This window comes from Ischnura elegans, chromosome 13, assembly GCF_921293095.1.
Source record: "Ischnura elegans chromosome 13, ioIscEleg1.1, whole genome shotgun sequence".
In the NCBI taxonomy this organism is placed as follows: domain Eukaryota; kingdom Metazoa; phylum Arthropoda; class Insecta; order Odonata; family Coenagrionidae; genus Ischnura; species Ischnura elegans.
In genome coordinates, this window is record NC_060258.1 from 10,964,643 (window position 1) to 12,118,075 (window position 1,153,433).

Here is a 1,153,433-nt window from a genome sequence, read left to right on the forward strand (position 1 = left end):
AAAACGTCGTGATTCTCCTCGATTGCGTCTATATTTTGTTTAAATTACAATTATTAAACTATTTTTCATGATTTGAGCGCTAAAGTTTCGGGTGAAAGTCCCAATTGATGACACAATCTCTGTTTATTCGATGAACATATTCCAGCCAAAACGAGCCGCTACGTTATCTTGGCTCACCTATGAGATCACAATATTTCCTATCTCTCATCATTCCAGGAACTCACCCGAATGAAATTTCGAGCAATTCGAGAATATCTTTGCAGCCCCTCGAAAGAGTTATTAAATTTACAATTATTATGCCACCTCCCATTCTGTAGCTCATTGGCAATCAATCTGCGTCTTGAGATGCTCTTTTGTCATTTTATGTTATGTGGCGTTCTCTAGTGGGGTATTAGAACACTATAACGGCCAATATTGGTGTAAATATTGGTACGTGTCATACGATGCGTAAAGCCCAATATTTTTACCAATATTGGGCCAATTTATTGGCCAATAAATTGGCAAGTGTCATACGGGCTTAATGGATGTTACACAAAGGGGAACAGCCTACTTTAGTTCATGGATATCTAACTAAAATTCAGCCCACCTAAGATACCAGTGGAAATATTAAATATTTGTTAGCTTTATATAATGTATATACTTTACTTTGAGCTACAAATTACAACTCTTAAAATATTAGAAATAACTAATAAAAATTATTTTCCTTTGTAACGGATGTTACATCGATTTTGTAACGGATGTTACACAATTTTCCCCCTTGGTAAAATAGCCTATAAAATGAACCCCTTTGAAAATTTTCAGATTTAAAACACAAATTAAGGTATATAATAAAGAATGCAGATGATTTTTATGAAATAAATTATTTATTTATTGATTTGTCATCATATAAAATTCACTTACTCTTACATAAATAAAGTTAAATCATACGTTGAACCACATTAGGCTTATTATTTTTTTATACAAACTGAATAACTCAAGTATAGCCTATATAACATCTCATAAACTTAAATTACTTACTTTTACAAACATTAAACCAAAATATCAAAGCAATATTATAAAATAACATCAATGAAATCTAGACTTAAATTATTTTTCTTTAGGCTTTACGCTATTTATTTATAGTCTTCTTATACAAATTGTATAAGTTAGGTATATAGCCTATAATTCCTCTCCTGAAATTTCATTAGTTAATTGACAAACTTAAATCAAAATATCAAAGCAATACTATAATGCAACTCCATTTAAAACTGTTCCTCTAAAGAATTATCGTTCTAGCTCATGTTTTAACATACCTACGATAAGTTACTTATTTACAAGGATTGGGTATGGATACTTATAATGTACCCTGTCCTGTCCTGCACACGTTATATCAGGGTTTGGTAGAATTTTTACTATTTGTTCAAAATCAACATACTTTTCACCATCTTCATTGATTTTAAAAAGACAGCCTTCGTTACCAACTGCAGTAAGAAACAAAACACCAACTTCTCCATCATCACAAACCGGAGTTTGACACACTGCCGCATATGTAAAACTGTTTCTACTCGTATTGTACTTCACCAGCACATGTGTGTCAGGGACGATTTGACTTTCTTCAATTACTTGTTCTTCTGCACACTCATCTCCAACAAGTTCTGCACACTCATCTCTATCAAGTTCATTCTCCAGTTGCCAAAGAGCCCCAACTCCGCTGATACAAGAACTGACTGATTCGCTGGATTCCGAGTCACCGGAATATACATCGGAATATCGAAGGGGGGTTTGCTTCGTCGTCTTCTTTTTTTTCTCCCCAGGACTGACAACAACTTGATGTTTATTCATCGAAGATCGGTTGGTGAAAGCAGCAAGAATATGCTTTTCATCAAACTTTTTAAAGTGATGATACTTTTGGATTCCTATAACTTCTGCTGCGTTCTCCCATCATTGTTGTAGCATTTTTCCAGTCTCGACTACATCTTGTTTTGGAACGAACAATACTTGGACAGATTCACAGGTTTTCTCACAGACATCAAAAAACTCCTGTGCTGTGTTTATTATCACAGAGTGGGATTTGATCTTAATCCAGATCTGTCGCTTGAGTTGGCCTCCGATTGCATCGACAGCACCTTTCCCATGACCAGGTGCAAATGAGCTCCATTCAACATTCTCTACATTCAAATCGTTAGCAAGGAAACAGATATTTGAAGTAGTGAATTTGCTCTTAAATTGAGCAGAACAGTTGTCTGAGAATATTAGCAGGTTTGTCAAATCCTCATAACAAAATGCCTTGAAATGGCTGATAGTAGTTTTCAAGAAAACCCAGCTTGATTCTTTAGAATGAGTTAAATCATCACTTACTACAACATAGGACTTAACTCCATTCTCATACCAAATACAAGCTGTAAATAAAGTTACTTGTCTGTGGCCCCAGTGTCCACTCTGTATCTCATCTTGAGGCGTAAGAGAAACGTTTTCAGCATAGTCGATTTGTATGATAGCTGTACCCTTGTTGATCTTACTCTTTACATGATCAAAGTATGCTGATTGCACCTTCTGGACAAAACAATTGAATTTAAAACTTGGTAGCATTTCATTAATTTCTTTAACAACTGTTTGTAATGCAGTTGTTTTTTCAACTACTTGGTATTTACCTTCAATTTTCTGCCAAGTTTTCCATTTTGTAATTGCTGACAAATCAATGTTTTCCTTCAACACAGTTTTGATATCTTGAGTACAAGTTTTGCATTTATTAGTCATGCAACTTTCGCTCATAGTGTTGCAGCACACTAAGTCCAACAAGCTGCGATGGTTAAAATTTGATCCTAAACCAGCAGCAGTCTTTAACCCCTCTACCAAGAAAGCAAAATTTGCATGTTTCACACACACACAAACATTGTGTGGTGTGTTAGCCACTGGTAGAACATGTTTAGGTCTCAAATCAAAAAACTTGGATCTGGATACAGAAACATTGTATTTTTCCTGAAACAATTCTCTTGCTTCGTCTATAGTCATGACTAAAAATCTTTTTTGTTTTTGAATTTTCTTCTGTGTTTCAGGATCATATATTTTTACACAGTCCCTTTTCCCCGGGGCTTGCCAGCTGATATCATCGGTTTCGTACCATTTTATAACTTGTTCGTTCATTTCCTCACAAAACTTTTTTCTAGGTATGGTGTTTTGTTTTAGTTGGACTAAGTCTGAATCAGTTAACTTCTCAACTTTCAATAATTGCCGGATGACAGCTTTTTTCTTTTTAGGGCTGAAAGGCAGCGACTTCCGCACTTTAAACACCGCCTTCTTAAGAGTGCTTTCTTTCTTGTAAGAGCCTAAAACTTTAGTAGGAGTAGACTCACTATGGTGCGTTTGAGCAGGTCTTTGCTTTGCCCGCCAAGCTTTTACTCTTAAGCGGGTCTCTTCTTTTTTCTTTAATTTTTGTTCGTCATTTCTTCTTTTGCTTTATTCCGGTTATCTTTGTTCCTTTTTGCGTCCTTTTCGAGATGTTCTTTCCATTTCTGTTCATTTTTTTTCTTGTTATACCGATATTTTGCCATCCTATTCTTAAACACAGGTGGGTTTTCAGAAGCATCTTCGTGACTTGCCATTGACAGGTCCTGTAACAAAACCACTCTTTGTAGCCAAACAAACTAAGACTAAAATTGGTTGTACAAAGTTATACAAATTAATGGCAAATTTGTATCAACTTAAATCTTTACTTTTATTTGTTAATCAGGCCTAGGCCTAATTAAAATAATAGGCACAAACAATTTAGGCCAACATTTCTTTTGAAATTTGTATAAATAAAAACGGTCGGGATGTAGGCTAAAATAAAGCTATTTATATTAATTAATAGGTATTAATGATTAAATACCATTCAGAAGTATTTGGTAACTTGTTCAAATCCTAAACAGTGAAAATAGTGATAGTAAAGATAAAAATATGTGTGGTAAATGTTGTAAATAAGGTTATAACTAATAGGTTGATGCTTGTAACATCCGTTACGTAACGGATGTTACAAGATTTAAAACTGTTATAAAAGTGTAATTTGACATTAATATGTAAATTTAAAGGGATATACCAACAGATGCATACCTTAACCTTACTTTTGGAAACTTTCATTGTTTTCCTTAAAACCATTCATATAAATAAATAACTTTTTCATGTTTTCGTGTAACGGATGTTACATGCAACCTTCTTTTGTATAACATTTAAAAAATGCATAAAGAATCTTACCTGATCTTTCATTTTTGTGATGTCACTTGAACATAACCTCTTCTTCAATCTAATCACAGTTTAGTGAACTAGTGAATTGTGCCTCCACCACAGAGCTCAAAACTTAAACATTTTTACACACTAGCAATCCAGACCTTGAATGATGCAACTTCAAATCTTCAAAAAAGTGGGAAAAAATAAAAATATTAAAATTTACTCTTTTGATTCATTAAATTAAACTTATACTTTACAGTTGAACATAAATTATTTATTTCTCGTATTAAATCTAATTTTTTTCTCAAATTCCCCTTTTATGTGGATTGGCTGATGGGTAGTTTCATAGCATTTTTATTTGGAGGAAAGAGCCATCAAGGCCTCAGGGCAGTAGGTTTTTATCTTAGGTTATTGCACATAAATTAAAATCGAATATAAAAAAGACAAAATAATATTAATTGCCAATAAGTACATTATTCATGAGAATAACAAACTTAGCAGATTAGTTCTGTGCTACATAATTTTTTCATGATGAAGTTCTGAAGAATGATTCGTGAACTCCTGGATAAGGAAAGAATAGCAAGAAACACAATCACAGTACATCACTTGTAATGTTTCAGAAATTATAGGAGAATTACACCTCCCTATGAAAAACACAAGAAAGTTATGAGAAATGCTAGGACTTTCAAACAAAATTAGCTAAGTGAATTGGCCATAACTGAGTATTGCACTTTTAAACAATTTTTAGACGATATCCACAAAAATCAGTTCTGTACGTAAGACAAAAATGGAAGTAGACGTGTAACTATAGGGGGGGAAGGGGTGTCGCAAATGCTTGCGGAAAAATTTCCCCTATCCTTGAACTTCCCTGGTAACAATGGTCGAAACAAGTTTTAACAAACTAGTAAATACGGCTCGAATGCCCATGCATACATATTTGTGATCTCGCGGCCAGAAGAAAGTGTCGCCGCATCATAGTTGGAGGAACTGGGTCAACTCCCATCCCATCGGTGTGAAAGTAATCCTGCAAGGGGCCTACGTTGCATGAAATCGGATGCTATTTTGTGGGTTTATTCGAATGATATTTACAGGCCACCGAAATTGACGTGGAAACATCAATTTCATTTTCCGCAATGAAGTGAATATTTTCGTTCCGGTGCTGATGCTGGTTTTCGATGCTGGTCACTTTTTCAAGGGAATTTGATGGTGTTCTTGAAGAACCCACAACAGTGGGTAGGGGAGCGGGAGGTTGAAGGGGTGTATTTTTTTTTTGGAAGTGAAAAATTGACGCGGCGACATAGCCCAAAAGACTTTAATGTTCTTTTGCATCTTGCGATTACATCATCAAAACCGCCAAATCTATTACTCATGCCCTGGCATAGATACCGATTTATAAATATCCATTCATATAAAAAATGGCAATAGACCCAAATACGTACATAAAAACAATCTTCTCAAATGTTTTCCAATTGGACTTTTTTCTTTTGGAAAAAACGGTCCTTCGTGGAAAACCTATGAAACGAGTTATTAAGAACTATTTATTCGGCGTAGCCATACTCTTCAGATAAAGTCTCTGAAGCAGCTCTCAAATATGCTTAAATTTTCATAACTGCTTGGGAGGGTAGAAGAATGGAATTGTTTACCCGAGGAAATATATGGGAGCCCTTCAAAGTTAAATACTCGGATTTTTATGACGAGGCTAAAAAATTGAAATGTGAGGTTTTTGTATTTTTTTAAATATTAATAATATTTATTTATCAAGGTTTGGAATTTATATTTTTGTGCTGCATGCTACCATATCCTATGTTACCTTATATTATCTGTCTGTATATCTCATGTTATCTTGTAGTTAGTGGAGAGTGGGCCACAGTGAGAAAAAAACCACTATCATTTTTCATATTTTCTCCAATTTATATAATGTATTACTATCTTGTCGGCAGGTAACTTCTCTATTTACCACACTTCCTTCTCTACTTACGACGATGTAAGGTAAATTTGAAAGGATCCGAAGTTATTTAACTTCAAATATCCCTGCAAGCGTGGCCCAATGTCGGCCCACAATGAGATATTTATTTATTTATTTCAATCGCCCCGAAAACAGCTCACAAGGCCTTTTACATCGGAGGGTATAACATGAAACAACAACTATCACACACAACCATGCCCTGGATAGGGGCAACCTACCCAGGCGGGACTCGAACCCGCGACCTTCGGTTTGGCAGGCGAGGACTTTACCCCGCCGCCACCGAGGCCGGTGAATATGGTAAAAAAGATATGGTAATTAACGCAACAATAATAAATTATGATAGACATTTTGTTTGTAAATTTTACAGATAAAGGAAGTTCACTTTATAAACAAACCTCTTTTAAAATACTTATGATGAGGTTATAGCACTTAAAGTTAAATTTAACACTAAACTTTTAAAAAGAATGGAGGCTTGCTGTATTGGTAAAGTTTTTGGCACAATCATCATATCTAAAAGTCTAATAAATTAAATAACTAAGATAAGAGGAAAATACAAAAACCATAACTTTTTATTTTATTATTTCCTTCATTTCTTTCAAGCCAGCCTAAATGTTAACAGGAGTCATAGCTTTTCCATATGCAATTCCAACACTATGGGTAACTAAATAAATTTGCATTGGTTATCCTGGACTGTGTATGAGTTACCTTTAAGAAGATGATCGATTTTTTTTTCAGGCAGGAAAAGATTAGATACTTACAACTTCGTTAGATCTTTTTGATGTAGACTTTCACGGGTGGTGCAGCAAGCGTAGCAATTTGTTTTCAGGTTGACCTCCGCATCCATTTATCTCAATGACGACAGTTTCACCGGCGAATCGCATTACTTTCCCTGACTCATACGAGAGGCTATTGAAATGGCGAAAAACATCCACCTTCAACAGGGAGGACAGCTATTCACTATCAAACACCTGGAAGACACTCTTGCCCAAACGGACGAGTCAGAATTACGCACATAGCCCCAGCCAGGGGCTACATAATGCGGGCAATAACCTGCATCAAACACTTTGAACTTTCCATGTAAAGTATGTCAGCGGGTGTATTCTAAATGGCTCTTATGATGAGTTCATGACGTCACTGGCTCTTACCGCGTAGCTCACCCCTGCTCCGATACTTGTGGACCTCGCACATTCCTCTCAAACGTGGCTCGCTGTAACACTCCGCTGAACGATTCTACCCATGAGGAATCGATTCTCCCTGAACGACTTGAACCAGAGCTCAAATGACGTCACAAACTCAGGAATAGTGGGACTCGTACATTTTTTCATTTTAAAGCAATAAGAAAAATGACTTAATGGGAAAAACTTTTTTGTAATAACTTTTCTTTCCCATCCACTGATGGAATGATCTCACAATATTTGAGATTTCGAGTCAAAGTGAATACATAGCCACATTGGGTGTTTTACAACACACACGACGCAAGTCGACTTGCGCGGTTTTCTTGTTCCCTTCTGTGTGTGTCACCGACTGTTGTGACACAAGTCAAACAAACGATTACGCGCAAGAATGGGAGAGTTGTAAACAGTTACCGCGAGTCGACACTAGTCGACGTGTGAGTCGCATGAAAGGAAAGCACCCATTAGAGTGCACATTGCATTGAATTGGGTTGCCAACGCGAGGAAGTGATTGTTGAAGGCTGGTAAGTAATCTCCAATGCACTCAAGTGAACCAAATTCATCGTTTTGGTTTGAATACTGGCTTCCATTTTTACTTTCAATGACGTTTGCCTGCATTACGCCAATCCAAATTACTCAACTGTATTTCTGTCCTCCTTATATCATCGACTTGTTTCATCAATTGTATTGAATCGGCAACACCGATCTGTTCATAAAAAGAGTCACTCATTCATTAAATTGTTTTCGGAGAAAATATGCATCATTAATAGAATATAAATTTCTTTCAATGAGTTCAAGAACCGGGAAAAATTTACGAACAGACTCAACCTTAATTATTATTATTTTGTAACACTCGTGGTCATGCTTTTAGGTCAATATGTGAATCATAACAGTCTCTAGGTGGCAAGATTTATTTGTAACCTAAATTAATGCTTCACATAAAACTAAAACAAACTATCAATTTACAAAATTACCACAATATACAAAATAATCACACATATTTTGGAGTAAAGATTATGAAAATTACACAACTAGAATTAAACAACACAAAACAATCATAAAAACATGGTAAGCTGTCGGCAAATACACCATTTTTTTTACACATTTAAAACTTCAATTAATTTCATTGGATCTAAACATTACTATTGAAGCAAATGAGTAAAATACATTTTTATAGTTGAAAAAGATAATCGGAGGCCCATATAAATATTCGGACAGGACAATGTAATGTTACAGTTTAAATCGAAGCTATTGCAAAAATTTAATTGACTCCAGAAATATACCGAGGACAATGACTTAATATGTAGCATAACATGGTGCTGTGAATGGCCCTTCACATTAAACCCAGTTTTGAAGGACAAAATACCATTAACATGGATTAATTTCAGTCAAATATTGCAGTGCATCAATTGTGACTATTATTTTTTACAAAAAAAAAGATGGCTTAAAAATGGAATGAAGCATGGATTTGGGAGAGACACTTATACTTGAAAAGAAATTGTTTTCTTAGTAATCTTTCATAGAATATATATTTAAAACATGGATTCCTTAAATTGTCCAGCGCTCACGTGATAAACTTACGTAAAATCCTTGACCAGAACATTGGTAATGTGACGCATCTCCTAAATAAAAACGATTTCAATTCATATTGGCACCAATCCTAAAAATCCTGCTGGTACCAATGCCTTCAATATTACGGAAATTATAATTTTAGCAACAAACATTTTTGGTATACGTTTCAATGCATTAAACGCTTCATTTGTCTTTTCATATTTAATGTACACATTATATATATTTATATAGATTCAATATATTAAACAGCAGCATTATAAGTTTCAAGAGAGATTTTCATCAGGGGTCCCACTCTAACTACATTACAAAATTCACTGTTTTTTACTCCACGTTTTCACTGTCTACATGTCATCAAATCCACGTTCTGTCAAAGAGCCATTTTAGGCGGAAATATTGATCACGTAACAATCACCTGCCCCACGTTAACTAAAAATTTAACAAATGCAACAGATGCAGTGAATGCAAACGCAGCAATGAAAGTGCTATAATCTCTCATGACGTCACCCCAGACGGCACAGAATCCTCCGTATCTAATTCATATGCAGATAGTATCCATTGACTACCACTCCGTCGCTCTTCGTCAATGGATACTATCTGCATACGAATTAGATACGGAGGATTCTGTGCTGTCTGGGACATATCGTTTGTAAAATACAGCTCCGGCTTAAGGTTGTGAGTGGTAAAATGGAGGGACTACACTGCCAGGGAAATGAAGGAGAGTCTGAATTTTTGCAACTGTCAATGAACACTTGGGTTACTGGTCTTCCAATCACAGGCTCAAGATCACTGTGTCGTCATGGCGCACGGACCAATAATTGCGCTCCGAACATAGGATACGTGTTGAGATAAATGCGTGGACAGAGTGCGCTTGACTGACCTTGAAATATGATCGACGTATCCATTTTTCTTTTGATCTGTCAATCGTAGTAATAAAATCAAGTATGAGAGATTTTCAACGTTTATAGACGAAATTCACGGCTTTTTCACGGTTTAGTGGGAACCCCCTTGTACGCAGTGCGTAGCCCGATGCATTCACCCGTTACATCCATGCATAGAGTGTTAAATACAGGAGTAACACTTTTATTTATTCCACTTAAGTTGTGAAAATTGCCCTAAATGAACCTCTAAACCTTGTTCCAACTTTGTCCCTCCAACTCCAATATATATATATTTCTGCTCAAAGATGGCACCTGCATCCCTCCGACAGTCTTTTCTCTTGGATTTTTTTTCGCTTCCCCACGATGACCACAGCACCAATTCACTCAGCCACGCCGCGGCACGCCACCTGCACTCCTCCCGACTCTGACGCTGGCAATTCACACACAAACCACACCCCATCCAACACGCTCACCTGAAAAGGCAACCAGCATCAATTAATACAAACACTTTTTTACACATTCAAAGCAGCATTGAATGCATTCAATGTATTCAATGCCCGATTTTCATTATACTGCTGACCCCCGATTATGGGGCTGCGGTTTATCCGTGTTGCAGAATACACAGGCCAACAAAAAAATTTTGTTTGAAAACTTTTTCTATTTTAACAGCTGATCTTTACAGATTTTTATGTGCCGAATCCAAACCTGGCCTTAGATTTTTTGTATCACCCATAGTTTTCAAGCAATACGTATCTAATATTTAGTCTAATACCCCTATAAGGTATATAGGGAAATCTATGAAACACTGTCACATCGTAAAATTGTTCGTATTAACTGTTCCCTACATCGTGATAAAATTGTTTCCATTTACTACTGCATGATAATACAGGGTTCCCCTGTCAACTGGAATTGATCTACATTTTCTTTCCCTTTTTTCCTTGAAGCTTCTTGCGTAGCTTTTTCTGCGATGAATCGCTTGCTGAACTTCTCGGTGAAGTACCAACAGTAATCCCCATTATCTTCCTTCATTAGACCTACTTTTTCAATGTTATTATAACTATAAAAAAGCAGTTAAATTCTTAAAAATATTGCTTGATTTCATACACTTTTTTACACATTAAATGCATTCAATGCCCGATTTTCACAATCCCGCCTGGGTGGATTGCCCACCACCCAGGGCATGGATGTTTGTGATCGCCAATCAAGTCAATAGTAAGAGAGGACAATGTTGTCCTAAATTCGCTTGTATAATAAAGACAAAGTTATTATCAAGTAGACGAAGTTAATTTCCTGAAACCACAACCTTTGTTCTTACCACGTCGAATTTTAACAGTGTATTAAAGCAAACCTTAGGAACACCATGTCACTTTACAACATAAACGTCCTTTTCAAAAGCCTCACACCACCTTCAAACTGGTGGCATGATATATGGAGGAGGCGACGGACAACTTAAGTCATTTGCACCATGAGGGAAGGGTATGGAAGGAATGGTGGAGAGAAACCCGGCGTCGACATTAGGCTGCTCTTAACAAGGGGCGCCAAGGGGATCATGGCTTGATGTCCCATCCGACGAACGGAGTGTTGCGCTTGAAATGTCCTCCACACAACACTCGAGCAGGGATCGGGCAGTCTCCGAAAATTCTCCGCTGCTGCCAGGATTAGAACCTGGACCTGCCGGTAGGGAAGCCAACACTCTAGCCACCACACCAAACCGATCCCCACCTTGGAACTAAGGCTTGCATTCCTGTTCCGTAAAACTCTTTTGACTATGCACGCCCAACAATGAGAGGTGTTTAAGTGCAGTATGGGGTCTACCGCTGCATCCACGTTATATAATATAGTGGAACTTGGTTATAATGGCATCGGCTGTAATTTCAACTCGGGTTTAGCGTCACATTTTATACAGACAAGCCAAAATTGAACATTTTATGTTGTACGAAAACCCGTTTATATCGTCAACAAATATTGCGATGCTCGGGTATAGCGTCAAACATTTTGCGGTTCTTAGGTTGCAAAAGTGCTTCACTGCTGCACTGCTTCAACACTCAGCGCGCTTTCTAGACGTTTGTTGCGCAACGGAGAGAATTTATATTTCTGAAAGGACCGTGCAAAAGAAGATCACAGATTTTTTTCGACAGTAAAGTAAGGTTTTTATTAGGCTATAAAATATTTAATTGTGAATATAATTTTTTTATTTAAGTTTTTTATTATGCATATTCCAATGTACGAGTAGATTTCAATAAACAGTGTTGTAAATATAGCACAAAATTTACGTTTTTACTTTGTCCTTCCACTCAGATTTTAAGGCTGCTTTTTTATAACGTCACTCGGATATAACGTTAAAAATCTTCTGGTCCCTTTGATGACGTTATAACCAAGTTCCACTGTATTGGCGTGCCCATTTCTCACCGGATACTCGCCGTGCCCACTGTACTTCGATCGACATCATCATCTCCATACACCCCCTTCAACCTTTCGTGAATGTTTCCTACTGTCTCATTCTCACAACAAAAAGGAACTCAATGACAATGCGTTGCTTTTGACGGACATCGAGTTCAACCGCCTTCTTAAAGTAGAAAGATTTCGTGTTTTCCCTGCGAATACACTCACTCGAGAGCTCTCGGGATCGCCACCGGGTCAGGAAATGCACAACTGCCGACGTTTCGACGCCCAACTCGGCCATTGTCCTCAGGGATAGGAGTGTCGAGGGAGAATTTTTAGATTTAATATTTTTTGCAGATACTAGATCACAAAGTGAGAATGCACAGTTTACTTTTCAGACTTATTTGTGTTTCAGACTTTCATGACAGCTTATGTGATTCAACATATTCCCTTGAAAAAAGCAACAGGCATCGTTTGGGGAAACGTTGAGACCACCCAAAAATTGATGCTTTGAAATATGTTTTCATTGAACATAACGAGCACATTGCAAAATTTTAAACGAAGTCAGCATTCTTCCGCGAATTCAGTGCCAGGACCTTCGACTCACAAGCTTATCGTAATATTTTGCTTCCCCATATCTGATAACAACACCGGACACATTTTGTATTTCGATTTCATGGTACTAAGCCATTCCTAAGTTTAAAGGGACTGCCTTATCACTCACGTCTTGAATTTGACTTCAATGATTACATGACGATTGACGATGCGAGTTATTCTCCGAGGGCATAAACTCCCGTTCCGTTAAAAATAAACGCTTGCCACCAAGCAGAGTTAAGCTAATAGCTATTCAAGTTCAAACCGTGTTTAATTTAAACCCACTGACAATGAGGTACAAGTTGAGTCGGTTCTAATAAGCAGATGTGGGGTAGCCCGCGGAATGAGACAATGCATGCTGCTTTTACCATCGTGTTGAATCACCATCAACTTACGTCCATACTAGAAGAATGACTATCTTTTTTGGATCAACTTGGAAGCCAAAATTTTGGCACGGGAAGAATTTTAACGACTCATTTCGCCGCTATATTTCACTGGGGTGACGGAAAATATAGCGTTGGAAAAATTCTAGAAAAACTTCCGTCAGGGATAGATATTCCGTAGTTCAATATTCCGGGTTAACGACCATCTACTGTAATTACAATAAATATGTTATAAACAGCGTCGATCAATAAGTCGAATAATAAACGACAGGTGATACTATTAATATCTCCGGCGATCATCTGTCTTAATCAAAAGTAGTTACGCATACGATTGTCGTGTGTTTTAGGTTTCAATATCCTTTTACTGCTTTTTTTACTTTACCTAATTTGAAATAAGAGCAACATTCGTGTTCCTAAGGTGCCTGGAATATTACTGAGAGGGGCCACGGGAAAGCAATAATTAGATTCGCGAAGTTTTTAGTTTCACGCTCAACAGCGTGACGTCATTTCAACCATTCCTGTATTCATTTTTGCAACTAATTGAGACGAAATAATAACCTAACTCCATATTGCTCCAGTCGGATTTTGTAAAACAAGCTGAAAGACAACTGCATAAAATCAAGATTAGCGGCCTCTTTGGGGCTGGGGTTATGCTGTGCAAAATCGAAGAACTGCGTAAAATCAAGAAAAGATGTAAAATCGAAGTTTCACCATTGCAATTCACTGTGCTTTCCGGTCGGACTTGAGTGTCGCTGTGTAAAAACGAGACTTGGTGTAAAATCAAAGTGCTTAAAATCGAAGTTTTACTGTACTCCATTAATCAGCAAAATTCCTGTTTAAATCCTTTAAAGGAAATCACAAATACTCGCCAAAATCCTGACGAAACATTTACTTTGATGTATCTTTAAAACACTCGTGTGTTATTTACTTTCTTTTAATGGCATACATTTTTGTTTTTTGATGGTGGCTCAAATTCTAGTCCTATGACCTCGGAGACCACCTAAAGCTCCTCCTCTTTGTTATCTTTGTTATTCAGCAGTAAAATCAAAGTGTAGAAGTAAATAAAATTATTATTATCAATTTAATTATCATTATTACTCACCGCGTTGAACTTACACTTATTAGCGATCTTCTGCTGACCCTTTATTTCACTCATCTTTATTGATGCAATGACGATTTTTCGAGTGCCTACTTACACCTTTTCTTATTATATTAGAAATGCTATAGTCACCTACACGTCACTTTTACAGAAAAAAATTTCAAAATTTCATCGAGACCGCTGAAATGTGCGTAAAAATGGAATCACTAATGTCCATAAAAATATTCCATGAGGGAATGCTTCTAAGTTGATGCATATTATGATTTTCTTAAAATATTTCATTAAAACAATTGTCATCCTCTAATTACCAATTTTTACAATGCATTTATTTCAGGTGATCCCTGAAAAGTATTATCCAACCTTCATTGGGCAGAGAACACTTATTCAATGAATTTTTTGCTGCATGCAGCACCTTTAAGTTACTTGAAATAATATTTTTTATTCATAAAAAGCCATAACAATCACTACAGACCCCTAAAACCTGAAAAAAATGGCAGGTTCTCATTTAGTGTTTTTCCTCATTTGGTGTTTTAAATTTTGTCCCCCCTGAAAAACTTTAAATCAGGATTCTACTGCATTATTATTCACCGTGTTGAACTTACACGGGAGAGTCCCGTCCTTGGCTCCCAGAGCGCCCGCCCCTCGCCTCCCCTTCCCTCTTTATGTAGACGGTGGTGGTGCATCGTCACTGCTCCCGGCAACGGCAGGGGCGGAAGCGCCAGCAGGGGGAGTCACGGGCTCCTGCCGAGATGGACTTGCAGCGGGAGAGGCCGGAACTGCCCTCTCCTGGGAGACAGTGGAATGCGGCACTGCAAACAGAAGACAACAATAACAACAGCGTAAGGATTGCTGCAGAAAAATTTAACCATCTGTCAGTCGCTTCACGTTTGGGAACACTATATGTAAAATTTGAAGACATAATGTACAAACATATTTACGTTAAAATATTTCTTGGAGTGTATGCCAACGTACAGTTGAGTCCTCGTTTAACGTCACTTACCGTTCCTGAAAAATGTGACGATAAACAAAATGACGTTAATCGAAGCATAATATCCCTTAAGAAACAATGTAAAAAGTGAATATCGGCTCCTAGACCTCACAATTCTTACGTGAAAAAAATATTAGCGTATCATAACTGGGGTATTTTTTACTGTGGGAATGCCAAACTATCGCATAAATATGAGTTCCTGTCTTCATTGACGACAATAGCTGCAGTGACGTAAATCCTTCTCCATTTTTGTATCTTCCTGCATTTGCTTTTCGGCTTCGCTATGGTGGTCGCCCGGGCGAGCGTTGCCTGTGCATCATCATCGCTGAAACATCGTCGCAGTTACAGGAACCAAAATTATTGTGAACACGGCGAACGTTATCGCGAAGCGTAGGTGCGATAAACGAATGACGGTCTCCAAATTGTCCTGACGTTATCGCGAAATGACGTTAAACGGGGTGACGTAGAACGAGGACTCACTGTACGTGTGGTTCCTCGTCCCCTTGCCGATCCCCAACAACACTCTCTTGAAGCAATATTTTCTCTCTTGGACTCACTGTATACGAGGTCAAGATAAGGCAAAAAAAGAAAAAAAGTAAATAATAAACATATTTACATGAGAATAAACACAATGTCGATATGATAGCACCTTGAGTTTTAAGGTGAAAACTGGTAGCCGATATATATCGGCACCATGCAAAAAATGGTCATCCATCCAAATATGAAAAAGCAGTGATGATGTCAGGAGATAAAACATTATTAGGTAATAACACCTCTTAAAATTGTATCAATCTCATCAAATCTACAACTACATACTATGCCACAAGCCGCTTAAAAGGCGTGTGGCATAGTATGGGTTTTAGGGTCATTCCATGACAACAAAAAAGTTTACATTTCTTTTTATAAATACCAGAATGTTATACATGTACAGTAGACTCTCGTTATTACGAAGTTCACGGGACCGAAAAATCGAATGTTCGTAATAACGAAGTTCGTAAGAACGTTTCTTTTAGGAATCGTCGAAAGGAATAGTGTATTATAAACGCGATTAAATTACGCGGAAATATATATAAACAGGAAAATGCGTTTCAGTTTTTCAACAGAAGAATGCGGCAGGATGCAATCGAGGGTTGATATCTTTCCGAATACGTTAAGTCCGATATTCAAACTAGATGCATTCCAAGACCTTGTTCCTAGGTTGATAAAATTACAGTCCGGCCACCGAGAGTTGTCCAATTACAGACAAAATGGTCTAGGTCCGGGGAGGGGGCAAGGCTGCCAGATAAGAAAGGGAAACGCTTACAAAGTGTTCCGTGAAGAAAAGAACCGGAAGGGACGACGAGCGTGAAGGACCCAGAGGAATAATCACTTGTTCTGTGATTCGAAGAATGGGCTTATTTTGGTAGATCAGGCTTATTTCGGTGCTCGTTTATGCATTTGACAACGTTGTATGGCTAGGCGAGGGTGTGAGGTGCGTTTGGGGGACAGCGATTGGCTTTAAACCGTGCTGGCGCAGGATTATCCGCCCCTCCTATTGTGCCGTAATCGGACAACCCTCGCCAGCCGGACTGTATGTAATTTATCGCAGAGTAAGGTTATCCTGCGGGATGCAACACTGCATTACACGTATGCGCTTACTTACGCTTGTGGCGAACTGATCTAGCGGGGCCTGCGATGCATTCGGAGCCAAAAAAATAGCTCCCCGCGGTGACGAAGAAAGGGCGAAGCGTTGAACAGTTCCTAAATTCACACCATTTTCATTGATTTTTTCACGTTTCTTTTACTATAGCTTGGGTAGGCCTTTTCGACGGGACCAACGGTTTTCTTCGTAATAACGAGAACTTCGTAACAACGTTGTTCGTATTAACGAGAGTATACTGTATAAAGAAGGCAGTGTTAAGATTTTTCTGGTTTTTAAAGCGAATTCTGCGTGATCTTCTGTGTGGTAAGTGTAAAGATGTAAGTAATGACTACGACAATTGCAACAATACACAAAATCAACCGGGTCATTCCACGTCAACTCAACCAGGGTCCCACGCCCACCATCTCAGATTTTTATCATTTTTTCCCTGTTGTTAGCCTCAACCTTAGTTAAGAAAAATCCAAAATATTAAAGACCCTTGCGAGTATTTTCCAAGATATGAGTGTTTGAAGTCAATGAGGCATATACAGAAATTCTGCACACCGGTCAAATTATTCAAAACTATCATATTTGTGCCCCTGTAAAACCTAAACCAAAGGAGTGAAGCTAGTAAAACTTTTAGAGGCTATAAACATGCTGCTATAGTTTTCAAAAATGTTATCAAAACGATTTTCACTTGAACACTTTTTTTCTATAACTGTTCAAAAATTGCACTTTTGAAAAAGTTCGAGAAATAAGTGACATTTTCAAATACATGTAACAATCACATACATCAAATGAAAGCCATAAAAATCTCTGTAAGCGTGGTAAAGACCAACAACTTTAATATAGATCGAGGTTTTGGGCATTTTTGAATTTATTTGTTAATAAATCGTATGAAAATGATCATTCTGCTAGTGTTTTTTGTTGTAAAATGCCACTTTTTCAAATTCTAATTACAAAAAAGGGACACCAATTAGGTGACTGAGTATTTTGACATAACTTGCAGTATCCTTCCTATTTCAGGAAAAGTGAACCTGAAGTTGCTCCCATGGTATATAGTGCTTCTATGATTTATTTTAGTGATGGTTGTAAAATGGTGGGCTACAGCACTTATGTTTCAGGGCTTCCCTCAAAAGGGGAGTTGTATTTGAGTATTGAGGTGCCTGTAAACTCATATCATTCTTTCAATTTAGCAGCCAAGCTATTTTTAATTTCCAAATAGTATAAAATGGCAACATTTTAACAAATAATTGGATTTACTAGATACTTGCAATTAGGCAAAAACTGGTTGAATATGTACCTATTTGAAGGATAAGTACATACCTCTGACTTCTAAGCCTGATATTAAGCACCCCCCCAGGCCTTCTCACTTGCAGTGACTGTGGAATCTGGCAAGGTACACTGCCTTCCTGTGATGCTCTGGTACATGCATTAACACCCAATGTCATCATTGAATGTGGAAACCTTATCTAGTACTACTAGGATAGTAGTACTAATAGTACTAGATAAGCAGATTTGATTCGGTGGGGGATTATTGAGCGCTTTTGCAGTGGAGGTATCAATGTCTGGGCCGACTTTGTCCGAATTCATTACATTTTGTGCGAATTTATTCAACAAATTCCTCCGATGAGGAGATATAATTTGAACAGTATGTACTTGCATGTTTATAAGTTTATGAAATATTTAGGAATCACATATTCTTAAATAACTACCCGTGAATTTTTCTATAATAGGACTTAGTAAAAGGCATTCATCCAGCGTCACCTGAAGGTGTGAAAAATATTTTCAACTAAGGTTAACAGAATTCTTGAAATTTTTTTATTATTTAACTATTCCTGCTGACTCATTAAATATATTAAAAGTTTAATAAACATTGTTTGCATGATAAAAATTATTTAGTCTTCTTTCTATCACTTCAACGTTTGTTTATGCCCATATATGGGACAGTTCGCCGAAATGGCGCAGCCGCTTAATTGGAGCAAAGTGTGCCTGTTCTGATATGTCCCAATTAACCGGAATCTACTGTATTTTGAACAATTGCTCTTGAAAGACCATCTTGAATGGTCTTGAACCTCAGTTTAGCATTCAAGATGACTTGTTACACGTTCCTTGTTCAAGACATCTCGAGTAGCGTGAAAAATGCTTCAGTGTGTGCAACTTCAATGTTTATTTCTCTGAGCTACGACATGCATTGTTGTCTTGGGTTGAATTATGATTTCAAAGTTAAGTGCGAGAATCTTCACAGCGGAGAATACACGTTCTTTTAAGCTTCAAGTAACTTATCCCTTTAACATACAGAAAAACCTCTTTTATTCGTAATGGAGGGGAACAAAATTTGGACAACTGCAACCAATCACTGCGACGGTGACATCAGTTGTTTGAGGCATAACACGCACATTTCTCTCGTAAATACGTGTACTTGAAATGGCATTTGATGGATTAGAATTTTTACATCGGACAGAAATGCACAATAGCAGTGAAAATTCCGAGTGGAGTAAAACTTTTTTTTTAGCAAGGCGGCGTGTTCCTTCAGGATATTTGAAAGAGATATAATCCGAATCAACAATATGACCTTAGTGTTTCGATACAGGAATAATATTCCTGTAATAAGCTAATATCTTTTTTGAATCCATTAATGAATGTCATGATTCGAAAAAATCCAGCGTTTCCTGGGACATAGGCAACCTGGACAAACTTTCCCGCATTGATCGTTTTCCCGCATTCATCATTTTTTTCATCCATCCCCTTGAAAAACGATAAATCGAGGTTCCACTGTATATATATTTTCTTTTATTTATATTCTTGACGGGTCCTACAAATGTATTACATACCTTGTGGTACCAATAAATATATTATTACCATTATTTATCAAACGACAATTTTACAACATGAATTTGAGACTGAGCACTCCATGTTAACTGGTGGTTAGACAAAGGGCATGGCAGGTGAACTCACCGCTCTCAGCCTTGTCGGGAACCACCTGGTTGGCCTCCTGCATGACGTAGGAGTAGGCGGGAGGCGGGGCCATCAGGACAAGCGGATCAAAGCCAACGGCCGCCTCTCCTCCTCCACCTTCCTCAGCCTTCTTCCCTGCAGCCTTCTTCACGGTGGGCACGGCATAGCGAGGGTCACTGATGGCCGTCTCGTAGTCGGGCAGAAGCAGCAGAGCCTCCTGGTGGGAGAACGCAGAGTCGGGAGCCACAGGCATAGCCTCGTGGGGAGAGTCGATGACGTGGACCGTCCTCAACTGAGCAATGCGACGCAGCGAAAGGTACTTGTAGCAACGCCACACCACATTGATCAAGTAGGCCTGGAAGACAAGAAAACCATCCCATTATACTCTCTCCATTTCATCTTTGGGGGTGAGCTGGTGCGGCTGAATCAGGTGGAGGTGAGGGGAGGGAGAGTTTCTCGACGCGTGACTTTATCATAACCAATCAGCAGACAGTGGGCGTGGCCTCAGTCAGTCGCTCTTCGACCTCTGTCGAGTTAACCTTTTCCCTACTGTACACGTATATATACGTGTGGATAATTCCTGACCTGGGAGACAACGGGCATATATATACGTGTGAGATTTTCCCGGCCAGGAGATTGAAAGCCGTACATATACGCTATCCAGCTCCCCCCCTTTTAGGACGGTCGTGGGTTTACGACGTCTTTGTCTGGGGACCCAACCCTAAGGGGTTTAGGATTCACCCTCAGAATCTAGAAGCATGTACCTGGACCCCTCGTCTTTTATAACCCCTCTTAGCGGTAAAGGACAGCGGTCATACAATTGTTTATCCAGTCAGTTTTCGAAATAAATATTTGTTCATTTCTCAAGAAATATAAACTAAGAATTGAATTCTTCGTCTTTTGAGCAGTGTTTACAATTTTTAAATGAAATTGTGCAACAAATATTAACTTATATGTCGAGTTCTGTATAAACATCAACATGGAAATTGTTGCTGCATTAAATGCGTAAATATTGACCTTAGAACTTTGCTTAAAATTTGACAATGCTCAGAAAAAAATTAGGAATTCAATTCATAGTCTGCAATTAACGTGCAAGCAACAATTATCTATTTGCTAAATACTTATAACCAATACATAAGTTGACCGCAAACCAATGCTGCAGGTATGGTTGTAAACCCGGAAAGGAGGGAGCACAACTTCTCTCGGAGCCCGAGATAATGCGAAGTCCCTGTGTGGAGGGGTCGAAAAAGGTTCAGTGAGACCCTTCTTAACGAATGTCCTCCAAAACTGCTCCGTACCACAAGAAAGAAGAGTCTCTTGGGGCGAAGTGAAGCAGTCGTGCCAAGACGAAAACTCCGCTGTCTCGAAAGGGTTAACATAGCGAATCTGTTTGTGGAGCAGTGTTGCCAAAACCTCACCCGTTCTCCTCGTATTTCGTCTAAGTATTCCTTCCACCAACAGTGCCGCATTCAGCGTGGTAGCTGACGATGCCATGGGCTTCTGTTAAAAGGATTAATTAGTAGGTGAATTGTCTTGGTGCCACCCTTAGCACAGAAACTGTTAAAAAAAACTGTTGAAAATTTCATGTAGTTTTTTTTTTTACAGTAACCGTTGAATCCAACAGTAACTGTCAAAATCCAATAGTAACTGTTAAAATCCAACAGTAACTGTAGACAATCCCACAGTAACTGTAAACAATCCCACAGTAATTGTTGAAGTCCAACAGTAACTGTTAAAATCCAACAGTAAATTGGGACCAACCTTTAGAAAAAAAAAACTGTTGGATTTTAACAGTTACTGTTGAATTTTAACTGTTACTGTAGGTGGTGGTTTTCGGGAATTGCTGCGTAGGTAACATTTTCACACTCAACGTTTCACTCCTCCTACTAGGAGCGTTATCAAGAGAGAATGTGAGGGAAACCGTTCTCGTCCCGAGCTTATGTTATAGGTTTTGTTCACCCGTTGTTGACCCGATTTTGAATTTTTGCGGAAGGCAATTGCCGTTGGTCATTATATTGGGCCAGTAACCCTCTCCATATACGACTGAGGTTATACATCCATCCTCCCTATTAAAGTTATTAGGCCTTTTGGCTATCTCCGCGGATTCACGTATGAGACGCGGATGATATTCTTCAGTCTTGGCCAATACCCATGTAGTGTTAAACGTTATTTTTTTCATCAATTTCTTATTTTAAAACACAAAAATACACTCTGAGTCTATTCTATATATATGTCCTAGGGGCTGACTTCAGCACTCAAAAAATTCCACAAATAACCAATTATACAGGTCAACATACTTCACCAGCTCCCTTGACTTGAATTAACACTTCTTGCATTACTTAACAAGTTACAAACGTACAGCAAAACCTCTTTACATCGTAATGGAGGGGACCAAAATTTGGACAATTTGATGTATGCAGGTCCACTACTCGTATTTTTCCATAGCTAAGGGTGCACATGTAATCACCTATGCCACCTCTACGTAGATGCTTGTGTAGCAAAGAGAGCTGTGAGCTGTTTCAGATTTCTGGTTTTCCTGGTTTCCGGATTTGAGTTCCTCAACTGTACTTCATATGCATTTGACAACGTCGTATGAATAGGGGATGGTGTAAGGTGCGTTTGGAGGACAGAAATTGCTATTTTTTATTAACTTTTATCCAGGTTTTTTAGAGCCTGAATATTGACAACATCCATTTCTGGGCCTGCAATTTCCTAAAATTTTCTGGCGAAGGACCCTTGAATCCCCTATTAAACCTTTCCTGCCAGCGCTTACTATCGGAAAACGTTTTCCGTGCTACGAGTAGCATAAGAATATCTGAAACCTCTCTGTACTGAGCTCTTTTTTGTGGTGGAGTTACCCTGGTATTCTAGTCCCTCTGATCTGGAACCCAACTCAACGGGATGCCCGTCCCTTACCCCAGCAAGTGGACTAGACACTTTAACCCTATCTTAGCCCACATCACATGTAAACAAAAGGGTTCCGTAAAGAAAGCAGCCAGAAGGGACGACAAGCGTGAAGGATCCAAAGGAAGAATCCATTGTTTTGGCGATTCGAATAAAAGGATTGTTGTGGTGGCTCAGGATTATTTCAGTACTCCATATGCATGTGACAATGTCGTATGACTAGGGGATGGTGTAAGGTGCGTTAGGGGGACAGCGATTTGTTGCAAACAATGTTGGTGCAGGATTCTCCTCTGGCCCCTCCTCTTTAAGTGTCATCGGACAACTGTCGCCGGGTGGACTGTGGGCCGGATTGCACGCACACCGGTGACTCATTCACGTTTCCAGGCTGTAGGCCGTCCATCCGGAGAGAACAGAACAGGACAGAACTGGACTCACCTTGAGCGCAATGGAGATGGTTGTGATGAGCACCAGGAGGAATGCGCACGATTGCGGGCTCACGTGGTCCAATGGCACGGGAATGAAGTGACAGTCGATCTGCTTGTCCTGCACACGACACAGGAAGCTCAGGATTGACAAACTGCAAACAAGGCATTTTGATTAGCGTCTCCACCCTTCAGTGACTGTAAACTGCAAACAAGGCATTTTTAATTGGTCTCTGTAAGCTGGAAAGCTTACACTAACAAAAGCCTATGTGGTGAATTCAATCGATTCGGCTTTTCATTTGTGAAAATCCATGTTGAAATGAAAACACACAACCTTGGTAACTTTTCACTGGAAACAACAACACTAAAATTATAACCAGGAGCACATAGGCAGTGGGCAAACACGCCATCCAGTCGCCCAGAAGACTGTGGATGAAGAAGGAACTGCAATTATGGTATTCCAGGAGGGATAGCATCGCACAATGCAAATTCCAGCTACACTCAGAACCATGTCATATTCTACATTGGACTGAATGGACTTGGTTCGACGACTATGTACGACAATGAAGTGATGACATCGCTCGGAGAAAAAGGTTAGTCATTTTACGGAAATTGAGAAGCTCCGTAAAACGCAGTTAAGGCCTTTCCTGTGAAAAGTTACCAAGGTTGTGTGTTTTCATTTCCTACGTGGGGTATCGTAAGTACCCCATTCATAATTCATAAATTATATGTTGTATTTTAGTATTTCCTGTGATTCAACACCATGGCTCTCTTTTCTTAATCATACAATATGTTAAAGCACTGAAGGAACAACTCAGAGAAAAATTTTTGCTTTGCAACAGCTTTGGAACCCTTTTGAAACTGCTTTGGAACACCAAAATCTGCATTGGAACTGCTGTGAAACTCATTTCCACTCATTTGTACAAAAAATTAGAAAATTGAAGACGTTTGTCACTCATTTGTGATCCCCTTTCGAACTCCTTTGTAATTCTTTTCTTAATCGTATAATATCTTAAAGCACTGAAGGAACAAGTGACTTTGTACACTGTCATGCGCACAGGTGCCAAGTTAAATATGTACTCCAATGGATGAAGTTCAACATGAAAAAATATTTGAATTACAATTAGTTGAGATTCGAACTCGAATCTCCTGGTTAACAGTAAGTTGTGTTAACCAGTTACACCACCAAGACATTTTCTCAGAGCGAACTTCGGGATGGGTTTTACTGAACAAGATGTTGACGTGACAAGTCCACACTGTGGTACATTTGGCGAAGGGTCGTGCTTACTAAGCCACTGTCGGGGTGAAAAACCCTTATTTTGTCACGAATATTGCCTTTTTCGAATCCCGGCTAAGTCAAATATCTTTTCATGGCAAACTTCATCCGTTGGTGAATTTCATATAATAACTTGTTTTGTATTATTTACAAATACATTCTATGCTATATTTAGATTTTTACATTGATTTTGTGGAAAATGGCAGTAATCTTACGTAATTAGCTATTGTAACTGAACACTGACTAATAAGCTATGAAAAAACAAGTGCATTAGGAGCCTTCATATAGAATATTGACATTATTGAAGTTATACAGTAGACTCCCGATTATCCTAATGGCTAATGATGGGGAGAGACGGCACGAATAATCGGTAAACACGGATAACACAAACTTTCACTTAAATGTCTTGTAATGTTCATAATTTACATAAAACAAACAATATATTATTATTTCTGAAGTCATTCCGTTATTTTAGAGTGCTTCCTGGACTCATTGAGATCTTCGTTTGCCAGACCGCGATCTTTTTAGCAGCGATAACACGGTTTTACTCATATTAGAATGAAAAAACTTTGTAAATTTCACATTAATTTTATTAACACGACCAGTTTCATCGCTGCGCGACCTCATCAGGTGCATATATAGGAAATGATGGTCTTAAATACCCTGGGATACATGGGGGTGGATGCTGGACAAGAGGGGGTGGTCGAGTGAGAGCGAGGGAAGGTGGGGGGAAAAAACCCAGGAAGAGGAAGGCTAGGAAAGGCAGTGCGGTGTGTCACACTAAGTCGTTAGGTGGGGGGGTGGGGTAAAGGTTAGGATTGTGGTCAGTAATGATTGGTGTGAGAGGTAGGTTGAGTAATGGGGAGTGGGAAAGGAAAATTACATCGTTACGTAGCAAAACTACTCGACAGGAACACGGAAATTCCCGCTTGTCAACAATTGCTTGGAGATTTGTTTACAAACACGGTAGTGAAGTGTCAACTCGAGCTGGGCCTACAATTAGATTTATTAGATCGAATTAAATTTTTTGAATGCAATTTCAATATTTTGAATATATTTAGTAATTAAAATGTTATATTGTCACCAATTTCAGTTACTAAATTGGTGAAAACAAAACAATTTAATTTGTAGTTTTGACCGACTTATCAATTGTTGTGTTACTATAACTCCTAAAAACATATCCCTAAGAAAGAGATGAATTTTTATGTGAAATTAACCTTATTTTAATGGCCTATATGTTTTCCGGGGCTGAGACGAATCCAAAAAAGAACCTAATATCATTGAAATCGGTGCAGCCGTTCTCGAGTTATAAGTGTTCTAACTAACACGATTTTAGACTTTCTTTTATATATATATATATATAGATGTGGCAATTTCACGAAGTTACACCGCAAACCATTCAATTGACGGTTTTACTCGTATTATTAATGCTCCGTGTAAGGCCTGGCGTCGAAAACCACGCATCTGCGGCTGCGTGAACACGCATACCGAAAAGTGGTTTGCACGAGTGCTTCAAAACCACAGCGCGATGTCGGAAACAACACTTTCAGGCACCACGCCACGCAGTCGCATCTTGCTCAAGTTGCCCTGGTTGCAACTAATGCGGGACGTGTATCCGTGATCAAGGAGTGTGGTCGCGCTCGGCGAGGCTTGGACAACAAGAGCACGGAGTGAATGCAGCTAGCATGTGATTGCTTTCGTTTTACGGTGGTGATTCTAATAGAAATAATAAGCCCAGTGCATCCAAACATTCAAATGCAGTAAATCCGGTAATTTACGTCATCCTTTTTAACAAAGATTGCGGAAAATATTGAGCGAGAGTGAAAATCACGCATGGATAATCCGCAACACTGATGCAACGCAGCCGGATAAGACCCAGCGCACACGGAGCGACTATTTTGTAACCACAGTTGGGAATCAGTTGCATCTGCAACCAGTTTGCAACCAAAACAAAACTTCTGTCCGCACACGCGAGTAATGACAAAGGGCTGTTGTAAATCAGTTTCGTCTATTTTACAATCAGTGGAGTGTTTATTTAGTGCGGTACGTGTTGCTTTTTTAGCCCTTGCATCGGCCGTCAGCGCTTACTATCGCTGAGTCACGCGAAGAAGACGCTGTGAGCTATTATCAATACCAAAGACGTTAGATAGTTTGTGTTTGTTCAGGACTTCATGCTTCTGTATTGCTCCAACGAGCTTCATGTTGAGTTCTTGATCATTCATTTTGAGATCGACACTACACGGCCGTCAAAATACCACCTAAACACCACGTGGTCCCGTGCAACAGAAGTCTGCAACGCAACTGCAACCACGGGCCCACGGTTGCATGTGACTGGTTTCAGACTGTTTTGAGATCGTCAAAAACCAGTCGCGTAGTGTGCGCCTCCCCACTCAAATACATTGTCGAGGTCACAAAACAGTTGCGCGCGCAACTGGTTTGCAACGGTAGTTGTAAAACAGTCACACCGTGTGCGCTGGGCCTAATAGTGAGTCTGCTGTATTAGAATAAAATTTATTGAATACAACTTTTATTCCTGCACTCTCATAGCAAACAAGGTTTTTTTTCTTCCCACCAAGAGCTGTGTGGGGTAACTCAGTAACTCCACACAGCAGTTGGCCTAAGTAGAGACTAATAATATAGTGGTTGAGCTCAAATACAAAAAACATCAAAGAGACGAAATAAAAAAATCAAATAAAATCAACGGTATTTGGGATTACTGAGTTACCCCGCACAGTCACCAAAGTCACAGTTTTGATGTGGTTTATAGAACCATGTTTTTGACGCAAAATTTTCTAAAATCTTATGAAACATATGAGTTTAGAGAATTTCCAATATTTCCCTTAGGACAGTTTTCAATTAGTTTTTGGAATCCCCATGACTTCTTTAGTAAACCTGCAAATTTTCATAAGAATCGGATGAAAACTATGGCTGAGACAAATTATTTCCCTCTGGAGGTACAAGTGCCTCTGGAGACCGCATTCATTGAAAAACTGCAGTTTCACCCAAACTTCAAATGGTCGTGAAAAAAAAACTATTAGAGATAGCCAAGAAATACAGTGGAACCTCGATCTGTCGTTTTTCAGGGGGATGGATGAAAAGAACGATGAATGCGGGAAAACGATCAATGCGGGAATGTTCGTGCGGGTTGCCTATGTCACAGGATACGCTGGATTTTTGCAAATTATGACATTCATTAATGGATTCAAACGAGATTTCAGTTGATTACAGAAATATTATTACTTTATCGAAACACTTAGGTCATATTGTTGATTCGACTTATCTCTCTTTCTAAAATCCTAAAGGAACAAAGCCGACTTGCTAAAAAATGTTTGCACTCCACTCGGAATTTTCACGGCTATTATGAATTTCTGTCTGATGTAAAAATTCTTATCTATCAAATGCCATTTCAAGTACACGTATTTACGAGAGAAATGTGCGTGTTATGCCTCAAACAACTGATTTCGCCGTCGCAGTGATTGGTTATGAAATGGATCAAGAAGGCCAAAAATAGTTTATTATTTGAGATGTTCCTTTCTAGCAATTTAATTTTTGATATGATTGAGGCAATGTGGCGTTAATCGTCAGCGGCACGCCCACCTGATCCTCGGCTTCATCCCACTAATTGTTTTCACCAGGGATCTCGCTCTACCCCCACCCCTGCCGCCATGTGCTACCGGACATACCGAGACGTTCTTCAATATTCACGTATTTCTAGCCCGGATTCTTTTCTCCATCATCAATTATTTTCAGTCCATCTTTTAAAGTTCTCACCTGTGTCTTCGGAAGGGCCACGGTCCGAAGACGAATAAGAATAAAACTAATAAAAATGAAACCGGACTCCATTGAACCCACGCGGAAAAAACTCGTTAGTTTTAAGTCAACCCACCCCGGAAAGTATGGAACCACTCGTACGAGGTGAAGTTCGGCACTAATTTGGGTTGCTATCCCATACGGCGTAGGCAGAGCTTACTGCAGAGGGTGAAGCATGACCATATGACTGCGCAATGAAATTTTTTATCCTATAGAGAAGGCAACTTACCCACTCATTTCTAACAATAAGTAGCGTAGCCCTAGATGAGCAGATGAATTCAGATTGCTAGTAGAGAGAAACAAAATATCCTGAGAAGACATCGCTTCGTTAACAACTCAGACAAGTGAGACTTGTAGCATAACTCGTAAATTGTAACCAGACGAAAAACAATTGCATCAACTGCCGTGAAGCTCACTATCAGCTACGAGGATATCGTTATTCGCCAGAAATCACCATCGTATTATTCCAAATATTTCCTTGCTTAAAATGCTTAAATAACGTCAGAAATATGTCGTGTTTGGTATCAATCTTTACTAAATTACGTGCACATCACTAATATCTCAAAATAATAAAAGTATAATACCAATTGCCGAAATTCATTTTTAAATACCTTTTGGGCTAATAGGTGATTCATGCAGCAGTTGACCTCCACCTTTGAAGCGAGTCGGCTAAAAAAAGTCAGCGGTCGAGGGAGGGGGTGGCGTGAAAAAGGTTTCTTTTGTTCTCGAGTAACTTTATATTTTCTTTCGAAGCTAAGGTCGTCGTAATACGATCCCTGCTTGAGCTGGGACCTTTTTTTTTTATTTCGGAGAAGAAGAAAGCTTCAACCGGGGGGGAGGCGATCGCCTCGAGTGCTGAATGGAGGGGGTTACCGGATCTTGGGAAATCGCTAATGTAACCATCCCACGGCACTCTGCTTCTCCCTATCGCATTTCAATCTCCTGGGGAAGATTCAAACTATGTCTGTCATTATTAGCCATAAATAACACGTTGTAAACACTTCGTCTCATTTACGTCAAACGATAGATGCGGGAAAATTATACGCCGGGACCGCGATCTTCAAACGGTAAATGCGGGAGAACGATACTTCGGGGAACGATAGATGCGGGAAAAAATTACATTGTCTTTATGGAACATAATTTGGGACCAGGAGCGGCGAACGATGAATGCGGGAAAACGATGAATGCGGGAACGATAAATCGGGGTTCCACTGTATTTTACACTGTTTTATTCCAACATGGAAGGACGAAAATTGGCAAGTTTCATCAAAATCCGAGTCGGTGGGTGTCATGCCTGGATGAACTGACATGGAATGACACCCCTATCAAACAAAGGAAAGTTTCCAACCTTAGCCAGTTTTAATAGGTGATTATTAAGACATGTTTCCCTGAGCTCAGTGCCTCATGCATGCATTGGTAATCTCAGACGATGTACAACTCCTATCTACTTGTATAGAAACTAGGTCCCTGTGACGTCTCGTGGAGTGGAATCGCATGGGCGCCAATCTTGCCTTTTTCAAATGAGGATAAAATTGACCGTGGCCATTCGTCTAAACCGGTATTTCAAAAACCAAATAATTTGAATATCATGAATACACTAACGGAGAGTAACAATAGCAATCAATGCCTTTCATTTTCTTTGATGAAGGAAACTTCCCTATTTAGGTAAGGTATGTTTTTCTACAATACCTAAAAGAAACGATCATACTAACTTCGTTATTACAAACCTTTGAGTTTTGGTCCTGTGAAATTCGTAATAACGAGAGTTTACCGTACCATGCTCAGTTTTAAAACTTGGTTCCCACTCTAACTAAATTATAAAATTCACATTTTTTTTCCAGGTTTTCACGGTCTAAATTGTATCAAATTCACGGTCTGCTGACGGGCCATTTTAGAAATAAATATTGATCACATAAAAAACACAGACCGCACATTAACTAAATACAATAGAATCCTGATTCAAGGTTTTTCAGGGGGGACAAAATATAAAACACTAAATGCGGAAAAACACTAAATGAGGACCTGCCATTTTTTTCAGTTTTTAGGGTCTGTAATGATTGGAATGGCTTTTTATGAATAAAAAATATTATTTTAAGTAACTAAAAGTTGCTGCATGCAGCAACAAATTCATTGATTAAATATTATTTGCCGAATTAAGGTTGGATAATACTTTTCAGGAATCAGCTAAAAAAATGGGTAGTAAAAATAAGTAATGAGAAGATGACAATTGTTTCAATGAAATATTTTAAGAAAATTATAATATTCATCAACTTAAAAGCATTCCCACACAGATTATTATTATGGACATTAGTGATTCCATTTTACGAATATTTCAGAGGCCCCGAAGAAAATTTAAAATTTTTTCTGTAAAAGTGACATGTAGGTGACTATAGCATTTCTAATATAATAAAAAAGGCGTAAATAGGTACTCGAAAAAATTGTCATAGCATCAATGAAGATGAGTGAAATAAAGGGACAGCAGAAGATCGCTAATCCCGAATTCTAAACTACCGAATATCTACGAAAAGGGAGATTTACTGGAATTTTGCCAATTTAACGTTTTCTGTTGCCTCGGCAAAACGAGCGATTTATGAGCCTCCTGTGTGCACATTTTGGATTTCGAGGTCATCCAAAAATGGAGAATCTTTTTTCTAGTATGTGTACAAGTCGATGGTGATTCAACTCGATGATAACACCAGATTCGTTGTCATATCCGCGGCCTCATACAGTACGAATGGAGCCGGGAGAAGTTGCTTAGGTACGCGGCGCGCTGATCACCTTGACTCCGACTCACCGTTTCTCGGCAGCTTTTAATAAAATTTGGTTGGATCTTGAATAACGATTAGCTAAACTCTGTTAAGTGAAAAGTTTTAATCTTCAATAGAACTGGATTTCATCTGAAAAATTTTCAGTGCCTCCGGAGTTTGGCAAGTTATGATGTCGAAGTCAACCACCAAGGGATTCCTGCTGGATTTTCGTATTTTTATGCACTCATCTATTTTACCTTGATTATGCGGTGATTTTTTTCCAGCATGAGCGATTTATTTAGAGTCATGGACCGTGAAAGTTCGTCAAAACTCCGATTGTCATTCTCTTTTGACATTAATTAGCACCAGATAAATATCTTTGAATCGGCAGCGATATCAACCAGCCGCATGTCGGTATATGCATATAGCCCATGGGCTCCGGGATATCTAAATTACGATGTAAAATAATGTTGTTCCGTTAGGAAAGAATGCTTTTACTCACGATCATGACAGAGGAAACACTTCCTCGGTTCTTTCGCTGTTCCTCCGTGGAAACTGACCTTGGAATGGATTATAAAAAGAATCTTCTGGTGAACTGCGCAAATGATATTGGGCCTCTTTTGAAAAGAGAAAGTAGCCGACTGGAAAAATATTGGGCTAAAAATGGACTACCCGTAGAGAGTAGAGTTTAAAGGGGCATAAGCCGTCAATTGAAAACATTTCGAGGAAACCATCATTGTAGCGGCCCTCGGAGTATAACTCGTGTCATCAGACGTCACGTATCATCGAAGTTCACGAAGTGAAGGATAAGGTAGTTAGAGGTTATTAAGGGATGAATTTGCTCCATTAGATTGGATCTGATACAAAAAGTGTCTGGTGTTTGGATCAGAAGGAGAGCGAAACATTACGAGAAGACAAATCACCTAGCTTGCGAGTTGAAGGTCGACCCAGCGCTGCATTCGCGGAAGAAAGCAGTTGAAGAAGCGTTCCCCAGTAGATTCTATTGACTCTTGGTAAACTTTCATGAGACTCTTCTTGTTGATGAGCAGAAATTCGAAGATTTGGATAATCATTTGCATGAGTCGTCATGAAAAAACGTTAAATCGGGCAAAAACATCTTGTGCGGGAAAAATTTTTACGACCATAAATGCGGAAACACTAAATACGGATAATTTTTACATTGCCCTAATAGGGAATGAATAGGGACCCTAAAAAATAAACGCTAAATGCGGAAAAACGTTAAATGCGAAGACGTTAAATCCGGATCCGACTGTATATATCAAACGCAATAAACGCCAGGAATACAAACGCAGCAACGATAGTGCTCTCATGACGTCGCCTATCGTTAGCAAAATTCAGGTCTGGCTAAAGGTTGTGAGTGGGAAAATGGAAGGCAGGCAGGGAAGTGAAGAGGCGTTTGATTTCTCGCCAGGGTTAATGATCACTTTGGTCAAAGGTCTCCCAATCACAGCCTTAAGGTCTGTGCGTCGTCATGGCACAAGGACCAATAATTGCGCTTCGAATATATGTGTGCAGATAATACAATCATAACAACATATAATAGAAATTGAAACAAAGAGATAGAAACATAAATGCAGGACGATGACACACTGTGGCGTGGAGATGGAATGAAGGCCGAAAACACATGGAAAAAAGTTCACCTGAACCGGGAATCGAACCACGGACCTTCTGCTTTCCGGGCAGATGCTCAGACCACCGAGCTATCCAGGCTAATCTAATCTCCAGTGTTTTCGGCGGGGGTTTATACAACCAAATCCCCCGAGGTCTAGCTCTATGATTTGGCCAAGAGATGGCTCTGGGCGTAGGTCCCGCCACGAACGAAGAATTCAATGCGGACAGAAGAAGAAATGGAATTAAAGATGGTCACAATCACACACACAGTAGGATAGATGTAGCACATGCGTTTCGGGGAACGCTGATCCCAAGAAGAGGAAACGAACCATCGAGGTCATGAACATTTCAAATTCACATTCACACAAGTCGATAATAAATGTGTGGACAGTGTATGCGCGTGACTGGCCTTGAAATACGATCGACACATCAATTTTTATTTTGTTCCATCAATCGTAGACCTAAAATCAAGTATGAGAGGTTTTTACACAACTGCTGTAGGAAAATAAGGAACATTGAGACATGAAACAGGCTTGACTGAAAGCAACATACACTCTTCACTTACCATGCAATGCAGAAGTCAAATACTTGGAGACAGAAGTACGGCATGAGGTACGACGGCTTATTCCTCACGGCACCGTAGACCATCAGCACCGTGATGATGAAAGTGCAGAAGGTGACCACTATGCGAACATTGTGAACATCTGTGGAAAGACACAAACTTCAATCCTCTGAATTCAACTAGTGGCTACAACCCCATTCACAACGACTCAACCCTTTTGGAGATGGTGGACTGCAGAAATGGAAGATTTCTATCTCCCAAAATATGCATAAATATTTTTGTGTAGACTTTCGCGGTGTGGTCAGTATAGAGCGTGGAGGTTATTGGGGTTACTACCGCATGGATTCATCTCTGCAGACGACAGTTCCCTCGGATCATTAGGGAAGCTATAGGGATAATGAAGACACCGAATAACCTCAATAGGAAGGACGGATACCAGCACATCCCTAACACATGGGGATGAGTCCTCAAGAGTAAGCCAGGAGAGACAGGAGCCGGGAGATGCGGACCAATGAGAAGCCACCCGGGCCTCCTGAACCAGCCAATGAGAAAACACCGGCCTCCGACGGGGTGTATAAGAGACCGGCTATCTCCACTTCATTGACCTGAATAAGCCTGCTGCAATGCTGACGAAACTGTCGTCTGCAGAGGTGAATCTACGCGGTAGTAACCCTGAAAACCTTCATGCTCTATGCATATTATATGTATGTCGTTGTGTGACCTCTCAGGCTAAGTATCTCTCGGGATTTGTACCTGTCACTTTTAAAAACGACTACACCTTCCTCTTTGTTGAAAACATCCTTGTTTCTCCTTCCAATTTATAATGGCACAGTGGAGATGCTATCGTCAAGTTATTGACTTAGGCTCAGAATAAAGGAGAGTTTGAGCTGGGGAAGAAGGTAGCAGAGAGGCAAGATCATCAATGTACAAGTTAAACAGGTAAGGACCAAGGACACTCCCCAGAGGAACCCCAGATGTCAGAGGAGACCAAGGAGAAGATAAACAAGAAAGAATAACCCTTTGAGTTCAGTTGCTAAGGAAGCTAGTCAGGAGACTTTTGAGACTACCAGAAACATTAAATAGTTCAACTAATTTGTGGGGGAAGAGGAGGAGGATTGATAGAGTCAATAGCTTTGGAAAAATCCAGGAAAATGGTGTCTAACTGTGATTTATTATTAATTGAGTTTATGGCATTATGCTGAAAAACGGATAAGTTGGTCATGCATGAGCGGCCCGGAAGAATACCATGTTGATTGACAGAGAGATGAGGGGAGGTGAAGAAGTAGTCGATATAAGATTATTCTTTCACAAACAGAAGAGAGAACTGGAAGTAAGGAGATAGGTTTGATGCCTTCCCTATATAACAGCTTGGTGGATATGCTATTGGCAATAAGTTACTGACTTAAGCACTTAATCATCAGACGAGACTGGTCTCTCATCTTTCGTCAGTGGTGAGTCACAATGCAGCCATCAGTGGGAGTCAAAGTGCCCGTGCCACCAAAGCGCATCGCTATCCACCCATGCTGTCACCAGCGGCTCCTACCCTTCCCGAGCCTTTGGTAATATCCAAAAATTATGGCTATTCTAGACAGATTCATTACTTGATATTTGTTCTTTGGATTGATTTGCAATTGGGATATTAACCCTTAGCCAGTGACGTGCAATTCTTGTTACACTACCAGTGACGTGCGGTCTGGGAGACCGCAATAGATCAAAAATTCACAAAATATTGCTACGCCATTTTTATTGTTTTGTTTAATTTTTATTTGAATGCTTAACTATTTTAAAACTTTTATTAAAATGTTTACACTCCCAATAAGAACCAATTTGTCATAAAAAATTGCGATCTGAAGCAGGATAAAATAAAATGATGCCAAAAACACTCGAGTTATAATATTATATTTATGTATCAATATTTTTGCCAGATTCAAAAAAGGCCTTAAATGTTAAAGTTGGAAGGCGAAGTAGTAAGTGGCCATGAAATATATCCTGCTTATTCCTTCTCTCGATGCATTCTTAGTAAGTGACGTGCGGTCTCACAGACCGCTAATCGAGTTCAATTGCAAATTTACAGAAATTAATAAAAGGAACGTTAAATTTTAAGAGTGGGATGTCCTTGTTATGCAAAAATATGAAGCTAACGAGAATTATAGATATTTTGAAATCTTAATTTTGGAAATATTCACAATTTTAGAAACACAGCGGTCTCTCAGACGCTAAGAGTAAAATCACCGGTTAAGAGTAAAATGGAAATAAACTTTGTTAATACATAGAGTGCAACCTCGATAAAATGAGACCCCACGGTGCTCAAATAAACACTCGCTATAGCGAATAGTCTCTTTACCTGAGGTGGAACAAATAACAGCCAATATAACTATTGTGAACACTTACACGGGAACAGGATTGGTGCAGGGACAGAGAAATTTCTATCCGATAAACGTAAGCATAAATCCAGACGAGAGGCGAAGTTGTTTTGCATCACTTCCTTCCTCACTTTAATGAAAACTATTCAAACAATTTATAAGCGCCGTACTGAAAAAAAATCATGCAAGGCATTGATTTGTCAATCATTATGCCAATGCACAACCGAGGAAGCCAATTTTCTAAGTACTTAATCAGTGCATTGACGTGATCATTCTCTTATTTTGATATTTTCCACTGAAAATGTTTTTTGTGAGACTTTTGTTATACAGTGGAACTTGGTTAGTACATTACTCATTTGGACGACGATTTCTTGCGGTCCCGGTACCATCCAAGTGAAATGCAGGTAAAACTATTCGGTAGGTACGCTTGAAATAGTAGTGCTTTCCTGGGTAGCATGCACAATTGCTGGCCATGAAGCAACCTGCAAGTCGTTTCCAAGTGTTTTCAGAGCGTGTAAACCTTCAAATTCATTAGTTACTAAGTTATTCTCATTCCCAATTGACCTTCTTACATTCACCCCACATCTCTCTTTCTAAGACCCCAATGCATCCAAATGCATTTCTCAACGCGAAGAGCACGCACGTCGTTACTTGACATGTATTGCGGGAGCAGACGATGCTTTGGATTGCCATGCTAAACTTAACGCAAAGATACTCTATCTCGGTTTAAGAAATAGAAAGCAGGCTACATTGAACAATTTTATAAAGAGACTTTCAACTGTAGAATTCACAAATTTGCTTATAATGATCTTTAAATGCTTATTAATCATCACATTAATATCGATGTATCTATCAACATATTCATTGATATGGGTTCATTTCAAGCACAAATGGGTACGGCTGTTGCCGGAATTGATGGTATAGAAAATGTGGCACAATTTTTATGATTTTTTCTATTGGTATTCACATCATTTTCTATGAGTAATCTCTGAGAAAGAAGAAATGTCCCAACTAAACTTGTCCTATTAAAACATATACGACAGATCACGGGAGGAGGATGACTTTTTTAGCAGTTGCTTCTGGGAAATCTATGAAGAAATTGTTATTTTCGTTCACATGGTTTTAATTTGGCAGTTTAGCACTAATTTTCTTGATTTTAAACGTGAAAAGAGTTCAGGAAGGTGATCCTACGAGAATTTCAGGCATAAATTGTAGTTGAAAAAAAATCAATGATACTGATCATAATTTCCTATTACTGATCATGGTAGCTTAGGCTCTTTGGGGTCTTCCTATTTTGTAAATATTCAAATTTGCATTATTTCTGACGTTTGGAAACATTTTTAGTTGGTTATTCAACCGGAACAAATAAGGTAAACATGTATGCCTGCGGAGAATCTTAGTAATTATCATATGTAATCTTGGTATACATAAAAGGTCATGTCACACTTAGACTCTAAATAGTCAGATTTTAGACTTATATCATTTTTAGTGCTCCTAGGGTACCTTTAAGTCACTTGATTTACAGAAATAACCGCTGATTATGAATATAATGTGACGGCTCAGACAGGGGTTGATAAGGTAGTGGTTTAATGTAGTTGAGAGGTTGTGATCTTGTCATGTGTGCATGGCGTCACGGTGAATGGTGGCGTGTATGGCATCCTACCTCTTTCTGTACTCTATCTCTGTTTAAGAAATAGAAAGCAGGCTACATTGAACAATTTTTTTTAAGAGAATTTCAACTGTGGAATATAAAAATCTCCTTATAATAATCTTTAACCCGCTAACGCCTGAATTAAAAAGTTTTTGCAAGTTTTGTGGCAATCGTTTACCTAAATGTCAATGAAACTCATTAGTGCCAAATTCAAAGTCATTAGGTGCAAAATTTATTCTTTCACCCCTAAGAGTTACACCTAGCGGTACCATATGGTACCACCAACATATTGTGCATCATAAAATCCCAGATATAAGGCTCATATCAAATAATCATACTTTATACTAGATATACAGGCTACAAAAATCATAATTACATAATAAAACCTTTGCATTAGCAATACATAGGGTGTAACTAAATAAAATAAAAAAATGCTTGCTCTAAAAAATTCTGTTTATTTTTTGGGCTAGTTGATAATTCTCAAATTTCAAACTGCTCTAAATGCGTTAAATACAGTTTTAAAATACCAAAATTTTCAGAAAATATCATTTGAAATGTTCTCAGCAATTTAAAACTCTCAAAAACCCAAATAAATTACGATAAAAAATAAGAAAGTTACATTTAACACTGCACTACCAGCTGATACCATTTGGTACCATTAGGCGTGAACGGGTTTAGTGCCTTATTAATCATCATATCAATCAATATATTCATCGATATGGGTTCATTCCGAGCATGAATGTGTATGGCTGTTGCTGGGAATAATGGTAAGAAAATGCAGCACAATTTTTATGATTTTTTAAGACAACCGATTAATATACTGAGGGTCATCGTCATTTTCCACGAGTAACCTCTGAGAAAGAAGGAACTGCACTTGCCCTTTTTGTCCTGTCTGTTGAGGTAGCCGTTGTACCCAGCAGAGTAGGAGTCGTACTTCATGGGAAGCGATTGCCTCTCGCCAGACTCCGTCCAGCGGTTCCCCTCCTCCGAGCTGCCACCCTCTGCCTTCAGCAGCGGCTCCGTCACCGTCTCAACCCCACGAACCACTATTTGCTCCCTGATTATCTGCAGAAGACATTAGAGAATCATGATCTTGTTTTTTCCCGGCGTATGATGCTGGTGAGGTCTTCTTTGGGTTTCCAGCCGAGTGAGTTTAAACCTTTCACTGCCAACGGGTCGATACTGTTTGATACATTTCTTGCGAAATTCGTCCAACTCTAATCTTTTTTATGCAGTGGATGGTATTAACATAAAGGCAACAGACGAAGTGAAGTACCTGGGAATTACGATAACCTCGAACCTCACATGAGGAACACATATAAAGAATATTTGCGGCATAGCCCTGAAGAAATTAGGATTTGTCAAGCGTATTGTGGGAAGATTTTCGGATGAGAAAGTTAAAGAAAGGTGCTATTTCACTCTCGTCCGACCGCACCTTGAATATGCAGCGAGCGTATGTGATCCGGTGCAGAAAGACTTAATCCGCAAACTGAATAAAATACAAAGGAAGGCTGCACGTTTCGTCAAAAACTGTTACGGGCGTACAGTGTTACCCAGATGTTAAGCGAATTAGGTTGGGAGCCATTGGAGACTCGGAGGCTGCGCGCTAGGCTTAGATTGCTTGAACAATTGAGAATGGATATCTTTAAGAGAGATGCAGAGAACAAAATATTAGAGCCACACCATATTTCCAGGTCCGATAGAAGCGATAAATTAAGAGAGATGTTTTGCCGAACGGATAGATATGCGAATTCGTTTTTCCCCCGAACAATGAAGGACTTTAATAAACGCTAGTCCCAACCTCGTTTGAGCACTTTTTTTTTATTTAGCTGTAACCAGCTGTTGTCCTAACACCCCCTGCCACACGCCTTTTAGGCGGCTTGCAGGGTATTTTGTAGATATGTCGGCATTCACTGTTTGAGCGATAACTGCCACTGGGGGCCAACTAATTTCACTCTTCTTTCATGATTGTGGCCTTTTCAATGGCTGCAATTTATGCAAACCCCCATACTCTATCTATGGTTAGAAGATATAAATACAGTAGATTCCGTTTAATGGGTCCACTTGGGGCAGCCACTTAAAAGGGGCAGATCTTGAAGAGCAGAACCCAATAGAGGAATATCCCAGAGTATTCTCCGCTTAATTGGTACAGCATGCCCCTTTATTGGACCATGAGTCGGCGACATAGACTCTATACTCGCGACGAAATTGAAATTTTTTGTTTTCAGATTACTATTTTTTATATTTTACTCCTTTGATTTGCTCTTATTTTCCACAAATGTTCCTATTCATGCCCTATTTTGAAAGCTCTTGTTTGTTCCATCCGCAAGAGGATAGGACTTTTCTTTAATAGGACTTGGTGAAAGACATTCATTCCGCGTGGTCCGAGGCTGTGAAAAATATTTATAACTAAATTGTTATAATTCTTAAAAATTATAATAAATTAACTAACCTCGCTGACTTATTAGTCACATTAATAGTTTAATGAACTTATGTTGCATTATAAACATTCTTTAGTCTTCTTTCTATCATTTCAACGTTTTTTTTATGCCCATCCACAGGATGGTTTTCGTAATTGGGGCAGCCGCTTGATTGGGGCAAAGTGCTAAAGTCCCGATAAGTACCAATTAACCGGAATCTACTGTATATATCTTAAGAATTGGGAAAAAATCTGCATGTATTAAATAGCTGAAATTTTTTAAATCTGAAATGTTGCGAATTCCGGAAAATATCCTCGGCAGTCTTCGAATATCTCACCTCAAATGAGCTGCCAGTAAAAGAGTTAATTTTTATTTATTTATCTCAATTACTCCCGAAAACAGCACAAGGAGGCCTTTACATCGGGAGCTCAAATAATAAACAACAGAAGATCACTCGTACACCCATGTCCTAGACGGGGCAACCTATCCGGGCATGACTCGAACCCGTGATCTTCGGTATGGTCGGCGTGGACTTATCCCCTCCGCCACAGAGGCCTACATAGTAGGCCAATGTTTCGATGGCTGCCTCTAATAGACATTCTTTGAACCATAGATTTTGTCAAATAAACTTCAAGTTTCATTTTTATTAACTATAAAAACATGTATTCACCCTTTGATATTATCCACTATTACACATTTTCATAAAATTCGTCTCCATAGCAGTTTGATTCTGAAATCAGCCTGATTTTTTGCAAAATTTTTAACTTTAGGGCACGGACGGCAGTGGTTAATATAGTCCAATTTGAAAAAGATATTATGTGCAAGATCCTTACATCATTTCGCAACTTGCCCACATAGGGCAAATTTGATGAGGGAAAAAAACCTATTTTCGGCCCACCCTAATGGAGAGTTTACTAACGTTGCAGTTGTCGTTCTTGTTGCGGTTGTCTGTTGTTGTTGCGATTCCCTGTTCTACACGTCACCAGACAACTCTCGGAGGCCAGACTGTAATTCTATGTCTTGCAGGGAAATTTGACAAAATTTTAATCTCACCTGATTACTACGATACATGAGAAATTTAAAAAACCCAAAAATTACTTCAACGCTTCCAAATAATATTATATTTCTGTTGAGGATGAGTCTGTTCTTAAATTTTTTCGGTTCTCAATACCGGTCCGGTTCTCCCCAATCGGTTCTCAGTTCTCGATACTCCGTTCCAAGCATGAACTCTCCTTACTATCAGAATTAATGGCAAATTTAAACATACAACCACAATAAGTGAATGAAAATAATTTCACTAAATACGTAAATTAACATGAGAGCTCTGTTAAAAAATCCTTAAATCTACTCCGTAATTTTATTTGCCAAGCAAAACATTTTAAATAACACATTGTTAAAGAACACATGATCGACCAATATGTCACATTGCATCAGGCAGCCACCGGTTCTTTCTCCAGGTTTTTATTTTAAAAATTCATCATTTTAACCCCATTCGGGTCTAATCTATTGTTAATAAACTGAAATATTGCCTGCAGTCCTGAAAAAATATGCTTGGAGCGCAGTTTACATACTGCATAGCATCTTGATCAATAGGGAAACTCCTCCAACTTCTGACAACATCATCCGTTAATTTGTTGTAACTTGCGAGTCAGTTCAAAATATATTCTGTATTCTGCAACGTAGGTTAAATAGTAACTGCAATTGACAACTTATTTGCATGCTCCACTGTCACAGTTCTTATAACCTCAACAATAAACTGCTCAACATGCCGGGTAGAGCAATACCATGGATAAACTGGGCAGCCATAAGCTAACGCAAAATTGTGAGGCAGTGTTGCATTCTGCTGGACAACCAAAGTGTTCGATGCCTTGTATAGGTTTATCAACTTACGAACAAGCTAACGGAATGCATCTTGTTTAAAGTATACCGGTACTAGCCGCGGTGATAACTTTTACGGGAGTCACCCGCAATGCACAATCGTGTGAAAGATCCACAGAGAAAAAAATCATTCGCCTTAAGCGGGATTTGAACCCGGATCCCCCGATTTCCGGTCGAGTGTCCAAAAAATATCCACAGGGAAGAATGACGCCTCGGTAGCTTAACAGGCTAAAGCACAATCCGGGTTCGAATCCCGGTCAAGGCGAATGATGTTTTCTCTGTGGATCTTTCGCAGGAATGCATCTTTTTCGTGCATCAACGAATTACATTATGATTCAAATGTGAGACCACTTTCAGACGAAACGATTTTCCGCCGGTCGCCATTCATGGCACGGCACACGGCATTGTAGAGAGTCGTCTCTGGTCGTCTGGTCTGAAAGCCACCTGAATTTCATGAGAATGGCTTCCACCGGAAAAGCGTTTTGCCTTAAAGCGGACTCAATGTAGCATTTCACGGCACACTGCTGGGCCAAATGGGCGAAGTGCCGTCAAAGGCGTGATTTGACTCGTTTGAAGACGTCCATGAAGTCCGATGGTAATTTGAAAGAACGCGCCTTGCCATGGCAGCAAAACGTAGCAAAAAGTCAGCTTGTTTAAAGGGTGGCCATGGCTACAGAAATGTTACAATGTTAGCAAGAGCGACAAACTGATAAACACTTAAATGTGCAAGTTAGCGAGCGACTCTCAAAAGAAAAATAACATGGAAGCCATGCAATCAAAAAGTATTATAAGCGTTTTTTAATCTCTTTTTGGCCTTGAATACGTTGCAGACCATATCGGCTTTGGGTGCCAATTTCAAATCCTCACCACCGTTCCGAGCCGGTTCCCAAGTACTGACTTTAAGCGACCAGTTCTCGATAACGGTTCCACAGGCCAAGAACCCGCAGTACCAAGTACCAACCCATCTCTAATTCCTATACTAAGCGGTTCCAGTATCCATGGGATCAACACTGGAGCTTTGTTTCTTAACCCTTTCGAGATGGCGGAGTTTTCGTCTTAGCATGACTGCTGTACTGAGCCCCAAGAGACTCTTCTTTATCGTGGTACGGAGCTTTTTTGCAGGACATTCATTAGGAAGGATCTCGCAGATAATCACACTCTCAGCTCCAACCTTTTACGACCCCTCCCAGTGAGGACTCCGCATTATCACAGACTCCGAGAGTAGTTGTGCTCCCTCCTTTCTGGGTTTACCGCCATACCTGTGGCATCGGTCAACTTCTGTATTGCTTATATGTATTTACCCATCTCTAATTCCTGCATTATCTTACGTTCCTAATTTAAAGTCTTACACTTACAAGGGGAGACCACGAAACTTGCTCCGCCTTTTTCAATGCTGCATTTTTTTTTGGCCTTCGGAATGGTGAACACATCCTAGAACTAGTAGTGGTTCCGTTGAATGGGCCTTAGTTTGGCTGTGATTAATTAATTTAATGCGGTACTTTTCACAAGCCGCCTATAGTTCCATGATATCACACCATTCAACTGGCGGGTCAGGTGGGGAAGTGGGTAGCATTTACGGCTACCACTCGGGGGACCAGGGTACGAGGCCTCGTGATGGCGGTATATTTTGTTGTCTTCATCGTAATCATACGGCGACAACTTTTTATTGCGACAAGCATAGACATGAGACTATTTTTTTATCATCATAATGGCGTTTAGGTATTTAAGCAGTGTCATTTTCAACGCGGATAAGTGAAGGCTCCACTTTCTACTCTCCTCAAAAACATACCGAAAGGTTAACGGGGGGCTAAAACAGTGGCTTTTTTTTGAAGAAATTACATTTGTTGGTGGGCATCTTGTTATTATATAGGATGGGCTACGGAAGATTTTGGGAAGCGGCGAGCACAAGACACATTTGGTGTAATTGTTGCTTTTAACCCTCTAGTGGGCGCTCCAAATCCAGCTTTTCCTGGGACATAGGCAACCCAGACAAACATTCCCGCATTCATCGTTTTTTTCATCCATCCCCCTGAAAAACAATAAATCGAGGTTCCACTGTAATACAAATTCATGCCTGAAACTGCGTATCGAGATCCAAGGACAGGTGGGAGAGAATGAATGCATTAAGTGCACTGAATGTGTTAAGCCCTGCCCCCCTTATCGCCTATCGTTACAATCTGGATAATGCCAACACAGGGTTTCTATCCCCCCTACCCTCACCTCATGGCGCAAATGACCCCAGCAGTTCGTTACCTCCTTCCAAATACCATACCATAGATAATCCAGAACATAAAGGACCTGGGATATTTCAAAATTAAGATTTTTCTTGTGTTCAGATTTTTTTTTTAAGCTAACAATGTAACTAATCTTGCAACTGCCGCAGCAAAATACTGATGTTTACATGATCTTGCTACCATCTGTAGGTCACTGAGCGAAACTGAAAAAAGAGAGGAGCGTAGACCAGAACTTGCTTGTACTTCACATGGTCTTTACAGTCCAGTTTGACGCACTTAGGTAATCTGAATAGGGTGGTTCCCTATTATTTTTTTATTGCTTAAATTGATAGATTATTACTCCTGGAGTGCACATTTCAAGCTTTTAGATTTTTAAATGACGATATCTATTTTTCACCATTAAATGAAAACTGAAAATATTCAGGAGCGCAAAAATGCAACTGCTAAGCATGAATGCTGGGAAAACCCTGTGTGACGTCATTCTGGTTCCCGCTGTCACCATGTGAGGTGACCTTGGGGCGAGGGCATGTGATTCACTGCAATGCAGGCTGCTAGCAGGTAGTTGAGTGCCCTGCTAGCAAGTAGCGAATGGCTTAAATAAGGATTATTAATACCTAGTCAAACAAAGGAAATTTTCCAAGCTTAAGTAATTTTAATAGGTGATTATTAAGACATGTTTCCCTGAGCTCTGTGCCTCATGCATGCATTGGTAATCTCAGACGATGTAAAACTCATATCTACCTGCATAGAAACTACTTAGATCCCTGTGACATCACGTGGAGTGGCATAGCATGACCACCAATCTGGCCTTTTTCAAATGAGGTTAAAATTGACCACTAACATTCGTCTAAACTGGAATTTAAAAACCAAATAATTTGTATATTATGAATACACTAATGGTGGGTAACAAATAGCAATCAATGCCTTTCATTTTCTTCAATGAAGGAAACTACCCTATTTAGGTGAGGAAATTTTTAAACAAACCCACACAACAGTGTGGGGTTGGGTGGAAAGGGTTATAATGTTTACACAATAAAAAAGATTATTCCCATGAAATTTTATCAATAGTGAAATAACATGAATCTACCCGGTATAGCTTCCCTTCAGACATTCTTCAGCGGGTGTTAATAGTGGCGTTCAGCCATTGAGACCAGTAAACAATTATTTGTGGTAGACTACTCCGTTTTTGAAAATGGCTATTACGGCTTCCAGCCGGGTGGTCTCCCTCCATTCTGCCGAAGTTTCGGAACACGAGTCAGGTTCCATCATGAGGGCTAATAGCCCGGATGATGGAACAAATATAATAAATAATACATTTAGAGTATATTTCCTGGGAAAGCATCAGATTTTACTCTGTACTTGCTTTGCTCTACAATGTATCACACGTCACGACCAATTGGTTCAACTATTTCCTTTTCCTGAGTTTGATATTAAACACAAAATTTGAACCTTGAAGATTGAACCATTTTTATTGAAGAGAAAATTAAGGCCCACATGGCTAAGCTATTACATTATGTAATGGTGATGATAAAATCTGTCGAGTGATTCATTTATTAGCTTAATTATTAGCTGGACTGAGTGGCCACACCCCACTTGTGAACATTCAACTCAACAAATCATAAAATGAATGAGTGACAATCAGTGCTGTTCGAGTCTCTCGTCTCCGCAATCGAGACGAGAATTTCATATCTCGGCATTGTTGGGGACTAGACTCTCGGCGTGGCGAGAGTCTCGGCGTGGCGAGAGTCTCGCCTGGATCGAGAGTCTTGACGAAAGTCGAGAAGTCTTGCCCCTTCGAGATTTCTCGACACCGGTCGAGACTCCCGGGCAAGGTGAGAATTTCCCATGAATACCGCATTCAGTCGATGATAAAGTTTACTAAGGTATTCCTTACGACTTTTATGGATATATTCACTTTGTAAAAATATTTTATTTAATGAATCTGCCCTCTGCGTCCATTTTTTTAAGGAGTGTGCACGATGCTAATAGAGTTCCCGACGAGGGATTTGGAAAAAAAATTATTTCCTTTTCCTGACCTCATCATTTAATATAAAATTTGAATCTTGGAGTGTAGGTGTTTAAATTGAAATGTGAATTTCGCCAACGTTTCCGCTTATTTACAAACCACTATCAAGGCTTGAAATGAAATTGAGCATATAATTTTGATGCATGCTAAAGGGTTATATCAATGTTTCTTATTATAGTAATATAAAAAAAAAACATTCACTTTTAAATTAACTAAAAAGAAGAGATCACAGTCTAATTCCACAGAATTTTACATATCTTTTAGCAATGTTTATTCATGGTAAATAAGGTCCATGGTTACCTGTCAATTTTGGTTAATTAAATAATAAAATATGCTTAAGTTGTCAATGTCAATCTTATATTATAAATATTTTTAGTTTTTGTTTGATTGTTTCTGGCTTTACTTTGTGAAAATCCATTCTCAATAACAAAACGTTATTGTACTTTTCCACACGATTTAATTAATACGACCGGTTTCGTAGCAGAGGCGACATCATCATCAGGTACAGAATCCGTTAAAATAACAGTTACTTTGTTCTTGTTTATCTGGTTGCTATTCAACGGATTCTGTACCTGATGATGTCGCCTCTGCGACGAAACCGGTCGTATTAATTAAATCGTGTGGAAAAGTACAATAACGTTTTATTATTAATATATAGGATGCCTTAACATAATCTTTTTTTTAATTATTTTCAATGTCTAAAATAGAAATAGTTTTAATTTATTCGGGGATCTCGAAAAATCTCGAGGGGGCGAGACTTCTCGACTCTTGTCAAGACTCTCGACCAAGACAAGACTCTCGCCATGCTGAGAGTCTCGTCCCGACAATGCCAAGAAATGAAATTCTCCTCTCGACCGCCGAGACTCTCGGGTAGTCAAAGAGTCTGGCACAGCCCTAATAGTGGCACTAAGCCATTGAGACTAGTAAACAATTATTTGTGGCAGAGTACTCAGTTTTTGCTTTGCTCTACTATGAATCACACATCAAGACCAATTGGTACTCACCGATTCCAACTGCTTCATGCCCATATCAATCCTTCTTCCAACTTCAGCATTCTCGCCAAATTCGCTGCTTAACGGAGTCGGGAGCGCTGGGGCCAGATTCATCCTGTCGATGCAATTATTACAATAATATTTATTCCACACACACATACAATTTTAAGCTGTACATGTATAACCCTTTGCCAGATTTGCCAGTACTACGAAAATATTATATTTTCCTTTATCCGGACTAATGATGGGGAGAGTTTGCACGAAACCAGTGTTAAAGTGTAAGGATCAGATGGACCAATTGGATAGATGTGGAGTACGTACTAGATAGGAGTAGTAGATAGGGTACGTGCAGATGTCATCCTCGTTAATGCTTGTGTGACCGTGGAGTCTTAGTCCGTTACCCTGAATTATGTTAATGTTGAATATCTTTTTTTTTTTGACACTTTGATATTTATTGAATTTGAGCTCAACTCAGGAAGCAGTGGTGCACAGTGACGGACCTCGATGCACTTTCTCTGAAAATGGCTCGTCATTTACCCAAGGGCAAAATCCGCATTGTTTTAAACCTTATGCCACTCTGAGCAGACTGATTGTTAAATCGGTCTGCTCATGCTATTCAATGCTATTCATCGAAACCCGGGTTGAGCTATGTAAAAAAGAAGTGGTATTAGTAATACAGTCGGATCCGGATTTAACGTCTTCACATTTTACGTTTTTCAACATTTAACGTTTACTTTCTGGGGTCCCGATTCATTCCCTACTAGCACAATGTAAAAATAATCCGTATTTAGTGTTTCCGCATTTATGGTCGTGAAAATTTTTCCCACACAAGATTTTTCTGTCCGATTTAACGTTTTTTCACGACGGCTCATGCAAATGATTATCCAAATCTTCGAATTTCTGCTCATCAATAAGAAGTCTCTCATGAAAGTTTACCAAGAGTCAATAGAATCTACCGGGGACCGCTTCTTCAACTGCTTTCTTCCGAGAATGCAGCGCTGGGACCTGCTGGGACCTTCAACTCGCAAGCTGGGTGATCTGTCTTCTTGTTAAGTTTCGCACCCCTTCTGATCCAAACACCAGGCACATTTTGTATCAGATCCGATCTAATGGAGCTAAGTCATCCCTTAATAACCTCAAACTACCTTATCCTTAACTTATTGAACTTGACTTCGATGATACGTGACAACTGATGAGACGATTTATTCTCAGAGGGCCGCTACATTGATGATTTTCCCATAATGTTTTCACTTGATGGCTTATGCCCCTTTCAACTCTACTCCCTGAAATCCAAAATGTGCGCACAGGAGGCTTTTTAAAGGCTCATAAATCCCTCGTTTCACCGAGGCAACAGAAAACGTTAAGTTGGCAGAATTCCAGAAAACCTCACTTTTACTAGATACATATTCGGTAGTTTAGAATTCGGGATTAGCGATTGTCTGCTGTCCCTTTATTTCACTCTTCTTTATTTCATGCAATGACAATTTTTTCGAGTACCTACTTACACCTTTTCTTATTATATTAGAAATGCTATAGTCACCTACATGTCACTTTTATAGAAAAAAAATTAAAATTTCATCGAGACCACAATATATGTATTAATATTATTTTAATATTATTTCTTCTCAGAGGAAGCCCTCAGTTGCCGGCAGATACGAGTCCGATGGGGAGGAGTGGACTCCAAGAAATTTCTGGGGGTCGGACTGGGGGTCGGGTGAGAGCAACTCGGTTGAGGACGACTACGACGACGACTTCTCGCTGTCCTCTAGGAAACGTCCCAGCGTCTTGGCCCGGGAGCGGCAAAAGAGCCGACACAAGCGCCGTAAGGCCGATCGAGGGAGTGACGGCGATGCGTCGCCTCCGTCGCCGAGGCAGGGCGGAGATGCCTCGGACGGCGGGAACGTACTTCTGACCTCGGCATCACCTGGTGTGGACGTGGGGAACCTCATCACTCGACTGCAGAAGTCCTCTTCCGGAGGTTACATCGTCATGGTGAACCCAGGGAGAGCCCCCACACAAAAATTGCGCTTTGTTTCCCAAACCGGTGGCAGCACGGCGGGCACCGTGAACGGCTCCGTGCCTGTGAATCCCGGTAGAAGTTCTCAGGAAGCGGTCCCAAGCCACGGCATGCGGTTGAATGGATACAAGGACCACGGAGGGTCAGCATCCGTGGCTGTCAGCAGGCTGCGCAACCAAGCAGCAGGTGGCACGATTGTTAAAACCTCCGTAAACCTCCCGGAGGTCGCTCGAGTCGACACTTCTCCTGCGGTGGTCGATGACCTCAGCGGAGACCCGGGGGCTGAAATGTCGAACGATGTGGCCAACGTCCCTCTAGCTGTTCCGCCATCGGAATCACCATCTTCCGTCATTAGCAGAGGCCGTCCAGTAGAGGCAAACAATCGCGTTGATGTGGATACTGTTGCGATAAGGTCCGATGGCGGTCCTGAAGTTGAAAAATCGTCGGATAGCCTCTGCAAAGATGTTGTAGGTGCAATTTTTGGGTGGACGTCAACGTCACCGGTGAGGACCAAGAGTGTTATCGAGAGAACGGGCAGGCAAGGCTCTCAGAGTGGCGCCAGTTCAGATTTGGGAGTTGCCTCCATGCTGATGACGAGGGAAACTGCTTCGAAACACTTGTTTAGCGATGATTTGAATGCAAGGGCCAATGATGTTGAAGTGACTGGAGGTGTTGCAGTTTTGAATAGATTTGTTCCAACTAGTGGTAGCTCGGAGGAGAAAACTTCATTAAGCACTAAACCTTCGGAAACGGTGAACGTACCATCTGAATCTTTGAGGAGCGTTGGATGTGTGAACACTCAGGATTGCCATGCATTGAACACCGTAGAACGTTCGACTGCGGTTCCCAGCACAAGCTCAAATCTTTCAAGGCTACCAAGTGCAGTGACTCCTGGAGCAAAAGTATCAACAGACGGCAGTCAAGGGAAGATCCATTCCTTGTCTGCCGTCGAAAAGAATGACCACCGACAACAATATCCGAAGCCTGGGGGTTCCGTCAGGGATTTAGTTCAAATAGCGACCCCGCACAGCGATCTTACCTTGCATAATTTATTGCAGAGCTCTCAAGGGAACCCAACAGGCATAGCCGTGGTGGAGTGCCCCATTTTCACCACAGCCAAACCCGCGAGCAGGACCCCAGCGAAAAACGTAGCGGTAATACGCCCAATTGTTGACCAGACAAAGTCGATGGGGAGAAGCGGGTCAGATTCCAGCACTTTGGTTCACAATGGCACAGGGAGATACAGTACCGCTTTACAGAATGTGGCTCCTGAAGGTGTTTCTGGCGGTGGTAATGTACGTGATCCATCTGCAGTCATGCCGCAAGTTGTGGGCCCTAGCGAAGAGGCTGTCTCCTCTAACGGCACAGCGGTGCCCTCGGAAGGGATGAGGTCGTTGGGTGAAAATGAGGTCGGTTCGCTGCTTGAATCCGCGCACAACTACCAGAGTGATAGCTCCCCTTCAAGCGACCGGGGTAGGGGGATCCCTAACACACCCGTCTTCAAAGGAACCCTTCTCACGGGATACCATCCCGCTGCTGGAAGTTCCGAGAGTCTGGGCAGAGTGGAGGGAGTGAGGCCGTCCGATCAGGAGGCTTTGAAGAGCATCCCGAGGCTGGTTCGGAATATTCCGGGCAGTACTGGTCACAGTTGTGAAGGCACAGTCATTGGCCCCACCATGAATCCACGGAAAGGCCCCGGATTTGTGGATATCAGTTTGGATAGTGAAACCACCAACATACAACGGCAAGGGCAGAAATATCCAGATTCTGTTCGTAACAGCTCTGATGGAGCACCTGTCAGAAAACCACAGGAATGCCAGAGACAACTTTGCTCGGTTGTCAAAAGTTCCGAAGGTACATCCGCGAGGAACAATACGATAATGCTGGAAGGGCAGAATAATTCAGGCTCAGTTAGGCCCAGTTTAGATGCTGCAGCCGTCAGGAATCTGCAGGACGTCCATGGACCATCTTGTTCAGTTGTTATCAATCCCAATGGCACGATTGCAGGGAACAATACAATACCACAGGCAGCCCAGAAGGAGACAGTTCCCATTGGGTGTAGGTCTGATTGCACAGCCTCCTCAACCGTCGCTAAACTCAATTGGGACTCAAGGCAAGAAGAGGCGGTGTTCAAGTGTCTGTGGTGCAGCGATATGCCCCTTGGGGTCACGGCGCTCATCCATCATATTCACTACAACCATCAGGACGTGGTGGCCGAGTTCACGATGGCGCCATTGGGTGCTAAAGGGACTGTGGGTGAGGGGAAACCTCAGCAGATCGTGGTGAACGTGTCGAAGGGCGGGGGGATGGTGGAGGTGGTGGGGAGTGGTGCGTGCCAGCCAGCGATTGTCCAGAGCATCTCGATCAGCGGAGGCGAGGAGGAGGCTTGCGAGAACATGTTGGTGAAGTGTGTTTGGTGTGGGAAGATCGCTCACAGGTTCATGGACCTCACGCAGCACATGAACGAGGAGCATCGGGAGGAGTTGCTGGTGCTCATATCCTCGCAGCAGGTGGGATCGACAGACACGTCGCCCACGGCGAGCCGTCCGACTCCTCTGAGCTACGACTACAAATGCGCTTGGTGCGAGAACGTGTGCCCCACTTTGTCCACACTCGAAATTCACATCAGAGTACAGCACCCGGAACAGTTCAAGCAGAGCAAATGTTTGGGTGAGCTTACAGCCTCGTCTGCGGTGGAGCTCCAAGTGCACAAGAACAAGGTGGGTATGCAAGAGTTATCGGGACGTCAGACGCAAGGAAGCACATCCCTGTCGAGCAATTCTGCCGCGTGTCTAGAATTTAAATGCAGGTGGTGTTTGTTCGTGGCCAGGTCTACGATCATTCTCGAAGAGCACATGGAGAAGAATCATGCGGATCTGATCTGCAGAATGCAGTCGCACCCCAAGAAAGCCCAGGGGTCGATGCCGAAGCTGGAGTCTGTGGAATGCACTCACATCAGTGTTAAGCAGGAAGAGAAGCGGAAACTGGTTCCCATTCCGGAACCCGGCAATTTCAAGTGTCGGTATTGCCCCGAGGAGTTCCTTTACAAGAGTGCGTTGAAGGAACACAAGAAGGTGTTTCATAGCGTGAGGGGCCTCCGCTTGAAGAGGACAAAGTCGAGACAGGAGGGAGGATGGCTGTCCGTCAACGACGCGAAGCAACCAGCAACCAGTACCAAGGTGTACAAGTCACCCCGTGGCATCTTCATTGACTCGGCGGCCAAAGACGAAAAAGTGAAGATCATCCCGTCTCAGTCGAACGCCCTGGGAAATGTTCGCGGTGAGGGTTCTGGTTTGATGGAGGATGGAGGAGCAAAAATCTCTCCTGCTGATGGTTCGTTGGGCTGGCAGCGACAGGTAACGGACGGATCCCGCAGCTCCGCCGCAACGAACACTGGTGGCGAAACGCTCTCTGCGGATGAACAAACGGTAAAAAATCGTGAAAGTGAACCGTCCACTTCAAAGTCTGAAGCTTCGAAAGTCTCGGAAAATCAAGCGGTCAGGTGCTCCATGTGTCCTCTGAGTTTCCCGTCCGTTGTGGAAATGCAGAGTCACGTGGTACGGAGCCACTCGGAGGTGTCAGAAGTGACGGGGACGGTATTGAATGGAGGCGAACTGAAAGCCACGAACGCTGGTGGGGGGGCGGAGAGGGGAGGAGCGGAGGCCAAGACCACCAAATGCCGGATGTGTAACCTCCAATTCGCAATGCACTCTGAGTATGTGAATCACTTTGCGAAGGTGCACATGCCAGAAGTGTACGAGAGGCAGAAGCAGTTGCAGAGGGACAGACTCAACAGAGGCGTGGGGGTGGCCAACAACGCTCACACCTTCTTGTGAATGTTTCTCTTCTCTTCCGCGCGTAGGTAAGAGCTTTGTTGCTAAAGGATGAAGTTATATATTCAGCTCATTGGATGCTAACTAATTTTGCAACAAGTTTGCGACAAGATGTTCTAGCGGCTCCGGCATTTAAGGCATCGACTTGTCACCCATTCTGAAGGCTACTGAATGAATGCTTAACCCTTTCACTGCCACCAGGCTGATATATATGAGCTCTCGCTGGTTGAGTGAAAACTGCCGGTGGCCAATTTATCGGCCCGAATATCGGCGCGATTATCCTTGTAATTCTTGTCAGAGCTCGATTCGAGCCAAGAGCTGATAATTATTCTATATATATTGGCTGTACAACAAAATTCTAGGCAAGCTAGCTTTGTTGCTAAAGGATCAAGTTACATCTTCGGCTCATTGGATGCTAACTAATTTTGCGACAAGTTTGCCCGTTGAAGAAAAGAGTGACTTTCATGTCCAAGAAAGTACGGTAGTGCGGTATCTGCTGTTGCAATCACAATTTTCTCATGTCAATATGAACTTAAGTATTTTCAGAATAATAAAATATGCCGTGTCAGGAAAATGTACAGGAATTGTAATCAGTATGCGATCTATTTTTAAAATTGATGCCAAAAAAATGTGTGTGGTTGAGAGTGGTGGGTGGCGAAGTGAGGGAGGTTTTTTATGGGGTGGTAAACCCCCCCCTTAGAGCCCAGAGTAATTTTTAAGTTTAATCCAAATTACTTAATTTTAAATTTTATGGGAATAGTGTAAGGATTAATAAAAAGGCCTTGGCAAAGCAGTAAAGCTCACCATTTAGAACCATTTATTGTAAAAAAATTTCTGGGGGATTGCCCCCGCACCTTCCGCTTATCCTGGCGCATATTTCATACCCCCACCCACCCACCCCAGTAATAGTTGCACCTAAACCCCCCTCCTAGCCTTAATTCTTAGCTGCGCCCCTAGTTGAGTGTGTTTCATAGGTCTGTTTGAACTTTTTAAGTGAGACTTTGAAAGCGTGACTCAAAAGTGTGGGAGCGATATCCAGGGTGACCCATTTATCTTGACCACCGGAAATAACTTTTTGTCCAGATGCAAATTCCAAAATGTGTCAAGCAAATGTTCATAAGCCATCAGGGGGACATTAATCAGCATGATTGCCTTCCTTGTAGTTTTGTTATTTACAAAGATAGGAACAGCGGTATGTCTTTTTTAAATGGCACCCTAGACGTGGACGCGGTTGTGGTTCCGGGCTCAACGTGACTTTTGTGTTACATTCTGACATGCTTGTCATTTGTTTACTGCTAACTCCAGTAAGGAGACGGTTTTCTTATGTTTTTATAACGTTCTGTTTATGTGAATGGTCCACTGTGCTACATTTTTGGATAAGTCTTTGGGAGAGGAAATGAATTGCCAAATAAAAAATATAGGGTGCCCTTTAAAAGAGGCATTCCGCTACTCATATCTTTGTAAATAACAAAGCTACAAGGCAGGCAATCGTGCTGATTAATGTCCCCCTGACAGATAATGAACATTTGCTTGACTCATTTTTGAATTTGCATCTGGACAAGAAGTTATTTCGGGTGGTCAAGATAGATGGGACACCCTGTATAAGTAATTACAGAGTAAAGAAGGATTGTATTTTTATTTGTAATGTGTGGGTAATAAGGCCACGGTTTCATTTAGGGTGTTTGTTGTGTTGAGAGTCTTAATTAAGTTTGTTTTTTCACCCCATAGCCTCTACCAATCACTGCAATCTATTCAGGTCGATGACCCAGCATTTATTATGTATTTGACAAATTTCGGTCACCAGGAAAGCCAAAGATCATATTTTGTCTCAGTAATTTTTGCCAAAGCCAAGGTTTCGTTAAGGAGGTTAATTGGAACCATGTGATCAGGTCCGGGCGGATAGTTTCTTACACACTTGTGATCAAAGAATCACCATGATATGTGCGTGTAAGGAATTATGTTTATGAATGTGTCTTGGAAAGGTGACCACCAACAATATGATCCTTTATTTGCAGTAAACTCTTTGTAGATTGGTGATTGTTTATCGGGTTATTTCCACGTTGACTCATATTTTGAGGACGACAGATAGATTGATTAGATTGGTAGATTTTTATTTACCCAATTGTAATTAAATAATTTGTAAAGATTATCACGTTTTGAGGAAGTGTGTTTATCAATATGTGTAGGAAGGGTGACGTGATATTTTCTTTGCCGTAAACTCTTAATGATCCATTTTAATGAATGCAAAGTGAAGCGCAAATAATCCCAAGGAAAGAATCTCAAGAATGGAATATATGTGGCCGGAATATGGACGTTTTATTTTGTGGGATGCAATATATTTGTCTGAGTGCACCATTAGTCAAGATGACTTGATTTCGATTTCACTCGACGACGAAGGACTACGACCTGTTATGACAATTTACGTACGACCGCAAACTCCCGATTATCCGTTCTAATGATGGGGAGAGGCGGCGCGATTTATCGGAAAACACGAATAATCAAAATTTCACTTAAAGTTCATGTAATTTTAGGTAAATCAAGCAATATATTATTGTCAGTAATCCATTCAGGGCAGGATGAATTTCATTTACCATGAAAAAGTTAGGAATAGCCATGAATTTCGTCATTAAACCTTAAAAATAACTCAAACTTCATTGTAGAAGTACGACTGACGGATGAAAAGAAAAATCGATGTGTCGATCATGTTTCATGGTCAGTCACTTGCAGACACTGTCCTCGCATGTATCTACACACGTATATTCGAGGCGCATGTATTGGTCCGTTTGTCACGACGACACATTGGCCTTAACCCTGTGATAAGAAGGCCGGTAACCTAAGTGTTCGTTAACCCTGGCGAAAAATCGGGCACTACTTCTTCACTTCCCTGCCACCCTCCATTTTCCCACGCACACACTTCAGCCGGCCCTGGATTTTGCTATCGATAGGTGACGTCATGGGAGATACCACTTTCCTTGCTCCGTTTGCAATCACGGCATCTGTTGCACTTGTTAAGTTCCAAGTTCACATGCGTGATTGTTACGTGATCAGTATTTATGTTAATGGCTTAATAACAGAACTTGAATTTGACCTCGTTAAGATCGTGAAAACCTGAAAAAAAACGTAAATTTTTTAATTAAATTAGGTTTGGGAACCCTGATATAGATGTCTCCTGCGTTGGTGGTAGTTACAGTAGAATACCGATTATCCGGCTACGGTATATACGTGTTTCGGATTATCCGTGCATGACTTTCACTATCGCATAATATTTTCCGCGAAATCTATAAAAAACAAAATGGGACGCAAAATCACCAGAATTACTGCATATGAATGCTAAGATACACCGGGGTTATTATTTTCCATTAGAATCCCCTTCGTAAAACGGATGCGATCGTGTGCTAGCTGCTTTCACGCAAGTGTTACTTCTTACAAGCATCATATTTCCAGGTCTTATATGGACTAGTAAGAGTACAATCATGTTAGTACTGCTAAAAAATGGCGGTCTCGCGAAGAAAGCTCTTAGTGAACCCGGAAGGTAATCTTAAATGACATGAAATTCGTGTAGATGATGATAAATTGTTCGATATACGTAAATTATAATTATTTAAAAAAATGAAAGTCAAAGTTTGGATTATCCGTGTTTTCCGATTATACGTGCCGTCTCTCCCCACCATTAGCCCGGATAATCGGGAGTTGCTGTAGTTAAATGTGATGGAGGTTGGTTTTTCCTCGCCACCATGTCAAATTTCATTCAACTTACTTTGACTATTGAGTGTTTTTGGAAATGCGTTCAGGATCCATGCCTTAACATACCCATGTATTTTTATGCATATAATTGTGATGAATTGAACTTTTTTTAGTTTTATTATTGTTGCTTTTAGAATATTTTTGATATTTTACGCGCAGGGAAGGGAAAATAGCTGTGAAATGAGCAAAGCGGGATAGTTTAGAGTCAACTGCTTTTATATTCCGTAATTCCACCATTGCAGAAAAAAATTTACTCATTAAAAATATATATTTTTTATTGTTTCGAGGAGATTTACCTTGTATTTTTGTCCACCTATGGAGAGAATTTACATGTGTATGTATTTTAGTGACTGTGCTATTGTTCTCTTTTATTCCACATTTTTAAGACTGTTAACATGCATTGAATGTGTGACTTCCAATATATTTGCGATTATTTGTTGCCAAGATATTGTTAAGACCGTGTGTTATTTGTATTATATATATTTTTGAGTGTTGATAATTGGCTGAAATATTTTTCACATTGTCTATGAGCAAAGTACCTATTATGTGCAAATTTGTTAAATTTAACAAAATTGATACCAAGTATCAAATTTATAAATAAAGTCTAAGTGTGTACAATAAACTGTGGCACATTCATTTCTTGTGATAGTTTAGAAGGTGACTGATATTTTTCATCAAGGTAGTAGAAAGTACTCTTTCAAAAATGCTTTAAATTGGAATCGCCCAACAAAATCCTTCAGTGTGTTGGCCTTGAGGAAATAATTACCGTACGGCTTGTACAGCTGAATTATTACAAACTGGGGAAATTTTCAGAGCCATTAAAAATTTCTCTATCGGGAATATTTTTCTGATGACCATTTGAAATCAATTCTTAAAACTCAACTCGCATAATCTGGAGCCTGATTCAAATGAAATTTTGAAGTCAAAACGACAGTGTCAACCGTCACGTTGCTTTGTTTGCAAAAAACTGAAGGCTGGAATTTATTTAGTTTACCTTAATTTTTTCAAAGAAGACATTCTCTTATTTTTCCATGATAATACTCTAATTTTTGAGGGAATTACGTTTCTGGCAATGACTTGCTCTTTATTGTTTTATTATTCATTCGGACCGCATAAACGTGGGAAATATGTAATGTGGCCCTTACATTAGAAAAATTGGAAACCCCCGATCTGCTGTCTGTAAAAAAAGCAGGTCACCGAAAAAGGTGGTTTCCTATCATTTTTTTATTGCCTAAATCGAAAGATTATTACTCCTACAGTAAGTATTTCACGCTTTTAGATTTTTAAATGACGATATCTATTTTTCGCGTTTAAATGAAAAGTGAAAATTTTCAAGCGCGCGAAAAAGCGACGGGTAAGTATGAATGCCGGGAGAACTCCGTGTGACGTCGTTCTGTTTCCCGCTGCAGCAAGTTAGGTGAACTCGGGGCGAGGCTCTGAGCGCTGATACGATGCAGGATGCTAGCAGGTAGCAGAGTACCCTGCTAGCTGGTAGCGCTTGGCAGAAATAAGGATTTATATTCCCCTATCAAATGAAGGAAACTTTGCAACCATAGGCAGTTTTAATAGGTGATTATTAAGAGATGCTTCCCTGAGCTCTGTGCGTCATGCATGCATTGGTAAACTCAGACGATGTGAAACTCGTATGTACTCGTATAGAAACTAGGTCCCTGTGACGTCACGTTGGCGCCAATATGGCCTTTTTCAAATGAGGATAAAATTGGCTATTGACATTCGTCTAAACTAGTATTTCAAAAACCAAATAATTTGTATATTATGAATACACTAATGGTGGGTAACGAATCGCATTCAATCCCTATCGTTTTCTTTGATGAAGGAAACTACCCTATTTGAGGGTATCTATCTGCTAAACATATTAGCAATTTGTTTTCTGAAAACTTTTAATAATGGATCTGGCTCTATTATATGAAAATTCTTTAAACATTGTAACCTAAGGGACTACCAAGTGCTCAAAGTTTGGTATCTTTATTTACGCGCCAAAAACTGTTACTTTTTTTTTAGAAAAAGTAAGTTCAGGAGATACTACGAAGCGGACAAGATTTTTTAAGTAAATGGTCCAGCGTAGAAAAAAATTCTCTATACGGTTTTTGTTGCATTGAAATTGATTACCTCGTTTCGTCCATAGAGCTTCTCAAACTCAGGTGTCTTGGATTTATTATGGGCGGTCGAGTTTCGTACTGTGTATCCTTGGAGATATGCATCCCAAAATGTTTACCTGTCTTATATGGTTGCATCAGCTCCTTGAAGTCTAATGATCTCGGTGGAGGAGTTAGCAGGTTCACATCACTAAACACACTCAAATTACTAGTAACAGTAGATTCCGGTTAATTGGGGCATATCGGGACTTGTGCACTCTGCCCCAATTAGGCGAACTCTCTTGTATATGGGCATAAACAAACGTTGAAATGATGGAAAGAAGTCTAAAGGATGTTTATAATGCAACGTGAGTTCATGTTTTATTTTTATTTTATTTTAAAGGAATATAACCACATACAGCATATGCCATTTTATAGTGGCCAGGTAACAATATATAAATTAGAGGACGAAGACGCAATATAACATGTAGAAAACAATAATTACCTTTACAAAACAAAAGGGCATATAATACTATTAATTTGATTAATTAATCGGCGAGTTTAGTTAATTTATTATGATTTTTTAAGAATTATAACAATTGAGTTGAAAATATTTTTCACAGCCTCGGGCGACGCTGAATGAATGTCTTGTAATAAGTCCTATTAAAGAAAATTCCGATCCTCCTGCGGATAGTATAACAACAAGAGCTTTCAAAATAGGGCATGAATAGGAACATTTGTGAAAAATAAGAGTAAATCACAGGAGGAAAATATAAAATATAGCATTCAGATAACAAAAAATTTTAATTTTGTCGCGAGTATAGAGTCTATGTGACCGACTCATGGCCCAATAAAGCGGCATGCTGTCCCAATTAAGCGGAGAATACTCTGGGATGTTCCTCTCTATTGGGTTCTGTTCTTCAAGACCTGCCCCAATCAAGCGGCTGCCCCGAGTTACCGGTGCACCCATTAAACGGAATCCGCTGAACTTCTCATTTTATTAGAAGGAAGAAATAAGTAAATCAGCAGGTTAACACACTGCGTGCCATGGACGTAATATTACGTCCTGCTAATCCTTCTGAGGATTGCCATGGACGTAATATTACGTCTTTCCATTTTATAGAATCTGTTTGCGTGAAGCTGTAATATTTCGCCCGTGGTACATTTCCAGTTTACTGCTTAGTGGTTCTTTTATTTCAAAAATCAACTGCTCGATAGAAAAAGAGTTCTTTTAATCTTTTGAGGACGAAAAGTCCTCTGCAGCTACCGGCACTCTCATCTTAGGCTACTCAGTGTCAAAATTCTTTGGAGGAAAAAACCGTTCGTTGATGGTGCAGTGATCCTTTTTGTCATCCAGGATTTTGAATGATTTGCTTGGAACAATGCTTTTGTATGATTTCCATGGTTTATATAGCTCAAATTGAGCGTGATATAGCTAAAATAATTATGCATTTTATGGCGGTACATCATTTGTTGCAAATATTTTATTTTTTGAAAACAGCAGGTTTTCATTATAAAAAATATATTTAAAAGTCAATAATAAATGTTACTTAACTCATTCAATAAGAAGAAAAAAGTCCATTTCTATTGAAAAACACATCCATCTTCTATATTATTTCTACGATATAGATATCTATTTCTCAAATTATACGCAACCAAACTCTACAAATGAGGGATCAATAAGCACAGAATTTATCAGAGAACATACGACGGCATACCTTACTTCCTAAATATTGCTATTGTTTCCTAAAATTGGTTTTTAAATGATTGAAAAAAAAACAAAAAAAACAGTAAATATTTCTGACGTTAACGACGCACAAATGGATATTTTTTTCATTTGCAACAATATCTCGCATTCTTTAAATAACTTTTATCAAAATGAGGCTGATTCCACATTCATGTCTCCTGTCGATACGTAAGTATGAGTCATCATGTGCGTTTAACAGAGGATAGTGTAATTGCTTCCAATGTTGTGTTTAAAGAGGCCCTCTGACCCCAATTTGTACGTGAACATTCCAATTAAATTCGTACATAAGACTCTGCTTTTTTTCTACATTTTATAATTAAAAACGCGCTTATCCCTCTGTGGACCTGCACTGAAAAGAGCGGGGGAAGCCCGCCGGGAGCGGGCTCAGCACGCTCGTGTACATAGTAGGATAGAGGCTGCGGCCTCCTATTTTATTCACCTGCCACTCTTCTGTGAGTGGCTAGGAGAGTGGTAGGGGCTTGAAGCGCGTTCAAGGTCACCTACAAGGTAAAGATTATATCTATTGAAAATAATGAATTATAATAAAAAAATGTGGATGAGAATAATTCCTTTGTTTACATGTTTACAGTGGCGGCTTCCCCATAAGGACTCTCGGACGCCGCCCCTTCCAAAAATTTGAAAAAGGAGAAAAAAAATTTATTAACCATTCAATTATAATTATACATCTATTTAACCAAAGTGTTTTTTTTCAATCGCATTTATCGAAAATGTAGGAAAAACACGCAAAATAGCGCGAGAAGTTTGTATTTATAGCCGTGTGGTGCTGGCCAGAACGTCCAGCAGTCAGTCTATAAATGGCGTTGCCCGAGTGATATTCGAGTGCCGACTGCTGCATTACAAAACCAGTTTTGTTGGTTAGTTCGGAAAAATTCCGCTTGGAGCTACTACGTCACACGATCGCTTGAGGCTTTTGTTTATCGACTGCTGTCAGCTGGCGTCGTCAGTCTGTTTACATCAGAGTCCTCTAGATTGCTCTCTCAACACTACTCTCTCATCATGTCGAGTCGTCGCATAGGCTTCCACTATGGCAACCACGGCGTCCGCCATTTTTAGTACAAATACTCCGTTTTCCCATAAGGAGATGTGGTAAAATTTCTTCGTTTTTTTGGTAAGCGAAGAATGTTGGTAATTTTCGGATAGGTGATATTGATTTTCGAAACCTTCAGTAACATAAGTACAAATTTTCTAGGCATGACAACAATGGAAACGGCGAAAATAAAGGTAAAACCAGGGTAAAGGCTAAACGTATTACGACCTGATCGAACCCTTGTTTTAATGGGTTGACACCCAATTGCGCTAAATAATCACTGAAAATACTATTAACGGAAACTTTTACCCTCAATAAAAAGGCTCTTTGCAAAATATGTACTGACACAAGCAATTCCGCCGCGAGTTTAATGACGGAAATCTGGTAGTAGGACAGCGGGTAGATGGGCGTACCCAGCTGGAGACGGCCTTTCAGCGGCGTAGTGCGGTGGGATAGGACCCCCCTGTCCCCGGACAACATGAAAACACAGTTACTTTGATTAATTTAAAAAAAAAAACAAAATATTGAGAAATGACGAGTTTACAAAAGATTTCTTTGACAAATACTGTTTTTTCGATCATTAACCCGAACGAAATTCCTGGCTACGCCCCCCCCCCCCTTAGAAGCGGAAAGAAATTAAGCTCGTAACGAAAATTTTAAAATTATTTTAAAAATTATATTCGCATAAGACATGGAACAAATTTAAGTCATTCTCTTCATTGTATAGACCAATGAAACGCTGTCATAATTTACTTACAATTTTGGCTTCTTCATTCTTTGCAAAAATGTTACTACTTGAAAGACCACGACATGCCCTCCTTGTTTTGATCCTGGGTACCAATGGAGCAGCGATGGGGGTTATGAGGGATAAATTCCTCCCCCAGAGATCAGAGAAATTTTTAAGTTTAATCCATTTTACTAAATTGGATTAATATTACTAATAGAATAGTGTAAGGATTAATAAAATATCCCTCAGAAAGCCTTAAAACTCACCATTTATCTTAAAATCCGCCAATTTACTAATCTCGCACCTACCGCTTATCCTGTAGGGTATTCCGTTCCCCCACACACCCCGGGATTAGTTGCACCTAAACCCACCCCACCCAGCCTTAAGTACTACCTGGGCCCCTGCAGGGTACTCATATGGATGGATGTGCTCAATACCAAACGCCAATGATAGAAACAGACAGAGGGCATATCTGTTCCAATGATGGTAGTATCCAGCGGTCTGGGGTGAATGGGGTCCTGATGGGGGGAATTCGGAGGTCTTCCTTGGAAAATTTTATGGAACTGCATGCCCGAAAATGGATTTTGACAATATTCTCGCTCTTAAATAGTAGATAAAGTTAATAAAAAAATACTATGAAAATTGAGAAAATTAATAATTTATTATGGAGTTGATATCTCTTCAATGAATTTGTCCCAGAAACAGCACTGAAATCTAAAAAAAAGAAACTTAATACAATCTTTCCAAATAACCCTTCCAAATAAGCACTTGCAGTTTTTTTTTAACCTTCTGGACACCTAAATCACTTCATTTACTTTACAATGAGTATACAGTAAAGAAAGCAACCAATGAACACAAAACATTTTATAATTACAAAAAATATTGGTGCAAGTAACCGAAGTAATGAATATCTTTTTTTAATAACACCTTTAATATCCCCTCAAGATGGAACAGGGCCCCCCTAAGCTTAGGTGACTCAGAGATTGCCAACCTGGCCAGTCCGCCCTTGTACCCAAATAACAATGCAAGCCGGAATCAGGCTTGCAGCAACCTAGAAAAAACAAACTTGAATCACGGTTTAACAACTTGCTTATTATCATCCCTATGCAAGCCCTTCCACTGTGTACTGCATTACTAATTGAAATAAAATTTAATAACTACAAGCCTGGGTGAACCACTGGGGTCTTTTCCTGGGAAATAAGTCCTTGGAATAGAGAACACAAAGCAATAGAAAACAATTCTAAAATGAACATCCATACAATTCCTTGAAAAGTAAAAGTAGAACAAAATCTAACAGGGATCATGTCAGACCATTCTCAAAAAACCTAGTACGTACACTAAGACGCACTCTTGCAATTAAATCAACATAAAAAATTTGTGGGATACAATGAATGAACACCTAATAACACAACAGTTAATTGTGATTAATAACAGCAGTAGGTAAAACTTAACTAGACATATAAAATTAACTTCTACAATCTGAGTTGACACAAGGGTACTAACTATCAAACTCCAAGCAGACGCATTTGGTAAAAAATTTATTTATGACTGAAAAAGAGATCATTTCTCCCATAATATCCCAATCCCAGATAATATATTCGTGATTATGAGCAATTCCCATCTCTGCTTAAGGTGAAATGAAGTGAAACATAAGATAAATAAAGAAGAACCAAAGTGCTCAAATTAAGGCCAAAATGCCTAAAATATACCGGGGCACTAATGTAGGAATAAAATTCAATCTATATATGACATGAACTATTTTGCTATTAATCCAAAAAAGATTACTGAAGTCTTTTATGACCAGGACACAACTCCTGTAATGGCATGCCCATGCATTTTGTAACAAAACACTCAAAAGTATATGATAAGATATGGAAATAAGTCTTCCTTCTTAGTTAGCTTCAAGTCAGCTAGATTGATATGACTTTTGTCAACGGCAGGCTCCTCATTTAGTCCACTCTTGTCTCAATTCAATTCCGTGAAAGATTTACAACAGGACATCTCTGTTAGCCTAACTGAAATATGTCATGGAATAAATTTACTATTTCCACACACTTAGGTATCAATATCCTTAAATTGGAGATTAATGTGAATGACATCCATACCTTAGTAGTCATTTTTTACATCCTCATCATATGCTTAGGATAATTAACATAATTATAGAATGATTTCCATACGTCTGCATAATAGTTACAAAAATTTAACATGCATGAATCACCTAAGTTTACTCATGAGTCCTTTGATGTGATCTCATGTGTTCTCTCTAAACAAGTCATCATTAGTAGTAGAACTGTATGGTAATAAATGTGAAAAATGGCTTTTAATCTTGACAATATGTTAAGCAAAGGTAAATAAATTTTTTAAAGACCGAACCATGCACCTTTTAGAAGTGATGTAAGAATATTTTTTAAACATTTTTATGCCATAATTTAATATTTTTATGCCAAAATAATGAAATATCTGATATAACAGTTGATTTTATATCTCTATAGAAGACAACTTAATGCAAACATGTTTCACTAGAATGTGTAAAGCCATCAACAATCCACATTAACCACGACTCAACTGGCAGATAACCAAGTATTCATGGTATAAACATTACACATATTGGTAATGATAAAATGTGTATATGCCAAAGAGGGATATATGCAATAAGAACTAATTAGTCATCGTATCAACACACAACAAACCAAGAGGGAAAACCACTTAACCAGGCCAAATATACCTATGTGAGAGCATTAGAATAAAGGTGCTTCCATGCTATTGAATAGATTGAGAATTCCATATCAGCAACTCATCTTCAAATTTGGTGTAAAGAACTCAAAAATGTAACCACTTATGTGAATTACCAGAGTAAAGCAATGGAATAGGTAGTTCAGAGGTAATCATAAAAAAATTACTCCAATATAAAATACATCAAGGCCAGGTAAACACTGACAGCGGTGACTCTCTAATAACTAGCTATCTGGAGCAACATCAAACACTGACTCATAAATAAATAATACGGATGACACCCAATGGAATCAGTTTTAGCATAATAGAAGTTCAATATCATTTAGTTAGCTTTGAACTTGAATATAGAAAAAACAGACAACAAGCTAGAAAATTAATGAAAAAATACATTTTGCTACTCCAGATATATTCTCTCATTAAGCAAAATACAAGGTGACACCACAAAGCCAATGCAGAAGATGATTGCTGTGAATATAACGCTGCACATGCTTCTTCTGCTTAGGTTATTTGGACATGAAATGCAATAATTGTATCTTATCGTTGTAGAAGTCATTCCATTATATAGCCATCAATTCATAAAAAACATGATGCAACAGGCAGCGTTGAATCTGGAACAAAGGAATAATCTTGGTGACATTAACTGAGTGAACTTGAGTAACATATAAGAATAAAACAAATCACCACTGGTATTCACATAACATGCATTTCAATTTAATGCACAATATATGCACTGCAGAACACCTTGGTAAGAGGACTATCCACTTAGAAAATAATAAAAGCTAATCCATACAATATTACGGGCCAAGTTCAGTGCCAAAATATTCTTAATCACTCAATTTAGGAGGATCTGAATGCAAGATATTGCTCACCCTGTTCCTCTAAATGATGCAACAAGATGATGAGCCCAGATATGAAGAAACTTTTATGCACGTTATTGAATAAGACACTCAAGTTTAATGCAATAGAAGCATAATTATAATGGCATCCAAAGTATATTAATCAAGAAACGATACTGAATATCAAAGTGTCAGAATGACTTAAGCAAACACGACGGTAGTTCGCAAATCCGACACAGCTACCTTATTTGATAGATGATAAGCATTAGCAAAGACTGCATGCTTATTTTACAACAAATGTGCTGATTTCTCAAAATATAATACATGTATGTGAATGTTAACAAATATGTCATTTAAAAATATACACATGTAGTCATATCACAGCAAAATACCAAGTCCAGGTGACATGTATGGAAGATAAGTAAGAAATGACTTAACACCACCTAAAGACACTAAAATAAGGCATAATAGAAACAGACAAACTGTGTACAAGAGATTTTAGAAGTCCATGACTCAGGGTAATAGGTGCTTATGACATGAATAAACACACAAATAAAGACATGCTCAATATCTCCAGCTCCTAAGACTGCATGTAGTCTTCAAAAAATACTAAACCTCTCCAAGAAACGAGACCTTGGATTCATCCAGCCTTCGACTATGCCAAACATGAATTACACACAGGTGATTTTTTCCAAGGAAAACTATCGAGAAACCACTGGTCAATGATTTTGCTTTCAAACAAAAAATTTGCATCATTTCACATTTTAATATAACATTGAAGTACTCTCTCAAAGAGAACAAATAGGACTTTAACAATGAAAATAGCAATTAGGTACTTCTTAATTAATTACTAAAAAGTCCTCTTTCTTTTCTACTTTTAGCCACAGTTAGTTCAAATATGGTATCACAAAATGAAGGTAGTTTCAACATCATTTGAATTGTCAATATCAGCAATGTTTTTGATTTGTAAATTAGTTCACAGACCCAAGAATACAATGAAGCTATGAAGGGAAAGTAGAGATATCACTTGCTTGTGCATGCTTGGCACTTTTTACTTTGTACAAACGTGAACCAATAATTAAAGAGTATGTTTTATTACCACTTCCTTTTAATAATAATACTTCAGGCAGCGCCTGACATTGAGAACCTAAACTATTGAATGGATGATGAGGATACATAAATGCTTTGTTGATGCCATTTCCTAAAAAATGCCCTGGCATCACTTTATCAATCCACCAGTTGTTTGTAAGAAACATTTCCAATTAACCAATTTATAAAGGGATCGATATTACTTGTTCAATCATATTTTTACAGCCTAGATCTAATTGCCTCTCAGGCTGGTTAATAATCTAAACAGGACAGCCGTTAGCGCTACTTTTGAACAATTTCAAAATTTAGTCGTCATAAGAAGAGATAAAACTTGGTAAGGTATGTTGGTGAAAGCAAAGGACGATGGAATTGAAAATGCTACTCAAGATGGACAACAGAAAACAAATCCCAACAACCAGATGACTGATAAACAATAACCCAATTGAACGGTGCCACAATACTTCGTTATCACCAATAATAATACCGTTCATCACAATGCACTGACAGCATCATAAACACACTCTCTCAGCAAATGCTAAGAATAGTATAACAGAACAACCTTAATACGTACGTACCACACTTGATAGCTCTTCAACTTCAGCAAAGGAAAAGACTTTCAATTCAAGACTGGCAATCGAATATTAGAGGTCTCTTCTTTGGTGTAATAGGCTTCGGACAATTCGCGACGCCGAAAATCGTCGGAACATCATTGGGCTTTTAATATTTTCCAGCCTCTCTTCCGAGCGGATTCAAATTTTGATTCGTATAAGTGCACCTGTGGCAAGGAAAACTCGCAGGAAAATGTTTTCATTATGATCAAATGGCTAAATAAATACATGCATGTAATATATGTTGACTATAATATTAATTAAGAAATGTTTCGCGGCTTATAAATCAATCCAACATGGATTCGAATGCAATTACCTACAAACATTCGTTACCAACAACATAGTTCCAAAAAGGACATTCAGAATATTACATGATTTCAGTAAGTCTTTAATAAAAACTGGTATCATTGATTGTATCACACGTAAAGTTCCTCATGATATTTCAAACGTGAAAGCAGTTATATGTTACAGGTATAACTTTCAAGGACACTTACAAGCATAACTTTCACGTAACGAAATAATAACAACTTACCACATTCCATCATGTAAATAAGTTGCGTATTCTAGTTTATTGTTTAAATTAATCAATTGAATGTAGCACGGGTTACTTATATCAGTATTACGGCACTATCAAAGTTTAAAAACCATTGACACAAATAACCTTATACCTATACATGAAAAACTCTCAACAATAGCAGGAATTATTATGCACTTTTTTGTTTACATTACGTACAACGTAAAACTGATTTGCAAAGGTATTAATCTTTGAATTAAATCACAGCCTTTCATCAAATTAAGCCGAAACTAAGTAAGAACTTGATCTTCATATGAATACTTACCCAATACATTGAATAACATCAACTTCTAACTCACCTCACAAATAGTGGAAGACGGATATGGTTGCCACTTATCCATCCCCCACATTTGTAGCCATTTAGCCCTTACCTGAGGATTACAAGGAAAAACAAAAGCACGATACACATCCCTACAACTAACGGAAGACTTTGGTGCAGAAGAACCGCCCATCTCTCTTATTTATCAATTACAAAAATGGAAAAAACTGCACCAACTCGACGTTCCTCCTATGCAACAACACAGACCGCCATTAATGCTATGACTAAACATGGCAGGTTGCGACGACTCAACTTCGTAGTTATTATATGGCAATATAGAGGACTCTGGTTTACATCAAGCATGGTGAGGAACACGTTTCAAGAAACAATGGAAGAGGACGATATTTTAGCTGAATTAGCGTTAGATACGGACTCTGATATTGTTGATGACTCTGATGAAGATCCGGATTTCACCATTGACGACATAGGTAAATAATATATTTATGTTTTCAAACTTTATATTGAGTATAATGTTGTTTGGAATTGTTTACTACAATTGTGTTAGAATTTTTATAAACCGAGTATTGGTGGCCATAATAAGAACTTAGTGTTCATAAATGATATTGTTTGTACTTAGCAAACTGGAAAATAGTATTTTGTTATTCAATATTTGTTTTGAAAACTTATTTTGAGAGGTTTGGTATTCTTATTACTAGGGTATGAATTTACACGTGGTTCTTCAATTCACACATAACATAATATAATTTATAGGCCTACTATGTCATCAGTTACTTTTACATTTCTCAATAATTATAGTAGGGGCCTAAATCCAATAATAACCATATTGTGCTTTCCAGAGAACAGTAGTGCAGAGGAGAATGAGGAAGACATCCCTATAGAAGACACAGCACAACATGAAGCCCCCCTAGATATTGGTAAATAAAATTTCTACCAATACTAAAATATTTTTTATTATAAATTATACTTATGCCTGCATTTATTTTTACATGGATGTGTTAGGTTTGTTTATTTCTAAACCTGCTATGGACATAGAGCCTACTCTATAGATTTGTAATATATATTTTTTGTCCAGATCCTGATCCTGTGCAAGTGAGGCTGATGGTGATGTTGGCTGGTCAGACCAGGACATGGCTGTAGAACTACCAGTCTTTGAAGAGGACGTTGGAGTCAGCGCTACTGTTGATGCCCAGTCAGATGAGTTTGACTGTTTTTCTCTTTTCTTCCCAAAAGAAATGATCAAATTAGTCAAGACTGAAACTAATCGTTATGCCGGCCAGTGTATTGAGAAACTGAGGCGATCTAATAAACTCAAACCAAATTCACTGTGGCATAAGTGGAAGCCAGTCAAACTTTTTGAAATGTACAAATTCTTTGCCATTATTATGCACATGTGTGTGGTTCAAAAACCACAAATAAATGATTATTGGTCAACTGACCCCCTGGTGCATAGCACATTTGCTTCTGGCTTATTTAGTCGTGACCGCTTCAAAGCAATATTTTTCATGTTGCACCTAAATAATAATTCTTTGTATGTGCAAAAGGGACATCCAAATTATGACCCTGTTTTCAAAATAAGACCATTTTTTGATTTCTTTGTCACAAAGTGCAATAGTTTTCTCAAACCAGGAGCATGGCTTACAATTGATGAAGGTATGTGTCCATTACGGGGTCGAATCAATTTTCGAGTATATATGAAAAACAAACCTAATAAGTACGGAATAAAATTTTACATTATTACCGATGCTGAAACTGGATATGTTTTGAATATTGAAATGTATGTTGGTTCATCTGGAGGGAAAAGTACCATTCAGGATATCGTGGACAGACTTTCAACTAACTACTATGGAAAAGGACACACCATTTTTATGGATAGATTCTATTCTAGCCCCTCACTATTCAAATACCTTTTTCAAAAAAAAACTTTAGCAGTTGGAACTGTCATGAAAAATAGGAAAGGTTTGCCACCAGTTTTCAAAACAAAGAAACTGAAAAGTGGTGAAACATTATTTCTAAGACAAAATGAACTTCTGGCGGTGAAATGGCGAGACACTAGGGACGTTCTGGCTTTATCTACTAGGCACCAGTTCAAATCGTCAGCAGTACAAGTAAGAAGCAGAAAAGGTATGGTGCAAAAGGTAAAGCCAGATGTTATATTGGATTATAACAAGGGGAAGACCACATGGACCAGCTTCTGTCCTACTACCCTTTTGCTAGGAAATCTATGAAGTGGTGGAAGAAGGTCTTCTTTCACTTACTTATGATGGCTACAGCTAACAGCTTCATAATTTTCAACAAGATGCATGAAAAGAAGATGCCATTTGACAAGTTTTTGAAGGCTATTGGCAACCGACTAGCAGTAGAAGGGGCAAGTGAAGAGTCTTCTTCCACAGTCCAGCCGTCGACTTCAGCTTCAAGACTCACTGCACGCCACTTCCCGATGAAAATTCCTCCAACAGAGAAGAAAGAAAACCCTACAAGATATTGTAAGGTCTGCTCAGACAAGGGGAAAGCCACCACTGGGAAGAGGAAGAGGAAAGAGAGTAGGTTCTACTGCAAGGACTGTGATGTGGCACTCTGCGTACCTGACTGCTTTCAAGAGTACCATACTAAAAAGGATTTTGTGTGATTTTTTGTAAAAAATTTTTATCAGTTGACATTATTTGTAAATGTGTATATAGTAAATGTTTATTTGAAAAAACATTGAAATGTTTTATTCTATTTATTGAAAAATAGTTTTCAAGTAATACAACACATGCGGGAGTTTTTTATTTTTCTTCAAAACAGGTAAGTTTAGACATTAGTGTAAAATTATATAGATTTTAGAGGTAAAAGGTTTTACATATCAATTTAAAGAAGAAATATTGAACTTTCAAGAAAATATAACATCATATACATTACTTTTAACAAATTTCCAAAAAAAAATCTGAAAACTCGTTAATTTATGCAGACTAGGCTATTAAAACAGCAAATACCGAGTCAGATTCCAATGTGTTAACATGCAGTTATATGATATAGTGGTAGTGGTGGCGGCTGCTGGTTCTATGACGCGTCTAATCTTGCGCCTTATGGGAGTCTTGGGATTCCGCCCGCGCATGCGCAGAGCGACGTATCTAGTGAGTTGACATTGCCGCGCCGCCCGGTGGCCTTAAAATCTTGGTGTAGAATAGGTACCTTGCTTTGGGGACCAATTGACTTATTATGTGTAAATTGTTTTAATGTAAATGGGTCTAGTTGTAGTTGAGTTAATCGAGTTAGTGATTGTTAGCGTTTTAGTGCTATTGGTTGCTTTGTATATTAGAGGTCTCTGGATTGCCTGAACAACTCACTAAAATACACAAAATATTAAAAAATGTTGACCCCCCGGTGGAGTGTGCTCATTTGACTCACGAGCCGCCACTGCATGTGTACTTACCGCTCCGTGAAATATTTTTCATTAACTATTTCTTTATAATTTCACTGTGATGTTATTTTCCCCATTGATTCCTGATTCAGAAAGGAGCCTGAAACAATAATACTATAACTCAGAGACTCATGGGTTTGAAGAAGTTACAGTCCCAGTAGTTCGAGTTTCCTCCGCTTCATGCACATGTCGCAAGATAAGATAAGATGCCTTCTTAGTTTAGCGTTGACGCCGCGGCTCGCGAGCCAATCAGAACCCGTCTTTAAGAATTAATGACGCCACGTCGCACAGTGGGCTGAAATCGAAAATAGCTGGCCAAAAATCTCTGTGGTCTTAAGTACAGCTAAATTAATGAAACTTTTTGCGAATTTGGTATTGTATGAACACAATGAAACTTGTTTACGATGATTTAGTACAGAACAATGTTTTTCGAGGGCAATAAAATTTAAAAATAGGGAAAATTTATGCGGGGACCATGGTTACCAGGGGCAAGTCGAAATTTAGAAATGGTAATGTAAAAGGAAAAACATAATTTCTTCCATCCATTTTTAACTATGTTTAAGCTATTTCGTAGCTTCTCATAATGTATGTGATGATTGAAAATTGCTATTGATCCTTTTAAACCTGAAATTTCGGTCATTGAAGCGTAATAATAAAAATTAATACCATTGACGAATACTTTTATCGCAAAGTTCTCAAAACAAAGGTGTGCCACATTTAATTCTATTCTGACACGTCTACAGCTCACTGCGTCGTCGCGGAAAAATCTGATCTTGTTGGATTTTCTCTTAGTCAAGGCGGCAGTACGCAGGCGATTTCGAATTGGTGTTAGTTTATGGGAAGCTAAGATATGCAAATACCCAAGATTAGCTCTAATGGGAGTGACAAATGCTATTGATTTCACTATTCAATATTATTTTGAAGTTTAAAGGATCGATGTTTCGTATATTTCCGAAAAAGTCGACAAATGTTAACCCTAGATGAGGCTACAATCACAGAGGTGCATAGATTAGCGTAACACACACCCGTCAATTGTATCACAAGCTAAATACAGCGTGATAGCTCCTTGCTGGTGACTACGGCCGTTTAAATTCCAATTGATATCTAATAATTGTTCCGTCATGATCTACTCTGTTGAATCCATTAAGAAAACATGACTATGACAATTTGTTTGAACAACAATTATAATATTATTTCGTCAATAATAATATTATTATTTCGTCAATTGCTTCGTGTGAATCTAAATTGTTTTCTAAATACCACTTTATTGTCTCTTCGTTAATTATTAAGTTAATTGAGCACTTTTTTGATGTTTCCTGACTGATAAAGTACTTTTTTTTATCTGCGAACTGAAGGAATTAAACACAATCGTAGTGTTTTATCAAAAAAATTGTTTTTGTACATTCGAGGTTTTTCGAATGTCGAATTCCTTTTGCATTTTAAAATAGTGTGTGATTTGCTAAAGATGTAGAGAAATATTGCCTGGAGATGGAGAGTTCTTGAAGTGCAGAAGCTGCTCCAGTAATATTCATTTTGAACGCGCTGGTTTAAAAAGTTGAGGTAGGTACCGGGTGATAGCTAAGAGAAACAAAGAGGTTTGGAAGTACCCTGGTTATTGGCATATTTAGTCCGAAGAAGGAGAGGATAACACGAAAATCTGTGATAATTTATGAAAAGTCAACAAAAGCCGGTCTGTCAGTAATAATTATGATTACTTTAACTCTAGATTCAGTAAAAAAATTGTAGACTACGCTTTCGTGGATTAATTGTTAACTGCGAAACTAAAATAAAAGATCGTAACATTGAAAACCCCGGGCTCAACGATTTGGAAATAAAGAAGCTCTAGAAGGATATAGGAGATGTCTAGATAAAGGTCCGAAGTAAAGATAATGTTGAGATCAAATCATAGGTGCTGAACATGGGTGCAGCGTTAAAAATTAAAGAAATTTATGAAAATGAGGTCGATGATTGCTGTATTGTAAACCCAAAGAAAAAAGATAGCCACCACAAATTTATAGCACGCTGTCATTTAAGGTAGTGACAAAAGATTTTATTAGAAAAAAAGGGCAGTACGGTACAGGGAATTAAGCATGGTGTTTAGAAACTGGGAAATATATATAAATAATCATTTAAGATGCTTTTTTTTAGAAAATTTCGGCGGAAAATGTAATGCATAATAAAATAATGAATCGCATTGAACATCCCTCGCGCAACTTCCTCTGGAGCGGAAATCTGTACACGCCAACGACGATTGTCGGTGTTGGTAGCGTGTCCTACCGACCTTCCCGGTCCTAGTATTCTCCGCTTAATTGGGACAGCATGCCGCTTTATTGAGCCATGAGTCGGCGACATAGACTCTATGCTCGCGACCAAATTAATTTTATTTTCAGAATACTATTTTTTTATATTTACCTCCTTTGATTTACTCTTATTTTTCACAAATGTTCCTATTCTTGCCCTATTTTGAAAGCTCTTGTTGTTATACTATCCACAAGAGGATAGGAATTCTCTTTAATAGGACTTAGTAAAAGACATTCATTCAGCGCCGCCCGAGGCTGTGAAAAATATTTTTAACTAAATTGCTATAATTTTTACAAATCATTATTAAAATAAATTAACTAAACCCGCTGATTTATTAATCAAATTAATATTTTAATAACCTTATGTTTGCATTTTAAACATCCTTTAGTCATCTTCCTATCATTTTAACGTTTGTTTATGCCCATACACAGGATAGTTCGACTAATTGTGGCAGCCGCTTAATTGGGGCAAAGTGCACAAGTCCCGTTATGTCCCAATTAACCGGAATCTACTGTTTATTGAAATGTCACATCTGAAGCACTCTTTAATTTTTACTATGAAAACTCAAAATACCCATCTAAAGTGAGTGGTTATTGAAAATGAAATACGGCATTATTTTAACTTTTGCACAATCAGATCTGTGAAAGTACCTCAATCTGCAACAGAGTGATGGATGCCACATATAAAGTAGAAGCCTGGTTAATAATGGGTTTTCTGCTATTTCTAAAAGATTATAGAACATGTCTCACAACTTCCAAGCTAAATATGCTGCCTGTCTCAAAGAGGCCCATGTCGCAATGCGGCTCAATCTCCCATAGTTCTTTCCTATTGACCCAAGTGTTTCATTCAATTACCAGTCTTTAGCCCAATTAGACCCGAAATTTTTATTTAAGTTTTTTTAAGTTTCAAAAGGTTTCTGCTCATACTTGTTGGCATTCTTCACATTCAATGACTGCGCCAAAGTAGTGTGCATAGTTTACAAAACTAATTATTCTCGCTATTTAAGGAACATGGCGCCACGTGACGAAAACTGTCTTCCTACTCAAATTTGCAGAACAAAGTAGATATTGTGCACGTGTTAAATACAACACCTTATTGTTTCGCCTTATGTTTCTGCGAAAGCGCGAAGCCTAAAGTCTGGAATTTCTACAATAGGCAACAGTTTCTCCATTGTAGTGATTCCGGTCTTATTTAATGTAGTTTTTCACAGTTAACACTTAATTTGATAAAGCTTTTGATTGTTGCGCAAACAAATACAAGATCTGATAAGTCATTAAAGTTTAAACCAAAGTGTACCAGATATTTGCGCTTGCAACAAACATACAAATATTCTACTCGGTGAAAATAGATCACAATGCTATGAATAGTATAAATTCTGCCCAACATAAATCTCAACGCAAAGAACTGTACACACCCGTTTAGCAGTTGACACCCTTTCAAGGGATCTGGAAGTATCCCACAAAAGGCAAGGAATCCGCCAACAGGGCTGGTCTATGCTGGGTCGAAAAATGCCTTTTTCTGGATGAAAATATGCAAATATGCCTTATGCGGGAAAGTTGCCAACTTATATCAGGCGCTCAGATCCGAAATTATTCAAAATTGGACATTATTAATCACCACCGCCCGGGCCCTTAACTTAGAGATTACTGAAACATTCAGGTGGAATAGAGTACCTATTCCAAACCCGATTAACGAACCTTTTAGAAAATCTTATTTATGTTTTGCTACTAAGATGTTTAACCTTTGTCCATTGCATATCACCTCAAGTCCTTCACGTTGTTTTCACGTGAATTGAAAATATGGTGGTTCTCCATAGACAATATTGAAGACTTCTTGTAAATATTATCTTTGTACATTATTTTAACATTGTTTATCATTAGTCTGATTTCTGTACTGTGTATGGAATATTTCTATGTGTAATGGTAGCGAATGCATTTGTTTCTATGCTTTATGTTTCAATTCGTCCCTATATTCTCAAAGGAACTCAGGTTAAAGAAAAGCTTACTTTGATTCATTAGTTATGGCATATTCTTTCGTTTTGGCCGCACCAGGCAGCCGTCAGTTGGTTCATTTAAGAGGCGGCAACCCCAACACTGGTCCTTACCACAGGGGTTCCTATATTCCATCTTAAAAAATAAGCTGTTAAAATTTTATTTTTATGTACCATAATGCGCAATAAAAATAGACGAGCGTGCTGCGCCCGCTCCCAGAGGGCTTCCCCCGCTCTTTTCAATGCAGGTCCACAGAGGAATAGGCGCGTTTCTAATTTTAAAATGTAGAAATAAAGGCAGGGTCTTATGTACAAATTTAATTGCAATGTTCATGCACAAATTGAGGTCAGAGGACCTCTTTAAACACAGCATTGGAAGTAATTACACTATCCTCTATTAAACGCACATGATGACTCATACTTACGTATCAACAGGAGACTTGAATCTGGAATCAGCCACATTTTGATAAAAGTTATTTAAAGAAATCGAGATTATTTTGCAAATGAACAAATGTTTCAGTTTATGCGCCGTTAACGTCAGGAATATTTAGTTTTTTTTTGTTTTTTTAATTATTTAAAAACCAATTTAAGGAAACAATAGCAATATTTAGGAAGTAAGATATGCCGTCGCATGTTCTCTGATAAATTTTGTGCATTTTTGAACCTCATTTGCAGAGTTTGGTTGCGTATAAGATGAGAAAAAGGTAGCTATAAAGTAGAAATAATGTAGAGGTATAATTAGATAGAGGCTCACACCTGAGAATAAACCAATGCTACTAAGCCCGATGTGGAATAATTAGTGATAATAATAGCATTTAAGCTTATATTGACGAAGTGTCAAGGTAATCAAAAGAATTTTATGGTGGGTGAGAATGATCAACAAATATTACACACTAACGATCTTCAGGCTTAAACTTCATACACCTGATAGAAGTTTATACATTAGAAGAAACAGTAGTACAATGCTCCTTTTGATAAGACTGAAAATTATTCATTTAAATTGTTTTATAACACAAAACATCAGATGCAGGAAAACTCTCCAAGCCACCAATATTCATTGTAACATTATTAGGTATCCTTGCGAAGCAAATAGTGAGCCAATATGAACCTTGAGCATTATGATCATTACAAACAGCAAAGGTAGACTTAAATCCAAAAAGAGTTCCAATGGTATAAGCAACCATAACATTAACAGCTCCAGCATGATTAGCCTTCAACACAGTACAATCCTTGATGATTTTCTCCACTGGTCTCCGAGGAGCCCATCTTCTTACAGATCGACACTTACACATGTTGTACCACCACTGACGTCACTTGTAACACTCAGCTCTCTCAGAGAGAGAGAGTAGACTCTTATCTAAACCGGATGTAACGAGTAAGCGCCGAGGCAGCCAGTTGGATGGGAACCGGAAACTGACGTCACCATAGGGAATTTACATGGAGTTGTGGACTTTAAAATTTCATTGGACTTAGAAAAATTATCATGAAGGAAATTTGCGGACGCTCATAAGTTATTCTAGTGAGCGTACTTGGAGGGGATTGAGGGGAAGTGTGAGATCCAAGATGCACGTATGCAACCCGCGTGCCACCTCAAATTTCCGACTGGGGTGGCGTGCGTTCATCGTCGGTGGGATGCCTTGGGAAACATAGGGTGGGAATGTAAGGTATTCGAGGTGTGCAAGAAAAATTTCCAATGAGTCGTAAAAAAATAGTGATAGAATAATCCGGGAGTGACATTATCTTCAGTTATGATTAAAAAGCATCCGGAAACACCAACATTTCAAAACTTTAAGTGCGATGCGGCTCATTTTCCCGGTATTCGATGACAATAATAATTTCCAAGGTTTATTTTCTAACCATCCCGTGGCATGGCGGGCAACCTTTACCAAAGATCTTCGTGTGTTTCATTAATGAACTGGAAAGAGAATCCTGCCTAGAACTTAACAGTGTCCACTAACTTGGCACATTCTTTTGTCGCTATAGGTTCAAAAGTCTTAATTACGATCCAAATCGTAGCAGATGAAACATTATTAGCACATTTATTTTATCTAACAATGAAGAGATTTTCATCTTCCAATTTGATAAATGATCATTCATTGCTACATCTTCATGGATGAATTTCTAATATCTCTATGCAATGAAGAGGTGCGATAGAATTTTTTTAACCAACCCGTGAATTAAAGTGTCTGGTTGAATCTTGTGATTGTCTTGGAAAAAAAATATTTATACTAAACCACCGAATGTTAACAAAACTTTTCTCGAGTACGGCAGACACTTTCAAATTCACATTCTTGTGTGGAATATACTTCCGTGATTTTTACATTATTGAAATTTGCATTAAAGTTGGACTCCTGAAGCGGTCTTCGTAAACAAGATAAAAGTAATCGAGTTTAATAGTGGACTTAAGATACTTTTCGCAAAACGACTCGGACGTAATAAACAAAAAGAGAGGTAAATGACTGCACGGCACAGCATTGATTTGTTTAACGTCGACGAGGCGCCAAATAAGGGACAAGTCGTCTCACTACGCATCCTATTTTACCTTCTACCATCTTCCAATTTATGTTATCAAAAATAAACGCCCTCCTAGCAGCACACGCGGTATGAATTTTGCTGCTTTCAAGGCGTGGGAGGGGGAGAAGCGAGCGGGAGGGGGAAGAGATCGGCTTGCTGCTCTTGTATCCTCGACGCTGCGCGGGCGTCGGAATATTTTCTTTGCGGGCGCGGACTCAAATTAGGCATTTATTTGGCTAAACGGTGGCAGATACGTCAAAATACATGAAATATTTGGCCCTAAAGGGCAGTAACTCGACAAAATCTATAGGGAATGACCATAAAATATTACATATTTTTCGAATTTTGACCCTACCCCCCTAAATTGCATTTGAGCTAGGGTCAGGGTTTCATGTGGATGTCTCAAAAATTTCAGGCCTTATTTTTTATCGGTCCCACAAATTGTTTTTCATTGGTCCAGATGGATTTGTAAAAAAAATCGATTTTTGCGATCCGCCCTACTGCTCATCCCTCTGGTTTCCGGTCGCTCCTTTCCCACCAATAGGTACTGCAACATCAGCGACCTACGAGCCTCACACGCCACGGCGATGGCAACGAATCGGAGAGGTGAATGCCGATCACGTGGGGACGCCTAAGATGGACTTGGGAGAGCAAGCAGTTTGGCAGCGATCGCGGAATGTAGACAGAGCAATATCTACTTGGGGATCAATAAAAGAATGGTCTTAACCTCACAAAATCCTTCAATTCCGTTCCCTGTATTTCCTCTGAAGGACCGGTAGCGGTCGTAATTCGTACATAATGTCTTGTAATGTTCATAATTTGCTTTACGTAAATTATGAACACTACAACACACTAGAGTGAAAGTTTAGTTTATCCGTATTTTCCGATTATTCGTGCCGTCTCTCCCCATCATTAGCCCGGATAATCGGGAGTGCACTACACTTGATCTGACGACTAAATCCTAAGTAATTTACGCACTCCAGAATGCATGCAAAAACAGGAATTTTCCTTTCCATTAAAATGAAAGACAATGTACACAGGGTCGGATTCACCCAAAGTTACGCTATAGGCACATCTCAAATTAGCGCCCCTACTCACTTGAGCCCCCACCCCCGATTTTATGATAAGGCATAGCCACTCGATAGAGGTACGATTCGGGAAAAAGGAATAAACAGATACATGGCTGACATCATAAATTTATGCTCGAAGTTTTACACAGGGAAAACATTGACAATTCAATTAAAGAAAAACAGCTTGGAGTAAAACAACATGAAATAGTTTAACTTTTATTCAACTAAAACACTTTTTGTATACCCTTTCCAAAAACAATATCCACCCTTAATTCATACAATAAAAACAGAAGTGCTACTTCAAAAATAAAACATTGGGTACTGCTGTAACTGAATGAACTGCCGCCCCTGAAGGAGCCCCTTGCACTATGGAGCCCCTTTACAAATCTAATGATTCAAATTCAAGTGAACAATTTAATAAATTTATTAAATAAAATTAATGCATAGTTTTAAATAGTTTTGAAACAATAATAACTCCATCAAAATTTTAAAGACTGTCTGAATTACAGCCATGGCTACAACCACAGTTTAAATGTATAAATACTGCTCTAACGACACCAAATATTTCGTTAAGGAAAAATAGCACATCGGAATATTTCTCCTAACAAAAAATTTTTCAGAGTGATTGAGTTGTGAATACATACACATACCATTTTATTTAAAATATCGGAAAATGTATAAAATGTACACCTCAGGGAAACATTTTTGCTTTGCAACTGCCTTGGAACCCTTTTGAAACTGCTTTGGAACACCAAAATCTGCATTGGAACTGCTGTGAAACTCATTTCCACTCATTTGTACCAAAAATTAGAAATATGAAGACGTTTGTAACTCATTTTTGATCCTATTTCTAACTCCTTTGTACAGAGCGTGTTCGTGTGGAACTGCTTTCTACACATTTGGAACTCCTTTTGAACGAATCGGCAGGATTTTCAGACGTCATAATTCGTATTGTAACTACTGTGTACGGAGAAGATTCATTTGGAACTCCTTTTGAACGAGACGACAGGATTTCGGTCGTCATCATTCGTATTGTAACACGTTGTGTACTGAGAAGATTCATGTGTAACGGCTTTCCATACGTTTGCAATTCTCGTTGAACGATTCGAAAGGATTTTCAGACGCCATAATTCGTATTGTAACAGCTGTATACGGAGACGATTCATGTGTTACTGCTTTCCATACGTTTGCAATTCTTTGTGAACAAATCCATGCGATTTATATACGTCATCATTTGTTTTGGAACTGTCTTTTACGCGCCAACGTACCATGGCCAGGTTCAGTGTGATACGTTTGGTCGAGAAAACGAATATTATTAATTAATATATATGAAATAAAAATGCATAAGTGGTTTAATAAGAAATAATCGCAAGTCAGTTAATAGAAATGGAACTCCCAAATATTCACTCGAATGAGTTTAAAAATTATTCTATTTTCCTTGTTGCTTAAATCGTATTTTTGGGTCCGATTTGAAATGCGACAAGATTATTTTCACTGCGTACCGAGAATATTGGTAGCGTATAATAAAGGTATTCCATAACAACTTCATAGCGCTCGCGTTTTTTTGCGTTTCCAAGTATATTATTATCGAAAAAACATAAATTTCTATGCTTTCAAAGTACATATATATACTTCGCAATTATAAATATTGAATTTTACGGCATTTTTGCAACCTTTTTTTCAATGCTTCCGTTCTTTAATATTACCGGAAAAGTAGTATTTTGCATAGATTAATATACATAAAACATACCGATGTATTGTCTTCACGATCCCTAGGAAATGGTTTATTTCCATATTTGGATCCGTATTTTAGAACTGATTTTTTTCGCCATGAATCCCTCCTTCGAAAATATATTTCAGTGTCGCGGTAGACAAGTTCAATTACCCCGAAAGGCCTTTTTTCGCATTTTCCATTGAATTTTCCGATATTTAACATGACTGTCAAGAAAAAATATCCAGAAACGAAGGCATTTCACTCAAAAATGGACACTGAATGATCCACATCAACCACGTAAGATCGGAATTAAGCTCTCGATAAGGAATTTCTTGACGACCAAAGTGAGTTACCCCTCATTCCGCAATATGATAATATGAAACTTGTGTTAAGCTTGTCGAGCTTGAAGATCCTTCGCTTATGACTAATGCTTTGAAAAGCAATGGAATTATTGCGAAATGATGACCATGATGACACTGCCGCACTTCAATTCTCAATATTCATCTTGTCCAAACTTCCGAAGCAGACTAAAATAAAACTTCAAGGAAATTGAATACGCCATCTTGAACTGCTACAAAGCAGGTTGCATGATGTACAAATGAGTTCCAAATGGGTGTCCAACTGGTACAAATCAGTTTCAAAACGGTTGAACGGGTGGTACAAACGAGTTCCAAATTTAAATCCAAATGAGTTCCATAGCAGTTTCCAATGGAAATCCAAAGCAGTTCAAAATGTGTTACAAATGAGTTGATGACATGCTAGGATGCTATAACGTCATGAACTGCTGAGTGCCGTGTTTCAATTCCACAGCAGTTCGAAAGCACATACAAATCAGTGGTACAAAGCAGATAGATGACAGTTCCAAATGACTTACACAGCATAAATTTTTCCCTGAGACCTCTGATTAAGAGTAAACACTCCATATATGAAAGAATCCATAAGTGCATTTCACAAGTAATTCATCTGTGATGATGTCTTAGAATAATTATATTTATCTGAGGCGATAATATAAATTAGAACCATTTTTCACATCCACCAACAACATGATCACAATAAATATTTGGCAGTGAGATTAAATACAAATCTTACTCTAGGAATACTGCAACAACAACAAATGCAGACTTTTTATTTAAGTAACAAATCCGATGAGTCAAATTCAAACGAACAATTTAATAAAGGCATTGTTTTTAAATAATTTTGAAGTAAGAATACCTTCATCAAAATTTTAAAAACCGTCTGATTATTAACTCATGTTTACAATCACAGTTAAAATGTTTGAATACAACTCCAAAGTCACCAAATATTTCGTTAAGTAAAAATGAAGCATCCAAATATATTTGTTAACAAAATATTTTTCTGAGGTATCATCAGTGATGGATGCATACACATATTTTTTCCTTAGAAAAACTGGCAAATGTACAAAATCCAATTCTTAAAAAGAGTAAATACATGAAAAAATCCATTAAGGCATTTCACTGGCCATCCATCTTTGGTGATGTCTTAAAATAATAACATTTATCTGAGGCATTAATGTAAACTAGCACCATTTTTCCCATCCACCCATGATCACAATAAATATTTGGCAGTGATTGGAAATATACATCTTACTTTAGGAATAAGGCTACATCAACAAATGCTCACTTTATAATTAAGTATAAATATGATCATTTTAACTGTGGTTGTAGCTGAGAGTGGATATTTAGACTGTGTTCTTTACATAAACTATATAAAAACTATGCTTTATTAAATTCTGCAATAGAATTTAATCATCGATGAGTAAATTCTATCTCATAATTTAATAAATGCATAGTTTTTATGTAGTTTTGAAGTAGTATTAATTCTATCAAAACTTAGAACACCGTCTAAATATTTACTCATACTTACAATCACAGTTTAAATATATAAATACAACTCCAATGACACCACATTTTTCATTAAGGAAAAAGTAGAATATGCAAATATATGTGTGAGAAAAATATTTTTCAGTTGGATCTTGAGTTATATATATTTACACGTATCTTTCTACTTTAAAGCAATAGAAAAATTAACAAAATGAACCCCTAAGAAAGAGTAAAGGCACCGCGGATGCAGGAATCCATAAAGGTATCCCACTGGCCATTCGTCTGCAGTGATGTCTTTGAATAATAATAATACTCTCTCAGCCGAAAATAGAAGATATCACCATTTTTCACATCCACCAACAACATGATCACAATAAATATTTGGCAATGACTTCAAATAAATATACTGCTCTAGGAACAGTGCCTCTTCAACAGAAGCTCACTTTATGTTTAAGTAACATATGTCATGAGTCAAATTCTAGTGAACAATTTAATAAATGCTCAGTTTTTAATACTTTTGAAAAAATTATAACTCCATCAATACTTTAAATACCATCTGATTATTTACTCATTTTTACAATCACAGTTTAAATGAGTAAATAAAACATTATTGGGACAACAAATATTTAATTTAGGAAAATGGAATATCAAAACAGTAGGGTTAACAAATATTTTTGTAGGATCTTTAGTGTTGGATACTTATACGTATATATTAAGTCACTAAATGCCAGCCATTTCTGTAGATATCTTACGGTCGATATAAAATATTCATTTTTAGTTGTATATGTCGATTCTACTTTTAGTGTGACATTGTCCCTCTAGTTAGTTCTTATTCAAGGTCATCGGACACATTCCATCCTCTCGCCATTGACTCCATTGGCCAATTCTATTGATACCCACTGCCACTCTCCCTGACTGTGGGCATAGGCTATTGCGGCTTCATTCTACCCCCACGGACATCCCTCAAGAGAGAACACGCCGACCTTTCCAGGCATTTCACATCCTACTGCACATTTTATATTGATTCCTTACCACTCTAGACTGCTAATTTGCATACGAAAATAGGTCAAAAGTAGGCCCATTCATAAGAAAGGAGAAAGGGTTGCCCCGGATTATATAAGGGTTCACTCCTTGTGAGACACTCGGAAAGGGTGGTGAGAAGAATATTTCTTAATTCTTCCCCATACGGGGTGGGAGCTAAAATCGTGTATGTATATTATCACGGCAGGGCAAGGGGAATCCTGGAATTTCATATCGTACTGCCCTTTTCATATTGTTTCCTTTTCCTCTCCACGCTGTTTATATGCTAACAAGTGCCCAAAAGTAGGCCCTACCGTAAGAAATAATGCAAATCATGCTAAAATCGTGTATGTATAATATAACGGCAGGGCAAGGGGAATCCTGGAATTTCATATCGTACTGCCCTTTTCATATTGTTTACTTTTACTCTCCACGCTGTTTATATGCTAACAAGTGCCCAAAAGTAGGCTCTGGCTTAAGGAATGATGCAAATTATGCTAAAATCATGTATGTATAATATCACGGATAATTTCCCATCCACTTATTCAAGTATTACGCACAAACATTCTAACTGCAGCCATAAGAACTCTTTTTCTGACGTGATTACGACCAGATAACTCTTTAAATGTTATTTCATTGAATCACACAATGAGATCAAGTAACAGAGCTTTACTCCATGAAACACCCATAATATCACAGAATATGTATTATTCAAAGACAAAAAATAACTTCACTTGCACATATTACGCACACAATCATATAATCTGTATCCGTAAACAAATTTCCACCAGATTTAATATTTGCTCTATTGATAGGACCTATGCCCTAATGTTTAAATGCGGTATACCAGAGACTTAAAATAATCAGGGATTATTTCCCAAGAAATACCAAAACTATGACTAAAAATAGGTTTTTTTAACCTTAACCCTTAAATACTCCATTAGTGATCTGAAATCGATCAGATAATTTGAAAAAACTTGGGCATAACTGAAAAACAAGGAGCTTCTCAGCTTCAATAAATTATATGACCTACTTTCGATAATATCTTATAATAAATAAGCTCGTAAAACTAAAACTTTACATGTGAATATTAGGTCTCCACCCAAAAGACACTATGTAAAAACCGACGTCAAATGCATAACTTCTAAAATGTTTGTTTTATGAAAAAGTCTTATGATGCCAAATTTCCAAATACAATTTTCAAAAGTATCACGGATCATTTACCAAGATCTGACAAGAGTTTACCCAGAAAATATTCAACCGCCATCCATGAAAAATTTAATCTGTCGAACGATGTCGACCATTTAACTTTATCGAGTAACATATTAATGTAGGATACATATAGCTCATATCGTTTAAATATGAGAACATTAAATATGTTTTTAAGGGCCGTATTTTTAAACAATACTCTTATCGCCGGAGTGGGATGAGAAAGAGTTGTATCTCCACCTACTATTCTCAGTCAAGAACGTTCCTACAGCAACACCAAACTCTTCCTCTTCGAAGTAGTGGGTGTTGAGTTGATCGCTGAAATTCTCATATCTTCGTCATGCGTTGTGTGACGTTTGCTGCCCACAGTTCATTGCGGCAAGAACGCATCAACAAAAAGAAGATCGCTTTTATAAATAAAACTGGAGGAAAACAAGATGGACAGGCTTACAAGGGAAGAGACGAAGTTGTTGATTGGCGTCATAACTAGCGTCTGGAGGTGTTGGAAAGCAAGAAGACGGATGCATTATCGAATGCGAAGAGGGCGAGAGCCTGGTTGGATGTGCAGGACGAATTTAATTCAAACGAATTTGTTCGGAAGGTAAGTATGTTTGGAAGTATGATGGTGATAAATGTATTGTCTGATAGTTGAAAAGATTTTTGTTTCAATGAACAATTAATTATGAAAAATGGTTGCTGACTGATCGCTAACTATTTATCAAAGTCATAATTTTAAAACTATCTATAAATTCGGAGACATTTTCATGAAGAGCCATTCTGCGATTGCGACTATCCATGCTCGGCAGTTCGCGAGACAACTTGCTCATTTTCAACAAAAATCTAACATAACTCGTGGAAGTCTGTTGGTAACATCGACGTAGCTTAAGTTGATAGCAATCATTCATTGGTTTTGGGGTTTAAAAACCGGTGAAAAGCTATAACTTCTTTTAAATTCTTTGCTGAAATCGTCATAAAGTGCACTTTGGTGGTAGATTGCAAAAAACCTTCGTGATTATGTCGCGGCCAGAGATTTTCCACGAAACGTATTTCCCTTCATTTCCAATACAAGATGAGACGTGATTCGCGCCATGCAATACAAGTAAATCTTATTTTCCTACGCCGAAATTAAAAGCTTCACAACAATAATTCCAAGTTAATGGAATGTTAATGGAATTATTATTGTGAAGCTTTTGGTTTCGGCTTGTAGCGGCGGGGTAGGGGTAACAATTAAAACGACTCCGTAATGGTGGCGGAGTTGCTGTAATTGTTATTTCGTGGCAAAGTAAATAAATTCGTGTATATTCGTAGTGTACGTGTAGCATTATCAATTGTGGCTGCAGTGATGGATATTTATTTTTGGTTTGGTTACAAATCCAGTGATATATTTTGTCGTAAACCTCAATGTAACGGATAATTTTTCTATCTCACAGTGTACCGCCAAGCAATTGAGGGAGAGTTGGTATAATATTAAGATGAGGAAACGGGAAAAGCTGGCGAATGAAAGGCAGGAGATGATGAAGAGTGGTGGCGGGCCAATGACATCCACCAGTAAGGAAGATTTGACACCAGAGATGGAAATAGCCTTGCCGTCCGTCTCCTACTCTCCGCCGAATGCTGGGGACTCTGATGCGTTGGCGGTCCCTAGCGTTTCCCCGGTGGATAGGGATGGGACCTTGGGTTGTTTGCTTCCTCTCAACATTTCTGAGATATCAGGCAAGTTGATTAAAAAAGCGGGTATATTCCTATCATTATTGAAGGGAATTCCTTAGAGTCACACTGAGGTTATTATCAAGTAAAATATTATCATATTGCATATGTCAGTCAAAAAATATTAAATGTGCACAGTACCATGATTGTGTTTAAAGGAATACAACTTCGTTAAAGAGAAATTGACCTGCATCATACTAGCCTTTGTGTATTATGTGGTTATTTTTCTGCTATCTTTATAAAATGTCATTGCATATAAAATATAATCATCATGATTAAAGTTAAGTTGAGTTACTTGATGCTATTTCCAGGAATTAGATCACATGATTTTCATTAATCAACGGTATACTTTATTTTCCTCTGAGTTAAATGACCAACATCGAGAGGAAGCATACACTCCGAGGATGCAATCTGCAGGGACTTCTTGCAATACAAGAAGGGCATAATTAATCAGGGAAGCGGCCATTGAGAAGGAGATGGAGGCTAGGCTGGGACTCATGGCATTTTACAATGAAAAGTAGGATGCCATCCAGCGGATCCGGAAGAGGGAAGCGGAGATTGCTTGTGCCATCAAGGAGCAGGAACTAGCCAATGCCAAGGCTGCTGGAAACATCATCCAGATGGAGGAGGAATTTAAGAAGTGTATCCAAAGCATACAGCTTCAAACACAGGAGGCGAAGTTGAAGCGTGTGGTACTTGTTATGATATATTTTGCTTGGTGTTGCTTGTGCTTTCATGTTAAAATTCTCCATTATCTTGATGTTTTTAAAGTCATTTGCTAAGGGTTATCTGCCAAAGGTTATTCAGGGAAAATATATTCATTGCAATTACCTAATTTTAGGCATAATGAAAACAAAATTAATTTAGTTAGAAATGTTTAAGTTTGATGCACGTTTCAGTTTGAACCTCTGCAGAATAGGCAAATTAGTGATGGGAATTCAAACTTTAAAATACTGGTACTAGCCTTAGGCTCAGTTTATGGAGGCTTTCAATTTTGAAACCCAGTGTGATAAAATTGAATCCATGCAATGCTCTCTGAAATTAATTACTACAAATGAAGATATTAAAAGCATGTGAATGATCATTGTGTTTGCATATGGATATGAAGGTCTAATGCATGCTTTGAGGGGCCTAATTATGCCTGTATTATTGCATGGAGTTTATAAGTATCATATGCTTATATGCCAACTTCTTTGCAAGCTTTCAGATACTCCTCTATGAATTCCTCCTCCACCTTGGCATTGGTCAGCTCCTGCTCCTGCTTCTCTCTCCTGGACTGCTGGATACTTCGGTGTCATGAAAGATGCCATGACTCCCGCCTGCTTCTATGCCTTAACCTGGACTATTTCCTGTGGTGATGGTGCCCTCTCTGTAACTGGAATGAGAACTTCTGCACCTGCATGGCTATTTCCCTGCCTTCATTACTCCTGCCTTTCATCCAACTCTTCCTTATCTAATTCTGCACATCCAACTAGCAATTTTTCTTTTTTTGCATTAGATTTTGAATTGTCTTCTTGCTCTCAGAAATGTGTTTTGTGCTTTTAATTTCAGTGGCAGCCAACAACTTTGTCCTTTGTAAATTTCTCTTGTTTTTGTTAATGTGTTTAATTTTCATTTAATAAAGCTAAATTCAATTGATCCTGTATAATGTTATTTAGCTGCAGTTCCCAATCCCTATGTATATCTTTCTTTCAATCTTTTCAGGTAAAATGGTGACATAGGTAAAGGCAAGATGTAATGTAATATGTAATTGTTGACAATTGTATGCATTCTTTTCATACAGTGAGTGGTCAACATCAAACGTGCAGTATGAAGTTCAAAATGAAGCAATTTTTTTGGATAATTTTACCATGTTGGTGAAGGTAACACGAACTAATGGTAGGAAAAACTTTCGTTTAGCAAATTAAGTGAGTAATATTTATGTTAACGTGTAAGTTATTACTGTCTCCAGGCCAATAATTGCTGCTTTATCAATTTTATAGTTGCTTTCATGTAAAATTGTAAAAGACGTTTATTAATACCATCCATGAGTGAAAATAATTTAGTACTAATCAAGTAGTATGCTTGAACAATTCCACTAATTAGTAATTTCACTGCTTACTCAAGGCATTACTGCCTTTAAAGGATCAAAGTTTTTAAAAATTAAGTAGTATCAGTCACATATATCAATCGTCAGTGAATATGAAGGTTGATTGAGTATGCCTGCGGACTTGATTCTCCTATGTAAGTACTAGTGTTCCATTGCTGACATAGAATTCCTTATTTGCATTCTTGATTACTTGCTCCATGTTGTAAGATATTAATAGCCAATTCAGAATATGGATAACAGGGGTAGGCCTTCCATTACCTTACTCTGTAATTCCTTCCTTCTATCAGCCCTTCCATCAGACAGTCATGTTTCATTATCTGGCTGATTACCACTCCATTTTTTAATTAAAAGTGATTCTGCTAAGGTTCGTTCAAATATTTATGATTTTAAAATAGAACTATTTAATTTATTTCTTGAAATTACATTGCTAAAATCCAATTTTTTGGCATAATTATTATTATCACCTATGCATTATTAATGATTATTTATGCATACCATTGTATGTATTTCCCTACAAATATGAAATGGGTAATTTGAAAGGGCCTAACATAATGAGATAGGGTATAAAATTAGGAGAATGAAGTACCCGTGACAAGAGATAACTCTACCTATCTTCATTTTGTTAACTGTATTTATACATTGTAAGGGACATGCAAAGGGAGTGGGAGTCTTTGGCAGGAAAGGAAAATGAAGGAACTACCTACATGGATTTTCATTGGAATAATATAATTTTATTCAAGACTAAACAAGACCCATTACGATGGTACAGTACAGTATGGAGGTGTGTTTCGGAAGACCTTTATATATCAGCTAGAGAAATACACTAAAGGGATAAGCAGAATCCCATTTATTCAGAAGTAGAATTACTCAGCAACCACGGTTTGCCTCAGCTTGATATTTTCAAACCATAATATGCCTTGAGATGAAGCTGCCAATTTCAACATAAGATACGTTGTGATAAACTTGGTAAACAAACATTTGCATACATTTACGTTTAATGAAAACCATATGATCTATTGCGGTTTCCGTACAATTACCCTAACTCTCACCCCGAACTCACAGTCGGAACATAGGTGCAGTCGATACCACCCAATACGTATACTCCAGGAAATCGACCTTTGTCATAAAAAGATGTCTTACATCTAGCAGTATCTTCCTCTGAAATTGGCAACTTATGTTTACAATTGTAACGAGGTATCAATGCCACCAGGTCATTACTGATGCTCTGTAACGGTTACCAAATATTTTAAACTCAATACCTTATAACGCTTCCCCTCCAAATGGAAAATTTTCATTCATACAATTTCCAAACTAAGGAGGAATCATACCTTAATTATTTTCAACACCGTCCCCTGAGCAACTCCGGGTAGATCGCCACAAACGAGATTTAATACTGCGTTACATAATCAAAGCGATAATATAAATCTTGCGTAAAAATACCACATACCTGGAATGACCCGGAGGCATAAAACCTTAAGGCAATTAGCAGTTTTAACATATACGGAATCGTCAGAAGACGATTGCTTAAATGTTCGCTCCATTCAGAGGGTAAAATAACGTCTGTTACGGTTCATATTGTGAAGCGATACCTCTGGAGAAATTCCTTTCTGAATAGTAGTACTCAATGATATTCTACCTATCCCTTAAGTGTATTCGTCGAACATAAATATACGACTCTTTCAATACATACCTTGAAAATTCAGCATCCATTTCATAACAACGGTTGTTTACTTACAGACTTAACCGCTTTTTTCGTTCTTTTTATACGTTTCCTCATAACAGGCATATATTATGAAATAAATAAATATCATCACGTTAAAAAAGCGTAATTTTTATGGAATTCTGATCGCATGCTGCAAAATGTGTCCGGAAAAAAATGACAAAATCCGGAGGTTAACAACGCATTCCGCCATATTAGGCCTTGAAACAGTTCCTACAATTTAGTAGGGTAGTCTGATCCATGCTCAAAATAGTAGGGAGAAAATCGGTATGCTTGTAGATGGAGTTGATCCTACAAAGAAGGAGGTACGTTTAAAAAACGTTTGGAGGTTGATTTCCCCCTAGTAACGCGTCACACAGGAAGAGTCGTTCCTCTAGGAACGTCTTAAAATACGGCCCTAAATATCACTGTATTGACATTAATCAATTTTATCGCTTATTTCACCTACTGGGCATAATATTCATACCTTCCTGCTGTGTTCCTCTACCACAAGTCCTCTCTCTGTCATTCAAAAACCACATTAAGCACACCCATTTTCCGCTCATATGATGTTGTGATTAAGTTACCTAAGGGATTTGTTATTTGGACCTCGGCGTCCACTCCTTCACATCGCTGCAACGTTATTTGGCTTTTCCTTAGGATTTTTGACAGAAAACCGTAAATATTTAAATTGATTGACCTGGATATTGTACGGATGTCATACGTTAACGCCGACCACGTTGTGTACATTTGTTGGGATATTGATTGCTGCCTGGGATTTGGCCCGGTTGGTGGAACATAAATTAGACAGCTAAGCTGGGCATTAATTAAAATCTTTTAATGTACAGCCAATCCAGGGAAAACTCCGCCATTTAATGTTGGTGCATGCGTGCGTGAGATGGAGAGAGCGATGCGATATTATCTCTCATTTCAAATTCAAATTCCAATTCACCTAAGTTGGAGGGGATATTATCACTCAAAACATCTTTCATATTGTCTATGGCCGTCAAATGACCAGTTTGGATGTTGTTGACACAGTTCTTTGCCGCATAACTCCCTTTCTTTTATCCATTGACGTTTCCTCTGAAAAATATTTCATTTTTCGCTGCAAACTTGGAGTTTTCCCCTTAACACTAGAACCACGGACGGGACTTTTTTGTCCCATCGCCCCTTGCAAATGTTTGCCATTCGTGCACTAGTGGTTTGATCCCTTTGAAATATATTGACCTTTACTCATTTATTATGTCCTTTTGAATGGTTATATTGAAAAGATTGTACGATGTTTGGTTCGCGAGAAAAATGACGATTTACCTAGAACCGCGGGATGGGACATTTTTGTCCTATGTGGGGAGAACATAAAATTTCAGTTTTTTTGTACACTTCTTTTGTACTTAGCATAATAACAGTTTATTACGAAGGGGATCGATGCACAGATACCGTTATTCTGCCAGTTAGAAGCTCAGAAGGGAATAATCTGTGCACTGCGCCGGCCGCCTACTCACTCAGCGCCAGCCGCGTCACCTCTGCCCGGCGCTACGCCCCTCTTGACAAACAACACTTTTGCTGTCAAAATAAGTTTACTGTATCCCTATTTATACTTAATAAAACGTTTTAAACATTACCTAAACACGTTTTTTGTCCACACAAACCACAAAATAACCGTCAATTATACGTCAACATGACAGGATCAACGTATTTTGTCAATGGGACGAGTAAGTCCCATGCCGTGGTTAAGGTGGGATTGGAAAGTTCAGCGGTTCTAGTGTTAAACACCTAAATTATTCCCTCAAATTTCTATGGATTCTAGCTCTTAATTTTATCTGCATAATATTTCTTCAACGTGACACTAACAGGCAGGATATACATTGCTTTGGAACGAAAGGGTAAACAAAGGAATTAGCGAAGTTATTTAGAGCTTCGCACTTCGTCAATTGTTTCGCGAACGTCAATGATTCTGGGGCTTACTCGGCCACCGTCTGCAGAGAAAAAAACAATTGAACTCATAAGTTCCGTTTTTTAATATTTTGCTTGCAGTCTTCTCGGGATTTTCACCGCGTTAATTTGTTTTATATCTCCAACGTTTCGACGAACGGCTCGTCCGCCATATTAAACCATTAAAACCCAATGTTTCATTTTGTGGTGAAAATTTTAATGTTGAAATATTAAGCTGCATTGATAATAGGGTAGTTTCCTTCATCAAAGAAACCGAAAGGCATTGATTGAGATTTATTACCCACCATTAGTGTATTCATGACATGCAAATTATTTGGTTTTAGAAATACCGGTTTAGACGAATGGCAATGATCCATTTTTATCCTCATTTGAAAAGGGCCAGATTGGCGCCCATGCGATGCCACTCCACGTGACGTCACAGGGACCTAGTTTCTATACGAGTAGATAGGAGTTATGCATCGTCTGAGATTACCAATGCATGCATGAGGCGCAGAGCTCAGGGAAAGATGTCTTAATAATCACCTATTAAAACTAGCTAAGGTCGGAAAGTTTTCTTCGTTTGATAAGGTATTAATAAACCTTTATTAAGCCAAGCGCTACCAGCCAGCAAGGTACTCAGCTACCCGCTAGCATCCTGCATCCTATCAGCGCTCAGAGCTTCGATCAAGGTCACCGCACAAGTCGGGAGGAGGAACCAGAAATACGTCACACGGAGAGATTTCCTTACCCGTCGCGTTTTCGCGCGCTTGAAAATTTTCACTTTTCATTTAATCGTGAAAAATTGATATCGTCATTTAAAAATCTAAAAGCGTGAAATACGTAGTCCAGGAGTAATAATCTTCCGATATAGGCAATAAAAAAATAATAGGAAACCACCCTATTGTGGTTGAGGGCGAAATTCTCAAGTTTTCAAAATGAAAAATGTTGAAATTTGTTTTCTCCCAGCTTTTTTGACGCTCTGGGTTAGAAAGGGTAAAGTATTAGTTATCTAAGTTAGGGTTAACTATTTTTTAATTCGTAAGTTCCGTTTTCTAATAGTTTACTCTAAGTCCTCTGGGTATTGTCATCGGTTTAAATTGTTTTATATCACCTTCGTCTCAACGGACGAATCGTTCACCATATTATGAGTGAAACTGATCACGAATCGTCATCATTCACTCTGATGACCACGGACGAGTTTACATCCATTAAGTATGGCCAAATGCCTTTGTTGAACCTTTGTGCCAACCCCTTGTTCATCCAAAACTGCCACATCAGGGAAAGACCGTGGAAACAAAATTTAAGACTGGTATCCGTGGAAATGTGTTGGTGAGAGAAACACTAGTGTTATACTACGAATTACACAAGTTAAAAGCCCGACAAGACTTCTCTAAAATAACACACTGGGAAAGAATTTCATAATATTTTTCAAACTATTGTTTTTTTAGCTTCGATAGTGGGTCTATGTCCCTTGATGCCTGTCTTAAGTTCCTACATGTATACATTTTTGGACCGCATGGAGTTCATGTGGATACCTTATTGTACGCTTCATTTGGGTTATTTGATCAACCCCTGCCAACCATCCAAAAGGTGGTAGGGTATTATGTAGATGTAGATGTGGATGTACTTCTTCCAAATAAATGTTCCACCCTCGTTTTTCCCGCTTTCAGATCATTCCAGAGTTCCGATCTGATTGGGAAGGGGTCATGGCCCTTACATTGCGGTGCCTCTTTGAATATTCTCTCATTGAGCTTGAGTAGAAGTGGCAAGACGATTAAGTTGAGGATCAATATGGTCGCCGTGATATTCCACCGGTAGTGTGCCAACGGATGACCGCCGTCCAACAGAAATGGCCAACACAGGGCCAACGCAAAGGTCTCCAAATGGAAGACGAGGTCGTCATAAGTATTCATCTTCCAAATTCTCATAAGGTACGGCGTGATAAACAGACGGTAGACCATCCACAGTGTGTTAGTGCTTCTTTTCGTTAACCACCTGTTGGGAGAAAAAGACATGAATTCATATGAAGAACACATGACTTGTGCAACAATGCATACATGGCTCAGCTCAAAATCGATAGGTACTCATTTGTGCCCTGACAAATACCCATGAAAAAATAGAAGTTATTATTAAGAATAATGAGGAAAAATAGTAAATGTTAATGCTGAAATTAGGGAAATCCCAGAGATTATCATTTAAACTTTGTGGCAACTCTGTAGATGTAATTTTTGGCAAAGCACTTGTAAAAACTGGAAAACGAGTATATATTAGTAACCTTTAATATAATATATATTAATAGTAATGATATCCCTGTTAAACAATACCAAAGCAGAAATAATCATGTCAAGAAAATATTTGCCAAAAACTGGCCAATCATTCCATATTAATAGACGCCAAGATCCCATACCAATAGATAAAATATGTTTGATAAATGTTCATATAAACTCTTTTTATCGCAAAGTGTTGATGAAAATGATAATATTGCCAATAATAAACGAAATGAAAATAAAAGATATTTCATGATTGATAATGCAATACCACTCTCCCATAAAAAAGACAGTTCAATACCAGGAAATAATAATAATGTCTTTAGTAGAAATGAATTTCTGTTCGTCAGTCTCACTATAACACAAGAATGGCTGGAACGATTTCGTTCGTTTCGGTTTTCAAAAATTTGCGTAAGTTCAGAATTGGTTAAAATGTGTTTAAATTATTATTCCATAGGGCCCATGAGCCCTTGTAATAGGCCGAGAATCATTTCCATAAGAAACTCACTTAAAGTGCGTTGTCAATGCCTGCAGATCTTATTCTTTTGGATATTTAAATCAGAGATAATTGTTACATATATTGTGCAAAGATATCTGATTAAAAAAATAAATGAACATTATTCTTGCATTCGATTTTCTTTTTCCACGCCATTTACTGTGAGTTTAAAAAAAAACAGTCATAAAAATGGCGGAATATTAGCGTTTTTGGCTAACAATCTCCTTGACAATGAAAACACTTTGTTACTTCCACAAAATACACAGTTTCTATTTATTACCGGTTTCGGCTATTACACAATTTTCAAATACAAAAAATATATGATAGGGGCAGGTATATATATAGTGGTTGTTGATTTGGGGGTGGGGGGAAAAGTTTTGGAATCAAGCTGGGATTGGTAATTCGTGGAAAAGAATAGGGGGGGGGGGACACAGTTTGTCAGGTGGGTTGTTGGGCTGGAGGATTTGGGAGGGTGATGAGTAATAAGGGGGATGGGTTGGGAAAGGTTATGTCGTTGACAAGGTTTTCATTTATAACTATTTCTCGTATTTCGAAGGCATTCCTCCTCCTTCCTTTACAAGTGAAATGGAGTATTTCGGGGTCGAAACTACTTCCGTGCCCAATTTCCAGGATATGCCGGGCGAAAGCTGACGTGTCGTCCTTGTTTTTCCAACATGCCCTGTGTTCATTTGCCCTGGTGTTGAAGTCTCGTCCCGTTTGGCCGATGTAACATGAATCACAATCATTACATTTTAATTTATAAATGCCAGATTTTAATGTTGGTTCAATAACATCTTTAGCATTATTTAACAATCTACACAAGGTGTTATTATTATAGAAAGCAACTTTGTATTTGTTTTTGGGGATAGCTTGGGATACAGCATTAGACAAAGGGCCTATAAAAGGTATTTTACACCATTTAGTTGGAGTTCTGGGTCCAACGGGTAGCAAGGAACTTGACTAGGTGTGAGCAATATGTTTTAATTTCCTATTTAAAATTCTTGTGATCAAAGATTGCTCATATCCTTTATTATGGGCAATTTGTCGTATGGTATTTCATTCCTCTTTAAAATCGGTAGAAAAATAGAAACCGGTAATAAATAGAAACTGTGTATTTTGTGGAAGTAACAAAGTGTTTTCATTGTTAATATGGAACCCTTCCACCACGTAAATGCTTCAAGTTTTGATTTAATCTCCTTGACGACCATCAGTACCGTTTATGTAGTTTGACTCTCTTTCTATGTTTATTCACAGAAAATATCGTAGTATTTAGTGGATAAAATGCTCGCATTTCATAATTTCTTAATAAATTTTGTGCATGTAAATATTTAGTACTTACGTTAAGCTATTTTCGTATGTATCCTCTTTACGCTTAGTAAAGATATTTGAGCTGTGTATGTAGTCTAACATAGTCACACTATTAACTGCTGACTATGCGAGAACTTTCTATTCTTTGATTGTTTACAATGCTAAGGAGATTGATACCAAACTTACGTCGTTGAATTCAATCAAATGTGCGACGAGATAACCGCACTGATGAGCAGCGAGAGACAGATGATAATAAATAGTCGTATTGGTGCGGCAGAATTTCGATATAGAACGACTAGAAATGAAGGTGATAAGCTTAGAATGCAAGGAGTTAGTGAACATGAGACACAGCAACAGCGAGCAGAACGCAATAAAAATAATCGATGAAGACGTAGAGCTACTGCGACCCTTGAACGAGTATCATTCAACTACGATCGGTTTGTGAATTATTGTGCCGATAAATCAGTAGCAATAGGAGAAAGGAAAATCATTTGTCAATTTTACGAGGCGTTAAGATACAGCGGTGAATCTACAAGGTTAAGTTGAGTTGATGAAAAAGTAAAATTTCCACAATTGGTGCCCCCAATACGCTCATTATTCCTGTAATTGGAAATGATTCTGAACCCTAATTGTCAAAGATTCAAATATATAACAGTTGTTTTCAAATGACTCCGTGTTATTTGTATACTTTAACTCCGAAAAAGTAGTCCATCAGAATGAACTTAAGTGATGAAATCTATTGTAACTGTGGTGTATTTTATTCAAATGAAGATATTATATTCATTTGAATTTCAAGGAAGTTTTATTTAATGACCGCATTTAATAGAGATGGACCAAAATTTTTTTCAGTATTTACATATATCATGACATAATTATCTGTAACACCGTGATTAGATAAATGTGGTTTAAATACGGTACGAGAATGAAATGGTTGGACTTCCACAGATATTATATTAACAAAAATGGCCAAATCGGTTCAGCCGTTCCCGAGTTAAACGTAAAGAACTAACTGCAATTATTTAAGCATACATAGATAGATAGGAAGTTTAACGGGTAGTTAGTTATTAGTAATAACGAAATAGTTATATGATTATGTATCAATTTATTATTATTAAAAAATGAAATGCCATTTTATTGAATACTACTGTTTTTACAATATTATTTCGCCAATTCTTCAAGTGAATCTTAAGTGTTTTCTAATTACCATTTTAGTGCCTCTTCAACAATCATCAAGTTAATGGAGCACTTTTTTACGTTTCTTGAATGATGGAGTACTTTTTATCTGTGCTCTGAAGGAATTTCACTCAATCGTAGTGTTTTATCGAGAAGACTGTTTTTGAAAATTTGAGGTTTTTCGAACGTCATTTTTCCTTTTGCATTTTATAATAGTATGTGATATGCTTAAGATGTAGAGAAATATTGCCTGGAGATGGAAAGTTCTTGAAATTCAGAAGCTGCTCCAATGATATTCAGTGTGAACGCGCTGGTTTAAAAAGATGATATAGGTACCGGGTGATATTCAAGAAAAACAAAGAGGTTTGGAAGTACCCCGGTTATTGCCATACTAAGTCTGAAGAAGGAGAGGAGAACCCGAGAATCTGTGATAATTTATGTGAAGTCAGTCTGTATGGTCTCTCTGTGATAAATATGGTTTACTTTAATTCTAGATTCAGTAAAAAATTGTAGATGAAACTTTTGTGACTTAATTGTTAACTGCGAAACTAAAATAAAAGATCTTAACATTGATAACCCCGGGCTCAACGATTTTGAAATAAAGAAGCTCTAGAGGGATATAAGAGATGCCTAGATAAAGGTCCAAAGTAAAGATATTGTTGAGATCAAATCATTAGTGCTGAACATGGGTGCAGCGTTAAAAATGAAAGAAATTTATGAAAATGAGATCCATGAGATGAGATCTATATAGTAAATCCAAAGAAAAAAATAGCCACCACAAATTTATAGTACGCTATCATTTAAGTTAGTGAAAAAAGAATGGATTGGAAAAGAGGGCAGTAAGGTACAGTGAATTGATCATGGTGATTAGAAACTAGGAAATATATATGAATGATCACATAAGATGTTTTTTTTAGAAAATTTCTGTAAAACATATAATGCCAGAAAAAGTAATAAATCTCATTGTATATCCTTCGCGCAACTTTCTCTGGAGCGGAATTCTGTACACGCCAGCGACGATTGTCGGTGTTGGTAGCGTGTCCTACCGACGATTCTCAGTACGAGCGATTCCGCTGACACGTTCTACCGACGATTGTCGGTAATCATACCGATAGTTGTCGGTAAACCCGTCGGTAAACACCGACGATTTCCAAAAGCTCGGTAGGATCTACCGACACTTTTAAGCAAGAATCGGACTTTTTTCTACACTTTTCGGGCCAAGCTGACGGTTTTAAATCATTATCTCGGACGTAAGAGACTTGGGAGCGCTCTAATTGTATGATTTTCATGGTGGAAATAATTGAGTAAACACTTGAAACGTAAAATTTTAGTAGTGGGAGCGGTAATTAACTTTGCCGATATTGCACTTAAATTGAATTATGCTTTTGAATAGTGCCATGTATCGAAAAAAATTATCTATATCTTCACATGTTATGAATGTAACGTATTGCTTCGCTTTTAAATGAGTCAAACAAGAGCCGGGCCATCTATGGTTGATGCGTGAAGTTTGGATCCGAAATCAAGTTATATATATTCTAATTATATTTTTAACGAAAGCTGACGAGCTGCTATTTTGGATTGATGCACTGTTATTGAAATATTTTAAACTTCCATTGTTGTCTTTTCATTTGTTTATTTTCTTATTCATTTCAATACCCTTTGTTAGCAGCAAATGTTGGGATCTACGACGTGTGTTAAAAAAATATCGCGACTTTTGTGTTTTTTCAAAAAATTATTTATTTATTCATGAATATCTATGAAATCTTGCCACAGGGTAGAACGGTCAATAAGGAATATTACCTGCAAGTTATGCGCAATTTGCGCGAAGCAATCCGCCAGAAACGCCCGGATTTGTGGAAGAACAAAAATTGGCTTTTGCACCACGATAACGCCCCTGCTCACACATCGTTGCTTGTGCGCGACTTTTTGGCCAAAAACAACACACTAATGATGCCGCAGCCACCGTATTCCCCAGATTCCTAAACTGAAGAGACCCATGAAAGGACGACGTTACGCTACGATTGACGAGATAAAGACGGCATCGAAGGAGGAGCTGAACAAGATAAAAAAATGATTTTTTGAAGTGCTTCGAAGATTGGAAAAACCGTTGGCACAAGTGTATAATATCTCATGGGGATTACTTTGAAGGGGACAAAATAGATATTCATGAATAAATAAATAATTTTTGAAAAAACACAAAAGTCGCGATATTTTTTGAACACACCTCGTATAGTGAAAATAACTCTCCTACGTTCGTAACTGGTGAGCATTCGTTCATGGGCAAAGACAGTATGGCTTCGATTGAAAATCAATCTTGCCACTTCTTTTCAAAAGAATGTAAATGGCATCAAATAGATCCTCACACTCATTGGTGCCGTTATCGCTGCTCATGAATTTCGTTTCAAATATTTCTGAATTTATTTTACAATACCAACTTCAACTACGGAACTTAAAAATTGGCTTCATTATTATAAGACCTTGAGTATGCATGTTCTTTGTATTCCAGCGGAAGAGAGGAGCAAATAAACAAAGTGATTTACCGAAACAAAGAAACAGTTAATGAATTATTTATCATATAAGTAGATATATTTCATTTCAGCATGGATAAATCTTCATTCCTTCAGCGGTATATCACATATTTAAACTGTTCCAGTATATTTAGTCCGAGTCATATCATCGCAATTTTCGAAGTAACTAGCAAATTTTATCAAAATGGAAAAATTATCACTTCCGTAATTTTTACTCAAGAAATTGACTTTGGAAAACGTACAATAGGTCGCACGAGTTCACAATCACAACGCTCGCGATGATTACTTCCATGAAATTCGTGTATTCCCGGACTATTCTCGAGGAATTTAATTTAAATAACCCTAAATGTGATTTTAAATGACAAAGAAGTTCCCTAATTACATAATTACCCCTGTGGAAGTCGTAAACTTGCTATCAAAAATGAGGCAAACGAATTAAACAAGCAGTGGGTAAAGATTAACGTACGTTGTTACAATGCTAATAAAAATATTAACGCTACTACTTATCACAAGAGCAAAATATTAAAGGCGTAGGAGAACCCTCATGATAACCCTCGGCCCCACACAAGTTCAAGGACTGCTGAACACATGGCAAAATAGGGTTAGACAGTGTTATCCCATCCAGTGTACAGCCCTGAACTGGCTCCCTCGTACTTCCACTTGCTTGGGCCATGACGGGATACAATCATCGAAGATATTTTGAGGGCAACGAGGGTGTGATTCACTCAGTGAAGAAATGGCTCCGTGACCAGAATAGGAATGGAACCAACAGGGCAAGCATGCCCTTGTTTCCCGCTGAAAAAAGGGCCATAAAAATGGACGGAGATTACGTAGAAAAATAAGGTGTTAAGTTGAAACATTATCTTTGGTGTGCGTGATTCTCATAACTTTCAATTAATATATGTCGAAGAAAAAAATATGGTGCGTTACTTTATGGACAACCCTCGTGCATGCCCTCTATGGGATAAATTATTTTCTAACTGCAAATTTATCACTCCGCACCTATTTATGTCGGATCTAATGAATATTTCGAGTGTATTTACTGCATAATTGCACCAGTTTTCACCCCCAGTTGTTATAATACCTATAACGTAATACCGTATAAGCGCGTGTAAGAGGCGCACCTTTTTCCCCAGACATTGCAGCCGAAAATGGGGGTGCGCCTCTTACACAAACTTCTTATCTTCCCCCCTCCCCTTCACCGGTCGCAAGTCCAAGGGGATCTGAGTGGCCTTGGTTTTCAGCGTGAGTCAGTCATCTGAAACCCTGGGTCAAAATCAAGCGGCAGGCAGCGGAGTTTCTCCCTTTGTGACGTATTTTTAAAATGCTCCTGTTTGAAATTCTTGCAATTATCGCGCCGTCACGTCGGTACCCCAGAAGTGAACATTGAAAAGATCGCGCGGGGTGATTCGCTCCGGAGCGCGCGCTAAATTCACTGCCACGAGTGGGCATCCCGCGGCATTTATACTGTATACAGTAATCGCTTATCAAACGTATAGAAACGCATAGTTTTGAAGGACATACCTAGTTAATAGTCAACATTGTCTTGTCGAGCAATTTACATTACGCTGAGCACCTGATATTTCAAAATTCATCTTCAGACGCTAATATTAGGATTTTTGCAACTGAAAATTATATTGGTGTCAAAACCTGCGGTTAAAAAATTCGAACGAGTGTGTTCATTGTTGGACTAAATGGTGGATAGAAGAAATCGGAAATGCTTATAAGTGAAGAGCGCTGAAGGAGAGGTCGAGGGGAAGGAGCGCGCTTCCTCCCCTCCGTATTTCAAGCTACGAGGCTATGAGCGAGGGAGCAAGGGAAGAACACGTCTGATCTTGCATGTGACGTCGTTGCCTTGAAAGGGAAGGGGCGAAGGCGCAGCAATGTGATATACGCAGTATGCGTTGCCTGAAGTTTCCAGTCCGTCTCGTCTTGTTTGAATGCGCTTATGCCACGCTTTTTTCTTCCGAAATTGTGCTGTTTGGACTATGTTGAATATTAGTAGCCTTGTTTTAGCTATAAATCTTTGTGTCAATCAATTAGAGCTCAAAAAACTTAAATGCTGTCAGATATACATCGCGTTAGGTCTAATTCTTTTTAGAACCTCGTGCGTGTCATACAATTGGTGAAAGATATTGAGATATCTTCGAGCTCAGAAGGTGACTCACCTAGCATTTGACCTCCAGAAACTCGGATAATTGAACCTGGTAGACCGAAAAAGGTCAGTTGGTGAGATGGGGTAGGGATGAAACACGTTTACATTGTCCCCCTTTAACTTGATATTTTCCTATTTTCCTGTGGAGTCTCGGAAAGGAAAAAAACGGCAGAGGCATTGGCTGATGGAGGGCCGAGTGTAGTTCCGTTAGGCCCCTTGCACACACACCGATTTTGGACGGCCGGTAAAATATCGGCCGACATTTAACCGGCAAAGCGATGCTTGCACACACGCCGGATTTTTACCGGTCGAACGATAAGTTGCTATCTATGTTTTTGAGCCGGCGCCGGCGATCCACAGTGACAATGGCCGGCAGATAACCGGCATTTTGCCGGTGCCGGCGCGTGGTCAGTATGTGTGCAAGCTCTAATGCTCTCCGATTGTTCGCTATTGGAATGTGGACGGCCGATATTTTACCGGCCGTCAAAAATCGGTGTGTGTGCAAGGGACCTTAAATCTACGACGTGGTTATTATCCTACGGCACTGAGATTGCCCCGATTGTTGTCCAATCTCATGGGAAGGTTCATGCTATGTGCCTGTCGTGTTTTGCCTTAAAATTTTTCACGGATGCAATTCTATTGCAGTACTCCTGCGAGAGCTTTTAAACAAAATTGTTCGTGAGTAGGACAAGGAACGTAGAACGATGGCGTATGCGAAGAGAGGATCGGAACTCTTTCTACTCCCTCTTATGCCGCTATTACCGCCGCAGTTATCAAAATTTCCTCTTTCAAATAGTACTGAAAGAGGAAATTTCGATAACTGTCGAAATTCCGGGCATACGCCTGCCACACCGCACGATAGGATAAAAATTGTCACAAAACTTTTTTCTTTATAATTTCGATGCTCAAAAATAGGGGTGCACCTCTTACACGTGTGCGCCTCTTACACAAGCTTATACGGTACTTTTTATGTGAACGCGGTGGCATATAAAGGCCAACGCTTTGAGCAGAGGTAGTGAAGGTTGAGGGTTCGGGGTTGTTTCTCATAACTTTTTATCAGTTCGTTTTATTACTTATTTATAGGTTTCTATAATCTTAAATTCACTTTTATTGCCATTATAGTTCTACTAATGGTAATGCAGCTTTTTAAAATGAGTGAGAATTGGTGGATAAAATCCTGGCGAGGTTGTTAACGCACAGTTTGAAGTCTAGCAAAAGGAGTCAGACTTTATATTTTATTATTTGATACTTATTCTGTTTCCATTAATGATGGTTCAAAATATTTGCTAGCATTCATTCCTTGCCCACTTGCCTCCGGTTTCTCTGTTTTTTGCAAGACTTGAAAAGTTATCCGCGTTAATTTTTTTATACTATTTTTGCTTCTATTTATCAACCTGGCTGTTCATCCTATTGTAAAATGAGCTTATTTCCGATTTTTGCGAGTATTACGATACCGTTGTATTTACTGGAGTATTTATAAATTTGAGATTATCATTCGTAACTTTCTGCCATTTGAAATTTCATTACATTAGCGTCGAATACCTTTCCGTTGCAGTGGTTGGCTTTCAATGCACAAAATGAAAACAATGAGTGAAAACCGAGGTAAATATGCAGTAAGTTAACACGAAATAATCATTAAATCCAACATAAATTGAAGTAGAATGATATGTTTGTGATTACAAAGGAATTTTTCCCGTTGAGTGCGTATAAATTTAAGCACACAAGAAATATTTTTGATATTTGGCTAAACACAACAAACGGAGTGATGGAAACTAAATTTCTTTGAGAAGCAGGTGTGACTTAAATTAAAATGGTCTTCACATAGTCCATAACAACCTATTTCAGAAGGAATATGTTGATTCCGTGCAGCGTTGTACCACCGCCATCTTCGGTCTTGGTCGTTTGGCACAGCTAGTACTTTTCTGGTGTTTTACGAGAGGTATATTCACATCATTTCGGCACCAAACGGTTTACATGGGTTTCCTTCCACTCATTTACAACTCTCCGTTTTCTCCTTTATTTATACTCAAACTAACGCCTACGACAACGCACTTCTTATGTAATCAATGTAGATATCATGAGATTCACACGTTATCAACGTGGCGTCGCCCGAGAAATTAGTTTTTGGCGCGAAATTCAAGTTGAAACTTCAGACTGCTCTAGGAGCGAAATTATCCAGCGCTCAATGGTAACATTTGGTGAGAGCCTTTCTTACACCCATTGCCTTATAAATCAAACATAATATTTGATAGTTCGCTCCCCTTCGTTCGAATCCCTTCTATTAAAAATGACAATTTCGATAAAATGAGGAACAAAAGTTGCCGATATTCTTCCATTCCCTTCCAGCCAGAAGTTTACTCTTGTATACTAAGTCGAAATTTCGTGTAAGGAGTAAGTCGACAATTCGCCCATTGTTATACGTGTGCTTGGTGTGGAAATTTGGGTTAACTTCCTTGACTCTTATATGCACATAATTTGGAGCAAAATTTAGTACTGCATATGCTGTGTTCAGCAATAACCTAAAAATTATAAAAGTTTCAAGAAAGTTTTATAATTTTTAAAAGAAAGTTTAAAAAAATATCATTTTACGAATCAACATACTATATGTATTATACATGTGTATATTTTCATAGGACTATATATATGTTCCTGTCGAGGTATAAACGAATTAATCATTAATTGCAACTAGAATTATGGTTTTTACAATTAAAAATTCTGAGTAATTTCCAATGGTTTTCCGGGTTTACACCGCGTTGATTCATGTTTTGCGGACGACAGTTTCGGGCGCGTTCCAGCTCCCGTCTTCGGGTCCAAATGATTTGCAGATCAGAATTCCATTGTTGTTTAATTAAAAATCAACATCCGCCTGACTAGCTATAAATAAATAAGGATCACAGATCTGCAAATCATTTGGACCCGAAGACGGGAGCTGGAACGCGCCCGAAACTGTCGTCCGCAAAACATGAATCAACGCGGTGTAAACCCGGAAAACCATCACCAATCAACTAACCGCGGAAGCCTCCGTAATAATTATTCATCAGTTCTTTAAAAGCTTCATTCATCATATCATATTCACTATCATCCTGTCCATTAGGTCATTCACATTCATTTTTCACATCATCACCACTCGTGTTGTGTACTCTAAGTAATTCCTGATGTATCATTGAATCAATGAATTCATGATGAGTAACCTTTTTCTGAGACAATAAATTAAACGTTTGTGTTAAATATGTTTCGTGTGTCTTAGTACGTATTTAGCATAATTTAAATGTGCCGCCGTTTGCGCAATTTCTGCCATTTTCCAATGATTAATTATAATATTTCAAGAAGCCCTATCGCTGGCGGAGAATGGAAGTACTACAACGGTCCCCTTATTGTTTCCTTGAGCATACACGTGTATTATTCGGTTTCTAGCGGACATAACACCATTTATACACCAGGTTTATTTCGTTTTAATCCGTGAAATAACGGTTTCTACGCGAGATAAAACACGTGTAATACACGGCCTATATGCCATTATGTGACGGTTTGTGCTGTGTGGGTTGAATCCTTGAATATAAATGCTTATTTACTTCATCATCATTGGTCAACAAGGATTGGTTTGACGCAGCTCTCCACTCAATTCTCCCATCACCTTATCTTTTCACACCTACGTATTTCTTTTCCTTCACACCTTTTTTCACTTGTTCCATATATTTTGTTCGAGGTCTTCCTTTTCCGTTCTCGCCTTTAACTTGTCCCTCGACGATTGTTTCCGTCAGGCCATCATGTCTCTAGATGTGGCCTATAAGGTTGTACCGTCTAGAAAAATCCGATATATAAATTCAGCAAAATGTCCGCATACAAGCCGCATTGCACCAACGGGAGTAAGGAACTGAGTTTGCAGTGTAATTTAACATGGTAAATATCTCAAAAAGTAGTAATCAACTCCGTTCACCTTCTCACGGGCTGCTATGGCGTTTTTGGGACTCACAGTGGCGGCTTGACCATAAGGACTCTCGGACGCCGCCACTCCCAAAGATTTGAGAATGGAAAAAAAATTAATATCCATTAATTTATAATTATGTATCTAATTAATCAATTTTTTTCAAGCCCCTTTCAAAGTGTACAAAAAAACACGCAAAAATAGCGCGAGAAGTTCGTATTTGTAGCCGTGGGGCGCTGGCCTAAACGTCCCAATCCATATTCACATGCAGTTATATGATATAGTGGTAGTAGTGGGGGCTGCTGGTGCTATGACGCGTCTAAGCTTTTGCCTTGTGGAAGTCTTAGAACGCCGTCGGAGCATGCGCAGAGCGACGTGTATAGTTAGTTGTAGTGTAATCTGGCGTCTACTTGGTGTACCACAGAATAGGGACTTACGGAATCAGAATGGTCACTTTTCTGGGTGCACTTATAAGATTTTAATTTTAAATCACGGGTTGGTACAGAATTGCAACAGAAAATAAACCATGCCTCACAAAAGAGCAGGGTTGGAAAGAATTAGGTCTAAAGCTGGGCTCACCCTGCTACATAGGAAGGAAAGACCATAAATTTAAAATTCAATTGAAAAAACAGAAAACAGACATTTTGAGAAAATCCTTCCTGCATAGAGGAATTAAAGAGTGGAATGACCTACCTGAAGTGATTTTTAAGATCTTCCCTTCAAATGCCAAAATTTTTAGGAAGAAGTGTGAAGCACTGACCTATTGATTTAGTACATAATGGTTCAAAAAGAGAGTTTGAAGTTGGGTCAATGCTTATTTTTTAGTTGTATTATATTAGAATTAATGTATTTAATGGATTGTTTTAAAATTGTTTTATTGGGATATTGTTAAATTCTTAGTTGTATGTGATTAGAATTAGGGTGTCATTTTTATCATGGATATATATTCTGGTTCTATTTCTCTGTATTATGTGCTTCCTGATTTTATGTTACCACCCGACATTATGGTCGACTTTTAACAATTTATGTAATAATAATAACAATAAAATACCATTATGCTTGCGTTTTCGGATGTTTGAATCTCGGAACACATAAAATCCAATAGGTTAAAGGCCATGGTGACGCAGAAAAACTCTTCTTGAGTATTTCCCACAGTTCTGTCATGATTTCGAATTTCAAGAACCTTGAGGAAACTAATATTACATTATTTAGGCCTTTACAATGTAGTCCTATCTTCTAGATGATTAGAAATGCGGTACCTATTCTTCAGACGAATTTATTAAAAGACCTGCAGTATTGGGAAAAATTCGATGACATTCCCCACTGATTTATAATTTTAAAAATAGGTGCATGCTTGATACGGTGAAGGATTGAACATGATTTAACCCGTATAACGTGGCTTTAAATAGAGGCATTCAATGAATGACAAGAAGTGCCGCGTGAAACGTGCCTTTTGTTTACAGATTCATCATTTTTGTAGCCGCCCTTGTTTAATTAGTTAACGTTTACCGAATTCCGCAGCAGCAGAGCGGTAGCAGTCTGACGGTAAATGTCCATTTGGGTCTGATTTAAGTGGCTTCGAAGACTTCATATGAGTGCGGAGATCCTTACAGATCCCATCTGCGGCTCAGTCTCGTTTTCTTTTACGATCGAGAATTTATTTTCTATTTCATCGTGGCAATGAATTCGAAGCCATGGTTATTCCAAGAACGACCCGTTTGCGTTTCGTATGTTTACCACATATGAATCTTAGACTCAAGGAGATGGTACGTGACATCTTTTGCTTGCGTGAATGCCTTTGCTGACCTTAAATTCGTCTCTCAGCTGAATCAGCATTAGTGGACCACGGCTTGTATCTCCCTTGAGTCGTCCTTCAGTTACGTCAAGAGTAACGGCAAGACTCTCGAAAAGAACGGAGTGAAATGAGTTCAGACATCATCTTCAAGGAGGTAACTGTGCGTACTTGCCGATCAAGAAGTTTTTTAGTGTGCTTACATTCAAGAAGACAGTTTTGAAGTAATCAACAGTTTTTTTTTCATTGGAGTGTACAGCGTCCCGTGTGAGTGCGGTCACGTTTACATTGGGGAAACTGGCCGCACTATCGATAAACGTCTGACGGAGCCTGTTTTAATCGCTTAAGTCGGCGGTAGCGGAGCATTGCTTGGACCTCGGTCATAGAATGGACTTTAAAAATACGAAGGTTTTGTGCCGCACCAATATATATTGGGAAGAATTGTACAGGAGGCAATTGCTATTAGCCTTGAGGAGAAGAGCTTAAATAAAGATAAAGGCTTCCAACTGAGCAGTACCTGGAATGCCATAATCAATCGCTACATCCGCACTCAACAATAACGTCAACCAGGGATATCAATGAATAAATAAATAAGTACCACAAGAAGTACCATTACAAGTGAACCGATGAAGACGATCGCAGACTTAGCCATTGAAACTTTGGGAGAATTAACCCAGCACCACACCCGGTGGTAATCCCGAGAAATTTTTCTTCAATCCATGCGCCGGGAAAACCTAAAATTTTGCATTGAAACTGTAGTTTAATGGGGAAAAATTGTCCCAATTCTGTGTCGAGGTGCCTTGTTCTTTTGTTCGTATTTTTCGACGGCCTATATTGTGTCAACCCTTGTTTATTTCACAAGAGTCCTTTTCTTTTCTAAAGGCTATGAGTACTAGTACCTCCTCACTTAGGGAAAAAGTTGGTCCCTATTCTATGGTGTTGCATTGTTGCTGTATACCTTGTTTTGGTGACCAGTTGACGCATTGTGTGTAAATTGTTTCATGGAATGAGTGATTGGTATGAAAATAGGCTTAGTTGCTGCTGAGTTAAACTAAATGGTGATTGTTTGTGTTTTAGTGTAAGTGATTGTTTAGTGTATCAGCGATTCATAATGGCCTCGTCTGTTTCCAACAATGTAAATATTATTATTAGTAATGCAATTAAGGGCATGGAACATACGGTCGAGCTCAAGAATTTAGGCCCCCCCAGGCCTGTGCTAAATATAACTCAACAGCAAAAGGCCTCTATAGCACGAAATAGTTTCGTACGGAAATTTTCCAATAATTTGTGCTACTATTCTGATTGGTTGTGTGGGTAAAAAGTTATACAATATTTTTTTATCCTTTTCTGACAATGGGAGTTGCAGATCGTACATGGACGGTGGATGGTGTCTCTGATTTAAAACGTTTAAAAGATTAAATAAAAAAACATGAATCGAGTGAAAAGCATATTAATGCTTGCATTGAGTATGCCGTATTAGGCAAAGTTGACATAAGAGTCCAATTAGATAGTGCGTACAGATTAAGAATTCAAAAACTAAAAGAAGAAGTGTCAAAACACCGTTTCATATTACGTTAATTGAGAGATGCAATTAAGTTTTGTGGGGCATTTGAAATGGCTTTAAGGGGGCATGACGAAAGGGAAACTTGTGACAATCCTGGCATTTTTCGTGGCTTACTGAATCTAATGGCTGAATTGGATTCAACATTGAAACAGCACATTCACAGGATGAATAACAGAGTTTTTTGGGCTTTTCCAAAACCATTCAAAAGGAGCTTCTTGAATCCATAAATGCCGTATACCTAGAGATTATTCGTGATGAGCTTGCCTAAGCACAGTTCATCGCGATTGAAGCAGACGGAGCAACAGATTGTGGCACATTATCCCAGCTTGTTTTTGCAGTTTGCTATGAACTAAGTGGGTGAGTAAATGAGAGATTTATTAGTTTTGTAATACGAAAAGGTCATTATCCAGCGTCGGTGAGTGAGGCTATTTTTGGCGAACTTAAAAATCTGAAAGTATGTCTGATAAAACGCCTGAAAAAGTGATTGCTCGAAGTTATGACGGCACTTCCGTTATGAGTAGTAAGCACACAGAGGTACGGGCAAGAATGAGAGTCGTATAACAAAATGCATTATTTGTGTACTGTTATGCACACACATTTAATTTCATTATTGAACGAAGTGCAACTCAAAACAAGCAAGTAAAAATATTTTTTAGCAATATTGAAGGTTTTTTTCATTCTTTTCTCAATCTACTAAAAGAATAGCAGTGCTTGATGATGTAGTAAAGAAATGAATACCTGAAAGCTCAAGCACTCGTTGGAACTTTATATCAAGAACTGTTATCTCAATATTGAAATATAAAAATGAAATAAAAGGGTGCTTTAACAAAATAATTGATGATTTGAGCAATTATTACTCCACTGTAAATAAAGCAGTTGGTTTGCATCACTTTATCAAAGACGACGACTTCCATTTTTGGTTAATGTTTTTCAATAAATTTATGCCTCATTTTGACATTTTGTACAATGAACTACAACAATAGAAAATTAATTGCATAAAAGCCTTGAAGTATGTAGAAGAAAATAAGTTTGCGATATAAACTATTAGAAACTCTTCAGAACTTGACTCCTAAAATACCCAAAATACGACTTCAGAGGCCGAGAAGAATTTGAAGATAGAAGAAATGTAGTGGCCAAGGAAGTTTGCGATATAATTATGACGAAATTTGAGGATCGTTTTAATATTTTGGACTATTTGTCTGAAGACAAATTATTCCAGCCAATTTTGTTTCGAGAACGTACCAAGAGTTTTCCAGAACATGAACTTAAACCGCAGCTAAACTATTTAAACTAAACAAGGCGGAACTGAAACAAGAACTTCTAGTTGTATACAGCAGAAGAGATTTTTCAAAGGCAACCAGTTCATTGCGGCTTCTTAATTTTATTTATGACAACAACCTAAAAGAAGTTCTCCCAGAATCAGTTAAACTACTTCAGAATATCTGCACCATATCAATGACAACAGCAGAAAGTAAAGTTGTTTTTCGACATTGAAACGAATGAAGACATTCACAAGAGGCACGACGAAAGAAGATAGAATCAGTGGCCTTGTCAAGTATTCAATCGAAAAGAAATTGTTGTCCAGGGCTGATTTCAACGAATGTGTAATTAATCACTTCGCTAGACGAAAGGAAAGAATGGACTTCTGCTACAAGCTATATAACTAAAGGCATGTAAGTAGAGTGTTTCAGATTTTGTTAAAAATGTAAGAGAATTGCTTAATTATTGATTTTCAAATCATACTGTAGTCAAAAAGCAACGCCTACACAGCAGTTAAAGATTAAATCTGCAATAACAAAGCGCGCGCATTCTAGAAGTGTTTGTTGCCTAGTGGAGGTCATTGACTCTCCCCTCACTCCTCAGGTGTAACAAGTGTCATTGCTACCTAAAGCATTGCAAATATTGTACAGCTTTTGCAAATAACGCATTATGATTGCAAAACGAACAACGGTAGTGTAATGAGGGCATAACCGCGAGAAAAATGTAGACACTAAAACGTAAAGTTACGAATTTTCGTTTGTATTTGCAAAATATAATATAGCAAAAATATTTTTATTTTTCAAGATTATTGATCCGTACAATCCAGAGTCCAGAGTAAGCCCATCCGTATGAACGAGAGTCTACTGCATTTAGTACTTATAAATGAAGCTTTATTAGGAAAACAAGACATTCTGTTGAAAAAAACGGAACATATGGCATCAAAAATTTAATACCTAGATTGCCTTGAGGACTCACTATAATACAAAAAAAAAATATAAAATTTTTCCCCGCTAAAGTGCCCCGTTAATATTTGACTCACGAGCCGCCACTGGGGACTCATTTTTTACTGCGAAGAATTGAGAAATGTGATTGGTCTATGCGCCTAGCCTCGCGTGCGGGTGTCACTTTCCTACCAAAAAACATGACGTAACGAAGTTGCCGGTTGCACCGACGAGTATCGGTAGGGACGTTTCACAAATCGCGTTTCTCTCAGTGAGGTCACCAACGATCGTCGGTAGCCGTGTACAGAATTCCGCCCATGTTATCAAGACTCCGGATGTACAAACCAGTCTGGGGAACCACCTTCATCGAAGTCAGTCAATATTTGCCTCGTGCATTACGCAGTTCTCCCGTATTTTTTCAACGGATTCCAGGCTATTTTGGTAACAATCCTAATTTTATTGTGAGTAAAGATGATTTACTTATAATGGGAAGGTCGAAAGAGGAACATGATCAAGCCCTGCAAAATGTGATCAGCAATGCCAAATTGGTGAATGCAATATTGAATGGAGACAATGCACTTCAAGAAATTTAGGGTGAAATATATGGGACCAATTATTTCTGAACAAGGGATGCCAATTGATTCTCAAAGAGTCGAATTTCTAAACTCAATGAAGAATCCAAAAAATAAAATAGAGTTGCAACGACTTTTATGCTCATATAATTATGTAAAACGGTATGTTCCATTTACGAATCAGGTCATAATACCATCATTTTAATTATATCTCGTATGATGTGAGGCATGATATGGTGGAATTTCTTAATATTAGTACAATTGGGCATAGCAATATTTACACCATTGAATTGGAGGAAAATTTTATCAATTTTCTGGATTTGACAATCAACGGGTGGGGAGGAAACATGGTTTCCCTATTTACAGAAAGTACACATTCACAGGCATAGTGATCCCCGCAGACTCACAACATCTCACAGCACACAAACTTGCAAGCATCAGATCTATGGTACACAGAATAGTGAATATCCTCTTACAGAAGAAAATTTCCTTTCATTTTTGAAAATGAAAAAGGTTTACCTAGGTAATAAAATCATTGTTGATAAATCAAACCTGAAATATGCATTGGATATTGACAACAAGGGACATACAAGAGTAAAAAATGTATTTTCTTAGCGAATCAATTATTTTGATGGCCTGGCATGTCAAGTCAAACTGCTGAGTCCATTCAGAAATGCAGACCCTATGAAAAGTTTAGGCCATATCAAACCAAAGAGCCATGACCCCTCACTCTCACTAAATTTCGATTTGCAAAGGTAGGACCAGATTTATTAAAATTCGGAAACAATCTTTTTTGTCATTGTAGATCATTTTTCACAATGGATAATAGAATCTCGTATCCAGGATAAGTTGGCGTAGTCGTTATTACAGCGTTTTGACGAATATTTAAATGGTCAAGTTTTCCAAATACTATGATTGCTGAAAATGTGCCTTTCACGTCGCAATTGTGTGAAAAGTATTTCCAGGAAATGGATATAGCTCTAAAATCATGTTCTCCTCATTATCATCAAAGCAATGGTAGAGCTAAGCAAGGAATAAGTGTTTGCAAAAAGTAGTTAAAAAAGCGGTTTGAAGGTGGATTTGATTTTCATGAAGTCCTCATTGAATACAATAATAGTCCAATTATAAGTCTAGGAGACTTACCCTCTCAAGTACTAAATAATCGCTTTATGAGATCTAGGTTGCGACTTTCACTATACCAGTTAGAACCAGAAATACAAGTGGATTATTGCGAGAAACTGTGTGCGAGACAAAGTTAGATGGAGGAATGATATTATAAGAAAGCTCTTTGAAAAGAAGAGGATTTTTTTAGGGAGAGAAGGCAGTGGTGAGAAGTGCAAAAGACAAGTATTGGGAGAAAGTGACTATCATGAAGTAGGGAGATTAGCAAAATTCCTATACGAGTAATACAGGTAAAACAAGATCAGTGGTTCGACATAATATTTCGCAATTGAAAAATAAAAAACCGTCTCATCGTCAGAGTTATATATAGACTTTTTTAATGAATGAAATCTTTGTTTTCTTGGTAAATATAGTGCTAAACACTAGAAGGTTGGCAGGGGTTATGTGACCCATTTTTAGAATTCAAATAAATTTTTCTCTTGTTAAAATATTTCATAAAATTTTAAAACGTTTATATTATCTTCATTTTGGTCTGTATTTTGAAAAATTAGCGTATAATTTACAATATAATTGTTTTATAATTTTTATGACACATGGTTACACGTTGAAGGAAAGCTGGGGGCCAATAAACTCACAACTAGTTTTCGTGTTTCCTACTCTTTTTCTTTCCCTTCGGCTCTTTTGTGCTATATATATTTTATTTCCCGAAGAAGGCTTCTGTGGCAGATGATTTGCTTGATTGTGAACCAGCAAGAAACCGGTTCAATAACTGTTTCACCCCATGGGCTCCGCCTGAATGTCAAAATCTAGGCATAGGCCGTTTTCCAATCCACGTAGTATGCACTCATTCCCTTGATCCCTTTCTCCCTTGCACCCTGTTCCCTTACTAATGCTCTACTGGCGCCATAAAGTGTGAACGGAAATAATGCGAACTATTGGCAGTAACGAAATGTGACGCACCGGGTAGTGTTAGAATATCTGGTGGTTGATTTAAGAATCAATTTCACCTTTATACTTATATTTTTGCATGCGAAGAGCAAGAATTCACAATGCCGATATAATATAACGTAGAAGAGCTCACATAATAAACACAAAATTACTTACAACTCTAGTTCAAGATTTCTGAGTTTTCCATTGCCGCCATTTTGACGTCCACTTCCTACGAGGGGAAGGGAGCGAGGGAGCATCCCCGTTCCCTAGTTCACTTACCCTTCGTTCCCTTGCGCCCTCAACCGATTGGATCCACCCTTGCTGTCGTCACATCCGTAAGTTGACGATCGAAAAGTGCACGAAGGGTGAATAATTGCGAATTGGAAAACGGCCATAGTGACTTATTATACTCAGTCTTTCGATATTTCTCAGGAAGCGAAGGGAAATTAAACGTTCTCGATCGTTGCTATGCGTAAAATATATACAGTTATGATATTTTTAATTTTTAATTATTATTGTATTACCCACACCGGAAAATCACACGTATCCAATGTGTGTTGTCCTTGAGCAAAGATTCAGAGGTGTTAGAGAAATTACTATTCTGCAATGCTACATCATGTTTACGAATGACGGTTTCTTTTTATGGTCATATGGCATTATCACTCGATCTTAGCTTTTGCCAGATGTCCCACCGTAGTGCCGCCTGACCCCGTCGGGGTTTGTGGTGGGCGGACTGCACGCTGCGCCCCAGTGCAAAATCCTGTCTCCTTTTGAGGGAGTGGAGGAATTGAATGGATTGTTAAATTCTATTGTATATGTATTCTATGTATTCTTCTCTTCATTCATGTATTCATTTGTTCACTGTTGAATGAACGTTCGTAAGAACATGACATGGCGCAGATAGTACTCATCACATTGTAGTCAGACGACGCGACAATGTGAAAGTTAAGTGCAAGAGAAAGTTTTGAGGATGCAGCAAGCAAGGCATCCTAATCCGTAAGTCTTATAGGCAAGGTGAATGATGATTTCTAGAAGTTTAAACAGAACTTGGAGATATATTTGTTGGCTTCTGGACTTGAAACGAAGCCGAGGGAAGTTAATAATGCCATTTTACTGAATTTAATTGGTGAGGACGGAGTTGAGGTCTTTCATATGTTTCAAATGTGGTCAAAAATACATTATGTGTATTTACTGTAATTTTTGGGAGGTGGATTTGCCTGGCGTCTTGTGAAATGTTCATAAACTATTTTTCCAAAAATAATTACGTTCACGGTAAACACCAGATTTCCTTATTTTAATGATCATTCATCCATTCTAATTCATACCCATACAGCTGAAAAATAAATCATATACTGGTCGATGTGAGCAAGATCAGTGAAGATGGCGGCCATAGTTATGTTAATTTGTAAATACACACGAAATACGGACGTACTTTATGCGTAAATTTCAATTTCCATCCGCGAAATATACACATGGAAAAATGGTTCTCAATACATGAGAATTTAAAAAAAAGTTCTTGCACAGGGCATAAGAAAAAGCGAAGTTAAATTTTTTAAACAATATTGTAATATAACTAAAAACAAAAAATCAAATTCTCAATTTTTACGGCTCCACAGTGGCGATAAGTAAGGGAAGTGAGCGGGAGTGATACAGTAATAGTCTGGTTAAGCTCGGCATCTCATTCGAGACTACGAGGACGTGTTATTGGAGGAACTCTGGCATCCATCCTAATACCAAAATAAAATCCGTACTTGACTAGCTACTGATGTTTAGTTATTTTACGTGGTTATATTTGTTTGTTGTATTATACGTATTGGCAGAATTGACATTGTGTTGTAATCCTCGATGACCGGTACGTTGTGTTTATGCTCAACCCGGAGCTATGTTTTGGAAATCTGCTTCCATCCCGCACGTTATTGCGACTCGTGCAAGCCAACTCCAACGGTTTCCTGTCACTGGATATTTAAGGGAAGGTATGTTTTATCTTTATTTTGGGTGAAATGATTGATATCACTGTAAACCTTGCGCGTAGTTCTCCATTATATTTCATGAGAATATTTTCGTACGCGTATTCTTCAATATTTTGACTAAAGATGTGCTACTACACGATAAAAATATTCTATTTTTAAGTAATTTGGCAAAAATACGTCGCAATTATGTTGCACGCCTGATTAGACTCAATTATGTTATTTGAGTATATTCATGTGTTGATCACATTGCCTTAATAGTTGTATCCAAGGTAATTATTTTATTTATGTTTGGCTATTGTTTTCCTTTCTTGTTGAGTTATGTATATAGGGGACTAGTGGCTGTTGAAGTTATATGATAAAACGTCATAATGTCATTTTTGTACGTAAAAATAATAGATTATGCGCCGTATACTAATTAGAATTCAGAATTAGTACCAAAATTACAAACTTCACAGAATACTGACTGCCTATATGAGTCATGGTCAAATTGAATTGCCAGGAGCTACTACTCAGATCTTACAAAAGGATATATTATTGCTTGAATTTTAAACAGACTACTTCTTTTCTCCTTTCAGGAAGTAGCAGATGATGCAGCCTTGGTTTCCTGAATTTAAGTTTCACCTTTTGCAATTGGTTACAACGCTTGTTATGTGTTAACACTTTTTCTACTTTCCAACTCAAATCATTGTTTGTACTTGATTTATCTTTGTGCCATTTTTAAAACTAAATTTCACCTCCTGTTAGTTGGCCCTTAATGCTTGTTAGCAATTTTCATGGCCACACTTATTCTTTGTGCGAAAGTTTTTTTTTTCTCTTTGAATATATATTTTTTTATCTGTATGTTCTGGTTTCCTTATATTTTTCATCCATTTAATCAATGCTATTGAATACCTCATTTCTATAAGTGTTCATTTAACTTACTTTTTTCACAGCGCCTTTGAACAGAATAAATTTTCTCTGAATTTAAAAAATAAATAGTGTAACTTTTAAATTTTGCAGATGTTCACCTTATTATGAATATGTATATTAAGTGGATGTGGGTCAGAAAATCAATATGCACAATTCATGTACGAGGGTCTACAGATACATATGAATACTACATGTATGGGAATTCAGATTTCCAAATTGTAATACGCGCGTATGCATATATCCTGAGGAATTTTTGAAGCACTTTTACGTAAAATATACAGAAATAATATGGTAATTTTCCATCGTATACATATGTATATTTCATGTATGGGTATTCAGGGTTCCAATTTGTAATACGCACGTATACATACATCCTGAGGGACTTTTGAGCCACTCTTACGTGAAATATTCAGACGTAATACGATCGTATTCCATCTTATACATATGCATTTGGTCACGTATATTTTGTGTATTATTGATGTAATACAGATGTAATACAAATGCTGTGTTATCTGGGGTGATGCCTCCAAAGATGGGCTGGGTTGATGCCATCTAAAGCCCGTAGGACAATTGGATTCGCTGTTTTATTGGTGATATGAGAATTCTGGAAGTAAATCGGAAACATCAGTCCAAAGACCGCCTATTCTATTACCATCTGCGTGTGATGGAAGCGACAATTCCAGTTGCAATGGTCAAAATAATGAATTCGATGGAGACTTCGGCGTAGCAGCCAATGCATAGCTCTATCCAATGAAACGTCGCTGCACTTTTTTGCGGAACATGCCAAATAAACCAGACAGATTGGGAATAAAATACTAGGTTTTGACAGATTTTCAATCAAAGTACTGCCTAAATGCTTTTCCATATTATGGCAAAGATGAAGCTTGGCTATCAAATGAAACGTAGGGGAAATACAAATTTACTAAAGTGACCGAAACATCGAAGAATTCAGTGATAAATGTAACTTTTAACATTCAATTTCCATCAATTCGGCTAGCAGAAAATTTGAAAAAAAATGGAAAATGTTTCTTTTAGAGATGATTAGAAAAAAAGGGGATTACGCACAAATATCTTATACCATTCCATGCAAGTAGACCTTCTCGGTTATCTTGTTACTTAGTTTCATGTCACACACTAGGTATTGGCTAAAGAATTATTGAGGATATTACAGAGATTTAACAGATGAAACTGTATGAATGCACATGCATTTTTTGTGGCATCTCTTGCTTTCCCAGTCAAACATTATAACTAAACGAAGCTTAAACTGGAATGCAGTTACGTCGTACCAAATCGGATCGTGCACAATTAAAAAGCGTTATGTCATTATTGTTGACTCCTCAAGCTTACGTTATTCTAACTTTTTGATAGAGCACTAATTTATAATTTAATAAATGAAAAACTAATGATGATATTACAGTGCCCTGGTGTTGTAGTGAACGCTTATAGAAAAATAAGTATGAAAACCTGGTGAAATAACGGTAAAAATTACCGTAGGGTCGGATAGATTCTATATGCGTGAAATTCCATGGTTGCCATTTGCAGTGCTTTTAATTTTTTTTAATTGACTGAAATCTTTTAACACGGCAGTGGACATCTACGAAACGAAATAACCACGAATATTATGAAATAAAGTGAATATTTTGTAAGGAACAGGTAGCCTGTAGCATTCGATCTCGATTCCTTTATTTTTCATTTATTTTTCGGAAATACCTCTTCTTGCATGTTGATTATAAAATATAATTTCCTACGTAATTTATAAGAACTTATGTATACGGCTTGCCTTAATGAGATTTTTCATAGCATCTTGCGATCAATATTAGCTCATTTCCAGTTTCAGGACCACACCACGCGACGAAAGAAGCGATAATTGTTTCATGTTCTATGAGACAAGAGGCTTTATTTCATTCGTTGGTTTAATCCATTTCAATGGAAATGTAGTACCTGCTCAATCCTGTTGAACCACATCGAATTTGATACCAATGTGTGGACACAAAATAGTTTGCCTAGGTTATTCAAGGTACACAATTCACCGTGGGAAAGGATAGGTTTTCATTTTATCAAGATTTGATTCAAAAAGTTGAATTAAATTTTTTACATCCAATACAAATCTAAATTTTACCATTAATGCCACTAAATGAAGGATTGACCATGGAACAAGAAACAGAAACGAAATGATTCTGACACTTATAATGATTTAAATTTGCAAAAAATACTTTACCAGTATAAAACTCGGTCGGAACTGCAGTAGTAGAGATAAAGGAAGCGGAATACATGGTAGAAAAAAGCAGCCACAGCGAACCACAGTGGATAGAGGGCCATGACCATGGAAAGTACAATGAACCTGCAACCTATGGATACGAAAGAAAACCACAGGTAAATGCAGGAAGAGAACGTGAAAATTCTGTAAATTTGATATTATGACACATTTATTGCTCAACAATATAATTTCTCTTGTTTGCCATAATAAAAAAATAGAGTATAAAAGGCCGTCTTAGCACAAGGTCCGACCGACGAAAATACGTGCGGATTGTTACAACACAACCCAGCCATAGCACATTCCGAGGTAATCTCGTTGCCCGGCCGAAACGCGCGACGATGAAAAACATTAAAATGCCTTTTCCGCATGTCGCTCAATAAAGAAATGCGTAATTGATGTTTGATGCAACACCACCATCCACTTCCAACACAGGTGTGGAGCTCATACTTTGCAACGTGACTAGACTTGCCCAACGACTCAGACGCAATTCGAACCCTTTTCAGGAAGATTGTCAATTTTATTGGTGACAAGATAACCCGGTCAACTTACCTTCTTATCTTTCTATCTGCATTATTTAAGATTAGTTAATCAATTCCTGATACGAACACAGAAGTGAATTTTGACAGATACCAATATGGTATAATACCTTGTGAGTGGATATGGAATGCTTCTTCTTCTTTGATTAAAGGCCACTACTTTCTTCATACTCATAATTTTTCCCACATTCCCAGCGGCAGCGACATCCTTATGGAAACAATTGATGCTGTGTCCCTTTACACATCTATCCCCCACGAGGAAGGCATTCGACTTTCTTCACTATTTTCTTTCGCGGGGATCTACCCCGCATTCCCCATCTACCAGCTACATGAACCAACTGACCGAGATTATCATAAGCAAGATTGACTTTCAGTTCGTAAACAACACTGATTTGCAACGCCCAGGAGTGCCGAAGGGCACATGTATAATAATGGTTAATGCCTTTATTCAGGCGAGGTTGAAATGATGCTCGGGATTTGGTTGCCGATGGTATTTTCTTAAACTAAATAGGTAAGGTAGAAAAAATATCACGGCTCTCTTACACGTAGGCCCGAGGTCGATAGATTTTCGTATGTAAAGATTTCGTACACCATGACTTAGTTTGAGTAATCTTCGCTTACTCGCTTTAAGAGATCAAGGTTCCTATTACCACCAATAACCATACCAGTTAGAACCAGAAATACAAATAGATGTGCATGAGAAACGGTGCGAGAGACAAAGTTAGATGTAGGGATTGTAAAATAAGAAAGCTCATAGGAAAGAGGAAGAGGAATTCGTTTAGATTAATTACCTAGATTTCCATATTTTTACAATTTTCATATTAGTTATGGATTTTAAATGGATAGAATTATGTATGACCACGCGAACTTCAGGACGTTTGTAATTACAAAGTAAAGACATATCGTATTGTGCAAATTAAAACTGCTATGAATGAAAAAAGGGCATGGCTCAATAGAGAGTGCATTAAAATCCGCGGAGATTTTTCAAATGCATACGAAAAATTTAATGACGAAATATAATGCTGATTTCATCATCACTGATCAAACAAGGTGCTCATATAGAGTAGACATGAAGAGAGCGCTAGCCTAAAAAGGGAAAAATTCTGTGCAGATGGTAATTGGGAGTATTAAAAAACTCACCCACTCCTGCACGACGCAGTATGCGATAACTGCGTCCAGAAAAATACTGCCAAAAGTGTTTTTGTGTATGAGAGATCCAGCAAGTAAATTTTGTCTGGTGATATGCTCTAAATCTGAAAAACTCACAGCTCCATTGAGTTTGCTTACCTTGTGTGGCGTGTTTTTTTTTACTTTAAGTAGATTCCCATGGAGGGCAGACAGGCGGTGCAATGTGGACGAATTCTTAGAAAATGACACAAGAGATACAAATTTAGGAATAAAAGTTTTAAAACCCCAGCCATGATGATTACATTACCCGGAGAATCACGTGTAGTTACCCCTATGAAAAAATTGTATAAACCTGTTTCAAAATTTTATACAATTTATACAATTGCCATGGCAATGCATAAGATTGTATAAAATTTTGAAACAGGTTTATACAATTTTTTCATAGGGGTAGTTATATGCGTCCTCAAAATTTTCGTGGTGAGGCACAATTTGGAGTTTCATTTCCAATCCATAAACTTATATGAAAAGAAAAAAAATACGGATTAAACGAATGGGGATGAGTTGTGACACTGATTTCTAAGAGAGAGAAAAATATCAGCCTACACCAACACTATAACCCGGGAGGATGGCATTAAGAGTCCCTGAGAAAGTTCACCTGAGCGCTACACCACAGAGGTGATTGAGATGTATAAAATACTCAAGCGAAGTCACCATGCGCGAAATCTTTACATTCCAACATTTCTCGAACCCTGGCCTATGTGGATGAAAGCCGTGACAACTTTTCTGCCTTACTTATATAGTTTCAGGGAATTTATCGGCATCCAGATCTCATGCATCACTCTCGCGATGTCTCCTTGTAAGAGCGCCGATGTTTCGTGTTCCAACTTGTCACCCATTCTCAAGGCTACTGAATCTATATTAGAAGTGACCTTAGAAACTTAGCATCAAAAGCTGGGGATTTGTTGATTCCCGATTTTTGTGGCGGAGGACCGCGGACCAGCGTAAAAAAGGCTCTGGAAATCAATATTCTTTTTGGAGTTAGATTCCAAGAGCTGATGATCGGATATCCAGTATGTCTGCTGACATTTCTATTTTCCATTCTTATGTCTATAGCCTATTTACTTAAACAATCCTAAAAATTTTTGATCGCCATAAAACTCTAGCGTCGTCTCGCCTTATTTTGTGGAGATTGGTCTGTTGTGATTCTGTTTATATTAACAATTAAGATCTAATAAAATAGTACCACTCTATTTAATTATTGCTGATATAATTGGATTTTCTGCCAGAGTAGTATGGATGTAAGTGAATTTAATTATCGAGTAAATTAGACTATTTGCGCAGACTATAATTGTAAGCTGAAGTTTGTTCGCATGAAACTTGAACGAGTAATTTGGAAAAAAAGTGAAATATGTTGGAATGCATGGCGTAATGACTTACATACATGTAGGTAGTATAATGTATTGGAAACAGGTGCTTAGTTTTGGAAGTATAACAATTTCTGTAGTTTGATATGCGTTGGCCTTCTATACACTCGCCACCGTGGTTCACCGTGGTTCAACGAGACGTGACCTTGCCTGCTATTTGCGGTGGAATGTTCGCGGGCGGCGGAACGGGCACTTTGAGTCGGGAGAGGAACGTGAGGCGTTTCAAGCTACAGGCGACTAAGGAACGATAGGCATTGGAATATACAGGCGTTTAAGACCGTCAACTTTATCAATATGATTTTTTGCGTGACTTGGCTTCGTAGTAACATGGAAATTACCCGTGGTTATGTACTAAAGCAGTGGCGGATACTGATTGGGGGATGGGGGCATGCGTCCCTCCCTTGCGGGCACGCCCGTATTGCCAAACATTGCAGAACCACAATTATAACTTTTTTATATCCTAAGATGACATTGTACTGCATATAAGTGTGATAAATTTAACAAACATTTTCTTATACTAAATACGGTTGATTCCATTGTGTACATCCTAATTACCCGGAATAGCCAGGTCACCTTCACATCATCTTTTCAAGCTTAGTGCACAAATTTCCCCATTGTGACAAGACGCGTTAGTAGCTCATAAGGCTAAAAAACTAGACCGACTTCTTATAGTATCGGGATCAAAATCCGCTCTAGGGGATTTTTTACGTGGAATTTGCGCAAAATGAAGTATTAGATAGAAGATATGTTAATAGATGTAACAATATTAAATGTGCGCCATCGTAGTACATAATAAAATGTTGTTCTAAAAATAACCGATTACGTGCAAAACAAATAAAAATCTAACCACATCGTTTTCCGTTGTGTTAACCTACATAAGTCGAGCCATTGAAAATGATCGACCATTCAACCTAATTTATCACCCTATTTCCTGCCAATGTACTTCATATTTTACAGAAAATTCGTTTGATGTTTATGAAATATCATTAAGGCCATAAGATCATTGGAGAAGGTTAAACATTGAAATGACGTAAGAAGTGCCGCCAATCCGATCAGAATCTGGAAAACCACTCAGCCCCGCTTCAAGGCTGCTAATATATATTAGCTGAATATCATATCCTATGGGCACGCCCAAGTGGAATTTGATCTGTTTGTAAAAAAGTATTCTACTACCTTTAGGCAATTCTCTCGCTCTCTCTCTCCTGGACACCGTAAATATGAAGGCGGTTCTGACGGAATTATTATTCCAGGGCATTCAGACGATCCTTAAAGTTCTCCTACTTTTCCTTCAGCTCTTCCAAGCATTTCAGCGCTCTTTTGTGATGAGTTTCTACCACGTTCTTATAGAACAGGAACTTTTCCTCAAGAGCAGAAACATTTTACGCTTTTTGGGAGAGTCCTCTTTCTTCCCCTCATCTAACTCTTCCTTAACCCTCGAGCGGGTGCGCTCGCGTATAAATTAAGTACCTACGCCAATCTTCAAAAACCAAGAATTTTAGCATTGTGCGTACATTCTGGTCTAGAATGGCCTCGTGTATTCTTACAATGTAGGTTGACTGTCTAAAGTGCGAGTGTTCAAAGGTCGAAGTAATACAGCTAATTTATTTTTAGATCAGCAATAGGAACCGACACCTGTGGCATATAAATTACGCCGCGGGACCGGCCGTATACCACCGCTCTACCTACATATGTGTCTCATATATAAATTTACAACATTGAACTTTTTTCTAAAAATAAAGATAAATTTGAACAAAAATGAAGTGTTATCATATAAAATGTATATATCGTGGTCAAAGTATGCCACGCGCCCGGTCGTGTAAAAAATATCAGGCTTGCCCGCTTGAGGGTTAATTTACGGTCCCTGCATACAACGGCCATGAGTCGATGTATCACACAATATTTATGAAAATTAACGTAATATCATGCGTAAAATAACCTTAACAAAAGGCAGAATTAAGAAACCATAAATAAGGGAAACAAAATAGGAGTATAAAAACGTGAGAGATAAAGATAAGCTGATAGTAGAATTACTGGTGAGGGTTTAATGGTAAGTACGCCGCGCGACCGGCCGTGTAGCTCGTGCTTTGCTTTCCTTGAATGGCCTAGAGTACTCTTAAAACTTCAATGTGACTATTTATAGCGTGAGTTTTTGAAGCTTAAAATATTGTAGAAAAATTTATTAGATCGTCAAGAAGAACTCGACATCCGTGGTGTATAAATTACGCCGCGCGGCTAGCCGTGTACCACCTGTGCTACCAATGTACCTTTATACCTCTATCACCTACAAATGTACAAGTTTGAGCTAATTTCTTCAAATAAAGTAAATTCAACAAATTACGCCACGCGCCCGGTTGTGTAAAAATATCAGACGCGCCCACTCGACGGTTAAATGAGGACTTTTTCCTGATCACATCATTGATAGTCAAGGGAAGATCACTATGACGGGACACCTACTATAGTCCTTCTTGGGCTTGGCAGGCATGGCAGCAGGAAGAGAGGGTGGCTAGCGCGGGATAAGTGAAATGTGGACGGAGCGACCGCTTGGCACGTCGGCCTCCGACGAGCACTACTCAGAGACTGGGAATCATGACAGAAACTGCGAAAAGAGATCATGCACTAATCTTTCCATGGGTCATCTTGAAACAACGTTCCTCAATGCCCAATCATTAAAGCCGTAATTTAGGCTAGATTAATGGAGGACGTAGATGTATGCTGTAACCGTTAATGATGTTTTATTTTAATTGTCCCTTGAATTCAGCAGTGAAATATCGTCAGGGCCTCATGGGTTTATGGTCATGGTATAGCATTACCAGCATCTCTGTTCTGCAAAATAAGGGGAAAAAACTCGGCTACAATTCAGGGTGTTTCTGACTCTCTTTGGGTCGCTGAAACCCAAAATGACCTACTTTTCTTTCTATCGCCCTTCAATTTTACGAGCAACCCCTAAATTGGGGAAACCTACTCCCTATCTTCACTTATTGATTTTAAAGTGACTTTTACAAAAGTCATCATCTTCTGATCAAAAAACTGACTTTTTAGGCTGTCAGCGTCACAAAAGAGACGAACTTGACACTGAGGCTGAAAATATATAGGGAGTGAAAATCGAAAAAAAAAACTTAGAAACCATTGAAATGACCATTTTTATTTGATTTTTTGTATATGTATGCTAGCAAATAGAAAAGTTTTTAAGGAACGAATATAATCTTCACCCCCCTTTTTGTAAAGGATCTATGTTACATAAATATAAAAGGGGAAGAGGTGGTATGAAGAGCTGCCACAAAAATCTGGACACAAATCAGATATGTCAAAATATTATTTTAACAGAATTTGGGGGGTCATGATATAACTTCGTTGTCCTCTTTACTTTTAAAGTAAAAGCTGAGATCTCCTCATCTCAGTGATCTTTTCAGTACCTCACTCTCTTCTGTGCGTATTGCGTGATAATCTTCCAAGTTTCTTCTTCATTTTACTAGTGGTGTGTTAAATTTTGCGTGTTTTCTCGCGATCTTGGAAAAATCATCTCATTTTTATAGCTCAGCTTGTTTGAATGCTATAACAATGAATAATTGAAGTGATGAATAATGACGAAACTTTTATTCTAAATTCTGATGCATTTTTTGTTTTCTGAGAAATTGAAAAATGTAGACACGGCAGGGAAATAATAGACTCCGCGCACCGTAAAATTAGCCGTTTCGTCAACTTCATAAACTGAAGCTCAACCTAGGGAAAACCGCTGCGTCTACAGCGTTCATCTAGCACAATAAGTTGCAAATATATATGTGGATCCATGAAATGGTTTTTTCGTATTTTTAACGCATATTTTGATGTTAGTAAACGAAAATGTTTGAACATCATCTAGTTCTACAGTTTACCCCGAAAGAAAAAATAAAACGCATTGGAACACTTTTTACTTTTCTTGTAATTATTCTATCATCCGAAAATATATTATTTATATGTAGCATAAATTATATTGGGGCATTAAGAAAATAGGAGTGAAAGAATGCTGCGTTGCCATGTCTTGGGCGCGGAACTCAAAAAGAGCATTCGATCGAACTGCGGCTGAAAATTTTCCTTCGGGCTTTAGGATGCTATGTGACGTTCAAAAAAATCAAACTTTACGTAAATCAATCATAAACGGTTAACGTACTAAAGTATACCTGGCTCTTTGTCTACATATATCCCTGTCTGATTCCATGTCAGAGCTGCTGCTGCTGCTAACGTGGGAATCTCTTATCGCACTCTTCTTCAGCAGTTGAACTGCAACTCCCACTAGGTGCTATATCATATAGCTTTGCCAGGCGGAAGAACTTAATATGAGAAGTAGCAGCATCGGCAGAAACTTTAGTTTTTTCTTAACACCAACAGTTCTTGTTTCTGGCTTCAATTGGCAGGACTTTTTCTAACACAGTAGCGAAAAAATTATAGAGGGGGCACAAAAGATATCTTCAGCTACCTTTACTTTAATCGTAATGAAAAATAATCAAGGCACATGCAAAGTTTAAGAAAGATGTATTAATATTGTTTTTACACATATTCAAAGCAGTGCCATCTTATGATATAAAAAATACAATTGTTTTAATTTATTTCAATGTTCGGCAATGCAGGTGGCCCTGAAAGTGAGAGGCGCCGGCTATGTGTATAATAAAGTCACATTTCTACTCAGCGGGGAGGAATATAGGTTAGTGGTATTTTCGTGAGGCCAAAAAAGAGCCAGGTATTCTGTCTCACACGTCTCACACTGTCTATACCTACAAGGTCACTGTCCTGACCTCGGGATCACACTACTTTCTCAGGTGCCTGTGGCACTAAATCAGCCGATTAGAGAGGGTTGTGATGTGAGTTTCTTAGAAATTGTACACACCTATAGAGCAAATATGCTTTTGAGGAAGTTCAGATAGGAATACTACTCATGTGAATCAATTGATTTTGGAGAGAGGGAGGGTAGCCCACTGTATAAAATATTCTTATCATGACAAATCCATGCAAAAATACAAATATTGTAAGACATCGGATTCTGTTTATCTTCAACCTGTGATTGCCTCACTTTTTCATTTTTTGCCATTTAATGTACACCAAAGGCAAGCTCTCAGCTGCAGGTAATTCCAACCTAGCATTCAGAAAATCGCACGAACTCTTCCGGGATGCAAATTTGTGGGGTATTACATCACTCTTCATCCTTAACTTACATCGTACCATGTAGTGATTCGTCAAGTTTTCGGCGTCTTTTTGCATCTGTAATTTTCATAAGAAAGTCATTTTTACAATGGGGATAACGATGCCTACGAAAAGTATTATGCAAGCCAATACTGAGGTGAATCACGACAAAAATAATGCAAAAATTCAATTTTCTACACATAAACATAATTCTCTTGTAATTACTTACGTTAAAGTGATCTTGACAAATAAATCCCGTCGTTTCCGTCGACAGAACGCTCCTCCTCTCCATAGCCTTAACCCACATCTTTTTTCTCACTTCACTATTCGGTACAACGACGAATAATTTATTAGCATTTCGTGATGTATTTGAACACATTATTACCACGCAGTATTTATATTTCGACATAATAAACAGCACTTCACGTGGGTAAACACGCTGTCTTCCTGGCGTAGGTTTACCGCGACGATCTCCAAACCACATGCCTTGGACTCTAGCAACTCCGCTTGGGGATAAATGACGTCACACCTCATGGGCACACTAATTTCGTTCGCACCCCTCTTCTCCACTTTGACCTTAAATATCTCAAAAACTACCGCTCGTATTGAAATTACGCTCGGTAAATATTCTTTCCTAGAGGTTTCCTACATTTTGAAAGTTTAAAAAAAATGTGAAATTTCGTTCACTTCACTTTTTGATTGAGAAAAGAACATTTATTTCCATCTACCTTGGAAGTGGATGGATTTCTATTCACTTTCACTTTTCATTTACCTGACAGTAAAATTAGTGGCATTTTTTATAAATTCTACAATTTTAAGTGGACAGGAGGAATAAAGAGCTAATTTAACAGTTTCATCAAGAGCTATCAAGGTTTCGTAACGGATACTACGTAAAAAGATTATCATGCGCTGTATTTGTTATTATGATAAAATAAATTAAAACACATTGGCCTAAATGCGTAAATATTATAAAATATTCTTATTAAAATTCACCTTGCCTGCCTACCTTGCTCTGATGTTTTGAATACGATGTATTAACACACTGCATTATTATTGTTTTCCTTGCTTTCACTTCACTTTCTTTCATTTCATACTACATTTTGCAATTCAACTATTTTACCTCTTCATTTTTGGACTCATTCATTTTTTGCACTCATGGAGAGTTTCATCGAGAGCCGTCAAGAGTTTCGTGATAGATCCTAACTAAACTGTTCATCTTTCCAACCAACCTTGTCTGATGTCTTAGAATTGATGTCGTAACACATTGTATTATTATATATTTCCTCACTTTCTCCTTTCTTAAAAATTTTACATCTCTGAATTCAATTTGTTAACGTTTTCCTTCAATTTGAAATAGTTTTGTAGCAGACGTTTGTTTATTCAATTGTTGATTGGATCATAGAAACGGTAGAAGTTATGTGCGAAGTCGGAAATTCCCTGGGGCAATGAACAGTCACTATCAAAACTTTTAGGATAAAGTTTGTGGCGTCACTTCTGCTTCTCGAGATATTTTAGTTTCCATTATACTTTTTGTTTTTCTCGGTAAATCACCAAAAATATTTTATTTGCGCGTGAAGAAATATGCTCTCAGAGAGATATATTACTTGCAAATTGATTATTCTCTTTTAAATTACGTAGGATTTAATGATTATTTAGTCCGCCCATACTACATACTTGCCCTGGTTTTCACTGTTGGTTTCCATTTTACGTATTATAAAGCCTTCATAGAAATCAGCTACGATGACCTAGTGGAGTTAAGGGGTGGCAGAGATTGCGATGTATGTTGGGTCTAATTCCGCAGAAGATTTTTTTGTTCATATTCTTTTTAGGTCCTAAATTCGTTTTGTGTTTCTTTATGTATTCAAAATCATTTTTTATTCCCTGTAACTGCTTCATACACTTTTTCTAACGATTATATGTCATACAGTTAGGAATTGGGTAGGAGAAGACGCATAATTTGAATGATTGGCTATGATTTCATAAAGTTAATGGATTTGCAAAAGAGGTTAATCGTAAACAGAGAGTAAAGGGTGAATGACATTCAGCGTCGGTGTAAACATAATTGCTTAAGACTAGCGACAAAAGGTCCCGCATATCAGTGAATTGTTGAAACATTTTCAATTTCTGTTTCCATTGTTTTTGATTGTTGGTTTTTGACGATTTTCCGCAAAGAACACCGCTTCCGCTTCGTGAGGTAGTTATAGAAGCAAATGGTTAGACACCATAAACCTAAATCTCAGTATTCGGAAAAAGGCAGGCCAATGGTAAGGATTGGATAATAACCTGGCCTCGGCGTTGACATACTCATACCAACGGGAAGTGTCACTCTTTTCCTCACGTTATTAACCACACTATGTTCTGAGTAACTTTTATTCAGAAATTATTAAACAGAAAATATAAAAGACTAATTTTATAATTTAAAAGAACAATATTATCAATCTCTTTATGCATTCGTTCACCGATATATTAAATGTTCTCTAATACACGTGTGTCATAATATAAAAAAATGGACAAAATATAACCAATTCACGAAATATAAGAATTTGTTTCAAATTCTCTGCATGTTTGAATTCCTCTTCTTTCACAGTTTTATTCTTCATTATTTTATGTTGCGAATAATTTTCACGTCAAAGAAAGTAGTGAGATTCATAAAAGGATATTCCCTAACTATATTGTTCCCCCTGAATAACAGCATTGAATATTTTTGTCGGTCTGTTAGGAATGGCTTGAGGGCAGGTTTGTGGATTTGAACACTAAGCTCCATCACCCGCCTTCTATCTGTTGCGTAGCTGCATCGAAATTGCTCCTTTCAGGATAAGGCATTCACTCCATGGACACAAATGAATATCCTCGATCAAATGGGGAATCCTGATGTCCTCAAAATTATGGATGGCAAGAGATCATCCGCTCCTTCGCCTGTCTATCAGCGACTCGTCGCCTTCCTTGAAACGCCTTGCCCAGTAATAAACAATATTCTGCGACAAATTCAGCAGCCCATCCATTTAGGCAACTGTATTTCCGCCCTCTACCTATTGTGTCTATTATCTATCCCCGTAACGCTCAACCGCATATTCCTTTGCTCTTCCATAGCTGATGCGTCCGAGTCTGGTTTTGAATTATTGATTAAGTTGTTTGTGAGCCACATGCTTCCTTGATTTTATCTTTCCATTTTTCACGGTTTGCAGTTCCTGGTTACATGATTACTACTTAAAAACTACATCAACCTTCCATTTTTACATACTAGAAATTCGTAACAGAATGAATTGTTATTAGATTTCTGTGATGAAGTTTCAGGTTTTTTTTTGGACATGATAATTTATTGCTTCTATGTATCGATTGTTATAATTATTATTCAGTTCTTTCGCATGGTTGGTAAATATACTTTTTACACCAACAATTAATAAAAGCTAAAGGAAGAACGGTGAATAAGAATACTTTAATGTTCCTTTTCATACGCTTTGCCATGGCTTACAGTTCCACGATTCACGTTTCAACAGATACCACTCCAAAATTATTTTCTAATCATTCATTTGCGTTCAATTGAATTGACGTGGTGAAATGGTATAAGCGTTGATTAACTTCATAGACCCGGGCTCTAATGTCATGGTGCACATATTTTTTTCAAAAAGCATTTCCTCAAGCGAGGAAAAGTTTAGAATTCTAAAAAGAAAATTAAGAATCGTGCTTTCTAATTTGCTCACTGAAAAGAAGAATTGAGGTTATTTTATAAAATTTATGCTAGATCCAATGATTAAAATCTATATAGGACTCGTATAAGAAGTCTTTTAACTGATCAACATTGATAAAGTAAATGTTATGAATTTAAAAATAATGTCAGAAACATGTTATAAAGTACAAAAGAAACGTATATATTAGTTAAAGCTCGTTATAAAAATAGTGATGCTTGAAATACTAAAAATGGGCTCGACCAAACGCAGTTACGATATAAAAGGGTGCCACTACAATAAATGGTTGGATTTTTTGGCCTTCCCGGTTTTGCATTCACAATTGGAAATGATTTAAACGAGTTTCCTTTTTCAGCCGACCGATTAATTGGACGAATCCGTCCTGGGAGATAAGTTGGATGGTTGCATTAATTGAAAACCATAGAACGCATTTAGCACGAAACCCTAGTGAAGTAATATGTGAGAATAATGAAGGCTATTACGCTATTTTACTCAAATAAGACATCACATAATGACGCACAATAAGGTAGGTTAACCAATAGCGATGATTGCAAAATGCACACATTCCATTGAGGTGAAAAAAAGTTTTCAAATCTGATAGTACAATCAAAACAACCGAGGATAATGCGAAGTAAATGAATTATGAGAAATAATCAAGATCAATATTATCAAAAAATATACATATTTCTACTAATGAAACAAAATGTGTGACTCCTCGCGCAAATCTTTGAACTATTCAATAACGCTTACGCCGGGTTTTAATCCGCTCTTAACCACCGGCTGACACTCTTTTTCGAACACCTTCTTTTTAAATGTGACCAATCTCAAAAAGGATAAGGCCACACTAGCCCATAGCTTAACTTGTGTATGGCGCCTTACGGTAAAGAAAAGTATGTATACTCTTACAGGAAATTTAAAATGGCGTTTAATATATATAAAAAAAAACACAAAACAAGTGGAGGACCTGAAAAAAATGACCATAAAATTCTAATTTGGGGATTCAATCCGGCACACATCACAATCTCAGCCGCTCATCTACTCCACTAGGCCACCGTAACTCTTTGCATAGAAGGCATTATAATTCGTAAAAAAGAAACCAACTGAAAACCGGGTCAAGTACGTAGTACATGCACACGAAATAATCATTAAATCCGGCATTAAACGAAACAGAATGATCAATTTTCATGTAAATATCGCTCTAAGAGCATGTTTCTCCACGCGCAAATGAAATATTTCCGTTGAGTTACCACGGAAAACAAAAAGAGTAAAGGAACCTAAAAACTTCTCGAGAAGCAGAATTGTCACCACAATATTTGTCCTAAGACTTTTGAAAGTGATTGCATAATTTTCAGAACAAGCCATTAAAGGAATCGTTGATTGTAACTTTCTGTTCTATGGGCCATGCTTAGAACACCATATGTAATGTTGACTTCGAAATATTACTCGAGGTACTTTTCCAATGGTAGAAAAAGTATAAGAACATTGCATTGTAATCCAATTTTGAGCAATCCCGAAGATTTTAGCTGTTTAGATAATCAAGAATTGGTGGTAAAATGGAGTTGCAAGGTTTTTCCCGGAAGGAAAAACAAATATGAGGGTATAATAAATTGTGATAAAATTGGAAGCTCATTCAGAAAATAATAAGTAAAATATAATGTAAAATGTTTAAAGGCAGCCCTTACCCACGATTAAGAAGTGAGCCAGAAAGTCAGTGGCTCTGTGTAACAGCTTGAAGTTGTTCACGAGTCCATCGTAATGTTGTACGTAGTGGAACAGATGGAGGGTCCAAGCAAAAGATGCTAGTGATGTCAGAATTCCTATGTAGGTCAAGAGCCCTGAAAATGACACAAACGCCACACATTAACAACACTGTAAATCAGCGAAAAAGCCATTTTCACACAAGGCACATATACCTCCTAAATTTAAGAATTAAATGATCGAATCACCCACACTTATGTTGCAAGTCACGTACCCTGCCAATAGGGGAAGCACATATGCTGGGCAATCGCACCTATATGACAATAAATTAATCACGTTGAGAATCAGGGTACGGAAACGTAACTCCCATTCTTCAAAACTTAATGAAACCCATTATGTGACCCAGATTAAAAAAAAATAATGTACGCACATATTTTCATTTCTTTTATATACAGTTTTGAACACAAAATCAGGTTGAAGACATCCCTCCTTCCCCGTACATTGAGTAAACTGATACATGTCGTTTGCGACGACTCTTGCTAGCGTAGCTTAGGTATTTCTGTCAATATCTACAAGGATTTTGGTCTTCAAAGCTCATCACGTCCTTGAATTGTTCTCATTAATATGGGATTGAAAATCGCCTGAGAGAGAAATCACAAGGGGCCCAATCGGGAGAGCAGGCTTGTCCCTACAAATTTTCTCTTATTTGGGTGAGTAAGATGATCTACGATGTGTTCCCTCAAATCAACCATCGATGCTCATGATAGTGAGCCATTAAACCGTCTAGTAGCAACTGAATGTCCTCAAGTCAAACTCATATAGTCTTTGTAAAAAAAAACTCCTGTATCACTTTTACATACCAATGAAATTATAGATTTTCAAACTGATAGGATATGGGAATATACACGTCGGTAACAGATTCATAGTTACGGGAAATTTTGAGCCAAATATTACTGACATGTTGACGCCATGTTTCATATTTATAATTTCTGTTTTCCAGTTATGTGTCGTGTTAGCTCACGGTGAAGCATTCAGTGGGGTAAGTCTGTGACTTTAGACGTTGCGTTTTGGAGAAAGAGTTCTCTTTCAAAGGTTCCTCCTGACCCGAGTCTGTACCTGGGTAGCGCAAGCTGTTTCTCCTGACCGGATGAGAAAAATGTCGTAGTATGAAAATTTTGAAGGGCGACTCTGATCTTTGGACGACGGCCCTTGCCCAAATATTGAGAGCAAATAAAAACACTTGTAGAAACGATATTTCACTAAATATCTATCATTTAATCTGGTGAAATATTTTGTATTTGGAGTACTCAATAATTTTTCTTGTTATATATACGTGGAGCTGGCATATTTCTTTCTTTTAAGGTAACATGGGTGCCTCTCAAATTTACCCTTCATTCAATTACGAAGTATATTTTGTTTTATTGGCAACTCGTTTGCCTGACATGGAACCAGAAGTGATTTGAAAAATGAAACAAAAGTGTTTGGAAACAATAAATAAAATTCCTGGACTCGAGGTTACTCTTCCAATGCTTTGTAAAAATTGTTGAATCCGGAATTCAATCGATCGACGTAAGATGCGATTATTTTGCTGCGGTTGATATTATGCGAATTATATGACAGAAAAATTCACTCATTAGGAAACGTATAAGATAGCAAGGGTCTCAGTTTCATTTTCAAGCGATATTTTATAAAATGTTGATAGCAAAAAAAATTCGAAGCGTCATCAGAAACCATTTGAGAATAACAACCAATTAAGACTTATTTCGAAAGCTCCACCTAATTCGATTCAATTTATATCGAACACCCCAAAGACAATTACAAACAAATCCCGAGGCTTGCAGAATGGACTGATGAACTAAATCTAATTATTAGACTCTTGATCGAACATTCTGCAGCATGGAGTTAGAAGGGACAGTACTAATACCGAATCCAACTCATGCAATTACGTGTGCGGTGTGTCCAACAGCTATCAACCTAACTAATGCTAATCCTTTATTTAAATGGAGAAACAGAGAAAAAAGGCTAAAGTATGTGTCTCCTATTAAGTAAATAATAAAATTAACGAAGTACGCAAAAAGCCTATATGACTTAACGTCGGAAATTGTAAAGTACGCTGCGTCACGGCATTCCATACCATCAGGGAGCTGCCGCGGACTGCGCGCTCGGAAAAAATATCTATTTTTATTTTGCTTTATACTAACGGTCATGGTTGATTTCTTTGGATAGACACTCTAAAACGTTGGATGTAATTTAACGTAAATATCTCGAAGTATCTCGGTAATCCATTTCTTATCTTATAATCTTATAATCCCAAATGAACACAAAATTTCGACGAAAAGCAGGGTCTTCCAATTTCTATCGTAACGACGATAAATACTGAAAGACAGCAAAAAAATTAGGTTATATCCAAAGAAGAATAGCGGAAAGGCCAATTATATCTAATACACAATTCACTAGCTAGAAGATTCACTCTCCAACATCTGTCAAGCACGGTATTCCCCGTGGCCAGCAGCAAGCTCCGAACTGTGCCGCACGTTCAAAAAATCGATCTGAATTTCAGCATCGCAGGTGGTCGATATTCTCCTTTTGGTATCATAATCTAAAGGTTTTGTTGTAAACGTGTAGTTTTACGTGTGTTTTGTTGTAAATATCTCGAGGTATCTCGGTGATCCTTTATTTATACTCCTAAATTAACACAAAATTTCGACGAAAAACAGGGTCCGCCATTTTGTACCGTATCGGCCACAAGCAATACAAATGAGTCGTGAAAGTAACCAATAATTTATAATAATGAACGTCGTAATAATATAGTACATTTTTGTTTCTATTGAATAACTGCAGAAGGTGTGGCATTATTGTTAACATGATGGATTTCGAAAAAAATTCAATGCGGGTAATTTTTTTTAAATTTGATTAATTTTGAGGCCAAGGAAACTGCATAAAAAATAACCTATGAAAAACAGTTTGCGTCAAAAAACGCACAAATGTATTGAAAACAACTGTTTCTGAAAACAAAGTTTCAAATTTCGCATTCAAAAAAATCTATTTTGAGGTTTGGACCAGCTTTTTTCGATTTCTGCCCACGGTGGGCCGTCTGGACGCGAGCCACGTTGGCGCGAAGCCATCTCGGCACGGGACTTCTTATAGCTGGGTTCTTCTAGAACATTCTGGCCGGCAATGAAGCACTGCATTAGCCATCCACCTGCTGTCACTCAACTGCGTAGGCCGGCCCATGGATCCAAACACCCTCCCCTCTCTACAAGAAAGAAAAGTGTTATTCTCTTATCTCTCACAATTACATATTATTTTCCTAGCCAACAGACCACTTTTTTTATCTTATTTCACCCCACTGGAATTCTCCTGCTCCGGACCGGCAGCTCTGCACCGCCGGTTGGGCCGCTACGATGAACGCTCGAATTCGCCGAGTTACGCAGACGTCAATTTCCACGTCGTATGACCTCGGGTAGTTGCGTCTATTAAATTTTTTTCCGTAGTGTCTCCGGCAATTCGCCCAAACTACGTCAGTGGTTTCAGCTCGGGCAGAGCTCGAGTGATATGTCTTTTTATGTGGCCCATTCTTGTTGGCCTTTGCTTTTTTTACTTCTTTTTTCTCCCCGTGCTTCCTCAGGTAGGACCACGATGGCGTCAAGGAGTCCGAGGAAGTAGGAAGATTTGTAATTAATTCCTTTCCATTTACAGCTCTGTTGGCTATATTCGGCTTAGAGGATTATTGAACAGTAGACGAGTAACCCTAAATTTCGGTCCTTCTCCCTCAGTAGAATATTTGTTTCTATTATAACAGCTCATTTTCCTTGGTAAATACTTCTCGATAATAAGGGACTTCTCGTTACTAGACAGAATCTATATTCTTTATTAAATGCCAAAAAAATGTCCTCCACACCGTGGCCCATTGTTGGATCTAACAACTTCTGGAATTCCTAACCTAGAGGAATTTGCATTGTTTTTTTTCAATTAATGTTGCTGCGGGAGTGCTTAACAGCCTCATGAACTACAGCTATCTCGAAAATTAATCTTCCACACCTAAAGTTTTTAATGCGGACGGTTATGACACTTATTCCTACCATCATCCATGGTCTTTCCGAGATTGAAAATGGTTTCTGGGATTTAACGCGCAGTGGACGCCTCTCTAGACAGTCCTTTCATTTTTCTACTGCATTGTGTATGACTGCCGATATCCCCGGCCATCAAAATGAATCTCGCGCTCTTTCACTGCAGTTCCCCATTCATATATGCCCCATAGGTAGAGGTCCGTGAAAGTGGTTTTATTTTTTGCTAAAATTCGTTTTAAAACCATGTGATTTCGGTGTTATAGAAAATCTTGGCGGTGTTATTTTAATGCAACAATTTTCCCATGTTTATGGGCGTTTTCTTATTTTATGCTACATGTTTCATGTATACTTATACTTTTATTAAGCATTTTACATAACCTTTAACACAATTTTAACTGTACAAAATTTCTGACAAAATTAAATGAAAGAAATGGTTCTACTTATACGCGCGGACTGCGCGCGGTTCAAAACATCAATTTTTATTTTGCTTGATGCTAATGGTCGTAGTTAATTTTTTTGGATGAACTTTCTAAAACGTTTAATGTAATTCAACGTAAATATCTTGAGGTAACTCGGTGATCCTTTTTTTATAATCCTACAAGAACACAATATTTCGACGAAAAACAGGGTCCGCCATTTTATATCGTATCCGCCACAAATAATACAACTGAGTTATGAAAGTTGCCAAGAATTAACAATAATAAACGACATAATAATATTGTAAATTTTTGTTTCTATTGAATAACTAAAGAAGGTGTGGCATTAGTTTTAACATGCTGAATTTTGATAAAAATTCAATGAGGGCAATTTTTGCAAAATTTGTTCCACTTTGAGGCCAAGTAATTTGTTTTAAAAAATTGCCAATGAAAAACGGCATGCGTCAAAATTTGCACTAATGTATTGAAAACATTTTTGCAAAGTTTCAATTTCCGCACTCAAAAAATCGATTTTGAGGTTTTGTCCAGCTTTTTTCGATTTCAGCCCACTGTGCGGCGGTACGCCGCCTAAGGCGTGAAATACAGTCAGTGCTACATTGCGGCCGCTTTCTGACGAGACGACTTTTCGCCGCCCGCCGTTCACGCCACGACGCCCTAAAATTCAGGCCGCTTTCAGACGAGACGACTCTCTGCCACGCTGTGGGCCGTGCCGTGAACGGCGGCCCCGTCCCAGCCAGCGGCCGTGTTTAAGTCAACGAAATTGTTACATTAGACCCACACTCAAGGTTTTCCAGCAAAATGTTATCCAATAACGCTGTCTAATGCGGTCTAATGCGTCGCGGTGAGTCACCGGAATTACTGCTCGGCATTGACGCGTAACGGGCGCGTGAGCTTGTATTTCCGCTCTTCCGCGGCCGCGTTAAATTTCTTTCCGCACATTTTTAATTCACAATATCTAATTCTTCAGGTGAGAAAGCGCTTCATTCTAAATATTTCAGGATTGATGCATGGGAATCAAAGAGAGAGGCTGTGATAAATTGAACGGAAAATTCTGGCGGAGAAATCACTACAGTGCGCGATATTACGCGGATGCGTCATGCGCGAGACTAAACGATCCAATTGACCTTGGAATCGTAATGAGATAGAGCAAATGAACGTCGGCAGCGTTAAACAAAGGATTATGACTCATTAGATGTGATTTTTTCGCTAATCCACATTAAATCGCAAATAACGCGAAATTTCGTTTTAATTGACCGATTTCGCGTTATTTCGTGTTATTTCGTGTTATTTCGCGTTATTTCGCGATATCGCGTCTCGCGAAATTCATGGACCTCTACCCATAGGTAACCTGTCAAGAATCAACTTCGTTAAACCCTTCAGAAAAGAGCTCTGTGTTCATGCATAAGTAACCATTCTCCCTCATTGAGACATCCTTTGTCTTTATGTTACTTTCGCAATAGCAGCTTAAGGTTTTCGTTGTGCGCAGGCCAGCCATAACGAACGTATCAGCTTATTTTTTCATACGTCGCTTTAATCTGGCTTTTCTTTGACTTCTTCCAGCCTTTTTTCTGACATTGGGAGAGCTTTTATTAGTTTTTTAACCACAGCTTCATCTTTTTGCGCCATAATTATGTCCTCAACCCGAGTTCTAGATCAGTGGTGCTCTGAAAAAACATCTAGGGTGAAAAAAAAGTTTTCCAGGAACGTACTAAATAGTGTACTGGTAACCTAGATCTCTCATGCGAAATCTTAGCAACCTCGTGAATAAATCACTTAATATTTTCATACTCTATAAGGGCACTAATTATTTATGGTCCATACTTAAAATTAAATGAGATCCTTGGATATATGGGATGAATTTTCACACACGCCGAAGTCAAAGCTAAATATTCTTTCTATTCAATTTGCGCGTACCCCTGTTCCGATTCAGTGAGAGATCGGGATGCTACGTCGAAGACTTTCACATTCCCGTTGTTTTTCTTCTGCTCCAAAACTGCCCTCAAACCATAGGCTTAAACATCTGCTGAGAAACTAAATTTTCTATTTGGGTCAAAAATCACCCAGGTTTGGTGCTTTGGTGAGCCTCTTCTTTATTTTAGCAAACGATTTTTCGTGAACTTTAGCTCAAGCAAGTTCTCATTCGCAAGATATAAATTCTCGTAATAATTGAGCCATGTGAGTGAGGTGATCCAAAAAATTTAAGTGGTAATGAACCATACCCAGGAATCGCCGCATCGCTTCTTTTGCCTTTGGCCTTTCTGTCTCGCGGATGGCTTCTTCGATCTCCGGGTGAGGAAGTATTCCTTCTTCTGTCGAGATTATTTTCCCTAAAAATCGACATAAGCTTGCTCCCCATTGGCTTTTATTCTGATTTAGCGCGATTCATGCTTCCTGAAGGCTCCTTACACGGCTTTGAGGCGTGCATTATGAAGCTCCCTCTTTTCACCAAAACAGAGACATCATCGAGAAAATTCGCATTTACTGACACCACCTATAACTGGATATCGAGGTGCGCACTGTCTCAATGAGAAGAAGAGATACCTACGTCGGGCTCAGGAGTGGGATGAAACTGAGGGGCCCATCTAGGGAACCGGAAGGCGCTTGAGAAGGCTTACACGCATGGATTTGGGTACTACTATACCCCAAGGGGCCTAAGTCTGCAACTTGATATCTCTTTTCTCCGGAGAAACTGTTTACTACCGTAGTTTTCTCTCGACTGAAGTCTGTAACTTGGCGGAGAAAAGATCAGTTCCTGGCCGCTACCGGAGAAAACTCAAATTCTCGGTATCAGATAGGAAGAGCAGATAGATATGAAAAATATTGGATCCGAAGCCGGCGGTAGCGTGAAGGACCAATAAAAATGCTTTGTTTCAAATAAAAAACGAGCTGGAAATCAAACAATTCTCACTTGTAATAAGGGCTATCCATTCATACTTACAGAAAACTTTCAAATAAATGAAATTGATGCATCAAAATTTATACTTGGTAATGGATAATCGATTTAAATCCGTCGCAGAAATATTTGTTCATTATTACAAACAAAAGAGTATATTAAACCATTGAGAAAGGAGAGACTAATGCATAATAACAATGCATTTTTATGTTTGAGATGCAGTTATTCTTGTAAACATACGGCCGTTGTATTCATTGATGATAAATATTGCATATTTTTTGCACTTAGGATACTTATTTTCATTGGTGTTTAAGTGATGAGTATAGAAAAACATAATTAGCAACGTCAGTATTATATACATTCATACTCGAAAAGTAGAAATACACAGTGTTGGAGTGGAAAAGAAAAATTTAAAAAATTTATAATATACTAAAGAATTGTAAAGAAAATAACGTTACGGTAAATGTATTGAATATGGTATTATGAATTGTACGGTATATGTATGAATGGTACACATTTAATACATTGCAAATACCTACTGGCGAGCAATTAGTAACATATGTTTGCAACTCCCAAAATGTTAAGAGTTAAGGAAACACAACAACCTGTATCGCTACATTTAAAATTTTCAAATACTTACGGTGTAGAAGTGCGGAAACATACAAAAAATAGTTTACTAGAGGTATTTATGTAATAAAAACAAGGCAAAATTACCCTTACTTGTACATATTTATTGCTCATAATATTTCAAATAGCACTACAACGCACACATTTCTCGAGCTGCCTTTTTGATACTTAGTATATTCCTAAATATTATATTCCTAATCAACTGATTTAATGAAGAACATGGCTCGCAATAAATTAAAAAAAACACCATAATGTAACACTAATAAAACATGATAATCAGTTTTCCAATCACTTGGCACACACTAAAAGAATTTGTACTTCTTGATGTTCGAAAGGATTTTTCACACCTCACTTCCCCCTCATCACTAACGACTTAGAATCAGATCACGTTATTTCGCATTAGCATTACGAAGACAATGAATTGAATAAGCTGAAACAAATTGCTAAACCAGTTATTGTCACATGAAAAAAACTTCGAATTTCACCATCACTCTTACCGTAACCAAAATATGACCAAAACAAAAAAACAGTGCAACGTATTGCATGAACTGTAAACACTGGCGAAAGCTCACAATGAAATGGCAATAGGTAATAAAATCATACAGAGCTTAGAATCGAACAAACGAATGAAAATTTATCTGCGTTCGATGTATCCCTAAAGTACAACTAGTTCAAATATGAAACATATCCTCTTCGCAATAGTAAGATACCTTTGATCGAAATGTATATGGTTGATTAAACTAGCATGGAAGAAATAAAAACAAATTGTCGAAGATATTACATCTACGACTTACTACACTTATCGCTTCATTATTAACTTCATCGTCTATATGCAATCAATTCACGTAGAGGCACAAATTGTGATCACTGACATTAGAGTCACAATGAAAAATCACAGCACGTAGCTCCCTTGCAATAGATGGGATAACACTACCAAATACTATGTTTGATTTGTAAAGCAATGGATGTTAGAAAGGTTCTCACAAAATTTTACCACTAAGCGCTGAATAATTACGCCCCTAGAGCAGTTTGAAGTTTCAACTTGAATTCCGCTCCAAAAACGTTTTCTCGGGCGACGCCATGTTGATGACGTGTGAATATCAAAATCCCTGCATTGCTTGCTTAAGGAGTGAATTGTCGTTTATGTTATTTCGTGTATAAATAAATAAAGGATAAAAATGAGAATTTTAAATGTGTGTGAGGAAACCTTACGTATATTGTTGTGTACCGATATGTGAATCTACCTCTCGTTGAACGCCAAAAAAGTATTCTTCTATGGTGCCAAACGACCCAGACCGAGGAAGCCGGTGGTACGACGCTGTATGGAGACAGCATATTCCTTCAGAGATAGCCTGTTATAGTTATATAAGTCTTTTCTACTTCTCAAAGACATTTAGTTTCCATTACTCCTTTTGTTGTCTTCGGCCACACGTCGCAAAAATTTCGTATGTATCTAAATATGTACGAACTCAATGGGAAATTTTAATCTTTAATTACAAATATATCATTCTGCTTCAATTTATGTTGGATATAATGATTTACTGCATTTACTGTATAATCATGGGCGTACCCAGCGAGGGGCAGGAGGGGGCAGCTGCCTACCTCTTAACCCCCTCAGAAGCAAAAATCGCAAATATCATTAAGGAAAATAATATTCCTTCAAGCAAATAATTTTAAAAACTAATAAAGAACTGTTACAGTTTCCTTAAAATGTTGGTTTCATTCACCTTTTCCATGCTTAAATCTTATCTGCAACTTCGACAACCATGGCTTGCCCCCCGCCTAGTTTTGATCCTGGGTACGCCCTTGTGCATATTTGTCCTGGTTTCCACTCTTTGTTTCTATCTGGCGCATTAAAAGTCAAACCTATCCAACGGAAAGGGTCTTTGACGCTAACCTCCCACATAGCACAAAATATTTTCTAGACATTAGCTGAAGACATTATAAACATTTTCTAGATACCTAAAAGATATCTTGTAATATCTTCTAGATATTTTTAGATATGTGAATGTCCGCCTTTCCGATATCTACAAGATATCTTTGAGAAGATATTTTCTAGACATCCATATTCAAATTGGATCCATCGGGAAAATTCAGGGTAAATGATTCGCTAATGATCCCAGCCAACATAGGAGGATTTATGGGAGTGAGAGGGGGCACGCGCCCCCCACCCAGATGACTTAAAATTAGGGAAGAATTTCAACACAGTTTGTCATTATGATCGTTTTATTTTGTGTATTACTGAGCCTCAATCAGTGGAATAGCGAATGCGTGGGTCTGGGGGGTCTGGTTCCCCTCCAACCTCCCCAAATTTCAAATTTATTTTGTTTTATTAGGCAAGAAATGTGTTTTTATATTTCGGGGGGAGGGGGGGTCCGAACCCACTGGACCCCCCGAAATATAAAAATTGATGAATTTTTCAATTTTTCCTTTTATGAGGCAAAGTGAATGTGTTTTTATGTTTCGGATTTCGGGGGGAGGGGGTCGAGGGGGGTCCGAACCCCCTCCCCCAACGAAATATAAAAATTGATGATTTTTCCTTTTTTTCTTTTATGAAGCAAAGTAAATATGATTTTATATTTCATGTGGGGTTCGGTCTGCTGGAACCCCCTCAAATTTAAAAATTAATGATTTTTTTCTTTTATGAAGCAAAGTAAACATGTTTTAATATTTCGAGGGGGGTAGGGGAGGTGCGAACTCCCTGGTCACCACTACGATACACAATAATATTCTAGGAATGATAAAGTAGGATATATTAATCGTCTCAAATACTTACTCCAGGAATACTACGATATCGTATTCCTCACAATAAGCAGAAATAAGCACATTTGAATCCCAGTGCCGCCAGATTTATAGATAAAAGCACAAATAGTAAATAATAAACACGGATAACTTTGCTAATCTTACAACAAAACAGAGTAGCCGGAGGCAAATACGTACTGAATGAATTAATAGTTTAGCAAATAGTTTGAACTATCATTAATCGAAGCAGAATAATTGTCAAATAATAAAATAAAATGTGTGACTTCTTTCGTTCAAACTGTACGCTAATGTTAACGCCATAGTTTTATCTACAATTTTTCTTTTAATTTTAACAATTGGCGTCAACATTAATAAAAGAATAATGACAACTACTGCGAAATTACGAAAAAAACTGTAAATATGTAAGAAAACGAGCTGCAAAAATTTTGAGAGGCAGTCCCGACCGTTCAATCTTCACTTCCCGAGCTCAAAGCGTTGCCCAGTACGCCACCGCCGCGGCGAGCCGTTACATGATAAAAATCATATAAAAATTACTTTTACCACTAAGGGTGAAAACCGGTTCAAGTATACAGTAAATGCACACGGAATAATCATTACACTCTACATAAATAGTAGCGAAATGATAAATTTGCAGTATAAATAATTTTTCCTTTGAGTGCATATATATATCCACTCGCAAGCGAAATGTTAGCGGAGTGCAGCAGAAAACTACGAAAGGATTATAGGATACTAAATTTCCTTGAGGAGCAGAAGTGATGCCACAAACTTGTCCCTAAAACTTTTGAATGTTACGGTGCGTGTAACTCTGATATAAATATAAGTGATCTTGCGGATATTTTCATGTAAAAATCCCCATCTCTGAGTTACTCTTTCATTTTCAAGACAATTGTTTACCAATTTTTATAGTACGAAACTGACTTGAAGAATCAACAGGAGCACAGTTGACCAAAGTCAATCCTCTGCTTTGAAAAATGCTCTTCCAACGAAATTTAAACGCTATTTCTAAAAGGAACGGAGAGAACCCCGAATTTCCTCCCTTCAGAGGACAAGAATACAGCTATAGCTATAGCTTATTCCTTTATGTATTTCATAATTTACATGCCGAAACTAAAAGTCATTGCTAAGCAAATATTTTACGACGTTTCATTTCAATGAAGTGATTCGTTTTGAGAAAAAAAATTGTTCAGAGCCTCGGGTGATAATGTCAGTACATTTCGGGAATCAGCCACAGCAAAATAAACGTTTAGTTTCGCCGTGATGATATACTTTTGGCCACTATTTCCACGAACCCAATGCGTTAACCGCTTCTTCAAGCGTTACTCCCGCGACATTCCTGAGGTTCACACGTCACACGGCGTCAGCCAATAGAAATACGTTTCGCGTCGTGGGCGTGGCCGAAGCTGCTAGTGGACTTTTAAAGCTACTTATCTCGGTTAAAAATCGAATTTGAGCTCCGTTATTTGGCGTATGAGTTTTTCATTCATATCTCTTTGGTATTAAATAACAAAAACCGATTTTTAATTTTGAGTGTTCCCTCCCATTGCAGCTACACAAAACTTTCAATTCCTGTGAAAACTTACACTACATACGTTGCCAGCCTAATTTGAAGGAAGGATTTTTGTGTTCTTTTTTGGCACAAATACGTAAAAAATATATAAATGTGTACAAATAGAGTTCGATCATCCACAATGGTCCGCCATTGCTATTTTTCTCGTTTTCTTCCAGGGAGAAAATTAGTCGGCCGGTCCCGGGCGGGTGACTCCGAAGCACCCGTCAAGGGTGCGTAGAGTTTCTCCAATCGCGTTACAGACTTGAGTTGGGGGAAAGGTTTTTTCTAGGAGAAACATTTTCTCCGTTACCAGGAGAATGTTTACTCCATTACCGGGAGAAACGAGTTATAGACTTAGAGTTGGATGAAAGGGTAGCTACACGAGTCTATTTTCTCCCAACTCCGGAGAAAACGAAGTTTCAGACTTAGGCTCCAGGTGAAAGATTGTCTCCTTCCACCGGCAAAAAATCGTTAGAGACATAGGGCGGGAGACAACTCTCGCGCAGGCACTTCACGAATCTCCTATTTCCCGTTTTCGTGAGAAAATGGAGTTACAGACTGGCCCTTCATCTGTAGTCACCGATCATCCATACTGCTCTAGCAGTGCATTTGGACCGGTAGATAGGATCCCAAAAGAGGTACTTTGATAAACTTCTCAATCATTAGCTTACTCCAGTAAGTGTGATGAGATTTAGTTTACTTCAGTATGTGAGTTTCGGAAGATTTCAGAAGCAGCTGCGTTATTTTATTATTGCAGTTCTCCATTCCGATCTTGTGCCGTATTCTGTACTTCTTTGGTACCGCACCGATCGGTTTGCCTTTCAAGCCCACCGACTGGACATCATTCCGTACCGACAACGGTTTCCATACCAACGACGGCAATCAGCAATTCTGTACCGTACCGACTGGCTTGAAACCGACGCGCGCGTCGGTTTCAAGCCAGTCGGTACGGTTCCCCCTCCTTCCTAACCAGGGAAAAACCGAATATATCCTAAGTTAGAAGTCATGTGACGGTCACCACTAATGAAAGAAAGGTAGAAACAAGTGAAAACTTATTGATATGCGGTTTGTTGTCGTTGTTTTATATTTTTATATTTTCGGAAATTATGACTTATTTTTAGATAAAGATAATCGATAATGGGTAACTTGTTAACTATGCTTACATAATGTGTAAAAGTAGTGCTCTGCCTACAAAAGCGAAGAAAACAATATTAAAACTTCGAAATATAGTTTGTATGAGATGGAGATTGTTGATGCCAGAATAATTGCTGAAATTATCCTTGAGATCGTATTTTATAAAGACCGAAAAAGGAAGACCAAAAACAAAATACATAGATCAAGCAAAGAACTATTTGAAAGAAAAGATTACGTTGGTGTGAAAGGATTAGCTGATGAGGAGAGCTGAGTGGAGAGCTGCGTCGAACCAGTCTTAGGAGCGTGAGTGATGAGTCTTGAATGAATTATGATTCGTCAAACGTACTGTGGGAAGATTATCGGATGAGAAAGTAAAAGAAAGGTGCTATTTCGCACTCGTCCGCCTGCACCTTGAATATGCAGCGAGCGCATGGGATCCGGTGCAGAAAGTCTTTATCCGCGAACTAAATAATATACAATAGAAGGCTGCACGGTTCGTCAAAAACTTCTACGGGGTTACAGACAGCGTTACCCAGATATTAAGCAAATTAGACTGGGAGCTGCTGGAGACTCGGAGGCTACGCGCTAGGCTTAGATAGTTTGAACAATTGAGAATAGATATATTTAAGAACGACACGGAGAACATAATATTAGAGCCCCACTCTATTTCCAGGTTCGATAGAAGCGATAAATGAAAAGAGATATCTAGTCGAACAGATAGATATGGGAACTCATTTTTTCCCCAAACCATAAAGGAATTTAATAAAAGCTTATTAGCGTTTCCTTTTATCTTTAAACGGCTGTTGTTCTAACACCCCCTGTTACACGCCTTTAAATCGGCCTGTGGGGTATTATGTGGATGTAGATATGCATAACTCCAGCAGTTAAGCTTCCATTGCTCATATTTTAGGGTACAGAACAACATTTTTAATATGTTGCCCATATACTGCCAGTGAGTAGTCTTTCAGCCTGTGATGCATATGATATTCTGTAGAAAGTGATCATTGGTCGGGAAAAAGTCGGTAAAATGTGGTTTGTGAAGGAAAATGAAAATTTTGTTTGGGTTAAAAGTGAACAATTCCATTAACAAAAAAACATTATCCCTCTTTAACAATCCATCAAGGCTGAGTTTAGTTTATCCACATCCTTCTGATCATTCTCGACCATTATTCTATATCATTGACCCTCTCCATGTCCTTAAATATATTTTTAACATCTAAATTACTTAAAAATGATATTTTTCCAAATAAATTCATTTATGCCACATTTATGTGTTCTCAGGTAGGAAATGGTATTTTTCCATTCAAATCAATCTCTATGTCAATTGACAGCAGCACAAACGACCTCACTATGTCCTATCAGTGGTAGCAATTTTTCCAACTGAATGCTATATTTATGTGTTCTGAGGTAGCATATGGTATTCGTGCATTCAAAATAATATTTCTAGGCACTTAGAAGAAGCAAATCCTATTTCACCATTTTTAAGACGTTGCTATTCGCCCTGCTGAATGAATAATTTGCCATGAAATTTTTATTTGCAGATGAATGTGTTCAAAACAACTTTTATGGCACTTCACAGAAGCACATTCTAGTTTTAACCTAATCTTGCGTATGTATAAGAACATTACTTTTGTATTATGTAATCGTCTAATTCAGCGATGCTGAAAAAGTAGAACTTCGTGAAGGGTATAAAAAATCCAATGATTTTTATGCTCTATCTACCACTAATGCGTAAAATTATTTTACTGAATACAAGGCTTTTGATGAAATTTTCGAGGATTCAAATACATTTGGGAGCAAGTTGCCTCTGTGTAAAGTAGATTTTCCGGTGAAGGCGTTTATCCATTCTAAATAAATATTATTCTTCTCTGAGGTAAGGATATACTGTTGACATCATTTAAATATAAGTATATATGTTGTTATATGAGGGATATCGTCGCCGGATAAATGTCTGTTTACGTATAGTTTGGTTTTCGTACGCATTCCTCGCAAACTGGCGCTCAAAACAGCAGTCTTCGCATCTCCCTCCGTCCACCTGCGATTCGTGACGTCACAACGGAGCGCTCACGCCTTCTCTCTCGGTGATCGTGGAAGGGGAGGAGTTTTCACGGCAACAATGTAGAGTGAGAAGAGCGTGGGGGAATAGCATATCTTTCATTTGGAAGGGGTGGTAATTGAACGACAGGAAACAATTGAAATGGAATCTATGCGAATGGTTACTTGAAAATGCTTTTTTTCTTCATACTCATTTCAAAGCGTGCTTTAGGTTAGATATCATCCTTCATTCTACACAAAACGTCTCCATTGCAAATGTATTACGGTAGAATTTTCGGATTATTGATTTACGCCTTTTTGCTTGGCGCAAAGAGGATCCCTCATTAGTGCCGTGCAAGACGCGAAAAGGAGAGGGATCAGGTTCCTTTTCATGTTTTATCTTCTGTGTTGAGAACATTTTTTCAAACCGTGTAATTATGCTTCAGCAACTAGTTACTCCAGTTTAAACCTTTAACAACTGTTGTGCCGATTTTAGCTCATACCTTCAGAATCATTTTTCCTCTTTAGCCAAGTAGATTTTTCCACTATTTCCCATTGGGACGTTTTCAGCACGTTCGTATCTGCCGATAGTAAAAAGTGTTGACACCGTGCGAAGAAAGGTGGAAATCCGACTTTAATTGAAAAGTAGAGGCTAACGATATTAAACAACGTCTATTTGCTGTGTTATTCTCTTTTCTGCTCTCATAGCTAAGTTTATGTGTTTCTACTATTTTTTTATTCCTTTTGGTTTTCCAAAATTAAACATATAATCGTGACATGACGATATTTCGAATTATTTGAAATTGAAGGAAGAATAGGTATGGGAAGAATTCGTCCCCCTGTACTAATTCGGAAATAATCAATGTATGACAATACATTTCAATCAAAACCAGATGTCTAATATTTCACAAATTTACTTCATGATATACTTCCTCGTCGATATTAGATAATTTTTACTCAGTTTGCATTTCAAAAATGACTCCGTGACTTTTTATGGTGTTCAAAATGTGATTTTGCACCCAAGTAAACTACGGCAATGAAGATTTGAAATCAGAATCACCCGATGACTCCTAGAATGCTTCAGAAAGTTTTTCAAAGTTTTACAAAATGCAATGTTTACTTATGTTTGAATAAGAATTCTAGATATTTCATTACATTTCGTCCAAAATAACTTGGTTTATTGTTATACATAACAACCATCTAAGGAAATTCTTCAAATGTTTCCCCATTGTATTTTATGTTTTGCTGAAAAAATTACAGCGCATAAAGCATCCAGTTTATAATTAGTTCGATTACATTTTTTAACACGTTCCAAAGTTATTTGACAAAGAAGCCTAATTTCCTCAGACACGTTATTATGGATGGATTGTTCTTTGCTTTTAGGAAAATACTTTTTTCTAGCATATTATTTTATGCTGCCTGCTGCAGTTTGATTGTAATAGTATTATTAATGATTTCCCCACTGCGAACTGACATATAATGGAAGAGAAAATTTTAACAGGGATACTCCAACGTTTTGTCAGTATCAATAATTATTGTAAATAGGTAATTAATGATGACCTATTTCTTTTTAATCTAACAATTGTGTGGAAAGTTACCTACCTTCAGGCAAAGCCTAACTGTGACGGAAATGCCCTATGTGCCAAATTCTGCACATACCTTAATTTGAATCAGTTTGAGACAACGATATTAAAATGATAGGGTATGCTTCCTGTAAACTCCCTTGATTGAAATTTTGAAGGAAAACATATTACGGTACACTTTGCAAATGAAGTGAAAAATATTTGCATTCAGGAAGTATCGGCAAATCAGTAAAATGAAAAAATATTCAAATTTACCAAAAATGCCAAATGCCAAAGTGTACCGTAGGATTCCAAACCACATAGTAACCAGTGGTTCTTTCTCTCTAATGGTCATTTGCTTGTTTTTGATGATTGTTTATCACCGTATGCAAGACGATGTCACATCAGCGACGCCTTGGACCACACACTGATGGAGTTCTAGCCTTTACCCCTTCATTTATGCTCGGAAATAATAGGATGTTGGTCCTGGAGGGGATGGTGAAATATCCAACCAATCACGTTGCACGAAGCGATTGAAGTTAACGACCTTGTTCGGATACATAGTAATAGATGGCGTTAGTTTTCACCGATAAATCCAAATCGCCGTCACTGTTAATTCCATTTATTCCAATGATAAGAATGGTATGTGCCTTAGGAGCTTTGTTTATAAAAACTCAAGTTACTACAAGTATAACAAATTGGTTAAAGTGAAAATTTCAATATCAAGGCTCCGTGAAAAAAACATACCCTGCAATTAAACGCTGAAGATAAACTAAGTATTCTTCATAATAAACTTCATTACAGTAATTTGTATTGTAAATTACCTGCATTTCACCGTGATGGAAGATTGTTTTTCTAAGAAATGCTGATCTATTGGAATAAAATATTGTCGCATCCCTACGACGATCAGGACAGGACCCTGAAAATCGGGGTTGTGGACCGTCCGGGCTACAAGCGGAGGAGCTTGGGAGAAATCAGGGTCAAGACGTCAAAGCACTTAACGAATTTATAACCGTCTGAGTTAGTCTCCCTCTCTCTAGTTCACTGGGAGGCTAGTGCTCAGTAGGTTAAGATTCGGCTTTGGACCAAAAACTGACAATTGTGGAGCAGAATACTCGTCCTTTTACACTTGGAACGCATCCTGTTCTCTCACGAGCCGCAACGAGAGCGACTGGGCGTTTACGGACACAACAATATTTACCAAAAAAATTCTAATCACAGAGTATTGCAAAGAAGTTTGGAGATAATTATTTAATTTGATTGAAGAAATGGAAATCAAAGAGTGCAGATATCAACATATGATTCATGACGGCTTGAAATATATAAACCACAAAAAATTATGTTACCTGTTCATTGATTAGATGAATAAAAGTCACTTATGTTTTCCATAGTCAGAATCCTTGATAATTACTCAAATATGTTAATTATTCCTACTCCTATGTCTCTAGGGCATGAGCTTTGAACTTTATTGATATTTTTCCTCCAGTTTGAACCATATTTTTCCGACTATTGGAGATAAATGAGTGGTATCCATCTGTGACTCCATCACTCAAATAAAGCTAACACATTCTAAAAATTTTTTGTTTGAAAGACGCATGACACATCCGGATCACATAAAGGTTAGATCACGGTAAGCTAAGAAATAAAAGCTTTGGGGGGCAAGAGGGGGGGAGGGGCTTGGAGCGCCTCCAGTGGGTAAAATCATCGCTATAAATGAATGTGAAAGATTTTTCTTCCCATAAATTGACGTCTAAAATATATTTGTATGGATTTTTGGGATCATAAGTCATATTAGGAGCTTGTAGACCTGAGTTCTAAAATTTTACATTATAATGATTGAATTCGGAGCAGGAAACAGCTTTGCCTCAATGGAAACTACTCTCACATACAATTTTGATGACGCATAACACTTATATTGCTTGTGGAATTAGCTAAATTAAGCTGGAGATACGTAACAAAAATTGTGATCGAAAATTATCTGTACGAAATATCAGAATAAACAAATCTCATTAGGATGATGCGCATTAAAATACGTTGATTATGGTAGAAGATCGTGCTTACTTTTGCAATGAAAACCATTGAATTTTCGAATAAATAAGTGATTACCAGCATAGTTGTATCCTAATGATAATTGAGAAAATACTTCAATTTTTTGACATAGTTAGCAAAATAAAAATAGAATAGGTGAAAGCATGAGAGCTTAGAGAACAATGAGAAATGAGAGGAAATGGGTATCTCCTGACTGAACCAACGAGTGTGCTTCATGACCAATAAGTTATTTGTAGTGATACGTAAAAATTGCTAATGTGATAAATGCGATACTGATGCGATGCACGTGAATAAATGCGACATAGGCGCGATGACTGGACTTTTATGATGTTTAATCAGCAAATTTGTCTTTTCGATGGTAAAATTCGTAAATTTAGTCACGAGCTCTGTGGAAATGCTCTGCCGACTCTTACTGCTAATTGAATGAGACTCAAACTAGACCATACAGGCTACACCACCGCCCCCGCCAGCCCATTTTCGCATGCTTCCGTCTAAAAGGCGCAAAATCGGTTAGTTCACCAATCGGAATATAGAAGCATTTCTCCCTCTTTACCTTTCTTCCTGAGAATGTTTTTTTCAGACTGTCACCTTGACTACGGTTATTAAAAACGCTACCAAAGATCGTTAGCGATCTATACGACGATGACATTTTGTGTTTTGCCTTGTATATCAGAAGGTGCTTGGCTCAATGGAATAGACCCGAATGTGTAGGGTAGACAGAGGTACGTTTGCACATGGGGTAGATTTACGCGGTGCAATTTACCTAACCGAGTTAAAACTATAGCGCGTCATAAGTCATAACATATTAATGTTCTTCATTAGGGCCTATTCACGAGATTGTTACGTCAATCAAGCATCGGTCTAGCGTTATGTAAGCTTGTCCCATGAGCGGGCAAGTTAAGTCTCCCGTCTACCCAGCGTAGATAGAATAAATAAAAATGTTTTTCTAACAAGCCATTGTAATACTCATTCTTGTAGTTTTCTTGAGTTCTTCTTTCTTAAGATCGTTAGCGATCTATACGACGATGACATTTTGTGTTTTGCCTTGTATATCAGAAGGTGCTTGGCTCAATGGAATAGACCCGAATGTGTAGGGTAGACAGAGGTACGTTTGCACATGGGGTAGATTTACGCGGTGCAATTTACCTAACCGAGTTAAAACTATAGCGCGTCATAAGTCATAACATATTAATGTTCTTCATTAGGGCCTATTCACGAGATTGTTACGTCAATCAAGCATCGGTCTAGCGTTATGTAAGCTTGTCCCATGAGCGGGCAAGTTAAGTCTCCCGTCTACCCAGCGTAGATAGAATAAATAAAAATGTTTTTCTAACAAGCCATTGTAATACTCATTCTTGTAGTTTTCTTGAGTGCACATTTTTTACTAATATTTTTATAATAATTAAAAAAATATTAAAATCAGTACAACCGTTCTTGATTTATAAATGATGTATTGAAACCGTTCATTGATTATCAGGTGGTACGAAGTTCACCGGGGCGATCTAGTTTAGTATATATCTAGTTCCTTAATTATTTTTTTCCAACACATTATTAATAAAACTATTCCGTATTTTTCAAATAACTGTTTCACCGCATTTTGTCGTCATCTACTGATAATGTATAATGAAAAAAGAAAAAGATAGACGCTACTCAATGCTATAAACTATAATTGAAGGTGCTATAAAATTAAAATGAAGGCGCTATTTACACGTATATCTAGTTATTAGTAATGCTTCTATTTTATTTTGAGGTATTGTCAATTTTTTAACATCTTTTCCGACTTTTCGACGCATATTTGTCATCTTCATTAACTTCCCACGTCATAAGTATAAGCACCCGAGTTTGACGCAATATTGTGAAGTGATAGTTCGTCTAATTAAAAAAATATTAATACTCATCTAATATGGAGGACACTTGTATTTCAACAATTAAAGGCATAACTGCATAGATAGTTACGGAGTCATGACCCCAGTGATACCCCCTACCCCTAAATCTCACTAGAAAAAGGTGCAGAAATAAGAAAGGAAAGGAAATGGAAAAAATGTCAACTAGAATACCTAAAATAAATAAGAGGAAATGTACTCTATCGTTTCCACGCGGTGTTTCCTGGAAATGGGTGAAAAGTGTTATTTATGAGTGTTGTAAACGTTGAGATTAAACTTTAAGTTGATTATGAGTGAAATATATGGAATTTCACGAGTTGTGAGGAAGAAAAGTATAATTTATTGCTATAATAATCAATGAAATAATTAATGAGATCTGCTTCTTCAACAAAAAAATAATACAGATAATGGAAGAATGAGTCGGAGTTCTTAAATCTCATTGTTCAATATGATGTTAATTTATTCGCTTCATTTTATTATGGAAGGATGGAAATCCCCTCCACTACCACGACCGGTACCTCTTACACGACCGCCACCCCATACCCTCACCAACACGGCAAGCTTTTCCTACTAATTTAAAAGGGTTTATGTCTTTTTCGTTTTGAAATATATGATAATGTATCTAATTTATCAAATATCTGATATTTTTTCTATCCATTTATTCTGGCAGTGATTATTAAGGAGAAGACTACAAGATGTACTGGAGGCGTTCACCTTCCTCAAGAAGTAAGAGTTGGAGGATGGGTGAAGTATCGGATGGAGAGGGGTTGTTGACCCTAATTAATTACGATGGGGGAGAGAGAAATCTATACTATCCCCGGATGTTCAGGATGACTGAAGGGGGAGTATGTTTTTACAACTAAAACGGGGATGAAAAGTTTTATGTACGCATATTAATAAAACACATTACAAATGGAATGAAAAATGTATTTTTTATTTCTTAATTTATTTACCCAGAACAATAACCCTTACATATGTTAGAAGTTGCATTAGAATGATGGAGATGATGTTTCGATTTTAAAACAGTGAAAAATTCAACATTTATTTGGAATATTAGGATAGAAAGTATTAATGTTAGATAACAGAAATGTTAACACAAAGTATGGTTTCGTTTATTAGCTTTAAGGATGAACATTTTCTGTAACAGATGTCAAAACGATATATCGTGAAATAGGGGTACCCTTGCACCCTGGCAATGGAGCCTCAAGGGTCTGAGAAAATTTAATTGCTTCATCCGAGAGATAATATAATGCTAAGAGCTATGCCGTTTAAAGCATACATTTATCTATTGAAATGTGGAATATTAGAATAAGAAGTTAGATGCTTCTGTGACGTCATATGCCAGCTTCGGCATGCAGCTTTGGAGGCTTACCAGTTGAATACGTAAAAAATAATCAGTGATTCGTATATTACGACAAAGGAGGAACATTTTCTGTAATAACTGTCAAAACGCTAACTCTTCAAATTGGATACCCTAGTACAGTTACTATGGACCCTGAATGAGTATAAGGAAATTTGAAGATTGCATTCGAAGGATAATAAAATGCTAACAGCTATGCAGTTTAAAGCAAAAATTTATCTTTTCAAATGTGGAAGATGTTTGAGGTTGATGATGCAGTGATGTCATGTGTCAGCTTCGGCATTCACTTTTAGAGACTTACGGGTTGAATTCGTAAAAAATAATCAATGATTCGTGTATAACGTTGAAGGGGAAACATTTTTTGTAGTAACTATTAAAACGTTATTTCTTCAAATAAGATACCCTGGTACCCTTACTTTGGACCCTGAATGAGTCTTAGAAAATTTGATGGTTGCATTCGAAGGACAATAAAATGCCAACAGCTTTGCCGTTTAAAGCAAAACTTTATCTATTCAAATGTGGAAGATATTTAAGGTTTTATAAGTTTCCCCCAAACGAGAAAAATTTTCAAAGTCCAAACTCCATTTGAAATCGATTTCTGGGCACTTAAAGAGGGAATTATGAAAAATAAATTAATTTATCGTATATAAAGTTGAAAGACGAACAAGTTCGATACTTATTGTCAAAATGCTAACTCTACAAATTAGGGTACATGGTTACCCTGACCCTGAATCCTTGGGAGTCGGAGAAAGTTTGATTAGTGTATTCGAAGGACAGTTAAACTAAATCACTTTTCGTTTCAGATCAAATCAGTTTTCGTTTATCACTTCAAATAAGAAAGATATTGAGGTTTAAGTTTTATCCTCATGCCCTACCCCCAGAGTGTAGGGGTCACACCCGAAGTGTAAGGTGTTAAACAATAAACGCAATGGATGACCAGTTACTTACTGAACAAATTTCAAATTTAAACTATATTTTTATCTCTTCAAATAAAGGAGTTATTGAGCAAAATTCCCGAAATTTTCGGGTTTTTTGGTTATAGGACCAAAACCGTCGGTCCAATCGGTCTGAAACTTGGGGAAATTAGTCAATACGTAGTAGTGAGTACCCCCCGCCCAGATCGACCCCTTAAGGGGTACATAGGGGGTGTCAGGACAAAATTAAATTTCCCTTACCCTGAATACCCTTAAGTACCCTGAAAAGGGTATTTTCGAGAAAAATATCAGGGATTAATGCTAGTTGACAGAATTTCCCTTGTAAGGTGTTTTGAAGCTCTCAGATCAATTTTATCGGTTTTAATGACCTTACATTTCCATGGACTTCTAAAAAATATAGCCAAAAGAATATGGACTCAGGTTGGCACCCACCAATTCACTCTCTGAGGTGGTCCTCCCAATTTCTATTGACTTCTTATGTCGACGGTAGCTATGTTTGAAAACCAAGTTTTGCAATGCGTATGGTCATGTGTAGGGCGGAGGCGACCTCGGTACGTGCGTCTAATGGGGACTTGTACAGCGAGACGCCTTTCTTTTGCTATTGCTACGCGGAACTGACCTTGGATTGTCCCCGTTTTCTCATAAAAGCATTTATTTTCAAAAATGTTCAATAACAAAGTAGTAAGAGGTGCAATTTCGGTTATTTCCGATGCGTAGACGGGGAAATACGATTCACGTTACCTCCACGAATGGGGAGATCTTGCTATCAATGGGAACATATCCAACTCGAGTGGGAGAAGCTATGGCCTCGGCACGCGTCTGGAATTCCTGGGAGTGAAAGGGAACGCTTAATTTGACCTTGTCCCAGTTTCGGCACATTGATACTCCTCTTAACCCATTTGCGGCCAACGCTGCGTAAAATCAAACTTTATTGAGAAAAATCAAAAAAAATGTTTCAATTGAATTTTATTTATGTAGAATCCACTTTTTTCGATAAAAATAAGTGTAAACTGATTTTAAATGAGATTATAATGACATTTAATAAGTATTTCGATATTTATAAAAATACTCAAAATGTGTCAATTTTCGAGTCTCCTGTTAAGAAAGATAAATAATTTTTCCTAAGAGTAACTATTCCCTTTATTAAGTTTTTTATTCGTCCATGTGGACGTAGAAATTTCAATCAATAGATGGTAAAGCTTATATTTCGTGGGGGGAATAGCACATCTTTCATTTGGAAGGGGAGGTAATTGAACAACAGGAAACAATTGAAATGGAATCTATGCGAATGGTTACTTGAAAAATGCTTTCTTTCTTCATACCCATTTTAAAGCGTGCTTTAGGTTAGATATCTTGCTTCATCCTACACAAAACATCTCCAGTGCAAATGTATTACGGTAGAATTTTCGGAATATTGATCTACGCTTATTTGCTTGGCACAAAGAGGATCCCTCATTACTGCCGCGCAGGACGCGAAAAGGAGAGGGACCAGGTTCCTTTTCATGTTTTATCTTCTGTATTGAGAACATTTTCAAACCGTGTAATTATGCTTCAGTAATTAGTTACTCCAGTTTAAACCTTTAACGACAGATGTGCCGATTTCAGGTCATATCTTCAGAATCATTTTTATCTTTAGTCAAGTACATTTTTCCACTATTTTCTATTGGGACGTTTTCAGCACGTTCGTATCTGCCGACAGTAAAAAGTGTTGACACCATGCGAGGAAAGATGGAAATCCGACTTTGATAGAAAAGTCGAGGCTAACGACGCTGAACAACGTCTATTTGCTGTGTTTTTCCTTTTTATGCTTTCATAGCTAAGTTTATTTGTTTCTAATACGTTCTTATTCCTTTTGGTTTTTCAATATTGAATATGTAATCTTGACATGATGATATTTCAAATCATTTGAAATTGAAGGAAGAATAGGTATGGGAAGAATTTGTCCCCCGGTACTAATACGGCAATAAATCAATGTAGGACAATACATTTCTATCAAAACCAGATGTCTAATATTTCACAAATTTACTTCATGATATCGTCGTATTTATGTTAATGAGTGTAAAAAGCAATTACATGACTAAGTTCTTACAATTATACGTGACAGGGAGAGCAAGGGAGTATTAGATAATTTTTACTCAGCTGGCATTTCAAAAATGACTCCCGTAACTTTTTATAAGAAAAGGAGTAAGGACGTTGTTCAAAATGTGATTTTGCACCCAAGGAACCTTGTGAAATCTACAGCAATGAAGATTTGAAATCAGAATCACCTGATGAGTCCTAGAGTGCTTCAGAAATTTTTTCAAAGTTTTACAAAATGCAATGTTTACTTGTGTTTGAAAAAGAATTGTAGATGTATCATTTCTAGCGCATAAAGCATCCAGTTTATAATTAGTGTTTGATTACAATTTTTAACAGTCTCCAAAGTTATTTGACAAAGAAGCCTAATTTCCTCAGACACGTTATTATGGATGGATTGTTCTTTGCTTTTAGGAAAATACTTTTTTCTAGCATATTATTTTATGCTGCCTGCTGCAGTTTGATTGTAATGGTATTATTAATGATTTCCACATTGCGCACTGACATATATAACGGAAGAGAAAATTTTAACAGGGATGCTCCAATGTTTTGTTAGTATCAATAATTATTGTAAATAGGCAGTTAATGATGACTTAATTCTTTCTAATCTAACAATTGTGTGGCAAGTTGCCTACCTTTTGGCAAAGCCTAACTGTGACGGGAATGCCCAATGAGCCAAAATCTGCACATTCCTCAATTATAATCAGTTTGAGAAAAAGTTATTAAAATGATAGGGTATGCTTCCTATGAACTCCCTTGATTGAGATTTGGAAGGAAAACATTTTTCTCAGGTAAAAAGACGTGTCTTCCAGAAAAAGTTAATAGTTTTAACCAGCTAACACCCCACATTTGAAAAGGAGAAACGTTTGGTACTGGGATCACTAACGTTAAATTTCCTGAAAATTAGCCTTCAATGTGACGAGGAAAATACTAGATGATCGATGCCAAGTTGCAAATATCGTCTGGCATACTTTATTAATGTACCCCAGAATGGGTATACCAGTAATACATGGATCGTGTTCCGATTCAGTGAATGAACAGTGTCTGCGATTGTCATTGTGACCTCAGTGCTATGTCGACTGACATGTTTTTACCCAGGGTGACCAATTCGACCCTACAAACTTCCATCTCTTTGCCCATACCTCCGTCAGAAGCGTGTAATGAGAAATGACTCAATTGCAGCCGACCAGTTATTCCCACATACAGTTTTTCATTTCTCATTTACAGTTGACACAGGGAGAAGAAGCAGAAAAAGTAAATATTACGTAACCATTCCATTTCCATTTCTAACTTTCCATTCTCCATTTTCAGGGTGTTTAGGCTTTCAGGAGAGTTTCTTTCTATTCCATCGACCAGAGCAAACCCTGATCATGCATGCACATCCACTCACCGACTGTCTCGCCGTTGCCAAGTTGCATAATCGCGATCACACATTGGAGGAGGAGCTGAGGCGCCGACTCATTTAGCGCCTCATTCAACTTCCAACTGAGCTGCCACTGTTCGTTTTTCACCATCGCCGCGAAGAAATGCGCGTTTATCAAGGACATATGACTTTGTCTGTGAAAGAGGGACAAGAATAAAAACTGTTATTCTATAAAACATTCACATTAAGGCCTAATGCCCACCTTCAGCAATTTATTTTACTCAAAGTCAAGTTCCTTGCTACCCGTCGAAAAATAATACCTTTTATCGGCTTTTTATCCAATTTTGTAACCCAAGCAATCCCTTAAACTAAAAACAAGGTCACTTGTCATAATGACAAAACCGTGGGAATATTGTTCAATAATACAAAAGATGAAATTGAACACACATTAAAATTTGGTATGTACGAATTATAAGGTAATAATTGTGATTCATGTGAAATCGGCCAAACGGGACCAAACATCAAGACAAGGATGAAGAAACACGAGGCATGCTGGAGGAACACGAATGACAAGTCAGCTTTTGCCGGGAACCTCTTGGAAATGGGGAACCAAAGCAGTTGAGATACAAAACAATGCATTTTACTGGGAATGGAAGGATGGTGGTTGCCTTAGAAATTCAAAAGATAGCAACCGAAGAACACCTAGTTAACGACGCAATCCAATCCATTCCACTTTCAATCCAATCCTTTCCCAATCCACCCCCTTGTTACTCATCACACTCCCAAACCCCCCTTCTTGACAGTAGCACCGTATTTGGCGACTCTGGCACATGACGTCACATCATTACGCACCTTAAATATCTTCCACATTTGAATAGATAAATTTTTCATATAAACAGCATAGCTGTTAGCGTTTTATCATCCTTCGAATACAGCGATCAAATTTTCTATTGGTTATTCGGAATATTCGTTATGAAATGTATTATAATGTATCTAATTTATCAAGCATCTGATATTTTGTCTATCCATTTATTCTGGCAGCGATTATTATGGAGAAGATTCCCAGATGTACTGGAGAAGTTTACCTTCTTTAAGAAGTAAGAGTTGAAGGAGGGGGTTTAATGGATGTTGATGGTAAGGGAAGTATCGAATGGAGATGATTAGTCTCCGATACGGGGAAGGGTTGTTGACCCAAATTAATGATGATGGGGAGAGAGAAAAATGTAATAACCTCGGATGTTCATGATGACTGATGGGGGGATGATGTCTTTACAATTTAAATGAGGATGAAAAGTTTAATGTACATAAATTAATTTAAAAAAATTGAAAATGGACTAAAAATATATTATTTCTTTTTAATTTAGTTGCCCAGATCTATGACCATGAATTATGTTAGAAATTGCATTAGGTGGATGGAGATGATCTTCCTATTTTCAAAAACAGTGAGAATTCAACACTAATTTGGAATATTAAAATATATAAATTGTTGTTAGAGAATATAAATGTTAACATAAATCACGGTTTCTATTATTAGCTTGAATGATGAAAATTTTCTGTAATAGATGTCAAAACGATGTATCGTAAAATAGAGGTACTCTTGCACCCTGGCAATGGACCCTCAAGGGAATTTAACCGTTTCAACCGAGCGATATTAAAATGCAAACGGCTATACCGTATAAAGCATACATTTATCTATTGAAATGTGGAAGATATTTAAGGTAGATGATTCTGTGACGTCATGTACCAGCTTAGGCATGCACTTTCGGAGGCTTAGGAGTTAAATACGTACCCTGGTACCCTTACTAGGGACATTGAATGAGTCTTAGAAAATCTGATGATTGGATTCGAAGGAAAATAAAATGCTAACATCTATACCGTTTCTTTGAAAAATTTATCTATTAAAACGTGGAAGATATTTAAGGCACATGATGTTGTGACTTCATGTAATAATAGTCGCCGTTAAGGTACTACTCTTGACAAACTTTCCTTCGACCCCCTTCCCCTCCAGGAATTACCAATCCCAGCTCGGTACCAACCCCACCTCATCAACAAACATAGTGTATGTCCCCAACATATGTTTTACATTCTCTGTACTTGATAATTATGTAATAGCTGAAAACGGTCATTAAATAGAAATTTTATGTTTTTTGGAAGTAACGAAGTGTCTATTATTGATAGTATGGAGCCCTTGCACCACGTACGACCATCTAGTTTCGATTTAATTCGGCATGGAGTAGAACTAATTTACTTTCGAGTCAAAAGCTAAGGAAACGTCTCTATCGACCAGTACTCCTTTTGTCACTGATGGGCAATAGTATCCTGTCAGCAATTCTTCAACACCTTCATCCTACAAGCAAGCCTTAAAGCCAGTTTTTAGAACATGATAGCAATAAGGTCTCGGTAGGGAACTTTTTCCCGGAGATAGTAAGCAGCTCTACGTCAATGGTGGCGCTAAAAGAAAGAAGCAGTACACGTGGAAAATGCTGAAAGTAATGGGAAACTTTCCGTGAAGGGGTTTTATCGATTTTTACAAACTAGAAATTTTAGGCGAAACATAGTGACACGCAAGCAATCCAATTATTAGCTAAGATCGTTTTTCGAACACATTGTTAAGTAAGTATCTACGGAATTTTGAAATAGCAAAGGTATGAGATAGAATTAATGTGAATTTTTTTGTCGATCCACTGTATACAGAGAAACATTCTATTAGGTCCCTTTAGCCTCTTAATGATTCGAACAACACGTATGTCTCTTTTAGCAGGGACAAACCCATAGTCATTTACTTATACTTATGAGCTTAATGGTTCCATAACCAAAATTAACGTAAGCTCAACTACAACATTTGTATAGGCTCAACTTGATGTGGCATAAATAATGAAACACTAACTTCAAATACTAATTTTAATTTTTTTTATTTTATCAATGCGTCGGACATTCTCTGCCAATAAGTTCCAATGTGGACTTACTCATGAGAATGGAGCATTTTAATAATAATCAGTTTGACAGTCGAACCATTCAATTCCTTAAACCATAGGCTACATAGTTCAAATTTGCTCAATATCTGATTAAGTTTTGCAATACCATACTTAAAGTTATGGATGAAAAAGCTATCCTAGATAAATTAGTTCTAATAATTATTCAATAGCCTATTGAATAACCACATTAATATATATTTCTATCATTAAAATTAACATGAAATATGCCAATGACTACGGTATTTACCTTAGCTTCTCCTCCATTTTCTTGTAATCACCTCCACGAAACATGTTCAGCTCAACGTATATATCTACCAGGTCTGAGTCAAACTCTCTCATTGAGAACACGGCGTACCGCACGCTCCTACATGCTCTAAATGCGAAAGAAAGATATATAAGTACACTTACAACCAATTTATCACAAATACATCTGTTAGTCTGAGTGCTTGTCACTACCTTTTATTCAAATCAATTCTATTCTAAACAGGGCCAAAATATCTTCTAAAAAATAGGCGAAAGAAGCTGCTACACTATTAAAAATATACAATTAAATGGTAGGGGGTGGCCGACGTATTCCATCTTCCATTTCTCTCCCAATAAACTGCAGGGCCCATAACTTTTACTCTCCCAGCCCCCTTGGTTCTCTCTCTCCACCCTCCTCTTTCCCCTAATCTGTCTTTTCCTCTACTCGCTTCCACAACGGCGTTTTGTGCAATGGAAAATTTTCCAGATAAAAATACCTGACGACAATACAAATTGTATTAAGCAGATGAAAAATTTCCCATTATATTACTTACATATTAAAATATAATTGTTAAAAATTAATTTTAAACGTATTTTGAAATCTACGCCAAAATGACCGTCAGCCATCTCATTTACCATGTTTCATACGGTCATCGCTTATAGTTTATAATACTTATTAAAAATTTTTATAGACCCTCATCTGAGCCGATAAACTGAATCATATTTTTTTCAAAAACTATTTGCTTAGGGGTTGCGATTTGTATGGAAGTCCACATGGTAAGTATTGCATAATTTTGTTCGTGGATTTTGCATTAATCTTCTGTGGAGAATGTATGTGTTGAGAAACTGAATTAATGTAAGGACTTTTCCTCTGTTTTCAAGCAAGCATACAAAAACACGAATACTCGCGTTATATTTTAATAAATTATGGTTTTGTAGAAAGTAGGGAATTATTTGCGTAAAAGAATTTCGACTCAAAGTTTGTATATTTATGTACAGTCCACTTGAACAACTGTTAAAATATGTGGTATTTTTAGTTTTCATTTATAGTTGCAAATTTTTTTTGCGAGAAACTGTGTCAGTGAGTAAACAAATATTAGAAAAATTCATGAATAGACTTGTAAGGCTACCCTTAGGTTTTTTCGTCGAACGTAAAATATAACAACAAAATTATAGGTCTAAGCAAATATTAGGGATGTGTGAGTAGCACTTTTTTATCTCGAGTCGAGTTGAAAACTACTCGCGAGTATCGAGTCGATTATGGTAATTTCAGGACCAGGCAATACAACCATGCATGCTCTAATTAATTCTTATTTTTCCGATCCCATTATGAGTTTTTTAATCTAAATACTTAACTTGATGTAAAACGGAAAGGATAATGAGGAACTTTGAGGGTAATTGTATCAGAATTAGGAGATAAATGAACATTAATTTGTCTTAAAGAGTTCCATAGCCACAATTGAAATGAATTTACCTTTAGAAATGAAACATGTAATGTTTGAGCCTTTCAATTCTAACGCTGGAAAAACAAATTTTCTACTTGATCAGGCAGCAGATTTTGACGTCTCCATATTACTGCCTGCTGAAAATTGCCTTTCATGGCAAATTTCTGCCGGCAGTAAAGGCAAGTAGAATTCAAGGCAAGGCAATTTCTGCACAAGTATATACTTTCTATCCATAATTGTAAGATTCGGGAACATTGGAAATACCTATCTAAAATTATATCAATGATTATTATGGGTCTTGAATCTTCATGTAATTTAAGTGGACGAGGTGAACGAACTGTGGAACTTAATTTTAGCTTTGTAAGGAAAAAATATATGCATTTCTCAGGTCGTAAAATCAACCTGAGTGACTCTTGTTTTTTAATTTCTAGAAAAAAACTCGCAGGAAATGAATGAAAAGAAAATTAGTATCGGACGTACCCAGTAATCAAAAAGGCTAAAAGCTTGCGACTTTAAACACTGGAAAAAACTGGCATTGCCCGCTAGAACATTAAAGTTACATATTTATTTCAGAAATCGAAAAAACATTTTACGTATTCTCTCGGCGTTTGAGTGAATGAAAATGGGTAGCGTGCAGAGATATCGCAAAGGAAAGTATGAGCATATTGTTGGCGAAGGTACAGGTGAGAGCGGGTAGCCAATATTCGTGTTACGCGTACAATAATGTTCGCAGAGCGAAACAATATAGCAATGCATATTACGTAAAATACAGCTAACTTTTGAATGGCTTTTCTCAGAAACGGTAAATCTAAGGGGAAAAGTATGATCACAATTTTGTAGATAATTTTTTATGTACAATTTTGCACAGAGCAATTGTTTTCATAAAACTAACGTTTTAGCGAAAAAATTAAAGAAACCCATTTTGTGACCTTTGACCTTGAATAAAATTTTTTGTACAAATGGGATCGATGGAGACTTTTCAGTATTTCATCAAAGTTGTATCCTTAAGGTTCATGCAAAATTTCAGCTTGAAGAGAATTTATGTAAGGGTACTCCTATGTGTTGGGCAAATTTGACCGGGCTATTTCTTTCAGAGATCTCAACAATTTGTTACGAATTCTCTCGGCGTTTGATTAAGAAAAATGCGTAGGTTACAAGGTATCGCAAAAGAAAGTATGAGCGATGCAGTGGTCCACTTCGATTACTCCGAACACGCCGCCGGGTAGGAAGACGATCGGCCGCCGCGGATGACGAAAAGGAAATTTGAGTCCACGGCGACTACTGAAGTGTGCATATCAAGATGAAACTCCCAGGCCAAGGCATAAGGAATTATTAACGACTTTAAAAATTATAGTATTACTTAAGATTAATGATAGCGCTTCCTGTCGGCAGATTTATGGCCGTACTGGCCTCGACAGCTCTGTAACCGAAACTAATGGACTCGACTCGACATTCGTAATGCTACTGAAAACACTCGAGTCGAATACTAACTACTCGACTCGGATTTTCGAGTACTCGCACATCTCTAGCCTATACGAATGAATTGCGGAAACTTTTTGCTAATCGTATTCATTATTTGCATTAATTATTATTGTTAAGTTCTGTTGAAGAGTTTTTAGTTTTTTCTCTACATATTAAAGCTGGAATAATAAATCCTACACAATTTGTTTAATTAGTCAAAAATCAGCACATCTGCAATGATTAGTTCGCTATGATTAGTCGTTACAATATAATTTTTAACAATGACTTCATAGCTAGCAGTTATTTAATTTTCAAGTTCATTATGTGGTAAGTATAACCTATAAAAATTTTACCGTCGCAATGCGCTTGTTTCTGCGGGTCATGATACGGATATTGCAGTCTTGGAAACCGTGGAATTCCGACCCTGCCGGGTGCAATTCTCTGCCCAGAACACTGAAATGCACACGTGCTATAGATCATTTGAGAATTACGACTTCCGGAGGAATTTCCATCATTTAATACACCGTTCAAAATACTGTATTGTAACTTGGTTGGAATACTCATGAATCTTAAGCCAGTGTCCCACGCTCAAAGCTGTATATAGATTTTTGTATCTAATTTTGATACAACACACGCGCACCGTCTCCCACATGTGTCATTAGAACCTGCCTCTTATATTGCTTACGCATTGCACACTTCCATACTCGCCCAAATCCATGGCATTTATTCAAATGATTTTAATGACTAAATTGACAAACAGCAAAAGAATCATTATGTAAAAAAGGCTTGTATTCTTACCGAAATAGTAGTTTCAAAGATTCTAGATCAGAGAATACTGCCTTCCAGGTTTTCATGGCACCACGCCACTTCCTGAAAGAAGAAGGAGGTTTTGTGAGCCAAATTTAAGACTAATTGGTTAAATACCATGGCAATAAGAGTAGAAATCATCTAGAAAAAGGTCAACTTAAGAAAACACAAAGAACCCATGAATAAAATGGTAAAAAACTCAAAAAAAGGATATTGAGTTGTTTTCATGGATTTTTATTCGTGGAAGTAGAAAAAATACATCCCCAAATATGTTAAAGTCAATTTAATTGCCTACTCATACTCACTCATACGATGTTTTAATTCCAATTCTTGTATGAAGGCGCCACAGGCGCATAAAGACTAAAAATCATGGTAGGATTTAAAGGGCATGGTAGGGGGGCCATTATTAATAAAATTTCCCCAGTTATTTATTATTTACAGAAGTTTAATGCTATATACACGAACAACATAATGCCACGTTCATCATTTTAAATATTCATAGGTTACAAAATTTGTCAAACTGAAATATTTTCATAAAAGGAATTCTCTGAGGTCTGGGGGAGGGCTTCATCGCCAAAGTCATCTATAAAGTATCCCCCCCTCGCTGCGCCACTGGTAGGCTCAGTATTACAAAACCTAGAATGAATGGCACCAAACTCGCGGGTCGACTGGTAGTGAGTATTACACGCAATCCAACTTGTAAGTGGTGCATAACAGTTTCGCTACCAGGACGCATAGATTTACTATGTTTTTGGCAGGGAATTATGCTCAGAAAACTCCCTTTGCTTTGGCTCACAAGAGTAACTAAATGATGGCACTGGGACACCTCTCCACTTACCAAAATAAGTAATGGCAAAGGTTAGAAGAAAGAGAAAAATGTTTTTGCGACACGGACTTCACATAATTGAACCTAGGATTCTGTGTGAAAAAATGGAAAAGCATCTGACGCTGCTGTATCGCAGAAAAAGATTTCCACGCAGACAAAATTTAATTTTCTGTGAACATTATGGAAATAATTGTGAATAGTAGGCTTTTTTAAAAATGAAAAGCAGAACTCATTATTTATGCCATTCCTTCATGGTTGAGATCACTCCATTCTATCAGATGTTGGACGACTCTGCGAAAGAATGGGCCGACGCCATACTCCCTTTTCTAGGGGATATAGAAGAGTTGTAAAGGTTATTCTACGATCGGTATGGAGTAAAGAACATCAAGTCAATTACCAATTAAGTCTTTCCTGCAGGCGCCTGCGATTGGAAAACGTTTTCCGTGGTACGAGTAGCATGAGAATATTTTAAGCCTCTCTGTACGAAGGTGTTTCTTGGGGTAGAGTTACACTGGTATTTTCATCTCTAAGATTTGGGACGCAAGTAAATGGGACACCCGTACCTTACCCCGGCCACCAGACTACACCCTCTTACCATCTTATAGCACCAATTGACAGTCAACTTAGTCCTTTGCCAGTGTTTTTTCAAAGAAATGTCGTTTAATTCATATTCAATAATTTACAGCTATCATAGAATTATTAGCATGTTTTAAGCATTGTGGAATTTTAAACGTCTTTCTAGCGTTAATAAAACCAAATTTAATAATTACATGGTAAAGAGGTTTTAGGTCCGGAAGTTCGTTAATGTTAGCGCTAAAATTTCGTTCAAACATTGCTTACGCACAGAACAAAATGAGGAATTCATATAAAATTATAAAAAATGTGATATGCAACAATACATGACCTTAAAAAAAACTATTTACAATATAACACACTTCCCAATGGATTCCGGCGGTGAGGATGTCATAAATGCGTGCGAGGGTCAAGCTTAATTGCCGAGGAGTGGCCATGAGGACTCGCTAAGCTGGTTGTCAGGCCAACCCTAAATGCATCCGACAGTTGCTACCTCAGCAGCCACTTCCCTTCCCTCCCATCGGCCTGAGCCGAAGTCCGTTCGTTTGCGTTGAAAAATCCGCGACGGCCAAGCCCGACGTCAAGTCTTCTGCGTATGAAAATGCCCGTCGGTTCCATCCGACGTCCACTCCGAAAGGGCTAAGGGTGATGACGGGGTAATAAAGACGCGCGCCCGGTAATGGTATGCAAGACAATGCGACTAGGAAAATAGCGGCCATCAGGCTCTGTGAACCAACCGTGGACGAGGAAGAAACGCTGTCTCCCTTATTTCGCCAATTTCCTCCTTATGCCTAAGACTTGTTGTGTGGGGCCGATATCTCATCGTTCGAAAAACTAATGTTATGTTCTTATGATAGGGTAATTAGATCAGTCCCTGGGCCACAGAGGGAAACCAGGCGAGAGGACACCAAATGCAAACGCTGTTCTAACAGGTGCACGCAGTAGGTTCGGTCCGGCGGGACCAGCCCAGAGCAACTCCCGAACCCTGATAATGCCAACCGATGTCGTCCTTATTGTCGCCAGGCGATGGTTTCAAACATAGATGGCAGCACTAAAGCTCGCTCCTGTGCTCCTATTCAATTACCTTGTTATGACTTAGCGGAAAAGGCTCTCAATATGAATTTCTATCTTTTAAATACTGACTTAAGCACTGAAACTTATTTTTACAATTAAAAATCTTTGTTCTATGAAATAAATGCGTGGAGAACCATGAAATAGGCCCCCGAATATGACATTCTCTGCCTCATTGCATTCCGTCCGCCAGGCTTCAAACAGATCAATCATCGGTGTTAATCAAGCACAAACTCTAAAGAATGGGATTATAGCTAATACTTATTGCAACAGCTTATCAGTGTAATTCAACTTCCTGAGTTATAAGCACGTAATTCCGATTCAAGGAGATTGTATCATGCTATGAAACAGTCCCAGACTAGAAGTGATAGTATTTTATCAACGTATGTTATAAAAGAGGTTCGAAACAACAAATTTAAATCCCATAAATGTCGAATCAAGCCCTGAATAGCATTTTTAACACACTTTATTTCTTTCCTGCGATAGAAATGTGGAAAAACCTAAGTGTAGGCCCCCGAACTTCGCATTTTGCGTATCATTGAATATCATCTGCTAGGATTTCATTAGGTCAATCAAGATTGTAAAAATATACACAAACTGCATAGATAAACAGTTAGTACTTATCTCAACAGTTTATCAGTGAAATTCAGCTTCTGAGTGGTGAACAGGTAACTCCGTTTCATTGCATATATGATGGTATGAAAGTGAATGCTAGACTGGAAATAATTGCACGTCATAGTTGTTTTACTAATCGAGGCGGAAGGAACAGGATAAAATGATAAGACCCTATCTAATATGCTAGCTTAAAGTGCCTTATTTCAACAGAAATAGCGGCTTCCAATAAACATTTCCACTGTGTTGTGGCCGAAAAGTTTGAGGCTGAAAATCTTAAAGGATAAATATGGAAATGTCAACTAAGCCAATTCTACTGCAAGGAATTCGTCCTTTCCCTCGAAAGAGTCAAAAAACTTCATCGATAAAAATTTCCTTACACATCGCACTTGGTATCTCAAGAAAATTGATCGTTCTTAAGTAGCTTCTGTATTCGAAAGTTTGCTGAAAAAAGATCACTCCCGTACAATCACCATAAAACTCCCTAGATGTTTCGGGCGAGCTACAGTGCTGCCATCTATGAGAATAATTTCTCGTCAGCGACAATAGCGACGAAAGATGAAGCTTTAAGTGCCCAGTCCTGATTATCCTAGGTCCGTGGGCGGGACGCATGGAGAACGAGACTCGAGATTGTAATCGGATCAGAGAGGTCGCTTTTAATGAAAGAAACGAGGCCATGAACGGGGTAAATACCGTGAATGGGCGACACGCTACATCTCCTACCTTACTACCACCTCTACCTCCGTCAGGAAACGCATGGAGTTTGAGCCAACCGATCTCCCCTGCCCAAACCTATTAAGCATAATAATGGAGGTCCCTTTTTTTCTATCCGTCAAGTGGACGAGCCCTCAGCGTCAGAACCTTACCGGGATGGAGCTCTTGAGTGTATGGTATTTCCCGAGGTTTGCATATCATGCTCTGGGCAAACGACGACCTCTTTGATCGACTCAGGGAGCCTGATATCCATGATTTCTGAGGAAAAACTGATGTCTATGCAGAGTCAAGGAATGGAGATACCCCCGCTTCCTATCAATCGAACCCGTATTACAGGATACGAGCAGAATAGGAGGTCGCCTGTAACGAAATTGTTAAACATTACTGTGGACCATATAATGTGCATGTAGAAATCCTTTTGCATGTCGTATGCTGGTGATTGATCACTCCTGCCAAACACCCTACAGGTGGGTCGCAGGCTCGCATTATGTAGGTGTAGATGTGATCTGGGTACCCGAGAATGTGACGTAGTGTGTTTGGCGATAAAGAAGTTGATATGCCTCATAATATTAGGAATTGATTTTTTGAAATCATTCAAAGCCATTATTTATATACCACTAAATTCCATACAATTATGATAGCATAGTGGTACAGGAAATTGAAGAGGGGGCGATAAATGTATACGTGGGCTTACTAAGAACGAACAGTATTCCCTTGGATATGAAGATTAAGGAGTGTGTTTTACTTACGGGTTTCCGGGAAGAGGAACAAATGAGTTTGGAGAATTGTTTTGGTCTCGTTTCGCACTTTGTGTATACCACCATTAACCGATCCAAAAAAATTCACATTCCGCATAAAGTTGAATTATGGATGCAACGATAACTTTTTCTATCCCTGTAGCGTATGAATAGGCCGCAACAGCAGAGATTGACAGGATGGTGCATCTCAGCATTATTCAGAAGGCCACAAGACCTTTCGTAAACCCCTTAGTAATCATTGTAAAAATTAGAAAACTGGTCCGGTGAGAATATGCCTAGATACAAGATAGCTCAACTCGAACGCAATTACGGAGAACGACCGTCCGCCAGGAGTTGAGGAATTTTTGAGTCCTTTTAACCGAGCTGTTTGGTTCCTTAATATGGGCTTCATATCATCACTTTTGGCAACTTGAATTTCACAGTATGACCAAAAGTACACTGCCTTCCTGCATAAATCCCAGGACCTACGTGTTTCGCAGAGTTCCATTTGGATTATAAAATAATTGGGCGACCTTGACACGGTGAGTAGACGAAAACCTTGGAAGGGACATGTAAAATTATGCCACAACTTATGTACATGATGTTGTGGTATTCTCGTGATCCTTCAATTATCATTTTTCCCATTTAATAAATGCCTTTGGACGTTTGCAAAATGCTAATTTAAGATAAAATTTATCAAAATGGCGTTTCTTTGAAAAAAAATTCAATTTTATGACTTATGTCATTAGTGTCTATGGTACTTTTGCCAGCCCAGGTAAGATTGCAGCGATCGCACAATGCCAACAGCCATAAATCGTGAGGGATGTCTATGGGGTTTCGGGAGTCTGTAATTATTATTCTAGTTTTTGTCGAGGCTATTCCGAGAGAATAGGCCCTGTGCTTAACCTTCTAAAGAAAGTAAATAAACGGCAGCGGATGGAGGAACATGAAAAATCCTTCGGAGCCGAAAAATTATTTTTGAGGACAATTGATGATGCACAAATGATTTTATTCCATTTTCACGTAAGGAAATCTCTCTTTTCCCAGATGGAGAAAGGTACAGTTCTGGTCTTTATAATAAACTGCTTTACCGGTCATTAGAAATATAAATCGCTCGGTTGGCTTACAGATGTGCGCTTCTGTGGTTTAATTTTTATGTTGTGATTTGTTTCTCCTTCATAGTCAATATATAGTTCATTATAAATAACACTATTTGTTTGTCCCCCTATGAATCGACAAGCAATAATTTATATTTCTTAACGTATGGTTTATAAAAACTTGATATACGACCCAGCCGTAAGTTTTCCAAATTTAAAACACACAACAGAAACATTTAAATCTTCAGCCCCCAGTTTCTTAAGTTTCATGCACACGCGGACCAAAATCATCTCCAGGTTCTTGCATGCCCAAAAAATGTAGGAAGCAGCTTTCCTGAATCAATAATAGCATACTTCGTTGTGTATGAATGTGTTACATTGCTCACGTTCCCAAGAGCCAATTAAAAAAATCCTCTCCCTTCTTAGAGAGCGTTCTCTGTGTATCACACCTGTACGCACACCCATTCTGATCTTTTGTATATAGGTATTACGAAATCCCTATTATATTTGGAGATTGAGCTTTTTGTTTGCTTCTGAAACGTCATTCGTGATTGCAGTATTTCTGCGATAATAGTTCGTTATATTGTTCTGCGATATTGTTCTCTTGTTGACACTTATATTGTTTTTTTTTGCTTTTCACAATTTCATGTCTCTTCTTGAAAGATAGAACCCATGAAGCACTTGAAGGAGAATTCAAATCCTGGCGATATTTCCGAAACGACGCTGATATTGCCAATTTTGTAAAGCCCAGGCCATCACCGTCTCATTCCTGCTCCTGAATGTTACGAAGCGATCGAATACCCATCTATAGATCATTTCAAGCCAGTCGAGTTTCGTTCCCCCTGATTTGAAATCTCTCTCTCATATTGTCAGCATTCCCTTATGTTTTAAATGTATCGAACCTAGGTTTCGGAGGGTGGCAATTCTTCGTAGTGATATGGGTAGACAGGTAAAAATATACTCGCCTTAGGCACCTGGGAAGCTCTTCGAAGGCAATGTCTAAAATAATTTTATTTGAAAATGAGTTCCCTTTCACCACTATGGGGGAACAGGAATGGGAGAGAGGTGAGATACCGCGCTGTGGGATCCTCTGTGGAGGAGTTCGAGAGGCTGGAGCAGGAGGGGGAGAAGAGAGATTGAGAAGAAGTGCAAGGCCATGTTTATTGATGCGTAGAGGAGGACTGGCAGACGTAGGATTTGCGGTATATAACGGTAAAGGTATTTCGTGTTTGGAAAAGAAATTGAAGAGGGAGAACCGTTTCTTCAGGGCTTGTTGACGCATCACAGTGAGGGAATTAAGAGCAGAAAGAAGACTTTTGTGGACAATAGATAGCGACTGTGAGAAGCAGAGGTTGATTATATTAAATAGAGATTCAATATGGGATTTGTATTGAGAAACCAGGGTATTGTATTGGAAAAGGACGCAATAGCGCATGTTGATTGATAGTTGGTATCTTAAAGAATGGAAAAAAGGGAAGAATTGGAGATAGGCTGGATAGGGGAATGGTAAGTCCTTTAGGAAGACAAATTGCTCGTGACAAGTGAGGTAGGCAAGGTAGACAGGACTCGTGACAGAGGAAGGCAAGTATTCTAAGATTGAAACACTCATTGAAATCCAGAATGTGGGAAAAAGTGAATAATTGGAAATTTTAGAATGGATGAACAGCGGTAAAAGGAGGGATAGGACGACGCATATTTGCTGGCAGCTAAAGACTCGGGAACTAGATGGCAATCACTGCATTCGTTGAGGTGCTCGAAATCAGAAGTTCATACTGATTGAATGCGTATAGCAGCGATATATATATATATATGAAGCATTTGAAGGACAATGCCAAGAGATGCATAATAAACCGATTGCATACCTCAAAATGCACGTTTTGCCTATTTTTAGACGTTAGTAAAAAAACAAATTTTAACAAAAATTTTAGCAACAATTTTCAATAGATTTATAAAAAGATAATTATTAAGTGTGAATCATAAGAATCAAAGGTTTACTAAAACAGTGAACCATTTTTTATCGACTATTTAAATTTTTACTTTTTAAACAGTTCAAAACTGTGATTGTGATTATACTTACAGATAAATTCTCTGGATTAACTCAGCCAGCATTGGGCCAAAGATAAACACCAGTGTTAGCCCAAAGTATAGATAGTTGGCTTCGTGGCAGTGTTTATAGGCTACGTAACAATCAGAGATTACATCCAGCAGGTAAAGGAAGGGGAACAGCATCAGCAGGAAAACCTAATGGAATAAAAACATCGAAACAATAGAAAGAGCTTTCATACTCTGCACATACAAGCTTATCCATGTCACACATCTATTTCATGCACGTGAGTACTTGGTTCAATATATGCGTGTGGTAGAGTCACAAACATTAAAATATTAACGGAGTTTTCAATTACATTTTTTAAAAATTAAGTTAAAGTGTAGATTATTAAAACATATCATCCTAGCCATTAACAAGGAGTTTAAACTTCTTATAATAACTTCATTGTACATATGTCACGTATGCATTAAAGTTTAAAGTAATACGAAAGATTTGACCACCAATTCTCAAGTTCGCGGCCGTGCCAATTATTGCAGCGGATATGTACTCAGGTTTTTCTTAAATCCTCTTTCACATGGCAGCATTAACATAATACTCTTTGCCCCAATCATTAAAAATGCCATTCAGAGGGTATCATTTGTGTTAAATTTTAAAGTTCTCCATGAAAATAAATTCTTATGGAATTAGTGAGTTCCTTGAGGAATCATTCTTTCAGAGGATTGTTTCAATGTGCATTCAGTGTGTATAAGGCTTGTCCTGTATTTCACAATGCAAAGACCAGAGATGATTAAATGTTATTGTCATAAGTATAATTATTAAATGTGAAAAAATCATGGTTTAAAAATCAGTTGGTTTATTTGTTGGGGTCTGAGGAAAGAGCCGAAGGCTTGATGGCTGAATTGAAATTAATATCTCTAAGTATACTTTTGATGAAAAATTTCCCTAAAAATGGAATAACTCCACTGACGCAAGATATTTTTACAAAAGAAAGCTGCATTCTTCAAAAGCTACTATGAGGGTAAAAAGAAGGCTGGAAGCCGCTATGTACTCGGAGGCTGCACGCTAGTCTAATATTCCTTTACGAATAAGAACAGATATCATACAGAGCGATACAGGGAATATGCATCAGAATCCCACCATATTTCCAGACATCAACTGAATTTATAAATAAAGAGATATATTTTACGGGACAAATAGGTCTGGAAATTTATTTTTCCCTTGCTTTGAGTACTTAAAAAAGTTCTAGGCGGAACTTCGTTCGCGAATTTACTTTTTATATGAAACCGAATGCATTCTTATCACCACAAACAAAGGGCTAACCTTGCTTATGACATATTATACCTACATCTGCGCACTAGATGTAGACGTGAAGCTTCCGGACAAAAGAAGAAATTATCGACTGAAAATTGAATTTGTCACTGAAATTTAATCGATAGCCATTCATGTTTCCCTTGTTATACCCTAATTTATTCTGCATCAAGAAAACATGCCAGTGAATTGGAAAATTTGATGACGGAATGGACAATGAGGCAAGGAAGCTTAATAAGCAAACTGATCCATTGCCATCTATCTAGGTAGCGCTATACTCAACCACAGTAAAAAAAAACAAAAACATATCCTATACTGGGAACGACTAGAATCACATATAAAACAACATATGAAACAAACCGGATATCGATTCAATTAACGTAACAGAAAAATGCGAACATTGTTTATACTGCTGTTCCATTAAGCTAAAAGTATTTCTCATAGTTAATATCTGTAAAAAAAGCAATGCACCCGAATTTGAGGAATTCTAGTGTCTTAATGAAGCAATCCGAGCGCTCGGCAACGAAGCCAGTGGTGATGAGGAGTGGTATCCCGAGTCGAACGGAGATCGGTATGCTTGAGACGAAGTCGGCCGAGTGCGACATAGGTCGCTCGAGTGACAGGAAGGGTGCGTGGCAACGTCGCAGAAACGAGCGCTTGAGAAGTAAACAACAGCTAATTTCAAATAGCAACAGCAAATTTCTGTGACAAATGAGACTCCGAAAACGCCATAGAATGCTCGGCAACCCGGGAAGAAGTTAAAAAGGGTTGATAACAGTTGTGTAAGATATTTACGGTGTTTAATTACACTGCGGACTCAATTTCTTACTCCAGTTGGTGCGATGTGGTTCGTGTTTGGAGATTTTTCCGTTTTTCCATTAGATTTTACCTAGCCTAAGTAAATAAGCGTTTATATTCAAGAGTTCAACAGTCGTCGACGGAGGAATATCGCTAACTTTTGGTACTCAATATATCGGAATGTTAGAGTACAACTGTCTTGAAGAGGATTTTGTGTTCTACCTACTTGTTTTCCTACGCCTACAATGAAATTTACCCTTGTGATTAGTAGTGACAAAATTATTTTTATTAATATTGTAACAATATGCGTCAATCTTCAGCCACGGCTTGTTTACATGGTTTGCCTCATTGTTCGCCGTAAGTCCACGACTTCCAAAAGGATAATTATTTAATTAGGGAACCTTTTTGTCGCTTGAAATCACATTTATGGCCATTTATAATACATTCGTCGACGAAAGCGTAAATTACGTGGATGCCATAGACGGAATCATCGCTAGTGTTGTGATTGTGAACTCGTGTGACATACTTTACGGTTTCTAATATGAATTTCTGGTGCGATGCTCATGGAAGTGTTAATGGTTGCATTTTGTTACCATTTGCATTTAACTTCAAACAACTTAGCGTTGATATGACTCGGACTAAATATACTGGATCAGTGTAAATTTGTCATATACCGCTGAAGGAATGAAGGTTTACCAGTGTTGAAATGAAATGTATGTAGCTTTATGATGAATAATTCATTAAATGTTTCCTTGTTTCGAGCAATCATTCTGTTTATGTACCACTTTCTTCCGTTGGAATACACGGTGCGTACTCAATGGTCTAAAATTAAGAAACCTGTTTTTAAGCCCGGTAAGGTGTTTGGTTAGTATGATGAAGTAAATTCAGCATTGCTTGAAACGAAATTCGTGATCACCGTTACCGGCGTCAATGAGTGTGAGGATATTTGTGATGTCATTTGCATTCTTTTGAAATGTGGTAGAAAGATGCATTTTCAATTGCAGTGGTGCTGTCTGTGCCCACGAACGAACGCTCGAAAGGGCATTTACGAAGGTAGGAAAGTTACTTTCATTACATTTTCTTTTTATCTTTTCTTGACCTCTTTTTACTTTCATAATAAATCCCATTCTCTGCTGCTCACGAAGGGTATTGAAGTTAAGTAGAAAGTGATCAAAATGTCCATGAACATATTTCAATAATAGTGCATCAATCCCACTTAGCATCGCATTCGCTTCTGTTGAAACTTTAATTATATTATAATTTGATTTCGGAACCAAACTTCAAGAGTCAACCGAAGATACCTATCGACTCTTGTAATAGGTACTTTAAAAGCGAAGCTATACGTTACATTAGGAAAAATGATGGAATATAGATAATGTACTATACCCAACACCATTTGAATGCATATCGTAATATTGGCAAAGATAGCACTGCTCCCACTACGTAATTTTTACGTTTCAAGTATTTATTCAATCATTTTAACTATAAAGAACATACAACTAAGTGGCTCCAAAGACTCAAGCGTCTTTGATTATAATTTAAAATTGTCAGTATGGTCCGAAAAGTTCTAAACATTGTCATATATTTCGTGAAAATATTCCTTAAAGGCATTGATTTATAGACTTTCGCTTCACTGAATGAAATTCCCTCTGTCCTTTACTGTAGTTGAATTTAGATCAACTATTTCTCCATTTAAATGTAATCACTTCGCTCTGCCATAGAAATGCCATAAATCGTAGACTCAGGTCGAAAGTGACTCATCGTACCCAGCATTAAATTCAGTATTTTCGTGTTAGCATCACAAGTATACATAAAGATAAATATATGTTAAAATAAATCCACCAACAATAATCACTACTTGAACCGCACCCTTAAATTCGCGTAATGGCATGAGTCACTTCGGTAATGTATCTGCCAGCCGTAGATTGATGCATAGCAGTGTACTCATCCTGTCCAACGAATGACTGGTAAGGTCTTCCAGCAAAAAAACAAAGCGCCGTAAAAACCTTAGGCGTTAAAATGCCTTGGAATTATGTTGACCAAAACTCAGAAATAGTGTTTTATCAATTAAATTATTTGCAGGAGAGTAAAATTATCACATCAAAGTCAGAGCTAATGGCATGTAGACAATCTTCTACAATATATTACGAGCACTCCTTTTGTTTCATACGTCAATGCCGAAGATCTTGGTGATTCCCGCACAAAACCTCGTAAGCCGTCGATTAAGTCCGCTGTAAGTTATTTGTTCAACCGGTATAAACGCACGAATTACTTGTGTTCTAATTGAAATTTATTTTTCCAAAACGGTAATCTAACCTCGTGGAATCCAAAGCATCTAATTTTGCTACATCTAGCTCTCCAATTGCGAGCACATGCAGCAACTATACATTCATTATGATGAGCTCACTCTGCACTCGAAGGGTAAGAGCCGACCAATCGACTGTCCGCGCTCGGCTGGAGTCGTGCACGGGACAGTCGCATTCGTTTCCAAGGAGCTCGAGCATACCAAATGGCCAGAGCGCTCGGCTCCGTACCACGTGACTCGAACACGACAATGAAGTCATGCACGACTATAATTTCGAGCATAGCCCCCTGTATCAAGCGGTTAACACTTTGAGACCGAGTGTCATCTATAAATGACGATCCGGACTCCGATCAGATCCGAGCGTCATCTATAGATGATGGAAGACTGCGCTCGGCAGCCTAGTTCTTAAAAGCTCCGTTCTTCGCTTTCACTTTGCTTAGTGGTCTCGGATCTTCAATGACGTCGGCAGTAGGTTCTCAGGCATCTACGGTTCGTGTTTTATCTGGCTTTTAGCTATCCTCTATCACTGGCGCCCTCCGAAAGTTCGCGCTGTGGTTTACGAAGTAATTTTCTCTTAATTGTGTTGTTAGTTTTGTGAATAATGTCTCTATTTTCTATTTTTCCAATATTTCTCCACTAATTCATTGTTAATCATCCTCTATTTCATTAGGAATTAATTTACCGATGATTTTATTTTACTCTTATTTTTTTGGTCTCCGGAAACTTGGAAAGGAATCCTTTGATATAAGTAAGTTCTATTATATTGAGCTTTAAATTTTTGCTCTAATATTTTTTTAATTGCTCACGAAGATTTTTAATTTTGACCAATTAGAAATAAAACTAACTTAAAATCACGCAATTGAAATTCAGGATTATTTAATTTTAGAAAGAAGTGCTTCCCCATCGCCGCAATCTTTCAACTGCAGATGAGGGAAAGTATCTTCAGCATGTTTTCGGTAATACTTTTTCATTGAAAAGATGAAAAACAAATATTTAATTGTGCAAAGCGCAATAAATCGGATTAAGATCGCCAGGATTGACATTTTACGCAGGCTGCTTACTTTGAAATACGGCAAGAAACCTATCTCGTCACAGATTAGATTCACGTGGGCATTGACCACATAGCATATTCTCCCTGTAATCATAAACCTTTAAAATGGTTCAGGAGATTAGAGATTCATGCAATGCATAAAAGGCTTTTGAATTTCTATCTCCCGGAACAGAAGCTTGGCACGAAAAAACTGAGCTTTGACTCATTCTAATTGCGTATAATAATCACCTTCGCCAAAGGCCAAACCAGGAGAAATTAGCCTATATCACAGGGTCCTTCCTTATTATTAATGCTGAATGATTTCGAAGACAGGAGTAAGAGAACGCCCAAAAACTACCCAGACAGTGCTCAAAGATTGGGAATAAAACACTTGTCACCACCTTCTGCACCGATTGTCCTGAAGAACCTGGCCTCAGCTTGGATTGTTGCTTCCGAGATTATTACCGGTGATCCCTCTCCATTGTCATCGTTAAATTGCAAATTATTGTAAAATAGTTGTATTTATATTTATATTAATTTTTTATTTAAATTGATAACATTTGAATGATTTTAAATATGGAAAATGATTGATAATCTGCTATTAATAAATATTGTAGAGCGTTTCATATTTTAATTTCACGTAATTAATAATTTGATTGGTTCATATTGTAAATGAATTTATATGTCATGATGCTGTAAATTATGCAATATACGTATTTAAAATATCTATTATGTATACTTGAGTTGTAATATAAGTAAATAGAGATAGAATATTCCGTAAAATGCTTGGCTAAATTTTTCCCCTTGCTACACTCGCACCGAATAATTTCTTCTTCAATATACGCAAAAAACATTGAGAAACTACGTCGTGAAGTAGCGAAGCAATTTTGTTCTATTTTATAAATTATTGAAAACATTATCAAATGTATTATAGTATATTTTTGTTTACCGGGGTATACTTCGTCAGCCATGCAATCCTGAATGGAAGAGGAAATGTCCCTTGCTGGAAAAAATGGGTTTTGTGTTTAGATGGCCCTGCACTTCCTTTGCAAACAATATGCTCCCGTCTTCAAAGCTCCAAATGGGTCCGTGATATTATCCTTGGGTCGTAGTCTTTTGAAAATAGTTCACCGACCTTGTTCCACAAGAAAGAAAGCCATTTTCGACGGCTTATATACGCAGCCAAATTCTCAAGTGCGCGTCGGGATACATGTGGATTAGGTTCTCTCTTCGAAAGGTATTGAATTGGTACAAATGGGACACATATTCATAACTAACTATATTTTTCCAATCCCCAATAAAATTTTGCGCGAAAATAGCGCGATCAGCGGCACCATAAGTTAGAAACCGCTCATCCGAGTCACCGCTGACTTGACGCAAACACAGGGAGTTCCCTCTTTGTAAAATATATCATTTATTTACAAAAACTACTAAGAAAAACTGCATATTCTTCTACAGAAAATAGCAAAAAATTAAAGCTGATTTATCTCACCCGAGATTGGTAAAATTAATCATCGGATGCATAACATATATTGTAACCGTCGCCGTCTGGCCGGTGGCATTACGGGTTGAATGGACGCTTTGAGAGAGGGAGAGCTTTACTTCATGGTCAAGCAGAGGTTTATTTTATTGAATATGTGTGTGTGGATTGTTCCAGTGTGCGAGCAAACGATGTGAGCGTGATTCATTCCCCCCCCCACCTTCCATTCCCGCTTTCCCGAGTCCCCTTGTGAAACGAACGAAGACATCCCCCCTCTCCCCCATGGTACACGAAAAAAAAAGATTTGATTAAAACTATCAAACTGGTGCGATAGGGAGTATTTTTGTTAAATATACTTCAACTTTGATGTAAATTATGATGCACTTAATTTATTTTACCAAACGCGCTTGATATATTTCATCACACATTTTGATATTTCATAATTTGGTCAATTGTACGAAATAGTTCGGTAAAAATCACTGAACTAATTTAATACGAATCTGAGTTTGGTAACTTTCATCGAAGTTATGATTAATTTTACGAAGGTGATTGCTTGATTGGTAAAAATTATCAAACTCTACATTGTTATGCAAATTTGGTTTGATAGAATTTACCAAGCGTTTCGTAATCTATCGAACGGTCTGTCGTTCCTCTTTTGTTTATGCAAATACACATTTGCAATTGAAAGATTGTTAAACAGGCCTTACATAAAAGATAGGTTAGTATAAATGATTTTTTTCATTATTTGCGATTGCGATAACGTTTTAATTTTGTTTACGTTCATTTTTCTGTTTGTTCCTGCTTTAATTTGCAATGTTGTCGTAAGCTGGTGCATCAAAGACAGTGATTGAATAGCGTATTATCATGGATATTAAAACTGTAAGGTAATGTTTGTGTATTTCGGCACATTAAAACTTTAATTAGAGGTATTCCTGAGGTAAAACTATTCGCGATCACGTTTAATAACATGTGATTAAAGTCGTCATACTAGACCCAATCTATGGCAAGGATATCACTCAGCACGTTAAAGTTATCTCTACATCGATGTAAAAAGCCTGCAAATAACTTTTTCTTGCATATCTGCGCTAGATATTCATATAGAGTAACTACGTAATGCAGTGGTGTGCATCAAGTAAGCTTACAAAGGGAAACTGTAGTCACACTTTATTCACTTTTCAAAGCAAAGGTTGATTATTTACAATAATAATATATTATGGCGTTTGAGTAACTTATTATTATGGCAACTGATTTAGTTGTTAGAGTCCGTCGCTACCACGCGGGGAACCCAAGTTCAATGCTTCATGCAGGCTTATATTTTTCCACTTTTTGTTTGTATTTCTTTTGCAGAAACTTAAGTTAAACTCCTAATTTTATGATTTTCAATCAAAATAGTGTGTTCTGGGTTGAAAATCTTTCACATTTGCACGCTAAATCGGTTTTATTATCCTTTCGATTTTGATAGTTTTTATCGAACTGCTGTGGACATTTCGGTAACAATGACCAAATCAGTTTGATAGAATTTATCAAACTGGTTTGGTAATTATTACTGAATTTTTCAATGTGCCATATGAACCCAAAATTTTTGATAAATTTCATCAGAAATCGATAGTTCTAACTAAACTTTTTTTTCCGTGTAGTATAACTCGAGAGAGCATCCATTTACGGACCCTCCCACTGCCCCCAACCCAGGTACACCACTGCGATTTTGGCCGCCGGGAGGAGAATGAGTCGGGTCACGTGGTCACGCTGGGCGTAAGATTGCCAAACTAAAGGAAGAAGTCGGCCTGGTTTTTTTAAGTGTTGCTGGCAATATACGCAGCCGGAGGAGGTTTATCGGGATGTGACGTGGGTGGACAGGCTAAATTGAAGCGCGACAGGAGAAAGGAGACTGACCGGTAATTTTCCGTCCCCAAAGGAAAGCCGTCCCGCGCTACCCCATCAAGGAGACACGGCGGAAGGAAACAGCCCTCACCTGGAGCCGCCAAGAAAAGCAGAAACTCAGCCCTCGGCGTTGACGTGACCCGGATCTTATAAGTACTATTTGCTCTGGCCTAAACCTCGAAATAAGACCTTAAAAATTGTTGTTCGTAACGACTTATTTCAATAATTTATGATAAAATATAACACTTTTAAGCCAAAATTACGAAAACAAATTCGTATCTGAGCAAATTTTTTTCCTTCGGGCTATAAGTGTGAGATTTTTTTGAAAGTTTTATGTGGCCTTCCTGTAGGGATGTTATTTTCAGATGGTATGTATTTTATTTTTAGTATCACTCCGCTATTTCCTTCATCTGATCTCAGGTCGGAGCGCACTTCTGATTTGAGAACTTTAATCCATGGGAGAGGTTAATTGGGGAGTGTTTGTGTTTTGAAACCTTATTTCTCTTTATTGGCAGTCTTTTCGGGTATAATTATTTGCCTCCATGTCTAGAAATTTGGTCGATGATTCGATGTTGGCTATTAAGTCCTCAAGGGAAGCTTTTTTGGGAACTTCACTAAAGTTAAGACCGAGAGCTTTAAGGAGACTTAAGAGCGATAGCTCTTTCTCAGAGTACTTAGTGTTGGAGAGGAGGTGGAGAAATGGAAAGGAGGGCTACCACCAGTGGTAGAAGGTTCATTGGATGGTGATAGAGGGAAAATGTTTTGTAAATACAAAATGCTTTTTCCAACGTTTGTGTTGGCTGAAGCGGTGTATTTTGTCTGTCAAAATCCATCCAAAATTGAAACTCGAAGTCATTGAAATTTTTGGTGAGTTTGAGATAGAGATTGTAAACTTCTTGTTAACTTGGCTCTCTATGAATAGAGGTACTGAATTTCTTATTTATAAATATTGGTCCTAGTTTTTTATTTTCGTCCTTTTCTTTAATGTGGTAGTTTTGTTAAGTGTAGGCTAAATTTTACAATTTTCACCTTTTGACCTCACAATGTGGGTCCAAACCAAAAACTTGAATTTTTCTTATGGCGTTTAAATGTCAAAAAAATTGAGATTGAAAAAAATCTGAATTTCATTTACCAATATGTCAATTCTAAGGTTTTTGGACACAAAGAAAACGAAAAGAAGACTTTTATTTACGAAAATTCAACCATTGACTCAAGACATAATGGTGGAAAAAAGGGTAGCATAAAAATGAAGGTGGCCGTGGTGCCCTTGGCGCCTTTCGTTAAGAGCAGGCTAATGCCGACGCCGGGTTTCTATACACCCTTCATCCTCAGTTCCTAATCCCAAACTGATCCATACCTGATTTAAATATTAAAAAAAAAACTTTTAAAAACATGTATTCCATAGTAGTAACGAACATAAGAATACAAACTTTAAAAGTTTAAACAATAAAAATCTTAAAAATTAACACAAAAAAAGTTCCGTGAGCGAGCATCGAACTAGGCCGTATCCACTGGGCTGTCGCCCACTTCGTTTTGTTATCGTTTAAAATGGGTTATATAGCTTCATTTTTTACAATTTTTAATTTGTTTTTTTTTCTCGGAATTTTACGAGAAGTGCGTCTTCTCGCTTCGGCATATTACATTTGTACCCGTAAACTACCGATTCGCAAAATTTGAGCTCGATCGGCGACGCGAAGGTCGTATATTCCCCTTGTAAGAGAGAGATGAATTCTTTTGTGAAATTATCCTTTTTTAAAACTCTTCTATGTTAGAAGGGACTGAGAATAATCCAAAGAACCTGATATCATTAAAATCAGTGCAGCCGTTCTCGAGTTATAAGTGTTCTAACTAACATGATTTTCGACAATCTTTTATATATATATTGATCTGGACACCAGTCACGTTAACGCTTATAAAATTATTGATTCGGAATGAATAAACTCGTAGTTTAAAACCAGGGGCGGTCTGGGGTGAATTGCGGCCCTCGGCTAGAGCTCATGATGGGACCCCCTTAACCGGAGGATTCGCCCGCTCGAAAATTTTAGGATTTCGCATGCCCGGAAAGGGATTTTGACGCTAATCTGGCTCAGAAATACAAGATAGACTTTAAAAAAATAAAATTTGTAAAATATTACAAAGGACATTTTGAGGGCTAATGAAGACTTTTGGATGTTATGCATTAATTATGTCTAATGAATTTTTGCATAGCATATAGATGTAGTCAAAAGTACCTAGATTTTGTCCATACTAGATGGCTATAATTATTTTAAAGTGTAGATAAAATACTTGTGCAAAAATTGAGGTATTAATTTTGTAGAAAAATTTACAAACATATCTCAAACTATTTTCTCTAAGAGTTATGCGTAACAACTTGTTTCGACGATATAAATCAGCTAGCTAATTAAAATTGTTTAGTAGAGAAGAAAATAACAGGAAAAATATTGGGATGCATTTTTGCAAGTCCATTTACATATTATTATCTTCAAACTAGAGAAGCTGTATTTAAAAAATGTATTTTGTCAGTAACTGTAAAATATAATGGACCCAATCAATAATTCAATTATATTTTGTGATTTCCTTTCTAAGTGATTTTGGGTTCAGGGAGTCACAAAAATTGTACACGTTATAAATATATAAAATTGTAGTATTACAACCAAATTCAACACACTTAAGATAAGAAATAAAACAATAGCAATTAAGGTCAATTCTACACTATTGACCTTCTTTAAATATTGCTGATATTTGACTCGATGCCGACCTTGAATTCAAAAGTCTATCCGAGAACTCCCATCAAGTGGCAGTTGTGTTAGGGTTTGGAATATCAACACGGAGAACATGCATACGGGTAATTCCATGTCAGTTCAACCAGGCCATCTCACCCACCATCTCAGATTTTGATGAAACTTGGCTTGTTTATTTTACCCATAAAGATGAGTCACCATGCCAAATTTTAACACTCTACCTCTTACCGTTTCCTTTTTATAGCCTTTTAAAGTTTTGCATTTCCGTAAATTCTAACCTATGGATATCGCAAAATGGAGGACGCTTACGTTTCGAAAATTATTTGTAACTTTTTTATTTACCATTAAATCTCCATGAAAATTTATAGGCTTATTCTTAAAACAATGAAAAATATAGGAAAAAATACCTCAAACCTCTAGGTTAACCTACTAGGGCTGAAAAAAATATTTTGTTTGCATCTTTGTATTTTTTTTTAAACGAAGACAGTTTAGCGTAAAATTAAATATCATCGAAAGGGTATGTAATAATCACAAAAACTTTTTTTTCTAAATAATCCTTACTAAATGGGCTATCAAATGATGAAAAAATATTAATGGGGTTTTGACACCTTTGTTGTGTTTTATTATGTTGAATATAAGTTGTAACATTTCGGTTTTACCGATTTTACCATGTCCTAGAAGTATATATTTTTATACTAGAATTTGATAAATAGCCAGACATTCTATTAAAGTAAGCTTTAACTTTATAACAGTACAAGATTTGATAATAAAAAATTTAATTGGGTTTTTTTATTGTTTTTAATATTCCAAACTATCCATGGGTATCTCAAATATTACAAATTAATTGTAGCCTAGTAACTTAATTTCTCATGCATAGCAACCTTTGAGCCTCCTGAGCAAGTAACAACAGGCTTCAAGTAACAACAGACTTCCCAAGTCAGCTATCTTTGTAGCCTGAGCTTCCTGAGCATGTAGCAACATGCTTTTCAAGTCTTAACAGGCAACTCTACAGCAGCTTGTTATCTCAGCTCTTGGCTCAGTCTGTTTCTGGTGCTCCTTGATGAAACATAGTGTATGTGAATTTACAGTAGGATTACTTATTTTCTCCAAATAGAGTGGTTTATTAACAGTATTACTTTATATTGTGTGTGAAACAGAAGTGTATTTTATTTACAGATACCTTCGTCAAGTGTATGAGGGATGGCTAATTATTATTTTGTAATGGAAGTGACAAACAAGATTTGAACAGTTTCCAGTTACTGTAAATATTTTATATAATAGTGCATAGAAACTTGTAGGAGTTATTTACTAAGTTTAGTGCACATTATTGATCTACCGATTTTTGCTAAGTTTTTTTACATATTTATATATTTTTTTAATTATCGTAATATCTTATTAAATGGAAGCTAAATGCAGCATAGGGGATTTAACATTAACTGACTGCAACCAAACTTGTTTCATAAAATATAAAGGTACCGAAAATGTAATTAATTTATCCGAAGAAGAAATCAATCTAATTAAACTAAGGACTGGGAAAGAGGATGATGGGGGGACAATTTGTTTTCACCATAAATATTATTACTTGAAGAAATATGAATTTTTACAAAAGAAATTCTGTGATCCATACAAGAAACATAAGAAACCAATAACAAAAACACTGAGAGTAGTCACTGTACAGCAAAGCAAAGTATCAATTTCAAAGGGGTTCAAAATAAAACCAGGAGAAAAACTATGTGCCTCCTGTCGTAAAACCTTGTTTAAAACCCAACTCACTGATGATGGAAATGATAGTGACAGTGAACATTGCAAAGAGAATGACAAACCTTATCTTGATTTGCAAAAAGAAGAGGCAATTTCTTCTTTAAATACATCATTAACAGAAGTAGGTTGCTCGCCCTTGAAATTTCATGCACTAAATGAGCACAGTAAACCAAATTACGCCAAAGTCAAACTGGAAAATTTGCAGAAAAATGTGAAGAAGAAAATTGAGTTAGTTCTTGATGTTGAAGTGCCTTTAGATAAAAAAAAATTTAGAAAAGACTGTAAAAGAAAAGGCTGCAGACATGGACAAGCTAATTAATAACATAAAGGACAATCTACATTTAACAACAAAGAAAAAACAGATTCAGCTACTGACTATACCAGCATCACTAGACTGGTCTAGGCAAAAAATTAAAGACACTTTTCAGGTTTCAGATTATTCGGTACGTCAAGCACAGAAACTTTTAAATGAAAAAGGCTTGTTAGCAGAACCAGACTCAAAAAGAGGGAAAAAACTTAAACCTGAAGTTGTTGAGTTGGTAAAACAATATTTTCAAAGTGATGAGCAGTCTAGAGTTTTGCCTGGGATGAAAGATGTTGTGAGCATAGGGAAAAAACAATATGAAAGAAAACGGTTGGTTTCAGGCAACCTACGTGAACTTTATTCAAATTTTAAAATAGAGCATCCAGCAATTAAAGTTGTTTTTTCTAAGTTCTGCTCTCTTCGCCCGAAATGGTGTGTTTTAGCAGGTGCCAGCGGCACCCACTCAGTATGTGTCTGCACTATTCATCAGAACGTAATATTATTAATTCATGCAGCACACTTTGAAGAAAACTACAAAGACCTGACAAAAATGTTGGTATGTGAAAACCCAAGTCGAGAATGTATGTTAAGGCACTGTAGCCTATGCCCACCAAAGGAAAATCTAACAAGTTTTTTACTTACAAAATTTGAAGATTATGACGAAGACGACACAATTGAATTTAATCAGTGGTTTTCAACCGACAGAACTCAAATGATTACTCAAACAGCAATAATTGAAGACTATATTGAAGACCTAACATCCAAATTGGAAAAACTTGTTCCCCACTCCTTCATTGCTAAGTCGCAATCAAAGTTTTTCAAAACACTAAAGGAATCTTCCAATGGAAACATTGCTGTAGTGTCATTGGACTTCAGTGAAAATTACTCGTTCACTATCCAGGATGAAGCCCAGGGATACCACTGGACATCTGACTCCTGCACTGTACACCCTATTATAGTTAACCTAAGCAGTGTTGTAAATGAAAGGTTGGTCTTGTCTCTTTGTATAATATCCGATGACATGAAACATGATGTTTGTATGGTCTACAAAATGCAAGAAATTGTGACAGAGTACGTTAAAGAAAATTATTCACATGTAACAGAGATTCACTACTTCAGTGATGGCTGTGCAGGCCAATATAAAAATAAATTTAATTTTATCAACCTCTGCTTGCATGAACAAGATTTTAAGATCAAGGCACAGTGGTCGTTTTTTGCAACTAGCCATGGGAAGACTGAATGCGATGGAATTGGAGGCACCGTGAAAAGGTTGGCAAGAAAGGAAAGTCTTCAGAGACCTCTTGGAAATCAGATTCTGTCTCCATCACATTTGTACGAGTTTTGTAAATCAAACATTACAAAAGTTAATTTTTATTATATTTCTAAAGATGAAATGCTTAAGACACGTTCTGACTTAGAAAAACGCTTTGAGGACATAGAAACAGTCCCTGGAACCAGAAGCTTCCATAACTTTAAGCCGATAGACAGTTCAGGGAACTTGGAAGCAAGGAGGATCAGTTCCGATGAGAAACCTGCCCTCACGTTTAACTTGAGGAATAAATCAACATCATTCGTGACAGAAGAAAATTTGAATCCATCATGCTACGTGGCTTGTAAATATGATAATCTATGGTACTTTGGAATCATAACTGAAGTGAATAAAGAAGAAGGTGATGTGACTGTTCAATTTATGCATCCTGCAGGGCCATCACCATCATTTATATGGCCAAAGCGAGAGGATATTTGCACCGTGCCGATACCTCATGTACTTGCAATTGTTGATCCTCCTTACACTTCGACCGGAAGGACCTATAGGTTTCCAGAAAAATGTGTCAGCTCAATTGAAGAGAAATTTTCAAAACTCCATTAAATGTTTCCTGTAAAATTTGGAATGTAATTAAGATGTTTGAAATATTAAATAGTTTATATAGGTAAGTTAACACCTATTGTTTATTTTTAATTTTTGAGTTTGTTTGAAATTAAGTTCTTTGAACAAGTAATACAGGTTAAAATATGATGTTATGAATTGAATAATAAAATATACCTTCAGATATCCTTAATAATAGTGCAAGCCTAAAGATCATTATAATCCCTGGAAATCCTTATTGTTCGGTAAAATTGGACGGAAAAAATAAATTGGAAACCTAATATATAATGCAATGAAACTCAGCAAAGGAATCAAAACCCCATGAATTTTTTTAAAGCATTTGATAGCCCATTTAGTAAGGATTATTTAGAAAAAAAAGTTTTTATGATTATTACATACCCTTTCGATGATATTTAATTTTACGCTAAACTATGTCTTCGTTTAAAAAAAATACAAAGATGCAAACAAAATATTTTTTTTCAGCCCTAGTAGGTTAACTTAGAGGTTTGAGGTATTTTTTCCTATATTTTTCATTGTTTTAAGAATAAGCCTATAAATGTTCATGGAGATTTAATGGTAAATAAAAAAGTTACAAATAATTTTCGAAACGTAAGCGTCCTCCATTTTGCGATATCCATAGGTTAGAATTTGCGGAAATGCAAAACTTTAAAAGGCTATAAAAAGGAAACGGTAAGAGGTAGAGTGTTAAAATTTGGCATGGTGACTCATCTTTATGCGTAAAACAAACAAGCCAAGTTTCATCAAAATCTGAGATGGTGGGTGAGAAAGTGATTTTTCTTTGGTTGAATTGATGTGGAATGACCCATACGTCAAAGGAACGGGAAGCAACGCGCCCGCAGAAAATCCAGAAGAATAGTTCAGGAGATCAATTTCCTAACTTTTTCGGATCATTTTATTGCAATGATAGATTTAAAATAGGTGGCAGAGGTTTTCGCGGAATCCGTCCTCTTGAAGCCCTCATTCCCTGCAAACTATCCGGGATTCGGGACTCGTCAAAAACTGCTGCTGCCGTACAGAAATAGTCACACGGATGTTGAACGAATTGAGTTGGGAGCCGCTAGAGACTCGGAGGCTGCACGCTAGACTTAGATTTATTGAGAAATTGAAAATGGATATCTTGAATAGTAAGAGCGGCACAAAGATCATCATATAAGAACCCCACTCCATTTCCAGGTACGACCAAAACGATAAAATAAGTGAGATATTAAGGCGAACGGATGGGTGCGGGATTTCGTTATCTCCCCTGAACGACAAAGGATTTAAATACATGCTAGGTGTAATTTCTTTAGAACATTTCCTTTATAAATGGATACGGCGGGTGCCCTGACATCCCCCGCCACACGGCTATTGAGGCAGCTTGCGGGGTAGTATGCAGATGTAGATGACCACCATAAAACTTTTACTAATGAATCGGCTTACTATGTGTGAATAGTAATCTTTATTTATCAAAGAATAAGCCAAAACCCGCCGTTTTTGAAATCTCCGCCGCCACCTCGAAAATCCCGAATATCCTATATACCCAAACCCCTTCGGCAGACCCCATTTTAACCGGTTCCGGTTAACCACCCTCCCCATTGGTCCAAACTTATATCCGCCTCTGGTATCAGGTATATCACGGCAGATATTGCGTTTCTTTTCTTTGTTTGCGTTACGTATACTTATTGACAATAGAAACCAAGCGCACAAATAATTAAAATGCATGTACAAAACGAACTAAAAAATAAACGCAATTGTTAAGAGAAGAAATAACCCTACGGGAAGGTGACAGGAAGCGCCTCAAAAGACTGTATTTTTCATACTATTAAAATGAAAATACGGATATTACAACGTACCTGAATCTGTATCTAAACTCTCCTTGTGTAGTAAACCGATTCAGGAAACTCAGTTCTTGTTCAGCCAAGCACTGACATTTTTGAGATATTATTAACATAAAAAAGTATTTTTTTTCTTCTCATTTATTTCTGCGCACCGCGTTTGTTAACGCGTTTCATATTAACACTTCAATTGAGCATGAAACCCTCTCACTTGTCAAACCAGCATTCACCACATGCATTCACTGAACTACTAAGGATTCATAAGTATTTCGCGATCTATGTGAGGGAAAAAAGGGAATATATGTGCTGTGCGCGCAACTTTCCCCCTCCAATAACGCTTTCTTCCCTGCTTCCCGACCTGGGAGAACTAATTGGCGCTAATTTCCACGGTAATCGATACCCCTTAGCCAATAAATCAGACAAGTGAGATGTGTAACTTTACACAGACAAATTATCTGATATTTTTTCTGGATGAATGAATTACGGTATCCACTACCTGCGAGGATATCGGGTTCCGCTACGGAACTGAAATTTTGGGAAGAGTAGACGGGGGAAAAAATTGCATGTCATATGATCCGCAGCTGTCCCCAATATATACCGAAATATTCAAGGTCACACTTGTGGTAGCCACCAGGGTCTCGTCTCACAAGGGACATTCACACGAACTCGTCGTCGAATTTGGCCGAAGTGTGGGACAAGGAAGAGAGAGAAGAGATCACTATCAGCGCCTCAAAGCTAGGCGGCCGTTCCATGATATTCAAGAGCGTTGTGAGGGGCCCCGGAGTTCGAACCCCGAAGGGCCGAAACATAAGTCCTCTGAATGGCAGTTCTTAACACAACTCCCTCAAAGCGTTATGAATGTTATGCACTATGTACTCTATTATTGATAATCCAGAAGACTCTGGGGGTCCCCAGAGCTAGGAGCCCTAGGCGATCGCCGACCTGGCCAGACCGCCTTGGCTTAAAACGAAAAATTTCTAAAATGAGAATGTAGACACAAATTTAATACAGATGTATCCAAAGAAGGCTTAAGAAAATAAAAGTAAAAATAATGTTAAACCCTCAAGCGCAAACGGCATTTAATTAAATCCTATCCCAGTGGGCGGATGAGATTTAGATGACTTCGCCCTTTTTGGCATGCTATCATTCAATTGTTTATAATTTCCATGACACATGATTAGTATCGTTGAATTTTTTTGTAAACTTGCTTAATATAATGCGCTTGTTAATAAAGTACCCTACCGATTAAGATAGGTTTCCATTGAGTACTTGAGGAGAATTCCGGGATTCTCCCTCCCCATTAACCACTTCCCTCTTCAATTCACAATAAGGCCCACTCCCTTTCATTCTATCTAAAAATTCTTTTTTTTCCTTCCTATCCCTCATTTACCTAAAATTCTACCCAGTGGCGCCAACTCCATGGGGCCTGAGGGGGCGCGAGCCCCCTCAAAAATTTGTAATTGGTGTGAGGAAAAAATTTGTCCGGCTTGCAAATTTTCTCCGGAGTGTCCAGATATCGAGATTCGAGTTATCAGGGTTCTTATTTTGATCATATGACTCTTCTTAAATGCTAAAAAAAAACTTTAAACTCACTACTTATAAAATTTCTTTGGGCATGATCCCCGGTTTGGCCCCCATAATATTTTTTGTAAGTTAGCATCCCTGATTCTAACCTCTAACATTGTTTTCAACCCCCTTTTCCCCGCTAAGTACTCGCCCCATCCATACCTTCTGTCTCCTCCGTATCTTATCTACAATCTGCCTCTCCGCACCCACCATGTCCAGCACTTCATCGACACTCTACGGCCACTTTACATTCTCCTTTATTCGTCACATCCACATCCTCCCACATGACTCTAGTCTTTTCTCGTCATCCTTCCCAAGTTTCCATAATATTTATAATACGCTACTCTATGATAAGTTCAAGCAATTTTAATAAATATTTATTGTTTTATGTATCTCGTTCTCTAAAGCTAAAATAGCTGACCAATCTTGACGTTTCAAAAGCAGAATGGCCAGCAGTTTTCAAAATAGTACAGTTGAAGAAAGAAGTTGATTTTTAGGACAACTCGCTGGTTTGAAACGGAATATCATCGAAATTTTAAAAAAACCTGAAGGCATAAAATCACTATTAATATTTTATTGGAAAGAAAGAAACATTTATTCAAAAATTAGAGTAATAAGTAACTTGCAAATCCAGAGATCTCAGTTCAAATCCCGGTCAGGGCGAATGATTTTTCCTCTCAGAAATTTCGCAAAAATCTGCAAACAGAGTTTTTCTAGAGGTTTCAAGCCCCTTTTAGAATGGACTGCATGAATAATGATCAGATGATCCAGTATGGACTTTTTGATTAAATGGACTTTTGGCTAGAAAAATATGTCAAAGGAAATCCAATTGTAGTTATCTTTTTAAAAGTGACATCCTCAACACAATTTAGTGATATTATGTTAAATACTCTCACAAACCTCGGAAGGTATATCATACAGGAAGAGGTAAATAGTTATTTAAAATATCATCCATCTTTCTGCCGAGGTAATGTGCTCTGCGCTATTCGAAATGGGCATCGTTTTCCCCTAGCAAGCAAACTATAAGAAGGATTGCAAGTGCCGCTGAGTGATACTTTACACATATGCGAGTATTATCCGAGATAATTTTGTCGTAGGGGTAAGCGCTAAAAGTTTCCTTTTTAGAAAATAATTCAGTTTTGCAGGATAAATTTTCCAAGTTTATTATCGCAGGAAAAAAGGAAAAGTAGACGGCCATTAATAATCCCAAACATGGCTCAGAAGTCACGCTCTTGCATTGAGAAATTGCCTTTTCGGCAAATATTCTTTTTTTATAGTTAGATAATATATCTAAAAGTTATTGTTGAATTCAATTTAGAATGTAATACTTAAGAAAAACGTAATATTTACTTCATCTCAATAGAAGGACATAGTTTGAGGGATAAAGCTATATAAAATACCAATGCTAAACATATGTCTGTATTTCGAGACTTTCGAGAGTCTCGTGGAAGTGGTATCGTCTCGTCTCGTCAAACAGTGGGTCTCGTCTCGAGTCTTGTCTCGAATTCTACCCAATAGTCTCGTCTCGAGTGTTGTCTCGAAAATGAGACGAGACGAGAAATTCTCGAGTCTCGCGGCAACACTAGTGTCGAACCATGGGTTTGAAAGGGAGCTCAAGTGATTGGCATTGTCCAAATACCCGTATTGTTCACTTATTTATAGTTGATTATTTATTACCTAATAATCCTTTAGCCCAGCTCTGTGTCCACAGTCTTTCACTGTCTTCTCTCTTCATAGACGGCCATAAGGAGATGAAGTGTCACAAAGGACTGTCGTGGGCAAAAACTGTTTAAAGAAATGAATAATGAAGTACTACGTGAAACTAAGCGGGAATGGGAAACCTGTCGGAAAAGACAGTGAGAGGACATGGGAAATTTTTGAGAATGAAGGAGAGGCGTAGGTAGGCGCGTTTTATATATGTCCTTAGGGGGTTAGTAATTGACGAGTTGGATTTGTATTACTGAGATAGTTAGATTACTAAATCTCGACCAAAATCCATTTAAAATATCCACGAAAAATTTGAGTTCCCGAGTATTTGGAAAGGTATACCATTTTGGAATTTATACCAGCAAAATCTAACCTTCTGTAATAAATAACTAATGGCCACCGCCTACACCTTTTATATTTTAAGTATGTTCCACACATTTCATCTATAGGATCAACGCCTGCCTTAGATAAATTATACATTGTCATCATTTCTGGCTTCAACATTTCCCCTGACCTGTTATAAATTTTTAAATCAAAATGTATTGACGAAACTTAACTTACATTTTTTTACATTTACTTAAATTACATTTTTATTTTTCTTTGGGGCAAAGGAAGCAAGAGTCATGTCTCCATAAATTCAAAATAGCTAATCTTTCCTTTTCTATTTTAAAATTCAGCTACTGCAAAGGTATCTCCTTTTCATGTTTTCTTAAAGCCCAAAAGAAAGTGGTTTCTTTAGAGCAGGCTACTTGAGTGCTGGAATACCAATTCCTGCAGTCGCATTCAATCCTGTACCTTTCATGTTTCTATCTTGACGCATTACAGGAGTATGTGGCTTATATGACATTTTAAATGGGCCGGTGGTTGAATCTCTATGTGTATTCCATAGTTCTATTGTAAATATTTCTAGCTTCAGTAATTGCACAACTTAAATACCATATTTAGCGGGCTTATTGGGAATGATCTGATGAAATGAACATTTACCTCGGAAATTTAGCAGCTGTTCGTCTATCGATTTGAATATTCCTGTCTGATACCTTTCCTCACAATTTTAAGCTAACAACACAGAAATCTCACGAAAAGGAGCTAATTTGTCCAAATCCCGCCGTTGTTACCTGCTATTTATATTATTAAATCGTATACACCGAAGCAAAAATAAAAATCTTTTAGACTCATTATAGAATAAAATATATCAATGCCAATGCCATTTTGATATCATAGATGTGGGACATTGTCGTATCCTGAGCGGACTTAATATTAGCAACCCATCGAATGATTTAATTTAGCCCTCGCCGGTGAGTTTAGAATAGGGCTGTGCGAGACTCTCGACCACCCGAGAGTCTCGACGGTCGAGACGAGAATTTCATTTCTCGGCATTGTCGGGACGAGACTCTCGGCGCGGCGAGACTCTCGCCTGGGTCGAGAGTCTTGACGATACTCGAGAAGTCTCGCCCCTTCGAGATTTCTCGACACCCGTCGAGACTCCCGGCTCCCCGAAAAAATAACACTATTTCTATTTTAGACATTGAAAATAGTTTAGCAAAAAGATTATTTTAAGACATCATTATATGTGTTTCCAAAGCTAAAAATAGTTGTAATATAATATCGAAATAGACAATTTAAGCATATTTTATTATTTAACCAAGCAAAATTGACTGGTAACCATGAACCTTAGTTACCATAAATAAACATTTCAAAAAATATATAAAATTCTATATAATTAAACGTTGATCTATTCTTTTTTTAATTATCTAGTGAAAGTTTCTTTTCTATTATATTACTATAATATTTAACATTGATGTAACCCTTTAACATGCCTGTGTATCAAAATTAATTGCTCAATTTCATTACAAGCCCTGATAATGGATTGTAAATAAACGGAAACGTCGGCACAATTTACGTTTCAATTTAAACACCTACACTCCATGATTAACATTTTATATTAAATATTTCCAAAACTAAAAACAGTTGTAACATAAGGTGGACATTGACAATTTAAGCATATTTTATTTTTTCTATAGAATTTAATAGAATTTTATGTATCTTTTTGAAATGTTTATTTATGGTAACTAAGGTTCATGGTTACCAGTCAATTTTGGTTGATTAAGTAATAAAGTGTGCTTAAATTGTCAATTAAATAAAATATTTTTATAGTGTGAATAAATCCATAAAAGTAGTAAGGGATACCCCAGTAATCTCTATTAACGACTGATTGCGGTATTCATCGGAAATTCTCGCCTTTCCCGTGAGTCTCGACGGGTGTCGAGAAATCCCGAAGGGGCGAGACTTCTCGACTCTCGTCAAGACTCTCGACCTAGGCGAGACTCTCGCCGCGCCGAGAGTCTCGTCCCGACAATGCCGAGAAATGAATTTCTCGTCTCGACCGTCGAGACGAGACTCTCGCACAGCTCTAGTTTAGAATCGTGTTCTCTCCTAAATGACTGAGACATTCGTGAAATGAATTGATTCTTTGACACTATTACTGTCCGTAAAATGATGTCGTTTACTCACAGCAGAAAGCATTCAATACGAGATTTTGCACTTTTAGAGGAGCCAAGTGATTCCTCAGAACCTATCATAACCAGACTAACTAAACGGGATCTTCCATTTAGTTGAGTTTTTTTTCCACAGCGACTTGCCATGCTTACTCAGTAAAATATTGAGGCAGTGATGATTGATTAGTGGCTGATGACTGCGGAGAACGAAGGATAAAGCTTTCATCTGTTGAGTGACTTTGTCATATGCAGAGTCATTTTCAACAGAGAAAACACAGTTCCGTTAATTAGCAAATTAGATATTAACATGATAAATAAGGTCAAGTGAAAATATGGACCTTAAAAAAAAATTGCTTATGGTACAAAATAAATGTTGCGTTTTCGCAACTTTGGCAGAATCCGGTAGCCATAGGCAGTTACGCAACCCGCATTACCATACTTTGCCGTCTCATAGGAATATGTCGTTTTTACTGCCGGATACAATCCTACCCCTTTTTATGCCACATGTATAACAGATATCGTCATTGTGCAGTATTATAATTTAAAATTTTACTGACTGTGACCAAATATTACTTATTGTAGGTAAAAATGTGAACATAAATTATTTAAGCGTAAAATACAAATATTTTAACTAAAGAAACCGCAAATAAGAATTTTAGCGTATGGAAGTCATGTACAGAAAATGTAACGTTATTGGGCGCGGGGGCTCACTATGACTCCCAGGACGTTGAAACTGTAAATGATATTGAAAATATCAATTACCTACCATTTCGTTTCCGCCCAATGGACGAGAAAAAAACCTGTGAACAGAGTGTCGAGCCTTTGTGATAAGACAAATGGGATTAAAAGGAATGTACTTTCTGGCATCGCCGAAATGAAAGCGATGAATCCAAGTCCGGAAAAATACAAAGGGGAAGGGAAAATAGGGGACTTCTCATAACACAAATGGGCACTTCGCTGTCAAACACACATAGGAATTGGATAAGGTTCTCGCTGGCACATTTTACTATTATAATCCATTCACACTATCTTGCTCAAACTTTCTCACTTCACTAGTGCCGAAACTTTGGGTTAAGGGAGAGAGAGAGGGGGAAGATTATGAGGATGGGCGGTGTTACATAAGTTGGAATGGACCGAGACCGACAAAATATCAAACAACAAATAAAGTAGAAGACATATCACTTTAATAGAAGTGATAAACATTCATATAGTCTCCTGTGTCAAAGTTAAACAATTTCAAAAGATTATGAACATTTTTTACGTGCGATTAAATTTCAGGCCGATATTTCGGCGCATGGAGTATCTATGGGTTGATAATAATCAGACATCCAAATGTGATGTAGCCTTAATGACGGATCCAAAAAGCAAATTCTTCGGTAATTTTCCCTCTTATAATTCTAATGAATTGGTATCATTTACCATGAAATGTAGGAAAACGCAGATGTAGACAATGCGAATGAGGTACGCATAAACTTACCTCAAATTTTCTAGCTTGAAGATCTTTTTTTTTACTTCTCATGTGGGCGTTGATGGCTCTTTCCAATACGTTGTTATCTGCATTATAAGGCATCGCTCCTGAGATCTCCACCTCTTCACCTCCCGGAACGATTAGAGCCACCCGGCTCATGTTCTCGATGATTTGGTCTTGTCCCATGTCCTTCAACATGTCTTTTTCTACATCGAACAAGAGTCCTTCAATGGACATCAGTCTCTTAAATTCCGCCTCGCCAAGCTGCAGTAATCTGTTTTCAGTCTTTTTCTGGAACATCCCGATGTAATCCCCGAAGGTGATATTGGCTTCCCTGGAAAGAAGTAGTATTTGTTTGATAAACCATTCCTTAGAAATCCACAGGTGCAATATGCTCTTTTAGCGTATCATCTGAAGCATTATATTAATAACCTCTGACTTGGGACATACATTGACTGGTATATGTTCCCATCCCTTTCTTTCCTTACCTGTGAATTTATTTGTATGCCTGCGCTTAAGGGGCCGTGTGAATGAGTGAAGTAGTATGTATATTCGGCATGTGATGTTTTTCCAATGTTTCTGTGTGATATATTTTGTTTCCTTGCTGACAACAATGTTTCGAACAGAAAACTCATTTCATTAACTGTTTGATTGTCGAGGGGTTGACTTGGAGCATAGTAGAAATGGAAGACGATTTTCTCCTGATACCTTGTGCCTTCGCAATTAACATTGGAAATATTTTTTTTAATTTTCAAAGCTATGATTTACACAAAATGGTCAATTTCATTGTCTTGTTATGTGTTTAATTATGTCCAATTTCTCCCTTGATCTCTCATTATAATTTTGAGCTAGCCATGAAGTAATAATTTGCTGTCTTTGAATTCTTCCTTAATATCTTACACTTCTGTGAGTTATCAAAGTATGGATTTTTGCGCTCTTGAATCGTCTCAATTATTTCTCTTCTTAACAATTACACTAACGATAATGACAGGTTCTTTGACCTAATAGCTCAATATCGATGCCTTCTTTTTGATGCGAGTGCTCGAAATTCAGAATTATCTCCTGAATCTCTCTCCGCAGTTTTGCTCTATGTTCTGAAAAGAACTATGTTAATAAATCTTATCCGAATTCAAATTTGCCCTAAAGTTTCTCAAAGGAAAACTCTCCATTTTTCCTTCCCTCCTATTCTGTTTCACCAATTCTAGAAATAACGACTGCAGATACAAGAGCCATTTTGACGTTTTGACAAGCAGCAGAGCCTCTCCCAAGCTTTTGTTTTTCCATGTATTTTAAGTAACTGTCTCTAATAGTCTTCCACCTTTATAACGGTGTATTAAGTCAAAGAACCTCTATCAATAATGTTAGAGGTTCTTTGACCTAATAGCTCAACATCAATAACCTTCTCCTAGTGTAAATGCTCGAAAATCAGAATGAGCTCCTGAGTCTCTCTCCGTAGTATTTCCTTGATATCTCTTTTATGATGAAATACAAAAATACCAATTAGTCAACTCATGGGGGAATTATCTTTTCTGGGCATCTTGCTATAGGAGAAACCTTTCGGTTATTAAGTTTTGCTTTTCGTACTTCATGCAATTATATAAGTGTGATACTTAAAGAAACACTAAAAGCGTTGTGTAGCCGTTTAGTGCCTTTGTTCACTACCCCCACCAAATCATAAGACTTTGAAGAAGATTGATTTTGATTTTTCAGAGAGATGGAGCTTTCCAAATTGTGTGTGCCCCATGAACGGAAAATACGTAAGAACATTCTGCCCAATTCTATCTAATGACCCAGCGGATCTTTGTTTTTTAACTACAAGGAATACTTTTCTATTGTGTTGCTAGCCATGGTTGACGCTAGTTATAAATTTGATGCCAGACAGGTCTGATCATGGAAAATAAGGGGACATGGGAATATTCTATAAATCAAATACTTCTATCTAGAAAAAATTTCCTGCCAGATTTCCCTTGTGTCATGAGCTTTAACCCCATGCTATCATTGGAGATGAAGCGTGTAGATTACACAAATACATAATGAAGTCATATAGCAAAGTAACATCTCGGGCGGACAGAGCCAAGATTATATTCAAATACATGTTAACTCTTGCTCGTAGAGTAACGAAAAATGCATTTGGGATGCTAAGTCAAGTTTTTCTTGTGTTAAATCCACCAATATCGATAACCCCTTAAATATGCAAAACATTGATAATAATAGCATGCTCTCTGCATATTTTATTAGAGATTGTTGTTTAGGAAGCAACGGTGGCCACAAAATGAGTTCGATGCTAAAGTAAAAGCACCAGCAAACATTCTCCTTCGGGATAGTGAATGTGAACGAATAGTGTGCGAGTGAGTCAGTTAAAATGTGCGACTCAGCAGATAGAGCTGTGAGGCGAGAGAGTCTTATTGGGTGAGTCGTGACTCCCTCCCCTCCGCAAACCGCACACGACTCCCTCCCCGTATTGGAGTCATGAGCGGTAGAAGTCGGCTCGACAGTGGAGGCACTGGCCGGGCGAACTGTTGACAGCGTGCGACATCAGGGCTTGGCGAGTGTACACCTGAACTAATGCTATGGTTTCGTAATATAATTTTGATTAATAAAATTTATTACGTTAAAAATTATTTTATAACTTGTATAATGTCACTTAGTTGGTGTCTTTGATAACAAATGGGAAATATGAAATATGTGTGCTTCCTCTGTCTCACCCATTGACCAATCATGGATTTTTGCAATCGGCCAATGAAATTTTGTCTCCTCTTTTCGAAAGTTTTGATCGTTATGAAAACATCTACTTACTGTGGACCGATTAGATATAGTGCCCTCGCGATGTACGTTTTTAGGCGTGTTTGTATATAGTTGTTGATTCTTTCTAGTTTGATTCCCTCTACATCAGGTTTTTAAGCTTGCGTGTGGTGTGTGGAGTTGTTGACAACGATATATTTTCGAAAATGTGATCATCTAAAGTAGTCACGTATATTAAGCTCATTAATGCTTGTCTAGTGATCTTGAATTTGCTTACGAATCTGTGTGTTTCAGCAATCAATAATCTCATATTCAGTGCAGTGAGGTGGCCACTGGTGAAAGAATTTCATTTGTGGTGCTCCTATCCCGCAATCTGTGATGGCACTGAGGAATTATAGTTCACTGTGTGTGTGGGTGCGAGAACTTAGCGTCCACAAGTGAGGCATAGAGAGATATTAGTCAGGCTTTCGCCATCCTGTGTTTAGTGTTCATTTACTTACTAATTCAAATCATTGTACTTGGCAGCTGAGTGAATTTTTATGTTAATTTCAATGAAACAAATTGGCATTTGCTTTGCACATTTTGTGATTTTATTTCAATAATATCCCCATAACATCCTTACAGCATGCAACACGCAAAACAAGAAGAAAAGTGGAATGGGGACTAAAGGGTAAGTGGAAGGGGTGGGGAAACGTTTGGGGAGGGTGCTTGTTTTAGGCAAACTTCCGCCGAATGCGCTGCAGTCGCCCCAGCCGCGTCGTCCGCTACGCTATCTACACTTTTTAACATTGAATGTCATAACTATGGTCGGCTCCATGCGCACGCGACTCCTTCCACAAATATTTTCCGCGTGAGGCTCATCGCACGCTTGGCGAGTCAAAGGGAGCACATGGCACTTTTCGCGGGTAGCCCACTGCTGAACTTTTCACGCCGCCTGAATGATTATTCTGATTCATTTTCGGAGTATTACTCTAAAAAATCACATATGACCCTCATCGCAATTCTCCATCCTACATGTATGTGCGTCGTGAAAGAAAAAGGGTTGGAAGTTCTCAAGTAAAACCTTCGGCAACGGCAAATTTATGAAAATAATACGTGACAAAAATGAAAATGTGTTCTAACTCAAACAACAAAGATTAATCGAGGAAATTAATTATGAACTGTTAACATGGTCATGTAGTTTCGGAAAAAATATTTTGTTGCAACAGAATTTTATAAATCGTCGTCATCTCCAAGCACAGGGGATGGAATACATTTCCCATCTTTCATGAAAGATATCGGCAGAAATGGTTCCTCAGTTATATCACCTCTAAAACATTTTGACTATGCAATACGTGATTGATTTGAAATCAATTTTTCAAATTGTGATCTTGGAAATGTTGCACTTTAAAAGTTCGTTCAGAAATATCCCCTTCACCACCTTCCCCTCTTCCCCTTTCTTCGACTCCCCTCCTCCCCCTCCCCTCAACCCAGAAACGCTTTGCTGAGTCGCACTGTGCGAGCGACTCTCTGGAGTGGGCTGTGAGCGGTGAGGCAGCTCCACAAAAAGAGTCGCTTATGTTATCACTACTTCGGAAAGAACTGGGAGCTTTGCTGGATCAGAAGGTTTTGAACTGAGAGACTTTTAAATGAAGTTTTTCAATGAAGAAGGGGCTTTAAATTTTCAGCAGGAACGTGTATTTCGACTCATGAGCATTGACTGACCCCTTTTATGTGCACTAAGAAAGTAAATTATATGTGTGCCAATGATGTTAACTTATTGATAAATATATAAGAAAAAATATTTTTTCGCTTTTGCCCTAATGTCCTTGCAATCACGGTCCATGTATGCTACCTCATTGCGTAATATTTAAAATATTATATTGGTGGCCGTAAAGAGGTGAATATTTCCTTACGTCTATCAGGCACTCGCTGTCTATAGTAGAAAATTTAGTAGCCATCGCTCAGATCAGCTCACGACCAACTCAGCGACTGCCCTGTAGCACATATAATGAGTCAGTGGCGGCTGGCCGCGGCAGTCGGACGCAGCCCCGGGACGCCCCAGCGAAACCAGACCTCAAGCGTGGGTTGGAGATGGGGAGGGAGAGAGAGGAGAGGCGAAGACAGCGCATGTCCGCCACTTCACGAAACACGCAAGCGTTGCGTTGGCCCCCTACGCTCGGGGACCTCGTTGAGCTGCTAGTCTGGTTGGAATTACACCGTGCTATTCGCCAACATAGCGGGAGAAAGCGCAATAATATTGCGTATTCCAACCATAATGCAGAACGTTATCATATAAGGGCGTAATCCAAGGTTAAAATACATGGGATGGAGTAATTCTCAAAGTTTCTGTAGTGCCGCATAGTGAGCTAGAATGGTAAAAAGCTGGCCGAAACCTCAAAACGATTTTTTTGAGCTAAGAAGTTGAAACTTTGCATACATACCTTCATGTAAATTTTGCAATACTTTCCAGATTGTCTTTCCTGTGCTTTCAGATGAACAATATGTTTGAGGTAAAAGGTGAAGAAATTTAGCGAAAAATAACCACCCTCAATTTTTTCTGAAAATTGCGAAATTTATCCTCGTGCAGTATTTTCATGAATCGGTTTATTGACACAGTTGATCAGCCATCACAATAAGCACTTCTTTTTATAGCAATTGGAGGCCTTTGAAATATATTTTTTCAACTATTAATCATAGATATATAACAATGTGGCAACTCCTTTTTTCGGCCTTTTCTATATAAACGTAGAGAAAAGTAGACTCTTCCGCCATGCAACTTATACCATGTCGTTTTACGAAGATTCTAAATTGCGAATCTAAAGTAGATTCTTGCAGCAATAAGCAACCCCGATTTTATATCGTTGTTTCTAGCGTGCCGTCGACTTGGCTTCTGGGCGGCGGCAGCGGCGAGCACGGCGACGCGGCAAGCTTGTGGATGCAATATGGTCAAATTCATTTTCATATCTGGATTATCGTTATAAGAGTAGTAGAAAATAGTCACCGGCAAGTAAAACTAACGAACAATGCTGAGAACTTCTCTTATTATAGAATCGCGGGGCACTACAAAAGGTATACTGAAAGACTTCTTCAATTGGCGTATAGTGCGTAATTATCGAATTTGACGTTAAAAGTGGTCCCCGAAAAAAATCCTCATTTGTAGCCACTCTTGATATTTTCTAGTGAGCCGACGATGGAATTTTTTCAGGTCCTTATTGCGTGCCTCAATCGCTTCTTCCAACAGCTGTCACAAAGGAAGAATGCAGCTCCGTGAGTGATAATTTTACGCACGGTCGGTGGCATACAATACCGAGGGTATAATTTCACATATTGTTTTGCTGTCTCTCTGCAGTATCTTTTCAATTATTTAAATTTAATTGGAGGACCACTTGAAATTGCCTTCAATATACTGGCGAACCTCATAATAAGGTTAGCATTGATTGCTGCAATATAAATCGCCACCATGATGAGGAAATTACAAAGAAAATGACAAATTTAGTTAGGAAACGATGCTATGAATCAGCACCGTAGAAGGCAATGAATTGTGTCTGTTACTGCACTGCAAGTGGTATACTGAAAGATTTCCTTCTTTGTGTGTGTTTCATGTTATACTAAGGAAAATGGACTTATATAGTCAACTAAACGTAGGGAAATGTGCTACTTTTGTTGAAAAACAAACTCTCTAGGCATGAGTCGTCAGCTGTATGCCACAAATCCCCAGCCCCCCGTGCCTATTGAAAGCACAGCCGACAAGGGCGGTTTTATGGCACTATTGAAGTTTGGAGCCCTTAGAACTCGTTTTTAATAATAATAATATGATGTCTTTATTCGGGCGAGGTTGGGACTAAGAAGTCCCCTTTACCACCTAACCCCTCGATAGCATCAATGCAAACATATTTAAAAAAGGTAAATAAACGTTTACAACAAAAAAGATATAAAAAACACTATTTGTGAAATATTAAAAAAGATAAAAAAGTATGTGTGAAAATTATGCGTAAAAAAGATTTCTGTTTGTGGGAGAAAACATGAGGATAAGGGTGTAGTATCCTTCAGCGAAAAAACCTACTGCAGGAAAACGCCCACACAAGAAGGGGGTGTTTGAAACCTGCGTGAAGTGGAAAGTGCTTTATGTAGCCTTCTCTTACAAGATACCAATGATAATGAGTTCCTAGTTAAAAGGTTAAAATTATTCCATTCCCCACATGCAGTAACGGTAAATTATTTGCTGTAAATGACAGTTTGGTGATGAGGTATAACAAGATTGTGATTCCCTCTCGTGTTTGTCAATTGGACAGTATCAAGACTCCTGAACTCGCATGATACGTAAGGCGGTGTGTTTGTGTTTAGAATTTGATATAAGATAGAAAGATTATGCAGCCGGCGTCGAGAATTGAGTCTCAGCCATGAAAGTTTTTTAATATAATCGTTAACATGGTCCGATAATTGTTACTTAAGTATGAATATGTTCAAGGAACGTTGAAACTTAAGACTAAGTTCTTGAGAAAGATCCTGGTAGGCAATGTCAGAATAGTAAAATGATGGTAATATTAATGTAGATATTGTTTACGCTTGAAGAAATGTAGGGATGACATATTTATATTTTAATAGGGGATAAAGTGATTGATGAACAGATTTAGTGATTTTATTTACATGCGATGCCCAAGAGAGATTTTGACCATTAATTAATCCTAAGTTTCTGACTTAATCGCAAAAAGAAATCGGCAGCACGTAAATTTTGCAGTTCATCCCTCAGCTTTCTCGCTATAATTCTTGAGTTACCAAATAGTATTGCTTGGGATTTATGCATACGAAGATATTATTGCACCATTCTTGGAGGAATACTAAGTCACCGTTGATATACATCGAGCTATTGCTTAAATTATTGACTGTGGAATGCAAACAAATCTGTAAAACGTCTGCATAGATTTGATACTTGCAATATAGTCCTGACGAGCAAACATCAAGTGATAATAAAAGTGAACCGACATGGTGGCAGTGGTGGGTACTATGTCCGTGCCGAAAACCAAATTGATAATCATTGAATATTTTATATTGCTTGAGAAAGGTATTGATTTGTTCATTAACAAGTTTTTCTGGTGCCTTTGAAATGATTGAAAGAAAAGATATTGTGCGAAAACTTCATTGATCTAGAGTGTCTCCCTTTTTTGGTATAGATTTAACTAGTGCAGATTTCCATTGAATGGGAAAATGATCTTGTGATAGTGACGAGTTGAAAATGTTGGTGAGGTATGGTGGAATTAATGATATGATGAAATCAAGGGGAATATCATCCGAGACTTGAGCTATATACTTGATGCTTTTAAACGCAGAGTATACTTGCATATGAGTCACAGGCTTCCACTATGTGTCGAAACCGGGTCGGTACTTATGTAAATAAAATTGTGTGGAAGTTTACCATTTTAGTTTATTCTCATGCATATAAAACATTTCCACCAGATATCGCCGGACTCTGTGAATTATGTTATGAAATTGATTGTTTAATTTCCGCATTCAACCAAAGTGCATTCTGTTTGGAGATACGAATCAATTTCTCCGCGGCAAAATTTATCCAAAAGGTACGTTAGAAGATTATTTAAAATTACACCTTTGCCTTCAACTTTTTCCATAAACTTAATAGAGGACCATGGAAGTGTACATGCTTCACAAAGTAAATCATCGTTATTTATCTCTTTAAAGTTGCGACTTCAATGAAAACTGTTGCCTCAATGAGCAAGATAGTTATTCACAAAATTAAGACATTTTTCATCGGCATAGTTGACGGTCTATCACATCTTTAAGTGAGCATATTAGAATCAGCTGATACGGGCTAAATAATAATAGGTGACACAACAGCACTTTCCGCACGATTCAGTAACGTTAGATTCACTTGCTCACCATTGCTCCATCCATATTTTAATTCACCAATTCACCTTCCTCTGCTTTTTTCCACATTTTAGGCGGAAAATTGAGATTATTCCATCATAATACATGAGGGCACAGCTGTATCTTCGTTAACTAATTATACGCTTTCCTACACAATAAAAAATAAAATTTAGGGAATCATAAAATATAAAGGTGTCATTAACAACAAAAAATCAAGTCCATTCAGTCAATCTATAGCAAACTTCCCCATTATATCCATATACTAGGGATGAGTCGATTCCACTTCTTTTCGATTCCGATTCCAATTCCGATTCCTTCAAATCGATTCCCGATTCTCGATTCCGATTCCATCGATTCTTGTTCCTTCTAACAGGTGGGATTTTGATTTATCTGTAGTATTGCTGTCATTAAAATTTAAGAATTGAATGGAATAAAATAACTAGGGCTGGACGGATCCAGGATTTTTGGAGCCTGATCTTTCGAATCGGATATTTTCGACTCCAAATGCATTTTCAAATTCCTGCCATTAAACAAAGTCATTATTCAAGTTTATTCTGGGAACACACAATTAATGGAATGCTTTTTAGATTTTCATCCACATTTTAATATTTTTATAAATTAAAAATCTTTTTTATAGGCTTTCATGTTGTTTTTTTAAAAACATCTTTACATGCTCTGGATCTAAACTGTTATGCTTGGGTTTAGAAATGAAAATAGGAAAAATCTTAGGATGAACCACTGACCAGTGGCTTAGGAAGAGGACCCCCCAAAATATAAAAGCACAATTACTTTCCTTCACAAAAGGAAACAAAATATTTAAAACTGATGAATTTACAAAAATGAAAAAAATGAATCTTTGAAAACTGAAGTTTTTTCTATAATGAAAACTGTTAAAATTAGTTTTGAAACCCTCTTCTTTGTACTCTGTTGTTTAAAAATTTTCCCCACTGGTTTTGGACTGCACCCCTTAACAAAATTCCTGGCTACCCCCCTGCCATCGACTGAATTCAACTTTTCCTCACGCACGTTTCCCCCAAAATTTATTTTCTCATTGTGTACCTACTTGTGTTTTACCCGAAAATGCTTCAGTATGGTGAGGTGGATTTAGCACATACTCGCGATAATTTATGCCACAGTGCACGCACATGGCATTCATTGGTTCTCCTTATCTCAATGGAAATGTTTATACACAATGAAAGACATTTTTATCGGTGTATCATTAAATTAAATTGCAACTGCGCAATCAGCAACACAATTAACAGTATTTAAAACGGCATTGACGTCATGTGCGACGGGGTGCTCAACCGCTCAGCATGAGGAAGGGGTGGGCACGAGAAGCGCGTAAAGGAGAGGTGGAGAGGAAGGAGCAGTTGCGTAGCCAGGAATTTCGTTCGGGGGAGGGGGGGGGGAGACAGGGGGGAATATTTTAGAAAAAAACCATGGTTTTTTTCTAAAATATTCCCCCCTGCAGGCACTAAATAATAGGTTTTAAACTAATTTTAAAACTTTTTATAATCGAAAAAAAAAACTTATTTTGTTATAGAAAAAATTTGCACATTCCTGGTTTTTCAACATTTTGTTTTCTTTTGTGAAGGATAATAATTGTGTTTTTTATATTTCAGGGAGGGGGATGGTCCGGACGGATACGACACTGGGAAGGAGCGCGCGCTCCATCCGTATTTCAAACAATGAGGCTACAAATGAGGGAGTCAAGGACGAAAAAGTCAGATCTTGCTTCAGTGACGTCGTTACCTTCAAAGCGAAGTCGGGCGCGCTATGTGATGTATGTAGGTGACGTTTCCAATCCGCATCTAATTGTTTGAGGGGTTAATGCTGCGCTTGTTTCTTTGAAAATTGTGCTGTTTGGACAATGTTGCATATCAGTAAAGTCTAATTGTAGAATTGTGGATAGAAAACTGAGTGGCAATCAATAACAGCTGAAAAATAAACAGAACTATCGTCAGGAATGCGTCTCATTTGGTCTAATTATTTTTTAAATCTCTTGCATTTCATTTAATTGTCGAAGCTATCGAGATATCTTCGGGCCCAGAAAGTTACTCTCCTAGCATTTGTCGTCTAGAAACGGATAACTGAAGCAGGTACGCCAAAAAAGGTCAGTTGGTGAGACGAGGTAGAGATAAAACAAGCTTCAGTTGTTTTCTTGTGATTTAATATTTTCCTTAGAATACAATGATTTATGGTCCGTGTGATTTCGGAAACGAAAAAAAACAAAAGAGGTACGAGCTGATGGACGGCCGAGGAAGGTTTTCTGAAATCTGCAACGTAGTTACTTTTGACGTGGTTATTTGGTGATTATCCTTCGACGCTGAGATTCCCCCAATGATTGTTCAATCTCTTGGGAAGAGTCACACTATGTGCCAGTCGTATTTTTATCTTTTTTTATTTTCTGGCTGAAAATCCTGGCCACGGCTGAAATTCTACTCGTACTCTCTGCGAGAGCTTTCAAACAAAACGGTTCATGAATAGGACAAGAATCGCATGCGACGGCGCATTCGAAGAGAAAATCGGAGCTCTTTCCACCATTATGGGGCGTTGCATTCACTGAAGCTATTATTTAAAATTTCGGATCAAGATCCGATGTCTTCCGCGACTTTGGATCCGATGCATCCGATGAAGGGCAATATCCGCGGATATTTGGATCAGAGGTATCCGATCCGACCATCCCTAAAAATAACAATAGCCGCGGTGGCTAAACAATAATGTAGCGTTCATTGCGTCCATACATACCAGAGCAGCCTGATCGGTGCGCAGTGGCGGCCGAACGCAACCTGTCGAGTCCTCCGGGAGGCCGCGGTGGCTTATGCCAAGCAAGTATCAACTTTCTCAAGGGTTGCATTGATAAAACTGGGCTATATAATCGCGAATGTGTCTAATTTTTTTATTATTAACGCAGACGCGTGTTAGTCTAAAAAAGTTACTTATATAAAAAAACCGCTCTCAGCGCGTATTTATAAGAAACTTTTTTTCACAGGAAAACTCGCTCTCTGTACGTTTTTATTTTCATCAGACTTCAAATAACATTCGAAAATAAAAACATATCTATCGATACATCATACTTTAAAATTGGTGGTCCAAATGAATTCTTCGAATGTGATTCATAATTGCAATAATTTGATTCGCCGTGACCAGCGGTTAATAGAAGAACGAAAAATGCATGCAATGCTTCCCGATCCCGTGGTTTCCAATTTTTTTTCTATGAGAGTTGCTCATAAGCACGAGGCATTTCAGGGTTCGTCGGTTTGTCGCTCTTGCCGACATTTTCATGTTTCCGAGGCCTCTTCGGTATGTTCATCACAGCACCCCCGTGCGGGGCGTATCCTCCGCGCGGGCAAGGCTGACACCGCGGTCGCTTAGGTGTGTGGCAGCCTTTATGCCCCAAACTTATAGCACTTATAGTCTATGTTCATAACATATATCTTCCTGGAATCGATGGAATCGGAATCGACTTTAGGCGATCGATTCTCGATTCCGATTCCGTGCCCGAGAATCGGTGGAATCGAGAATCGACATTTGGAATCGACTCATCCCTACTATATACCTTACTTTTTCAGTTCATCAAATGATTTTATGAACAGGATCCACCACTTTTTGGTTCAACAAAAAGCTGATCTTGTATGTCATCTTCCTAGATTTGAAAGTAGCATTTGACCGGGTATGAACCCAGGGTTTAATCTTCAAGCTTTCTCACCATAGCATTCCTGCCAACAGGGTGCTATCCGAAAGTAATGCAATTTTTTTTAGAAATTATATGTTTTGTTTACACAATCACTATATATTCTTCAAAGTAATGCCCCTGTTGTACTGAATTGTTGAGGTCTTTACTTTGTTGAATTCCATTATATGGTTGGAAGAAAATTACTTTGCTCTTCTACAAAACACACTTTATTGCCAACCAGTTTTGCTACACTGTACCATTTTCAAGACTATGGTACAGTGTACCGAAACTAGTCGGCAATAAAGTGTGTGTTTTGTTGAAGAGCAAAGTAATTTTCGTCCAACCATATAATGCCCTTGTGTTTCCACATATTTTTCCAATGATTCTGCCATTACCGGTTCATGTCCCGGAGGGCTTCTTCGGGGACTTCTCGCAAGGTCCTTGTCGCAAATAAATGTATCTAATGATGATATGTATGGATAAAACCTAGGTTCATTTCAGGGGTGCCTTAATCCAAGGTAACTAAAAGAAGTTTACTGGGGTGACTTCACGACCATTAGCGATTGGGACAGCATTTCAACCTAGTGTTTTGTGGTTTTTAAATGTTTATTTCGCAAAATAACTTGATAAAAAATGCATGACCGTGATCCCTTGCCGCTTAGAGGTGTAATATAAGACGAGAGGTCCGAGTACCTGCTCAAAGATTTCGAGGGTAAGCCTAAGCCCCGCTGTGTTTGGTCCGGAAACAAAGACATTGCACACCCGCGGCCGTCATAAAAGATGGAGAGCTAGGATACGTATGTATTTAGCATTCGTTCACCTGCGTAGGAAAAATCTCCGACGAAAATTTGCGGCTTCCGTCAACCGGGTCAAGAACCATCCACAGGTATATTTACATCTTTATTAGGGAAAAGGTTAAAATTAAACACATAAACGGCGTCCTCACGGTGGAAAAAACGCTTCCGGAGATTTTGAAGACATCGTCTTCTTTTTCAACGTACATAGGACTGGTTGAGCATGTGGGATGCAGGAACACGGGATATTTTGAACGACGGTTAAGGAGGGAGAGAAGGGGTGATGGGGGAGGAGGTATGTAGGATACATTCAATCCGGGAGCTCTACAAACATTTAGGCTCCAAATTGTGGCTAATTCAAGGTGGTGGAGGTAAGGGCGGATTCAGAGGGAGGAGAGATGCAAAAACCGAAAACTTAAAACAAGCGTTGGAAAGTATGAAATAGTAACTAAATCAGTGTACACCTGTACACGAAACAAAACCTACTAATGAGTGGATACTTACTGAAATTGTGTGGCACGTTCGGCACCTTCTTCACTCTCGCTCGCCTGAGCGTAGTCTTTGGTTAACTTGTCCAACTTCCACCTCAGACGGAACAATGAGCGATTAAGGGAAACACGCTGGTTTATGGCACGAATCCAGTTCTTGAAACCCGTATCTGTAAACTTCTCTTCATCCAAGTATTCAATGTGAAATATTGAACACGTCTCGTCACCATCATTTGCACCCATTACACTTGGCTCGGTTCCAAGCCCGAGTATGCTTGAAGTTGTTCTCAGAGCTTCCATTATGATGGATTCCATATCCACATCTGCAGAATCATCTAGGAAGGGAATCGAAAAATTAGTTTTGTATCATGATAATTCAATTTATAGTTTGGTCTGGATACAGGGTCGTGACTCATGAAAATTGCTACAGGATTCATTTGCCCATTATTTCTTATTTCAAATACTTATTTATATTAACCAGAATAAATCTTTTTTTACAAAATCACGCATCTACACAAGTATACAATTAATGTAAAGGGATAAATTTTTTAAATTATATTGATAATTTTATGACTACATGCGTGATACAAATCAAATGAAATTTATATAATCGCCATAGTAACATCAATACATCAGCACCAATAATGCACCTAAAATTCCCATGATATGTTCCATAATAATAACATGAAACGTTAATCGGAAATTCACGTTAAAATCACATTCTATTCGTATCTTAAATGAATATTAAGTGCGCATCATTAATGCACCCTCCATGTGACTTTTATGCGTGCCTTCTAGGCATTACTACTTCATTTTAGTGCATAAATAAGCATTATCAAGTCCTAACATGAAAAAACCAGTGAAATATTTTTTTTTCAGCAAAAAATTGTTGTCTTTTGTGCAGAAATATTTAAACACGTTTTTCAGGAATTTTTCTTCTTACATGAATATCCTGTTTCCTTAAAAAGCGTTTTTTGGTGTTTTTGTTGCGTTTTTGAATGCGTGGTTAGGGCTGGCTAGCTCTAACCCAAACAATGACGCATCGCCTTTTGCACTTCCAGCCACGAGGAGCTATGAGCGTCCATTTTTCGGTTCATTCGCCTTGAGATCGTACGTGCTGTGTTTGTCTTGTGCCTTTTATGCCCTGCGCTTTGATTCAAATCCCACCGTTTTATGAAATAAATTTGAGATGCAAGTGTAACAATCGGAAAGAGTTCCATCAAAACAGAAATAAAAGCGTATCGTGGACCCGGTTGAAGCATGTTCACATAATGTAAAATTTTCGGTTATTACAACGTCGGTTTGTTGAGACGAACACGACAGATTCGCATGCCTCTAGCATCTCCAGGCCGAATATTTACCGCGGTATTATTTATTCTTCGACCTGAAGAGGCTTGTATAAGTGCCGGCCAAACTGTCGTTTTTGCCACAACAAACCTACGCGGTGATATCAGAAAAAAAAAGTATTTCCTCGCATCCTGCGGATATCTCTGTTCTCACATATACGTGAGGTCTATAGCTGTATTTTGGATTTAATGTACTTCTTCCCTTCTCTAGGATTTTTTTGTTTTATGTGCAGTTAGAACGCAAATAAAAACGTTATAAAATGGTATTTTTCGGGGCATGAAAAACCGATTTTAGCACTGAAGAAAATATTTTTGAGACTGCATAGAAACGTTGTAGATACCGGGGAAAGACTTATTCAGTGTCGAGAAAAAAACGATAATCGACAGAATTATGTACTGTTTCAGCATGCTTTTCGCCGTTTTTGAAACGCTTTTAAGAAACGGGATAAAATGCTGCAAAGCATTTTTGTTATGTCTGAGATTATGAATCTGCTAGCGTATGGGTAAATATCACCATCATTAGAAGTCAAAACGTTATGAGATTGCTCTTTACGCAATTTTCTATTCCTATCTGACAGCCATTTCATAGAGAAGTAGTTCTTCTCTATTGTGTCACACGCAAAATTTATCCTTTTTGTAAGTGTATATTACTTGCACTGTTCTGTGCAATTTTGATATCTTCTGCATTGCACCTTTAGCATCAAAAGAGGACTAAGACAAGGAGATGAGTAGCCCCCGCTTTGTGCGGTCAAATTTGTTAGCCAGTTACACCACCAAGCCATTTGCCCAGAGCAAACTTCGGGTTAGGTTTTCACCGAACAAGGTGTTTAAATCACAAGTCCACAGTTCAGCACATGTAGGGAAGGTGGTGGTTATTAAGCCACTTTTGGGGAGAAAACCCCTACTTTTTTGCCCCATTCAGTGACAACGAATTTCAAAACACTGCATGAAATAAGAGAATTGTTTACATTAAGACATGAAATGAGGAAAGTTTCAAATATTTGGACTGGAAATCAAAGGTATATATAAAAAATGAAAATGAAAGGTTGGCATGAGACAGGAATGTTAATTATAAATAATAGAAAGAGAAGTCGATATATCTCTTTCCCTCTAATGACTGCTATTTGATTGGAAAATTGCAGAGTTATATTTGTTTAGTGCGTTAAAAAAATGAGCATATAATTTCCAAAAGTACCCATAGTAAGTAAGTGATTGATTTGGCGAAGACCGTTAGATACATCTCCAGTTGGTAAAAGTCAGAAAATTGTCACATGGAATTGTTGCCCTAGGTGTAACCTTGTTATCAAATGAACTTGACTATTGCAGCTTTTGATCACGGCCAGAGTTTTAATTGGTCAGATCAGATTGACGAGCTATAAAGAAAGCAGAATGAGTTATATTTTATTTGTATTTACCTCCATTACGGGATTTCACTCGGTTGCTCACAATGGCTGCCCATTCGTGCTGCTCCGACAGCATCTCTCTGAGTGCCAAATGCAGCCACTGAAGAGACAAGAGCACAGTTGCAACTCAAAACACTGATGGTGAAATGAAGCAGGCAGACTTCATTGAAATTTAGTCGATTTCAAGAACTTTCATAAAGTTTCTGAATTGAAGTAAACAATGAAATTGGTTTTTTAAATTTCAATGAAAACCACATTGCAGCACTAATTGTATCACACAATGGTTATTTGAAGGATCCCTAAGAATCTGGAAAGGATTTAAAGAAACACTGTAGGCAGCAAATGATTGTGTATGCATTTACGTATACGGGTGAAAATGCAAGCCAAGGGTGAAATTTTCCATGAAAAAAATCAATCTAGTCTTTTTCCTGATAAATAAACTTCGTGTGTTTATACTCTCGAAGACAATACTGCAGTGAAATTTTTTATGGATGGAAAAAATACACTCCTTTTGTGTTCTCGTTCATAGCTGTATTTTTTCGGGAGAGATACGTACTAATACAGAATTACTATAGAGCAGCACCATACGGGCTGATACTCGAAGCAAAAATGGAGTACGGTATTTTTTATTAATTTACAAGTATCACAGTATTCAATTTTTTGACTTAGCCTGGATTCAAACCCTAATCATCCGATTTCCGGCATCATCCAACTAGTTACATCACAAAGCCATCTTCATCGATAGCGAATCTTAGGCTGGGTTTACTGAATAAGGTGTTGATGTCACATGTCCACAAACACACGTAACGAAATCGTTGCTCAGTTAGCCACTCTGGGATTGAAAATCCCTACTTTTTTGCTTTTTGACAATGAACGTCTTTCAAAGCACCACATGAAACAAGCAATGTTTTAATTCTCTATACGCGCGAGTGTATATTTACATCAAGGATAACACGAAAAGTTATTTTGCTTATCTGGGATTTAAACCTAGAAATCCTAATTACAAATCGCTTTTGCGACCTATTATACCAACGAGCCATCATACCGAATCATAAATTACGGACCGGGCTTCCAAAACAAAGCATTAGCGAGCAAAGCATCTCCTAAAAAGGGAGAAACAGCAAAATATCAAATTATCTGTGCAACTCCGGTTACGGGAAATATTGGGTTTACTTGAGAGAGGCGATAAAATGAGATTCCATGCTGATGGCCGATGTGCTTACTGCCCATCTTAAAAAATAGGAAAACAAAGACAGTATGCAATACGTGTAAAAACCTCATTTGCCGGGAGCACTGTGTTTTCAAGTGGATATCATGTTCCCAAAATGCTGACGGAGTTGATGACTGATTGCGAGTTGTAACTAGCAATGTTGTTCTTGTAATCAGAAAATTTTCTTTTATGTTCTCCCTGTTGATATCTTAAAATGCATATGAACCTTCTGTTAAACAGTTTTTCGACAGAACCTGTCTAATAAATGGTTTATATAGTGCTTATTAGTGTTTATTTCTCCGTATGCAACCAGTCGGTCTTTTCCCCGCCCCGCGTGCTACCGCGTCACAATAAAAGCGCGTGCAACCGTGGGTTAATTCAGTTTTCTGTTCGTCCGAAAGCCCTTCAAAACAATACGTTTCCCCATGTAACGACCCGAAGCTTTACAACTGGCAACACGGCGAAATTCATTAGCTTGGGGTGCTCATGGCAACGCCTAGTGGCACTATCTTTAACCTCCTATATAATGATTCTCCATGGCTGCACCGAAACAGCATATTTCTTCAGTAATTAGTAATTATAGAAATTGTGAGAATCATTTGCATGGAAGCCACCTCTGCTTCTCAAAGAAATATAGTTTCCATTACTCCGTTGGTTGTCTATGACAAAATTATTTCGTGTGTGCTTAAATATATATGCACTCGACGGGAAATTTTTCCTTTTTAATTGCAAATAGATCATTCTGCTTCAATTTAAGTTAGATTTAATGACGATTTCGTGTGCATTTACTGCACATTCGCCCTTTCCACTCTTCCTTTCTACCTTGTGCATTAAAAGCCAACTACTGCAATGGAAAGTTTCCTCGACGCTGACCTAATGAAATGTCATATACTACAATAAAACGCAATATTTACTCAAATTTGTATTCCAGGAAATACTACAATATGTATATGGTATTACTCACATAAAGCAGAAATAAGCACAATTGACGCGAGGAGGTACCGCCAGTTTGATAAATAGAAACACGCATAGTAAATAATAAACACGGATAACTTAGCAACTCTTACTACTAAACAAAGAAACCGGAGGTAAGTTCGTAGTGAATGAAAACTAGCAAATATTTTGAACTATAATTAATGGAACCAGGATAAGTAGAAAATAAACAACGCAATGTGTGACACCTTCCCCAAGACTTTAAACTGTACGTTAATTCCAAAATATCGGGATTTTATCCATCATTTACCACTGGGTGAACCACTTTAGAAATTTCCTAAAATTAAGAAATGCGGGTAAAGGAAGCCTAAACTCTTGCCCAATTTCTAATTTTAAAAAGCCGTATTAGCAAAAAATCATATATAGCAATGGCAGCGAAATAACGGTGGAATAAATCTATAAATAAGTAAAAAAGAGAAAACGAGCTGAAAATATTAAAATAAACAGTGTCGATCCTTCAATTTTCACCTCCGCAGCACCAAAGAGAGGCCACCGCAGTCACATATATTACATTCAATGATAAGCATTATAGAAAGTAAGGGTGAAAACCGGTGCAAGTGTGCAGTAAAGGCACACGAAATAATCATTACATCCTACATAAATAGGAGCAGAGAGATAAATTTACAGTTGTAAAATAATTTACCTCTTTGAGTGTATATATATTCACAGGGATACATGCGAAGCGAAATCGAAAACTACGAAAGGAGTAAGTTATACTGAATTTCCCTGAGAAGCAGAAGTGGTGCAAAAACTTTGTCCTTTAACCTTTTAAGGTGACTAAATGAGTGTATCAGACGAAAGTATGAGTGAACTTATGGATATTTTGATGTAAAAGAACAAGTGAATGAGTTACTCCTGATTTTGATGACACTTATCATTGTTATAGTACGAATCTGACTTAAAAAATAACCAGGAACATAAGTGACCTTTGCTTATAAAATGCTGAGCAAACGAAATTTGAATACCATTACTCAAAAAAGGAGAGAGCTCCAAATTTCCTCCCTTCAGCAGTCCATAAGCAGCTATTGGCGGAAAGATATTGATTGCAATGATTTGTTCTTTTATTTTATAATTTACATCTACAAATGCTAAGCTAAAAAAACTGTAGGAAGGAAAGTATTTCACGTAGGTATGTTCACAATTTAAAGTATCAAGGATATTGGCCGTGAATACTGTTCAAATTAAAATCGTAAACATTTAATCTCGTAAAACTATCACTTCAATGAAATTGTTCTTTTTGAGACAAAAAATTGACCAGTCTCTCTATTTATAACTTCAGTACATTTCTGGAAATAGCCAGAACAAAATTAACATTGTGTTTCGAGATGACTGTAGACTTTTCCCTCGAACGCAGAATGTTTATGGCTTTCTTAAGCATTGCTCACGCGACATTCATGAGGTTTACACGTCACGCGGCGTCTGCCAATTGAAATACGTTTCGCATCGTGGGCGTGGCTGACGCTCCTAGCGGACTTTCAAAGCTACTTATCTCTGGTAAAAATCGAATTTGAGGTTTTGAAAATTGGCCTGTGTATTTTTCATTCATATTCTTTTGGTTTTAAATATCGAAATCCAATTTTTAATTTTGAGTATTCCCTCCTATTGTGCCACGAAGTATGGGCATGAAGGGAAGGTTGAAGAGAAACTTGACACACACTTTAGCCTGCTGCTAACGTAAGGCACCAAGGAGACAGGGCTGAGAGTTCAATCTTACCGATGGTCTGTTGCATTTAATGTGCCCTCTACTTGAGATACAGGGATCAGGCAGTCTCTGAAATATCAATGTCACCGCCAAGTGTGAACCCAGTCCCATTGGGTGGCAAACCAATAAACTAGCCACAGCACAACCTTGATCTTCATAGATTATTTTCCAGATATAAAAAAGCAGGGACACCATGAACGTCCAGCGAGTGGATATTCGAAAAATACGCTTGCAATCCAACAATTCACGTTCACTGAGCATTGAGGAGTAGGGAGAATTACTAAGCTGCCATGGTATTTCTCTCCATTTAATATTCATCAGAAGGGGAACCTTTACCCATCATTCCCACATTAATCATTTGCATACATTTATCATTCTCCGTTCCGGATCTCAAATTAAGTTCAATATAGACAATGTGTTTCTTTCCCGCTTATACTTATCGCTTTTTTGCAATTATTGCTTACAGATAATGAATCACAGTCCCAATGCATTATTATCTCGCATCTATCTTCTAACAAAATGAAACCAATTATTTACAAAGTATAACATTTAAGGCTAAAATTGACGGAGACGTAGCGTTCAATCGAAGCTAGATTTCCTTGCAGTAAATATTAGTGATCGATCTGGCAATTTTTTTCTGAAAACAGAATACCAGGTTACAATTTAGAACTTATGCTATAGGTATAAAAAATTAGAGTCACGGATAAAGGGATATTCTCAGGATATTTTGTTACTCCGTACAGTCATTCAAATCCATCTGCTTATTATAAATGAGTGGGTAAGTAGTGTTTTACGTAAGATTATTAATTTCACTGCACAATCGGCAGTCGGTACGCAACAGCGCGGCGTCTGTTCCGAACTTCGCCTCATAAAAGTGATTTTATACTTTCCAATGTGCATTGACTTCAAAGTAATATATGTTTAGCAAAATGAGTGCTGTCAGTGTGGGTTTGGTGAAGTCAGGCTTAATTTTTATCAGTTTTATTTTTACTTTATTTGCATTTGGACCATGACCTGTCCAGAGAAGCCAGTGAGATTTTTAAAATATCCTCTTAAAACGATGGGGAACAGGCATGAAATTTTTTCATCGTGCTATTGTCTCATTGACTAAAAACTTTTCTCATGAGTCCAAAAAATAAGCCAAAACTGTCCTAGTATTCCATACACGTCATCAATGGTAATTAAAATTTCTCGAATATCGCTTGAAGTCACGTGACTTGGAACTACTTCTTACGTCATCGCACGGTACACCATTCATATTGGTAAGAGAGTGGAGCGGTAGAGCCTTGATTGCAAAAAATCGAAGTAAAAATCATGGGCGAGCTTTGTACCAGCTTTTCTAAGCACAACATGACAAACCATTTACGGAAAAATGTGCCAAATTCTACCATTTTTTAATTAGTTCGTGAAAAATATCTACTCCGTTATTTAATAGTTTTTCCATGGTAAATTATTCAATTGATTATAAACTTATTTTTACAACCATTTTCTTTAAAAATTTTGAAGTGATAATTAAGTTATATTTTTTCAAGTTTACTAAATTTCTTGCCAATTGACTGCTATCAACTATTTTTTACGAGTTCACTAAAAATATTCATGAATCCTAATACTAATATTATAAATGTGCAATCAATGCCTAATTTCTCAGATTTTTTAAAAATAAAGTAATATATTTAGAGATGCACAATTTTGACACGTGTATATAAAGGTGCGTTTTCGCACTTTTGGCGTTTTGGGGGTATGGCAGATTAGGACTGAAGCACCGTACCGAGACACAAATTTAGCAAACCTTGGTTATAGTATGCCACCCTGTAATTATTCGGTACATCGATTTAAGAACTGTTGGGTTTAAAATACCATAAAATGTATTTTCTTATCACACTGGTCTCACAACTGTCCTCTTCTAAAATGAGGCTTCAATTAGTCATTGTGTACTGATGAACAGCTCAATTCCCCGCCACAAAACCTATCGGTTTTTAACTGCGTGTAACGTACAGTTCCTCAAACAGCGCCGGTCATTCAGAAACGGATCACCGCTATGTAGACATCAATGGATCTTACCTTCCATCTCTAGAAGAAAGTTTCCCGAAATGAGTCTCATAGGTCTATACGCATTCTTAAGGTATGACGTGTCTAACCGGGTGATCCTAGAGCTTCAAGATCAACCTTTCAGGCTACGTAGGAGTGAAAAAATTAACTCTTTCATTTAATCAAAATTTCCGAGACTACTGTAGATGGATAGTAAAAGGTGTATGTCCACCCAAGATATCTTGATCACTTTAGAGGAAGCCCTGGATTCTGTGGATGACGCTACGGATGTTGTCAGTATACCGCCAGAGGTTAAAAACATGACTGATGAAGAAGATATCGTTGATAACATTTTAACTGCGGAGCAGATTAACAATGACATCGCGGTAATATTGGAAACGCATTGAGACGATGGCATAGTGGAGCACCGGCTGAGTGCGCAAGAAGAGGAAGGAAAGCCATCAGTGTACCAAAATATGGTGTCAAGTCCTCTGATAAAAGGGACTAATTTTACCAAATGGGAAAAGGATATTGATGGTAAGTTTTTGTGTCGTCCAATGTCTAAAGAGGAGGAGTATGACGAAAAAATAAGACGTGAATTTGGAGGTGTCTCTCCAACTGACATTTTCCTCCTGTTTCTTGATGACGAGGTTTGGAAGAGAATGGTATATTTTAAAGAAAAGTATACTACTGATAGCAATAGGCATCAGTTGCAATTAGTATTGTAGACTTGAAATGTTCCTTGAGATTTTGATTCTCTCTAGGTATCATGTGCTCCCGCAGCAGGACTTGTACTTGTCTAAAAATATTATAAAGATAAAGGGGTTGAATTAGTTCGTCAAACTATGAGTAAAAAGATAAAAAGGAAAATATCAAAAGATAAAAAGGAAACGGACAAACTTGCAAAGCTGAGACCAATGTTTACTATGTTGAATGCTATTTTTTACTGTTTAGATTTTTTTCTCATAACCTTTCTATGGATGAGCAAATGGTTCCGTATTTTTGATGCCGCTCAGCAAAAATTTTGATACAAAATAAACCGATTCGATCGGGGTTCAAATTATGGTGCCTTTTCTCTTCAGATGGTTACATCATGCAATTTGTTATCGTATGGAGGGGATAAAACAATCAAACCCTCATGGAGTGAAGGTAAGATTAGGAGCTATCGTTGCTTCTTATTTCATGAAAATAATTCCCGATACTACTCAGTATCGGTTATTTTCTGGCGATTTATCTTATTCATGTTCCTTGTTTCAAACACTGAAGGAAAAACGATCCTTTGCCACTTGAACCACTCGGGAAAAAAACACTGGAAAATGCCCGCTTGAAGAGTCTAAGGCTTTTGGAAAAAAACCTCGGGACGCAATTCATTATGATTTTGACGAGGAGTCTGAATTGTTCACGGTCAAATGGAATGAAAGCTTTGTTGAAATTGTGGCCAGAAACACATAGCCAATTTACCATTTAAAAGAAAAGAAATAACTTTTCCCCAGCTTCCCGTCATAGGTGACTGCAATAAGCCCATAGGTGGAGTATATATCACGATAATACAAACGCGAATTATAGAAACCAAATCAGAGGGAAAAAGTGGTGGTGGCCATTGCTTACCAATTTACTGGATAGTGTGTTTAATAATTCATGGAGAATTAATAGGAAAGATATTGGGCTCAAAATATCTCCAATTTATTTCTCAAAGATTGAACGACGCCCTAACGTCAAATAAAGGGGACCAATTCAGTAATCGCAATCACTAAGAAATACGTGCAAAAGGACCATCAAATCCGAGAATAGACAAACCTTCTCGTAATTATTTACTAGCGGACACTAAATAAGATAATGTAGATCACATTATTGAGAAAAAGGTATCAAGGAAAAAGGTGCCGGTAATGTACTAAGCACAATGTATATTTCTGGGTAAAATTTAATGTGCCCTTATATCCAAATAATTTTTATAAATAAAGGACTTTGTTAAGGTATGAGCGGTTACTTAATGAAAATACTAAATACTAATAATAATTCTAAATACTAATTTATGCGTGTCTACGTGGTCAGTGGAAAAGAAAAACATTTTTGTTTTCATGATATGTTAACCCAAGTACCCACATTCCGCCAAAGGTGCGAAAAAGCATGATTATTTTTCTGGTATAAATAAATTTTTAGAGCCTATAATGTTTCAAAATTTCTTTTCTAGTACATATTAAGACAAAATATGATGATAAATTTAAAATTTTCTACCAAATGTTTGCCTTGGCCGTTAATGTGTTAAGAGGGATTTAAGGAGGCACAATCCGACAGTTAACTTTTGGTCTACTATCTTATGGCGGCTGATTTTCTGAAAAACAGTATTTGCTTCCTAACTACCGCGATCCGTGGAGTAGAAGCAAGCTGCTAAATAATTATGCGATAAATAAAAATATTATTGCGAACTTATTTAAATACCTATTTATTTAATAGCAAGTAAGATTTAGTAGACCCATTGCTAGCTGAAAATTTGTCTTATGTGTTCCCTTGGTAACCAAGCAATCGGGACTAAAATAGTTTTCCCCGATCGGCCGGATTTGAGATCCAAATTATCGTTAAAAGGCAATAAAAAGTATTTGATAGACAAAAAAATAAATTTCAACTAAAATTCACGCTGTATTGACTCTAGTTGCTGTTTTTGAACGGAGACCCGCTGCAAAAATAAGTCGAAATTGAAGGCTTTGCGTTGACATGCAGCGAAAGTTAAGGGCATCACACGGAAAAAAAAGTTTGATAAGAACTATCGATTTCTGATGAAATTTAACAAACTTTTGGGTTCATATGGCACACTGAAAAATTCAGTAATAATTACCAAACCAGTTTGATAAATTCTATCAAACTGATTTGGTAATTGTTTCTGAAATGGTCACAGCAGTTTGATAAAAACCATCTACATCGAAATGTTAATATAACCGACGAAGCGTGCACATGTGAAAGATTTTCAACCAGGGAAACACTATTCTGATAGAAAATCATAAGATTAAGAGCTTTACGTAAGTTCCTGCAAAAGAAATACAAACTAAAAATGGAATAATAATACGCCTGCATGAATCATTGAACGTGGGTCCCCGCGTGGTAGCAACGAACTCCAGCCACTAGTCTAAATCGGTTGCCATAGTAATTGATTACTCATACGCCATAATATATTGTTATTGTAAATAATCAATCTTTGTTTTAGAAATGTGAATAAGGTGTGACTACAGCTTCCCTTTATAAGCTTAAGAGGAATCCTTGGTGCATGCAATTGCATTAAGTAGTTACTCCATATGAATATCTAGTGCAGAACAGCAAGTAAACTTTATTTGTAGGCTTTTTACATCGATATAGAGATGACTTTAACGTGCTGGGTCATATTCTTAGCATGGATTGGGTCTAGTAGGTCGACTTTTATCACATGTTATTAAACATGATCGCGAATGATTATACCTCAGGAATATCTATAATTGAAGTTTTAATGTGTCGAAATATACAAACGTTACCTTACAGCTGATAATACCCATGATAATACGCTATTCAATCATTGCCTTTGATGCACCGGCTTACGGATAACATTGCAATTTAAAGCAGGAACAAACAGAAAAATGAACGTAAACAAAATTAAAACGTTATCGCCATCATAAATAATGATAACAAAATAATTTCTACCAACCTATCTTTTATGTAAGGCCGGTTTAAGAATCTTTCAACTGTAAATGTGCATTGGAATATACAAAAGAGGAACGACAGACCGTTCGATAGATAAAAAACGCTTATTAAATTTTATGGAACCAAATTTGCATAGCAATGTAGAGTTTCATAGTTTTTACCAAACAAGCAATCTTCTTCGTAAAATTAATCATAACTTCGAAGAAAGCTACTAAACTCAGAATCGTATTAAATTAATTCAGTTATTTTTACCAAACTCTTTCGTACTATTGACCAGATTATGAAATATTAAAATGTTTGATGAATTATATCAAGAAATTTTGGTAAAATAAATCAAGTGCCTAATAATTTACATCAAACTTTAGGTATATCTAGCAAAAATACTCCCTATCACACCAGTTTGATAGTTTTAATCAAATCTTTTTTTTCGTTCACAGTTATAAATATTGAGTTAACCTTGCCAAAAGCATCATATTTCTCCTACCATCCATATTTTTTACCCGTAATTTAATTTTAATAAGTATTCACTCTCCTTAAAAGTCACCTACCTATACCTTTAATCCTTCAGTGGGCAGACTAATAGCTATATTTATAGGGTTGTTTACAAAGTTAAAAAAGTGATACATCCAAAATTTTATGGCCATCCGAGAAAAACTGGTGATTCGATAAAACCCTATGGTAAGCCTGACTCAAGCACTTACGTTGAAAAATATCCCATTGACAATTTTTTTATTATAGTATTCTACCGATTAAGGTAGGTTTCCATGGAGTACGCAAGAAGTGATCTGGAAGCCTCCCTTTCCTTCCAGCACTGCCTTCTTTAACTCACAGTAAGGCCTACTCTCTTTCAATCTATCTAAAAATCCTATTATTTTCCTTCCCCTCCCTCGTTTCCCTAACATTCTACCCTCTAACACCATTTTCAAAATCCCCTCACCGCTAAGCACCCAACTCCATCCATACCTTCTGTCTCCTCCGTATCTCATCTAAAAGCTGCCTCTCCTCGCCAACCATATCCAGCACTTCGTCGTTCCTTTTCCTCTCCGTCCATTTCACCCTCTCCATTCTTCTCCATACCCACAGCTCGAATGCCTAAACATCGCCATCGACAACATAAATAAATTATTTAACTCCGTTCTTTAGGTCACCAATCACATTCTTCTTTTATTTTTGTCCTTTGGGACACAAAAAAAAACCCGGCGAGAAAATAGAGGTACTTGAGGGACTGGGCACTAAACACGATTTATATAGTTTTCACATACTAGTCTTTTGAATATCCATGCTGCAATGCACTTATTCCACTGAGCAAATGATGTAGGTGTGTAACGTAGATTAAAATATGCAATCAACTTACTTTAATTCAATCTTTCTAAACAAACTTTCATTCAATTCAACCAAATCTCCGCAAACAATCCCCTTTATATGTTTCAACAGCACCTTGGCAACCCAAAACATTTTCAGTTTGCAGTTTGACGTTAAAACAGCATTTTTTTCGCCATATTTGCGTTTCATACCAATGAATACACCGGTTTTCTATCCACTTCCTCAGTCTGCTATCAGTAAATACCGTCCCGTGACGTCATGTTACGGATGACGCCGTGTTTTCAAGCAGCCGGAGAATATTACATTTTAAAGACTCATAACTCAGTTAAAAACATAATTCACCTGCGAAATTTTCAGCCAGTACATTTGAGGTTGAGACCTTCTTAGTCTACTAATAAAAAATTGCGGATATTCACCGTTGAAAAAGAAGAAAAAAATCTCGATAGATGCATGAAAATATTGGGGAAGCCTTGTATGCAGTTGAGTTTAGCCCTAGGAACCAGAAATTTTGTTGCACTATGGAATATGTACACCGTAGTCAGTAAAGGTCAAGAGAAATGGAAAAATGGAAGCGGCGACGAAGGGAATGGAGATTGCGTGAGTCACTCAGGATCAGCCTCGCACTCGCCTGCATAGACAGTTTGATGGAGTACATGGAGCAGTGTGAATACGATTACATCGATATCATCGTCACTAAAAAGATTCGCGGCGCTTTTGTTTACTATGACACATAATGGATAAATATCCGAATGTTATTTACTTACAAATGGCTCATTTTCGTGTTAGAGCACAATTTTTACGTCAGACAGAAGTCCATCCTAACAAGTAAATGACGAGAGGGCGTGCAAAAATTTTTAGCAGGAATACGTGTCCCGTCAGATAATATAAAAGAGAAATTATTCACACCAAGTGGGTGACTAAAGTGTTTCAGTAAAATTCAAATATTCCTACAAAAGGCTAAGTTCTTTTGTGAATTCTTTCAGAATATCACAATTATTTGTCATTCATGTCAAATGTTCCCGCATTCATCGTTGTTTCGTCCATCCCCTTAAAAATGATAGATTTAAGCTCGGCAGAAGTAAAGAAAATGGTAAAAAAAGGAAGGGGAATATTGGATAGATGAAAAAAAAAATACTTTTTCATTCCGACAATTTTTCTTGCGTTTATTATGGGAAAGTGTGAATGTTACAGGCCAGCTTTCATGAATGGGGAACAACTTCCACTTAAAATAGTTGTTCAAAGAGAAGATTTCGTCGTGGTAAGGAATTGCTCTCATTAGAGCCGGCAGTAATAAAGTACAGGAGGCCCATTTGTAAGGCCTATGAATGGCTGATAAGTGAGGAACCACTGGGATTGAATATTTGACGCGTTTTATTCACCAACTAAAACCTTGAGCCACGTGATTAATCATAACAAAAAGCTCAAGAAGAAGGCGACCTATCAAAAAACGAATGAAAGTTTTTTTTTTCTATTCTGCATAAGTACTACTCACAATCGGAAAAATTTTGAATGGGCACACTAGCAAACTAAATTGCATTCTGCCATGTCAGACGTGATCTGATTACCCTAAAATAATGTAGTAATCTACGTCCGCAGAAGATTTTATCACCTGGTTGAGGCCAATGCTTTTTGCAGTTTATTTAAATTGCAATCCATAGGGAGGAATCTGCTTGTATATCTCTAAAGGAATGAAAAATTCCCTGGTGCGTAGTGAAAGATAGCAATTGAAAATTCATTTGAACTACTTAGCGTAGACTGAGTTACTCATCTCTTTGATGTACCGCTGTGTTTCTCACAATCATTAACTTCTTTCCAAGACACTTCACTGGATTCCCTGATTGGTATCGAACTCTTTCAACCTAGTTTAAATTTCATGTCCTTTCTCTTGAGCTACAACTTTGTCGCGGTGGAAAGGCTTGCTAGATTCTATGACCCCTAGAGCTGCACTGACGAGATTAATTCTAAATTATTCCCGGAAGGGCCACATAGGTCGAATGTTAGTAGTGAAACGAAAGGTAGTCCAGGTGATGGTGTTACATAAAAGACACCGCACAGTGGTCCTAAATCGAAAAAAGGTGGCCAAAGGTAGTTTTTTCGAATTTTTTTCAAGGAATTTTTGGACCTTATATTCGGATTCTATAGGATGTAGTCTGCAAAATACACAAAAAATTTGTATTTTTGTTCATCAGAGCGGCTGCAGGGATCCGTCACACATGGAGCATTCACCGTAAAAATGACAGTTGCGTGAAATCGGTCGATTCTGAAGAAGTTCAGCGTCATGCAGGACGATCTTTACGTAATATATTGAGCCAAAAAAATATTTTTACCTCAACATGTAAACATAATCACATAGTGGGACATATTTTTTTCGTATTATTCTATGCTTACTATTTAATATACATTTGTTAACTTTTAGTGTTTTTTACCCGAATTTTCAAATAAAAAGTACAATATCGTACAATAGATGTAAAGATTACATGGATGATCTGTATGACGGAAGGAACAAGACTTAGAGATTGACGATTGAGGAAGAAAGTGAAGTGGAGGAGGATAATCCTGGGCCGGAGATCTTAAATTCGGAAATCGATAGAGCACTTCGTGATGTGGGCGTTAGGAAAGCAGTGGACGTGGACAATACCTCTTGTGAGCACCTGAAGAATCTAGGGAAGGAGAGTACGAAAAGGTTATTACAATTAATTTTGAGTTATTCTGAGTTTAACGTATATGTGACAATTGATGGGAGAAAGGCACTGAAGCAGGCAGTAATGGACCGTAACACTTAAATGAATGAACTGATTTTGACAGCGCGGGACAGAATGGGGAATATGGTTGTAAAGGTTGCGGCGTGTGGGTTTGCGCGTGGGCACTTCTGCTGTTTTCACCGAAGTATTTTTAAATTTTGTTAGAGATATGTGTGAAAATCATATTTGTGAGGAGTGAAGTTAATGGAGGGTATTTAAAACGAGGCAAGATTTTTTAAACTTGTACGCAGGATCTATGAGATGGGATATTAGCCGAAGGATTTCCTGTAGACAGTTCTAATTCCGCTACCGCATAAGAAAAAAGCTTTGGAATGCAGAGATTATAGGACTATTAGCCTAGCATCGCATGCGGCGAAAGAGGTACTGAAGATATTGGACAGACGAATGGAGGCGAGGGCAGACGAGTATTTGGGCGGAAATCAGATGAGTTTTTGAAAAGAGAAGTCAACTCGTAACACAAAAGAAATAATGACGACCCTCGTGGAGAGGTACGAGGAATATGATCACAACGTGTATGCATGTTTCGTGGATTTTGAAAAAGCATTTGATGGGTGAAATGGGTAAATTTAATGCATTAACTCCAGTGAATAGGCAGATTGGAGGGATAGGCGACTCATTCGTAATCTGTATATGGCCCAGACTGCGCAAGAGAGATTCTGAATGGGAAAGCGATGGCCGAGGAATGAGACATGGTTCTTTATCATCGCTGCTTTTTAATGAATACTTTGTGAATGAGGTATGAAAGCGTAGGGTGAGTTGGAAGCTAGAATTAAAGTGGGAGGAATTGTGTTTAAATCGGTAAGATAAGCGGATGATCAGGCGTTGATTAGCCAGTCAGCGAGGAAACTGCAGGCTATAGTGGATGTTCTAGACGAGCGGTGCGAGAAGTATGGGATGAGGATTAATCGTAAGAAGACCAAGGTCATGCGGTGTTGTAAAGCATCGCAAGCGAGGAAGGTGGGACTCAAGATAAAAGTAGGTGGTGAAAAACTTGAGCTGACAGAGCAATTCAACTATTCAGGCAACAAATTAGAGTTAATCTCCATTAATGCTTGCAACTTATTGTGAAAGACATCAGGAAGCGAACAGCATGAGCGAAGGAGGTGCTCATGAACAGGAAGGAGCTGATGGGAGTTTCGCTATGAAAGAATTTGAAGAAAAGGTTAGAGAAGTGTCTGGATAGTAAGCTCTCAACGGTGCAGAAACGTCGACACTACTGTCGGCGTTAAAATGATGTGCCGCTGTACTTTGCAAATTTATATCTGGACTTCAGTGCATGTCATAATTATTAATAATACGTTATTTTAAAGACGATTTAATTTCCAATTCTGATATATTTTTTGTTTACTGAAAATTTTTAAAATCAAGACACGCGAGTGTCTTGATTTTAAAAATTTTCCGTAAACTCACCGCGCACCATAAAATTAGCTGTTTTGTCAACTTCGTGAACTTTGTAACTCAACCTAAGGAAAACTACTTTGTCTACAACATTCACCTTCCACAATAAGTTGCAAAAATTAATTCAAATTAATGAAATCGCTGTTGCGTATTTTTACAACGCATATTTTGTTGTAAAATAACGAAAATGTTTAAATATTATCTAGTCCTACATTTTACCCCGAAAGAAAAACAAAAATTGATAGAAACACTTCTTAATTAATTTGCAATGTTTCTATGATCTATAATATATAAAAATATTTATATTTTTGAATGTTAATAAGTTTTATTAATGTCATGTTGCTAAACGAGGCTGCGTGGGGCTAGTAACTGTGGTACCGGTTACCAGGAAGCAAAGTTTCGCGTGCAAGACGTGGCAACGCAGCATTCATCCTATCCGGCGTATTTTTAAGATGTCCATATATAATATATACACAACATAAAACTCATGTATTTTAGGATCATAGAAAAATTGAAAATAAATTAAAAAGTGATTCTATCAATTTTATTTTTTCTTTCGGGGTAAAATTTAGGACTAGATAGAGTTTAACCATTATCGTTATTTTACAACAAAATATGAATTATAAAAATACGCAACAGCCATTTTAATAATCTGCATTAATGCTTGCAACTTATTGTGAAAGATGAATGTTGTAGACGTGATAGTTTCCCTAGGTTGAGTTACAAAGTTCACGAAGTTGACAAAACGGCTAATTTTATGGTGCGCGGAGTCATTTATTGCGCTCGCGTGTCTACATCTTTGGATATTTCATAAAACACTTTTTTGAATTGAGAATAATATTTCCTTTAAAATGACGTATCATTTACGTATTATTATGGCATGCACTAAGGTCTACTTATAAGTTTATGAAGTACAGCGGCACATCATTTTGACGCCGACAGTAAGGAAGGAGGACGAGAGAAGACTAGAGTCATTCGAGATGTGGGTATGGAGAAGAATGGAGAAGGTGAAGTGGACAGTGAGGCGGATGAACGATTAAGTGATGGGAATGGTGGGTGAGGAGAGGTAGCTTCTAGATGTGATACGGAGGAGACAAAAGGTATGGATTGAGGGGGTAGGGTGCCTTTACAGTTCGGTAAAGTTAGTTCAGTTATGGCAAGCTTAGGTGCACAAGTATCCAGGATTAATGTTAGTGGGGGTGACAAATGCTATTGATTTCATTATTTGCTATTATTTTGAAGTATTAAGCTTATATATTACGTATATTTCCTAAAAATATGACTAATATTAATCATAAATTGGATCACAATCACTGAGGAACTTAGATAAGCATAACACATACCCGTAAATGGTATCACAAGCTAAATACAGCGTCATAGCTCCTTGTTGGTGACTACGGTCGTTTAAATTCCAATTCATATCTAATAATTTTACCGCCAGGATTTGCTCAGTTGAAGCCATTAAGATAATATGACTAGGACAATCTGTTTGAACAATAGTTATCATAAATAAATAATCCTGATAACATTCCACGTTACTTATGTACACTGAGTGTGTGAAATTTGTTATTTTTCGTATATTCTAAGTTAGGAAATAAACTTAAGAGGTCATAATAATGCATAGGCAAGGGCTATGACTACATGCATGATTATCGACTTTATGGTTGCCACATTAACTCAAAAGCCATTAATAGTTACGAAGAATAGTTTAGGAAATAAAATTGCGTGAAAATGCAGAAAAAATCATAATTTTGTGCGTTCGGCTTGAAATCATTAGATGTTATGCTCTGAGGCTGATTTTTTTAAGCCGACGCTCTTTGCTTTTCATTTGTTTTCGCAACGCAGAGCTGTGAAGGGCAAAATTTTCTGGCGGGACGGGAGCTCTCGTAGCGTCGACGCAATGCAGAGATGTGAGGGTACCCTACTTAGCGGGGAGGGAATACTGAAAATGGTGTTAGAGGGTAGAATTTTATGTAAACGAGGGAGAGGAAGGGAATGAACTGGAATTTTAGATGGATTGATAGGAAGTAGCCCTTTAGAGTGAATTGAAGAAGGCAGTGCTGGAAGGAAAGGGCTCCTTTCAGCACTGCCTTCTTGAAAGCCTCCCAGATTACTTCTGTAGTACTCCCTGAAAAAAAACCTTAATAGAATACTATATTCTAACTTTTATCTCATAACATTGTTACCTTGATACTCAAAGGAGAGGATGAACTGATGACCTTGGTCAATAATGAATGGATGTCAGCTTCGCTGTTCCCTCTACAAAGGTGGACTGGATTTGAAACCCTTCCCTGGGCGTAGTGCTCAAGACTTGGCCACCGGACGACCATCTGCTCGATCGAGGATGACAGAAGGAGATTGTCCAGCCGCGCCAGATCCGCGTATATTTCATTAAATAATTTCTTCATACGACCCACCCCCTCCTCAGTGATCCTGGAATTATGAAAAAAATACAATAGCTTTAGTATGTAGAACAGACCTCCTCTCAATCACTCTTTACACTCATAGTTTTTAGTTCAATTAAGATTAGCTCAATTTAACTACAGCTCAAAGTCTTCCCTCCGGGAATAACTGCCAATGAGGCTTACTCAAATCATACAATACTTGATAAAACGTAAACTCACCACAAGGACAAAAAAAGTACTCTCGTTTCAGCCAAATTGACAACATTGTTTGCCTAATAAAAACATTACATTTCCTGTAAAGTTTGTCCTGCTATGGAGAACTAATACCCCAAATGGAAAATCCAAAAACCAGACGACTTTGAACACTTATATTTTTACATCAAAATCAGTAACAATAATTAGTACGAGCAAAGGGTCTAGCAGTTTAAGATAGAGAAAAGTTCCCCCAGATATTTTGGACAAAAAAAAACATAAAGATACATATAGTTTCCACTACCTTAAATTAAAATCTTAATTTTTTCACATTTTTAAAATTTTGGAACACGGTCAAAAGCACGAATAATTGCTTTGCGTCATTTAAATCCATGTATTCCAGGATAATATTTGATTTGATTGTATAGAGCAACGATTGTTTATCAGTTTCTAATATTTTTGATTAAGAATAAACATTAACATAAACAATGCCGATCACACTTTTATTTATCGTAATTACTGTTTATAACCATATTGTTAAAATTGAGTTTCCAAATTACTGCGCGAATAGGACTGAAGCAGTGATAATAGGAATATCGTATTTTCGATTACACATAAAGGCCGTTTTACCCGAGGCAAATCATTGCGCAGGCTAGTATTGAAAACATTTGTTGAAATCGCGTAAAACCGTGCCAGCAATTAGAGCAGGGGCTATAATGTAATATCAAAACTGTGCATTCTCTCGTTCGTTGTAGCAATTCACCGCTTCACATTAAGCAATTTTGACTGCGCCTTCGTACACATGTAAGATTGCGCAATGATGTTCTCCGAGTAAAAATGCGTTCGTGTAACTAGTACAGCATTTACGGCACAAAATGTCATTTAACAAGACCATATGCTTAATTTCTTTCGAAATTACTTCATAAAGTAAGCTGTGTCAAGCAGCTTTTTGTACCCGATTATTTCCATACAAGGAATGCCAAGCTTTACAAATTGTATCTATATCCTGCCCCCTTGTAGACCTCATTGTCTATTAGAACAGATATATTGGCCATAATATAATGCTCTATCGATTAAGTTAAATACAGTCCACCATTGAAACACCAAGAAATAGAATGGGTATGCAATTTGAAAATGAAAATATATCTTACAGTAGCTATTCTTTATCGCTAAATGATTTTTTTATATTACATTTTTAAAATAATTTTACACAATATCTCCATTATATAATACCATTCATCAAATAGGGGAATATTTTAATCGAAAAATCTCTCTATATATATCATTACTGTAAAAGCTTTATTATACAATCGTTAACATCACAGTCTCTAACCCTGTTAGTTGTTTACTATAGGAAATCATATATCTTCGCGTTCCTCAACTTGCAAATGGAACCCTCTATAACTCAACTTTGTGTGGCATAGGGGTGCTGCATGGTTCCTTTGGAATACAATAATTGCACATTTCTCAAGTTCAAATGCCACCAACGCTCCTTCCTAATATGGTGTCTGTGGTACCTTTTCCGTAACGGCGAATATCAGGTGTCAACGGAAGATCCTTCAACTTCCCCACTTATTTCCGCTGAATTGGACAATCATATACAATTTAAACGCATGTAGACTTTTATATACAGCGGAACATTGATGGAAATTATAATACTCATGGAAAGCAGCCTCTCATTTAGCAATTTATCCGAATAATTTTCTCTCTCGGTGCTGCTCCGTAATATTCTTGACTATATTGTTGCGTTCTCCGAACATTATTGGACGCATAACACGTATATTGGTTACTAGCTCTCGCCTGTCCATCCGCCAACAATTGGGACAAAGGGTTTATAATTCTCCATAATACGCACACGTTTCCTCGCCACCTATGTGGTAGTGCTCGAAGCGCGTTTATAAGCGTAGTTTTCCCAGTAGTTCTACCCCACGGTCTGTTTTACTCGTAAATCAACTTTATTGAGCTTTTTCTTATTTATTTCTTCTTCCACCGTTATCTTCTTTTCTATATTCCCGTGAGTCTGTGTAAATTGTTGTAAGAGCGATACATTATCAGTTTTGTCATTGATGACGGTATCTTCTTCTGTTGAAAGTTCAACGTGTGAACACGACTGGGCTTGACTAATAATTCATGCCATTTAACCACTTTTTGCAGCTAAATTTTGAACCACACCCTTTCTTTCAGTTGCAAACAGTAGAACAAAGGCGTTAAGGAGACGGGCGTAGAGTATGAATTGGCTACGGTACATTGTGAATTAACTTCCAACCCCATTGTTTTGGATCCAGTTTACTGCCAATTCAAACTTGAACCTGGCCATACAATCGATAGAAATATCGACGAGCAGGAGCTGAGACAAGACAATAGCGGTTGAAAGAAGACAAGCCAATTGCATACGTTTTTATCACGTCATTGTTTAGCAAAGGATAAGTGCTGGTGATTTTTGCTGGAATTCCATATACTGAAAGAAGAAAGCGAATTCTGTGAGCGATTGGAGCATTAAAAATTTGTATGAGACGTTCTGAGGCAAACTGCCGATGAAAAAAACTGCAACATCCTATTGTAGCTGGGGCATGAAAGACCGAGGACTAATAGCAGTCATAACACCAGAACAAATGTTTGTACATACTGATTTTATGTTCTAAATTTAACCGTTTTTCTTTTAAAAATTTGCTCTAAACATGTGTCAATGACTACGGAATAATATTTTTTATATTTACAAATATGCGACCCGGTGGATGATAATGAGAACTACCGATGGCCAACGATTGAATATCATCTCGAATGATTGCTGCCGTAGCTTTCAGGGCCTAAAGTAACCCTTTTATTTTATTTAATTGATCATGAATATTTTCAATTAAGCACATAAATGTAACTTTTCTGGGTTTCTGAGTGATAATAACCTTATTACAATATTTAATATTAATCGCAGTTTAACACTTCTATTATCAAGAAATGAACTTCTGCAAATATTTTATAAGTCTTCCAGTGTAGTCGTACAGACGTTATTACTCTCGATGTGGGAAAATATTTCTTCCATGGACAGATTCAATGCTTCATTTCGGGGACGACCAGTTTTACTTCCAGTGGGCGGTTTAAAAAAAAGAAATTGCAATCATGACGATAACTAGCCTCAGCAGCCACGAAATTATGTTTAAACTGTATGCGAGAGATAATTATTTTTAAATTATTTTCGGAACGAATTATTATGAGCTTCAAACAGAACCGATTCTTCGAATGAAAGTATAGTAACTTTACAAATTCTAAGCCCATATTTTTCAGCTCGTTTGCTCTCTAATCTTTATTCCGCTCATCGCCGCTAAACAAGGATTGATATTTAAAACAAAAAGCTGATTCATTTACGTGTGCTCTTGTACAAGGAGGACATACTTTCGATGTACTTCCTTCATTCTCTTCATGATGCCTTTCCACTGAAGCAATAGTACTACTTCAATTGTAGTTTTTCAGACTTTGCACATGTTTTGCCACTGATTTTTGTTTTTTTTTGGTAGTTAATAATTCATAACTTCTATTAGCACTTGCGTCAATCAACGTCGTTGAACCACGATCAAGAGTAGCAATTTTGCATGCAGGCCAAGGTTATTTTACAGATGAAGCAATGTCCAAAATTTGCTAACGTCTAAATATGGCTCAAACTTGAAGTTGCAATTCTAGCAATGACCACATGTTTTTACTAAGAGGGAGTGTGTAAAACTTAACCCTCTGCCCTGATTGTTTGCGGATGAACAGGAGAGAGATAGTAACAAATATGCGTGTTACGCGTCCAATAATGTTCGGAGAGCGCAACAATATAGTCATGGATATTACGGTGAATACAGCTCCGGCAAACTTTCGAATGACTTTTTCTCAGAAACGGTAAATCGTGGATAAAAAATTACGACAATAACTTTGTAGATAATTTTCTGTTGTACAAATTTTATTTGAGAAATTTTATCATAAAACTAACCGTTTGGCCAAAAAATGCAAAAAAATTGTGATCTTTGACCTTGAATAAATTTTTCGCACTCACTTGGGGATGCGGACTTTTCAGGATTTCATTAGAATGGTATACCTAACGTTCATGCAAATTTTCAGCTTAATTGGAATTTATGCAAGAGTACCCCTATATTTTGAGCTAATTTAATCGGGCTAATTAGGAAGTTGGCTCAAATGTAGGCAATAATTACATTAATTAGAGTCAGGAGATTCGAAAAAAAATCATTTTCGGCAGACGTTGTATTTCTTGAAGCTTGAAGACGAACCTAACCTTTCGTCAGGCGCAATATTGGAATAACTGGACTCAGGCTCAATGTGCCTAACACGCAAAGATGTAAAATAACTTAATGGGCTCTTAGTACGACTTTCAATGGAGAAGGCATGTTTATGAGAGGCAGACTACAAAGAGTTAAAAATGTGATTTGGTTTCATAAACTCGCTTGCTATCCAGTGAGTTATGTATCATATTAGTTCCTATACTGTCATTAACACTTAATTATTTTTCATTATGAGAATCATCATCTCATGCTGGAGACGACAGTGGCGCAGCGAGGGGGGTGTTTGGAGTTAAAACCCACCCCAGAGCTCAGAAAAATATTTAATTTTTATCCATTTTACTTAATTGGATCGATATTACTAATAGAATAGTGTAAAAATCAATAAAACATCCCTCAGAAAGCCTTAAAACTCACCATTTTGAACCGGTTATCTTAAAATTCCGCAATTTAATAATCTCGCTCGCACCGCTTATCCTAGTGGGTAATCCATACCACCACACACCCTGGTATTGTTTGCACCCTAACCCCCCTGCCTTAATTTCTGGCTGCGCCCCTGGGAGAAGGCATGACAAGCTCACACAAGGAAGGTACGACAAGATGTATTTGCAATGGTTTCCATTGATCTGTCACATTTCAATACTGCTTTAATTATCAAAAGACTACAGATTCTTGAATTAAAAATTGTGGTTCTGGATATAAGAAATTGATCGTTTGCATTATTTTAAATAAATCTTGAAGAAATAAAAAATATTGCAATTAAAAATAAATTTTATAAAGAACTTTAAACGGGACCTGAAGACTTGGAATACCGGAGAAACTGTCGTCACAAAGAAAATCCACGCGATGAAACCCAGAAACATGAAGACACAATCCGTTCCATGTTCATTAGATTCATGTTAATTACAGAGATTTCACATTTTTATTTGACTGGTTTTTGAGAATAATCCCTAAATTGAAATTCATGGCGCTAGTAACCCTTACTTCGAATTATTCATTCCATAGCCAAGATTTATCCACGCACGAGTGATAAAACTTTGGTACCAGCGTCCAAGCATTGAGTGAGTACATATTTATAGAGGGCTCACCGCACGTACAATAATCGTATACAGTTTTGGTGTAGTTCTGGAACAATTAATCAGATGGCGAGATAGATTTGCCGGCAGACTGTCCTTAGTATTAAGTTGAAACTTGTAGGAAACGTATATTATACATGTTTTTCAATACCGGTAATCTGTAATTAGTTCATAACTTAGTTTCAACGTTGTTGTGTGTGTTCAAATAACAAAACTTTTGGAACAAAAATCTGAAATTTTGCTGAGTTAAAATCAATCGCCTGTTAACTTTCCTACCTTACAATATAGGTCCATTCATGCTGGTATAAAATTTTTATAAAACTATAAATTTGTTTTTAGTGAAAAAATTGTAACTTTATCTCGATTACAACGAAAGTTATGAATTTTTAATGGCTACACCTCGTCAGGCTTTCCTTACTGGCCTGAGTCTGCGCTGAGAGCTCCCAACTCCCAAGGAGACGGTTTTTCCAGTAAGGCCGCTTTACACGGTGAATGATCATTCGAAAGACCTTTCGAATGATCATTCGAATGACCACCATTCGCCGTGTATGACGGAAATTTACTGCATTCGAATGATCATTAGAATGTAATTTCAAGCCTGTTTTCATTTGCTTTGAAGAAATGTTCATGATTAATATTTGTCACCTGACCTAATTTTTTTTCTTCCCAGAAATTTTCTTGCCGTTAATGCATCCACTTTTTGCCAAGAGTCTCTTAAGGAGATATCCAGCGAAGTAAACGATGGATTCTTCCGACAAAAGAACACCGGCGATATTATGTCTCAAATTTGAAAATGTTCCAGTTCCGTATTGCAGAGGGCTGTAGTAATTCGTCAAAGGAATCATTCTGTCTCGCATACTATTACACTGCTAGATGTAAAACTCCTCTAACATTCCTCCATTCGATGTTCGAGCATATCTTCCCTCACAATAGGGAAGTGCACTAATTTTTTTTTATTGCTGAATTTGAAAGTTTAGCCTAAAAAAGAAACATTAGTATAGTCACTGTTATTATCTGCATCTGGGTTATGCACTTTAAAACGTTTTGAAAGTCGGTAAATTTCATGTTGCGCTGAAACACAGTGCCTCCATCTTGATTGAGATGTGACGTCACAAGGCAGTAGTAACCAGTGGAGTATCGCTCTTAAGGAGAAAGAATAATTTTTAACTGAAATGAGAATATAAAATCTTAATCTTATATTTTTCGTGGAATAAGGAAGTATTACTTTTCCTTTTTAGCTGCGAAAGCTAAGAGAATTGCTGTCCAAGGATGAGCGGGCGAGGCATTGCGAGGGCCAGCGTAGTAAAGTGAATCTTCCGAGGTATTTCTACAAATTTTAATCATTGTTGCTGTTCTATGCAGCACAATATTTTTATTATTACTGCTGTTTCTTGTTTTTATATATATTTTTATCATTCGGTGGAGGAAGACGTGAAATGGGAGCTGGAAACTTTTTAAAATACGCGAAAATTTGCGAAAAAATGGCAAAATTGATAATTCTTAATGCGTTTTTACACAATTTTCGGAGACTTATTCCCCCCAAATCTACCTCCTTACCATATATATATTTTAGAATTTTGCACCCCTCAAAACCCTTAGAAAAAAATTTAAATGCTAAAATAATCGTTTTAATTCCTCCAAATGACTGAAAAGTGATAAAAATTGGAGGGGGAAGCTCCCCCGAAAATGGTGGGTGGTGGGGAAAAACGGAGTTCATTTTCGGATTTAGGAGGCCATTTTACAGTAGAAGCGGCAGGAATGGTGTCAGGGCCGATAATCATGCCGTCCAGTGTTATTTTGTTAGTATTGTGATAACGTTGTAAGTAATATATGTTATGCATTACCAATAGCCAATACTTTTAATTCACCGCCTTGCTGGCTAAACAAGTCCCGCATTTAAAATACGCTCTCCCTCCGTGGCACACCCGCTATTCGTTGTTGCCCCTAGGTATCTGTATACCTCTTCATAACCAAGAAAAATCTTCCTCAACACATTTCAATTGATACAGCGGGATGCCTCGACGATACTTCCTACCACAGAGTTGTGCTCCTACTACGCCTATGCTATTGTCAGAACACTAACCTCGCTGCGTCGGCCATATTGTCAGCGCCTGCAGCGCCGCCATCGGTGATTTGAGTCTCGAATTCCGTCGCCTTTAGCGCGGCGAGAGTTTCCGGGAATCGGTGGAGTTTGCTTCCTAAAAATGTCGGCTATTACGGAAAACATGAATTAAAAAAAGAATTATAAATGATTTTTTGTTCCAAATTTCATCTCGACGTCGAAACAAAAGCCTGGAGAAGATATTCATTCCCGTGCCTTACGCACAAGCCATACGGAATAAATGGTTCAAGGCTGCTCCTGACTCTTACCTATCGATGATATTCTGTTTTAAAGATCATTTGAAGGTATTGTAAGATCAAATTGATATTTATATTAAAATAGTTTATTTAATAGGTACCTCAGTCACATCAGAAAATGTGTTGGGTCATCTTCCGCGTAGACCTACGTAATTTATAAACTGAAAGTAGTTTGGTTAAAGAATTATGGCGCGACTGTTATTTTACACGACCGGGCAAAATGCGTACTTTGCCCATGATATGTGCATATATGATAACAAACTATTTTTGTTAAATTTAATCTTTATTTGTTGGAAGTAGTGCATTTATAGGTGATATAGATATAAAGGTACACGGCAGGTCGCGCGGCGTAATTTATACTCCACTGGTGACGGGTTCATCTTGCTGATCTAAAAAATTAGCTACAATACCTCGAACTTCGAAAACTCGTAATATAGGCAGTCAAATTACATTGTAGGAATACACGAGACCATTCTAGCCCAGAATGTACGTACAATGTTGAAATCCTTGGTTTTCAAAGATTTACGTATTTTATACGCCAGCGCGTCCGGTCCAGGGTTATCAACTTTTATTTCATCCTATTTGTTAATTGAAATTATACTTCGGAAGGGTTCTTTTAGCACTTCCCCTGAGGTAAACTGGTAGGTACTTAGTGCAAGGTACTGAGGTTGGTACTGAGTAAGTTAACTCCCTTTGGAGTAATGTGAATTACAAGTGTTCGAGACATATGGCATTTTATATTCGTTTTGTGTTCTTATTAATTATGTCTCTATGCATATTGTTGCTTGCCGCGAGCCTTTAATGGTATGTGCTCTTGCAAGAGTGGTTTTCATTTTTAATGTGGAGGTTGGTCAGTATAAGCAAAGAAAAAATTAACATTTTAGCGCACTCCAACCCTTGTAGTCGTATCTCCGCGTTTGTAATGACACTGCTAAAATACCTAATCGCCATTATGATGATAAAAAAATTGTCTCATGTCAATGATTGCTGCAATTAAAATTAATGATAAACTTGACGCTGTATGATCACAATGAAGGCAAAAAAATATAATGCCATGACGAAGTCTTGATCCTAGATCCTCAGGGTGGGAATCGTACACACTACCACTACCCAAACAGACCCATCGGGATTACGAAGATATTTTGGATTTATATATATCACTTGTGAAAAGTACCGCATGAAAATTAATTTATTACAGCCTAACTAAGGCCATAATTGAAAAAGACGGAGCAAGGTACGTGGTCTCCCCTTGTTAGCCTTAACGCCTCGCATTTCTATGGAGCGTTGAACCTATCCTCCTTTTTCAAAGATTCAGTGCCCCGAAATACACCAAAGTTTGGTATACCAGTTCTAAATCGTTGGAATTTTCCTTCTCCCAACCAAGATGAACTTTTCTTGAACCCATCCTGGACAGCGAACCATTGCAACAACTAGCCAGAACGGAAATAAGGCTAACATCCCATGATTCTAGTTGCTAACGGCGAACGTTCCGGCCGGCGTGAATACATACGCAACGAATAAGTCTTGCAGCAAACGTCTGAAATAGGTTTATTAGTTTGACTCAGTTCTTACAAAAAAAGTTTTGGTATGATAAACGGCATTGTGCCAAAATATACCCAGCGAAAAATAAATACCATCATCTATTTATTAAAGATTCAATGTGCTACTCGCACTACTCATTCCAAACTTGAAGTTGACACGTAAATGAATATTAATATATTACGCAATTTTGAAGTCATTTACTCAAAAGAGAAGCAGCCACATATGTATTCTGAAGATATTTTATGACAGCAAAAAACGGATACCCTCAAATTCAGTAATTTTTCTATGCAATAGTAGTGGTAGAACTTAACGTCGTAGAAGCTGCCTTCTGCTACTGCCTTGTGACGTCACGGCCAATATTCAACATGGACACCCGTTTTAGCGGCCTTTGAATTTTTCCAAATTTCGGACGGTCATCTCGAATCAAGTATTCACTATTTGGGTTTAAACTGTGGTTTTACGACATTATGTTATTCTGAACTCTAATTTAAAAAATGTCTTTGGTGCATTTGAAACACTAGTGTTCTTCCCTATTTCATTAAAATCTGTGGTGGTCGAGTGAATACTTCTGTGACCCTATCTAACTGTGAGTCTATTGGCTTAGTTTGCGAATATATATTTAAAGAGCCCGGCCCTGCCTGAAAATTCCCCCTCTCTCCTGCTTGACTTTTGGACCGTAATCTTTGAAGTGCATGAGACAGTTTAAACACTTATTCACAGCTGCATGTTGTAAAACTGTTTTCAGTAGTAATGTGGAAAGCCAAGGAGAGAGAAGAGCAAAGGAATCGGGGAAGACGTAGTTCACCAGGCAAGAAAGAAATCTCTCCTATAGGACCCAGGCTATTTTACCGATTATGCTTGCTGGAAGGAGTGAGACTATTTGCTCAGCCCAATGTAAACATCGTCTTCCCTTCATTCGATGCTTGGGACACTAATGGAGAGTTAGGAAGAGGGGAGGGCGGGAAGGAAAGGGGAGACCCAAGGGACACGTTAAGACCTTGAACGCTGACTCTGTCGCCTCTTGCTCGCCACTTCGGTGCCATTTATCTGCTGTTTGAGAACTAAAGCTGACCATACGATTTCCTCCTATGCCGTGAGCCCTCTAGAACATACTTACTATATGGTCGAAGTAAATGGAACTCATTTTCAAGGCAAAATATTTTATACATACTGTCTTCAAAGAGTTTCCCTGGTTCCTATTGCGAGTAAATTTTTACCTATCTACGTATTATATCAATTGGAAGTATTCCAAGCGCTAAAGGTCACCATTGCTCTTTTTACATTTGTTGCTGTCCAATAGTCTATTATTATTACAATGTTTTTCTTTAATTACTTTCGTGTCTGTCTATCCGTTTGTTACGGTGGAATTTTGTAACTCAATTTTAACACACTTAACGACTCTCTAGAGCTTAGAAACTTTATATCTATCTCAGATCTAGTTGACAATGCATATTTATATGCTTTCTGTCGTGATTCTGGCTAGATTTAAAAAATATTTACATAATTAATTTTGTAAGGAAAATGAATTCCACATTTTTCCACCGGTGCTATGCAATCACATTTCAGCGAATTTGTTGTGTGACATGTTGAATGTTGTGCAACATATGAGCGCATTAAAAAAAACTTATAAAACAATTTAAAAATGTCAGTAAATTTTATTCACATTTTAAAATAAAACAGTGTCTATTGATTCAATAAAAACTATTTAATTGTATTATTAGTATATTTAAATTATTTTAGCTAAAACAATGGAAATAATATAAAACGTTGGGTGCATGTATCAATACATTTGTTTGTGGGTAGTAGAATTTTGGAAAGTAAGAAAGAGATTTTGTCCTTATCACCTGAATGGTTGATGGGCTACACGAATAGGACGAAGTTTTTTATTTAACACGTAATAACAAGGACAGGAGGTTGAATTTATGTCATTATTTTTTGTTGGAATGTTGAAATTCTCAAAAAAGTCACTTTTGATCACTCATTATCCCCTATTCCTCTTTCCCTCTGAGACCGATGGGTGAGTTAGGCTTTCTCCTCCTAACTCACCCTCCCCTCATTTTCAGTCTCCTTCTCTTAGCGTATTTAGGGGCCAAGAGCTTTCAAACAAGCCGTATAAACTGGGATACGACTTCTAGATACATGTGAACTTTATATTAGCTGGACTATTCTACTAAACAAACTTAAATTTGGCTGATGGCCGATGCCATTATGATCGTATCACTTTTAGTTTCGTTTGGCGGCTCGTCCCTTTCCTTTTATTCATTCACGGCCTCAATAGATTCCCTCTTTCCACTGCTTCCTTTGCTTTCCCCCACCACGATATCATTCGGTTTTTTCTTCCTTATTTAGACCTTATGCCCTCGAGAAATTGTTGTCGCACAAAGAATGATTTATTGAAAGAAATAGCTCCATAATCCAAGGCACAAAAAAAATAAAAATTTAATTATACTGAAATTGATTGTGCCTTCTCCAATGTTTTATTATTTGTTCATTATTTTGCCCTTTACATGAATTTTAACAATAATTGTCATTAAAACAAGAAAATAAAAAATTGAAAGAGCATGCAGATTTCATAAGGTTAATACCTGAACATTAACACTTGCGTTTTTTTTAGATTTTCAGGGAAACGTATTTCCCGTTAGTTTTAGAAACACTTCCATTCTCTGCTAACTTTGGGGCATACCACCCATGCATCAACATATCACTGAATTCTGGCGAAGATCCTTTAGAAATGCAGCCAATTGAATTGCAGGTCTCATTGCATTACTTATTTGGGAGCAATTTGAACATCCTCCGTGCAGGTCAGAAGATAGTAGGAGATCATCGCCTCGATGACGATCAAGCAGAGAGTTCTGCATTCAATATTTATGTTTTTACGCTTTCGTCGTCAAGAAATAAGCGAATAAATTTAGCAAACACTTAAATTCGATAGTAAAAACTTCGCAGGTACCTCAAAAATATTGGTTTTAATCTTTGGAAAGAGAGAAATTCATACAACTTGCTCAAAAAGTGCAAAATGGTGGGCGATAAAAATTAAAGGAACTTGAAGCAAGAGGAAATTACGCTGTGCAACGCTAAAAAAAGAAATCCATGCGCAATGCACTGTATAATTTCAAGAAAAAAGTGCTCGGTGTATAATTCGAAGACAATCCGAAATATTTTTGGTCACATGCGAGAGGGCCCTGGGGATAACCTTCAACAGTAGACTTGCTATTTGATAAAGATGATAAACTTGCCACCAAAACTGTGGACATAGCTAACACGTTTAACATTTTGAAAGTGTTTACTGTGTCGGCAACGCTTTCCAGCATTTTTTTGTTTTTCTAAATTATTTCAAGGTTCTTTTCCGTTTACAAGATATTCTGAATTTCCTCTCTCGTGTGTTTGTTTTGTTATTTTAAATTTATCTGTTATTTTTGTAATATGTCAAATTCGATGTGTTTTGAGTTATCATTTTTTGAGTGATTCGAAAGAGCGCGGTGACCACGCGATGAAGTGAAGTGAAAAAGGTGACGCTGAAGTATTACGGTGCAAAACAAAATATGTGGCGCTGAAGTAGTGAATCACGTGTTTCTCTTCCCACTTCCTACGCCAGAGAGAGGCTGGTAGAAGCGGGAAGGATTCTTGGTGAAGCTGAGACGCCGTTGACTTTAGGAGGCGTGGAGTCAAATCAAGAAAGACGGGTCATGTTGGACGGTCACCCAGGACATGGCTAAGTCATTTTCTTTCTTACACGAGCCTAATACTTGGGTTCCATTGAGGAGCGCTGAAGGATGGCAGGCCAAACTATCGGCCTACCAGCTCCACTGCCATACAGCCCACGCTCGAAAGCCGGACGATGCCCATGAGTTCTACTTATCTTTGACGCGGCCGGCGGCAAACCAGTGCATCTTCGACGCGACCAACAATCACATCTTTGCCTGCGGCACCGATCCGTGAAGTAAGAACGGATGTTTTACTTCCAGCCAACGATTCCCCGAGTCCCCCCCTCATTTCCTATCAGCGTATGACGTTGACAAGTCAACTAGGAAAGACTGAGCTCCCATTTCACCAAGCTTTTGAGAGATTATCGCAATATGTTGACAGTATTTCAGTAATTTGATTAAAAAAGACTCGTATGTTAATCTTTCAGTCGATTATATTTGTTGAACAGTGCACTTTCGTGTATTTGAGAAGTTGTGTTTTTTCTTTAATATGGTCACGGATTAAATTTGTGCTCACTTTTTGACGGTAAATATAAGTGTCCTACTTACCGTTTACCGAAATAAACCTTGCTTGTTCGATTGTAAATGTGCTTTGAAATTTGAATTTATGAATAGAGGTTTCCTTGTTCCCTACCACCGATTTGTGAATCCGATTCAACCCGCTTACTTTCTACATCGCCCCACCCCTAAATAACATGTTAAAAGCCGACTGTCACACTACACTACATGCAATGCTGCTTGTATTTTACACATCCCACTAACTAAGGAACTGATGAAAGGAATCACTATTCAACGCGATGGGATAGCAATACAGCTAGAACTGATAGTAAATCTCCGGGTGCAGAAGAAATATCCGCACGTGTCCTCGAGGAGTTAGCTCCACTGATCGCACCGTTTTTAGAAATAATATTCGAGAAGTCATAGTCTGAAGGAAAGATACTTATAAAATGTAAATTAAAGACGTTACACCGAATTTCAAAAAGGGAAACAAACATGGCCCTAGGGAACTGTCGACCAATTTCATTAACTTCGGTTATGGGTAAGATAGTCAAACTTATCGATATTAACACTATACAATGACTTATATCGACATTAACAATGACTTTCCTAAATAGTCGTAGCATCCTCCAAGGCTGTCATAACGGCTTTTAGAAAGGAGTTCATGTGAAACACACCTTGCGCTCTTTCTTCACGACGTTCTTAAATTTAGTTCATCTATAAGACAAATCGACGCATAATTTTTTTTTAAATTAAGCCTGCGATTCAGTACTTCAGAGCAAATTTTTATAAAAATTACAGTCTTCGGGCTAAACAAAATGGTTGTAAACTGTATAGGCGATTTTTTGAGTGATAGTAACCAAAACGTATCTTTTGGCGGAATAAGCTACGATGCAGTTAAATCTACATCAGGTGTCCCACAAGAAAGCGTAATCGAGCACCTTCTCTTCATTTGTACATAAATGAACACTGTTGTTTATTCATCACTGAAATACATTTATTTGATGACGACGCCTTCTTGGGAGTCCTTCCGAGTGATTTCATGGAAGTCCTTTCTCCCTCGCATTGCCATTCAAGATGGGCTGCGAGGGCCGAACCCCTAGTGCCATGAGTCTCGGTATAATTGCCATGGAAATTAAAGAACCTGGATAGCGTAGTGGTCTGCACAGCGGCCCGAAAAGCCGACTAGCGAGCGGACGTCTTATCGGAGCTCTGTTGTAAGTCAGCGACTGCGGGTTTTCTTGCCCCGGCGACCGCGCACCCCTGTACCAGAGGTACGCGGTCTGTTAGCGTTTTCGTGTCAGTGAACGCAGTGCGAGTCGACGCAAAATGCCGGTGGAAAGGAAGAACACTCTGCGTGTAAATATCGAGATTATTAGTGAAACGCCTTCTGTCCTGGAGGTCCACCAAATTATTGGTGGAGACCTCGGGCTGAAAACTGAAGAAATTTATGGCATCCAGCTGTGTCCAGGTAGGAAGTCATTCCTTGTGAAAGTCAGGCAGGGATCTACCTTTGAAAGAATTATGGTGAAAGTAGGTGAAAAGTTTCAGTTTCCGGGCAAAGGCACTAAAAAGTTCTCATGGTGGTGTGAATCAATATCCGAAAGATATACTTTTATTAAAGTGTGTCAGTTACCTTTCGAGGTAACATGTGAGGAAGTCGAAGCAGCGCTGAGCAAGTACGGCAAAGTCTGTGGATACTCAGAGAATAAGGGGAGCGGCGATGGTGTACACCAGAGCACGATGACGGGCACTAGAACCGTCAAGATGTCACTTACGTTAAATATATCTCGTGTAATAAGTGTTGGCGGTGAACACGCAGTTATCCACTATGATGGGCAAAAGCTGACGTGCTTAAGGTGTGGAAGCGAGGAGCACTTAAGGCTGCAGTGCTCAGAAACTAGGTCGGGGCCATCATACGCTAGTGCTCTAAAAATTCTGGGAGGGTGGAAAAAGACGAGGAGGGGATGGATATCCCGGCGGAAGATGGAGTCAAATTGGCGGAGGAGACACAAAAACCAGATGAAAGTGGGGACAAAGTCTTGAAAAATAACTACGTGAGTCATGTGAGTACATCAGAGGGGGGATAAAGAAGAAGTCGAAAAGGAGAAATAGAACAGACAGAAAAAAGTTCCAAAGGCGATCAAAATGATAAGGAAGGGTCTTCTTCTTCCTCTGAGACGGACAAAGAAGAAGCCGTAGTGACGGGGGGGGGGGGGGGGGGGGAGAGCCCAACGATGAAATTGACAAAAATACCGGTGTGGATGAGGGGTCAAATGATTTCATAAATGCCTCAGGCAATGTGGGGTCTACAGAAAACATGGAAGTGAGGAAGGGAGTGAGTGCCTCAAACAATGTGGGGTCTACAGAAAACATGTAAGTCAGGGAGGGAGTGAGTATGTCAGGCAGTGTGGAGTCTATTAAAATCATGGACGTGAGGGAGGGAGTGAGCGATGACCAAAATGAAGTGCTGGGAGAGAAGTAAATGTTCCTGGAGGTTGGGGAGTGCTGGGGGGAGTGTTTTCTCTTTCTTCTTTCCTTACCCTACCAGGTAAAAGCAGATTGTGGTCTGAGTGAGGGGAGGAGGATGAGGCGGCCTCCAACGGCAGCGCGCCCCTCAACCTCACCGAGGATGAGGCCAGGAGCAGAGCCGTAGCTGCGGAACTGAAAAAGCTATTCGGGAAGGACCTCTCACCTACCAAAAAGATGAGGTGGAACGAACAGCCTAGGAACCGGGGCATCAGAATCCAGGAGGGTGTGCGTAAAGGGAACAAAAAAATCAAGTAAAAAAGGAAAATGTTTACTAAATGCTTTAAAGTTTTTGTAAAGTTAATGTAAAATATTTTGAATAGCACTTATCTTGCTTCAGTTATAGCCATGAATATAAAATGTCTACTAACCCTTGCCTTATGTTAAGAACACGGAGGTATTAAACTCAGAGTTGGTGTATATGACCGATGTCGAGGGCCGGACTCTATTTCCGAACCTCGCCATTTAAATTTAACTTTTTTCTCCATTTGGACACCCTTTTTAAGATACGAACTTCGCATGCAAACGCCCTTCGTTTGTTTCAACAACATAACAGAGAAATTTTTACTCCCTTCCAAAAAAAAACCAACAATGAGTACCTCTTCAAATAAGCTAGATATAACGGTAGCGTCACTGAAAGTGGCCGGAATCACGAATGCCTTGAAAATCAATGTCATTAAAAATTTATGTACAATGATTTAAAAGCAGATGTCATCTTAATTCAAAAATACAAAGAATCACCTTCTTGGCAGAGCAAAAATTACCGCATATTTGGCAATACTGATGACTCCTCATTAGGTACACCAATTTTAACAAAAAAGTTTTTAAATGTTAAGAATGTTCGGCGTCATGCCTCCGGGAGAATAACATTGCAAATCGGAGACACACACTTTATTAACGTACATGCCCCTTCAGTAGGGGCTTTCTCTAACTCGTTAACGAGTTGATGTTAACGGGTTATTAACGAAAGTCCTCTCTTGCAACGACACCCTCTTATCGAAAGTGTGTTTCTGTATCTCACCTTAACGACAGCTCGTCGTTGCTAAACAAGACCACGGCTCGTTGATAGCAAACAATACACCGTCGGCGCCTGCGAGTGAGGCTAGAATTTTCAACCAATCACAATGCCTAGATTTATTCGTTCAATGGCATCAAGAAGCAGTGCCTAACTACGGTAACTAATAAACGATAAATAGTCACCATAAATAAACAAGAAGCTGCTAAAGAACGCACTGGTAGATTTGGAAAAGAATAATAGATGTTGGAGAAAACTGATGAGTATTATTTAAGTCGTGGATTCCTTTACTGTTTTTATGATGTGTCGTAATATATTTCCATGAAGAGCGATCCTTAATATAAAATAAAATAAGGGGAAAATAAGTGTAAATAAGCGTGTATATTCAAGGATTACACAGTAGGGCGGATCGGAAAAATCGATTTTTTTCAAATCCATCTGGCCCACTGAAAAAAAGTTGTGGGACCGATCAAAAATAAGGCCTGAAAAATTTGAGACCTGTAGGTGAACCCCTGACCCTCGCTCAAATGCCATTTAGGGGGGGCAGGGTCTCAAATCGAAAAAATTAATATTTTATGATCATTTCCTATAGATTTCGCCGAGTTACGACCCTTTAGGGCAAACATTTCGTGCATTTTGGCGTATCTGTCACCGTTAAGCCACAAAATGCCAAATTTGAGTGCGCGCCCCCGAAGAAAATATTCCAACGCCCACGCACTGCGGCGGGAGGAGAACAGGATGCCGCCCGTGACCCCTCCCCGCTCGCCTCTCCCCCTCCCGCTCACCAAGAGTAGCACCTGGGTGGTAATGGAAGCGGTCTTATCCTCTTAAGCAGCTTTTAGGCTCATAGTTTTGGTTTATAGAGGCATCAGTGAATTTTCGGTGAATCGGCAAATGGCGAGAAAATGTCCTGGCGGCAGACACCGAGGATTAGCGTGGCGGGGCAAATCAAGGAGCGGTTCCTCTGAGGGTGGGCGGAGTAGGCCTCTAACGGTCTCTATGGGACTCCGAGGGTGGTCATTTGAACCCTAAAGCGACCATTGACCGTCCCCGTCTTACCCCTAGAAGGCCCATTCTTTCAATGGTCAATCCGCGGGGTTTCCCGCCCATCCTCTTACCCCGGAATTTCCCGAGTGAATATAAAAAGACCCTCGCCGTTAAACTTTGCCTGCTTCGTTTTTCCATGCATTGTATCATTTCCCTAGGCTTTTAAACCCTAGTAAAAATAAACCAATTCTCTTTTCCACCACTTCCCTTCCTTGCTATCTTTCGGTTTTCCCACTCAATATTTCCTTTTTACCCCTTCTCTCCATATACTCCCCAAATATGCATACGGTGTCACCACCTAGTCAGCATTTTAGTGTGCATAGTGCCCGCAGTTGGCTACTAAGCTCCGTTGAAGTCGTGCTTTCAGTGATTCGCTCTCTCATCTGATTAGTGCTTTACGAATAGTTGATTAGTATTGTGAAGTACCTAAGTGCTCTTGAAGTGAAATTCCTCTGTGACGTGAATTCATTAGCTGTGCATTAATTTTGGCTTGGAAAATGCCGAAAAAAAGAATGCGTAGTGAGGCGACTTGTCCCTTTTTTGGCGTCTCGTCGACGTTAAACGAATCGACGCTACCAACTTTCAGGGAAGTGATGCAGTATTTTTTTTATGTTCGAGATATTTCGAGATCCGAGAACGCAGGCAAGGAGCCCGCGGTCTTTGAAGTGGCCACTCGGGTGGCAAGAAAAGTGTGTGAACTTTGGAGACGCGCTTCTCTTCCAATAATGTCGGAGAGAGCCGTGACTAAATTGATTTTGCGGTACCATAGGAGGTACTACAACTTAAGAAAAAATGCAAATAGGCCAAAGAAAGGAGTTGCACTGACAAAGAGAATTCATAAATTTTTAAGGGAATCTTTTAAATTATGTGATATTTGTGCATGTAAGTGCAAAACAATGTGTAAGTGCAAGAAGGAGCATAAAGTTCCCCCCAATGAAGAGGCATTTTTAAGAGATCAACGGACGAAGCGGAAAATGATGGCAGCTGGATTGGATGCTACAGAAACGAGACGATTGAGGAAAAAACTCAAAAGGGAATCATTGGAGAGTGATGGGTCACCATCGTTAGTTATTGAAGGGGGAAAAAGTGATTATGAACAATTTTCTTCATCGACATCCGAAGAAAAGTCAACAGACGAGGAAGCCGTCGATCTGGATCTCCTCGCTCTCCACCAGGTGCGTGTAAGGGATGAAAGTCAACCTGGACCTTCTGCTGGGAAAATGCGTCTGGCATTGCCAACTGTGGCAGAAGTATGCGCAAGAACCGGAGTGTCACTCCGAGCAGCATCGATGATCGTCAGTGCGACTTTAGCTGACGTAAAGATGATAACCCCGGAAGACAAATCCAAAGTAGTGGACCGGAATTATTTGCGCAGGCAAAAAAAGAAGATGTTAGATGCAGTGAAAAGAAAAAGAGAAGAAACAAAGACTGTAATAAGAGGACTTTATTTTGATGGAAGGAAGGACGATACACTTGTCCTTATGAAAAGAGGCAAGAGGACCTACCAGTCTAAGGTTAAAGAGGAACATGTGGTGTTGGTTGAAGAGCCGGGGTCTCACTTTTTGGGTTTTGTCTCCCCCGCAGGAGGATCAGCGAAAATCATACAAACAGCGATTCTAGATTTCTTTGCGAAAGAAAAAATTGATACATCACATTTAAAAGTAATTGGATGTGATGGTACCAAAGTCAACACCGGTCAGAAAGGAGGCATTATTCGTCTGCTAGAAGCAAAACTCCAACGCCCTTTACAGTGGTCCATATGCCAATTGCACTTAGTAGACCTAATATTGCGACACTTGGTGGAAAAATTAGACGGGCGAACTAGGGGCCCAAATTTGTATGAAGGACCTATTTGCTCCTTACTTCAAGACTGCTACAAATTGGATGTCGGATTGTTTGAGCCTATTTCATCACCATTGTGTACCGACATTGATATTAATACGCTGAGCACTGATCAGCAGTATCTTATGGAAATTTGCAATGCTGTGTCCAAAGATTTTTGCTCCGAGATTTTGGCGAAAAAAACTCCAGGAAAAATAGCCCATTCCCGCTGGCTTACAACGGCCAATAGGCTTTTGAGACTCTACGTGTCCACCGAAAACCCAAGCGCCAATTTTGTAAATTTAATAACTTTCATTCAGAAAGTCTACTCGCCCGTCTGGTTTACAGTAAAGCAATATCATTGCATACACGATGGTGCGGTAAATTTGTGGAGACTCATCAACTGGTCGAGAACCCTACCGGAAGAGGTGAAGGCAATCATAGATCCGGTTATTCAACGGAATGGATTTTTTGGTCACCCAGAAAATGTACTGCTTGCCATGATAGCTGATGAGCGCGAGGAAGTGAGAAAGACTGGGTGGAAAAAAATATTAGCGGCACGCAAGAACACGCATGTTGGGACGCAACCGAGATTTTTTGAATTGCCAGAATTAAATTTCGAAGCTTAGGACTACCCGCAGTTAATAAATTGGGCAGAGACAACGGTACCTCCGGCCATATCTGACCGCAGCGAAGAGGAAATTCAACAATTGTCTGAGCAATGCTCAATTCTGAAGCTTAATTTTCCTTGCCACACCCAAGCTGTCGAAAGACTCGTGAAAGAAGTCACTCAAGCTTCGTTGACAGCAGCAACAAATTAGGAGCGGCTGTTGGAAATACAGAAAAGGATAGAAAGCAGAGAAAAAATGCCGACCTTTGAAACCAAGTCTCAGTTCATGCTGTAATAGGGTAAGTTTTTAAATTAATCTGCCCGGCTTAAATAATGTCTGTATAGGAAATATGCCTGTAGAATGCGTTCATTAAGACGACCTTATTTTATTTTCAATTGATTGCAACTACAATATGCACACTTTATTTTTTTCAGAAAAAATGTTTTTACTTATGACGACAATGCTTTCATCAATTTTATTTACCAATGGATGGATGGGTGGGGGAGCTCAAAGTGCAGGTACCTCCACGCGGTGAGCTCTTGTAACTATTTTTGCATTCTTTCACTTATGCGAGAGAAAATTGTAAAAATAGGCTGAATCCTGCACAATTAGGGGGTTTTATTTCTGCGTTGATTACATTTAATTTCATCAGCATTTAATATTCATCTCAAATACGTAATTCTTGCGTGATTGTTCCTCAACAGTCGATGCTGAAACACATTTTATTACTTAAGCTAACGAATAGAGACGCAATCGGAGTGAATTTTGCTGCATTCGCGGTGTGGGAGGGGGAAAAGGCTTGTGCGGAGGGGGAGAGGCGAGCGGGGAGGGGTCACGGGCGGCATCCTGCTCTCCTCCCGCCGCGGTGCGTGGGCGTTGGAATATTTTCTTCGCGGGCGCGCACTCAAATTTGGCATTTTGTGGCTTAACGGTGACAGATACGCCAAAATGCACGAAATGTTTGCCCTAAAGGGTCGTAACTCGGCGAAATCTATAGGAAATGATCATAAAATATTAATTTTTTCGATTTGAGACCCTGCCCCCCCTAAATGGCATTTGAGCGAGGGTCAGGGGTTCACCTACAGGTCTCAAATTTTTCAGGCCTTATTTTTGATCGGTCCCACAACTTTTTTTCAGTGGGCCAGATGGATTTGAAAAAAATCGATTTTTCCGATCCGCCCTATTACACAGTCGTCGATGGAAGAATATCGGCAACTTTTGGCGCATTATGTATCGTAATTTTGAAGTATAATTATCATGAAGAGGACTTTGTCTGCTACTTACTCGTTCACCTACGCCTATAATAATTTTACTCTCGTGATTAGTAGTGACAAAATTATTTTTATTAGTATTGTAACAATGTAAATTTCGGAGTGCATCTTCAGCCACGGCTTGTTTACATCGTTTGCCTTATTTTCGCAACAAGTCCACAACGTCCACAGTCTTATTCAATCAGAAAAATTTATTGACGCTTTCATCATATTTTGGGATGTTTGAAATCAATTCGTTGATAAAATATACCGAGATTACGCGGATGTCATGGAAGGAATCATCGCGAGTGTTGTGATTGTGAACTCGTGTCACATAGGTACTTAACGCTTTTTAGTTTCAATTTCTTGAGCAAAGATAACGGAAGTGTTAATGTTGTTGGTGTTGTTGTTACTTATAATTGTATTCTACTCAAAGAGAAGATAAGCACAATAAAGTAAACATAGAAAAAAATCTGCATTTAAGGAAGTAATATAAATATTTTCATAGTCACCCACCATGTTGAGGCATCGAATTACTGATTAAACTCACACAAAAGCAAAACGTAGCAAAAGTTAATCGTTGGTAGCCACAATTGGGCATAGAAAATCACTGCAATTAGCAACTGCAAATGATACTAAAATAAGGGCATGCATATACCCCTCAAAACACAGGCATAGTTTTCGTTGGGACTAAGTTTAACAGCATTGCAAAAGCTAAAAGTGACGACTAATGAATCCTGAGTAGAAAAGGAAAGCAGTTATTTTTTTCGTGAACGGTGGCATTAGCCAGCCAAAAAAAAGGCGTCAAAGATCCGTGAGTGTTAGGGCCAAATCGAGGGTTATTCAAAAGGCTGTTCCGAATAAAAAATCCTTAAAAAATTAGGATTCTGAGTATTCCTAAGTCGTCTTATCTGCACTAGATGCTTAATTACATATGCTCTTTCCTCAAGAGTGATTAGCTCCCTACCTAAAAAGTGAAGTCCCATCAATTGAGCCGTAAGAAACTACTGACTAAAAATTATCGGAGCACCATAATTGGAATGTGTAAATATTATTTTCACACCAATTATCAACTTCAAACAGCATATTAACTCCCCCAAAAAACTAATGTATCTATTGCCACTTTTTATAATCATTGATTACTGCAAAATATTTTAATGCTTTTCACCTCCTCCGGAAAAGTGTTCCTATAACTTTTCAAGTAAAACTACCTTTATAGCTTTGTTGTAGCAGAATTAAAACTTTGAAACCGATATCGCAAAACACTATGGCGGGCGTCGATAAGCTTAAGACGTGCTCTCAAGCACCCGGATAAGCTATCGACATTTTTCGTTAGTGCAACCGAGAAAATATTGCTAAGCAAGCGTAGAGAAAACCAATTGTCGTTAGTTAAGATTTTCGATAAGTTAACGACGTAGCAACGTCAATAAGACTTGCTATAGAGTTAGAGAAAGCCCCTACAGGACATGAAAAAAGCGAAGAAAGGCGAGAGTTCCTGACTAGCGAAATTCAACCTTACGCCTGCCTTTTCAAGGACAAGGCGATAATGGGGGGAGATTTTAACGCTATATACAGAAGGGAGGACAGCGGGGCAAATAATACGAAAATAAGATACCGAATAAACAAGACACTGAAAACCTTAGTTAGCAATATAGACGCAATAGATACCGGGAAAAATACAGTACAAAACAGAATACAATTTACAAGAATAGGAACACACTATCAAAACAGAACTGATTATATTTTTACATCAAAGAAACTAAAAAACAAATTCATAAAATACAGTTGACCCCTATAGCTCTTTTGGATCACCACACCATTCATATCAAAATTAAAATGGACTTTGATGCACGGAATGTAAACAATAAGGAGAAAAAAATTTGGCTTTTATATACTAACCTATTAAAAGATGTAACAATGTGTAAAAATATTGAAACCGAAATATTACGACTCTCAAATCACGCTCTCAGCGAGAATGACACTACTTTGGTGGGAAAAATATCTTTAAAACAGGTATGATAAATAAATTTAAAAAACTAACAAGCGAATATTATAGGGAGAAAAACGAAACAATAGCTTTCTATCGTGAGGTGCTCCAACACCTAATAGACACAGAGAACAGGTCGCCCAGAGTAAATGCCGAAATAAAAGAAATAAAAAAAGAAATATTCGGGCGGGAGGTGGAGGAGCTTGCCCCAAGGGAATGGGAGCGAGGTCATGACAAAAGTGAATCCGATGCCCTGACAGTAGAACAATTGCGGAAGACGATAAAATATGCGAGCGGAGGTGAAATAGGAGATCTAGACGACCCCAAAAAGCGGCTTGAGGAGGCGACGAGATTATATAGCCGGCTCTATCACCAGTACGGGGAATGGGAAGAAGGGGACGGACCGGCTATCTCTCCTCTCCTCAAGCTCAACCCCGAAGAAACGCAGCGCTTCGAGACAAACATCACGGAACAGGAAATAGACGCTACAAAACTAAATCTTAAAAAACAAAAGGCTCCCAGGGAGGACGGCCTGCCAAATGAGTTTTATTTGACATTCTGGGAACAAATGAAACCCATTCTCTACGTGGTTTTCAATAGCATCACGCGAAAAGGGGAAATGAGTGCGCGAATGAAAAACGCAATAAAAACGCTAATACCACAAAAGAGAAACGCAAAACATATAACGGAATTTAGACCAATCTTTTCCCTAAATACCAATTATAAAATATTAGCTCACATAGTAGTCCAAAAAATGACGATGATAATGGATGGCGCAGGCCTGGAAAATCAGTTTGGAGAGGGAGAAGGGAAATCCTCAGTAGAAGAATATTTTAATCAGGGACATCATACATAGTAGTATGCCAAAGGAAGAAAATTCTTTAAGCATTTTAGTTATCGACTTGGACTTATGCCATTTATCTATGAGAACATGACGCACACAGGTCTGGGTTGCAAACATGTCGTATTTTGGGAAACCATAATAAACATTTTTAAAGAATTTGACACCTTCGGATCGGGAAGTGTTAGCGATAAGGATCTACTAAAATTAAATTTCCAACTCTTCCCAAGCAAGAAGGCACACATTTTATCAGAACTGATAAGCACATATTTTTTTAACAAAATGAAAAGAGGAGACATCAGATCTAATTTAATTACAAAAATTATATATTTAAACGAAAAATCAATACAACGAAAGAGCAGAAATAATGGCTGTTGAATGTTTTTAATACGGAAATGACATCTGCATGGGAAATATTTTCCCGTATTGTATTCTCTCGAATTTTATGTAAAATAATCCTTTGTATACAATGTTTGCTTATGTTTACATTCCATTTTATACATATACATAAAAATGTCTGTATAAATATATACTAAAAAATCTGTGCTGAGTTGGAAATGGACGTATGAGCAGGTCCTATACGCATGGTTGGCGCCTGTGCCGAGGATCGGACGTTCGTTACCGAGACCCACCGGTCATTTTTACCTATGCTTTTTCTTGGAAAATTTGATAAAAGAATAATAATCTGTTGTTTATGTTCTTTGATTATGTTTACCTCCAAATTTTTATTTGAATGAGAATGTCTAAGATTCGCATAGAAAAGCTTATTCAAATGATTGAGATCAAAATTTCAAATAATTATAATGTTGTACTCTTATATACTTCTATGTGATACCAATGCGTTTGAAATTGTTCCCATTAGATTTATTATGTATCTGTTTGTACCAAACATTAAGCAATAAAAGCTTATTTAATCGAAAGTCATAGGTCCATGGTTCGACTCTCGGCCTAGGGGAATTTTTTCTCATGGAAATTCTTGTATATTTCACCGCCGTTCGCGCGGCAGGGCTAGAAATATTACACATTCCTGCACGAGTTTATATAAGAGGTGGTATGCTGGCAAGACTATCGCGACGACTTTTTATATATCTAGAGGCTCTTCCCTGCGCACCTTCTAACTCTGTTTTTAATCCTATTTCATGAGGGTCCAAATACTGGCCGCGTATTCTAAATGAGGTCTATCGAGGGAGAAGTAGCTAGTTTCTCTCACTTTGTCGTCGCAGTCTCTCAATATTGTCATTTTTAGGGCTAGTTTTATGTGTAGGAATAACATTTTCTATTCATGTATGCCAAAGTGGGAACAGCGATTTAAAAGGAGGGTAATGGGAACTGAGAGAGACTGAGCGCAGTTGCGAACGAATACTGGACTGAGACCATCAGGACCTTATCCTTACTATATCCATAAAGATATATACTATATCCACAATATTCATAGAAATTTGGTGTCTACTAGGACAGTCTCGATTCAGAGCACAGAAAACTGAGGTTAGATAAGTTATTTATGCATTTTCTACACTTAGAATAACACAAAACAGGGTCAATTTACCAAAAAATAAAGACATTCATGTTTATCTGCACAATATAAGGGTAAAAAAGGGTCCAAAAGGGGCGATTTCTATATTTCCTATCGTTTACAGTGACAAGGATCGAGGAATAAATTCTATATTGCTCTAGGCGTTTCGGGTATTACGAAAGAGGACTTGATGGAGTAGTATACCTGCGTAAATTATTTTATTTTTTTGTGCGTGAAATAAGATTACAATAAAAATAAATAAGGATTACCGCGGAAAGCAAAATGAATTTTTCTATACAAATTATTCCACCTTGCTAATGGACGAACCGGAATGGAACACGAGAGAGAGCATTCTTTGACCAACTTATTTAAGCAGCAGATAAATTTCAAGCAAGTTTAATTTGGCTTCTTAATTTTATTCTCTAAGCGTGCACTTGCGGCGTATTAGTGTTTCCGCATGATCCTTATTTTCCTTATTAAGTTACCCTGTAATATCTCGAAGAGAAGTACGTCTTGGTACTTGAAAACGAGAGGTGGTTTCTTTTTTCGCTGTTCCATGGCTATTTGCTACTCTCATGTATGTTTATTAGGCTTTAAGCATTTTTTATTGTAGCCATTTTACTTGCATTACATTCTAGCATGTATGAAGTGTAAAAGAAGCGATACGAGAGTATTTACCTCGTGAATACTGAAATCGGACTACACCATATCATTTCTTTGGAGATGCACATTCAAACAGTAATCAAAAAAGAACATTTATATCATGATGTGATAACAAAAAAAAATTATTTATATTCTCTATTTAATTGAACTATGTGAATAACTAAAACTTTTAGGCCCTAAATAAAAAATGATATTTTAAATAAGGAAAGATTAGGCATAGGGATTAAAAATTACAATTCTTTGGTAACTTAGAGACACATTAAATTTTTGTCAATCTGTGCTAAAAGAGCATTAGTCATTCAGTGTCTTACATATCGGAAACTTTAGGGCTACCCTAAGAAAAACGGGATGAACTTACACAAGTAGTGCGTGATTTATTGTGTACACAGACCTTAAAGCATCGTTTTATGGTTCTTTAATCATTAAATTTGATGAAGATAAGGTTGTAAATTTAGAAAGTAATATTTGAAAATTCGATTTCTTTTTAACTTGTTTACATATAAACAAATATTTGTTTACATCAAAGCGTATTCAATTGAAAAACGGAGAAACATAAGGTAGGAAACTACTCATTTTTTTTGATAAATTACATTATGTACATGAAATTTTGGTTTTATCAGAATCGGAAGTGTGGTTATGATTGATTCTATTGAGAGCACATAATGCCATTTTTAAAGATGATTCATGCTGTTGACTGTAGTTCGTGTCTAGTAGCCGATACACAATTTCAGTTGAAAGATTTCTAAACAAACTTTCCATGAAAGATAGGTGGGTAAAAATTATTTTATTTTCATTGATTGCTTTAGGGATAACGTTTTTTCTGTTCTTTTTCCCGTTAATTTCCTTTTTAATGTGCAATTTTATCTTTTCATATTATACTCACCAGAAGATATTATTGCAATATATATTGGACATTAAGGCTGTTTAGAGATGTTTTTGTACCCCACTTTCTTAAAACTTTAAAGAGAGGTATTCCTGAAGTGGTATCACTGGCGATCAACATAAATAATCCTTTGTTGAAACTCGTCACACTAGCCCCTGTTCATCCAAAGGACCTCCAATTTTCGCCTTAGCACTAGATATTGGTAGTCAGTTTTACCTAATTATATTGTGTGTACCATTCTCTCTTAATAGAATAATAAAAAATAAAATTACTTTGTTTTTACTCCACAATTTATTTTAAATGGCACGACCCGGGTTTCAGCATCTAATGCTATCATCGGGATGATAGTATCAGATGATGAAAACTGATGATAGATGACGAAACCTGAACCTGATGATAGCATTAGATGCTGAAATCAGGTTAGTGTTTTTTAAAATAAAGTGTGGAATAAAAACAAAATAATTTTAATTTATTTTATTCTATGATGAAGCAATTCCACAAAGTAACGCCAGACACCCTGTCCTATATCCTCTCTTAAGCTTACGAAGGGAAATTTCAGTCTCCACTTATTCATATTTCAAGAAATTGGTCGAGTAATTTGAAAAATAGTTAAGAAATGTTTTTGTAATATTTATCATAGCAACCGATTAGTTTGGTCAGTTGAGTCTGTTATTACGCGAGGGTGGCCCGTGTTCAATACCCTATGCAGTAGGCCGGCCCTTATTTTTCAGAATAGCGAAAAGTTATGTTTTCCTAGTCTCAAAATGATCCAAATGAAGTTTATATTCACATGTTAAAATTTGGTTACTTTAAAATAAGGGCAACCCGTGCCCCAAGGGCCCTAAGTACTGAGGACCCTCAATTGAGTTTTTTGGTGCAGAAAAAGTGCTCAGTCATCAGGAGGAAAGTCTTTGTCGAGGGAGGGGAGGTGGTGGAGGGGAAGTCTCTAGTAAGTGGTGCGGCGCGTACCTCAGCGGCGCCGCGGTGCGGGGTAGCGCCCTGGGGGGTGGATTGCATTACGACGGACGATATCTCGTAAACGCTTAGAGATAGATCAAATTAAACAGAAAATCGTCTCTAAAGGACTTTATTTTTACGTTTTACATAGAATTAGCACTTTTTCACATATCATTTTGAGACTAGGAAAACATAACTTTTCGCAATTCTGAAAAATAAGGGCCGGCCTACTATGCAGGCACATGGTTTTCTCTGTGGAAAATCTTTCATGTGCTCAAGCTGCGTCGGATTTTTCCCAGTCAAGCATAGCGGAAGAATTTGTTCGATCCAGGAGGGTGAAGAGAAATCTTTCACTCTCAGACCTTCACCTGAACGCAGGGAATGTTAACGCGGCTAGCCCAATTTTTGTAAATGAAGCTTTAACACAAACAAACAAAAGGTTGTATGCCCTACCTAGAGACCTTAAAAGAAATGGTAAGGTCAAGTACTTATGGGTGCGCGGAGGTCGTATATTTGTTCGCAAAAGTGAAGGTGGGGATAGAATAAGCATTCGAAGTGATTCTGATATAGAAACCTTACAATGAGGATGGGATCCTTGTTTACCAGGGACGGAAGATCGGAATGGAACAATTTGTGCATTGAATGAACAACTTTCGATCTATTATCAGAATGTGAGAGGTTTGAGAAATAAGTTAAAAATGTTCAACATCTCGTTAGGTGATCTTGACCATGATATAATAAGTATAAGTGAGACATGGTTAAATAATTACATAAGTGATTCAGAAGTATGCATGAGTGGCAGATACAAATTACATCGGAAAGACAGAAATGAGACTTTGACTGGAAAAAAACTAGGTGGTGGAGTAATGGTAATGGTGAAGGATACGTATAAGTCAATGAGGTTAAGAGAATTAGAGACATGTGATGAAAATATTTGGATCAAGGTGCAGGTGAAAAATAATAAATGGGTGTATTTATGTGTTGTCTATTTCCCTCCAGATGCTATGCTTGAAGTATATACTAATTTTTTAAGTTATGTTTTCCTAGTCTCAATATGATCCAAATGAAGTTTATATTCACATGTTAAAATTTGGTTACTTTAAAATAAGGGCAACCCGTGCCCCAAGGGCCCTAAGTACTGAGGACCCTCAATTGAGTTTTTTGGAGCAGAAAAAGTGCTCAGTCATCAGGAGGAAAGTCTTTGTCGAGGGAGGGGAGGTGGTGGAGGGGAAGTCTCTAGTAAGTGGTGCGGCGCGTACCTCAGCGGCGCCGCGGTGCGGAGCAGCGCCATGGGGGGTGCATTGCATTACGACGGACGATATCTCGTAAACGCTTAGAGATAGATCAAACCAAAAAGAAAATCGTCTCTAAAGGACTTTACTTTTACGTTTTACATAGAGTTAGCACTTTTTCACAGATCCTTTTGAGACTAGGAAAACATAACTTTTCGCAATTCTGAAAAATAAGGGCCGGCCTACTATGCAGGCACATGGTTTTCTGTGTGGAAAATCTTTCATGTGCTCAAGCTGCGTCGGATTTTTTAAGCGTTTTCTCTTAGTAGTTTATCCAGCTGATGAGTGCCATGTTGATAGTTCTTATCGATTTACATTTTTGTTGTACATCACTTGTTTGGTAAAAGTAACAGAAATATTCAATGCTCCATATGAATCCCAATTGCGGTGAGTTCAGCCAAAAAACTGATATTTCTAAGTATGATTTTGGCAGTGTTTACTTGCTGTATGTAATGCTTTACCAAATAAAATGTGGCTAACTTTAGTTCATTATGTTTCATAAATTCGTTGTGTTATGATATTAAGTAAACGTTAAGTATTGCAGCGGAACATGCTCTCAAAGTTTTTTATAATTGAATTATATAATATAGGGACTATGTCTAACTCGTAGACATTTATTTTATGTTTTAAGTCCCTGAGAAACACGTTTGTCTTCAAAAAATGTTTATTTTAATATTGTAACATACGATTCATGCGCTTGTTTTACTCGAAAGTGGAATAATTGCTTATGTGCAATTCCATTTTTGTTAGAATTACTGTTAGACAGAACTATGACATAGGATATTTTTGATAAATTTGATAAAATTGTTAAATAATAAAGTGTCAAATTCTAACCAAGCATGATAAAAAACAATTATGAAGGTGATTTTAATACACAGAAACAAAAAAAATTATCGAAATACCTTCTAAATATGCCCAAAATTATCATGTGACGGAATTCCTGCCAGGCCAACATCCTAGGGGTAATATTTCAAATTTCTTCAAAACTCTATGAATGGAAATGTAATTTGAAAACTTTTAATAAGGCTCTGAATAATTTTCAAATACAATAAAATCATTTAGCTGTAGATTTATCAAGATAATATATCTACAGCCTAAATAATAATGTGAGAGATAAAGTTGACATTTTCACGGAAACGGCCCAATATTTAATCTAACCTACTGAAAAATAAACAAATCTCAAGTAACAAATGGCAGACAAAAAGAAAATTACCGCATATAGTGAACATAAAGGAGCCGCAGGCTTTTTCAGGGGGTGTGGGTGGCCTCTGCCCCCCTCAGTGAGCAAAAGCGAGTAAAATTTTCAAAAATTAAATGACAATGATCACTGTGTGCTTCAATTTCCCTACTAAAATTGTCCTAATTCGCCGGAGTCTTAATAAAAATGGGTACACGCTTTTCAAGGTTGTGATGACTGTCCTGGTGCTCCTATGCCTCAATTCTTCCATTGTGTCCAATGTTTCAATGAACCAGTCTATCTCCATCCTCGGTGATAAATCCCAGGACACCTATCCGTCTAACTCGTTGAAGCATTGGAAATAACTGAAAAATTGTCTCAGTAGAGCACATGAAACACCCTTCAAAACCGGTATATCGATGACTAAGTTCTAAGAACTCGTATCTCAAATTCGGCCGGTTTAAAACAGTTACCTGAAACAACGTGTAATGAAATTAAAAATAGAATACCAACAAAACAAAGCTCTTCGCTTGGAAATGTATGCTTCTTTTTCAGTTTTATGAACATTTAGTTTTTAATTACAGGTAAAAGTAAAAAATATTAACCATTTTGTTGCTCTCCTGAAAAGTTGCTTTTTTTCAGATACGTGTTGTTAGAAGTTAGCCATCAATATACTGTGAAATATTGCAAAACAATTTCACTTTTTAAGGGTAAAAGCTTTTTTAGTGTGAAGCATTGAAATTTTTCATGTAGACCGAACATTTCACATGCCAAAATCTTAAACTAAACCTATAAATTCTTGATTTAACCCTGGCTGAATTCTGTCATAATTCATTATATTAGAATAAAAACAGTTTCGTCAATTTACAAATACTCTACCACATGCATTTTTTTCGTTGCATCAGTCTCATAAACTGGTCAACTAGATGTTACTGATGCAGGGAAAGTGGTTGCATATGAAATAGTGTGTGAAAAAATCGATTTAATTTTTAGTCAGCCCTTCAGAAACATTTTGCATGATTTCTAAGACTTGAATTTATGTAGTTTTATGTTACTAGTATGTCCATAATATTTGGAATAAATTTTAAAGCAGTTGATGGGTGAATGGTTGTACGTATAATTTTACATTCGGCAGCATGTTTACTTTAAAAATTTTTAGAGCTTGATTTTCCTTTTCACCCATCTTTAAGACAACCAAAAATTCCAGAATGGTGAGCCCAAAATCAACCACCTTCTGAAAGTGATAATTTGAGCTAATTTGAGTTAATTCTGAAAAAAAATTCTTTCGATTTCAAATAATGTTTTCAGGCCTCAGCACTAGAATTAGAACTGCCGTTCCAAAATGTTGGTGTTTCTTTTTTAACATTTAATGCATCCTTTACTGATAGTGTTACTTAAAATCTTGGAAATGCATGGGCAATGAACCTAAGGATGTATCTTCACCTTTCCGTCCGATTTCACAATCAAAAACACTTTTCGCATACGGTTTATAGGAGATTCGATTCTCTGTAAACATGACACCAGGAAATAATTCTTAACTTCCAAATTTTAAAATGGTCTCTTTTAACGCAAATTCGATTGGTGCAAAGACCCCGAGGAACCCATACCATGTGTTAACAGAGGCATGAGTGTATCGCGACGCACACTACATTTGAAATATTATTTGTATTCTGGAGTGTGCGAAAGGAAATGACCTGCTTTTGGTCACTTGAGCTGGCGAGGGAGCTTGGGTGGAGACATTGAAGGAGTTATTTAATATCACAATGGAAACGGAAGTGAAAGGACCACCTTTTAAAGCCTCGGACTACAATATTCATCCAATTTTTATTTCTTCTTTTTGTTTAATTGTATAAAAAACCTAACATCATTACGTAAGACTGTGATATTTGTATGATTTTTTCCGCCTCGACTGCATTGGAGTAAAGAACATGTCAGCAACCTAATACCATAAGGAATTGTAGCCTCCACGGGAGTTAGGCAAATGAAAATCACTGTACGCGCTACATTTATTCATTGCTAAAACGGACTTAAAAGTACATATAAATTACTGCTGAAAATCCTACCTTTTTCTGTATTCATCAAGGTGATTGAATCTCCATATGCTATTGCCCCGTATCTTTTGAAGAGACAAAACAAGATCATGGGAAGTCCTGTAAAATACAAAGAAATCAAATTAATACTTTAAGCACTTTGCTATCTAAATCTTTTGTGTCTCTCATTTAATTGTTTTAGTTAGGTGATGTGTTGGTTTAACTGGAAAATAAAGAATATGACAGAGCAAAGTATGTAATAAATGGATGTGTATGTGTTTAAAGACATAGTACGGTACCTACACTGCGTACACGCTCAACAATCGCCCACCAAATCGAATCCGCTCATCTGAGAGCCCAACTAGGCGAATCTACTCAGCTGGTAGTGGCCGAAGCATAAACACTCACCTCCAATTCTCCAAGTAGCGGAGGTGAGCGTTTGTGCTTCGTCTAAGACCAGCTGACCATATGTGTTTCGTTAGGGTCCTAGATGAGTGAATTGGATTCGGTGGGCGATTGTTGAGCGCTTGTGCAGTGAAAGTATGTACCGTCCAAGTATTAGTGATAAAGCAAAAGTTGACTAATCTGAACAGGAAATTGGGGTCGAGGATGGGGTCCACAAAGATTCATTAAACATAACAGCTAATCAAATATTTTCAGCATCATTAAACCTTTTTACGAATCGAAGGTGCCATGTTCAACTTATATTACGGTGCAAAAACATTTTCACGTTCAATATGTTCCTTCGGAGAGGCAAATGGATTTGTTCCTTGTACTTTTTGGATTAAATACTGTGGAGTCGCTGTATATAAATCTTGAAGAAAACGCTTCTTGCGATAACACACAAGTTAAATACATAAATGAATACAAACTACACATAGAGACTACAGCAAAAAGAGGACGCTCAAAAAAATGCTTTGCAGACGCTTCGGAGGGGTGACACTATTCTCAACGAGTAGAGAAGAACTGTGGAAATCTTCTGTGTAGATGAAGGGGGGGTTAGGAGGGGTAAACGGAAGTGAGGGAGAAAGAAGAGGGATTGGCTAGTGCGCTAAATTAAGTCCGGGTTATTTGAAAGCCTTTTCCACCTAGATGTGCGCCCATTCTCGAGTTCTCACCTCAATGCAGTCGGAATTTTCAGGTAAAACTTCAATGAGGGAGAGGAAGAAGTGCTTGTCGAGGGAACTATTGTGGAAGGCGGTATGTTGAGGAACAGGCTCAACAAATGGAGGGGTCTCGGTGGAGTGGCGGTGGTTGTTCATGCGGATAGAGACTGGCGTGGTGAATTCGCCAATGTAGTAGGCAAGGCAAAAATTTCAGGATAGTCGGTACACGGCATTAAAGGACGGGCAGCAGGGAGAGGAGGAAGACTTATTGATAACTGGTGGGGAGGTGGAGCGGAATAAGAAGCAGCACTTGCTTCTTGGGCGGTTGCATGGTGAGGAGGGAGAAGTGGGGGGCATTGCGGGGGAGAGAGGGGCGGGTGGATGTGAATATGTTGCGCAGGTTGGGTGCCTTTCTGTATGTGATGGACGGGCAGGAAGAGAGGAGACTGGTAGTACTCTGGTTTGTGCTGATGGTAGAGTAGTGGTCTCTCAGTACATTTTTTATTTTGTGGTTGCCAGGAAAAATGTGGTCTCGAGGTTCAGTCGCTTGGATTGATTAGTTTTGATGCGCGGAGTGTATCTGTGAGACGTCGGCAGAATTTTCTTTTTCAGAAGAAGCTCCGGATAGTAATAATGTTTATTTTCCCACACAAATACAGATTTCAAGAATTACATGGGTACAGGATCATAGGCACAACTTTGGAGTTATTACTCTGCTTGGGGGTTACCGACTCGTTCTTCAGTTAGAGTGCTTTTGTACATGTTACACAACAATTTCACCTGGCTGGATCATTCGTATTGAGAAATAATAAGCTCCCTTGCATTTGAAACATAAATAATATGTAAACATAATATATATAATTAAGCATATAGAATATTAAACCACTAACTAACATAAAACAATAATAGAATCTCATTCCATTCATCACAATTCCTCATTCACCTAAGCAACTGTGAAACATCATCATCAGCAAACAACCACAAATTTACCCTTTTGCAATATCTGTACACATTTATTCGTCAGTTATGTATTTTGGTAACTGACAGTAAATTTTCGGTCCCAAGAATAGGTAACTTTGTTTAAATAATTCTGTATTTGGTCTGGGTATATGAAAAGTATTACATTGTCGTAGATTATGTGATATTGGTAAGTTCTTTACACCACCTCTAATATAAAATACTTTAAGCACCTTATGAACAAATAAATACCTCAAAGGTAAGATGATTATTCTTTTGAATAGGGGAAGAGAATGAGTCAAATTTTATGCCCTCAGCATCACCTCTAACTCCTTTTTCTGAGATACCAGGAGTGGTTGCAAATTATTCAAGTATGCTCCGCACCAACATAAAATTCCGTATTGTAATCTTGAATTTACCAATGTATAGTACATCATTCTGAGAACAGACACTGGGCAATTATATCTCAAAATAAGTAAAATTTCCTAATTATAGATGTCATCTCTGCTCTTATTTTACTAATATGCTGTTTCCAGCTGAATCTTTGACCGATGTAGATAGCCCCGCTGCACGAGGGCTTGGTGAAGGTGTTTTGTAGCGTGATGTAAGGAGGGTGTATTATTGCAAATGTGGTCAGCACGAACAGAGAGAGAGGGTAAGGATTAGCGTGTTTGGTGTGTGACAGAGGAGAGCTTGTGAAATGTAGATAATACTCGTGATTGGTGGTTTTTATTTTGATAGAAATGGTTCTTGAATTTATCGTTCTCTAAAAGTATGTTTATGTCGAGAAAGGTGATAGAGGAGTCTTAGATTGATGGTGTGAAGGAAACTGAGAAAAAGAGTTAAGAGCTAGAAAGACGCGCGATAAGTCGCTTTCAACCATTCTAATAATTTTTGGCTAAAGGCTGAAAATAATTGATGAATAAATTTGCAACAATAAATGCATTATATAATAAAATAAAATAAATATAATAAAATAAATAAAATAGAATAAGGTGATAGCACTAGATGCTGAAACCCGGGTCGTGCTATTTAAAATAAAGTTTTGAATAAAACGAAGTTATTTGATTTTTATTTGAAAGGAAGCAATTCCACAAAACAACGCCTGAGACTGTCTTCTAATGAATATATTAGCCATCATAGTCACAGCAGAGTTTTATAAATCAGGTTTTAACCCTCATATGGATTCACAAATTTAGTTACGTCGTTGGATTTTCGGCGCCGCGGCGGCGCCGCATCATTTTTTGTTATTATCTTTCAAAGTCAGCGTGAATTTACATGTTTTGTGATTGATAATGGTAAATACATCTATTATTTTTATTTCTCACCATGTTTTGCTCTATTTGACCCATTATTGTGGAAGTTATAACAAAAAATCTTGAACGCTACATTCTTTTCCATTTGTTGCCGTAATGCTCTCTATTTCTGTTCCCTTTGTCTGTTATTTTCGAATGAAAGTTTTAATTTCGTGTGTAATGGTTGTTCGAAATATTGTTTCTGATATGCTGTGCTGGAAAAACTCCGCTCTTTAATGTTTATATTGTTTATATTTTTATGTATCTAAATACTAAAAATGAGGACCGAAGAAAGTTCATTTATGCCCATATGACATAATTTTCCTTCACTGTGTCCACCCATATGTTTTGTCTTTGCAGTGCATACAGAAGGATAAGTTATTAAACGTTAATAATGAAACAGCTGTAGGTAAGTGAGAAGTGACGAGTGTTACTTTCGTGATTTCTACAGGATTATGGCGATCAAGGCAAATCTCGCGAATATTCTGGGAGCTTATAACCTGCAATTAAAAAAAGTCCTATGTGTTTTGAAATATAACGAATATGGTATAATTAGCGATGTGCCCAACAACCCAACACCGCTTCGGAGGTGGAGCTAGAAGAGCCGGTATTTTTTTCCGACCGCGGAGCCCCATTCCCTCACTGAGGACGTTTCCTTAGACACGGACGAGTAAATATGATGTGTGGGAGTGCACCAGCTGAGGTTTTACTCCTGGATTGGTGAGAAATCCAAGAAAATAACTTCTTAGAAATATGGGTTATAGGTGGTAGGGAGGAAGGAACAGGTGCCTATTTTCTTTCGTCCAGCTCTGCATGAGGGACGGATGGAAGAATGTTCTTAGGTGACAAAAATACCCTCAAGTTGGGAGGACTTCCCTTATCTTTTCTTTCCGTAGAGTTTCACTGACCCAAACATTAAGACTATCCATACCTTCCCGCTAAGCTTCCTTATTCGTCATTCACCGCCTCCTTCCCCCTCCCACAAAACTTGATTGAACTTCTCTCCACCCTAATGACCCACCCGAGCTGGACCTTCTTGGAATGAAGGGAGGGCCACTGCGAGGCGTTTTGACAAGGCTTTTGTCCCCTGTCCCTCATGCAGCGATGGAAGGATAAAGAAAAAGAAGGCTATTGTATCTAATTGTCTCCTTGCACTCCCAACCTTTTTCGCGATAAGGGTTTTCTACTCTTACCTGGCCTAACGATCTGGGTATTCCCTGATCCTTGGCAGTCGACACTCTACCACCCCTTCACCTCAAAACAACCTACCTGGCATTCCTTTTCCTTACTCCTCCTCACTCACCCCTTCACTTAAGTAAAACCCCCAATAAATAAAATATCTGTGCATTTGAGTACACAAAGGAACGAGAATTATATTCACAAACTTTCACTTCACGGAAATTGTCTATTCTCCTATTCATCATGAAACGATATTTACCATGTAAATACTGAAGTAATGGCCAGGAAAAAGAAATAATTTTCTATCACACAATTAGTTGGGTAGTTATCTTGATTTCACCCCAATGGTAAACTGATACGTCATCAGTAATTATATAAACGCCAGCAAATTTGTATAGACTATCGTAGCCGCAAAGGAATATTTTCGAATGAGAAGTACAAGACATATAACAGTAACCGTTCGATGTGTTCTTCACGGTAGTCGGTGAAACCTTTGAATCTCCTGGCAAGTACAGTTGCTCATTCAACGAGAAATATTCACACGACGGTGAGAAAGCAATATTCTACGATTTCAGATAATGCATTGTGTTGAATTTTCTTAGAATTGCTGATTGGTGTAATTCTAAACAGAGTAACACTGGGATTTTTTCAAAGGTGGCTATCACCATGGCAGGTATGTGGACCCGGAGCGGAGAAGGTGCCCAAGCAAAACTAAGACGGAAGCCATGGAAAAAACAACCTAGCGTAGCCATGGGTTTCTATGAATTATTCTTGCAAAACGATGAAGGTTTGTCAATGAACATTATGACGAGGCAAGCATAATGATTCTTAGCTAAAAGAAAAAGCACACTTGGTATTGTAATATTTTCCTTTTGTTAAACAATTTCACTTGGTTTATAAGTTTTAAATAATAAATAACAGGATTACAAATATATTATAGCATTTCATACGAAGCATAATTGCTTTGACAATAGCGTTCCGAGTGCAGTCCCTGACGTAGCGACGAGGAAATAATTGGCCCTAGAAAAACTAAGTCGGAGGCCCAGGAAATAAACAACTTTAGCCATGAGTTTCTGTGAATAATTCTTGTAAAAAGATAAGGTTTTGCCAATGAACATTATATCGAGGGACATTACGATTCTTAGCGAAAATAGAAAGCAAAATTAGTATAGTAATATTTTCCTTTTGTTAAACAATTACATTTTGTTTATAAAGTTTAGAAAATTAAATAATATGATTATAAATAGATTATAGCATTTCATACGAAACATAAATGCTCTTACATTAACATTGAGAGTGCAATCCCCGACGTAGCGACGAGGAAATACTGAGCGCCGCAGCGGCGCCATAAATCCAACGACGTAACTTTTTTCATTAGAGGCCAATAAAATGTAAACTATCGACACAATACAAACAAAATTTTAGACTTAGACGAAAAAAGCAGAAAAAATAGACTACTGAAAATTTCAAAATGATCTATTGGAATGGAAACTTTTTACACCACTTTAAAAACCACGAGCGCCGCTAAGGCGCAGCAAATCCATATGAGGGTTAATGAACAAATGTAGGAAAAAGGTCCATGGGCGAGAGAAGATTGGGAGGGTATTAAATGCTAAGGTGATGTTCACGCTTAATCGCGGTTGCGTGCATAGTAAGATTGTGATTTGGCACTTGATCTGTCAAAAAATATAAAACCGTGCCACAAGTGAAATTATATGATTATGCAAATATTTGAAATCAAAACCACAAACGAGGGATTTAAAGATAAATGTCATCTTGGTAAAATCCTCAGGTGCCTTAATCAGCTACTTGCCGATACTAACGTGTAACCTTAAAAGGTATCTCCTAAAAATGTGGGAGGTTTAAAAAGTAGCATGCGTAACCAAATGCATATAGATTTTGTGGCAACATCAAAAGAAGGGAATTGAATGTATAAAAGAATGTTACAAAGTTTCAACAAGAAACAGGTTTATTTTTACATAAAAAGAAAACAATTTGTTTAACGAGAACTTTGTCACATTACAATAATTACATCACACAACAGCCACAATGGCAAGTATCTCAGGAGAACAGCATATTCATTCCATAAAGAATGGAGAGGAATAACCGAGTGTTCCATAAAATAATTTCCAATGATTGCTAAAACGCTAAACTGCTTTTCCAACTACATGGTCTACATGTGTTGCCCACTATAGGCACTCTCTTAATTTAAGTTACAAAAATTTGAATTGTGTGTTTGTTTAAAGTTACCTGTGGAATACTTATGGGTGGTTGCATTTGGCAATGAAATAGCAGTAAGTTTTTAAAATTGTAACTCAATGACAGATTGTTTCCAATAAACAACATGTATTTAAAGAATTATGCCAGTCTTTTCTGACCAACCTCATATATACAAACTAACTCTGGCCAAACCCAAGATGAGGGAATTTTTTATGAAAATGTGAAGGTAATAAATTAATTTTGATTTTCACATAAGCTTGAAAAAGTATATGCTTACCTCTTAGTCATTACTAACTCCAACAACTTCTGAACGATATTTCCGACCTGATTCACGGAAGATTCCTCTGGTCTCCTGGGGAAATAAGAAAATGCAGTTTCTTTGATGGTTCACCATAGTGTAGAAGAAAGAAAAAAAATACATGAAAGAAAGAGATAAATCATAATCCATTTACGATCACGAGCCCAAACACTTACAAAACCCAGAATACAAATTTCCTTATTTTTCAATACTCCAATGATCATGTAACACTTTTGAAACTAATAAGTCAATGTAATCAACATTCTTATAACATATTTACATACTTTTTAAGACGTATTTCTTTACAATGAACCCATACAAAAGCAATACCCTATTGACTTAATGTCAGAGGCACAAAAGTAAAAATATGGTTCAATTTTAACTGAAACGTCAAACAAAAGGTCGTTGACAGAACATATAAAAATTATAGCTTAATTCAACCTGCTGACTTAATAATAATAATACAAAAAGAAACTTGCAAACACCGAATTCCTCATGAAAAATCATACGGAATATTCCCCCGTCAATGACACAGGCTCTCATCTAATCAACAACAGCAAATGCCATTCACTGAGTTCTCAATAATTCACTGCACTTTTCCTTTCACAAGAGCATGATTTACTGTTAAAATGGAGGCGTTCGAGTTCATTGGCATTAATTACTTGTACTTTCGATGCAAATGTTGACAAATTTTTAAATTCCTCACAGAGCAAAAAAAAAGTCCCTACAATTTCACCAAACCGTAAAGGTTAATGACAAAAAGCTGTAATTCATGATGAAACTAAGCATTGAAATGCTTCGGGAACAACAATTTTTTCATGAAATTAAAAAGTCCAAACTCTGAATAATATAACACTACTTCCTGATAAATACTCAGACTTCTGGTTAAGCATCACATGATTCATGCTAAAACAAAGCCACACGAGTTCATTAAGTGTGCATGACACACATAAATGGACAATATATCGAAGAGAAGTGCACACTCACCACATGGTCATTGTTGCTCTCCGGAGTAGAGCGAGAACCACAAACAAGATGGGGCGCATATCGGCCCTGTAAACACAAAAGGAACACCAAAAAAAGAAATTACTACGATATTATAATAATATTTTAAAGAGATATTTTCATGGCAGGAAATCACATAGTGCTGTGATTTCGATGAATATATTCTCGCATTGAATAAGGGTAATATGCAGTTAACTTTAAATTATGTATCAACAGAAAGAAAACCAATTCTAATAATAGGGATGTGCACTAATTTTTTTATTGCCGAATTTGAAAGTTTAGCCTAAAAAAGAAATATTAGTATAGTCGCTTTTATTTCCCGCATCTGGGGTATGCACTTTAAAACGTTTTGAAAGTCGGGAAATTTCATGTTGCGCTGAAACACAGTGCCTCCATCTTGATTGAGATGTAACGTCACAAGGCAGTGCACGCAGTGGAGTATCGCTGTATACCGTCGCCTTCTTTAGCGTGACGAAAGTTTCCGGGAATCGGTTGAGTTTGCTTCCTAAAAATGTCGTCTAATACGAAAAACATGGATTCGAAAAGAATTATAAATGATTTTTTGTTCCAAATTTGCATCTCGACATCAAAACGAAAGACTGGAGAAGATATTCATTCCCGTGCCTAAAGCACAAGCCATACGGAATGAATGGTTCAAGGCTGCACCTGACCCTTACCTATCGATGACATTCTGTTTTGAAGATCATTTTAAGGTATTGTAAAATCTAATTGATATTTATATTTTAATATTTTACTTATTAGGTAACTTATTCATATCAGAAAGTAAGTTGAGTCAAAACATAGCGTCTTCCGCGTAGACCTATGTAATGTGTAAACTGAAAGTAGTTTGGTTAAAGACTTATACCCTTCTTGAAATTTCTTGCATATTTGTACAAAAAACTGAATTCCAAAATCCATTGTATTTCAAATTATCCTATTTGTTTTCGTCTGCAGATGGAAGAAGACTTCGACAATTTTATGCAATACAAATTGATAGAAGGTAACATTTAGGTCAGGGCCAAATTTGGTGCAATTCCTAGGATATTTGACTGCCAAAGTGACAGGAAGAGAGATAGTAAAACTCCAACTGAAGGCGTCTACAGAGAACGCCACATAAAAATGGTGATAAAGGATCTGATTCTCGAGGAAATTGTTGATGAAAATGTCCCTTCGGATTTATGCGTAACCCATCGCATTGTCCTTGTAAGATTTCCTGGTATTGCAGTAAACATACATAAGAGTGGGTTAATATTAACAATCAGTCCGCAATAATTTAATATTGCGGCAAAATCTACGAAGATACATAGGATAAGGTGTTGATGCAAAACCACTCACCTTTTAGCCTTAACGCCTCGCATTTCAGGAGCGTTAAACCTTTCCTCCTTTTTTAAAAATTCAGTGACCATAAATACATCAAAATATGGTAAATCGTTGGAATTTTACTTCTCCCAACCAAGATTAACTTTTCATGAACCCATCTTGGACAGCGAACCGCGGCAACAACCAGCCAGCACGGAAACACGGCTAACATCCCATGATTCTATTTGCGAAGGGCGAACGTTCCGGCCGGCGTGAATACATACACAAGGAATTAGTCTTGCAGCAAACGTCTGAAATAGGTCTATTAGTTTGAATCAATTCTTACAAAAAATATTTTGGCATGATAAACGGCATTGTACCAAAATATACCCAGCGAAAATTAATACCATGATCTATTTATTAAATATTCAATGCGCTATTCGCACTACTCTTTCCAAACTTTAAGTTGACACATAAAGGAATATTAATATATTACGCAATGATGAAGTCAGAGAAGGAAGTTTTATGTATTCTAAAGATATTTCATGACAGCAAAAAAACGGATATCCTCAAATTCAGAAATTTTTCTATGCTAGAATAGTGGTAGAACTAAACGGCGTAAAAGCTGCCTTCTGCTACTGCCTTGTGACGTCACGGCCAATATTAAACATGGACACCAGTTTTAGTGGCCTTTGAACTTTTCCATATTTCGGACGGTCATCTCGAATCATCTATACACTATTAGGATGTAAACTGTGTTTTTACGACATTTTGTTATTCTTAACTCTAATTTAAAAAATGTGTTTGGTGCATTTGAAAAGCTAGTGTACTTCCCTATTTACTGTACTGCACTTCACAATTTACTGTACTTAAGAATACAATGTTAAAAAATATTGAAGAATTACTTTTTATCGTTTTGGTTTTTAAAGTAAATTAATTTTATTTCTTTAAGGTAAAATGGTTAATAAAAGTATGTACCGAGATGAAATGAAATTTGTAGCAAATATTTTCAAATAATTTTGACAATAGTAATTTCTAAAATTCACTCAGTCTATCATTTGTTCCATTCCCTAAAAATAGAATATTTATGAATATTGAAAGTACATACTGATAAATTATAATTAGCGCCTGATGATGATGATTACTCATTGAAACCCGGGTCGCGCTCTTATAAAATAAGTGGTATAAGTAAGTGTCTATATCCAGGAAGTACATACTGGTGTTTTAAAGACGATCACAAAAAATTCATATAATAAGTTATCAAGACTCATTTTCGCGACAATATACCACATTGCTGAATTGGGACAATGATAACGAAAAATGACGTCTGGTATTTCAAATGTAACATTTAGAGCACTAACCTACCTATCTAAAGGAAGCATTCCGTTCCACAGCTCCATCAGATGTTTCAATTTCTCCTTAGGTATCAGATCCTGATCCATAGTGCTGAAATAAACAAAGAACAACACATTGTCTTCAACGCCAACACTGAATTCCACGCTGAAGATCACTGAATATAACCCAGAATATAATAAAATCCCAAAGGATTGCAATATCGCAAACAGCACAGTTTATTCTATCGCTTAAGAAGATATCAACAAGCAACAAACAATAACAAAATAGTCAAATGCTTTGTAACTTGTAGGCCTTAACATACATTACACCCCTCAAACACCAATTTAAACATTAAAATCAATGTTAAAATAACTTGTAGTACATGAAAATCAATGTCCATTACAACAAAAGAACTGATATAGCATGTTTTTTTGCAATTCTAGTTTGCCAGCTGGTTTGAAGAGTGTACCTAGTCCACTCAAAATATTTTCTATTGATATCTGTTTAAAATCCATCTTTACCTTCACAGTCACTGTAAAACTTACCAACTCTTACTATCTGGTCTGTATGCCTTTTACAAAAAAACAATATGTTATTAAATGAATTCAAAGGAATATCTCCTAAAACCCAAAAGGTTCACAATGGCCGCTTTTACTCAAGTTGGCGCATTTAACACGTGGTAACCTTTTAAAAACACTACCACACACAAATTAAAATTTATATTCCTCTCGTCATGGATATATCTTTTCTGTTTTTTTCAATACGTATCAACAACGGATGTTGACAGTAAACGACTACCTTCTCCTAGGCTCACGTCCTAACATGTATTTTTAATTATTATTTAATTTTATTTAATATTTTTTTTCTGTGTGGATCTCGCCATGTTTATGTTCTGTTTTTATTCTCTACGCATCAATAACAGATGATGATAGTAAAGATAACATTATCCTGGGCTTACACCCAAACGTGTATTTGGCAGGAGTCTCATTAGTGGCATAGTGAGGAGTTGGACGGTATGATAACAGATACTTGCTCACTAGAAAACAAGAACCTTACCCTGCCTGCATCACAATCCGTAACAGGCTGTTTAAAGCTTCCTTGAAGGTTATAACACAATTATTTTATCTCCGTTCTTAAATAGAGGTACTTAGGTAACAGACTTCCTGAAAACAATTCCATTGATCTCACAGAAGTTTTAAAACTAAAGTGATGTAAACACACAGCCATCAGTGATTATAACATTAGAGAATACAAAACGGGTGAAGCATTCTCTTTTAGCTTTCCAAACGTTGATTATGAATTTGCTTTAGTCAATTCATAAATATCAGGTCATTTTGAGAAAGCATCAATAATTATAAAGAACAATTTTCCCTTAAAATGTCCCAGAACATCCATGTGATTATGATCAAATGCATGTTTAGCATTATCAAACTCGACAGAAACTGATTTTTTCAGAGCCCTGGTATTACTTCAACAAGGTCGACAGCTTCTAACATTACTTTTATTACATGCATTGAGCCCTGGCCACCAAAGGTACTGGAGGACAAGCATTTTCATTTTAACCACTCTACAGTTTGCCCCATGAAATTCCATCTGAAAGCTGCTTTCGGGATTTGGTTGGAATTATTATCCTGTGACCCCACATTAGGAGAACACTGTGAAGTACAACTTCATTTGAAAGCATAAAAAATGTATTTAAAATTTCAGCTACCATTCTTTGCCAAACATTTCTATAGTAAAGGACCACCTTGCCCTAATATTTCATCTCTTCTTAATACAATTCTTCCCTGTAAACACAAATAGCTGCAGCAGCGCTGCACAGGGGTTTCACAGCTGCAAGTTCGTTTCCGTTTCAATGAAGCGCGGTAACAGCGCTTGTGCAGCGCTTTTTCTCAGCACGCTGGCGAAACATGCAATTGCAGCGCATCAACAGCGCATGCGCAAAGCATGCCTGCAGCACGCTGCTGGAACGCTGCAAATGCGAGTTTGTGCAACAATCCTCCGCTACGCGATACGCGATTGTTTACCAGGGTGCTTGGGAAGTTTGCTGAGGCTATGGCGGCCAACGTTGTGGAACTGTTGATCGTCCTTGGGGATTCTTATTAGGTAAGAATTTATCATCTTCTTTTAAAATGTATAATTTTAGTTACTTTAAATTCAATTCTCCTTGAAATTAGGTAGAATTGGCATTCTTTCATGGTGAATATAAACACATTTTAAGAGTGAGTGTTTTTGTTTACATACGTGGTCGTAGTTATGTTTGGAACCATTGGAAATAAGCTTTAAAATAATGATCATATAGGTTTCCATTAATAGTGAAATAGGAAATTTGTAACGCATGTCACAGGAAAAGTTCACAGCTCAAAAGTTTTTAGTTAGCCAACTTTTTTAGTAAAATACTTACTAAAAAGATTGTCTAACGAGATGGGCTGACGCGGGAGTGAAAAAATCATTAAAGCGACAGAATGCCCTGCTAAAATGGAAGACGTCAATACTGATTTATCCAGTAATTATCTCGTGTTACTAATTAAAAAATATAAGTTGTTTGAAGCTTAAGTACGCCTTCAGGAATGCATTGACGAATTTTAAAATGAAAACACTGGTAGAGGAGTAACGGGATAACTCAAAAGCATTTTGGTCTGGTGTTAGGGAAGTACGAGCAATGTAAAATATCTTCCGTTTGATCGCTAAAATACGATGATGGATAAGTATTAGCAAACAGTTTCGTGAAAGCCAATATATTGAATTCCTACTTCAAGAGTGTGTTCACTGAACCTTCTGAGAACAAATTAGAAAATATTGACAATGTTTTTGCAAGTTCTAGCTTCAGGGTAGATTGCCTTCATGAGTGTTTGGCAAGCCTTTATATAATTGAGAGAGTGTAATTTTCTGGCGTATGTAACATTGTTGTGACCGTGTGGTGTGCATGTGGGAATCCTCTTGCGTGCTTATGATTCATCATGTTAAATATTATAATTATTACAAAGCTATTCTTGGTATAGTTTTTACTCTTGTCATTTATTCCTTCCCTCCTTTTACAATTGATCTCCCATTTATTGCGTCTTTTGTATCAGTAGATGCTTTATGTGTGTTCTTTGGTATTTCCTCAGATGCTGATAAGAAGCCTACGCCGGTTCATGTTGGTTTTGGTAAAATAAATAAAAAGATAGGAGAGTTGTACCAGCAATTGCACCAGGATAAGGAGATCCGTTTTTGGCAGCGATTGTATATACTGTTGCATTATTATGAATATATGCTTTTATTTTTCATTGAATTGCTCTCGCTTCATTTGATGTGTCTAGCATAATTACTTTAAACGACCACTGTTTATTCTCTAATTTTCAGTTTTGTATTTCGAAGGAAGAGCATAAAAACTTCCACTGCTATTATATGCCATGCAATTCTGCCCTTGGATACTGTCATTTTGTTCTGTAACTAGGAATTGTGGTGCATTCTCATTCTATATTGAGTTTTATGTTTGTTGCCTTTGCTTTTGATGATTTTTCGTTGCATTGCTTCTGCTGACATATCATGCATAAATTACTTAACATGAATTTTGTTTATTCTCTAATTTTCAAATGTATATTCTGAGGAGAGGGCAGAGAAACTTCCACTGCCATTAATTGATATTTAAATCTGGCCTTGCATACTGTCTCTTTGTTTCTGTAACTTTTTGGGATGCAAATTAAAAGATGCACTGAAAATAAATTTTTTTAAGCATATTTTGAATTTTTGCGATTTTATTCTTCTACCATAAACTCATGCTGCTGTAAGGATAATGCTATATAGCGAATGGTGAGTAAGTATCTGTGTTTAAGGTATGCTTAGTTATTCTGAGGATTGTTGTACGCTTTGTATGGAGTGGTTACCAGTTCTTAATTTTGCATTCTTTTTTTTGTTTCGAGATTTGAGAACTAATGCTGTTTTGGCTGAGTGAAGTACTGATGGTAAGCCTAGAGTGAAAGTCTGAGGAAATTTTACTTTCTAGGTTATGACCGTCATAGAATTCTACCCTGTGTGCCAAACTTCTTGTCAAGGCAATTTCGTTTTGGTTTACTACCCTGTGGCCATAGTTATGCAGGTTATTCCGGACCTTTTCATTGATGGTATGCTTTCAGTGTAAATCCCCAAAAGCAATTCCATAATTCATGTGCAGGTCTGAATTATCATCGCTGCTATGCTCGTAGATATGTCTACTTGTCCGGGCACTAGTCAGCCTGGCAGGTGAATGAAGAAATAGCTATTGGGCATAAGCTATGAAGGAGTACTGAAATAAATTATTAGGTCTTGATTGAACTGCGTAATTCAATCAAGACCTAATAATTTATTTCAGTACTCTTTCATAGCGTAAGCCCATTAGCTATTTCTTCATTCACCTGCCAGGCTGACTAGTGCCCGGACAAGTAGACATATCTACGAGCATAGCAGCGATGATAATTCAGACCTGCACATGAATGATGGAATTGCTTTTGGGGATAGGCCACCGGGTAGTAATTGGCAAGGATGAGCTTGATTCAGTACGCAATTAAAGCGAAATTCGGGCGCCGCAGCACCGCTGGTGTAGCGTTGCTAATGCATTTCTACAGCGCTGCAAGACGGTTGTTGCAGCGCTGCCGCAGCAACTGAACGGCGCTGCTGCAGCTGTTCAGCAGCGCTCGTGATGCTCCTCCGTTACGCTGCCGCAGCTGTTCTGCAGCGCTACAGTGGCGCTCTAGCAGCGCGTGTGGCATTCAAAAAACGGAAATTTGAAGGTTGCTGTCGCGCGTCAGCAGCGCGTGGGCACCGTCTGCAGCGCTACGGCGTAGCGCTGCTGCAGCGCTTCCGCAGCTATTTGTGTTTACAGGGTTGTCTCTGTTGAGGTTAAGGGAAATTTAATTTCAATTAAAAAATGAAAATAATTTTGAAATAACATTTGAAGGCAGTCGTGATAAACCATAAGCTGCCGATTTCATTTTTCCTTTTACACACTGGGAGCTATACTCAAACCCTCATATTTGAAGCCTTTCTTCAGCCATCTTCGTGCACGCACGCGAACAACCTGTAGGGTATTAGGCAGGGAGTGACCAATCACCAACTTGCAGCATGCAAGAGGACCGCCACATGCACACCACACAGTCAAAGAAATATTACGCAGATGAGAAAAGATACATGCATATTCTTGCAAAGACAAAACTTGCCAATGGTTAGTATTTCCCATAGAAATTCCATGCAAGTATTGAAAAAAAATGCGATGAGTCGTTCGAGCGAGTGACGAGAATACATTGAACAAATGGCAAAAAGAAGTTGCCCAAGAGGGTCACCACAGATGGTGATCAAACTACGCAGTAATATGGAAAATGAAATTTAAAGAGATAAGTGATTTTAATCAAGAATGCAACGGTCGTTAGTGTTTCGGATAGTTTAGGCAAGCTAAATTTAAATCTGCCACTTATTCAGAAAACTCAAGTACATGAAAGACAATGATGTTCTTTTAAAACTATGCAACGCTTAATTCCATGCAAGAATGTTACAAAGCATACTGTTCTGTGGAGTACCCCATCGCCTTGAGAAATATTTCATATCTCCTTGCGACAACCAATTATTGGAGTTAATGTTTTGGAAAAATGATATGCACGTAGCACATAATATAAGTGGTTCAAGTCACAATCACTAAGCATAGACATACAAAAAGGAACACTCACACGGGAAAACAAAAGTTGAAGCTTTCGAAGGAGTGACTTCTTCCTCAGCCTGAGCCAGAATGGGGAGGAAAGGAGTTTATATAAAACTCAAACACCGATCGATAAGAACGGATCACATAATTGACAATGAAAAACATAGAAACGCATGCAAAATTGACACTCACAATAACGGACTGACGTTTCAGCGGGATGACCTGCTATCTACGGTCCCAAAGTTGAAGCAAACCTTATATAGTCTTTGCAATAAACATTTATTACTTAGTTTAAGAGTTTTGTTGATAATGGCTTCCGGGTGCAGCTGCGTGTTGCGCAACACGCAGCTGCACCCGGAAGCCATTATCAACGATGCCCCTCGCTGCGAAAACCTACGTTCTTAGTTTAAGAGATTATGATAGATAACTCTCAAGGGTCTTACAGGTTATTTCTTATAATTTTTTTTTATCGATCATTCAAAATTTTCTGTGATTTGATATTCAATAATGTATTTACCTTTTAACCCTTTCTTACCTAGAACTGCTATCAGGAGAAATGCAATTTCAAGATTTTTCATTCTGAAAATTTTTAAACTTTGCAGTCAATAATAATTACCGTGGCAGCTAATAAATTCCTCAGTAGACCATACACCACAAAATAATACGTAGTTTAGATATTTCCTCAAAGGAGCTGAACATATATAATTTTTTTATGTTGCTTTGAAAAAATAGGGTTATAATAGCTTAAATTGTATGTATTGTATTCATATAAAAATTTAATTGAAAGTACTATAGTTTTTATCTTCAAAATTCCCACACTATCGGTAATATTTATATTAAACATACAATGAATTACTGCACATCGTTTTTTTATGTGTATTGTATTTATTATATTTATTACATATTTGATTTAACATGGGAAATAGAGCATTTTTTTAAAGTTATGATTATTATGAGAAATCATTCATCGTTACTTTAAGCAACATCTTATGAAAAAGTTATGCACATTCATTATGAAATGATCTTTTTAATATTTCAACATGAATGAGTTCTAATTATGAAGCGCGGGATAGCCATGGGGTTAAAATACTAGGATGACCATTGAGGGATCCCTGGTGAAACCTCACTTATCCAAGCAACGATTTGCATTACATCACTAAGAGTGTGAGTTGCCACATACATATCTCTCATTCTTTGTGATGAAAAGTATACGTAATTTAAAGTGCTTACCTTGGATTTTTTACACCTTGTTCTAGCTTATCTAACAACTTGCATAAGAACATCAATACTTCTCTCGGCTCCCTGTGAGAAGAAAAGTCCATGCATTATTATATTGACGTTGTTCATAATTGATTATTTAAATAAATATTCTACATGTAGTATGGTCTGTTCATTAATTACTCGTTCATTATTTTTCATTGTGATAGTGTTTAAAAATTAAAGTGGCCAATATTTTTTTCTATTTTATGCATTTCCCGACTTTCGCCATATTTTTGCTAAAATCTATATGCTTTTCACATTTTTCATAGAAGCTAATGCCCGTAATGACTCAATGTGGTGTGCTTCTAAAAATTATTGCATTTTTAAATCCTTACATCATATTCTTTCCATTTCTATCGTAAATATTAACTTTTACAACGAGGCATTAAGACGTATTCGAAGTGAAAATTAAAATCCTTGTGAATAAGTGATATTGATATATCCTTCATATGGTTATAAAGTTGAAATAAGGACACCTTTCGTATTGAAAAAAATTGTAACTCTTCAAATTAGGCCAATGGAAAACCGTGGCTCTGAACCTCCGGTTGTCTACAACATTTTAATGAATACATTCAAAGTATAATTAAATTCAAACGTTTTCACTGGTTACAGCGTATTTTTAACTCCATGATAATAAAGAACAAATGGTAAAATTCCACACTATTATATTTAAATGAACACCAACCCGGTTTCGCACGAAGTGTCATTATCAAGGTACACATTGGCCTTCCTCTTCTATATATACCGTCAAGCAAGAGAAGGTTGGGGTGGGGGATAGCAAGGGAAGGGGAAGACAGTTTGACTAAAAAGGTGGGTAAAAGGGAAGACCATTGAAGGAGGGGGGATTAGAGACGACGTAAAGGCAGTGAATAGGGGAGATTCGATGAGAATTCATAGCAACAAGGATAGGAGCAGGTGTTGGTGAAGGTAAAAAAATTAGAAAAAACATCTGTGTATTCACAGAGCGGGAGGAATGTTCATGGTTGATAGAGGCGATTGGGAAGAGTACACTTCATCGATATAAATATTATGCTGGCTGTTAATAATTTCATATTTTTCATAAAAGTCCTGTTTTAGCCCTGTGTCAATGCAATGTAATATATCAGATTCAATGTTACTAAAATAGTTACAAGAATTCAAATGTTAAGCAAAACAATTTTTAGTCATTATTGATAAAACTGTAATATTTAACACTTTCCCGGCGAACAACATGTAAAAACTCTTCTCGGGATACCGTGCGGGTTAGATAATATGAGAGCGCCGACGTTTCGAATACCGACTCGCTACCCATTCTCGCGGCTACTGCTGCGGCTACTCTCCCTAGAAGAGTTTTTACATTGATAAAACTGTTCCTGTGTTCAATCACTCGATCTTAAAACCTCATCCCAGTCTGTCCTACATAATGAATATTACAGTCATTGCACTTTAGTGAGTATACACCACCTTTATTTTTCCTGGTTATGCGTGTTCTTAGAAGCACACAATCGTTTCTCCAACGTAACCGGCGTGTAGAAGACTACTCCAGCTTTGTATTTGGGAATTGTTTTCTTCAAATTGTATGGTAAATTACCTACTAATGGCAGTTTTACCCAACGGGAGGGTTTTATTGCTCTTAAATGACCGAGAGGTTAGTGTGTGCATGGCTTTGACATCATCCCTAATCCCCCCTCCTTTAATGACCTTCCCTATTTACCACCTTTTTTGTCATTTAGTCAAACTGTCTTCCACCCTCTCTCGCTATCCTCCCCACCCCACCCTTCTCTTGCTTGGTGGTAAGTGTTTTAACCGGCCAAGTGGCGACGGTTACATCTGCCTCCCCTCTAAAAAAAGGAATATGGGGCACGTATTTACGACAAAAACTTATGCACATACTGCACAAAAAATGTGACTCGCGGAAACGTCCAACACCCTTCCATACCATAAAAAGCAATGAAGCGGAAAATAATGTATCGCTTAGGATTAAAATTTAACAAACTACTAATTTAAAACTTCACAAACATACGAAACGAAAAATCTCTGGCGTGGTTTATGACGGCATAAATAACGCACTATATTACTTAATTAAATGAGTCACCTGGTCCCTTTCATCTCCTACCAAGCCTTCGCGCCCTATGCACTTACCAAATTCCCGTACAACAACACATTTGTCTGGAAATTTAAAAATTACGACATTCAATTTTTAATGCAAAAACAAACTTGCAGTTTTCTTTACAAATATATCCCTAAAATTACTGGGCGAATTAATTTCTTAGCAACCAAGCATACTGAGTCAAACATTTGGTTGCCAATCGCATGAGTGATCAACACCTGTTAGGTTATTGGAGCTGATTTCTGCTGGCCGGCCCCAATCATAAACGTTTCTCCAAGGGGTAAAGTGGGCAATTCAATTCCCAAACCTTTTCATTCTTTAACCTTATCCTCAGAAATCACCGAGACCTGGCTTCCCATGTCTACGAGAGCATACGTCGAAAGGCTCCCGCTGAGCAATTCTATCTCTGGGCTCAAATGAGGCCTCCCCTCCTCCTCATACTCGAGACCACTGACCGGAGCCCTTCATATAAGGTCGAATGGGGACTTCCACTTTTATTCTCGGCGAGTTTGGGTGGGGGAAGTCGTTTGACCAAAACTCTGAGATTTGCCTAACTGTGGGGATGGAAATGAAAAATTCATTAAAGGTTGGAGCACATTACTCTCGTCACGGCTCCCCGCATTCGGACCTCTCTCGTCTCCCCCCCCCGTTCTCCTGGTCTGCTTCTATCCTCTGCCTCTATCTTCTCCGCGATTCCACCAACTAAACCCACGGCGCACAGTGGGGCCAAACCCCACTTTAGACAGACAAATTCAAAAACTTTTAATAAAAACCCTACAAAATGCATATATATGTTTTAGAGACCGCTTTAATGAAATCCAATATTAAAATTTCAGTATTTTAATTTTTTTAATTAAAAAAAAATTGTCACTTTTAGAATTTTGAAAGTAACCTGATTCGTTGTTAAAATAGATTTTACAAAAAAATTTAAATAATAAAGATAAAAAAGTTCACGTCAAAAATCCAAGTGGTCAGAAAAAAATCTGATATAAAATTTGCAAAATATTTTTATCAATATCTTTGAAATATCCTACATGCTTAATAGAAAAAAAATGTTTGTTCTTAATAAAAAATACAGTGTCCGGCAGTGCTATAATAAGCTGAATTTGCTCTAAAGCTTGCCTTTACCATTTTCCAATTCTCAAAGAAAGAAAATACTGCATTGAAGAGGTAGTTTTAACTTTCAAAAATAAAATACCATAGAATATGGTTTATTGCGCTTAGAAAATGAAAAAGTACTAAATTGGCATTCCGAAATCGAATACGTACACCTCAGTTGAACGGAAATAACCCTTTCGAGCACTTCATTCACGACACGGTTAGAGCCTCGGGAATAGCCTCTCCATGTTTCAAAAATCTCAGCCCTTGTGTAGAAAACTTCACCGCATGTATCTATGAGTAGACAAAATGTATAAAGCAAGCAAAGTTGATTTTTTACAAATTAATAATAGCTTAATGGACACGGTTTATATTATAGTGTACACGTTGCTGTGCGGCCATAGCGGCCGGATGGATTCCCTTTCGGCTTGACATGCATGGCTAATCTCTTATCATAAAACTATTTTTGCAACTCGATAGCTGTTGATTTATTTTACATTATTTAGCTCATTCTTCAATAAATAATTTTTCTAAAAATCACGTGAAGATTCCGTCCGAATTTCCGACTTTTCTCTAATTAAGTAAAACTTTTAATCGTGAAAAATCAACGACGTTCCATTCATGATAATAAATTTCTCCACGGCTATTTTCTCCAAAATATAAATAGTAAAAGCAACTTTATATTTTCTATACTTATTACAATTGATTTATAGCTAAAAAATAAAATTAAGATGGCTTGTGTACTGTAATCATAGTTTTTAATCGACCGTCCATTTAGGCGTCTGCGACTCCGGGACCAATGCTTCGCTTTTCTCTCACTTTGACACTTATTTCTATGCAAAGGTGCGCACATACCAACCCGTGAAATACACTGTCATGCAGTTCAAACATCCTATTACTCAACCTTATATTTAAAAAAATCCTATTTCACACTTTCATTTTTGGACTTTTGTCCACTTAAAGTGGGGTTTGGCCCCACTGTGCGGCGTGTCTGATTTCGAATTGCATTGACGTTCGGGTGTGTCTCACCTGGCCTTCCTACAGGCACATGGGATTGCTAAAAACGTCCGAGCATTATTATGAGTATTTCATACGTAGCAACCTCAGCACTTTGGACCAAATCCTGGGCGTATGGTGGGAAATATCGTAGTAATAACGCCGCTATCTCCTCCTCATTCTCTGGCTGCTCGCAAAGTCTTATGGCGGCGATTTTTAGAGTCGCGTTTTCCTGCATACTACTTCCCGGCGCACTCCAATATATCCCTGACATGACTTTCGTCTTAAATTAATACGGTTATCCTTACTCCAGTACCGCACATAAAATATCGGTTTAAACTCTTACATATCCTCTGGGAAAGGAAAACTTGTATTGGCACATCCCTTCCCACCTTCAACTAGCATTTGATAGAAAAATCGCTGTCTATCCCCAAGATGGATGGCGTGAACTGAATAGTATTTTTCAGCCCCTCTCACGAATTCGACGGGGTGTCCATGCGACCTTCCACGGAATTGCAAGTTCGACGGGGGACATGGATAGCTTGTCAAGGAAGCCGCACCACCTGCCTTCATTTGACGGATTCCCGCCACCTCCCTTGCGAGATCTTTAATCCTTCCCGCACGTCTTGGGATATCACTACCACTTGTTCCTCCACAGTTCTAGCCTCCTCATTCACTTCCGTTTTCACCTTCTTAATCCGTTCGTCCATTTTAACCTCAATACCCTCTTATTTCCCATCTTCGTGTACTTCGAGTTTCTCTTAAAGTTTCTGCCTCTCCAACAGCTCATTCGAAAAACACTCCCTCATTTCCTTCATCATTCTTTTCATATCTCTCGTCATATTGTTTTCGATCCTCCTTCCTTTCAATTCCTTTCAATCCTTCAGTTCCTCAAATTTCTCATATAACCTTTTATTATCCTTTTATTACCTTCTACTCTCCGCCATTCTCCTCATCAATTCAAACGAGTCGATAGGCGCTTGATTGCATCAAGCGGGTTCGAGAGGGGAGTGGAAACATGTTTGTGTCACGCGTGTTCGAGTATTGGGTCCATAAGTTGCTTAAAAAGGGAAAGAAAACACTTACAATATCGTTTTAATAGATGAAATAGACGGAGGATACGCTCTTTTGCTCTCAACAATACTTAACGTCGTCTTAGTAACCACGATGATATAAGCGTTAAGACCGTTTTGAATGGAATATTTACGTAATGGAGAGAAATATAAAATTAACGACGGATGCACTTGTGAAATATCGCCGATTTTTCGTATTTTAACCCTTGTCCGAGAATTGTAGCTTCTCTCTTTCTGATTATGAAGATTTGAACCCAACATACTTAAAAAAATATAACAGCTTTTTTTACTAACGGACTGAGTCCAATTCAATGCACCAATACCCAGCCGATCAAGTTAATTTCGAAGGCAGAAATCCAAAAAGCGCGGATCTATTAAATGTTACCACCTTTCAACCGAGAGAAGCTCTCTGTCCTCAAAATACAGCATTCGCATATTCCTTGAGGTTTATTTATAAAAATTCGAAAATTCATTTACATCATAACTGTTCATCTATTCTTAAATATATGAGTGCGCAATAATCTGAATGATAGCTATCGCCGGGCCTGTAAATTATTTTCACACACAGCCATAAAATTAGCTATTCTAAAGCCTGCTCTTATTTGTGAGGTGGGAGATAGCAATATGAACGCGAAATATCGGCACTCAAAAGTATCACCATGCACGAAAGTTTTTTTTATTAACAATACACATGAAAATAGATATTCTAAAATATGTTTTTATTATCACTGAATAGATGGCGCCACCAACGCAAATCAGCGTAACACGGCTTTCATAACAGGTCGCGCAAGATTTTCTCATAATCATTAAATATTCACAGTAAATTGTCTTCGCCGAATTAACTCAATTTTTGGTTATGGCATTCATTTGTCGTGACGCCTTAAGCGAGCTTTATTAGATATCGATTCCCGACTACTTGAATCCCATATAATGTAAAACATTCTTAAACGATGAATTACGTGAGGGTGTAGTCTCCGTAACCCCAAATTTCAGCGTTGGTAAAGAAGTATGCAACATGCATAACATATAGGCCCTACGCATGCTAGAAAATGTAATTAAATATTTTAATAGCAAACTATCCGTAATTTTGTGTGGTTAAATAACCACGGGAAAAAGCCACCCTGGTATATAATGGTCAGTATTACCGGTTACAATGATTGAAATTATTCCGCACATTAGGCAATCAATACTGCGGCTGAAATGATTTGATGAAAGAATGGGTAAGGATGCGCCTTGAATATTTAATTTTTCGTATTTCAATGATGCATAATGTAGTATGTAATTTTGGAAAGGAGATATATTATCAAAGGGAAATTAAAACTGTTAAAAACATTCAAATATAAAAAATTCATAAATACAGTTTAGCATTTTGAAATGGTGTAATGCATGCAAACGTCATTGAAAGTAAAAAAAAATAAGTCAATGTTTAAACCAAAATAATGAATTGGTTACGCTTACGTGTAGTAGAGTTGGTTTACCAGACATCAACAAACACTTCCAGCCATAGCAAACCACTTCGAAATACTGAATGAAATCGTACGTAAAAACGATATGAGTGTATCGCCATTTACTTTACATTGAAATTAAATGTCGATATAAAATGAAAACTATGGTTGCCATGGAGCCCTTATTATAACGAAACATTTAAATTACCGATCAGGTAGTACCCTGAAAATTACGGACAGGTACGGTCAATAGCAAAGGAGAAAATGAGACCTATCGATATAATTTCATATCGATATATTTTCAATAGTAATCGTTATCTATAAAAACTATTTATATGTGTGCATAGAACTTTTCTTTCTTACAAAAATTGTTAAAATTTATATCCCCGTAACTATATAAATAACTCAGAAAAAGGGATCCATCAAATGCACACTTCCATCGATAATAACATCTGCTCTAATCATTGGATCGGCTTGATTTAACTCTTGTATGGTAAAACACATTAGAAGTAGTATTGTGTATAATTTTCATATTCAAAAATCGATTAACACCAAAGTTATTAGCGATTAAAGCGTAACTAAGGAGATTAGTATCGATATAACTCGCACATGAATCGGTCGAGCGGAGTGTTCATCATTGCAAAATTTGACTATTTTAATAATATTAGCCCTGAAAATTTCATTTATATAGCTGGAACGGTTGCTAAGGTATTCAAGATTGCATGCTCCACAAAAAAATGGCGACAATGATTTTTCGCGTGCAGGATATTTTTCGGAATTTAATTATGAATTAATCAAGAGGGTAAGCTAGAATTAACCAAGTAAGCTAAAACGATAGGGTGCGGTTTTTCCAGGAGATTCCAAATTTTCATACGGCACATGTCTCAACGCCGAAATCCGAGTTTGAAAATTCGCCCATCACGACAATGTAAAATCGAAATCGTTTATTCCTCGGAATTGTTTCGACATATGAAAATTCCATTATAGCCAAAAAATTGACTAAAAATTCCTACACCCTATATTTTAAGGAATTTGTTCTACAATTATTGCAAGTTGGTCAAAAAAATCCTAAACTTTTTCCATAATAAAAGCATTGAAAACTAAAAAAATAATAAAAAATACTAAATATCAATTGGTCGCCATAAAAACCATACCAAAAAATCTGCCAAAAAATCTAGTTTATGTTCATTGAATATTATGTTCCTCAAGCGTTTTAAAAAACAAAATAAAAGCGAAAAATCTTTAGTCCCATAAGGCTCCCATGTTAATTCAAGTCGATATATCTCGAAAACTAATCGATTTTTTCAAGTTTTAAGATTTTTCCTCCCGATGAATTTTTTTTACTTTTACATCCAATAAGCCAAATATCCACACCTACCACAGTTTGGGCCGTGAATTTCGATGAATCAGTCAGTCAGTCAATCGAATTGCCGGTATATGATTGCTAAATATTAACTCATTAAGGCTTGTACTATCGGGAACATCACCCTTTTTCTTTGACTTCAGCCTTAACTTTTTCATTTACTGGTTCACTCACAAACGTCAATAATTTTTACCTAATTATCTGCGTCAGACGCGTCCTCGTCATATTTCTGTGGATAACGACACTCCTTGAACGCTTTGATTTTATTCTTAATTAATTAGGAATTAATTTCTTCAGACTGTATTATAATTTACCTACATATGTTAGTTTTACCCTACGGGACGATACATTGCTCTGATACGACAGAGAGGTTAGTGTATGCGTGGCTTTGACGTCATTCCTTATCCCTTCTCCTTCCCTGTTGGGACTCCGGCATTAAAATTCGCTGTACCTACTTGTCAACATGTAATCAGAAAAAACAATCTACGACCCACTCCTCCAACCTCCCGCTCCCTTTCCCCCACCACTTGACACAGATACATATATATATGAATTTAAGTTCCCAACTCTTCAGAATCCCTCGAGAAAGCGACCAGCATCGGTCTGAAAACGTTGGATCCACCCAAGAATTGACGTTGTGATGTAGCCCAAAAGTTTTATTCAACATGATTACCATTTGTTCTCAGACTGGAGAATAGTTGATAGGGCCAAAAAATATTTCACATCAATTTTGATGGACGTAGGGAAAGCATTCATAAAAATTTATAGGTTCTACCCAGACGGCACAGAATCCTCCGTATCTAATTCGTATGCAGATAGTATCCATTGACTACCGCTCCGTCGCTTTTTGTCAATGGATACTATCTGCATACAAATTAGATACGGAGGATTCTGTGCCGTCTGGGTAGCCAAGCGATAAAAAGAAAACTTTTTTCAAAAGCCGAAATCAAATAAGGTTACCCCATTACCCTGAGCCCTCAGTGGCGTTAAAAATTATTTTGGTGCAATTGAGGGATGATTGAAAGTAACGTCATTGCCGTATGCACTATAAAGTTATTTTTAGGAAAATATTACAGGATTAATTTGTATCCTCAACCGAGGGAAAACAGATAAGTCCATTTGCTTTACCCTGGAGTGTAGAGGTCATACTCATAGAGTGAGGTGAATTATCTACTCCGTTGTATGTAAAGAGTCATACATTGATCAACATTTCAGTTTCAACAATATTTTTATCTGTAAAAATAAGGGCATCATTAAGAATTCCGGAATGTTTTTTTCTTTTTCGACCATAGAGCGAAAACCGTTGCTCAAATCGTTCTGGAGCATTGAGAAAGTTTACAGTGCCACATACACACAACCGTCTTTGATTCTCTGAGCGGTGTAGGTATAGGGTGTGTCTCAACGAAAATGATTTTTCTGCGCCATGGATATTCTGATAGCGTTCCTAGCAACAAAATACCAGGGACCAATTTCAGCTGTGGGAAATTCCCTTATAAAAATATTTCGAGGCTCTTTGATCAATATTATACACTGTAATGCATTTTACCACCTGGCAACGTGGTTACAGCAGATTGGCCTTAGAATAGGAACGTATAAAACCGTATCCGGCTCGATTTTGTGGAAGTTCCTTATATCCATGATAAATTAAAATGTGACGACTGTGGAATTTGCTATGTTGGTCAGACTGGAAGAAAATTCAAAGACAGAGTGAAGGAATATAGAAGAAGTTTTATATACAATGATGGGAAATCTTGTTTCGCTAATCATTTATGCCTCTGTAACCATTTTAGCAATTTTGACGAACATATTTTACATTGTATTGACAAAGGGCTTAAACTAGATTTTATGGAAAAATTCGAAATTGCCAATAGCCCGGATGGACTTTGTAATGATGTTTTATTTTGTGATGACTCTCCTTTGTTAAAATGCATCCCCATGGCGTCAAAACCCTGACCTTCACTCCGATCCACTCGATGTATGTTTTCGTCCTTTACTCACTCCTTCACCAAAAACCGTTCCCCTCCCACTCCCCCACACCAATTCCACACGCCCTCACCTCCTACCTTGACCTGGGTACATATACCGAGAGAGTACTGAATTTTTCACCTTGATAATGACACTAAAATGTGTTGAAACCATGGTCGGTGCTGAGTTGTAATACATAAAAAGTGTGGAAATTACCATCGTGTTCTTCTTTTTATCTTAGATTAGGAAATAGTGCGGTGACGTCTCGCGCTACCTGCATCCAAGATAGCGGCGGGGTAGTGGGTGCGGTTATTGCGTTGTTGGCAGAGCGAGCAAAGGATAATGCGAAGTCACATGACGCAACATATTTCCCATTCCCTGCCTGCTTATGTGAAACTATATTTTAGCGAAATAGTTTACATTTTTTACAATAATTGCAACATTTAAGCCTCACTACCTATTGAATTTCAATGGGTAATTTTTTTCTAGCAGTAAATTTGTATATACAAGTGACATAGAAGAAATAATACTACACTATCGTTATATTCACCTTCGGAAAATCCCTTTAGTTTTCTCTAGCAACTTCTTAAGCATGTCCAGCATTGAGATAAAACCGTCCTTCCTGCAACAGAAAGTCAAATTAGTCATTAATTAGTATGACACCTACACGAAATGAAATATCTTTTATCAAGTGTTTTTATTACAAATATTTAACTCCAAAGCAGAGGGCAACAGTTAACACTTCAACAAAGACTAATGTCAAGGGTATATATTGAATTCCTTCACAGGAGCGAGAGATTGAGACGATATAATCCCTTTAGCCATCCAATCCCTCCTCATTACAATAATTCTTATATTTTAATTTAAGCAATTTGAAATAATATAGTTCATATACAGAATGAATAACAACTTACAGAGTACCTGTAACAATAAAAATGAAAGATAGACGATAGTTACATTACATGTCAAACAGTAGCTTAACAAAACAACAAACTAATGCGATAGCCACCATCTCAGTATTTAGCTAGTTATTCGGTTGTTTTTCACTTGATGGGAGGAAGTTAGGTCAGTAAAATGTTTACTTGTCGAAGAAAACGGATCAATATCATTCGGGATGGAATTTATTGGGAAGGAAATCCGGTAGAATAAAGAACGGTTAATTATTAATAGTTTGGATATTGGTTTGTAGGCGAAGCAGGGAGATCGAACCGTTGTGGCGGAAAAGCCATTTGAAAATTATCTTTTGACTTGAATAACCTCAATATTAAAGATAATACTAATCACAATTTCATTTGGCTTATCATGGTAGCCCATATTCTTCAAGATTTTCCCATTTTGTTAATATTCAACCTTATGTTATTCTGACGGTTGAAAACATCAAACATTTTTAGTTGTTTTCTATACCGGAATAAATCAGGTATCGAGTATTTGTAATGTGAATCTTTGTGTATTCATGATATACATCGAGCTTTAATAGGTCACATCACCCGTACACTCAAAATAGACAGATTTTAGACATCTTTCATTTTATAAGTGCTCGAAGGGTACCTTCAATGAAACTCATTTGATACACAGAAATGGCTTTCAATATGAATATATTGTAAACCATAATTCTTGTAATTCATTCTCTTCCATTCATCCGAAACTATTAACACTATAGTGCAATATTACAAATGGAATGACGATAAGGTAATATTGCAAAGATAGTTCTTTTTTTTAATTTTAGGTGATGGCAGCGGACACTCTGAAAATAGGTGATTCTATTCTAGTTTGGACATATGCAATCAATTATAAAGTATAGTCTGAGTAAACCATGAGGAACTATGGTGAGGTAATTCTTTGTTAAAACTTCCGCGCGTACTCGTGATATTAGATTTTAAAAACTTAAGGGCTATGCTGCCGCGCCATCTTTTAGGTGGTTCCAGCGTTTCTTGACCAATGCAGGTAGATTTTTCCAGGTAATCTGATGGAGAGGGAATATTTGTTCATATAGATTGGTGTCTGAGTCAGGGAGATGGGTTAGGGGATTCGAGAGGAAAGAGGAGAAGGTTGTTAACTGTTTTTTTGGATTATCGGTTATCAAGTACGGCTTATTATTAAGTTGGTGTTCCGGTTAAAATTATTCTCCTCTTTTCCACTGTGGTAAGGTCTTGTAATACCAAAGGGGCCAACCAGTCGAGAAGGAGCCAGGATGAAGGCTGGATGCTGTAGAAGATGACCTCGATACAAATTGGCGTAAGGAAATGGTAACTTTTTGTTTTCAATTGATACAGGTGGAGTAAAGTATCAGCTTCCTATAAAATCTCAGGACTCTTACTTAAGATATTAAGATGGACACCTAAAATATGGAATCAATACCCCAGAGTAAAGAAGAATATGCCGGAGTTAGTGGCAAGATGAATGCCCGGTTAAGAAAGGATCACGAAGACAACGAAGCAAAGAAGGTTATGGTGAGGATCCAGGACCCAAATATTCGATGCTGATAAGCTTAGTCTCACCGTAATGACCGATTACAGTGCTACTATCTGACAAAGCAGAACCATATAAAGTCGATATTCAATGCAGCCGCTTAAAATAATCACTTATAAGAGGGGTTCCCCCATTTGCCAGCCACAGAAGAGTCAGAGAGGGATCTGAAGAGATTTCCATTAGATATGGAAAAGACAGTGGGCTACTTAAGCCTCAAATTTGATGCAAAGTAAATCAAAATATTGGTATTTTACATATCAGATTCTGACTCGTGACCCATTTCTAGTGAATGCGGCTGAAAGGTCACAATTTAAGGTATGTACGAAAGGTCCTCTTCCCTGATCGACTAAAATATTTACCATGGTTAATGATCGTTATGTACTGACCAGTGGATACACTTCAAAATACTGAGGTTTTAAATTAAAATGTAGAAGGTATGCTGAGGGAAACACACTCTAATATGTGAAAATAACAATGAAAGTTGGATAAATGTTCCCGGGTCACGGCCGCGTTGGTTCGTTTTAGCGGACTTAACCCGCTAACATTTTATCCATGTCAACAGCTTGGAAGCCTCCGTACCTATAGAGGTATTTTATGGAATGGTAATCTGTCTTGTACTATAGTTCAGAATATGTACTTCTTCTTTCATATTTTCCGGGGGCTATTTTTATTCTATAAAGTGGAATTACAAACAGCCAGACTCAAGCATTGGTTGCTGAAAGGTGAACGCTTTCCTGCCGTTAAGGCTGTGCCCCTTGGCCTCTTGTCAGTGTATTTTCATTTACTACCTCCCAAGGGCTTTAAATATAAAATAATGTTCCACATAATATGCTTTATCCTTGATTGTTTGAGTTAGCAGCTTAAAAATGATCAAAATATTTTATAAATGGGCATTCAAAAATAAACATAGAGCTGGGTATGTCGAAAAAAGACTCGTTTGGAATTAAATTCACCCTTGCGAGAAATGTTTTCATTCAAGTCAGGGTCTCAGGTTTTATTCTTTTAAAAAAATATTTTGTTGAACACTGCCACTGGAGAATTGAAGTTTAACATTTTGCGAAAATTCAAGTGAAGACATATATCAGCGGTAGGGAGATCACAAATAGAGCAAGGAATCCCATTTTGGCTGCAAATAGTAGTGAATACCACTTTAAACTTTACATGAACAAAGTTAAAACTATCTTCCTTCATAATCATGAATATTTCTAACGGAATCTACAGCGGGCGAGTTTTTTTTTATGAAGAATGACATCAACCAATCAGACTCTGCCAAAGATGGCTGAAGTCTTAAAACAAGGGCTGTGCAAGACTCTCGACTATCCGAGAGTCTCGGAGGTCGGGACGAGACTTAAATGTCCCGGCTTTGTCGGGGCGAGAGTCTTCACTAGTCTCGAGAAGTCGTGACTTTTCCAGAAACCCGTCGAGATTCTAGGGTCCGCTCAGAAAATAAAAAAATTAAACTATATTTTAGATATCTTTTATACACTGAGAATAATTTAACAAAAATATTATTCAAAGAAATGGTATATATTTACTTCCAAAACCAACACTTTTGATAAAATATCGACATAGCAAAATTGATCATTGCTTAACTAATTGCAAAATTTTTCATTGCTTAATTAACTGGTGATCATGATTTTTATTACATTAGTTATCATCCATAAACATTGGAAGCAGGTGTGTAATAATTAAGTGCTCCTTTTTGTTAATTTAAAACTGAATGTTTCCATTTTATTGTATTACTGACAAAATAAACATTGGTGTAGCTCTTTAGATAAAAGGAGTAAAGGGGCATGACTTCTCGATGCGATATTCTTTTCAAACGAAGTGTTCTAATGCGACGAAATAATTTGTTTCAAACGTGCTGAGAAATAGCCAACAATCAAATACGTACTGGATTTAATCATTTTATCAATTTCGACTGCCATTCATTCCTAATTTGAATCGCCAACTGCAGAAAGTCATCATTTCAAAAATGGACGATTTTTACTTATTTCTCTTAGTTGTTGCCAGATGCAAGACTTAAAGTTTACTAGTGAAAAGAAAAAAAATATTGAAACATATGCTCGGTGTTATTATCATGGCATGTTTACTTATAGTAGGAAATTTCGAGTCTTAAACCTAGCAAAACATTAGATAAAAAATAAATATCATCAAACTTGGAGATGGTTTCCTGCAAATAGCGATTCATGTGGGGATTTAAAGGAAAAATCCAAGCTATGAGAAAAATTTGCTCAAGAATGTTAGAAGAAACTTATGGAGAAAATATCATAGATTTGGATCCCATTCTATTGTCCTGGCCCCACTCTTATGCCGACAATTTGAGCTTTCTCTGTGTAGTTGTAGTGCTGAGTCAGCATTTTCCTCGTGCCCAAAGTCTGAGCTCTCAGTTAAATGAAACGAAGAAGGGTTAGCTGTGAGCAGTGCTCTCATACGTACCATTCATCCTGGCTGTCTGCTTCTGTCGCTGATTCATTAATGCCTGAGGAGCTGCCACAGCGTTGCATCAGTGGCTGCTGCTCTTCTGTACTTGTGTCTGGATGCATTGAAATCACCTCCTCCAGGTCTTTCTGCGACGCCCGGAGAGCAAGGTCTGCTTTATGCATCGTGGCAGAACTCCTGGATCAAGGGAAAAGTAATAATGTTAGCTAATAGGAGCTGACGAACAATATAGAATCACTAAAGGTAGCAATCACTGTGCGTCCAATACATGTTGTAAAAAATTGATGTAGCTAATTTAAGAAAAAAAATTTATTACTTACCTAACCAAAATTTACTGATGATCATGATTTTTGATACCTCATTTATCATCCATAATCATTGGTAAAAGATGTGTAGTGATTCAGTGTAGTAGTTCTCCTTTTTGTTAATTTAAAACTGAATGTTTCTGTTTTATTATATTACTGACAAAATGAGCATTGGTGTAACCATTTAGATGAAATAAAATATATACCTAACAATAAATGCGTAAGTATAAAGGGGCAAGACTTCTTGAGACTGGAGTGAACTATAGTCCCATGGGCGCCGCTATAACCGCGCCGAGAGTCTTGTCGACAATGGCGAGAAATTCAAGTCTCGTCTGGACCACCGAGACGAGACTCTCACAGATCACCATTTAAAACCATACGTAGGATGTGATACTCTTTTGATGTGAAGTATGAAAATACGACGGAATAATTTGTTTTAAATGTGATGAGAAATAGCCATCAATCGAAATATGTACTAGATTGAAACGTTTTATCCATTTCAACCGCCATTCATTCATAATATTCATTCATATTGCATTCATTCATAATTCATTCATAACTGCAGAAAGTCGTCATTTCCAAGATGGACGATTTTACTTTTTTATTTTAGTTGTTGCTAGGTGAAAGACTCAGCGTTTCCTACTGAAAACAAAACATTTTATGGAAACATATGCTTGGTTTTATTGGCATGCGTGTTTTCTTTTAGTAGGAAGCGTTGCGTCTTGCGCGTAGCAACAAATTAGTTAAAAAAAGATAAATTATCAAACTTGGACATGCTTCTCTGCAGTTAGCGATTGATTGGAGGATTTAAAGGAAAAATAAAAGCTATGGGAAAAATTAGATCTAGGATGTTAGAAGAAACGTTTGGATATACTATCATAGATTTTATTTATCCCATTCCATTGCCTTGGCTCAACTCTCGTGCCGACAATTTGTGTCTTCTCTGTGCTCTGAGGTGTAGTGTGGAGTCAGTGATTCCCTCGTGTCCCAAATGTGAGCTCTCTGTTAAACGATACAGAGTAGCGTAAGCTGTAAAAAGTGCTCTCATACGTACCGATCATCCTGTCCGTCTATCTTAAACGCTGATGCATCAGGAATTGAGGAGGTGGAGTTGTGTTTCATCAGCGGATCCAGCTCTAGTAGACTCGCGCCTGGTGACACCACATCCTCTAGGTCTTCCTGGGAAGCCAGGTGAGCAATTCCTGATTTCAGCATGGCAAAGCTCCTTGATCGAGGGAAAAGTATTCGTGTTAGCTAATAGGAGCTGAAGAGCACCGTGGAATCATTAAAGGCAGTAATAAGTGTGCATTTTAGTATGCTTGACCATATAAGTTCGTCCAGTGCTCAATTAATTCAGAAATTGTGTCAAGCATATAACTATAGTGCTGCCATAAATGCTTGTGTGATAATTCCTGGATCTCAAAAAATGGAATAGAGTACCACTACAAGAGATAGTAGAAGCACGACTCTCGCCAAGTGTTGAATAGCGTCAGCTAAGGGAGTATTCATGGATACTATGCAAATAGATCGTAAAGCTGAGGATCATGACAAAGTAAGTTGAAATATGTGTGAGGTGCACTATAGTTCAGAATATTGGACTATCGGAGAAAGTAATTTGAAAAGAACAGAGGCCTTGCAGACCTAGTGCTGAAGGATAATGCTGAAGATGAAATGGACGGATAGGGTGACGAATAAGGAGAAAGGAGATTATGTGGAAGAAAGACCACTAGAGATCGCTGTACTCCAAAGAAGAACAAAGTGAATTGGTCACGGAGTCAGATATAATGGGAAACATATTGGAATGAGAAACTGATGGAAAAGTGTCCAGAGTAGGACATGAGGACAAATATGGGAGTCAGATGAAGAAGGATTCGGGGAGGAAGAGCTTCAAAGAGGTTGAAGAACTGGCAATGGGAGAGATAGGGAGAAATGATGACCTGCAGTGGGTATAACAAACTTAGGATTGAAATACTATGCAGGGATCTATTTATTTACAATCATGAGAAATAGCATTGGAAATTTATGCGTTTGATACATCACATCACCGTGAGAATAAGTTTCAGAAAACGCCCCTAATTTTACCTTATTTCTCCGTGACATTTGTATCACTGCTATTCAATTACGCGAGTGGACACTTTTGTAAACTGATTTAAATGAGCCTTAGCCCATCCAAAGAACAAGCGGAAAATCCCTTGTTGCAGCATCGGTGCACTTGTGTACGAACGCGAATAACTCAATAAAGAAAATCGACACAGAAAAAAACACATAGAAATATACTTTATCCAGTGAATGCAATTTTTTACGATGTTATGGTACATAATTTCACTACGCAATTTCTATAGTTTTCGATATGTTTGTAACATGACTGACGCACTAATATGTAGGCTTCCTTGTTGATGTTGGCGAACCTAACATTTGTAATATTGATGACGTATACGGTTGATACTATTTATTAGTTGTCTAGTAGAATTGGGTTGATGCAATCGGGATAAGAGAATGCGCTTTTAAGATAGAAGAATGATATTTATGTGAAGAAAAAATTTTCCAAATTAATTTAATAATGAAGTTGATGCATTAAAATAAACCATGAAATACACAACGTAAACATTTATTTCTAAAGTCATAGGTAAGCTTCTCGGAGTTGTGTCTCAAACACATTTTCCATGGAAAAATTATTCACAATATTAGCGGTTATGTTTTACAAACAGCTCAGCTGAAAATAAATTTTTACGAGAATAAACTGGTTATTTCTCTGCACTTATAATAGTATTTAGTTTTACTACAGCCGATGGATAATTAACAACTACCGTACAAAAGTATACTTTCAAGGATATCCCTACCACTGAATTGGCTAACAGGACACAGAGCTTATACATAAATTGAAGTATCACGGATGATGGGAAAACTCCAATGACAATCAGCGGCTAAATAATGGTGATTATGGAAGCATTTTTCACTTAACCCTTTATAACCCAGAGCTGCTTAAGAGAGAAATCAATTTTCAAGATTTTTCATTGTGAAAAGATGAAAATTTGGCAGTCTATCATAATTACCGAGATAGATAAGTATTTCGTCAACAAAATATACACCACAAAATAATATGCAGTTTAGATATTTTCTCAAAAGAGCTCAAACTTTATAAGTTTTTGATGTTGATTTGAACATTAGGTCATAATGGGTTAAAGTAGTTAATTTTTCAGAGCAAAAATTAGCCACTTAAAAAAATCAGTCGGAGATTAAGTCCAAAAATTGTCAAACTAATTCGGCGGGACTCTGACCACGCTAAAAACTAAGATACAGCGTCTCCAGATATATAGAATCTCCTTGCTCATTGCAAACAGTGGCAATAGTTATGGAAGGTCGGCCATTTTGTGCAGTGCTATCAAGTCTGTTGGATCTCATTCCGCCCATGTATTGCGCGAATTTCCTCCAGGATAGCATAACCCCACATTGGGCTACACTGTGAACATGCGTCTCATTCAAATATAGGTCAGATTGAATAAGGGATGTATGTGGAAAATCAATTGGTAAATCCAGAATCACACGATCAATTCATAAGTCCAAAATGATGGATTGCTTAAGCGATAGATTTTCAAGGACGAAAAGAATGATCACTCATTGAGCCATCATTTATAAATCACACAATCATTCCTACCGTCCTTTATTCAACCAATTACTCCGTCACTTTACGTATTCACCGCTTTCATTCAATTAAAAGCCTGGAGTGACAATGCAATCGCTCATAGAGGCCTTGGGTTCTCCCTGGATGAAAGAGGGTACAAGAGATCAGGATCGCAGCTAGGAATTAAGGCTGGGGGGGTGGTTTAAGTGCCGGGGTGTTTGGGGGATATGGAATACCCACAAGGATGAGTGGTTGGTGCGAGATTAATTAATTTCGGAATTTTAAGATAGATGGTTCAAAATTGTGATCTTTACAGCTGTCTGAGGGGTAATTTATTAAACCTTACACTATTCTATTGTGGCGAGGGGCCTTCGGACAGCGTCATTCCGCACAAAGACATGTGATGCTGTATCCAAATCTCTGAAAATAAATACAGAATGCTCACTATGGCGGGAGCCAGATTTAGGAGATAACTTGCCAAAATGTCCTCGCAGCTGCATGGCAAAACTAACAGGATCAACCGATGCTTCTGGAGGAGTATGCGAAAGGAAATCCCCAGGCAAGCGAAGAGGCTGCCCGTACAACAGCTCCGCAGGGGTGGCATCACGTCGGGGTCACCACTTTAGCGTGAATATTAATTTATTTACAGCCGTATTGTTACAATAATACATTTGACGTCTACGTTCACTTATCAATCCAATTAAGTAAAATGGATTAAACTAAAAAATTTCTCTGAGCTCTGGAGGGGGAATTTATCCCTCAAAAACCACCCCTCGCTGCGCCACTGCATGGGACGTTTGCAGCGAGAGAAAAATGGACGGGGAGGTAGTACACCTATATTGAGGCTATCCTTATCGGAACTCATCTGTAGATTAAAATAAAAATGTTCAACAGAAGAAAAAGCTCAACAAATTTTCAGAGACCATGTCTGATTCATGCACGAGATAAGCAGCCTTAAATGTCCGCTATTAGCTTCGACCACGCCAAGCCCACGAAACGTATTGCCATTGGCCGACGCCGCGCGACTTGTGAACCTCGTGACAGTGAAATGCTAACAGAATCAGAACGCGTATTCATCCGGTGAAATAAGTAGCCAAACGTTTCTCATAATGGCGGAAATGGGCATTAATTATTTAACGGTTTATGGCATAAATCTTCAACCTAATTAATAAAGATGCTTTATATATTTTTAACCTCGGATCAAATTATATTGCTCCGCTGAAAGCCGAGGGAAATGTTTGCAAGGAAGTGTACAGATACTAGTACTGTGAAAAGGTTGCTACGGTGGATGAAAAATTTGAATGATGGATAATAATTTAGTCCATTTGCAGATAATGCCGGAAAAAATGTGGGAACAAAATCGTTGGACAAACTACAGCTAAAAGGAGATAAATGCAATAAAGCAAGAAAAGATTCTAGGTTAATAATATGAGCGATTTTTACTTACTTCAGCCCAATTCTTCCTCGTAAAAATCTTTCAATCTTAATCCATACTAAAACCTTGATGTAACGCAGAGAAAATACTTCTTTAAATATTAATAAGGGAACTTTTCTATTCTCATAATTAATAGCATATAAAGAAGTTCAATGTCAGGGGCATTAATGTATCGCAAAATTCGCTTAGTATCGAAATTATACTCACAGTGAAATTGGACCTCGAAAATAAAAAAGGCAGGCTTATTCAGAAGTGGTCTTCTTGCTTGCTGTCTGCAAGGAGCTTCTTAAAAGCGTCTTCTTCGGTCTGAAAGAAAGAACAGGATTATCTCACACTCGTTCCTAATAATTCGTATCATCTGCTATTTAACTTTAGGTACTCGAAGTGCGGGCGATCGCCGATAGCATAAGATTGACACGTTATCAGAATGGCACGAGACGAGAAATTCGCTGTTGGCGTCTTTTTGGGCGGTGGCTCAAATGTCCACAATTGCCGAACCGAAGGCATTTATCTTGGAAGAGGTGTTGCCTCAGAAAGCACAGAAAACACTGGACGGCAAAAAATTACTGTTTTTCGAGCCCTGATTCCATTACTGCTGATTATTATGTAAAATGACCTCCTGAATCCGAATATGACATCCGTTTTTCTCCATCGGCCACCATTTTCGGGAGAAAGCCCCCCTCTACTTTTCATCTCTTTCGCAATAATTTGGAGGAATGAAAAGGATTAGATTAGTATTTATACTTCTTATTTGGTTTTTGAGAGGTTAAATGTTCTAAAAATGATAATTAATGGAAAGAATGTATATTTGTGGGGGATAAGCTTCCGTTAATGATTTAAAAAAAAACATTGAAAATTATCAACCTTTCCTTTTTTCGCAATTTTTTCACTTATTTTCTTCGTATTTCAGCTGCCATTTCATCCTCAAAAACCCGAAATATCCCAGGTTGATGGAAAATTATATCAACAGCCGTCCAGTGTAATTGGCGAATGGAATCATATTTAGCACTGTCATTGGATTAAAAGCGTGTCCTGGCATTACGATCTCTCCTGGAGGCCGTGGGTTATCATAGGCAGAGAGTTGGTGCTACCCTTAGCGAAAAAACTGCTAAAATTTTTAACAGTCAATTGGCACCACTGTTGAATTAAACACTAAATTGGGGTCAGTGTTAAAATTAAACAGTAACTGTTAAAACTAACAATAACTTTTAACTCTAATAGTAACTGATAAATCCAACAGTTATTGATGAATTCAGCAGTTGCTGTTGGATTCAACAGTGGTCCCAACTAACTTTAGTAAATTTCAACACTTTTTTCGCTAAGGGTAGCCACGAATTCAGCGAGAGAAAAAGAGAAAAGCCTTCGGGTTACTAAAAAGGGAATTTCTGTGTATTTTAAAGCGGGACGAATTATATCGCTCTGATGAATGTCGAGGAAAAAATATGCAAGAAAGAGCATAGTCATTAGTGCTGTGAACAAGTTGTTATGGTGGATGATTGATGCGAATAATAAATGCTCAATTCGTCCACTTTCAGATAATACCGGGAAAGTTATGGGAAATGTTGGATAAGCTAAATCTCAAAGAAAGGAGAAAGGTTGTTGTTGGGTTGAGATGATCCCGGATTTTCATGAGCGGAAATCAGGATATACATGAGAGCATGCATGTATAACGTATTTGTACAATGCATATATAGGCTATCCTTAACTCTAAATTATCTGCAGAATAAATTGTAATACTCCATAGGAGAAAGTACTAAAAATTCTAAATTCGTTTTAAATAGTTCAAACATAAAAGGTATGAGTGAAACCAGTTAGAGGTAAATATTAAGAGCTCGTATCCGATTTTTACTCGAGATAAGCAGCCAGAAATGTGCGATATGAGCTTCGGCCACACGCAGACCACGAGCCGTATCTCTATTGGCTGACGCCGCGTGACGTGTGAACATCTTGATTGCCTCGTGACTAAAGCTTAGAGATTCTGGGCACGCGTTCATCCCGTGGAAGTTGGCAAATGTTTCTCAAAATGGCGGAACCATGCAATCATTTTGTTACGGTTGATTCTAAAAGCCTTCGGGTTAATAAATAGGGAATTTCTATATATTTTTAACTCGGATTAAATAATATCGCTCCGCTAAAAATCGAGGAAAAATAAGCAAGAGCATAGTTATGAGTACTGTGAGCAAGTTGTTATGGTGGATGAATAATGCGAATAATAAATGCTCAATTCGTCCACTTGCATATAATGCAGGGAAAGTTATGGGAAATGTTGGATAAGCTACATCTCAAAGAAAGGAGAAAGATTGTTGCTTGGTTGAGATGATCCCGGATTTTCATGAGCGGAAATCGTGATATACATAACGTATGCATAAACGACAAAAGAAAATTTTTTTCCTACGATTGCATTGAATGCATAATACGTTTGGATCTTGCTAACTTTCTTGTGAACTGCTTTGTGGGAATATTTATGGTTGTCCCCATTTAAAAATTCATATTTAATCGATATAGTGATAAAATTGCATTTGAATCAACATATTTCATCCATTATGTCTAAAGGATGATGCAAAGGCATTCCTTCAAATTCCTTACTAAGCTTCGAAGATGATTCCTGGATCCTGCTTGGACATTCGCAGTGTTACTGGAAGATAGGTCGTCATTCCATGGTTGGAAGCACTACATTCGCGGGCAAGACTTAATTCACCAGGAAGGCAAATGCAACGAAGCAAGAAAATATTCAAGGGGACAAATGAGAGGGATTAATCGGTATCTTCTTTTCAAAATAGAAAGATATTGGGATCTAGGAGAAACAGATCACGACTTACTACAGCCCAATTCATCCTCTCCAATGTCATTCAAGATTCGTACATAAAACTTTTAAAACTCAGAGGGTCTCCTTCTTAAAATTTTAATAAGGGAACTTTTCTATTCTCCTAAATAATGGCATATAGTAATCACAGAGGCAGGAATATTAGAGTATCACAGAGTTCACATAGTATCGGTATTATACTCACAGTTAAAATTGGATCTAGCAAATGAAAAGCAAGGCTTATTCAGAAGTTGTCTTCTAGCTCACTGTCCCCAAGATGCGTCTTCAAGGTACGTCTTAATGGCGTCGTCTTCGGTCAGAAAGTAAGCGCAGGATTATCTCACACGCGTTCCCAAAACTGCGTTTTATCTGCTGTTTATCTAAAGGTACTCGAAATAACGGCAATCGAAGATAGCATGATATTCACACGTTATCAGCATGGCGTCAGACGATAAATTCGTTTTCGGCGACTCTAGTGGCAGTGTGTCTAATGTCCACAATTTTCAAAGCGAAGGAATTTTCCTTGGAAGAGGTTTGGACGAAGCAAACACAGATAATTGACATGTTATCTCGGAAGGATTTATAGGAGCAAAAAATGGGAGCAGTGTTGAGAATGGATTCGATGAAATGCAAGCTTGAGGTGACTGCGAGACATATAGGGTGGTTTCCTTTTATTTTTTAATTGCCTAAATCGAATGATTATTACTCCGGGAGTAGGTACGCATTTCGCGCTTTTACATTTTTAAAATACGATATCTATTTTTCACGCTTAAATGAAAATTGAAAATTTTCAAGCGCGCGAAAACGCGACGGGTATGTATGAACGCCGGGAAAACTCCGTGTGACGTCGTTCTGGTTCCCGCTGCCCCAAAAAAGGTGACCTTGGGGCGCGGCTCTGAGCGCTACTACGACGCATGATGCTAGTAGGTAGCAGATTACCATGCTAGCTGTTAGCGCTTGGCTTAAATAAAGATTGTTAATACCTTATCAAGCGAAGAAAACTTTCCGACCATAGCCAGTTTTAATGGGTGATTATTAAGACATGTTTCCCTGAGCTCTGTGCCTCATGAATGAATTGGTAATCTCAGATGATGTAAAACTTCTATCTACTGGTATAGAATTTAGGTACCTGTGACATCACGTGGATTGACATCGCATGTGCGCCAATCTGACCTTTTTCAAATGAGGATAAAATTGACCCTTGCCATTCTTCTAAACCGGTATTTCTAAAACCAAATAATTTGTAAATTATGAATACACTACTGGTCGATAACAATTCGCAATCGATGCCTTTCGTTTTCTTTGATGAAGGAAACTACCCTATTGTCGGTTTGAGTCATAAAAAATGACTGCTATTAATGATAGTCCAGAACAATATTCTTGCGTATATCTTTTAATAAAGATCAATTTTTGGCACGAGGTGAACCTAAGGGTCTTAGATAGGGCACGATAGCTGCTAATTGACGGATGTGAATAAAGGAAGATATGTTTTTATCTTTTTTTCCAATTCAATGACGTTCTCTCTTCTTGCTTATCAAGAGATGCAGATGGTCATACGAAGTACTTATTTATTTATCTATCATGTTTTATGTTCGCCCAACTAATATATAATTGTAGGGTGAACAATCCAAAAATGTAACTACAGAAAAAAATTGAAAATAATTTGGTCACAGCCGCAAAAATAGTAACAATCATGATAAAAAATGCTGAAAAATATTAACTAAACACTATCACACTCGTAAAACATATTTTTAACATCTTTAATAAAGCAGTCTTTCTTTTGATACAAGTCTGGATTGTTGAAATTTTTGTAATATGCTACACAAATCCTACGTATTGGCGTATTGGAATAATAATTTGTTTTAACCTTTGATATGTAAAATGTTCTCTTCAACCGGCTATTAGCATTTGGAACTATAATTCTTATTTCCTCCAGTGACTAGTAACATAGGCCCTTATTGATGACATCATTGAAACAGCGGATCCTTTATGATTCTTCTATTTTGCAGGGTTTGGAGAGCAAACACTTTTAACACATCGCTATAACAAACATATTTTTCGAAAAGCGGATACACATGATATAATAAAAAATATCGAAATCTAAAAAAACTCTTTTGAACCTGCTCTAGCATTACAATATGTTTCTTTAAAAAGTATTCATTGTTTGAAACTATCGCTAGCTCAGCGTCATACATTTTCATGGAATACAATTCTCTTTCTTTCTCGTAAGAAAGAGTTTTTCACATTAATTCTCCAAAAAGATCATATTTTTCAATAGGGAACAGTTTATTATTAACTTCTAACCGCCATGCAACGCAGTAGCCTCAGATAGCTTCTTAGTGACATCTAGCGTCAGGCATCAAGTAGTGAAACTAAAAACAACGAAAGCGCAAGGAACTTGGATGTCTTTACTCATGCGGCAACGATCACTGATCCTCTCATCAGATTTGGTTCTTCATACGGCCGCGAAGGGCGCATATGTACGCGAAGGTTTGTAAAGAAATGACGAGTGATGGCAGTGTTTTGTGTGCTTCATGCTTGTTGAATGTCCTTGAACCTTTCCTCTGTTTATTCATTGTTCTTTATCAATATATATTATACCTTACAATAAAAACGACAGTGTGTCTTTTATTCCCGGAGTGAGAGTTATCATCTCGAGAATGTTTTCAATTGAATATAAAGGGGACCCAATAAATGAGTTCAACAGATCCAGGCATCAATTGGTGGAAGTTAGACATATTTAAATAAATAAAAAAATGTAGAACTTTTCCATGAAATTATGTGGAAAGTGCTTCAATCTTTTATTAATTTAAATATACTAATGAATTTATAACTACGTTAAGTTGAAAAATAAAACCGTTAATTCTAACGTGGCGATGGGGAAATTGCATACTTTCATAGACAATATGATGATATGCTACAGTGAATACTTAGTACCGCAATACACTTTTTTCCGCTTAAAAATTTTAAATTCAGTTTATGCACTAGAAAATGACTCCCAAATGTCTCCCGAATTTCGCGGGCTAAAAAATACCGCCCCCACTAATCTTATGCCGTGACGTCATAATTTAGTAGGAGTCCAAGATCCAAGCCCAGATACATCGAGGCTGCAGGTTTGGAAGAGCCACGTTTCGTTCTAAGGAGAACCCGACTGAAATAAGGAAATATTACAAGTGGTGCATTGTTCCTCTGTGCAATAACACCCCAGAAAATATTTTCGTCTGCATTCCCACGGAGGAAATTAGAAGAAAAGCCTCAATGCATGCCATCTGTAGGAATGTGCGGTACGGAAAAATATGAGTATAATAAACGGAATGATAAACTCGTGTGCCATGTGAGCGAAGATAACTTTAATAAAATAATATTTCCATATTTCATCTACTGAAAAACTTGAGACTGAGATTTTTCTATAATGCGGCCGCCGTAGAACAAAAACTCAACTTTTCGCCAAACAACGAGATACTTGTTTCTCGATGGGTACGATGGACTCGAATTATTTATGGCACTTGTTCAATTTCAGTTACGGAAGGACATAGAAAATCCCATTATGTTTCAAATCAAGGGAGGAAATATGAAAATACAGAGCAACGTTGATCCTCATGCATTCGAGTGCCAGCCAAGAAGACAGCGTTTTCTTCTACTGTCGGCGTCAAAATGATGTTCCGCTGTACTTTGCAAATTTATATCCCGGCTTCACTGAATGCTATAATAATGAATTATGCGTCATTTAAAGGAAATTTTATTCTAAATTCTAATTTATTTAATTACAAAAAATTCAAAAATGAAGACACACCAGTGGAATAAACGACTGCGCGCTCTTCCAATTTAGCCGTTTTGTCAACTTGATGAACTTTGTAACTCAACCTAGGGAAAACTACTTCCTCTACAGCATTCATCTCCCACAATAATTTACACTCATCAGTGCCGATTAATAAAATGACTTTTGGGTATTTTTAGAACTTATCTTTTGTTATAAATTAATGAAAATATTTAAATATTATCTTGTCCTATAGTTTACCACGAAAGAAAAAATAAAACCGTTAGAAACACTTTCAATTATTTGTAAATTTTCTATGATCCACTATCTAAAAATGTTGATATTTGTAAATGTTAATCAACTCTTTAATGCTATGTTGCCAATCGTGGCCGCGCCGGGTAAACAAGCAGCTGCTGTGAGGATGTATAGGAGACGCATTATAAAGGAAGTTGTAGATGGAAAAAGAATGGAATCCAGAGGTGGTCACAAAAAATGAATCGCAGCATTCTTAGATTTTATTCTACGCCGTTGCTTGCTTTTCAAAAAAAAAGTTGAGTAACAAGAGGAATGTTTCGCGGACCTTGACTTGGAAACTGTAGAGATAAGAAAAAGACATGTGTGGATCAGCAATTTCCATTTAGTTGGTTGTCAGGATAAACAGAGGATCCATTTAAAGGTTGTCAGGCCATCGTATAAAGATAGGACTGATGTGAGCCACAGGGAAAATGGGGTGTTTGAGGGAAAGTCAAACACAAAGTTGCCCAAAGAGTGAGCAGTTCTTTCATATGTTGCTCTTTCCCCAGTTAAAACCAAATAGACTTTGGATTGGGATGATATTTTCACCACGGATTCCAATGATAGTGAGAGTGCATGTGATAACGGTCATCGTCGAAGGTCATCCCTCTAGGATTGTCGATACGAAATTTTTAAGTAACAACCAATTGCAATGACGATGAGCTCGTCTTTAGAGTAGGTTTCAGACATGGTATCGTGAGAAAAGCTCCCAAAATGTATTAAAGACTCTGTTTGAAAAATATTAACATTTTAATGTTACCCTGGGAAGGCCTTAATTACAAAAGTAACTTATTAACACCGGAAGACGTTGTGTTTATTGCATTGATCGAAGTGCGATTGACTGATTCTTTCTGCAGAATAGGAAGTGGCTTCGGGGTTTCTGAGTCACAAGATGGTAGATTATGTTGAAAATTCGTGCATATTATCGCTACTAAATTGAAACAATTTATAGTCTGCCTTCCTCAGATTCCAGTCTTAAACAGCTTCCTGTCGCCTTCCAGGCAAGGTATTTTTGAGTTTAAAGTATCATTGACAGCTTCGAAGTGGAAAATAGTTCACCATAAGACTCTCTAACGGACTGCCAAAAGAATGCACATTTCACATGAGTGTACACTTTCGCCAATATTAGATGCAAGTCTCACATTGTTATGAACTATAAAACATTTAAGATGCACATCAGCTACCTTAGCATTTCTCGGCATCGACTTTCGGCGCCGACGAAGTCTACAGTTTCACTAAAATACCCTGGTATCATGATGGAATCAGTAACAGGAAGCTTGCCAGGATCAGCCTAAGAATAACCATACTCCTTCATCTTTACGCAATCTATCGCTTTCAATGAAGGAAAAATAGATCAAATAATAGCCCTTAAGTCACAATGGACAACTGCGATACGCCTACACCTCAAGAAATGAATCATAACCACGCCGTCCCTTGTATTCAAGTATGCAATCTGTACTATGGCCGTGCCGCCGTGCCTCCTCGTACTGAATAATGACGTCACTTTTCTATCAGCCAATCATCGTTTTCGATTCTCACTTCGATTTGAAAATTCTCGTGAACTTTGATGAATTAAACATCGCAAACCACGTTAATAAATAATTTTTAAAAAATTTTAACCGTGCTATGCAACATATATTTTTTATATAATTTTGGAGCTCTTGATTATATTTGAAATATATGCAAGTTCCCTATTGTTTTACTGATGGCGTAAGTTTGATAAAAAAATTAGCTTCTACGCGTTCTTTTTGTAATGTTTACGGAATTCTATGTAAAATTGGAATCACTAAGCAACAAAAGCCCTGGGCTTCTCCAAATACACTGTGACACATATTAAATTGCTCACGATGAATCGGCTGCTGATTTTCCAATACTTATTCTCCCTACCACCACAGTGGGATTAGCTGGAGGTGCTTAGCGAACAAAGAGGAGTAGTCAAAATCTCAAGACGAATACATGGAAGTTGCTCCTTGATCACCTTTCTTTTGCTGCGCTATGTGCGATAAACGTACGATCATCGTTTGCTTTTAACTTTGTCCACTGTTTGCCTCCTTCGTGCTTCTCCCTGTCTATCCACAATCCGCTTTATCTCCGTTTTTAACCCTTCCCGGGTATTCTTCGTGTACTCTCTTATCACGAGGAGTCGCTTATCGTTCGCGAAAAAAAGACATTTTCAATCAATCTATTCTGAAGTCTTCCTCTCTTACTCAGTTTTTAAGCTCTGATCTACAGCAACACTTAAGGCATCCCTAAGATATGGTACATTTGGACGAAAAATAAACTGCTCATTAATTTACTAAATATTTTTCTTCTAGTTTGCTATTTACCATCTCCGAGTGATTCACATCCTGGTTTTCCTAAGACATGAGTAACGCTAACAGAAGTATTAAAACTGGTTTTCACGTACCTGGTTTATCTTTTCTGTACAAGCCGTATTTGAATTCCTAACAATAAGCGAAGTTTTTAGTGACATTGTGGCGCAGAATACCGCTTGGAGAATGGAATGAGCGCTCACACTTAGCTGCTAAGTAGCGGTCGATTACAAGCGTTATATCACTAAGCAGCTTTTGGGATGTAGCGCTTAGAGTGCTTCTAATCATCATCACAATCATAAGTCAACAATCCTTAGATTGGTTTGACGCAGCTCTCCATATCTCTACCATCCGCTAACTTTTTCGAAGTGACGTTTTTCTTCTCTTTTACCACCTTCATAACTTATACTATTCGGGGCCGTCCCTTGCCCTTTTTCCCTTCCACCTGTCCATCTACGATAATCTTCATCAGGCCATCGTGCCTCAAAATGTGGCCAACTAAGTTGTCCCTTCTTCAGCTAAGGGCATTTTAGGAGGCTTCTCATTTCTCCCACTCTTCTTAACACTTCCTCGTTGCTCACACGGTCAATCCATTTTATCTTCATCATTCTTCGGTAGCACCACATTTCTAATGCTTACAATATTGCCTTCGACGCTGCTGGCTACGTCCAAGCCTCATTACCATAGAGCAACCTACTCCATATGTAGCATCTGATGAATTGTTTCCTTACCTCTATGCTTGTATTCTCAGCTGTAAGTAAATTCTTCTTTTCGTAGAATGCCCTCTTAGCCTGCGCTATTCTACTGACCATTTCTTTCTTGCTTCGTCCATCGGTGGTAATTCGGTTTCCCAGATAAGAAAACTCTTTCACATTTTCAAGCTTATACTTTCCTAGGTTAATCTTCGTCTTAATCCTCTTCTCTTTTTTTTGCAATACCTTACCTAATGCAACTTACCTTTTGCAATACCTAATACCTTAGCCTTCTTTTTGTTGTTTTTACGATTATGTCTAGTCATTGTCCTTTCCATATTTGTCAAAGCCTTCTTCAAATCCTTCTCTGGCTATGCCTCTGCTATGTCGTAGTAGAATACTATTTTTTTTCTCCGTGGATATTGACACCCTAAGATTTCTCCTTGATTTGATTTACGGCTCTCTCTATGTAAGCATTGAAAATTCAAAATTTGAGTGTTTACTTCCAGTGAATGCAGCTAATGTCCTTTACTCCGTGACTATTTATCCAGCACCCTCTACTCATCTCTCATTTAATCTATTTTTACTCTATCTGGCCTCCTTCACACCTTTCGATCATTGTAATACACATCCTAAATTTTATCGCTTATTGCGGTAATTACAAAATTGCCCCGTCTCAATAGGCATAAGAAGCAAACAGATAAACCCAACGTGAACACATGATTAACCAATTAGTCTATACATTATGAAACCCTCTATCAAGCACCACTCACTCAAATCTAATGTTTGGCATGAAGGAGATGAGATGAGATAAAAAGTAAGATAATGGACCCACTATACAATCGCATAGTACCCTTGGAAACTGTGTCGAAACACCAATAAGCGTCTATATTCTTTAGATGTACAGTGGAACTTCCATAAAAGAAAGTTCAATCCTCTGGCATTACTTCCCCACTTACACATGTTCCGGAATGTCCTATCTCACTCATAGAGGTACAAATAATACAAGTAGGGGCAGGAGATTGAATGGAATCCACATTTTTATGCCCCTTTATGTATGTAATCATGGGCGTACCCAGCGAGGGGCAAGATGGGGCAGATGCCCCCCTATAAGCAAAGGTGCTAAACAGAATATCAGGACTGGATTGAAAGCAAAGTTTATAGTTCACGAAAAAATATAGAAGTATATGACATGAAAAGTAATTTGAAATACTAATAAATCGCTCTTCTAGTGTTCTTCAAATGTTAGTTTCATTCACATTTTCCATGTTTAAATGTCACCACTTGAACAAATATTGCTTGAGAGATACCATGGCATTTCCACGCGGAACAATCTGTTTTACAAATGACTTTAAACTAAATTTTCCCGATATGACGCTTCCCTTATGGACCTAAATAATATAATAAGTTTTCTATGTTCCCTAAACGGTCACTTTCTTACAGTTCTTCATATTTGACGAAAAAATTCCGCCCGTAACATCTAACGAACGTAACATCAACTTAAAATCAACAGAAAAAATACATGAATTTTGATTTGATAACCTAAGATATGAAATTAAAATTTGACATTGGGGATTCACATTTGTGGTTCCGTAATGTTCGGCAATACAGACAGCCACAGAAGGGGGAAGGGTGCCTCTTGTGCCCCCCCCCCCAAATGTATCCGCCACTGGTTATGGAGGTTACCGTCAAAACGGGCGCTCCAGGGAAATTTTGTAATGATTGGGCTGACCGGTGTCTGTGGCCACCAGTTAACTCATCCCTCCGTCTGGAATTTGAAGCCAGCAAAGTCCAGAGTCCTCTGGGTGGCAGTTCTCTACACTACTTCCCTCACGCGGTAAACTATGTCGTGTACTATCGACAATCCAGAGGACTCTGGCTCTTTTCCCCTAAAATACCTTCCCCTTCCTTCCTGGTGTGATTTTCCCTCCATCCGACACTGCAGGTTAGCCTATGTGCAAGGCGCCCGCTTCTTTTGTATTGCCAATGTATCGTCGGAGTAACGTCGTAATCTTCGGAGTTAAAGGAAACACGTATTTTTAATAAAATTCAAGTATGTTCACCCATTTTACGACTTCTACATGTACAGTGGCTATGGTTTTTTTCTGTTTACATAGAAGTATTGGAATTAAATGATGAAGTAGCGGTGCTAAATGACCAAGCTGTCGACGCAGCCTAAGAAGTATTACTAAAATTACTACTGTAATCACTCGTGCTAGAAATACCAGAGCCTCCTTGGTTGGCAAAAGAATCGTCTTTTAATACTATAAGCCCTTCAAATGAAGTGGAATAGTTAATGCTGTCTATTTATTTTCATACACTTCATTTGTTTTATTAAGTGAAACAGCATTAGTTTCCATTTACATGAAAATGAAACGATTTCCATTCACTTTTATTCTCCAATTATCTGAACATAATTTTTAAGGTATTTTTATTTCTTTAAAGCGACATGAGAAATATAGAACTAATGCAACAGTAACATTAAAAGCCGTCGAGAGTTACATAAAAGATTTTCTTAAAAATTCCATCATGCACATTCTTTCTTATGTTCAAAGTAAATGGAACAAATTGATCCCGAATAATAAAATGTTACTATACATTCCATTCATACTATTCATCTCGCCAACCTACCTTCTCCTGATGTCCTCAATTTGATGTATTAACACGCTGGTATCCTTTGCAGTTTGTCACATATTCTTTACTCTAATGCATTTCACTTTCTTTGCATTATCCCTCAAATTATTAATCCTATTTCTTTCCTGATTATAAAAATTAAAAGTACCTCTCTAAGTATTCATTACTTTAAGTCTACATCAGATACCTTAATTTAACATAATACTTCCAACAATAGCCGTGAAGAGGTAAAATAATTTTCAAAGGATTAACCCGAGTGCCATATTGTGATAAAATATTCAAATAAAATTGTTCATCCAGTCAACTTACCTTGTCCTGATGTCCCGAAATTGCTGTCTTAACACACCTTATATTCATGTATTTCTTCATCTTCTCTTTAATTAAAGAGTCTTATCTCATTCCCGATATTAATGTCCGTAACTTATTACTCCAATTTAAAAGTTTTGCAGCAAACATTTGTTTACTTTAATTGTTGATTGAAACATGGAGACGGCAGAAGTTATGTGCGAAGACGAATATTCCACGCAGCGAAATACAATTTTATAGAGTTGATAACAAAAGGAATGTTAAATCGCACATTTTACATTGAATATAATCAACAAAACAATCAACACATACTTTACCCTTTGCTAATAGATGCGTAATTAATTCTCTATAATTACTGCAGCGCCTCCATAGGGTTATACTGGTCACCTTCGAAACTAAATATTAAATCTTCATTTGTTGATATTACTTGATACGTTGTTTCGATTGTGGTATAAACTTAGGAACATTTTACTCTCATCTAATTTTGAGCTCTCATAAATATCCCCGCGCTCCAGCACATCAAAAAGAGATCGAATTTGAGTTCCAATTGCCCAGATGGAAAATGAAATAAGAAAGCGTATGAAATATCACGAGGCTATAATAAATATCTCCGATGACGTCTATTGCAAATTTGTTCGATTGTATTAGGCTCAACCACGGCCGTCTTTAAACAGGCCGGAGTGACCGATGTGGCAACGTCGCTTGCCCGTCATTCTAGTATAGTCCTACTTTTTCCATAGAGTACCTACTTTTTCCTTTTCTAGGGTAATGAGTTTCATTTAGAAGGGGTAGGCGAGGGTATGGTGTGAGAAATACGGTCCAATGTTTCTTGCTTTACTTAGTGGAACCTCGATATTGGAAAATATAATTCATTTAAATGATATTCGAATATATTTATTAATATTCAATTACCATTATCACCTCAATTCGCAATTAAAACCATATATTCGATTTCATAATCCCAGTTTGCCCACCCTCGTTCATTTCCGCCATCTTGACTTCGCTCCTGACCGGTCCGAAAAGAAATTCTCGTAGCGAACGTAGCCCCTATGGACCGGAGCTCCGGAGCACTGCCGTCTGTAGCGTCTGGTAGCGAAAGTAGCATTCATTGGACCGCACCCTAGGGGGCCTGCGGGATTGCTCTCACCTGCGACCAAGTCTATTGTTTCGGCGTAGAATATCGGCAAAAGAAATCGTTTTGCGGCAAGGAAATCCACTAAAAAACTGCTGTTTTACTTACCTCGGCATAATCGTGCATCCATTGCTGATTGTGAAGCAGGAGCAGGCAGGAATGATACAAATTAGTTATGTATAAAACAGATGATTTTATTGTAATATATAGTCACCGAATTGAAAGCAGTCACATAATTGTAGAGTGTTTTCTCTTATTGGAAGTGTGTATAGCGACATCCAATCTGTTATTCCTCACTTTAGTATAATTATTTAGAAATACATATGTCAGAGTTTTAATAAATCTTGAAAAATAATAACTGTTCGGTACATTGCACTGAAAACAGCTGTCTTCATAAATTCCTCTTAAATTATCGTCAAGGAGGATAATTTTAAGAAATGTAGCCTCATACTTGGGTTCTGCTAGAGTCATCATAATGACCAATGCATGAAGACCAACACTTATTATATACATACAAGGAGAAATAAGTCCGTTTTACACGGTACACGGAATTGCGCAATCTGACGTACGTGCGAAGGCGCAATCAAAATTGCGTCGTGTAAAGCGGTGAATTGCTAGAACAGATGCGAGACGGCAAAATTGTAGCCCAATATCAGGAAATCCTGGGTAAGAAACTAGAAGGAGGAGCAGAGAACCTGAGTGTAAATGACTCGGTAGAGAGAAAAAGGCTTAATATAAAGAAGGCTATGGAAGAGGCTGCAGAGGAGACCATAGGAGAAAGAAAGAGAACATGGAATGAAGAATCGTTTGATAATGAGTGCAGAAAAGCTATAGAAAGGAAGAATAAGGATCGAAGAAACACCATCCAGAAAGAGAGAAGACAAAATGTCGAAAGATAAAAAGAAAGCAGAAGACAAGCAAATAAAATACTACGAAAAAAGAAAAAACAGTATTTAAAAGGGTATGTGGAAAAGATTGAGGAACTGAACGCACAAAATGAAAGTAGAAAGTTATACCAGGCAATCAATAACGGATGACAAATAAATTTCAACCAAGAACAAACGCATGTAAAGATAAGAATGGGAGGTTGGTTGGAACAGAGGAAGAAGTAATGGGAAGATGGGCCGAGTACTTTAAGGAATTGCTGAATGTCAATGAGATAGATGAGGAAGATGAGGTAGGAGAAATGTTGGACATGAGGGTGGACACCAGTATTAGTAGGCCATCAATTGAGGAGGTGGAGGAGTCGTTGAAACGGCAGCGGAATGGGAGAGCTCCAGGGGAAGATCAAATTGTACCGGAGTTAATCAAGTATGGAGGAAAAAATTAACAAAGAACCTACATAGACTGATATGTGAAACATGGGAGAAAGTAGAGATGCCTGAGAAATGGAAGATTGGTTTAATTTGCCCTATATTCAAGAATGGAGATAAATTGGAATGCAGCAACTATAGGGGAATCACATTACTAAATGTCACTTATAAGATACTCCCTTATATACTACAGAGGAGACTTAACACGTATGCTGAAGTAATCCTTGGTGAATACCAATGTGGCTTCAGGCCGGGAAGAGGAACAACCGACCAAATCTTTGTAATGAGACATGCATGCATGGAGAAATGTTATAAGTACAACATTGACCTACATATTTTTCATTGATTTCCAGCAAGTTTTGATAGTGTCAATAGAAGTAAAATGTTGAAGGCATTGGAGGGATTTGGAATACCAGAAAAACTAAGCTGGTAAATATGACTATGGAAGGATCTCAAGCTAAGGCCTATATCGGGGGCAAGACTAGTGAAGCCTTTCAGATAACAACTGGAGTAAGAAAAGGAGATTCTCTATCAGCAGTACTATTAAATCTGTGTCTACATGAAGTCATGAAAGAATTGGGGTTTGAGGGGACAATTGTGCATAAATCTACTCAGGCATGTGCCCATGCCGACGACATAGTTCTAATGACACGGAATATGGAATCTCTGAAAGAAATATTCAAAATCTTAGAACAGAAGAGTAAGAATATAGGGCTCAGAATCAATGAGAGAAAAACGAAATACAGTGGAACCTCGATCTATCGTTTTTCAAGGGGATGGACGAAATGAACGATGAATGCGGGAAAACGATGAATACGGGAAAGTTTGGCGCGGTTGCCTATGCGGCAGGAAGCGCAGGATGTTGGCGCGTAATAGTGATATTCTATAAAGGATTCATGCAGGAATATAGCTGTTTTCTATTTGAATATTTTATTTGAATTTTATGTAATACTTTTGGGCATATACTTGGTTCTACTAATATATCTTTCAATAATCCTTGGGAATACGACACCTCACTAAAAAATGTTTGCTCGCCGTCTCGGCATTCACACTGCCACGACGGATTCGGCAGTCTTATTACGAACATCTCTCATCACCGAAATTCAAATGCATGCTAAAATACGCATGCTTTGCATCAAAACTTGTGCACATCAGAAGTGTATTCCGAATTCTGTTGCAGGCCTGTTTTTTCGTCGGAGTTCCGAAGACGAATTGTGCCTGTGGGGCACCAACACTTTCTAGAGTAGTCTTCCCATCTCCGCGTTCGGAATAAGATTGCTTCAATACCCAAAAGCCATTACGACGGTAAAAAATGTATCCTCTGGCCTAGGCTTGCTACAATTTAAATTACATTGAATCCGGGCAAAACTGATCTATTTGAGAACGACAAAATACATCGCTCTCTCGGAGCCGCAAACCCTTGCCTCCCCGATGGATAATCACAACGATAATCATTACATCACCATACCTCATGGAGAGAGGGTTGCTATTTTTAAATGATGTAAGTCATGTTAAATGTACCACATAAAAATTCAATCAAACTAAGGCCAATTCCATGGAACCGTACCCATTTCGAGAAGCGTTCGGCATTCCGATTGCCGTCAAAATATGGCATTGACAAAGGCGTATCGAGGTACGATATCTCCCCTCGTCAGTGGTCTTCAAGACCCAACGTCGGTCGTCCACTTGGGATGAGAAGTTCTGGATTCAACCCAAAAATAACGAGCCAACTAACGGAACATTTTATTTATTTTCTGGGAGGGAAATGTTTTCATGCGCTGATGTATTAAAATTATGTTTTCTTACCTCAGTGGGTATTTAAATCCCCACACGAACTCCCTTGGTGAAACTGAAGAAAATAGTAACCAATCTGAAAATATTTTAGTCGTAGGTGCGGCACTTCCTTGTTGTTTTAATGCGTCCTTCAGGCTATAGTCAAATATTGATGGGATGTCATAAAATCAGGAAAGCCCTCTTCAAAATTATAAGGCTTAAAAAAATAAATAATTCCTCCCTATTTTATCGCGTTTTTTATTTGATTTCCATGCACTCATTCATTCACTCGAGAATGCATCGCTTCTCTTCAAACTGGGCGCCAATATACCGTAGGTACTACCATAGAGTAAGTACATACTTATTCTATGGTACTACAGGTACCTCAAGCATATTGAAATTTTAGAGGTTTTTAATAAGTAACAAACTTTGTCGAACAAACACAAATTATGATTGATAAAACCCATTAAATAATAGTACCTATTGAATTACTTTTGGCTAGGATACACTATTAAAACTGTTCACATTTTAATCACTACGCTTTTGAAAGAAGTCATGCATTGTCTTCTGTTTCTTAGCGGCATTCTGCCGTAGTCGAAAATATGATTTTTCGAGACTTAAAATGTTTTCACGATCCTCGTCGCTTCCACTTTGCGCATAGAAAAACGCTTTCACTTTTTCTAAAGCTTCGTAAGTCTCGACAAAGCTTGGGATCACTTCTACTTCGTTTTCCTCTTCTTCCTCTACAGCCCCAGTAGATGTGTGCGCTTCGCACAGTTCTTCAATGGTTTCAGTGCCACTTGTAACCACATGATGATCTACTGCTACGTAGCTCTGAAAATCGTATTTCTGGGCTCTACACATTTCTTCCCAGTCTTGACCAAAATCATCAACATCATCATCTGCAAGTTCATTATTATCAATCGGGTATCTGTGCCCAGCTTTACGGAAGCAATTCTGAATTGTGTTCTGGCTCACTTGTTTCCATGCTGCCATAATATAGTGGAGTGCTTCAAGTACGTTTAGTTTTTTCTTCATTGCCTTTCCTGACTCCATAAGACAAATGGATTTTTGTACGAGGCGTTGTCTATAGTACGCTTTTAAACTGCGTATAATCCCCAAGTCAAGTGGCTGGAGCGTACTTGTACAGTTTGCTGGGAACCGTACCACTTTAATATTCCTCAAAAAAGACGTGTCTTTGGGGTGTGCTGCACAGTTATCCACAAAGAGGATAATTTTTCTATTTTGCCCCCCCATTTGCGCGTCTAATGCATGGAGGAACGAAATAAAAATTTCTGTTGTCATCCATGATTTACTGTTTGCGTAATATTTTGTCGGCAATTTTCTTACGTTTTTGAAGCACCTTGGTTTTGGCGATTTCCCTATCACAATCGGCACTTGCTTGTCGCTGCCATCACTATTCACGCAAACCAAAACCGTTAGCCTGTCTTTGGATAATTTACCTCCATGGCAGCATTCTCCTTTATAGGCCAATGTTCTATCAGGAAGCACATTGAAAAACAGACCAGTCTCATCCGCATTATACACATCTCCTGGATCGTAGCCCTCCAGAATCGATGGCAGACTTTCCAGCCAGTCATCCGTGCTTTCAGCATTTACTTCTGCACTCTCTCCCGCCAGCTTCTTGAATACAAGGCCATGTCGATTTTTGAATCGACTTATCCAGCCATTGGAAGCCTTAAAATTTTCGACGTTCAATTGGGTGGCAACAATCTTCGCTTTTTCCTTTAATATCACTCCATCAACGGGAATATTAGACTCCCGTGCCTGCTGGAACCAATTGAAGAGCACCGTTTCCAATTCGGCAAATGTAGACTCCTTGCCAGTCTTTCTCTTCTTGGATGCGCTTCCACATCTGTCTATTTGCTCTCGAATCTCACTCTTCTTGGCCATTATAGAGTTCAATGTACTTGCTGGCAACCCGAGACGTTTTGCAATGTCAACTCGCTTTTCCCTCGGATTTTTTTCCACTTCTTCAATTATTTTGAGACGATCTTTCAAAGTTCTCTTTTGCTTCATCGGGACGGCCATGGTCAGAAGACGAATAAAAATTGAACTAATAAAAATAACACCAGGCTTCGCAAAGCCTCAAAGAAAACACTGGCTTTAATTCAGCGAACACAGGAAAATACGGAACCACTCGTACGAGGTGAAGTTCGGGACTGACGCTGAGCCGATTGTCGAGGGTGAAGCGCGACCAAAGTGTGTAACAAAATATCCTGAGATATCCCTATGTTTGTGAATCTGACAAGAGAGATTTATAGCAAGTCATAGTTTGTTATCTGATATTGTTTACGGAAAAAAATGTTGGATCAACGGCCAAGAAGCTCAAATGCCAGGGTATCGAGTTTCGTCTGCCTCGTCTTTTACCAGTCATTTGTTACTCACCTTTGGGGCCAATAGGTGACTCAGACAGCAATTGGCTTCCAGAAATGTGAGCTTTGAAGATGAAAAAGGTCAGGGGGAGCGAAAGGAGGAGGGGTGAAATACTTTTCTATCATTCTCGGGTAACTTGATATTTCCTTTCGGAGCTAATGAGTTATGGTTTTCGTAACACGAACCCGTCGCGAAACGTGACCCGGGTCGTTAAATGCCTCTTGGTTGGTTTCAGAGAGGAAGAAAGAGTCAGAGGGGGTGGGGCACAAGGGCTGACGGGAGGGGGGTAGCTGATTGTGAGAACGGTGAGAACTGTGCAACGTAGACAATCCCACGGCCCCGAGCTGCTCCGGAGGGCACTATGGTGCTTCCATCTCTTGGGGAAGATTAATACTATGTGCCGGTCGAATCCGCGAATGCCACATCGTAAATACGTCGTTTCATTTTTGTCAAACGATGAATGCGAGAAAAAAATACATCGGGACCGTGATCTTCGAACGACAAATGCGGGAAAACGATACTTCGGGGAACGATAGATGCGGGAAAAAATTACATTGTCTTTATGGGACTTTTTTGGGACCAGGGACGGCGAACGATGAACGCGGGAAAACGATGAATGCGGGAACGATAAATCGGGGTTCCACTGTACATGAAAATGTCGACCACGGAAGACAGAAGATGGACTCAAAACGTTACATTTGGGCAGTACAACTTTGAAAATGTAAAATATTTCAGCTACCTTGGTACTAATTTAAACTGTAAGAACTCAATGACAGAAGAGATCAACAAGAGGATAATGGCTGGAAATAGGGCTTACTTTGCTAATATTAAGCTCCTGAAGTCAACTCTTCTATATAAGGAGATGAAATTCAAGATCTAGAAGACACTTATCAGACCGATCGTGACATATGGAGCAGAAACGTGGAGCATCTCCGCTGGAAACAAGCAAGCTCTGCGGATATTTGAACGGAAGGTTTTGCGAAAGATATATGGTCCCGTGACAGATGGGGTAACTTGGAGGATAAGAACAAACAAGGAAATAGAAAATATTATCCGAGGCGAAGACATAGTGAGGTTTGTGAAGACCCAACGGCTAGCTTGGCTAGGTCATGTAAAAAGAATGAGTGAAGAAAGGATGCCTAAGAAGATTCTACATGGAAATATGGATGGAAAGAGAAAAAGAGGAAGACCGAGGAAAAGATGGATGCAGGATGTGGAAGAAGACATAAAGGCTATGAGGATTGTCAGATGGTGGGAGAAAGTGCAGAACAGGAGAGAATGGACAGGCGTCTTGAGGGAGGCCAAAGCCCATACCGGGCTGTAGTGCCGAGGAAGTAGTAAGTAGAGACGGCAAAATAGCCCCTGTTCTAACGAAAATAGAACATGGGCTATTTTGCCGTCTCGCGTCCACGCATTCTCGCATCTGTTCTAGCAATTCACCGCTTTACACGACGCAATTTTAAGGAGAGGGTGTAGGGGGAGGGGAAGGTGTAGGGTTGGAAACCATCCAAGTGGGGGTTGTATTGAGAATTGACAAATCAACCGTTTGAGGACGGCGCTGATGAGACGGAGGGAGAGGAGGAGTGGTTTTTTAACTGGAAAGGGTTTTCCCGTGAGTTGGGGTTAAGGAAGGCGTAAGTAGGTAACTAGAGGGTGTGGAGTGGGGTGGTAGGGTTCTGGATTTTTGTCCATCCGTGATGTTAAGGGACAATTGTAGGAGTGGAGAAAACCTTTCAAAAGGATGTCGTTAAGTAATTGACCATTAGTCATATTCCTCCTTATTTTTAACTCCTCCATTTTGTCCAACTTCCTCGATTTCTCCCAAAAATGTATTATCTCCGGTACAAAGTCGCTTCCATTATTTTCTTCCCAAAGATGTTTCCCAAAATGGGACTGCTCCAGATTGAAATTTAGCAATGCAAGAGGTGCTACCTAAATAGTATATAAATGTTTGCATACCATTCAATTTTTGTACTTGATAATGACCTCTTAGGTTCGAAACATGTCGCACGGACAAAATAAATTAGTGGAAATGAACGAAGTCTCCCTTTCATTTTCGACTATTGCAAATCTTTGCTTACGAATAACTATGAATCCATCACAGTAGCGCAAATATAAATATCCATTGAGGGAATGAGATAACCTGGGGTTACCATCCCCCCCCCGGCAAACTAAAAAACGCAGTCAGGGAAAATTTTTGAAAAATAACAGGCATAGGGATACATTTTTCATCATTTTCTCAATTATAATTTAACTTTCAGCAGATGCATTTATTATATGTCAAAACTTGGCGACAATTTTAATAACTTTTAATTTCTTTGAGGCTTTGGGGGGGGGGGGGGGTTCTATCCCCTCATCCCCTCCTCCATACTTATGCCACTGCTCCATTATGATTATTTTGTCCAGTACAGTATTAAACATTTGATTGAACAGTATTAAACTTTCAATGTTCTTTATATAAGATAAGGTAATATCTGTGAAATTAACTTCATGAAAGAATTTGATAATATCAAAGTCATTTCTAAAGAAATTGGCTTTACAAAGTCAGTTATTTTGTTTCGAGTTATAAAAAGTGCACCATTATAAATATCGTTGAAATAGCAACGACCCTCGCACAATTGTAAATCTTCTTCTTGTATCAAACTTTCATTCCTCCCACAATTAACAGAAGTACCATAGAATATTTTCAACATAATTGATACTTAATTATTAATAAATTAAACTGATAAAAATAGACTCCCGCAACTATTCATTGGACACACATGAAATCATATTCACACAAAATATAAAGAATTACGTTTTTAATCTCCGAGGGCGTCGATCGCAAATCATGGCACACGAATAACCATAAATCCATCACAGTGTTGTAACGAGACCATGTCGCTGCAGGGTAACCAATTTGCCCTTGGGAGGATTGGGAGGTCAATGAGTGGGGAAGGAGAGGGAGAAAGTAGAGATTGGGAGGAACTATGGGTAAAGGGCGTAAGGAAAGCAAAATGCAATCAGTGTGTCCACAGACCTGGAAAACCTCCATTCGAAACTGTCGTCATTTCCTTGTTCCATGAAGCTGCGTTGACATATTTCGCCGCGAAAATTTCGCCATGTCCGATTCTTGATTCCGACGGTACGTTACGTTTTACGCCATTGTTGAGATGCATACAATAAATTAACTATATAGTACTGCATTCCTGGAGGAATAAAGTTATTTATAATAATCTTATTCTGTAAATATTCTCTTCCTCTCACAAGAGAATTGAAAATTACGATTTTTCAATCGACTTAAGAGAGGATGACGAGACTTACACTAATGTCCCTCAACACTCAAATCAATTACCATACCATAATTTACCATACACCACAGTCTAAACTTATGTTTAGACTGTGGTGTATGGTAAATTTTGTTAACATTCTGATAACTTCATTAATGTTTGAGATGACATAAAATACACCAGTACACACTAAAAAAGGTATATAGATGGCAGCGTGAATAAATTTTGTTCGAGAATAACCTTTAATTAGCCGTTTACTGCAAATATTTGTTTGACTACTGTAATTTAGTTGGGGTATTCTCTATGTTTTGTTGTGTGTGTTTTATAAGTTGCACTTTGTCTTTTGATTGGAACTACGTATTTGAATATAAAAAGAATTATTATTATTATTTTCCCATTCGTCATAATAGGCTTCAAAGAACTATACATTTCGGTTTCAATTGATTTGAGTGTTGAGGGACATTAGTGTAAGTCTCGTCATCCTCTCTTAAGTCGATTGAAAAATCGTAATTTTCAATTCTCTTGTGAGAGGAAGAGAATATTTACAGAATAAGATTATTATAAATAACTTTATTCCTCCAGGAATGCAGTACTATATAGTTAATTTATTGTATGCATCTCAACAATGGCGTAAAACGTAACGTACCGTCGGAATCAAGAATCGGACATGGCGAAATTTTCGCGGCGAAATATGTCAACGCAGCTTTCGGCATTCGTTATGCCGATTTCTATATTGTCATGAAATACGGATTGGCAAATACAATAATAAAAGAACAATAAAAGACCGGAAGACATTATCATTCTTATATTCATCATGTAAAACTTACAATCACAGAGCCCGTTATGATGAAAACTACTATTTGACCACTGATTACAAATTATTTGGTTTTAGAAATCCAGTTTAGAAGAATAGCAATGGTCAATTTTATCCTCATTCGAAAAAGACCAGATTGGTGCCCATGCGATGCCACTCCACGTGACGTCACAGGGGCCTAGTTTCTATACGAGTAGATAGGAGTTATACATTGTCTGAGATTACCAATGCATGAATGAGCCACAGAGTTCAGGGAAACATGTCTTAATAATCACCTATTAAAACTGGCTAAGGTCGGAAAGTTTCCTTCGTTTAATAAGGCATTAATAATTCTTATATAAGCCAAGATCTACCAGCTAGCATTGTACTCTGCTAGTATCCTCCGTCGTATCAGCGCTTGACCAAGATCACCTCACTTGCGGCAGCGGGAACCAGAACGACGTCACACGTGAGTTTTCCCGGCATTCATACTTACCCGTCGAGTTTTCACGCGCTTGAAAATTTTCACTTTCCATCTAATCGCGAAAAATAGATGTAGTGAAAGATCTCCCCATGCAAGAACAATTTTTTACAGGAGAAATAGCTATAAAAGGTCAGCAAATGAGCCAAAGAGGAAAATTCGTATACCCTTCCATAACACCGTTACCTTGAAACCTTGTTTGAAGGATTACAATACGTCACTAGGGAAGGATATTGAGCCTCTTGATTATTATTGACAGATTTTTGATGAGCGACTTTTACAATTGAATGCGATAAAAAAATAAAAGGGCCAAATGATTTTGCATCAACCTAAGGACGCATTTTACGGATCTCGGCAAACATAGGACTGTAATATCCAATGTCCCAGAAGTATGTAAGTGTATAAGGCTGTTTGCTTAATTTCATTCATGCACTACAGGATGAGTGAATCTAGGAATACGGTGGTAATTGCATTTTACAACGCAACTAAATGTGGCGGAGATACTTGTATACTTGTTGATAATTGTGAGTTGGTGACAAAATGTACTAATGCAGATACAGATACTGTAGTATTTTTCAGAATGTTAAATATTTCCTTTGTCATCTCTTTTGTGCTTCAGCAGAGTGAGAAAGATAAGAGATAGATATGACAAGATTTAATTGTATTTAATCAATGGTGGAGATCTCGTTAGACTCCATATGGGAACGAGAATGTCAAATGTAAGACTCCCGAGACGGGTGGAATAAATTATTGCGTAAATTCTCCCTCTATCGCAGGAAGAGGCTGAAGAAGTGGAGAGGTTGGAGATGCGGACAATATATGTGGACTTTTCACGGCGTACAAAAACACGGAAAACCTTTTTCTTACTTTTCCAATGCAAAAAGACTGTGCGTGATTTGTGAATAATTGTCATTTCAATCGCCTGCAGAATGCATCAAGAAATGAAATGGGTGGGATGAATTTCATGGCTACTTATTACTTCTTCCAACTTAAAAATTTAAGGCCTATTATTTTCAAATATGGCAAAATATTGATACAGAAACCAACTCAACAATAATAATAATAAAATTATAACTTAAGCGTTTTTGGCATCAGTTTTTTGATCTCGCTTCAATTAATAATTTTTACTCACAAATTGGTCCGTATAAGGAATGTTTAAAAATTTAATACAAGTTTTCAAATAGTTTAAAGCACTTTAAAAAAATTAAACAAAACAATACAAATGGCATTGCAACGTTTAATGAATTTTTGTTATATTGTGTTTTTTTTCCAGACCGCACGTAACTGGTAGTGTAACAAGAATTGCACGTCACAGGTCAAGGGTTAAGACACCAAATTATTCGTTTTGCTTCTTGTGTAGTCTCACGCAAAATAAGGCACGTTCAAGAATTTAGTTTCACAAAATTTGTATTTTAAGGATCTAGAGGCAAAGCAAATCTCTTGGTGTCCTTGTAAGAATCTCAGGTATAGTTCTGGTAAATACATGTTTTTGTCATGATATCCAAATTTACAGTAATAAAGGCAATCCTGAATTCATGCCAAAACTAAAATTTATTTTCACCAACAAGAAAGACATTGTTCATCACGTTACGGCTACTGATACAAGTATGTTTTTTTTTAATTCTGCCATGACATCTAATAACCTACCAAACACAAAAAATAGATATTACACTTATAAAAGTGTCCATAAAGTAATATAACAGTCCATTCGTGTGTAGGGATGATATGATAATAATATATCTTTCCAACCGATTACATAATATATCACCATTTTTCCCATCCACCAACTTAATTATAAAAATTATTATGAGGCAGTGAACTCAAATAAATATACATGTATTACCCCCGGGACTATTCCATTTCAACAAGTGCTCACTTTATACTTACCAAGGGGAGACCACGAAACTTGCTCCGCCTTTTTCAATGCCGTATTTTTTATGGCCTTCTGAATGGTGAACACATCCCCGAACTAGTAGTGGTTCCGTTGAATGAGCCTTAGTTTGGCTGTAATTAATTAATTTTCATGCGGTACTTTTCACAAGCCGCCTATAGTTCCATGATATCGCAGTACTCAACAGTCGGATAGGGTGGGGTAGTGGTTAGCTCTTACGGCTACCACCCAGAGGGACCAGGGTTCAAGACTTTCATGATGGTTGATTATTTTGTTGTCTTCATTGTGATCATACGGCGTCAATTTTTTCATTAGTTTTAATTGCGACAAGCATAGACATGAGACTATTTTTTTATCATCATAACGTCATTAAAGTATTTAAGAAGCGTCATTTCCAACCCGGAGAAGTGAAGGCTCCACTTTCTACTCTCCTCAAAAACATACCGAAAGATTAGCGGAGAGGGGGCTAAAACAGTGGCCTTTTTTTTTAAGAAATGACATTTTTTGGTGCATATCTGATTATTATATTGGAAGGTCTACGGAAGATTTTGGTAAGCGGTGAGCACAAGACACATTTGGTGTAATTGTTGCTTTTAACCCTATAGCGGGCACGACTGTTATTTCTACACAACCGTGCGAATGGCGTACTGTGCCCATGTTATGTGCATGTATGATAACACTCGATTTTTGTTAAAATTAATCATTATGTTTAGAAATAAGTAAAATCTTGTACATTTATAGGTGATACAGATATAAAGGTACACAGGTGGTACACGGCCAGTCGCGCGGCGTAATTTATACGCCACGTGTGACGGATTTCTCTTGCTGTTCTAAAAAAATTAGCTACAATACCTCGAACTTTGAAAACTCGCAACATAGGCAGTCAAAGTACATTGTAGGAATACACGAGACCATTCTAGCCCAGAATGTACGTACGATGTTGAAATCCTTGGTTTTCGAAGATAGACATATTTTATACGCCAGCGTGCCCGATCCATGGTCATCAACTTTTATTTCATCCTATTTGTTGGTGGAAATTATATTTCGGAATGGTTCTTTTAGCACAAAGGTGCTGTGTAAGTAAACTCCCTTTGGAGTAAAGTGAATTACAAGTGTTCGAGAAATATGGCATTTTATAATCGTTTTGTGTTCTTATTAATTATGTCTGTAGGCGTGTTGTTGATCGCCGCGAGCCTTTAATGGAATGTGCTCTTGAAAGAGTGGTTTCCATTTTTAATGTGGAAGTTGACTAGTATAAGCAATGAAAAATTAACATTTTGGCGCACACCAACCCTTGCTAGTGTAGTCGTCGTATCTCCGTGTTTGAAATGACACTGCTTAAATACCTAAACGCCATTTTGATGATAAAATAAATAGTCTCATGTATATGCTTGTCGCAATTAAAACTAATGAAACAGCTGATGCCGTATAATCACAATGAAGACCGCAAAATATACAGCAATCACGAAGTCTTGAACCCTGGTCCACTGGGTGGTAGCCGTAAACGCTAACCACTACCCCACCCGATCCACCTGCTGAGTGCTGCGATATCATGAAACTATACGCGGCTTGTGAAAAGTGCCGCATGAAAATTAATTAATTCAGCCAAACTAAGGCCCATTCAACGGAACCGCCACTAGTTCAGGGATGTGTTCACCGTCTCAAAGGCCATAAAAAATACGGTATTGAAAAAAGCAGAGCAAGTTTCACAGTCTCCCCTTGTAAGTAACAAATCTGATGGGTCAAATCCTAGTGAAAACTTACAAGAAAGCATAGTTTCTAAATAGTTTTGGAGTTGTAATCATTCCATCAAAACTTTGAACACCGTCTAAATATTCACTCACTGTTACAATCGCCATTTAAAAATGTATGAATACAACTCTAATGACAACAAATTAGTCCTTTGAGCAAAATTTGAGTTAGCAAAATATTTCTCAGAGCGATCTTTAATTATGGACACTTATGCATATCTTTTGAATAAAAAAGAATCGGCAAATACACCAAAATCAACCTCTAAGAAAGAGTGAATAATCCACAAATGAAAGAATTCATTAAGTTATGTCACATGCCATCCTTTATGGTGATGTATTTGAATAATAAGAACTCTTTCAGCCGATAATATAAATTAGAACCTTTTCAAGTACCACATCTAGGGTGCACAAATGCATACCACATGGTCTTAAAAAAATGTTACAAATGGTAGTGATAGGGTGATTCATCAGACAATTTAAATATATATCACCAAGGATATTCGCAGCACTTATGTTATGTCACAGGCCATCCGTGCATTGTGATGATTTGATAATAATATATCTCTCTAACTGATTACAGTAAACTCTTGATTTTACGAAGTCAGTGATACCGGAAAATTGGCACTTCGTAAAATCGAGTTTCGTAACATCAAACCTTTTTCATGAGTCACGAAAAGATGTTCGCTTTTGTTTCTTCCGTCCTTTTTTGCCTTTAGTGGTCTCCTTTAAATTCTTTCGGTGGTTATTCTCGGTATTATCCACAGAAAAGGCTTTTTGTTATCGATTTATGCTGTGAAAGATCGTTAAATAATTATACCACCATAAAATTCCCATTTCTCGTTCATACTTCAACATATATGATCGCTTAAGAAATTCCCAACCAGTTTAGAAAACGTAATCAAATAATGAATTGCAAAGTTTATTATAAGAATTTAATGTTATAAATTTGTGGTAAGGAGCTAATAACAACTATTAAGTTCACGTAAGATAGATATTTGTTTCCAGCACCCACGGAATTTTAGCGGCAGCCGGCCTAACCGCCATTTATGTCGCCCTCTATCGCTCAGTGACGAGAAAAAAAAAACGAGGGCCTCCACCCGTTTCCAAAATAACCTTCGTAAGTTAACATTTCGAGTTACTCTGTACAATCAGTTGAATGTGCTATCTTTTCCATTGGTTATTTTTGTTGAGATTCAGTTACGATTATAAATTACGTAGGATATGATTATCATCTGACGAATATTTGAAGTAAATTCTGTTTGAGTTCTCCGCCCGGATACTGTGCTCCATCATCTTTGCAGATGTTGCTACGAAAGACTTTATTCTTCATCCGGACCATATTCCTCATACCGGGTGTGAAGTGCTATGCTCATATAGTTTTTCTCTCTTCTTTTATGCCGACAGGAGCAAGGTTCCAACCGGAAAATGACAGGAGAAACATCTTCCATTACCGGAGAAATAAAGAGAGAATCGTTATCATCTGCATTGATTGTTTTCCTACAAGAGATGTTTCATCATTTCTCAACTTGTGTGAAGTATTGGTTCACTTGCGTGAATTCCCAAAAATGACACGAAAAATCCTGTACATTCACCTCATTTAGTTTTCATGTCCCTTTCTCCGCCGTATTGAAAGTTATGCAAAGAATCATTGACGTAGAGAAAAGATTTTCTTAGTTTTAGCACTAAAAAATAGTCGCCCCATAATCGTAAATAAATATAGTGTGAAAAGAGCAAAGAAAATGATTTCAATTGAAAAATCAGCAGAGAAGAAGAGAGACAATTATAAGCACGGCACCATTTCCCCGATAGTGGAAGATACTTCTTCAGCCTCTCTCCGGTTAAAACCTTACCCCCGTCGCAGGTAAAGATGAACCATGCCCTTCTCCACAGTCGGGGAACGTTCCCAGTGGGTGGGGTGAATAAGAGTGGAATGAGGAAAGAATTGCGGTCAGCATAACGAGGGGTGAAGGGGCAGGAGAAAGAAGGGTGGGGAAAGGGCCTTCAGCTCTGCCTCAGTCTACGTTTGGGGGGCGTATTTTTTTACGACGCACTCAAGCTCAGTCACCTTAGGGAGGGAGTGAATGGGAAATGCTGGGGAGGGAGGGGTTTGGGATGCGTAAGGTGGGTGTCAGCAAGATCGGCAGAAGGCGGCAAGAGGAAGGAACCATAGTCGTGAATTTAAAGCAGCAGATTTACTAGTAGACTAGTTGTATTAATTAAAAACCTTGAGAACATCCTCATGATGCGCTATCAAAGGGAATCCGGCCGATTTCCAGTACAGGCGGTCCTCGACTTTCGTACACTCGACTTTCGTACGTTCAAAATGGACACCTTTTACTTGACTTTCGTACGCTAAATTCGGACTTTCGGACGTTGGTCTGTAATTTTTTTAAAATTCCCGCGATGTTTATAGCGCATCCCAACATTCAATTGTTTCAAATGGCAGTATCGGCAGTATATGCGAACAATACGAACGTATATAATAAAGGGAATTGTTGGCAATTGACTCTAATATAGGTGATTTATTTGGGAGAGAGACTGCCTGCTATAGGCTCCCATATCAAGAGAAGAAGAAAGCCTTCATTGAAGATATTTTTCAAAAGAAGTTGACTAGACATCATCGAATAGCTTTCATTAAAACTAGTATGATCTTCTTTCTAATTGTGTTTTTTTCGTTTGAGTGCTGTTTAAACCTTCATGTAAACCTTCAGCGACGATATTGCACGAAATATCACCCGAATTCCGTTTGTCTTTTGTCTTTTTTGAATAACATGCGGAATATACGCGATCACGAATATCACCTGCCAAATATCGAATTTTGGTGTAAAAATTAAAAGGTATTCAGAGTGCGGGTTCAACAACTACATTTTGTTATGTTTCTTGATATGTCCTTTTATTTATAGTGGACGTAATAAGTGGAATGTCAACTTAAACGCCAAGAGGAAGTTTCACTTGATGGCCAACGGAGTTCTTGTTTTTTAAACTTTTATTTGCATTTTCTGCATATCTTCGAAATAAATTAGATGATTTGAGGAGTTTTATTAACATACTATTAAAATTAAGTCAATTGAAATGAATTCCGTGAAAAAAAACGGTTTTAGTACGTATATTCCGCTCTTTTGGAACGTAACCCCTAATTAGTGTGGAAGTCAATGGTTCGACTTTCGTACATTCGACTTTCGTACAAGTTTTCGGGAACGCATTGTGTACGAAAGTCGGGGACTGCCTGTAATTTGCGATTGTAGTGGAGGAGATAAAGTACGTCTTTGAACCGTGTTTCCGCGATGAAAAATGACAATTTTATTTACTTGGCCATTTTAGCAAACCTAACAAAATCGTTATTTCTCATCGCAGAAACACAGCTCAGAGACGTACTTGATTGCCTGATTGGCAGGAGTGCGATGCAAACAATTATTATTTGATGATGGCATTGATTGATAGATTTTCAAAATGCAGTCAGAGCGGTCACTATTGGGGAGAAAGGCTCGGAGGGTCGAAGAGAGGGGCCAGCGAGGGTGAGCTCGTCGAGGAAAGGGCCCCGGATTAGGGACCCTTCAAAGTGCTTCGGCGAAAAGTAGTCGAGTAGTCTTCGAAGTACGTTCACAGCAGCCTGCCTTACGAACGTACCAGGTACGTTCACAGCAGTGCAAAGGGTCAATTAGGAGTGTACGAAATACCCCGCGCGACCTTCCTGACATGTTAAACTACCAAGTATTGTCGATGCGATGTTTACGAATAGGCACGTAAAAACACCGACATTATGTCAGTCGCGATATTTTGCTTAACTCATACTTCCCCTAAATTCCCACCGTGAGGTTTTAGACGAACCCTTTCTCTCCAAAGTGGCACTATCATTTACGATTTCACACTTTTGATGAACCACAGTTGGAAGCGCTGATTTTTTTAGCTACTTATGCCGGCGTACCTAGTTTTGTTAACAAATATATTGCCATAGTTCGTATAAATGAATGCCTTTCGCTCCTGAGGACCGATCCGAGGATCGTAAATTCAAAACATTTCGTATAATCAAAACTTCGTACAATAGATTAGCACCATTTATTTACCATAGGCTTTTCGCCGGGACTGTACTATCACTTCGTATAATCAAAAACTTCGTAAAATCCTGCTTCGTATAATCGAGAGTTTACTGTATATAATATATCACCACATTTCCCATCCACCAACTTAATCACAATAAATATGAGGCAGTCAATTCAAGTAAATATATTACCCACGGGACACTTCCATTTCAACAAATGCTCACTTTATACATAACTTACATATCTGATGGTCAAATCCTAGAGAAAACTTAAATGAATGCATCGTTTTTAAATAGTTTTGGAGTTGTACAAATTCCATGAAAACTTTGAGCACCTTCTTAAAGTCACGCATTGCTACAATCACCATTTAAAAATGTATGAATAAACCCTAATGACAAAAATTAGTCGTTATAGCAACATTTGTGCTGATAAAATATTTTTCAGAGCGATCTTAAATAATGGATACTTAAACATATCTTTTGAATAAAAAAATTAAGATCAATCACCAATTATGTATATCTATATTAAGATGTGGATGTACACGTACTTCTTCCATATAAACGTCCCACCCTGGTTTTTCCCGCTTAAATGAAAAAATGATGGTGGCTAAAGTTAGCCTAAGTGCATGATTTCCTAAATGCGAGGCTCATTTATCGAAAAATAAATGAACAGAAAAAAGTCACTTTTGAAATATCGAAGATCACTTGCCTTGATTATGCTAAAAATGTTTGAAAATCATCAATCCAAGGAAATCAAACTTATGTTCCCATTAATTCTGTTTGATTTCATAGCTTAAAACTATGGCCACAATTTAATGTTATTTAAAGACGAAGAGTAGACTGAAAAGGAAAGCAAAACCATTTTGAAATAAATTGGCCTTCATCCAAAAATTTTCTACGAATATCATGTAAAAAGGTCAAAATGTATAACGTTTCTAGTTTACATGCTCTTTCTGTATCGTCTTTTAACATCTAATCACCGTCATGATTATTGTACTCATTTATTAAATAAATTTAGCAAAACTTCTATAGGAATGCACAACTGCCCCCTGTGCATGGTGCCCGATACATTGGACGGGCTGTATTATTTTAACTACTGATTGCAAAAATTTAAAATTGCATAAATTAGTTAAAATGAACCTTAATAGCCAGAATAATAACATTTTAAATAAATATTTGACAAAAATAACTTTATGCACTAAGGGGTTAAGTAAAACTTCTTTGTTACTAAATACAAAAGCAAAAATAAAGCAATATTTCTCTGGCTCTTAATGTAACACAGTTTTTTACATAGTGCCAACAACGGGGGGGATGCCAACAATAGGGCATTCTATCCTATATGTTTATGAAGATGTGGATGTGCACGTACTTCTTCCAAATAAACGTCCCACCGCTGTTTTTCCCGCTTTCAGATCCTTCCAGAGTTCCGATCTGATCGGGAAGGGGTCATGGTCTATACATCGCGATGCCTCTTCGAACACTCTCTCATTGAGCATGAGAAGAAGTGGCAAGATGATAAAGTTGAGGATCAATATGGTCGCCGTGATGATGCATCGGCAGTCTGCCAACGGATGATTGCCGTCCAAGAGAAATGGCCAACACAGGGCCAAAACAAAGGTTTCAAAGTTGTAGAGGATGTCGTCATATACACTCACTCTCCAAATTCTCATCGGGTACGGCGTGATGAAGACACGGTAGACCATCCACAGTGTGTTGGTAGTTTTTGTCATTACCCGCCTATTGGGAGAAAAAAGACATGAATTCATATGAAAAACACATGACTTGTGCAACAATGCATACAAGGCTCAGCTGAAAATCGACAAGTACTCATTTGCACCCTGCAAAACACCCATGAAAAAAACTGAAGTCATTCTTAAGAATACTGAGGGGAAATAGTAAATATTACCCTCACCGGAAAATCACACGTATCCAATGTGTGTAGTCCATGAGCCAAGATTCAGAGGTCTTGAGGCCTGGTTACATGGTACATTAGAATGTACAAGATTCTGTACATTTTTCTGAATGGTTTTCTGAACAGATTCTTGTACATTCTCATGGACAAGATCCACGAATAGGTGGTTACACCGTACATTTTTTCGGACATTTTTCCGTACATTTTTAAATGTGCAACAAATTATTTTAACGTCAAATACAAACCAATGGGGAACATGCAAACTTATTTAAAGTACTAGAATAATAGGATAGTTACCTCAAATGTACTTGCCGAAAATTTCACGGATGAATAATGTTTTAAAGCAGAGATATGAGTCATTAAAAAAAATCTTCATCGACTGTTTGAAAACACGTGACGGAGCGTGGGCGCGTTACATCACGGCACGGTATCCACTGATGACAGGCCTAGGAAGTGGATAGAAAAACTGTCTATGTGGGGACTCAAATGCATATTTGGCGAATATAATTGCTGCTTTAACTTCAAACTTGGGATTGGGAATATTTTGGGTTGCCAAGGTGTTGTTGAAATAAATAAAGACGATTGTTTGGGGAGCTTTGGGAAGATTAAATTTAAATAAGTTGATTGCAGATTGTGGTCTACCTTACACACCTACATCATTTGCTTAATGTAGTAAGTGTATGGCAGCATGGACCTTCAATAGAAAAACGTGTGAAAAACATATAAATCGTGTATCCCATAAAATCGTATAAAGTGCCCCGTCGTCTAGTACCTCTATTTACTTGCCGGAGAAGGTTTTTGCTTGTATTCGAAAGGACGACAATAAGAGGAATAAGTGGTTGATGATCCACAGAATTGAGTCAAATACATTATCTATATTGCCAAGGGGATATCCTCAACGTAAGTATATGTACTCTTAAATCAAAGTTACCGAAGGTTTTATCAAGTTACTTATTTCACTTTGTAAACAACTCTATAAATGTACCTATCATTCTACCCATTGTAGGATCAAATTATAAGGAAAGTGGCTGTTTACGAGAGTAAATACAGATTACGATTAAACCACGGAGAAAAATAAGGAATGTAAAGGGCAGCCGGACTAGCAAGGAGTCTTTCGCCGATATCGTTCAAATTTGGTAGGGTAGTAGTGTTCCATAATAAAACACATTTTCAAATTTCTCGTGTCCTTAAGCCTTGTGACATAATAAACAGGATATAATAAAGGCAGTTGAGTTTTAGACCTGAAAGCGAGTGTGTCCTGATTTCTCTGTGAATCGGCGCACGCTACATGAATACAAGAGAAATATGAGGCTTTTGGCAAGGTAAATTCAATATTTATTACTGCAATGCCCATAACCTTAATAGTATTTGAAACTTATTTCTTTGTATATCAAATGCTTTTTTATTTCTTTTTAACGATCATTTGGATCTCAATCTTGGACGATTCTCGCGCTTCATTCATTCAGCGCCTTTCCATCTAATCCTTCCATTTACCCATCCCCTTTTCTTCTGTTTCATCCTTTCGCTACCCATATTCAGTGAAAAATCCAAGAAAAGCAAGACGTCAAAATCAAAATAACTATCGGAGCCATGCGTAAACAAAGAAGTCGCCAATACACGCCGGATTAACTAAATAATTTGTCACCTATTTCTTCCGTATCTGTAAAATTAATTGAAAATTTTACCTTCCATCACATAATATAAGTTATTTCTCCTTAGGTAAATATACTTCATGGTCTAGTTATCATTAGTCATAATAATAACATATATTAAAGATGGACACATGCACGTCTCACATTTCAGAAAATTTCATTCGATATTTTAAATTAAGATAACATTAGTACGCACAAGTAATAGTTTTCAAAATAAGAGTATGATAACCATAACAACAGTTACATTAGCGCCTTTTTAAGCGCCTATTTCACTCTTCACTTGTGTTCTTCTTAGATTCCTATTGGTCGCAACGATCTACGTCACCAACATCAGTGACATCTATGGCTAGGCCATTAGGGAGACGGATTCACGGACTTTCACCTAACCGCCCGGTCACCAGAATACGATGGCAAAGTGACTGCCGTTGGCTGTAAACCTTTCGTGCTTTAAGTAGCTCACGTCTACCCGAGTTCTGGAATAAGGGTGCTGGCCTAGGTGCATCAGCAGCTCAGTTACTAATGAGTCGAAGGCTAATGTCCAAATTGCCTATTAGTAGCAAAAGGTTAAAAGCACTGATTCAGAAAGATGTATGCAATAAACTGAGGTCAAATGTAAGCAATATTATGACAGAGGTGCTGTCACCACGCAAGACTTTTACCCAGGTGATAAAGTTGTAATAAAAACAAGAGTCTGGTTACTTGGTGTAGTAGTGGTCAAAGATAGAACACCAAGGTTCTACATAGTAAAAATCATGAGGATTGGATGTTGCGAAGGAATTCATTCCATTTGAGACATTCTATAACCCTTATAAATGATAACAATGTAATTGATAGTGATTACAAAACTAGATCAGGCAGGATTGTGAGAAAACAAAAGAGGTACTGTGATTGATTGTATTTTGAATATTATTTCAATTTTTATTTTGTATTTGATTATTAACAATAATGTAAATTAGGTGATGTTAAAGTACATTACTTTCTTTAAATTTAAACATTTGTAAATTGTAATGGTAAGGTCTGAAAAGTTTGCTACAATTAAATGATTATTGTTATTTTATAAAGTATGATGCTAACGTTGGAATGGTTATTTTCGATTGGGTTGAATTTTTTAAATTGAAAGGAATATGTCATTATATTTTCTCTTTTGTTTTTCAATTGTTTTAAGTGCTGTCTACACTCCCTTTATTCATATGCTCACTGTTGAATAAAGTTTCTTAAGAACACAACAAGAAACATAACTGTGAGTTATTGAAATATGCGAATCAGCCCCCGGTTGGAGGCTGGGTCCATACCATTCGAACGGCGATTAGCATTACTTTTGACTTTCGATCCATTTGTATGCATTTGAAATGCTCTCCCTCCAATGCAGTTGGAGAAGAGTATACCATGACACATATAGCGAAGAGTATACCATGACACCAGATAGACAAATAAACATGGCGGCCGGTCAAGTAAACATTGAATGTCACGCTTGTAAAAACCATTTAAAGGATTGTGAAAAAGCCCTTCCTTGTGAAAATTGCAAGCAATTTTATCATTATAAGTGTACGGGCCTTAAAGAAATTGCTTTGAGAGCTCTGGAGGAAGTTTCCGGATTATTCTGGAAATGTCTTTCATGTCGCGTTATTGAAGGAAACCGACTTAGCAAGATGGCGTGCGACATCGAATTATTAAAAGAAGAGATTAACAATCTAAAGGATAACCCTAAGTTTCACGCGGGGAATGAAAATCGTGTGAAAAAGATAAGTTTTGCTGAAGTGGCAAATCACGTAACAGAGGCCTCACATGACGTAGCTAAGCCGGTGAAACATCGTCAAAGAGATGGAAAAGAGGCTGAGTTTGGAGCAAACACTGTTTCTGACTCAAAACCTTCGGCAAAAAAGGAAAAAACGACCCATGTTGATCAAACCAGCTGCGGAATAGTGCGCCTAAACCATGAACAATCACGAAGAGAATCAGACGACGACGGCTATACCCGAGTGCAACACAGAAGAAAGAAACGAAACTTCTTTGGTATCGGAAAAGGTGCGACTGAAAACAACGGTGCAGGTCTCCGAGCTGCGAAAATGATAACGTACGTATATGTGGGCCGCTTGGCCAGCGATTCCACTGAAGATGAAGTGGTAAAATATGTAAAAAATAAGTTTGACGTCACGTGTGATTCTTGTGAAAAAATAGAAGGTAAAAGTGTACATGGTGCATTCAAACTAGGCGTGGAATACAGTGATTTTAAACAGGTGATTAATCCGCTTCACTGGCCTTCTGGCGTGATCATCAACAAATTTACAAGACCAAGACAACAGTCGACTGACACGAGAGTCGAACCTAAGGGTAAGTCTTCCTGACTAGCTTTCTGTGACTCAAATCAGCAAAAGACACACTCAGGGTTTAAATTACTGGTTTTAAACATTCAGTGCCTGAGTAACAAAATAGCAGAGCTTGAAGCACTAGCAGAGGCAGAGAAACCAGAATTTATATGTTTAAGTGAACATTGGATGAGAGATATAATTATATCAATACCAGGCTATGTGATTGGTGACTTTTATTGTCGGAAAGATCATCGTAATGGAGGTGTTGTTATTTTTGTAAAAAGTACATTAGTTTTTTCTAATATGTCGCATTTGGTGCATAATCTAAATGCTGAACTTATATTTGAATGTGCAGCAGTGAGGTACACTGTAGAAAGTAATGATTTTATTGTATTATCTGTATATAGATCCCCTGTTAGCAGCTTTAATAGTTTCCTAGAAATTTTAGATAATCTGTTGTACACCTTGACAAGTCAATTGTCAAGACCAAATGTTATATTGGCAGGAGACTTCAACTGTAACCTTTTAAAGGACGGACAAGATAAAAGAAGATTTTTGCAAATTTTACAGTCCTATCAAATGAAACCACTGGTAAATACTCCAACAAGGATTACTAATGGCACAGGGACACTACTGGATAACGTTTTCACTGATTACAATGAATCTAATGTTAATACTTCAGTATTTGACCCAGCAATATCTGATCATTCAGCTATTGTATCCATCTTTCATATACATGAGGAGCATCCTCAATCAAAAACCCTAAATCAATGTAGGTTCTTTAATGAGCATAATATGAATTATTTTTGTGTATTGTTGAATCAAGAAGATTGGAAAGACATACATGGTGGAAGACCTCTGAATGTTAACTTTGATGAATATCTTTGTAGATTTAAGTATTACTTCAACTTAGCTTTTCCGCTGCAGTCTGTGGAACACAGGAGTGTCAGCACAAAAAAATGGGTTACAAAAGAAGTTCAAAACTTATCCAGAGTTCTAAAACAAACATTTTTGCAAATACGGTACTCAAATGATGATGGGTTGCGACAGAAGTACTCTCAACTTAGGAAAGAATATAAGATATTTATAAGAAAAGCAAAAAGGGAGTATAATGACCAAAGGTTTAGGAATGCCTCTAATTATTCTAAAGTAGCCTGGGACATCATAAAAAGTAATGTCAATGCCAACCCAACAGTTCTGCCAGATCAAGTTACAAATGAACAAGGGGAAATTACTACAAATCCCATTGAAATCTCCAATGCCCTAAACCACTCATTCTTGCAACTTCCCAAGAGGGTGATTACCACCCAAAGTGGAGCTACTCTCGAAAACCATAAAATAAGTAGCTCATTGTATCTTAAGCCTTGCTCAGAAAGAGAGTTGTCTCTCTATAAAGCCAAGATAGGAAAGAAAAAGTCTGCTGACATTGAGGGAATAACGGGAAAAGTAATTAAAGACTGTGAGTCCCTCATACGAAGACCCTTACTCTCGTTAGTCAACCAGTCCTTGTCAGAAGGTGTATATCCTGATTCCTTGAAGGTATCCAAGGTGGTCTCAGTGTATAAGAACAAAGACAATAGAAATAATCTGCAAAACTACAGGCCAGTATCTATAGTGCCACAATTTGGTAAATTATTTGAGTATGTATTCTGTAAAAGGCTCATTGACTATCTTGATAAGCAAAACATAATATCACTCCATCAATATGGCTTTCAGCAGGGAAAATCGACAGAATTGGCTCTATTTAATGCAATTGATAATATTACACAGGAAATAAATAGTAAAAATAAGGTAATGGGGATATTTTTTGACATGAGCCGAGCCTTTGATGCTGTGGATCATGACAAATTGCTAAAAAAATGTGAATCAATAGGTATTAGGGGCATTCCTCTAAATTGGCTTAAGACATATCTTCATGGAAGAAAACAGAAAGTAGCATACAGGAAAGATGGGACAGTCTATTTCTCCTCCACATTAGAAGTCAATAAGGGTGTACCACAGGGGTCAGTATTGGGTCCTCTTCTCTTTCTAATATTCATCAATGACCTACCTAATAAAATTGTAACCCAAGATAATAAGTGTGTATTATATGCAGATGATGTAACCATCTTATCAAAAAGAAAAAATCTGACCGCGTTAATTGATTCCAGTCAATATATAATAAAATGCATGCAAACTTGGTGTGATGTCAATGAACTAAGGCTAAATGATGATAAAACCCAAGTGATATTGTTTTCTGCTGGGCACAGCCCAAAGGACAATGATCTACTGCAATGTAAAAATAATTATCTTAATGATATGGAATGTGTAAAGTTTCTAGGAATTTATGTGGATAGAAATATGAAGTGGGATGCACATATAGAGCACCTATGTAAAAAACTGAATACAGTGTTTTATCTTATATCAGTATTAAAGCATAGTGTAAGCCAGTATGTTCTGAAAACCCTTTACTATGGACTATTCTACTCAAGAATTTCATATGGAATTATAATATGGGGATCTTCGCCCCAACTTCATGATGTGTTTGTTATACAAAAGAAATTTGTGAGAAGTATGTGCAAACTAAAGTGTCGAGCTCATTGTCGCCCTTTTTTTAAAAGCCTTAAATTACTCACTGTACCTTGCGTATATATATATCAGAGTGTCATATATGTAAAAAGGTATAAAGGTTGTTTTACTATGAATAATAGGATACATTCCTATGAAACAAGGAGATGTAATGACGTTCATGTCAAACAATCGAACCTAGCTCTGGTATCTAGAGGGCCTGAGCTCATGTGTACAAAATTGTATAATAACCTACCTGTATATATTAAAAGTATAGAAAATATTGATGTTTTTAAAAAGAGTGTCTTAGCTTACTTAATAGAGAAGTGTTTTTATAGTATAAAAGAATATCTTCAATCTGAAATGTAACATTTTCTTATGTGAATTTGTTAATTTTGACGTGCCCTATATACTTGTTTTATGATTGTATCATGACATATTGTATCCTTGGGCAAATAAATATTATTATTATTATTATTATTACCATATTTCACTTTCGTTGGAAAATTTTCAGCAGGTAAGTCAGTAGCGAGTTGGAGAAAGTTAGGAGTCGACAAAGACATCAAGAGAAAAGAACCGCTGTCATTCAAATGGCTGCTAGGGAATATCGTACACCATACTGTGTTGTTGCTGTTTTATGGGTTATATGAGAATTCTGCAAGTAAATGGGAAACATCAGTCCAAGGACCGTCCGCCTATTCTGTAACCATCTGCGTGTGATGGAAGCGACGATTCCAGTTGCAATGGTCAAAATAGTGAATTACATGGAGACTTTGGCGTAGCAGCCAATGCATTGCTCTATCCAATTAAAGGTCGCTGCCCTTTTATGCGGTACATGACAAATAAACCAGACAAATTGGGAATAAAGTACTAGGTTTGGACAGATTTTTAAGCAATATACTGCCCAAATGCTGTTCCATACTGTGGCAAAGATGAAGCTTGGCTATCAAATGAAACATTGGAGAAATACAAAGTTACTAAAGTGACCGAAAAATCGAAGAATTCAGTGCTAATTGTAAATTTTAACATTTATTTTCCATTCATTCGGCTAGCAGAAAATTTGAAAAAATGAAAAATTTCTCTCACTTGTATTAGATAAAAGTTGGAATTATTCTTGGAATTACGTAAATCTTGAAATAATTCTCAATTATTGATTTAAGTATAATTGAAAATAAGATGAAAAGCTCAATGTAGCATTCCGTTTCGATTCCATAAGGAATTTATTTATTTTTCGGAAATACCTCTTCTCGCATTTTGATTATAAAATATAATTTCTTACGTAATTTATAAGAACTTAAAAATACGGCTTGCCTTAATGAGAGTTTTCATAGCATCTTACGATCAATATTAGCTCATTTCCAGTTTCAGGACCACACAACGTGATGAAAGAAGCGATAATTGTTTCAAGGTCTAAGAGACAATAGGCTTTATTTCATTCGTTGGTTTAATCCATTTTGATGGAAATGTAGTACCTGCTCAATCCTGTTGAACCACATCGAATTTGATACCAATGTGTGGACACAAAATAGTTTGCCTAGATTATTCAAAGTACAAAAATCACAGTGGGAAAGGATAGGTGTTCATTTGATCAAGATTTGATTAAAAAAGTTGAATAAAATTTTTTATAGGGATGAGTCGATTCCAAATCCCGATTCTCGATTCCACCGATTCTTGGGCACGGAATCGGAATCGAGAATCGATCGCCTAATGTCGATTCCGATTCCATCGATTCCAAGAAGATAAACGTTTTGAGCATAGACGATAAGCCTGGGGCATAAAGGATGCCACACACCTAAGCGGCCGCGGTGTCAGCCTTGCCCGCACGGAGGAAACTCGGAAAATTGATTTTGTTTAATGGCAGGAATTTGAAAATATATCTGGCTCCAAAAATCCTGAATTCGTCTATCCCTAGTTATTTTATTCCATTCAATTCTTAAATTTTAATGACAGCGATGCTACAGATAAATCAAAACCCTACCTGTCAGAAGGAATAAGAATCGATGGAATCGGAATCGAGAATCGGGAATCGATTTGAAGGAATCGGAATTGGAATCAGAATCGAAAAAAAGTGGAATCGACTCATCCCTAATTTTTTACATCTAATACTAATCTAAATTTTACTATTTATACCACTAAATGAAGGATTGACCGTAGAACAAGAAATACAAACTATAATGTGTCTGACTTATATGTATTATGATTTGAATTTGCAAAACATTACTGTACCTGTAATCATCTCGGTCGGATCTGTATTTGTAGAGACAAAGAGAGAGGAATACCATGTAGAAAACAGCAGCCACAGAGAACCACGCTGGATAGAGGGCCATGACCATCGAGAGTGCGATGAACCTGCAACCTATGGATACGGAGGAAAACCACAGGTAAATGCAAGAAGAGAAAGTGAAAATTCTGAAAATTTGATATTATGACACATTTATTGCTCAACAATATAATTGCTCTTGTTTGCCATAAGAAAAAAGTGAAGGGTGAATGTTTATCCCAGCACAAGGTCCGACCGACGACAACACATGCGGATTGCTACGAAATAACCCAGCCAGAGCACATTGCGAGGTAACCTTGTTCCCCGGCGGAAACGCGCGATCGCTCAATAAAGAAATGCGTAATTGATGTTTGATGCAACACAACCAACCACTTCCAACACATGTTTGATCTTCATATGTTGCTACCGTGCTACACTTGCGCAACGACTCAAACGCAATTCGACCCCTTTTTGGGGAAATTGGCAATTTTATTGGTGATTAGATGACCCAGTGAACTTACCTTCTTATCTTTATATCTGCAATTATTTAAGATAAGTTAAAGTATTCCTGATACGAACACAGAAGTCGATTTTAAGAGATACCAATATGGTGTAATACCTTGTGAGTGGATATGGAATGCTGCTCCTTCTTTGATTAAAGACCATTACTTTCTTCATACTCATAATTTTTCCCACATTCCCAGCGGCAGAGATATTCTTATGCTGTGTCCCCTTACACATCTATCCCCCACGAGGAAGACATTCGACTTTCTTCACCATTTCCTTTCACGGGGATCTACACCACATTCTCCATCCACCAGCTGCATGACCCGACTAACTGAGATCATCATAAGCAAGATCGACTTTCAGTTCGAAAACAACACCGATTTTTAATGCCAAGGAGTGCCGATGGGCACATGTATAATAATGGTTAATGCCTTTTTTCCAGGAGAGGTTGAAGTGATGCTCGGGATCTGGTAGCCAATGTTATTCTCTGAAACTAAATAGGTAAGGTAGAAAAAATATCACGGCTCTCTTACACATAGTCGGGTTTGATAGATTTTCGTATATAAAGATTTCGCAAGCCATGACTTAGTTCGAGTAATCTTTGCTTACTCACTTCATGAGATCTATGTTCCAATTATCACCAATAACCATACCAGTTAGAACCAGAAATACAAATTGATGTGCATGAGCAACGGTGTGAGAGACAAAGTTAGATGCAGGGATTCTGTAATAAGAAAGCTCATAGGAAAGAAAAGGAATACGACTTCGGTAATGTAACGGCATGAGGTACTTGTTTAGTACACTTGACACTTCTCTTCTCTCTCATGATTTTAGAAAGCACTGTTACAACTCTTCCCCATCCATTTAGATTAATTACTTCGAATTTTATATTATATAATTTTCATATTAGTTTATGGATTTTAAATAGAACTTAGAATAATGCCTGACCACGCGAACTTCAGGACATTTTTAATTACAAAGTAAAGAAATTTCGTATTGTGCAAATAAAAACTACTATGAATGAAAAAAGGGAGTGCCTCATTAGGGAGTGTATTAAAATCCGCAGAGATTTTTCAAATGCAAAAGAAAAATTTAATGACGAAATATAACGCTGATTTCATCATCACTGATCAAACTAGGTGCTCATATAGAGTAGACATGAAGAGAGCGCTAGTCTCAAAAGGGCAAAATTCTGTGCAGATGGTAGTTTGGAGTATTAAAAAAACTCACCCACTCCTACACAACGCAGTATGCAATAACTACGTCCAGGAAAATACTGCCAAAGTGTTTTTAAGGAAAATACTGCAAAAGTGTTTTTGTGCATTAGAGAGCCAGCAAGCACTGGAAAACTCACACCTCAATTGAGTTTGCTTAAGGCCGCTGTACGAGGAAAGATATGAGTGCACATAGGTGGATCTAGGGGGCCATGGGGGCACGTGCCCCCTCCAGACTTTAAAAATATGCAAGATTTTTTATACTTTCCCAATATCATTGCGTTCGTTTTGTATTACAAGGTATCCTCATGCCCCCCAGAACAAAATCCTGGATACGACCTTGCTTGTGCCCCCCCCCCCCCCCCACTGAAAGAAATCCTGGTTCCGCCCCTGTGAATGCAACTATGTACTGTCTTGAAAAAATTCTCCCCACATATACTTAAGGGTTCTTAGGCAGTGGCGGCGCGTGCGTATACGCATGTTAGCAAGTGCACACCCAAAGATGAATAAATTATAAAAGAAAACTATTCCTTTGCAACGAGAAGGATAAAAATCCTGTCTGCATATGCAAGATACAAGAGCCTCCGAACGCTACAGCTATCTCCTTTTCGAATTCACCGCTCTACAAGTGTGCGATCCCGTGGTATTGCGCCGGGCGCATTGTCGGTCTATGTGTTCGCTTGAGGGTGCTCTGGCGGGACGAAGTAAGCGGGGGGGTATGTACATTTCAAATGGGTGATGGGAGCAGACTCAATGCGCACGCGCACATTTTTGGTGACTGACTCGCAGGTAGTGTAGTGGTGTAGCCGCCACCTACACTACCAGCGCCAAACGCACCTTGACCTGCGCCCAGGTTCTTAGTCCGTCTACAGAGTCATCTGTATGGCCGTTTTCTACACTACTTCCTCATAGGGTGTAAGGAAAGGAGAATGAATTTCACCTACCGTCACTTGTAAAGGCGTGTTTAGAATAATTATTTTAATGCATGCTAATATTATTTCTGTTCATGCAATTTTAAGTGTAGAATGTACCAGTGATATGTTTTGCTTTCTATGAATTCTATTACAACGAAATATGATGCTCATGGATTAGGATTAGCATAATATAATTAAATCATCCTATATCTGCTGTAATGCACACCCTAGATAAATTACCACCAGCCGCCACTGTTCTTAGGGGAGTTTTAATCACTCAATCAAAATACGAGAGTTAAATAAAACACTGAATTCAATGCAATGTGCACTCAGAGCTCAGGGAAACATGTCTTAATAATCACCCTTTAAAATTGCGCAAGGTGGGAAAGTTCCCTTCATTTGTTAGGGCATTGATAATCCTTATTTAAGCCAAGCGCTACCTGCTAGCTGGGTACTCTGCTACCTGCTAGCAGCCTGCATCGTATCGGCACTCATAGTCTCATGGCCAGTGCCGGTTACCGGGACGCAAAGTTTTGTGCATAAGTCGTGGCAACGCATCATTAGTTTGCTCTGGCGTGAGTTTTTGATGCCCATATATATTCTATACTGCGTATAAATCATGTATTTTCGTATCATAGGAAAATAACGATTTGGTTAACTTTGCTAAAATGGCCATTTTTCCAGTTGTCCGTCCGCAGCCACGTTTCTAGAAAAGTTAACAAAATCGTTATTTTTCATCGCAGAGACACGGTTCAAAGACGTGCTTGATTGGCAGGAGTGCGATGAAAACAATCATTTTTCGATGATCGGATTGAGTGATTGATTTTCAACTTGCAGTCGGAGAGGTCACTTTTCGGGAGGTAGGCTACCCCCCGATGATTGGGTCGAGGAGACGGTCCTACGTGGATGAGCTCGTCGAGGATAGGGCCGTGGATTGGCGACCCTTCGTAATGTGTGTAGCACACCCATCCTGGAAGCACCTGCTCCATGGGCCCGCAAAACGCATTTTAACATTTTCGCCGCATATGAGGAGAAGATTTTCGGAGATTGAACAGCAGCGAAAGGGTTAAGTTTTACCTTTATTTTTTCCATGAACTAATAAACAAGCAAACGGGAAAAATGTTGGATAAATACGTATTCCATGAACACTGGTAATTAGAGCGGTACATATCATTTTGACGTCGACGGTAGGTATGACAATAAGAGTTGTTAGATCGAGTCCCGTCACGGCGAACTCAAAAGATTTTTTCAGCACGATCCCTCGTTTTGTATTTATTTAAGGTTTATAATAATTTTAAATGAAGCCAATGAAAACTAAATTAAGTGAGGAAAACTGAATTTCCTCGAGAATTACAAAGTGGCACCGAAAAACTTTGCCCTAAAACTTCCTTAACAGTGCAAATGTTTTCACTCGTACAGAGTATCCTTATGGGTATGCATCACGCAATGATCATCTGTCTTTGCTGGTTGCATCTGCCCCTTACGCAAGGAGATTGTTAATGAGATCCGTGGTTCCCAAAGTGGGCGCTGCTGTAGTCTATGGGGGCGAAAAGTGCCAAGGGGTCGGCAGGGGGGGGGGGGGCGCAGGAGGGTCCTGACAATGTAAAGGCCGCTATACACGGCGAATAATCTTCAGGACTGTTGGCAGTACAAATTTTCATTATTTTTTACATGCCGTGTTCTTCAATATTTTTATTATTACTAATATGAGCTTTTGATATATTTTTCCATCATTCTGGGATATTTCGGGTGGGGTAAGATGAAATGGCAGCTGAAATGTGAAGAAAATTTGTGAAAATATTGCAAAAAAAGGAAAGGTTGATAATTTTCAATGTTTTTTTAAACATTAACGGAAACTAATCCCTCCCAAATATACATCCTTACCATTTATTATCATTTTTACAACATTTAACCTCTCGAAAACCAAATAAGAAGTATATATACTAATATAATCATTTTCATTCCCCCAAATTATTGCAAAAGTGATGAAAATTAGATGGGGGGCTTCCCTCCGAAAATGGTGGGTGACGGAGGAAAACGGATGTCATATTCGGATTCAGGAGGTCATTTTACATAGGCAGGAATGGTACCAGGGCTCGAGAAAAAATTATTTTTTGCCGTCCAGTGTAATTGAAGAGTATGCAGTGGAGAAGCTCGTGTATTTTTGCAAAACGCCTCGGATTGTCCGCTAGCACTTGACAGTAGGAGTGGGGTAAAAGCGAGCTACCTGTTGAAAATAAGAAGTTGGATGAAGCCGAGTATCAGATAGGTGTGCCGCTGAAATGGCGTTTGGTAGATAAGAATGTATACATCAGGCAGAAAACCATCGTAGCAGTGTAAATGCCAAGACAGCATGCAATCATTTTTCGCGAGGTTGTGTGTCCACTTAGAATATTTGAAAGAGATGTTGGTTGAATCAGCTATATGCCCAATTGTTTCCATAAAATTAAAATATTGCATTAATCAGCTAAATTCCTGTTAGAATCCTTTAAAGGAAATAAAAATTTATCCCCAAAATCCAGTGTTTCCTGCTGCAAGGGCAACCATGTCAAACATTCCTGCATTCATCGTTTGGTATTCGAGGTATTCGAATATTCGAGCAATGATTTAATATACAAATTCGATATTCGAGTTCGAGATATTTGCTATCAATTCGACCCATCTCTAATAAATATTAATCAAAAAATAATATTATATTTCTACTAATTAAACGAAATATGTGACTCCTTGCGCCAGTCTTTGAACTGTTCAATAACGCTAACGCCGGGTTTTAATCCTCTCTTTACCACCGGCTGACACTTTTTCGAATACCTTCCTTTTAAATGTAGCCATTCTTAAAAAGGATAATACCACACTAGCCCTTATCTTACCTTATATATGGCGCCTTACGGTAAAGAAAAGTATGCGATGCTCTTTCGGGAAATTTAAAATGGTTTTAAATGTACATATAAAGAAACACAAAACGAGTAGAGGACCTGAAAAAAATGACCATAAAATTCTACGATGGGGATTCAATCCGGCACACATCACAATCTCAGCCGCTCATTTACTCCACTAGGCCACCGTAACTCATTGCAGTGAAGGCTTTATAACACGTAAAAAAGAAACCAACTGAAAACCGAGGCAAGTACGTAGTACATGCACATGAAATAATCATTAAATCCGGCATTAAAGGAAACAGAATGATCAATTTTCATGTAAATATCGCTCTAAGAGCATGTTTCTCCACACGCAAATGAAATATTTTTGTTGAGTTACCACGGTAAACAAAAAGAGTAAGGGAAACTAAAAGTTCTTGAGAAGAAAAATGGTCTTTTTTGGAAGGAAATTTTCAGCTGTTTAGTTAATCAAGAATTGGTCCATGTTTGAGTTTCAATGGTATTTCCCGTAAGGACAAACAAGAAAGTGAGTATAATATAATGTGGTAAAATTGGGAGCTCATAAAGAAAATAATAAGTAAAATATAATGTAAAACGTGTAAAATACAGTGCTTACCCACGATTAAGAAGTGAGCCACAAAGTCGGAGGCTCTGTGTAACAGCTTGAAGTTGTTCTTGAGGCCATCGTAGTGTTCTGAGTAGTGGAACAAATGGAGGGTCCAAGAAAAAGATACAAGCGATACCACGATTCCTGTGATGGTCACGGGCCCTGGAAACGACAAAAAAGTCACACATTAACAACATTGTTTAACAGCGTAAAAGTCATCTTCACCCTAGGCATTTATGCCCGATAGATTTAAAAATGTTACTAATACGATCGTATCACCCACACTAATGTTGCAAGTCACATACCCTGCCAATAAGGAAAGCACATATGCCAGGAAACAGCGCCTAAATGGCAATAAATTAATCACGTTGAGAAACAGGGTATGACAACATAAATCGCATTGTTCAAAACTTAATAAAACCTATTATGTGACCCAGAACTTAAAAAAATATTTTAAATGTACGCAGATATTTTAAGTCCTTTTATTTACAGTTTTGAAGAAAAAATAAGGCTTCCCCACGGATTGAATGAACTGATACAAGTTGTTTGCAAATACTCTTGCTAGTGTAGCATGGGTATTTCTGTGGGTATCTACAAGGATTTTGGTCTTCAAAGCTCATCACGTCCCTGAATTGTTCTCATTAACATGGGATTAAAAAACCCCATTGGGAGCCAATAATTATGGAGGGTTGAGAGGGTTGACTTAGAAACGCACGTAGGGACTTCTTGTCAAGAAAGGACCGATAGCTAGGATCGTCTGAGAATACAGCCCTACATGTTCGAGAGCTGGGGGATGCAGATGCATTTCGTTTCATTTATATATGGCGCTGCTTTTAGTGCTGAGTATTGGGCGACGTGTATTACATTTGCTTTGAAAATGCCTGTTTATTTGGTATTTTCTTTTTGAGTACTGAGACAGGCTCTTTTTACAGCGGTCTGGAGTTGCTCATGGCATTAAGTTTGACTTGTTTATTATGTGCCATTGAAAAATTATTTTTTAACGCTCAGAGACGGTCATTTCAACTGCCATTATCAAGTGCCAAATTCCATTTGTTCACATCCCAAAATGCTGAGAAAACTTATTCACCTTAACCAGAGAATATACGTCTCCGTTACGGGTTTAACTTATTCTCAGCCTCATACGCTTCCTGAGTTTTCAAACTCTCAGCTAAAGAAACTTCCTCAGCAGCACATTCAAGACGCTATTCCCTCATTGATGAAATTGAATTAGAAAACAAAGCTATTGTAATTTTCGGCCACAACATATAATAACTAGAGATGGGTCGAATAGCAGATTTCTCGAATTCGAATATCGAATTCGAATACTAAATCATTGCTCGAATATTCGAATACCTCGAATTTCGAATACCTCGAATACTAAATGATGAATGCTGGAATGTTTGACTCGGTTGCCTATGCAGCAGGCAACACAAGATTTTGGGGAGTAATTTTGATTTCCTTAAAATGATTCGAACAGGAATTTAGCTGATTAATGATTAATTTAATTTTATGGAAACAATTGGGCATATAATTAATTCAACTAACATCGCTTTACCCCCACTCCTGCTGCCAAGTGCTAGCTGACAATCTGAGGCATTTTTCAAAATACAAGCTCTTTTCCACCGGATATACTTCAATTATTTTCAGTCCATCTTTGGGAGTTCTCACGAGATAAGAAGATGAATTGGAATTGCTATCAGGGAGAAACCAAATATTCTGAGAAAATATCCTTTTGTCTGTGACTGTAACAATAAAGATTTATAGCACCACTCATAAATTGTAACTTGATATATGTTTTCGGAAAAAAATACCGCATCAACTTCCGAGAAGCTCTGCTGCTCATATCGAGTTTCGCCAGAATGCTAAGTCTCCGTCATGTTATGACATTTATTTCTTTGCGTAAACTGCTTAAATAAACTCAGAAATACGTCGTGTTTGGTCTTTTTCTTTTTGAAATTACGCACACATTACTAATATTTCAATTCAATAAAGGTGTAACATCAATTGACGAAAGTCATTCTTAGACACCCTTTGTGCTAATAGATGACTCATGCAGCGGTTGACCTCCACAGAAATGGGGAACTTCGAAGCTGGTAGGAAAAAAAAAGGTCAGTGGGGGAGGAAAAGGAGGGCCCGAAACACGTTTCTATTGTTCTCGTGTATTTTATCCAAGCTAAGGTCTTCGTAATATGATCCCTGCGCGAGCTGTGTCGTTTTTTTTATTTCGAAGAAGAGGAAAGCTTCGGAGGGGGGGCTAGTGCTGAATGGAGAGGGATACCGGACCTTGGGAAATGCGCTAATGTAAGTATCCCACGGTACTCACACAGCAGTTGACCTCCAGAAATGGGGAACTCCGAAGCAGGTAGCCAGAAAAAGGTCAGTGGGTGAGAAAAAGGGGGAGGGCGTGAAACACGTTTTTATTGTTCTCGTAACTCGATATTTTTTTCGAAGCAGGGGTCTTTGTAATGCGATCCCTGCGCGAGCTGGGACCTTTTGTTTGATTTCGGAGAAGAGGAAAGCGTCAGAGTGGTTGAGGTGAGTGCTGAATGGAGGGGGATAGAGGATCGTGGGAAATGCCCTAAGGTTGCTATCCCACGGCACTGAGGTTCTCCTGGTGGGGGGAATCGGGGATTTTCGGATTTTTTTCACCCGACTATTTTCGGTTCCCCTCGTCGAACACTTTTCACCGCTAAAATCCACGAATTTGATGCAATTCGTCAACTTGCGTAAAACGGCGCTGCGAGCACTAAATAACAACAGTTCTCTACATTTTTCCGAGTCACTACCAACGACATGCGTGCGACAGTGTATGACGTGAAATTCAAAGTATTCGAGGTATTCGAAAGCGGTACTTTTCGCATAACTATTCGAAATCTCGAATATCGAATACTTTCTAGTATTCGAGGTATTCGAGTATTCGCGGATACTATTCGCACATCTCTAATAATAACTATCAGTAGACAACACAAAGTTTACCATGCAATATAGTAAGTTAATTATCCAAAACGGTTGTAATAATAAGTTACGGTATGACACCTGTTATAAAAGAAAGAGGATACAATTGAAAAATTATTTATACAAATAATATTGAATATACTATTCCTATAAAATAATTTACTCTTAAACAGCAAAATATACATTCTATTCAACAACCGGATCACCAGGGTAGAAAAACGGCACAACTACACACAATAAAAATAACGTTCAACTAGTCATGCAATAAATAATACAAAAGGGAACAGCATAAGTTGATATATGCAGTTGAGTAGGTAAGGTTTACACTCATCACAACGAACAGGCAGGCACGGGATCAAGGGAAATCAGGAGATTCACTCACTTGCACACGCAAAACTAAGGAATAATGCGGCACCCCTACGTTAAAATGAGCACCAATTCAACTATCCTACGCTAATAAAAACAAAATTACCGTATTTGCGCGAATCTAAGACGAGGTTTTTTTCCTTCCAAACTCCGGGAGGTTCGTCTTACAATCGCATGCAAAATTCTCAACGTCAATCAGGTTGCATAATTTACTTCCGAAAAAAATGAAGGTTACCCGAGTTTGCCACCTGATAGCGATACAACGAAAAATCAACGTCAAAAATAGCTTAACAGTAATTTAGCACATTTAATTTTGTGTTCAAGTAAAAGAAATTCCATTTTTGGGCAGCAGGGAAAGATTCGGCGCGTGCCGATCAGTCGTCGGGTGCACTTCTGCCGTGTCCGTGAGATCACCTTCTTTACCCTGGGTTCGGCTCCATTCAAGTTAAAGCTTGATCAACTCACAAAATGTTCGTGTGATTGGTTACAATTTACCTAAATTGTAACGTTAAAGCCTCAACGCCGTCGTGGAATAAACTGCTATGAAGTTGTTTAATTTTTCTCAGAGCAAGGATAAGAAGGCAACATGATTTGCCTCTGTGTAGATCGATTCAGTTGTGATTCAGTGCCTCTCAGAGTATTACGATGGCAGAGAAAAGAAGTCATTTTACAGCCGCTTTCAAAGGAAAAGTTATTCAGTGGAACCCCGATCTATCATTCCCTCATTGTTCATTTTCCCGCATTCATCGTTCGCCGTTTCTGGTCCCAAATAAAATCCCACATAGACAGTGTAATTTTTTTACCGCATCTATCGTTCCCCGAAGTATCGTTTTCCTGCATTGATCGTTTGAAGATCAAGGTCCCGACGAAAAATTATTCCCACATCCATCATTTGATGAAAATGAGACGAAATGACTTAGTGTCATTTATGGCTGATAACAAAAGGCACACATTTTGAATCTTCCCCAGGAGAGGGAACTACCATAGGGAGAAGCTCAGTTCTGTGGGAAAGTAGCATTAGCGCATTTCCCAAGATCCATTATCCCCCTCCATTCAACACTCCCCTCCCCCTCCAAAGCATACATCAAGTTACAATTTATGAGTTATGCTATAAATCTATATTGTCACAGTCACAGACGAAGGGATATTTTCTCAGGATATTTGGTTTCTCCCGGCTAGCAATTCGAATTCATTTACCCTTCTGGCACTACGCTAATTAGAAAAGAACGGGTATCTTTACAACAAAATATTTCATGGCACTGTCATATGGTCAGGCTTCGCCCTCTGCAGTATGCTCTGCATAAGCCATACGCGATAGCATCAGTTCCGAACTTCACCTTGTACGAGTGGTTCCCTACTTTTCAGGGTGAACTAGGGAATAAAAACACTCCAATGGCCGTAACAAGGGACCTCGTCACAGGTATAAAACAAAACTGTGTGGTATGCTGTAATGGGAATATTCACAGCAGTGAACAATCCCAGCCTCTCATCCGGTAACCCTTCACTAACACACGATCAACAGTGTAGAAACCTCCGCGAGGGAATTTGAGGGACCTCGCTAAGGCTGCCTACGTTGAATCCAATCACTCGCTTAACTACGAAGGAACCTTCACGAGGGTTTTTTGGGGCCTCGCTAAGACTGCTTAAGTTAAGAAACACACACTCACACAATCAATCACACACACAACACTTACCCCGTGGGTTGTACTCCAGGAGAATTAGCTCGAAAATGAGCGATGGAACTGCCACCTGGACGGGATAAGCATACCGGTTTCGGAATCCAAGATTCCCTTCTCAACGCAACCAAGGATAAAAGCTTCACTTCAGTTAATCAGTTTTAGAAAAAGTTGTTAAAATGATAGTGTGTGCTTCCTATGAACTCCCTTGATTGACATTTCGTCTTCAAGTAAAAATATTGTCTTCCAGAAAAGGTTAATAGTTTTAACCAGCAAACAGCCCACTTTTAAAACGGAGAAGAGTTTGTTATTGGAATTACTAACGTTATATTTCCTGAAAATTTGCTTTCAATGTGACGAGGCAATTAATGAATGATCGATGTCAAGCTGAAAATTGCAAATATTGTCTGGCATACTTTATTTATGCACCTCAGAATGGGTTTACCAACAATACACTGATCGTGTTCCGATTCTGTGAATGAACAGTATCTGCGATTGTCATTGTGACCTCAGTGCTTTGTCGACTGACTTGCTTTTACCAAGGGTGACCAATTCGACCCTACTAACTTCAATCTCTTTGCCCACACCTCCGTCAGAGGCGTGTAATGAGAAATGACTCAATTGCAGCCGACCAATTATGCCCGCATAATCATACAGTTTTGCATTTCTCACTTACAGTTGGCAGAGTTTGAAGAATCAGAAAGAGTAAGTATTACGTAGCCATTCCATTTCCATATCTAACTTTCCATTCTCCGTTCTCCGCATGTTAAGGCTTTCAGGAGAGTTTCTTTCAATTCCATCGACCAGAGCGAACCCTGATCATACATGCACATACACTCACCGACCGTCTTGCCGTTGCCTAATTGGACGATGGCGATGACCAATTGGAGGAGAAGCTGCGGCGCAGACTCATTCAGCCCCTCGTGCATCTTCCACTTGAGCTGCCACTGTTCGTTGTATACCATCGCAGCGAAGGAATGCACGTTAATCAACGATATTTCACTCCAACTGAAAAAGAGAGTCAAGAAAAACTGTTATTCCGTAAATAATTTATATTCAGGTCTCATGCCCACCCTCAGTAATTTCTTTTACTCCAAGTCAAGTCCCTTACTACCAGTCGAACCCAGCACTTCAACAAAATGTAGATAAATAATATCATTATATCGGCCTTTTATTCAATTTTGTATTTAAAGAAATCCCTAAATAGAAATAAAACGCTTCTTTGTAGAATAAAAACACCTTGGGAAGATTGTTAAATAATGCAAAAGATGTGATTGAACCCAAGTTAAAATCAGGTACAGTAGAACCTCACTTATGAAACTTTCATTGGAAAACCAAAAAAAGTTTCATAAGTGAGGAAGTTTCATGTGTGAGGTTTTTCGGTATTTAGCATGAAATCCTTTCCTATAGGGGCTGGATTGTTTCCAGGATGCAATCACTTATTTGGAGGCAAGAAATTGAAGCCTAATGATCCTATTTTCTCAAAAGTAACACCCCAGATGATGTGTTACTTTAAGAGAAACATAATTTTACATTCCTGAACAACATTACCCACGGTTGAACGCCTAGTATTTCTGGTACTAAGCTGCAAGGCTATCATACTGGAGAGATTTCGGAATGATGGCACTAAATGTTCACAGAGAAGCTAATTTTTTTAAAAAAGTTGACTCATTAAAAGCAGTTTTCAGGAAATTCATTTTACCACCTATAGGCAAACCCCAGATTGGAGATTGAAGAAATGAAATACCTGAGGAAAGTCATCCAAATTAACCCCGTAATTAGGGAGCAAAATTTCACTAATGCATGACAAGGGCTTCACACCCTATGGACCCGGGTTAATGGCAGAGGCAGAAAGTTTTCAGAGATGGCTCTATCCCTGCTTGAGAGTAGTGTGGACGGAACTTCCAGTGCAACACACTGTCCGGCAGATGCGACATTAAGCCCTGGTTAAGCCAATCGTTACAACTTGGCTAATTCCAACACAGGGTTTCTATACTCCCTCTCGTACCTCATGGCGCAAATGACCCCAGCTGTCAGTTTTCTCCCTCTAAATACCATGCCATAGATAATATGGAGCACCTGGCAGTGGCGTAATTATGGTTGGGAGATGAGGGGATAGATCCCTCTCCAAAGCCTCAGAGAAATTTAAAAATAATTAAAACACAAGTCTAGCTTTGATAAACAGCAACTGCATCTACTTTAAGTTAAATTTTATGTGCAAAAATTATGTAGAACATATTTACAGGCATGCCATTTTCTTTATTGCACGGGAATCCCCGTTGCCTTGTATGGGAGGGGGGGGTGAAGCTGCCCCCCAGGTACTACCTTCACCCCCAAAGCATATTCCTAGTTACGCCACTGGTACCCGGGATATTCCGTGACTAAGTTCACTTTTCCGGTGCTTAGAAAACTTTTAAGTGAGCATTTGAAATAATCGCGCAACTGCTGTCAGTGATGAATGGACAAAAATAGATTAAGAGCCCGGAAAAATCTCCCCTCTCAATAATGTTTATGCACTAAAAAAGAATTTTTCCATGGCATTTTAGCAATAATAGATTGAATCTACCGGGTATAGCTTCTCTGCCGGCATTCTTCCGCGAATTCAGCGCCGGGAACTTCGACTCGCAAGCCCTGTGATTCATCTCCAAGTAATATTTTGCTTCCCCATATCTGGAAACAACACCAAGACTGTTTTTGTACTTCGATATAATGGTTTGTAACATATAAATTTAAGTTGTTTGTTGTGGATTTTGGTGTGACGTGAACCGGGGAAGGTAATAATGAGCAGCAGAGGTGGAGGGAGGTGATTGTTGTGGTTGTGGACGGCGCGGGAGGAGAGGCATGGAAAGAGGAGTTGCATTGTAAGAGTGATGGCCGACGGGTGTCTCTTCCGAGATTGATTTATTTAAAGTGTATTTGAAAGTGGAGTAAACCAAGAGAAAATAAAAAACGTTACAGGTTATAAGTCATTCCTGAGTTGAAAGGAACTGCCTCATCTCTCGCGTTTTGAATTTGACGTTAATGATTACGTTACTACTAACGACGCGAGTTATTCTCCGGGGGCATTCGTACTAACTCTCGTTCAGTTAAAAAATAAACGCTTGCCACCAGGCAGTCAAGGTCAAACTATATTTCATTCAAATCCACAGATACAAGTTGGGTCAGTTTTGATCTGCACGCCGTGTAAGCAACTTTCCTCCGCCTCAATTCATCCCGCGGATGAGGGATTAGCCCGCGGTATGAGACCACGCATGCTGTTTTTGCCATCATGTTGAATCACCATCGACTTACGTCCATACTACAAATACGATTATCTTTTTTGGATGACCTTGGAAGCCAAAAGTTTGGTACGCGAGGATTTTTAACGGCTCATTTAGGTGTTATTTCGCTGGGGCGACGGGAAGCATAACCTTGGAAAATACTAGACAATCTTCCATCAGAGATAGATATTCCGGATTAACGATCATCCACTGCAGTTAAAATTAGCATCTAATGAACAGCATCGCTCATTATTAAAATTAATTATTCTTCATTGACATATCTATGTAATGAGTGCATCCTACCCCCGCTCCTATGACTAAAATTTGCGCGCATACCGCAAACTTCTCGTAGAGCGGTTCTCTGACAAGTCGTATAAGTGAGGTATTTTATCTCATTGGACTGGAAAAATACGTTTCGTAACCGAGGTTGTCGTATAAGTGAAGAGTTTCATAACTGAGGCTGGAAATATATGGGTTCACATGGGGTTATTCACCGGACCAAAAAAAATCGGCGTATAAGTGAGGTCATCGTATAACTGAGGGTCATATAACCGAGGTTCTACTGTATCTCTAAATTAAAGCGTAACAAATGTGATTCATGTTATATCGGCCAAATGGGACAAAACTTCAAGACAAGGATGAAGGATCACGAAGCATGCTGGAAGAACAAGAATGATACGTCAGCTTTCGCCCGGCACCTTTTGGAAATGTACCAAAGCAGTTTTGAACCAGAAATAATCCATTTTACTGGGAAAGGAAGGACGTGTGGTTGCCTTAGAATTTCGAAAGATAGCTACAAACCAAAAACCTTGTTAACCATGTAATCTTCCTTGTGGCGTCATGTACCAGCTTTGGCATGCACTTTTGGAGACTTACGTGTTGAATTCATAAAAAATAATCAGTGATTCTTTGTCTAACGTTGAAGGATGAACATTTTTTGCAGTAACTGTGAAAATGCTAACTCTACAAATAAGATACCCTTGTACCCTTACTATGGACGCTGAATAGGTGGTTGTATTCGAAGGATAATAAAATGCTAACATCTATGCCGTTTATTTGAAAAATGTATCTATTCAAATGTGGAAGATATTTAAGGTACGTGATGCTGTGACGTCATGTGCCAATAGTTGCCGTTAAGGTACTACTCTTGACAAACTTTCTTTCAACCCCCTTCCTCTGCAGGAATTACCAATCCCAGCTCGGTACCAACTCCACTCCATCAACAAACGTAGTGTACATTAACCTGTCCCCAACATATGTTTTATATTCTCTGTATTTGATAATAATGGTGTAGTAGCTGAAACCGGTCATAAAATAGAAATTTTCTATTTTTTGGAAGTAAAGAAGTGTCTTTTATTGATAGTATGGAGTCCTTGCACCAGGTATGACCATAAAGTTTCAATTTAAGTTGGCAATGAGTAGAAAAAATTTATTTTCGAGTCAAAAGCTAAGCAAATGTTTCAATCGACCAGTACTCCTTTTGTCACTGGTGGACAATAGTATCCTGTCAGCAATACTGCAACACCTTCAACCTACTTGTCTGCCTAAAGGCCAGTATTTAGAACATGATAGCAATAGGCTCTCGGTAGGGAACTTTTTCCCGGAGATAGCAGAAGCTCTACGTCAATGGTGGTGCTCACAGAAAGCATCAATACACGGAAAATGGTGAAATTAGTGGGAAAATTTCCGTGAAGGGGATTCATCGATTTTGAACGAACTGGAAATTTAAGGTGAAACTTAGTGACACGTAAGCAAGTGAATTATTAGCTAAGATCGTTTTTCGAACTCATCTTTAAGTGGGTATCTACGGAATTTTGAAATAGCAAAGGTATGAGAGAGAATTAACGTAAATTTTTTTTGTCAATCCACTGTATACAGAGAAACAATCTATCAGGTCCCTTTAGCCTCTTAATTATTCGAACATCACTTCATCTCTACTAGGGGCCAACCCATAGTTAGTTATTTATATCAATGAGCAAATTGGTTCCATTACCAAAATTAACATAAGCTCAAATGCAACATTTTTATAGGCTTAACTTGATGTGACATAAATAATGACACACTAACTTCTAATACTAATTTTAAAATTTTGTACCGAATCTAAGACGAACACGATTCTAAGACTCCTTAAGACCCTTTTAGAAACTCCAATAGGGAAAAATTTTTTTCCTAATAACGATGCCAATGAACGGTGAATGCGGGAATCTTTGGCTAGGAAACGCAGGATTTTTTTTTGCGCGTGATTATGATAGTCAGTATAGGATTCAAACAAGATTTTGGCTAATTACGGAAGTACTAGTACTATATCAAGACACTTAGGTCCAATAATTGTTTATTTGACTAAGTTTCTTCGGCAGGACCATGGTCCGAAGACGAATATAATTAAACTGGTGAAAATGAAACCTGACTTTATGAAACACACGGAAAACGCTCGGTGGTTTGAAGTCAAGCCATCCGGGAAAGTAGGGAACCACTCGTACGAAGTGAAGTTCGGAACTGATACTACATATCACGTACGGCATGCACAGAGCATACTGCCAAGGGTGAAGCATGGCCATATGACTGCGACATGAATTTTTTTTCCTGAAGGTACCCATTCTTTTCTAATTAGTTTTCTAATCTTTGATCTTCGTCAGTAACTATTCTGTTTTAGGAAAAAAATTCCGCATTAACTGCCGAGAAGCTCAGCTACGAGGATATCATGTTTCGCTATCGTATTTTTCCATCTAGTGCATTGCTAAAAAATGCTCAAATAACGTTAGAAATATGTCGTGTTTTGTCTTCCTTTTTTGAATTACGTGCACATAACAAATATTTCAATCTAATAAATGTGTTATACCATAGAGTAAGTCTATACTTACTCTGTGGTTATACCAATTGCTGAAATTCATTGTTAGACACCTCTGGGGCTAATAGGTGATTCATGCAGCAGTTAACCACCAGAAACTGGGAACTTCGAAGCAGGTAGGCAGTAAAAGGTCAGTGGGTGAGAAAAGGGGGAGGGCGTCATCATGTAGCCTTCTTTCCATTGCTCTGAGAAAAATGCAACGACTTTGTAGCAGTTTATCCCGCAACGGCATTGAGGCTTTAACGTTACAATTTAGGTAAACTGTAACCAATCACACGAACATTTTGTGAGTTGATCAAGGTTGGACTTGAATGGAGTCGAACCCAGGCTAATGCAGGCGATCTCGCGGATACGGCAGAAGTGCAAACGGCGACTTATCGGCACGCACCGAATCTTTGCCTGCTGCCTTAAAATGGAAAATGTTTTTTTTACTTGAACGAATAATTAATTAAGCTAAATTACTTCACAGCTATTTTTGACGTTGGTTATTTGCTGTATAGCTATCAGAAGGCAAACTCAGGTACCCATAAATTTTTTGACGCAAATTATGCAACCCGATTGACATCGAGAATTTGCTTCCGATTGTAAGACAAACCCTCTTTTCTGCAGGAGTCAGGAGGGAAAAAAACCTCGTCTTAGATTCGTGCCAATACGGTATTTTATCAATGCGTCTGACATTCTCTGCCAATAAGTTCCAATGTGGACTCATGAGAATGGAGCATTTAAATAGTTATTATTGTAACAGTCGAACCCCTGGATGTCCATTCAATTCCTTAAACCATTGGCTACAAAATTACTCATTACTTCAAATTAACTCATCTGATTAAATTTTGCAATACCATTAAGTTATAGAAGATAAAGCTTTCCTAAATTAATTAATTCAAATAATTATTCAATAGCCTATTGAATAACCACATTAAATTGCGATACATATTTCCACCATTAAAATTTAACATGAAGTATGCCAACGACTATAGTATTTACCTTAGCTTCTCCGCCAATTCCTTGTAATGACCTCCACGTGCTCTATTCAGCTCTTCGTAGAACACGTGAAGGTCATGGTCAAATTTTCTCCTCGAATTGATGGCAAACATCACGCTCCTCAATGCTCTGAATGCAAAAGAAAGATAAATATTAGTACACTTACAGCAAATTTATCATAACATCAGTTAGTCTGAGTGCTTGTCACTAGCTTTTACTCAAATCAATTCCATTCTAAACAGGACCAAAATATCTTCTATAAATAGGCAAAAGAAGATGCTACACTATTTAAAATATACGATTAAATGGTTTACGGTGGCCGACGTATTCCATCTTCCATTCCTCTCCCATTAAACCGCAGCGCTCAGAACTTTTACTCTCCAAGCCCCCATTGTTCCCCCTCTCCACCCTCCTCTTTCCTCTAATCTGTCTTTTCCTCTACTCGCTTCCACGACGGCGTTTTGTGCAATGGGAAATTTTCCAGATAGAAATACCTGACGATGATTCAAATTGTTTAAGCAGATAAAAAATCCCTCCATATTACTCGCTTATTTAATTATAACGATTTACAATCGTATTTTGAAAACTACACCAAAATGACCGGCAGCCATCCCATTTACCTTGTGACCTACAGTTATAGGTTATAGATACTTATTCTCAATAAAAATTTTAATAGACCCTCATCTGAGCCCATAAACTGAACCATAATTTTTTCAAAAACTATTAGCGTAGGGGTTGTGATTGTATGGAAGTCCGCATGGTGAGTATTGCATAATGTTGTTCATGGATATTGCATTTATCTTCTGTGGAGGATATATATGTTGGGAAACTGAATTAATATTAGGACTTTTCCTTTGTTCTCAAGCAAGCATACAATAAGGCGAATACTCGCGTTAAATTTTAATAAATTACAGTTTTGTAGAGAAAGAATTTTGCAGAAAAGAATTTCAACTCAAAGTTTGCATATTATTTACAGTCCACTTGAACAACTGATGAAATATTTGGTATTTTTAGTTTTCATTTATAGTTACAATTTTTTTGCGAGAAGCTGTGTCAGTGAGTAAACGAAGATTGGAATAATTCATGAACGGACTTGAAAGGCTACACTGAGGCTCTTTTCGTCAAAATTAAAATATAACAATAAAATTATAGGTAGTAAGTATTAGGGATGTGTGAGTACCACTTTTTGATCACCAGTCGAGTTGAAAACTACTCCCGAGTATCGAGTCGAGCATGGTAATTTCTGGACCAGGCAATACAACCATGCACGCTCTAATATATTCTCATTTTTCCAGTACCATTATGAGTTTTTTATTCTAAATGCTTAGCTTGATGTAAAACGGAAAGGATAATGAGGAATTTAGAGGGTAATTGTGCCAGAATCAGGAGATAAATGAAAATTAATTCATCTTAAAGAGTTCCATAGGCACAACTGAAATAATTTTAACCGTTAGAAATGAATCATGTAATATTTAATCCTTTCAATTCTCATGCGGGAAAAACAATTTTCCTGCTTTTTTCCGCAGGTTTTGACATATCCACGTTACTACCTGCTGAAAATTGCCTTTCATGGCAAATTTCTGCAGGCAGTAAAGGCAAGTAAAATTCAAGGCAAGGCAATAGGGTAGTTTCCTTCATCAAAGAAAACGAAAGGCATTGATTGCGATTCGTTACCCACCATTAGTGTATTCATAATACACAAACTATTTGGTTTTTGAAATACTGGTTTAGACGAATGGCAAGGGTCGAATTTTATCCTCATTTGAAAAAGGCCAGATTGGCGCCCATGCGATTCCACTCCGCGTGACGTCACAGTGACCTAGTTTCTACACGAGAGGATAGGAGTTATACATCGTCTGAGGTTACCAATGGATGCATGAGGCGCAGAGCTCAGGGAAACATGTCTTAATAATCACCTATTAAAACTGGCTAAGGTCGGAAAGTTTTCTTCGTTTGATAAGGTATTAATAAACCTTTTTTAAGCCAAGCGCTACCATCCAGCAGGGCATTCAGCTACCCGCTAGCAGCCTGCGTCGTACCAGAGCTAAGCTTCGCCTCAAGGTCACCTCAAGGTCATCTCACAGGGCGGCAGCGGGGACCAGAAATACGTCGTACCGAGAGATTTCCCGACATTCATACTTAAGCGTCGCGTTTTCGCGCGCTTGAAAATTTTCACTTTTCATTTTATCGCGAAAAATGGTTATCGTCATTTAAAAATCTAAAAGCGTGAACTACGTACTCCAGGAGTAATAATCTTTTGGTTAAGGCAATAAAAAAATAAAAGAAACCACCCTATTGCAGCACAAGTGCATACTTTCTGTCCGCAAGGGCAAGATTCGGGAGCATTGGGAATACGTGTCAAAAATTATATCAACGATTGATATGGGTTTTCAGTCTTCATGGAGTTTAAGTGGACGAGGTGAACGATCTGTAGAGCTTAGTTTTAGCTTTTGTAAAGTAAAACAATATACATTTCTCATGTCGTTAAATCAAGCTGAGTAACTCAACAACAAGTACAGTGCAACCTCGATATAACGACACCCCACGGTGCACCAATAAACACTCGCTATAGCGAATTGTCGCTTTACCGGAGGTGGAGCAAATATTGGCCTATATACCTGTTTCGAACATTTATACAGGAACAGTAGTGGCTCGGCGACAGATAAATTCTCTCATATTACTCCTTTATTTTTATTTTCTCGCTTAGACGCATTTTTTTTGTCATGGTGTCTGCCATCAAATGCTTTCTACTCATGCAACTCGTGGATGTGCGGATTTGCTGACGACAACTTTCTGCCGCCCGAGGAATAAAAGCTATTATAATGCTAATACCACAATATTTTCAAAAAAAATTAACTATTAATTTATCAAACGACAGTTTACCACATAAATTTGAGACTGAGCACTCAATTAAAACCTTCATTTCTAACAGATCGCTAGCAATTACTGAGATTTAGGAGCCTTGATGTAAGTTTTTCCGGGTGTGAAACCGTCGCTATAGCGAGAGCCAACACCAAAAGGGCCTCGTGAAAATGAAATTTTTAACATGCTTAGCATAGGGTCAATTGACAGTGCATCTGCTATCTCTCGTAGTAGCGGGGGTGTCGCTATAGCCCGTACTCGCTTTAATGAGGTTCCACTATAGTTTTTTTTATTTCTAGAAAAAACCTCGCAGGAAATGAATGAAAAGAAAATTAGTATCGAACGTACGCAGTACTCAAAAAGGCTAAAAGATTGTGACTTTAAAAAATTGCAGAAAATTGAGTTTAAAATTGTGTTAAATTAGAGTGTTATACTAATTTGTTATTTACTTTTTTTTTATACTGTTTGTCTGACACTATTGTCATAATAAATTGTCGCCTTAATTTCTTGTAGTAGTTAGTCACGGCCGTTTGCAACGAGTGAATATTTTGTATTTCTTTTCATTTTTTGTTTTTCTTTATGAATGTAATGTCACGCTGAACTTTTATAAGCTGTACAATAATCTTCTCAAACATATTCTTGGCTCAAACATTTTGTTGCAGAAAATTGAGTTTAAAATTGTGTTAAATTTGAGTGTTATAACAATCTGTCATTCATCTTATTTGAAAATATTGTTTGTGTGACTTAATTGTCATAATAAATTGTTCGCCTTAATTTCTTATAATAATTAGTCTGTTATATCGCAGCATGATATTTTTCCTTTCGTTAATTTTGTTTTGCCGAATTATCTGTAAGTTAACGGCTGTCCGCAACGAGTGAATCTCTTTTATTTCTTTTCATTTTTTCTTTTCTTTTATGAATGTAAAGCCATGAATGCTGATGAATGTAAAAGTTGTATAATAATTTTCTCATGGGTCACAAGGCCCACGAAATAAACGAATTTATTATTATTATTATATTAAACAACGGGAAAAACAGGCATTGTCCGCTACTTCATAAAAGTTACATATTTCTCTTTATTTCAGAAATCTTAACAATTTGTTAGGTATACTCTCGGCTTTTCAGCAAAGAAAAATGGATTAGGGTACAAAGTTATTGCAAAAGAAAGTATGAGCGATGCAGTGGTTCACTCCGATTACTCCAAACACGCTGCCAGGAAGGAAGACGATCCCGGGCCAAGGCGTTAGAATGACTTATCGACTTGAAAATTACATTGTTACTCGAGAATCATGATAGCGCTTCCTGTTGGCAGATTTCTGGTCGTACTGGCCTCGACAGCTCTGCAACCGAAACTACTCAACTCAACATTCGTAATGCTACTCGAAACGCTCGTGTCGAATACCAACTCCTCGACTCGACTCATTTTCGAATAATCATACGTCCCTAGCACACATTTATGAATTGCGGAAACTTTTTGCTGACTGCAGTCATTATATGCATTAATTATTGTTGCTTATGCACTGCTGATGAGCTTTAAGTGTTAACTCTACATTTTAAGCTGGAAAGATTACCTCTGCACAATTTCTTTAACTAGTTCAAAATCACCACGTCTGCTATGATTAATTCACTATGATTAGTCGTTGCAACTTCATTTTTAGCAATCACTTCATAGCTAGCAGTTATTTAATTTTTCAAGTTCATTATGTGGTTAATATAACCTTTATAAAATTAATTACCGTCGCAATTCACTTGTTGCTGCGGGTCATGATACGGATATCGCAGTCTTGGAAACCGTGGAATTCCAACCGGGTGCAATTCTCTGCCGAGAATACTGAAATGCACCCGTGCTATAGATCATTTTAGGAATTACGACTTCCGGAGGATTTCCATCATTAATACACCGTTCAAAATACTGTATTGTAACTGGGTCGGAATACTCATGAAAATTTAGCCAGTGTCCATCGCTCCATGCTGTATATTTATTTCTGTACCTTATTTTGATACAACTTACGCGCACCATCTCTCACATCGGTCATTGGATCCTGCCTCTTACATCACATACGCATTACACACTTTCAAAGTTGCCCAAATCCATGACACTTATTCAAATGGTGTAAATGACTAAATTGACACACATTAAAAAAAACCATTATGTAAAAAAGGCTTGTATTCTTACCTAGGTAGCAGTTTCCAAGAGTCTATCCTAGAGAATACTCCCGTCCAGGTTGTGATATAACCACGTAACTTACTGAAAAGAGAAGGAGGTTTTGTGAGCCACAATTAAGACAAATTGGTCCCATACTAATTCACCAAGAATAGAAATCAACTAGGAACAGGAGTAACTTAAGCAAGAACAAAGACTCCATTAATAAAATGGTAAAAAAAAACAAGAAAATGCAAATTACGTTGTATTTCAATCGATTGCTATTCGTGGTAATAGGAAAAATACATCCGGAACTAGTTAAACAACTAATGAAATATTCACCACTTATGCTAAGGTTATTTAATTAAAATAAAGTAGATATCATTTTATTTTTGGCTATTATTCCATTTTTCAATTCTTGATTAGGTTACTTTTACCTCATAAAAACAATTCAACATCGCAATGAGCATGTTTTCATGCATGTGGGTTGTAATACAGAATTGCTCGGCCTGAGAGACCATGAAATATTATTGCAACCCTACAGGTTGCGATTCGCCGTTCAGGATAGCAAATTGCAACGGTGCTTTAGCTATTTTGAGAATTATGTCTTCCGGTGCAGTCAAAACACGAATTGCAACCGTTCTGAATACCGTGCTGCATCTGGGTTGCAATATGCTATATTATAGCAACTTCAGTTGCGATATCGGCTGATAGCATGACGCTATTCCATTCAGAATAGCAGCTTAAAATAAGTATAAAACGCTAAATTTAGCAAATTATATTATATGCTAACTATAATAAGAATGAAAGGTTTAATAATATAGTGAATCATACTTTTATCGATTACTTAAATTTTCATTTTTCGAACCGCTCAAAACTGGATAGTGATTATATTTACCGAAAAACGTTCGTGATAATCTCAGCCAGCACTGGCCCGAAGATAAACAGGAGTGTTAGGGCAAAGTAAAGGTAGTTGGCTCGGCTGCAGTGTTGATAGGCCACATTACAATCTGTCGCTATGTCCAGCAGGTAGAGAACTGGGAACAGCATCAAAAGGACAACCTTTTGGAATAAAAACATCGAAACAATTGAAAGAGCTTTCATACTCCGCACATGCAAGCATATCCATGTCACACATCTATTTCGTGCACGTGAGTACCTGGTTCAATATATGCATGTGGTAGAGTCACAAACATTAAAAGATTAACGGAGTTTTCAACTACATTTTTTAAAAATTGAGTTAAATTGTAATGTTTAAAAGAAACCATCCTAGCCATTAACAAGGAGTTTAAACTTCTTGGAATACTTCAATTGTATATAGACTTTGAAATGTTCCTCGGCAAGGTAAATAACATAAAAAACCAAAGGATGGGTAGTAAGACACATAAGAACACGCAAAGATAAAAAACTCACAAAACTAGCTGAATTTTCGGTGGCATTACCACCTTCCTCGGAGTTAGGTAAAAGAATGTAGGTAAAGGATAGCAGAGGGAAGGGGAAATAGAGGGGAGGTAGGGTCCAAAGAGGGGGGGGGGGAAAGAAGTGGGTTGAGGCAATTAAGGGATTAGCGGTTGATATTTAGGCCAGGAGGAAGAAATGCTTTGAATTATGTAAGTTAATTCAAGGGAATTAAGTTTGAGTGGGTGGTCTGTGGGGGGAAGGGAGGCTAAAACTGATACATTGTAGCAATCATTGAATTGACGCTGATGAGTGGCCGCATGTTTCGCCACCGGGAAGGACGCAAAGTCAGAGGAAGTGCATGATGCCCTGTGGTTATTGATTCTAAGGTTAAGGGGAGTTGAGGATTTGCCTATGTAAAAGGAGGGACAGTGCTTGCATTGAATTAGGTAAACTACATTCCTAAAGTACAGTGCATTGTCTAATACTAATCTCTGCTCGCGATCTCTGAAATGTTCTCTTATCCAGGAAACGGCATCTTCATCTAGGATTGCAGGTACCTCTGGCGTGCTGGTGATAGGTCACCCCCTCCAAAACACCCAGAAAATGGCTCACAGAATATAATGTTGAAGCATAAACTCTTGTGAATTTCTTAAAATGAGAAAAAGACCAAAAAATAAAATTTTTGGTATCAAAATTCAATCATGCTCTCACATTTCTTAACATTTGTCCTTTTATCAATGGAAAACAAACAATGACTCTTCCTTTTCCATCCAACGGACGTGGAGAAAGGCTTTGAACTGAGCTACGAGCATGTGTGAGAGAACTTATTGGATTGAAATGGAAGGTCCTCTTCTGACGATACAGAAATGAAAGTGATGAATCCAAGACCGGAAAAAACAGAAAGATATGCTAGGAGCAAACGTTAACGAAGCTAGCAATGACACAGAAGAAACGTACGAAGGGAAGGAGGCGTAAACAAATTCATTCAATCGTTCAATCAAATTCATGTTCCGATCTGGTCCAAAAAAGTCATCCCTGCAAAGGGACATCAACTCGACGGCAAATCTGTGGTCTGGCTATCCCTAGAACCCTTGAGGCACCAACTGACTTACACCTCTACAGGGTACCGTATTTGCACGAATCTCAGACGAACACGATTCTAAGAGGACCCCCCATTCTCGTAAATCGATTTCTCTCATCATCGAGGCAAATCATGTTGCCTTCTTACTGTTGCTCTGAGAAAAATGCAACGACTTTGTAGCAGTTTATTCTGCGATGGCATCGAGGCTTTAACGTTACAATTTAGGTAAATTGTAACCAGTCACACAAACATTTTGTGTGTTGATTGAGCTTTAACTTGAATTGAGCCGAACCCAGGGTAAAGCAGGCAATCTCGCGGACACGGCAGAAGTGCACCCAGCGACTGATCGGCACATGCCGAATCCTTGCCTGCTGCCCAAAAATGGATTTTTTTTTACCTGAACGCAAAATTAAATATGCTAAATTACTGTTAAGCTATTTTTGACGTTGATTTTTCGTCGCATTGCTATCAGGTGGCAACCACAGGTGTCCATAATTTTTCCGATGCAAATAATGCAACCCGCTTGACGTAAAAAATTTTGCATCCAATTCTAAAGCGAACCCTCTTTTCCGCAGGAGTTGCGAGGGAAAAAAACCTTGTCTTAGATTTGTGCAAATACGGTATTTTAGTCAACCCAACCACTTCCTCCGTATTGCGTAGAATATTTTCTTCCACCTTCGATTCCTTCCGCATACACCTGCTTATCCTATCCTCACTCCTTCCTCAGTCACTCTTTCGGGAACTTCTCTCCACCGTTTCTATTGGCATGCGGCCTCTCTCTCCACCTACCCTTTCAATCCCCCTCCACCCTTTGTCCTTACCATCTCGGTGGTTTCTTCTCCAAAGTCATTCCTCTAGATTTAATAATAAAATCCTTCTTATATCCCTGGATTTTCCCGGGATCTATTTTATCATTTTAGTTGCGTGTTTTCTCACCGTCTCCAAACTGTACGTCGGTGTATAAATTCTTCCCCAAACTTGGCAAATCCTCTCTCCCCCCCCTTTCTTAAACATAAGTAGGTAATTTTCTCATGCATTACAGTTTCTTACACCAGATGACGCCTTTGTGAGCCGAAACTCGTTAAATATTTGCTATCTGCTAACTTTCATTTCAACCACTCCGAGACCTAGGCATAGTAGTATATCCGGCTTTCCTCTCTTCTTTTCCCCTCTTGAAATGGCTGATTGTTTTCGTCTGTGGGCCTGTCTCTTTCTCACTCCCTTTGCTCTTGAGCACTTTCAAATTATTTTCGAGAGAGCTCTTTTCTCGGTTCACTTGCGGTTTTTATTTTTGTGCCAAGGCGAAAGAGTCATTATTACTATTGAAATGAGGGGAAGGGGAAATAATGGGACCACTCATAGCACAAATGGGTACTCTGCTGTCAAACAAGTAGGAATTGGATAAGGCCATCGGAGGCTCAATTCACTATTACAACTAGAGGTGGGTTAACCTGTTCATTTTTATGAACCGTTCACTTTGATCCTGTTCAGTAAAAAGAACAGTTCAAAATATCGGTTCATAATGAACAGGTAGGGTCATTCGGTAGAAAATATTGTTTATCATGCGTTTAGAGTACATGAAAGCTTGGTGTGGTATCGTAAGGTTTGTGGAGAGTGTTGTGGTAATTTCGAGCAAGTTCTGCCCCGAGCCTCTACTGGGTTATCCATGCGCAAGAAAATATCTGCTCTCCACTTTAGAATAAGCCAGAATTAATATTCACATATCAAGTCAGTGCCAGATGTTATTCGCATATCTAGCACGAGAAAAGTTTTAAAATGCTCCTTTTATAAGAAACTTTGACTTTTGAGACTTTTTGAAAAAACCAAGTCCAAAGACTTTAATTGTTTCTTAAGTTCATGAATCGCATTTTAAACAACATTTTTGGAGATGCATCCACAAATCCACAAATGTTCAAAATACGAAATCAAAATGAATGCGATATCCCAACTGAACGCCCCGAGGAAACTAATATTTGATCTAATATTTCAAACGGTTCGAAAGAACTGATATTTTAAATATCAGTTCAAATATTAGTTAGAACGAACTGTTCAGTCCCGTTCGTTTTCGTCGACGGAGGGGAATGGTAGGGAAAGAAGGGGAGGGGCTCGGTCGTAAACGACGCACTTCGGCGGCCTTGGATGGCCTCCCTCGTAACCGCCATCTGTTGTACCCACAACGCACTTGCTCGAGTAAGCTGCAGTTCAAAATGCCTCTTGATGATCATGCCTACTGTACCGAGTACGCCGCAATTGTGCAGTGCCGACATGAACAGTGAACAGGGTGTTTTAGAGAACGGTTCATTTTCGAACCGGTTCATTTCAGTGAACAGTTCGTTTTGGCAGTTCGGTTCTTTTTGACCCATCTCTAATTACAACCCATTTACACTCTCTCACTCACAGTTTGTCACTCCACAGAGTAAACAGAGAGAGAAAGAGAGAGAGAGAGGAGAAAATGAGGATGGGCGGTGTTACATAAATTGGAATGCACCGGGACCGTAACAATGTCTGACAATAAATATACTAGAAGAAATACCATCCACTTCATCACAAGTGATAAAAATTCTTATGATCCTCAGTGTACAAGTTAAACTAAAAGTATTATCAACAAACTTTATTACATGGATATATCGGCACCTTGAACATGTAAGGGTTAAAATACGATTAGTCACACAAATATGAAGGAGCATTCATGATGTATCCAAATAGAAAATTCATTGGTAAACTTCGCTCTAAAAATTGTAACGAATGGCTAAAATTAGCCATAAAATGTAGGAAAACGCAGATGTAGGCATGGTGACAGCAGTAAGCATTTACTTACATCTTTTCTCTGAGCACGAGGTTTCGGTATTTTGCTTTTGCTGAAACTGGTGATAGCATCTTCCAATACATCATCCTCAAGATTCCACATCACGTATTCCTCATTGGGCGCAGCCACCCGGTCCATATTCTCGAGCACATTGCATTCTGGAGAGGAAACTATTTTCGTCAACGCTTCCCTTTCGATCCTGAAGAGGAGAGCGTCCGTGGGCATCAGGAGTCTCCTTCTCCAACTGCAGGCCCCGGGGCTGTCAGCACCGTAAGCAGCAATGAGTCTACTCTTCAATGCAGGTAAGTTCTCTCTTTTAATATCAGCTAAGGATTTCATCCTTTCCTGTTCCATCCAGAGCGCACGATCTCCAAGCTTTTGCAGCATAATCCCTGCGTCGCCATGCTGGAGTAAGCTATTGTCATTGGTAGAGCGGATCTGCCGCAGAAACTTATTCAGGAAAATCTCCATGGCAGCATTGCACTCCCTGGAAGCAAGTAGTATTTTTTGGTAAACAATTCTTAACAATTTTACATGTGTAATAAGCTCTTTGGATGTATCATCTAAAGCATTATATTGAATACCTTTGACTTGGAACTTATTTGATTGTGACTGGACTCATTTTCTAAGCTTAATTAATTAGTATTAATTAGTGATGGGTCGGTTCGATTCCTCGATTCTTTGATTCCTCAATTCTCGACCAAGAACCGGAATCGAAAACGAGTACTTGCCAAGGTGAAAAATCGATTCCGATTCCAGTAGTACTTCAAACAACAAAATATACGACCGCATTTCCAACAGTCATATGAATTTTCACGCCACGTAATCGTAATGACAAAATACATATCTTCTAGGGATGTACGAGTACTCGAAAATTCAAGTCGATCGAATAGTTGGTACTCGACTCGAGCGTTTCGAGTAGCATTACGAATGTCGAGTCGAGTAATTAAGGTTACAGAGCTATCGAGGCTAGTAGGTCCAGCAATCTGCCGACAGGAAGCGCTATCATGAAACTCATGTAATAATGCAGTTTTTAAAGCCGACAAGTCATTTTAATGCCTTGACCTGGTAGTTTCAGCTTGCTGAATACACTATAGTTGCCGACGTGGGCGCCGAATACCTTTACGCCAGCCGTGGCGGACGATTGTCTTTCTACCCGGTGCACACTGGTCCGAAATCGGAAAAAGCTGGAATAAAGTCCAAAATGACATTTTTGGGGATAGAGGCTAGAAACCTAGTGTAAATAATCATAAATCATTACCAGATATAGATTTATATGCCATTTTACACATAGTATACGAACCTTTAGTGAGATACAGAAGCCCAAACATGAGCAATTTTTCAATGCCACGCGAGATATCATTTTTCCTCAAAAAATCTTTGAATTTATCCAAGTGGTTTTGCGTTGGTATGAGTTTTATGGAATAAACGCAATATTCCTTTGATCTGGTGCTGTGCCGATACTTTCAATGACTTTTGAAGATTTTGGCTCTCATCTGTCTGGTTTTACGACGCAAAATGGGCGACCCGTTTTTCACGTGAAATTTGACATAAAGTAGACATTATCTTTCGTTTATGAAAAATATAACTCGGAAAATTTTAACCACAATATAAAGTAGGGATTTCTAAAGAGTACTAATTAGAAATCTGGGAAAAAAAAGTCAGCGACGAAGGAAATAAGAGCGATTTTTCAATCGCGCATCAAAGCTCAGCTGCACGCCGTGGAACTCTAGGCTTGGTAACTGAGGCTGATTTTTCAAGTTTTTTAAAACATTAGTCTTGAAAATCGTCATTTAAAGCATGGATAATCGTCTTCATTGACTTAAAACACTAAACTGAGGATGTTAAAAAGGATTATGTTTAGATCGACTTGAACATTTAGCCCATTACTCGAGTAAAAATACTGAAGATTGGATATTTTTCGGAACTATCCCTCGCATAAGAAATATGCCCTGGGTATTGAAGTAAAGTGAAGAGATTACGTCAGCATGCTTAAGGAGGAACCATCATTTCAAGCATGCTTGAAAACCTCCCCTTATTTTTACATATTTTGTTGCTCATTATTTTTTCTATCGAATGATGAAAAAATATTAATATGTCATCAGCCATTTAAAAAAGATTAATGGATTTGAAAATGATGGATTTTCATCTAGAAATACATTGTCTTTATGGGAGAATGATGACCTTCCCTTATAAAACATTTTTTATCTCAAATTTGGCCGGAAATATATCGTTGAAAAACTAGCACAGCACAGAATAGACATCGATGCCCAATATATATTTTTTTTAGAAGGGGTTACCGATATGTTAGCGCCGGTATTTAAGTTCAAAGAAGACACTTCCGGTTTTCTGCAGAGTGAACTGCCATTATGCTGCGGAGGTAGTGGCAACATTGCAAAGTATACGGAGGTAAAATATGAAGAGCGATATTGCACCTGTCGGCTGCTGCGTAATTCCAGTTCGTTGGATTTTTCTGAGCAATTTTTTTTTACGAATTCATTAAACGAATATTCAGTTCATCTCGAAACGTTCTTTCAACCCTTTTTGTGCCAGCCTTTTTTACCTTGTATATGCGAAGAATGCCAGGGCTTATTTGATGAATTTGCACGATTTTACTTAAAAATTTATAAAAATTCTAATATGAATATTGAATGTGTTGGAGCTATTTTTTAAATTTAAACTTCTAATACTTACGTCATTGATTAAAAAGTTAACCTATGTTGTTATCTCTTCTGTGCAACTTGGGAAAAACATTTAATTTTTAAATTAATTTTAATACACCCGGCCGATAGATCGGCCCGTGGCATTCTTCGCACATACCCCTCGGGCCGATAGATCGGCCGGCTGGCACTATAAGGGTTAATGATGCACTGAAGCCAAAGACATTAATTATTCCGTAATTGTAAAATTTTTGATGATATGGAATGGCAAATCATACAGTAGCTGAAATATGTTATCTGGCTCATGAAAATAGTTTTTTTGGAATGCAAAAACAATGAAACGTACGCAAGCCTAGTAGAAAAAAGCTATGACATCCCTATTTCAGTAGATACGGTGTAGTATTCAATGAATGGACTACTTACCACCTTAAGTTATGAACTATATGGTAACAATGTATTGCAATTATTTTAACGTACTGGAAATCAATTCTACGGACGATTATCAAGGGCGAACTTCCATTTTGTTATAATTCTCATTCACTAGATGAGATTTACCTACAATTTGCTTCTTATCTCTGTCAGTAAACGCCCTCCTAAGTTCACGTTATGTCGCACACCCATGAATATCTAGGCCAATATTAAGAAATGCTTATCCCAACAATACCTTAGTGATACGTGTAAAACACTATTAAACTGACACATACATATTATTCAACAATTGATCCTTTACTATATAGTTATCTTTGAGGCTAAACATTAAAACTGAGCTATAATTGAGCATTACACCACCAATCACCCAAGAAATGTGGAGTACCAAATTTATATGAAAAATTATCAAGTACACTACGGCATGGGGCTATCTTAAAGGAAAAGTTATAGAAATTGCAACCTAATGAATATTTACTTTATACCATCTTACAATATATGTACTAATTACCTGAATTTGCTCCAAGGTCAAGACAGCAATATTGTACATTCAAATGTTGAAATACAGGATACAACTAACCATTTGGTGTTGTGACAGCAGGTTGAGCAACACGAACATTTTCAAAGGAATTTTCTCCAAAGGAATAAACCATAAAATATTCTCTTAAATTTTTATTCAGAACATTTTTTCATAATAGCTTGCCATTTATTTACAATCATGACACTTTTTGTGACTTTTTTTTAAGAATTAAATCTTTGACACCTTCCTCACCACTTGCCCTATAAACTTCTCTTAACCCTTTCACTCCCAAGCATTTTTCAATATGCATACCCAAAATTCCCAAGGGTTTTTTAATGAAATTATTAGTACTTTTCGTAAAAATTCTCATGGGTTTATTTTACATTATAAAGACATGGAAAAAATCACACATATGTAAAAATAAATGACGTTTTCAATAACGTTAATTATCATTATGTATAAATTTTAGTTTTGCAATAATAAATTTATAAAATTAATACTTTAAAATATTTTTACGAAAAACTTAACTTTATGGCTTATTCATTCATACTATTTTTTTCATTTTGCTATTATTGAAAATTGAGTTACATTAAAAATTTAGTTTTTGATAGATATATCTAATTTTTTATGCATAGACAAACAAAATTGTTGTCATAAAAATTTAATTGTTTAAATCTGTCACAATCACTTTTGAGCAGTGCCTAAGCCAGTCTTCTGTTAAAAAAACAATGTTATATATCTAGGCCTTAAATAATACAAATTATTGCTATTTTAAATTAAAGCTAAAGGAATTGTTTAAATGTTAACATTGCATTTATTTAAACAAATGAATGACTTACATACTAATGCAATTACAATGTTATTTCTATAAAAACGAAGGCAAACAAATTATGATGAAAATTGTTTCACGGAGGATTTTTCATTATTTGTTCAAGTTGTTAATGAAATAACTACATAGGTACACTTTTGATTAGTTTCACGTTTAAAATATCACATACGAATAAATTTTGCCTTTTGTTCACAATCAACTCTTTTAGCACTTATGCTTATGCAAACACTCCCCATGCAAACCCCTGTTGCATCTGACGCACACTGTTCTGGATCTTTTTCTTTGTTCCTTTGTGCTGCATACACAGCATCTGTATTCTTTTCTCCCACCCAGTTTCCTTATTCCCGGTGAAACACGACCCCTCACTTCGCACTCTTCCCTGAAATTCAACCACTCAGCTCCTAAGTTTTCAATTATACTAATTGTGTACATAAGTCTTGTCAGAGGTTTTCCAGGTTCTTTGAAATTTTCCTTATATATTATGTAGCTATTCAAAACCATCCTACCAATAATGTTGAACGCTACCTTCTTCCAATATTTTAATGTTTTCCTTTCATCTAAATATACATAGAGCATCATGTCTGAAGAGTCTACACCTCCCATATACTTGTTATATTCCAAAATTACTTCCGGTTTCACAGTTTTTTTCTCGCGGCCTTGTCTCAATTTTGTCACTTCACTATTCCTTGCAGTCGCCTTACTTGAAAGAAGGATCACAGGTCCTTTTTGAGAAATTTTTTCCCTAAATGCACTGGCTAGAATACAGCCGGAACGGCAAAACATTTTTTCTCCAACGGTGAACTTCTTTTTGAAAAACTCGGGCAGAAATTTTCGGTTTTTTCTAACAGTTCCTGTAATATATGTTCCCATTTGGTAAAGTTTGTTCACTAAGGGAACTGACATAAAAAAATTGTCCACAAAAACATGGTAGCCTTTGCATAAATAATTGTTCATCTGAAGGAGTTTCAGTACCACTGTATATCCCAGCCCATGTTCCTTCACCTCCATCCTTTCTTCATCATTTGATCTACCTTTGTAGGTAAAGAAACCTAAGCAATAGTTTGATACAGCATCACACAGCATCCAAAATTTGATTCCCCAGCGGTGATGGTGCTTATTTGGCAGGTACTGCAACAAACTTGTACGGTTTTTTGTCCCTACCAGACTTTCATCTACACTCAGAGTTTCGTGAGGGGTATAATGGTATCTAAATACATTATTTGCATGGTCAACAAGGGGTTGGTACCTGATGCAAGGGTCATATCTGGGATCGTTACGGGCCATACATTTTTTAGGGTCAACCAAATGAAAGAATCGCAAAATTTGCTGGAAGCGATTCCGCGGAAACATTTTTCCGAACCAAGGGGTACTCTGAGAAGGCAAAGTCGACCAATATGAAGCTATGGTGGGCTTCCGTATAATTCCCATGTTCAAAATACAGGCTAGGAATCCTTTCATTTCCGCAATTGTAACTGTTTCCCACTTCAGTGGTGGTGATGATCTTCCTGAATGAGAGGTAATGTTTTGTTTTGCATATCTATTTGTTTCAGTGACGAAGAGGTTCAAAAGAAGGTCCGTAAAAAAAAGTCTAAAATAAAGAATTGGTGGCGAGTTAGGTGGTGGGGCTTTCTTGGGTCCACTTACTTCTTGGAACTTGAACTTAGTGGGTATTTGTTCTTCATTAGCTTGTACTTCCCTCCATTCTCCGTTGTCACTGTCTTCGTCAGTGTCCAGCTCACCCGAAGACTGAAACGAATGCTGATCTCCATCACTATTATTCCCCGACTCACTGTCACTTTCGTTGTAGTCTGATTCACTTTGATTGGATGAACTGTCTAAAATTTCCAAAATATCCTTTTCCGTTACGCGTGATGGTCCAGCCATTATTGGTGATATTTGTTTTGGAAAAATATCACTCACACCACTAAAAAAAGGCACAAGACTTTTATACGTAGATGTCGCTGCAATGATGAACTTATCGCAAATTCAAGTGACTCAATGCACAGAAAACACAACGCGAAGAAAAGTATCCGACCTCTGATACGCGCGAGTTGATGCAAACTAAGCCGTCGGGACTCCGCATGCAAACCATTACATTTGTAACTCATGACGCATTCTCAGAAGTTGCCCACAAAGTAGGTGTCAGCAAAGCAGTGACACAATGAATCACTTATGTAGATAAGGAAGATTAGGATAAAAAACTGTGAAGCCATCACTTTCACGGCGACTATTCGGCAACGTTATCGGCCACGTGCTGAGGTTCGCTGAAAACATTTCATTCGCGTGCCACGCACGACAATCTTACACTTAGTGTACTCTTCCTGTAAACAAGAAGTATTGTTTCCTTGTGAATAAAATGTAATAATGTAAGTCAGATAAGACGATTCCTTTGAAATGTATGTCGATACCGAAAAAGGATTTGATTGTAATAAGGAGACGTCGAAATATAATTGCAGCGGGCGGGAGATTAGAGGTTAGATAAAATGTTACGTCGTGGAAAGAATGGAGTCATACGCACCAATGTATTACATGAATAAAGACGAACGTGATGTAGTGAAGTGAATAACAATAAATCAAGCGTAAAAGCGTGCCTAAGCTTGTTGAGAGCATCATATAATCAGCCGTGACGGCAATTTACGAGAGGAAAAAAAGGAGTTCAATAAGCTGTCAGTTTACATAAAAGTTACAGAAAAAGAACATTTAAATTAAATATTTATTAAAATTTATCCTCAATATAACTTATAAACGATAATTAGCAACAATGACGTACAAATTTTCTAATTTCACTTTGTTATAAAGTGGCGTAAGAATTTCGGCAAAATGAGTCAGATTTTACAAAGAGTTAAAGAAATAGCGTCCATTAAAATATTAAAAGTATAAATTAAATTATATAAAAAATACCTAAGGATAGCTAAATATGTATACTTTCATTATAGAAATCAATTAAATAATAATACATCATAGTTTATGTGAAATATTGCTCTAAGCAAGCAGCCGATTAATCGGCCGCTTGGGCGTATTGGGTAGGAAGGCCGCGGCCGATATATCGGCCGCTTGGGAGTGAAAGGGTTAAGCACCCAAAGTTGAGTCCTACATCTGCAATCCTTCCAATCATATATTGGGATATCCCCATATCCTGGAGCACAGACAAACTGACCAATAAAGAATTGAATGAAGCCCTTCAGCCCCTCAACAGCACTGTGGTGCCTAAGCTTCTTTCCTCCACGCCACATTTCCCCATCCCTCACACTTAGCCGGGCAGTCAATTCACTCACTTGCTCAGGAATAGGCCCTGAAGGTTTAATATATACAGAGAATTCTGATTCTCCCACAGCACCAACCTGAATAATTTCTGATGAATTACTCGGGTCTGCGGTTTCCACATCAAATATTATAAGAGAATATTCGCTGGTGACCAGAACAAGCACTTGAGGTGACATGAGAGTGGCATCACCATCCAATCCCATCCCACTCCGATATGTCTCCCCTTCCCGACTCTTCACCATTGCTCCCTTCTTTAGACTTTTGAAAAGTCTCCTTCACTTGAAGCCCAAACTCTTCCTCTTCTCCATGACACCCATTCGCTTTCCAGCCAGCCACTGCCTGTGCTTGTTTGTGTAGGACCCTGGAGATAACATCAGGGACTTCTTCACATCTGCCACATACCCGACACAAACATTCTTATGGCAAACTGCTGCTGCGACTCTGTAATCATTAGATTCGGAAGAGCCATAATGCCTGGATTTAGGGGCTTTGCTGGCTACAATAGCATTGAAGCTTTCATTGCCTTGTGTAGAGCCACAAGGAGCCAAACTATTGGCAATTTTTCCAAATTTCTCAAAAACTTTGTTGAGGCTTGCACGCAAAGTTTCACCCTCCAAACCTAATCCCCTGGGAAGTCCTCGATGGTAATATGCTACTGGGTCTTTAACAAAGCCACACCACAACCCCCATGAGAGTCAAAGGAGTGAGGGATAACATTCAAAGTAGCTTTCCTGAGGCTTTCTGGATTTCCCTTATTTTGTTGTAGCGCATAACCAAAGCACCTCTGCAAACACTTTATAACAGTTGGAGTCAACTGCTTGTGTGACATCCTCAAACCATACAATGCATTCCCCAAATTCTTTTTCGCATGGTTGATATCGGACACCTTTTCCACATTTCCTACATCCCTCCTAATTTTGGCTGTGGTGGAAGAATCTTCATCGCAGGCAATGGTTCCCACCTTTACTTGAGCTGCCTTCAGAGGAGTGCTGGTGGTCAAAAGCTCTACTGCCAAATCCGCCTCCACTGCCTTAGCACTGCCAGACCAATTCCTGCGACAGTCGTGGTCGACATTAGAGTATGAGCAAGCCTTGCAAGCTGCATTCCAAAAGATAGAACATTTTTTGAATGGATGCCAATGAGACATCCATGTCCAGGGAGGCTGGAATTACTTCTCCCACTTCCTCTCTTTTGCCATCCCATATCATAGGACGCAGCTATCGAGGTTTCAAGGACAGGGGATACCACATTACTTGCTCCTCTGTAAAAAAAAAGAAAGGCTTAATAGTAATGAATGCAATAATAATGATAATACTTGCCAGGCAATTTGCGCCAACAAATATAGGACAAGTCAAGGTATTGAACATGCTACGTACATCTTTTAAATAACTGATAGCATTCAATAGTTGTAATGGCAGTCGGTAATTTAATATACAATCCAATGCCAAGGCCAAAGGGCTATTAAGAGTCAATGCCGTTAGGTCATGGTTCATGTGCATATAATATGTAAAATGCCACATTTAAGATATATGCATGGAGTATTGTGAGGATTTTTGGTAATGTAAACTGATGTCTACAAGGATTGCAAAAATAAAAAAAATTCTGACCAGAGCAACTTAGAAGTTAGCTAGGATACACGAATATCCTATTTTCTATTGTGCTGCATATCCCCATGCTGTAACCCAAAAACTTCATAAAAGTTGCTTTCATACGGCTGTCCTCTAATATTATATTTAGGTCTCCATCAAAGGCGTTTCCAGGTTTTATTTTCAATTTAATGTCAGAGAGTTGATTGATGACAACTAAGAAATGTTATAAATCAACACTTGTGCCTCAGTAATTAATAATTTAGCATTTGGTGATGAAATAAAAAAATTGGTGTCATCAGCGTAAGTGACATTGTAAATATTACTGTTCCCAATCCACAATAAACCATACATGAAACTCATTAACAGCCTGGCCACATATCCTTATGTCACTTCAGATAAGATTGGTAAGGAATCTGATTCCCCAATTAACACAAGGTTATAACAACAATTCTAACCAAATGCAATGTCTTCAAAATGAAATATTCAATGGCAGTTATTTTTTTACTCCAAAAAATAGTCATTGTGAGAAGTACTTTACTTAATTTCTTATAATATTAAGTGCTTCTAATGAAGTTAGAAGTTTCACACCTATACCTCACCTTATCATAGACCTATTTATGCCATTCATATTCAAGGTTTAGATGGAAGAGGGGACTAGCCTCAACCTCACCTGAATAAATGCATCTATTATTATTATTATTATGGTTACATCTTATTGGTACAATGCACAGTGAAAGAAGTTTGTGTGTAGTGTGCAAAATGTTTATCCACTGCTTAACTCTCAGCAAATTTACCACACTTTCGGCAATGTTTTACGATATAGAACAAGAATGGAGACCAATACTAGTAAAAATGATTTTTCGTTTATACTTACTCTCCCTCGATTGATGTTTCGTCACCAACAAGAGGTAACGCCAGTTCGTTTGATTCCAGAGATTCTAGAACAATAAGAAAAGCTTATTAAAACATTGAATGAAATAAATACCCAAAGAAATGGGCATTCAAATAATCATATCAAAGAATACCTTGAGTTATAGATGCCTCCAATGTTTTTTCAATTGTAGATGATAGTATGCAGCTCTTGTTCGCAACATCTTCAATAGCAGGCCCAACTATCCTTTCACTTCTTTTTAACAGCGACTCGGTTACGGCAGGCACATTAACCTCTTCAGTGGTACGCCCGGAAAAGTTCCGGGCCTTGCCCCACTGCCCAAAACGTTCTACCCCGGAAGATTTCCGTGGTGAACTTAAAATCTAGTTCGTTCACTCCCGAAACCTTTCCGGGGCAATGGTACTATTATGCTAGTAGTTTATATGTTGCCCATTAGATGTCTCACTCTTATTAGGAAGCTTATACCACCTAGCGGTGTTTTTGGGTATTGTTTAGTGATATGTATAGTATGGTGTGCACTGTGCAGTGTAACCCTGAACGATGGCAAAAAGCAAAGAAAAGAAACTTCGCCTTGATGAAATTTGTTCTTTCTTAGAAAGAGAAGATGACTCAGAAAGTGAATATAGCCCATCTGAAAGTCAATCTGACCTAGAGTGTAGTAGCAGCGATGATTACGAGTCATATGAGGAACTATCTGACGCGGAGAGTCCAGACATTTTGCCGCAAAATGTTTCCCCAGGTAAACAAGAACGTAATTTCCAGTGGACTCAATATGACATTGACCAAGCAGAAGATGGGTATGGGAAACCAATATTTGCTGGTGTTGCAGGTGTGTGTGTTCCACTTAGTTCAGATGTTTCTCCTCTGCAATGCTTCGAACTTTTCTTCACTGATGAGTTCGTGCACCATGTTGTCGTCGAGACAAATAGATATGCCAATAAGTGCCGCGAGGATGCTCTAAATTCAGGCGTTGGATCCAATGCGAGGATAAGGTTGTGGAATGATACATGTGAGAATGAAATTAGACTTTTTATTGCATTGATTTTGGCAATGGGTATTATTAGCAAGCCCGAATTGAAGCTATATTGGACCAGAGACTACATACTTCAGACTCCTATTTTTTACGAAACGTTTTCTCTGAAAAGGTTTCAGTTGATTCTGCGTTACCTGCACTTTGTCAATGATGAAGATACGGGCATCACTGATCGCCTCAGGAAAATTAGGCCACTGCTGGAAATGCTTCGATTATCTTTTAGAAAAACCTATTTGCCGGAACAAAATATTTCGGTAGATGAAAGCCTTATGCTATTCAAAGGAAGGTCACTGATGAAACAATATATTCCTCTAAAGAGATCAAGGTTTGGTATAAAAATATTTTTCATTTGTGAATCTCAATCAGGATATGCCTGGGACTTTTTCATTTACACTGGTCAAGGGGAGGAAAGGCGGGGTGATGAAAGTGCTTCGCGGAAACTAATAAGCCATGCTTCTGTTACTAAACTTGTGATGTGTCCCCAACTTATTGCGAAAGGATATGTTATATTCATGGACTGGTGGTTCTCAAGTCCAAATCTATTCCAAGAGCTGCAATCTCATGGTTTCGGAGCCTGTGGAACAGTTGACTTGCGAAGAAAGGAAATGCCGAAAGAACTGCAGACAGCAAAATTGAAGAAAGGTGACGTACTATGTTACACATCAGGAGTTTATTCTGCAATAAAATGGCGTGACAAAAAAGATGTGACAATGTTATCCTCGTATCACAGGGGAAAAATATGTGAGACAGGAAAAGTAGACAGGAAAACCAAAGAAGCAGTGAAGAAACCAGACGCCGTGATAGAGTATAATGCTAATATGGGAGGAGTGGATCGATTGGACCAAAAAATAAAACCGTACGAGTGCCTCAGAAAAAGTCTCCGATGGTACAGGAAGCTATTCTTTCATTTGATGGACATTAGCATTGTAAATGCTCATTTGTGCATGGAAAAAGTGGCAGAGAAAAATGCACTCTCCTACAGTTTAGGCATAAAGTCATTCATGGACTTCTAGAGAAGTATGCCATGGAAAGAAAAGTGGCCAAAGGAGGAAGACCCTCGAAAACTGACCCACCTGTTCGTCTTACTGAAAGACATTTCCCAACGCATATACCAGCCACAGAAAAGAAGAAGTTTCCCAGTAGAGTATGCCGAGTTTGTCCCGGAAGGAAAGAAACTAGGTGGGAATGCAAACAGTGCGGGAATATTCCATTGCATCCCGAACACTGCTTTGAAATGTATCACACAAAAAGAAAGTATTAGATTTTGTTTGAAATAGCAATAACATTATTTGTTTAAATTGGGTATGCTTATATTAATTTACATCATGGGGCACAGTATGATCATACTTTAAATACCTGTAATGTGCTTAATACTATATTAAATATATTTTTGTAAGACGTATTTACTTTTTCAATCCATTTTTAAGCTAAACATTATAAAAACCCGCCCTGGGGGTACAACTTGGGGAAAATTTAAACACCACTGAAGGGGTTAAGGCAGGTAAGGAAGGCGTTGGCATGAGTAGGGCCAATGCAAGCGTCAAGCATACCTGATTATTAACAGCATATTAAAACAAAAGGATTAGTTAAAATCATAGAAATTGTCTATTTTATACAGCTTAAGGAAACAATAAAGCACCTTCATAGTCAAAATATTTCATTATCTTACCTAAAGCAGCCTTTATATTGATGCTATAGGACATGTGATTAGTCTCTGGATTGGTAGTACTTTTTGAGGTACAAACAGATTTATCAATATCACATTGCCTGCAACTGATTGGCCATTTGCTGGCAAGACCAATTACACTCTCCGACAATATATCCAGGAGTGATAAAACATTATCACAGCCCGAGCAAATCAGTTGCTGCGCGAGGAACATCACATCAACAATTCTGCTTCCTAACTATGATGTTGTTGACACCGGAAACTTCTGACTTCTCCCGCGCCGAGCAAATCTTCAGGTTTTCAAATCGTTTGGCTTTCTTTGCTTTAGCAAATCTGCCCTTGTAACGAGCTTGGAGATTATCCATTGCGTAGAATGGATTCTATCGTTGACAAAATGATGATGGCAAAGATGAGCGATAGTGAAAAATGTGAAGGGATGTATGGATGAGTGAGATCACGAACAAATGGTTGAAAGGAAGGGTGAAAAAATAAAAATGATGGACGCAATAACTTATGCATAAAGAAACGCTCTTGAAAACCTCAACACACGAAGATGATATACACCACGTTTAATCAAGCTTAGCAAGATACCACAGGGCACGTTGCTATGTCACAGTCAACTGTTTACCAATTTCAATGTTGCCAAACATTTATGCCTTAAATTTTCATCGCATTATATCGCTAAATTAAACCTTATATTCACATTTTGAGATATTTTTCACCAGAAAATATTTTTTCTTTATCATCAATTCATTAATTATTCTTGAATTAAAATGCTTAAGTAATAACTGCTGCTGCTGAGGTCAATATAACCTTTAGTTTACATTATGAGTGTTTAAGTTTCTTTTTGCAAGTTTACAACGATATCTTACCATAATTTCTTTTTAATAGTACTAAATAATTATAAAAAAGCATTTTAAACCAGAATCAACGCATTAAAACATAAAATTTTTATCATATGAAAAGAGTACTTCGAAGCGCAGGTTCCTCCTTAAGAGGGAGAAAAATGAACTGTTTCCGTGAAAGGCAACAACCGATACCCTTTTTCCCTTTCCAACTTCGCCGAGGTGAGTCGCACAGTAGGGGGAGTTTTCACACCACAAGGCTCTTTTAGCCATTTTTATTACTGCGTCCGTCTGATGTGATATTCATTTGTAGCGTTTAGTTTCTTTCTTGAACTTAAAAAAAGGAAGAGATTTTAAAGTTGATTAAATGAAGTGAGAAGTATAGAGTTTTTTTAGATCTACAAAACTTAAGTTTAGTTCTTTAGTTAGTTCGCTTTGTCTACTTGAATTCCAAGAAGATTCAAGATCCAAAAAAATCGTTGATATAATTTATAATAAAAATTCCAAAGTCTCCATAATCTGGCAATTTTGGTAGGAAAGTACTTGCCCAATCATACAAGTGTGTAGCAAAAGGCAATTTTCTGCAGGCAGTAATACTGAAACATGACGACGTCAAAACCTGCTGACTGAGCATGTAGAATAATTGGTTTTTCTGCTTGAGAATTTGAAAGGGCCAAATATTAGGTAGATGATTCATATATGTAGTATGTAATCTTTATAACAGCTATGAAAATTTATGTACTCAGGGCTCTCCCTTGTAATTTGGATACATATATATGGTCGACATAATAAAAATAATAATAAATCTTTATTCATCTGTAGCACAATCATGATTGTGGTACATGTCGTCATATTATGAGTGCCAATATTCTAAAGTAATACCTATCATGTAACACCACTTTTCAGGTATTTTCTGTTTTGAAATTCAGCTATTGTATTTTAATTACATAGTGATGATATGAAAGATGCTTTTGTCAACTGACTCTTTTACAGAGTGATATCTTTAAAAGTGGTTTTCTTGTTGCCTGGAATTAAGTCATATTTTTCTTGGAGCCTATGGCATCAGAATCGATGGAATAGGTATTGGTAGAATCGGAATAGAAATGTCAGAATCGGAATCGGGATCGGAATCGGGATCGGAATCGATAAAATTTTGGAATCGACCCATCACTAGTATTAATATATGTATTCTATTAATTAGTGGATACTTACGTGACTCCTTTTGCACCGTCAACATATGGGATATCATCCAATTCGGTGAGACTGGTTCCAAAAGCCTTCGCATCCTCTTCTTCGAAGACGTTGCGATCTTCGTAAACAAAGTACCAGGCACAGATATCTTGGTCATGTTCCGCACTCACTTCTTCCCTCTTGCTCGCCCGAACGTAGTCTTCAATGAACTTGTCCAGCGACCACCTCAGATGGAGCAATAAGCGATTTATGTAAACAAGATCATTTATATCACAAATGGATTTCAAGTCATTCGTATCTGTAAGCTTCTCTTCTCCCAAATATTCAATGCGAAACATGGAACACTTCTCGTCACCATCATCTTGGTAAATGTTTCTTGGGTCAGTTTCAGGCCCAAGAAGGCACGAAGTTGTCTTCAGAGCTTCCTCTAGAATGCTGCCAATGTATTCAGTACCCATATCGATAGAATCACCTAGGAAGAATGAAATAAAACTTACTTTTGCATCATGACAATTCATGTTAACGTTTGGCATGAATTTTCTTTACAAAATAACAAATTTGTGCAATAAAAATTTACATAGAAGGATCAAATTTCAAAAAAATAGACTATATAATCATTATTTCACGACTAAATATGAGAGACAAATCCAATGAAGTTCATATTATCAACAAAATCCGATGAAGTTCATATTATCAACAAAGTTACAGCAAAACACTAGTGGCAAAACTGCATATCAAAGTCCCTTTTAATATACAATGATAAAAGCATGAAATGTTAATTGGAAAAGCACCCTAAAATCACATTGTGTTCGTACCTTAAATTAATATTATATGCGCATCTGTAAATTTCTATTGTGCATTTAATGCGTGTTTAATGAGCGATAATACTGTACTTATTGCGCATAATATAAGCATTAACAATTCCAGACATCATATTCCCACTACAAATGTTTGTTTTTGGAAAAATTGTTTTGTTTTGTGCAAAAAACGTTTATGATTTCAGAAACCAAGACTAAACAAGTTTGTCAGGGGTTGTCCTTCATCCGAGAAACAACGGTTTCCTGAAAAACGTATTATGGTGGTTTATCACGTTTCAAAATGCGTGGCTATAATTGGCTTGCTCTGAATCAACCATTTACATAACATTATTCAGACTTCCAGCCACGATGAGCTGTAAGTGTTGATATCACTGTTGCTTCGCCATGCGACCCTGTGAATTATGTTTCCCTTCTCATCTTGTAGCCCAGCGCTTTGACCCACATACCTCTTCCTCTAATAGGGTGGTTTCCTATTACCGTATTTGCACGAATCTAACAAGGGGAATACACGACCTTCGCATCGCCGATCGAGCTTAAATTTTGCGAATCGGTAGTTTATGGGTACAAATGTAATATGCCGAAGCGAGACGACGCACTTCTCGTAAAATTCCGAGAAAAAAGCAATTAAAAATCGTTAAAAATGAAAGTACGCTATATAACCTGTTTTGAACGCCCATGTTAAACAATAGGGTGACAGCCCAGTGGGTACGGTGTCCGCCTGTGGAGGTGAAGGTAGCGAGATCGATGCTCGCTCAGGGAACTTTTTTTTGTGTTAATTTTTAAGAATTTTATTGTTTAAATTTTTAAAGTTCGTTTTCTTATCTTCGTTACTACTATGGAATATATTTTTAAAAGTTTTTTAAAATATTTAAATCAGGGATGGATCAGCTTGGGATTAGGAACTGAGGATGAAGGGTGGATAGAAACCAGGCGTCGGCATTAGCCTGCTCTTAACGAAAGGCGCCAAGGGGACCACGGCTTAACGTCCCATCCGACGGACGGTGTACAGCACAACTAGTGTAATCCACATTACACGCAGGGATTGGATTTAGGAATGCCCCTTAATTCTTTACCGAGATTTGGATGTGGAAGGCCAGTACACTGCCTCACCACTCCAGTTAAGCCTTTATTTGCAATTTTCAGGATGGAACTCATCATAAAGACATGTAAAGCAAAGTGATTTGCGGCACCACGAACAAGTAGAAAAGGCGTTTTTTCCACAACTGCAACGACTGTCCATAATTTTTGAAGGAAAACACACGTCATTTACATTTACCTAAAATTGTCTCGTGCCAGCGAGCTTCGAAGCAAACATGCATGTTCAATAATTTTCCCGGAAACATATAATCTTATGTGGGTACTTGATTAACCTGTAATAGAAGAATCGAATAATTGGGGAAAGTTTTGCAAATTTTTTCCCTTTTTCGCGGCCGACGGGCAAGAGCGGAAAGGGGTGATGTATGTGTATTTATGACCGGAATCACTTTTGTATGTGTTTGGTTTGTTTTCTGTTTTTGAGTTCATTTGTTATGTTTTATTTGTCTGTGAGCATGTTTGTTTTTGTTTTGATTTTTTTTTGCTGATTTGATACTATGGTGAGGAGAGATAAATAGTAGATTGTTAGGCAGAGAGCCATCTTGGAGTGAATGTACATAAGATACAGTGTGTCAAGTGATATTTTCCTTTGGTTTAATCGCTTTGATACGTTAGGGGTACACACTTCTTTTGAACATAGAGACTCTATCCTTGGATATTCCTACGGATGAGTTAACGTGTGCGTGGCACTATTGCTGGGAGCTGCTCATCGATAAAAATTATATTAGCTGCGAACCACGCGTTCAACATTCCGATAGATCAGCCTTTTCTGCTTGTTCGTGGTGCCGCAAATCACTTTGCTTTACATGTCTTTATGATGAGTTCCATCCTGAAAATTGCAAATAAAGGCTTAACTGGAGTGGTGAGGCAGTGTACTGGCCTTCCACATCCAAATCTCGGTAAAATTCAATCCCTGCGTGTAATGTGGATTATACTAGTTGTGCAGTACACCGTCCGTCGGATGGGACGTTAAGCCATGGTCCCCTTGGCGCCTTTCGTTAAGAGCAGGCTAATGCCGACGCCGGGTTTCTATCCACCCTTCATCCTCAGTTCCTAATCCCAAGCTGATCCATCCCTGATTTAAATATTTTAAAAAACTTTTAAAAATATATTCCATAGTAGTAACGAAGATAAGAAAACGAACTTTAAAAATTTAAACAATAAAATTCTTAAAAATTAACACAAAAAAAAGTTCCCTGAGCGAGCATCGATCTCGCTACCTTCACCTCCACAGGCGGACACTGTACCCACTGGGCTGTCACCCTATTGTTTAACATGGGCGTTCAAAACAGGTTATATAGCGTACTTTCATTTTTAACGATTTTTAATTGCTTTTTTCTCGGAATTTTACGAGAAGTGCGTCGTCTCGCTTCGGCATATTACATTTGTACCCATAAACTACCGATTCGCAAAATTTAAGCTCGATCGGCGATGCGAAGGTCGTGTATTCCCCTTGTAAGACGAGGTTTTTTTCCCTCGTAACTCTTGCAGAAAAGATGGTTCGTCTTATAATCGGATGCAAAATTATCGACGTCAATCGGGTTGCATAATTTACGTCGGAAAAATTATGGACACCTGAGTTTGCCACCTGATAGCAATACAACGAAAAATCAACTTAAAAAATAGCTTAACAGTAATTTAGCACATTTAATTTTGCGTTCAAGTAAAAACATTCCAATTTGGGCAGCAGGCAAAGATTCGGCGCGTGCCGATCAGTCGCCAGGTGCACTTCTGCCGTGTCCGCGAGATTGCCTCCTATACCCTGGGTTCGGCTCCATTCAAGTTAAAGCTCTATCAACTCACAAAATGTTCGTGTGATTGGTTACAATTTACCTAAATTGAAACGTTAAAACCTTGATGCCGTCACGGAATAAACTGCTACAAAGTCGCTGCATTTTTCTCAGAGCAACAGTAAGAAGGCAACATGATTTGCCTCGATGATTAAAGAGATCGATTCAGTTGTGATTCCGTGCCTTTCAGAGTATTACGATGGCGGAGATAATCTTTCCAGGGTGGCTTGCCTCCATACCACCGAGTGTTTTCCGTGTGGGTTTAATAAAGTCAGGTTTCACTTTCACTAGTTCAATTTTTATTAGTCGAAACAACAATAAGACCTAAGTGTCTCGATAAAGTACCACTATTCCTGTCAATCCGCGCCAAAAATCCTTTGTTTCCTGGCACATAGGCAACATAGCCAAACATTCCCGCATTGATCGTTTTCCCCTAGAAAATTTTTTTTCCCATAGTGGAGTTCCAAAAAATGGGGGGTCGTCTTAGAATCGTGTTCGTCTTAGATTCGTGCAAAAACAGTATTTTTTTATTGCCCAAATCGAAAGTTTATTACTCCAGGAGTACGTATTTCACGCTTTTAGATTTTTAAATGACGATATCTATTTTTCGCGATTAAATGAAAAGTGAAAAATTTCAAGCGCGCGAAAACACGACACGTAAGTAGGAATTATGGGAAAAAGTCTGTGCGAGGCATTTCTGGTTCCCCCTCCTGCCTTGTGAGGTGACCTTGGGCGAGGCTCTTGAGCGTTGATAGGACGCAGGATGCTAGCAGGTGGCAGAGTACCTTGCTGGCTGGTAGCGCTTGGCTTAAAAAAGGTTTATTAATACATTATCAAACGAAGAAAACTTTCCGACCTTAGCCAGTTTTAATAGGTGATTATTAAGACATGTTTCCCTGAGCTCTGTGACTCATGCATGCATTGGTAACCTAAGACGATGTATAACTCCTATCCTCTCGTGTAGAAACTAGGTCCCTGTGACATCACGTGGAGTGGAATCGCATGGGCGCCAATCTGGCCTTTTTCAAATGAGGATAAAATTTGACCCTTGCCATTCATCTAAATCGGTACGTCAAAAACCAAATAATTTGTGTATTATGAATGCACTAATGGTGGGTAATGAATCGCAATCAATGCCATTCGTTTTCTTTGATGAAGGAACCCACCCTATTTTCTGAAATAAATTTTGTTATACCAGAGTAAGTATCGGGTTGAGAAACATAAATTGGTTATTGAAAAAAGTGTACTGTATACCCTGTGAAAGCATTTTCAAGAGATTTTCAATTTGCTGTTACTACAACGTCGGTTTGTTGAGACTAAGCCGACAGCTTCGCTTGCACTGCTGCTAGGGTCTCCAGGTTCAAGATTTGCTGCGGCATAATTTATTCTTTGACCTGAAGAGGCTGGAAGTAGTGCCGGCGAAAGTGTCGTCTTCGCCACAACAAACCTACGCGGTGGTATCCGAAAGAGACGTACCACATCGCACAGGGCGGAAATCTCGGTTCTCACATTTTCATGAGGTCTACATCTTTAATTTTGATTAAACGTACCTCTTCCTTTCGCTAACATTTGCATTTCTTTATGTGCAGTAAATGCGGCATGTGAAAACAGTATTAGAACATAATGACGTTTTCTGGAGCATAAACAACTGTTTTTGGGACCGAAGAAAACATTTTTGAGACTGCATGAAAACGTTATAGATGCCGGGTGAAGAGTACTTGTTCAGTGTTTATTCAAAACATTTTTATATAATTTTTTCTGCACTTTTTTTGCCGTTTTTGAAAAGATTTCAAGAAACAGGGTATAATATTTTCACAGAGTTATTCTTGTGTCTAGGGTAATGTACTCACAAGTGTATGGGTAAATATCACCATCATTTTGAGTCAACACTCAAGCGATTGATTTGACGCAACTCTTAAATCCTACCTGCCAGCCATTTCATAGAAGCGTAGTTCTTCTATTTTATATGATAAAAAAATTAACCCTTCTCATAAGTGCCTGTTATCTGTTATGTTCTGTACCATTTTAATATCTTGTCCATTACACCTTAAAGCCCGTACGACACTTTCCAATTTATTGGCCAACAAATCGGCACGCATTATTGATTAAAATATTGGGCGTTACATGCAGTATCACACGTATCAATGTTTACCACAATATTGGCTGAAATATTGTCCTAATTTCCCACTAGAGAATGCCATTTTATTTCAATGATTTTACATTTCATAAGCATCCGTGTAATTTTAATGCTTTAATCAGCAATGAAACTTCTTCTTTTGTACATATTTTAGAAACTTATAGCAAATTTTCAGAACGAAATCAATGTTTTACAGCCAGACCTGATATTTTGCGAAGAGCTATTTGTTTTGACAACTAGGATTCACATTACTGACTTTTGATTGGAGATTGGCTGCGAGAAAATAGAACCTGTTCAACATTCTAAAGTGAGAAATTTTATGCAATATTGTGAAAAGGATATTGGACTAGAAATTTGTGTGCATTAGTTGAACCACAATTCAATGACCAATGGATTGGTCAATAGTTTGGGAAGTATCAATATAACGGGCTCAAGCATCAAAGCAATTAATTACTAGATTTAAGATGGAAATCATCGCAAAGAAAACGAAATTATGTGTTTGCAGTAGAAGAGAAAAAAGGGGGCAAAGACCAAACTTAACTTGGAATTCACAAATTAATGAAGGTAAAGGAGTTCTATTGGCTACTTGGGTATCCGAGTGACCAACAATAAGCAAAGTGCGGAATATATAGTTCTGTTCTGCATAATTTTGGTATCTTCTCTGTCGCACTTTAAGCATTAAAACAGGGGTGGGAGAAGGAGAAGGGTAGCCAGCCTTTGGAACGCGTTATCTCCGTAGGAGTTGTTGACGTCTCAAGCTTCCAAGGCTTTGATTGCGAATTTGTCACCCACCATTGGTTTATTCATAATATACAAATTATTTGGTTCTAGAAATACCGGTTTAGACGAATGGCAAGGGTCAAATTTAATCTCATTTGAAAAAGGCCAGATTGGAGCCCATGCGATGCCACTCCATCGTGACGTCACAGGGACATAGTTTCTACACGAGAGGATAAGAGTTATACATCGTCTGAGGTTACCAATGGATGCATGAGGCACAGAGCTCAGAGAAACATGTCTTAATAATCACATATTAAAACTGGCTAAGGTCGGAAAGTTTTCTTCATTTGATAAGGTATCAGTAAACCTTTTTTCAGCCAAGCGCTACCACCCAGCAAGGCACTCAGCTAACCTCTAGCATCCTGCATCCTATCAGCGCTCAGAGCCTCGATCAAGGTCACCTCACAAGACGGGAGGGGGACCAGAAATACGTCGCACGGAGAGATTTCCCGACATTCATACTTAGCCGTCGCGTTTTCGCGCACTTGAAATTTTTCACTTTTCATTTAATCGCGAAAAATAGATATCGTCATTTAAAAATCTAAAAGCGTGAAATACGTACTCCAGGAAAAACGTAATCTTTCCATTTAGTCAACAAAAAAACAATAGGAAACCACCCTATTGCGATAAAATTGAAAATGGAAGGTTGGCATGAGACCTGAATGTTACTTTAAAAGAACACCCAAGGAAGTTTCTCCATCTTTCTCAGCCATGACTGCTATATGATTGGAACATTGCAGCATGATGTTTGTATGATACGTTTAAAGAAATGAGCATCAAATTTCCATGATGTGGCGATGACCATTAGATGCCTCTTTAGTCAGTAACAGCCAGAAAATTGTTACACAGAATTGCTGTCCTAGAGCGTCATGTAACCTTGTTCATAAATCAACTTGATTACTGCCACTTTTGAGCTCGGCCAGAGTTTAGGTTGGTCCGATAAGGGGCCGTATTCTGTAACTCCAAACCGATCGGTGCGGCACCGATTTGTCGGGTTGGACGTCACACCAACTCCCGGCAAGAAGTGGTGCGATTCCGTAAGAACCCGATCGGTGCGGCACCGACGTGAGGACGAGAGATCGTCGGTAGCTGTACCGACAGCAAAAAGGAGTTGGTACAACCACCGACTAGTGGGTTTCAAGAACTCCCCGGTGAGCATTGTACGTTTTATTTTGTTTTTGCCTCATCACCGAGTAAATAATGAGGTTTGCTGCAATGTTATCTTTTTCTGCCCCTTCGAATACGCCTCTATAATTCACTGTGCCATCATCTATATTGAATACCTTGACAGAAATATAAGATATTGGTTAATAAACATGAAGTTTGCTAACATATAATGACTTTCTCTCGTTTATGTTACCACTTTCACTTGATTGTAATAGGCTTTTATTTCCTCTATCATCATTTATTTGCTCCTTTGACATAAAAAATTTATTTTTGATTAAATATGAGTTTTGCCGCAATGTTATCACTTTATCTCACTCTGAATAGGCAACTATTATTTCACTCAATCATCATTTGGCATTTATCTCCTCATAGAAATAAGACCTTTTTATTTAAGTATGAAGTTTTCCACTACGGTATCAGTTGCTTTCATTTGTAGCAGGTAACTAAATTTCATTTTATCGTCAGCCATTGATTACCTTGACGATGAAAGATATTTGTTAATAAGTATGAGGTTTGCCGCAATATTATCATATTCTCTCACTTGGAATGCGCAACTTAAACACATGTATTTCACCCAATCACGATTTCTTTACTTCCTCATCTTTACACTTCTTTTAATTACACCCAGCTCCATATTTTTATAACAATTTCATAACTTGCTCCTCTAATATGGCATTTACATTTGCTTTTGAACAATATGTTCACTTTCCATGGTATGCTATTTTCGTCTGCCACAGTGCCACAGTACCTTCCGTTGATAACATTTAGACCGAACTTACTAAATGACAACTATATCACCAAATCATGAATAAATAGCAATATACGGAACAAATATTTAAAAGAAAGTACGATCTCAAGGATAGTTTCCATTCATTCATTCCAGCAACAACAATCTCCATCACATACAAACTTTATTGTTATGTTGTAATATTGTTTCCTTCGATTCTGTAGGTACAGCATTACCAACACACATTATATAAGCATTGTTAACAACTTATCCAATATCAATTTTCTTAATCTAACAATAAGTCGTAATTTCCACAAATAAAAAGATGGAGAATGACGACAACAAACTGTGCCAATCAGTCTTCACTTGTAGACACGTTAGATGACTCCAAACTAGGATATATTTGGATTTTCCCTGTTTGGGAAAAAGGGGGAACCGTACCTACTGGTTTGAAACCGACAACCTTACAGAATCGCTGAAAGTGCCGTCGTCGGTACGGAAGTCGTTGTCGGTACGGAATGATGTGCTGTCGGTGGGCTTGAAAGGGAAACTGATCGGTGCGGTACCAACGAAATACAGAATACGGCCCAAGATTGATGAGCTGTAAAGAAAGCGGAATGAGTTATATTTTTCATGTATTCACCTCCATTACGGGATCTCAGTCGTCTGCTGATAATGTCAGCCCATTCCTTCTGCTCCAACTGCATCTCGCTGAGTGCCAAATGTAGCCACTGAAGGGACAAGAAAACAATTTCATCTGAGGTAAACTGAGAGTATAGTGAAGCAGTAATACTCTTTTAAAAATTAGTTGATTTCAAGAAGTTTCAGAAAGTTGCTGAATGAACTTTAGACACACTTTTGTTTTTTTGAATTTCAATAAAAAGGTCGTTTTGACAGAAATGGTATCTCAAAAGGGTCCCCTAGAATCTGAAAAGGATTTGAAAAACGACTGCACGTCACAAGTGATTTTGCATGCGGTGACATGCACGGGTGGAAATTCGCCAACTTTGCATTCTGCCACATCAAAGGTGATTTGCCTCTTACAATGATTGAGCCTCCGCCTCCACAGAAGATTTCATAATCTGCTTGAAGCCAATGGCTTTTTTGCTGTTTATTTGAATTTCAATCCATTGGAAGGAACATGTATATATTTCTCAAAAGAAACGAAAAATTCCCCAGTGAGTAGTCACAGACAGCCAATGAACTTTCTTGAAAAATACGTGGCGTAGGCTTCTTTACTCAACCCTTCGATGCACCTTTGTATATTTTACACAATCAGAAACAAATTTTCAAGGCATTTACATGACTTCCTCACTGGTTAAGAATTCTTTCAACTTTTATCTCATACCTCGAGATCTCTAAGTTTCCACATGGCACAACGTGGGGATTTACAGATGTTGGTCAATGTCTGGATTCCAAAGTCGCTGTTCCCTCCACTCAGGAGGACTGGGTTTGAGCCCCTTCCCTGAGCGTAGTACTCCAGACTGGGCCACAGGACGACCATCTGCTCGATCAAGGATGACAGGAGGACAATGTTCAGCTCCACCAGCTCAATGAGGAGGTAATAAAATCTGAAAGTACATAGAAAAGTACTCTAACTTTACTGCAATTAGAATTATCGTTTGCCTCCGGGAAATATTCCCAAAGCAGCTTACCAAAGCACATAACTCTCTTGATGAATCGTTAACTCACCACAAGTGCTCGAACACACAAAAGTATACCCATTTACCCAAATTAACATTATTGTTTAATTTGTACAAAAATTAATTTTATTACAGTTTTTTCTGCTACGAAGAACGTTCACCCCAGATGGAAAATCCACACGCCAGAAGATTTTGAATACTTTTATTTTTACGCCTAAACCTGTAGCAATAACTAGTATGAGCAAATTAAAACTATCCCTCAGAATATTGACAGATTTTGCATCTTTTGCGGTCAGTCCTATCAACAAAAATGCAAGTGAAGAATTTACTTTACCTTCATTAAGATATTTAACTGCATTTTGGGACCAACTCCCATAAGTGGCTGAGCGTTTTATTCTAACACACATAAATGCCGTTAGCATTTATATTTAGATGCATAACAATTAGGGAATCTCAATTACACTGCAATCTGATGTATTCTATATTTTTCCCAGATTTTGATTCTCAACTGCACTCGACTTTGCCGTAAACTGCACAGTGTGAACATTAGCCACTCGGAATCCGATCGTACGAAGTGCACAGCCGGCCACGACCTACCGGAAACCGGACTCGAGGGGAGTAAAGTGGAGTACTGATAGGGGAAATGGGATAGGGGGACATCAAATTATAGTGAGGTCGGAGTCAGAGGTCAGTCACGGATCCGGGCTGTCATAATTGAAAAGTTCAACAAACTTGGTTGAAAATTTGATTCGACTAAAATATACTGAAAAAACACAGCGAGTATACAGTGAGTAAGTGTTAAAACACAGAAGCGTTATTAAATGTTTACTCCAGCACTTTTTTTACGAAAACAAGTTATCATTGAATCTATACACAAAATCCACTAGTTCATGGTAATAGTACCTCTACAATAACCGTATTTTTGATTGGAATACTACCAACAGATGGTAGCAGCGTTCCATTTTATCACCAAAAGAATATTGTACTTCTGGAAAGAAAATTAATAATTCTTGTGTACGGAACAGGACAGGTTCAAATCATCACATTCGTAAAACTGCAGCAGGTAATATTCCACTGCTTTACCAGTGAAAGGGTTAAGCACCCAAAGTTGAGTCCTACATCTGCAATCCTTCCAATCATATATTGGGATATCCCCATATCCTGGAGCACAGACAAACTGACCAATAAAGAATTGAATGAAGCCCTTCAGCCCCTCAACAGCACTGTGGTGCCTAAGCTTCTTTCCTCCACGCCACATTTCCCCATCCCTCACACTTAGCCGGGCAGTCAATTCACTCACTTGCTCAGGAATAGGCCCTGAAGGTTTAATATATACAGAGAATTCTGATTCTCCCACAGCACCAACCTGAATAATTTCTGATGAATTACTCGGGTCTGCGGTTTCCACATCAAATATTATAAGAGAATATTCGCTTGTGACCAGAACAAGCACTTGAGGTGAAATGAGAGTGGCATCACCATCCAATCCCATCCCACTCCGACATGTCTCCCCTTCCCGACTCTTCACCATTGCTCCCTTCTTTAGACTTTTGAAAAGTCTCCTTCACTTGAAGCCCAAACTCTTCCTCTTCCCCATGACACCCATTCGCTTTCTAGCCAGCCACTGCCTGTGCTTATTTGTGTTGGACCCTGGAGATAACATCAGGGACTTCTTCACATCTGCCACATACCCGACACAAACATTCTTATGGCAAACTGCTGCTGCGACTCTGTAATCATTAGATTCGGAAGAGCCATAATGCCTGGATTTAGGGGCTTTGCTGGCTACAATAGCATTGAAGCTTTCATTGCCTTGTGTAGGGCCACAAGGAGCCAAACTATTGGCAATTTTTCCAAATTTCTCAAAAACTTTGTTGAGGCTTGCACGCAAAGTTTCACCCTCCAAACCTAATCCCCTGGGAAGTCCTCGATGGTAATATGCTACTGGGTCTTTAACAAAGCCACACCACAACCCCCATGAGAGTCAAAGGAGTGAGGGATAACATTCAAAGTAGCTTTCCTGAGGCTTTCTGGATTTCCCTTATTTTGTTGTAGTGCATAACCAAAGCACCTCTGCAAACACTTTATAACAGTTGGAGTCAACTGCTTGTGTGACATCCTCAAACCATACAATGCATTCCCCAAATTCTTTTTCGCATGGTTGATATCGGACACCTTTTCCACATTTCCTACATCCCTCCTAATTTTGGCTGTGGTGGAAGAATCTTCATCGCAGGCAATGGTTCCCACCTTTACTTGAGCTGCCTTCAGAGGAGTGCTGGTGGTCAAAAGCTCTACTGCCAAATCCGCCTCCACTGCCTTGGCACTGCCAGACCAATTCCTGCGACAGTCGTGGTCGACATTAGAGTATGAGCAAGCCTTGCAAGCTGCATTCCAAAAGATAGAACATTTTTTGAATGGATGCCAATGAGACATCCATGTCCAGGGAGGCTGGAATTACTTCTCCCACTCCCTCTCCTTTGCCATCCCATATCATAGGACGCAGCTATCGAGGTTTCAAGGACAGGGGATACCACATTACTTGCTCCTCTGTAAAAAAAAAGAAAGGCTTAATAGTAATGAATGCAATAATAATGATAATACTTGCCAGGCAATTTGCGCCAACAAATATAGGACAAGTCAAGGTATTGAACATGCTACGTACATCTTTTAAATAACTGATAGCATTCAATAGTTGTAATGGCAGTCGGTAATTTAATATACAATCCAATGCCAAGGCCAAAGGGCTATTAAGAGTCAATGCCGTTAGGTCATGGTTCATGTGCATATAATATGTAAAATGCCACATTTAAGATATATGCATGGAGTATTGTGAGGATTTTTGGTAATGTAAACTGATGTCTACAAGGATTGCAAAAATAAAAAAAATTCTGACCAGAGCAACTTAGAAGTTAGCTTGGATACACGAATATCCTATTTTCTATTGTGCTGCATATCCCCATGCTGTAACCCAAAAACTTCATAAAAGTTGCTTTCATACGGCTGTCCTCTAATATTATATTTAGGTCTCCATCAAAGGCGTTTCCAGGTTTTATTTTCAATTTAATGTCAGAGAGTTGATTGATGACAACTAAGAAATGTTATAAATCAACACTTGTGCCTCAGTAATTAATAATTTAGCATTTGGTGATGAAATAAAAAAATTGGTGTCATTAGCGTAAGTGACATTGTAAATATTACTGTTCCCAATCCACAATAAACCATACATGAAACTCATTAACAGCCTGGCCACATATCCTTATGTCACTTCAGATAAGATTGGTAAGGAGTCTGATTCCCCAATTAACACAAGGTTATAACAACAATTCTAACCAAATGCAATGTCTTCAAAATGAAATATTCAATGGCAGTTATTTTTTTACTCCAAAAAATAGTCATTGTGAGAAGTACTTTACTTAATTTCTTATAATATTAAGTGCTTCTAATGAAGTTAGAAGTTTCACACCTATACCTCACCTTATCATAGACCTATTTATGCCATTCATATTCAAGGTTTAGATGGAAGAGGGGACTAGCCTCAACCTCACCTGAATAAATGCATCTATTATTATTATTATTATGGTTACATCTTATTGGTACAATGCACAGTGAAAGAAGTTTGTGTGTAGTGTGCAAAATGTTTATCCACTGCTTAACTCTCAGCAAATTTACCACACTTTCGGCAATGTTTTACGATATAGAACAAGAATGGAGACCAATACTAGTAAAAATGATTTTTCGTTTATACTTACTCTCCCTCGATTGATGTTTCGTCACCAACAAGAGGTAACGCCAGTTCGTTTGATTCCAGAGATTCTAGAACAATAAGAAAAGCTTATTAAAACATTGAATGAAATAAATACCCAAAGAAATGGGCATTCAAATAATCATATCAAAGAATACCTTGAGTTATAGATGCCTCCAATGTTTTTTCAATTGTAGATGATAGTATGCAGCTCTTGTTCGCAACATCTTCAATAGCAGGCCCAACTATCCTTTCACTTCTTTTTAACAGCGACTCGGTTACGGCAGGCACATTAACCTCTTCAGTGGTACGCCCGGAAAAGTTCCGGGCCTTGCCCCACTGCCCAAAACGTTCTACCCCGGAAGATTTCCGTGGTGAACTTAAAATCTAGTTCGTTCACTCCCGAAACCTTTCCGGGGCAATGGTACTATTATGCTAGTAGTTTATATGTTGCCCATTAGATGTCTCACTCTTATTAGGAAGCTTATACCACCTAGCGGTGTTTTTGGGTATTGTTTAGTGATATGTATAGTATGGTGTGCACTGTGCAGTGTAACCCTGAACGATGGCAAAAAGCAAAGAAAAGAAACTTCGCCTTGATGAAATTTGTTCTTTCTTAGAAAGAGAAGATGACTCAGAAAGTGAATATAGCCCATCTGAAAGTCAATCTGACCTAGAGTGTAGTAGCAGCGATGATTACGAGTCATATGAGGAACTATCTGACGCGGAGAGTCCAGACATTTTGCCGCAAAATGTTTCCCCAGGTAAACAAGAACGTAATTTCCAGTGGACTCAATATGACATTGACCAAGCAGAAGATGGGTATGGGAAACCAATATTTGCTGGTGTTGCAGGTGTGTGTGTTCCACTTAGTTCAGATGTTTCTCCTCTGCAATGCTTCGAACTTTTCTTCACTGATGAGTTCGTGCACCATGTTGTCGTCGAGACAAATAGATATGCCAATAAGTGCCGCGAGGATGCTCTAAATTCAGGCGTTGGATCCAATGCGAGGATAAGGTTGTGGAATGATACATGTGAGAATGAAATTAGACTTTTTATTGCATTGATTTTGGCAATGGGTATTATTAGCAAGCCCGAATTGAAGCTATATTGGACCAGAGACTACATACTTCAGACTCCTATTTTTTACGAAACGTTTTCTCTGAAAAGGTTTCAGTTGATTCTGCGTTACCTGCACTTTGTCAATGATGAAGATACGGGCATCACTGATCGCCTCAGGAAAATTAGGCCACTGCTGGAAATGCTTCGATTATCTTTTAGAAAAACCTATTTGCCGGAACAAAATATTTCGGTAGATGAAAGCCTTATGCTATTCAAAGGAAGGTCACTGATGAAACAATATATTCCTCTAAAGAGATCAAGGTTTGGTATAAAAATATTTTTCATTTGTGAATCTCAATCAGGATATGCCTGGGACTTTTTCATTTACACTGGTCAAGGGGAGGAAAGGCGGGGTGATGAAAGTGCTTCGCGGAAACTAATAAGCCATGCTTCTGTTACTAAACTTGTGATGTGTCCCCAACTTATTGCGAAAGGATATGTTATATTCATGGACTGGTGGTTCTCAAGTCCAAATCTATTCCAAGAGCTGCAATCTCATGGTTTCGGAGCCTGTGGAACAGTTGACTTGCGAAGAAAGGAAATGCCGAAAGAACTGCAGACAGCAAAATTGAAGAAAGGTGACGTACTATGTTACACATCAGGAGTTTATTCTGCAATAAAATGGCGTGACAAAAAAGATGTGACAATGTTATCCTCGTATCACAGGGGAAAAATATGTGAGACAGGAAAAGTAGACAGGAAAACCAAAGAAGCAGTGAAGAAACCAGACGCCGTGATAGAGTATAATGCTAATATGGGAGGAGTGGATCGATTGGACCAAAAAATAAAACCGTACGAGTGCCTCAGAAAAAGTCTCCGATGGTACAGGAAGCTATTCTTTCATTTGATGGACATTAGCATTGTAAATGCTCATTTGTGCATGGAAAAAGTGGCAGAGAAAAATGCACTCTCCTACAGTTTAGGCATAAAGTCATTCATGGACTTCTAGAGAAGTATGCCATGGAAAGAAAAGTGGCCAAAGGAGGAAGACCCTCGAAAACTGACCCACCTGTTCGTCTTACTGAAAGACATTTCCCAACGCATATACCAGCCACAGAAAAGAAGAAGTTTCCCAGTAGAGTATGCCGAGTTTGTCCCGGAAGGAAAGAAACTAGGTGGGAATGCAAACAGTGCGGGAATATTCCATTGCATCCCGAACACTGCTTTGAAATGTATCACACAAAAAGAAAGTATTAGATTTTGTTTGAAATAGCAATAACATTATTTGTTTAAATTGGGTATGCTTATATTAATTTACATCATGGGGCACAGTATGATCATACTTTAAATACCTGTAATGTGCTTAATACTATATTAAATATATTTTTGTAAGACGTATTTACTTTTTCAATCCATTTTTAAGCTAAACATTATAAAAACCCGCCCTGGGGGTACAACTTGGGGAAAATTTAAACACCACTGAAGGGGTTAAGGCAGGTAAGGAAGGCGTTGGCATGAGTAGGGCCAATGCAAGCGTCAAGCATACCTGATTATTAACAGCATATTAAAACAAAAGGATTAGTTAAAATCATAGAAATTGTCTATTTTATACAGCTTAAGGAAACAATAAAGCACCTTCATAGTCAAAATATTTCATTATCTTACCTAAAGCAGCCTTTATATTGATGCTATAGGACATGTGATTAGTCTCTGGATTGGTAGTACTTTTTGAGGTACAAACAGATTTATCAATATCACATTGCCTGCAACTGATTGGCCATTTGCTGGCAAGACCAATTACACTCTCCGACAATATATCCAGGAGTGATAAAACATTATCACAGCCCGAGCAAATCAGTTGCTGCGCGAGGAACATCACATCAACAATTCTGCTTCCTAACTATGATGTTGTTGACACCGGAAACTTCTGACTTCTCCCGCGCCGAGCAAATCTTCAGGTTTTCAAATCGTTTGGCTTTCTTTGCTTTAGCAAATCTGCCCTTGTAACGAGCTTGGAGATTATCCATTGCGTAGAATGGATTCTATCGTTGACAAAATGATGATGGCAAAGATGAGCGATAGTGAAAAATGTGAAGGGATGTATGGATGATAAAGATCACGAACAAATGGTTGAAAGGAAGGGTGAAAAAATAAAAATGATGGACGCAATAACTTATGCATAAAGAAACGCTCTTGAAAACCTCAACACACGAAGATGATATACACCACGTTTAATCAAGCTTAGCAAGATACCACAGGGCACGTTGCTATGTCACAGTCAACTGTTTACCAATTTCAATGTTGCCAAACATTTATGCCTTAAATTTTCATCGCATTATATCGCTAAATTAAACCTTATATTCACATTTTGAGATATTTTTCACCAGAAAATATTTTTTCTTTATCATCAATTCATTAATTATTCTTGAATTAAAATGCTTAAGTAATAACTGCTGCTGCTGAGGTCAATATAACCTTTAGTTTACATTATGAGTGTTTAAGTTTCTTTTTGCAAGTTTACAACGATATCTTACCATAATTTCTTTTTAATAGTACTAAATAATTATAAAAAAGCATTTTAAACCAGAATCAACGCATTAAAACATAAAATTTTTATCATATGAAAAGAGTACTTCGAAGCGCAGGTTCCTCCTTAAGAGGGAGAAAAATGAACTGTTTCCGTGAAAGGCAACAACCGATACCCTTTTTCCCTTTCCAACTTCGCCGAGGTGAGTCGCACAGTAGGGGGAGTTTTCACACCACAAGGCTCTTTTAGCCATTTTTATTACTGCGTCCGTCTGATGTGATATTCATTTGTAGCGTTTAGTTTCTTTCTTGAACTTAAAAAAAGGAAGAGATTTTAAAGTTGATTAAATGAAGTGAGAAGTATAGAGTTTTTTTAGATCTACAAAACTTAAGTTTAGTTCTTTAGTTAGTTCGCTTTGTCTACTTGAATTCCAAGAAGATTCAAGATCCAAAAAAATCGTTGATATAATTTATAATAAAAATTCCAAAGTCTCCATAATCTGGCAATTTTGGTAGGAAAGTACTTGCCCAATCATACAAGTGTGTAGCAAAAGGCAATTTTCTGCAGGCAGTAATACTGAAACATGACGACGTCAAAACCTGCTGACTGAGCATGTAGAATAATTGGTTTTTCTGCTTGAGAATTTGAAAGGGCCAAATATTAGGTAGATGATTCATATATGTAGTATGTAATCTTTATAACAGCTATGAAAATTTATGTACTCAGGGCTCTCCCTTGTAATTTGGATACATATATATGGTCGACATAATAAAAATAATAATAAATCTTTATTCATCTGTAGCACAATCATGATTGTGGTACATGTCGTCATATTATGAGTGCCAATATTCTAAAGTAATACCTATCATGTAACACCACTTTTCAGGTATTTTCTGTTTTGAAATTCAGCTATTGTATTTTAATTACATAGTGATGATATGAAAGATGCTTTTGTCAACTGACTCTTTTACAGAGTGATATCTTTAAAAGTGGTTTTCTTGTTGCCTGGAATTAAGTCATATTTTTCTTGGAGCCTATGGCATCAGAATCGATGGAATAGGTATTGGTAGAATCGGAATAGAAATGTCAGAATCGGAATCGGGATCGGAATCGGGATCGGAATCGATAAAATTTTGGAATCGACCCATCACTAGTATTAATATATGTATTCTATTAATTAGTGGATACTTACGTGACTCCTTTTGCACCGTCAACATATGGGATATCATCCAATTCGGTGAGACTGGTTCCAAAAGCCTTCGCATCCTCTTCTTCGAAGACGTTGCGATCTTCGTAAACAAAGTACCAGGCACAGATATCTTGGTCATGTTCCGCACTCACTTCTTCCCTCTTGCTCACCCGAACGTAGTCTTCAATGAACTTGTCCAGCGACCACCTCAGATGGAGCAATAAGCGATTTATGTAAACAAGATCATTTATATCACAAATGGATTTCAAGTCATTCGTATCTGTAAGCTTCTCTTCTCCCAAATATTCAATGCGAAACATGGAACACTTCTCGTCACCATCATCTTGGTAAATGTTTCTTGGGTCAGTTTCAGGCCCAAGAAGGCACGAAGTTGTCTTCAGAGCTTCCTCTAGAATGCTGCCAATGTATTCAGTACCCATATCGATAGAATCACCTAGGAAGAATGAAATAAAACTTACTTTTGCATCATGACAATTCATGTTAACGTTTGGCATGAATTTTCTTTACAAAATAACAAATTTGTGCAATAAAAATTTACATAGAAGGATCAAATTTCAAAAAAATAGACTATATAATCATTATTTCACGACTAAATATGAGAGACAAATCCAATGAAGTTCATATTATCAACAAAATCCAATGAAGTTCATATTATCAACAAAGTTACAGCAAAACACTAGTGGCAAAACTGCATATCAAAGTCCCTTTTAATATACAATGATAAAAGCATGAAATGTTAATTGGAAAAGCACCCTAAAATCACATTGTGTTCGTACCTTAAATTAATATTATATGCGCATCTGTAAATTTCTATCGTGCATTTAATGCGTGTTTAATGAGCGATAATACTGTACTTATTGCGCATAATATAAGCATTAACAATTCCAGACATCATATTCCCACTACAAATGTTTGTTTTTGGAAAAATTGTTTTGTTTTGTGCAAAAAACGTTTATGATTTCAGAAACCAAGACTAAACAAGTTTGTCAGGGGTTGTCCTTCATCCGAGAAACAACGGTTTCCTGAAAAACGTATTATGGCGTTTTATCACGTTTCAAAATGCGTGGCTATAATTGGCTTGCTCTGAATCAACCATTTACATAACATTATTCAGACTTCCAGCCACGATGAGCTGTAAGTGTTGATATCACTGTTGCTTCGCCATGCGACCCTGTGAATTATGTTTCCCTTCTCATCTTGTAGCCCAGCGCTTTGACCCACATACCTCTTCCTCTAATAGGGTGGTTTCCTATTACCGTATTTGCACGAATCTAACAAGGGGAATACACGACCTTCGCATCGCCGATCGAGCTTAAATTTTGCGAATCGGTAGTTTATGGGTACAAATGTAATATGCCGAAGCGAGACGACGCACTTCTCGTAAAATTCCGAGAAAAAAGCAATTAAAAATCGTTAAAAATGAAAGTACGCTATATAACCTGTTTTGAACGCCCATGTTAAACAATAGGGTGACAGCCCAGTGGGTACGGTGTCCGCCTGTGGAGGTGAAGGTAGCGAGATCGATGCTCGCTCAGGGAACTTTTTTTTGTGTTAATTTTTAAGAATTTTATTGTTTAAATTTTTAAAGTTCGTTTTCTTATCTTCGTTACTACTATGGAATATATTTTTAAAAGTTTTTTAAAATATTTAAATCAGGGATGGATCAGCTTGGGATTAGGAACTGAGGATGAAGGGTGGATAGAAACCAGGCGTCGGCATTAGCCTGCTCTTAACGAAAGGCGCCAAGGGGACCACGGCTTAACGTCCCATCCGACGGACGGTGTACAGCACAACTAGTGTAATCCACATTACACGCAGGGATTGGATTTAGGAATGCCCCTTAATTCTTTACCGAGATTTGGATGTGGAAGGCCAGTACACTGCCTCACCACTCCAGTTAAGCCTTTATTTGCAATTTTCAGGATGGAACTCATCATAAAGACATGTAAAGCAAAGTGATTTGCGGCACCACGAACAAGTAGAAAAGGCGTTTTTTCCACAACTGCAACGACTGTCCATAATTTTTGAAGGAAAACACACGTCATTTACATTTACCTAAAATTGTCTCGTGCCAGCGAGCTTCGAAGCAAACATGCATGTTCAATAATTTTCCCGGAAACATATAATCTTATGTGGGTACTTGATTAACCTGTAATAGAAGAATCGAATAATTGGGGAAAGTTTTGCAAATTTTTTCCCTTTTTCGCGGCCGACGGGCAAGAGCGGAAAGGGGTGATGTATGTGTATTTATGACCGGAATCACTTTTGTATGTGTTTGGTTTGTTTTCTGTTTTTGAGTTCATTTGTTATGTTTTATTTGTCTGTGAGCATGTTTGTTTTTGTTTTGATTTTTTTTTGCTGATTTGATACTATGGTGAGGAGAGATAAATAGTAGATTGTTAGGCAGAGAGCCATCTTGGAGTGAATGTACATAAGATACAGTGTGTCAAGTGATATTTTCCTTTGGTTTAATCGCTTTGATACGTTAGGGGTACACACTTCTTTTGAACATAGAGACTCTATCCTTGGATATTCCTACGGATGAGTTAACGTGTGCGTGGCACTATTGCTGGGAGCTGCTCATCGATAAAAATTATATTAGCTGCGAACCACGCGTTCAACATTCCGATAGATCAGCCTTTTCTGCTTGTTCGTGGTGCCGCAAATCACTTTGCTTTACATGTCTTTATGATGAGTTCCATCCTGAAAATTGCAAATAAAGGCTTAACTGGAGTGGTGAGGCAGTGTACTGGCCTTCCACATCCAAATCTCGGTAAAATTCAATCCCTGCGTGTAATGTGGATTATACTAGTTGTGCAGTACACCGTCCGTCGGATGGGACGTTAAGCCATGGTCCCCTTGGCGCCTTTCGTTAAGAGCAGGCTAATGCCGACGCCGGGTTTCTATCCACCCTTCATCCTCAGTTCCTAATCCCAAGCTGATCCATCCCTGATTTAAATATTTTAAAAAACTTTTAAAAATATATTCCATAGTAGTAACGAAGATAAGAAAACGAACTTTAAAAATTTAAACAATAAAATTCTTAAAAATTAACACAAAAAAAAGTTCCCTGAGCGAGCATCGATCTCGCTACCTTCACCTCCACAGGCGGACACTGTACCCACTGGGCTGTCACCCTATTGTTTAACATGGGCGTTCAAAACAGGTTATATAGCGTACTTTCATTTTTAACGATTTTTAATTGCTTTTTTCTCGGAATTTTACGAGAAGTGCGTCGTCTCGCTTCGGCATATTACATTTGTACCCATAAACTACCGATTCGCAAAATTTAAGCTCGATCGGCGATGCGAAGGTCGTGTATTCCCCTTGTAAGACGAGGTTTTTTTCCCTCGTAACTCTTGCAGAAAAGATGGTTCGTCTTATAATCGGATGCAAAATTATCGACGTCAATCGGGTTGCATAATTTACGTCGGAAAAATTATGGACACCTGAGTTTGCCACCTGATAGCAATACAACGAAAAATCAACTTAAAAAATAGCTTAACAGTAATTTAGCACATTTAATTTTGCGTTCAAGTAAAAACATTCCAATTTGGGCAGCAGGCAAAGATTCGGCGCGTGCCGATCAGTCGCCAGGTGCACTTCTGCCGTGTCCGCGAGATTGCCTCCTATACCCTGGGTTCGGCTCCATTCAAGTTAAAGCTCTATCAACTCACAAAATGTTCGTGTGATTGGTTACAATTTACCTAAATTGAAACGTTAAAACCTTGATGCCGTCACGGAATAAACTGCTACAAAGTCGCTGCATTTTTCTCAGAGCAACAGTAAGAAGGCAACATGATTTGCCTCGATGATTAAAGAGATCGATTCAGTTGTGATTCCGTGCCTTTCAGAGTATTACGATGGCGGAGATAATCTTTCCAGGGTGGCTTGCCTCCATACCACCGAGTGTTTTCCGTGTGGGTTTAATAAAGTCAGGTTTCACTTTCACTAGTTCAATTTTTATTAGTCGAAACAACAATAAGACCTAAGTGTCTCGATAAAGTACCACTATTCCTGTCAATCCGCGCCAAAAATCCTTTGTTTCCTGGCACATAGGCAACATAGCCAAACATTCCCGCATTGATCGTTTTCCCCTAGAAAATTTTTTTTCCCATAGTGGAGTTCCAAAAAATGGGGGGTCGTCTTAGAATCGTGTTCGTCTTAGATTCGTGCAAAAACAGTATTTTTTTATTGCCCAAATCGAAAGTTTATTACTCCAGGAGTACGTATTTCACGCTTTTAGATTTTTAAATGACGATATCTATTTTTCGCGATTAAATGAAAAGTGAAAAATTTCAAGCGCGCGAAAACACGACACGTAAGTAGGAATTATGGGAAAAAGTCTGTGCGAGGCATTTCTGGTTCCCCCTCCTGCCTTGTGAGGTGACCTTGGGCGAGGCTCTTGAGCGTTGATAGGACGCAGGATGCTAGCAGGTGGCAGAGTACCTTGCTGGCTGGTAGCGCTTGGCTTAAAAAAGGTTTATTAATACATTATCAAACGAAGAAAACTTTCCGACCTTAGCCAGTTTTAATAGGTGATTATTAAGACATGTTTCCCTGAGCTCTGTGACTCATGCATGCATTGGTAACCTAAGACGATGTATAACTCCTATCCTCTCGTGTAGAAACTAGGTCCCTGTGACATCACGTGGAGTGGAATCGCATGGGCGCCAATCTGGCCTTTTTCAAATGAGGATAAAATTTGACCCTTGCCATTCATCTAAATCGGTACGTCAAAAACCAAATAATTTGTGTATTATGAATGCACTAATGGTGGGTAATGAATCGCAATCAATGCCATTCGTTTTCTTTGATGAAGGAACCCACCCTATTTTCTGAAATAAATTTTGTTATACCAGAGTAAGTATCGGGTTGAGAAACATAAATTGGTTATTGAAAAAAGTGTACTGTATACCCTGTGAAAGCATTTTCAAGAGATTTTCAATTTGCTGTTACTACAACGTCGGTTTGTTGAGACTAAGCCGACAGCTTCGCTTGCACTGCTGCTAGGGTCTCCAGGTTCAAGATTTGCTGCGGCATAATTTATTCTTTGACCTGAAGAGGCTGGAAGTAGTGCCGGCGAAAGTGTCGTCTTCGCCACAACAAACCTACGCGGTGGTATCCGAAAGAGACGTACCACATCGCACAGGGCGGAAATCTCGGTTCTCACATTTTCATGAGGTCTACATCTTTAATTTTGATTAAACGTACCTCTTCCTTTCGCTAACATTTGCATTTCTTTATGTGCAGTAAATGCGGCATGTGAAAACAGTATTAGAACATAATGACGTTTTCTGGAGCATAAACAACTGTTTTTGGGACCGAAGAAAACATTTTTGAGACTGCATGAAAACGTTATAGATGCCGGGTGAAGAGTACTTGTTCAGTGTTTATTCAAAACATTTTTATATAATTTTTTCAGCACTTTTTTTGCCGTTTTTGAAAAGATTTCAAGAAACAGGGTATAATATTTTCACAGAGTTATTCTTGTGTCTAGGGTAATGTACTCACAAGTGTATGGGTAAATATCACCATCATTTTGAGTCAACACTCAAGCGATTGATTTGACGCAACTCTTAAATCCTACCTGCCAGCCATTTCATAGAAGCGTAGTTCTTCTATTTTATATGATAAAAAAATTAACCCTTCTCATAAGTGCCTGTTATCTGTTATGTTCTGTACCATTTTAATATCTTGTCCATTACACCTTAAAGCCCGTACGACACTTTCCAATTTATTGGCCAACAAATCGGCACGCATTATTGATTAAAATATTGGGCGTTACATGCAGTATCACACGTATCAATGTTTACCACAATATTGGCTGAAATATTGTCCTAATTTCCCACTAGAGAATGCCATTTTATTTCAATGATTTTACATTTCATAAGCATCCGTGTAATTTTAATGCTTTAATCAGCAATGAAACTTCTTCTTTTGTACATATTTTAGAAACTTATAGCAAATTTTCAGAACGAAATCAATGTTTTACAGCCAGACCTGATATTTTGCGAAGAGCTATTTGTTTTGACAACTAGGATTCACATTACTGACTTTTGATTGGAGATTGGCTGCGAGAAAATAGAACCTGTTCAACATTCTAAAGTGAGAAATTTTATGCAATATTGTGAAAAGGATATTGGACTAGAAATTTGTGTGCATTAGTTGAACCACAATTCAATGACCAATGGATTGGTCAATAGTTTGGGAAGTATCAATATAACGGGCTCAAGCATCAAAGCAATTAATTACTAGATTTAAGATGGAAATCATCGCAAAGAAAACGAAATTATGTGTTTGCAGTAGAAGAGAAAAAAGGGGGCAAAGACCAAACTTAACTTGGAATTCACAAATTAATGAAGGTAAAGGAGTTCTATTGGCTACTTGGGTATCCGAGTGACCAACAATAAGCAAAGTGCGGAATATATAGTTCTGTTCTGCATAATTTTGGTATCTTCTCTGTCGCACTTTAAGCATTAAAACAGGGGTGGGAGAAGGAGAAGGGTAGCCAGCCTTTGGAACGCGTTATCTCCGTAGGAGTTGTTGACGTCTCAAGCTTCCAAGGCTTTGATTGCGAATTTGTCACCCACCATTGGTTTATTCATAATATACAAATTATTTGGTTCTAGAAATACCGGTTTAGACGAATGGCAAGGGTCAAATTTAATCTCATTTGAAAAAGGCCAGATTGGAGCCCATGCGATGCCACTCCATCGTGACGTCACAGGGACATAGTTTCTACACGAGAGGATAAGAGTTATACATCGTCTGAGGTTACCAATGGATGCATGAGGCACAGAGCTCAGAGAAACATGTCTTAATAATCACATATTAAAACTGGCTAAGGTCGGAAAGTTTTCTTCATTTGATAAGGTATCAGTAAACCTTTTTTCAGCCAAGCGCTACCACCCAGCAAGGCACTCAGCTAACCTCTAGCATCCTGCATCCTATCAGCGCTCAGAGCCTCGATCAAGGTCACCTCACAAGACGGGAGGGGGACCAGAAATACGTCGCACGGAGAGATTTCCCGACATTCATACTTAGCCGTCGCGTTTTCGCGCACTTGAAATTTTTCACTTTTCATTTAATCGCGAAAAATAGATATCGTCATTTAAAAATCTAAAAGCGTGAAATACGTACTCCAGGAAAAACGTAATCTTTCCATTTAGTCAACAAAAAAACAATAGGAAACCACCCTATTGCGATAAAATTGAAAATGGAAGGTTGGCATGAGACCTGAATGTTACTTTAAAAGAACACCCAAGGAAGTTTCTCCATCTTTCTCAGCCATGACTGCTATATGATTGGAACATTGCAGCATGATGTTTGTATGATACGTTTAAAGAAATGAGCATCAAATTTCCATGATGTGGCGATGACCATTAGATGCCTCTTTAGTCAGTAACAGCCAGAAAATTGTTACACAGAATTGCTGTCCTAGAGCGTCATGTAACCTTGTTCATAAATCAACTTGATTACTGCCACTTTTGAGCTCGGCCAGAGTTTAGGTTGGTCCGATAAGGGGCCGTATTCTGTAACTCCAAACCGATCGGTGCGGCACCGATTTGTCGGGTTGGACGTCACACCAACTCCCGGCAAGAAGTGGTGCGATTCCGTAAGAACCCGATCGGTGCGGCACCGACGTGAGGACGAGAGATCGTCGGTAGCTGTACCGACAGCAAAAAGGAGTTGGTACAACCACCGACTAGTGGGTTTCAAGAACTCCCCGGTGAGCATTGTACGTTTTATTTTGTTTTTGCCTCATCACCGAGTAAATAATGAGGTTTGCTGCAATGTTATCTTTTTCTGCCCCTTCGAATACGCCTCTATAATTCACTGTGCCATCATCTATATTGAATACCTTGACAGAAATATAAGATATTGGTTAATAAACATGAAGTTTGCTAACATATAATGACTTTCTCTCGTTTATGTTACCACTTTCACTTGATTGTAATAGGCTTTTATTTCCTCTATCATCATTTATTTGCTCCTTTGACATAAAAAATTTATTTTTGATTAAATATGAGTTTTGCCGCAATGTTATCACTTTATCTCACTCTGAATAGGCAACTATTATTTCACTCAATCATCATTTGGCATTTATCTCCTCATAGAAATAAGACCTTTTTATTTAAGTATGAAGTTTTCCACTACGGTATCAGTTGCTTTCATTTGTAGCAGGTAACTAAATTTCATTTTATCGTCAGCCATTGATTACCTTGACGATGAAAGATATTTGTTAATAAGTATGAGGTTTGCCGCAATATTATCATATTCTCTCACTTGGAATGCGCAACTTAAACACATGTATTTCACCCAATCACGATTTCTTTACTTCCTCATCTTTACACTTCTTTTAATTACACCCAGCTCCATATTTTTATAACAATTTCATAACTTGCTCCTCTAATATGGCATTTACATTTGCTTTTGAACAATATGTTCACTTTCCATGGTATGCTATTTTCGTCTGCCACAGTGCCACAGTACCTTCCGTTGATAACATTTAGACCGAACTTACTAAATGACAACTATATCACCAAATCATGAATAAATAGCAATATACGGAACAAATATTTAAAAGAAAGTACGATCTCAAGGATAGTTTCCATTCATTCATTCCAGCAACAACAATCTCCATCACATACAAACTTTATTGTTATGTTGTAATATTGTTTCCTTCGATTCTGTAGGTACAGCATTACCAACACACATTATATAAGCATTGTTAACAACTTATCCAATATCAATTTTCTTAATCTAACAATAAGTCGTAATTTCCACAAATAAAAAGATGGAGAATGACGACAACAAACTGTGCCAATCAGTCTTCACTTGTAGACACGTTAGATGACTCCAAACTAGGATATATTTGGATTTTCCCTGTTTGGGAAAAAGGGGGAACCGTACCTACTGGTTTGAAACCGACAACCTTACAGAATCGCTGAAAGTGCCGTCGTCGGTACGGAAGTCGTTGTCGGTACGGAATGATGTGCTGTCGGTGGGCTTGAAAGGGAAACTGATCGGTGCGGTACCAACGAAATACAGAATACGGCCCAAGATTGATGAGCTGTAAAGAAAGCGGAATGAGTTATATTTTTCATGTATTCACCTCCATTACGGGATCTCAGTCGTCTGCTGATAATGTCAGCCCATTCCTTCTGCTCCAACTGCATCTCGCTGAGTGCCAAATGTAGCCACTGAAGGGACAAGAAAACAATTTCATCTGAGGTAAACTGAGAGTATAGTGAAGCAGTAATACTCTTTTAAAAATTAGTTGATTTCAAGAAGTTTCAGAAAGTTGCTGAATGAACTTTAGACACACTTTTGTTTTTTTGAATTTCAATAAAAAGGTCGTTTTGACAGAAATGGTATCTCAAAAGGGTCCCCTAGAATCTGAAAAGGATTTGAAAAACGACTGCACGTCACAAGTGATTTTGCATGCGGTGACATGCACGGGTGGAAATTCGCCAACTTTGCATTCTGCCACATCAAAGGTGATTTGCCTCTTACAATGATTGAGCCTCCGCCTCCACAGAAGATTTCATAATCTGCTTGAAGCCAATGGCTTTTTTGCTGTTTATTTGAATTTCAATCCATTGGAAGGAACATGTATATATTTCTCAAAAGAAACGAAAAATTCCCCAGTGAGTAGTCACAGACAGCCAATGAACTTTCTTGAAAAATACGTGGCGTAGGCTTCTTTACTCAACCCTTCGATGCACCTTTGTATATTTTACACAATCAGAAACAAATTTTCAAGGCATTTACATGACTTCCTCACTGGTTAAGAATTCTTTCAACTTTTATCTCATACCTCGAGATCTCTAAGTTTCCACATGGCACAACGTGGGGATTTACAGATGTTGGTCAATGTCTGGATTCCAAAGTCGCTGTTCCCTCCACTCAGGAGGACTGGGTTTGAGCCCCTTCCCTGAGCGTAGTACTCCAGACTGGGCCACAGGACGACCATCTGCTCGATCAAGGATGACAGGAGGACAATGTTCAGCTCCACCAGCTCAATGAGGAGGTAATAAAATCTGAAAGTACATAGAAAAGTACTCTAACTTTACTGCAATTAGAATTATCGTTTGCCTCCGGGAAATATTCCCAAAGCAGCTTACCAAAGCACATAACTCTCTTGATGAATCGTTAACTCACCACAAGTGCTCGAACACACAAAAGTATACCCATTTACCCAAATTAACATTATTGTTTAATTTGTACAAAAATTAATTTTATTACAGTTTTTTCTGCTACGAAGAACGTTCACCCCAGATGGAAAATCCACACGCCAGAAGATTTTGAATACTTTTATTTTTACGCCTAAACCTGTAGCAATAACTAGTATGAGCAAATTAAAACTATCCCTCAGAATATTGACAGATTTTGCATCTTTTGCGGTCAGTCCTATCAACAAAAATGCAAGTGAAGAATTTACTTTACCTTCATTAAGATATTTAACTGCATTTTGGGACCAACTCCCATAAGTGGCTGAGCGTTTTATTCTAACACACATAAATGCCGTTAGCATTTATATTTAGATGCATAACAATTAGGGAATCTCAATTACACTGCAATCTGATGTATTCTATATTTTTCCCAGATTTTGATTCTCAACTGCACTCGACTTTGCCGTAAACTGCACAGTGTGAACATTAGCCACTCGGAATCCGATCGTACGAAGTGCACAGCCGGCCACGACCTACCGGAAACCGGACTCGAGGGGAGTAAAGTGGAGTACTGATAGGGGAAATGGGATAGGGGGACATCAAATTATAGTGAGGTCGGAGTCAGAGGTCAGTCACGGATCCGGGCTGTCATAATTGAAAAGTTCAACAAACTTGGTTGAAAATTTGATTCGACTAAAATATACTGAAAAAACACAGCGAGTATACAGTGAGTAAGTGTTAAAACACAGAAGCGTTATTAAATGTTTACTCCAGCACTTTTTTTACGAAAACAAGTTATCATTGAATCTATACACAAAATCCACTAGTTCATGGTAATAGTACCTCTACAATAACCGTATTTTTGATTGGAATACTACCAACAGATGGTAGCAGCGTTCCATTTTATCACCAAAAGAATATTGTACTTCTGGAAAGAAAATTAATAATTCTTGTGTACGGAACAGGACAGGTTCAAATCATCACATTCGTAAAACTGCAGCAGGTAATATTCCACTGCTTTACCACTATGTCAACTCCCTCACTTAGAGCCAAGAAGTCTTGTCACGTCCTTTCTTAATTCATGCACGGAAACGCACCCGTCTTCTAGTGTCAAAACATCAAACATAATTTGAAATTCACAGTGGCAAAGTGTATGGTAACCACGGTAACACGCGTTTACGCTGCAATTCTATAAGGCATTCAAACCCAAATGCAAAGACGCCTCTCGATTCTCGTGCTGAAGATTATAAGTTGAGTTATAGTTGGGACTAACAATAAGTTAGGACACCGTCCTTATTACAGTGAACTTGAATCTTAAAAAGCACTGAGGGAACAAGTGACTTTGTATGCAGTCACGCCCACGGGTGCAAAGTTAAAATACACAATAAATAAGGTGGACAAAGTTCGACATAAAAAAATATTTGACTTAGCCGGGATTCGAACCCGGATCTCCCGATTGGCAGTGAGGCGTGTCAACAGTTACACCACTAAGCCATTTTCTAAGAGCGAACTTCGGGATGGGTTTTACCGAACAAGATGTTGAGTCACAAGTCCACCCTGTGGCAAGGGTCGTTCTTACTAATCCACTGTCGGGGTGCAAACCCCGACAGTGGATTAGTAAGAACGGGTATTTTGTCGCTGTTCTGCGGCAACGAATTTCAAACTTACGGCTGTAAAAGACATCTCAATTGTAATCCAAGAAAGCCTTTACTTTTAGTAATTTTTACTGGTCCAAGGACATGACTGGTGATCTTGACTCTTGAAAAAACTGAAATTTTTCTTCCATCGTTAGAACATTCACTAAACCAAGTATAAACTCAAATAACCCAATATAGCTGGCAATCTCCTTCCCTGCATAATGGTTGTTTCAGGGCTGCCACCATCTCCTATGGATAATTCCCCCTTTCACCTGCGTGTCCAAAGACATTGCCTCTTTGAAGAGGGCAAATGTTTATTTTATAATAAATATTATGAAATGAAACCAGCCTAACAATTACACAACTAATCTCCAAAATTTGTTCTAAGTGATGATGAACTCCGTTAATTTGAACGCAAGGGTTCCCTTTAAAATTTGGAACTGATCAGCAGAATCTATAGAATGTAACTCATGGCATAGATTTTCAATAAATGCAACATGTACATTTTTAGTTATTCTAACCTATAAAGAAATAATTGACCATGAGCTCCTTCCTTGAGTGGGACACTAAGAGCCGGAATGGTCCGAGATAATCCCCACACAGACAATAGTAAAGGGTCGAACCTCACGCACCGAGGGACCCTAATGGCGGTTGGGACCCAAATGGCATGCTTGACCGCAAAACCGTGAAAACACGCCCTTCCGCCTTCATCATCGGATAATTCAGGCCGCGAAAACACAGCCTTCATCCTTTAGCATCGGAAAATTCAAGCCTAGAAAACACGCCCTTCATAGGGAAAAGGTTAATACAATAAAAATCTCTTCGAAAATCTGTGGGACTGTCCACTGACATGATGAATCATAGTCTGTTTGCATCAAGCTTGGGGAATATATTTTTTTCTGCAATAATTTTACACTAAAACTAGTAAAAGGGTATATAAAGTAATATAACAGTTAAGCTTGAATTTAACAATTTAGTTCTTTTTATGGCAGTCCATGGACATAACTTTTTAGGAATATGGGAGAGTGACCCAGTTATTTGGAATCTCAATGGAAAAGGAATGACCGCCTTTCACAGTCACGGACAACAAAAATTAATTCAATTTCTACATTCTCGTTTTTGATGATTTGTATAAAAACTTAACATCATTACGTAAGAATGAGTAATTTGGATGATTGTTTCCATTTTCACTGGATTGGAGAGGTGCATATCCATGTAAATGCCAACTTTTTCTCTTAAATTCAGATTTAGGGTGGAAATATTTTATCTTGATAAATAAACCGCTAAATGATCTAATTTTATGAAATCAGTGTTTGAAAAATTATTCAGAGGCTTATTAAAAGTTTTCAAACTATACAAAATTTCACAAAGTTTTGAAGATGTTTGGAATCATTCCACATAGGAAGTTGATCTGGCATTAGTTCCGTCACATGTTAACTTTGACATTTTTAGAAGGTATTTCGTTAGTTAATTTTGTTCCTGTACATGAATACTACCATTATAAATGTTTTTTATCATGTACAGTCCCAAGTTAAGCAAATTTTTCTGTTTTCTACAATTTTATCGAAACATTCTACTGCATAGTCTACTCCAAAGGTAATTCCATCACAAATGGAATTGCCCAGAAATCAACATGTCATAGACCTACTGTCACAAGGAATTGTAGCCTCCAAGGGAGTTAGGCAAATGACATTACTGTCCGCACTACATTATTTCATTGCTAAAACTGACTTCAATAATTTATCAATTACTGTAGAAAATCTCACCTTTTACTGCATTTATCAAGATGATTGAATCTCCACATGACATTGGCTACATCCCTTTGCAGGTGCAAAATAGATTCATGGTCACTCCTGTAAAATGTAAAGAAATCAAATCAATGCTGTAGCCACTTTGCTAGCTACATCTTTTATGTTTAATATTACATATTACACACACACTCTGTGGCGTTCGGACGCTTTCCACTGGGTGAATGCCGAATTTTCTGAGTTTTTAGTGTGATATTTTCCTGCACTTACTCGATCGATATATATCCACGTGAGCGTGAATACTTGCTGCATCATTAGGAACAACAACCAACTTTTCGAGCCTCATAGTTTGCTAAAAATCATTGTTTTTGCGTTGATGGACTTCGAAAGCGCAAAAATCATCGCTAGAGAAAAACATTACTTTCCCCCGACTCATACGAGAGGCTATAGAAATCGCAAAAACATCCACATTCAACAGGGAGGACAGCTATTTGCTCTCAAACACCTGGAAGAGACTCTAACCCACGGACCAATCAGAATGCACCAAGCCCAAACCAAGGCCTATATAAGACGGGCAAAAACCTGCATCAGATACTTCCTACCTGAAGATGTTAGCTGCAACGTCGGTGAAACTGTCGTCTTGAAGATGAATCGAAGCGGAGGTCAACCCAAAAACCTTGCTACGCACATTGTTTTTGTGTTCGCCGTCAAGTCGGTTTGTTTTCTCGCGGCGATGAGGCCGCCAGCCGGGCGTGCTCTCGGCTGGACGGCGGAGAAGCGGAAGGCGATTTTCTTACACCTACTTTCAACTCATCCACTACCATTGCTGCTGTACCTACAACCCCAACCATGTCAACATCAACCTGTACTTCACCAAAGAAGACCAGCAACGGATCACAGATTCGCAAAATTGGACAACTCAACTTTCCAGACCACACCGAGGAGACTTCAACACACAGCACTAGCCTGCGACGAGATCACGGCATATTAGTATCCACAGTACGTACTCTGCTGACCCCAGTTCATTCCCAAAATATAATTACCGGTGCTTCAATTAGTGAGAATGAGACGAGAGTCACTGCGAGTGATATTGTCTCGGGTTCCACATTATGTATGCCGCCGTTCGCCTAGAACCAGTCGACAACCCCTCCCACCCGCAAAGTTACATCAGGTGTTCCACAAGGAAGCGTAATCAGACCGCTGTTGTTCATTATATACATTAATGATCTCTGCTCCCGCATTAGCAGTAAAATACGTTTATTTGCTGACGACCCTGTAATCCATCACGAAATTATTGATCACTCTGACCGTGAAATTCTATCATCTGACTAAAAAAACGTTCATTTGTGGAGCCAAGAGTGGGGACTCAAACTTAATCTGAGCAAATGCATGGCGGTACATTTCTTGCAAAATTCGTCCAACTCTAATCATGTTTATGCAGTGGATGAAATTAACTTAAAGGCAACAGACGAAGAGAAGTACCTGGGAGTTACGATAACCTCGAACCTCACATGGGGAACACATATAAAGAATATTTGCGGTATAGCCCCGAAGAAATTAGGATTCGTCAAGCGTATTGTGGGAAGATTTTCGGATGAGAAAGTAAAAGAAAGGTGCTATAACACTCTCATCCGACCGCACCTTGAAGATGCAGCGAACGTATGGGATCCCATGCAGAAAGACTTAATCCGCAAACTGAATAAAATACAAAGGAAGGCTGCGCGTTTCGTCAGAAACTGTTACGGGCTTACAGACAGTGTTACCCAGATGTGAAGCGAATTAGGTTGGGAGCCATTGGAGACTCGGAGGCTGCACGCTAGGCTTAGATTGCTTGAACAATTGAGAATGGATATCTTTAAGAGCGATACAGAGAACTTAATATTAGAGCCGCACTATATTTCCAGGTCCGATAGAACCAATAAATTAAGAGAATTATTCAGCCGAATGTTTGGAATTTGGAATTTGTTTTCCCCCAAACCATTACCCAAAGAACTTAAATAAACGCTTGTCCCAACCTCGTTGGAGCAATTCATTTTTTTTATTTAGCTGTAAACGGCTGGTGTCCTAACACCCCCTGCCACACGCCTTTTAGGCGGCTTGCGGGGTATTACGTAGATGTAGATGAACCCATAGCTCAGCTGTTGACCTTGAAAGCCTCGCATGTGGCTTGCAGTAGTAGCGGCGTTCCATCGGACGAAATCAACCTCACACCACAGCCCAGCAACTCCTCCGCCGCCTTGGCCGCCGCGACGGTAGGGGTACCGCCCCTCCACCCCCTCTCCACCTCTTCCCCTCACCCCGCTGCCACAGCCGTGGGAGGGGCATTAATTCTCCCTATTCTTAAGAGGGAAGAGAGATAGGAAGAGGATGACAAACTTAAAAGCAAGAGAGACGTGGGATAACGGGGCAGAAGGATCGAGGCAAAGGAGAGGTCCCAGTAGACATGAGGTGGACGATAATATCATGAGGATCGTTTTATGGGAAAGGGGTTAGGGGGAGTGCGGAAGAATGAAAGAGGAAAGAAAGAAGGGGTCAGGGATCGTGAGTTTGGGAGGGCACCAGGAGGGGGCAGGAGGTATACTGAGGAGTGGGGAGGCGAATTTCCATTGCTCCAGGCCAGCACCGTCGCCCTAATGTATGCAACTCGCGTCCGCTTAACATTTCAAAAACACTTTTTAACATTATTTTTGGTTGCCCTCCGGTGTTCACCAAGTCGCTGTTTAAGGCAATCACATGTTTGGCCAAAATATTGAACTGGCCGCAACGACCACCACTTCGGCATACAAACACAGTCCCACCCGTCTTGCATCAAACTCCACTCGTGAAAAGAAGACGATTGCAGGCAAAACTGTCATCATAACGAACTGGTTACACAGTACATTAACATGCACGATCTCAAGTGCAAGTTAATGTCTGTTTTGTGGACCGGAACGGAGCATTACATGAACCAAATTAGAACAGGATCTTTTTTCTATACAAGGGCGTATCCAGGAACATAACTGGGGGAGGGGGGGGTTAAGAATCCTCAACGGGAGGGGCATCAACCCCCCAACCCCTCATCGCTTCTTCCCCTCTCACCCCATCCAGTTTTCCTCCCCTTGAAGCTCGCTCTACGACACGCCCACGAACCTATGCTTGCGCGACGCGGGACAAGGCTGGCGCTCCTACTGATTGGCGTGGGCCAATCGGGTGAACCTCCTTCAGCGGAGAGCAAGACAGTGTTTGCTTTCAAAACAAAAAAGATTACGCCGGTCACTGCAGGCCATAATAAAGAATTTGGAATCATTCCACCGGCGTTGCCTGATATGCCTATACATATAGCTTATATTCATATGGTTTACTGTAGTTCATTGCAATAGTCCCTCAGAAAATCGTTCCTCTTAATTAATATTTTATTTTCATATGGTAACCCACGTACCATACGCTCGTTTTACTTGAAAGTGGAAATATTACTTACATCTAATCTAGTCAATTGAAAAGTAAAAGATCCGTGTGTAACAAGCGGCAGACAAAAAGTATAAGGCCTTCCATAGCGACCAAAACAAGGACAAAGGCCTTTTTCGGGGGGACAGAGCCCCCCCAACGAGCAAAGCGAGTGTTGCCTGTACAGCTAGATGCTCCATACATGTTCTCCAGTCGAGATACTTTCCTAAGCCAAGGCCCATGAAGTTGAGTGTAGGGGATTGATGAATTGTCTTAGTGAAGAGTTCTCGGGATTGCCACCACGTCAGGAACTCCATATCTGCCGACGTTTCGATGTCTGACTCGGTCATCGTCCTCAGGGCTGTGAATGTCGAGTGAGAATTCTGGCCAGCATATATACAGTCACTCTGGTGGTCAGGTGACTGCTGATTGGCTGTCGTCAGTGGCACGCTCTGATTGGCTGGCGTGATGGTTTTGCCTAGCCTTTTGTATAGTCTTGAGCACACGTTTCCAAGTGCTGCTCAAAGCATATCTGGAATCTTTATTGATGGTATTCTTGGCCAGTCTAATTTCAATAGACTCTTTTATGAGTCGATCTCAAAAGCCATTGGATCGGCAGAGCATCTTGGTGTCGTCAAACTTCACAGTATTTTTGCATTCCGTCCAATGCTCTGCGATGGCTGACTTTTCGGGCTGTCCTAGGCGGAGGTGGGATGTAACCCTCATGGCACTTGGTTAACACCAGGTGTCTTCAATCCTACCGGATCCTTTGCTTTGACGAGCATGTCCCGGATCTTTTTTGGTGGTTTTTGGATGGCCTGTATGTTGAATCTCTTCAGAATTCTCGCCACTTTCCCCGACACTGAAGAGATGTATGGTAAACACGCCTTCGCAGTTCGATCGTCTTTTTCTCCATCTTCCCACCTTGAGTTGGTCTTCGATATGGACCTTTTTAGGGCCTTGGAAATTTGTCTCTCATCGTATCCATTCTGTTGGAAGGTGCCAGGCTATCTTTGTCCAAGAGAGATACGGCTCGATTAATCAGGCTTTACTGCCATTCTCTGCGAAGGATGGTGGTGACTACGTCCATGTAAGTAAAGGTCTGTGTGGGTGGGTTTTCGGTAAACGCTGTGACCAAGAGTTCCGTCCATTCTTCTAAAAAATAAAACGTCGAGAAACTGAAGTCTAATGTTTTCTTCTATTTCCATGGTGAACTTGATGCTGCTGTGTTGACAGTTCATGTGAGCAAAGAATTCATCCAGGCTGCGTCTCCCGTGGGGCCATACCACAAAAGTATCGTCCACGTATCGAAGAAAGAGCAAACGTTTCAAAGGAGCCGAACTCAGGGCCTTTTCCTCGAAGTCCCCCATAAAAAGTTGGCAATGGTAGGGGAAAGGGGGGAGCCCAAGGCCACCCCATCAGATTGCTCGTAGAACTCTACATTGTATTGGAAGTATGTGGAAGTCAGCACATGGCGGAACAGCTGCACCGTATCTCCATCAAGCTTCTCAGCTAGTAGTCCCAGGGTATTGTCTAGAGCAGGGGTCTCCAAACTATGGCCCGCTAAGGGTTTTCATCCAGCCCGCACACCCGTTTCAAGTTGCGCACGATTCTCGCCCGTTTAACTCTGTGAGACGCCACTAGGAGTATTGCAGCGCTGTACTACACGTCAAAGTCTCCTTCAACTGTTCGCAAATGAGAAATATGCCACCGGATACTTCAGTAGACGTTGGTATCGAATACTTCAGTCATTGGAAAATTTGCTATCCGGCCTGCGGGGCGATTTGGGACTTGGAATGTGGCCCTCGTGGCCTAGTACATTGGAGACCCCTGATCTAGAGTACCGAGAACACCATGTATCGACCCGTCGTACTACTTAATGATTTTCTATTATAATAATACAGAAAAACATCTTATGTGGTGAACCTCTTTGCATCATAAACCTCCATACTTCATACCACCCCAACAATCCCGTTAGATTCACATGTAAATTTATAGGCAAACCTCTATGTAGTGAACCTCATGGCCTAGTACATTGGAGACCCCTGCTCTAGAGGTACGTGTGTAAAAAGAGACACCACGTCTAGGCTCACCAGCAAATCCGTCTCTTTAAGACGGATGCCAGCGAGTATTTTCACAAACTCAGTCGAGTTTTTGATGTGGTGCTCACAGTGATGGTGATAAATCTCTGGTGAGCTATTTTGCCAGGTTGTAACTTGGTGAGCCGATGGCGCTCATGACTGGTCATAGAAGAATTACGTCCTTGTGAATTTCTGGTAAGCCATAGAGTCTTGGTGGAGCTGGCGCTGGTTGTCGAAGATTCCTCATCGTCTCCTCTGGTAAGCCCATCTTTCTGATAAAGGCGTTGGTCTTCCTCGTCACGGCATCCGTAAGATCTCGTTTCAGCTTGACGTAGGCCTGGTCATGTAGAATGTCCTGTATTTAAGTGTTGTAATCCTCGGTTTGTAAGAGGACAGTGGAATTCCCCTCATCAGCAGGCAAAATGGTGATACTTCTGTTTGCACGTAGGTCTCAGATGGCGTCACGTTCTTCCTTGATGAATTGTCTGTTTCTTTAAAGTTAGCTGTGACTAGTTACGGGTGGGTGTATTTGGCAATGTAATTGAACAAAGGTTTATGAATTGTAACTCAATGACAGATTGTTTTCAATATACCACATGTATACAAATGATGATTTCAGTCTTTTCAGACCAACCTCATAGGTTGATGATGTCTTCCCGCGAAATCAGCCGGGTCCATCCTGATGGGGCTGATTTCCCAAGAAGACTTCATCCACAAGATTCGCCGGGAAAGCACCCAATCCTTCAGCCTCATAGATAAGAACTAACTCCGGCAACACCCAAGACGAGGAAATTTATTTAATTAACATGCGGAGGCAATTAATTATTTTTGTTTTGCAAATAAAGTTCTTACCTCGTTGTCCTCACGAAAACCAACAACTTCTGAACGATTTCGCGAACGTGTGCCAAGGGTTTTAGGTTTTCCTCTGGTCCCCTATGGAAATAAAATTAAATTACTTTGATTGCGTATCATAGCATAGAAGAGAGGCAAAAAAATGAAAGAAAGAGATTAATCATGATCCATTTACGATCATCAGCCCACATGCTCACCAGTCCAAAAGACAAACCTCCCGACTTGTCAACAATTCATTTATCATGTAACATTTTTTTAAAAATTAATAGTCGATAAATACAACATCCCTATTACATATTTCAATTCTTTATAGAAGGTATTTTTTTGATGAATCCATAGAAAACAATAACCAGTTAACTCAATTTCAGAGGTCAAAAAGTCATAATATGGTCTTATTTCAAAAGACTCATCACCCAAAAGGTCGTTACATTGAGGACAGGAAAAATAAAAGTTTAATTTTAATTAAAGCAGAAACTTGCAAACTCCAAATTTTTCATGAAAAATTACAACCATACTTCAAACACGCAGGCCCAAAGCCAATCAACAGCAGCAAATGGCATTCACCGAGTTCATTGTTAGTCACTGCACTTATCCCTTCCTGGGAATAAGAATTAATATTGTGATGCAGTTGATCCAGTTCATTGTCAGTACCCAGATAGCACCAAGTAAGAGAATTATCCGTTTGTTATGGTTTTCTTACGGAAAAAATTAATAAGCAGTTTATCCTAAGCTAAGGGACTTATATAAGGTAAGGGTAAGATTCGAGGGAAGAACAGGTAAGAAATACCGTCAAATATCCTCAGGCAATGTAAGTCGCTTCTGTTGAAGCGCCAAAGGTGACTGAACAACGTACTACACATGCTACACGGCTCAACCCGACATGAATTTAAAGCCTACCGGTGAAATTTGGCGAGTCTTTATGAGAGTTTAACAACAAATGACACATTTTCCTGTGAATAGAAAAAATTAACAACTGCAAGCGACCGTCTGGTGAAGACATAATGCATGATACAAGTACTTTATCCTTCCGGCAGAAAGAAAAAATTAATAGCATAAGAGAGATCCGAACTTATTACCTATGTAACCCCAGCTCTGTACACTAACTAATTCCCCAGGGCTACTGATGAGTGCCAAGATCGTAGTTACCATTTTAAAATCCACTTATGTAGAAAAACTTTGCTGGCATGTGCATGAAAAACTGAAATTACCCAAGGTCCACACAATGTAACATTTATGAATATTAATTTATGGCCTGATAACGAGATGAATACAATATATATATTAGAAATTCCTTCCAGCATTTTTATATTATTTTACCTCACTATTCTTGTGAAATTACATATTTTTCTTACGACCGTCGTTTTGCAATCAGTTCATAAATGTGAATGATTTTCAAATTATGGCCGTATGAGGCCATTTCTACTCATATCAAAGAAGTGCCAAGAATGGATTATTATACATAAATCCCTAAACGAATGCTCTAAATCGATGGAATAAAAAAAAAACATCTACGGAAGTGCTGAAAGTTTGGCATCCATTTTGTCATTACTCTGGATATGTGTCGGCCTGGTCGTAAGAAACCCATAAAAAGCTTACTTGATAAGTGCCTTCCATATTTCTTCATTTCACCTTATCTCAACAGCTTATAATGTGCTATCTGGGTACTTATAGCTTTCAATGCAAATGTGGATAACTTCACTTTAATGCCTCACAATGTGTGGAACTTCTCTGCTGTTTCACCAAATCGAGAAGATTAATTAAAAAATGTGTAACTCATGATGAACTAAGCTTTGAAATGCTTCGGGAGCAACAACTTTTTTCATGAAAAGTTAAAAGTCCAAATGCTAAAATTCAAAATAATATAACACTGTATTTCCTGATAAATATTCAGACTTCTGGTTTGGCATCACATGATTCATGCTAAAACAAAGCCACAAGAGTTCATTTAGTGTTCATGACACGTATAGCTGTACAATGTATCGAGGAGAAGTGCACACTCACCAATTGGTCATTATTGCTCTCTGGATTTGGGAGAGAACCACAAACAATATGGTACGCGCAAACATTCTGAAAACATAAAAGGAACACGAAACAAAATTAGTTAGATAACGATGTTCCATGAGATATTTGCATGGCAGGTTTTCGCCATTGCGCTGTGATGTCGATGACCATAACTTCACATTTCAAGATGGTAACATTGTGTATACTTAAAACAAATATCACTAGAAGCTGAAGAAAATGGTAATAATAGAAGAAAAAAGAAGAAGATTTTAAAATAATTAAGGGGTTACCTTTTACTGCTTTGATTTTAAAAGGAATATATTTTAATTTTTTAAGGTTGGAGGGTTAATAATAGTACTTACCGAGATGTAATGAAATTTAGAGCAATTATTGTTTACATAATTTAGATAAAAAATCATTAACTCGTTCTTTTCTATATGGTATTCCAATATACGTTTTCTTGGAATATCAATTTAACTTACACCACTACTTAGATTAGTTAACGTGACCAGGGTTTCAATGGGTAATCATCATCTCCAGATGCAAAAAATGATGTATTATCTTATAAGTGTTAACTACCTAACGGAGGAAGAGGATGGTTTTAAAAACAGACGTAAGAATAACGAAAAAGATGGGAAGATTTATTCATTTGTCAGATGGCTGTCCTCACTTTGAATAATTGTAAAAATTTCCAAATGCTCTCTAGATTCTATTTCATGATGGTCTTTGCAAAATTTTAAATCATCATTTAAAAATTGCTTCTATCGCAGGTGCTTGGTAAGTGTTAACCAAAATCAAATTTATCATCTCTGTTATATTTTAGGCACTTAAATGTTCTTTCTTCCTGACATCGAAGCTTCTTCCTGTCTGCCCCACATATACACCATTACAATCGGTGCATTTCAATGAATAAACTCAACATCTGTCTCATTGGTCAATCGAATCCTTACATTTTACAAGCAGTCCTCTCAGAATGGCACTCTGAAATTTTTCAAATTACTTAAGTTACTAAAATTGTTACTTTATCTACGATAACACATTCCTAAACAGATTCACTCGCGGGTAAGAAATAATCAGGGGAGATGAGAGTAATTGTATCAACGTGCATTTTAAGTTGTAATTCCTACGCATAGTGTTTACGATTCTCTCATAATAATCAGATAAAATCGTATTTGAAATAAATACGGTGACCATAGAGAAATAAAAGTAATTTTTAATTCGATCAAAAGTCATAGTTTTTGACTTTCCAGTTATTCATCCCACAAAATGTGGGAAATGACGTAATTAAAAGCACTGACGCTTTCGTTTCAGCGAGAGTGGAACCACTACTAGTACAAAGACCAGTTGGGAAGTTACCACTAGACTGGAACATTGCAAGCGTTACACCCACATTTAAAAACGGAAACAGATGTGACCAAGGCAACTCAAATGTCAAATTTCATTGACATCGATCATAGGCAAGACACTTGAGCAATATCATGACTTTCTTGAACAGATGTAACTCCCTCCATGACTGTCGCAGTGAGCTGCTGATGCACCTCGGCCTGAGATAGGAGTGTTTCTATGTTCCAATAGTGAGAGATGAACATCTCGACTCTCAATATATTTTATTTGCATCATTTTACAGATTTGAACTCATCTTTCAGCTAGTCCATTTAATTTAGGGTAAAGAGGCGAGTTAATTGTTCTTAACCATATTCCACAATCATTTGCAAAATGTCCTATGTAAAGAGGGTTAAAAGGCATATTGTCACAAGTAGGGATGTGTCGATTCTCGATACCTATTCTCGATACCACCAATTCTTGCGACTAGGTATTGGTATCAAGAATCGATCGCCTAAAGTCGATACCGATACCGCCGATACCTATGCCAAACATGTCAAAAAGTACTGATACTTCATAACTACTGATACTGATTTAACTTGCCGAATAATCCTAATTAATTTTGAGTGTATGATTTATCACATGAATATTTTTTGAACAACGACATTTCGACTCAATTCAATATACAATTACTATCGGGCATTACTGGCATTACTACTGCGGGTAAGCGCAGCGATTGCAGTAAAGTTTGTCATTTGTTTTATTTCAATGCGTGAGTACCACTGTGGATTGCACAGAGAAAGGAATAGTGAACGCTTAGGGAGTATAGTTCTGGTGATGAAGTTTGGTGAATAACCTATTATAGTTCACATGTTATAATTAAAGTTTAGTAAATTGTTTATTTACTAAACATAACGTTATTTTTTTACCTACTTTCATTCCAGAATCCAAATTAAGCCTAGTCAATGTAATGGCTTCAGAAGCTTGGAAATATTTTAAAATCGACCCAAACAATGAAAAGTTTGCAATATGTGGCATTTGTGACAAGTTAGCTTCAAGAGGTGGCACTAGTAAAACAACAACTAACTTGTTAAAACATTTGAAAACTCATAAAAAACGTGGACAAAAACTTGAAAGTGCGGTGTTTACTAGGCCCAAACCTAGAATTCTAACCCAATCAGTGTCAAGTGAACCAAGTACAAGCATTGAAATTGGGCATGGATCCACTAGTAAAATAGAAGCATTTTTCAAGCCCCGAATTGAAGCCTCCCCGGGAAGTACAAGCATTAGGCCTAACTTGGATACTAGTGCTGTAAGTCTAGAATGTGACCATACTGATGATCCAGATGACCTATCAGAGTTGAGCATAGATGTAAGTGACCACTGTGATCATTATACTGAATCTGGATCTGAACTGCCAGTAGGCCAAAGTGCATACTCGCCGACATCCGATGCATCAGGATCACCATCACTTTATCCAAAGGTGATCAAGATAAAAAAAACGAAGCAGCTTACCCTTGAAGGCACTTTAGACAGGGTAAGAAAATTTTCTCAGAATGACGAAAGGGCAAAAATGATAAACAATTTAATTGCAGAAATGATTTGCATTGACCTCCAACCATTTACAATTGTTGAAAATAAAGGGTTTTTGAAACTTTTGAGACATTTAGAACCAAGGTATACTGTACCATCAAGGAAGACTTTTTCCAATAAAATTTTATGTGAGATGTATACTAAAGTCATAGGTGAAGTAAAGAGTGAGCTTAAAGAAGCAAAATATAGAGCCCTCACCACTGATATGTGGACGTCTATAGCTCAAAATGACTTTATGGCCGTTACATCCCATTTTTACAAAGAAGACAGAAATGCCATTACCTTGACCCACAGATGTTTGGATGTGGCACCATTTCCAGAAGTATCACATACAGGGGAATGCATTTTAAATTTTCTCAAGTCAGTTTTTCATGAGTGGGAAATTTCAGACAAGATTGTTGGAATTGTTAGGGATAATGGACCAGACATCACAGCTGCTTTGAATAGAAGTATTTATGAGGCTTTTTCATGTGTTGCCCACACCTTGCAACTAGTCATTAAAGATGGCTTCCTTGGCAACCCAAAGATGAACAATCTAATTAAAAAATCAAGAAAGTTAGTGGGGAATTTTAAGCACTCTGCTAAAATCTCGAAAAAGTTGAAAGCTGTCCAACTACAGCTAGGCATTCCTGTGCATCGTATGGTACAAGACGAGCCTACCAGATGGAACAGTACTTATTATATGTTGAAAAGGCTTTTGGAGCAGAAAGATGCAATTGTATTGTTGTCAAGCAAAGGTGATGCAATTCTTTCGGTGGATATGATCCCTGATGACTGGAAGACAATGGAATTTGGGGTGCAGCTACTGGAAATATTTGAGACAGCAACAAATCAACTAAGCAAGGAAAATTCAACAATATCTGAAGTAAGTATGCTTATATGATTTCTCAGCGATTGTAAAACCTTGGAAAAAACTTACTTATTGTCTGTAACCTAAGTTACAGAAATATAATATAACTTAAGTAATATAACTTAACCTATAATTTTTTTTCCAGATTATTCCCCTGATCCACACAGTTATGAAAGTAACTAAAAATCAAGATGTTTCAGGCTCTGGTCTCATGGGTCTAAAGAATGATTTAATTTCCTCAATGAAAAGGAGATATCCCTCAGTTGAGGCAAATTTAACCTTGGCATGTGCCACCATCCTTGACCCAAGGTTCAAGGACCTCCCGTTCCAAAGCCAGGACCATTTGCTGGCTGCCAAAAATAAATTGCTGAGGGAAATGGAAGGGGAAGACTCATTCAACTCAAGAATACATTGGACAGATTCTTCTACAACTAGTGGTGTCCCAGTCTCAGTAGAAGAGTCAAGTAAGGAACTAGGTTTTTGGACACGATATGCTGAGATTTTTAGCCAGTCATCCCCTGTGCAGCAGCCAACATTAGTGGGGTATGCAGAGGAGCTTGAACAATACTTGCAAGAGCAACCACTTAACTCAAATCAAGCCGACATGTTGGGCTCTTACTGGTTTTCTAGTCCTCATTTGAGACTGAAACAAGTTGCAAAAAAATATCTGTGTGTGCCTCCATCAACTGTTTTTAGCGAAAGACTATTTTCAGCAGCAGGAAATATTTGCGATCAAAAAAGAAATCGCCTTGACCCAGAGAGGGTTAAAATGTTGGTTTTTCTAAACAAAAATCTGAAATAGGCTTACATGTAAGTGTCACGGATGAACATATTTAGTTCATGATTTTAAAACTAATCTCACATAATCTTAAGCAATTTCTTATGTTTTTGCAATGTATCTTAAATATTAATGGCATATGTTACTTATGTGTGACTAGAAAAAATGGTTTTATGGACAATATAATTGTTTCTATTTTCGTGAACATCTTAGGACTATATTTTTGAAATGGATGTTTTAAAAGCAATTAATAAAATTAAGGTTTTTTTGCAAGAACAACTTTAAATAAAACATTGATGGTATCATTGGTATCGGTATCGGGAATCGAGAATTTATATTATAGGTATCGGAATCGGTATCGAGAATCGATAATTTTAGGTATCGACACATCTCTAGTCACAAGTAATTACTCATGGAATACGATGGGCTGTAAAGACTGGTTTCAGATTTTTTACAGTTGTATCTGCCGTACGTGATCCTATCAACAATAATTCGATCCAGTTTTAAAAAATGATCAATTATAACTAGACAAGTTTTTCCAGCAAACTATACCAATCTTTTCTCAAGGAAATTCTGGTATTTACTGACCAATCATTGAATCTTTTACATTTGCAGGTATAAACTTTTCAAAGACACAAAACCGCTCCACATATTGTGCCATGTCTCTGTTAATTTTAGGCCAGTATAACCCTTGTCTTGCCCTGGCGTTGGTTTTTTTGATTCCCATATAACCCTGATGAAGTAATTCAAGCATGTATTGTCTCAATTTTTTCTCCTGTCAAATTTCATTCACATCATCATAGGCAAGATACTTGAGCATATCGCCGTCAGCAATATCATGACTTTGTTGGACAGACGTAACTTCCTCCATGACTGTCAGCACGGATTCCGAAAAAATAGATCATGCGAAACACAGCTCGCGCTCTTTCATAACGATGTTCTAAAATCTGGTGAATCGCAAAGACAAGTTGACGATTTATTCCTGAATTCGAACCTAGATGACGAATAATTACATCTAGTATTTCAATTATAATGTAAATAGCCTAACTTACTTATCATTAGGACTCAGTTTATCCCAATGCGTTGCCAGAAATTTCACTTTCTCCTCATGAATCCAATCCTTATCCACAGCAGTGCTGTAATAAACAAAGACAGTACATTGTATTCAATGGCAATACTTTCCTAGTGGAAGAACACAGAATTGCACCAGAATTTTCATAAAATCCCAAAGGCATTGTAATATCGCTAACAGCACAGTTTATTCTTATTTCAAGAAAATATCAGCAAGCAAATACCAATTACAAAACATTCTTATGTTTAGTAAAAGGTATGTATTGACATGCATAAAACCCTTCCAAAAATAACTAAAAAATTAAAATGAATATTATAATACCATTGAAAATACATGAAAATCAATGTCTAGTTACAACAAAAAAAACTAATAGAGCATGTTACATTTAAAAATTCAAGTGTGCCAACTTATTTGAACAGTGTGCCTAGCCACTCAAAATATAAGGTTCAGATTTTTTATTGAAATCTGTTTCAAATCCCTCTTTAGTTCCAAATTCATTGTAAAACTTACCAACTCTTGTTATCTGGTCTGTATGCCTTTACCAAAAAAATATGTTATTGCACAAGTTGAAGCAAATATTTTCTAAAACCCACAACCTTTATAATGGCCGCTTTTACCCAATTTGGCGCATTTAACATGTGGAAATCCTTTAAAACACTACCTCACCCAAATTAATATTTATATTCCTCTCGCCATGGTTACTTATTTCTATCTGTTTATTTGTATACCCATCAACAACGGATGTTGACAATAAAGATAACCTTCCCCTAGGCTCACGTTTAAAAATCTATTTTGCAAGAGTCCCATCCCAAGTAACATTGACCGTTGGGCCTCTGTTGGGGAACCGTAGTCACGGTTGGCTCATTGTGGGTGGATATGCCAACCAAATTCCGCTGTTGGCCCAACGCAGATATTGTTCGTTAGCCCAACGAAACCGTTTATGCTGTTGGCCCAACGGAAATCCCCAACGATGGCCCTACGAAATGGATTATCGTTGGGCCACCGTTGGGACATCATACCATTTCCTCAATTTCCGCCATGAGCGCTGCAAACAAAATTCCGACAAGATCTTCAACGTATTTGACATAAATGGTTCCAAGAAGTGGAGGCTTCTTTAATGCAACTTGTTAGTATATATATCCCGGAGGGCACATGAAAAATTGTAGACTTATAAGATCTGTCTGTTTCGAGTCTAACTTAACCGATGGAAGTTCGATATGGGCCGAAAATAAGCACGATGTATACTACGATTGCATACGTTGCAGGATACGGTTCACATGGTTCCCTAGCAACCTAACAACCAAACAAGTTTTGGTTGTTAGGGATTGCTTTTATATGTTAATCATTCACTATGTCTTTGTGATAGCAGTTAAATAAAATAAGTCGAGTGCTTCTAACAAAAATAAGTCATTGACCTCATTTGGTAAGTCTTACAAAACTGGCATTCCTAAAATCATGTTACCTTAAACAGATAGTTTCGTGGAATTTTAAACTTTTCATCATTAATTTAGATAGATCGATATGTATATTTTTTTCAGATTGTGGCATATCTAGTATAAGTGGAAGTTTTAATGAAAACAGTGTTTCAATGGACAAAGTGAGTGATTTAGTCCCCTCTGAAGAGAATGAGATTGAATTTGTATGAGTAAACCTAAATAACATCTGCACTACTATTATTTTATGGAAAATGCATCAACTATTATACTCAATCAGTGTTTCTGTGATTCCTATTAATATCCCTAAATCTTGCACTTATTAATCCAATTGAGTAAAATGGACTAAACTTAAAGATTTCGTTACCGAAGACCAGAGAATAGGAATAAATAACTCTGGGGTGTACATCTTGCAGTGTGACATGTTTGAAATTAAGGAGGATTTCTTTTATTTACCTCTTCGAAGTGGTACCATTGGTATATTTGTCGTGAAAAAATTAGTACCTGGATGCAAGTTGCAGTCCACCCAGATTTTATCTAAGTGTGTTTTGTTGCCCTACAAAGAAGATGGACATTTTTTGTGTGTGCCATATTGTAATATGGAAAGGTGCTGTTGAAATTTTCCTAATTTTGTCCTAATTTGCGAAAATAAAAGTTGGGGACCTTCTGAACTGATATTGATTTTTTTGTTTTCCACTTTTAACCACTGTAACCTTACTTTGTCCTATAGCATTGATTGTTTATGTATTTAATTTCATTTTGATTTATAGGGAGTTAAAGGTAAAGATTCTATCTACCGGTATCGTATCAAGTGAGGAGGTAAATTAATTTAACTCTCATTCTATAAAAATGAGAAATGCCAGTAAAATATAGCTTTTGTTGGGAAACGGATGGCAGAATTTAAAAGGGCCAACGGTTGGAGATTTGTTGGCCTTGGGTTGGGAATACGAAGGCCCGACTGTAATGCTCTGTTGGCCCATCATTGGGGAATCGTTGGTTGGGATATGGTTGGCGAGGTGGCCAAATCATACCATGGGCCAACCGCTGTGTCCCACCATCTGCCAACAGAGGGCCAACCAAAAATGTTACTTGGGATTAGTGGCACAGTGAGGAGTTTTATGGTATGAAAACAAACACTTGCTCACAAGGGAACACAAACCTAACCCTGCTTGTCTCGCGTTCATAACAGCCTATATAAAGCCCCACTTTAAGGTTAAAACACCATTACTAGAAGCTTCGTTCAAATGTGGGTGGTACATAGGCAAAAGACATTCCGTGTACATTTCCATTGGTCTCACATATTTCCTCAAAAGAGGAGAAAATACATATATTGTTGATGTTGCTTGGAAGAAACATTGGGTTATCATGGGTTAAATTATATATTTGTTTTATAAATGTAAAAATTTAATTGAAAACGCTACTGTTTTTGTATTCATAATTCCCACACTATTAGTAATATTTATCTTAAACATAGTTTAAGTTACTGCACTTTTTTTAGATGTGCAACATATCTCCTGTATTTTATTATTTATTTGGTGCAACATGGAAAATGAAGAATTTTTATTAAGCTGTGTTAATAATTATTATGTATCAGAAATTATGCATTGATAATTTAACCAACACCTAATTAAACACTTATGCATATTATTTAAGAAATGATCATCTTTGTAATATTTCAACTTGACTATGATTTAATGATGAGGAGCGAAATAGCCATGGAGTTAGAATACTTGGTTGAACAGTGATCCCTGATAAAATGGCACCTAATCAAGCAAAGCTTTGCATTACATCACCAAGAGTGTAGTTACCACATGCATATTTCTCATTCAAATGATGTAAATTTTGCGTCCATGAGCTTACCTTGGGTTTTCGTAATCTTGTTTCAGTTCCTCCAGGATATTAACCATGAACTCAAATACTTCATATCTGTGATAAGAGAAGACCATGCAATATTATAATAACGTTGATCATTAATGCTTATGTAAATTAGTACTCTAAATGTAGGATTGCCTGTCAACTATTGTCTTGTTTATTATTATTCATTCTGATAGCGTTTAAAAATTAAAGTGGCCAATATTTTTTCTATTTTATGCATTTCCCGACTGTCGCCATATTTAATATCTGAATAAAGACGGCATAAATAACGTGCTATATTACATAATAAACTGAGTCACCTTATCTCTTTCATCTCCTGGGAAACCATTGTGCCCAATGGACTCGTTTATTTCCTCCTCAAATGTAGCCTCCCCTTCCGAGATCGCACCGCTTACCGTGTCGCCCTCACACTTACCGAATTCCCGAACAACAACATGTTCATCTGAAAATTTAAAAATCATGGCTTCCTTTTCTTAATGTCAATAACATCCTGCAGTTTTCCTAACAAATCTATCCCTGAAATTACTGGGCGAATTAATTCCTTAACAACCAAGCATACTAAGTAAGTCAATAATTTTGTATCCAATCGCATGAGTAATCAACACCTGTTGGGTTATTGGAGCTGATTTCCACTAGTCGGCCCCAATCATAAACGTTTTTCCAAGGGGTAAAGTGGGCAATTCAATTTCCAAACCTTTTAATTCTTTAACCTCATCCTCAGAAATCACCCAGACCTGGATTCCCGTGTCTACGAGAGCATATATCGAAAGGCTCCCGCGGAGCACTTCTATATCTGGGCACAAACGAGGCCTCCCCTCCTCCTCATACTCGAGACTGGAGTCCTTCATAAAAGGTCAAATGGGGATTTCCACTTTTATACGCGGCGAGTTTGGGGGGGGGAAGTCGTTTGACCAAAAATCTGAGAGTTTCCCGGCTGTGGAGTTGGAAATGAAAAATCCATTTAAGGTTGGAGCACATTACCCTCGTCACGGCTCCCCGCATTCGGACCTCTCTCATCTCCCCCCGTTCTCCCGGTCTGCTTCTATCCTCAGCCTCTATCTTCTCTGCGATTCCACCAATTAAACCTTAAACCCACGGCGTGTCTGATTTCATATCGTGTTGACATTCAGGTGTGTCTCACCTGGCCTTCTTGCAGGCATTTGGGATAGGCCAAAACGTCCAAGCATTATTAAAAGTCTTTCAGATATAGCAACCTCAGCACTTCGGAGCAAATTCTGGGCGTAGGGTGGGAAATGTCGTATTAATAACGCCACTATCTCCTCCTCATTCTATGGCAGCTTGCAAAGTCTTATTGCGGTGATTTTTCGGGTCGCGTATTCCTGCATACTACTTCCCAGCGTCCTCCAATATATCCCAGTAATGATTTTTACAGCATTTTACCACCTGGCAACTTGGTTACAGCAGAATGGCCATAGACTAGGAAATAGTGCGGTGACGTCTCGTGTTACCTGCATCCAAGATAGCGGCGGGGTAGTGGGTGTGGTTATTGCGTATTTGGCAGAGCGAGCTAGGTATAATGCGAAGTCACATGACGCAACATAAATCCCATTCCTTGTCTGCTAAAGTGAAACTATATTTTAGCGTAATACATATAGTAGTTTACATTTTTTTACAATAATTGCAACATTTAAGCCTCACTGCCTACTGAAGTTCAATGGGTAACTTTTTCTAGCAATAAATTTGTACATGCAATTGATATAGAAGAAATAATACTACACTGCCGTTATATTCACCTTGGGAAACTCCATTTTAAATTCTCTATCAACTCCTTCAGCATGTTCAGTGTTGAGATAAAACGGTCCTTCCTGCAACAGAAAGTCAAATTAGTCATTAATTAGTATGACACCTGCACTGAATGAAATATCCTTTTATCAAGTGTTTTTGTTTCGGATATTTAACTCCATAAGCAGAGAGCAGCAGCTAACACTTCATCAAAGACTATTGTCAAGGGTATATATTGAATTCCTTCACAGGAACGAGAGATCGAGACGATATAATCCCTTTAGCCATCCAATCCCTCCTCATTGCATTAATTGTTATTTTTATATTTACGTGATTTGAAATAATATAGTTCATATACAGAATGAATAACAACTTACAGAGTACGTGTAACAATAATAATGAAAGATGGATGATGGTTACATTACATGTCAAAAAGTAGCTTAACAAAACAACAAACTAATGCGATAGCCACCATCTCAGTATTTAGCTAGTTATTCAGTTGTTTTTCACTTGATGGGAGGAAGTCAGGTCAGTAAAATGTTTACTTGTCGAAGAAAAGGGATCAATATAATTATTAATAGTTTGGATACTGGTTTGTAGGCGAATCATGGAGATCGAAACATTGTGGCGGAAAGGCCTTTAGAAAGTTATCTTTTGACTTGAATAACCTCAATATTAAAGATAATTAAGATTCCAGCTCTTTATCTGTAGTGGAAACATGGTTTTTCGACGGTGTCACCCGTTAAAATTAAATATTCTGTGTTCTTCTGGTAGAGGCACGCAGGGGCACGTGAAAGACGTACCTCACGTGAATTTGGTGTCCCCACCTAGAAGGAAAGTGGCAAAAAAAAAATTCCAAAAAATCTGAAAATTGTGTATTGGTGGGATGCTAACTTTACGGCGTATGTGTTATAAGTTACCCGGTATCCCGGTTAAAATTGTTCTCCTCTTTTCTACCATGGAAAAGTCTTGCAATACCAAAAGGGCCAACCAGTCGAGAAGGAGCCAGGATGAAGGCTTGTATACCGATGTGGAATTCAGTCAAACGCGAAAGGATAAATGCATTCTGGGGTGTGCGGCAAAAAGTTAGCTGGACGATGCAGAAGATGACTTCAATACAAATTGGTGTGAGGAAATGGCAACATCTTCTTTTGAATTGAGACAGAGGCGAAAAGCGGCAGCTATATATAAAATTTCAGGACTCTAATTTAACACATAAAAACAGCCACCAAAAATATGAAATCCATATCCCTGAGTGAAGATGAATATGCCGGAGATAGTGGCAAGATGAATGCCCGGTTAAGCAAGGATCAAGAAGACAAAGGAGTAAAGACATTGAGGATCTAGCACCCAAACATACAATGCTGATAAGCTAATCCTCACCGCCATGACCGACTACAGTGCCCCTAGCTGACAAAGTAGACCAATAAGAAGTAGATATTCAATGCGGCCGCTTCGACTAATCACTTAAAATAGGGATTACCCCATTTGCCAATCAGAGAGGGATCTGAAGAAATTCCTATTAGATATGGAAAAGACAATCGGCAAGTTTAGCCTCAAATTCGATGCAAAGAAAACCAAGCTATACAGTGGAACCTAGTTAAAGCGAGTACGGGCTATAGCGACACCCCCGCTATTACGAGAGATAGCCGATGCACCGTCAATTGACCCTATAATAAGCGTGTTAAAAACTTAGTTTTTACGAGGCCCTTTCGGTGTTGGCTCTCACCATAGCGAGGGTTTCACGGCCGGAAGACTTTCATCAAGACTCCTTAACCTCTGTAATTGCTAGCGATCTGTTAGAAATGAAGTTAATGGAGTGCTCAGTCTCAAATTTATGTGGTAAACTGTCGTTCGATAATTATAATGATTGGCGAAACAATGCTTTGCATGATTTTTATTCAGTGCGGCGCTTATAAATTGCTTGAATAGTTAGTCGTTATTTGAGTAAGGAAATTTAGTGATGCAAAAAAACATCGCCTTTCATCTGGATTTATGCTTACGTTTATCGGATAGATGTTTATCTGTCGCCGCACCACTCCTGTTCCTGTATATCTGTTCGCAACAGGTATATTGGCTATTATTTGCTCCACCTCCGGTAAAGCGACAATTCGCTATAGCCAGTGTTTATAAGTGCACCGTGGGGTGTCGTAATATCGAGGTTGCACTGTATATTGGTATTTTACATATCAGATTCCGACTCGTGAGCCATTTCCAGCGAATGTTGCTGAAAGGCAGCATTTTAAGGTATACACGAAAGGTCTTGTTCCCTGATCAACTAAAATATTTACCATGGTTAATGATCGTTATGTATCGACCAGTGGATACATTTTTAAATGCTAAGGTTTCAAAGTAAAACGTAGAAGGTATGACATGCACACAAATATGTGAAAATAACAAAGAAAGTTGGATACATTTTCCCGAGTTACGGCCGCGTTGGTTCGCGTTAGCGGACTTAACCCGCTAAGCTTTTATCCATGTCGTCAACTTGGAAGCCTCCGTACCAATAGAGGTATTTTATGTTATAAAAGTCTGTCTTTTACTACAGTTTAGAATATATACTTCTTCTCTCATATTTTTCCAGAAGCTTTTTTTTTTAATTATAGAGTAGAATTATAAACATCCAGACTCGCCCATTGGTTGATGAAGGGTGAACACTTTCCTGTCGTTCAGCCTCTGCCCCTTGGTCTCTTGTCAGGTTATTATCATCCACTACCTCCAAAGGGTGCTGATCGCTGTAAATATAAAATCATTTTCCACATTAGATGATTTCTCCTTGATTGTTTGAGTTGGCAGCTTAAAAATGATCAAAATTCTTTACAAATGGACATTCAAAATAAACATACAGCTGGATAGGTCGAAAAATGACTCATTTGGAATAAAATTCACGCTGTAAGAGAAATGTTTCATTATAATTAGGGTGTCAGGTTCTGATCTTTTACAAAATTTATCATGTTAACCACTGCCGCCAGAGACTTAAAGTTAAACATACTGCAAAAATGCAAGTGGAGAAAAATACCAGTGGTGGGGACATCACAAATAGATCGAAGAATCCCATTTTAAGAACAAACAATGAAGAGTACCACATTCAACTTTACATTAAAACAAAGTTAAAACTATCTTGCTTCATAATCTATAACACTTCTTACGTAATCTATAGCAGGCGAGTTTTTTTATGAAGAGTGACAGAAACCAATCAGGTTCTCCCAAAGATGGCTGAAGGCTTAAAACTAGGGCTGTGCGAGACTCTCGACTACCCGAGAGTATCGACGGTCGAGATGAGACTTAAATTTCCCGGCATTGTCAGAGCAAGAGTCTTCACTAGTCTCGAGAAGTATTGACCCTTCGAGAAACCCGACGAGATTCTCGGGTGCTCTCAGAAGATAAAATATTATACATTTTAATTATCTCTTTTCTATACTGAGAATAATTTGGTAAAAAGATCATTCAAAGAAATGGTATATATATTGTCGTGTCCTCCGGTGGAGAGCTCAACAAGGGGCGACTCAGAATATGGATCCTGGACTAACGCTGAGGGATTCCAGACAGCGAAGGTGGTCCTCTAGGAGAGACGGTATCGGGTAGGAAATGAAAGATCTCGGGATTGCCGCAAGAAGTGTATTTCCTTCCGTTGACTCTTGTGCCAGAGTGATCTCCTCCCTCGGCTTTTCCGGGTCAATCGTTGAAATTCCCCTTCACGGGCCTTCGGGTGCCCGACTCGCGCACTACAACTCTCGACGAAGCGAATGACGAGTGACGAATCACGAATGACCTCGAGTTAATGATGCGTGCAGTTTTTAAGGCTTCCCAAATCCAACCACCCCCTCCCCCCGTGAGTTCTAGAACCTTCCACCGGTATGCCATTCTTTACTGAAGAGTGCAAACGCATCGGCAATCACAAATGCGATTCCCCCTCTCAGCAAAGTCAGCACCGTACGGACATCGTGGCTCTCACTCATGAAAGTGCACAAGGACCGTCTATCCAAAAATGCATTCCTCGCCAGCAGCACAATCCGCACCGCGCCGGCATAAAGGAAAGTTCAAGAGACTCACGCAAGAAAGGTGAATAGACGAATGAACAGGACGCAGAGACCGACCAAAAGAATATGTACGCATCAACAAAAAGAAAATGAAGTCAGGATTTAACAATATTCAAAACCAATTCTTGTCTAAAAAAATAATTGACACAGTTAATTTAAGAAAAATTATTTATTACTAGCCTAGCCAAAATTTACTGGTGATCATAATTTTAATTACCTTAGTTATCATCCATAAACACTGGTAAAAGATGTGTAGTAATTCAGTGCTCCTTTTTTGTTAATTTAATACTGAATGCTTCTATTTTATTACATTACTTACAAAATAAACATTGGTGTAACCCTTTAGATGAAAGGGATAAAGGGCTAAGACTTCTCTAGACTAGAGTAGACATCATACCATTGGAGACTATCCCCGCGTGAAGAGTCATGTCCGGACAATGCTGAGAAATTCAAGTGTCGTCGGGACCACCGAGACGAGACTCTCACGATCACCATTAAAAACCCTAGGTAGGATTCGATACTCTTTCCATATGAAGTATCCTAATCCATCAAAATAACTTGTTTTAAATGTGCTGAGAAATAGCCAATAATCAAAATACACCCATGTCTCGTATACCCAAAGTACACCCATGTCTCGTATGGCGCAAATTCCATGTAGCGCAAATTCGTTCCTCGGGGAAACATTGCAACGCAGTGTAGCCTAGTCAAAAACTTAACACTCTCATGATAAAACGTGAAATGGTGCTAAGTACACACAAAATTGCTATCATTTTACGCATATTACTATTATTGTTTGTCTCAAATCTTCTTTTTTGTTTATATATTAATCGAAATCCATTGTTGTGCAATGGCCATAAGAATTACTCGTCATTGGGTTGAAATAGCCGGCCTACCGAAGTAATTTGTCTCGTCTCCTTAACAGAATGATAATAGTTAATTTAAATCATTAATTAAGTGTGGGGCTAGTGGAAATGAGTTTTTTTTTCAGCAATACGGTTTGAGACATATTTTTGCCATCGTAGGTTACCGGGCGATTGACTTTCAGGTAGAGGGTCTACGCTAAAGCCTTCAAGGTCATCGGTATTCACGTGGGGAGAAATGGAGCGGTGGCCGAGTTGCGCATGAATAGCATCAACACATAAAAGGGTCCACTATAGAGTCTCAAACACAATGGCTTCGTTCCGTCCCCGCAGTCATAGGCCTTTTGCGTCTCAGGAATACAGTTCAGCAGAAGAAGGTAATTTAGATAGAGCCATACAGAGTAAAAACCAAGAGAATATGTCGAAAAATAGGAATGCGTGTAGAAAAATCAAGAATTTATCAAGAAAAACCATGAACCTAGAATAGGACTTGAGAGAGGTCAATTGCTTTGAAAATGGAGAGCGTTGAAGCGATATTGCGCGGAAGTTTAAACTCACGATGCCTTATTCTGACTAAAGACGAAGTTAAAACATCAGTGACCTCAGCCGCACCAACTTCAACCAAGCGGTCTACACATACGGAAAGTTCATGGTGAATCAGTACAAAAAGACGAGAGTGGTAATCGCTCCGAGACATTTAGTGAAAGCGGTTGGTTCCAGAATTTAAACGGCAAGCAGGTATTTTCAGTGCGGCGATATCAGGTGAATCTGCAAGTGTTGATAGCGCAGCCACCACAACATTTTCTGATGAACTCCAAGCTGTTATTGAAAGTGGCTCCTTTCCCCCTCAACTAGTTTTTAGTGTTGACGAGACGATATTCATTTGGAAAAGAATGCATTCTCGTTCATTCATTTTCAGGGAAGGAAAACCTCGGTCAGGTTTCAAGGCATTTAAAGACTGTTTCACGTAGCTGCTAATGCCTCGGAGGACTTAAAATTAAAATGATTTATCATTCATAAACTCCGCTAGCTATGAAATGGCATTCAAAGTAGCATTTGCCTGTCATTTTGATGAGCGACAAAAGGTCCTGGATGACACAATAATTGTTTTTAGATTGGTTTGAAAAATCGTCAACTGCCGACAATGCATTACGAACCCCTGAGATAGCAGATGTTAGCCTACCCGCACGACAGGAGGGAATTTCCAAAGCACGTATGATTTTTTTTTAACGTGAATCAAAGTCTTTGAATGCGTGCCCACAATCTTTAAAGATACTTTCAACTATAAAATTTATATAAATAAGGTATTTTAAGGCTATTTATGGGAATATAGATGTTTTAGAGGAAATTCAATACCCAAGACCTATGCTACCAGGAACGCATCCCTATCTTCCTTATGTTAAAACACTCTCGTATAACGCAAATTCGTATAGCTCAAAGACCCCAAGGAACGCATCCCTTGCCCTATAGGAGACATGGGTGTACTGGATTGAAACGTTTTATCCATTTCGACCACCATTCATTCCTAACATGAATCACTAACTGCAGAAAGTCATCATTTCCAAGATGGATGATTTTTCTTTTTTTATCTTAGTTGCTGCTAGATGCAACACTCAAAAAATTGAGTTACTTTAGTGATGGTTGTACAGGATGGTACGAGAACTGCAAAAAATTTCTCAATCTTTGCAAGCATTACCAGGATTCCTCCTTAATGGCATCATGGACATTCTTTGCTACAAACCATAGAAAATCCCCATGTGATGGAATTGGTGGTACTGTAAAGCTTTTAGTTGCCCGAGAGAGCATCCAGAGATGTTCAGGTGATGCCTTAAATGCATCGAAGTGTATTATTTAAATAATTTTATTTAAATTAGTACTTCCATTTATCCTCTAATGCACAGTAAGAGTCTAATGTATGTTGATACCATTTTTTCCATAAACTAAACACTTAAAAAATGGGTAAATTCCATGAAAAAAGCATCATTTCACATTTCTGAGCCATTTTGACTCTTTTTTCCCTTCAGCTGCCACAAGCCAAGTATTGTTATTAAAAAAATTGTATGAACAAGAGCCACATTCGCTATACTACATGTTTGGTCTTAGATTTACTGACTAATATTTCAAATATATCCTCATGAAGGTATGGATACACTTATACTTATTACGTTACAGTAGGTGTCAAAAAATCCCTCTCACGGAGGCAGAAAAAAAGTAAAATCTGAAATACTCATAGCAGCAGTCAAAACACCACCATTTTTATTTCACAGTATATTGGAGCACATATTAACCTTCAATTTAAAAAATAATTGGATGAGTTAACTACTCTGCCTTTAGGTGATAATAGGGTTGTTCACCATATTTTTTTTATTTTAGAAATCGAAAGATCGTGCTTCAGAAGGAGCAATGACAATAATATTATGCTATTTTCTTCATTGTACATGTTTAGAGAAGGCTTTAAACAGTGACAAATTTTACGTTACGCCAAAAAGCCCTACTTCCATCTTGAATTGATGTGTGACGTCACAAGCCTGTAGATGCCCTACTGCAGTGTTGTTTAAGTGGCTCAGCAGGGTTATTCCACTTTTTTTCAAGATCTCCAGCGTCTGCCGCCAGATCAGTGTTCAAAGAAAATCCAAATTTATCCTTTAATATGAGTAATAATAAGCAAAATTACCCTTACTTGTACATATTTATTGCTCATCATATCATAAATAGCACTACAACATACACATTTCACGAGTTGTCTTTTTGATACATATAATCAGTATATTCCGAATCAACTGATTCAATGAAAAACTTGACTCACAATAAATATAAAACACTAATAAAACATGATAATCGGTTTTCCAAGCACTCTGCACACGCTAAAAGAATTTGCACTCCTTGAAGTTCGAAAGATTCTCCACACCTCACTTCTCACTCATCACTAACGACTTAGAATCAGTTTACGTTATATCACATTGACATTTCGAGGACAATGAAATGAATAGGCTGAAACAAATTGCTAAACCGGTTATTGTAACATCAAAAAACTTCGAATTTCACTATTACTCTTACCCGTACTCTTACCGTAACCAAAATATGACCAAAACAAAAACAAACAACAGCGCAACGAAATTCGTGAAATGTAAACACTCGTGAATGCTCAAAATGAATAGGTAATAAAATCAAACGGAACTTAGAAGCGAACAAACGATTGAAAATTAATATGCGTTCGATGTATCCCTAAAGCACAACTAGCTCAAATATGAAACATATCCCCTTGGCAATAGTTAGATACCTTAGATCGAAATGTATAGGGTTGATTGAACTAGCATGGAAGAAATAAATAATTTCGTCGAAGCAGTTACATTCACAACTCACTTCACTCTTTACTTCATCGTCTATATGCAATCATTCACTTAGGGGTACATTAAGGGCACAAATTGGTATATTAAGGGCACAAATTGTGTTCACTTGCACTAGAGGCACAATGAAAGTTCACTGCACGTAGTATCCTAGCAAATGCAGCTATACAAAACTTTCAATTCCTGTCAACGCTACATACGTTGCCTGCCTAACTTGAAGAATGGATTTCATGTCGCCTTGATCCATCCGGAAGCTTCATGCACAACAAAGGCCATTTCAAAATAAGGAATAACCTTGGCAAATGTCCAGTCGGCATGCAGAGTACTCAGCTTGGCATCGAGCGATCGAGGGTACAGGCCAGCCGTACAGGCATGATTAATACATTACATATAATGTATTCTCCATGCGTACAGGCTTGTGTCGTCATCACCTCTATTTCAAGATGGCCGACCGTTTTTGGCGGCGTTTAAAATTGTTCGAATTTTGATTGCTAATAATTCCATCATTACTTTTTCAACGCATCTGTCATTCATCCCAATCGAAATTAAATTACATCAGAAGTGATATACATTCGTTTTTTTAGACCGTTCTGATAGGCTTGAACAACTCTATTCTGAAATTATGAAGTAATGTTTTTGAGCTCAAAAAATCGGTTAATTAACAACTGTTGACATAATTTTGGCTAACATAACAATGCAAGGGGAATAAAAGACATTGCTATGGAAGCTATGTACTTGGATAGACAAGGGGTCAAAATTTCATTCAAATATATTGTGTGGTTTCTGAGTTATGAATTTTTACCCTGTGCCCTGCACTCTGGAATTTGACTCCCACTAGCGTCACTTCTGAGCAAACATCTCAAACTTCGACTCCTCATATATTGCAAACTATGAGAGTGAGAGAGTAAATATTTTACATGGGTCATTAGATAGGTGATAGTAGCTAGTGACCAAAATTTCATTAAATTCCGAGTCGGTGGGTGCCATGCCTCGGTGAACGGACGTGGAATGACCCAGTTCTGAGTCAGCAATTCCCTCGTGCCCAAAGTGTGGGGTCTCGGTTTAACGAAAAAAGGAAGGGTAAGCTGTGACCTCATACGTACCAATCATCCTGTAAGTCTGTCTCCGAGTCCGATGCATCAGCACTCGAGGAGCAGCAACAGTGTTGCATCAGTGACTCCTGCTCTTCTGTACTTGGGTCTGGATGCATTGAAATCACCTCCTCCAGGTCTTTCTGCGACGCCCGGAGAGCAAGATCTACTTTAAGCATGGTGGCAGAACTCCTGAATCAAGAGAAAAGTATTCATGTTAGCTAACAGAAGCTGAGAGCACTGTAGAATCACAAAAGGTAGTACAGTAAAACCTCTTTACATCATAATGGAGGGGACCAAAATTTGGGCAATTTGATGTATGGAGGTTCACTATAGAGAGGTTTTAGTGGAAGGCACCATTTTTTCATATCCTAGGGAAATGAAAGGTGCTACTGTCTTTTTAATCATTAAATAACTATATTTAAACATATATGCATGCATAAGTGAACATATATTTACAGTTATACATTAGGAAAAGGATTACACAAAGGTAAAAAGTAACTAGTTAAAGAGGCCTTTTTAGAAAATAAATTAGTTATTGGTTTTGCTTAAAATTTTTTTCAAACTCTTTCGAAATAATGTTTTCAATTGCATGAGCACTTTTTAATGTCATTTTCACTATAAATAAATCACTAGCTGTTTTCGTTAATGCCTTTTGACCTAAGAAATTATTCAATTTACTAAAAGTGTTCGGAGGAAAGTACAATAGTTTTATATTTCTCAACATAATTTCTTCATCCTCGTATTTCACTGCCTGAGTGTTTTAATTGTGCAGCCTAGATAGACAGTTTCTTATGTTTTTCCTTGGTTGTTTAAAATAGATGTCAGGGTGAATGATGGCTTTCCAAAGGTCACTGCTACATCTTCCTTCTGCCAGCCCTCGTTGATGGCTAGAGAAATAGCTAATTATGTGGTAATGTCAAGTAGTCGCCTTCTTTTATTTCTCGAATCCATCATCAGCCTGTGATTAATTAAGTAATTTTTATATTTTAAGGGCAATAATTGAAAATACTCCTGATAATATCTTTTAGAGAACTGATTTATCATTCTTAAAACATGTGACTTGTTAAAAATTATAAAAATATAAATAAACATGTGACTACTGCAAAAAATAGACAAGAAATTGAGCACAATTTTGAAAATTTCATTGAATTCTCTCTCTCCAAAATATAATGCAAGTAGTGTTCCGAAGAAAAAATCTGTCAGGGGCACACAAAAATGCTAGGTCTGCGAAAGGACGTGATTTCCCGGCGAGAATGCTGGGCGAACCACTTTAGAATGCGGCGGCGACGGTAAGAAATTTCATTGCCCTACCGCATATCAGCTAATTAGCTGTCTCCTTCACCTAACATTGTCGCGCATGGATTGATGTTCGTCAGTATTGCTAGAAATTGACATCCCGGACTCCCGATGGAAGAGTCAGATTTTGCGGCATAAATATGCAGGCAAGACATATGTCGCTAAGCGCAATAAATTATAAACTACGATCGTTCACGAAAGCATCGAAAAAATTACCAAGGCGGTAGTAAGAAAGTGCTACACTGGGAAATGTGGGAATGAAATAATTGCAAAATTGTATTTGATTTATTTCGAGTCGCAGTATATTCATGAAATATTTTCATTTTAGAAGCAGAAATAGCAATGCGGTCGAGTAATTCTGTCTCCATGGATGGGAGTGAAGTTGGATGAAATATTTTCGCCAGCAAGTGATTATAAGCTGCACTGGTCGCCTCTTTTATTAACTGAACATTGTATGTAGGCACTTACAAGAAAATAAAGCCATAAGTAAATGAAAGCGATTGCTATCGCAAGATTTTGACCATGATTTGAGAGAAAACAATGTCTTCTGTCATCATCATCATTAACTACCACTTAATATGATTAGGAGAGTTGGATGCCTTTTTCTTATTTACTGTTAGGTATGCTCTCATATGGAACAAAATGGCCCAAACTAATGGTTAACGTGAAAATTATTAAAGGTGTATAAGAAAAAAATAAGCATGAAACATTTATCGCTGATAATGTCATTCCATGTTCGTTATCGCGGCTGCATTGATGGTCTCTAATTGTCTCGGTACGAAATGCGGAGGTAGTTAGGCCGTCTCGGGGGTGTCTCGTTGCTATGATATATAGAGGTTTTACGTTTTACGATATAAAGAGGTTCACTATAGAGAGGTTTGCCTATAAATTTACATGTAAAACTGACGGGACCAGAGAGTTGGTATGATGTATAGAGGTTTTCGATGTAGAGAGGTTCACTACATAGAGGTTTTACTGTAATCACTGCGCATTCTACCACGCCTGACCACTTCATTCCGACTATTGCATACTAAATCAAAATGTGTATCAAGCATTAATGACAGTTCTGCAATAAATGCATGCATTAAAAAGCTTGAATTGCACCTAACATAATAGGGTGCCAATACAAGGGAAAAATGAAGCACGACTGACGTCATGGGTCGAATAATCCAAGCTAAGGTGGTCTTCGTGGCCACTATGCTCGAGGACCCCGAGGAGGCTCGAGATCACGAAAGAGTGAGTGAAAATATGCGTGTGGCCCTTCATGGTTGAGAAGACTGGACCATTTGAAAAAGTACTTAATCGGATAAGAACAGAGGCCTTGGAGAATCGGTGCTGAAGGAATACGCTCAAGATGAACTGGACGGATGGGGTGAGGAATGAGGGGAAAGGAGATAATGTAGAAGAAAGAACACCAGGGATTGCTGTATGCCGAAGAAGAACAAGGTGGATTGGCAACGGAGTCAGAAACTGCAGGTAATGTGTGAGAAACATATTGGAATGAGAAACTGATGGAAAAGTGTCCAGAGTAGAAGCAGGTTGAAAGCTTGGTGTAGCCATATGCTGGTCTTAACAGGGCCCACTTATCTTTATAGCCCTCTCCACTTTCCCATCCCCCGCCCTCTCCCTACCACTTTCTTATCCTCATCTCCTCAGCCTCTGCTCATCCTCTGTCCTCCTCCTCAGTCTCTACTTGTCTCCTTCCAGACAAAGACCCAAACGGGTCGAACATTTGAAACCTTACGTGTGAGTTCTTTTTTGTGTCTTAGTTTTTCGTGGCCTATCATGGCATTTATTTATTTAACATAAATAACATTAATAACATAAAAAACAGCAGGTTGGGCAGAACACAGTATGTATACAAAAAAATTATAAAAAATGTTTTTTTTTCCTTAGTAAAAAAGAAAATTAAATGAATGTATTTTATAATGCTGTAGCAAAAATATTTTTAAAAATGAGTTCTGGGTTGTTTTAATGTAATAAAATTATGCGTAAACAAGCAAAGAGCTGAACAATCTTGGTATTTTATTCATATCATATTGAAATTTAGACTCAAGTATTACCTTAAGTACCTTTAAACAATTTGCCTATATAAAAGGAGGAACAGTGTTGACATTGGATGAGGTAAACTACATTCTTGGAAGTACAGGAGGCCGCAGGGGGTGGTGGTAGACAGGAGACGAGATAACTAGGGATAGAAGGAGGGGTAAAAATTGAGCAGGTCTTGCATCTAGGACGACCGCAGGGCAAAGGTGTACTAGTGGGAGTAGTGGGTGACTTATGTAAGGGGTTCGTTGAGCAGAATAAATCTGAAAGGTTTGCAGGTCGTCTGAATGTGAAATTAGGGGGTTTGGAAAAAAGATTGGATAAGTATATTCAAGAAGTAATACATATTCAATAAGCAAAAAGTATATTCAAGCACAATTGCAGATGCACACTCCTCTATAACACAAGGCAAAACATCTAATTTTGCGGAACACACCAATACAAAACATTTCACAATCTGGGGATGATGCTGTGTTAGTATATCATTGCTCGCGGTTGCTCTATATGTTGTGCCTTAACCTTCCACTATTTTTTATTTAGCTGTGACTCATAAATGATGTTAAATGAGGAATAATTTAACAGAAAATATAATAACCTAATTTGACACTCGATTATTTTAAATATCATAGCAATTTCCCTAAGCATTAGTTCACCGACTTCAGATATATCCAATGCACCATTATAAACCACCTTGTCTCATCATTAAAAAACAAGAGATACAATTATCTGCAATTCACGACTTGAAAGAATGTTTCATGCAATTTTTTCTTATCCTCCATAATTCTGTTCTTCCTTAATATGTGCTGTAAAACTTTCTCTCGCCAGCGTAATCGTAAAGTCTCAACTTCGTAATAACGAGAGTCTACTGTATAAGATAAAAATAGTGAAACATTTATTGCTGAAAATTTCATTCCATGTACGTAATCACAGCTGCATTAATGGTCTCTTGTTGTCTCGGTACATTTTGCAGAGGTAGTTAGTCTGTCTTGGGTGTATGTACTTGGTATGATAAGTGGAGGTTTTACGATATAAAGAGGTCCACTACATAGAGGTTTGCTTATAAATTTACATGTAAATCCGACGGGACCGTAGGGGTGGTACGATGTATGGAGGTTTATGATGTAAAGAGGTTCACTACACTGAGGTTTTACTGTATATCTATTATTTCAGGGCAGATTACGTTAATCACAGCCGGAAGTACTTATTAATAATGATTTGAGTGATTGATAATGAACATTAATGATAATTGATTGTATTCATTTCACCCTGGTATCAGCATTTCAAACTCACAAATGCTGCCATAGCTACAATTAAAGCAGACATTGGTGTATGAATATCCGCATGGTTTAAGGCTAGTTTTTATATCACCACTAACAACTAAAATTATAAAAAAAAAAACTTTTTCCTTCAAAAATTCATTCAAAATTAACAGAATCCGTGCATATAATTCAATAAAAATACCCAAAATGTATCATTAGTTTATAGTAGTACTTTCAGAATCCACTAGAGATAACGACTGTGTTAAATACACTGAATAAGAAAAAGGCCACAGGACTTAAAAACAAACTCATATGAATTCGCGGATAGACTTACCGCCTCACAAAAAATATTGGGAGGGCCCAAACCGATGGTCTTGCCCGGGGAAATTTTATAAGTAGTGGGTTTTAAGTTTTTTAAGCATTTTAAAAGAATCGTTTGATTAACAATAGAGCCCTGTCAACCTGAATCTCGACATCTGGACACTCCGGGGAAAATCGACAAGCCTGACACATTTCTTCATCACACCCATAACGAATTGTTGAGGGGGCTCGGGACCCCTCAGGCCCCATGGAGTCGGCGCCACTGATCGCGGACAACTTTCCCTCTTCGCATTCCCTTGAATATTTTTTACAAAGGTCGACGTACTATTCAGTTGTTTGTATCCCTGATACAGACTTTGGAAATAGTTTTGAGATATCGTTTTCATGCCTTTATTTATAAGTTTGACATTGCTAATCACCGCCTCAAATAATTCAAAATCAATCTGACTTGATATAAGGTAATGTAAGCAAAAAAATGACTTAGAATTGACGGAAACTTTTCAGAGGCAAGAGAGTTGAAGTATGGAAAAGGTGGATGCCTAACGTAAGTCATTGGTTGAAGGTTAGCACAGGTCTTTCTTTGACTGACTCAAACGTTTTAAATTTCGAAAAAATATTCGCCTTCCGTATATTACCCTCTCAGGTAAAAATTTCTCCCTTGAAACAGAGCTGATTCTGGGCTGAAAATCCACTGAATGTGAGAAAACTGCCTTGAAACAACCTTGTAACTGCACTGCCTTGTCCTCAACAAGAAAAAGAGCACTCGACTGAAACTCTGATGCCATTCTCCCTTGCAAGTCCATTGCATTTGAACTGCTTCTCCCTTGCTGCATGTGTGCTCCACTGATACAGAACTGGACACAGGCCGAATTTATGACACCACTGCATCTCTCTTGCCGCATGTCTTTACTGCCTTGCCTCAGAGCTGCTGCAGCATTTGGGTATCCCCTCGCCCTCATGGATTTGAACTGCTTCTCCCTTGCAGCACATGAGCTCTACTGACACTGAACTGGACGGTAGGCTCATAGGCCAGGCCAACTTAATAACTCCACTGAATCTCTCTTGCCGAATGTCTTTACTGCCACAGAGCTGCTGCAGCATTTGGGTATCCCCTCTCCCTCATGAATTTGAACTGCTTCTCCCTTGCTGCGCGTGTGCTACCCATCGTAAGTTTTGCCAGCATACAGAACCCAACTACAGGACATAAACGCAACCCCTGTTTTCAGCGGCAATGTATTTTTTTTAATTTAGCTTTTGGCAACACGTATATCTTTTCCCGCGCGTCAAGTTTTCGGTTGTCGTTATTTCTCTCAAGTTGCTAGGAGCGAAAGATGAGTGGTGGGTGTGGGTTTTGGCATGAAAAGATTGATGGCATAAATATTTTCCCGGTACTTCGATGGTTGTTAACGGCAAGAATTAATCGAAATTAACACGTTCACTGCGGCGTGCGACACTGTGTCGCGTGGCAAGTTTGTTTCTGCCGGCGGGCGTCGACAGTGCGTCGCTGTTGACTGCTTTACTTTTTTAGTGCCCGTATTGGTTTCGCTTGAATCGAATTTCTTTCCGATGCATTGTCAGCCCTCAGAAAGGTCGACAGATAGTTCCGGTGGTTTCCGCCGTGAGTTTAGAGTTTTTTGTTGCCGGCCAAGATACTCAATTTGTAAGGTGGGTTCATTGGCTCCTGTATTTTTTTCGGAATTTTTTCACCGCATACATTTTATTTAGATTCATTTCACTTGGTAGAAATTAATTTGTATTTAATTTCATCTTTCTTGCCCTTATCGGGTAACATTTTCGTATCTTATAACGGCTTTACACACAATGTCTACATTTTTTTCGTGGAGGTGTTTTCTGGACATCGATACATAATGTGTCAATGTAGTGTACCCCACCTTCAAAGGCCCGGTTCCTTTTGCCAAGGAGAAAAATTTAGTTCAGTGTTTGCTATGATCCCGTCAAGACCGAAGGATATTACCGGCGGCAGTCGTCTTGTTTTTTCTTTTCTGCTCAGTCCACTTTTTCAACGGTAAGTTCTACTTCTTTTCTTATAAATATTTGGTGTGATTTGATAAACTTATATAGGATAACATGATATCTTTTTGCAACGAGTAATAATGAAGTATTATTCTGTATATTTGCACTCATTGAATTAAGGATTCATTACATTGGATTATTTTTCAATGATTTTTTTAGACATGGATCAACCAAAATATGGCGTCAAACGGCATTTATCTAATTCCTTGAACTTTTCTGGCGAGCCATCCCTCGTTGTTCGTGGCACTTCCTCTTCACTGACGTCGCCTGGACCCTCATCCAGTGGCCTGCTGTTCAGATCGCCTTCACCTAAGAAAAAAAAATCCCGTGTGCTGGTCAAAAAGCAGTGGACAGACGATGAGCTACTCGATGCGTTGCAGAATTCTGACAGGGAGGAGGATCTCAATTCTGACTCGGAATCCAGCCCAGTGGAATGCACCGATGAAGATGAGGAAGGTGATGATGATGAAGAAGAGGCAGGTGATGATGATTTTTTTCCAAATGCAACTCCATCCATTGCCGTAACAACCGTGATGTCAGCTAGCCCACCAGCCATACCATCACCCGGGAGTCAAGTGTCCTAAAATCACGGTGCATCGGTTGTAAATGTACCACCAGCTGCAGCAGGGCAACCATCAATATCAACTTGGTGTCAAAACGCGCATCCTTCCGCACAAATTCCTTTTTCAGGAAATTCTGGGTTGAAAATAATTCCTCAAGGAAATAAACCTCTAGATTATTTTTATTTGTTATTTTCTGATCAAATATTCGATTTAATATTGCAGCAGACAAATTTGCAGGCACAAAATTTGTCATCTAAGAATGTTTCACCTAAAGCTCGCATAAATGGATGGAAAGACATCAACCGTGATGATTTTGAGGTTTTCTTGGGTTTGCTTTATCTTTCTGGTCATATTCATGTACCCAGTTTTGCACATTATTGGATGAAAAATTCGGTGTATAATTTTCCCCTTTTCCGAAATGCCATGGGGCGCGACAAATTTTTACTTATTCTTAGAACTCTTCATTTTGCGAGAAATCCTCAGCAAGGTGAACCTAAACCGTCAGACCCACTTTTCAAAATCAACCCATTGGTGGAGTTATTTCATCAAAGAATGTCAGACATTTATTATCCCTCTAAAGAGTTGAGCATAGATGAGTCAATGTTGTTATGGCGGGGACGCCTTTTCTTCAGGCAATATATCCAGAATAAGAGGCACAAATATGGTATCAAACTATACATGTTGACACAGCCTAACGGTCTCTTATTGAAATTGAGAATATATTGTGGTTCTGCTGATAAGGTAGTAGGTGGAATTGGCCATGTTGAAAAGGTCGTGAAACACCTTATAAAAGATCACTTAGATGTAGGCCATGCAATATATATGGATAACTATTATTCTGGGGTTGGCCTAACAGCTTACTGTCTTGATCGTAAAACATACGTAACAGGAACCTTGAAGGCGAACCGGAAAGGTAACCCATCAGATATAGTGCAAAAAAAGTTGAAACCTGGTAATGCAGAAGCAACTTACTCTAATAATGGCATCTGTGTTCTCAAATGGCGGGACAAACGTGACGTTCTAATTGTGTCCTCAGAGTTTGGCGCCCGTATGTCTGAACACAAATCCCGCTCTGGTAAGGTTACTCAAAAACCTGAGGCTGTCCTAAAGTATAACGAGTTTATGGGAGCGGTCGACAGATGTGACCAATTATTAGCATACTACCCCTGTGAAAGAAAAACTCTTCGCTGGTATGCCAAAGTTGGCGTTCACATATTCCACGTTATACTGAACAATGCCTTTATACTGTACAATATTTTCAGCAATAATGAAAAATTGACTCTTTTGCAATTTCGGGATAGTGTGATTCAATCACTAATTTATCAACATCGGCCACCTCTTGAATCTTGGGCAGAAAATCCCAAGTCAAAAAACATCCATGTTCCGAAAGAAGTTCCCCGAAATGAAAAAAATAGAAAAATAAGAAAGAGATGTGTCATATGTAAAAATGCAAACATGCGAATAGAGTCGAACTATTACTGCGATCTATGTCCAGGCAAACCAGGGTTATGTCTTGAAAGCTGTTTTGAACGATTTCATGGTTATAAATGAAAGACTGTACTGATATTTTTACATATTGCTCTTTGTAAAAAATATCTTACCTATTTGTAATTTATGATTATATGTTTTTCTCTTGTAAAAAAGTGTTCATAAGGATTTTGAAATAAATATTTATGTTTCTGGAAAGTCTACTTGGTTTCAATGTCCAAAAGTAATGGATGGTAAAAAATGTGTAATGTTACTGAAAAATTGATTTGGATCTCAAATATAAACCTATAGTTTAAAATAAACTTAACTTATTGATCTGACATGAATGAAGAGAGAATCTAACAAAGTAACATTATTTGGAAAATCCAACCGAGAAAATGGATTTTTTTTACATTTTACGCTTTTTTGCAGTAATTTATATTTCATGTATATATTTTTATTTGGTTGTATGTGTGCGAGTTACTTAGATTAACTATTTTTAAGCGATACACTAGTGAATTCTTGTTGTTTTATGAGATATATTCTGCGTGTACCCAAAAAACTATGATGCGCTCTTGGCGTTGATCTACGCACACGTGATCGTATGCCACTTTCGAATGCTTGCGCACGCATAAAAATGACTCGCACTAAAATAATCTATAACTATTGAGCCCGTATACAAATTCTTAGGAAACTGGATGGATACAAAACCTGCCACAAATACAGTGTACCATAGCGAATGTGAACAAGCAGGAATTCCCGTGTACTGCGGGACTGCATAAGCAAACCCTATTCCAGGGGCTTTCATACGGCGGCAGTCGACACTGTGTCGCAAGTCGTTTTTTTTTATAAACAATGTCCAAAATGCAAAAAGGTATTTAGATATAGTTTCTATAAGTCAAAAAGAGAATATTAAAGAAATAAAACATTTCAGCCATCGGGGAGATTAAAGAAATTTAGCCCAGCAGTGAATGTGTTAAGGTGAAGGGGAGAACAAGGTCGGTGGTGGTGACTGCAGTCATAATTGGAGGTAAGCATTTTAACTTCTCTGATGACATGTTTATTCCTTCCATGTTTAGCCATGAGAACGTTGACATTGAATTCGTGTTTTAATCCAGGCACGTTTAAGGATTTCAAGCTCCTTTTTCAGGGGTCATGCAGCCAATAACGAATTCTTTTTTCAACGCCCTGGCGACTGCTGTCCACTTTTCCTGCCTCATGGATACCCCGGACGAGAAGGAGAATTCACCGACTGGTCATCAATGCCGCGCCATCCGTTAGTCATCCTGTGGAGTCCCTAACAGACTCGGTGAGCTCGAGTGGGCTTTCGAAGAAATAAGGAATGCGGGAGGGTATTGCTACAGTGCAATGTATATTTTCTGCTTCTACTTATTAGTTACAGCTGATAGTTTTGGAAGCTTGCGTCGTTTTCGTTTGGAGTTCACACATAGCCTAAGTTAAAAGCCATTGCTTCGTTTTTCATTGAACTATGATGCAAAGCACATGCTTCCTCAGTGATAATTTAAGTTTTGCTTTCTATAATTTGAATGGTTCACATTAATGCACCATATAACTAATAAACCAAGTAAAGGACAGTTTTTATGTGCAATTTTGCTAATTTGATTTTGAGTTAAGTCGTTTGTGACTCTCACCAGACATGTTTCTTTCTTTTTCAGGAGCATCTAACTTCCATGACTTCTTTCATTTGGAATATTTTTGTATGTGCTTTTAACAGTTATTAATTTATTGATGTATTTTCATGTTCTAATAAATTGTGTCTTGAAAAATGTTGAGGTCGTTCCTGTTATAACTATTGTTGATCGCAATCGCCTGTCCACCCTTTATCTCTTATCATGCATGCAAAATTGTGGGAGAAATCTGTTATGTGATCATCCACTGTTGGCTGGGTTGCGCAAGTTGTTAATTTACTGTGTTTCATATGATTTGAAAAGGGAATTTTAATGGATTGGGTAGGGGAAATGTATTCAGCAAAACAAGGGAGTTTCAGGCTAGCTATCCAATGGAGTTTCAGTCTAGCTGGTAGCCAAGGGAGTTTCAGCCCAGTTAGTAGCCAATAAAGTTTCAGCGTAGCTAGCCAAGGGAGTTTCAGTGTAGTCAGCCAAGGGAGTTTCATTGGAGTAGCTGGAGATCTTTATTGCATTGCTACTGCACTGCCATCCCTCTTCCAAACTCCACTGATTTGTTTCAATTTCAATGCAGTTTCAGCATTTAAGCAAGGCAGTGAGTTTCAAGGTAGTTTCAGCCCAGTTTCAAGGGAGAAATTTTTACTTGAGTCACTATTCTAAAAGGAGCTGGTCACAATGATCAACTCCACCCATGCATTTATTATAAGCAACCACGGTCCCTGCTTTCTCCCTGCTTTGTCTGGTGGTTGCCACTAGGTCACTTCCAAATTCCAAAGAGATCATTGATACGTCCCGCTTGTATTTAAGGGGGAAAACACACATTCCCTCCTCACTCCACCGAGAACAAACCTCTCCTTTCGCTAATTTTTGACCAAATATCTCTTTTGGATTGTCCCTCCCATTTGATCTCAATGTACCTGTACAATAAATTTTTTGACAAAGACGGTCCTTATCAATGCAACGTTGTTGTAATAATAGGGTAGTTTCCTTCATCAAAGAAAACGAAAGGCATTGATTGCGATTCGTTACCCACAACTATTGCATTCATAATATACAAATTATTTCATTTTAGAAATACCGGTTTAGACGAATGGCAATGGTCCATTTTTATCCTTATTTGAAAAGGGCCAGATTGGCGCCCATGCGATGCCACTCCACGTGACGTCACAGGGACCTAGTTTCTATACGAGAAGATAGGAGTTATACATCGTCTGAGGATACCAATGCATGCATGAGGCACAGAGCTCAGGGAAACATGTCTTAATAATCACCTATTAAAACTGGCTAAGGTCGGAAAGTTTTCTTCATTTGATAAGGTATGAATAATCCTTATTTAAGCCAAGTGCTACCAGCCAGGAGGGTACTCAGCTACCCGCTAGCAGCCTGCGTCGTATCAGCGCTAAGCCTCGCCTCAAGGTCACCTCACAGGGCGGCAGCGGAAACCAGAAATACGTCACGCGGAGAGATTTCCCGGCATTCATAATTACGCGTCGCGTTTTCGCGCGCTTGAAAATTTTCACTTTTCATTTAATCGCGAAAAATAGATATCGTCATTTAAAAATCTAAAAGCGTGAAATACGTACTCCAGGAGTAATAGGGTAGGGATGGAAAAGAAATAGGAGAATTTGGATTAGGAATTCGAAACGACAGGGGCGAGAAAGTAGCAGAATTTTGCAAGAGAAAAGAGTTATTCATTACAAACACGTGGTTCAAGCATCATAAAGGGCGAAGGTACACGTAGAAAAGTCCAGGGGATGTAGGCAGATATCAAATAGACTACATTATGGTAAGACAGAGGTTTAGGAACAGTGTGAAAAACTCGCGCAGCTTCCCTGCAGCGGATGGGGATTCGGACCACAATCTAGTGCTCATGAAATGCAACGTAAGATTCAAAAGACTTATGAAAGTTGGGAAGGCGAAGAAATGGAACGCAGAAGCCCTGAAAAGGAGTATGAGGAGAAAATATCAGGAGCTACTGGACATTAGTATGCGGGACAATGACAGCACCAAGACTGTTGAGGAAAGATGGGATAATATTAAAACGGGAATAGTCAAAGCGGCGGAGAAGTCAATTGGTTACGTTGACAGTAGAAGGATAAAGAAGCCGTGGATAACGGAGGCAATGGTAAATGAAATGGAGGAGAGGAGGAAGTGGAAGAACATGGACACAGAACAGGGCAAAAGAATGTATAGGGAATTGAATAATCGATTACGACGTGAAACTAAGAGGGCAAGGGAGGCTTGGTGGAAAAGACAGTGCGAGGAAATGGAAAAGTTCCAGAAGGATGGAGAAGTAGGCGCGTTGTACGCCAAAGTTAAGTCGCTATCGGGCAGCAAAAGACGACAAGCCATGTCTAAAATTAAGATTAAAGATGGGAGGATGCTAACCGAGTGAGAAGAGGTACAGGGTAGGTGGAAGGAATACGTGGAGGACCTGTATGACGGAACGAACAGACCAGAGAGATTGACTCTAGAGGAGGAAAGCGCAGTGGAGGAGGATAATCTCGGGCCGGAGATATTAGATTCGGAAATAGAGAGAGCACTCCGTGATATGAAGGCTAGGAAAGCAGTAGGCGTGGACAATATACCATGTGAGCTTCTGAAGAATCTAGGGAAGGATAGTAAGAAAAGGTTTTTCGAACTAGTGCGCAGGATCTATGAGGAGGGATGTTGGCCAGAGGATTTCGTGAAGACGGTTTTAATTCCGCTTCCGAAAAAGAAGAAAGCCGTGGAATGCGGAGATTATAGGACTATCAGCCTAATATCCCATGCGGCTAAAGTAGTGCTGAGGATATTGAACAGACGAATGGAGGTGAGGGCAGACGAGTATTTGGGCGAAGATCAGTTTGGTTTCAGAAAAGGGAAGTCAACTCGTGATGCAATAGCAATAATGAGGTCCCTCATGGAGAGGAACCTAGAATATGACCAGGACGTATATGTGTGTTTCGTGGATTTTCAAAAAGCGTTTGATAGGGTGAACTGGGTAAAGTCAATGGATATTCTCAGGAGAAAAGGTGTAGACTGGAGGGATAGACGACTGATTCATAATCTGTATATGGCCCAGACTGCGCAAGTGAGGATAGCGGATGGAGAATCTGGGTGGGCAAGCATTGGCCGAGGTGTGAGGCAAGGCTGTCCTCTATTGCCACTGATCTTTAACGTGTATGCTGAAGAGATGGTAAGGGAAGCGTGGGATGAGTTAGAAGCTGGGACAAAAGTGGGAGGAATGATGTTCAAATCAGTGAGATTTGCGGATGACCAGGCGTTGATCAGTCAGTCAGCAAGGGGGCTTCAGGCCCTAGTGGATGCGTTATACGAATGTTGCGAGGAGTTTGGGATGAGGATTAATTACAAGAAAACTAAGGTTATGCGGTTTTGTAAAGCATCACGAGCGAGGACTCAAGATAAAGGTGGGTGGTGATAAACTTGAGCAGGTTGAGTAATTCAACTATTTAGGCAGCACGTTAGAGGAAAACGGATACAGTAGTAAGGACATCAGGAAGAGAATTGCATTAGCGAAGGAGGCGTTCATGAGCAGGAAGGAGCTTCTGAGAGGATCGTTGTGTGAGAGTTTAAAGAAAAGGTTAGTGAAGAGTTTGGTTTGGAGTGTAGCTCTCTACGGTGCGGAAACGTGGACTCTGAGGAAAGAAGACGAGAGAAGATTGGAGGCATTCGAGATGTGGGTATGAAGAAGAATGGAGAGGGTGAAATGGACGGAGAGGAGAAGGAACGACGAAGTGCTGGATATGGTTGGCGAGGAGAGGCAGCTTTTAGATGAGATACGCAGGAGATAGAAGGTTTGGATGGAGTTAGTTCTTAGCGGTGAGGGGATGTTGAAAATGGTGTTGGAGGGTAGAATGTTGGGGAAACGAGGGAGGGGAAGGAAAAGAATAGGATTTTTAGATAGATTGAAAGAGAGTAGGCCTTGCAGTGAATTAAAGAAGACATTGCTTGAAGGAAAGGGAGGCTCCCAGATCACCTCTTTAGTACTCGATGGAAACCTACCTTAATCGGTAGAATACTATAATAATAATAATAATAATAATAATAAAGTTTGGCAATGTGGACGGCCTCACAAGGGGGGGTATGTGCCCCCCATCTGTATCCGCCACTTGAAGTATTGCCGAAACATTAGACGGCCTCTCCACAATACCATCGATTCATCTACACTTAAGTTCCCGTCCCGGCAAGACAGCAGTTTCCATTATCTCCTTGAAACTGTCTAAAAGAGGTCTTATGGTATAAATACGATCAGTAGTCACCGTGGCTGTATGTCACTGCAAAGCATCTCTCTGTTTGAGGGATTTCTTACAAAATGTAATACTCATAAAATCCAGAGAAAACGATCCCTTGCCATAGCTTCTCAAAATATCGGTAGGTATACTGAAAAACTTACTGGTATCACAATATAACCGCAATAAATTTTTTTATAACCATGTTTTTTCATGAATAGAAGAAAAAATTCTTCAAGAAGACGTCAGTTCCAAAAAGAAAAGACAGAAGCCCTTTCAAATAAAAACTTATTCACCAAAAGTCTCGTAAAAAAAACACAAAAAATTCAAAAATCCATAGAAAAAAGAAAAATTGGAGTAACCAGAAATGGAGCACACTATATACAGAAGCTAGGAACCAACTATGAAGAGCGGCCTAGTGGCGGCAAGCGAAAGGGGCTGAGCGTGGTACCGTTAAAACGCATGAGAAAGGATCCAATGCCGTGTCATTCATTAAAGACATCCGCGCGGGTGGCAAGGCGCGGCTGTCGTTCATGAATGACATCCGCATTGAATGGGTTGCCTATGCAATTTGGGTGACTTGGAGAAAATTGGAGATTCGATAAAAGTATACCGTAGCCGAAATTTGTGGGTCGTATGAATGTTAATATTGAATTATTGCCAATTGTCCCCAATCTTTGCGAGTGATTAGCATGAAAAAAATCCGAAACATTCAAATAGTTTATGTAGATACGAAGATTAATAACTTCCTCGTGTGGGTGGTTACATCGATGGGCCGAACTCCCTCCATGTGAAATCTCCACGAAACCTTCACATTCTATTGTCAAGTCAATTCTATGTTCGCGGTGAAAATACTGGCATTCCTATATTATAATCCCGTACCCTTACCTCAAGTAGCGATGTCGAGCTAGTCTTTAGTGTGGGCGCGAAGCAGTTATCAGGCGACGCCTCTTAAATTGGTGGCACGCTGCTTGCAAGATGCCAAAACCAGGATCCAAAGGAGATAAATGTAAAGGACCCAACGATAGTCCACAAGGCGTCAGAATGTCAGCAACGGGCGAATGTAATCCTCACCAACAACCACGATGGAATAATATCACTGCAGTAATGTCTTTCTAAGGTTCGTATCGTTTGTATTCCTCTTTTGCTTTCGGTGCTAACGAAGAAAAAGACGACACACTGCCAGGAAACACTGCCGCAACGAAGACAAAACCTGTTGCCGCCGAATAACCTGTTGCCGCCGAATAGGGGCTTCGTTAACATGTGGACAATAGACCATATGCACATAGATGTCCAACTCCACGCAAAACTTCTTGACTGTTCTTGACAGTTAAAAGTTTTACTACTGTAAGTTCAGATGGCAGCAGCGCAGCAGCATCGGCATTTGCCGCCAAATTCAAATTACTAAAACGAGACCTCCATTCCCATTCCATTATTTCAAGTCTTTTTGCATCAACTCAAAATGCCCGCAAACTCGTCCGCACAAAATAACTGATTCTCAGAAGCGAATGGGTAGTTTCATAGCATTTTTATTTGGAGGAAAGAGCCATCAAGGCCTCAGGGAAGTAGGTTTTTATCTTAGGTTATTGCACATAAATTAAAATCGAATATAAAAAAGACAAAATAATATTAATTGCCAATAAGAACATTATTCATGAGAATAACAAACTTAGCAGAATAGTTCTGTGCTACATAACTTTTTCATGATGAAGTTCTGAAGAATGATTCGTGAACTCCTGGATAAGGAAAGAATAGCAAGAAACACAATCAGAGTACATCACTTTTAATGTTTCAGAAATTAAAGGAGAATTACACCTCCCTATGAAAAACACAAGAAAGTTATGAGAAATGCTAGGACTTTCAAACAAAATTAGCCAAGTGAATTGGCCATAACTGAGTATTGCACTGTTAAAAAAAATTTAGACGATATCCACAAAAATCAGTTCTGTAAGACAAAAATGGAAGCAGACGTGTAACTATAGGGGGGGAAGGGGTGTCGCAAATGCTTGCGGAAAAATTTCCCCTATCCTTGAACTTCCCTGGTAACAATGGTCGAAACAAGTTTTAACAAACTAGTAAATACGGCTCGAATGCCCATGCGTACATATTTGTGATCTCGCGGCCAGAAGAAAGTGTCGCCGCATCATAGTTGGAGGAACTGGGTCAACTCCCATCCCATCGGTGTGAAAGTAATCCTGCAAGGGGCCTACGTTGCATGAAATCGGATGCTATTTGGAGGGTTTATTCGAATGATATTTACAGGCCACCGAAATTGACGTGGAAACATCAATTTCATTTTCCGCAATGAAGTGAATATTTTCGTTCCGGTGCTGTTGCTGGTTTTCGATGCTGGTCACTTTTTCAAGGGAATTTGATGGTGTTCTTGAAGAACTTTCATCCACAACAGGGGGTAGGGGAGCGGGAGGTTGAAGGGGTGTATTTTTTTGGAAGTGAAAAATTGACGCGGCGACATAGCCCAAAAGACTTTAATGTTCTTTTGCATCTTGCAATTACATCATCAAAACCACCAAATCTATTACTCATGCCCTGGCATAGATACCGATTTATAAATATCCATTCATATAAAAAATGGCAATAGACCCAAATACGTACATAAAAACATTCTTCTCAAATGTTTTCCAATTGGACTTTTTTCTTTTGGAAAAAAACGGTCCTTCGTGGAAAACCTATGAAACAAGTTATAAAGAACTATTTATTCGGCGAAGCCATACTCTTCAGATAGTCTCTGAAGCAGCTCTCAAATATGCTTAAATTTTCATTACTGCATGGGAGGGTAGAAGAATGGAATTGTTTACCCGAGGAAATATATGGGAGCCCTTCAAAGTTAAATACTCGGATTTTTATGACGAGGCTAAAAAATTGAAATGTGAGGTTTTTGTATTTTTTTTAATATTAATAATATTTATTTATCAAGGTTTGGAATTTATATTTTTGTGCTGCATATGCTACCATATCCTATGTTACCTTATATTATCTGTCTGTATATCTCATGTTATCTTGTAGTTAGTGGAGAGTGGGCCACAGTGAGAAAAAAACCACTATCATTTTTCATATTTTCTCCAATTTATATAATGTATTACTATCTTGTCGGCAGGTAACTTCTCTATTTCCCACACTTATATCCTTCTCTACTTGCGACGATGTAAGGTAAATTTGAAAGGATCCGAAGTTATTTAACAAAAATCCCTGCAAGCGTGGCCCAATGTCGGCCCACAATGAGATATTTATTTATTTCAATCGCCCCGAAAACAGCTCACAAGGCCTTTTACATCGGAGGGTATAACATGAAACAACAACTATCACACACAACCATGCCCTGGATATGGGCAACCTACCCAGGCGGGACTCGAACCCGCGACCTTCGGTTTGGCAGGCAAGGACTTTACCCCGCCGCCACCGAGGCCGGTGAATATGGTAAAAAAGATATGGTAATTAACGCAACAATAATAAATTATGATAGACATTTTGTTTGTAAATTTTACAGATAAAGGAAGTTCATTTATAAACAAACCTCTTTTAAAATACTTATGATGAGGTTATAGCACTTAAAGTTAAATTTAACACTAAACTTTTAAAAAGAATGGAGGCTTGTTGTATTGGTAAAGTTTTTGGCACAATCATCATATCTAAAAGTCTAATAAATTAAATAACTAAGATAAGAGGAAAATACAAAAACCATAACTTTTCATTCTATTATTTCCTTCATTTTTTTTCAAGCCAGCCTAAATGTTAACTGGAGTCATAGCTTTTCCATAAGCAATTCCAACACTATGAGTAACTAAATAAATTTGTATTGGTTTTCTTGGATGGTGTAACATTTAAGAAGATGATAATTTTTTTTTCAGACAGGAAAAGATTAGATACTTACAACTTCATTAGATCTTTTTGATGTAGACTTTCGTGGGTGGTGCAGCAAGCGTAGCAATTTGTTTTTGGGTTGACCTCCGCATCCATTTATCTCAATGACGACAGTTTCGCCGGCGAATCGCATTACTTTCCCCGACTCATACGAGAGGCTATTGAAATGGCGAAAAACATCCACATTCAACAGGGAGGACAGCTATTCACTATCAAACACCTTGAAGACACACTTGCCCAAACGGACCAATCAGAATTACGCACATAGCCCCAGCCAGGGGCTACATAATGCGGGCAATAACCTGCATCAAACACTTTGAACTTTCCATGTAAAGTATGTCAGCGGGAGTATTCTAAATGGCTCTGATGATGAGTTCATGACGTCACTGGCTCTTACCGCGTAGCTCACCCCTGCTCCGATACTTGTGGACCTCGCACAATCCTCTCAAACGTGGCTCGCTATAACACTCCGCTGAACGATTCTACCCATGAGGAATCGATTCTCCCTGAACGACTTGAACCAGAGCTCAAATGACGTCACAAACTCAGGAATAGTGGGACTCGTACATTTTTTCATTTTAAAGCAATAAGAAAAATGACTTAATGGGAAAAACTTTTTTGTAATAACTTTTCTTTCCCATCCACTGACGGAATGATCCCACTATATTTGAGATTTCGAGTCAAAGTGAATACATAGCCACATTGGGTGTTTTACAACACACACGACGCAAGTCGACTTGCACGGTTTTCTTGTTCCCTTCTGTGTGTGTCACCGACTGTTGTGACACAAGTCAACAAACGATTACGCGCAAGAATGGGAGAGTTGTAAACAGTTACCGCGAGTCGACACTAGTCGACGTGTGAGTCGCATGAATGGAAAGCACCCATTAGAGTGTACATTGCATTGAATTGGGTTGCCAACGCGAGGAAGTGATTGTTGAAGGCTGGTAAGTAATCTCCAATGCACTTAAGTGAACAAAATTCATTATTTTGGTTTGAATACTGGCTTCCATTTTTTACTTTCAATGACGTTTGCCTGCATTACACCAATCCAAATTACTCAACTGTATTTCTGTCCTCCTTATATCATCGACTTGTTTCATCAATTGTATTGAATCGGCAACACCGATCTGTTCATAAAAAGAGACACTCATTCATTAAATTGTTTTCGGAGAAAATATGCATCATTAATAGAATATAAATTTCTTTCAATGAGTTCAAGAACCAGGAAAAATTTAAGAACAGACTCAACCTTAATTATTATTATTTTGTAACACTCGTGGTCATGATTTTAGGTCAATATGTGAATCATAACAGTCTCTAGGTGGCAAGATTTATTTGTAACCTAAATTAATGCTTCACATAAAACTAAAACAAACTATCAATTTACAAAATTACCACAATATACAAAATAATCACACATATTTTGGAGTAAAGATTATGAAAATGACACAACTAGAATTAAACAACACAAAACAACATAAAAACATGGTAAGCTGTCGGCAAATACACCATTTTTTTTACACATTTAAAACTTCAATTAATTTCATTGGATCTAAACATTACTATTGAAGCAAATGAGTAAAATAAATTTTTATAGTTGAAAAAGATAATCGGAGGCCCATATAAATATTCAGACAGGACAATGTAATGTTATAGTTTAAATCGAAGCTATTGAAAAAATTTAATTGACTCCAGAAATATACCGAGGACAATGACTTAATATGTAGCAAAACATGGTGCTGTAAATGGCCCTTCACATTAAACCCAGTTTTGAAGGACAAAATACCATTAACATGGATTAATTTCAGTCAAATATTGCAGTGCATCAATTGTGACTATTATTTTTTTACAAAAAAAAAAGATGACTTAAAAATGGAATGAAGCATGGATTTGGGAGAGACGCTTTTACTTGAAAAGAAATTGTTTACTTAGTAATCTTTCATAGAATATATATTTAAAACATGGATTCCTTAAATTTTCCAGCGCTCACGTGATAAACTTACGTAAAATCCTGGACCAGAACATTGGCAATGTGACGCATCTCCTAAATAAAAACGATTTCAATTCATATTGGCACCAATCCTAAAAATGCTGCTGGTACCAATGCCTTCGATATTACGGAAATTATAATTTTAGCAACAAACATTTTTGGTATACGTTTCAATGCATTAAACGCTTGATTTGTCTTTTCATACTTAATGTACACATTATATATATTTATATAGATTCAATATATTAAACAGCAGCATTATAAGTTGCAAGAGAGGTTTTCATCAGGGGTCCCACTCTTAACTACATTACAAAATTCACTGTTTTTTACTCCACGTTTTCACGGTCTACACGTCATCAAATCCACGTTCTGTCAAAGAGCCATTTTAGGCGGAAATATTGATGACGTAACAATCACCTGCCCCACGTTAACTAAAAATTTAACAAATGCGACAGATGCAGTGAATGCAAATGCAGCAATGAAAGTGCTATAATCTCTCATGACGTCACCCCAGACGGCACAGAATCCTCCGTATCTAATTCGTATGCAGATAGTATCCATTGACTACCGCTCCGTCGCTTTTCGTCAATGGATACTATCTGCATACGAATGAGATACGGAGGATTCTGTGCTGTCTGGGACATATCGTTTGTAAAATACAGCTCCGGCTTAAGGTTGTGAGTGGTAAAATGGAGGGACTACCCTGCCAGGGAAATGAAGGAGAGTGAATTTTTGCAACTGTCAATGAGCACTTGGGTTACTGGTCTTCCAATCACAGGCTCAAGATCACTGTGTCGTCATGGCGCACGGACCAATAATTGCGCTCCGAACATAGGATACGTGTTGAGATAAATGCGTGGACAGAGTGCGCTTGACTGACATTGAAATATGATTGACGTATCCATTTTTCTTTTGATCTGTCAATCGTAGTAATAAAATCAAGTATGAGAGATTTTCAACGTTTATAGACGAAATTCACGGCTTTTTCACGGTTTAGTGGGAACCCCCTTGTACGCAGTGCGTAGCCCGATGCATTCACCCGTTACATCCATGCATAGAGTGTTAAATACAGGAGTAACACTTTTATTTATTCCACTTAAGTTGTGAAAATTGCCCTAAATGAACCTCTAAACCTTGTTCCAACTTTGTCCCTCCAACTCCAACATATATATATTTCTGCTCAAAGATGGCACCTGCATCCCTCCGACAGTCTTTTCTCTTGGATTTTTTTTCGCTTCCCCACGATGACCACAGCACCAATTCACTCAGCCACGCCGCGTCACGCCACCTGCACTCCTCCCGACTCTGACGCTGGCAATTCACACACAAACCACACCCCATCCAACACGCTCACCTGAAAAGGCAACCAGCATCAATTAATGCAAACACTTTTTTACACATTCAAAGCAGCATTGAATGCATTCAATGTATTCAATGCCCGATTTTCATTATACTGCTGACCCCCGATTATGGGGCTGCGGTTTATCCGTGTTGCAGAATACACAGGCCAACAAAAAAATTTTGTTTGAAAACTTTTTCTATTTTAATAGCTGATCTTTACAGATTTTTATGTGCCGAATCCAAAACTGGCCTTAGATTTTTTGTATCACCCATAGTTTTCAAGCAATACGTATCTAATATTTAGTCTAATACCCCTATAAGGTATATAGGGAAATCTATGAAACACTGTCACATCATAAAATTGCTCGTATTAACTGTTCCCTACATCGTGATAAAATTGTTTCCATTTACTACTGCATGATAATACAGGGTTCACTTGTCAACTGGAATTGGTCTACATTTTCTTTCCCTTTTTTCCTTGAAGCTTCTTGCGTAGCTTTTTCTGCGATGAATCGCTTGCTGAACTTCTCCGTGAAGTACCAACAGTAATCCCCATTATCTTCCTTCATTAGACCTACTTTTTCAATGTTATTATAACTATAAAAAAGCAGTTAAATTCTTAAAAATATTGCTTGATTTCATACACTTTTTTACACATTAAATGCATTCAATGCCCGATTTTCACAATCCCGCCTGGGTGGATTGCCCACCACCCAGGGCATGGATGTTTGTGATCGTCAATCAAGTCAATAGTAAGAGAGGACAATGTTGTCCTAAATTCGCTTGTATAATAAAGACAAAGTTATTATCAAGTAGACGAAGTTAATTTCCTGAAACCACAACCTTTGTTCTTACCACGTCGAATTTTAACAGTGTATTAAAGCATCCTTTAGGAACACCATGTCACTTTACAACATAAACGTCCTTTTCAAAAGCCTCACACCACCTTCAAACTGGTGGCATGATGTATGGAGGAGGCGACGGACAACTTAAGTCATTTGCGTCATGAGGGAAGGGTGTGGAAGGAAGGGTGGAGAGAAACCCGGCGTCGACATTAGGCTGCTCTTAACAAGGGGCGCCAAGGGGATCATGGCTTGATGTCCCATCCGACGGACAGAGTGTTGCGCTTGAAATGTCCTCCACACAACACTCGAGCAGGGATCGGGCAGTCTCCGAAAATTCTCCGCTGCTGCCAGGATTTGAACCTGGACCTGCTGGTAGGGAAGCCAACACTCTAGCCACCACACCAAACCGATCCCCACCTTGGAACTAAGGCTTGCATTCCTGTTCCGTAAAACTCTTTTGACTATGCACGCCCAACAATGAGAGGTGTTTAAGTGCAGTATGGGGTCTACCGCTGCATCCACGTTATATAATATAGTGGAACTTGGTTATAACGGCATCGGCTGTAATTTCAACTCGGGTTTAGCGTCACATTTTATACAGACAAGCCAAAATTGAACATTTTATGTCGTACGAAATCCCGTTTATATCGTCAACAAATATTGCGATGCTCGGGTATAGCGTCAAACATTTTGCGTTTCTTAGGTTGCAAAAGTGCTTCACTGCTGCACTGCTTCAACACTCAGTGCGCTTCCTAGACGTTTGTTGCGCAACGGAGAGAATTTATATTTCTGAAAGGACCGTGCAAAAGAAGATCACAGATTTTTTTCGACAGTAAAGTAAGGTTTTTATTAGGCTATAAAATATTTAATCGTGAATATCATTTTTTTATTAACGTTTTTTTATTATGCATATTCCAATGTACGAGTAGATTTCAATAAACAGTGTTGTATGTACATAGCACAACATTTGCGTTTTTACTTTGCCCTTTCACTCAGATTTTAAGGCTGCTTTTTTATAACGTCACTCGGATATAACGTTAAAAATCTTCTGGTCCCTTTGATGACGTTATGACCAAGTTCCACTGTATTGGCGTGCCCATTCTCACGAGATACTCGCCGTGCCCACTGTACTTCGATCGACATCATCATCTCCATACACACCCTTCAACCTTTCGTGAATGTTTCCTACTGTCTCATTCTCACAACAAAAAGGAACTCAATAACAATGCGTTGCTTTTGACGGACATCGAGTTCAACCGCCTTCTTAAAGTAGAAAGATTTCGAGTTTTCCCTGCGAATACACTCACTGGAGAGCTCTCGGGATCGCCACCGGGTCAGGAAATGCACAACTGCCGACGTTTCGATGCCCAACTCGGCCATCGTCCTCAGGGATAGGAGTGTCAAGGGAGAATTTTTAAATTTAAAATTTTTTGCAGATACTAGATCACAAAGTGAGAATGCACAGTTTACTTTTCAGACTTATTTGTGTTTCAGACTTTCATGACAGCTTATGTGATTCAACATATTCCCTTGAAAAAGCAACAGGCATCGTTTGTTGAAACGTTGAGACCACCCAAAAATTGATGCTTCGAAATATGTTTTCATTGAACATAACGAGCACATTGCAAAATTTTAAACAAAGTCAGCATTCTTCCGCGAATTCAGTGCCAGGACCTTCGACTCACAACCTTATCGTAATATTTTGCTTCCCCATATCTGATAACAACACCGGACACATTTTGTATTTCGATTTCATGGTACTAAGCCATTCCTAAGTTTAAAGGGACTGCCTTATCACACACGTCTAGAATTTGACTTCAATGATTACATGACGATTGACGACGCGACTTATTCTCCGAGGGCATTAACTCCCGTTCCGTTAAAAATAAACGCTAGCCACCAGGCGGAGTTAAGCTAATAGCTATTCAAGTTCCAACCATGTATCATTTAAGCCCACTGACAATGAGATACAAGTTTAGTCAGTTCTGATATGCGCGCCGCGCAAGCAACTTTCCCTCGCCTCCATTCGTCCCGCAGATGTGGGGTTAGCCCGGGGAATGAGACAATGCATGCTGCTTTTACCATCGTGTTGAATAACCATTGACTTACGTCCATACTAGAAGTATGACTATCTATTTTGGATCAACTTGGAAGGCAAAATTTTGGCACGGGAAGAATTTTAACGACTCATTTCGCCGTTATACAGTAAAACCCCTTATTTACACTTTTCTAGGGACCCAAGAAAAAAAGTGTAAATTGCGGGAAAATGCAAATAGTGGGAAATAGAGAAGTTTCACTTTTATTCATATACTGGCTTTGGAGATGTTAATTTTTTAATTGTTCACTAAGCATTATTCCATAACATAGTTTCCCTCTGAAGCATAGTGATTTTGCTGGCAGCAAAAATTAAAAAATAATCCTGTTTTGTCTGCACTGAAAACATCTTTTGGGCTGTAACCCTTCCAGAACTCTAATATATTCAGATTCTTTCCACTGAGTTGCTGTCTCTATGTTAACATCTTTGCTTTCACCACTCACCATCTTATATACAAGACTGTACCTATTTTAGAATCTATCCAACCAACCATTATAGATGCCGTGGAATCTTCGATTCCCAATCTTGTGGGGAAATACTTTTTCTCAAGGGCCTTTGAGCCTGTTTACACAATACATTAACACGTACGAGTTAATTTCTGCTTGCAAGAATGATTTTTGTGGACCGGAACGGGACATGCACGAATGTAGGCAGGGGCAGATCCAGGATTTTTTCTGGGAAGGGCACAGAGGGCCTGACAGGCGAAAGATCTTGTCTTAATTGAGATTAAAAACAAGATATAACAATGACTTTACAAAATTCTCTTTATTTTTATATCAAAGTTATTCTTATTGAATTAAATGATTGAGCCTCCTTGAGTAATACACAAAACAAAGCCAACGTAATCATGACCATCAGGGGGGATCCAGGATTTCTTTCTGGGGGGCACAAGCAATGCCGTGATTTTGTTCTGGAGGGGGGGGTACAATGATACCACGTTATGCAAAACGAACGCAATAATAACCAGACCGTATTAAAAATCTTGCATATTTTTGAAGTGTCTGGGGGGGGCACGTGCCCCCCCCCCATAGATCCTCCTATGACAACCGTACTCAATTTTTGTCTATTTTTTAAGCATCTGGGGGGGCACGTCCCCTGCCCCTAAATCCGACTATGAATGCGTGAACCAAATTTGAACAGGTTCTATTTTCTGTTCATGCATACGCACAAGTTGATGAATACAGGGTGCATTTTCGTGTTCATAATTTAGACATTAACTTGTATGGGTTAATGTACTATGTAAACAGGCCTTTAGATGACACCATTTGCAGGGACATTTGATGATCTTGCACCTAAAAACTACTCTATTAGAATTCGTTCTATTTATTCTTACCTGGAATTCTTCACATATATTCTCTTTTTTGATAAATGTCCGCACTGGTTTGCATATTTTACAATGGCATCACGATTTTTTACCACGGTATTGAATGTTGAGACTGGAAATCCGATCGGATTGCCAGTCTCAACATTCGAGTTGCTTCGCCAGCGTTTGAATCGATGCGGGTTCCCATGTGGGAATCGACTATCTCTAAAATTTTCATTTTCTCGTCAATTAAAAATGTCAGTTTTTCACCTCGAATTTCCATATTCAAGCCGGATAAATTCTATTTCCTGTACAAATTGAGGGTAACTCGGCAACACGAGAGTATCTGAACTACCCCTCGGCGATCAAATGCGTAGTACAGTCATGAGACTTCATAATTTTTGAAAGTTACAATAGTTTGCGATACACTGCTATTGGAATGGGATAATTCAAGTTAAAATAAGTTTTTTTAAAAGTATTTAATCAACCCATAATTGCTACGCAACTGTTGAATGAAGTCTGCGCAAATGATCCCAGTTGTCGGTCAAGTTTTATAGTTCCGGCATTTATCACGTTTCATCACCTCTGGTTTCCTTTCAAACTCTCGTATCAAATTATCGACTACATGATTATTGTCAACATTCCTTCAGGAGTTCTTGCTTTATAATTAATACATAGCTCGATTGCTCAAAACACCTAATTTCATATCGTGAATCTTTTCGCCGCTGACAGAAAACGAGATGACGTAGTTCAACTTTCCGACGTTAGTGGCGTTCTGTCCCGCCACATTCAAATTTTTCCCGAAAATAATTCTCATTACGTCTCTCTCTCTTAGTTTTTTAAATAAAAATGCGCGAAAGGAAGCCAAAAGACAGTTTTTAAGGGCTGATATGCGCGATTAATTGTTGTATTATGCAAAAAAATATTTTTTGTCGGCACGTCGTGATGCACATGGCGGGAAAACGAAAAAAACACGGCATAGATACAGGGTTCTATTTACATTGGAGAGGTAGGAAATATGACGGGACCCAGAAAAAAACTTGCAATTTGCGGAAAAACGTAAATTCCGATAACGCAAATACTGTATTTCACTGGGGCGACAGAAAATATAGCGTTGGAAAAATTCTAGAAAACCTTCTGTCAGGGATAGATATTCAGTAGTTCAAAATTCCGGGTTAACGACCATCTACTGTAATTACAATAAATATTTTATAAACAGCATCGATCAATAAGTCGAATAATAATCGAAAGGTGATACTATTAATATCTCCGGCGATCATCTGTCTTAATCAAAAGTAGTTACGCATACACGGCGATTGTCGTGTGTTTTAGGTTTCGATATCTTTTTACTACTTTTTTTACTTTACCAAATTTGAAATAAGAGCAACATTCGCGTTCCTAAGGTGCCTGGAATATTACTGAGAGGGGCCACGGGGAAGCAATAATTAGATTCGCGAAGTCTTTAGTTTCACGCTCAACAGCGTGACGTCATTTCAACCATTCCAGTATTCATTTTTGCAACTCATTGAGACGAATTAATAACCTAACTCCATATTGCTCCAGTCGAATTTTGTAAAACAAGCTGAAAGACAACTGCGTGAAATCAAGATTAGCGGCCTCTTTGGGGCTGGGGTTATGGTGTGCAAAATCGAAGAACTGCGTAAAATCAAGAAAAGATGTAAAATCGAAGTTTCACCATTGCAATTCCCTATGCTTTCCGGTCGGACTTGAGTGTCGCTGCGTAAAAACGAGACTTGGTGTAAAATCAAAGTGCGTAAAATCGAAGTTTTACTGTACTCCATTAATCAGCAAAATTCCTGTTTAAATCCTTTAAAGGAAATCACAAATACTCGCCAAAATCCGGACGAAACATTTACTTTGATGTATCTTTAAAACACTCGTGTGTTATTTACTTTCTTTTAATGGCATACATTTTTGTTTTTTGATGGTGGCCCAATTCTAGTCCTATGACCTCGGAGACCACCTAAAGCACCTCCTTTTCTTTCTTATCTTTGTTATTCAGCTGTAAAATCAAAGTGTAGAAGTAAATAAAATTATTATTATCAATTTAATTATCATTATTACTCACCGCGTTGAACTTACACTTATTAGCGATCTTCTGCTGACCCTTAATTTCACTCATCTTTATTGATGCAATGACGATTTTTCGAGTGCCTACTTACACCTTTTCTTATTGTAGTAGAAATGCTATAGTCACCTACACGTCACTTTTACAGAAAAAAATTTCAAAATTTCATCGAGACCGCTGAAATGTGCGTAAAAATGGAATCACTAATGTCCATAAAAATATTCCATGAGGGAATGCTTTTAAGTTGATGCATATTATGATTTTCTTAAAATATTTCATTAAAACAATTGTCATCCTCTAATTACCAATTTTTACAATGCATTTATTTCAGGTGATCCCTGAAAAGTATTATCCAACCTTCATTGGGCAGAGAACACTTATTCAATGAATTTTTTGCAGCATGCAGCACCTTTAAGTTACTTGAAATAATATTTTTTATTCATAAAAAGCCATAAAAATCACTACAGACCCCTAAAACCTGAAAAAAATGGCAGGTCCTCATTCAGTGTTTTTCCTCATTTGGTGTTTTAAATTTTGTCCCCCCTGAAAAACCTTAAATCAGGATTCTACTGCATTATTATTCACCGTGTTGAACTTACACGGGAGAGTCCCGTCCTTGGCTCCCAGAGCGCCCGCCCCTCGCCTCCCCTTCCCCCTTTATGTAGACGGTGGTGGTGCATCGTCACTGCTCCCGGCAACGGCAGGGGCGGCAGGGGGAGTCACGGGCTCCTGCCGAGATGGACTTGCAGCAGGAGAGGCCGGAACTGCCCTCTCCTGGGAGACAGTGGAATGCGGCACTGCAAACAGAAGACAACAACAGCGTAAGGATTGCAGCAGAAAAATTTAACCATCTGTCAGTTGCTTCACGTTTTGGAACACTATAGGTAAAATTTGAAGATATTATGTACAAACATATTTATGTTAAAATACTTCTTGAAGTGTACGTCAACGTACAGTGAGTCCTCGTTTAACGTCACCTACCGTCCCTGAGAAATTTGACGATAAACGAAATGACGTTAATCGAAGCATAATATCCCTTAAGAAACAATGTAAAAAGTGAATATCGGCTCCTAGACTTCACAATTCCTACGTGAAAAAAATATTAGCGTATCATATCTGGGGCATTTTTTACAGTGGGAATGCCAAACTATCGCATAAATACGAGTTCCTGTCTTCATTGACGACAATAGCAGCAGTGACGTAAATCCTTCTCCATTTTTGTATCTTCCTGCATTTGCTTTTCGGCTTCGTTATGGTGGTCGCCCGGGCGAGCGTTGCCTGTGCATCATCATCGCTGAAACATCGTCGCAGTTACAGGAACCAAAATTATTGTGAACACGGCGAACGTTATCGCGAAGCGTAGGTGCGATAAACGAATGACGGTCTCCAAATTTTCCTGACGTTATCGCGAAATGACGTTAAACGGGGTGACGTAGAACGAGGACTCACTGTACGTGTGGTTCCTCGTCCCCTTGCCGGTCCCCGACAACGCTCTCTTGAAGCAATATTTTCTCTCTTGGACTCACTGTATACGAGGTCAAGATAAGGCAAAAAAAGAAAAAAAAAATAAGTAAATAATAAACATATTTACATGAGAATAAACACAATGTCGATATGATGGCACCTTGAGTTTTAAGGTGAAAACTGGTAGCCGATATATATCGGCACCACGCAAAAAATGGTCATCCATCCAAATATGAAAAAGCAGTGATGATGTCAGGAGATAAAACATTATTAGGTAATAACACCTCTTAAAATTGTATCAATCTCATCAAATCTACAACTACATACTATGCCACAAGCCGCTTAAAAGGCGTGTGGCATAGTATGGGTTTTAGGGTCATTCCATGACAACAAAAAAGTTTACATTTCCTTTTTATAAATACCAGAATGTTATACATGTATAAAGAAGGCAGTGTTAAGATTTTTCTGGTTTTTAAAGCGAATTCTGCGTGATCTTCTGTGTGGTAAGTGTAAAGATGTAAGTAATGACTACGACAATTGCAACAATACACAAAATCAACCGGGTCATTCCATGTCAACTCAACCAGGGTCCCACGCCCACCATCTCAGATTTTTATCATTTTTTCCCTGTCGTTAGTTTCAACCTTAGTTAAGAAAAATCCAAAATATTAAAGACCCTTGCGAGTATTTTCCAAGATATGAGTGTTTGAAGTCGATGAGGCATATACAAAAATTCTGCACACCGGTCAAATTATTCAAAACTATCATAATTGTGCCCCTGTAAAACCTAAACCAAAGGAGTGAAGCTAGTAAAACTTTTAGAGGCTATAAACATGTTGCTATAGTTTTCAAAAATGTTATCAAAACGATTTTCACTTGAACACTTTTTTTTCTATAACTGTTCAAAAATTGCACTTTTGAAAAAGTTCGAGAAATAAGTGACATTTTCAAATACATGTAACAATCACATACATCAAATGAAAGCCATAAAAATCTCTGTAAGCGTGGTAAAGACCAACAACTTTAATATAGATTGAGGATTTGGGCATTTTTGAATTTATTTGTTAATAAATCGTATGAAAATGATCATTCTGCTAGTGTTTTTTGTTGTAAAATGCCACTTTTTCAAATTCTAATTACAAAAAAGGGACACCAATTAGGTGACTGAGTATTTTGACATAACTTGCAGTATCCTTCCTATTTCAGGAAAATTGAACCTGAAGTTGCTCCCATGGTATATAGTGCTTCTATGATTTATTTTAGTGATGGCTGTAAAATGGTGGGCTACAGCACTTGTGTTTCAGGGCTTCCCCCAAAAGGTGAGTTGAATTTGAGTATTGAGGTGCCAGTAAACTCATATCATTCTTTCAATTTAGCAGCCAATCTATTTTTTAATATAATCCGAATCAACAATATGACCTTAGTGTTTCGATACAGGAATAATATTCCTGTAATAAGCTAATATCTTTTTTTGAATCCATTAATGAATGTCATGATTCGCAAAAATCCAGCGTTTCCTGGGACATAGGCAACCCGGACAAACTTTCCCGCATTGATCGTTTTCCCGCATTCATCATTTTTTTCATCCATCCCCCTGAAAAACGATAAATCGAGGTTCCACTGTATGTATATTTTTTCTTTTATTTATATTCTTGACGGGTCCTACAAATGTATTACATACCTTGTGGTACCAATAAATATATTATTATCATTATTTATCAAACGACAATTTTACTACATGAATTTGAGACTCCATGCACTCCGTGTTAACTGGTGGTTGGACAAAGGGCATGGCAGGTGAACTCACCGCTCTCAGCCTTGTCGGGCACCACCTGGTTGGCCTCCTGCATGACGTAGGAGTAGGCGGGAGGGGGGGCAGCCATCAGGACATCAAAGCCAACGGCCACCTCTCCTCCTCCACCTTCCTTCTTCCCTGCAGCCTTCTTCACGGTGGGCACGGCATAGCGAGGGTCACTGATGGCCGTCTCGTAGTCGGGCAGAAGCAGCAGAGCCTCCTGGTGGGAGAACGCGGAGTCGGGAGCCACAGGCATAGCCTCGTGGGGAGAGTCGATGACGTGGACCGTCCTCAACTGAGCAATGCGACGCAGCGAAAGGTACTTGTAGCAACGCCACACCACATTGATCAAGTAGGCCTGGAAGACAAGAAAACCATCCCATTATACTCTCTCCATTTCATCTTTGGGGGTGAGCTGGTGCGGCTGAATCAGGTGGAGGTGAGGGGAGGGAGAGCTTCTCGACGCGTGACTTTATCATAGCCAATCAGCAGACAGTGGACGTGGCCTCAGTCAGTCGCTCTCCGACCTCTGTCGAGTTAACATAGCGAATCTGTTTGTGGAGCAGTGTTGCCAAAACCTCACCGGTTCTTTTTATGTCCATGTCACTCAGGCATATGGTATCTTTATATCATTTTAAATAAAAGGGTACACTAAAAGCAAGAATGCCAATTCAATGGGCACTCATAACAACAAAAATGAAACAAAGAACCCAACTACAATTACATATGAGAGAGTAACAAAACAAAAACAAACTGATTACAGTGGCCAAAAACCTCAAGCTATATTGTAATTTTAAATCAAATGAGATGTTGCCAAGTCAGTGAATATTTGTCAAAAAGAAAGGGGATCAATGCAAGTCGGAAGAGAATTCATTAGGAGGGAAGGATAGAGGGTGCTGATAGCTGGAGTATGTATTGGCATGTGGAGTAGGGAGGTGAAACGGGTGTAGCGGGAAGGTAAACCAATGTTAGAGAAGGAAACAATACCAGGACAGTCGCTCGTATGACACTTTCCAATTTATTGGCCAATCCATTGGATATTGGATTGTGGACCGACTGACACGCACCGTTTTCTAGCCCAATATCCGTTTCACAATATTGGACACAGTTTCTCGCCCAATCTGGAATTTAGAATAGGTTCTATTTTCTCTAGCGGCCAATTTCCAATTAGAACTCAGTCTTGTCGACTCCTAGTGGCCAAAACTAGAAGCTCTTAGCAAAACATTTGGTTTTGCTATTAAACATTAGTTTCTTTTCTGAGAATTTGCGTGAAATATCGAAAATGTGGACTAAAGAAGTTGTGTCGCTGTTTATAGAAGCGTTCAAATCGCACAAGTGCTTAAACAGTGTTATTTCGACGAAGAATAAAAAAAAAAAATTTACGTGCTGATCCACTGAAAGACATAGGGGCCTATTACGAACGGCTCACCGCATGCGGTGAGATACCGCCTGCGGTATCATACCGCCCCGAAGCGTGTTTACCGCCCCCGAGCGATTACGAGTGGCCACCGGTCGGTATCATACCACGGCTTAGGGGTCGGTATGATACCACGGCCAGCTACCCCGGTGGTGAGATACCGACCCCCTAATGGCGGACGTCTGTTTACATTTTTCGGGTCGAGCTGGCGTTTTTAAAACAAAATATCCGACGATAGAAACTCGGAAGCTATCATATTTTGTGTTATTTATAATATTAATGTCTGAGTAAGCGTATAAAATATAAAACTGGAGCCGACTGGAGCAGTTGAACAAAAAATTTATAATACCCATATAACAACGTTGTAGCCGTCTGAGCCACGGCCGCAGGAGATGGATACGTTGATTGTAAGTTGACCCTCATTCATTTATTTAATTAGAACAATTTGGATGTTTTTTAATTTCCGCTGTGTTTTTATATGCAAAAACTTCTTCCATTTCTTCATAGGTGCCGGAAAAATCCGTCGTTAAGGACTGCCTGTGCTTGTATTGTATGGTGAATACAGCTGTTGCTCGCCGCTTGGAGATTTCTACGAACATCTTTTGTGGCAAAATATTATTTTTTCAACGTGACAACTTCTTGAAATGCAAGGTGAATACTACTTTTGCTCGCTGCTTGGAGATTTCTACGAACATCTTCTGTGCCAAAGTAGTGTCATTTTCAACGTTATAACTGCTTGAATTGTGAGGTGAATGTAACTTTTGCTCGCTGCTTGGAGATTTCTACGAACATCTTTTGTTTCAAAATAGTGTTATTTTCAATGTGACAACTACCGTTAATCACAGTACCAGTGGTTGTAATGCACAAAGTTTGACGAGGTTGACAAACATCTGCCAAGAGCTGTAGTTATCACTGTTCCATTGTGGTTGGTTTTTAAACAGTGGTTTACGCTATCGAGAAGTGTCTGATAGTAATGTAAAGATTGTCAGTGGCGTTTATACCTTCGACATTCACCGCAGAGATAACATTTCACGATCAAGCTATCAAGTTAAAAGCCATGTGTGAAATTTGTTTATCTAGTATATCAATTTCGTACCAAGGAGTTGTAGTGAGAAAAGTCACCTGTGCCACTTGCGTAGGATAATGTGAGGCTTAAAATCAGTGATTAAATAGTTGTTTTCATCATAGCGAGCTCTTGATTGTAATGTTTACGTGATGAATATAAGAATGGTAGTGACTTCCAGTTTTTGATGATCGTATTTGCCTGTTTACCATTACTTACAATGGTGTGAGCTTGTATCGATTGTGGATTTTACCTGAAATATTGAAATAAGTTGTAGCCTGTGTGTGTGATTGCCGCGGAACCGATTCGCGATCTCGCTTGTTTATTGTGGGCAGACTGTTTTGCTGTGGTTGTGTACCCGTGATTAAACCAAAGAAATGGTGAAACTCTGTCACATTATATTGAAATAAAATTTTATTGTAACCAGAAGTGAATATCTTGTGTTTTTTAATTCTCCATTGCTTTTCATAGATAACAGCCAAAAAGTTATTTTTCATTATTTTTAAAAGTGCCTTTCTTGTTCTCTGAATTTGCATTAGGTTTCCAAACCCCGTTACTAACACGAAAGGAATGCAGAGCAACAGATATTTTGTCATTTCACAGATGTTGAGTGTCATATTGTCTGTGATTAAGGCTCTCCAGCTAAGTATTCGTGGTGGATTTTCATATATTTTTTAAGAATGGGCATTTCGGTCAAAGCTCTAATGGAATTGGTGGTTCACCTTGCCCGTTGGCCCTAAAAGTACTTCTATCGTAATTTCTCGATGGTCTGCCATGCAATTTGTCACGACCTGCGTCTGCTCATACGTGATTTTTTGATGATATCTTCCGCAAGTCACTGCTAATTATTGTTTTATTCAACTTTTATCCTATAAGTAAGAATTAAGGAGCAAAATTCGTTCATTTGTCAAACTTTTAAGGTGAATTAACGAAGGACACATCCGTATTAATCCATAAATACCACTAATTGTCTTTATCGACTGTCAACAACTTGCCGAAATATTCGTCTGCTAGGAACAGTTGCCGCGGAATTGGAACACCGCACGCCCTTGCCATTGGCTACACCATTTTCGGGCTGAAGGAACTCAGAATTTTTCATACAAACGTCACTTCCGCCGCATCGCTCCTTACCGACCCCCTGAGATGTACTCTCCGCCCGGCGGTGACTTTCCGACCGTCCCACTCGTAATCGCAAGGGGCGGTATGATACCGTATACCGAACGAAAACTCCGCCCGGCGGTAGCGTACCGCCCGCTCGTTCGTAATAGGCCCCATAGTTACGTGCCTAAAACCGCTGGTGTCCGTAACAGAGGAACAGGTGAAGACAAAAATTGCCAATTTAAGGACAGTTATTCTATCCGAGCATACATAATTCTACGTTACAATGGATATTAAGGTAAACCAATGTTAAAGAGGGAAACAATATCAGGACAGTCTTATGGCCGTATTCTTAGTGGACCCTGTAGGGTCAACCGACCCTAGATACGTCATCAGCCCTTGCATAAACCGATCTTGCCCTACATACGCCACATCTAGCCCTATATATTTTGTTGTAAATAGTTACTGGGGGGACGATGGTTTTAGATTCAGGAGGAGTGGTAAATGAACACGACCACACGTGTTGAATAACATGGCGAAACTGCGGTTTATTAAAAGAACCAACTTCCGGTGAAGAACAAAAACAAATGAATACAGTAATACGATAGTTGGGAGATTACCAGCCATATTCAAACAAAAACAATCACAACACTCTCCCTTAATCTACCAACTTTACATTGCATTTTTACAATTAACCATACCCAGAGGAATAATGCACTTGCGGTGTGCAGTCACATTAAGTGCCTTAGTAAACACATCGGCAATCATTTTTTCAGATTCCATGTAATTGAGGACAACCTTCTTATGCTTAACAAGTTCCCTGATGTGATGAAACTTCACTTCTATATGCTGAGTGCGAGCATGCAATCCATTGTCAGAGGCTAATTTTAGTGCACTCTGGTTATCATTCCATAAAAGAATTGGCCCCTTCCTACCACATAACTCAGAGAGTAACCCCTTCAAGTAAGTGGCCTTCCTACCTGCAGAGTCAATGGCAATATACTCTGCCTCGGTTGAAGACAAGGCAGTTACACTTTGTTTTTTACTCTCCCAGCAGATTGGTCCACCAGCAGACACAAAAACATACCCAGTCACTGATTTTCTGTTGACGTCATTAGCAAATGACGCATCAACAAAACCACAAATATCCGGATTATTCTCAGTCCTTCGGAATTCTATTCCTGCATCAATTGTTCCTTTTAAATACCTTAACACTCTTTTCACACACTGCCAGTGTTCATTTCCATAGCAGTTGTTGAACTGGCTGAGGTAATTGGTAGCATAGGATATATCAGGCCTGGTACACACTGATAAATACAGTAAACTTCCAATCACTTGTTGGTAAGGTACACTATCACACGTTATCGATTCACCCTTGGTCAGTCGAGTGCCAGGAACCATAGGGGTTGACACAGACTTACATTCTGCCATCCCCACCTTACTCAGCAAGTTCAAAATTACCTGTTTTTGGTTCAACTTTACTTTACCATTACCCATTTCTACCCTCATTCCCAGGCAATCCACGACTGATCCTAAGTCTTTTACCTTAAAACAAGAGTGGAGCTTTTGTTTCAGTTTCTCAGCTTGAACTTCATCATTAAAGAATACAAAAAAGTCATCAACATAGACACATATTATAACCATGGATGCACCATCTCTCCAAAAATAAACACAAGGCTCATGTTGAGATTTCTTAAAACCAACACTTAATACGACTTCATCCATTCTCTCATACCAGGAACGCGAAGCCTGTTTCAGGCCATAAATGGCCTTCTTTAACTTATACACTTTACTTGCATCTGAAACAAAACCTTCCGGTTGGTACATGAAAATGTCTTCACTTAGTGAACCATTCAAAAAGGCTGTGGAAACATCCAAGTGATGTACATGCAAACCATGAGCAACAGCAATTGAAAAACACAATCGTAAGGTATCATGTCTCACCACAGGAGCAAAAGTGTCAAGATAATCAATACCATAACGCTGAGAGAAACCCTTAGCTACCAGGCGAGCCTTATACTTGTCCACTTCTCCCTCCCCATTCCGCTTCAATTTAAAAACCCATTTGCATTGCACTATATTTCCACCCTTAGGTCTGTCTACAAGATCCCACACATCGTTTTCCTGAAAAGAACTGATCTCTCTTTCCATAGCTTCTTTCCAATGAATTTTATCAGTACCATTTAATGCCTCGGTAACTGATGTAGGTTCTACCTTTTCATCACATGCTAAATATAACTCAAAACCAGGAAATTCCTTCCTTTGCCTTTCCCTCATAGGATACCTCCTTTCACCTTCATCGACATTATTTCCAGGATTTATTTGCACCTCATTTGCATCCGCAAAAGACAGATTTTCAATATCATTCTCTGCTCCATGAATGTGATTGACATTGGCATTTGTTTCACTCTGACAATGAACATCATCACTGACACTACACACTGAAGTAAATGGCAAATCATCATCTAAGTTTACAGGCACAGGCATACTGAAAGAACCCTTCTTCCCTTTACCAATAGCCTTAATTGCAGTGAAACTATTTTCAATGAATTTAACATCACGAGCAACAAGAATTTCTCTCGGGTTTTCAGGATTAAGCAAACGATACCCCTTGGAAGCTGAAGAGTAACCCACAAAGACCATTTTCTTGCTCCTAGGATTTAGTTTATCCCCCCTTATTTCCTCAGGGATTAGAGCATATGCATCAGAACCAAACACCCTGAGCTGATCATAGCTGACTTTCTTACCTGACCACAGGACCTCAGGGACATTGTCAGGGACACTCCTGTGGGGGCTTCTGTTTAATAAGTACACAGCAGTGTTAGCTGCTTCTGCCCACATCTGCTTAGGACTTTCTGCGTGAAAGAGCATGCATCGCACTTTCTCCAGAATGGTGCGATTCAGTCTCTCTGCTACACCATTTTGCTGTGGAGTATACCTTACAGTTCTCTGATGTGTGATTCCTCTACTTTTAAAGAAATTCTGTAACTCATCACTCAAGAACTCAGTTCCATTATCAGACCTGAAAATTTTCAACCTTTTACCAGTTACATTTTCAGCCATATTGACAAAATCAATCACTCTCTGCTTGGTTTCAGACTTGCTCTTTAAGAAATAAACAGTCGTTCTGCGAGAGAAATCATCTATCAAAGTAAGAATGTACCTTGACCCACTCCATGACTTTACATTAGAACCAAAATCACACAGATCAGAGTGAACAAGACCTAGTACCTCATCTGCCCTAGTACCTCCTTCCTTAGGAAAAGGATTTCTGTGCTGTTTTCCAAGAACACAAGCATTACAATCATCAGCAGGTTCATACTTGAAATCAATGCAATCACTTAATTTATCCCGCAACAATATCATATTTTGCATACCCAAATGACCCATTCTTTGATGCCACAATTCATAATCATTAATATTGCACACAAATGCCTGCTTTGATTTAACATCCAAACGGTATAACCCATTACTCGTTCTACTTGCAGTAGCTAGTTCTGTACCATTACAGACAAAGTCATCATCATACATTTTACAACCCTTTTTATCATAAACAACAGTGATCCCTTTGTCGGCAACTTGACTTACAGAAATCAAATTTTCTTTCAATCCAGGAACATGCACAACATGTTTAAGTTCACAAATGTGATCACTTACATTTAGGTTCACAGATCCAACACCTCTGCTTTTAAGCTTACCGTTATTTCCGACAGTAATCTCAATATGACTGTCAACGTCACGACAATAATCATGCATACGGTCTTCATGGGGTGACATATGCACGGATGCTCCGGAATCTACAAACCAATCTGAGTCACACGATGCAGCCGACAGGGCACACAGAAGACTTCTCAGCGGTTTCCTATTTTCTCCTTTCTTCTCTCCCTTAACCTCGGCTCTGTTCTCGTTCGGATCCCTCTTCTTCTGCGACTGCGGGCATTGTGTTTTAAGATGCCCCTTTTCACCACAGTTCCAGCACTTCCACGCCTTCACAACTGATGAACTCCCAGCCATGGTCGAAGAGTTGTACTTCTTGCCCTTGGAATACAGGGCAGTGGTTTCGGGAACACTCGCATTTTGACCGGCACTCACGCTCTTCCGGTAGCTTTCGTCTAGCAAAATCGTCTTCACACGATCCAAATTTAAGACATTCTCCCCACTCGTGATGGCCATGACAAGATTGTCATACGAATTTGGCAGCCCCTGAAGCAACATTGCTGCAACAAAGTTTTCCGCCATCGGCTCACCGATACCCTCGAGCTTGTGTGCCAACATTATCACCTCGCTGATATAAGTGTCCATGGTTTCAAACTTTTCGAGCCTCATTTGGCACATAGAACGAAGCAGGGATACATACCGCCACTTGCCTTTATCCTCATATGCCTTGGATAAAGCATTCCAGGCATCCTTTGCCGTTTTAGCTGGCCTTACATGGGGATATACCACAGGCTGCACCATAAGGCAAATGTCTGCTAAAGCTTTCTCGTCCCTACGTTCTTTACCTTCGCCATTATCACTTCCCTGGACACAACTCCACAATCCATTACGACGTAAATAGTTCGTCATCGCGAACGACCAGTCATAATAGTTTTCCCGCCCAACGAGTTTTTCGAAACCATACGCCTGCGAAGTGACCTGAGATTCTTGCATCTTTGCTACCACACGGTTTACCACAAAAATAAAGAAATCTGAATTCAGCAGCGCAGTGGAAAGTGCGATGGGCCCATAACCTGTTGTAAATAGTTACTGGGGGGACGATGGTTTTAGATTCAGGAGGAGTGGTAAATGAACACGACCACACGTGTTGAATAACATGGCGAAACTGCGGTTTATTAAAAGAACCAACTTCCGGTGAAGAACAAAAACAAATGAATACAGTAATACGATAGTTGGGAGATTACCAGCCATATTCAAACAAAAACAATCACAACATATTTAGATTGATTTTTGTAACTGAACGGGCCCTACTTGATGTAGGGTACCCGAACCAGCCCTACACCCTGCAAAAACATGGCGGCCAAATATCGTCTGCTGATCACTTCGATTAAAGAATCTACGTTGCAATGGATATTAAGGGTGACGAGCTCACACAAACCATTTTAAAATGTCCAGTAACACAGCGAAAAAGGTAATAATACTACCACTTTATAGCCACCAAGCTTAATAAATTATAAAATTGACTGAACTAATAAGAACAATATAGCGGCATACATGCACCTTATTTCTACGAATACATAATAATTTTCACGTTTGGCACTTGGTATACTTTTGGGAAACTAATACTTCGTTTACGTATAACCATAGAAAATGCATTTTCATGCCACTATTTGCCACATAATAAAGTTAACTACGGAAGGTGAAAGTGAATGATGAACCTCGATGATGCAACTTAAGTTCCCACGTCAATGCTTATATTTGCTCCGTACTTATTACTATCTTGTACAGACCGCTTTTGAAGTAATCTAGACAAAGACAATTAAGTTCTACTTTTGGCTCAATATGACAGCATTTGTAGCGATAATTAAGGTACCGACACGACCTGGCAGACGACACCGATTGTTTATTTACCTTGAGTTGTTACCCTAACAATACGCCCGAAAATTATCGGACGTATTTTCAGTTTCAAAGTTAGTTCCCATTACGCCACCAGAGTGGAAAATTGGCACTGTGCCATCATATACGTCATCTCAGGGAACTTGACGATGGAATAGACCCCCACCACTTACCGTACATGTCTGAATATAGTCCCCCCTTTTTTTTCCAAAAATGCACAAGGTAAAAGTAAAGGGGGGACTATATTCAAACGCATTTTTTTAACTTTTCCCAAAACTGAAGCTTCAAAATTAGGGTGGGGGACTATATTCGGAGAAATACGGTATGTAGGGTCGCCTGAGAAACGCATGTAGGGGCCTTTCATTATGCAGGGATGGATATGTAGGGTCGACTAAGAATACGGCCCTTAGTGGGAGTTACGGACATTTTAAATGAATTTTATGTCTTATTAAACTCGAGGACGTGAGATGCCGGAAGATCTTAGTACATAGTTTGTTTTTTACCTTCACTCAACAAATTCGAAAGCTAGCACCCCTAGAGGTACCCAAGAAAAAACTTTCAGTGCCGCATGAGATACCCAATTGCCCAATAGATAACGGTATTTTTTCAGCTTGAACACACACACTATGGGGTGAAGCAGCCGTGGCCTATTGCCCATGCACAAGATATACGCAAAGATCTTTCGAATGATCATTTACCATGTAAAGCGGCCTTAATTTCCTGTATTCGAATGATCATTCGAATGAAATTTCAGGCCTGTTCTAATTTGCTTGAATGATTTCCGTGAATGATATGAGCGCACGGCGTCCATCTTGCCATTGGCATCCACCTCGGAATTTTAATACCATATATAAAAACTCTGGAGGCATAGTAAACCATGAAATAGCATATGTACTTTGAGAGAACATAAATTCACAAACATCAATTGTCTAAAGTGGGTCATTCGGAAATAGCATTTGGGATGTTTAATGAATAAAAACATCATTTTTCTCCTCGATTGAATCTACATTTTGTTTGATTTACAATTATCAAACTATATTTAATGATTTGAATGCTGAAGTTTGGGGCGAGACTCCCAATTAATGACAAAATCTGCTTATTCGGTGAACACATTCCAGCCAAAAGGAGCCATGATATATTGGCCCACGTAGGAAGTCACAATCTCACCGGGTTGCCTATAAGTCAAGGGGCAAACCCCATAAGTTACCCCATGAATGTCACAGTCCACTTTCTTCCCCTGCATCGATATTTAAAGGGAAGCGAATTCTAGTTAAAAGTATACCGGGACTAGCCGCGGTGATAACTTCTTTTGCACGACAGTGAATTCTCTGTGGTGAATAATATAGCTACTCTTAAAGCCTTTAACCGTAATTGCAAGCAATACCCCACATGATATTTTGAGAGCATTCGTGGCTTTACGTTAACGGGGAAGTAGCAAGCAATGAGATAACACTGAGCCAACTTCATTGTAGAAAGAATGAGGGTGGTGAAGCGCACTCCTTTGAAAATAGAGCAGGTCCCTCCCTTTTTTCTCTTCCCGTTACCTTTCTTCTCTCGCACAAGATGGACTTTTGTTCAACTGCATTGTGAAGGCTGTGCGCTAGGGCGGTTTGGAAAAATAGATTTTTTAAAATACATCTGTCCCAATGAAAAAAGTTGTGGGACCGATCAAAAATAAGACCTGAAAAATTTGAGACCTCTAGGTGAACCCCTGACCCTCGCTCAAATGCAATTTAGGGGGGTAGGGTCAAAATTTGAAAAATGTAATATTATGTGGCCATTCCCTTTAGATTTCGCCGAGTTACTGCCCTTTTTGGGCAAACATTTCGTGCATTTTGATGTATCTGCCACAAAATGCCTAATTTGAGTCCGCGTCCACAAAGAAAATATTCCAACGCCCACGCAGCGTCGCAGATGCAAGAACAGCAGGCCGATCCCATCCCCTCCCCGCTTGCTTCTTCCTCCTACGCCTCGAATACAGTAAAATTCTTCCCGCGTGTGCTGCTAAGAGGAGGGCATTCATCTTTGATTATATAAATTGGAAGATAGTCGATGGTAAAAAAGAAGCGTAGTGAGACGAATTGTCTCTTATTTGGTGCCTCGTCAGCATTAAACAAATCGAAGTTGTAGGAATAATTACATCGGCGAAACTGGGAGATCCATCAAAATAGGCTTAGAAGAGCATGAGAGAGCGATTCGACTGGGGCAGACAACAAAGTCTGAGGTAGCCGAACACGCAGCGCTTGGCCACACAATCAACCTCGAGGAAGCGAAAATTGTTGCCAACCCAACTCTTCACAACCCCTTAAAAGAGCGACCAACATTGTTCGGGAAACGTTGGTGCCACCCAGTAATTGACGCGGTGAAATAGCCCAAAAGTTTTTATTCAATATGACAAGTAACCACGAAAGTTTTAACGAAGGAAAACACATAAAACCAAAATACTCAATACCTAGAGGAAAAAAAAATTTCGTCAGAAGTCGTGCACAAAAAAGACCAGACCACATCTATCGGTGCAACACTACAGTCCGGCTACCGAGAGTTGTCCGTTGACTCATTCAACTGCATTATGAAATTCACGGTTTTTTCTATGTTTTCATGGTCTAAAAGTCATCAAATTCAGGGTTTGTAAATCAGGCATTTCAGGCAGAAATATTGATCGCGTAACAATCATCGGCCACACGTTAACTAAAAATGTAATAAACGCAACAAATGAATGCAAACGCAGCAATGAAAGTGCTTTCTCTTATGACGTCACCTATAGTTAGCAAAATTCAGGTCCGGCTAAAGGGTGTATGTGGAAAAATGGAGGATGGCAGGGAAGTGAAGAAGTGCCTGATTTTTTTCCAGGGTTAACGTCTTCCAATCGCAGGCTTAAGGTCAATGTGCTGTCATGGCACACATGGACCAATTAATACATAGTTGCGCTTTCGAATACACGTGTGCAGGTAAATGAGTGGACAGTATCTGCACGTGAATCGACCTTGAAACATTATCGAAATATTGATTTTTCTTTTAGTCTGTCTATCGCAGTTCTACAATCAAATTCGACTCACATTAAATGTCGCGCCGAAGGCGCGTTAACAATGTACCAGTAAACCATGTGTACTACAACCAGGCAGATTGCATTACAATTTTATTTTGCGCATTTGTTTGTATTGTTTGGGGTAGTGTGGTGTTTGTGTTAGCAGAAACTTACATACTAAAACAGTTGTTGATTTGCAAAAAGTCCACAGAATGTAATTTTTTTTCAGTGAATATCAATTCTTTTTTATTTATATATATATATATATATATATATATATATATATATATTTATTTATTTTATTTTGATAGTATTTTTTATTTTTTTAGTTCTTATTTATTTGTTTTATTATATTTTTTTCCATGGGTTTATTTTCATTATTTCATTTTATATTATTATTGTTATCAATATTTTTTTCCTTGTAAACAATATTGATGGACACAATTATATTTGAATAAAAAAACAACTAAGTCTAGAAGATGGAAAGACATAGGACACACTCATGGATGAGTAATTTGAAGAGGCAGAATATATGTGGTGGAACTTCAGGATCATGGTTCCAAAATGTCTGAAAAAAGTGTATTTTTCGTAGCCCCGAGCCTGGATTTGAAATTTTTGACAAGGTGATTAATTTCTAAGATTTTATGACGAAATGCACCATTTTTCCAGGTTTTTTCACGGTAGACAAAATTCACGGCTTATTCACGGTTTTGAGGTTTTCACGGTTAAGTGGGAACCTTGTTCAAAGAAAGGGCTCTTTTTGGTGGTTCAGGCTTGTTTCAGCACTTCATATGCAGGTGACAACGTTGTATGACTAGGCAAGGGTGTGAGGTGCGTTTGGGGGACAGCGATTGGTTGCAAACCGTGCTGGTGCAGGGTTCTCTGCCCCTCTTTTTGAACTGTCATCCGATCATCATGCCAGCCATATGCATGTGACAATGTCGTATGACTAGGGGATGGTGTAAGGTGCGTTTGGGGGACAGCGATTGGTTGCAAACAATGTTGGTGCAGGATTCCCCTCTGGCCCCTCCTCTTTAAGTGTCATCGGACAACTCTAGCCGGGTGGACTGTGGGCCGGATTGCACGCACACCGGTGACTCATTCACGTATCCAGGCTGTTGGCCGTCCATCCATCCGGAGAGAACAGAACAGGACAGAACTGGACTCACCTTGAGCGCAATGGAGATGGTTGTGATGAGCACCAGGAGGAATGCGCACGATTGCGGGCTCACGTGGTCCAATGGCACGGGAATGAAGTGACAGTCGATCTGCTTGTCCTGCACACGACACAGGAAGCTCAGGATTGACAAACTGCAAAACAAGGCATTTTGATTAGCCTCTCCACCCTTCAGTGACTGTAAACTGCAAACAAGGCATTTTTAATTGGTCTCTGTAAGCTGGAAAGCTTACACTAACAAAAGCCTCTGTGGTAAATTCAATTGATACGGCTTTTAATTTGTGAAAATCCATGTTGAAATGAAAACACACAACCTTGGTAACTTTTCACTGGAAACAACAACACTAAAATTACAACCAGGAGCACATAGGCAGTGGGCAAACTCGCCATCCAGTCGCCCAGAAGACTGTGGATGAAGAAGGAACTGCAATTATGGTATGTATTCCAGGAGGGATAGCATCGCACAATGCAAATTCCAGCTACACTCAGAACCATGTCATGTTCTACATTGGACTGAATGGACTTGGTTCGACGACTATGTACGACAATGAAGTGATGACATCGCCCGGAGAAAAAGGTTGGTCATTTTACGGAAAATTGAGAAGCTCCGCAAAACGCAGTTAAGGCCTTTCCAGCGAAAAGTTACCAAGGTTGTGGAGTTTCATTTTCTACGTGGGGTATCGTAAGTACCCCATTCATAATTCATAAATTATATGTTGTATTTTAGTATTTCCTGTGATTCAACACCATGGCTCTCTTTTCTTAATCATACAATATCTTAAAGCACTGAAGGAACAACTCAGAGAAAAATGTTTGCTTTGCAACAGCTTTGGAACCCTTTTGAAACTGCTTTGGAACACCAAAATCTGCATTGGAACTGCTGTGAAACTCATTTCCACTCATTTGTACAAAAAATTAGAAATATGAAGACGTTTGTCACTCATTTGTGATCCCCTTTCGAACTCCTTTGTAATTCTTTTCTTAATCATATAATATCTTAAAGCACTGAAGGAACAAGTGACTTTGTACGCAGTCATGCGTACTGGTGCAAAGTTAAATAGTATGTACTCCAACGGATGAAGTTCAACATGAAAAAATATTTGACTTGGCCGGGATTCGAACTCGAATCTCCTGGTTAACAGTCAGTTGTGTTAACTAGTTACACCACCAAGCCATTTTCTCAGAGCGAACTTCGGGATGAGTTTTACCGAACAAGATGTTGACGTCACAAGTCCACACTGTGGCACATATGGCGAAGGGTCGTGCTTCCTTACAAGGAGACATCGCCAAAGTGATATTCGGGATCTGGATGCGGATGTTATTTTCTAAAACTATATAGGTAAGATAGAAAAAAAGTGTCACGGCATTCTTCCACATAGGCCCGGGTTCGAGAGATATTTGCATGTAAAATTTTCGCGCAGCATGACGTCCCTTGAGTAAGCGCTCCCCTTCAACTACGGCCGTGGCTGTGCGGTCATTTGAAATCAATTCTTGAAACTGACTCGCATAATCTGGAACCTGATTCTAATGAAATTTTGAAGTCAAAACGACAGTGTCAACCGTCACGTTAAATTGGTAGCAAAAAACTAAAGGCTGTAATTTATTTAGTGCACCTTAATTTTTTCCAACAAGACATTCTCTAATTTTTCCATGATCGTACTCTAATTATTGAGGGAATTACGTTTCTGGCAATGTCTTTCTCTTTATTATTTTATTATTCATTCGGACCGCATAAACGTGGGAAATATGTAATGTGGCCCTTACATTAAAAAAATTGGAGACCCCCGATCTGCTGTCTGTAAAAAAAGCAAGTCACCGAATAAAGTGGTTTCCTTTCACTTTTTTATTGCCTAAATCGAAAGATTATTACTCCTGGAGTACGTTTTTCACGCATTTTGATTTTTAAATGACGATATCTATTTTTCGCGTTTAAATGAAAAGTGAACATTTTCAAGCGCGCGATGGGTAAGTATGAATGCCGGGAAAACTCCGTGTGATGTTGTTCTGTTTCCCGCTGCCGCAAGTGAGGTGATCTTGGGACGAGGCTCTGACCGCTGATACGACGCTGGTTACTAGCAGGTTGCAGTGTACCATGCTAGCTAGTATCGCTGGACTTAAATAAGTATTACATACGAAGGAAACTCCGATTATAGTCAATTTTAATAGGTGATTATTAAGAGATGTTTCCCTGAGCTCTGTGCCTCATGCATGCATTGTTAATATCAGACGATGTAAAAATCCTATCTACCCGTATATAAACTAGGTCCCTGTGACGTCACGTGGAGTGGCATCGCATGGGCGCCGATCTGACCTTTTTCAAATGAGGTTATAAGTGACCATCGGCATTCGTCTAAACTGGGATTTCTAAAACGAATAATGTGTGTATTATGAATACACTAATGGTGGGTAACGAATCGCAATCTTTGCCTTTCGTTTTCTTTGATGAAGGAAACTACCCTATTTGAGGGGCTCCATCTGCTAAACACATCAGCAATTTGTATTCTTAAAACTTTTAATAATGGATGTGGCTCTCTTACGTGAAAATTCTAAGTTATGGAAACGTAAGGGAATACCAAGTGCTCAAAGTTTGGGAACTTTTTTTACGCGCAAAAAACTGGTACTTTTTTAGAAAAAAAATAAGTACAGGAGATACTACGAAGCGGGAAATTTTTTGAAGTTAAGGGTCCAACGTAGAAAAAAATTCTACTTCTTAAGTTATTTTTGTTGCATCGAAATTGATTGCCTCGTTTCGTCGATAGAGCTTCTCAAACTCAGGTGGTATGCTTTTTTTAGAGGCAGTCGAGTTTCGTACAGTGTATCCTTGGAGATATGCATCCAAAATTGTTTATCTGTCTTGTATGGTTGCATCAGCCCTTTGAAGTCTGATGAGCTCAGTGGAGGAGATAGCGGGAAGACATCACTTTACACACCCAATTTACTAATTACAGTAGATTCCGGTTAATTTGGACATATCGGGACTTGTGCACTTTGCCCCAATTAGGCGAACTCTCTTGTATACGGGCATAAACAAACGTTGAAATGATAGAAAGAAGACTAAAGGATGTTAATAATGCAACGTGAGTTTATAATACTATTAATTTGATTAATTAATCGGCGAGTTTAGTTAATTTATTATGATTTTTTAAGAATTATAACAATTGAGTTGAAAATATTTTTCACAGCCTCGAGCGACGCTGAATGAATGTCTTTTTACTAAGTCCTATTATAGAAAATTCCTATTTTCTTGCGGATAGTATAACAACAAGAACTTCCAAAATAGGGCAAGAACAGGAACATTTGTGAAAAATAAGAGTGAATCAAAGGAGGAAAATATAAAAAATAGTACTCTGAAAACAAAAAATATTAATTTCGTCTATGTCGCCGACTCATGGCCCAATAAAGCAGCAAGCTGTCCCAATCAAGCGGAGAATACTCTTAAATATTCCTCTATTAGGTTCTGTTCCTCAAGATCTGCCCCAATTAAGCGTCTGCCCCAAGTAACCGGTGGACCCATTAAACGGAATCTTCTGTACCTCTCACTTTATTAGAAGGGAGAAATAAGTAAATCAGCAGGTTAACACTTTGCGTGCCATGGACATAATATTACGTCCTGCTTATTTTTCTGAGGATTGCCATGGACGTAATATTACGTCTATCTATTTTTTTAGAATTTTTTTGCGTGAAGCTGTAATATTTCGCCCGTGATACATTTCCAGTTTACTGCTTAGTGGTTTTTTTATTTCAAAACTCAAGTGCTCGAAGGAAATAGAGTTCTTTTACTCTCCTGAGGACGAAAAGTCCTCCGTAGCAACCGGCATCCTTATCTCAGCCTACTTTGTGAGAAAATTCTTTGGAGGAAAGAACCGTTCGTTGAGGGTGCAGTGACCCTTTTTGTCATCTAGGATTTTGAATGATTTGCTTGGAACAATACTTTTTTATGATTTCCATGCTTTAAATTATTCAAATTGAGCGTGATAAAAAAATATGCATTTTATGGCGGTACATTATTTGTTGCAAATTTTTTATTTTTCGAAAACAGCAGGTTTTCATTATTAAAAATATATTTAAAGTCAATAATAAATGTTACTCAACTCATTCAATGAGAAGAAAAAAGTCCATTTTTATTGAAATATATATCCATCTTCTATATTATTTCTATTGCATAGATAGTACCAAAATGCACAGAATTTATCAGAGAACATGGCATACCTTACTTCCTAAATATTGCTATTCTCTCCTAAAATTGGGGTTTAAATAATTAAAAAAACAAAAAAAAACTGTAAATATTCCTGACGATTACTGCGCACAAACTGATACATTTGTTCATTTGCAACAATATCTTGCATTCTTTAAATAACTTTTACCAAAATGCGGCTGATTCCTTATTCAAGTCTTTTGTTGATACGTAAGTATGAGTCATGATGTGCGTTTAACAGCGGATAGTGTAATTACTTCCAATGTTGTGTTTAAAGTGGTCCTCTGACCTCAATTTGTCCATGAACATTCCAATTAAGTTTGTACATAAGACCCTGCCTTTTTTCAACACTTTATAATTAGAAACGCGCCTGTGGACCTGCATTGAAAAGAGCGGGGGAAGCCCGCTGGGAGCGGGCGCATCACGCTCGTATAAATATATTTTTGATGCTAATGTTTTTAAAAAAATGTTCAAATTTAGTAAAAATGTCTGGATTTTTCAGTAGGGCTTTAATACTAGCGACCGGCACTCAAATTGTTAACCATTTAGGATTGATTTGCTTTATAGTTTGACTTATTGAACGTCAATGTGCTTCCTGAATCTCGAATGGAAATGTTTCAGTCTCTGATCACTGCAATGTTCTTCTTGAGTTTCGCGCGCTAGACGTTCACTTCGGCGAATTATCATAACACTGTTCTGCAAAAAAATAGTTCGAAAAATGCGCGGCTACAATTTATGGTGTTTCTGGCTAATTTTGAGTCGCTGAATCCGAAAAACTAAGAAGACTATAATATTAGTTTGCAGTAAAAGAGAGGAGGCTAAAACAAACCTAGGAAAGCATAAGCTTGAAGAGGTGAATGAGTTCTCTTACCTGGGAAGCCGAATTACCAGCGATGGACGGAGCGAGAAAGAAATACACAGTAGAATAGCGCAAGCAAAGAGGGCTTTCTACAAAAAGAAGAATCTTCTTACAGCTGGAAATACCAGCATAGAAGTAAGGAAACAATTCATCAGATGCTACATATGGAGTATGTTTCTCTATGGAAGCGAGGCTTGGAATTTGAATGCAGCAGAGAAGTCAAGAGTGGAAGCATTTGAAATGTGGTGCTATGCATTAGAATGATGAAGATAAAATGGATTGACCGTGTTAGTAACGAGGAAGTGCTAAGAAGAGTGGTAGAAAAGAGAAGCCTCCTAAAAACCTTATGCAGAAGAAGGGACAACTTAGTTGGCCACATTTTGAGGCACGATGGTCTGATGAAGACAATCGTTGAAGGACAAGTGGAAGGGAAAAAGAGCAAGGGACGGCCCCGAATGAGTTATATCGGACAGGTTATAAAGGATGTAAAAGAGAATAAATATGTAGCTATGAAGAGGTTGGCGGATAGGAGAGAGAAATGGAGAGCTGCGTCAAACCAATCTTAGGATTGTTGACTAATGATGATGATGAATCCGAAAATGACATCCGTTTTTTTCTATCACCCTCCATTTTTACGCAACCCCTAAATGGGGGAAGACAACCCCTTATATAAACTTATCGCTTTTCAAGGGACTTTTACTAATGCTATCTTCTTCCGATTTAAAACAACTGACGTTTAAGGGCTATCAGGGTCATGATAGAGACTTACTTCACCAGGGTTGAAAAGATTTAGGGGGTGAAAATGGAAGTGCTGAAATTGAATTAGCAATTGAGAATGATCCAGACCAGTGGAGGCTATTCATCGACTTGTCGAAGACAGCTTTGATGGTTGTTTTACTTAACAGCGGCCACGATTTACCTTCGGTTCCTGTTGGATATGCCACTGTTTTAAAGGAAACCCATATTCCAGATTTTTGCAGCCGCTCTTTATACCACCTCCCTAAACCTCCTCCTATACTACTCGTGTACCACCCTTCCCCACTTATATTTTATGTTATATTAATCCTTTACAAAATATAGGGGATGAACAGTGTATTCATCCCCTAAAAACTTTTCCATTAGCTACCATATCATATGTCATAAAAAAGAAGAAAAATTGTTATTTCAATGTGTTAAAAGTTTTGTTTTTCAATTTTAACCCCATAAATCTTTTCAACCCTGCTGAAGTTAGTCTCTATCTTGACCCTTATAGCCTTTAAACATCAATCTGTTTTCAATCAGAACCAGATAACATTAGTAGAAATCCATTGAAAAGCGATAAGTTTATATAAGGGGTTGTTTTCCCTAATTTAGGGATTGCGTAAAAATGGAGGGTGATAGAAAAAAAACGGAGGTCATTTGCGGATTCAGCGACCCAAAATTAGCCAGAAACACCCTAATTTGTAGCCAGTCATTATTTGAACTATTGTTTTGCAGAACAAGTGTAATTTCCATTTGTATAGTTTATGCCACGTATGAATCACACGCGAGTGCGATAAATGACTCCGCGCACCATAAAATGACGTCCGTTTCGTCAACTTAATGAACTTTTGTAACTCAACCTAGGGAAAACTACTACGTCCACAGCATTCATCTTCCACAGTAAGTTGCAAACATTAATTTAAATAAATAAAATTGCTTTTTCGTATTCGCGAAACGCATATTTTGTTGTGAAATTACGAAAATATTAAACACCTACCCAGTCATAGTACATACCAAGAAATACAAAAATGAAATCGATGGAAAAACTTCTTAATTTATATTTGATTTTTATATGATCTGAAAGTACACGATTTTTAGGTATTAAAGATTATATATGGCCGTTAAAAAAATACGCCGGAGCGAACGAATGCCGCGTTGCCACGTCTTGCGAGCGAAACTTTGCTTCCCGGTAACTGGCACTAGCCAGGCGCGGACCACTGTGGTGGATTGGCAACATGGCATGCAAGAGGGTTATTTACATTCACAAATATCAATGTTTCTATAAATTATCGTTCATAGAAAAATGACACATAAATTAAAAAGCGTTCCTACCAGTGTTTTTTTTTAATTTCGGGATAAACTGTAGGACTAAATAATGTTTAAAAATTTTCGCCAACCAACAACAAAATATGCGATATAAAAATACGACAAAGTCATTCTACTTATTCCAAAAAATATTTGCAGCTTATTGTGGAAGATTAATGCTCTAGACGTATTAGTTTTCTTTGGGTTTGAGTTACAAAAGTTCATGAAGTTGACAAAACGAAAACATTTTACGGTACGCGGAGTCATTATTGCACTGGCGTGTCTGCACTAGAATTTTTCGTGAAAAAAAGAAAAAAGTGACAGTGGAGCATATAAGACAGTGGAGGGGTAGAGCCTCGAATGCAAAAGATCTAGGTAAAAATCATTTTCGAGCTTTGAAGTAGTTTTTATAAGGACAAATTGACATAAGAGGGATTTAATAAGGCACAATGGCACAGTTTACCTTTGGTCGTCTCCATTATGGCGACTGATTTCCTGAATAAACAGTGATTGGTTCGTCATTAAAGCGATGCGTGGAGTAGAAGCAAGCAGGTAAATAATTATGCGATTAATAAATGTAATATTTCGAACGTTTATTTATTTATTTATTTACCACCCAGAAATAGTTAATAGATCCATATCTAGGTGAAGATGTATCGTATTTATTTACTTGGTAACCAAGCAGAAGTTTGATATGTCTCGTTCAGATAACGATTGTCCGAGCGATCGTCCCAACGATAGTTGGCCGAACTGGCAGTGTGCATGCATATTAACGTTGTTCCAAACGTTGCCACTTTACGATGGTTAGGCGCTGGGAGACCGGAAAAGGAAGTGACGAGAGAAAGACGAAAAGTTCGTGAAGCTCCCTTCGCTCTATTTTTTTCATGGATTTGTCCTTGGAAGGAAGAATATGGGCGGAAGAAAAATCATTCGTTAAATACACGTTGAACACAGTAATATATTGACCCTGCATACCTCAACAGCTCCGCTAACCGTCAATTTCTCGTTCATTTTGGATGTCAGCTCTAGACGGCAGCACGCATTTTAACAATCGTTGTGTGAATGCACGATAGTTCCAACGATTTCCGGGAAAACATATATCCTTCTTTCGGTTAAAAACGAAATTTTCACCCATTTCGAGTAATACTTAACCCGGTAACGCCTGAATTATAGAGTTTCTGTCATTTTTGTGGATACCGTGTAACTAAATATGAATGAAATCCTGAGTCATTAGGCGCAAAATTTATTCTTTTGCCTCCAATAATTACGCCTATCGGTACCATATAGTAACAGCAAAATATTTTGCATCATAAATATTAGGCTCACATCAAATAAGCATACTTTATAAGGTATGAAAATGTTATAAAAATCATAATTGCACAATAAAACTTTTATCTATTAACGGTACATGAGGTGTAAGTAAGTAAATTGCGATGCTTGCTCTAAAAATCCCGTTTTTTGGCTGGTTGATGATTCTCAAGTTTAAAATGCGTTAATTACAGCTTTAAAATAGCAAACGTTTGGGAAAATTTTTAATGTAAATATTTTTGGTAAATTTTTACAAGAGGTACAATCCGGATTTCGCCTTCAAACCTTCACTTTCCTGTAGTATTTTTGCCTCCTGATTAACGTGGTTACATTCATTCCTGGCGCAAATTAATACTTTTCGAGATATTGGTACTTTTATGTATGCCATTTTACGCTTCTGCGCATGCGCCGCCATTTACGATCTTCACTTACTACCCCCTTCCTTTACGCACTTCACCTTCTGCGCATGCGCAAACACCTCCCACCCTACCAACTGGACCAGCTCGAGGGATATTTTTTTCTAGTTGACCAGCCCGTACATGTTCCGGGAAAGTGATTTATCCACTTGTACCTCCCACTTTGTTATGTATTGGACCATCTCTTGGGATATTTTTCTCTTGATTACAATTTCAAACATGTGCCGTGAAACTCATTTACCGCCATTCCAATATGGCCGCGCATGCGCAGAACCCGAAAAACGCTATTCATAAAAGTTAAAATATCTCGAATAGTATTAATTTGCGCCTGGAATGAATGTCACCACGTTAATCAGGAGGCAAAAATACTACAGGAAAGTGAAGGTTTGAAGGCGAAATGCGGATTGTACCTCTTGTAAAAATTTACCATTCTTTTATTAGTTTAAAACTCTCAAAAACTCTAAAAAATTACGATAAATGACAAAAAAGTTAATTTCAGCACTGCAATATCAGCTGGTACCATTTGGTACCGCTAGTCGTTAACGAGTTAAACACGGATTTTCATTGATGTTCACGCATTGATAAGGAGATACTCAAATTAACTTCCCGTGGAAATCCATAATATTTTCATTCTCACGTACCACGAAAATCTCTCATCACGGATCGTAATATTTCGATTGAAAACGAAGACAAAAGTAAAGAATTATAAAGAATACCTGGAGGGGATTTTACTACGGCAGGAAACTCGGCTAAAATTTATTCAAGAGGAAAGTGAAGTAGAAAAAGATGACATTTGAGCGAGCATCTTATAATTAAAATTTGAAGCCACAGTGAGGGACCTGCGATGGAATCCTGCTCCAAATATCAATAACATTCCAGCAGATATAATAAAAATTGCAGGAGAGAAGGTTTTAACTAAACTTTAGCGAGTTATCTGTGATATGTACTCAATTAATGTATTGGCGGATCGAAGGGGGCAGGAAAATCCAAGACGCTTAAAAACTAGAATAGATTTTTGGTGCGGTTATGATTACGTTCTTTTTATTTTGTGTATTACTGAGCCTCAATCATTTAATTTAATATTAACAACTTCCATATCGAAGTGAAGAGAAAATTCTCCATGGTAAATTATGTATTTAGTTTTTAATCCCAAATATGAGAAGACCTGTCAGACCCTTATGTTACTCCTCCAGGAAGAATCCTAGTTCCACCGCTGCAACAGAAGATATGCCAGGTGACATCAACAATAATTAAATCAATTCTATCCCCAAAGAGAAGAGACTAGAGAAGTGCGGATAATATAGACAAGAATTATTTGAAGAAGACACTAAAAAACAAGCGACTTATGAACTTAACACTACTAAGGGTAGTGTTAAGTTCATAATTAACATTAAGAATACTAAGATTCTAGTTCGCAAGAAAAGAGAAGAGACTAGAATAGCGATCAAACTAGGAACACAAAAGCTTGAATAGGATTTAGAGTTTTGTTTCCTAGGAAGATAAATGACTATCAATTGACGAAGAAAGAAAGAAATAGTCAGTAGAACAGCGGCGGAAAAGAGGACTTTCTACAGAAAGAATTATCTTCTTACAGTTTCATGAATTACAAGCATAGAAGTAAGGAAAACATTCATCAGATACTACATACATAGAGTATTATAATTTTTGTTTTTTCCCCGGCGAACAATTGCAGTGAAGTTTTCTCGGGTTTCGCACCGGGTCAGGTCCTCCATTTCTCCTCCCAACGTTTCGATGGACAACTCGCCCATCATCTTCAGGGATTCAGGAATCCAATACCAATGCCTCAAAGTCTCGGGGTATATACATGCAGAATTCTGTGGGTGAGGGCGTTTCAGGGTCTCGTGATTGACTGCCACTCCCCTCGTATTTTTCATTTAATTTTATTTATTTATTTTATAATTTAAACCATAGGTGGGACCACCTCTTAAAAATACGTGACCCGGTGCGAAACCAGAGAAGACTTCACTGCACATATAGAGTATGTTTCTCTATGGAAGCGAGGCTTGGACGTTGAATGCAGCAGAGAAGTCAAGAGTGGAAGCATTCGAAATGTGGTGCTATGCTTGAGAATGATTAAGATACAATGGATTTTGAAAGCCTGGAAATAACTAGGAAGTGTCAAGAAGAGTGGGAGAATTAAGAAACCTCCTAAAAACCTTAAGCAGAAGACAGGAAATCTTTGTTGGCCACATTTTGAGGCAAGACGGCCTGATTAAAACAATCGTAGGAGGACAGGTGTGAGGGAAGAAGGGCAAGGGATCTTAGAGTATGTAGTTCAGTGCTTTAATAAGTCTATGCAAGGGACGGCCCTGAATGAGTTACATAACATAAGTTATAGAGGATCTAAAAGAGAAGAAATCGTCACAAAAAAAAGACAAACGCAACGATGAGATGCGTCAAACCAACATTAGGATTGTTGAATTACGATGATGACGATGCGCGGTTCATCCGTGTTTTGTTTTCTCTACCTGCGAATCATGAAATAAGACATCCCCGAATGAGGAATTACTTGAATATGGTATGGAATTAAGAAGTGAACTCCTCGATAGAAATTATGCCAATGTAGCTGAGAAAGAACCAAGTTCGATACCTTGTGTGCGGCAGTTTGAATTCAGTTCTGATGAACATTTGCAAATAGACTCGAGTATCCAAGCGATAATTTTATTGCTACAAATACGCCGATGTTGTGTGGGTCATTTTCTCATTTCGCGCTGAATTAAAATTAGGAGGTAAATACGGCGTATCCTGACGTATATGCATCTGAAAATGTTTTCGTGTGTTTGTGGGTTGCATCATCCCCTTGTATTGAGACACATGAGCCAGCGGCCAGAGACCTCCCTATCCCAGCCCATTGGATTCCATGTTCCTTTGTTGAAGCCAGTTCCTGCGCTCTCCGCTTTGGTTTGGGGGTAGCGCCACATGTAGCAAAGCCAAAGCTGAGCATACGGGTCAGCCTGAAATTCTCTGGGAGCACATATGTTCAACAGTTTGAGTGCCGGCGGCTAAATTTATAGCCCTACTGAAAAATCCCGCCTTTTTTACTATATTCGTACGTTTTTTTAAAAATTAGCATTAAAAATATATTTATATCGATGTGCATTTCAATAAAAATGGACTTTGCTCTTCTTTATGAATGAATTGAATAACATTTATTGCTAATTTTTAAAAATATATTTTAACAATGAAAACCTACTGTTTTTGAATAATAAAATAGTTGCAACAAATGCTGTACCGCCGTAACATGCATAATAATTTTTTAATACGCTCAATTTGAACTACTTAAAGCATGGAAATCATAAAAAAGAATTTTTCCAAGGAAAGCATTATAAATCCTGCATGACAGAAAAGGTCAATGCACCCTCAACGAACGGTCCATTGGCCCAAAGAATTTTCATACTAAATGGCCGAAGATGAGGATAGCTACAGAGGACTTTTCGTCCTCAAGACATAAAGTGAACTCTTTTTCCATCGAGCAGTCGATTTTTGAAATTACAGAACCCCTAAGCAGTAAACTGGAAAAGTACCATGGGCGAAATATTACGGATTCACGCATATAAAGCCAATTAAATAGATTGACGTAATATTGTATCAATGGCAATCCTCATAAGGATTAGCAGGACGTAATAGTCCATGAGTCCATGGCACTCAGAGTGAGTCCATGGCACTCAGAGTGTTTAAACTCTTATTTGAAGTTTTAGCGAGCTACTGAGGTTATTTACCGCTGTAGTATAGTTCGTTTCTTCTGTTGGACATAAAAATGGTTTTTATTTCGTGAAAATTCCGACTATTAATCCCTTTCGGAGGGATGCCGTGGTCGTATGTTGCGCCGAAATTATCCACCGCCGGCAATGGCAGTTTGAAGACGGAATATTCTTATTTAGAAAACCGTCGAACCCAAGAACAGGGGAAGAATATGGGTGAAGATGTTTGTTTATCAGAGTGCTGTCCTGGTTTCCAATAATTTACAAAATTTGCAACTGCTTTTTATGGTCTAATTCACAACGGTCGTTCTGCTGGATATTTAAATAGGGTAGTTTCCTTCATCAAAGAAAACGAAAGGCATTGATTGCGATTCGTTACCCACCATTAGTGTATTCATAATACACAAATTATTTGGTTTTAGAAATGCCGGTTTATGACGAATGGCAATGAACAATTTTTATCCTCATTTGAAAAAGGCCAAATTGGCGCCCATGCGAAGCCACTCCACGTGACCACACAGGGACCTAGTTTTATATACGAGTATATAGGAGTTTTACATCGTCTGAGGTTACCAATGCATGCATGAGGCACAGAGCTCAGGGAAACATGCCTTAATAATCACCTATTAAAACTTGCTAAGGTCGGAAAGTTTTCCTCGTTAGATAAAGTATTAATAATCCATATTTAAGCCAAGCGCTACCAGCTAGCATGGTACTCTGCTACCTGCTAGCATCCTGCGTCGTATCAGAGCTCACAGCCTCGCTCCGAGGTCACCTCACACGCCGACAGCGGGAACCAGAACGATGTCACACGGAGCCTTTCCCAGCATTCATTCCCAGCCGCCGCGCTATCGCGCGCTTGAAAATTTTCACTTTTCATTTAATCGCGAAAAATAGATATCGTCATTAAAAAATCTAAAAGTGTGAAATATGTACTCCAGGAGTAATAATATTTCGATTCAGGCAATAAAAAATAATAGGTAACCACCCTATTGTTTTTTTAATTAATGGCGTAACGCTGGTATTGAATTGTCTTCGTGTTCACATCTGATAATATTCAGTTCATTTCTTTTTGTCTTCATTTACTTTTAAACCGATTTTGTTCACCTCTTTGGATAGGACGTTTGCTAGATATTCCTTGTTTTTAGCCACTACTGCCTGATTTTACGTCTACGGAACACAGTTTTAGATAGTATTTTGTTAGTTGAATTAATCAATTGTATCCCTCTATATTCCTCCTGTTCTATGGCCATGCTCTTGTGATCATTTGTTGTAAATGAGAAGCATCATGGCGTCTTTACGAAGAGCTTTGTCGCTTTTGAAACAGAAAGTCTCTAACAAAGATTTTATTTCCTCTTTGCTGGTTCATAGCATGGGATTCCATGGGTTGCCCCCTCCCTCTTATCCCCCCATTGAAGCAACAATTGCAAAAGTCTTTAAGAAAAATCAGTATTCGACTAATTTTCTTTAAACCCACAAAAAATTGTATGTATTAGCATAAGATATGTAACTAAAATAAAACTATTTTTCAAGGAAGTAATCTAGGAGGATTAATATCGGAGATTTTAATCTAGGAATCAATAACTAATAAAGCACTGTCACAATTTTCTTAAAATTTTGGTTTCATTCTCCTACTACAAGATAAAATGTCACAAATTGGCTTGCTCCCTCCCCTAGTTATTGTTCTGGGTGCGCCCATGCATCATCCCTTAAACATTTGTATCTTCTCCTTTTTATTTTCTTCTCTGTCTATACTTTCTTCGCAGTTTAAGAGCTCAGTTAAGTTTTCAAAATTTGGACTGGTTCACTGATGACAATTTCATACTTGTCCTTCACCCATACTGCACAAGAGCCCTCTTAAAAAGATACTAATTATCTTTAAATACATCTTTGAAGAATATCTTCTTGTGTGCAGTCTTGCTCTGCCATAGGTACTGCATCGTATTTTCTTTTCTATTCTCCTAGGATTTTGTTTGCTTTCCCATTGACTGGATGGCTGATACCTTTTGATTTCTTGCTGTGATTTTTATACTAGGACTTTCCTTTTGGCTCATTTTCTTTCAACTTTCTACAAGTCTCACTTTGTCATAAAGAAATTAGAATGCTATTGTGATGAGAAGAAAGTTACGAATAAACTCTTTCTTTGGCGTACCCAACGAGGGGCAGAGGTGGGACAGCTGAAGCAACTGACTCCTAAAAAATTGAAACGCGATTTTTAGTTTTTTAAACATATCTCCAGTTTTTATTTTTGTTGAATCTTTATTTTTATTTTAAAATGTAAACATAATTACGTTCAACCAGTTCCTAATTTTTTCAAAATGTTTTCACGGAAAACTACACTTTTACATAAGTCTGAAATTTTCAAAATTAAATTTAAAAAATTAGGAAACAATAGACGCGCCGAATAAATATATTTTGTCACCCCTACATGAAAATATAATCATAATTTTTTTCAGATTTTTAAAATTGGTGGAACAGGGTCAAAAACACGAGTAACTGCTTTACGCCATTTGCATCTATGTATTCGAAGAGGATATTTGATTTGATTGTTGAGAGCAACGACTGTTGATCAGTTTCTGATATTATTTATTAAGAATAAACATTAACATTAACAATGCCTATCACACTTAGGTTAATTGTAACTATTGTTTATAAATATTCTTTTAAGCCTTAATCCTCCGTCGGGAGCAACGGATCTGACAGGCTCATCGCTATTCTTGCCAATAGGTCTCATAGACCCTTTATACTCATAGTATCTGTTTGCTTTGACACGCTATATTACGACTTTCGCTTTTCGCATTTATGCCGACAGATCAACGGCGAATTATTAAGCTTTGTCAGGAAAGAATAGCATCTTATTTTACTTATAATTATTTTGTTTGAGTGCATTGTTGACACATGTCGCTGGGTGCCTTCTTCCACTTCCCAAGGGACTCCTAGGGGAATCCTAGACATCGGTATAAATAAACGTCCCCCTGCAGTCTCGTGGTTGTGGTTGCATTTTGAAAAAGACAGAAGATGACGACAACAAAACAAGATAGCAACGAAAGCCTTCTGTTTACCCACTTTGAACCCAAGTGCCCACAGGTGCAACTCCACGCTTTCATCATCATAAACCTTCAATGGTGAATTATTGTCATTTAAACCCACAGCTGCACTTTTGCGTGCATTGTAGTACACGATTCTGCCGCTACACGCCACATGTGTTTTGTTTTGAGCTCGTAAAACATGGTCGATGGCACAACGGCAAGCAAGATGAGCCTGCGTAGTCAAGTTCTTTTGATTAAGTACTCACTTGTTTAAAGTTATCAAGGAGGTCGTAAATACACTGGAGGCGCTGTATTCGAGTTTTAAGTGTGGTCAGAAATCCGCCATCTTAGATTGACCGTTTTCGGACAAAGTCTCAAACAGTGTACCTATATAATCAAGTATTCTATTCCTTATATCGCCTCTGATTTATAAAACAATGCAACAATTATTTCTTGATTGTATTCGTGGTGTTCCAATTGTTTCTCATACTACTGTGTACATTAAACTATCCATGTAGTCGTTTCGCGTTGATTATATATCGTCGTGAACATACTGTAATTCCATTAAACATGTAAACCGTCGTGAACATACTGTAGTTCCATTCCCTCTCAGAGAGAGAGAGTAAAGCCGTGTCCCAATTGGCCATTTGGCTATGCCAATTCCAGGATTTAGCCATGACGCCATCTTGGAAGGATGTCCCAACTCGTTAGCCAGCATAAGGGAGGGAATTTAGGCAGCTAACGCGGCCGCCAGATTTAGGCATCGAGGAGTGCATCCTTCGCCCGACTTTTCCCATGATTCAAAGCGTGCAAATCGTCTTCAGGAGAAAGGGCATCATGGCTGTCAACAAGGGATAGTACTTGTTTGCAAGTAGTGTTGATATTTTGAGACTTGTTCGAATAATTATTAATTTTTATTTTGTTTATAATAATGAAATTGCGTTAATGGAAGTGTAAGAATTACGTAGAAATTAGTTAATAAGAAGGCGGCGTTAATTTTAATGCCATAATTAATGTTTGTATGCTTCATCTATATGTATATGTTATTTTATAACTTTTTATACCGATCACATGCTATATTTTGCTACCGTTTACTTTTTTAACGTGTTAAATAATGCTTAATTATGTAACACTATGTCTAAATTCTTATTTAACACTTTTTGTACATTAGGATAACACCCGTAAGAATAAACAATTATTATTATATGTTATTGGACAAAGTCCCGAAATTGGAATCGGAATAAGTAATAACATTTAAAATCTATAGTGATTATAAGATATGATACCGAAACCTGATTTATGTACGTAACCATACTTAAAATAAATTTTGAAAATAATTCCCAAGTCAGACGGTAACCGTTTGAATAGACTAAATAGACCTGTTCTTAATAATACAAAACTAGAAATTAAATTGCTAAAATATAAGGTATTCGAAAAAGTACTTAGTTGAGAGACGATTGAAATATTACTAACCAATTAAAAGGAATATACGCTAACATTTCGCCACAAACTTAGCTAAAACCTCTTTAACAAAACCATACGGAACTAAAAATACGAATTTGAAAGTATACCCCTACTTTACTATTACAAAAAGTTTGTCTAAGATACTAAAATTATGATTAAATACTCTTCTCCGACATCTAATACTCAAAATTACTTGACACATCACATTTTAACAATTTAGGGTGGGTTTTGTTCATCATTTGTTCAAATCATTCCGATTATCTCTTGTTTTGCATTGGCCTAGTGCCCAGTAGATGGCAGCACCTGCGTAAGGATGTCCCAATTCATGCTCCCTTTTGGTTGGCTGCCCAGAATCTGGCTGGCTAAATACATGATGCCTAATGGCTAACGAGTTGGGACACGGGTTAAGATCTTATGTAAACCGGATGTAACGAGTAAGCGCCGAGGCAGCTAGTGGGATGGGAACCGGAAACTGACGTCACCATAGGGAATTTACATGGAGTTGTGGACTTAAAAATTTCATTGGACTCAGAAAAATTATCATGAAGGAAATTTGCGGACGCTCATAAGTTATTCTAGTGAGCGTACTTGGAGGGGATTGAGGGGAAGTGTGAGATCCAAGATGCACGTATGCAACCCGCGTGCCACCTAAAATTTCTGACTAGGGTGGCGTGCGTTTATTGTCGGTGCGATGCCTTGGGAACCATAGGGTGGGAATGTAAGGTATTCGAGGTGTGCGCGAAAAATTTCCAATGAGTCGTTAAAATAAAACAAAAAAATTAATAGAATAATCCGAGAGTGACATTATCTTCAGTTATGATGAAACAGCATCCGGAAACACCAACATATCAAAACTTTAAGTGCGAAGCGGCATATTTTCCCGGTATACGATGACAATAATAATTTCCAAGGTTTATTTTCTAACCAAATGTAATAAAACTGGGGGGCTTCAAAAGAAATTCTTCCGATCGTTCGAAGTGGCAGCCTACCTTGATCCCTTCCCGTGGCATGGCGGGCAAACTTTACCAAAGAACTTCGTGTGTTTCATTCATGAACTGGAAAGAGATTCCTGCCTAGAACTTAACAGTATCCACTAATTTGGCACATTCTTTTGTCGCTATGGGTTCAAAAGTCTTAATTACGATCCATATCGTAGCAGATGAAACATTATTAGCACATTTATTTTATCTAACAATGAAGAGATTTTCTTCTTCCAATATGATAAATGATCATTCATTGCTACATCTTCATGGATGAATTTTTAATATCTCTATGCAATGAAGAGGTGCGATAGAATTTTTTTAACCAACCCGTGAATTAAAGTGTCTGATTGAATCTTGTGATTGTCTTGGAAAAAAAATATTTATACTAAACCACCGAATGTTAACAAAACTTTTCTCAAGTACGGCAGACACTTTCAAATTCACATACTTGTGTGAACTATACTTCCGTGATTGTTGCATTATTGAAATTTGCATTAAAGGTGGACTCCTGAAGATGTATTCGTAAACAAAATAAAAGTAATCGAGTTTAATAGTGGACTTGAAATACTTTTCGCAAAACGACTCGGACGTAATAAACGAAAAGACGGGTAAATGACTGCACGGCACAACATCGATTTGTTTAACGCCGACGAGGCGCCAAATAAGGGACAAGTCATCTCACTACGCATCCTATTTTACCTTCTACCATCTTCCAATTTATGTTATCAAACGTAAACGCCCTCCTAGCAGCACACGCGGGATGAATTTTGCTGCATTCAAGGCGTGGGAGGGGGAGAAGCGAGCGGGGAGGGGACGGGATCGGCTTGCTGCTCTTGTATCCTCGACGCTGCGCGGGCGTAGGAATATTTTCTTCGCGGGCGCGGACTCAAATTAGGCATTTATTTGGCTAAACGGTGGCAGATACGTCAAAATAAATGAAATATTTGGCCCTAAAGAGCAGTAACTCGACAAAATCTATAGGGAATGACCATAAAATATTATATATTTTTCGAATATTGACCCTCCCCCCCTAAATTGCATTTGAGCGAGGGTCAGGGTTTCACGTGGATGTCTCAAAATTTTCAGGCCTTTTTTTGATCGGTCCCACAAATGTTTTTCATTGGTCCAGATTGATTTGAAACAAAAATCGATTTTTCCGATCCGCTCAACTGCTCATCCCTCTGGTTTCCGGTCGCTCCTTTCCCACCAATAGGTACTGCAACATCAGCGACCTACGAGCCTCACACGCCACGGCGATGGCAACGAATCGGAGAGGTGAATGCCGATCACGTGGGGACGCCTAAGGTAGACTTGGGAGAGCAAGCAGTTTGGCAGCGATCGCGGAATGTAGACAGAGCAACATCTACTTGGGGATCAATAAAAGAATGGTCTTACCTCACAAAAACCTTCAATTCCGTTCCTTGTATTTCCTCTGAAGGACCGGTAGCGGTCGTAATTCGTACATAATGTCTTGTAATGTTCATAATTTGCTTTACGTAAATTATGAACATTACAAATCATTAGAGTGAAAGTTTGGTTTATCCGTTTTTTCCGATTATTCGTGCCGTCTCTCCCCGTCAATAGCCCGGATAATCGGGAGTGAACTGTGCTTGATCTGACGACCAAATCGTAAGTAATTTACACATTCCAGAATGCATGCAAAAAACAGGAACTTTCCTTTCCATTAAAATGAAAGACAATGTACACAGGGTCGGATTCACCGAAAGTTACGCTATAGGCACATCTCCATTGAGCGCCCCTCCTCACTTGAGCCCCCACCCCCGATTTTTATGATAAGGCATAGCCACTCGATAGAGGTACGATTCGGGAAAAAGGAATGAACAGGCTGACAGCATAAATTTATGCTTGAATTTTTACACAGGGAAAACATTGACAATTCAATTAAAGAAAAACAGCTTGGAGTAAAACAACATGAAATAGTTTAACTTTTATTCAACTAAAACACTTTATGTATACCCTTTTCCAAAAACAATGTCTACCTTTAGTTCATACAATAAAAATAGAAGTGCTACTTCAAAAATAAAACATTGCGTACTGCTGTAACTGAATGAACTGCCGCCCCTGAAGGAGCCCCTTGCACTATGGAGCCCCTTTACAAATCTAATGATTCAAATTCAAGTGAACAATTTAATAAATTTATTAAATAAAATTAATGCATAGTTTTAAATAGTTTTGAAACAATAATAACTCCATCAAAATGTTAAAGACTGCCTGAATTACAGCCATGGCTACAACCACAGTTTAAATGTATAAATACTGCTCTAACGACACCAAATATTTCGTTAAGGAAAAATAGCACATCCGAATATTTCTCCAAACAAAAATGTTTTCAGAGTGATTGAGTTGTGAATACATGCACATACCATTTTACTAAAAAAATCGGAAAATGTAGAATATGTACACCTCAGGGAAACATTTTTGCTTTGCAACTGCCTTGGAACCCTTTTGAAACTGCTTTGGAACACCAAAATCTGCATTGGAACTGCTGTGAAACTCATTTCCACTCATTTGTACCAAAAATTAGAAATATGAAGACGTTTGTAACTCATTTTTGATCCCATTTCTAACTCCTTTGTACAGAGCGTGTTCGTGTGGAACTGCTTTCTACACATTTGGAACTCCTTTTGAACGATTCGGCAGGATTTCCAGACGTCATCATTCGTATTGTAACTACTGTGTACGGAGAAGATTCATTTGGAACTCCTTTTGAACGAGACGACAGGATTTTCGGTCGTCATCATTCGTATTGTAACACGTTGTGTACTGAGAAGATTCATGTGTAACGGCTTTCCATACGTTTGCAATTCTCGTTGAACGATTCGAAAGGATTTTCAGACGTCATAATTCGTATTGTAACAGCTGTATACGGAGACGATTCATGTGTTACTGCTTTCCATACGTTTGCAATTCTTTGTGAACAAATCCATGCGATTTATATACGTCATCATTTGTTTTGGAACTGTCTTTTACGCGCCAACATACCATGGCCAGGTTCAGGGTGATACGTTTGGTCGAGAAAACGAATATTATTAATTAATATATGTGAAATAAAAATGCATAAGTGGTTTAATAAGAAATAATCGCAAGTCAGTTAATAGAAATGGAACTCCCAATTATTCACTGGAATGAGTTTAAAAATTATTCTATTTTCCTTGTTGCTTAAATCGTATTTTTGGGTCCGATTTGAAATGCGACAAGATTATCTTCACTGCGTACCGAGAATCTTGGTAGCGTATAATAAAGGTATTCCATAACAACTTCATAGCGCTCGCGTTTTTTTTTGCGTTTCCAAGTATATTATTATCAAAAAAAATAAATTTCTATGCTTTCAAAGTACATATATATACTTCGCAATTATAAATATTGAATTTTACGGCATTTTTGCAACCTTTTTTTATTGCTTCCGTTCTTTAATATTACCAGAAAAGTAGTATTTTGCATAGATTAATATACATAAAACATACCGATGTATTGTCTTCACGATCCCTAGGAAATGGTTTATTTCCATATTTGGATCCGTATTTTAAAACTGATTTTTTTCGCCATGAATCCCTCCTTCGAAAATATATTTCAGTGTCGCGGTAGACAAGTTCAATTACCCCGAAAGGCCATTTTTCGCATTTTCCATTGAATTTTCCGATATTTAACATGACTGTCAAGAAAAAATATCCAGAAACGAAGGCATTTCACTCAAAAATGGACACTGAATGATCCACATCAACCACGTAAGATCGGAATTAAGCTCTCGATAAGGAATTTCTTGACCACCAAAGTGAGTTACCCCTCATTCCGCAATATGATAATATGAAACTTGTGTTAAGCTTGTCGAGCTTGAAGATCCTTCGCTTATGACTAATGCTTTGAAAAGCAATGGAATTATTGCGAAATAATGACCATGATGACACTGCCGCACTTCAATTCTCAATATTCATCTTGTCCAAACTTCCGAAGCAGACTAAAATAAAACTTCAAGGAAATTGAATACGCCATCTTGAACTGCTACAAAGCAGGTTGCATGATGTACAAATGAGTTCCAAATGGGTGTCCAACTGGTACAAATCAGTTTCAAAACGGTTGAACGGGTGGTACAAACGAGTTCCAAATTTAAATCCAAATGAGTTCCATAGCAGTTTCCAATGGAAATCCAAAGCAGTTCAAAATGTGTTACAAATGAGTTGATGACATGCTAGGATGCTATAAGGTCATGAACTGCTGTGTGCCGTGTTTCAATTCCACAGCAGTTCGAAAGCACATACAAATCAGTGGTACAAAGCAGATAGATGACAGTTCCAAATGACTTACACAGCAGAAATTTTTCCCTGAGACCTCTAATTAAGAGTAAACACTCCATATATGAAAGAATCCATAAGTGCATTTCACAAGTAATTCATCTGTGATGATGTCTTAGAATAATTATATTTATCTGAGGCGATAATATAAATTAGAACCATTTTTCACATCCACCAACAACATGATCACAATAAATATTTGGCAGTGAGATTAAATACAAATCTTACTCTAGGAATACTGCAACAACAACAAATGCAGACTTTATATTTAAGTAACAAATCCGATGAGTCAAATTCAAACGAACAATTTAATAAAGGCATTGTTTTTAAATAATTTTGAAGTAAGAATACCTTCATCAAAATTTTAAAAACCGTCTGATTATTAACTTATGTTTACAATCACAGTTAAAATGTTTAAATACAACTCCAAAGTCACCAAATATTTCATTAAGTAAAAATGGAGCATCAAAATATATTTGTTAACAAAATATTTTTCTGAGGTATCATCAGTGATGGATGCATACACATATTTTTTCCTTAGAAAAACTGGCAAATGTACAAAATCCACTTCTTAAAAAGAGTAAATACATGAAAAAATCCATTAAGGCATTTCACTCCATCCATCCATCACTGCATCCATCTTTGGTGATGTCTTAAAATAATAACATTTATCTGAGGCATTAATGTAAACTAGCACCATTTTTCCCATCCACCCATGATCACAATAAATATTTGGCAGTGATTGGAAATATACATCTTACTTTAGGAATAAGGCTACATCAACAAGTGCTCACTTTATAATTAAGTATAAATATGATAATTTAAACTGTTATTGTAGCTGAGAGTGGATATTTAGACGGCGTTCAAAGTTTTGATAGAATTATTACTACTTCAAAACTATATAAAAACTATGCATTTATTAAATTCTGCGATAGAATTTACTCATCGATAAGTGAATTCTATTGCAGAATTAAAAACCGTCTAAATATTCACTCATGTTTACAATCACAGTATAAATGTATAATTACAACTCCAGTGACAACATTTTTTTCGTTAAGGAAAAAGTAGAACATGCAAATATTTTTGTGATCAAAATATTTTTCAGTGGGATCTTGAGTTATATATATTTATACGTATCTTCCTACGTTAAAACAATAGAAAAAATAACAAAATGAACCCTGAAGAAATAGTGAATACACCGCAGATGCAGGAATCCATAAAGGTACCTATCTCACAGGCCATTCGTCTGCGGTGATGTCTTTGAATAATAAAAACACTCTCTCAGCCGAAAATAGAAGATATCACCATTTTTCACATCCACCAACAACATGATCTCAATAAATATTTGGCAATGATTTCAAATAAATATACTGCTCTAGGAACAGTGCCTCTTCAACAGAAGCTCACTTTATGTTTAAGTAACATATGTCATGAGTCAAATTCTAGTGAACAATTTAATAAATGCTCAGTTTTTAATATTTTTGAAATAATTTTTGAACTCCATCAATACTTTAAATACCATCTGATTATTTACTCATTTTTACAATCACAGTTTAAGTGAGTAAATAAAACATTATTAGGACAACAAATATTTAATTTAGGAAAATGGAATATCAAAACATTAGGGTTAATAAATATTTTTTAGGATCTTTAATTTTGTGTATTTATACATATCTATTAATTAACTAAATGCCAGCCATTTCTGTTGATATCTTACGGTCAATATTAAATATTCATTTGTAGTTGTATATGTCAATTGTTCTATTAGTGTGACATTGGCCCTTCTAGATAGTTCTTATTCAAGATCCTCAGACACATTCCATCCCCTCGCCATTGACTCCATTGGCCAATTCTATTGATACCCACTGCCACTCTCCCTGACTGTGGGCATAGGCTATTGCGGCTTCATTCTACCCCCACGGACATCCCTCAAGAGAGAACACGCCGACCTATAGAGGCATTTCACATCCTACTGCACATTTGGTATTGATTCCTTCCCGCACTAGACTGCTAATTTGCACACGGAAAGTGCTCAAATTTAGGCCCATCCGTAAGAAACGAGAAAGGGTTGCCCCGGATTATATAAGGGTTCACTCCTTGTAAGACACTCAGAAAGGGTAGTGGGAAGAATATTTCTTAATTCTTCCCCATACGGGGTGGGAGCTAAAATCGTGTATGTATAATATCACGGCAGGGCAAGGGGAATCCTGGAATTTCATATCGTACTGCCCTTTTCATATTGTTTCCTTTTCCTCTCCACGCTGTTTATATGCTAACAAGTGCCCAAAAGTAGGCCCTACCGTAAGAAATAATGCAAATCATGCTAAAATCGTGTATGTATAATATAACGGCAGGGCAAGGGGAATCCTGGAATTTCATATCGTACTGCCCTTTTCATATTGTTTCCTTTTCTTCTCCACTCCGTTTATATGCTAACAAGTGCCCAAAAGTAGGCTCTGGCTTAAGGAATGATGCAAATCATGCTAAAATCATGTATGTATAATATCACGGATAATTTCCCATCCACTTATTCAAGTATTACGCACAAACATTCTAACTGCAGCCATAAGAACTCTTTTTCTGACGTGATTACGACCAGATAACTCTTTAAATGTTATTTCATTGAATCACACAATGAGATCAAGTAACAGAGCTTTACTCCATGAAACACCACATAATATCACAGAATATGTATTATTCAAAGACAAAAAATAACTTCACTTGCACATATTACGCACACAATCACATAATCTCTATCCGTAAACAAATTTCCACCAGATTTAATATTTGCTATATTGATTGGATCTATGCCCTAATGTTTAAATGCGGTACACCAGAGACTTAAAAAGATCAGGGCTTATTTCCCAAGAAATACCAAAACTATAACTACAAATAAGTTTTTTAACCTCCACCCTTAAAAACTCCATTGGTGATCTGAAATCGATCAGATAACTTTAGAAAAACTTGGGAATTACTCAAAAACAAGGAGCTTATCAGTTTCAATAAATTATCTGATCTACATTCGATAAGATTATATTATAAATATGCTCATAAAACTAAATATTTACATATGAATACCAAACCTCAACCCAAAAAACCGTATGTTAAAAAACGATGTCCAATGCGTAACTTTTAAAATGTTTGCTTAATGAAAAAGGCTAATGGTACCAAATTTTTAAAGGCAATTTTCAAAAGTATCACGGATCATTTTCCAAGATCTGACAAGAGTTTACCCAGAAAATATTCAACCACCATCCATGAAAAATTTAATCTGTCGAACGATGTCGGCCATTTCACTTTTTCGAGTAACATATTAATGTAGGATACATATAGCTCATATCGTTTAAATATGAGAACATTAAATATGTTTTTAAATATCACTGTATTGACATTAATCAATTTTATCACCTATTTCACCTACTGGGCATAATATTCATACCTTCCTGCTGTGTTCCTCTACCACAAGTCCTCTCTGTGCAATTCAAAAACCACATTAAGCACACCCATTTTCCGCTCATATGATGTTGTGATTAAGTTACCTAAGAGATTTGTTATATGGACCTCGGCGTCCACTGCTTCACATCGCTGCAACGTTATTTGGCTTTTCCTCAGGATTTTTGACAGATAACCGTAAAAATTTAAATGGATTGACCTGGATATTGTACGGATGTCATACGTTAACGCCGACCACGTTGTGTACATTTGTTGGGATATTGATTGCTGCCTGGGATTTGGCCCGGTTGGTGGAACATAAATTAGACAGCTAAGCTGGGCATTAATTAAAATCTTTTAATGTACAGCCAATGCAGGGAAAACTCCGCCATTTAATGTTGGTGCATGTGTGCGTGAGATGGAGAGAGCGATGCGATATTATCTCTCATTTCAAATTCAAATTCCAATTTACCTAAGTTGGAGGGGATATTATCACTCAAAACATCTTTCATATTGTCTTTGGCCGTCAAATGACCAGTTTGGATGTTGTTGACACAGTTCTTTGCCGTATAACTCCCTTTCTTTTATCCATTGACGTTTCCTCTGAAAAATATTTCATTTTTCGCTGCAAACTTGGAGTTTTCCCCTTAACACTAGAACCACGGACGGGACTTCTTTGTCCCATTGCCCTTTGCAAATGTTTACCATTCATGTACTCGTGGTTTGATCCCCTTGAAATTTACTGAATTTTACTCATTTATTATGTTCTTTTGAATGGTTATATTGAAAAGATTGTACGATGTTCGGTTCGCGAGAAAAATGACGATTTACCTAGAACCGCGGGATGGGACATTTTTGTCCTACGTGGGGAGAACATAAAATTTCAGTTTTTTTGTACACTTCTTTTGTACTTAGCATGATAACAGTTTATTACGAAGGGGATCGATGCACAGATACCGTTATTCTGCCAGTTAGAAGCGCAAAAGGGAATAATCTCTGCACTGCGCCGGCCGCCTACTCACGCAGCGCCAGCCGCGTCACCTCTGCCCGGCGCTACGCCCCTCTTGACAAACAACACTTTTGCTGTCAAAATAAGTTTACTGTATCCCTATTTATACTTAACAAAACGTTTTAAACATTACCTAAACACGTTTTTTGTTCACACAAACCACAAAATAACCGTCAATTATGCGTCAACATGACGGGATCAACGTATTTTGTCAATGGGACGAGTAAGTCCCATGCCGCGGTTAAGGTGGGGTTGGAAAGGTCAGCGGTTCTAGTGTTAAACACCTAAATTATTCCCTCAAATTTATATGGATTTCTAGCCCTTAATTTTATCTGCATAATATTTCTTCAACGTGACACTAACAGGCAGGATATACATCGGTGTGGAACGAAAGGGTAAACAAAGGAATTAGCGAAGTTATTTAGAGCTTCGCACTTCGTCAATTGTTTCGCGAACGTCAGTGATTCTGTGGCTTACTCGTCCACCGTCTAGAGAGAAAAAAACAATAGGGTTGTTCACCAATTTTTTTTTACTGTCTTAAATGAAAGTGCACACCGAGAGGATACCGGCGGCCGTTTCAGCGCTTTTCTATTAATCAATTTAGACCTTAAAAGGCTAAAAAGCGAAAAGTGTGGAATCCGACAGCCGGCTCAAACGCTCCGAAAGCGCACGATGGCTGCCGAAGGCATGCTGACGTCACACACAGCGAACTTCTCGCGGAACCCGTCAATCCCGTCGAAAAACCTGTGATCCTGCGTCAGAGAAGAAACAACGAGGGGGAAAATGGAGGAAATTAGGAAGAAGGCGTGTATACTATATTGCTTTCTACCGTTTTGTAATTCTACCACAATAAGAAATCCGGGAAAACGCTTTATTGCTGTGCCTCTTAATTCTCGTGAGCGAAGGAAATGGTTGACTGCAGCAATGCGAGATGACCAAAAACATAACGGCAAGACATCTTATTATTGCTGTGAAGATTATTTTAATGTTTGTGTTAAATTCATACTAAATGCCAGCATTACAACGTAAATTAACGTGATTTATTGTTTTACTTGCGTTCTTCCAAAATAAGTCGAACGGACGAAAACAATTTTAATTTAAGTTATTTGAAGAGAAATAATTTACAAATGATTAAGAACAATGTTTATGCTACTATTCAATGAACACCGAAGTTAATTGATGCTTACTCAGTTTTAGATTTAATTCACCAGAGATTGCCATACAGTTACCAAACATAATGTTTATTGATAAAATATTCTCGAGCACATTCTCAGCCGAGAGTTTTGGAGTAGGTGAAAACAATAATATAACTGACTTAATAATGAAGTTACCCCAAGAGGTACTTAGGAATACCTAATGATCCAATGTACGTCATTGATTTGCCCTCTGGAATATTTCAGATTGCCACCAGAGACATTTTCATCACCATCATCAAAATTAAATTAAATGACAACTTAAAGAGATTAGGAGACCAATTACAAATCAGTAAGACAAGTCGAGTTACTTCTACTATCCACACAACGTTACCTCTTATTTCAAATTGCTTAAAAAATTTAATATTTTTTCCGAAGCATAACAAATTTGATCTACCTTTGTCTTTTCAAGCAAATTACAGCAATGTACAGTATATAATTGAATGTTTTGAAATTCAAAAGCCCCCTGATCCAATAAATCAAGATTTGACATGTATTGAGTATAAAAAATGCAATACCATCAAGTATTTAGTACCTTGTGAACCAAATGAATTTGTAAATTTTGTTTCCTCTGGGTATGGCGGAAGAATAAGTGACAAAAATTATTTTTCCTGTGGTTTCTTCTGATTTTTTGCTCAGGACAAACTCTTCCTTTCATAGTGTATATATATTATTCCCTTTTCAGTTGGATATAGCAAACTGCTGAATCGCCGTATTCTTTTCTGGCAGCGCTGAAATAGTTTTCAACCCTTAGACCCATAGCACACCCCGATTTTGGAAGGCCGTCAACATTCCAATGGTGAACAATGGAAGGGCACGGGAGATTGTACACTGACCGACCGCGCACCGGCACTGGTAACAAGTCTGTTAGCTACCGGCCAATACCACTGCAGATCCCTTGCGCCAGCTCAACAACCAAGCAACTTATCTTTTGACCTGTGAAAATCCGGCGTGTGTGCAAGCAGCGCTTCACCGGTAAAATATCGGCCGGTATTTTACCGGCCGTCCAAAATCGGTGCGTGGGCAAGGGGCCTTACACTAACATTCACAAGAATAAATATTGACAATTATTTGCCATTCCATATCATGATTCAGACAAATCTGAGACGAAAAAAAGTGATTATTTTACAGTATTTGTTCCCTTATCACCTAAGTTTTTATCGGCTATAAATTATCAAAAGTCTTTAAAAATAAAAAAAACGAGCATTGCGTGACAGGCATTTGTGATATAATATGAAATGTACCCCTGGAGAACCATTTCAGCGTTTACTAGGGGATAATTCGAATAAAAATAGAAGCCAAGGTTGAGTAAATCGTGACAAAATTAAGTATTTGATGCAAAATATACTCATAAGTACGATTTACATATTTAACAGTGCTATCATAATTAATATGCATTGACTCCTAACTTGCCTGCTTGACTCCTTGAAATTCCGGAACGCTAAAAATGTCATTACTGCGTATTTAGATTTTTTTCTTGCCTTGACCTATTTTTAGTCATGGTAAAAATGAGCATCAGAGCACTCATTTTAGGCACAGTAGTAGAATTAGCCCTCACAAAACCACAATCCGAAGGCATTTCTCACCACGGCATCCACAAATTCAAGCTCGGCTCGGATAACGGCGTTCACAGAAAGCGTGCAGTCAGCGAAGTAGCTGTGTGTGACGTCAGAGCCATTTGAGCCTGCCTTCCCGCCGAAACTGGCCGTATCAAAGGCGCACAAATTTCAACGGAGCACTGAAGAAAATGTAATGCACCTATTGCAGAAATTTTTTCACCAATGTGAATTATTAGCCAAAACTCACCGTTATCATCTACTTAAATGGGTATTTTCGTTTGAGGTTAACACCCCTATTGAACTCCTAAGTTCCGTTTTTTAATATTTTGCTTGCAGTCTTCTCGGGATTTTCACCGCGTTAATTTGTTTTATATCTCCAACGTTTCAACGGACGGCTCGTCCGCCATATTAACCCATTAAAACCCAATGTTTCATTTTGTGGTGAAAATTTTAATGTTGAAATATTAAGCCTCCATGATAATAGGGTAGTTTCCTTCATCAAAGAAACCGAAAGGCATTGATTGAGATTTATTACCCACCATTAGTGTATTCATGAGATGCAAATTATTTGGTTTTAGAAATACCGGTTTAGACGAATGGCAATGGTCCATTTTTATCCTCATTTGAAAAAGGCCAGATTGGCGCCCATGCGATTCCACTCCACGTGACGTCACAGAGACCTAGTTTCTACACGAGAGGATAGGAGTTATGCATCGTCTGAGATTACCAATGCATGCATAAGGCACAGAGCTCAGGGAAACATTTCTTAATAATCACCTATTAAAACTAGCTAAGGTCGGAAAGTTTTCTTCGTTTGATAAGGTATTAGTTAACCTTTTTTAAGCCAAGCGCTACCAGCCAGCAAGGTACTCAGCTACCCGCTAGCATCCTGCGTCCTATCAGCGCTCAGAGCCTCGATCAAGGTCACCTCACAAGGCGGGAGGGGGAACCAGAAATGCGTCACACGGAGAGATTTCCTTACCCGTCGCGTTTTCGCGCGCTTGAAAATTTTCACTTTTCATTTAATCGCGAAAAATAGATATCGACAGTTAAAAATCTAAAAGCGTGAAATACGTACTCCAGAAGTAATAATCTTCCGATATAGGCAATAAAAAAATAATAGGAAACCACCCTATTGTGGTTGAGGGCAAAATTCTCAAGTTTCCAAAATGAAAAATGTTGAAATTTGTTTTCTCCCAGCTATTTTGAAGCTCTGGGTTAGAAAGTGTTGAGTATTAGTTATCTAAGTTAGGGTTAACTATTTTTTAATTCGTAAGTTCCGTTTTCTAATAGTTTGCTCTAAGTCCTCTGGGTATTGTCATCGGTTTAAATTGTTTTAATATCACCTTCGTCTCAACGGACGAATCGTTCACCATATTATGAGTGAAACTCATCACGAATCGTCATTATTCACTCTCCTGACGACAGAGGAGTTTACATCCATTACGTATGACCAAATACCTTGGTTGAACCTTTGTGCAAACCCCTTGTTCATCCAAAACTGCCACATCAGGGAAAGACCGTGGAAACAAAATTTAAGACTGGTATCCGTGGAAATGTGTTGGTGAGAGAAACACTAGTGTTATACTACGAATTACACAAGTTAAAAGCCCGACAAGACTTCTTTAAAATAACACACTGGGAAAGAATTTCATAATATTTTTCAAACTATTGTTTTGTTAGCTTCGATAGTGGGTCTAAGTCCCTTGATGCCTGTCTAAAGTTCCTACATGTATACATTTTTGGACCGCATGGAGTGCATGTGAATATCATATTGTATGGTTCATTTGGGTTATTTGATCAACCCCTGCCAACCATCCAAAAGGTGGTAGGGTATCATGTAGATGTTGATGTGGATGTATTTCTTCCAAATAAACGTCCCACCCTCGTTTTTGCCGCTTTCAGATCATTCCAGAGTTCCGATCTGATTGGGAAGGGGTCATGGTCCTCACAATTCTCTGACTTTTTGAACATGGCTTCATTGACCTTGAGAAGAAATGGCAAGATGACAAAGTTGAGGATCAATATGGTCGCCGTGATGATCCATCGGTAGTCTGCCAACGGATGACCGCCGTCCAACAGAAATGGCCAAGACAGGGCCAACGCAAAGGTCTCCAAATGGAAGACGAGGTCGTCATAACTATTCATTCTCCAAATTTTCAGCAGGTACGGCGTGATGAAAAGGCGGTAGACCATCCACAGTGTGTTAGTGCTTAGTGTCGTTAACCACCTGTTGGGAGAAAAAGACATGAATTCATATGAAGAACACATGACTTGTGCAACAATGCATACATGGCTCAGCTCAAAATCGATAGGTACTCATTTGTGCCCTGACAAATACCCATGAAAAAATAGAAGTTATTATTAAGAATACTGAGGGAAAATAGTAAATGTTATTGCTGAAATTAGGGAAATCCCGGAGATTAACAATCAAACTTCACAGCAACTCTGTACGTGTAATTTTTGGGAAATCACTTGTAAAAACTGGAAAACGAGTATATATTAGTAACCTTTAATATAATATTATTAGTAATGATATCCCTGTTAAACAATACCAAAGCAGAAATTATCATGTCAAGAAAATATTTACCAAAAACTGGCCAATCATCCCATATTAATAGATGCCAAGATCCCATACCAATAGATAAAATATGTTTGATAAATGTTCATATAAACTCTTTTTATCGCAAAGTGTTGATGAAAATGATAATATTGCCAATAATAGACGAAATGAAATTATATGATATTTCATGATTGATAATGCAATACCACTCTCCCATAAAAAAGACAGTTCAATACCAGGAAATAATAATAATAATGTCTTTAGTAAAAATGAATTTCTGTTCGTCAGTCTCACTATAACACAAGAATGGCTGGAACGATTTCGTTCATTTCGGTTTTCAAAAATTTGCGTAAGTTCAGAATTGGTTAAAATGTGTTTAAATTATTATTCCATAGGGCCCATGAGCCCTTGTAATAGGCCGAGAATCATTTCCATAAGAAACTCACTTGAAGTGCGTTGTCAATGCCTGCAGATCTTATTCTTTTGGATATTTAAATCAGAGATAATTGTTACATATATTGTGCAAAGATATCTGATAAAAAAATAAATTAACATTATTCTTGCATTCGATTTTCTTTTTCCACGCCATTTACTGTGAGTTTTGAAAAAAAGTCATACATATAGCGGAATATTAGCGTATTTGGCTAACAATCTCCTTGACAATGAAAACACTTTGTTAAGGCCGTATCACACTAGCGACTGCGACCGCCGCTGCGACCGCGATTTCGGCTGCGACTGCACCCCATCACACATTGCGGCCGACGCCACGATCGCGCATGCGCACGTATGAACGTTTCCTGCTTGTGGCTTGTTTGTTTACGAAAGCCCAAAGAATAGATAGAGAGCAGCAATTGTTGAAAATGTTCCTAAAATATGTTAAAACGTACTTCATTTTCATTCACCTGTGTACTCGGGTGCAATATCCAATATACTGGGCTTCCATCTTCACTTTAAAAATCCAAAATTATCTCAGCGTTACCTTATAACCTTCTTGAACTTCCCTCGCTACGGTAACCAAAACAAACAAACACGTCTGCCAAAGGGCGCGAGATTGAAATGGAGCTCTCTGATTGGCTGCGACTGCGACTCAGAAGAATAGCCGGTCGGCTATTCTTCTGAGTCGCAGTGGTTGTTGATTTGGGGGTGGGGGGAAAAGTTTTGGAATCAAGCTGGGATTGGTAATTCGTGGAAAAGAATAGGGGGGGGGGACACAGTTTGTCAGGTGGGTTGTTGGGCTGGAGTATTTGGGAGGGCGATGAGTAATAAGGGGGATGGGTTGGGAAAGGTTATGTCGTTGACAAGGTTTTCATTTATAACTATTTCTCGTATTTCCAAGGCATTCATCCTCCTTCTTTTACAAGTAAAATGGAGTATTTCGGGGTCGAAACTACTTCCGTGCCCCATTTCCCGGATATGCCGGGCGAAAGCTGACGTGTCATCCTTGTTTTTCCAACATGCCCTGTGTTCATTTGCCCTGGTGTTGAAGTCTCGTCCCGTTTGGCCGATGTAACATGAATCACAATCATTACATTTTAATTTATAAATGCCAGATTTTAATGTTGGTTCAATAACATCTTTAGCATTATTTAACAATCTACCCAAGGTGTTATTATTATAGAAAGCAACTTTGTATTTGTTTTTTGGGATAGCTTGGGATACAGCATTAGACAAAGGGCCTATAAAAGGTATTTTACACCATTCAGTTGGAGTTCTGGGTCCAACGGGTAGCAAGGAACTTGACTTGGTGTCAGCAATATGTTTTAATTTCCTATTTAAAATTCTTGTGATCAAAGATTGCTCATATCCGTTATTATGGGCAATTTGTCGTGTGGTATTTCATTCCTCTTTAAAATCGGTAGAAAAATAGAAACCGGTAATAAATAGAAACTGTGTATTTTGTGGAAGTAACAAAGTGTTTTCATTGTTAATATGGAACCCTTCCACCACGTAAATGCTTCAAGTTTTGATTTAATCTCCTTGACGACCATCAGTACCGTTTATGTAGTTTGACTCTCTTTCTATGTTTATTCACAGAAAATATCGTAGTATTTAGTGGATAAAATGCTCGCATTTCATAATTTCTTAATAAATTTTGTGCATGTAAATATTTAGTACTTACTTTAAGCTATTTTCGTAAGTATCCTCTTTACGCTTAGTAAAGATATTTGAGCTGTGTATGTAGTCTAACATAGTCACACTATTAACTGCTCACTACGCGAGAACTTTCTAGTCTTTGATTGTTTACAATGCTAAGGAGAGGGCTACAAAACTTACGTCGTTGAATTCAATCAAATGTGCGACGAGCTAACCGCACTGATGAGCAGCGAGAGACAGATGATAATAAATAGTCGTATTGGTGCGGCAGAATTTCGATATAGAACGACTACATATGAAGGTGATAAGCTTAGAATGCAAGAAGTTAGTGAAGAAGAGACACAGTAACAGCGAGCAGGACGCAATAAAAATAATCGATGAAGACGTAGAGCTACTGCGACCCTTGAACGAGTACCATTCAACTACGATCGGTTTGTGAATTATTGTGCCGATAAATCAGTAGCAGTAGGAGAAAGGAAAATCATTTGTCAATTTTACGAGTTGTTAAGATACAGCGGTGAATCTACAAGGTTAAGTTGTGTTGATGAAAAAGTAAAATTTCCACAATTGGTGCCCCCAATACGCTCATTATTCCTATAATTGGAAATGATTCTAAACCCTAATTGTCAAAGATTCAAATATATAACAGTTGTTTTCAAATGACTCCGTGTTATTTGTATACTTAAACACCGAAAAAGTAGTCCATCAGAATGAACTTAAGTGATGAAATCTATTGTAACTGTGGTGTATTTTATTCAAATGAAGATATTATATTCATTTGAATTTCAAGGAAGTTTTATTTAATGACCGCATTTAATAGTGATGGACCGAAACTTTTTTCAGTAGTTACATATATCGTGACATAATTATCTGTAACACTGTGATTAGATAAATGTGGTTTAAATACGGTACGAGAATGAAATGGTTGGACTTCCACAGATATTTTATTAACAAAATTGGCCAAATCGGTTCAGCCGCTCCCGAGTTTAACGTAAAGAACTAACTGCAATTATTTAAGCATACATAGATAGATACGAAGTTTAACGAGTAGTTAGTTATTATTAATAACGAAATAGTTATATGATTATGTATCTATTTATTATTATTAAAAAAATGAAATGCCATTTTATTGAATACTACTGTTTTTACAATATTATTTCGTCAATTCTTCAAGTGAATCTTAAGTGTTTTCTAATTACCATTTTAGTGCCTCTTCAACAATCATCAAGTTAATGGAGCACTTTTTTACGTTTCTTGAATGATGGAGTACTTTTTATCTGTGCACTGAAGGAATCTCACTCAATCGTAGTGTTTTATCGAGAAGACTGTTTTTGTACATTTGAGGTTTTTCGAACGTCAAATTCCTTTTTAATTTTATAATAGCGCGTGATATGCTTAAGATGATGAGAAATATTGCCTGGGGATGAAGAGTTCTTGAAGTGCAGAAGCTGGTCCAGTGATATTCATTGTGAACGCGCTGGTTTAAAAAGATGATATAGGTACCGGGTGATATCCAAGAGAAACAAAGAGGTTTGGAAGTACCCCGGTTATTGCCATACTAAGTCTGAAGAAGGAGAGGAGAACCCGAGAATCTGTGATAATTTATGTGAAGTCAGCAAAAGCCGGTCTCTCTGTGATAAATATGGTTTACTTTTATTCTAGATTCAGTAAAAAATTGTAGATGAAACTTTTGTGACTTAATTGTTAACTGCGAAACTAAAATAAAAGATCTTAACATTGAAAACCTCGGGCTCAACGATTTTGAAATAAAGAAGCTCTAGACGGATATAAGAGATGCCTAGATAAAGGTCCAAAGTAAAGATATTGTTGAGATCAAATCATTGGTGCTGAACATGGGTGCAGCGTTAAAAATGAAAGAAATTTATGAAAATGAGATCCATGAGATTAGATAATTATAGTAAATCCAAAGAAAAAAAATAGCCACCATAAATTTATAGTACGCTATCATTTAAGTTAGTGAAAAAAGAATGGATTGGAAAAGAGGGCAGTAAGGTACAGTGAATTGATCATGGTGATTAGAAACTAGGAAATATATATGAATGATCACATAAGATGCTTTTTTTAGAAAATTTCTGTAAAACATATAATGCCAGAAAAAGTAATAAATCTCATTGTATATCCTTCGCGCAACTTTCTCTGGAGCGGAATTCTGTACACGCCAGCGACGATTGTCGTTGTTGGTAGCGTGTCCTACCGACGATTCTCAGTACGAGCGATTCCGCTGACACGTTTTACCGACGATTGTCGGTAATCATACCGACAGTTGTCGGTAAACCCGTCGGTAGCCACTGTCTATTTCCAAAAGCTCGGTAGGACCTACCAACACTTTTTAATAAAGTTATCGGACTTTTGTTTACACTTTTCGGGACAAGCTGACGGTTTTAAATTATTATCTCGGACGTAAGAGACTTGGGAGCGCTCTAATTGTATGTTTTTCATGGTGAAAATAATTGAGTAAACACTTGAAACGTAAATTTGAGTAGTGGGAGTGGTAATTAACTTTGCCGATATTGCAATTAAATTGAATTATGCTTTCGAATAGTGCCATGTATCGAAAAAAAATATCTATATCCTCTCATGTTATGAATGTAACATATTGCTTCGCTTTTAAATGACTCATTACAAGAGCCGATGAGTATCTATGGTTGATTCGTGAAGTTTGGATCAAAATCAAGTTATATATAATTTGATCAAAATGGAAAAATTATCACTTCCGCAATTGTTACTCTAGAAATTGACTTTCGAAAACGTACAATAGGTCGCACGAGTTCACAATCACAACGCTCGCGATGGTTCCTTCCATGAAATTCGTGTATTCCCGGACTATTCTCAAATTCTTTATAATTTAAATAACCCTTAATGTCATTTTAAGTGACAAAGAAGTTCTCTAATTACATAATTACCCCTGTGGAAGTCGTAAACTTGCGTTTAACAATGAGGAAACGAATTAAACAAGCAGTGGGTAAAGATTAACGTACGTTGTTACAATGTTAATAAAAATATTTACGTTACTACTTATCACAAGAGCAAAATATTAAAGGCGTAGGTGAACGAATGTTTAGCGGACAAAATCCTCCTCCGGACAATAGGGGGAACATTCAAAATTAACAATTGAATTTCCTTATTTTAATCCAAACTATTGTAAAACCCCTTTACTTAATACAGCTTTTTAGCTCCCGGATGTAAATTATAAAATAAAAGAACAAATCATTACAATCAATATCTTTCCTTTACTAGCTGTTTTATTGCCCTCTGAAGGGAGGAAGTTAGAGGCTCTCTCCATTTCTTTCAGGATAAGAGTTCAAACAGCATTTTTTAAAGCAGAGGTCTCATTTAGGTCAATCTATGTTCTTGGTAATTCTTTAAGTCAGTTTCGTACTAAAATGGTAAACAAGGCCATGAAAATGAAAGAGTAACTCAGAGACGTGGATATTTACATGAAAATATCCGTAAGTTCACTTTTATTTACATCAAAGTTACACATACAGTCACTTTCAAAAGTTTAATGGACAAATTTTGTGGCACCACTTCTGCAAGGAAATTTTTAAATGGTATACAGTATCCTTTTCTCCTTTCGTAGTTTTTTGCTGCGCTCCGCAAACATTCCGCTTGTACGTGAATATACGAGGGTTACCCAATAAGTAACACACCACAGTTGTTTTCTCATCCGACAACAATGGTGCGAATGCGAAATTTTACGTATGCATCATTTGAAGTTTTTCGGGTGCGTATAACAAACTTTTGGCTTTTCAGACTGATAGATTAGCTGCAGGACTGTTTTAAAGTGGCATCTGTTAGTGATGTGCGTTACCAGCAGCATGCCCTGATTGAATTTCTCACCGAGGAGATAAGAAATGTAGAGGATATTCACAAATGTTTGTGCAAAGTTAATGGAGGACCTGGTGCCAATAGGTGTACAGTTAATTGCTGGTTTCAGAGGACTATGACATCAGAAGGCAGTTCGGCGGTGGTCCAAGATTTGCAGCGGTCAGGGAGACTATCCACGGCTGTCGCACCTGACACGTTGCAGCGAGCTGATGTTGCTATTGGCATGCCATTAATGTCAAGAGGCAGAACCAATAATATTTCAAAAGCACATAGCCTCAAGACGTTCTTCCAGCGATTTGACGCCATACACCCGAGGTGATGTTTTGATTAAACGTGATAACCCTCGGCCCCACACAAGTTCAAGGACTGCTGAACACATGGCAAAATAGGGTTAGACAGTGTTATCCCATCGAGTGTACAGGCCTGAACTGGCTCCCTCGGACTTCCACTTGCTTGGGTCATGACGGGATACAATCAAGGAAGATATTTTGAGGGCAACGAGGGTGTGATTCACTCAGTGAAGAAATGGCTCCGTGACCAGAATAGGATTGGAACCAACAGGGCAAGCATGCCCATGTTTCCCGCTGAAAAAGGGCCATAAAACTGGACGGAGAGTACGTAGAAAAATAGGGTGTAAAGTTGAAACATTATCTTTCGTGTGTGTGATTCTCATAACGGTCAATTAATAAATGTCGAAGAAAAAAATATGGTGCATTACTTTATGGACAACCCTAGTGCATGCCCTCTAAGGGATAAATTATTTTCTAACTGCAAATTTATCACTCCGCACCTATTTATGTCGGATCTAATGAATAGTTCGGGTGAATTTGCTGCATAATTGCACCGGTTTTCACCCCCAGTTATTATAATACCTATAACGTAATACTTTTTATTTGAACGCGGTGGCATATAGTGGCCAACGCTTTGAGCAGAGGTAGTGAAGGTTGAGGGTTGGGGGTTGTTTCTCATAACTTTTATCAGCTCGTTTGGTAAATGTAAAGGTAAATGTCCATTTGGGTCTGATTTAAGTGGCTTCGAAGAGTTCATGTGAGTGTGGAGATCCCTACAGATCCCATCTGTGGCTCAGAGTCGTCTTCTCTTATGATCTAGATTTTATTTTCTATTTCATCATGGCAACGATTTCGAAGACATGGTTATTCCAAGAATGACCCGTTAGCATTTCGTGAGTTAACCACATATGAATCTTAGACTCAAGGAGGTGTTCCGTGACGTCTTTTGTTTGCTTCAATGCCTTTGCTGACCTTAAATTCGTCCCTCAGCTGAATCAGCATTAGTGGACCACGGCTTCTATCTCCCTTGAGTCGTCCCTATAGTAACGGCAAGACTCTCGGAAAGAACGGAGTGAAATAGTATAGACTTCATTTTCGAGGAGATGACTGCGCGTAATTGCCGATTAAGAAGTTTATTAGTGATGTGTGTACATTCAAGAAGACAATTTTGAAGTAATGAAAAGGTTTTTGTTTTCATTGAAAGTGTATTTTAATGCGGAAAAATTGTCCCAATTCTGTGTCCAGGCACTTTGTTCTTTTGTTCGTATTTTTCGTCGGCCTATTTTGTGTCACCCCTTGTTTATTTAGTAAATGCAATCACAAGAGTCCTTTTCTTTTCTAAAGGCTATGGGTACTAGTACCTCCTCATTTAGCGAAAAAGTAGGTCCCTATTCTGTGGTGTTGCATTGTTGCTGTATACCTTGTTTTGGTGACCAGTTTACGCATTGTGTGTAAATTGTTTCTTGGAATGAGTGATTGGCATGAAAATAGGCCTAGTTGCAGCTGAGTTAAACTAGTTGGTGATGGTTTGTGTTTTAGTGTAAGTTATTGTTTAGTGTATCAGCGATTCATAATGGCCTCGTCTATTTCCAACATTGTGAATGTTATTAGTAATAGAATTAAGGACCTGGAACATAGGGTCGAGCTCAAGAATTTAGGCCCCCCTAGGCTTGTGCTAAATATAAATCAATAGCAAAAGGCCTCTAAAGCACGAAATAGTTTCGTTCGGAAATTTTACAATAATTTGTACAACTATTCCGATTGGTTGTGTGGGTGAAAAGTAAAACATTATGTTTTTGCTATCCTTTTATGGTAATGGGAATTGCGGACCGTACATGGACGGTGGATGGTGTCTCTGATTTAAGACGTTTAAAGGATTAAATTTAAAAAAAAACGTGAATTGAGTGAAAAACATATTAATGCTTCCATTGAGTATGCCGTGTTATGCAAATTTGACATAAGAGTCCAATTAGACTGTGAGTACAGATTAAGAATTCAAAAACTAAAAAAAGAAGTGTCAAAAACCGTTACGTAATACATTAATTGATAGATGAAATTAAGTTTTGTGGGGCATTTGAATTGGCTTTAAGGGGACATGATGAAAAGGAAACAGTTTGTGACAATCCTGGCATTTTTGGTGGCTTACCTCATCTTATGGCTGAATTGGATTCAACATTGAAACAGCATATTTACAGGACGAATAACTGAATTTTTTGGGCTTATCCGAAACAATTCAAAACGAGCTTCTTGAATCCATAAATGCCGTATGCCTGGAGATTATTCAAACACAGTTCATCGCAATTGAAGCAGACGGAGCAACAGATTGTGGTACATTATCCCAGCTTGTTTTTGCAGTTTGCTATGAACTTAATGGGTCAGTAAATGAGAGATTTATTAGTTTTGTAATACGAAAGGGTCATGATCCAGCGTCGGTGAGTTAGGCTATTTTTGGCGAACTTAAAAAGCTGAAAGTACGTCTGATAAAACGCCTGAAAAAGTGATTGCTCGAAGTTATGACGACACTTCCGTTATGAGTAGTAAGCACACAGGGGTACGGGCAAGAATGAAAGTCGTATAACAAAATGCATTATTTGTGTACTGTTATGCACACATATTAAATTTCATTATTGAACAAAGTGCAACTCAAAACATGCAAGAAAAAATATTTTTTAGCAATATTGAAGGTTTTTTTTCATTCTTTTTTTCAATCTACTAAAAGAACAGCAGTGCTTGATGTTGTAGTAAAGAAATGAATACCTGAAAGCTCAAGCACTCGTTCGAGCTTTAAATCAAGAATCGTTATCTTAATATTCAAATATAAAAATTAAATATAAGGGTGCTTAAACAAAATAATTGATGATGTGAGCATTATTACTCCACTGTAAATAAAGCAGTTGGTTTGCATCACTTTATCAAAGACGACGACTTCCATTTTTGGTTAATGTTTTGCAATAAAATTATGCCTCATTTTGACATTTTGTACAATGAACTACAACAATAGAAAATTAATTGCATAAAAGCCTTGAAGTATGTAGACGAAAATAAGTTTGCTATATAAACTATTAGAAACTCTTCAGAACTTGACTCCCAAAATACCCAAAATACGACTTCATAGGCCGAGCCGAGTTTTAAACGTGGTCAATTTGAAGATAGAAGAAATGTTTTGGCTAAGGAAGTTTGCGATATAATTATGACGAGAATTGAGGATAGTTTTAATAATTGGGACTATATTTCTGTAGAAAAATTATTCCAGCCTATTTTGTTTCGAGAATTTACCAATAGTTTTCCAGAACATGAACTTAAAACCGCAGCTAAGCTATTTAAGCTAAACAAGGCGGAACTGAAACAAGAACTTCTAGTTGTATACAGCAGAAGAGATTTTTCAAAGCCAACCAGTTCATTGCGGCTTCTTAATTTTATTTATGACAACAACCTAAAAGAAGTTCTCCCAGAATCAGTTAAACTACTTCAGACTATCTGCACCATACCAATGACAACAACACAAAGTAATTTTGTTTTTCGGCATTGAAACGAATGAAGACATTCACAAGAGGCACGACGAAAGAAGATTAGAATCAGTTCCCTTGTCATGTATTCAATCTAAAAAAATTGTTGTCCAGGGCTGATATCAACGAACGTGTAATTAATCACTTGCTGGACGAAAGGAAAGAATGGACTTCTGCTACAAGTTATATAACTAAAGGCATGTAAGTAGAGTATTTCAGATTTTGTTAAAAATGTGTGAGAAATACTTAATTATTGATTTTCAAATCATACTGTAGTCAAAAAGCAACGCCTACACAGCAATCAATGATTAAATCTGAAATAACAAAGCGCGCGCATTCTAGAAGTGTTTGTTGCCTAGTGGAGGTCATTGACTCTCCCCTCCCTCCTCAGGTGTAACAGAAGTCATTGCTACTTAAAGCATTCCCAATAATGTACAACTTTTACAAATAACTCATTATGATTGCAAAACGAACAACAGGAGTGTAATGCGGGCATAACCGCGTGAAAAATGTAGACACTAAAACGTAAAATTACGAATTTTCGTTTGTATTTGCAAAATATCGCAGCAAAAATATTTTTATTTTTCAAGATCATTGATCCGTACAATCCAGAGTGCAGAGTAAGCCTATCCGTATGAACGAGAGTCTACTGCATTTAGTACTTATATATGAAGCTTTATTAGGAAAACGAGACATTCTCATGAAAATAACGGAACATATGGCATCACAAATTTAATACCTAGATTGCCTTGAGAACTCACTATAAAGCCGATGTCCCATGGTCAAATTTGCATCAAAATATTTGCATCAAAATTTTTGGACAAAAATTTTGATGCAACTGGACAGGGGGTGTCCCACGATGCATCTCATTTTGATCAAAAACAAACGAAAGACGATATTTATATAAACAGATGTGGAAACTTGTGGAGGTGAAGGATTCTGCCTTTTTAGCCGGCGAAATTGTCTAAACAGGCCTATTGAACATAAAAGAGGCGAAAAAAGAAGGAACGCTGAACTTGGCGTTGGCCGGAAAGGGGGTATGAAAGCGTTGGAATAAGCATGCTAAACATGTTGGAGAAGGAGTTGGTCGCCGATTTTCCAGATGCTATCGATATTAATTGACGATAAGTGATGATATTTTCATGTCCCTTATCAGCAAGGTTGAGGGCAGAATAAAATGGCTGGATACAAACATGAGGCAGTTTATTCCCGCGACGAAAATGTCATTAATAAATGATGGACATTGTGGTTGAGAAGATGTTATGAATAGTGCTATAAACGTGCATTTAAATCACATTTTTTCTCTCCTAATCTAGCAGTTGCTAACATAAGGTCCTTATCCTATAATCATAGAGATAGAAACGGGCAGCTGTAGTGTCACACAGGTTAGTCGTCAGTCCATATTAGTCATTTCTCCAGCTGCTCGCTCGCTCGCATTGTATGCCCTTCACAAAGCTAACCTGTGGAATTCGGCCTCGATATATTTAGTAAATCTTTTATTCTTTCCAAAACATCCCTCCTTGTATTGCGATTCTAAAGATCGCATCCTTCTTATTAAAGATCAATTCATTATTACGGATTCCCTAGTTGAGAGTTTCCATCGCCTATCGAGACCAATTTCTGCTCATTTTTACTTTTAGGACCACAACAGGCGATGAAATAGACGATCACGAACGTATATATACATTTGAAATAATGTTTTAAGAATTCACTTCGCGGTATGGTGACATTATAAATTCAAAACTAAACCATTTAGTATTCAATACAGTACTAATGAAAAAACTCAACCGGCTTCGATCTTTTCAGGTCTTTATCTAGAGGTTTACGATAATGATAATGACCTGAAAAGGTGGAAATCGGTTAGCTTTTTGATGCATAATGTGTGGAATACAACAAAGTTTATTTTTGTGTCCATAATATACACATTTATAAATAAAAATGCTCTTGCAGACGATAAACAAGTTTAACCTATGTGGCCTGTGTGTCAGCGCTTCGCGATGCTTTTTTGTCGAAGGCCTTGTGATTGGTTGGTTTCATCCAATTGGATGAAAATTTAGAACCTGTCCTATCCATTTGTACAAATCGGTGTTTTGTACAAACGATAGGACCAAAAGCCAGTTGGATGAAATTTTGACCGTGGGACAGGGTGCGCGTCAGTTGCATCAAATTTTGATGCAAATATTTTGACGCAAATTTGACCGTGGGACATCGGCATAATACAAAAAAATACAAAATTTTTCCCCACTAATGTGCCCCGTTAGTATTTGACTCACGAGCCGCCACTGGGGACTCATTTTTTAATGCGAAGAATTGAGAAATGTGATTGGTCTATGCGCCTAGCCTCGCGTGCGGGTGTCACTTTCCTACCAAAAAATGACGTTACGAAGTTGCCGGTTGCACCGACGAGTATCGGTAGGGACGTATCTCAAATCGCGTTTCTCTCAGTGAGGTCACCAACGATCGTCGGTAGCCGTGTACAGAATTCCGCTCATGTTATCAGGACCCCGGATGTACAAACCAGTCTGGGGAACCACCTTCAGCGAAGTCAGTAAATGTTTGCCTCGTGCATTACGCAGTTCTCCCGTATTTTTTCAACGGATTCCAGGCTATTTTGGTAACAATCCTAATTTTATTGTGAGTAGAGATGATTTACTTATTATGGGAAGGTCGGAAGAGGAACATGATTAAGCCCTGCAAAATGTGATCAGCAATGCCAAATTGGTTAATGCAAAATTGAATGGAGACAATGCACAGTGAAATTTATGGGACCAATTATTTCTGAATAAGGGATGCCAATTGATTCTCCAAGAGACGAATCTCTAAAGTCAATGAAGAATCCAAAAAATAAAATAGAGTTGCAACGACTTTTATGCTCATATAATTATGTAAAACGTTGTGTTTCAATTACGAATCAGGTCATAATACCATCATTTTAATTATATCTCGTATGATGTGAGGCACGATATGGTGGCATTTCTTAATATTAGTATAATCGGACAAAGCAATATTTACACCATTGAATTGTAGGAAAATTGTATCAATTTTCTGGATTTGACGATCAACGGGTGGGGAGGAAACATGGTTTCCCTATTTACAGAAAGCACACATTCACAGGCATAGTGATACCCGCAGACTCACAACATCCCACAGCACACAAACTTGCAAACATCAGATCTATGGTACACAGAATAGTGAATATCATCTTACAGAAGAAAATTTCCTTTCATTTTTAAAATGAAAAAGCTTTACCTAGGTATTAAAATCATTGTTGGTAAATCAAACATGAAATATGCATTGGATATTGACAACAAGGGACACACAAGAGTAAAAAAATGTATTTTCTTAGCGAATCAATTATTTTGATGGCCTGGCATGTCAAGTCAAATTGCTGAGTCCATTCAGAAATGCAGACCCTATGAAAAGTTTAGGCCGTATCAAACCAAAGAGCCATGACCCCTCACTCTCACTAAATTTCGATTTGCAAAGGTAGGATCAGATTTATTAAAATTCGGAAACAATCTTTTTTGTCATTGTAGATCATTTTTCACAATGGTTAATAGAATCTGGTATCCAGGATAAGTTGGCGTAGTCGTTATTACAGCGTTTTGACGAATATTTAAATGGTCAAGTTTTCCAAATACTATGATTGCTGAAAATGTGCCTTTCACGTCGTAATTGTGTGAAAGGTATTTCCAGGAAATGGATATAGCTCTTAAATCATGTTCTCCTCATTATCATCAAAGCAATGGTAGAGATAAGCAAGGAATTAGTGTTTGCCAAAAGTAGTTAAAAAAGCGGTTTGAAGGTGTATTTGATTTTCATGAAGTCCTCATTGAATACAATAATAGTCCAATTATAAGTCTAGGAGACTCACCCTCTCAAGTACTAAATAATCGCTTTATGAGATCTAGGTTGCGCTTATCACTATACCAGTTAGAACCAGAAATACAAGTAGATTTGTAAGAGAAACTGTGTGCGAGACAAAGTTAGATGGAGGAATAATATTATAAGAAAGCTCTTTGAAAAGAAGAGGATTTTTTTAGGGAGAGAAGGCAGTGGTGAGAAGTGCAAAAGACAAGTATTGGGAGAAAGTGACTATCATGAAGTAGGGAGATTAGCAAAATTCCTATATGAGTAATACAGGTAAAACAAGATCAGTGGTTCGACATAATATTTCGCAATTGAAAAATAAAAAACCGTCTCATTGTCAGAGTTATATATAGACTTTTTTAATGAATGAAATCTTTGTTTTCTTGGTAAATATAGTGCTAAACACTAGAAGGTTGGCAGGGGTTATTTGACCCATTTTTAGAATTCAAATAAATTTTTCTCTTGTTAAAATATTTCATAAAATTTTAAAACGTTTATATTATCTTCATTTTGGTCTGTATTTTGAAAAATTAGCGTATAATTTACAATATAATTGTTTTATAATTTTTATGACACATGGTTACACGTTGAAGGAAAGCTGGGGGCCAATAAACTCACAACTAGTTTTCGTGTTTCCTACTCTTTTTCTTTCCCTTCGGCTCTTTTGTGCTATATATATTTTATTTCCCGGAGAAGGCTTCTGTGGCAGATGTTTTGCTTGATTGTGAACCAGCAAGAAACCGGTTCAATAACTGTTTCATCCCATGGGCTCCGCCTGAATGTCAAAATCTAGGCATAGTGACTTATTATACTCAGTCTTTCGATATTTCTCAGGAAGCGAAGGGAAATAAAACGTTCTCGATCGTTGCTATGCGTAAAATACATACAGTTATGATATTTTTAATTTTTAATTATTATTGTATTACCCACACCGGAAAATCACACGTATCCAATGTGTGTTGCCCTTGAGCAAAGATTCGGAGGTGTTAGAGAAATTACTATTCTGCAATGCTACATCATGTTTACGAATGACGGTTTCTTTTTATGGTCATATGGCATTATCACTCGATCTTAGCTTTTGCCAGATGTCCCACCGTAGTGCCGCCTGACCCCGTCGGGGTTTGTGGTGGGCGGACTGCACGCTGCGCCCCAGTGCAAAATCCTGTCTCCTTTTGAGGGAATGGAGGAATTGAATGGATTGTTAAATTCTATTGTATATGTATACTATGTATTCTTCTCTTCATTCATGTATTCATTTGTTCACTGTTGAATGAACGTTCGTAAGAACATGACATGGCGCAGTCGGTAGTGCTCGATCAGGGCCATGTGCTCGATAGTACTCATCACATTGTAGTCAGACGACGCGACATGTTGAAAGTTAAGTGCAAGAGAAAGTTTTGAGGATGCAGCAAGCAAGGCATCCTAATCCGTAAGTCTTATAGGCAAGGTGAATGATGATTTCTAGAAGTTTAAACAGAACTTGGAGATATATTTGTTGGCTTCTGGACTTGAAACGAAGCCGAGGGAAGTTAATAATGCCATTTTACTGAATTTAATTGGTGAGGACGGAGTTGAGGTCTTTCATATGTTTCAAATGTGGTCAAAAATGCACAAAAATACATTATATATATATTTACTGTAATTTTTGGGAGGTGGATTTGCCTGGCGTCTTGTGAAATGTTCATAAACTATTTTTCCAAAAATAATTACGTTCACGGTAAACACCAGATTTCCTTATTTTAATGATCATTCATCCATTCTAATTCATACCCATACAGCTGAAAAATAAATCATATACTGGTCGATGTGAGCAAGAGCAGTGAAGATGGCGGCCATAGTTATGTTAATTTGTAAATACACGCGAAATACGGACGTATTTTATGCGTAAATTTCAATTTCCATCCGCGAAATATACACATGGAAAAATGGTTCACTATACATGAGAATTTAAAAAAAAGTTCTTGCACAGGGCATAAGAAAAAGCGAAGTTAAATTTTTTAAACAATTTTGTAATATAACTAAAAACAAAAAATCAAATTCTCAATTTTTACGGCTCCACTGGGGCGATAAGCAAGGGAAGTGAGTGGGAGTGATACAGCTATAATCTGGTTAAGCTCGGCATCTCGTTCGAGACTACGAGGACTTGCTATTGGAGGAACTCCGGCATCTATCCTAATACCAAAAGAAAATCCGTACTTGACTAGCTACTGATGTATAGTTATTTTACGTGGTTATATTTGTTTGTAGTATTATACGTATTGGCAGAATTGACATTGTGTTGTAATCCTCGATAACAGGTGTGTTTGGATTGTGTGCTCAACCCGGAGATATGTTTTGGAAATCTGCTTTTATCCCGCACGTTATTGTGACTCGTGCAAGCCAACTCCCACTGTTTCCTGTCATTGGCTAGTTAAGGGAAGGTATGATTCATCTTTTCATTTGGGTGAACTGATTGATGTAACTGTAAACCATGCGCGTAGTTCTCCAATATGTTTCATGAGAGTATTTTCGTACGCGTATTCTTCAATATTTTGACTAACGATGTGCTACTACACGATTAAAATATTCTATTTTTAAGTATTTTGGCAAAAGTACGTCGCAATTATGTTGCACGCCTACTTAGACTCCATTAATTATGTTATTTTAGTATATTCACGTGTTTATCACATTGCGCCAATAGTTGTATCCAAGGTAATTATTTTATTTATATTTGGCTATTGTTTTCCTTTCTTGTTGAGTTATGTATCTAGGGGACTAGTGGCCGTTGAAGTTATATGATAAAACGTCATAATGTAATTTTTGTACGTATAAAATAATAGATTATCCGCCGCATACTAATTAGAATTCAGAATTAGTACCAAAATTACAAACTTCACAGAATACTGACTGCCTATATGAGTCATGGTCAAATTGAAATGCCTGGAGATCCTATTCAGGTCTCACAAAAGGATAGATTTTTCCTTGACTTTTAAACTGACTACTTCTTTTCTCCATTCAGGAATGGCAGATGGTGCTGCCTCGGTTTCCTGAATTTAAGTTTCACCTTTTGCAATGGGTTACAACGCTTGTTCCGTGTCAACATTTATTCTACTTTCCAACTCAAATCATTGTTTGTACTTGATTTATCTTTGTGCCATTTTTAAAACTAAATTTCACCTCCTGTTAGCTGGCCCTTAATGCTTGTTAGCAATTTTCATGGCCACACTTATTCTTTGTGTGAAAGTTTTTTTTTTCTCTTTGAATATATATTTTTTTATCTGTATGTTCTGGTTTCCTTATACTTATTCATCCATTTAATCAATGCTATTGAATACCTCATTTCTATAAATGTTCATTTAACTTACTCTTTTCACAGCGCCTTTGAACAGAATAAATTTTCTCTGAATTTAAAAAATAAATAGTGTAACTTTTAAATTTTGCATAGGTTCACCTTATTATGAATATGTTTATAAGTGGTTGTGGTTCAGAAAATCAATATGCATAATTCATGTACGAGGGTCTGCAGATATATATGAACATAACACGTACGGGTATTCAGATTTCCAAATTGTAATACGCACATATATACATTCTGAGGAAATTTTGAAGCACTTTTACGTGAAATATACAGAAATAATATGGTAATTTTCCATCGTATACATATGTATATTACATGTATGGGTATTCAGATTTCCAATTTGTAATACGCACGTATACATACATCCTGAGGGACTTTTGAGCTACTCTTACTTGAAATATTCAGACGTAATACGATCGTATTCCATTTTATACATATGCATTTGGTCACGTATTTTTTGTATATTATTGATGTAATACAGATGTAAAACAAATGATGTGTTATCTTGGCCGATTCCTCCAAAGATGGGCTAGGTTGATGCCACCTAAAGCCCGTAGGAAAATTGGATTCGCTGTTTTATTGGTTATACGAGAATTCTGGAAGTAAATCGGAAACATCAGTCCAAAGACCGCCTATTCTATTACCATCTGCGTGTGATGGAAGCGACATTTCCAGTTGCAATGGTCAAAATAATGAATTCGATGGAGACTTCGGCGTAGCAGCCAATGCATAGCTCTATCCAATGAAACGTCGCTGCCCTTTTATGAGGTACATGCCAAATAAACCAGACAAATTGGGAATCAAGTACTAGGTTTTGACAGATTATTAATCAAAATACTGCCTAAATGCTTTTCCATATTGTGGCAAAGAGGAAGCTGGGCTATCAAATGAAACGTTGGGGAAATACAAAGTTACTAAAATGACCGAAACATAGAAGAATTCAGTGATAAATATAAATTTTAACATTTATTTTCCATCAATTCGGCTCGCAGAAAATTTGAAAAAAATGGAAAATTTTTCTTTTAGAGATGATTAGGAAAAAAAGGGGATTACGCACGAATATTTTAAACCATTCCATGCAAGTAGACCTTCTCGGTTTTCTTGTTACTTAGTTTCATGTAACACACTAGGTATAGGCTAAAGAAATATTGAGGATATTACAGAGATTTAACAGATGAAACTATGAATGTACATGCATTTTTTGTGGCATCTCTTGCTTTCCCAGTCAAACATTATAAGTTAACGAAGCTTAAACTGGGATGTAGTTACGTCGTACCAAATCGGATCGTGCACAATTAAAAAGCGTTATGTCATTATTGTTGACTACTCAAGCTACCGCACTTCTTACTTTTCGATGGAGCACTAATAATTAATTAAATAAATGAAAAAATAATGATGACATTACAGTGCCCTGGCGTTTTATTGAACGCTCATAGAAAAATAAGGAAGGAAACCTAGTGAAATAACAGCAAAAATTACCGTAGGGTCAGATGCATTCTATCTGCGTGAAATTCCATGGTAGCTATTAGCAGTGCTTTTTCTTTTTTCATCGACTGAAACCTTTTAACACGGCAATGGACATCTACGAAAGGAAATAACCATGAATATTATGAAATGAAGTGAATATTTCGTAAGGAACAGGTAGCCTGTAGCATTCGGTCTCGATTCCTTAAGGAATTCATATATTTTTCGGAAATACCTGTTCTTGCATTTTGATTTTTAAATATAATTTCCTACGTAATTTATATGAACTTATCAATACGGCTTGCCTTAATGAGAGTTTTCATAGCATCTTGCGATCAATATTAGCTCATTTCCAGTTTCAGGACCACACCACGCGACGAAAAAAGTGATAATTGTTTCATGGTCTAAGAGACAAGAAGCTTTATTTCATTAGTTGGTTTAATCCATTTTGATGGAAATGTAGTACCTGCTTAACCCTGTTGAGCCACATCGAATTTGATACCAATGTGTGGACACAAAATAGTTTGCCTAGATTATTCAAGGTACAAAAATCACCGTGGGAAAGGATAGATGTTCATTTTATCAAGATTTGATTCAAAAAGTGGAATTAAATTTTTTACATCTAATACTAATCTTAAATTTACTATTCATGCCACTAAAGGAAGGATTGACCGTATAACGAGAAACAGAAACCAAATGATTGTGAAACTATAATGATTTAAATTTGCAAAAAAATACTTTACCTGTACTTTTTTCGGTCGGAACTGAAGTAGTAGAGATAAAGGAAGAGGAATCCCTGGTAGACAAAAGCAGCCACAGATAACCACAGTGGATAGAGGGCCATGACAATCGACAGTGCAATGAACCTGCAACCTATGGATACGGAGGAAAATCACAGGTAAATGCAGGAAGAGAAAGTGAAAATTCTGTAAATTCGTTATTATAACACATTTAATGCTCAACAATATAATCACTATCGTTTGCCATAAGAACAAAGAAAGAGGATGAAAGGTCGTCCTAGCACAAGGTCCGACCGACGACAATACGTGCGGATTGTTAAGAAACAACCCAGCCAGAGCAAATTCCGAGGTAACCTCGTTCCCCGGCGGAAACACGCGCGACGATGAAAAACATGAAAATACCTTTTCCCCATGTCGCTGAATAAAATAATGCGCAATTGATGTTTGATGCAGTGGCAACGAAACCCTAGGGCGGGCTCGCGGGGATACACTCCTGGGGCAGGGACTGTAAGCGCTAGCTTTTCTCCTCTGCCACCAGAAGGGGAAAGACGGGAAGGATCAAGGAAAGGAGGCGCCGCCGCGATGAGAGCCCGACGACGCCTCCAGGGAAAGGACGGGGAAGAAAGGGCGGGGACGAGGAGTCCCGCACCGTCACAAGGGCGGGCGGGCCCTACTAACAGCGAAACCAAGCGATACGCTATTAATATTCTACCAATTCTAGTAGATTTTCCTATAAGGAAGAAAAATCTATCGATCGAATCGGTAAATTGATGTTTGATGCAGCACAACCACCCACTTCCAACACAAGTTTGATCTTTATATGTTGCAACCTGACTGGACTTGCGCAATGACTCAGACGCAAGTCGACCCCTTTTCGGGCAGATTGGCAATTTTATTGGTGATTAGATGACCCGGTGAACTTACCTTCTTATCTTCCTATCGGCAATTATTTAAGATAAGTTAAAGTATTCCTGATACGAACACAGAAGTGGATGTTAAGAGATACTAATATGGTATAATACCTTGTGAGTGGATATGGAATGCTGATCCTTCTTTGATTAAAGACCAATACTTTCTTCATACTCATAATTTTTCCCACATTCCCAGCGGCAGAGATATTCTTATGCTGTGTCCCCTTACACATCTATCCCCCACGAGGAAGACATTCGACTTTCTTGACCATTTCCTTTCGCGGGGACCTACACCGCATTCCCTATCTACCAGCTGTATTACCCGACTGACCGAGATCCCCATAAGCAAGATTGACTTTCAGTTCGAAAACAACACCGATTTTTAATGCCAAGGAGTGCCGATGGGCACAAGTATAATAATGGTGAATGCCTTTTTCCGGGAGGAGTTGAAGTGATGCTCGGGATCTGGTTGCCGATGTTATTTTCTGAAACTAAATAGGTAAGGTAGAAAAAATATCACGGCTCTCTTACACATAGGCAGGTTCGATAGATTTTCGTATGTAAAGATTTCGTACACCATGACTTAGTTCGAGTAATCTTCGCTTACTCGCTTCATGAGATCTAGGTTCCGATTATCACCACTTATCATACCAGTTAGAACCAGAAACCCAAATAGATGTGCATGAGCAACGGTGTGAGAGACAAAGTTAGATGCAGGGATTCTGTAATAAGAAAGCTCATAGGAAAGGAAAGGAATACGACTTCGGTAATGTAACGGCATAGGATACTTGTTTAGTACACTTGACACGTATTTTCTCTCTCTTAATTTTAGAAATCACTGTTTTAACTCCACCCCATTCGTTTAGATTAATTACTTCGAATTTCATATTTTATAATTTTCATATTAGTTTGTGGATTTTAAATGGAACTTTGAATTATGCCTGACCACGCGAACTTCAGGACGTTTTTAATTACAAAGTAAAGAAATTTCGTATTGTGCAAATAAAAACTATTATAAATGAAAAAAGGGCATTGCTCACTCGAGAGAGATTATTAAAATCCGCGGAGATTTATGCATAAGAAAAATTTAATGACGAAATAAAATGGCGATTTCATCATCACTGATCAAACTAGGTGCTCATATAGAGTAGACATGAAGAGAGTGCTAGCCTAAAAAGGGCAAAATTCTGTGCAAATTGTAGTTGGCAGTATTGAAAAACTCACCCACTCCTACACGACGCAGTATGCGATAACTGCGTCCAGGAAAATACTGCCAAAAGTTTTCTTGTATATAAGAGATCCAGAAAGTAAATTTTGTCTCGTGATATGCTCTAAATCTGGAAAACTCACAGCTCCATTTAGTTTGCTTACAAATGGCCCTAATACCTTATGTGGCGTGATTTCTTTACTTAAAGTAGATTCCCATGGAGGGCAGACAGGCGGTGCAATGTGGACGAATTGTTAAAAAATGACACAGGAGATACAAATTAAGAAATAAAAGTTTTAAAACCCCAGCAATGATGATTACTTTACCCGGAAAATCTCGTGTAGGTAGTTATATGCGTCCTCAAAATTTGCGTGGTGAGGCACAATTTGGAGTTTCATTTCTAATCCATAAACTTATATGAACAGAAAAAAAACACGGATTAAACGAATGGGGATGAGTTGTGACACTGATTTCTAAGAGAGAGAGAAAAATATCAGCCTACACCAACACTATAACCCGGGAGGATCGCATTAAGAGTCCCTGAGAAAGTTCACCTGAGGGGTGATTGAGATGTGTAAATTACTCAAGCGAAGTCACCGTGCGCAAAATCTTTACAATCCAACACTTCTCGAACGTGGGCCTATGTGGACAAAGGCCGTGACAACTTTTCTACTTTACTTATATAGTTTCAGGGAATTACATCGGCATCCAGATCTCAAGCATCACTCTCGCGATGTCTCCTTGTAAGAGCGTCGATGTTTCGTGTTCCGACTCGTCACCCATTCTCAAGGCTACTGCATGAATATTAGAAACCTTTGAAACTCAGCATCAGGGGGGGCGGGATTCGTTGAGTCCCGATTTTTGTGGCGGGGGACTGCGGACCAGCGCAAAAATAGCTCTGGAATTCAATATTCTTTTTAGAGTTAGATTCCAAGAGCTGCCGATCGGATATCCAGTATCTCTGTTGACATTTTTATTTTCCATTCTTATCTCTATAGCCTATTTAATTAAACAATCCCAAAAATGTTTTGATCGCCATAAAACTCTAGCGTCGTCTAACCTTATTTTGTGGAGAGTGGTCTGTTATGATTCAGTTTCTATTAACAATTAAGATCTAATAAAATAATACCACTTTATTTCATTATTGCTAATATAATTGGATTTTCTGCAAGAGTAATATGAATGCAAGTGAATTTAATTATCGTGTAAATTAGACTATTTGCGCGGACTATAATTGTAAGCGGAAGTTTGTTCACATGAAACTTGGACGAGTAATTTGGAAAAAAAGTGAAATAAGTTGGAATGCATGGCGTAATGACTTATATACATGTAGGTAGTATAATGTATTGGAAACTGGTGCTTAGTTTTGGAAGTAAAACAATTTCTGTAGTTTGATATGCTTTGGCCTTCTATGCACTCGCCACCGTGGTTCACCGTGGTTCAACAAGGCGTGACCTTGCCTGCGAATTGTGGTGGAAAGTTCGCGGGCGGCGGGACGGGCACTTCGAGTCGGGAGAGGAACTTTGAGTCGGGAGGATAGTGAATAATTTGTTCATTCACAATTAGAGGAACCATAGGCATTGGAATATACAGGAGTTTAAGAACTGCAACTTTATCAATATGATTTTTTGCGTGACTTGGCTTCGTAGTAATATGGAAATTACCCATGGTTATGTATTAATCAGTGGCGAATACAGATTGGGGGAAGGGGGCACGCGCCCCTCCCTTGCGGGCACGCCCGTATTGCCAAACATTGCAGAACCACAATTATAACTTTTTATATCCTAAGATGATATTGTATTGCATATGTGTGTAATAAATTTAACTAACATTTTCTTATACTAAATACGGTTGATTCCATTGTGTACATCCTAAATACCGGGCATAGCCAGGGTGAAAACTATTCGGTCACCTTCACATCATCTTTTCAAGCTTAGTTCACAAATTTCCCCATTATGACAAGACGCGTCGGTAGCTCATAAGGCTAAAAAAACTAGACTGACTTCTTATAGTATAGGGATGGAAATACGCTCTAGGGGATTATTTACGTGGGATTTGCGCAAAATGAAGTATTAGATAGAAGATATGTTGTAAGACGTAACAATATTAAATGTGCGTCATTGAAGTACATAATAAAATGTTGTTCTAAAAATAACCGATTGCGTGCAAAACAAATAAAAATCTAACCACATCGTTTTCCGTTGTGTTAAGCTACATAATTCGAGACATTGAAAATGATCGACATCATTCAACCTAATTTATCACCCTATTTCCTGCCAATGTACTTCATATTTTACAGAAAATTCGTATGAAATATCATTAAGGCATAAGATCATTGAAGAAGGTTAAACATTGAAATGACGTAAGAAGTGCCGCCAATCCGATCAGAATCTGGAAAACCACTCAGCCCCGCTTCAAGGCTGCTAATATGTATTAGCTGAATATTATACCCTATAGTCACGTCCAAGTGGAATTCGGTTAACAGTAATCTTTGATTTGTTTGTGAAAAAGTATTTTACTACCTTTAGACAATTCTCTCGCTCTCTCTCTCCTGGACACCGTAAGTATGAAGGCGGTTCTGACGGAATTATTATTCCAGGGCATTCAGACGATCCTTAAAGTTCTCCTACTTTTCCTTCAGCTCTTCCAAGCATTTCAGCGCTATTTTGAGATCAGTTTCTACCACGTTCTTATAGAACAGGAACTTTTCCTCAAGAGCAGAAACATTTTCACGCTTCTTGGGAGAGTACTCTTTCTTCCCCTCATCTAACTCTTCCTAAACCCTCGAGCGGGCGCGCTCGCGTATAAATTAAGTACCTACGCCAATCTTCAAAAACCAAGAATTTTAGCATTATGCGTACATTCTGGTCTAGAATGGCGTCGTGTATTCTTACAATGTAGGTTGACTGTCTAAAGTGTTCAAAGGTCGAAGTAATACAGCTAATTTATTTTTAGATCAGCAATAGGAACCGACACCTGTGGCATATAAATTACGCCGCGGGACCGGCCGTATACCACCACTCTACCTACATATGTGTCTCATATATAAATTTACAGCATTGAACTTTTTTCTAAAAATAAAGATTAATTTGAACAAAAATGAAGTGTTATCATATAAAATGTATATATCGTGGTCAAAGTATGCCACGCGCCCTGTCGTGTAAAAAATATCAGGCTTGCCCGCTTGAGGGTTAATTTACGGTCCCTGCATACAACGGCCATGAGTCAATGTATCACACAATATTTATGAAAATTAACGAAATATCATGCGTAAAATAACCTTAACATAAGGCATAATTAAGAAACCATAAATGAGAGAGACAGAATAGGAGTAGAAAAACGTGAGAGATAAAGATTAGCCGATAGTAGAATTAGTGGTGAAGGTTTAATGGTAAGTACGCCGCGCGACTGGCCGTGTACATCTTGCTATGCTTTTCTTGAATGACCTAGAGTATTCTTAAAACTTCATTGTGACTGTTTATAGCGTGAGTTTTTAAAGCACAAAGTATTGTAGCAAAATTTAATAGATCATCAAGAAGAACTCGACATCCGTGGTGTATAAATTATGCCGCGCGGCCAGCCGTGTACCACCTATGCTAGCTATGTACCTTTATACCTCTATCACCTATAAATGTAAAAGTTTGAGCTAATTTCTTCAAATAAAGTAAATTCAACAAAAATCGAGAGGCGTAATTTGTCCGCGATAAATGCATTTATCGCGGACAAATAACGCCACGCGCCCGGTCGTGTAAAAATATCAGACGCGCCCACTCGACGGTTAAATGAGGACTTTTTCCTGATCACATCATTGATAGTCAAGGGAAGATCACTATGACGGGACACCTACTATAGTCCTTCTTGGGCTTGGCAGGCATGGCAGCAGGAAGAGAGGGTCGCTAGCGCGGGATAAGTGAAATGTGGACGGAGCGACCGCTTGGCACGTCGGCCTCCGACGAGCACTACTCAGAGACTGGGATTCATGACGGAGACTGCGAAAAGAGTTCATGCGATAATCTTTCCATGGGTCACCTTGAAAAACGTTCCTCAATGCCCAATCATTGAAGCCGTAATTTAGGCTAGATTAATGGAGGACGTAGATGTATGCTGTAACAGTTAATATGTTTTACTTTAATTTTACCTCGAATTCAGAAGTGAAATATCGTCAGGGCCTCATGGGTTCATTTTCATGGCATAGCATTACTACCATCTCTGTTCTGCAAAATAAGGAAAAAAACTCGGCTACAATTCAGGGTGTTTTTGACTCTCTTTGGGTCGCTGAAACCCAAAATGACCTACCTTTCTTTCTATCGCCCTTCAATTTTACGAGCAACCCCTAAATTGGGGAAACCTACTCATTATCTTCACTTATTGATTTTAAAGTGACTTTTACTAAAGTTATCATCTACTGATTAAAAAACCGACCTTTTAGGCTATCAGTGTCACAAAAGAGACGAACTTGACTGAGGCTGAAAATATATAGGGAGTGAATATCGAAAAAAAAACTTAGAAACCATTGAAATGACCATTTTTAATTGCTTTTATTGTATGTGATATGCTAGCAAATAGAAAAGTTTTTAAGGCATGAATATAATCTTCACCCCCCTTTTTGAAAAGGATTTATGTTGCATAAATATAAGAGGGGAAGAGGTGGTATGAAGAGCTGCTACAAAAATCTGGACACAAATCAGATATGTCAAAGTATTACCTTAACAGAGTTTGGGGGATCATGATTTTACTTCGTTGTCCTCCTTACTTTTAAAGTAAAAGCTGAGATCTCCTTACTAAATACATTGGGAAAACTGGGAAATACATTGTACGTAAATATATTGGGAAATATTGGAAAATATATAGTTAGCGTAACTCACCACATATTTTGACACGCTTGGACACGTTACAACGTTGTAACGTTGCTGATGTGTCTTGATAGTCGCACTTGCTGATGTTCATCATTGACATAATCCAGTGATCTTTTCAGTACCTCACTCTCTTCTGTGCGTATTGCGTGATAATCTTCCAAGTTTCTTCATTTTACTAGTGGTGTGTTAAATTTTGCGTGTTTTCTCGCGATCTTGGAAAAATCATTCCATTTTTTAGCTCAGCTTGTTTGAATGCTATAGCAATGAGTAATTGAAGTGGTGAATAATGACGAAAATTTTATTCTAAATTCTGATGCATTTTTTGTTTTCTGAAAAATGGAAAAATGTAGACACGACAGGGCAATAAAAGACTCCGTGCACCGTAGAATTAGCCGTTTTGTCAACTTCATAAACTGAAGCTCAACCTAGGGAAAACCGCTGCGTCTACAGCGTTCATCTAGCACAATAAGTTGCAAATATTAATGTGGATCCATGAAATGGTTTTTTCGTATTTTTAACGCATATTTTGATGTAAGTAAACGAAAATGTTTGAACGTTATCTAGTTCTACAGTTTACCCCGAAAGAAAAAATAAAACGGATAGGAACACTTTTTACTTTTTCTTGTTATTATTCTATGATCCGAAAATATATTATTTATATGTAGCATAAATTGTATTGGGGCATTAAGAAAATAGGAGTGAAAGAATGCTGCGTTGCCATGTCTTGGGCGCGGAACTCAAAAAGAGCATTTGATCGAACTGCGGCAGAAAATTTTCCTTCGGGCTTTAGGAAGCTATGTGACGTTCAAAAACTCAAACTTTACGTAAATCAATCATAAACGATTAACGTACTAAAGTATACCTGGTCCTTTGTCTACAAATCTCCCTGTCTGATTCCATGTCAAAGCTGCTGCTGCTAACGTGGGAATCTCTTATCGCACTCTTCTTCAGTAGTTGAACTGCAACTCCCACTAGGTGCTATATCATATAGCTTTGCCAGGCGGAAGAACTTCATAGGAGAAGTAGCAGCATCGGCAGAAATATGAGTTTTTTCTTAACACCAACAGTTCTTGTTTTTTGCTTCGATTGGCAGAACTTTTTCTAACACAGTAGCGAAAAAATTATAGAGGGGGCACAAAAGATATCTTCAGCTACCTTTATTTTAATCGTAATGAAAAATAATCAAGGCACATGCAAAGTTTAAGAAGGATGTATTAAAATTGTTTTTACACATATTCAAAACAATGCCATCTTAAGATATAAAAAAATACAATTGTTTTAATTTATTTCAATGTTCGGCAATGCAGGTGGCCCTGAAAGTGAGAGGCGCCGGCTATATATATAATAAAGTCACATTTTTACTCAGCGGGGAGGAATATAGGTTAGTGGTATTTTCGTGAGGCCAAAAAAGAGCCAGGTATACTGTCTCACACGTCTCACACTGTCTATGCCTACAAGGTCACTGTCCTGACCTCGGGATCACACTACTATCTCAGGTGCCTGTGGCACTTAGTCAGCCGATTAGAGAGGGTTGTGATGTGAGTTTCTTAGAAATTGTACACAACTATAGAGCAAATATGCTTTTGAGGAAGTTCAGACAGGAATACTACTCATGTGAATCAATTGATTTTGGAGAGAGGGAGGGTAGCCTACTGTATGTACTCTTTAAAATATTCTTATCATGACAAATCCATGCAAAAATACAAATATTGTAAGACATCGGATTCTGTTTATCTTCAACCTGTGATTGCCTCACTTATTCCATTTTTTGCCGTTAAATTTACACCAAAGGCGAGCTCTCAGCTGCAGGTAATTCCAACCTAGCATTCAGAAAATCGCACGGGATCTTCCGGGATGCAAATTTGTGGGGTATTACATCACTCTTCATCCTTAACTTACATCGTACCATGTAGTGATTCGTCAAGTTTTCGGCGTCTTTTTGCATCTGTAATTTTAATAAGAAAGTCATTTTTACAATGGGGATAACGATGCCTACGAAAAGTATTATGCAAGCCAATACTGAGGTGAATCACGAGAAAAATAACGCAAAAATTCAATTTTCTATGCCTAAACATAATTCTCTTGTAATTACTTACGTTAAAGTGATCTTGACAAACAAATCCCGTCGTTTCCGTCGACAGAACGCTCCTCCTCTCCATAGGAACCAATTACCAACCTCTTTTTTCTCACTTCACTATTCGGTACAACGACGAATATTTTATTAGCATTTCGTGATGTATTTGAACACATTATTACCACGCAGTATTTATATTTCGACATAATAAACAGCACTTCACGTGGGTAAACACGCTGTCTTCCTGGCGTAGGTTTACCGCGACGATCTCCAAACCACATGCCTTGGACGCTAGCAACTCCGCTTGGGGATAAATGACGTCACACCTCATGGGCACACTAATTTCGTTCGCACCCCTCTCCTCCACTTTGATCTTAAATATCTCAAAAACTACCGCTTGTATTGAAATTGCGCTCGGTAGATATTCTTTCCGAGAGATTTCCTACATTTTGAAAGATATTTAAAAAAATGTGACATTTCGTTCACCTCATTTTTTGATTGAGAAAAGAACATTTATTTCCATCTACCTTGGAAGTGGATGGATTTGTATTCACTTTCACTTTTCATTTACCTGACAGTAAAATTAGTGGCATTTTTTATATATTCTACAATTTAAAGTGGACAGGAGGAATAAAGAGCTAATTTAACAGTTTCATCAAGAGCTATCAAGGTTTCGTAATGGATACTACGTAAAAAGATAATCATGCGCTGTATTTGTTATTAGGTTAAAATAAATTAAAACACATTGGCCTAAGTGTCATCGTTGCAAGGCTCTGACGGCTCCATTTGGCCGATCACTAAGGCCCTTAAGAATCCGAGGCGTGATCCCCCGTCATTAATCTCTCCGGACGGAAGAGCTACTACGAACTTGGAAAAAGCAGAGGTGTTCGCTTCCATGCTCGAAAAGAGATTCATCAACGGCCTGCAATCTCCTCATGAGCAATCCTGTGAAGACACTTGGCTGAGTCTGCAGCACTGCCCAACTAGTGAACCAGACTTCATTACTCTCCACGAAATTGAGGCCACTATCCGCATCCTTAAACCCAAATCTGCTCCCGGACCGGACAACATCCCCAACAGGCTCCTCAAAAACCTTCCTCAACCTACCATTCTTCTCCTGCAACAACTTTACAACTTCCTTCTATCCACCTGCTATTTCCCATCTTCATGGAAAATAGCCAAAATTATTATGATTCCCAAATCCGGTAAACCTCCCACCCTTCCTTCATCTTACCGGCCCATCAGTCTGCTCTGTACGTTATCCAAACTTTTTGAAAAACTCATCCACCGCAGGCTCAGCCAAGTTCTTCTGAATGAAGACATAATTAGACCAGAACAAACAGGATTCCGCAGGAAAACCTCCACAGTCCACCAGATTGTTCGCCTCGCTGAAGCCATAACTTCTGGCTTCAACCAACGGTTAATTACTCATGCTGTGTTCTTGGACCTCGAAGCAGCCTTCGACCGTGTTTGGACCCTGGGCCTCATCCATAAGCTTTTCTCCTTAAACATTCCCTCCCACCTCCTCAAACTAACTCAATCATTTATATCAGACCGCTCCTTCTTTGTAACCCTTAATTCCGACATCTCTTCCCGCTATCCCATATTCTTTGGCGTCCCGCAAGGCGCCATCTTATCCCCCATACTCTTTAACCTTTATGTAAATGACACCCCTTCCATTCCAAATACCCAACTATTTCTCTACGCAGACGATACCACCATCCTTGCCCAGGGTTCGGACCCGGAACGAACGGCTGACTTGGCGCAAAGTCACCTTGACGAGTACGAGGACTGGGCAAGCGAGTGGAAGCTCAGCGTTAACGCGACCAAGTGCACGCATGTTGTGTTCTCCCGGCGAACCAGGACAGGCGACGGCCAGCGGCTACACTACGGAAACCAGCGGATTCCTAAACAGCTATCCACTAAATTTCTTGGAGTTCTTTTGGACAAGAAACTCACCTGGAAGTCACACATCTCTTCCTCTATTAACAAAGCAAAGGGAGTCCAAGCGGCGTTATATCCCTTATTGAAATCAACCTCACCTTTGCGCTTAAAAACAAAACTACTTCTGTACAATATCTGCATCAAACCATTATTGTCCTATGCATCTCCAGCCTGGCTTCATGCAGCACCAACGCATCTCAAGAGGATTCAATCCGCCGAAAATGCTATACTGAGGAAAATTATCGGGGCTCCCTGGTTTATCACCAACAGAAATATAAGAAAAGACCTGAAGATTTCTCCCCTTCTCACAACCTTGAAGGCTTATTTGGCGAAATTCGAAAGATCTTTTGCCGCCACTCAAAACGATATACTGAAAAACCTTTGGGATTACACCCCTTCAGAACTGGCTAAGCATAATGTCCCAAAAACCGCCCTTATCCCTTCCCATATCCCCACCCCTACCTAAATAAAAAAGTAAATTAATATAATGCCACGATCAGCCAGCGATTTAATTATTCCGGAACCTACTAACTGAAATGAATCCCTCAGTAGACAGCTTCACAGCTGGGAGCTTGAGTCTACATACCAACAATGAAAAATCGGCGTTGCGTTGCGTTATTTTGGACATGATAATTTATGGCTTCCATGTATCGATTGTTATAATTATTATTCAGTTCTTTCACATGGTTGGTAAAGATGCTTTTTACACCAACAATTAATAAAAGCTAAAGGAAGAACGGTGAATATGAATACTTTAATGTTCCTTTTCATACGCTTTGCCATGGTTTACAGTTCTACGATTCAATAGATACCACTCCAAAATTATTTTCTAATCATTAATTTGCGTTCAGTTGAATTGACGTGGTGAAATGGTATACGCGTTGATTAACTTCATAGACCCGGGCTCTAATGTCATGGTGCACATATTTTTTTCAAAAAGCATTTCCTCAAGCGAGGAAAAGTTTAGAATACTAAAAAGAAAAATAAGAATCGTGCTTTCTAATTTGCTCACTGAAAAGAAGAATTGAGATATATTTTGTAAAATTTATGCTAGCACCTATGATTAAAATCTATATAGAACTCGTATGAGAAGTCTTTTAACTGATCAACATTGATAAATTAAATGTTATGAATTAAAAAATAATGTCAGAAACATGTTATAAAGTACAAAAGAAACGTATGTATTAGTTAAAGATCGTTATAAAAATAGTGATGCTTGAAATACTAAAAATGGGCTCGACCAAACGCAGTTACGATGTAAAAGGGTGCCACGACAATAAATAGTCAGGTTTTTTGGCCTTCCCGGTTTTGCATTCACAATTGGAAATGATTTAAACGAATTTTCTTTTTCAGCCCACCGATTAATTGGACGAATCCGTCCTGGGAGATAAGTTGGATTGTTGCATTGATTGAAAACCATAGAATGCATTTGGCACGAAACCCTAGTGAAGTAATATGTGAGAATAACGAAGGATATTACGCTATTTTACTCAAATAAGACATCACATAATGACGTACAAAAAGGTAGGTTAACCAATAGCGATGATCGCAAAATGCGCACATTCCACAAAGGTTCAAGTAAGTTTTCAAATCTGATAGTACAATCAAAACAACCGAGGATAGTGCCAAGTAAATGAATTACGAGAAATAATCAAGATCAATATTATCAAAAAATATACATATTTCTACTAATGAAACAAAATTTGTGACTCCTCGCGCAAATCTTTGAACTGTTCAATAACGCTTACGCCGGGTTTTAATCCGCTCTTTACCACCGGCTGACACTCTTTTTCGAATACCTTCCTTTTAAATGTGGCCAATCTCAAAATGGATAAGGCCACACTAGCCCACATCTTAACTAATATATGGCGCTTTACGGTAAAGAAAAGTATGTGATGCGGTTTCAGGAAATTTAAAATGGTTTTAAATACATAAAGAAACACAAAACGAGTGGAGGACCTGAAAAAAATGGCCAAAAAATTCTACATTGGGGATTCAATCTGGCACACATCACAATCTCAGCCGCTCATTTACTCCACTAGGCCACTGTAACTCATTGCAGTGAAGGCTTTACAATACGTAAAAAAGAAACCAACTGATAACCGGGGCTAGTACGCAGTACATGCACACGAAATAATCATTAAATCCGGCAATTAACGAAACAGAATGATCAATTTTCATGTATATATCCCAATAAGAGCATGTTTCTTCACGCGCAAATGAAATATTTCCGTTGAGTTATCACGAAAAACAAAAAGAGTAAGGGAAACTAAAATTTCTCAAGATGCAGAATTGTCACCACAACCTTTGTCCTGAAACTTTTGATAGTGACTGCATGATTTTCAGAACAAGTCATTTAAGGAATCGTTAATTGTAGCCTTTTGTTCAAGATAAACTTAAAAATAATGGAGGTACTTTATGTTTAAAAAGCAGATATTTTATTGCACATACTTTGATGGCAGCGCCTCCGTTGGATTTTAGTGGCCATACTTAGAACTCCATGTTTAATGTTTATGTCTGAATATTACTCGAGGTACTCTTCCAATGGTAGTAAAAGTATAAGAACAATGCATTGTAATCCAGTTTTGAGCTATCCCAAAAATTTCAGCTGTTTAGTTAATCAAGAATCGGTCTAAATTTGATTTGCAAGGTTTTCCCGGAAGGAAAAACAAGAAAGAGAGTTTAATAAAATTTGGTTAAATTGGGAGCTTATACAGAAAATAATAAGTAAAATATATTGTAAAATGTGTAAAGGACAGTGCTTACCCACGATTAAGAAATGAGCCACAAAGTCAGGGAGTCTGTGAAACCACTTCAAGTTGTTCTCGAGGCCGTCGTAGTGACATACGTAGTGGAACAAATGGAGGGTCCAAGAAAAAGATGCTAGTGATGCCAGGATTCCAATGTAGGTGAAAAGCCCTGGAAATGACACAAACGTCACACATTAACATCTTTGTATAACAGCGAAAAAGTCAGTTTCACACAAGGCATTTATTCCTCCTAAATTTAAAAATGATACTTAAATGATCATATTACCCACAATAATGTTGCAAGTCACGTACCCTGCCAATAAGGAAAGCACATATGCTGGGAAATAGCACCTATTTGGCAATAAATTCATCACGTTGAGAATCAGGGTACGGCAACATAACTCCCATTCTTCAAAACTTTATAAAACCCATTATGTGACCCAGAATTTTCAAATAATGTACGCACGTATTTTAATTTCTTTTATATACAGTTTTGAACACAAAATCAGGTTGAAGACATTCCCTATTCCCCGTAGGTTGAGTAAACTGATACATGTCGTTTGCGACGACTCTTGCTAGCGTAACATAGGTATATTTGTCGATATCTACAAGGATTTTGGTCTTCAAATCTCATCACATCCTTGAATTGTTCTCATTAATATGGGATTCAAGATCGCCTGAGAGAGAAAGCACAAGGGGCACAATCGGGAGAGCAGGCTTGTCCCTCCAAATTTTCTCTTATTTGGGTGAGTAAGATGGTCTACGATGTCTTCCCTCAAACCAACCATCGATGCTCATGATAGTGAGCCATTAAACCGTCTAGTAGCAACTGAATGTCCTCAAGTCAAACTCATATAGTCTTTGTAAAAAAAACTCCTGTATCACTTTTACATACCAATGAAATTATAGATTTTCAAACTGATAGGATATGGGAATATACACGTCGGTAACAGATTCATAGTTACGGGAAATTTTGAGCCAAATATTACTGACATGTTGACGCCATGTTTCATATTTATAATTTCTGTTTTCCAGTTATGTATCGTGTTAGCTCACGGTGAAGCATTCAGTGGGGTAAGTCTGTGACTTTAGACGTTGCGTTTTGGAGAAAGAGTTCTCTTTCAAAGGTTCCTCCTGACCCGAGTCTGTACCTGGGTAGCGCAAGCTGTTTCTCCTGACCGGATGAGAAAAATGTCGTAGTTTGAAAATTTTGAAGGGCGACTCTGATCTTTGGACGGCGGCCCTTGCCTTAATATTGAGAGCAAATAAAAACACTTGTAGAAACGATATTTCACTAAATATCTATCATTTAACCTGGTGAAAGATTTTGTATTTGGAGTACTTAATAATTTGTCTTGTTATATATACGTGGAGCTGGCAATTTCTTTCTTTTAAGGTAACATGGGCGCCTCTCAAATTTACCCTTCATTCAATTACGACGTATATTTTGTTTTTTTGGTAACTCGTTTGCCTGATATGGAACCAGAAGTGATTTGAAAAATGAAAAAAAAGTGTTTGGAAACAATAAATAAAATTCCTGGTCTCGAGGTTACTCTTCCAATGCTTTGTAAAAATTGTTAAATCCGGAATTCAATCGATCGTCGTAAGATGCGATTATTTTGCTGCGGTTGATATTATGCGAATTACAGTAGAACCTCACTTATGAAACTTTCAGCGGAAAACCAAAAAAAGTTTCATAAGTGAGGAAGTTTCATGTGTGAGGTATCTCGGTATTTAGCATGAAATCCTTTCCTATAGGGGCTGGTTTGTTTCCAGGATGCAATTACTCATTTGGAGGCAAGAAATTGAAGCCTAATGATCTTATTTTCTCAAAACTAACACCCCAGATGATGTATTTCTTTAAGAGAAATATAATTTTACATTCCTGATCAACTTTACCGACGGTTGAACAACTAGCATTTCTGGTACTAAGCTGCAAGGCTATCACACTGGAGAGATTTCGGAATGATTACACTAAATGTTCACAGAGAAGCCAATTTTTAAAAAAAGTTGACTCATTAAAAGCAGTTTTCAGGAAATTCATTATACCACCTATAGGCAAACCCCAGATTGGAGATTGAAGAAATGAAATACCTAAGGAAAGTCATCCAAATTAACCCCATAAATAGGGAGCAAAATTTCACTAATGCATCACGAAGGCTTCACACCTGGGTTAATGGCAGAGGCAGAAAGTTTTCAGAGATGGCTCTATCCCTGCTTGAGAGTAGTGTGGACGGAACTTCCAGGGCAACACACTGTCCAGCAGATGGGACATTAAGCCCTGGTTAAGCCTATCGTTACAACCTGGCTAATTCCAACACAGGGTTTCTACACTCCCTCTCTTACCTCATGGCGCAAATGACCTCAGCTGTCAGTTTTCTCCCTCTAAATACCATGCCATAGATAATATGGAGCACCTGGCAGTGGCGTAATTATGGTTGGGGGATGAGGGGATGGATCCCTCTCCAAAGCCTCAGAAAAAAAAAAAAAATTTAAACACAAGTCTAGCTTTGATAAACAGCAACTGCATCAACTAAATGTTAAATTTTATGTGCCAAAATGATGTAGAACATATTTACAGGCATGCCATTTTTTTAATTTTACGGGAATCCCCATTGCTTCGGAGGGGTGGGTGGTGAAGCCGCCCCCCAGGTACTACCGTCACCCCCAAAGCATATTCCTAGTTACGCCACAGGTACCCCGGATATTCCGTGACTAAGTTCACTTTTCCGGTGCTTAGAAAACTTTTAAGTGAGCATTTGAAATAATCGCGCAACTGCTGTCAGTGATGAATGGACAAAAATAGATTAAGACCCCGGAAAAATCTCCCCTCTCAATAATGTTTACGCACTAAAAAAAGAATTTTCCCAAGACATTTTAGTAATAATAGATTGAATCTACCGGGTATAGCTTCTCTGCCGGCATTCTTCCGCGAATTCAGCGCCGGGAACTTCGACTCACAAGCCGCGTGACTCATCTTCACTTTATATTTTGCTTCCCCATATCTGAAAACAACACCAGACTGTTTTTGTACTTCGATATAATGGTTAGAAGTCATTCCTGAGTCGAAAGGAACTGCCTTATCTCTCGCGTTTTGAATTTGACTTTAATGATTACGTTACTACTGACGACGCGAGTTATTCTCCGAGGGCATTCGTACTAACTCTCGTTCAGTTAAAAAATAAACGCTTGCCACCAGGCAGTCAAGATCAATCTATATTTCATTTAAACCCGCAGATACAAGTTGGGTCAGTTTTGATCTGCGCGCCGCGTAAGCAACTTTCCTCCGGCTCAATTCGTCCCGCGGATTAGGGATTAGCCCGCGGAATGAGTCCACGCATGCTGTTTTTGCCATCGTGTTGAATCACCAACGGCTTACGTCCATACTACAAATACGATAATCTTTTTTGAATGACCTTGGAAGCCAAAATTTAGGTACTCTAGGATTTTTAACGGCTCATTTAGGTGTTATTTCGCTGGGGCGACGAGAAGCATAACCTTGGAAAATACTAGACAATCTTCCGTCAGAGATAGATATTCCGGATTAATGATCATCTACTGCAGCTAAAATGAATATCTAATAAACAGCATCGCTCGTTATTAAAACTTATTATTCTTCAATGGCATATCTATGTAATGAGCACGTACTACCCCCGCTCCTGTGACTAAAATCGGCGCGCCTACCGCAATCTTCTCGTAGAGCAGTTCTCTGACAAGTCGTACAAGTGAGGTATTTTATCACATTGGACTGGAAAAATACGTTTCATAACCGAGGTCGTCGTATAGGTGAAGAGTTTCATAACTGAGGTTGGAAATACATGGGTTCATATGGGGTTATTCACCGGACCAAAAAAATTGGCGTATAAGTGAGGTCATCGCATAACTGAGGGTCGTATAATCGAGGTTCTACTGTATATGACAGAAAAATTCACTCATTAGGAAACGTATAAGATAGCAAGGGTCTCAGTTTCATTTTCAAGCGATATTTTATAAAAATTTGATAGCAAAATAAATGGGAAGCGTCATCAGAAACCACTCGAGAATAACAACCAATTAAGACTTATTTCGAAAGCTCCACCTAATTCGATTCTATTTATATGGAACACCACAAAGACAATTACAAACAAATCCCGAGGCTTGCAGAATGGACTGATGAACTAAATCTAATCATTAGACTCTTGATCGAACATTCTGCAGCATGGAGTTAGAAGGGACAGTACTAATACCGAATCCAAGTCATGCAATCACGTGTGCGGTGTGTCCAACAGCTATCAACCTAACTAATGCTAATCCTTTATTTAAATGAAGAAACAGAGAAAAAAGGCTTAAGTATGTGTATCCTATTAAGTAAATAATAAAACTGACGATGTACGCAAAAAGCCTTTTATGACTTTACGTAGGAAATTGTAAAGTACGCCGCGTCACGGCATTCCATACCATCAGGGAGCTGCCGCGGACTGCGCGCTCGGAAAAAATAACTATTTTTATTTTTCTTTATACTAACGGTAATGGTTGATTTCTTTGGATAGACAGGATAGACACTCTTAAACGTTTGATGTAATTTAACGTCAATATCTCAAAGTATCTCGGTAATCCATTTCTTATAATCCCAAATGAACACAAAATTTCAACGAAAAACAGGGTCTTCCAATTTCTATCGTATCGACGAAAAATACCGTAAGACAGCGACAAAAATTAGGCTATATAAAAAGCACAATAGTGGAAAAGAAAATTATATCTTATACACAATTCACTAGCTAGAAGATTCACTTTCCAACATCTGTCAAGCACGGTATTCCCCGTGGCCAGCAGCAAGCTCCGAACTGTGCCGCACGTTCAAAAAATCGATCTGAATTTCAGCATCGCAGGTGGTCGATATTCTCCTTTTGGTATCATAATCTAAAGGTTTTGTTGTAAACGTGTATTTTTACGTGTGTTTTGTCGTAAATATCTCGATGTATCTCGGTGATCCTTTTTTTCATACTCCTAAATTAACACAAAATTTCGACGAAAAACAGGGTCCGCCATTTTGTATCGTATCGGCCACAAGCAATACAAATGATTCGTGAAAGTAACCAATAATTTATAATAATAAACGTCATAATAATATTGTAAATTTTTGTTTCTATCGAATAGCTGCAGAAGGTGTGACATTAGCTTTAACATGATGAATTTAAAAAAAAATTCAATGTGGGCAATTTTTTCGAAATTTGTTTGAACTTGAGGCCAAGTAATTTGCTTAAAAAATTAACCCGTAAAAAACTGTTTGCGTCAAAAAAACGCACTATTGTATTGAAAACTACTATGAAAAGTTTCAAATTCCGCAATCATAAATATCGGTATTGAGGTTAGGACCAGCTTTTTTCGATTTCTGCCCACTGTGGGCCGTCTGGACGCGAGCCACGTTGGCGCGAAGCCATCTCGGCACGGGACGTCTTATAGCTGGGTTCTTCTAGAACATTCTGGCCGGAAATGAAGCACTGCATTAGCCATCCACCTGCTGCCACTCAACTGCGTAGGCCGGCCCATGGATCCAAACACCCTCCCCTCTCTACAAGAAAGAAAAGTGTTATTCTCTTATCTCTCAAAATGCATATTTTTTACTAGCCAACAGACAGCTTTTTTATCTTATTTCACCCCACTGAAATTCTCCTGCTCCGGACCGGCAGCTCTGCACCGCCGGTTGGGCCGCTACGACGAACGCTTGAATTCGCCGAGTTACGCAGACGTCAATTTCCAGGTCGTATGACCTTGGCTGGTTGCGTCTATTAAATTTTTTTCCGAAGTGTCTCCGGCAACTCGCCCAGACTACGTCAGTGGTTTCAGCTTGGGCAGAGCTCGAGTGATATGTCTTTTTATGTGGCCCATTCTTGTTGGCCTTTGCTTTTTTTACTTCTTTTTTCTCCCCGTGCTCCCTCAGGTAGGACCACGATGGCGTCAAGGAGTCCAAGGAAGTAGGAAGATTTGTAATTAATTTCTTTCCATTTACAGCTCTGTTGGCTATATTCGGCTTCCAGGATTATTGAACAGTAGACGAGTAACCCTAAATTTGTGTCCTTCTCCCTCAGTAGAATATTTGTTTCTATTATAACAGCTCATTTTTCTTGGTAAATACTTCTCCATAATAAGGGACTGCTCGTTACTAGACAGAATCTATATTCTTTATTAAATTCCAAAAATTTGTCCTCCAAACTGTGGCCCATTGTTGGATCTAACAACTTCTGAAATTCCAAACCTAGAGGAATTTGCATTGTTTTTTTTTCAATTAATGTTGCTGTGGGAGTGCTTGACCGCTTCGTGAACTACGGCTATCTCGAAAATTAATCTTCCACAGCTAAAGTTTTTAATTCGGACGGTTACGATACCTATTCCTACCATCATCCATGGTCTTTCCGAGATTGAAAATGGTATCTGGGGTTTAACGCGCAGTGGACGCCCTTCTAGACATTCCTTTCATTTTTCTACTGCATTGTGTATGACTGCCGATATCCCCGGCCATCAAAATGAATCTCGCGCTCTTTCACTGCAGTTCCCCATTCATATATGTTATACGACTACAAGTTACCTGTCAAAAATCAACTTCGTTAAACCTTTCAGAAAAGAGCTCTGTGTTCATGCATAAGTAACCATTCTCCCTCATTGAGATATCCTTTGTCTTTATGTTACTTCCGCAATAGCAGCTTAAGGTTTTCGTTGTGCGCAGGCCAGCCATAACGAAGGTATCAGCTTATTTATTTTCATACGTCGCTTTCATCTGGCTTTTCTTTGAGTTCTTCCAGCCATTTTTCTGACATTGAGAGAGCTTTTATTAGTTTTTTTTAACCATAGCTTCATCTTTTTGTGCCATAATTATGTCCTCAACTCGTGTTCCTGGTCAGTGGTGCTCTGAGAAAACATCTGGGGTGAAAAAAAGTTTTCCAGAAGCGTACTAAATAGTGTAATATTAACCTATATCTCTCATGCGAAATCTTAGCAACCTCGTGGATAAATCACTTAATGTTTTCATACTCTATAAGGGTACTAATTATTTATGGTCCGTACTTAAAATTAAATGAGATCCTTGGATATATGGGGTGAATTTCTCACACGCCGAAGTCAAAGCTAAATATTCTTTCTGTTCAATTTGCGCGTGCCCCTGTTCCGATTCAGTGAGAGATAGGGACGCTACATTGACGACTTTCACATTCCCGTTGTTTTTCTTCTGCTCCGATACTGCCCTCAAACCATAGACTTAAACATCTGCTGAGAAACTAAATTTTCTATTTGGGTCAAAAATCACCCAGGTTTGGTGCTTTGGTGAGCCTCTTCTTTATTTTAGCAAACGATTTTTCGTGAACTTTAGCTCAAGCAAGTTCTCATTCGCAAGATAATAAATCTCGTAATAATCTCATCATGTGAGTGAGGTGATCCAAAAAATGTAAGTGGTAATGAACCATACCTAGGAATCGCCGCACCGCTTCTTTTGTCTTTGGCCTTTCTGTCTCGCGGATGGCTTCTACGTTCTCCGGGTGAGGAAGTATTCCTTCCTCTGCCGAGATAATTTTCCCTAAAAATCGACATAAGCTTGCTCTCCATTGGCATTTATTCTAATTTAGCGCGATTCATGCTTCCTGAAGCCTCCTTACTCGGCTTTAAGGCGTTCGTCGTGCTGCTCCCTCTTATCACTAAAACAAAGACATCATCGAGAAAATTCGCATTTAGTGACACCAACTATAACTGGATGTCGAGGTGCGCACTGTCTCAAGGGAAGAAGAGATACCTACGTCGGGCTCTGGAGTGGGATGAAACTGAGGGGCCCATCTAGGGCACCGGAAGGCGCTTGAGAAGGCTTACACGCATGGATTTGGATACTACTATACCCCCAGGGGCCTAAGTCTGCAACTTGATATCTCTTTTCTCCGGAGAAACTGTTTCCTACCGTAGTTTTCTCTCGACTGAAGTCTGTAACTTGGCGGAGAAAAGATCAGTTACTGGGCGCTACCGGAGAAAACTCTAATTCTCGGTATCGGATAGGAAGAGCAGATAGGTATGAAAAATATTGAATCCGAAGCCGGCGGTAGCGTGAAGGACCAATAAAAATGCTTTGTTTCAAATAAAAAACGAGCTGGAAATCAAACGATTCTCACTTGTAATAAGGGCTATTCATTCATACTTAAAGAAAACTTTCAAATAAATGAAATTGATGCATCAAAATTTATACTTGGTAATGGATAATCGATTTAAATCCATCGCAGAAATATTTGTTCAATATTACACTCAAAAGAGTATATTATACCATTGAGAGAGGAGAGACTTATGCATAATAACAATGCATTTTTATGTTTGAGATGCAGTTATTCTTGTAAACATACGGCCGTTGTATTCATTAATGATATATATTGCATATTTTTAGCACTTAGGATACTTATTTTCATTGGTGTATAAGTGATAAGTATAGAAAAACATAATTAGCAACGTTAGTATTACATACATTTTTACTCTAAAAGCAGAAATACACAATGTTGGAGTGGAAAAGGATAATTTAAAATTTTTACAATGCAGTAAAGAATTGTAAAGAAAATAACGTTACTGTAAATGTATGAATGGTACACATTTAATACATTGCAAATACCTACTGGCGAGCAATTAGTAAAATATGTTTGCAACTCCCAAAATGTTAAGAGTTAAGGAAACACAACAACCTGTCTCGCTACATTTAAAATTTTCAAATATTGACAGCGTAGAATTGCGGAAACGTAGGGAAAATAGTTTAATAGAGGTATTAACGTATAAAAAACAAAGCAAAATTACCCTTACTTGTACATATTTATTGCTCATAATATCTCAAATAGCACTACAACGCACACATTTCTCGAACTGCCTTTTTGATCCTTATTATATTCCTAACCATTATATTCCAAATCAACTGATTCAATGAAAAACTTGCCTCACAATAAATTAAAAAAACACTATATTGTAGCACTAATAAAACATGATAATCGGTTTTCCTATCATTTTGCTCACACTAAAAGAATTTGCACTCTTTAAAGTTCGAAAGGATTCTTCACACCTCACTTCCCACTCATCACTAACGACTTAGAATCAGATCACGTTAGTCCACATTAGCATTGCGAAGACAATGAAATGAATAGGCTGGAACAAATTGCTAAACCAGTTATTGTCACATAAAAAAAACTTCGAATTTCACCATCACTCTTACCGTAACCAAAATATAACCAAAACAAAAAAACACCGCAACGTATTGCATGAACTGTAAACACTGGCGAAAACTCACAATGAAATGGCAATAGGTAATAAAATCATACAGAACTTAGAATCGAACAAACGAATGAAAATTTATTTGCGTTCGATGTATCCCTAAAGTAACTAACTCAAATATGAAACATATCCTCTTCGTAATAGTAAGATACCTTTGATCGAAATGTATACGGTTGATTAAACTAGCATGGAAGAAATAAAAAACTTTGTCGAAGATATTAAATCCACGACTTACTTCACTTTTCGCTTCATTATTAACTTCATCGTCTATATGCAATCAATTCACGTAGGGGTACAATAGAGGCACAAATTGTGTTCACTGACATTAGAGTTATAATGAAAAATCACAGCACGTAGTTCCCTTGCAATAGAAGGGTTAACACTACCAAATACTATGTTTGATTTATAAAGCAATGGATGTTAGAAAGGTTCTCACAGAATTTTACCTTTCAGCGCTGAATAATTACGCCCCTAGAGCAGTTTGAAGTTTCAACTTGAATTCCGCTCCAAAAACGTATTCTCGGGCGACGCCATGTTAACAAAGTGTGAATCTCAAAATCTCTGCATTGCTTACATAAGGAGTGCATTGTCGTATACGTTATTTCGTGTATAAATAAATAGTAGATAAAAATGAGAATTTTAAATGTGTTATTATTATTATTATATATAGGGCGGTAATGAACCTCCACTGAAGGTCCTCTTTCCACTTAAATTACACTCAAGGCAAATGATTTTTTTGCCGGCCTCGGTGGCGGCGGGGTAACGTTCTCGCCTGCTAAAAAAGAGGTCGCGGGTTCGAGTCCCGCCTGGGTAGGTTTCCCCGGTCCAGGGCATGGTCGTTTGTGTACGTTTACTTGTGACGTTTGTTGAACACCCCGGTGTAAAATGGCCAACAAGAGCTGTTTCCGGTGGTTTGAGAATAAAATAAAAAATAAAAAATTACTTTTTCATATCGTTCCGGTTCTTGGTCCTTTGTGACTGGGAGACACCACGCGTAGGAAGGGACCCGCCAAAGGGGCGGGTTACCGCAATCTTGGGTTCCTATCTCCCCCGCGTATGAGGTTCTCCCTATTTACCGGTGTCAAACCGCCCCCTTTTCAATCCTTTCATTGATTTCTAGTACTCCCTCATTTACAACGCACAAAATCCCTCCTATGCCCCAGATGTTGACAAAATACTCTCCTTTTTGGTTCCCGTTGCGGTACGCGTGCTCTCTTCTTAGTCTGTTTCTGACTTTTCTGCACAGGAATTGTGTATATGCAGCTTATCCCCATTCTCCCTTTTCACATGCCGTAAAGCAAGTGTATATAGTGTGTTTTGCTGTAACAAGGAGGTAGTTTGCGAGGTTCTCAGCCGCACGCTGACTTTTTGCCATTTTGAAGCCGATGTGGAGGTCTTGTATTAGGAGTTTGTCCTTTCCTGTCAGTTTCGGAAATAACGGTATGTGATGAATAATGTGTGTGAGGAAACCTTACGTATATTGTTGCATACCGATATGTGAATCTACCTCTCGTTAAACGCCAAAAAAGTTTTCTTCTGTGGTGCCAAACAACCCAGACCAAGAAAGGCGGTGGTACGACGCTGCATGGAGACAGCATATTCCTTCAGAGATAGCCTGTTATAGAATTTTTGAGGGCTATTTTAATGTAAGTCTTTTCTACTTCTCAAAGACATTTAGTTTCCATTACTCCTTTTGTTGTCTTCGGCCGCATGTCGCAAAATTTCGTATGTACCTAAATATATACGCACTCAATGGGAAATTCTAATTTTTAATTACAAATATATCATTCTGCTTCAATTTATATTGGATATAATGATATACTGCATTTACTGTATAATCATGGGCGTACCCAGCGAGGGGCAGTAGGGGGCTGATGCCCACCCCCTAACCCCCTCAGAAGCAAAAATCGCAAATGTCATTAAGGAAAATAATATTCCTTCAAGCAAATAATTTTAAAAACTAATGAAGAACTGTTACAGTTTCCTTAAAATGTTGGTTTCATTCACCTTTTCCATGCTTAAATCTTATCTACAACTTGAACAACCATGGCTTGCCCCCACCCTAGTTTTCATCCTGGGTACGCCCTTATGTATATTTGTCCTGGTTTTCACTCTTTGTTTCTATCTGGCGCACTAAAAGTCAAACCTATGCAACGGAAAGGGTCTTTGACGCTAACCTCCCACATAGCACAACATATTTTCTAGACATAAGCTGAAGACATTCTAAACATTTTATAGATATCTCGAAGATATCTTGTAATATCTTCTAGATATTTTTAGATATCTGAATGTCCGCCTTTCCGATATCTACAAGATATCTTTGAGAAGATATTTTCTAGACATCCATATTCAAATTGGATCCATTGGGAATATTCAGGGTAAATGATTCGCTAATGATCCCAGCCAACATAGGAGGATTTATGGGAGTGAGAGGGGGCACGCGCCCCCCACCCAGATGATTTAAAATTAGGGAAGAATTTCAACACAGTTTGTCATTATGATCGTTTTATTTTGTGTATTACAGAGCCTCAATCAGTGGAATAGCGAATGCGTGGGTCTGGGGGGTCTGGTTTCCCTCCAACCCCCCCAAACTTCAAATATATTTTGTTTTATTAGGCAAGAAATGTGTTTTTATATTTCGGGGGGAGGGGGGGTGCGAACCCACTGGACCCCCCGAAATATAAAAATTGATGAATTTTTCATTTTTTCCTTTTATGAGGCAAAGTGAATGTGTTTTTATGTTTCGGATTTCGGGGGGGAGGAGGTCAAGGGGGGTCCGAACCCCCTCCCCCAACGAAATATAAAAATTGATGATTTTTCATTTTTTTCCTTTTATGAAGCGAATTAAATATGATTTTATATTTCATGTGGGGTTCTGTCTGCTGGAACCCCCTCAAATTTAAAAATTAATGATTTTTTTCTTTTATGAAGCAAAGTAAAGATGTTTTAATATTTCGAGGGGGGTAGGGGAGATGCGAACTCCCTGGTCACCACTACGATACACAATAATATTCTAGGAATGATAAAGTAGGATATATTAATCATCTCAAATACTTACTCCAGGAATACTACGATATCGTATTACTCACAATAGGCAGAAATAAGCACATTTGAATCCCAGTGCCGCCAGATTTATAGATAAAAGCACAAATAGTAAATAATAAACACGGATAACTTTGCTAATCTTGCAACAAAACAGAGTAGCCAGAGGAAAATACGTACTGAATGAATTAATAGTTTAGCAAATAGTTTGAACTATCATTAATCGAAACAGAATAATTGTCAAATAATAAAATAAAATGTGTGACTTCTTTCGTTCAAACTGTACGCTAATGTTAACGCCATAGTTTTATCTACAATTTTTCTTTTAATTTTAACAATTGGCGTCAACATTAATAAAAGCATAATGACAACTACTGCGAAATTACGAAAAAAAACTGTAAATATGTAATAAAACGAGCTGCAAAAATTTTGAGAGGCAGTCCCGACCGTTCAATCTTCACTTCCCGAGCTCAAAGCGTTGCCCAGTACGCCACCGCCGCGGCGAGCCGTCACATGATAAAAATCATATCAAAATTACTTTTACCACTAAGGGTGAAAACCGGTTTAAGTATACAATAAATGCACTCGGAATAATCATTACACTCTACATAAATAGTAGCGAAATGATAAATTTGCAGTATAAATAATTTTTCCCTTTGAGTGCATATATATATCCACTCGCAAGTGAAATGTTAGCGGAGTGCAGCAGAAAACTACGAAAGGATAATAGGATACTAAATTTCCTTGAGGAGCAGAAGTGATGCCACAAACTTGTCCCTAAAACTTTTGAAAGTGACGGTGCGTGTAACTCTGATATAAATATAAGTGAACTTGCGGATATTTTCATGTAAAAATCCCCATCTCTGAGTTACTCTTTCATTTTGAAGACAATTGTTTACCAATTTTTATAGTACGAAACTGACTTGAAGAATCAACGGGAGCACAGTTGACCAAAGTCAATCCTCTGCTTTGAAAAATGCTCTTCCAACGAAATTTAAACGCTATTTCTAAAAGGAACGGAGAGAACCCCGAATTTCCTCTCTTCAGAGAACAGGAACACAGCTATAGCTATAGCTTATTCGTTTATGTATTTCATAATTTACATCCCGAAACTAAAAGTCATTGCTAAGCAAATATTTTACGACGTTTCATTTCAATGAAGTGATTCGTTTTGAGAAAAAAAATTGTCCAGAGCCTCGGGTGATAATGTCGGTACATTTCGGGAATCAGCCACAGCAAAATGAACGTTTTGTTTCGCCGGGATGATACACTTTTGGCCACTATTTCCACGAACCCAATGCGCTAACCGCTTCTTCAAGCGTTACTCCCGCGACATTCATGAGGTTAACACGTCACGCGGCGTCAGCCATTAGAAATACTTTTCGCGTCGTGGGCGTGGCCGAAGCTGCTGGTGGACTTTTAAAGCTACTTATCTCGGTTAAAAATCGAATTTGAGCTCCGTTATTTGGCGTATGAGTTTTTCATTCATATCTCTTTGGTATTAAATAACAAAAACCGATTTTTAATTTTGAGTGTTCCCTCCCATTGCAGCTATACAAAACTTTCAATTCCTGTGAAAACTTACACTACATACGTTGCCAGCCTAATTTGAAGGAAGGATTTTTGTGTTTTTTTTTTGGCACAAATACTTAAAAAAATATATAAATGTGTACAAATAGAGTTCGATCATCCACAATGGTCCGCCATTGCTATTTTTCTCGTTTTCTTCCAGGGAGAAAATTAGTCGGCCGGTCCCGGGCGGGTGACTCCGAAGCACCCGTCAAGGGTGCGTAGAGTTTCTCCAATCGCGTTACAGACTTGAGTTGGGAGAAAGGTTTTCTCTAGGAGAAACATTTTCTCCGTTACCAGGAGAATGTTTACTCCATTACCGGGAGAAACAAGTTATAGACTTAGAGTTGGATGAAAGGGTAGCTACACAAGTCTATTTTCTCCCAACTCCGGAGAAAACGAAGTTTCAGACTTAGGCTCCAGGTGAAAGATTGTCTCCTTCCACAGGCAAAAAATCGTTAGAGACATAGGGCGGGAGACAACTCTCGCGCAGGCACTTCACGAATCTCCTATTTCCTTTTTTCGTGAGAAAATGGAGTTACAGACTGGCCCTTCATCTGTAGTCACCCATCATCCATACTGCTCTAGCACAGTGCATTTGGACCGGTAGATAGGATCCCAAAAGAGGTACTTTGATAAACTCCTCAACATTAGCTTACTCCAGTAAGTGTGATGAGATTTAGTGTGATTCCAGTATGTGAGTTTCGGAAGCTTTCAGAAGCAGCTGCGTTATTTTATAATTGCAGTTCTCCATTCCGATCTTGTGCCGTATTCTGTACTTCTTTGGTACCGCACCGATCGGTTTGCCTTTCAAGCCCACCGACTGGACATCATTCCGTACCGACAACGGTTTCCGTACCGACGACGGCACTTTCAGCAATTCTGTACCGTACCGACTCCTTCCTAACCAGAGAAAAACCGAACATATCCTAAGTTAGAAGTCATGTGACGGTCACCACTAATGAAAGAAAGGTAGAAACAAGTGAAAACTTATTGATATGCGGTTTGTTGTCGTTGTTTTATATTTTTATATTTTCGGAAATTATGACTTATTTTTAGATAAAGATAATCGATAATGGGTAACTTGTTAACTATGCTTACATAATGTGTAGAAGTAGTGCTCTGCCTACAAAAGCGAAGAAAACAATATTAAAACTTCGAAATATAGTTTGTATGAGATGGAGATTGTTGATGCCAGAATAATTGCTGAAATTATCCTTGAGATCGTATTTTATAAAGACCGAAAAAGGAAGACCAAAAACAAAATACATAGATCAAGCAAAGAACTATTTGAAAGAAAAGATTACGTTGGTGTGAAAGGATTAGCTGATGAGGAGAACTGAGTGGAGAGCTGCGTCGAACCAGTCTTAGGAGCGTGAGTCTTGAATGAATTATCGGATGAGAAAGTAAAAGAAAGGTGCTATTTCGCACTCGTCCGCCTGCACCTTGAATATGCAGCGAGCGCATGGGATCCGGTGCAGAAAGTCTTTATCCGCGAACTAAATAATATACAATAGAAGGCTGCACGGTTCGTCAAAAACTGCTACGGGGTTACAGACAGCGTTACCCAGATATCAAGCAAATTAGGCTGGGAGCTGCTGGAGACTCGGAGGCTGCGCGCTAGGCTTAGATTTTTTGAACAATTGAGAATAGATATATTTAAGAACGACACGGAGAACATAATATTAGAGACCCACTATATTTCCAGGTTCGATAGAAGCGATAAATGAAAAGAGATATCTAGTCGAACAGATAGATATGGGAACTCATTTTTTCCCCAAACCATAAAGGAATTTAATAAAAGCTTATTCGCGTTTCCTTTTATCTTTAAACGACTGTTGTTCTAACACCCCCTGTTACACGCCTTTAAAGCGGGCTGTGGGGTATTATGTGGATGTATATATACATATCTCCAGCAGTTAAGCTTCCATTGCTCATATTTTAGGGTACAGAACTACATTTTAAATATGTTGCCCATATACTGCCAGTGAGTAGTCTTTCAGCCTTTGATGCATATGATATTCTGTAGAAAGTGATCATTGGTCTGGAAAAAGTCGGTAAAATGTGGTTTGTAAAGGAAAATGTAAATTTTGTTTGTGTTAAAAGTGAACAATTCCATTAACAGAAAAACATCCTCCTCCTTTAACAATCCATCAAGGCTGAGTATTAGGGTGTCCCAAAAAAATCGAAGTCGTTTTTTTGGATCGCACACCCTCTTAATTTATTTATACGACGTCAAAAACAATTGTAAATAAAATTTTATATACATAGGACCTCGGAAACCCGTGCCGACTTGTGTTGAAACATGTCAGTATTTGCGAAGGAAGGCGCCGCGGAAAACCTTCCATATGATAACCCTATGGTGACTGATGCAGCAGTTTTACCTGAATATAAATTTTTTTGACTAATGGGAAACTAATATATGATGTTTGAACTTTGTCTGGTGACTGGTATGATGGCTGTTTTTTTTATAACCAAGAAATACGAAGTATGCCGCACGGGCGGCGCGCCCAACGAAGGGTCCCACTGCAAGAAACGCACCAAAACCCAACACCTCAAGTTTGTACGCCCGAATGGAACTGACAATGAGATGGTAAGCACACAATTACTGCCACAATGTGCACAAATTAGACGAAATACAAATGGCTAGACTCACAGGTAGCGCACCCTACAGTTTTTTTTTGATAACCATGAAATACAAAGTACATATGTCGCACGGAGTGCGGCGGCGCGCCCACCGGTTAATGCGAATTTAGCGAAAAATGCACCACATTGTACAATTGTACATTGTACAAGGTGTGTAAATAAAGTAATTAAACTGATAGCTTAGTGTTAGATCGGGCAATACTGGTGATACGGGTGTTGGAGGGGAGGCAGGTGAACATGTGATACGCTATCAGTGCGAGCTGGAACTCGCTAGAGTCACGTTGGTTGTCCGTAGTGATTGTTTAGTGAAGCAGGTTTTGCTTATGCGTTGTGAAAGCGTGTTAACGCGTCGATGTGTTTGTGATCACTTGATATTTTGTAAGTAAAAGTATTGTTTTCAATCAGTGAACAATGAACATGTCAGTGGAATTACGTAGTTCTAAAAAGGGTATATTTTTAATAGGGTGCGTAAAGCATCAAATAAAAGGTTCAAAACTCCCCTCTAATGGACAAGTTCTGGCAGTTTTATTTTATAATATCCGTGAAGTGACTTCAACTGTCAATGAAAGTGCAAATCTCACTATTCGCGAATGTATTATCTTTTGGGAAAAGGCGCGTATACCTACCAAATCTTTCCCTAATTGTGTGAAGAAACTAGTGAACTTATATCAATTTTGGAGGGAGTTACAAAAAAATGCACAAAAAATCCAAAGCGTATTTAAGCAGCGCCGACAAGAATTTGTCAACAACTTAGATAATTTGTTTGACATTGCACACGCCGATGCGCTTCAATTAATAAAAATAGATGAAGACAGAATCTTCTTACAGCGACAGAGAGAGCCAGGTCGGCCTGGTCACTTAGCAGGAGTGGACAAAAAACTGGCTTATAAAGAGGAAAGGGCGCGCCTCAGAACTATTGAAGAAGAAAAGCGACGTGCTACATATTTTTCCACCTCAACTCCTTCAACATCATCTAATGAACCGTTACAAAACGACTCATCTTCGGATTCTAATGAAAATGGCATGCATTTAAAAGAAGATTTTCCAACTCTGATCCAGAACACACAACCCGGAACCAGTGAAACAACTATGCAGAAAAATTTCATTACTCCAAAATTAGTAGCAGTGTTAGATAGGTGTCAGTTAAGCATGAGAGATTCAGTGTTTGTTCTTGAAGCTACCATTGAGGCATTTGGATATAATACTGATGAATTTCCTATAAGTAAGTCCTCGATTCAAAGAATTCGTACGGAAAAACGGAAAGAGCGTGCGGAAGCCATAAAAGTTCGTTTTCAAAACGAGGTACCAGATGTTGTGACTGTTCACTGGGATGGCAAACTGTTGCCTGCTTTAGATGCTCGAAAATCAAAAGAAGAACGTCTTCCAATAGTTATTTCATATGCAAATAAAGAACAACTTATTAGTGTGCCAAGGTTGGAAAGCTCTTCAGGAAGCGGACAGGCGCAGGCTGTTTGGAACGCGATTGTAGACTGGAATCTCGAAGATAAAGCGCAAATTCTTTGTTGTGATACTACGGCTTCAAATACGGGTCATATCAATGGTGCCTGTGTGCTTCTTGAACAAAAACTTAATAGAGATATGCTTATTTTTGCTTGCCGCCATCACGTGTATGAATTGGTGTTAAAAAGCGTGTTCGAAGTAAAAATCAGTCAAGTGACTGCAAATCCAGACATTCCACTCTTCAAAAAGTTCCGAGATAACTGGAATGGTGTCGATCCAGATAAAGCACAGTGCTATAAAAAAAAAGCTCGCATTGCACCTGACTGTTTCCGAAATTGACAATCTCCTTGAGTTTTACCGAACTGAACTGACCAAAGAAATAGTCAGAGATGGCTATTGAGAGTTGATAGAGCTTTCTGTGATATTTTTAGGCGGAGATACACAGAGAAAATTTAAAATTCGACCTCCAGGTGCCATGCACCAAGCTCGATGGATGGCGAGAGCAATTTATTCCCTAAAAATATCATTACTAAGTCATCAATTCAAAATTACGATCAAGGATAAGACAGCGCTGTTAGACGTTTGCCTGCTCATAGTGACATCCTATGTCAAGCCATGGCTCCAATGTATTTTGGCAGTAAAAGCACCTTACCAAGATTTGTGCTTTTTGAAGTCAATGAAGGCTTACGAAAAAATTGATAAAAGCATCTCAAAAGCAGCTTTACAGAAGATAATCCAGCATTTATGGTACTTGACTGATGAAATTTCTGCCTTGTCACTGTTTGACGATGATGTGGATCAAGAAACTAAAGGCAAAATGGTCGAAAATTTAACCAAAGAGAATTTATCAACTCATAGCAAACGTTACATCCCATCTAAGGAAGAACTTTGCGGTCCATTGTATTGTAAGTTAAATAAGTAAATGTAGAAGTTGCTTTTTTAGTTTTCTGTGTGTGTGTGTGAACTCTTGTTATATTTCAGAGAAAAACATCTACGACTTCATTTCAGCCAAAAGCAAGTCATTGTTCGATCGCATCAAAATTGATGACAGTTTTCTCCACGAATGTCCTGCTACGTGGTCAAGTAATGCTTCGTTTCAAGAAGCCAGGAAGAAGGTTTCAACGCTGAGGGCAGTCAACGATGCAGCTGAAAGAGCGGTCAAGTTGATCCAAGACTACCACGGTGTAATCACGGTGGAGGAGGAACCAAAGCAATTTTTGTTACGTTGCGTACAAGAACACCGGAAGATTTATCCTGACTGCAAAAAGCAAACTTTAAAAAGAAAATTTTATTTACTTGTCAAACAGTAAACACGATTTGGGCATATTGTTGTTTTATTTAATAAATAAGCATTAATTTCTGGAACCCTTCCATACTAACCCAGGACAAATTTTCATTTCTCATGTTTGGGATCAAGTCGGCAAGTGTTATCATAATCCAATCGCAATAATATTTATTATGTGAGTTTTTTAGGCCAAACAACAAAAAACAGAGGGTATGCATATTTGATTTCGCGAAAAAAAATTTTCCATTATGTCTTGGGACACCCTACTGAGTATAGTTTATCCACATCCTTCTGATCATTCTCGACCATTATTCTATATCCCAGACCCTCTCCATGTCTTTCAATGTATTTTTAACAACTAAATCCATCAAAAAATTATGATTTTCTCAAATGAATGCATTATATGCCACATTTATGTGTTCTCAGGTAAGAAATGGTATTTGCCCATTCAAAATAATCTCTATGTCACTTGACAGCAGCACAAATGACCTCACTATGTCCTATCAGGGGTAGCAATTTTTCCAACTGAATGCTATATCTGTGTTCTGAGGTAGCATATGGTATTTGTGCATTCAAAATAATATTTCTAAGCTCTTAGAAGTAGCTAATCCTAGTTCACCATTTCTTAAGAGCTTGCTATTCGCCCTGATGAGTGAATAATTTGCCATGAAATTTTGTTTGCAGATGAATGTGTTCAAAACAACCTCTACGGCACTTTACGGAAGCACATTCTAGTTTTAACCTAATCTTTCGTATGTGTAAGAACATTACTTTTGTAATATGTAATCGTCTATTCAGCGATGATGAAAAAGTAGAAGCTTCGTGAAGGATTTAAAAAATCCACTGATTTTTATGCTCTATCTATCACTAATGCGTAAAAGTACGTACATTTTACTGAATACAAGGCTTTTGATGAAATTTTCGAGGTTTCAAATACATTTAGGAGCAAGTTGCCTCTGTGTAAAGTAGATTTTTCGGCGAACGCGATCATCGAATGTAAACAAATATTATTCTTCCCTGAAGTAAGGATGTACTGTTGACATCACTTAAATAGAAGTATATATATTTTTACTTAAAGGATATCGTAGCCGGATGTCTGTTTACGCATCGTACGGTTTTCGTACGCATTCCTCGCAAACTGGCAGCCTAAACATCAGTCTTCGCACCCCCCTCCGTCCACCTACGATTCGTGACGTCACAACGGAGCGCTCACGCCTTCTCTCTCGGTGGTCGTGGAAGGGGAGGGGTTTTCACGGCAACAATGTTGAGTGAGAAGAGTGTGTGGGAATAGCATATCTTTCATTTGGAAGGGGTGGTAATTAAAACAGGAAACAATTGAAATGGAATCTATGCGAATGGTTACTTGAAAATGCTTTTTTTCTTCATACCCATTTCAAAGCGTGCTTTAGGTTAGATATCTTTCTTCATCCTACACAAAACGTCTCCATTGCAAATGTATTACGGTAGAATTTTCGGAATAATGATCTACGTTTATTTACTTGGCGCAAAGAGGATCCCTCATTACTGCCGCGCAGGACGCGAAAAGGAGAGGGATCAGGTTCCTTTTCATGTTTTATCTTCTGTATTGAGAACATTTTCAAACCGTGTAATTATGCTTCAGCAACTAGTTACTCCAGTTTAAACCTTTAACAACTGATGTGCCGATTTTAGCTCATACCTTCAGAATCATTTTTCCTCTTCAGCCAAGTAGATTTTTCCACTATTTTCTATTGGGACGTTTTCAGCACGTTTGTATCTGCCGACAGTAAAAAGTGTTGACACCATGCGAAGAAAGGTGGAAATCCGACTTTGATTGAAAAGTAGAGGCTAACGATATTAAACAACGTCTATTTGCAGTGTTATTCTTTTTTCTGCTCTCATAGCTAAGTTTATGTGTTTCTAATATTTTTTTATTCCTTTTGGTTTTCCAAAATTAAACATATAATCGTGACATGACGATATTTAAAATTATTTGAAATTGAATTAAGAATAGGTATTGGAAGAATTCGTCCCCCTGTACTAATTCGGAAATAAATGTAGGACAATACATTTCAATCAAAACCAGATATCTAATATTTCACAAATTTACTTCATGATATCGTCGATATTAGATAATTTTTACTCAGTTTGCATTTCAAAAATGACTCCCGTGACTTTTTATGAGAAAAGGAGTAGGGATGTTGTTCAAAATGTGATTTCGCACCCAAGTAAACTGCAGCAATGAAGTTTGAAATCAGAATCACCTGATGACTCCTAGAGTGCTTCAGAAAGTTTTTCAAAGTTTTACAAAATACATTGTTTACTTGTGTTTGAATCAGATTTCTAGATATTTCATTACATTTCATCAAAATAACTCGGTTAATTGTTATTTATAACGAACTTCTACGGAAATTCTTCAAATGTTTCCCAATTGTATTTTATGTTTTGCTGAAATGATTACAGTGCATAAGGCATCCAGTTTATAATTAGTCCTTGAATACATTTTGTAACACTCACCAAAATTATTTGACAAAGAAGCCTAATTTCCTCCGACACGTTATTATAGATGCATTTATCTTTGCTTTTAGGACAATACTTTTTCCTAGCATATTATTTTATGCTGCCTGCTGCAGTTTGATTGTAATAGTATTATTAATGATTTCTCCACTGCGCACTGACATATAATGGAAGAGAAAATTTTAACAGGGATACTCCAACGTTTTGTCAGTATCAATAATTATTGTAAATAGGTAATTAATGATGACTTATTTCTTTTTAATCTAACAGTTGTGTGGAAAGTTGCCTACCTTCAGGCAAAGCCTAACTGTGACGGAAATGCCCTATGTGCCAAATTCTGCACATACCTTAATTTGAATCAGTTTGAGACAACGATATTAAAATGATAGGGTATGCTTCCTGCAAACTCCCTTGATTGAAATTTTGAAGGAAAACATATTACGGTACACTTTGCAAATGAAGTGAAAAATATTTGCATTCAGGAAGTATCGGCAAATCAGTAAAATGAAAAAATATTCAAATTTACCAAAAATGCCAAATGCCAAAGTGTACCGTAGGATTCCAAACCACATAGTAACCAGTGGTTCTTTCTCTCCAATGGTCATTTGCTTGTTTTTGATGATTGTTTATCACCGTATGCAAGACGATGTCACATCAGCGACGCCTTGGACCACACACTGATGGAGTTCTAGCCTTTACCCCTTCATTTATGCTCGGAAATAATAGGATGTTGGTCCTGGAGGGGATGGTGAAATATCCAACCAATCACGTTGCACGAAGCGATTGAAGTTAACGACCTTGTTCGGATACATAGTAATAGATGGCGTTAGTTTTCACCGATAAATCCAAATCGCCGTCACTGTTAATTCCATTTATTCCAATGATAAGAATGGTATGTGCCTTAGAAGCTTTGTTTATAAAAACTCAAGTTACTACAAGTATAACAAATTGGTTAAAGTGAAAATTTCAATATCAAGGCTCCGTGAAAAAAACATACCCTGCAATTAAACGCTGAAGATAAACTATCTAAGTATTCTTCATAATAAACTTCATTACAGTAATATGTATTGTAAATTACCTGCATTTCACCGTGATGGAAGATTGTTTTTCTAAGAAATGCTGATCTGTTGGAATAAAATATTGTCGCATCCCTACGACGATCAGGACAGGACCCTGAAAATCGGGGTTGTGGACCGTCCGGGCTACAAGCGGAGGAGCTTGGGAGAAATCAGGGTCAAGACGTCAAAGCACTTAACGAATTTATAACCGTCTGAGTTAGTCTCCCTCTCTCTAGTTCACTGGGAGGCTAGTGCTCCGTAGGTTAAGATTCGGCTTTGGACCAAAAACTGACAATTGTGGAGCAGAATACTCGTCCTTTTACACTTGGAACGCATTCTGTTCTCTCACGAGCCGCAACGAGAGCGACTGGACGTTTACGGACACAACAATATTTACCAAAAAAATTCTAATCACTGAGTATTGCAAAGAAGTTTGGAGATAATTATTTAATTTGATTGAAGAAATGGAAATCAAACAGTGCAGATATCAACATATGATTCATGACGGCTTGAAATATATAAACTACAAAAAATTATGTTACCTGTTCATTGATTAGATGAATAAAAGTCACTTATGTTTTCCATAGTCAGAATCCTTGATAATGACTCAAATATGTTAATTATTCCTACTCCTATGTCTCTAGGGCATGAGCTTTGAACTTTATTGATATTTTTCCTCCAGTTTGAACCATATTTTTCTGACTATTGCAGATAAATGAGTGGTATCCATCTGTGACTCCATCACTCAAATAAAGCTAACACATTCTAAAAATTTTTTGTTTGAAAGACGCATGATGCATCCGGATCACATAAAGGTTAGATCACGGTAAGCTAAGAAATAAAAGCTTTGGGGGGCAAGAGGGGGGGGAGGGGCTTGGAGCGCCTCCAGTGGGTAAAATCATCGCTATAAATGAATGTGAAAGATTTTTCTTCCCATAAATTGACGTCTAAAATATATTTGTATGGATTTATGGGATCATAAGTCATGTTAGGAGCTTGTAGACCTGAGTTCTAAAATTTTACATTATAATGATTGAATTCGGAGCAGGAAATAGCTTTGCCTCAATGGAAACTACTCTCACATACAAGTTTGATGACGCATAACACTTATATTGCTTGTGGAGTTAGCTAAATTAAGCTGGAGATACGTAACAAAAATTGTGATCAAAAATTATCTGTACGAAATATCAGAATAAACAAATCTCATTAGGATGATGCGCATTAAAATACGTTGATTATGGTAGAATATTGTGCTTAATTTTGTAATGAAAACCATTGAATTTTCGAATAAATAAGTGATTACCAGCATAGATGTATCCTAATGATAATTGAGAAAATACTTCAATTTTTTTACATAGTTAGCAAAATAAAAACAGAATAGGTGAAAGCATGACAGCTTAGAGAACAATGAGAAACGAGAAGAAATGGGTATCTCCTGTCTGAACCAACGAGTGTGCTTCATGACCGATAAGTTATTTGTAGTGATACGTAAAAATTGCTAATGTGATAAATGCGATATTGATGCGATGCACGTGAATAAATGTGACATAGGCGCGATGACTGGACTTTTATGATGTTTAATCAGCAAATTTGTCTTTTCGATGGTAAAATTCGTAAATTTAGTCATGAGCTCTGTGGAACTGCTCTGCCGGCTCTTATTTCTAATTGAATGAGACTCAAACTAGACCATACAGGCTACACCACCGCCCCCGCCAGCCCATTTACGCACGCTTCCGTTTAAAAGGCGCAAAATCGGTGAGTTCCCCAATCGGAATATAGAAGCATTTCTCCCTCTTTACCTTTCTTCCTGAGAATGTTTTTTTCAGACTGTCACCTTGACTACGGTTATTAAAAACGCTACCAAAGATCGTTAGCGATCTATACGACGATGACATTTTGTGTTTTGCCTTGTATATCAGAAGGTGCTTGGCTCAATGGAATAGACCCGAATGTGTAGGGTAGACAGAGGTACGTTTGCACATGGGGTAGATTTACGCGGTGCAATTTACCTAACCGAGTTAAAACTATAGCGCGCCATAAGTCATAACATATTAATGTTCTTCATTAGGGCCTATTCACGAGATTGTTACGTCAATCAAGCATCGGTCTAGCGTTATGTAAGCTTGTCCCATGAGCGGGCAAGTTAAGTCTCCCGTCTACCCAGCGTAGAAAGAATAAATAAAAATGTTTTTCTAACAAGCCATTGTAATACTCATTCTTGTAGTTTTCTTGAGTGCACATTTTTTACTAATATTTTTATAATAATTTAAAAAATATTAAAATCAGTACAACCGTTCTTGATTTATAAATGATGTTTTGAAACCGTTCATTGATTATCAGGTGGTACGAAGTTCACCGGGGTGATCTAGTTTAGTATATATCTAGTTCCCTAATTATTTTTTTCCAACACATCATTAATAAAACTATTCCGTATTTTTCAAATAACTGTGTTTCACCGCATTTTGTCGTCATCTACTGATAATGTATAATGAAAAAAGAAAAAGATAGACGCTACTCAATGCTATAAACTATAATTGAAGGTGCTATAAAATTAAAATGAAAGTGCTATTTACACGTATATCTAGTTATTAGTAATGCTTCTGTTTTATTTTGAGGTGTTGTCAATTTTTTAACATCTTTTCCGACTTTTTGACGCATATTTGTCATCTTCATTGACTTCCCACGTCATAATTATAAGCACCCGAGTTTGACGCAATATTGTGAAGTGATAGTTCGTCTAATTTAAAAAATAATAATACTCATCTAATATGGAGGGCACTTGTATTTCAACAATTAAAGGCATAACTGCATAGATAGTTACGGAGTCATGACCCCAGTGATACCCCCTACCCCTAAATCTCACTAGAAAAAGGTGCAGAAATAAGAAAGGAAAGGAAATGGAAAAAATGTCAACTAGAATACCTAAAATAAAGAAGAGGAAATGTACTCTATCGTTTCCATGCGGTGTTTCCTGGAAATGGGTGAAAAGTGTTATTTATGAGTGTTGTAAACGTTGAGATTCAACTTTAAGTTGATTATGAGTGAAATATATGGAATTTCACGAGTTGGGAGGAAGAAAAGTATAATTTATTGCTATAATAATCAATGAAATAATTAATGAGATCTGCTTCTTCAACAAAAAAATAATACAGATAATGGAAGAATGAGTCGGAGTTCTTAAATCTCATTGTTCAATATGATGTTAATTTATTCGCTTCATTTTATTATGGAAGGATGGAAATCCCCTCCACTACCACGACCGGTACCTCTTACACGACCGCCACCTCATACCCTCACCAACACGGCAAGCTTTTCCTACTCATTTAAAAGGGATTATGTCTTTTTCGTATTGAAATATATGATAATGTATCTAATTTATCAAATATCTGATATTTTTTCTATCCATTTATTCTGGCAATGATTATTAAGGAGAAGACTACAAGATGTACTGGAGGCGTTCACCTTCCTCAAGAAGTAAGAGTTGGAGGATGGGTGAAGTATCGGATGGAGAGGGGTTGTTGACCCTAATTAATTACGATGGGGGAGAGAGAAATCTATACTATCCCCGGATGTTCAGGATGACTGAAGGGGGAGTATGTTTTTACAACTAAAACGGGGATGAAAAGTTTTATGTACGCATATTAATAAAACACATTACAAATGGAATGAAAAATGTATTTTTTATTTCTTAATTTATTTACCCAGAACAATAACCCTTACATATGTTGGAAGTTGCATTAGAATGATGGAGATGATGTTTCGATTTTAAAACAGTGAAAAATTCAACATTTATTTGGAATATTAGGATAGAAAGTATTAATGTTAGATAACAGAAATGTTAACACAAAGTATGGTTTCGTTTATTAGCTTTAAGGATGAAAATTTTCTGTAAAAGATGTCAAAACGATATATCGTGAAATAGGGGTACCCTTGCACCCTGGCAATGGAGCCTCAAGGGTCTGAGAAAATTTAATTGCTTCATCCGAGAGATAATATAATGCTAAGAGCTATGCCGTTTAAAGCATACATTTATCTATTGAAATGTGGAATATTAGAATAAGAAGTTAGATGCTTCTGTGACGTCATATGCCAGCTTCGGCATGCAGCTTTGGAGGCTTACCAGTTGAATACGTAAAAAATAATCAGTGATTCGTATATAACGACAAAGGAGGAACATTTTCTGTAATAACTGTCAAAACGCTAACTCTTCAAATTGGATACCCTAGTACAGTTACTATGGACCCTGAATGAGTATAAGGAAATTTGAAGATTGCATTCGAAGGATAATAAAATGCTTACAGCTATGCAGTTTAAAGCAAAAATTTATCTTTTCAAATGTGGAAGATGTTTGAGGTTGATGATGCTGTGACGTCATGTGTCAGCTTCGGCATTCACTTTTAGAGACTTACGGGTTGAATTCGTAAAAAATAATCAATGATTCGTGTATAACGTTGAAGGGGAAACATTTTTTGTAGTAACTATTAAAACGTTATTTCTTCAAATAAGATACCCCGGTACCCTTACTTTGGACCCTGAATGAGTCTTAGAAAATTTGATGGTTGCATTCGAAGGACAATAAAATGCCAACAGCTTTGCCGTTTAAAGCAAAACTTTATCTATTCAAATGTGGAAGATATTTAAGGTTTTATAAGTTTCCCCCAAACGAGAAAAATTTCAAGTCCAAAAAAGTCCAAACTCCATTTGAAATCGATTTCTGGGCACTTAAAGAGGGAATTATGAAAAATAAATTAATTTATCGTATATAAAGTTGAAAGACGAACAAGTTCGATACTTATTGTCAAAATGCTAACTCTACAAATTAGGGTACATGGTTACCCTGACCCTGAATCCTTGGGAGTCGGAGAAAGTTTGATTAGTGTATTCGAAGGACAGTTAAACTAAATCACTTTTCGTTTCAGATCAAATCAGTTTTCGTTTATCACTTCAAATAAGAAAGATATTGAGATTTAACCCTAGAAGGGCACACTGGGGTCCGGTGGACCCCAGGAGTTTTTTTCATTGCTGTAACTTTTGTAATGCACAAAATATTGAAGTCTCATACCAATGTAAATTTCCTTTTATATCTTAGTAAAAGTTTCTAGTGTGTGGTGATTTTTTCAACGCGCTTATTGCTTTATTATTTAATATTGAAAATGGTCTGGGGTCCATTGGACCCCAGTGTGCACTTCATGAAATTTTTTTGAAATTGCGAAAAAAAATTAGCACATTTTTTTATTGCCTTTTTTGCTGCAAATACATTTGTTATAATCGTATTTATACGTTTAAAGTAATTAAAATGCCATTTATCATTTTTTATCAATTTGGGATATTTGAGGGCATCAACTTTTTTGTGAAATTTCTTGGTTTCCTCTTTTGCAAATAATTTAGGAGTTTCGGAGTGAAAGACGTACGAACAAACTTCAATGGAATGGATTGTAGAGCAATAGTTTTGAACATATATTACTCATAATAGTAAACTATTCATCAATCATTGACGTTTGAAATCATTTGGAGATCGAAAGAGAGAGCGAAATTTGGTTTCGGATCTGCGTGGACCAAAAGGAGCAGCGCACGACGTCAAAACTTCCCGGCAAGCTTGGAAATTACTGTTGGATAGCGCTTTACGAAATAAATAATGAGGCACACAAATGAGGAAACACAACGGCAGCGTCAAAATGTCACTATTCCTCAATCGCACCACGGTGATGTAGATGTTGAGGAGATTGAGGCTTTTTTTGGACTTCTATGTTTTTCTGGGGTGCAGAAGACGTGCAACACAAATTTGTATGAACTGTGGTCAACTGAGTTTGGATCTACGTTGTATCAATGCACCATGTCTCTTCACCGATTCCTGTTTTTGCTGTCAACCTTGCGTTTTTATGATAAAAACACGAGAATGCAGCGCAGATCGATCGATAAATTTGCACAAATTCGTGAAATTTGGGAAGGGTTTGTAGATAATTGTAAGAAATATTACACTCCTCATTGCCCCTTTCGGATGTATATGAAAGGAAAGCCAGATAAGTATGGCATAAAAATTGTAATGATGAATGATTCAAAAACGTTTACATAGTAAATGCCTGTCCTTACATAGGAAAAGTAGTTACCAATCCAGATGAAACTGTTCCGACATATTATGTACCGACATTGTCAACACCAATTCATGGCACGAATACAAATATTACGTGCGACAATTGGTTCACTTCTGTTGAGCTTGTAAAGAAGATGCTAAAAGATTATTCAATAACGATGGTGGGCACCATTTGTAAAAACAAGCGTCAAATTCCAGTGGATTTTACAAGAAGTGCTGTTGTTCAATCTTCACGATTTGCCTTTGACCCTGACATGACCCTGGTATCTTTCACACCGAAAAGAAATAAAATAGTGCTTTTGTTGTAATCTTTTCATTTGGATGAAGCTATAAATGAAGACAATGGAAAGCCCGAGATTATTTGCATGTATAATACTACTAAAGGAGGAACAGACACATTTGATCAACTGTGTCATGAATATACAACAGCCAGAAAAACCCTTCCATGGCCAATGCAGATTTTCTATGGCATGCTAGACCAAGCTGGCATAAACGCAATGGTTCTTGACTCTCATGTTGATAGTAATGAAAAAATAAACCAGAGAACATTTTTGAAAAACTGGCTTTGTCACTCATCAAACCTCATTTGCATCAACGGATTTTGAAAAAAAAACCTGCGTTCTTCAATCAGGAATACCATTGCGGAAATTTTGAAAATTGAAATATCAGCAATTGATAAACCTGAAATACTTCAAAGCAAAATACGATGCAGCTTATGCCCAAGGAATAGAGACAGAAAAACAAGAATTATATGCTCATCGTGCCGCGCTCTGATGTGTGACGAGCACCGAACTTATCTGTGTACTACCTGTACTGGAGTGAGAAATTAACAACAAAGCACTTTTTTCTAAAAATTTATATTTTACCTGTAAATAAACAATAGTAATGTACATTTTGGAGCAATAGGAAGTCCTGATGAAATTTGTGAAAAAAATTTAAAAAAAATTCACAGGAAAATTTTGTTGTTTTCAATTGTTAAAATTAATACGTTTTATCGAAAGAAAAAATATGAAGCATTTTTTTAAATGAACTACACAATGTTATACTTAAGCTGTGAAAACTATTTGTCTGTACATCTAAAACATTCGTAAGAGTAAATAAAAGTAGGATTGGTGACTTTCTTAAAGAATTTTGATGTCTTTAGAATGAAAAATATTGTTTTAATTTCATTTTAATTTGTTTAAATAACTTATATTTTCATATTAATGTAAAAAACACTTCTATTATTGAGATTTACTATATTAATAGCAAAAAAATATCAGGGGGTTGAAATTAAAAAATTTAAAAGTTATGGGGTCCACTGGACCCCAGTGTGCACTTTATGATTGAAAAAAGAAGTGTGCACTTCCAGGGTTAAGTTTTATCCTCATGCCCTACCCCCAGAGTGTAGGGGTCACACCCGAAGTGTAAGGTGTTAAACAATAAACGCAATGGATGACCAGTTACTTACTGAACAAATTTCCAATTTAAACTATATTTTTATCTCTTCAAATAAAGGAGTTATTGAGCAAAATTCCCGAAATTTTCGGGTTTTTTGGTCATAGGACCAAAACCGTCGGTCCAATCGGTCTGAAACTTGGGGAAATTAGTCACTACGTAGTAGTGAGTACCCCCCGCCCAGATCGACCCCTTAAGGGGTACATAGGGGATGTCAGGACAAAATTAAATTTCCCTTACCCTGAATACCCTTAAGTACCCTGAAAAGGGTATTTTCGAGAAAAATATCAGGGATTAATGCTAGTTGACAGAATTCCCCTTGTAAGGTGTTTTGAAGCTCTCAGATCAATTTTATCGGTTTTAATGACCTTACATTTCCATGGACTTCTAAAAAATATGGCCAAAAGAATATGGACTCAGGTTGGCACCCACCAATTCACTCTCTGAGGTGGTCCTCCCAATTTCTATTGACTTCTTATGTCGACCGTAGCTATGTTTGAAAACCAAGTTTTGAAATGCGTATGGTCATGTGTAGGGCGGAGGCGACCTCGGTTCGTGCGTCTAATGGGGACTTGTACAGCGAGACGCCTTTCCCCGCGATTGCTACGCGGAACTGACCTTGGATTGTCCCCGTTTTCTCATAAAAGCATTTATTTTCAAAAATGTTCAATAACAAAGTAGTAAGAGGTGCAATTTCGGTTATTTCCGATGCGTAGACGGGGAAATACGATTCACGTTACCTCCACGTATGGGGAGATCTTGCTATCAATGGGAACATATCCAACTCGAGTGGGAGAAGCTATGGCCTCGGCACGCGTCTGGAATTCCTGGGAGTGAAAGGGAACGCTTAATTTGACCTTGTCCCAGTTTCGGCACATCCTCTTAACCCATTTACGGCCAACGCTGCGAAAATGCAACATTACTGAGAAAAATCAAAAAAATGTTTCAATTGAATTTTATTTATGTAGAATCCACTTTTTTCGATAAAAATAAGTGTAAACTGATTTTTAGTGATTTTATAATGACATTTAATAAGTATTTCGATATTTATAAAAATACTCAAAATGTGTCAATTTTCGAGTCTCCTGTTAAGCAAGATAAATAATTTTTCCTAAGAGTAACTATTCCCTTTATTAAGTTTTTTATTCGTCCATGTGGACGTAGAAATTTCAATCAATAGATGGTAAAGCTTATATTTCGTGGGGGGAATAGCACATCTTTCATTTGGAAGGGGAGGTAATTGAACAACAGGAAACAATTGAAATGGAATCTATGCGAATGGTTACTTGAAAAATGCTTTCTTTCTTCATACCCATTTTAAAGCGTGCTTTAGGTTAGATATCTTGCTTCATCCTACACAAAACATCTCCAGTGCAAATGTATTACGGTAGAATTTTCGGAATATTGATCTACGCTTATTTGCTTGGCACAAAGAGGATCCCTCATTACTGCCGCGCAGGACGCGAAAAGGAGAGGGACCAGGTTCCTTTTCATGTTTTATCTTCTGTATTGAGAACATTTTCAAACCGTGTAATTATGCTTCAGTAATTAGTTACTCCAGTTTAAACCTTTAACGACAGATGTGCCGATTTCAGGTCATATCTTCAGAATCATTTTTATCTTTAGTCAAGTACATTTTTCCACTATTTCCCATTGGGACGTTTTCACCACGTTCGTATCTGCCGACAGTAAAAAGTGTTGACACCATGCGAGGAAAGATGGAAATCCGACTTTGATAGAAAAGTCGAGGCTAACGACGCTGAACAACGTCTATTTGCTGTGTTTTTCCTTTTTATGCTTTCATAGCTAAGTTTATTTGTTTCTAATACGTTCTTATTCCTTTTGGTTTTTCAATATTGAATATGTAATCTTGACATGATGATATTTCAAATCATTTGAAATTGAAGGAAGAATAGGTATGGGAAGAATTTGTCCCCCGGTACTAATACGGCAATAAATCAATGTAGGACAATACATTTCTATCAAAACCAGATGTCTAATATTTCACAAATTTACTTCATGATATCGTCGTATTTATGTTAATGAGTGTAAAAAGCAATTACATGACTAAGTTCTTACAATTATACGTGACAGGGAGAGCAAGGGAGTATTAGATAATTTTTACTCAGCTGGCATTTCAAAAATGACTCCCGTAACTTTTTATAAGAAAAGGAGTAAGGACGTTGTTCAAAATGTGATTTTGCACCCAAGGAACCTTGTGAAATCTACAGCAATGAAGATTTGAAATCAGAATCACCTGATGAGTCCTAGAGTGCTTCAGAAATTTTTTCAAAGTTTTACAAAATGCAATGTTTACTTGTGTTTGAAAAAGAATTGTAGATGTATCATTTCTAGCGCATAAAGCATCCAGTTTATAATTAGTGTTTGATTACAATTTTTAACAGTCTCCAAAGTTATTTGACAAAGAAGCCTAATTTCCTCAGACACGTTATTATGGATGGATTGTTCTTTGCTTTTAGGAAAATACTTTTTTCTAGCATATTATTTTATGCTGCCTGCTGCAGTTTGATTGTAATGGTATTATTAATGATTTCCACATTGCGCACTGACATATATAACGGAAGAGAAAATTTTAACAGGGATGCTCCAATGTTTTGTTAGTATCAATAATTATTGTAAATAGGCAGTTAATGATGACTTAATTCTTTCTAATCTAACAATTGTGTGGCAAGTTGCCTACCTTCTGGCAAAGCCTAACTGTGACGGGAATGCCCAATGAGCCAAAATCTGCACATTCCTCAATTTTAATCAGTTTGAGAAAAAGTTATTAAAATGATAGGGTATGAAATCCCTTGATTGAGATTTGGAAGGAAAACATTTTTCTCAGGTAAAAAGAAGTGTCTTCTAGAAAAGGTTAATAGTTTTAACCAGCTAACACCCCACATTTGAAAAGGAGAAACGTTTTGTACTGGGATCACTAACGTTAAATTTCCTGGAAATTAGCCTTCAATGTGACGAGGAAAATACTAGATGATCGATGCCAAGTTGCAAATTGCAAATATCGTATGGCATACTTTATTAATGTTCCTCAGAATGGGTATACCAGTAATACATGGATCGTGTTCCGATTCAGTGAATGAACAGTGTCTGCGATTGTCATTGTGACCTCAGTGCTCTGTCGACTGACATGTTTTTACCCAGGGTGACCAATTCGACCCTACAAACTTCCATCTTTTTGCCCATACCTCCGTCAGAAGCGTGTAATGAGAAATGACTCAATTGCAGCCGACCAGTTATTCCCGCATACTCATACATTTTTTCATTTCTCATTTACAGTTGACACAGGGAGAAGAAGCAGAGAAAATAAATATTACGTAACCATTCCATTTCCATTTCTAACTTCCCATTCTCCATTTTCAGGGTGTTTAGGCTTTCAGGAGAGTTTCTTTCTATTCCATCGACCAGAGCGAACCCTGATCATGCATGCACATCCACTCACCGACTGTCTCGCCGCTGCCAAGTTGCATAATCGCGATCACCAATTGCAGGAGGAGCTGTGGCGCAGACTCATTTAGCGCCTCATGCAACTTCCATTCAAGCTGCCACTCTTCGTTTTTCACCATCGCCGCGAAGGAATGCGCGTTTATCAAGGACATATGACTTTGTCTGTGAAAGAGGGACAAGAATAAAAACTGTTATTCTATAAAATATTCACATTAAGGCCTAATGCCCACCTTCAGCAATTTATTTTACTCAAAGTCAAGTTCCTTGCTACCCGTCGAAAAATAATACCTTTTATCGGCTTTTTATCCAATTTTGTAACCCAAGCAATCCCTTAAACTAAAAACAAGGTCACTTGTTATAATGACAAAACCTTGGGAATATTGTTCAATAGTACAAAAGATGTAATTGAACACACATTAAAATTTGGTATGTACGAATTATAAGGTAATAATTGTGATTCATGTTAAATCGGCTAAACGGGACCAAACATCAAGACAAGGATGAAGAAACACGAGGCATGCTGGAGGAACACGAATGACAAGTCAGCTTTTGCCGGGAACCTCTTGGAAATGGGGAACCAAAGCAGTTGAGATACAAAAACAATGCATTTTACTGGGAAAGGAAGGACGGTGGTTGCCTTAGAAATTCAAAAGATAGCAACCGAAGAACACCTAGTTAACGACGTAATCCAATCCATTCCACTTTCAATCCAATCCTTTCCCAATCCACCCCCCTTATTACTTATCAGACTTCCAAAACCCCCTTCTTCACAGTAGTACCGTATTTGGCGACTCTGGCACATGACGTCACATCATCATGTACCTTAAATATCTTCCAGATTTGAATAGATAAATTTTTCATATAAACGGCATAGCTGTTAGCATTTTATCATCCTTCGAATACAGCCTTCAAATTTTCTATTGGTTATTCGGAATATTCGTTATGAAATGTATTATAATGTATCTAATTTATCAAGCATCTGTAAGCGGAACATCTTGAGTTCGCAGAGACGTGAAACCGGATGGTAATGTTATTCTGATCCCCATGCATAGACACTCATGAGTGCGTGGGAGTGATGCTGCCATCAGCACCTTCCGGGAAGCCGGAGGCCACGTGTGGAAAAGGCAGCGAGCAGTCGGCGGAAAAGTACTCATGTGTAAAGGCCGCAGGCCATGTGTGCGACGCACGGTGTGTGATTGATAATAAATACCTTCACGAAATGAGTTGATTTCATAATTCCTCTGGAGTGCCAACCCAATAGAAACCACGCGCTTACAACTGGTGTCAGAGTGCGACGTTGGCCTCCAACAAAAAGAGGAATCAAGTCTATAGTGAAGGTAAGTGAGGATGACGGGCAGGGTTAGTATATTGGGCCAAGAAATGGATCTCCAACGCGCGTTAGACACGTTGACTGCGCAGTTAAAGGACCTGCAGGAGGAGAACGCGAGAATGAGGGCTCGAGAGGCCGAGAGACCCATGCATCTCCCCGCCCCGACCGCTGAGAACTACGCGGATAAACAACCGAATTTCGCCCTCTTAGCCTCGGTTGAGAATTTCTGCGGCGGACCAGCGGAGGATGTGGATGCCTTTATCGAACGGTTCGATAGGGCTGCCTTGCTGAGTAAGTGGACGGAGGAGGAGAAACAGCATGCGATCAGGCTGCGACTTAAGGGGGCCGCGGATACGTATTGCCGAGCCAAGGCCGAGGGCAGAGAAGCATTGACGTATCCGGAGATTACCGGACTGCTGAAGGAGAGATACAGGTCGAGCAAAAGCCGGCGGTATTACCGGGAGTTGCTGTCCACTCTGCGGATGAAGGCGGGGGAGACCATACAGGAATTCGCGGATCGGGTTCGTGAAACGAATGTACGGACCTATTCGGTCGAAGGCACTGAGGAGAGGGTGGCTGCCATCCGGGAAGAGGCCGACCAGAGGGCATTGGATGCCTTCTTAAACGGTCTCTCTGGCGAGGTGGGCAGACAAACGCGACTGAGGATGCCAGCGACGTTTGATGACGCCATTGAGAACGCCACGCGCATCGTGGAGGTGGAACGGCGTGCGAAGAGGCCAGTTGGGGAGATGGAAGTCTTTGCATCGACGGCAAAGGCGTGTTTTTCGTGCGGGAAGGAGGGTCATTTCGCACGCTTATGTCCGAGCCGCCCCCGAGGGCCCTGCTTCGCCTGCGGCCGCCAGGGGCATTTTGCGAGGGACTGTAAGAGTACTCCGAGGCTGTCGAGCGACAGGAAGCCGGATTTAAACTAGGGTGGGGCCGAGTTAATCGCCGAACGCGGCCCCCCCAGGAGGTGGCGATCACACCTGTTTGCTCGCTCCGCGAGGCAAATGGACTGGTAGTACGAGTGGAGATGGACGGACGGGTGTGGCCCGTGTTAGTGGACACAGGAGCCCAAGTTTCCCTAATAACTAGACAGTGCAGTGGCAATTTGACCCCTACTTTCTCACCCTTGAGGATACGAGGGATTTCGGGGGGGCACATGCGAAATTACGGCGAAGTGGTGGCCCCTTTGAGAGTTGGTGGCATGTCACTGATGCTGCGTGCGCAAGTGGTGGACTCGCTGGGCGACTATGCAGGACTGTGGGGGATGGACTTTTTAAGAGAAAACGGTGCAGTGATTGATCTCGCTCGGGGAGTGTTGGTATTGAATGGAAAAATAGTTCATTTGGCTGACGCGCGAGAGAGTGCGTCGACTAGGAGGGAGGCGGCGATGGGCGCGGTGGGTTGTTATCAGCGGGCCCCGTCCGACGGGATGGAAGGAAAAGTGGGCGTGGTTTCGCCCCAGCGCAAGGAGAGAGGGGGAAGGAGGAGACCGACCGACGGGCCGTCATCGCCCGCGGCTGATGGGGCCGCCCTAGCGGCGACGAGGAGCCCGCTCTCACCGGTAGTGGACCCGGTGCTGGCGGCGACCGACCGTGATCTTCCTTTCCGCCCCGACGCGGCGAGGAGAGGGGGCGAAAAGATACCACGAGGATACCCCACGAGGACGTGCCATCGCCATGGAGCAGTTGACGTACCGGTTCGACTCCTGCGCGCTGAAATCGTTCGGTAGAAGCGTGCGACTCCTGCCTATTTTCTTGGACACCGAAGTTTGGCGGCCGGGTCAGGAGTGCCTGGTGGAATCTGCCCTGGAGGAGGAGGAGTGCTGGGTGGCCAGGTGTGTGTGCTTGGTGAGCGATGAGGGAAGCGTCACCACACACGTAAGTAATTTTGGACCTGATACACTTACGCTAAACAAGGGGACATTGATCGCGAGAGTTAGCGAGGTGCACTCGGGTGAGGACATTCAAACGGGCCGCGAAGAGGGGACGACTGGATGGGAGGAAAGGTGCGTTGGGGTAATGGAAGTGAAGGAATTCGGAAGGGACATTCGGGATAAGTTGGGGCACTTGAAAGGTGAGGAACGAGAAGTACTAGTCCCAGTGATTGAGAAATTTCAGAATTTGTTTACGCAAACGGGAGGGCCCCCTGCCACTCATCTAGTGGAGCACGAAATTCCGACGGGTGATGCCCGCCCGATTTATAAAAAACCCTATAGGACCCCGCACCATCTGAAGCCCCTGATAGAGAATTTCGTGAAAGAGCAATTAGACATCCAGCCTAGCAATAGCCCGTGGGCGTTTCCGGTGGTGGTGGTTCCGAAAAAGTCACTGGATGGCAAGCCAAACTATCGATTCTGCATAGACTTTAGGGCCCTTAATGCTATCACTAAAGCAGATGTTTACCCCCTTCCCAATATCACAGAGACTTTGGAATATTTAGGCGGATGTAAGTACTTCACGACCCTCGACCTCACTAGCGGATATCACCAGATTCCGATGGCCGCGGACTCGCGTGAGAAGGCCGCCTTTATCGTAAACAGCGGCCATTACGAATACGTCCGTATGCCATTTGGACTTAGAAACGCGCCCGCGACATTCCAACGGATGATGGACGGGGTGCTACGGGGGATGACGCCGTCGGAATGTTTAGTTTATCTAGACGACGTCATCGTGTTTAGCGATTCGATTGACATTCACGCCTCACGGCTAAGCAAGGTATTCGAAAAGTTGGAAGCGGCCGGCCTGTCGTTGAAATTGGCTAAGTTCCACTTTGCCCTACCACAAGTAAAGTACCTTGGCCATGTTATCAGCGCCAACGGGATCAGGCCCGACCCAGAAAAAGTTGCTGCGGTGCGCGATTACCCAACCCCGAGAACGGCAAAGGAAATTCAGTCATTTTTAGGACTTACGAGCTATTACCGCCGGTTCGTGGATAACTACGCGGTCCTCGCACGACCACTGACGGCGTTGCTGCGGAAACTTTTACTCAACTTTTTAACCAACTACTTTTAATTGGACCAATCACCAACTACTAGCCAACTACTTTTAATTGGACGCCTGAGTGCGACAAGGCTGTGGAGAGTTTGAAGGAAGCGTTGACGAGTAGTCCGGTATTAATTTACCCCGACTTCAATCGATCTTTCATCATCTCTACGGACGCGAGTAATTTCGCAATAGGGGCCGTGTTATCGCAGGTGATCGATGGGGAGGAACACCCCGTTGCATACGCGTCTCGGCAAATGAAAAACCCCGAAATAAACTATACTACAACAGAGAAGGAACTCCTCGCTGTCGAGGGCAGTGAATTGCCAAGAGGGTTTTTAAAATCCAGGGATTCCCGTGCAAAGATGACGAGTGCTTGGGAGGGTGGGAATTTGTGATTCTAAAAAAGTGTAGGCCACGGCCGAAGATTGAACTCTGGACCTATTGATCCACTTGAATTGATTCATATATTTCAACTTGTACGGTTTTCTGTTAAGTGCGTTAAGTTTTTTTTTCTTTCTTTCATCTATCATTGGGTAACTTTTCATCTTTCTTTGTTTTATTGTGATTTTAATGGTTTCCATGTATTCTAGTATTGAATTGTTGTGTTTTTAGGATATTCAACAATTCACTTTGGAGGGGGTATAGTTGTAAGCGGAACATCTTGAGTTCGCAGAGACGTGAAACCGGATGGTAATGTTATTCTGATCCCCATGCATAGACACTCATGAGAGTGCGTGGGAGTGATGCTGCCATCAGCACCTTCCGGGAAGCCGGAGGCCACGTGTGGAAAAGGCAGCGAGCAGTCGGCGGAAAAGTACTCATGTGTAAAGGCCGCAGGCCATGTGTGCGACGCACGGTGTGTGATTGATAATAAATACCTTCACGAAATGAGTTGATTTCATAATTCCTCTGGAGTGCCAACCCAATAGAAACCACGCGCTTACACATCTGATATTTTGTCTATCCATTTATTCTGGCAGCGATTATTAAGGAGAAGATTCCCAGATGTACTGGAGAAGTTTACCTTCCTCAAGAAGTAAGAGTTGAAGGAGGGGGTATAATGGATGTTGATGGTAGGGGAAGTATCGAATGGAGATGATTAGTCTCCGATACGGGGAGGGGTTGTTTACCCAAATTAATGATGATGGGGAGAGAGAAAAATGTACTAACCGCGGATGTTCATGATGACTGATGGGGGATGATGTCTTTACAATTTAAATGAGGATGAAAAGTTTTATGTACATAAATTAATAAAAAAATTAAAAATGAAATAAAAATATATTATTTCTTTTTTAATTTAGTTACCCAGATCAATGACCATGAATTATGTTAGAAATTGCATTAGGGGGATGTAGATCTTATTTTCATAAACAATGAGAGTTCAACACTAATTTGGAATATTAAAATATATAAATTGATGTTAGAGAATATAAATGTTAACATAAATCACGGTTTCTATTGTTAGCTTGAATGATGAACATTTTCTGTAACAGAAGGCAAAACGATATATCGTCAAATAGAGGTACTCTTGCACCCTGGCAATGGACCCTCAAGGGAATTTAATCGTTTCAACCGAGCGATAATAAAATGCAAACGGCTATACCGTATAAAGCATACATTTATCTATAGAAATGTGGAATATATTTAAGGTAGATGATGCTTTGACGTCATGTACTAACTTAGGCATGCACTTTCGGATGCTTAGGAGTTAAATACGTAAAAAAATCAGTAATTCGTACATTACGACGAAGAGGAACATTTTTTGTAGTAACTGACAAAACGCTAATTTTTCAATTAATGGTACCCTTGTACCGTTACTAGGGAAATTGAATGAGTCTTAGGAAATCAGATGGTTAAATTCTAAGGAAAATAAAAGGCCTCCAGCTATGCCGTTTAAATCAAACATTTGTCTATTGAAATGTGGAAGATGTTAAAAGTAGATGATGCTGTGACGTCATGCGCCAGTCGCCATTCACGTTTGGAGACTTACGTGTTGACTTCATAAAATATAATTAGTGATTCGTGTATAACGTTGAAGGATAAACATTTTTTTGTAATAACAGTCTAAACGCTAACTCTATAAATAAGATACCCTGGTACCCTTACTAGGGACATTGAATGAGTCTTAGAAAATCTAATGATTGGATTCGAAGGAAAATAAAATGCTAATATCTATACCGTTTATTTGAAAAATTTATCTATTAAAACGTGGAAGATATTTAAGGCACATGATGCTGTGACGTCATGTGACAATAGTTGCCGTTAAGGTACTACTTTTTACAAACTTTGTTTCGATCCCCTTCCCCTCCAGGAATTACCAATCCCAGCTCGATACCAACCCCACCTCATCAACAAACATAGTGTATATTAATATGTCCCCAACATATGTTTTATATTCTCTGTACTTGATAATTATGTAATAGCTGAAAACGGTCATTAAATAGAAATTTTATGTTTTTTGGAAGTAACGAAGTGTTTATTTATTGATAGTATGGAGCCCTTGCACCACGTACGACCATCTAGTTTCGATTTAGTTCGGCATGGAGTAGAACTAATTTACTTTCGAGTCAAAAGCTAAGGAAACGTCTCTATCGACCAGTACTCCTTTTGTCGCTGATGGACAATAGTAACCTGTCAGCAATACCGCAACACCTTCAACCTACTTGTCAGCCTAAAGGCCACATTTAAGTACATGATAGGAATATGTTCTCGGTAGGGAACTTTTTCTCGGAGGTAGCAGTAGCTCTACGTCAATGGTGGCGCTTAAAGAAAGAAGCAGTACACGTGGAAAATAGTGAAACTAATGGGAAAATTTCCGTGAAGGAATTTCATCGATTTTGAACAAAGTGGAAATTTAAGGCGAAACTTAATGACACGCAAGCAATCAAATTATTACCTCAGATAGTTTGTTGAACTCATGGGTAAGTGGGGTCTACGGAATTTTGAAATAGCAAAGGTATGAGAGAGAATTAATGTGAAATTGTTTTGTCAATCCACTGCATACAGGGAGACAATCTATTTGATCCCTTTAGCCTCTTAATTATTCGAACATCACTTCTGTCTCCTTTACCTGGGACCAATCCATAGTTATTTATTTACATCAATGAGCGAAATGGTTCCATTACCAAATTAACGTAAGCTCAAATGCAACACTTGTGTATGCTCAACTTGGTGTGGAATAAATAATGACAACTAACTTCAAATACTAATTTAATATTTTTGTATTTTATCATTGCGTCTGACATTCTCTGCCAATAAGTTCCAAAGTGGACTCATGAGAATGGAGTATTTTAATAATAATTAGTTTGACAGTCGAACCCCCGGATTCCCATTCATTTCATAGAACCATAGGCTACATAGTTCAAATTTACTCATAAACTAATTAAATTTTGCAATACCATAAGGATATGGAAGGTAAAGCTTTCGTAGATAAATTAGTTCAAATAATTATTCAATAGGCTAGTGAATGACCACATTAAATAGCGATATATATTTCCATCATTAAAATTAACATGAAGTATGCCAACGACAACGGTATTTACCTTAGGTCCTCCGACGATTCCATGGGAAGACCTCCACGTGCTCTATGCAGCTCTTCATAGAGCACGCAAAGGTTTCGGTCATATGTTCTCCTCGATTTGATGGCAAAATTCACGCTCCTCAATGCTCTGAATGCAAAAGAAAGATATATAAGTACACTTACAACCAATTTATCATAACATCAGTTAGTCTGAGTGCCTCTCACTAGCTTTTATTCAAATTAATTCTATTCCGAACAGGACCAAAATATCTTCTATACATAGGCAAAAGAAGATTCTACACTATTAAAATATACAATTAAATGGTTAAAGGTGGCCGACGCATTCCATCTTCCATTCCTCTTCCATGAAACCGCAGCGCTCAGAACTTTTACTCTCCAAGCCCCCATTGTTCCCCCTCTCCACCCTCCTCTTTCCTCTAATCTGTCTTTTCCTCTACTCGCTTCCACAACGGCGTTTTGTGCAATAGAAAATTTTCCTGACAAAAATACCTGACGACGATACAAATTGTATTAAGCAAATGAAAAATTACCCATTATATTACTTACATATTAAGATATAACGGTTAAAAATCGTATTTTGAAATCTACGCCAAAATGACCGGCAGCCATCTCATTTACCATGTTTCTTACAGTCATCGCTTATAATTACTGATACTCAATGAAAATTGTAATAGACCCTCATCTGAGCCGATAAACTGAATCATAATTTTTTTAACTATTTGCTTAGGGGTTGCGATTTGTATGGAAGTCCACATGATAAGTATTGCATTATTTTGTTCATGGATATTGCATTAATCTTCTGTGGAGAATGTATGTATTGCGAAACTGAATAATGTAAGGACTTTTCCTCTTTTTTCAAGCAAGTATACAATAACACGAATACTCGTGTTATATTTTAGTTAATTATGGTTTTGTAGAAATTAGGGAATTATTTGAGTAAAAGAATTTTCGACTCAAAGTTTGTATATTTACGTACAGTCCACTTGAACAACTGTTCCAATATGTGGAATTTTTAGTTTTAATTTATAGTCACTTTTTTTGCGAGAAGGTGTGTCAGTGAGGAAACAAAGATTAGAAAAACTCATGAATAGACTTGAAAGGCTACCCTTAGGCTGCTTTCGTCGAACGTAAAATATATCAATAAAATAGTAATAGGTAGTAAATATTAGGGATGTGGGAGTAGCACTTTTTGATCTCGAGTCGAGTTGAAAACTACTCGTGGGTATCGAGTCGATTATGGTAATTTCAGGACCAGACAAGACAACCATGCATGCTCTAATTTATTCTTATTTTTCCGATCCCATAAAGAGTTTTTTTATTCTAAATGCTTAACTTGATGTAAAACGCAAAGGATAATGAGGAACTTTGAGGGTAATTGTGTCAGAATTAGGAGATAAATGAACCTTAACTTGTCTTAAAGAGTTCCATAGGCACAATTGAAATGAATTAACCTTCAGAAATGAACCATGTAATCTTTGAGCCTTTCAATTCTCACGCTGGAAAAACAAATTTTCTACTTGAACAGGCAGCAGATTTTGACGTCTCCATATTACTGCCTGCTGAAAATTGCCTTTCATGGCAAATATCTGCCAGTAAAGGCTAGTAGAATTCAAGGCAAAGCCATTTCCGCACAAGTACATACTTACTATCCATAATTTTAAGATTCTGGAACATTGGAAATACCTTTGAAAAATATATCAATGATTGTTATGGGTCTTGAATCTTCATGGAGTTTAAGTGCACGAGGTGAACGAACTGCAGAACTTAATTTTAAATTTGTAAGGCAAAATATATGCATCTCTCACGTCATAAAATCAACCAGAGTGACTCTTGTTTTTTAATTTCTCAGAAAAAAACTCGCAGCAAATGAATGAAAAGAAAATTAGTATCGGACGTACGCAGTAATCAAAAAGGCTAAAAGCTTGTGACTTAAAACACCGGAAAAAACTGGCATTGTCCGATACAACATTAAAGTTACATATTTCTTTCAGAAATCGTAATAACATTTTAAGCATTCTCTCGATGTTTGAGTGAATGAAAATGGGTAGCGTACAGAGATATCGCAAAGGAAAGTATGAGTTTATTTTTGGCAAGGTGACAGGTGAGAGCGGGTAGCCAATATTTGTGTTACGCGAACAATAATGTTCGCAGAGCGCAACAATAGAGCAATGCATATTACGTAAAATACAGATGCAGCTAACTGTCGAATGGCTTTTCTCAGAAACGGAAAATATAAGGGAAAAAAGTATGATAATAATTTTCTAGGTAATTTTTTTTATCTACAATTTTGTACGGAGCAATTGTTTTCATAAAACAAACATTTTGGCCAAAAAAATGCAAGAAACCCATTTTGTGACCTTTGACCTTGAATAAAATTTTTAGCACAAACGGCATCGATGGAGACTTTTCAGTATTTCATCAAAGTGGTATCCTTAAGGTTCATGAAAAATTTCAGCTTGAAGGGAATTTATGTAAGGGTACCTTTATGTTTTGGGCAAATTTGACGGGGCTATTTCATTCAGAGATCTCAACAATTTGTTACGAATTCTCTCGGCGTTTCATTGAAGAAAAATGGGTAGGTTACAAGGTATCGCAAAAGAAAGAATGAGCGATGCCATGGTCCACTCCGATTACTCCGAACACGCCGCCGGGTAGGAAGACGATCGGCCGCCGCGGATGACGAAAAGGTATTTCGAGCCAACGGTGACTACTGAAGTGTACATAGCAAGATGAAACTCCCGGGCCAAGGCATTAGGAATACTTGTCGACTATAAAAATTATAGTATTACTTAAGATTAATGATAGCGCTTCCTGTCGGCAGATTTCTGGCCATACTGGCCTCGACAGCTCTGTAACCGAAACTAATGGACTCGACTCGACATTCGTAATGCTACTGAAAACACTCGAGTCGAATACTAACTACTCGATTCGACTCGGATTTTCGAGTACTCGCACATCTCTAGCCTATACGAATGAATTGCGGAAACTTTTTGCTAATCGTATTCATTATTTGCATTAATTATTATTGTTAAGTTCTGTTGATGAGTTTTTAGTTTTTTCTCTACATATTAAAGCTGGAATAATAATTCCTACACAATTTGTTTCATTATTCAAAAATCATCACATCTGCAATGATTAGTTTGCTATGATTAGTCGTTACAATATAATTTTTAACAATGACTTCATAGCTAGCAGTTATTTAATTTTTCAAGTTCATTATGTGGTTAGTATAACCTTTAAAAATTTTACCGTCGCAATGCGCTTTTTGCTGCGGGTCATGATACGGATATCGCAGTCTTAGAAACCGTGGAATTCCGACCTTACCGTGTGCAATTCTCTACCCAGAATACTGAAATGCAACCGTGCTATAGATCATTTGAACATTACGACTTCCGGAGGAATTTCCATCATAAATACACAGTTCAAAATACTGTATTGTAACTTGGTTGGAATACTCATGAATATTAAGCCAGTGTCCCACGCTCAAAGGTGTATATAGATTTTTGTATCTAATTTTGATACAACACACGCGCACCGTCTCACACATGTATCATTAAAACCTGCCTGTTATATTGCGTACGCATTGCACACTTCCAAACTAGCCCAAATCCATGGCATTTATTCAAATGGAGTTAATGTCTGAATTGACACACAGCAAAAGAATCATTATGTAAAAAAGGCTTGAATTCTTACCGAAATAGCAGTTTCAAAGATTCTAGCCTAGAGAATACTTCCTTCCAGGTCTTCCTGTAACCACTCAATTTCCTGAAAGAAGAAGGAGGTTTTGTGAGCCAAATTTAAGACTAATTGGTAAAATACCTATGAAATAAGAGTAGAAATCATCTAGAAAAAGGAGTAACTTAAGCAAAAACAAAGAACCCGTGAATAAAATGGTAAAAAAACCAAGAAAAAGCAAATTACGTTGTGTTTCCATGGATTCTGGGGATCTTTATTCGGAAGATCCCGTGAAGATGATCAGCAAGTCGCGTATCGAAACGTCGGGAGACATGGACGGCATCAACCGGTGGAAAACCCGAGAAACTTTTATGTAACTTGTAAGTGGTGCATAACTGTTGCGCTTCCAGAAAGAAGTTTTGAGTCGTTATAACCGAGCTGTTTGGTTCCTTAACACGGACTTAACGTCATCAATATTGGCAACTTAAATTTCACGAGGATAACGAAAAGTACACTACTTTCCTGTATAAGTCCTGCACCTATGAGTTTTGCAGAGTTCCGCTTGGATTATAAAAGAGTTGGGCAGCCTTGATACGGTGTGTAGACGAAACCCTTGTAAGAGACACTTCAAACTATGCCACAACTTATGTAGATGATGTAGTGGTATTCTCGCGATCCTTCAATTATCACCTATCCCATTTAAATAATGCATTTTAACGTTTGCAAAAGGCTAATTTAAGATTGAATTTATCAAAATGGCGTTCCTTTAAAAAAACAAATTAATTTTATGGGTTTTGCCAATAGTGTCTATGGTATTAGTGCCAACCCAGGTAAGATACAAGCGATCACGCAGTACCAACAGCCATAAAGCGTGAGGAAACTGTGCGTTTTTTGGGCGTTTGTAATTATTATTCTCGTCTTTGCCGACACCATTCCGAGAGTAATGGCCCTGTGCTCAACCTTCTAAAGAAAGTAAATAAACGGCGGCGGATGGAGGAACATGAAAAATCCTTCAGAGCTGCAAAGTAAATGCTTGTGAGTAACGTCAATGTATCCCACCCGGACTTTTCAAAACGCATGTTCCTTCAAAATGATGGTAGCAATTATGACGTAGGTGCAGTGCTGAGCCAAAAAGATAATTCAGACTAGGAAAAGGCAACATCTCTATTAAGCCGTAAGCTTTGTTGGCCGGTGAGTTTGTATTCCACAATGGAAAAAGAAATATTAGCCAAAGTATGGGCGCTTGAAAAGTTATGGGCCTTTCTCTTGGGCCGAGAATTCACGATCGTTACGGATCGTAAGTCCTAAATATTTTTGAATAAATGTTACTTGAAAAATATTAGGATGAGGAGGGGAGCGATGTCGATTCAAGAGTTCTCGTTTGAGATACAACACTTTGAGAGTAACCCAAATACTGTTCGTGATTTGCTAAGTAGACATCTCTGTGGTAAAAACGAAGCGGTAGGTAGAGGTCACATGGTTTTTATTATTCCAGAAGTCAATCTGGGAATTTCCGAGACGTTGTGGCAGGGAGTTGAGGCTTTAAAATAGCTGAATTTGAGGATCCTAGAATTTCACCCTAAAACCTAATTTTAGATGGATCGCTACCCAAGGATGATTCGCAATATCGGAACGTAGGCAGACGAGCCGACAGATTTGAGGTCAGTTAAGAGATAGTCCATGGGTGGCTAGGTAAGGATGGTAAGTTTAGAATGTGGGAGCTAAGCAGCCAAGTTAAGAAGCAGATCCAATACGTGCATACCTCGCATGCTCACGTATGTAGCAAAAAATTGAGATGATCACTAGTGAAAGATTTCAATGGAAGGACATGGGCAGTCAATACGTAAATTGATCCGTGCCTGACATGTTTGTCAAAGGACAAATTTAGGCATTGCGCTTACCAAGGGCCGATGTGAAACATATTGAAAAGCACCATGAACATTTTATAAAACAGCTACATGAGCATTCGCTCTTTCGTTATTTAAGTCATCAGGGAAACATATTTCCCATTAGTTCTAAAAACAAATCCATTCCCTACTAACTGCATACTACAATATTTCATTGAATGCTGAAGAGGGCAATTGATGATGCACTAATGATTTTATTCCATTTTCACGTAAGGAAATCCTTCTTTTCCCAGATGGAGGAAGGTACAGTTCTGGTCTTGACAATAAACTGCTTTACCGGTCAGTAGAAATATAAATCGCTCGGTTGGCTTACGGATGTGCGCTTCGGTGGTGTAATTTCTATGTTGTGATTTGTTTCTCCTTCCTCGTCAATAAATAGTTCATTATAAATAATACTATTTGTTTGTCCCCCTATGAATCGACAAACAATAATTTATATTTCTTAACGTATGGTTTTAAAAACTTGATATACGACCCAGCCGTAAGTTTTCCAAATTTTCAACAGACAACAGAAACATTTAAAACTTCAGTCCCCAGTTTCTTCAGTTTCATGCACACGCGGACCAAAATCATCTCCAGGTTATTGCATGCCCAAAAACATTTAGGAAGCAGCTTTCCTGAATCAATAATAGCATACTTCGTTGTGTATGAATGTGTTACTTTGCTCACGTTCCCAAGAGCCATTTTAAAAAAATTCCCTCCCTTCTTAGTGAGCGTTCTCTGTGTATCACCCCTGTACGCACACCCATTCTTATCTTTCGTATATATTACGAAATCCCTATTATATTTGGAGATTGAGCTTTTTGTTTGCTTCTGAAACGTCACTGCTGATTGCAGTATTTCTTCGATAGAAGCTTTTTCGCTTGTTGACACTTAAATTGTTGTTTTACGTTACACAATTTGTTGTCTCTTCTTGAATGGTACAACCCATGAAGGACTCGCGGCAAGATTCAAATCCTGGCGATATTTGACGAAACGACGCTGATAATGTCCATTTTTGAAAAGTTCGGCCATCACTGGCTCATTCCTGCCCCTGAGTTCCACAAAGCGATCGTTTATCCATCTGTCGATCATTTCAAGCCAGTCGAGTTTCGTTCCCACTGATTTTAAATCTCTCTCTCATATTGCCAGCATTCCCTAATGTTTTAATTATATCGAACCTAGGTTTCGAAGCGTGGCGATTCTTGGTAGTGATATGGGTAGACAGGTAAAAATCTACTCGCATTAGGCACCTGGGAAGCTCTTCAAAGACTATGTCTAAAATCGTTTTCTTTGGAAATGAGTTCCCTTTCACCACAATGGAGGAGCAGGAGTGGGAGGGAGGTGAGATATCGCGCTGTGGGATCCTCTGTGGAGGATTTCGAGAAGCTGGAGCAGGGGGGACCAAAAAGATTGAGAAGAAGTGAAAGGCCTGGTTTATCAATGTGTAGAGGAGGACTGGAAGACGGAGGATTCGCGGTATATAGCGGTAAAGGTATTTCGTTTTTAGAAAAGAAATTGAAAAGGGAGGACAGTTTCTTCAGTGCTTTTTGACGCCTCACAGTGAGGGAATTAAGAGCAGAAAGAAGCCTTTTGTGGACAATAGAGAGCGACTGTGAGCTGCAGAGGTTGATTATATTAAATAAAGATTCAACATGGGATTTGTATTGAGAAACCAGGGTATTGTATTGGAAAAGGACGCAATAGCGCATGTTGATTGATAGTTGGTATCTTAAAGAATGGAAAAAAGGGAAGAATTGGAGATAGGCTGGACAGGGGAATGGTAAGTCCTTTAGGAAGACAAATTGCTCGTGACAAGTGAGGTAGGCAAGGTAGGCAAGACTCGTGACAGAGGAAGGCAAGTATTCTAAGATTGAAACACTCATTGAAATCCAGAATGTGGGAAAAAGTGAATAATTGGAAATTTTAGAATGGATGAACAGCGGTAAAAGGAGGGATAGGACGACGAATATTTGCTGGCAGCTGAAGACTCGGGAACTAGATGGCAATCACTGCATTTGTTGAGGTGCTCGAAATCAGAAGTTCATACTCATTGAATGCGTATAACAACGTAATTTATATGAAGCACTTGAAGGACAATGCCATGAGATGCATAATAAACCGATTGAATACCTCAAAATGCACGTTTTGCCTATTTTTTAGACGTTAGTAAAAAAACAAATTTTAACAAAAATTTTAGCAACAATTTTCAATAGATTTATAAAAAGATAATTATTAAATGTGAATCATAAGAATCAAAGGTTTACTAAAACAGTGAACCATTTTTTATCGACTATTTAAATTTTTACTTTTTAAACAGTTCAAAACTGTGATTGTGATTATACTTACAAAAAAATGTTATCGATTAACTCAGCCAGCATAGGCCCAAATATAAACACGAGTGTTAGACCAAAGTATATGTAGTTGGCTTCGCTACAGTGTTTATAGGCCACGTAAATATCTGTTCCTATGTCCAGCAGGTAAAGGAAGGGGAACAGCATCAGCAGGAAAACCTAATGGAATAAAAACATCGAAACAATAGAAAGAGCTTTCATACTCTGCACATGCAAGCTTATCCATGTCACACATCTATTTCATGCACGTGAGTACCTGGTTCAATATATGCGTGTGGTAGAGTCACAAACATTAAAAGATTAACGGTGTTTTCAACTACATTTTTTTAAAATTAAGTTAAGGTGTAGATTATTAAAACATATCATCCTAGCCATTAACAAGGAGTTTAAACTTCTTATAATAACTTCATTGTACATATATCACGTATGCATTAAAGTTTAAAGTAATACGAAAGATTTGACCACCAATTCTCAAGTTCACGGACGTGCCAATCATCGCAGCGGATATGTACTCAGGTATTTCTTAAATCCTCTTTCATATGGCAGCATTAACACAATACTCTTTGCCCCAATCATTAAAAATACCATTCAGAGGGTATCATTTGTGTTTAATTTTAAAGTTCTCCGTGAAAATAAACTCTTATAGAATTAGTGAGTTCCTTGAGGAATCATTCTTTCAGAGGATTGTTTCAATGCTTATATGCATTCAGTGTGTATTAAGCTGGTCCTGTATTTTACAATGCGAAGACCAGAGATGAATAATGATGTTATTGTCATAAGTATAATTATTAAATGTGAAAAAAATCATGGTTGAAAAATCAGTTGGTTTATTTGTTGGGGTCTGAGGAAAGAGCCGAAGGCGTGATGGCTGAATTGAAATTAATATCTCTAAGTATACTTTTGATGAAAAATTTCCCTAAAAATGGAATAACTCCACTGACGCAAGATATTTTTACAAAAGAAAGCTGCATTCTTCAAAAGGTACTATGAGGGTAAAAAGAAGGCTGGAAACCGCTATGTACTCGGAGGCTGCACGGTAGTCTATTATTCCTTTAAGAATAAGAACAGATATCATACAGAGCGATACAGGGAATATGCATCAGAATCCCACCATATTTCCAGACATCAACTGAAATTATAAATAAAGAGATATATTTTACGGGACGAATAGGTCTGGAAATTTATTTTTCCCTTGCTTTGAGTACTTAAAAAAGTTCTATGCGGAACTTCGTTTGCGCATTTACTTTTTATTTGAAACCGAATGCATTCTTACCACCCCAAACAAAGGCCTAACCTTGCATATGACATGTTATACCTACAACTGCGCACTAGATGTAGACGTGAAGCTTCTGGACAAAAGAAAAAAGTATCGACTGAAAATTGAAATTGTCACTGAAATTAAATCAATAGCCATTCATGTTTCCCTTGTTATACCCTAATTTATTCTGCATCAAGAAAACATGCCAGTGAATTGGAAAATTTGATGACGGAATGGACAGTGAGGCAAGGAAGCTAAATAAGCAAACTGCTCCATTGTCATCTATCTAGGTAGCGCTAAACTTAACCACAATAAAAAAAACAAAAACATATCCTATACTGGGAACGACTAGATTCACATATAAAACAACATATGAAACAAACCGGATATCGATTCAATCAACGTAACAGAAAAATGCGAACATCGTTTATACTGCTGTTCCATTAAGGCAAAAGTATTTCTCATAGTATCTGTAAAAAAAAGCAATGCACCCGAATTTGAGGAATTCTAGTGTCTTAATGAAGCAATCAATTTCAATGCAACGAAGAGCATAAGGAGGAGAATTTATTTCTGCGTTTGATTATTTGCTATTAAAAATAATCGCTTCGTATTGTTTCCTTTACTTAAGTTTTGCTAAAAAGTACCCGTTTTTTGGGCGTTACATCAAGTTGCCCAAATTACAGCGCTTAGTAATCCCTCAGTTTTCGTTTCAATAACTTGGAATTTTGATATGATGAATCCAAATGTATATTATTAACAATGTGGAGAAAACAAATTCCTTATGCCACTGAAAATAATCGGTTTGTTGTAAAAAGCGAAAATATTAGCTGACTTCAAAACCAATGGGTCAATTGAAAATTGATTGGTACCATTGTGTGTCGTAGAATGTAAGTGATGAATTATTTATATCATGCAAGTTAAACGTCAGCAGTATATTCAGTATCGTTTTATGTTTATTCTTGTTTTGAGCTCTGGTTGTCGCTTTTGATCTGCTTTCCAAGACAGGCGAAAACAAAGCAACCTCAAAAAGCAATATTATCGTAAAAGAGTTGTATTTATATTTATATTAATTGGTTATTTAAATTGTTAACATTTAAATTATTTTAAATATGGAAAATAATTAAGAATCTGCTGTTGATAAATATTGTAGAGCGTTTCATATTTTAATTTCACGTAATTATTAATTTGATTCGTTCATATTGTAAATGAATTTATAAGTCATGATGCTGTAAATTATGCAACATACGTATTTAAAATATCTATTATATATACTTGAGTTGTAATATAAGTAAATAGAGATAGAATATTCCGTAAAATGCTTGGCTAAATTTTTTCCCTTGCTACACTCGCACCGATTTATCTTCTTTTTAAATATACGCAAAAAAACATTGAGAAACTACGTCGTGAAGTAGTGACAGCAATTTTGTTCTTTTTTATAAATTATTGAAAACATTTGCAAATGTATTACAGTATATTTTTGTTTATCGGGGTATACTTCGTCAGCCATGCAATCCTGAATGGAAGAGGAAATGTCCCTTGCTGGAAAGAATGGGTTTTGTGTTTAGATGGCCTTGCACTTTCTTTGCAAACAATATGCTCCCTTCTTCCAAGCTCCGAAGAGGTCCGTGATATTGTCGTAGTCTTTTGAAAATAGTTCACCGACCTTGTTCCACAAAAAAGAAAGCCATTTTTGACGGCTTATGTACACAGCCAAATTCTGAAGTGCGCGTCGTGATGCTTGTGGATTAGGTCCTCTCTTCGAAAGGTATTGAATTGGTACAAATGGGACACAAATTCATAACTAACTATATTTTTCCAATCCCCAATAAAATTTTGCGCGAAAATAGCACGATCAGCGGCACCATAAATCAGGAACCGCTCATCCGAGGCACCGCTGACTTGACGCAAACACAGGGAGTTCCCTCTTTGTAAAATATATCATTTATTTACAAAAACTAATAAAACAAACTACATATTCTTCGACAGAAAATAGCAAAAAATTAAAGGTGATTTATCTCACCCGAGATTGGTAAAATTAATCATCGGATGCATAATATATATTGTAACAGTCGCCGTTTGGCAGGTGACATTACGGGTTGAATGGACGTTTTGAGAGAGGGAGAGCTTTACCTCATGGTCAAGCAGAGGTTTATTTTAGTGTATATGTGTGTGTGGATTGTTCCAGTGTGCGAGCGAACGATTTGAGCGTGATTCATTTCACCCCACCTTCCATTCCCGCTTTCCCGAGTCCCCGTGTGAGACGAACGAAGACATCCCCCCTCTCCCCCATGGTAATATGACTCGAGAGAGCAGCCATTTACGGATCCTCCCACTGCCCCACCCTAGGTACACCACCCCGACTTTTGGGGATAAAAACCCTGCGATTTTGGCCGCCGGAAGGAGAACGAGTCGGGTCACGCGGTCACGCTGGGCGTAAGATTGCCAAACTAAAGGAAGAAATCGGCCTGGTTTTTTAAAGTGTTGCTGGCGAAATACGAAACCGGAGGAGGTTTATTGGGATGTGGCGTGGGTGGACAGGCTACATTGAAGCGTGACAGGAGAAAGGAGACTGACCGGTAATTTTCCGTCCCCAAAGGAAAGCCGTCCTGCGCTACCCCATCAAGGAGACACGGCGGAAGGCAACAGCCCTCACCTGGAGCCGCAAAGAAAAGCAGAAACTCAGCTTTCGGCGTTGACGTGACCCGGATCTGATAAGTACTATTGCCCCTGCCCCAAACCACGAAATAAAACATTTCCCCCCTCCCCAAGATTTAAGAAGATTCCGGACCAGTGTCATCTACGAACCCCAAAATTGTTCCCCCCATACAGTGCAGAAGAGCCGTTTCCCCCCCTCCCCCGATCTTTACTGTGTTCCGATTCCCCTTATTCCCCCTCCCCCGGTCGGCGAGTTTGTATGTGTGTATTAGTTTGTATGGACAGGGTACGTTTTTCTTGTGATTATACTGTCATTTAAAGTTGTGAGCAGATGGTGCAAGATGAACTGATGAAAGCAATCGGGCGAGAATTAGTTGTTTCACTTGTTTGCTCAGTTTCCATTTTATACTATATCCAGACGATTCTCGCATATGCCCGCAAGGATGCGGCAATCTGATGTATGATTATTTACTTACGATTATTTGCTGTTTTTATAAAATTTGTGTTAAACGAAGGATTTGTAGAAGGCTCTCGTTCTTTCAAGCGCACCGATCACCAAGAGGTCACTCAAACGTTCCTTTCCCTTCTCGCGCACACCGTCCCCTTTCTCTCCCAAAGAAAAAATATCCCTTCCCCTTTTCTTGTACACCTCAATCCCTCCCACTCTCCCCTTGACCCGTGACGAGAGGTCAAAATATTAATAAAAAAGCATGAGGTGAGCATGAAAAAGAAAAAAATGCCAATCAGATAACTAAAAAAATGCCTAAATCTATAACCTGTAACCTTATAAATCAACTCTATAGACAATTTTTTAAAAATAGTTTGAAAATAAAGGACTTGCCGCGTGCAATTTACGAAAAAGCGCTGCGAGCGCTGCAGCTTTTTCCCTTCACAAGTTCCGAGCGTCATCAACAGATGACGCCAAAAAACCTTAAATAACTTAAAAATTGTTGTTCGTAACGACTTATTTCAATAAATTATGATAAAATATAACACTTTTAAGCCAAAATTACGAAAACAAATTCGGATCTGGGCAATTTTTCTTTTTTCCTACGGGCTTTAAGTGTGAGATTTTTTGGAATTTTAATGTAGCCTTCCTGCAGAGATGTTATTTTCAGATGATATATATTTTATTTTTAGTATCACTTCGCTATTTCCTTCATATGATTTCAGGTGGGAGAGCACTTCTGATTTGAGAAGTTTAATTCATAGGAGAGGTTAATTGGGGAGTCACATCGCGTGTTTGTGTTTTGAAATGTTAGCAATGGTTCTTTATTGGCAGTCTTTTCGGATATAATTCTTTGCCTCCATGTCTAGAAATTTGATCGATGATTCGATGTTGGCTATAGAGATAGTGAGAAAAATTGTTCGGAAATACAAAATGCCGTATTCCAACGTTTTGTATAGGCTAAAGCGGTGTACTTTTATGTCAAAATCCATCCAAAATTTGAACTCGAAGTCATTAAGATTTTTGGTGAGTTTGAGATAAAGATTGTAAAGTTCCAATTTTAGTTTGGCTCCCTTAAAATAGAGGTACTGAATTTCTGTTTTTAAAATCTTTGTCCTAGTTTTATATTTTCGCCTTTTCTTTGGTGTAGTATTTGCTCAATGTAGGCTGAATTTTACAATCTTCACGTTTTGTCCTCACAATATGGGTTCAAACAAAATATTTGAATTTGTCTTATAGCGTTTCAATGTTAAAAAAGAGATTTAAGAAATCTGAATTTCATAGACTAAGATGTCAAGTCTTAGGTTCCAAAATAAATTTAGCACTATAAAAGCCGTTTCCTTAGCGACTTTTTCGCTGAATCGGAACCTCAAAATAAGAAAGCTATTAACATAATTATACAGGCTGACCCGGCGAACTTTGTACCACCTATCAATCAATGAACTTACAGTTTGGTTAAACCAATTATAAATCAAGAGCGGCTGTATCGTTTTTAATCATGTCTAATTCATTATAATAAAATAAGGATACACATTCAATAAAACAACGTAAATGAGTATCAAAGTTTTCTTTAATGAATCTACATCGTAGATTGATCGGTGGATCAAAGTATGTTTACGCGGATTTTTTTTCAATTAATTTCTTTACGTTTAAGCTTGAAAAGTTTTGGGCATTGCGGTTTTATAAAGCATTTCATGAAATAAAAATTATACGCATTTAGTTGTTGGCTATTTGTGTTATTAACCGTAAAAAAATGTTTTTAGGTTTAAGTCCGTTACGTAAACTTGGCCCGTTCACGGGGCAGGTTCAAACAACGCCAGGCCGACGCTTGACTGATGCTCAAAATCTTGTAAGAAAAGCCCGTATGAAGCAGCATTCGTATCAAATGACTTAAGGCGCGCCAGTTATAGTATCTCTGTTTGGAAAAAATGCACTGCGTAAACGTGCTGCATTCGTAAACGCACTACGGTGTGCCCTACACATTCGGGTTTAATGTCTTGCGTCAAGCATCTTCTGATAAACAACATTTTGTGTTTTTTTATCAGGCGAGGGATAAAGAAGATGAAGGTTAATAAATATATCGAAGCGAAGAAGTGACACAGCGAGAAGGGTTGTTGGGGGTTAAAATACCCCAAGAGCTCACAGAACTTTTTATGAAAACTTTTGTTGTTTTTATCAAGGGGACGGATGAGTAACAAACAAAACATATTTTACTAATCACACATCCGCAAAACCAACTATTTTGAGCCATTTATCTTAAGCAAATATCTGGGGGAGGGCCCTCACACCCCTCGCTTAACTTAGCTAGTTTTCAATACCCTACACACCTGTAGTATTAGCTGCGCCTAAAACCCCCTTATTCTTAATTCCTAGCTGCGCCCTTGAAGCGAAGGAAGAAATACAGCGGATAGTTTACCGACTCGTTAACATACCACGTTTAATTGACCATGAGAAAATCATGGGCTTTCATTAGCACATGAACACAAACTGAAAGACTGACCATTAGGGTGTTGCTTATTTTTTATTTTTTCTCGGATTTTTGATTTCTACCTCTCAAAATATGCTATGGGGTGCAGAATGGATATCCTAAAAATTTCAGCTCAATTGTTTAACATTTAGAGGTCGCTCAAAGAGCATAAATGCAATAACATTAAATTTTCACAATTTTTTTAAGTAACATCATTTTCAGGGGTAACGCACGATTTTATGGATCTTCAGGGACAAAATTCGCTCCATTTTAACGTCCACTCAACAGTTTTCCAGGAATACAATACTTTAGCGCGAGCTACAGCCGCGCGTCACCCCCCTGACGGCGAGCTGGTCGCTCGCGAGCCGCATTCACGGACATCGACCGTCATGCCTTACGCCCCTCGCGCCTTCCCTAGCGAAAGTCGGCGGAAGAAAGGAGGAGTCGTATACTATTTTGGCGTTTTTCATACCGAGTGTTTGCTGTAGTTTATCCTTTAAATTAACTACATCACTGTTCTTCGAACATTACATATAAAAAGGAAATTCTCAGGTTTAAAATCCCCAAAAAATGATAAGATTGAGAACCTAAGATATGAAAACAATTAGTTACCTTTATTTACGCTTGTTGAATCAATTGAAAATGCTTTTTTATGTTCGCTAACCTCCATTATTCAATGCAATCGTGAACAATCTCAGCAGTGACCCGGCCCGGCCACTAGCAATTCCGGTGAGTTATGGAATCTTTAATGTTGTTTTTATTTCATCAATCAGCCATGAGATTTATAGAACCACCTAATGACGTAATATGCAAAATAATATTTAATTACTTAATTCAACGAATTATTAAATATTTCCTTTAGTAGACAGTAACCCCTGTTACTACAACATAGTAGCAGCAAGAACCATTGCTGCTCATCTAGCGTTAATGCACAAGGCATCAAAGATCAGTGCAATTTGGGGTGTAATGAGGATTTTCCTACCAATCTATCTTTTACTTGACAACTCCGTTGGCTTGTCATCAATAGAATTCGTTTCAGAAACATCCTCACTACTTAAGATTAAAATATCATCATTTCTTAAAAGAATGACGTATCATTAGCAACAATGTAATAACATGAAAAGGGAATCGATAGCGGTTTAGTTTTACAAGGTCTACTTAGTTTTCTGTTTACTCTTTAATTCAGACTTGCTGCGATACTCGTCATATCTTCTCTTCCTCTCTACTCGTCGCGCCGACTTCTCTGCCACCTCTCTCTCTATTAAGTGCTTCGTTTTAAGTGGTGGTGATAGAACAAATGCAGCATTTCGCGAATCAAAGTCAGCTTATTTTTCTCGAAACAAGCAGCGATAGCTGTTATAGGGACGCCGATGAGGAATACTTCACTAGACTTGCGCGCGATAAACAACATTGTATTTATCAATAGCGTTTCGACTTCGAAATTTTACTCTACGCCATTGAAAATCCGTCTGCGATGAGGTTAAAGAAAATGTGAAACACGCAAACTTGGGTAAGAAAACATACACAGTTGTCTCTAAACATCATTCTTAATGGTTCCATTTATTCTGCGAATTCATCTCAACGAATAAGTCTCCAGAATTTATAACAATGTAAAACCATACAAGTTTTTAGGTAACTCCTCCTTTCTTCCACCGACTCTCTTTAGAGAAGGCGTGAGGGGGGCGTAATGCCGTGATCAGTTGACCGTGAATGCGGCCCGCGAGCGACCAGCTAGCCCTCAGGGGTGTGACGCGCGGCTGTAGCTAGCGGTAAAGTATTGTATTCCTGGAAAACTATTAATCGGACGTTAAAATGGAGCGAATTTAGGTCCTAAAGGGGCATAAAATCGTGCGTTACCCCTGAAAATGATGTTACTTAAAAAAAATGTGAAAATTTAATGTTATTGCATTTATGCTCTTTGAGCGACCTCTAAATGTTAAACAATTGAGCTGAAATTTTTAGGATATCCATTCTGCACCCCATAGCATATTTTGAGAGGTAGAAATCAAAAATCCGAGAAAAAATAAAAAATAAGCAACACCCTACTGACCATGCGATTTGTTAATCATTATCACGAATGCAGCACGAATTGGAAATTGATTACGTTTAAGCTCAAAAGGACATGTAAGTTGGGATCATGGAATCTTTGGAAAGTGAACTTCCTCACCTTTGAATTTTCCTTTGAGTAAAGTCGCGTGAATCACATTCATTATCATTTTTTTAATCACCAAACGCGTTCCGTTGCAGTTATGGTTGGTTTAGGTTTCGAAAGATCATGAACACATAGCTTACATTTAGCTGTAAATCGTGACTTTGTAATCCAGGTACGTCCAAGGACTTAAAATATTCAGATAGATAGTTGGTGATTTCGTTTTCGTCTGTTACACAAGTAAAAGATTAGAATTCATACAGAGTACCAATTATTTGATCCTTATTTACCTAGTTCGAGTAATCAACATCTTCGTTCTAGGCAGTGAAAATTGTTGGCTCAATAAGCCATCTGTGATTTTTGTGGTGATCAATCATATTTTTGACAATTTGTTTATCAGCTCACCTTTCGATGAAACTAATTTGCAAACATTCCAAGGAAGGGAAATCAAACTGCTCGATTCACAAGGACATTAGCTTTTGTCAACAATTGCTTGGATATTTGTTTACAAATGCAGTAGGGTAGTGTTCACTCGAGCTGGGCTAACAATTAGCTCGAATTCAATTTGTTTAATGAAATTTCAATATTTTGAATATATTTAGTAATTAAAATGTTATATTGTTACGAAGTTCAGTTATTAAATTGGTAAAAACAAAACAAATAATATATTTTGTAGTTTTGACCGACTTATCAATTGTTACTTTTCTAACTCCTAAATACCTATCACTAAGAAAGAGATGATTTTTTTTTGTGAAATTATCCTTTTTTAAAACTCCTGTATGTTATCCGGGACTGAGACTAATCCAAAGAACCTAATATCATTAAAAGCAGTGCAGCCATTCTCGAGTTATTAGTGTTCTTACTAACACGATTGTTTACATTCTTATATATATATATATATATAGATATTGATCTGGACACCAGTCACGTTAACGCGTAAAAAATTATTGATTCTCAATGAATAAACTCGTAGCTTAAAACTAGGGGCGGTCTGGGGTGAATTGGGGTCTTTGGCTGGAGCTCATAATGGGTCCCCCCTAACCGAAGGATTCGCCCGCTCGAAAATTTTAGGATATCGCATGCCCGGAAAGGGGTTTTGACGCTATTCTGGCTCAAAAATACAAGATAAAATTAAACAAACAAAATTTGTAAAATATTACAAAGGACATTTTGAGGCCTGATTAACACTTTTGGTTGTTATGTATTAATTATGTCTAATAAATTTCTGCATAGCATATAGATGTAGTCAAAAGTACCTAGATGTTGTCCATACTAGATGGCTATAATTATTTTAAAGTGCAGATAAAAAACTTGAGCAAAAATTGAGATATTAATTCTGTAGAAAAATTGAAACCTTAATTAACAAACATATCTCAAACTATTTTCTTTAAGAATTATGTGTAACAACTTGTTTCGTCCATATAAAACAGCTAGCTAATTAAAATTGTGTGGTAGAGAAGAAAATAACAGGAAAAATATTTGGATGCATTTTAGCATGTCCATTTACATATTCTTCAAACTAGTGAAGCTGTATTTTTAAAATGTATTTGGTCAGTAACTGTAAAATATTAATGGACCCAATCAATAATTCAATTATTTTTGTGCTTTCCTTTCTAAGTGATTTTGGGTTCACGGAGTCACAAAAATTGTACTCGTTATAAATATATAAAATTGTAGTATTACAGGCAAATTCAACACACTTACGGTAAGAAATAAAACAATAGCAATTAAGGTCAATTCTACACCTTCTTTAAATATTGCTGATATTTGATTCGATGCCGACCTTGAATTCAAAAGTCTATCAGAGAACTCCCATCAAGTTGAGTTAGGGTTTGGGATATCAACACTGAGAACATGCATACGTCAAAGGAACGGGAAGCAACGCGCCCGCAGAAAATCCATAAGAATAGTTCAGGAGATCAATTTCCTAACTTTTTCGGATCATTTTATTGCAATGATAGATTTAAAATAGGTGGCAGAGGTTTTCGTGGAATCCGTCCTCTTGAAGCCCTCATTCCCTCCAAACTATCCGGGATTCGGGACTCGTCAAAAACTGCTGCTGGCGTGCAGAAATAGTCACACGGATGTTAAACGAATTGAGTTGGGAGCCGCTAGAGACTCGGAGGCTGCACGCTAGACTTAGATTTATTGAGAAATTGAAAATGGATATCTTGAATAGTAAGAGCGGCACAAAGATCATCATGTAAGAACCCCACTCCATTTCCAGATACGACCAAAACGATAAAATAAGGCGAAATATTAAGGCGAACGGATGGGTGCGGGAATTCGTTATCTCCCCTGAACGACAGAGGATTTAAATACATGCTAGGTGTAATTTCTTTAGAAAATTTCCTTTATAAATGGATACGGCGGGTGCCCTGACATCCCCCCCCACACGCCTATTGAGGCAGCTTGCGGGGTAGTATGCAGATGTAGATGACCACCATAAAACTTTTACTAATGAATCGGTTTACTGTGTGTGAATAGTAATCTTTATTTAACAAAGAATAAGCCAAAACCCGCCGTTTTTGTCTCGAAAATCCAGAATATCCTATATACCCCCTTCCCCTTCCTCAGACCCACTTCCCCCTTTTAAACCCCTTTGGCAGACCCCCTTCTAACCGGTTCCGGTTAACCGCCCTCCCCCTTGGCCTAAACTTAGATCCGCCTCTGGTATCAGGTATATCACGGCAGATATTGCGTTTCTTTCCTTTGTTTGCGTTACGTATACTTATTGACAATAGAAACCAAGCGCACAAATAATTAAAATACATGTACAAAACGAACTAAAAAATAAACACAATTGTTAAGAGAAGAAATAACCCTACGGGAAGGTGACTGGAAGCGCCTCAAAAGACTGTATTTTTCATACTATTAAAATGAAAATACGGATATTACAACGTACCTGAATCTGTATCTAAACTCTCATTGTGTAGTAAACCGATTCAGGAAACTCAGTTCTTGTTCAGCCAAGCACTGACATTTTTGAGATATTATTAACATAAAAAAGTATTTTTTTTCTTCTCATTTATTTCTGCGCACCGCGTTTGTTAACACGTTTCATATTAACACTTCAATTGAGCATGAAACCCTCTCACTTGTCAAACCAGCATTCACCACATGCATTCACTGAACTACTAAGGATTCATAAGTATTTCGCGATCTATGTGAGGGAAAAAAGGGAATATATGTGCTGTGCGCGCAACTTTCCCCCTCCAATAACGCTTTCTTTCCTGCTTCCCGACCTGGGAGAACTACTTGGCGCTGATTTCCACGGTAATAGATACCCCTTAGCCAATAAATCAGACAAGTGAGATGTGTAACTTTACACAGACAAATTATCTGATATTTTTTCTGGATGAATGAATTACGGTATCCACTACCTTCGGGTAAATCGGGTTTTGCTACGGAACTTAAATTTTGGGAAGAGTAGACGGGGGAAAAATTGCGTGTCATATGATCCGCAGCTGTCCCCAATATATACCGATATATTCAAGGTCACACTTGCGGTTGCCACCGTGGTCTCATCTCACAAGGGATATTCACACGAACTCGTCGTCGAATTTGGCCAAAGTGTGGGACAAGAAAGAGAGAGAAGAGACACTATCAGTGCCTCAAAGCAAGGCGGCCGTTCCATGATATTCAAGAGCGTTGTGGGGGGCCCGAAGCTCGAACCCCGAAGGGCCGAAACCTAAGTCCTCTGAATGGCAGTTCTTAACACAACTCCCTCAAAGCGTTATGAATGTTATGCACTATGTAGCCTATTATAGATAATCCAGAAGACTCTGGGGGTCCCCTGAGCTAGGGGCCCTAGGCGATCGCCGACCTGGCCAGACCGCCTCAGCTTAAAACGAAAAATTTCTAAAAAGGGAATGTAGACACAAATTTAATTAAATTTATCCAAAGAAGGCTTAAGAAAATAAACGTAAAAATAATGTTAACCCCTCAAGCGCAGCGGGAATTTAATTAAATCCTATCCCAGTGGACGGATGAGATTTAGATGACTTCGCCTTTTTGGCATGCTATCATTCAATTGTTTATAATTTTCATGACACATGATCAGTATCGTTGAAAATTTTTGTAAACTTGCTTAATATAATGCGCTTATTAATTAAGTGCCCTACCAATTAAGGTAGGTTTCCATGGAGTACTTGAGGAGAATTCTGGGATCCTCCCTCCCCATTAACCACTTCCCTCATCAATTCACAAGAAGGCCTACTCCCTTTCATTCTATCTAAAAATTCTTTTTTTCCTTCCTATCCCTTTTTACCTAACATTTTACCCAGTGGCGCCAACTCCATGGGGCCTGAGGGGGCGCGAGCCCCCTCAAAAATTTGTAATTGGTGTGAGGAAAAAATTTGTCCGGCTTGCAAATTTTCTCCGGAGTGTCCAGATATCGAGATTCGAGTTATCAGGGTTCTTATTTTGATCATATGACTCTTCTTAAATGCTAAAAAAAACTTTAAACTCACTACTTATAAAATATCTCGTGGCATGATCCCCGGTTTGGCCCCCATAATATTTTTTGTAAGTCAGCATCCCTGATTCTAACCTTAAACATTGTTTTCAACCCCCTTTTCCCCGCTAAGTACTCGCCCCATCCATACCTTCTGTCTCCTCCGTATCTAATCTACAATCTGCCTCTCCACACCCACCATGTCCAGCACTTCATCGGCACTCTCCGGCCACTTTACCTTCTCCTTTATTCGTCACATCCACATCCTCCCACATGACTCTAGTCTTTTCTCGTCATCCTTCCCAAGTTTCCATAATATATATAATACGCTACTCTATGATAAGTTCAAGCAATTTTAATAAATATTTATTGTTTTATGTATCTCGTTCTCTAAAGCTAAAATAGCTGACCAATCTTGACGTTTCAAAAGCAGAATGGGCAGCAGTTTTCAAAATAGTACAGTTGAAGAAAGAAGTTGATTTTTAGGACAACTCGCTGGTTTGAAACGGAATATCATCGAAATTTTAAAGAAACCTGAAGGCATAAAATCACTATTAATATTTTATTGGAAAGAAAGAAACATTTATTCAAAAGAGTAATAAAAAACTTCCAAATCCAGAGATCTGAGTTCAAATCCCGGTCAGGGCGAATGATTTTTCCTCTCAGAAAATTCGCAAAAATCGGCAAATAGATTTTTTCTAGAGGTTTCAAGCCCCTTTTAGAATGGACTGCATGAATAATGATCAGATGGACTTTTTGATTAAATGGACTTTTGGCTAGAAAAATAAGTCAAAGGAAATCCAATTGTAGTTATTCCTCAACACAATTTAGTGATATTATGTTAAATACTCTCACAAACCTCGGAAGGTATATCATACAGGAAGAGGTAAATAGTTATTTAAAATATCATCCATCTTTCTGCCGAGGTAATGTGCTCTGCGCTATTCGAAATGGGCATCGTTTTCCCCTAGCAAGCAAACTATAAGAAGGATTGCAAGTGCCGCTGAGTGATACTTCACACATATGCGAGTATTATCCGAGATAATTTTGTCGTAGGGGTAAGCGCTAAAAGTTTCCTTTTTAGAAAATAATTCAGTTTTGCAGGATAAATTTTCCAAGTTTATTATCGCAGGAGAAAAGGCAAAGTAGACGGCCATTAATAATCTCAAACATGGCTCAGAAGTCACGCTCTTGCATTGAGAAATTGCCTTTTCGGCAAATATTCTTTTTTTATAGTTAGATAATTTATCTAGAAGTTATTGTTGAATTCAATTTAGAATGTTATACTTAAGAAAAAAGTAATATTTACTTCATCTCAATAGAAGGTCATAGTTTGAGGGATAAAGCTATATAAAATACCAATGCTAAACATATGTCTGTATTTCGAGACTTTCGAGAGTCTCGTGGAAGTGGTATCGTCTCGTCTCGTCAGACAGTGGGTCTCGTCTTGAGACTTGTCTCGAATTCTACCCAATAGTCTCGTCTCGAGTGTTGTCTCGAAAATGAGACGAGACGAGAAATTCTCGAGTCTCGCGGCAACACTAGTGTCGAACCATGGGTTTGAAAGGGAGCTCAAGTGATTGGCATTGTCCAAATACCCGTATTGTTCACTTATTTATAGTTGATTATTTATTTCTCTAATAATCCTTTAGCCCGGCTCTGTGTCCACAGTCTTTCACTGTCTTCTCTCTTCATAGACGGCCATAAGGAGATGAAGTGTCACAAAGGACTGTCGTGGGCAAAAACTGTTTAAAGAAATGAATAATGAAGTACTGCGTGAAACTAAGCGGGAATGGGAGGCCTGTCGGAAAAGACAGTGAGAGGACATGGGAAATTTTTGAGAATGAAGGAGAGGTAGGCGCGTTTTATATATGTCCTAAGGGGGTTAGTAATTGACAAGTTGAATTTGTATTACTGAGATAGTTAGATTACTAAATCTCGACCAAAATCCATTTAAAATATCCACGAAAAATTTGAGTTCCCGGGTATTTGGAAAGGTATACCATTTTGAAATTTATACCAGCAAAATCTAACCTTCTGTAATAAATAACTAATGGCCACCGCCTACACCTTTTATATTTTAAGTATGTTCCGCACATTTCATCTGTAGTATCAACGCCTGCCTTAGATAAATCATACATTGTCATCATTTCTGGCTTCAACATTTCCCCTGACCTGTTATAAATTTTTAAATCAAAATGTATTGACGAAACTTAACTTACATTTTTTTACATTTACTTTAATTACATTTTTATTCTTCTTTGGGGCAAAGGAAGCAAGAGTCATGTCTCCAATAAATTCAAAATAGCAAATCTTTCCTTTTCTATTTTAAAATTCAGCTACAGCAAAGGTATCTCCTTTTCATGTTTTCTTAAAGCCCCAAAGAAGGTGGTTTTTTTAGAGCAGGCTACTTGAGTGCTGGAATACCAATTCCTGCAGTCGCATTCAATCCTGTACCTTTCATGTTTCTATCTTGACGCATTACAGGAGTATGTGGCTTATATGACATTTTAAATAGGCCGGTGGTTGAATCTCTATGTGTATTCCGTAGTTCTAGTGTAAATATTTCTAGCTTCAGTAATTGCAAAACTTAAATACCATATTTAGCGGGCTTATTGGGAATGATCTGATGAAATGAACATTTACCTCGGAAATTTAGCAGCTGTTTGTCTATCGATTTGAATATTCCTGTCTGATAACTTTCCTCACAATTTTAAGCTAACAACACAGACATCTCACGAAAAGGAGCTAATTTGTCCAAATCCCGCCGTTGTTACCTGCTATTTATATTATTAAATCGTATACACCGAAGCAAAAATAATAATCTTTTAGGCTCATTATAGAATAAAATATCAATGCCCATGCCATTTTGATTTCATAGATGTCGGACATTGTCGTATCCGGAGCGGACTTAATATTAGCAACCCATCGAATGATTTAATTTAGCCCTCGCCGGTGAGTTTAGAATCGTGTTCTCTCCTAAATGACTGAGAAATTCGTGAAATGAATTGATTCTTTGACACTATTACTGTCCGTAAAATGATGTCGTTTACTCACAGCAGAAAGCATTCAATACGAGACTTTGCACTTTTAGAGGAGCCAAGTGATTCCTCAGAACCTATCATGAGACTAACTAAACGGGATCTTCCATTTAGTTGAGTTTTTTTTTCCACACCGACTTGCCATGCTTACTCAGTAAAATATTGAGGCAGTGATGATTGATTAGTGGCTGATGACTGCGGAGAACGAAGGAAAAAGCTTTCATCTGTTGAGTGACTTTGTCATAAGCAGAGTCATTTTCAACAGAGAAAACACAGTTCCGTTAATTAGCAAATTAGATATTAACATGATAAATAAGGTAAAGTGAAAATATGGACCTTCAAAAAAAATTGCTTATGGTACAAAATAAATGTTGCGTTTTCGCAACTTTGGCAGAATCCGGTATCCATAGGCAGTTACGCAACCCGCATTACCATACTTTGCCGTCTCATAGGAATATGTCGTTTTTACTGCCGGATACAATCCTACCCCTTTTTATGCCACATGTATAACAGATATCGTCATTGTGCAGTATTATAATTTAAAATTTTACTGACTGTGACCAAATATTACTAATTGTAGGTAAAAATGTGAACATAAATTATTTAAGCGTAAAATACAAATATTTTAACTAAAGAAACCGCAAATAAGAATTTTAGCGTATGGAAGTCATGTACAGAAAATGTAACGTTATTGGGCGCGGGGGTTCACTATGACTCCCAGGACGTTGAAACTGTAAATGATATTGAAAATATCAATTACCTACCATTTCGTTTCCGCCCAATGGACGAGAAAAAAACCTGTGAACAGAGTGTCGAGCCTTTGTGATAAGACAAATGGGATTAAAAGGAATGTACTTTCTGGCATCGCCGAAATGAAAGCGATGAATCCAAGTCCGGAAAAATACAAAGGGGAAGGGAAAATAGGGGACTTCTCATAACACAAATGGGCACTTCGCTGTCAAACACATAGGAATTGGATAAGGTTCTCGCTGGCACATTTTACTATTATAATCCATTCACACTATCTTGCTAAAACTTTCTCACTTCACTAGTGCCGAAACTTTGGGTTGAGGGAGAGAGAGAGGGGGAAGATTATGAGGATGGGCGGTGTTACATAAGTTGGAATGGACCGAGACCGACAAAATATCGAACAACAAATAAAGTAGAAGACATATCACTTTAATAGAAGTGATAAACATTCATATAGTCTCCTGTGTCAAAGTTAAACAATTTCAAAAGATTATGAACATTTTTTACGTGCGATTAAATTTCAGGCCGATATTTCGGCGCATGGAGTATCTATGGGTTGATAATAATCAGACATCCAAATGTGAAGTAGCCTTAATGACGGATCCAAAAAGCAAATTCTTCGGTAATTTTCCCTCTTATAATTCTAATGAATTGGTATCATTTACCATGAAATGTAGGAAAACGCAGATGTAGACAATGCGAATGTGGTACGCATAAACTTACCTCAAATTTTCTAGCTTGAAGATCTTTTGTTTCACTTCTCATGTGAGCGTGGATGGCTCTTTCCAATACGAAGTTGTCTGTATTATAAGGCATCGTTCCTGAGATCTTTACCTCTTCACCTCCCGGAACGATTAGAGCCACCCGGCTCATGTTCTCGATGATTTGGTCTTGTCCCATGTCCTTCAACATGTCTTTTTCTACATTAAACAAGAGACCTTCAATGGACATCAGTCTCTTAAATTCCGCCTCGCCAAGCTGCCGTAATCTGTTTTCAGTCTTTTTCTGGAACATCCCGATGTAATCCCCGAAGGTGATATTGGCGTCCCTGGAAAGAAGTAGTATTTGTTTGATAAACCATTCCTTAGAAATCCACAGGTGAAATATGCTCTTTTAGCGTATCATCTGAAGCATTATATTAATAACCTCTGACTTGGGACATATATTGACTGGTATATGTTCCTATCCCTTTCTTTCCTTACCTGTGAGTTTATTTGTATGCCTGCGCTTAAGGGGCCGTGTGAATGAGTGAAGTAGTATGTATATTCGGCTTGTGATGTTTTCCCAATTTTTCTGTGTGAATTATTTTATTTCCTTGCTGACAACAATGTTTCGAACACAAAACTCATTTCAGTAACTGTTTGATTGTCGAAGGGTTGACTTGGAGCATAGTAGAAATGGAAGACGATTTTCTCCTGATACCTTATGCCTTCGCAATTAACATTGGAAATATTTTTTTAATTTTCAAAGCTATGATTTACACGAAATGGTCAATTTCATTGTCCATTGTCATGTGTTTAATTATGTCCAATTTCTCCCTTGATCTCTCATTATAATTTTGAGCTAGCCATGAAGTAATACTTTGCTGTCTTTGAATTCCTCCTTAATATCTTACACTTCTGTGAGTTATCGAAGTATGGATTTTTTCGCTCTTGAATCGTCTAAATTATTTCTCTTCTTAACAATTACACTAACGATAATGACAGGTTCAATGACCTAATAGCTCAATATCGATACCTTCTTTTTGATGCGAGAGCTCGAAATTCAGAATTATCTCCTGAATCTCTCTCCGCAGTTTTTCTCTATGTTCTGAAAAGAACTATTTTAATAAATCTTATCCGAATTCAAATTTGCCCTCAAGTTTCTCAAAGGAAAACTCTCCATTTTTCCTTCCCTCCTATTCTGTTTCACCAATTCTAGAAATAACGACTGCAGATACAAGAGCCATTTTGACGTTTTGACAAGCAGCAGAGCCTCTCCCAAGCTTTTGTTTTTCCATGTATTTTAAGTAACTGTCTATAATATTCTTCCACCTTTATAACGGTGTATTAAGTCAAAGAACCTCTATCAATAATGTCAGAGGTTCTTTGACCTAATATCTCAACATCAATGCCTTTTTCCTAGTGTAAATGCTCGAAAATCAGAATTATCTCCTGAATCTCTCTCCGTAGTATTTCTCTGATATCTCCTTTATGATGAAATAGAAAAATACCAATTAGTCAACTCATGGAGGAATTATCTTTTCTGGGCATCTTGGTACATGAGAAACCTTTCGGTTACTAAGCTTTGCTTTTCGTACTTCATGCAATTATATAGGTGTGATACTTAAAGAAACACTAAAAGCGTTGTGTAGCCATTTAGTGCCTTTGTTCACCCCCCCACTACCCCCACCAAATCAAAAGACTTTGAAGAAGATTGATTTTGATTTTTCAGAGAGATGGAGCTTTCCAAATTGTGTGTGCCCCATGAACGGAAAATACGTAAGAATATTCTGCCCAATTCTATCTAATGACCCAGCGGATCTTTGTTTTTTAACTACAAGGAATACTTTTCTATTGTGTTGCTAGTCATGGTTGACGCTAGTTATAAATTTGTTGCCAGACAGGTCTGATCATGTAAAATAAGGGGACATGGGAATATTCTATAAATCAAATACTTCTATCTAGAAAAATTTTCCCGCCAGATTTCCCTTGTGTCATGAGCTTTTGCCCCATGCTATCATTGGAGATGAAGCGTGTAGATTATACAAATACATAATGAAGTCATATAGCAAAGTAACATCTCGGGCGGACAGAGCCAAGATTATATTCAAATACATGTTAAATCTAACTCGTAGTGTAACGAAAAATGCATTTGGGATGCTAAGTCAAGTTTTTCTTGTGTTAAATCCACCAATATCGATAACCCCTTAAATATGCAAAACATTGATAATAATAGCATGCTCTCTGCATATTTTATTAGAGATTGTTGTTTAGGAAGCAACGGTGGCCACAAAATGAGTTCGATGCTAAAGTAAAAGCACCAGCAAACATTGTCCTTCGGGATAGTGAATGTGCACGAATAGTGTGCGAGTGAGTCAGTTAAAATGTGCGACTCAGCAGATAGAGCTGTGAGGCGAGAGAGTCTTATTGGGTGAGTCGTGACTGCCTCCCCTCCGCAAACCGCACACGACTCCCTCCGCGTATTGGAGTCATGAGCGGTAGAAGTCGGCTCGACAGTGGAGGCACTGGCCGGGCGAACTGTTGACAGCGTGCGACACCAGGGCTTGGCGAGTGTACACCTGAACTAATGCTATGGTTTCGTAAGATAATTTTGATTAATAAAATTTATTGCGTTAAAAATTATTTTATAACTTGTATAATGTCACTTAGTTGGTGTCTTTGATAACAAATGGGAAATATGAAATATGTGTGCTTCCTCTGTCTCACCCATTGACCAATCATGGATTTTTGCAATCGGCCAATGAAATTTTGTCTCCTCTTTTCGAAAGTTTTGATCGTTATGAAAACATCTACTTACTGTGGACCGATTAAATGTAGTGCCCTCGCGATGTACGTTTTTAGGCGTTGTTTGTACATAGTTGTTGATTCTTTCTAGTTTGATTCCCTCTACATCAGGTTTTTAAGCCTGCGTGTGGTGTGTGAAGTGGTTGACAACGATATATTTTCGAAAATGTGATCATCTAAAGTAATCACGTACATTAAGCTCATTAATGCTTGTATAGTGATCTTGATTTTGCTTACGAATCTGTGTGTTTCAACAATCAACAATCTCATATTCAGTGCAGTGAAGTGGCCACTGGTGAAAGAATTTTATTTGTGGTGCTCCTATCCCGCAATCTGTGATGGCACTGAGGAATTATAGTTCACTGTGTATGTGGGTGCGAGAACTTAGCGTACACAAGTGAGACAGGGAGAGATATTAGTCAGGCTTTCGCCATCCTGTGTTTAGTGTTCATTTACTTACTAATTCAAATCATTGTACTTGGCAGCTGAGTGAATTTTTATGTTAATTTCAATGAAACAAATTGGCATTTGCTTTGCACATTTTGTGATTTTATTTCAATAATATCCCCATAACATCCTTACAGCATGCAACACGCAAAACAAGAAGAAAAGTGGAATGGGGACTAAAGGGTAAGTGGAAGGGGTGGGGAAACGTTTGGGGAGGGTGCTTGTTTTAGGCAAACTTCCGCCGAATGCGCTGCAGTCGCCCCAGCCGCGTCGTCCGCTACGCTATCTACACTTTTTAACATCGAATGTCATAACTAAGGTCGGCTCCATGCGCACGCGACTCCTTCCACAAATATTTTCCGTTTGAGGCTCATCGCACGTTTGGCGGGTCAAAGGGAGCACATGGCACTTTTCGCGGGTAGCCCACTGCTCACCTTTTCACGTCGCTTGAAATATTCTCCTGATTCATTTTCGGAGTATTACTCTAAAGAATCACATATGACCCTCATCGCAATTCTCCCTCCTGCATTTATGTGCGTCGTGAAAGAAAAAGGGTTGGAAGTTCTCATGTAAAACCTTCGGCAACGGCAAATTTATGAAAATAATACGTGACAAAAATGAAAATGTGTTCTAACTCAAACAACAAAGATTAATCGAGGAAATTAATTATGAATTGTTAACATGATCATGTAGTTTCGGAAACAATATTTTGTTACAACAGAATTTTATACATTGTCGTCATCTCTTAGCACAGGGGATGGAATACATTTCCCATCTTTCATGAAAGATATCGGCAGAAATGGTTCCTCAGTTATATCACCTCTAAAACATTTTGACTATGCAATACGTGATTGATTTGAAATCAATTTTTCAAATTGTGATCTTGGAAATGTTGCACTTTAAAAGTTCGTTCAGAAATATCCCCTTCACCACCTTCCCCTCTTCCCCTTCCTTCGACTCCCCTCTTCCCCCTCCCCTCAACCCAGAAACGCTTTGCTGAGTCGCACTGTGCGAGCGACTCTCTGGAGTGGGCTGTGAGCGGTGAGGCAGCTCCACAAAAAGAGTCGCTTATGTTATCACTACTTCGGAAAGAACTGGGAGCTTTGCTGGATCAGAAGGTTTTGAACTGAGAGACTTTTAAATGAAGTTTTTCAATGAAGAAGGGGCTTTAAATTTTCAGCAGGAACGTGTATTTCGACTCATGAGCATTGACTGACCCCTTTTATGTGCACTAAGAAAGTAAATTATATGTGTGCCAATGATGTTAACTTATTGATAAATATATAAGAAAAAATATTTTTTCGCTTTTGCCCTAATGTCCTTGCAATCACGGTCCATGTATGCTACCTCATTGCGTAATATTTAAAATATTATATTGGTGGCCGTAAAGAGGTGAATATTTCCTTACGTCTATCAGGCACTCGCTGTCTATAGTAGAAAATTTAGTAGCCATCGCTCAGATCAGCTCACGACCAACTCAGCGACTGCCCTGTAGCACATATAATGAGTCAGTGGCGGCTGGCCGCGGCAGTCGGACGCAGCCCCTGGACGCCCCAGCGAAACCAGACCTCAAGCGTGGGTTGGAGATGGGGAGGGAGAGAGAGGAGAGGCGAAGACAGCGCATGTCCGCCACTTCACGAAATACGCGTTGCGTTGGCCCCCTAAGCTCGGGGACCTCGTTGATTGCTGACCTTCCGAGCGGCCGACTTGGCCAGACCGCCCCTGAGCTGATAGCCTGGATGGAATTTCACCGTGCTATTCGCAACATAGCGGGAGAAAGCGCAATAATATTGCGTATTCCAACCATAATGCAGAACGTTATCATATAAGGGCGTAATCCAAGGTTAAAATACATGGGATGGAGTAATTCTCAAAGTTTCTGTAGTGCCGCATAGTGAGCTAGAATGGTAAAAAGCTGGCCGAAACCTCAAAACGATTTTTTTGAGCTAAGAAGTTGAAACTTTGCATACATACCTTCATGTGAATTTTGCATTACTTTCCAGATTGTCTATCCTGTGCTTTCAGATGAACAATATGTTTGAGGTAAAAGGTGAAGAAATTTAGCGAAAAATAACCACCCTCAATTTTTTCTGAAAATTGGGAAATTTATCCTCGTGCAGTATTTTCATGAATCGGTTTATTGACACAGTTGATTAGCCACCACAATAAGACTTCTTTATTTACTATTTGGAGGGTTTTAAAATATTTTTTTCAACTATTAGTCATAGATATATAACAAAATGGCAGCTCCTTTTTTTCGGCCTTTTCTATATAAACGTAGAGAAAAGTAGACTCTTCCGCCATGCAACTTATACCATGTCGTTTTACGAAGATTCTAAATTGCGAATCAAAAGTAAATTCTTGCAGCAATAAGCAACCCCGAAATTTAGATCGTTGTTTTTAGCGTGCCGTCGACTTGGCTTCTGGGCGGCGGCGGCGGAGAGCACGGCGACGCGGCAAGCGTGTGGATGCAATATGGCCAAATTCATTTTCATACCTGGATCATCGTTATAAGAGTAGTAGAAACGGGTCACCGGAAAGTAAAATTAATACACATTGCTGAGAATTACTCTCATTATGGAATCGCGGGGCACTGCAAGAGGTATACTGAAAGACTTCTTCAATTGACGTATAGTGCGTAATTATCGAATTTGACGTTAAAAGTGGTCCCCGAAAAAATCCTCATTTGTGGCCACCCTTGATATTTTCTAGTGAGCCGACGATGGAATTTTCTCAGGTCCATAATGCGTGCCTCAATCGCTTCTTCCAACAGCTGTCACAAAGGAAGAATGCAGCTCCGTGAATGATAATTTTACGCACGGTCGGTGGCATACAATACCGAGGGTATAATTTCGCATATTGTTTTGCTGCCTCTCCGCAGTATCTTTTAAATTATTTAAATTTAATTAGAGAGCCACTTGAAATTGCCTTCAATATAATGGCGAACCTCATAATAAAGTTAGCATTGATTGCTGCAATATAAATCGCCACCATGATGAGGAAATTTCAAAGAAAATGACAAATTTAGTTAGGAAACGATGCTATGAATCAGCACCGTAGAAACCAATGAATTATGTCTGTTACTGCACTGCAAGTGGTATACTGAAAGATTTCCTTCTTTGTGTGCGTTCCATGTTATACTAAGGAAAATGGACCATATAGTGAACTAAACGTAGGGAAATGTGCTACTTTTGTTGAAAAACAAACTCTCTAGGCATGAGTCGTCAGCTGTGTGCCACAAATCCCCATCCCCCCGTGCCTATTGAAAGCACAGCCGACAGGGGCGGTTTTATGGCACTATTGAAGTTTGGAGCCCTTTGACATCGTTTCTAATAATAATGATATGATGTCTGTATTCGGGCGAGGTTGAGACTAAGAAGTCCCCATTTCCTCCTAACCCCTCGATAGCATCAATGTTAACATATTTAAAAAAGGTAAGTAAACGTTTTCAACACAAAAGATATAAAAAACACTATTTGTGAAATGCTAAAAAGAAATTAAAAAAGTATATGAGAAAATTTTGCGTAAAAAATATTTCTGTTTGTGGGAGAAAACATGAGGATAAGGGTGTAGTATTCTTCAGCGAATAAACCCACTGCAGGAAAACGCCCACACAAGAAGGGGGCGTTAAAAACCTGCGTGAAGTGGAAAGTGCTTTGTGTTGCCTCCTCATACAAGATACCAATGATGATGAGTTCCTAGTGAAAAGGATGAAATTATTCCATTCCCTACATGCAGTAACGGTAAATGATTTGCTGCAAATGACAGTGTGGTGATCATGTATAACAAGATTGTGATTCCCTCTCGTGTTTGTCAATTGGACAGTATCAAGACTCCTGAACTCGCATGATACGTAAGGCGGTGTTCTTGTGTTTAGAATTTGATATAGGATAGAAAGATTATGCAGCCGGCGTCGAGAATCGAGTCTCAGCCATGACAGTTTATTAATATATTCGGTTACATGGTCCGATAATTGTTAGTTAAATATGAAACTGTTCATGGAACTTCCCACTGTCCCTATCTGGTATTTTTCTTCCTCATTGGAAAATCTCCCCGGGATGGTGGGAGAATAATTGCGTATGCTTGGTTTCGCTATTTAGTGGGCCCTTTTCGCTCTGTAGCGTTTAAGTGTTTTTCCCCGTCCCCTACCTTCCGCACCTCTCCTCTCCCAGAGGCGTCGTCGGGCTCCTATCGCGGCGGCACCTCTTTCCCTTTTCCTTCCCTTCCTTCCCCTCCCCGGGTGACCGGGCGTATAAGGCTCGGCCTTGGTTCCTGGTCCCGGTGGTTGTATCCTCGAAGGGCTCCCCTGAGCCCTCACTGGTTGTTCATGGAACGTTGAAGCTTAAGACTAAATTCTTGAGAAAGATCGTGGTAAGCAATGTCAGAATAGTCAAATAATGGTAATATTAAAGTAGATATTAATTGCGCTTAAGAGATGTAGGGATGATATATTTATATTTTAATAGGGGATAAATTCATTGATTAATAGATCTAGTGATTTTATTTACATGCGATGCCCAAGAGAGGTTTTGATCATTAATTAATCCTAAGTATCAGACTGGATCACAAAAAGAAATCGGGGTATCGGCGATGCGTAAAGGGTCTAGCACAGGGGTGTCAAACACGCGGCCTGCGGCACCATGACTTCTTAAATCGCAATCGACACTTCCTTTGTTCCTTTAAGATTTACAGCCCTTGCAGATGAAAGATCAAAACTTACTGGCATTTAAGCCATATTACCCACATGCATTACATCTACTCCGAAACTGCTTTCAAAAATCGTCTTCATTTTATCATCTTGGCCTCCTAATCTAGCGGTAGTTTCTGGCGAATACTTGTCGAGACAAGATTTCTTAAATTATTCCTCTTCGTGTATAGGAATCCCCAATAGGTAAAGGATTTGAAGTCATTTATTTGTTTCTCTCGTGCAAATTGCCTTGCTTGAGGTAAAATTCGAGTTGTTGAGAGACCTATTCCCCTTGATCTCTGAAGAATAACCCAGTCATAAAGTTGATTTTCAAGTGCCAGCCAGAAACGCTTTCTGTAGCGTATGACAGCTTTTTCAGAAGGAAAATGTATAAAGAAATGTATGTTGATGGCGGCAGAAGATATCTGCCCTGAAAAACGACAGACATTTGCGAGCATAAGCCTTTTAAGAAACACGATTATGTCCAGAATTATTGAACGAGCAGATGATCTTCACAGTCAACTAAGATAAAAAGTAACTATGTTTACAGCGTTTTCACTCGCAATTGACGAAAGCACAGGTGTTAGTGGCACACCACAGCTTGCATTATTTATTCGTGGTGTAAGTGAAAATATGCTAGTGACTGAAGAACTCGTGGAATTGGTAGCAATGAAGGGCTCAACAACAAGCGATGTGTATCTTTGAGAGTTTGGTTGGAACATTAAACAAAATCGATGTTGACTGGGAATAAACTGTGATTCTAGCTACTGTTGGAGCACCTCAAATGGTTGTTAGAAAAGCTGGTGTAGAAACAAATTTAGAGGAAAAACTACAAGCTGTGAATAATTTAGACCAACAAATTTGCAGTATTCACTGTATAATTCACAGGGAAGTGCTTTGCAGAAAAATATTAAAGATGGACCACGTCATGGATGTGTATTTAAGACAGTGAACTTCATACGTGCGCGAAGTTTGAACCGTAGGATTTTAACAGCTTATTGGAAGAAATTAACCTTATGATCTGCCATATGACGCAGATGTTTTCTGGTTAACCAGAGGAGCTGTAATGAAGCGTTTTAAATAGTTAAGAAGTGAAATACAGATGTCTTTGTATGACAAAGGAAGGGATGTGCATGAAATAAATGACGAGGAATGGGTTCACGGTCTAATTTTCATGGTAGACATAACAGAACACTTGAATTGCCTGAATATAAAGCTGCAAGGCCGCAATAAAATAGTGACCGATCTACATGTAACCATTTGTGCAATTCAAATGAAACTTGATGTCTTTGCACGTCAGCTAGCTGATTGTAATACTATACATTTTCCAACGCTGGAGTCCCTGCAAGACACATGAATTTTGTGCTGAAATTAACACCGAAAAATACGGTGAACAAATTTTGAAGTCAGTGATTGAGTTCCGAGAAAGATTTGCAGACTTAAAAAACCTTGATAATATTTTCTCCACTTCTGGAATCCGTTCTCTGTTACTGCTGATGGAGTCTCAGAAAATTGGCAATTAGAACTAATAGAACTCCAATGTAGTTCTGTGTTGAAGTATAAGATTTCAAGTTTAGATCTTGGTACATTTTATCAGTGTGTTGGGCCTAAATATCTCCAATCTAAGCAATTGGCCTCAGAGATCATTTCAATGTTTGGCAGCACCTATGTATGTAAACAACTTTTTCCTGTCATGAACTTGAACAAGACTAGACTCAAGTCTCGACTTACTGATGAGCATCTAAACTCAACAATGAAGATAGCCACCGCACAGTCCTTTGTGCCAAACATTAATGCACTTGTACAGGCAAAGAGGTGTCAAGTATCTGGGAGTCTTAGTACCAGGAATTAAAGTAAATAAGCTGTTTCTTCTCTTTCAGTTGCCTTTTTAAATAATAATATTTATAATATATTTGCGTTGGTATTTTATATAATTCTCCTGTGATTGCTCCTGAAATACACATGCGGCCCTCGAGCTGTATGACTTGGCTAATGCGGCCCGCCAAGGTGAATGAATTTGACACTCCTGGTCTAGCAGGTAGAGATGGTGAAAAGTGACCCCAGCAATTTTGAAAAATATAAGTATACACGTAATGTGCATCCAAAATAATATGTTTCTCCAAAGTTTTAGGGGTCAACAATTTAGCAATATATCCGACTAAATTTTCTCTCTCTGTGCAGCACGTGATTCGTCCGTATTGTTAAAAATTCACCGATTTAGAAATCAAGCATCAGAGAATGCCTATTGCTTGCATCAGCAATGATTAAGTGTCATCGCTTTGTCGAAAACTGGTCCCTGTAAATCCAGTCATATTCTCAAACCATTAGGAAGTTAGCTTAAAATGTAGGCAATGACTTCATGGTAATTAGAGTCTGGATATATGGTAAAATCATTTTAGGCAGACGTATTTCTCCAAGCTTGAAGGCTGACTTAACTTTTCGTCAAGCGCAATATGCCCTACAGGCGCAGATGTAAAATAACATAATTAACTCTTAACAAGCTTCAGTGATACTTTTAAACTTCAAAGTACCATTATTAGTGTAGTTTAGCACATTAATTATTTCTTATTTGCTATGCATATACCCCTATATACACCGTCATCATACCCTGGTCCGATCCTGCAAGGTGCGATATAATCTACTCTTTAGGCAATTAAATATTATTACATGTAATGTATTTTAGCATATGAATTCTATATGATTAGGGTTTTTTATTTTTCTATATTATACATCCAATACTGATTTTATTTCGCTTTATTTTACCGTTATTTTGCATGATAAGGCTGAATAATCCGCCACTGATCTATCGACATAAAAGCGATAAGCGAAAGGCTGCATATAGCGTGTCAAAACAAAGGGTCTATTGGCACGGAGAAGTGAAAAAACACTTGTGCTGAGCCTGTCAGATCCAATGCGCTTAACGGAAGGTAAAAGCCTAACAGTATGGTTATAAACAATAATTACGATTAATCTAAGGGTGCAATTCTCGCAATCTCAACAAATATTTTCAATAATAACCTGGGCAATGATTTTCTCCGTGTAAAACGGCCTTTATGCCTATTCGAAGAGACAATACATTAATTATAACCGCTTCTGTCATATTCAAGCAGCAATTAGGAAATTAAAGCTTAACAGTATGGGTATATACTATAGTTACGATTAATCTAAGTGTGATAGGCATTGTTTATGCTGATGTTTATTCTTAATCGATAGTATTAGAAGCTGATCAACAATCGTTGCTCTCAACAATCCAATCAAGCATCCTCCTGGAATACATAGATCCAAGTGGCGCCAATCAATTATTTGTGTTTTTCACCGTGTTCCACCAATTTAAAAAAATCTGAAAAAATTAGGCTTATATTTCAAGGTAGAGGTAACAACATTCATTTTTTCAGCGTCTCTATTGTTTCCTAACATGCTTAATTTAATTTTGAAAATATAATTTTGGATGCACTTTAATTGTACATTTTTTATTTTTCAAAATAGCAGGGGGTACTTTGTATCATCTTAACCTGCTAGACCCTTTGGTAGTTTTGCCAGACACTGTGAAGTATGTTCTGACATTGATAGTTTAACTTCCGCATTCAACCAAGATGCATTTTGTTTGGAGATACGAGTCAATTTCTCCGGGTTAAATTTTATCCAAAAGGTACGTTTGAAGATTATTCAAAGTTCCAACTTTGCCTTCAACTTTTTCAATGAATTCAATAGAGAACCATGGAAAAGTACATGCTCCACAGAGTATATTATCGTTTTTTATCTCTTTAAAGTTGCGATGAAGAATTATAGTACTCTCGGCTTTTTAATTGAGGTAGCAAGAAATATTATATTATCAGAAGAAATTTCAGGGATAGGAAAGTAACCGTGAGTGAGAATTTTTCCTTTGTTTGTTGTCACGGCCAAATCAATCCAATTTGAAGAAGTTTTCGTTGTATTAGTTGCATTAGGTGATACTATTTTAAGAATGTAGCCATTGAAAAATCCTTGAAGGTAATTTTTATCGCGGGAGTTTGCATTAAAACTAGAACTGGAGTCACCTGTCAGTATAATATGTTCGAATACGGTTGTGTAATTTGATAATACATCATCCAAATCTGGACGTTTAGACAAATCATTCTGAAAGAACGCGAATAATGCTTAATACTACACATCAACAGTTGTCCTGGGGGGTGTTTCAGAGTCTCGTAGGATTGGCGGCGTCGGAAACGGATTCATTCCGAGTCGATCGGGAACCTATCCTACGCTCGTCTTCCGTGCGTTTCACACATACTATCGGAAAGCGTTCCGCTTTTGGTATGACGTCAATAGTCATCCTCATAGAGCATCTGGAGAGGGCGTTAGGTGAAAAAAGTGAAGCCAGCAGAAACCTGTTTACCCGATGCGCTTTTGTTCGTCCGCCATATTCATTTACCCCGCTCGCTCGTTTTCTCATAAAGGTACGTGTTAAGAAAATCACCTAATTTTCAGTAATCCGATGCTGCTGAAGCATTCTGAACGTATGCTGATATTTTAGAATTCATCTTAATACTGATATATTATTTTCTCCGTTAAAAAGTGAGTATTTAACCTTGAAAACGACATTTTTATTCAACCTTCGCAGATGGTTTGCTGCGCGGCTTACGGGTGCAGTAATTGCCCCGATAAAAGGATACCAGGAATTACATTCCACCGGTAAGTTGCAAAATAGTCAATTATTAGTAATATCTGTAGCATTTGCTTGAAGTGCATGGTGAACCTTGTTAATTGTCTATGTATGTGCCACGTGCAGCAGGTGGACTCCTGTGCGGCAGTGTACAGGTTAATTGTTACTTAATCCTTATCAGTGCTAAAATTATATTATTCTATGTTGGATTTTGTCATGAGCGATAATGCTTATCATAATGAAGTAAGAAATTTAAAAAAATATCAGTTCGTTTTTGGAACTCTTTTCATCTCTGCCTACCATCGCTGGTGAACATTTTGGTGTATTGACATAATGATAAAAAAGGTACCAATTCGCTGTGCAAGTTGTGACATGTGAGTGAATACTGTGCATCATTGAACACTTAGTGTTCAGATATTTGGTCAATTTAGAGCGGAGATACGCATGGCACTCTTAAGGCACCAAAATTCGACGTTAGTTAAAAACATAACACATGATCAAGTGGTTCTCAACGAAGCATTGGCAAATTTATTTTGGTTTCCAGAAATTGTGGAAATAAGATCTAAAATGTAAAATTAATAAGTTATTATACTGGCCTTACAATTGCGTCTCATGTTTTGATAGGAATGACAGGCAATATTACAATTATCGACCGAAAACTTATTATGATCATTAGCGATGACCAGTAACATCACTTACTCAGCAACAAAAGAGCATGAAATTCTTCCTCTGTTGATAGGTTTATATACACCTTAATTGATCTCATTGTGAAATAAAATGCTCAGTCTTAAAAACATCGTTGTGAAAGCATAATTTGACAGTATTATTGAATCTTGACCACTTAACATGCCCTGAATGTGTTTTGTCTTGTTCCATAGCCCATTCATGTCCCCATATCTCTTAGAAAGTGGAGGCCACATGTTGTAATTAGTTTTTGCTGAGTTACTGCAATGTTTGGTTAATATCATTTTTAATTTAGCTCTTGTTCATCTTTTTTTGCTCGTAGGTGTTGTTTATATTTGTTTTTGTGATAACAACTTTGCTGAAGCAACAGCTCCTTTATCTATGCTAGGATCAAGTTAGTGCCTCTTCAATTTTTTTTACGTTAGTGTCCCTTTCATTGCTTCTTTGTGAATGTGTTCATGATGATTAATCATGTTTACGTCTGTTTTGCAATTAAAAAAATAAATAAGTGATTACCCTGTATAAGGATGATGAAAGTTTGTGGCATATATGGTGGTTTTCTTCTAACTACTCGCCCAGAACTCATAGTCCGTCAATGAATTTCCCCCTGTGACTCATCATATGTGTCTTTCGTTACAATTGTCACTTCAATTTTTATCAGTGTGAATAACACTCACTAAGGTTATTGCTTATGATTCAATAAACAATCTACTTTTAGGCTATCTGTACACTAGGTGCACGCATATCTCGCACCACTACAATACATAGCAAACAAAAGTATGCACCTATTTTGTACCATACATGTTCACCATAATGTCAAGTTACTCAAATACTAGCTTGCAAAAATTCAATTTCATTACTTTCATTGTTTTGGTATTAAAGGGGGACAAAATTAATGCCATTTTTAGACAACATTAAATGGAGTAGGATTGTTTTGTATATGTGTAGTAAATTGTTCCCACATTTGATGAGGACCATCTCTGTTTAGCACCGATGTGGTGGACTAGTGGATCGACCATTGGGCTACTGCTTGAAGCTTGACACCTTTTGACACATCCAAAAGAAATTTGTGCATTTTGTGGTGGTCCAAGAAAGTAATCAGCCCTCCTATTCTCAATATCTTACATTCAATCCCATGCTTAATTAGTGACGAACTGCAAGCATTAGGATTAATCTTGTAAAAAAAGTTGCAGGGTGATGTCTCTATTCCCAGATTACATCAATGGCATATTCAGGTAAATGAACTTTGGCGGGTTCGACGTGGAGAAAAATATTAGGGAAATAAAACTGAGGGGTCCAGAAATCAAATTTTCCCATTTAGTATGAGAGTAAACAGATGTAAGTGTGATTTAGAATCAGGTCTTTTGGCGGGTAGGTAACCTTAACAGTTGTTTTATCAAACTCCAGTATTACCAAGGGATGCTTTCTGTAGTACTAGGAGATCATAGTTTTCTTTTAGCTTATATTTGGTTGTGTAACTTTGCGTGCCTTCCTAATGGATTTAATGGTGCATGTTTGGGGATATTACCTGGAGTAGTAAAATTATAGCTTACAGCATGCATTTAGTCATTTTTCAGTTGGCCCCATTACTTCCTACTTGTTACTATTTCATTTCCTTCTTCCCTTGTCTGTATTGTGACATTAATTCTCTTGTGGTTAACTTAAGTGATAGCATTTTTCATAAACATCCAGAGGTTTACCTTGATTGGTGATACTAAGAATTTGATATATCACACAGACTCTGTCCCTAGAAATTGCCAAATATATCCTATTTAGGTGTAATACAGCTGAATTGTTTATACATATTTTTCATTGCAGGTTCAGCTAATCCAGTAGCCAATGTAATTGAGGGTGTATGAACATACAAAAATTGGAAATAATCCTGGGTGTGTGGCAGCCTTCATTGTGTATTCATAATTGTGCCTAACATGTCTGCCTAAGATTTATTGTTAATTTGGTTACTTTGTATGAATTGTATAAGTAATTAGTTTGAATAACATTGTTAAGTCATTCTGGAAATCTGAAAATTTAACATTTAATGGGTGTGTACATTATATCAGTTGGAAAATGGCAATAGTTTTCTTTTTTTAATACCTCCTTCAAAGATATCATTTAATACAGCTGGCATCCACGGTGCATGTTCGTCTGATTTTGGGGAAGGAAAATAATTTCTGATTTGTCAGCACTTGAAATGCACCAGACCCATCCTCAATTTCTTCAAATACTACTGTTTTGATAGCAGTTTACTCGGAATTGTAAGCAAAATCTCTTTCGATATTGTCTCTTAGCTGATATTTTACTTACCTAATGCGCAAATTTGTCCTTTGATGAGGAAGCCCTTTCCATTTAATGGCCATGAGGTTTTTAACAGGAGTTTCGGAAATGATTTACACCGTGAAACACTTGGATATTGAAGTTACATATCCGAAAAAAAGTCCGGTGATAAGAATGGAAGGTTGACCTCTGTGTGTACAAAGTTTTTCCATCAATACTTTAGTACAGCATTGATAAGTAATGGTAGGCATGATTTCCGTTGTGATTATTGTTCGATGAAAATCAGATAGAGCCAAGCCCTCAATGCAGAAATTTTTAACCGACTACCTTTTCGATGCACTTGTTGAGAAAGATCATCGATTGACACTCGTATCCTTCCCAGGCCAACAGCATCATGAACGCGTCTACTTCCCACGTCAAAGTTCCTAAGTCTTACTAAATCATTTCTTTCCTTGAATCACGATTTATGTATATTTTTGACGGATTATAAGCCAAATAAAATCTTGTAGTGCACGCAATAGCAATTAAACGTCGTTATTATCGTACCATTCAGTGTCCTCCCATTCCTCTCTCGTCCATTTATCCTTTTTTATTTACTTTCATAACTGAATTTGGTTTAAAAAGTTCTACTGTGATCATCTCAAGTTATAACTTAGTGGTTTCACATGAATTCATCAGTTATTTTTCACCTTACAGCTGAAAATTAGTTGCTAATGTCGCAAATGACTTGTCGTGCGTCATATTTTTAATTTGCTACACCGTGGTTGAATCGTTTATTTCATCCAAAAGATGCATTTTTTCCGGTTTTATATTCAACAGATAACCTTCCCTCATCGGTGGGAACGGCTTTTTCCGGCTGTCAATGGGTAAAATATTGAGTTTCCTTTGACGAATTCCCCATAAGGAACCATGTATTTCTGCTCCACCCGGGGTAAAGGGATATGGCAGACCGGCTAAAGTGCCACGCCCCCCTGGATTCACTTTCCTACCGTAGGAGGGGTAGCTAACGCCCTCTCCAGATGCTCTATGGTCATCCTCCTCCGGGAAACGAGAAAACGTCACAATTTTCAAGTGACAAGTGAGCAGCGAAAATAACCTCCCGCAAGATTTGATACTTCACAAGGGAGGCGAAAGGTATATACGGGCATAAATAACTGCTAATTGATACATTGTCACATAATTGACGATGTTGCCGGGTAAAATAATTTTAGAATCGTTCGTATGTAGTTTTTTTAACGTAATACCCTGTCGTTTTGAGAAAATTACGGGAATGAAGGAAAATTTGGAACGAGTTTGTTCTGTCATTCTCGTGAGAGCATAGTTGATTGTTTTCAGGAACTAAACTACAGGCAGTCACGAAATCCATAATTTTTTCCAACAACATATGGTTTACTTACTCAATTGTTTAACCAAATTGTCATATTTTCATTCAGTATCTCAATTAAATATGAATATTGATCATCATAAATGATGCTATGGCCTTCATGATATGCCGTAAACGTCTTACAAATTTTCCGTGAAAGTGGAGCTACGCTGGAAGAAAATACAGTGATTACATTAGGTTGAATAGTGCTGATTAATAGTAATGGCTCGAGTTATGTATGCTAAAATGACGCAAAATAATTTTGCTAGTTTGTTATCTGTTTTGCACGTTCTCGGTTATTTCTATAACACCATTTTATTTGGTACGAAAATGACAAATTGTTGCTATTGATGCACCTTGAAATACATCTTCTAAATTATATTTCAGTGAGCGATAATTCCACAAAGAAAAAAAATATTCGCTGCAACTGGGAATGGAACCCATAATCTTCGCCTCGCTGCATCCTGCCTTAACCCGCTGCGTCACCGTCAATTGTTGGTAAAAAACTGAAATTTGTAAGATATAAATAAAAGGAGTGCATGAGGGAGCTTCGGTATAGTTGTTATCGTGGCTATTCCCGTTATGCTTGAACTAATATTTCGTATTAAAGTGAATATTTAGAATGTACATGGGATGTACTGAAACCATGTACCATGGAATCAACTGAATTAGGTACATAACCACGTCTAATTTCGATGTGACTGCGATGCCAAGTCATACACACAATCATTTCAAACTACACAAATTGTTATACATCCTAACCCACGGACACGTATTCAATGTATTATGCTACCTGCATATTTGTAAGTCATTACATCATGCATTCCAACTTGTTTCACGTTCTTTTTGCCAAATTACTCGTCCAAATAACAACGCAAACGAACTTGTACCGTCAGTGATACAGTCTGCCTATTTATCGCCTAATTTACACGAGAATTAAAGTCACTTGCACTTATATTACTCTATCATAACATCCACATATATCAGCACTCATGAAATAAAGTGGTATGATTTTATTATAGCCAAATAATTAATAAAAAACAGCAATATAACATATCTCCACTCGCCACCGGAATGAGTTTCCGGCACCTCTAGCACACTCGACTTCTATCCGATAGGAAAGCCGGCCTTGAGTCGATAGGAAGCCAGTCTGAAACGCACGGATTGCCTGGCCGATAGTAAATGACGTAGAATCCGCGTCAAGTCTCCCGATCCGCTCGGAAATGGGGACTCTGAAACACCCTCCTGAGTCACATAAAGTGGCCCTAACGGATTTGGAGGGGAGGCATTTGAGCCTTTAGTTATTAACGCTGGAGTAAATTCGGGTGTATCTGGATTTAGGATGCAGTTGACACCCTTAACTGGGTGCTGGTTTTGAGAAAAAGGAAAGAAAGGACAGGCTAGGGGATTGAGCGTTAAGTAGTGGTTTGAGAAGGGCATACTTTGAGGTTGATGTGAGCAGTCATTAAGACCTCTGGCGACGGCGAAAGAGGACAAAGGAGGGATAAATGAAGGGGCTGAAGGGTAAAGAGATGAGAGAGGCTCGGTGGTCAAGAAGGATTCCTCGCCAAGTGGAGAAAAAGCGACGCCGAAAAGGGATTAATCTACATATAAATAAGATTTCCCCACACCTACGTTCTCCACAGAAGTATAATACGCTAGTTTTTGGTGTGATCACGGAAGGCTTCGGATTATTCCATTCCGCTGAAGCTATTTCATTTGCACCAGCTTTCAGTTTAAGGGAAAAGGCCAACGAGGCTACCTCTAAGCTAATTAAGGAAGATAAAATTACCACTCGTCGGAGGTCAAGAAGAAGCCTCGCCAAGTGGGGAAAAAGTGACCCCGACAATAGATTAATCTGAATAAAAATAAAGTTTCCCCACATCTACATTCTCTACAAAAGTGTAATGCAATATTTATCATGTGGACTTCAATGAAAACTGTTGCCTTAATGAGCAAGATAGTTATTCACAAAATTAAGACTTATTTTATCAGCATAGTTGAGTGCCAATCACAATTTTCAATGAGCATATTAGAAGCAGCTGATACAGGTTAAATAATAATAGGTGACACAACATCATTCTCCGCACGATTCACTAACGTTAGATTCACTGGTTCACAATTGTTCCATCCATCCCTAAATTCACCAATTCACCTTCCTCTGCTTTTTCCTCATTTGAGGCGGAAAATTTGACATTATTCCATCATAATACATGAGAGCACAGCTGTAATATTGTTAACTACTAACACGCTTTCCTGCACAATAAATACTAAAATTAAGAGAATCATAAAATATGAAGGTATCATTAAAAAAGAAAAATCGAGTTCATTCAGTCAATCTATAGCAAACTTCCTCATAATATCTATATTTCCTACTTTTTCAGTTCATCAAATGATTTTATGAACAGGATCCACAACTTTTTGTTTTAACGAAAAGCTGTTCTTCTCTGCCATCTTCCTAGATTTGAAAGTAGCATTTGACCGGGTATGAACCCAGGGTTTAATCATCAAGCTTTCTCACCATAGCATTCCTGCCAACAGCGTGCTATCCGAAAGTAACTCAATTTTTTTTAGAAATTATATGTTTTTTTTACACAATCACTTAAGATTCTTCAAAGTAATGCCCTTGTGTTTCTACATATGTTTTCCCATGATTCTGCCATTACCGGTTCATGTCCCGGAGGGCGTCTGCGGGGACTTTTCGCAAGGTCCTCGTCGCGAATACTTGTATATAATGATGATATGTATGGACAAAAATTAGGTTTATTTCAGGGGTGCCTTAATCCGAGGTAACTAAAAGAAGTTTACTGGGGTGACTTCACGACCATTGGCGATTGGGACAGCATTTCAACCTTGTGTTTTGTTGTTTTTAAATGTTTATTTCGCAAAATAACTTGATAAAAAATGCATGACCGCAATCCCTTGCCGCTTAGAGGGGTAATATAAGACGAGGGGTCCGAGTACCTGCTCAAAGATTTCGAGGGTAAAGCCTAAGCCCCGCTGTGTTGGGTCCTGAAACAAAGACATTGCACACCCGCGGCCGTCATGAAAGGGGGAGAGCTAGGATACGTATGTATTCAGCATTCGTTCACCTGCGTAGGAAAAATCTCCGACGAAAATTTGCGGCTTCCGTCAACCGGGTCAAGAACCATCCACAGGTATATTTACATCTTTATTAGGGAAAAGGTTAAAATTAAACACGTGAAAGGCGTTCTCACGGTGGAAAAAACGCTTCCGGAGATTTTGAAGACATCGCACAGTGGGCTAGAATCGAAAAAAGCTGGCCAAGACCTCAAAATCGATTTTTTTGAGCTAGGAAGTTGAAACTTCGGATACACATTCTCAAATAAATTGTGCATAACTAACCAGATTATTTTGGTCCTGTGTTTTCACTTTAACAATAAATGTGAGGTCAAAGTTCAGCAAATTTAGCGAAAAACGACCACCCTCGATTTTTTCTGAAAATTGCCGACTTTATCCTCGTGCAGTGGTTTTATTAATAGTTTTATCGACAAAACTCTTATACCATCTTAATAAACACTTCTTATTCTTTCATTTGAAGGGTTTTCAAAAGATTTTGTTCCATCAATAACCATCGATACATAACAAAATGGCGGAGCCTGTTTTCAACCCATTTGTTTACATAAACGTAGAAAAAAGTAGACATTGTCACCGGCTTACATAGGCGGATCCAGGGGGGGGCCACGGGGGCACGTGCCCCCCCAGACCCTCAAAAGTATGCAAGATTTTTAATACGGTCCCATTATCATTGCATTCGTTTTGTATTGCGAGGTATCCTTGTGCCCCTCCCAGAAAAAAATCCTGGATCCGCCCCTGCCGGCTTACACTAAGTAACTTAAATCATGTCGTTCTTTGAAGCTTCTATATTGTGAATCTAAAGTCAAACCTTGCACCAATTTGCAACCCCGAATTTTAAATCGTTTTTTCGAACGCACGGACGACTCCGGTTCTGGCCGACGGCGGCGGAGAGTACGGCGACGCGGCAAGCGGGTGGATGCAATATGGTCTCATTCACTTTTATGTGTGGATAACAGATGTATTAGTGACAGAAAATAATCACCAGAAAGTAAAATTTATAAATATTGCTACGAATGACTCTCATTATGTAATCGCTGTGCACTGCAAGGGGTGCACTGAAAGGTTTCTTTCTTTGAGTGCATTCCTTGGAGAATGGACTTAAATCGCGTGCTTAAAGTGGGGAAACGGACTCTTTTATTAACTAACAGGCTCTATTTCTAGCCTAGAGCCCTCGATGATCCATGACCTCCACTTCCTAACCTGCCATTCATATTTAAAGGCCTTCTGACAACGGTCGTTTTATAGTATTGTTGTAGTGCCGAGCCCTTCGAACTTGTTTTTGGTTTGAACTCCTGCTAGCTTTAAAAGTTTCGGAAGGCATGTTGCTCACATCGAATAATGTCGAAGAAGAATAATCGAGAATGGACTTAAAACGCGTGCTTAAAGTGGGGAAATGGACTCTTTTACTAAATAATAAACTTTTTAATAATAAATATTAATATGTTCCTTAAACGTGATGGAAAATGGCTTAATACAGTACTTGATTTTGCCGAATTTTGCCAAATCAAGTACTGTCTTGGTGCTTGAAGAGTTCATTATTCTTATCCAGTTAGGTTATTTAGTTTATATTCTTGATTTAAAGCAATTAATAACTATTCCTTATGCAGCACAATTTACATGTTGCTCTAGTTTAGCCAGTGCAGATGGACGTCAATTCATGTTTTCAGGGCTGTATCGAGAGAACGAATAGGAGGAAAACGAATGCACAAGGAAGATACAGTGATCATCTCGGAGGCAAGAAGAACTCTTGCCAAGAGGATAAAATGCAACCCCGAGAATTAAGTTATGTCAGATTAAGAGGCCCTCCCACTAAGTAATTGTGTCCATGCAGCTCACAAAATTTCGGTGCAAGGGTCTTCGAAAATCTGAAATGCCAGGGATATATTTTTAACTCCAGCGATGAGATAGTGGCGCGAGCATATGATTTCATTTACCCTAGTGAAATTATTGTAGCAGAGGCTATATAAGAAGTTTCCAAAAATGGTTCTGCTTATTACTGCGACTGGAATCTTAACGCGCATTTCCACTGATCCTAGTTTCGCGTCGCATATAAAGTCGCAATTTAATTTGCAAACACGGCTTTGACAGCAGTTAGGACATGCGCAATATAATCGCAGGTGGGAACGTGGGCCTATGTCTCATGAATTATTGCTCGTGAGCACCTTTGTGCCTTCTTGTTTAGGTAAAAAATGCTGTTCGTTAGGCGAAGCATGAAACAGGCACGAGTATACAAAAGTCAGAACAATTATTCTACATTTTCTCTTCAAATAATTTAATTTTCTCTCTCTCTCTCACTGACGCTTTAAATACAATTATGGTATGCCACCAACCGTACATAAGGTCTTCATTCAAGGAGCTGACAGTGCAAAAGACTCCATTATTAATTGCGACAACTGACAGGGGAAGCAATATAGGCACGGTATAAGGACGTGACAAAGTTCCGTGAACGGTTGACTAGAAAAATTGCACGGGTGGCCACAAATAGGGATTTATTCCGAAGACAACTCCTAATGTCATAACTGATAATGACAAAAATTACGCCAATTAAACTGGAGGAAACACACAGCTTGTGGAAAAATGTAATGGATCTGTTTTTGTAAAAGGAAAACAATGCTTTAGCTCAGACAGTGAAAGTGATAAAAACTCGTCAGATAGTAAATGAAAAACAGTAACCTTTTATTGCTGACAGTGCTAATTGCAGTATGTTAGTTGAGAAAAGTGTAAATTGTGTTGCTTTTGTTTATGTTATGTTTGTATGGTAAAATATTTCTGAAAAATAACCATTTCGTCAGCAGCGCAGTTCATTAAGAATAATGATGTTGATATATAGGTAAGATATTTAAATCAATACTTTATATTGAGCATAAGACATAGATGAAAATGAACTGTTATTCTTAGAAGGAATACATTATTCGATGTGAGTAATATGCCTTCCGAAACTTTTGAAGCTAAAAGGAGTTCAAACCAAAAACTAGTTCGAAGGACTCGGCACTACAACAATACTATAAAACGACCGTTGTCCGACGGCCTTTAAATATGTATGACAGGTTAGGAAGTGGAGGCCATGGATCATCGAGGGCTCTAGGCTAGAAATAGAGCCTGTTAGTTAATAAAAGAGTCCGTTTCCCCACTTTAAGCACGCGATTTAAGTCCATTCTCCAAGGAATGCACTCAAAGAAAGAAACCTTTCAGTGCACCCCTTGCAGTGCACAGCGATTACATAATGAGAGTCATTCGTAGCAATATTTATAAATTTTACTTTCTGGTGATTATTTTCTGTCACTAATACATCTGTTATCCACACATAAAAGTGAATGAGACCATATTGCATCCACCCGCTTGCCGCGTCGCCGTACTCTCCGCCGCCGTCGGCCAGAACCGGAGTCGTCCGTGCGTTCGAAAAAACGATTTAAAATTCGGGGTTGCAAATTGGTGCAAGGTTTGACTTAAGATTCACAATATAGAAGCTTCAAAGAACGACATGATATAAGTTACTTAGTGTAAGCCGGTGACAATATCTACTTTTTTTCTACGTTTATGTAAACAAATGGGTTGAAAACAGGCTCCGCCATTTTGTTATGTATCGATGGTTATTGATGGAACAAAATCTTTTGAAAACCCTTCAAATGAAAGAATAAGAAGTGTTTATTAAGATGGTATAAGAGTTTTGTCGATAAAACTATTAATAAAACCACTGCACGAGGATAAATTCGGCAATTTTCAGAAAAAATCGAGGGTGGTCGTTTTTCGCTAAATTTGCTGAACTTTGACCTCACATATATTGTTAAAGTGAACACAGGACCAAAATAATCTGGTTAGTTATGTACAATTTATTTGAGAATGTGTATCCGAAGTTTCAACTTCCTAGCTCAAAAAAATCGATTTTGAGGTCTTGGCCAGCTTTTTTCGATTCTAGCCCACTGTGCATCGTCTTCTTTTTCAATGCATATAGAAGGACTGGTTGAGCATGTGGGATGCAGGAACATGGGATATTTTGGACGACGGTTAAGGAGGGAGAGAAGGGGTGATGGGGGAGGTGGTATGTAGGATACATTTAACCCGGGAGCTCTACAAACATTTAGGCTCCAAATTCTGGCTAATTTAAGGTTGTGGAGGTAAGGGCGGATTCAGAGGGAGGAGAGATGCAAAAACCGAAAACTTAAAACAAGCATTGGAAAGTATGAAATAGTAACTAAATCAGTGTACACCTGTACACGAAACAAAACCTACTAATGAGTGGATACTTACTGAAATTGTGTGGCACGTTCAGCACCTTCTTCACTCTCGCTCGCCTGAGTGTAGTCTTTAATGAACTTGTCCAGCGACAACCTCAGACGGAGCAATGAGCGATTAAGGGAAACAAGTTTGTTTATTTTCACAATCCTTTTCTTGAAACCCGTATCTGCAAACTTCTCTTCATCCAAGTATTCAATGTGAAATATTGAACACGTCTCGTCACCATCATTTGCATCCATTACACTTGTTTCGGATCCAAGCCCGAGTAGGCTTGAAGTTGTCCTCAGAGCTTCCATTATGATGCTGCCAATGGATTCAATATCCATATCTGCAGAATCATCTAGGAAGGGAAACGAAAAATTAGTTTTGTGTCATGATAATTCAATTTATAGTTTGGTCTGGATACAGGGTCGTGACTCATGAAAATTGTTACAGGATTCATTTGCCCATTATTTTTTATTTCAAATACTTATTTATATTAACCAGAATAAATCTTTTTTTTACAAAATCACGCATCTACAAATGTATACAATAAATGTAAAGGGATAAAAATTTTAAATTATAATGATAAATTTTTAACTACATGCGTGATACAAATCAAATGAAATTTATATAATCGCCATAGTAACATCAATACATCAGCACCAAAAATGCACTTAAAATTCCCATATTATGTTCCATAATAATAGCATGAAACGTTAATTGGAAATTCACGTTAAAAGCACATTCTTTTCGTATCTTAAATGAATATTAAATGTGCATTATTAATGCACCTTCCATGTGAATTTTATGCGTGCGTACTACGCATTACCACTTTAATATAGTGGATAATATGAGCATTATCAATTTCTAACATGAAAAAACCAGTGAAATGTTTTTTTTTTTCGGAAAAAATAGCTGTATTTTGTGCAATAATAATTAAACACGTTTTTCAGGAATTTTTCTTCTTACAAGAATATCCTGTTTCGTTAAAAAGCGTTTTTTGGTGTTTTTGTTACGTTTATGAATGCGTGGTTATGGCTGGCTAGCTCTAACCCAAACAATGACTCATCGCGTTTTGCACTTACAGCCACGAGGAGCTATGAGCGTCCATTTTTCGGTTCATTCGCCTTGAGATCGTACGTGCTGTGTTTGCCTTGTGCCTTTTATGCCCTGCGCTTTGATTCAAATCCCACCATTTTATGAAATAAATTTGCGATACAAGTGTAACAATCGGAAAGAGTCCCATCGAAACAGAAATAAAAGCGTATCGTGGACCCGGTTGAAGCATGTTCACAAAATGTAAAATTTTCGGTTATTATAACGTCGGTTTGTTGAGACGAACACGACAGATTCGCATGCCTCTAGCATCTCCAGGCCGAATATTTACCGCGGTATTATTTATTCTTCGACCTGTAGAGGCTGGCATTAGTTCCGGCGAAACTGTCGCTTTCGCCACAACAAACCTTCGCGGTGATATCCAAAAAAGAAGTATTTCCTCGCATCCTGCGGATATCTCCGTTCTCACATACACGTGAGGTCTATAGCTGTGTTTTGGATTTAACGTACTTCTTCCCTTCTCTAGGATTTTTTTGTTTTATGTGTAGTTAGAACGCAAATAAAAACGTTATAAAATGGTATTTTTGGGGCATGAAAAACCACTTTTTGCACTGAAGAAAACATTTTTGAGACTGCATAGAAACGTTGTAGATACCGGGGAAAGACTTATTCAGTGTCGAGAAAAAAACGATTTTCGTCGGACTTATGTACTCTATAAGCATGCTTTTCGCTGTTTTTGAAAGGGTTTTAAGAAACGAGATAAAGTGCTTTGCAGCATTTTTGTTATGTCTGGGATTATGTACTTGCTAGCGTATGGGCAAATATCACCATCATCAGAAGTCAACAGTTATGAGATTGCTTATTACGCAGCTCTCTATTCCTATCTGCCAGTCATTTCATAGAGACGTAGTTTTTCTCTTTTATGCCACACGCAACATTGACCCTTTTTATAAGTGTATATTACTTGTACTGTTCTGTGGAATTTTGGCATCTTCTGTATTGCACCTTTAGCATCAAAAATAGGGGTAAGGCAAGGAGATGAGTAGCCCCCGCTTTGTGCGGTCTGATTTGTTAGCCAGTTACACCACCAAGCCATTTGCCCAGAGCGAACTTCGGGTTAGGTTTTCACCGAACAAGGTATTTAATTCACAAGTTCAGCACGTGTAGGGAAGGTGGTGGTTATTAAGCCGCTTTTGGGGAGAAAACCCCTACTTTTTTTCCTCCATTCAGTGACAACGAATTTCAAAACACTGCATGAAATAAGAGAATTGTTTACATTAAGACATGAAATGAGGAAAATGTCAAATATTTGGGCTGGAAATCAAAGGTATTTACAAAAAATTGAAAATGAAAGGTTGGCATGAGACAGGAATGTTAGTTATAAATAATAGAAAGAGGAGTCGATATATCTCTTTCTCTCTAATGACTGCTATTTGATTGGGATATTGCAGAGTGATAATTGTTTAGTGCGTTAAAAAAAATGAGCATCTAATTTCCAAAAGTACCCATACTAAGTAAGTGATTGATTAGGCAAAGACCGTTAGATGCCTCTCGAGTTTGTGGTAGTCAGAAAATTGTCACATGGAATTGTTGCCCTAGGTCTTCATGTAACCTCATTACCAAATGAACTTGATTATTGCCGCTTTTGAGCACGGCCAGAGTTTAAATTGGTCAGATCAGAATGACGAGCTGTAAAGAATGTGGAATGAGTTATATTTTGCATTTATTTACCTCCATTGCGTGCTCTTAGTAGACTGCTGACTGTGGCCGCCAGTTCCTTCTGTTTCAACTGCATCTCACACAGTGCCAAATGCAGCCACTGAAGGGACAAGAACACAGTTGCAGCTCAAAACACTGATGGTGAAATGAAGCAGGCAGACTACATTGAAATTCAGTCGATTTCAAGAACTTTCATAAAGTTTCTGAATTGAAGTTAACAATGAAATTGGTTTTTTAAATTTCAATGAAAACCACATTGCAGCACTAATTGTATCACACAATGGTTATTTGAAGGATCCCAAAGAATCTGGAAAGGATTTTAAGAAACACTGCATGCGGCAAATGATTGTGTATGCATTTACGTATACGGGTGAAAATGCAAGCCAAGGGTGAAATTTTCCATGAAAAAAATCAATCAACCAATCAATCATTCTACCACTGGGTGAATCACTTTAGAAAGTCCCCAAAATTTAGCAATGCGTGTAAAGGAAGCCTAAACACTTGCCCAATTTCTAATTTTAAGAAGCCGCATTAGCAGAAAAAGATAATATAAAGCAATGGCTGTGAAGTTACGGTGGGAAAATCTAAAAATATGTAAAAAACGAGAGAACGAGCTGAAAAGTTACGATAAACAGTGTCGATCCTTCAATTTTTCACCTCCGCAGCACCAACGGGTGGCCACCGCAGTCACATATATTACATTCAATGATAAGCATTATAGAAACTAAGGGTGAAAACCGGTGCAAGTAAGAAGTAAATGCACACGAAATAATCATTTTATCCTACATAAATAGGAGCAGAGTGATACATTTACAGTTTTAAAATAATTTTCCACTTTGAATGCATATATATTCACTGGGATATATGCAAAGCGAAATCGAAAACTACGAAAGGGGTAAGGTATATTGAATTTCCTTGAGAAGCTGAAGTGGTGCTAAATCTTTGTTCTATAACTTTTCAAAGTGACTATGCGAGTATATCTGACGAAAATATAAGTGAACTTCGGATATTTTGTTGTGAAAGAACAAGCAAATGAGTTACTCCTTGCCTTTGATGACACTTATCTTTTTATGGTACGAAACTGACTTAAAAATTAATCAGGAACATGGGTGGCCTTTGCTGAGCAAACGAATTTTGAACATTATTACTCAAAAAAAAGGAGAGAGCCCCGAATTACCTCCCTTCAGAGGTCCATAAACAGCTAGTGGGGGAAATATATAGATTGCGATGATTCGTTCTTTTATTTTATGATTTACATCTACAAAAGCTAAGCTAAAGAAAGCTATTAAGAAAAAGATTTCACGTAGGTATGTTCACAATTTAAAGTATCAAGGATATTGGCCGTGAATACTGTTCAAATCAAAATCGTCAACATTTCATCTCGAAAAACTTTCGCTTCAGTGAAATTATTCTTTTTGAGACAAAAAATTGACCAGTCTCTCTATTTATAATTCCAGTACATTTCTGGAACTAGCAAGAACAAAATAAACATTGTTTCTCCATGACGATAAACTTTTTCCTCTAACGCAGTTTGTTTACAGCTTCTTTGAGCATTACTCACGCGACATTCATGAGGTTAACACGTCACGCGACGTCAGCTAATTGAAATTTGTTTCAAATCGTGGGCGTGGCTGACGCTCCTAGCGGACTTTCAAAGCTACTTATCTCTGGTTAAAATCGAATTTGAGGTCTGAAAATTGGCCTGTGTATTTTTCATTCATATCTTTTTGGTTTTAAATATCGACAACCAATTTTTAATTTGGAGTATTCCCTCCTATTGTGCCATGAAGTATGGGCAAGAAGGGAAGGATGAAGAGAAACTTGACACACACTTTAGCCTCCTGCTAACGTAAGGCACTAAGGAGACAAGGCTTAGAGTTCAATCTTACCGATGGTCTGTTGGATTTAGTGTGTCCTCTACTTGAGATACAGGGATCAGGCAGTCTCTGAAATATCAATGTCACCGCCAAGTGTGAACCCAGTCCCATTGGGTGGGAAACCAATAAACTAGCCACAGCACAACCTTGATCTTCATAGATTATTCTCCAGATATAAAAAAGCAGGGACACCATGAACGTCCGGCGAGTGGATATTCGGAAAATACACTTGCAATCCAGCAATTCACATTCACTGAGCATTGAGGAATAGGGAGAATTGCTAAGCTGCCATGGCATTTCTCTCCATTTAATATTCATCAAAAGGGGAACCTTTACCCATCATTCCCACATTAATCATTTGCATACATTTATCATTCTTTATTCCTGGTCTCAAATTAAGTTCAACATAGACAATGCTATTCATTCCCGCATGTATTGTTCCCTAACTTATCGCATTTTTGAAATGATTGCTTACAGAGAATTAATCACGGTCCCAATATATTATTATCTCGCATCCATCATCTGACAAAATGAAACTAATTATTTACAAAGTATAACATTTAAGGCTAAAATTGACGGAGACGTAGCGTTCAATCGAAGCTAGATTTCCTTGCAGTAAACCTCAGTGGTTGATCTGGCAATTTTTTTCTGAAAACAGAATACCAGGTTACAATTTAGGACTTATGCTATAGGCATAAAAAATTAGAGTCACGGATAAAGGGATATTCTCAGGATATTTTGTTACTCCGTACAATCATTCAAATCCATCGGCTTATTATAAATGAGTGGGTAAGTAGTGTTTTACGTAAGATTATTAATTTCACTGCACAATCGGCAGTCGGTACGCAACAGCGCGGCGTCTGTTCCGAACTTCGCCTCATAAAAGTGATTTTATACTTTCCAATGTGCATTGACTTCAAATTAATATATGTTTAGCAAAATAAGTGTTGTCAGTGTGGGTTTGGTGAAGTCAGGCTTAATTTTTATCAGTTTTATTTTTACTTAATTTGCATTTGGACCACGACCTGTCCAGAGAAGCCAGTGAGATTTTTAAAATATCCTCTTAAAACGATGGGGAACAGGCATGAAATTTTTTCATCATGCTATTGTCTCATTGACTAAAAACTTTTCTCATGAGTCCAAAAAATAAGCCAAAACTGTCCTAGTATTCCATACACGTCATCAATGGTAATTAAAATTTCTCGAATATCGCTTGAAGTCACGTGACTTGGAACTACTTCTTACGTCATCGCACGGTACACCATTCATATTGCTAAGAGAGTGGAGCGGTAGAGCCTTGATTGCAAAAGATCGAAGTAAAAATCATGGGCGAGCTTTGTAGCAGCTTTTCTAAGCACAAAATGACAAACCATTTACGGAAAAATGTGCCAAATTCTACCATTTTTTAATTAGTTCGTGAAAAATATCTACTCCGTTATTTAATAGTTTTTCCATGTTAAATTATTCAATTGATTATAAACCTTTTTTTTACAACCATTTTCTTTAAAAATTTTGAAGTGATAATTAAGTTATATTTTTTCAAGTTTACTAAATTTCTTGCACATTGACTGCTATCAACTATTTTTTACGAGTTCACTAAGAATATTCATGAATCCTAATACTAATATTATAAATGTGCAATCAATGCCTAATTTCTCAGATTTTTTAAAAATAAAGTAATATATTTAGAGATGCACAATAGGGAACTTGCATATGTTTTAGATATAATCAATTGCCCCAAAATTATATAAAAATATATGTTTGCATACCTCGGTGAAAGTTTTTTTCTTATTTTATGACGTGGTTTGCGATATTTAATGCATCAAAGTTCACGAGAATTTTCAAATTCAAGTGAGAAGCGAAAACGCCCGATGATTGGCTGGCAGAAAAGTGACGTCATAGTTCAGTACGAGGAGGCACGGCGGACGGCGGCACGGCCATAGTAGAGGTTGCATACTTGAATACATGCGACGGCGTGGTTATGATTCATTTATTGAAGTGCAGACGTATCGGAGTTGTTCATTGTGACTTCAGGGCTATTATTTGATCTATTTCTCCTCCATTGAAAGCGATAGATTGCGTGAAGATGAAGGAATATGGTTATTCTTAGGCTGATCCTAGCAAGCTTCCTGTTACTGATTCCATCATGATAACAGGGTACTTTAGTGAAACTGTAGACTTCGTCGGCGCGGAAAGTCGATGCCGAGAAATGGAAAGGTAGCTGATGAATGCATCTGAAATGTTTTATAGTTCATAACAAAGTGAGACTTGCGTATAATATTGGCGAAAGCGTATACTCATGTGATGCATTCTTTTGGCAGTCCGGTAGTCTTATGGTGAACTTATTTCCACCTCGAAGCTGTCGATGATACTTTCAACTTAAAAATACCTTGCCTGGAGGGCGACAGGAAGCTCTGAGGAAGCCAGACTATTAATGTTTCAATTTAGTAGCGATAATATAGACGAACTTCCAACACAATCTACCATCTTGTGACTCAAAACCCCGAAGCCACTTCCTATTCTGCAGAAAGAATCGGTCAATCGCTCTTCGATCAATACAATAAACACAACGTCTTCAGGTGTTTATAAGTTAATTTTGTAATTAAGGCCTTCCTAAAGTAACATTAAAATGTGAATATTTTCCAAACAGAGTCTTTAATACATTGTGGGAGCTTTTCTCACGATATATCTGAAACCTACTCTAAAGGCGAGCTCATCGTCATTGCGATCGGTTGTCACTTTAAAATTCCGTATCGGAAATCGTAGAGGGATGACCTTCGACGAAGATCATGATCACCTGCACTCTCACTAATACTGGAACCCGTGGTGAAAATATCATCCCAATCCGATTTCTATTTGGTTGTAACTGGGGAAAGAGCAACATAGAACTGCACATTCTTTGGGCAACTTTGGGTTTGACTTTCCCTGTGGTGCACATCAGTCCTATCTTTATACGATGGCCTGACAACCTTTAAATGGATCCTTGGTTTATCCTGACAACCACACGTCTTCCTCTATCTCCACAGTTTCCAAATCAAGGGCCGCGGAACATTCCTCTTGTGACTCAACTTTTTCTGAAAAGCAAGCCGGCGTAGAATAAAATCAAAGAATGCTGCGATTCATTTTTTGTGACCACCTCTGGATTCCATTCTTTTCCATCTACAACTTCCTTTATCTTTCGGGGTAAACTATGGGACAAGATAATGTTTAAATATTTTCATTAATTTATAACAAAATATAAGTTATAAAAATACCCAAAAGCCATTTTATGAATCCGCACTGATGAGTGTAAATTAATGTGGAAGATGAATGCTGTAGACGTAGTAGTTTTCCTCAGGTTGAGTTGCAAAGTTCATGAAGTTGACAAAACGGCTAATTTTTCGGTGCGCGGAGTCATTTATTGCACTGGCCGTGTCCACATTTTTCATTTTTTTTGTAATAAAATAAATCAGAATTTAGGATAAAATTTCCTTTAAAATGACGTATAGTTCATTATTATAGCATGCAGTGAAGCCAGGATATAAATTTGCAAAGTACAGCGGCACATCATTTTGACGCCGAAAGTAGAAGAAAACGCTGTCTTCTTGGCTGGCACTCGAATGCATGAGGATCAACGTTGCTCTATATTTTCATATTTCCTCCCTTGATTTTAAACATCATGGAATTTCCTATGTCCCTCCGTAACTGAAATTGAACAAGTGCCTTAATAATTTGAGTCCATCGTAACGATCGTAACCATCGAGAAACACCTATCTCGATTTTTGTTCGGAAGTTGAGTTTTTATTCTACGGCGGCCGAATTATCGAAAAATCTCAGTTTCAAGTTATTCAGTCAATGAAATATAGAAATATTATTTATATTAAAGTTATCTTCGCTGACATAGCACACGGGTTTATCATTCCGTTTATTATACTCTTATTTTTCCGTAACGCTCATCCCGACAGACGGCATGCATCGAGGCTTTTCTTCTAATTTCCTCCGTGGGAATGCAGACGAAAATTTTTTCTGGGGTGTTATTGCACAGAGGAACAATGCACCACTTGTAATTTTTCCTTATTTCACCCATGCTCTCCTTTAAACGCAACGTGGCTCCTCCAAACCTGCAGTTACTGGGCTTGGATCCTGGACTCGTACTGAACTATGACGTCACAGCCAAAGATTAGTGGGGGCGGTATTTTTTAGCCCGCGAAACTCGGGCGACTTTTGGGAGTCATTTTCTAGGGTATAAACTGAATTTTAAGCGGAAAAAAGTATATTGCTGTACTAAGTGTTTACTGTAGTATATCAGCATACTGTTTATAAAAAGTATGCAATTTCCCTATTTTGACACTTGAATATAATGGTGCGTTTTCGCACTTTTGGCGTTTTGGGGGTACGGCAGATTAGGACTGAAGCACCGTACCGAGAGACAAATTTAGCAAACCTTGGTCACTAATATAGTATGCCACCCTGTAATTATTCGGTGAATCAATTTAAGCACTGTTGGCTTTAAAATACCATAAAATGCATTTTCTTATCTCATTGGTCTCACAACTGTCGTCTTCTAAAATGTGGCATTTATTCATTGTGTACTGATGAGCAGCTTGATTCCCCGCCACAAAACCTTCGGTTTTTAACTGCGTATAATGTACAGTTTCTCAAACAGCCCCGGTCATTCAACAACGGATCACTGCTATGTAGACATCAATGGATCTTACCTTCCATTTCTGGAAGAAAGTTTCCCGAAGTTGGTCTCAGAAGTCTATACGCTTTCTTAAGGTACGACATGTGTAACCGGGTGATCCTAGAGCTTCAAGATCAACCTTTCAGGCTACATAGGAGTGAAAAAAATTATCTTTTTCGTTTAATCAAATTTTCCGAGACTATTGCAGATGCAGATTATTGTAGATTGTAGATAAAATAAGGTGTATGTCCACCCAAGATATCTTGATCACTTTAGAGAAAGCCCTGGATTCTGTGATTGACGCCACGGATGTTGTTTGTATACCGCCAGAGGTTAAAAACTTGACTGATGAAGAAGATATCGTTGATAATATTTCAACTGCGAAGCAGATTAACAATGATATCACGGCAACATTGGAAACGCATTGAGGCGATGGCATAGTGGAGCACCGGCTGAGTGCGCAAGAAGAGGAAGGAAAGCCATCAGTGTACCAAAATAAGGTGTCCAGTCGTCTGATAAAAGGGACTAATTTTACCAAATGGGAAAAGGATATTAATGAAAAGTTTTTGTGTCGTCCAATATCTAAAGAGGAGGAGTATGACGAAAAACTAAGACGTAAATTTGGAGGTATGTCTCCACCTGACATTTTCCTCCTGTTTCTTGATGACGAGGTTTGGAAAAGAATGGTATATTTTAAAGAAAAGTATGCTACTGATAGCAATTGGCATCAGTTACATTTAGTACTGTAGACTTGAAATGTTCCTTGAGATTTTGATTCTCTCTGGATATCATGTGCTCCCGCAACAGGAATTGTCTAAAAATATTATAAAGATAAAGGGGTTGAATTAGTTCGTCAAACTATGAGTAAAAAGATAAAAAGGAAAATATCCACCTTTTTTCTCAACAAAACGGACAAACCTGCAAAACTGAGACCAATATTTACTATGTTGAATGCTATTTTTTTACTATTTAGATTTTTTCTCATAATCTTTCTATGGATGAGCAAATGGTTCAGTATTTTAGATGCAACTCAGCCAAAATGTTGATACAAAATAAACCGATTCGATAGGGGTTCAAATTATGGTGCCTTTACTCTTCAGATGGTTATCTCATGCAATTTGTTTTTGTATGGAGGGAATAAATCAATCAAACCCTAATAGAGTGAAGGTAGGATTAGGAGCTATCGTTGTTTCACAATTCATGAAAATAATTCCCGATACTACTCAGCATTGGTTATTTTTTTGGCAAATTCTGTTATTCATGTTCCTTGTTTCAAACACTGAAGGAAAGGCGATCCTTTGCCACTTGAACCACTCGGGTAGATAGGACTAGAAAGTGCCCGCTTGAAGAGTCTAAGGCTTTTGGAAAAACCTCCAGACTCAATCGATTACTATTTTTTAACTTGGAATCTGAATTGTTCACGTTCAAATGGAATGAAAGCTCTTGTAATTGTGGCCAGAAACAAATAGCTTATTTACCATACAAAAGAAAAGAAATAACTATTCCCCAGCTTCCCGTCATTGGGGACTGCAATAAGCCCATAGGTGGAGTATTTATCACGGCAATACAAACGCGAATTATACATAGAATCAAAATCAGAGGGAAAAGCGGTGGTGGCCATTGTTTACCACTTTAATGGATAGTGTGTTCATTCATGGAAAGTCAGTAGGAAGACTAGTGGGCTCAAAATATATCCAATTTATTTCTCAAAGATCGTATGACGCGCTAACGTCAATCAAAGCTAATCAATTCAGTAATCGCAATCACTAAGAAATACATGCAAAAGGACCATCGAATCCGAGAATAGACAAACCTTCTCCTAATTATTTACTAGCAGAAACTAAAGAAGGTAATGTAGGTCATAATTTTGAGAAAAAAGTATCAAGGAAAAGGTGCTGGTAATGTACTAAGCACAATGTATATTTTTGGGTAAAATTTAATGTGTCCTTATATCCAAATAATTTTTATAAATAAAGGAATTTGTTACGGTATGAGCGGTTACTTAATGATTCTGTATACTAATTTATGCGTTTCTATGTGGTTATAAATAAAACGTGGAAAAGAAAAAGATTTTTGTTTTCATGATATGTTAACCTAAGTACTCACATTCCGCCAAAGGTGCGAAAAAGCACGATTATTTTTCGGGCATAAATACATTTTTAGAGCCAAAAATGTTTCAAAATTTTTTCTAGTATCTATTAAAACTAAATATGATGGTAAATTTAAAATTTTCCTCCGAATATTAGCCTTGGCCGTTAATGTGTCAAGGGGGATTTAAGTTGGCACAATACGACAGTTAACTTTTGGTCTACTCCCTTATGGCGGCGGATTTTCTGAAAAACAGTGATTGCTTTTTAACTACCGCGATGCGTGGAGTAGAAGCCAGCTGGTAAAAAATTATGCAATAAATAAAAATTTTATTGCGAACTTATTTAAACACCTATTTTTATAGCAAGTAAGATTTAGTAGATCCATTGCTAGCTAAAAATTTGTCTTAGTGTTCCCTTGGTAACTAAGCAATCGGGACTTACGAGATTTTCCCCGATCGGCCGGATTTTGAGATCCAAATTATCGTTAAAAGGCAATAAAAAGTATTTGATAGATCAAAAAAATACGTTTCAAGTAAAATTCACGCTATTTTTACTCTAGTTCCTGCTTTTGAACCGAGACCCGCTGCAAAAATAAGTCAAAATTTAAGGCTGTGCGTTGACATGCAGCAGCAGTTAAGGGCATCACAGTAATAAATATTGAGTTAACCTTTCCAAAAGCACCATATTTCTCATACATTCCATAATTTTACCCGTGGTTTAATTGTAATAAGTATTCATTCGTGAAAAACAACCTACCTATATATGTAATTCTTCAGTGAGCAGACTAATAGGTATATTTATAGGGTTGTTTACAAAGTTAAATAAGTGATACATCTTAATTTTATGGCCATCCGAGAAAAACTGGCGATTCCATAAAACCCTAGTAACCCTAAGAGGTACTTGAGGGACGGGACACTAAACACGATTTATATGGTTTTCACACACTTGTCTTTTGAATATCCATGCTGCAGTACACTTGTTCCACTGAGAAAATGATGCAGGTGTGTAGCGTGGATTAAAATGTGCAATCAACTAACTTTCATTTAATCTTTCCAAATCTCCTCAAACAATCCCCTTTATTTGTTTCAGCAGCACCTTGGCAACCCATAGCATTTATAGTTTGCAGTTTGACGTTAAAAAAGCATTTATTTTCGCCATATTTGCGTTTCATACCATGCATACACCGGTTTTCTATCCACTTCCTCAGTCTGCTATCAGTAAATACCGTCCCGTGACGTCACGATCGGATGACGCCGTGTTTTCAAGCAGCCGGAGAAAATAAAATGTTAAAGGCTCATAACTCAGTTAAAAACGTAAATCATCTGCAAAATTTTCAGCGAGTACATTTGAGGTAGAGACCTTCTTCGTCTACAAATAAAAAATTGCGAATGTTCCCCATTGAAAAAGAAGAAAAAATCGCGCTAGAAGCATGGAAATATTGGGGAAGCCTTGTATGCAGTTGAGTTTAGCTAAAGGAACCAGAAATTTTGTTGCACTAAGGAGTGCGTTCACCGTAGTCAGTAAAGGTCAAGAAGAATGGAAGAGTGGAAGCAGAGACGAAGCGAATGGTGATTGCCTGAGTCACTCAAGATCGACCTCGCGCTCGCCTGCATAGACAGTTTGCTGGAGTACATGGAGCAGTGTGAATACGATTACATTGATATCATCGCCACTAAAAAGATTCGCGGCACTTTTTTTACTATGACACATAGTAGATAAATATCTGAATGTTATTTACTTACAAATGGCTCATTTTCGTGTTTGAGCACAATTTTTACGTCAGACAGAAGTCCATCCTAACAAGTAAATGACGAGAGGGCGTGTAAATATTTTTAGAAAGAATACGTGTATCGTCAGATAATATAATAGAAAAATTATTCACACCAAATGGTTGACTAAAGTATTTCAGTAAAATTCAAATGTTTCTACAGAAGGCTAAGTTATTGTGTGGATTCTTTCAGAATATCACATTAATTTGTCAACCATGTCAAGTGTTCCCGCATTTATCGTTGTTTCGTACATCCTCGATCGAAAGCGGCGGGAGTAGGCTGCTAGAAAGGCAGGTTAGGAAGGGAAACTGGCTAATGTCAGCAACTGAATGTGAGGATAGACATAAGGTGTTTATTTGTTGAGAATAAAGACTTGAGATTACAAATATAAGAAAAGTCTGTGGAAATAATGGCTAGGGCGAAAATGATCAAATTTCCCGAAAATTCACGCGTAAGTAATTATATACGTCCTGTAATTCGCATGGTAAGGCACACCTCGGAGTTATATTTAAAATCTATAAATTGATATGAAAATAAAAAATCGCGAATTAAGTACATAAAACAAATGGAGATAAAATGTAACAGTGGTTCCAAAAATTAGAAGAGAGAAAAAATATTACCTACGCTGGGACTCGAACCAGTGACACCCACTGCAAGGTAGACGACTAGCGCCCTAGCCCCGCCACCACAACTGTATTCGTAAGATAGTAATTACTCAAGGGATATCATACTGCGCAAAATCTTTACATGCAAATATCTCTCGGACCCGAGCCTATGTGGAAGAAAGCCGTGACAATTTTTCTACCTTACCTGTATAGTTCCAGAAAATAATATCCACATGCAGATCCCGAACATCACTTTGGCGATGTCTCCTTGTTAGCCAGTTTTAATAAGTGATTATTAATACAAGGTTCCATGAGGTCTGTGGCTCGTGCATGCATTGGTAATCTCAGACGATGTAAAACTTCTATCTGCTCGTATAGAAACTAGGTCCCTGTGACGTCACGTGGAGTGGCATCGCATGGGTGCCAAACTGGCCTAATTCAAATGAGGATAAAAATTGACCATTGCCATTCGCCTAAACCTTTATTTCTACAGCCAAATAATTTGTATGTTATGAATACACTAATGGTGGGTAACGAATCGCAATCAATGCCTTTCGTTTTCTTTGATGAAGGACACTATCGTATTGAAGACTCTAGCGCTCCTACCAAAAGTGGGAACAACGACACTACCAGTGTATAGCTGCCCAAGGGAAATACTTGGAAGGAGATAACATTTTTGTTTGAAAAAAATTTAATTAGTACAAAATCGGAGTCATTAATTTTTTAACATGCATTGTACCATCATCAGTAGCAGCAGCAATGAAGAAAGAGTAGAAGAAGACCAAGAATATGGGGAGGAGGAAGTCGGCTTTAAAAGTAGGGACGTGGAATGTGAGGGCAACTATGAAGGCGGGAAAGTCAGAAAAAAGCAAAAGAAAAGTGGATAAAGGGAGAATGGATATCTAAGGATTATGCGAAGTGAGGTGGAATGATGGTGGGGACCATTGGGGTAATGGTAATAGGGTTATTACACAGTAGTGGGGAGAAAGGCCAGCGAAGGATAGTTTTAGTACCAAACGGGATAAGGTAAGCGATAGCATTCCGGTGGTAGAAATTGAGGCACGACCCACCAACCTCGTGGTGGCTTGAGTTAATATGCCCACTAGTAATAATAGGGAGGAAGAAGTAGATGAGGTGCATGAACAGATTGAGGAAATTATTAGACGATCCCCAGGTAAGAAAAATCAAATAGTAATGGGGGACTTGAACGTCTCACTCTAGGAAAGGAAGAATGGACTCGTAATAGGAGATTTTGGATTAGGAATGCGGAACGACCGGGGAAAGAAAGCAGCAAAATTTGGCAGGAGGAACATATTATTCGTCACAAACATGTGGTTCAGTCATCATAAAGGACGAAAGTACAAATGAAAAAATCTAGGGGATGTGGGGAGATATCAGATAGACAACAATGAAGTAAGACAGAAGTTTGTGAATAGAGTGAAAAACTCGAGCAGCTTCCCTGCGGTTGATGCGGATTTAGATCACAACCTAGTGCTCATGAAATGCAACGTAAGATTCAAAAGACTTACGAAAGATAGGGAGGCGAGGAAATTGAATGTGGAAGCGCTGAATGGGACTACGAGAAGAGAATATAAGGAACTAATGGACAATGGTATGAGGGAGATTGGAAGTATGCGGACTATAGAGGAAGGAAGGGATAGTATTAAACCGGGAAGAGTCAGAGCGGCGGGGAGGTGAATTGGCTAAAACCTTCCCAGAATTTGAGGACCTACATTTTTACATCAAAACCAGTAGCATTAACTAGTACGAGCAAAGGATCTAGCAGGTTAAGATGGTTAAAAGTTCCCCCTGATATTTTGAGAAATAAAAAATAAACACTTAAAGTGCACCCAAAATTATGTTTCCCCAAAGTTTCAGGTCTGCACAACAATGGAAAATAACCCCCAAAAAATTGAAACACGAATTTTTAGTTTTTTAACCATATCTCCAATATTTATATTTGTAACATCGTTTTCTTGATTTTAAAGTGTAACTACAATTATATCATTCTTCGTACGTAACTTCTTCTTGGCGAGATATTCTTCGCCCGAAAGTTCATCACCATACACTTTTACAGATTTAATGCAAGCTCCCGAATACAGCATCCTTCATTCATGGCAGTGCCATTTCGGCTCAACGTTATATGAATCCGGCGAGCCTACAATCGAAAACCGTAAAGGTGCAGACTTTATTTGCGAGCTTTTTCGCAACCAAATTCCATATCGTGGAAGTAATGGCGGTTGCTTTCGGTTGGCTCAACCACTACCAAGCTGATATCATTGCAACGGAAGTATGGCTGGAACAGCACAGAGTGGCTAAAATAGTTTCCAGCTTGTAGAAACTCAATCTTGTATGGCTACAGGAAGAGAGTCGGTAGATAGGGGGCTCATGGCAGTCCGTAGAGATTGACGAGAGCGCATCTGGTCGCCGGAGGTATTATCATGGCAGAATGACCAGGACCCAATGGGAATTGGATGGAACTGACAGAGAAACCCGAGGAACGATTCTTTGCTACGTTGATAGACGAGGCAATTGAAAAGTACTCCATTGAGGAGTCAAACAGTTAGACCGATATAGTGGGCTAGCTGATATAGGATATCACCACAATGCATCGTTGACAAGCACTCCGTCAAGTTGGTGAAGTCCAGGTAATAGCTTGTTCACCACCAGATTATAGAATACTTGTGGTCAAGGTTGAAGAGAGAAAAGCGGAGAAGAATTTGGATAATATTCGTAGAGTTTTTCGTGACACATTTGGTGGAATATTTGTGGAATAGTAGGCACCATTCGTAGGGCAAATTATAAGCTTAATTTTTAGTGCGCTGAAATACTTATACCAAAATAAATACTATACATTCTAAGCTGATAAGGTTTTTAACCGCTCATATGCTTGACAACGCTTCCAGCTGCTGTTATCTTAGCTAATTTACAATGCCCTATTCAGGACTACGCCAAATATTTGCTTAATTGGCTTTAATTTGAATGGGAATTCAAATTATCATAAACAGCGAAAGACTTGAGAGCATGCAACGATTTTGAGGAAAAATTAAATTTTGCGGTGCCCCGGAATTCATTTTTATCATTAAAGGTCTTTTTACTTCGGTTAAAAACGCAATTTTTACCCACTGAACTGTGACGTTATCTAATATTAAGGTTTTTTCATCATATTCAGTTTCTCTTGCTGAATTTATAATATTGGCAGTGTTCTGGTCACTTTCCACGTTCGCATTAAAAGCGGATGTGATCTCTTTGCTGGAAATCAGAATTATTAACTGACTCAAAAAGGCCTCGGATTTAAACGTTATTTGCTTTACTAACTTTTGATGTTTAACGTTTGAAAATGGACAAAAAACATTTCAATTATTCTTTATTGAGTCTTTTTTGTAAAAGAAATTTAGGAGAGAAGGAAGTAGAAAAAGCCAACAAAGAGCAGGGAAAAGAATTTACAGGGAACTAAATAATCGGTTAAGACTTAAAAATAAGAGGGCAAGAAGGCTTGGTGGAAAAAGCAGAGTAAAGACATGAAAAATGGTAAAGTTCCAGAAGGATGAAAAAGTGAAAGCTTTTTGCGCCAAAGGTAACCCATTAATGCCCAGACGTATCTTTGGATCACCGTTTAAAAATTTCTAAATATACTTTAGTTTGTTATTTATGGAATTTGTTTACGTGATATGATAGAAGAAAGTCTTGAAATGGTATAGAAATGATTTAGATTATTTAAGCTTATATTTGCAATTGTTATGCTTACTTACATATGGCTGGTCATGAACTACTCAGAAATCGCCACGCTATGGTTATGTGAAAATTAAATTTTCATGTAGAGCATTGAGTTATCTATAGTCGTTGTAGGGCGATTACTCACGGAATCTCATGCTGCGAAAAATCTTTACATGCAAATATCTCTCGAACCCGGGCCTATGTGGAAGAAATCCGTGACAATTTTTCTACCTTATCTATATAGTTTCAGAAAATAACATCCACATGCAGATTTCGAACATCACTTTGGCGATGTCTCCTTGTTATCCAGTTTTAATTAGTGATTATTAACACATGTTTCCATGAGCGCTGTGCCTCATGTATGCATTGGTAATCTCAGACGATGTAAAACTTCTATCTACTCGCATAGAAACTAGGTCCCTGTGACGTCACGTGGAGTGGCATCGCATGGGCGCCAATCTGGCCTTTTTCAAATGAGGATAAAATTTGACCCTTGCCATTCGTCTAAACCGGTATTTCTACAACCAAATAATTTGTATGTTATGAATGCACTAATGGTGGGTAACGAATCGCAATCAATGCCTTTCGTTTTCTTTGATGAAGGAAACTACCCTATTGAATACTCTAGCGCTGCAACCAAGAGTGGGAACAACGACTCCGCCGCTGTGTAGCTGCCAAAGGGAAATGTTTTGAAGGAGATAAATTTTTTGTTTGAAAAACCTTTAATTAATACAAAATCGGATTCATTAATTTTTTAACACGCATTGAACCATCATCAGTAGCAGCAGCAATGAAGAAAGAAGAAAAGAAGTACAAGAAGATGGGGAGGAGGAAGTCGGCTTTAAATGTAGGGAAGTGGAATGTGAGAGCAATTATGAAGGCGGGAAAGTCAGAAAAAAGCAAAAGAAAAGTGGATAAAGGGAGAATGGATATCTAAGGATTATGCGACGTGAGGTGGAATGATGGTGGGGACTATTGGGGTAATGGTTATAGGGTTATTACACAGTAGTGGGGAGAAAGGCTAGCGAAGGATAGGTTTAGTACCAAACGGGATAAGGTAAGCGATAGTATTCCGGTGGTAGAAATTGAGGCACGACCCACCAACCTCGTGGTGGCTTGGGTTTATATGCCCACTAGTAATAATAGGGAGGAAGAAGTAGATGAGGTGTATGAACAGATTGAGGAAATTATTATACAATCCCCAGGTAAGAAAAATCAAATAGTAATGGGGGACTGGAACGTCTCACTATGGGAAAGGAAGGATGACTCGTAATAGGATATTTTGGATTAGGAATGCGGAACGACAGGGGAAAGAAAGCAGCAGAATTTGGCAAGAGAAACATATTATTCATCACAAACATATGGTTCAGTCATCATAAAGGACGAAAGTACAATTGAAAAAATCTAGGGGATGTGGGGAGATATCATATAGACTACAATGAAGTAAGACAGAAGTATATGAATAGTGCGAAAAACTCGAGCAGCTTCCCTGCGGTTGATGCGGATTTAGACCACAACCTAGTGCTCATTAAATGCAACGTAAGATTCAAAAGACTTACGAAAGTTAGGAAGGCGAGGAAATGGAATGTGGAAGCGCTGAATGGGACTACGAGAAGAGAATATAAGGAACTAATGGACAATGGTATGAGAGAGATTGGAAGTATGCGGACTATAGAGGAAGGATGGGATAGTATTAAAACGGGAAGAGTCAGAGCGGCGGAGAGGTGAATTGGCTAAAACCTTCCCAGAATTTGAGGAACTATATTTTTACATGAAAACCAGTAGCATTAACTAGTACGAGCAAAGGATCTAGCAGGTTAAGATGGTTAAAAATTCCCCCTGATATTTTGAGAAATAAAAAATATACACTTAAAGTGCATCCAAAATTTCAGGTCAAAAGGTTTCAGGTCTGTACAACAATGGAAAATAACCCCCAAAAAATTGTAACACGAATTTTTAGTTTGTTTGTTAAACCCGAGGAACGATTCTTTGCTACGTTGATAGACGAGGCGATCGAAAATTACTTCATTGAGGAGTCAAACATTAAGACCGTAATAGTGGGCTAGCTGATATCGGATATCACCACAATGCGTCGTTGACAACCACTCCATCAGGTTGGTGAAGTCCAGCGGAGTTATTCCACTAATCTTATGGCCGGGCCTTATAAGTCGAAATCGACCATAACTACGGCCTCGAGACATACATATGGCTTCGAGCGATTCTACTCTGAGCGAAAGGCCATAAGTCGGGCGGTAGCTATGGTCTAAAGGCCGTAATACTATGGCCTGCCTCGGAGGCGGTCATAACTCGGGCCACATGAAATAACATTGCTCGCCTACGGAGTTATAGAAGAAATTTACGGAGTGTCGTCGATTATATAGCGATTGCTTCAATAAATATATTAATATTGCGGGGGAGCACCTGTACGGATTCAACGGGCATTGGCTAGATATATAAAATAAAGACGCCGATTTCATCTGGAAAGAAGGAGTATATGGGATACGTGCAATCCGTTCACATACGATGATGGATATTTTCATTAAATATTTCCGCGCGTCAAAAGAAGTTGTTACTTGATTAGTAAATAGATATAGTGGATGAACTAGATGTTCGCTTGTAGTTAAAAAGTTATAAATACTTTTTTAATGGATGCTCTGCAAAATTTAACGGAGAAACGGGCTTTTATTTACTTTCTGTGCTACATTTGCTAGCAGATTTCTTAGATACTTGTTTCGAAAAGCTTAAGGTAGCTTGAGATATCCGCTTTTAAATGTTTTATATTTTAAGACTCTCGTAGAATTACGGTTCATGAAGGAGGATGTCTAAGAAACATAGGGCAACACATTTTTTTGGTAGTAAGGCAATCTTCAGTAAGTCGATGCGTAAAGGACAAATGTCGTCTTTAAATCAAGGAAAGAATGATAGTCTCATATTGATGTTTAAAGTTTATACAGCTACCTAAACGTAAGCCTCTGATAATAAAATTAATGAAACTTAAAGTTTTAATTTGATCTTTAGATTTCGTGCATTGGCTGGATTTCTACGGCTTTTGAGGGCAAATTATTGCAGCCATGAGACAAAAGTTACACAATTGGAAGTAGAGAAAGGGGGTTAGAACTACAATGGGATGTCATATTCTAACTCCATCCATTACATGTACAATTCACGAATATTTTAATACTGTAGGGTACAAATTGTATATAAGTTTCTACTGCTTCTTCTCGCCCGTGATTTGCGTTATTCACTTTTTTTAAAGATCTCCAGCGTCTGCCGCCAGATCACTTTTTAAAGAAAATATAAATTTATCCTTTAATAAGAGTCCATTTCAGTTAAGGAACATAGAATTAATTTTTTATCCACGTTAGAACAAACTTCCTACTCAAAAACGACTAGTGTTAAAAAAAAGTGAACCCAACTTATAGTACCAGTTATAATTCTCATCCTGCAGAAAGGGCGTTGGGACTTTTGGCCGGGCCATACGATATGGCCCCTCGAGAGTGGAATCGGTGTAGGCCGTAATTTCGGGTCGGGCCATAAGAAACTAACGGCCGGCCATACGTGTGGCCCCGTTTAGTAGAATAGCCCTGCAGGGGATAGCTTGTTCACAACCAGATTATAGAATACTTGTGGTCGAGTGTGAAGAGAAAAAAGCGGGAAAGAATTTGGAGAATATTTGTTTAGTTTTTCGTGACACATTTAGTGGAATATGTGTGGAGAAAGAGGCACCATTCGTAGGGGAAATTATAAGCTTATTTTTAGTGCGCTGAAATACTTATACCAACATAAATATTATATATTCTAAGCTGATAAGGTTTTTAATTACTCATATGCTAATTAGCTAATTTACAATGCCCTGTTCAGGACTATGCCAAATATTTGCTTAATTGGCTTTAATTTGAATGGGCATTCAAATTATCATACACAGCGTAAGACTTGAGGGCATACAACAATTTTGAGGAAAAATTAATTTTTGCGGTGCCCTGGAATTCATTTTTATCATGAAAGGTCTTTTCACTTCGGTTTAAAACGCAATTTTTACCCACTGAGCTGTGACATTATCAAATATTAAGGTTTTTTACATCATATTCAGTTGCTCTTGCTGAGGAATTTATGATATTGGCGGTATTCTGGTCACTTTTCACGTTCGCATTGAAAGCGGATGTGATCTCTTTACTGAAAAGCAGAATTATTAACTTACTCATAAGGCCTCGGATTTAAACGTTATTTGCTTTACTAATTTTTTACGTTTTACGTTTGAAAAATGGATAAAAACCTTTAAATTATTCTTTATTGAGTCTTTTTTTGTAAAAGAAATTAAGAAGAGAAGGAAGTAGAAAAAGTCAACACAGTGCAGGGAAAAGAATGTACAGGGAACTAAATAATCCGTTACGACTTAAAAATATGAGGGCAAGGAAGGCTTTGTGGAAAAAGCAGAGTAAGGAAATGGAAATTTTCCAGAAGGATGAAAAACTGGAAGCTTTTTGCGCCAAAGTTATGTCGCTATAGAAGGGAAAAAGAGGAAAATCCTTGTCCAAAATTAAGGCTAAAAATGGGAGGATGCTAACCGAGTGAGAAGAGGCAGTGAGTAGATGGAAGGAGTGCATGCATAATCTGCATGACGGAAGGAACAGGCCAGCGAGATTGATTATAGAGGAAGAAAGTGAAGTGAAGGAGGATAATCTTGGGCCGGAGATCAAAGATTCGGAAATCGAGAGAGCACTTTGTGATATGGATGCTAGGAAACAGTGTACGTGTTCGAAACCGCGTGTGAGCTCCTGATGAATCTAAGGAAGGAGAGTAAGAAAACGTTTTAACAATAAATTTTTATTTATTTTGAATTGAAATTTAATGAGACAATTGATGGGAGAATGGCACTGTAGAAGGCAGTAGTGGGCCGAAAAAATAAAAAGAATCAATCGATTTTGACAGCGCGGGACAGAATGGGGAGTATGGTTGTGAAGTTTGTGGCGTGTGGGTTTGCGCATCGGCGCATCTGCTGTTTTCGCCTAAGTATTTTTAAATTGTGTTAGAGATATGTTTGTAAATCATATTTTTGAGTAGTGGAATCAAAGGAGTGTATTTGAAACGTGATTAGGTTTTTTGAACTTGTATGCAGGATGTATGCGAATGGATATTGGCCGAAGGATTTCGTGGAGACAGTTTTAGTTCCGCTTCCGCATAAGAAATAAGCTTTGGAATGTGGAGATTATAGGACAAGTATCCTTACATAGCACGCGGCGAAAGTGGTACTGAGGATATTGAATACACGAATGGAGGCGAGGGCAGACGAGTGTTTGGGCAAAAGTCAGTTTGGTTTTTGAAAAGGAAAGTCTACTCGTCGTGCAATAGCAATAATGACGTCCCTCATGAATAGGTACGAGGAACATGACCACAACATGAATGCATGTTTCGTGGATTTTGCAAAAGCATTTGATGGGGTGAAATTCGTAAATTTAATGCATATACTCCAGGGAAATGGTGTAGATTGGAGGGATAGGTGACTCATTCGTAATCTGCATATTGCCCAGACTGCGCAAGAGAGAAACTGAATGGGCAAGCCTTGGCCGAGGAATGAGACAAGGTTGTTTTTTATCGATATTGCTTTTTAATGTATACTTTGAGGAGAAGGTATGAAAACGTAGGATGAGTTGGAAGCTAGAATTAAAGTGGGAGGAATTGTGTTTAAATTGGTAAGGTAAGCGGATGATCAGGTGTTGATTAGCCAGTCTGTGAGGAAACCGCAGGCTATAGTGAATGTTCTAGACGAGCGGTGCGAGAAGTATGGGATGAGGATTAATCACAAGAAGACCAAGGTCATGCGGTGTTGTAAAGCATCACGAACAAGGGATGTGAGACTCAAGATAAAAGTAGGTGGTGACAAACTTGAAGAGGTAGAGCAATTCAACTGTTGAGGCAGCAATTAAGAGGAAAACGGAAACAGTAGCAAGCACATCAGGAAGCGAATTGCACCAGCAAAGGAGGCGTTCATGAACAGGGAGGAGGTCATGAGAGGTTCGCAATGAAAGAATTTGAAGAAAAGGTTAGTGAAGTGTCTGAAGTGTAAGCTATATACGGTGCAGAAACGTCGACACTAAGAAAGGAGAACAAGGGAAGACTAGAGGCTTTCGAGATGTGGGTATGGAGAAAAATGAAGGTGAAGTGGACAGAGAAGCAGATGGACGATTATGCGATGGAAATATAGGGTGAGGAGAGGTGGCTTCTAGATGTGATACGGGGGAGATTGACGGTCCGGATTGAGGGGGTAGGGTGCCTTTACAGTTCGGCAAAGTTAGTTCAGTTATGGCAAGCTTAGGTATACAAATATGAAAGATTAATTATAGTGGTAGTGACAAATGATATTGATTTCATTATTTGCTATTATTATATTAAGCTTAGATATTACGTATATTTCCTAAAAATATGACAAATATTAACCATAAGTTGGATAACAATCACTGAGAATCATAGATAAGCATAACACATACCCGTAAATGGTATCACAAGCTAAATACAGCGTTATAGCTCCTTGTTGGTAACTACGGTCGTTTAAATTCTAATTTATATCTAATAATTTTAACGTCATGATCTGCTAAGTTGAGGCCCTTAAAATAACGTGATTAGGACAATCTGTTTGAACAAGAGTTATCATAAATAGATATTCCTGATAACATTCCACGTTTCTCATGTTCACTGAGTGTGTGTAATTTGTTATTATTCCAAGTTAGAAAATAAACATTAAAGGTCATAATATAGCATGGGCAAGGGCCATCACTACATGTATGATTATCAACTTTATGGTCGCCATATTAACTTCAAAAGCTATTTATAGTTAAGAAGAATATTTCAAGAAATGAAATTGCGTAAAAATTCTAAAAACGCCATATTTTTGTGTTTTTGGCTCGAAATCATAAGATGATATGCTCCCAGGCTGATTTTTAGGGGCCGACGCTTTTTGTCTTTCATTTGTTTTCGCAGCGCAGAGGCGGGACGGGAGCTCTCGTAGCGTCGACGCAATGCAGAGATGCGAAGGTACCCTACTTAGCGGGGAGGGAATGCTGAAAACGGTGTTAGAGGGTAGAATTTTAGGTAAACGAAGGAGAGGAAGGGAAAGAACAGGAATTTTAGATGGATTGATAGAGAGTAGCCGTTAAAGTGAATTGAAGAAGTCAGTGCTGGAAGCAAAGGGATCCTTCCATCACTGCCCTCTTGAAAGGCTCCCAGATTACTTCTGCAGTACTCCATGGAAAAACACCTTAATAGAATACTATATTCTAACTTTTATCTCATAACATCGTTACCTTGATACTCAAAGGAGAGGATGAACTGATGACGTTGGTCAATGTTTGGAAGTACGCTTCCCTGCTCCCTCTACAAAGGTGGACTGGATTTGAATCCCTTCCCTGGGCGTAGTGCTCAAGACTGGGCAACAGGACGACCATCTGCTCGATCGAGGACGACAGAAGGAGACGGTTCAGCCGCACCAGATCCACGTATATTTTATCAACAAATTTCTCCATACGACCCACCCCCTCCTCAGTGATCCTGGAATTATGAAAAAAATACAACAACTTGAATATGTAGAACAGACCTCCTCTCCATCATTATTTACACTCATGGTTCTTAGTGCAATTTAGATAAGCTCAATTTGCCTACAGCTCAAAGTCTTCCCTCCGGGAATAACTGCCAATGCGGCTTCCCCAAATCACACTTGATATAACACTTGATAAAACGTAAATTCACCACAAGGACACAAAAAAGTACTCTCGTTTTACCCAAATTAACATTATTATTCTTTGCCTAATAATAAAATTATATTTCCTGTAAAGTTTTTCCTGCTATGGAGAACTAATACCCCAAATGGAAAATCCAAACACCAGACGACTTTGAATGCTTTGATTTTTACATCAAAACCTGCAGCATTAAGTAATAAATGTAAAGGGTCTAGCACGTTAGGATGGTGAAGAATGCCCCCAGATATTTTGAAAAATAAAAAAATAAACCCTTACATATACATTTAGTTATCCCTACTTTAAATTATAATCTTAAATTTTTTTAAAGATATTATAAATTGTGAACAAGGTCAAAAACACGAATAATTGCTTTGCGTCATTTACATCCATGTATTCCAGGAGGATATTTAATTTGACTGTTGAAAGCAACGATAGTTGGTCAGTTTCTAATATTTTAGATCAAGAATAAACATAAAAAATTCCGATCTCACTTAAATCAATCGTAATTACTGTTTGTAACCATACTGTTAAAATGGAATTTCCAAATTACTGCGCGAATATGAAAGGAGCGGTGATAATTAATGTATTGTCTATTCGAATAAGCATAAAGGCCGTTTTACCCGAGGCAAATCATTGCACAGGCTAGTATTGAAAACATTTGTTGAAATTGCGAAAAACCGTGCCAGCAATTAGATCAGGGGCTATTTTGCAATATCAAAACTGTGCATTCTCTCGTTCGTTGTAGCAATTCACCGCTTTACACGAAGCAATTTTGACTGCGCCTTCGTACTCATGTATAATTGCGCAATGATGTGCTCCGAGTAAAACGACCTAAGTGTAACTAGGGAAGCTTTTACGGCACAAAATGTCATTTAACAAGACCATGTCCTTCATTTCCTTCGAAATTCCTTCATAAACTAAGCTTTGTTAACCAAATTTTTGTTTCCGAATGTTTCCAAATTACTGCGCGAATATGACAGGAGCGGTGATAATTAATGTATTGTCTATTCGAATAAGCATAAAGGCCGTTTTACCCGAGGCTTTCCATATTTTTATCTATATTCTGCCTCCATGTTGGCTTCATTGTCTAATCAAACTCCTCAAAAATGCAAGAAATAGAATAGGAACGCAATTTGAAAATGAATTCATGTGTTACAGTTGCTATGTTTTATCGCAAAATGATTTTATATTACATTTAACAAGTAAGTTGAAACAATATCTCCATTATATATTACCATTCATCGAAAAGAGCAATATTTTAATCGAAAAATCTCTCTATATATATTGTTTCTATAAAAGCTACATTATACTATCGTGAACATACCAGTCTCTAACCCTGTCAGTTATATACTATTGGAAATAATATCTCTTTGCGCTCCTTCATGTGGTAAAGGGCAGCTGCCAGGTTCCTTTGGATCACAATAATTACACATTTCTCAAGCTCAAATGCCACCAATGCTCCTTCTGAATGTGGTGTCTCTGGTACCTTTCCCATCACGGTGAACATCAGTTGTGAACGGATGATCCTTCAACTGCCCCACTTATTTCCGCTGAATTGGACTAACCTTTACAATGTACACGCATGTAGACTTTTATATGCTGCGGAAAATTGATAGAAATTATAATATTCATGGAAACCAGCCTCTCATTTAGCTATTTATCCGAAAAATATTCCCTCTCGGTGCTGCACGTGACTCGTTTGTATTGTTAAACATTCACCGATTGAGAAATAAAGCATCAGAGAAAGCCTATTGCTGGCATTAACAATGATGAAGTGTCATCGCTTCGTCAAAAACTAGTCTCCGAATATTCAGTCATATTCTATTCTATTCACTATTTAGCCCGGTCAAAATAGACATTGACCCTTTATAGATTCCCAACGAGCTGAAATTTGCATGAACGTTGAGAATACCATTCTAATGAAATGCTTAAAAGTCCCCATCCCGTGCGTGCAAAAAAATTATTCAAAATCAAAGGTCTCAGAAAAGGGTTTTCTGAATTTTTTGGTCAAACGGTCATTTTTATGATGAAAATTTCTCGAAACAAAATTGTAGATAAGAAATTTATCTACAAAACTGTTACCATACTTTTTCTCTAAGATTTACCATTTATGAGAAAAAGCCATTCGAAAGTGGAGCTGTATTCTTCGTAATGTGCATGACTATACTGTTGCGCTCTTCAAACATTATTGGTCGCGTAACACGCATATTGATTACTAGCTCTCACCTGTCCATTCCACAACAACCGGGACAGAGTGTTTATAATTCTCCATTTTATGCACACGTTTCCTCGCCACCTATCTGGTAGTGCACGAAGTGCGTTTTTTTGAGCGTAGATTCCCCAGTTGGTAAACTCCATAGTCTCTTTTAGTCCTTAATCAGGTTTAATGAGCTTCTTCTTATTTATTTCTTCTTCCACCGTTATCTTCTTCTTCTAAATTCCCGTGAGTCGGTGTAAATTGTTGTAATAGCGATACATTAGCATTTTTGTCGTTGATGTCGGTATCATCTTCTGTTGAAAGTTCAACGTTTGAACACGAGTGAGCTTGACAGCTAATTCATGCCGTTGAACAAAATAAGCTCACATTTTGCAGCTAAATTTTGAACTACACCCTTTCTTGCTGTTGCAAAAAGTTGAATAAAGTCGTTAAGTAGACGTGCGTAGAGAATGGATTGGCTACAGTACATTGTGAAATAACTTCCAACTCCATTGTTTTGGATCAAGTTTACTGCCAAGTCACACTTGAACCTGGCCATAAAATCGATAGAAAAATTGCTGAGCAGGAGCTGAGGTGGAAGGAAGACAAGAAAATTTCACAAGTCTTTCATTACGTGATTGTTTAGCAAAGGAAAAGTGCAGGTGATTTTTGCTGGAGCTCCATAGACTGAAAGAAGAAAGTGAATTCTGTGAGCGATTGGAGTATTCAAAATTTATATGAGACGTTTTGAGGCAAACAACAGATGAAAAAACTGCAATACCCAATTGTAGCTGGGACTTATAAGACCAAGGCAGTCATAAAACTAGGACAAATGCTCGTACATATTGATTTCATGTTCTAAATTTAACCGTTTATTTTTTAAAATAGTTTGCTCTAAAACATGTGTCAACGACAATGGAATAAGATTTTTTTATATCTACAAACATGCCACCTGGTGGATGATAAATAGAATTACGATGGCCAAAGATTAAATATCATCTCGGATGATTGCAGCCATAGCTTCCAGGACTTAAGTTACCCTTGTTTTCGTGATATAATTGATCATGATGATTATTAATTAAGCATATAAATTTTACTTTTCTGGGTTTCTCAGTGATGATAACCTTATTACAATATTTAATATTAATAGCAGTTTAACACTTCTAGTATCGAGAAATGAACTTCTGCAAATATTTTTTAATTTTTTCAGTGTAGTCTGACAGCCCTCACTAATCTCGATGTAGGGATAATATTTCTTCCATGGTCAGATTCAATGCTTCATTTCGGGGACGACCAGTTTTACTTTCAGTGGGTGGCTTTAGAAAGAAGCTGCAATCATGACGATAACTAGCCTCAGGAGCTACGAAATTATGTTTAAACCTTATGCAAGAGGTAATACTTTTTAAATTATTATCGGAATGAATTATTATGAGATTTAAACAGAACCGATTCTTTTAATGAAAGTGTAGTAACTTTACAAATTCTAAGCCGGTATTTCTCAGCTCATTTCTTCTCTACTCTTCATTCCGTTCACCGCCGCAAAAGATGGAATGATTTTTAAAACAAAGAGCTGAATCATTTTTGTGTACTCTTGTACGAGGAGGACTTACTTTCGATGTACTTCCTTTAATCTCTTTATGATGCCTTTCCACTGAAGCAATAGTACTACTTCAAGTGTAGTTTTACCGACTTTGCACATGTTTTGCCACTGATTTTTGTTTTTTTGTAGTTAATGAATTCATTACTTCTTTTAGCACTTGCTTCAATCAACGCCTTTTGAACCACGATCAACAGTAGCAATTTCACATGCAGGAAAAGGTTATTTTACAGATGAAGCCATGTCCAAAATTTGCTAAAGTCTAAATGTAGCACAAATTTTAAGTTACAATTCTAGCAATGACCACATGTTTTTACTAAGAGGGAATATGTAAAACTTAACCCTCTGCCCTGATTGTTTACGGACGAACAGGAGAGAGATAGTAACAAATATGCGTGTTACGCGTACAATAATGTTCGGAGAGCGCAACAATATAGTCATGCATATTACGAAAAATACAGCTCCGGCAAACTTTCGAATGACTTTTTCTCAGAAACGGCAAATCTTAGTCAGATAAAAAATTACGATGATAATTTTGTAGATAATTTTGTGATGTACAATTTTTATGTGAGAAATATTTATCATAACACTAACCGTTTGGCCAAAAAATGCAAAAAGCCCATTTTTATGACCTTTGACCTTGAATAATTTTTTTGCACTCACAGGATCGATGGGGAATATCCAGTGTTTCATTAGAATGGTATTCCTAACGTTCATGAAAATTTTAAGCTAGAAATTGGGAAGTTGGCTCAAATGTAGGCGATAACTACATGATTAATTAGAGTCAGGAGATATGAAAAAAAAATATTTTCGGCAGACGCTGTATTTCTCGAAGCTTGAAGGTGAACCTAACCTTTCGTCAGGCGCAATGTTGGAATTGCTGGATTCAGGCTCAATGTGCCTAACACGCACAGATGTAAAATAACTTAACGGGCCCTTAGTACGGCTTTCAATGGAGAAGGCATGATTATGAGAGGCAGACTACAATGTGTTAAAAATGTGATTTGGTTACATAAAATCGCTTGCTATTCAGTGAGTTATGTATCATAAAATTTCTTATATTGTCACTAGCACTCAATTATTTTTCATTGTGAGAATCATCATCTCATGCTGGAGAAGGCAGTGGCGCAGCTAGGAAGAGGGGTGTTATGGGTTAAAACCCACCCCAGAGCTCAGAAAAATATTTACGTTTTATCCATTGTACTTAATTGGATTGATATTACTATTAGAATAGTGTAAGGGTTAATAAAACATGCCTCAGAAAGCCGTAAAACTCGCAATTTTGAACCGGTTATCTTAAAATTTCGCAATTTAATAATCTCGCACGCACCGCTTATCCTAGTGGGTAATCCATACCACCACACACCCTGGTATTGTTTGCACCTGCCTTAATTTCTGGCTGCGCCCCTGGGAGAAGGCATGACAAGCTCACACAAGGAAGGCACAATAAGATGTATTTGAAATGGTTTCCATTGATGAGTCACATTTCAATACTGCTTAAATTATCAAAAGGCTACAGATTCTTGAATTAAAAATTGTGGTTCTGGATATAAGAAATTGATCGTTTGCATTATTTTAAATAAATCTTGAAGCAATAAAAAATATTGCAATTAAAAATAAATTTTATAAAAAACTTTAAACAGGACCTGAAGACTTGGAATATCGGAGAATCTGTCGTCACAAAGAAAATACACGCGGTGAAACCCAGAAACATGAAGACACAATCCGTTCCATGTTCATTAGATTCATGTTAATTGCAGAGGTTTCACATTTTTATTTGACTGCTTTTTGGGAATAATCCCTAAATTGAAAATCATGGCGCTAGTAACCCTTACTTCAAATTATTCATTCCATAGCCAAGATTCATCCACGCAGGAGTGATAAAACTTTGGTACCAGCGTCCAAGCATTGAGTGAGTATATATTTATAGAGGGTTCACCGCACGTACAAAAATCGTATACAGTTTTGGTGTAGTTCTGGAACAATTAATCAGATGGCGAGATAATTTTTTTTAGGATTTTTGAATTTGCGTGTTTCACAAGTATAAAAATATATTCTGAAGCAAGAAGGGTCGCTACGTTTAGTGGAGATAATAGTTATTCGATTTTGTTTATAATAATTGTTATAAAAATATTTCCTAGGATTTAGGCTAGTAACTTTTCCGAGTTTATACTCCTAAAACATTTGTCGGCAGACTGTTCTTAGTATTAAGTTGAACCTTGTAGGAAACGTGTATTATACATGTTTTTCAATACCGGTAATCTGTAATTTTTTCATAACTTAGTTTCAACGTTGTTGTGTGTGTTCAAATAACAAATATTTTGGAACAAAAATCTGAATTTTTGCTGAGTTAAAATCAATCGCCTTTTAACTTTCGTACCTTACAATATAGGTCCATTCATGGTAGTATAAAATTTGTATAAACTATAAATTTGTTTTTGGTGAAAAAATTGTACCTATATCTCGATTACAACGAAAGTTATGAATTTTTAATGGCTGCACCTCGTCAGGCTTTCCTTACTGGCCTGAGTCTGCGCTGAGAGCTCCCAACTCCCAAGGAGACGGTTTTTCCATTAAGGCCGCTTTACACGGTGAATGATCATTCGAAAGACCTTTCGAATGATCATTCGAATGACCACCATTCGCCGTGTATGACGGAAATTTACTGCATTCGAATGATCATTAGAATGTAATTTCAGGCCTGTTTTCATTTGCTTTGAAGAAATGTTCATGATTAACATTTGTCACCTGACCTCATTTTTTTTCTTCCCAGAAATTTTCTTGCCGTTAATGCATCCACTTTTCGCCAAGAGTCTCTTAAGGAGATATCCAGCGAAGTAAACGATGGATTCTTCCGACAAAAGAACACCGGCGATATTATGTCTCAAATTTGAAAATGTTCCAGTTCCGTATTGCAGACGGCTGTAGTAATTCGTCAAAGGAATCATTCTGTCTCGCATACTATTACACTGCTAGATGTAAAACTCCTCCAACATTCCTCCATTCGATGTTCGAGCATATCTTCCCTCATAATTTCATCAAAATCTGTGGTGGTCGAGTGAATACTTCTGTGACCCTATCTAACTGTGAGTCTATTGGCTTAGTTTGCGAATATATATTTAAAGAGCCCGGCCCTGCCTGAAAATTCCCTCTCTCTCCTGCTTGGCTTTTGGACAGTAATCTTTGAAGTGCATGAGACAAATTTAACACTTCTTCACAGCTGCATGTTGTAAAACTGTTTTCAGTAGTAATGTGGAAAGCCAAGGAGAGAGAAGAGCAAAGGAATCGGGGAAGACGTAGTTCACCAGGCGAGAAAGAAATCTCTCCTATAGGACAAAGGCTAAGTAAATGGAACTCATTTTCAAGCCAAAATATTTTATACATACTATCTTCAAAGAGTTTCCCTGGTTCCTATTGCGAGTAAATTTTTACCTATCTACGTATTATATCAATTGGAAGTATTCCAAGCGCTAAAGGTCACCATTGCTCTTTTTACATTTGTTGCTGTCCAATAGTCTATTATTATTACAATGTTTTTCTTTAATTACTTTCGTGTCTGTCTATCCGTTTGTTACGGTGGAATTATGTAACTCAATTTTAACACACTTAACGACTAGAGCTTTGAAACTTTATATCTATCACAGATCAAGTTGACAATTCATATTTATATGGTTTCTGTCGTGATTCTGGCTAGATTTAAAAAATATTTACATAGTTAATTTTATAAGGAAAATGAATTCCACATTTTTCCACCGGTGCAATCCAATCACATTTCAGCGAATTTGTTGTGTGACATGTTGAATATTGTGCAACATATGAGCGCATTTAAAAAAAAACTTATAAAACATAATTTAAAAATGTCAGAAAATTTTATTCACGTTTTAAAATAAAACAGTGTCTATTGATTCAATAAAAACTATTTAATTGTATTATTAGTACATTTAAATTATTTTAGCTAAAGCAATTGAAATAATATAAAACGTTGGGTGCATGTATCAATACATTTGTTTGTGGGTAGTAGAATTTTGGAAAGTAAGAAAGAGATTTTGTCCTTATCACCTGAATGGTTGATGGGCTACACGAATAGGACGAAGTTTTTTTTAACACGTAATAACAAGGACAGGAGGTTGAATTTATGTCATTATTTTTTGTTGGAATGTTGAAATTCTCCAAAAAGTCACTTTGGATCACTCATTATCCCCTATTCCTCTTTCCCTCTGAGACCGATGGGCGAGTTAGGCTTTCTCCTCCTAACTCACCCTCCCCTCATTTTCAGTCTCCTTCTCTTCGCGTATTTGGGGCCAAGAGCTTTCAAACAAGCCGTATAAACTGGGATACGACTTCTAGATACATGTGAACTTTTTATTAGCTGGACTATTCTACTAAACAAACTTAAATTTGGCTGATGGCCTGCAATGCTTGAGGCCGATGCCCTTATGATCGTATCACTTTTAGTTTCGTTTGACGGCTCGTCCCTTTCCTTTTATTTATTCACGGCCTCAATAGATTCCCTCTTTCCACTGCTTCCTTTGCTTTCCCCCACCACGATATCATTCGGTTTTTTCTTCCTTATTTAGACCTTATGCCCTCGAGAAATTGTTGTCGTACAAAGAATGATTTATTGAAAGAAATAGCTCCATAATACAAGGCACAAAAAAATAAAAATTTAATTATACTGAAATTGATTGTGCCTTCTCCAATGTTTTACTATTTATTCATTATTTTGCCATTTACATGAGTTTTAATAATAATTTTCATTAAAACAAGAAAATAAAAAATTGAAAGAGCATGCAGATTTCATAAGGCTGTTACCTGAATATTAACACTTTCGTTTTTTTTAGATTTTCAGGGAAACGTATTTCCCGTTAGTTTTAGAAACACTTCCATTCTCTGCTAACTTTGAGGCATACCACCCATACATCAACATATCACTGAATTCTGGCGAAGATCCTTTAGAAGTGCAGCCAATTGAATTACAGGTCTCATTGCATTACTTATTTGGGAGCAATTTGAACATCCTCCGTGCAGGTCAGAAGATAGTAGGAGATCATCGCCTCGATGACGATCAAGCAGAGAGATCTGCATTCAATATTTATGTTTTTACGCTTTCGTCGTCAAGAAATAAGCGAATAAATTTAGCAAACACTTAAATTCGATAATAAAAACTTCGCAGGTACCTCAAAAATATTAGTTTTAATCTTTGGAAAGAGAGAAATTCATACAACTTGCTCAAAAAGTACAAAATGGTGGGCGATAAAAAATTAAAGGAGCTTGCAGCAAGAGGAATTTACGCTGTGCAACGCTAAAAAAAAAAGAAATCCATGCGCAATGCACTGTATAATTTCAACAAAAAGTGCTCGGTCTATAATTCGAAGAAAGTCCGAAATATTTTTGGTCACATGCGAGAGTGCCCTGGGGATAACCTTCAACAGTAGATTTGGTATTTGATAAAGATGATAAACTTGCCACCAAAACTGTGGACATAGCTAACACGTTTAACAATTTGAAAGTGTTTACTGTGTCGGCAACGCTTTCCACCATTTTTTTGTTTTTCAAAATTATTCAAGGTTCTTTTCCGTTTACAAGATATTCTGAATTTCCTCTCCCATGTGTTTGTTATGTTTTTTAAAATTTATTTGTTATTTTTGTAATATGTAAAATTCGATGTGTTTTGAGTTATCATTTTTTGAGTGATTCGAAAGTGCGCGCTGACCACGCGATGAAGTGAAGTGAAAAAGGTGACGCTGAAGTATTACGGTGCAAAACAAAATATGTGGCGTTGAAGTAGTGAATCACGTGTTTCTCTTCCCACTTCCTACGCCGGAGAGAGGCTGGTAGAAGCGGGAAGGATTCTTGGTGAAGCTGAGACGCCGTTGGCTTTAGGAGGCGTGGAGTCGAATCAAGAAAGACGGGTCATGTTGCACGGTCACCCAGCACATGGCTTAGTCATTTTCGTTCTTACACGAGCCTAATACTTGGGTTCCATTGAGAAGCGCTGAAGGATGGTAGGCCAAACTATCGGCCTACCAGCTCCACTGCCATACAGCCCACGCTCGAAAGCCGGACGATGCCCATGAGTTTAACTTATCTTTGACGCGGCCGGCGGCAAACCAGTGCATCTTCGACGCGACCCACAATCACATCTTTGCCTGCAGCACCGATCCGTGAAGTAAGAACGGATGTTTTACTTCCAGCCAACGATTCCCCGAGTCCCCCCTCATTTTCTATCAGCGATCTACTTTGACAAGTCAAAAAGGAAAGACTGAACTCCCGTTTCGCCACGCTTTTGAGAGAATTATCGCAATAATTTGACAATATTTCATTAATTTGCTTAAAAAAAGACTGGTACCTTAATCTTTCAGTTGATTATATTTGTTGAACAGCGGACTTTCATGTATTTGAGAAGTTGTTTTTTTCTTTAATATGGTCACGGATTAAATTTGTGCTCACTTTTTGACGGTAAATATAAGTGCCCTACTTACCGTTTATCGAAATAAACCTTGCTTGTTGGATTGTAAATGTGCTTTGAAAGTTGAATTTATGAATAGATGTTTCCTTGTTCCCTACCACCGTTTCGTTAATTCGATTCAACCCGCTTACTTTCTACATCGCCCCACCCCTAAATAACATGTTAAAAGCCGACTGTCACACTACACTACATGCAATGCTGCTTGTATTTTAGACATCCCACTAACTAAGGAACTGATGTAAGGAATCACTATTCAACGCGATGGGATAGCAATACAGCTAGAACTGATAGTAAATCTCCGGGTGCAGAAGAAATATCCGCACGTGTCCTCGAGGAGTTAGCTCCACTGATCGCACCGTTTTTAGAAATAATATTCAAGAAGTCATAGTCTGAAGGAAAGATACTTATAAAATGTAAATTAAAGACGTTACACCGAATTTCAAAAAGGGAAACAAACATGGCCCTAGGGAACTGTCGACCAATTTCATTAACTTCGGTAATGGGTAAGATAGTCAAACTTATTGATATTAACAATATACAATGACTTATATCGACATTAACAATGACTTTCCTAAATAGTCGTAGCATCCTCCAAGGCTGTCATTACGGCTTTCAGAAAGGAGTTCATGTGAAACACACCTTGCGCTCTTTCTTCACGACGTTCTTAAATTAAGTTCATCCATAAGACAAATCGACGCATATTTTTTTTAAATTAAGCCTGCGATTCAGTACTTCAGAGCAAATTTTTATAAAAATTACAGTCGTTCGGGCTAAACAAAATGGTTGTAAACTGTATAGGCGATTTTTTGAGTGATAGTAACCAAAACGTATCTTTTGGCGGAATAAGCTACGATGCAGTTAAATCTACATCAGGTGTCCCACAAGAAAGCGTAATCGGCCACCTTCTCTTCATTTGTACATAAATGATCACTGTTGTTTATTTATCACTGAAATACATTTATTTGATGACGACGCCTTCTTGGGAGTCCTTCCGAGTGGTTTCATGGAAGTCCTTTCTCCCTCGCGTTGCCATCCATGATGGACTGCGAGGGCCGCACCCCTAGTACCATGAGCCTCGGTATAATTGCCATGGAAATTAAAGAACCTGGAGAGCGTAGTGGTCTGCACAGTGGCCCGGAAAGCCGACTAGCAAGCGGACGTCTTATCGGAGCTCTGTTGTGAGTCAGCGACTGCGGGTTTTCTTGCCCCGGCGACCGCGCACCCCTGTACCAGAGGTACGCGGTCTGTTAGCGTGTTCGTGTCGGTGAACGCAGTGCGAGTCGACGCAAAATGCCGGTGGAAAGGAAGAACACTCTGCGTGTAAATATCGAGAGTGTTAGTGAAACGCCTTCTGTCCTGGAGGTCCACCAACTAATTGGTGGAGACCTCGGGCTGAAAACTGAAGAAATTTATGGCATCCAGCTGGGTCCAGGAAGGAAGTCATTCCTTGTGAAAGTCAGGCAGGAATCTACCTTTGAAAGAATTATGATGAAAGTAGGTGAAAAGTTTCAGTTCCCGGGCAAAGGCACCAAAAAGTTCTCATGGTGGTGTGAATCAATATCCGAAAGATATACTTTTATTAAAGTGTGTCAGTTACCTTTCGAGGTAACATGTGAGGAAGTCGAAACAGCGCTGAGCAAGTAGGACAAAGTCTGTGGATATTTAGAGAATAAGTGGAGCGGCGATGGTATACACCAGGGCACGATGACGGGCACTAGAACCGTCAAGATGTCACTTACGTAAAATATACCTATAAGTGTTGGCGGAGAACACGCAGTTATCCACTATGATGGGCAAAAGCTGACGTGCTCAAGGTGTGGAATCGAGGATCACTTAAGGCTGCAGTGCTCAGAAACTAGGTCGGGGCCATCATACGCTAGTGCTCTAAAAATTCTGGGAGGGTGGATGAAGACGAGGAGGGGATGGATATCCCGACGGAAGACGGCGTCAAATTGACGGAGGAGACACAAAAACCAGATGAAAGTGGGGACAAAGTCTTGAAAAATAACTACGTGAGTCATGTGAGTACATCAGATGGGGGATAGAGAAGAAGTCGGAAAGGAGAAATAGAACAGACAGAAAAAAGTTCCAAAGGCGATCAAAATGATAAGGAAGGGTCTTCTTCTTCCTATGAGACGGACAAGGAAGAAGCCGTAGTGACGGGAGGAGAGCCCAACGATGAAATTGACAAAAATACCGGTGTGGATGAGGGGACAAATGATTTCATAAATGCCTCAGGCAATGTGGGGTCTACAGAAAACATGGAAGTGAGGAAGGGAGTGAGTGCCTCAAACAATGCGGGGTCTACAGAAAACATGGAAGTGAGGGAGGGAATGAGCGCCTCAGACAATGTGTAGTCTCGTGAAATCAAGGAAGTGAGGGAGGGAGTGAGTATGTCAGGCAGTGTGGAGTCTATTAAAATCATGGACGTGAGGGAGGGAGTGAGCGATGACCAAAACAAAGTGCTGGGAGAAAAGTAAATGTTCCTGGAGGTTGGGGGGTGCTGGGGGGAGTGTTTCCTCTTTCTTCTTTCCTTACTCTACCAGGTACAAGAAGATTGTGGTCTGAGTGAGGGGAGGAGGATGAGGCGGCCTCCAGCGGCAGCGCGCCCCTCAACCTCACCGAGGATGAGGCCAAGAGCAGAGCCGTTGCTGCGGAACTGAAAAAGCTATTCGGGAAGGACCTCTCACCTACCAAAAAGAAGAGGTGGAACGAACAGCCAGGAACCGGGGCATCAGAATGCAGGAGGGTGCGCGCAAAGGGAACAAAAAAATCAAGTAAAAAAGGAAAATAATTACTAAATGCTTTAAAGTTTTTGTAAAGTTAATGTAAAATATTTTGAATAGCACTTATCTTGCTTCAGTTATAGCCATGAATATAAAATGTCTACTAATCCTTGCCTTATGTAAATAATACGGAGGTATTAAACTCAGAGTTGGTGTATATGACCGATGTCGAGGGCCGGACTCTATTTCCGAACCTCGCCATTTAAATTTAACTTTTTTCTCCATTTGGACACCCTTTTTAAGATACGAACTTCGCATGCAAACGCCCTTCGTTTGTTTCAACAACGTAACAGAGAAATTTTTACTCCCTTCCAAAAAAAACCAACAATGAGTACCTCTTCAAATAAGCTAGATATAACGGTAGCGTCACTGAATGTGGCCGGAATCACGAATGCCTTAAAAATCAATGTCATTAAAATTTTATGTACAATGATTTAAAAGCAGATGTCATCTTAATTCAAAAATACAAAGAATCACCTTCTTGGCAGAGCAAAAATTACCGCATATTTGGCAATACTGATGACTCCTCATTAGGTACACCAATTTTAACAAAAAAGTTTTTAAATGTTAAGAATGTTCGGCGTCATGCCTCCGGGAGAATAACATTGCAAATCGGAGACACACACTTTATTTTCGTATATGCCCCTTCAGTAGGGGCTTTGTCTAACTCGTTAACGAATTGTTGTTAACGGGTTGTTAACGAAAGTCCTCTCTTGCAACGATACCCTCTTATCGAAAGTGTGTTTCTGTATCTCACCTCAACGACAGCTCGTCGTTGCTAAACAAGACCACGGCTCGTCGATAGCAAACAATACACCGTCGGCGCCTGCGAGTGAGGCTAGAATTTTCAACCAATCACAATGCCTAGATTTATTCGTTCGGTAGCATCAAGAGGCAGTGCTTAACTACGGTAACTAATAAACGATAAATAATCACCATAAATAAACAAGAAGCTGCTAAAGAACGCACTGGTAGATTTGGAAAAGAATAATAGATTTTGGAGAAAACTGATGAGTATTATTTAAGTCGTGGATTCATTTACTGTTTTTATGATGTGTCGTAATATATTTCCATGAAGAACGATCCCTAATATAAAATAAAATAAGGGGGAAATAAGTGTACATAAGCGTGTATACTCAAGGATTACACAGTCGTCGATGGAAGAATATCGGCAACTTTTGGTGCCTTATGTATCGTAATTTTCAAGTATAATTATCTTGAAGAGGACTTTGTCTGCTACTTACTCGTTCACCTACGCCTATAGTAATTTTACTCTCGTGATTAGTAGTGACAAAATTATTTTTATTAGTATTGTAACAATGTAAATTTCAGAGTGCATCTTCAGCCACGGCTTGTTTACATCGTTTGCCTTATTTTCGCTATAAGTCCACAACGTCCACAGTGGTAGTTATTCAATCCGAAAAACTTATTGACGCTTTCATCATATTTTGGGATGTTTGAAATCAATTCGTTGATAAAAATATCGAGATTACGCGGATGTCATGGAAGGAATCATCGCGAGTGTTGTGATTGTGAACTCGTGTCACATAGGTACTTAACGCTTTTTAGTTCCAATTTCTTGAGCAAAGATTACGGAAGTGTTAATGTTGTTGGTGTTGTTGATACTTATAATTTTATTCTACTCAAAGAGAAGATAAGCACAATAAAGTAAACATAGAAAAAAATGAGTATTTAAGGAAGTAATAGAAATATTTTCATAGTCACCCACCATGTTGAGGCATCGAATTACTGATTAAACTCACACAAAGGCAAAACGTAGCAAAAGTTAATCGTGGGTAGCCACAATTGGGCATAGAAAATCACTGCAATTAGCAACTGCAAATGATACTAAAATAAGTGCATGCATGTACCCATCAAAACACAGGCATATTTTTCGTTGGGACTAAGTTTAACAGCATTGCAAAAGTTAAAGTGACGACTAATGAGTCCTGAGTAAAAAAGGGAAACCGTTATTTTTTTCGTGAACGGTGCCATTAGCCAGCCAAAAAAGGCGTCAAAGATCCGTCAGTGTTAGGGCCAAATCGGGGGTTATACAAAGGGCTGTTCCGAATTAAAAATCCTTCGAAAATTAGGATTCTGAGTATTCCAAAGTCATCTTCTCTGCACTAGATGCTTAATTACATTTGCTCTTTCCTCAAGAGTGATTAGCTCCCTACCAAAAAAGTGAAGTCCCATCAATTGAGCCAAAAGAAACTACTGACTAAAAATTATCGGAGCACCATAATTGGAATGTGTAAATATTATTTTCACACCAATTATCAACTTCAAACAGCATGTTAACTCCCCCGAAAAAACTAATGTATCTATTGCCACTTTTTGTAATCATTGATTACTGCAAAATGTTTTAATGCTTTCCACCTCCTCCGGAAAAGTGTTCCTATAATTTTTCAAGTAAAACTACCTTTTTAGCTTTGTTGTAGCAGAATTAAAACTTTGAAACCGATACCGAAAAACACTATGGCGGGCGTCGATAAGCTTAAGACCTGCTCTCAAGCACCCGGATAAGCTATCGACATTTTTCGTTAGTGCAACCGAGAAAATATTGTTAAGCAAGCGTAGAGAAAACCAATTGTCGTTAGTTAAGATTTTCGATAAGCTAACGACGTAGCAACGTCAATAAGACTTGCTACCGAGTTAGAGAAAGCCCCTACAGGACATGAAAAAAGCGAAGAAAGGCGAGAGTTCCTGACTAGCAAAATTCTGCCTTACGCCTGCCTTTACAAGAACAAGGCGATAATGGGGGGAGATTTTAACGCTATATACAGAAGGGAGGACAGCGGGGCAAATAATACGAAAATAAGATACCGAATAAACAAGACACTGAAAACCTTAGTTAGCAATATAGACGCAATAGATACCGGGAAAAATACAGTACAAAACAGAATACAATTTACAAGAATAGGAACACACTCTCAAAACAGAATTGATTATATTTTTACATCAAAGAAACTAAATAACGAATTCATAAAATACAGTACGACCCCTATAGCTATTTCGGATCACCACACCATTCATATCAAAATTAAAATGGACTTTGATGCACGGAATGTAAACAATAAGGAGAAAAAAATTTGGCGTTTATATACTAACCTATTAAAAGACGTAACAATATGTAAAAATATTGAAACCGAAATTTTACGACCCTCAAATGACTCTCTCAGCGAGAATGACACTTTACTTTGGTGGGAAAAAAATCTTTAAAACAGGTATCATAAATAAATTTTTAAAAACTAGCAAGCGAATATTATAGGGAGAAAAACGAAACAAAAGCTTTCTATCGTGAGGTGCTCTAACACCTAATAGACACAGAGAACAGGTCACCCAGAGTAAATGCCGAAATATAAGAACTCAAAAAAGAAATTTTCCGACGGGAGGTGAAGGAGCTTGCCCCAAGGGAATGGGAGCGAGGTCATGACAAAAGTGAATCCGAAGCCCTGACAGTAGAACAATTGCGGAAGACGATAAAATATGCGAGCGGAGGTGAAATAGGAGATCTAGACGACCCCAAAAAGCGGCTTCGTTCGTTCGTTCCCTCATGGCGACGAGATTATATAGCCGGTTCTATCACCAGTACGGGGAATGGGAAGAAGGGGACGGACCGGCTATCTCTCCTCTCCCCAAACTCAACCCCGAAGAAACACAGCGCTTCGAGACAAACATCACGGAACAGGAAATAGACGCTACAAAACTAAATCTTAAAAAACAAAAGGCTCCCGGGGAGGACGGCCTACCAAATGAGTTTTATTTGACATTCTGGGAACAAATGAAACCCATTCTCTACGTGGTTTTCAATAGCATCACGCGAAAAGGGGAAATGAGTGCGCGAATGAAAAACGCAATAAAAACGCTAATACCATAAAAGAGAAACGCAAAACATGTAACGGAATTTAGACCAATCTTTTCCCTTAATACCAATTATAAAATATTAGCTCACATAGTAGTCCAAAAAATGACGATGATAATGGATGGCGCAGGCCTGGAAAATCAGTTTGGAGAGGGAGAAGGGAAATCCTCAGTAGAAGCTAGTATTTTAATCAGGGACATCATACATAGTAGTATGCCAAAGGAAGAAAATTCTTTAAGCATTTTAGTTATCGACTTGGACTTATGCCATTTATCTATGAGAACATGACGCACACAGGTCTGGGTTGCAAACATGACGTATTTTGGGAAACCATAATAAATATTTTTAAAGAATTTGACACCTTCGGATCGGGAAGTGTTAGCGATTAGGATCTACTGAAATTAAATTTCCAACTCTTCCCAAACACGAAGGCACACATTTTATCAGAACTGATAAGCACATATGTTTTTAACAAAATGAAAAGAGGAGACATCAGATCTAATTTAATCACAAAAATTATATATTTAAACGAAAAATCAATACAACGAAAGAGCAGAAAGAATGGCTGTTGAATGCTTTTTAATACGGAAATGACATCTGCATGGGAAATATTTTCCCGTATTGTATTCTCTCGAATTTTATGTAAAATAATCCTTTGTTTATAATGTTTGCTTATGTTTACATTCCATTTTATACATATACATAAAAATGTCTGTATAAATATATACTAAAAAAATCTGTGCTGAGATGGAAATGAACGTATGAGCAGGTCTCATACGCAGAGTTGGCGTCTGTGCCGAGGATCGGACGTTCGTTAGCGAGCCCCGCCGGTCATTTTTACCTATGCTTTTTTTGGAAAATTTCATAAAAGAATAATAATCTGTTGTTTATATTCTTTGCTTATGTTTACCTCCAAATTTTTATTTGAATGAGAATGTCTAAGATGCGCATAGAAAAGCTTATTCAAATGATTGAGATCAAAATTTTAAATGTTTATGATGTTGTACTTTTATATACTTCTATGTGATACCAATACGTTTGAAATTGTTCCCATTAGATGTATTATAAATCTGTTTGTACAAAAAATTAAGCAATAAAAGCTCTATGGAAGCTTTATGTGTAGGAATAACATTTTCTATTTATGTATGCCATAGTGGGAACAGCGATTTAAAAGGAGGGCAATGGGAACTGAGAGAGACTGAGCGCAGTTGCGAACGAATACTGGACTGAGACCATCAGGACCTTATCCTTACTATATCCATAAAGATATATACTATATCCACAATATTCATAGAAATTTCGTGTCTACTAGGACAGTCTCGATTCAGAGCACAGAAAACTGATTGTGAGGTGAGATAAGTTATTTATGCATTTTCTACGCTTAGAATATCACAAAACAGGGTCAATTTACCAAAAAATAAAGAAATTCATGTTTATCTGCACAATATAAGGGTAAAAAAGCGTCCGAAAGGGGCGATTTCTATATATCCCATCGTTTACAGTGACAAGGATCGAGGAATAAATTCTATATTGCTCTAGGCGTTTCGGGTATTACGAAAGAGGACATGATGGAGTAATATACCTGCCTAAATTATTTTATTTTTTGTGCGTGAAATGAGATTACAATAAAAATAAATAAAGATTACCGCGGAAAGCAAAATGAATTTTTCTATACAAATTATTTCACCTTGCTAATGGACGAACCGGAATGGAACACGAAAGAGAGCATTCTTTGACCAACTTATTTAAGCAGCAGATAAATTTCAAGCAAGTTTAATTTGGCTTCTTAATTTTATTCTCTAAGCGTGCACTTGCGGCGTATTAGTGTTTCCGAATGATCCTTATTTTCCTTATTAAGTCCGCCTGTAATATCTCGAAGAGAAGTACGTCTTGGTACTTGAAAACGAGAGGTGGTTTATTTTTTCGCTGTTCCATGGCTATTTGCTACTCTCATGTATGTTTATTAGGATTTAAGCATTTTGTGTTGTAGCCATTTTACTTAAATTACATTCTAGCATGTATGAAGTGTAAAAGAAGCGATACGAGAGTATTTACCTCGTGAAGACTGAAATCGGACTACACCATGTCATTTCTTTGGAGATGCATATTCAAACAGTAATCAAAAAAGAACATTTATATCATGATGTGATAACAACCAATTATTAGCCTTTTAACAAAAATTATTTATATTCTCTATTTAATTGAACTAGGTGAATAACTAAAGCTTTTAGGCCCTAAATAAAAAATGATATTTTAAATAAGTAAAGATTAGGCATAGGGATTAAAAATTACAATTCCTTGGTAACATAGAGACACATTAAATTTTTGTCAATCTGTGCTAAAAGAGCATTAGTCATTCAGTGTCTTACTTATCGGAAACTTTAAGGCTAGGTACCCTAAGAATAACGGGATGAACTTACACAATTAGTGCGTGATTTATTGTGTACATAGACCTTAAAGCTTCGTTTCATGGTTATTTAAACACTAAATTTCCAATTATTTATCTGTCTTTTCACATAAAATTGATTATGGGATTAGTTACAAAATGGCAACCAAAATCCAATGGCGGCGCGGCAATCATGTAAACAAACAATTATAGCAACATATTGGTTTATGCAAACAACAGAAGCTAATTTGGAAAAGAAGATAGGGGAATTAAAACGAAAAAAAAATGATGAAGATGAGGTAGGAAATTTAGTAAGTAATATTTGAAAATTCGATTTCTTTATGACTTGTTTCTATAGAAACAATATTTGTTTACATCAAAGCGTATTCAATTAAAAACCGAAGAAACATAAGATAGGAAACTACTCATTGTTTTTGATAAATTACATTATGTACATTAAATTTGGGTTTGATCAGAATCGGAAGTGTGGTTATGATTAATTCCATAGTTAACAAGTGCACATAATGCCATTTTTAAAGACAATTCATGCTGTTGACTGTAGTTCATGTCTAGCAGCCGATACACAATTTCAGTCGAAATACTTCTAAACAAACCTTCCATGTAAGATAGGTGGGTAAAAATTATTTTATTTTCATTGATTGCTTTAGGGATAACGTTTTTTCTGTTCTTTTTCCCGTTAATTCCCTTTTTAATGTGCAATTTTATCTTCTCATATTCTACTCACCAGATGATTTTATTGCAATATATATTGGACATTAAAGCTGTTTGGAGATGTTTTTGTACCCTGCTTTCTTACAACTTTAAAGAGACGTATTCCTGAAGTGGTATCACTGGCGATCAACATAAATAATCCTTTATAAAAATTCGTCACACTAGCCCCTGTTCATCCAAAGGATCTCCAATTTTTGCCTTAGCACTAGATATTGATAGTCACTCTTACCTAATTATATTTTGTGTACTATTTTCTCTTAATAGAATAATAAAAAATAAAATTACTTTGTTTTTACTCCACACTTTATTTTTAATAGCACGACCCGGGTTTCAGCATCTAATGCTATCATCGGGATGATAGTATCAGATGGTGAAAACTGATTATAGATGACGAAACCTGAACCTGATGATAGCATTAGATGCTGACACCCGGTTAGTGTTTTTTAAAATAAAGTGTGGAATAAAAACAAAATAATTTTAAATTATTTTATTATATTATGAAGCAATTCCACAAGGTAACGCCTGATACCGTGTCTTATATCCTCTCTTAAGCTTACGAAGGGAAATTTCAGTCTTCACCTATTCATATTTCAAGAAATTGGTCGAGTAATTTGAAAAATAATTAAGAAATGTTTTTGTAATATTTATCACTGCAACCGATTTGTTTGGTCAATTGAGTCTGTTATTACGCGTGGGTGGCCCGTGTTCAAAACCCTATGCAGGCACATGGTTTTCTGTGAGGAAAATCTTTCATTTGCTCAAGTTGCTTCGGATTTTTTATGCGTTTTCTCTTAGTAGATTTAACTAGCTGATGAGTGCCATGTTGATAGTTCTTATCGAACTGCATTTATTTCACTTGTTTGGTAAAAGTAACAAAAATATTCAATGCTCCATATGAATCCCAATTGCGGTGAGTTAGGCCAAAAAACTGATATTTCTGAGTATGATTTTGGCAGTGTTCACTTGCTGTATGTAATGCTTTACCAAATGAAATGTGGCTAACTTTAGTTCATTATATTTCGTAAATTCGTTGTGTTATGATATTAAGTAAACTTTAAGTGTTGCAGCGGAACATGCTCTCAAAGTTTTTTATAATTGCATTACATAATATAGGGAATATGTATAACTCGTAGAAATTTATTTTATGTTTTAAGTCCCTGAGAAACACGTTTGTCTTCTAAAAAAGTTTATTTTCATATTGTAAAGTACGTACCATTCGCTTGTTTTACTCGAAAGTGGAATAATTGCTTATGGGCAATTCCATTTTTGTTAGAATTACTGTTAGAGAGAACTATGACATAGGATATTTTTGATAAAATTGTTAAATAATAAAGTGTCAAATTCTAACTAAGCATGATCAAAAGCAAATATGAATGTGATTTTAATACACATAATCAAAATAAATTATCGAAATACCTTCTAAATATGCCCAAAATTACCATGCGACGGAATTCCTGCCAGGCCAACATCCTAAGTGTAATATTTCAAATTTCTTCAAAACTCTATGAATGGAAATGTAATTTAAAACATTTAATAAGGCTCTGAATAATTTTCAAATACAATAAAATCATTTAGCTGTAGATTTATCAAGATAATAAATCTACAGCCTAAATAATAATGTGAGAGATAAAGTTGACATTTTCACGGAAACGGCCCAATATTTAATCTAACCAACAGAAATATAATCAAATCTCAAGTAACAAATGGCAGACAAAAAGAAAATTACCGCATATAGTGAACATAAAGAAGCCGCAGGCCTATTCAGGGGGGTATGGGTGGGCTCTGCCCCCCTCAGTGAGCAAAAGCGAGTAAAATTTTCAAAAATTAGATGACAATGATCACTGTTTGCTTCAATTTCTCTACTAAAATTGTTCTGATTCGCCGGAGTCTTAATAAAAATGGGTACACGCTTTTCAAGGTTGTGATGACTGTTCTGGTGCTCCTATGCCTCAATTCTTCCATTGTGTCCAATTTTTCAATGAACCAGTCTATCTCCATCCTCGGTGATAAATCCCAGGACACCTATCCGTCTAACTCGTTGAAGCATTGGAAATAACTGAAAAATTGTCTCAGTAGAGCACATGAAACACCCTTCAAAACCGGTATATCGATGGCTAAGTTCTAAGAACACGTATCTCAAATTCGGCCGGGTACAAACAGGTACCTGGAACAACGTGTAATGAAATTAAAAAATAGAAAACCAACAAAACAAAGCTCTTTGCTTGAAAATGAATGCTTCTTTTTCAGTTTTATGAACATTTAATTTTTAATTACAGTGTAAAAGTAAAAAATATTAACCATTTTGTTGCTCTCCTGAAAAGTTGCTATTTTTGAGATACGTGTTGTTAGAAGTTAGCCATCAATATACTGTGAAATATTGCAAAACAATTTCACTTTTCGAGGGCAAAAGTTTTTTGGTGTGAAGCATTGAAATTTTTCATGTAGACCGAACATTTCACATGCCAATATCTTAACCTAAACCTCTAAATTCTTTATTTAACCCTGGCTCTATTCTGTCATAATCCATTATATTAGAATAAAAAGTTTCGTTAATTTACAAATACTCTACTGAATGCATTTTTTTCGTTGCATCAGTCTCATAAACTGGTCAACTAGATGTTACTTATGCAGGGAAAGTGGTTGCATATCAAATAGTGTGTGAAAAAATCGATTTAATTTTTAGTCAGCCCTTCAGAAACATTTTTCATGATTTCTAAGACTTGAATTTATGTAGTTTTATGTTACTAGTATGTCCATAATATTTGGAATAAATTTTAAAGCAGTTGATGGGTGAATGGTTGTACGTATAATTTTACATTCGGCAGCATGTTTACTTTAAAAATTATTAGAGCTTGATTTTCCTTTTCACCCATCTTTAGGAGAACCAAAAATTCCGGAATGGTGAGCCCAAAATCAACCACCTTCTGAAAGTGATAATTTGAGCTAATTGGAGTTAATTCTGAAAAAATTCTTTCGATTTCAAATAATGTTTTGAGGCCTCAGCACTGGAATTAGAACTGCCGTTCCAAAATGTTGGTGTTTCTTTTTTAACATTTAATGCATCCTTTACTGATAGTGTTTCTTTAATTCTTGATAATGCATGGGCAATGAACCTAAGGATGTATCTTCACCTTTCCGTCTGATTTCTCAATCAAAAACACTCCTCGCATACGGTTTATAGGAGATTCGATTCTCTGTAAACATGACACCAGGAAATAATTCTTAACTTCCATATTTTAAAATGGTCTCTTTTAACCCAAATTCGATTGGTGCAAAGACCCCGAGGAACCCATACCATGTGTTAACAGAGGCATGAGTGTATCGCGACGCACACTACATTTGAAATATTATTTGTATTCTGGAGTGTGCGAAAGGAAATGACCTGCTTTTGGTCCCTTGAGCTGGCGAGGGAGCTTGGGTGGGGACAGTGAAGGAGTTGTTTAATATCCAAATGGAAACGGAAGTGAAATGACCACCTTTTAAAGCCTCGGACTACAATATTCATCCAATTTTTATTTTCTCTTTTTGCTTAATCGTATAAAAACTTAACATCATTACGTAAGACTGAGATATTTGTATGATTTTTTCCGCCTCGACTGCATTGGAGTAAACAACATGTCAGCAACCTAATACCATAAGGAATTGTAGCCTCCACGGGAGTTAGGCAAATGAAAATCACTGTACGTGCTACATTTTTTAATTGCTAAAACGGACTTAAAAATACATATCAATTACTGCTGAAAATCCTACCTTTCTCTGTATTCATCAAGGTGATTGAATCTCCATATGCTATTGCCCCGTATCTTTTGAAGAGACAAAACAAAATCATGGGATAACCTGTAAAATACAAAGAAATCAAATTAACCCCTTGGTTGGGGGCAGAAATTTCCTTATCTTTCACCTGGTGGGGAGCAAATCCACCGATTTTCGGAGATGCCGTTTTCGAAAAAAAATTTATAGTAAAGCTATTACACAAAAATGGCAATATACTTCAAATATATTGGTATAGAACCTCTGACAAAGCAAAAAACATGCAATGATGCATAAAGAATGAATATTCACGCCTTGTCCGCATAACACTGCGACGCGACGGCACGCGCGACTATAGTCGCACTCCCCACATGGGGAGCGGAGTCCGCTTGCGACTATAGTCGCGCGTTAAGGGGTAAATACTTAAAGCACTTTGCTATCTGCATCTTTTGTGTCTGTCAGTTAGTTGTTTTAGTTAGGTGATGTGTTGGTTGAACTGGAAAATAAAGAATAAGACAGAGCAAAATATGTAATAAATGGATGTGTATGTGTTTAAAGAAATAGTACGGTACCTACACTGCGTACACGCTCAACAATCGCCCACCGAATCGAATCCGCTCATCTGGAAGCCCAACTAGGCGAATCTACTCAGCTGGTAGTGGCCGAAGCATATACACTCACCTCCAATTCTCCAAGTAGCGTACGTGAGCGTTTGTGCTTCGTCTAAGACCAGCTGACCATATGTGTTTCGTTAGGGTCCTAGATGAGTGAAATAGATTCGGTGGGCGATTGTTGAGCGCTTGTGCAGTGGAAGTATGTACCGTCCAAGTATTAGTGACAAAGCAAAAGTTGACTAATCTGAACAAGAAATTGGGATCGAGGATGGGAGTCACAGAGATTCGTTAAAAATAACGGCTAATCAAATGTTTTTCAGCATTATTAAACCTTTTTACGAATCAAAGGTTCCATGTTCAACTTATATTACGGTGCAACAACATAAGTTTCACGTGCAATATGTTCCTTCGGAGAGAAAATGGATTTGTTCCTTGTAATTGTTGTATTAAATACTGTGGAGTCGCTGTATATAAACTTATATTATATGTATATATAACTTCTATAGATATGGTCTTGAAGAAAACGCTTCTTGCGATAACACACAAGTTGAATAAATAAACAAATACAAACTACACATAGGGATATATAATAAGAGGACGCTTACAAAATGCTTTGCAGACGTTTCGGTGGGGTGACCCATCATTCTCAATGAGTAGAGAAGGACTGTGGAAATCTTCTGTGGAGAGAAAGGGGGGTTTGGAGGGGTAAGCGGAAGTGAGGGGGAAATGAGAGGGATTGGGCAGTGCGCTATATTGAGCCCAGTTGATTTTAAAGCTTTTTCCGCCCAGATGTGCGCCAATTCTCGAGTTCTCACCTCAATGCTGGTGGCATTTTCAGGTAAAACTTCAATGAGGGAGAGGAAGAAGCGCTTTTCGAGGGAACTTTGAGGAACAGGCTTAACGAATGGAGGGGTCTCGGTGGAGTGGCGGTGGTTGTCCATGCGGATAGAGACTGGCGTGGTGAATTCGCCAATGTGGTAGGCAGGGCAGAAATTGCAGGATAGTCGGTATACGGCATTGAAGGACGGGCAGTAGGGAGAGGAGGAAGATTTATTGATAACTGTTGGTTAGGTGGAGCGGAATAAGAAGCAGAAGTTGCTTCTTCGGTGGTTGCATTGTGAGGAGGAGGAAGAGGGGGCATTGCGGGGGAGAGAGGGGCGGGTGGATGTGAATATGTTGCGCAGGTTGGGTGCCTTTCTGTATGTGATAGACGGGCAGGAAGAGAGGACACTGGTAGTACTCTGGTTTGTGCTGATGATAGAGTAGTGGTCTCTCAGTATATTTTTTATTTTGTGGTTGCCAGGAAAAATGTGGTCTCGAGATTCAGTCGCTTGGATTGATTAGTTTTGATGCGCGGAGTGTATCTGTGAGACGTCGGCAGAATTTTCTTTTTCAGAAGAAGCTCCGGATAGTAATAATGTTTATTTTCCCACACAAATACAGATTTCAAGAATTACATGGGTACAGGATCATAGGCACAACTTTGGAGTTATTACTCTGCTTGGGGGTTACCGACTCGTTCTTCAGTTAGAGTGCTTTTGTACATGTTACACAAAAATTTCACCTGGCTGGATCATTCGTATTGAGAAATAATAAGCTCCCTTGCATTTGAAACATAAATAATATGTAAACATAATATATATAATTAAGCATATAGAATATTAAACCACTAACTAACATAAAACAATAATAGAATCTCATTCCATTCATCACAATTCCTCATTCACCTAAGCAACTGTGAAACATCATCATCAGCAAACAACCACAAATTTACCCTTTTGCAATATCTGTACACATTTATTCGTCAGTTATGTATTTTGGTAACTGACAGTAAATTTTCGGTCCCAAGAATAGGTAACTTTGTTTAAATAATTCTGTATTTGGTCTGGGTATGTGAAAAGTATTACATTGTCGTAGATTATGTGATATTGGTAAGTTCTTTACACCACCTCTAATATAAAATACTTTAAGCACCTTATGAACAAATAAATACCTCAAAGGTAAGATGATTATTCTTTTGAATAGGGGAAGAGAATGAGTCAAATTTTATGCCCTCAGCATCACCTCTAACTCCTTTTTCTGAGATACCAGGAGTGGTTGCAAATTATTCAAGTATGCTCCGCACCAACATAAAATTCCGTATTGTAATCTTGAATTTACCAATGCATAGTACATCATTCTGAGAACAGACACTGGGCAATTATATCTCAAAATAAGTAAAATTTCCTAATTATAGATGTCATCTCTGCTCTTATTTTACTAATATGCTGTTTCCAGCTGAATCTTAGACGGATGTAGATAGCCCCGCTGCACGAGGGCTTGGTGAAGGTGTTTTGTAGCGTGATGTAAGGAGGGTGTATTATTGCAAATGAGGTCAGCACGAACAGAGAGAGAGGGTAAGGATGAGCGTGTTTGGTGTGTGACAGACGAGAGCTTGTGGAATGTAGATAATACTCGTGATTGGTGGGTTTTTTTGGATAGAAATGGTGAATTTATCGTTCGCTAAAAGTATGTTTATGTCGAGAAAGGTGATAGAGGAGTCTTAGATTGATGGTGTGAAGGAAACTGAGAAAAAGAGTTGAGAGCTAGAAAGACGCGCGATAAGTCGCTTTCAACAATTCTAATAATTTTTGGCTAAAGGCTGAAAATAATTGATGAATAAATTTGCAACAATAAATGCATTATATAATAAAATAAAATAAAGATAATAAAATAAATATAATAGAATAAGGTGATAGCACTAGATGCTGAAACCCGGGTCGTGCTATTTAAAATAAAGTTTTGAATAAAACAAAGTTATTTGATTTTTATCTGAAAGGAAGCAATTCCACAAAACAACGCCTGAGACTGTATTCCAATGAATGTATTAGCCATCTTAGTCACAGCAGACTTTTGTAAATCAGGTTTTAATGAATAAATGTAGGAAAAAGGTCCATGGGCGAGAGAAGATTGGGAGGGTATTAAATGCTAAGATGATGTTCACGCTTAATCGCGGTTGCGTGCATAGTAAGATTGTGATTTGGCACTTGATCTGTCAAAAAATATAAAACCGTGCCACAAGTGAAATTATATGATTATGCAAATATTTGAAATCAAAACCACAAACGAGGGATTTAAAGATAAACGTCATCTTGGTAAAATCCTCAGGTGCCTTAATCAGCTACTTGCCGATACTAACGTGTAACTTTAAAAGGTATCTCCTAAAAAATGTGGGAGGTTTAAAAAGTAGCATGCGTAACCAAATGCATATAGATTTTGTGGCAACATCTAAAGAAGGGAATTGAATGTATAAAAGAATGTTACAAATTTTCAACAAGAAACAGGTTTATTTTTACATAAAAAGAAAACAATTTGTTTAACGAGAACTTTCTCACATTACAATAATTACATCACACAACAGCCACAATGGCAAGTATCTCAGGAGAACAGCGTATTCATTCCATAAAGAATGGAGAGGAATAACCGAGCGTTCCATAAAATAATTTCCAATGATTGCTAAAACGCTAAACTGCTTTTCCAACTACATGGTATACATGTGTTGCCCACTATAGGCACTCTCTTAATTTAAGTTACAAAAACTTGAATTGTGTGTTTGTTTAAAGTTACCTGTGGAATACTTATGGGTGGTTGCGTTTGGCAATGAAATAGCAGTAAGTTTTTTAAATTGTAACTCAATGACAGATTGTTTCCAATAAACAACGTGTATTCAAAAAATTATGCCATTTATTATTTTCGGACCACCCTCATAGATACAAACTAACTCCGGCCAAACCCAAGATGAGGGAATTTTTTATGAAAATGTGAAGGTAATAAATTAATTTTTATTTTCACATAAGCTTGAAAAAGTATATGCCTACCTCTTTGTCATTACTAACTCCAACAACTTCTGAACGATATTTCCGACCTGATTCGTGGAAGATGGTCCTTCCTCTGGTCTCCTGGGGAAATAAGAAAATGCAGTTTCTTTGATGGTTCACCATAGTGTAGAAGAAAGAAAAAAATACATGAAAGAAAGAGATAAATCATAATCCATTTACGATCACGAGCCCAAACGCTCACAAACCCAGAATACAAATTTCCTTATTTTTCAATACTCCAATGATCATGTAACATTTTTGAAACTAATAAGCCAATGAAATCAACATTCTTATAACATATTTACATACTTCTTAAGACGTATTTCTTTACAATGAACCCGTACAAAAACAATACCCTATCGACTTAATGGCAGAGGCACAAAAGTAAAAATATGGTTCAATTTTAACTGAAACGTCAAACAAAAGGTCGTTGACAGAACATATAAAAATTTAAGCTTAATTTAACCTGCTGACTTAATAATAATAATACAAAAAGAAACTTACAAACACCGAATCCCTCATGAAAAATCATACGGAATATTCCCCCGTCAATGACAGTCTCTCATCCAATCAACAACAGCAAATGCCATTCACTGAGTTCTCAATAATTCACTGCACTTTTCCTTTCACAGGAGCATGATTTATTGTTAAAATGGAGGCGTTCGAGTTCATTGGCTTTAATTACTTGTACTTTCGATGCAAATATTGATAAATTTTTTAAATGCCTCACAGAGCAAAAAAAGTCCCTACAATTTCACCAAACCGTAAAGGTTAATGACAAAAAGCTGTAATTCGTGATGAAACTAAGCATTGAAATGCTTCGGGAACAACAATTTTTTCATGAAATTAAAAAGTCCAAATGTAAAAACTCTGAATAATATAACACTACTTCCTGATAAATACTCAGACTTCTGGTTTAGCATCACATGATTCATGCTAAAACAAAGCCACACGAGTTCATTAAGTGTGCATGACACACATAAATGGACAATATATCGAGGAGAAGTGCACACTCACCACATGGTCATTGCTGCTCTCCGGAGTAGAGCGAGAACCACAAACAAGATGATGCGCATATAGACCCTGCAAACACAAAAGAAACACCGAAAAAAGAAATTAGTACGATATTATAGTAACATTTTAAAGAGATATTTTCATGGCAGGAAATCACATAGTGCTGTGATTTCGATGAATATATTCTCGCATTGAATGAGGGTAATATGCAGTTAACTTTAAATTATGTATCAACAGAAAGAAAACCAATTCTAATAATAGGGATGTGCACTAATTTTTTTGTTGCCGAATTTGAAAGTTTAGCCTAAAAAAGAAATATTAGTATAGTCGCTTTTATTTCCTGCATCTGGGGTATGCACTTTAAAACGTTTTGAAAGTCGGAAAATTTCATGTTGCGCTGAAACACAGTGCCTCCATCTTGATTGAGATGTGACGTCACAAGGCAGTGCACGCAGTGAAGTGTCGCTGCATTCCGTCGCCTTCTATAGCGTGGCGAGAGTTTCCGGGAATCGGTGGAGTTTGCTTCCTAAATATGTCGTCTAATACGAAAAATATGGATTCAAAAAAGAATTATAAATGATTTTTTGTTCCAAAATGCATCTCGACTGGATAAGATATTAATTCCCGTGCGTAAAGCACAAGCCATACGGATTAAATGGTTCAAGGCTGCTCCTGACTCTTACCTATCGATGACATTCTGTTTTGAAGATCATTCTAAGGTATTTTAAAATCTAATTGATATTTATATTTTAATAATTTACTTAATAGGTAACTTATTCATATCAGAAAGTGTGTTGAGTCAAAATATAGCATCTTCCGTGTATACCTATGTAATGTGTTATCTGAAAGTAGTTTGGTTAAAGAATTCTGCCCTTCTTGAATTTTCTTAGATATTTGTAAAAAAACTCAATTCCAAAATCCATTGTATTTCAAATTATCCTATTTGTGTCCGTCTGCAGATGGAAGAAGACTTCGAAAATTTTATGCAATACAAATTGATAGAAGGTAACATTTACCTCACGGCCAAAGTTGGCACTATTCCTTGGATATTTGACTGCCAAAGTGACAGAAAGAGAGCTAGTAAAACTCCAACCAAAGTCGTCTATAGAGAACGCCACATAAAAGTGGTGATAAAGGATCTGATCCTCGAGGAAATTGTTGATGAAAATGTCCCTTCGGATTTTTGCGTCAAAAAAGTTAACCCAACGCATTGTCACCTTAAGATTCCCTGGTATTACAGTAAACATACATAAGAGTAGGTTTATATGAATAATAAGTTCGCAATAATTTAATATTGCGGCAAAATCTACGAAAATACAGAGGATAAGGTGTTGATACAAAACCACTCACCACTTAGCCTTAACGCCTCGCATTTCAAGAGCGTTAAACCTTTCCTCCTTTTTCAAAAATTCAGTGACCATAAATACATAAAAATTTGGTAAATCGTTGCAATTTTCCTTCTCCCAACCAAGATTAACTTTTCATGAACCTATCGTGGACAGCGAACCGCGGCAACAACCAGCCAGCACGGAAACACAGCTAACATCCCATGATTCTATTTGCGAAGGGCGAACGTTCCGGCCGGCGTGAATACATACACAACGAATTAGTCTTGCAGCAAACGTCTGAAATAGGTCTATTAGTTTGAGTCAGTTCTTACAAAAAATGTTTTGGCATGATAAACGGCATTGTACCAAAATATACCCAGCGAAAAATAAATACCATGATCTATTTATTAAAGATTCAATGCGCTATTCGCACCACTCTTTCCAAACTTTAAGTTGACACGTAAATGAATATTAATATATTACGCAATGATGAAGTCAGAGAAGCAGCCAACTATGTATTCTAAAGATATTTCATGACAGCAAAAAAACGGATATCCTCAAATTCAGGAATTTTTCCATGCTAGAATAGTGGTAGAACTAAACGGCGTAGAAGCTGCCTTCTGCTACTGCCTTGTGACGTCACGGCCAATATTAAACATGGACACCAGTTTTAGTGGCCTTTGAACTTTTCCATATTTCGGACGGTCATCTCGAATCATCTATACACTATTAGGATGTAAACTGTGTTTTTACGACATTTTGTTATTCTTAACTCTAATTTAAAAAATGTGTTTGGTGCATTTGAAAAGCTAGTGTACTTCCCTATTGTAGACTTAAGAATAAAATGTAAAAAAAGTATTGAAGAATTACTTTTTATCGTTTTGGTTTTTAAAGTAAATTAATTTTATTTCTCTAAGGTAAAATGGTTAATAAAAGTATGTACCGAGATGAAATGAAATTTGTAGCAAATATTTTCAAATAATTTTGACAATAGTAATTTCCATAATTCACTCAGTCTATCATTTGTTCCATTCCCTAAAAATAGAATATTTATGAATATTAAAAGTACATACTGGTGTTTTAAAGATGATCACAAAACATTCATATAACAAGTTATCAAGACTCATTTTTGCGACAATATACCTCATTGCAGAATTGGGACAACGATAACGAAAAATGACGTCTGGTATTTCAAATGTAACATTTAGAGCACTAACCTACCTATCAAAAACAGGCATTCCGTCCAACAGCTCCATCAGATGTTTCACTTTCTCCTCAGGAATCAGATCGTTATCCATAGTGCTGAAATAAACAAAGAACAGCACATTGTCTTCAACGCCAACACTGACTTCCACGCTGAAGATCACTGAATTTCACCCACAATATCATAAAATCCCAAAGGATTGCAATATCGCAAACAGCACAGTTTATTCTATCGTTCAAGAAGATATCAACAAGCAACAACCAATAACAAAATAGTCAAATGCTTGGTAACGTGTAGGCCTTTACATACATTACACGCCTCAAACACCAACTTAAACATTAAAATCAATGTTAAAATAACTTGTAGTGCATGAAAATCAATGTCCATTACAACTAAAGAACTGATACAGTATGTTTTTTTGCAATTCTAGTTTTCCAGCTGGTTTGAAGAGTGTACCTGGTCCACTCAAAATATTTTCTATTGATATCTGTTTAAAATCCATCTTTACCTTCACAGTCACTGTAAAACTTACCAACTCTTACTATCTGGTCTGTATGCCTTTTACAAAAAAACAATATGTTATTAAATAAGTTCAAAGGATATTTCCTTAAACCCGAAAGGTTTATAATGGCCGCTTTTGCTCAATTTGGCGCATTTAACACGTGGTAATCTTATAAAAACACTACCACACACAAATTAAAATTTATATTCCTCTCGTAATGTACGTATCTTTTCTGATTATTTCAACACGTATTATTAACAGATGTTGACAATGAACGACTACCTTCTCCTAGGCTCACGTCCTAACATGTATTTTTGATTATTATTTAATATTTTTTTTCTTTGTGCTGTGTGGATCTCGCCATGTTCATGTTCTGTTTTTTTTCTCTACGCATCACTAACGGATGATGATAGTAAAGATAACATTATCCTGGGCTTACACCCAAACGTATATTTGGCAGGAGTCTCATTAGTGGCACAGTGAGGAGTTGCACGGTATGATAACGGATACTTGCTCACTAGAGAACAAGAACCTTACCCTGACTGTCTCGCATTCCGTAACAGGATGTTTAAAACCCCCTTGAAGGTTATGACGCATTAATCTCATCTCCGTTTTTGAATGGTGGTACCTAGGTAACAGACATCCTGAGTACAATTCCATTGATCTCACAGAAACTAAAGTGATGTAAACAGACAGCCATCAGTGATTATAACATTAGATAATACAAAACGGGTGAAGCATTCTCTTTTAGCTTTCCAAACGTTGATTATGAATTTGCTTTAGTCATTTCATAAATATCAGGTCATTTTGAGAAAGCATCAATAATTATAAAGAAAATGTTTCCCTTAAAATGTCCCAGAACATCCATGTGATTATGATCAAATGCGTGTTTAGCATTATCAAACTCGACAGAAACTGATTTTTTCAGAGCCCTGGTATTTCTTCAACAAGGACGACAGCTTCTAACATAACTTTTATTTTATGCATCCAGCCCTGGCCACCAAAGGTACTGGAGGACAAGCATTTTCATTTTAACCACTCTACATTTTGCCCCATGAATTCCACCTGAAAGCTGCTTTCGGGATTTTGTTGGAATTATTATCCTGTGACCCCACATTAGGAGAACACTGTGAAGTACAACTTCATTTGAAAGCATAAAAAATGTATTTAAAATTTCAGCTACCATTCTTTGCCAACCAATTCTATAGTAAAGGACCACCTTGCCCTAATATTTTATCTCTTCAAATTACAATTCTTGTCTCTGTTGAGGTTAAGGGAAATTTAATTTCAATTAAAAAATGAAAATAATTTTGAAATAACATTTGAAGGCAGTCGTGATAAACCATAAGCTGCCGATTTCATTTTCCCTTTAATACACTGGAAGCTATTATCAAACCCACATATTTGTAACATTTCATCAGCCATCTGCGTGCACGCACGCGAACAACCTCTAGGGTATTTGGCAGAGAGTGACCAATCACCAACATGTAGCATGCAAGAGGACCGCCACATGCACACCGTACGGTAATAAAAATATTACGCAGATGAGAAAAGATACATGCATATTCTTGCAAAGACAAAACTTGCCAATGGTTAGTATTTCCCATAGAAATTCCATGCAGCTATGGAAAAAACATGCGATGAGTCATTCAAGCGAGTGACGAGAATACATTGAACAAATGGCAAAAAGAAGTTGCCCAAGAGGGTCACCACAGATGGTGATTAAACTACGCAGTATTATGGAAAATGAAATTTAAAGAGATAAGTGATTTTAATCAAGAATGCAACGGGCGTTAGTGTTTCGGGTAGAATAGGCAAGCTATATTTAAATCTGCCACTTATTCAGAAAACTTAGTACACGAAAGACAATGATGTTCTTTTAAAACTATGCAACGCTTAATTCCATGCAAGAATGTTACAAATCATACAGTTCTGTGGAGTACCCCATCGCCTTTAGAAATATTTCATATCTCCTTGCGAAAAAAAATTATTGGAGTTAATGTTTTGGACAAATGAGATGCAAGTAGCACATAATATAAATGGCTCAAGTCACAATAACTAAGCATAGTTTTCCAAAAAGAACACTCACACGGGAAAACAAAAGTTGAAGCTTTCGAAGTGATGACGTGTTCCTCAGACTGTGAGAATGGGGAGGAAAGGAGTATATATAAAACTTAAACACCAATCGATAAGAACGGATCACAAAATTGACAATGAAAAACATAGATACACATGCAAAAGTGACACTCACAATAGCGGACAGACGTTTCAGCGGGATGACCTGCTTTCTACGGTGCCGAGGTTGATGCAAACCTTATATAGTTTTTGCAATAAACATTTATTACTTAGTTTCAGAGATTATGATAGATAACTCTCAAGGGTCTTACAGAGTATATTTCTTATAATTTTTAGTTTTTATTGATTGTGCAAAATTTTCTCTGATTTGATATTCAGTAAGGTATTTACCTTATAACCCTTTTTAACCGAGAGCTGCTATCAGGAGAAATGCAATTTCAAGATTTTTTTATTCTGAAAATTTTTAAACTTTGCAGTCAATAATAATTACCGTGGCAGCTAATAAATTCCTCAGTAGACCATACGCCACAAAATAATACGTAGTTTAGATATTTCCTCATAGGAGCTGAACATATATAAATTGTTTATGTTGCTTTGAAAAAATTGGGTTATAATAGCCTCAATTGTATACATTGTATTAATGTAAAAATTTTATTGAAACTATTAAAGTTTTTATCTTCAAAATTCCCTCGACTATTGGCTATGTTTATGTTGAACATACAATGAATTACTGCACATCGTTTTTTTGTATGTGTACTGTATTTATTATATTTATTACATATTTGATTTAACATGGGAAATAGAGCATTTTTTTAAAGTTATTATTATTAAAAGAAATCATCCATCGTTACTTTAAGCAACATATTATGAAATAGTTATGCATATTAATTATGAAATGATCTTTTTTTAATATTTCAACATGAATGAGTTGTAATTATGAGGAGCGGGATAGCCATGGGGTTTGAATACTAGGTAGACCATCGAGGGATCCCTTGTGAAACCTCACTTATCCAAGCAACGCTTTGCATTACATCAATAAGAGTGTGAGTTGCCACATACATATCTCTCATTCATTGTGATGAAAATTATACGTAATTTAAAGTGCTTACCTTGGATTTTTTACACCTTGCTCCAGCTTATCTAACAACTTACTTAAGAACATCAATACTCCTCTCGGCTCTTCCCTGTGAGAAGACAAGTCCATGCATTATTATATTGACGTTGTTCATAATTGATTATTTACATAAATATTCTACATGTAGTATGGTCTGTTCATTAATTACTTGTTCATTATTTTTCATTGTGATAGTGTTTAAAAATTAAAGTGGCGAATATTTTTTTCTATTTTATGCATTTCCCGACTTTCGCCATATTTTTGCTAAAAACTATATGCTTTTCACATTTTTCATAGAAGCTAATGCCCGTAATGACTCAATGTGGTGTGCTTCTAAAAATTATTGCATTTTTTAATCCTTAAACCATATTCTTTCCATTTCTATCAAAAATATTAACTTTTATAACGAGGCATTAAGACTTATTCCAAGTGAAAATTAAAATCCTTGTGAATAAGTGATATTGCCATATCCTTCATATGGTTATAAAGTTGAAATAAGGACACCTTTCGTATTGAAAAAAATTGTAACTCTTCAAATTAGGCCAATGGAAAACCGTGGCTCTGAACCTCCGGTTGTCTACAACATTTTAATGAATACATTCAAAGTATAATTAAATTCAAACGTTTTCACTGATTACAGCGTATTTTTAACTCCATGATAATAAAGAACGAATGGTAAACTTCCACACTATTATATTTAAATGAAAACCAACCTGGTTTTGACACGAAGTGTCATTATCAAGGTACAAATTGGCCTTCCTCTTCTATATATACCGTCAAGCAAAAGAAGGTTGGGGTGGGGGATAGCAAGGGAAGGGGAAGACAGTTTGACTAAAATGGTGGGTAAAAGGGAAGGCCAGGATTGATGGAGGGGGGATTAGAGACGACGTAAAGGCAGTGAATAGGGGAGGTTCGATGAGAATTCATAGCAACAAGGATAGGAGCAGGTGTTGGTGAAGGTAAAAAAATTAGAAAAAACATCTGTGTATTCACAGAGCGGGAGGAATGTTCATGGTTGATAGAGGCGATTGGGAAGAGTACACTTCATCGATATAAATATTATGCTGGCTGTTAACAATTTCATATTTTTCATAAAAGTCCTCTTTTAGCCCTGTGTCAATGCAATGTAATATATCAGATTCAAAGTTACTAAAATAGTTACAAGAATTCAAATGTTTAGCAAAACAATTTTTAGTCATTATTGATAAAACTGTAAGATTTAACACTTTCCCGGCGAACAACATGTAAAAACTCTTCTCGGAATACCGTGCGGGTTAGATAATTTGAGAGCGCCGACGTTTCGGATACCGACTCGCTACCCATTCTCGCGGCTACTGCTACGGCTACTCTCCCTAGAAGAGTTTTTACATTGATAAAACTGTTCCTGTGTTCAATCACTCGATCTTAATACCTCATCCCAGTCTGTCCTACATAATGATTATTACAGTCATTGCACTTAAGTGAGTATACACCACCTTTATTTTTCCTGGTTATGCGTGTTCTTAGAAGCACACAACCGTTTCTCCAACGTTACCGGCGTGTAGAAGACTACTCTAGCTTTGTATTTGGGAATTTTTTTCTTCAAATTGTGTGGTAAATTACCTACTAATGGCAGTTTTACCCAACGGGAGGGTTTTATTGCTCTTAAACGACCGAGAGGTTAGTGTGTGCATGGCTTTGACATCATCCCTAATCCCCCCTCCTTTAATGACCTTCCCTATTTACCACCTTTTTTGTCATTTAGTCAAACTGTCTTCCACCCTCTCTCGCTATCCTCCCCACCCCACCCTTCTCTTGCTTGGTGGTAAGTGTTTTAACCGGCCAAGTGGCGACGGTTACATCTGCCTCCCCTCTAAAAAAGGAATACAGGGCACCTATTTACGACAAAAACTTATGCACATACTGCACAAAAAATGTGACTCGCGGAAACGTCCAACACCTTTCCATACAATAAAAAGCAATGAAGCGGAAAATAATGTATCGCTTAGGATTTAAATTTAACAAACTACAAATTTTAAGCTTCACAAACATACGAAACGAAAAATCTCTGGCGGGGGCTAAGGACGGCATAAATAACACCCTATATTACTTAAGGAATTGAGTCACCTGGTCCCTTTCATCTCCTACTAAGCCTACGCGCCTAATGTACTTACCAAATTCCCGTACAATAACACGTTTGTCTGGAAATTTAAAAATCACGACATTCGATTTTTAATGCAAATAACAGCTTGCAGTTTTCTTTACAAATATATCCCTAAAATTACTGGGCGAATTAATTTCTTAACAACCAAGCATACTAAGTCAAACATTTGGTTGCCAATCGCATGAGTGATCAACACCTGTTAGGTTATTGGAGCTGATTTCTGCTGGTCGGCCCCAATCATAAACGTTTCTCCAAGGGGTAAAGTGGGCAATTCAATTCCCAAACGTTTTAATTCTTTAACCTTATCCTCAGAAATCACCGAGACCTGGCTTCCCATGTCTACGAGAGCATACGTCGAAAGGCTCCCACTGAGCAATTCTATCTCTGGGCACAAATGAGGCCTCCCCTCCTCCTCATACTCGAGACTGCTAACCGGAGCCCTTCATATAAGGTCGAATGGGGACTTCCACTTTTATTCTCGGTGAGTTTGGGTGGGGGAAGTCGTTTGACCAAAACTCTGAGATTTGCCCAACTGTGAGGATGGAAATGAAAAATTCATTAAAGGTTGGAGCACATTACTCTCGTCACGGCTCTCCGCATTCGGACCTCTCTCATCTCCCCCCCCCCCCGTTCTCCTGGTCTGCATCTATCCTCAGCCTCTATCTTCTCCGCGATTCCACCGACTAAACCCACGGCGCACAGTGGGGCCAAACCCCACTTTAGACAGACAAATTCAAAAACTTTTAATAAAAACCCTACAAAATGCATATATATGTTTTACTGACTGCTTAAATGAAATCCAGTATTTAGTTTTCAATATTTCGATGTTTTAATTAAAAAAAATTTGTTACTTTTAGAATTTTGAAAGTAACCTGATTAGTTGTAAAAATAGAATATACAAAAATTGAAATAATAAAGATAAAAAAGTTCACGTAAATAATCCAAGTGTTCAGAAAAAATCTGATATAAAATTTGCAAAATATTTTTATCAATATCTTTGAAATATCCTGCATGCTTAATAGAAAAAAAATGTTTGCTCTTAATAAAAGATACAGTGTCCGGCAGTGCTATAATAAGCTGAATTTGCTCTAAAGCTTGCCTTTACCATTTTCCAATACTCAAAGAAAGAAAATACTGCATTGAAGAGGTAGTTTTAACTTTCAAAAATTAAATACAATAGAATATGGTTTATTGCGCGTAGAAAATGAAAAAGTACTAAATTGGCATTCCGAAATCGAATACCTCAGTTGAACGGAAATAACCCTTTCGAGCACTTCATTCACGACAAGGTTAGAGCCTCGGGAATAGCCTCTCCACCTTTCAAAAATCTCAGCCCTTGCATAGAAAACTTCACCACTTGTATCTATGAGTAGACAAAATATATAATGCATGCAAAGTTGATTTTTTACAAATTAATAATATCTTAATGGACACGGTTTATATTATAGTGTACACGTTACTGTGCGGCCATAGCGGCCGGATGGATTCCCTTTCGGCTTGACATGCATGGCTAATCTTTTATCATAAAACTATTTTTGCAACTCGATAGCAGTTGATTTCTTTTACGTTATTTAGCTCATTCTTCAATAAATAATTTTTCTAAAAATCACGTGAAGATATCGTCCGATTATATAACTTTTCTCTAATTAAATAAAACTTTAAATCGTGAAAAATCAACGACGTTCCATTCATGATAATAAATTTCTCCACGGCTATTTTCTCCAAAATATAAATAGTAAAAGCAACTCTATATTTTCTATACTTATTACAATTGATTTATAGCTAAAAAATAAAATTAAGATGGCTTGTGTACTGTAATCATAGTTTTTAATCGACCGTCCATTTAGGCGTCTGCGACTCCGGGACCAATGCTTCGCTTTTCTCTCACTTTGACACTTATTTCTACGCGAAGATGCCCACATACCAACCCGTGAAATACACTGTTATGCAGTTACCTATCCTATTACCTAACATCCTATTACCCAACCTTATATTAAAAAAACCCCATTTCAAACTTTCATTTTTGGACTTTAGTCCACTTAAAGTGGGGTTTGGCCCCACTGTGCGGCGTGTCTGATTTCGAATCGCATTGACATTCGGGTGTGTCTCATCTGGCCTTCCTAAGGGACATGGGATTGCTAAAAACGTCCGAGCATTATTAAGTGTATTTCATACGTATCAACCTCAGCACTTCCGAGCAAATCCTGGGCGTATGGTGGGAAATATCGTATTAATAACGCCGCTATCTCCTCCTCATTCTCTGGCTGCTCGCAAAGTCTTATGGCGGCGATTTTTAGAGTCGCGTTTTCCTGCATACTACTTCCCGGCGCACTCCAATATATCCCTGACATGACTTTCGTCTTAAATTAATACGTGATCCTTACTCCAGTACCGCACATAAAATATCGGTTTAAACTCTTACATATCCTCTGGGAAAGGAAAATTTGTGTTGGCACATCCCTTCCCACGTTCAACTAGCATTTGATAGAAAAATCGCGGTCTATCCCCAAGATGGATGGCGTGAACTGAATTGTATTTTTCAGCCCCTCTCATGAATTCGACGGGGTGTCCATGCGGTCTTCCACGAAATTGCAAGTTCGACGGGGGACTTGGATAGCTTGTCAGGGAAGCCGCACCACCTGCCTTCATTTGACGGATTCCCGCCACTTCCCTTGCGAGATCTTTAATCCTCCTGCACGTCTTGGGATATCACTACGACTTGTTCCTCCACAATTCCAGCCTCCTCATTCACTTCCGTTTTCACCTTCTTAATCCGTTCGTCCATTTTAACCATAATACCCTCTAATTTCCCATCTTCGTGTACTTCGAGTTTCTCTTAAAGTTTCTGCCTCTCCTACAGCTCCTTCGAAAAACACTCCCTCATTTCCTTCATCATTCTTTCATATCTCTTGTCATTCTGTTTTCGATCGTCTTTCCTACTCTCCTCAAGTTTTTGAGTATCCTCCTATCTATTCTCATCCAGTTCTTCATATTTCTCGTCTAACTTTTAATTATCCTAGCTTCTACTCTAATCCATTCTACTCATCAATTTAAATAACTCATTAAGGCTTGTACTATCGGGAAAATCACCCTTGTCTTTGACGTCAGCCTTAAAATTTTCATTTACTGGTTCATCCTCCCAAATTTCATTAATTTTTACCTCACTATCTACGTCAGACGCGTCCTCGTCATATTTCGGTGGCTCACGGTACTCTTTGAAACGCTTTATTATTCATATTTAGGAATTATACCCTGTTCCAATTGTACCAGTAGTTCAAATAACAACTTCACTACTCGTCTCGGCTCTTCCCTGTGTGAAGAAGAGTCCGTGCATTATTATATCGACGTTCTTCATAATTGATAATTTACATAAATACTCTATATGTAGTACGGTCTGTTCATTAATTACTTGTTCATTATTTTTCATTTTGATAGTGTTTAAAAATTAAAGCGGCCAATATTCATTCTATTGTATGCATTTCCCGACTTTTGCCATATTTTTTGCTAAAAACTATATCCTTTTCACATTTTTCATAGAAGCTAATGCCCGTAATGACTCAATGTGGTGTGCTTCTAAAAATTATTGCATTTTTTAATCCTTAAACCCCATTCCGTCCATTTATATCGTAAATATCAACTGTTAAAACGAGGCGTTAATGTGCATTCTAAGTGAAAAGATAAAGTCTTGTGAAGAAGTGTTATTGACATATCCTTTATATGTTCATAATGTTGAAATAAGGACTCTTTTCGTATCGAAAACAATTGTAACTCTTCAAATTAGGGCATTGGAAAACCGTAGCTCTGAACCTCCGGTTGTCTACAACATTTTAATCAATACATTCAGAGGATACATTTATCAATACATTCAATACATTCATCAATACATTCAAACGCTTTCACTGGTTACAGCGTATTTTTAACTCCATGATTATAAAGAACGTTCGGTAAACTTCCACACTATTATATTTAAATGAACACCGACCCGGTTTCGGCACCTAGTGTCATTATCAAGGTACAAATTGGCCTTCCTCAGATCTATATATACCGTCAAGCAAGAGAAGTCTGGGGTGGGGCATAGAAAAGGCGGGAAAAGACATTTCGACTAAAAAGGTGGGTAATAGGGAAGGTCAATAAAGGAGGGCGGATTAGAGATGACATGAAGGCAGTAAATAGGGGAGGTTCGATGAGAAATCATAGCACCAAGGATGGGAGCAGGTGTTGGTGACGGTAAAAAAATCAAAGCATCCATGTATTCAAAAAGCGGGAGGAATGTACAACAAAGCACGTGCTTTGCGGAACAAAGCACGAAAGAGGCGATTGGGGAGAGTACATTTCATTGATATAAGAGTTATGCGGGCTGTTAACAATTTTTCATATTTCATAAAAGTCCAGTTTTAGCCCTGTGTCTATAAAATGTAAAATATCAAAGTGAAAGTTACTAAAATGGTTACAAGAGTTCAAATGGTTAGCAAAACATAATTTTTAGTCATTATTGATAAAACTGTTCCTGTGTTCAATCACTCGATCTTAAAACCTCCTCACAGTCTGTCCTACATAGTGAATATGACAGTCATTGCACTTTAGTGCGTATAAACAACTTTTATATTTGCCTTCTTATATGTGTACTTAGAAGCACACAATCGTTTCTCCTACGTGACCGCGGTGTTAAAGGTGACTCGAGCTTTGTTTTTGGGAATCGTTTTCTTCAAATTGTATGATAATTTACCTACAAATGGTAGTTTTACCAACCGGGGTTATTGTGTGCGTGGCTTTGGCGTCATCCGTAATTCCTCCTCCTCCTTCAATGCGCTTCCCTATTTCCCACCTTTTTTGTCATTCAGTCAAACTGTCTTCCACCCTCTCTCGCTATCCTGCCCACCCCACCCTTCTCTTGCTTGGTGGTAAGTGTTTTAACCGGCTAAGTGGCGACGGTTACATCTGCCTCCCCTCTAAAAAAAAGGAATGCGGGGCACGTATTTACGACAAAAACTTGCACAAAAAATGTTACTCGAGGAAATGTCCAACACCTTTCCATACCATAAAAAGCAATGAAGCGGAAAATAATATATCGCCTAGGATTAAAATTTAACAAACCACTAATTTTAAACTTCAAAAACATACGGAACGAAAAATCTCTGGCGGTGGCTAAAGACGGCATAAATAACGCGCTATATTACTTAATTAATTGAACCATCCTGTCCCTTTCATCTCCCACAAAACCTACGTGCCCTATGCACCTGTTTTACTCCTCAAATGAAGCCTCCCCTTCTGCGATCGTACCGCATACCATGTCGTCCTCATACTTATCAAATTCACGAACAACAACAAGTTTGTCTGGAAATTTAAGAATCACGACATACTTTTTAATGCCAATAACATCCTGCAGATTTATTTACAAATCTCTCCCTAATATTACGGGGCAAATTTATTTTTTAACAACCAAGCATATTAAGCCAAACATTTTATTGCCAATCGCATGAGTGATCAACACCTGTTGGGTTATTGGAGCTGATTTCTGCTGGCCGGCCCCAATCGTAAACGTTTTTCCAAGGGGTAAAGTGGGAAATTTAATTCCCAAACCTTTCAATTCTTTAACCTTATCCTCAGATATCACCCAGACCTGGCTTCCCGTGTCTACAAGAGCATACATCGAATGGTTCCATTGGAGCACTTCTATCTCTGGGCACAAATGAGGCCTCCCCTCCTCCTCATACTCGAGACTGGAGTCCTTCCTAAACGGTCGAATGGGGACTTCCACTTTCATACTCGGCGAGTTTGGGTGGGGGAAGTCGTTTGACCCAAACTCTCTGAGTTTTCCGTCCGTGGAGGTGAAAATGAAAAATCCATTTAAGGTTGGAGCACATTACCCTCGTCACGGCTCCCCGCATTCGGAACTCTCTCATCTCCCCCCCGCTCTCCTGGACTGAGTCTGCCCTCTACCTCTATTTTCTCCGCAATTCCACCAATTAAACCCACGGCGTGTCTGATTTCCTATCGCGTTGACATTCGGGTGTGTCTCACCTGGCCTTCTTGCAGGCATTTGGTATAGGCCAATACGTCCGAGCATTATTAAATGTCTTTTAGATGCACCAACCTCTGAACTTCGGAGCTAATTCTAGGTTTATGATAGGAAATGTCGTACTAATAACGCCACTATCTCCTCCTTATTCTCTTGCGGCTCGCAAAGTCTTATTGCGATGATTTTTCGGGTCGTGCATTCCTGCATACTACTTCCCGGTGCCCTCCGATAAAGCCCTGAATGATCTGATAATTAATACGGTGCTCCTTTCTCCAGTACCGCGCATAAAATACCCGTTTTAACTCTCCCATGTCCTCTGGGAAAGGAGAAATTGCGTCGGCCCATCTCTTCCCATCTTCAATTAGTTTTTGATAGAAAAATCGCGATATAACTTCAAGCGGGATTGCGTGAACTGAATAGTAATTTTCACCCCCTCTCGTGAATGCAACGGGGTGTTCATGCGGCCTTCCACGGAATTGCAAGTTGGACGGGGGACTTGGAATGTTTGTCATGGAAGTCATACCTCATGCCTTCATTTGACGGATTCCCGCCACCTCCCTTGCGAGATCTTTAATTCTCTTTACCTGTGGAATTTTCTCCTCCTGCACGTTTTGGGATATCACTACCACTTTTTCCTTCAAATTCTAGGCTCCTCATTCACTTCCCTTTTCACCTCCTTAATCCGTTCGTTAACAACAGCCTTAAATCCCTCTAGTTTCCCATCTTTATATTCGAGTTTTTTCTTAAGATTCTGCCTCTCCTACCGCTCATTCGAAAAACACTCCCTCGTTTCTTTCATCATTCTGTCAAATCTCTCGTCATTCTGTTTTCAATCCTCTTTCCGGCTCTCCTCAAGTTTTTTATTATCCTCCTATCTATTCTCCTTCAGTTCCTCAAATTTCTCTAATACCTTTTATTATACTACCTTCTACTCTCCTCCATTCTCCTCATCAATTCAAATAACTCATTAAAGCTTGTACTATCGAGAACATCACCCTTTTTCTTTGACTTCAGCCTTAACTTTTTCATTTACTGGTTCACACTCACAAACGTCAATAATTTTTACCTAACTATCTGCGTCAGTCAGTTTAATATTTCTGTGGATAACGGCACTCCTTAAACGCTTTGATTTTATTTAGGAATTATTTTCTTCAAACTGTATTATAATTTTATATTATAATATTAGTAGGTATAATATTATTATATTATACCTACATATGGTAGTTTTACCCTACGGGACGATACATTGCTCTGATATGACAGAGAGATTAGTGTGTGCGTGGCTTTGACGTCATTCCTTATCCCTTCTCCTTCATTGTTGAAATTGTTCATGTCTTCTTGCTAAAGAAGAGAAGAACAATTTCAAAAGGGACTCCGGCATTAAAATTCGCTGTACCTACTTGTCAACATGTAATCAGAAAAAAACAATCTACGACCCACTCCCCCAACCTCCCGCTCCCTTCCCCCCACCACTTGACAGATACATATATATATATATATATGAATTTAAGTTCCCAACTCTTCAGAATCCTTTGAGAAAGCGAACAGCAACAACGAAAACGTTGGAGCCACCCAAGAATTGACGTGGTGATGTAGCCCAAAAGTTTTATTCAACATGATTACCAATTGTTCTCAGACTGGAGACTGCTTTCATAAAAATTTATAGGTTCTAGCCAAGCGATGAAAAGAAAACTTTTTTCGAAAGCCAAAATTCTTCAAATAAGGTTACCCCATTATCCTGACCCTGAGCCCTCAGTGGCGTTAAAAATTATTTTGGTGCAATTGAGGGATGATTGAAAGTAACGTCATTGCCATATGCACTATAAAGTTATTTTTAGGAAAATATTACAGGATTAATTTGTATCCTCAACCGAGGGAAAACAGATAAGTCCATTTGCTTTACCGTGGAGTGTAGAGGTCATATTCGTAGAGTGAGCTGAATTATCTACTACGTAGTATGTAACGAGTCCGACATTGATCAACATTTCAGTTTCAACAATATTTTTATCTGTACAAATAAGGGTGTCATTAAGAAGAATTCCGGAATGTTTTTTTCTTTTTCGGCCATAGAGCGAAAACCGTTGCTCAAATCGTTCTGGAGCATTGAAAAAGTTTACAGTGCCACGTACCCACCACCTTCTTTGATTCTCTGAGCGGTGTAGGTATAGGGTGTGTCTTAACGAAAATGATTTTTCTGCGCCATGGATATTCTGATAGCGTTCCCATTAACAAAATACCAGGGACCAATTTCAGCTGTGGGAAATTCCCTTATAAAAATATTTCGAGGCTCTTTGATCAATATTTTACACTGTAATGCATTTTACCACCTGGCAACGTGGTTACAGCAGATTGGCCTTAGATTAGGAACGTATAAAACCGTACCCGGCTCGATTTTGTGGAAGTTCCTTATATCCATGATAAATTAAAATGTGAATGTGACTGTGGAATTTGTTATGTTGGTCAGACTGGAAGAAAATTCAAAGACAGAGTGAAGGAACATAGAAGAAGTTTTATATACAATGATGGGAAATCTTGTTTCGCTAATCATTTATGCCTCTGTAACCATTTTAGCAATTTTGACGAACATATTTTACATTGTATTGACAAAGGGCTTAAACTAGATTTTATGGAAAAATTCGAAAATGCCAATAGCCCGGATGGACTTTGTAATGATGTTTTATTTTGTAATGACTCTCCTTTGTTAAAATGCATCCCCATGGCGTAAAAACCCTGACCTTCACTCCGATCCACTCGATGTATGTTTTCGTCCTTTACTCACTTGTTCACCAAAAACCGTTCCCCTTCCACTCCCCCACATCAATTCCACACGCCCTCACCTCCTACCTTGGCCTGGGTATATATACCGAGAGAGTACTGAATTTTTCACCTCGATAATGACACTAAAATGTGTTGAAACCATGGTCGGTGCTGAGTTGTAATATATAAAAAGTGTGGAAATTACCATCGTGTTCTTCTTTTTATCTTAGATTAGGAAATAGTGCGGTGACGTTTCGTGCTATCTGCATCCAAGATAGCGGCGGGGTAGTGGGTGCGGTTGTTGCGTTGTTGGCAGAGTGAGCTAGGTATGATGCGAAGTCACGTGACGCAACATAAATCCCATTCCCTGTCTGCTTATGTAAAACTATATTTTAGCGAAATAGTTTACATTTTTTACAATAATTGCAACATTTAAGCCTCACTACCTATTGAAGTTTAATGGGTAACTTTTTCTAGCCTAAATTTGTATGTACAAGTGACATAGAAGAAATAATACTACACTATCGTTATATTCACCTTGGGAAAATCCCTTTTGTTCCCTCTAGCAACTTCTTAAGCATGTCCAGCGTTGAGATAAAACAGTCCTTCCTGCAACAGAAAGTCAAATTAGTCATTAATTAGTATGACACCTGCACTGAATGAAATATCCTTTAATCAAGTGTTTTTGTTTCGGATGTTTAACCCCATAAATAGAAGGCAGCATCTAACATTTCAACAAAGACTAATGTCAAGGGTATAAATTGAATTCCTTGACAAGAGCGAGAGATCGAGACGATATAGTCCTTTTACCCATCCAATCCCTCCTCATTGCATTAGTTGTTATTTTTGAATTTACGCGATTTGAAATAATATAGTTCATATACAGAATGAATAACAACTTACAGATTACCTGTAACAATAAAAATGAAAGATAGACGACAGTTACATTGCATGTCAAACAGTAGCTTAACAAAGCAACAAACATATGCGATAGCCATTACCTCAGCATTTAGCTAGTTATTCGGTTGTTTTTCATTCGATGGGAGGAAGTTAGGTCAGTAAAATGTTTATTTGTCGAGGAAAGGGATCAATATCATTCGGGATGGAATTTATTAGGAAGGAAATCCGGTAGAATAAAGAACGGTTAATTATTAATAGTTTGGATATTGTAGATTCGAAAGTTTTCGCGGCGTTGATTAGATGATCTTTCCATTCTATTTGGGTTTTCACCGCGTTTGTTGGATAGTTTTGATGTTGGTTTGTAGGCAAAGCATGGAGATCAAACCGTTGTGGCGGAAAGGCCTTTAGAAAGTTATCTTTTGATTTGAAAAAACTCAATATTAAAGATAATACTGATCACAATTTCCTTTCGCTGATCATGGTAGCCTTCACTCTTCAGGGATTTCCCATTTTGTAAATATTCAACCTTACGTTATTCTAACGGTTGAAAACATCAAACATTTTTAGTTGGCTATTCAACCGGAATAAATAAGGTATCGAGTATTTGTCATGTAAATATTATCGTGTGACTTAAACATAGTATACATGCGGAAAATCTTTGTAAATATCATCTGTATGCATGATATACATCGAGCTTCAATAGGTCGCATCACCCGTAGGCTCAAAATAGACAGATTTTAGACATCTTTCATTTTATGAGTGCTCGAAGGGTTTCCTTCAATGAAACTCATTTGATGTACTGAAATGGCTTTCAATATTAATATATAGAGAACCTAAATTCCTGTAAATCATGCTCTTCCATTCATCCGAAACTATTATCACTATAGTGCAATATTACAAATGGAATGACGATAAGGTACTATTGCAGAGATAGTTCTTTTTTTAAATTTTAGGTGATGGCAGCGGACACTCTGAAAATAGGTGATTCTATTCGAGTTTGGTCTTATGCAATCAATTATAAAGTATAGTCTGAGTAAACCATGAGGAACTATGGTGAGGTAATTCTTTGTTAAAACTTTCGCGAGTACTCGTGATATAAGATTTTAAAAACTTAAGGGCTATGCTACCGCGTCAATTTTTAGGTGGTTCCAACGTTTCTCGACCAATGCAGGTCGCTTTTTGCAGGTAATCTGATGAAGAGGGAATTTTTGTTCATATAGATCGGTGTCCGAGTCAGAGAGTTGGGTTGGGGGATTCGAGAGGAAAGAGGAGAAGGTTGTTAACTGTTTTTTTTATTATCGGTTATCAAGTACGACTAATTATAAGTTGGTGTCCCGGCTGCAGAAAAATTATTCTCTTCTTTTCTATAATGGTGAGGTCTTCTAACACCAAAGGAGCCAATTAGTTGGGAAGGAGCCAGGATGAAGGCTTGCGTATCGATGTGGAATTCAATCGAACGCCAGAGGATAGGTGCCTGCTACTGTGTGCGGGGAAAAGGTGACTGGATGCTGTAGAAGATGACTTTAATACAAATTGGCCTTAGGAAAGGGCAACATCTTGTTTTGAATTGATACAGGTGGAGTAAAGTATCAGCTCCCTATAAAATCTCAGGACTCTAACCTAAGATATAAAAGCAGCCACCGAAAATATGGATTCAATACCCCAGAGTAAAGATGAATATGCCGGAGATAGTGGCAAGATGAATGCCCAGTTAAGCAAGAATCACGAAAACAATGAAGTAAAGAAGGGTATGGTGAGAATTCAGGACCCAAATATTCGATGCTGATAATCTTAATCTCACCATAATGACCGATTAAAGTGCCACTATGTGACAAAGCCGAACGATATGAAGTTGATGTTCAATACAGCCGCTTAAAACAATCACTTCTGGCAGGTATTACTCTACATGCCAGCCAAAGAAGAGTCAGAGAGGGATCTGATTAATTTTCCTTTAGATATAGAAAAGACAGTGGGCAACTTAAGTCTCAAATTTGATGCAAAGAAAACCAAGATATTGGTATTTTACATATCAGATTCTGATTGGTGACCCATTTCTAGTGAATGCGGCTGAAAGGTCACAATATCAGGTACGTACGAAAGGTCCTCTTCCCTGATCAACTACAATATTTACCATGGTTAATGATCGTTATTTACTGATCAGGAGGCCTTTGAAATGTGGTGCTACAGAAGAATGATAAAAATCAAATGGTTCGACCGAGTTAGTAACGAGGAAGTCCTAAGAAGAGTAGGAGAGAAGAGAAGCCTCATGAAAACCTTAACAAGAAGATGGAACAACCTTATAGGCCACATCTTGAGACATGATGGCCTTATGAAGACAATTGTCAAAGGACAAGTGGATGGCAAGAACGGAAAAGGAAGACCCCGAACAAAATATATGGAACAAGTAAAGAGAGATGTGAAAGAGAAGAAATACATAGGAGGGAAAAGATTAGCTGATAGGAGAACTGAGTGGAGAGGTGCGTCAAACCAATCCTAGGATTGTTGACCAGTGATGATGATGATGATGATGGATACAATTTAAAATACTAAGATTTCAAATTAAAACGTAGAAGGTATGCTGAGGGAAACATGAACATAAATATGTGAAAATAACAAAGAAAGTTGGATAAATTTTCCCGGGTTACGGCCGCGTTGGTTAGTTTTAGCGGACTTAACCCGCTAAGCTGTTATCCATGTCATCACCTTGGAAGCCTCCGTACCAATAGAGGTATTTTATGGAATAGAAGTCTGTCTTGTACTACAGTTTAGAATATATACTTCTTTTCTCATATTTTTCCAGAAGCTTTTTTTTAATTATAGATTAGAATTATTAACATCCAGACTCACCCACTGTTTGATGAAGGGTGAACGCTCTGCTGGGCTTCAGCCTCTGCCCCTTGGTCTCTTGTCAGGTTATTATCATCCATTGCCTCCAAAGGGTGCTGATCGCTGTAAATATAAAATCATTTTCCACATTAGATGATTTCTCCTTGATTGTTTGAGTTGGCAGCTTAAAAATTATCAAAATATTTTATAAATGGACATTCAAAAATAAACATACGGCTGGGTCGGTCGAAAAATGACTCGTTTGGAATAAAATTCACCCTGTGCGAGAAATTTTTCATTCAAATCAGGGTCTCAGGTACTAATCTTTAAAAAAATATAATATTAACCACTGCCGCTAGAGACTTGAAGTTAAACATTTCTTCTTCAGTATTCAGTGGTCTCGTGAAGTCTTGACCCCTCGAGAAACCCGTCGAGATTCTCGGGTCCCCTCAGAAAATAAAATATTATATATTTTAATTATCTCTTTTATATACTGAGTATAATTTCACAAAAAGATCATTCAATGCAATGGTGTATTTATTCATAACAAATGCATGTTGTAAAAAAATCGATATAGCTAATTTGAGAAATATTATTCATTACTTGCCTAACCAAAATTTATTGATGATCATGATTTTTGTTATCTTAGTTATCATGCATAATCATTGGTAAAGGATGTGTAGTGATTCAGTGTAGTAGTTCTCATTTTTGTTAATTTAATACTGAATGTCTCGATTTTATTATGTTACTGACAAAATAAGCATTGGTGTAACCCTTTAGATAAAATAAAATATATATCTAACTATAAATGGGTAAGGATAAAGGGGCAAGACTTCTCGAGACTGGATTGGACTATAGTCCCATGGGTGACTCTCGCCGCACCGAGAGTCTTGTCGACAACGGCGAGAAATTCAAGTCTCGCCTGGACCACCGAGACGAGACTCTCACAGATCACCATTGAAAACCCTACGTAGGATGCGATACTCTTTTGATGTGAAGTATTAAAATACGACGGAATAATTTGTTTTGAATGTGCTGAGAAAGAGCCATCAATCAAAATATGTACTAGATTGAAACGTTTTATCCTTTTCAACCGCCATTCATTCCTAATATGAATCGGTAACTGCAGAAAGTCGTCATTTCCAAGTTGGACGAAGTTTAATATTTTTCTCTTAGTTGTTGCTAGGTGCAAGACTCAGCGTTTCCTACTGAAAAGAAAACATTTTATGGAAACACATGCTTGGTGTTATTATCATGGCATGTTTCCTTTTAGTAGGAAGAGTTGTGTCTTGCGCCTAGCAACAACTTTGTCAATAAAGGTAAATTATCAAACTTGGTCATGCTTTTCTGCAGTTAGCAATTCATGTGAGGATTAAAAGGAAAAATACAAGCTATCAGAAAAATTGGCTCTAGAATGTTAGAAGAAACTTTTAGAAATAGTATCATAGATTCCATTTATCTCATTCTTTTGTCTCTCTAACTCCCGTGCCAACAATTTGTTCCTTCTCTGTGCTCTGCGGTGTATGTTGAGTCATCAATTCCCTCGTGCCCAAAGTGCGAGCTCTTAGTTAAAAGTAAAAAAAGTAGGGTTTGCTGTGAGCAGTGCTCTCATACATACCAATCATCCTGGTAGCATATCTCTGGAGCTGATACGTAAATGCTTGAGGAGCTACAGTAGTCTTGGGAAGCTGAAGTGGTAGCAGACATCCTGCAGCATCCATGTATAGAAATAAAAATACGTACTAGAATGAAATATTCTACCAATTTCACCTTGAATTATTCCTAACCTGAGGATTGAAAATAAGAATACAAGGTATGATAGGTGCAAGCTTCACTATACCGAAAGAAACTTTTAGGGAAACTATCATAGATTTCATTTATCCCAATCTCTTGTCTTGGCTCAACTCTCGCGCCGACAATTTGTGTCTTCTCTGTGCTCTGAGGTGTAGATCTGAGTCAGCGATTCCCTCGTGTCCCAAGTACGAGGTCTTAGTTAAAAGTAGAAAGTAGGGTTAGCTGTGAGAAGTGCTCTCAAACGTACCGATCATCCTGGCTGTTTAACTCCGACGCTGATTCATAAATGCTTGCGGAGCTTAAGTAGTGTTCCATCTTCTGCTCTCCTGAATTCGGGTCTGGAAGCATTGGCACCTCTTCCTCCAGGTCTTCGAGCGACGCCAGGGGAGCGACGCCTGATTTCAGCATGGTAGAACTCCTGGATCGAGTGAAAAGTATTCATTTGAGGCAACAGGAGCTGAAGAGCGCTGTGGAATCATTCATTACATGTAGTAATCACAGTGTATTATGCTGCGCTTGACCATCTCAACCTATCCATTGCTCTCTTATTCAAAAAGTTCATCAAATTTGTAACGATAGTGCTGCCATAAATGCATTTCTGACAAATTATGAATCTCAACAAACATAATTGAGTAACATTACAAGGGATATTAGAATAATGACTTACTTCAAGTGTCAAATAGCTTATGATAAGGTTGTGTTTATGGCCACTATACTCTAAGATCACACTAAGGGTGGAGACCAGGAAATAGTAATTGAAAATATGTGTCTGGCCTTCTATGCTTCAGAAGCTTTTATATTTAGAAGAATAGGAAAACAAGGAGTTCTAGAGATCATTTCAAGCCAATGAAGATCAAGGTTTATAGGCCGCGTAATGAGAAACAGCAGAGAATAGGTGAGAAACATAATACCAGTTGGCACAAAAGATAAATTACTCCATTATTACCCTTATTTTACACGGGTAAAATTGTGGTAAAACATGGCTAACCTGCGCGTGTGAGCTTCCAGTTAAACGAAACATAAAGTAGCGTTAGCTGTGAGCAGTACTCTCATACGTACCAATCATCCTGTGAGTGTGCCCTTGAGCAAGATGTATCAACACTTGAGGGGCTGATGCAGACTTGGATCTGCGAATCCTGTTCCTCCTGTTTCGGGTCTGAAAGCACTGGCATCCCTTCCTCCATGTCTTCGAACGACGCCCGGGAAGCAACGCCTGGTTTCCTCATGGTGACAGAACTCCTGAATAGAGTGAAAAGTATTGAAGTGAGCTAACAGGAGTTGAAGACAACTTGCTCTCGCTAATTTAATCACTTCCTGAATACTTTATTGTTAACTGACTGAAGGCTAAGCATTAGTGACCTGGGTATTGACAATCCAATTCATTAACAATTAATGCAAATGAAATGGCTTATTGATGACGTGTGTGGATCGCATAATTTTTAATCCTGAGTTTTCTCAAATGTGCACGAGGTATAAATTTAAAAATCTCAACAATGAATTACTTACACACATAAAATGGCTTAACTATGACCAGAGGCAAAGATTATCGGTGAATAAAAACCGTGAATTTGTCATAAATATCTGTCAATTTCGGTTGAAAATTTTGTCATATAATTGCAATTTCGTCATAAAAATCACTCATCACAAATATTCATTTTTATCCCAAGAACAATAATTACACCAATAAAAATGCTTTTTAGCATATTAAATATATTTTAAAGGTAAAAACCTTGATAAAGAAGGGTCAAAGCAAAGTCTAAAAGAATAAGTTAAGCATTTGTTAGATACACATACCATAAACACTCTTTGCTATGTATATATTTCAACCTCATAGCGCGAGAAAAGAGAAATGTGGGAGTTGTACAGATGGGGAAAATTATTATTGGTATAAATTTCACTGTCTCATTGGCCTGCGTGATGTAAATAACTTATAGTTTTCAGTTACCACATTGATAACAACAGTTTTCGAGGTCTTACACAAAAAATATAACATCAACATATGCAAATATATATTTATCTATTAATTGGTTGCTTCTCTCTATAATATTTTTGGAATATGCCATCGAAAATTATTCACACTATGGTATTTATAATTGGCTGAATCCGTCTTTTCTGGAATTGATACCCATTGGTCGAATTTGACTTTCATTCTACATTTTTTGGAAGTTCAGTGTGGTTCTTTTATTTATATTTCCATACATGGAAAAACCTCTTTCTGCGTCTACATTTGCCACAGGTATCCACAGGGTTTTCCCAAAATTTTCTACAAAATGGGGAAAATCATTTTAAACAGCAAGAATTAGTGGAAGTGCTGAAAATTCTTTTTCTTCCTCCCAAACTGATCGTTCAGAATCCTTCAAAGCATAATAGGCAAAAAAATCTTGAGTTTCTGTTATTGATTATACGAGGGCATTAGCAGCAATTGTGTTTAAGTCCTTCACATCAGTTGTCAATATAAACCTTGAGTTAAATAATCTTCCCATGGCTGTAATAATGTTCCTCCCTGGGTCCCTGTATACAAAGAATGACAACTTGATATTAGTCTTTACGCCTATATGCTTCAGGACCTCACATATGAAAAGTTGCACAGATTTTTTAGAGTTTTAAGAGAAGATTCATTTTCTTTTCCAAACTGTGCATTGCTGACTATAGGGTAAAGGAATTCTATAAATTTAGCTTCAATCGGTTCGTGAATGTTTTCGGTTCTCCATAGATACCGGTCTGGTTCTCCCCCATCCGAAATCTATAATTAGTTCCAAAGATGAACTCTAATTATCTCAATTAATGGCAAATTAAAATGAATAACCACAAGAAGTGAATGAAAATAATTTCACGAAAGATGTTAATTAGCAGGAAGGATATGTAAAAAAAACTTAAGGTTGTCTCCATAATATTCTTTGCAAAGTAAAAAGTTAAAGAATACGTTGTTAAGAATGCATGATCGACCAAGATGTCTCATTACATCAGGCAACCACTGGTTCTTTCTACAAGTTTTTTGTTGCAACTTCTAAGTCAGATCAACATGCATTCTGTGATGTTGCTAGCTTAAATTGTTACTTCAATTGATAACTTATAAGCATGCTTCACATTCCAAGTTCTTATGACCTCAACAATAAAGTGCTCAACACGACGGTACAACGACAACGTGGATAAACCGAGCGGCCATGAGTAAACGCAAGATTGCAATGCGGTGTTGCACTCAACAGGATAGCCACACTTTTCGACGCCTTGCATAAGTTTATCAACTTACGAATAGGCTCTCGAAACGCATCTAGCTCGTATGTCGAAGAATTACTGTATATATACATGAATCAATCTTAAGACCACTTTCAGAGGAAACTATTTTCCGCGGGCGTCGTTCACGGCACGGCACACGGCGTAGCAGAGAGGCGTCTCGTCTGACAGCCGCCTGAATTTCACGTGAACGGCGGCCTGCGAAAAGTCGTTTCGTCTGAAAGCGGCCACAATGTAGCATAGTCTATATTTCACGCCGAAGACGGAGCATCGCCGGGCCGGATTGAAATGGGCGCCGTGTTGTCGACGGCGCGATTCGACACGCTTGAAGACATCCATAGAGACCAATAGTTAAGTTGAAAGAACGTCACCGTGCCGTGGCCGGCGGCAGGCGGAAAGTAAGCTTGTTTGAAAGCGGCTTATGTGATCGCGGCTACAGAATGTTAAAATGTTGGCGATAGCGAAAAACTGAGGCCCCTTAAATGCGCTTGCTTGGGAGTAACTCTCATGAGTAAAAAAAGCATGGGCGTCATGCAATCGAAAAGTAATGTATGTGTTTTTAATCTTTTTTTTCACTTTTTGGCCTTGAATACGCTGCAGACCAATTCGGCTTTGGGAGCCGAATACAAATCTTCGCCACAGTTCCGAGTCGGTTCCAAAGCACCGACTTCATGCGATCGCTTCTTGCTACCGGTTTTTTTAACAAAACTTAAAGTGACGAGGTATTTTTTACCGCAATGGTGGAAAATATCGCGCCAAATTAGCAGAAAAAGTTCTTTAACACGAAATTTCGCGGTTCGCGGAAATTCCGTGGCTCTAACTATGACAAATGTGGGTCGCATGAATGTTAATGTTTAATTATAGCCAATTGACCGAAATCTGTACGTGCGATAAACACGAACATAGCTGAAACATTGCCTTAGATTTTTTTACTTTAACCTGATAAATTAGTTGCTCGTGTGGGTGGTTATATCGAGAGCCGAAATTCCTCCATGTGAAATATTCACGAACCCTTCACATTTTTTCTTAGCTCTATTCGCTATTCGCAGGGAAAATACCGGCATTCCTATAATACATTCCCGTACACTTACATCAAGAAGAAAGATTGAGCAAGTATTTAGTGTGGGCGCGAAGCAGTTATCAGGCGAAGCCTCTTAGATTGGTGGCAAGCTGTTTGAAAGATGCCATAACCAGGATCCAAAGGAAATATATGTCAAGGACACCACGATAGTCCACAAGGCGTCCGAGTGTCACAACGGGCAGATATAATTCTAACCAACAACCACGAGAGAATAATATCACTGCATGAGAGTAATTCTAAGGTTTGTATTTCTCTTTCGGTACAATCGAGGAAAACGGCGGCTCGCTGCCTGGAAACACTGACGGAAATAAGATAAGACCTGCAGCCACTCAGCTTCCGGAAACTTTTTATATTTTCCTCCTTTGCAAAATCCAGCATTAAATTGGCGCTGTATAGGTCATCTTTCGACGCGCATAATTTTGGCTGATGGACGAAATTCTCACGTTCAAGGAAATAACGTCGAAATTAAGCCAAGAAATAATGGTTTAATTTTATGTTAATTTTTTTATTTATTTTTTTGAATTTATTTATTTTTTATTTTTTTACTCGCAAACACGCAAACGTTGTCCACACTCTTGAATCTGTGATCATGGCAAATGCGATTGTCAACGTCTCAAGCGTGACTTTAAATGCCCGTGGTCCTTCTCTGAGCGAGTGCGATGCACCGTCTGAGTATGTACTTTGAATGCCACGCCCCGAGTGTGCCCGTGCGAGACACATCTGACTGCTTTCATTCTGTGCCTCTTCGTTTGTGTGCTGGTATTTTTCAAATATTTTTGCAGCTGATGCCAGGATTGCTTCCTCTAAGACCAGCGTCTGGCGGCCGCTCACGGAAGATATTCTTACACTCACGCTCCGATTTATGTATTTTCTTAACGATTGTGTGTTCTGTGCGGGGACGCTGATGTGTATCATAACCGTATGCTTTTCTGCCACGTCATTTCCTTTCTCTTTCACCGTGGCAATGATAGTTAAGGCATGGACCGTTAAGGCAGGTATACCTACTAGGTACATGGTACCACTAGCTACTAGCGCTACCACGAAGCTTGATGATTTCGGCGGTGATTTATGCAAAGAAAACTCTCTTAGCTTTGGACCGCAGGAGTAACCAATAGAATGCACTGGGGCAGCTCACCACTCACAAACAGAAGGAATGGACGAGGACACAAGGACGAAAGGAAAGATACACACTCACACGATAGCAGGAAAGGGACAACAACATGCGTTTCGGGGCACGCTGAGCCCAAGTGAAGGTACAATACTTCATTCATTCACACGACGCCTTAAGCGTAAACATTCTAATAAATTCATAGGTAAGGAAAGAATGGGATGGGAACATATAATAAAAATAGGACAAGGACAACGGTGCAGTGGTAGATGGAAAAAGCTAGAAATAAGAGGGTAAAAATGCTATTTCAAAAATATACAGTTATATATATTTGAAATGTTTATGAGTTTTCTTTGAGGTATGGTGACATAATAGATTAAAAACTAAACCTTTTAGTGTTCTATACGGTATTTATGAAAAATCTCAACCGGAGTCGATCTTTTCAGGTCTTTATCAAGAGGTTTACGATGATGATAATGACCTGAAAAGGTGGAAAGCAGTTGGGTTTTAATTGCATACCTACTATGATGGACAGAGCCAGAAACACTTGACGGCATGAAAATCGGCCCTGACATGACACTCCCCCCTCCAATTTTTACTACTTTTCGGTCATTTGGAGGAATTAAAAGGATAATTTTAGCATTAAAATTTATATAGGGTTTTTTTAGAGGTGCAAAATCCAAAAACAATTAATATAAATGCTAAAAATGTAGATTTGTGGGGAATAATTCTCCCTAAAATGTGTAAAAACGCATTAAAAATGACCAATTTTTTCCTTTTTTCGCAAAACTTCACGTATTTAAAAAAATTCCCAGCTTGCATTTCACATTATCCTCCCCGAATGAAAAAAAATTATACAACAAGAAACTGCAGTAATAACTAAAATATTTTTCTGCCTAGGATAGCAGCATTAATTAAAATATGCAGCAATAGCTAGGAAGATTCACTTTACTACGCTGGCCCTCGCAGTGCCTCTCCCGCTCAGGCTTGGAAGGCAATTCTCTTGCTTTTGCAGCTTAAAAAAAAGTAGAGGTAATAAATACTTTCTAATTACACGAAAAATATAAAATTGAGATTTTATGCTCCCATTAAAGTTTAAAGATATTCTTTCTCCTTAATCATGGAGTTCCACGAAGTATCAGCCTCTCAAATCAGTGACGTATATTGAAGTTGTCGTCATCTTTCCTCTAGCGATCGCTGAGTCAACTCTTTCGGTGTTCTGGACAAGGATCCTTTTTATCGAAATTGGCTGAAACTGGCAGTCATGGCTAGGATTAAGCTTCAAGTCCTTGTTGCACCAATTTTTACAGTAATTTGAGCAAATATTTGGTCACACTACAATAACATATGGCACAAAGTTCCGCCTAAATGATTTCATAAGATTTTTCGGCGCACAGAACAGTAGCCCCGAAATTGAAATGTGAAATAAATGAAATCAACCACCTCGTCCGCAAGTAATCTAAATCTTGGTTTGTGTCCCATTTAACTACAGTCATTTACTCATTGATTTTATTGTGTACTTGGTGCATTCCTGGAAGAGAAGATAACGTTTCCGAGAAATGCCACGGATCATATTTTACGCCGACATACTTGGCATTCCTTAGGTCTGGAAGAGAGACACACGGTGACTCAGCTCTTCGAATTTGAATAGATTCACCTCTTAATACGTTTTTAGAATTTTCAATGTTGGGTTTAAGGTGACACCAGAACAATAAGTGAAAACCAAATTATCATATTGTAGAAATCGCCGTAGATGCGGAGGATGAAAAAGCAACAAGCGCTATTATTCAAGACTGTGCTGAATCTTCCAGTATCCATACTTTTCTTTAAACCTTTCAATTGTTCAGGAGAAATATTTCATGATTGATGATGAAATTACAATATAATGCTATGAAAAAAATCAATTCTACTGAGAGATACAGAGGTTTTTCTAAAACTGGACGAATAGTCTACAGGCACCGCCCTAAACGTATTTTTACTGGACTCTGACGTCACGCTCAGCCAACATGGCGATGGGTCGCTTGGAGCGCACGAATACCATACGATTTTCAAAGTGGAATTTTACGAATAATACGAAGGTTAGATATGCACTACTGACGATGTAATTTAACATGTGGATGGCATTTCATTTATCGCATAAACACCCATTTTCAGTGGAATTCCACGAGGGCAGCACCGAGTTACCATGGCAACTGTTAGTCGTTTATACGCACCGTATTTCCTATAGTGGTTGGTACGTGCTTATTGTTCATGGGGTATTTGATGGCAGGCCGGAAGCTCTCGTGGCGTCGCACAGTGGGCTAGAATCGAAAAAAGCTGGCCAAAACCTCAAAATCGATTTTTTTGAGCTAGGAAGTTGACACTTCGCATACATATTCTCAAATAAATTGTGCATAACTTCCCAGATTATTTTGGTCCTGTGTTTTCACTTTAACAATATATGTGAGGTCAAAGTTGAGCAAATTTAGCGAAAAACGACCACCCTCGATTTTTTCTGAAAATTGCCGACTTTATCCTCGTGCAGTGGTTTTATAAAAAGTTTTATCGGCAAAACTGTTATACCATCTTAATTGACACTTCTTATTATTTCATTTGAAAGGTTTTTAAAGATTTTGTTTCATCAATAACCGTAGATACATAACAAAATGGCGGAGCCTGTTTTCAACCCATTTTTTTACATAAACGTAGAAAAAAAGTAGACATTGTCACCGGCTTACACTAAGTAACTTATATCATGTCGTTCTTTGAAGCTTCTACATTGTGAATCTAAAGTCAAACCTTGCACCAATTTGCAACCCCGAATTTTAAATCTTTTTTTCGAACGCACGGACGACTCCGGTTCTGGCCGGCGGCGGCGGAGAGTACGGCGACGCGGCAAGCGGGTGGATGCAATATGGTCTCATTCACTTTTATGTGTGGATAACAGATATATTAGTGACAGAAAATAATCACCAGAAAGTAAAATTTATAAATATTGCTACGAATGACTCTCATTATGCAATCGTTGGGCACTGCAAGAGGTGCACTGAACGGTTTCTTTCTTTGAGTGCATTCCATGGAGAATGGACTTAAATCGCGTTCTTAAAGTGGGGAAACGGACTCTTTTACTAACTAATAAACTTTTTAAAAATAACAGTTAATATATTCCTTAAACGTGATGGAAAATGGCTCAATACAGTACTTGATTTTGCCGAATTTTGCCAAATCAAGTACTGTCTTGGTGCTTGAAGAGTTCATTATTCTTATTTAGTTTATATTCTTGATTTAAAGCAATAATAACTATTCCAGATGCAGCACAATTTACATGTTGCTCTAGTTTAGCCAGTGCAGATGGACGTCAATTCATGTTTTCAGGGTTGTATCGAAAGAACGAATAGGAGGAAAACGAATGCAAAAGGAAGATACAGTGACCATCCTCGGAGGCAAGAAGAAGTCTTGCCAAGTGGATAAAATGCAACCCCGAATATTATGTAATGTCAGATTAAGAGGCCCTCTCAATAAGTAATTGTGTCCATGCAGCTCACCAAATTTCGGTGCAAGAATCTTCGAAAATCTGAAATGCCAGGGATATAATACTAACCCCAGCGATGAGAGAGTGACGCGAGCATATGATTTCATTTACCCGAGTGAAATTATTGTAGCAGAGGTTATATAAGAAGTTTCCAAAAATGGTTCTGTTCTCTTACTGCGACTCGAATCTTAACGTGCATTTCCACAGATCCTAGTTTCGCGTCGCATATAAAGTGCACTTTAATTTGCAAACACGGCTTTGATAGCAGTGAGGACATGCGAAATATAATTGCACGTGGGAACGAGGGCCTATGTCTCATGAATTATTGCTGGTGAGCACCTTTGTGCCTTCTTGTTTAGGTAAAAAATGCTGTTCGTTAGGCGAAGCATGAAACAGGCACGAGTATTCAAAAGTCATCACAATTATTCTAGATTTCCTCTCCAAATAATTTAATTTTCTCTCTCTCTCTCTCTCTCTCACTGACGCTTTAAATACAATTATGGTATGCCACCAACCGTGCATAAGGTCTTCATTCAAGGAGCTGACATTGCAACAGAGTCCATTCTTAATTGCGACAACTGACAGGGGAAGCAATATAGGCACGTTATAAGGACGTGAGAAAGTTCCGTGAACGGTTGACTAGAAAAGTGGCACGAGTGGCCACAAATAGGGATTTATTTCGAAGACAACTCCTAATGTCATAACTGATAATGACAAAAATTATGCCAATTAAACTGGAGGAAACACACAGCTTACCGAACAATTTAATGGATCTGTTTTTGAAAAAGGAAAACAATGCTTTAGCTCAGAAAGTGAAAGTGATAAAAACTCGTCAGATAGTGAATGAAAAACAGTAACCTTTTATTTCTGACAGTGCTAATTGCAGAATGTTAGTTGGGAAAAGCGTAAATTGTGTTGCTTTTGTTTATATTATGTTTTTATGGTAAAATATTCCTGAAAAATAACCATTTTGTCAGCAGCGCAGTTTTAAGAATAATGACGTTGATATATAGGTAAGAGATTTAAATCAATACTTTATATTGAGCATAAGACATAGATTAAAATGAACTGTTATTCTTAGAAAGAATACATTATTCGATGTGAGTAATATGCCTTCCGAAGCTTTTAAAGTTAAAAGGAGTTCAAACCAAAAACAAGTTCGAAGGACTCGGCACTACTACAATACTATAAAACGACCGTTGTCCGAAGGCCTTTAAATATGTATGGCAGGTTAGGAAGTGGAGGCCATGGATCATCAAGGGCTCTTGCCTAGAAATAGAGCTTGTTAGTTAATAAAAGAGTCCGTTTCCCCACTTTATGAACGCGATTTAAGTCCATTCTCCATGGAATGCACTCAAAGAAAGAAACCGTTCAGTGCACCTCTTGCAGTGCCCAACGATTGCATAATGAGAGTCATTCGTAGCAATATTTATAAATTTTACTTTCTGGTGATTATTTTCTGTCACTAATATATCTGTTATCCACACATAAAAGTGAATGAGACCATATTGCATCCACCCGCTTGCCGCGTCGCCGTACTCTCCGCCGCCGCCGGCCAGAACCGGAGTCGTCCGTGCGTTCGAAAAAAAGATTTAAAATTCGGGGTTGCAAATTGGTGCAAGGTTTGACTTTAGATTCACAATGTAGAAGCTTCAAAGAACGACATGATATAAGTTACTTAGTGTAAGCCGGTGACAATGTCTACTTTTTTTCTACGTTTATGTAAAAAAATGGGTTGAAAACAGGCTCCGCCATTTTGTTATGTATCTACGGTTATTGATGAAACAAAATCTTTAAAAACCTTTCAAATGAAATAATAAGAAGTGTCAATTAAGATGGTATAACAGTTTTGCCGATAAAACTTTTTATAAAACCACTGCACGAGGATAAAGTCGGCAATTTTCAGAAAAAATCGAGGGTGGTCGTTTTTCGCTAAATTTGCTCAACTTTGACCTCACATATATTGTTAAAGTGAAAACACAGGACCAAAATAATCTGGGAAGTTATGCACAATTTATTTGAGAATATGTATGCGAAGTTTCAACTTCCTAGCTCAAAAAAATCGATTTTGAGGTTTTGGCCAGCTTTTTTCGATTCTAGCCCACTGTGCGTCGTCGCCACGCAGAGCTGTGAGGGCACAGTCCAAACAAGGCCAGCTCGCAAAATCGAGCGCATTCATCTCCTATTTCTGGCCAAGGCCAAGTTCATCACTCCCTCCGTTTTCTTTTTTAGCCCCTTTCTATGATCAAGAGACCTGATGAAAAAGACAGAATCCTCCATTTCACTAGCTTCCTTTGTGTACATTAATGTCGTCTTTAGTTACTTTTCCATCTTTAGGTTCAATATGATGGGATCAGATGCACCGTTGGAGACCCCATCCACGGCACAGCGCAGCACAAGCTACATACAAGTTGCATCACTGTCTAAAATGCTTCATAAACCTAACCTTATTCATATCTACATGTCCGACAAAAGAATTCAGAATTAACTCAATATTTAAATTTAACAACAAGAGATCTAAACTATGGAAAAGGTTGACGTTCAAGATAAGCCATAGGCTGAAGGTTAGCGCAAATCTTTCTTTAACTGACAAAGTGAACAGAAAGCGTTTTCCTTCTAATCAAATTTTATAAACCATGGCGCATTCTTTTGAAATTACATTTTAATCACTGCACGAATACTTAATATGGTTAACTGACTGAAGGCTGAACATTAGTGACCGGAGCATTCACAATCCAATTAATTAATAATTAATGCAGATGAAATGGCTTAATGATGACATTTGTGGGCAGCAAAATTTTTAACCCTTATTTATCTCAAATCTTCAAGAAGTATAAATTTAAAAATTCCAATAATTAATTACTTTCACACATAAAATGGCTTAATTATGACATATGTGAGTGATATGAATTTTAATATTAAATAATAGCCAATTGACCCCAATCTTTTCATGGGATAAACACGAACATAGCTGAAACATTTCTATATTTTTTCGACTTGAGGCTGGTCAATCACTTCCTCGTGTGGGTGGTTATATCGAGAGCTAAACTTCCTCCATGTGAAATACACACAAAAACTTAACATTTTTTGCTCAACTCTATTCGCTGTTTGCAGGGGAAATACTGGCATTCCTATAAAACATTTCCGTACACTTACCTCAAGAACCGATGTTGGACAAGTATTTGGTGTGGGCACGAAGATGTTATCAGGCGACGCCTCTTAGATTGATGGAGGGCTGTTTGAAAGATGCCAAAACAAGGATCGAAAGAAAATATATGCAAAGGACACCACGCTAGTCCACAAGGCGTCCGAGTGTCACAACGGGCAGATATAATTCTAACCAACAACCACGAGGGAATAATATCACTGCATGAGAGCAATTCTAAGGTTTGTATTCCTCTTTCGGTACAAGCGAAGAGAGCGACGGCTCACTGCTATAGGGCCTATGGCTGAGTCCGTTGGAAATATCTCGTATGCTAAAGCACTTGCACGACCGATCTCGCACTAGCAGCGTTCAAGGCGGAATTCGGTATGCCCGAGTTATCTTCGAGGAGAGTGTTGCGAGAGATAAATGACATGTTTATGGCTGCGTGTCATCACGTTGAGGGGGAGTGGAGATTCTTGTGTCGAGACGCGGCAACGCTGGAAAGATAGCGGTCGGGGCGGTAGGGTAGGGTTTCTGGACAGCGTGCAACCAATCATCGCCCACCTTTCTCTTTGAAAATATTTGCCCGGGAATTCAACTACAACGTTGCTAATGACGCTTTACGAGTACGCCAATTTCATTTACGCATTCCCCAAGGGCATTTTGGAAGTAAACCAGCCATGTCCAAAGTTAATAAGGAGCAGAAGTAAACGCTGCTGGAGTTCATCGAAGGTAATTAACATGCTTTGCTTTGCCTAGAAAATACATTATCGAATTAATGTCGATATTAATTTTTCCAATTCCCTATTCAGCGAATTCAGAATTTGCCAAGAGAAAGTTTTCTACTCCACAAGGAGCAAAGGATGCTTCTAGACTGTGGGAGGAAGCATCGGTGAAGCCGAATTCGTGCGCAAAACGAAATTCGTGGAAAGAGTGGCGGGAGATGAGAGCATCAGCATTTCTTGCTCTGCGTATCTGTAGTACAAGGGGATTATTCTCAAAGTAAAAATACGGCCCGCATTGTAGGATGTGCGATCGTATGACGATCTTCGTAATTGTGTGGCTGATGTCATTTTTTTTATCATTAATTTTTTTACGTGCGTTTTCATATGAGCTGTAATTAATACCTTTCGCTTAGGGGTGGGGTTATGATTCTTGAAAAGAATTTGGTACACAGTCACAGCTATTAATTTTATGTTTTTAAACACACTGAATTTATAATATCGAATTTAAGTGGTGTGGGAGACAGTGGCGCCGACTCCATGGGGCCTGAGGGGGCCCGAGCCCCCTCAAAGATTCGTTTGGGGGGGCGGAGCCCCCTCAATAATTCAAGAAAATAATTAAGTTATGTTATGCTTTGTGAAATCACAAAAATATATTGGTAATTTTTATTTCCCATGTTTGACGATAGTTACCTTTTAAATAAATTCAACAATGTGTGTTGAAACAAATAATTATAAGGTTAAGCAGGTTAACTGAATTATAGTAGTGTGAATCACGGTAGTGTTTGGGTGCTGCGACTAACTTTGAATTTAACCTCTTCCCGGGGAAAGACCTCCGATATGGGCCCCCCCAATATTTTTTATAAGTCGGCGCCCCTGGTGGGAGAGGTGTGCATGCGGTTGTTATTGCTGACATTTTCAGTGGTATTCCACGACGAAGGCAACACTGAGTTACCATGGTATTTTTTACACGTGTCAACGGACCGTAGTTCCGAACGTGGTTGCAATATGCCTACTGTAAACGGGGGATTTGCTTGCGGGCCGGAAGCTCTCGTGGCGTCGTTGCAACGCAGAGCTGTGAGGGCACAGTCCAAACATGACTGGCTCGCCAATTCCAGCGCGTTTATCTGCCAAGGCCAAGTCCAACACTCCCTCCGTTTTTTTTTTCGTCCCTTTCAATTTTCAAGAGCCCTGCTCACACAGTATAGACTGATAAAATAAACAGAATCCTCCATTACTCATTTGTTTCCATTAATATTGTATTTCGATTCTTTTCCTTTGTTTGGTTCAATGTGAAGAGATGCTCCGTTGGAGACCCCATCCACAGCGCAGCCCAGTACAAGCTACATACAAGTTTCATCACTGACTAAAATACTTCAAAACCTGGCCTCATTCATGTCTACATGTCCAACAAAAGAAATCGGAATTAACTGAATATTTATTTACAAAACAAGAGAGTTTAAGTATGGAAAAGGTCGACGTTCAAGATAAACCAACCAACGCAAATCTTTCTTTAACTGACAAAGTGAACGGAAAGCCTTTTCCTTCTTACCATATTTTATTAACCATAACGCATTCTTTTGAAATTATATTTTAATCACTGCATGAATACTTTATGGTTAACTGACTGAAGGCTAAACATTAGTGACCTGAGCATTCACAATCCAATTAATTAATAATTAATGCAAATGAAATGGCTTAATAAGGACATGTGTGGGTCGCATAATTTTTAACCCAAAGTTATCTCATATCTGCACGAGTGACAATTTTCAAAATTTCAATAATTAATTACTTACACACATAATTGGCTTAACTTTTTTTAACTTTAGGATGATTATAAGTACTTCATCATGCGAGTGTTTATATCGAGGGCCGAACTTCCTCCATGGGAAATATACACGAACCCTTCACATTTTTTGCTCAGCTCTGTGTGCCTTTCGCAGGGAAAATACTGGCGCTCCTATAATTAAGACCTGTTGCAACTCAGCATCGGGAAGGTTTTTATTTTTTTTTCTCCTTCGCACCACCCAGCCTTGTTATCGGCGCAGTGAAGGTCACATTTTGACGTGCATTATTGAAGCCGAGGGAAGGTTTTCTTACGTCCAAGGAATTAACGTCGAAATAAAGCTAAGAAATAATGTTTTTTTTACGTTATATATTTGTTTTCAAATACTTGGGCTCTGAATTTGAGAAATTCCGCAGGTCGTGACTTTCTTTCTCCTTTAACTTTATATATTACTAATTACTTTCTTTCCGATAATGATGAATTCAAATTTTTTCATATACGTAGTTTGACTTCCTTCCTACGAAATTGGTCCATCAAATTCACATATATTACGTAAATATATACCATTAGTTTTAAGTTTAGTTTTGACGTTACTTCCTCGGCCGACTATACACTTCGGAATTCCGTATTCATTTTTTCTCTCCTCATCTTCCCCTCTCCCGTCCCTTTGAAGACTTCGAGAAGACCCAACGCGAGGCAATATGAACCGTCCTGCCATCTATAAGGGGTTAGGGAGAACTAAGACTAAACGTGTAGTCGCCATAGATACAAACAAAGCGGGCTTTTCATATTTTTGTTCGACCCGATGCAAACGTATAAATATGTTTATTATCCCGATAAGAATTACAAATCCACTGAAAAAGCCAAAAATGTAATAATAATATCTTAAACAGACAGTAGACGAATTAATGAAAATTAATTTTGACCAAGAGGAGACGAGATTTCGCTCCCGAGATTTTTTTTTACTGGTTTCCATCCGCCGATTTCTCTCGTAATTTTGGGTAAGGCACCTTCGTCTTAGACCATATGAGCTACAAGACGCACCTTCCACAGCCTCGAGTAATTAGGGAGTATAGTAAATATATCGGTGGTGGGGTCCTACGCGATAATGAAAATGTGATTTACCGTACTAGAATTCGGGGAAAAGGTCCTATTTTATCAGCTTACTGGACATTGTTTGCACTAACGCCTGGAAATAGCACAGGTTATGCAACGGAAGTAAATGCCACTGGTAGACTTCAAATATTATCCAGCAGGGAGGCATCTAAATAGTGAAGTGAATGAGTCAATAAATGACGTAACCGTATGCAATTCACGTCCATGAACATAGGAAAAGGAAGACCGTGTAATTAATCCAAAGTGAAAAAGCCAAACCATTAATTAATCTACAAAATGCTGTTTTCCATTGCATCCAAAATGTTTTCATTTACTTCATAAATTGTCATTAATTTTTGTAATTCAATCTGTAATGATAAAAATCAATGTCAATCTAAATATGAAATACTTGATCTTCTCAGAAAATATTCATTTTGATTCATTTCTTTCAAACCGTAAAACGTGTCCATTTTATAGTGGATTTAGGTTAAATAATACAACATCTCACTGGAAACATAATATCTAGCAATTTTGACTGTCAAATATGACGATTTCTGTCAAATAAGTGGCATAAAAAGGCATAGGATAATATTTGACAGTACCAAACGGCATATTCCTGCGAGATGGCAATGTATGGTAATGCGGGTTGCATAACTGCCTATTGATACCTAATTCGGTCACATTTGAGAAAACGCAACAATATGTTCCCGATTCGATTTTCGTTTAATGTTGACCTCCTGACCAAATACAACCTCTGATAACTCTTAATTGTTATTTTGACCTTTATATGGACGAATAAAAAGCTTAAAAAGGGATTAATTACTCTTAGAAATACATATTTATCTTTCGTAACATGTGAGTTGATAATTTACACATTTGGAGTAAGTTTTGAGATAGGTAGCGAGATACTTATGAAATGTCATTTTTATCTCACTAAAACTCGGGTTAAACTTATATTTATCGAAAAAAGCGAATTCTATATGAATAAAATTCAAATGAAACAATTTTTTGCTATTTATTAATAATTTTGCGTTTTCGCAAATTTGTCCGTAAATAGCTTATCGAGGTTTGACAGTATTTGTTTAAAATTAAATTTTTAGAACTGGGTCAAAACGGGACACCAAATTCTGATGGCGGTGCCGCGATTATAACAAAGAAGGAGAAGGCTGGAAAATCATTGCGACATACTCGCTTGTGCAGACAAAATGAAGCAGGAGTGAAATGGAGAAAGTGGGAAAGAAGAGAAAGGAGAGAAAACGATTTGAGGAGAGAACTAGGGTAGGGAATTTACAATGTCATTTTTTTTAATTCATTTTATTCTTGGCTCGTTTCCATGTGAACGCAGAAAGAATAGTCTGGAAATTAACTGTATTTTTCTTGAAAAATCAAATTCTTAAGGCTTGGATACATATAAACAGTTCTAGGCAGAATTTTTGTAATTGATTCAATCTCAAACTCCAATATTCCCGACAAAACGTTCTCCTAATGCAGGGGTCTCCAATTTACCAGGCCACGAGGGCCACATTCCAAGTTCAGAATCGCCCCGCGGGTCGGATAGCAAATTTGCCGATTACTGAAGCATACGATATTCGATACTTGAAACGACTGCGCGGGCCGGATGAAAGCCCCCAGCATAACTGCCTATGAACGTGCAGACCGCTGCTGTAAATGACTAAAATAATTATTTTTAATTATATTATCCGGACATTGTCTATAACTTAGCCATTTCCTGTCAGACGAAATAGGTTGGGAGGTTAACATGTATTGAACGTAAAATCAATTAAAGTGTAATCAACGGAAGAAAACGAATACTCGGGTGTATAAATCCAGGGGCAGGTTGGTCCTGAGGCACCATCTGTAGTTTTTGGGCGGGAAGAGAAGTCCACATCTCACCATTCAAATGTCTCTCCCCCTCCATGACCTCATCCTACGTTTTCTCTCGCCTCCAAGGCTACTAATTGCCCATCTTAATTTTCCTCTGCCCTCCCGGGAAATTAAGATTCTAAGAGCTCCTGGGTTAAAATTAACAATAAATTGATAAGCCATTTGTCGCATATTTCTTGAAAGACGCACTTACAATGATCTATGGAAAACAGGAATCCGATGAGCCATTTTTAAGATACTTGACGCTGAGATTAGAACGATTAAGAATGGGCTATTATCGAGAAGTACGTTTTTTCTCGAGCTTGAGAAGCTGTTTGGAACTTCAGGTTGTGGTGACGGCATTCATTAAGGCCGCTTTACACGGTGAAAGATCATTCGAAAGATCTTTCGAAAGATCATTCGAATGATCCATCATTCACCGTGTATAAATAAATAATACGAGATCTGTCTGCTAAATTTAAAAAAATGCATTTATGAAAGAATTAAATCACTCATCCTAATTATCAGAATGCTGCTTTCTTGACATCCCTTTTTAATAGCACTAGCGCGCAGTTCAATTTGCATCGCATAAGTGACCGTTAAAAAACTCAAAAGGCGAAGGCGTTGCCGCGTTACTTCGTGGACTACCGGCAAATTATTTACACCACGACCCTTTTCCCCTCCAAAATTCCCCCCGTTTCCAAATTTCGTTTAAGATTTCATACTTTTATAACGGTGATCCGAATGATGCTAGATCTCTGAAGAGATAAGAAAAAATCTGCGGAAGTGTGCAAAGGGCTTTCTCTTCATTTTACTGCCGCAATATGTTTTCGTCTCTGCCAATGAGTGGTTTCCCTTCTATCCGACACTGCAGGTTAGCTTATATGTAAGGCGCCCGCCTCTCTTGTATTGCATATATCGTCGGAGTAACGTCGTAATCTTCGGAGTTAAAGGTAATACGTATTTTTAATTAAATTTAAGTAAGCTCACCCATTTTACGACTTCTTCATGTACAGTGGCTATCGTTTTTTTCTATTTACATCGAAGCATAGAAGCCTAGCCGTCGACGAACCCTAAATCTACGACTACTTAAACTAATCTTAATACTACAACTACCACTAAAATCAAATTGACGTGAGAGTCGTCGCTGTCTTGGATTTCATGTCGTCGTAGTAACATCGCTTGTGCTTTCACAGATATGTTCACACCGCCTTTTAGCGCTGCCACACGCCTTTCAACTTATATTCTTTTATGTTAAACTAGCTGACCCGGCGAACTTCGTACCACCTAACAATCAATGAACTTACAGTTTACTTACACCATTTATAAATCAAGAGCGCTGTATCGTTTTTAATCATGTTTAATTTATTATAATAAAATAAGGATACAAATTCAATAAAACTACGTAAATGAGTACCAAAATTGCTTGTCAGAAAGACATTTTCTTTAGTGAATCTACATAGGGTGAATGGGAGCACGTTTACGCGGATTTTTTTCAACAAATTTTCTTACGTTTTAGCTTAAGAAATTTTGGGCATTGTGGTTTAATAAAGCAGTTCATGAAATAAAAATTATACGCATTCAGTTGTTGGCTATTTGCGTTATTAGCTGTAAAAAAATGTTTTTAGGTCCAAGTCTGTTGCATACACTTGGCCCATTCAGGGGCCAGGTTGACACGACCCCAGACCGACGCTTGACTGATGCTCAAAATCGTGCAAGAAAAACCCCTATGAAGCAGCATTCGCATTAAATGACTTAAGGCGCGCCAGTTTTAGTATCTCTGTTTGGAAAAAATGCACTGCGTAAACGTACTCCATGCGTAAACGCACCACGGTGAGCCCTACACATTCGGGTTTAATGTCTTGCGTCAAGCACCTTCTGAGAAACAACAGTTTTTTTTTTGTTATCAGGTGCAAGATGAAGCGGATGAAGCTAAATAAATATAGCGAAGCAAAGCAGTGACGCAGCGAGGGGAGGTTTTGGGGGATAAACCCCCCCCCCCCCAAGAGCTTAGAGAATTTTTTTATGAAATATTTTGTTATTAATATTAGGGGGACGGATGACTAACAAACAAAACATATTTAACTATTCACACAGCCACAAAACCCACTATTTTGAACCATTTATCTTAAAAAATGTCTGGGGGAAGTGCCCCCACACTTCCCGCTTACCTTAGCTAGTTTTCTATACCCTACAGACCCGTGGCACAGAGTATACAGAGAGGACAAAAGCCACTTTCTCCCTTTAAATTTTGTAATGCGGAATGCGCGCGTGGGCCATGTTCTAAGCACGTCAGTTCAAATATATTCAAATATACCATTCACTGATTCGCAACTATCACGTCCACGGCCGATTCCCTGAACATAAAGTGAGGAACTCTGTGCTTTATTTTGTTAAATCCGCGGTTAATGAAAAGATTCACTTGTGTCAGAGCTGACGTAAAAGACTGGGAAATATTTTGACAACGTGGCGCCAACGTCTTTAAGATGGGCGCGGGATGAGTTGCAAACCGAATCAAAAGTGGGGAGGGATGATGTTTAAATCAGTAATGCTCGCGGATGATCAAACGTTGATTAGCGAGACAGCGACGAGATGCTAAAGCTAAAGGGGATGCGTTGGACAATCGTTGCGAGGAATATTGAATAGAGGATCAAACAGAAGACGAACATGGTATTGCGGTTTTGTATAGCATCAAGAGGTATGAATATTTACGCTTAAGGTAAGAGTATGTGGGGAAAATACGAACAGGTATTGCAAGTCAACTATTTGGGCAGCACGTTAGAGTAGCACGGATACAGCAGTTAGGAAATCATGAAAAGAAATGCGTTACAAAATGAGGCGTTCATGAACAGGAAGGAGTAATCTAAAGGAGGAGATCGTTGTGTGAGAGTTTAAAGATAAGTCTGGTGAAGATAAGACGGAGAGGAGGAGAAACGACAATTAAGTGCTTGGCATGGTGGGTGAGGAGAAGCAGATTCTTGATGAGATTTGATAAAGACAGAAGGCATGAAAGGAAGGATTGCTGATTTGGGGAAGAGATGTTGAAAAAAGTGCTGGAGGGAATGGTGTTTGGGAAATGAGGGAGAGGAATGAATAGAATAGGAAACGTTGGTAATTTTTATAGGAATCGTACACTGTTAAATTTTGAAAATTTATTGAAACCAATAAAATGAATTTATGTGGTAACAAATTCACAATAAACTCCCATTTCTTCATCAATAGCATGAATATGTCAGGTAAAAAACGGAAATAAAATAATATAAGGGTAAAAAAAATAATTTTTATTTACTGCCACGTTTAAAAAAAGAAGAAAATAATATCCAACGGCTGCTTAAATTATTAACATGAAAGTTTGAATAACTATCAAAAGAACATTTAAAGTATCAAAAACCGAAAATGTGATTAATGTAAGATTATATTGCTTTTTCTAAAAGGCAAGTCTGATGCATAAAGATCTGCGAGGATTAATTTTATTATTTTATAAAAATCGCATTATCCTTCAATATTATTTCACACATTCTTTGTTTTACGGAGTGGATTTTTGCAATCGATTTTAATTTTAAGAGCAACCTCCACCAAGTGGATGTATCAATTATTCTATCATCAATACGCGGACTTTCAACTTTCAGCGATAATTTTTATTGTGAACTGAAGGCATAACAAAAGTTTTCTTATCTACTTTTAACGAAATGCCAGAGCTCTACTTGGTTGGCTAGCCTACTTGGTTGGCAAAAAAATCGTCTTTTAATATTATAAGCCCTTCGAATGATATGATTAATAATATAGTTATTATTGTCTATTTATTTTCATGCACTTCATTTGTTTTATTAAGTGCAACAACATTATAGTTTCCATTTACATGAAAATGTAACAATATCCATTCACTTTGATTCTCCAATTATCTGATCGTAATTTTAAACTTTTTTACTACTTTAAATCGGCATGAGAAATCAAGAACTAATACAATAGTTACTTTAAAAGCCTAAGACAGTTACTTAAAAGATTTTCTAGAAAATGCCATCATGCACATTCTTTCTTATGTTCAAAGTAATTGGAACTAATTGATTCCGAATAATAAAATGTTACTATATATATTCTATTCATAGTATTCATCTTGCCAACCTACCTTCTCTTGATGTCCTCAAATTGATGTCTTAACACGATGGTATCTTTTTCAGTTTGTCACATATTCTGTACTCTCATGCATTTCACTTTCTTTGCTTTATCCCTCAAAGTATTAATCCCATTTCTTTCTTGATTCTAAAATTAAAATACCTCTCTAAATATTCATTACTTTAAATCGACATCAGATATCTTAATTTAATATAATACTTCCATTAAGAGCCGTGAAGAGGTTAAAAAATTTTCAAAGGATTCGCCCGAGTGCCATATTCTGATAAAATATCCAAATAAAATAGTTCATCCTGTCAACCCACCTTTTAAGATGTCCCAAAATTGAGGTCTTAACACACCTTATAGTTATGTTTTTCTTCATTTTCTCTTTACTTAAACAATCTTATCTCATTCCCGATATTAATGTCCGTAACTTATTACTCCGATTTGAAATAGTTTTGCAGCAAACATTTGTTTACTTCAATTGTTGATTGAAACATGGAGACGGCAGAAGTTAAGTGCGAAGACGAATATTCCACGCAGCGAAATGCAATTTTATAGAGTTGATAATAAAAGGAATGGTAAATCGCACATTTTCTATTGAATATAATCAACAAAACAATCCACTTATTATACTTTACCCTTTGCTAACAGATGCGTAATTTATTCTCTAAATACTACAGCGCCTCCATAGGTCACTTCCGAAACTAAATATTAAGCCTCCATTTATTGATATTACTGGATATGTTGTTCAGATTGTGGTATAAGTACGTGTAGGAATTCCTTTATAATTAATTTATTAATACTGCACTGTCATCCAATTATAAGCTCTCCTACAGTTTACAGCTCTCCTACAGTCAATGCTCTTTATCATAGAAAAGTAAATATTATCCTCCGTGAAATGAACTTCTCGAAAGAATTTAATAACATCAAACTCATCACTAAAGAAATTGGCTTTACAGAGTCGATTATTCGGTTTCTATTAAAAAAAAGGAACAAACATAATGAAACCTCGTTCGAAAAGCAACTATCTTTTTGCAAAAAAAACTAAAACTGAAAAGCAACTACAACTATGTTTTTTTTCCGTTTGTGTCCGTTCCCTACCTCCATTCGTGACCATATGCTATCGGGTGCAGTCAGTTTTTTTCTAGTGATCATCTTGATGCAAATCATATTTTAGCGCTATTTGAACACCGCTGGTAGCGACGCACACGGCAAAAAGTATATTTTAAAAAACGATGACAAACGTTAAAAGCGAATGCGCAATGCCAAGTCCCGCGCCCCGCGCCAACCTCAGGCGCCAACGTGCACGTAGAGGCTAGAAAGGTTGTTGATAGAACGAATGGTCGAAATAAGTTTTAACAAACATGTAAATACGGCTCGAATGCCCATGCTCTCGTACATATTTGTGATCCTGCGTCCAGAAGAAAGTGTCGCCGCGCCTTGACATCATAGTTGGAGGAACTGGGTCAACTCCCATCTCATCTGTGTGAAAGTAATCCTGCAAGGGGCCTACGTTGCATGAAATCGGATGCTATTTTGTGGTTTTATTCGAATGATATTTCCAGGCTATCGAAATTGACGTGGAAACATCAATTTCATTTTCTATAATGAAGTGAATATTTTCGTTCCGGGATAAAAGTTTTTTTTACGTCATAAACATGGATGTTCAAAACATTTTCCACAGTGACAGCGAAAGGTTACTAGTCTGTCGATTGTGTCTAGTGGGAGACGAAGATTTGGTCAACATTTTCGATCCCAAAGGCTATCATGGTTATCGGTTGTGGGAAGTAATCAAGGAGCTGCTTCAGATGGAGGTAAGTGGTTAGCGTGGACGTTTTTGTTGTAGAGCCAAGGATGGTTTTTAATCTTACTATGGAAAATTTGGTGGGCAGATTTCCTCCATAATTTGATCAATCGAAGATATTTTCTGCCGGTGAAAAGTCGGAAATTTGTGTTTGATTTATGCACAAAGTGCTTTCGTCGATTTGTACGAGCGATAAATGCGAATTTACTTGTTGCCACTTCCCTTGCAATGGTGCGCTCCCATATTTAAATGTTGTTGTTGTGAAACATTTTTTGCCTTGTTAAATGTTTCATAAACCAACTCGTTGGCATAATATCAGAACACAGCATATCCCTATGAAAAAAATATATGCAACGCGAATAATATTGCATGATAATTTTGTACAAAAGTTGGTGGAATTCAGTGTGTGGTTGCCTTGTACACGGGTTGTATACAAATTTGAGTGTGGAAATACATACATTTAATACTGGTAGTATATGTAATCTGAATGCAGAATGATGATGAAATATGTATTCCGCATGTCCTTATAATGGTCCAAATCGTGAAGAGTTACCATCTTAAAAACAGTTTAATCAGTGGGAAATCACCAAAAACAGGGATTGCAAATTACTATATTATCACCCCCCTCAATTCAATGTAATTTAAGACAATTTTAGTAAAAAATTTAGGTTTTCCCTTAACATGCAGAAATGTATGGTGCCTAGAGGCTTAGTAATAATATCTGCCCTTTGATCACTTAACGGCATATATTGTACATTAAAAATCTTTTTCTGAATATGATCACTTAGAAAATAATACTATAAAATATTTTAAGACCTCAAAAATATTACATTCTACCGTAAGTTATTTAATCAGTTAGTGAATAGAGGACTGGTTGTCTCCAGTCAAGATCACTGGCTTTTTTGTATCTACTTAGATACACAAGTTTGTACACAAGTCTTTTTCTTGAATTTCCAATTGTCCATTAAATGTCATGCACCCTCACACAAAGCAGCTAGTTCCACGTTATTGAGAGTAGTGATACAATTGACTGTTTTCTTGTACTCCATCATGCAGTGCGACCAAATACTTCCACATTAACAAAACCATAGATGTGGACTTTCTATCTTAATCTGAATCTCCTCACCTAGATAGACTAGGAAGGAATTATTTTTTTTAGTAAAATATGCAAACATTGAGTCAAAATGACCCGCTATGGCATGTAATAAGGGTGTAAGGATTGGTCTGTAGTGCTAGTGGTAAGTAGTTGGGGAAAAGTCGAGGATTTTAAATCTTGTAGCTCATCATCACTGGTCAACAATCCTAGGATTGGTTTGATGAATGCTAACTGAATATTCAAGTTGTGGCCTTAGGATATACATTATAAATACTGGAGAGTCACCTTAAAAATTACTGTGTTCTAAATGTTTCAAGAAATTACGGGGAAGTGTTCAATCCAACACAGAATGTAGAGTAATCTGTTTTGACCAATTGCCAGTGTTTGTTTGAACATAAAATGCAGAAATAGTGCTGATGTTTATTCATTTTAAATAGGTATAATTGCCTTTTGTACAGGATGATGTCCCTTCTTGTACTATTTGTTGCTAACCATCATTAAATGAACTCGAAACAAAGTTACTTTGATTGTTGGTGCTTTCGAGAATGACCTTAATGTTGGAGGCTGTGATTTTATTAGCCCTTGGGCTGGGGGAGTTGACGATTTGAGTTGCCAGACAGGGTGAAGAGACCCCTTGTGCAGAAGGCACCCCCTGTCATCTACATCTACATATGTACCTAGTAGCCCACAAGACACCTACAAGGCGTGCGGCAGGGGGTATTAGTACACAAGCCATCTACAAATAAAGAATCAAGTGCTATGTGAAGTTGGGACTAGCATTTATTGTATTCCTTTATCATTATCACTGGTCAACAATCCTCAGATTGATTTGATGCAGCTCTCCACTCCATTCTCATATCAGCTAATCTTTTCACACCTACTAATTTCTTCTCTTTCACATCTCTCTTTACTTGTTCCATATATTTTGTTCGAGGTCTTCCTTTTCCATTCTTGCCTTCCACTTGTCCTTCGACGATTGTCTTCGTCAGGCCATCATGTCTCAAGATGTGGCCAATAAGGTTGTTCTGTCTTCTTATTAAGGTTTTTATTATCATTATTATCAAAGAATTAGTTACAAGTCGACCATATTGTCGGGTGGTAACATAAAGTTAGGGCACAATAATATGTATAGACCAAAATGCAAAACAAAACAAAATACTTTGTACCAAAAGAAATTGTTAAAAAGCCCTCAAAAAACCATTTTTTACAAAATACATGTCCCTTATACATAGCATCAGATCAGCAAAAAAAAACCAATAAGTACTTGTCTAATTTACATTGCCCTGAAAATCCATTTTTACACCATAATATACTAAGTCCAAAGAAAAAAGACAAGAAACACCAAATTAAAAAATATATGATTACAAAGCCCTCAAAATTCAATTTTATCTATCCTTTTGGTAAATACCTATAGAGGCGTGAATTGGAAATGGCTCCTGAAAAATTTCCTCCGGTAAGCCATTCCAATCCTCTATCCCCCGATGCAAGAAGGAAAATTTTAGTCGACCTGTCTGCTGTCTTGGGGCCTTGATCTGGTAATTATGATCCCTCCAACCCAGATAACTCGGTCCTTTTAACCGATTCGTTAGCTCCCTCCACGCAGGATCACCACTGTAAGTTTAAAATACACACTTTAATCGTGCTTTCTTCCTCCTTGACTCTAAAGAATTCCATCCCAGCGTTATTAACATTTCCGTGACGCTTGCCTTCCTTCTGAAGTTTCCCAAAACAAATAAATCTAGCTGCTAATCGCTGAACTTTTGTTAGTTGCTTGATCTCCCGATTCAAATGAGGATCCCATACTGATGCCCCGTATTCTAGAATGAGCCTAACAAACGTTTTATTTATTTTTCATGAGGCTTCACTTCTCCCCTACTCTTCTTAGGACTCCCTCGTTACTAACTCGGTCCATCCATTTGATATTCATCATTCTTATGAATAGAACCACATTTCGAAGGCCTCTATCGTTGCTTCCTCCGCTGCGGTCATTGTCCATGCCTCCCTTCCATATAGGAGCATACTCCAAATGTAGGTTCTTATAAATTGTTTCTTTACTTCCACATTTAAGTTTCCCGCTGTAAGCAGGTCTCTCTTTTGGTGGAATGCTCTCTTCGCCTGGGCTATTCTGCTGATAATTTCTTTCTTGCTTCTCCCGTCCCTGGTTATCTTGCTTCCCAAATAACAGAATTCATCCACCTCTATCAGTTTTTGCTTCCCTATTTTAAATCTTGTAGCTACCGTGTGGTAAAATGCCATTCATTTGTTTTTGTTTCCTTGCAAGGTGTCCAAGGATGAGGGTCTCCCGTCTGCTGTTTGCAAGGTGTGCGTCGAGAAGGTGAAGGAGTTCAAAGTCTTCAAGACGTTGTGCATCCGAGCGAACATCGCATTGCTCACAATGATCGCGGGTCGCGGGATGGTGGTGAGTGCTTCCTTCATATACTTGTTGTGGACTCTGTCTTGAGGGTTTGTTTCAATCAGGCTTCCTACTCAACCGTGAAAACCTCAAAACCGTGAATAAGTCGTGAATTTCGTCATTATAACCTTAGACATTTCTCAAACTTAATAGGGTATTTTCCTTCATCAAAGAAACCAAAAGGCATTGATTGCGATTTGTTACCCACCATTACTGTATTCATGGTATACAAATTATTTCGTTTTTGAAATACCGGTCTAGATGAATGGCAATGGTCCATTTTTATCCTCATTTGCAAAGGGCCAGATTGGCGCCCATGCGATGCCTCTCCACGTGACATCACAGGGACCTAGTTTCTACACGAGAGGATAGGAGTTTCGCATCGTCTGAGGTTACCAATGCATGCATGAGGCACAAAGATCAGGGAAACATGTCTTAATAATCACTTATTAAAACTCGCTAAGGTCGGAAAGTTTTCTTCGTTTGATAAGGTATTAATTAACCTTTTTTAAGCCAAGCGCTACCATCCAGCAAGGTACTCAGCTACCCGCTAGCATCCTGCGTCCTTTCAGTGCTCAGAGCCTCGATCAAGGTCACCTCACAAGGCGGGAGGGGGAACCAGAAATACGTCACACGGAGAGATTTCCTTCCCCATCGCGTTTTCGCGCGCTTGAAAATTTTCACTTTTCATTTAATCGTGAAAAATAGATATCGTCATTTAAAAATCTAAAAGCGTGAAATACGTACTCCAGGAGTAATAATCTTCCGATATAGGCAATTAAAAAATAATAGGAAACCACCCTATTGTAGAAATATGCTAGACATGTGAAAAGAAAAATCGATATGTATTTCGATCATGTTTCAAGGCCCAGTCTTTGATGGGCGGATGGGAGTGAGAGGTAATAACGCTAACACGGGGAGTGATGGACAAGATAAGACACTAACTGAAAATACAAACTTGAAACTAACACACGCACAAGCACTCACTCACTCAGGTTTACCACTGCTTTACGGCAGTTGAAAAGAACGAACAAACGGTTCTGAAATATGCAAAGTATTTTAAAAACAGGAATCGAAGGCCGGATCACCAGGGAATACCATTACAGGGTTCCCACTCTAACTACATTAAGAAATTCACGGTTTTTTTCCAGGTTTTCACGGTCTAAATGTCATCAAATTCACGGTTTGTAGAGGCAGGCATTTAAGGCAGAAATGTTTATCACGTAACAATCATCGGCCGCACGTTAACAAAAATGTAACAAACGCAACAGATGCCTTGAATGCAAACGCAAGCAATGACAGTGCTATCTCTTATTGCGTCACTTAAAGTAGCAAAATTCATGTCCGGATAAAAGGGTGTGAGTGGGAAAATGGAGGATGGCAGGGAAGTGAAGAAGTAGTGCCTGAGTTTTTGCCTGAGGGTTAATGACTTCCAATCGCAGGCTTAAGGTCAATGTGCTGCCATGGCACACACGGACCAATTAATAGTTGCGCTTTCGAATACACGTGCGCAGATAAATGCGTGGACAGTGTTTGCACGCGACTGGGCCTTGTAAGATTTGATTTTTTTCTTTCAATCTGTCTAACGTAGTTATAAAATCAAGTTTGAGAGATTTTCAAGGTTTTATGACGAAAAAGGGTAGTTTCCTTCATCAAAGAAAACGAAAGGCATTGATTGCGAATCGTTACCCACCATTAGTGTATTCATATAATACAAATTATTTGGTTTTAGAAATCCCCGTGAAGACGAATGGCAATTTTAACTGCAATTGAAAAAGGCCATATTGCCACTCCACGTTACCTCACAGGGAACTAGTTTCTAGACGAGTAGATAGGAGTTTTACATTGTCTGAGATTAGCAATGCATGCACAAGGCACAGAGCTCAGGGAAACATCTCTTAAGAATCACCTATTAAAACTGCCTATAGTCTAAAAGTCTCCTTCGTTTGATAGAGTAATAATAATCCTTATTTAAGCCAAGCTCTACCTGCTAGCAGGGTACTCTCCTACCTGCTAGCAGCCTGCATTGCAGCAAAGCGCATACCGTCGCCCCAAGGTCACCTCACTAGCGGCAGTGGGAACTAGAATGATGTCACACACGGTTTTCCCAGCATTAATACTTAGTTACGTTTATGCACGCTTGAAATTTTTCACTTTTCATTTAATGGCAAAAAATGGATATCGTCATTTAAAAAACTAAAAGCATGAAATATGTACTCCAGGAGTAATGATCTTTCGATTTAGGCAATAAAGAAATAATGGGAAACCACCCTATTGTGCATGAATTTTTCATTGGCTGCCCACACCCCGTGAGTCGTTGCTGAGAGTAAACTGCTGGTTTTCAACTGTCTTTCAGTCAGGTTCGGTGCCTATTAAGCCCCTGCGCCTCACGAGCCCACCTCCATCCAAGCCTTCCAAGGAGACGGCCATGTCGAGGAAGCCGTTGAAGGCTCGGAGGAAGAGCGTCAGCAGCCGGGAAGGGAGTGAGGGGGGGGAGGAGTGGAAGGGGGGGAGAAGAGGAGAGGAAGCGCCTCTCGTCGCCACCAACTGTTGCCCCTCGGACCGATGCTCCATCTGGCCTCGGGCGGAAGGTGAGTGCACTGTCATGAGATGTGTGATTTATATATGTCTACCACAGCACCATTGTCCTCGTCCTTTTTCTATTACATGTTCCTATCCCTTTCTTTCCTTACCTGTGAATTTATTTGTATATGTATATATATATTGTATAATATAGGGATTTATAAGTATATATTAAAAACTCACACAACTAGCTGAATTTTTGTGTGAGCTGAACTGTGAGTTTTTAATCTTTATCTTGTGTGTTCTACTGCCCATCCTAGGGTTTTTTACGATATTTACCTTGCCGAGGAATATTTCAAAGTGTATATATTAAGTGCATATTAAGATATGGTATGGTATTTGGAGGAGGCAACCGACAGTTGAGGTCATTTGCGCCATGAGGGAAGGGTATGGAAGGAAGGGTGGAGAGAAACCCGGTGTCGGCATTAGCCTGCTCTTAAACGAAAGGCGCCAAGGGGACCACGGCTTAACGTCCCATCTGACGGACGGATTGTTGCACTTGAAATGTCCTCCACATAACGTTCAAGCAGGGATAGGGGGCAGTCTCTGAAAATTCTGCATTTCTACATTTCACTCCCACTGGGAGCGTTTTCAAGAGAATGGCTTTTTAAATGTCATCCCCATAGAGGATATTATTTTCGTTTGAAGATTTTCTCAGCTTCATTTATCTGTGTGAAAATGAGGATGTTAAGAGACGTAATAATGTGCATGTCCAACCATCTAACTTATCTTTGACACTTAGTGGACCTAGGGCAATGTGTACAAAAATCTATAATAACTTACCCTTGACTATTAAGAATGAAAGGAGACTACCTCAATTTAAAAAAGCACTATTTTTATATCTCATTGATCAATGTTTCTATATCATAAACGAATAATTGTGTTTTATAACAAATTGAGATGAACCTCTGTGAGTTTGAGTGATTGGGTATGTACTTTTAGTTTTTTTGAAGTGCCTCATGTACATGCCCTGTGCACATCAGTGTATTGTGTCTGCTGGCAAATAAAATTATTATTTTTATTATTATCCTTTAATTGTCTTCAGTTTTCACTGAAATGTGTTAGTGTAAAGAGCACGGTATCTCACCAATGTAACTCTTTACTAATATAACTAATAACTTCAGGCTTTACTTTGTGAAACCTCTCCATATTGGAATTAAGGAAATAAAACTTTGTAAGGTTCACTGATTGTTTAATTATGGGCACGACCCGGGTTTCGTAACTTGGTTACATCGTCAGGTGACTAAACCTGCATGCATCATACATTTATACCCAAAGTACACAAGTGACTGTGAGGACATCTGTCGGAAAGGAAAAGGACTAGTTGGGAGGTGGGGGTGAGGGTTAAACACGGACTGAAATAGGGAAAAGGAGGGGGGGAAGGGAGAAGGGGCAACCTTGGTTTGGGTCGAGGGTTTTTTTTACAGCCAGGAGAGGGCGGGGTTAAAGTGGGTGAGGAGACGAGAGCTAAAGAAGGTGGCGGTGTTGGGGGAGAAGAGAGGGTTAGCGGGGTACATTGAGTTTTCTAAATGACAATAGTCTATGGAAGGTCGTTGAGTCCAGCTGTGGAAGGACATGGGTCACTGGGGGAATTTTGGTAAAGGCACTGCTTAGTATTTGTTCTTGGAAATTTTAACGGCACACATGTGGATAGGCACTTGAAAATTTAAAGGTTGTCACTGTAGGAAATCATTGATGGGGATGGAAAAGAGAGGGGAGTGGGAGGGGAGCACTTGTTCGTTGGCAAGGGGGGTGTTGTTCTTTAAATGTTGTATAATCTCCAACATTTCCAGGGCATCGAGTCTCCTCCTGTTTCTTTCTGAATGTAGGATATCTGGCTTAAAATCACTATTGTGTTTACCTTCTAATAAATGATTGGCGAAGTTGGAATGAACTTTCCTCTTTTTGAAGCAGTTGCGATGCTCACTCACTCTGATATTAACACTTCTCTCCGTTCTGCTGATGTATCTCATGTCACAATCGTCGCACTTCAGGCAGTAAATTCCACTTCTTCTTTCTGGTGGGAAACGATCTTTGCAGTTGGGCAGCAATGTTTTGAGAGTTGAGGGGGTGTAATAGGCGATTCTGTATTTTTCTTTTGGGAAGCAAGAGGTAACGGAATGAGAAATTTTCCCTAGGAAGGGAATCCTGCACCAATTTTTTGGGGTGTTGATGGGGGAGAGAGAGGACACCATTGATAAGGCCTGTTTCTTCCGCACTCTATTGAGGATGTTATCAACACATTGCAAAGGTTAATGGCTATCAACAATCAGTAATTGCATTCGGATTGGCTGATACAGGGTCTTTAGTGACGGTTTTAGCAACGGAAAAAGCGAACATACAAGTGATTAAAAATAGTGATGGGAATCCTCCTCGCGATCGCGAAAAACAATTGCCGGCGACGATCATTTACCAGTGGGGTCATTCCATTTCAAATCATCCAGGCTATGACACCCACCGACTTGGATTTTCATGAAACTTGCCAAGGTCATTTATTCTGGTATGATTAGAGATTGTGTACACTTTTAGCCCCCAACTTTCAATTGTTGATGAAATATGAGCAATTGAAATTTGGGTGTGACCCCTAAATTGCCGCAACGTGCAACACATGGTGATTTTTATTTTCATCCATAACTCCATTCCTGTGAGATGAAAAGGCATGATTTTTTTTCTAAAGATAATTGATTCATAATGATCCCACGATTATCATTTAATATTCACTGCATGAAGTAATTCAGCTGCAAAAAAATAAAGTTTACAAAAAAATCTCGCTTGTACCATTTTTCATTGTCAGCATCCACAGGGAAAGGCCATGCAAATACAGACTCATGGTTCAGTTTAAAGTAATCATTAATGTATGAGCAAAGATCCTGGTGAAAAAAAAATCGTGAGTCCGGCGTTCCTTTTAGTAAAAAAAATACTCATTCATGGTCACAGGAAAAAAAAGGCTCTTTTTCAAGGCACATAGATATTACACGATTTAGAGGAGATATAAGCTTATACTCATGATTAAACAATATTGGAGCATGCATTATCTCACTATGGCGTATGCTACTGACTCTTAGAGTAGGAAACACATAAGCAATCATGTGAATGTACTCCCCCACGTACTGTAATTTCGTGCTATCTGAACTATTCGAGCAGAGGGAGTTTTAATGTTAAAAACTGCATGATCCATGGTACACTATTATATCCTACATTCATTGTAATCTGTGTCCAAAGACCAGATTCATTTCATATCCAGATTTATTGACATCACAGGAATGTACATAATCAAATGTCAAAGGGAACCGTCATCATATCATTTGAATTGAGAAATTTCTCAGGTACTTCACCCTTTCAATGTTTCATCTGGTCATTCTATATCATTGGAAATTTAGGTAAAAACAGTAAAATTAAATTAACAACCCTACTAATTGATTTGAAAGTGAGCCTCCTCTTTTTAACTGGCTGACCACATTCTAAGATGTCTTAGTGTTTTTCACAAAGTCTAAATATTTTTTTTGAATGTTGGCCACTTCCTCCCTCAAGAAGTAGTATGATCTCCCATAGCTCGTGGCTGCAGGAGAATTAAGCACACACAATGTGTCCTAGTGGCACACAGCAAACATCATATCTCTATGGCCAAGAGAATGAAGTTGAGGGCCCATTAAGTGTCATGAATTTAACTGAAATATCACCTCCTTCATGATTGAGAGCTTCCACTAGTCCAATGTACCACACTGCTTGCTGTAAATACAAGCTGCACATGAACCAACTGCCAAATTATCTGGGAAATCCACTGTTTCAGAACAAAAATCAAATATAATGCTGTACTCGTCATCCAAGCCAGTGAACTTTGCAGCTACTTTTCTATCCGATAAAGGCACAAAACAATGGAAGTTTCTTGTTCCTGGAATTGTTTTTGCCTCGGTGGATCTTTCAAGAAGTTTACTAGGCGACCAAGCCACATCACTGGACTAAATGTTATGGATGTTGATGTTTTTCATTTTATCTCTACGAAATTCACGCATCCTGCAGCTGTTTGTTATTTGCTGCACCATTCGTTCAATGGTACCACCTATACCATCACAAGAGGACTTTCCATGGCTCGTGGAAAAAAAGACCAGGTTGCATTAATGCCATAGTCATTATAATGATGGCAAAAATTTATAAAAGACTTGCAGTTTTTTATATTGCCCCGCACATCCATCTGTGAAGCATTAAACCTCTTCGGTAATAGGCAAATTTCTCTTTAAAAATTCTATCAGGTGGCATTGCACTTCCATTACAAAGACCACATCATGGCTAAGGTCAACAGATATGAAGCTATGAGATGAGGTGGTGAGAGTACCATCTTTCTTCAGGGAAATCAAGCAGGGGTGTATGGTGCGTGATAGATTGGTCCAGTGATAACTTTGAACTTCATCCTGAATTAAAAATGAAAACTTTTCACTGAAATCCATTACGATAACTGCCTTTTCATGACTGAGGGTTTCTTTGCTTATTTTGAAAATTTTTTTAGGGTTTTTCTTTAGTGAGGTAATAATGTGGCATCAGTTTATTCATTTTGAGGCATAGAATGTCCAAGAGTTCATTAATGGATGATGTAAACAACTGAAGTTCTGTTCTATCAGTGGAAACCCACTGCCTATGTTTCACTGTATCAGAAGGGGGTCATATTCACAAAATTTAGAAATGATGATATCCATCACCTCATTATATGTTTCCTTCAATTGCAAGGCACTAATTAGAAGTTTCACATTTTGATGTATGACACAAACTGAATGAGTCCCAGAAGCACCAGCCACCACACACCATTTTGGCTGAAGTGAACAAAATTTGGAGAGCCCAATTTTTTCTTGTGCATATTGCTCTTCGAAGAGCACATAAAGTTCCTTGAGGTTACATAAAATCAACCTATTCTGCATATACTCATTCTTACCCACACTAAATTTATCTTTGGCTCCCGGAATCTGTCTAGAATTTTTGTCAAACTCATAAAAAATTTTCACCAGCTCTACTGTGGAGTTTGGAAGTGGTTTCCCAGCAAATGGTGATGGCATAGCAGGTATTCCCTTCTCATGAAGGAACTTTTTTGCCTGTCTCACAGTGTAGTCTGAAACATGAAATTCACTCATAATCCTTTTCCTAGACCAAGATAAAGGGGCCAGGGTCAACATTTGAAGTTAACCATGCCAGCTATCTGTTGGCAATTTATTCTTAATTTTAGTTAGCAAGTCATCCAAGTTAGCTGCCCTTTGCTTTATGAGTTGACTGTCACTCTCATCTTCATCGCTACTGAGATTTTTCAGGGATGGATTCACAAATTTTAATGCACTAGAAACTTTAGATACAAGGTGATGCTTAGCTTGTGTTATCTTTCCTTTTCAATATGAGTGTCTACTGTGAGAAGACAAAAAATTTAATTTCAAAGGAGAGCAGTCTGAAGCCTCCGAGCTGCAGTTTGCTTCTTCTTATTTTCTATCACTTTCCACCAAAGACTGAACTGATGTAAGTTCTTTATTGCTTTCGTCAATGCCATTGGAAACAACTTCACTTTTACAAATTTTGGAAATCCTCTTGTCACACCTACAGCAAAATTTTCCTCCAGGCTTCACCAGGATGCCTGCTGCTCTCACAGACCTACACTTTTTTAGAGGTATAGTCCTAAGAAATTTCCTAACAGGACCTTTATGAATGGCAAAAGGGTACTGCAATTAAGCTGATAACACTCGTATTTCTTTAAGTAGCAATGAAGATGATGAGAGCACAGAGTCAACAATGATGAAATAGGAATATTGCACTGCAGGGCAATTAAATCTCTGTCCACTTCTGATGGTTCTTTGAAATAAAAAGTTTGGGCTGTGTTTGTGTAGCTCTTTTTGTGAAATTCAGAACTGAGTTATTTGCCAACACAGCACAATGGTATCTCTGACATGGCAAGACAGACCTCAATACGAATGAGATGTTAAAATATAAGCCTGGCTATCAGCCACACAAACATGAGGTACTTAGTCTGAAATTCAACCAGGATATGTATCACTAAGGCAGCACCATATGACTGAGAAATTAATTAACTTCATTTAGACTGTAATTGAAGAAAACATTCTGATGGCTCTCTTCTGCCTTTACATTTTATACCCATACTATTCAGTTGCCCATTACCCATGGAAGAGATAGCCTAGTAGGAATTGTCCTGAAAGCACGAAATTAGCAGTACATTGGAGAGTACATTCACATGATTTCTTATGTGTTTCCTACTCTAAGAGTCAGTAGCATACGCTATAGTGAGATAATGCATGCTCCAATATTGTTTAATCATGAGTATAAGCTTATATCTCCTCTAAATCATGTAATATCTATGTGCCTTGAAAAAGAGCCTTTTTTATTCCATGACCATGAATGAGTATTTTTTTTTACTAAAAGGAACGCCGGACTCACGATTTTTTTTCACCAGGATCTTTGCTCATACATTAATGATTACTTTAAACTGAACCATGAGTCTGTATTCGCATGGCCTTTCCCTGTGGATGCTGACAGTGAAAAATGGTACAAGCGAGATTTTTTTGTAAACTTTATTTTTTGCAGCTGAATTACTTCATGCAGTGAATATTTAATGATAATCGTGGGATCATTATGAATCACTTATCTTAAGAAAAAAAATCATGACTTTTCATCGCACAGGAATGGAGTTATGGATGAAAATAAAAATCACCATGTGTTGCACGTTGCGGCACTTAAGGGGTCACGCCCAAATTTCAATTGCTCATATTTCATCAACAATTGAAAATTGGGGGCTAAAATTGTACACAATTTATAATTTTACCAGACTGTATGACCTTGGCAAGTTTCATAAAAATCCGAGTCGGTGGGTGTCATTTGGTCAAAATATTGGTTGATTTGACATGGAATGACCCAGTGATCACTCTAGTGATTGCGATAGCGATATATTTTTGCGACTAAAAAAAATGATCAATTGATTCAGGCTTTGGTTGTTGTACTCTATTGCAGCAATCTAGATGGAGTTCATTGAACTCAGAAACATTGCCAAAGAATGATTTTTATTCACCTGAACTGAATGGCCTGCACACGATGCTTTTAATGGATGTATAAATGAGGTCGAGACGGAATATGTTGTAAATTAGTTTTCTTACTTTCTCAGTTTGCATTCACAGTCTGAGTGACTGAACTGTATGAGTGATGTTTTTTATTTACAGCCTAGTTTGACGTCGAGACCTCCTGCGACCCAGTCCCTTCAGAAGGAGGCGACAGAAGCTGTGTCGGAGGGGACAAATGGGCTCGCAGTCTGCAAGGAGGAAAGCACGGACGAAGAGGAAGGTGCGGTGCCCGAGAAGAAGGTCTTTGTGGAGAACGTGACGAGCAAGCCAGGGCGAGGCAGGAAGCGGGGACGTAGGGTAAGCAGATGTGTATTAGATATCTCTTTACATTGCATAAACCTCCATACGTCATACCACCCCTACGGTCCCATCTTATGTACATGTAAATTTATCGGCAAACCTCTTTTTAGTGGACCTCTTTATCTCGTAAAACCTCCACTTATCATACTGCGGAGATACGGTACAATTATCTAACAATCTTTCACTGTATAAAATCAGTAACGAAAGAATTTTTAGAATTATGTATAAAATAACCTTTGAAAACGTTTTAAAACGTCATCATGACTGAAACCTTGAACAGTAAAACCTCCATGTAGTGAACCTCTTTACATCATAATCCTCCATACTTAATACCACATCTACAGTCCCGTAAGATCTACATGTAAATTTATAGGCAAACCTCGTTGTAGTGAACCTCTTTATCTCGTAAACCTCCACTTATCATACTAAGGAAAATATGGTATAACTCTTTAACAATCTTTGACAGCATTAAATCATTAAAGAAAGCATTTTTAAGAATTATGTCTGAATAACCTCTGAAAATGTTTAAAAAAAAAGGCCACTGAAGACAGAAAAGAGTGGGGGAAACAAAAGCAAACAGTTTTTGGCAACTTATTATTAAGGTTTGAAATTACGAAACTCGATATTACGTAGTGCCAATTTTCCGGTCCCGTTGACTTAGTATAATCGAGAGTTTACTGTAATACACTGTTTTTCCCTCTGCTTCGTACGTTTATGGTGACTTATTACATTGATGTAGAAGCATAATACAGTAAAACCTCTATGTAGTGAACTTCTTTACATCGTAAACCTCCATACTTCATACCACCCCTACGATCCCTCAGATGTACATGTAAATTTATTGGCAAACCTCTTTGTAGTGAACCTCTTTATTTCATTAAACCTCCACTTATCATACCAAGGAGATACCCCCGAGTTGGCCTAACTACCTCCGCAAATCATACCGAGACAACTAGAGGCCATTAATGCAGCCGCGATTACATGCATGGAATGAAATTTTAAGCGATAAATGTTTCACCCTTATTTCACCGATGACCTTGAAGACTATAGCGTAGACCCTCCACTTGGAAGGCAATTGCCCAATATCTCTATATTAGGGATGGTCGGATAAATACACGAGAGGGATCATGATTACGTAGAAGTTGTTGTGCAAGTCCTATGATTTAATTGCCGTCATCATAGGTAAGCAATCTGAAGGTGGGTTTGACGCAGCTCTCCACTCAGTTCTCCTATGATTACAGTATAGTGTAAGTGCAACCACAGAGGCGCAACTAATACGACTAATAGCAACTAATAGGGTGTGTGTTGGGGTATGGAATACCCACCAGGATGAACGGTAGGTGCGGATTAATAAATTGCAGAATTTTATGGTAAATGGTTCAAAATGGCGGAACAGTTTTACAGCTTTTTGAGGGATATTTTATTAATCCTTACACTATTATATTAGTAATATAAATACAAATATGTAAAATGGATTAAAGTTAAAAATTTCTGTGAGCTCTGGGGGGGTTTATAACCCCTAAAAACACACCCCCCATCACTGCACCACTGTGACTGACAATGAGACCTACGTGGATATTTGTTCCTTAAGGTGCGTTTACATTGTTTAACATGTTGTATAAAACAAATAACATGTAACATGGCTTACGAAAAAGTTTCAAATCAGTGTGACATGTTACATTGTGTTACAAAACAAAATATCGCATTACACGACAAGTTTTTGATTTCCCACACGAAGCGGTAGGGGAAGGAACACGATATATTTTTTATAATACGTGTAACATGTTACTCGGATTTGTAACTTTTTCGTAAAACATGTTATATGTAAATTGTTTTACATCGCATGTAACGAAGTGCCAACACACCTTTGGAGCAAATCTGCTAGGTCAGCAAGTGAGCTCGGTCGACCGTTTATTTCTGACTGTTTCAGCTTATTTTTGTGTTTATGAGTGTTTCAGTTTAATTTAGTGTTTAAGATATCGGTGAATTTGCAGTGATTAATATCGATAATTGTACGTATGCTGATTGCTTTACTAAGCTTCATTCCGCTTAAGAACATGCATTGCCCTTAGCAGGGTTTGAAGGAAGTGTTTTCGTTAAATCTTCGACTGTGATTCGTAATCTTTCATTGTTCCTGCCAAAGATGCGAGGAGAGTGGGGATATTTTTCCAATGCATGCCTTATTGTTATCGCTTATTCATTTTTGCGGTCCGATTGCTATTACGATACAGGATACGTCTAATATGTTCATCATTGAGTACGATGCCTAATAATCTAGTTGCAGTAATGTTGTCTTCATTTCTCATGTATTCAGACGAGGGAAAATTGTCCATTGCAGCGATCTAAAGGGCATATTGTGATAATTTAGTCGCTGTCTACCTTTTAACTTAACAGCCGTTAACCGTTTTGCCTGGCCAAGAACACAGCAGTGGGGAATTTATTTTCTTTCAAATGATCCTAAAGCATTGTACCTATTTTACTGCTAACAGAGAATGTGAGTACTGAGTGAGTGGAAAATGTGGTACAGACGTGCTTGAGGAGCAGAAATACACGAGAGGGATCATGATTTTTACGTGAAAGTTAATGCGCAAGTCCTGTGATTTAATGGCCGTCGTCATAGATCAACAATCCGATGAAGATGATCTATCTAATTCATGTTTACGTCTGTCCAAAGCAGGAGCGCAGCTAGGAGTTAAGTCTAAGGGGGGGGGGGTTTGGGCGCAGTACACTAGGGTGTGTGAGGGTGTGGAATACCCGCTAGGGTAAGCGGGGGGTGCAGGCTCCCCCCCCCCCCAGTAACGTTTTCATATAAATGGTTCAAAATGGTGAGCTTTGCGACCTTCTGAGTGGTATTTTATTAATGTTAACTGTATTTTTTTTTAGTAATATTAATCCAATTAAGTGAAATGGATTTAACTTAAAAATTTATCGGAGCTCTGGGGGGGTTTTATTCCCCTAAACCCCTTCCTCTCGCTGTGCCGCTGGTCCAAAGCGATTCTTTGTGAGCGATGACCTTAATTTTTTTTTCAAGCCCCCTCAAATATAGGGGAGGGTGTTGCACTACGGAACACTTTTTCAACTTTTTTTATATGAATCGCTATATCTGTACTGAAGATTCAGTCTAATATTAGTAATTCAATCCATCAGGATTACTTCACATTAGTTTTCAGTTTTATACTTGTACCTTTACTATCAATGGATCTAATTACAGTAAAACCTCTTTACATCGTAATTGAAGGGACCAAAATTTGGGCATTATGATGTATGGAGGTTCACTATAGAGAGGTTTTAGTGATAGGCACCATTTTTTCATATCATTCAGAAATGAAAGGCACTACTGTCTATAAAACATTAAATTATATGTATGTTTTTAAACAAACATGCATGGATTAGTGAACATCTAGGTATTTATTACCTATATACATAATAATTACAGAAAGCGTGTGCTATCACCTGATTTTTACTACGATTTGAGAGAAAATTATGAGATCTCTCTTAATTCAACAGTCATTTAAAATTATTAGGATAGTTAGATACCTTTTTTCTTATTTACTGTTTGGTATGCTCTCATATGGAACAAAATGGCCACAACTAATGATTAACGTGAAAATTACAACATATTAAAGGTGTATAAGAAAAAAATAATAAGGGTGCAACATTTATTGCTGAAAATGTCATTCCACGAACGTAATCGCGGCTGCATTAATGGTGTCTAGTTGTCTCGGTTTGATTTGAAGATGTAGTTAGGCCGTCTCGGGGGTATCTCATTGGTATGATAAGTGGTGGTTTTACGAGATAAAGAGGTTCACTACAAAGAGGTTTGCCTATAAATTTACATGTACATCTGAGGGATCGTAGGGGTGGTATGAAGTATGGAGGTGTATGATGTAAAGAGGTTCACTACATGGAGGTTTTACTGTAGAACTAGGGTTGGTCGGATGAGACACCTCGGATTCAAATATCCATGGACATTGCCCTTCATCGGATACATCGAATCCAAAGTCGCGGAAGACGTCGGATCTGGATATGAAATTTTGAATTGTAGCTTCAGTGAGTGCAACGCACAATAAAGGTGGAAAGAGTTCCGATTCTATCTTCTGTCTGTTAAAAAAAAAAGTTACTGAAAATGCATATTTGGCTTTACTAGGGATGGTCGGATCGGATACCTTGGATCCAAATGTCCGGGGATATTGCCTTTCATCGCATACATTGGAACCAAAGTTGCGGAAGGCATCAGATCTGGGTCCGAAATTTTAAATAATAGCTTCAGTGAATGCGACGCACAATAAGGGTTTGAAAGAGTTCCGATTCTCTCTTCGAATGCACCGTTTGCATGCGATTCTAGTCCTACTCATGAACCTTTTTGTTTGAAGGCTCTCTCAGAAGTTACGTGGGAGAATTTCAGCCGTAGAGAGTAAAAAAGACCAAATACGACTGGCACATGCAGTGTGACTCTTCCCAAGAGATTGAACAATCATTGTGGGAATCTCAGCGTCAGGAATTTGAAAATGCATTTGGATCCGAAAATATCCGATCCGAATAAAAATCCTGGATCCGTCCATCTATCAGGTGGGCACTCGCAGCCTCAATGCACAAAAGATTTTGACATACCTTAGCCATACACATATTTATTGATATTACGTTACTAAGCTATTTCCAAACCCAGTTACCATTAATTTTGATTAATTACAGTGGAACCTCGTTAAAGCGAGTACGGGCTATAGCGACACCCCTGCTATTACGAGAGATAGCCGATGCACTGTCGATTGACCCTATAATAAGCGTGTTGAAAAATTCGTTTTTACTAGACCCTTTCGGTGTTGGCTCTGGCCATAGCGAGGGTTTCACCGCCGGAAGACTTTCATCAAGACTCCTTAATCTCTGTAATTGCTAGCGATCTGTTAGAAATGAAGTTAATGGAGTGCTCAGTCTCAAATTTATGTGGTAAACTGTCGTTCGATAAATATTATGATTGACGAAACAATGCTTTGCATGATTTTTATTCAGTGCGGCGCTTATAAATTGTTTGAATAGTCGTTATTTGAGTAAGGAAATTTAGTGATGCAAAAAAACATCGCCTTTCGCCCGGATTTATGCTTACGTCTATCAGATAGATGTTTATCTGTCGCCGCACCACTCCTGTTCCTGTATATCTGTTCACAACAGGTATATTGGCTATTATTTGCTCCACCTTGAGACGTCAATACTGCTGGAATGACCGGATGATAGAAGGCTGTATGCCGTGGCTGCTGCTCGGGCTTAGCTCAAGGATAAATTTTAAGGAATTACGCTCCACAGGTGGTAGAGTGGGTGGGTTCCCTAAGAAATGGCTTGAGAATAAAGTTGATAGGGCGCCAGGTGCATTCATTCGAATGCACCGCCAAAAAAAAAGGGAACAGTTGCATAAGAAAGCAGTCACAGAATGTAGACAATTTCAAAATACATTATATATTTAACTATGGTCGAAGACAATTTGCAGAATTTTAGCATTCACAAAAACGATGTCCACACTTCACACAACTTTTGAGTTGGTCGTAGATGAGGTAGTTCTTCAGGCGTCAAAAGTAAAACATAGGTCACATCCACATTTACAATGAAAGAAAACTTACTCCTCGTAAGGCTCTTAACATTTTGTTACAAACAAAAATAAAATCTTCATGGCCAACTTCTGCCATGAAAGAGCACATGTTGAAATAGGAGAGGAGACTCGGCGGCAGATTACTGCCACATGGACAACACCATGGTCAGGGGAGAAGAAAAAGAAAAGCTTCAACCCCAGATAAAAACCCGATCACGGGCGAGGCGGACAACGCGGTGGGAGGACCTTTCTTCACGAGATGCCAGAGAGAGAGAGAGCGAGCGAGCTAGGGAGCCTCACGCATGCACGTCCCGGCGGCGGAGGGGAAGGATAGGAGGGGAGGAGAGGAGGGGAGGATAGTGAAGTGAAAGTTTCCGCAGAGGCGCCGGACGCGGGCGAATCCAGAACTAAAATTTCCGAAATTCAGCAGGAGTGCACGGGTCCCGGAGTGAACCGTGACAACCTCCGGTAAAGTGACAATTCGCTATAGCCAGTGTTTATTAGTGCACCGTGGGGTGTCGTTATATCGAGGTTGCACTGTAAATTAAAATAAATATCACTAAGGTTTTCAATGTCAGTTTTTTTATTACAACTGTTAATTGATTTAGATGTATGAACCATTTCTTTGAAAATTCTTTTTTTCAATACAACCTCATGATCTAAAGTTTCGGCATTGTCAAAATCAAAAACATGGCCATTGCTTATGCTGTGGCTAGCAAGAGCCCACAGTGTTATACCACCTTTTACTGATGTCTTGTGCTGTGAAATCCTATTTTTGAAATATTGTGATGTTTGTCCTATATAGCAAGTGTTACAATCGAGGCATGAAATTTTATATAGTATTAATACTTTTCAGATTTTTAGGGGTTTCAGATTTTATTTTTGTGTATAGGAGCTTGTTTAGAGTGTTATGATTTTTGTGTGCAATTTTATAATTTATTTTATTGAATAACTTCGTAATTTGTTCAGATAATGTACCAATACAGTTGATTACATGGTGTGGGGATGTTGTGTTTGATGAATATTTTTTTAGTGAATTTTGAGTATGAGAATATATAGCGTTGTTTGTGTGAAGTAAAGAATGTATGAGTTTTTTTTTTTAATATGATTTTTTTTTTTTTCGGAATATCCTCGATTATTTTAAGGTTTTTTTGTGAAATATTTTATTGCTCAAACGCAGAGCTCTAAATTTTAGTGCAAGTGCTGCATTTATTTTATGTTTAAGAGGGTGATGTGATTGAAAATTTAGAAATCAGTCCGAACTGTGTGAATACATATTATTATTATTATCATCATAAACTAAGTTCCACATGTTACTTACTGAGACAACTTAGTAGTTCAGTAAGAAGGGATACACTCCTTACTCTGTACTATGAAGAGTTTTATTCCCATATCCTACACAGTACAATTTTTTGGTGTTCCTCTCATCTCAACTCTTTGCACATTTCCCGACTTCAAAAAAGGGCCGTTGGAATCATAGCCCAGAAACCATCCAGATACTCATGCAGACCCTTATTCAAGGAGCTAGGCCTTCTGCCACTGCCTTGCATTTATATAACGATTACTGTGTTGTACATCAAATCTAATATCATAAACTTTCCCCTTAATAGTGACCATCACTCCCATCACACGAGATGCATGCATGACATACATTACACTACTACAAGGACAAACTTAAACAAACTTGGCCCGAGGGAAATGGGGGTACGACTATACAATAAGCTCCCTGCTGGTGTAAAAAAAATATTAAAGAATTTAATGCATTTAAAATGCAATTAAAAATGTTCCTTCTTTCAGGTTCATAATACTCTTTGCAGGAATACTTACATGTATTACAATACTTTTTTCCTTCTTTGTTATGAGTGATTCTTATACGTGATATATATATGTACACTGATTTTATGCTTTGTGAAGTAACTCATGTTTTTGATGGACGTGCCTTATACCTTGACAAGTGTACCTTGGTCTTTTGGGCAAATAAAACATATCATTATTATTTTTTTTTTTTCAGTTGAGTGTGGCGCCGAGGCCATCTGAAAACCGAACGATAAAGGCTTGGCTGGAGGGTAAGAGCCCGAAGGTGAGCAGGGGTGAAGGGGGAGGAGCCAGCGGGAAGGAAGAGGATGCGTCCCTTGCGTCCCCTCCCAAGAAGACGGCCACGGATAACGCAGCTGAAGTCAAATCGGCGCATGGTACAGGATCCAAGGTGATGATCACTGGGGATGGAACTTTAACCCATTAGTGTTTAAAGTTATTTTTTTTCAAATATTCACTTCAAAAGTAATTATTCTGGTTAATAAGGTTCATTTCTGCAATTTTTAAATTTTTTAAATCAATAGTTCAAATAATACAGCCTTTCCCATACATCGGACGGTTAGTTTTCAGTGCTAATTACAGATTCAAAAAAGTATTGAAAAACTTGATGATATAGAAAATAGAAAGATCAACCTTAAGAAGAAAAACGAATATTTTCCATCACAACAAAATAACTATACCTAAAACATGTTGTGATCCATTGCATGTATCAGTAATTTATAGTTCCTTAACCAGATGTAATGAAGAAATGAGAATTTTTTTTAAGTATCCAAGGCTATTGTATTTTTTAAACCTTCACAAATTATTAATATTTTTGAATTCCAAATGACTACAGACAATGTCAATATATAAGCTTTAACTTAAAGCCCATAAACAGTATTGCATTTGGCCCTGAAACTTCCTTAGATCCAGTGTAACACACCCATCAAGTCATCACAAATCCAAGTGACCTGAAGAATTTAGGAAATCTAAATAAAATTGTGTTAAATAAATTATAAATATTATAAAAATATTGCTATCAAATGCCTGCTAAGCAAAACAATTAAACTACAGGACTTACAAATATCAAAGTAATAAAATTAAGAAATAAACTTTTTCCAACAAACATTAAAACTGAAAAAAAATTATATCAATTTTCAATGCCTCGTCGCGAATCATTGCATAAGTTACACAAAGAGCTTCTGCTCTGCATTTGCGCACAAATTCGACGATATTTTCCTCTAATTCTTTGAATCTTCCGCATCGAGACCCCCGAAATGACTTCCGCGATGTATTTGCAAGCGCTGTAAATACTATGATTTACGGCGTATTCTGCAACGGCTATTTTTAAATTGGCATCGAAACTCCGTCTTTGAAGGCCTCTAATCTGCGGCAGGATTGATCCTCATCTTTCTACTTGATCCATCACCTCACTGTTGAACGTAAAATTATTTTTAATAAAGAAAATATCGCGGAAATAATTGCGAAACGTTATGCGACGTACTTTATCGATCCTATTTACCCTGACGAATTGAAGATATTCCTCAATAAATTGATTACACTTTCGATGCTGAGTCGCTGTATTTCGATCAAATGCAGTAATGCCGGCGCTTCTGGTTTAAAGTCGTTGATTATTGCGCCTTTTCAGAAATAAATGCATCACCTATTGCGCATTCTTGTTCTGTGAAGGCGGTGGTTGTAAACACGAACCGCACGGACGTATAGTAGCTACGGACGCAATGAAATGCTAAATCGTCACGAAAGGTTCACTTTATCTGTGTATTTTTCGCAATTATTTAAATCGTGTAGTTATTAAATGAGCGACGGGTACATATACTATTGATTCAATTCTAGTGTTCGATTAATGTAATGATAGTGTGTGTTTAGTTTTCATTTTAATTATTTACTGTTTTGCGTCATTAAGTGATCAGTGTCGATTGAATTATTCTAACAATACTTTTCCAAGAAAAATTAGCGGCTACCCGATGGATTCCGTGAAAACGCATATTCGATATGCTATTTGAATCGGAATAATCGTATCTGTACAACATTTGTGGTAAAAATTGTCTTAATTTCCGGTAAAACGTGGCAGTATTTACTAATACAGTAAAATTCGGTTATAACGCGGGTCTAGGGGGACATAGTTTACACCCGCGTTATCGGACAACCGCGTTATAACGGGAAATACGTGGGAAGCAATAAAAAAACCCTTAAAGGTAATTTTTATAGCCAATTTATTTGCGTAATACATTATTAAAATATTTATTTTATGATTTAGACGCTCTACTTTAACGGGAGTTACTAAAATACTCGGATATTTTCTTTTGCCGCGATAGTTGATGGCTTTTCTTTGTCACGTAATTTTTTATGCTTTGCAAAATGAATACTATCGCAATCACTTTGTCCCTCCAACCAATTCATCAATTCACTAATATTATGTAATAAATGGCCAATTTTTGGCATCTCGACCTCACATTCCTCTTCTTCATTCTCGCTCTCATCTTCCGATGATGCAGCTGTTTTTGCGCGGCTCTGGACTGCAGCCACAATTTCTTCGTCACTCTTATAAGCAGATACAGGAGTTTCCTCGTCTTCGCGAACCCAGGCCTCGAGATCACTCACAAATAGTTTATTAGAAAGAACATCTGAAGCTTCACGTGCGTCCTCTTCCGTGAAACCCAAAAACTCGTCTTCGTCTTCCATGCTATCGCCCGCTGTATACTCGCACTTTGACCAGCAATTTAGGATTGTAGCTGAAGTTATTTTCTTCCATGCCAATCCAATATTATAAGCCATATTCTTCAGGGTGACTGTTTTCAGATATTCTTGTACCTGCAGTTCTGAATTTATGACACTAGTGAGCAATTCCCGCCGATAATGGGCTTTAAATGCTCTAATTATCCCTTGATCCATGGGCTGTATAAGAGCTGTCGTATTTTTTGGTAAAAACGAAGCCACTATTTTGCCATCCCTCGATATCAAGAGCTCAGAAGACGGATGGGCCGGACAGTTATCTAACAGAAGTAGAGCCTTCTCTTCTAACTTTTTTGATCTTAAGTGGCTCTTAACCGATGGAACAAAATCTTCATTGAACCAAGATAAAAAAATGTCTCGAGTCATCCAGGCATTCTGACTGTTTTTATAATTTATGGGTAGTGCTGTCATATTAACGTGCTTGAAGCACCGAGGACTTCGATTTTTACCAATACACAGAGGTTTTAACTTGTGACTTCCTGATTTGTTCGCGCACAGTAATAAAGTCACTCTTTCTTTGTTCATTTTTATTCCGGATTTATTTGCCGACTTCTTAATATCAAGTGATTTTGTTGGAAGCAATCTGTAGTAGAGAGCGGTTTCATCGCAGTTATACAATTGCTCTTCAGTGTACTCACCCTCATCAATCATCTTGCGTAAAGTCCCACAGAATTCTCTAGCTGCTTCACTGTCACTGGAACGAGATTCTCCCTGCATGTTAACTTGCGCTACCCCGTGGCGAATTTTCCACCTCGATAGCCAGCCAGCAGAAGCAACAAAATCATGAGCACCACCTATTTGTTTATTTAATTTAATTGCCTGTGCTTGTAAAAGTGGACCAGATAATGGAACACCTTCACTGCGCTTCTGAACAAACCACGTGAACAAACATTCATCCACATCACCAGCAGCACTCAATCTGGCCTTTTTTCTGTCAAGTCCTATTTCGTCATCCACTTGATCAACGAATGATCGTAATTTAACTTCTTCTTTCATCCAACCACGAATAGTTCCTTCAGGAACACCAAACTCCCTGAATAAACTTGATTTTGAATCACCGCGTTTCACTCTGTCGATTATGCCCAACTTTTCTTTTATTGTGTAAGTTTTCCTTTTGGCAGACATCGTTTTAACCCTAAAATCAATGAAAATTTTCGTAAAAAAGTAATTTTCATATTCATATTAAGACAAAGGTAAAACAGCCCATTCATTATTAAATGCTCGAAGCCTGTGAGCATTGAGTACCTACCTTGGTTTGAGCGCCGCGGTGCGAACGTACGAATGAGAATTATCTCAATCTCCCAGAATCTCGAAAATTATTATTGCCGTGCAACACACTTTTCAGCTCGAGTTCGCAAGACACAATGACCGATCAGGCATTACCAAGTTTTTTTTATGGCTACGAAACAATGTATGGAATACGTCGCCAACCGCGTTAATACAGTCGCTTGAAGTTGCGACGCGTCGGTAGTCACGCCGAGATAAAATTTGCCACAAAGTTACCTACCTCAAAAAAAAGGTCAATGTAATCATCTCGGGGGACGTGGTGAGACCCGCGGTATATCCGAAACCGCGGTAAAGTGAGGCGCGTAATAACCGGAATTTACTGTATCTCCGATTATAATCCTCATAAATATACTCAAATAGAAAGACTACGAGAACATTAGCCATTATGCCGTTATTTATTACTTTATGGTCACCTTTAGTATGCTAAATTGGATTACACTCGATTATAGTCCCCCCCCCTTACTTTTCCGCGGCCATTTTTGGAAAAAAAGGGGGGACTATATTCGGAGATATACGGTATCTTCTGGCGAATATTTGAAGTAAATTCTGTTTGAGTTCTCCGTCCGACTACTGTGTTCCATCATCTTCGCAGACGTTGCCATAAAAGACTTAATTCTTCATCAGGACTGTATTCTTCATACCGGGTGTGAGGTGACCTGTTCATATAGTATGTTTCTCTCCTTTTATGCCGACAGGAGCAAGGTTCCAACCGGAAAACGACAGGAGAAACATCTTACAGTATCGGAGAAATATAGATGGAAACGTTATTATCCACATTGATTGTTTTCCTACAAGAGACGTTTTATCATTTCTCAACGTGGTTAAGTATTGGTTCGCTAGCGTGAATTCCCAAAAAATGACACGCAAAAACCTGTACCGTCACCTCATTTAGTTTTCCTGTTCCTTTCTCCGCCGTATTGAAAGTTAGGCAAAGGATCATTGACATAGAGAAAAGATTTTCTTAGTTTTAGCACTAAAAAATAGTCGCGCCATAATCGTAAATAAATATAGTGTGGAAAGAGCAAAGAAAATAATTTCAATTGAAAAGTCAGCTGAGAAGAAGAGAGACAATTATAAGCGCGGCACCATTTTCCCGATAGTGGAAGATACTTCTTCCGCCTGTCTCCGGTTAATAACTTCCCCCCGTTGCAGGTAAAGATGAACCATGCCCTTCTCCACAATCGGGGAACGTTCCCAGTGGGTGGGGTGAATAAGAGTGGGATGGGGATTGCCTGAGGGAAGAAGTGTGGTCAGCACAAGGACTGGTGAAGGGGGCAGGACAAAGAAGGGTGGGGAAATGGCCTTCAGCTCTGCCTCAGTCTACTTTTGGGGGCCGTATTTTTTTGCGACGCACACAAGCTCAGTCTCCTTAGGGAGGGAGTGAATGGGAAATGCTGGGGAAGGAGGGGTTTGGGATGCGTAAGGTGGGTGTCAGCAAGATCAGCCAAAGGCGGCAGGAGGGAAGGGACAAAGGCTTTGGAAAGACAGAACCCCAGCATGGGAGAACGGGGAAGCGCGTGAGAAGAAAGTTCATGGTTAGACTTGGAAGTGCGTCTTCATTACGAGAAGCCTGAAATATAAATTGGCAGTAAATAGAGCCCAGTACTTAAGATATTTAAGTTGTTCATTCACAAAGGCCAATATATACACGAAAAGATATTATGGCGCGGATTGCATGTATCAACGTCCATTTCGGGATGTTATTCATTTCTGTTCCCATTTATAAAAGTAGCAAATAGATTTGAAAGAATGATAATCATGAATAAAAATATCTAAATCGATATCCAAACGCACATGAGCAAAATAGATGAATGTATACATACCAATCCATCGCAAGTAATACCGCTCGAGCTTCTTCCGGTATAGGACTTTAAAATTCTGGATAATGCCTTGGTCCAAGGGCTGGGACTTGCTAGTCGAGTTCGGGGGTAAAAAGAGGACTCGAACATTAGCCAATTTTAGATCTTCCACGTATTTATGAACGGTGGAATTATCCATTATTAAAACAATTTTGCTGTTCTCTCCAGCAATTTTTCTCTGTAGACGTATAACCGTTTGCTGGAAAATTTCTCAGGTCATCCAGCTGTTTTTATTTGCATGGTAAAAAACGGGGAGGGCTTCCAATTTTACATGTTTTAAGCACCGTGGCCTTTCAAATTTCCCAATGACAACGGGCTTATTTAGTCCGTGCCCGTTTGGTTGACGCACAGCCCCACAGTAACACGCACTTTACTCTTTTTCCCCCCATGGCACCTTTGCCCTTTGAAACCCAGGGTTGCGTCAGGTAGGTAATGCATTAAAAAATAGCCCAGTTTCAGGGGCCAGCGAGGGTGAGCTCGTCGAGGGAAGGGTCCCGGATTAGGGACCCTTCGAAGTGCTTCGGCGAAAAGTAGTCAAGTAGTCTTCGAAGTACGTTCACAGCAGTGCAAAGGGTTAATTAGGGGTGTACGAAATACTCCGCGCGACCTTACTGAAATGTTAAACTACGAATTATTGTCGATGCTATGTTTACGAACAGGCACAGGCACGTAAATAGGGGCATAATGTCACCCGCGATATTTTAACTGAACTCCTACTCCCCCTAAATTCCCACAGTGAGGTTTTTGGCGACCCATTTCTCTCCAAAGTTGCATTATCATTTACGATTTCGCACTTTTGATGGACCACAGTTGGAAGCGCTGATTTTTTAGCTACTTACGCCGGCGTAATTAATTTTGTTGACAAATTTTTCGCCGTAGTTCGTATAAACGAATGCCATTTGCTCCTAGGGACCGAGCCGAGGTTCGTAAATTCAAAAACTTTCGTATAATCGAAACTTCGTGTAATAGAAACTTCGTATAATCGAATAGCGCCATGTATTTAGCATAGGCTTTTCACCGGGACCGCAATATCACTTCGTATAATCGAAAACTTCGTAAAATCCTGCTTCGTAAAATCAAGAGTTTACTGTAGTTGGAAAAATACGATGGTGATTTTTGGCGAAACTCAATATCCTCGTCGCTGAGCTTCTCGGCAGTTAATGCGGCATTTTTTTCCGAAAACACGATACAGTAAAACCTCTCTTAAACGAAACTCAAGGGACCGAAATTTTGCCGTTTCGTTGATCGGGAGTTCGTTCCCCGGAGGTGATGCGCACGTTGCATCATTCTAGGGGCTCGGAAATTGAAGCAAGTCTGCATGCGTTATCTTCATTCTACCTTCGCATACTTCAAAACAGTGCCTATTTCTTCAGCTGCAATGCAAATCGCGGGCAATAGACCACATTTAGGAAGCCTCAGTTCGTATTATTCAATCACTTCGCGTGCTTTTTCATCGGTTTTCAAAAATGTATGCAACGTAGCGGTGAGTGCGAGGCCATCCCTTTATTCTCAATATTTGAAATAGGGTACATGTATTCGCGAAGTTTACAATGAAAAATTAAGAATTCGATAGATTTGACCATTACTAATATAAAGTTAAAGTAACAGCGCCAATTATAGCTTCATCATGAAATTAAGATCGCTCTACCATAACGGCGCGAGTGCGACTTTCGTCGACCCATTAAAGCTCAGTGGGTGGCAGCATTTCTTTATAGTAGTCGAATCCAGAATACTCCATAGCAATATTTGCGGTCGCGGGCCTCATAAATAATTCATTGTACTAGCATCATTTCCATCGCATTCCGGATAGTCAACTGCCGATAAGAAAACATCTTGAAAGGCCCTATGCAGGAGTTCTCGAAGTAAAATACGTCACGATTTTGAAAAATGAGTTTTCGAGAAATTATATTCTGCAACCCTCAGTTCGCTGGCTTCGCGGATTACGAAATTTGAGTCTATTCTAGTGAACTCATCAAACGACCCTTCAATATTCATGACTTTTGAGAGACCCTGCCAGGATTCATGGCTTTCGTCATCACTCTCCATCACGTGGTCGCAGTTGACTGCAAACCGGATTGACAACTACCGATAAGAAAACAGCTTGGAAGGCCTCATGCAGGAGTTCTTGAAGTAAAATAAGTCACGATAATGATGCTGTTGACTGCAAACCCGGGTTTTGCAAAATAACTAAATATGGTGACAGGTGCGACACGCTTCCAAGCTTTGCAAAGCCCTTGCATTACCTGCAAAATGGTCCTCTTCAATTTCGCCGATCCCTTACATCCATTCGACAAACCAAAAACTCCACTAAAATCCGACGGTAATGCCGCTTTGCCGCAGAAATGACCCCTCGGTCGAGAGGTCGCAACTTAGCTATTGCAGTTGGGGGGAAGAAAATAACACGCACATTTTTTATTGTTAGTCCTATGTTTGGGCCCGTGCAGCGATCGAGGAAGAAATCTACTTTCCCCATGAGTGCATCAACTCCCGCCAACCACCGCTGATCCCGCTGTCATTCATGGATTTTTGCTGCTACCACAGGGGTGAGGCATCACCATTGGCCCAGTCTAAATATGGCATGTTTAGACTGTGTCGTCTTCTTCATGCAACAATTGACGGGCGTCGCAAACCTTTTTCTCAGGAGAAAATCAACACCGCTTCACATCACGTCAGGACATCGCTACAATCGCCGACAGACAGAGACTGACCTTTAGTATAAAGCACTCAATTCAAGTAACGTCTAGATCATTGGGAAATGTTGGCTTTCGTGTCTTAAGTGCGAATATTTTTTATCCAAGATTGCGGCAAATGCAAAAGTTTCTCCTATTTTTTAGATGATGTTGAAATAAACAATGTGAATGAAACAAGAGTAACTACTGAGTCATATATTAAAGATAATTAAGAGATGCAAATTTTGGCTTTCATCTTCTAGCGCGCACATTGTATCTTCCGTAATTTAGTTAAATTTTAAAGAAGTTATCCAAGATGGCGGGCAGTGAAAAAAAATGCTTCTCGGAATTTACGCGTTGTAATTCTGTAAAGTATCTTAAACAACCGTCAAAAGAATGCGTTCGAAGTACATAGCTTTAGATATCACATCTTTGACCCAACTAGCACAGACTTTGCCTTATCCCTAAATACGAGGATATTATACATATATGCCGTGACGAAACCTATCTGAAAGCAGAGATAAAGTATGAATAATCCACGCCGTTTTTTGGGATAAATCGGAGATGCACTTCCGCATTTTTGGAGATATGCCTATCCTTACGCCGTATAATTGCCGCTAGGTGGCAGCTGTTTCGCGTACGATCGCTGCGCTGCCACGCGAGATTCATGAGAACTACGTGAAAATAATGTAATAACCGTAATAACATAAATTGGCTTTCGATGAGGAAAGATTCAATGCATTACTTTTCATCATTGTATTTTATTATATTATGGTATCCCTTATAGCATCAAATATGCCAGAGACATCTCACGAGGCATATATGACCACTCTGTCTATGAGGTCTGTATGCCTATGAGATCATATCTCGTGAGATTCCTCTGAGATATTTGATGCTACATGGGATACTGCAATACAATACTGTATAATAACATACACGATGAAATATAATGCACTGAATCATTCACCATCGAAAGCCAATACCGCATTAGTCTCCACAATGAGGTTTTTTTTCACTATGTTACACATTCACGCAAGTTTAGGAACATACCAAAAAATCCGTTAGAAGAAGGTGGAAAATAAACAAAATTATTGCTCTAAAAACGATATATTTAATGAATGATTCATCTTGAAACGATATACAATACACTAGAACACGGAGCAGTCCTTATACCTTCATCGGTAAACCATAAATCTTACTGTTCAATTCCTTACATCACATTATAGAGGAGACTGGTGAATTACCTTACGTATGGTTTCTAAAAGCACAAATTCGAAATCCATTACCGTTATACCCAAGAATTTGGCAATTACGATCACTAATACCTCGCATTTGTTAACAAATCACAGCACTGTCGATGATGCCTTCATTAATATCCACGACAATCCGGGATGTTTTGATGTGTTGCCACAACTGTACGTACCGTCGTAGCCTACATCGAACTAAGGCACACAAAAACGATGCTTAGGTCGCATTATCACTTTAACTATTATTGTATACACAAAATAATCAACGATTTTTACTCACAAACACCACTATACACAACACCAAAAATGTAAACACGAAGCCACTATAATGGCTTTAACGGTAATGGAGGACTTCAGCGCTGCTATGCGGCCAATTTTGACATCCCCTCCCCAAACGCTTGAAATCGTGGAAAAAAGGGATATTACACATGGAGGATAAGCTTATCCCCACAATATCTGATTTCTCCAAGGATAAGTACAAATCTGTGCTGGCTGGGGAGTGTGTAAATATTGGGACATTGAGTTATTTACGAAAGTCAGCATTAACATTTTTCGCAATTCGCCGCGAGCCGCGAGTTGGGGTCGGCGGAAACACACGACGGAAGGCTATGGTTACGGTTAATAATGACGATTCTGATTGGCTTATTCAGTGGAAGTCTCTGATTTGCCCTCCAACGCTATGAATATTAAATTATTCATATGAAAATAAGAATTTAACCGGAAAAATTGGTTATTGGGAGGTGAATTTCACTCGATCGCGCCGAAATTTCATTTCGTTGATCGGGAGTTTTCGTAAAAGAGGAGTTCGTTCATCGGGGGTTTTCACTAATGTGTTTACATAGGCAATTGGCCGGACCAATAGCATTTGTTCATTGAACAGAGTTCTTCGTTTAGCGGGAGTTCGTTAAGGTGAGGTTTTACTGTATCAGGTTATTATCAGTTATCAATTTACGAGTTATACCATAAGTCTCACTTGTAAGAGTTCCTGAAGAAGGGATATCTTCTCAGGATATTTTGTTCCTCCCTACTAACAATCCGAATTCATCCGCCCATCTGATGCTACGCTAATTAGAGAAGAATGGGTAAGTTGCCCTATCTTTGGGACAAAAAATTTCATGGCGCAGTCATATGGTCATGCTTCACCCCCTGCAGTATGCTCTGCGTACGCCGAATGCGATAGCATAGCTCGTATGAGTGGTTACCTACTTTCCAGGGTGGCTTGCCTTCATACCACGGAGTGTTTTCCGTGTGGGTTTATTAAAGTCAGGTTTCATTTTCACTAGTTTAATTTTATTCGCCTTCGGACCATGGCCCCTCCGAAGAAACTAGTAGTCGAATCAACAGTAAGACCTAAGTGTCTCGATTAAGTACCACTATTCCTGTCATTACGCGGCAAAAATCCTGCGTTTCCTGGGACATAGGCAACATAGCCAAACATTCGCGCATTGATTTTTTTCCCTAGAAATTTTTTTTCCCTTAGTGGAGTTCCAAAAAAGGGGGGGTCGTCTTAGAATCGTGTTCGTCTTAGATTCGTGCAAATACGGTAGTTTCTACATGAGAGGGGATAGGAGTTATACATCGTCTGAGGTTACCAATGCATGCATGAGGAACAGAGCTCAGTGAAACATGCCATATTAAAAGGCATAAAACAAAACAAGAAAAAAAAACAATTAAAAATGATTAAATAAAAACAGGGGATGGAATTAACTGGAATCTACTGTATTATTATTAAATGTTGTGTTGTGGTGCATTTCAGAGGGGTCAGGGCAGGTGGACGTCCAAGAGGGAAGGAAGGGTGACGAGATTGAAGTGCCGTGGTGAGGAAGCAGTGAACCACATCGCCGTGGACGTGGAGGAATCTGAGGTGGTTGAGGTGGAAGACGACTCATTTAGCCCCGAGCGCAGTGCATCGAAAGTTGTGCAGATTGAAGGTGAACCTTCCGTGGATCCAATTGGCAATAATCCCATCAAGGTAAGGATTTACGAAGGCTCAGTCGCTTCAAGCTCAATTTTGTGGAATATCACGCAGCATACTCGCGATTATCCAATAATAAATTTTTATTTTTAATGACAAGTTTAAGGACAAGTATACAAAATAAACATTCTTGTATTTTTATCACTTATTTCGTAAACACAGAGCATGCATCGATATCTCCTATTGAGAAAAACATCAGGTACGTATTCGTAGCATATCATAAGTATTATATTTCACTGGACAAAAGTATATACACCCATGTCTCGTATAGCGCAAGGGATGCGTTCCTCGGGGTCTTTGCGCTATACGAATTTGCGTTATACGAGAGCGTTTTAACATTGGGAAGATAGGGATGCGTTCCTGGTAGGATAGGTCTTGGGTATTGAATTTCCTCTAAAACTTCTATATTCCCATAAAAAGCCTTAGAAAACATTATTTATATAAATTTTTATTGTTTAAAACATCTTTAAAGATAGTATGCACGCATTCAAAGACTTTTATTCACGTTAAAAAAAGTCTTACGTGCTTTTGAAATTCCATCCAGTCGTGCGGGTGGGCTAACATCTGCTATCTCAGGGGATCGTAATGCGTTGCCGGCAGGTGACGATTTTTCAAACTAGTTTAAAAACAACTATTGTGTCACCCAGGACCTTTTGTCGCTCATCAAAATGACAGGAAAATGCTACTTCGAATGTCATTTCATAGCTAGCGGAGTTTATGAATGATAAATCATTTTAATTTGAAGTCCTCCGAGTCATTAGCAGCTACGTGAAACAGTCTTTAAATGCCTTGAAACCTGACCCAGGTTTTCCTTCCCTGAAAATGAATGAACGAGATTGCACTCTTTTCCAAAACAATATCGTCTCGTCAACACTAAAAACTGGTTGAGGGGGAAAGGAGCCACTTTCAAACACAGCTTGGAGTTCATCAGAAAATGTTGCGGTGACTGCGCTATCAACACTTGCATATTCACCTGATATCGCCGCACTGAAAATACCTGCTTGCCGTTTAAATGCTGGAACCAACCGGAGCTTTCACTAAATGTCTCGGAGCGATTACCACTCTCGTCTTTTTGTACTGATTCTCTATGAACTTTCCGTATGTGTAGACCGCTTGGTTGAAGTTGGTGCGGCTGAGGTCACTGATGTTTTAACTTCGTCTTTATTCAGAATAAGGCATCGTACGTTTAAACTTCCGCGATTGTCCTCTTTCAATTCCTCTTCTTGGTTTATAGTTTTTATTGATAAATTCTTGATTTTTCTACACGCATTCCTATTTTTTGCCATATTCTCTTGGTTTTTACTCTGTATGGCTCTATCTACATCACCTTCCACTGCTGAACTGTATTCCTGAGACGCAGAAGGCTTAAGACTGCGGGGAGGGCACGAAGCCATTGTGTTTGAGACTCTATAGCGGACCCTTTTATGTGTTGATGCTATTCATGCGCAACTCGGCCACCGCTCCATTTCTCCCCCGTGAATACCGATGACCTTGAAGGCTTTAGCGTAGACGGCCTAGACCTACCTGGAAGTCAATCGCCCGATAACCTATGACAGCAAAAATACGTCTCAAACCGTATTGCTGAAAAAAAATCATTTCCACTAGCCCCACGCTTAATTAACGATCTAAATTATTTATTATCATTCTGTTAAGGAGACGAGATAAATTACTTCGGTAAGCTGGCTATCTGGACCCAATGACGAGTAATTACTTTGGCCATTGCACAGCAATAGATTTCGATTAATATATAAACAAAAAAGAAGCTTTGAGGCAAGCATTAACATTAATATGCGTAAAATGATAGAAATTTCGTTTGTACTTCGCGCAAGTTCACGTTTTATCACGAGAGCGTTTAAGAGTTTTGATTAGGCTACACTGCGTTGCAATGTTTCCCCGAGGAACGTATTTGCGCTATATCGAAATTGCACTAATCGAAATTGCGCTATACGAGACATGGGTGTACAGTAGAACCTCACTTATGAAACTTTCAGCGGAAAACCAAAAAAAGTTTCATAAGTGAGGAAGTTTCATGTGTGAGGTTTTTCGGTATTAAGCATGAAATCCTTACCTTTAGGGGCCGGTTTGTTTCCAGGATGCAATTACTCATTTGGAGGCAAGAAATTGAAACCTGATAATCTTATTTACTCACAAGCAACACCACAGATGATGTGTTACTCTAAGAGAAACATACTTTTGCATTCGAGAACAACATTACCCGCGGTTGAACGTTGAACTCGCGATATTCCAATAATAATTTTTTATTTTTTTTAACAAGTTTAATGACAAGTTTAAGGACAAGTATACAAAATAAACATTCTTGTATTTTTATCACTTATTTCGTAAACACAGAGCATGCATCGATATCTCCTATTGAGAAAAACATCAGGTACCTATTCATAGCATATCATAAGTATTATATTTCGCTAGACAAAAGTATATGTATGCAAAATTCGGATTAACATGCATGGTAAAACTGATAGGGTCCCACTAAGCCATACAAGGCTTGTCAGCAGGTTCCACTTTTAACCTAAAGATCGGACTATTACATAAAAAGTCAACGGGTAATAGGTGAACGGAAAATTTTACCAGTGAATAAGATAGTTTGCATAGAAAAAAAAATACAGAGTTAGGTCAAATATTCTTCGTAATTCCACTCCCTCAAGAAAACTCAAAAATAAATGAAAAAGAATCTGTGACATGCACGGATACATTCACTCAAGAACCCAAATGTGCACATCACATACAATTGTGTGTATGAATACATATGCAGATAGATATGCATCATCCCGACTATGTCCAATGTTAGAGCATATAATTCTCATACAACCAATTTCTTAATTCTTCTTTTAATATTGACATTTTTTCTATAGACTCGATATAATTGGGTATTAGGTTAAATAATTTAGTAAATGTATATTCTTAAGTTCTCTTTCCGTGGACATTATAATACCTGGGAACCTCAAATTTCTCACATTTTCTTAGTTCCTTATCGTGATGGACATTCCGTTTTCTTTTAAACTCATAGCTAAATCCGAATAGTAAATATAGTGATGTAATAGTAAAGTTTTAAGTAGTAAAAGTAATAGTTAATACTAATAGCAATAGTATTCATTACCAAAAGTAGTGCACGGGAAAGGATATTTTACACTTTTAAAATGATGTTTTCGGCTAAGCTAGTTGCACGGCGGAACCGTGGAGGTTGAATATAATATTTCCTTAGGAAAAGATATTAGAGGCATATTTTCACAAAGCCTTTCCATGATGATAGAAAAAAGGTTTACTGTGTTTGTTTGCGATGGTCTATTTTAACGCAACGACGATCATGACCGAATACTTCAGCAAATACTTAGCGTTGACTCTTACGGGATTATCAATGTTTTGAGGTTCCTTCCCAAGCACCCCCTGCCACACTGCGCTCAACGCTCGGAAGCAGTTAACCCCCAGCCCCCTCCACTATATTTACAACCTCCTTGAGGAGGAGACTATTTTTTATTCCCGTCTCTTCATTGTTACTCTTGTAGATTGTGACTCGTCTTTGCACTGTTGGAAGGTACAAAGGTCGTTAAATTAAGCATTTAGTAAAAGAGAATAAAAACAAATTATGTTTGCTCAATTTTTTATACACTACACTCCCGATTATCCGGGTAGAGGCAGCACAAATGATCAGAAAACATGGATAACCCTAACTTTCACTTAAATGTCTTGCAATGTTCATAATTTACATAAAACAAACAATATATTATCATTTATGCAGTTATTCTGTTATTTCAGAGTGCTTCCTGGAGTCATTGGGGCCTATTACGTAACTTTTACTCGGAGCTAGAGCTATCTGTAACTCCGCCCGGATTTGTTTTGATTTGTAGCTCCAACCCTATTATGTACCGGCAGGAGTTACAAGAAGTCTCCGAAAGAATGTGGAGCTACAGTGGCTATGAAAAATTCTGAAAGCAAATCTCCAGAAATGAGTCAACCAATAGGAGCTTAGGTATCCGATAGTAAATGTTTCTGAGCAGACGGGTTTCACGTGAATTTCGGAATGGAGTCCCAAACTTGTATTTCATAAGTTAACGTGGAATAATTAATATAAACCACATTGTTGAAATGTTTATTCTTTAAAGCTTATTCATATACAATTATATGTCATCTCTATTATATACAGCCCTTGAGGTAACTGACTCACTGATGGATACAAATTCCCGACCACTTCCAGACGTGCTGGAGAGCTGAAATTTGGCACGCGTGCGGGGAACCCGAAATGATCCGGAGGAAAAATCCGAAAACCGGAAGTTTCCGCCACGTGTCATCGCTAGGACTACAAAATGGCCGAAATCGCACTTTTTCCGGGGACCGTCTTTCGGTTTTTATTTTACTGCGCGCGAATGGTGTGTGCCACACGGATTGCTAATGCATTTCCTGAAAGCTGATAAACGTGGGCACGTAATTACGTAATGTTATCAATTTCTTTTTAAGAAAATTGCAGCCAAAATGGCGTCCAAAAATTAATTTTTCGAAAAAAATGTCATACCTTCCCCTCCCTTCGACTTAATTTAAGGTGTAGGATAACGAAAATGATTATTATATATGCTTATAACATCCTCTACCTAATGTAGGTAACAATTTTCTTTCGTCGTCCTTGGTTACTCAGAAAAAAATTAAAATATTCCGAAAATCACCGAAAATTACGATTTCCAAAAGATTAACACAAGATTTTGTCAATTTTAACCTGACTGATTTCTTTCAAACTTTGTAGTTAAATACTACTATGCATTGTCTTTCAGAAAACGTGAACTTTTAATAAATGATTCAATGGATTTAACCGCGAAAAAATAAAAATGGCGGGCACTACTCACTTTTTTCAGGGACTGGTTTGCTTTTTATTGTATTACTCTCGAAATATGGATGTCATAAGGCACACTTCTTTTAGATATGACAGTAAATGAATGTGACCATATAGTATCGTCATCTTTTAACCCCCCGAAACCCCCGAAAAAATTAAAATTTGCACATATGTAGCCTTTTCGCGTACTTTTCGTCACAATTCCGCCGCTTTTCCAATCCTTACCACTCATCGCTACGGAATTGATGTGGACGATTGATGACCACTGGCAGTAAAAACCTATAAACCCCCGGTAAACCCACATACACCCCCCCCCCAAAAATAAAATTTTCAAATAAGTCTACTTTTTGGGTACTTTTCGTGACTATTCCACCGCCCCCAATGACTCATCCCCACGGAATTTATGTAAATGGATGGTGACCTCCAGGAGTACATACATTTAAACCCACGGTATCCCCCTGAAATCCCTCCCAAATGTAAAATCTGTCATTTAGTCTCCTATTTGGGAACTTCTCGCAAACATTACGCCGTACTACCCGTCCCCTCTGAGCTCTAGATCCGGAATATTTGGTGAGGGCGAGCCACCGTAAACCATACGGGAAAAAATATCAGAAAACCCCCGATAACCTCCTGGAACATCGCCGAAAAAAATAAAACAAATTTAAAATCGCCTTTCCGAATAGTTTTCGTCACAATTTAACCGGAGCCCCTACAACTTATTAAAACCTCCGATAACCCCGTGAAACCTCCCAAAAAATTTCTAATAAATAGCCTCTCCAGGTAAAAGAATCGTAAGACCACTCTTCCGGTCCCCTAGGACTTATCGGCACGGAATTTATGAGAACGATTTGTGTCCACTGGTTTAACACAAGTATAAAACCCCCGGTATTCCGTTGGAACCCCCCGCAAAAAAATGAAAAACTTGCCATTAAGTCTTCCTTTATGGGTACTTGTTGCCACTATTAATCCGCATTGCACTACCTTTTACAATCATCGCTACATGATCACTGTGGACGTTTGGTGACCGCATGCATAACACATTAAAATCCCCGAATCCCCCTGGGCACCCCTCTCGGTGGGGAAGACCATTTATGAGGACTAGGCGGAGCAGCCGCGGGGGGGCTCCTCAACCCCAAGGCGGCGAAGCCGCCCCACCACGAGGAACTGGCGTAGGCGAGGGGGAGCTTCAGTAACCCCCGGGCGGCTAAGCAGCCCCGATGTTCAAGCAGTGCAGCCGCTGTGGACTCCTCCCATCTCTGGGCGGCGAAGCCGCCCCTTAAACGAATAAGGGTGAAACAGTTACGAAATGCCCTCGCCCTCTGGCACAGTAAACACCCGGGCGGCGAAGCCGCCCTTCATCGAGGAACGGCGAAGCCATTCCGAGGAATGAGTGGGGCACCTCCCTACGTCCTGGCCGGCGAAGCCGGCCCCTAGCGGAGTTGAGATTATTCGAACTTCAAAAGTCTTCGAACGACCACAAATGTAGACGGCGAAGCCGGAACCGGGGTTTTTAAGGGGCGGAGCCCCTTAACGAGCGCGCGCAGCGCAGCGAGTCCATTGCATACAGTCATTCATTTATCGTCGAATCCAAACCTATTCTCTGCCCATGTTGCTATTATGGCAATGAATACAATTTTAGATACCGGCAAAGGTCGGAGAAAATGAGCAGGAAGCAGTGTGTGGTGCTCACTAATTTTATGAGTGACCACAGAAGCTTTGCCCTTGGCGTATTCCAAGAAATAAACAAGGAGGCAACAATAAATAAAATGTGGGGTGACAAACCTTAATATTTCATCGACAATTAACAAAAATGTGCTACTGAGATTGACAGATGCCTACAAAGAACGAAGATATTTGCACACACACCGACATATTTTTTTTATACCAATAATGAAAATAAAAATGCCTTATGAAAACTCCAGCCCGATTTCCTTCGCTTCTCAGCTGTCATTTGTTGATGTCTGCTGTCGGAATAAGGCCAATCGAAGGATCGACCAATAAACATATATTGGGGAAGGATGATGAGGGTGTTTGCGGAGTATGTAAGAAGGAGGCATCTGACATTAGAAATGAGACGAATAAGGGTTTCCCACAATCCGAAAGAATTAGATGAAGACCATTTTCGAATGTTTTCTTCAGAGTGTCGAAACACATTTTTCAATATCTCTGCCGGTCTCTGGGACCCACACTAAGGAAACGCAGAATATCTCAGACGCAGAATAAGAAGATTCAACATTACACACGCCCATAGTGATATAATGAAAACTCTTCAATCTGTTTTTCCATGCTTAGTGATATTCTGCGTTTCCTTAGTGTGGGTCCCAGAGACCGGCAGAGATATTGAAAAGTGTTTTTCGACACTGAAAAACATTCGAAAATGGTCTTCATTTTCTTCGATCGGATTGTGGGAACCCCTTATTCGTCTCATTTCTTATGTCAGATGCCTCCTTCTTCTTACATATATGTATACTCCGCAAACACCCTCGTCATCCTTCGCCAAATATATGTTTATTGGTCCATCCATTGCCAAATCCTTCAGGTTCCGACCTTCCGACGGCAGAAATAAACCTTTCTCCTTTCTTTCCCCATCATTAGCCATTTGGATAATCGGGAGTGTGCTGTATATTAAGCCTGAATCACACGATCCTTTTTTTCGCAGCGAAAAGTGATCACTATCGCCATCACTTTTCCTGTGGCGAAAATCGATCGCTCTAGCGATCATATATCTGAATCAGGTTGAATCAATCGCAGTCCGCGACCACCCTCCGCGATAACGGATACGCATCCCGCAACAATGACGCAACCTCCCGCAGCAGTTGCTACCCGGTGCCCAACAGTGTAGTTTCCGATGTCGCGCAATGGCTTTGAAGCATTCGTGAAAACCACTTTTCTGATCACGCAGCCAAGGATGCATGGTTCCCGAAACAAGGTACAATAGGGAGCAGTAGAAATAAGAGTACAACCATGTTATCGCCGCCTAAAAGATCGCGGTCCGGCAAACAAAGCTCTCAATGAGTCTGGGAAGCACTCTTTAAATAACAGAATAACTGCATAAATAATAATAATAATAATATATTGTTTGTTTTACATACATTATGAACATTACAACGAATTAAAGTGAAAGTTTGTGTTATCCGCGCTTCCCAATTATTCGTACCGACTCTCATCATCATTAACCCAGATAATCGGAAGTGTACTGTACTTATAGATAAAATTATTAATTGTCTGATGTCAGAGGTAAGTTTAAATTAAAAATATTAGTTTAATTATTTACCTCTGACTGAATGACTTGTGGCTGACTTTTCGGCAAAAATTTGTATTTTTTATTTATTATTTTAACGACGTGATCTTATGATTTATTGATACCTGTTACATGTTTTCACCCTTTTTTTCCAAAAATAACCCTTCATTTGTTAAAATTTTGAAATTAAAATTTTCCAAGTATCCTGTCAAACTTAATGTGATACCTTCCCGTGACACACCTACATGTTTCCTGTATTTCTTTGCTCTGTGTCAGAATTGTAGCTTTTCAGACTTTATCACTTTCTGAAAAAAAACTAATGGAAATAGTCATGCAGCTGACATTATTTTTTAAATCTGGAAATGATACATTTAAGTACGATTTTAAATGTTTTATTGCTCTAAAGAAAATATTGCGAGTATTACCAGTATTTCCAGCAAAAATGTTGCTCCCTATGATGGAAAAATTGTATTGAATGACATGATATCCTCTGGATAAGATTTTAGAATGATATACATTGGTTTATGAATGAAAAGGAAAATTTGTATAATCGAAGAATTCTTGCAAAAAAATATTGTTTTACAAATCAGAAATTGACCAGCATAATTAGAATAATTTTTCAGTCACTAAATACTATGCATAAAACGATTACAGTTTTTTTGATGCCATGACGTAGACGCTACATAATGAGCACGGAACTTGTTGAGGGCCACACTCGGAAGAGGGAAGGGAGGGGGGGGAGGGGTTTGGGAATAACTCTTGTTTTTTAATGGAGAGATTCCCTCAGAGTAGGTGGTGACGGACAATAGGGTAGTTTCCTTCATCAAAGAAAACGAAAGGCATTGATTGCGATTCGTTACCCACCATTAGTGTATTCATAATACACAAATTATTTGGTTTTTGAAATACCGGTTTAGACGAATGGCAAGGGTCAAATTTTATCCTCATTTGAAAAAGGCCAGATTGGTGCACATGGAATGCCACTCCACGTGACGTCACAGGGACCTAGTTTCTACACGAGAGGATAGGAGTTATGCATCGTCAGAGGCTACCAATGCATGCATGAGGCACAGAGCTCGGGGAAACATGTCGTAATAATCACCTACTAAAACTGGCTAAGGTCGGAAAGTTTTCTTCGTTTGATAAGGTATTAATAAACCTTTTTTAAGCCAAGCGCTACCATTCAGCAAGGTACTCAGCTATCCGCTAGCATCCTGCGACGTATCAGAGCTAAGCCTCGCCTCAAGGTCACCTCACCGGGCGGGAGGGGGAATCAGAAATGCGACGTACAGAGATATTTCCCGACATTCATACTTAAGCGTCGCATTTTCGCGCGCTTTAAAATTTTCACTTTTCATTTAATCGCGAAAAATAGATGTTGTAATTTAAAAATCTAAAAGCGCGAAATACGTACTCCAGGAGTAATAATCTTTCGATTAAGGCAATAAAAAAATAATAGGAAACCACCCTATTACTCACTGACTCGTTCACCTGTTCATCACGGGGAACCAAGAGAGGCTGGGAAAGAGGGCGGACGGGGTGATGGAAGGGATGCAAAAACAATGAAGAAGATAAAGGAACGAACAAATCAATTTCTGGATCAGCAAACTCCGACCTAGACCGCCGCACCCGATCAACTCACCTCCCTTCAACTCTCGACGACTCCCCTCAATCGAGGGGTTGGAGGGGGTTGCGACCTCCCCCCTCTCCTTCCGACAGCAGCCTCCACGGCTGTGTACGGAAGCGACTAAAAAAAATAGAGACAAGTGTCAGCAAAGAAAAACGTCACAGTATGTTTTGATATTAAATTGATTGCTTAATTGGGGTAAAGTGTACAAGTCCGACCCAATAATCCTCATGTAAGTGCTATTTCTCATGTCGTCACCTATCAATATCAAAATTTAGGTGTAGCTTAAGGTTGTGAGAAGCAAAATGGAGGGAGCAGTGGGGTAGGGAAGTCGAGAAGTGTCTGATTTTTCGCCATTTTTAATGAACACTTTGTATGCCGGTCTTCCAACACAGCCTCAAGATCAATGTGACGTCACGGCACAAGGCACCAATAATTAATTGCACTTCGAATACACGTGTGGAGATGAATGTGTGGACAGTGTATGTACGTGGCTCGGCCTTGAAACATGATTGAAACATCTTTTTGTCTTTTGATCTGTCTTTTCTTTTCTATTTCTTTTTCCATAAGTTAGAGGGATTTTTAAGGTTTTATGATTAAGTTCACGGCTATTTCCAGGTTTTTTCGCGGTAGACAAAATTCACGGCTTATTCATGGTTTTAAGGTTTTCACAGTTGATGGGAACCCTGTTCCTGCATACTTGCAGTCATCCCTTAGTGAAAAAACTGTTGGATTTTAACAGTTACTGTTGGATTTTCTACAGTTACTGTTGGATTTCAACAATTACTGATGGATTTCAATAATTACTGTTGGAATTTCTGATATATTATTATTAGTATTTGTTGATATTAAATTGTTCACCCAATAGGGGCAAAGTGCACAAGTCCCGATGTGTCCCAATTAACCGGAATCTACTGCATTATTATTATTATTATTGAATGTTGTGTTCCGGTGCGTTTCAGAGGGGTCGGGAAAGGGCCCGCAAGAGCAGAGAGAGAGTGGAGCGCCCTGGTGAGGAAGCAGTGAAGCACATTTCAGTGGCCGTGGAGGAATCTGAGGTGGTTGAGGTGGAAGACGAGCCATTGGGGAGTCCCACGGAAGACGAGGAGACTGAAGGAGAGGAGGATGCACCTTCCCATGATGCAATTATTAGCAGTATTAATAATCCCATTGGGGTAAGGATTTAGGAAGGCTGTTGCTGGCATGAGCGTGTTACACGTTTGGAGCGTACGACTCACTGGTGAGGTCATTTCCGCCACGAGGGAACGGTGTGATAGGAAGGGTGGAGAGAAACCTGGTGTTGGCATTAGCCTGCTCTTAAATGATAGGTGCCAAGGGGACCACGGCTTAACGTCCCATCCGACGGACGGAGTGTTGCGCTTTAAATGTCCTCCACACAACGTTCAATTAGGGATCAGGCAGTTGCTTAAAATTCTCCACCACCACCAGCATTTGAACCCGAGTCCACAGGGTGGGAAGCAAACAGTCTAGCCACCATATGAACACGATCCCCCTTCACCACTGTTAACCTTTTCCCTCGGGGAATAAATAACCGTCTTCGTTAAACTTTTCCCTACCAAAGGCATAAATATATGTTTGGACATTTCTTGAATCGGGAGACGAAAGCCGTATATTTCCGTCAGAGACTTTCCTGCACAGGAGAACGAATTCTGAATTCTTTATTAATCAAAACTATCTTACGAAACCATAGCGTTAGTTGAGGCGCACACTCACCAAGCAGCTGTTGTCGCACGCTGTCAACAGTTTGCCCTCCTTGTGCCTCCATTGTGATCTGAATGCGTTTCTTTGGATGTTTCAGTTGCGCATTGCCCGTTGCCTGTGGTGGTGCCTGGTGGTGTAAGGGTGAAGCAGGAGGAGGTTGCAGCAAGCGACGAGATTGAAATGGACTTTGAAGAGCAGAAGTACTCGGAGACGCTGATGCTCATGGACCAAAACCCTCCCTCGGACAGGCGATCCAGTGCAGATCCAACGGTAATCAATGCCCCAACCCTTTGTGTCTTTTGAGGGAGATGACGTATGCATTAAACTCTCGTTAATACGAAGTTCACGGGACCGAAAACCGAAGGTTTGTAATAGAGAGGGACGACGTATGCTGTTAACTTTCATTATTACAAAGTACACGGGACGAGGCATTTAGCGTCAAAGTTATTTATTGTTATTACCAGTGGAAATTGCTATTTTCCAGTGAAAAAAATAATAAAATGACTGAAGTGTAATAAGTAAAATGTAGTGGTTTACATCACCTTGTTTCTATGAATATATATTAATATTTTTCACATTTGACATTTGCTACGCTTTTGAGAAATCAATATCGTTTACAAATACCAATCTCGCCCAACATACGCCACATCAAGCCCAATATGTGGCCGTTTTTGGAACTAAAGGGGCGCTACTTGATGTAGGGTACCCGAACCAGCCCTACACCCTACAAAAACATGGCGGCCGAATTTCGTCCGCTAATAACTTTGATTATATAATCTACGTTTCAATGGATATTAAGGGAGACGACCTCACACAAGCCATTTTAAAATGTACACTAACATAGCGGAAATGTAATAAACCATCACATTATACCCATCAAATGAAATAAATAATAAAATTAACTGAAGAATAATGATTATAATGTTGTGGTGTACTTCACCTTGTTTCTGCGCATATATATGAATTTTATTCACATTTGGCACTTGGTACGCTTTTAAGAAACCAATATCGTTTACGTACAACCATAGAAAACATATTTTCATACCGCATTTTGCCATCTAATAAGCTGAACGGATATGAAAGGACAACTAAGAGTACGGGCCAAAGTTATTTATCGTTATTTCAGGGTTCCCACTCAACGGTGAAAACCGTGAATAAGCCCTAAATGACGAGAATCTACGTCATCCGTCTGGAAGGTTAGGGAAAAAATGACAAGAATTCTTGCCATGCTTATGCAATGTTTTAAATAAGGATTATTAATACCTTATCAAACGAAGAAAACTTTCCGACCTTAGCAGTTTTAATAGGTGATTATCAAGACATGTTTCCCTGAGCTCTGTGCCTCATGCATGCATTGGTAATCTCAGACGATGTATAACTCCTATCTGCTCGTATAGAAACTAGGTCCCTGTGACGTCACGTGGAGTGGCATCGCATGGGCGCCAATCTGGCCTTTTTCAAATGAGGATAAAATTGACCATTGCCATTCGTTTAAACTGGGATTTCTAAAACTAAATAATTTGTATATTATAAATCCACTAATGGTGTGTAACGAATCGCAATCAATGCCTTTCGTTTTCTTTGATGAAGGAAACTAACCTATTCTTATAGCGTTTGTTAAATAAGAATGTGTACACCAGACAGAAATCCATCATAACAGTGTAATTGCCTAGATGGCATGCAATCATATTTTTACAAGTTGGTGTGTCTCCTTAGGATGTTTGAAAGAGATGTTAGTTGAATAAACTATATGCCCAAATTGTTTCCATGAAATAAAAATATTCCAATAATCAGCTAAATTCCTCAATTACTCACCAAAATCTTGGGTTTCCTGCTGCATAGGGAACTTAGTCAAACATTCCCGCATTCATCGTTTTTTTGTCCATTCCATTGAAAAACGATAGATCGTGGTTCCTCTGTGCACCTTTTTATTTATACATTCATCAAGTGAAATAGAAGAAGAGAGGTACGTTTAATAGGCTTTGCGCAATTCTAGTATTCGATGTTTTCGAACATTCGAGCAATGATTTGATATTTGAGTTTCATGTTTGAGTTTGATAAATGTGCTATTCGACCCATCCCCAATATTAATTAATCTATCATATTACATATTATTATTAATGTTCCAGGGTGGCAGAGTGATAGTGAAGGTGTGTGCGTTGGGTCGAGGAGAGCGTCGGTGGTGGATCTGGGGAGGAAGGGGCCGTGGGTGGTTCTGCAGCGACTGGACGAAGCCGTTGTGGAGTTCTGGAAGGGCAACGGCAGCAGGGAACGGGATCTTTCCGTCTCGAGCTCAGACAGTGAACAACAGGTGAGCTAGGGAATTTTAAATGCCCTAAACGGTGAGTGTTATGTTTGCTGCATTATTTTTCCAAGGATGAAATTCGCGCTGAAAACAATCATTTTTTCCTCGGAAATAAAGGAATAAAACTTTCTGTGTCGACAATGAACAACAGGTGAGCGTGAGGATTTTATAACGGTGAGTGTTTTGTTTGCTGCATCATTTCCCCGAGGATGAAAGTCACGCTGAAAAAAAAATCATTTTTTCCTCGGCCTTAAAATGGAAATTTTCAAGTGCGCGAAAACGCGAGGGCTAAGTAGGAATGCTGGGAAAAGTCCGCGTGACGTATTTATGGTTCCAACTGTTGGCGTGTGAGGTGACCTTGGGGCGAGGCTTGAGTGCTGATACGACCCAGGCTGCTAGCAGGTAGGGCATGGCTTTAATAAGGATTATTAATCCACTATCAAACAAAGGAAATATCGGACCTTAGACTATTTTATTAGTTGATTACTGAGACATGTTTCCCTGAGCTCTGTGCCTCATGCATGCATTGGTAATCTCAGATGATGTGTAACTCCTATATACTTGCAATCAATGCATTTCATTTTCTTTGATGAAGGAAACTTGCGATTCGTTACCCACCATTAGTGTATTCATAATGTACAAATTATTTTGTTTTAGAAATCCCAGTTTAGACGAATGGCAATGGTCAATTTTAACCTCATTTGAAAAAGGCCATATTGGTGCCCATGCGATTCCACTCCACGTGACCTCACGGGGACCTAGTTTCTATACGAGTAGATAGGAGTTATACATCGTCTGAGATTACCAATGAATGTATGAGGCACAGAGCTCAGGGAAACATGTCTTAATAATCACCTATTAAAACTGGCTAATGTCGGAAAGTTTTCTTCGTTTGATAAGGTAAAAATAATCCTTATTTTAGCCAAGCGCTACCAGCTAGCAGAGTACTCTGCTACCTGCTAGCATCCTGCATCGTATCAGCGCTAAAAGCCTCGCCCCAAGGTCACCTCACTTGCGGCAGTGGGAACCAGAATGATGTCTTGTGGAGTTTTCCTGGCATTCATACTTAGCCGTAACGTTTTCGCGCGCTTGAAAATTTTCACTTTTTATTTCATCGCAAAAAATAGATATCGTCATTTAAAAATCTAAATGCATGAAATACGTACTCCAGGAGTAATAATCTTTCGATTTAGGCAATTAAAAAATGATAGGAAACCACCCTATAGTCTATGGTAGTTCATGAGTCCGGCTGTGGATGGTGCGGGCATGGCTTAATGATTTCTCCGTAGGACGTGGGTCAGTGGGGGAATTTCAGTGGAAGCACTGCGTAGTATTCAATCTTGGAAATTTTAATGATTAAATAATTCCTGGAGTATTGGTCATGTACAGTAAAACGTCTTAACATCGTAATGGAGGGAATTCACCAAATTAACCAAAATTTGGGAAATTTGATGCATGGAGGTTCACTACAGAGAGGCTTCCGTGATAGGCACGATTTTTTCATATCCTTCGGAAATGAAAGGCACTAATACTGTCTTTTAAACCATTGTATTTATGCGTTTAAACAAACATGCATGCATTAGTGAACATGTATTAATTATTTAATAATTGCAGGAAGCGAGTCTTATTGCATGTTTTTTACAATGATTGAAGAGAAAACGATGCGGTCTCTCTTAATTCAACAGTCACTTAAAATGAATATGATAGTTTGTAAAATAGCCAATGAAAACGTTTAACAAGGCCAAATTGTTTACAATATGATGTAGAGAGGTTTTACTGTAGTCCTTTCTTTGTGTAAGCATGCGGTTTTTGTTGGGTTGGCACTCCAGAGGAATTATTGGAATCAAGTCATTAAGTGAAGGTATTTATTAGCAATAACATACACCTCGTGCCGCACGCATGGCCTGCGACCTTGTACGCGTCAACACCTTTCGCCGACTGCCCGCTGCCTACCGCGTCATCCGCCTCCCTCTTCCCCACGTAGCCATCCCCTTTCCCCAAAGGTGCTGACGGCAGCATCGCTTCCCACGCAGGCACATCTCATGAGTGCCTACGCATGGGATCAGAATACCATTACCATCCGGTCTCACGTCTCTGCGAACATGAGTCACTCCGCTTACATTTGCATTTTTTTATTGTTTTCAGGAATTGGCTGAGTGTGAGTCGGTGGCTGATGACGTGGTTTCCCCAGCTGTTGGCAAGGACGACGAAGCCCCAGGAGTGGTGTCGACAGTGGAGGAGAGGCCAGCAACGGGAGGGTGCGGAGAGGATAGAGTGGAAGTCGTGGCGAGGGAGCCAGTTGCTGGCGCACGGATGGGAGAGGCCGATGGCGGCAGAGGGAATGGAGCGCACAAAAGGGTGAGGATACATTCACGAAACTTAACCCATGAACGGCTAGCGTGCCCATATGGGCACAGCTGCAGTGGTCTATAGAATTTCGTATAAATTCTAACCCAAACATTATAGAGCATGCTGTTTTCGCCTAAAATTATTACAATGTACATATCACTTTATTCGGTTCGTGTGCTTACGGCCAGCATTTATACCAACAACTAGCTGACCCGGCGAACTTCGTACCGCCTAAAATTCAATGAACTTACTGTTTAGTTAGACCATTTATAAATCAAGAGCGGCTGCATAACTTTTAATCATATTTAATTTATTATAATAAAATAAGGATATGAATTCAATAAAACTACGTGAATGAGGATCAAATTTGCTTGTCAGGAAGAAATTTTCTTCATTGAATCTACATAGGGTGAATCGGAGCACGTTTACGCGGATTTTTTTCAATGAATTTTCTTACGTTTTAGCTTAAGAAATTTTGGGCATTGTGGTATTATAAAGCAGTTAATGAAATTAAATTATATGCATTCAGTGGTTGGCTATATGTGTTATTAACCGTAAAAAATGTTTTTAGGTCCAAGTCTATTGCGTAAACTTGGCCCGTTCACGGGGCAAGTTAAAACAACGCCAGACCGACGCTTGACTGATGCTCAAAATCGTGTAAGAATAGCCCCTAAAAAGAAGCATTCGTATCAAATTACTTTAGGCGCGCCAGTCATAGTATCTCTGTTTGGAAAAAATACACTGCGTAAACGTGCTGCATGCGTAAACGCATCAAGGTGTGCCCTACACATTCGGGTTTAATGTCTTGCGTCAAGCACCTTCTGATAACAATTTTTGTTTTGTTATTAGGAGCAAGATAAAGCCGAAAGAAGCTAAATAAATATAGTGAAGCGAAGCAGTGATGCAGCGAGGGGGGTTTATGGGGGATAAAACGCCCCAAAGAGCTTAGAGAATTTTTTTATAAAAACTTTTGTTACTAATATTAAGGGGACGGATGAGTAACAAAGAAAACATATTTAACTATTCACACAGCCGCAAAACCCACTATTTTGAACCATTCATCTTAAAAATGTCTGGGGGAGGGCCCCCACAACTCTCGCTTACCTCATTGTGTTTTCTATACCCTACAGACCCGTAGTAATTGCTGCGCCTTAAACCTCGCTATCCTTAATTCCTAGCTGCGCTCTTGAAGCGAAGGAAGAAATACAGCGGGTGGTTTACCGACTCGTAAACATACCACGTTTAATTGACCATGAGAAAATCATGGGTTTTCATTGGCACATGAGCACAAAAATCACAAAAACTGAACGACTGACCATGCGATTTGTTAATCGTTATCACAAATGCGACACGAATTGGAAATTGAATACTTTTAAGCTCAAAAGGGCATATAAGTTGGGATCATGGAATCTTCGGAATGAGAACTTCCTCGTCTTTGAATTTTCCTTTGAGTAAAGTCGCGTGAATCACATTCATTATCAATTTTTTTAATCACCAAACGCGTTCCGTTGGATAGTTATGGTTGGTTTAGATTTCGTAAGATCATGAACGCAGAGCCTACATTTATCTGTAAATCGTGCCTTGGAAAGCCAGGTACGTCCAAGGACTTAAAATATTCAGATAGATATTTGGTGATTTCGTCTTCGTTTGTTACACAGTTAAAAGTTTCAAATTCATGCAGAGTACCAACTATCTTATCCTGATATACCTCGTTTGAGTCATCCACATCTTCGTTCTAGGCCGTCAAAATTGTTCGTTCAATCAACCATTTTTGATTTTTGTGGTGATTAATCATATTCTGGAACACTTTGTTGATGAGCTTACCTTCCGATTAAACTAATTTGCAAAGGTCCTCGACAGGAACACGGACATTACCGTTTGGCAACAATTGCTTGGAGATTTGTTTACAAACACGGTAGTGAAGAGTCAACTCGAGCTGGGATTACAATTAGCTCGAATTTAATTTTTTAAATAAAATTTCAATATTTTGAATATATTTAGTATTTTTAGTAATTAAAATGTTATATTTCTACGAATTTTAGTTAATAAATTGGTAGAAACAAAACAAATAATTTAATTTGTAGTTTTGACCGACTTATCAATTGTTGTGTTACTATAACTCCTAAAAGCATGTCCATAGGAAAGAGATGAATTTTGTTTTGTGAAATTATCCTTTTTTTAATGGCCTATATGTTAACCCCGCGTGAGACGAATCCAAAGAACCAAATCTCATTGAAATCGGTGCAGCCGTTCTCGAGTTATAAGTGTTCTAACTAACACGATTTTCGACTTTCTTTTATATATATAGATTGCCTGTGGCAGGATAGGTATTCTTGCTCACTCTGATCGAGGAGGCAAAAGAGAAAAAATGGCAAAGTGTCTTCAGCAAATGCGATTTTTTTCCTATTTATTTTTGATTCTCAGCTAACATTTTATTCTTATCCTTGTAATGAATGTTGTCAACTTCGGTTTCTTTTGCAAGCATAGTGCTATCTTTCGTATGAGACAAGGAATTTGAATTTATTTTTGGGTGATCCCATATGGGCATGCTAGCGGGTAGCCAGGGGTGCCTTTTTTTGGTGGTGTCCTTCGCTACAAACAAACTTAAGAGCCCTTAATATTATTGATCAGATTTTGGCCGTTAGACTAGGGCTGGTACGTACAGTAAACTCTCCATTATACAAAGTCTGCGGGACCGGAAAATAGGCACCTTGTACAGTAGAAACTCACTTATGAAACTTTCAGTGGAAAACCAAAAAAAGTTTCATCAGTGAGGAAGTTTCATAAGTGAGGTTTTCGGTATTTAGAATGACATTCTTTCCTATAGGGACCAGTTTGTTTCTAGGATGCAATTACTCATTTGGAGGCAAGAAATTGAAGCCTAATATGTAATCTTATTTACTCACAAGCAAGGGTGAGGATGTATTCTGGAAACTTATGAGATCACTTAACCCTTTTGGTGCTATCAAAACTAAAAATTACCATTTGAATAGAGAAACATCTCGTTGATTCATTCAAAACTATCACAATTTGTGCCATGATTCACAAAGGTTAAGAAAAGACTTCGCTGTTTCACAAAATAAAATATATTTCTATAGAAAAGACTTAAGAAAAGACTTTATATTATATAAAATATATAATATAAAGTCTTTTATTAACCGCAAATATATTTTATTTTGTGAAGCAGCGAACTCTTTTCTTAACCTTTGTGCATCATGAAGGAGTTTCACCATGTTACGCCAACTACCATCGCATGTATCACAATTTGTGCCGTTTTTTTCCCACCTTGTGTTTTTTAATGTTAGCTATTTCTCTGCATAAGTGTTTTAATTGTGGAACTAGCATGTGCATTTGCGTAAAAAGTTGTTAGCAAATATGTAAATGATTCATTTTATCCCTTATGACAGTGCTGATACAGTAAACTCTTGATTTTACGAAGCAGGATTTTACGAAGTTTTCGATTATACGAAGTGATATTGCGGTCCCGGTGAAAAGCCTATGCTAAATACATGGCGCTATTCGATTATACGAAATTTTTTGAATTTACGAACCTCGGCTCGGTCCCTAGGAGCAAATGGCATTCGTTTATACGAACTACGGCAAAAAATTTGTCAACAAAACTAGTTACGCCAGCGTAAGTAGCTAAAAAATCAGCGCTTCCAACTGTGGTCCATAAGAAGTGCGAAATCGTAAATGATAATGCAACTTTGGAGAGAAATGGGTCGCCAAAAACCTCACTGTGGGAATTTAGGGGGAGTAGGAGTTCAGTTAAAATATCGCGGCTGACATTATGCCCCTATTTACGTGCCTGTTCGTAAACATAGCATCGACAATAATTCGTAGTTTAACATGTCAGGAAGGTCGCGCGGAGTATTTCGTACACCCCTAATTAACCCTTTGCACTGCTGTGAACGTACTTCGAAGACTACTTGACTACTTTTCGCCGAAGCACTTCGAAGGGTCCCTAATCCGGGACCCTTTCCTCGACGAGCTCACCCTCGCTGGCCCCTGAAACTGGGCTATTTTTTGATGCATTACCTGACGCAACCCTGGGTTTCAAAGGGCAAAGGTGCCATGGGGGAAAAAGAGTAAAGTGCGTGTTACTGGGGGGCTGTGCGTCAACCAAACGGGCACGGACAAAATTAGCCCGTTGTCATTGGGAAATTTGAAAGGCCACGGTGCTTAAAACATGTAAAATTGGAAGCCCTCCCCGTTTTTTACCATGCAAATAAAAACAGCTGGATGACCCGAGAAATTTTCCAGCAAACGGTTATACGTCTACAGAGAAAAATTGCTGGAGAGAACAGCAAAATTGTTTTAATAATGGATAATGCCACCGTTCATAAATACGTGGAAGATCTAAAATTGGCTAATTTTCGAGTCCTCTTTTTACCCCCGAACTTGACTAGCAAGTCCCAGCCCTTTGACCAAGGCATTATCCAGGATTTTAAAGTCCTATACCGGAAGAAGCTTGAGCGGTATTACTTGCGATGGATCGGTATGTATACATTCATCTATTTTGCTCATGTGCGTTTGGATATCGATTTAGATATTTTTATTCATGATTATCATTCTTTCAAATCTATTTGCTACTTTTATAAATGGGAACAGAAATTTATAACATCCCGAAATGGACGTTGATACATGCAATCCGCGCCATAATATCTTTTCGTGTATTGGCCTTTGTGAATGAACAACTTAAATATCTTAAGTACTGGGCTCTATTTACCGCCAATTTATATTTCAGGCTTCTCGTAATGAAGACGCACTTCCAAGTCTAACGATGAACTTTCTTCTCACGCGCTTCCCCGTTCTCCCATGCTGGGGTTCTGCCTTTCCAAAGCCGTCCCTTCCCTCCTGCCGCCTTTGGCTGATCTTGCTGACACCCACCTTACGCATCCCAAACCCCTCCTTCCCCAGCATTTCCCATTCACTCCCTCCCTAAGGAGACTGAGCTTGTGTGCGTCGCAAAAAAATACGGCAGAGCTGAGGCAGAGCTGAAGGCCATTTCCCCACCCTTCTCTGTCCTGCCCCCTTCAACAGTCCTTGTGGTGACCACACTTCTTCCCTTAGGCAAGCCCCATCCCACTCTTATTCACCCCACCCACTGGGAACGTTCCCCGATTGTGGAGAAGGGCATGGTTCATCTTTACCTGCAACGGTGGGAAGTTATTAACCGGAGAGAGGCGGAAGAAGTATCTTCCACTATCGGGAAAATGGTGCCGCGCTTATAATTGTCTCTCTTCTTCTCAGCTGACTTTTCAATTGAAATTAATTTCTTTGCTCTTTCCACACTATATTTATTTACGATTATGGCGTGACTATCTTTTAGTGCTAAAACTAAGAAAATCTTTTCTCTACGTCAATGATCCCTTGCCTAACTTTCAATACGGCGGAGAAAGGAACACGAAAACTAAATGAGGTGACGGCACAGGTTTTTGCGTGTCATGTTTTGGGAATTCACGCTAGCGAACCAATACTTAACCACGTTGAGAAATGATAAAACGTCTCTTGTAGGAAAACAATCAATGTGGATAATAACGTTTCTATCTATATTTCTCCGATACTGTAAGATGTTTCTCCTGTCGGCATAAAAGGAGAGAAATATACTATATGAACAGGTCACCTCACACCCGGTATGAAGAATACAGTCCTGATGAAGAATTAAGTCTTTTATGGCAACGTCTGCGAAGATGATGGAACACAGTAGTCGGACGGAGAACTCAAACAGAATTTACTTCAAATATTCGCCAGAAGATAATCACATCCTACGTTATTTATGATCGTAATTGAATCTCAGTGAAAATAGAGCATATTCTGCTGAAAATACGAAGTAACTCGAAATATTAACTTACGAAGGTTATTTTGGAAACGGGCTAAGACCCTTGTTTTTCTTTTTTTCTCGTCACTGAGCTATAGAGGGCGACATAAATGGTGGTTAGGCCGGCTGCCGCTAAAATTCCGTGGGTGCAGAAACAAATATCTATCTTTTGCATACTTAATAGTAGCTATTGGCTCCTAACCACAAATTTATTACTGTTAATTCTTATAATAAACATAGCAATTCATTATTTGATTACGTTTTCTAAACTGGTCGGGAATTTCTTTAGCGATCGTTGATGTTGAATTATGAACAAGAAATGGGAATTTTATGGTGGTATAATTATTTAACGATTTTTCACATCAAAAATCGATAGCAAAAAGCCTTTTCTATGAATTATACCAAGAATAACCACTGAAAACATTTAAATAAGACCACTAAAGACAAAAAACGGCGGAAGAAACAAAAGCGAACATTTTTTTCGTGACTTATGAAAAAGGTTTGAATTTACGAAACTCGATTTTACGAAGTGCCAATTTTCCGGTCCCACTGACTTCGTAAAATCAAGAGTTTACTGTACAATTAAAATATTTTTAATACTATTACCTTCTGTTTCAATCTTACTTTTTTTGAATTGATTTTTAGTCATTTTTGTGCATAAATTTTTATAAATGTAAGCATATCCATTCGTGTAAAAATCTGGAACCTGCTGATAAGTAATTGCTTAGTAGGACCATGTGATTGAAAATTCTTTTTCTGTTAATTTTTCCAATGAGTGTTTTTTCTCTTACGAGATTTCTTTTTACATTTTCTATTTATGGACATTGGAATAATTAAAAAAAATTTTGGCACTATTTTCATGGAAATATTTTATGTACCTTCTTTAATATTTTTATGTACTAAAAGATATTATTAATATAAATATATTAAGCTTTTTGCCCAAGGTTAATCAGTTGTTTTTTAATTCCCAGGTCTTCGACTTCTTTTTTGAATCTTTTAGACAAGACTCCCTCCGCAGAGATTATCAGTGGGTGTTTGTTGACGAACTTCCAAATATTTTTTATTTCACCGGCCAAATTCTGATATTTTTGTGTTTTCTCTCTTTCCGTAGACTCGTTTTTATTAATGTTATTATTATTAATATCATTATTATTATTGTTAATATTATTTTAATATTATTTCTTCTCAGAGCAAGCCCTCAGTTGTCGGCAGATACGAGTCCGATGGGGAGGAGTGGACTCCGAGAAATTTCTGGGGGTCGGACTGGGGGTCGGGTGAGAGCAACTCGGATGAGGACGACTACGACGACTACGACGACGACTTCTCGCTGTCCTCTAGGAAACGTCCCAGCGTCTTGGCCCGGGAGCGGCAAAAGAGCCGACACAAGCGCCGTAAGGCCGATCGAGGGAGTGATGGTGATGTGTCGCCTCCGTCGCCGAGGCAGGGTGGAAATGCCTCGGACGGCGGGAACGTACTTCTGACCTCGGCATCACCTGGTGTGGACGTGGGGAACCTTATCACTCGACTGCAAAAGTCCTCTTCCGGAGGTTACATCGTCATGGTCAACCCAGGGAGAGCCCCCACACAAAAATTGCGCTTTGTTTCCCAAACCGGTGGCGGCACGGCGGGCACCGTGAACGGCTCCGTGCCTGTGAATCCCGGTAGAAGTTTTCAGGAAGCGGTCCCAAGCCACGGCATGCGGTTGAATGGATACAAGGACCACGGAGGGTCAGCATCCGTGGCTGTCAGGCGACCCAGCAGGCGACGATGTAAATAGCTTGGCCTGGACAAGAGGAGAATGGATTACGGAAAAGACGACGAAGCAAAGCCAGAAGACCAGGTGGAATTGTTAATACCGAGGTAAGCTTTGAGGGAAATTTTTTTTTAACCATAATCGAGAGGTTTCTTAAAGTTAAGCCTGAAATTATCTATTATGTATGAAATTTATTTGTTTGAAAATTTGATATCACAAGTTTATATTTTTTCTGTGTGAGTCATCCGCTACTTAATCATGGTACTAATATATTAGTATCATGTACTAAATAAGCATACCAATGGATTCACGTTTTCCTAGTTAATTTATATTTAAAAGTAGTCATATGATCTTTTCTCATATTTCTCATTCTTCTCAAGAGAAAGGCTATTAATTTTGTAAAATGAAAGCATTTCCCCAAAATATATGATTTCTCAAAGGACAAGGTCAAATCTGCGCTAGCTGGGACCTCGACATAATTGGTAAATGAAAAAATTTAAAACTTATGTCTGGAATCTAGCAGAGAAGCCAAACTTTCATTTGCATTCAGAATACAGAATTAGTACTAAAATTACAGACTTCACAGAATACTGACTGCCTATATGAATTGAAAAAAAAATAAAATTGAAAGGCCTTGAGCTCCTATTCAGATCTTACAAAAAGATATATTTTTGCATGACTTTTAAACTTGACTTCTTCTTTTCTCCTTTCAGAAAGTGGTTAATTGTGCAAAGTTGGTTTCCTGAATTCAGGTTTCTTCTTGTGCAATGGGTTACAACGCTTGTTCCGTGCTAACATTTTTTTTCTATTTTCCAACTCAAACCATTGTTTGTACTTGATTTATCTTTGTGCCATTTTTTTAAACTAAGTTTCACCTACTGTTTGCTGGCCCTTAATGCTTGTTAGCAATATTCATGGCCACACTTGTTATTTGTGTGTATTATTTTATTTTTCTCTTTGAATAAATGTTTTATTATCTGTATGTTCTGGTTTCCTTATATTTATTCATCCGTTTGATCCATATTGATATTAAGTGGATGTGGGTCAGAAAATCAATATGTATAATTCGTGTACGAGGGCCTGCAGATACATATGTATATTACATGTAAGGATATTCAGATTTCCAATTTGTAATACGCATGTATACATACATCCTGAGGGACTTTTGAGCCACTTTTACGTGAAATATACAGACGTAATACGATTGTATTCCTTTGTATACATATGTATAATTCATGTATGGGTATTCAGATTTCCAATTTGTAATATGCACGAATACATACATCTATAGGGACTTTTGAACCACTTCTACGTGAAATATACCGATGTAATACGATCGTATTCCATCTTATACATATGTATTTGGGCACGTATTTTTTGTGTATTATTGATGTAATACAAATGCCGTGTTATCTGGGATAAACAAAGTTAAAACTATCTTCCTTCATAATCATGAATATTTCTAACGGAATCTACAGCGGGCGAGTTTTTTTTATGAAGAATGACATCAACCAATCAGACTCTGCCAAAGATTGCTGAAGTCTTAAAACAAGGGCTGTGCGAGAGTCTTCACTAGTCTCGAGAAGTCGTGACTTTTCCAGAAACCCGTCGAGATTCTAGGGTCCGCTCAGAAAATAAAAAAAATAAACTATATTTTAGATATCTTTTATACACTGAGAATAATTTAACAAAAATATTATTCAAAGAAATGGTATATATGTACTTCCAAAACCAACACTTTTGATAAAATATCGACATAGCAAAATTTTTCATTGCTTAACTAATTGCTAAATTGTTCATTGCTTGATTAACTGGTGATCATGATTTTTATTACATTAGTTATCATCCATATACATTGGAAGCAGGTGTGTAATAATTAAGTGCTTCTTTTTCGTTAATTTAAAACTGAATGTTTCCATTTTATTGTATTACTGACAAAATAAACATTGGCGTAACTCTTTAGATAAAAGGGGTAAAGGGGCCAGACTTCTCGATGCGATATTCTTTTCAAACGAAGTGTTGTAATGCGACGAAATAATTTGTTTCAAACGTGCTGAGAAATAGCCAACAATCAAATATGTACTGGATTGAAATATTTTATCAATTTCGACCGCCATTCATTCCTAATTTGAATCGCCAACTGCAGAAAGTTATCATTTCAAAAATGGACGATTTTTCCTTATTTATCTTAGTTGTTGCTAGATGCAAGACTTAAAGTTTACTAGTGAAAAGAAAAAAAATATGGAAACATATGTTCGGTGTTATTATCATGGCATGTTTACTTTTAGTAGGAAATTTTGAGTTGTAAAACTAGCAAAACATTAGCTAAAAAATAGATATCATCAAACTTCGAGTTGCTTTCCTGCAAATAGCGATTCATGTGGGGGTTTAAGCATGGTGGAAAAACTCCTGGATCGAGTGAATAGTAATCATGTTAGCCAACTGGAGCTGAAGAACAATGTAGAATCATTAAAAGTAGTAACCGCTGTGCGTCCAATGCATGTTGTAAAAAAATTGATATAGCTAATTTAAGAAAAAAAATTATTACTTTTATAACCAAAATGTACTGATGATGATGATTTTTGTTGCCGTAGTTATCATTTATAAACATTGGTAAAAGATGTGTATTGATTATTACCTGAATATTTGTTCAAGAATATTAGAGGCGATGATGACTTCATACTCGTGTAATTCAGCTGTATTTGTACATATGTAAAAATACACATGTAATACAACTATAATACAGCTGTATAAATACATATGTATAATTGGTGTATTCTTACAGCTGTATTACAGAAGTGTGCGCTATCTGGGAGTGGTAGTAGACATCCTGCAGCATCCATGGATAGAAATAAAAATACGTACTAGAATGAAATATTCTACCAATTTCACCTTGAATTATTCCTAACCTGAGGATTGAAAATAAGAATACAAGGTATGATAGGTGCAAGCTTCACTATACCGAAAGAAACTTTTAGGGAAACTATCATAGATTTCATTTATCCCAATCTCTTGTCTTGGCTCAACTCTCGCGCCGACAATTTGTGTCTTCTCTGTGCTCTGAGGTGTAGATCTGAGTCAGCAATTCCCTCGTGTCCCAAGTGCGAGCTCTCAGTTGAACGAAAAAAAAGTAGGGTTAGCTGTGAGCAGTGCTCTCAAACGTACCGATCATCCTGGCTGTTTAACTCCGACGCTGATTCATAAATGCTTGCGGAGCTTGAGTAGTGTTCCATCTTCTGCTCTCCTGAATTCGGGTCTGGAAGCATTTTTTATCATAAATATTTGTCATAAATATCTGTCAATTTCGGTTGAAAATTTCGTCATAAAATTGCAATTTCCTCATATAAAATACAGTTTCGTCATAAAAAATCACTCATCACAAATATTCATTTTTATCCCAAGAACAATAATTACACCAATAAAAATGCTTTTTAGCATATTAAATATATTTTAAAGGTAAAAACCTTGATAAAGAAGGGTCAAAGCAAAGTCTAAAAGAATAAGTTAAGCATTTGTTAGATACACATACCATAAACACTCTTTGCTATGTATATATTTCAACCTCATAGCGCGAGAAAAGAGAAATTCGGGAGTTGTACAGATGGGGAAAATTATTATTGGTCTAAATTTCACTGTCTCATTGGCCTGCGTGATGTAAATAACTTATAGTTTTCAATTACCACATTGATTACAACAGTTTTCGAGGTCTTACACAAAAAATATAACATCAAAACATGCAAATATGTATTTATATCTATTAATTGGTTGCTTCTCTCTATAATATTTTTGGAATATGCCATCTAAAATTATTCACACTATGGAATTTATAATTGGCTGAATCCTTCTTTTCTGGAATTGATACCCATTGGTCGAATTTGACTTTCATTCTACATTTTTTGGAAGTTCAGTGGTTCTTTTATTTATATTTCCATACATGGAAAACCTCTTTCTGCATCTACATTTGCCACAGTTATCCACAGGGTTTTCACAAAATTTTCTACAAAATGGGGAAAATCATTTTAAACAGCAAGAATTAGTGGAAGTGCTGAAAATTCTTTTTCTTCTTCCCAAACTGATCGTTCAGAATCCTTCAAAGCATAATAGGCAAAAAAATCTTGAGTTTCTGTTATTGATTATACGAGGGCATTAGCAGCAATTGTGTTTAAGTCCTTCACATCAGTTGTCAATATAAACCTTGAGTTAAATAATCTTCCCATGGCTGTAATAATGTTCCTCCCTGGGTCCCTGTATACAAGGAATGACAACTTGATATTAGTCTTTACGCCTATTTGCTTCAGGACCTCACATATGAAAAGTTGCACAGATTTTTTAGTTTTAAGAGAATATTCATTTTCTTTTCCAAACTGTGCATTGCTGACTATAGGGTAAAGGAATTCTATAAATTAAGCTTCAATCGGTCCGTGAATGTTTTCGGTTCTCCATAGATACCGGTCTGGTTCTCCCCCATCCGAAATCGATAATTAGTTCCAATGATGAACTCTAATTGTCTCAATTAATGGCAAATTAAAATGAATAACCACAAGGAGTGAATGAAAATAATTTCACGAAAGATGTTAATTAGCAGGAAGGATATGTAAAAAAAAAACTTAAGGTTGTCTCCATAATATTCTTTGCAAAGTAAAAAGTTAAAGAATACGTTGTTAAGAATGCATGATCGACCAAGATGTCTCATTACATCAGGCAACCACTGGTTCTTTCTACAAGTTTTTTGTTGCAACTTGTAAGTCAGATCAACATGCATTCTGTGATGTTGCTAGCTTAAATTGTTACTTCAATTGATAACTTATAAGCATGCTTCACATTCCAAGTTCTTATGACCTCAACAATAAAGTGCTCAACACGACGGTACGACGACAACGTGGATAAACCGAGCGGCCATGAGTAAACGCAAGATTGCAATGCGGTGTTGCACTCAACAGGATAGCCACACTTTTCGACGCCTTGCATAGGTTTATCAACTTACCAATAGGCTCTCGAAACGCATCTAGCTCGTATGTCGAAGAATTACTGTATATATACATGAATCAATCTTAAGACCACTTTCAGAGGAAACTATTTTCCGCGGGCGTCGTTCACGGCACGGCACACGGCGTAGCAGAGAGGCGTCTCGTCTGACAGCCGCCTGAATTTCACGTGAACGGCGGCCTGCGAAAAGTCGTTTCGTCTGAAAGCGGCCACAATGTAGCATAGTCTATATTTCACGCCGAAGACGGAGCATCGCCGGGCCGGATTGAAATGGGCGCCGTGTTGTCGACGGCGCGATTCGACACGCTTGAAGACATCCATAGAGACCAATAGTTAAGTTGAAAGAACGTCACCGTGCCGTGGCCGGCGGCAGGCGGAAAGTAAGCTTGTTTGAAAGCGGCTTATGTGATCGCGGCTACAGAATGTTAAAATGTTGGCGATAGCGAAAAACTGAGGCCCCTTAAATGCGCTTGCTTGGGAGTAACTCTAATGAGTAAAAAAAGCATGGGCGTCATGCAATCGAAAAGTAATGTATGTGTTTTTAATCTTTTTTTTCACTTTTTGGCCTTGAATACGCTGCAGACCAATTCGGCTTTGGGAGCCGAATACAAATCTTCGCCACAGTTCCGAGTCGGTTCCAAAGCACCGACTTCATGCGATCGCTTCTTGCTACCGGTTTTTTTAACAAAACTTAAAGTGACGAGGTATTTTTTACCGCAATGGTGGAAAATATCGCGCCAAATTAGCAGAAAAAGTTCTTTAACACGAAATTTCGCGGTTCGCGGAAATTCCGTGGCTCTAACTATGACAAATGTGGGTCGCATGAATGTTAATGTTTAATTATAGCCAATTGACCGAAATCTGTACGTGCGATAAACACGAACATAGCTGAAACATTGCCTTAGATTTTTTTACTTTAACCTGATAAATTAGTTGCTCGTGTGGGTGGTTATATCGAGAGCCGAAATTCCTCCATGTGAAATATTCACGAACCCTTCACATTCTTTCTTAGCTCTATTCGCTATTCGCAGGGAAAATACCGGCATTCCTATAATACATTCCCGTACACTTACATCAAGAAGAAAGATTGAGCAAGTATTTAGTGTGGGCGCGAAGCAGTTATCAGGCGAAGCCTCTTAGATTGGTGGCAAGCTGTTTGAAAGATGCCATAACCAGGATCCAAAGGAAATATATGTCAAGGACACCACGATAGTCCACAAGGCGTCCGAGTGTCACAACGGGCAGATATAATTCTAACCAACAACCACGAGAGAATAATATCACTGCATGAGAGTAATTCTAAGGTTTGTATTTCTCTTTCGGTACAATCGAGGAAAACGGCGGCTCGCTGCCTGGAAACACTGACGGAAATAAGATAAGACCTGCAGCCACTCAGCTTCCGGAAACTTTTTATATTTTCCTCCTTTGCAAAATCCAGCATTAAATTGGCGCTGTATAGGTCATCTTTCGACGCGCATAATTTTGGCTGATGGACGAAATTCTCACGTTCAAGGAAATAACGTCGAAATTAAGCCAAGAAATAATGGTTTAATTTTATGTTATTTTTTATTTATTTTTTTAAATTTATTTATTTTTTATTTTTTTACTCGCAAACACGCAAACGTTGTCCACACTCTTGAATCTGTGATCATGGCAAATGCGATTGTCAACGTCTCAAGCGTGACTTTAAATGCCCGTGGTCCTTCTCTGAGCGAGTGCGATGCACCGTCTGAGTGTGTACTTTGAATGCCATGCCCCGAGTGTGCCCGTGCGAGACACATCTGGCTGCTTTCATTCTGTGCCTCTTCGTTGCCTTTGTTTGTGTGCTGGTATTTTTCAAATATTTTTGCAGCTGATGCCAGGATTGCTTCCTCTAAGACCAGCGTCTGGCGGCCACTCATGGAAGATATTCTTACACTCACGCTCCGATTTATGTATTTTCTTAACGATTGTGTGTTCTGTGCTGGGACGCTGAATTGTATCATAACCGTATGCTTTTCTTCCACGTCATCTCCTTTCTCTTTCACCGTGGCAATGATAGTTAAGGCATGGACCGTTCAGGCACAAACACTACCTACTAGGTACATGGTACCATCAGCTACTAGCGCTACCACGAAACTTAGGTTCCCCATGATTTCGGCGGTGATTTACGCATAGGAAACTCCCTTTGCTTTGGCCCACAGGAGTAACCAATAGATGGCACTGGGGCAGCTCACCACTCACAAACAGAAGGAATGGACGAGGACACAAGGACGAAAGGAAAGATACACACTCACACGATAGCAGGAAAGGGACAACAACATGCGTTTCGGGGCACGCTGAGCCCAAGTGAAGGTACAATACTTCATTCATTCACACGACTCCTTAAGCGTAAACATTCTAATAAAGTCATAGGTAAGGAAAGAATGGGATGGGAACATATAATAGAAATAGGACAAGGACAACGGTGCAGTGGCAGATGGAAAAAGCCAGAAATAAGAGGGTAAAAATGCTATTTCAAAAATTTACAGTTATATATATTTGAAATGTTTATGAGTTTTCTTTGAGGTATGGTGACATAACAGATTAAAAACTAAACCTTTTAGTGTTCCATACGGTATTTATGAAAAATCTCAACCGGTGTCGATCTTTTCAGGTCTTTATCAAGAGGTTTACGATGATGATAATGTCCTGAAAAGGTGGAAAGCAGTTGGGTTTTAATTGCATACAGGGTAAAAATGCTATTTCAAAAATTTACAGTTATATATATTTGAAATGTTTATGAGTTTTCTTTGAGGTATGGTGACATAACAGATTAAAAACTAAACCTTTTAGTGTTCCATACGGTATTTATGAAAAATCTCAACCGGTGTCGATCTTTTCAGGTCTTTATCAAGAGGTTTACGATGATGATAATGACCTGAAAAGGTGGAAAGCAGTTGGGTTTTAATTGCATACCTACTATGATGGACATAGCCAGAAACACTTGACGGCATGAAAATCGGCCCTGACATGATTCCTGCTGATTCCTATGCAAAACGACTTCTTTAATCCGAATATGAACTCCATTTTTCTCCATCACTCACAATTTTCGGGGGAGCTCCCCCTCCAATTTTTACCACTTTTCGGTCATTTGGAGGAATTAAAAGGATTATTTTAGCATTTAAATTTATATAGGGTTTTTTTAGAGGTGCAAAATCCAAAAACAATTAATATAAATGATAAAGATGTAGATTTGTGGGGAATAATTCTCCCTAAAATGTGTAAAAACGCATTAAAGATGACCAATTTTTTCCTTTTTTCGCAAAACTTCACGTATTTAAAAAAATTCCCAGCTTGCATTTCACATCATCCTCCCCGTATGATAAAAAAATTATACAACAAGAAACTGCAGTAATAACTAAAATATTTTTCTGCCTAGGATAGCAGCAATAATTAAAATATGCAGCAATAGCTCGGAAGATTCACTTTACTACGCTGGCCCTCGCAGTGCCTCTCCCGCTCAGGCTTGGACGGCAATTCTCTTGCTTTCGCAACTAAAAAAAAGGAGAGGTAATACTTTCTAATTACACGAAAAATATAAAATTGAGATTTTAAGCTCCCATTGAAGGTGAAAGATATTCTTTCTCCTTAATCATGGAGTTCCACGAAGTATCAGCCTCTCAAATCAGTGACGTATATTGAAGTTGTCGTCATCTTTCCTCTAGCGATCGCTGAGTCAACTCTTTCGGTGTTCTGGACAAGGATCCTTTTTATCCAAATTGGCTGAAACTGGCAGTCATGGCTAGGATTAAGCTTCAAGTCCTTGTTGCACCAATTTTTACGGTAATTTGAGCAAATATTTGGTCACACTACAATAACATATGGCACAAAGTTACGCCTAAATGATTTCATAAGATTTTTGGCGCACAGAAGAGTAGCCACGAAATTGAAATGTGAAATGAATGAAATCAACCACCTCGTCCGCAAGTAATCTAAATCTTGGTTTGTGTCCCGTTTAACTGCAGTCATTTACTCATTGATTTTAATGTGTACTTGGTGCATTCCTGGAAGATAAGATAACGTTTCCGAGAAATGCCACGGGTCATATTTTACGCCGACATACTTGGCATTCCTCAGGTCTGGAAGAGAGACATACAGTGACTGGGCTCTTCGAATTTGAATAGATTCACCTCTTAATACGTTTTTAGAATTTTCAATGTTGGGTTTAAGGTGACACCAGAACAATAAGTGAAAACCAAATTATCATATTGTAGAAATCGCCGTAGATGCGGAGGATGAAAAAGCAACAAGCGCTATTATTCAAGACTGCGCTGAATCTTCCAGTATCCATACTTTTCTTTAAACCTTTCAATTGTTCAGGAGAAATATTTCATGATTGATGATGAAATTAAAATATAATGCTATGAAAAAAATCAATTCTACTGAGAGATACAAGAGGTTTTTCTAAAACTGGACAAATAGTCTACAGGCACCGCCCGAAACGTATTTTTACTGGACTCTGACGTCACGCTCAGCCAACATGGCGATGGGTCGCTTGGAGCGCACGAATACTATACGATTTTTAAAGTGGAATTTTACGAATAATACGAAGGTTAGATATGCACTACTGACGATGTAATTTAACATGGGGATGGCATTTCATTTATCTCATAAACACCCATTTTCAGTGGAATTCCACGAGGGCAGCACCGAGTTACCATGGCAACTGTTAGTCGTTTATACGCACCGTATTTCCTATAGTGGTTGGTACGTGTTTATTGTTCATAGGGTATTTGATGGCAGGCCGGAAGCTCTCGTGGTGTCGTCGCAACGCAGAGCTGTGAGGGCACAGTCCAAACAAGGCCAGCTCGCAAAATCGAGCGCATTCATCTCCTATTTCTGGCCAAGGCTAAGTTCAACACTCCCTCCGTTTTCTTTTTTCGCCCCTTTCTATGATCAAGAGACCTGATGAAAAAGACAGAATCCTCCAATTCACTAGCTTCCTTTGTGTACATTAATGTCGTCTTTCGTTACTTTTCCATCTTTAGGTTCAATATGATGGGATCAGATGCACCGTTGGAGACCCCATCCACGGCACAGCGCAGCACAAGCTACATACAAGTTGCATCTCTGACTAAAATGCTTCATAAACCTAACCTTATTCATGTCTACATGTCCGACAAAAGAATTCAGAATTAACTCAATATTTAAATTTAACAAATAAGAGATCTAAACTATGGAAAAGGTTGACGTTCAAGATAAGCCATAGGCTGAAGGTTAGCGCAAATCTTTCTGTAACTGACAAAGTGAACAGAAAGCGTTTTCCTTCAAATCAAATTTTATAAACCATGGCGCATTATTTTGAAATTACATTTTAACCACTGCACGAATACTTAATATGGTTAACTGACTGAAGGCTGAACATTAGTGACCGGAGCATTCACAATCCAATTAATTAATAATTAATGCAGATGAAATGGCTTAATGATGAGATTTGTGGGCAGCAAAATTTTTAACCCTTATTTATCTCAAATCTTCAAGAAGTATAAATTTAAAAATTCCAATAATTAATTACTTTCACACATAAAATGGCTTAATTATGACATATGTGAGTGATATGAATTTTAATATTAAATAATAGCCAATTGACCCCAATCTTTTCATGGGATAAACACGAACATAGCTGAAACATTTCTATATTTTTTCGACTTGAGGCTGGTCAATCACTTCCTCGTGTGGGTGGTTATATCGAGGGCTAAATTTCCTCCATGTGAAATACACACAAAACCTTCACATTTTTTGCTCAACTCTATTCGCTGTTTGCAAGGGAAATACTGGCATTCCTATAAAACATTTCCGTACACTTACCTCAAGAACCGATGTTGGACAAGTATTTGGTGTGGGCACGAAGATGTTATCAGGCGACGCCTCTTAGATTGATGGAGGGCTGTTTGAAAGATGCCAAAACCAGGATCCAAAGAAAATATATGCAAAGGACACCACGCTAGTCCACAAGGCGTCCGAGTGTCACAACGGGCAGATATAATTCTAACCAACAACCACGAGGGAATTAAATCACTGCGTGAGAGCAATTCTAAGGTTTGTATTCCTCTTTCGGTACGAGTGAAGAGAGCGACGGCTCACTGCTATAGGGCCTATGGCTGAGTCCGTTGGAAATATCTCGTATGCTAAAGCTCTTGCACGACCGATCTCGCACTAGCAGCGTTCAAGGCGGAATTCGGTATGCCCGAGTTATCTTCGAGGAGAGTGTTGCGAGAGAAGAATGACATGTTTATGGCTGCGTGTCATCACGTTGAGGGGGAGTGGAGATTCTTGTGTCGAGACGCGGCAACGCTGGAAAGATAGCGGTCGGGGCGGTAGGGTAGGGTTTCCGGACAGCGTGCAACCAATCATCGCCCACCTTTCTCTTTGAAAATATTTGCCCGGGAATTCAACTACAACGTTGCTAATGACGCTTTACGAGTACGCCAATTTCAATTACGCATTCCCCAAGGGCATTTTGGAAGTACACCAGCCATGTCCGAAGTTAATAAGGAGCAGAAGTAAACGCTGCTGGAGTTCATCGAAGGTAATTAACATGCCGTGCTTTGCATAGACAATACATTATCGAATTAATGTCGATATTAATTTTTCCAATTCCCTATTCAGCGAATACAGAATTAGCCAAGAGAAAGTTTTCTACTGCACAAGGAGCAAAGGATGCTTCTAGACTGTGGGAGGAAGCATCGATGAAGCCGAATTCTTGCGTAAAACGAAATTCGTGGAAAGAGTGGCGGAAGATGAGAGCATGACTTTCTTGCTCTGCGTATCTGTAGTACAAGGGGATTATTCTCAAAATAAAAATACGGCCCGCATTGTAGGATGTGCGATTGTATGACGATCTTCGTAATTGTGTGGCTGATGTCATTTTTTTTATCATTAATTTTTTTACGTGCGTTTTCATATGAGCCGTAATTAATATCTTTCGCTTAGGGGTAGGGTTATGATTCTTGAAAAGAATTTGGTACACAGTCACAGCTATTAATTTTTATGTTTTTAAACACACTGAATTTATAATATCGAATTTGAGTGGTGTGAGAGAGGTGTGCATGCGGTTGTTATTGTTGACATTTTCAGTGATATTCCACAACGAAGGCAACACTGAGTTACCATGGTATTTTTTACACGTGTCAACGGACGGTAGTTCCGATCGTGGTTGCAATATGCCTACTGTAAACGGGGGATTTGCTGGCGGGCCGGAAGCTCTCGTGGCGTCGTTGCAACGCAGAGCTGTGAGGGCACAGTCCAAACATGACTGGCTCGCCAATTCCAGCGCGTTTATCTGCCAAGGCCAAGTCCAACACTCCCTCCGTTTTTTTCGTCCCTTTCAATTTTCAAGAGCCCTGCTCACACAATATAGACTGACAAAATAAACAGAATCCTCCATTACTCATTTTTTACCATTAATATTGTCTTTCGATTCTTTTCCTTCGTTTGGTTCAATGTGAAGGGATGAGATGCTCCGTTGGAGACCCCATCCACAACGCAGCCCAGTACAAGCAACATACAAGTTTCATCACTGACTAATATACTTCAAAACCTGTCCTGGGGCGGAATTCTGTACACCGTACCGACGATTGTCGGTGTCGGTAAGCCGGTCCTACCGATAAGTCTCGGTGCGAGCGATTCAGGAGACACGTTTTACCGACGATTGTCGTAATCCCACCGACAGTTGTCGGTAAACCCGTCGGTACATACCGACGATTTCAAAACGCTCGGTAGGACCTACCGACAAATTTTTAGCAACATGGCGGACTTTTGTTTACACTTTTCTGCCTAAGCTGACGATTTTAAATCATAATCTACGACGCTAGATCCGTGGAAGCGCTCTAATTGTATGTTATTTATAATAAAAATGATTGATTAAACACTTGAAACGTAAAATTTACATAGTGGGAGCAGTATTTAACTTTACCAATGTTACACGTATATTACATTATGCGTTCCAATAGCGTAAGGTGTTTTACATTATAAATATTCCGTAATTTTAAGTATGTAACGTATTGCTTTGCTTTTAAATTACTCACAACAAGACACGATAGGTATCTATTGTTGATTCGTAAAGTTTGGATCCGAAATTAATTTATATTTTCAATAAAAACGAATGCCTATTGATGCACTTTCAATGAAATACATACGTGGACATTTCGTTCACTTTTATATTAACTTCAATACCCTATGTGAGCGTCTAAGAATGGGGTTTATAATGAAAATAACTCTCCTACCTTCGTAAGTACTCTTGAGAGCATCAGACAGCAACGACGAAATAGAAAAAGCATATTGCTACTATATTTTAGAAGAATATAAATGGCATCACTTAACTCCCCGCACTCTTTGACGTCGTTACCGGTGCACAAAACTTCCCGTAAAATTAATGCTGAATTTACTTCACCATACTAACCAAACAACGTACGCGACTTCAAGATAGATTTTCATTATTACTATAAGAGCACTGAGTAGGTACGTACCGTGTATTCCATCGGTAGAAAGGGGCAAATAAAAAGAATGATTGCACGAAACAAGGAAACATTTAATGAATTATTCATCATAAAACTACAAAAATTTCATTTCAACACGAGAAAATCTTCATACTTTCAACGGTATATCACAAATTAACACTGATCAAGCATATTTAGTCAAAGTCATATCAACGCAAAGTTTGAAATAACACACAAATGGTATCAAAATGCAAAAGTTAACACTTCCAAATAGATAGCGTAAAGTATGTCACTCAAGTTCACAATCACAACACTTGACGCGATGATACCTTCCGTGACATCCGCGGAATCTCGGTGTTTTTCTCAACGAATGTATTTTAAATAGCCCAAAATGTGAATTCAAGCGACAAAAATGTTTTCTAATTAAATAATTACCCTTGTGGAAGTATCGGACTTACGGCGAACAATGAGGCAAACGATGTAAACAAGCCGTGGCTCAAGATGAAGGTACATTGTTACAATACTAATAAAAATAATTTCGTCACTGCTAATCCCAAGAATACAATTATAATAAGCGTAGGTGAACAATTATGTAGCAGACAAAGTCCTCTTCAAGACAATTATACTTGAAAATTCCAATACATTGAGCACCTAATGTTGCCGGTGTTCTTCTATCAACGACCGTTGAATCCTTGAATATAAAGGCTTTTTTACTTGGGCTTAAAAAAATCCGATGGTAAATACAGCAAAATCTCGGAATACAAGCCACATCGCACCAACGGGAGTAAGAAATTGTGCTCGCAGAGTGATTAAACATCGTAAATATCTCACAAAGCAGTGATCAACTCTTTTTAACTTCTTCGCGGGCTGACGAATAACAAATGGCGTTTTCGGAGCCTCATTTGTTTAATGCAAACAAAGGAGAAATATGATTGGTCGAGGCGCCTAGCCTCGCGTGCGGGTGCCACTTTCGCACCGACAAAAGCATTACGTCACGAATTTGTCGGTTGCACCGACAATCTGTCGGTAGCGGGGTTTTGTGAATCACATTTCTATCGGTGCGACCGACGATCGTCGGTAGCTACCGACACCGACGATCGTCGGTATCCGTGTACAGAATTCCGCCCCTGATTCATGTCTACATGTCCAACAAAAGAAATCGGAATTAACTGAATATTTATTTACAAAACAAGAGAGTTTAAGTATGGAAAAGATTGACGTTCAAGATAAACCAACCAACGCAAATCTTTCTTTAACTGACAAAGTGAACGGAAAGCCTTTTCCTTCTCACCATATTTTATTAACCATAACGCATTCTTTTGAAATTATATTTTAATCACTGCTTGAATACTTTATGGTTAACTGACTGAAGGCTAAACATTAGTGACCTGAGCATTCCCAATCCAATTAATTAACAATTAATGCAAATGAAATGGCTTAATAAGGACATGTGTGTGTAGCATAATTTTTAACCCAAAGTTATCTCATATCTGCACGAGTGACAATTTTCAAAATTTCAATAATTAATTACTCACACACATAATTGGGTTAACTTTTTTTTACTTTAGGATGATTATAAGTACTTCATCATGCGGCTGTTTATATCGAGGGCCGAACTTCCCCCATGAGAAATATACACGAACCCTTCACAGTTTTTGCTCAGCTCTGTGTGCCTTTCGCAGGGAAAATACTGGCGCTCCTATAATACATTTCCGTAGTCTTACCTCAAGGAGTGATGTTGGACAAGTATTCGGTGTAAGCGCGAAGCAGCTAGCAGGCGACGACTCGTAGATTGGTGGCACGCTGTTTGCAGGACGCCGAAACCAGGATCCAAAGGAAATATATGTCAAGGACACCACGATAGTCCACAAGGCGTCGGCGTGTCACAACGGGCAGATACAATTCTAACCAACAACCACGAGGGAATAATTTCACTGCTTGAGAGTATTTCTAAGGCTTTTATTACTCTTTCGCTATCGGTGCTAACGAGGAAAACGACAGCTCACTGCCAGGAAACACTGACGCATCTAAGATAAGACCTGTTGCAACTCAGCATCGGGAAGGTTTTTATTTTTTTTCTCCTTCGCACCACCCAGCCTTGTTATCGGCGCAGTGAAGGTCACATTTTGACGTGCATTATTTAAGCCCAGGGAAGGTTTTCTTACGTCCAAGGAAATAACGTCGAAATAAAGCTACGAAATAATGCTTTTTTTACGTTATGTATTAGTTTTCAAATACTTGGGCTCTGAATTTGAGAAATTTCGCAGGTCGTGACTTTCTTTCTCCTTTAACTTTATATATTACTTATAACTTTCTTTCCGATAATGATGAATTCATATTTTATTCATATACGTAGTTTTACTTCCTTGCTATGAAATTGGTCCATCAAATTCACATATATTACGTGAATATATACCATTAGTTTTAAGTATAGTTTTGACGTTACTTCCTCGGCCACGGCCGTTTGTGCCTCGGCGGACTATACACTTCGGAATTCCGTATTCATTTTTTCTGTCCTCATCTTCCCCTCTCCCGTCCCTTTCGAGAAGACCCAACGCGAGGCAATATGAACCGTCCTGCCATCTATAAGGGGTTAGGGAGGACTAAGACTAATCGTGTAGTCGCCATAGATACAAACAAAGCGGGCATTTCATATTTTTGCTCGACCCGATGCAAACGTATAAATATGTTTATTATATTGATGAGAATTACAAATCCACTGAAAAAGCCAAAAATGTATTTTAATATCTTAAACAGACAGTAGGCGAATTAATGAAAATTAATTTAGACCAAGAGGAGACGAGATTTCGTTCCCGAGATTTTTTTTTACTGGTTTCCATCCGCCGATTTCTTTCGTAATTTTGGGTAAGGCACCTTCGTCTGAGAATATATACGCTATTATACGCTCCTTCCACAGCCTCTAGTAATTAGGGAGTATAGTGTATTTATCGGTGTTGTAGACTTACGTGATAATGCAAATGTAAATTACCGCACTAGAATTCGGAAAAAAGGTCCTATTGTATCACCTTACCGGACAGCGTTTTCACTAACTACTGGAAATAGCACAGGTTATGCAACGGAAGTAAATGCCACTGGTTGACTTTAAATCTTATCCAGCAGGGAGGCATCTAAATAGTGAAGTGAATGAGTCAATAAATGACGTAACAGTATGCAATTCACGTCCATGAACATAGAAAAAGGAAGGCCGTGTAATTAATCGTGGATTTAAGAGGTCTGAAAGGACGGATATGGCCATAGAGTAAAAAAAAATGCGACCAGAAGAAGTTTCGGACGCGACAGTGAAAAAGCCAAACCGTTAATTAATCTACAAAATGCTGTGTTCCATTGCATCCACAATGTTTTCATTTACTACATAAATTGTCATTAATTTTTGTTATTCAATGTTAAATGATAAAATTAATGTCAATATAAATATGAAATACTTGATCTTCTCAGAAAATATTTGTTTTGATTCATTTCTTTCAAACCGTAAATTTTGTCCATTATATAGTGGATTTAGGTTAAATAATACAACATCTCACTGGAAACATAATATATAAGAATTTTAACCATCAAATATGACGATTTCTGTCAAATAAGTGGAATAAAAAGGCATAGGATTATATTTGACAGTACAAAACGGCATATTCCTGCGAGATTGCAATGTATGGTAATGCGGGTTGCATAACTGCCTATTGATACCTAATTCGGTCACATTTGAGAAAACGCAACAACATGTTCCCGATTCGATTTTCGTTTAATGTTGACCTCCTGACCAAACACAACCTCTGATAACTCTTAATTGTTATTTTGACCTTTATATGGACGAATAATAAACTTAAAAAGGGATTAATTACTCTTAGGAATACACATTTATCTTTCGTAACAGGTGACTTGATAATTTACTCATTTTGAGTAATTTTTAAGATACCGAGATACTTATAATATGTCATTATTATCTCGCTAAAAATCGGTTTAAACTTATATTTATCGAAAAAAGCGAATTCTATATGAATAAAATTCAAATGAAACAATTTTTCGCATTTCTTAATAATGTTGCGTTTTCGCAAATTTGGCCGTAAATAGGTTATCGAGATTTGACAGTATTTGCTTTAAATTAAAAGTTTTAGAATTGGATCAAAACGGGACACCAAATTCTGATGGCGGTGCCGCGATCATAACAAGGAAGGAGAAGGCTGGAAAATCATTGCGACATACTCGCTTGTGCAGACAAAATGAAGCAGGAGTGAAATGGGGAAAGGGGGCAAGAAGAGATAGGAGTGAAAACGATTTGAGGAGAGAACTACGGTAGGGAATTTACAATGTCATTTTTTTAAATTCATTTTCTTCTTGGCTCGTTTCCATGTGAACGAAGAAAGAATAGGCTGAAAATTAACTGTATAACTCTTGAAAAGTCAAATTCTTAAGGCTTGGTTGCACATGAACAGTTCTAGGAAGAATTTTTGTAATTGATTCAATCTCAAACTCCAATATTCCCGACAAAACGTTCTCCTAATGCAGGGGTCACCAATTTACCAGGCCACGAGGGTCACATTCCAAGTTCAGAATCGCCCCGCGGGCCGGATAGCAAATTTGCCGATTACTGAAGCATACGATATTCGATACTTGAAACGACTGCGCGGGCCGGATGAAAGCCCCCAGCGTATTTTGCAGACCCCTGCTGTAAATGACTAAAATAATTATTTTTAATTATATTATCCGAATATTGTCTATAACTTAACCATTTCCTTTTAGACGAAATAGGTTGGGAGGTTAACATGTATTGAACGTAAAATCAATTAATGTGTAATCAACGGAAGAAAACGAATACTCGGGTGTAGAAATCCAGGGGCAGGTTGGTTCCGAGGCACGATCTGCAGTTTTGGGGCGAGGAGAGAAGTCCGCATCTCACCATTCAAATGTCTCCATGACCTCATCCTCACTTTTCTCTCTCGCCTCCAAGGCTGCTAATTGCCCATCTTAACACATTGCGTACTGGTATTGCGTATGGGTATTTCAATACCTAGGAACGCCGAGATTGGAAAATATGTGCCTATTAGGGCACTATGCCTTTGGTTTAAACATGGTAAAAAAGCTAATGTTTAGAATATGACTTCATCCAATCAAACGTTATTATGCAACAATTCATTATGAATAACGAACAACAACTGAAAACGTACTAACGAATACGTACTGTACGCTTTAAAATTGTTTAGGTTGACGCGCCTAAATGAAAACGAGAATCTTCATCATCCGTCCGGAACGATAGGGAAAAAAATGACGAGAATTCTTGCCATCTGTACGCAACGTGTTAATTTTCCTCTGCCCTCCTGGAATATTATGATTCTAAGAGCGCCTAGTTTAAGCTAACAAGAAATTGATAGGCAATTGGTCGATTATTTCTTGAAAGACGCACCTACGATGATCTAAAGAAAAAGGGAATCCGATGTGCCGTTTTTTAAATACCTGACGGTGAACTTAGAACGATTAAGCATGGGCTCTTGTGGAGAAGTACGTTTTTTCTCGAGCTTGAGAAGCTGTTTCGAATTTCAAGTTGTGGTGACGGCATTCATTAGAATCAAATTTTTGTGACACATGTAAATGTTTACGGAAATGTATACGTTTTGTAGCAAACCACAAAATGTAAATGAAACAACACCACAAAATATAAATAACACGAGATTTGTCAGCAAAATAAAAAAATGCATTTATGAAAGAATTAAATTACTCATCCTAATCACCAGAATGTTGCTTTCTTGACATCCCTTTTTAATAGCACTAGCGCGCAGTTCAATTTGCATCGCATAAGTGACCGTTAAAAAACTCAACAGGCGAAGGCGTTGCCGCGTTACTTCGTGGACGACCGGCAAATTATTTACACCACGACCCTTTTCCTCTCTGAAATTCCCCCCGTTTCCAATTTTCGTTTAAGATTTCATAGTTTTATAACGGTGTTCCGAATGATGCTAGATCTCTGAAGAGGTAAGAAAAAATCTGCGGAAGTGTGCAAAGGGCTTTCTCTTCATTTTACCGCCACAATATGTTTTCGTCTCTGCCAATGAGTGGTTTCCCTTCTATCCGACACGGCAGGTCAGCCTATGTGCAAGGTGCCCGAATCTCTTGAATTGCCTATGTGTCGTCGGAGTAACATCGTAATCTTCGGAGTTAAAGTTAATATGTGTTTTAAATCGAATTCAAGTATGCTCACCCATTTAACGATTTCTACATGTAAAGTGGGTATCTTTTTCTTCTATTAACATCGAAGTATTTGAATTAAATGATAAAGTAGTGGTGCTAAATGACCTAGCCGTCGACGCACCCTAAATCTTAATACTGCAACTACCACTATAATCAAATTGACGTGAAAGGCGTCGCTGCCTTGAATTTCATATCGTCGTAGTAACATCGCTTGTGCTTTCACAGTTATGTTCACACCGATTTTTAGCGCTGCCACACGCCTTTCAACTTATTTCCTTTTATGTTAAATGTTCGTTTTGGGGAATAGCAGAGTTTGTATGTAATTACTGAAAACTTACGCTTAAAATACTAGTTTTCTATGCACTTATGATATGATTGTTCTCTCCTTAGCTGTGCTCTTGTCTTTGCGGGGTTTACCCCTTTCTTACTTTGCGGCAGATGAAGACAGTTACTTGTGTGAGAGCTAACGTAAAAAAACTGGTAAGGTTTCTGACAAATTTGCTCCAAAAAGTTTAATATGGGCGCGGGATGAGTTGCCAACCGAATCAAAACTGGGAGGGATGATGTTTAAATCAGTGATGCTCGCGGATGATCAGACGTTGATTAGCGAGACAGCGACGAGATGCTAAAGGGGATGCGTTGGACAATCGTTGCGAGGAATATGAATAGAGGATCAAACAGAAGACGAACATGGTTTTGCGGTATTGCATAGCATCAAGAGCTATGAATATCTACGGTTAAGGTAATAGTATGTGGGGAAAATACGAACAGTTATTGTAAGTCAACTATTTGGTCAGCACGTTAGAGTAGTACGGATACAGCAGTTAGGAAATCAGGAAGAGTATTGCGTTACAAAATTAGGCGTTCATGTACAGAAAGGTGTAGTGTGAGAGGATCGCTGTGTAAGAGTTTAAAGATAAGTATGATGAAGATAAGAAGGAGAGGAGGAGGAACGACAAAGTGCTGGGCATGGTGGGTGAGGTGAAGCAGATTCTTGATGAGATTTGATAAAGACAGAAGGCATGGAAGGAAGGATTACTGATCGGGAAGGGAATGTTGAAAAAAGTGAAGTAGGGAATGATGTTTGGGAAATGAATGAATAGAATAGGAAACAGTGGTAATTTAATAGGAATCGTTCATTGTTCTATTTTAAAAATTGATTGATACCAATAAAATGAATTTATGTCGTAACAAATTGACAATAAACTCCCATTTCTCCATCAATAGCATGAATATGTCAGTTAAAAAACGGAAATAAAATAATATAAGGGTAAAAAAATAATTTTTATTTACTGCCACGTTTAAAAAAAAAGAAAATAATATCCAACGGCTGCTTAAATTATTAACATGAAAGTTTAAATAACTATCAAAAGAACATTTAAAGTATCAAAAACCGAAAATGTGATTAATGTAAGATTATATTGCTTTTTCTAAAAGGCAAGTCTGATGCATAAAGATCTGCGAGCATTAATGTTATTATCTTATAAAAATCGCATTATCCTTCAATATTATTTTACACATTCTTTGTTTTGACAGAGTGGATTTTTGAAATCTATTTTAATTTTAAGAGCAACCTCCACCAAGTGGATGTATCAATTATTCTATCATCAATACGCGGACTTTTAACTTTCAGCGATAATTTTTATTGTGAACTGAAGGCATAACAAAAGTTTTCTTATCTACTTTTAGCGAAATGCCAGAGCCTACTTGGTTGGCAAAAAAATCGTCTTTTAATATTTTAAGCCCTTCGAATGATATAATTAATAATAAAGTTATTATTGTCTATTTATTTTCATGCACTTCATTTGTTTTATTAAGTGCAACAACATTATAGTTTCCAATTACATGAAAATGAAACGATTTCCATTCACTTATTGATGCTCCAATTATCTGATGGTAATTATCTGATTTTTAAAGTTTTTATATTACTTTAAATCGAAATTAGAAATGAAGAACTAATGTAACAGTAACATCGAAAGCCGTCGAGAGTAACATAAAAGATTTTCTGGAAAATGCCATCATGCACATTCTTTCTTATGTTCAAAGTAATTGGAACTAATTGATCCCGAATAATAAAATGTCACTATGCATTCCATTCATACTGTTCATCTCGCCAACCTACCTTGTCCGGATGTCCTCAAATTGGTGTCTTAACCCAATGAAGTCTTATGCAGTTCGTCTCATTCTATCTTCACTCTCTTTCATTTCACATTCTTCGTATGCCTTCCATTTCTTTATTTTATTTCTTTCTTGACTCTAAAATTAAAAGTATCTTTCTAAATTTTCATTATTTTAAATAGGTTTGAGATCTCAATAACTAAATCAATAATTTCATTGAGAGCCGTGAAGAAGTCAAATATTTTTCAAAAGATTTACCCGAGTGCAATATTCTGATAAAATATCCAAATAAGAGTGTTCATCCTGTCAACCTACCTCGCCCCGATGTCCCGAAATGGATGTCTTAACACACCTTATAGTTGTGTATTTCTTCATTTTCTCTTTACTTTAACAATCTTATCTCATTCTCGATAAAATTGTCCATAACTTATTACACCGATTTGAAATGGTTTTGCAGCAAACATTTGTTTACTTCAATTGTTGATTTAAACATGGAGACGGCAGAAGTTATGTGCGAAGGCGAATATTCCAGCGAAATACAATTTTATAGAATTGATAACAAAAAGAATGGTAAATCGCACATTTTATATTCAATATTATCAACAAAACAATCCACACATACTTGACCCTTTGCTAACAAATGCGTAATACTACAGCGCCTACATAGGTCACTTTCGAATCTAAATATTAAATCTCCATTTACTGATATGTTTACTGGATATGTTTTTCCGATTGTGGTAGGAATATTGCACTACCATCCTATAAGCTCATATAATCATCTTGATGCAAATCATATTTTAGCGCTATTAGAACACCGCTGGTAGCGACGCACACGGCAAGAAGTATATTTAAAAAACCAATGACAAACGTTAAAAGCGAATGCGCGATGCCAAGTCCCGCGCCAACGCACGCGTAGGGGCCACGGTCTTAGAATGGTAGAGGCAAAGGTTGTTGTTAGTACAAAAGGTCGAAACAAGTTTTAACAAACATGTAAATACGGCTCGAATGCCCATGCTCGCGTACATATTTGTGATCTTGCGGCCAGAAGAAAGTGTCGCCGCGCCTTGACATCATACTTGGAGGAACTGTGTCAACTCCCATCCGTGTGAAAGTAATCCTGCAAGGGGCCTACGTTGCATGAAATCGGATGCTATTTGTGGTTTTATTCGAGTGATATTTCCTGGCTACCGAAATTGACGTGGAAGCATCAATTTCATTTTCTATAATGAAGTGAGTATTTTCCTTCCGGGATAAAAGTTTTTTTTACGTCATAAACATGGATGTTCAAAACATTTTCCACAGTGACAGCGAAAGGTTACTAGTCTGTCGATTGTGTCTAGTGGGAGACGAAGATTTGGTCAACATTTTCGATCCCAAAGGCTATCATGGCTATCGATTGTGGGAAGTAATCAAGGAGCTGCTTCAGATGGAGGTGAGTGGTTAGCGTGGACGTTTTTGTTGTTGAGCAAAGTATGGTTTATAATCTTACAATGGAAATTTTGGTGGGCAGATTTCCTCCTTTCCTATGTTATATCGGCCTTCATTCAATCGTTCACATAAACTTCTCCCCCTCACCTCACTCCAATTCCATATGACCCCCACCTCCTACTTTCGCCTGGATGCCCCGTATTCTAGAATGGGCCTAACAAACGTTTTATCAAACGTTTTATTTTTGTTTTTCATGAGGCTTCTCTTCTCCCCTACTCTTCTTAGGACTTCCTCGTTACTAACTCGGTCCATCCATTTGATATTCATCATTCTTATGAATAGAACCACATTTCGAAGGCCTCTATCCTTGCTTTCTCCGCTGCGGTCATTGTCCATGCCTCACTTCCGTATAGGAGCATATTCCAGATGTAGGTTCTTATAAATTGTTTCTTTACTTAACCATATTTAAGTTTTCTGCTGTAAGCAGGTCTCTCTTTTGGTGGAATGCTCTCTTCGCCTGGGCTATTCTGCTGATAATTTCTTTCTTACTTCTCCTGTCCCTAGTTATCTTGCTTCCCAAATAACAGAATTAATCCACCTCTATCAGTTTTTGCCTCCTTATTTTAAATCTTGTAGCTACCATGTGGTAAAATGCCATTCATTTGTTTTTGTTTCCTTGCAAGGTGTCCAAGGATGAGGGTCTCCCGTCTGCTGTTTGCAAGGTGTGCGTCGAGAAGGTGAAGGAGTTCAAAGTCTTCAAGACGTTGTGCATCCGAGCGAACATCGCATTGCTCACAATGATCGCGGGTCGCGGGATGGTGGTGAGTGCTTCCTTCATATACTTGTTGTGGACTCTGTCTTGAGGGTTTGTTTCAATCAGGCTTCCTACTCAACCGTGAAAACCTCAAAACCGTGAATAAGCCGTGAATTTCGTCATTATAACCTTAGACATCTCTCAAACTTAATAGGGTAGTTTCCTTCATCAAAGAAACCAAAAGGCATTGATTGCGATTTGTTACCCACCATTACTGTATTCATAGTATACAAATTATTTCGTTTTTGAAATACCGGTCTAGATGAATGGCAATGGTCCATTTTTATCCTCATTTGCAAAGGGCCAGATTGGCGCCCATGCGATGCCTCTCCACGTGACATCACAGGGACCTAGTTTCTACACGAGAGGATAGGAGTTTCGCATCGTCTGAGGTTACCAATGCATGCATGAGGCACAAAGATCAGGGAAACATGTCTTAATAATCACTTATTAAAACTCGCTAAGGTCGGAAAGTTTTCTTCGTTTGATAAGGTATTAATTAACCTTTTTTAAGCCAAGCGCTACCATCCAGCAAGGTACTCAGCTACCCGCTAGCATCCTGCGTCCTTTCAGTGCTCAGAGCCTCGATCAAGGTCACCTCACAAGGCGGGAGGGGGAACCAGAAATACGTCACACGGAGAGATTTCCTTCCCCATCGCGTTTTCGCGCGCTTGAAAATTTTCACTTTTCATTTAATCGTGAAAAATAGATATCGTCATTTAAAAATCTAAAAGCGTGAAATACGTACTCCAGGAGTAATAATCTTCCGATATAGGCAATTAAAAAATAATAGGAAACCACCCTATTGTAGAAATATGCTAGACATGTGAAAAGAAAAATCGATATGTATTTCGATCATGTTTCAAGGCCCAGTCTTTGATGGGCGGATGGGAGTGAGAGGTAATAACGCTAACACGGGGAGTGATGGACAAGATAAGACACTAACTGAAAATACAAACTTGAAACTAACACACGCACAAGCACTCACTCACTCAGGTTTACCACTGCTTTACGGCAGTTGAAAAGAACGAACAAACGGTTCTGAAATATGCAAAGTATTTTAAAAACAGGAATCGAAGGCCGGATCACCAGGGAATACCATTACAGGGTTCCCACTCTAACTACATTAAGAAATTCACGGTTTTTTTCCAGGTTTTCACGGTCTAAATGTCATCAAATTCACGGTTTGTAGAGGCAGGCATTTAAGGCAGAAATGTTTATCACGTAACAATCATCGGCCGCACGTTAACAAAAATGTAACAAACGCAACAGATGCCTTGAATGCAAACGCAAGCAATGACAGTGCTATCTCTTATTGCGTCACTTAAAGTAGCAAAATTCATGTCCGGATAAAAGGGTGTGAGTGGGAAAATGGAGGATGGCAGGGAAGTGAAGAAGTAGTGCCTGAGTTTTTGCCTGAGGGTTAATGACTTCCAATCGCAGGCTTAAAGTCAATGTGCTGCCATGGCACACACGGACCAATTAATAGTTGCGCTTTCGAATACACGTGCGCAGATAAATGCGTGGACAGTGTTTGCACGCGACTGGGCCTTGTAAGATTTGATTTTTTTCTTTCAATCTGTCTAACGTAGTTATAAAATCAAGTTTGAGAGATTTTCAAGGTTTTATGACGAAAAAGGGTAGTTTCCTTCATCAAAGAAAACGAAAGGCATTGATTGCGAATCGTTACCCACCATTAGTGTATTCATATAATACAAATTATTTGGTTTTAGAAATCCCAGTGAAGACGAATGGCAATTTTAACTGCAATTGAAAAAGGCCATATTGCCACTCCACGTTACCTCACAGGGAACTAGTTTCTAGACGAGTAGATAGGAGTTTTACATTGTCTGAGATTAGCAATGCATGCACAAGGCACAGAGCTCAGGGAAACATCTCTTAAGAATCACCTATTAAAACTGCCTATAGTCTAAAAGTCTCCTTCGTTTGATAGAGTAATAATAATCCTTATTTAAGCCAAGCTCTACCTGCTAGCAGGGTACTCTCCTACCTGCTAGCAGCCTGCATTGCAGCAAAGCGCATACCGTCGCCCCAAGGTCACCTCACTAGCGGCAGTGGGAACTAGAATGATGTCACACACGGTTTTCCCAGCATTAATACTTAGTTACGTTTATGCACGCTTGAAATTTTTCACTTTTCATTTAATGGCAAAAAATGGATATCGTCATTTAAAAAACTAAAAGCATGAAATATGTACTCCAGGAGTAATGATCTTTCGATTTAGGCAATAAAGAAATAATGGGAAACCACCCTATTGTGCATGAATTTTTCATTGGCTGCCCACACCCCGTGAGTCGTTGCTGAGAGTAAACTGCTGGTTTTCAACTGTCTTTCAGTCAGGTTCGGTGCCTATTAAGCCCCTGCGCCTCACGAGCCCACCTCCATCCAAGCCTTCCAAGGAGACGGCCATGTCGAGGAAGCCGTTGAAGGCTCGGAGGAAGAGCGTCAGCAGCCAGGAAGGGAGTGAGGGGGGGAGGAGTGGAAGGGGGGGAGAAGAGGAGAGGAAGCGCCTCTCGTCGCCACCAACTGTTGCCCCTCGGACCGATGCTCCATCTGGCCTCGGGCGGAAGGTGAGTGCACTGTCATGAGATGTGTGATTTATATATGTCTACCACAGCACCATTGTCCTCGTCCTTTTTCTATTACATGTTCCTATCCCTTTCTTTCCTTACCTGTGAATTTATTTGTATATGTATATATATATTGTATAATATAGGGATTTATAAGTATATATTAAAAACTCACACAACTAGCTGAATTTTTGTGTGAGCTGAACTGTGAGTTTTTAATCTTTATCTTGTGTGTTCTACTGTCCATCCTAGGGTTTTTTACGATATTTACCTTGCCGAGGAATATTTCAAAGTGTATATATTAAGTGCATATTAAGATATGGTATGGTATTTGGAGGAGGCAACCGACAGTTGAGGTCATTTGCGCCATGAGGGAAGGGTATGGAAGGAAGGGTGGAGAGAAACCCGGTGTCGGCATTAGCCTGCTCTTAAACGAAAGGCGCCAAGGGGACCACGGCTTAACGTCCCATCTGACGGACGGATTGTTGCACTTGAAATGTCCTCCACATAACGTTCAAGCAGGGATAGGGGGCAGTCTCTGAAAATTCTGCATTTCTACATTTCACTCCCACTGGGAGCGTTTTCAAGAGAATGGCTTTTTAAATGTCATCCCCATAGAGGATATTATTTTCGTTTGAAGATTTTCTCAGCTTCATTTATCTGTGTGAAAATGAGGATGTTAAGAGACGTAATAATGTGCATGTCCAACCATCTAACTTATCTTTGACACTTAGTGGACCTAGGGCAATGTGTACAAAAATCTATAATAACTTACCCTTGACTATTAAGAATGAAAGGAGACTACCTCAGTTTAAAAAAGCACTATTTTTATATCTCATTGATCAATGTTTCTATATCATAAACGAATAATTGTGTTTTATCACAAATTGAGATGAACCTCTGTGAGTTTGAGTGATTGGGTATGTCCTTTTAGTTTTTTTGAAGTGCCTCATGTACATGCCCTGTGCACATCAGTGTATTGTGTCTGCTGGCAAATAAAATTATTATTTTTATTATTATCCTTTAATTGTCTTCAGTTTTCACTGAAATGTGTTAGTGTAAAGAGCACGGTATCTCACCAATGTAACTCTTTACTAATATAACTAATAACTTCAGGCTTTACTTTGTGAAACCTCTCCATATTGGAATTAAGGAAATAAAACTTTGTAAGGTTCACTGATTGTTTAATTATGGGCACGACCCGGGTTTCGTAACTTGGTTACATCATCAGGTGACTAAACCTGCATGCATCATACATTTATACCCAAAGTACACAAGTGACTGTGAGGACATCTGTCGGAAAGGAAAAGGACTAGTTGGGAGGCGGGGGTGAGGGTTAAACACGGACTGAAATAGGGAAAGGGGGGGGGGGGAAGGGAAGAGAAGGGAGAAGGGGCAGCCTTGGTTTGGGACGAGGGTTTTTTACCAGCCAGGGGAGGGCGGGGTTAAAGTGGGTGAGGAGACGAGAGCTAAAGAAGGTGGCGGTGTTGGGGGAGAAGAGAGGGTTAGCGGGGTACATTGAGTTTTCTAAATGACAATAGTCTATGGAAGGTCGTTGAGTCCAGCTGTGGAAGGACATGGGTCACTGGGGGAATTTTGGTAAAGGCACTGCTTAGTATTTGTTCTTGGAAATTTTAACGGCACACATGTGGATAGGCACTTGAAAATTTAAAGGTTGTCACTGTAGGAAATCATTGATGGGGATGGAAAAGAGAGGGGAGTGGGAGGGGAGCACTTGTTCGTTGGCAAGGGGGGTGTTGTTCTTTAAATGTTGTATAATCTCCAACATTTCCAGGGCATCGAGTCTCCTCCTGTTTCTTTCTGAATGTAGGATATCTGGCTTAAAATCACTATTGTGTTTACCTTCTAATAAATGATTGGCGAAGTTGGAATGAACTTTCCTCTTTTTGAAGCAGTTGCGATGCTCACTCACTCTGATATTAACACTTCTCTCCGTTCTGCTGATGTATCTCATGTCACAATCGTCGCACTTCAGGCAGTAAATTCCACTTCTTCTTTCTGGTGGGAAACGATCTTTGCAGTTGGACAGCAATGTTTTGAGAGTTGAGGGGGTGTAATAGGCGATTCTGTATTTTTCTTTCGGGAAGCAAGAGGTAACGGAATGAGAAATTTTCCCTAGGAAGGGAATCCTGCACCAATTTTTTGGGGTGTTGATGGGGGAGAGAGAGGACACCATTGATAAGGCCTGTTTCTTCCGCACTCTATTGAGGATGTTATCAACACATTGCAAAGGTTAATGGCTATCAACAATCAGTAATTGCATTCCGATTGGCTGATACGGGGTCTTTAGTGACGGTTTTAGCAACGGAAAAAGCGAACATACAAGTGATTAAAAATAGTGATGGGAATCCTCCTCGCGATCGCGAAAAACAATTGCCGGCGACGATCATTTACCAGTGGGGTCATTCCATTTCAAATCATCCAGGCTATGACACCCACCGACTGGGATTTTCATGAAACTTGCCAAGGTCATTTATTCTGGTATGATTAGAGATTGTGTACACTTTTAGCCCCCAACTTTCAATTGTTGATGAAATATGAGCAATTGAAATTTGGGTGTGACCCCTAAATTGCCGCAACGTGCAACACATGGTGATTTTTATTTTCATCCATAACTCCATTCCTGTGAGATGAAAAGGCATGATTTTTTTTCTAAAGATAATTGATTCATAATGATCCCACGATTATCATTTAATATTCACTGCATGAAGTAATTCAGCTGCAAAAAAATAAAGTTTACAAAAAAATCTCGCTTGTACCATTTTTCATTGTCAGCATCCACAGGGAAAGGCCATGCGAATACAGACTCATGGTTCAGTTTAAAGTAATCATTAATGTATGAGCAAAGATCCTGGTGAAAAAAAATCGTGAGTCCGGCGTTCCTTTTAGTAAAAAAAATACTCATTCATGGTCACAGGAAAAAAAAGGCTCTTTTTCAAGGCACATAGATATTACACGATTTAGAGGAGATATAAGCTTATACTCATGATTAAACAATATTGGAGCATGCATTATCTCACTATGGCGTATGCTACTGACTCTTAGAGTAGGAAACACATAAGCAATCATGTGAATGTACTCCCCCACGTACTGTAATTTCGTGCTATCTGAACTATTCGAGCAGAGGGAGTTTTAATGTTAAAAACTGCATGATCCATGGTACACTATTATATCCTACATTCATTGTAATCTGTGTCCAAAGACCAGATTCATTTCATATCCAGATTTATTGACATCACAGGAATGTACATAATCAAATGTCAAAGGGAACCGTCATCATATCATTTGAATTGAGAAATTTCTCAGGTACTTCACCCTTTCAATGTTTCATCTGGTCATTCTATATCATTGGAAATTTAGGTAAAAACAGTAAAATTAAATTAACAACCCTACTAATTGATTTGAAAGTGAGCCTCCTCTTTTTAACTGGCTGACCACATTCTAAGATGTCTTAGTGTTTTTCACAAAGTCTAAAATATTTTTTTTGAATGTTGGCCACTTCCTCCCTCAAGAAGTAGTATGATCTCCCATAGCTCGTGGCTGCAGGAGAATTAAGCACACACAATGTGTCCTAGTGGCACACAGCAAACATCATATCTCTATGGCCAAGAGAATGAAGTTGAGGGCCCATTAAGTGTCATGAATTTAACTGAAATATCACCTCCTTCATGATTGAGAGCTTCCACTAGTCCAATGTACCACACTGCTTGCTGTAAATACAAGCTGCACATTAACCAACTGCCAAATTATCTGGGAAATCCACTGTTTCAGAACAAAAATCAAATATAATGCTGTACTCGTCATCCAAGCCAGTGAACTTTGCAGCTACTTTTCTATCCGATAAAGGCACAAAACAATGGAAGTTTCTTGTTCCTGGAATTGTTTTTGCCTCGGTGGATCTTTCAAGAAGTTTACTAGGCGACCAAGCCACATCACTGGACTAAATGTTATGGATGTTGATGTTTTTCATTTTATCTCTACGAAATTCACGCATCCTGCAGCTGTTTGTTATTTGCTGCACCATTCGTTCAATGGTACCACCTATACCATCACAAGAGGACTTTCCATGGCTCGTGGAAAAAAAGACCAGGTTGCATTAATGCCATAGTCATTATAATGATGGCAAAAATTTATAAAAGACTTGCAGTTTTTTATATTGCCCCGCACATCCATCTGTGAAGCATTAAACCTCTTCGGTAATAGGCAAATTTCTCTTTAAAAATTCTATCAGGTGGCATTGCACTTCCATTACAAAGACCACATCATGGCTAAGGTCAACAGATATGAAGCTATGAGATGAGGTGGTGAGAGTACCATCTTTCTTCAGGGAAATCAAGCAGGGGTGTATGGTGCGTGATAGATTGGTCCAGTGATAACTTTGAACTTCATCCTGAATTAAAAATGAAAACTTTTCACTGAAATCCATTACGATAACTGCCTTTTCATGACTGAGGGTTTCTTTGCTTATTTTGAAAATTTTTTTAGGGTTTTTCTTTAGTGAGGTAATAATGTGGCATCAGTTTATTCATTTTGAGGCATAGAATGTCCAAGAGTTCATTAATGGATGATGTAAACAACTGAAGTTCTGTTCTATCAGTGGAAACCCACTGCCTATGTTTCACTGTATCAGAAGGGGGTCATATTCACAAAATTTAGAAATGATGATATCCATCACCTCATTATATGTTTCCTTCAATTGCAAGGCACTAATTAGAAGTTTCACATTTTGATGTATGACACAAACTGAATGAGTCCCAGAAGCACCAGCCACCACACACCATTTTGGCTGAAGTGAACAAAATTTGGAGAGCCCAATTTTTTCTTGTGCATATTGCTCTTCGAAGAGCACATAAAGTTCCTTGAGGTTACATAAAATCAACCTATTCTGCATATACTCATTCTTACCCACACTAAATTTATCTTTGGCTCCCGGAATCTGTCTAGAATTTTTGTCAAACTCATAAAAAATTTTCACCAGCTCTACTGTGGAGTTTGGAAGTGGTTTCCCAGCAAATGGTGATGGCATAGCAGGTATTCCCTTCTCATGAAGGAACTTTTTTGCCTGTCTCACAGTGTAGTCTGAAACATGAAATTCACTCATAATCCTTTTCCTAGACCAAGATAAAGGGGCCAGGGTCAACATTTGAAGTTAACCATGCCAGCTATCTGTTGGCAATTTATTCTTAATTTTAGTTAGCAAGTCATCCAAGTTAGCTGCCCTTTGCTTTATGAGTTGACTGTCACTCTCATCTTCATCGCTACTGAGATTTTTCAGGGATGGATTCACAAATTTTAATGCACTAGAAACTTTAGATACAAGGTGATGCTTAGCTTGTGTTATCTTTCCTTTTCAATATGAGTGTCTACTGTGAGAAGACAAAAAATTTAATTTCAAAGGAGAGCAGTCTGAAGCCTCCGAGCTGCAGTTTGCTTCTTCTTATTTTCTATCACTTTCCACCAAAGACTGAACTGATGTAAGTTCTTTATTGCTTTCGTCAATGCCATTGGAAACAACTTCACTTTTACAAATTTTGGAAATCCTCTTGTCACACCTACAGCAAAATTTTCCTCCAGGCTTCACCAGGATGCCTGCTGCTCTCACAGACCTACACTTTTTTAGAGGTATAGTCCTAAGAAATTTCCTAACAGGACCTTTATGAATGGCAAAAGGGTACTGCAATTAAGCTGATAACACTCGTATTTCTTTAAGTAGCAATGAAGATGATGAGAGCACAGAGTCAACAATGATGAAATAGGAATATTGCACTGCAGGGCAATTAAATCTCTGTCCACTTCTGATGGTTCTTTGAAATAAAAAGTTTGGGCTGTGTTTGTGTAGCTCTTTTTGTGAAATTCAGAACTGAGTTATTTGCCAACACAGCACAATGGTATCTCTGACATGGCAAGACAGACCTCAATACGAATGAGATGTTAAAATATAAGCCTGGCTATCAGCCACACAAACATGAGGTACTTAGTCTGAAATTCAACCAGGATATGTATCACTAAGGCAGCACCATATGACTGAGAAATTAATTAACTTCATTTAGACTGTAATTGAAGAAAACATTCTGATGGCTCTCTTCTGCCTTTACATTTTATACCCATACTATTCAGTTGCCCATTACCCATGGAAGAGATAGCCTAGTAGGAATTGTCCTGAAAGCACGAAATTAGCAGTACATTGGAGAGTACATTCACATGATTTCTTATGTGTTTCCTACTCTAAGAGTCAGTAGCATACGCTATAGTGAGATAATGCATGCTCCAATATTGTTTAATCATGAGTATAAGCTTATATCTCCTCTAAATCATGTAATATCTATGTGCCTTGAAAAAGAGCCTTTTTTATTCCATGACCATGAATGAGTATTTTTTTTTACTAAAAGGAACGCCGGACTCACGATTTTTTTTCACCAGGATCTTTGCTCATACATTAATGATTACTTTAAACTGAACCATGAGTCTGTATTCGCATGGCCTTTCCCTGTGGATGCTGACAGTGAAAAATGGTACAAGCGAGATTTTTTTGTAAACTTTATTTTTTGCAGCTGAATTACTTCATGCAGTGAATATTTAATGATAATCGTGGGATCATTATGAATCACTTATCTTAAGAAAAAAAAATCATGACTTTTCATCGCACAGGAATGGAGTTATGGATGAAAATAAAAATCACCATGTGTTGCACGTTGCGGCACTTAAGGGGTCACGCCCAAATTTCAATTGCTCATATTTCATCAACAATTGAAAATTGGGGGCTAAAATTGTACACAATTTATAATTATACCAGAATGTATGACCTTGGCAAGTTTCATAAAAATCCGAGTCGGTGGGTGTCATTTGGTCAAAATATTGGTTGATTTGACATGGAATGACCCAGTGATCACTCTAGTGATTGCGATAGCGATATATTTTTGCGACTAAAAAAAATGATCAATTGATTCAGGCTTTGGTTGTTGTACTCTATTGCAGCCATCTAGATGGAGTTCATTGAACTCAGAAACATTGCCAAAGAATGATTTTTATTCACCTGAACTGAATGGCCTGCACACGATGCTTTTAATGGATGTATAAATGAGGTCGAGACGGAATATGTTGTAAATTAGTTTTCTTTCTTTCTCAGTTTGCATTCACAGTCTGAGTGACTGAGCTGTATGAGTGATGTTTTTTATTTACAGCCTAGTTTGACGTCGAGACCTCCTGCGACCCAGTCCCTTCAGAAGGAGGCGACAGAAGCTGTGTCGGAGGGGACAAATGGGCTCGCAGTCTGCAAGGAGGAAAGCACGGACGAAGAGGAAGGTGCGGTGCCCGAGAAGAAGGTCTTTGTGGAGAACGTGACGAGCAAGCCAGGGCGAGGCAGGAAGCGGGGACGTAGGGTAAGCAGATGTGTATTAGATATCTCTTTACATTGCATAAACCTCCATACGTCATACCACCCCTACGGTCCCATCTTATGTACATGTAAATTTATCGGCAAACCTCTTTTTAGTGGACCTCTTTATCTCGTAAAACCTCCACTTATCATACTGCGGAGATACGGTACAATTATCTAACAATCTTTCACTGTATAAAATCAGTAACGAAAGAATTTTTAGAATTATGTATAAAATAACCTTTGAAAACGTTTTAAAACGTCATCATGACTGAAACCTTGAACAGTAAAACCTCCATGTAGTGAACCTCTTTACATCATAATCCTCCATACTTAATACCACATCTACAGTCCCGTAAGATCTACATGTAAATTTATAGGCAAACCTCGTTGTAGTGAACCTCTTTATCTCGTAAACCTCCACTTATCATACTAAGGAAAATATGGTATAACTCTTTAACAATCTTTGACAGCATTAAATCATTAAAGAAAGCATTTTTAAGAATTATGTCTGAATAACCTCTGAAAATGTTTAAAAAAAAAGGCCACTGAAGACAGAAAAGAGTGGGGGAAACAAAAGCAAACAGTTTTTGGCAACTTATTATTAAGGTTTGAAATTACGAAACTCGATATTACGTAGTGCCAATTTTCCGGTCCCGTTGACTTAGTATAATCGAGAGTTTACTGTAATACACTGTTTTTCCCTCTGCTTCGTACGTTTATGGTGACTTATTACATTGATGTAGAAGCATAACACAGTAAAACCTCTATGTAGTGAACTTCTTTACATCGTAAACCTCCATACTTCATACCACCCCTACGATCCCTCAGATGTACATGTAAATTTATTGGCAAACCTCTTTGTAGTGAACCTCTTTATTTCATTAAACCTCCACTTATCATACCAAGGAGATACCCCCGAGTTGGCCTAACTACCTCCGCAAATCATACCGAGACAACTAGAGGCCATTAATGCAGCCGCGATTACATGCATGGAATGAAATTTTAAGCGATAAATGTTTCACCCTTATTTCACCGATGACCTTGAAGACTATAGCGTAGACCCTCCACTTGGAAGGCAATTGCCCAATATCTCTATATTAGGGATGGTCGGATAAATACACGAGAGGGATCATGATTACGTAGAAGTTGTTGTGCAAGTCCTATGATTTAATTGCCGTCATCATAGGTAAGCAATCTGAAGGTGGGTTTGACGCAGCTCTCCACTCAGTTCTCCTATGATTACAGTATAGTGTAAGTGCAACCACAGAGGCGCAACTAATACGACTAATAGCAACTAATAGGGTGTGTGTTGGGGTATGGAATACCCACCAGGATGAACGGTAGGTGCGGATTAATAAATTGCAGAATTTTATGGTAAATGGTTCAAAATGGCGGAACAGTTTTACAGCTTTTTGAGGGATATTTTATTAATCCTTACACTATTATATTAGTAATATAAATACAAATATGTAAAATGGATTAAAGTTAAAAATTTCTGTGAGCTCTGGGGGGGTTTATAACCCCTAAAAACACACCCCCCATCACTGCACCACTGTGACTGACAATGAGACCTACGTGGATATTTGTTCCTTAAGGTGCGTTTACATTGTTTAACATGTTGTATAAAACAAATAACATGTAACATGGCTTACGAAAAAGTTTGAAATCCGTGTCACATGTTACATTGTGTTACAAAACAAAATATCGCATTACACAAAAAGTTTTTGATTTCCCACACAAAGCGGTTGGGGAAGGAACACGATATTTTTTTTATAATACATGCAACATGTTACACGGACTTTTAACTTTTTCGTAAAACATGTTATATGTAAATTGTTTTACATCGCATGTAACGAAGTGCAAACACACCTTTGGAGCAAATCTGCTAGGTCAGCAAGTGAGCTCGGTCTACCATTTATTTCTGAGTGTTTCAGCTTATTTTTGTGTTTATGAGGGTTTCAGTTTAATTTAGTGTTTAAGATATCGGTGAATTTGCAGTGATTAATATCGATAATTGTACGTATGCTGATTGCTTTACTAAGCTTCATTCCGCTTAAGAACATGCATTGCCCTTAGCAGGGTTTGAAGGAAGTGTTTTCGTTAAATCTTCGACTGTGATTCGTAATCTTTCATTGTTCCTGCCAAAGATGCGAGGAGAGTGGGGATATTTTTCCAATGCATGCCTTATTGTTATCGCTTATTCATTTTTGCGGTCCGATTGCTATTACGATACAGGATACGTCTAATATGTTCATCATTGAGTACGATGCCTAATAATCTAGTTGCAGTAATGTTGTCTTCATTTCTCACGTATTCAGACGAGGGAAAATTGTCCATTGCAGCGATCTAAAGGGCATATTGTGATAATTTAGTCGCTGTCTACCTTTTAACTTAACAGCCGTTAACCGTTTTGCCTGGCCAAGAACACAGCCGTGGGGAATTTATTTTCTTTCAAATGATCCTAAAGCATTGTACCTATTTTACTGCTAACAGAGAATGTGAGTACTGAGTGAGTGGAAAATTTGGTACAGACGTGCTTGAGGAGCAGAAATACACGAGAGGGATCATGATTTTTACGTGAAAGTTAATGCGCAAGTCCTGTGATTTAATGGCCGTCGTCATAGATCAACAATCCGATGAAGATGATCTATCTAATTCATGTTTACGTCTGTCCAAAGCAGGAGCACAGCTAGGAGTTAAGTCTAAGGGGGGGGGGGAGGGTTTGGGCGCAGTACACTGGGGTGTTTGAGAGGGTGGAATACCCACTAGGGTAAGCGGGGGGTACAGGCTCCCCTCCCCCTCCCCACCCAGAAATTTTTTTGTATAAATGTTCAAAATGGTGAGTTTTGCGACCTTCTGAGGGGTGTTTTATTAAAGTTTACTCTATTTTTTTAGTAATAGTAATCCAATTAAGTGAAATGGATTTAACTTAAAAATTTATCGGAGCTCTGGGGGGGTTTTATTCCCCTAAACCCCTTCCTCTCGCTGTGCCGCTGGTCCAAAGCGATTCTTTGTGAGCGATGACCTTAATTTTTTTTTCAAGCCCCCTCAAATATAGGGGAGGGTGTTGCACTACGGAACACTTTTTCAACTTTTTTTATATGAATCGCTATATCTGTACTGAAGATTCAGTCTAATATTAGTAATTCAATCCATCAGGATTACTTCACATTAGTTTTATGTTTTATACTTGTACCTTTACTATCAATGGATCTAATTACAGTAAAACCTCTTTACATCGTAATTGAAGGGACCAAAATTTGGGCATTATGATGTATGGAGGTACACTATAGAGAGGTTTTAGTGATAGGCACCATTTTTTCATATCATTCAGAAATGAAAGGCACTACTGTCTATAAAACATTACATTATATGTATGTTTTTAAACAAACATGCATGGATTAGTGAACATCTAGGTATTTATTACCTATATACATAATAATTACAGAAAGCGTGTGCTATCACCTGATTTTTACTACGATTTGAGAGAAAATTATGAGATCTCTCTTAATTCAACAGTCATTTAAAATTATTAGTATAGTTAGATACCTTTTTTCTTATTTACTGTTTGGTATGCTCTCATATGGAACAAAATGGCCACAACTAATGATTAACGTGAAAATTACAACATATTAAAGGTGTATAAGAAAAAAATAATAAGGGTGAAACATTTATCACTGAAAATGCCATTCTATGTACGTAATCGCGGCTGCATTAATGGTGTCTAGTTGTCTCGGTTTGATTTGAAGAGGTAGTTAGGCCGTCTCGGGGGTATCTCCTTGGTATGATAAGTGGAGGTTTTACGATATAAAGAGGTTCACTACAAAGAGGTTTGCCTATAAATTTACATGTAAATCTGACGGGACCGTAGGGGTGGTATGATGAATGGAGGTTTATGATGTAAAGAGGTTCACTACATAGAGGTTTTACTGTAGAACTAGGGTTGGTCGGATGAGACACCTCGGATTCAAATATCCATGGACATTGCCCTTCATCGGATACATCGAATCCAAAGTCGCGGAAGACGTCGGATCTGGATATGAAATTTTGAATTGTAGCTTCAGTGAATGCAACGCACAATAAAGGTGGAAAGAGTTCCGATTCTATCTTCTATCTGTTAAAAAAAAAGTTACTGAAAATGCATATTTGGCTTTACTAGGGATGGTCGGATCGGATACCTCGGATCGGAATATCCGCGGATATTGCCTTTAATCGGATACATCGGAACCAAAGTTGCGGAAGGCATCAGATCTGGATCCGAAATTTTAAATAATAGCTTCAGTGAATGCGACGCACAATAAGGGTTTGAAAGAGTTCCGATTCTCTCTTCGAATGCACCGTTTGCATGCAATTATAGTCCTACTCATGAACCTTTTTGTTTGAAGGCTCTCTCAGAAGTTACGTGGGAGAATTTCAGCAGTAGAGAGTAAAAAAGACCAAATACGACTGGCACATGCAGTGTGACTCTTCCCAAGAGATTGAACAATCATTGTGGGAATCTCAGCGTCAGGAATTTGAAAATGCATTTGGATCCGAAAATATCCGATCCGAATAAAAATCCTGGATCCGTCCACCTATCAGGTGGGCACTCGCAGCCTCAATGCACAAAAGATTTTGACATACCTTAGCCATACACATATTTATTGATATTACGTTACTAAGCTATTTCCAAATCCAGTTACCATTAATTTTGATTAATTACAGTGGAACCTCGTTAAAGCGAGTACGGGCTATCGCGACACCCCCGCTATAACGAGAGATAGCCGATGCACCGTCAATTGACCCTATAATAAGCGTGTTGAAAAATTCGTTTTTACTAGACCCTTTCGGTGTTGGCTCTGGCCATAGCGAGGGTTTCACCGCCGGAAGACTTTCATCAAGACTCCTTAATCTCTGTAATTGCTAGCGATCTGTTAGAAATGAAGTTAATGGAGTGCTCAGTCTCAAATTTATGTGGTAAACTGTCGTTCGATAAATATTATGATTGACGAAACAATGCTTTGCATGATTTTTATTCAGTGCGGCGCTTATAAATTGTTTGAATAGTTAGTCGTTATTTGAGTAAGGAAATTTAGTGATGCAAAAAAACATCGCCTTTCGCCCGGATTTATGCTTACGTCTATCGGATAGATGTTTATCTGTCGCCGCACCACTCCTGTTCCTGTATATCTGTTCACAACAGGTATATTGGCTATTATTTGCTCCACCTCCGGTAAAGCGACAATTCGCTATAGCCAGTGTTTATTAGTGCACCGTGGGGTGTCGTTATATCGAGGTTGCACTGTAAATTAAAATAAATATCACTAAGGTTTTCAATGTCAGTTTTTTTATTACAACTGTTAATTGATTTAGATATACGAACCATTTCTTTGAAAATTCTTTTTTTCAATACAACCTCATGATCTAAAATATTGGCGTTGTCAAAATCAAAAACATGGCCATTGCTTATGCTGTGGCTAGCAAGAGCACACAGTGTTATACCACCTTTTACTGATGTCTTGTGCTGTGAAATCCTATTTTTGAAATATTGTGATGTTTGTCCTATATAGCAAGTGTTACAATCGAGGCATGAAATTTTATATATTATATTACTTTTCAGATTTTTAGGGGTTTCAGATTTTATTTTTGTGTATAGGAGCTTGTTTAGAGTGTTATGATTTTTGTGTGCAATTTTATAATTTATTTTGTTGAATATGTTCGTAATTTGTTCAGATAATGTACCAATATAGATGATTACATGGTGTGGGGATGTTGTATTTGATGAATATTTTTTTAGTGAATTTTGAGTATGAGAATATATAGCGTTGTTTGTGTGAAGTAAAGAATGTATGAGTTTTTTTTTTAATGATTTTTTTTTCGGAATATCCTCGATTGTTTTAAGTTTTTTTTGTGAAATATTTTATTGCTCAAACGCAGAGCTCTAAATTTTAGTGCAAGTGCTGCATTTATTTTATGTTTAAGAGGGTGATGTGATTGAAAATTTAGAAATCTGTCCGATTTGTGTGAATACATATTATTATTCTTATCATAAACTAAGTTCCTCATGTTACTTACTGAGACAACTTAGTAGTTCAGTAAGAAGGGATACACTCCTTACTCTGTACTATGAAGAGTTTTATTCCCATATCCTACACAGTACAATTTTTTGGTGTTCCTCTCATCTCAACTCTTTGCACATTTCCCGACTTCAAAAAAAGGCTGTTGGAATCATAGCCCAGAAACCATCCAGATACTCATGCAGACCCTTATTCAAGGAGCTAGGCCTTCTGCCATTGCCTTGCATTTATATAGTGATTACTGTGTTGTACATCAAATCTAATATCATAAGCTTTCCCCTTAATAGTGACCGTCACTCCCATCACACGAGATGCAAGCATGACGTACATTACACTGCTACAAGGACAAACTTAAACAAACTTGGCCCATAACTTAAACAAACTCTATCGCACTGGGTCATTGAAAATTGATTACAGAACTGGGGTGAAGCATGGGTTTTCCGTCCTTAAAATTTTGTTGGGTCGCAATGGCACTTTGCTTATGTTTCCGTGCTTTAGCTCTCGTAATCACCCGCAACCGAGCTCAGCCCCATGATTTGGTTAGTTTTGTTCAATGAGGGGATTATTTGTGGCATTGTTTCTTTTTTGTTGTTACGTATGATATCTGTTGGATCAATAAATGGTTATGCTAAAACTTAGAGTCTTGTGCATCCGCTCCTATTCCCGCCACGTGTTCCAAGAGAACCTATTTCACGGCCCACCGCCGGCGACGCTAGCCCGGCATATTAGTTGTAGTTTATTGTACCGGAGGGAAGGTGCCCATACGGTTACAATATGTACTCTGATTTTATGCTTTGTGAAGTAACTCATGTTTTTGATGGACGTGCCTTATACCTTGACAAGTGTACCTTGGTCGTTGGGCAAATAAAACATATTATTATTTTTTTTTTATTTTCAGTTGAGCGTGGCGCCGAGGCCATCTGAAAACCGAACGATAAAGGCTTGGCTGGAGGGTAAGAGCCCGAAGGTGAGCAGGGGTGAAGGGGGAGGAGCCAGCGGGAAGGAAGAGGATGCGTCCCTTGCGTCCCCTCCCAAGAAGACGGCCACGGATAACGCAGCTGAAGTCAAATCGGCGCATGGTACAGGATCCAAGGTGATGATCACTAAGGATGGAACTTAAACCCATTAGTGTTTAAAGTTATTTTTTTCAAATATTCATTTCAAAAGTAATTATTCTGGTTAATAAGGTTCAATTCTGCAATTTTTAAATTTTTTAAATCAATAGTTCAAATAATACAGCCTTTCCGATACATCGGACAGTCAGTTTTCAGTGCTAATTACAGATTCAAAAAAGTACGGAAAAACTTGATAATATAGAAAATAGAAAGATCAACCTTTAGAAGAAAAATGAGATAAAAGTTATCAACATATTGAGCAAAATACGTACTACCAGAAAAAATAATTTGCTTACCCCATGTGGGTGACTGAAAATTCTTTCAATGCTATGTCTATGCATAAATGCTTCTCAAGTCGATAAATTCAAGGAGACGACTGAAATATTAGAGGTGCGGTGAAGACAGACATCCATTTAAACTTAATGCAGTATCAAAATGTAGCGCAAGTCAATTAGAGCCCAGAAAAAATTAAATACGCGCATCCGATATGTCGGACGCTGTGCACTATTGGGTTAAATCGAAACTTGAAGCTTGTACTTGAAGGTGAAAATGTATTAATTCTTATCATAAAGTTTTCTTGGGCATATCTTTTCTTAACCCTTAACCGGTGACGTGCGGTCTGAGAGACCGCTGCGTTACTAAAATTGTGAATATTTTCAAAATTAAGATTTCAAAATATCTATAATTCTCGTTAGCGTCATATTTTTGCATAACAAGGACATCACATTCATAAAATTTAACGTTCCTTTTATTAATTTCTGTAAATTTGCAATTGAACTCAATTAGCGACCTGTGAGACCGCACGTCACTTACTAAGAATGCATCGAGAAAAGGAATAAGTGGGATAAATATCATGGCTATTTACTACTCAGCCTTCCAACTTTAACATTTAAGGCCTTTTTTGAATCTGGCAAAATATTGATACATAAATATAATAAATATAATAGTGTAGCAAGAATTGCACGTCACTGGTTAAGGGTTAAGCAAACAGTTTAATATCAACAAATACAGTGACGGACTGTTTTCACTGGAACCGCTGAATTCTCCAACCCCACCAAAACCGCGGCATGGGACTTTTTGGTCCCATTGACAAAATACGTTGATCCTGTCATGTTTAAGTATAATTGACGGTTTTTTTGTGGTTTGTGTGGACAAAACACATGTTTAGGTAATGTTTAAAACATTTACTCAAGTATAACTAGGAATACAGTAAACTTATGCTGCAAGGCGAAGCGTGTTGGTTGCAAGCTCAGACCCACAGATGCGCCTGGCAGAGGTGACGCGACCGGCGCTGCGTGAGTAGGCGGCCAGCGCAGTGCACAGATTATTCCCTTCTGCGCTTCTAACTGGCAGAATAACGGTATCTGTGCATCGAACCCCTTCGTAATAAACTGTTACGAGGGTTGTACCAAAAGTAAGGTTTCCATATTTTTTACAAATACAAAAATTTGTCCATTATATTAATTTTCACATTGTTGAAAAGCTTACACTTTTGATTATTTTTTAACATAGTCACCATTTTTTTGACACTTTTAAAGACAATGGTCCAGCTTTTTTATCCCGCCAAGTTAAGTTGAAGAAGTCTCCCGCCAACCCGTTGGGAAGTGTGCGACCTCTGCTCGGACTTAAGCCTTAAGGACTCGGACTCTTGAAGTGTTTGCCACCTAAGAGTTTTGTTTCGGGACATAGTGAAATACCCACACTTCATCTCCGGTGATGATGGAGACCAACAACTCCTCCCCCCCCCTAAAATTGTTGAAAACATTTGCAAGCACAGTCAAGGCGTTGCTGCATTTGTCCGTCAGTCAGCATACGGGGGACCCAGCAAGCACACATCTTGCAATAACCCAATGTTTCCATTAAAATTCATTCCATTGTGCCGTGGGAAGCTTGAGGAAGCTTCATCGTGAACTTCCGTGCGACCCTCGGCAAAAGCCCTACAACATTTGCGGACGAGCTGAAAGGACAGTGACCCTCCGATCTTTGAGCAGCTCACTGTTGATCTTCTGGACAATCCAAAACCGGCGGTCTTCCACTCCGTTCTTCATCGTGAACTTCTGTTCAGTCCTCAGCAAAAGCCCTGCAACATTTGTGGACGTGCTGAACGGGCATGCATTTTCACCATAAAGTTCAGTCATGTGCTGATGAATCTCCAATGGCGGTTACTTCCTTGCAAGGAAAAATCGGATTACTGCTCGATCCTCACGGTTGGCGGGGACGGGGATCACCACTTTCATTGTTGACGGTTGCTAAGCCAATATGGAGCAACATAGTGAATTGCGGACTGGCGGACTCGAGAGTAGGGGAACCACTGCGCATGGCAATGTTGTGGGATTCAGCCTAGCACCTTCGCTCAACATTGTAGCTCATTGGGAACCTTACTTTTGGTACAACCCTCGTAATATGCTAAATACAAAATAAGTGTAAAAAAAATTAAATTGTATGTTTTCCCCATATGGGACAAAAAAGTCCCATACAGCGGTTCTAGGTAAATCGTCGTTTTTCTCGCGAACCAAACATCATACAATATTTTCAATATGACCATTCAAAAGAGCATACAAAATGAGTGAAAGTTAATATATTTCAAAGGGATCAAACCACTAGTACATGAATGGGAAACATTTGAAAGGGGGATGGGACAAAAAAGTCCCATCCGCGGTTCTAGTGTTAAGAGAAATGAAAGAATGAAATCACAAAATTTCGGTTTTTATCAACCATTCCGTATTTAAAATAACATAAAACAAAGCAAGAAAAAAAACAATGAAAAATATGATGTAATAAAAACAGGGGATAAGGTAAGAGATGTAGTGCCTGCAGGAATGCTTTACGAGAGGTTTTTATATTATTTGTGGTAGATTGGTCGAACAGCATTTTTCTCGAATTAGAATGTTGAAAACGAGTACTTAATTTTTTTACCGAAAACTTCACTCGAATATCGAATACTGCATTTCTGAATACTGAGTATGCGTTTTTCCACCAATTTTTAATATGAGCGTCAATGAAAAATAAAAATTTCTCAACATTTTGCTAGTCATTCTATTTCAATACCTGACGCAACTATCTCCCACAATTACAACAAACTTGCGCACATGTAGAGTACCGCAATTCTTTTGTTTTTTTAATATGCACATGGAAGGGTATATTGTTAGTTATGCTTTACAGCATTTGTTGAAAACCTCAAATTAAATAAAGAATAGACAATTAATTTAAAATAAGAATTTGTAAAGCGTAAATTTTGTCGTGCAACACAGAAAACAAAGGAAAAGTACAGTAAAACCTCTTTACATCGTAATGGACGGGACCAAAATTTGGGCAATTTGATGTATGGAGGTTCACTATAGAGAGGTTTTAGTGTTAGGCACCATTTTTTTCATATCCTTGGGAAATGAAATGCTTTACTGTCTTTTAAACCATTATATTTATATGTTTAAATAAACATGCATGCATTAGTGAACATGTATTTATTGTTAAATAACCACAGAAAGCTAGTGATATCACATGATTTTTACCATGATTCAAGAGAAAACCATGTGATCTCTCTTAATTCAACAGTCACTTAAAATGATTAGGATAGTTTAATACTTTTTTCTCTCACTTACTGGTAGGTATGCTCTCATATGGAACAAAATGGCCACTAATGATTAACGTGAAAATTGCAGCATATTAAAGGTGTATAAGAAAAAAAAATAAGGGTGAAACATTTATCGCTGAAAATGTCATCCTATGACTGTAATTACGGCTGCAATAATGGTCTCTAGTTGTCTCAGTATGATTTGTATAGGTAGTTACGCTGTCTTGGGGGTGTCTCCTTGGTATGTTAAGTGGAGGTTTTACAAGATGAAGAGGTTCACTACAAAGAGGTTTGTCTATAAATTTACATGTAAATCTGATGGGACCGTAGGGGTGGTGTGAAGTATGGAGGTTTATGATGTAAAGAGATTCACTACATAGAGGTTTTACTGTAATTATATATTTCATTCAGATGATAAAAATTCTTTCACGGAGTGAAAGGTATTCAATAGCAAGCATTTTTCTAATTTTTCCTCGGGAGACTCTTGTCACCTTAAATATCAGGATCATAAAAGTTGTGTTGTGCGCATTAGCATACAAGGAGAGATAATGAGCCACACTTCTGAAGTCGTTGTCATTTCTGGTGTCATGCTAGGGCTTTCTATTTTTCATTGGCAGACTGTCCTCATTACAGTGGATTCCTTTTAATGGGTCCACCGGATACTTGGGGCAGATATTGAAGAAGAGAACCCAATAGAGGAATATCCCAGAGTATTCTCCGCTTAATTGGGACATCATGCCGCTTTATTGGGCCATGAGTTGGCGACATAGACTCAATACTCGCGACGACATTAAATATTTTTGTATTCAGAATGCTATTTTTTATATTTTCCTCCTTTGATTCACTCTTCTTTTTCACAAATGCTCCTATTCTTGCCCTATTTTGAAAGCTCTTGTCGTTATACTATCCACAAGACGATAGGACTTTTCTTTGATAGGACTTACAAGGGAGACCACGAAAGTTGCTCCGCCTTTTTCAATGCCGTATTTTTTATGGCCTTCGGAATGGTGAACACATCCCCGAACTAGTAGTGGTTCCGTTGAATGAGCCTTAGTTTGGCTGTAATTAATTAATTTTCATGCGGTACTTTTCACAAGCCGCCTATAGTACCATGATATCGCAGCACTCACCAGTTGGATAGGGTGGGGTAGTGGTTAGCGTTTACGGCTACCACCCAGGGGACCAGGGTTCAAGACTCCGTATATTTTCTTGTCTCCATTGTGATCACACGGCGTCAACTTTTTCATTAATTTTAATTGCGACAAGCATAGACATGAGACTATTTTTTTATCACCATAATGACGTTTAGGTATTTAAGCAGTGTCATTTTCAATGCGGAGATACGACGACTACACTAGCAAGGGTTGGTGTGCGCCAAATTGTTAATTTCCTCAATGCTTATACTGATCAACTTCCACATTAAAAATGGAAACCACTCTTTCAAGAGCGCATGGCATTATAGGCTCGCAGCGACCAACAACATGCGTACAGACATAATTAATAAGAACACAAAACAAATATAAAATGCCATATCTCTCGAACACTTGTAATTCACTTTACTCCAAAGGGAGTTTACTTACACAGTACCTATGTGCTAAAAGAACCATTCTGAAATATAATTTCCATTAATAAATAGGATGAAATAAAAGTTTATGACCCTGGACCGTACGTGGTGGCGTATAAAATACGTCAATCTTCAAAAGCAAAGGATTTCAACATCGTACGTACATTCTGGGCTAGAATAGTCTCGTGTATTCCTACAATGTACTTTGACTGTCTATATTGCGAGTTTTCAAAGTTCGAGGTATTGTAGCTAATTTTTTTTAGATCAGCAAGAGGAACCCGTCACACGTGGCGTATAAATTACGCCGGGCGACCAGCCGTATACCACCTCTGTACCTTTATAAATGTATCACCTATAAATGTACAAGATTTTACTAATTTCTACAAATAAAGATTAATTTTAACAAAAATCGAGTATTATCATATATGCACATAACATGGGAAAAGTACGCCATTCGCCCGGTTGTGAAGAAATAACAGTCGCGCCCGCTAGAGGGTTAAAAGCAACAATTACACCAAATGTGTCTTGTGCTCGCCGCTTCCCAAAATCTTCCGTAGCCCTTCCAATATAATAACAAGATATGCACCAACAATTGTCATTTCTTCCAAAAAAAGCCACTGCTTTAGCTCTTTAATTAATCTTTCGTTATGTTTTTGAGTAGAAAGTGGAGCCTTCACTTCTCCGCGTTGAAAATGACACTGCTTAAATACCTAAACGTCATTATGGTGATAAAAAAATTGTCTTATGTCTATGCTTGTCGCAATTAAGATTAATGAAAAAGTTGACGCTGTGTGATCACAATGGAGACAAGAAAATATAATGCCGTCATGGAGACTTGAACCCATGTCCCCCAGTTGGTAGCCGTGAACACTAACCACTACCCCACCTGACCCTCCTGAAAAAGGACACGATATCATGAAACTATACGCAGCTTGTAGAAAGTACCGCATGAAAATTAATTAATTACAGCCAAACTAAGGCCCATTCAACGGAACCACTACTAGTTCAGGGATGTGTTCACCATTCCAAAGGCCATAAAAAATACGGCATTGAAAAAGGTGGAGCAACTTTCGTGGTCTCCCCTTGTTAGTAAAAGACATTCATTCAGAGTCTCCCGAGTATGTGAAAAATATTTTTAACTAAATTGTTATAATTCTTAAAATTGATAATAAATTGACTAAACTGGCTGATTTATTAATGAAATTACAGTGGAACCTGTTTAGTACGTTTCTGAAGGGACCACAAAAAATGAACGTACTAACCAGGAAAACGTGCTAACGAGGAAAGTAAAAAATAGCAGTCGGGGTAATTGCAATCTGTGGAAAAGTCGTCACAATTACAATTACTATCGGTAGTTCTCGTAGGATCGCCTTCCTGAACTCTTTTCACCATTAAAATAAAGAAAATGGGCGCTACATTGAAAAACAATACCATGTGAATAAAAAATCACAATGTTTCATAGATTTCCCGAAGACAATTACATGAAAACGGCGCCTTTCTCCCGTGATTTATCCTATATGTATTTATAGAAAGAGGACAAGTATAGCTAAGTCATTTCTTTTTTGTCACAGCATACTCGGAGAATATAACAGCAACCCTGAGTATGTCAACGGGTTGTTTTTAAACATCATAAAAATGGGACAAAATTATATTAACCTTAAATTACGGCAACAGCCGTACACATTCGCGCTTCTGGAATAAAGCCATATCGATTGTTATAGCGATCGATATATCGAATAATAACACGCAAGATTATTAGATTACGAGGTAATTACAAGAAGATTTTATATTATACAGTTGAAATTTACTTATAAAATTTGCTTAATGTCGTCTGCTTTCGTGCCGAGATCAAGTACCTATTTTTAAGCTAAGCTTCGCGTGTAGATCCAGAGCATCGTCTGCTCCCGCAGCAGTAGTCAAATACGCACGTACCACGTAGCATTGACGACGTGCAGTACTGCTTTAGATAAAGAGGGAATTGGATAAGACTCATTTCTTCATCATGATAACTCGTGCAATAGCAACAATTGCCCACTCGTGAAATTTGTGCGCAGTGGGCACTCCAGAGGCAACAGAAGGTGAGGAGCTCGGGGTGGGGAAAATTGCGGCTTCTCATTGGCTGCAGTTTTGCATAGTCAGACATTCCTGATAAATGGCCATATTTTATTATTCATCGCATCATAACAATTGAAAAATGCATTTGGATAAATCACGGTCGAAGAAAGATATGTGGAATGAATGCAAGAATTTTAATGGCTAGTAATAATAAATTAAATCATGAATTCGGAGCTTTACGACCCTTAAGAAGATACTGGAGAACGAATTGCGGGTTGCGTCACGTCTAGCAATTGAGTGTACTAACCAGGAAAGCGCAATTTTTTCAAACGTACTAACCAAATACTTTTACCTGTATTTTGTTCCGATGGTACCGGGACCAAGAGAAATCGTCGTACTAAGGAGGAAAACGTACTAAGGAGGAACGTACTAACCAAGTTCCACTGTAATAGTTTAATAAACTTATGTTGCATTATAAACATTTGTTAGTCTTCTTTCCATCATTTCAATGTTAGTTTATGCCAATATACAGGATAGTTCACCTAATTGGGGCAAAGTGCACAAGTCCCGATGTGTCCCAATTAACCGGAATCTACTGTATTATTATTAAATGCTGTGTTGTGGTGCCTTCCAGAGGGGTCGGGGCAGGTGGTCATCCAAGAGGGAAGGAAGGGTGACGAGATTGAAGCGCCGTGGTGAGGAAGCAGTGAAGCACATTGCCGTGGAGGAATCTGAGGTGGTTGAGGTGGAAGACGACTCATTTAGCCCCGAGCGCAGTGTATCGAAAGCTGTGGAGATTGAAGGTGAACCATCCGTGGATCCAATTGGCAATAATCCCATCAAGGTAAGGATTTACGAAGGCTGTCACTTCAAGCTCAATTTTGTGGAATATCATACAGCATACTCGCGATATTCCAATAGTCATTTTTTTTTTAATGACAAGCTTAAGAACAAGTATACAAAATGAACATTCTCTTATTTTTATCACTTATTTAGTTAACACAGAGCATGCATCAATATCTCCTATTGAGAAAAACATCAGGTACGTATTCGTAGCATATCATAAGTATTATATTTCACTGGACAAAAGTATATACAGTAGAACCTCACTTATGAAACTTTCAGTGGAAAACCAAAAAAAGTTTCATAAGTGAGGAAGTTTCATATGTGAGGTTTTTCGGTACTAAGCATGAAATCCTTTCCTATAGGGGCCGGTTTGTTTCCAGGATGCAATTACTCATTTGGAGGCAAGAAATTGAAGCCTAATAATCTTATTTACTCACAAGCAACACTACAGATGATGTGTTAATTTAAGAGAAACATACTTTTGCATTCCTGAACAACGTTACCCACAGTTGAACTTCTAGCATTTCTGGCACTAAGCTGCAAGGCTATCATACTGGAGAAATTTCGGAATGATGACACTAAATGTTCTCAGAGAAGCCAATTTAAAAAAAAAGTTGACTCATTAAAAGCAGTTTTCAGGAAATTCATTTTACCACCTATAGGTAAACCCAAGAGATGGAGATTGAAGAACTGAAATACCTGAGGAAAGTCATCCAAATTAACCCCGTAATTAGGGATCAAAATTTCACTAATGCATAACAAATGCTTCACACCTAGTGGACCCGGGTTCATTTCCTTACTACTTGAACATATTTACAGACTATAGGGAACCACTATAGGCTTGACTTAACCCCTTGCCTTTTGTTTCTTTTCATCCCTCATCCTTGGATACGCTTAAAAATGTAACGATATTCAATAAATAAGAACATGTTTCCCTGACATGGCAATAACTAGTAGTATTCTTTTCACAGGAGATATAGGTAAATACCACATCCGACCACCGCTATATACATTCTCAGCTCATTCTCTTGTGGATATTTCAATGAAATCCGAAGCAGAAGCATCACTGTCCTTTGCCAGAACAGGACAGTTTCTTGGTATATTCCCCTCTTGTTGTACTTTACGATGATTAGCATACCACAAGCTAGAACCAAAAAATAACATTTGAAATGGTGTCATTCTCACACTGAATACATAAAAATAGTCTTCTTCTTTTATTCTTTGCATTGTAAATTGTTCTTTCATCCTTCTCTCGGAACACAGAATATCTTCAAAGCTCCTATTGCTTTTCTATTATTAAGATCATTTGGCCTACAAAAAGTCAGTCTATCAGTGAAGACCTTAGATATTCGTTAGATGAAGTGGGGTGAAAAACCGGAGGGACCCCTTCCGAAACAAATAAAGCGGTTTTTGTTTCCATCAAGTGATTGGATCAGCATAGTTAATTTTACATTGATTTGTTGATAATACGAAAATCTGTCGTCGATAATTTGTTGTTACATGCATTGAATTAATGTGGAAAGCAACTTTGCATACTGTAAAAAAGGGCTTCTTGAACCCTTAAGAAGAACGAAGAAGAACGATAAAAACGCAGATGAATGAAAGAAAAACCTCGCAAGATGGCTATAATTTCATTTGAATATAATTTTTAATGTGGAATTCAGATGAGTTATCAGCTGGTTAAGTCCTTTGCGTTTATTACTTGCGAGTGAACATTCACATCCTTATAAACTCCGTGAAAAACCGTGTATCGTGCGTCATTTGTTTTCAATACGATGCAGGGATGCAGAATCCTTCTAACTAACAATAAGCGGGTGGAAGTGTCATGGTGCTCTGATGTCTTAGAGCTGCGATGATCAAGGAGTCTCTCCTCAACATGGATGAGCTGTACACAGGTCAGCAGCATGGGGATGCGACGACAGGCAACGGAAAAACCCCGCAGTGAAGATCCAAGACAAAAGTAGCTTTAGAAAAACAGCGATAGATGAAACAGGAATTCTTTGGATACAAAATTGTCCGGAATCGTCCCACCATATGATTTACGGTAGGAACAGAGTTGCAATGAGGTGCGAAGAGAGTTTCCAAAAATGAATACGGGACTGAAGGAAGAGGAATGTGGAGATAATGAATATAACGGCTATGTGAATAAAAGAGTGGGACAATGAGTGCGAATCATGATAAAAAACGAAGGCTTGTATTGATAAAGTATTATAGGAAATGGATAGAGTGATAGACATTTCAATAGACTTACTTACTACAAAGCTACTTGCCATCCAGATGCATGAACACGCCAGGTAGTGGATGTAGAGGAGAAGAAGTGGAGGAAATGTTCGATAAAATAGAAAGTTTATCAAAGAACAAAAGATATGGATGTGGCCATTTTGCTACGAGCCATTGGAATAAGTGAGCAGAATTAGTTTTATGTGGCTTCCGAACGATGATAGATTTAGTGATTATGTGTTATTATTTGAGGAATATGAGATGTGACTAAAGAGAATTAAGAGAGATAATATGGTGAAGATGAACTTTTAAGCTAAAGGTTTGACTAAGTAGAGGTTGTAAATAAATGGAGACAGGAAATGAAAGATGTATTTACCGCATCAATGTGAACGGGCACTGGGAAAAAACAAAGGAAGACGATAGGTATCGGAATGGAAGACGAGAGAAGCAACCGAAGCATGGATTTAGACATGATGGGTAAAATGCAAGAAAGAAGGGAATGTAAAAAAATAAAAGAGAGAGAGGGAAAAAGATATATTTTAACTAAACAGTGAATTTTGAAGAGAAACGTATAAGATCAGGAAATGATGGTATGAGGGAATGTAAAAAATTGAGCGATTATAACGTAGGAAAAGATAACTAACTATTCTATGAATAAAAAAAATAGCCGGAATGGTTACAAATCATCTGAGTATTGTTTAGCACATATAGATAAAAATTAAGAAGGAATTTGTGGGTTATGTGGGTGTGGAGCAGAAAGTTAAATTTCAGTTGGAAAGACGAGAGAGATATTAAGTGATACCACAGGAGTAAAATGAATAAAGTCGACTGATGAAGACAACCAAAACAAGGAAGTAAAGCTGGCTGGATCATGTGGATATCACTGAGATAGAAAACGGAAGAAAAGGACGGTTGATTTAGAATAGGAGACAAGAGTACGTGGGGATGAAGATAATGCACGAGACAGGATTATCAGGAGGGTATTCAACGAAACCTGACCTGCTAAGCAGCTAACTATAATAGGTAAGATTGTATAATGATCAATTATTGCCTATTTGAACAAATTCAGCAATTAATTAGCAGCATTTTCCGCCAAAAAATGTTACAGTCTCTAAGTTTTATTTTTGTTAAGGGGGAAATTGTGCAGGTAAAGAGGATGCAGGATAATACGGTGACTTACTTCCGTATTGCGATAGTCCTTCTCTTTTTCCTGTAACCCTTATCCTTTCGTTTCGCCATATCTTCAGCTCGCTTTCAGACACACAACCACTGAAACAGCAGATATTCAACTGACAGACACGACTGCTCTCTTTTACCGGATCCTCACGATAGGTGGAGAAAAGCGAAGAAGCTGAGAAGTCACGGCAGTCGCACCTCAAACACAGGTGGGAGGGCGGGCTAGACAGCTGAGGGGAGTGTTCCTCTCCGCTTCTCATGCAGTAGCCTTTACACCCCGCAACTCGGGGAAGGCCAAGCGAATATCATTCGCTTTTCTTCGACCTCACCCCCCACACCTTAAAACGATAGGTAACCAGATACTCGCTTCGTCTCGGCGCGTCGGCGAGACGGGCGGGCACGAGGTATCACTCCCCATTCCACTTTCTGCGACGTTGCCGTAGTTGGGAGGGTGGTGCGGGGTGAGGGGAAGTAAGAAATTCGAATTGGCCCGAATCACGTCCTTTGTCGCCGTTTTTGGCCTGCAGAACTCCACGGTAGAAGAATGTTTAGGCCACGCAAATTCACATAGAACTGTGGGTCTCAAGGTGGTTGTGGAAGAAAAGTGTAGCCACAGATAGACGGTTTAAAAATTCTTATGTTTTAGCTTGGAGGCAAGTTATAATTGACCAAAGTCCAACTTGATTTTCTCGATCACCTGAGGACATATTACTATTTATGTCCTTCCTTAATGTGTATACACGTCTTCTAAATACAATAAAGAAAACCGCAAGTCACTATCTCTTGTAGTTGTTCCGCAATTGAGTGGTATGTGAACTCCGGCAGGGGGAAAAAACGATCGGCTTCGGTCGCCCAGAGCGGCTCCCAGCCGTCACTACCATAACGCCTTAATAACCTCGAACTAACTTATCCTTCACTTCTTGAACTTGACTTCGATGATACGTGATGACTGATGACACGATTTATCCTCCGAGGGCCGCTACAATAATGTTTTCTCGTAATGTTTTCAATTGATGGCTTATGCCCCTTTCAACTCTACTCTCTACGGGCAGTCCATTGTTAGCCCAATATTTTTCCAGCCAGTTACTTTCTCTTTTCAAAAGAGGAGGCCCAATATCAATTGCGCAGTTCACTAGAAGATTCTTTCTGTAATCCATTCCAAGGTCAGTTTCCACGGAGGAACAGCGAAAGAACAGAGGAAGTGTTTCCCCTGTCATGACCGTGAGTGAGAGCATTCTTTCCCTGCGGAACAACATTATTTTACATCGTAATTTAGATATCCCGGAGCCAATTTACCGACATGCGGCTGGTTGATATCGATGTCGATTCAAAAATATCTATCTGGTGCTAATTAATGTCAAAAGATAATGACAATCGGAGTTTTGACGAACTATCACGGTCCATGACTCAAAATAAATCGCTCATACTGGAAAAAAAATCACTGCATACTCACGGTAGAATAGATGAGCGCGGAAAAATACGAAAATCCGGCAGGTATCCCTTGGTGGTTGACTTCGACATAACCCTTACGAAATTGCCAAACTCCAGAGGCACTGACAATTTTTCTGATGAAATCCAGTTTTGTTGAAGATTAAACCTTTTCACTTAACTTAAAGTTTAGCTAATCGTTATTCAAGGTCCAACCAAACATTAAAAGCTGCCGAGAAACAAGGTGAGTCGGAGTCAAGGTGATCAGCGCGCCGCGTAAACAACTTCTCCCCGTTCCATTCGACCTGCATGAGGCCGCGGATATATGACAACGAATCTGGTGCCATCATAGAGTTGAATCACCATTGACTTGTACGCATGCTAGAAATAAGATTCTCCTTTTTTGGATGACCTTGAAATCCAAAATGTGTGCACGGGGGGCTTTTTAAAGGCTCATAAATCCCTCGTTTTGCCGAGGCAACAGAAAACATTAAGTTGGTATAATTCCAGAAAACCTCCCTTTTACTAGATATTCGGTAGTTTAGATTTCGGGATTAGCGATCTTCTGCTGTCCATTTATTTTACTCATCTTTATAGATGCAATGACGATTTTTCGAGTACCTACTTACACCTTTTCTTATTACATATATTAGAAATGCTATAGTCACCTACATGTCTCTTTTACAGAAAAAAAATTAAAATTTCATCGAGACCACTGAAATGTGCGTAAAAATGGAATCACTAATTTCCATAATAATATTCCGTGTGGGAATGCTTTTCAGTTGATGCATATTAAAATTTTCTTAAAATATTTCTTTAAAACAAATGTCATCCTCTCATTACTTATTTTTACTACCCATTTTTTTAGCTGATTCCTGAAAAGTATTATCCAACCTTCATAGGGCTGAAAACACTTAATCAATGAATTTTTTGCTGCATGCAGCACCTTTTAGTTACGTAAAATAATATATTTTATTCATAAAAAGCCATTTCAATCATTACAGACCCTAAAACCTGAAAAAAAATGGCAGGTCCTCATTTAGTGTTTTTCCGCATTTAGTGTTTTAAAGTTTGTCCCCCCTGAAAAACCTTAAATCAGGATTCTACTGTACATGGTTTCATATGGGGTTATTCACCGGACCAAAAAAAATCGGCATATAAGTGAGGTCATTATATAACTGAGGGCCGTATAACCGAGGTTCTACTGTATATATGCAAAATTCGGATTAACATGCATGGAAAAAATGATAGGGTCCCGCTAAGCCATACAAGGCTTGTCAGCAGGTGACACTTTTAATCTAAAGATCGGACTATTACATAAAAAGTCAACTGGTAGTAGGTGAACGGAAAATTTTTCCAGTGAATAAGATAGTCTGTATAGAAAAAAAAAATACGGAGTTACGTCAAATATTTTTCGTAATTCCACTCCCTCAAGAAAACTCAAAAATAAATGAAAAAGAATCTGTGACATGCACGGATACATTCACTCAAGAACCCAAATATGCACATCACATACAATTGTGTGTATGAATACATATGCACATAGATATGCATCATCCCGATTATTTCCAATGTTAGAGCATATAATTCTCATACAACCAATTTCTTAATATTTCTTTCGATGTTGACATTTTTTCTATAGACTTGATATAATAGGGTGGTTTCCTATTATTTTTTTTATTGCCTAAATCGAAAGATTATTACTCCTGGAGTACGTATTTCATGCTTTTAGATTTTTAAATGACGATATCTATTTTTCGCGATTAAATGAAAAGTGAAAATTTTCAAGCGCGCAAAAACGTGATGCGTAAGTATGAATGATGGGAAAAAGTCTGTGCCACGTATTTCTGGTTCCCCCTCCCGCCTTGTGAGGTGACCTTGATCGAGGCTCTGAGCACTGATAGGATGCAGGATGCTAGCGGGTAGCTGAGTACCCTGCTGGCTGGTAGCGCTTGGCTTAAAAAAGGTTTATTAATACCTTTTCAAACAAAGAAAACTTTCTGACCCCAGCCAGTTTTAATAGGTGATTATTAAGAAATGTTTCCCTGAGCTCTGTGTCTCATGCATGCATTGGTAACCTCAGACGATGTAAAACTCCTATCCTCTCATGTAGAAACTAGGTCCCTGTGACGTCACGTGGAGTGGCATTCCATGGGTGCCAATCTGGCCTTTTTCAAACGAGGATAAAATTTGACCCTGGCCATTCGCCTAAACCGGTATTTCAAAAACCAAATAATTTGTGTATTATGAATACACTAATGTTGGGTAACGAATCGCAATCAATGCCTTTCGTTTTCTTTGATGAAGGAAACTACCCTATTAGGTATTAGGTTAAACAATTTAGGAACTGTATATTCTAAAGTTCTCTTTCCGTGGACATTATAATACCTGGGAACCTCAAATTTCTCACATTTTCTTAGTTCCTTATCATGATGGACATTCCTTTTTCTTTTAAACTTATAGCTAAATCCAAATAGTAATAATAGTAATGTAATAGTAAAGTATTAAATAGTAAAAGTAATAGGTAATACTAATAGTAATAGTATTCATTACCAATAGTAGTGCACGGGAAAGGATATTTTACACTTTTAAAATGATGTTTTCGGCTAAGCTAGTTGCACGGCGGAACCGTGGAGGTTGAATATAATATTTCCTTAGGAAAAGATATTAGAGGCATATTTTCACAAAGCCTTTCCATGATGATAGAAAAAAGGTTTACTGTGTTTGTTTGCGATGGTCTATTTTAACGCAACGACGATCATGACCGAATACTTCAGCAAATACTTAGCGTTGACTCTTACGGGATTATCAATGTTTTGAGGTTCCTTCCCAAGCACCCCCTGCCACACTGCGCTCAACGCTCGGAAGCAGTTAACCCCCAGCCCCCTCCACTATATTTACAACCTCCTTGAGGAGGAGACTATTTTTTATTCCCGTCTCTTCATTGTTACTCTTGTAGATTGTGGCTCGTCTTTGCACTGTTGGAAGGTACAAAGGTCGTTAAATTAAGCATTTAGTAAAAAAGAATAAAAACAAATTATGTTTGCTCAATTTTTTATACACTACACTCCCGATTATCCGGGTAGAGGCAGCACAAATGATCAGAAAACATGGATAACCCTAACTTTCACTTAAATGTCTTGCAATGTTCATAATTTACATAAAACAAACAATATATTATCATTTATGCAGTTATTCTGTTATTTCAGAGTGCTTCCTGGAGTCATTGGGGCCTATTACGTAACTTTTACTCGGAGCTAGAGCTATCTGTAACTCCGCCCGGATTTGTTTTGATTTGTAGCTCCAACCCTATTATGTACCGGCAGGAGTTACGAGAAGTCTCCGAAAGAATGTGGAGCTACAGTGGCTATGAAAAAGCAAATCTCCAGAAATGAGTCAACCAATAGGAGCTTAGGTATCCGATAGTAAATGTTTCTGAGCAGACGGGTTTCACGTGAATTTCGGAATGGAGTCCCAAACTTGTATTTCGTAAGTTAACGTGGAATAATTAATATAAACCACATTGTTGAAATGTTTATTCTTTAAAGCTTATTCATATACAATTATATGTCATCTCTATTATATACAGCCCTTGAGGTAACTGACTCACTGATGGATACAAATTCCCGACCACTTCCAGACGTGCTGGAGAGCTGAAATTTGGCACGCGTGCGGGGAACCCGAAATGATCCGGAGGAAAAATCCGAAAACCGGAAGTTTCCGCCACGTGTCGTCGCTAGGACTACAAAATGGCCGAAATCGCGCTTTTTCGGGGGACCGTCTTTCAGTTTTTATTTTACTGCGCGCGAATGGTGTGTGCCACACGTATTGCTAATGCATTTCCTGAAAGCTGATAAACGTGGGCACGTAATTATGTAATGTTATCAATTTCTTTTTAAGAAAATTGCAGCCTTTAAGAAAGTTCCGACCTTCCGACGGCAGAAATAAACCTTTCTCCTTTCTTTCCCCATCATTAGCCATTTGGATAGTCGGGAGTGTGCTGTATACTAAGCCTGAATCACACGATCCTTTTTTTCGATCAGCGAAAAGTGATCACTATCGCCATCACTTTTCCTGTGGCGAAAATCGATCGCTCTAGCGATCATATATCTGAATCAGGTTGAATCAATCGCAGTCCGCGACCACCCTCCGCGATAACGGATACGCATCCCGCAACAATGACGCAACCTCCCGCAGCAGTTGCTACCCGGTGCCCAACAGTGTAGTTTCCGATGTCGCGCAATGGCTTTGAAGCATTCGTGAAAACCACTTTTCTGATCACGCAGCCAAGGATGCATGGTTCCCGAAACAAGGTACAATAGGGAGCAGTAGAAATAAGAGTACAACCATGTTATCGCCGCCTAAAAGATCGCGGTCCGGCAAACAAAGCTCTCAATGAGTCTGGGAAGCACTCTTTAAATAACAGAATAACTGCATAAATAATAATAATAATAATAATAATATATTGTTTGTTTTACGTACATTATGAACATTACAACGAATTAAAGTGAAAGTTTGGGTTATCCATCTTTACCGATTATTCGTACCGACTCTCATTATCATTAACCATTAGGATAATCGGAAGTGTACTGTACTTACAGATAAAAATATTAATTTTCTGATGTCAGAGGTAAATTTAAATTAAAAATATTAGTTTAATTATTTACCTCTGGCTGAATGACTTGTGGCTGACTTTTCGGCAAAAATTTGTATTTTTTATTTATTATTTTAACGACGTGATCTTATGATTTATTGATACCTGTTACATGTTTTCACCCTTTTTTTCCAAAAATAACCCTTCATTTGTTAAAATTTTGAAATTAAAATTTTCCAAGTATCCTGTCAAACTTAATGTGATACCTTCCCGTGACACACCTACATGTTTCCCGTATTTCTTTGCTCTGTGTCAGAACTGTAGCTTTTCAGACTTTATCACTTTCTGAAAAAAAACTAATGGAAATAGTCATGCAGCTGACATTATTTTTTAAATCTGGAAATGATACATTTAAGTACGATTTTAAATGTTTTATTGCTCTAAAGAAAATATTGCGAGTATTACCAGTATTTCCAGCAAAAATGTTGCTCCCTATGATGGAAAAATTGTATTGAATGACATGATATCCTCTGGATAAGATTTTAGAATGATATACAGTGGAACCTCGTTAAAGCGAGTACGGGCTATAGCGACACCCCCGCTATTACGAGAGATAGCCGATGCACCGTCAATTGACCCTATAATAAGCGTGTTATAAAATTCGTTTTTACGAGACCCTTTCGGTGTTGGCTCTCGCCATAGCGAGGGTTTCACCGCCGGAAGACTTTCATCATGACTCCTTAACCTCTGCAATTGCTAGCGATCTGTTAGAAATGAAGTTAATGGAGTGCTCAGTCTCAAATTTATGTGGTAAACTGTCGTTCGATAAATATAATGATGACGAAACAATGCTTTGCATGATTTTTATTCAGTGCGGCGCTTATAAATTGTTTGAATAGTTAGTCGTTATTTGAGTAAGGAAATTTAGTGATACAAAAAAACATCGCCTTTCGTCTGGATTTATGCTTACGTTTATCGGATAGATGTTTATCTGTCGCCACACCACTCCTGTTCCTGTATATCTGTTCGTAACAGCTGTATATTGGCTATTATTTGCTCCACCTCCGGTATAGCGACAATTCGCTATAGCGAGTGTATATTAGTGCACCGTGGGGTGTCGTTATATCGAGGTTTCACTGTACATTGGTTTATGAATGAAAAGGAAAATTTGTGTAATCGAAGAATTCTTGCAAAAAAATATATTGTTTTACAAATCAGAAATTGACCAGCATAATTAGAATAATTTTTCAGTCACTAAATACTATGCATAAAACGATATCAGTTTTTTTGGTGCCATGACGTAGACGCTACATAATGAGCACGGAACGTGTTGAGGGCCACACTCGGAAGAGGGAAGGTTTGGGAATAACTTTTTTTTTTAATAGAGAGATTCCCTCAGAGTAGGTGGTGACGGACAATTACTCACTGACTCATGCACCTGTTCATCACAGGGAACCAAGAGAGGCTGGGAAAGAGGGCGGACGGGGTGATGGAAGGGATGCAAAAACAATAAAGATAAAGGAACGAACAAAACAATTTCTGGATCAGCAAACTCCGACCTAGACCGCGGCACCCGATCAACTCACCACCCTTCAACTCTCAACGACTCCCCTCAATCGAGGGGTTGGAGGGGGTTGCGACCTCCCCCCTCTCCTTCTGACAGCAGCCTCCGCGGCTGTGTACGGAAGCGACTAAAAAAAATAGAGACAAGTGCCAGCAAAGAAAAACGTCACAGTATTTGTTGATATTAAATTGTTTGCTCAATTGTGGCAAAGTGCACTAGTCCGAACCAATAATAACAATCCTCATGTAAGTGCTATTTCTCATGTCGTCACCTATCGATATCAAAATTTAAGGTTGTGAGTGGCAAAATGGAGGGAGCAGTGAGGTAGGGAAGTCGAGAAGTGTATGATTTTTTGCCATTATTAATGAACACTTTGTTTGCCGGTCTTCCAATCACAGCCTCAAGATCAATGTGTCGTCATGGCACAAAGACCAATGATTGCACTTGGAATATACGTGTGGAGATAAATGAGTGGACAGTGTTTGTATGTGGCTCGGCCTTGAACATGATCTAAATATCATTTTGTCTTTTGATCTGTCAATTGTATTTCTTTTTCCATAAGTTTGAGAGATTTTTAAGGTTTTATGATTAAGTTCACGGCTATTTCCAGGTTTTTTCACAGTAGACAAAATTCACGGCTTATTCATGGTTTTAAGGTTTTCACGGTTGAGTGCGAACCCTGTTGCTGCATACGTGCAGTCATCCCTTAGTGAAAAAACTGTTGGATTTTAACAGTTACTGTTGGATTTTCTACAGTTACTGTTGGATTTCAACAATTACGGATGGAATTTCTGATATATTATTATTAGTATTTGTTGATATTAAATTGTTCACCCAATAGGGGCAAAGTGCACAAGTCCCGATATGTCCCAATTAACCGGAATCTTCTGTATTATTATTGAATGTTGTGTTCTGGTGCGTTTCAGAGGGGTCGAGGAAGGGCCCGCAAGAGCAGAGAGAGAGTGGAGCGCCCTGGTGAGGAAGCAGTGAAGCACATTTCAGTGGACGTGGAGGAGTCGGAGGTGGTCGAAGTGGAGGACGAGCCATTGGGGAGTCCCACGGAAGACGCGTCGGAGGGAGAGGAGGATGAAGATGCACCTTCCCTGGATCCAATCGGCAGTATTAATAATCCCATTGGGGTAAGGATTTAGGAAGGCTGTTGCTGGCATGAGTGTGGTACACGTTTGGAGCGTACGACTCACTGGTGAGGTCATTTCCACCACGAGGGAACTGTGTGATAGGAAGGGTGGAGAGAAACCCTGTGTCGGCATTAGTCGGCTCTTAAATGATAGGTGCCAAGGGGACCACGGCTTAACGTCCCATCCGACGGACGGAGTCGGAGACGGACGAAAATCTGCGAAAGTATATGGGTGGGGATGGTCTGATCGGATCCCTTGGGTCCAAATATCCACGGATGTTGCCCTTCACCAGACGTTTTGGATCCAAATTCGCTGAAGACATCGGATGTGCATCCGAAATTTTAAATAAATGCTTCAGGGAATGCAGAGAACTCAAAATGGTTGTTGAGTAGGACCAGTGTCGTCGTACCACGGCGCATACGAAGTGAGGCTCAGAACTCTTTGCACTCTCTCTCTCATGGTTTGCGGCATGCCCTGTGGCATTACTTTAAAAGTTCAGATGCAGATCCGATGTCTTCAGCGAATTTGGATCTGTAATATCTGATCTGAAATATCCGGTGATGGGCAATATTGGCAGATACAGTAGATTCCGTTTAATGGGTCCACTGGTTACTTGGGCAGCCGCTTAATTGGGGCAGATCTTGAAGAACAGAACCCAATAGAGGAATATTTAAGAGTATTCTCTGCTTGATTGGGACAGCATGCCACTTTATTGAGCCATGAGTCGGCGACATAGACTCTGTACTCGCGACGAAATTAAAATTTTTTGTTTTCAGAGTACTACTTTTTTATATTTTCCTCCTTTGATTTACTCTTATTTTTCACAAATGTTCCTATTATTACACTATTTTGAAAGCTCTTGTTGTGATACTATCCGCATGAGGATAGAACTTTTCTTTGATAGGACTTAGTAAAAGACATTCATTCATCATCGACCGAGTACAGTGCAACCTCGATATAACGACACCCCACGGTACACTAATAAACACTCGCTATAGCGAATTGTCGCTTTACCGGAGATGGAGCAAATAATAGCCAATATACCTGTAGCGAACAGATATACAGGAACAGGAGTGGTGCGGCGACAGATAAACATCTATCCGATAAACGTAAGCATAAATCCAGACGAAAGGCAATGTTTTTTTGCATCAATAAATTTCCTTACTCAAACAACGACTAACTATTCAAACAATTTATAAGCGCCGCACTGAATAAAAATCGTGCAAAGCATTGTTTCGTCAATCATTATATTTATCGAACGACAGTTTACCACATAAATTTGAGACTGAGCACTCCATTAACTTCATTTCTAACAGATCGCTAGCAATTACCGAGGTTAAGGAGTCTTGATGAAAGTCTTCCGGCGGTGAAACCCTCGCTATGGCGAGAGCCAACACCGAAAGGGTCTCGTAAAAACGAATTTTTTAACACGCTTATTATAGGGTCAATTGACGGTGCATCGGCTATCTCTCGTAATAGCGGGGGTGTCGCTATAGCCCGTACTCGCTTTAACGAGGTTCCACTGTATGTGAAAAATGTTTTTAACTAAATTGTTATAATTCTTAAAAATTATAATAAATTTACTAAACTCGCTGATTTATTAATCAAATCATTTGTTTAATAAACATATGTTGCATTATAAACATTCGTTAGTCTTCTTTCCATCATTTCAACGCTTGTTTACGCCTACATACAGGGTAGTTCGCCTAATTGGGGCAGCCGCTTAATTGGGGCAAAGTGCACAAGTCCCGATATGTCCCAATTAACCGGAATCTACTGCATTATTATTGAATGTTGTGTTCTGGTGCGTTTCAGAGGGGTCGAGGAAGGGCCCGCAGGAGCAGAGAGAGAGTGGAGCGCCCTGGTGAGGAAGCAGTGAAGCACATTTCAGTGGACGCCATGGACGTGGAGGAGTCGGAGGTGGTCGAAGTGGAGGACGAGCCATTGGGGAGTCCCACGGAAGACGCGTCGGAAGGAGAGGAGGATGAAGATGCACCTTCCCTGGATCCAATTGGCAGTATTAATAATCCCATTGGGGTAAGGATTTAGGAAGGCTGTTGCTGGCATGAGTGTGGTACACGTTTGGAGCGTACGACTCACTAGTGAGGTCATTTGCGTCATGAGGGAACAGAAAGGCTGAAGAGAAACCCGGTATTGGCATTAGCCTGCTGTTAAATGATAGGTGCCAAGGGGACCACGGCTTAGCGTCCCATCCGACGGACGGAGTGTTGCGCTTTAAATGTTCTCCTCACGACACTCAATTAGGCATCGAGCAGTCACTTAAAATTCTCCACCACATCTAGCATTTGAACCCGAGCTCACTGGGTGGGAAGCCAACAGCCTAGCCACCACATGAACTCGATCCCCCTTTGTCACTGTTAACCTTTTCTCTACTTAAGAAGTAAATATGCATGTGGATGTTTCTTGACCCTGGAGACAAAAGCCGTTCATTTCCGTCAGAGGTTTTCCTACACAGGAGAACGAATGCGTTATTTCACGATATCGCGTCTCGCGAAATTCACGGACGTTTATCTATTGGAGATTTACATGTTGAATACATAAAAAATAATCAATGAATCCGGTGTAACGTTGAAGGATGAACACTTTGTAAGGACTGACAAAAGGCTAACTCTACACATAAGATACCCGTGTATCCTTGCTATGGACGCTGAATAAGTATCAGAAAATTTTATGGTTGTATTCAAAGGTTAATGAAATGCTTACAGCTATGCTGTTTATATGATAAATGTATCTATTCAAATGTGGAATATATTTAACCTTTTCCCAACTATACACGTAAATATATATATACGTGTGGACGTTTCCTGACCTGGGAGACGACGGCCGTATATTTACGCGTGAGATTTTCCTGGCCAGGAGAACGAAAGCCGTATGTATATGTTTTCTAGCTCTCCCCATTTTAGGATGGTCACGGGTTTATGTCGTCTTTGTTTCGGGACCCAACACTGTGGGGTTTAGGCTCTAACCTCGGAATCTGGGAGCAGGTACCCAGACCCCTCATCTTTTATTACTCCTCTCAGCGGGAAGGGACCGCAGTCATACAATTGTTTATCCAGTCAGTTTTTGAAATAAATATTTGTTCTTTTCTTAAGAAATATAAAGTAGGAATTGAGATCTTCGTCTTTTGAGCTGTGTGTTTGCTATTTTTAAACAAAATTCTATGACAAATACAGTAGAATCCTGATTTAAGGATTTTCAGTGGGGACAAAATTTAAAACACCAAATGCGGAAAAACACTAAATGAGGACCTGCCATTTTTTTCAGGTTTTAGGGTCTGCAATGATTGGAATGGCTTTTTATGAATAAAAAATATTATTTTAAGTGACTAAAAGGTGCTGCATGCAGCAAAAAATTCATCGATTAAATGTTCTCTGCCCAATTAAGGTTGGATAATACTTTTCAGTAATCAGCTAAAAAAAATGGGTTGTAAAAATAAGTAATAAGAGGATGACAATTGTTTTAATCCTTCGGTGCACGCACCTGCAAGTATAGCTTCAGTGCACAGTTGCAGCTTTTTTGCCGCACTTTTACATATTTGATTTTCCCAAATATACATTCAAATTTGAGGGTGTTTTAACGTATTTGGGTAACTTTTAATAAATAAAAGCACTTTAAATATTTTTCCATTCATTTATAAGCAAAAATATCACATAATTACATGCGAATTTCTTGATAAATACTTAGACTAATTTTTCTAAAGGAATTGCAGATGATAATCTATACACTATCAAGTCAAAAAACACCCAAAAAAAAGGAAATGGACATGCCAAATCGTTAATGCAATAATAAAAATTATAAAAATAACAAATTTATAAATAAAATTCATTTTTTCATCCTTACTGACCATCACTGTCTCCATAATGACATTCATGACGTTTTTTGATGCAGGTGGAATAAAAAGCATGCATAACTTATTTTTCGGTCACTAGTAAAGTGATGATAATGCATTTTTACACCAATGTAATTCATATTTTAGTATGAAGATCAGATTATCAGAAGTTCCTTAGTATCGTGTGAATGCCATCTAGCGGCAAATCACACGAAGTTGTCGTCGTTCTCAATTTATAAGATTCTAACGCAATAGTTGGTCGTCACATTGACGCAAACATATGTTCTTGGCAGAAGGAAAAGTATAGAAATAGAATATCAAGGTGTACCACCAGTGATCCATGCGCAATAAACGTGCTATTTTGAATTTTTGAAAAATGCGGCAAAATTCCCACTTAGCGTGCATCCAAGGGATAATGAAATATTTTAAGAAAATTATAATATTCATCAACTTAAGAGCATTCCCACACGGAATATTACTATGGAAATTAGTGATTCCATTTTGCTCATATTTCAGTGGCCTCGAGGAAAATTTAAAATTTTTTCTGTGAAAGTGACATGTAGGTGACTATAGCATTTCTAATGTAATAAAAAAGGTGTAAGTAGGTACGCAAAAAATCGTCATTGCTTCAATAGAGATGAGTGAAATAAAGGGAAAGCAGAGGATCCCCAATCCCAAATTCTAAACTACGGAATATCTAAAGTAAAAGGGAGGTTTTCTGGAATTTTGCCAATTTAACGTTTCCTGTTGCCTTGGCCTTGGCGAGGTCAACCATGTCAACTCACTAGATACTAGTCACTCTGTGCACTTGAATTCTTCCTTAGTGGCGGGACCTACGCCCAGAGCCATCTCTTGGCCAAATCATAGGGCTAGATCTTGGGGGAATTGATTGCATAAACCTCCGTTTAGGTCTTCGTCTGGAAGGAGACGAGTAGAGACTGAGGAGGAGGAGGACAGAGGATGAGGAGAGGCTGAGGAGATTAGGATAAGAAAGTGGCAGGGAGAGGGTGGGGAATGGGGAAGAGGAGAGGGCTATAAAGATCAGTGGGCCCTTAGGGTGTCCCAAAAAAACCGAAAGTTTGAAAGTTGAGGGGGCATTTCCATTTTCCTATGCGAATGCATGAAAAAACATCCCACAAAAATTTTCAGCTCAATCGGACAATATTTGACCCTGCCGAAACGCATTCAAAGTTTGAATTTTTGAGTTTTCCAGATTTCATGCAATGTTGCCTACCCTGAAGGAGGCTCGAGTGTTAAAAAACAACCAATTTTAAGTTCAAACCATCTCCTCTAGCTCTATAGGCGTTGACAGCAACACTTGAGTCAAAATGAGCTTCATATCCACAACAATATTGTCCGATTGAGCTGAAAATTTCTATGGGATGTTTTTTCATGCATTTGCATAGGAAAATGGAAATGCCCCCTCAACTTTCAAACTTTTGGTTTTTTTGGGACACCCTAGTGGGCCCTGTTAAGACCAGGCGGGTTGAAAGCTTGGTGTAGCCATATGCAAGACTGCTCTATAGAGTTTTCAATTCTAGCGGTGAGGCGGAGGGTGGGAGAGAGGCAAGTATTCCTATGTGAAAGCAATCATCAAATTCTAAATTGTGGGAAAAGGTGTGGGTAGGGACAGGAAGCGAAGCAGATTGGGAAGTGGGTTTGCAAGAAGCTCGATGGTTGTTAATCCCGAGGTTGAGTGAGGTGGTGGTTAAACCAATGTAGAAGGCGGGGCAGGAATTGCATAAAAGGATATAAGTTACATTACTAGTTGTACAGGTGGGTCACGGAGTGGAAGGAAGCGGAAAAGTAAGAAATGTTTTTGGAAGTGACTGGGTAATGAGGATAGCACACGTTTTGCACCGGGGTCGTTGGCAAGGGATAGGTAAAGAGCTAGTACGGGTGGTGAACCTTGAGAGTGGTTTAGTCGTTTTGAGAATGGAAGACAGATTTGGCGGCCAACGGAAGGATAAGGATGGACAGCTAGAGAAGATTTTTCCAGTAGTGACATTGTTAGAAAGAATCTGAAAAAGGCTTTTGATGGTTATGTTCAAAGCCTGCATGGCAGGGAAGTATTTTTTCCGTGGCCTCGCATGCAGTCAAATATAATAATAATGGTAATAATAATAATAATACTGTATAACCTCTTTACATCGTAATGGAGGGGACCATAATTTGGGCAATTTGATGTATGGAGGTTCACTTTAGAGAGGTTTCAGTGATGGGCACCATTTTCGTATCCTTTGGAAATGAAAGGCACTACTGTCTTTTAAACCATTATGTTTATGTGTTTAAACAAACATGCATGCATCAGTGAGCATCTATTATTTTTCAACAATTACAGAAAGGGAGCGCTATCACATGATTTTTACCATGATTCGAGAGAAAACGATGTAATCTCTCTCTTAATTCAACAGTCGCTTAAAATTATTAGGATAGTTGGATTCCTCTTCTCTTATTCACTGTTAGGTATGCTCTCATTTTGAAAAATTGACCGCAACTAATGGTTAACGTGAAAATTACAACATATATTATAGGTATATGTATATGAAAAAAAAGAGTGAAACCTTTATTGCTGAAAATGTCATTCCATGCACGTAAATCCGGCTGAATTAATGGTCTCTAGTTGTCTTGGTACGATTTGCGGAGGTAGTTCGGCCATTTGGGGGTATCTCCTTGGTATGATAACTGGAGGTTTTACGATATAAATAGGTTCACTACAAAGAGGTTTGACTATAAATGTACATGTAAATCTGCAGACGGGACCATAGGGGTGGTATGAAGTATGGAGGTTTACAATGTAAAGAAGTTCACTACATAGAGGTTTTACAGTACAATTTTATCATGAAAAAATGGTAATAAATGAATCATTCAAAGTATTGTCCATCGCTAGCTATAACTTTTCCTCATCAATGTGGCTGAGGCCAATGCCGTAACGGTAAAAGTGTTCATTTTTTGAGGCTACCCACGAATCATTCCATTTGTTTTGGTGTCTTCGTTTGAGCGCAACTGCCAATCAGCCAGACCATGTGCCATATAGAATAAAAAGTAATAATCAGATGGCGTAATATCTGGGAAATACAGCGGGGGGTCAGGACTTCCCATTTGAGCGTTTACAGGTAGGTTTTAACGGGTTTTGCTGCGCGGGGTCGAGCGTTGTCATGATGTAGAATCACTTAGAATCATAAGGAATCCAAGTTCCTTGCTTTTGCACAAATCCCAATGCATCCAATGGCTTGGAAATGGATTGGTGGGTAAATCCTAATGCATAAGCAAGCTCTTCTTGAGTTTGTTACTGATTTTCATCGAGCAATGCCTCCAATACAGCGTCTTCAATGGTTTTTGGCCTTCCTTCACGTCAGCATTGGAATGACCGTCTTTGAAGCAACGGAAGCAATCATGGCACGTTGTTTCACTTAGATCAGCATCTCTGTTAAACCATTTGGAGCTCTCGATGAACTTCAGCCTCTGTTTTCTTTGAGTGAAAGAAGAAAATAAATACTCTCCGCAAATGATGGTTACCTGGGACAAACTCGGACATTTTCATGCAACAATAAGGATATGAAGCTGAACAAAAACTCACCATTGTTGTCGAGTGGTTTGTTTACCAAATGTCTAAGCTTGATTTGTGATGTTTCCCCCGCTCTTTTCAATGCAGGTCCATAGAGGGATAGGCGCGTTTCTAATTTTAACATGTGGAAAAAAAGGCAAAAGGTCTTATGTACAAATTTAATTGTAATGTTTATGTACAAATTGAGGTCAGAGGGCCTCTTTAAACACAACATTGGAAGTAATTACACTATCCTCTGTTAAACACACATGACGGCTCATACTTACGTATCAACAGGAGACTTGAATGTGGAACCAGCCGCATTTTGATAAAAGTTATTTAATGAATGAGATATTGTTGCAAATGAACAAATGTATCAGTTTGTGCGCCGTTCACGTCAGGAATATTTACAGTTTTTTTTTTTTTTTTATTATTTATAAACCAGTTTTAGGAAACAAGAGCAATATTTAGGAAGTGAAATATGCCGTCGCATGTTCTCTGATGAATTCTGTGGATTTTGGTACTTCATTTGTAGAGTTTGGTTGCGTATAAGTTGAGAAAAAGGTATCTATGCTGTGGAAATATTATAGAAGATAGTTTTATGTAGTGTTAATTATTCAAGGAATGATTTATTAGTAAGCTGTTAACTCTTTTTTTTTAAGTTGAAAGATGCTAAGCGCATGCTTCCGATTGATTGCTTTCCTTCTCCTAGGGTGACTTGCAGTGTTCCGTGGACAAAGTGAACTTCATTGATGCCGTCGAAGGAGATGTCGTGGACTCGCCTGAAAGAGGGACGGCTGAAGAGGATCCGTTGGCTTGCGGTGGCAGCGACCAGGAGGATGCAAAACCAATGGGCAAACAAGATTCGTAAGTTTGTTTCTCTGTCATGGTTTGAGGAGATTATTGTTGACTCATTCAACCATTTTAGGAGTAATTTCGTGGATGTATCTAGCCTAGTATATTATTTATTACGTCATCATCATCATGAGTGAACAATCCTAAGTTTTGTAATGTTTATGGAATTCTATGTAAAATCGCAATCACTGCGCAACAAAAGCCCTGGGCTTCTTCAAATACACTGTAACACATATATTAAATTGCTCACGCTGAACCGGCTGCTAATTTTCCAATACTATTCTCCCTACCACCACAGTGGGATTAGCTGGAGGTGATTAGCAAACAAAGGGGAGTCGGCAAAATCTCATGACGAGGACATGGAAGTTGCTCCTTGATCACTTCTCTTGTGCTGCGCTATGTGCGATAAACGTACGATCATTGTTTGCTTTCAACTTTGTCCACTGTTTGACTCCTTCGTGCTTCTCCCTGTCTGTCCACAATCCGCTTAATGTCTGTTTTTAACCCTTCCCGAGTATCCTTCGTGTACTCTCTTATCACGAGGAGTCTCTTATAGTTCGCGAAAAAAAGACATTTTCAATCAATCTATTCTGAAGTCTGCCTCTCTTACTCAATTATTGAAATCTTATCTACAGCAACACTTAAGGAATCCCTAAGATATGGTACATTTCGTCGAAAATAAACTGCCCATTAATTTACAGAATATCTTTCTTTTCAGAATTTATGATGCACTTATTAAGTGTATATTTTTTATTTTTCAAAACATCTGGGGGCACTTTTCAACATCTTAACCGGCTAGACTCGGGCATTTTGTGGCTTAACAGTGGCAGATTCTAACAAAAAGCTTATTCTTGCCCTAACAGGGCAGTAATTCAGCATAATCTATACGAAAAGACCATAAAAATGTTGCATTCTTCTATTATTCACTCTCCTCCTTGTATATGGCATTTGAGTGAGGGTCAGGGGTTTACCTAGGGGTCTCAAATTTTTAATGCGTTATTTTTTATCAGTCCCACAACTTTTTATCTTTGGCCCAGATTGATTTGAAAGAAAAATCGATTTATCCGATCTGCCATATAGCTCATGACAGCCCCCATGAAGTAGGGCTTTCGCATGTTCCTATTTCAAAGCCAGTTCAGAGCTGTAGCCAATAGAGACGCCACTTGGTGAAGAGCCCAATGGTAGCATCACATTGCTTTGCCTAGCATTGGATTTTGTTGGCAATAGATACTGAATTTAAGGTGAAAATCGTCTATATAATATGTTATTTGTAATGCAAAATAACATCCAAATTAAATGCTCGTGTTAAGGTGTATCTTAAGGAATGTAATTATTTAATGAAGCGGAGAAAAGGGCAATGTAAGCGGGAACGAAATTATAATATTCGCTTCAGCACTGTGATGAATTGGGAGTCAACATAAACTAAGAGAAGAAATAAAAATGTACCACCTTTAATCGTGATCTAAATGGGACAAATGCCCTGATAACCAATAAAATTATACCACGTATAGACACTTCTCAAAGTCTTAGGTAAGGAAATAAGCAAACATGAATCATGGGCGTACCCAGAGGGGGACAGCAGCCTTCCTCCCCCCCCCCCATCGAAAACAAAAAATCGCCAATTTTTCCGATCCGCCATCTAGCTCATGCGTGTCAACTCAAGGGGCTGATGCAACCCACGGACACACGAAAACATTTTGAGATGCATATACTCCAGGATACAACATGTATAGCTCTTGGCCGCCTCTGCTATAAACTTTAATTCAGCGCGAAATGAGAAAATGACCCACACAACATCGGCGTATTTGTAGCGATAAAATTATCGCTTAGATACTCGAGTCTATTTGCAAATGTTCCTCAGAACTGAACTCAAACTGCCGCACTCAAGGTATCGAACTTGGTTCTTTCTCAGCTACGTTGGCACAATTTCTATCAAGGAGTTCACTTCTTAATTCCATACCATATTCAAGTAATTCCTCATCCAGGGATGTCTTATCGCCCACGATTGAGATGAGGTGTTGTGGGAACTGTTCCCTCAAAACAGCCATCGATGCTCTTGCAGTGCGTGCTGTTGCACCGTCTTGTTGGAACCAAATGTCCCCCAAGCCCAGGCAACTTGTCAAACTTCCCACCATGCATTGTTTTTCCACATTCTTTGTTTTTTTGTCTATCCCCTGGAAAGATGATAGAACAGGGATCCTCTGCAATTGTTTCATCCAGTTCTTTTATTCATGTTGATGCAATTGAAAATTTTCATTTAATTGAAAATGTCCATCACTGTGTTTGTGCGATTAGTCTCGAGTGACTTGATACCATTTTTTTAACATTAAGGGACTCCCGTCCTACAATTGTTCATTCAGTCAGTTTGCGAGACAAATATTTGTTTCTTTCTCAAAAAAATATAAACCATGAATTGAATTCTTTTTCTTCTTAGCAGCATGTATAACTCGACTGTACGAAACTCGACTGTCTGTAAAAAAATCATAACACCTGAGTTTGAGAAGCTCTATCGACTAAACGAGGCAATCAATTTCAATGAAACAAAAACGTATGAAAGACAATTTATTTCTACGTTGGACCATGTACTTCAAAAACATTTCTTGCTTCATAGTATCTCCTAAACTTATTTTTTCTAAAAAAAATTATGGTTTTTCCGCGTAAAAAAAGATCCCAAATTTTGAGCGCTTAGTATTCCCTGAGGTTTCAATATTTTAAGAATTTTCATATAATAGAGCCAGATCTATTATTAAAAGTTTTCAGAAAAATAATTGCTATTATGTTTAGCAGATGGAGCCCCTCAAATAGGGTAGTTTCCTTCATCAAAGAAAACGAAAGGCATTGATTGCGATTCGTTACCCACCATTAGTGTATTTTATATTTCATAAATGTTCCTATTATTGCTCTATTTTGAAAGCTCTTGTTGTTATACTATCTGCAAGAGAATAGGACTTTTTTTCAATAGGATGGGACTTAGTAGCGTCGCAGGAGGCTGTGAAAAATATTTTAAACTAAATTGTTTTAGCTCTTAAAAATGATAACATATTAACTTAACTCACTGATTTATTAATCAAATAAATAGTTTAATAAACTTACGTTGCATTATTAACATTCTTTAGTCTTCTTTCCATCATTTCAGCGTTTGTTTATGCCCATATATGGGATAGTTTGCCTAATTGGGGCAGCCCCTTTATTGGGACAAAGTGCACAAGTCCCGATATGACCCCATTAATCGGAAACTACTGTATCTCGATTTCAGGATAAATATCAACATGGAAATTGTCGATGAATTAAATCCATTTATACAGTGAGTCCTTGTTCTACGTCACCCCATTTAAAGTCATTTCGAGCAAAACCGGTAGTATTAATAAATGTAAAATTGTGGAAATTGCTCCTGCTTTTTCATTTTTCATTACAGTGAGCCCTCGTTCTACGTCACCCCGTTTAACGTCATTTCGCGATAACGTCACGAAAATTTTACGACCGTGATTTGTTTATCGCCCCTTTGCTTCGCGATAACGTCACGTATTTTAAATTTCGCGCGAGAAAAAAGGCGAAGTGGCAGGCGTTACAGGTTGCTTGTTTCGTGGGCGGTAATACGGTCAGTCTATTCAAAGTGTAAAACGGTGTGTATATTGTTAATTGCGATTACGGTTTTGGCAAATTTTAGCATCAGAGACATTTCCACGACAATGTCCAAGAAAACAATGTTCACAATAATTTTGGTTCCTGTTACTGCGACGATGTTTCAGCGATGATGATGCCCAGGCGACGCCCGCCCGCCTCAATTCGCAATTAAAACCATCTCTTCGATTTCATAATCCCAGTTTGCCCGCCCTCGCTCATTTCCGCCATTTTGATTTCGCTCCTGACCGGTCCGAAAAGAAATTCTCGTAGCGAGGGTAGGGCCTATGTGCCTATGGAGCGGAGCACCGGATCCCCGGTCTGTAGCGTCTGGTACCATTCATTGGACCGCACTATACGAAGCCGAAAAGCAAATGCGGGAAGATACAAAAATGGAGAAGGATTTATGTCACTGCTGCTATTGTCGTCGATGAAGACAGGAACTCGTATTTATGCCATAGTTTGGCATTCCCATCGTAAAAAATACCTCAGTTATGATGCGCTTAAATTTTTTCGCTTAGGAATTGTGAGGTCTAGGAACCGATATTCAATTTTTACATTGTTTCTTACGGGATATTATGCTTCGATTAACGTCATTTCGTTTATCGTCACATTTTTCAGGAACGGTAGGTGACGTTAAACGAGGACTCACTGTATTAATTAATACTAATCCGTTAATCCATCATCGTTCAAAATTTGACAATTCCGAGAATAAAATGAGGTATTCAAATCGAAGTCTGCAATTAACATACAAGTAAAAATTACACAGGACAACTAAAATAACTTGTTTGAAAACTTTTTTTATTTTAATATGTAGCTGATCTTTACAGATTTTGATGTGCCGAATCCAAACCTGGCCTTAGTTTTTTTGTATCACTCATAGTTTTCAAGCAATACGTATCTAATATTTAGTCTAATACCCCTATAAGGTATATAGGGAAATCTATGAAACACTGTCACATCGTAAAATTGCTCGTATTAACTGTTCCCTACATCGTGATAAAATTGTTTCCATTTACTACAGCCTGATAATACAGGGTTCACTTGTCAACTGGAATTGGTCTACATTTTCTTTCCCTTTTTTCCCTGAAGCTTCTTGTGTAGCTTTTTCTGCGATGAATCGCTTGCTGAACTTCTCGGTGAAGTACCAGCAGTAATCCCCATTATCTTCCTTCATTAGACCTACTTTTTCAATTTTATTATAACTGTAAGAAAAAGCGGATAAATTCTTAAAAATATTGCTTGATTTCATAAACTTAACTGTAAAATGTGAATAAATGGTGGGTTACACAACTTCAAAACCATCAAATTTATGTTGATGTTGACACAATTGAAAATGGGACTGTATGAAAAGTTTTATGCAACTGGAGATGTCCCTCTTATGTTTAGTGTGAACAGTTCTGAGTGTGTTTGTGACTTGATGCCTTTGTTTGTGCTTCATCCGCAGTGTACTGAGACAAATGTTGGATTCCACTTCTAATGTGGAAGCACACCCAAGTGCTTCCGTCGCAGTTCACCAAGAGGAAAGCAGACGCAAGAGTTCTCGGCTGAGCAGTCAAAATTTTACGGTAAGAATTAACTGAAGGCTCATAATAGGGTAATTTCCTTCGTCAAAGATAATGAAAGGCATTCGACAATTATCGAATATACGTCTGCAACACCGCGCGATAGTATAAAAAAAATGCCGCAAAATTTTTTTCTTCATAGCTTCGATGCTCAAAATAGGGGTGCGCCTCTTACACGTGTGCGCCTCTTACACGTGTGCGCCTCTTACACGTGTGCGCCTCTTACACACGCTTATACGGTACTAATGGAACTCGTGTAGGGAATAATTGATCCCGGTTTTTCCACGCCACCCAAGAAGTAACCAGGCAGGCACCTTTCCCTTTTTTTTATAGGAGGAACCTAACTAAGACACGTAAGTTATTTTCGTTAACGTTTTACATAAAAACAGCTATTCTAAGCATTTTTTTATCGTTACGGGATAGATGGCACCACAAACACAAGCCAATGTTGAACGGTGGTCACAACCAGTTACGCAAAATATTCTCACAATCTTTATACACCCATGTCTCGTATAGCGCAATTTCGATTAGCGCAATTTCGATATAGCGCAAATTCGTTCCTCGGGGAAACATTGCAATGCAGTGTAGCCTAATCAAAAATCTTAAACGCTCTCGTGATAAAACGTGAACTTGCGCTAAGTACACACGAAATTTCTATCATTTTACGCATATTAATATTATTGCTTGCCTCAATTCTTCTTTTTTGTTTATATATTAATCGAAATCCATTGCTGTGCAATGGCCAAAAGTATTATGTACTCGTCATTGGGTCCAGATAACCGGCCTACCGAAGTAATTTATCTCGTCTCCTTAACAGAATGAGTTAATTTAGATCATTAATTAAGCGTGGGGCTAGTGGAAATGAGTTTTTTTTTCAGCAATACGGTTTGAGACGTATTTTTGCCGTCGTAGGTTATCGGGCGATTGACTTCCAGGTAGAGGGTCTACGTTAAAGCCTTCAAGGTCATCGGTATTCACGGGGGAGAAATGGAGCGGTTGCCGAGTGGCGCATGAATAGCATCAACACATAAAAGGGTCCGCTATAGAGTCTCAAACACAATGGCTTCGTTCCCTCCCCGCAGTCTTTGGCCTTCTGCGTCTCAGGAATACAGTTCAGCAGTGGAAGGTGATATAGAGAGAGCCATAAAGAGTAAAAACCAAGAGAATATGGCAAAAAATAGGAATGCGTGTAGAAAAATCAAGAATTTATTACGAAAAACTATAAACCTAGAAGAGGAATTGAAAGAGGTCAATTGCTTTGAAAATGGAGAGCGTCAAAGCGATATTGCGCGGAAGTTTAAACGCACGATGCCTTATTCTGAATAAAGACGAAGTTATAACATCAGTGACCTCAGCCGCACCAACTTCAACCAAGCGGTCTACACATACGGAAAGTTCATAGTTAATCAGTACAAAAAGACGAGAGTGGTAATCGCTCCGAGACATTTAGTGAAAGCTCCGGTTGGTTCCAGAATTTAAACGGCAAGCAGGTATTTTCAGTGCGGCGATATCAGGTGAATCTGCAAGTGTTGATAGCGCAGTCACCGCAACATTTTCTGATGAACTCCAAGCTGTGATTGAAAGTGGCTCCTTTCCCCCTCAACCAGGTTTTAGTGTTGACGAGACGATATTTTTTGGAAAAGAATGCAATCTCGTTCATTCATTTTCAGGGAAGGAAAACCGGGGTCAGGTTTCAAGGCATTTAAAGACTGTTTCACGTAGCTGCTAATGACTCGGAGGACTTCAAATTAAAATGATTTATCATTCATTAATTCCGCTGGCTATGAAATGGCATTAAAAGTAGCATTTTCCTGTCATTTCGATGAGCGACAAAAGGGCCTGGGTGACACAATAGTCGTTTTTAGACTAGTTTGAAAAATCGTCAACTGCCGGCATCGCATTGCGATCCCCTGAGATAGCAGATGTTAGCCCACCCGCACGACAGGAGGGAATTTCAAAAGCACGTAAGAATTTTTTTTAACGTGAATAAAAGTCTTTGAATGCGTGCATACTATCTTTAAAGATGTTTTAAACTATGAAAATTTATATAAATAATGTTTTCTAAGGCTATTTATGGGAATATAGATGTTTTAGAGGAAATTCAATACCCAAGACCTATGCTACCAGGAACGCATCCCTATCTTCCCAATGTTAAAACGCTCTCGTATAACGCAAATTCGTATAGCGCAAAGACCCCAAGGAACACATCCCTTGCGCTATACGAGACATGGGTGTACATAAAGATTTAAAATCCAAAACATGTTCATTACCGTTACGAGAGAGATGGAATTGCGTCGAGAGAGGAATGCGTGCACTGAATGGGTTAACACGTAGCGTAGCGGGGTATTTAAATTCCTAGGAATTCTGGGTGGAGGTGTCGAGATTGGGAATATGTGCCTGTTAGGGCATTAATGCCTTTGGTTTAAACTAGAGATGTGCGAATAGTATCCGCGAATACTCGAATACCTCGAATACTAGAAAGTAGGGATGAGTCGATTCCAAATGTCGATTCTCGATTCCACCGATTCTCGGGCACGGAATCGGAATCGAGAATCGATCGCCTAAAGTCGATTCCGATTCCATCGATTCCAGGAAGATATACATATGTGATGAACATAGACTATAAGTGCTATAAGTTTGGGGCATAAAGGCTGCCACACACCTAAGCGACCGCGGTGTCAGCCTTGCCCGCGCGGAGGATACGCCCCGCACGGGGGTGCTGTGATGAACATACCTAAGAGGCCTCGGAAACATGAAAATGTCGGCAAGAGCGACAAACTGACGAACCCTGAAATGCCTCGTGTTTATGAGCAACTCTCATAGAAAAAAAATTGGAAACCACGGGATCGGGAAGCATTGCATGCATTTTTCGTTCTTCTATTAACCGCTGGTCACGGCGAATCAAATTATTGCAATTATGAATCACATTCGAAGAATTCATCTGGACCACCAATTTTAAAGTATGATGTATCGATAGATATGTTTTTATTTTCGAATGTTATTTGAAGTCTGATGAAAATAAAAACGTACAGAGAGCGAGTTTTCCTGTGAAAAAAAGTTTCTTATAAATACGCGCTGAGAGCGGTTTTTTTTTATATACGTAACTTTTTGAGACTAGCACGTGTCTGCGTCAATAATAAAAAAATTAGACACATTCGCATTTGTATAGCCCAGTTTCATCAATGCAACCCTTGAGAAAGTTGATACTTGCTTGGCATAAGCCACCGCGGCCTCCCGGAGGATTCGACAGGTTGCGTTCGGCTGCCACCACCCACCGACCAGGCTGCTCTGGTATGTATGGACGCAATGAACGCTACATTATTGTTTAGCCACCGCGGCTATTGTTATTTTTAGGGATGGTCGGATCGGATACCTAGGACCCAAATATCTGCGGATATTGCCCTTCATCTGATACATCGGATCCAAAGTCGCGGAAGACATCGGATCTGGATCCGAAATTTTAAATAATAGCTTCAGTGAATGCAACGCGCCATCAGGATGGAAAGACCTCCGATTTTCTCTTCGAATGCGCCGTCGCATGCGATTCTTGTCCTATTCATGAACCGTTTTGTTTGAAAGCTCTCGCAGAGAGTACGAGTAGAATTTCAGCCGTGGCCAGGATTTTCAGCCAGAAAATAAAAAAGGCAAAATACGACTGGCACATAGTGTGACTCTTCCCAAGAGATTGAACAATCATTGGGGGAATCTCAGCGTCGAAGGATAATAACCAAATAACCACGTCAAAAGTAACTACGTTGCAGATTTCAGAAAACCACCCTCGGCCGTCCATCAGCTCGTACCTCTTTTGTTTTTTTTTTCGTTTCCGAAATCACACGGACCATAAATCATTGTATTCTAAGGAAAATATCAAATCACAAGAAAACAACTGAAGCTTGTTTTATCTCTACCTTGTCTCACCAACTGACCTTTTTTTGCCTACCTGCTTCAGTTATCCGTTTCTAGACGACAAATGCTAGGAGATTCCATTCAGCAACCCAATCTAACGATTTCCTCTTCTCCGAAATCAAACAAAAGGTCCCAGCTCGTGCAGGGATCGCATTACGAAGACCTTAGCTTCGAAAAAATATATAGTTACCGGAAAATAATAGAATCGCATTTCACCCTTCACTCTTTCTGCCCCACTGACCATTTTCCCGCATCCATCTTTTGATAAAAATGAGACGAGGTGTTTACCATGTGCACTTTGTGGCTAATAACGACAGGCAATTTTGAATCTTCCCCAGGGGATGAAACTACCATAGGGAGGAACTCAGGGCCGTGGGATAGTAACATTGGCGCATTTCCCACGATCTGCAATCCCCCTCCATTCAGCGTTCGCCCCACCCCCTCCGACGATTTCCTCATCTCCGAAATCAAACAAAAGGTCCCAGCTCGCGCAGAGATCGTATTACGAAGACCTTAGCTTCGAAAAAAATATCAAATTACATGATAACAATAAAAACGTGTCTCACGCCCTCCCCCCTCTACTCACCCACTGGCCTTTTTTTCCTAACAGCTTCGAAGTTCCCCATTTCTGGAGGTCAACTGCTGCATGAGTCATCTACTAGCACAAAAGTTGTCTAACAATGGCCTTCGGCAATTGATATTACACTTTTATTGGATTGAAATATTAGTAATGTGCGCGTAATTTAAAAAAGAATAAGACCAAACACGACATATTTCCGACTTTATTTAAGCATTTTACGCAGGAAAATAAATGCCGGAAAGACTAAGAAATACGACGGAGGCTTAGCATTTTGGCGTAATGCTCAAATAGGTTGGTTTCCTATTATTTTTTATTGCGTAAATCGAAAGATTATTACTCCTGGTGTACGTATTTAACGCTTTTAGATTTTTATAAGACGATGTCTATTTTTGGCAATTAAATAAAAAGTGAAAAATTTCAAGCGCGCGAAAATGCGACGCGTAAGTATGAACGCCGGGAAAAACTCCGCGTGACGTTGTTCTGCTTCCCGTTGCCGCGAGTGAGGTGACCTTGGGGCGAGGTTCTGAACGCTGATACGACGCAGGATACTATCAGGTAGCTGAGTACCATGCTAGCTGGTAGCGGTTGGCTTAAATAAGGATTATTAATACCTCATCGAACGAAGGAAACTTTCCGACCTTAGGCAGTGTTAATAGGTGATTATTAAGACATTTTTCCCTGAGCTCTGTGCCTCATGCAAAACTCCTATCTACTCATATAGAAACAAGGTCACTGTGACGTCATGTGGAGTGGCATCGCATGGGTGCCAATCTGGCCTTTTTCAAATGAGGATAAAATTGACCATTGCCATTCGTATAAACCGGTATTTCTAAAACCAAATAATTTGTATATTATTAATACACTAATGGTGGGTACCGAATCACAATTAATTCCTTTCGTTTTCTTTAATGAAGGAAACTACCCTATTATTTACATAAAATTTAAAATATTCCATCAATCAGCTAAATTCCTGTTTGAATCCTTTAATGGAAATCACAATTACTTGCCAAAATCTTGGGTTTCCTGCTGCATAGGCGACCTAGTCAAATATTTCCGCATTCATCGTTTAGTATTTGAGGTATTCGAAATTCGAGGTATTCGAATATTCGAGCAATGATTTGATATTCGAATTCGAGAAATCTGCTATTCGACCCATCCCTAGTTTAAACATGGTTAAAAAGCTAATGTTTAGAATATAACTTCACCCAATCAAACGTTACGATGCATCAATTCATTATGAATAATGATCAACAACTGAAAATGTACTAACGAATACGTATTGTGGCATCCCACCCCCGACTCGCCCGGATACCACGATAGAACCGGGGGGAAACGTCGCACAAAAATAAAAAAAATACAAATCCGCGAAGATCCCTCCCGCATGGGACCTACGGGACGAAACTATGCCACTCACTTCTCGTAATTCACATAAGATAAAAAAATATTCCCCTTCTGTGAAGATGATTGCGGGTGGGGGGTTCCCGATTCAAACTGATGGGTGACGTTCGGGCGCCGATGCACTCGTCCAACACGCATTTACGGGAAGGAAATCAGACGGGCGAAAGGAAGGACGAAGGATATTTTCAATGGGGTGACCCGTGGAGGAATCAGAATAAAACACTCTCTCAAACACTTTCATTTAAACAAAATATAATTCACACAAATAAGGTTGCATATGACAAAAAAAACAAAAGGAACCCTCTTATACGCTAATGAAATATGAATTGGTGAAAGCCACTTATGAAACATCGATGATAAATTTAAAAAAAAACAACAATATAACTTGGTTTCTAGATGAAAATCAATATAGAAAATGATGATAACAAAGTAAAGTTCGGTGGTGAACACGTAAATATGATACAAATTCAATGATTTCTTGACTGGGGAGGTAAATGATAGTCCATCCCGTCGAATGTAAATTTGGGGTGCGAACGTTAATTGTACTTGGTGACTGATTTCACTTTCACTAATGTAACGGGTGCGTTCCGTGACTGTTTGTCTTAACTTGGCTTGGCAGGAGACACAAGGGGGCTTTGGGGGGGGGGGGGGGGGAATAGCTTCAATTTCACTTTATCGTAGTCCGAGTCTCGACCAGGTCGGATCCAACACTCTCTCGTTCCATTTACTGCACTCCTTTCTCCCTTGTTGGAGGAAGCTGCATCCGGAACGGAGATAATGCGTCCTCTTCAGCTGGTCCTTTGCTCCTTCAGACGGGGGGGGGGGATTCTTCTTCCAGATCAATCTTTCTGGAAATACTTGGGCCCCTTGTCTCCTCCTGCCGTGCGTCGCACTGATTTTGGGCATAGGCTCCGCCCGACAGTCACTTTGGAATTCTCCTGTTCTCTTTCGTGCACCACCTTTTATCATACCTCAACTAGAGGTGGGGGTACTGCACAATGAAGGGAGGGAGGAGTAATACGCCACTCACTCAGGGAAAACCCGAGCTCCCCTCCTCCCACACACACACACTCACACACAACCATACAAAAATCGGCGAAAACACATTCATCTCCTCTTACTCATCCACGCCTTCCTCCACGGGCCATGGTTTGGGGGTGGGGTTTACTCAAGCTCCATTTTTTCCGCAATCTTTATAAAAGAATAAAATCGAAAACAAAATCGTCGGAATTACTGCATTAATGCTAGGATGCACTAGGCTTATAACTCCCCCTTCTTAAAACAGAAGCGATCGCATACTAGCTGCATTCATGGGAATATCTTGTTTCTGTTTTCCAAGTATTGCAGTGCGCGATTGCGCTCCGTGATCACGGATACACCTCGCGCAGCAGTTGCAACCCGGGCAACTTGTGCGAGACGCGACTATGTGGATAACTCGTGTCATCAGTCATCACGTATCATCGAAGTCAAGTTCAAGAAGTGAAGGATAAGGTAGTTCGAGGTTATTAAGGGATGACCTTGCTCCATTAGATCGGATCTGATAGAAAAAGTGCCTGGTGTTTAGATCAGAAGGCGAGCGAAACGTTAGAAGAAGACAAATCACCCAACTTGCAAGTTGAAGGTCGCAGCGCTGCGCTCGCGGAAGAAAGCAGTTGAAGAAGCGTTCCCCGGTAGATTCTATCGACTCTTGGTAAACTTTCATGAGACTGCTCTTGTTGATGAGCATAAATTCGAAGATTTGGATGAACCGTCAAGAAAAAACGTTAAATCGGGCAAAAAAATCTTGAGCGGGACAAATTTTTACGACCATAAATGCGGAAAAACGCAAAATGCGGAAACACTAAATACGGATAATTTTTACATTGTCCTAATAGGGAATGAACCGGGACCCAAAAAAATAAACGCTAAATGCGGAAAAACCTTAAATGCGAAGACCTTAAATCCGGATCCGACTGTATCTTGAATCTGTAATCAACACTGACAACTGACCGTCCGATGTATCGGATGGGCTGTATTATTTGAACTATTGATTGTAAAAATTTTAGAATTGCAGAAATATGTTAAAATAAACCTTATTAACCAGAATAATTACTTTCCAAATGAATACAGTGGAACCTCGTTAAAGCGAGTACGGGCTATAGCGACACCCCCGCTATAACGAGAGATAGCCGATGCACCGTCAATTGACCCTATAATAAGCGTGTTAAAAATTCGTTTTAACGAGACCCTTTCGGTGTTGGCTCTCGCCATAGCGAGGGTTTCACCGCCGGAAGACTTTCATCAAGACTCCTTAACCTCTGTAATTGCTAGCGATCTGTTAGAAATGAAGTTAATGGAGTGCTCAGTCTCAAATTTATGTGGTAAACTGTCTTTCGATAAATATAATGATTGACGAAACAATGCTTTGCATGATTTTTATTCAGTGCGGCGCTTATAAATTGTTCGAATAGTTAGTCGTTGTTTGAGTAAGGAAATTTAGTGATGCAAAAAAACATCGCCTTTCGTCTGGATTTATGCTTACGTTTATCGGATAGATGTTTATCTGTCGCCGCACCACTCCTGTTCCTGTATATCTGTTCGCAAGAGGTATATTGGCTATTATTTGCTCCACCTCCGGTAAAGCGACAATTCGCTATAACGAGTGTTTATTAGTGCACCGTGGGGTGTCGTTATATCGAGGTTGCACTGTATTTGACAAAAATAACTTTAAGCACTGATGGGTTAATGCTAATATACACCGGCCTTATTATTTCCGTTAGAATCCCCTTCGTAAAATGGAAGCAATCGCGAGCTAGCTGCATTCACGTGAGATGCGACTATGTGGCATGGTGCCTGACAGTGTAGTTTCCGACGTCGAGCAGTGGTTTTGAATTATTCGTGCAAACCACTTTTCTCTTTTGAAAACCACACAGCCACGGATGGTTTTAGAAACCAGGCCTTACATGGAGCATCAATAATACGAGTACAAGTATGTTATCATCGTTAAAAATATTGCGGATTGGCAAAGAAGTTCTCTATGAATCCGGGAACCACTCTAAAATAACAGGATAAGTTTATAAATAATATTACATTGTTTGTTTTACGTATATTATGAACTTTACAAGACATCCCTTAGCACAAAAAAAACTGTTGAAAAGAAAACTGTTGAAAATTTCAACAGTTAATTGGGACAACTGCTGAATCCAACAGTAACTGTTGAAAATTCAGCGTGTGATTGCTTTTCGCGACGGGAAAAGTGATCTCGATAGTGATCACTTTCGCGACGAAAAAAAATGATTGTGTGATTCAGGCTTTACCGTCGGATTTTCTACAGTTGCTGTTGAATTTTCACAGTTACTGTTGGATTTTAACAGTTGCTGTTCGATTTTCTACAGTTGCTGTTGGATTTCAACAATTACTGTTGGATTTTCTACGGTTTCTGTTGGATTAAACAGTTACTGTTGGATTCAACAGTGGTCCCAATTAATCTATTGAAAATTTCAACAGTTTTTTCACTTAGGGATTATTTGTTATTTTTTGGATGTTTTTGTTTGCAGGGCCGCAAGGGGTCAGCGTTGGCCACAGGCGTGGTGTCAGAGAGCCAGAGGGATGGGAGCCCGTTGGTGAATCAGATGACCGTTTCCCATTCATCCAACGCAAAGGAGATCCCTCCCTTGGAGAACCAGCGCTCACCAGCCAGTCGCCAAAGGTCTTCTGCGGTCTTGGAAAAGGTACATAATATTAGACCTAGGGCCGATTTCACCAACCTCTCTTTGATCGGCGATCAGTTGATCGGCATCAATTCCCTGATCCGAGATCAAATCTCGCGTCCGTTTCACCAACGTCTGATCCTTGATCAACAATCAAAATCACTTGATCGGCAATCGCGTAGCATTATAATTCTCATAGATTTGTAAGTAGCTTTCCTATTGGCTGTCTACAGCGCATTACAACAGCATTTGTTATTACCTACGTGAAAACCGCGACTTTCGAGTTTAGAAAACAGCGAAAGCGAATAATTTCTCTGAGTTGGAGGAATCTCATCTCGTAGAAACTCATTCAAATATTATATGGAACAAAAGAACAGATGCTAATACATGCAATGAGAAGAAGAAAGCATGGAAAGCATAAGCGTAATATAATAAACTGAAAAATAGTGTACTAGCTATGGAAAATAGAAAAATATAAATTGAGATAAAATAGGCTGCCCTAGCCAAAGTGAAGGAAAATAAATAAATAATATTTCTCAAATCCTAGGTTTTTTTATCCTATTAATGTCATCAAATCTAAATTCCAAGTTATACTATCCGTGAATTGAGGTAAAAAATTATTTCTGTAATTTATCTGCAGGTTTAAAATGCTATTGAATTTTTAAAATAGATGACATTTACCATTTAATTTTTTATGCTCAGGAAAAATGTAAAAATGAGAGAAAACCATTTACCATGAGGAACCATGCTATGGTTATCATGAAAGAAGAATTTATTTTTAAAAAAACTCATAAAAGTATGCCATTAATTAAGGCTAGTCAAACAGCTGCTCCTGTGGATACCTCTCCCATGAGTTGATGAAGATTCACATCGGCATCTTGAATGAGAACCTTGAATGAGTACCTTCTCTTTGAATAGAATTGAAATTTTGTGTAAAACCCCAATAGTCACAATGATGAGGAAATATGTATTTTTTTCATTCTTAGTCCAATGGAGAGGGAAGGAAACCTCTGTTTCAATACCCTAAAACTATGGGCATACCCAGCGAGGGGGCAGCTGCCCCCCCTTAGAAGCAAAAATCAAAAATGTCTTTTTGGAAAATAATATTTTTTCAAGCTAATAATTTTAAAAATTAATAAAGAGTTGTTACAGTTTCCTTAAAATGTTAATTTCATTCACCTTTTCCATGCTTAAATCTTACCTACAACTTGAACAACCATGGCTTGCCCCCCCCCCCCATAGTTTTGATACTGGGTACGTCCTTGCCCAAAACAACATTCAAATGAGTTTAGGCTTTGCTCATGAGCAAGGTTGTACTTCCTCTCTCCTCTGTTTACAGGGTGTAACAAGGAGGTATGGCCTGAAGGGATAACCGCAATCACCTTATAAATAATCATCTGGTATCTCTGCACTTTACACTTTAGCCCTCAAATGAAAAATTTTGAAAATAGTGCTATTGTGAACAGACCCAGGCCACCAAATTAGTCAATTATAGTGTAGGGGAGCAAACTGCCTGGACATTGATAGAAAATTAAGACTTCTTATCTCCAAATAATTCTCCAAAATTTTTTCCTCCAAATGAAGTTGTTGGGATATGCATGCAGTCTATTGCCCCAATGATGCCTGGGAATCCAGCAATCCCAAAAAATTCTTCTTCCATTCTCACAAATTCCTTTCTTTCACTAGGAAATTGTATGAATTCTTGGTACAGCTTTGCTTTACAAAATGGGACCTTTAAATTAGACTGCTTGATTTACTCACTCTAAGTAGTTCACCAATTACTATGTACCTGCAAAAACTTTTAAATCTCAGGAGCTTCATAGCTTCCTCTTACCTAATTACATAAATGTATATTGCAACTTGAGGCAGGTTAAATGACTGTCAGCTACATAAAATAAACCTCAATGTGAAAATAAAAAAAGTCAATTAATCTCATTCAGACCTTAGTTTGTTAGGTTATTTACAATGCCCTGTAAAATATTTTAATGAGACACAATCAAGACTGCATTTTAAGATATACTGGAGCAATGCATTTAGAAATTTCAAAATTTATTTTCAACATAAATATCAAGAGTCAATTGGTAACCACTGCCATCATTGAATTATTCCCACCACCATTGAATTATGATGAAAAATAGATCTGAAGGATATTATATATTGCCATGAAGAATTTATAAATATGTATATAAAAGGTTGGTAAGAATTTCAATCGCCTAAATCAGGTCGATTGCTCCCTAGGGAACTAGCAACTGACCTACCAGTTACATTTGGTATCTTATTATTGTTTAGTGAGAAGTCTGTTGCAATACATAATTGCAATAATCTGTATTATTCATTTTAATAACAGTCTAGCTACTAGCTATGTGATGAGCTACACTTTTAGGTGTACATAATTATTTCCATGCCTAACACTAATCAACCCATACTAGCATTACAAAGGTCCTAGCATCAACAAATTCCAACAACAATTTTTTATTTTTATTTTATTCACTTGTATTCTATAATGAAAACATGATAGGATTGTAGACCAAATAAAGAAAGAGATTGCTCCACTTTCATGCTTTGATTTTAAAAGATAATCCTTAACTTAATTTCCGAACATGCATACAGAGGATGGTTATGATAGAATGATAACAATAATGACACAACAAAATAAACTAATCAAGTATATTTTATTATACTAACAAAGCTGTAGTATATATCAAGTTATAATTGATGTGTGAACAATGTAGCGTGTTAAAATTTATACTTCCCATATCTAAATTGTTTTGAACCATCACATGCTACAGTTAAACAACAGTTTTATATTAACACAATTCATGAATTTGCGCCTACGATCTTACCTCACATCACATACTGACACCTATTTATCACTTCCTTATACTAGGAGCGACAAAATCATCATGCCCAAGAACTCATGTAAAATAAATTGTGATATACATCCAACAGCAGTAGACATTACTCAAAAACAATTTAATGTCATTGATACATAATATACTTCATTTAAGATTATGGTTTAAAATCTCTAATTTGCATTCCAATATCTTATTAATACCACAGCTGCAAATGTAATGTATGCTATTAAATTGACGATGCCATGATTTTACACCTTAATGTATTTATTACTATGCTGAGTATTCAATAGGTAGTTAAGAAAATTAATAGGATTCCTTCACTGGTTTATGATTAGCCATTTATCTAACTTTTACATAACATTGTGGGTTATGTGACCCCCTCACCTACATCACCTTCATGAAGTAAGATATTTTTAAGTGCACTACTATGCATTAATCATCTTTAGGATACAATTAAAAAAACACTATTACCAGTTTGCTCCAAATCCTGTGCAGCAGTGTTATCTAAGTACATCACCTAGATGAATATGACTGACACCTGACCGTGTATAATGAGTAAGACTACATCATTCATTACTTCTTATCTCTTGACCATTAATTAATAAAATCTACCCAGAATTTGTAGTACCACAATATAGTATAAACATACTGCAATACCATTATCTTCGGTTACCTTAAAAATCGTGAACTATTTTCATATTTACCACAGTTAAAATAACCAGTAAAGGTTATATTAAGTTCACTAATTAAATTTCCAATAAACATGTGTCATCTCCAAAAGGCCAACATCGATCAAGCGAAGGTTAAGGTACACATAATTTTGAAATTACCTTTTCAATGGTTTTGATTTGTATGACCATTACACTTGATTTACACACATGAAACTAAAATTTAAAAGTGAACTCCTTATGTAAGCTGAGGTACCAAAATGCTTATCTTGAAATCGAGGTTAACTTATGTACTTAAGTGGAAACTTGACGCGACTATTGTCATACACACAGTATAATTCTACATGCTATTTACTCTAACAGCAGCACTGATATTAATACTAGCTAATATAGTAAATTTCTTTCCTCAAGATAATATCCTTCAAACAAACAACTTGAAATTTAACGTTACAAACCTTCGCAACTACTGACCGATTGAACTACCATTTGATTCCATGCAAGTATACTTTATATTACATACTATTACCGCACACATAGCAGTTATAATAAAACGTATGATGTAAATACAAAACCATCAACGAAACAAGAACAACAGTAGGAATATCTTCCAACAACATACCGGTGTCTTCATAAACAACGTCAAACTCAGCGTTTCGATATTCGTTACTCTCATGTTGGAAACCCGCTAAATTTAAATACCGTGTGTTGAAGCCACTCAATTTAACTGCAGGCTTTCCGTTACGTAGAATCTCGGAGCTATTAAAAGCTGTTCCACGGGTAATATGGATGATTCCTTCTGTTTCCTTTGTCCTGTTAAGAATACGCTCTAGGACGAAATCAACGGCAGGTTTGGATAATCTAAATTTCATTTTTAAACTCCTTATTCTTCGTATATATCATACGCATTTACTTCCAAGAACCTGTGGTGTGCACGTAAGTTGAAATAATCTATAATTATATCCAACTCCTCGTCCGATGATGACAATACGTCGGCCATCTTGGTTGATCATGGCTTGATCAAAGAAAATCCACGATCAACTTGATCAAGGATGTTGATCCCCGATTAGCGCTGATTGTCGTTGGTGAAACTCAATCAGCGTGATTTGAGATTATTTGTACGGTTGATCCAAGATCAAGCGTTGATCGGCGTTGGTGAAATCGGCCCCTAGTCATCTTGGTGGAAGCCTTTCAAGCAATAACAGGAATAAATCTGTTGTACCCTTAGTGAAAAAACTGTTAAAAAAAACTGTTGAAATTTTCAACAGTTAATTGGGATCACTGTAGAAAATCCAACAGTAACTGTTAAAATCCAACAGTAACTATTGAAATCCAACAGTAACTGTTAAAATCCAACAGTAACTATTAAAATCCAACTGTAACTGTTAAAATCCAACAGTAACTATTAAAATCCAACAGTAACTGTTAAAATCCAACAGTAACTGTTAAAATCCAACAGTAACTGTTAAAATCCAACAGTAACTGTTAAAATCCAACAGTAACTGTTAAAATCCAACAGTAACTGTTAAAATCCGACAGTAACTGTTAAAATCCAACAGTTTTTTCGCTAAGGGTACGTGCAGATGTCATCCTCGTTAACGCTTGTGTGACGGTGGAGTCTTAGTCCGTTACCCCCAATTATGTTAATGTTGAATAATTTTTTTTGGATACTTTGATATTTATTGTATTTGAGCTCAACTCAGGAAACAGTGGTGCGCAGTGACGCACCTCGATGCACTTTCTCTGAAAGTGGCTCGTCATTTACCCAAGGGCAAAATTTCCTTTTTTTAAATTTGCCATAGAAGGATATCGAAACCAAAACTTACGGGAATCGCCGAGTATGTGTAACTACTTTTGATTAAGACATGGTCGCCGAGATATTAGCATTATCACCTTTCGTTTATTATTCGACTTATTGATCGACGCTGTTTATAACATATTTATTGTAATTACAGTAGATGGTCATTAATCCGGAATTATGAACTACGGAGTATCTATCCCTGACGGAAGGTTTTCTAGAATTTTGCCAACTCTATGTTTTCCGTCACCCCAGCAAAATTTAACGGCGAAATGAGTCGTTATAAATCCTCCCGTGCCAAAATTTTGGCTTCCAAGGTGTTCCAAAAAAGATAGTAGTCCTTCCAGTGTGGACGTAAGTCGATGGTGATTCAACACGATGATAAAAGCAGCATACGTTGTCTCATTCTGCTGGCTAAACCCACATCTGCGGGATGAATGGAGGCGAGAGAAAGTTGCTAGCGCGGCGAACTTATCGGAACTGACTCAACTTGTATTTCATTTTCAGTGTCAGTCAGTAAGTTTTACTGTATTGGCGACTCAAATCACCACTAGCGGCACTAGCGTCGGTGACGTAATTTTCCAAGATGGCGGACACAAGTATGTTGCTAGATTAGATCGCAACGAGCGTTATATGGCTATTTTGCTCCATCTTCTGCTATATTTTTCCTTAATATCTATCGAGTTATTAAGTATCGTATTTGCACGTCACAGTACAGAGGATTTTCCGTATGTAGTGCTCTTTTTCATTCAATATATATCGTTTTTTGAACCACTCTCCATTAGATTGGTGCACATTTATCTATTCCGCTGGTTCATTATTTACTTCATTTTAGAGCTCAATCGTAATTTTCAACTTGTAAAGCGTCATGGAAAACACTAACAAGGCGATGGTCCCACCGAGGAAAACGACGATGAGGAGAAATTAAGCGTTTCTCAATGTTATTCGGTGGTCTTATCGAACTCTGAAATAGGAACTCCGTTCCCATACATTCCCTTCAGATTCCTTTTTTGAAACAGGTTTCTCCATAAAACTTCCTCTTATTATACCCATAGTTTCACTGTGCTATTAATGTCCTCTCTTATTTTTACTGCAATGGCTTTATAATTATGAAACTGCATGCTAACTAAACATTACTTCATAAACATTTTATCATTGCTCTCTCTAACAAATCACTTGTGTTACGATTTGGCCCATGATTGAACTGTGATTTAAATGTCCTCACTTATGTTGACTTAAATGGCTTTGTTTTTATGAACCTGCTTTCTATCTGAACCTTATTTCGTAAACATTTTTTCATTTCTCTTCCTAAGAAATCACTAGAGTGACGACTAGGCCCATGATTGAACTTGATATTAATGTCCTCTCTGTTGTTGACTTCAATGGCCTTGTATTTATGAACCTGCATGCCAACTGAACCTTACTTCATAAACATTTTATCATTGCTCCTCCTAAGAAATCTCTTGTTTGATGATTAGGCCCATGATTGAACTGTGATTTTAATTTCCTCGCTGTCTTTGACTTCAATGGCTTTGTATTTATGAACCTGCATGCCAACTGAACCTTACTTCATAAACATTTTATCATTGCTCCTCCTAAGAAATCACTTGTTTGATGATTATGCCCATGATTGAACTATGATTTTAATTTCCTCACAGTTGTTGACTTCAATGGCTTTGTATTTATGAACCTGCATGCCAACTGACCCTTACTTCATAAACATTTTATCATTGCTCCTCCTAAGAAATCACTTGTTTGATGATTATGCCCATGATTGAACTATGATTTTAATTTCCTCACAGTTATTGACTTCAATGGCTTTGTATGAGCCTGCATGGCAACTGAACCTTGCTTCATAAACATTTTATCATTCTTCTTCCTAACAAATCACTTGTTTGATGATTAGGCCCATGATTGAACTGTGATTGTAAAATCCTCACTGTTGTTGACTTCAATGGCTTTGTATTTATGAACCAGCTTGCTAACTGAACCTATTTTATATTGACTTCAAAGTCCTTTATGTTATCCACCTGCCACTTCTCTATGTAGTGTACCGCAAATGTTTTTCTTTCCTCCCAAGTTTACATCCCTGATCTGAGTAGAAAACCCATAACTTAAGTAATAGTCAACACTCATATAAACTTCATAACCTTGGTACTCTCTACCTACCTCTTTCTTGTATCGGGTTTTCAAAATGTCCAAAAAGTATAATAAAAAATTGAATTCACATAAAATTTTCTTCCATTTTGCTTAAGGCCATCCTAACTTTCTGTGGTATTGCTGGTACCTTAGCTCATGGAATCTATTTTACCTAGTTACTTGTTCTTAGCTAATTTTGATGAATAATGGGGGAAAGAGTCGAGGACATTGACAGAAAGTAGTAAGTGGGCTGTGATGATGAAAAGTACTTTGGAGTGGAGTGGTAAAAAAGTAGGTGTTAAGGTAAGTACTTGTAAACAAAGTGTTGCAGTATGGAGAAGAATTTAGTCCAACTTAGCAATTGCAACTGTATCGTAGATGAAAAGAAAAACTTTTTTGTATTCTTTTAATGTTAAAATAAGTTATGTTCACACAGTTGATCCTGAGTCAATATAGTTTATTGTCTACATGTTGCACCTTAACTTTATTTAATCTATCCACTCCACCATCACTTTATAAGAGTCCAGTCACACCAAGTGATAGTCATCGAGGGGTATTTGTAAATTAAACTCAATAATGCTGGCCTTGTTGTGGTGGGGCAAAGGCCTCGCTTTGCAAGCTGAAGGTCATGGGTTCAAGAACTGCCTGAGATGGTTATCCTCTCCAGTGCATGGGTAGTTGTTATTGTACATAATTACATAATTTCTAAAATACTCAATGTCCAAATGGGTCCAAATAGGCTTTTTTAGGGGTGCCATTAAGTTTTATAATCAGGAATGTATTATCAGTACAGTTGGGGTTTGTTGCATTCTAATTTACCAATTTCAGTACATCATTTTAAAAGAGGGCTTTTCCTCTGTGAAGCAGTTGTAGGAATTAGGGATAAGGATTGCCCACCAATAATCAGAAAAATTCTGTACTTTTCCGACCCCTCTCTAACAGTAAACTCTCTATAAATATTTTATTGCCATCCCCACTTGAAACTTGTATTCACCACCAAACCATACGAAGCATCATGTCAAAATTGCTTAGTCAACATTTGATCGTTCAGGTTGAGTCTATTTTGAGTATTTATTTTTAGGGAAAGGGTTCAGTGAGTAGGAAGTAAGAAAGAATTAAGTGGGCTGGAATGGTTACTCACAAGTACAGGAGCTGCATGATACCATCAGGTCAGGTCTGTACTTAAGCATGCCAACTGGATGTTTAGTTATTAATTACTGGAGAAAAACCAAAAAATCTCTAGGTGGAGAGGTAAAATAAGCTATAAGTGGAGGGAGTGATGAAGAAGAAGGTGCAATTGGAAGAAATGATTGCATTGGCTTATTCAGTCACCATATCCATATTGCACTTCTACCTTATTTAACCTCTCTAATCCACCTTACTCTTCATTGGAGACTTATAGATAAGCACTTCTCATCAAAAAGACATAAATAATGTTAAGGCATCCAGCTGGCCTTATAAGAATAGACCTGACTTCAAGTCATCATTTGAGAGTATGTTAACCAACACACAACTATCAGTAGAGTGTCTACAGAACAACTATCAGAGCTATATGAGTACCTATTGATACTGAGATGCTTCTTCTAGGCAATAGGAGCATATATCTATAAGGAGCATAGTGAACCAAATGGTACATGACGTATGGTTACAATAAGATACATTATTATCATCAAAGGTGGTGGTTTATTATTTTGCTCACATAGTAGGGAGGGTAACAAATGGAAAATATTTCAACTAGGTACTTATATAAATGATTTCTACATCAAATATCATATACTCTGAGGAGCTCCAAAGAATATAATATGAATGTCCTAAAGGAGAGTCAACTATAGGTGATAGTAATATACTATAGTAATATCAGTTGGTTATTCTGTGGGAAGCTACTTCTGCAGAACTGGGATTAAAAATGGAAGAAAGTTTGCATCAGTTAGAAATGATGTTTTTTTTCAATCAATTAGCCGTAAAAATGTGATTCCCATGCACAATCTTTTTGATATTTCGATTGTTAAGTTTATTTATTTTTATGTTGTTGTCAACTGTATGTATCATACTCCAGATGGGGATATTAACCTTAATGTAGATAATTTAATGATCCTGCTTGATTAAGTGCTGAAAACTATAAGGAATCTTTGATTTTATGAGGTGAAGTTAGCACTGAGTTCTCAAACGAAGAACGTTATCAAGTAAGAAAATGTATTAATCTAATGAACTGTTTCAACTTTACTCACTGCACCATGTCTCCAATTAGGATATCAAAATACAATGAATGTGTTTTTGATCGCGATCCTCTCTCACCTTAGCGCCAACAGGAACTATACCTACGCCTGGCTTTGAGGACACATTCTCCCTAAATAATATTTCTTGAAGAAGAATTTCCACCAATAAATGCATCCATGACGCCGAGAGACAATCACCTTGCCGATCATTTTCCTCTTGAATGAAATATAGGATACATATGAAATGTACGACGAAAGTAAAATAAAGAAGGTGGAATGAAAGGAATTAAACTATAAATACTTGAGACTTATTAAGAGGTTATTACAGTTAATTTCCGAGAAGAAATAATGGAAATGACTGCAAGCGAAGTTCGAATACGTGAGAGGCTGAGTTGTGAGAACAGAAAATTCAAATATGTTACAGTTAAGAGTTACATAAAATATACAGTTTTGGAGGTATCACTGAAATGCGATATAAGCGAAAGATCTATTAAAGAGGGATAATTGTCAGGAAAGAAGCCAACAGGCATCAGGGATTACTATAAGGCACTACGCAGCCTATATTCGGCATATGAATTACACGTAAACAGTCCACTCTATCACCATCGCGCTGCTTACAGTTTTCGCCGGTAGTTGGCGTCTTCCGGGCTGGAATCGCAAATATGTATTTTTGTTCTTATGGAATTTTTCCTGAACAATAAATATTTTTCTATTTATCTAGTACAATGTTTTCAGAGCATCAAGGCTTACCATATGTTTTAAAATCTTGATCTCTGATCAAATAAACAATTGTTAATATTAATATTATTTTTGTTAACCTTGCTTCACTAGGGAGCTGAAGTCATCACACGTCAAGGCGCCATCTCGAAGAGCGTTCCCATCCCACTGTCTTCATCAGATGGCCCAAAGTTCCAGTGTTGTTGGTGCCAGAGTATTCTCGAAGATATGGTCACCCTGGCCCGCCACATGGCGCAGGAGCATTCCAACGAAGTGAACGAGTGGTCCAAGAAGCCCGTGAATAAGTCTGCTCTCGGCCCAGCACAGGTTGTCCCATCAACACCTTCCGCACAGAGGTGCATTCAGACGGATTCTTCGCCAGGCCCGGCAAATGTCAAATTGTACAGGTGTCAGGGCTGCCTTGAGGCGTTCGCTAGTGACAAACTCTGCATGGGAGTATGTCCGTCGTGCCACGGTCGTGTCGTGACGGCAGTTGGTGGGGAAAACTTGCAGGTGACTGGCGATGCCGGCCGTGCCGCACCAGGAACGTGGATGAATGTGAGGAACGGTGATGGCACGAGCGTCGCACCCCCCAACGGTGCGGCATCCCATGCCGTGGCACAGCAGGCAGCAGCAGGACATTTTCAAGATTCCCAGGGTGGGGGATTTGGTCGCGGTGGAGACGGGAGCACCCCCGCCGCAAAGATCTTGCTTGGTGAGGGAGAAGGAGGAGGCGCTGCAGGGGTCGCTGCTGCTGCCAGCGTGCCGCCAGGGGGGGGTGTGGTGGTCGTGCCGTCTCAATCCTCGGTCGCGCAAGGCAAGGGTTGTAACGTGAGGTGCCACGTGTGCAAGCAGACGTACGCGTCGTTCAACGAGGCGTGGCTGCATTTCACTCGGGACCACCCGCAAGAAGGCAAGTGGGCGCGCATCAAGTGCTACCAGTGCTCCGAGACGTTCTTCTCCGTCAAAGAGAGTTGGGTGCACTACAAGCGCGTCCATCCCACGGAAGTTCCCTATTGGATGCAATCGCAGATGGCCGGCAAACAGTGAACCCAAAAATAAGGGAATGAATGTTGGCGGGAGAAGTCAGTGCACCCTTAGCGAAAAAAACTGTTGAAAATTTCAACAGCTAATAGGACCACTGTTGAATCCAACATTAATTGTAGAAAATCGAACAGTAACTGTAGAAAAGCCAACAGTAACTGTTAAAATGCAACAGTAACAGTTAAAATCCAACAGTAACAGTTAAAATCCAACAGTAACTGTTAAAATACAACATTAACTGCTAAAATCCAGCAGTTTTTTCGCTAAGGGTGAATTGACCGTCTTATGGAAGACCCGTGAAGTTGCACTCTATCTCAATAAACTCAATTGCATAAATATATGCGGCAAAGAAAACTGATAACAGGAGATTGAATGAAATGAATATTTAAGGCCACAACAATGACGGTTTTGGGTCTAGGCCTGAGGTGGCACCTGGTGTAATTTTGACGAAAGCATATCACATTACAACGACTGAAGAGGAAAGGTCTGTATTGTTAAGAGTGAATACATGATACAATAAAATACGGTCAACTCCAGATAATCCGTGCTATTGACTATAAAGCCTAGTTATCAATTGGCATTCAATTGAACTTCAAAATCAGGTTGGATATGTTGTGGTTCATGATTGTACAAAACTGTGAACCATCGACTTCAGCAAACTACTAAAATCTAACCAACTCAATTACAACCCTAATCCATCTTTCAATTCTCCTTAAGGTGTTTTAAAATAAAAAGATTTCAAAAATGTTAATTAACTGTCGACAGTTTATTGGTACTCCATGCCCGCTACACAATGAGAATATTGGATTTCATTTGTTGGGTACGTATGGAGACCGTAAACCGTGAAAACTTCAACACTTTATTTTCTTTTTCAACTGCATTCTTGTAAGGTCATATGTGACAAGGATTTAAAATGGATGAGTCGATTAGAAATGTCGATTCTCGATTCCACTTTCAAGATTCTTATAAATATGTGCAGAGAGCGGGTTTTTTTTTTATGGAACTTTTTTCATAGACTAACGCGTCAATAATAAAAAAATTAGACACATTCGTGTTTGTATAGCCTAGTTTCATCAATGCAACCCTTTAGAAAGTTGAAACTTGCTCGGCATAAGCCACCGCGGACTCCGGGCGGACTTGACAGGTTGCGTTCAGCCACCACCAGGCAGCTCTGGTATGTGTTGATGCAACGAACGCTACATTATTGTTTAGCCACAGCGGCTATTTTTATTTTATTACATTCAATTCTTAAATTTTAATGACAGCAATGCTACAGATAAATCAGTATCCCACCTGTTAGAAGGAATAAGAATCGATGAAATAGGAATCGGGAATCGATTTGAAGGAATCTGAATTGGAACCGGAATCGAAAAAAAGTAGAATCGACCCATCCCTATTTAAAACCATCATCAGCCATTAGTCTTGGTCTCTTCTTTAAGAATGTGGAAAAATATGACAAATTAAGCCAGTTTATACGTTAAAAAAATTAAGAACATAGATGGAACTGAGGCAACTTTGCCAACGGAGTTATATCCAGCAGAAACCTCAATTAAACAATGGAAAAAAATATTTTTAACTTAGAAATTTTTACTCACTTTAACGTAAGGTGTTGACAGAAATGGAGTTCACAACTGGAGAATGCCTTTGTGGAAATAAAGCCCTCATATTATTTCTGTGAAGAATTGTTGAGTTTTTTTTATTTTGGTCACACTGCAAACCTTCTTCACACAGCATGAATTACATGCAACAAGGTTTATCACAGAGCTTCCAAAACTGTGTTACAACCCTAATCCATGTTTAACTTATCTTTAGGTGATTTACAACAAAAAGAAATCAAGCTTCAAAACTCTATACTAAATGACATTCAATCTTGAAGTAAAAATCTTGCGGGTAGTGGGTCCTTATGGATGGGTTTATGATTGCGTGAAATTGTGAATCCCCAACTTAAGCAATTAAAAATGAATTATGACCTTAATCCATATTTCACTTCACCGTCATTGATTTATAATAAAAAGAACTTAACAAAATTAAGGATTTATCAATAGAGCATGCCCAGTAATCAATGCTGATATCTGATCTACCAGAACTGTGATATATCATTGACCTCATCACCTCCCTTGATTTCACAACCACTGCTCACCTCCTGGATAAAAATCAAAGAGTTAAAACACACTTAATGGCGATGTTAAAGTGTACCTTACCGTCGGCAACAAAACGATGTACTTTGCAAATTTATATCTGGTCTTCAGTGCATGCCATATTAATGAATAAGACGTCATTCTAAAGGAAATTTTATTGACAATTCTATTAAATTTTTTGTTTCATGAAAAAATCAAAAAATATAGACACAAGTGCAATAAATGACTTCGGGCACCATAAAATTAGCCGTTATGTCAACTTCATGAACTTTGTAACAACCCCAGGGAAAACTTCTACATCTACAAGATTCATCTTCCACACTAAGTTTCAAACATTAATGTATATTAATAAAATGCCTTTTGCATATTTTGTTGCAAAATAACGAAAATGTTTAAACACCATCTAGTCCTACAGTTCACCCCGAAAAAAAAAAAATTGATAGAAACACTTCTTAATGTATTTGAAATTTTTCTATGATCCATAATCCTTGAAAGATATTGATATTTATGAATTTCGATAATTTTTATCAAAGCCACGTTGCCAAACGGGGCCGCGCCGGCCTAGTGCTGGTTACCAGGAAGCAAAGTTTTGCACGCAAGACTTGGCAATGCAGCATTCGTTCGCTCTAGCGTATTTTTTTTTCCCCATATATAATCTACACTACATAAAAATCATGTATTTATAGATATAAATTTGTAAAGTACAGCAGCACATCATTTTGATGCCAACAGTACTCAAACTTTCTGTCGGGTGCAATATATCTGACGGGCATAGTGCTAGTTTTTTTTTTTTTTTTTTCATTTCTCCACACCACTCCATAGATGCTTGATACCAGTGATGCTTATGCATAGTAGCTTTTTCTGTTTTGACACACTCCATGTAGCCTTCAATTGATCTGGGGATTGGTCCGGAGCCGTATTATGGCATGAAAAGGGGTCTATGCGTGGCACAAACGAAATCATGTAAGTCTTGAAAGAGAAGAAATATGTAGGTGTGAAAAGATTAGCTGATAGGGGAACTGAGTGGAGAGCTGCATCAAACGAATCTTAATTAAGATTGTTGACCAGTGATAATAATACTTCCTACTGATAAAAGAAAACAGAAACACTACAGAAAACCTCCAGAAAGTCAATTGGCAACGTCTACAAGGTTCAAGGTGAACTTTATTTTTTGTGGACGTACATTACCCCAAAAACAGCACTGTTTGGCCATCACATGGAAGAGCTACTACTTATAACAATGGATGACCACAATCAACTATACTCTGGCTATTATTAACCAACCAGGTGGGACTCTTAACTTGCGACATTAAGCATGACAGGTGAGGACAGTCAGCAACTTTTATGGAGCCATGATGTTGTGCATTCCTTATTGATTTTAAGAGGAAATTTTTCCAGGCTGATAAATTTCTGATGCTAAACCGTTTTGTAATTTGAAAACCTCCTATGAGCACTTCTTGTGATGCAGAATTAAATATGTAATAATAATTATTGAATCTTTGCAGAGCAGGATAGTTCTTTTCAGATCTATACACATATCTATTTTCTTAAATTGTCATTTAGATTGTTTGTATTTCATGAGAGGAAGTTTTGGTATTCATCATATTCAAGCAGATAATGTTGCTTTAAGCCTTGAATTAGAGATTGATGTCATGGTTTATTTTTGTAATTAAATTTTTTCATACACTCTGATTGGTCTCTGAATTTTTGTTGCTTGCTGTTGCAGGGCCACAGCTAAGAATAAAGGATAGGGGGGGTTAAGGGCAAAGAAAAGTAAGGGGTTTGGGTGTTATTGCATACCCACCAACGTAAGCAGGAGTTGAGGGGGCTGTCCTCCAGAAAAATTTTGAGATTAATGTTTAAAAATGGCAATTTTAACCCTTTCACTGCTGTTCAATCTCCGGAAACCTTCTCACATGCGGCGAAAATGTTAAAATGCAGTTCGTTGGGCCATGGAGCAGGTACTTCCAGGATGTATGTGGTACACCCTCCGAAGGGTCACTAATCCCCGACCCTATCCTCGACAAACTCACCCTCGCCTACCTCCGGAAAAGTGACCGCTCTGACTGTAATTTTAAAATCAATCAATCAATTGGATCATCACAATATGATTGTTTTCATCGCACTCCTGCCAATCAAGCAATCAAGTACGTCTTTGAACCGTGTCTCTGCGATAAAAAAGAACGATTTTGTTAACTTTGCAACATAACGTGGCTTTCTGAGAGATATTTGATTAATCCTAACACTATTCACTATCCTTGCTGCGCCTATGTGCTGTTACACCACATTGCAGTCATTCTCTCTTCAATTTTTGTACACCAAAACGGACCTCTTCTGCTTGCTAAAAGCTTTTCACGCGGTCTTCCTTCTTTCCAGGGGAAAATGGTCTCCATTGAGCTTGATGAATGTTGACTCCTTTCAGGTTGGAATACGATGGAACTGTTAAGTGTGCTCTGTTCCGCATTTCACGAGGATAGTACTGGATTAAAGTTAAATATTCAGAAGTTTCGAAATAAAACAGTCGAAATCTTTGCTTATGCATCGAATATTACCTAGTCCCAAGAAACGAAGTCGAAATACATGTTTTTCGTGTGACAATGCATACATCAAATCGATTGTAAGCAAATTCTTTATGAATCCCTTAGAAGGATCATTTTGAGGTATAGACTATAAATATTCTGGAATTGTTAAGTTATGCGATGTATAAATCGATTTATTTCAAGGAATTTAAATCAAGTGATCAAGAATGTAAATTAAACGCATCGTAAATCCCGCGCACGCATTACCAATAACAAAGTGTTAATTCAAACGAATGGAAGGAGGTAGAAAGATTTCTAGAAAAAATCCTTTTTGTCGAAGCTCAAATTTGTATCAGAGCAAAAAAAATAAGCTATATTACAGGTATTCCCAATTCCGTTAAAAGCTGTTGCTAATTTTTGTCTGCACTTCATGCATGTCTGCCTTTATGCCATGTGAACTTATGCTTGCTTGCATCATTTGTTTCAATAAGTTGCTGTTGACTTATCAAAAGAAAGTAAGTACTTATCGAAGAAAAACCAAATTTCATTCTCCTGATTTTAAATGAATTCTCAAGTGTATCAGGCTCGATGCCAAGAATATGGTACAAAATCAATGTGCGATGAAATGAAAGTTGGTAACTTATCTCATGTTGGCAACGCTTTAATTACGATTTTCAGTTGTTTTTCAGAAATGTCGTTATGTTGCTAATTCCGTTTCGTGCGTAGGTGTTTTGGAGTGTGAAAGCAGTTCATTGTAGTGTTTGTATCTGCAAGACTACTTCAAAATCTCGCAGTGTTGTTTTCTCCTGAACTTATCATCAAAATCTTTACAGAGGTAATTATCATCCTTCATTTTCACTACATCAATTGGCGGCGGTTCTCAATTTGTAGAAGTACTGTTTTCCACTCTTGCCACTACGTACTTATCTATTTTATCCTCCGAAAATAATGTTAGTGAATTGTTATGCTTGCAATGTGGACTTGATTCCTTATGTGCTGAGTATGATGTTAATATATCGGCTTATTCCTTCGTGTTAGTATTAAGTTTTCCGCCATCTTTAACTTCGATCCGTTCGTTTCCCACGAGAATGTACGTTTAATGCTTCACACTTCTCAAGCGTGCTTTTCCAGGATTTGCTAGTTGGTATCTTTATTGCTTGCATTCCATGCGCCAATTGTAATTCCAGGGATAGCGGTAGAGTTGTATTATATTTTTGGTTTGCGCTATCTGAAGGTAACCTTATAACCACTGACAACTGTATTGATTTGATTTTTCGTTTGTTCTTTCTACGTTGCAATTGTTGCGAATCACGTCAAATATCTTTATTGACTAGAATGTTCCATAATGTATTTGATTTTTTTTAGCATTTGCAGCTGATGTTATCAATTTTCTCTTAGTATCCGCCTCAAGTGTATTCACTGAAGCATTACCAGTGTGTTAGTTCGTCGTAACTTAGAGAGAAGTATGGGTGTAGAGGACTTCGTTCTGTCGTCGGCGGAGATGCATTTTGTGATTCCAACGTAGAAGTCATTGGCTAAATGCTTTATTGGTGCAGTACGTGGTTATGATGTGAATTCATCAGCGAGGAAATTGATGATGCAAGAAGCGTAGGTGTGTGAAGTAGGTGCGTGAGTCATTGTTGTCAAGTTGATGCCTCTGCATTGCTTGCAAGTGTTCATCACTGTTATCGGAGCGTGTTGCAGTGCGTCACGCTGGGAAGGTCGTTCAGAAACAGCTGAAACCCACCGTGGGGCGTGCCAACCATTTTTTGTCAACATGTTTGGCCGATGTTTTTCTCTATGCGAGTGCGTCCGGGGATGTTATTGCGTCCACTAACTTCGGTTGTGGTGTTTTTGATAGATGCTCATGTTTTCAGTTATACCGCCCAATTGGTGTCTAATTCTGAAAAAGAACATTAGCGTGAACTTCGATTTGAATTTTTGGAGATACGAATTGGTGCGATACTTCCTGTGGTAATGAACTATTTTCTTTGATTAATATTCAAAGGTAACAGTACTTGCGAGCGTATTGTTAATGTGCGCAAATTCAGTGAAAACCAATTAAAACCGTTGTTAGTACTGGGTGAATATGTATTTATGGTAAACGTATTTGAAGGAGAAAACACTAATTTTGAAATAGAGAATGCTATAATAATTTTCAATTTTAATTTAAAATTGAAGTTTACTCTAGGGTATTTACCAAATTGCAGTTCTCCATCCGAAGCTTTGAAGGTGCCATGGGAAAGCACTTCAACTTACACAGAATGTAAAAGTGGAGCTAATTTTTTTTAATCATTGCGTTTTGTGGGTTTCTTACATTCACTCCATTAAGAACACCGCTAATAATAGGACAGGGTTTAATTATCCATAGTTCTGAAGTACAAAATGAAAAATCGAGTGGATTAACACGTATGCCTTGTCTGTCTCTGAAAACATCCAGTTTCTTAAGGTCTGGTTGCATGACACATTAACACGTACGGGTTAATGCCTAAATGTATGAACACGAGAGTGAACTCCAAAATGCACCGTGTAACCACCCAACTAGTGCGAATGCATGAACGGAAAATAGAACCTGTTCTAATTTGGTTCATGCATTCGTACATGTTCCGTTCCACCAAAATCATTCACACAAACGTGCATTAACTTGTACATGTTAATATAACATGTAACCGGACCTAAGGAGTTTGGATCGAAACTGGAACATCATAGCTCAGTCTCGATTTCATTGAATGTCGAAACTGTGTTTTTGATTTTAATCGATATCAATTTTTACATCACTGAACGCAAGCCTTAATTCAGCTAATCTCCTTACGCTGGTTACACATACTCTACCATAAAAACGATTTTGTAACTTTATACTTGGGTTGACTAACCTCTTATCTACGGCGTATAGAGCACCTTCATGGTAATAAAGTGAACCACGAATTTTTATTTTTTTTACGAGGTGTGTTTAGAGTATTACGGAAATTTTTGAAATGTTGCAGGTTTGAAGAGTCAGATTATCACATTTTTTATTATGTTGGCATATGCATGCCCATGAATTGATGTGAAAATTTTCTGCTGTTTTGATTTTTTTACTTTGCCTGTGGCAGCTTCAAAGTTAAATGCGTGTGCTTTCATGGGCACAATGATGTTCACTCATTGATTGTTTGTGTATTTGTGGCCAAAATCAATGCTGTAACGATGCCCCAGCCTACGTAGGTATTTGCCAGACCTGTCTTTGTGTAACTTTTTCCTGCTCCTAAAAACAAAGAGAACCAGAAAGGGTGATCAATTTACAAGCGTAGCGTAGATATTGAGAGCAAATGGAAAGCAAATAATGAGGGGCAATCGAGTCGATTGTCACTTGAATTCATCAAGGAGGTTTGAGAGGGGGGTGGGAACATATTTGTGTCAGGTGAGTTCGAGCAAACATTGGGTCCATAAGTGGTTTAACGCAGGAAAGAAACTCTCACAATGCCGTTTAAATGGATGAAATAGACAGAGTAAGCTCTCTCGCTCTCAACAATATTTAACCCCTTAACTGGGGAGAGCGACTATAGTCGCAAGCGGACTCTGCTCCCCATGTGGGGAGCGCGACTATAATGGCGCGTGCCGTCGCGTCGCAGTGTTATGCGGAGAAGGCGTGAATATTCATTCTTTATGCATCATTAGATGTTCTTTGCTTTGTTAGAGGTTCTATACCAATATATTTTAAGTATATTGCCATTTTTGTGTAATAGCTTTACTATAAATTTTTTTTCGAAAACGGCATCTCCGAAAATCGGTGGATTTGCTCCCCACCAGGTAAAAGATAAGGAAATTTCTGCCCCAACCAAGGGGTTAAGGTCGTCTTAGCAACCACTCAGAAAATGTGAATGAAATCGTACGTAAAATAATTTAACCCTTTGCGGTCCAACATCGAGGCTGGGTCGACAAGTCTATTGCTACGAGGACTAGGCTTGTCGTAGTATCAGGTCTAACTTCGAGTTGACAGCAAATCAGGTAATATCTTGAAACATTGCCCTTGTATAAATTGCTTCGCCTTGTGATGTCGAGCTCAACTCGAAGTTTGATCTGATGCTACAGCATGCCTATTGGACGTAGAACTAGACTTGTCGAGCCAGCCTCGACATTGGACCGCTAAGGGTTAAGCATTATTTCCATTTACTCTACATTGGTCATTCCATGTCAAATCAACCAATATTTTGACCAAATGACACCCACTGACTCGGATTTTCATGAAACTCGCCATGGTCATACATTCTGGTATAATTAGAAATTGTGTACAATTTTAGCCTCCAATTGTCAATTGTTGATGAAATATGAGCAATTGAAATTTGGGTGTGACCCCTAAAGTGCCGCAACGTGCAACACACGGTGATTTTTATTTTCATCCATAACTCCATTCCTGTGAGATGAAAAGGCATGATTTTTTTTTCTAATGATAAGTGATCCATAATGATCCCACGATTATCATTGAATATTCACTGCATGAAGTAATTCAGCTGCAAAAAAATAAAGTTTACAAAAAAATCTCGCTTGTACCATTTTTCATTGTCAGCATCCACAGGGAAAGGCCATGCGAATACAGATTCATGGTTCGGTTTAAAGTAATCGTTAATGTATGAGCAAAGATCATGATGAAAATAAATCGTGACTCCGGCGTTCCTTTTAGTAAAAAAAAAATACTCATGGTCACGGGAATAAAATGGCTCTTTTTCAAGGAACATAGATATTACACGATTTAGAGGAGATATAAGCTTATACTCATGATTAAACAATATTGGAGCATGCATTATCTCACTATGGCGTATGCTACTGGCTCTTAGAGTAGAAAAAACACAAGCAATCATGTGAGTGTACTCCCCCACGTACTGCTAATTTCGTGCTATCTGAACTAATGCCTATCCCATAGAACAAGTTTGAGAAGTGTTTGTGAGACTGGGAGAAGAGCAGGTGCAAATATCAAATGGGGAGTATTTTGAAGGTGACAACATTTATTTAGACGAATAAATATTTTTCTCAAAAAACTAAAATTCCCATTACAACAGACTGCGGATTATCCGTGAATAAGTTTTACCCTCCTTCGATGTTTTTCGCTATCTTTTTAAGAAATTACATCCGACGCAAAAGCATTAAGATATTTGCACTTTAATGCTAGGATATGCTGCGTTCATCATTTGCATTCAAATTCCTTTCGTAAAATGGAATTATCATATTCACTTGCCGATGAGGAATGTTTTGAGTTTTTTTGGACTTCTGTGCAAGACAATGAGCAGCGAGAAAAGAAATTACTCTTCTTAATCTTAAGGCCGTTTTACACGGGGCACGTAATAGGGTAGTTTCCTTCATCAAAGAAAACGAAAGGCATTGATTGCAATTCGTTACCCACCATTAGTGTATTCTTAATACACAAATTATTTGGTTTTTGAAATACCGGTTTATACGAATGGCAATGGTCAAATTTTATCCTCATTTGAAAAAGGCCAGATTGGTGCCCACACGATGCCACTCCACGTGACGTCACAGGGACCTAGTTTCTACACCAGAGGATAGGAGTTATACATCGTCTGAGGTTACCAATGCATGCATGAGGCAGAGAGCTCAGGGAAATATGTCTTAATAATCACCTATTAAAACTGGCTAAGGTCGGAAAGTTTTCTTCGTTTGATAAGGTATTAATAAACCTTTTTTCAGCCAAGCGCTACCATCCAGCAAGGTACTCAGCTACCCGCTAGCATCCTGCGTCCTATCAGCGCTCAGAGCCTCGATCAAGGTCACCTCACAAGGCGGGAGGGGGAACCAGAAATACGTCACACGGAGAGATTTCCTTACCCGTCGCGTTTTCGCATGCTTGAAAATTTTCACTTTTCATTTAATCGCAAAAAATAGATATCGTCATTTAAAAATCTAAAAGCGTGAAATACGTACTCCAGGAGTAATAATCTTCTGATATAGGCAATAAAAAAATAATAGGAAACCACCCTATTGGGCAGGTTAGAACTGCATTAATTTCTAACATGGCGTGGAATTGCGCGAATTCATGAACGAAATTAGAACAGGGGCTATATTGCCATCTCACATCCACGCATTCTCGCATGTGTTCTAGCAATTCTCCGCTTTACGGGATGAAATTTTGACTGTGCCTTCTTACACACGTCAGATTGTGAGAGTACGTGCCCCGTGTAAAATGGCCTTTACAGCAATTAACTTTAGAAGATCCTTCAATGGTTTAGCACAATAGTAAATTAACTAAAAGTTTAATCTTTAAATTTCTTTGTGCTATCCTTATTCCTGGGGTACTGGTGAGGAGGAATGTGGAGGGTATTTTCATAAAATGTAATGAAAAATGAAAAAGCAGGAGCAATTTCCACAATTTTACGTTTATTAAAACTACCGGTTTTGTTTTTCAGCATCATCAGGTAGCAAAACCGGTAGTATTAATAAATGTAAATTTGTGGAAATTGCTCCTGCTTTTTCATTTTTCATTATGTCACGTTTCCACTCCATCTCGCATGAAACCTCAGACTATATTCATAACAAAAAAACAATACAAAGCTTTGCTTTTTACGTATCCATAAGCAGTTTTTTAAAAAATTGATGTGGTTAAACTGGTTATCATTGACAAAATATTTTTACGTTTCCTGAAGTAAGTTATAGCAAACTAAATAATGGACTGAGTAAGAGCTGATGTATGGCCCCATCATACTTTTTGCCCCAGTGACAAAAGCCGATATATTGGCCCACTGCTGTAAATGGATTAAAAACATTTTTCACCAATCTGTATTAGTAGTAAGTAAGTAATAGTCATTAAGTAATTATTTGTCACTAATCTGCATTTTTTTCTGCATCAAATAACATGCGATTCAATGTAATTATAAGTAACATCGGATGCATAAGAGAATGTTTTTTGCTCTTTAATGCTAGGTTTATTACTTCCATTTGAATTGCTTTCGTAAAACAGAATTATCTTGTTTACCTGCTGACAAGCCATGTTTCAATTTCACTTAGATGTCTGCCTTAGCGTTGCAGAAGGTGATGAGTACCGGGGAAAAATACGTACGATTAACTTGAGAAGATTCTTCAGTGGTTGAACAACTGTAAATAAAAAGAAAATTTATCTACCATCCATTGTAAACAGGGTTGATTGATTTAAATCACTTTGATTTAAATTACTTTGATTTAAATCACATGATTTTTATTTTTTTAAATCTGGTGATTTAATTCATAATGTGATGTATATGTTTGATTTTTAAAGAGTCAAGAAAAGGAAGCTGTAAGTGTATATTTGTGATTATTATTTCTTAATTAATACAATGAATCGACAGTTATCAGAACAATGGTGGCTCTTAAATAGAAATGATACTGTAGGAATGCATTTGACACATGAGAATTTTAAAAAATGGCTTTGGTTAGAATACTAGTGTATCCGTTGAAAAAAAATTGTTTTCTGATTTAACTTCTAAGCGTAGGCACCATACAAAGTTGCAATTACAGAATTTTTCTAAACTTCATATGCTTTGGAACCGCATAATATAGCACATTTGATACTTCCAATGGCAATTTTATATATTATGCTGGTGTAATTATTAATTTGAATTCATTGGCATTTCCATAGTCCTCTCCCCTGATTGACTAAATGTTGTATTAAGTTTAGAGTATGTTGCCTCTTATTGTTTCTGCAAACAATCATTATCAATATGCTGCCCAAATAGTTAGTTCTGCAAATAACTGTATTTTTGATGAATGGGGAATCATAAAAATCTCATTTTAATCAATAAAATCCGATTTAAATAAAAAAAATCAACAAAAATGATTTTTTTGAAAAAAAATCATGATTTTTATCAACCCTGATTGTAAATTAACAAAAACTTTATCTACTATCTTTAAGCGGGGTTCCCACTCAACTGTGAAAACCAGGAAGCCGTGAATTTCTTTATTAAACATTAAAAATCAGACAAACTTGATGATAGAATTACGATTGATAGATCAAAAGAAAAATCGTTATATCGGTCACTTTTCAAGGCTGAGTTTTTAGCCGACACTGTCCACGCATTTATCTGCATTCTTGTATTCGTGTTATCTGAACATGTTTGCATTGCCAAAACAATTTAAAACAAAGGCATTTTTTATGGTGGGAATGCCAAACTATTGCATAAATAAGAGTTCTTGTCTTCATCGATGTCAATAGCAGCAGTGACGTAAATCCTTCTCCATTTTTGTATCTTCCAGCATTTGCTTTTCGGCTTCGCAATGGTGGTTGCCAAGGTGAGTGTCGCCTGGGCATCATCATCGCTGAAACATCGTCACAGTTACAGGAACCACAATTATTGTGAACACAGCGAAAAATGTGACGACAAAAAATCCGAGTTCTACACGGAAAAAGGCCTTGAAATCACTTTTTAGGTTCCTGAAAACCATTATGTCAAGTAAAACTTTGCGCGCCTACTTAATAATTCATTTTGCTGAAAATTTGCTAAAACCGTAATCGCAGTGAACAACAAACACACTGTTTTACACTTTGTTTAGACTGACTGTATTACCGCCAGCAAAACGAACAACCTGCAACGCCGGCTGCTGCGCATTTTTTCTCACGCGTAATTTAAAAGACGACGTTATCGCGAAGCGATGGTGCGATAAACGAATGAAGATATGAAAATTTTCATGATGTTATCGCAAAATGACATTAAACGGGGTGACGTTGAACAAGGACTCACTGTATTTGGAAAACCAGGAAAAATGCATGAATATTTCGTCTTTGATTGGTTGGACACCCTGCCTATGGTATGATCAATCGTTTAGTGCATCATTTACATGTTCTCCCTGTCTCTGATTGCAGTGGCTGGCCTGATGATGAGATTTAAGTTTGGGAATGACCGCCACTTAGATTGGCGGTGCTGCTTTTGCTGCCATGTGCGGACTGGAACCATATTCCTCGGAGTATGGCAATTGGTGAGTTGAGGCATTAATCGTGTCATCACAACAAATTTTTTTACGCTCTAAAAGTAGTGGTCTCCCACATGACCTATTGGGAGTATGCATCGTAAATTACATTATGAGATGCACCCTCAGTCCAGTGTGGCGTGCTCAAGGAAAAAGTCCACGCAAAGACACTGCTGGCACACATTGTATTAATTAACACTTTGCGTACTGGGGTATTTAAATTCCTAGGAGTGCCGATTCTGGGAAATATGTGCCTATTAGGGCGTAATGCCTTTGGTTTAAACATGGTTAAAAAGCTAATGTTTTGATATAACTTTACTCAATCAAACGTTACGATGCATCAATTCATTATGAGTAACGAACAACAACTGAAAACGTACTAACGGATACGTGTTGTATGCTTTAAAATTGTTTAGGTTGACTCATCTAAATGACGAGAATCTTCGTCATCCATATGCAAGTTCGGGAAAAAAATGACGAGAATTATCGCCATCCATATGCAACCTGTTAACCCTAAAGTGGGTGCGTTTGTTTGTTACGATAACACCACCGCACACTGTTGGTCCAAATTCATTTTCTTCATTTCCCCAAATTTTCAACATTTTGTTTTAAAAAAAATTAAATAAATATAATGCATGAATGTGTAATATACGTGTGATTTTCAATAGCTTCATTATATAGCCCTCAAAAGCATCGCATAGTTGTTTGTTATTAATCGGCGCAAGATTAGTATCAATAAATAGCGCTCAAATGCATGCAGGCATGTCTGGGAAATGTATGTAGAAGCAATAAATTTGGACCTTGTTAAGTGAGCATCTTGTCTCAAGGAAACACATTCATAATTAATAGTGGTACAAAATGCTCCCCTCCCCTGCTAAGGAGACAATAAAGTAGGCCACTTGCCCAAGTAGGTTTCTATAAAAGTGATGTAAACATGCCGTATATTGTTAACACATCTAAGCAGACAAATATCATACAAAATCTGCTCCACGGCTGCAAGTGATGAACACAGAAAAATGTTTCACAGTTTTGCACGTGGGCCACATTCATTGCCCAGTCATTCCTGCATCCATTTAATCACTATTTATTGCTACTAATATTGTGCCGATAAATACCAAACAACAATTTGACGCTTTTGAGGGCTAAATGACGTGCAGCTACTGAAAATCACATGTATATAACGCCATCATAAGAAAAATGGCACTCTAATGAAAGAATGTGGGCCACACGACTTCTGAAGGGTTAAGAACGACATATTCATTGGAGAAGTGTTTTTGTAGTGTAAAAGAATATCTGTACAGTGAATTGTAACGTTTCCTTTACAAATATGTTTTCTTTTTACATGTCCCATGCACTTATGATTGCATCATGATGAATAGGGTGGTTTCCTATTATTTTTTTATTGCCTAAATAGAAAGATTATTACTCCTGGAGTACGTATTTCGCGCTTTTAGAATTTTAAATGACGATATCTATTTTTCGCGATTAAATGAAAAGTGAAAATTTTCAAGCGCGCGAAAACGCGACGCGTAAGTAGGAATTATGGGAAAAAGTCCGTGCAACGCATTTCTGGTTCCCCCTCCCGCCTTGTGAGGTGACCTTGATCGAGGCTCTGAGCGCTGATAGGACGCAGGATGCTAGCGGGTTGCTGAGTACCTTGCTGGCTGGTAGCGCTTGGCTTAAAAAAGGTTTATTAATACCTTATCAAACGAAGAAAACTTTCCGACCTTAGCCAGTTTTAATAGGTGATTATTAAGACATGTTTCCCTGAGCTCTGTACCTCATGCATGCATCGGTAACCTCAGACGATATATAACTCCTATCCTCGTGTAGAAACTAGGTCCCTGTGACGTCACGTGGAGTGGAATCGCATGGGCGCCAATCTGGCCTTTTTCAAATGAGGATAAAATTTGACCTTTGCCATTCGTCTAAACCAGTATTTCAAAAACCAAATAATTTGTGTATTATGAATACACTAATGGTGCGTAACGAATTGCAATCAATGCCTTGCGTTTTCTTTGATGAAGGAAACTACCCTATTGTCATCATGATGCAATCGTATTGTCATCGGGGCAAATAAATAATACTATTATTAGCAAGGAAATAATCAACTCTTTTTTTAAGGAAATAAAAAATAGTAATTGGTAAACATGGTTATCTTGTGGAATTTTAAGATGTTCAGCTACTGGACTCTGAATTTGTAGGACTTGCATCTATTTATTTGGCTCTCATGTTTCCCTACAGTTGATCCACATATTGACGCTGTCGGTGTTAGCAGTCAACTTCTGGAACCCCTCAGCCTTCAACCTTGACCTGAGTGAAGATGCTTTCCCTGTCGACAACAATGTTTCAAACCAGAACAAGTAAGTAGGTGGTTACTATGACCAAGCATCGAATGCACTGTTTGATCTGAGGTTTCCGCTGCGTTTCTTCATATGAGTCTTGGCTTCCGGGCGTTCCTCCTCGTTTAAATGTCCATATAAGTGTCGACAGTTTCCCCAGCCATGCTGCTGGCGTCTTCAGGTCAGAAGTAGCGATGCATAAAATTTGGCCGTCTTATATAGGTGGCTTGGAGATCAGAGGCCGATTTTGATTGGTTGGAATTCAGGTGGGTTCTGATTGGTCATTGATTTTGAAGACCCTTTTCCATGTGTTGGCTAATGTGTAGCCGTCTTCTCTGTGGCAGTTCTCAGGGTGCTTTGCTATCTCTATAGCTTCTCGGATTAGCCTAGGATAGTAACGGCTTTCATTACACTAGACTTTAGGCTTATCGAAATCCACAGTGGGGCCAGGTTCCAACCACACGTGCTCTGAGACGGCGGAATGGCGGAACTGTTTCTTCTCACCTATATATGACGGCCAAATTTTATGCATCGCTACTTGTGACCTGAAGACGCTGGAGAAACTGTCGTCACTTATGGACATCTAAATGCGGAGGAACGCCCGAAGCCAAAACTCTTACACATCGAATGCACTGCTTGGCAAAGAAATTGTTTTGAAATGCATGCGTGTTGAAAGGGTTGTGTTTTGTGCTGGATTCAATGAGAGTGCCATGAATATTGCAAAAGAGGTTTTCTCAAGAGGGCCTCTTAGTGTGTTTTCACCCATTGTGCATTTAAGTTGGATTACAAAATTCGCCACTTGTGTCGCTGATGCACGAATTGATGTGAGTTACACGGGAAATGAGGTGTAATTAGGGATGTTACCTAGGGATGGTCGGATCGGAAACCTCACATCCAAATATCCGTGGATATTGCCCTTCATTGGATAAATCGGATTCAAAGTCCCGGAAGACATCGGATCTGGATCCGAAACTTTAAATAATAGCTTCAGTGCATGTATATGGGTGGAAAGAGTTCCGATTCTATCTTCGAATGCGCCGTCACATGCAATTCCTGTCCTACTCATGAGCCGTTTTGTTTGAAGGCTCTCGCAGAGGTTATTAGGAGAATTACAGCCATGGAAAATAAAAAAAGGCAAAATACGACTGGCACGTAGTGTGACTCTTCCCAATAGGATGAGCAATCATCGGGGGAATTCAGCGTCAGGAATTTGAAAATGCATTTGGATCCGAAAATATCCGATCCGTAAGATCCGGCTCCGGAAATCAAGGATCCGATAAAAATCCTGGATCGGTCCATCCCTAATGCTAATCGAAATTTATCCTCTTCATACCCATGAGTCTCTGATATATTGTATTTGCATTTCAGGCTGCTTTCATAATCAGAGTGGACGGGAAAAATAACAATGGTGAAACTTGAAAGAAATGTTTAAATGACAAATATTTTAGAGTGTGTACAATAGGATTTTGCGAAAATATTTTTATGCGCTACGATAATACATACAAAGAAATTATTCCCATCAAGAATACTTCATTATCATTCCTTATTTTCAATTGATGTGTTATTTGTAAATATTATTTATTAGTTTTAAACAACTGAATACATGGCTTAACGAAAACACCTGAATGTGCTCATTAGGGTGGTCCTTATTTTTAAAGTTTTCCTATTTCTTTCAGGATGCCCCCCACCCCCTCAGTTTTGTTCGATTAGGTGAGAAAATAAATTTTCCAAGTATCCAAGTAGGCGTAAGTAAGCGCACCCTCTCAACGACAGCCGTGGTGGTGCAGCCCTAGGCGTTAGTCCCCTAACATATGCAGTAGAACCTGTTAGTACGTTTCTGAAGGGACCACGAAAAATGAACGTACTAACCAGGAAAACGTACTAACGAGGAAAATAAATAATAGCAGTCGGGGTTATTGCACTCTGTGGAAAAGACGTTATAATTACAATTACTATCGGTAGTTCTAGTAGGATCGCCTTCCTGAACTCTTTTCACCTTTAAAATAAAGAAAATGGGTGCTACATTGAAAAACAATACCATGTGAATAAAAATCGCAATTTTTCATAGATTTCCCGAAGACGACTCCATGATTACGGCGTCTATCTCCCGTGATTTATCCTGTATGTATTTACAGAACGAGGACAAGTGAAGCCCAGACAAGCGAAGACAAGTCATTTTTCTTTCTCACAGCGTACTCGGATAATATAAAAACAACCTGGAGTAAGTCAACTGGTTCTTTAAGCATCATAAAAATTGGGCAAAATTATATTGACTTTAAAATTATGACAACAGCCGTAGGCATTTGCTTCTGGAATATCATATCGATTGTAAAATTGATCGATATATCGACTGATGACACGCAAGATTATTAGATTACGACGTAATTACAAGAAAATTTTATATTAAACAGTTGAAATTTACTTTCAAAATTTGTCTAATGTTGTCTGCTTTCGTTCCGAGATCAAGTATTTGTAAGCTAAGCTTCGCGTGGAGATCCAGAGGATCGTCTGCTCCCGCAACAGTAGTCAAGTAAATACGCACGACGTCGAGTTTATGGAGCAGTACTGCTTTAGATAATGTGGGAATTGTCTAAGACCGTTAAGACTCATATCTTCATCATGATAACTCGTGCATTAGCAACAATTGCCCACTCACGAACTTTATGTGCAGCAGTGGGCACTCCCAAGCGCTCCAAAGGCAACAGAAGGTGAGGAGCTCGGGGTGGGGAAAATTGGGGCTTCTTATTGGCTGTAGTTTTTCATAGTCAGACATTCCCGAAAAATGGCCGCATTTTATTATTCATCACGTCACAAGAATTCAGAAATGCCTTTGGATAAATTACGGTCAAAGAAAGAGATGTGGAATGAATGGAAGAATGTTAATTAATAATAATAAATTAAATCTTGAATTCAGAGGTTTGCGACCTTTGAGAAGATACTAGAGAACGAATTGCGGGTTGCGTCGCCGCAAGGAATTGAGCGTACTAACCAGGAAAGCACATTTTTTTCAAACGTACTAACCAAATACTTTTACCTGTATTTTGTTCGGATGGTACCGGGACCGAGAGAAATCGCCCTACTAAGGAGGAAAACGTACTAAGGAGGAACGTACTAACCAAGTTCCACTGTAGTTGATATCCCGGGTACGAGTCCCAGTATCGGCAGAGTTTTTTCTCCGGCCATCCGGTTGAGAGGGATTGAGAACATCACTTTGGCGATGTCTCCTTGTAAGTGCGGAAAAACACTAAATGAGGACCTGCCATTTTTTTCAGGTTTCAGGGTCTTCAATGATTGGAATGGCTTTTTATGAATAAAAAATATTATTTTAAGTAACTAAAAAGTGCTGCATGCAGCAAAAAATTCATTGATTAAATGTTCTCTGCCCAATGACGGTTGGATAATACTTTTCAGTAATCAGCTAAAAAAATGGGTAGTAAAAATAAGTACTGAGAGGATGACAATTGTTTCAATGAAATATTTTAAGAAAATTATAATATACGTAACTTAATAGCATTCCCACACGGAATATTATTATGGACATGAGTAATTGTATTTTTACGCATGTATATAGTGGTCTCGATGAAATTTTAAAATTTTTTCTATAAAAGTGACATGTAGGTGACTATAGCATTTCTAATATAATAAGAAAAGGTGTAAGTAGGTACTCGAAAAAATCGTCATTGCTTGAAATAAAGAAGAGTGAAATAAAGGGACAGCAGACAATCACTTATCCCGAATTCTAAACTACCGAATACAGTAGAACTTGTTTAGTACGTTTCTGAAGGGACCACAAAAAATGAACGTACTAACCAGGAAAACGTGCTAACGAGGAAAGTAAAAAATAGCAGAAGGAGTAATTGCAATTTGTGGAAAAGTCGTCATAATTACATCTACTATCGGTAATTCTCATAGGATCGCCTTCCTGAACTCTTTTCACCTTTAAAATAAAGAATATGAGCGCTACATTGAATAACAATACCATGTGAATAACAAAATTATATTAACCTTAAATTACGGCAACAGCTGTACACATTCGCTTCTGGAATAAAGCCACATCGATTGTTATATCGATCGATATATCGAATAATAACACGCAAGATCATTAAATTACGACATAATTACAAGAAGATTTTATATTATACAGTTGAAATTTACTTTAAAAATTTGTTTAATGTCGTCTGCTTTCGTGCCGAGATCAAGTATTTTTAAGCTAAGCTTCGCGTGGAGATCCAGGGCATTGTCTGCTCCCGCAGCAGTAGTCAAATACGCACTTACTACGTAGCATTGACGTCGTGCAGTACTGCTTTAGATAAAGTGGGAATTGGATAAGACTCATTTCTTCATCATGATAACTCGTGCAATAGCAACAATTGCCCACTCGTGAAATTTGTGCACAGTGGGCACTGCAGAGGCAATAGAAGGTGAGGAGCTCGGGGTGGGGAAAATTGCGGCTTCTCATTGGCTGCAGTTTTGTATAGTCAGACATTCCTGATAAATTCATCACGTCATAAGAATTGAGAAATGCATTTGGATAAATCACGGTCGAAGGAAGATATGTAGAATGAATGCAAGAATGTTAATGGCTAGTAATAATAAATTAAATCATGAATTCGGAGCTTTACGACCCTTAAGAAGATACTGGAGAACGAATTGCATGTTGCGTCACGGCTAGCAATTGATCGTACTAACCAGGAAAGCGCAACTTTTTCAAACGTACTAACCAAATACTTTTGCCTGTATTTTGTTCCGATGGTACCGGGACCGAGAGAAATCGTCGTACTAAGGAGGAAAACGTACTAAGGAGGAACGTACTAACCAAGTTCCACTGTATATGCAAAATTCGGATTAACATGCATGGTAAAAATGATAGGGTCCTGCTAAGCCATACAAGGCTTGTCAGCAGGTGCCACTTTTAACCTAAAGATCGGACTATTACATAAAAAGTCAGGAGGATTACATAAGGAGGAATGTACTAACCAAGTTCCACTGTATCTAGTAAAAGGGAGGTTTTCTGGAATTCTGCCAACTTAACGTTTTCTGTTGCCTCGGTGAAACAAGGGATTTATGAGCCTTTAAAAAGCCTCCTGTGCGCACATTTTGGATTTCGAGGTGATCCAAAAAAGGAGAATCTTATTTCTAGTATGCCTACAAGTCAATGGTGATTCAACTCGATGAGATTCGTTGTCATAATTCGCGGCCTCATGCAGGTTGAATGGAGCCCGGAGAAGTTGCTTATGCGGCGTGCTGATTACCTTGACTCTGACTCACCATGTTTCTTGGCAGCTTTTCATAAAATTTGGTTGGACCTTGAATAACGATTTGCTAAACTCTGTTAAGTGAAAAGGTTTAATCTTCAACAGAACTGGATTTCATCTGACAAATGTCAGATGAAATCCAGTTCTGGCAACTTCGTCCGAGTTATGATGTTGAAGTCAACCACCAAGGGATTCCTGCTGGATTTTCGTATTTTACCGCACACTATCCGCAATCTTTTTTTACCGTGATTATGCGGTGATTTTTCCCGGCATTAGTGATTTATTTAGAGTCATGGACCTTGATAGTTCGTCAAAACTCAGATTGTCATTCTCTTTTGACATAAAATAGCCCCAAATAAATATCTTTGAATCGGCAGCGATATCAACTAACCGCATGTCGGTAAATGGGCTCCAGGATATCTAAATTACGATGTAAAATAATGTTGTTTCGTAAGGAAAGAATGCTCTCACTCACGATCATGACAGGGAAAACACTTCCTCGGTTCTTTCGCTGTTCCTCCGTGGAAACTGACCTTGGAATGGATTATAGAAAGAATCTTCTTGTGAACTGCGCAAATGATATTGGGCCTCCTCTTTTGAAAAGAGAAAGTAGCCGACTGGAAAAATACTGGGCTGACAATGGACTGCCTGTAGGGAGTAGAGTTGAAAGGGGCATAAGCCATCAAGTGAAAACATTATGGAAAATCATCAATATAGCGGCCCTCTGAGAATAAATCGTCTCATCAGTTGTCACGTGTCATCGAAGACTTAGCTCCATTAGATCGGATCTGATACAAAAAGTGCCTGGTGTTTGGATCAGAAGGGGAGCGAAACATTACGAGAAGACAAATCACCCAGCTTGCGAGTTGAAGGTCCCAGCGCTGCATTCGCGGAAGAAAGCAGTTGAAGAAGCGTTCCCCGGTAGATTCTATCGACTCTTGGTAAACTTTCATGAGACCCTTCTTGTTGATGAGCAGAAATTCGAAGATTTGGATAATAATTTGCATGAACCGTCATGTAAAGACGTTAAATCGGGCAAAAAAATCTTGTGCAGGAAAAATTTTTATGACCATAAATGCGGAAAAACAAAAAATGCGGAAACACCAAATACGGATTATTTTTACATTGTTCTGATAGGGAATGAATCGGGACCCCAAAAAATAAATGCTAAATGCGGAAAAACGTTAAATGCGAAGACATTAAATCCGGATCCGACTGTGTTCGTGCAATCCCTCCCCATCATTAGCCCGGATAATCAGGAGTGTATTGTATAGAGTAAAATATAATATTTTCGTAGTACTGGCAAATCTGGCAAAGGGTTATACATGTACAGCTTAAAATTGTATCTGTGTGTGGAATAAATATTATTGTAATAATTGCGTTGACAGGATGAATCTGGCCCCAGCCCTCCCGACTCCGTTAAGCAGCGAATTTGGCGAGAATGCTGAAGTTGGAAGAAGGATTGATATGGGCATGAAGCAGTTGGAATCGGTGAGTACCAATTGGTCTTGATGTGTGATTCATAGTAGAGCAAAGCAAAAACTGAGTACTCTGCCACAAATAATTGTTTACTAGTCTCAATGGCTTAGTGCCACTATTAGGGCTGTGCCAGACTCTTTGATTACCCGAGAGTCTTGGCGGTCGAGAGGAGAATTTCATTTCTTGGCATTGTCGGGACGAGACTCTCAGCACGGCGAGAGTCTTGACAGGAGCCGAGAAGTCTCGCCCCCTCGAGATTTTTCGAGATCCCCGAATAAATTCTATTTTAGACATCGAAAATAATTAAAAAAAAGATTATGTTAAGGCATCCTATATATTAATAATAAAACGTTATTGTACTTTTCCACAGGATTTAATTAATACGACTGGTTTCGTCGCAGAGGAGACATCATCAGGTACAGAATCCGTTGAATAGCAACCAGATAAACAAGAACAAAGTAACTGTTATTTTAACGGATTCTGTACCTGATGATGATGTCGCCTCTGCGACGAAACCGGTCGTATTAATTAAATCGTGTGGAAAAGTACAATAACGTTTTATTATTAAGAATGGATTTTCACAAAGTAAAGCCAGAAACAATCAAGTTTATCCTATATATTACCAAAACTAAAAATATTTATAATATAAGATCGACATTGACAACTTAAGCATATTTTATTATTTAATTAACCAAAATTGACTGGTAACCATGGACCTTATTTACCATAAATAAACATTGCTAAAAGATATGTAAAATTCTGTGGAATTAGACTGTGATCTCTTCTTTTTAGTTAATTTAAAAGTGAATGTTTCTTTTTTGTTATATTACTATAATAAGAAACATTTATATAACCCTTTAGCATGCATCAAAATTATGTGCTCAATTTCATTTCAAGCCTTGATAGTGGTTTGTAAATAAGCAGAAACGTTGGCGAAATTCACATTTCAATTTAAAGACCTACACTCCAAGATTCAAATTTTATATTAAATGATGAGGTCAGGAAAAGGAAATAATTTTTTTTCCAAATCCCTCGTCGGGAACTCTATTAGCATCGTGCACACTCCTTAAAAAAATGGACGCAGAGGGCAGATTCATTAAATAAAATATTTTTACAATGTGAATATATCCATAAAAGTCGTAAGGAATACCTTAGTAAACTTTATCATCAACTGAATGCGGTATTCATGGGAAATTCTCACCTTGCCCGGGAGTCTCGACCGGTGTCGAGAAATCTCGAAGGGGCAAGACTTCTCGACTTTCGTCAAGACTCTCGATCCAGGCGAGACTCTCGCCACGCCGAGAGTCTAGTCCCCAACAATGCCGAGATATGAAATTCTCGTCTCGATTGCGGAGAGGAGAGACTCGAACAGCACTGATTGTCACTCATTCCTTTTATGATTTGTTGAGTTGAATATTCACAAGTGGGGTGTGGCCACTCAGTCCAGCTAATAATTAAGCTAATAAATGAATCACTCAACAGATTTTATCATCACCATTACATAATGTAATAGCTTAGCCATGTGGGCCTTAATTTTCTCTTCAATAAAAATGGTTCAATCTTCAAGGTTCAAATTTTGTGTTTAATGTTGAACTCAGGAAAAGGAAATAGTTGAACCAATTGGTCGTGACGTGTGATACATTGTAGAGCAAAGCAAGTACAGAGTAAAATCTGATGCTTTCCCAGGAAATATACTCTAAATGTATTATTTATTATATTTGTTCCATCATCCGGGCTATTAGCCCTCATGATGGAACCCGACTCGTGTTCCGAAACTTCGGCAGAATGGAGGGAGACCACCCGGCTGGAAGCCATAATAGCCTTTTTCAAAAACGGAGTAGTCTACCACAAATAATTGTTTACTGGTCTCAATGGCTTAACGCCACTATTAACACCCGCTGAAGAATGTCTACAGGGAAGCTATACCGGGTAGATTCATTTTATTTCACTATTGATAAAATTTCATGGGAATAATCTTTTTTATTGTGTAAACATTATAACCCTTTCCACCCAACCCCACACTGTTGTGTGGGTTTGTTTAAAAATTTCCTCACCTAAATAGGGTAGTTTCCTTCATTGAAGAAAATGAAAGGCATTGATTGCTATTTGTTACCCACCATTAGTGTATTCATAATATACAAATTATTTGGTTTTTAAATTCCAGTTTAGACGAATGTTAGTGGTCAATTTTAACCTCATTTGAAAAAGGCCAGATTGGTGGTCATGCTATGCCACTCCACGTGATGTCACAGGGATCTAGTTTCTATACAGGTAGATAGGAGTTTTACATCGTCTGAGATTACCAATGCATGCATGAGGCACAGAGCTCAGGGAAACATGTCTTAATAAATATACCTATTAAAATTACCTAAGCTTGGAAAATTTCCTTTGTTTGACTAGGTATTAATAATCCTTATTTAAGCCAATCGCTACTTGCTAGCAGGGCACTCAACTACCTGCTAGCAGCCTGCATTGCAGTGAATCACATGCCCTCGCCCCAAGGTCACCTCACATGGTGACAGCGGGAACCAGAATGACGTCATACAGGGTTTTCCCAGCATTCATACTTAGCAGTTGCATTTTTGCGCTCTTGAATATTTTCAGTTTTCATTTAATGGTGAAAAATAGATATCGTCATTTAAAAATCTGAAAGCTTGAAATGTGCACTCCAGGAGTAATAATCTATCAATTTAAGCAATAAAAAAATAATAGGGAACCACCCTATTCAGATTACCTAAGTGCGTCAAACTGGACTGTAAAGACCATGTGAAGTACGAGCAAGTTCTGGTCTACGCTCCTCTCTTTTTTCAGTTTCGCTCAGTGACCTACAGATGGTAGCAAGATCATGTAAACATCAGTATTTTGCTGCGGCAGTTGCAAGATTAGTTACATTGTTAGCTTAAAAAAAAATCTGAACACAAGAAAAATCTTAATTTTGAAATATCCCAGGTCCTTTATGTTCTGGATTATCTATGGTATGGTATTTGGAAGGAGGTAACGAACTGCTGGGGTCATTTGCGCCATGAGGTGAGGGTAGGGGGGATAGAAACCCTGTGTTGGCATTATCCAGATTGTAACGATAGGCGATAAAGGGGGCAGGGCTTAACACATTCAGTGCACTTAATGCATTCATTCTCTCCCACCTGTCCTTGGATCTCGATACGCAGTTTCAGGCATGAATTTGTATTACAGTGGAACCTCGATTTATTGCTTTTCAGGGGGATGGATGAAAAAAACGATGAATGCGGGAATGTTTGTCTGGGTTGCCTATGTCCCAGGAAAAGCTGGATTTGGAGCGCCCACTAGAGGGTTAAAAGCAACAATTACACCAAATGTGTCTTGTGCTCGCCGCTTCCCAAAATCTTCCGTAGCCCATCCAATATAATAACAAGATATGCACCAACGAATGTCATTTCTTCAAAAAAAAGCCACTGTTTTAGCCCCCCGTTAACCTTTCGGTATGTTTTTGAGGAGAGTAGAAAGTGGAGCCTTCACTTATCCGCGTTGAAAATGACACTGCTTAAATACCTAAACGCCATTATGATGATAAAAAAATAGTCTCATGTCTATGCTTGTCGCAATAAAAAGTTGTCGCCGTATGATTACGATGAAGACAACAAAATATACCGCCATCACGAGGCCTCGTCCCTGGTCCCCCGAGTGGTAGCCGTAAACACTACCCACTTCCCCACCCGACCCGCCAGTTGAATGGTGTGATATCATGGAACCATAGGCGGCTTGTGAAAAGTACCGCATTAAATTAATTAATCACAGCCAAACTAAGGCCCATTCAATGGAACCACTACTAGTTCTAGGATGTGTTCACCATTCCGAAGACCATAAAAAAAATGCAGCATTGAAAAAGGCGGAGCAAGTTTCGTGGTCTCCCCTTGTAAGTGTAAGACTTTAAATTAGGAACGTAAGATAATGCAGGAATTAGAGATGGGTAAATACATATAAGCAATACAGAAGTTGACCGATGCCACAGGTATGGCGGTAAACCCAGAAAGGAGGGAGCACAACTACTCTCGGAGTCTGTGATAATGCGGAGTCCTCACTGGGAGGGGTCGTAAAAGGTTGGAGCTGAGAGTGTGTGATTATCTGCGAGATCCTTCCTAATGAATGTCCTGCAAAAAAGCTCCGTACCACGATAAAGAAGAGTCTCTTGGGGCTCAGTACAGCAGTCATGCTAAGACGAAAACTCCGCCATCTCGAAAGGGTTAAGAAACAAAGCTCCAGTGTTGATCCCATGGATACTGGAACCGCTTAGTATAGGAATTAGAGATGGGTCGGTACTTGGTACTGCGGGTTCTTGGCCTGTGGAACTGTTATCGAGAACTGGTCGCTTAAAGTCAGTACTTGGGAACCGGCTCGGAACGGTGGTGAGGATTTGAAATTGGCACCCAAAGCCGATATGGTCTGCAACGTATTCAAGGCCAAAAAGAGATAAAAAAACGCTTATAATACTTTTTGATTGCATGGCTTCCGTGTTATTTTTCTTTTGAGAGTCGCTCGCTAACTTGCACATTTAAGTGTTTATCAGTTTGTCGCTCTTGCTAACTTTGTAACATTTCTGTAGCCATGGCCACCCTTTAAACAAGCTGACTTTTTGCTACGTTTTGCTGCCATGGCAAGGCGCGTTCTTTCAAATTACCATCGGACTTCATGGACGTCTTCAAACGAGTCAAATCACGCCTTTGACGGCACTTCGCCCATTTGGCCCAGCAGTGTGCCGTGAAATGCTACATTGAGTCCGCTTTAAGGCAAAACGCTTTTCCGGTGGAAGCCATTCTCATGAAATTCAGGTGGCTTTCAGACCAGAGACGACTCTCTACAATGCCGTGTGCCGTGCCATGAACGGCGACCGGCGGAAAATCGTTTCGTCTGAAAGTGGTCTCACAATTGAATCATAATGTAATTCGTTGATGCACGAAAAAGATGCATTCCTGCGAAAGATCCACAGAGAAAACATCATTCCCCTTGACCGGGATTCGAACCTGGATCCCCTGATTTCCGGTTGAGTGCTTTAGCCAGTTAAGCTACCGAGGCGTCATTCTTCCCTGTGGATATTTTCGGACACTCGACCGGAAATCGGGGGATCCGGGTTCGAATTCCGGTCAAGGCGAATGATTTTTTCTCTGTGGATCTTTTTCACGATTGTGCATTGCGGGTGACTCCCGTAAAAGTTATCACCACGGCTAGTACCGGTATACTTTAAACAAGATGCATTCCGTTAGCTTGTTCGTAAGTTGATAAACCTATACAAGGCATCGAACACTTTGGTTGTCCAGCAGAATGCAACACTGCCTCACAATTTTGCGTTAGCTTATGGCTGCCCAGTTTATCCATGGTATTGCTCTACCGGGCATGTTGAGCAGTTTATTGTTGAGGTTATAAGAACTGTGACAGTGGAGCATGCAAATAAGTTGTCAATTGCAGTTACTATTTAACCTACGTTGCAGAATACAGAATATATTTTGAACTGACTCGCAAGTTACAACAAATTAACGGATGATGTTGTCAGAAGTTGGAGGAGTTTCCCTATTGATCAAGATGCTATGCAGTATGTAAACTGCGCTCCAAGCATATTTTTTCAGGACTGCAGGCAATATTTCAGTTTATTAACAATAGATTAGACCCGAATGGGGTTAAAATGATGAATTTTTAAAATAAAAACCTGGAGAAAGAACCGGTGGCTGCCTGATGCAATGTGACATATTGGTCAATCATGTGTTCTTTAACAATGTGTTATTTAAAATGTTTTGCTTGGCAAATAAAATTACGGAGTAGATTTAAGGATTTTTTAACAGAGCTCTCATGTTAATTTACGTATTTAGTGAAATTATTTTCATTCACTTATTGTGGTTGTATGTTTAAATTTGCCATTAATTCTGATAGTAAGGAGAGTTCATGCTTGGAACGGAGTATCGAGAACTGAGAACCGATTGGGGAGAACCGGACCGGTATTGAGAACCGAAAAAATTTAAGAACAGACTCATCCTCAACAGAAATATAATATTATTTGGAAGCGTTGAAGTAATTTTTGGGTTTTTTAAATTTCTCATGTATCGTAGTAGTCAGGTGAGATTAAAATTTTGTCAAATTTCCCTGCAAGACATAGAATTACAGTCTGGCCTCCGAGAGTTGTCTGGTGACGTGTAGAATAGGGAATCGCAACAACAACAGACAACCGCAACAAGAACGACAACTGCAACGTTAGTAAACTCTCCATTAGGGTGGGCCGAAAATAGGTTTTTTTCCCTCATCAAATTTGCCCTATTTGGGCAAGTTGCGAAATGATGTAAGGATCTTGCACATAATATCTTTTTCAAATTGGACTATATTAACCACTGCCGTCCGTGCCCTAAAGTTAAAAATTTTGCAAAAAATCAGGCTGATTTCAGAATCAAACTGCTATGGAGACGAATTTTATGAAAATGTGTAATAGTGGATAATATCAAAGGGTGAATACATGTTTTTATAGTTAATAAAAATGAAACTTGAAGTTTATTTGACAAAATCTATGGTTCAAAGAATGTCTATTAGAGGCAGCCATCGGAACATTGGCCTACTATGTAGGCCTCTGTGGCGGAGGGGATAAGTCCTTGCCGACCATACCGAAGGTCACGGGTTCGAGTCATGCCCGGATAGGTTGCCCCGTCTAGGACATGGGTGTGCGAGTGATCTTCCGTTGTTTATTATTTGAGCTCCCGATGTAAAGGCCTCCTTGTGCTGTTTTCGGGAGTAATTGAGATAAATAAATAAAAATTAACTCTTTTACTGGCAGCTCATTTGAGGTGAGATATTCGAAGACTGCCGAGGATATTTTCCGGAATTCGCAACATTTCAGATTTAAAAAATTTCAGCTATTTAATACATGCAGATTTTTTCCCAATTCTTAAGATATATACAGTAGATTCCGGTTAATTGGTACTTATCGGGACTTTAGCACTTTGCCCCAATCAAGCGGCTGCCCCAATTACGAAAACCATCCTGTGGATGGGCATAAAAAAAACGCTGAAATGATAGAAAGAAGACTAAAGAATGTTTATAATGCAACATAAGTTCATTAAACTGTTAATTTGATTAATAAGTCAGCGAGGTTAGTTAATTTATTATAATTTTTAAGAATTATAACAATTTAGTTATAAATATTTTTCACAGCCTCGGACCACGCGGAATGAATGTCTTTCACCAAGTCCTATTAAAGAAAAGTCCTATCCTCTTGCGGATGGAACAAACAAGAGCTTTCAAAATAGGGCATGAATAGGAACATTTGTGGAAAATAAGAGCAAATCAAAGGAGTAAAATATAAAAAATAGTAATTTGAAAACAAAAAATTTCAATTTCGTCGCGAGTATAGAGTCTTATGTCGCCAACTCATGGTCCAATAAAGCGGCATGCTGTACCAATTAAGCGGAGAATACTCTGGGATATTCCTCTATTTTGTACTGTTCTTCAAGATGTGCCCCAATTAAGTGGCTGCCCCAAGTGGACCCATTAAACGGAATCTACTGTATTTATATCTTCTAACCATAGATAGATTATGGGGGTTTGCATAAATTGCAGCCGTTGAAAAGGCCACAATCATGAAAGAAGAGTGAAATTAGTCGGCCCCCAGTGGCAGTTATCGCTCAAACAGTGAATGCCGACGTATCTACATCTACAAAATACCCCGCAAGCCGCCTAAAAGGCGTGTGGCAGGGGGTGTTAGGACAACAGCTGGTTACAGCTAAATAAAAAAAAAGTGCTCTAACGAGGTTGGGACAAGCATTTATTAAAGTCCTTTATGGTTCGGGAAAAAACGAATTCGCATATCTATCCGTTCGGCAAAAAATCTCTCTTAATTTATCACTTCTATCGGACCTGGAAATATAGTGTGGCTCTAATATCATGTTCTCTGCGTCTCTCTTAAAGATATCCATTCTCAATTGTTCAAGCAATCTAAGCCTAGCGCGCAGCCTCCGAGTCTCCAATGGCTCCCAACCTAATTCGCTTAACATCTGGGTAACACTGTACGCCCGTAACAGTTTTTGACGAAACGTGCAGCCTTCCTTTGTATTTTATTCAGTTTGCGGATTAAGTCTTTCTGCACCGGATCCCATACGCTCGCTGCATATTCAAGGTGCGGTCGGACGAGAGTGAAATAGCACCTTTCTTTAACTTTCTCATCCGAAAATCTTCCCACAATACGCTTGACAAATCCTAATGTCTTCAGGGCTATGCCGCAAATATTCTTTATATGTGTTCCTCATGTGAGGTTCGAGGTTATCGTAATTCCCAGGTACTTCACTTCGTCTGTTGCCTTTATGTTAATACCATCCACTGCATAAAAAAGATTAGAGTTGGACGAATTTCGCAAGAAATGTATCAAACAGTATCGACCCGTTGGCAGTGAAAGGTTTAAACTCACTCGGCTGGAAACCCAAAGAAGACCTCACCAGCATCATACGCCGGGAAAAGACAAGATCATGATTCTGTAATGTCTTCTGCAGATAATCAGGGAGCAAATAGTGGTTCGTGGGGTTGAGACGGTGACGGAGCCGCTGCTGAAGGCAGAGGGTGGCAGCTCGGAGGAGGGGAACCGCTGGACGGAGTCTGGCGAGAGGCAATCGCTTCCCATGAAGTACGACTCCTACTCTGCTGGGTACAACGGCTACCTCAACAGACAGGACAAAAAGGGCAAGTGCGGTTCCTTCTTTCTCAGAGGTTACTCGTGGAAAATGACGATGACCCTCAGTATATTAATTGGTTGTCTTAAAAAATCATAAAAATTGTGCTACATTTTCTCACCATTAATCCCAGCAACAGCCGTACACATTCATGCTCGGAATGAACCCATATTGATGAATATATTGATTGATATGATGATTAATAAGGCACTAAACCCGTTCACGCCTAATGGTACCAAATGGTACCAGCTGGTAGTGCAGTGTTAAATGTAACTTTTTTATTTTTTATCGTAATTTATTTGGGTTTTTGAGAGTTTTAAATTGCTGAGAACATTTCAAATGATATTTTCTGAAAATTTTGGTATTTTAAAACTGTATTTAACGCATTTAGAGCAGTTTGAAATTTGAGAATTATCAACTAGCCCAAAAAATAAACAGAATTTTTTAGAGCAAGCATTTTTTTATTTTATTTAGTTACACCCTATGTATTGCTAATGCAAAGGTTTTATTATGTAATTATGATTTTTGTAGCCTGTATATCTCGTATAAAGTATGATTATTTGATATGAGCCTTATATCTGGGATTTTATGATGCACAATATGTTGGTGGTACCATATGGTACCGCTAGGTGTAACTCTTAGGGGTGAAAGAATAAATTTTGCACCTAATGACTTTGAATTTGGCACTAATGAGTTTCATTGACATTTAGGTAAACGATTGCCACAAAATTTGCAAAAACTTTTTAATTCAGGCGTTAGCGGGTTAAAGATTATTATAAGGAGATTTTTATATTCCACAGTTGAAATTCTCTTAAAAAAAATTGTTCAATGTAGCCTGCTTTCTATTTCTTAAACAGAGATAGAGTACAGAAAGAGGTAGGGTGCCATACACGCCACCATTCACCGTGACGCCATGCACACATGACAAGATCACAACCTCTCAACTACATACAACCACTACCTTATCAACCCCTGTCCGAGCCGTCACATTATATTCATAATCAGCGGTTATTTCTGTAAATCAAGTGACTTAAAGGTACCCTAGGAGCACTAAAAATGATATAAGTCTAAAATCTGACTATTTAGAGTCTAAGTGTGACATGACCTATTGTACTTTTATGTATACCAAGATTACATATGATAATTACTAAGATTCTCCGCAGGCATACATGTTTACCTTATTTGTTCCGGTTGAATAACCAACTAAAAATGTTTCCAAACGTCAGAAATAATGCAAATTTGAATATTTACAAAATAGGAAGACCCCAAAGAGCCTAAGCTACCATGATCAGTAATAGGAAATTATGATCAGTATCATTGATTTTTTTTCAACTACAATTTATGCCTGAAATTCTCGTAGGATCACCTTCCTGAACTCTTTTCACGTTTAAAATCAAGAAAATTAGTGCTAAACTGCCTAATTAAAACCATGTGAACGAAAATAACAATTTCTTCATAGATTTCCCAGAAGCAACTGCTAAAAAAGTCATCCTCCTCCCGTGATCTGTCGTATATGTTTTAATAGGACAAGTTTAGTTGGGACATTTCTTCTTTCTCAGAGATTACTCATAGAAAATGATGTGAATACCAATAGAAAAAATCATAAAAATTGTGCCACATTTTCTATACCATCAATTCCGGCAACAGCCGTACCCATTTGTGCTTGAAATGAACCCATATCAATGAATATGTTGATAGATACATCGATATTAATGTGATGATTAATAAGCATTTAAAGATCATTATAAGCAAATTTGTGAATTCTACAGTTGAAAGTCTCTTTATAAAATTGTTCAATGTAGCCTGCTTTCTATTTCTTAAACCGAGATAGAGTATCTTTGCGTTAAGTTTAGCATGGCAATCCAAAGCATCGTGTGCTCCCGCAATACATGTCAAGTAATGACGTGCGTGCTCTTCGCGTTGAGAAATGCATTTGGATGCATTGGGGTCTTAGAAAGAGAGATGTGGGATGAATGTAAGAAGGTCAATTGGGAATGAGAATAATTAAGTAACTAATGAATTTGAAGGTTTACACGCTCTGAAAACACTAGGAAACGACTTGCGGGTTGCTTCATGGCCAGCAGTTGTGTGCACTACCCAGGAAAGCACTACTATTTCAAGCGTACTAACTGAATAGTTTTACCTGCATTTCACTCGGATGGTACTGGGACCGTGAGGAATCGTCGTCCAAATGAGTGATGCACTAACCAAGCTCTAATGTATAACAAAAGTCTCATTTTCAGTGGAAAATATCAAAATAAGAGAATGATCACGTCAATGCACTGATTAAGTACTTAGAAAATTGGCTTCCTCGGTTGTGCATTGGCATAATGATTGACAAATCAATGCCTTGCATGATTTTTTTTTCAGTACGGCGCTTATAAATTGTTTGAATAGTTTTCATTAAAGTAAGGAAGGAAGTGATGCAAAACAACTTTGCCTCTCGTCTGGATTTATGCTTACGTTAATCGGATAGAAATTTCTCTGTCGCTGCACCAATCCTGTTCCCGTGTAAGTGTTCACAATAGTTATATTGGCTGTTATTTGTTCCACCTCAGGTAAAGAGACTATTCGCTCTAGCGAGTGTTGATTTGAGTACCGTGGGGTCTCGTTTTATCGAGGTTGCACTCTATGTATTGACAAAGTTTATTTCCATTTTACTCTTAACCGGTGACCGCTGCGTTTCTAAAATTGTGAATATTTCCAAAATTAAGATTTCAAAATATCTATAATTCTCGTTAGCTTCATATTTTTGCATACCAAGGACATCCCACTCTTAAAATTTAACGTTCCTTTTATTAATTTCTGTAAATTTGCAATTGAACTCGATTAGCGGTCTGTGAGACCGCACGTCACTTACTAAGAATGCATCGAGAGAAGGAATAAGCAGGATATATTTCATGGCCACTTACTACTTCGCCTTCCAACTTTAACATTTAAGGCCTTTTTTGAATCTGGCAAAAATATTGATACATAAATATAATATTATAACTCGAGTGTTTTTGGCATCATTTTATTTTATCCTGCTTCAGATCGCAATTTTTTATGACAAATTGGTTCTTATTGGGAGTGTAAACATTTTAATAAAAGTTTTAAAATAGTTAAGCATTCAAATAAAAATTAAACAAAACAATAAAAATGGCGTAGCAATATTTTGTGAATTTTTGTTTTATTGCGGTCTCCCAGACCGCACGTCACTGGTAGTGTAACAAGAATTGCACGTCACTGGCTAAGGGTTAATATCCCAATTGCAAATCAATCCAAAGAACAAATATCAAGTAATGAATCTGTGTGTCTAGAATAGCCATAATTTTTGGATATTACCAAAGGCTCGGGAAGGGTAGGAGCCGCTGGTGACAGCATGGGTGGATAGCGATGTGCTTTGGTGGCACAGGCACTTTGACTCCCACTGACGGCTGCATTGTGACTCACCACTGACGAAAGATGAGAGACCAGTCTCGTCTGATGATTAAGTGCTTAAGTCAGTAACTTATTGCCAATAGCATATCCACCAAACTGTTATACACCCATGTCTCGTATAGCGCAAGGGATGCGTTCCTTGGGGTCTTTGCGCTATACGAATTTGCGTTATACGAGAGCGTTTTAACATAGGGAAGATAGGGATGCGTTCCTGGTAGCATAGGTCTTGGGTATTGAATTTCCTCTAAAACATCTATATTCCCATAAAAAGCCTTAGAAAACATTATTTCTATAAATATTTATAGTTTAAAACATCTTTAAAGATAGTATTCACGCATTCAAAGACTTTTATTCACGTTAAAAAAAATTCTTACGTGCTTTTGAAATTCCATCCTGTCGTGCGGGTGGGCTAACATCTGCTATCTCAGGGGATCGTAATGCGTTGCCGGCAGTTGATGATTTTTCAAACCAGTCTAAAAACAACTATTGTGTCACCCAGGCCCTTTTGTCGCTCATCGAAATGACAGGAAAATGCTACTTTAAATGCCATTTCATAGCTAGCGGAGTTTATGGATGATAAATCATTTTAATTTGAAGTCCTCCGAGTCATTAGCAGCTACGTGAAACAGTCTTTAAATGCCTTGAAACCTGACCCAGGTTTTCCTTCCCTGAAAATGAATGAACGAGAATGCATTCTTTTCCAAAAGAATATCGTCTCATCAACACTAAAAACTAGTTGAGGGGGAAAGGAGCCACTTTCAATAACAGCTTGGAGTTCATCAGAAAATGTTGTGGTGGCTGCGCTATCAACACTTGCAGATTCACCTGATATCGCCGCACTGAAAATACCTGCTTGCCGTTTAAATTCTGGAACGAACCGGAGCTTTCACTTAATGTCTCGGAGCGATTACCACTCTCGTCTTTTTGTACTGATTCACCATGAACTTTCCGTATGTGTAGACCGCTTGGTTGAAGTTGGTGCGGCTGAGGTCACTGATGTTTTAACTTCGTCTTTATTCAGAATAAGGCATCGTGAGTTTAAACTTCCGCGCAATATCGCTTTGACGCTCTCCATTTTCAAAGCAATTGACCTATATCAATTTCTCTTCTAGGTTTATAGTTTTTATTGATAAATTCTTGATTTTTCTACGCGCATTCCTATTTTTTGCCATATTCTCTTGGTTTTTACTCTGTATGGCTCTATCTAAATCACCTTCCACTGCTGAACTGTATTCCTGAGACGCAGAAGGCCTAAGACTGCGGGGAGGGAACGAAGCCATTGTGTTTGAGACTCTATAGTGGACCCTTTTATGTGTTGATGCTATTCATGCTCAACTCGGCCACCGCTCCATTTCTCCCTCGTGAATACCGATGACCTTGAAGGCTTTAGCGTAGACTCTCTACCTGGAAGTCAATCGCCCGGTAACCTACGACGGCAAAAATACGTCTCAAACCGTATTGCTGAAAAAAAAAACTCATTTCCACTAGCCCCACGCTTCATTAACGATCTAAATTATTTATTATCATTCTGTTAAGGAGACGAGATAAATCTTCGGTAGGCCGGCTATCTAGACCCAATGACGAGTAATACTTTTGGCAATTGCGCAGCAATGAATTTCGATTAATATATAAACAAAAAAGAAGATTTGAGGCAAGAAATAATATTACTATGCGTAAATTGATAGAAATTTCGTGTGTACTTAGCGCAAGTTCACGTTTTATCACGAGAGCGTTTAAGATTTTTGATTAGGCTACACTGCGTTGCAATGTTTCCCCGAGGAACGAATTTGCGCTATATCGAAATTGCGCTAATCGAAATTGCGCTATACGAGACATGGGTGTATAGGGAAGGCATCAAACCTATCTCCTTACTTCCAATTCTCTCATCTGTTTGTGAAAGAATAATCTTAAATCGACTGCTTCTTCACCTCCCCTCATCTCTCTGTCAATCAACATGGTTTTCTTCCGGGCCGCTCATGCATGACCAACTTATCCGTTTTTCAGCATAATGCCATAAACTCCATTAATAATAAATCACAGTTATACACCATTTTCCTGGATTTTTCCAAAGCTATTGACTCTATCAATCCTCCTCCTCTTCCCCCACAAATTAGTTGAACTATTTAATGTTTCTGGTAGTCTCAAAAGTCTCCTGACTAGCTTCCTTAGCAACTGAACTCAAAGGGTTATTCTTTCTTGCTTATCTTCTCCTTGGTCTCCTCTGACATCTGAGATTCCTCTGGGGAGTGTCCTTGGTCCTTACCTGTTTAACTTGTACATTGATGATCTTGCCTCTCTGCTACCTTCTTCCCCAGCTCAAACTCTCCTTTATTCTGAGCCTAAGTCAATAACTTGACGATAGCATCTCCACTGTGCCATTATAAATTGGAAGGAGAAACAAGGATGTTTTCAACAAAGAGGAAGGTGTAGTCGTTTTTAAAAGTGACAGGTACAAATCCCGAGAGATACTTAGCCTGAGAGGTCACACAACGACATACATATAATATGCATAGAGCATGAAGGTTTTCAGGGTTACTGCCGCGTAGATTCACCTCTGCAGACGACAGTTTCGTCGGCATTGCAGCAGGCTTATTCAGGTCAATGAAGTGGAGATAGCCCGTCTCTTATACACCCCGTCGGAGGCCGATGTCTTCTCATTGGCTGGTTCAGGAGGCCCGGGTGGCTTCTCATTGGTCCGCATCTCCCGGCTCTGTCCTGTCTGGCTCCTGGCTTACTCTTGAGGACTCTTCCCCATGTGTTAGGGATGTGCTGGTATCCGTCCTTCCTATTGAGGTTATTCGGTGTCTTCATTATCCCTATGGCTTCCCTAATGATCCGAGGGAACTGTCGTCTGCAGAGATGAATCCATGCGGTAGTAACCCCGATAACCTCCACGCTCTATACTGACCACACCGCGAAAGTCTACACAAAAATATTTATGCATATTTTGGGAGATAGAAATCTTCCATTTCTGCAGTCCACCATCTCTCCGAAAGGGTTGAGTCGTTGTGAATGGGGTTGTAGCCACTAGTTGAATTCAGAGGATTGAAGTTTGTGTCTTTCCACAGATGTTCACAATGTTCGCATAGTGGTCACCTTCTGCACTTTCATCATCACGGTGCTGATGGTCTACGGTGCCGTGAGGAATAAGCCGTCGTACCTCATGCCGTACTTCTGTCTCCAAGTATTTGACTTCTGCATTGCATGGTAAGTGAAGAGTGTATGTTGCTTTCAGTCAAGCCTTTTTCATGTCTCAATATTCCTTATTTTCCTACAGCAGATGTGTAAAAACCTCTCATACTTTATTTTAGGTCTACGATTGATGGAACAAAATAAAAATTGATGTGTCAATCATATTTCAAGGCCAGTCACGCGCAGACACTGTCCACGCATTTATTATCGACTTGTGTGAATGTGAATTTGAAATGTTTATGACCTCGATGGTTCGTTTCCTCTTCTTGGGATCAGCGTTCCCCGAAACGCATGTGCTATATCTATCCTACTGTGTGTGTGATTGTGACGATCTTTAATTCCATTTCTTCTTCTGTCCGCGTTGAATTCTTCGTTCGTGGCGGCACCTACGCCCAGAGCCATCTCTTGGCCAAATCATAGGGCTAGACCTCGGGGGATTTGGTGTATAAACCCCCGCCGAAAACACTGGAGATTAGATTAGCCTGGATAGCTCGGTGGTCTGAGCATCTGCCCGGAAAGCAGAAGGTCCGTGGTTCGATTCCCGGTTCAGGTGAACTTTTTTCCATGTGTTTTCGGCCTTCATTCCATCTCCACGCCACAGTGTGTCATCGTCCTGCATTTATGTTTCTATCTCTTTGTTTCAATTTCTATTATATGTTATTATGATTGTATTATCTGCACACATATATTAGTAGTGCAATTATTGGTCCTTGTGCCATGACGACGCACAGACCTTAAGGCTGTGATTGGGAGACCTTTAACCAAAGTGATCATTAACCCTGGCGAGAAATCAAACACCTCTTCAGTTCCCTGCCTGCCTCCCATTTTCCCACTCACAACCTTTAGCCAGACCTGAATTCTGCTAACGATAGGCGACGTCATATGAGCACTATCATTGCTGCGTTTGTATTCCTGGTGTTTATTGCGTTTGATATATATTTAGTTAATGTGTGGTCTGTGTTTTTTATGTGATCAATATTTATTTCTAAAATGGCCCGTCAGCAGACCGTGGTTTTGATGACATTTAGACCGTGAAAACCTGGAAAAAAAACGTGAATTTTATAATTTAGTTAGAGTGGGAACCAAGTTTTAAAACTGAGCATGGTACGGTAAACTCTCGTTATTACGAATTTCACAGGACCAAAACTCAAAGGTTTGTAATAACGAAGTTAGTATGATCGTTTCTTTTAGGTATTGTAGAAAAACATACCTTACCTAAATAGGGAAGTTTCCTTCATCAAAGAAAATGAAAGGCATTGATTGCTATTGTTACTCTCCGTTAGTGTATTCATAATATTCAAATTATTTGGTTTTTGAAATACCGGTTTAGACGAATGGCCACGGTCAATTTTATCCTCATTTGAAAAGGGCAAGATTGGCGCCCATGCGATGCTACTCCACGAGACGTCACAGGGACCTAGTTTCTATACAAGTAGATAGGATTTTTACATCGTCTGAGATTACCAATGCATGCATGAGGCACTGAGCTTAGGGAAAAATGTCTTAATAATCACCTATTAAAACTGGCTAAGGTTGGAAACTTTCCTTCGTTTGATAGGGGTGTCATTCCATGTCAGTTCATCCAGGCATGACACCCACCGACTCAGATTTTGATGAAACTTGCCAATTTTCATCCTTCCATGTTGGAATAAAACAGTGTAAAATATTTCTTGGCTATCTCTAATAGTTTTTTTTTCACGGCCATTTGAAGTTTGGGTGAAACTGCAGTTTTTCAATGAATGCGGTCTCCAGAGGCACTTGTACCTCCAGAGGGAAATAATTTGTCTCAGCCATAGTTTTCATCCGATTCTTATGAAAATTTGCAGGTTTATTAAAGAAGTCATGGGGATTCCAAAAACTAATTGAAAACTGTCCTAAGGGGAATATTGGAAATTCTCTAAACTCATATGTTTCATAAGATTTTAGAAAATTTTGCGTCAAAAACATGGTTCTATAAACCACATCAAAACTGTGACTTTGGTGACTGTGCGGGGTAACTCAGTAATCCCAAATACCGTTGATTTTATTTGATTTTTTTATTTCGTCTCTTTGATGTTTTTTGTATTTGAGCTCAACCACTATATTATTAGTCTCTACTTAGGCCAACTGCTGTGTGGAGTTACTGAGTTACCCCACACAGCTCTTGGTGGGAAGAAAAAAAACCTTGTTTGCTATGAGAGTGCAGGAATAAAAGTTGTATTCAATAAATTTTATTCTAATACAGCAGACTCACTATTAGGCCCAGCGCACACGGTGTGACTGTTTTACAACTACCGTTGCAAACCAGTTGCGCGCGCAACTGTTTTGTGACCTCGACAATGTATTTTTAGTGGGGAGGCGCACACGACGCGACTGGTTTTTGACGATCTCAAAACAGTCTGAAACCAGTCACATGCAACCGTGGGCCCGTGGTTGCCGTTGCGTTGCAGACTTCTGTTGCACGGGACCACGTGGTGTTTAGGTGGTATTTTGACGGCCGTGTAGTGTCGATCTCAAAATGAATGATCAAGAACTCAACATGAAGCTCGTTGGAGCAATAGAGAAGCATGAAGTCCTGAACAAACACAAACTATCTAACGTCTTTGGTATTGATAATAGCTCACAGCGTCTTCTTCGCGTGACTCAGCGATAGTAAGCGCTGACGGCCGATGCAAGGGCTAAAAAAGCAACACGTACCGCACTAAATAAACACTCCACTGATTGCAAAATAGACGAAACCGATTTACAACAGCCCTTTGTCATTACTCCCGTGTGCGGACAGAAGTTTTGTTTCGGTTGTAAACTGGTTGCAGATGCAACTGATTCCCAACTGTGGTTACAAAAGTAAAACTTCGATTTTACGCACTTTGATTTTACATCAAGTCTCGTTTTTACGCAGCGACACTCAAGTCCGGCCGGAAAGCATAGGGAATTCCAATGGTGAAACTTCGATTTTACATCTTTTCTTGATTTTACGCAGTTTTTTCGATTTTGCGCAGCATAACCCCAGCCCCAAAGAGGCCGCTAATCTTGATTTTACGCAGTTGTCTTTCGACTTGTTTTGAAAATCCCGACTGGAGCAATATGAAGTTAGGTTATTTATTCGTCTAAATGAGTTACAAAAATGAATACAAGAACGGTTGAAATGACGTCGCGCTGTTGAGCGTGAAACTAAAAACATCGCGAATCTAATTATTGCTTCCCCCTACGACCTCTCAGTAATATTTCAGGCTCCTTTACGAATGCGAATATCGCTCCTAGTTAATATTTGCCGTAGAAGGATATCGAAACCTAAAATATACGGCAATCGCCGTGCATGCGTGATTAAGACAAATGATCCCCGGAGATATTAACATTATCACCTTTCGTTTATTATTCGACTTATTGATCGACGCTATTTATATATATTGTAATTACAGTAGATGGTCGTTAATCTGGAATTATGAACTACGGAATATCTATCCCTAACGGAAGGTTTTCTAGAATTTTGCGAACGCTATGTTTTCCTTCGCCCCAGCGAAATATAACGGCGAAATTAGCCGTTAAAAATCCTCCCGTGCCAACATTTTGGCTTCCAAGGTGATCCAAAAAAGATAGTCGTACTTCTAGTATGGACGTAAGTCGATGGTGATTCAACACGATGGTAAAAGCATATGTTGTCTCATTCCGCGGGCTAACCCCACATCTGCGGGACGAATGGAGGCGAGGGAAAGTTGATTGCGCGGCGCGCTTATTAGAGCTGATTCAACTTGTATCTCATTTTCAGTGGGTTTAAGTGAAACATGGTTGGAACATCAATAGCTATTATCTTAACTCCGCTAGGTGGCAAGCGTTTATTTTTAACGGAACGGGAGTTAATGCCCTCGGAGAATAACTCGCGTCGTCAATCGTCATGCAATCATTGAAGTCAAATCAAGACGTGAGTGATAAGGCAGTCCCTTTAAACTCAGGAATGGCTTATTGCAATTAAATCGAAATACAAAAAGTGTCCGGTGTTGTTATCAGACATGGGGAAGCAAAATATTACGTTAAGATTAGTCACACGGCTTGTGAGCCGAAGGTCCCGGCGCTGAATTCGCGGAAGAATGCCGACAGAGAAGCTATACCCTATATGCTAAATTTTCATGGGAAAATGGTTTTTTAATACGTGAAAATTATAAATAAGAAAGATTGTTCCGACTATTAATAATTTTTAACGGTAGTTGCGCGGTTATTTAAATAGCTCACTTTAAAAAAGTGATCTAAACACCGGAAAAATCTGATTTTCCGAATATCCCGGGTCCTATGTGCTCCGTATTATCTTTGGTATGCTATTTGGAAGGAGGATACTGGTAGCTGGGGTCATTAGTGCCATGAAGTAAGGGCTGGGGGGAAAGGAACCCTATATTGGCATTAGCCAGGTTGTAATGATAGGCCTTAAAGGGCTTAATGTCCCATCTGCTGGTGCACAGGAAGTATCCTCCACATTACTCTCAAGTAGGGATAGGGCCATCTCTGATAACAATTTCTCCATGTTTCCGGTGCAACCGCATAGGTTTGTTGGTGATGACAATAGTTTCGCTGGCACTGCTGCCAGCGTCTTCAGGTTGAAGATGAAGGTGCCATCTCTGATAAGTTTCTGCTACTGTCAGGACTTGAACCCAGGCCCACAGGGTGTAAAGCCTTTGTGATGTATTAGCAAAATTTTGCTCCCTGTTAATGGGGTTAATTTGGATGACTATCCTCAAATATCTCATTTCTTCAATCTCCAATCTTTGTTTGTCTGCAGGTGGTTAAACGGATTTCCTGAAAACTGCTTTTAATGAGAATATTTTCGAAAATTAGCTCCTCTGCTCTGCGAGCATTTAGTATCACTATTGCGACATTTCTCCTGGGTAACAGAAGTAATCTTAGTGCCAGAAATTCTAGCAATTCTACCATGTTATTCATCCATGGGAAACATTGTTCAGGAATGCAACGTTGTTTTTCTCAAGGTAACACGTCATCTGTGGTGTTGCTTGTGAGTAAATAAGATTATTAGGGATCATTTTCTTGCCCCCAAATGAGTAATTGAATCCAGGAAACATATATCTGATATGACTGAAAAGGATTTCATGCCCTTTTACCGTAAAGGCACACATATGAGACTTTTTGATTGTCTGGATCCGGTTCTGGCTCAAATCAGAACTATACAAAAGTGTATGACTAAGGGTTCTAAAAATAATGAGCAAGAGTTATCCTGAAAACTATACTTCTCCTCAATACCAACTCTTGATTTTACACACTTTGATTTTACACAGTGCCCATATTTCGGTCCCTCCAACTGCGTAAAATCAAAGTTTTACTGTAGTCGCTCCGTGTGCGCTGGGTCTTATCCGGCTGCGTTGCATCCGTGTTGCGGATTATCCGTGCGTGATTTTCACTCTCGCTCAATATTTTCCGCAATCTTTGTTAAAAAGGATGACATAAATTACCGGATTTACTGCATTTGAATGTTATTATTTCTATTAGAATCACCACCGTAAAACGAAAGCAATCACATGCTAGCTGCGTTCACTCCGTGCTCTTGTTGTCCAAGCCCCGCCGAGCGCGACCACACTCCTTGATCACGGATACACGTCCCGCATCAGTTGCAACCAGGGCAACTTGAGCAAGATGCGACTGCGTGGCGTGGTGCCTGAAAGTGTTGTTTCCGACATCGCGCTGTGGTTTTGAAGCACTCGTGCAAACCACTTTTCGGTATGCGTGTTCACGCAGCCGCAGATGCGTGGTTTTCGACGCCAGGCCTTACACGGAGCATTAATAATACGAGTAAAACCGTCAATTGAATGGTTTGCGGTGTAATTTCGTGAAATTGCCTCATCTATATATATATATAAAAGAAAGTCGAAAATCGTGTTAGTTTCTTACTTATAACTCGAGAACGGCTGCACCGATTTCATTGATATTAGGTTCTTTTTTGGATTCGTCTCAGCCCCGGAAAACATATAGGCCATTAAAATAAGGTTAATTTCACAAAAAAATTCATCTCTTTCTTAGGGATATGTTTTTAGGAGTTATAGTAACACAACAATTGATAAGTCGGTCAAAACTACAAATTAAATTGTTTTGTTTTCACCAATTTAGTAACTGAAATTGGTGACAATATAACATTTTAATTACTAAATATATTCAAAATATTGAAATTGCATTCAAAAAATTTAATTCGATCTAATAAATCTAATTGTAGGCCCAGCTCGAGTTGACACTTCACTACCGTGTTTGTAAACAAATCTCCAAGCAATTGTTGACAAGCGGGAATTTCCGTGTTCCTGTCGAGTAGTTTTGCTACGTAACGATGTAATTTTCCTTTCCCACTCCCCATTACTCAACCTTCCTCTCACACCCATCATTACTGACCACAATCCTAACCTTTACCCCACCCCCCCACCTAACGACTTAGTGTGACACACCGCACCGCCTTTCCTAGCCTTCCTCTTCCTGGGTTTTTTCCCCCCACCTTCCCTCGCTCTCACTCGACCACCCCCTCTTGTCCAGCATCCACCCCCATGTATCCCAGGGTATTTAAGACCATCATTTCCTATATATGCACCTGATGAGGTCGCGCAGCGATGAAACTGGTCGTGTTAATAAAATTAATGTGAAATTTACAAAGTTTTTTCATTCTAATATGAGTAAAACCGTGTTATCGCTGCTAAAAAGATCGCGGTCTGGCAAAGGAAGATCTCAATGAGTCCAGGAAGCACTCTTAAAATAACGGAATAACTTCAGAAATAATAATATATTGTTTGTTTTATGTAAATTATGAACATTACAAGACATTTAAGTGAAAGTTTGTGTTATCCGTGTTTACCGATTATTCGTGCTGTCTCTCCCCGTCATTAGCCATTAGGATAATCGGGAGTGTACTGTATAACTTCAATAATGTCAATATTCTATATTGTAACGGTTCAAACCGCGAGAGCCGCCCGCTCGCCTCTCGTTCGATATCTCCCCGTACATGTGATTGTTAACTCTCCACTCCCCCAAAATAGAAAATTGCCCCTACGGAGACTTACCGTATCCGGGCTTAAAATCAAGTTCCCCAATTGTTCGTGCCTGCACGCACACTCACTTACAACAGGATTTAAGGAAATCGTGGCAATAGCAAAACAAATAACTTCAATGACATCCCTTTTACAATTGATTTTTAATAACTGAACTACCATAGGTTCCAAAATTTACACTGACACTAAAGTATTCCCCAAACACACGCAATAAATCCCCGTTCCAAAATCCATCGGCGTCACCTCCAACATGAAATATTCACCTTCGGCTTCTCCTTCAAAATTACAAAAGCACTTTCTCAATGATTATAAAAAAAATGATGTTTCCAACAACAAAATATACCCACGCTCTTTGGCGAATAAGCAACGTAAAAAATAGTGACATCAAACTTACACAAAAAAAACTTTCCGTGCAAAGCAAGTATAAATTGGGCGTTAGTCTGGTCACGTGGCCATCCGTCTTGAAGTCGGGCTCAATGATCCGCCAAGTGACACTAACATTCAGCTATTATGCTCAAACTTCACCACGTGCCGCCCTTAAGTCTTGCAGGGCCGTGACTAAGACCAGCTAACAGTAAATTCACTAAGGACATTGTGGGGAGCACACTTGGGACTTTCAAAGGGGGGAACAATCTGGACACAAAAGGATCTATTCGGGCTTTGGTAATTTCCAAGCTTACTTCCTTTATCCGATGTTCTCGCCACCCCTGGAGAGCTGTCCTCGTATCTGCCTCCACCACGTGCCGTAGCTTGGCTGCTGCTGCTTGTCACTGAACACCAATATTTGACTTATCTCGTGTCAGACCGTAGGAGAGAGAGAGCTATCCTTCTCGTCTCTCCCTTTTATAAACTCTGCACTACCCACAATCACCTCTGGTGCACCTCAACGCCCTCTTTTTCCCCGGCCGAAAGGCGGGTTTTCAAACGCATTCCGGGAGAGAACCACTGCGTCGCCTCTCCCGGAAATCCACTCTCTCACAATTTCACATACATAAAACAATATACTACAATAAACACAAATCATAAACCCTTTACATAAATCTAGTATAGAACTTCCTTAAACAAAAAAAATGCTAAAATTGTGAGTGTGCGCGCAGACGTAACCCCCCCAGCCACGATGTTAAAACATGATGCGTCGGGCCGGCTCCGGTCCGTACCGCTACAATATGAAGGACCTTATGCACTTGTTTTGTCATAGCTTATAAGTCAGTGTTCAGTTACAATAGCTAATTACGTAAGATCACTGCCATTTTCCACAAAATCAGTGTAAAAATCTAAGTATAGCATAGAATGTATTTGTAAATTATACAAAACAAGTTATTATATGAAATTCACTAACGGATGAAGTTTGCCATGAAAAGATATTTGACATAGCCAGGATTCGAAAAGGCAATATTCGTGACAAAATAAGGGTTTTTCACCCCGACAGTGGCTTAGTAAGCACGACCCTTCGCCACATGTACCACAGTGTGGACTTGTCACGTCAACATCTTGTTCAGTAAAACCCATCCCGAAGTTCGCTCTGAGAAAATGGCTTGGTGGTGTAACTGGTTAGCACGCCTGACTGTTAACCAGGAGATTCGAGTTCGAATCCCGGCCAAGTCAAGTATTTATTCATGTTGAACTTCATCCGTTGGAGTACATACTATTTAACTCGACACCTGTGTGCATGACAGTGTACAAAGTCACTTGTTCCTGCAGTGGTTTTAGATGTTATATGATTAAGAAAAGAGAGCCATGGTGTTGAATCACAGGAAATACTAAAATACAACCTATAATTTATGCATTATAAATGGGGTACTTACGATACCCCACGTAGGAAATGAAAACACATAACCTTGGTAACTTTTCACTGGAAAGGCCTTAACTGCGTTTTACGGAGCTTCTCAATTTCCGTAAAATGACTAACCTTTTTCTCCGAGCGATGTCATCACTTCATTGTCGTACATAGTCGTCGAACCAAGTCCATTCAGTCCAATGTAGAATATGACATGGTTCTGAGTGTAGCTGGAATTTGCATTGTGCGATGCTATCCCTCCTGGAATACCATAATTGCAGTTCCTTCTTCATCCACAGTCTTCTGGGCGACTGGATGGCGTGTTTGCCCACTGCCTATGTGCTCCTGGTTATAATTTTAGTGTTGTTGTTTCCAGTGAAAAGTTACCAAGGTTGTGTGTTTTCATTTCAACATGGATTTTCACAAATGAAAAGCCGAATCGATTGAATTCACCACATAGGCTTTTGTTAGTGTAAGCTTTCCAGCTTACAGAGACCAATTAAAAATGCCTTGTTTGCAGTTTACAGTCACTGAAGGGTGGAGACGCTAATCAAAATGCCTTGTTTGCAGTTTGTCAATCCTGAGCTTCCTGTGTCGTGTGCAGGACAAGCAGATCGACTGTCACTTCATTCCCGTGCCATTGGACCACGTGAGCCCGCAATCGTGCGCATTCCTCCTGGTGCTCATCACAACCATCTCCATTGCGCTCAAGGTGAGTCCAGTTCTGTCCTGTTCTGTTCTCTCCGGATGGACGGCCTACAGCCTGGAAACGTGAATGAGTCACCGGTGTGCGTGCAATCCGGCCCACAGTCCACCCGGCGACAGTTGTCCGATGACACTTAAAGAGGAGGGGCCAGAGGAGAATCCTGCACCAACATTGTTTGCAACAAATCGCTGTCCCCCTAACGCACCTTACACCATCCCCTAGTCATACGACATTGTCACATGCATATGGAGTACTGAAATAATCCTGAGCCACCACAACAATCCTTTTATTCGAATCGCCAAAACAATGGATTCTTCCTTTGGATCCTTCACGCTTGTCGTCCCTTCTGGCTGCTTTCTTTACGGAACCCTTTTGTTTACATGTGAGGTGGGCTAAGATAGGGTTAAAGTGTCTAGTCCACTTGCTGGGGTAAGGGACGGGCATCCCGTTGAGTTGGGTTCCAGATCAGAGGGACTAGAATACCAGGGTAACTCCACCACAAAAAAGAGCTCAGTACAGAGAGGTTTCAGATATTCTTATGCTACTCGTAGCACGGAAAACGTTTTCCGATAGTAAGCGCTGGCAGGAAAGGTTTAATAGGGGATTCAAGGGTCCTTCGCCAGAAAATTTTAGGAAATTGCAGGCCCAGAAATGGATGTTGTCAATATTCAGGTTCTAAAAAACCTGGATAAAAGTTAATAAAAAATAGCAATTTCTGTCCTCCAAACGCACCTTACACCATCCCCTATTCATACGACGTTGTCAAATGCATATGAAGTACAGTTGAGGAACTCAAATCCGGAAACCAGGAAAACCAGAAATCTGAAACAGCTCACAGCTCTCTTTGCTACACAAGCATCTACGTAGAGGTGGCATAGGTGATTACATGTGCACCCTTCGCTATGGAAAAATACGAGTAGTGGTCCTGCATACATCAAATTGTCCAAATTTTGGTCCCCTCCATTACGATGTAAAGAGGTTTTGCTGTACGTGTGTAACTTGTTAAGTAATGCAAGAAGTGTTAATTCAAGTCGAGGGAGCTGGTGAAGTATGTCGACTTGTATAATTGGTTATTTGTGGAAGTTTTTGAGTGCTGAAGTCAGCACCTAGGACATATATAGAATAGACTCAGAGTGTATTTTTGTGTTTTAAAATAAGAAATTGATGAAAAAAATAACGTTTAACGCTACATGGGTATTGGCCAAGACGGAAGAATATCATCCACGTCTCATACGTGAATCCGTCGAGATAGCCAAAAGGCCTAATAACTTTAATAGGGAGGATGGATATAACCTCAGCAATCTCATATGGAGAGGGTTCCTGGCCCAATATAATGACCAACGGCAATCGCCTTCTGCGAAAATTCAAAATCGGGTCAACAATGGGTGAACAAAACCTATAACATAAGCTCGGGACGAGAACGGTTTCCCTCCCATTCTCTCTTGATAACGCTCCCAGTAGGAGGAGTGAAACGTTGAGTGTGAAAATGTTACCTATGCAGCAATTCCCGAAAACCACCACCAACAGTAACTGTTAAAATCCAACACTAACTGTTAAAATCCAAAAGTTTTTTTTTCTAAAGGTTGGTCCCAATTAACTGTTGAAATTTTCAACAGTTTCTGTGCTAAGGGTGGCACCAAGACGATTCACCTACTAATTAATCCTTTTAACAGAAGCCCATGGCATCGTCAGCTACCACGCTGAATGCGGCACTGTTGGTGGAAGGAATACTTAGACGAAATACGAGGAGAACGGGTGAGGTTTTGGCAACACTGCTCCACAAACAGATTCGCTATGTTAACCCTTTCGAGACAGCGGAGTTTTCGTCTTGGCACGACTGCTTCACTTCGCCCCAAGAGACTCTTCTTTCATGTGGTACGGAGCAGTTTTGGAGGACATTCGTTAAGAAGGGTCTCGCTGAACCTTTTTCGACCCCTCCACACAGGGACTTCGCATTATCTCGGGCTCCGAGAGAAGTTGTGCTCCCTCCTTTCCGGGTTTACGACCATACCTGCAGCATTGGTTCGCGGTCAACTTATGTATTGGTTATAAGTATTTAGCAAATAGATAATTGTTGCTTGCACGTTAATTGCAGACTATGAATTGAATTCCTAATTTTTTTCTGAGCATTGTCAAATTTTAAGCAAAGTTCTAAGGTCAATATTTACGCATTTAATGCAGCAACAATTTCCATGTTGATGTTTATACAGAACTCGACATATAAGTTAATATTTGTTGTACAATTTCGTTTAAAAATTGTAAACACTGCTCAAAAGACGAAGAATTCAATTCTTAGTTTATGTTTTATGAGAAATGAACAATTATTTATTTCGAAAACTGACTGGATACACCATTGTATGACCGCTGTCCCGTACCGCTAAGAGGGGTTCTAAAAGACGAAGGGTCAGTGTACCTGCTTCTAGATTCTGAGGGTGAATCCTAAACCCCTTAGGGTTGGGTCCCGAGACAAAGACGACGTAAACCCACAACCATCCTAAAAGGGGGGGAGCTGGATAGCGTATATGTCCGGCTTTCAATCTCCTGGCCGGGAAAATCTCACACGTATATATACGCCCGTTGTCTCCCAGGTCAGGAAACGTCCACACGTATATATGTACGTATGTAGTAGGGAAAAGGTTAACTCGACAGAGGTCGAAGAGCGACTGACCGAGGCCACGCCCACTGTCTGCTGATTGGTTATGATAAAGTCACGCGTCGAGAAACTCTCCCTCCCCTCACCTCCACCTGATTTAGCCGCACCAGCTCACCCCCAAAGATGAAATGGAGAGAGTATAATGGGATGGTTTTCTTGTCTTCCAGGCCTACTTGATCAATGTGGTGTGGCGTTGCTACAAGTACCTTTCGTTGCGTCGCATTGCTCAGTTGAGGACTGTCCACGTCATCGACTCTCCCCACGAGGCTATGCCTGTGGCTCCCGACTCTGCATTCTCCCACCAGGAGGCTCTGCTGCTTCTGCCCGACTACGAGACGGCCATCAGTGACCCTCGCTATGCCGTGCCCACCGTGAAGAAGGCTGCAGGGAAGAAGGCTGAGGAAGGTGGAGGAGGAGAGGCGGCCGTTGGCTTTGATCCGCTTGTCCTGATGGCTCCGCCTCCCGCCTACTCCTACGTCATGCAGGAGGCCAACCAGGTGGTTCCCGACAAGGCTGAGAGTGGTGAGTTCACCTGCCATGCCCTTTGTCTAACCACCAGTTAACATGGAGTGCTCAGTCTCAAATTCATGTAGTAAAATTGTCGTTTGATAAATAATGATAATAATATATTTATTGGTACCACAAGGTATGTAATACATTTATAGGACCCGTCAAGAATATAAATAAAAGAAAAAATATACATACAGTGGAACCTCGATTTATCGTTTTTCAGGGGGATGGATGAAAAAAACGATGAATGCGGGAAAACGATCAATGCGGGAAAGTTTGTCCGGGTTGCCTATGTCCCAGGAAACGCTGGATTTTTGCGAATCATGACATTCATTAATGGATTCAAAAAAGATATTAGCTTATTACAGGAATATTATTCCTGTATCGAAACACTAAGGTCATATTGTTGATTCGGATTATATCTCTTTCAAATATCCTGAAGGAACACGCCGCCTTGCTAAAAAAATGTTTTACTCCACTCGGAATTTTCACTGCTATTGTGCATTTCTGTCCGATGTAAAAATTCTAATCCATCAAATGCCATTTCAAGTACACGTATTTACGAGAGAAATGTGCGTGTTATGCCTCAAACAACTGATTTCGCCGTCGCAGTGATTGGTTGCAGTTGTCCAAATTTTGGTCCCCTCCATTACGATGTAAAGAGGTTTTTCTGTATGTCAAAGGGATTACTTACTTGAAGCTTAAAAGAACGTGTATTCTCCGCTGTAAAGATTCTCGCACTTAACTTCGAAATCATAATTCAACCCAAGACAACAATGCATGTCGTAGCTCAGAGAAATAAACATTGAAGTTGCACACACTGAAGCATTTTTCACGCTACTCGAGATGTCTTGAACAAGGAACGTGTAACAAGTCATCTTGAATGCTAAAATTAGGTTCAAGACCATTCAAGATGGTCTTTCAAGAGCAATGGGGTGGTTTCCTATTATTTTTTTATTGCCTAAATCGAAAGATTATTACTCCTGGAGTACGTATTTCACGCTTTTAGATTTTTAAATGACGATATCTATTTTTCGCAATTAAATGAAAAGTGAAAATTTTCAAGCGCGCGAAAACGCGACGCTAAAGTATGAATGTCGGGAAGTCTCTCTGCGTGACGTATTTCTGGTTCCCCTTCCCGCCCTGCGAGGTGACCTTGAGGCGAGGCTTAGCGCTGATAAGATGCAGGCTGCTAGCGGCTAGCCTAGTACCCTGCTGGCTGGTAGCGCTTGGCTTAAACATGGATTATTAATAACTTATCAAACGAGGAAAACTTTCCGACCTTAGCCAGTTTTAATAAGTGATTGTTAAGACATGTTTCCCTGAGCTCTGCGCCTCATGCATGCATTGGTAACCTCAGACGACGTATAACTCCTATCTTCTCGTATAGAAACTAGGTCCCTGTGACGTCACGTGGAGTGGCATCGCATGGGCGCCAATCTGGCCCTTTTCAAATGAGGATAAAAATGGACCCTTGCCATTCGTCTAACCTGGTATTTCTAAAACAAAATAATTTGTATATTATGAATACACTAATGGTGGGTAACGAATCGCATTCAATGCCTTTCGTTTTCTTTGATCAAGGAAACCACCCTATTGTTCTAAAAACAGTAGATTCCGGTTAATTGGGACATATCAGAACAGGCACACTTTGCTCCAATTAAGCGGCTGCACCATTTCGGCGAACTGTCCCATTTGTGGGCATAAACAAACGTTGAAGTGATAGAAGAAGACTAAATAATTTTTATCATGCAAAAAATGTTTATTAAGCTGTTAATATACTTAATGAGTCAGACTAGTTAGATAATGAAAAAAATTCAAGAATTCTGTTAACCTCAGTTGAAAATATTTTTCACACCTTCAGGTGACGCTGGATGAATGCCTTTTACTAAGTCCTATTGTAGAAAAATTCAGGGGTAATTATTTAAGAATATGTGATTCCTAAATATGTATTTCATAAACTTATAAACATGCATGTACATACTGTTCAAATAATATCTCCTCATCGGAGGAATTTGTTGAATAAATTCGCACAAAATGTAATGAATTCGGACAAAGTCGGCCCGGACATTGATACCTCCACTGCAAAAGCGCTCAATAATCCCCCACCGAATCAAATCTGCTTATCTAGTACTATTAGTACTACTATCCTAGTAGCACTAGATAAGGTTTCGACATTCAGTGACGACATAGGGTGTTAATGCATGTACCAGAGTGTAAGACCATCACAGGAAGGCAGTGCACATTGCCAGATTCCACAGTCACTGCAATTGAGAAGGCCTGGGATGCTTAATATCAGGCTTAGATGTCAGAGGTATGTACAGTGGTGGAAAAAATTAACGCAAAGCTCGTTGGCGTCTGAGAGTGACCAGTTCAGGAACTACTTGTCTTCCAAAATTTTTCCCTCGTAATGCTCTCATACAACCGGGAGTTTTAAAAGCAATATATCCCTTATACCGGGGGAATAATCATACCCATCGCATTATGACAAGGTGCAAAAGATCCAGCTACGAATTCTTCGCCATATTCTCCGAAGTATGCTTCGCCCTCGACTAACCTACAATGGAATCTACTCTCGTCGGGACATAGTGGATACAGCCGACATATTGCGCATTGAGACTGCCGCTGAACCTAATCGTTCCGGTGGCGTAGTGGGTGAAGTATCATGCTTCGAATCAGAGGTTCCACGGATCAAGTCCCAGTGACGGATGACTTAATGCTGCACACACACACACTTTAAACATTTTTCTGATCTTAAAACTCCGCAATACCTATCACTAGGTCCATAGGTCGTTGCATGGCTATTGAATTCTTACGCCCTTATTTACTTGTTGGAATTCAACCACCATAACCATTTGGGCAGTTGACTGTGGAGTGAATTTTGACTACCATTTCCCCGTCGTCCAACCCAGCTTCAAGGCCCCTAACATTAGCTGCATGTGCGATGCGTCACGGCCTACTACTCCTCCCTCATTTCAAGGGAAAATTCCTCGGAAGTTCTGCAGAGCTGAGCGAAGGCAGAACATCAAGCCGCCCATACTCATTAGTTCTCAATCGGGAAATTTTGGGCGTCTGCGTATGTATTTCATCAGAAACATTGAGCAAATGGTTAAGTTAACAGAGGTTAGACTTACCCTTAAATTTTCCAACAAAATGAGCAATACGCTCACATTTTTTAAATATTTCATCATTATTATCGAACTAATGTTATTTCGAAGTCATAGAAATATTGGACTGTTTGCGTTTTCCGCTATTTATTTTATCCCTACTTCAAGCTTTTGATTACTTTTAGCACTGAACATAGGTCAAGGAATAGAATATATCTCACAATCAATTATTCGAGGTAATTTTGGTTAAGAAATGCGCTTGTAAGACATTTATGTTAATTTACAAACTAACTTTAAAAAAAATAAAAATGATTTCTCATTACTTTTACCTATCAATGAAGAAATTTAATCTTGTAATTACATGAATTACCATTTATTGCCACATCTTCATTTTATGGCTGAATTTCCAGTATTCTCTATTCAATGAAGAGAAGCGATAGAGTTTTTTTACCATCCCGTGAATTATAGTGTGTGGTCGAATTTTCCCATTGCCTTAGCAAAAAATATATTTCCAGTAAGCCACATAATGCTTACAAAAACTTTACCTCATATACAGCAGACATTTTCTTTTCACTTTCTTACGAAGGATTTACTCCCATGATTGTTGCATAATTGAAATGTGCATCAAAGATAGACTTCTGAAGCAGTCTACGTAGCAAAATAAAAATAAATGAGTTTAAACAGGTAAATGAATGCAAGGCACAGCATGTGCGTTTCAGAGAAAAGAAGAATTATGCAGGAATTGATAAAGAAAGCTAGAATCAAATATCGGATTTGAACAAAAGAAATATTCACTAGAATTAGAAGAAATAAATTCGAGAATCAATTTATTGATTATGCCTGAACAAGAAATTCACGAGGAAAAATATATCAGTCTGTGAGATGTGTCAACTTGTAGCAAGGAAATATTAATAATAATTCGATTACCACGGAAACAAATTCTAGATAAAATTCATTCCCTTCTATTAACTCAAAAATAGAGTCGAATTCCATTAAGTTCCTTTCCACCCATTCATATTTCCGTAATCTTTCCAGTTTCCTTAATAACTTTTTCATAAGTGAAAAGCATAATTCTTTTCTGATTCTCATTTTATGTCAGTTTATAAAATTAAAAAACATTTAACACTTAGTTCAGATACATCTATTTTAATAAAGATATAATTTTTAATTGATGTTGTTAATCAAATATACGTTCATATGGATCATCTTTGTGATTAAAAATCAAGTTTTAAAGACATTATTAAGTTCAAAAAACTCTATTTACACCTCTCACTTCACTATGAAAGAAATCATTTATTGACCAAATTCGTAAATTTCTTCGGATAAATGCATGAAAGAAATAATTGAACCTTAAAATGGCCATAACATATTCCGTTACCTAAATCAATTCGGCTTCACATATCTTTTCAATTGCAGTATGTTACACGTTGTTCCAATATAATCCTCAGGAAACTATTATTGGGCGTAGAATATTGAGCAAAGCATTGCAATACTGAACTGAAAACAAACAAATGATTTCTCGGAGGTGGCTCAAAAAAGTGCTTTCATTCTCCTTTGAGGAACTCTATAGGAGTTTTTCCTTGAAGGGAAGAAGAAGCGTAGGCCGTGACACATCGCACATGCAGCTAATGTTAGGGGCCTTGAAGCTGGGTTGGACGACGGGGAAATGGTAGTCAAAATTCACTCCACAGTCAACTGCCCAAATGGTTATGGTGGTTGAATTTCAACAAAGAAATATGCACGTAAGAATTCAGTAGCCATGCAACATCCCATGGACCTAATAATAGGTATTGCGGAGTTTTAAGATCAGAAAAATGTTTAAAGTGTGTGTGTGTGCAGCATTAAGTCATCCGTCACTGGGACTTGATCCGTGGAACCTCTGATTCGAAGCATGATACTTCACCCACTACGCCACCGGAACGATTAGGTTCAGCGGCAGTCTCAATGCGCAATATGTCGGCTGTATCCACTATGTCCCGACGAGAGTAGATTCCATTGTAGGTTAGTCGAGGGCGAAGCATACTTCGGAGAATATGTCGAAGAATTCGTAGCTGGATCTTTTGCACCTTGTCATAATGCGACGGGTATGATTATTTCCCCGGTATAAGGGATATATTGCTTTTAAAACTCCCGGTTGTATGAGAGCATTATGAGGGAAAAATTTTGGAAGACAAGTAGTTCCTGAACTGGTCACTCTCAGACGCCAACGAGCTTTGCGTTAATTTTTTCTGCCACTGTACTTAAACTTCAAATACGCACATATTCAACCAGTTTTTGCCTAATTGGAAATATCTACTAAATCCAATTATTTGCTAAAATGTTGCCATTTTATACTATTTAGAAATTAAAAATAGGTTGGTTGCTAACTTTTAAGAATGATATGAGTTTACAGGGACTTCGATACTCAAATACAACTCCCATTTTGGGGGAAGCCCTGAAACATAAGTGCTGTAGCCCGCCATTTTACAACCATCACTAAAATAAATCATAGTAGCACCATCCACCATGGGAGCAACTTCAGGTTCAAATTTCCTGTAAGGAGGAGGATAGTGTAAGTTATATCAAAATACTCTGTTACCTAATTGGTGTCCCTCTTTTGTTATTAAAATTTGAAATAGTGGCATTTTACAACAAAAACCCTAGCAGAATGATCATTTTCATAAGATTTATTAACAAATAAATTCAAAAATGCCCAAAACCTCGCTATATATTAAAGTTGGTGGTCTTTACCACGCTTACAGATATTTTTATGGCTTTCATTTGATTTACAGTGAGTCCTCGTTCTACGTCACCCCGTTTAATGTCATTTCGTGATAACGTCACGAAAATTTTGAGACCGTCATTCGTTTATCGCACTTACGCTTCGCGATAACATCACGTATTTTAAAATTTGGCGCGAAAAAAAAGGCGAAGCGGCCGGCGTTGCAGGTTGTTCGTTTTGTGGGCGGTAATACAGTCAGTCTAAACAAAGTGTAAAACGGTGTTTTTATTGTCAATTTCGATTAGGCTTATAGCAAATTTTCTGCAAAATGAATGTTTAGGTAGGTGCGCAAATGTTAAGTGCGTAAACGTCAAGTAAAGTTTTAGCAAATTTTACTTGACATAACGGTTTTCTGGAACCTGAAAAGTGATTTCTAGGGATTTTTCCGGGTAGAACTTGGAGTATTTGTCGTCACTTTTTCGCCGTGTTCTCAATAATCTTGATTCCTGTAACTGCGACGATGTTTCAGCGATGTTGATGCCCAGGCGACGCTCGACCGGGTGACCACCATAGCGAAGCCGAAAAAACAAATGCGGGAAGATACAAAAATGGAGAAGGATATACGTCGCTGCTGGTATTGCCGTCAATGAAGACAGGGACTCGTGTTTATGCCATAATTTGGCATTCCCATCGTAAGAAATGGCCAAAATATGATACGCTAAAATTTTTTCGCGTAGGAATTGTGAGGTCTAGGAGCCGATATTCACTTTTTACATTGTTTCTTATGGGATATTGTGCTTCGATTAACGTCATTTCGTTTATCGTCACATTTTTTCAGGAACGGTAAGTGACGTTAAACGAGGACTCACTGTATGTGAATCTTACATGTATTTGAAAATGTCACTTTTTTCTCGAAATTTTTCAAAAGTGCAATTTTTGCACAGTTATAGAAAAAAGTGTTCAAGTGAAAATCGTTTTGATAACATTTTTGAAAACTATAGCAGCATGTTTATAGTCCATAAAATTTTCACTGGCTTCACTCATTTGGTTTAGGTTTTACAGGGGCACAAATATGATAGTTTTGAATAATTTGACCGGTGCGCAGAATTTTTGTGTGTGCCTCATTGACTTCAAACACTCATATCTTGGAAAATACTTGCAACGGGTCTTTAATATTTTGGATTTTTCTTAACTAAGGTTGAAATTAACGACAGGGAAAAAATGATAAAAATCTGAGATGTTGGGCTTGGGACCCTGGTTGAGTTGACATGGAATGACCCTGTTGATTTTGTGTATTGTTGCAATTGTCGTAGTCATTAGTTACATCTTTACAGTTACCACATAGAAGATCATGCAGAGTGCACTTTAAAAACCAGAAAAGTCTTAACACTGCCTTCTTTATACATGTATAACATTCTGGTATTTATAAAAAGAAACGTAAACTTTTTTGTTGTCATGGAATGACCCTAAAACCCATACTATGCCACACGCCTTTTAAGCGGCTTGTGGCGTAGTATGTAGTTGTAGATTTGATGAGATTGATACAATTTTAAGAGGTGCTATTTCCTAATAATTTTTTATTTCCTGACATCATCACTGCTTTTTCATATTTGGATGGATGACCATTTTTTGCGCCCTTAAATGGGGAACATGTATGAAATTTGTTCATCATGCTAGTAAGTCTTATTGAGTAGACAATTTTCTAACGAGTCCAAATAAATAAGCCAAATCTCTCCTAGCACTACAAAAACGTCATTAAAGTGATAGAATATCGCTTGATGTCACGTGACCTGAAACACTCTCTGACGTCATCGCACGGTAAACCATTCACTTCGCTAAGAGAGTAGAAGGGCAGACTCTTGATTGCAATATATGGAAGTAAAAACCATCAACGAACTTTGTAGTAGTTCCTCAAAGGACAAGTGGACTTAATAAGGATTTAAGAAAGCAAAATAGGACAGTTTACTTTTGTTCGACTTCCATATGACGGCTGATTTTCTGAAAAATTGTGATTGCTTCCAAATCTCACCAAACAATCCCCTTCATTTGTTTCAATAGCGCCTTGGCAACTCAACATATTCACAATCTGCTGTTTGACGTTAAAACAGCAATTATTTTCGCCATATTTGCCTTTGAGCCCCTGGATAGTCCGATTTTTTTATCCACTTCCTCAGTCTGTCATCAGTGGATTCCGTACCGTGACGTCACGCTCCGATGACGTCGTGTTTTCAAGCAGCCGATGAAGATTAATTTTCAAAGACTCATAACTCAGCTAAAAAACATTATTCATCCGCAAAATTTTCGGTGAGTACATTTGAGATAGGGACCTTCTTATTCTAAGACTTTGAAAAAATTGTGCATGTTTCCCATTGTTCATGGTGCCGATATATATCGGCTACCAGTTTTCACCTTAAAACTCAAGGTGCCATAATATCGACATTGTGTTTATTCTCATGTAAATATGTTTATTATTTACTTATTTTTTTTTCTTTTTTTGCCTTATCTTGACCTCGTGTACAGTGAGTCCAAGAGAGAAAATATTGCTTCAAGAGTGGGTTGTCGGGGACCGGCAAGGGGACGAGGAACCACACGTACAGTGAGTCCTCGTTCTACATCACCCCGTTTAACGTCATTTCGCGATAACGTCAGGAAAATTTGGAGACCGTCATTCGTTTATTGCACCTACGCTTCGCGATAACGTTCGCCGTGTTCACAATAATTTTGGTTCCTGTAACTGCGACGATGTTTCAGCGATGATGATGCACAGGCAACGCTCGCCCGGGGAACCACCATAACGAAGCCGAAAAGCAAATGCAGGAAGATACAAAAATGGAGAAGGATTTACGTCACTGCTGCTATTGTCGTCAATGAAGACAGGAACTCGTATTTATGCGATAGTTTGGCATTCCCACTGTAAAAAATGCCCCAGATATGATACGCTAATATTTTTTTCACGTAGGAATTGTGAAGTCTAGGAGCCGATATTCACTTTTTACGTTGTTTCTTAAGGGATATTATGCTTCGATTAACGTCATTTCGTTTATCGTCAAATTTCTCAGGGACGGTAGGTGACGTTAAACGAGGACTCACTGTACGTTGACGTACACTTCAAGAAGTATTTTAACATAAATATGTTTGTACATAATATCTTCAAATTTTACCTATAGTGTTCCAAAACGTGAAGCAACTGACAGATGGTTAAATTTTTCTGCTGCAATCCTTACGCTGTTGTTGTCTTCTGTTTGCAGTGCCGCATTCCACTGTCTCCCAGGAGAGGGCAGTTCCGGCCTCTCCCGCTGCAAGTCCATCTCGGCAGGAGCCCGTGACTCCCCCTGCTGGCGCTGCCGCCCCTGCCGTTGCCGGGAGCAGTGACGATGCACCACCACCGTCTACATAAAGAGGGAAGGGGAGGCGAGGGGCGGGCGCTCTGGGAGCCAAGGACGGGACTCTCCCGTGTAAGTTCAACACGGTGAATAATAATGCAGTAGAATCCTGATTTAAAGTTTTTCAGGGGGGACAAAATTTAAAACACCAAATGAGGAAAAACACTAAATGAGAACCTGCCATTTTTTTCAGGTTTTAGGGGTCTGTAGTGATTGTTATGGCTTTTTATGAATAAAAAATATTATTTCAAGTAACTTAAAGGTGCTGCATGCAGCAAAAAATTCATTGAATAAGTGTTCTCTGCCCAATGAAGGTTGGATAATACTTTTCAGGGATCACCTGAAATAAATGCATTGTAAAAATTGGTAATTAGAGGATGACAATTGTTTTAATGAAATATTTTAAGAAAATTATAATATGCATCAACTTAAAAGCATTCCCTCATGGAATATTTTTATGGACATTAGTGATTCCATTTTTACGCACATTTCAGCGGTCTCGATGAAATTTTGAAATTTTTTTCTGTAAAAGTGACGTGTAGGTGACTATAGCATTTCTAATATAATAAGAAAAGGTGTAAGTAGGCACTCGAAAAATCGTCATTGCATCAATAAAGATGAGTGAAATAAAGGGTCAGCAGAAGATCGCTAATAAGTGTAAGTTCAACGCGGTGAGTAATAATGATAATTAAATTGATAATAATAATTTTATTTACTTCTACACTTTGATTTTACTGCTGAATAACAAAGATAACAAAGAGGAGGTGCTTTAGGTGGTCTCCGAGGTCATAGGACTAGAATTTGAGCCACCATCAAAAAACAAAAATGTTTGTCATTAAAAGAAAGTAAATAACACACGAGTATTTTAAAGATACATCAAATTAAATGTTTCGTTAGGATTTTGGTGAGTATTTGTAATTTACTTTACAGCATTTAAACAGGAATTTTGCTGATTAATGGAGTACAGTAAAACTTCGATTTTACGCACTTTGATTTTACACCAAGTCTCGTTTTTACGCAGCGACACTCAAGTCCGACCGGAAAGCATAGTGAATTCCGTTGGTGAAACTTCGATTTTACATCTTTTCTTGATTTTACGCAGTTTTTCGATTTTGCGCAGCATAACCCCAGCCCCAAAGAGGCCGCTAATCTTGATTTCACGCAGTTGTCTTTCAGCTTGTTTTACAAAATTCGACTGGAGCAATATGAAGTTAGGGTATTATTTCGTCTCAATGAGTTGCAAAAATGAATACAGGAATGGTTGAAATGACGTCACGCTGTTGAGCGTGAAACTAAAAACTTCGCGAATCTAATTATTGCTTCCCCCTGCGCCCTCTCAGTAATATTCCAGGCACCTTTATGAACGCGAATGTCGCTCTTATTTCAAATTTAGTAAAGTAAAAAAAGCAGTAAAAGGATATCGAAACGTAAAACACACGACAATCGTAAGCGTAACTACTTTTGATTAAGACAGATGATCGCCGGAGATATTAATAGTATCACCTGTCGTTTATTATTCGACTTATTGATCGACGCTGTTTATAACATATTTATTGTAATTACAGTAGATGGTCGTTAACCCGGAATATTGAACTACTGAATATCTATCCCTGACGGAAGGTTTTCTAGAATTTTTCCAACGCTATATTTTCCGTCGCCCCAGTGAAATATAACGGCGAAATGAGTCGTTAAAATTCTTCCCGTGCCAAAATTTTGGCTTCCAAGTTGATCCAAAAAAGATAGTCATTCTTCTAGTATGGACGTTGGTCGATGGTGAAAAAACGCGATGGTAAGCAGCATGCATTGTCTCATTCCGCGGGCTACCCCACATCTGCTTATTAGAACTGACTCAACTTGTATCTCATTGTCAGTGGGTTTAAATTAAACACGGTTTGAACTTGAATAGCTATTAGCTTAACTCTGCTTGGTGGCAATCGTTTATTTTTAACGGAACGGGAGTTTATGCCCTCGGAGAATAACTCGCATCGTCAATCGTCATGTAATCATTGAAGTCAAATTCAAGACGTGAGTGATAAGGCAGTCCCTTTAAACTTAGGAATGGCTTAGTACCATGAAATCGAAATACAAAATGTGTCCGGTGTTGTTATCAGATATGGGGAAGCAAAATATTACGATAAGCTTGTGAGTCGAAGGTCCTGGCGCTGAATTCGCGGAAGAATGCTGACTTTGTTTAAAATTTTGCAATGTGCTCGTTATGTTCAATGAAAACATATTTCGAAGCATCAATTTTTGGGTGGTCTCAACGTTTCCCCAAACGATGCCTGTTGCTTTTTCAAGGGAATATGTTGAATCACATAAGCTGTCATGACAGTCTGAAACACAAATAAGTCTGAAAAGTAAACTGTGCATTCTCACTTTGTGATCTAGTATCTGCAAAAAATTTTAAATCTAAAAATTCTCCCTCGACACTCCTATCCCTGAGGACGATGGCCGAGTTGGGCGTCGAAACGTCGGCAGTTGTGCATTTCCTGACCCGGTGGCGATCCCGAGAGCTCTCGAGTGAGTGTATTCGCAGGGAAAACACGAAATCTTTCTACTTTAAGAAGGCGGTTGAACTCGATGTCCGTCAAAAGCAACGCATTGTCATTGAGTTCCTTTTTGTTGTGAGAATGAGACAGTAGGAAACATTCACGAAAGGTTGAAGGGGGTGTATGGAGATGATGATGTCGATCGAAGTACAGTGGGCACGGCGAGTATCTGGTGAGAATGGGCACGCCAATACAGTGGAACTTGGTTATAACGTCATCAAAGGGACCAGAAGATTTTTAACGTTATATCCGAGTGACGTTATAAAAAAGCAGCCTTAAATTTGAGTGAAAGGACAAAGTAAAAACGTAAATGTTCTGCTATGTACATACAACACTGTTTATTGAAATCTACTCGTACATTGGAATATGTATAATAAAAAACTTAAATAAAAAAATTATATTCACAATTAAATATTTTATAGCCTAATAAAAACCTTACTTTACTGTCGAAAAAAATCTGTGATCTTCTTTTGCACGGTCCTTTCAGAAATATAAATTCTCTCCGTTGCGCAACAAACGTCTAGAAAGCGCGCTGAGTGTTGAAGCAGTGCAGCAGTGAAGCACTTTTGCAACCTAAGAACCGCAAAATGTTTGACGCTATACCCGAGCACCGCAATATTTGTTGACGATATAAACGGGATTTCGTACGACATAAAATGTTCAATTTTGGCTTGTCTGTATAAAATGTGACGCTAAACCCGAGTTGAAATTACAGCCGATGCCGTTATAACCAAGTTCCACTATATTATATAACGTGGATGCAGCGGTAGACCCCATACTGCACTTAAACACCTCTCATTGTTGGGCGTGCATAGTCAAAAGAGTTTTACGGAACAGGAATGCACGCCTTAGTTCCAAGGTGGGGATCGGTTTGGTGTGGTGGCTGGAGTGTTGGCTTCCCTACCGGCAGGTCCAGGTTCAAATCCTGGCAGCAGCGGAGAATTTTCGGAGACTGCCCGATCCCTGCTCGAGTGTTGTGTGGAGGACATTTCAAGCGCAACACTCCGTTCGTCGGATGGGACATCAAGCCATGATCCCCTTGGCGCCCCTCGTTAAGAGCAGCCTAATGTCGACGCCGGGTTTCTCTCCACCATTCCTTCCATACCCTTCCCTCATGGTGCAAATGACTTAAGTTGTCCGTCGCCTCCTCCATATATCATGCCACCAGTTTGAAGGTGGTGTGAGGCTTTTGAAAAGGACGTTTATGTTGTAAAGTGACATGGTGTTCCTAAAGGATGCTTTAATACACTGTTAAAATTGGACGTGGTAAGAACAAAGGTTGTGGTTTCAGGAAATTAACTTCGTCTACTTGATAATAACTTTGTCTTTATTATACAAGCGAATTTAGGACAACATTGTCCTCTCTTACTATTGACTTGATTGACGATCACAAACATCCATGCCCTGGGTGGTGGGCAATCCACTCAGGCGGGATTGTGAAAATCGGGCATTGAATGCATTTAATGTGTAAAAAAGTGTATGAAATCAAGCAATATTTTTAAGAATTTAACTGCTTTTTTATAGTTATAATAACATTGAAAAAGTAGGTCTAATGAAGGAAGATAATGGGGATTACTGTTGGTACTTCACCGAGAAGTTCAGCAAACGATTCATCGCAGAAAAAGCTACGCAAGAAGCTTCAAGGAAAAAAGGGAAAGAAAATGTAGATCAATTCCAGTTGACAGGGGAACCCTGTATTATCAGGCTGTAGTAAATGGAAACAATTTTATCACGATGTAGGGAACAGTTAATACGAACAATTTTACGATGTGACAGTGTTTCATAGATTTCCCTATATACCTTATAGGGGTATTAGACTAAATATTAGATACGTATTGCTTGAAAACTATGGGTGATACAAAAAATCTAAGGCCAGGTTTGGATTCGGCACATAAAAATCTGTAAAGATCAGCTGTTAAAATAGAAAAAGTTTTCAAACAAAATTTTTTTGTTGGCCTGTGTATTCTGCAACACGGATAAACCGCAGCCCCATAATCGGGGGTCAGCAGTATAATGAAAATCGGGCATTGAATACATTGAATGCATTCAATGCTGCTTTGAATGTGTAAAAAAGTGTTTGCATTAATTGATGTTGGTTGCCTTTTCAGGTGAGCGTGTTGGATGGGGTGTGGTTTGTGTGTGAATTGCCAGCGTCAGAGTCGGGAGGAGTGCAGGTGGCGTGCCGCGGCGTGGCTGAGTGAATTGGTGCTGTGGTCATCGTGGGGAAGCGAAAAAAAATCCAAGAGAAAAGACTGTCGGAGGGATGCAGGTGCCATCTTTGAGCAGAAATATATATATATTGGAGTTGGAGGGACAAAGTTGGAACAAGGTTTAGAGGTTCATTTAGGGCAATTTTCACAACTTAAGTGGAATAAATAAAAGTGTTACTCCTGTATTTAACACTCTATGCATGGATGTAACGGGTGAATGCATCGGGCTACGCACTGCGTACAAGGGGGTTCCCACTAAACCGTGAAAAAGCCGTGAATTTCGTCTATAAACGTTGAAAATCTCTCATACTTGATTTTATTACTACGATTGACAGATCAAAAGAAAAATGGATACGTCGATCATATTTCAAGGTCAGTCAAGCGCACTCTGTCCACGCATTTATCTCAACACGTATCCTATGTTCGGAGCGCAATTATTGGTCCGTGCGCCATGACGACACAGTGATCTTGAGCCTGTGATTGGAAGACCAGTAACCCAAGTGTTCATTGACAGTTGCAAAAATTCAGACTCTCCTTCATTTCCCTGGCAGTGTAGTCCCTCCATTTTACCACTCACAACCTTAAGCCGGAGCTGTATTTTACAAACGATATGTCCCAGACAGCACAGAATCCTCCGTATCTAATTCGTATGCAGATAGTATCCATTGACGAAGAGCGACGGAGTGGTAGTCAATGGATACTATCTGCATATGAATTAGATACGGAGGATTCTGTGCCGTCTGGGGTGACGTCATGAGAGATTATAGCACTTTCATTGCTGCGTTTGCATTCACTGCATCTGTTGCATTTGTTAAATTTTTAGTTAACGTGGGGCAGGTGATTGTTACGTGATCAATATTTCCGCCTAAAATGGCTCTTTGACAGAACGTGGATTTGATGACATGTAGACAGTGAAAACGTGGAGTAAAAAACAGTGAATTTTGTAATGTAGTTAGAGTGGGACCCCTGATGAAAATCTCTCTTGAAACTTATAATGCTGCTGTTTAATATATTGAATCTATATAAATATATATAATGTGTACATTAAATATGAAAAGACAAATCAAGCGTTTAATGCATTGAAACGTATACCAAAAATGTTTGTTGCTAAAATTATAATTTCCGTAATATTGAAGGCATTGGTACCAGCAGGATTTTTAGGATTGGTGCCAATATGAATTGAAATCGTTTTTATTTAGGAGATGCGTCACATTACCAATGTTCTGGTCAAGGATTTTACGTAAGTTTATCACGTGAGCGCTGGACAATTTAAGGAATCCGTGTTTTAAATATATATTCTATGAAAGATTACTAAGAAAACAATTTCTTTTCAAGTAAAAGCGTCTCTCCCAAATCCATGCTTCATTCCATTTTTAAGTCATCTTTTTTTTTGTAAAAAATAATAGTCACAATTGATGCACTGCAATATTTGACTGAAATTAATCCATGTTAATGGTATTTTGTCCTTCAAAACTGGGTTTAATGTGAAGGGCCATTTACAGCACCATGTTTTGCTACATATTAAGTCATTGTCCTCGGTATATTTCTGGAGTCAATTAAATTTTTGCAATAGCTTCGATTTAAACTATAACATTACATTGTCCTGTCTGAATATTTATATGGGCCTCCGATTATCTTTTTCAACTATAAAAATTTATTTTACTCATTTGCTTCAATAGTAATGTTTAGATCCAATGAAATTAATTGAAGTTTTAAATGTGTAAAAAAAATGGTGTATTTGCCGACAGCTTACCATGTTTTTATGATTGTTTTGTGTTGTTTAATTCTAGTTGTGTAATTTTCATAATCTTTACTCCAAAATATGTGTGATTATTTTGTATATTGTGGTAATTTTGTAAATTGATAGTTTGTTTTAGTTTTATGTGAAGCATTAATTTAGGTTACAAATAAATCTTGCCACCTAGAGACTGTTATGATTCACATATTGACCTAAAAGCATGACCACGAGTGTTACAAAATAATAATAATTAAGGTTGAGTCTGTTCGTAAATTTTTCCCGGTTCTTGAACTCATTGAAAGAAATTTATATTCTATTAATGATGCATATTTTCTCCGAAAACAATTTAATGAATGAGTGACTCTTATGAACAGATCGGTGTTGCCGATTCAATACAATTGATGAAACAAGTCGATGATATAAGGAGGACAGAAATACAGTTGAGTAATTTGGATTGGCGTAATGCAGGCAAACGTCATTGAAAGTAAAAATGGAAGCCAGTATTCAAACCAAAACGATGAATTTGGTTCACTTGAGTGCATTGGAGATTACTTACCAGCCTTCAACAATCACTTGCTCGCGTTGGCAACCCAATTCAATGCAATGTGCACTCTAATGGGTGCTTTCCATTCATGCGACTCACACGTCGACTAGTGTCGACTCGCGGTAACTGTTTACAACTCTCCCATTCTTGCGCGTAATCGTTTGTTGACTTGTGTCACAACAGTCGGTGGCACACACAGAAGGGAACAAGAAAACCGCGCAAGTCGACTTGCGTCGTGTGTGTTGTAAAACACCCAATGTGGCTATGTATTCACTTTGACTCGAAATCTCAAATATTGTGAGATCATTCCATCAGTGGATGGGAAAGAAAAGTTATTACAAAAAAGTTTTTCCCATTAAGTCATTTTTCTTATTGCTTTAAAATGAAAAAATGTATGAGTCCCACTATTCCTGAGTTTGTGACGTCATTTGAGCTCTGGTTCAAGTCGTTCAGGGAGAATCGATTCCTCATGGGTAGAATCGTTCAGCGGAGTGTTATAGCGAGCCACGTTGGAGAGGAATGTGCGAGGTCCACAAGTATCGGAGCAGGGGTGAGCTACGCGGTAAGAGCCAGTGACGCCATGAACTCATCATAAGAGCCATTTAGAATACACCCGCTGACATACTTTACATGGAAAGTTCAAAGTGTTTGATGCAGGTTATTGCCCGCATTATGTAGCCCCTGGCTGGGGCTATGTGCGTAATTCTGACTCGTCCGTTTGGGCAAGTGTGTCTTCCAGGTGTTTGATAGTGAATAGCTGTCCTCCCTGTTGAATGTGGATGTTTTTCGCCATTTCAATAGCCTCTCGTATGAGTCGGGGAAAGTAATGCGATTTGCCGGTGAAACTGTCGTCATTGAGATAAATGGATGCGGAGGTCAACCTGAAAACAAATTGCTACGCTTGCTGCACCACCCGTGAAAGTCTACATCAAAAAGATCTAATGAAGTTGTAAGTATCTAATCTTTTCCTGCCTGAAAAAAAAAATTTATCATCTTCTTAAATGTTACACCATCCAAGAAAACCAATACAAATTTATTTAGTTACCCATAGTGTTGGAATTGCATATGGAAAAGCTATGACTCCAGTTAACATTAAGGCTGGCTTGAAAAAAATGAAGGAAATAATAGAATGAAAAGTTATGGTTTCTGTATTTTCCTCTTATCTTAGTTATTTAATTTATTAGACTTTTAGATATGATGATTGTGCCAAAAACTTTACCAATACAGCAAGCCGCCATTCTTTTTAAAAGTTTAGTGTTAAATTTAACTTTAAGTGCTATAACCTCATCATAAGTATTCTAAAAGAGGTTTGTTTATAAATTAACTTCCTTTATCTGTAAAATTTACAAACAAAATGTCTATCATAATTTATTATTGTTGCGTTAATTACCATATCTTTTTTACCATATTCACCGGCCTCGGTGGTGGCGGGGTAAAGTCCTCGCCTGCCAAACCGAAGGTCGCGGGTTCGAGTCCCGCCTGGGTAGGTTGCCCATATCCAGGGCATGATTGTGTGTGATAGTTGTTGTTTCATGTTATACCCTGGCTTACTAAAAGGCTTTGTGAGCTGTTTTCGGGGCGATTGAAATACCGTATAAGCTTGTGTAAGAGGCGCACACGTGTAAGAGGCGCACCCCTATTTTGAGCATCAGAGCTATAAAGAAAAAAAATTTTACGGCATTTTTTTTTATACTACCGCGCGGTGTTGCAGACGTGCGCCGGGAATTTCGACAGTTATCGAACTTTCCTCTTTCAATATTAATTGAAAGAGGAAAGGAAAGGAAAATTTCCTCTTTCAATTAATATTGAGAGAGGAAATTTTGATAACTGCGGCGGTAACAGCGGTATAAGAGGGAGTAGAAAGAGTTCCGATCCTCTCTTCGCATACGCCGTTGCTCTGCGATGCTTGTCCTACTCACGAACAATTTTGTTTAAATGCTCTCGCAGGAGTATTGCAATAGAATTGCAGCCATGGAAAATTTTAAGGCAAAACACGACAGGCATTTAGCACGAACCTTCCCAAGAGCTTGGACGACAATCGGGCAATCTACGCGCCGTAGGATAATAACCACGTCGTAGATTTAACGGAACCACCCTCGGTCCTCCATCAGCCAATGCCTCTGCCGTTTTTTTCCCTTTCCGAGACCCCACAGGAAAACATCAAGTTACAGGGGAACAATGGAAACGTGTTTCATCCCTACCCCGTTTCACCAACTGACCTTGATCGATCTCCCAGTTTCTGGAGGCCAAATGCTAGGTGAGTCATCAACTGAGCCCGAAGATATCTCGATAGCTTTCAATAATTGTATGACACGCGCGAGGTTCAAAAAAAGAAAGATATCTAACGAGACGCATATCTGACAGAATTTAAGTTTTTTAAGATCTAATTGTTTGACACAAAGATTTACAGTTACAGAAACAAGCGTAGCATAAGCGCACTCAAACAAGACGAGACCGACTGGAAACTTTATGCAACGCAAACTGCATATATCACATTGCTGCTCCTTCGCCCCTTCGCTTTGAAGGCAACGACGTCAAATGCAAGATCGGACGTGTTCTTCCCGTGCTCCTTCGCTCATAGCTTCGTAGCTTGAAATACGGAGGGGAGGGAGCGCGCACCTTCCCCTCCGTATTTCGTCGCTTGCTTCGAAGACGGAGGGATCGCGCTCCTTCCCCTGGACCTCTCCTTCCGCGCTCTTCACTTACAAGCATTTCTGATTTCTACCATCCACAATTTAGTCCAACAATGAACACACTCGTTCGAATTTTTTAAAAACGCAGGTTTTGATACCAATATAATTTTCAGTTGCAATAATCGTCATATTTGCGTCTGAAGATGATTTTTGGAAAATCAGGCCCTCAGCGTAATGGAAATTACTCGGCAAGACAGATATTGACTATTGACCAGGTATGTCATTCAAAAATACGCGTTTCTCTAAGTTTGATAAGCGATTACTATATGCAGTATAAATGGCGCGGGATGCCCACTCGTGGCAGTAAATTTAGCGCGCCCTCCGGAGCGAAAAACCCCCGCGCGATCTTTTCCATTTTCACCTCTGGGGTACCGACGTGACGGCGCGATGCTTACAAGAAAAGCAAACAGGGCATTTTAAAAATACGTCACTAAGGGAGAAACTCCCCTGCCTGCCGCTTGTTTTTGACCTAGGATTACAGATAACTGACTTACACTAAAAACCAAGGCCACTCAGTTCCCCTCAGACTTTCGACCGGTGAAGGGGAGGGGGGAAGATAAGAAGTTTGTGTAAGAGGCGCACCCTCATTTTCGGCTGCAATTTTTGGGAAAAAAGGTGCGCCTCTTACACGAGCTTATACGGTAAATAAATATCTCATTGTGGGCCGACATTGGGCCATGCTTGCAGGGATTTTTGAAGTTAAATAACTTCGGATCCATTCAAATTTACCTTACATCGTCGGAAGTAGAGAAGGAAGTGTGGTAAATAGAGAAGTTACCTGCTGACAAGATAGTAATACATTATATAAATTGGAGAAAATATGAAAAATGATAAAGTGGTTTTTTTCTCACTGTGGCCCACTCTCCACTAACTACAAAATAACATGAGATATACAGACAGATAATATAAGGTAACATAGGATATCAGGGGCGGATCCAGGATTTTTTTCTGGGAGGGGCACAAGCAAGGCCGTATCCAGGATTTTGTTCTGGTGGGGGCACAAGGATACCTCGTAATACAAAACGAACGCAATGATAATGGGACCGTGTTAAAAATCTTGCATATTTTTGAGGGTCTGGGGGGGGCACGTGCCCCCGTGCCCCCCCCCCTGGATCCGCCTATGTAGGATATGGTAGCATGCAGCACAAAAATATAAATTCCAAAATACTAAAACCTCACATTTCAATTTTTTAGCCTCGTCATAAAAATCCGAGTATTTAATTTTGAAGGGCTCCCATATATTTCCTCGGGTAAACCATTCTTCTACCCTCCCATGCAGTAATGAAAATTTAAGCATATTTGAGAGCTGCTGCAGAGACTTTATCTGAAGAGTATGGCCTCGCCGAATAAATAGTTCTTTATAACTTGTTTCATAGGTTTTCCACGAAGGACCGTTTTTTTCCAAAAGAAAAAAGTCCAATTGGAAAACATTTGAGAAGATTGTTTTTATGTACGTATTTGGGTCTATTGCCATTTTTTATATGAATGGATATTTATAAATCGGTATCTATGCCAGGGCATGAGTAATAGATTTGGCGGTTTTGATGATGTAATCTCAAGATGCAAAAGAACATTAAAGTCTTTTGGGCTATGTCGCCGCGTCAATTTTTCACTTCCAAAAAAAAATACACCCCTTCAACATCCCGCTCCCCTACCCACTGTTGTGGATGAAAGTTCTTCAAGAACACCATCAAATTCCCTTGAAAAAGTGACCAGCATCGAAAACCAGCATCAGCACCGGAACGAAAATATTCACTTCATTGCGGAAAATGAAATTGATGTTTCCACGTCAATTTCGGTGGCCTGTAAATATTATTCGAATAAACCCACAAAATAGCATCCGATTTCATGCAACGTAGGCCCCTTGCAGGATTACTTTCACACGGATGGGATTGGAGTTGACCCAGTTGCTCCAACTATGATGTCAAGATGCTGCGACACTTTCTTCTGGCCGCGAGATCACAAATATGTACGCATGGGCATTCGAGCCGTATTTACTAGTTTGTTAAAACTTGTTTCGACCATTGTTACCAGGGAAGTTCAAGGATAGGGGAAATTTTTCCGCAAGCATTTGCGACACCCCTTCCCCCCCTATAGTTACACGTCTGCTTCCATTTCTGTCTTACAGAACTGATTTTTGTGGATATCCTCTAAAAATTGTTTAACAGTGCAATACTCAGTTATGGCCAATTCACTTAGCTAATTTTGTTTGAAAGTCCTAGCATTTCTCATAACTTTCTTGTGTTTTAATAGGGAGGTGTAATTCTCCTTTAATTTCTGAAACATTACAAGTGATGTACTCTGATTGTGTTTCTTGCTATTCTTTCCTTATCCAGGAGTTCACGAATCATTCTTCAGAACTTCATCATGAAAAAATTATGTAGCACAGAACTATTCTGCTAAGTTTGTTATTCTCATGAATAATGTACTTATTGGCAATAAATATTATTTTGTCTTTTTTATATTCGATTTTAATTTATGTGCAATAACCTAAGATAAACAAAAACCTACTGCCCTGAGGCCTTGATGGCTCTTTCCTCCAAAAAAAAAATGATATGAAACTACCCATTTGCTCCTGAGAATCAGTTATTTTGTGCGTACGAGTTTGCGGGCATTTTAAGTTGAAGCAAAAAGACTTGAAATAATGGAATGGGAAGGGAGGTCTTGTTTTAGTGATTTGAATTTGGCGGCAAATGCCGATGCTGCTGCTATCTGAACTTACAGTAGTAAAACTCTTAACTGTCAAGAACAGTCAAGAAGTTTTGCGTGGAGTTGGACATCTATGTGCATTCATGTGCATCTATGGTCCACATTGTCCACATGTTAACGAAGCCCCTATTCGGCGGCAACAGGTTTAGTCTTTGTTGCGGCAGTGTGTCGTCTTTTTCTTCGTTAGCACGTAAGCACCGAAAGCAAAAGAGAAATACAAACCTTAGAAAGACATTACTGCAGTGATATTATTCCATCGTGGTTGTTGGTGAAGATTACATTCGCCCGTTGCTGACATTCTGACGCCTTGTTGACTATCGTTGGGTCCTTAAAGCCGATGTCCCACGGTCAAATTTGCGTCAAAATATTTTGATCAAAATTTTTGTCCAAAAATTTTGATGCAAATATTTTAATACAACTGGACTGGGGGTGTCACACGATGCATCTCATTTTGATAAAAAACAAACGAAAGACGATATTTATGTAAACAACTAGGAAACTTGTGGAGGTGGAGGATTCTTTCTTTTTTAGCAGGCGAAATTGTATGAACAGGCCTCTTGATCATTAAAGATGCGAAAAAAAGAAAACAGAAGGAATGCTGAACTTGGCCTTGGCTGGAAAAGGGGTATGAAAGCGTTGGAATAAGCATGCTAAACATGTTGGAGAAGGAGTTGGTCGCCGATGTTCCCGTTTATCATGAACATACATATGCATGTTCATGCCGTTTATTATCGATAATAATTGACGACAAGTCAGGATATTTTTATGTCCCTTATCAGCAAGGTTGAGGGCAGAATAAAACGCCAGGATACAAACGTGAGGCAGTTTATTCCCGCGAGGAAAATGTTATTAATAAATGATGGACATTGTGGTTGAGGAGATGTTATGAATAGTGCTGTAAGCGTGCATTTAAATCACATTTTTCTCTCCTAATCTAGCAGTTTCTAAAATAAGGTCCTTATCCTATAATCATAGTAATAGAAACGGGCAGCTGTAGTGTTTCACAAGTACAATCGTCAGTTTAGTCATTTCTCCAGCTGCTCGCTCGCATTGTATGCCTTCCATAAAGCGTAAAATTCGGCCTCGATACCTTAAGTAAATCTTTTATTATTTCCAAAACATCCCTCCTGGTATTGCGATTCTAAAGATTGCTTCCTTTCTATTTAAGATCAACTGATTATTACGGATTTCCTAGTTGAGAGCTTCCATCGCCTATCACTGAGACAAATATTTGCTCATATTTACCTTTACGGCCACACCAGGCGATGAAATAGACGATCACGAACGTATATATACATTTGAAATAATGTTTTGTGAATTCACTTAGTGGTATGGTGATATTATAAATTTAAAACTAAACCTTTTAGTATTCCATACAATACTAATGAAAAAACTCAACCGGTTTCGATCTTTTCAGGTCGTTATCTAGAGGTTTACGATTAAGATAACGACCTGAAAAGGCGGAAACCGGTTGGGTTTTTAATGCATACTGTGTGGAATACAACAAAGTTTATTTTTGTGTCCATAATATACATAATTATTAATTAAAATACTCATGCAGACGATAAATAAGTTTAACGTATTTGGCCTGTGTGTCAGCGCTTGGCGATGCTTTTTTGTCAAAGGCCCCGTGATTGGTTGGTTTCATCCAATTGGATGAAAATTTAGAACCTGTCCTATCCATTTGTACAAATCGGTGATTTGTACAAACGATAGGACCAAAAGCCAGTTGGACAAAATTTTGACCGTGGGACAGGGTGCGCGTCAGTTGCATCAAATTTTGATCAAAATATTTTGACGCAAATTTGACCGTGGGACATCGGCTTAACATTTATCTCCTTTGGATCCTGGTTTTGGCATCTCGCAAGCAGCGCTAGCGTGCCACCAATTTAAGAGGCGTCGCCTGATAACTGCTTCGCGCCCACACTAAAGACTAGCTCGACATCGCTACTTGAGGTAAGGGTACGGGATTATAATATAGGAATGCCAGTATTTTTCCCCGTGAACATAGAATTGACTTGACAATAGAATGTGAAGGTTTCGTGGAGATTTCACATGGAGGGAGTTCGGCCCATCGATGTAACCACCCACACGAGGAAGCTATTAATCTTCGTATCTACATAAACTATTTGAATGTTTCGGATTTTTTTCATGCTAATCACTCGCAAAGATTGGAGACAATTGGCAATAATTCAATATTAACATTCATACGACCCACAAATTTCGGCTACGGTATACTTTTATTGAATCTCCAATTTTCGTCGGATATTCACCAAAATTAGTATACACAACTTATTTCACATACTAAACAATCCTAGGGGTGGGCGAAAGCGGTTCGAATACAAATAAAAATTTAATAATTCATTACTTATCTTGGTGTCGGATGGGTAACTTTTACATTGCAGGAGCTATCATAGATGAGAAAAGACGATCGAAAACAAACTGTTGCTAAGGTTTGGGTTTGGGTATGGACGGGGCAAGACGGGGCATGATGTGTCTTGTAAAGGATGCAAATTTTCCTCTCTACATTTTGTAAAATCCTAGCAAATGGACGTCTTATTCCTAGTGTACGGTCGTAGGACCGGAGGGGTGGGTTGGGTAGCGCACGGCGGATTCTTTCTTATTTATGTGTCGACTGACTCCGACAGACGGACTTATGACGGCATAAGCGAGATTATTTTAACTCGTCCCTCACAATTACATCAAAACCCTCTGATACAAACTAATTAGGGTATTACTTTACAAGAGGTACAATCCGGATTTCGCCTTCAAACCTTCACTTACCTATAGTCTCCCACCCCACCAACTGGACCAGCTCGAGGAATATTATTTTCTAGTCGACCAGCCCGTACATATGCCCGGAAAGTGATTTACCCATTTCTACTTCCCACTTTGTTATGTATTGGACCAGCTCGAGGGATATTTTTTTCTTGTTTATAATTCCAAACATGTGCAGTTTTCGATCGTCATTTCTCATCTATGATAGCTCCTGCCACAGATATATACTTCTGCGTGTATATATCTGTGGCTCCTGCAATGTATAAGTTACCCATCCGACACCAAGATAAGTAATGAATTATTAAATATTTATTTGTCCTCGAACCGCTTTCGCCCACCCCTAGGATTGTTTAGTATGTAAAATAGGTTATGTACACTAATTTTGGTGAAGATCCGATGAAAATTGGAGATTCGATAAAACTACTGTCACCCAAATTTCATAGGCAACCCATTCAATGCGGATGTCATTCATGAACGACAGCCGCGCCTTGCCACCCGCGTGGATGTCTTTAATGAATGACACGGCATTGGGTCCTTTCTCATGCGTTTTAACGGTACCACGCTCAGCCCCTTTCGCTTGCCGCCACTACGCCTCTCTTCATAGTTGGTTCCTAGCTTCTGTATATAGTGTGCTCCGTTTCTGGTTACTCCAATTTTTCTTTTTTCTATGGATTTTTGTGTTTTGTTTTACGAGACTTTTGGTGAATAAGTTTTTATTTGAAAGTGCTTCTGTCTTTTCTTTTTGGAATTGACGTCTTCTTGAAGAATTTTTTCTTCTGTTCATGAAAAAACATGGTTATAAAAAAATTTATTGCGGTTATATTGTGATACCAGTAAGTTTTTCAGTATACCGATATTTTGAGAAGCTATGGCAAGGGGTCGTTTTCTCTGGATTTTATGGGTATTACATTTTGTAAGAAATCCCTCAAACAGAGAGATGCTTTACAGTGACATACAGCCACGGTGACTACTGATCGTATTTATACCATAAGACCTCTTTTAGTCAGTTTCAAGGAGATAATGGAAACTGCTGTCTTGCCGGGACGGGAACTTAAGTGTAGATGAATCGATGGTATTGTGGAGAGGCCGTCTAATGTTTCGGCAATACTTCAAGTGGCGGATACAGATGGGGGGCACATACCCCCCCTTGTGAGGCCGTCCACATTGCCAAACATTATTATTATTATTATTATAGTATTCTACCGATTAAGGTAGGTTTCCATCGAGTATTCGTGAAGTGATCTGGGAGCCTCCCTTTCCTTCAAGCAATGTCTTCTTTAATTCACTGCAAGGCCTACTCTCTTTCAATCTATCTAAAAATCCTATTCTTTTCCTTCCCCTCCCTCGTTTCCCCAACATTCTACCCTCCAACACCATTTTCAACATCCCCTCACCGCTAAGAACTAACTCCATCCATACCTTCTGTCTCCTGTGTATCTCATCTAAAAGCTGCCTCTCCTCGCCAACCATATCCAGCACTTCGTCGTTCCTTCTCCTCTCCGTCCATTTCACCCTCTCCATTCTTCTTCATACCCACATCTCGAATGCCTCCAATCTTCTCTCGTCTTCTTTCCTCAGAGTCCACGTTTCCGCACCGTAGAGAGCTACACTCCAAACCAAACTCTTCACTAACCTTTTCTTTAAACTCTCACACAACGATCCTCTCAGAAGCTCCTTCCTGTTCATGAACGCCTCCTTCGCTAATGCTATTCTCTTCCTGATGTCCTTACTACTGTATTCGTTTTCCTCTAACGTACTGCCTAAATAGTTGAATTACTCAACCTGCTCAAGTTTATCACCACCCACCTTTATCTTGAGTCTCACATTCCTTGCTCGTGATGCTTTACAAAACCGCATTACCTTAATTTTCTTGTAATTAATCCTCATCCCAAACTCCTCGCAACATTCGTATAACGCATCCACTAGGGCCTGAAGCCCCCTTGCTGACTGACTGATCAACGCCTGGTCATCCGCGAATCTCACTGATTTGAACATCATTCCTCCCACTTTTATCCCAGCTTCTAACTCATCCCACGCTTCCCTTGCCATCTCTTCAGCATACACGTTAAAGAGCAGCGGCGATAGAGGACAGCCTTGCCTCACACCTCGGCCAATGCTTGCCTCAAAACTATTTCCAAAGTCCGTATCTGGGATACAACCAGCTTATAAGTACGTCGATCATTTAAAAAAATATTCAAGGGAACGCGAAGACGGAAAGTTGTCCGCGATCAGTGGCGCCGACTCCATGGGGCCTGAGGGGTCCCGAGCCCCCTCAACAATTCGTTATGGGTGTGATGAGGAATTGTGCCAGGCTTGTCGATTTTCCCCGGAGTGTCCAGATGTCGAGATTCAGGTTGACAGGGCTCTATTGTTAATCAAACGATTCTTTTAAAATGCTTAAAAAACTTAAAACCCACTACTTATAAAATTTCCCCGGGCAAGACCATCGGTTTGGGCCCTCCCAATATTTTTTGTGAGGCGATAAGTCTATCCGCAAATTCATATGAGTTTGTTTTTAAGTCCTGTGGCCTTTTTCTTATTCAGTGTATTTAACACAGTCGTTATCTCTAGTGGATTCTGAAAGTACTACTATAAACTAATGATACATTTTGGGTATTTTTATTGAATTATATGCACGGATTCTGTTAATTTTGAATGAATTTTTGAAGGAAAAAGTTTTTTTTTTTATAATTTTAGTTGTTAGTGGTGATATAAAAACTAGCCTTAAACCATGCGGATATTCATACACCAATGTCTGCTTTAATTGTAGCTATGGCAGCATTTGTGAGTTTGAAATGCTGATACCAGGGTGAAATGAATACAATCAATTATCATTAATGTTCATTATCAATCACTCAAATCATTATTAATAAGTACTTCTGGCTGTGATTAACGTAATCTGCCTTGAAATAATATATATACAGTAAAACCTCGATGTAGTGAACCTCTTTACATCATAAACCTCCATACTTCATACCACCCCTACGGTCCCGTCGGATTTACATGTAAATTTATACGCAAACCTCTTAGTAGTGAACCTCTTTGTATCGTAAAACCTCCACTTATCATACCAAGGACATACCCCCGAGACGGCCTAACTACCTCTGCAAAATGTACTGAGACAACTAGAGACCATTAATGCAGCTGTGATTACGTACATGGAATGAAATTTTCAGCAATAAATGTTTCACTATTTTTATCTTATACAGTAGACTCTCGTTATTACGAAGTTGAGACTTTACGATTACGCTGGCGAGAGAAAGTTTTACAGCACATATTAAGAAAGAACAGAATTATGGAGGATAAGAAAAAATTGCATGAAACATTCTTTCAAGTCGTAAATTGCAGATAATTGTATCTCTTGTTTTTTAATGATGAGACAAGGTGGTTTATAAGGGTGCATTGGATATATCTGAAGTCGGTGAACTAATGCTTAGGGAAATTGCTATGATATTTAAAATAATCGAGTGTCAAATCAGGTTATTATATTTTCTGTTAAATTATTCCTCATTTAACATCATTTATGAGTCACAGCTAAATAAAAAATAGTGGAAGGTTAAGGTACAACATATAGAGCAACCGCGAGTAATGATATACTAACACAGCATCATCCCCAGATTGTGAAATGTTTTGTATTGGTGTGTTCCGCAAAATTAGATGTTTTGCCTTGTGTTATAGAGGAGTGTGCATCTGAAATTGTCTTTGAATATACTTTTTGCTTATTGAATATGTATTACTTTTTGAATATACTTATCCAATCTTTTTGCCAAACCCCCTAATTTCACATTCAGACGACCTGCAAACCTTTCAGATTTATTCTGCTCAACGAACCCCTTACATAAGTCCCCCACTACTCCCACTAGTACACCTTTGCCCTGCGGTCGTCCTAGATGCAAGACCTGCTCAATTTTTACCCCTCCTTCTATCCCTAGTCATCTCGTCTCCTGTCTACCACCACCCCCTGTGGCCTCCTGTACTTCCAAGAATGTAGTTTACCTCATCCAATGTCAACACTGTTCCTCCTTTTATATAGGCAAATTGTTTAAAGGTACTTAAGGTAATACTTGAGTCTAAATTTCAATATGATATGAATAAAATACTAAGATTGTGCAGCTCTTTGCTTGTTTACGCATAATTTTATTACATTAAAACAACCCAGAACTCATTTTTTAAATATTTTTGCTACAGCATTATAAAATACATTCATTTAATTTTCTTTTTTACTAAGGAAAAAAACATTTTTTTATAATTTTTTTTTATACTGTGTTCTGCCCAACCTGTGGTTTTTTATGTTTTTAATGTTATTCATGTTAAATAAATGCCATGATAGGCCACGAAAAACTTAGACACAAATAAAAGAGAACTCACACGTAAGGTTTCAAATGTTCGACCCGTTTGGGTCTTTGTCTGGAAGGAGACGAGTAGAGAGTGAGGAGGAGGAGGACAGAGGATGAGGAGATGAGGATAAGAAAGTGGCAGGGAGAGGGTGGGGAATGGGAAAGAGGAGAGGGCTATGAAGATAAGTGGACCCTGTTAAGACCAGCATATGACTACACCAAGCTTTCAACCTGCTTCTACTCTGGACACTTTTCCATCAGTTTCTCATTCCAATATGTTTCTCACGCATTACCTGCAGTTTCTGACTCCGTTGCCAATCCACCTTGTTCTTCTTCGGTATGCAGCGTTCTCTAGTGTTCTTTCTTCTACATTATCTCCTTTCCCCTCATTCCTCACCCCTTCCGTCCAATTCGTCTTCAGCATTCATCTCCAGCACTAGATGTTCCAAGGCCTCTGTTCTTATCCGAATACTTTTTCAAATGGTCCAGTCTTCTCAACCATGAAGGGCCACACACATATTTTCACTCACTCTTTCGTGATCTCGAGCCTCCTCGGGGTCCTCGAGCATAGTGGCCACGAAGACCACCTTAGCTTGGATTATTCGACCCATGACGTCAGTCGTGCTTCATTTTTCCCTTGTATTGGCACCCTATTATGTTAGGTGCGATTCAAGCTTTTTAATGTATGCATTTATTGCAGAACTGTCGTTAATGCTTGATACACATTTTGATTTAGTATGCAATAGTCGGAACGAAGTGGTCAGGCGTGGTAGAATGCACAGTGATTACTACCTTTAGTGATTCTACAGTGCTCTCCAGCTTCTGTTAGCTAACATGAATACTTCTCTCTTGATCCAGGAGTTCTGCCACCATGCTTAAAGCAGGCCTTGCTCTCCGGGCATCGCAGAAAGACCTGGAGGAGGTGATTTCAATGCATCCAGACCCAAGTACAGAAGAGCAGCAGTCACTGATGCAACGCTGTGGCAGCTCCTCGAGTACTGATGCATCGGACTCACAGGACGATTGGTACGTATGAGGTCACAGCTTACCCTTCCTTTTTTCGTTAAACCGAGACCCCAAACTTTGGGCACGAGGGAATTGCTGACTCAGAACTGGGTCATTCCACGTCCGTTCACCGAGGCATGGCACCCACCGACTCGGAATTTAATGAAATTTTGGTCACTAGCTACTAGAGGTGGGAATTTCGGTTCATTTTGTGGATTCGGTTCATGGGATTTGATTCATGGCAATGATTCGGTTCTTTAAATCGTTCATAATGAACCGAATGAACCGTGTGAGTCTCGAATCCATGACTATCGAATCCATGATTCTCGAATCCATCGAATCCATGATTCTCGAATCCTTCCTTGTAAATCTGTCTGCATTTCAAATCTTATGAGTGAATACTGTACTAAATCTGGGTGTCACAAAAAATATTTTTCGTCATCACAAGATTTCATTCTCCTCAAAACTCCTTCCCCGAATTTCATATAATTACATTGTGATTATTCAATCGATTGGCTGTTATGAATTCTGCTTGATGAACATTTTCGCCGAGCATAAAAAGAAAGCAAGTCTAATCTGCAAGGACTGGTCATGTTATTTATCCTTCTTAAATAATAGTTGGCACTGCATTATACACGACATATTTCTGCTCAATATGATTAATTAATTAATTTTATTTTTCCGAATTTCAAATTTGTAAATAAGGACATTTAAACTTATTAAATGTCCTTATTTACAAAAATGAAAAAAAATTACCGAGCAATTAAAAGGATTTTTTCTTTTTTATCTCTCAACATAACTCCACAAATAATTTTAGGTTTTATAGCGAGTAGTCCACTATAAAGACTATTTGATTCCTTTTTCATTTAATGCCATTACTGCATAGATGCATGAAGCAACGTTAACAGCTAGCACGCATCACCTGCATTAGAGTTTTCTGTTAACCGAGAATTAAAACTGGAATTTTTCTGGGAAATTACCGCCGCTCGAGCAATTTTGACCAAACGCTGAAGTCCTTACAGATCGCACTTTCTGAAAAGACGATCCTTATTGACTTCTGTATACATATACAGTGGAACTTGTTTAGTACGTTTCTGAAGGGACCACAAAAAATGAACGTACTAACCAGGAAAACGTACTAACGAGGAAAGTAAAAAATAGCAGTCGGGGTAATTGCAATCTGTGGAAAAGTCGTCATAATTACAATTACTATCGGTAGTTCTCGTAGGATCGCCTTCCTGAACTCTTTTCACCTTTAAAATAAAGAAAATGGACGCTACATTGAAAAACAATACCATGTGAATAAAAATCACAATGTTTCATAGATTTCCCGAAGACAATTACATGAAAACGGCGTCTTTCTCCCGTGATTTATCCTATGTGTATTTATAGAAAGAGGACAAGTAAAGCTAAGTCATTTCTTTTTTGTCACAGCATACTCGGAGAATATAACAACAACCCTGAGTATGTCAACGGGTTGTTTTTAAACATCATAAAAATTGGACAAAATTATATTAACCTTAAATTACGGCAACAGCAGTACACATTCGCTTCTGGGATAAAGCCATATCGAGTGTTATATCGATCGATATATCGAATAATAACACGCAAGATTATTAGAATACGACGTAATTACAAGAAGATTTTTTATTATACAGTTGAAATTTACTTTAAAAATTTGTTTAATGTCGTCTGCTTTCGTGCCGAGATCAAGTATTTTTAAGCTAAGCTTCGCGTGGAGATTCAGAGCATCGTCTGCTCGCGCAGCAGTAGTCAAATACGCACGTAGTCCGAAGCATTGACGTCGTGCAGTACTGCTTTAGATGAAGTGGGAATTGGATAAGACTCATTTCTTCATCATGATAACTCGTGCAATAGCAACAATTGCCCACTCGTGAAATTTGTGCGCAGTGGGCACTCCAGAGGCAACAGAAGGTGAGGAGCTCGGGGTGGGGAAAATTGCGGCTTCTCATTGGCTGCAGTTTTGTATAGTCAGACATTCCTGATAAATTCATCACGTCATAAGAATTGAGAAATGCATTTGGATAAATCACGGTCGAATAAAGATATGTAGAATGAATGCAAGAATGTTAATGGCTATTAATAATAAATTAAATCATGAATTCGGAGCTTTACGACCCTTAAGAGGATACTGGAGAACGCATTGCGGGTTGCGTCACGGCTAGCAATTGAGCGTACTAACCAGGAAAGCGCAATTTTTTAAAACGTACTAACCAAATACTTTTGCCTGTATTTTGTTCCGATGGTACCGGGACCGAGAGAAATCGTCGTACTAAGGAGGAAAACGTACTAAGGAGGAACGTACTAACCAAGTTCCACTGTATAAGCCATTGCGATTACATAGTAGGATTATTTTGGTAAGAGTATTGAGGTATTAAGTACTTAACTCTCTAGTAGGTGATGAATAAGTGCCATTTATTGGGAAATATATAATAAATCAAATACGTTTATAGTTATTAGACAGGAATTCATGATCTTGAGTTTTTCCAGATGATGGATTCCAAAAGGAGAAGAAGCGAAGTATGGCATTACTTCCAAAAAATATCTGCAGAGTCAGCTGAATGCTTGTTTTGTAAGCACCAGTACTCATTTAAGTCTGGATGCACCTCAAATGTATTCCGCCATATAAAATTGAAGCACCCATCTATCAGTCTTGATGGCAATGCCTCAAAAAGGACCTGCCATAGCTCCAATGAGAGTGGGGAGCAGGTATCACAAGTACCATCTACTTCAGCAGCCTCTGCGAGCTCCCTACCACAGCATCCTGATGTAAGCATTGATATTCCTCAAGGAAATTCCTCTGGCTCCACATTGCAAACAACAATGAAGCAGTATATTCACCGTCCATTAGCCTTGAAGACCAGCCAAAGTATTGATGAAGGGTTGGTGAAGTTAATTGTGTCCCAATATCTGCCATTTAGTTTAGTTGAGCAGCCAGCATTTAAGTCATTCCTCCAGCTGTTGAACCCCAATTACCATCCACCATCCAGGAAAACTTTGGCCAATAATTATTTAGAGCTTCTGTACTCAAAAACAGCAATGGAACTTAAGGAAAAAATTAAAAAAGTAACTTTCTGTTCAATTACAGCAGATGGGTGGACTTCGGCTACAAATGATAGCTATTTGGCTGTAACAGCCCATTTTATTTGCAATGGGCAATTGCAATCGGCCCTGCTGGATTGCATCTATTTCACGGATAGGCATACAGCCACTAATATTGCAGATGAGATTCATCGCATTATTAGAAGCTGGGACTTGGACAGTAAAGTGGTGGCACTTATATCTGACAGTGCAGCAAACATGTTGGCTGCAGCTAAAATTCTAGGTTGGACACACATCCCATGTTTTGCTCACACCCTAAATTTAATAGTGCAAAATGCATTAGTAGAGGTCAAGGACCTCCAAAATAGGGTTAAGAAAGTGGTGGAATTTTTTAAGAGGAGTCCTGCTGCCCATCACAAACTTGTGCAAATGCAGTCTCCCCAAGGGAGCTACCCCACGTTGAAGCAGGAGGTGCCAACCAGGTGGAATTCCACGTACATCATGTTTCAATCCATTTTAAGAAACAAAGAGCCTCTATTATCCACCCTAGCTCTACTTAAAACAGAGGCAACATTAACACAAAAAGATTTTGAAATCACTGAAAAGTTATGTCATATTTTATTGCCATTCTACGAGGTTACCCTAGAAGTTAGCTCAGAAAAACATGTGACAGCATCAAAATTAATACCCCTCACTCAAGGCATGAAGGTACTTAGAGACCCTGAATTTTGATGATCAGGAAGAGGAGGTGTCAAAATTTTTGGCAAAAATTAAGAGTGAGATGGAGAGGAGGTTCTCGCATATTGAGGACATACCTCTGCTAGCCGAGGCATCCATGGTAGACCCTCGTTTCAAAAATATGGGCTTCGATAGTCATAAAGCTATCGAAAAAGCTAAAAATAATTTGATTAGAAAAGCAACAGCTGTTTCTCTTGTCGATGAAGCCCCAGGTACTAGCCAGGAAATTAGAATGGAGCTGGAAACATCTGGGTGTGTGTGGAAGCACTTAGATTCTCTTGTGCAACACAAAATCTGTGATAGGTCCCCAACTGCTGCTGCTATAACTGAAGTGGATAAATATTTGAAGGAACCACATCTTCTACGACATGAAGATCCTCTTCAGTGGTGGTGCAAAAATCAAGGAACATTCCCAAGACTTTTCCTGGTGATGCAGAAAAGACTGTGCATAGTTGGTTCCTCTGTGCCATGCGAAAGAGTTTTCTCCAAGGCAGGAAACATCTTATCTGAAAGGAGGAGGAGCCTGAAACCTAACAAACTTTCAAAAATTTTATTCCTAAATTATAATCTCGATTAACCCTTTCCAGCCCAAGTTTTTTTAATCTATCAAAAAAATTTTTTTTTCAAAATTTTCGTTCACTTATACTCAAAGAATGATTTTATTTTAATTTGCACTATTTATCATTATTATTAATAAAAATAAACACACGTTGCCTTTTGGGCAACATTGGGCTTTGTGGTTATGTTTGCCTCCATGTTCCAAAAGTAGCCATATGGAAACATACTGTGATAATGGAATGGAATATAATATATTCTTACTGTTTATTGTAGTTTCTTACTTATTGCTGTTGTTTGTGAATTTACATTGGTTTAATTATGTATCCCCACCATACTTATCGAATTATTCTAATATTAATTAGAGTATAAGAAAATTACCTCTATTTTCTATGCTAATTGAGATGGCATTTAGAATCACATATAATTTAATTGAATCCATTTCCACATAAACAATACTTTGAATTTTACATGGCTACGCTACTGATTGTGTATATTATTGCTTTCCTTAGGGGACTTTAAGATTAGTTGTGTAGCGAAGGAGTGCCAAGGAAACACCAATAGATTCGGCGGATTTGAATCTTCGCCACAATTAATTCATTTTGAACGATTTGGATTCAATGGATTTGAATCTTCCTCACAATTCATTCATTTTGAACGATTTGGATTCAGTGGATTTGAATCTTCCTCACAACTCATTCATTTTGAACGATTTGGATTCAGTGGATTTGAATCTTCCTCACAATTCATTCATTTTGAACGATTTGGATTCGGCGGATTTGAATTTTCATTCAAATCGTTCATTTTGAACGATTCGAGAGGAAAACGTGGATTCGATTCATTCGGTTCATGCCATTGAATCGTTCATTTTGAACGATTCATTCATGAACGACACAGCTCTACTAGCTACTATCACCTATCTAATGACCCATGTGAAATATTTACTCTCTCACTCTCATAGTTTGCAATATATGAGGAGTCGAAGTTTGAGATGTTTGCTCAGAAGTGACGCTAGTGGGAGTCAAATTCCAGAGTGCAGGGCACAGGGTAAAAATTCATAACTCAGAAACCACATAATATATTTGAATGAAGTTTTGACCCCTTGTCTATCCAAGTACATAGCTTCCATAGCAATGTCTTTTATTCCCCTTGCATTGTTATGTTAGCCAAAATGATGTCAACAGTTGTTAATTAACCGATTTTTTGAGCTCAAAAACATTACTTCATAATTTCAGAATCATCACCTAAAGGCAGAGTAGTTAACTCATCCAATTATTTTTTAAATTGAAGGTTAATATGTGCTCCAATATACTGTGAAATAAAAATGGTGGTGTTTTGACTGCTGCTATGAGTATTTCAGGTTTTACTTTTTTTCTGCCTCCGTGAGAGGGATTTTTTGACACCTACTGTAACATAATAAGTATAAGTGTATCCATACCTTCATGAGGATATATTTGAAATATTAGTCAGTAAATCTAAGACCAAACATGTAGTCTAGCGAATGTGGCTCTTGTTCATACAATTTTTTTAATAACAATACTTGGCTTGTGGCAGCTGAAGGGAAAAAGAGTCCAAATGGCTCAGAAATGTGAAATGATGCTTTTTTCATGGAATTTACCCATTTTTTAAGTGTTTAGTTTATGGAAAAAATGGTATCAACATACATTAGACTCTTACTGTGCATTAGAGGATAAATGGAAGTACTAATTTAAATAAAATTATTTAAATAATACACTTCGATGCGTTTAAGGCATCACCTGAACATCTCTGGATGCTCTCTCGGGCAACTAAAAGCTTTACAGTACCACCAATTCCATCACATGGGGATTTTCTATGGCTTGTAGCAAAGAATGTCCATGATGCCATTAAGGAGGAATCCTGGTAATGCTTGCAAAGTAGAGATGTGCGAATAGTATCCGCGAATACTCGAATACCTCGAATAATAGAAAGTATTCGATATTCGAGGTTTCGAATAGTTATGCGAAAAGTACCGTCTCGAATACCTCGAATACTTTGAATTTCGCGTCACACACTGTCGCAGGTACGTCGTTGGTAGTTGAATTGGAAAAATATAGAGAACTGTAGTCATTTAGTGCTCGCAGCGCCGTTTTACGCAAGTTGACAAAGTACATCAAATTCGTGGATTTTAGCGGTGAAAAGAGTTCTACGAGGGGAACCGAAAATGGTCGGGTGAAAAAATCCGAAAATCCCCGATTCCCCCCACCAGGAGAACCTCAGTGCCGTGGGATAGCAACCTTAGGGCATTTCCCACGATCCGCTATCCCCCTCCATTCAGCACTCGCCTCACCCACTCTGAAGCTTTCCTCTTCTCCAAAATCAAACAAAAGGTCCCAGCTCGCACAGGGATCGCATTACGAAGACCCCTGCTTCGAAAAAAATATCGCGTTACGAGAACAATAAAAACGTGTTTCACGCCCTCCCCCCTTTTCTCACCCACTGACCTTTTTCTGGCTACCTGCTTATAAGTTCCCCATTTCTGGAGGTCAACTGCTGTGTGAGTATCGTAGGATACTTAAATTAGCGCATTTCCCAAGATCCGGTATCCCTCTCCATTCAGCGCTAGCCCGCCCCCCTCTGAGGCTTTCCTCTTCTTAGAAATAAAAAAAAGGTCACAGCTCGCGCAGGGATCATATTACGAAGACCTTAGCTTCGAAAAAATACCAAGTTACACGAGAACAATAGAAACGTGCTTCGGGCCCTCCCTTTTCTCCCCCACTGACCTTTTTTTTCCTACCAGCTTCGAAGTTCCCTATTTCTGTGGAGGTCAACCGCTGCATGAGTCATCTATTAGCACAAAAGGTGTCTAAGAATGACTTTCGTCAATTGATGTTACACCTTTATTGAATTGAAATATTAGTAATGTGCGCGTAATTTTTAAAAAAGAATAAGACCAAACACGACGTATTTCTGAGTTTATTTAAGCATTTTACGCAAAGAAATAAATATCAAAATACGACGGAGACTTAGCATTCTGGCGAAACTCGATATGAGCAGCAGAGCTTCTCGGAAGTTGATGCTGTATTTTTTTCCGAAAACATATATCAAGTTTCAATTTATGAGTGGTGCTATAAATCTTTATTGTTACAGTCCCAGACTAAGGGATATTTTCTCAGAATATTTGGTTTCTCCCTGATAGCAATTCCAATTCATCTTCTTATCTCGTGAGAACTCCCAAAGATGGACTGAAAATAATTGAAGAAAATCCGGTGGAAAAGAGCTTGTATTTTGCAAAATGCCTCAGATTGTCAGCTAGCACTTGGCAGCAGGAGTGGGGGTTAAGCGATGTTAGTTGAATTAATTATATGCCCAATTGTCTCCATAAAATTAAAATATTCATTAATCAGCTAAATTCCTGTTCGAATCATTTAAAGGAAATCAAAATTACTCCCCAAAATCTTGTGTTGCCTGCTGCATAGGCAACCGAGTCAAACATTCCAGAATTCATCATTTAGTATTCGAGGTATTCGAAATTCGAGGTATTCGAATATTCGAGCAATGATTTAATATTCGAATTCGATATTCGAATTCGAGAAATCTGCTATTCGACCCATCTCTATTGCAAAGATTGAGAAATTTTTTGCAGTTCTCGTACCGTCCTGTACAACCATCACTAAAGTAACTCAATTTTTTGAGTGTTGCATCTAGCAGCAACTAAGATAAAAAAAAAATCGTCCACCTTGGAAATGATGACTTTCTGCAGTTAGTGATTCATGTTAGGAATGAATGGTGGTCGAAATGGATAAAACGTTTCAATCCAGTACACCCATGTCTCCTATAGGGCAAGGGATGCGTTCCTTGGAGTCTTTGAGCTATACGAATTTGCGTTATACGAGAGTGTTTTAACATAAGGAAGATAGGGATGCGTTCCTGGTAGCATAGGTCTTGGGTATTGAATTTCCTCTAAAACATCTATATTCCCATAAATAGCCTTAAAATACCTTATTTATATAAATTTTATAGTTGAAAGTATCTTTAAAGATTGTGGGCACGCATTCAAAGACTTTGATTCACGTTAAAAAAAAATCATATGTGCTTTGGAAATTCCCTCCTGTCGTGCGGGTAGGCTAACATCTGCTATCTCAGGGGTTCGTAATGCATTGCCGGCATTTGACGATTTTTCAAATCAGTCTAAAAACAACTATTTTGTCACCCAGGCCCTTTTGTTGCTCATCGAAATGACAGGCAAATGCTACTTTGAATTGCTATTTCATAGCTAGCGGAGTTTATGAAAGATAAATCATTTTAAATTAATGTCTTTCTAGGCATTAGCAGCTACGTGAAACAGTCTTTAAATGCCTTTAAACCTGACCCAGGTTTTCCTTCCCTGAAAATGAATGAACGATAATGCATTTTTTTCCAAAATAATATCGTCTCGTCAACACTAAAAACTAGTTGAGGGGGAAAGGAGCCACTTTCAATTACAGCTTGGAGTTCATCAGAAAATGTTGTGGTGACTGCGCTATCAGCATTTGCAGATTCACCTGATATCGCCGCACTGAAAATACCTGCTTGCTGTTTAAATTCTGGAACCAACCGGAGCTTTCACTAAATGTCTCGGAGCGATTACCACTCTCGTCTTTTTGTACTGATTCACTATGAACTTTCCGTATGTGTAGACCGCTTGGTTGAAGTTGGTGCGGCTGAGGTCACTGATATTTTAGCTTCGTCTTTATTCAGAATAAAGCATTGTGAGTTTAAACTTCCGCGCAATATCGCTTCGACGCTCTCCATTTTCAAAGCAATTGACCTCTCTCAAGTCCTATTCTAGGTTTATGGTTTTTCTTGATAAATTCTTGATTTTTCTACACGCATTCCTATTTTTTGCCATATTCTCTTGGTTTTTACTCTGTATGGCTCTATCTAAATTACCTTCTTCTGCTGAACTGTATTCCTGAGACGCAGAAGGCCTATGACTGCGGGGAGGGAACGAAGCCATTGTGTTTGAGACTCTATAGTGGACCCTTTTATGTGTTGATGCTATTCATGCGCAACTCGGCCACCGCTCCATTTCTCCCCACGTGAATACCGATGACCTGGAAGGCTTTAGCGTAGACCCTCTACCTGAAAGTCAATCGCCCGGTAACCTACGACGGCAAAAATACGTCTCAAACCATATTGCTGAAAAAAAAACTCATTTCCACTAGCCCCACGCTTAATTAATGATTTAAATTAACTATTATCATTCTGTTAAGGAGACGAGACAAATTACTTTGGTAGGCCGGCTATTTCAACCCAATGACGAGTAATACTTTTGGCCATTGCACAACAATGGATTTCGATTAATATATAAACAAAAAAGAAGATTTGAGACAAACAATAATAGTAATATGCGTAAAATGATAGCAATTTTGTGTGTACTTAGCACCATTTCACGTTTTATCATGAGAGTGTTAAGTTTTTGACTAGGCTACACTGCGTTGCAATGTTTCCCCGAGGAACGAATTTGCGCTTCATCGAATTTGCGCTATACGAGACATGGGTGTACTTTGGGTATACGAGACATGGGTGTATTTTGATTATTGGCTATTTCTCAGCACATTTAAAACAAGTTATTTTGATGGATTAGGATACTTCATATGGAAAGAGTATCGAATCCTACCTAGGGTTTTTAATGGTGATCGTGAGAGTCTCGTCTCGGTGGTCCCGATGACACTTGAATTTCTCAGCATTGTCCGGACATGACTCTTCACGCGGGGATAGTCTCCAATGGTATGATGTCTACTCTAGTCTAGAGAAGTCTTAGCCCTTTATCCCTTTCATCTAAAGGGTTACACCAATGTTTATTTTGTAAGTAATGTAATAAAATAGAAGCATTCAGTATTAAATTAACAAAAAAGGAGCACTGAATTACTACACATCTTTTACCAGTGTTTATGGATGATAACTAAGGTAATTAAAATTATGATCACCAGTAAATTTTGGCTAGGATAGTAATAAATAATTTTTCTTAAATTAACTGTGTCAATTATTTTTTTAGACAAGAATTGGTTTTGAATATTGTTAAATCCTGACTTCATTTTCTTTTTGTTGATGCGTGCATATTCTTTTGGTCGGTCTCTGCGTCCTGTTCATTCGTCTGTTCACCTTTCTTGCGTGGGTCTCTTGAACTTTCCTTTATGCCGGCGCGGTGCGGATTGTGCTGCTGGCGAGGAATGCATTTTTGGATAGACGGTCCTTGTGCACTTTCATGAGTGAGAGCCACGATGTCCGTACGGTGCTGACTTTGCTGAGAGGGGGAATCGCATTTGTGATTGCCGATGCGTTTGCACTTTTCAGTAAAGAATGGCATACCGGTGGAAGGTTCTAGAACTCACGGGGGGAGGGGGTGGTTGGATTTGGGAAGCCTTAAAAACTGCACGCATCATTAACTCGAGGTCATTCGCGATTCGTCACTCGTCATTCGTTTCGTCGAGAGTTGTAGTGCGCGAGTCGGGCACCCGAAGGCCCGTGAAGGGGAATTTCAATGATTGACCCGGTAAAGCCGAGGGAGGAGATCACTCTGGCACAAGAGTCAACGGAAGGAAATACACTTCTTGCGGCAAACCCGAGATCTTTCATTTCCTACCCGATACCGTCTCTCCTAGAGGACCACCGTCGCTGTCCGGAATCCCTCAGCGTTAGTCCAAGATCCATATTCTGAGTCGCCCCTTGTCGAGCTCTCCACGGGAGGACACGACAATATATATACCATTTCTTTGAATGATCTTTTTATTAAATTATTCTCAGTATAGAAAAGAGATAATTAAAATATATAATATTTTATCTTCTGAGAGCACCCGAGAATCTCGTCGGGTTTCTCGAAGGGTCAATACTTCTCGAGACTAGTGAAGACTCTTGCTCTGACAATGCCGGGAAATTTAAGTCTCATCTCGACCGTCGATACTCTCGGGTAATCGAGAGTCTCGCACAGCCCTAGTTTTAAGCCTTCAGCCATCTTTGGGAGAACCTGATTGGTTTCTGTCACTCTTCATAAAAAAACTCGCCTGCTATAGATTACGTAAGAAGTGTTATAGATTATGAAGCAAGATAGTTTTAACTTTGTTTTAATGTAAAGTTGAATGTGGTACTCTTCATTGTTTGTTCTTAAAATGGGATTCTTCGATCTATTTGTGATGTCCCCACCACTGGTATTTTTCTCCACTTGAATTTTTGCAGTATGTTTAACTTTAAGTCTCTGGCGGCAGTGGTTAACATGATAAATTTAGTAAAAGATCAGAACCTGAGACACTAATTATAATGAAACATTTCTCTTACAGCGTGAATTTTATTCCAAATGAGTCATTTTTCGACCTATCCAGCTGTATGTTTATTTTGAATGTCCATTTATAAAATATTTTGATAATTTTTAAGCTGCCAACTCGAACAATCAAGGAGAAATCACCTAATGTGGAAAATGATTTTATATTTACAGCGATCAGCACCCTTTGGAGGTAGTGGATGATAATAACCTGACAAGAGACCAAGGGGCAGAGGCTGAACGACAGGAAAGTGTTCACCCTTCATCAAACAATGGGCGAGTCTGGATGATTATAATTCTACTCTATAATTAAAAAAAAAGCTTCTGGAAAAATATGAGAGAAGAAGTATATATTCTAAACTGTAGTAAAAGACAGACTTTTATAACATAAAATACCTCTATTGGTACGGAGGCTTCCAAGGTGATGACATGGATAACAGCTTAGCGAGTTAAGTCCGCTAAAACGAGCCAACGCGGCCGTAACCCAGGAAAATGTATCAAACTTTCTTTGTTATTTTCACATATTTGTGTGCATGTTTCCCTCAGCATACTTTCTACGTTTTACTTTGAAACCTTAGCATTTAAAATTGTATCCACTGGTCGATACATAACGATCATTAACCATGGTAAATATTTTAGTTGATCAGGGAACAAGACCTTTCGTGTGTACCTTTAAATTCTGCCTTTCAGCAACGTTCGCTGGAAATGGCTCACGAGTCGGAATCTGATATGTAAAATACCAATATACAGTGCAACCTCGATATTACGACACCCTACGGTGCACTTATAAACACTCGCTATAGCGAATTGTCGCTTTACCGGAGGTGGAGCAAATAATAGCCAATATACCTGTTGCGAACAGATATACAGGAACAGGAGTGGTCCGGCGACAGATAAACATCTATCCGATAAACGTAAGCATAAATCCAGACGAAAGGCGATGTTTTTTTGCATCACTAAATTTCCTTACTCAAATAACGACTAACTATTCAAGCAATTTATAAGCGCCGCACTGAATAAAAATCATGCAAAGCATTGTTTCGCCAATCATTATATTTATCGAACGACAGTTTACCACATAAATTTGAGACTGAGCACTCCATTAACTTCATTTCTAACAGATCGCTAGCAATTACAGAGGTTAAGGAGTCTTGATGAAAGTCTTCCGGCGGTGAAACCCTCGCTATGGCGAGAGCCAACACCGAAAGGGCCTCGTAAAAACTAAGTTTTTAACACGCTTATTATAGGGTGAATTGACGGTGCATCGGCTATCTCTCGTAATAGCGGGGGTGTCGCTATAGCCCGTACTCGCTTTAACTAGGTTCCACTGTATAGCTTGGTTTTCTTTGCATCGAATTTGAGGCTAAACTTGCCGATTTTCTTTTCCATATCTAATAGTAATTTCTTCAGATCCCTCTCTGACTGGCAAATGGGGTAATCCCTATTTTAAGTGATTAGTCGAAGCGGCCGCATTGAATATCTACTTCTTATGGTTCTACTTTGTCAGCTAGGGGCACTGTAGTCGGTCATTGCGGTGAAGATTAGCTTATCAGCATTGTATGTTTGGGTGCTAAATCCTCAATGTCTTTACTCCATTGTCTTCGTGATCATTGCTTAACCGTGCATTCATCTTGCCACTATCTCCGGCATATTCATCGTCACTCAGGGATATGGATTTCATATTTTTGGTGGCTGTTTTTATGTGTTAAATTAGAGTCCTGAAATTTTATATATAGCTGCCACTTTTTGCCTCTGTCTAATTCAAAACAAGATGTTGCCGTTTCCGTACACCAATTTGTATTGAAGTCATCTTCTGCATCGTCCAGCTAACTTTTTGCCGCACACCCCAGAATGCATTTATCCTTTCGCGTTTGACTGAATTCCACATCGATACGCAAGCCTTCATCCTGGCTCCTTCTCGACTGGTTGGCCCCTTTGGTATTACAAGACCTTTCCATGGTAGAAAAGAGGAGAACAATTTTAACCGGGATACCGGGTAACTTATAACACATACACCGTAAAGTTAGCATCCCACCAACACACAATTTTCAGATTTTTTGGAATTTTTTTTTGCCACTTTCCTTCAAGGTAGGGACACCAAATTCACGTGAGTGACGTCTTTCACGTGTCCCTGCGTGCCGCTACCAGAAGAACGCAGAATATTTAATTTTAACGGGTGACACCGTCGAAAAACCATGTTTCCACTACAGCTAAAGAGCTGGAATCTTAATTATCTTTAATATTGAGGTTATTCAAGTCAAAAGATAACTTTCTAAAGGCCTTTCCAACCACAATGGTTCGATCTCCATGCTTCGCCTACAAACCAATATCCAAACTATTAATAATTAACCGTTCTTTATTCTACCGGCTTTCCTTCGAAATAAATTCCATCCCGAATTATATTGATCCCTTTTCTTCAACAAGTAAACATTTTACTGACCTGACTTCCTCCCATCAAGTGAAAAACAACCGAATAACTAGCTAAATACTGAGATAATGGCTATCGCATAAGTTTGTAGCTTTGTTAAGTTACTGTTTGACATGTCTGTAAATATCGTCTATCTTTCATTTTTATTGTTACAGGTACTCTTTAAGTTGTTATTCATTCTGTATATGAACTATATTACAGTAGACTCTCGTTATTACGAAGTTCACGGGACCGAAAAACCGGAGGTTCGTAATAACGAAGTTCGTAAGAACGTTTCTTATAGGAATCGTCGAAAAAAATAGTGTATTATAAACGCAATTAAACTACGCGGGAATATATACTAACAGGAAAATTCGTTTCAGTTTTTCAACAGAAGACTACGCCATGACGCAATCGAGGGTTGATATCTTCCCGAATACATGAACTCCGATATTCATACTAGATGCGTCCCAAGACCTTGTTCCTAGGTTGATAAAATTACCGTCCGGCCACCGAGATTTGTCCAATAACAGACAAAATGGTCTAGGTCTGGGTAGGGAGCAAGGCTGCCAGGTAAGAAAGGGAAACGCTTACAAATTGTTCCGTGAAGAAAAGAACCGGAAGGGACGACGAGCGTGAAGTACCTAGAGGAATAATCACTTGTTCTTGTGATTCGAAGAATGGGCTTATTTTGGTAGATCAGGCTTATTTCGGTGCTCGTTTATGCATTTGACAACGTTGTATGACTAGGCGAGGGTGTGAGGTGCGCTTGGGGGACAGCGATTGGCTTTAAACCGTGCTGGCGCAGGATTATCCGCCCCTCTTATTGTGCCGTAATCAGACAACCCTCGCCAGCCGGATTGTACGCAAGTTATCGATGAGTACTGTTATCCTGCGGAATACAACACTGCATTACACGTATGCGCTAACTCACGATTGTGGCGAACTGATCTAGCGGGGTCTGCGATGCATTCGGAGCCGAAAAAATAGCTCCCCACGATGACGAAGAACGGGCGAAACGCTGAACAGTTCCTAAATTCACCTTAAATGATACCTTATTCAGATTGTGATCACAGTGAGAGTTTCCCAGCGCCACACCGCGTAGTATCGGCTAAATTCGAAATTTGAAAATTTTGAATGATCGTATCTCTGAAAATTCGTAAATCGAATGTGCATAGGAAGAGGATTGACTGTACAACCATTTTACTAACGGTTATGAGTGGGTCACTATGACTTCACAGGAATGAAGCTTGTTATATAATGTAGCGTATAAACTGAATAAAGAACCATAATTGACGCTCTTTGGCACAGTACACGAGAAGAACTTAAACGTGGCGCGATTATTAAAACTTAAGTGTAGTGAATATCCACCTAAATGCCGTGACTTGTGCGTGGAACTTCGTAATAAAGTTCATATTGTAACCGCCGGGACCGGGACTTAGGTTCGTAACTTCGTAAAAACGAAAATTTCGTAATAACGTTTCTTTTACTATAGCTTGGATAGGCCCTTTCGACGGGACCAACGGTTTGCTTCGTAATAACGAGAACTTCGTAACAACGTTGTTCGTATTAACAAGAGTCTACTGTATTTCAAATCGCGTAAATTTAAAAATAACAATTAATGCAATGAGGAGGGATTGGATGGCTAAAGGGATTATATCGTCTCGATCTCTCGTTCCTGTGAAGGAATTCAATATATACCCTTGACAATAGTCTTTGTTGAAGTGTTAGCTGTTGCTCTCTGCTTATGGAGTTGAATATCCGACACAAAAACACGTGATAAAAGGATTTTTCATTCTGTGCAGGTGTCATACTAATTAATGACTAATTTGACTTTCTGTTGCAGGAAGGACCGTTTTATCTCAACACTGAACATGCTGAAGGAGTTGATAGAGAATTTAAAATGGAGTTTCCCAAGGTGAATATAACGGCAGTGTAGTATTATTTCTTCTATATCAATTGCATGTACAAATTTATTGCTAGAAAAAGTTACCCATTGAACTTCAGTAGGCAGTGAGGCTTAAATGTTGCAATTATTGTAAAAAAATGTAAACTACTATATGTATAACGCTAAAATATAGTTTCACTTTAGCAGACAAGGAATGGGATTTATGTTGCATCATGTGACTTCGCATTATACCTAGCTCGCTCTGCCAAATACGCAATAACCACACCCACTACCCCGCCGCTATCTTGGATGCAGGTAGCACGAGACATCACCGCACTATTTCCTAGTCTATGGCCATTCTGCTGTAACCAAGTTGCCAGGTGGTAAAATGCTGTAAAAATCATTACTGGGATATATTGGAGGACGCTGGGAAGAAGTATGCAGGAATACGCGACCCAAAAAATCACCGCAATAAGACTTAGCAAGCTGCCATAGAATGAGGAGGAGATAGTGGCGTTATTAATACGACATTTCCCACCATACGCCCAGAATTTGCTCCGAAGTGCTGAGGTTGCTATATCTGAAAGACTTTTAATAATGCTTGGACGTTTTGGCCTATCCCAAATGCCTGCAAGAAAGCCAGGTGAGACGCGCCTGAATGTCAACGCGATATGAAATCAGACACGCCGTGGGTTTAAGGTTTAATTGGTGGAATCGCAGAGAAGATAGAGGCTGAGGATAGAAGCAGACCGGGAGAACGGGGGGGGGGAGATGAGAGAGGTCCGAATGCGGGGAGCCGTGACGAGGGTAATGTGCTCCAACCTTAAATGGATTTTTCATTTCCAACTCCACAGCCGGGAAACTCTCAGATTTTTGGTCAAACGACTTCCCCCACCCAAACTCGCCGCGTATAAAAGTGGAAATCCCCATTTGACCTTTTATGAAGGACTCCAGTCTCGAGTATGAGGAGGAGGGGAGGCCTCATTTGTGCCCAGAGATAGAAGTGCTCCAATGGAACCATTCGACGTATGCTCTCGTAGACACGGGAATCCAGGTCTGGGTGATTTCTGAGAATAAGGTTAAAGAATTAAAAGGTTTGGAAATTGAATTGCCCACTTTACCCCTTGGAAAAACGTTTATGATTGGGGCCGACTAGTGGAAATCAGCTCCAATAACCCAACAGGTGTTGATTACTCATGCGATTGGCTACAAAATTATTGACTTAGTATGCTTGGTTGTTAAGGAATTAATTCGCCCAGTAATTTCAGGGATAGATTTGTTAGGAAAACTGCAGGATGTTATTGACATTAAGAAAAGGAAGCCATGATTTTTAAATTTTCAGATGAACATGTTGTTGTTCGGGAATTTGGTAAGTGTGAGGGCGACACGGTAAGCGGTACGATCTCGGAAGGGGAGGCTACATTTGAGGAGGAAATAAACGAGTCCATTGGGCACAATGGTTTCCCAGGAGATGAAAGAGATAAGGTGACTCAGTTTATTATGTAATATAGCACGTTATTTATGCCGTCTTTATCCCCCGTCAGATATTAAATATGGCGACAGTCGGGAAATGCATAAAATAGAAAAAATATTGGCCGCTTTAATTTTTAAACGCTATCAGAATGAATAATAATAAACAAGACAATAGTTGACAGGCAATCCTACATTTAGAGTACTAATTTACATAAGCATTAATGATCAACGTTATTATAATATTGCATGGTCTTCTCTTATCACAGATATGAAGTATTTGAGTTCATGGTTAATATCCTGGAGGAACTGAAACAAGATTACGAAAACCCAAGGTAAGCTCATGGACGCAAAATTTACATCATTTGAATGAGAAATATGCATGTGGTAACTACACTCTTGGTGATGTAATGCAAAGCTTTGCTTGATTAGGTGCCATTTAATCAGGGATCACTGTTCAACCAAGTATTCTAACTCCATGGCTATTTCGCTCCTCATCATTAAATCATAGTCAAGTTGAAATATTACAAAGATGATCATTTCTTAAATAATATGCATAAGTGTTTAATTAGGTGTTGGTTAAATTATCAATGCATAATTTCTGATACATAATTATTATTAACACAGCCTAATATAAATTCTTCATTTTCCATGTTGCACCAAATAAATAATAAAATACTGGAGATATATTGAACATCTAAAAAAAGTGCAGTCACTTAAACTATGTTTAAGATAAATATTACTTATAGTGTAGGAATTATGAATACAAAAACAGTAGCGTTTTCAATTAAATTTTTACATTCATAAAACAAATATATAATTTAACCCATGACAACCCAATGTTTCTTCCAAGCAACATCAACAATATATGTATTTTCTCCTCTTTTGAGGAAATATGTGAGACCAATGGAAATGTACACGGAATGTCTTTTGCCTATGTACCACCCACCTTCGAACGAAGCTTCAAGTGATGGTGTTTTAACCTTAAAGGGGGGGCTTTAAATAGGCTGTTATGAATGCGAGACAAGCAGGGTTAGGTTTGTGTTCCCTTGTGGGCAAATGTTTGTTTTAATACCATAAAACTCCTCACTGTGCCACTAATGGGACTCTTGCAAAATAGATTTTTGAACGTGAGCCTAGGGGAAGGTTATCTTTATTATCAAAATATGTTGATGATACGTATACAAATAAACTGATAGAAAGTAACCATGGCAAGAGGAATATAAATATTAATTTGGGTGAGGTAGTGTTTTGAAGGATTTCCACATGTTAAATGCACCAAATTGGGTAAAAGCGGCCATTGTAAAGGTTGTGGGTTTTAGAAAATATTTGCTTCAACTTGTGCAATAACATATTTTTCTTGGAAAAGGCATACAGACCTGCAGGGCTATTCAGTAACTGTTTACGCGGTCGCGAAGACGAAAGATTTCGTGACGGGATCGCGAAAATCACATTGTTGCTATTCTGTAAGCCATTTCGAACATTCCGCCGCGTAAGTTTCGTGCTTCAGTTTACGCGACGAGAGTTGTCAACGAAAACTCAGTTTCCGCCGCGTAAACAGCAGACCGCGGTAGACGACGGGGCCACATGCTGTTAATATATGTCATGTATTTGCTTTGCCATGTAAACAGCGGTGTTCATTGTAGTTGTGGACGTAATTTCATTTCGTGCAAGTAATATTTTTGCATATTTAAGTGTTAATTTCGTGAATTTTAAATTATTCTTGTCTTGTATATGCTTCTCATATTCTCTTTTCGGAATACATACCTATTGGAGTTGGAGGTGTTGTTATCTGTCATTGAGGAAATGTTTAATATTTTTCATATTTATCGTTATAGCCCGCTTAATTGCACATCTCAATAGTGCTCTATTTATTTTCAACCGTTTATCAAAGTGAATACTTGAGTTGAAAATGTGTCGTCGCATCTTGTTTTTATGCCGTGTTTACAAGACATTTTCCCGTCGTCTGTTTCACTCTGAGTGTAGATGATGTATGAGCGTAGATATTTTAAATTCTTTGTTCTACTTTTCCCCGGGACGGTTACAAAAGTAGGAAGATATTTGCTGGTTAAGAGGAAACGTCTGTGTTCCATTCATGAATTTGCTGCTGCGAGTCACCTTTGTGGTTTTAGTCAGTGCTTTCCCACTTCGGAATGCAGTGTTACTCTATGAATACTAGTGTATATGCAAAAGGAGTATGTAGCGGGATTCAAGAACTTAGGATAAAGTACAAATGCTACTTTTAATATCCACTGAGAAGGTAAACAACTCGTAGTATGATCATAATATTATTTTATTTCTTCTGGTTTGAAAGGGCTCATGTTCAACATCAATGCTAAAATAACATGAATGAATACTGCGCTCTACAGTCTGTATATACGGTTGTATAATATTTTTTGGATGATCAAGTTGGAGGGACATAACTAGCGGAAAGACAGCTCCTCTGCTGATCAATATTTTTACTCAGGCTGGCGATGTATAAATATTCACAATTATTGCCGTATAGTGGATGTATATTTTTTTCTACGTTGTGATGGCTATTGTTTTAACTAATCAAATACAAGATATTGACACTGAAAGGATATAACTTATAGGTGAATCGATTTTGTGTGTTTATGTTAGCTCCTTTTCGCAAATGAAATGTGCAGCAGCTGTGGCTAGAGGTTACCATGTCTAAACTGTGGATAGGTAGATGCTTGTATGACAGATAGACGTTTGTAGGCATGTTATTTATGTACATAGCATAGTGGGTACAACTTAAATTATTTTATCAAGTAGTCATTATTGAGTATACTACTGTTTTCAGTGTAATCTGTCTTGCAACAAAAGATGACTGTAAGTATTTCTTGACATAAGAGATTTGTTTTGTTCAAAATGGTTAGTATATACATTGGGGACATATGTCGTTTTTGTGATATCTATCATACAGGATGTTTCCTTTCTATTATGCCTATGATTCCATGGCATGACTATGATTATTATGGAAGGGAGAGCGAGAGTATTTATTCAATGGCGATTAGTGTGATGGTCCCTATTAAAGAATTGAGGCAAGTCTTATTTGTATTGATTGCGGATAGTGGTGAGAGGATATTGTCTGAGAGACAGATACCCATTTGTGCCTGCTGCAGTATCATGATGGTATAAAGGAATTGACTCCCACATTCTAGCCACTGAGAACCCTAGATGAGGGATTTATGCTTTTATGTGAAATGACTCATAGTAAACCAATGAAATAAGACAGCCAATTACTTCATAATGTGCTACAGATATGTTTTGTTCCATATAACATTTTGAGACCATTTATTGTTTCTGAGATTACAATTTTAATGTTCTCATAAGGTCAGGTGAGGCTAACCTATTTTCATTTGAATGTGTATCGTTAATTTATTTAATGATGGAATCTGATTGAAAATTAATGGTGTGAGAGCCCTAGAAATACTTAGGAGGAGGAGAGAGATGAAAGAGACAAGTCTTGTGTGAGGGAACTAATGGATGTATATGACCCTTTTGTATTAACATAAGAGGTATTTCAGGGAAAATATTGGATAAAGATTTAGCTTGGAGACTAATAAATATTTTATATCCCCCACATGATTCCAGCTCAAAGAGCTCTTGTAGTACCAATGAATTTGTAGGTATAGTACTAAACCACATCAACCACTATCCCTATAATAAGTTAGTGAAAATTGTACATGGAATACCTACCTAAATCTAGATATTTTGTGCACTGCATTTTTATGGGCATGACAGTTACTGGTAGTGACAATAATTTGGGACTTAGCCATCCCTCTGTCAGCAGAGAAGTTGAGGGGGTTACAGAAACATAGAATTCTCCTCCCATATTGACCAAAGATATATAAGTCCCATCAATAGAAAATGAACTGATTGTGAGTAGAGAATTATAAAATTAAGCGTGAATTGCCCATGAATTTTTGTAACAAATTGTGATGAGCCCATTGCTGTTTACATAGGATTTTCCAACAAATTTATACTGTTGGAGGATAATCAAACCAACATTATAATTTATTTTAATAATTTGCCATGGATTAGACGTTGATTCTGAAAATTATTCACTTGAGTGTTTTTAAATCATCATTACCTTATATGCCAGTCCTTTTCAAATTAATTGGTGATAATTGAGGTATTCCTACAAATAGGCCTAACACAGATAATAGGTATTTATGCATTCACAATAAGGGATCCAGTTCCTCTCGTTAAATTTCCTGTATTATAATATGGCATGGTGTAAGTAACCGATTAATGGAGATGTTGCTCCAGATGTTCATGAACTTTACCTAGATTGTTTCCATTAGTATGGGATCAGAATCGTAGCATTCCAAAAAATTTGGTGATAATGCCACTCTTCTATTCATATTACAAACTTTTACCAATTTACAGCTCCCTACCCCCTTTAATTAAATTATTCATATTCGCTATATCATGAAACCCATTCTACATCCACAGCTCAAGTCTCTTGTAACCACTCTCATCCCATATGCTATGTAAATCCACTCAGAAGCATATTAATAACATGCTTGTGAGCACAAGCTCTTAATCAATTTGAAATGTGATGGTAACTGATACCACCTCCAGAACTATGGTTGAATTTCGTTATTCTTTATAGTTACTAAATAATTACAGGTAAGCTCAAAGGAAATAAAGTAAGAGAGTATCATTTCTAAGTCATTCCTATTTTATTTAACAGTAATTCGCAAGCATAATTTTTTCCAGATTATCAGTTATGTCGATTCATATATGGAATCAATCAGTCATGCATGGGGAAATGAAAGGTACTTGGGAGAGTGGATATCAATGTTCGTTGTTTGGAATAAATTTGGGAAAATAATCATCTGGTACATAATTTAGCATACATTATATGATATTAATAATACGTAGGAAGAAATGACCTTAATTTTTTTAAAGTAAGCTCCTTGCATTGAAAAGAAAGAATAATTTTTTTATCATATCTGTATGCTTAAGCACCGAATATATTAAAAACGGTGTAATGAATGATAGGAGGCTTAGGTTACCCACACCACCTCTGGCCCCAGACTGGAATACTATATGGCAGGACAAGTACCCCTGAAACTTAATAAACTGAAACCCATGTGCGGGTTATGAAGTCTATTGAGAGGTGCATGGGGTTTCTTAACTCTAGGTTCAGATTATTGCTGAGACATTGAGTGCTGGAGTGTACACCAATAAAATCAGGATTGATAGTCAATTCTTGTGTTGTACTTCATAATATGTGTGTAGGGGCTGGTTTTCCCTTCCCAGACGAGGCTGATTATTATGGAGATGCCAGCTCTTGCAGAGTCCCTAATTAATGGAAGAGGCATATTAAACAAGGCCAGAACTATAAGACAAGCCATTATTAACATGCTACCTAATGCATTGGTAAATTACAAATTGATAGACTACCATTGCTTTTGTTGGTGGTCAAACTACGGATTTCCGCCTTATAATTAATCATGGGATCCCTCGTAGAAGGGATACCCTGTAGTTACCACCAACCTCATCAAAATCGTCTAAAATGATAAAAGAAATATTACCAATAGGTCATATTTCATCCATTATTTTTTCATGCATTTTTCTGTTCCTTGAATAAGACATATAATTTCTTCTACCAGGTAGAACTTTCCCTTACCAATTATCACTGTTTGGGTCTATAACTTTCTTGATTGTGAGGTATTTCAGGGTAAAAGTAGAACAGTCATCACTATAGCTAAGTTTATATCAATTGCCACCCATTCAGGGAGTACTTTCTTTTTCTTAGGAACCGTAGTAAAAAGTGATATTTTTAGGTGTGCTGATGACTTTAGATGCTGCAAATTTGCTACCTATTTGATATTATAGCGTGATTGATTTTTAAACATCCAAAATTATGAGGTAGAAACTCCTTCACTTGACTTTATACTTAAGTTAAAAATTCCCAAGGTATCTTTTACATTGAAACTACTTCAAAATAAATAAGATTTGGATTTATTCAATAAAAATATGAACTTAATGTCAATTCTATTCTAAAAAGTTAGGTGTACTTATATACGTTAGCGAAAAATGTTGAGGTGCATTTCATCAGTACCATAACTCTTAAATGTTAATGCAAGGATACAAATTGTGAACATTGAAGTCAGGGCTGCAACGTAATGATAGGCAGTCCAGTGTAAATAGATTCTTATTTTTATCTATTTTGAGGGGTTTAGTTCTTCACCTTATTTTCCGTCTTCTTAGCACCCTGTTACCAGCTCTTATCCCGTTAAGTTATCCTTTCTTATCTACAGTCTTCCAATAATTAAGCACACTATTCTTAGGACATCGCTGGCGATTGACAATAATTTTCAAAACATTTTACCACACTTCTGAGTTTACACTGTTTACATGACTATTTTCATTGCCTATAGCTAACTATTTAGCCAATTCTGCGAGAAACGATATGACGAAACTGACTACTTCATTTCAAATACTTGCATTATCATTAAAAGAGGTCTCTGGCATAAGCAAATGCATAATAACGCGAAATTCCTCTCATTTACAAGTTTTTTTATCCCAATTACTCACTGTAATCTTTGGTGTCTAATCGCATACATATTTCCTACGTACTCACCTTCAACATTAATATACACGTTGAGCTCTCACTTATATTTAAAAGTGTACAACATACTTCTCATTAATCAACGTTATTCACTGATCAACGTTATAATTCATAATAGCCTTGCACTTACCAGCCGAATCTCGCTCTATTTTTGTTTGTCTAGGACAATTGCATGCCGATTTTCTCTGATTGGCTCGCAGTGACGTATTGCAGGAAAACTTCGGGTATCTTCGACTTCCCCCACTTCCGCGGAGGGGAAGGCACGAAAACGTTTTCGTGGAGCCTACTGAATAGCAAATTACGCGTCTTCGAATGTTTACGCGGCGTAACCACGTAAACGGAATCTTTCGTCTTCGCGACCGCGTAAAGAGTTACTGAATAGCCCTGCAGATAACAAGAGTTGGTAATTTTTACAGTGAATGTGAAAATGAAGAGGGATATGAAACAGATTTCAATAAAAAATCTGAACCTTATATTTTGAGTGGCTAGGCACACTGTTCAAATAAGTTGGCAAACATGAATTTTAAAGTGTAACATGCTCTATTAGTTTTTTTGTTGTAATTAGACATTGATTTTCATGTATTTTCAATGGTATTATAATATTCATTTTAATTTTTTAGTTATTTTTGGAAGGGTTTTATGCATGTAAATACATACCTTTTACTAAACATTAGAATTATTTGTAATTGGTATTTGCTTGCTGATATTTTCTTGAAATAGGAATAAACTGTGCTGTTTGCGATATTACTATGCCTTTGGGATTTTATGAAAATTCTGGTGCAATTCAGTGTTCTTCCACTAGGAAAGTATTGCTGTTGAATACAATGTACTGTCTTTGTTTATTACAGCACTGCTGTGGATAAGGATTGGATTCCTGAGGAGAAAGTGAAATTTCTGGCAACGCATTGGGATAAACTGAGTCCTAATGATGAGTAAGTTAGGCTATTTACATTATAATTGAAATACTAGATGTAATTTTTCGTCATCTATGTTCGAATTCAGGAATAATTCGTCAACTTGTCTTTGCGATTCACCAGATTTTAGAACATCGTTATGAAAGAGCGCGAGCTGTGTTTCGCAGGATCTATTTTTTCGGAATCCGTGCTGACAGTCATGGAGGAAGTTACGTCTGTCCAAGAAAGTCATGATATTGCTGACGACGATATGCTCAAGTATCTTGCCTATGATCGATGTGAATGAAATTTGACAGGAGACAAAATTGAGACAATACATGCTTGAATTACTTCATCAGGGTTATATGGGAATCGAAAAAACCAACACCAGGGCAAGACAAGGGTTATACTGGCCTAAAATTAACAGAGACATAGCACAATATGTGGAGTGGTGTAGTGTCTTTGGAAAGTTTATACCTGCAAATGTAAAAGAGTCTAGGATTGGTCAGTAAATACCAGAATTTCCTTTCGAAAAGATTGGTATAGTTTGCTGGAAAAACTTGTCTAGTTGTAATGTTTGGGGAATACGGTTAAAAACAATTAATTCGCCTCTTTACCCTAAATTAAATGGACTAGCTGAAAGATGAGTTCAAATCTGTAAGATGATGCAAATAAAATATAATGAGAGTCGAGATGATGTTCATCTCTCACTATTGGAACATAGAAACACTCCTATCTCTTGCTTAGGTGCATCAGCAGCTCATGGCGATAGTCATGTAGGAAGTTACGTCTGTCCAAGAAAGTCATGATATTGCTCAAGTATCTTGCCTATGATCGATGTCAATGAAATTTGACATTTGAGTTGCCTTGGTCACATCTGTTTCCCTTTTTAAATGTGGGTGTAACGCTTGCAATGTTCCAGTCTAGCGGTAACTTCCCAACCGGTCTTTGTACTAGTAGTGGTTCCACTCTCGCTGAAACGAAAGCGTCAGTGCTTTTAATTACGTCATTTCCCACATTTTGTGGGACGAATAACTAGAAAGTCAAAAACTATGATTATGTATCGAATCAAAATTACTTTTATTTCTCTATGGTCATCAAATTTATTTCAAATACGAGTGTATCTGATTATTATGAGAGAATCGTAAACACTAGGTGTAGGAATTACAACTGAAAGTGCGCGATGATACAATTACTCTTGCCTCCTCTGATTATTTCTTACCCGCGAATGAATCTGTTTAGGAATGTGTTAACGTAGATAAAGTAACAATTTTAGTAACTTAAGTCATTTGAAAAATTTCAGAGTGCCATTCTGAGAGGACTGCTTGTAAAATGTAAGGATTCGATTGACCAATGAGACAGATGTTGAGTTTATTCATTGAAATGCACCGATTGCAATGGTGTCTATGTGGGGCAGACAGGAAGAAGCTTCGATGTCAGGAAGAAAGAACATTTAAGTGCCTAAAATATAACAGAGATGATAAATTTGATTTTGGTTAACACTTACCAAGCACCTGCGATAGAAGCAATTTTTAAATGATGATTTAAAATTTTGCAAAGACCATCATGAAATAGAATCTAGAGAGCATTTGGAAATTTTTACAATTATTCAAAGTGAGGACAGCCATCTGACAAATGAATAAATCTTCCCATCTTTTTCGTTATTCTTACGTCTGTTTTTAAAACCATCCTCTTCCTCCGTTAGGTAGTTAACACTTATAAGATAATACATCATTTTTTGCATCTGGAGATGATGATTACCCATTGAAACCCTGGTCACGTTAACTAATCTAAGTAGTGGTGTAAGTTAAATTGATTTTCCAAGAAAACGTATATTGGAATACCATATAGAAAAGAACGAGTTAATGATTTTTTATCTAAATTATGTAAACAATAATTGCTCTAAATTTCATTACATCTCGGTAAGTACTATTATGAACCCTCCAACCTTAAAAAATAAAAATATATTCCTTTTAAAATCAAAGCAGTAAAAGGTAACCCCTTAATTATTTTAAAATTTTCTTCTTTTTTCTTCTATTATTACCATTTTCTTCAGCTTCTAGTGATATTTGTTTTAAGTATACACAATGTTACCATCTTGTAATGTGAAGTTATGGTCATCGACATCACAGCGCAATGGCGAAAACCTGCCATGCAAATATCTCATGGAACATCGTTATCTAACTAATTTTGTTTCGTGTTCCTTTTATGTTTTCAGAATGTTTGCGCGTACCATATTGTTTGTGGTTCTCTCCCAAATCCAGAGAGCAATAATGACCAATTGGTGAGTGTGCACTTCTCCTCGATACATTGTACAGCTCTATGTGTCATGAACACTAAATGAACTCTTGTGGCTTTGTTTTAGCATGAATCATGTGATGCCAAACCAGAAGTCTGAATATTTATCAGGAAATACAGTGTTATATTATTTTGAATTTTAGCATTTGGACTTTATACTTTTCATGAAAAAAGTTGTTGCTCCCGAAGCACTTCAAAGCTTAGTTCATCATGAGTTACACATTTTTTAATTAATCTTCTCGATTTGGTGAAACAGCAGAGAAGTTCCACACATTGTGAGGCATTAAAGTGAAGTTATCCACATTTGCATTGAAAGCTATAAGTACCCAGATAGCACATTATAAGCTGTTGAGATAAGGTGAAATGAAGAAATATGGAAGGCGCTTATCAAGTAAGGTTTTTATGGGTTTCTTACGACCAGGCCGACACATATCCAGAGTAATGACAAAATGGATGCCAAACTTTCAGCACTTCCGTAGATGTTGTTTTTATTCCATCGATTTAGAGCATTCGTTTAGGGATTTATGTATAATAATCCATTCTTGGCACTTCTTTGATATGAGTAGAAATGGCCTCATATGGCCATAATTTGAAAATCATTCACATTTATGAACTGATTGCAAAACGACGGTCGTAAGAAAAATATGTAATTTCACAAGAATAGTGAGGTAGAATAATATAAAAATGCTGGAAGGAATTTCTAATATATATATTGTATTCATCTCGTTATCAGGCCATAAATTAATATTCATAAATGTTACATTGTGTGGACCTTGGGTAATTTCAGTTTTTCATGCACATGCCAGCAAAGTTTTTCTACATAAGTGGATTTTAAAATGGTAACTACGATCTTGGCACTCATCAGTAGCCCTGGGGAATTAGTTAGTGTACAGAGCTGGGGTTACATAGGTAATAAGTTCGGATCTCTCGTATGCTATTAATTTTTTCTTTCTGCCGGAAGGATAAAGTACTTGTATCATGCATTATGTCTTCACCAGACGGTCGCTTGCAGTTGTTAATTTTTTCTATTCACAGGAAAATGTGTCATTTGTTGTTAAACTCTCATAAAGACTCACCAAATTTCACCGGTAGGCTTTAAATTCATGTCGGAATGAGCCGTGTAGCATGTGTAGTACATTGTTCAGTCACCTTTGGCGCTTCAACAGAAGCGACTTACATTGCCTGAGGATATTTGACGGTATTTCTTATTCCTATTCTTCCCTTGAATCTTACCCTTACCTTATATAAGTCCCTTAGCTTAGGATAAACTGCTTATTAATTTTTTCCGTAAGAAAACCATAACAAACGGATAATTCTCTTACTTGGTGCTATCTGGGTACTGACAATGAACTGGATCATCTGCATCACAATATTAATTCTTATTCCCAGGAAGGGATAAGTGCAGTGACTAACAATGAACTCGGTGAATGCCATTTGCTGCTGTTGATTGGCTTTGGGCCTGCGTGTTTGAAGTATGGTTGTAATTTTTCATGAAAAATTTGGAGTTTGCAAGTTTCTGCTTTAATTAAAATTAAGCTATTATTTTTCCTGTCCTCAATGTAACGACCTTTTGGGTGATGAGTCTTTTGAAATAAGACCATATTATGACTTTTTGACCTCTGAAATTGAGTTAACTGGTTATTGTTTTCTATGGATTCATCAAAAAAATACCTTCTGTAAAGAATTGAAATATGTAATAGGGATGTTGTATTTATCGACTATTAATTTTTTTTAAAATGTTACATGATGAATGAATTGTCGACTAGTCAGGAGGTTTGTCTTTTGGATTGGTGAGCATCTAGGCTGATGATCGTAAATGGATCATAATTAATCTCTTTCTTTCATTTTTATGCCTCTCTTCTATGCTATGATACGCAATCAAAGTAATTTAATTTTCTCATTTCCCCAGGGGACCAGAGGAAAACCTAAAACCCTTGGCACACGTTCGCGAAATCGTTCAGAAGTTGTTGGTTTTCGTGAGGACAACGAGGTAAGAACTTTATTTGCAAAACAAAAATAATTAATTGCCTCCGCATGTTAATTACATAAATTTCCTCGTCTTGGGTGTTGCCGGAGTTAGTTCTTATCTATGAGGCTGAAGGATTGGGTGCTTTCCCGGCGAATCTATGAGGTTGGTCTGAAAAGACTGAAATCATCATTTGTATACATGTGGTACATTGAAAACAATCTGTCATTGAGTTACAATTCATAAACCTTTGTTCAATTACATTGCCAAATACACCCACCCGTAACTAGTCACAGCTAACTTTAAAGAAACAGACAATTCATCAAGGAAGAACGTGACGCCATCTGAGACCTACGTGCAAACAGAAGTATCACCATTTTGCCTGCTGATGAGGGGAATTCCACTGTCCTCTTACAAACCGAGGATTACAACACTTAAATACAGGACATTCTACATGACCAGGCCTACGTCAAGCTGAAACGAGATCTTACGGATGCCGTGACGAGGAAGACCAACGCCTTTATCAGAAAGATGGGCTTACCAGAGGAGACGATGAGGAATCTTCGACAACCAGCGCCAGCTCCACCAAGACTCTATGGCTTACCAGAAATTCACAAGGACGGAATTCTTCTATGACCAGTCATGAGCGCCATCGGCTCACCAAGTTACAACCTGGCAAAATAGCTCACCAGAGATTTATCACCATCACTGTGAGCACCACATCAAAAACTCGACTGAGTTTGTGAAAATACTCGCTGGCATCAATCTTAAAGAGACGGATTTGCTGGTGAGCCTAGACGTGGTGTCTCTTTTTACATGCGTACCTCTAGACGATACCCTGCGACCACTTGCTGAGAAGTTTGATGGAGGTACGGTGCAGCTGTTCCGCCATGTGCTGACTTCCAGGTACTTTCAATACCATGGAGAGTTCTACGAGCTATCTGATGAGGCCTCTTTCCCCTACCGTTGCCAACTTTTTCATGGAGGACTTTGAGGAAAAGGCCCCGAGTTCGGCTCCTTTGAAACTTTTGCTCTTTCTTTGATACGTGGACGATACTTTAGTGGTATGGCCCCACGGGAGACGCAGCCTGGCTGAAGTCTTTGATCACATGAACTGTCAACACAGCAGCATCAAGTTCACCATGGAAATAGAAGAAAACATTAGACTTCAGTTTCTCGACGTTTTATTTTTCAGAAGAATGGACGGAACTCTTGGTCACAGCGTTTACCGAAAACCCACCCACACAGACCTTTACTTACATGGACGTAGTCACCACCATCCTTCGCAGAGAATGGCAGTAAAGCCTGATTAATCGAGCCGTATCTCTCTTGGACAAAGATAGCCTGGCACCTTCCAACAGAATGGATACGATGAGAGACAAATTTCCAAGGCCCTAAAAAGGTCCATATCGAAGACCAACTCAAGGAGGGAAGATGGAGAAAAAGACGATCGAACTGCGAAGGCCTGTTTACCATACATCTCTTCAGTGTCGGGGAAAGTAGCGAGAATTCTGAAGAGATTCAACATACAGGCCATCCACAAACCACCAAAAAAGATCCGGGGCATGCTTGTCAAAGCAAAAGATCCAGTAGGATTGAAGACACCTGGTGTTAACCAAGTGCCATGAGGGTTACATCCCACCTCCGCCTAGGACAGCCCGAAAAGTCAGCCATCGCAGAGCATTGGACGGAATGCAAAAATACTGTGAAGTTTGACGACACCAAGATGCTCTGCCGATCCAATGGCTTTTGAGATCGACTCATAAAAGAGTCTATTGAAATTAGACTGGCCAAGAATACCATCAATAAAGATTCCGGATATGCTTTGAGCAGCACTTGGAAACGTGTGCTCAAGACTATACAAAATGCTAGGCAAAACCATCATGCCAGCCAAGCAGTCACCTGACCACCAGAGTGACTGTATATAAGCAAGTCAAAATTCTCACTCGACATTCACAGCCCTGAAGGACGATGACCGAGTCGGACATTGAAACATCGGCAGATATGGACACGGTGGCAATCCCGAGAACTCTTCACTAAGACAATTCATCAATCCCTTACATTCAACTTCTTGGGCCTTGGCTTAGGAAAGTACCTCGACTGGAGAACATGTATGGAGCATCTAGCTGTACAGGCAACACTCGCTTTGCTCGTTGGGGGGGCTCTGTCCCCCCGAAAAAGGCCTTCGTCCTTGTTTTGGTCGCTATGGAAGGCCTTATACTTTTTGTCTGCCGCTTGTTACACACGGATCTTTTACTTTTCAATTGACTAGATTAGATGTAAGTAATATTTCCAATTTCAAGTAAAACGAGCGTATGGTACGTGGGTTACCATATGAAAATAAAATATTAATTAAGAGGAATGATTTTCTGAGGGACTATTGCAATGAACTACAGTAAACCATATGAATATAAGCTATATGTATAGGCATATCAGGCAACGCCGGTGGAATGATTCCAAATTCTTTATTATGGCCTGCAGTGACCGGCGTGATCTTATTTGTTTTGAAAGCAAACACTGTCTTGCTCTCCGCTGAAGGAGGTTCACCCGATTGGCCCACGCCAATCAGTAGGAGCGCCAGCCTTGTCCCGCATCGCGCAAGCATAGGTTCGTGGGCGTGTCGTAGAGCGAGCTTCAAGGGGAGGAAAACTGGATGGGGTGAGAGGGGAAGAAGCGATGAGGGGTTGGAGGGTTGATGCCCCTCCCGTTGAGGATTCTTAACCCCCTCCCCTCCCCCCAGTTATGTTCCTGGGTATGCCTTTGTATAGAAAAAAGATCCTGTTCTAATTTGGTTCATCAGGGTTATTCCACTAATCGTATGGCCGGGCCATAAGTCGAAATCGACCATAACTACGGCCTCGGGACATACGTATGGCTTCGAGCGATTCTACTATGAGCGAAAGGCCATAAGTCGGGCGGTAACTAAGGCTTCGAGGCCTTAGCTACCGCCTTATGTTATGGCCTGCCTCGGAGGCGGTCATATCGCAGGCCATATGAAGATTGAGCACGTAACATCGCTAGCCTTGGGAGTTTAAAAAGTGATTTCCGAAGAGTTTCTTGTTACAGAAGATACGATTATAAAACATGAATCTTGCGCGTGAACATAGGCGTATTCAGCGTGCATTGGCGAGGCATATTGACGAAAGACGTCGTTTTAATATGGAAAGGAGGAGGTTAAGAGATGCAAGCAATCCGTTTGATTATGGTAATGACATTTTTATCAAATATTTTCGGGCGTCAAAAGACGTCGCAACATATTTAAGTAACTCCTTATCAGGTGAATTGAAAAAAAAGAGAGCGGATGGACTTAACGTAACTCTACAGGTAAGGCGTTTAGAAATACTTTTTAAATGAAAGTTCTCGAGAAGCGAACATGTTTTTCTGCAACAGTTGCTTACGAATTTCTTATTTATCTGTTTCATAAAGCTGCAACTTCTAATATCAGCGCCGTAATTTTTCATATTTCAAGGTTCTCGTCGCGTTACGATTCTTGGCCGAAGGAGGATATCAAAGAGGTGTAGGGCAGGACTTCTTTTTGGCTGTTAGTCAACCAACAGTTTGCCGATGTGTGAAGAACGTCACTAGGGCCATTTGCAATCGTTTATTTAATGTTTGGGTGAAAATGCCGTTAAATGATCAAGAAAAGAACGATATCCAATTGAGGTTATAATTTTATATAGGACCTACATTTAAGACTTTGATATTTAAATTGATATATCAAGTTAAAGTTTCAATTTTATCTTTAGATTTCGTGCATTGGCTGGATTTCCTGGGGTTTTGGGGGCAATAGATTGCACCCATGTTGCAATAGTAACGCCATTGGAAGGAGAGGAAGGGTACAAAAATCATAAGGGGTTTTATTCATTGAATGTCCAAATGGTGAGATAAATTTTTATAAAAACATCATAAGACTGCTTACACTTGCATACCCACTATTCTTGGGCAGCCTATTAACTCTTAATCCTACAGTTACTCATGCAATTTTTTACCTAAGTACCAATTCTTCCTTTTAGATTTGCGATGACTCTTTAAAAGTAATGGACGTGTGTGTGTATCCAGGAACAGTGCATGACCAATTCATTTGGCGTTGGTCTCGTGCCAGAACCCAGCTCAGACTAGCTGAGGAAAATAGGCTTGGACGGTTCTTCCTTCTTGGTAATTTCATGGGTGAATATCATATAGCTTTAGCAATGATGTCCATTTCTTATAACTTCTTCTTCTATGAAGGTGATGCAGGTTATGCTCTGGAGCCATGGCTTCTAACCCCATTGGCAAATGCACTTCCTGGTACACCTGACTACGAATACACCCAAGCCCATTGCCGGGCAAGGAATGTCGTTGAGCGTTTGTTTGGAGTCATGAAAGCACGTTGGAGATGTCTCCTAAGAGATAGAGTTCTCCATTACCAACCTCAGCAAGCAACCTCAATTATCACTGCATGTGCAGTTCTGCACAATATTTTGTTGCATTATAGGCAAGTAGGTTTTTATTACTGATAACTTAAATGCAGTGATGGAAATTATTAATTTATGCTAAAGATATATACTGCCATTAGGGTATAAAGTCACAGTTGGTGCAGTTATAGTATTACCTTATTGTTTTGGAGTTATTTATATAACCTCTAATCTTCATTCAATGCCATTCAGTATAAAAGATGAGCTTTGCTGTAAAATTTGGTATAATTTTGTTTCATGGCCCACTGCCAAATTGTTTCCCATAGATTACCAGACCCAGAAATAAATGTGGAAGAGGCACATATTAATGATGTGCTACAAGGCCCTATACCAGGGGATAACCTCGTGCAAGCAAGAGCTATTCAAAGAAGAATTATAAACTTATATTTCACTTAGAAAATTCCAAAAGTTACAGCCTTGCTTGCCTGCCATGGTGGATGCTTTTCCCCTGGATTCATTTTTATAAAACAAACTGGTTATTTTTTTGTAATTTTATACTTATAGTTGAATACAAGCAGTAATTTCATTTCCTCTTCTCAATATTAATAAAATGAATTTGTACATAAAGTTTGATTAAAGAGAGGATCACGTTGTATCTTTTTTTTAAAGACATTGACTATGTACTGTATCTTTCATCTGGAAATTGTCAAAGAAATTATCTTTAAAAATAATAGGTGCAGTGATATCAAAGAATTATTAAAAATAACAAAAACTTACAATCTTTAATGGAAACATTCTTTGGTATGCATGAAAAATACAAACGCATATTCACAGGAAAATTGCATAAACACAGAGAAAATAAAAATTTTGATGACTCACTTCAGTCTTTATAAAATTAAAAATCTTCTACTTCAATATTTATAATATCTTCAAGCCTGTGAAATAAAAAAGCACACTAATTTAAAAATCTGTTATATGGATGGGATTTTATAGTGCTATTTAAATCACCTCATTGACCACTCGATGAACCGGTGAGCATCTCAAGAGCCACAGCTATTCTTTCATTGGTGGCTGCTAGCTCTTTCATTGAATTTGAAATATTTTTTGTCTCTTCCACGAGCAGGGAATGTTGGGAATGTAAGCTGATAACTCCTTCTTTGATATCCTAAATTAATATGATTGATCAAGGATGACAAATTATGTTCAAGGTATAAAATTAGTCTTATATTCACAGATTAACCATACAAAAAAATACCTCCAGGAGTTGAAGGTGTCTCTGCTCATAAGAGTCAATCTTCTCAGCTACAACCTCAAGCTCCCTGTGTAGAGATGCCTTTTTGGGCTGGTTGTTTCCTTTTAAATCCAAAATTTAAAAAATGGCACTTAAATCTCTGTTTCCATTTCAAATCATTCTATGTACTTCAAACGTACAACAAGGAGATAAGTCTTTCTTTAAGGATCACATGAAATGGCTTAAGTTATGTATATCCACTTCAATCACTGAACTTAATGGCAGTAAATGTACAGAGGGCTTATTTCAAGGCTCGTAGTTCATGACTTAATACTAAAGTAAAATATCAGCTATTTTGTATGTAACTGCAGGTGAAACCACATTGAAATACTTACCTTCTATATATACCAAACAGACATACCTATATTACTGAGATTTTAAGTTATAGTAAGCTGTAAACAAGGAAATGAATTTCATGGTGTACATCCTCCACTTGCATGTTACTTTGTCAGAGCAATCTTTAAAATATATTATATCTGTGAAAACTTACTCAGAGGAGGAATAAAAGGTTCAGTCACTGCCCCTGCTGAGTTAGAGAAACATTGTTTGATAAAAACAGCACCATTTAATTTTTCCATGAAATAAATAACACAAAGAAGATAATGCAACTTATAAAACAATATAACAAACCATGTTCTGCTGAGATCAACTCCAGATTTCCATTGTTGCTCGCTCCAACTACAACCTACAAATGTACAGCATATTAAACAGAGGTTATATTTGTTTATTATTAATGCCTTTAAGCTGCTCTAGACTTGCTGAGTGCACAAACAGTCATTTTGTCAGTATGAAATTTACTGAGTAATATTTTGTCTTACCTCTATAATTGGTTCTTCTATTTCTTCAATGTTTTGTGACATGTCTGCATCCTCCTGTAGTGATTAATGATAGATTCAGAATTGAAAGTCTACTCAACAACAGTTTAACAAAAAAGCTACATCACATATACGTACAGAGACCTCATCATTATGCGCACTTCCATCAAAAAGGGGAATGGAAGTGCAGACTCCAATTATCCCCAGAACCTTTTCATCGACATCTGTCAGTTTCTGTGGGTCCACCTGTTATGTTACATAAATGTTCACTATAAAGTTAACAATCCTTTTTCACAGTTCACTCTGCTTTAGTTAACTATATCCGTAAATCAGTATTGGTAACTATTCATTTTGATCACTCACTGCAAAATTTCCGGTTCGCCCTCTCTCTGCATTTATTTTTGCATTTTTTGCTCTTGCTTTGCCTTTTAAATCCTTCCACACCTAGAAACACAATTGATGATTTTCAAATATTACTATTCTGCGTTACCTTCATAATCTACTAGAGTTAAGGTTTCAGATAAGACAGAAAGTGTTATAATAACTAATTCGTAACCTTTTTCCACTGCTCGGCACTTTTTTTCGGCCCATGATCTTCCAGAATTTCGGCCAGCTGTTGCCATTGCCTCTCAGCTGTCACCTTACCCTGAGGCCCCTGAAAACGCCCACAGGCGAAATCACGGTGATCCACCATATAATTAATGAGCACATTTATTTGGTTTTCCCGTACACGGGTCGCTCTTTTCCTTATTTCCCTGAAAAATTCAACATACATTTTGGCTCGTATCCAGCGCATTCGTCATGTTCAATTGACACTAGTGCCAAGAATTATTACAATAAACGAAACGAATTTATAAAACAACGCCGTATACACAGATAATATTTATTAGACGGTCAAATTAATCATTTAGTGTCAATATACGTACTGAGTAAACTCCATTTTCTATTTTCAAAAATTATATATAGTCAGTTTCTCGCCTTTCAACACTTACAAATACCGCTTCTTCTCGCCGCTGAGTTTTCATTCTTCACTTTTTTAGATGTTTCCATCGACTGCCGGTACAGTGGTGGCGCCATCAATGGACCGAACTTAGCGTACCAATTATAATTTTCATACTCGCCAGGAGAAAGGGCGGTAAGACGTTATGGCCGGCCATACGATATGGCTCCTCGAGAGTGGAATCGACTTAGGCCGTAATTTCGGGCCAGACCATACGAGACTTACGGCCGGCCATACGTATGGCCCCGATTAGTGGAATAACCCTGCATGTAATGCTCCGTTCCGGTCCACAAAACAGACATTAACTCGCACTTGAGATCGTGCGTGTTAATGTACTGTGTAACCAGGTCGTTATGATGACAGTTTTGCCTGCAATCGTCTTCTTTTCACGAGTGGAGTTTGATGCAAGACGGGTGGGCCTGTGTTTGTATGCCGAAGTGGTGGTCGTTGCGGCCAGTTCAATATTTTGGCCAAACATGTGATTGCCTTAAGCAGTGACTCGGTGAACACCGGAGGGCAACCAAAAATAATGTTCAAAAGTGTTTTTGAAATGTTAAACGGACGCGAGTTGGATTAGGGCGACGGTGCTGGCCTGGAGCAATGAAAATTCGCCTCCATACTCCTCCTGCCCCCTCCTGTTGCCCTCCCAAACTCACGATCCCTGACCCCTTCTTTCTTTCTTTCCTCTTTCATTCTTCCGCACTCCCCCTAACCCCTTTCCCATAAAACGATCCTCATGATATTATCGTCCACCTCATGTCTACTGGGACCTCTCCTTTGCCTCTATCCTTCTGCCCCGTTATCCCACGTCTCTCTTGCTTTTAAGTTTGTCATCCTCTTCCTATCTCTCTTCCCTCTTAAGAATGGGGAGGATTGATGCCCCTCCCACGGCAGCGGGGTGAGGGGAAGAGGTGGAGAGGGGGTGGAGGGGCGGTACCCCTACCGTCGCGGCGGCCAAGGCGGCGGTGGAGTTGCTGGGCTGTGGTGTGAGGTTGATTTTGTCCGATGGAACGCCGCTACTACTGCAAGCCGCATGCGAGGCTTTCAAGGTCAACAGCTGAGCTATGGGTTCATCTACATCTACGTAATACCCCGCAAGCCGCCTAAAAGGCGTGTGGCAGGGGGTGTTAGGACACCAGCCGTTTACAGCTAAATAAAAAAAATGAATTACTCTAACGAGGTTGGGACAAGCGTTTATTTAAGTTCTTTGGGTAATGGTTTGGGGGAAAACAAATTCCCGTATCTATCCATTCGGCTGAATAATTCTCTTAATATATTGGTTCTATCGGACCTGGAAATATAGTGCGGCTCTAATATTAAGTTCTCTGTATCGCTCTTAAAGATATCCATTCTCAATTGTTCAAGCAATCTAAGCCTAGCGTGCAGCCTCCGAGTCTCCAATGGCTCCCAACCTAATTCGCTTCACATCTGGGTAACACTGTCTGTAAGCCCGTAACAGTTTTTGACGAAACGCGCACCCTTCCTTTGTATTTTATTCAGTTTGCGGATTAAGTCTTTCTGCATGGGATCCCATACGTTCGCTGCATCTTCAAGGTGCGGTCGGACGAGAGTGTTATAGCACCTTTCTTTTACTTTCTCATCCGAAAATCTTCCCACAATACGCTTGACGAATCCTAATTTCTTCGGGGCTATACCGCAAATATTCTTTATATGTGTTCCCCATGTGAGGTTCGAGGTTATCGTAACTCCCAGGTACTTCTCTTCGTCTGTTGCCTTTATGATAATACCATCCACTGCATAAGCATGATAAGAGTTGGAAAAATTCGGCAAGAAATGTACCCTGATGCATTTGCTCAGATTAAGTTTGAGTCTCCTTTCTTGGCTCCACAAATGAACGTTGTTTAAGTCAGATGATAGAATTTCATAGAGTGATCTCTAATTTTGCGATAGATGACAGCGTCGTCAGCAAATAAACATATTTTACGGCTAATGCGGGAGCAGAGATCATTAATGTATATAATGAACTACAGGGGGCCGATTACACTTCCTTGTGGAACACCTGATGTAACTTTGTGGGTGGAAGGGTTGTCGACCGGTTCTAGATGAACGGCGGCATGCGTAATGTGGAACCCGAGACAATATCACTCGCACTGACTCTCGTCTCATTCTCAGTAATTGATGCACCGGTAATTAAATTTTGGGAATGAACTGGGGGCAGCAGAGTACATACTGTGGATACTAATATGCCGTGTTCTTGTCGCAGGCGAGTGCTGTGCGTCGAAGTGTCCTCGGTGTGGTCTGGAAAGTTGAGTTGTTCAATTTTGCGAAGCGGTGATCCGTTGCTAGTCTTCTTTGGTGAAGTACAGGTTGATGTAGCCATGGTTGGGGTCGTAGGTACAGCAGCAATGGTAGTAGATGAGTTGAAAGTAGGTGTAAAAACTTTGCCGTCACCTAAATCTCCTTCCGCTTCACCGCCGACCAGCCGAGAGCACGCCCGGCTGGCGGCCTCATCGCCGCGAGAAAACAAACCGACTTGACGGCGAACACAAAAACAATGTGCGTAGCAAGGTTTTTGGGTTGACCTCCACTTCGATTCATCTTCAAGACGACAGTTTCACCGACGTTGCAGCTAACATCTTCAGGTAGGAAGTATCTGATGCAGGTTTTTGCCCGTCTTATATAGGCATTGGTTTGGGCTACGTGCGTTCTGATTGGTCTGTTTGGGTAAGAGTCTCTTCCAGGTGTTTGAGAGCAAATAGCTGTCCTCCCTGTTGAAAGTGGATGTTTTTGCGATTTCTATAGCCTCTCGTATGAGTCGGGGGAAAGTAATGTTTTTCTCTAGTGATGATTTTTGCACTTTCGAAGTCCATCAACACAAAAACAATGATTTTTAGCAAACTATGAGGCTCGAAAAGTTGGTTGTTGTTTCTAATGATGCAGCAAGTATTCACGCTCACGTGGATATATATCGATCGAGTAAGTGCACGAAAATATCACACTAAAAACTCAGAAAATTCGTCATTCACCCAGTGGAAAGCGTCCGAACGCCACAGAGTGTGTGTGTAATATGTAATATTAAACATAAAAGATGTAGCTAGCAAAGTGGTTACAGCATTGATTTGATTTCTTTACATTTTACAGGAGTGACCATGAATCTATTTTGCACATGCAAAGGGATGTAGCCAATGTCATGTGGAGATTCAATCATCTTGATAAATGCAGTAAAAGGTGAGATTTTCTACAGTAATTGATAAATTTTTGAAGTCAGTTTTAGCAATGAAATAATGTAGTGCGGACAGTAATGTCATTTGCCTAACTCCCTTGGAGGCTACAATTCCTTGTGACAGTAGGTCTATGACATGTTGATTTCTGGGCAATTCCATTTGTGATGGAATTACCTTTGGAGTAGACTATGCAATAGAATGTTTCGATAAAATTGTAGAATACAGGAAGATTTGCTAAACTTCTGAATGTACATGATCAAAAACATTTTTTATGGTGATATTCATGAACAAAAACAAAATTAATTAACGAAATACCTTCTAAAAATGTCAAAGTGACGGAATGTGACGGAACTAATGCCAGATCAACTTCCTACGCGGAATGATTTCAAGCATTTTTAAAACTTTGTGAAATTGGGTATAGTTTGAAAACTTAAAACAAGCCTCTGAATAATTTTTCAAACACTGATTTCATTTAGCAGTTTATTTATCAAGATAAAGTATTTCCACCCTAAATTTGAATTTAAGAGAAAAATTTGACATTTTCATGGATATGCCCTTCACCAATGCAGTGAAAATGGAAACAATCATCCAAATTACCCATTCTTATGTACTGATGTTAAGTTTTTATACAAATCATCATAAAAAAGAATACACCCATGTCTTGTATACCGCAAGGGATGCGTTCCTTGGGGTCTTTGCGCTATACGAATTTGCGTTATACGAGAGCGTTTTAACATTGGGAAGATAGGGATGTGTTCCTGGTAGCATAAGTCTTGGGCATTGAATTTCCTCTAAAACATCTATATTCCCTTAAAAAGCCTTAGAAAACATTATTTATATAAATTTTTATTGTTTAAAACATCTTTAAAGATAGTATGCTTGCATTCAAAGACTTTTATTCACTTTAAAAAAAATTCTTACGAGCTTTTGAAATTCCCTCCTGTCGTGTGGGTAGGCTAACATCTGCTATCTCAGGGGATCGTAATGCGTTGCCGGCAGTTGACGATTTTTCAAACTAGTCTAAAAACAACTATTGTGTCACTCAGGCCCTTTTGTCGCTCATCGAAATGACTGTAAAATACTACTTTGAATGCCATTTCATAGCTAGCGGAGTTTATGAATGATAAATCATTTTAATTTGAAGTCCTCCGAGTCATTAGCAGCTACGTGAAACAGCCTTTAAATGCCTTGAAACCTGTCCCAGGTTTTCCTTCCCTGAAAATGAATGAACGAGAATGCATTCTTTTCCAAAACAATATCGTCTAGTCAACACTAAAAACTGGTTGAGGGGGAAAGGAGCCAATTTCAATCACAGCTTGGAGTTCATCAGAAAATGTTGCGGTGACTACCCTATCAACACTTGCAGATTCACCCGATATCGCCGCACTGAAAATACCTGCTTGCCGTTTAAATTCTGGAACCAACCGGAGCTTTCACTAAATGTCTCGGAGCGATTACCACTCTCGTCTTTTTGTACTGATTCACCATGAAATTTCCGTATGTGTAGGCCGCTTGGTTGAAGATGGTGCGGCTGAGGTCACTGATGTTTTAACTTCGTCTTTAGTCAGAATAAGGCATCGTGCATTTAAACTTCTGCGCAATATCGCTTTGACGTTCTCCATTTTCAAAGCAAGTGACCTCTTTCAATTCCTCTTCTAGGTTTATAGTTTTTCTTGATTTTTCTATACCCATTCCTATTTTTGGCATATTCTCTTGGTTTTTACTCTGCATGGCTCTGCCTATATCACCTTCCACTGCTGAACTGTATTCCTGAGACGCAGAAGGCCTGCGTCTGCGGGTAGGAACGAAGCCATTGTGTTTGAGACTCTATGGCGGACCCTTTTATGTGTTGATGTTATTCATGCGCAACTCGGCCACCGCTCCATTTCTCCCCGTGAAATCCGATGACCTTGAAGGCTTAAGCGTAGACCTGGAAGTCAATCGCCCGATAACCTATGACGGCAAAAATACGTTTCAAGCCTTATTGCTGAAAAAAACTCATTTCCACTAAACCCACGCTTAATAAACGATCTAAATTATTTATTATCATTCTGTTAAGGAGACAAGATAAATTACTTTTGTAGGCCGGGCTATCTGGATCCAATGACGAGTAATACTTTTGGCCATTGCACAGCAAATGATTTCCATTTATATATAAACAAAGAAGATATAAGGGAAGCAATAATATTAATATGCATAAAATGATAGAAATTTCATGTGTTCTTAGCGCAAGTTCACGTTTTATCACGAGAGCGTTTGTGATTAGGCTACACTGCGTTGCAATGTTTCCCAGAGGAACGAATTTGCGCTATATCGAAATTGCGCTATACGAGACATGGGTGTATAGAAATAGAATTAAATTTTGTTGTCCGTGACTGTGAAAGGCAGTCATTCCTATTCCATTGAGATTCCAAATAACTGGGTCACTCACCCATATTCCTAAAAAGTTATGTCCATGGACTGCCATAAAAAGAACTTAATTGTTAAATTAAAGCTTAACTGTTATTATATATATCATTTTACTAGTTTTAGTGAAAAATTATCGCAGGAAAAAATATATTCCCCAAGCTTGATGCAAATATACTATGATTCATCATATCAGCGGACAGTCCCACAGATTTTCGAAGAGGTTTTTTTATTGTATTAACCTTTTCCCCACGGAGGGCGTGTTTTCAAGGCTTGAATTTTCCAATGCTAAAGGATGAAGGCCGTGTTTTTGCGGCTTGAATTTTTCAAAGCAAAAGGCTGAAGAGCGTGTTTTCACGGTTTTGTGGTCAAGCACGCCATTTGGGTCCCAACTGTCATTAGGGTCCCTCGGCGCGAGAGGTCCGACCCTTTCCTATTGTCCGCGTGGGGATTACCTCGGCCCATTCCGGCTCTTAGTGCCCCTCTCAAGGAAGGTGCTCATGGTCAATTATTTCTTTATAGGTTAGAATAACTAAAAACGTAAATGCTGCATTTATTGAAAATCAATGCCATGAATTACATTCTATAGATTCTGCTGATCGGTTCCAAATTTTAAAGGGAAATCTAGCATTCAAATTGATGGAGTTCATCATCACCTAGAACAAATTTTGGAGATTGGATGTGTAATTGTTATTTTTAAAACTTACTAGCAAATTTATAGGAGTGATATTGTAATGATTTACATCTAAAGGTATACTCTGTTAGCCACATTCGAAGTGTATATTTGCGGTGAATTTCGATAAAATATCCGATTTAACTCTTATGATAAAAAGCCCTCGTAATGTAATGAAATATGGTTCTCTCAGTTCTTTGTAGTGAGCCAAAATTACAGCTACTAGTTTTAATAACCTCTTATCAGCCTTTGAATACAAACATTATAAATGAATTTCGTTATTAAGACTAATTAATGCATATCCTAAAAATTCGTATATTTAATGTACAAATAAGGAATGTTTTACGTAAACACATATTGTGAGAAGCATTCCATACCATTGCAGGAAAGAGAACTGCTCTACCCAGGTAATTACTCTCATACCTTGGTTCTATGGTCAGGTTACATTAAGGTAGTCTGTCCTGTGCACCTCACAGGCTTACTTTGTGACACATTAGTGCATTAATGTTTTCTTGGAAAATACTTATTAACCCTCCAACTGGCCCATCCAAGAGTAGATTGGTGCAAGTAGCCTCCTATTGAAATATGTGGAAGAAAATGACATCACTCTTCTCGGAATAACTCATTTTCTTTTCAAAATTTTCTTGGCGTGAATTAAAAAATATATGTAGCCGTTAACTCTCTCTACGCATTCCGTTACCTTTACAAGGAGTGGTTTCTGTAGAAACTGCTGTGCGATGCAGCCCATACCATGAATGAAAGAGAACTGCTGTACCCAGGCAATTACTCTCATATCTTGGTTCTCTGGTCAGGATCCATTAAGGTGGTCTGCTCTGTGCACCTCACGGGCTTACTTCAGGACACATTAGTGCATTAATGTTTTCTTGGAATATGAATTTGTATTCATGTAAGTTTAATTGCTTTATAAATGTAATTTAGCCATTTGAAACAACAAATTTGTAAGATTCAAGTAGTTTTATGAGAATTGTTTTGGTAAAATATTCTTCTAAAAAATTCTAAATGTATCAGTCTCATGTTTTCAGAGAACTGGAGAGCAGACGCGAATGAGAAGAGTGTGGATTTGGGCATATTGGATCTAAAATATGTCAATATCATAAATCGTAAATACCTTGAAGTATACTAGGAACATTGAAAGATTTCATTCCCTTTAAAGTATTTGTTTAGAGTATGATATATAATGCCCTTTTTCTGAAAACCCTAAAAATAACTGTAGCACTTCGTTCAAAAGTTCTATAGGCATTGCAAAATGAAAATATGCATTGATGAACTTACATTTACTGCAATAGTAACAATTAAAAAAAATAAAAATCACACTGTAACAATAAACTGACCGCAAAACTACGCCGTGATGGGCTGCCTTCGGGAAAAGGGATGAGGATTATATTTGCCCAGTTGCTGAGGAAAGGGTCCGGCACCCTGCTAGGAAAGGTCATTGAGTGGAGGAAGTGATTTCCTGGACGATTCCTAGCCGAGAAACAACTCCGTGCAGGGCGAAAAAGAGATTTTAACACTTAATATTTGGAAGGAAATATCTTAGCTTTTCTACAAAAACACACACTTTATTGCCGACTAGTTTCGGTTACACTGTACCATTTTCAAGACTAGTCACTAGTCTTGAAAATGGTACAGTGTAACCGAAACTAGTCGGCAATAAAGTGTGTGTTTTTGTAGAAAAGCTAAGATATTTCCTTCCAAATATTAAATATGGAATTCTACAAAGTAAAGGCCTCAACTATTCAGATTTAAAAGCCCTCGTACAGCCAAACACAACTTCCTGTGGAGGAGCCCGGCGCAAAAGGGTTGAATACCTAAACTAAAAAATGTATTATGAAATCTATCTTTGAACAAATTAAAACAATATGAACAATCCAAAATAGTCTTTTTGGGCTGCTGTCATTTCATAATATTTATTATGAAATAAAAAAACATTTGCCCTCTTCAAAGAGGCAATGTCCTAAACTAAAAAATTTATAATGAAATCTATCTTTGAACAAATTAAAACAATATGAACAATCCAAAATAGTCTTTTTGGGCTGCTGTCATTTCATAATATTTATTATGAAATAAAAAAACATTTGCCCTCTTCAAAGAGGCAATGTCCTAAACTAAAAAATTTATAATGAAATCTATCTTTGAACAAATTAAAACAATATGAACAATCCAAAATAGTCTTTTTGGGCTGCTGTCATTTCATAATATTTATTATGAAATAAAAAAACATTTGCCCTCTTCAAAGAGGCAATGTCCTAAACTAAAAAATTTATAATGAAATCTATCTTTGAACAAATTAAAACAATATGAACAATCTAAAATAGTCTTTTTGGGCTGCTGTCATTTCATAGTATTTATTATGAAATAAAAAAACATTTGCCCTCTTCAAAGAGGCAATGTCCTTGGACACGCAGGAAAAAGGGGAATTATCCATAGGAGATTGTGGCAGCCCTGACATAACCATTATGTAGAGAAGGAGATTGCCAGCTATGTTAGGTTATTTGAAATTATACTTGGTTTAGTGAATGTTCTAACAATGGAAGAAAAATTTTAGTTCAAGCTTTTTTCAAGAGCCAAGATCACCAGTCATGTCCGTGGACAAGTAAAAATTACTAAAAGTAAAGGCTTTCTTGGATTACAATTGAGATGTCTTTTACAGCCATAAGATTGAAGTTCACATTGGTAAGGACAGTGTCCTAATTTATTGTTAGTCGCAACTATAACTTAATTAATAATCCTCAGCGAGTGGATCGATAGGTGTCGGTGCACTTGGGTTTGAATTCCATTCAGAATAGGGTAGTTTCCTTCATCAAAGAAAACGAAAGGCATTGATTGTGATTCGTTACCCACCATTAGTGTATTCATAATACAGTGAGTCCTCGTTTAACGTTGTTGATTCGTTCCTGAAAAACTCGACGTTAAGCGAAACAACGTTAAACGATGCAGTGTTTCCCATAAGAAACAATGTAAAAAATTTAAATTGGTTCCTAGCAATCCATTTCTTCGTAAAGAATCCAGAATTTCCCGGGCGAGAATCCAAGGAGGCCAATTATCGGAGCCGTAACTTTAAGCAGACTTTGTGACCAATCGGGAGACACCTGAATCAGGCCAAAATGAAAAAAATCTGAATCTGACACTCGGAAGCACGAGGATGAAGGGCGAGTCAATTTTCGTGATGATATGAATTCTTTAACACGGCGGAAATCGCGAGAAATATTCATTACCGATTATTCACTTCAGCATGATTACGATTCATTCGAAACGAATTTCCATAACGAAAAGGTTGGGAAGTAGGCATTATTAAATGAAATATAAAAACTAAAAAGAAAGTATTTTAATGGCGAAACATCGATATTTTCAGTAACAGAAGAAATTTTAATTGTAATAATTCGACCTGCAAACTTAAAACTTGACCGATCTCTCCAGCAGTTGCACCTTCTTCAATTCTTTTAATAATACCTAGTTTTTGTTCTAATATCGCCGTTTTTTCGTCACGTCTGAAGAACCACCACGACATCCACACTTCTTCGTGGGCATTTTTTTCGGTTGGCATCAGAAAAATATACGGATAATGGGTAAATTAAGCGATAATTATTCGCTTAGATGCATATTTAACATACGCTACCCACGCCAACCTTTTCTGTCGAACGAAAATTACCAATCGCATTAATATAGTAATATTTACTATGCATCAGATGCGCTTGCGTCCTATTCGCCATTCATTTTTTTTTTCGTCGCGCATAATTTGAACAACGTTATCGCGAAGCAATAACGACGTTAAATGATCAAGGGTTTCAATTTTTGGACAACGTTATCGTGAAACAACGTTAAACGGGACGACGTTAAACGAGGACACACTGTATACAAATTATTTCGTTTTAGAAATACCGGTTTTGACGAATGGCAATGGTCCATTTTTATCCTCATTTGAAAAGGGCCAGATTGGCGCCCATGCGATGCCACTCCACGTGACGTCACAGGGACCTAGTTTCTATACGAGAAGATAGGAGTTATACATCGTCTGAGGTTACCAATGGATGCATGAGGCACAGAGCTCAGGGAAACATGTCTTACTAATCACCCATTAAAACTGGCTAAGGTCGGAAAGTTTTCCTCGTTTGATAAGGTATTAATAATCCTTATTTAAGTCAAGCGCTACCAGCCAGCAGGGTACTCAGCTACCCGCTAGCAGCCTGCTTCGTATCAGCGCTAAGCCTCGCTTCAAGGTCACTTCACAGGGTGGCAGCGGGAGCCAGACGGACAACTCTTTCCCGGCATTCATACTGACGCGTCGCGTTTTCGCGGGCTTGAAATTTTTCACTTTTCATTTAATCGCGAAAAATAAATATCTTCAATTAAAAATCTAAAAGTGTGAAATACGTACTCCAGGAGTAATAATATTTCGATTTAGGCAATAAAAAAATAATAGGAAACCACCCTATTGTATCATAAACAGGTATTACTTTGGTTACCGTACACTATACCACTGCATTTTAAAGCTATGTTTAGTGTTTAAGTAAAGCCTTTCATGGATTACAATTGAGATGACTTTTACAGCCGTAAGTTTGAAATTCGTTGCCGCAGAACAGCAACAAAATATGGGTTTTGCACCCCGACAGTGGATTAGTAAGAACGACCCTTGCTACAGTGTGGGCTTGTCACGTCAACATCTTGTTCGGTAAAACCCATCCCAATGTTCGCTCTTAGAAAATGGCTTGGTGGTGTAACTGGTTAGCACGCCTGACTGTTAACCAAATATTTTTTCATGTTGAACTTCATCTGTTGGAGTACATATGTAACGTGGCACATGTGTGCACGACTGCGTACAAAGTCACTTGTTCCTTCAGTGCTTAAATCGGAAAGTGAAATCGGAAAGGGGTGAGGAGATGTGCCGTATTACAGTGGAACCTCGTTAAAGCGAGTATGGGCTATAGCGACACCCCCGCTATAACGAGAGATAGCCGATGCACCGTCAATTGACCCTATAATAAGCATGTTAAAAAATTCGTTTTTACGAGACCCTTTCGGCGTTGGCTCTCGCCATAGCGAGGGTTTCACCGCCGGAAGACTTTCATCACGACTCCTTAACCTCTGCAATTGCTAGCGATCTGTTAGAAATGAAGTTAATTGAGTGCTCAGTCTCAAATTTATGTGGTAAACTGTCGTTCGATAAATATAATGATTGACGAAACAATGCTTTGCATGATTTTTATTCAGTGCGGCGCTTATAAATTGTTTGAATAGTTAGTCGTTATTTGAGTAAGGAAATTTAGTGATGCAAAAAAACATCGCCTTTCGTCTGGATTTATGCTTACGTTTATCGGATAGATGTTTATCTGTCGCCGCACCACTCTTGTTCCTGTATATCTGTTCGCAACAGGTATATTGGCTATTATTTGCTCCACCTCCGGTAAAGCGACAATTCGCTATAGCGAGTGTTTATTAGTGCACTGTGGGGTGTCGTTATATCGAGGTTGCACTGTATATGATTTGGAAAAGAGAGCCATGGTGCTGTAATGATGCTGATGCTGGAAATACTAATACACCTGGCCTGCAATTGGGAGATCCGGATTCAAATCCCGGCTAAGTCAAATATTTTTTCATATCGAACTTCATCTGTTGGTGTATTCTAACTTTGCACCCGTGGGCGTGACCAGGGGCGGATCCAGGATTTCTTTCTGGTGGGGGCACAAACAAGGCCGTATCCAGGATTTAGTTCTGGGGGGGGCCCAAGGATATCTCGTAATACAAAACGAACGCAATGATAATGGAACGTATTTAAAATCTTGCATATTTTTGAGGGTCTGGGGGGGGCACGTGCCCCCGTGCCCCCCCCCCCCTGGATCCGCCTATGGGCGTGACTGCGTACAAAGTCACTTGTTCCCTCAGTGGTTTATAAGATTCAAGTTCACTGTAATAAGGACGGTGTCCTAACTTATTGTTAGTCCCAACTATAACTCAACTTATAATCTTCAGTGCGCGGATCGAGAGGCATCTGTGCATTTGGGTTTGAATGCCCTATAGAATTGCAGCGTAAACGCGTGTTACCGTGGTGGTTACCATACACTTTGCCATTGTGAATTTCAAATTATGTTTGATGTTTTGACACTAGAAGACGGGTGCGTTTCCGTGCATGAATTAAGAAAGGACGTGACAAGACTTCTTGGCTCTCAGTGAGGGAGTTGACATAGTGGTAAAGCAGTGGAATATTACCTGCTGCAGTTTTATGAATGTGATGATTTGAACCTGTCCTGTTCCGTACACAAGAATTATTAATTTTCTTTCCAGAAGTACAATATTCTATGGGTGATAAAATGGCACGCTGCTACCATCTGTTGGTGGTATTCCAATCAAAAATACGGTTATTGTAGAGGTATTACCATGAACTAGTGGATTTTGTGTATAGATTCAATGATAACTTGTTTTCGTAAAAAAAGTGCTGGAGTACACATTTAATGGCGCTTCTGTTTTTTTTTTACCCTTACTCACTGTATACTCGCTGTGTTTTTTCAGCATATTTTAGTCGAATCAAATTTTCAACCAAGTTTGTTGAACTTTTCAATTATGACAGCCCGGATCCGTGACTGACCTCTGATTCCGACCTCACTATAATTTGATGACCCCCTATCCCATTTCCCCTATCAGTACTCCACTTTACTCCCCTTGAGTCCGGTTTCCGGTAGGTCGTGGCCGGCTGTGCACTTCGTACGATCCGATTCCGAGTGGCTAATGTTCACACTGTGCAGTTTACGGCAAAGTCGAGTGCAGTTGAGAATCAAAATCTGGGAAAAATATAGAATACATCAGATCGCAGTGTAATTGAGATTCCCTAATTGTTGTGCATCTAAATATAAACGCTAACGGCATTTATGTGTGTTAGAATAAAACGCTCAGCCACTTATGGGAGTTGGTCCCAAAATGCAGTTAAATATCTTAATGAAGGTAAAGTAAATTCTTTACTTAGATTTTTACTTACATAGAACTGACCGCAAAAGAGGAAAAATCAGTAAACATTCTGACGGATAGTTTTAATTTGCTCATACTAGTTATTGCTACAGGTTTTGGCGTAAAAATAAAAGTATTCAAAATCTTCTGGCGTGTGGGATTTACATTTGGGGTGAACGTTCTTCATAGCAGAAAAAACTGTGATAAAATTAATTTTTGTACAAATTAAACAATAATGTTAATTTGGGTAAATGGGTATACTTTTGTGTGTTCGAGCACTTGTGGTGAGTTAACGATTCATCAAGAGAGTTATGTGCTTTGGTAAGCTGCTTTGGGAATATTTCCCGGAGGCAAACGATAATTCTAATTGCAGTAAAGTTAGAGTACTTTTCTATGTACTTTCAGATTTTATTACCTCCTCATTGAGCTGGTGGAGCTGAACATTGTCCTCCTGTCATCCTTGATCGAGCAGATGGTCGTCCTGTGGCCCAGTCTGGAGTACTACGCTCAGGGAAGGGGCTCAAACCCAGTCCTCCTGAGTGGAGGGAACAGCGACTTTGGAATCCAGACATTGACCAACATCTGTAAATCCCCACGTTGTGCCATGTGGAAACTTAGAGATCTCGAGGTATGAGATAAAAGTTGAAAGAATTCTTAACCAGTGAGGAAGTCATGTAAATGCCTTGAAAATTTGTTTCTGATTGTGTAAAATAAACAAAGGTGCATCAAAGGGTTGAGTAAAGAAGCCTACGCCACGTATTTTTCAAGAAAGTTCATTGGCTGTCTGTGACTACTCACTGGGGAATTTTTCGTTTCTTGTGATAAATATATACATGTTCCTTCCAATGGATTGAAATTCAAATAAACACCAAAAAAGCATTGGCTTCAAGCAGATTATGAAATCTTCTGTGGAGGCGGAGGCTCAATCATTGTAAGAGGCAAATCACCTTTGATGTGGCAGAATGCAAAGTTGGCGAATTTCCACCCGTGCATGTCACCGCTTGCAAAATCACTTGTGACGTGCAGTCGTTTTTCAAATCCTTTTCAGATTCTAGGGGATCCTTCAGAAAACCCTTTTGAGATACCATTTCTGTCAAAACGACCTTTTTATTGAAATTCAAAAAAACAAAAGTGTGTCTACAGTTCATTCAGCAACTTTCTGAAACTTCTTGAAATCAACTAATTTTTAAAAGAGTATTACTGCTTCACTATACTCTCAGTTTACCTCAGATGAAATTGTTTTCTTGTCCCTTCAGTGGCTACATTTGGCACTCAGCGAGATGCTGTCTGAGCAGCAGGAATGGGCTGACATTATCAGCAGACGACTGAGATCCCGTAATGGAGGTGAATACATGAAAAATATAACTCATTCCGCTTTCTTTACAGCTCATCAATCTTGGGCCGTATTCTGTATTTCGTTGGTACCGCACCGATCAGTTTCCCTTTCAAGCCCACCGACAGCACATCATTCCGTACCGACAACGACTTCCGTACCGACGACGGCACTTTCAGCGATTCTGTAAGGTTGTCGGTTTCAAACCAGTCGGTACGGTTCCCCCTTTTTCCCAAACTGGGAAAATCCAAATATATCCTAAGTTAGAAGTCATCTAACGTGTCTCCACCAATGAAAGAAGGGTAAAAACAAGTGAAGACTGATTGGCACAGTTTGTTGTCGTCATTCTCAATCTTTTTATTTGTGGAAATTACGACTTATTGTTAGATTAAGAAAATTGATATTGGATAAGTTGTTAACAATGCTTATATAATGTGTGTTGGTAATGCTGTACCTACAGAATCGAAGGAAACAATATTACAGCATAACAATAAAGTTTGTATGTGATGGAGATTGTTGTTGCTGGAATGAATGAATGGAAACTATCCTTGAGATCGTACTTTCTTTTAAATATTTGTTCCGTATATTGCTATTTATTCATGATTTGGTGATATAGTTGTCATTTAGTAAGTTCGGTCTAAATGTTATCAACGGAAGGTACTGTGGCACTGTGGCAGACGAAAATAGCATACCATGGAAAGTGAACATATTGTTCAAAAGCAAATGTAAATGCCATATTAGAGGAGCAAGTTATGAAATTGTTATAAAAATATGGAGCTGGGTGTAATTAAAAGAAGTGTAAAGATAAGGAAGTAAAGAAATCGTGATTGGGTGAAATACATGTGTTTAAGTTGCGCATTCCAAGTGAGAGAATATGATAATATTGCGGCAAACCTCATACTTATTAACAAATATCTTTCATCGTCAAGGTAATCAATGGCTGACGATAAAATGAAATTTAGTTACCTGCTACAAATGAAAGCAACTGATACCGTAGTGGAAAACTTCATACTTAAATAAAAAGGTCTTATTTCTAGGAGGAGATAAATGCCAAATGATGATTGAGTGAAATAATAGTTGCCTATTCAGAGTGATATAAAGTGATAACATTGCGGCAAAACTCATATTTAATCAAAAATAAATTTTTTATGTCAAAGGAGCAAATAAATGATGATAGAGGAAATAAAAGCCTATTACAATCGAGTGAAAGTGGTAACATAAACGAGAGAAAGTCATTATATGTTAGCAAACTTCATGTTTATTAACCAATATCTTATATTTCTGTCAAGGTATTCAATATAGATGATGACACAGTGAATTATAGAGGCATATTCGAAGGGGCAGAAAAAGATAACATTGCAGCAAACCTCATTATTTACTCGGTGATGAGGTAAAAACAAAATAAAACGTACAATGCTCACCGGGGAGTTCATGAAACCCACTAGTCGGTGGTTGTACCAACTCCTTTTTGCTGTCGGTACAGCTACCGACGATCTCTCGTCCTCACGTCGGTGCTGCACCGATCGGGTTCTTACGGAATCGCACCACTTCTTGCCGGGAGTTGGTGTGACGTCCAACCCGACAAATCGGTGCCGCACCGATCGGTTTGGAGTTACAGAATACGGCCCCTTATCGGACCAACCTAAACTCTGGCCGAGCTCAAAAGTGGCAGTAATCAAGTTGATTTATGAACAAGGTTACATGACGCTCTAGGACAGCAATTCTGTGTAACAATTTTCTGGCTGTCACTGACTAAAGACTGGTCATCGCCGCATCAGTGACATAAGTACTATGGGTACTTATGGAAATTTGATGCTCATTTCTTTAAACGTATCATACAAACATCATGCTGCAATGTTCCAATCATATAGCAGTCATGGCTGAGAAAGATGGAGAAACTTCCTTGGGTGTTCTTTTAAAGTAACATTCAGGTCTCATGCCAACCTTCCATTTTCAATTTTATCGCAATAGGGTGGTTTCCTAATGTTTTTTTGTTGACTAAATGGAAAGATTACGTTTTTCCTGGAGTACGTATTTCACGCTTTTAGATTTTTAAATGACAATATCTATTTTTCGCGATTAAATGAAAAGTGAAAAATTTCAAGCGCGCGAAAACGCGATGGCTAAGTATGAATGTCGGGAAATCTCTCCGTGCGACGTATTTCTGGTCCCCCTCCCGTCTTGTGAGGTGACCTTGATCGAGGCTCTGAGCGCTGATAGGATGCAGGATGCTAGAGGTTAGCTGAGTGCCTTGCTGGGTGGTAGCGCTTGGCTTAAAAAAGGTTTATTGATACCTTATCAAATGAAGAAAACTTTCCGACCTTAGCCAGTTTTAATAGGTGATTATTAAGACATGTTTCTCTGAGCTCTGTGCCTCATGCATGCATTGGTAACCTCAGACGATGTATAACTCCTATCCTCTCGTGTAGAAACAATGTCCCTGTGACGTCACGTGGAGTGGCATCGCATGGGCGCCAATCTGGCCTTTTTCAAATGAGATTAAATTTGACCCTTGCCATTCGTCTAAACCGGTATTTCTAGAACCAAATAATTTGTATATTATGAATAAACCAATGGTGGGTGACAAATTCGCAATCAAAGCCTTGGAAGCTTGAGACGTCAACGATTCCTATGGAGATAACGCGTTCCAAAGGCTGGCTACCCTTCTCCTCCTCCCACACCTGTTTTTGTGCTTAAAGTGCGACAGAGAAGATACCAAAATTACACAGAACAGAACGATATATTCTGCACTTTGCTTATTGTTGGTCACTCGGATACCCAAGTAGCAGATAGAACTCCTTTACCTTCATTAATTTGTGAATTCCAAGTTAAGTTTGTTCTTTGCCCCCTTTTTTCTCTTCTACTGCAAACACATAATTTCGTTTTCTTTGCGATGATTTCCATCTTAAATCTAGTAATTAATTGCTTTGATGCTTAAGCCCGTTATATTGACACTTCCCAAACTATTGACCAATCCATTGGTCATTGAATTGTGGTTCAACTAATGCACACAAATTTCTAGTCCAATATCCTTTTCACAATATTGCATAAAATTTCTTACCCACTTTAGAATGTTGAACAGGTTCTATTTTATCGCAGCCAATCTCCAATCAAAAGTCAGTAATGTGAATCCTAGTTGTCAAAACAAATAGCTCTTCGCAAAATATCAGGTCTGGCTGTAAAACATTGATTTCGTTCTGAAAATTTGCTATAAGTTTCTAAAATATGTACAAAAGAAGAAGTTTCATTGCTGATTAAAGCATTAAAATTACACGGATGCTTATGAAACGTGAAATCATCGAAATACAATGGTGCTCTCTAGCGGGAAATTAGAACAATATTTCGGCCAATATTGTTGTAAACATTGATACGTGTGATACTGCATGTAACGCCCAATATTTAAATCAATAATGCACGACGATTTGTTGGCCAGTAAATTGGAAAGTGTCGTACGGGCTTTAAGGTTTAATGGACAAGATATTAAAATGGTACAGAACAGAGCAGATAACAGGCACTTATGAGAAGGGTTAATTTTTTTATCATTTAAAAGAAAAGAACCACGTCTCTATGAAATGGCTGGCAGATAGGATTTCAGAGTGGCATCAAATCAATCGCTTGACTGTTGACTGAAAATGATGGTGACATTTACCCATAAACTTGTGAGTACATTACCCTAGACACAAGAATAACTCTGTGAAAATATTATATCCTGTTTCTTGAAATCTTTTCAAAAACGGCAAAAAAAGTGCTGAAAAAATTATATAAAAATGTTTTGAATAAACACTGAACAAGTACTCTTCACCCGGCATCTATAACGTTTTCATGCAGTCTCAAAAATGTTTTCTTCGGTCCCAAAAACAGTTGTTTATGCTCCAGAAAACGTCATTATGTTCTAATACTGTTTTCACATGCCGCATTTACTGCACATAAAGAAATGCAAATGTTAGCGAAAGGAAGAGGTACGTTTAATCAAAATTAAAGATGTAGACCTCATGAAAATGTGAGAACCGAGATTTCCGCCCTGTGCGATGAAGTACGCCTTTTTCGGATACCACCGCGTAGGTTTGTTGTGGCGAAGACGACACTTTCGCCGGCACTACTTCCAGCCTCTTCAGGTCAAAGAATAAATTATGCCGCAGCAAATCTTGGACCTGGAGACCCTAGCAGCAGTGCAAGCGAAGCTGTCGGCTTAGTCTCAACAAACCAACGTTGTAGTAACAGCAAATTTAAAATCTCTTGAAAATGCTTTCACAGGGTATACAGTACACTTTTTTCAATAACCAATTTATGTTTCTCAACCCGATACTTACTCTGGTATAACAAAATTTATTTCAGAAAATAGGGTGGGTTCCTTCATCAAAGAAAACGAATGGCATTGATTGCGATTCATTACCCACCATTAGTGCATTCATAATACACAAATTATTTGGTTTTTGACGTACCAATTTAGATGAATGGCAAGGGTCAAATTTTATCCTCATTTGAAAAAGGCCAGATTGGCGCCCATGCGATTCCACTCCACATGACGTCACAGGGACCTAGTTTCTACACGAGAGGATAGGAGTTATACATCGTCTGGGGTTACCAATGGATGCATGAGGCACAGAGCTCAGAGAAACATGACTTAATAATCACTTATTAAAACTGGCTAAGGTCGGAAAGTTTTCTTCGTTTGATAATGTATTAATAAAACTTTTTTAAGCCAAGCGCTACCAGCCAGCAAGGTACACTGCCACCTGCTAGCATCCTGCGTCCTATCAACGCTCAAGAGCCTCGCCCAAGGTCACCTCACAAGGCGGGAGGGGGAACCAGAAATGCCTCGCACGGACTTTTTCCCATAATTCCTACTTACGTGTCGTGTTTTCGCTCGCTTGAAATTTTTCACTTTTCATTTAATGGCGAAAAATAGATATCGTCATTTAAAAATCTAAAAGCGTGAAATATGTACTCCTGGAGTAATAAACTTTCGATTTAGGCAATAAAAAAATACTGTATTTGCACGAATCTAAGACGAACACGATTCTAAGACGACCCCCCATTTTTTGGAACTCCACTATGGGAAAAAAAATTTTCTATGGGAAAACGATCAATGCGGGAATGTTTGGCTATGTTGCCTATGTGCCAGGAAACGAAGGATTTTTGGCGCGGATTGACAGGAATAGTGGTACTTTATCGAGACACTTAGGTCTTATTGTTGATTCGACTAATAAAAATTGAACTAGTGATAGTGAAACCTGACTTTATTAAACCCACACGGAAGACACTCGGTGGTATGGAGGCAAGCCACCCTGGAAAGATTATCTCCGCCATCGTAATACTCTGAAAGGCACGGAATCACAACTGAATCGATCTCTTTAATCATCGAGGCAAATCAGGTTGCCTTCTTACTGTTGCTCTGAGAAAAATTAAATAACTTTATAGCAGTTTATTCCACGACGGCGTTGAGGCTTTAACGTTACAATTTAGGTAAATTGTAACCAATCACACGAACATTTTGTGAGTTGATTGAGCTTTAACTTGAATGGAGCCGAACCGAGGGTATAGGAGGCAATCTCGCGGACACGGCAGAAGTGCACCCGGCGACTGATCGGCACGCGCCGAATCTTTGCCTGCTGCCCAAATTGGAATTTTTTTACTTGAACGCAAAATTAAATGTGCTAAATTACTGTTAAGCTATTTTTTAAGTTGATTTTTCGTTGTATCGCTATCAGGTGGCAAACTCAGGTGTCCATAATTTTTCCGACGTAAATTATGCAACCCGATTGACGTCGATAATTTTGCATCCGATTATAAGACGAACCATCTTTTCTGCAAGAGTTACGAGGGAAAAAAACCTCGTCTTACAAGGGGAATACACGACCTTCGCATCGCCGATCGAGCTTAAATTTTGCGAATCGGTAGTTTATGGGTACAAATGTAATATGCCGAAGCGAGACGACGCACTTCTCGTAAAATTCCGAGAAAAAAGCAATTAAAAATCGTTAAAAATGAAAGTACGCTATATAACCTGTTTTGAACGCCCATGTTAAACAATAGGGTGACAGCCCAGTGGGTACGGTGTCCGCCTGTGGAGGTGAAGGTAGCGAGATCGATGCTCGCTCAGGGAACTTTTTTTTGTGTTAATTTTTAAGAATTTTATTGTTTAAATTTTTAAAGTTCGTTTTCTTATCTTCGTTACTACTATGGAATATATTTTTAAAAGTTTTTTAAAATATTTAAATCAGGGATGGATCAGCTTGGGATTAGGAACTGAGGATGAAGGGTGGATAGAAACCCGGCGTCGGCATTAGCCTGCTCTTAACGAAAGGCACCAAGGGGACCACGGCTTAACGTCCCATCCGACGGACGGTGTACTGCACAACTAGTATAATCCACATTACACGCAGGGATTGAATTTTACCGAGATTTGGATGTGGAAGGCCAGTACACTGCCTCACCACTCCAGTTAAGCCTTTATTTGCAATTTTCAGGATGGAACTCATCATAAAGACATGTAAAGCAAAGTGATTTGCGGCACCACGAACAAGCAGAAAAGGCTGATCTATCGGAATGTTGAACGCGTGGTTCGCAGCTAATATAATTTTTATCGATGAGCAGCTCCCAGCAATAGTGCCACGCACACGTTAACTCATCCGTAGGAATATCCAAGGATAGAGTCTCTATGTTCAAAAGAAGTGTGTACCCCTAACGTATCAAAGCGATTAAACCAAAGGAAAATATCACTTGACACACTGTATCTTATGTACATTCACTCCAAGATGGCTCTCTGCCTAACAATCTACTATTTATCTCTCCTCACCATAGTATCAAATCAGCAAAAAAAAATCAAAACAAAAACAAACATGCTCACAGACAAATAAAACATAACAAATGAACTCAAAAACAGAAAACAAACCAAACACATACAAAAGTGATTCCGGTCATAAATACACATACATCACCCCTTTCCGCTCTTGCCCGTCGGCCGCGAAAAAGGGAAAAAATTTGCAAAACTTTCCCCAATTATTCGATTCTTCTATTACAGGTTAATCAAGTACCCACATAAGATTATATGTTTCCGGGAAAATTATTGAACATGCATGTTTGCTTCGAAGCTCGCTGGCACGAGACAATTTTAGGTAAATGTAAATGACGTGTGTTTTCCTTCAAAAATTATGGACAGTCGTTGCAGTTGTGGAAAAAACGCCTTTTCTACTTGTTCGTGGTGCCGCAAATCACTTTGCTTTACATGTCTTTATGATGAGTTCCATCCTGAAAATTGCAAATAAAGGCTTAACTGGAGTGGTGAGGCAGTGTACTGGCCTTCCACATCCAAATCTCGGTAAAGAATTAAGGGGCATTCCTAAATCCAATCCCTGCGTGTAATGTGGATTACACTAGTTGTGCTGTACACCGTCCGTCGGATGGGACGTTAAGCCGTGGTCCCCTTGGCGCCTTTCGTTAAGAGCAGGCTAATGCCGACGCCTGGTTTCTATCCACCCTTCATCCTCAGTTCCTAATCCCAAGCTGATCCATCCCTGATTTAAATATTTTAAAAAACTTTTAAAAATATATTCCATAGTAGTAACGAAGATAAGAAAACGAACTTTAAAAATTTAAACAATAAAATTCTTAAAAATTAACACAAAAAAAAGTTCCCTGAGCGAGCATCGATCTCGCTACCTTCACCTCCACAGGTGGACACCGTACCCACTGGGCTGTCACCCTATTGTTTAACATGGGTGTTCAAAACAGGTTATATAGCGTACTTTCATTTTTAACGATTTTTAATTGCTTTTTTCTCGGAATTTTACGAGAAGTGCGTCGTCTCGCTTCGGCATATTACATTTGTACCCATAAACTACCGATTCGCAAAATTTAAGCTCGATCGGCGATGCGAAGGTCGTGTATTCCCCTTGTTAGATTCGTGCAAATACGGTAATAGGAAACCACCCTATTAGAGGAAGAGGTATGTGGGTCAAAGCGCTGGGCTACAAGATGAGAAGGGAAACATAATTCACAGGGTCGCATGGCGAAGCAACAGTGATATCGACACTTACAGCTCATCGTGGCTGGAAGTCTGAATAATGTTATGTAAATGGTTGATTCAGAGCAAGCCAATTATAGCCACGCATTTTGAAACGTGATAAAACGCCATAATACGTTTTTCAGGAAACCGTTGTTTCTCGGATGAAGGACAACCCCTGACAAACTTGTTTAGTCTTGGTTTCTGAAATCATAAACGTTTTTTGCACAAAACAAAACAATTTTTCCAAAAACAAACATTTGTAGTGGGAATATGATGTCTGGAATTGTTAATGCTTATATTATGCGCAATAAGTACAGTATTATCGCTCATTAAACACGCATTAAATGCACAATAGAAATTTACAGATGCGCATATAATATTAATTTAAGGTACGAACACAATGTGATTTTAGGGTGCTTTTCCAATTAACATTTCATGCTTTTATCATTGTATATTAAAAGGGACTTTGATATGCAGTTTTGCCACTAGTGTTTTGCTGTAACTTTGTTGATAATATGAACTTCATTGGATTTTGTTGATAATATGAACTTCATTGGATTTGTCTCTCATATTTAGTCATGAAATAATGATTATATAGTCTATTTTTTTGAAATTTGATCCTTCTATGTAAATTTTTATTGCACAAATTTGTTATTTTGTAAAGAAAATTCATGCCAAACGTTAACATGAATTGTCATGATGCAAAAGTAAGTTTTATTTCATTCTTCCTAGGTGATTCTATCGATATGGGTACTGAATACATTGGCAGCATTCTAGAGGAAGCTCTGAAGACAACTTCTTGCCTTCTTGGGCCTGAAACTGACCCAAGAAACATTTACCAAGATGATGGTGACGAGAAGTGTTCCATGTTTCGCATTGAATATTTGGGAGAAGAGAAGCTTACAGATACGAATGACTTGAAATCCATTTGTGATATAAATGATCTTGTTTACATAAATCGCTTATTGCTCCATCTGAGGTGGTCGCTGGACAAGTTCATTGAAGACTACGTTCGGGCGAGCAAGAGGGAAGAAGTGAGTGCGGAACATGACCAAGATATCTGTGCCTGGTACTTTGTTTACGAAGATCGCAACGTCTTCGAAGAAGAGGATGCGAAGGCTTTTGGAACCAGTCTCACCGAATTGGATGATATCCCATATGCTGACGGTGCAAAAGGAGTCACGTAAGTATCCACTAATTAATAGAATACATATATTAATACTAGTGATGGGTCGATTCCAAAATTTTATCGATTCCGATCCCGATTCCGATTCTGACATTTCTATTCCGATTCTACCAATACCTATTCCATCGATTCTGATGCCATAGGCTCCAAGAAAAATATGACTTAATTCCAGGCAACAAGAAAACCACTTTTAAAGATATCACTCTGTAAAAGAGTCAGTTGACAAAAGCATCTTTCATATCATCACTATGTAATTAAAATACAATAGCTGAATTTCAAAACAGAAAATACCTGAAAAGTGGTGTTACATGATAGGTATTACTTTAGAATATTGGCACTCATAATATGACGACATGTACCACAATCATGATTGTGCTACAGATGAATAAAGATTTATTATTATTTTTATTATGTCGACCATATATATGTATCCAAATTACAAGGGAGAGCCCTGAGTACATAAATTTTCATAGCTGTTATAAAGATTACATACTACATATATGAATCATCTACCTAATATTTGGCCCTTTCAAATTCTCAAGCAGAAAAACCAATTATTCTACATGCTCAGCCAGCAGGTTTTGACGTCGTCATGTTTCAGTATTACTGCCTGCAGAAAATTGCCTTTTGCTACACACTTGTATGATTGGGCAAGTACTTTCCTACCAAAATTGCCAGATTATGGAGACTTTGGAATTTTTATTATAAATTATATCAACGATTTTTTTGGATCTTGAATCTTCTTGGAATTCAAGTAGACAAAGCGAACTAACTAAAGAACTAAACTTAAGTTTTGTAGATCTAAAAAAACTCTATACTTCTCACTTCATTTAATCAACCTTAACACGTTGCGGACCGGGTATTTAATTCCAATCTCATCGGGTAGGACCGGGCATTTAAAGGAGCTTTAACCTAAATGACACTGATTCACGAAAACACTCATAAAATCTTTACTTTTTAACGTATTTTAATAAAATTTGAAGCGTTTTACTTACCAGAGGTGTTAGTACTTAGTTTTTGTATGGTATTTGGTGAAACATGCTCCTTTGTGCAGGGGAACCTTGCAGAATCCACAGATATACCGAGTTTCCTTCCTAAGTTTATTAGCAGAACAAACTCGACACATCCGCGATGGATATTTCTTCTTCCCATGCCCCACTATCTTCTCTAGAGTGTGTTTCATCATTCCCCCTGCTAGCCTTGCTGGGTTATCCTGCCTAGGCGCTCGCTGAGTCGGCCTTCCTATATCGCCCTCTGTGTCATCATCGCTGGAAGACGCACTTCTTCCCTCCTCACATTTAGCCCAGCCCTTGGCTACTTCCAAAACAAATTTTTTGAAGGTCAAACGGGTAGATGTGTTCAATGTTTTGTATACCACAAAAGAGTTAAATAGGGCACAGTTGATCAACCACAACACCACTTTTTTTGTCCACTTCATAGTTTTTCTAAGTACTGAAAAGTAAGCCAAGTACATATCAGCTTTATCTACACCTCCCATGTACTTATTGTACTCCAAAATACAAATCGGTTTTTTCTGTATATGCCCCGTCCATCTGTTTCGCTTTCCTTCGCCCATATTCGAGTTGTGGATTGTGGAAATCATCCTCACCTCCCTCTTGTCCTTCCACGCAAGCAGCAGAACTTCCCCCCGTCTACAGAATGTGTAGTCACCTTTCTTCATACTTTTTATTTCATGCCTAAATTCAGTGGGAAGCCCCCTGTTGGCACGAATGGTTCCACAAACTCGAGTTTTTTTCGCTAGAAGATTTTCAGCTATTTGTACGCTATTGTAATAATTATCTTGGAACACATGATGCCAACGGTGTAAATACGGATCTAAAAGGGTCGATATGGTTTCCTCTAATTTTTTTCCTTCAGCTGTGTATATTTCTATGTTGCAAATATAACCACTTTCACTCTCACACACCATTCGCACCAATAATCCGTACTTCACCAATTTCCCTGGATTGTATGTTCTAAATCTCAATCTTCCCCTCCAAGGTATTACTCCTTCGTCTAGAGAGAGATCACGTTTAGGCATATACACAGTTTTAAATTTTTCTAAGAAATATGATAGTATTGGTCTAATTTTATGTAGCCTATCGGAAGATTCAGAATTTGATTGATTATCACTGAAATGCCAAGAATTCCAAATTTGTTCAAATCTGTTCCTGCTGAGCAAATTACTAAAAATCGGTGTATTGATAAATTCATCAGTGCTCCAATATTCCTTGATTGAATCTTTCCTGACTTTTCCCATCAAAATTATAATAGCCAAAAATACTTTCATCTCTCCCACCGTTACATTTTTCCACTTCCCAGTTTTCTGCGAGGACTTGTATCTGCCTTCGTTCTGCATTCGATACAAATTGGTCTCATTACACATCATTTCGAGAAGATCATCCCCAAAAAACATTTTTGCCACTTCTAAAACACATTCACAATTATCAGGAGCATTGATGATTCCTGCCACTCCCTGAAAATCTTCCAAACTTCTTGGAAGGTCAATTTTATTCCATGTCACCGAGGTGTCTTTCACTAAGCTACCATCGCTATCACTTGCATCCGAGTCACTATCATCAGTGTAAACTAACTGTGCAGCTTTTCTTTTATGTTGTCTTCCACCAATATCAAAACCAATTTCACTATCTGAGCTCTCACACTCGTCTACACAATCATCTGGCACGTCTGATAATGCATCCACACAAAGTTCTTCATATATATCCTTCTCCGTCATTCCGCAAGCACCACCACTAGTTGACGCCATTACTATAAATAAGGTCGTATTGTTTTTGGAGAAATTTTTCGGTTGACAAGATACGCAGGAATTATTGCTGGAAATTAATGAAATTTACGAAGATTGCGTATGCGTGCACTTTCATAGGGTAAACGTACACCAACTTTCATCCAAGGAAATGATTCCTCACTAAACTACGTGACTTCAGATCTCTAACGAAGAGAGTAAAGAACACAAGAACGTCCCAAAGAAGACTAATATGCATTCTTAGCAAAGGGAAACATTAGAGACTAACAAAGATAAGCGTTGTGGCCATCTGGTCCTTTTCTATCATGGACGGAAAGATAGGGTCCCGCTGAAATGACCCTCATAGTCCTTGGCCCTCGAGACTCGTTGATGTGTTTACGTTGAGCGCTGGAGATAGGATGTCTTGTGAGAATCCAGACCATGGCGCGTGTGAAAGACAGCCGAATGCACCCAGAGGTGAAATATACATTATTCACTTTGCGCCATTCATTATAATGTATGGCGCAAAGTAGGCGATGAGAGAATTACCGACAATAGATTTTGTTGGAGCCAAAAGAAAAGGACCGAAGAAATCCAACCAAAATTATTCCTTATCATCTAAAATATAATAATTCGTAATTTCAGAACATTGTAGAATTTAAAGAGTTGCTGTTATAGAAAAATGAATGTTTGATCGAGTTTTTTTCACACGTTACGGCTTAGTGACATTCTGATCCTATGCATTAGTTAACTCTAAAAGTGGATTACGTTCATCGAAAAAATATTAATAAATTTATAATTTGAATGTTATAAAACTAATCTAAATCAATGAAAGCACATTCTGAAATACACCAGAAGCAAATGCGAACATAAGTAACAAATATTAAAAGAAGCAGAGTAAGTTTTATTATCACATGCGAAAACACGGAAATCTCCGTGGCCGGTCCTCAGCGTTCGGCACGCAAAACACGGAGATCTCCGTGAGCGGTCCGCAACGTGTTAAAATCTCTTCCTTTTTTTAAGTTCAAGAAAGAAACTAAACGCTACAAATGAATATCACATCAGACGGACGCAGTAATAAAAATGGCTAAAAGAGCCTTGTGGTGTGAAAACTCCCCCTACTGTGCGACTCACCTCGGCGAAGTTGGAAAGGGAAAAAGGGTATCGGTTGTTGCCTTTCACGGAAACAGTTCATTTTTCTCCCTCTTAAGGAGGAACCTGCGCTTCGAAGTACTCTTTTCATATGATAAAAATTTTATGTTTTAATGAGTTGATTCTGGTTTAAAATGCTTTTTTATAATTATTTAGTACTATTAAAAAGAAATTATGGTAAGATATCGTTGTAAACTTGCAAAAAGAAACTTAAACACTCATAATGTAAACTAAAGGTTATATTGACCTCAGCAGCAGCAGTTATTACTTTAGCATTTTAATTCAAGAATAATTAATGAATTGATGATAAAGAAAAAATATTTTCTGGTGAAAAATATCTCAAAATGTGAATATAAGGTTTAATTTAGCGATATAATGCGATGAAAATTTAAGGCATAAATGTTTGGCAACATTGAAATTGGTAAACAGTTGACTGTGACATAGCAACGCGCCCTGTGGTATCTTGCTAAGCTTGATTAAACGTGGTGTATATCATCTTCGAGTGTTGAGGTTTTCAAGAGCGTTTCTTTATGCATAAGTTATTGCGTCCATCATTTTTATTTTTTCACCCTTCATTTCAACCATTTGTTCGTGATCTCATTCATCTACATCCCTTCACATTTTTCACTATCGCTCATCTTTGCCATCATCATTTTGTCAACGATAGAATCCATTCTACGCAATGGATAATCTCCAAGCTCGTAACGAGGGCAGATTTGCTAAAGCAAAGAAAGCCAAACGATTTGAAAACCTGAAGATTTGCTCGGCGCGGGAGAAGTCAGAAGTTTCCGGTGTCAACAACATCATAGTTAGGAAGCAGAATTGTTGATGTGATGTTCCTCGCGCAGCAACTGATTTGCTCGGGCTGTGATAATGTTTTATCACTCCTGGATATATTGTCGGAGAGTGTAATTGGTCTTGCCAGCAAATGGCCAATCAGTTGCAGGCAATGTGATATTGATAAATATGTTTGTACCTCAAAAAGTACTACCAATCCAGAGACTAATCACATGTCCTATAGCATCAATATAAAGGCTGCTTTAGGTAAGATAATGAAATATTTTGACTATGAAGGTGCTTCATTGTTTCCTTAAGCTGTATAAAATAGACAATTTCTATGATTTTAACTAATCCTTTTGTTTTAATATGCTGTTAATAATCAGGTATGCTTGATGCTTGCATTGGCCCTACTCATGCCAACGCCTTCCTTACCTGCCTTAATGTGCCTGCCGTAACCGAGTCGCTGTTAAAAAGAAGTGAAAGGATAGTTGGGCCTGCTATTGAAGATGTTGCGAACAAGAGCTGCATACTATCATCTACACTTGAAAAAACATTGGAGGCATCTATAACTCAAGGTATTCTTTGATATGATTATTTGAATGCCCATTTCTTTGGGTATTTATTTCATTCAATGTTTTAATAAGCTTTTCTTATTGTTCTAGAATCTCTGGAATCAAATGAACTGGCGTTACCTCTTGTTGGTGACGAAACATCAATCGAGGGAGAGTAAGTATAAACGAAAAATCATTTTTACTAGTATTGGTCTCCATTCTTGTTCTATATCGTAAAACATTGCCGAAAGTGTGGTAAATTTGCTGAGAGTTAAGCAGTGGATAAACATTTTGCACACTACACACAAACTTCTTTCACTGCGCATTGTACCAATAAGATGTAACCATAATAATAATAATAATAATAGATGCATTTATTCAGGTGAGGTTGAGGCTAGTCCCCTCTTCCATCTAAACCTTGAATATGAATAGCATAAATAGGTCTATGATAAGGTGAGGTATAGGTGTGAAACTTCTAACTTCATTAGAAGCACTTAATATTATAAGAAATTAAGTAAAGTACTTCTCACAATGACTTTTTTGGAGTAAAAAAATAACTGCCATTGAATATTTCATTTTGAAGACATTGCATTTGGTTAGAATTGTTGTTATAACCTTGTGTTAATTGGGGAATCAGATTCCTTACCAATCTTATCTGAAGTGACATAAGGATATGTGTCCAGGCTGTTAATGAGTTTCATGTATGGTTTATTGTGGATTGGGAACAGTAATACATATTTACAATGTCACTTACGCTGATGACACCAATTTTTTTATTTCATCACCAAATGCTAAATTATTAATTACTGAGGCACAAGTGTTGATTTATAACATTTGTTAGTTGTCATCAATCAACTCTCTGACATTAAATTGAAAATAAACGCCTTTGATGGAGACCTGAATATAATATTAGAGGTCAGCCGTATGAAAGCAACTTTGATGAAGTTTTTGGGTTACAGCATGGGGATATGCAGCACTATAATAGAAAATAGGATATTCGTGTATCCAAGCTAACTTCTAAGTTGCTCTGGTCAGATTTTTTTTTATTTTTGCAATCCTTGTAGACATCAGTTTACATTACCAAAAATCCTCACAATACTCCATGCATATATCTTAAATGTGGCATTTTACATATTATATGCACATGAACCATGACCTAACGGCATTGACTCTTAATAGCCCTTTGGCCTTGGCATTGGATTGTATATTAAATTACCGACTGCCATTACAACTATTGAATGCTATCAGTTATTTAAAAGATGTACGTAGCATGTTCAATACCTTGACTTGTCCTATATTTGTTGGCGCAAATTGCCTGGCAAGTATTATCATTATTATTGCATTCATTACTATTAAGCCTTTCTTTTTTTTTACAGAGGAGCAAGTAATGTGGTATCCCCTGTCCTTGAAACCTCGATAGCTGCGTCCTATGATATGGGATGGCAAAGGAGAGGGAGTGGGAGAAGTAATTCCAGCCTCCCTGGACATGGATGTCTCATTGGCATCCATTCAAAAAATGTTCTCTCTTTTGGAGTGCAGCTTACAAGGCTTGCTCTTACTCTAATGTCGACCACGACTGTCGCAGGAATTGGTCTGGCAGTGCCAAGGCAGTGGAGGCGGATTTGGCAGTAGAGCTTTTGACCACCAGCACTCCTCTGAAGGCAGCTCAAGTAAAGGTGGGAACCATTGCCTGCGATGAAGATTCTCCCACCACAGCCAAAATTAGGAGGGATGTAGGAAATGTGGAAAAGGTGTCCGATATCAACCATGCGAAAAAGAATTTGGGGAATGCATTGTATGGTTTGAGGATGTCACACAAGCAGTTGACTCCAACTGTTATAAAGTGTTTGCAGAGGTGCTTTGGTTATGCGCTACAACAAAATAAGGGAAATCCAGAAAGCCTCAGGAAAGCTACTTTGAATGTTATCCCTCACTCCTTTGACTCTCATGTGGTGTGGCTTTGTTAAAGACCCAGTAGCATATTACCATCGAGGACTTCCCAGGGGATTAGGTTTGGAGGGTGAAACTTTGCGTGCAAGCCTCAACAAAGTTTTTGAGAAATTTGGAAAAATTGCCAATAGTTTGGCTCCTTGTGGCTCTACACAAGGCAATGAAAGCTTCGATGCTATTGTAGCCAGCAAAGCCCCTAAATCCAGGCATTATGGCTCTTCCGAATCTAATGATTACAGAGTCGCAGCAGCAGTTGGCCATAAGAATGTTTGTGTCGGGTATGTGGCAGATGTGAAGAAGTCCCTGATGTTATCTCCAGGGTCCAACACAGATAAGCACAGGCAGTGGCTGGCTAGAAAGCGAATGGGTGTCATGGAGAAGAGGAAGAGTTTGGGCTTCAAGTGAAGGAGACTTTTCAAAAGTCTAAAGGAGGGAGCAATGGTGAAGAGTCGGGAAGCTCGGGAAGGGGAGACATATCGGAGTGGGATGGGATTGGATGGTGATGCCACTCTCATTTCACCTCAAGTGCTTGTTCTGGTCACCAGCGAATATTCTCTTATAACATTTGATGTGGAAACCGCAGACCCGAGTAATTCATCAGAAATTATTCCGGTTGGTGCTGTGGGAGAATCAGAATTCTCTGTATATATTAAACCTTCAGGGCCTATTCCTGAGCAAGTGAGTGAATTGAGTGGGCTGGGAAGTGTGAGGGATGGGGAAATGTGGAGTGGAGGAAAGAAGCTTGTGCACCACTGTGCTGTTGAGGGGCTTCATTCAATTTGTGTCAAAGTCAGAGAGAGGTGCCTTGTTGGTGGGCCATAATGTAAATTTTGATGCAAGGATGATTGTGGCGGCCATCCAGAAGGCCAACTTGCTGGAGGACTTTATGTCGGTTGTGGTGGGGTTTGCAGATAGCTGCCCCATATTTAAAAAGCTTCTCCCTGGTAGACAGTCCTATAGACAGGAATGTCTTGTGAAAGACATTATAGGGGAGTCAGTGTCTTTGGATCCTCATAATGCTCTCAGTGATTCATTAGCACTGAAAAAGCTGATGTCGCATATGGACATAAATAATGAGCGCATTATCAAAGAGAGCTTTTCTCTGGACTCATTTATTCGAAGGCGTGAGTTTTTGGGAAAAAGAAAGTCTTTATTGGTCAGTTTGTCTGTGCTCCAGGATATGGGGATATCCCAATATATGATTGGAAGGATTGCAGATGTAGGACTCAACTTTGGGTGCTTAAGAGAAGTTTATAGGGCAAGTGGTGAGGAAGGTGTCAAAGATTTACATAATTCTTAAAAAAAAGTCACAAAAAGTGTCATGATTGTAAATAAATGGCAAGCTATTATGAAAAAATGTTCTGAATAAAAATTTAAGAGAATATTTTATGGTTTATTCCTTTGGAGAAAATTCCTTTGAAAATGTTCGTGTTGCTCAACCTGCTGTCACAACACCAAATGGTTAGTTGTATCCTGTATTTCAACATTTGAATGTACAATATTGCTGTCTTGACCTTGGAGCAAATTCAGGTAATTAGTACATATATTGTAAGATGGTGTAAAGTAAATATTCATTAGGTTGCAGTTTCTATGACTTTTCCTTTAAGATAGCCCCACGCCATAGTGTACTTGATAATTTTTCATATAAATTTGGTACTCCACATTTCTTGGGTGATTGGTGGTGTAATGCACAATTATAACTCAGTTTTAATGTTTAGCCTCAAAGATAACTATATAGTAAAGGATCAATTGTTGAATAATATGTATGTGTCAGTTTAATAGTGTTTTACACGTATCACTAAGGTCTTGTTGGGATATGCATTTCTTAATATTGGCCTAGATATTCATGGGTGTGCGACATAACGTGAACTTAGGAGGGCGTTTACTGACAGAGATAAGAAGCAAATTGTAGGTAAATCTCGTCTAGTGAATGAGAATTATAACAAAATGGAAGTTCGCCCTTGATAATCGTCCGTAGAATTGATTTCCAGTACGTTGAAATAATTGCAATACATTGTTACCATATAGTTCTTAACTTAAGGTGGTTAGTAGTCCATTCATTGAATACTACACCGTATCTACTGAAATAGGGATGTCATAGCTTTTTTCTACGAGGCTTGCGTATGTTTCATTGTTTTCGCATTCCAAAAAAACTATTTTCATGAGCCAGATAACATATTTAAGCTATTGTATGATTTGCCATTCCATATCATCAAAAATTTTACAATTACGGAATAATTAATGTCTTTGGCTTCAGTGCATCATTAACCCTTATAGTGCCAGCCGGCCGATCTACCGGCCCGTGTGGTTTGTGCGAAGAATGCCACGGGCCGATCTATCGGCCGGGTGTATTAAAATTAATTTAAAAATTAAATGTTTTTCCCAAGTTGCACAGAAGAGATAACAACATAGGTGAACTTTTTAATCAATGACGTAAGTATTAGAAGTTTAAATTTAAAAAATAGCTCCAACACATTCAATATTCATATTAGAATTTTTATAAATTTTTAAGTAAAATCGTGCAAATTCATCAAATGAGCCCTGGCATTCTTCGCATATACAAGGTAAAAAAGGCTGGCACAAAAAGGGTTGAAAGAACGTTTCGAGATGAACTGAATATTCGTTTAATGAATTCGTAAAAAAAAATTGCTCAGAAAAATCCAACGAACTGGAATTACGCAGCAGCCGACAGGTGCAATATCGCTCTTCATATTTTACCTCCGTATACTTTGCAATGTTGCCACTACCTCCGCAGCATAATGGCAGCTCACTCTGCAGAAAACCGGAAGTATCTTCTTTAAACTTAAATACCGGCGCTAACATATCGGTAACCCCTTCTAAAAAAATATATATATTGGGCATCGATGTCTATTCTGTGCTGTGCTAGTTTTTCAACGATATATTTCGGGCCAAATTTGAGATAAAAAATGTTTTATAAGGGAAGGTCATCATTCTCCCATAAAGACATGTATTTCTAGGTGAAAATCCGTCATTTTCAAATCCATTAATCTTTTTTAAATGGCCGATGACATATTAATATTTTTTCACCATTCGATAGAAAAAATAATGAGCAACAAAATATATAAAAATAAGGGGAGGTTTTCAAGCATGCTTGAAATGATGGTTCCTCCTTAAGCATGCTGACGTAATCTCTTCACTTTACTTCAATACCCAGGGCATATTTCTTATGCGAGGGATAGTTCCGAAAAATATCCTATCTTTAGTATTTTTACTCAAGTAATGCGCTAAATGTTCAAGTCGATCTAAACATAATCCTTTTTAACATCCTCAGTTTAGTGTTTTAAGTCAATGAAGACGATTATCCATGCTTTAAATGACGATTTTCAAGACTAATGTTTTAAAAAACTTGAAAAATCAGCCTCAGTTGCCAAGCCTAGAGTTCCACGGCATATAGCTGAGCTTTGATGCGCGATTGAAAAATCGCTCTTATTTCCTTCGTCGCTGACTTTTTTTTTCCAAGATTTCTAATTAGTACTCTTTAGAAATCCCTACTTTATATTGTGGTTAAAATTTTCCGAGTTATATTTTTCATAAACGAAAGATAATGTCTACTTTATGTCAAATTTCACGTGAAAAACGGGTCGGCCATTTTGCATCGTAAAACCAGACAGATGAGAGTCAAAATCTTCAAAAGTCATTGAAAGGCAACAGGAATCAAAGTAGCTGACATCTGGTGGCCAATTTCAGAAATGAGACATGGAGGATCGGCCGGTTTGTTTACTAATGCTACAGCCTAGCGGTGTGCGAAACGGATGTGTTTTCAGCAATTTTGTGAAGCGAATACTGATGTATATGGTAAATCTCAGTTGTGAATAATGGATGAAGTAATTTTCTCCACATCTGACGTTTTGGAGTTCAATAGAGACATCAAGAGGTCCCTCGTTGAGGGCTATGAGGTGGAATGCTGTAACCTGTCATGGTTGAAGCACTGTTGGAGTATTTGGTTCTTGCAATGGGCTTTAGCATACAAACAAGCGTTATTAATGGCATGTCACACGAGATACAAGCTTTTCAGAAGAAAATTGGTGCTACTTTTTCCGTTTTCGTGTGTATTGTTTGACGATTTTATCCACCATCATTACAAGAGATATATCATTATTAAAATCATCAAACAATATGATAGGCATCTACTCACATAAGCCATCCGTCCTCAATAATCTATTCTTCTTAAGGGAATTCGACGTCGGTGTGGTCGTGAGTGGAATTCCCCTTGCATTGGCGTTTTGACTGCTATGTGGAGTCACTCGACTCTCATCGGCTAGCGAAGATCGATGGGGAAGTGGCGAGACGGGTCGCGCGAGGGTCTCCGTGCCTCGGCCCCGGAATTTTGGCCATTTGGGCAAAGCGACTCGAGAAATCCTTTAACCCAACGAAGCACGCAGGCCTTAGAAACGTCGGAGTTTCGCACCGCATCGTATTCGGAAGAGCAGGGCCTAGTTATTGAATGAGAAAGAGACATGTTTTAAGGGCCGACCCGGTTTTGACGGGCCCCCGGGCGGAAGATGTCCCGGCGATCGTGGGGGGGATCGCCTGGGAAAAGTTTGTGCGACTTTGGGAGAAACTACTTGTCTCAAACAGACTTAGTCCCGGCAATTGGTGGGTAGTCGGCCGGGAATATTCATATAATTCTCAGTTGTCGCGATTCGAATCATTTCCCCAACCTTAACTTTCCTGGCTTATTGGATATCTGAAAATTCATTGATAGTTATTGCAAGTTTGTTCAACCTTCTTTCCGTCTGCATCTCATCCTCTGACACCTCCATACTTACGCGAACAATTTTTAAGTAGGCATTAAATGATACAATGAAGGTGTCATGCCTTCATATGTTTCTCTATGACCCATTCTTGTTTTTTTTCTTAAATAAAACTAGCATGCTAGCTCACTCTTGCCCATTCTCATGACGTGCTCCCACTTCTTTCCCAAATTAGGGGTGTTGCGGAATCTATGTAGAGAGATAGCTTTTGTCTCACACTGGTCGGTGCAATCATAAACACCGCACATTTTGTTGCTCATGAACTTTTCCTTCTAAGTTTTTCATCATAATGCCATTGATATTCGGCTAAACGGTATAGTGCTGGCCGGCTAACGTTTCACACGAACAAGCGTACTAATGCATCCGATCCTCCATATTCGGCCATGACACCTAATTTAGTGCTGTCACCTGGATTCCCTTCCAGATGCAATTGTCAATAAGAACAATGACGCTTTCAATAAGAACATAAAACTCGGGTATTCGCAGGTTATCGTTCCACACAAACAAACGTACTAAAGTGGGCGAACCTCCCTATTCGGCCATGACACCTAACTTAGTGCTGCCACCTGGATTTCCTTCCATTTGCCAATAGGCACAGCACCAGATCAAAGGAATATTGCGTTTATTCCATAAAACTCATACCAAAAATGATATCTCGCGTGGCATTGAAAAATTGGTCATGTTTGGGCCTCTGTATCTCACTAAAGGTTCGTATACTATATGTAAAATGGCATATAAATCTATATCTGGTAATGATTTATGATTATTTACACTAGGTTTCTAGCCTCTATCCCCAAAAATGTCATTTTGGACTTTATTCCAGCTTTTTTCGATTTCGGACCAGTGTGCACCGGGTAGAAAGACAATCGACCGCCACGGCTGGCATAAAGGTATTCGGCGCCCACGTCGGCAACTATAGTGTATTCAGCAAGCCGAAACTACCAGGTCAAGGCATTAAAATGACTTGTCGGCTTTAAAAACTGCATTATTACATGAGTTTCATGATAGCGCTTCCTGTCGGCAGATTGCTGGACCTACTAGCCTCGATAGCTCTGTAACCTTAATTACTCGACTCGACATTCGTAATGCTACTCGAAACGCTCGAGTCGAGTACCAACTACTCGATCGACTTGAATTTTCGAGTACTCGTACATCCCAAGAAGATATGTATTTTGTCATTACGATTACGTGGCGTGAAAATTCATATGACTGTTGGAAACGCGGTCGTATATTTTGTTGTTTGAAGTACTACTGGAATCGGAATCGATTTTTCACCTTGGCAAGTACTCGTTTTCGATTCCGGTTCTTGGTCGAGAATTGAGGAATCAAAGAATCGAGGAATCGAACCGACCCATCACTAATTAATACTAATTAATTAAGCTTAGAAAATGAGTCCAGTCACAATCAAATAAGTTCCAAGTCAAAGGTATTCAATATAATGCTTTAGATGATACATCCAAAGAGCTTATTACACATGTAAAATTGTTAAGAATTGTTTACCAAAAAATACTACTTGCTTCCAGGGAGTGCAATGCTGCCATGGAGATTTTCCTGAATAAGTTTCTGCGGCAGATCCGCTCTACCAATGACAATAGCTTACTCCAGCATGGCGACGCAGGGATTATGCTGCAAAAGCTTGGAGATCGTGCGCTCTGGATGGAACAGGAAAGGATGAAATCCTTAGCTGATATTAAAAGAGAGAACTTACCTGCATTGAAGAGTAGACTCATTGCTGCTTACGGTGCTGACAGCCCCGGGGCCTGCAGTTGGAGAAGGAGGCTCCTGATGCCCACGGACGCTCTCCTCTTCAGGATCGAAAGGGAAGCGTTGACGAAAATAGTTTCCTCTCCAGAAAGCAATGTACTCGAGAATATGGACCGGGTGGCTGTGCCCAATGAGGAATACGTGATGTGGAATCTTGAGGATGATGTATTGGAAGATGCTATCACCAGTTTCAGCAAAAGCAAAATACCGAAACCTCGTGCTCAGAGAAAAGATGTAAGTAAATGCTTACTGCTGTCACCATGCCTACATCTGCGTTTTCCTACATTTTATGGCTAATTTTAGCCATTCGTTACAATTTTTAGAGCGAAGTTTACCAATGAATTTTCTATCTGGATACATCATGAATGCTCCTTCATATTTGTGTGACTAATCGTATTTTAACCCTTACATGCTCAAGGTGCCGATATATCCATGTAATAAAGTTTGTTGATAATACATTTAGTTTAACTTTTACACTGAGGATCATAAGAATTTTTATCACTTGTGATGAAGTGGATGGTATTTCTTCTAGTATATTTATTGTCAGACATTGTTACGGTCCCGGTGCATTCCAATTTATGTAACACCGCCCATCCTCATTTTCTCCTCTCTCTCTCTCTCTCTCTCTGTTTACTCTGTGGAGTGAGAGAGTGTAAATGGGTTGTAATTAGAGATGGGTCAAAAAGAACCGAACTGCCAAAACGAACTGTTCACTGAAATGAACCGGTTCGAAAATGAACCGTTCTCTAAAACACCCTGTTCACTGTTCATGTCGGCACTGCACAATTGCGGCGTACTCGGTATAGTAGGTATGATCATCAAGAGGCATTTCGAACTGCAGCTTACTCGAGCAAGTGCGTTGTGGGTACAACAGATGGCGGTTACGAGGGAGGCCATCCAAGGCCGCCGAAGTGCGTCGTTTACGACCGAGCCCCTCCCCTTCTTTCCCTACCATTCCCCTCCGTCGACGAAAACGAACGGGACTGAACAGTTCGTTCTAATTAATATTTGAACTGATATTTAAAATATCAGTTCTTTCGAACCGTTCGAAATATTAGATCAAATATTAGTTTCCTCGGGGCGTTCAGTTGGGATATCGCGTTCATTGTGATTTCGTATTTTGAACATTTGTGGATTTGTGGATGCATCTCCAAAAATGTTGTTTAAAACGCGATTCATGAACTTAAGAAACAATTAAAGTCTTTGGACTTGGTTTTTTCAAAAAGTCTCAAAAGTCAAAGTTTCTTATAAAAGGAGCATTTTAAAACTTTTCTCGTGCTAGATATGCAAATAACATCTGGCACTGACTTGATATGTGAATATTAATTCTGGCTTATTCTAAAGTGGACAGCAGATATTTTCTTGCGCATGGATAACCCAGTAGAGGCTCGGGGCAGAACTTGCTTGAAATTACCACAACACTCTCCACAAACCTTACGATACCACACCAAGCTTTCATGTACTCTAAACGCATGATAAACAATATTTTCTACCGAATTACCCTACCTGTTCATTATGAACCGATATTTTGAACTGTTCTTTTTACTGAACAGGATCAAAGTGAACGGTTCATAAAAATGAACAGGTTAACCCACCTCTAGTTGTAATAGTGAATTGAGCCTCCGATGGCCTTATCCAATTCCTACTTGTTTGACAGCAGAGTACCCATTTGTGCTATGAGTGGTCCCATTATTTCCCCTTCCCCTCATTTCAACAGTAATAACGACTCTTTCGCCTTGGCACAAAAATAAAAACCGCAAGTGAACCGAGAAAAGAGCTCTCTCGAAAATAATTTGAAAGTGCTCAAGAGTGGAGTGGAGAAGAGACAGGCCCACAGACGAAAACAATCAGCCATTTCAAGAGGGGAAAAGAAGAGAGGAAAGCCGGATATACTACTATGCCTAGGTCTCGGAGTGGTTGAAATGAAAGTTAGCAGATAGCAAATATTTAACGAGTTTCGGCTCACAAAGGCGTCATCTGGTGTAAGAAACTGTAATGCATGAGAAAATTACAGGTATCCCCCGAGTTACGTATGTCTCGACTAGGTGAATAAGTTTTTATTTGAAAGTGCTTCTGTCTTTTCTTTTTGGAATTGACGTCTTCTTGAAGAATTTTTTCTTCTATTCATGAAAAAACATGGTTATAAAAAAATTTATTGCGGTTATATTGTGATACCAGTAAGTTTTTCAGTATACAGGCATCCCCCGAGTTACGTATGTCTCGACTTACGTAAATCCGTACTTACGTAAGCGATAGCCGTATTTCAAATGTTTACGTTAATTTTCGAATGCGAGCGCGAAGAAGTAGATATTCGCTCGTACAACCTATGGTAGAAAAAATATCGAATAGTTATAGAGTTTTTTACGTGCTAAAAATAACAAAGTGACCCATTTTTGTCATTCCTCGAAGGAAATTTCATTAATTTCTGTAGAAAAATCACTTATAAATCCCAAAACAATAATCAACGTGAAAATTTGCAGTTCTAGCGATGGATGTGGTGGCGTATGTGGTTGCGCTCATTCCTGTACGATACAACTTGTTATACAGCAATCTCTGAAGCGCCAACGCAAAGGTTCGACTTACGTAAATTTCGACTTACGCATAGTCTGCCGGAACGCATCTCTTACGTAACTCGGGGGATGCCTGTACCTACTTATGTTTAAGAAAGGGGGGGGAGAGAGGATTTGCCAAGTTTGGGGAAGAATTTATAGACCGACGTACAGTTTGGAGACGGTGAGAAAACACGCAACTAAAATGATAAAATAGATCCCGGGAAAATCCAGGGATATAAGAAGGATTTTATTATTAAATCTAGAGGAATGACTTTGGAGAAGAAACCACCGAGATGGTAAGGACAAAGGGTGGAGGGGGATTGAAAGGGTAGGTGGAGAGAGAGGCCGCATGCCAATAGAAACGGTGGAGAGAATTTCCCGAAAGAGTGACTGAGGAAGGAGTGAGGATAGGATAAGCAGATGTATGCGGAAGGAATCGAAGGTGGAAGAAAATATTCTACGCAATACGGAGGAAGTGGTTGGGTTGACTAAAATACCGTATTTGCACAAATCTAAGACAAGATTTTTTTCCCTCGCAACTCCTGCGGAAAAGATGGTTCGCTTTAGAATTGGATGCAAAATTTTTTACGTCAAGCGGGTTGCATTATTTGCATCGGAAAAATTATGGACACCTGAGGTTGCCACCTAATAGCAATGCGACGAAAAATCAGCGTCAAAAATAGCTTAACAGTAATTTAGCATATTTAATTTTGCGTTCAGGTAAAAAAAAATCCATTTTTGGGCAGCAGGCAAGGATTCGGCGTGTGCCGATCAGTCGCTGGGTGCACTTCTGCCGTGTCCGCGAGATTGCCTCCTATACCCTCGGTTCGGCTCCATTCAAGTTAAAGCTCTATCAACTCACAAAATGTTCGTGTGATTGGTTACAATTTACCTAAATTGAAACGTTAAAGCCTTGATGCCGTCGCGGAATAAACTGCTACAAAGTCGCTGCATTTTTCTCAGAGCAACAGTAAGAAGGCAACATGATTTGCCTCGATGATTAGAGAAATCAATTTACGAGAATGGGGGGTCCTCTTAGAATCGTGTTCGTCTGAGATTCGTGCAAATACGGTACCCTGTAGAGGTGTAAGTCAGTTGGTGCCTCAAGGGTTCTAGGGATAGCCAGACCACAGATTTGCCGTCGAGTTGATGTCCCTTTGCAGGGATGACTTTTTTGGACCAGATCGGAACATGAATTTGATTGAACGATTGAATGAATTTGTTTACGCCTCCTTCCCTTCGTGCGTTTCTTCTGTGTCATTGCTAGCTTCGTTAACGTTTGCCCCTAGCATATCTTTCTGTTTTTTCCGGTCTTGGATTCATCACTTTCATTTCTGTAACGTCAGAAGAGGACCTTCCATTTCAATCCAATAAGTTCTCTCACACATGCTCGTAGCTCAGTTCAAAGCCTTTCTCCACGTCCGTTGGATGGAAAAGGAATAGTCATTGTTTGTTTTCCATTGATAAAAGGACAAATGTTAAGAAATGTGAGAGCATGATTGAATTTTGATACCAAAAATTTTATTTTTTGGTCTTTTTCTCATTTTAAGAAATTCACAAGAGTTTATGCTTCAACATTATATTCTGTGAGCCATTTTCTGGGTGTTTTGGAGGGGGTGACCTATCACCAGCACGCCATAGGTACCTGCAATCCTAGATGAAGATGCCATTTCCTGGATAAGAGAACATTTCAGAGATCGCGAGCAGAGATTAGTATTAGACAATGCATTGTACTTTAGGAATGTAGTTTACCTAATTCAATGCAAACACTGTCCCTCCTTTTACATAGGCAAATCCTCAACTCCCCTTAACCTTAGAATCAATAACCACAGGGCATCATGCACTTCCTCTGACTTTGCGTCCTTCCCGGTGGCGAAACATGCGGCCACTCATCAGCGTCAATTCAATGATTGCTACAATGTATCAGTTTTAGCCTCCCTTCCCCCCACAGACCACCCACTCAAACTTAATTCCATCAAATTAACTTACACAATTCAAAGCATTTCTTCCTCCCGGCCTAAATATCAACCGATAATCCCTTAATTGCCTCAGCTCACTCTTCCCCCCCCCCTCTTTGGACCCTACCTCCCCTCTATTTCCCCTTCCCTCTGCTATCCTTTACCTACATTCTTTTACCTAACTCCGAGGAAGGTGGTAATGCCACCGAAAATTCAGCTAGTTTTGTGAGTTTTTTATCTTTGTGTGTTCTTGTGTGTCCTACTGCCCATCCTTTGGTTTTTTATGTTATTTACCTTGCCGAGGAACATTTCAAAGTCTATATACAATTGAAGTATTCCAAGAAGTTTAAACTCCTTGTTAATGGCTAGGATTGTTTCTTTTAAACATTACAATTTAACCTAATTTTTAAAAAATGTAGTTGAAAACTCCGTTAATCTTTTAATGTTTGTGACTCTACCACATGCATATATTGAACCAGGTACTCACGTGCACGAAATAGATGTGTGACATGGATATGCTTATTGCATGTGCGGAGTATGAAAGCTCTTTCAATTGTTTCGATGTTTTTATTCCAAAAGGTTGTCCTTTTGATGCTGTTCCCAGTTCTCTACCTGCTGGACATAGCGACAGATTGTAATGTGGCCTATCAACACTGCAGCCGAGCCAACTACCTTTACTTTGCCCTAACACTCCTGTTTATCTTCGGGCCAGTGCTGGCTGAGATTATCACAAACTTTTTTCGGTAAATATAATCACTATCCAGTTTTGAGCGGTTTGAAAAATGAAAATTTAAGTAATCGATAAAAGTATGGTTCACTATATTATTAAACCTTTCATTCTTATTATAGTTAGCATATAATATTATTTGCTAAATTTAGCGTTTTATACTTATTTTAAGCTGCTATTCTGAATGGAATAGCGTCATGCTATCAGCCGATATCGCAACTGAAGTTGCTATAATATAGCATATTGCAACCCAGATGCAGCACGGTATTCAGAACGGTTGCAATTCTTGTTTTGACTGCACCGGAAGACATAATTCTCAAAATAGCTAAAGCACCGTTGCAATTTGCTATCCTGAACGGCGAATCGCAACCTGTAGGGTTGCAATAATATTTCATGGTCTCTCAGGCCGAGCAATTCTGTATTACAACCCAGAAAACATGCTCATTGCGATGTTGAATTGTTTTTATGAGGTAAAAGTAACCTAATCAAGAATTGAAAAATGGAATAATAGCCAAAAATAAAATGATATCTACTTTATTTTAATTAAATAACCTTAGCATAAGTGGTGAATATTTAATTACAGTAAAACCCCGTATTTGCGTTATCGGAATTTACGTTTTCCCGCAAATTGCAAGTTTTTTTCTGGGTCCCGTCATATTTCCTATCTCTCCAATATAAATAGAACCCTGTATTTACGCCGTTTTTTTTTCGTTTTCCCGCCATGTGCATCACGACGTGCCGCCTAAAAAAAAAATTTTTTTGAGTAGTAAAACAATTAATCGCGTATATCAGTCCATAAAACTGTCTTTTGGCTTCCTTTCGCGCTTTTTTATTTAAAAATCTAAGAGAGAAAGACGTAATGAGAACTATTTTCGGGAAGAATTTGAATGTGGCGGGACAGAACGCCACTAACGTCGGAAAGTTGAACTACGTCATCTCGTTTTCTGTCAGCGGCGAAAAGATTCACGATATGAAAGTAGGTGTTTTGAGCAATCGAGCTATGTATTAATTATAATGCAAGAACTCCTGAAGGAATGTTGACAATAATCATGTAGTCGATAATTTGATACGAGAGTTTGAAAGGGAACCAGACGTGATAAATGCCGGAACTATATAACTTGACCGACAACTGGGATCATTTGCGCTGACTTCATTCAACAGTTGCGTAGCAATTATGGGTTAATTAAATACTTAAAAAAAACTTATTTAAACTTGAATTATCCCATTCAAATAGCAGTGTATCGCAAACTATTGTAAATTTCTAAAATTATGAAGTCCCATGACAGTTTGTACTACGCACTTGATCGCCGAGGAGTAGGTCAGATACTCGTGTGTTGCCGATCGGCAACTCGAGTTACCCTCAACTCGTACGGGAAATAGAATTGATCCTGCTTGAAAATGGAAATTCGAGGTGAAAAACGGACATTTTTAATTGACGAGAAAATTAAAATTATAGAGATAGTTGATTCCCACACCGGAACCCGCATCGATTCAAACGCTGGCGACTCGAATGTTAGGACTGGCAATCCGTTCGGATTCCCAGTCTCAACATTCAATACCGTGGTGAAAAATCGCGATGCCATTGTAAAATATGCAAACCAGTGCGGACATTTATCAAAAAAGAGAATATATGTGAAGAATTCCAGGTAAGAATAAATAGAACGAATCCTAAAAGAGTAGTTTTTAGGTGCAAGATCATCAAATGTCCCAGCAAATGGTGTCATCTAAAGGCCTGTTTACATATAGTACATTAACCCGTACAAGTTAATGTCTAAATTATGAACACGAAAATGCACCGTGTATTCACCCAACTTGTGCGTATATGCACGAACAGAAAATAGAACCTGTTCAAATTTGGTTCATGCATTCATAGTCGGATTTAGAGGGACGTGCCCCCCCAGATGCTTAAAAAAAAGAGACAAAATTTGAATACCGTTATCATAGGAGGATCTATGGGGGGGGAGGGGGCACGTGCCCCCCAGACTTAAAAATATGCAAGATTTTTAATACGGTCCGGTTATCATTGCGTTCGTTTTGTATAATGTGGTATCATTGTGCCCCCCCACTCCAGATCAAAATCCTGGATACGGCATTGCTTGTGCCCCCCAGAAAGAAATCCTGGATCTGCCCCTGATGGTCATCATCATGTTCGCTTTGTTTTGTGTATTACTCAAGGAGGCTCAATCATTTAATTCAATAAGAATAACTTTAATATAAAAATAAAGAGAATTTTGTAAAGTCGTTGTTATATCTTGTTTTTAATCTCAATTAAGACAAGATATTTTGCCTGTCAGGCCCCTCCCAGAAAAAAATCCTGGATCTGCCCCTGTCTACATTCATACATATCCCGTTCCGGTCCACAAAAATCATTCATGCAAGCAGAAATCAACTCGTACATGTTAATGTATCGTGTTAACAGGCCCAAAGGCCCTTGAGAAAAAAGTATTTCCCCACAAGATTGGGAATCGAAGATTCCACGGCATCTATAATGGTTGGTTGGACAGATTCAAAAATAGGTACAGTCTTGTATATAAGATGGTGAGTGGTGAAAGCAAAGATGTTAACATAGAGACAGCAACTCAGTGGAAAGAATCTGAATATATTAGAGTTCTGAAGGTTACAGCCCAAAAGATGTTTTCATGGCAGACAAAACAGGATTATTTTTTAATTTTTGCTGCCAGCAAAAACACTGTGCTTCAGAGGGAAACAGTGTTATGGTATAATATGCTTAGTGAACAATTAAAAAATTAACATTTCCAAAGCCAGTATATGAATAAAAGTGAAAATTCTCTATTTCCCACGATTTGCATTTTCCCGCAATTTACACTTTTTTTCTTGGGTCCTTAGGAAAGTGTAAATAAGGGGTTTTACTGTAGTTGTTTAACTAGTTCGGGATGTATTTTTCCTATTACCACGAATAGCAATCGATTGAAATACAACGTAATTTGCATTTTCTTGTTTTTTTTACCATTTTATTAATGGAGTCTTTGTTCTTGCTTAAGTTACTCCTGTTCCTAGTTGATTTCTATTCTTGGTGAATTAGTATGGGACCAATTTGTCTTAATTGTGGCTCACAAAACCTCCTTCACTTTTCAGTAAGTTACGTGGTTATATCACAACCTGGACGGGAGTATTCTCTAGGATAGACTCTTGGAAACTGCTACCTAGGTAAGAATACAAGCCTTTTTTACATAATGGTTTTTTTTAATGTGTGTCAATTTAGTCATTTACACCATTTGAATAAGTGTCATGGATTTGGGCAACTTTGAAAGTGTGTAATGCGTATGTGATGTAAGAGGCAGGATCCAATGACCGATGTGAGAGATGGTGCGCGTAAGTTGTATCAAAATATGGTACAGAAATAAATATACAGCGTGGAGCGTGGGACACTGGCTAAATTTTCATGAGTATTCCGACCCAGTTACAATACAGTATTTTGAACGGTGTATTAATGAATGAAATCTTCCGGAAGTCGTAATTCCTAAAATGATCTATAGCCCGGGTGCATTTCAGTATTCTCGGCAGAGAATTGCACCCGGTTGGAATTCCACGGTTTCCAAGACTGCGATATCCGTATCATGACCCGCAGCAACAAGTGAATTGCGACGGTAATTAATTTTATAAAGGTTATATTAACCACATAATGAACTTGAAAAATTAAATAACTGCTAGCTATGAAGTGATTGCTAAAAATGAAGTTGCAACGACTAATCATAGTGAATTAATCGTAGCAGACGTGGTGATTTTGAACTAGTTAAAGAAATTGTGCAGAGGTAATCTTTCCAGCTTAAAATGTAGAGTTAAAACTTGAAGCTCATCAGCAGTGCATAAGCAACAATAATTAATGCATATACAGGCATCCCCTGAGTTACGTAAGAGATGCGTTCCGGCAGACTATGCGTAAGTCGAAATTTACGTAAGTCGAACCTTTGCGTTGGCGCTTCAGAGATTGCTGTATAACAAGTTGTATCGTATAGCAATGAGCGCACCCACATACGCCACCACATCCATCGCTAGAACTGCAAATTGTCACGTTGATTATTGACTTGGGATTTATAAGCGATTTTTCTACAGAAATTAATGAAATTTCCTTCGAGGAATGACAAAAATGGGTCACTTTGTTATTTTTAGCACGTAAAAAACTCTATAACTATTCGATATTTTTTCTACCATAGGTTGTACAAGCGAATATATACTTCTTCGCGCTCGCATTCGAAAATTAACGTAATCATTTGAAATACGGTTATCGCTTACGTAAGTACGGATTTACGTAAGTCGAGACATACGTAACTCGGGGGATGCCTTTAATGACTGCAGTCAGCAAAAAGTTTCCGCAATTCATAAATGTGTGCTAGGGACGTATGATTATTCGAAAATGAGTCGAGTCGAGGAGTTGGTATTCGACACGAGTGTTTCGAGTAGCATTACGAATGTTGAGTTGAGTAGTTTCGGTTGCAGAGCTGTCGAGGCCAGTACGACCAGAAATCTGCCAACAGGAAGCGCTATCATGATTCTCGAGTAACAATGTAATTTTCAAGTCGATAAGTCATTCTAACGCCTTGGCCCGGGATCGTCTTCCTTCCTGGCAGCGTGTTCGGAGTAATCGGAGTGAACCACTGCATCGCTCATACTTTCTTTTGCAATAACTTTGTACCCTAACCCATTTTTCTTTGCTGAAAAGCCGAGAGTATACCTAACAAATTGTTAAGATTTCTGAAATAAAGAGAAATATGTAACTTTTATGAAGTAGCGGACAATGCCTGTTTTTCCCGGTGTTTAATATAATTATAATAATAAATTCGTTTATTTCGTGGGCCTTGTGACCCATGAGAAAATTATTATACAACTTTTACATTCATCAGCATTCATGACTTTACATTCATAAAAGAAAAGAAAAAATGAAAAGAAATAAAAGAGATTCACTCGTTGCGGACAGCCGTTAACTTACAGATAATTCGGCAAAACAAAATTAACGAAAGGAAAAATATCATGCTGCGATATAACAGACTAATTATTATAAGAAATTAAGGCGAACAATTTATTATGACAATTAAGTCACACAAACAATATTTTCAAATAAGATGAATGACAGATTGTTATAACACTCAAATTTAACACAATTTTAAACTCAATTTTCTGCAACAAAATTTTTTAGCTAAGAATATGTTTGAGAAGATCATTGTACAGCTTATATAAGTTCAGCGTGACATTAAATTCATAAAGAAAAACAAAAAATGAAAAGAAATACAAAATATTCACTCGTTGCAAACGGCCGTGACTAACTACTACAAGAAATTAAGGCGACAATTTATTATGACAATAGTGTCAGACAAACAGTATTAAAAAAAAGTAAATAACAAATTAGTATAACACTCTAATTTAACACAATTTTAAACTCAATTTTCTGCAATTTTTTAAAGTCACAATCTTTTAGCCTTTTTGAGTACTGCGTACGTTTGATACTAATTTTCTTTTCATTCATTTCCTGCGAGGTTTTTTCTAGAAATAAAAAAAAACTATAGTGGAACCTTGTTAAAGCGAGTATGGGCTATAGCGACACCCCCGCTATTACGAGATATAGCCGATGCACTGTCAATTGACCCTATGCTAAGCGTGTTAAAAATTTCGTTTTTACGAGGCCCTTTTGGTGTTGGCTCTCGCTATAGCGACGGTTTCACACCCGGAAAAACTTACATCAAGGCTCCTAAATGTCAGTAATTGCTAGCGATCTGTTAGAAATGAAGGTTTTAATTGAGTGCTCAGTCTCAAAGAGCATAGCCGGATAAGAAGGTGAAAAGTCCCCCCTCCTGGATTTTTCCCGTACTTGGGGTATGCGATTTGGGATCAAATAGGACAAACCTCCCCATATTTCCAGCCCGCTATGTGCCCACCAGGGCCGGCTAGATCGAAAATACGATTTTCACTCTTTTTTAAATATCTCGGTCAAGAATGCATATTTTTTAATGCGGTTTGCGGCATTTGAAACCTTATTTAATTGCACATATTTTCAAGTTTTTTTCAAGAACTTCAGGCGGGGAAAGAAGATATGGCGTCGATTTGAAAATTTCTAATGCAAGTTTTCATAAAATTTTCTTGAGAGGGCCAAAAAGAAACAACGTTTTCTGGAAGTTTTTTTAAATACCTTTCGGCTGGTGTATTGAAAATATAACTTTTAGGTGGTGGAACATCGCGAAAAATGCGATTGAAAATATGCGATTTTGGCCATTTGGCTCTATGCTCTGACCATCCATAACACCCATTTTTAGTTATTATAGTATTGTACCGATTAAGGTGCTCACCACAGAGACAGAATTGTCTTGAGTCTGGTTCCAAAAATGCATTCAGGGCCTTTGAAAACGCCAGAGTACGCTAAAAAGAATTTCCCTGCTTCCAACCCCCTTCCAACAACCTCCGTCTTTCCTTTCAATGAGAATTTATTGAACTTCCTCAATGCCCTTATCAGATATAAATTCATTTTAAATTACCTCACCAATGCTAAGCTATGTGGATATCATTATAACTTTATGATAGCTCTTTGCTGAAATGAAAAAAATATGGGTTTCAACTTTATCCCAGTTGGCATACAAATAAAAAAAATCTGGTGAATAGTAACTAGCCGAAAAGATGAATTTTCACCATACAATTTTATATTGACTCCAGGATGTCAAAGAAAATCGCTCTTGAAAGGTTATCCGTCATCCTCTGAATATTCATTGATGCATGTTATTACGTTGTCCGTCAAAACAAATGCTAGTTAAAATCTTATTTAATATTACTGAATAAAATCAAGGTCTTGCGATTTTATCTTGGTACTGCCCGTAGGATAAATAATAAATTGTTGCTGCTATATGAGCGCAACACCCTATTCTTCTATTCCATTACCACAGTCACAGAAATATCTCAATATGGTTTCACACCCTGAAAAACTTACATCAAGGCTCCTAAATCTCAGTAATTGCTAGCGATCTGTTAGAAATGAAGGTTTTAATTGAGTGCTCAGTCTCAAATTTATGTGGTAAACTGTCGTTCGATAAATTAATAGTTAATTTTTTTTGAAAATATTGTGGTATTAGCATTCCCGATCCTCTTTTATTCCTCGGGCGGCAGAAAGTTGTCGTCAGCAAATCCGCACGTCCACGAGTTGCATGAGTAGAAAGCATTTGATGGCAGACACCGTGACAAAAAAAATGCGTCTAAGCGAGAAAATAAAAATATAGGAGTAATATGAGAGAATTTATCTGTCGCCGCGCCACTACTGTTCCTGTATAAATGTTCGAAACAGGTATATTGGCCAATATTTGCTCCACCTCCGGTAAAGCGACAATTCGCTATAGCGAGTGTTTATTGGTGCACCGTGGGGTGTCGTTATATCGAGGTTGCACTGTACTTGTTGTTGAGTTACTAAGCTTGATTTTACGACATGAGAAATGTATATTGTTTTACTTTACAAAAGCTAAAACTAAGCTCTACAGATCGTTCACCTCGTCCACTTAAACTCCATGAAGACTGAAAACCCATATCAATCGTTGATATAATTTTTGACACGTATTCCCAATGCTCCCGAATCTTGCCCTTGCGGATAGAAAGTATGCACTTGTGCTGCAATAGGGTGGTTTCCTGTTATTTTTTTATTGCCTTAATCAAAAGATTATTACTCCTGGAGTACGTATTTCACGCTTTTAGATTTTTAAATGACGATAACCATTTTTCGCGATAAAATGAAAAGTGAAAATTTTCAAGCGCGCGAAAACGCGACGGGTAAGTAGGAATGAAGGGAAAACGTCTGTGCGACGTATTTCTGGTCCCCGCTGCCGCCCTGTGAGGTGACCTTGAGGCGAGGCTTAGCTCTGGTACGACGCAGGCTGCTAGCGGGTAGCTGAATGCCCTGCTGGATGGTAGCGCTTGGCTTATAAAAGGTTTATTAATACTTTATCAAACGAAGAAAACTTTCCGACCTTAGCCAGTTTTAATAGGTGATTATTAAGACATGTTTCCCTGAGCTCTGCGCCTCATGCATCCATTGGTAACCTCAGACGATGTATAACTCCTATCCTCTCGTGTAGAAACTAGGTCCCTGTGACGTCATGCGGAGTGGAATCGCATGGGTGCCAATCTGGCCTTTTTCAAATGAGGATAAAATTCGACCCTTGCCATTCGTCTAAACCGGTATTTCAAAAACCAAATAATTTGTGTATTATGAATACACTAATGGTGGGTAACGAATCACAATCAATGCCTTTCGTTTTATTTGATGAAGGAAACTACCCTATTGCCTTGCCTTGAATTTTACTTGCCTTTACTGCCGGCAGAAATTTGCCATGAAAGGCAATTTTCAGCAGGTAGTAACGTGGAGACGTCAAAACCTGCGGAAAAAAGTAGGGAAATTGTTTTTCCCGCATGAGAATTGAAAGGATTAAATATTACGTGATTCATTTCTAACGGTTAAAATTATTTCAGTTTTGCCTATGGAACTCTTTAAGATGAATTAATTTTCATTTATCTCCTGATTCTGGCACAATTACCCTCTAAATTCCTCATTATCCTTTCCGTTTTACATCAAGCTAAGCATTTAGAATAAAAAACTCATAATGGTACTGGAAAAATGAGAATATATTAGTGCGTGCATGGTTGCATTTCCTGGTCCAGAAATTACCATGCTCGACTCGATACTCGGGAGTAGTTTTCAACTCGACTGGTGATCAAAAAGTGGTACTCACACATCCCTAATACTTACTACCTATAATTTTATTGTTATATTTTAATTTTGAAGAAAAGAGCCTCAGTGTAGCCTTTCAAGTCCGTTCATGAATTATTCCAATCTTCGTTTACTCACTGACACAGCGTCTCGCAAAAAAATTGTAACTATAAATGAAAACTAAAAATAGAGTCGAAATTCTTTTCTGCAAAATTCTTTCTCTACAAAACTGTAATTTATTAAAATTTAACGCGAGTATTCGCCTTATTGTATGCTTGCTTGAGAACAAAGGAAAAGTCCTAATATTAATTCAGTTTCCCAACATATATATCCTCCACAGAAGATTAATGCAATATCCATGAACAACATTATGCAATACTCACCATGCGGACTTCCATACAATCACAACCCCTACGCTAATAGTTTTTGAAAAAATTATGGTTCAGTTTATGGGCTCAGATGAGGGTCTATTAAAATTTTTATTGAGTATAAGTAACTATAACCTATAACTGTAGGTCACAAGGTAAATGGGATGGCTGCCGGTCATTTTGGTGTAGTTTTCAAAATACGATTGTAAATCGTTATAATTAAATAAGCGAGTAATATAGAGGGTTTTTTTATCTGCTTAAACAATTTGAATCATCGTCAGGTATTTCTATCTGGAAAATTTCCCATTGCACAAAATGCCGTCGTGGAAGTGAGTAGAGGAAAAGACAGATTAGAGGAAAGAGGAGGGTGGAGAGGGGGAACAATGGGGGCTTGGAGAGTAAAAGTTCTGAGCGCTGCGGTTTAATGGGAGAGGAATGGAAGATGGAATACGTCGGCCACCTTAAACCATTTAATCGTATATTTTAAATAGCGTAGCATCTTCTTTTGCCTATTTATAGAAGATATTTTGGTCCTGTTTAGAATGGAATTGATTTGAGTAAAAGCTAGTGACAAGCACTCAGACTAACTGATGTTATGATAAATTTGCTGTAAGTGTACTAATATTTATCTTTCTTTTGCATTCAGAGCATTGAGGAGCGTGATGTTTGCCATCAATTCGAGGAGAAAATTTGACCATGACCTTCACGTGTTCTACGAAGAGCTGAATAGAGCACGTGGAGGTCATTACAAGGAATTGGCGGAGAAGCTAAGGTAAATACTATAGTCGTTGGCATACTTCATGTTAAATTTTAATGGTGGAAATATGTATCGCTATTTAATGTGGTTATTCAATAGGCTATTGAATAATTATTTGAATTAATTAATTTAGGAAAGCTTTATCTTCTATAACTTAATGGTATTGCAAAATTTAATCAGATGAGTAAATTTGAAGTAATGAGTAATTTTGTAGCCAATGGTTTAAGGAATTGAATGGACATCCAGGGGTTCGACTGTTACAATAATAACTATTTAAATGCTCCATTCTCATGAGTCCACATTGGAACTTATTGGCAGAGAATGTCAGACGCATTGATAAAATACCGTATTGGCACGAATCTAAGACGAGGTTTTTTTCCCTCCTGACTCCTGCAGAAAAGAGGGTTTGTCTTACAATCGGAAGCAAATTCTCGATGTCAATCGGGTTGCATAATTTGCGTCAAAAAATTTATGGGTACCTGAGTTTGCCTTCTGATAGCTATACAGCAAAAAACCAACGTCAAAAATAGCTGTGAAGTAATTTAGCTTAATTAATTATTTGTTCAAGAAAAAAAACATTTTCCATTTTAAGGCAGCAGGCAAAGATTCGGTGCGTGCCGATAAGTCGCCGTTTGCACTTCTGCCGTATCCGCGAGATCGCCTGCATTAGCCTGGGTTCGACTCCATTCAAGTCCAACCTTGATCAACTCACAAAATGTTCGTGTGATTGGTTACAGTTTACCTAAATTGTAACGTTAAAGCCTCAATGCCGTTGCGGGATAAACTGCTACAAAGTCGTTGAATTTTTCTCAGAGCAACGGAAAGAAGGCTACATGATTTTATTCTGATTAGAGAGATTGTTTCACTTGTGTTCCCGTGCCTTTCAGAGCGTTACGATTGCAGAGAAAAGAAGTCATTACACTGCCCCTTTCATGTTGTTTCTGGTACCAAATAAAGTTCCATGTAGACTGATCGTTTGAAGATCGCGGTCCCGACGTATAATTTTCCCGCATCCATCGTTTTGCGAAAATGAGACGAAATAAATGCAATGTGTCATTTGTGGCTAATAAAAACAGGCTCATAGTTTGAATCTTCCCCAGGAGATGGAACTACCATAGAGATAAGATCGGTGCCATGGGAGAGTAGCATTAGTGCATTTCCCAAGATCCGTTATCCCCCTTCATTCAGCACTCGCCTCCCCCTTCTGGCACTTTCCTCTTCCCCAAAATCAAACAAAAGGTCCCAGCTCGCACAGGGATTGTATTACAAAGACCTTAAGTAGCTTCGAAAAAAATATCAAGTTACACGAGTAATATAGAAACGTACGTATTTCACGCCCTCCCCCTTTTCTCACCCACTGACCTTTTACTGCCTACCTGCTTCGAAGTTCCCAGTTTCTGGTGGTTAACTGCTGCATGAATCACCTATTAGCCCCAGAGGTGTCTAACAATGAATTTCAGCAATTGGTATAACCACAGAGTAAGTATAGACTTACTCTATGGTATAACACATTTATTAGATTGAAATATTTGTTATGTGCACGTAATTCAAAAAAAAAGACAAAACACGACATATTTCTAACGTTATTTGAGCATTTTTTAGCAATGCACTAGATGGAAAAATACGATAGCGAAACATGATATCCTCGTAGCTGAGCTTCTCGGCAGTTAATGCGGAATTTTTTTCCTAAAACAGAATAGTTACTGACGAAGATGAAAGATTAGAAAACTAATTAGAAAAGAATGGGTACCTTCAGGAAAAAAAATTCATGTCGCAGTCATATGGTCATGCTTCACCCTTGGCAGTATGCTCTGTGCATGCCGTACGTGATAGTATCAGTTCCGAACTTCACTTCGTACGAGTGGTTCCCTACTTTCCCGGGTGGCTTGACTTCAAACCACCGAGCGTTTTCCGTGTGTTTCATAAAGTCAGGTTTCATTTTCACCAGTTTAATTATATTCGTCTTCGGACCATGGTCCTGCCGAAGAAACTTAGTCAAATAAACAATTATTGGACCTAAGTGTCTTGATATAGTACTAGTACTCCCGTAATTAGCTAACATCTTGTTTGAATCCTATACTGACTATCATAATCACGCGCAAAAAAAAATCCTGCGTTTCCTGGGACATTTGCAACCTAGCCAAAGATTCCCGCATTCACCGTTCATTGGCATCGTTATTAGGAAAAAAATTTTTCCCTATTGGAGTTTCTAAAAGGGTCTAAAGGAGTCTTAGAATCGTGTTCGTCTTAGATTCGGTACAAAATTTTAAAATTATTATTAGAAGTTAGTGTGTCATTATTTATGTCACATCAAGTTAAGCCTATAAAAATGTTGCATTTGAGCTTATGTTAATTTTGGTAATGGAACCAATTTGCTCATTGATATAAATAACTAACTATGGGTTGGCCCCTAGTAGAGATGAAGTGATGTTCGAATAATTAAGAGGCTAAAGGGACCTGATAGATTGTTTCTCTGTATACAGTGGATTGACAAAAAAAATTCACGTTAATTCTCTCTCATACCTTTGCTATTTCAAAATTCCGTAGATACCCACATAACGATGAGTTCGAAAAACGATCTTAGCTAATAATTCACTTGCTTACGTGTCACTAAGTTTCACCTTAAATTTCCAGTTCGTTCAAAATCGATGAATCCCCTTCACGGAAATTTTCCCACTAATTTCACCATTTTCCGTGTATTGATGCTTTCTGTGAGCACCACCATTGACGTAGAGCTTCTGCTATCTCTGGGAAAAAGTTCCCTACCGAGAGCCTATTGCTATCATGTTCTAAAAACTGGCCTTTAGGCTGACAAGTAGGTTGAAGGTGTTGCAGTATTGCTGACAGGATACTATTGTCCACCAGTGACAAAAGGAGTACTGGTCGATTGAAACATTTGCTTAGCTTTTGACTCGAAAATAAATTTTTTCTACTCATTGCCGACTTAAATCGAAACTTTATGGTCATACGTGGTGCAAGGACTCCATACTATCAATAAAAGACACTTCTTTACTTCCAAAAAATAGAAAATTTCTATTTTATGACCGGTTTCAGCTACTACACCATTATTATCAAATACAGAGAATATAAAACATATGTTGGGGACAGGTTAATGTACACTACGTTTGTTGATGGAGTGGAGTTGGTACCGAGCTGGGATTGGTAATTCCTGCAGAGGAAGGGGGTTGAAAGAAAGTTTGTCAAGAGTAGTACCTTAACGGCCACTATTGGCACATGACGTCACAGCATCACGTACCTTAAATATCTTCCGCATTTGAATAGATACATTTTTCAAATAAACGGCATAGATGTTAGCATTTTATTATCCTTCGAATACAACCACCTATTCAGCATCCATAGTAAGGGTACAAGGGTATCTTATTTGTAGAGTTAGCATTTTCACAGTTACTGCAAAAAATGTTCATCCTTCAACGTTAGACAAAGAATCACTGATTATTTTTTATGAATTCAACACGTAAGTCTCCAAACGTGCATGCCAAAGCTGGTACATGACGCCACAAGGAAGATTACATGGTTAACAAGGTTTTTGGTTTGTAGCTATCTTTCGAAATTCTAAGGCAACCAAACGTCCTTCCTTTCCCAGTAAAATGGATTATTTCTGGTTCAAAACTGCTTTGGTACATTTCCAAAAGGTGCCGGGCGAAAGCTGACGTATCATTCTTGTTCTTCCAGCATGCTTCGTGTTCCTTCATCCTTGTCTTGAAGTTTTGTCCCATTTGGCCGATATAACATGAATCACATTTGTTACGCTTTAATTTAGAGATACAGTAGAACCTCGGTTATATGACCCTCAGTTATACGATGACCTCACTTATACGCCGATTTTTTTTGGTCCGGTGAATAACCCCATGTGAACCCATATATTTCCAGCCTCAGTTATGAAACTCTTCACTTATACGACAACCTCGGTTACGAAACGTATTTTTCCAGTCCAATGAGATAAAATACCTCACTTATACGACTTGTCAGAGAACTGCTCTACGAGAAGTTAGCGGTATGCGCGCAAATTTTAGTCATAGGAGCGGGGGTAGGATGCACTCATTACATAGATATGTCAATGAAGAATAATTAATTTTAATAATGAGCGATGCTGTTCATTAGATGCTAATTTTAACTGCAGTGGATGATCGTTAATCAGGAATATCTATCTCTAACGGAAGATTGTCTAGAAATTTCCAAGGTTATGCTTCCCGTCGCCTCAGCGAAATAACACCTAAATGAGCCGTTAAAAATCCTCGCGTACCAAAATTTTGGCTTCCAAGGTCATCCAAAAAAGATTATCGAATTTGTAGTATGGACGTAAGTCGTTGGTGATTCAACACGATGGCAAAAACAGCATGCGTGGACTCATTCCGCGGGCTAATCCCTCATCCGCGGGATGAATTGAGGCGGAGGAAAGTTGCTTACGCGGCGTGCAGATCAAAACTGACCCAACTTGTATCTGTGGATTTGAATGAAATATAGTTTGACCTTGACTGCCTGGTGGCAAGCTTTTATTTTTTAACTGAACGAGAGTTAGTACGAATGCCCTCGGAGAATAACTCGCGTCGTTAGTAGTAACGTAATCATTAACGTCAAATTCAAAACGCGAGAGATGAGGCAGTTCCTTTCGACTCAGGAATGACTTATAACCATTATATCGAAGTACAAAAACAGTCTTGGTGTTGTTTCCAGATATGGGGAAGCAAAATATTACTTGGAGATGAATCACACGGCTTGCGAGTCGAAGTTCCCGGCGCTGAATTCGCGGAAGAATGCCGGCAGAGAAGCTATTCCCGGTAGATTCAATCTATTATTGCTAAAATGTCATGGAAAAATTCTTTTTTAGTGCATAAACATTATTGAGAGGGGAGATTTTTCCGGGCTCTTAATCTATTTTTGTCCATTCATCACTGACAGCAGTTGCGCGATTATTTCAAATGCTCACTTAAAAGTTTTCTAAGCACCGGAAAAGTGAATTTAGTCACAGAATATCCCGGGTACCAGTGTCGTAACTAGGAATATGCTTTGGGGGTAATGGTAGTACCTGGGGGGCGGCTTCACCCCCCCCCTCCCATACAAGGCAACGGGGATTCCCGTGCAATAAAAAAAATGGCATGCCTGTAAATATGTTCTACATAATTTTTGCACATAAAATTTAACTTAAAGTAGATGCAGTTGCTGTTTATCAAAGCTAGACTTGTGTTTTAATTATTTTTAAATTTCTCTGAGGCTTTGGAGTGGGATCTATCCCCTCATCCCCCAACCATAATTACGCCACTGCCAGGTGCTCCATATTATCTATTGCATGGTATTTGGAGGGAGTAAACCAACAGCTGGGATCATTTTCGCCATGAGGTAAGAGAGAGAGTATAGAAACCCTGTGTTGGAATTAGCCAAGTTGTAACGATTGGCTTAACCAGGGCTTAATGTCGCATCTGCCGGACAGTGTGTTGCACTGGAAGTTCCGTCCACACTACTCTCAAGCAGGGATAGAGCCATCTCTGAAAACTTTCTGCCTCTGCCATTAACCCGGGTCCATAGGGTGTGAAGCCTTTGTCATGCATTAGTGAAATTTTGCTCCCTAATTACGGGGTTAATTTGGATGACTTTCCTCAGGTATTTCATTTCTTCAATCTCCAATCTGGGGTTTGCCTATAGGTGGTAAAATGAATTTCCTGAAAACTGCTTTTAATGAGTCAACTTTTTTAAAAAATTAGCTTCTCTGTGAACATTTAGTGCCATCATTCCGAAATCTCTCCAGTATGATAGCCTTGCAGCTTAGTACCAGAAATACTAGGCGTTCAACCGTGGGTAATGTTGTTCAGGAATGTAAAATTATGTTTCTCTTAAAGTAACACATCATCTGGGGTGGTACTTTTGAGAAAATAGGATCATTAGGCTTCAATTTCTTGCCTCCAAATAAGTGATTGCATCCTGGAAACAAACCAGCCCCTATAGGAAAGGATTTCATGCTAAATACCGAAAAACCTCACACATGAAACTTCCTCACTTATGAAACTTTTTTTGGTTTTCCACTGAAAGTTTCATAAGTGAGGTTCTACTGTACCTGATTTTAACTTGGGTTCAATCACATCTTTTGCATTATTTAACAATCTTCCCAAGGTGTTTTTATTCTACAAAGAAGCGTTTTATTTCTATTTAGGGATTTCTTTAGATACAAAATTGAATAAAAGGCCGATATAATGGTATTATTTATCTACATTTTGTTGAAGTGCTGGGTTTGACTGGTAGTAAGGGACTTGACTTGGAGTAAAAAAAATTACTGAGGGTGGGCATGAGACCTGAATATAAATTTTTACGGAATAACAGTTTTTCTTGACTCTCTTTTTCAGTTGGAGTAAAATATCGTTGATTAACGTGCATTCCTTCGCTGCGATGGTATACAACGAACTGTGGCAGCTCAAGTGGAAGATGCACGAGGCACTGAATGAGTCTGCGCCGCAGCTCCTCCTCCAATTGGTCATCGCCATCGTCCAATTAGGCAACGACGAGACGGTCGGTGAGTGTATGTGCATGTATGATCAGGGTTCGCTCTGGTCGATGGAATAGAAAGAAACTCTCCTGAAAGCCTTAACACGCGGAGAACGGAGAATGGAAAGTTAGATATGGAAATGGAATGGCTACGTAATACTTACTCTTTCTGCTTCTTCAAACTCTGCCAACTGTAAATGAGAAATGCAAAACTGTATGATTATGCGGGCATAATTGGTCGGCTGCAATTGAGTCATTTCTCATTACACGCCTCTGACGGAGGTGTGGGCAAAGAGATTGAAGTTTGTAGGGTCGAATTGGTCACCCTGGGTAAAAACATGTCAGTCGACAGAGCACTAAGGTCACAATGACAATCGCAGACACTGTTCATTCACTGAATCGGAACACGATCCATGTATTACTGGTATACCCATTCTGAGGAACATTAATAAAGTATGCCAGACAATATTTGCAATTTGCAACTCGGCATCGATCATCTAGTATTTTCCTCGTCACATTGAAGGCTAATTTCTAGGAAATTTAACGTTAGTGATCCCAGTACCAAACGTTTCTCCTTTTCAAATGTGGGGTGTTAGCTGGTTAAAACTATTAACCTTTTCTGGAAGACAATATTTTTACTTGAAGACGAAATGTCAATCAAGGGAGTTCATAGGAAGCACACACTATCATTTTAACAACTTTTTCTAAAACTGATTAACTGAAGTGAAGCTTTTATCCTTGGTTGCGTTGAGAAGGGAATCTTGGATTCCGAAACCGGTATGCTTATCCCGTCCAGGTGGCAGTTCCATCGCTCATTTTCGAGCTAATTCTCCTGGAGTACAACCCACGGGGTAAGTGTTGTGTGTGTGATTGATTGTGTGAGTGTGTGTTTCTTAACTTAAGCAGTCTTAGCGAGGCCCCAAAAAACCCTCGTGAAGGTTCCTTCGTAGTTAAGCGAGTGATTGGATTCAACGTAGGCAGCCTTAGCGAGGTCCCTCAAATTCCCTCGCGAAGGTTTCTACACTGTTGATCGTGTGTTAGTGAAGGGTTACCGGATGAGAGGCTGGGATTGTTCACTGCTGTGAATATTCTCATTACAGCATACCACACAGTTTTGTTTTATACCTGTGACGAGGTCCCTTGTTGCGGCCATTGGAGTGTTTTATTCCCTAGTTCACCGTGGAAAGTAGGGAACCACTCGTACGAGATGAAGTTCGGAACTGATGCTATCGCGTATGGCTTATGCAGAGCATACTGCAGAGGGCGAAGCATGACCATATGACAGTGCCATGACATATTTTGTTGTAAAGATGCCTTTTCTTTTCTAATTAGAGTAGTGCCAGAAGGGTAAATGAATTCGAATTGCTAGCCGGGAGAAACCAAATATCCTGAGAAAATATCCCTTCGTCTGTGACTGTGACAATATAGATTCATAGCATAACTCATAAATTGTAACTTGATGTATGCTTCGGAGGGGGAGGGGAGTGCTGAATGGAGGGGGATAATGGATCTTGGGAAATGCACTAATGCTACTTTCCCACATGGCACTGAGCTTCTCCCTATGGTGGTTCCCTCTCCTGGGCCAGATTTAAAATGCGTGCCTTTTGTTATCAGCCATAAATGACACAAAGTCATTTCGTCTCATTTTCATCAAATGATGGATGTGGGAATAATTTTTCGTCGGGACCTTGATCTTCAAACGATCAATGCGGGAAAACGATACTTCGGGGAACGATAGATGCGGTAAAAAAATTACACTGTCTATGTGGAATTTTATTTGGGACCAGAAACGGCGAACGATGAATGCGGGAAAATGATCAATGAGGGAATGATAGATCGGGGTTCCACTGAATAACTTTTCCTTTGAAAGCGGCTGTAAAATGACTTCTTTTCTCTGCCATCGTAATACTCTGAGAGGCATGGAACTACAACTGAATCAATCTACACAGAGGCAAATCATGTTGCCTTCTTATCCTTGCTCTGAGAAAAATTAAACAACTTTATAGCAGTTTATTCCGCGACGGCGTTGAGGCTTAAACGTTACAATTTAGGTAAATTGTAACCAATCACACGAACATTTTGTGAGGTGATCAAGCTTTAACTTGAATGGAGCTGAACCCAGGGTAAAGAAGGTGATCTCACGGACACGGCAGAAGTGCACCCAGCGACTGATCGGCACGCGCCGAATCTTTGCCTGCTGCCCAAAAATGGAATTTCTTTTACTTGAACACAAAATTAAATGTGCTAAATTGCTGTTAAGCTATTTTTGATGTTGATTTTTCGTTGTATAGCTATCAGGTGGCAAACTCTGGTAACCTTCATTTTTTTCCGAAGTAAATTATGCAACCCGATTGACGTTGAGAATTTTGCATCCGATTGTAAGACGAACCTCCAGGAGTTAGGAGGGAAGTAAACCGCGTCTTAGATTCGTGCAAATACGTTAATTTTGTTTTTATTAGCGTAGGATAGTTGAATTGGTGCTCATTTTAACGTAGGGGTGCCGCATTATTCCTTAGTTATGCGTGTGCGAGTGAGTGAATCTCCTGATTTCCCTTGATCCCGTGCCTGCCTGTTTGTTGTGATGAGTGTAAACCTTGCCTACTCAACTGCATATATCAACTTATGCTGTTCCCTTTTGTGTTATTTATTGCATGACTAGTTGAACGTTATTTTTATTGTGTGTAGTTGTGCCGTTTTTCTACCCTGGTGATCCGGTTGTTGAATAGAATGTATATTTTGCTGTTTAAGAGTAAATTATTTTATAGGAATAGTATATTCAATATTATATAAATAATTTTGCAATTGTATCCTCTTTCTTTTATAGCAGGTGTCATACCGTAACTTATTATTACAACCGTTTTGGATAATTAACTTACTATATTGCATGGTAAACTTTGTGTTGTCTACTGATAGTTATTATATGTTGTGGCCGAAAATTACAAAAGCTTTGTTTTCTAATTCAATTTCATCAATGAGGGAATAGCGTCTTGAATGTGCTGCTGAGGAAGTTTCTTTAGCTGAGAGTTTGAAAACTCAGGAAGCGTATGAGGCTGAGAATAAGTTAAACCCGTAACGGAGACGTATATTCTCTGGTTAAGATGAATAAGTTTTCTCAGCATTTTGGGATGTGAACAAATGGAATTTGGCACTTGATAATGGCAGTTGAAATGACCGTCTCTCAGCGCTAAAAAATAATTTTTCAATGGCACATAATAAACAAGTCAAACTTAATGCCATGAGCAACTCCAGACCGCTGTAAAAAGAGCCTGTCTCAGTACTCAAAAAGAAAATACCAAATAAACAGGCATTTTCAAAGCAAATGTAATACACGTCGCCCAATACTCAGCACTAAAAGCAGCGCCATATATAAATGAAACGAAATGCATCTGCATCCCCCAGCTCTCGAACATGTAGGGCTGTATTCTCAGACGATCCTAGCTATCGGTCCTTTCTTGACAAGAAGTCCCTACGTGCGTTTCTAAGTCAACCCTCTCAACCCTCCATAATTATTGGCTCCCAATGGGGTTTTTTAATCCCATGTTAATGAGAACAATTCAGGGACGTGATGAGCTTTGAAGACCAAAATCCTTGTAGATACCCACAGAAATACCCATGCTACACTAGCAAGAGTATTTGCAAACAACTTGTATCAGTTCATTCAATCCGTGGGGAAGCCTTATTTTTTCTTCAAAACTGTAAATAAAAGGACTTAAAATATCTGCGTACATTTAAAATATTTTTTTAAGTTCTGGGTCACATAATGGGTTTTATTAAGTTTTGAACAATGCGATTTATGTTGTCATACCCTGTTTCTCAGCGTGATTAATTTATTGCCATTTAGGCGCTGTTTCCTGGCATATGTGCTTTCCTTATTGGCAGGGTATGTGACTTGCAACATTAGTGTGGGTGATACGATCGTATTAGTAACATTTTTAAATCTATCGGGCATAAATGCCTAGGGTGAAGATGACTTTTACGCTGTTAAACAATGTTGTTAATGTGTGACTTTTTTGTCGTTTCCAGGGCCCGTGACCATCACAGGAATCGTGGTATCGCTTGTATCTTTTTCTTGGACCCTCCATTTGTTCCACTACTCAGAACACTACGATGGCCTCAAGAACAACTTCAAGCTGTTACACAGAGCCTCCGACTTTGTGGCTCACTTCTTAATCGTGGGTAAGCACTGTATTTTACACGTTTTACATTATATTTTACTTATTATTTTCTTTATGAGCTCCCAATTTTACCACATTATATTATACTCACTTTCTTGTTTGTCCTTACGGGAAATACCATTGAAACTCAAACATGGACCAATTCTTGATTAACTTAACAGCTGAAAATTTCCTTCCAAAAAAGACAATTTTTCTTCTCAAGAACTTTTAGTTTCCCTTACTCTTTTTGTTTACCGTGGTAACTCAACAAAAATATTTCATTTGCGTGTGGAGAAACATGCTCTTAGAGCGATATTTACATGAAAATTGATCATTCTGTTTCCTTTAATGCCGGATTTAATGATTATTTCATGTGCATGTACTACGTACTTGCCCCGGTTTTCAGTTGGTTTCTTTTTTACGTGTTATAAAGCCTTCACTGCAATGAGTTACGGTGGCCTAGTGGAGTAAATGAGCGGCTGAGATTGTGATGTGTGCCGGATTGAATCCCCAACGTAGAATTTTATGGTCATTTTTTTCAGGTCCTCCACTCGTTTTGTGTTTCTTTATACATTTAAAACCATTTTAAATTTCCTGAAACAGCATCACATACTTTTCATTATTGTAAGGCGCCATATATTAGTTAAGATAAGGGCTAGTGTGACCTTATCCTTTTTAAGAATGGCTACATTTAAAAGGAAGGTATTCGAAAAAGAGTGTCAGCCGGTGGTAAAGAGCGGATTAAAACCCGGCGTTAGCTTTATTGAATAGTCCAAAGATTGGATCAAGGAGTCACATATTTGGTTTCATTAGCAGAAATATATTATCCTTTTTCGATTAATATTGATAATAATTATTTGTCATAATTCATTTACTTCGCACTGTCCTCGGTTTTCTCGATTGTGGTATCAGATTTGAAAATTTATTTTCACCTTTATGGAATTTGCGCATTTTGGGATCATCACTATTGGTTAACCTCCCTTTTTGTGCGTCATTATGCGATGTCTTATTTGAGTAAAATAGCATAATAGCCTTCATTATCATCACATATTACTTCACTAGAGTTTCATGCTAAATGCATTCTATGGTTTTCAATTAATGCAACGATCCAACTTATCCTTACGGGAAAAACACTCAAGGTTCCCACTCAACCGTGAATTAGCCGTGAATTTTGTCTACCGTGAAAAAACCTGGAAAAAGGCGTGAATTTCACCATGAAACCTTAAAAATATCTCAATCTTGATAATAACACTACGACTGACTGATCAAATTCTATGTGTTAATCATGTTTCATGGTGAGGCTCGTGCAGAATCTTAGTCTATGCATTTCTCTACACACGAATATTCGAAGTGTAGTAATTGGTCCGTACTATATGACAACACATTGACAGATATTTTCCATTTTAATGACGGAAGTCTGTTATTTTGTCTAAACGTTTCAATTTATAGTGATGGCTTGGGATTGACTTGTATTCGAAAAAGGACGAATGAAATAACTTGCATTTCTAATGGACCCAGTTTCCATAGGGTGGTTTCCTACTATTTTTTTATTACCTAAATCGAAAGATTATTACTCCTGGAGTACGTATTTCATGCTTTTAGATTTTTATGTGACGATATCTATTTTTCGCGATTAAATGAAAAGTGAAAATTTTCAAGCACGCGAAAACGCGATGGGTAAGTATGAATGCCGGAAAAACTCCCGTGTGATGTCGTTCTGGTTCCCACTGCCGCAAGTGAGGTGATCTTGGGACGAGGCTCTGAGCGCTGATACGACGCAAGATGCTAGCAGGTAGCAGAGTACCATGCTAGCTGGTAGCGCTTGGCTTAAATACGTATTATTAATACCTGTATTAAACAAGGAAAACTTTCCAACGTTAGCCAGTTTTAATAGGTGATTATTAAGAGACGTTTCCCTGAGCTCTGTGCCTCATGCATGAATTGGTAACCTCAGATGATGTAAAACTCCTATCTACTCGTATAGCAACTAGGTCCTTGTGACCTCACGTGGAGTGGCATCACATGGGCACCAATATGGCGTTTTTCAAATGAGGATAAAAATTGACCCTTGACATTCGTCGAAACCCAGTCTTTCTAAAACGAAATAATTTGTATATTATGAATACACTAATGGTGGTTAACGAATCGCAATCAATGCCTTTCGGTTTCTTTGATGAAGGAAACTATCCTATTTCAGTGATAGCTTGGGATGGACTTGTATTCGAAAAAGGACGAATGAAATAATTTGCATTTCTAATGGACCCACGATGAACCATTTACGAAAATTATCTGATTTGTAACTCGAAGTTTGGTTCCCACACAAAATTAGGGCACATGGCATATGCTTCAAAATATGAGTTTGCCATTGGAATTTTACTAAAGGAAACATTTCTACGGCAAATAGGCTTTCAATTTATGGCAATAGCTCTCAATAGACTAAGCTCACCTCGTTTTAATTTATGTGAATAATATGGTAAAAGTCAAAATGATGTGTTTCTGCAGCTATTTACTTTGTCTATATATATTTAAAACCAAGTGCATTATACGGTGGAACCCTGATCTATCGTTCACGCATTCATCGTTCTCCGTTCCTGGTCCCAAATGAAGTTCCATAAAGGCAGTGTAATTTTTTCCCGCATCTGTTGTTCTCCGAAGTATCGTTTTCCCGCATTAATCGTTTGAGGATCGTGGTCTCGTCGTATAATTTTCCCGCATCCATCGTTTGACGAAAATGAGACAAACTGTTCACAGGGTGTTGTTTGTGGCTAATAACGACAGACACCCCTAGGAGATTGAATTACTATAGGGAGAAGCGGAGTACCGTGGGATAGTTACATTAGAGTATTTCCCAAGATTCTCTATCCCCCTCCACTCAGAACTAGCCTCCCCCTGAAGCTTTCCTCTTCTCCGAAATAAAAGAAAAGGTTTTAGCTCGCGCAGGGATCATATTACGAAGACTTTAGCTTGGGTAAGGTAAATTTGGTTACTGTGCAGTAATAACAATGTGTGCAAAAAACAATCTCTCGGCGAGGAATTAAAAAAGGACTTCCGTTGTCCGGACGGAAGAAGGTCCGAAGGGTATTCGGCGTCCGGGCAAGAGCGCGGTTGGGCTGGTCCTTTGGTCGGCCCTGAATTTTGCAAACGATGGATCACATCGTAACAGATATTACTTTTCATGGCGGCATTAACATTCACGGCTGTTTGTCGCGTACGTTAATTTTCTGTTCATATACCGCCAGTGATTTTCTTATTGTTTGCTTATTAATGGACCGGGAATTTGACGAATTTGTGCAAAAAACAATCTCTCGGCGAGGAATTAAAAAAGGAAATAACTAATAAAGGACTAATGTTCAGCGTCCCTCAGTCACTATCTCTCCTCTCTACCCACGGCCTCGTCCACACGCTCCTCCTCCTCCTCCTTCTTCTTCGGTTTCGCTGCATTAATGGCACGGCCGCGGCAGCAATAACGGCTACGGCCGAAGCAACGGCTATTCTTCTTTGCCTGTTATTCATGTTTACACCACCACACAAACCGCAAAGGTAAACAAAACAGCTCTGTCGTTACTAAGGCGTACCATTGCGCATCCTCTGGGCGCAGATAATTCGCGAATCTCGTGCACGTCATCATGCTCCGTGTATAACCCCATAAATTTACGTCACGGCGATTGATTTCATATGCATGATCATTCAGCATGATCATTCGCGAGATGATTCGCTGTGTATAGCGGCCTTTACATTGTCAGGACCCTCCTGCGCCGCCCCCCCCTGCCGACCCCTTGGCACTTTTCGCCCCCATAGACTACAGCAGCGCCCACTTTGGGAACCACGGATCTCATTAAACAATCTCCTTGCGTAAGGGGCAGATGCAACCAGCAAAGACTCGTGCTGATTGCGTGATGCATACTCATTAGGATACTCTGTACGAGTGAAAACATTTGCATTGTGAAGAAAGTTTTAGGGCAAAGCTTTTCGGCGCCACTTTGTAATTATCGAGGGAATTCTGTTTTCCTCACTTAATTCTGTTTTCATTGGCTTCATTTAAAATTATTATAAACCTTAAATAAATACAAAACGAGGGATCGTGCTGAAAAACTGTTATCTTTTGAGTTCGCCGTGACGGGACTCGATCTAACAACCTTTATTGTCTTTGCTGTCACCCTGCCGTCGACGTCAAAATGATATGTACCGCTCTAATTACCAGTGTTCACGGAATGCGTATTTATCCAACATTTTTCCCCTTTGCTTGCTTATTAGTTCACGGAAAAAATAAAGGTTAAACTTAACCCTTTCGCTGCTGTTCAATCTCCGGATATCTTCTCCTCATATGCGGCGAAAATGTTAAAATGCATTTCGGGGGCCCATGGAGCAGGTGCTTTCAGGATGGGTGTGGTACACACTCCGAAGGGTCGCTAATCCGCGGCCCTATCCTCGACGAGCTCATCCACGCAGGACCGTCTCCTCGACCCAATCTGCGGGGGGCCTACGTCCCGAAAAGTGACCTCTCCGACTGCAAGTTGAAAACAATCACTCAATCCAATCATCGAAAAATGATTGTTTTCATCGCACTCCTGCCAATCAAGCAATCAAGCACGTCTTTGAACCGTGTTTCTACGATGAAAAATAACGATTTTGTTAACTTTTCTAGAAACGTGGCTGCGGACGGACAACTGGAAAAATGGCCATTTTAGCAAAGTTAACCAAATCGTTATTTAAATTCAATCGTGTCAGGCGAAACATGATGGAACTCCTTCATGATGAAACAAAAAGGAAGACAATGGCAGGTTCCACAATTTAATTATTACTGCGACCGGTTTCAATACATGGTATCATCATCAGGCCTGTCTGTTCTATCAGGTCTATCATGCCTGTATATGTATTGAAACCGGTCGCAGTAATAATTAAATTGTGGAACCTGCCATTGTCTTCCTTTTTGTTTCATCAAATCGTTATTTTCCTATGATACGAAAATACATGATTTATACGCAGTATAGAATATATATGGGTATTAAAAACTCACGCCGGAGCAAACTAGTGCTCTGTTGCCACGACTTGCGCACTAAACTTTGCTTCCCGGTAACCGGCACTGGCCATGAGACTATGAGTGCCGATACGATGCAGGCTGCTAGCAGGTAGCAGAGTACCCAGCTAGCAGGTAGCGCTTGGCTTAAATAAGGATTATCAATACCCTATCAAACGAAGGAAACTTTCCAACCTTGCGCAATTTTAATGGGTGATTATTAAGACATGTTTCCCTGAGCTCTGAGTGCACATTGCATTGAATTCAGTGTTTTATTTAACTCTCGTATTTTGATTGAGTGATTAAAACTCCCCTAAGAACAGTGGCGGCTGGTGGTAATTTATCTAGGGTGTGCATTAGAGCAGATATAGGATGATTTAATTATATTATGCTAATCCTAATCCATGAGCATCATATTTCGTCGTAATAGAATTCATAGAAAGCAAAACATATCACTGGTATATTCTACACTTAAAATTGCATGAACAGAAATGATATTAGCATGCATTAAAATAATTATTCTAAACACGCCTTTACAAGTGACGGTAGGTGAAATTCATTCTCCTTTCCTTACACCCTATGAGGAAGTAGTGTAGAAAACGGCCATACAGATGACTCTGTAGACGGACTAAGAACCTGGGCGCAGGTCAAGGTGCGTTTGGCGCTGGTAGTGTAGGTGGCGGCTACACCACTACACTACCTGCGAGTCAGTCACCAAAAATGTGCGCGTGCGCATTCGCATGGTTTTGAGTCTGCTCCCATCACCCATTTGAAATTTACATACCCCCCCGCTTACTTCGTCCCGCCAGAGCACCCTCAAGCGAACACATAGACCGAAAATGCGCCCGGCGCAATACCACGGGATCGCACACTTGTAGAGCGGTGAATTCGAAAAGGAGATAGCTGTAGCGTTCGGAGACTCTTGTATCTTGCATATGCAGACAGGATTTTTATCCTTCTCGTTGCAAAGGAATAGTTTTCTTTTCTAATTTATTCATCTTTGGGTGTGCACTTGCTAACATGCGTATACGCACGCACCGCCACTGCCTAAGAACCCTTAAGTATATGTGGGGAGAATTTTTTCAAAACAGTACATAGTTGCATTCACAGGGGCGGAACCAGGATTTCTTTCGGGGGCGGGGACGTGCCCCCATGGCCCCCTAGATCCGCCTATGTGCACTCATATCTTTCCTTGTACAGCGGCCTTAAGCAAACTCAATTGAGGTGTGAGTTTTCCAGATTTAGAGCATATCACGAGACAAAATTTACTTGCTGGCTCTCTAATGCACAAAAACACTTTTGGCAGTATTTTCCTGGACGTAGTTATCGCATACTGCGTCGTGTAGGAGTGGGTGAGTTTTTTTAATACTCCAAACTACCATCTGCACAGAATTTTGCCCTTTTGAGACTAGCGCTCTCTTCATGTCTACTCTATATGAGCACCTAGTTTGATCAGTGATGATGAAATCAGCGTTATATTTCGTCATTAAATTTTTCGTTTGCATTTGAAAAATCTCCGCAGATTTTAATGCACTCTCTAGTGAGTCATGCCCTTTTTTCATTCATAGTAGTTTTTATTTGCACAATACAAAATTCCTTTCCTTTGTAATTACAAATGTCCTGAAGTTCTCGTGGTCAGGCGTAATTCCAAGTTCCATTTAAAATCCATAAACTAGTATGAAAATTATAAAAATATGAAATTAGAAGTAATTAATCTAAACGGATGGGGAAGAGTTGTAACAGTGATTTCTAAAATCATGGGAGAGAAGAGAAGTGTGAAGTGTACTAAACAAGTACCCCATGCCGTTACATTACCGAAGTCGTATTCCTTTTCTTTCCTAATAGCTTTCTTATTACACAATCCCTGCATCTAACTTTATCTCTCACACCATTTCCCATTCACATCTATTTGTATTTCTGGTTCTAACTGGTATAGTTATTGGTGATAATGGGAACCTAGATCTCATGATGCGAGTAAGTCGAATGCCTTCCTCGTGGGGGATGGACGTGTAAGGGGACACAGCAGCAATTGTTTCCATAAGAATGTCGCTGCCGCTGGGAATGTGGGAAAAATTATGAGCATGAAGAAAGTAGCGGTCTTTAATCTAAGAAGGGAGCAGCATTCCATGTCCACTCACTAGGTATTACACCATATTGGTATCTCTTAAAATCAACTTCTGTGTTCGTATCAGGAATACTTTAACTTATCTTAAATAATTGCAGATAGAAAGATAAGAAGGTAAGTTCACTGGGTCATCTAATCACCAATAAAATTGCCAATTTCCCCAAAAAGGGGTCGAATTGCGTTTGAGTCGTTGCGCTAGTGTAGTACGGTAGCAACATATAAAGATCAAACATGTGTTGGAAGTGGTTGGTTGTGTTGCATCAAACATCAGTTACGCATTTCTTTATTGAGCGACATGCGGAAACGGCATCATGTTTTTAATCGTCGCGCGTTTCGGCCGGGGAACAAGGTTACCTCGCAATGTGCTCTGGCTGGGTTATTTCGTAGCAATCCGCATGTGTTGTCGTCGGTCGGACCTTGTGCTGGGATAAACATTCACCCTTCACTTTTTTCTTATGGCAAACAAGAGCAATTATATTGTTGAGCAATAAATGTGTCATAATATCAAATTTTCAGAATTTTCACTTTCTCTTCCTGCATTTACCTGTGGTTTTCCTCCGTATCCATAGGTTGCAGGTTCATCGCACTCTCGATGGTCATGGCCCTCTATCCACTGTGGTTCCCTGTGGCTGCTTTTTCCTACCTGGGATTCCTCTCTCTTTGTCTCTACAAATACAGATCTGACCGAGATGATTACAGGTACAGTAATGTTTTGCAAATTCAAATCATAATATAAGTCAGAGACATTTAGTTTGTATTTCTAATTCTATGTTCAATCCTTAATTTAGTGGCATGAATAGTAAAATTTAGATTAGTATTAGATGTAAAAAATTAGGGATGAGTCGATTCCACTTTTTTTCGATTCTGATTCCAATTCCGATTCCTTCAAATCGATTCCCGATTCTCGATTCCGATTCCATCGATTCTTATTCCTTCTGACAGGTAGGGTTTTGATTTATCTGTAGCATCGCTGTCATTTAAATTTAAGAATTGAATGGAATAAAATAACTAGGGATGGACGAATCCAGGATTTTTGGAGCCAGATACTTTTTCAAATTCCTGCCATTAAACAAAATCAATTTTCCGAGTTTCCTCCGTGCGGGCAAGGCTGACACCGCGGCCGCTTAGGTGTGTGGCATCCTTTATGCCCCAGGCTTATCGTCTATGCTCAAAACGTTTATCCTCTTGGAATCGATGGAATCGGAATCGACATTAGGCGATCGATTCTCGATTCCGATTCCGTGCCCAAGAATCGGTGGAATCGAGAATCGGGATTTGGAATCGACTCATCCCTATAAAAAATTTAATTCAACTTTTTTAATCAAATCTTGATCAAATGAACACCTATCCTTTCCCACTGTAATTTTTGTGCCTTGAATAATCTAGGCAAACTATTATGTGTCCACACATTGGTATCAAATTCGATGTGGTACAACAGGATTGAGCAGGTACTACATTTCCATCAAAATGGATTAAACCAACGAATGAAATAAAGCCTCTTGTCTCTTAGACCATGAAACAATTATCGCTTCTTTCATCACGTTGTGTGGTCCTGAAACTGGAAATGAGCTAATATTGATCGTAAGATGCTATGAAAACTCTCATTAAGGCAAGCCGTATTTATAAATTCTTGTAAATTATGTAAGAAATTATATTTTATAATCAAAATGCGAGAAGAGGTATTTCCGAAAAATAAATGAATTCCTTATGGAATCGAAACGGAATGCTACATTGAGCTTTTCATCTTATTTTCAATTATACTTAAATCAATAATTGAGAATTATTTCAAGATTTACGTAATTCCAAGAATAATTCCAACTTTTATCTAATACAAGTGAGAGAAATTTTTCATTTTTTCAAATTTTCTGCTAGCCGAATGAATGGAAAATAAATGTTAAAATTTACAATTATCGCTGAATTCTTCGATGTTTCGGTCACTTTAGTAACTTTGTATTTCCCCAACGTTTCATTTGATAGCAAAACTTCATCTTTGCCACAATATGGAAAAGCATTTAGGCAGTAATTTGATTGAAAATCTGTCAAAACCTAGTACTTGATTCCCAATTTGTCTGGTTTATTTGGCATGTACCTCATAAAAGGCAGCGACGTTTCATTGGATAGAGCTATGCATTGGCTGCTACGCCGAAGTCTCCATCGAATTCATTATTTTGACCATTGCAACTGGAATTGTCGCTTCCATCACACGCAGATGGTAATAGAATAGGCGGTCTTTGGACTGATGTTTCCGATTTACTTCCAGAATTCTCATATCACCAATAAAACAGCGAATCCAATTTTCCTACGGGCTTTAGGTGGCATCAACCTAGCCCATCTTTGGAGGAATCGGCCCAGATAAGACAACATTTGTTTTACATCTGTATTTCGTCCTTGGATATACGTTTCCTATTTACTTCCAGAATTCTTATATTACCCATAAAACGGCAACAACACAGTATGGTGTACGACATTCCCTAGCAGCCATTTGAATGACAGCGGTTCTTTTCTCTTGATGTCTTTGTCGACTCCTGACTTTCTCCAACTCGCTACTGACTTACCTGACTTAATTTTCCAACGGAAGTAAAATATGGTATACTCTTCTCCAACTGCATTGGAGAGAGAGCATTTGAAATGCATACAAATGGATCGAAAGTCAAAAGTAATGCTAATCGCCGTTCGAAAGGTATGGACCCAACCTCCAACCGGGGGCTGATTCGCATATTTCAATAACTCACAGTTATGTTTCTTGTCGTGTTCTTATGAACCTTTATTCAACAGTGAGCATATGAATAAAGGGAGTGTAGACAGCACTTAAAACAATTGAAAAACAAAAGAGAAAATATCATGACATTTTTGTTTCAATTTAAAAAATTCAACCCAATCGAAAATAACCATTCCAACGTTAGCATCACACTCAATAAAATAATAATAATCATTTAATTCAAAAAAACTTTTCAGGCCTTAGTATTACAATTTACAAATGTTTAAATTTAAAGAAAGTAATGTACTTTAACATCACCTAATTTATATTAATGTCAATAATCAAATACAAAATTAACATTGAAATAATATTCAAAATACAATCAATCACAGTACATTTTTTGTTTTCTCACAATCCTGCCTGATCTAGTTTTGTAATCACTATCAATTACATTGTTATCATTTATAAGGGTTATAGAATGTCTCAAATGGAATGAATTCCTTCACAACATCCAATCCTCAAGATTTTTACTATGTATAACCTTGGTGTTCTATCTTTGACCACTACTTCACCAAGTAACCAGACTCTTATTTTTATTACAACTTTATCACCTGGGTAAAAGTCTTGCGTGGTGACAGCACCTCTGTCATAATATTGCTTGCATTTGACCTCAGTTTATTGCATACATCTTTCTGAATCAGTGGCTTAAACAATTTGGTACTAAAAGGCAATTTGGACATTAGCCTTCGACTCATTAGTAACTGAGCTGCTGATGCACCTAGGCCAGCACCCTTATTCCAGAACTCGGGTAGACGTGAGCTACTTAAAGCGCGAAGGGTTTACAGCTAACGGCAGTCACTTTGCCATCGTATTCTGGTGACCGGGCGGTTAGGTGAAAGTCCGTGAATCCGTCTCCCTAATGGCCTAGCCATAGATGTCACTGATGTTGGTGACATAGATCGTTGCGACCAATAGGAATCTAAGAAGAACACAAGTGAAGAGTGAAATAGGCGCTTAAAAAGGCGCTAATGTAACTGTTGTTATGGTTATTATACTTTTATTTTGAAAACTATTACTTGTGCGTACTACTGTTATCTTAATTTAAAATATCAATTTAAATATTCTGAAATGTGAGACGTGCATGTGTCCATCTTTAATATATGTTATTATTATGACTAATGATAACTAGACCCTGAAGTATATTTACCTAAGGAGAAATAACTTATATTATGATATGGAAGGTAAAATTTTCAATTACTTTTACAGATGCGGAAGAAATAGGTGACAAATTATTTAGTTAATCTGGCTTGTATTGGCGACTTCTTTGTTTACGCATGGCTCCGATAATTATTTTGATAGACTCCTTGCTAGTCCGGCTGCCCTTTACATTCCTTATTTTTCTCCGTGGTTTAATCATAATCTGTATTTATTCTCGTAAACAGCCACTTTCCTTATAATTTGATCCTACAATGGGTAGAATGATAGATACATTTATAGAGTTGTTTACAAAGTGAAATAAGTAACTTGATAAAACCTTCGGTAACTATGATTTATGAGTACATATACTTACGTTGAGGATATCCCGTTGGCAATATAGATAATGTATTTGACTCAATTCTGTGGATCATCAACCACTTATTCCTCTTATTGTCGTCCTTTCGAATACAAGCAAAAACCTTCTCCGGCAAGTAAATAGAGGTACTAGACGACGGGGCACTTTATACGATTTTATGGGATACACGATTTATATGTTTTTCACACGTTTTTCTATTGAAGGTCCATGCTGACATACACTTACTGCATTAAGCAAATGATGTAGGTGTGTAACGTAGACCACAATCTGCAATCGACTTATTTGAATTTAATCTTCCCAAAGCTCCCCAAACAATCGTCTTTATTTATTTCAACAACACCTTGGCAACCCAAAATATTCCCAATCCGAAGTTTGAAGTTAAAACAGCAATTATATTCGCCAAATATGCATTTGAGTCCCCACATAGACAGTTTTTCTATCCACTTCCTAGGCCTGTCATCAGTGGATACCGTGCCGTGATGTAACGCGCCCACGCTCCGTCACGTGTTTTCAAACAGTCGATGAAGATTTTTTTTAATGACTCTTATCTCTGCTTTAAAACGTTATTCATCCGTGAAATTTTCAGCAAGTACATTTGAGGTAACTATCTTATTATTCTAGTACTTTAAAGAAGTTTGCATGTTCCCCATTGGTTTGTATTTGACGTTGAAATAATTTGTTGCACATTTAAAAATGTACGGAAAAATGTCCGAAAAAATGTACCGTGTGACCACCTATTCGTGGATCTTGTCCATGAGAATGTACAAGAATCTGTTCAGAAAACCATTCAGAAAAATGTACAGAATCTTGTACATTCTTATGTACCATGTAACCAGGCCTCAAGACCTCTGAATCTTGGCTCATGGACTACACACATTGGATACGTGTGATTTTCCGGTGAGGGAAATATTTACTATTTCCCCTCAGCATTCTTAATAATGACTTCAGTTTTTTTCATGGGTGTTTTGCAGGGCACAAATGAGTACTAATCGATTTTCAGCTGAGCCTTGTATGCATTGTTGCACAAGTCATGTGTTTTTCATACGAATTCATGTCTTTTTTCTCCCAATAGGCGGGTAATGACAAAAACTACCAACACACTGTGGATGGTCTACCGTGTCTTCATCACGCCGTACCCGATGAGAATTTGGAGAGTGAGTGTATATGACGACATCCTCTACAACTTTGAAACCTTTGTTTTGGCCCTGTCTTGGCCATTTCTCTTGGACGGCGATCATCCATTGGCAGACTACCGATGGATCATCACGGGAATCATATTCATCCTCAACTTTATCATCTTGCCACTTCTTCTCAAGCTCAATGAGAGAATGTTCGAAGAGGCACCGGGATGTATAGACCATGACCCCTTCCCTATCAGATCGGAACTCTGGAAGGATCTGAAAGCGGGAAAAACCAGGATGAGACGTTCATTTGGAAGAAGAACATCTTCATCCACATTTCCATATACATGTAGGATAGAATGCCCTATTGTTGGCATCCCCCCCGTTGTTGGCACCATGCAATAAACTGTGTTACATTAAGAGCCAGAGGAGCATTGCATTATTTATGCTTTTGTATTTAGTAACAAAGGAGTTTTACTTAACCCCTTAGTGCATAAAGTTATTTTTGTCAAATATATATTTTAAAAGTTATTATTCTGGCTATTAAGGTTCATTTTAACTAATTTATGAAATTTTTAAATTTTTACAATCAGTAGTTTAAATAATACATCCCGTCCAATGTATCGGACGCCATGCACAGGGGGCAGTAGTGCATTCCTATAGAAGTTTTGCTAAATTTATTTAATAAATGAGTACAATAATCATGACGGTGATTTGATGTTAAAAGACGACACAGAAAGAGCATGTAGACTAGAAACGATATACATTTTTACCTTTTTACATGATATTCGTAGAAAATTTTTGGATGAAGGCCAATGTTGCTATTATTACAAAATGATTTTGCTTTCCTTTTCAGTCTACTCTTCGTCTTTGGATAACATTAAATTGTGGCCATAGTTTTAGGCTATGAAATCTAACAGAATTAATGGGAACATAAGTTTGATTTCCTTGGATTGATGATTTTCAAACACTTTTAGCATAATCAAGGCAAGTGACCTTCGATATTTCAAAAGTGACTTTTTTCTGTTCAGTTATTTTTCGATAAATAAGCCACGCATTTAGGAAGTCATGCACTTTGGCAAACTTTAGCCACCATCATTTATTCATTTAAGCGGGAAAAACCAGGGTGGGACGTTTATTTGGAAGAAGTACGTGTACATCCACATCTTAATACAGTGGAACTTGGTTAGTACGTTCCTCCTTAGTACGTTTTCCTCCTTAGTACGGCGATTTCCCTCGGTCCCGGTACCATCCGAACAAAATACAGGTAAAAGAATTTGGTTAGTACGTTTGAAAAAATTGCGCTTTCCTGGTTAGTACGCTCAATTGCTTGCTGTGACGCAACCCGCAATTCGTTCTCTAGTGTCTTCTTAAGGGTGGCAAACGTCTGAATTCATGATTTAATTTATTATCATTAGTCATTAACATTCTTCCATTCATTCCACATCTCTTTCTTCTACCGTAATTTATCCAAATGCATTTCTGAATTCTTGTGACGTGATGAAAAATAAAATGCGGCCATTTTTCGGGAATGTCTGACTATGAAAAACTACAACCAATAAGAAGCCCCAATTTTCCCCACCCCGAGCTCCTCACCTTCTGTTGCCTTTGGAGCTTGGGAGTGCCCACTGCTGCGCACCAAGTTCGTGAGTGGGCAATTGTTGCTATTGCACGAGTTATCATGATGAAGAAATGAGTCAGACAATTTCCACATTATCTAAAGCAGTACTGTTCCATAAACTCGACGTCGTGCGTATTTACTTGACTACTGTTGCGGGAGCAGACGATCCTCAGGATCTCCACGCGAAGCTTAGCTTAAAAATAATTGATCTCGGAACGAAAGCAGACGACATTAGACAAATTTTGAATGTAAATTTCAACTGTTTAATATAAAATTTTCTTGTAATTACGTCGTAATCTAATAATCTTGCGTGTGATCAGTCGATATATCGATCGATTTTACAATCGAAATGGTATCATTCCAGAAGCGAATGTCTACGGCTGTTGCCGTAATTTGAAAGTCAATATAATTTTGCCCAATTTTTATGATGTTTAAAAAACCAGTTGACTTACTCCGGGTTGTTGTTATATTCTCCGAGTACGCTGTGAGAAAGAAAAATGACTTGTCTTCGCTTGTCTGAGCTTCTCTCGTCCTCGTTCTGTAAATATGTATAGGATAAATCACGGGAGATAGACGCCGTAATCATGAAATCGTCTCCGGGATGTCCATGAAAAATTGTGATTTTTATTCACATGGTATTGTTTTTCATGGTAGCGCTCATTTTCTTGATTTTAAATGTGAAAAGAGTTCAGGAAGGCGATCCTATGAGAAGTACCGATAGTAATTGTAATTATGACGACTTTTTCACTGATTGCAATAACCCCGACTGCTATTATTTACTTTCCTCGTTAGTACGTTTTCCTGGTTAGTACGTTCATTTTTCGTGGTCCCTTCAGAAACGTACTAACCAAGTTCCACTGTATAGATATACATAATTGGTGATTGATCTTAATTTTTTTATTCAAAAGATATGTTTAAGTATCCATAATTTAAGATCGCTCTGAAAAATATTTTATCAGCGCAAATTTTGCTATAACGACTAATTTTTGTCATTAGGGTTTATTCATACATTTTTAAATGGTGATTGTAGCAATGCGTGACTCTAAGAAGGTGCTCAAAGTTTTCATGGAATTAGTACAACTCCAAAACTATTTAAAAAATATGAGTTTATTTAAGTTTTCACAAGGATTTTTCCCATCAGATTTGCAAGTTATGTATAAAGTGAGCACTTGTTGAAATGGAATTGTCCTGTGGGTAATATATTTATTTACTTGAATTGTCTGCCTCATATTTAATGTGATATTTAGTTTGGTGAATGGGAAATGTGGTGATATATTATGTAATCGGTCAGAGATCTATTATTATTATCAAATCATCACAATGCACGGATGTCCTGTGACATAAGTGCTGCGAATATCCTTGGTGATATATATTTAAATTGTCTAATGAATCACCCTATCGCGACTTTTTAGACCGTATGGTATGAATTTGTGCACCCTAGATGTGGTACTTGAAATGGTGCTAATTTATATCATCGGCTAAAAGAGTTATTATTATTATTCAAATACATCACCATAAAGGATTGCCTGTGACATAACTTTATGAATTCTTTCATTTGTGGATTATTCACTCTTTCTTAGAGGTTGATTTTGGTATATTTGCCAATTCTTTTTTGTTCAAAAGATATGCATAAGTGTCCATAATTAAAGATCGCTCTGAGAAATATTTTGCTAACTCAAATTTTGCTCAAAGGACTAATTTGTTGTCATTAGAGTTGTATTCATACATTTTTAAATGGCGATTGTAACGATGAGTGAATATTTAGAAGGTGTTCAAAGTTTTGATGGAATGATTACAACTCCAAAACTATTTAGAAACTATGCTTTCTTGTAAGTTTTCACTAGGATTTGACCCATCAGATTTGTTACTTACACGGGGAGACTATGAAACTTGCTCTGCCTTTTTCAATGCCGTATGTTTTATGGTCATGAAAGTTAATTAAATACAGCCAAACTAAGGCCCATTCAACGGAACCACTACTAGTTCAGGGATGTGTTCACCATTCCGAAGGCCATAAAAAATACGGCATTGAAAAAGGCGGAGCAAGTTTCGTGGTCTCCCCTTGTTAAGTATAAAGTGAGCACTTGTTGAAATGGAATTTTCCCGGGGGGTAATACATATATGTATTTGAGTTCACTGCCACTTATTAATTGTTATAATTAAGTTGGTGGATGGGAAAAATGGTGATATATTATGTAATCGGTTGGAGAGATATATTATTATCATATCATCCCTACACACGGATGGGCTGTTATATTACTTTATGGAATCTTTTATAAGTGTAATATCTATTTTTTGCATTTGGTAGGTTACTAGAAGTGATGACAGAGTTGTTAAAAAAAACATATTTGTATCAATAGCCGTAACATTATGAACAATGCCTTTCTTGTTGGTGAAAATAAATTTTAGTTTTGGCATGAATTCAGGATTGCCTTTATTACTGTAAATTTGGATATCATGACAAAAACATGTATTTACCAGAACTATACCTAAGATTCTTTCAAGGACACCAAGAGATTTGCTTTGCCTCTAGATCCTTAATAAAACAAATTTTGTGATACTAAAATCTTGAACGTGCCTTATTTTGCGTGAGACTACAAAAAGAAGCAAAACAAATAATTTGGTGTCTTTAACCCTTGACCTGTGACGTGCAATTCTTGTTACACTACAAGTGACGTGCGGCCTGGAAAAAAACACTGAAACAAAAATTCATAAAAAGTTGCAATGCCATTTTTATTGCTTAGTTTCATTTTTTAAAGCGCTTAACTATTTTAAAACTTGTATTAAATATTTATACATTCCTAATACGGACCAATTTTTCAGTAAAAAATGTTATTTGAAGCAAGATCAAAAAACTGATGCCAAAAACGCTTAAGTTTTTATTCTATTATTATTATTATTATTATTATTGAGTTGGTTTCTGTATCATTCATATTTTGCCATATTTGAAAATAATTGGCCTTAAATTTTTAAGTTGATAGGCTAAGTAGTAAGTAGCCATGAAATTCATCCCACCCATTTCTTTTCTTGATGCATTATGCAGGCGATTGAAATGACAATTATTCACAAATCATGCACAGTCTTTTTGCATTGGAAAAGTAAGAAAGAGGTTTTCCGTGTTTTTGTACGGCGTGAAAAGTCCACATATATTGTCCGCATCTCCAACCTCTCCACTTCTTCAGCCTCTTCCTGCGATAGAAGGAGAATTTGCGCAATAATTTACCCCACCTGTCTCGGGAGTCTTACATATTTGACGCATTCTCCTTCCCATATGGAGTCTGACGAGATCTCCTCCATTGATTAAATACAATTAAATCTTGTCATATCTATCTCTTAGCTTTCTCACACTGCTGAAGCACAAAAGAGATGACAAAGGAAATATTTAACATTCTGAAAAATGCATCCATTTGCAACCTCCCGGATGTGTATCTGCAGTACACTTTGTCTCCGCCTCACAATTATCAACAAGTATACAAGTATCTCCGCCACATTTAGTTGCGTTGTAAAGTGCAATAACCACTGTTTTCTCTGATTCACTCATCCTGTAGTGCATGAATGAAATTAAGCAAACAGCCTTATACACTTACATACTTCTGGGACATTGGATATTACAGTCTTATGTTTGCCGAGATCCGTAAAATGCTTCCTTAGGTTGACGCAAAATCATTTGGCCCTTTTATTTTTTTATCGTATTCAATTGTAAAAGTCGCTCATCAAAAATCTGTCAATATTAATCAAGAGGCTCAATATCTTTCCCTAGTGACGTATTGTAATCTTTCAAACAAGGTTTCAGGGTAACGGTGTTATGGAGGGGTATACGAATTTTCCTCTTTGGCTCATTTGCTGACCTTTTATAGCTATTTCTCCTCTAAAGAATTGTTCTTGCCTGTGGAGATTTTTCACTATATCTATTTTTCGCGATTAGATGGAAAGTGAAATTTTTAAGCGTGTGAAAACTCGACGGGTAAGTATGAATGCTGGGAAAACTCACGTGTGACGTCATTCTGGTTCCCGCTGCCGCAAGTGAGGTGACCTTGGGGCGAGGCTCTGAGTGCTGATACGACGAAGGATGCTAGCAGGTAGCAGAGTACCACGCTTGCTGGTAGATCTTGGCTTATATAAGAAGTATTAATACCTTATTAAACGAAGGAAACTTTCTGACATTAGCCAGTTTTAATAGGTGATTATTAAGACATGTTTCCCTGAGCTCTGTTCCTCATGCATGCATTTGTAACCTCAGACGATGCATAACTCCTATCTTCTCGTATAGAAACTAGGTCCCTGTGACGTCACGTGGAGTGGCATCACATGGGCGCCAATCTGGCGTTTTTCAAATGAGGATAAAAATTGACCCTTGACATTCGTCTAAACTGGGATTTCTAGAACCAAATAATTAGTATATTTTGAATACACTAATGGTGGGTAACGATTTGCAAGCAATGCATTTCGTTTTCTTTGATGAAGGAAACCACCCTATTGTAATGAAAGGGACCAAAAATTGGACAATTTGATATATGGAGGTTCACTATGGAGAGGTTTTAGTGATGGGTACCATTTTTTCATGTCTTCTGGATATGATAGGCTTTACTGTCTTTTAGGACATTATATGCATGCGAATAAAAAAATGTGCATGCATTTGTGAACATATATTTATTACCTTTACAATAATTACAGAAAGCGAGCGCTATTGCAATATTTTCACTATGATTCTAGAGAAGTGATCTCTTTTGATTCAACAGTCACTTAAAAAGATTCGGATAGTTTGAGTACATTTTTTCTCATTTACTCTCAGGTATGCTCTCATATGGATTCACAACATGGCCACAACTAATTATTGACGTAAAAATTACGGCATCTTAAAGGTGTGTAGGAAAAAAATAAGGGTGAAACATTTATTGCTGAAAATTTCGTACCATGTATTGCAACGGTTCGAACCGCGAGAGCCGCCCGCTCGATCTCTCCCTGATAATAAATTCCTCAATTCCCAAAATATAAGAAGGCCCCTACTCAGACTTACCTTTTCAGCAGGGCTATTCCACTAAACGGGGCCATACGTACGGGCCCATTTATTGATCCACGGTATAACTTCCACCCATTTTCCATGATCGTCCGAACAATAAGCTCGAAATACCCGGGACAACTATCTCATTACGCGTTCACTCGGGTTCGTCTGTGGCCGGCGAATGGAGGAATAGACCACTGAAATCACCCTCTCTCTCATAGCCTCCACCCACTCGCGACTCGTGAACTGACTTTCGTGGTCTGACAATATTCGCCTTGGAACTCCGCACCACGGAAAATAATTATTGACTAATACCCTCACGCAATTTTTCGTTGACGGTCTTCGCGACGGATATCCCTGCACCAACTTAGAAAAAACATCCACTACCACCAGAATATACCGATTCCTCCGCTTTCCCTTCGGTAGAGGTCCGTACAAATCCACGGCACACAAATCTCTCGGTTCTTCCGGAATAATATTAAACATTGGACCCCCATGACTCCGATTAGGATACTTGGTCCGCTGACATAAATCACATGACCTTAAGAGAGTTCTCACGAACTTTCCTATACCCACCCAGTGGTATTTGGCTTGTAACCAACGAATCACTTTATAGCTCCCACAATGTCCATACCTTTTATGGGCATATCACACTAACTTTGCCCAAACTGCTCTCGTAGCCCATACTCTGTACCCGTCCTCATCTTCTCCTATCCTCCGATATAGAACCCCATTTATTACGCGACATATTTGTATTTTTCTGGTCGCCTTAAGGAAATTCGGATCATGCGTAGGCATTTCTCCCGTTATCCTCCTATACACTGATCCTAACTCCCCATCTATTCTCTGCAGACGCGCCAAATCCTTAATTGATTCTTTAGGAAATTCCGCGACTTCTACACGAAGTGCTGCGGCCATAAAGTCCTCCGTTGCCTCACCTTGACCCTCCGTAACGGTTCTACTAAGCCAATCAGGAACTAAATTTTTCTTCCCCGGACAATATTCAATTTTCAAAGAGTACTCTTGCAATGCTAACACCCATCTTGTCAGACGGTTGTTATTTAATTTACATCTCTTAAAAAATGTGAGAGCTTTGTGATCCGAAATTATGGTTAACTCACTTCCTAATATAGTAGGCCGGAGTCTCTGAACGGCTCAAACAAAAGCCAACGCCTCCTTTTCGGTCGTGGTGTACGCTAATTCGGCGCCTTTCAATGTACGACTGATAAAATCTATCACTACCTCCCTTCCATCTTCCCCTTTTTGAAATAAAACAGCTCCAATCCCATGATGTGAGCTATCTGTCTGCAAATACATCGGCCTATCATAATCAGGATAGCGTAACATCACCGTATCCAAGAACTTTCTTTTCACGCTTTCAAACGCTTCTCGATGCTCCGCAGTCCACTTCCACACAGTTTTTCCCTTGAGGAGGGAAGGGAGTGGTACTATGAGGTGCGCATAACCCTCACAAAAAACGCGCATAGTAATTGCACAAACCCAAAAACCCACGTAATTCCCTTTGATTCGTCGGTACAGGAGCTCGCTGCACCGCACTAATTTTATCTTCGTCAGCGCCTTTATCCCCTCAGGCGTTACAACATGCCCTACAAATGGAACTTGCAACCTACAGAAACGAGATTTGCCCAAATTTAACGTTTCGTTGGCCGTTCTGAGTTTTTCAAATAGAAACTTGAGGTGCTCCATGTGTTCATCGAACGAACTAGACGCCACTAAAACGTCATCCACATACATGGTTACGAATGATTCGGCTTCCGGTCCTATAATCCCATCGATACACATCGTCATTGCTGCTCCACTATTTTTTAATCCATAGGAGACACGCTGAAACACGTAAGAAGTGTATTTATGCAAAAATGCAGTATATATCTGGTCATTAGGATGGAGTTTCATCTGCCAATACGCAGACGTGAGGTCAGTGGTAGAAAAAAAAAACTCTTCCCATGAAATTTTCTCAACAGTTGCTCCACCTGTGGTGGCCTATCGCGCTCAGGGATCGTAACTTTATTCAAACGGCGAGCATCCAAACATAACCTCACGTTTCCCTTTCCCTTCTTGACTACCACAAGTGGATTTAAATATGGGCCAGGAGACTTCCTAATGGTTCCCATTTTCATCATCTCATTAATTGGGGCATCTACCAAGGGTTCATACACACGATGAATTGGGTAACTTTCACCTCGATCGAAATAACATATCCAGCAATATCAATAAATGGAGATTTAATATTTAGTTTCGAAAGTGACCATTATAGCCCTATGGAGGCGCTGCAGTAATTAGAGATTTGATTATTCATCTCTTAGCAAAGGGTAAAGTATGCGTGGATTGTTTTGTTGATTATATTTAATATAAAATGTGCGATTTACCATTCCTTTTATTATCAACTCTATAAATTGCATTTCGCTGCGTGTAATATTCGTCTTCGCACATAACTTCTGCCGTCTCCATGTTTCAATCAACAATTGAAGTAAACAAATGTTTGCTGCAAAACCATTTCAAATAGGAGTAATAAGTTACGGACATTAATATCGGGAATGAGATAAGATTGTTAAAGTAAAGAGAAAATGAAGAAATACATAACTATGAGGTGTGTTAAGGCATCCATTTCGGGACATCGCGATCCGATGCATCGGGGCGAGGTAGGTTGACAGGGTGAACACTTTTATTTGGATATTTTATCAGAATATGGCACTCGGGTGAATCTTTTGAAAAATATTTGACTTCTACACGGCTCTCAATGAAATTATTGATTTAGTTATTGATATCTCAAACCTATTTAAAATAATGAAAATTTATAAAGATATGTACTTTAAATTTTAGAGTCAAGAAAGAAATAAAATAAAGAAGTGGAAGGCATACGAATAATATGAAATGAAGGAGAGTGAAGATGGAATGAGACGAACTGCATAAGACTTCATTGTGTTAAGACATCAATTTGAGGACATCAAGAGAAGGTAGGTTGGCGAGATGAATACTATGAATAGAATGTATAGTGACATATTTTATTATTCGGGATCAATAAGTTCCAATTACTTTGAACATAAGAAAGAATGTGCGTGATGGCATTTTCCAGAAAATCTTTTAAGTAACTCGCGACGGCTTTCAATGTTACTGTTGCATTAGATCTTCATTTCTCATTTCGATTTAAAGTAATATAAAAACTTTAAAAATTAGCCATCAGATAATTTGAGAATCAAAGTGAATGGAAATCGCTTCATTTTCATGTAAATTGGAAACTATAATGTTGTTTCACTTTATAAAACAAATGAAGTGCGTGAAAATAAATAGACAATAACAACTATTCTACTTCATTTGAAGGGTTTTTAATATTAAAACACGATTCTTTTGCTAACCAAGTAGGCTCTGGCATTTCGTTTAAAATAGATAAGAAAACTCTTATCATGCTTGGAGTTTACAATAAAGATTATCGCTGAAAATTAAAAGTCCGGTACTGATGATGGAATAATTGAGATATTCACTTGGCAGAGGTTCCTCTTAAAATTAAAATTGATGGCGGAATTCCACTCTATCAAAGCAAATAAAGGGCGAAATAATATTTAAGGATAATGCAATTTTTATAACATAATAATACTAATGTTTGCAGATCAACATGTGTCAGACTTGTCTTTTAGAAAAAGCAATACAATCATACATTTATCACATTTTTCGTTTTTGATACTTTAAATGTTCTTTTAACAGTTATTTAAACTGCAATGTTTTCTTTTCTACTTCAATTTATGTAAATAATGTAAACAGCCGTTGGATATAATTTTCTACTTTTTTAAACGTGGCTGGAAATAGAAATTATTTTTTACTCCTATATATCATTTGATTCCCGTTTTTTTAACTGACTTTTTCGTATTATTGATAATGAAATGGGAGTTTATTGTTAATTTTTTATCATACATGTTAATTTTTTTGGTTTCAATCAATTTTTCAAATGGAACAGCGCACGATTCCTATTAAATTACCACTGTTTCCTATTCTATTCATTCATTTCCCAAACATCATTCCCTTCAACACTTTTTTCAACATTCCCTTCCCGATCAGCAATCCTTCCTTTCATGCCTTCTGTCTTTGTCAAATCTCATCAAGAATCTGCTTCTCCTCACCCACCATGCCAAGCACTTAATTGTCGTTTCTCCTCCTCTCCTTCTTATCTTCACCATACTTATCTTTAAACTCTCATACAACGATCCTCTCACACTACTCCTTCCTGTTCATGTACGCCTCATTTTGTAACGCAATTATCTTCTTGAATTCCTTAATACTGTATCCATCTACATCTACATCTACATAATACCCCGCAAGCCGCCTAAAAGGCGTGTGGCAGGGGGTGTTAGGACACCAGCCGTTTACAGCTATTAAAAAAAAAGAAGTGCTCTAACGAGGTTGGGACAAGCGTTTATTAAAGTCCTTTATTGTTCGGGGGAAAAACGAATTCCCATATCTATCCGTTTGGCAAAAAATCTCTCTTAATTTATCGCTTCTGTCGAACCTGGAAATATAGTGTGGCTCTAAGATTATGTTCTCTGTGTCGCTCTTAAAGATATCCATTCTTAATTGTTCAAGCAATCTAAGCCTAGCGCGCAGCCACCGAGTCTCCAACGGCTCCCAGCCTAATTCGCTTAACATCTGGGTAACACTGTCTGTACGCCCGTAACGGTTTTTGACGAAACGCGCAGCCTTCCTTTGTATCTTATTCAGTTCGCGGATTAAGTCTTTCTGCACTGGATCCCATACACTCGCTGCATATTCAAGGTGCGGTCGGACGAGAGCGAAATAGCACCTTTCTTTTACTTCCTCATCCGAAAATCTTCCCACAATACGCTTGACGAATCCTAATTTCTTCAGGGCTATGCCGCAAATATTCTTTATATGTGTTCCCCACGTGAGGGTCGAGGTTATCGTAACTCCCAGGTACTTCACTTCGTCTGTTGCCTTTATGTTAATGCCATCCACTGCATAAACATTGTTAGTGTTGGACGAATTCCGCAAAAAATGTACCGCCATGCATTTGCTCAGATTAAGTTCGAGTCCCTACTCTTGACTCCACAAATGAACGTTGTTTAAGTCCGATGATAGAATTTCATAATCAGAGTGATCACTAATTTCGCGATAAATGACAGCGTCGTCAGCAAATAAACGTATTTTACTGCTAATGCGGGAGCAGATTCTGCTTTACTGCTAATCCGTGCTACTCTAACGTGCTGCCCAAATAGTTGACTTGCAATACCTGTTCGTATTTTCCCCACATACTCTTACCTTAAGCGTAAATATTCATACCTCTTGATGCTATACAAAACCGCAAAACCATTTTGTCTTCTGTTTTATCCTCTATTCATATTCCTCGCAACGAATGTCCAACGCATCCCCTTTCGCTTTAGCATCTCGTCGCTGTCTGGAAAATCGACGTATTATCATCCGCGAGCATCACTGATTTAAACATCATCCATTCCAGTTTTGATTCAGTTTGCAACTCATCCCGCGCCCATCTTAAAGACGTTGGCGCCACGTTGTCAAAATCTTTTCCAGTCTTTTACGTTAGCTCTGACGCAAGTGAATATTTTAATTAACCGCGGATTTAGCCAGGGATAAACTCCACAAAGACATAAACATAACGAACGGCAGAAATATCACATCAAATGTACATAGAAAACTCATTAAACTAGTATTTAAAGCGTAAGTATTTTAGTATTAACAAATAGCAACTACTATTTCCCAAAACGAACCTGAAACATGAAAGAAACTAAGTTGAACGGCGTGTGGTAGGACTAAAAGACGTCCTAAATATTTCTATGAAAGCCAGAGGCGGATACAGATGGGGGGCGCAGGGGGCGCGTGCCCCCCCCCCCTTTGCGGGACCCCTCACATTGCCGAACATTGTAGAATCACAGTTGTAACTTTTTTGTATCGTAAGATATTGACTTATGTACGTGTATAATGAGATTAAATAAAACTTTATTCAACTTCGCACGTGGCTTGATTAATTTTTTATTACGATAAAAGTAAAGGTAGCTCAAGATATCCTTTGCGCCCCCCCCCTTGAGTTTTTTCTGTATCCGCCCCTGATGAAAGCACGAGTGATTACAGTAGTAATTTTAGCAATTCTACTTAGGCTGCGTCGACATCTTGGTCATTTAGCACCGCTACTTCATCATTTAATTCCAATACTCCGATGTAAATAGAAAAAATGATAGTCACCTTACGTGTAGAAGTCGTAAAATGGGTGAGCGTACTTGAATTTTATTAAAAACACGTGTTTCCGGTTTACTGCAAAGATAACGATGTTACTCCGACGATACATTGGCAATACAAGAGAAGCGGGCTCCTTGCACATAGGCTAACCTGCAGCGTCGGATGGAGGGGAAATCACACCAGCAAGGAAGGGGAAGGTAGTTTAGGGGAAGAGAGCCAGAGTCCTCTCTGGATTGTCGAAAGTACACTACATTGTTGACCGCATGAAGGATTAGTTTAGATAACTGCCACCCAGAGGACTCTGAGCTTTGCTGGCTTCAAATTCCAGACAGAGGGATGAGTTAACTGTTGGCCCCAGACACCGGTCAGCCCAATCATTACAAAAAAAATTTCCCTGTAGCGCCCGTTTTGACGGTAACCTCCATAACCAGTGGCGGATACATTTGGGGGGGGCACAGGAGGCACCCCTCCCCCTTGTGTGGCTGTCTGCATTGCAGAACATTGCGGAACCACGAATGTGAACTCTCAACGTCATAAGATAGCATTGTCTTCTACGTTATCAGTTTAATCCTTATATGGATTCCCTGCGTCAGCACCTCGTGGTTTTAAAAGTGGTGTAAACATTTATACATTCCAATGGATCCTTCAGAAATTTTCATTTGTCGATTTTTTCGGCTATCTTCGTCTACATAAAAATTTTTGTTTGCATAGTGCTGATAGTTTACGTTTTACTGGCCTTTAATGAAAAAAGTTACGTCGTTGGATTTACGGCGCGCTCAGTATTTCCTCGTCGGGGACTGCACTCTCAATGTTAATGTCAAAGCATTTATGTTTCGTAAGAAATGCTATTATCCATTTATGATCATGTTATTTAATTTTCCTTATCTTAAAACCTTTTAAAATAAAAATCTTTTTTTATCTTAAAAATTTTTCTTCATCATGAAACCCAACCAAAATCCAACGACGTAACTAAATTTGTGAATCCATTTGATGGTTAAATAAAAGTATCTTAAATTTTCCACGCGACTTCATTATTTTCCCATACGATAAAAGTGAAGATTGATCACATTATCTTTTGCGCCCACCCTTGAGTTTTTTCTTTATCCGATATATCCAGAAACGTACTCACAACCCAATACACACAATGGGGGCCCATAAATCTCGGAGGGGGACACTTCGTTCTCCACAATGTTTTCAGTGATTTAAGGCAGATGGAGCGACGTTTGTCGGAGCAAAGTGTTGTACTCGAGCTCGCTATTATTTACGTAAAAGAGTCACAAAATAATAAAACAAAAGAAAACGTAATCAGGAATGAAATTTTAGTTCAATTTTGCAATTTAGTAGAAGTCCGCGTTAAAGAATGATTTTTTAAGGCATTAGCAGAAGTCGACTAGTTTCATCACTGCATCCAACATATGTAATGTCAGTCGATCGAACTCTCTTTTATCGAAGTTTCACTGTTGGTTGATAGAATATAGAGACTTTTTGGTGTTTTGATACTGTTCTCAAGGGTACCAGGCGAATCCATATTGGATCTTACTTTTAACTCATCTCGTCTCCTTCATTCCAAACATTAGATTTGAGTGAGTGATGCTTGAAAGAAGGTTTCATAATGTATGGACTTATTTGGTTAATCATGTGTTCACGTTGGGTTTATCTGTTTGCTTCTTATGCCTATTTAGACGGGGCAATTTTGTAATTACCGCAATAAGGGGTAAAATTTAGGATGTGTATTACAATGATGGATGGGTGTAAAGGAGGCTAGAGAGAGTGGCGTGGTAAATAGATTAAGTCAGAGATGAGTAGAGGGTGCTGGATAAATAGTCATGGAGTGAAGGACATTAGTTGCATTCACGGGAAGTAAGTTCTCAATGTTTTTTTATTTTCAACGCTTGCATAGAGAGAGCCACCGATGAAATCAAGGAGAAAGCTTAGGGTATCAATATCCACGGAGAAAAAAATAGTACTCTGACGACAAAGAAGTGTCATAGCCGAGTCAGAAAAGGACTTGACGAAGACTTTGGTAAATATGGAACGAACAACGACTAGAAATCATCTGAAAATCAACAAAAAGAAGACTAAGATATTAGTTTGCAGGAAAAGAGAGGAGGATTAAGACGAAGATTAACCTTGGAAAGTATAAGCTTGAAAATGTGAAAGTTTTCTTATCTGGGAAGCCAAATTACCACCGATGGACGAAGCAAGAAAGAAATGGTCAGTAGAATAGAAGCGCAGGCTAAGAGGGCTTTATACAAAAAGAAGAATTTACTTACAGCTGAGAATACAACTATAGAGGTAAGGAAACAATTCATCAGATGCTACATATGGAGTAGGTTGCTCTATGGTAATGAGGCTTGGACGTTGACAGCAGCGTCGAAGGCAATATTGTAAGCATTAGAAATGTGGTGCTACCGAAGAATGATGAAGATAAAATGGATTGACCGTGTGAGCAACGAGGAAGTGCTAAGGAGAGTGGGAGAAATGAGAAGCCTCCTAAAATGCCCTTAGCTGAAGACGGGACAACTTAGTTGGCCACATTCTGATGCACGAAGGCCTTTTGAAGATTTCGTAGATGGACAGGTGGAAGGGAAAAAGGGCAAGGGACGGCCCCGAATAGTATAAGTTATGAAGGATGTAAAAGAGAAGAAATACGTCACTTCGAAAAAGTTAGCGGATGGTAGAGAGATGGAGAGCTGCGTCAAACCAATCTTAGGATCGTTGACTTATGATTGTGATGATGATTAGAAGCACTCTAAGCCCTACATCCCAAAAGCTGCTTAGTGATATAACGCTTGTAATCGACCGCTACTTAGCAGCTAGGTGTGAGCGCTCATTCCATTCTCCAAGCGGTATTCTGCGCCACAATGTCACTAAAAACTTCGCTTATTGTTAGGAATTCAAATACGGCTTGTACAGAAAAGATAAACCAGGTACGTGAAAACCAGTTTTAATACTTCTGTTAGCGTTACTGATGTCTTAAGAAAACCAGTATGTGAATCACTCGTAGATGGTAAATGGCAAACTAGAAGAAAAAGATTTAGTAAATTAATGAGCAGTTTATTTTTCGTCCAAATGTACCATATCTTAGGGATGCCTTAAGTGTTGCTGTAGATCAGAGCTTAAAAACTGAGTAAGAGAGGAAGACTTCAGAATAGATTGATTGAAAATGTCTTTTTTTCGCGAACGATAAGCGACTCCTCCTGATAAGAGAGTACACGAAGAATACCCGGGAATCGTTAAAAACGGCGATAAAGCGGATTGTGGACAGACAGGGAGAAGCACGAAGGAGGCAAACAGTGGACAAAGTTAAAAGCAAACGATGATCGTACGTTTATCGCACATAGCGCAGCACAAGAGAAGTGATCAAGGAGCAACTTCCATGTATTCGTCATGAGATTTTGACTACTCCTCTTCGTTCGCTAATCACCTCCAGCTAATCCCACTGTGGTGGTAGGGAGAATAGTATTGGAAAATCAGCAGCCGATTCATCGTGAGCAATTTAATATGTGTCACAGTGTATTTGGAGAAGCCCAGGGCTTTTGTTGCTTAGTGATTGCGATTTTACATAGAATTCCGTAAACATTACAAAAAGAACGCGTAGAAGCTAATTTTTTTTATCAAACTTACGCCATCAGTAAAACAATAGGGAACTTGCATATATTTCAAATATAATCAAGAGCTCCAAAATTATATAAAAAATATATGTTGCATAGCACGGTTAAAATTTTTAAAAAATTATTTATTAACGTGGTTTGCGATGTTTAATTCATCAAAGTTCACGAGAATTTTCAAATCGAAGTGAGAATCGAAAACGATGATTGGCTGATAGAAAAGTGACGTCATTTTTCAGTACGAGGAGGCACGGCGGCACGGCCATAGTACAGATTGCATACTTGAATACAAGGGACGGCGTGGTTATGATTCATTTCTTGAGGTGTAGGCGTATCGCAGTTGTCCATTGTGACTTAAGGGCTATTATTTGATCTATTTTTCCTTCATTGAAAGCGATAGATTGCGTAAAGATGAAGGAGCATGGTTATTCTTAGGCTGATCCTGGCAAGCTTCCTGTTACTGATTCCATCATGATACCAGGGTATTTTAGTGAAACTGTAGACTTCGTCGGCGCCGAAAGTCGATGCCGAGAAATGCTAAGGTAGCTGATGTGCATCTTAAATGTTTTATAGTTCATAACAATGTGAGACTTGCATCTAATATTGGCGAAAGTGTACACTCATGTGAAATGTGCATTCTTTTGGCAGTCCGTTAGAGAGTCTTATGGTGAACTATTTTCCACTTCGAAGCTGTCAATGATACTTTAAACTCAAAAATACCTTGCCTGGAAGGCGACAGGAAGCTGTTTAAGACTGGAATCTGAGGAAGGCAGACTATAAATTGTTTCAATTTAGTAGCGATAATATGCACGAATTTTCAACATAATCTACCATCTTGTGACTCAGAAACCCCGAAGCCACTTCCTATTCTGCAGAAAGAATCAGTCAATCGCACTTCGATCAATGCAATAAACACAACGTCTTCCGGTGTTAATAAGTTACTTTTGTAATTAAGGCCTTCCCAGGGTAACATTAAAATGTTAATATTTTTCAAACAGAGTCTTTAATACATTTTGGGAGCTTTTCTCACGATACCATGTCTGAAACCTACTCTAAAGACGAGCTCATCGTCATTGCAATTGGTTGTTACTTAAAAATTTCGTATCGACAATCCTAGAGGGATGACCTTCGACGATGACCGTTATCACATGCACTCTCACTATCATTGGAATCCGTGGTGAAAATATCATCCCAATCCAAAGTCTATTTGGTTTTAACTGGGGAAAGAGCAACATATGTAAGAACTGCTCACTCTTTGGGCAACTTTGTGTTTGACTTTCCCTCAAACACCCCATTTTCCCTGTGGCTCACATCAGTCCTATCTTTATACGATGGCCTGACAACCTTTAAATGGATCCTCTGTTTATCCTGACAACCAACTAAATGGAAATTGCTGATCCACACATGTCTTTTTCTTATCTCTACAGTTTCCAAGTCAAGGTCCGCGAAACATTCCTCTTGTTACTCAACTTTTTTTTTGAAAAGCAAGAAACGGCGTAGAATAAAATCTAAGAATGCTGCGATTCATTTTTTGTGACCACCTCTGGATTCCATTCTTTTTCCATCTACAACTTCCTTTTTAATGCGTCTCCTATACATCCTCACAGCAGCTGCTTGTTTACCCGGCGCGGCCACGATTGGCAACATAGCATTAAAGAGTTGATTAACATTTACAAATATCAACATTTTTAGATAGTGGATCATAGAAAATTTACAAATAATTGAAAGTGTTTCTAACGGTTTTATTTTTTCTTTCGTGGTAAACTATAGGACAAGATAATATTTAAATATTTTCATTAATTTATAACAAAAGATAAGTTCTAAAAATACCCAAAAGTCATTTTATTAATCGGCACTGATGAGTGTAAATTATTGTGGGAGATGAATGCTGTAGAGGAAGTAGTTTTCCCTAGGTTGAGTTACAAAGTTCATCAAGTTGACAAAACGGCTAAATTGGAAGAGCGCGCAGTCGTTTATTCCACTGGTGTGTCTTCATTTTTGAATTTTTTGTAATTAAATAAATTAGAATTTAGAATAAAATTCCCTTTAAAATGACGCATAATTCATTATTATAGCATTCAGTGAAGCCGGGATATAAATTTGCAAAGTACAGCGGAACATCATTTTGACGCCGACAGTAGAAGAAAACGCTGTCTTCTTGGCTGGCACTCGAATGCATGAGCATCAGCGTTGCTCTTTATTTTCATATTTCCTCCCTTGATTTGAAACATAATGGGATTTTCTATGTCCTTCCGTAACTGAAATTGAACAAGTGCCATAAATAATTCGAGTCCATCGTACCCATCGAGAAACAAGTATCTCGTTGTTTGGCGAAAAGTTGAGTTTTTGTTCTACGGCGGCCGCATTATAGAAAAATCTCAGTCTCAAGTTTTTCAGTAGATGAAATATGGAAATATTATTTTATTAAAGTTATCTTCGCTCACATGGCACACGAGTTTATCATTCCGTTTATTATACTCATATTTTTCCGTACCGCACATTCCTACAGATGGCATGCATCGAGGCTTTTCTTCTAATTTCCTCCGTGGGAATGCAGACGAAAATATTTTCTGGGGTGTTATTGCACAGAGGAACAATGCACCACTTGTAATATTTCCTTATTTCAGTCGGGTTCTCCTTAAAACGAAACGTGGCTTTTCCAAACCTGCAGCCTCGATGTATCTGGGCTTGGATCTTGGACTCCTACTAAATTATGACGTCACGGCATAAGATTAGTGGGGGCGGTATTTTTTAGCCCGCGAAATTCGGGAGAAATTTGGGAGTCATTTTCTAGTGTATAAACTAAATTTAAAATTTTTAAGCGGAAAAAAGTATATTGCGGTACTGAGTATTCACTGTAGTATATCATCATAATGTCTATCAAATTATGTAATTTCCCTATTACCACGTTAGAATTAATGGTTTTATTTTGCAACTTAACGAAGATATAAATTCATTAGTATATTTAAATTAATAAAAGATTGAAGCACTTTCCACATAATTTCATGGAAAAGTTCTACATTTTTTTATTTATTTAAATATGTCTAACTTCCACCAATTGATGCCTGGATCTGTTGAACTCATTTATTGGGTCCCCTTTATATTCAATTGAAAACATTCTCGAGATGATAACTCTCACTCCGGGAATAAAAGACACACTGTCGTTTTTATTGTAAGGTATAATATATATTGATAAAGAACAATGAATAAACAGAGGAAAGGTTCAAGGACATTCAACAAGCATGAAGCACACAAAACACTGCCATCACTCGTCATTTCTTTACAAACCTTCGCGTACATATGCGCCCTTCGCGGCCGTATGAAGAACCAAATCTGATGAGAGGATCAGTGATCGTTGCCGCATGAGTAAAGACATCCAAGTTCCTTGCGCTTTCGTTGTTTTTAGTTTCACTACTTGATGCCTGACGCTAGATGTCACTAAGAAGCTATCTGAGGCTACTGCGTTGCATGGCGGTTAGAAGTTAATAATAAACTGTTCCCTATTGAAAAATATGATCTTTTTGGAGAATTAATGTGAAAAACTCTTTCTTACAAGAAAGAAAGAGAATTGTATTCCATGAAAATGTATGACGCTGAGCTAGCGATAGTTTCAAACAATGAATACTTTTTAAAGAAACATATTGTAATGCTAGAGCAGGTTCAAAAGAGTTTTTTTAGATTTCGATATTTTTTATTATATCATGTGTATCCGCTTTTCGAAAAATATGTTTGTTATAGCGATGTGTTAAAAGTGTTTGCTCCCCAAACCCTGCAAAATAGAAGAATCATAAAGGATCCGCTGTTTCAATGATGTCATCAATAAGGGCCTATGTTACTAGTCACTGGAGGAAATAAGAATTATAGTTCCAAATGCTAATAGCCGGTTGAAGAGAACATTTTACATATCAAAGGTTAAAACAAATTATTATTCCAATACGCCAATACGTAGGATTTGTGTAGCATATTACAAAAATTTCAACAATCCAGACTTGTATCAAAAGAAAGACTGCTTTTTTAAAGATGTTAAAAATATGTTTTACGAGTGTGATAGTGTTTAGTTAATATTTTTCAGCATTTTTTATCATGATTGTTACTATTTTTGCGGCTGTGACCAAATTATTTTCAATTTTTTTCTGTAGTTACATTTTTGGATTGTTCACCCTACAATTATATATTAGTTGGGCGAACATAAAACATGATAGATAAATAAATAAGTACTTCGTATGACCATCTGCATCTCTTGATAAGCAAGAAGAGAGAACGTCATTGAATTGGAAAAAAAGATAAAAACATATCTTCCTTTATTCACATCCGTCAATTAGCAGCTATCGTGCCCTATCTAAGACCCTTAGGTTCACCTCGTGCCAAAAATTGATCTTTATTAAAAGATATACGCAAGAATATTGTTCTGGACTATCATTAATAGCAGTCATTTTTTATGGCTCAAACCGACAATAGGGTAGTTTCCTTCATCAAAGAAAACGAAAGGCATCGATTGCGAATTGTTATCGACCAGTTGTGTATTCATAATTTACAAATTATTTGGTTTTAGAAATACCGGTTTAGAAGAATGGCAAGGGTCAATTTTATCCTCATTTGAAAAAGGTCAGATTGGCGCACATGCGATGTCAATCCACGTGATGTCACAGGTACCTAAATTCTATACCAGTAGATAGAAGTTTTACATCATCTGAGATTACCAATTCATTCATGCGGCACAGAGCTCAGGGAAACATGTCTTAATAATCACCCATTAAAACTGGCTATGGTCGGAAAGTTTTCTTCGCTTCATAAGGTATTAACAATCTTTATTTAAGCCAAGCGCTAACAGCTAGCATGGTAATCTGCTACCTACTAGCATCATGCGTCGTAGTAGCGCTCAGAGCATCGCCCCAAGGTCACCTTTTTTGGGGCAGCGGGAACCAGAACGACGTCACACGGAGTTTTCCCGGCGTTCATACATACCCGTCGCGTTTTCGCGCGCTTGAAAATTTTCAATTTTCATTTAAGCGTGAAAAATAGATATCGTATTTTAAAAATCTAAAAGCGCGAAATGCGTACCTACTCCCGGAGTAATAATCATTCGATTTAGGCAATTAAAAAATAAAAGGAAACCACCCTATATGTCTCGCAGTCACCTCAAGCTTGCATTTCATCGAATCCATTCTCAACACTGCTCCCATTTTTTGCTCCTATAAATCCTTCCGAGATAACATGTCAATTATCTGTGTTTGCTTCGTCCAAACCTCTTCCAAGGAAAATTCCTTCGCTTTGAAAATTGTGGACATTAGACACACTGCCACTAGAGTCGCCGAAAACGAATTTATCGTCTGACGCCATGCTGATAACGTGTGAATATCATGCTATCTTCGATTGCCGTTATTTCGAGTACCTTTAGATAAACAGCAGATAAAACGCAGTTTTGGGAACGCGTGTGAGATAATCCTGCGCTTACTTTCTGACCGAAGACGACGCCATTAAGACGTACCTTGAAGACGCATCTTGGGGACAGTGAGCTAGAAGACAACTTCTGAATAAGCCTTGCTTTTCATTTGCTAGATCCAATTTTAACTGTGAGTATAATGCCGATACTATGTGAACTCTGTGATACTCTAATATTCCTGCCTCTGTGATTACTATATGCCATTAATTAGGAGAATAGAAAAGTTCCCTTATTAAAATTTAAAGAAGGAGACCCTCTGAGTTTTAAAAGTTTTATGTACGAATCTTGAATGACATTGGAGAGGATGAATTGGGCTGTAGTAAGTCGTGATCTGTTTCTCCTAGATCCCAATATCTTTCTATTTTGAAAAGAAGATACCGATTAATCCCTCTCATTTGTCCCCTTGAATATTTTCTTGCTTCGTTGCATTTGCCTTCCTGGTGAATTAAGTCTTGCCCGCGAATGTAGTGCTTCCAACCATGGAATGACGACCTATCTTCCAGTAACACTGCGAATGTCCAAGCAGGATCCAGGAATCATCTTCGAAGCTTAGTAAGGAATTTGAAGGAATGCCTTTGCATCATCCTTTAGACATAATGGATGAAATATGTTGATTCAAATGCAATTTTATCACTATATCGATTAAATATGAATTTTTAAATGGGGACAACCATAAATATTCCCACAAAGCAGTTCACAAGAAAGTTAGCAAGATCCAAACGTATTATGCATTCAATGCAATCGTAGGAAAAAAATTTTCTTTTGTCGTTTATGCATACGTTATGTATATCACGATTTCCGCTCATGAAAATCCGGGATCATCTCAACCAAGCAACAATCTTTCTCCTTTCTTTGAGATGTAGCTTATCCAACATTTCCCATAACTTTCCCTGCATTATATGCAAGTGGACGAATTGAGCATTTATTATTCGCATTATTCATCCACCATAACAACTTGCTCACAGTACTCATAACTATGCTCTTGCTTATTTTTCCTCGATTTTTAGCGGAGCGATATTATTTAATCCGAGTTAAAAATATATAGAAATTCCCTATTTATTAACCCGAAGGCTTTTAGAATCAACCGTAACAAAATGATTGCATGGTTCCGCCATTTTGAGAAACATTTGCCAACTCATTCCACGGGATGAACGCGTGCCCTGAATCTCTAAGCTTTAGTCACGAGGCAATCAAGATGTTCACACGTCACGCGGCGTCAGCCAATAGAGATACGGCTCGTGGTCTGCGTGTGGCCGAAGCTCATATCGCACATTTCTGGCTGCTTATCTCGAGTAAAAATCGGATATGAGCTCTTAATATTTACCTCTAACTGGTTTCATTCATACCTTTTATGTTTGAACTATTTAAAACGAATTTAGAATTTTTAGTACTTTCTCCTATCGAGTATTACAATTTATTCTGCAGATAATTTAGAGTTAAGGATAGCCTATATATGCATTGTACAAATACGTTATACATGCATGCTCTCATGTATATCCTGATTTCCGCTCATGAAAATCCGGGATCATCTCAACCCAACAACAACCTTTCTCCTTTCTTTGAGATTTAGCTTATCCAACATTTCCCATAACTTTCCCGGTATTATCTGAAAGTGGACGAATTGAGCATTTAATATTCGCATCAATCATCCACCATAACAACTTGTTCACAGCACTATTGGCTATGCTCTTTCTTGCATATTTTTTCCTCGACATTTATCGCAGCGATATAATTCGTCCCGCTTTAAAATATACAGAAATTCCCTTTTTATTAACCCGAAGACTTTTCTATTTTTCTCTCGCTGAATTCGTGGCTACCCTCAGCGAAAAAAGTGTTGAAATTTACTAAAGTTAGCTGGGACCACTGTGTAATCCAACAGCAACTGCTGAATTCATCAATAACTGTTGGATTTATCAGTTACTATTAGAGTAAAAAGTTATTGTTAGTTTTAACAGTTACTGTTTAATTTTAACACTGACCCCAATTTAGTGTTTAATTCAACAGTGGTGCCAATTGACTGTTAAAAATTTTAGCAGTTTTTTCGCTAAGGGTAGCACCAACTCTCTGCCTATGATAACCCACGGCCTCCAGGAGAGATCGTAATGCCAGGACACGCTTTTAATCCAATGACAGTGCTAAATATGATTCCATTCGCCAATTACACTGGACGGCTGTTGATATAATTTTCCATCAACCTGGGATATTTCGGGTTTTTGAGGATGAAATGGCAGCTGAAATACGAAGAAAATAAGTGAAAAAATTGCGAAAAAAGGAAAGGTTGATAATTTTCAATGTTTTTTTTTTAAATCATTAACGCAATCAAATCCCCCCCAAATCTACATTGTTAACATTAATTATCATTTGTACAACATTTAACCTCTCAAAAATCAAATAAGAAGTAAAAATACTAATATAATTCTTTTCATTCATCCAAATTATTGCAAAAGTGATGAAAATTAGAGGGGGGCTTCCTCCCGAAAATGGTGGGTGATGGAGAAAAACGGATGTCATAGAGGTCATTTTACATAAGAATTAGCAGGAATGAAATCAGAGCTCGAGGAAAAGTAATTTTTTGCCGTCCAGCGTTTTTTGTGTTTTCTGAGGCAACACCTCTTCCAAGATAAATGCCTTCGGTTTGGCAATTGTGGACATTTGAGTCACCGCCCAAAAAGACGCCAACAGCGAATTTCTCGTCTCGTGCCATTCTGATAACGTGTCATTCTTATGCTATCGGCGATCGCCCGCACTTCGAGTACCTAAAGTTAAATAGCAGATGATACGAGGTATTAAGAATGAGTTTGATATAATCCTGCTCTTTCTTTCAGACAGAAAAAGACGCTTTTAAGAAGCTCCTTGCAGACAGCAAGCAAGAAGACCACTTCTGAATAAGCCTGCCTTTTTTATTTTCGAGGTCCAATTTCACTGTGAGTATAATTTTGATAGTAAGCGAATTTTGCGATACAATATTTCCCCTGACATTGAGCTTTTTTATATGCTATTAATTATGATAATCGAAAAGTTTCCTTATTAACATTTAAAGAAGTAATTTCTCTGCGTTATAACAAGTTTTTGGTATGGATTAAAATTTAAAGATTTTTACGAGAAGGAATTGGGCTGAAGTAAGTAAAATCCCGCATATTAGTCACCTGGGATCTTTTCTTTCTTTATTGCATTTGTCTTCTTGGTGCAATATGTCTTGTCCACGAATGCAGTGCTACCAACCATGGAAAGGCGATCTTTCTTCCCTTAACACATCGAATGTGCGTATGTTAAAGCAGCCTCCAGGATTCATCTGCGAAGCTTACTAAAGAACTCAAAAGTAATGCCCTACATTATCCTGTAGACGTTTTGGATAAAGTATTGATTCAAGAGCAATTTCATAACTTTATGTATTAAAAATGAATTGAAAAATGGGGAAAACATGTGAATATTCCCACAATTCAGTGCACAGAAAAGTTATTAAGATCGCAACGTATTCACTAACCTGCACTAACGATACATTCAATGCTTTCGCGCGTAAATTATTTTCTGTTGTCTTTCATGCCGTCTATATGAATATCCCGATTTCCTCGCCCTATGATCTGGGTATATCTGCTCCTCATAACAATTTTCCTCCTTTCTTTTAGCTGTAGTTTGTACCACGACTTTGTTCCCATATTTTTTTCCGGCATTATCTGCAAGTGGACTAATTTATTATTCATCATTCGTATTATTTATCCACCGTAGCAACCTTTTCATAGTACTAATACCTATACACTTCCTTGCAAACATTTCTCTCGACTTTCAGAGGAGCGATATAATTTTCTCCGAGGTTAAAAATATATAGAGCATCTTTATTGACTTGGTCGAAGATTTAGGGCATAAACCGTTAAATAGTTAATGCGCATTTCCGACATTATGAGAAACGTTTGGCTACTAATTCCACGGGATGAATGCAGTGACGGCTGGCGACAATTTATCTATGGTATGCATTAGAGCAGATATGGGATGATTTAATTATATTATGTTAATCCTAATTCATGAGCATCATATTTCGTCGTAATAGAATACATTGCAAGCAAAAAATTTCACTGGTGCATTCTACCCTTAAAATTGCAGGAATAGAAATATATCAGCATGCTAATGGAAATAATTATTCTAAACACACTTTTACAAGTGATGGTAGATGAAATTCGTTCTCCTTTCCTTAGTCTGAGCGAACTTGTCTATCACCTTGTCGTTGAAACCTTCGATACCGTCCAGGAACTTTTATTCAATTGACAACATCGCCAAAGCAGTGAGCCTGTCCTCGGCCATCATGCTACGTAAAAATGTTTTGACACGCTTAAGGGTTGGAATAACACCTATCTGCTTCACTGGTTGTCATCGAAATTGTCACCAGAATTTTCAGTAGTTTGTTTCACTGAAGGTGTTTTGAATGCTATTGTCAACAATGAATCCAAGTAGAGCAACGACACTAGAGACTTTCCGTAAGTCCTCGCGTATGTAAATTATTTCAAGTTTCAAAATGTGTTACACCCTATGAGGAAGTAGTGTAGAAAACGGCCATACAGATGACTCTGTTGAAGTTACGGACTAGGATCAAGATCGGTAAGGCACAGGTAGTGTAGGTGGCGGCTACACCACTACGCTACCTGCGAGTCACTCACCAAAAATATACGCGTGCGCACTCGCATTGTTTTGAGTCTGCTCCCATCACCCGTTTGAACTGTAAATACCCCCCCGCTTACTTCGTCCCGCCAGAGCACCCTCAAGCGATCGCATAGACCGAAAATGCGCCCGGCGAGGAGCCACGGAATCGCACACTTGTAGAGCGGTGAATTCGAAAAGGAGATAGCTGTAGCGTTCGGAGGCTCATGTTTCTTACGTATGTAGACAGGATTATTATCCTTCTCGTTCCAAAGCACTAGTTTTCTTTTAAAATTCATTCATCTTTGGGTGTGCACTTTCTAACATGCGTATACGCACGCCCCTCCACTGGATGAAAGCGTGTTCTGATTCTGTTAGCATTAGTCACGAAGTTAACACGTCCGTGGCATCGGCCAATAGCAATAAGTTTCGTGGGCTGGGCGTGGCCGAAGCTAATAGCGGGCATTTAAGGCTGCTTATCTCGAGTGTGAATTGCACATGAGCTCTTAAAATTTATTGAGATTTTATTATCGTGTTGAACATTTAAAATTTAATCCGCAGATGAGTACCGATAAGGATAGCGTAAATCTAGGTTATACTACCACCCCGTTCAATTATCTCTCTCTTCATTCATCTCTTGCAGTGGCGCAGCGGGGGATTTTGGGAGATAAACCCACCCAGAGCTTAGAGAAATTTTTTAAGTTTAATTCATTCTACTGAATTGGATTGATGTTGCTAATAGATTAGTGTAAGATTTAGTAAATTATCCCTCAGAGAGCCGTAAAAATCAACATGTTGAACAATTTATCTTAAAACTCCAAAATTTATTAATCTCGCACCTACCGCTTATCCTGGTGGGTATTCCATACCCCCAAAAACTCTGGTATTAGTTGCACCTAAACCCCCCCCAGCCTTAATTCCTAGCTGCGCCCCTGATCTCTTGTACCCTCTTTCATCCAGGGAGAACCCTAGGCTTCTATGAGCGATTGTATTGCCACTCCAGGCTTTTAATTGAATGAAAGTGGTGAATACGGAAAATGACGGAGTAATTGGTTGATTAAAGAACGGTAGGAATGATTTTGTGAATTATAAAATGACGGCTCAATGTGCGATCATTCTTTTCGTCCCTGAAAATCTATCCCTTAAGCTATCAATCATTTGGGACTTATGAAATCGTTGTGTAGGCTTTCGCGGTGTGGTGAGGATTCAGCAGACTGGCTTTCGGTGTTACTACAGCGCAGATTCATCTCTGCAGACGACAGTTTCGCCGGCATTGCAGCAGGCTTCTTGAGGTCAATGAAGTGGAGATCCGTGGTATTGCCCGTCTCTTTTACACCCCGCCCATGAAAAGAGATACTTCCCTCGGATCATTAGGGAAGCTATATATACTATTAAGACACCGAATAACCTCGATAGGGAGGACGGATACCAGCTCCCTAACACATGGGGATGAGTCCAGGAGAGTAAGCCAGGAGAGACAGGACGGAGACAGGACAGAGCCGGGAGATACGGACCAATGAGAAGCCACCCGGGCCTCCTGAACCAGCCAATGAGAAGACATCGGCCTTCGACGGGATGTATAAGAGACGGGCGTCCACTTCATTGACCTGAAGAAGCCTGCTGCAATGCCGGCGAAACTGTCGTCTGCAGAGATGAATCTACGTGGTAGTAACCCCGAAAACCAGTCTGCTGAATTTGTGAATTTCAAATTTATCGTGTGATTCTGGATTTACCAATTGATTTTCCACATACATCCCTTATTCAATCTGACCTATATTTGAATTAGATGCATGTTGACAGTGTGACCCAATGTGGGGTTATGCTATCCTGGAGGAAATTCGCGCAATACGGGGGCGGAATAAGATCCAACAGACTTGATAGCACTGCACAAAATGTCCGACCTTCCATAACTATTGCCACTGTTTGCAATGAGCAAGGAGGTTCGAAATATCTGGAGACGCTGTTTCTTAGATTTTAGGTTGGTCAGAGTTTCACCATATTAGTTTAATAATTTTTGGACTTAGTGTCCGACTGATATTTTTAAGTGGCTAAGTTTTGCCCTGAAAAATTAACTACATTAACCAATTATGACCCAATGTTCAAATCAACATCAAAAACGTATACATTTTGAGCTCTATTTAGGAAATATCAAAACTGCATATTTTTTGGTGTATATTTTGTTGACGAAATACTTACCAACCTCGATAATTATGATTGAGTGCAAAGTTTTCATCTTTTCAGAATGAAAATCTCGAAATTTAAATTCTCCCTTAAGCAGTTCCAGGCTATGAAGTTTTAAGTCAAAAATGCTTCCATAATTTAGCCGATGGTTGTCATCGCAGTTTCCCCATCCTTACGTATCCGCGATACTTGTACATATTTATGTATAAGCTCTGTGTCCTATTAGCCAATTTGATGGTAGGGATATCCTTGAAGGTATACGTTTGTACGGTAATTGTTAGATATCCATCGGCTGGAATAACATAAAATACCATTAAAGTCGCAGCTAAATAACTATTTTTCTCTCTTAAAATTCTAATTTCAGCTGATATGTTTGTAAAACGTAACCGCTGTGATCGTTAAATATTTTGTATTATTTAATAGGAGAATATGTTTGAGACGTCACTCCGCGAAGCCTACCGATGACGTTAAAAATAAATGTATACAGAGTGCATTCCATAGTTTGTTTCAATGCATTAACAATGCAATGCAATCCCAAAAATTTCACCAATTATTGAGCATCTCTAAAGTCTCTAAAGGGATTATGAATGTTCTTTTCTTTATCTTTCTTTCAAAGAGCGATTTATAGGCCCATAACTGTGATGAAGGCAACTAATTAATTTTGATATCTTTTATATAAATATTATTTGTATAAATATTATTCTTATATCCTAAAAAACACTTTCTCTGATTGCAATTGCATCTACTCCATTCAATTCAACAAATAATAATTTCTATCGACCGTATACGTCATCAATATTACCAATGTTAGGTTCACCAATATAAACAAAAGAGACCACATATCAGTGCGTCAGTCATGTTACAAACATATCGAAGACTAAAAAAATTTTGTTTCGAAAGTATCAACCATGAAATCGTTAAGAAGTTACATTCACTGTAAAAAACAAGTTTTCAATTAGTTTTTCTGTGTTCATATTCTTTATTCAGTGATTCGCGTTCGAAAAAAATGCACCAACAATGCAACAAGGGGTTATACGCTTGTTCTCTGGATTTGCTACCTTGGGTTCATTTAAATGGGTTTACAAAAGTGTCCACTCTCGTAATTGAATAGCAGTGATACAAATGTCACGGAGAAACAAGGTAAAATTAGGGGCGTTTTCTGAAACATATACTCACTTAAGTGATGTGATGTATCAAATGCATACTTTTTCAATGCGACTTCTCATGATTAAGAATGCATATATCCCTGCATAGTATTTCAATCCTAAGTGTTTTATACCCACTGCAGGTCATCATTTCTTCCTATCTCTCCAATTGCCAGTTTTTCAACCTCCTTGAAGCTCTTCTTCCCCGAATCCTTCTTCATCTGACTCCAATAGTTGTCCTCATATCCTACTCTGAAGATTTTTCCATTCATTACCCATCCATTATTCTCCTCAGTCCAGGGAAATATCTACGTATTCCTGTTCACTTAGATTTTAACAAACAACATTACTGATTTCTGTAAATCACACATATGTATGATGATTTTGTCTTACTGGACGACCTGAACTAATTTTAATAGCGAAATTTAACTATGCTTAGCGATGAAAAAAAATGCAGAAGACGATTTATTGTAATACAATACGCCGGGACGGATGTGGTTATGTTTCTCACGAAATAACTCTAATATTTATCCTCATATCTTCCTCAGGAGACTTTTCCATCGGTTTATCCACCCTATTTGTTTCCCACGTATTAACTGCTGTTTCTAATTCTGTTGCCAATCCACCTTGTTCTTTTTCGGCATACAGCAATCTCTAGTGGTCTTTCTTCTACATAATCTCCTTCCTCCTTATTCCTCACCCCATCCGTCCATCTCGTCTTCAGCATTCATCTCCAGCACCAGGGCTCCAAGATCACTATTATTTTCTGATTACTTTTTAAAATGGTCCAATCTTCTAAACCATATAGGATCGCACAAACATATTTTCACTCAATCTTTCATGATCTCCAGCCATACGGTTTTCGTAGCACAGTAGCCACGAATACAACCATAGCTTGGATTTTTCAAAGCATTACTTCATTCGTGCTTCTGCTATCCCTTGTACTGTAATCTGTTAGGTGTGATTCAACATTCATTTTTCACACATGCATTTATGGTAGCACTATCGTTAAATGCTTGATACATGGTTTGGTTTAGTAATCAATAGACGGAATGAAGTGGTCAATGCTCACTGACTACTAACTTTAATGATTCTACAGTGTCCTTTAGCTCCTGTTTGCTCACTTTGATTACTTTACTATTTATTTATTTGTTTATTCACTTTTAGTAATTTTCACTCGATCCAGGAGTTCTATCATCATGCTCAAATCAGCCGTTGCTTCCCGGGGGTCGATCGAAGACATGGAGGAAGGAGTGCCAATGTCTAGACTCCCGTGTCCAGGAGAGCATCAGCCGCTGATGCAAGAAGACCCAACGTCCTCAATTGCTGATAATTCAGCGTCTAAAACAGATGGACAGGATGATCGGTACGTATGAGAGCACTTCTCACAGCTTACTCTACTCTGTACCGTTTAACAGAGAGCTCGCACTTGGGACACGAGGGAATCACTGACTCCACACTACACCTCAGAGCACAGAGAAGGAACAAATTGTCGGCATGAGAGTTGAGCCAAGACATTGAAATGGGATAAATAAAATCTATGATAGTATCTCTAAACGTTTCTTCTAAAATCCTAGATCTAATTTTTCTCATAGCTTTTATTTTTCCTTTAAATCCTCCAATCAATCGCGAACTGCAGAAAAGCATGTCCAAGTTTGATGATTTATCTTTTTTTAACTAATTTGTTGCTACGCGCAAGTCGCAACGCTTCCTGCTAAAAGGAAACACGCATGCCAATAAAACCGAGCATATTTTTCCATAGAATGTTATGTTTTCCGTAGGAAACGCTGAGTCTTGCACCTAGCAACAACTAAAATAAAAAAGTAAAATCGTCCATCTTGGAAATGACGACTTTCTGCAGTAACCATTTCATATTAGGAATGAATGGCGGTTGAAATGGATAAAACGTTTCAATCTAGTACATATTTCGATTAATGGCTATTTCTCAGCATATTTAAAACAAATTATTCCTTCGTATTTTAATACATCACCTCAAAAGAGTATCGCATCCTACGTAGGGTTTTAAATGATGATCTGTGAGAGTCTCGTCTCGGTGGTCCAGACGAGACTTGAATTTCTCGCCGTTGTCGACAAGACTCTCGGCGCGGTTATAGCGGCGCCCATGGGACTATAGTCCACTCCAGTCTCGAGAATTCTTGCCCCTTTATACTTACGAATTTATTATTAGGTATATATTGCATTTTATCTAAAGGGTTACACCAATGCTTATTTTGTCAGTAATACAATAAAATGGAAACATTCAGTTTTAAATTAACGAAAAAGAAGCAGTTAATTATTAAACACCTGCTTCCAATGTTTATGGATGATAACTAATGTAATAAAAATCATGATCACCAGTTAATTAAGCAATGAAAAATTTAGCAATTAGTTAAGCAATGAACATTTTTGCTATGTCGATATTTTATCAAAAGTGTTGGTTTTGGAAGTACATGTATACCATTTCTTTGAATAATATTTTTGTTTAATTATTCTCAGTGTATAAAATATATCTAAACATAGTTTAATTTTTTTATTTTCTGATCGGACCCTAGAATCTCGACGGGTTTCTGGAAAAGTCACGACTTCTCGAGACTAGTGAAGACTCTCGCCCCTACAAAGCCGGGACATTTAAGTCTCGTCCCGACCTCCGAGACTCTCGGATAGTCGAGAGTCTTGCACAGCCCTTGTTTTAAGACTTCAGCCATCTTTGGCAGAGTCTGATTGGTTGATGTCATTCTTCATAAAAAAAACTCGCCCGCTGTAGATTCCGTTAGAAATATTCATGATTATGAAGGAAGATAGTTTTAACTTTGTTCATGTAAAGTTTAAAGTGGTACCTACTCATCACTGTCTGCAGCCAAAATGGGATTCCTTGCTCTATTTGTGATCTCCCTACCGCTGATATTTGTCTTCACTTGAATTTTCGCGAACTTCAATTCTCCAGCGGCAGTGTTTAACAAAATATTTTTTTAAAGAATAAAACCTGAGACCCTGACTTGAATGAAAAAATTTCTCGCAAGGGTGAATTTAATTCCAAACGAGTCTTTTTTCGACATACCCAGCTCTATGATTATTGTTCAATGCCCATTTATAAAATATTTTGATCATTTTTTAGCTGCTAACTCAAACAATCAAGGATAAATCATATTATGTGGAACATTATTTTATATTTATAGCGATCAGAACCCTTGGGAGGTAGTAAATGAAAATACACTGACAAGAGGCCAAGGGGCACAGCCTGAACGGCAGGAAAGCGTTCACCTTTCAGCAACCAATGCTTGAGTCTGGCTGTTTGTAATTCCACTTTATAGAATAAAAATAGCCCCCGGAAAATATGAAAGAAGAAGTATATATTCTTAACTATAGTACAAGACAGATTACCATTCCATAAAATACCTCTATAGGTACGGAGGCTTCCAAGCTGTTGACATGGATAAAAGGTTAGCGGGTTAAGTCCGCTAAAACTAACCAACGCGGCCGTGACCCGGGAACATTTATCCAACTTTCTTTGTTATTTTCACATATTTGTGTGCATGTTTCCCTCAGCATACCTTCTACATTTTAATTTAAAACCTCAGTATTTTAAAGTTTATCCACTGGTCAGTACATAACGATCATTAACTGTAGTAAATAATAACGATCATTAACCGAAGTAAATATTTAAGTTGATTAAGGAAGAGGACCTTTCGTACATACCTTCAATTGAGACTTTGCAGGTGCATTAACTGGAAATGGGTTATGAGTCAGAATCTGATATATAAAATACCAATATCTTGATTTTCTTTGCATCAAATTTGAGGCTAAATTTGCCCACTCTCTTTTCCATATCTAATGGAAATTTCTTCAGATCCCTCTCTGTCTCTTCTGTGGCTGGCAAATGGGGTAACCCCTCTCATAAGTGATTATTTTAAGCGGCCGCATTGAATATCGACTTCATAGGATTTTGCTTTGTCAGATAGTAGCACTGTAATCGGTCATTACGGTGAGAGTAAGCTTATCAGCATCGAATATTTGGGTCCTGGATCCTCACCAAACCCTTCTTTAGTTCGTTATGTTTGTGATCCTTGCTTAACCGAGCATTTATCTTGCCGCTATCTCCGGCACATTCATCTTCTTTCTGGGATATTGGTTCCATATTTTGGTGGCTATCTTTAAATGTGAAGTTAGAGTCCCGAGATTTTATAGGAAGCTCACACTTAACTTCACCTGTATCAATTCAAAAGAAAAGGTTGCCATTTCCTTACACCATTTTATATTGAAGTCATCTTCTGCATTCTCCAGCCACCTTCTCCCTGCACACCCCAGAAGGCACATATCCTCTGCCGTTTGACTGAATTCCACATCGATATGCAAGCCTTCATCCTGGCTCTTTCTCGACTGGTTGGCCCCTTCGGTATTACAAGACCTCACCATAGTAGAAAAGAGGAGAACAATTTTATCCGGAATACTAACCTTAGAGTACTGGGCAACCCGTAATCGGGTGGAACACTCGACAACCTACTCCTCAAACCTCCCTCTCCTTTACCCCACTCCGTGACACGGTTCCCTATGGCCTTGAATAAAAATATCCAATCCATCAGAATACCTTGAAAAAGCGACCAGCATTGGTCGAGAAACGTTGCAGCCAGTCGACACGAAAAAAGCACCCGCGGAAGTTTTAATGAATATTTACCTAAACATAGTGCCACACTTCACGCAGACTATACTTAATGACTGATTGATTAAGTTCATACACGAATTCAATCGCCTATATTTATAATGTCCGCTGCCATCACCTAAGATTAAAAAAATGACCTATCTCTAAAAAATTACCTGCATATAATTCCATTTTTAATATTGCGGTCCAGTGGTAATAGTTTTGTATGAATGGAAGATCATTAATTGAGGATTTTAATATTTTGACGGAAGGCACCGTCATATTCACGGTATAAAGAGGGAAACACCGGAGTATTTGAGTAAAGCTTGTCTGCTAGAATTCACCAAGATATATTTTACGATGTGTTATCACGTTCAAAAATCACATAAATACCCTGATGATGTTGAGGATGAATTAATGATAGTGAAAATTCAGCTATATAAATATAAAACATAAAAGTGGAAGCAAAGCGATCTTTACTTCTCTCCAAAATATGATGAGAGTGACAGAAAAATGAAATAATTAGAGCTGGCATTTAAATCGCCCTTAAATGACTTTTCTTGATCAATAAGAATAGTTCCCTGTCTAATTCCGTTTGCACTTTATCTAAAGTTCGTTGAGGACAGAATGCACAGGGGCCAAAAAGGAAAATAGGTTGCAATACCGTGACTGGGGAACTGAGAGCGTATCTTTATAACTATAGCGTTGGACGGGTCGCAAACAGCGACCTTCTTACAGATTTCTGTTGAAGCAGGAATCATTGGAGCTGGCAGCGGAGTCGCTGCGTGGATCCCCACAATTGCGGCGCCGGGGTATAGTGTTGTCCCGCAGCGGCGAAGTAACACGCCGACTCCGTCATCTTCTCTCTTTACTCAGCTCCTCCGCAATGTCCAACAATCGTATCGTCCTCCTTCAGCTTGACTCTGCCTCACACGGGAATCTACGGAAAATCGTAGGGCTCCTCTTCTCCTTAGGAAAATCTCCAAAGAAACATTAAATTATGGTGTTGCCAGTACAGTGAAATTTCTTTATAACGAACTCCAGTGTAACAAAATATTCAGTATAACGAAATTATTATCCTTCCCGTATAACGAAATTTTCATGTAACGTATTTCTCGTATGACGAAATTTCAGTTTAATAAACGTATATTGGCGGTCCGTAGGATTTCGTCACAAAGACATTTCACTGTAATGGCATACGACGCCCTAATGACTGCATTGGGATTTCCCTCTCCAACTTCTTTCATCCCTATCATTTCCCTGTAGGCGTCATGGGGCTCTCTTTGTGGCGGGACCTCCTATAATTTTGTCGTTCCACTGTCCTTCTAATTCGAAAGGTGTGAGGGTGAAAAGTATCACATTCACATACCCGACCCTCAGGAGTGTCACTTCACGAGCCCTAACACCCTCCACTGCCTTACACGGGAGAATCATGACTATTGTGCTCACACGTGTACATTCCTCCTCTCGAAATTGTCCCCTTTCTTCCTGTATTCGTGCTTCCTCCCGAAACGCGCACACACCGCGTTTTTATACACCGGGTTTCCCGGTGAGAGTGGTTTACTGTTTAGGCAAACGGGAAAAGTGGCTCCCTTGGCGGCCCCAGTTAACTTTGGGCGTCATACATGCCACCATTCACCGTGACTCCATGCACACGTAACAAGATCACAACCTCTCAACTACATATTACCACTACCTTATCAACCCCTGTCCGAGCCGTCACATCATATTCATAATTCGCGGTTATTCCTGTGTATCAAGTGTGTGGATTTGAAGGTACCCTAGGAGCACTAAAAATGCAGTGCACGCAAAAATAAGTGTAAAATCTGAATATTTAGAGTCTAAGGGTAACTTGACCTGTTGTACTTTGATGTATACCAAGATTACATATGATACTTACTAAGACCCCCCGCAGGCATACAGTGTTTACCTAATTTGTTCCGGTTGAACAACCAACTAAAAATGTTTCCAAACGTCAGAATAATGCAAGTTTGAATATTTACAAAATAGGAAGACCCCGAAGAGCATAGGCTTCCATGATCAGTAATAGGAAATTATGATCAGTATTATCTTTAACATTTTATTAAGTCAAAAGATAACGCTCTAAAGGCTTTTCCGTCGCAACCGTTCGAACTCCCTGCTTCGCCTACAAACCAATATCCATTCTATTCTAAATTAATTGATTTTTTTCTACCGGATTTCCTTCCTAATAATTCCATACCGAATGATATTTATGCCTTTTCTCCGACAAGTAAAATTTTTACTGAGCTGACTTCCTCCCATCAAATGAAGAACAGCAGAATAATTTGCCAAATACTGAGGCTGTGACTATCGCATCATTTTGTTGTTTTGTTTTGATACTGTTTGACATATAATGTAACTGTCGTTATCTTTCATTTTTATTGTTACAGGTACTCTTTAAGTTGGAATTCATTCTGCAATTGAACTAAATTGTTTCCAATCACGTAAATGAAAAAATAAGAATTAATGCAATGAAGAGCATATATGAAGGGATTATATCGTCTCAATCTCTCGCTTCTATGAAGGCATTCTATCTTAACCATAGATATTAGCCTTTGTTGAAGTGTTACCTTCTGCCCTACGTGTATGGGGTTAATGATCCAACATAATAACACGTGATTGAAAGATATTTCATTCCGTGTAGGTGTCTCACTAATTAATGACTAATTTGCCTTTCTGTTGCAGGGAGGACTGTTTTATGCCAACGCTGAACATCCTCAAGGAAATGCTGAAGGTTGAACGAACGGAGTTGGAAAGGTGAATATAACGATTGAGTAGTTTTTACATCTTTTGTGCCAATTGCACACATTTGTGTATATTTTTTTGGTAGCGAATGTTACCCGTCGAACGTATATTGGTAGTGAAGGCTTTAATATAGCTTTACTGTTGTAATTCATGCTCAACTTATTCTTTTATTTTCTTATTAAACCTTCAAATACACAACAAAATAACTTAATAAATTAACAAAATTTATATTATTATTACAGTAATTTACCTACCAATAACACCTTTATTTAGTTTATCTACCTATATAAGAATTGCACATTCTAACATTAACGGTTGCTATGAACGTGATTGAATATTGAGACGAGGTTTAGGTAAAAGTATAGTAGCAATCAAGTAAAAAAGCAATGGGATTATTGATGCGTCACGTGACATCATTCCTAGATCGCTCTTTCAACAACGCAATAATTGCACCCACTAACTCGCCGCCATCTTGGATGCAGGTAGACGTCACTACACTATTTTCCATTCTGAGGCCATTCTGCTGTGACCACGTTTCCAGGAGTAAAAATGCATTACATAGTACAATATTCATCACAGAGCATCGAAAAATCTCAACGAGGGAATTTCCAACAGCTGAAATTGATCCGTGATATATTTCCAAGGAACGCTTTCAGGATATCCAAGGCGCAGAAAAATCATTTTCGTCAAGACGCACTATATATACCTCTCAGAGTATCAAACAGGGTGGTGGTTATGTGGCAATGGGGAATTTCTCAATGCCTCAGACGGATTAAAGCAAAGGTTTTGGCCCTGTGGCCAAAAAAGCCGAAATATTCCGGAATTTTTCCAAATGACATCCTTATTTGTAGAGATAAATATATTTTTCAAACTGAAAAGTTGATCAATGTCCGACTCGTTACATACTACGTAGTATATAAGTCACCACACTCGAAGGCTATGACCTCCACAATCCACGGTCAAGAAAATAGCCTTATCTATTTTCCCTCGGTTGACGATTCTAATTAATTCTCTAATATCTTCTCTAAAAAAATAAGTCTACACTGCAAACGCTGCAGACGGCATTGACGTTACTTTCAATCATCCCTCGACTGCACCAATCTAATTTTTCTCGCCATTGAGGGCTCAGGGTCGGAATAATGGAGTCACCTTATTTGAAGATTTTTGGCTTTTGAAAAAGGAGAATTGGAGGACCTGACCCGGTGCGGAACCCGAGAAAACTTCACTGCAACTGTTCACCGGGAAAAAACCGAAAATTGTATTTTGAAAAAAGTTTTCTTCTATTTTAAATTTGACCAGAATCTATAAATTTTTACAAATGCATTCCATAGGTCCCTCAAAATTGATCTGAAATTATTTTTACCGTATGAAATATTCTCCAGTCTGAGAACAAAAGGTAATCCTTTCATATACAACTTTGTTGAAGAGTTTAAAATACATTAGTATCAGTGTCAGGCGAAACTTGGTGGAAATGTTTGTCTCCATGAGAATAAAGAACGAATGGTAAACAACTACACTATTTTATTTAAGTGAACACCTAACCGGTTTTTACACGAAGTGTCATTATTAAGTTACTACTTGGCTTTACTTGGTTGTATACCGTAACCGTCACCACTTGGGCGATTAGATAAGGGCTCTTTCGAATGGGTGTTTTGCGAGAAGGAGAACTTTCGTTTGGATTTCACCTATGAACGATTATTTAAGTGTGCGTGATTAAAGTGTGCGTGCGTGTGTTTGGAGTTCGCGTGTGACAAAGTCGTCTTCCTCCACCCCACTATTTTCCCCAACTTCGCATACCCATATCGTGTGCGCTTGATTAACCCTTAACCAGTGATGTGCAATTCTTTCTTACACTACCAGCGACGTGCGGTCTGGGAGACCACAACAATACAAAAATTCGTAAAACGTGGCAACGCCATATTTATTGTTTTGTTTAATTTTTTTATCAATTCTTAACTATTCTAAAACTGATATTAAAATTTTTACATTACCAATACTAACCAATTTGTCATTAAAAGTTTTTATTTGAAGCAGGATCAAAAAACTGATTCCAAAAACACTTGAGTTACAATTCTCATCTTTACGTACCAATATTTCGCCTGATTAAAAAATAAGCCCTTCAATGTTAAATTTGTAAAGATAAGTAGTTAGTATCCATGGAATTTATTCCGCTTATTTCTTATCTTAATACATTCTGCAGGCGATCAAAATTACAATTTTTTTCACAAAAGCACACACAGGCTTTTATAAGAAAGGATAAATAAGATTTTTTTACGGTGGAAAAAGTTTTCATGTTGTCCGCATTTCAAGCCTTGAAACTTCTTCAGCCTCTTCCTGCGGTAGATGGAGAATTATTCCTAAAATTTATCCTAACCGTCTCGGGAGTCTTACATTTGATTTTCTCCTTCGTATAAGGAATCTAACGATCTTAATATACGTATAGGATTAAGTATTATGCAAATGTTAACGATTTTTAAAACATTTTTCCCGCATCAGATATAATTTCTGATTATAATTTAAGCAAAAAAAGTAAAATATTTTGAAAAAAATCTTCTGGGCATTAATGTGTTAAATGGTGTCATATCTCTCTTATATTTCTCAGACTGCTGAAGCACAAAATAGTTGATGAAGGAAATATTTAATATTCTGAAAAATATTAGCAACCTACCGGATGTGTATATACAGTACATTTTGTATAAACTATCTACGCCACCTTTAGTTGCTTTGTAGAATGTAATTACCACTGGTTTCCCTGACTAAATATCGTAACCTACCCTGTAGTACATTGAAATTAAGCAAACAGCATCATATATTTTTGGGAGATTGGATATTACAGTCTTGTTTGCCGTGAATGCCTAAAATGAAGACCTCATTATGCATTCCATAGATGACGCAAAATCATTATGCCCTTTTATATTTTTGATCGTACCAACGTATTCCATTGTAAAATTCGCTCATAAAAATCTGAGACTAATAGTCAAGAGACTCAATATCCCTACAAAGTGATATAATGTAATCCTTCAAACCAGGTTTCTGAGTTACGGTATACTGGAGGGGTACACACATTTTCCTCTTTGGCTCATTTCATAACCACTTATAGCGATTTTTCCTGTAAAACAATTGTTCTTGCCTGGGGAGATCATTTACTACATCACTTCTATCATCATCTGTGCTCCCTCACTCACCATCAGTTATATTTGTTGGCATATGTCTACAGATTGTCGCACCACCTCAGAAACTACACACTCGAGGGTTTTCTGCTTGCTTGAAGGAAAAGGGCCAGAAAAACGCTTCGGACAAACGTCACTTGCATTTTGACGTTTCAATATCGGTATTTCCTAGGCTTTTTTAATTTATTCTTGCGGTAAAACTCGATGCTAAGATTTTTTGTCCCCAAATAGTTAGGAGGAGACCGAGAGCTGAAAGATACCCGTAAATAATAAGTTGCGCTCCAGCCGTGGGCACGCGAAATTTCGGCATTCAATTGGTTCCAATTTACTAAGTACATTATATGTAAACTGCCTCCTAGGGGTACGATAAATTTACCACTATTTGATTCTAATTATTGATAACATCTATAAAAATATTAACATTTAAATAACAAAATAAGTGATATTTATATAAGAACTGTATTTCATTCGTATTGTGCTCGCCTTCAGAAACTACTAGAATGGTCATTTACTCTAATGCAGTGAATTTTAGAAAAATTAAGCGCTTAAATATCCACTTTGTCCAACTTACGATACTTCCTAACAAAATATTAATCATCATTATGGTTAATAAGTCACTACGTATTGTTGTTAACCACTTTTTGAATCATTTCCACCATTATTGCCTTTATTGATTTTTCTAATTTAGTGACGTGCGGTCTCACAGACCACTAATCAAATTCAACTGCAGATTTACTGAAATTTATAAAGGGAATGTAAAATTTTTATAATGGGATATCCTTTTTATGCAAAAATATGAAGCTGACGAGAAGTATAGATATTTTGAAATATTAATTTTGAAAATATTCATATTTTTCGAAACGCAGCGGTCGATTTCTCAGACCGCACGTCACCGGTTAAGGGTTAATAAACAGGAGAAAGAAGAAGTGCATTCCCCACCCCTCTGCCACCTTTCCAGTAACTCAGCTCAGCGGCTTTCAATCCCGTAAGTTTCCCGTAATAAAGAACGCCCCTCCACTCCCAAATTGACGGCGGATGTGTGGTTAGTGTTTTTTCCCCGTTTTCCCTCCCACCACCCTGAATTCTCCTAAGGGGTATAAAGTGTTTATGCGCGTAAGCGACAGCGCGGATTTCTATGGCGGATTTTCATGGCTCACTATTATGGGTCAGTTTCAATAGTTATTGCTACGAGTAGTCAGTTTTCTTCACGGCTCTTCATCATTCGGCCCTTGATTATTTTTCATCGGCATATTGCCGATCACCATCATTGAGAACGCTTAACTCGACATAAGGAGACGAGAATGTGGGTAGAGAAGGGAATGGTTTTCAAGCAACGTTGGAGGTTGGACCGAGAAGGAGGAGGCAGCTTTATGGATATAGGAGAGGTACGGGAGATTTTTCAGCGCCAGGATAAGGTCAACCTCACGCACTGCACCAGCAGCACTTTCCACCACATCGGCAATAGAAGGCGAATCAACCGAGTATTACGAGCCACCAGAAGAATTAGACCAAAGGCCTGATATGTACTGTTCTTGCCCCAAATCCCAAACCAAATCCCTAAGAGAAGCAACGCTTAAATGAGAATTCCCCATCAGTGCTACTTAATTATTTCAAATACATCCCCCCAGTGTTCAGGAAGCCCCCCAACCCCAAGGAGAGAAATGCCGTCATTCCCCTTTTTCGAGCTTATATTTTGTTGTTTTTTCCCCTCCTTTGTCCCTTAGTTGTGTGATGTGTGATTGCGAACGTGTGCATGATTTTTGCATGGTATTGTAAGAATAGGAAGCGTATTTCATTTTTCTTTTATTTTATTGTTATTCAAATTGTCAACATTTATGTAGTGTTTAATTAAAAAATATAAATTAAATGAATATTTAAGATTGCATTGAAACCTTGCATAAAATGCAATTGGATTCTATAGGAAAGGAAATTTTTCTCTATTTTTTGTCTATGTATTTTTTAAGATAAAACTTCTTACGGCGCGTTGAGCACTTTTGTAGATGGGCAAAAGACATTGGACTCGTGAAACCGTCACCGCTACTTCATATACGTATAATTATTTACATTCCGTATATACACAGTATGCTTGCTATATACACAGTACTTGCGGAGGGATACAAACTATTTTACTCGCATCACCGTCACCAGTCGCATCACCATACTCGTGCAATAGAGTGTACTTGATACAAGAATAGTGAAGGTTAGTACAGTAGAGCTCAATTTCTTTTAATACGTTCAATTTGAGTAGCTTATTTGAATGCTGTGCCATAAAATTAATTAAAAAATATGAAGTGTTTACAATTATATATTGTAGAAACATAAATAAGGAAACACGTGGAGAAAAATTTTCTTTATCTGTAGTATACATATAGACAGCTGCTTCGTGGACTATTAGGTGGCGCATTCGCGCCTAATCTGCCTTCAAATCCAGAAACAGAGAACAAACTATGCGTGGTAAATTCGATATGTATTTTTTTATTTGAATTTTTTTAAATTGTTGATTTTGTATTAAAATGTATAGAAAGATTTGTATTATGCGGTAAATTTGAACTATTCAAAAAATACATTTGTTATTTTACATTTACAGGCATTTATAAGCATTATGGAGTTATTTGAATTCATTAGGAAATCGGAGGAGAGTTGAAGGTAGGATAACAAAAAAGTTAGACGGGACATTTGGAAAACTGGAAAAGAGTTGAAGAGAGGATAATAAAAGTTAGAAGAGAAATTTGAAAAAATGAAGGAGAATAGAAAAGTGGATACTCAAAAACTTGAGGAGAGTAGGAAAGAGGATCGAAAACAGAATGACGAGAGATATGAAAGAATGATGAAGGAAATGAGGGAATGTTTTTCGAATGAGCTGTAGGAGAGGCAGAAACTTTAAGAGAAACTCGAAGTACTCGAAGATGGGAAATTAGAGGGTATTGAGGTTAAAATGGACGAACTTATTAAGAAGGTGAAAACGGAAGTGAATGAGGAGGCTGGAATTGTGGAGGAACAAGTCGTAGTGATATCCAAAGACGTGCAGGAGGATTTAAGATCTCGCAAGGGAAGTGGCGGGAATCCGTCAAATGAAGGCAGGTGGTGCGGCTTCCCTGACAAGCTATCCATGTCCCCCGTCGAACTTGCAATTCCGTGGAAGGCCGCATGAGCACCCCATCGAATTCGTGAGAGGGGCTGAAAAATACTATTCAGTTCACGCCATCAATCTTAGGAATAGACCGCGATTTTTCTATCAAATGCTAGTTGAAGGTGGGAAGGGATGTGCCAACACAAATTTTCCTTTCCCAGAGGATATGTAAGAGTTTAAACCGATATTTTATGTGCGGTACTGGAGTAAGGATCACCGTATTAATTTAAGATGAAAGTCATGCCAGGAATATATCGAAGTGTGCCGGGAAGTAGTATGCAGGAAAACGTGACTCGAAAAATGGCCGCCCTAAGACTTTGCGAGCAGCCAGAGAATGAGGAGGAGATAGCGGCGTTATTACTACGATATTTCCCACCATACGCCCAGGATTTGCTCCGAAGTGCTGAGGTTGCTACGTATGAAATACTCTTAATAATTCTCGGACGTTTTTAGCAATCCCATGTGCCTGTAGGAAGGCTAGGTGAGACACACCCGAATGTCAATGCGATTCGAAATCAGACACGCCGCACAGTGGGGCCAAACCCCACTTTAAGTGGACAAAAGTCCAAAAATGAAAGTTTGAAATGGGATTTTTAAAATATAAGGTTAGGTAATAGGATGTTTGAACTGCATGGCAGTGTATTTCACGGGTTGGTATGTGCGCACCTTCGCATAGAAATAAGTGTCAAAGTGAGAGAAAAGCGAAGCATTGGTCCCGGAGTCGCAGACGCCTAAATGGACGGTCGATTAAAAACTATGATTACAGTACACAAGCCATCCTAATTTTATTTTTTAGCTATAAATCAATTGTATATTTATTTATAAGTATAGAAAATATAAAGTTGCTTTTACTATTTATATTTTGGAGAAAATAGCCGTGGGGAAATTAATTATCATGAATGAAACGTCGTTGATTTTTCACGATTAAAAGTTTTACTTAATTAGAGAAAAGTTATATAATCCAACGGAATCTTCACGTGATTTTTAGAAAAATTATTTATTGAAGAATGAGCTAAATAACTTAAAAGAAATCAACTGCTATCGAGTTGCAAAAATAGTTTTATGATAAAAGATTAGCCATGCATGTCAAGCCGAAAGGGAATCCATCCGGCCGCTATGGCCGCACAGCAACGGGTACACTATAATATAAACCGTGTCCATTAAAATATTATTAATTTGTAAAAAATCAACTTTGCATGCATTATATATTTTGTCTACTCATAGATACAAGTGGTGAAGTTTTCTACACAAGGGCTGCGATTTTTGAAATGTGGAGAGGCTATTCCCGAGGCTTCCACCCTGTCGTGAATGAAGTGCTCGAAAGGTTTATTTCCGTTCAACTGAGGTGTATGTATTCGATTTCGGAATGTCAAATTAGTACTTTTTCATTTTCTACGCGCAATAAACCATACTCTATTGTATTTTATTTTTGAAAGTTAAAACTACCTCTTCAATGCAGTATTTTCTTTCTTTGAGTATTGGAAAATGGTAAAGGCAAGCTTTAGAGCAAATTCAGCTTATTATAGCACTGCCGGACGCTGTATCTTTTATTAAGAGCAAACATTTTTTTCTATTAAGCATGTAGATTATTTCAAAGATATTGATAAAAATATTTTTCAAAATTTATGTCAGATATTTTATGACCACTAGGATTATTGACGTGAATTTTTTTATCTTTATTATTTCAATTTTTTTATAAAATCTATTTTTACAGCTAATCGGGTTAATTTCAAAATTCTAAAGGTAATACATTTTTTAATTAAAAAATCATAAATATTGAAAACTTAATTTTGAATTTCATTAAAGCGGTCTCTAAAACATATATATGAATTTTGTAGGGTTTTTAGTAAAAGTTTTTGACTTTTGTCTGTCTAAAATGGGGTTTGGCCCCACTGTGCGCCGTGGGTTTAGTCGGTGGAATCGCGGAGAAGATAGAGGCTGAGGATAGAAGCAGACCAGGAGAACGGGGGGGGGGGGGGAGATGAGAGAGGTCCGAATGCGGGGAGCCGTGACGAGTGTAATGCGCTCAAACCTTTAATGAATTTTTCATTTCCATCCCCACAGTTGGGCAAATCTCAGAGTTTTGGTCAAACGACTTCCCCCACCCAAACTCGCCGATAATAAAAGTGGAAGTCCCCATTCGACCTTATATGAAGGACTCCGGTCAGTGGTCTCGAGTATGAGGAGGAGGGGAGGCCTCATTTGTGCCCAGAGATAGAATTGCTCAGCGGGAGCCATTCGACGTATGCTCTCGTAGACATGGGAAGCCAGGTCTCGGTGATTTCTGAGGATAAGGTGAAAGAATTCAAAGGTTTGGGAATGGAATTGCCCACTTCACCCCTTGGAGAAACGTTCATGATTCGGGCCGGCGAGCAGAAATCAGCTCCAATAACGCAACAGGTTGGTCACTCATGCGATTGGCAACAAATTGTTTGACTTAGTATGCTTGGTTGTTAAGAAATTAATTCGCCCAGTAATTTTAGGGATATATTTGTAAAGAAAACTGCAAGCTGTTATTTGCATTAAAAATCGAATGTCGTGATTTTTAAATTTCCAGACAAACGTGTTGTTGTACGGGAATTTGGTAAGTGCATAGGGCGCGAAGGCTTGGCAGGAGATGAAAGAGACCTGGTGACTCAGTTAATTAAGTAAAATAGCGCGTTATATATGCCGTCTTTAGCCCCCGCCAGAGATTTTTCGTTTCGTATGTTTGTGAAGTTTTAAATTTGTAGTTTGTTAAATTTTAATCCTAAGCGATACATTATTTTCCCCTTCATTGCTTTTTATGGCATGGAAAGGTGTTGGACGTTTCCGCGAGTCACATTTTTTGTGCAGTATGTGCATAAGTATTTGTCGTAAATATGTGCCCTGTATTCCTTTTTTAGAGGGGAGGCAGATGTAACCGTCGCCACTTGGCCGGTTAAAACACTTACCACCAAGCAAGAGAAGGGTGGGGTGGGGAGGATAGCAAGAGAGGGTGGAAGATAGTTTGACTAAATGACAAAAAAGGTGGTAAATAGGGAAGGTCATTAAAGGAGGGGGGGATTAGGGATGATGTCAAAGCCATGCACACACTAACCTCTCGGTCATTTAAGAGCAATGTAACCCTCCCGTTGGGTAAAACTACCATTTGTAGGTAAATTATCACACAATTTGAAGAAAACAATTCCCAAAGACAAAGCTAGAGTCGCCTCTTACACCGCAATGAATGTAATATTCATTATGTAGGACAGACTGGGATGAGGTATTAAGATCGAGTGATTGAACACAGAAACAGTTTTATCAATGTAAAAACTCTTCTAGGGAGAGTAGCCGTAGCAGTAGCCGCGAGAATGGGTAGCGAGTCGGTATCCGAAACGTCGGCGCTCTCATATTATCTAACCCGCACGGTATCCCGAGAAGAGTTTTAACATGTTGTTCGCCGGGAAAGTGTTAAATCTTACAGTTTTATCAATAATGACTAAAAATTGTTTTGCTAAACATTTGAATTCTTGTAACTATTTTAGTAACTTTGAATCTGATATATTACATTGCATTGACTCAGGGCTAAAACAGGACTTTTATGAAAAATATGAAATTATTAACAGCCAGCATAATATTTATATCGATGAAGTGTACTCTTCCCAATCGCCTCTTTCAACCATGAACATTCCTCCCGCTCTGTGAATACACAAATGTTTTTTCTAATTTTTTTACCTTCACCAACACCTGCTCCTATCCTTGTTGCTATGAATTCTCATCGAATGTCCCCTATTCACTGCCTTTACGTCGTCTCTAATCCCCTCTCCTTCAATGGCCTTCCCTTTTACCCACCTTTTTAATTAAACTGTCTTCCCCTTCGCTTGCAATCCCCCACCCCAACCTTCTCTTGCTTGACGGTATATATAGAAGAGGAAGGCCAATTTGTACCTTGATAATGTCACTTCGTGTCGAAACCGGGTTGGTGTTCATTTAAATATAATTGTGTGGAAGTTTACCATTCGTTCTTTATTATCATGGAGTTAAAAATACGCTGTAACCAGTGAAAACGTTTGAATTTAATTATACTTTGAATGTATTCATTAAAATGTTGTAGACAACCGGAGGTTCAGAGCCACGGTTTTCCATTGGCCTAATTTGAAGAGTTACAATTTTTTTCAGTACGAAAGGTGTCCTTATTTCAACTTTAGAACCATATGAAGGATATGACAATATCACTTATTCACAAGGATTTTAATTTTCACTTGGAATAGGTCTTAATGCCTTGTTATAAAAGTTAATATTTTTGATAGAAATGGAAAGAATATGGTTTAAGGATTAAAAAATGCAATAATTTTTAGAAGCACACCACATTGAGTCATTACGGGCATTAGCTTCTATGAAAAATGTGAAAATCATATAGTTTTTAGCAAAAATATGGCGAAAGTCGGGAAATGCATGAAATAGAAGGAATATTGGCCGCTTAAATTTTAAACACTATCACAATGAAAAATAATGAACAAGTAATTAATGAACAGACCATACTACCTATAGAATATTTATGTAAATAATCAATTATGAGCAACGGCAATATAATAATGCACGGACTTTTCTTCACACAGGGAAGATCTGAGACGAGTAGTGAAGTTATTATTAGAACTGCTGATACAAATGGAAAAAGCTGTAGAAAATCCAAGGTAAGCACTTTAAATTACTTATACTTTTCATCACAAAGAATGAGAGATATGTATGTGGCAACTCACACTCTTATTGATGTAATGCAAATCGTTGCTTGGATAAGTGAGGTTTCACCAGGGATCCCTCGATGGTCATCCTAGTATTCTAACCTCATGGCTATCCCGCTCCTCATACTTAGAACTCATTCATGTTGAAATATTAAAAAGATCATTTTATAATGAATATGCATAACTATTTCATAAGATGTTGCTTAAAGTAACGATGGATGATTTCTTTTAATAATCATAACTTTAAAAAAATGCTCTATTTCCCATGTTAAATCAAATATGTAATAAATATAATAAATTCAATGCACATACAAAAAAAACGATGTGCAGTAATTCATTGTATGTTCAACATAAATATAACCAATAGTGTGGGAATTTTGAAGATAAAAACTGTAATAGTTTCAATAAAATTTTTGCATTAATACAATATATATAATTTAAGCTATTATATCCCAATTTTTTCAAAGCAATATTTATATATGTTCAGCTCCTTTGAGGAAATATCTAAACTACGAATTATTTTGTGGTGTATAGTCTACTGAGGAATTTATTAGCTGCCACGGTAATTATTATTGACTGCAAAGTTTAAAAATTTTCAGAATAAAAAAATCTTGAAATTGCATTTCTCCTGATAGCAGCTCTCGGTTAAGGGTTATAAGGTAAATACCTTACTGAATATCAAATCAGAGAAAATTTTGCACAATCAATAAAAACTAAAAATTATAAGAAATATACTCTGTAAGACCATTGAGAGTTATCTATCATAATCTCTGAAACTAATAAATAAATGTTTATTGCAAAAACTATATAAGGTTTGCTTCAACTTCGGCACCGTAGATAGCAGGTCATCCCGCTGAAACGTCTGTCCGCTATTGTGAGTGTCACTTTTTCATGTGTTTCTATGTTTTTCATTGTCAATTTTGTGATCCGTTCTTATCGATTGGTGCTTAAGTTTTATATATACTCCTTTCCTCCCCATTCTCACAGTCTGAGGAACACGTCATCACTTCGAAAGCTTCAACTTTTGTTTTCCCGTGTGAGTGTTCTTTTTTGTATATCTATGCTTAGTGATTGTGACTTGAACCATTTATATTATGTGCTACTTGCATATCATTTGTCCAAAACATTAACTCCAATAATTTTTTTTCGCAAGGAGATATGAAATATTTCTAAAGGCGATGGGGTAGTACTCCACAGAACAGTATGCTTTGTAACATTCTTGCGTGTAATTAAGCGTTGCATAGTTTTAAATGAACATCATTGCCTTTCTTGTACCTAACTTTTTTGAATGAGTGGCAGATTCAAATTTAGCTTGCCTAAACTATCCGAGACACTAACGCCCGTTGTATGCTTGATAAAAATCACTTATCTCTTTAAATTTAATTTTCCATAATACTGCGTAGTTTAATCACCATATGTGGTGACCCTCTTGGGAAACTTCTTTTTTCTATTTGTTTAATGTATTCTCGTCACACGCTCGAACGACTCATCGCATGTTTTTCCATAGCTGCATGGAATTTCTATGGGAAATACTAACCATTGGCAAGTTTTTTCTTTGCTAGAATATTGCATGTATCTTTTCTCATCTGCGTAATATTTTTATTACCGTGCGGTGTGCATGTGGCGGTCCTCTTGCATGCTGCATGTTGGTGATTGGTCACCCCCTGCCAAATACTCTAGAGGTTGTTCGCAGATTATTACGTGAATGAAGATGGCTGAAGAAAGGCTACAAATATGTGGGTTTGATTATAGCTCCCAGTGTATTAAAAGGAAAATGAAATCGCCAGCCGATTTTTTATCCCGACTGCCTTCAAATGCTATTTAAAAATTATTTTCATTTTTTAATTGAAATTAAATTTCCCTTAACCTCAACAGAGACAAGAATTGTAATAAGGAGAGATAAAATTTTGGGCAAGGTGGTCCTTTACTATAGAGATGGTTGGCAAAGAATGGTAGCTGAAGTTTTAAATACATTTTTTATGCTTTAAAATGAGATCGTACTTCACAGTATTCTCCTAATGTGGAATCATAGGATAATAATTCCAACAAAATCCCGAAAGCAGCTTTCAGATGGAATTCATGGGGCAAACTGTAGAATGGTTCAAATGAAAATGCTTGTCCTCCAGTACCTTTGGTGGCCAGGGCTCGATGCATAAAATAAAAGTTATGTTAGAAGCTGTCGTCCTTGTTGAAGAAATACCAGGGCTCTGAAAAAATCAGTTTCTGTCGAGTTTGATAATGCTAAACACGCATTTGATCATAATCACATGGATGTTCTGGGACATTTTAAGGGAAAAATGTTCTTCATAATTATTGATGCTTTCTCAAAATGACCTGATATTTATGAAATGACTAAAGCAAATTCATAATCAACGTTCGGAAACCTAAAAGAGAATGCTTCACCCGTTTTGTATTCTCTAATGTTATAATCACTGATGGCTGTGTGTTTACATCACTTTAGTTTCAAAATTTCTGTGAGATCAATGGAATTGTACTCAGGATGTCTCTTACCTAGGTACCACCATTCAAAAACGGAGATGAGATTAATGCGTCATAACCTTCAAGGGGGCTGTAAACAGCCTGTTACGGTATGCGAGACAGGCAGGGTTAGGTTCGTGTTCTCTAGTGAGCAAGTATCCGCTATCATACCGTCCAACTCCTCACTGTGCTACTAATGAGACTCCTGCCAAATACACGTTTGGGTGTAAGCCCAGGGCAATGTTATCTTTACTATCATCATCCGTTATTGATGCGTAGAGAAAAAAAAACAGAACATGAACATGGCGAGATCCACACAGCACAAAGAAAAAAATATTAAATAATAATTAAAAATACGTGTTAGGACGTGAGCCTAGGAGAAGGTAGTCGTTTATTGTCAACATCCGTTGTTGATACGTATTGAAATAGAAAAGGCACGTCCATGACGAGAGGAATATAAATTTTAATTTGTGTGTGGTAGTGTTTTTAAAAGATTACCACGTGTTAACTGCGCCAACTTGAGTAAAAGCGGCCATTGTAAACCTTTTGGGTCTTAGGAAATATTCCTTTGAACTTATTTAATAACATAATTTTTTGTAAAAGGCATACAGACCAGATAATGAGAGTTGGTAAGTTTTACAGTGACTGTGAAGGTAAAGATGGATGTGAAACAGATATCAATAGAAAATATTTTGAGTTGACTAGGGACACTCTTCAAACCAGCTGGCAAACTAGAATTGCAAAAAAAACATGCTGTATCAGTCCTTTTGTTGTACTGGACATTGAGTGTCATGTACTTCAAGTTATTTTAACATTTATTTTAATGTTTAAGTTGGTGTTTGAGGGGTGCAATGCATGTAAATGCATACACGTTACCAAGCATTAGAATATTTTGTATTTGGTTTTTGCTTGTTGATATCTTCATGAACGATAGAATAAACTGTGCTGTTTGCGATATTGCAATCCTTTGACATTTTATGATATTGTGGGTGAAATTCAGTGATCTTCAACGTGGAATTCAGTGTTGGCGTTGAAGACAATGTCCTGTTCTTTGTTTATTTCAGCACTATGGATAACGATCTGATTCCTGAGGAGAAAGTGAAACATCTGATGGAGCTGTTGGACGGAATGCCTGTTTTTGATAGGTAGGTTAGTGCTCTAAATGTTATAGTTAAAATACCAGACGGTATTTTTCGTTATCGTTGTCCCAATTCAGCAATGTGGTATATCGTCGCAAAAATGAGTCTTGATAACTTATTATATGAATTTTTTGTGATCATCTTTAAAAAAACAGTATGTACTTTCAGTATTCATAAATATTCTATTTTTAGGGAATGGAAGAAATGATAGACTGAGTGAATTATCGAAATTACTAATGTCAAAATTATTTGAAAAATATTTGCTATAAATTTTATTTCATCTCCGTGCAAATTATTATTAACCATCTAACTTTAAAGAAATAAAACTAATTTACTTTAAAAATCAAAACGATAAAAAGTAATTCTTCAATATTTTTAACATTGTATTCTTAAGTACAGTAAATAGTGAAGTGCAGTACAGTAAATAGGGAAGTACACTAGCGTTTCAAATGCACCAAACACATTTTTTAAATTAGAGTTCAGAAAAACAAAATGTCGTAAAAACGCAGTTTACATCCTAATAGTGTATAGTTGATTCGAGATGACCGTCCGAAATATGGAAAAGTTCAAAGGCCACTATAACGGGTGTCCATGTTTAATATTGGCCGTGACGTCACAAGGCAGTAGCAGAAGGCAGCTTCTACGCCGTTTAGTTCTACCACTATTCTTGCATGGAAAAATTACTGAATTTGAGGATATCCGTTTTTTTGCTGTCATGATATATCTTTAGAATACATAAAACTTCCTTCTCTGGCTTCATCATTGCGTAATATATTATTTTCCTTTATGTGTCAACTTAAAGTTTGGAAAGAGTAGTGCGAATAGCGCATTGAATATTTAATAAATAGATCATGGTATTTATTTTTCGCTGAGTATATTTTGGTACAATGCCGTTTATCATGCCAAAACATTTTTTGTAAGAACTGAGTAAAACTAATAGACCTATTTCAGACGTTTGCTGCAAGACTAATTCGTTGTGTATGTACTCACGCCGGCCGGAACGTTCGCCCTTCGCAAATTGAATCATGGGATGTTAGCCGTATTTCCGTGCTGGCTGGTTGTTGCTGTGGTTCGCTGTCCAAGATGGGTTCATGAAAAGTTAATCTTGGTTGAGAGAAGGAAAATTCCAACGATTTACCAACTTTTGATGTATTTATGGTCACTGAATTTTGGAAAAAGGAGGAAAGGTTCAACGCTCCTGAAATGCGAGGCGTTAAGGCTAAGTGTTGAGTGGTTTTTGATCAACACCTTATCCCATGTAATTTCGTAGATATTACCGCAATATTAAATTATTGTGGACTTATTATTAATATTTACCCACTCTTATGTATGTTTACTGCAACACCAGGGAATCTTACGGTGACAATGCGTTGGGTTACGCACAAATCCGAAGGGACATTTTCATCAACAATTTCCTCGAGGATCAGATCCTTTATTACCATTTTTCTGTGGCGTTCTCTACGGACGACTTTGATTGGAGTTTTACTAGCTCTCTTCCTGTCACTTTGGCAGTCAATTATCCAAGGAATAGTACCAAATTTGGCCCTGAGCTAAATGTTACCTTCTATCAATTTGTATTGCATAAAATTTCGAAGTCTTCTGCCATCTTCAGACGGAAACAAATAGGATAATTTGAAATTCAATGGATTTAGGATTTGAGTTTTATTTACAAATATCTAAGAAAATTCAAGAAGGGCTGATTTCTTTAACCAAACTATTATCAGTTTACACATTACATAGGTCTACGCGGAATATGCTATATTTTGACTCAACACAATTTCTGATATGAATAAGTTACCTAATAAGTATAATATTAAAATATAAATATCAATTACATTTTACAATACCTTAAAATGATCTTCAAAACAGAATGTCATCGATAGGTAAGAGTCAGGAGCAGCCTTGAACCATTTAATCCGCATGGCTTGTGCTTTAGGCACGGGAATTAATATCTTATTCAGTCTTTCATTTCGACGTCGAGATGCTATTTGGAACAAAAATCATTTATAATTCTTTTTTGAATCCATATTCTTCGTATTAGACGACATTTTTAGGAAGCAAACTCCACCGATTCCCGGAATCTCTCGCCACGCTAAAGAAGGCGACGGAATACAGCGATACTTCACTGCGTGCACTGCCTTGTGACGTCACATCTCAATCAAGATAGAGGCACTGTGTTTCAGCGCAACATGAAATTTTCCGACTTTCAAAACGTTTTAAAGTGCATACCACAGAAGCAGGAAATAAAAGCGACAATACTTATACTTATTTTTTAGGCTAAACTTTCAAATTCGGCAATAAAAAATAGTGCACTTCCCTATTATTAGAATTGGTTTTCTTTTTGGTGATACATAATCTAAAGTGAATAGCATATTACCCTCATTCAATGTGAGGATATATTCATCGACATCACAGCACTATGTGATTTCCTATCATGAAAATATCTCTTTAAAATATTATTAAAATATCATACTATTTTTTTGTGTTCCTTTCGTGTATGCAGGGCCTATATGCACACCATCTTGTTTGTGGTTCTCGCTCTACTCCGGAGAGCAACAATGACCATGCGGTGAGTATGCACTTCTCCTCAATATATTGTCCATTTATGTGTGTCATGCACACTTAATGAACTCGTGTGGCTTTGTTTTAGCATAAATCATGTGATGCTAAACCAGAAGTCTGACAAGGAGACATCGCCAAAGTGATGTTCGGGATCTGGATGCGGATGTTATATTCTAAAACTATATAGGTAGGATAGAAAAAGTGTCACGGCTTTCTGCAACATAGGCCCGGGTTCGAGAGATATTCACATGTAAAGATTTCGCGCAGCATGACGTCCCTTGGGTAAATGTTTCCATCTAACTACGGCCGCGGCGGTGCGGTCTAGGGCGTTAGTCCTCTAACCTGTAGGTTGTATTCAGAGTTCGAGTCACAGTCAGCAATATTTTTTCTCTCTTCTAATTTTTTGAAATCACTGTTATTTTACATTTGTTACATTTCATTCCCATTCGTTTTATTTAGTTTCTTCGCGAAGTTTTAAATTTAATATCAATTTATGGATTTTAAACGAAACTCCGAATTGTGCCTTACCACGCGAATTAGAGGACGTATATAATGACTTACCCGCAAATTTCCGGGGAAATTGATCATCCTCGCCCTAGCTATTGCTCCCACAGCCTCTTCGTATATTCGTAATCTCAAGTCTTTCTTCTCAACAAATAAACACCATTGCCTGTGCTTACATTCAGTTACTGACCCTAGCCAGTTTCTCCTCCTACTCATCCAGTACAATTATCCTGCTTTCCAGCAGCCTACTCAAGCCGTTTTCGAGGTCGTCTTTGTTAACCTTTCGCACCCGTTTTCACACAATAGGGAAATTACATTCTTTTTATAAACAGTATGCTGATATACTACAGTAAATACGTATTACCGAAGTATACTTTTTTCCGCTTAAAATTCAGTTTATACACTAGAAAATGACTCCGAAAAGTCTCCCGAGTTTCGCGGGCAAAAAAATACCGCCCCCACTGATCTTACGCCGTGACGTCAAAATTCAGTAGGAGTCCAAGATCCAAGCCCAGCAAAGTCGTAGCTGCATGTTTGGAAGAGCCACTTTGCGTTTAAAGGAGAACATGACTAAAAAAAGGAAAAACTACAAGTGGTGCATTGTTCCTGTGTGCAATAACACCCCAGAAAATATTTTCGTCAGCGTTCCCACGGAGGATATTAGAAGAGGAGCCTCGATGCCGTGCCGTTCGTCGGAAAAATAAGAATATAAAAATAGAATGATAAATCTATGTGCTGTGTGTGCGAAGATAACGTTAATATATATAATATTTCATCGAATGAATAACTTGAACCTGAGATTTTTCTATAATTCAGCCACCGTAGAATAAAAAATTCGAGATAGGTACTTGTTTCTCGATGGGTACGATGGACTC

At 38.3% G+C, this 1,153,433-nt stretch overlaps 14 protein-coding genes, 4 long non-coding RNA genes and 1 other non-coding gene across 29 annotated transcripts; 7 read left to right on the forward strand and 12 right to left on the reverse strand.

The window, feature by feature from the left end:
• Positions 1-540: 540 nt before the first annotated feature.
• LOC124169985 lies at positions 541-4,505 on the reverse strand. Its single transcript, XM_046548677.1, has 2 exons — positions 4,210-4,505; positions 541-3,590 (listed from the first exon to the last, which is right to left on the reverse strand). Exon 2 carries the CDS (start codon positions 3,121-3,123, stop codon positions 1,921-1,923), a length of 1,203 nt encoding a protein of 400 aa, XP_046404633.1. The 5' UTR covers positions 3,124-3,590; positions 4,210-4,505; the 3' UTR covers positions 541-1,920.
• A 5,294-nt stretch (positions 4,506-9,799) lies between these two features.
• LOC124169986 lies at positions 9,800-46,825 on the reverse strand. Its single transcript, XM_046548678.1, has 7 exons — positions 46,725-46,825; positions 38,041-38,227; positions 33,152-33,290; positions 23,135-23,276; positions 19,796-20,150; positions 14,831-15,037; positions 9,800-10,243 (listed from the first exon to the last, which is right to left on the reverse strand). The coding sequence occupies exons 1-6, from the start codon at positions 46,746-46,748 to the stop codon at positions 14,889-14,891; spliced, it is 996 nt and encodes a 331-aa protein (XP_046404634.1). The 5' UTR covers positions 46,749-46,825; the 3' UTR covers positions 9,800-10,243; positions 14,831-14,888.
• Positions 46,826-174,694: 127,869 nt separating this feature from the next.
• LOC124170016 lies at positions 174,695-274,382 on the reverse strand. Its single transcript, XM_046548700.1, has 8 exons — positions 274,309-274,382; positions 273,301-273,375; positions 266,300-266,386; positions 232,794-233,040; positions 215,538-215,625; positions 212,793-213,111; positions 199,224-199,548; positions 174,695-174,862 (listed from the first exon to the last, which is right to left on the reverse strand). Exons 1-8 carry the CDS (start codon positions 274,365-274,367, stop codon positions 174,695-174,697), a joined length of 1,368 nt encoding a protein of 455 aa, XP_046404656.1. The 5' UTR covers positions 274,368-274,382.
• Positions 274,383-294,448: 20,066 nt separating this feature from the next.
• On the reverse strand, positions 294,449-300,338 carry LOC124170017. Its single transcript, XM_046548701.1, has 3 exons — positions 300,173-300,338; positions 298,811-298,990; positions 294,449-294,524 (listed from the first exon to the last, which is right to left on the reverse strand). The coding sequence occupies exons 1-3, from the start codon at positions 300,331-300,333 to the stop codon at positions 294,449-294,451; spliced, it is 417 nt and encodes a 138-aa protein (XP_046404657.1). The 5' UTR covers positions 300,334-300,338.
• A 20,961-nt stretch (positions 300,339-321,299) lies between these two features.
• On the reverse strand, positions 321,300-323,105 carry LOC124170018 (tigger transposable element-derived protein 6-like). The gene is made up of 2 exons (XM_046548703.1): positions 322,542-323,105; positions 321,300-321,347 (listed from the first exon to the last, which is right to left on the reverse strand). Exons 1-2 carry the CDS (start codon positions 323,103-323,105, stop codon positions 321,300-321,302), a joined length of 612 nt encoding a protein of 203 aa, XP_046404659.1.
• A 13,292-nt stretch (positions 323,106-336,397) lies between these two features.
• On the reverse strand, positions 336,398-401,595 carry LOC124170019. Its single transcript, XM_046548704.1, has 12 exons — positions 401,243-401,595; positions 399,770-399,992; positions 399,065-399,152; positions 389,929-390,379; positions 375,005-375,479; positions 370,603-370,766; positions 369,738-369,809; positions 364,703-364,828; positions 358,452-358,618; positions 352,623-352,775; positions 346,459-346,588; positions 336,398-337,549 (listed from the first exon to the last, which is right to left on the reverse strand). The coding sequence occupies exons 1-12, from the start codon at positions 401,593-401,595 to the stop codon at positions 337,156-337,158; spliced, it is 2,796 nt and encodes a 931-aa protein (XP_046404660.1). The 3' UTR covers positions 336,398-337,155.
• Positions 401,596-402,229: 634 nt separating this feature from the next.
• On the reverse strand, positions 402,230-405,963 carry LOC124170020. The gene is made up of 4 exons (XM_046548705.1): positions 405,954-405,963; positions 403,968-404,162; positions 403,817-403,880; positions 402,230-402,614 (listed from the first exon to the last, which is right to left on the reverse strand). Exons 1-4 carry the CDS (start codon positions 405,961-405,963, stop codon positions 402,359-402,361), a joined length of 525 nt encoding a protein of 174 aa, XP_046404661.1. The 3' UTR covers positions 402,230-402,358.
• A 2,623-nt stretch (positions 405,964-408,586) lies between these two features.
• LOC124170021 lies at positions 408,587-752,224 on the reverse strand. The gene is made up of 15 exons (XM_046548706.1): positions 751,383-752,224; positions 751,073-751,206; positions 730,461-730,640; positions 729,649-729,819; positions 729,226-729,315; positions 727,629-727,730; positions 441,207-441,278; positions 439,438-439,503; positions 436,125-436,208; positions 430,529-430,594; positions 428,528-428,608; positions 422,190-422,276; positions 418,432-418,654; positions 417,727-417,814; positions 408,587-409,041 (listed from the first exon to the last, which is right to left on the reverse strand). The coding sequence occupies exons 3-15, from the start codon at positions 730,625-730,627 to the stop codon at positions 408,587-408,589; spliced, it is 1,752 nt and encodes a 583-aa protein (XP_046404662.1). The 5' UTR covers positions 730,628-730,640; positions 751,073-751,206; positions 751,383-752,224.
• On the forward strand, positions 640,295-643,310 carry LOC124170075. The gene is made up of 3 exons (XR_006867294.1): positions 640,295-640,401; positions 640,566-640,636; positions 643,110-643,310. It is a non-coding gene; the product is annotated as an uncharacterized LOC124170075 (long non-coding RNA).
• On the reverse strand, positions 676,951-713,025 carry LOC124170071. The gene is made up of 6 exons (XM_046548768.1): positions 712,958-713,025; positions 709,288-709,368; positions 706,742-706,807; positions 705,725-705,805; positions 701,254-701,340; positions 676,951-677,283 (listed from the first exon to the last, which is right to left on the reverse strand). The coding sequence occupies exons 1-6, from the start codon at positions 713,008-713,010 to the stop codon at positions 677,025-677,027; spliced, it is 627 nt and encodes a 208-aa protein (XP_046404724.1). The 5' UTR covers positions 713,011-713,025; the 3' UTR covers positions 676,951-677,024.
• A 117-nt stretch (positions 752,225-752,341) lies between the features above and the next one.
• On the forward strand, positions 752,342-906,624 carry LOC124170070. 9 transcript variants are annotated; one of them, XM_046548758.1, is made up of 17 exons: positions 752,344-752,674; positions 752,747-752,876; positions 756,244-756,381; positions 766,158-766,355; positions 773,948-774,142; positions 785,303-785,518; positions 833,049-833,186; positions 835,537-835,770; positions 842,973-843,170; positions 850,124-850,318; positions 858,165-858,374; positions 870,285-870,497; positions 872,313-872,534; positions 878,607-878,761; positions 883,818-883,938; positions 893,356-893,529; positions 904,013-906,624. In XM_046548758.1, the coding sequence occupies exons 1-17, from the start codon at positions 752,670-752,672 to the stop codon at positions 904,946-904,948; spliced, it is 3,678 nt and encodes a 1,225-aa protein (XP_046404714.1). In that variant the 5' UTR covers positions 752,344-752,669; the 3' UTR covers positions 904,949-906,624. The 9 variants fall into 9 exon arrangements, with proteins under 9 accessions (XP_046404722.1, XP_046404721.1, XP_046404714.1 ...); XM_046548757.1 differs by having other exon boundaries at positions 752,345-752,876; XM_046548762.1 differs by having other exon boundaries at positions 752,345-752,876; positions 870,285-870,353; positions 872,382-872,534.
• LOC124170072 lies at positions 800,878-808,943 on the forward strand. Its single transcript, XM_046548769.1, has 2 exons — positions 800,878-801,611; positions 808,613-808,943. Exons 1-2 carry the CDS (start codon positions 801,310-801,312, stop codon positions 808,902-808,904), a joined length of 594 nt encoding a protein of 197 aa, XP_046404725.1. The 5' UTR covers positions 800,878-801,309; the 3' UTR covers positions 808,905-808,943.
• On the reverse strand, positions 808,928-812,429 carry LOC124170073. Its single transcript, XR_006867293.1, has 2 exons — positions 812,342-812,429; positions 808,928-809,206 (listed from the first exon to the last, which is right to left on the reverse strand). It is a non-coding gene; the product is annotated as an uncharacterized LOC124170073 (long non-coding RNA).
• Positions 813,222-820,843, reverse strand: LOC124170076. The gene is made up of 2 exons (XR_006867295.1): positions 819,992-820,843; positions 813,222-813,421 (listed from the first exon to the last, which is right to left on the reverse strand). It is a non-coding gene; the product is annotated as an uncharacterized LOC124170076 (long non-coding RNA).
• A 3,646-nt stretch (positions 906,625-910,270) lies between the features above and the next one.
• Positions 910,271-969,992, forward strand: LOC124170077 (tetraspanning orphan receptor-like). 2 transcript variants are annotated; one of them, XM_046548770.1, is made up of 10 exons: positions 910,271-910,434; positions 918,421-918,533; positions 920,769-920,887; positions 927,510-927,612; positions 936,096-936,282; positions 942,761-942,899; positions 952,236-952,377; positions 955,192-955,546; positions 964,591-964,797; positions 969,383-969,992. In XM_046548770.1, exons 2-9 carry the CDS (start codon positions 918,432-918,434, stop codon positions 964,737-964,739), a joined length of 1,296 nt encoding a protein of 431 aa, XP_046404726.1. In that variant the 5' UTR covers positions 910,271-910,434; positions 918,421-918,431; the 3' UTR covers positions 964,740-964,797; positions 969,383-969,992. The 2 variants fall into 2 exon arrangements, with proteins under 2 accessions (XP_046404726.1, XP_046404727.1); XM_046548771.1 differs by lacking the exon at positions 910,271-910,434 and adding an exon at positions 911,431-911,573.
• Trnan-guu lies at positions 951,421-951,493 on the forward strand. The gene has a single exon. It is a non-coding gene; the product is annotated as a tRNA-Asn (tRNA).
• A 9,051-nt stretch (positions 969,993-979,043) lies between the features above and the next one.
• Positions 979,044-1,098,323, forward strand: LOC124170078. Its single transcript, XM_046548773.1, has 20 exons — positions 979,044-979,124; positions 985,142-985,309; positions 997,077-997,178; positions 1,001,156-1,001,227; positions 1,002,937-1,003,002; positions 1,010,108-1,010,191; positions 1,012,371-1,012,436; positions 1,014,360-1,014,440; positions 1,025,019-1,025,105; positions 1,035,543-1,035,765; positions 1,036,394-1,036,481; positions 1,045,211-1,045,661; positions 1,059,139-1,059,613; positions 1,064,469-1,064,632; positions 1,067,713-1,067,784; positions 1,074,326-1,074,451; positions 1,080,793-1,080,959; positions 1,084,955-1,085,107; positions 1,092,797-1,092,926; positions 1,097,571-1,098,323. Exons 2-20 carry the CDS (start codon positions 985,155-985,157, stop codon positions 1,098,022-1,098,024), a joined length of 3,216 nt encoding a protein of 1,071 aa, XP_046404729.1. The 5' UTR covers positions 979,044-979,124; positions 985,142-985,154; the 3' UTR covers positions 1,098,025-1,098,323.
• LOC124170080 lies at positions 1,020,443-1,021,477 on the reverse strand. Of its 2 annotated transcripts, XR_006867297.1 has the most exons (4): positions 1,021,280-1,021,477; positions 1,021,055-1,021,162; positions 1,020,920-1,020,973; positions 1,020,443-1,020,786 (listed from the first exon to the last, which is right to left on the reverse strand). It is a non-coding gene; the product is annotated as an uncharacterized LOC124170080 (long non-coding RNA). The 2 variants fall into 2 exon arrangements; XR_006867296.1 differs by having other exon boundaries at positions 1,020,443-1,020,973.
• On the forward strand, positions 1,050,719-1,053,444 carry LOC124170079. Its single transcript, XM_046548774.1, has 3 exons — positions 1,050,719-1,050,914; positions 1,051,002-1,051,065; positions 1,052,267-1,053,444. Exons 1-3 carry the CDS (start codon positions 1,050,725-1,050,727, stop codon positions 1,052,520-1,052,522), a joined length of 510 nt encoding a protein of 169 aa, XP_046404730.1. The 5' UTR covers positions 1,050,719-1,050,724; the 3' UTR covers positions 1,052,523-1,053,444.
• Positions 1,098,324-1,153,433: the final 55,110 nt, after the last annotated feature.

Excerpts from the sequence above, each read along its gene's own strand:
- LOC124170017 (XM_046548701.1), bottom strand. The coding sequence starts at position 300,333 with ATGCTGAAATCAGGAATTGCTCACCTGGCTTCCCAGGAAGACCTAGAG. Across the intron at positions 298,991-300,172 it reads ATAGACGGACAGGATGATCG|GAGTTCTGCCACGATGCATA; the intron begins GTACGTATGAGA and ends CCCTTGATCCAG. Across the intron at positions 294,525-298,810 it reads GCAGACAGCCAGGATGAATG|GAAGGACGGTTTTATCTCAA; the intron begins GTACGTATGAGA and ends TTTCTGTTGCAG.
- LOC124169986 (XM_046548678.1), bottom strand. The coding sequence starts at position 46,748 with ATGGGCATGAAGCAGTTGGAATCG. Across the intron at positions 38,228-46,724 it reads GCATGAAGCAGTTGGAATCG|ATAATCAGGGAGCAAATAGT; the intron begins GTGAGTACCAAT and ends TGTCTTCTGCAG. Across the intron at positions 33,291-38,040 it reads CAACAGACAGGACAAAAAGG|ATGTTCACAATGTTCGCATA; the intron begins GCAAGTGCAGTT and ends GTCTTTCCACAG.
- LOC124170070 (XM_046548757.1), top strand. The coding sequence starts at position 752,721 with ATGGATGTTCAAAACATTTTCCACAGTGACAGCGAAAGGTTACTAGTC. Across the intron at positions 833,187-835,536 it reads TCGCGGGTCGCGGGATGGTG|TCAGGTTCGGTGCCTATTAA; the intron begins GTGAGTGCTTCC and ends ACTGTCTTTCAG. Across the intron at positions 835,771-842,972 it reads CATCTGGCCTCGGGCGGAAG|CCTAGTTTGACGTCGAGACC; the intron begins GTGAGTGCACTG and ends TTTTATTTACAG.
- LOC124170021 (XM_046548706.1), bottom strand. The coding sequence starts at position 730,627 with ATGAGGAAACCAGGCGTTGCTTCCCGGGCGTCGTTCGAAGACATGGAG. Across the intron at positions 729,316-729,648 it reads TTAAACAGCCAGGATGATCG|GATGTCTGCTACCACTTCAG; the intron begins GTACGTTTGAGA and ends TGGATGCTGCAG. Across the intron at positions 417,815-418,431 it reads GGAAACTTAGAGATCTCGAG|TGGCTACATTTGGCACTCAG; the intron begins GTATGAGATAAA and ends TTGTCCCTTCAG.
- LOC124170020 (XM_046548705.1), bottom strand. Across the intron at positions 403,881-403,967 it reads GGAGGCATCTATAACTCAAG|AATCTCTGGAATCAAACGAA; the intron begins GTATTCTTTGAT and ends TTATTGTTCTAG. Across the intron at positions 402,615-403,816 it reads GAAACATCAATCGAGGGAGA|AGGAGCAAGTAATGTGGTAT; the intron begins GTAAGTATAAAC and ends TTTTTTTTACAG.
- LOC124169985 (XM_046548677.1), bottom strand. The coding sequence starts at position 3,123 with ATGAACGAACAAGTTATAAAATGGTACGAAACCGATGATATCAGCTGG.
- LOC124170078 (XM_046548773.1), top strand. The coding sequence starts at position 985,155 with ATGCTTAAAGCAGGCCTTGCTCTCCGGGCATCGCAGAAAGACCTGGAG. Across the intron at positions 985,310-997,076 it reads TCGGACTCACAGGACGATTG|CGATCAGCACCCTTTGGAGG; the intron begins GTACGTATGAGG and ends TTATATTTACAG. Across the intron at positions 1,003,003-1,010,107 it reads CAAGATTACGAAAACCCAAG|CACTGCTGTGGATAAGGATT; the intron begins GTAAGCTCATGG and ends TGTTTATTACAG.
- LOC124170016 (XM_046548700.1), bottom strand. The coding sequence starts at position 274,367 with ATGCGCCCCATCTTGTTTGTGGTTCTCGCTCTACTCCGGAGAGCAACA. Across the intron at positions 273,376-274,308 it reads AGAGCAACAATGACCATGTG|GAGACCAGAGGAATCTTCCG; the intron begins GTGAGTGTGCAC and ends TTATTTCCCCAG. Across the intron at positions 266,387-273,300 it reads GAGTTAGTAATGACTAAGAG|GACTTCCCATGATCTTGTTT; the intron begins GTAAGCATATAC and ends TGTATTTTACAG.
- LOC124170071 (XM_046548768.1), bottom strand. The coding sequence starts at position 713,010 with ATGTTCTTAAGTAAGTTGTTAGATAAGCTGGAGCAAGGTGTAAAAAAT. Across the intron at positions 701,341-705,724 it reads GAGTTAGTAATGACAAAGAG|GTTATCCCATGATTTTGTTT; the intron begins GTAGGCATATAC and ends TGTATTTTACAG. Across the intron at positions 677,284-701,253 it reads CTTGATGAATACAGAGAAAG|GATCACTGAGGAGGGGGTGG; the intron begins GTAGGATTTTCA and ends TCATAATTCCAG.
- LOC124170019 (XM_046548704.1), bottom strand. The coding sequence starts at position 401,595 with ATGGTGAAGAGTCGGGAAGGGGAGACATGTCGGAGTGGGATGGGATTG. Across the intron at positions 399,993-401,242 it reads ATTCAATTCTTTATTGGTCA|ATTTTATTACCTCCTCATTG; the intron begins GTTTGTCTGTGC and ends ATGTACTTTCAG. Across the intron at positions 352,776-358,451 it reads AGGCAACGGCAAGACGGTCG|GGCCCGTGACCATCACAGGA; the intron begins GTGAGTGTATGT and ends TGTCGTTTCCAG.
- LOC124170072 (XM_046548769.1), top strand. The coding sequence starts at position 801,310 with ATGGGATCAGAATACCATTACCATCCGGTCTCACGTCTCTGCGAACAT. Across the intron at positions 801,612-808,612 it reads GGAATGGAGCGCACAAAAGG|AGCAAGCCCTCAGTTGTCGG; the intron begins GTGAGGATACAT and ends ATTTCTTCTCAG.
- LOC124170077 (XM_046548770.1), top strand. The coding sequence starts at position 918,432 with ATGATGAGATTTAAGTTTGGGAATGACCGCCACTTAGATTGGCGGTGC. Across the intron at positions 918,534-920,768 it reads TCCTCGGAGTATGGCAATTG|TTGATCCACATATTGACGCT; the intron begins GTGAGTTGAGGC and ends GTTTCCCTACAG. Across the intron at positions 927,613-936,095 it reads GCATGAAGCAGTTGGAATCG|ATAATCAGGGAGCAAATAGT; the intron begins GTGAGTACCAAT and ends TGTCTTCTGCAG.
- LOC124170079 (XM_046548774.1), top strand. The coding sequence starts at position 1,050,725 with ATGCTTGATGCTTGCATTGGCCCTACTCATGCCAACGCCTTCCTTACC. Across the intron at positions 1,050,915-1,051,001 it reads GGAGGCATCTATAACTCAAG|AATCTCTGGAATCAAATGAA; the intron begins GTATTCTTTGAT and ends TTATTGTTCTAG. Across the intron at positions 1,051,066-1,052,266 it reads GAAACATCAATCGAGGGAGA|AGGAGCAAGTAATGTGGTAT; the intron begins GTAAGTATAAAC and ends TTTTTTTTACAG.
- LOC124170018 (XM_046548703.1), bottom strand. The coding sequence starts at position 323,105 with ATGGCCAAGAAGAGTGAGATTCGAGAGCAAATAGACAGATGTGGAAGC. Across the intron at positions 321,348-322,541 it reads AACCAAGGTGCTTCAAAAAC|CCTGAAGGACGCATTAAAAC; the intron begins GTAAGAAAATTG and ends ATTTGACTATAG.